The sequence below is a fragment of the Bos taurus genome, chromosome 11 (genome assembly GCF_002263795.3).
Source record: "Bos taurus isolate L1 Dominette 01449 registration number 42190680 breed Hereford chromosome 11, ARS-UCD2.0, whole genome shotgun sequence".
Classification (NCBI taxonomy): domain Eukaryota; kingdom Metazoa; phylum Chordata; class Mammalia; order Artiodactyla; family Bovidae; genus Bos; species Bos taurus.
The window spans coordinates 21,127,982-22,281,414 of record NC_037338.1 but is presented as its reverse complement, the minus strand read 5'-3'; the positions used below and the strand labels follow the sequence as shown (position 1 = coordinate 22,281,414).

The 1,153,433-nt window shown below is 39.7% G+C and overlaps 9 protein-coding genes, 2 long non-coding RNA genes, 2 other non-coding genes and 3 pseudogenes across 38 annotated transcripts; 9 read left to right on the top strand and 7 right to left on the bottom strand.

The window, feature by feature from the left end:
• Window positions 1-200,626: 200,626 nt before the first annotated feature.
• Window positions 200,627-240,689, top strand: THUMPD2 (THUMP domain containing 2). 5 transcript variants are annotated; one of them, XM_010809929.4, is made up of 10 exons: window positions 200,627-200,774; window positions 206,239-206,374; window positions 207,709-208,112; window positions 209,017-209,094; window positions 212,472-212,524; window positions 215,569-215,656; window positions 222,095-222,166; window positions 222,676-222,790; window positions 232,619-232,727; window positions 233,081-239,733. In XM_010809929.4, the coding sequence occupies exons 1-10, from the start codon at window positions 200,649-200,651 to the stop codon at window positions 233,157-233,159; spliced, it is 1,260 nt and encodes a 419-aa protein (XP_010808231.2). In that variant the 5' UTR covers window positions 200,627-200,648; the 3' UTR covers window positions 233,160-239,733. The 5 variants fall into 5 exon arrangements, with proteins under 5 accessions (XP_010808231.2, XP_024854245.1, XP_059747134.1 ...); XM_024998477.2 differs by lacking the exon at window positions 233,081-239,733 and adding an exon at window positions 225,061-225,176 and having other exon boundaries at window positions 232,619-232,690; NM_001192222.3 differs by lacking the exon at window positions 233,081-239,733 and adding an exon at window positions 239,740-240,689 and having other exon boundaries at window positions 200,639-200,774.
• A 20,112-nt stretch (window positions 240,690-260,801) lies between these two features.
• On the bottom strand, window positions 260,802-545,972 carry TMEM178A (transmembrane protein 178A). 5 transcript variants are annotated; one of them, XM_059891369.1, is made up of 5 exons: window positions 545,905-545,972; window positions 438,412-438,581; window positions 276,575-276,688; window positions 273,379-273,516; window positions 260,802-261,772 (listed from the first exon to the last, which is right to left on the bottom strand). In XM_059891369.1, exons 2-5 carry the CDS (start codon window positions 438,557-438,559, stop codon window positions 261,531-261,533), a joined length of 642 nt encoding a protein of 213 aa, XP_059747352.1. In that variant the 5' UTR covers window positions 438,560-438,581; window positions 545,905-545,972; the 3' UTR covers window positions 260,802-261,530. The 5 variants fall into 5 exon arrangements, with proteins under 5 accessions (XP_059747352.1, XP_059747351.1, XP_024854695.1 ...); XM_059891368.1 differs by lacking the exon at window positions 545,905-545,972 and adding an exon at window positions 540,944-541,514; XM_024998927.2 differs by lacking the exon at window positions 545,905-545,972 and adding an exon at window positions 465,757-465,882.
• Window positions 545,328-728,454, top strand: MAP4K3 (mitogen-activated protein kinase kinase kinase kinase 3). 3 transcript variants are annotated; one of them, NM_001191162.2, is made up of 34 exons: window positions 545,578-545,691; window positions 606,374-606,431; window positions 639,532-639,622; window positions 651,423-651,487; window positions 656,482-656,537; window positions 657,095-657,142; window positions 659,540-659,582; window positions 661,073-661,145; window positions 663,872-664,003; window positions 664,199-664,261; window positions 664,348-664,429; window positions 664,527-664,637; window positions 669,268-669,346; window positions 675,424-675,482; window positions 676,764-676,826; window positions 686,757-686,815; window positions 694,433-694,471; window positions 694,716-694,769; window positions 697,572-697,614; window positions 699,149-699,308; window positions 700,173-700,285; window positions 703,180-703,221; window positions 705,708-705,792; window positions 707,217-707,296; window positions 708,415-708,475; window positions 708,562-708,679; window positions 710,277-710,335; window positions 711,368-711,471; window positions 716,643-716,814; window positions 720,173-720,241; window positions 720,322-720,414; window positions 723,678-723,748; window positions 726,263-726,318; window positions 727,027-727,667. In NM_001191162.2, exons 1-34 carry the CDS (start codon window positions 545,596-545,598, stop codon window positions 727,112-727,114), a joined length of 2,685 nt encoding a protein of 894 aa, NP_001178091.2. In that variant the 5' UTR covers window positions 545,578-545,595; the 3' UTR covers window positions 727,115-727,667. The 3 variants fall into 3 exon arrangements, with proteins under 3 accessions (XP_005212646.2, NP_001178091.2, XP_059747107.1); XM_005212589.5 differs by lacking the exon at window positions 676,764-676,826 and having other exon boundaries at window positions 545,328-545,691; window positions 727,027-728,454; XM_059891124.1 differs by lacking the exons at window positions 545,578-545,691; window positions 606,374-606,431; window positions 639,532-639,622 and adding an exon at window positions 640,537-640,617 and having other exon boundaries at window positions 727,027-728,454.
• On the top strand, window positions 665,076-665,232 carry LOC112448947 (uncharacterized; annotated as a pseudogene).
• Window positions 712,950-713,057, top strand: LOC112448973 (U6 spliceosomal RNA). Its single transcript, XR_003037422.1, has one exon. It is a non-coding gene; the product is annotated as a U6 spliceosomal RNA (small nuclear RNA).
• A 3,986-nt stretch (window positions 728,455-732,440) lies between the features above and the next one.
• Window positions 732,441-787,280, top strand: CDKL4 (cyclin dependent kinase like 4). Of its 5 annotated transcripts, none has more exons than XM_005212618.5 (10): window positions 732,442-732,493; window positions 746,648-746,871; window positions 750,074-750,195; window positions 765,907-765,979; window positions 772,444-772,534; window positions 773,591-773,788; window positions 775,439-775,521; window positions 777,915-777,971; window positions 779,973-780,107; window positions 782,367-787,280. In XM_005212618.5, exons 2-10 carry the CDS (start codon window positions 746,704-746,706, stop codon window positions 782,466-782,468), a joined length of 1,029 nt encoding a protein of 342 aa, XP_005212675.1. In that variant the 5' UTR covers window positions 732,442-732,493; window positions 746,648-746,703; the 3' UTR covers window positions 782,469-787,280.
• On the bottom strand, window positions 752,329-752,885 carry LOC782845 (60S ribosomal protein L23a pseudogene; annotated as a pseudogene).
• Window positions 787,281-846,457: 59,177 nt separating the features above from the next.
• On the top strand, window positions 846,458-977,604 carry SOS1 (SOS Ras/Rac guanine nucleotide exchange factor 1). 3 transcript variants are annotated; one of them, XM_002691241.7, is made up of 23 exons: window positions 846,458-846,647; window positions 898,911-899,036; window positions 904,231-904,362; window positions 906,425-906,589; window positions 908,153-908,362; window positions 911,262-911,405; window positions 916,042-916,152; window positions 916,227-916,325; window positions 933,435-933,562; window positions 934,358-935,013; window positions 943,922-944,003; window positions 944,752-944,874; window positions 945,386-945,489; window positions 946,591-946,813; window positions 948,156-948,275; window positions 952,247-952,409; window positions 952,895-953,012; window positions 960,781-960,953; window positions 961,155-961,271; window positions 964,378-964,642; window positions 969,926-969,970; window positions 971,629-971,747; window positions 972,665-977,604. In XM_002691241.7, exons 1-23 carry the CDS (start codon window positions 846,561-846,563, stop codon window positions 973,154-973,156), a joined length of 4,002 nt encoding a protein of 1,333 aa, XP_002691287.2. In that variant the 5' UTR covers window positions 846,458-846,560; the 3' UTR covers window positions 973,157-977,604. The 3 variants fall into 3 exon arrangements, with proteins under 3 accessions (XP_002691287.2, XP_005212766.1, XP_005212765.1); XM_005212709.5 differs by lacking the exon at window positions 904,231-904,362; XM_005212708.5 differs by lacking the exon at window positions 969,926-969,970.
• LOC132346557 (ubiquitin-ribosomal protein eS31 fusion protein-like) lies at window positions 871,608-872,221 on the bottom strand (annotated as a pseudogene).
• MIR2284Z-2 (microRNA mir-2284z-2) lies at window positions 932,111-932,185 on the top strand. The gene has a single exon (NR_107823.2). It is a non-coding gene; the product is annotated as a microRNA mir-2284z-2 (primary transcript).
• An 8,194-nt stretch (window positions 977,605-985,798) lies between the features above and the next one.
• ARHGEF33 (Rho guanine nucleotide exchange factor 33) lies at window positions 985,799-1,026,970 on the bottom strand. 3 transcript variants are annotated; one of them, XM_024999376.2, is made up of 14 exons: window positions 1,026,743-1,026,970; window positions 1,026,301-1,026,422; window positions 1,025,007-1,025,149; window positions 1,021,610-1,021,669; window positions 1,020,524-1,020,748; window positions 1,014,301-1,014,430; window positions 1,007,801-1,007,933; window positions 1,006,062-1,006,145; window positions 1,004,798-1,004,881; window positions 1,001,465-1,001,613; window positions 1,000,307-1,000,471; window positions 996,639-997,434; window positions 993,323-993,462; window positions 985,799-986,499 (listed from the first exon to the last, which is right to left on the bottom strand). In XM_024999376.2, exons 1-14 carry the CDS (start codon window positions 1,026,860-1,026,862, stop codon window positions 986,370-986,372), a joined length of 2,481 nt encoding a protein of 826 aa, XP_024855144.2. In that variant the 5' UTR covers window positions 1,026,863-1,026,970; the 3' UTR covers window positions 985,799-986,369. The 3 variants fall into 3 exon arrangements, with proteins under 3 accessions (XP_024855144.2, XP_059747710.1, XP_059747711.1); XM_059891727.1 differs by having other exon boundaries at window positions 996,648-997,434; XM_059891728.1 differs by lacking the exon at window positions 985,799-986,499 and adding an exon at window positions 986,587-990,518.
• An 8,813-nt stretch (window positions 1,026,971-1,035,783) lies between these two features.
• Window positions 1,035,784-1,058,300, bottom strand: LOC132346556 (uncharacterized). The gene is made up of 3 exons (XR_009496391.1): window positions 1,058,200-1,058,300; window positions 1,037,509-1,037,616; window positions 1,035,784-1,035,834 (listed from the first exon to the last, which is right to left on the bottom strand). It is a non-coding gene; the product is annotated as an uncharacterized lncRNA (long non-coding RNA).
• A 666-nt stretch (window positions 1,058,301-1,058,966) lies between these two features.
• Window positions 1,058,967-1,066,535, top strand: LOC132346555 (uncharacterized). Its single transcript, XR_009496390.1, has 2 exons — window positions 1,058,967-1,060,913; window positions 1,065,381-1,066,535. It is a non-coding gene; the product is annotated as an uncharacterized lncRNA (long non-coding RNA).
• Window positions 1,066,536-1,067,509: 974 nt separating this feature from the next.
• On the bottom strand, window positions 1,067,510-1,075,714 carry MORN2 (MORN repeat containing 2). 2 transcript variants are annotated; one of them, NM_001076428.2, is made up of 5 exons: window positions 1,075,600-1,075,714; window positions 1,071,085-1,071,135; window positions 1,070,546-1,070,652; window positions 1,069,405-1,069,541; window positions 1,067,510-1,067,740 (listed from the first exon to the last, which is right to left on the bottom strand). In NM_001076428.2, exons 1-5 carry the CDS (start codon window positions 1,075,655-1,075,657, stop codon window positions 1,067,638-1,067,640), a joined length of 456 nt encoding a protein of 151 aa, NP_001069896.2. In that variant the 5' UTR covers window positions 1,075,658-1,075,714; the 3' UTR covers window positions 1,067,510-1,067,637. The 2 variants fall into 2 exon arrangements, with proteins under 2 accessions (NP_001069896.2, NP_001421843.1); NM_001434914.1 differs by lacking the exon at window positions 1,071,085-1,071,135.
• A 61-nt stretch (window positions 1,075,715-1,075,775) lies between these two features.
• On the top strand, window positions 1,075,776-1,136,135 carry DHX57 (DExH-box helicase 57). 6 transcript variants are annotated; one of them, XM_024999077.2, is made up of 24 exons: window positions 1,075,776-1,075,832; window positions 1,082,596-1,082,813; window positions 1,088,310-1,088,468; window positions 1,089,231-1,089,413; window positions 1,090,798-1,091,636; window positions 1,093,196-1,093,374; window positions 1,094,843-1,094,964; window positions 1,096,048-1,096,243; window positions 1,096,787-1,096,911; window positions 1,104,322-1,104,455; window positions 1,105,355-1,105,409; window positions 1,108,162-1,108,367; window positions 1,111,959-1,112,075; window positions 1,116,234-1,116,330; window positions 1,117,382-1,117,555; window positions 1,118,135-1,118,335; window positions 1,119,481-1,119,757; window positions 1,123,829-1,123,924; window positions 1,124,010-1,124,093; window positions 1,126,545-1,126,682; window positions 1,127,324-1,127,398; window positions 1,129,244-1,129,378; window positions 1,133,657-1,133,857; window positions 1,135,436-1,136,127. In XM_024999077.2, the coding sequence occupies exons 2-24, from the start codon at window positions 1,082,602-1,082,604 to the stop codon at window positions 1,135,577-1,135,579; spliced, it is 4,149 nt and encodes a 1,382-aa protein (XP_024854845.1). In that variant the 5' UTR covers window positions 1,075,776-1,075,832; window positions 1,082,596-1,082,601; the 3' UTR covers window positions 1,135,580-1,136,127. The 6 variants fall into 6 exon arrangements, 5 of the variants coding, with proteins under 5 accessions (XP_024854845.1, XP_005212723.1, XP_005212724.1 ...); XM_005212666.5 differs by having other exon boundaries at window positions 1,089,228-1,089,413; XM_005212667.5 differs by having other exon boundaries at window positions 1,075,776-1,076,093; window positions 1,089,228-1,089,413.
• A 12,713-nt stretch (window positions 1,136,136-1,148,848) lies between these two features.
• On the bottom strand, window positions 1,148,849-1,152,711 carry GEMIN6 (gem nuclear organelle associated protein 6). Of its 2 annotated transcripts, none has more exons than NM_001046278.3 (3): window positions 1,152,315-1,152,711; window positions 1,151,957-1,152,100; window positions 1,148,849-1,149,527 (listed from the first exon to the last, which is right to left on the bottom strand). In NM_001046278.3, the coding sequence occupies exons 2-3, from the start codon at window positions 1,152,079-1,152,081 to the stop codon at window positions 1,149,152-1,149,154; spliced, it is 501 nt and encodes a 166-aa protein (NP_001039743.1). In that variant the 5' UTR covers window positions 1,152,082-1,152,100; window positions 1,152,315-1,152,711; the 3' UTR covers window positions 1,148,849-1,149,151. The 2 variants fall into 2 exon arrangements, with proteins under 2 accessions (NP_001039743.1, XP_024854522.1); XM_024998754.2 differs by having other exon boundaries at window positions 1,148,878-1,149,527; window positions 1,152,652-1,152,711.
• Between the last annotated feature and the right edge of the window lie 722 nt (window positions 1,152,712-1,153,433).

Below are 1,153,433 nucleotides of genomic sequence, written 5' to 3'. Positions count from 1 at the left end.
ACTCACAGTTTTGAGAGTTTTAGTGGAAACCCTGAGAGAAGTTTTCCATGGTCAAATCTGTTTGGGAAATGCCATATTCTAGACCCCTGTCTTTGAGAGTCACAATACCTATTAAAGACCATAAGGTTTCTTATAGGAAAAAAGATAATTCTCTCAGTAAAGCTCAGCCTTGTCCAAACCCATTTGGCTACAGAACCCTTTTTTCACATAATGCCTACTAGATCTGGTATTCCAGAAACACACATTTGGAACAACCGACCCAACATCATTCAGATGTTCATAATTAACCTCTTCTCTGTCATAGGAAGATGAAACCTAAGAGCCATAAAGTCTTAAAAATAAAATTACCCTAGATTGGTGTTCACAGATGAAAGGCAAGTTGGGGGAGGGGGGTTCAATTTTACCAGGTGGAATAAGATGCAGATTAACTAAAAAGCACTGAGATGTTTATCACTGCATGAGGCTTCTCATTTTTTGGCTGTCGCTCTGGACATATGAAGGACCACATGATCTTGAGCTACCTTTGCATGACATGTTATCTGACCTTCCTCCCATGGATAGTCATTTTTCCCTGTTAATTCTTCAGTGAAGTCATCTCAGTTTGTTAATAATGCAAAAGTGTGCTGTCTTGCTTGTAAATCACAGTCTTAAGAAGTCGCTCAGTCGTGCCCGACTCTTTGCGACCCCATGGATAGTAGCCTGCACCAAACTCCTCTGTCCATGGGATTTTCAAGGCAAGAAGTACTGGAGTGGGTTGCCATTTCCTTCTCCAGGGAATCTTCCCAAGCCAGGGATCAAACCCAGGTCTCTCACATTGTAGACAGACGCTTTACCATCTGAGCCACCAGGGAAGTCCAGTACATGCAATACTAGGACACATATAGTTCTACGAGAACCAGTAAGTAAAACCTTGAACAAGGCCATACCACCAACTAACTGCTGTCTGACCTCACCCAGATGACTTAACACTTGGCCATGACTGCCTCACATTGTGAAATGAGAGCATAGGACTTGATTCCAGTCCGAAATCCCAGTCAGCTCTAACAGAACAAGAGACAAAAGATTAGTTAAATATTCTGGTGTAGAGTCAGAACAACCTAAACTCAGCTGCATGCTTGGATCAATTATGGAACTTCTTTTGACTTTGGGATAATAATAATTATCCCCAATTATCCATTAATAGTTGACCTAATACATGAGGCTTTAATATAATTAGTTACATGAAAAATATTTATAGTCTGGATCTATAAGTATTGCTATTACAATGATCATAGTTTCCTATGCCACTGAAATCTGGGCATCTAGGTAACAGACTGGGCCCCCAGAAAGGGCCAGACTGGGCCATGTGAAGTCTACAGACACATGTAGAATAGCTTGATCGTGCTAGTCTACACTATGTGTTAGAAATGCCTACTGCTTCCACATATAGGAAACAAACAATGGTTACCAAAGGGCACAGCAGGGAGGGGGATATAGAGCATGGGCATTTGAGATTAAAGTACACACACTACTATATATAAAATAGATAACCAACAAGGATCTACTGCATAGCACAGAGAATTATATTCAATATCTTATAAAAATAGTGAAAGAGAATGCATGAAAGGATTTTTTTATATATATATATATGCATATTGGAATCGCTTTGCTGTACACCTAAAACTAACACAACATTGTAAATCAACTATATTTCAATAAAAATATATTTTAAAAAGAAATGCCTACTGCTAAGTCATTTGCTGAGAGCTTGAAACGAACCAACAGCACAGTTGGCCCTCCATATCCTCAGGTTCCACATCCACAGATATGAGTGGCTGACTGTACTAGGCTACTTTGAATAACGAACTTGAACATCCATGGATTTTGGTATCCACAGGGGTCCTGGAAGCATCTCACTTGGATAAGGAGAGACAACTTAAACCAGATACTGCTGATGCTCTGCTTAAAAGCCACTAAAGGACTTCCCCGGTGGTCCAATGATTAAGAACCCACCTGCCAATGCAGGGGACACAGGTTCAACTGATCCCTGGTCTGGGAAGATTCTACATGCCTCGAGGCAACTAAGCCTGTGCACCACAATTACTGAGCCCATGTACCGCAACAAGAAAAGCCACCACAATGAGAAGCCCTTTCACCCCAAAGAAGAGTAGCCCTTGCTCATGGCTACTATAGAAAGCCCATGTGCAGCAACAAAGACCCACTGCAGAGAGAAAAAAAAAAAGTAATTAAAAGCTACTGGTTTCATTCTACATCAAGAGTAAATTACCAAATGCCTACAGGTCCTAGTACCAACTGGTACCAGATTACCTCTCCTCTTCAGTCACTTCTCCAACCACACTGCTCTACTATCAAGATCGTGCTCCAGCTGCTGCTCCTGTCTGGGTGGCATCTGCCCTCCTTCTTTGATGGCCTGCTTTTTTCTCATCTTTCAGACCTCAGTTGAAGTATTACTTCTTCAGAGAGACTTCCCCAACCACACCATTGAAAGCAGCTCCCAATTTCCTCTACTTACTGCACCAAATCCCATATCCATTGTGTTAGCACTCTGTGATCAATTCATTTGTTGATTTATTTGGGTCCAGCTGCAACATCTCAGGGCCCATCTTAACAATAACCAGTTATGCAAGCAGAGTGGAAAGTTAGTCTCAAATTTTAGTCCTGATCTTTTGGGTCCAGTGTCCTCTACTCCTCAGTCACAGTTTCTATATCTATTAATTAAGAACCCCTCCCCCCCAAAAAAGAATCTTACTGGTGCAGCTAAGCTTAGATATTCCTCATTAGTCCGAGGAGGAGGTAGATCCATGCCATACAATATGACCTACCATTGTGGGCATGATTGGACAGATACCCCAAAATATGTTTGAACAATGTTCAAGTTCCATGGAGCATAGTAGATGGATTAAGTTCTGAGCAAAATCTAGAAAATGTCCCCTTTCAAAACCTACTCAGCATCTCCTTCATTTCCTCCTCCTCCTTTCCTTAGGAAAGGAAAAAATCCTTTCCTAAGCAGCTATGACCACATCCTCCTCTCTGAGAGCACCCACATTAAAGCCTATATCTCACTGCACTGTGATTTTTTGTAAGTCCATCTCCCATAATGAGATGGAGTACCTCACATCTGTAAGCACCTCATACAGTGCCTACTTAGTATGTGATGTTCAACAACTCTTTACTAAATGAAGAAATCAATGCATGAATGAACTGATTAATCAAAAGTTAACAGTTGACTATGACAGAGTAAGTAAGTGAAGTTGCTCAGTCGTGTCCGACTCTTTGCGACCCCATGGACTGTAGCCTACCAGGCTCCTCTGTCCATGGGATTTTCCAGGCAATAGTACTGGAATGGATTGCCATTTCCTTCTCCAGATCGAACCCGGGTCTCCCGCATTGTAGACAGACGCTTTACTGTCCGAGCCACCAGGGAAGTGACTATGACAGATGGCATATTCAATTTGAGAGGAAAGAGTTATCCCGAGCAGTGTTGGGTCAGATGTTAGAGGTGTTGATATATAAATAGTCAAGGATGTAGAAAGAGAGGTCATCTGTGTACCCCAAGGACTGGCCCATAGTCAACCTCAGTAACCTGTAATTGTAATGATGATAATGATGATGATGCCAGCAGTCAAGGATGAGGTACATAAAACATTTCTCCCTTCTGATGGAAAGGTGACAGTTGTTCAGCACCTTCCTTCATCTTCTCTTCTCTCCACATACTTTTAAAGGTCACTCTCTAAAAAGACCATTTTTAGACCTGGTTCTGTGGGAGGATAATTAAAGAGAAATTATCTGCATTTCAGAGGATGCCTTACATTAAGCTGAAATTAGACTCAGTGAAATAATTCCATTTTTGCCGCAAACATCTTGAAGCTCTTTGGGTCTCCAGTAGGAGAGGGTAATCCAGTTTTTATCATTTGCTTTGCTTGAATACAGCTGCTTCCTTTTGCTGAAACAGCTGGAATATATCTTGTTTCCAAAGTTTTGCTTCAGAACTTGGCTTTCCCTCTTTTTTTCCAGGCCTGGTGTAAATAAGGACATAAGCTGAGAATGAAAACATAAACCTAGAACAGCCATTTAAGGAGTTAGAAAATCTGTTTTCCTTATAAGCAATGATGGGACTCCAATCCATCACCAATTTCCCAGGAATGTTAAGATGTCAGATGGGATACCAGTTACAGATAGTCTGCAGAAAGCAACCTGTGTCTAAAAGGATGGAGTTTTAGAGAAACAATTCTGTGAAAACTAATTGTGTATGTTTCTCAGAATGACAACCTTAATCATTTGAGTAATGTGAATGAAGACTGTTGAAACATCACCCCATGTCCAATAACCTTGGAAACAGGCTAAGCATGTTGCTCTTTGACAAATGGATACAGCTTTGTTGGACCTCAATCACTGACTTTACAAATGAAGAATATTTCTAAGAGCACTGGCGAGTGTTTGATAAAATAAAAAAAGCAATTGCTTTCCACATATTAACAATAACAATGGTGATTCCATAATATTAATAACAGATATTATTGATAATTTGATACCTTACAATTATAGACTATCGGATTTCAATCTCAACTCCGCCACTTACTATTTATGTGACTTATAAGTTATTTGATTGCTCTCTACTCCAGTTTACTCACTTGGAGTATGAGGATAATAGTATCTACCTTATAGGAATGGGCAAGGGTTCAATCAACAGGGCATGGTATAGAATGCTGCTAAGTCGCTTCAGTCGTGTCTGACTCTGTGCGACCCCATAGATGGCAGCCCACCAGGCTCCCCCATCCCTGGGATTCTCCAGGCAAGAACACTGGAGTGGGTTGCCATTGGAATGAGGGCTCTGTAAATATTAGCTCAGTTATTACTGAGTTCTTACTATGTATCTCATGTTAGTTTGACACTGAAGTCTCTGTTCCTCATCCTTGTTCTATCCTGCCTCCTGGGTGATGGTTGGTAGATGGGGTGGGTGAGGAGGGTGGATGGGTGGAAGACAGAGCAAAGAAAAGCATTAACAGAAACACTCAACTAAACCTTTTAACAGCTCACTCTGTGACTCGTATCACATACATATCACAAGACAGAGACATAAGCCACAACATTTCTAGAGAGGAATCATGGAACAAATCTCACTGTATACCCTGTATTTCTTTCATAATGTTTTCAATCAGGGAAAATCTGAGTAAAATCTATTTAACAAAGGTTTATTAAGCAGTTGAATGAACAAAGGATAAATCTTGGGTTGAAAAGGCAGGTAAGTGGCAGAAGGTAACAGAGAAGAGGTAGAACTTGCAGAAGGCAAGCTGATGGTGGTTGGGGTAGGGGCCAGTGGGTAGATGGGGTTACCAATGGAGTGAAGGGCATCTCAATTAGCCCTTTTCTGTCCTCTTTTGATTTACATGATGGCAGAATCTGGGTGAGCCCCTGTTTACAGTCAGGTCCGGGAGAAGTCAGCTCTAAAGTGGAATTTAATGTGCAGGGAATTTATTAGAAAGTGTCTTCAGGATCAACTGTGGTGTAAGGTGAGAAAAAGAAACAGGATTGGGGAAAGGCAGAAGTTGAGCCATGAAGCAAGATCTGTGGCTTCAGCTGATCTCATGAGGGGCTTTGGAGCTACAATAGCCATGAGATTTACCTCTGATGAGCCATATGGGCCAGGTCTTTGCACTCCTGCCTGGATCCATCACCATATGTGGGATGGGGGCAAGCAGGCTTTCTGCAGCTGATGCAATCTCTGAAGAATCTGACAGCACTGCCAGAAGCTGGGACAATAATCCTTCTGAAAAGAAGAAACTGGTCCTCACAATCCCCAGATTAGCGTTTTTCCACCTGCAGTCCATCAGCCACCTACCTCAGCATCACCTAAAAGGGGCAGATTCCTGGGTCCCTACTGCTACCTATTGAATCAGAGTCTCTAAGGGTAAGGTCTGAGAGTATGCATTGTAATAAGCTCCACAAGTGAACCTGGTTCACAATTCTTACCAAAAAAAGCTACATGTATGAGTTTAAAGAAAAGCCTGTTGGCAAATAAAGTAGGAACTTGAAAAAGAAAATTTCCAAATTCTGCTACTAATCCCACCATGTTCAATGCAATTGACAAAGTAAATTCTTGATGAAAATTAATTTCCTACAGCCCCCTCGGTGGCTCCTGTATGAGGATTTCCCTCTGTGAGCATGGGTACATTCTCTGTGGTTGGCCATCCATCCTGTATGTCCACAGATGCCCAAGAGGAACACAGGGCTTCAAATACATCAACCAGAGCCTGGCAGGCCTGGTGCTGCAAATGCTGATTCACTGTACCAACACAGTCTACGGGCTCATTTGTGTCTCTTCCATGGAATTCTTGTCACTTCTGAAGAGTCCATCAGTTCAGTTCAGTCACTTAGCTGTGTCCAACTGTTTGTGACCCCGTGGACTGCAGCATGCTAGGCTTCCCTGTCCATCACCAACTCCTGGAGCTTACTCAAACTCATGTCCATTGAGTCAGTGATGCCATCCAACCATCTCATCTTCTGTCTCCCTTTTCTCCTCCTGACTTCAATCTTTCCCAGCATCAGGGTCTTTTCCAATGAGTCAGTTTCTCACATCAGGTAGGGCCAAAGTATTGGAGTTTCAGCTTCAGTACCAGTCCTTCCACTGAATATTCAGGACTGATTCCCTTTACGATTGACTGGTTTGATCTCCTTGCAGTCCAAGGGACTCTCAAGAGTCTTCTCCAACACCACAATTCAAAAGCATCAATTCTTTGGCACTCAGCTTTCTTTATAGTCCAACTCTCACATCCACACATGACTACTGGAAAAACCATAGCTTTGACTAGATGGACTTTGTTGGCAAAGTAATGTTTCTGCTTTTTAATATGCTGTCTAGGTTGGTCATAGCTTTTCTTCCAAGGAGCAAGCGTCTTTTTAATATTATGGGTGCAGTCACCATCTGCAGTGATTTTGGATCCCAAGCGTCTTTTTAATATTATGGGTGCAGTCACCATCTGCAGTGATTTTGGATCCCAAGAAAATAAAGTCTGTCACTGTTTCCTTTGTTTCTCCATCTATTTGCCATGAAGTGATGGGACTGGATGCCATAATCCAGTTCTTTGAATGTTGAGTTTTAAGCCAACTTTTTCACTCTCCTCTTTCACGTTCATCAAGAGGCTCTTCAGTTCCTCTTCACTTTCTGCCATAAGGGTGGTGTCATCTGCATAGCTGACGTTATTGATATTTCTCCCGGCAATCTTGATTCCAGCTTGTGCTTCATCCAGCCTGGCATTTCGCATGAAGAGTCCATATGTCAGTAGTACAACCCAGTTAAATCACTGCCTTGTATAAGGAAGCTTTGGGAAGTTGTTAAATAAACTTCCAGCTCCACACCCCCTGAGGAGTATACTTAGAGAACAATTTAATCTCTGTCTCCAAATCTCCACTTTTCTACACGTAATTTTTCATTTGAAACCCATCCTCTGAGCACTGCCAAGTTCACCCCTCTTCCTGCCTTCCTTATTAAGGTCTGGGGCTAGCAATGATATCAGTCTAAAGGCCTTAACCTAAACTAGCTAGACAAAACTAAATATATGGAAAACATCAAAGTTTTCTTTCTGAAAAAGTAAATATTCATATTTGTCCACACACATTATGAGACAATGAAGTTCACATGGTTTGACTCCATAATTCACTTCTTGGAAGTAACCTAAAGAGTAACAATAAATGTGGAGAAAGCACAAAGATATTCATCATAGGATAACCTCTAAAAGTGACACAAATGGAAAAAAAAAGCTAAATATATGCTACAAAAAGAATAACTTAGTATACATTACATGATGGAGCTATTAAAATGTTTAGGAATGTTTTGAATAACAAAGCAAAGAGACTTCTTTTACTGTTGAGTGAGAAGTGCAGGATATGTAGCAGTTCACACTAAAAGAATTCAAACATTAAAACTGCTTATTGAAAAAACACTAAAATATTAATATCAATGTGTCTAGGCGATGGAAATGAATAATTTTCTTTGAAGTATTTTAATGTTACACTCTAAGTTTATAATTTTTAAAGAAACATATAAAACTTAAACCCTCAAGTTTGTTAAGTCTCTCTATATATATATTAACATAGAAGTCCATTAAAATGTGGATTCCTAAATTTGAGGACAGTGTTTGCTTCCTAGAAATATCCTGGTATATGGGAAGTGTATCAAAGAAGGGATAACTTGTTATTCAGGTATAATCAATCCATAGACTTGGGTAAGGTCATGTGGTTTCAACTATGTTTTCAGAAAAGTTATTTGTTGATAGTCCCCAAAGGAACTGCCCTTCCCTGGTGATAGGATCACTGCCACAGTCACCTCTGGAGAGGGATCTATAGTTGCCTGCACTATGCATGTGACATCGACAGATTGCTTTGCTTTGTGAAGTTGGCTGTCTTTATAGGAGCCTCAGGTGTAATTTCTGGTAATTCTGTATGAGTTATCCTTCTTTGCTTGTCCTTTCAAGGAAACAAGACATTGATTACAGAATAGTAAATTCATTTCCATAAAAACTGTAAGCAAAATTAAAAAGATAAACATTTTCAAATCAAATAAGCTGGGGAAACGTGTCAGAAATATGATAAGAAATAGTGTTCTTTTATTAAAGGACAAATCAAAAAGAAAAAAGATAAAATAAGTACTTTTTTAACATAATCTTCAATGCTGGCAAGTGTACAATGAAAGAGATGCTCATACACAGATGAGAGGAGTGCGACTGACACAGTTCTTCTAGAGGTCTGCAAGGCTACATGTATCAAGAGCCTTTAAAATAGCTATGCTCTTACACAATCTTTCCTTTTCTAGGGATCTATTCTAAGAAGATGAGTGGAAATTTTTCTGGTTATTTATCACTGTGTAACAAATCTTCTAAAATTTAGTTGCTTAAAACAACAGCAGCCCATATTTAGCTCACAGATGTATGAATTGGGCAGGGTTCTGCAAGGAAGGCTCATCTCTGATCCACACAGCATCACCCAGAGCAGAGGAGGCAACAAGAGCTGTGTCTATGACTGTTAAGTTGCGGCCAGCTGGGAGCTTGGATAGACTGAAGTCCTCACTTCCTCTCCACATGGGCCACTCCCTCTGCTGCTTTGGCTTCCTCACAATGTGGAGGTTGGGTTCCAAGAGGCACAAGGTGGCTTCTACTAGTTCCTTAAGGCTTAGGCCCAGAAATTGGCCTAGTGTCTTTCCCAACCAAGATTTAAAGGGAAGGACCTAGAGCCCACCTCTACATTGAAAGATTATTAAAAAAATTAGGGGCTATGTTTTAAAACTGCAACAGAAATGAATACAAATGTACACTATGTCTATCAAAGCCTTAGACATATTATGAAAATATGACATAAATGAAAATATGAATACTCAACATTAGGGGGCTAGTCAAATAAGTTATTTATTTAGCCAATAGGATATTCTATAATCATTAAAGTTATGTTTATAAAAATTATGTCTCAAATGTCAAGGAAAATGCTTATATTAGATTTTTAAGATGGACAAAATCTGCATTTATTGTTTATTGCTAAGTTGTGTCCAACTCTTTGTGGCCCCATGGACTGTAGTTAAATATGTAAAATGTACTGAGTTGGGATACACTATGATAAACTAAAGCTTAATTCTGTAGAGAAAATAAGATGTCTACACCAATATCTTGTTATAAGAAATGATAAAAATCATTACAGAAAGACAGAGGAGTCATCACAGTATTTGAGAGGAAGAATAGGTTACTTTCACTGGAGGAATCAGGGGAGTCTACATAAAGGAGGTGATAATACCTATTGTTGTTTAGTCGATAAGTCATGTCCAACTCTTTTGCAGACCCCATGGACTGTAGCCTGCCAGTCTCCTCTGTCCATGGGATTTCCCAAGCAAGAATACTGGAGTAGGTCGCCATTTCCTACTCCAGGGGATCTTACTGACCCAGCATTCAAATCCTAGCTCCTGCATTGACAGGTGGATTCTTTACCAATGAGTCATCAAGGAAGCCCAATCTGCATGATTTGTGTAAAAAAAGCAATAGTTCTTTGTATCTGTAAATTATCATTGGTTTTCATTTTGTGCTTTCTTTCTTTATATTCTTGTAGTATTTCCCTAACATCCCATAAGGGGCATGTGGATTAGTCACTAAGTTGTGTCCAACTCTTGCGACCTCAGGGACTGTAGCCTTCCAGACTCCTCTGTCTATGGGATTCTCCAGGCAAGAATACTGGAGTGTGTTGCCATTTTATTCTCCAGGGGATCTTCCCAACCCAGGAATTGAACTGGAGTATAAGGGGCATACTTACTTTAATTATTATAAAATATAACTGTTGGATTTAATAAATGGGAAACAAGCCCATAAACATAACAGTTTTTAATGTGATCTGTTGGCCAGTCCTGGACCTTGGACTGGAGCAGCTTGGACTCTGCCTTAACCCTGCCTGTAATGGGCACCCTCACACAAAGTTAAAGCTCAGAGCTTTACCTTTGCTGGGACTTCTGCCTTCCATTCTACCTGATGTGTCATCCAACCATCTCATCCTCTGTCACCTCCCTTCTCTTCCTGCCCTCAATCTTTCCCAGCAGCAGAGTCTTTTCCAATGAGTCAGCTCTTTACATCAGGTGGCCAAAGTATTGGAGTTTCAGCATCAGTCCTTCCAGTGAATATTCAGGACTGATTTCCTTTAGGATTAACCAGTTTGATCTCCTTGCTGTCATCCTGTGTCTTCTCCAGTACCACAATTCGAAACCATCCATTTTTCAGCACTCAGCCCTCTTTATCATCCAGTATTCTTGTCTTGAGAACCCCATGAACAGCTGACCTTGTTACTACCATCATTATGCTACTTATTCCTTTTATCTACAGGCCATTCCTCTCTTCTCAAAAACTCAAATTAGATGTGGCTTCCCTGACCCAACTCCACTTACAGCTATGCTTATGCTATGTCCTTTCTGTCAGTTTCTATGGGACTCTATGCTGACTCCTATTCTTACACATCATATTTGTAGAATTATCTGCTGATTGTTCATCTGAACAATAAAACTCACCTATTTATTAGTTCCCTGAAGACAAAAATTGTTTTGACCACTGTATTTGGGCTTCCATGGTGGCTCAGATGGTAAAGAATCTGCCAGAAGTACAGGAGATCTGGGTTCAATCCTTGGGTCAGGAAGATCCCCTGGAAAAAGGAATGGCTACCCACTTCAGCATTCTTTCCTGGAGAATTCCCTGGACAGAGGAGTCTGGCGGGTCAGTCCATGGAGTCATAAAGAGTTGAACACAACTGAGCAACGAACACTTTCCCTTTCACTGTATTTGTAGTAGACACTGGCTTCCTCCAAAGCCATTTACAATCCTCCCTCCCTTGCCACATCTCACAATAAATATTAAAAAGTCAAGTGTTTGTATCACCAGCCTTCGTTATAGCAAGCAGTTATGGCCCATGAGACAAAATTTGCTGTGAGGATTTTACTTAAAAAGCAATATTCTTCTTTCCTTTCCTTGACATTCCTACTTTGAGTAGCATTGTAATAGCTGGAGGACAGTGGTCATCCTGTCACAAGAAAAAAGCAAGACAATTTCTGGGATATTGACAAGCTTCTAAATCCAATAGCAGCATTATTACCTAAGAATGATAAAGACCTATCTGTTTAAACCAGCAAACTAAGACCCAGGACCACATCTGGCCCACTTCCTCCTTTTGTAAAGTAAGGGTGATAAAAGGGTTATTCACTTATGTATTTTCTATGACTGAATTACATAGGGGCAATAAAGACCACATGGAAAAGCCTCAAGTATTTATTATCTGGCCCTTTACAGAAAGCTTGTTGACCCCTGGTCTAACCACCTTTTGGTCATGGTTCCTGTTGATTACATACAGCCAAGTGACTTTTTGATAAATGTCATATCCCCAATACCTAACATAAGATTATCCCAAAGAAAGTGCTCAATAAATGGATGTCCAAGGAATGAATGGGTCAATAATTTGAGGTCACTGACAATATCTCCATTAAAAAAACCTCTCCAGTGCCAAGCAGCACCTTTCATCGTGGATACTCAATAAATGTATATAAATTTTCATTTAGATGTGGAAACAAAAAAAATTAACTTTCAAAACAATTAGAGAAAATTTAAATACTGAACCGTGTGGGCTTAAGGGTAACAGTTTTGAAAATGCTGGGCTATATGTGTGAGCTAGTGCAGTAAAATTAATTTTCATGGTGCAGCTGGGAACTTTAACAATTTTATTCCCTTTTCTTGGTGGAATTACATTCTAATAACTCACACAGTATTTGACTAATAGGGGCTTTTAGAGGTACATTAATCTTAACCCAGGATGTTTTACAAAAATATCTTCTAGGACTTCCAGTCCTAAGGATTTGACAAGGACTCTGGAAGCTTAAAACACTAGTTGTTTAGCTGAGTAGAACTTACAGAAGAGAAGTTGGCTGGAAGGGCATTCCATATGGGAGGTGGAAGCATAAGAATAAAGTACAAAGGTACTTATTTGCCCCTTATGGGAATTAGCATAAGGATATAGTACAAAGGTAGAAAAGACTGTGGCAAACATGATATGGGGTGATATTTAGTTTCTCCATTTATTTTGGAATGTTATTTTCCTTCTAAATAGAAACCAGTATTGAATTCAGGATATTAATGGGGCCTCTCATTTGATAAATAAAAGTATTCATGGTCTCACAACTAGTGGTCTTGTCATCTGAAGTAATCAATGATTTTAAATCATAATGAACAAAAGAACTACACTTTTACCTTAGGCCCAACTGCAAGTTGAGCTATTTCAAATCCTAAAAGATGATGCTATGAAAGTGTTGCACTCAATATGCCAGCAAATTTGGAAAACTCAGCAGTGGCCACAGGACTGGAAAAGATCCATTTTCATTTCAATCCCAAAGAAAAGCAATGCCAAAGAATGCTCAAACTACCGCACAATTGCACTCATCTCACAGGCTAGTAAAGTAATGCTCAAAATTCTCCAAGCCAGGTTTCTGCAATACATGAACCGTGAACTTCCAGATGTTCAAGCTGGTTTTAGAAAAGGCAGAGGAACCAGAGATCAAATTGCCAACATCCGCTGGATCATGGAAAAAGCAAGAGAGTTCCAGAAGAAAACATCTATTTCAGCTTTATTGACTATGCCAAAGCCTTTGACTGTGTGGGTCACAATAAACTGTGGGAAATTCTGAAAGAGATGGGAATACCAGACCACCTGACCTGCTTCTTGAGAAACCTGTATGCAGGTCAGGAAGCAACAGTTAGAACTGGACATGGAACAACAGACTGGTTCCAAATAGGAAAAGGAGTACATCAAGGCTGTATATTGTCACCCTGTTTATTTAACTTATATGCAGAGTATATCATGAGAAACACTGGGCTGGAAGAATCACAAGCCGGAATCAAGATTGCTGGGAGAAATATCAATAACCTCAGATATGCAGACAATACCACCCCTATGGCAGAAAGTGAAGAACTAACGAGCCTCTTGATGAAAGTGAAAGAGGAGAGTGAAAAAGTTGGCTTAAAGCTCAACATTCAGAAAACTAAGATCATGGCATCTGGTCCCATCACTTCATGGCAAATAGATGGGAAAACAGTGGAAACGGTGGCTGACTTTATTTTTGGGGGCTCCAAAATCACTGCAGATGGTGATTGCAGCCATGAAATTAAAAGATGCTTACTCCTTGGAAGGAAAGTTATGACCAACCTAGACAGCATATTAAAAAGCAGAGACATTACGTTGCCAACAAAATCCATCTAGTCAAGGCTATGGTTTTTCCAGTGGTCATGTATGGATGTGAGAGTTGGATTATAAAGCTGAGTGCAGAAGAATTGATGCTTTTGAACTGTGGTGTTGGAGAAGACTCTTTAGAGTCCCTTGGACTGCAAGGAGATCCAACCAGTCCATCCTAAAGGAGATCAGTCCTGGGTGTTCATTGGAAGGACTGATGTTGAAGCTGAAACTCCAATACTTTAGCCACCTGATGCAAAGAGCTGACTCATTTGAAAAGACTGTGATGCTGGGCAAGATTGAAGGCAGGAGGAGAAGGGAACAACAGAGGATGAGGTGGTTTTGTGGCATCACAGACTCAATGGACATGAGTTTGGGTAAACTCTGGGAGTTGATGATGGACAGGGAGGCCTAGAGTGTTGCGGTTCATGGGGTCACAAAGAGTCAGACACAACTGAGCGACTGAACTGAACTGAACTGATCTACATGTAGGACAGTTTACTAAGATAATCTCTGTTCAGTTTCTTGTCTTTAAACACTCAGGTGAGTCCATCAATAGTCCAAAACTCTTTTGCATTTTAAAGTGATTTATGTCATAAAGAGAACATGTTCAAATAAAGAGTATACTTTTGATACACCTCTTCTGGCTATACCAAGAACACTGAAAGTCCAGTATATAGATTTTGTAAACACTGTGCCAATCCTTACCAAGTGTTGCCTACAAAGCTGCCAGAAATCTGAACTAAGAATCTCCCAACTCCCAGTGGAGGAAGTAAATGAAAAGTACCCTTTTTTTTAAAGGAATATAGTGGTTTCATTGAAGGGACAAGAGAAATGGAGTTGAACTGAGGAAAAATCAAAACATAAATAAAAAAAATCATAATGGATCCACCAAAAGTTGAATTGAATAAATGAGTCAGGGGACCAAGGTTGGGACACTTGAGTGTATTAAGAGATGAAAAGGAAGGATGAGGAGCAGGCATATAAAACCCACTTACTGTGCTTCTACAGTCTTGAGCTTGACTTAAATCCCACCCTTGCTTGGTCAGCTGGAGCTCAAGGGAAGGCAAAAGACTCAGTGAGTTTATCTCTCTAATACTTAGAATCCTTAACTCATTAAAAGGCTCATTTATAGGATTTCTGCCTCCCTCTTAACAACATCATTCTCTTTTCTTGAAGGAATTTCATTCAAACAGTGTATACAGCATTGGCCAATAAAAAGTTTTTAGAAGTATATTGAGCCATGGTGACTCAAAGAAAAATCTCAAAGGATTTCTGATCTTAATGATTTGATAAGGAACCCAATTCACCTAAAGACTGACACCTTGGAGTGTGCCAAAATGCTTTGCCCTGGAGATATCTTGTTTTTTGCCTTTTCACTTTTTCTTCTACTTCCTTGGGCTAGGAAGAGAGATGAAAAGAACATTACACAAAAATCAAGACCTGAATTCTGGCCAAGGATCTTCCACAAAGTAGCCTATGGTTTCAGTCAAGTTACTTAACTTTTCTGTGTCATAATTATGTCTTTTGTAAAATAACAGTTCAGAGTTCTGAAATCCTTACCAGCAATATGAGTCCTGAGGATAACCCCAGACCTTGTAGTGATCATTGTTCTGGATTGTAACTGCTCTAACATCACTCTAAGTTCCCGTGGAAATTATTTTAAAGGCAGTACATTTGGGAAGATGGCAAAATGTAGCAGAAAGCATGTGGATTTTGGAGTCAGATACCTAAACTGACAGAAGAAAAAGAGCAGCTCTTACATAAATACAATTTTTGTTACTTTGGGCTGGTTCCTCAACCTCTTTGAGCCAAGGCTTGGCTCAAACCCTTGAGCCAACATTACAAGGATATAGTGACAACTACCTAAAGGAACATATAAAACATATGGCAAGGGGTCTGAAAATTTCAAGTACTCAATTAATGTTAGTTCCACATCCACTTTACCCCCATGGTTCAAGATAAGGAAGAGATGAAAAAGATTCAGGCAAGATTACAAAGGGTTTGACCAAGAGTAATTAGGAGTATAGTGAATAAAATAGATGTGGAAATTTAGTAGAATAAAATTATTTGAAAGTAGAGAGAGTTCAGTTTTAGGAGTATCAGTTTGAGATGAAAGCTAAATAGCCTAGAGAAAATAAATGTCCAGAAAGCAATTGAGAATGTAGAAAGAAAGGCTTATGTGAAAAATAAGAGAAGATTAAAAAATTTGAGTGTCTTTCATCATTAACCCTCTAGAGGTAAGTTTTTCGAGTGTTGATTGCAAGCCATTCTAAGAAATACATTTGATATTTCTAACTAGTATTTACTAGTGTATATGTGTGGGCTTCCCTAGTAGCTTAGCTGGTAAAGAATTCACCTGCAATGTAGGAGATCCCAGTTCAATTCCTGGATAGGGAAGATCTGCTGGAGAAAGGATAGGCTATCCACTCAGTATTCTTGGGCTTCCTTGGTGGTTCCACTGGTAAAGAATCTGCCTGCAATGTGGGAGACCTGGGTTCAACTCCTGGGTTGGGAAGATCCCCTGGAGATGGGAATGGCTACCCACTCCAGGAGAATTCCATGGACTCTATAGTCCATGGGATTGCAAAGAGTCAGACACAACTGAATGACTTTCACTTCACAAAGTGTATACGTATGTGTGCACATGCATATGAATGTATATAGGCATGAAATAAATTCCCCATTTAAGAGTTTGTATCCTTACACCATGATACAGTAGGGTATTTTCTATTGCTTTCTAGTCTATTCTACTCTTTCTGTTTCATTAAGTAAAAAAGAAATTATGGCAGCAACTCTAAGTCGATTCCACGGCCGAGTAATGTCAACAACCGAAAATTTGAAAGACAGTCCTTTGGAGGAAATAGAGACATAATTTATAGCTATTATCTAAACTATCCACATAAAGAACTCAATAATGACCTTCCAGCTTTCTCCACAGAATAAAAATCCCTGGTTTCCTGAGACAAGATAGAGCACTGCATGTGTCTGATAATTTGTTGGTTGATTTAATGGTGTGCCCTTGAACAGTAACTGACATAAATAAAAGCTTTTATCAGTTTTAAACTGTGTTCCTCTGGATTTGGACCTTTGATCTCCTCACCAAACCTGGTAAGAATTCACACGGGTTCATTGGATTAGCAGAGAAACTGAGGTTTCTGAGTCACACAGCTGTGAGTGAGTCCAGTTTTCCTGAATCTGTAGGTCAAGTTCTTCACAAGTAAACCTGCATAACTATTCTGTTCAAAGCAACAAACACATTGATAAAGTACAGACAAAATATTCTTACTCAAATAAATTCCTGCTGCTGTTCAACATGGCAATCATTTCACAGGCTTCACCCAAAACACAGTGCAATGTGAACTTGAATCTCCCTCCAAGAGTGTCCCCACTGATGGACTGTTGATCCATCAAGTTGATGGGCTGTTTCCATCAGTGTCACATCCAGATTCTCGGCATCTGTCCCCAGCCTGCAGCTAGGCTTCAGTGCTCTGCTGTTTCCACGTAACAAGATGAGAGAGAATCCTAACTGAGACTATTACCCTTGTCTCTAATGAGTGGTTTCCATTAAACCAAGTCCTTAGCTAGTCTCAATAAGAGAAGAGGTAATTTCCTGATATTGGATCTTTTTATGACTTTCTGTAAATGACTCAGTGGGGACAAAAATGCTTTTTCTCACAAATCGTGGTCCTGTAACAATTTTCTATCTGATGGAAAAATTAAAATGAGGAACAATATATAGTTTGCTTAGATCTCTTTGATCCCTGCTTTTCCCTTTCATATGCTTTGAATAAAATTAAGCTAAATCATCAAATAATCAATTTTTCAAATGGTTTCCCTCTTGAAATTTTCCTCCTTTAAGACCCAGTCTAAGTGCATCTTCTTCGCAAAGATTTCTCTGGTCATAATTAATAACTTCTAATGCCCCACAGCAAAGTCTATGCCTCTCTATTTTAATATTATCATTCTGTTTCTACTATTAAAATTTTTTTCATTTAAAATCATTTAAATCTCATCATAAAAATTGTATATTAATATTTGATTATATTTTTGTTTATAACTAAACTCCTTCAAAATTCTAGGTATCATTTATGACTTGATCTCCATGTCTTATGCACAGGAGGTCTACATAACTGACAATGGTCATACATAAGGTCTACATAAGGTCTACTCGTGATATTGAATAATCTGTAAGTTAGAAATCAATGTCGTTTTGCAGTATTCTTCCCTCGTATTGATCAATATAAACAGTTCTTATACTAATACTGTTTCTTCTCAGGGAAAGAAAATCATAACTCAAACCAAGGACAGGGGAAAGTCTCAATGGAATATGAAGGAAGTAGGAAACACCGAGTCAAGCATGGGGAATCCCTGTCATTCAATAGCTTAGAAAGTGAATGGGAACTGAAAAGAGAAAAAATACAGAAATGAACAAAGATATATAATTATGAGGTAAGAATTGGACAGAATGACCCCACACTGATTGCAAACCTAGTAAGTAACCTATATATACACAGTGCTTATTTAGTTCAACAAAATGGGTGATCTTCTGTCTTACAGATACAGAACCTGAGGCCCAGACAAGTAAGGAGTTTGCCAAGATTACATTCAAGAAGTATCTGAATCAGGATTTAAATTTGGCTCTGTCTGATGCAAATGTGGGTCTGTCTAATGAACAGACTGGTTCCAAATTGGGAAAGGAGTATGTCAAGGCTGTATATTGTCACCCTGCTTATTTAACTTATATGCAGAGCACATCATGTGAAATGCCAGGCTGGATGAAGCACAAGCTGGAATCAAGATTGCTGGGAGAAATATCAATAACCTCAGATAAGCAGATGACACCACCCTTATGGCAGAAAGTGAAGAAGAACTAAAGAGACTCTTGATGGAAGTGAAAGAGGAGAATGAAAAAGTTGGCTTAAAACTCAACATTCAGAAAACTAAGAACGTGGCATTTGGTCCCATCACTTCATGGCAAATAGATGGGGAAACAATGGAAACAGTGTCAGACTTTATTTTCTTGGGATCAAAAATCACTGCAGATGGTAACTGCAGCCTTGAAATTAAAAGACGCTTGCTCCTGGGAAGAAAAGCTATGACCAATCTATACAGCTTATTAAAAAGGAGAGACATTACTTTTCCAACAAAGGTCCATCTAGTAAAAGCTTTGGTTTTTCCAGTAGTCATGTATGGATGTGAGAGTTGGACTATAAAGAAAGCTGAGTGCCAAAGAATTTATGCTTTTGAACTGTGGTACTGGAGAAAACTCTTGAAAGTCCCTTGGACTGCAAGGAGATCCAACCAGTCCATCCTAAAGGAGATCAGTCCTAAATATTCATTGGAAGGACTGATATTGAAGCTGAAACTCCAATACTTTGGCCACCTGATGTGAAGAACTGACTCACTGGAAAAGATCCTGATGTTGGGAAAGATTGAGGGCAGGAGGAGAAGGAGATGACAGAGGATGAGATGGTTGGATGGCATCACCAACTCAATGGACATGAGTTTGAGCAAGCTCCAGGAGTTGGTGATGGACAGGGAGGCCTGGCGTGCTGCAGTTCATAGGGTCACAAAGAGTCAGACATGACTGAGCGACTGAAATGAACTGATGCAAATCTTTTTTCCACACTTGTGACTGCCTGTCTAAAATGTTATTATTTTTTTTTTTTTGCTATCCCAATTGATAGGATATATAAGCATAGTGATAGCCATAAGGTATTAGAATTCCCATCTCTCAGGTTGTATTACTTCTGCCTTTGTCTTGCTATTTCCCCAGGTAATATATGCTCCAAATTGTAAAAATAAGGCTAGTTCTATTTGCTTTTCAACAGGTGTTTGATCATAATATCCTGGACAGGGGAGATACTACTTTCTATCAAGGAACTGTCAGAGCTGCTAACCTTTAACCATAGTTTCTAATGTGGAAACAGCAGAACTGAGGGCCCCAAAGGGATAGGAAGCCTTGTTCACAGGTAACTGAAGTCACACACTCCATCATTTCCAAGGGGAAGTCATCAGGGTTTTGCATATAGAAATCTAAAATCTCGTCTTCCTCATTTGCACTGATTTTAAGAGTTGGAAGATCTATCTATGAAATGTTTAACACATTAACAACAGAATCAGTCCCTTAAAAGGCAATTGACTAAATTGTTCTAACCCTTGCCCTTGAGACCTTGGCTCCTAATTTAAAGCTAAATCTATCCTTGGCCAAAAACAATAATCAAAGTCACAGAAACAGAGAATAGAAGTGGTTTCCAGGAGTTTGGGGGGAAAAAAATTGGGGATTGCTATTCAGTAAGTATAAAGTGTAAGTTCTAGAGCTTTGTTCTGCAACAGATAGCCACAGATAGTAACACTATATTGTGAACTTAAAGCTTTGTTAAGAGGGTAGATCTCCTGTTGGATGTTTTTATTGTTAGGGAGGGAAGAGCAGGGAGAGAGGACATATTGTGGAGGGGATAGGGAGGAAAAAAATGAAATTCCACTGGTGGTTGCCAGAGCGAAGTGGGAGGGGAGTTTTAAGTAAAATAGGTGAAGAGGATTAAGAGGTACAGACATCCACTTAGAAGATAAATAAATCATGGATATGTAATATAAAGCATAAAGAATATGGCCAGTACTATAATAATTTTATATGGTAACAGTTACTAGACTTATCATGGTGATCATTTCATAAAGTTATTCAGATGTCGAATCACAGTGCTATATACCTGACACTAATATAACATTGTAGTTAGCTATACTTTTCTTTTTTTTTTTTATTCTTAAATTTAATAATTTTAAAACATGTGTTTTAAAATATACTTTTCAAAACTGAAAAAACTCAGTCAGGATTCAGGACACCAATTTTACACTGAACCTGTCATTAGCTCCTGATTTAACCTTCCTATATTTAATTACACAAATGAGCTAATACAGATCTCTCTTCCTATTTCCTTCTTACCTAAATGATGGGCACTATATCAGAGACATGTTCTGTACTTTTTCACTTAACTAATATATCCTGGAAAAATCAGTTCATAACAGTTCACAGAGACCTTTCTCATTCTTTCTACAACTGCACAGGATTCTATTTGTAGGTGGCTTAGTTACTTTGCTTGGAGAAGGCAATGGCACCCCACTCCAGTTCTTTTGCCTAGAAAATCCCATGGATGGAGGAGCCTGGTAGGCCGCAGTCCATGGGGTCGCTAGAGTCTGACACGACTGAGCGACTTCACTTTCACTTTTCAGTTTCACGCATTGGAGAAGGAAATGGCAACCCACTCCAGTGTTCCTGCCTGGAGAATCCCAGGGACGGGAAGCCTGGTGGGCTGCCGTCTATGGGGTCGCACAGAGTCGGACACGACTGAAGCGACTTAGCAGCAGTAGTCACTTTGCTATGGATGGGTAGTTAGATTTTTTCCATTTGTATTTCCCAGTTACCAATGATAAATCTTGTGCATTCATAATTTTCATATTGTTAGGGATGTATCTTTATGGCAGATTATGAGAAGTGAGATTGCAGGATCGAAAGGTGAGCACAGTTTAGTAGGCATTGCCAAATAACCCTTAGAAAGGGTTGTAAAGTTTGCATTTCAAGTGGTAGGTATTGAGAGGAACTGTCCCCTCACAGCCTTGCCAACAGAGTATATTGTCAATACTTTTCTTCACCCGTCTTAAGGGTGAAAAATGGCATATCAGTGGTTTTGTTAATTTGCATTTCTTTGATTATACATGGCAACTTTCATATTTCTAAGGGCCATTTACATGTTAATCTGAATTATCTGATACTGTCCCTTTCCCACTTTTCTGTTGGATTTTGGCGCTTTGCTCCTTGATGTTTACAGTTTCTTTATATATAAAAGAATATTTGGTTTAGTCTGTAGTATATGCTGCAAATATTTTCTCCCAGTTTTTCAGCTATGGTATTTTTTTTTAACATGCAAAAACATTTTATTCCATATAGTCAGAGTTATCAGTCTTTTATTGCCTATAGATTTTGAGGTGTAATTAGACTTTTTCTTCACCAAGAGGAATTCACTCATGTTTTCTTACAGTTCTACATAGTTTTGTGCTTACATTTAGATCTTTGATGCATTTTAAGTTAGTGATGTATTTGCTATATAGTGTAAAGTACAAATCTAATTTTTTTTCTTTTTCCAAGTGGTAACTAGGCTATTCAAGCTTCCTTTATTAAAAAGTCCATCTTTGCTTTTTATCATATTGTGAATTCCCATATAAAGTTTGGTCTGATACTGAGTTTCTCTGCTATTCTACTAGTGTATTTGTCTATTTACACTTTAGCATCTCCTTCTTTTAATTATAGAGGCTCAACGTTAATGTCTGATAGGTTTGGTCCACTCTCATAATTTTTCTTTTTCAGTGTTTCTCTTTTATTCTGTATATTTGGTTATTCTTTACATTTGGTTTCTTTATAAAAATTTAAGCATCAATTTATAAACTTCCATAAAAAGCTTGTTTATATCTTATCAATTAACAGGAAGAACTGATATCTTTGTAATGATGTGTTTGAGTTATTTGTATCTTTCATTCTCTTCAGTTTGTCAAACGTAATATATCATGTGCAGATATACTTTTGTTTCTTTGTTTATTCTTATACTTTGATTCCTTGCATCTACTCACTGATTAATGCCTGTACTGAAACAAAGAAATTAGTGAATGTATTGGCATCCATGCTATCCATTCCTTATCTTGGAAATACCTCTAGAGTTTCCTCATTAAGAAAATGGTTTTGGGATTTATATATATTTCATCATGTTAACACAAGAGAAGACTCTACATATGGACATCACCAGATGGTCAACACTGAAATCAGACTGATTATGTTCTTTGCAGCCAAAGATGGTGAAGCTCTATACAGTCAACAAAAACAAGACTGAGAGCTGACTGTGGCTCAGATCATGAACTCCTTATTATCAAATTCAGACTTAAATTGAAGAAAGTAGGGAAAATCACTAGACCATTCAGGTATGACCTAAATCAAATACCTTATGATTATACAGTGGAAGTGAGAAATAGATTTAAGGGCCTAGATCTGATAGATAGAGTGCCTGATGAACTATGGACAGAGGTTTGTGACATTGTACAGGAGACAGGGATCAAGACCATCCCCATGGAAAAGAAATGCAAAAAAGCAAAATGGCTGTCTGGGGAGGCCTTACAAATAGCTGTGAAAAGAAGAGAAGTGAAAAGCAAAGAAGAAAAGGAAAGATATAAGCATCTGAATGCAGAGTTCCAAGAATAGCAAGGAGAGATAAGAAAGCCTTCCTCAGTGATCAATGCAAAGAAATAGAGGAAAACAACAGAATGAGAAAGAAAAGAGATCTCTTCAAGAAAATTAGAGATACCAAGCGAACATATCATGCAAAGGTGGGCTCGATAAAGGACAGAAATGGTATGGACCTAACAGAAGCAAAAGATATTAAGAAGAGGTGGCAAGAATACACAGAAGAACTGTGCAAAAAAGATCTTCATGACCCAGATAATCACAATGGTGTGATCACTGACCTAGAGCCAGACATCCTGGAATGTGAAGTCAAGTGGGCCTCAGAAAGCATCACTACAAACAAAGCTAGTGCAAGTGATGGAATTCCAGTTGAGCTATTTCAAATCTTGAAAGATGAAGTGCTGCACTCAATATGCCAGCAAATTTGGAAAACTCAGCAGTGGCCACAGGACTAGAAAAGGTCAGTTCTCATTCTAATCCCAAAGAAAGGCAATGCCAAAGAATGCTCAAACTACCACACAATTGCACTCATCTCACATGCTAGTTAAGTAATGCTCAAAATTCTCCAAGCCAGGCTTCAGCAATACGTGAACCGTGAGCTTCCTGATGTTCAAGCTGGTTTTAGAAAAGGCAGAGGAACCAGATATCAAATTGCCAACATCTGCTGGATCATCGAAAAAGCAAGAGAGATCCAGAGAAACATCTATTTCTGCTTTATTGACTATGCCAAAGTCTTTGACTGTGTGGATCACAATAAACTGTGGAAAATTCTGAAAGAGATGGGAATACCAGACCACCTGACCTGCCTCTTGAGAAATCTGTATGCAGATCAGGAAGCAACAGTTAGAACTGGACATGGGTCAACAGACTGGTTCCAAATAGGAAAAGGAATACGTCAAGGCAGTACATTGTCACCCTGCTTATTTAACTTATATGCAGAGTACATCATGAGAAACGCTGGACTGGAAGAAGCACAAGCTGGAATCAAGATTGCTGGGAGAAATATCAATAACTTCAGGTATGCAGATGACACCACCCTTATGGCAGAAAGTGAAGAAAAACTAAAAAGCCTCTTGATGAAAGTGAAAGAGGAGAGTGAAAAAGTTGGCTTAAAGCTCAACATTCAGAAAACTAAGATCATGGCATCTGGTCCCATCACTTCATGGGAAATAGATGGAGAAACAGTGGAAACAGAGTCAGACTTTATCTTGGGGGGCTCCAAAATCACTGCAGATGGTGACTGCAGCCATGAAATTAAAAGATGCTTACTCCTTGGAAAGAAAGTTATGACCAACCTAGATAGCATATTCAAAAGCAGAGACGTTACTTTGCCAACAAAGGTTCGTCTAGTCAAGGCTATAGATTTTCCTGTGGTCATGTATGAATGTGAGAGTTGGACTGTGAAGAAAGCTGAGTGCCGAAGAATTGATGCTTTTGAACTGTGGTGTTGGAAAAGACTCTTGAGAGTCCCTTGGACTGCAAGGAGATCCAACCAGTCCATTCTGAAGGAGATCAGCCCTGGGATTTCTTTGGAAGGAATGATGCTAAAGCTGAAACTCCAGTACTTTGGCCACCTCATGCAAAAAGTTGACACATTGGAAAAGACTCTGATGCTGGGAGGGACTGTGGGCAGGAGGAGAAGGGGACGACAGAGGGTGAGATGGCTGGATGGCATCATTGACTCGATGGATGTGAGTCTGAGTGAGCTCTGGGAGTTGGTGATGGACAGGGAGGCCTGGCATGCTGCGATTCATGGGGTCACAAAGAGTCAGACACAACTGAGTGACTGAACTGAACTGAATCATGTTAAGAAAGTATCCCTCAAGCCTTCAATTCATTTTTTTAATGCTTTTATCAGTTAATATTGAATTTCCTCTATGGCTTTATCAACATCTATGGAGATGGTGGCTTGGATGGTAAAGAAATGCCTGCACATAGAAGAAACATACCTCAACATAATAAAAGCCATATATGATAACCCACAACAAACATTATCCTCAATGCTGAAAAATTGAAAGCATTTCCCCTAAAGTCAAGAACAAGACAAGGGTGCTCACTTTCATCACTACTATTCAACATAGTTTTGGAATTTTTAGCCACAGCAATCAGAGAATAAAAAGAAATAAAAGGAATCCAGATTGGAAAAGAAGAAGTAAAACTCTCACTTCAGATGACATGATCCTCTACATAGAAAACCGTAAAGACACCACCAGAAAATTACCAGAGCTAATCAATGAATATAGTAAATTTGCAGGATACAAAATTAATACACAGAAATCCCTTGCATTCCTATACACTAACAATGAGAAAACAGAAAGAGAAATTAAGGAAACAATTCCATTCACCATTGTGACAAAAAGAATAAAATACTTAGGAATAAATCTACCTAAAGAAACAAAAGACCTATATATAGAAAACTATAAAACATTGATGAAAGAATCAAAGATGACACAAATAGATGGAGAAATATACCATGTTCATGGATCAGAAGAATAAATATAGTGAAAATGAGTATACAACCCAAAGCAATCTATAGATTCAATGCAATTTGTATCAAGATGCCAACGGTATTTTTCAGAGAACTAGAACAAAAAATTTCACAATTTTTATGGATATACAAAAAAACCTCGAATAGCCAAAGCAATATTGAGAAAGAAGAATGGAACTGGAGGAATCAATCTGCCTGACTTCAGACTATACGACTAAGCTACAGTCATCAAGACAGTATGGTACTGGCACAAGGACAGAAATATAGATCAATGGAACAAAATAGAAAGCCCAAAGATAAATCCATGCACCTATGGCCAGTTTATCTTTGACAAAAGGAGGCAAGAATATACAATGGAGAAAAGATCATCACTATAACAAATGGTGCTGGGAAAATGGTCAACCACTTGTAAAAGAATGAAACTGGAACACTTTCTAACACCATACACAAAAATAAACTCAAAATGGATTAAAGATCTACACATAAGACTAGAAACTATAAAACTGCTAGAGGAAAACATAAGCAAAACACTCTCTGACATAAATCATAGCAGGATCCTCTATGACCCACCTCCTAGAGTAATGGAAATAAAAGCAAAAATAAACAAATGGGACCTAATTAAACTTAAAAGCTTTTGCAAAGCAAAGGAAACTATAAGCAAGGTGATAAGACAGCCTTCAGAAGGGAGAAAATAGCAAATGAAGCAACTGACAAAGAATTAATCTCAAAAATATACAAGCAGCTCATGCGGCTCAATTCTGGAAAAATAAACGATCCAATCAAAACATGGGCCAAAGAACTAAATAGACATTTCTTCCAAATAAGATATACAGATGGCCAAAAAACACATGAAAAGATGCTCAACATCACTCATTATCAGAGAAATGCAAATCAAAACCACAATGAGGTACCATCTCACACCGGTCAGAATGGCTGCTATCAAAAAACTCTACAAACAATAAGTGCTGGAGAGGGTGCAGAGAAAAGGGAACCCTCTTACACTGTTGGTGGGAATGCCAACTAGTACAGCCACTATGGAGAACAGTGTGGAGATTTCTTAAAAAAACTGGAAATAGAACTGCCATACGACCCAGCAATCCCACTGCTGGGCATACACACCAAGGAAACCAGAATTGAAAGAGACACGTGTACCCCAATGTTCACTGCAGTACTGTTTATAATAGCCAGGACGTGGAAGCAGCCTAGATGTCCATCAGCAGGTGAATGGATAAGAAATCTGTGGTACATACACACAATGGAATATTACTCAGCCATTAAAAAGAATACATTTGAATCAGTTCTAATGAGGTGGATGAAACTGGAGCCTATTATACAGAGTGAAGTAAGTCAGAAAGAAAAACACCAATGCAGTATATTAATACATGTATATGGAATTTAGAAAGATGGTAATGATGACTCTATATGTGAGACAGCAAAAGAGACACAGATGTAAAGAACAGACTTTTGGACTCTGTGGGAGAATGCAAGGGTGGGATGATTTGAGAAAATAGCATTGAAACATGTATATTACCATATGTGAAATAGATGACCAGTTCAAGTTTGATGCATGAAACAGGGCACTCAAAGCCAGTGCACTGGGACAACCCTGAGGGATGGGATGGGAGGGAGGTGGGAGGAGGGTTCAGGATGGCGGACACATGTACACCCAAGGCTAGTTTATGTTAATGTGTGGCAAAAACCACTAAAATGTTGTAATCAGCCTCCAATTAAAATTAATTAATTAAAAAAAGAAAAAAGAATATATCTGCAATGCAGGAGACCTGGATTTGATTCCTGGGTTGGGAAGATCCCCTGGAGCAGGACATGGTGGCCCACACCAGTATAACTTGCCTGGAGAATTCCCATGGACAGAGGACCTGGTGGGCTACAGTCCATGGGGTCTCAAAGAATTGGACACCACAGAAGTGACTGAGCACATGCATATGGAGATAATCACATGATTTTCCCCTTAGAGTTATCAGTATGTGATAGTAATGAATTTACTATTATCAAACCAACCATGAAATAAATTTCACTTGGTTATAGTGTATTTTTTCTTAATGTGCTTTTGAACTCCATTTGTCATTATTTTTGCATCAATATTCATAAATAACATGGTTCTGTTATTGTAATTTGATAGTATATTTAGCAGAATTACATATCAATATTATCTTTGCTTCATGAAGAAGTTGGGAAACTTTTCGTCTTTGTTTTCAAAGCTCTGGAACAACTTACACAGGATTGAGACTATTGCTTTTTGAAGACATACTAGAATTCCTCTGCAAAACCATCTGTGCCTGATCCTATTTTTGTGGGATACTTCCTTATCTCTCATTATTTCTACTATAGACATTGATCTGTTTATACTTTAATGCCAGTTGGGCCAATTTTTGTAATCTCTATTTTCCTAAAAATGTATCCAGTTCATCTAAATTTTTAAATTTGCATATAGGTCTGTACTCTACTAGTAGTTGTAAATTTTCTTCTGTTTCAATGGTTATGTCCCCCTTGTCAATTATTATTTTGTACTTATGTGATTTCTCTCTTTGTCTTGATCAAGTTAGCTAGTTTTGTTGACTTTAAAAAAAATACAATTTTGGATTTATTAAGCCTACTTATTTGCTATTCTTTACCTCACTGACTTCTGCTTTATCCTTATGATTGCCTTGTGTTTTATTTTGTTTTTCTCTCACTAGATTTTGAGCTAAAAATTTATTTTCAGTTTCATTTTTAGTGTAAGTGTTTAGTCCTGTGAATTTTTCATTAATGACTGCTTAAAATGTATGCCACAAATTCTAATACATAGAGAGCTTTTTCTTAATTTTTCATTTTATAATTTCATTTTGTATTTCCCTTTTCACTAAGGAGTTGTTTAATAAAAAGTTTTAAATGTCAAGACAACTTCTCTTTTTCTTAGTTATTTCTAGTTTTATTGCTTGTGATCATACAGTTTCACTTGTAATATTTCTACTTTATGAAACTTAGTAATTCATTCGAGCTGACTTGTACTGGTTTATGAAATTCAATTATCTTTCTCTCTTCCCAACTCCTTGTTCAGTGGCATTACATTGGTAACTTCAAATTGGCTATAAGAGGATTTACATCAGAGAAATTAGCAAATGGTACCACAGTTTTTTCTTCTAGAGAGCTGCTTGTTAAATATTTATCACCACACCACTGAATTTATTGTGTGAATGTATCTGTAGAGTATCATACAATCAAATTGAGTGATTATTGCATGAACTTGAAAAGAAAATGTCCTCTCTATTGTCAGGGTATAGAGTTATACCTATTCATAAGGCCTTCCACATCAATTGTTTCTAGGTCTTTCATCTCTATTTTTGTCTACTTTATCTTTCCAGTATTAACATTGATGTATGAATGTCTCCTGTTATTACTGTGGTTACCTCTGTCCCTTTGCAGCTTCTATAGTTTATTTTTATGAAGGTAGTTGTTATATTATTTGGTGCATAAATATTCATAAGGAGTGTTCTTGCTTGGAGAATCCCAGGGACAGGGGAGCCTGGTGGGCTGCCGTCTATGGGGTCGCACAGAGTTGGACAGGACTGAAGCGACTTAGCAGCTGCATCAGCAGTGCCAGAGTCCAGATTCAGCAGCCAGGGTATCAGCCTGAAGGGATGAGCAGTGTCGGCAGGAAATGATGCAGCCTCTGACTCGAGGTACGGGACTACATATTTATTTCAAGCATCAGCTTCTCTTTTATACCTTTTCAAAAGTGTTAGGTCAGAGGTTTGACATTTTCAGTTCTCCCTCACCCAGATTATTGTCTCATTGTTACCCTTCAGAGTTCCTGCTACAGTGATTCTCTCAGAATCATGTTTACTTGTGATTACATTATAACTCATGCTATGTCTGGGCTGCATATCACATTTCTCAGTTTATTTCTTATCTTTCTAAATCCTGCTTGCCCCTAGTATCCTAAGCTCACTATCTCCTAAAAAGGCTTCTAACTATTCTTAATTATTCATAAACCCTAAACTCAGCAAACTTCTTTTGCCATAAACATTTCCCTCACAAACAGGTCTCAGATAATAATCTTTCCCATGGCCTCAAGCTGTGGCCTATGTGCTCATCCTGGGACATTCTTTGCAAAAATCCTTGAACAAGTGTCAATGGTTACTTTATAGATTATTTTCTGGTCACAACTGCAGAAGGCTTTGTGCTTTCTAAGGGTTCTCTCAAGAACAATAAGCACCTTAACATTCTTTCCAGCCAACTCAACGAAGAAAGGAAGAAACAAGTCAGAATCACAAGAGCTAACTCCTTCATCCCGGGTCCATGCCTGTGGAATGAGAGAGGGGGCTGGGGCCGTGCCTCCATTTTGTCAGTAATGCCTAATGCAGCTCCCGACAATACTGTGAATTGTGACTTTCCCATCAGCAAGTATCCTTCTTAGATCTCAAAGAGATAATTCATACACTGATGTTTATAGCAGCATTATTCAAAATATCTAAATGCAACCCAAGGGTCTATCAATGGATGAATGGCTACATAAAATATACATATAATGGAATATTATCCAACCTTAAAAAGCAAGGAAATTATGACATATTCCACAACATAAAAGTTGAGCCTATTATGCTAAGTGAAGTAAGCCGGTACACACAAAAAACAAATACTGCTTGGTTTCACTTATGAGATACCTCGGGGCTTTCCTGGTAGCTCACCTGGTAAAGAATCCACCTGCAATGCAGGAGACCCCGGTTTGATTCCTGGGTCAGGAAGATCTTCTGGAGAAGGGATAGGCTTCCCACTCCAGTGTTCTTGGGCTTTCCTACTGGCTTAGATGGTAAAGAATCTGCCTGTGATGCAGGAGACCTGGGTTCAATCCTGAGTTGGGAAGATCCCCTGGACGAGGGCATGGCAACCCTCTCTAGTATTCTTGCCTGGAGAATCTCCATGGACAGAGGAGCCTGGCAGGCTCCAGTCCATCGGATTTCAAAGAGTCAGACATGACTGAGTGACTAAGCACAGCACAGCATGAGATACCTAGAGTAGTCAAATTCATAGAGACAGAAAGTAGGATGGTGGTTGCCAGGGGTTGAGAAGGGCTGGGAGGATGGGAAGTTATAGTTTAATAGGTATAGAGTTTGCTAAATGAAAAAGTTCTGAAGAAAGAAGGTAGTGAGGGTACTAAGGTACTAAGTCAAGATATTAGTACCACTGATCTGTACACTCAAATATGATTAAGATGATAAATTTTATGTTCTATGTATTTTACCACAGTACAAAAAAAATGGGGAAGAAAGTGCCCTTCTTTGACATATTTATGCTTTGGGGTTTGAATTCTATTTTGTCTAATATCAAGATTATTACCCCTACCTTCCTTATTTTTCTATTTGCCTGCCATGCCTTAGTTCATTTATTTGTTTTTAGCCTTTCAAAATTACTTACTTTCAGCTATAGCTCCTATATACAGTTTATGTTTTTTGAGCCAAATTGAATATCTTTTTATTTGAGTATATAAGTTAAACCCATTCACATTTATTGATATAACAGATAATGTTTGATCTCAACCATGGCAAAATATTATAATTACATGTATTTTGCTATATTTGCTACTTTTGTTTTTCTATGATAAGCATTGTTTGTTCTTCAAACAACTTTTGGTATTAGAAAATATTTGTATTTTTGTACTGGTGATTACAATGGTTCTTATGTGTCTGTAATGCTTCCAATCTCCTGGGTTGATTGGATTTTGCCTTTTATGATCTGGTTTATCAGTTTTTGTTACCATGCTTTACCTCCTACCTCCTGCTAATACAAATACCAATAAACGTAGTTAATTTTCTTCTTTCCTGTCCCTTTTCCTCCCACTTTTCAGTCACATTATTTCTACTATGTCACAACATTTGTGCTTTTGCTAGCCTCATCTCCACCTTTTTTAAAAATTCTTATGTTGATATTTGCTGCTGCTAAGTTGCTTCAGTCGTGTCCAACTCTGTGTGACCCCATAGACAGCAGCCCACCAGGCTCTGCCGTCCCTGGGATTCTCCAGGCAAGAACACTGGAGTGGGTTGCCATTTCCTTCTCCACTGCGTGAAAGTGAAAAGTGAAAGTGAAGTCACTCAGTCGTGACTGACTCGTGGCGACCCCATGGACTGTAGTCCACCAGGCTCCTCTATCCATGGGATTTTCTAGGCAAGAGTACTGGAGTGGCTTGCCACTGCCTTCTCCAATGTTGATATTTACATGCTGAAAAATTTCATCTGAGTTTCAGGTTCAGCAAAACCCTTTGGTTGAAATTTCCTCCATCATTTCTTAGGGAGGGATGAAGTTTATCCTCTACAACTGACAAAATTAATGCAATAATGAATACATCCTCAACTTCTTCTGCTATATAAATGATATTCCAAAATTATGCTATTGTTATTTTATTTTCCTTAAACAAAATTGGTAGCAAAATACCACTATGTCTCTCATTTCTACCCACTGCTGCCAGGAAAAAAAAAATCTTAAGTCCATAGTAATATCTGTTTCACACTGAGTAATCCATTTGAAAATATTATGGGTTAAAATATTGCTTTTAACCCATATTGCTTTCGTTAAAAGCAACAAAACATACCACACATCAAAAAAAAAAAAAGCCTTTCCAAATACCTTTTAATAACATTCCCACTAGAATATTTAGATAAAACCACAATTTAATTGAATCTCTGCTAAAACATATAACCTTAATAGCGTTATTCAGTGCTGGCATCATCCCAGTCAATCGTAGTTCTGTTTATTCATTTGATGTCTTAACACTTAGTTGAATCATCTAATGAAAACATCCCAAGAAAAATAATGGTGTAATTATATAAGCATGTGGAGCAGAACAATTATAAAGCAAAAGCCATTAGCATTCAGTCAGGTTAGAGAGTTAATCAGCATATGCATATATCTTAAGGTGCAGGCATCAGTGGCCTTTACTATCTGTTTTGTTGGTTTTTCATTCTGCATGTTTATTAATTTTCTTTAACTAGATGCCATAGAATGTTTTCCTTACTTAGGTGTTAATGCTCATGTACATGTATTCACTAATTCCAGCTCAGAAATGCCCAGGAGCCTTGGAAACCTAAGTGGAGTATAATTACAGGTACATCAACAGGGAAGAAATAGACAGGGAAGTCTGTGTGGAGTGAGACCTTTTGTGTGCATGGTAGGCACAAGGTCTACAATTAAATTCCTAAGTGGGCCTTCAACAGGCACACTGGTTCATCAGGAAAACCCCCAGCGTTTAACTGTAAGTGAAAATGTCATGTAATTTTAGAAGTCCTTTTTGCAGTCCGACTCCATTAGTCTGATGGGAAACCTTTGAGAGAGAGCAATTTCTCTGAACTTATTTTCTTGGTAGCCTTTTCCATCCTTCCTTTTCCTCCTCACCATCCTCTCACATGGCAACTATAAATATCTCTTCCTTGAACACACTTGTTTAGCTACTTGACAGCTTGACTCAGTTCTCAAGAAGACGTGGTTTTGATTCGTGTGTGCCTAAATCACTTGCTTCAAAATATCACGTTTCTCAAGACTATACCACTTGAGTCGAGTGAAGGCAAGGGAAGTTTCATGAAACTTGATAGAACTAAAATTCTCTTTGGGAGAAAGGAAAAAACAATCTGGCCACTACAGAATATCATTCTACAATGAAAGGGACTCGATGAGTAGTCTTAGGGACAGAATTTGTCAGAACATGTTCTTCTGTAGAGGCGCATCAGAACCTGAGATGTGTGTCACCCAGGTAGGTTCATTATTAATACATTCACTCTAGGTGCCCTAATATAAGGAAATGAAAACCTTAAAGGCAGAACACATCACTTGCTTTTATACCTCAAGAATTTTAAGGACATACGTGTGTGAACTTAAGTCTTGATGAGGTGGTTAGTGCACAAAGGGAATATAAATGACTCATTTTCAATGACTCACTCTCATTCCCTCTTTTAAAAAAATTTTTAAATAGCATGTAATTTCAAAGGTTCAAATTATGTGATCAATTCTTCTATGACATGTGTTAAGAAATCCTTCAGCAATTAAAAATTTCCTAGGAGGAAGGGTATGATAGCAATCTGCTAGTATCTTTTTTATATCGATGTACCATTTTGCAAAAATAGCTCAACTCTCTTTATAAATAATTATTCTCAAGGTTTTCAAATAGTATGATTTTTAGCCTTCTCTAGTCTAGCCAAAGAAAGGCCAATGAGAGCACCTACAGTGAAAATAATGAGTGAAAATGACTCACCAAGAAAAAGGTACAATGTAGTGGAAAGAACTGAATTTAGGACAAAACAGGCAGGCATATGATACACAATGACAGAGGTTTTTACCAAAAACAAACAGGTTGAAGAGATAACTAGAGGCCTGAGGTTTCCTGGACATTACACCGAGATAAATCTGTCATGACGTGATTCTTACCATCAACTTCACAGACCTATGCACCATACACTCAGACATGTACATATTCTTAGTAATAGGGTCAAAATAATGAAATTCACATTGAGACTCATACACAAACCAAAAGGTTCCCAGTAGGGGTGTGGTAGCCATGGAGATTCTAGAAAGAACTTGCAAGACAGAAACCGGTACAGGCACTATGGAGAACAGTATGGAGGTTCCTCAAAAAACTAAAAATAAAACTACCATATGCCCCAGCAACCCCACGCCTGAACACAAACCTGGAGAAAACCATAATTCCAAAAGATACATCCACCCCAATGTTCAGCACTATTACAATAGCCAGGACATGGAAGCAACCTAAATGTCCATCAACAGAGGGATAGATAGAGAAGATGAGTTACATATATACAATGGACTATTCAGTTCAGTCGTGTCTGACTCTTTGCAACCCCATGAATTGCAGCACACCAGGCCTCCCTGTCCATCACCAACTCCCGGAGCTCACTCAGACTCACATCCATTCAGTCAGTGATGCCATCCAGCCATTTCATCCGCTGTCGTCCCCTTCTCCTCCTGCCCCCAATACCTCCCAGCATCAGAGTCTTTTCCAACGAGTCAACTCTTCGCATGAGGTAGCCAAAGTACTGGAATTTCAGCTTCAGCATCATTCCCTCCAAAGAAATCCCAGGGCTGATCTCCTTCAGAATGGACTGGTTGGATCTCCTTGCAGTCCAAGGGACTCTCAAGAGTCTTTTCCAACACCACAGTTCAAAAGCATCAATTCTTCGGCACCCAGCCTTCTTCACAGTCCAACTCACACATCCATACATGACCACTGGAAAAACCATAGCCTTAACTACACGGACCTTTCTTGGCAAAGAATGTCTCTGCTTTTGAATATACTATCTAGGTTGGTCATAACTTTCCTTCCAAGGAGTAAGCGTCTTTTAATTTCATGGCTGTAGTCACCATCTGCAGTGATTTTGGAGCCCCAAAAAATAAAGTCTGACACTGTTTCCACTGTTTCCCCATCTATTTCCCATTAAGTGATGGGACCAGATGCCATGATCTTCGTTTTCTGAATGTTGAGCTTTAAGCCAACTTTTTCACTCTCCACTTTCACTTTCATCAAGAGGCTTTTGAGTTCCTCTTCACTTTCTGCCATAAGGGTGGTGTCATCTGCATATCTGAGGTTATTGATATTTCTCCACCACAAATCTCTTTTACTTCACTTTCCTGGCATCCACTTCCCGAGGGACTCGACTGTCCAGAGTAACCATCACTTTCCTGTCACTAGACTGTTGTATCTACATGACACTGCCCTTGTCTTGTTACCAAAATAACAGAACAGTCAGCATCAGAAACCTGTTGAGTCTAGCGGTGTGATAAGGCTGTTTCCTTGAACTCTACCCTCCAGTAGTTCTGACATGCTTGCAGTTCCCTCAAATTCACCATGAAATTTTCTTCTTCTTCCTTGACTTTTACCTGGTTTGTTGCTATTTACAATCCCGGATCAGATTAGGTATCTGTTCTTCTAGGAAGCCTTCTCTGACCTGAGCTCATTCATAGCTTTTGTAATCCTATTGTGTTTCAAAAGGATTATATATGTATCCCTTTTGTACCAATTAGACTATATAATCCAAAATTTCATGGCTATTTATCTTACTAGTCTATCATCTTGTGAGCAGAGACTATGTGTTTTAACCTCCAGTACTAAGCACAGCACTTGGTAACTAGAGTCAATAAATGCATAACCCATAGTGAACAATAGAACACATGTCACTGGGTACCACATTTATCTTCTTTGGTCTAAATCAAAATTATTTTTTTAATTCATTTCACCAAAGATTTTATTCTGGCTTCTTTTCTTGAACTGAAATTTGCTGCTAGTCATTGCTGTTGCTTTTTTAATGTCAGCTAACTTTTCTTGACCATGCCAAAGCCTTTGACTGTGTGGATCACAATAAACTGTGGAAAATTCTGAAAGAGATGGGAATACCAGACCACCTGACCTGCCTCTTGAGAAACCTATATGCAGGTCAGGAAGCAACAGTTAGAACTGGACATGGAACAACAGACTGGTTCCAGATAGGAAAAGGAGTATGTCAAGGCTTTATATTGTCACCCTGCTTATTTAACTTATATGCAGAGTACATCATGAGAAACACTGGGCTGGAAGAATCACAAGCTGGAATCAAGATTGCTGGGAGAAATATCAATAACCTCAGATATGCAGACAATACCACCCCTATGGCAGAAAGTGAAGAACTAACGAGCCTCTTGATGAAAGTGAAAGAGGAGAGTGAAAAAGTTGGCTTAAAGCTCAACATTCAGAAAACGAAGATCATGGCATCTGGTCCCATCACGTCATGGGAAATAGATGGGGAAACAGTGGAAACAGTGTCAGACTATTTTTCTGGGCTCCAAAATCACTGCAGTTGGTGACTGCAGCCATGAAATTAAAAGATGCTTACTCCTTGGAAGAAAAGTTATGACCAACCTAGACAGCATATTCAAAAGCAGAGACATTACTTTGCCAACAAAGGTCCGTGTAGTCAAGGCTATGGTTTTTCCAGTGGTCATGTATGGAGGTGAAAGTTGGGCTGTGAAGAAAGCTGAGCGCCAAAGAATTGATGCTTTTGAACTGTGGTGTTGGAGAAGACTCTTGAGAGTCCCTTGGACTGCAAGGAGATCCAACCAGTCCATTCTGAAGGAGATCAGCCCTGGGATTTCTTTGGAGGGAATGATGCTAAAGCTGAAATTCCAATACTTTGGCCACCTCATCGGAAGAGCTGACTCATTGGAAAAGACTCTGATGCTGGGAGGGATTGGGGGCAAGAGGAGAAGGGGACGACAGAGGATGAGATGGCTGGATGGCATCATTGACTCGATGGATGTGAGTCTGAGTGAGCTCCGGGAGTTGGTGATGGACAGGGAGGCCTGGCGTGCTGCGATTCACGGGGTTGCAAAGAGTCGGACACAACTGAGCAACTAAACTGAACTGAACCTTTTCTTGATCACTCTCAAGTTTTTCTTTTTGCATTTGCTTTCTGTTTTTGTCTGTTATGTTGGTTTTGGAGTTAATCTCTGTTATATCATTTGTGTGGGAAACTATATTCCAGGTTCCAAAAAGTTTTATATATTCTATAGGGTTTTAGTAATGGATTCTGCCTTTACAAAACCAACTAAACAGCTATACAAGGTAATGCCAAGCTACCATGATGGGTTGTGAAGAGTGAGCAAGGAAGTGTTCCTTTCCTGGAGACTGTATGAACATGTTTATAAGCTAAAAATTTTTTTAAAAAAGAAAAAGAAGAAGGACAAGGTGGCAGAGTCAGGATACTTCTATGTTTGTCCTCAAGATTTCTGTTAATTAAACTAATTCAAATAACCATGCTTGAGATGTATTAAAGGTTTCAATAAATCAGGTAAGGCCCTGGATTAAGCAATTCATATATAGTATTTAATTCTTCCTGGTAGCTCAGAGCTTCCCTGATGGCTCAGTGGGTAAAGAATCCACCTGCAATGTGGGAGACCTGGGTTCGATCCCTGGGTTGGGAAGATACCCTAGAGAAGGAAATGGCTACCTACTCCAGTATTCTGGCCCGGAGAATTCCATGGACTGTAGAGTCCACCGGGTCTCAAAGAGTCAGACACAACTGAATGACTTTCACTTCAGTGGCTCAGATATTAAAGAGTCTGCCTGCAATGTGGGAGACCTGGGTTCAGTCCCTGGGCTGGGAAGATCCCCTGGAGAAGGGAATGGCAACCCACACCAGTATTCTTGCCAGGAAAATCCCATGGACAGAGGAGTCTGGTGGGCTACAGTCCATGGGATCACAAAGAGTCAGACATGACTGAGCGACCATCACTCACTCAGGTACTATGAGACAAGTATTATCTCCCCCATTTTATAGAACATGAGACTGAGGCTTAGAAATGTGAAGTCGTTGTCCAGGGTGGAAGAGCTAGCCAGAGATGGAGATAGAATTTGACAAGACAAAGACTGGCTCCAGCTGTACCTCGGTGAAGCATGGCTTCCTGTCCAACCCCATTAAGCTGTCAGGAAGAGTGATTACCCACAGGCATGGTGAATAGGTTTTAACTCATGCCAGCTCTGATAAATTTGTGATTGTTTTGATAAAGATTCCAATGCTCCATCAGAGCTCAGAGAAAAAGAATGCTGTTCTCACTTAGTAATATCTGCCTTTGGTGAGAAAGTGGAAGAGGGACTATTTGCTATGTATTTGCCAACCCTGGAATAGTGAATTCTCTGGAGAGTTTCTATCTTTTCAATACTCCAGTTAGAGTCATAAGAAGAAAAATAACATTGACAATTGCTGCCACTCCTGATTTATTTTTTAATGGAAAGACACCCATCTGTGATATAAAACTTAAAAATGGAATTCAAGCTGCTAAATTGTTCTGAAATCTGTATTGGGAAAGGTTAACCTCAACTACCACTGCTTCCAACATTCTATAACTTTTTTAAATGATAGAAGAAGTGATAGTCCAGCAGAAGGGACAAAATGAAGTGGTATGCTTCCCCCGCACACCCCCCCCCAAAAAAAAAAAAAAACCTAACTAAACTTCCTTATAACTGTCAACCAACTGCCAGGAGCTTCATGAGTCATGCACCCAGATTAATATATCTCAGTTCACCATTGACCCAGGGAAATATACAGGAAAGTCACATCTGTCTAAATATATCCAACCATTTCTCATCACCAGACCAGCAACTGCCATGACCCAAGTCATTCTCATTGCTCACCTGGGTGACTAATATCCCTCTACATGGCCTCGTGGTTTCTATAATACCTTTGTCCTCCGCAGATTTTAGCACAGGTGCCAGACCAATTCTCTTAAAAGCATAAGTCAGATCCAATCACCCATTCCTTTGCTCAAAACCATCCAACATCCCATACTCCTCAGAGGAAAAGCCAAAGTCCATACAGTGGCCTCTGAGGCACTAAGCTGCCTTTTATTCCCCTTCCCATCTGCATCTCACTTCTGTCCCCTGCCTCCCAACTCTACTGACACTAGCCTTTGCTATTCTGTAAACATGCCAGGCTTGCTCCATCTCAAAGCTTTAGTGCTTGTGGTTCTCTCTGACTGGAATGTTCTCCCCAGGTCTCCCCACAAACTCACTCTCTCTTGTCTTTGTTCCAACATCCTCTTCTCAATGAGGCCTTTCTACCTAACACTGCAACCCCACATTCTCTACCATATCTGCCTTCTCTGCTTTTTACAAAATACTTTTTCTGAATACCTTACAACCATCCTACACATCGCATACTCACTTTTTGTTGACTTGCTCCTTCTCTCCACCCTGACTGAACTGCAACCTTCCTGAGGGCAGGGACATCTTCTGCTTTGTTTTCTGCTGTCTTCCCAGGAGAAATTGTGGCTGCCACGTAGTATGAATGAACGAAGTATCTAGACCTACAAAGTCTGTTTCCTGGAAAACAGAGAAAAAGAAAGTAAAATCAAAATTCTAAACTTTTTTTTTAAACAGTGAATCCAGAATGTATAAAGATTCCTAAATGTGGCTTTATGTGGGAACCTGAGTTTTTCCTGTGGTCATGTATGGATGTGAGAGTGGACTGTGAAGAAAGCTGAGCACCGAAGAATTGATGCTTTTGAACTGTGCTGTTGAAGACTCTTGAGAGTCCCTTGGACTGCAAGGAGATCCAACCAGTCCATTCTAAAGAAGATCAGCCCTGGGATTTCTTTGGAAGGAATGATGCTAAAGCTGAAACTCCAGTACTTTGGCCACCTCATGCGAAGAGTTGACTCATTGGAAAAGACTCTGATGCTGGGAGGGATTGGGGGCAGGAGGAGAAGGGGACAACAGAGGATGAGATGGCTGGATGGCATCACTGACTCGATGGACATGAGTTTGAGTGAACTCCAGGAGTTGGTGTTGGACAGGGAGGCCTGGAGTGCTGTGATTCATGGGGTCACTAAGAGTTGGACACGACTGAGCAACTGAACTGAGTTTATTTCTTTTTTTATTGGAGTACAATTGGTTTACAATGTTGCGTTAGTTTCTGCTCTACAATGCAGTGAATCATGTAGGTACGCATATATCCCCTCCCTCTTGAACCACCCTCCCACCTCCCAAACTCCCTCCCATCCCCCTCCCATCCCACTCCTCTAGGTCATCACAGAGCACTGAGCTGAACTCCGTGTGCTATTCAGCAGCTTCCCACTAGCTATCAGATTTCACACCCGTAGTGTATATATGTCAGTCCTACTCTCCCCGTTTGTCTCATCCTCCCTTTCCCTGCTGTGTCCACATACCCATTCTCTATGTCTGTGCCTCTATTCCTGCCCTGCAAATAGGTTCATCTGTACCATTTTCCTAGAGGACTGTTACTTAATAAAGATGCCAATTTCCAGGGGTCTTAGTCCCCAAGACTCCACACTAAAGTGCTCAGTTCAGAGTGACCACAAAAGCACTTTTTGTCCTCACTACTGTGTAGCCAGAACGGATGAATCATAATATGCGTTGTACTGCCGCCAGCCCAGGTGATTCTTGTGCACTTGAAAGTCTGAGAAGCATGATCCTGAGTAATGAGTTCCAGCAAAGGGCTCTGAGGCCTTATCAATGGATGTACAAGTCAGTCTTCTGACTCCAGGAAACCTATGTGTTCCTTGTTCTTAGACACAGAGCTTTAAAAAAAAAAAAAATGTTGACTTCAATTGTCAAGGTTCCATTTCCAAGTCCAGTTTCAGCTACATGTGAAATCTCCTAAAAAAGAAAAATCTTTGCTCAGTGTCCCATCCTGCCTTTAGTTCACATGCTGTGGCCAGCATGCATCTCAGCTTAGCCAAGAAAGCATCACACAAAGAAAGTAATGCCAGAACACTTACATTGAAAGCCCATTGATCGATCACGTTTCCCTCTTGGGGCCCCTGAGTCATCTGTTTAGGCAGAGAGAAATATGGGCCCTCCCTCCCATCAAGGAAATTTTGAGTTTCAGATGGGATGGTATTTGTGAAAGTCCTCTGAAAGGATAATAGTGCTGCATAAGATGAGGTATTATCTAAGCATTAGTATTTTACTTGCCATTTCCTAATACATGCTTGGTTCATGCTTAATGAGATGGATTCACTCCACATCACGATTAGCAGTTGAGGCCCAACTGTTGTTTGTTCTTGTGCCAGAAGCCATAGCAGCTAAGGTAGGACATCTTCCAATCAGATGGTTTTGGTCCTAATTATTTTGCACAGCACCGACACAGCAATACACTTTCCCTTGCCACTGACAGTATTATAAGAAATAACTATCCTTCCTTCCTGAATCATCAAATCATTAGAACCAAGTCTCTCCCCACCCGTTGCCTAGAGTTCTCATCCTCTTTCTGTGCTTCAACCATCCTGTCCCTGACAAATCTTCCATCACATTGAGGAGCAACTCGCCTTGTCCTCGCCAAGAAGGAAACTTCTCACCCATGGGAGCAAACAGTTGCTGTCCTTGCTAAAACAGATGTTTTAGCAAACATGCAGGCTAAAACATCTCATAAATCCACATTCCTATCGATAACATCTTCTATTTGCCCTGGGAATTTGGATATCATTCCCAGCTCTTCAGCTCTTGCTGATTCCTCTCTGACTTCATTGTTGTCTTCTGAATTCACAGGATTCATCCACCAGCAATTCCACTACCTCTCCAGGCCCGCCAGTTGTGATCTTTGCCTCTATGCTATATTGTCGACCAGAACCAAAGTGCCTGGGCCTGGCCCCTCTGAGTTACTTGATCCCAAGGCCACTCAAGAGCTAGTACTGGTACCAACATGCTGGTCCTTCTCATGAAACAGCTCACTCTGCTTGTGCCATTATCTGGGTGCCATTTCCATCTACAACCCCATGGTTGTTCTATGGGACACTCTCCAACAGCTCCCATAAGTTCTTTTATTTTAAAAGATGAACTTATCCAGTGAAGTATAGTGAACATATAGAGAAACACATGAGTCATAAACAGCTCAGTAAATATTCAGAGTGAGCACATGGGTATGATTTCCATTCAGATCAAGAAATAGAACATTTCCAGCATCTTAGAAGCCCCTTCATGCCATTTCTTAGTTATTAAAATCCCCAAGATAAAATACTGGCTACTCCCAGTCATCATCCACCTCCCAACAAAGAACCATTCCCTTGACTTTTAATACCATAGGTTCATTTTGTCTACTTTTGAGCTTTACCTATGGATTCGTGCAGGATGGATTCTTTTCTGCCTGCCTTTTTCTACAAAGCAGGTCTATAAGAGTCATCTGTGTTGTTGCATGCAGCAGTTTTTTATTACCATAAAATATTATAGGTTATAAATATACCACTACTTACCTACTTTTGATGAACATTTGGCTATTTCCAGCTTTGTTCTGTTAAAAGTAGCATTGCTATAAACATCTTTATTTATACATGTCTCTTGGTGAACATAATGTACACATTTCCTGTTGAGTTGAAACTGATTGAAAGGATGTATATGCCTTCACTGTCAGTACATGTGACAGTTTTTCCAAAGCTATTGTGCCAGTTTACACTCCCATCAACAGTATTTGTGAATTCCAGTTACTCTACATCTTTGCAAACATCCGGTAATGTATTTTACATTTTAGCCATTCCAATTATTGTGATTTAATGCGACCTCTCATGACTGATAATTTCAGGCATCTTTTCCTGTGTTTATTTGCATTTTAGATATTTGCTTTTATAAGTGCCTGTTCAAATACTTTGCCCATTTTTCTGTTCACACATCTTTTTCTTATTGCCATATGGGGTAAACATATTTACATTTGTAGGTGGTAGAAATGTCATCTCCCACTCTGCAATTTGCCTTATCACTCTCTAGTGTCTTTTGATAGAGAGATGTTCCTAACTTAGAGTTCAGAAATCAAAATTTTTCCCTTTTGGTTATTGCTTTCTATGTGTCCAAAAATTCCAGCAAGCGATCGTCTGCCTCTAACGGATGCGCATTGTCCCCATCATGGCATCTGTTGATATGAAAGTCACTCAAAATAGTCGACCTTTAAAGTCATACAAATGGCAAAATTTCTCAGGTTTTCCCTGAAATTGACTTCTCAAAGGTCAGCCAAGAGCTAGCCTAGACCTTTGAGTCATCCACATACTGCTGATATAAGATTTATTGACATTGGCTTGAGAAATCCAGTCCCAAAACATCCCCAGTGAATGAAGCAAATACCTGTTTTAAAAAATGCCTATCTCACAATCACTTATCAATTTGTTAAATAAAGACAGAAAGTATTATGTTTAATTATATTGCCTTGTAAAAAAAAAATATTGATCAGCATTAGATTGTGAGGACCTTTATACCCCAGAGACAATTTAGGGCCATTTTGTTGAATCCTCATCACAGAGAAGATAATATTATATCTTTTACAGATGAGAATTTGAAGTACAACTGTAAGAATTTAGATAATACTTGAAAGCCCATAGAACAGAGCTTGTGACATTGACTAAGCAATCAGTAAATCTTGGTTATTGTTGTTGCTGTTATTGCAAGTCCGTCACTTTGCAGTGGTAAAAAATAAGGCCCACAGAGATAAAGCACCCAGTTCTCAACTCACATGGCTATCTCGTCGCAGAATTAAAACTAAACCCCATGTAATCATATTCTCAGCCAATAGATCCTTTTTCTTAAGCAGTCTGTCAGCATTGCCCGCTGGAAATAGTTTCTGAGGATATTCACAGAGCAATGGATTCATAAACACAATAGCTGATGGGGGTGAAGCACATTACTTCATATTTTCATTTTTATCACTCTATAAATACTGTGCTTATTATGATTTGATCTTTTTGTTGCTGAAACAACATCCTTCCTATTTTTCAAATAAGATCATTTTACTTCGAATATGAATGTTACCTTCTCCACCAAAATGATAATTAATGGTGAGTGTTTCAGTTAATTTTGTTGGGTAACAAACTATCAAAAAATGTGATAATATAGAACAGCAATCATTTTTTTTCCCCCCTCAGGAATCTAAGGGTCAGCAGTTTAGGCTGTGCTTACCTGAGTTGGACTCATTCACACTTTTGTGCTCAACTACAGATCAGCTACCCAGCTCTGCTCCCGGGGGTTGAACTTCAGCTGCTGGGTTGATGGAGTCTCTGGGCCATGTAGCTCTCTTTTTCCCATAGTCAGCCTGGGCTTATTTGAATGGTGATTCCAAGAGAGCAAATCAAAGCATGAAAAGCCTCTTGGGACCCATACTCAGAGCAAAGCACTCGTGCTACATTCTATCGGCCAAAGCAAGTCACAAGTTGTTGGAGGTGGTCACGGAGATGATGTGACTGCTGGTTGACCCAGGCAAGTGGAGGCTCCTCATCTGCTAATAATGATTATTTAAAAATGCTTTTGCAATTCAACACGCCACTTTTTTAAAATAGAAATCTATACCTCAGAAATCATTCCCAATATATGTTGAAAGATAATCAATTCATTCTTGGTGTTAGAATAACCTGTTCTTGGAATGGAGGTCCCACTATTCCCAAATGAGCAGCAACTTCAAGGACTAGGGTACACCAGTGAGAAAGTAAGGCGTAGTTGAGACCATCCAGATTGCATACGTGACTGAACCCAGTTAAAGCCTCCACATCAATTTTTAGGATTCTGACAGTCAGATGGGAAAATCGACTCATCTTGCAGCTGCCCCAGACAAGCCACAAGCCACATCTTGCAGTTGCCCCAGACAACACTTATATGGGTTGTTCATTAAACCTTAAAGCTACCAGTCTGGAGTGATCTGCCTCTTTCTTCCATCTCTCCTCGCCCTCTGTGCATGAAGGCCCAATTTGCAAACCAACACAAGTCCAGCCCAGATTCAAGAAGTGAGGAGGTAGACTCTACCTCTCAATGGAAGATATTGCAAAATCACACTGTCAAAGTCAGATACAGTGAGGGAAACAGTTGTGGCTGCTTTTGAAAAACTTTATGACATTGAATATATGTAAGTGTCATATAAATACGTGAATTCTATCCTTGTGTGGATTAGAATTCCTGCTTTCTTTTAGCAAAATAAAACTTTCTCCATAGTCACTAAAATAAAGATTTATATTTTATATTTTTTCCTATCATATGAGCAAATATTTTAAAATTATAATACCCAAGGTTGACAAATTAGGAAGGAAATGTGCATTCTCATATGTATATGCAAAGTGCATAATTTTTGAATCAAGAATCTCATGATGAAGTTATGTTTTAAAAATGTGGATTTCAATCCTGAACCCCTCTCCCTGTGGCAGATTCACGTTGATGTTTGGCAAAACCAATACAATATTGTAAAGTAATTAGCCTCCAATTAAAATAAATTAAAAAAAAGTTTCTGAAAAACAAAATGTGGATTTCACAAAGATATACCTTCCTCCCACAGCTATTAAATTAAGCTTTTTTTTTTTTTTTTAACACTGAAACACTGAAAAAGTTAAGGCCTAACAATAAATTGGTTAAACACACTCTGATATAACCATATAATGAAATACTATGAAGTGAAGTGAAGTCGCTCAGTCATGTCCAACTCTTTGCTACCCCGTGGAGTATAGCCCACCAGGCTCCTCTGTCCATGGGATTTTCCAAGCAAAAATACTGGAGTGGGTTGCCATTTCCTATTCCAGGGGATCTTCCCAACCCAGGGATCAAACTCAGGTCTCCCGCATTGCAGGCAGATGCTTTAACCTCTGAGCCACTAAAGTCATTCAAATGAAGATGTAGTCAAATATTAAATGATATGGAAAGGTAGTCACAACATATTAAGATCAACACAATTATGGTGTTATTTGCTTTATTTGCATTTTTGAATTATAACTACTTTCTAAAGATATTACAATTGTATTTTTGTTTTTTTACAATCAAATGGATAGATGCCCTTTGACAATAAACTTGTCAGTCCTTTTACCTGCTGCAAATGTTGCATTAAGAAAAAACTAAACCTACCTTTAGTTCAGTTGCTCAGTCATGTCCAAACTCTGTGACCCCATGAACCACAGCAAGCCAGGCCTCCCTGTCCATCACCAACTCCCAGAGTTTACCCAAACCCATGTCCATCAAGGTGATGATGCCATCCAGCCATCTCATCCTCTGTCGTCCCCTTCTCCTTCTGCCCTCAATCTTTCCCAGCATCAGGGTCTTTTCCAATGAGTCAGCTCTTCACATCAGGTGGCCAAAGTATTGGAGCTTCAGCTTCAACATCAGTCCTTCCAATGAACACCCAGGACTGATCTCCTTTAGGATGGACTGGTTGGATCTCCTTGCAGTCCAAGGGACTCTCAAGAGTCTTCTCCAACACCACAGTTCAAAAGCATCAATTCTTCAGCCCTCAGCTTTCTTCACAGTCCAACTCTCACATCCATACATGACTACTGGAAAAAACCATAGCCTTGACTAGACGGATTTTGTTGGCAAAGTAATGTCTCTGCTTTTTAACATGCTGTCTAGGTAGGTCATAACTTTCCTTCCAAGGAGTAAGCGTCTTTTAATTTAAATGCTGCAATCACCATCTGCAGTGATTTTGGAGCCCAGAAAAATAAAGCCAGCCACTGTTTCCACTGTTTCCCCATCTATCTGCCATGAAGTGATGGGACTGGATGCCATGATCTTAGTTTTCTGAATGTTGAGCTTTAAGCCAACTTTTTCACTCTCCTCTTTCACTTTCATCAAGAGGCTCTTTAGTTCTTCTTCACTTTCTTCCATAAGGGTGGTGTCATCTGCATATCTGAGGTTATTGATATTTCTCCTAGCAATCTTGATTCCAGCTTCAGTGTAGGCTATTATCACAGAAGAACTTACGAATCTCATGTACTGTAACACATTGTTTAAACTTGAAGCTGTGCCATGAGTCATGAACCCATGCTTGCCAGTCATTTTCTGTTTTAATACTCCAGTAACCGGGATAGGCAGCACAGTTCTTTTGGGGATGGAAGTCATAAAATGTTGTTAATAGGCACAGCTTTGCCATGTTCCAGTTGAATGACTTGAAAAAAATCCTTTTTGTTTCATTTTCCCATCTGTCAGATGAGGATACAACTCACCGAACTTCTTGAGAGCAAAAACTGACCAGGTCTAATTCAACTTTGTGTCCTCAGCCATGCCTAGGGATACATTATTTGTCTTCCAATAGTGCACCTGCCTACTTCATGGAGGTGTCTGGGGAGTCATGGAGGATGCATCACTCTATTAGGAAGGTTTCCATAAGGAGGGAAGATGAATCAGACACCACTTATGTACCATGTCAAGTCCTCTCATATTCACCTATGTCAGGGCATTTGGCCACTTGTTCTAACCTCAGTGACTGCAGTATACTAACTCTATGGGAAATCTGTCCAATCTCACTTGGGACAACCCAACAGCATCTTACCACACACCCATATCAAGGAATATTGAGACACTACAGGACCCACACACATGCAACACAAAAGCACATAAGAATTGGCACTTAAGGTGATACTCTGACCAGTGGAAAAAGTCTTTTCCCTTCCTCCCCAAAAGAGACCATCCTGAGAAATGGCCATTTATATGGCCAGTGAAACATGGGTAGTGCATCATCATGTTAGATCGCGCACCTTCCTTGCTTCACTTCCCCTTTCCCTCACTTCTACTTCCTAGGATTTCAGGCCCCCACAGGAAGGGCCCTGAAGGGCAGTGGTTAATGAAATCCTGGTGGACAGAGCTGTCAGCAGTATATCTGACATTCACTTTGTAGGGAGAGATCACTTAAGGTATAGATATACAAGGAATCCAGGGCAGTTGATTGGCTGGTTTGTCAGGGGCCCAAAAGGAACAGATTAGAAGACTGGGGAGAAAGAGTTCTATGAAAGACATAAAACGGTGGACATTTTTGAGCACAGGCACAAAGTGTGCAAGGTTATGCCTCACGTTCTTCAGAGAATGTGAGTGTCCTCCAGAGCACCCACCATAGAGGAGATTCTCAAAGACCAAATGGATAGGAATGACTTGTCCTGCATAAGGCCAGGCTGTCTCCTTGACTACCCAAGGTGGCATGATGAGCCCATACACAGAACAATCATGGTGTAGGAATGGAAGCTACAAAAGGACCCCTCAGCATGGACTCCCTTTAAGCGAGACTGACCCAGTTCTACTACTGCTGAATGCACAAGCTGCAGAAGGAAAAATTAATGCCGAGCCCTCATATGGCACCATGCTGGAGGGGACCAGCCAACTGTTTGATGGCAAGTTAATTATATCCATTCCACCTTAGAGGAGATAGCAATTTATCACAACCAGAATCCATGTCTACTCTGTATATATGTTCTCCTTCCTTGCTACAGAGCAGTATTATCCTCTGAGAAGATATGCAATGTCTGTTCTCCTGACATGACATTCCATATAACATGGCCTTGGACCAAAGGACCAATTTCTTATTAAGAACATTCAACAACAGGTATACAAACACATGATACCCAAAAGCAGTCAAGCTAGCAAAATGCTGAATAGGCGGCAAAAGGCTCAGTTCTTTAGCAATGTTGAAGATGGCCCTCAACACACCAGGTCTTCTTACCTAAAATGTGATATACACATTTAACCAATAGCACTCTGTTCTCAATATGGAAAATATGAGACTCCCAAGGGTAAAAATAGGTTTTGGCCCCTTTCATCATCACTTCTGGTGACCCACTGTGGAATTTGTGTTTCTCATACTATTTCCTAATTTGGGATGGGGGTAGGGATAAAGTGAGCAGTGTGAGGAATAAATTTTTCCATCAGGTAACACACAATGATTGCAGTGAATTCTCCACTGTAATACCAAAGGCTTCCTTACATTATCAGACAAAGAAGAGAATCATCCTATTGGTAACAGCAATCAACCCTGACTGCCATGAGGAGCTGGGGTAGCTGTCATACAATGGATGAAGGGAAGAGAAGCAGAGGATTCCCTGGAATCCTTGGTGCTTCTCAGTCAATAATCACAGTAAACAGACAACAGTAGCCTTCACAGCCTGACATAAACAAGGCATAGAAAACCTGAGGGATGAAGGTTTGAGTCACCTTACTGGGTAAGCACATCAGATCTGTTCAGGTGTTGGCCACAGGTAGGAGAAATCTAAAAGAGATGGTGGAGGAGGGAGATGATACACTATTAATTAGCAACTGTCATCTGCATCATTAACCATCTTGTCCAAGTTTCTGCAGAGTTTGAGCTGCCCATTACCTTGGAAGGTCCTCTAACTGGATTTGTGCTCTCCCCTCCCAGAGAGGCCATCATTTCATAGTATAGGAGCCAAACATGATGTCTGTTCTCAATCCTGCACCATGTACTTCTTGTCTCCTGCCCAGGGGTTCCTGTTGTTACTATGATGGAATATGCTGCAGAGCCCACATAGGCATATCCAAGGTGTTCAGAGGAATTAACACCCATGAAGTTAACTTTAGACCAAGGGCAGGCAGGAACAGTGGATAAATTCTTCTCACTTCTTCCCTTGGACAGACTTTTTGTAGACCAGTCATTTACATAATCTCTAAGAAGATGATCCAGCAAGACGAGCAGCTGATCTTGACACCAAGTGGTGGTGGGCTCGATAATGTACCTTTGTATTGGCCTTCCCTCCTTTCCTAACTCAATTCTGTCTTCCCTGCTGTTCCTTGGGACTATACTTCCAAATAAAGTAGCACAGAAGCCTCTGCCTCGGGCTTTGATTTCAGCAAAAACCAGGATAAGACAGAAAGCAATGGGTAAGCACAGCTGTGACGTTCACTCCAGAGGAGAAAAACCTCTGAGGTAGACAGCAAGGAATCTAGAAGTGGGAGGACACAGTCCACTATTCCCAGAAACATGAGTCTTCATGAATTTCCCAGGGACCTGGGTTCAATGCCAGGATTAAGGCAAAGACTAGTCCTATAGTCAACAAATGGATAAATATTCCCAAAACTCCCTTTCTTCTTCATCAACCTTAGAATCTATCTTTCCTGTTCTGATGATGTTGACCCTATCTTCATCCCCAAGGATGGTCATGATACCAGGCATGGCCTATCAAAAGCCCCCCACCCCTAGAACCATGATTGTTTCAAGGATTAGTCTCTGATTAGAACCAAACCAGTCAGGATCTTCTCTGGGATCTTTCTACCAGTTCTATAAGGGGAAAAAAAAAAAAAAAAAAAGCTCTCTTTTTACTGGGGCACTCAGACTGGGAGGATGTGAGTCTTGAGCTTCTAGTGGTCTTCACTCATGTCCCATGGAATCTGCCCAGTAATACAACCAAAAGGAAAAACTCAGAGCAGCAAAAAAAGACTTTTATTATTGATGCCACTGCCATAGGTCCAGGTGGGACTATCAAGAGATAAGCATACATTAGTTTCTAGGAAAGTAGTCAGGGATGTTTATGACCACAACACTGTCACAATGAGGCGAGCCCTTATTAGCTTCCCTGGTGGCTCGGACAGTAAAGAATCCGCCTGCAATGTGGGAGACCTGGGTTCAGTCCCTGGGTTAGGAAGATCCCCTGGAGGAGGGCACGGCAACCCATTCCAGTATTCTTGTCTAGAGAATTCCATGGACAGAGGAGCCTGGCGAGCTACAGTCCATGGGGTCACAAAGAGTCAGACACAACTGAGCCACTAAGCGCACAGCACAAGTGAGATTTGAAGGCTGTCAAAATGCTATCAAAGCTAGTGTAAGCATAACAATCTACAACTTAGAGCTAGCTTCACGCATGTCTAGATCTGGGGTTCCACACATTATAACCATGACTACCTCTGTTCCTCTATTTTCAGCTCTAAATTCTACTCTCTTTTTGGAGGGGAGGGGCTTCACTATTGGGCAGCATTCATGTGCAGAACAGTCATGGCCTTGAGGATCAGAGTGATTATGGTAACTGTAATAACAGGTGGTGATTACAGCCAGTGAGCGGGGAGTGGGAGAGGGAGCTCCAAGTCGGGGAGCAACACGTCCATCTCACAGCCAGAAGAATATATGCTCCCTCCCTTTCTGGATTTGGTGAAGATTGTAAGGTAAACAGAGGCAGAAATCAAAGTTGGAGTCCTAGGGGTCCCCTGGAAGGGAGCTAGGGAGAAAAATGTTGCTTTTGATTGGCACTTTTTTCCTCAGTGGCTCCACCTTTGTCTACTATAAGCATGCTGCTAAGTCACTTCAGTCGTGTCCGACTCTGTGTGACCCCATAGACGGCAGCCCACCAGGCTCCCCCATCCCTGGGATTTTCCAGGCAAGAACACTGGAGTGGGTTGCCATGTCCTTCTCCAATGCATGAAACTGAAAAGTGAAAGGGAAGTCGCTCAGTCGTGTCTGACTCTTCGTGACCCCATGGACTGCAGCCCACCAGGCTCCTCCGTCCATGGGATTCTCCAGGCAAGCATGAACCACATCAAATGTTAAGCAGATAACATCTGACAGACACAAGACCATATTTCCTCTTCTCCTTACCACAATAACATTCCCCTGCACACCATTTGGATTTATCACTCTTGCCCAGAATTCTAACAGCTGAGTCATGAGAAACCACAAACTGAGAAACAATTTGATTAAAAAAAAAATTTTTTTAAGTTAACATAAGCATCAAACTGTAAAACATGCATATATGAAATTTAGTTTTGCAATTAAACAAAATTCCCAACAAAGTCAATTTCATACCTCCTAAGACATACATAGGTAACATTCTTATGATGCCTAGGAATTAAGCATATAAGTGGTTTGAAGAAATTACTTGTTGCATTTTTCATAAAGTCAAGGCAAACTGTATGAAAAATGAGTCAGTTGTCGAGACAGGAAAGAAAACAAATGGTCCCCTTAATCCTCTCCCATCAAGAAGCAATTCTGGGAGGAGCTAATCAGTGCCCAAAGGACCCCAACCCTTGCCAGGAATGTAAACTTCCCACCCTACTCCTAGCAACCAGGGCCAAGACAGTGGCCGGCTGGTGGGTGGAAAATAGCTGGAGCTTCACTTGCCCTGTGATTAATCCAAGAGATTCCAGAGCACCTTCCTGTTTCTTTTAAAGAACATACAACATTAGACCAAAAGGATTTTGAAGGCAAGAAACTCCACATCCAAGATGTCTAATACAGCAATTTTGCCAAAATCAGGGGTTTCCTGTCTTTAATTTCTTTTGCTTTCTATAAAATTTTAGGCATGCAATGAGCTCAAAGAAGAAAGGATGAAGGGCTGAACTGTGATCCTTCCAGAAAAAATGAAAACAAATGAAACAAAATAAATGAAGCTAATGTGTGTATGCGTGCTCAGTTGTGTCCGACTCTTTGTGACCCCATGGACTGTAGCCCACCAGGCTTCTCTGTCCATGGAACTTTTTCAGGTAAGAATACTGGAGTGGGATGCCATTTGCTACTTCAATGGACCCTCCAACCCAAGCATCAAACTTACATCGCTTGTGTATCCTGCATTGGCAGGTGGGCCCAAATGAAGCTAATACTAATAGTTATTTGGAAGGAAATATATAATAAAATAACTGATACTTTCCTTTAATTTTAAGAAAAGCAGACAATAAGAATCTAAAATTCAAGCCCAAACATCCCCTTCCATACTTCTTACCTCTCCACTACTATGTCCCTACCTGGAAAGGTGCTCTGATACCTGAGGGCAATAAAATGTTGAGAAGGAGAGGGACCCTGCCTGTCTATAGCCAGGGAAGTAGAGGGTATGTGAACGTGAAGAGCCCCCTAACCCAGGCTCTGGGGGTTAGAAAAGCTTCCTGCAGAGAATGATATCTTTGCCCAAAACTAAAACTCAAGTTTCTACAACGTGGAGAATAGTGTTCCAGGAAGAGGAATAACATACATTAAGCCTGGAGAGGATACTATCACTGAAAGATGCTCAGGTGAGTTCATTTGAGAGACAGATGTAGGTAGAGAGCAGAGAATGAGAAAGAGATGAAAATGGGGGGAAAGAGGCAGGAACAAGATCATGAAGGATTTTAAGTCATGTTTAGGTGTTTGCAAATTATCGTAAGAAAAAACAAGACATGAGGAGATTTAACTGAGGGAGGGACCTATACGTAAGTATTTGAGAATCTTTGCAATCCCAGTGTCTAGTATGATGCCCAATTCTTAACAAGTGTTTAATAAATGCAGGGGGGTGAGGAGGTATGGCAAGTACAGAAGAGAAGACTAACCAATAAAAAGATGGGTTTTATAGACTGTTATAAAGTATTTATAAACATACTCATAATTTTAAGTGTATGCTATAAAACAATCAACTCATTAGATCACAGTCACAAAAACCCATCACAATGTTTAAGATGCTAATATTACATCTTAAATATTAAAAACAAAACCATAAGTTACTTCATGAATGTTTCCTCATTGCATAAATTCAATAGTTAAATGCTAACACTAAGGGAATAGGTGGCAAAGGTGTTCTGGAACTTGAGGCAAGGAAAGATGACAGCATAACCATAAAGAGTATGGGTCTTTGGTTTACTCTACCTACATTCAAATCCTAGGTCCTAACAACATCCCCAGATATGGAACATTAGCCGAGTTACATTTCTGTACCTCAGTTTCCTTGTTTGAGAAATAGAAATGAAGTCAATTACCTCCATAGTTTATTGTAGGACTCAGGTTACATAGTACCTAAACAGCAACCACACCAGGCCTGACAGGGTGACAGCTTGGTCACCATTCACTCCCCTCACAGGTGAGAAAGGAAGGCTTTAAAGCACAGCATTATGAAGACTTTAGAGACAGTATGGAATTCTCAAGGGTTGGAGGATGCTGAATACCATTTAGAAAGGAGAGTGCCAGAGAATCCTAACCCATTCTGAAATTTTATCTAGAGTTGGGCCCACCACCTTTCTTTAGAATTTAGAATGGAGATGAAGTTCTCCTTCATTTTAGGTACTTCATTCATTCACTCCACAAGCATTTCTTGAATACCTTCATGCCAGGCACCGCATTAAGGAGTTATAGAGTTGACAATGAAATAACAGATCAAAAACAAAAAAGAAAACAAGGGAACCAGTACGTGAAGTACTGTGACAAAGAAAACTTATACCTACAGGAAAGAAATGGAGCAATTTAGGCTGGGGTTCATCAGACATTTTGTGAAAGGTGACCTTCTTTCGCTTTCCTAAGCCTAGAGATGAAGTGCTAACAATAAAGGCTCTGAGCAAAGTAATCACACTGCCAAGCAGAGGAAATGGTGTGGTCTAGATATGTAGCAGATACACACAAGTATAACCAGCAGGTCCTGATGTACTGATTAAAATCTCAGGATTAGCAGAGCTTTTGTGGACTTCCTGAAGAATCTTCAAAAATTAAGAATTAAGGAAGGTAGAGATAACACCAGAGAAGGCAATGGCACCCCACTCCAGTACTCTTGCCTGGAAAATCCCATGGACGGAGGAGCCTGGTAGGCTGCAGTCCATGGGGTCGCTAACAGTTGGACATGACTGAACGACTTCACTTTCACTTTTCACTTTCCTGCATTGGAGAAGGAAATGGCAACCCACCCCAGTGTTCTTGCCTGGAGAATCCCAGGGACGGGGGAGCCTGGTAGGCAGCCGTCTACTGGGTCGCAGAGAGTCGGACACGACTGAAGAGACTTAGCAGAGATAACACATAGGAAGTTTTACATATTTTTTATGTTAAGGCCAACAACAAAGGCTCAAGGAAAAGAGGGGTGGTAACAGTACCTGCAGAGATGAGAGAGGAGGAGCAGCAGCAGCTTCTTCAAAGGTACTAGAGAACTTAAAACCATGTGTGAAGGAGTTAGGAGTGGTGAGTGGGAGCAGACTAGACACAAAACAAAAAATACATCCTTGGGGATGTCATTAAAAAGAAAAGGGAAAGAGAAAAGTCATTAAGAATTGTAATTCACATATGTTTTTCAATAAGGGTTTAGAAGAACAAAGCAGAAGAGTAAAGCCTGTCTTGTATTAAAAAGGAGGGATGAAAACTACAAAGTAATTTATCAGTGTAACCAGCATGGTCCGTCTCTCTCATGTATCCCCATTCCCCAAATGACATTATCTGAGATCCTTATTCCATTTGACTAGAAAAATCATTCCCAAGTATCCCGGACTCTCTGGGAAATGCTTCACACTCTTAGAATCCACCTCAATTGTCCCCTGGCTCCAGGCTTCTATCTGTGGACCATCACTTGTATAGTTCCCTGCCACCTCATCGGATGCTTCCAACAGGCCACTCCGCTCCTTTAGACTGCTGTGTCTAAAGCCTGGGTACAGATGCTTCCTCAAGTCTCAGTTAAAACAAGTCAAATAAACAGGATTTTGTTGCTGTTTTGAGGAAAATAGAGGGGTTGAAAAAATAGAAAGCAGTAAAATTGAAACCACTTTTATTAGATATGGTGCCCACCAAACCTATAAGGGGCTTCCTGGTGGCTCAGATGGTAAAGAATCTGCCTGCAATGTGGAAGACCGGGATTCAGTCCCTGAGCTGGGAGGATCTCCTGGAGAAGGGAATGGCAATCCACTCCAGTATTCTTGCCTGGAGAATCCCATGGACAGAGGAGCCTGGTGGGCTACAGCCCATGGGATCACAAAGAGTTGGACACAGCTGAGGGACTACACTTTTCAAACCTATAAACTAAGACCACTCCCATCTAAATCATTTTTTTAGGACCCTGCTTATGAACCACACATATACCATAATGGAATGTCTTTAACATATGTTGGTTTTCAATAAAACAGGTTCCTAATCCCAAGGCCCAGAAAGACGAAAGAGTTTATTCCTCACTTCCTAGTGCTCATTCAAGACCTTGGACCAGCCTCCCCTTTTCAAGGGAAAAACTCCAAGGTAAGGCCTTGCTCTATGGCTTTCCTGTGAGTGAGCTCATAAATATTTTATGCACAGATTCCCAAGTCTGGATATTCACTTTTTTTAAAAGTTCCCTGTGTTCTACAATATATCCTTGTTGTTTATCTAGTTTATTCGTACTAGTACATTTCTCTTAATCCCATCCCCCTATCTTGTTCCTCCCCAGTGTTCCTCTCCCCAGCGGAAAGCACGAGTTTGTTTTCGGGGTCCGTGAGTCACTTTCTGTTCTGTTGTATATATTAATTTTATCTCTAGATTTCTGGATATTGACTCTTTAATGTAAGATTCAGGACCTTGGTCTAGTTTGTGCTAAACTGCATCAGACTCAGGACACATGAGGTAAAGATCGTATCTGCACATGTTTCCCCGCCATGACAGGTCTCAGGTTCTTCTCTGCTATCAGTAACCACTTAAATACACACAAAGGCTAGACTACATTGATACACAGAAATACAAATGTATGCATAGTGAGTGAAGTTGTTCAATTGTGCCTGACTCTTCATGACCCCATGGACTGTAGCCCACCAGGCTCCTTCATCCATGGAATTTTCTAGGCAAGAGTATTGGAGTGGGTTGCCATTTCCTTCTCCAGGGGATCTTCCTGACCCAGGGATCGAACCTGGGTCTCCCGCATTGCAGGCAGACATTTTACCATCTGAACCACCATACTGCTGCTACTGCTAAGTCGCTTCAGTCGTGTCTGACTCTGTGGGACCCCCATAGACGGCAGCCCACCAGGCTCCCCTGTCCCTGGGATTCTCCAGGCAAGAATACTGGAGTGGGTTGCCATTTCCTTCTCCAATGCATGAAGGTGAAAAGTGAAAGTGAAGTAGCTCAGTCCTGTCTGACTCTGAGCGACCCCATGGACTGCAGCCTACCAGGCTCCTCCATCCACGGGATTTTCCAGGCAAGAGTACTGGAGTGGGGTGCCATCGCCTTCTCTGCTGAACCACCATAGGAAAAAGCATATTCTAGGAAAAACAATCCCAAGATGCAATTCTGTCTGCTTTAAAGACATACACTGTAAATCATAAAGTCAAACATCTTATTCTGAGGGGCCCAAGAAGCCTCAACCCTTTTGAAGTCCAGGAAGAAAACTTTATCCTGTGTTCAGCTCAAGGCCCACAGGATGAGGACTAATGGTGTTCAGAATGAAGAATGCCCACAGGATGAGGACTAATGGTGTTCAGAATGAAGAATGATTACAAACCTCTGATTAAGTAGCTGCTCTTCTTTAAGTTCTTAAAACAAGCAATTTTTTTCAGCTTCTACCCACCACATTGTTAGGATTGCCACCTGACACTAATATACAAACAATTTGATATTTGTGAAGTTTTTTTTTTTAATACTGGTGCATTCACAGTATATCTGTATATTAAAATTTATTTTTCATAATTTAAAAAAACCCTGAAAGCCAAATACATGCAAAGGGCTTAGATCAGTATAATGTATCACCTCAGCAACTATAAAAGAGGTCAGTCTTTGCAAAGCTGAAGACAAAATAATTTAGAGACAATAATGAAGATCTTGAATACCACAAAGAGAGGGGCATGTCCTCAAATTTTCATATCCTAAATTATATCCTTAGTTCATTTTGAAAACTCATTGCCATATATTCCTGGCCAGAGATCTTAGAAACCATTCATCTCTTGGAACCCTTAACTACTTTTGTTCTTTGGTTGTCTGATAGTCACTAATTGATCAGTTGCTTCTCAGACTGCATATCCCTTATAGCTAAAGGCCTTCTACAGAAATTGTATATGTAAATCTTCCATAAATCTGAATGTCAACCTTCGGCTTCCAATTAAACAGAACATAAACATACATTTATTTTTACTTCTCCCAACTCCACTAAGATTACAGTGAATTCAGTTCAAAAGCAGGGCAAATTTCTTAGGCTTCAGAATTCCTTGGAAGTACCAAGTGCCTTTGAGGTCATGGGAACTCAGTGAAAACCCACATGCTGAATATGAAATCTCTAGTTCTTTTCCCAATATAACTCCTAAAAGGCAAAGCAGTCAGGTATATGTCCCTCAGCCAGAAGGTTGGAGAATTATCCCTAGGAAAAACTAAAACTAGACACCTAAATATATTGACATTTTGCACCCACAATGAAATGTCTTAGTCACACTTTGATTCACAAAAGTGAGCAAACCCCTCAATCATATGAGACTTTCCAAAGAGCATTTCAATGCCCCATTTCAAAATGTACAGCCAAGGACCACCATATATTTAAGAAATACCTCTAAAATGAAGACAGAATACAAAACAACAGAAAAAAAAGATATAAGAGTCAGAGATAATGCAGAGAAGAGAATATATGAAAAGAACTATTAATGGTCATGCTCCAAGAGATTTTTGAAAACACTACAAGAATGAGGTGCTCTAAGGTGATCTCAGCACCACAGAGGCACAAAACCTCCCTCATTTTTGTCCCCGTCCAACTCCCACCCCCAATGTCAGCATTCATCCATGGACAAAAGTGTCTGAGTCCAGCACCATACACCAGGGGACCTAGGAAGTCTCACCTGCCCATAAATCACGTAACAGGTAGACAGACCTGTCTTAGCTGTGGACTTTGCAGTAGCCCATGACCTGATTCCAGACCCTCTCAGCCACAGTCCATGAATCCCTGGAAAACATTGTCTCAAACACTCACCCAGGGACTTCCCTGGAGGTCCAGTGGTTAAGACTCCACACTCCCAAAGCAAGGGGCCTGGGTCCAATCCCTGATGAGGGAACTAGATCCCACATGCTGCCATTGAGAATCCTCAAGCCCCAGCAAGGGCCCGCATGCCGCAACTAAGACCAAGTGCAGTCAAATAAATACATATATAAATAAGTTCTTTGTAAAAAATAAAAAACAAAAACCACTCACTCATGGATGAGAGATTCTTTGTGGAAATCCAAATTTCCAGAGAAGTGCCAGCACATTAGTGTAGCAAAAAAAAAAAAATCAATTTGGATCCATTGAAGTGGGTCAGAAGAACAATTTGACTTTACTTCCATCACCCCTCCTCCAAGATGGCACAGGTTAGGGCCAAGAGATCTTCTCTTGCTTGTGATTTCTCCTGCACAAGGAAGGGAATGTGTGAGTGAGCAACAGCGTTCTCCAGCTATGCAGGATGCTGCCAAAGAGGTTAATTTCTCTCTCATCCAGCCAGAGTAATGATTGTGAGCTACATGACTGGGAGGTAAGTGGAAGGGATAGAAGAGACTGGGAGAGTGGCAGATATATCTCTAGGGGAGAATTGGAAGGAATTAACTCCAACAGAAACTCTATCCTGTCCATGAGCTGCTGGGAACATCTCACCCACAGATCTCCCCAGGTGACCCACAGGTACCCTACAGAACTCTGCATGCCACATCCACACACCCTGTCTTCCTGTGACTGGCTACTCATGCACGCTCCCAACAGTGACAGCAAGGACTATATTTGGCAGACATCCAGTGAGCATGCACAAAAATCCAGTCCAAATATTCTAGACACAGAGAGCCAATAGACTTGAACTTCACCTTTGGGAAAACACAAGAGGTTGTCACCCACTCAAACTAGTACGTTGCAGAATCTGAAAAAGTAATACATGTTTAAGAATTCTGCAACAAGCAGCAGAAAGCATGGACCAGGTTATCCACAGAAGGACTGAGATACTTCAGAATCTCTAGCAAAACTAAGGGAAGTATTCTCTCTCCAGAAAGCAGTCATTAAAAAGATAGAGGATGTGATTGCTACTTCAAACATAAACAGCAATGCTAAACTTCAAGGAAAAAAATAACAATAAAAAATAAAATAAAAACAAAAAATGCTAATATTTCCAAAAAAAATTAAAAAAATAAAGGAAAAAAAATCAAAGTAACATGAAACCAAAGGATCACAGTTTTCCGGTGATCAAACTCAGAGACATGGAGACCAGTGACTTAGCCATTAAGAATTAAAAATTGCTGTTTTTAAGAAACTCAATTAACTACAAGAAAATACAGTGGCAATTTAACAAAATCAAGAAAGCAATATATGAACAGAGCAAGTAAAATCATTAAAAAGTACCAAACTGAAATTTTAGAGCTGAAGAATAAATAAATTCAACAGAAGCCATCAAACAGGGGAAAAAAATCTGTTACAGAAGACAAGAACTTTGAAATTATCCAGTCAGAAGAGAATAAAGAAAAACATGATAAGGAGTGAAGAAAGCTATGTTATCTATGGATTACCATCAAAACTCACAATGTTTTTAATTATTGTTGTTCCCAAAAGAGAAGAGTGAGATGAGGGCAGAAAGTTTATTTAAAGAAATGATGGCAGAGAAAATCTGGAGAAAGATTTGGACATCCACGTTAAACTGATAGATCATCAAATAAAAAATCAACATAGACAGTCTCCAAGAAAAATTACAATAAAAATGTCAAAGATCAAAAGCAAAAAGAGTCTTAAAAGCAGCAAGAGAAATAAAGCATGTAACTTAGGAAACCCCCAATAAGGCTATAAGCAGATTTCTTAGCAGAAACTTTACAGGTCAAAGGATAATGGGAAGGTATATATTCAAAGTCCTGAAAGAAAAAAAAAAAAAAAAACTGCCAGAGAAGAATATTTTACCTAGCAAAGCTTTCATAAATGAGGAACATTTGCTCCAGGACACACAAAAGCTGAGTGTTCACCACCACTCCCAAGCTAAAAGATCCGAAGGGAGAAATAGACAACAATACAAGAGTAGCAGGAAATTGAATATTCCACTTTCAACAATGAATAGATCAATCTTACATTTAAAAAAACAAAAAAATTCTGGACTTGAACCATACTTTAGACCAAATGGACCTAATCAACATATATGGAATATTCCATTCAACAGCAGCAGAATATACTCTACTTAAGCACACACAGAACATTCTCCAGGATAGTTCATATGACAGGTCACAAAGTAAGTCTTAGAAAAACTAAGAAGATTGAAATCATACCAAGTATCTTTTCCCCCCAAAATGACATGAAACAATATCAACAAACAAGAAGGCTGGATAACTCACAAACATAAAGTTGTTTATGCTCCTGGACAACTAGTGGGTCAAAGAAGAAATGAAAACAGATATCAAAAATATCTTGAAACAATTGAAAATGGAAATACAGCATACAAACACCTATAAGACATCACAAAGGCAGTTCTAAGAGAAAAGTTTGTAGTTCAGTCACTCAGTCATGTCCGACTCTTTGCAACCCCATGAATCGCAGCACACCAGGCCTCCCTGTCCATCACCAACTCCCACAGTTCACTCAGACTCATGTCCATCGGGTCAGTGATGCCATCCAGCCATCTCATCCTCTGTCGTCCCCTTCTCCTCCTGCCCCCAATCCCTCCCAGCATCAGAGTCTTTTCCAATGAGTCAACTCTTTGCATGAGGTGGCCAAAGTACTGGAGTTTCAGCTTTAGCATCATTCCTTCCAAAGAAATCCCAGAGCTGATCTCCTTCAGAATGGACTGGTTGGATCTCCTTGCAGTCCAAGGGACTCTCAAGAGTCTTCTCCAACACCACAGTTCAAAAGCATCAATTCTTTGTCGCTCAGCCTTCTTCACAGTCCAACTCTCACATCCATACATGACCACAGGAAAAACCGTAGCCTTGACTAGACGGACCTTTGTTGGCAAAGTAATGTCTCTGCTTTTGAATATGTTATCTAGGTTGGTCATAACTTTCCTTCCAAGGAGTAAGCGTCTTTTAATTTCATGGCTGTAGTCACCATCTGCAGTGATTTTGGAGCCCCAAAAAATAAAGTCTGACACTGTTTCCCCATCTATTTGCCATGAAGTGATGGGACCAGATGCCATGATCTTTGTTTTCTGAATGTTGAGTGGTAAGTGCCTATACTAGGGGAAAAGATCTCAAACAACCTAACTTTACATCTCAAAGAAATAGAAAACCAACAACAAACTAAGTCTAATGTTAGCAAAAGGAAGGAAATAAAGATTAGAGCAGAGATAAAGGAAACAGACACCAGAAAAAATTAGTAGAAGAGATCCATAAAACTAAGAACTCCTTTCTTGAAAAAATGCACAAAGATGACAGATCTTTAGCTAGAATAACTGGGAAAGATCAAATAAATAAAATCAGAAGAGACTTTGCCACTGATATCATACAAATAGAAAGGATCATAAAGAAACATTATGAACAATTGTATGCCAACAAATTGTAAAGCCTAGAGGAAATGGATACATTTCTAGACACATACAACCTACCAACACTAAATCATAAATACAAAACTTGAACAGACCAATAATGAGCAAGGAGAGTAAATCAGTAATTAAAAACTTTCCAGCAAAGAAAAGTGCTGGATCAGATGGTTTCATTGGTGAATTCTACCAAATATTTAAAGAAGTATCACCAATCCTTGAGGCATCAGTTCACACTTATTAAGATGGCTATCATCTGTAGGACAAGAGGTAAACATTGGTGAGGATGTGGAGAAAAGGTTGTAAGAATATACATCAGTATAGCCACTACAGAAAACAGTGTAAAGTTTCCCCAAGAAATTAAAAATTACCATATGATCCAGCAATCCCACTCCTGGGCATATAGCCAAAGGGAATAAAAACAGGATCTTGAAGAGATATCTGCTCTCCATACTCACTGCACCACTATTCACAAGAGCTGGGGTATGGAAACCTCCTAAGTGTTCATCAACAGATCAATGGAGTATTATTCAGCCTTGAGAAAAAAGGAAATCCTTCCTTTTGCAACAACATGGATTGACCTTGAGTACATGATGCTAGTGAAATAAATCAGAACAAATACTATATGATCTCGTTTATATGTGGAATTCAAAAATGCCAAACTCATAAAAACAGAGTGGTTGTCACCAGGTGCTAGGGATGGCAAGGAAAAAAAAAATAGGAGAGATTGTCAAAGGGTACAAATGTGCAGTTGTAAGATGACTCCATTCTGGGAATCTAATGTCCAGCATGGTGATTATAGTTTATAATATGGTATTATATACTTGAAATGTTCTCACCACAAAAAAAGGAATGCTAATTATGTGATGTGATGGAGATGTTAGCTAATACTAGGCATTGGACTTCCCTGGTGGCTCAGACGATAAAGCATCTGCCTACAATGCGGGAGACCCAGGTTCGATCCCTGGGTCAGGGAGATCCTCTGGAGAAGGAAATGGCAGCCCACTCCAGTACTCTTGCCTGGAAAATCCCATGGACCAAGGAGCGTGGTAGGCTACAGTCCATGAGGTCGCAAAGAGCCAGAGACAACTGAGTGACTTCATTGTCTGACTGTCCTGTTGCAATATATAAGTATCAACTCAATATCGTAAACTTCTTAAACTTTTACAATGTTATATATCAAATGTATCTCAAGTAAAACTGGTAAAAATCACAATGGCAAAAGTTATTATCAGTAAAAGTTGATATGTATTTAAAAATGTGGTAGATCTAATTGTGAAATATTCCAAGGGAATATTTTAGTAAAGTAAAAATAAAGCATTAAAAAAAAAAAAAAAGAATGAGTTGCTTTAAAAACTAACGCAAAACAGTATGGAACAAGAGATAGTTTGTGATGAGTAAAAATACCATATATATACACACACACACATATATGTGCATATATATTGTGATATATATGTCTCAGAATATAACAGTTGAACAAATCTCCCAGGGAAGCAAGTAGCAGCAGTAGTTTTGGGGTATACGCCACTTGGAATGCAGCTGCACTAGCTGCTCCTACCGGAGCTATGCCATATCTGGTCCTACTCTGGAACTGAGCTTCCAGGGCACCATATAAATCTAGTCCCTCCTAAATGGTCTGAAGCAGACAGAGGCTTGCAAGCTTTTGTTCCTTCCTCCTATCACACAGTGCCAAACCATTCTTATCAGATCATTTACTTCATTAGATAGATAGTTGGAATACAGAATGCCAAATATCGCCATATTCAATTCAAACCATATAGACACTGTCCTGAAGCAGGGACATGGGAAACCCTCAGAAATGTCTTACTTACTATGTAACATGTACCACAAAGGAAGGGGGTATATCCCCCCTGCATTTCCTGCTTCCGCAGTCAGTTCCAAAGAAATGATTAAAACGTAGGAAAATATGAGCCTTTGTCACCCATCACCGTTGAGTAATAATCACTTCAGTCATGAAGGAGTCTGCTCCGATAAGGAAGCACACTGCCTGGAAAATGTAATGTTTCATATTCATGCATCTGTGCTCTTGCAAATGCTTTCTTGGCACCATCGTATTTTGTATGATTAATTTTCCACTAGATTTACAAAGGAATAAAAGTCCTTCTTTACAGAAGTTTGACTTGTATTTTCTAAGTAACTCCTGACACCAAATGCTGAAATTATGCCTTAGCTTTCAGCAGGGGAAAAAAAATGTTATTTTCTCCAGCTAGACATTTTTAGTTGGACATTATCTTTTCTAACATAACTCTAAGTTTTATCTTTTTTTTTTTTTTTTTAGCAAAAGCACATACTAGATAGGCATTATAATATACTGAGTCTTCAGGTCTATTATAGCCCTCCTAAACTCACATACAGAAAAAAACAGTAAAACTCAGGGTCCCAGTTCTCCAGTCCAGGACATACAGAGCAAGCTACTGTACAACCCTCAGGGTACCAGAGTGTGCATAGGAGAGCTCAGTAAGAGCATAGCATAACTCTGACCTAGGCTTGATACCCATTCTCAGAATGCAGAATCATCCCTCTTTTCTGAATTTAAGTTAGGAAAAGTGATAGAAGGGCTTCCCTGGTGGCTCAGACAGTAAAAGAATCTGCCTGCAATGCAGGAGACCTGAGTTCGATCCCTGGGTTGGGGAGATCCCTGGAAGAGGGCATGGCAACCCACTCCAGTATTCTTGCCTGGAGAATCTTGTGGACAGAGAAGTCTGGTGGGCTACAGTCCATGGGGTCACAATGAGTTGGACATGACTGAGCAACTAAGCACACAAAGGATAAAAATCCCAGGATCCTGTGTCAAATGAAGACCCAGAAAGCAAGCTATTCGTCAGGTACCATGCTGTACATCATAGGTGTACATCGTGCCTATATATCAGGAGGCACTACATTTTGGAGACAGCTTTTATAGACAGTAAACAGTATAGAACAATAACAACAACAACAAACACAGCTTCCTCTCACATCCCCCTAATCCTTCCTTCCCTCATCAAACACACATACTCCCACAAAACTGGATTCATTACATTTATGATAGGCCCAAGAACTTATATCTTTAAAAACCTCCAGTGATGATCAGAGAGGGCAGGGGTCCCCAATCTCAGGGATCTAAGGCCTGATGACCTGAGGTAGAGCTGATGAAAATAATAGAAATAAAGTGCATAACAAATCGGAGAAGGTGATGGCATCCCACTCCAGTACTCTTGCCTGGAAAATCCCATGGACGGAGGAGCCTGGTAGGCTGCAGTCCATTGGGTCGCTAGAGTCGGACACAACTGAGCGACTTCACTTTCACTTTTCACTTTCAGGCATCGGAGAAGGAAATGGCAACCCACTCCAGTGTTCTTGCCTGGAGAATCCCAGGGATGGGGGAGCCTGGTGGGCTGCCGTCTTGGGGTCGCACAGAGTCGGACACGACTGAAGCAACTTAGCAGCAGCAGCAGCACAACAAATATAATGCAATTGAATCATCCTGAAACCATTCTGTACTCCAGTCTGTGGAAAAATTATCTTCCACCAAACCAGTCCTTGGTGCCAAGAAAGGCTGGGGCCCATTGAGCTAAGGGACCACCTTTCTAAGTCAACCTTTAAGTCTCTTCCAGAGCTTTGGTAGATAGAAAATATGGCTTGTGCTGTACAGGAGCTTGAAATATAGTTAGCAATATAGAGCAATATAGGTGTTATATGAGCTATATCAGTGTAATAAATGTTCTAGGAATACAAAGATTCCAGAAGCTCCTCTCTGGAGGAGGAGGAGGACCCCAAGATAAGTGTCAAAAAATCTGTAGGGTGTGCAAAGTCAAAAGAGACGGAAGAGGCCATTCATGGAGAGAGACACAAAAAGAGCACTGGAGTGTGCTGCTGCATGCCCAGTGATACCTGCAGATGGATACTGGCCATGAGCAGTGCCAGTCTGGTCTTGAGACAACAGTTCTCCCCTCTGGAGAGCTTTCACCCAGGTTTACCTTATGAACCCTGAAGTGGAAAGAAGAAGAGTCCTCAGCCTACTGTATCGATGTAGGCAGCCTGGTGTATCTTTCAAGACCTAACTCAAATCTAGCCTCATCTCATAAAGCCTTCTCAAGTCAACCCAAATCTCTTATCTTTTCTCCTCTGAGCCCAGCTAGACATGAATTAAGAGCACTTAATCCAATTCCCTGGATTACATCTGCACAATACATCCTGAAAGGTTCTGCTGCTTGCCCTACGTCACACAGGCAGAAGACCCAAGTGAAGCAGACCTCTGGTCTCTTGTTGAGAACCCAGTGTTCTCTGTGGTGGTTGCCTAGGGATGGGGAAGTTGGGGGGCTAAGAGCTGAGGGGGTATGGAATTTTCTTCTGGAGTGAGAAAGATGTTCTAAAATTGATTTTGGAGACCACTGTGCAATTCTGTCCAAGAGCCACTGAATTGTACACTTCAAATGGGTGAATTATATGACATTTGAGTCATCTTAGACACAATAGATAATTCAATATTCTGAAAAGTTATTCAAGTAACCCACAGTAAGGGAGAAAAAAAGGAATACAAAAAAAAATTAAGATGGTACATTTAAACCCTAAAATATGTAAGAAGTTATAATAAACATAATGCTAAGAAGGAAATTTATAGCACTAAATGATCATGTTAGAAAAGATAAGTCTTAAATCAATAGTCTAAGCTCTTGTCAAGAACCTAAAAAAGAGCCAGATAAACTCAAAGCAAGCAGAAGGAAGGAAATAACAAAAATCAATTTAAAGTAAGAAAACAAAAGAATTAATGGGAGAAAAAAACCTAGTTCTATTAAAAGATCAATATAATTGTCAAACCTCAAGTAAGACTAACAAAAAGGAAAATGTGAATTATCAATAATAGTAATAAAACATATTATATCACTATAATCCCCACAGACTTCAAAAGGATAATAAGGGAATGCTAGGAATATCTCTGCAAGCATAAATGCAATAAGTTAAGTCACTCAGTAGTATCCGACTCTTTGTGACCCTGTGGACTGTAGCCCACCAGGCTCCACCGTCCATGGGATTCTCCAGGCAAGAATACTGGAGTGGGTTGCCATTTCCTTCTCCAGTAAATGCAATAGATTAAGTGAAATGGACTAACTCCTCAAAAACAAACCATCACAATTCATCCAACACAAAATACTAAACTTGAATAAGCCCATAACTATTAAAGATATTAAGTTATAATTTTGGAACTCCCAAAAGAGAAGTTGCCAGACCAAGATGGTTTCACTGGACAATTCTACCAAACATTTAAAGAAGAGTTAACATCGATTCTACATAATCTCTTCCAGAAAATAGATTAGGAAAGAGTAATTCCCAGTTCATTCTATGAAGAGAGTTTTGTCATGATACAAAAACCAAACAATATTTTTAAAACCACAAATATTCTTAAATATAGTTGCAAAGAGTCCTTAACAAAATACCACATAGAATCCAGCAACACACGGGAGTTATATATCAATTATATCCTAATTTTTAAATTTTTATTTAAAAAAAGAATTATACACATGACAGGCCAGGGTTTATTTAGAGATGCAAGATGGGTCTAATATTTGATAGTCAAACACTGTAATTCACTATATTATTAATAGTCTAAAAAGAAAAGTCCCTGATCCTACCAATTAATATGAAATCCACATTCAATAAAATTCGACACCCATTCATGATAAAAAAAAAAAAAAAGTAAAACTTCTCAGTAAGAAGAGAGAAATTCAACTTGATCTACAGACTCTACAAAAATCCACAGCTAACAGATTTACTGGTGAATGAATGAATGCTTTCTAAGTTCAGGAACAAGGCAAGGATGTTTGTCCCCATGTTTTTATCCATTACTGTACTGGAAGCTCTAACCAGTATAATAAAGTAAAATAAGCAAATAAAAGGCACACAGGTTGGAAAGGAAGAAATAAATCAACTCTAGTTGCAGATAATATGATTGTCTATGTGAAAAAAATCCCCAAACAACTACATAACAAAGCTTTCTCAAACTAATTGGAATCTGCAAAGTCACAGAATACAAGATAAACATAAAAAACTGCATTCCTATATACTAGCAATGAACACTTAGGACAATGAAAGTTAAAAAGCAATAGCATTTAGCGTTGTTCAAGAACATAAATCAAAGATAGAAGGCGCTATTCTAATTGAACTGGAAATAACTTAGATGTCCTTCAACAACTGAATAAACTATAGTATACCTATACTATGGCATACTGCTGAGTAATAAAAAGGAATAAACTATTCAAACAACTGGATAAATATCTAGAGGAATCTGCTGAGTGCAAAGAGCCAATTGCAAAAGGTTAACGTGCGTGCGTGCGTGCGCATGCGCGCATGTATGCGCACTTAGCTGCGTCCAACTCTTTGCAACCCCGTGGACTGTAGCCCACCAGGCTCCTCTGTTTATGGAATTTTTCAGGCAAGAATTCTAGAGCAGGTTGCCATTTCCTAATCCAGGGGTTCTTTCTGCCCCAAGGATTGAACCTGCAATTCTTGTGTCTCCTGCATTGGTAGGCGGATTCTTTGCCACTCTGACACCTGGGAAGCTAAGGGCAAACTCCAGAAAGCAGAGATGTTTCTGCCTACTTAGGGGCCAGGATGCTTTCATGTGTGAGGTGAATGTGATAACCACTTCACTACAAAGTTTACATACTAATTCTATTTAGATAACATTGTTGAAATGATACAATCACAGAAAAGTTGAAGAGCTCAGTGGTGGCCTGGAATTAGGTACAGGGCAGAGAAAGGAAATGGGTATAGCTATAAAAGGGCAATGTGAAACATCCTTGTGGTGATGGAAAAGTTCTGTATCTTGACTGTATCAATGTCAGCATCCCGGTTGCGATGTGTTGTAGTTTGGCAAGATAATCCCAAAAGGGTAAACTAGGTGAGGCATAAATGGGATCTCTGCATTATTTCTTACAATTGCATGAAAAGCTACAATCTGAAGAATAAAATTTTCATTTAAAAAGAAGGTGGCATGCTTCAAGAAATAACATGAATAAAATTTTGAACAAGCAAACATTTTCTAAATCTAAGAATCCTGTTCTAGATACTCATCCACCCCTCCAGCCTGATTGTTCTGTAGCCCTACTAGGAGCAGCGTGGTGGGTAAAGGGTAAGGAAGGTCACACACCTGGAAATTATCACTGAGACTTGGAAGTCACTCGATCAACTCCAAGTTAGACAAAATGCCCCCCCACTGCCCCACAATCCAGTTTCTGCTCCACAGCCAAACAGGAAGGATATTTGAAATCTCAAAGACTTTATCCTATCTAGGAAAAAAAGCCTGAGAACAGCAGTCCCCACAGACCTCTAACCAAGATAAGCAAGATGACATCTGTGACAAGAACTGAAGTTCTCAGGAGACTTATTAAGTGAGGAATTGAGGTCTACAGTGGTCATGATTGCAGTTTGAAGGAAAGGGAAGGTTTAATTCACACTAGCGCCTACAATTTGCAAATGGAAAAGTAAAATAGGAATTGAGATACAAAGGTGAGGAGGAGAGATTTTAGTCCCAAATTGCCTGGTTTGTCTTGGGGCTTGAGGCAACCACCTCCTCCATCCCCACCACCCACAGGCACATGACCTCCAGAATTCCTTTCAGGATGTATGTTGCCAGTAACACAGCAGAATCCAATTTCGATCATGTGGTATCTCCTGTCATATCAAATTGTCTCATCAAATCATTTTCTGTATAGGAAATTTCTCAATACTCTGCATTTCACACACAGGTTTCCCAAGTTGAAGAATTTGTCATTCCAATGCTAACACTGCCCTCTAGTGGCTCAACAGGCAGCTAGCTGGGCAGAGGTGAAAACCTGTTTGCTCAGTTTTATCATATTGATAGCACTCTCCTCCACCAAAGCAGCTTCACAAGATAACAATTTCCTTTTGCTAAAAACCAATTCATCCTATGATATCATGCACAAGCACATTAGAACAGTATTTGCAACTAGGTTAGCTAATATGACTATGTTTAAGCCTCACTGGTGATTTAGTCACTAAGTCGTGTCCGACTCTTGCAACCCAACGGACTGTAGCCTGCCAGGCTTCTCTGTCCATGGGATTCTCCAGGCAAGAATACTGGAGTGGGTTGCCATTTCTTTCTCCAGGGGATCTTCCTAACCCAGGAATCAAACCCAGGTCTCCTTCACTGCAGGCAGATTCTTAGCAGTATATACATTTATCCCAGATTTTAAAGATTTGATAGGATTCTCCTTAAATATTCCTCATAAATGTATATCAGTGTTACAATATTAAAACATTTGCCCACAACCCTAATAATACTTATGGTATAAGATGAATATTTGGTTTCCTTTGCCATTTAAGGAAGAAAGCATGACTCTGCCTCTTTAGAAAGCATGATGTTGGGGAGTTGTATGGAGTATAGGACACATGGTTTGAAGGATCCCAGATATGAGTTTAGATCCAACCCTACTACTGGTTAAGTATCTCGGTCAAATCACTTGATTTTATGATGCCTTGGTTGCCCCTTCTATAAAAATGGAAATAAAAATAATGCCCAGCTCACAAACAAAATGGGAGAAACTTAGAATTCCTGGCATAGAATAGCTTCTTCAGAAATCATGTGTATTATGAGGTATAAGTTTGTGTCAGTTACACATGCCAAAGAAACTCAAGTTATACAGGAAAAGTCATTAGGAAGAATTATAAAAAATAATTTCCTTTCCAATCTAATGACAAAGATAGGAACATAAGCTCCTATCTCCAAATACTGTATTTTTTTTAGTAATTCTTTGAAATAATAGCATTTACTATATGATATTCAGTTTTTTCAGTACATTAGACATTTACTCCTACAAATATACTACCAGAAAATCTGCAACAGAGAGATCAAGGTTCCACAGCTTGTCTGAGGCTCCAAGGGCATTTGAACCAAGACACTTAACTGTGCCCTTCTATTACTGTGTGGGATCACCTCCCTTAGGCAAGCCCAAGCATATATAAGGGAATGTCAACTTGAGATTTGTGTTATCACTGATGGCTTACTTTTAACAAGACTGAAGATCACGCTGACTGGTTTTACAGAATAGAGAAGTGAGCCACCACCCAAGAATCAAAATATACATTTCTAATAAGAAATTCTTCCTACCCACTCATTTTATTTGCTTGCCATGCATAAACCAGAAAAATGAACAAGCAAAATGTTTTCACTTGTTCAGTATTTTATGATATGTGGTTTCTTCCAACCCCTGAAGACTATTTTCATCTTCACAACAATGCTGACATAGGAAAGTGTTATCACCCATGTTAGACATCCAAGGCCAAGATGGGTCAGTAGTAGATCATCCAAGATCGCAGAACCAGTAAATGTCAGAGCTATGAGCCATAATCACATTTTTCCCCTTACAAGGTCTCTAGAAAATCCTGTTCCCAAGTAGATCTCAAAGCCTATTTTCAACAACACCAGCAGTGGAAAACCCAGTTTTTATCAGGGGGAAAATGGAAGAAGCTGGAGGTTGACCAGGCCAGGTAATTCTGAAGGAGCCATTGTTGCCTTTCCCTGATTCCCAAGTCAGCTGTGGTTCCTCCAAGCCATGAAGATTAGGGCAGGGATGGCAGGCAGAAATGAATCCTCACACCTATCTTTAAATCCATCAACACAGAGAAACAGATCATCTGCCAGCTCTCAGGATCCATAACCACATTGCTGCATCAGGACACACATCCAACTTTGCCATCAGGGGGCAATGAAATTGGTTTTCTATATTGCTATTTTCAGAACTTCCAGTGAAAGCTGAAGATGATGAAGAGGCGCTTCCCAGAATTATCACATCAGACCTTTAGTGGTTCATCCTACCCCAGTGTTCCTTTAGGCCCACATCTGTATAGCCAAGCTCTATTTATCACATCCTAATATCTCATCTTCAAAAGATATTTTAGATGTTAAGTTAGAAGGATGCAGTCCCTTGAAATTGCTATTCTCCATCCTGAGAAATCTATCAACTATTCATGTTTACAGTCTTCACTCAAAATGAAGCCATACGTATTACCTATTTTATTGAAGGGGAAAAAAACCCTCTAAAGAAAGAATTGTCTGTCTGTGCCCCAGCTACCATGATGTCTTATGGTGGAGGGTGAAGCTTCAGCGGCCTTTCGATGCAAGAGGCAAAGTCACCCTCAAGCATACAGCGACAACGAAGACTACACTTTCCAAAGTTGCCTGGCAAATTATCTTGTCCCCCACTAAAAGGAAAACAAATCTCTACAGATACACGCAGCTGCAAGCAATTACTCATCTTCATTAAACACTCACTGAAAAGACTAATTCAAAGGACCCGATGTCTACACCTGTGTGAGCAAAGTAAACAAGTTATAAGGGGAAAGGGCAACATCTACATAAAAAAAACCCACCTGTCTATAAAAACCTGTAAATGGTCATTTTCAGAACACCACTATTAACTAATCAAGGCACCCAATTACTCTTCTCATTAGTAAGTGGCCTGCATTACTCCAAGAATAAATAATTTATGGCTTCTGTTGCTAAATATTGTCAGTCTCCTGCTACACAAAATACAAGTCTCATGCTACTCTTTAAAAATGGTGTAAAATTAACAATTTGAGAGAGATTTTAAGGTCCAGGAATATCCTCCAGCTTCCACCCAAGGACTGAAAAATACATACTTAAAGGTTTCACAAAGCAACAAAAAATGTCAAGGGCGTGAATATGGAATATTGAGTTGGCCAAAAAGCTCATTTGGGTTTTTCCATAACATCTAATGGGGCTTTCCTGGTGGCTCAGATGGTAAAGAATCTGCCTGAAATGCAGGAGACCCAGGTTCAATCCCTGGGTTAGGAAGACCTCCTGAAGAAGGGAACGGCAACCCACTCCAATATTCTTGCCTAGAGAATTCCAAGAACAGAGGAGCCTGGTGGGCTATAGTCCATGGGGTCACTAAGAATCAGACGGGACTGAGTGACTAAGAACAGCACATAATATCTTGTGGGAAAATTCAAATGATTATCTTGGCTAACCCAGTACAAAATACTATCCACTCTGGACACAACCTAGGATCCAGCATTGTGCTGGGAACATTTCATTGGTTATTTTATTTTCACCACAAATAAACAATGTTGCTAGTATCATTTTCAAAGTTCAGAGAAAAGAAGTGACCTGTCCTTGTTTTCACAGCTTGTGAATAGTCAAACAACAATTGGAATACTCTTACTCCAAAGCCCAAAGTCTTAATCACTGAGCTGGTCTACATAAGGGGCTGAGTGTTTAATAAATGGAATCTCCAATTTAGCTAACATGTTGAAATCAACTGAAGAGTTGTTTTTCAACACTAATATGTAGATTCAACCCCCAGGGAATGAGTAAATAGATTTCAAGTCTGTTCTGGTCTTTGGGATTTTTTTCTAAAATTTCCCAGGTTAACTCTCTTATGTTCTCAAAATTACTGGAATGATATAACTAGCGGGGCTCCTGCATTCCTTTTCTCTTTATATCATGTCCTGGAAATGGGAGCAGTTTAGCAAAGGCTTAAGAGAGTTGGTTTGGGATCATTTGGATCTGGGTCTGAATCTCAGCTCCATCACTTCCTGCCTTTGTAATTAGGGCAAAATTAGTCTTGCTAAACCTTGGTTGTCTTGCCTATAAAATGGAAACTCAGTTGATTGTGATTATTTAAGGGCTTGGCATGGTGCTGACAAGTACCATGTAAAAATTCCCAAAACGTCACTACTGTTATTACTACAATCATCATCTTTGAAATATTGCTTAACTTACTAGTTTAGTGAGTTTGTTAAATCAAGATGGAAATCATGCATAAAATAACACTATTAATGTTGATAACCATCTTGGTGATTATCCACTGGTGTTTGTGAGATATATTCACTGATCACCTCATTTAATACTCATCACATCTCTGGCATTATTATTCTATATTATATGTGAAAATGAAGTCCAGGAATACTGTCTCTTTACTAATTTCACATAGTTCCTAAGGTGCAGAACCAGAAATTCAAATTGACTGTCAAGGTGGTTCAGATTCAAGGAACACTGAACACATATTGAAAGTGGTATTTTTGCAGAAACATACCAAAAAGCATGTAAGAGTTTTTCTTCAATGTAGAATCAACAATTTGAGGTTATCTTTTGAACTGCCTGTAGAGTTAGTTTTTAAATACAAGATAAAATCACTCTTTGTTGTTATTTTATATGCTAAGAAGTGTGACCCAGCTTGGTCACTCAATCCATGATGTTTACTTTTAAATATTTCTTTGAGTATGGATTTGTTTTCAAACAATGGACAATAGAGTTTTCCATCAACGAGCATGTTCAAAGAGATTTGCCTCAGATTCTGTAGGTAGTTTCAGAAAAGGAATTTCAAATTGATGAAGCTATAATAGCATTCTATCAAAATGACCAGAAATGTATGAACCTCTTTGGTTGGACAAGGTCTGGTTTGTTTTTCATTCAAGTTTCCTCATTTTATCGCAGCAGCTTATATACACCTAGACTTATTTCTGAGGCACAAGTGAGACGTCAGGAAATCTCCAATGACTAAGATTGTTACAGGAAAAAAACCCAATTTTATTTTCACTTAGGATTCCAGTTGGTCCTTTTTCTTCAGCTGGGAGTCATTTTTCCCCTGATGCACACAGATGAAATCACTTGACTCCATTTTTCTTTGATTTCATAGAAATGGCCTCTATAAAGTTATCCTTGAGGTTTAATTCTCATAGTAATTCCTTTACATTTTAATAGCTCCTCCTAAAGTTATATATTTCTATCAAACCCATAATCTTTATGCAATTGAGGATATTCTTAAAAATGCCTGAAAACTCATTTCAGAATCTTAGCCCTGCTTGGTAACAACCTAGAGAGGTGGGATGGGGAGGGAGGTGGGAAGGATGTTCAAGTGGGAGGGGACATGGGTAAACCTATGGCTGATTCATGTGGATGCTTGGTAGAAACCAATGCAATACTATAAAATTATCCTTCAATTAAAAAAATTTAAAAAGAAAATCTTATCCATATGTAAATATGGATAAAATACAGATAAGGAAAAATTAAGGACCAGCATAGGCAGCGAATGGACATTAGGTCCAAAGACCATGATAACCAGAAGGAATACTAGAGATCATTCAGTCCAACTCACCCACCCCTATCCATTAGAGATCATTCATTCCAACTCACCCACCCCTATCCATGAGTGAAACTGAGGCTAAGAAGTGTCGAAGGACTTCTCTGCAGCCTCTCAACTAGCAGAGTGGGGACTATAACTTCTAAAATGTTTCTTCTGACTCTTAGGGTGGGGTCCCTCATCAATGTCTGCATTGCTTCAAGCAATAAATAATAGGATAGCTCCTTCAGGTAGACCAGGTTTAAAAAACATGATCATTGTGGACACAGCATGGGGAGGAGAGAGGGGGACAAACTGGGAGAGTGGCACTGACTTATATACACTACCATGTATAAAACAGATAGGGAGTTGGAACTTGTTACAAAGCACAGGAAGCTCAGCTCTGTGATGACTTAGAGGGGTGGTACGGAGCTGGGAGAGTGAGGTTTGAGAGAGAGCAGATATATGTATACATATAGCTGATTCACTTCATTGTACAGCAGAAACTAACACAACATTGTAAATCAATTACACTCTAACAAATAAAAATTATTTTAAAAAATAGGATAAAAAATAAAAACATGATCATAATGAGATATTATAAGGATGAAGGAAAAAACACTAATGTTAAGTCCAAAACTGTTAAACTCCCGGAACTAGAGAATCAAGTTTCCTCCGGCTTACAAAGGGACTTGGAGATCATCTGATCCTCACTTACTTTACAAATAAGTAATCTACGTGCAGAAGAGTCGACATAACTAAAAAGTAACAGCAATAGTTAACACATATTGACTTTTGCTCTAAATCGAGCACTTTCCTAAGCCACTGATATGCACGTTCTCAAATGCCTCCACAGGTAGATCCTATTAGTAGTTCTGTTTGTAAAAGAGGAAATTGAGCAAAAGGAGGTCATTACCAAGTTCACACGGCTGTTGTGGTAGGCAGCCTTCTGAAATGGCCCCCAAGGATCCCTGCCTTCTGGTATTCATATTTACTAGTAACTAACAGAACACAGCTAAAGTGATGGAGTGTCACTTCTGAGATTGGTTACAAAAGACTGGCTTGACTTGACGGTCTTCTCTCTTCAGTTCTAGCTTGCCTTCTCCAATGAGGCCAGATGAACGACACAAGAGGAGAAGCCCACATGGCATGGGACTGCGAGTGACTTCTGGCCAAGAGCCAGCAGTAAACTGAGCCCCTCCATCCAACAGCCCACAGAGGACTGAATCCCACAAGTAACCAGGGGAGTGAGTTTAGAATTAGCAGCTAATGTACCCTCAACTAAACCTGGAGATGGCCACAACCCAAGCCAACACCTTGATTGTAGCTGGTGAAGATTCAACTAAACTGCACCAGGATTTCTGATACCCAGAAACCAAGGAACAATATTGTTTTAAGACACTAAGATTTGTGATAATTTGTTATGTAGCAATTTGATAAATAATACATTTACAAAATTGGAATCTCAGGATTTAAGCTCAAAGGCAACTGACATATCCCGTTTCTTAGCTTATAAAATAACATCACATGGATAGTCTATGGAAGATCATAATCAACCTCAAGTATCATGACTAATTCATGTTTTCATTAATTTTTAAAAATTACTGAACCTCTAATAGAGATAAGCAACTCCTAGATTCTGTGATATGAACATTTATGATACAAGGTTTCTGATCTTTTACTATGTACTTTCTATTAGCAAGGAAAAACATGCAAACAAGTAAACATTTTTAAATTACCACTCAAATTCAAATTATACATATTTTTCTGATTATATATGCAGTTTTGTATTTTAATGTAGATATGCACTGAACATCTAATTCCTACTCTTAATAATAAGAGTTGTTTTTTTTTAGTAGCACAGGGATTAACCCTTTTTTACAAAGGTCCGTCTAGTCAAGGCTATGGTTTTTCCAGTGGTCATGTATGGATGTGAGAGTTGGACTGTGAAGAAGGCTGAGCACCGAAGAATTGTTGCCTTTGAACTGTGGTGTTGGAGAAGACTCTTGAGAGTCCCTTGGACTGCAAGGAGATCCAACCAGTCCATTCTGAAGGAGATCAGCCCTGGGATTCCTTTGGAGGGAATGATGCTAAAGCTGAAACTCCAGTACTTTGGCCACCTCATGCGAAGAGTTGACTCATTGGAAAAGACTCTGATGCTGGGAGGGATTGGGGGCAGGAGGAGAAGGGGACGACAGAGGATGAGATGGCTGGATGGCATCACTGACTCGATGGACGTGAGTCTGGGTGAACTCCGGGAGTTGGTGATGGACAGGGAGGCCTGGTGTGCTGCGATTCATGGGATTGCAAAGAGTCGGACACAACTGAGCGACTGAACTGAACTGAACACATAAACAATGTTATTTAGTATAAAAACCATTACCCACTCCTATCTCTTCATTCAACCTAAGCACATTAGTATTTTAAATAATGCTTCCTGAAATTAATATAGGAAGAATACATACAGCAGATGGGGTTTATAAAAAGAACCTATAGGGAAAGAACATGAGATATTTAGAAATAAAACACAAATTAGAAAATAAGGAAGTTTTTAGGGAAATAAAAGGCAGGGGTGACATTAAACTTGACAGAAAAGAGCGGATAGAATTATTGATTGCTGGCTGTAGCTAACCCATGTTCTGACTTTTTTCCCCTGCTTTCCTCTGGGGTACAGATGAGGAGAGTTTGCACTAAAATGATAATCCACGGCTTATTTGAAAATGTATCTGACTTAATTAGCAGAGGATGACAGAGGGGATAAAGGCCCTGAATGTTGACTTTGGGTTCCTAATGGTTTTCAAGAGAATTTGTCTCAGTTTGGTTGATGAGACTGACAGGCTATGAAGTCAAAGTAGTGACAGAATAAAAGAATGATGTGTTTTTCCCTCGAGCTATTGGATCAAGAGCTGGAGATATAAATTTTTCATGAATTTGTGTTTTACTATCCATAAATATTTCTTTCTGCCTCAGACAGCCTAACGAGTCTTTCCTTTTCTCATCTTTTCCAAAAATATTAGTTTTGGCTTACTTTTTGGTTTTACGCTTTTATTTTCTTTAGCTGCACTAATGCTGTGTTCCACCCTAATGACTCTTTTGCGAGAAATAAAGCAGTGATTTTTCTTTTTTTTTTTTTTTTTGTAATTCTCTAAAGTGAAAGAACTTCATACACACTAAATTAGCCACATCCTCATCATTCTTGCCAGACTGTGTCTAGCAGGTAAGTATTTTCAAGGGAACTGTCCACCAAAACATGAAGACTCCATTGGAGTTTGAGTTACTCAGCTTAGGCTAACTCAGCTGAATGAAACATCATAGTTGTTTCGTTGGCATTGTAACATGAGTTGGGGCAAGTGACAGGTATTTCCTATGGTTCTGGAGGCTAGAAGTTCAAGATCATGGTGTCAGCAGGGTCGGGCTCTGGTAAGGGCTCCCTTGCTGGCTTGCAGATGGCTGCCTGCTCCCATGTCCTCATATGGCAGAGAAAGAGCTGCTGTAGTCTCCTCCTCCTCCTCAAAAAACTAATCCATCCATTCACGAAACTCTACCCTCCCCTAAACTTAGTTGCCTCCAAATGCCATTACACTGGGGGTTGGAGCTTCAATATGTGAACTTGGGAAGAAACACAAGCATTCCCTTTATAATACTGCCTAATATCGTTGATTTAGGGCACTAGGGCTGATGAGCTCATAGTAGACTGAGGTGCTTTGCTCAGCCTATGGGGCTGTAGTCATGAGCAGCTAGAGAGAGACTGTCATGCCAAGCTGGACTATCTATGATGCACACACACAACAGAACCAGCTGTGTAATGGAATAGGAATTTTAAGCAAGTATAATGAATACATAGAATTTAACACAACATAAGCCAGATTAATGCTAAACACAAAGCAGGGCTAAACTCAATGATGTTAAAATGTTTAAAAGCTAGATATGGAAGCTATTACATTGAAATGAAAACTCAGTAGAATGGATTAACAGCAGAATGGACTAAATTAAATCACAGATTAGAGAGCTGAAAGAGTCCTGGGAGAGTTCCTCAACCCAAACATCAGCAAGGACATAGGTAGGGAAAACATAAAGATGGAAGATATGAAGAACAGAAGAAGGCATGTCCACGAAAGAGAGAAAAATAATGTGAAAAAAATGACTGATGAGACTTTCCAGAACTAAAGACAGACCTGAGGGCTCAGGAAGATTTCAGACTATAGGGAATTTTAAGAAGACAGAAATATAACTGAGACTCTTTACTAACTAAAAACAAAAACAAACAAACAAAAAAAATTCAAGACAAAGGCTTCTGAAGTGGCTGAGGGAAGCCAATCTCCTTCCCAAAATCCTGAAATTAAAGTCTGATTTCTCAGCTGCATTGGATCCATGAATACCAAGTGCTAGTATTTTCAAACTGCTGAAAAGATCATTGTGGTGGTGGTGATTTAGCCGCTAAGTCGTGTCTGACTCTTGCGACCCCGTGGACTGTAACCCACCAGGATCCTCTGTCCATGGGATTTTCCAGGTAAGAATATTGGAGTGGATTGCCATTTCCTTCTCCAGGGGATCTTCCTGACTGAGAAATCAAACCCAGTCTCCTGCATTGCAGGCAGATTCTTTACCGACTGAGCTATGAGGGAAGCCCATTAACCCTAGAATAGGGTTAATGAAAAGATCATTAACCCTAGAATATTATATCCTATTATACTAATATTCAAAAACAAAGACACAATCCTATTTCAGACTTGTGAGATGTCACCAAAAAAGGAAAAAATACCAACACTGAAGCCATTTGAAAGATATTCTACAGGAAGATGAGAAATGAGTGCAGAAGGAAACAAAGAGATGGGAAGTAAGCAAAAATAAACAAATTCAAAAATTTTTTAGTTTAAATACAGAGGAACAGGATGAGGAGGAAGGAAGATGGAAGGTGGAAGGGAAAGAGGCAGAAATGGGGATACAGGTGAGGACAATCAAAAGGGTAACAGGAAAAGAAAAAATATACTCAGTCTTGGAGGAGGAAAAGAAACTGAAATGCTAACAAAAGAATTAGGGGATGGAGGTGGAGTATGAACAAACATAGGCAGATGGGCATGTGCTCTAGTACTCCCCTTGTGGTGTTTGGGGGCCGTAAGTGCAGACACATTTTGTAACCTGATAGGGGAACAGCTATAAATATGGCTTTCAAAAATTTAGGAGTAACCAGAAGAATAAAAATTAAAGCCCAACTTTCAAGCCTATCCAGAAAAAGAATTGTTTTTAAAGAAAAAGCATAGGCGATAGGAAACGCTGAGCTAATTCTCAGATATTTTGTCTTTGAGTCTGTACAGTAAACCACATTAATAAATTTTCTGATGTTGAATCACTCTTCCCTTGAGAAACTATATTTGATCACAATGCATTAAAAAGTTATTAGATTATCTGTGAACTATATTAAGATTCTTTAATCTAGACTCATAAATGAAATGGCCCTATAATTTTATTTTTTTGTGTGCTTGTCTGATTTGTGTATCAGAGATAATCTATCTCTGTATGATGATTCAAGCTGCTTTCCTTCCCCATCCCCCTTTTTGTATACTGTGTTCTGGAAACATAGCCAAGTCAACTTGTGCTTTGAATAACCTATAAAACCCTTTGTGCCTAGCTCATGATGTGAAGGGGGTGGATTCTTGCTATTATAACATCTTTAATGGCTACCAAGGCCTCAAGGCTCTTTTCAGTCTGGCCCATTTACATCTGCAGATAGACCATCTTTTTCTTACAATCTGTGGTCCAGGCAAGCAAGCCTACTTGCAGTCATCTCAGTGTTACTTCTCCCCCTCTCTTCCTGTACTCTGTATGTGTTCTTTCTTCTGCCTGGAATCACCCACGACACTATCTGCCAATCCCCACTTGCTTTTTAAAACCTCTGCCTGGGCATTTCCCCTCCTGAACACTTCCTCAACACACCCTCTAAGGCAGCCTTTAGGAGGTTCACCCTCCTAATCACACCCTCAGCCTTTTTGGCACCAGGGACCAGCTTCACGGAAGACAATTTCCACAGATGGGTGAGGGTGGGGAACAGTTTCAGGATAATTTGAGCACGTTACATTTGTTATGTACTTTATTTCTATTTTTATTACATCAGCTTCCACCTCAGATCATCAGGCATTAGGATCCTGGAGGTTGGGGACTCCTGTTCTAAGGGAGGTGGGTCTTGTTCACTGGATGGAGTCAACTTTCACAAACACCTATGTTCCATTTACATATGTCCTGGTTTCATAACTGACACATTTTCACGGTCCTCTGAGGTCAAGATCGCAGTGTGGGACACATGTTCCTGCCACAGCACTCTGGGTCTCTCCTTTTATTGGAGCCACACTGACCTCAAGACAGAGGAGAATTTATCAGGCCTCAGCACCCTGAGGACTCTAAAAGGGAAATTTTTAAATAACTAACCTAAGAAACAGGTAGTATGTTTCAACTTGCCAGAATCCTTTTACAGGGCCATCAACTTACCAGGATATACAATCGACTTGAGAGAAAGCCTCAAGGCATGCTTGGGTCACCCATCCTTCATTAGTTCAAGCTCTTTGTTTGACACCACCACAACCCCCACACCCTTGTGACCACAATTCTTCTCACACTGCACTGACACTGAGTGTGCCTCCAGCTTAGAAGTGGGTTAGAGAAAACTAAAAGGCCCTTGACAGACGGAACACTATTCTAAGGAACCATTTACATTATTGAATCAGATTATGTCTAAAGTGGATTAAGAAGAAGTTAGGGACTTAAAAAAATGATGACATTAATCACAGGCTAATTCTTTGTCTACCTTGCATGTCTGAGCTGTGTGAGTTAAATTATTTGACCTAGTTATATGCAGAGGCAGATGGAAAGAATCTGGTCTTTCCTCTAAGAATTCAGCACAACTTTTAACTAGGAGAATTAGATGAACATTTCAAGCCAGGAGACTGTCATTTAGAAAATTTAGAAAAGCCAGACCTGGAATCCGAGGTGAGGTTAAGCCCAGCCACACTCTACAAATTCGGTATCTTGGGCTAGTGATTTTAGTACTCTGCTTGCTATCTCTATATAAAATAAGCATTCCTATCTAGCTCACAGGGATCCCTACCATGAAAGGGGTGAAATGAGATTTCTCTTATGAAAGTGACTTGTAAACAAAGAATTACACAGATCTATTATTCAGTAAGCAAAGAATTGTTGGCTGGCCTTAAAAAGGGCTGCAGTATTTCATGCCTGGCTTGTACCTTTTGTATATTAAATACAAGAGATAATTTTCTAGATGACAGTCTCCTGGCTTGAAACATTCATCTAATTCTCCTGGCTAAAAATTGTGCTGACTTCTTAGAGGAAGGACCAGAATTTTTCCATCTGCCTATACATATAATAGGGTCAAAAAGTTTAACTCAAACAACTCAGATGTGCAAGGTGGACAAATAATTAGTCTATGGTTAATGTCATCTTTCTGCCAGGTTCCTAACTTAACTCACTTTAGACATAATCTGATTTAATAATGTAACTGGTTCCTTACAATCATGTTCAGTCTCTCTAGAGAAGGATGCTCAGGGTCCCAGCTCACCTTTACATGCCACAGCCTCTCTCCCTAACTTGGCATCAAGGTGTATGGAAGAGTCGAGTGTTTGAGTCCCTAGGGACATTGTGGGTGCACCAATCTTATACTGGAGTTGTGGGGCTTGGCTGGCCTGACCTCTAGAACAATAGTCCTGGCCGGCCTGGGTGCCCCCAGGCTCTGCTGGCCTTCCTTGTTGAAGCTGGTGTAACTCAGGCTCATTCTTCTGATTCAGATGGTACTCGTGTGCTGACTCACCATAGTTTGGTTTCTATGGGCTGCCGGTCAGGAACTACTCACCACCACATCCTGGGTCAAGGGTCACTGCTGCAGTATCAGCCCCCTGAACAGGCCCACTGGCACACAATCCAGACCCTTCCTGACAGAGGCATTAGGGCAACTCACTATTGGCTTCTCTGTTCTGAGCCAAGGGGTGATGTCCCATGGCCGCACTCCAGAGAAACAAAGAGTGGGGAGCCTTTCTGTCTGGCATTAGCCTTACTTACCCCACACATGTTTCCCTTCAAGCCTAAACCTGGTGAAGGAAAAACGGGCAGCGCACATCTTACCATCTCCCTTCCCCCTTTTTGTCTGTATTCTCGGTACACTTTTTATAAGACAGCGGATAGTGTAGGCAGCCTCATCATTTTCCTGCATCCAGTCCTCCCCACACCCAGACCAGAGGAGCTGGCTGCCATGAACAACTTCCTCACCCTGGGCAGGACTCTGCTTATTTGTTGATCCAATCCAGTCTTAGGTATTGATATAAAGGGGAGATGGGGGACTCAAAAAACATTTCTCAAGACCCTATTTTAAATATCAAAATCTGAAGATGTCCTTGCTCTTTCCCTTAGCATCCCTTTTGTAATACAGTCTGTTCTTCAGGCCAACATGTCTGCCTGTGGGAGGCTGAGCCTGTATCCAGAAAGGGAGAAAAGGAAAGCAAACTAATACATTTTAAAGATATTATCCCTGTGACAGACCAGTGGGTACACTGTGGTGACATTCAATGTTTCCATGGAAGGATGAGGAATGGAATTCAGACATAGACCTCCATCTGGAAGACCCACTCCCAGAGGCCTCTCGAGATCTTAGAACAAGGGATTCCCTGGTATTCAGGGATCCTGGAAGATGCAGCCTAAAAAGGGCCCAAATTTTCCAAGTGGTCAACCCTAGTATCAGTAGGCAGATATCCCAAATACTCCTGCTGGTGATGGAAGGGGAACAGTTGATCATGGCTAGCCCCTGTATCTGCAGGGAGCAGGGCCACAAACCCAGATGTTTACAGGCAGTAGACCGAGAATACACATGTCTGAAGCAGTGGGCTATAACGACTCTATAGAGTGAGTGGAGCCTCCAGGGCACCACAGAGTAGAGACTTTTTAAAAAATGTTTTAAACGTGGTTTCTTCCCCCACTCCTTTGCCCCCCTGCTAAAGCGCTCAAGCCCAAATATATCCTGTAACCCAAATTTTGCATCTTTGGAATTTATATACAATTAAAATAATCCTAAATGATTGGTGTCCTCAGAGTAGAGAAGGGGTTGGCAGCATTGAGAAAGTAAGTAAAGCATCTCAAAAATACATCAAGTGAGGAGTTAAGAACTCACTAGCTACACTTCATGTAAAGAATCTGCCTGCCAATGCAGGAGACACGGGGAACGCAGGTTCAATCCCTGGTTTGGGAGGATCCCCTGGAGTAGGAAATGGCAACCCACTCGAGTATTCCCACCTGGAAAATCCCATGGACAGAGAAACCTGATGGGCTACAGTCCATGAGGGGTTGCAAAGAGTCGGCACACACACTTCACATTCAACTCGAATGACACTTTAAAGTAAACCTTATTTCATCTACATTGATGGTGAAGAGGGTGTAGATTGTTTAGTTGGGGATCTATTGAGTTGGCCAAAAAGTTCATTCAGGTTTCCATACACTGTTACAGAAAAACCTGAATGAACTTTTCGGGCAACCCAATATTTCTATCATAATTGATCTTTAAAAAGTATACTAAGTCAGGAGTCACAAATCCAAATGGCCACAGGGCTCATGCAGGAAGGATCACTGTGTGGGGCAAGAGGTGAACTACAGGATTGCGGGACTGGGAAGACCTGGGGAGGCCTGTCTACCTGCAGACACTCAAATGCAATGTTTTAATATAGTCTTGAGGGACAAAAAAACATCTGCTGTGTCTCTGGGATCAGCAGGACACTTCTTGGGACCTCTGGTGTACGTGAACAACTCATGTATCTCCTAAAGAGATGAAATTGGTTTCTATTTCATAGAACAAGATTATGTTGGAATTAAATATCCCCTCGGTAAGAGCATATGTGTGTCTGTGGTCCCAACACAAAACACAGGTCTATGACCCTTGAAGGGATTATCTGTGAAAAAGATCAGTGAGAAGACCATGAAGATACAAACGTCATAGGTTTCAAATCTTTGTCCTTAATAAATATGATGATTATTAGAAGGGTGTGAAAAAGCTGTGCTTGAGATCAAAATGAAATTTCCCTGCTTTTCTAAGTTGATCACTTTGTTTTCTGTCTCTGTGTGTGAAGTTATAGAACCCACCAAAATCTTGTAAGATAAGATCTCCTCAAAACCTACACTTCTAGCTTCACCAATTGCAGTGATTCATCCTTCTTTTGAAAACATCTGTGTACTCAGCAAGCATCTGACTGCCCTGGATGTTTAGCCTGGGATTCAAGGTGTATCTACACCATGGACCATCTAAAGATCTCATAGATTGATGGCTTCTCTTCTTCCTCCCAAGCAAAGACCAATCCTAAGAGGGTAAAAAAGGTCACTTTTGAATAATAGGCACCACGTGTTCTGGGAAAACAAGCGTGGGGTTGGAGGTGGCAGGCAGGGAAAAGGGACAGAATTATGACCAAATGCCATTCAGAATATTTCTAAAATACTTCCCAGAATAGTTGTCCTTCTGGATAATTGTTCTTTCCCTGCAGCTCTTCCATTTTTGCCCTGGAGAAGAGGAGGTCAAGTACCACCTGGGGCAGAAGGAAATGAAGGGGCATTTCCTGTCAATGGAGGAGAAACAGGAAGTCCTTATTGTGAGGGGAAAGTAGTTGTAAGGTAGCCTGTGAGCAGTCAGATTAAGTTTCAGCTGGAGGAACAGGGAGTAACTTTCAAAACCCAGTTGTCTGCCAGGTGCCAGGATAAAGCATCTCCAGGCACCAATTTTGTCAGTAATATAATAAAACATTTTATCCTTATCTCTCTAAATTCCTATATCATTTTTAATATGTTATAAATAGAAAACAGCTAAGAGGGGTGCTGTTTATTAATTTCTCCTAAAACCCCCAGTAAGTATCAGGAGACCTTATGCAGAATATTAGCAATTCTCCCAAAGGGCAGCTTTGATTAAATTCTAACATCTTGAACAATCATAGGGATGAAATGGACTGTTGAACCTGGTTAAGGATCATTGTTAGCCTTCCATGGGAGATGGAAAGGAGTGAAATGAAACCACACTGTTACACAAAGGTAAGATTGAAATGGACTCTGAGGGATGAAGCAATGAAAAAAAAAAAACTTCTTGGCTCAATAACTAAGATGTTCTTGAAGGAATTCAATGTCATTAAAGCAAAATCAGACTTCTGTTCTTCCTCCCAAGTATAAGGGTATGAAAGAGGTCATTTATGAGAAAGAATAGGCATGCATAGCCAGCAGAATATTATATAGCACAAGAGTCAAAATCATAAGGCAAGCCTTGCACATTCATGATGTTAACACTGGAACAGAAGGAATTAAAAGGTGAAACATTATTACTTCTATAAAGAGGTGGCAGAACAGATGCTGGTGTTTGGAACAACTACTCCATTTCCTGTGCCAGAAACCCTGCATGTAACAGGACAAACTATGAAAGAGCCAAGGTGAAGGGCATTGTTAAGATCAAAAGGGGACAAGAACGAACCTGAAGCCATTGCTCTACACTTCCTGTCCCTTCCACTCCCATAGTGAGATCCATAGACAAAGCCTTGGCCACCTCTTGCCAGTGAACCACACGTTCAATGACCTCTTCTTCAAAGCAAATTTTAGGTCAAAAGAGATTTTCTTCCTTCACCAACTCCTTGGGCCTCTATCAGCATCCCATTGAATTAGAGGATATAGACAAGATAATGGGTTCTTGAAACCCTGTATGCCTCAAGACTTGAATCTTTATTTCTTTTTTCATTAAGTGCAAACCATCTCTCCTACACCTTCCAAGTAAACCTACTCTTCTCTATTTGTTCATGTCACTCTTGCTTCTGGGATTCTGCAGGACACAGACCGCCCTGGAATCACATTCTCAATATGGTCTATATCCAAGTCACTTGTCCCTTGGTCCCACCGCCACCCCCAATTCACTAGGGTTTATACTATGTTTTCAAAAAGCTATCACTATCCATAATTTTTCACCATAAACTATTGGAAAATAAGCTGCTCTTTTAGAATTCACTCTGCCTAAAAATGCAAATTCTAGGAGTTTGTTTATTCACAAAAAATTTTTTGTATATATGCAAGCAAGAGGGTAAATGCAGTTTGTGCACGTGAGGATGTTTGGATCATTCTTTTACTAGATTGGAGGCTCCTAGAGGGTAAGAAGAGATCTTGTCTGTGACATGTTACTTATCTCCCAAAACAGGTTATTAATGCTTTTAATAATGAAGATGAAATTCCCCACAACACTGGTTTCACCTCAAGACAAGAAGAAGGGGCAGGGTATGGGGAGGGACTGCTTGGTGTGTATTAGGCTTGCTATTATCTGAAACAAAACCAGAAAATAACAAATCTTGGTGAAGATGTGGAGAAAAGTGAGCCCTACTATTAGAGGAAATGTAAAATGGTGCAACACCTAGAGAAAACAGCATGGAAATTCCTCAAGAAATTTAAAATACAACTACCATATAATCCAGCAATCCCACTCCTCAGCATATGCCCAAAAGAACTGGAAGCAGGATCTCAAAGAGATACATGCACACCCTTGTTTGTAATAGCATAATTAATATACAAGAGGTGGAGGCAGATCAAATGTCCATCAACAGGTCCACAGATTAACAAGATGTGACATATACACAGAATGAAATAGTATTTACCCTTAAAGGAGGAGGAAATTCTGTCCCATACTGCAGTATGCATGAACCTTGAGGCCATTATGCTAAGTGAAAGAAGCCACTTACAAAAAGACTATATGATTCTACTTATAAGGGATCTAAAGTTGAACCCCATCTTTACCATTTTCTCACTATATGATTCTAAGAAAATTAAGCTCTCTATACCTTCATCTTCTTATCCATGAAATGGGTGTAATACTACTATCTACACATCACGGTATTGTTGTGGGGATTAAAGGAGTCGATACACATAAATGCCTAGACCCATGCTTGTTATCTAAGAAGTGTTCTGTTAGTGTTAATTTAAGAAACCCTCATTTCCTAATAATCACAAGAATGGTTAAAACTGGTTTGGTTTGCATCTTACCACAGCATGACCTGAGGCTTCCATGATAGCTCAGAATTTAAAGAATCCGCCTGCAATGCCTGGTTCGATTTCTGGGTCAGGAAAAATCTGCTGGAGAAGGGAAAGGCTATGCACTCCAGTATCCTGGCTGGGGAAATCCTATGGACTGTATAGTCCACAGGGTTGCAAAGAGTTGGACATGACTCAGCGACTTTCATACCATGACCTAACCTCTATACGAAGAAATTGACTTATTCAAAACTGTCAAAACCACATATCCCCTTCAGAGTCTGTGCTTAGTTGCTTAGTCATGTCAAACTCTTTGGGACCCCATGGACTGTAGCCCGGCAGGCTCCTCTGTCCTTGGGATTCTCTGGCAAGAATACTAGAGTGGGTTTGCCATTACCCTCCTCCAGGGAATCTTCCCAACCCAGGGATTGAACCCAGTTCTCCCACATTGCAGGCAAACTCTTTACCATCTGAGCCACCAGGGAAACCCAAGAATACTGGAGTGAGTAGCCCATCCCCTCTCCAGGGGATCTTCCCAACCCAGGAAACAAACCAGGGTCTCCTGCATTACAGGCAGATTCTTTACCAGCTGAGCTACCAGGGAAGCCCCATTCAGAGTTTGGTAAGGATTAAATGACATGATCCATGTAAAACATTGTGTGTGGGGCCTGGTCCATGGTAACCAATCAGATTTTGTTTGAGTTTTCATACAGTCAATCAACAACTTTTAAAGACGTTGTCACATGAGAACTTTTAAAGGCATTGTCACATGAGAACAACTTTAAGTCACATGAGAAAAAGAGTGCAAGACTCCATCTCTTGTTCTCATACTTATTCCTTTTTACTGAATAAAGATACCTTTACAACCATGATATAGGAGAAAGGCCTGTAGAGTGGACACAGCATGGGCAGAGTGCCAAGGAGGGAAGGAAACTCGGGAAAAGGCTTCACGGAGGGATGGCATCTAAACTAAACTTTCAAGAATGGGCAAGCGTGTCTTTTGGAACTACGATTTTCTCTGGGTATATGCCTAGTAGTGGGATTACTGGGTCATACGGCAGTTGTACTTTTAGCTTAAGGAAACTATAATTTAAAAAGACACATACACCCCAATGTTCATTGCAGCACTATTTACAGTAGCCAGGACATGAAGCAACCTATTTGTTCATTGACGGAGGAATGAATAAAGAAGATGTGGTACACATACACAATGGATTATTAGTCATAAAAAGGAATGAAATTGGGTCATTTGTAGAGATGTGGATAGACCTAGAGTCTGTCATACAGAGTGAAATCAGAAAGAAAAAAATACTGTATATTAACATACACATGTGGAATCTAAAAATATGGTACAGATGAACATATTTGCAGGGCAGGAATAGAGATGCAGATATAGGGAATGGATGTGTGGACTTGGAGGAGGCAGGGAGGTGGGATGAATTGGGAGACTGGGATCGACATATGTGCACAGCAGCGTGTAGAGCAGATAGCTAGTGGGAAGCTGCTGCATAGCACAGGGAGCTCAGCTCAGTGCTCTGTGATGACCTAGACAGCTGGGACTCTTGTTGCTATTCAGTCACTACGTCATGTCTGACTCTTTGCAATCCCATGGACTGCAGCATATCAGGCTTCCCTATCTTTCACTATCTCCCAAAGTATTCTCAAACTCATGTACATTCAGTCTTTGAGGCCATCCAACCATCTCATCTCCTGTCACCCCGTTTTCCTCTTGCCCTCAAGTCTTTCCCAGCATCAGGGTCTTTCCCAATGAGTCAGCTCTTCACATCAGGATAGGTGGGATGGGGAGTAGGATATAGAGAGAAGTCCAAGATGGAGGGGACAAATGTATACATTTAGCTAATTCACTTTGTTGTACAGCAGAAACTAACAACAACAACGCTGTAAAGCAGATATATCCCAATTAAAAAAAAAAAACAATGGACAAGACTTTAACAGGAGGAATAGTGGGATTGGAGGTACAGCTTCATTTCCCTAGTGAGGAAATTGTGCCTGAAAGTGTAGAATTCCTTGATCCAGGGGTCCCAGTAAGCAAGTTGGCAGGGTCCAGACCTGAAGCCAATCCGGTTGGCTCACAACCCACACTCTCACCCACTGAGTCCTCTAAGAGTCTTTACATCTTCCTCTTTCAGAATAAGATTTAGGGAATAAAACTTTTCAACATTAGATAATCCAAATTAATCTAGAGAAAACCTCCTGGCCCAGTTAATGTCCTCCCTCCCACAGCTATGAGCCCTCTAGCTGGCCTGTCTTTACCTGACATATATGAGAGTGTCCATCACACCCGAACCCTGGGAGGCCTCAAGGAATTAAATTTAAAATCACATTGCATTCTGGGGAACAAGAGTCCTGTGGCTTTGATCTAGACACTGTCTCCACATTGCAGATGTTGATGGAGCTGCTCCTTATGGAGAGGGTTAAGCCTCTCAGTAGGGCTGCAAGGGTGACCGGATGGCACTAACTTTGATGCTGGGAGATTGATTTCATCTTGAGTTTTTCCTCCCCAAGTAGAGACGGTGATATTTACTATATATTCCTCACACAATGACCACAGCCCAGGCTAATGAATGTTTCTATTTATCTCAGGGAGGCCCTGAAACCTTTAAGGGAAAACAATTTGGAGCTCTATATTTATTGGATGCTCGCGATCCAGTGGAGACCCACTGGTCACCAATGGCAGCAACATTTCAGAAACAAGCTCACTATAAACCAAATAAACTATCCAGGGTAATGGTCTGTCCTCTTCTGCCCACCAGGAGTCACAGTCATCTATCTTCCATTGATTCCAGTTTTCTTCTCAGAGTCTCTTTCAAGTTATAGGTCATAGAAGACCTTGACTGACACCAGATGCAATTAGATTTGCCAGAAAGTAAGAATTCAGAGATGGTGCAATAGATTATGCCAGAGCTACATCTTACAGAGAAGATGGAAAACCAAGACAAAGAAAGCTAGTGGGGACATATCTGCAAGGATTCTCCCTCCACACCACCTGTTAGTATCAGCAACTCCCACTGATGGACATTTCCGGGGGGCCAGTCACCATGGCCACCTGTTTTAAATGCCTGTTACTCCACACACAAACCCTGGAAAATCTGTAGTACTGCTTATACTTAACAGTTAAAGAAATGGAAGCTGAGAGGAGCTAGGAAATTTTTCAAGGTCACACAGCCACCAAATGGCAGAACTGACATTTGAAAGCAGCTCTATCTAATCTCAGATCTCCTGCCAACCTTCTCCCACACACCCCAATCCTGTGACTGGTGTCCTGGAGACCCAACCACTCTGGAAGCAGGAAAGGAAGGGGATAGAAGTCGGAGATTATAGTTAAGTAGGCATCTCCTAGGCCTCGACTGTTATAACAAAGTTGATCATCAGGACACATATAGCTCAAGTTGATGACTCAACCATTACTGAAACAAGAAGATGCTTTAGCAGAAGACAGACCCAAGGTCCATCCAGCCACAAATTATGCAGCTTCTCAGAACTTTTCTGAATTCTCTTTCAGAAAAGTGGAGCTCACACCACCTGGTTCATAAAGTTGTTATGAAACTGAGTTACTTAACATACATTAAATCATCTGCTGCTGCTGCTAAGTCTCTTCAGTTGTGTCCAACACTGTGCAACCCCAGAGACGGCAGCCCACCAGGCTCCCCCGTCCCTGGGATTCTCCAGCCAAGAACACTGGAGTGGGTTGCCATTTCCTTCTCCAATGCATGAAAGTGAAAAGTGAAAGTGAAATTGCTCAGTTGTGTCCGACTCCTAGTGACCCCATGGACTGCAGCCTACCAGGCTCCTCCGTCCATGGGATTTTCCAGGCGAGAGTACTGGAGTGGGGTGCCATTGACTTCTCCCAGAAGATAGTAAATGCCTGAGCAAGGCTAATCCCCCCAACCCCCCCTCACAGCCCCATGATTCCATTCTTCTGTCTCCCAGTCTTATGAGATGAGCATACAGCCCAACAGAAGAAGCTGAGTCAACCAAATGTGTAACCTTGCCATGGCCTGGATTTCTTTCACAGTTTCTTTTTCTGAAACTTTATAACTGACTAAAAAAAAACAAATGTTTTGAATAAAAACCTACCCTTTGCCAATCTATTCCCTTTATGTCACTCCCTTTTCTATATAAACCTCACATATGGGAAACAAAATGTACTTGATAATATGCTTTCAAATATAATTTCCTTCCTTCCATCTTCCCTGTGGGCACAGCTCCCAGAAAAAGTCTTCATACCTCATTAAAAAAAAAAAAATCACTGACTTTATGAAGAGTTTAGTTCTGGCTAGTCTTTCTCAGTCCCAAAAGATCTGGCTGTTGTAGATTTTACCCCATAAATACCCTAAAGGAGAATGACAATAGAAAAAACAAACCTCCACAGGAAGGCTATAAATCTTATTACTGTTTAAGGCATTATGTTTATGACTGGCCACCTTTGATAAACAAAGATGCAACTTTAATACATGTGACAAAGAAATGCTAATTATGTGATGTGAATCAGATGTTAGCTAATGGTAGGATGGTCGCTGTTTTGTAATATATATATCAAATCAATAGGCTGTACACCTTAAGTTTAAAAAGTTATATGTCAATTACATTTCAATAAACCTGGGGGAAAAAATAATACATGTGACCCAACAGTTAAAACCAAATGCTTTGAATCACGTTGTCTGACACAACAAAATCCATTTTGATTTGTATGAGATTGTGGTTTACTTTTGGTATTTTTGTTACTTTGAAATCCCTGAGCACCTTTTTGTTTTTAACTATTCACCAAATCCCTCTCACACTGTCATGCTTCTAGCCCATCCTACCATCCATTTAACAATACAATTTTATAGTATCCCATGGATGCCTGGAAAGAATTTTAGTACCTGGAAGGCAGATACCATGTAATTCATTCTGGTTCTTGGTTCAGGGCCTTGCATATAATGGATGCTAAGTATTTAAAGTCAGTTGAACTGCATCATACTCATCTTTCAGATGTCAAATAGAGCCTAAACAATTACCAGGTATCTAGGCCAGACTTTATATCCTTGGTTATTTTATTGAGTTGATGGATTGTTAACTTTAAGACAAGCATGGTACTTTACACGGGAGAACACATTGTATAATAAAACATTCCCTGGATATTCAGTTAACTGGGAATTAAGCCGAACATCCCATGTAATGAACAATAAGTGAGCTGGAGAAAGAAGCTTGGGTCCTACTTCACAACTCTTGTGGAAAACAAGTAATTGATGTCAATTCTTGCAGCAGAAAGATCAAGGAAGGATTCACTTAGAGTGTGAAAGTAGCGTGTCTCATGTTGATAAGGACCTAAGGCTCTTCCAGTTTGTAAAAAGGCTCTGATTTTGGGACTATCGTACTATGTGAGACTAAGCAATGTAGGACACTTCAGTAGCATAAAAAATGACCTAGATTTAAAGTGAGAAATTTGTGAGGTTGAGAGACCCTGATCTAGATTAAGCTCTGCCACTTGCTACTTGTGTGACCTTGACCAAGTGACTTTCCTTAACTGTGATATGAAACATGGAATTCCTTCCCTATGTAACTTGTAAGTGCTGTGAAGATCCAATATGGTAATAAAGACATATTTGATAAACTAAGCATATAAATACACTGTAAGCATTAAAGCATATTTAAGAAATGAAAAAGTTCCTGAGTCATGAGTAGCCTCAGCCAGCCAGTGCCTCAAAATGAGCAGCTCCAAGGGGTCAGGTCAAGGACACAGCTTCAAACACAGCCCTCTAGCAAGAAGGCCTGTTTTCCCTAGGAGCCCAGGTTCACCTCATAGCAGGTCTTAACCCCCAAGGCTATTCTAGAACAAACGGAATCCCTCAGAAAGCATTTAGGAGATGCCTGGGAGAGCTGCTAGGGAAGGGTACCTGGTTCTCACCACTGTTGGCCTCCATCAGACCCCAAGGTGGTGACCAGCTAGCCTATCCTGAGGTAGACTTCCAACTAGAGACAACCAGGAAAACCAAATTGGGTTCCACTCCAGTGGCAGTTCCTTAAATTCAGAAACATTTATAGACTGAAACTAATTTGTCAAAGACATTCCACCAAAAGGTGGTGATCTCAAACCCTAGAGTTTAGGGATTAGTCATGAGTTCAGGCACAGTCCAAATGCTTATGGAAACAGGGGCAAAGTAGGGCAGAAAAGCAGTTAGTATCAAAACATAAGGTGGCCAATTCTTTTTAGCGGATGAAAACTCTGGCAGAAAAGTAGCTTTAAATGTTTTTCTTTCTAGGCAGTCCTTGGAGACGAAATTATCTAGAATGGTCTTCACAAATCGTATGCTTACTTGATTGGAAGAGGTAGAAGGGAGAATGGAGGTACACCTCAAAGTCCAAATCATGTTTAACTTATTGTAAATCCTAGAAATTTAAGACATTTAGTGACATGCCCCCAAAGCTAAGGAACTATACAGGAAATTCTAAGATTTTTCTTTGAGGTTTGGCTTTAATATTAATTCAGTCAACATCCATCAGTCTCCTCTCATTTAATAATATAGAGTAAACCTCTACAGTTATACTCAAAATAGATGTTAAAATAAGAATTGAGATATGTGGCTACAAATCTTAAATAACTTAAAATGGGAAAGAACAAAGCATAAATCATAGATATGTGTCACTTTTTTGGTCATTTTAAATAAGTTGTCTTCAGTGGGAAGTTCAGAGTTAAGGAAAGATTTCTAAATATGTATGGCCATGAATTATAAGACATGAGGATGGGAGTATTTTTTAAAATCCTAGGAAACAAAATGTTAGTGATTGTGGTACATTACTATTGGCCCTAGTTAAAAAAATTTTTTTTTCCCTATCAGAAAACTTACTTTAAAAAATCTGAGAATGAAAAATCCCCAGTTCTTCCTATACTCTGCCTATTAAAACACTCTAAATCCTAACTTTATTGAAATGTGCTTATTTCTTTCTCCTTAAATGATCCCTGGATTTGGAGCCATAATAAAATATCAATGACTGATGGGTTCTTTTCAACCACCCAATTGCAAAGTACTTTGTTAAGGGCACTCAAAGACACAGATCTCATGAGGTTCCTGCCATCACTTCACTGGAATGCTTAAATTTTCAGTTTTATTGAGGAAAATATGAGGGAAAACGGAAAATATGATAAGAGATTAATGTGTTTAATACACCATAAGATATTTTATAAAGCAGAATATGATTACTTATTCTATATACAGGGTCAACTAAGGGTTATTAAAGGAATTAGAGTGAATGGGAAAAACCCAGGAAGACATCGAGAGAGGGATCAGAAATTTTTTCAAAGATGAATAGGATTGTGATAGACTAAATAGGGAAGGTACTTCATTATGCCAAACAAAATGCAAAAGTGAGAAAAAGAACAGAGGACCAACGGTTGAACAGTTTGGCTGGATCAGAGGATGAAGTTAAGTCACCATAAGGAAGACTGGAAAAAAAAAAAAAATGTTGTGAAGGACCTGAAAGGTAAATTTCAATTTGCTATTTAAAAAAAGAAGGAAGGGAGAGAGAAAGAAAACCCTCTTGATGATGACCCAGCCGTGACTCCAATGGCATAATTAAAACAATATTTTAATGAGATTAATAGTATAACATGTAGAAAAGGAAAGGGCCAAGAGTCACATGGATCAAAGCCAAAGACAAGGTATCCAACAATTCTTCCAAAGTTCAGTTTCTTTAGCTATCCAAAGCTATGTTTACTAAGAATGACATAATACCAACTTTGACTTATCTACTGAAAGACTGTTCATATAAAAATAGCTGTCAATTATTTAAGTATGTTTTCTGCATGCCAATCAATATTATTAAAAATGAATCCTTCTCTTGTGGATTCTGATGGTTCAATGAAAACCGTGGATGATAGACTATCACAAAGTCTTGATTCAATTATCTTATAATGGCTAAATGATAGAAATATTGTTCAAATCATGAAGCCCAAAAGTTCTATTGGTTCCTACACATCAGAAGCATTGTGCAAATTTCTGGGGACCAAATGTTTAGAACATTAGTTAATGTACCAGAATTGTCCAGAGTAGGCAACCAAGTTGGTAAAGAATCTGAATATAAAGCCAAACAATGGAAGGAGCAATTCAGATTCCTTACAAATCTACTTACAAATCTCCTTATTGCCAAATTCAGACTTAAATTGAAGAAAGTAGGGAAAACCACTAGACCATTCAGGTATGACCTAAATCAAATCCCTTACAATTATACAGTGGAAGAGAGAAATAGATTTAAGGGAATAGATCTGATAGAGTGCCTGATGAACTATGGATGGAGGTTCATGACATTGTACAGGAAACAGGGATCAAGACCGTCTCTAAGAAAAAGAAATGCAAAAAAGCAAAATGGCTGTCTGAGGAGGCCTTACAAATAGCTGTGAAAAGAAGAGAAGCGAAACCAAAGAGAAAAGGAAAGATACACCCATTTGAATGCAGAGTTCCAAAGAATAACAAGGAGAGATAAGAAACCCTGTGGCGGATTCATTTCGATGTTTGGCAAAACCAACACAATATTGTAAAGTTTAAAAAAAAATAAATTTAAAAAAAATAAAATAAAATGTACTTGATAAATAAGAACCCTTCCTCAGTGATCAATGCAAAGAAATAGAGGAAAACAATAGAATGGGAAAGACTAGAGATCTCTTCAAGAAAATTAGAGATACCAAGGGAACATTTCATGCAAAGATGGGCTCAATAAAGGACAGAAATGGTATGGACCTAACAGAAGCAGAAGATATTAAGAAGAGGTGGCAAGAATACACAGAAGAACTGTACAAAAAAGATCTTCATGACCCAGATAATCACGATGGTGTGATCACTGACCTAGAGCCCAGACATCCTGGAATGTGAAGTCAAGTGGGCCTTAGGAAGCATCACTATGAACAAAGCTAGTGGAGGTAATGGAATTTCAGTTGAGCTATTCCAAATCCTGGAAGATGATGCTGTGAAAGTGCTGCACAATATGCCAGCAAATTTGGAAAACTCAGCAGTGGCCACAGGACTGGAAAAGGTCAGTTTTCATTCAAATCCCAAAGAAAGGCAATGCCAAAGAATGCTCAAACTACCTCACAATTGCACTCATCTCACATGCTGTAAAGTAATGCTCAAAATTCTCCAAGTCAGGCTTCAGCAATACATGAACTGTGAACTTCCAGATATTCAAGCTGGATTTAGAAAAGGCAGAGGAACCAGAGATCAAATTGCCAACATCTGCTGGATCATCGAAAAAGCAAGAGAGTTCCAGAAAAACATCTATTTCTGCTTTATTGACTATGCCAAAGCCTTTGACTGTATGGATCACAATAAACTGTGGAAAATTCTGAAGAGATGGAATGCCAGACCACCTGACCTGCCTCTTGAGAAACCTGTATGCAGGTCAAAAAGCAACAGTTAGAAATGGACATGGAACAACAGACTGGTTCCAAAAAGGAAAAGGAGTCCGTCAAGGCTGTATATTGTCACCATGCTTATTTAACTTTTATGCAGAGTACATCATGAGAAACGCTGGGCTGGAAGAAGCACAAGGTGGAATCAAGATTACCAGGAGAAGTATCAATAACCTCAGATATGGAGATGACACCAGCCTTATGGCAGAAATTGAAGAACTAAAGAGCGTCTTGATGAAAGTGAAAGAGGAGAGTGAAAAGGTTGGCTTAAAGGTCAACATTCAGAAAACTAGATCATGGCATCCAGTCCCATCACTTCATGACAAATAGATGGGGAAACAGTGGAAGACTTTATTTTGGGGGGTTCCAAAATCACTGTAGATGGTGATTGCAGCCATGAAATTAAAAGATGCTTACTCTTTGGAAGGAAAATTATGACCAATTTAGCATATTAAAAAGCAGAGACGTTAGTTTGTCAACAAAGGTCCATCTAGTCAAGGCTATGGTTTTTCCAGTGGTCATATATGGATGTGAGAGTTGAACTATAAAGAAAGCTGAGCGTCAAAGAATTGATGCTTTTGAACTGTGGTGCTGGAGAAGACTCCTGAGAATCCCTTGGACTGCAAGGAGATCCAACCACTCCATACTAAAGGAGATCAGTTCTGGGTGTTCATTGGAAGGACTGATGTTGAAGCTGAAACTCCAATACTTTGGCCACCTGATGTGAAAAACTGACTCATTGGAAAAGACCCTGATACTGGGAGGGATTGGGGGCAGGGGGAGAAGGGGACGACAGAGGATAAGATGGTTGGATGGCATCACTGACTCAATGGACATGAGTTTGGGTAAACTCTGGGAGTTGGTGATGGACATGGAGGCCTGGCATGCTGCAGTCCATAGGGTTGCAAAGAGTCAGACACGACTGAGTGACTGAACTGAACAAATCCACTTGCCCCGTCTATTATATAATATGTAAAATACAAGAAAATACAAATATGAGAAAAATGAGAAGTACAGTAACTTTCACCAAGAGTTAAAGAGCCATTCTGAAGAAAATGCATTAATCTGTACTACTCTGAATATAGATCATAAGCAGTAGGTTGAAAATATAGTGGAGTAACTTTGGATGAATATAAGAAAGTTCAGACAACCAAATATAATCATTTGACAATAGAACAGAACTCCTCAGCATATACTGACCTTTCTAATACCAGAAGTTTAAACCAGAAGCCAAACCATCTGTCAAGGACGCTGTGGGAGTGAGTCTTTAATATGATGCAAAATCTAGGATTTAATTCAACCCTTACATCTCCATCCTAGAATATTCCTCCTCTCCTGAGAATCACATTGTTTGTCTACCCGGAACTGAAGCCTACTCCAGCTAGCTTAAACCAAAGGAAAGTTTTACTAGAAGGAACTAGGAGTGCCTCAAGAACCCAAAAGGCAATAAAAGTAGTTAGGCCATAGAAGGGACTGGAAGAAAGGATAGAAGATGGTCAGGATCCAAGAAGCAATCTGTTTCTCAGGCTCTCCCTCTCCTCCTCTCCTTCTTCCCTTACCCTTTCTCCATTTTTTATATCTTTTGATTTATATATATATATGTTTATGTATAAACATATATATGTGTGTATGTATATATATATGTATATGTGTGTGTGTGTGTATATATATATATATATCTCAACATTCAGATAGCACAAATACCTCCCATCTATGTGAAAGCCTCATTTGGATCCTCAGAACAACTGTAAAGGTCAGGTGTAGTGTATTACTATCTTCATTTAATTTTGAGTCAGCTTTACAATCTATGAAATGAAATCTACCAGTCTTACATTAATGGTCTAGCTGGGCCTACATCTAGGACTTCCTGAGTCTTTTCAACTGCTCCTGCCACACTCCTTCAATCAAATTTATTTTTTAATAAGTTCAGTTCAGTTGCTCACTCATGTCCGATTCTTTGCGACCCCATGAATCGCAGCACGCCAGACCTCCCTGTCTATCTTCCACTCCAGGAGCTCACTCAAACTCATGTCCATCAAGTTGGTGATGCCATCCAGCCATCTCATCCTCTGTCGTCCCCTTCTCCTCCTGCCCTCAATCCCTCCCAGCATCAAAGTCTTTTCCAATGAGTCAACTCTTCGCATGAGGTGGCCAAAGTACTGGAGTTTTAGCTTTAGCATCAGTCCTTCCAATGAACACCCAGGACTTGTCTCCTTTAGGATGGACTGGTTGGATCTCCTTGCAGTCCAAGGGACTCTCAGGAGTCTTCTCCAACACCACAGTTTAAAAGCATCAATTCTTTGGCACTGAGCTTTCTTCACAATTCAACTCACATCCATACATGACCACTGGAAAAAGCATAGCCTTGACTAGACGGACCTTTGTTGGCAAAGTAATGTCTCTGCTTTTTAACATGCTACCTAGATTGGCCCTAACTTTCCTTCCAAGAGTAAGCATCTTTTAATTTCATGGCTGCAATCACCATCTGCAGTGATAAGTTAGTAAACTCAAATAAGAATTACTTCACAACCTGATGAGTAACAATCAACTACCTCTTACATATCTTTTCACAACGTGTTGCTTTCAATTACTACAGCAACTTGATCTTGGCCTTGAAAATATTCAAAGAATGTTATAGACAAGGACAGATACATAACTACAGTTCCTTTTGCCTGGGACACTCCTTGCCCCTCTCCCCAGTACACATGTCTTTGCCATTTTCCCTACTAGGATATAAGCTCCAGGTGCCTAGAATAGCGCCTGATGCAGTATAGATGCATGATAAATATTTGTTGAATGAATAAATAAACCCGTCTCTCTGTTGCAGAGTCTATGGCCCTCCAGGAAATCTGGATCCCCTTCCAATGAAAGGAATTACTTTCTTGGAGTCTTTGCTTGATTTTGCTTTGGAGAAACTTTATCAAAAGCTTAATACAACTTAGAACAAGAGAGTAGGTGGGATAATTTTCCAAGAACAGTAAGATCTCCTCTGAAACTTGCCTAATCCAATAGAAAAAATCAGGGAGAGAACTGAAATAACAGACCCACATTAAAAACAGTAGACATAGACTTATTAATGCTTTGATTGAGTTACTGAAAGGGGACAAAATAGTGATGAATGGAGCTACTCAGAGAAGACTGAGATTGTGGGTTCCCAGCACTCAGAGCAAAAGGAAAATTGCCATGGGACAGAAAAGGGTAGATCATCTGCCCTCTAATTACACTGAGAACCTGACTTCTTGAAAGTGAAGAAAAGTCAAATTCAAGGCCATTACAGAGTGCAGAGTACTGGTTTCAAGTACAGCTTTGAGCATAGCTCAAGTAAGGTGATCAGGACCAAATTTCTTTCCTTTCACCTCTCTGCCTTTTTCTATCTTGGTTCTATCTTCAGTTGGCTTTCACTCTGGGGCTGTAAGAGATCGCAGTATTTCTAGTCTACATGCTTCTAGCTTCAAGTTTAACAGGAAAGAGTGAATCTGCTTTGGTGATATCAATAACCCATGTCCCAGAACTGAGTCTCATTAACTCTGATTGGCCAGACCCATCTCTAACCCACTACTGTAACTAGCAGAATGGCATGTGTAGATTGACCCATGCCTAGGTCTCAGGCTCCATTGTTAAAATCAAGTGTGGAGTCAACTTCTTTTGAAACATATAGACTAAGAGTGGGGAGAGAGGTGGCTCCCTCAGTGGACTATTGGAGTATATGTTTCCTAAAAAGGCAAAGTAGATATTAGACTAAAAAACAACTAGTGCTTACTATTTGCCAACTAAGCTCAACTGTGTCTTTTATCCTAGTCGGCCAAGAGTATGCTTTGAGTCTGCATTTTCGGAATTCCTCAAAACAATCAGAGGGGGTATAAATTTTGGAGACAAATGTAAATTAACATCTGGCTCCAGCTTATATTTACTATGTGAACTAAAGCAAGATATTTAACCTTACTGGTCAATTTCTTATTTTATAATATAGTGATAATTCTTCCCCATAGAATTATTAGGACTTGAGTAAAATATGTATCTATATTTCTTAGATCAATGACTGACTAGAAAACCCCCAAAAGGATAGCTACAATGATGCCATTAATCATGATGGTATCTGGAATTGCACCATTGCTAGTAGAACTTAGTTACTAACCTATTCCTCTATTCCAGGACACTCAGCATACTCAAGAAGGCAGAGTTCACCCAAAGAAGGTGCTGTGGCCATCCCAACCCATGTGTTCTACCTTTCTGTGATCTACCATCTCAGGTCTATGAAACTAAGATTTCATTAGCCTTATTTTTTTGACATCTTAATATATTTTGGGCTTCCCTGGTGGCTCAGCTGGTAAAGAATCCGCCTGCAATGCAGGACACCTGGATTCCTGGGTTGGGAAGATCCCCTGGAGAAGGGATAGGATACCCATTCCAGTATTCTGGCCTGGAGAATTCCATGGACTCTATAGTCCATGGGGTCGTAAAGAGTTGGACACCACTAAGTGACTTTCACTTCACTTCACTATATGTTAAAGCAAAAATTGGGCCTCCCTGGTGACTCAGACAAGAATCTGCCTGCAATGCAGAAGACCCAAATTCTATCCCTGGGTCAGGAAGATCCCCTGGAAAAGGGAATGGCTACCCATTCCAGGATTCTTGCCTAGAGAATTCACGAACAGCAGAGCCTGGTGGGCTAGAGTCCATGAGGTTGCAAAGAGTTGCACACGACTGAGTGACTAGGCACACACACAAAGCAAAAATATTTTATCTTTTCCACAAAACAAAAGGTTAACTAGCTCTACCTTTTAAAAAGGCAAAACTTAATCACTGTAAAAAGAAAAATACCAAATCCCTTTGGAAAGCTGACCAAACACTGAAAGCTCTGTTTAAAGCAAGCACATTTTGCCTCCTGGTCACACTCTCTGCATTTGTAATTTTGGCATAGTCTACAAAACTCCCTTTTCTTGGGCAACTGAAACATTCAGTTTATCACCCCCTGTTGCTAGGGCTTAATGAAGCTGGTTCATTGACAGAAATAGGCAAATTTTCTTAATATTTCTCAGCATCTTCCCTGCATCAAGCAAAATGGAGCTTTCATCTTAAATATTAAAACCTCATATTCCTGCTTTTCTTTGAACATGCTGCCTAAATTATAGGCTCTCAATGACACTGGGAAGGACTTACTTGGACTATTAGATGGAAGGCAGTATTTCTCTGTACATTTTAACAGTGTTTCTAACGCTTTCTCGATGTCCTTTCTTTGCCTTTCACTATGACTAGCAAATCCTCAGAAGGCCTCTTGGCACTATCCATAATTCAGCTTGTCCTCATTCAATTTGATTCTACTTTAGAATAAATAATAGCTCATTACGGTCACTTTTGTCACACTGTGAGTATCCCTGACATCAGAGGAGAAATTCAGTTTTATCATTTGGGCCACAATGCGAAGTATTCTTAGTACATGTTTGTTTGTTTGTTTTTTGTATTAAAAATTTCATAAAAGAGTTTAACATCTTTTTTCATGGGACTTTTTTTTAAAGTCTAGTTTTCTAACATCTCTACAAGGAGGTAGATTGGGGACCATTAGGCCACTCAAATGACGTTACAGCCTTCAGATTTACTTTAGGAAATGTTAGAGAGCAAGAAGAATCTTGTATTAGAGAGTATGTAGTCTCAGGAGAAAACTTTAAACTATACGACTCTTCGATAACATTCAAAATACTTTTTCTTCATCATGCAGGTATGAAAGCCCCACAAGCAAAAGTTTAAAAATAAAACAGAACACCAGTGAAACTAATCACAGCTCATCACATATTGTCATGAGGTGGCTAAAACCAGCATTCTGGTTTTACATTCTCTGCTAGTAAAAAAAAAAAAAAAAAAGAATCCTTGCACGAGATATTCACTTTATTGAACCTATCTGCATAACGAGTACTAAAACAATGCTTTTGATATTTTTCTTCTCTTTAAAATAAATAACACTTCTAGAAGAAAACACTTCCAGGCTACATTCTCCTGGACTAATGAAGCCAGAACAGAGCATTTTCTTCCATGATTGTCATGAAAATGAAATTTCTCAAGTTAAATCTTTCTAACCAGGCGATCTGACAACATTAACACCCTTGTTCAACAACAGCTTGTTTCACTAGAAGACATCTGCTTTTAAGATATTAAGAAATATTGTTTAAAAATCAAATCCTATTTATGAACCTTGCTTTTATTTTCTCCCACTCAAATTTTACCTTTACTTTCAAAAGACAAAGATACACTTTGATTTCTCAGGATTTTTATATCATCTTCCTTTCAGACTTACAGTCACTATTCTTTTATAAACTTTAAGATTACAGTGCTTGCTGGAATTTGAAGGAAACCAAAGTCTTGGGATATTATACAAGGTTTTATGTTGGAGAACATGCTCCCAATCCACCTGATAGAGTTCTAGGTGAGCAGAGAGGATGGCAGTCAAGTCAATAACTACATGAGACTTCCCTGCTCCCTCCGATACTTTGTGCTAGCTTCCTTGTGAACTCATCCTTGCTTACTCCATCCTCATGGAGCTGACAGACAGAAAAGAAGGTCCTTCATTCATGTTTCTCTGGGCTGTGGCAGTCACTCAGCTAGTCTTGGCCATACATGTTATTCAAGATCAGACACTGGGTTCTCCTCCCTCTCAGGCTCAGCCTAGCAATCTAGAGTTCTTCTTCTGAAAGAAGTTCCAATAACTCAGCCTGATTCCCTTTCATCTTTAGTCATCACTGCATTCTTTATTCCTTGGGCTTTCTGCTACCCCCACCATCAAGTTGGTTTAATGATGCTGAATGTATCAACTCTCTGCTTCTTAGCAGATACCAATGATATCATTTTTCATTTAATGGTCTTAAAGAAAATCACTAAGGAGAAAACAAAGTCATCAACATGGAGATGTTATTGAGTTACTAACAAAGCAAGTGGCAGGCCACTTATACTCCAGCCCACCTGTTTTACTACTAGGGGTGGAATGAAAAATCCATCCCACCGGCCTGAAGAGTGAAGGTAACAAGCCTTTCAGGGGCTCACAAGGCCAGATGACTCCCAGTTCTCCTGGCCCCTAGCACCCAAGGACAGGAACCCTTGGAGCATCTGCTCAGAGGGCAAGACTTCACAAAGACCCAAAAGCAAGAAAGTCAGATGGGGTCAGAAGACAGGGCCCTCTGCTCTGTGAGATCTGGGTCACCCCTGTAGAATACCTCCTCTAATGAGGCCCATTTTGAAGAGAACTCTGGTGCTTCAAGAAGTGGACTTTGCCGAGGTCACACAGCTAATAAATGATCTCCAACCCTCCCCCGCCCCCAATCTGCCTGACTCAAACTCTTGACCCCTCTGCTCCTGAGGGGTAAGTTTCCACGTGAAACTTTCCACGACCCTCCAGGGCAATTCTTTTTTGCCTCCCCTCTATCCTAAAGAATTTTTAGCTGTTGTGTCAATGCATGCTAAATTGCTTTAGTCGTGTCCGACTCTTAGCAACGCTATGGATTATAGCCCACCAGGCTCTTCTGTCCATGGAATCCTCCAGGAAAGAATACTGGAGTGGGTTGCCATTTCTTTTAGCAATGGATCGTTGCAACCCAGGGATCAAACCCAAGTCTTACGTCTCCTGCATTGGCAGGTGGGTTCTTTGCCACTAGCACCACCCGGTGCAAATAGAAGAGGCTCTTTTCCCTCTGCCCTTCTCACTAGCAGCTTCAGGTCCCAGATGTAACTTTGCATCTTGGGGGAGAGGCGGAGCCAGTTCTTACTGCCTGGGGAACCAGCCTGGGTTCAGGGTTGGAGACAGGCCGGCACCACGGGATGGGGGACAGGTCAAGGCACATCCCGTCCACTTTCCAGGGAGAGGGTCCTGAAAGCAGAGAGAGGCTTTAGAGGAGAGGACATTGATGGGGGCTCACAGCACAGGAAAAGCTGAGAGGATGGACTGGAGACACCACAACAGTGAAAAGTTGCCACACAGAGAGGGGAGAAATTTTCTGTCACTGCCGCGAACTGGAAACCATAAAGACAGACAGACTGCTAAAGCTTTAGGAAGCCTTGTGGGTGGAAGCACCTGTAAAATATCTAAGCGTGCTAAGTCATTTCAGTCGTGTCCAACTCTGCGTGGTCCTGTGGAATGTAGCCCGCCAGGCTCCTCTATCCATGGGCTTCTCCAGGCAAGAATAACTGGAGTGGGTGGCCATACCCTCCTCCAGGGGATCTTCCCTAAAATATCTATACCATCCTTCTTAAAAACATGTGGTTTTAACAACAAAAATATTCAAGTCTTCTGAAATTAGTTTGTCCTTTTGTTCCTGGGCCACATGAGACTCGGGGATTTATTTAAATTACACAGAAAACAAATCAGCACCTGACCACCACTGCCACTTCTTTGGAAATAACTAGAAACCTCTCTGATATGATTCATCCTACCCATGAGTGCTACTGCTAACTGTAATTCCAGTAGACACTGGCTCCTTTTTTTTTTTTTAAGTCAAAAGAAATTTTTAAAAACACAAAACCTGATAAATTGGGCATTAGAGGTTTTTTTTTTTTTTTAAAACACTCCAGGAGAAAAGGAAAATCCTAGCAAAACATAATCAGCTCCCTGGAGAGCAGAAAATAAACCATGTATACAATGACTAGGTGGCTTGCTTCCAAAGTGATAAAAATATAGTTTGATTATGGGGACTCAGCAGGGAGGTGGGTTTCCCTAATAAATACCTTGATTCCAGGTGAGCATTTGAGACCCTAGAAGACTCTGGGAGCATGTACATGTATTCAGAGGTCATTAGTCATCATTTAGCAGACCACTATGCCAATTTCTCACCTTAGTGAAGTCTCCAGTTGAGAGTCCATTAAATTATATTTGCTCTTCAGAGACTGACTTCCTGATCTACAAGGCAGAGTAATGAAACAGCAATACTCATATCAGGAGATGAAACTAAGGAGGTTATTTTCAGCTAAGCATGAAATAATTCACCTGGTAAATAACTCAGAAAAAAAAAAAAGCTAAAATATTGGAAGCAACAATATTAATACCAAGTTAACTCCCAAGCTGCTGAAAGTATGACTCACTTTGTTAACAAAAGTGGGTTTTTTAGACTCTTAAGGAAGCCATTACCTGAAATAGAAGCTGGTTCTGGGAATACAAGGCTCAGGGAACATTTTATTCCCTGCTCCAATAAAAGTGGATCCTCCAGCAGACAAGGAACTCCTAACTTCTTACCCAGATCTACCATCACTAAGAGCAACAGCAAGTTACATACTGTCATGAGATATTCATGATCCTAAAGAACAAGGAGTCCCAGTGCCTTCATTTTTTCCATTTTTTTAAATTAAGGTAAATTTCAAATAAAATACAATGTCTCTCTTTTTAAATATGCAGTTCAGTGGCGTTTAGAAGACTCACAATGTTATGCGACCATCACATCTAGTTCCAAGACACTTTCATCACTCACTCCAGAAGAAAACCCTGTACCCACTCAACAGTCACTTCCCATTTCCCCTGCCCCCAATCCCTGGCAACCAGTAGCCTGCTTTCTCTGCAGACTTAACTATTCTGGGTATATCATGTGAGTTAAATCATATAAACATGCAATCTTTGGTCCCTGGCTGCTTCTACGTAGCATATGGTTTTTGAGATGCACCCATGTGGTAGCACTTAGTAGTACTTCATTATTTTTCACAGCTGAGTAATATTCCATTGTATGGATAGATCACATTTTGTTTATCTGTTCATCAGTTGATGGACATATGGGTTGTTTTTACCTTTTGGCTCTCATGAATGCTGCTGCTATGAGCTGGGGCCCTTACTAATATAGTTTATTCCTATAAAGCACCTTAAAACCCTCAACAAGTCGCATACAATACCTCATTGGATCCTCTAATAAGATCCTCCCGATTCATTTCTGAGATACAAAATACTTGTTCCAAAAGGTATATTCTAAGCAACCCACTCGACCATTATTAAGTGGCAGGATCCAGGTCCTTTGACTGTTAGTAGAGAGCTCTGTACCCCACACATGTAGACTTCTGGTCCTTAACTCTATATTATTTTCATCTGGAACCAATTTTCCTTGGGAAGGTAAGGCCATGCTAATTCATACTCCAAACTCTATTCAAAACTGTGGCTAGATGCAGTTCTTAGAAAGTTGGTACTGGATTTTCTCTTTATAGTCTGGGATCTGATACAGTGTCTCTCTAGCACAGAGCTGGCACCAAAAGGTTTGGAGGGAGCAGAAGGAAAGGGATGGGGATAAAGAGAGAGAAGGAAGAACGATATACACCAGGCAGATGCACAGTATCACAGTTGGGAGGATATTCGTTCCTGTGGTTTCCTGAGATTTTGCCCCCTTTACACACAGTGGGGACACCAGTCAGGGGAGCTTTGGAGCAAGTCCAGACTATAAGCAAAATCAGTGGTAGAAAGTGCTGGGGTCAAACCCCCAGTCTGCAAATTTCCTGCTATGACATCAGGCCTTTTTCTCATTCCTGTTTTTAAAAAATTTGACCATCTAAAAAACAAGCCAATATGAAAACTAATAACAAGAGCCATAGCAAAAAATACTTCCTAAAGGGCGTTAATTCCATCATCTCACTGCCAAGGTTGTATTACCCACAGCATGCTCTGTGTCCAGGAGAAATCATGGCTCTGGGTACACTGTTCTTCTAGCCAAGTCAATCCTGGATTTACAATCCTATACACAAAGTACAGAGTTTCTAGGATACTGGACAGGTCCCAGAAGATGGATTCTGATCCTTGAAGCACTCTAGAATCATAAAATCTCAGAAACCTGTCCAAGTAATATTCCCAATCTGTATGCCATTGCAATACATATTAAAAAACTATCCTCCTACAGTGTGTTGGGTTAAGTGGCTAGCTGCTCACAGCTGGAGGTAATGGGTCTGGGCCTACTAGCTGAGAAGGATGGGAAACTTTTTTTAAACAGAAGCAAACAAAACTCCAATCATCCAAATCAGCAACTGATTGCAGAATATTACCTTATGGTAAGAACTTAGTGCTTAAAATTTTCTCTCCTTTTTCTTGTTGGATCTTTCACATTAGCATTACGTAATCCTTATAGTGTCTCTTAGAAGTAGGTGGTATTATTCCCATTTCATAGATGGGGAGACTGAAGCTAAGAGTAATTGATTTATCCAGCTGACAAGTATCAGATCCACTGCTCTAAATCAGGCCTGATCAAATTTGTTGTTCATGACACGATTTGTTCCCAAGCTTGGATATACATCAGAATGAGGAGAGCTTGTTAAGATACAGATTCCCAAAGATGGACCCATGGGATCTGTGTTTCTGATAAGCCCCCAGGTGCAGCCAGTCTTGGGCCCACATTCAGGAACCATTACCGAACTGACATCCCACCACAGTGGTCCAGAGACTTAAATCTGACCAAGGGTTCACCGTTGCCCAATAGTTACCCACTGACTTGGCCCAACCAAGCTTTCATCAGGCCTCTCTCCTCCTCACAAGCCTCTGAACTTTGACCCCAAGCCTGAGAAAGAGCTTTCAATAAAATGCATGTCTGTCATGCCTCCTGGTCGTGCCCCAACCCATGTCTGTCTGCCCCCTGGTCGCTTGCCTTATTTCCCCCTCAAAGTTCTCCTAGCCCTGCTTTCCCCTCCCTATGAAAGAAAAGGCTTTTCCTGTTTGGTTTTGAGATGCTTGTAGATCCTGAGATCTGAGTGTGCATCCTCTTGCAACAGCCTTTTTGAATAAAGTCACTGCTTATTGGAATCCAGATTTGTTTTTTTGTTGACAAAGCCCTCAGTTACGGACTAGGCCTCAAGCTTCACAGAGGTTTCTCCACAGGGGGGAAAATTGCACATTATTTTGGGTTCTTTTGTGCAGACAGCAAACTGGCTGGGAGTTTGACCCCCTGGCCCGCTTGGGGTACCATCTCAGGCTGACGTGTTAGTCCTCACTGTGGACCTTTCTGACCTAAGCTTCAGAACTCAATCCCTGGCATTTGAACATCAAGCCCTGTGGGGACCCTCAGATAACAGACTTGGTATTTTCTCCAGTTTTTTCCCTCACAACTTGAAGATAAAGGTGTCTGCCATGAAATACTTCCCTCTGGAGATGCACCAGCATGCTTGCGAGCATCCTCCAGAAATGCTTTGCAAAGTTGTCAAGGCTCCTCCTGTCAGAGGCATCTTGAAAACTGACTATTTTCCTCTAAGGAGCTGCCTCCCTAGGCTTTTCTCCACTCAAGGTGGAGACGCACACTTTATATAAACTATGACTAAGCAGAATCCAAACAGTATCAGGCTGCCCCCGCATGCCTGCGTCTCCTGGCTGAACGCTTGGCCTTGGCTTTGCAGAACTCTTGCCAGTAAATCACCCAGATTCCCAAGATGCAGATTATGGGAAGAGGAGAGTGCCAAATAATGAAATTAAAAGATCTTTTCTCTAAATGTAGAATCCCTTTCCACCTGAATTAGAAAGCATTAGGCTGTTTCTAGTCTAATGCTTAGGATGATTTCATTTGAGAGTTGTTTCTATAAATAATTACACAATTATGCTCTGTTACACAATCCTATGATGTTGCCAACTTTGTCTTTCAAGCAACAGAAGTCAACATAGTTGACATTTGTTTTTTTCTTAAAATTATGACAATCAGAAGCAATGCTGTGTATGCAGTTCCACCAAGACAGTTCTAAAGCTTTCCAAAAGGCAGTGCTTTGTCTTCTCTACTCCCCTAGAGACTCAAAATAAAAGGTGACCAATACGTTAGCAGGGGCGTCCCTGAAGGCTCAGACGGTAAAGAATCTGCCTGCAATGCAGAAGACCCAGGTTCAATCCATGGGTCAGGAAGATGCTCTGAAGAAGGGACTGGCTATCTGATCCAGTATTCTTGCCTGAAGAATTTCAGAGAAACTTGGTAGGCAACAGTCCATGGGTTCGCAAAGAGTCAGACATGAAAGAGCAACTGACATACACAATAGGTTAACAAGCAGCAGCATGTATTGGAAGAAAAACCCTGGAGGGAAAACAGCCAGGTTTCAATACCAGTTCCCCACCTGTCTAAGGCAAGTTCCATCTTAGGCAACACAACCACTTCGAGTCTCAAGTTGTTAATCTGTAAAAGTAGGCATGAATAGCATACAACTCAGCCTACTTCATTTGGTTGAGAAAATGAAGCAATTTGAAAGCACTTTAAACACAGTAAAGTGTTTTAGAAAAGCAAAGCAATAAACACAAAGCACCATCATTAAAGCCGTCAACCCATCCCAGCACGCTGCTAGGCACCCTTTATTTTACACCTCCAGAGAAAGAGGATAATTCTCACCCTTGTCATATATCCTGAAGTCTTCATGAACGACTTTGTCCAAAAAACTGACTGACTGTACAGGTAAATGGCGATATGTTAACAAAGTGCATAATGTATGCAAATCTGCCTAAGGTAAATCTTAGGTAGTATATACACTCGATTTAAGTACAATAGAACTCCACTGTCTAAGGCCTCATTTGAGTTCTTACAGGAATTAAGCAATCAATTTACATAACTCAGTAGAAATTGTTGTATACATAAAGGTACAGATTTTTCTTTGAAATGGACAAGAAACTGGAAATATTTTTCCAAACAAATCTTTTCATAATCTCTCAAATACATTCTGTTTTCTCATGTTGGACCTGCCATGGAGAATTACTGTATTTTCATCACTTTGGAGAGAAGGAAACAGAAGCCCAAAATGAACAAATCAGTCAAAAAGACCTTTTAAGTATCTGTAAAGTTTCTCTAGAACTGGGCCTGGAAAAGATGTTGAAACTTCAGTATCTGCCTTGTGTGAGTTTACCTTGTGGGGGGCAGACGTCTCCATGGCCTGGGGTGCTAACCGAAGAGCTTGCAGAAGACTGAGTTCAGAATTAAGGCTTCGGAAGTAACTGTCACCACAAACATTCCAAAACAGAGCTAAGACCCAGTGTGCCTGGGGCCCTTTTCCACAAATCTCTCTCTTTAGTGGTGCTCCAAGTGCAGAGAACCAGCTTGGGGCCAGCTGCAGAGAGAGCAGAGCATTATTAGAACTGCACTGTTCTCCTGACCCACGACAGAAGGCTAAAAAGCTTTGAGGGTGGGGCCCAGCAATGGTTTACCAAGTCCTCCAGGTGATTCTGATGCACAATTAAGTGTGAGCATCTCCACTCACTTCACAGTATAGCGGAAAAAGAACGACATCTCTGGTTTTAGGATGCTGTCCCTAGTGCCTGAAGTGGTCCTGGGTTCAGTGCATACTCCCTTCATGTGCCACTTTTTATCATTTTTATCATTAGGAAAAATTTAAATCATGTTGAAATAGTGGATAACCCATTAGTCAAATCCACTTCACCTGCCTTCCCTAATTAAGGTCGTCTTTAAGACTTGCAATTCCTCCAAGCTGCCCACAGCCTACACAATAAGATGTTTGCCTGAGTTGTTTTCCAGAAACTTAGAGTCAATTGTGTCTAGTTGGAACTGAGCTGGTTAAGACTGGATGGGACCACCCATTCCTCCAACTGGGCATGCACATCTAATCTGTGACCTTTTGATGTCAGAGGGCAGAAAACTCCACCCTCAGATGGTGCTAAGCTCCTCCATTTTTCAATGTGCAGAGGCCTCCAGCTTAGTTAGGTGTCAGCAGAAGGAAGATTACTGCACCTTTTCCCAGTCACCTTTCCCCACCTCCGCATGCCCCAAATGGCCCTGCTTCTTTAATCTTTATCCCATAAATACCCCTGCCCCTTGCCTTTGTGGAGGATCTGAAACTGGTTCTCCTGTCTCCTCGCTTGGCTCCCTTGTGAATGAAACTTGCTCTACTGCATTGCACAACTCCAGGGCTGTGTTTTACACAATACAACCTGAGTTATATAACACTGCAGTTTTGACCACAATTCACATTTTTATGAATATCTTCCAAATACATATATCCTCCAAATTGAATCAGTGGTACATATCCTTTTAGAAACTTTTTTCAATGAAAGATATAATCATGAATATTTTGTCTTTAATATTTCTAATCACCCATCTCATAATGACAGCACAGTAGCCCTCTCATGAATAATTACATTATGTGTTAGTTGCTCAGTCATGTCCGACTGTTTGTGACCCCATGGACTGTAGCCTGCCAAGTTCCTCTGTCCGTGGGATTTTCCAGGCAAGAATACTGGAGTGAGTTGCCATTTCCTTCTCCAAGGGATCTTCCAGACCCAAGGATTGAACTCAGGTCTCCTGCATTGCAGGCAGATTCTTTACTGTCTGAGCCACCAGGGAAACCCCTTATGAATATGTTATCTTTTTAATTGAAATATAGTTGATGTACAATATTATATAAGTTGCAAGTGCACAATATAGTGATCCACCACTTTTAAAGGTTTTATTCCATTTACAGGTATTATAAAACACTGACTATATTCCCCATGTTGTGCAATATATCCTTGTAGTTTATTTTATATATTATAGTTTTACCTCTTAATCCCCAACCCCTGTCTTGCCCTTCCCTCCTTCCTGCTGTCCATTGGTACCCATTAGCTCGTTTTCTGTGTCAGCACAGTGGTCCTTTTTGTTGGCTTACCATAATTTAAGAAATCCTATATTTTGATAATTTGGGTATTTATAGTATGGAACCCTTACAAATATTACGGAAACAACTTCCAGCTGTCTGTGCACGCCTATGGTGGTTCCTTTGTGGTTATAGCCTAAGCAGAGAAGTTAAGAATACGGTTTGTCATTATTTGTGGTGCTATAATTCTATTCTTCCTGGTAGCAAGTACTAATCTCTACATTTTGGAATCTTCCTGTTTTAACCTATTAATGCTTACTCAATTAAATATGTTAAGCTTTATCTTTATCACAGGAGCATCTAGCTCAACGTCCAATCAGTGAGAAAACACATGGATTGGTCTGCATGTTGCTGTGTTAAAGTGAACTGAGACCCTATGACAGTTCTAGTTTTAATAATTTTAAGAACCTCCATACTGTTTTCCATACCAGTTGCACCATTTTATATTCCCACCAACAGTGCACAAGGGTTTCAATTTCTCCACCTCCTCACCAAAACTAGTTATACAGCAATCCCACTCCGGTTATATATCCAAAAGAAGTAAAAGCAAGATCGCAAAGAGATATTTTCACACTCATGTTTACAGCAGCATCATTCACAAGAGTCAAGAGGTAGAAGCAACTGAAATGTCCATTGACAGATGAATGGATTAATAAGATGTGGAATATACATGAAATGGAATATTATTCAGCCTTAACAAGGAAGGAAATCCCATCACACACTACAATATGGATGAACATTGAGGACATTAGGCTAAGTGAAATAATCCAGTCACAAAAAGACAAATACAATATTATTCCACTTATGAAGGATCTAAGGTAGTCAAATTGATAGAAACAGAAAGTAGAACGATGGTTGCCAGGACTACAGGGAAGAAAGAAAGGGCAGTTGTTTAATGGGTAGAGAGCTTCAATTTGACAAGATGAGAAAGTTCTGGAGATATTTTGCAACAATGTGAATACACTTAATACTACTGAACTGAACACTCGTTTTATGTTATGAGTTTTTTACCACAGTGAAAAAAGAGAAAGAAAAAAGTGCACTCAGCTTCATGTCTAAGTACTACCTCCTGGGTCGAATGTTCTATGTGCTCACACATAAAGCCTGCATCTAAGAGTCAAGGAGCTTCCCAGGTGGCACTAGTGGTAAAGAACCCACCTGCCAATGCAGGAGACGTAAGAGACATGGGTTCAATCCCTGGAGGAGAGCACAGCAACTCACTCCAGTGTTCTTGCCTGGAGAATCCCAGGGACGGGGGAGCCTGGTGGGCTACAGTCCATAGGGTTGCAGAGTTGGACATGTCTGAAACAACTTAGCACTGTTGCTGCTGCTAAGTCATTTCAGTCGTGTCCCACTCTGTGCGACCCCATAGACGGCAGCCCACCAGGCTCCCCCGTCCCTGGGATTCTCCAGGCAAGAACACTGGAGTGGGTTGCCATTTCCTTCTCCAATGCATGAAAGAGAAAAGTGAAAGTGAAGTCACTCAGTTGTATCCGACTCTTCGAGACTCCATGGACTTCAGCATACCAGGCTCCTCTGTCCATGGGATTTTCCAGGCAGGAGTACTGGAGTGGGGTGCCATTGCCTTCTCTGACACCTTAGCACAGAACAGCACAAAAGAGTCAAACTCAGAGAAGCAGAGAATCAGTGGTGGTTGCCAAGCACCAGGAGGGATAGAGATATGGAGAGCTGCTGTTTGATGGGGGTAATGCTTCAGTCAGGCAAGATGAATAAATTCTAGAGACCTGCTGCTCAACAGTATGCAACACTGTGTGCTGTGTGCTCAGTCCTGTCCGACTCTTTGCGATCCCACGAACAGTCGTAGCCCACAAGGCTCCCCGGTCCGTGGAATTCTCCGAGCAGTAATACTGGAGTGGGTTGCCTGGGTTGCGGTTTCCTTCTCCAGCACCGTATTAGGACTTAAAAATTTGCTGAAGCGCATGGAGAATTTCTCCCCACGTTCCTGATGCTCTTTGCTCAGTGAAGTTCAGCTCCTTTCCGGCATCTGGAATCCTTCAGTGGCTTCCCTTCTCCTAGGACTGAACAGACCTCTGGTCAATGTGTATCTTATGGAAGCAAAGCCATTCTGGAAGGAACCGTGTTCCTGTGCGCTCAGCACTGCAGGAGACAGACCTCAGCCTTCCAAGGAGCTGGTTCATAACAGAAGGCCCGACAGGCATTTCGGAACCTGGGAGAGCAGGGATTATGAGCTCCAGGCCTGCCTGGGGCAAGCAAGGAAAACCCACAGGTCGGTCCAGCAGAGCCAGACCCCTGGTGGCAGTGCTGCAGCCATTTGGCTGAAAGCTGCAGAGCCTGCTCTAATGTACCGTCTGGGGAGGAAATGAATCATATGATAGAGGGCTCACACCTCTCTGGTCCCAGCATGTCTGTGGGGTCGTTAGTCAGCTCACATGGGCTGGAGGGAATCCTGGTTCCTCCTTCCTCCAGGTTATCACCAGAGGTACTGCGTTTTCCTTTTCTCCAGTTATGGCAGCTGCTGAAATATACATGGAGGGAAGTAGCAGCGGTCTAGGGAAGCCAGTGGCTGAGGGTTGTGTGGAGGCAAACATCCCCTCGGCTTCTCCCTCTCCACTGGCGCCTCAGTGTCCTCCCCTGTACCCGGGTGAGCCTGGCCGCCGTCCTCGTCTCTCACGTGTGGGCTCTTGGGCTGAGCCTACAAGTCCTGCCACTGATGAACTTGCCCCCACCACACTCCACTTCCACCTGCAGCCTCTTTAGGGACGAGCCCTGACATAATGGGGCATTAATTATGTCAGAAATTTAGAAAAGATATGTGGGCCTTGTTTCACCCCTTGAAATGGTCTCTTCCCACTATCCCCTCCGTTTCTACCTACATGAGTACCATTTACCCTTCTTCATCCTCCTTTCAAGTCATATCAAGCTCCCCTCAGCCAGTCACTTAGCTCTCTCTGACTGACCAGTCCACAGCCGACAGTGGGTTCTCCTTTCCCAAGTCCCTGGACCCCTCCTTCTACTGCTTGATTCTTGGGTGCTTAAACTTACTTGTATTATCCTTCAATTTTCTGTGTGTATGTCTCATCTCTACCACTAAACTATAAACTCCTTAAAGTCATAGATTGTAAGAAATATCCCCATGCATGCCCTCCCATCACAGCATTTATCCTAAGAAAATTACCACAAGCACTTACGATCAGTGAGTGGCAACCAATATGTCAACACTAATAACCACTCCAAAAGTTTTTCTCCCAACAGAGCCCAAAAGAGCAGTGATAGTCTTGTTTCTTCCCTCACTTATCACTGTCCTCTGCTTCCTAGTTCTCTGCATCCCAGGACCCAAAGCCCTGGCTGTTCTTTAGTTGTCCAGAAACTCTGGAGATTGCAGGACCAAGAAAGAAACTCCAATTTCTTCAGAAACAAGCACACCGTCCTCCAAAGTTCTCAAGATCAAAACACTGTATTCTAAACTGAAATGAGTAAAGATGGTGGAATTCCAGAAAAATGGGGAATCACTGACCAGGAAAAAGCCCCCTCAGTAACAGAGGAGACATCAGTGTGAATGGTGGGGCTCAGTGGCAGGCAGAGGAGATGGTAGGGCTCTGGGCAGGAAGAGTGGGCTTCTCTGCTGTTGTCTCCAGTGACCCTCCCCTAGGGGATCAGTCCCTGTCTCCTCACTGATGTCTGCCATTTATTTAAAAATAGACAAAGCCTTTGTTCTTCAATCAGAGATCATGTTCAAAATGCAAATATTCCCGGTGTTTAAACTGACATTAAGATGTAAATGGTTTGTGTCAGATCCTTTACTTAATATAGGCTGTGACAACAAAACAATAAAAGGAGACTCACTGAATGAAGAAAGAGAATAGAAAAAAAGCAAAAGTCGCCCTTTGGGGCCAACAATGAATTTTCTCACTCTCTCTCTCTTTTTGTAGCCCTGATCCCATCTGCTCTAGAATAATAATAAATCAACAGAATCAAAAATCGCAATTTACTTTTATAGAACGTAGTCTACAAAATACCTTCATTTCCATTGTCTAAATCGTTTTCCAGAACAACTCTGTGACTTAGACATAGTTCCCACTTGACCGGTAAATAAAACTAGCCTCTTGGAGGCAAAGTAAGTACCTTAAGATACCACAAGTCAAATCAGGTCTCTAAGCTTGGCTCTATATCCATGTATTCAGCAAATTATGATGAAGGACCTACTCCAGATCAGACTGTGCCAGGGGCTGGGAATAAAATGATGGGAAAAAACCACACAGATTGTCCTTAGGGACCTTGGAGCTAATTAAGGGGACGAGTGCTTGACTAATAACAGAAGTAAATGTAGCATCACAGATATGCTAAGAGGTATGGAGGTGATAATAGGAGAATTGACCTACAGCCAGCCTGTGCATTCCAGAAATTCTAAGAATGCCAACCTGGCAGCAGCAGAGAGCGAGACTATGGATAGCTTAGGGAGGTAGGTGGGAGCTAGATTGTGCAGCATCTGGTTTCCAGTGGCTTCAGGGCTTCCCTGGTGGCTAAGATGGTAAAGAATTTGCCTGCAAGGAGGGAGACTGGCTTTGATCTCTGGGTCAGGAAGATTCCCTGGAGAAGGAAATGGCAACTCACTCTAGTTAGTATTCTTGCTTGGGAAATTCCATGGACAGAGGAGCCCGATGGGCTACCTGCCACCCACCCCCCTACCACCATGGAGTCATAAGAATCAGCACGACTTGGTGACTAAACAACAACAACAACTAAGCAATAACTGCTAAGTCCATGGTCTTTCTGTTAAGAATAATTGATGGCACTAACATGTTTCAAGCAAAGGAATGATTCTGAGAAGTCTTCATAACTGGAAAGAATTGTTGTGGACAACGTTATCATGTGCCCACTTGGAACCATATCCAACTGAACTGAGCATGTCCAACTGCAGTGGGAAGCCACAGCCCACCAGATATGAGAGCTCTGACTTAAGCCATTACACCTTCCTCTTTCCATTCAACCAAGCATTTCTAGAGAGTCCCTCCACATAAGGTTCCACTCCAATGATGTCTCAGACTCAGACTCTGCCCTAGGAGAAGAGCCATGCAGACAGAGAGCTTGAGAACAAGGTAGGGAGTGATGACCACCTCCTGATAAAAAGAAAGGAAATAATCACAGAATGACTGAGCTGCAGTCTTTTCTCCAGATTGTGAACATTTGGTTTTCATTGTTTTCTGACATTTATTATTGCAGAGAAGTCAGAGGCCATGCTGATTCATTGTTTTATGCAATCTCTCTTTTTGCTTTTTCAGACTTACATAAGCTTTATTCCTGTATCTTTTCAATTCAAAATTTGACTCTGAGTCAGGGTCACTTCTGATGATCTCTGAAACATAGATTGCTTTCAGTCAGCCTATATGAATCTTTTTTCAACTTAGCAAAGTGTTCTTTAAGTTTAAATATATTGTTAGTGCTTCTATTTGGAATGTTCTGGTACATCTTTGGGATCATATAAAATGATTAAATTGGTTCTCTATTCTCCTATATATATGTATGTATAAACATACACACATATATATGGATATACAAGTATATATCATCTGATATGCATGTATATAGAATAACATCTTATCTTTCACCTTCATTATTTCATTGTACTTTTCCTCTCAATTCTGAGCTTCTCTGTTTGCTACACCATTGATTTGAAATCTGTAATGTCCATTCTTCATGTTACTGCCACGAATAAGAATTTAAATTCTGCTTCATTTAAAATTTTTTTCATTTTATTACATCGGTTGCCCTGATGACATCTCTGGTTGTTCTCTCCTTAATTTTCTGCTTTTGTTTTGCAGATGCCATATCTTCTACATTTTTATTAAGGCAGCTAAATAATTATTACATTTTTTCTTGTGTCCTTCCAGTTAATAATTTTGATAAATCTACACCTCCTATGAATTTTCAGGATGATATACCACCTCACTTATTTTGCAGAAAGTTCTATCTCATAGGAAACACATTCCTATGGTTTTTGTCTTATTTTTATTAAAACTCAAATGAGGAGCTATCTACCCAGGCTTGCATTTCCCAAGAAATAAGGAGTTTGAAATGTCCTTGACCCAATTCTCTGTTCCATCCGGACCTTATTGAAAATCCTTTCTCAGGTCCATAGGCTGTTGTGTGCAGCTCAGACCAATTTCCAGTCGTGAATGGACTTTTCCTATAGAGCAGCTCTGCCAGGCTTCAGCGGCATTGTTCCCTACTCTGACTGGCTGCTTCCCTGGCGAGCTGAACAGATGGAGTGAATAAAAACCTCTCTTGAAGCCTGCCTTCAGCCCATTACTCATGGAGTCAGCCCCAAGGAGGGGATCATGAACCCTACGAGTTTATGGCCCCCACCACTCTCTGCCCATGGAGGCTCCAATCTCTCAGTGGAGGGGTCATGATGAAAGCGAGAAAGATTATATTGTGGTGACATTAAATTATTAATACATCAGCCAAGCGCTAATGGAGATGGTTACCTAGTTTTCCAGTTGATACCAATCTTGCATTTCACATTCCAGTAGCCCAGGGGAGTGGTCACCAAGGTGCTCAGCACCGACTCTTAGGAAGACAATCTTAACTGATTTCTAAGCGTAAGTGGGCTGCTGATTATGTTTTTCAACCCAGTGCTTCAGCTGTGCAGTCTGTGGAAATTTCTCTCAAGTTTGAGCAATGGGCTGCCAGTCATATTCCCCATATTTTTCAGTGTCTTCCAGGATATTTTATTCAGAAGCCAAGAGAGATTATGTAGGGACCATTTGAACCCCACTCAACACATGTTTTTAACAGAAGCTTCTTCTCTTTAATGTCAGGACTCAACTGCAGGAATTAACTCCAAAGCTAAGAAGAGAGCAGGGTAGGGAAAATGCAGACTGGAAAAATGCAGTCCACTCCTCCTGGGTCTGCACATCTCATCCTCTATCAAATGGAGAAATTATAATGCAAGAAGTTTGCCTCAGGAGCACCTGGCTAGGATCTATGCCTGAAAACTGAAATAAAAGCAAATATAAATGCTCAGGTTCAAGTGTGAGCTAAGATCTCAAGACCCTGAGGTCTGCTCTGTTCCTGTCTGGCTGTGGGATGATGGGAAAACTCCTTGGCTCTAAAACCTTGAGGGCACTCATTTATTTTAAAAGTCACTGCTCTCAGTGAGTGGTTCTCAAGTAGAAGCGATGTTGCTGATAAGACAGTACCATCCACATGACGAGTATGGAGGCAGGTAAAGACAAGCTCAAGATCTCTGCCCAAGGTGCCATCCAGGTCTAAAATCCTGTGGTTTTAATGAAAACTGCATTCAGCAAATGAGAAGTAAGTTCTGGGTGATATCTGGTCCTACTTCTGGAAGGCCCATGGCTTTCCTGAACTGCCAGGAAATGCCCTTGCCAAGATCTCTGGAATGGCCTAACCCAAGATTGCTTTAGGGCTGGTGTGTGCTTTCCAAAGTGGTAATGTTCCTTACATTGCCAAACCAGCTGTGCTGGATTCAAACAATGACAAATGATAAATGTAAAACCCATTAAACCAAAACAGGCATAAAGTAGTTTAGGCAACTGTGTATTGCACAAGCTAGTGTTACCTGATTTTTTTCCTTTTTTTCCAGCAGAGTGGGAAGGTGAGAGAAAATCTAGAGCTCTTGTACAGTATTTCCACCTGAAAGGGGAATGGTGCCCACTAATGATGCCTTTACTGTGTCTCCTATTCTCTAAGTCACACACAGGGCTACCTCACAGGGCTGTGCATCCATGCAGACTGTAATATGAATGCCATCCTCCAGATTATATACTGCACATCCAAGACAACCGTACACAACTCTTGTACATACACATGTGAACATATTTGTATGTACATAGCCAATAAAGGCGATGGCACCCCATCCAGTACTCTTGCCTGGAAAATCCCATGGACAGAGGATCCTGGTAGGCTGCAGTCCATGGGGTCGCAAAGAGTTGGACACGACTGAGCGACTTCACTTTCACTTTTCACTTTCATGCATTGGAGAAGGAAATGGCAACCCACTCCAGTGTTCTTGGCTGGAGAATCCCAGGGATGGGGGAGCCTGGTGGGCTGCCGTCTATGGGGTGGCACAGAGTCGGACATGACTGAGGTGACTTAGCAGCAGTAGCAGCAGCAGCCAATATATACACATATTTGTACAACTGTGCCAAACATATACATACAAACCAAGGTATTATACATATATATAGATAGATATGCACAGTACCAAACACAAATACATCTATCTAAATACTAACGCATGCATGAAAATACAAGTACAGCATACATCACATGTATAATACATATATAGCTAACATACACACATTCATATACATATATGTGGAATATATATATGGACATACCAATATATACACATTCACATATCCATATGTGGTGTGTGTGTGTGTGTGTGTGTGTTTAGTCGCTCAGTTGTGTCTGACTCTTTTCAACCCTAAGGAATGCAGCCTACCAGGCGCCTCTGTCCATGAGATTTTCTCAGCAACAATAGTGGAGTAAGTTGCCACTACTTCCTCCAGGGGATCTTCTTGACTCAAGGATCAAATCTGCATCTCCTGTGTCTTCTGTGTTGGCAGACAGATTTTTAACCACTGAGCCACCAGGGAAGTACACATATCCATATATAGATGCTAAACATATACACAAATACCCAGGCACATATACACACAGCACAAGCAATAATATACCCATACATAAGGGCTGATGCATACATGCAAATACATAACAGCAAATAAATAATACAAATATATCTAACACACATATGTTCACATACATGAAAGTGTGTGTATGTGCATCCATACATATGCACACATGCATATGCTCAAACATATACATTCACATCACATATACAAACATACATACAAAGTTATGCCTCTGTACATATATATACACACACTGTTTTCATGATAAATTATAATTAATCAATGAAAACAATAGCAACTTTCAGTTCAGTTCAGATCAGTCACTCAGTCATGTCCTACTCTTTGCGACCCCATGAATCGCAGCACGCCAGGCCTCCTTGTCCATCACCAACTCCCGGAGTTCACTCAGACTCATGTCCATCAAGTCAGTGATGCCATCCAGCCATCTCATCCTCTGTCGTCCCCTTCTCTTCCTGCCCCCAATCCCTCCCAGCATCAGAGTCTTTTCCAACGAGTCAACTCTTCGCATGAGGTGGCCAAAGTACTGGAGTTTCAGCTTTAACATCAGTCCTTCCAAAGAAATCCCAGGGCTGATCTCCTTCAGAATGGACTGGTTGGATCTCCTTGCAGTCCAAGGGACTCTCATGAGTCTTCTCCAACACCACAGTTCAAAAGCATCAATTCTTTGGTGCTCAGCTTTCTTCACAGTCCAACTCTCACATCCATACATGACCACAGGAAAAACCATAGCCTTGACTAGACGGACTTTTGTTGGCAAAGTAATGTTGCTGCTTTTGAATATGCTATCTAGGTTGGTCATAACTTTCCTTCCAAGGAGTAAGCGTCTTTTAATTTCATGGCTGCAGTCACCATCTGCAGTGATTTTGGAGCCCCAAAAAATAAAAGTCTGACACTGTTTCTACAGTTTCCCCATCTATTTGCCATGAAGTGATGGGACCGGATGCCATGATCTTCGTTTTCTGAATGTTGAGTTTTAAGCCAACTTTTTCACTCTCCTCTTTCACCTTCATCAAGAGGCTTTTTAGATCCTCTTCACTTTAGCAATTACTTTTTACGTGCCAGGCACCTTTCTAAATGATTCACATGTGTTAAGTCATTTAAACCTCAAAAAATTCAATGAGATCTTAATTTTAGCCCCATTTTACATGAACCAACTACAGCAAAGGAATTTTTAGTAACTTGGTCATAGAGCAAGTAAGGATTGGAACCATGATTTGAATAGGATCCATATTCAAAAGCTATATGAAAGCTAATTATATCTACGGTATTAGGGAACATTTCTCTGTGAGAGAATTATGTCCGATAGTAATAAATGGCATGTGGTAGTGTCTATAAGGCCACAAAGTCGGACTGCAATGGCCTCTCACTAGCCCTTTGAAATGTTTTTTATTCCTTTCCTGATGCCTTCTCTGTGTGCATATCCTCCCTTACCATTCTACCTCTATCCTCCTAAACACACACACACACTCATTTTGGCAGTCTTTCAGATCTTCTTTATATATTCACACATATATGTAGTTCTTTATAATTATATCTAACATTTATAGAATGCCTAATATATAAGAAGATGCTATGCATGCATGCGTGCTAAGTTGCTTCAGTCGTGTCTGACTCTTTGCAACCGAAAGGACTGTAACCCGCCAGGCTCCTCTGTCCATGGGATTCTCCAGGCAAGAATGCTGGAGTGGGTTGCCGTGTCCTCCTCCAAGGGTCTTCTAGACCCGGGATCAAACTTGCGTCTCCTGCGTCTAATGCATTGAAGGCAAATTCTTTACTCACTGAGTCACTGGGTAAGCCCCAGAAGATGCTATATTTCCATGCTACTTAGTTTTCACAGCATTCCTGAAAGGTACTTAGTATTTCTCCTGTTTTAGAAGAAACTAAAGCACGGAGAAGGCAATGGCACCCCACTCCAGTACTCTTGCCTGGAATATCCCAAGGATGGAGGAGCCTTGTAGGCTGCAGTCCATGGGGTCACTAGGAGTCAGACATGACTGAGCGACTTCATTTTCACTTTTCACTTTCATGCATTGGAGAAGGAAATGGCAACCCACTCCAGTGCTCTTGCCTGGAGAATCCCAGGGACGGGGGAGCCTGGTGGGCTGCCATCTCTGGGGTTGCACAGAGTCAGACACGATTAAAGCGACTTAGCAGCAGCAGTAGCAAAGCACAGAGAGAAAACAATTTGTTCAAGGACGCACAACTAGTAAATGGCAGAGCAGAGTGAAAACCAGGTGTTCTGACTCCACAGCTCACGTTCTCTTCCCTGTACCACCCTGCTTCTCTTTCTTTTCATCCCATAGAAATCTCTACCATTTCCATGCACAGATCACAAAAATTGGGAAGGATGAAATCTAGTGAGCCAAAAGATCTTAAGATTTTTGAAATAAAATTGCTGGATTCAGGTCCAAATATTGATTAAAAAAATCACTGTGGCCGTGTTAGGGAAAAAGAAGTTTCACACAGCCAACTGGATGCTTACAAAATTACTGAAGGTCTGGGGTCTGGGCGGGGCCTGACTTCCAAACACCATGGCAAAACGGGCCGCCCCTGGAACTTCTACCTCTGTCCCAGGCAGGGACCTGGAACGAGGATGGTGCTGCTCTGCTGCTGGCTTCCAGGTCCCACTGGGCCCGCTGCGATCTGCGCATCAGGGCCCCTTTAGGACAGCTGGCCCTGGAGGAAAGCATCGCCTGCTGAGCTCTCATGAGCGAAACAGATGCTTCCTACACTGCCGCTGTTCTACCCTCGGAGCTGATGCTTGAATTTAAGTCTCCTTGAAGTACATCCAAGTGGTGAAACCCAAACCATATCCAAATCCCTACTGCAAGGGAGGCTGGGAAAGCAAGTTCATAGTTTTCCAGCTGCGGTACAACAGGCACACAAGAAACATTGAAATGGTTGTTGAGAGACACAGTGCCCGTCCCGTCCTTTTTAACAGAAAGGAAGTGAATCTCTAAAGAAGTATTTGAAAGTCTACATAGTCAAGTAAGAACATCTCTCAGTCATCCAGCGAATGGCCCATAAAGGAAAGCACATGCTCTGTCCAAAGGCAAAGTCAATCCTTTGTGCTAAACAACCAACTTTGCCCTGGGAACTCTTTCCCAGGTGACAAGGAAGACCCCTCAAAGTTTGCTACCCATCAGAGGTATGACCAGAGCAAGGGATGATGGGCTGACTTCCTCCCAGTCTCAAACGTTGAGAGGCTCTTTCCCAAGCCTGAGAGGGGTACAGACAGTGCAAAGTTGCCCCTCAGCAGGCTGTGAGAGGTAAAGCACTTTCCGAGAGCTGTCATGTTCTGGCCTCTCACCACTTGGACCCTGCCCAACCCTTCGTATTTCCATCTGGCACACCAAGGACTTGGCAGGGAGAGAGGCCATCCCAGTCCAACCCAGGCGAAATGAAACACTTCCCTGTCCCAATTCTGAAGCCAAAAAATTAAAAGGGATGCTGTGATTCCCTTTTTCCAAAATCACCTTGATTTTAATCAGTACGTCTCTGCCTGCCTTCATGTCAGATGGGCTGCTAACCAGATGTGACTAAGTCTATGCAGCAAAACATCTGAATGCAAGGGTGAATTTTTTTTAGAGTAGCTGAGGTTTAGGAATCCGACAGAGCTGTACAGCCATTGTGGATATAGGTTCCAATATGTTCTTATACTACCGAGAACTTGAGTTTTCTAAAACTGAATTAGACTTAAGGACACCAACAACCATTCTCAAAATATCTGCTGCTGCTGCTGCTGCTACTAAGTCACTTCAGTCATGTCCGACTGTGTTCGACCCCATAGACGGCAGCCCACCAGGCTCCCCCATCCCTGGGATTCTCCAGGCAAGAACACTGGAGTGGGTTGCCATTTCCTTCTCCAATGCATGAAAGTGAAAAGTGAAAGTGAAGATACTCAGTCATGTCTGACTCTTAGCGATCCCATGGACTGCAGCCCACCAGGGTCCTCCATCCATGGGATTTTCCAGGCAACAGTACTGGAGCGGGTTGCCATTGCCTTCTCCACAAAATATCTGCTAGTAGCTACCAACTGCAGCCTTATGGTTTCAAGGTCTTCTCTTATAACCATGAAAATTTTTTCTTATTATATTAGTGGCAAATAAGACAGTTCAAGCTATAGCCTCCTAGCAGAAGGCAATAAATTCTTTAGCCAGAGGAGAATTAGATAATTAAATGCTTTTTAAAAGGCAGAAAATAAAAATGAATTTTTTAAGGGAAAAAAAATTTTTTTAATATCTTCCATGGACTAGATACCGTTTTAGGCAGTCTACGTCTTACTTGATAAATTCTCACACTAAATCTATCAAACAATTCTCTCTCTCTCCATTTTTCACTATTTGCTTCAGGAACACAACTATTGTGCTGTGGAGATGGGCTTTGCACCTAAATCTCTGATTCCATAACCCTTGTGGCTCCCGGTAATACGTGGGTATTTCTCAGTTCAGTCGCTCAGTCACATCTGACTCTTTGCGACCCCAGGAATCGCAGCACGCCAGGCCTCCCTGTCCATCACCAACTCCCGCAGTTCACTCAAACTCACATCCATCGAGTCGGTGATGCCATCCAGCCATCTCATCCTCTCTCGTCCCCTTCTCCTCCTGCCCCCAATCCCTCCCAGCATCAGAGTCTTTTCCAATGAGTCAACTCTTCACATGAGGTGGCCAAAGTACTGGAGTTTCAGCTTTAGCATCATTCCATCCAAAGAACACCCAGGACTGATCTCCTTTAGAATGGACTGGTTGGATCTCCTTGCAGTCCAAGGGACTCTCATGAGTCTTCTCCAACACCACAGTTCAAAAGCATCAATTCTTCGGCACTCAGCTTTCTTCACAGTCCAACTCTCACATCCATACACGACCACTGGAAAAACCATAGCCTTGACTAGATGGATCTTTGTTGGCAAAGTAATGTCTCTGCTTTTGAATATGCTGTCTAGGTTGGTCATAACTTTCCTTCCAAGGAGTAACCGTCTTTTAATTTCATGGCTGTAGTCATCATCTGCAGTGATTTTCCCCCAAAACTTTGCTAGGCATTCCCTTTGGTAGTTTATATTACAAAAATAATAGGCACTCTTTCTACTTTCCAAATATGAATTATTATATTTTGTTATTAAATATAGAACTGTTGTATGATCATATTTATTCTTTCAAAATGCACATACATCCATAGGTTATAATGATACACCATTTCCCTCACCATCGCTATTGTGCCTTAAAAGGGTTAAAATAACATCAACCAAAGAAAAATAACTGAAAAGAAAGTGGATGAAATTAATAAACAATGTAAAGAGTCATGAAGTTGATAGATACAATCACCTTAGAATAAGATATTCCAAATTCAAGTTGGATCTCTTAGGAGTTGGCATTTTCATTTATTTATTTGTGATATCCTGCTGCTGCTGCTGCTGCTGCTGCTAAGTCACTTCAGTCGTGTCCAACTCTGTGCGACCCCATAGACGGCAGCCCACCAGGCTCCCCCGTCCCTGGGATTCTCCGGGCAAGAACACTGGAGTGGGTTGCCATTTTCCTCTCCAACGCATGAAAGCGAAAAGCAAAAGTGAAGTAGCTCAGTTGTGCCCAACTCCCAGCGACCCCATGGACTGGAGCCCACCAGGCTCCACACTTTAAATTGTTGTAGAATTAGAATTAGAAATTATATGCTATGCAAAATTATTTATAATTTGAAAGACTGTACAAAAGAAGATAAAGTGTTCTTTTTGGATACTAAGACATTTATTACTAAATTGACCTCTATGACTTGAATAAACAAATATTCATATTAGAAAGGAGGTGTTTTCTTAGGTACAAGTGAGTATGATACTCTGAAAGAAATTTGTGTCAGACATCTGTTTGACTCAGACATAAATTTCTAGAGAACAGAGTTTTTTGCTTTGTTTCATCTTTACACTGGACCCAGGATATATGGTCTAGTGAAAGAAAGAGGACATATTTTGGAGTCAGAAATCCTGGATCTGACCCCAGTTCCTCTATACACTAGTTGAGCAGCACTAAAAGACTTGCTATCTCTGAACCTCATTTCCTCATCTTAAAAATTACACATTTATCTGCATCAAAGGCTTATGGTAAAAATCGACCATGTATATGAGAGCTCTATATATGCATCAGTTCAGTTCAGTTCAGTCGCTCAGTCATGTCCGACCCCATGAATCGCAGCATGCCAGGCTTCCCTGTCCATCATCAACTCCCGGAGTTTACTCAAACTCATGTTCTATTATATTATATTCAATATATCAGCATCCCTGAATTGACCACGCATCAGAGAAAACACCAAGTTATTCTGAATAAAGTTAATTTTTAATTTTTTAAAAAAGGGTTATTTCTGAAGGAAGAAAAAATCTAACCCATTTTACCAAGTATATGTTTTTTTGATGAAGATCAAACCTTTAAGTTCCCCACTTTCTTTCATGAAACATGAAGATGAAGTTCTTCTATCACTTTAGTTTCTTTTTTTTGGACATTTACATCCCAATACTATTTACTGAGCAAAGATATAATTTTCTTGATATTACAGGTAGCCCCGTTTAGCCAGATCAGTAAAGCGCTGGCTCTCCACAGCGCCACCTAGTGGGTCAGGAAGCATGTACACACCACTCCTCTACAATCAGAGCGGTTAATTGTTTCTCTACGTTTCTGCTTGCTAAAATCTACACTACACATAGAGGTATATTAAAGTGAGAAATCTGATTTTATCTATCTACTTACTATCTATTAAAATGTAAAAATAATTTACTTTTTCTTTTAAAAATTTTTAAAGAAAATACTTTTAACAAACCCTGCACTCAGAATATGAGAAGAGCATGCTTCTAAAAGCATTTAAAATACTCTCTACATAAATCTAAGAATATCTGTGAGAAGATTAATATTAGTATTTGTCAAGAGTAAATGCTTTAGCAAACGTTTTCCCCCAAAATGGTAAAAGTTATATGCTTAGTCAATAATAAAACACAAAATATGTTTTAGAAAGTGACAAAAAATATAGGGAAAACGCATAACTTGATGGGGGGGGGGGGATGAATACTGATACAAAAAAAAAATATTTGACTAGTTAAGAAGTGTCAAGCATAAAAGCACTCCCACAAACACAGACATGCACAGACATAACTTCAAGTGGTGATAGGTATTTTTTCTTGGGCTACAAATGCAACTGACATTTGCCTTTATTTACATTGAAGAGGTGGTAAGTTAAAGGGGACTATGTTGTGATAGCTCTGAGTAATTTGCCAATACCTGCCCTGGGATTAATTAAAAACAGATAAAATTAAAATTAATTAAAAACAGATAACAGATTCATGACAGTCCCTGGAAAATTATCAAGCAGTATCCTAGGAACAGATGATGCCCACCAAACTTCATTCTTTTGCTAACATAAGCATTCAGAGATAGAATTTTTATTCTCTTCTAATGACTTTTAAGCCCAAAATATTTCAAACATATGGAAAAGTATAAAGAATAATGAACCCATGTGAACCCACATGAACAAATATTGACATATTGCCCAATGTGTTTCAAATATTGTTTGTTTTCTTTCATTTTAAGGAATAAAATATTGCAGAAATTACTGAAGTCTTCTATTAACTCTTCTCCAATCCCACTTCCTTTCTTTCTACCCAGAGGTAATCACAATCTTGAGATTAGTATGATTCATTTCTATGTATGTTCTAATAATAAGACATGCTGGAATTAATACTGACAATTCTGAAATAATATAAAAGTACCTGGTGAGAATAGTCAAAAATAGAATGTGTTGCTTTTGCTTGTTGGTTTTACTTTACAGCCCACATAAACCTGCTTAAAATCTACCCCAGTATTGAGAAAAATCAACTTTCAGAATTGAAACAAGTCAATGTCTGTTAACAATGGTGACATTATTTTTAGCTTGGGATAATATTTTTTTCTTCAGGCACGTCAATTTTAGCCAAGAGACGCAATACTGCCTAAATTCTTTTGTTCTAACAGCTTTCTTTGCAATAATTCCCCCATCCCTTACATAGTATTTATTATCCAGAATGTTCCGGCTCATATTAGCAGCTTCCACCCATTAACCAACGGGATTTCGAAAATAATAGATAGCAGCATTACAAATCAGTCTGCAGCCCTTTGCTGGAAGTAGTAACTCAAAGACACTGAACACTCAGGCTGCAGCCCCCTATCTTTGGAGCTGTACTTCCTGAAGACTGTATAGTTTTAGAGCTATTTTCATCACGTCTATAGTTTGGTCAAATGAATTGCAAAATCTCTCTTCATTTCCTTTTCTGAGATAACTTTTGAAAGCACTATAATAGAATAAGCTTTTAAAACTTATATTGCCTCTTCAGTTTTTTTTTTTTTTTCCACCATGAGCTGAGCAAGAATTTTGAAATCTGATCTTCCAGGCTAGAGCTATGAAATATGTAACATACCTAAAGAGAACTACTAAGGGGTGCTGACCATCTGGTCTTGCCTTCAGTAGGAACCAGTGTCTTGCCTGCTATTAAACTCCTCATGTATTTATGCATAATAATATCATGATGGAATGTCTTTAACTTTTGGACTTTATAGAGACAAAAGGAATTTTCAGGATGACTGAATTCACATTTGCTAGAAAATTTTATAAACAAGTTACCATATATATTTATATGTAACAGTACATGGGGTTTAGCAACTATAATAAACTTTGACAGCCAGGGCTAAGGGAACAGTTGTGGTGGGCTTTAAGCTCTTTATTCTTTCCCTGGATGGTCTGAAACCTGAACACTTCTTGCTCACACAGATCCTTTGCAGGCTTCTATCATTTTTCCTAGGAGATGGCAAAATGTTGCCGCTGTTCTCTGCCTCCACATTGAGGGCCTGATATCTGCAGAGCAGCTTCACTGTAGTTCTGCATTTCCTCTGAGCATGGTACCATTGGAGGGGGAGTGGAAGCAGTGCTTTCGCAGTAATGGAGCTATAAATGGATCCTATATTTGCATTGTACTATGATCCTTTCTGTGCAACATTAATAGTCTTCAACCTCTTCATAAAAGTAACTTATGAATATCCAGAGCATTATGATTGAAGTACCTTCATGCCCAGTCATTGGATGGAAGATGCCTTTTGACTGTCATGGGGAACCATCAGAAATGATTGATCTGCTTTCTAATCTTGGCCATAAAGATAAGCTGCAAATCATGAATACTATTATAAGAGTAATTTCATAGCCCTCTCTGGCTACAAGAAAAGGGTAGCCACAAGAAATGAAGATTCACTGGCTCAAATAACAGAAAAGGAAACAGAGATATTATGGTCCGATCCTATCTTTCAATTCTACCTCTCTCATAAACCCTGAATCTCTCACCCTACTAATTAATGTCTTCTTTCTCTGAACTCTGGCTGCATTTCATCTCTACTATACATTGTCATGTGGCTATACCCTAAACCATACACTCTGACTTTGGTTCATAACTTAGTCTTGACTTTGCAATCTATTTGTGAAAACAGGTACTCCCCAATACACACAAGTCCCTCTCAGCATTTACGCTGTATCTAGGCACATGTCACATGCTCCATAAATACTCCTATTTGATAACAGAGCACTCATGATTTGCTAAGGACATGACTCACTAGGATATACCCAGCCTTCCCAAAATATAAGCTAACATGCCACAAAACCAGAGCCATTACCAAGCACTTCTTCTTGAAATGGAGTAGGTATAGGATGAAAGTTGGACAGTAACCTGCAGACTGTGTTTCTGATCTCACTGCTGGTTGAGACCTGCTCTGCAACGGTTAATACCGGTATAAGTTAGTACTGGTCTAAGTGCAGAACAGGTCTGCTCGGTACCAACGTCAGTGTGGATATCACATCATCACTGTCAGTCTCCCCATTAAAATGCCAACATCTTGCCTCATCCTTGCTTTCCCTCAAGTCATCCAAGAGCTGATCAGGAGTCCGCATTGTGGTGGATGTTCAAAGCAGGGAGCCTAGTGTTTTGCTTTGGTGTGAAAAAGAGGTGACTGTAGGTATTTCCCCTCTTTCATGGGTTATTTTGCAACTGCTTAATAAGAACTGTGTTGTGGGGCCAGTTATGATAAAGTGCTGTTAGATCTGTGACCCTAACAGAGAGGAAAAGAGACCTGTGTGGTCTGCTGTGCCAATGAAGCATGAAATGAAAGCCAGTTCATTTTCCCACATAACCCTGGAGCAAAAATAAACCAACCAACCACTAGTTCTAAGTCCCGAACCCAGGGCCATTGTTATATAGAATCCCCCTCTTCAGTGAATCTATATCTCCTTCTATCTATAACAAAACACTTCGACTATCCAAGTAACATCTATCTGAGATTAAACCAGGACAGACTCCAACACAACAACTACACTTTGATGTGTTCAGTCAGTCCTGCAGACAATGCTTGGTACACGTATAAAGTCACTCGTGAATCTGATATAATCCTAAGCCCCTAAGACGTATGATCCACATATTTAAAATGATACTATTCATTTGACACAGAAGTGTTGGCCAAAAATGGGAATTGTCTTGAGTCGCTGTATTAATTCACTTAAAACTGTAGTCTATAAAGAAAAGGACCTCATTTGTATTGTTCAATTTTATCCTCAGGGCCTAGAAGAGTGAGTATCATAAGAGGCATTAATTTGGTGACTGTTAAATGTTACAAGAATTCATGTAATTTAATTTCATTTTTCATGTATTCGTGGTTTCTTTGTCCACTTCACTTACCTTTTCCTACATCCAAGTCCTCACTGGAAGATTGCTGGTCACATCTAGGCCCACACTTCAATGCTTTGACTCCATAACAAACACAGGAGTTTGGAACTTCATGCTAGAATTCAAAAGGAGGCTATTTGGTAGTAGGGATTAAAGGTGTTTCTTATGGACCTAAAAACATACTATATTGGTGCCCTCCAAATGGCATCACAGTCTTTCCACTTGAAAGTTCATTTCAACAAGTGGTGAACAAAGCAAATCCTAGCAAAAACAGTGAGAACACAAGAAAATGAACCCAGAAAAACAAGTCTGCCATGAGACTATCACACATGACTTTGCCTGGTTAGTCCCAGAGACTTTCAGAATAAGGGGTGTGGAAGTGAGGAAAGAAGTAAAAGATGAAGGAAGGGAGAGTTTGCCAGCAATCTTGGCTATGCAGCTTCAGACTTAATTGAAATGGAAATTTTAAGATTAAAAACCCCTTGAGCATCTTTGAGACAAGAGAAAGGGCACCGAAGCACATTTAAATCATCTTTCCCTTGAAAAACAAATCAAAAAGTTGAGACATTTTTATGCCACATAATGGAAAGTCAGGTTTCAACCTTGCAGAAGAATAGATGATTCTAAATTTGAAAGTAGAGTTTGGGAATTAATGGTACCATTAACATTTTAAATGCTGTTTTGAGCACACACACTAGAAAATTATAACAATGTGAAGCTCCTGTATTTAACAGCTCACTGCTTCTATATACTTTGCTCTCAGAGCAAGCATGACGAATTAAAGAAGGGATGCATTGGTCCTTTGTCATTATGACATACACAAACAAGAGGCTTTTTCCAATAGCCCCCGTATGACCTTAATAATAACTGGAGTCTTCCTTCAGTTTTCCTCGCATGCTACTTCCTCCTATGTCTTCTAAAACAGAGACCATAGCAGTGCTTAAATACTGAATCTTGCAGAGATATGCACATTTTTTCTCATTGAAGTACATGACAAGACACTGCAATCAATTTCTATCTGTTTCCATCAATTTATTTGGAGTTATACTGTTGAATCTCAGGGGCAATCAAATCCTACCTATTAATGGGTTACTAATATTTAGATATAAGGGAAATAGCAAATGTAAACAGAACTCTCAAATCTCACAATGATAGTAAAATTTAAAAGAAAGCATGAACACCTATATTCTTCTAATATTTTAGCTTTGAATTTTTATCAACAGTAGAATCATTGAGGCAGTGGAAAGGGAGTATGCCTACCTCATGGGCTCATCTCACTGCAATTGTCCTCGTCCCTTTGTGGTGCTAAGGATATGCACAGTCAAGCAGCAAAAAGATGCAAATGTAATCACGGCTCTATATCTAGTCTTCCATCAGAACTTATCTCAAGTCTTACTCAGAGGAGCTTCTCTTGCCTTCATATGATATCAATTCTCTTTATAACACATGCTCATAGTATTTTTACAGTTGTAATTTTCCATCTGTTTCATGATAATTTGAATACTGCCAGCTTTTCCATTAGACTAGAAGCTCTGCAAGGGTAAAAACGAAATCTCACTTTTCTCATGCAGCGTACGCACCATAGTTACTTGTTGAGCAATTGAATGCATCAAAAAAAATAATTAATTAATTAATCTATAGGGCTTCCCTGGTGGCTCAGGCATAAAGAAACTGCCTGCAGTACAGGAGACCAGGGTCTGATGGACTCCTCTGTCCATAAGGTCACAAAGAGTCAGACATGACTGAGCAACTAGCATTCCTACTAATAAAGTCATAAAATTAATAAAGCTCTGACCACTGAAAGCCTACGTTTATTATTTAACTTCTCTGCACAATTGCTAGCTGCTTTAAAATGAATCAAAGCTGTATAACTATAAACCCAAAGTTGGCTTATTGTCTGATTTCACTGCTAGCATAAATATATGTCTTGAAAAAAAATCCTAAATATCTAATGCTTGATAAGAAAGCAAACCGTCTGTCAAGGCACTGTGGGAAAGGTACACGGGAAGGGAACATTTTGATGCAGAAATTGAAAACAGGGAGAAAGACTGGTCCAGAAAAATGCTAACAAAGGCAACAGCCTAGATAAAAAAATATCTGAGTGGGAAGGGGCAAGAGGAGCACAATATGGAGTGCATAAGAAGCATGAGCCATGGAAGGAGAAAGAGATAGGAAATTAGGAAATAACAGATCTGAGTCGTGTATCACCATGAACAACCTTGCCTCACACAAGATCTGATTGGGCGGGTGCCCTGTAAAATAGTTCAGGTCTAAAAGTTGAATTTTTTTTTTTTTGCATGGGACAGCAGTTTTACTGAAGTGTCTTCATCTTTGGAAGCCTGAAAGATATTAGAGCAATGATTGTCTCCTGCCAACAGTGTGCTATTTTGTTGGCTGGGCTTGCAGCAAAACAGTTTGATTTTGGCTGTAAACGAGAGTTTCTTGATTACCTGCATTAAAACCCTCTCTGCAGGCTCTATGAACAGATTCTGGGGGAGGCCAGCCTCAGAGGTGCTTCAGGAGCTCCCAGGAGAATCTAAAACATGTATACACACACAAGCCTCTTAAGCACAGCACAGAGGTAACGCCTACAGGGCTTTTTCACTCAGGTAGAAAGGAGAGAGAACCGTGTGTCACTCTTCATAGGAATAAGCCCTTTTTGTGGAAAACCCTCTTTCTGAATGCTGCATCCACACACCAAAACTCTAAGGGGCTCTAACTGACTCAAGACCCCGCTCTTTACATCTCCAGTATTTTAGGATATAATTTTAGGATATAATTCCTCTTCTTTGGTGACTAGTACAATAAATCCCCAAATTTGTGGCCTTCCCACAAGTCTTAAGCTCTTAAGCTGACAATTGGGACTTAGCCCTTTCTCAAGAGAGTTCCCAGCCTGGCAGGTATACTGATCAGCAGAGTCAGGCCATCCCTTAGCCATTCCCTCCAGCCTGTGTGGGTCCTGGCCTCTTACTGAGAGGTGGTGTTTCAGAACCCCAGAAGGGTTCTGCTGAGCCCTCTCTTAACAGTTATGTCATCCAAGACATAACTCTTGCAAAGAACTTGGTCTGGATCTCTTAGGATTGGATTAGGAACCCTAGTCATGTCTCTCAAGTCTTTGGGGTTTGAGGGAAGACACAGGTTGTGCAAACTTTCCCTTAGCTCCTGGTGGTTTCCATATCAAGAGAGCCTCCCCTAGTAGCTCAGAAAAGAACCCATGATTCTCTCCTGGCAAATTCAAACTCAGGTATTTGGGGAGATTAGCCCCAAATCTCTCCCATATGTTCTTCCAACAAAGCATTGGGATGCATTTGAGAATTCGGATCAGGAAAAACCCCGAGTTTCCTGATACAACCATTCAAGCTAGTTTCCAACGATAAGGATAGATTTAAGATGAAAATCATGCCTGCCCAAACACATACCATGAAGGAAACATTATCTCAGAAAAAGATGAGCAGAGGAAATAGGAAAAATGTAAATTACTTTTAGTACCCAGATGAATCTCTGGCAAGGTATCATGTTTAGTTTTCAGTACCTAACTAATTTTCATCGCTGGTAAAAATCAAAACATGGATGTAAAGTTGATCTCCAGAAAATAGAATTGCCTCTGTTCTCAAATGACCCACGAAACCTTTCCAGTGACTGAGGACAATATATGTGTCAGGTTTAAGGCAATTGTAAGAGTTGCTTAATAAAAAACCCACTTACAAAATAATGGGAACTTTAACCATGCAAAATAAACTAAAGAGAACTGGTATACATTCAGGAACTTCTGAGCTTAATTAATAATACAGATTTTATATCCAGTCAAATTTACATTGAGAGGAGAAGCTATTTTTATTTCGTGACAGCATGACCTCGATCATGAGAAAACAACAATAGGAACAGAGAGCAGAGGGGATGCTGACGGACCTAATACTGAGAAGCAAGGTCTCATCCCTATCATTTAGCTTTTCATGCCTTCAAAACCATCCTAAAGTCTTCTAAACTTGAAAAATGTTCCCCCAAACTGGAAATAATATACTGATGGTTTCTCTCACAATCCTACACTTACACCTCTTGACTACATAAACTAGGTATGAACATCACACCCAGTTTAGGATGTAATTCACACAACTGTGGTTCCTTAAGCCTACATTCGGATATAAGAGGTAAATCACTGTAGAATCTTTAAAAATATTTTTCCTAATATCAAACAATGACGAGGACTCCCCTGGAGGTCCAATGGTTAAGATTTTGTCTTCCAAAGTAGGGCGTAAGGCCTGGTCAGCGAGCTAAGATCTCATATGCCTCATGGCCAAAAACCCCAAACGTAAAAAAAACAGAAGCAATATTGTAACAAATTCAATAAAGGCTTTAAAAAATGGTCCACACTAAAAAAGAAAAAACAATGACGTTAAGAAGCACATGAAATGACTGTTCAAACCAGAGAAAGTTTCATTACCTCATCCTCCATGTTTCTGCTCTGAATTAAGAAAATCCTTAAAAAGTCAAAATAGTTACTGTGTACTTAACAGATTCTTAAGTAGCATCTGACCATGTGAGTATAATTCTTTCTGGTAGTTTCTACAGTAGAAAGAGAATCAAGTTGTTAAGAAACTAAATGACCCTACCTACCCAGTCCATGGAATTGAACATATAGACGATGGATACAGGACGTGATTCCTCACAAAAAATTAGTCAGTCTCACCCGATGGTAGCTCAGCCTGTTAGCCCCATGGCTCCAGATAAAGGACAGGAGGATCAGATTCTAGTTAAAAATAATGTCAAATTTTAAATTTTTCCACTGATGAAGAAGAGGATCTTTTGTTCAAGAGGGAGAAGAAAATCATCACATTCAAAATAAAAATTCACATTTATCTCATCCCCCAAGTCCCCACCCCTCATGATATTTACCCTCTGACCACAATTCTTCTTAGTTGTTTCTAGAAGTTTATAGACTGTCTGAAGCCTGCATGTCATATACACCCACTTCTGGCTCCTTTGGGGTCACCTTATTCTCCACACACAGGGTGCTATTCAGGCATTTCCCTAATGTCTGGGCACCTGCAGCAAGACTCTGTCAAATACCCTGAGGTACTGGGGCTTCAGCCATAGTCCTTTAATGGGGTAATTGCCTTCAGTCTTCTCTGCTTTTCCTCTGTCCTTTCTCAAAAATGTACACATTCATTTTCCTACACATCCACCATAATATTTATGTCAACAGCAGTCAAGCATAAGCAAACGTGGATTCTCTACAGTGAAGGTACGAAACAGGGACAGCAAGAACAAGACAGGCTCCCCCTCGTGATCCTGTGGCCAACCTCAGTGGGTGCTGCCAGTAACAAGGTGTGGAGGGTGACCTCTGCGGAAGAAACCATGAGTGGATGCTGTGCTTCCCCCTCCTTTTATAGAAAAATTAAAGGAAAATATTAGCAGAAGAGGGTAAAGAGCTTGAGGGTACCTATATTTCAAAGCTCTATTTACTCAAAACTCTGGCTACATTTCTACCACATTTACTGAAAAGCCCAAATTTATTTGATGTTGTCACTACAGATGGGTCAAATTACTTGGATTATAACTTTAAGGGAGTGATTTTTCACCTTTCAAGGGAGTCACCAAAACTGGCCCTGCTCAGTGACAATAGTCATCACCACACTGTGCATTACATCCCAGAACCTACTGAAGCTCAAATTTTGTATCCTTTGACCACCTTCACCCATTCCCTCCACCCAAAACCACCAACCCCACCCCGCCACAACCACCAATCTCTTCTCTGTTTAAAATATACTTGTTATACCCTTTTGCTTTGAATGTTTCTGTAGCCCCATATACAAGGTATATCTCTTATAAACAGCATACATACAGGTGAATTTTTTTAATTGAGTTGAACAACCTTTATCTTCTAGTGTATTTAACTCAGTTATATTTGCTATGATTACTGATATATTTGGGTTTAAATCTACCAATTACCATTGTAGATTTTTTTTTGTCCTATCTGTTCTTCATTTCTTTTTTCCCATCTTCTTGCCTTGTTCTGTATTAAGTACTATTTTATTATTTTATTCTATTTTTCCCTTTATTAGCTTCCCAGCTAGATAATACATTCTTTTACTATCTTTGTAATGGTAACCATAGAAATTACACATGCACTCTTGTTTTGTTAAAATATAATTTAAATTTACACTTTTATCAATTGATGAACAATGCAAGGATCTTTGAACATATTAATGTGATTTACCCCTCTTGTACTATTGTTGTCACATATTTTAATCCCCCCTATATTTTAAACCCCGTAGGTTCTTACTTCTTTGGTAGCTCTCTGATGTGCATGTATACACACACATACACACACTCACATACTCAGCTTTTCCGGCTTTTTTTTTCCAGTGGAAGAATTGGTCAGTAACCAGCTAGCCTGTTGTTGGATTGGGAAATCCAAGTAACTCTGTCTTAAATACAATAAGTAAACCATGATTTGTCTGCTAATATTTTAAGATACAGTCATAGATTTTATATTTTCATTAGCAGTTGACTATGCTTCCTTTATTTAATTCAAGGGTTGGAAAAGTACAGCCAAGTCAGGCCTGTTTCCTATTTCTCTGTATAGTTTTATTGGAAAACAACAGCCACACCCATTTACATATTGCCTATGGCTGCATGCACACTACAGAGACCATATGGCACACAAATCCAAAAATATTCATTATCTGACCCTTTACAACCATAGCTATGGTTTTTCTAGTGGTCATGTATGGATGTTAGAGTTGCACTATAAAAAAAGCTGAGTGCTGAAGAATTGATGCTTTTGAACTGTGGTGTTGGAGAAGACTCTTGAGAGTCCTTTGGACTGCAAGGAGATCCAACCAGTCCATCCTAAAGGAAATCAGTCCTGAATATTCATTGGAAGGACTGATGTTGAAGCTGAAACTCCAAAACTTTGGCCACCTGATGTGAAGAACTGACTCATTGGAAAAGACCCTGATGCTGGGAAAGATTGAAGGCAGGAGGAGAAGGGGACAACAGAATATGAAATGGTTGGATAGCATCACTGACTCAATGGACATGAGTTTGAGTAAGCTCCAGGAGTTGGTGATGGACAGGGAAGCCTGGCGTGCTGCAATCCATGGGGTCGCAAAGAGTCAGACACGACTGAGCAACTGAACTGAACTGAACTGACCTGATCCTTTACAGAAAAAGCTTGCTAGTCCTCTGATTTAATTTCCATTTTGAAAATCAAGACTTTTACTGATATTCTAGTCTCGTTGCTTCCACTATCTGTATTCCACCCTATTCTAGAGATCACTGATAGATTAATATTCTAAAACTCAGCTCTAATCACATTACTAATCATACAGTATTCTGCCATATATGAGTTATCTGTATGTATTTGCTTTCTTACTAAAATATTTATAGTATTCCTTTCTTGACTGCAGTATTTTTCCTTCATATTCTAAAATTCCTTTTTACTAAACTACACATGATAGGTAATCAATATTTATTCATGAATAACAAGTTTATTCATTGTTAGAAGACATAAAATGTTCTTTTTCACTCTACCATTTCAACATTAATGATAGGCATCTGAAATGATATGTATTATTTTCAGCTCATTACTCTGCAATTTCACTTGAAAATAATTCACCACCACCTCCACTGGGATGCTTGCTTTTCTGCCATGCATCATCCCTCACAGAACCCAGCTTTATCCTTCTGTCCCAGGCTCTTACTCCCACCGGCCAATTCAATTTGGAGCCCTCTTAATCAATTAAAGGTTCCTCTTTCTAACCACATTCTTCTCAGTGTTTATGAGATGTCTTGTTTCTTTGTCTTGTCCTTTGACTCAGAAGTCATGATTTAGTAGATAAATCCTGCTCTGCTAAACTATATGAGGAGTCAACCAGTTCACTTTCCCACCCTCTCTTCTAGTCTAAAGCCATAGGGTTTAAGTAGAAGCATAAATGAATATAAAACCTGAATGACCTTTCCTTTATTTTCCTTTATCGCCCAGAGATTCAAATCTCTTACAGATTACTCCTCTAGGTGACTCAGCAAATGCAGAGAAGTTTTAGGGTGAGCAGGACAAACTGCAAGTCCACAGTACACATCAGCACTTCATCTGAAAGGGCCTCCAGCCAACTCTATACACCACTTTGTTTATCACTGAGACATGTTTAACTCAGAGTTTTGCATAAACTGTCCTTTAGGACATGGGTCTTCCTTGAAATGTTTATCAGGTTGTATAAAAACAACTTCCTTAGTGATAATTATAATAAGTTATAAATAAAACCAGTTTTTCCACTGCCAGTCTCTTAGAGCCTTCACTATTCTAATGGGCACTCTGGACCTGGGAGGGAGGGCTACACAGTCTTACCTCAGTCTTGGAGATAAGCTATTAGCATCTTGATGGACCACTGGTATTAACTGAGTACAGTTTGTAAATGCTGATAGAACTCTCAGCTCCAGCTAGGGCACTTAAGAAGATATTTAATACCTAGTTGAACTGTTTTCCTCTTATTATTGCTTTCTATTGAAATACTGCTGTACTGTCAACTTGAACTCAGCATTCCCATGAAAGCTGAATATCTTACAGCACTGTACTCCCAGCAAAGCCTGTGAGCTTGCCTGGGGAGCTGTGAGGAGTAACATATCTCTTGATGGTGACAATTCTAATTGGATAAATCTAAAGTTAAACAGCCACAGCAATAAGAAAAACCTAGCTTGAAGTCTTTATACCTCTCTATATTTTTATTTCATTTAATCTTGTATATGCAATTTGAAATCACTTTAAATGACATTCAGGGTCAAAAAGGAGAGAAAATTACAATTCTACACCCTCATCTCTTACTTTATATTTATTTGCCTCTCCCCAACCCTCCCCTTATGTTTTTTCCTTAAAAGAAAATAAATAATCTTGCCTGGTTTGCTATATGTTTCCTTTCCTTTTCTGGGTAAGATTATTAAATCAGTTGGGTATTGGTTTATCACTTGGACCAGCTTGTTGTAGAAGCAATTTTTTCAGACATATTTCTCATCTCCAACACATTGAGGGAGACGTGCATAATTAGTTTATGAACAGATGCACACTGCAGCTTCCTCTGATAATGGAACCACAGAAAACATGTTTAAGAGCCATCCCGTCAGTCCAGAAGCCATTATGAGGGCCCTCATAATGATCAGAGAAGCCTGGTAGGCATACTCGTAAGAAATGAATGACAGAGGAAAGTTATTGGTCACTAAACTATTTCATGTTCTGCTGAATTTTTCAAAATTCACTTCCAAGCCTGTTATTTTACTACCAGTGTTAGAAATGGCTTTCTCTCAAACTTGAAGTATTCTTGTAAAGGGATTGTCCCCCTGGAAAACTAGTAAGACATAAAACTGCATCCACACACATTTCTCCTATCTCTTCTTTCCCAGACTGTATCCCTTCTAACATGGGATGAAAAGGAAAGCCTGAATATGATTATTCAGGCAGAACTTGATCACTCAATTCCCAGTGAGCCACTCAGCTAACTCCTAGGTATGTATTCTAGAAAACCAGTTTAACAAAAAATAATTACTATGTGCATCAAAATATAAAATGCTTATATCATGTCAACCTTGAAAATTAGTGTATCTATGCTGCTGCTGCTGCTAAGTCGCTTCAGTCATGTCCGACTCTGTGTGACCCTATAGATGGCAGCCCACCAGGCTCCCTCGTCCCTGGGATTCTCCAGGCAAGAACACTGGAGTGTGTTGTCATTTCCTTCTCCAATGCATGAAAGTGAAAAGTGAAATGAAGTCGCTCAGTCGTGCCCGACTCTTAGCGACCCCATGGACTGCAGCCCACCAGGCTCCTCTGTCCATGGGATTTTCCAGGTCAAAAGTACTGGAGTGGGGTGCTATTGCCTTCTCCAAGTGTATCTATAGTTGATGTAAGAGTTGATGTAATATTTATAGCAGAAAAAAAGGATATAACATAAGTAAATTTATGAGGGAAATGTTCAATAATTTGTCTACAACAAAATTTTACAGCATTTAAAAAATGTAGATAGAGAAATATTGTATATGTTAAATAGAGAAGCAAAATATATGTCTCAAACTCTGAACGAATCATGCACACATATGGATACACTGAGAAAAGCAAACTAATGCACCAGGTAATTTCTACCTTATAAAAATTTACATCAGAAAGTATCTCATCATCTTCACATTTCCTTTGTATCCTAATTAAGGTTGACTTTAGCCAACAAAAATATAGTATACTAGGCATATTTTAATTTCAGATTTAAGACAACTAATATTTAGTATAATTAGTGTAAAATATAATTAATAGTTTAACTTTTTAATATAGTATGCATGTAATTTGAATATGTATTTATATATCCCAAATTTTATTTTTTAACTGAAAATTCAAATTTAACTTGATATCCTGTGTTTTATCAGGCAACTCTGGCTTCTTTCAACATAACAAGTCAAATGGAGAACTGGAAAAGAGGTTAGTGTTTGGGAGGAAAAGATTATTTAAACTTGAGTGATCAGTCTACTTCTTATGCATGTCCCCAAAGAGAAAGGCTATGTCAGACTTGGTTTGTCACTATTAATGTGGAATTCCCCAAAGTGGGTAGAGATTCACACCAGTTTCTGCAATGACCAACTCATCCCAGGATGCCTTTGAATTAAATAGCAATCCTTAGTACAGCCACACATGGTGAACGATTTCTGCAAATATGGCACAAACCACAGAAATTTCATGCAGAAATTTCAACCCCTTTTCTCTGATGGGGAGTAAAAGGCACTTAGACTTTCTAGCCTCATCTTTATGACAAAAGTCTAAATGGAGAAAATAAAATATAAAATGCTTCCATCATGTCAACCTTGAAAATTAGTGTATCTATATGCAAACAAGCTTTTTATAGCAATACTATTAGCATGTTGCTAATAGTAGGCAGAATGGTTTGTGGAAATAAGATTTCAAATTCCCAATATTTTCCTTTACCAACCATAACAATAGCCTGGCTATCTGAATTTTAAATGAGGAAGTATAAAAATCTCCTTGAAAGTATAGAAGACAACTTACAGAGCAGCCAGTAAAATGCCTCATTTTACAAATAAAAATGGAAGTGCTGACAGGTTAAGTAAACTCTTCAAGGTCACATCTACACTGTGGCTTCCCTTTAGGAAGAAAAACGGAAAGTTTTCATTTTTCTCACCAGTGCGCCTAGGTGATTGAGGACCAACCATTGACAACAGCACATTGATTTACTACGACTAGGAGTTTCAAGTAAGCAAAACGCACAAAATAGGGCAATGTAGATAATTCTTGACATTTTGCTTTCAGTACAACTCAAAGATGAATTCAAGGATTATGATTAGTAAATATGTATTGATTTCCACTAAGAATATAAAGAATACTTGATTATGCATTATGTTGATTTCCAAGTCAATAACTTTTCCCCATGGCAGCCTTCCACTCTGCATTCAGGTGACTATGCACTGATGCACACAGAGAGGATTGTGGGGATTCATTGAAATAACCCATTAAACAAATAATTAAAAACAAATCCCATATCCAGTTTTTGCTTCCACAAATAAGAGATTTATATACCTCTCTTGAAGAAATTGTTAGCTTAAAATTGTGGAGAGTAACAACATGTTATTTTGTGGGTTCTCAAAGTAATAAAGCTTGCAGGCAAATTGTAATCCATTGTCAGATTAGATGCAAAAGCAGCATTTCTGTAGCAGTTTAAAAGAGTTTTAGATATTGCTAGCAAGGATCTAGTTTCTTTCCTTACAGCAAATGTTACAGAACAAAATACAACACTTTTTTCTTCATCCCAGATGAAGCTCCTTGATATAAAAGTGAGCAAGATGGACTCATAAAACACTTGTATTTTACTCAGTTGCCTTACTCTCTTCTTTTAAAGGGAAGGGTGGCATCTTGTGGTACAAACATAACTTGCTTCAATAAACTTACTTTCCCTGTGAGCAAAACAGTTTGGGAAATGGCATCTGGTTCTGAGCATTTAAATTTCTTCTCTCTACAGGACCAGCCCTGCTCTTGCCCTTTGGTGGCTGCCGTTGCTGTCAGGAGACCAAGGGCAGTGGGTGGAAGGTGCTTGGCTTATTAAACACAATCTGACAGCCAAACCACCAGAGTAGATGCTTCTGGAACAGTGGCACTCACCCCTTCCCCACCCTATTCTCCTGGGTGGGGCAGGGAACCCTGGTTTTTAGATTTCCTGAGGTTTTTTCTCTCCTTGCTGACTTAGCCTACATGATTAACCCTTCCTATAATTACAGTCTCAAGCACTTTGCTTCTAAAAGCACTTAGCCTATTTCTGGGATAGAGAATGGTAGCTGTGGGTTTACAGCAATTCAGTCTTAGCATTTTAATCACAGTGCAGGGAAGAAGGAAAGCCCTGCACAGTGGGACCAGGAGAAAAAGACACAAAAATGTTCCAAAACAGCTTATTTCATATTGAACAAAGGCAGGAACTCTGCCATAATAATGACGTTCATGGGAGTTAACTTTAATTGTAAACTTTTGCCTTCATGAATTTTTTTTAATTTATTTATTTTTAATTGAAGGATAATTGCTTTACAATAGTGTGTTGGTTTCTGCCATACATCAACATGAGTCAGCCATAGGTGTACACATACGTCCTCTCCCTCTTGAACTTCTGTCCCACCTCCCACACATCCCACCCCCAAGGTTGTCAGAGAGCACCAGTTTGAGCTCCCTGAGTCATACAGCAAGTTTCCATTGGCCATCTATTTTACATATGGTAGTATATATATATGTTTCCATGCTGCTCTCTGCATTCGTCCCACCCTCTCCTTCCCCGACTGTGTCCACAAGTCTGTTCCCTTCGTCTGCATCCCCGTTGCTGCCCTGAAAATAGGTTCATCAGTATCATCTTTCTAGGCTCCACATGCATGTGTTAATAATATACGATATACTTTTTCTCTACTTTGTTTAATAGGCTCTAGGTTCATGCACCTCATTAGAACAAGCTCAAATGCATGCCTTTTTATAGCTGAGTAATTGTGTATATGTACCACACTTTCTTTATCCATTCATCTCTCAGTGGACGTTTAGGTTCCTTCCATGTCCTAGCTATCGTAAATACTGCTGTAATCAACACTGGAAAAAGAAATGAAGGAAACAATAGTAGAGGTTAATAAAACTAAAAGCTGCTTCTTTTAGAAGATAAGCAAAATTGACAAACCATTATCCAGACTCATCAAGAGAAAAAGGGAGAAGAATTAAATCAACAAAATTAGAAATGAAAAAGGAGAGGTTACAGCAGACAATGCAGAAATACGAAGGATCATAAGAGACCATCATGAGCAACTTTATGCCAATAAAATGGACCACCTGAAAGAAATGGACAGATCCTTAGAAAAGTTCAAACCTTCCAAGACTGAACCAGGAAGAAATAGAAATTATAAACAAGTCAATCACAAGCACTGAAATTGAAACTGTGATCAAAAATCTCCCAAGTAAACAAAAGCTCAGGGTCAGATGGCTTCACAGGTGAATTCCATTTAGAGAAGCACTAATACCTATCCTTCTCAAACTCTTCCAAACAATTGCAGAGGAAGGAACACTTCCAAACTCATTCTACAAGGCCACCATCACTCTGATACCAAAACCACATAAAGTCATCACAAAAAAAAGAAAATTACAGGCCAATATTATTTGATGAATATAGATGCAAAAGTCCTCAACAAAATTCTAGCAAACAAAATTCAACAACACATTAAAAAGATCATACACCTTGATCAAGTCAGGTTTATCCTAGGGATGCAAGGATTCTTCAATATATGCAAATCAATCAATGTGATATGCCATATTAACAAATTGAAAGATGAAAACCATATGATCGTCTCAACAGATGCAAAGAAAGCTTTCAACAAAATTAAGTACCCATTTATAATAAAAACTCTTCCAAAAATGGGCATAGAAGAAATCTACCTCAACACAATAAAGGGCTTCACAGTCAACTTTCCCAGAAGGATGTCTTCTTTCACTTGTCAGTGACACTTAAGACTGAGGTCCAACTGTGTTTGCTCCTCATGCTGGAATCACACCACTCGTGTGTCAGACACAGAAGCACACAGCACAGCCATCCATCCATTCATTTCTTCCATAGCTTGGATCACAACCTATCACTTTTCAAGTGGCATCAAAGGTTTGTGAAGATGTTTTAAATCATGTTTACTTGTATTAATAGCTTCTAGTTTCTCCCTACTCTTTTTTTTAATAAAAATATCTATGATGCACAATTGTTTCATTAGCACATTGTTCCAATATACATAATATATATGTGGGCATGTCCCCATGTTATGAAATTTAATGCCAACATAGGCTGTCTTGGTAGATGTATTTTGGAATCCCCCCAATTATTCAGCACTTATGCCATTCTTATAAATAACACTTGTAAATCTCCATGCACATTTCTGATTACTTTCTTGGGAAAGGAATCCTAAAAATATTTCTGAGTAAAACATTATGCATATTTTAAGAGTTTTTAAATATATTACCAAAGTAGCCATCTAAAAGACTGTACCAATTTACATTCCACCCAGCAACATTTTCACACAGCAATTTGAGTTTTATTGCCTATTTAAACCTTACTATTTTGATAGGTGAAAACTAGTGTCTCATAGCTAAAGGAAGAACTTGTATGATTTCTAGCAGACAAAATATTTATGTTTTCACTTCATATGAATGCCTTTGTTTTCATTCCTTCAAACTCTTTGCCTATTTTTCTATTAAATTGTATATCTTTTCATATTAATTGGACCAATCTTCTTCTGTACAAAGTCAATTATTTACAATTTAAGTAAAAATTGTCCCCATTTTTTCAATTTTACCTCAATTCCAATTTTTAAAAATTCTAGTTCAATCTGTTTATCTCTTAAATCTGCCAGTAGCCTCTTCTTTTCTTTTTCTAACACATTTTCACTTGCCTAAGAGCTATAGCCTTTATTCCTACCAGAAGATGACTTTCTTCCTTTATCAGTCTAGCATTTGCAACAGGCTGTGTTTCATGTCTGAAAAGAATGGACTGATTATTCAATAAATGGTGATAAAACAATTGGATGGCTAACAGGTTATAAAACTTAGATTCTTACCACAAACAGACATACACAGAGGCATGCACAAATTCCAGATGAGTTTAAGATAGAAAGATAAATGAAAAGGAAAGAAATAATAAAATAGTGAATTAGAAAAAGAAATGAAAATAAAGGCTATGAGTCTCTTTAAAAAAAAAAATTTCATGCAAAATGCAGTAATGAAACACAGACACCAGGACTTAAATAGCAGGCAAGTGGATGATATCCACATGGACTGGCGAGCCCAAGGGCTTGGCCAAATACACAGCTCTGTGTAAGAGAACCCTCCCACATCCGTGAAGGGTTAGGAGAAGAATCCCCATGATCACTGATCCTGAGTTTCTCATCACTGGTAAGGTGTTAGGAAAGATGCATGTAATCTCATTTAAAGAACATAAGGTAAAGTAGCAGTTCTTACATGCCTGATTGGAGTCACAGACTCATACCTTGACAGATAGGTAAGTAGGTAGATAGGTAGATAAAAATAATGAAGAAATCAACATCTAGATTATGGATATTTTTAACCCCCTCCAAAACAATAAAAAGACAGTAAAAACGGGTGAAGTACATAAAAAGAAAATTCACAGGAAAAATATATAAATGATGAATATACATGTGAAAAGATCTCAGAATAAATAATAGTCAGGGAAATGCAAAGTCAAACAACAATTAGATGTTATACTTTCATCTACAAAATCGCCAAAATCAATAATTTGACAATATCCAGTGTTGAGAAAACTGGCAAAAACCCTCATCTGAGTGGAAATTGGCACAGCCCTTCTGGAAGGCAGTTTGACAGTACTGACTCATGTTTTAAATGTACGAGCTCTTTGTCTCATAAATCCACAAATACGTTCCCTAGAAAAATATTTACACTTATATACAAAGGTGATGCAAGAAATTTTTCAGCATAATTTTTCAGTTTCATGGGTGAAATGTCAATTAACGTCTTTGTAAAATTATTATTTGTGCATATATACGCATATATTTTATAGAAGTGGATTTGCTAAGCCAAATTAAAATTTTATATCAATGGACTAGTTGCCCACCAAAACATTAGGTTTTGTTGACTTTTAACAAACAATGGATAAGTGGATAATATCTCAGTTAAACAATTTGCATTTCCCTAGTTACCAAAGAGGTTTTTAAATTTTGCACACTTGAATTTATATACCTTCTCTCTAATAACTTTTGAGTTTTAGAAATTTTTCCTAATGCTATTAAATTTTTTACCATTTTTAAGCTTTAGTGAAATATGCATAACATAAAACTTACTATTGTAACTATTTCTAACTGTACAGTTCAGTAATGTTAAGTATATTTATAATGCTAGGCATTCAATCTCCAAAATTGTTTCATCTTGCAAAACTGAAACTCTGTACCCAGTAAACAACAAGCCCCCATTAACTGTCATTCTATTTTCTTTCTCAAATGAATTTGATGACACTGGGAACCTCACATAAGTGAAATCATATGGTATTTGCCTTTTGTGATTGATTTATTTCAATGCAATTTATTTTTAATGTTGAAAACTGGAAAACAAAACCTACTAAAAAGCAGAATAGTTAGATAAACTATAGTATATCCATATTTTTATAACATTCAATTATTTGTTTTATAAGAGAGATATAGATGTATTGACCAGAGGTAATTATAAGTTAGGTCAAGATCACCATCTTGGGTTCAGGTGGTAAAAACTTGCAGAGTCTTGATATATTCTGAAGTCAGTGCTAATAGTATATACAACTGGGGTAGCTATGGGATTTGAGAGAAAGATGGCACTAGTGTTTCTGACCTGTGAAAAGGAAGATTGGAGAGAGTATTTCCTGAGATTGGAAAGATGATTGGAGGAACAGGTTGGGACATGCAGGAATCAAGAGGGGACTGTTGGTCATATTAAATCTAAGATGTATTGCTGACATCTACGGTGCATATGTAACTATAAAAAAGCATTCATTTTAGCTCACTGTCTCATGCCTTGGGGTTAGACCAATACACTTTTTAAAAGAATTCAGTAACTTTAACCACATGGATTAAAATTCTTTTTCAAAGTTAAAAAAAAAAATGTACACCATATGCAATTATAATCTTTCTAGTCAAATATGCATTTTAATATAGTCAAATATACATTGTATAATAGCATTATACAATGCTACCACCTGCATAAAATGAGTCAATCATAGTTTAATAAGACTTGGATACAGCGAAACAATTTATAATGCAAAATAGAATTATCACATTTGGTGATTATCAAAACTGCAAACCGAATAAAATGAGAAGTTCCATCTGTTACTCTCTACCTTTCACCCCTACATGAAGGAAATATAAAAGGGAAGAGCTCCAGGAGCTTCTCCAAGTGGCTGCATCAGATGAAAGTTCTCATTTGGCAGGGAATGTGTGTTATTCATTTTTGAATCACCCACAGTGGCTTGTGTGTAGTAGGCGTCCAATTAACATTTGTGGAATTTAATCAAAACCTATTGAGCTGTAAAGAAAAATGCCATGGTCATTATTCAATACATTTGCACAACCATTTATTATGAAATGTTAAAAAAAGATAGCTTAAGTTCTGGAACTTCAATTATCCACAACACAGACAATAACTGAGAAAATAAGTGAAAAAGCATTAACTACCATAAAACTACCTGTACTATTGAAGCAAAGTCACCTTTAGGCCAGAGAAGAACTTAGAATTACAGGTAAATTAAAATTCATTGGCTTAATAAGAGTAAATTAGAAGCAACAGGAACAGTTATTTTAACTAGTAAGGTCAGTTCAGTTCAGTTCAGTCGCTCAGTCATGTCTGACTGCCACATACCAGGCCTCCCTGTCCATCACCAACTCCTGGAGCTTGCTCAAACTCATGTCCATCGAGTCAGTGATGCCATCCAACCACCTCATCCTCTGTCATCCCCTTCTCCACCCACCATCACTCTTTCCCAGAATCAGGGTCTTTTCCAATGAGTCAGTTCTTCGCATCAGGTGGCCAAAGTATTGGAGTTTCAACTTCAACATCAGTCCTTCCAATGAATATTCCGGACTAATTTCCTTTAGGATGGACTGGTTATATCTCCTTGCAGTCCAAGGGACTCTCAAGAGTCTTCTCCAACACCACAGTTCAAAAGCATCAATTCTTTGGCACTCAGCTTTCTTTATAGTCCAACTCTCACATCAGACCTTTGTTGGCAAAGTAATGCATTTTGCCAAAGTTATTACCAAAGAAATAACTGGTAAATGCACTGGTAAATAACAACAAATGAAAGAATAAAGGATACCAATTATAAAGTAAATAATTTAAATAATATATTGACCACTAGTGGCATTTTTCTCTTACAAAGTGTTATAATTGACGTGCATGATGCGAAAAGATTCATTTCCACAAATGTGTTAATAATACATAATTAAATGCTCAGTTCAGTCTCAGTTTAGTCACTCAGGCATGTCCGACTCTTTGCAACCCCATGAATCGCAGCACACCAGGCCTCCCTGTCCATCACCAACTCCCAGAGTTCACTCAGACTCATGTCCATCGAATCAGTGATGCCATCCATCCATCTCATCCTCTGTCATCCCCTTCTCCTCCTGCCCCCAATCCCTCCCAGCATCAGAGTCTTTTCCAATGAGTTAACTCTTCTCATGAGGTGGCCAAAGTACTGGAGTTTCAGCTTTCGCATCATTCCTTCCAAAGAAATCCCAGGGCTGATCTCCTTCAGAATGGACTGGTTGGATCTCCTTGCAGTCCAAGGGACTCTCAAGAGTTTTCTCCAACGCCACAGTTGAAAAGCATTAATTCTTCAGCGCTCAGCTTTCTTCACAGTCCAACTCTCACATCCATACATGACCACTGGAAAAACCATAGCCTGACTAGACGGACCTTTGTTGGCAAAGTAATGTCTCTGCTTTTGAATATGCTATCTAGGTTGGTCATAACTTTTCTTCCAAGGAGTAAGCGTCTTTTAATTTCATGGCTACAGGGATTCAAAGTGAGTAATACATAGGCTCAGTTGACAAAGAACTAAAAATACCAAGGCAGAGATAAGAAAATTATACAACTATAAACAAAGATGGACTATGAGGTTTATACAACACTGAGAATACAAAAGAAAGTGAAATAAGAAAGATGTGATTCAGAGGATGTGGAAAGAAAGGAACCCTGCTACGTTGTTGGTGGGACTGTAAATTGATATAACCAGTATGGATAACAGTATAGAGATTCCTTAAAACACTAAAAACAGAGCTACCATAGGATCCAACAAACCCAATTCTGGGTAAATATTTGAAAAAAACTCTAATTTGAAAGGACACATGCACCCTAATATTCATAGCAGCATTATTTACAATATCCAAGAGATGAAAGCAACCTAAATGTTCATAGGCAGATGAATGGATAAAGAAGATGTGGTACATATATACCATGGAATATTACTCAGCCACTAAAAAGAATGAAATAATGCCATTTGTGGCAACATGAATGGAACTAGAGATTATTATACTAAGTGAAGTAAGATAAAGACAAATATCATATGATATCACTTATATATGGAATCTGAAAAAAAAATGGTACAAATGAACTTATTTATAAAATAGACTCATAGACATAGAAAACAAACTTATAGCCACCAAAGGGGAGAGAGGTGGGGGAAGGACAAATTAGGAATTTGGGATTAACATATACACACACTGCTATATATATATATAATGGAGAAGGCAATGGCACCCCACTCCAGTACTCTTGCCTGGAAAATCCCATGGATGGAGGAGCCTGGTAGGCTGCAGTCCATGGGGTCGCTAAGAGTCAGACACGACTGAGCGACTTCACTTTCACTTTTTACTTTCATGCATTGGAGAAGGAAATGGCAACCCACTCCAGTGTTCTTGCCTGGAGAATCCCAGGGACAGAGGAGCCTAATGGGCTGCTGTCTATGGGGTGGCACAGAGTCGGACACGACTAAAGCGACTTAGCAGCAGCAGCAGCAGCTATATATAAATAATCAACAAGGGCCTACTGTATAGCACAGGAAGCTGTATTCAATATCATTTAACAATTTTATAATGGAAAAGAATCTGAGAGAGAATAGGTTAATAGATATACACATATACATATAGCTGAATCACATTGTTGTATACCTGAAACTAACACATTATAAATCAACTATAAAAAATTTCAATGGGGGCGGCCCTAAGATGTTGGAGGAATAGGATGGGGAGACCACTTTCTCCCCCACAAATTCATTAAAAGATCATTTGAACTCTGAGAAAATACCACAAAACAACTTCTGAATGCTGGCGGAGGACACCAGGCACCCAGAAAGGCAGCCCATTGTCTTCAAAAGGAGGTAGGACAAAATATAAAAGATAAAAAGAGAGACAAAAGAGTTAGGGATGGAGACCCATCCTGGGGAGGGAGTCGTAAAAGAGGAAAAGTTTCCAAATACCAGGAAACCCTCTCACTGGTGGGTTTGTGGGGATTTTTGGAATCTCGGAGGGCAACATAACCAGGAGGAAAAAATAAATAAATAAAACCCACAGATTACATGCCTAACTGCAACTCCCAGTGGAGAGGTACCCCAGACACTCGCGAAGGCCACCAGCAAGTGGAGGCTGAACAGGTAGGCGAGGGCTATATTGCTTAGGGTAAAGACTGGGCTTGAACACCCTGAGGACAATCTGAGGGAGGTAACGTGAGATAGCAACCCAAACTGTGGGATAGCCAGAGAGAGGAAAAAAAAAAAAAAGAGGAAAGAGAAAGAGAACTTTCCCACGAAAAGCTCTAACCAAACACACTGCCAGGCCCGCTCACAGAACAAAGGACTGAGTGAATACCAGAGGAGAGCTAGCCGGCAGTAGACCAGCCCATTCCCCGCCAGAGGCAGGGAGGCAGGCGTGCAACAGCCAGAGCTGGAAGGCAAGGGGCAAACTTGGCCCCAGAGATGGCATCCTCTACCAAACTGCAAGCAGGCTCCCAGTTGCTAACTAAGTCTTCCCGGGATCCTGGATGGTTGACATCCACCAGGAGGTTCGCAGCCAGAGATCAGCTCCCCAGAGGAGACACACAGCACACCTGAGATGGTGCTCGCATTGCACACCCAGGAAACGGAGCAGCTGGGACAGGGGAGGTGATAAGACGCACTACCCCACCTGGGGACATTGCACTCACCAAGCACCTGGTCACCTGAGCTGCTCAGATCTGGGAAGGGCACAAAATGCATGTCCGACCAAGTCTGTGCCTTTGTGGAGTAGCAACACGTGAACCATGAACTTCCTGATGTTCAAGCTGGTTTTAGAAAAGGCAGAGGAACCAGAGATCAAATTGCCAACATCCGCTGGATCATGGAAAAAGCAAGAGAGTTCCAGAAAAACATCTATTTCTGCTTTATTGACTATGCCAAAGCCTTTGACTGTGTGGATCACGATAAACTGTGGAAAATTCTGAAAGAGATGGGAATGCCAGACCACCTGACCTGCCTCTTGAGAAATCTGTATGCAGGTCAAGAAGCAACAGTTAAAAAAAAAAAAAAAAAAAAAGAAGCAACAGTTAGAACTGGACATGGAACAACAGACTGGTTCCAGATAGGAAAAGGAGTACATCAAGGCTGTATATTGTCACCCTGTTTATTTAACTTATATGCAGAGTACATCATGAGAAACGCTGGACTGGAAGAAGCACAAGCTGGAATCAAGATTGCCAGGAGAAATATCAATAACCTCAGATATGCAGATGATACCACCCTTATGGCAGAAAGTGAAGAGGAATTCAAAAGCCTCTTGATGAAAGTGAAAGTGGAGAGTGAAAAAGTTGGCTTAAAGCTCAACATTCAGAAAATGAAGATCATGGCATCCAGTCCCATCACTTCATGGCAAATAGATGGGGAAACAGTGGAAACAATGTCAGACTTTATTTTTATGGGCTCCAAAATCACTACAGATGGTGACTGCAGCCATGAAATTAAAAGACGCTTACTCCTTGGAAGGAAAGTTATGACCAACCTAGATAGCATATTCAAAAGCAGAGACATTACTTTGCCAACAAAGGTCCGTGTAGTCAAGGCTATGGTTTTTCCAGTGGTCATGTATGGATGTGAGAGGTGGACTGTGAAGAAAGCTGAGCACCGAAGAATTGATGCTTTTGAACTGTGGTGTTGGAGAAGACTCTTGAGAGTCCCTTGGACTGCAAGGAGATCCAACCAGTCCATTCTGAAGGAGATCAGCCCTGGGATTTCTTTGGAAGGACTGATGCTAAAGCTGAAACTCCAGTACTTTGGCCACCTCATGTGAAGAGTTGACTCATTGGAAAAGACTTTGATGCTGGGAAGGATTGGGGGCAGGAGGAGAAGGGGACGACAGAGGATGAGAAGGCTGGATGGCATCACCGACTCGATGGACACGAGTTTGGGTGAACTCCGGGAGTTGGTGATGGACAGGGAGGCCTGGCATGCTGCGGTTCATGGGGTCACAAAGAGTCGGACACGACTGAGCGACTGATCTGATCTGATCTGAGAACCTGAACCTGAGCAGCCTAGACCTGGGAAGTACATGCAACCCAGGGCCTGCTTTAGAGCAACCTCTCAGTTCCTGCAGAGCAACCTGGAGCCTGAGCAGTATAGACCAGGAAAGCACACTCACCACGAGTGGGGATAAACCCAGTGTGGCCCAGACACCGTGAGCACTCCCTACACATGCCAGTGATATTTGTTTGCAGTGTTTCTTCCTCCCTACAGCACAATTGAACAAGTGAGCCTAAATAAATGACCACCTTCCCACCTTGTGTTAGGGTAGAAGTTAGATACTGAAGAGACTTGCAAACAGAGGAACACAAAATAAACAAAGAAGAGAGAACCACTTCAAAAGTGATAGGTGCAACAGATTAAAACCCTGTAGTTAGCACTGACTACATTGGAAGGGACCTATAGACCTTGAGAAGTATAAGCTGGAACAAGGAACTATCCGAAACTGAACTGAACCCACACTGCCCTCAACAGCTCCAGAGAAATTCCTAGATATATTTTACTATTATCATTTTTTAATTTTTTAATGTTTTTTTTATTTTTAAGTTCTTTAACTCCTTTAATTTTCATTTTTAAGACCTAGTATTACCTTGCAAAAAAAAAAAAAAAGACCCTATTTTTAAAGCAAATTTCATCTTTTTTTATAACTTTTGCGATTTTTTTTTAATATAGTGTTTTTGAGAGTCTAACCTCTACTCTAGATTTTTAATCTTTGCAATTTGGTATTTGTTATCAATTTTGTACCTTTAAGAATCCAATCTTCAGTACCCATTTTTACTTAGGAGTGTAATTACTTGCTTGATTGCTCTCTCCCCTTTTGACTCTCCTTTTTCTCCCCCAGGTCACCTCTATCTCCTCCCTCCCCCTTCTCTCCTCTACTTAACTCTGTGAATCAATTTGGGTGTTCTAGGCTGTGGAGAACATTTAGGGAACTGATCACTGGCTAGATTGGTCTCTCTCCTTTTGACTCCCCCTCCTCTCCTCCTGGTCACCTCTATCTCCTTCCTCCTTCTTCTCTTCTCTATGGAACTCTGTGAACCTCTCTGAGTGTTCCAGACTGTGAAGAGCAAATAGGGAATTGATTACTGGCTAGATTGCTCACTCCCCTTTTAATCCCCCCTCTTCTCCTCCTGGTCACCTCTATCTCCCTCCTCCCTCTTCTCCTCTCCATGTAACTCTGTGAACCTCTCTGGGTGTCCCTCATTGTGAAGAGTCTTTGCACCATTAACCTAGATGTTTTTATCATCAGTGCTGTATGGATGAAGAAGTCTTGAGGCTACTATAAGAATAAGATTGAAAGCCAGAGGCAGGAGGCTTAAATCCAAAACTTGAGAACACCAGAAAACTCCTGACTCCAGGGAACATTAATTGACAAGAGCTCATCCAAAAGCCTCCATACCTACACTGAAACTAAGCTCCACCCAAGAGCCAACAAGTGTCAGAGCAAGACATACCAAACTAATTCTCCAACAATGCAGGAACATAACCCTGAGCACAAAAATACAGGTGGCCAAAAGTTACATCAAACCCATAGACACCTCAAAACTCACTACTGGACACTTCATTGCACCCCAGAGAGAAAAGATCCAGCTCCACCCACCAGAACACTGATGTAAGCTTCCCTAACCAGGAAACCTTGACAAGCCACACATCCAACCCCACCCACAGGGAGGAACCTCCACAATAAAGAGGAACCACAAACTGCCACCATAGAGAAAGGCCACCCCAAACACAGCAACCTAAACAAGATGAAAAGGCAGAGAAATATTCACCAGGTAAAGGAACATGATAAAAGCCCACCGAACCAAACAAAAGAGGAGGAGATAGGGAGTCTACCTGAAAAAGAATTCAGAATAATGATAGTAAAAGTGAACCAAAATCTTGAAAACAAAATGGAGTTACAGATAAATAGTCTGGAGACAAGGATTGAGAAGATGCAAGAAAAGTTTAACAAGGACCTAGAAGAAATAAAAAAGTGTCAATCAATAATGAATAATGCAATAACTGAGATCAAAAGCACTCTGGAGGGAACCAACAGTAGAATAACTGAGGATAAGTAAGGTGGAAGATAGAATGGTGGAAATAAATGAAGCAGAGAGGAAAAAAGAAAAAAGAATTAAAAGAAATGAGGACAATCTCAGAGACCTCTGCGACAATGTTAAACACCCCAACATTTGAATCATAGGAGTCCCAGAAGAAGAAAGCAAAAAGAAAGGCTATGAGAAAATACTTGAGGAGATAATAGTTGAAAACTTCCCTAAAATGGGAAAGGAAATCGCCACTCAAATCCAAGAAACACAGAGAGTTCCAAACAGGATAAACCCAAGGCAAAACACCCCAAGACACATATTAATCAAATCAATGAAGATCAAACACAAAGAACAAATATTAAAAGCAGCAAGGGAAAACAACAAATAACTCACAAGGGGATTCCCACAAGGATAACAGTTGATCTTTCAATAGAAACTCTTCAGGCCAGAAGGGAAAGGCAGGACATACTTCAAGTGATGAAAGAGAAAAACCTACAACCCAGATTACTGTACCCAGCAAGAATCTCATTCAAATATGAAGGAGAAATAAAAAACTTTACAGACAAGCAAAAGCTCAGAGAATTCAGCACCACCAAACAAGCTCTTCAGCAAATGCTAAAGGATCATCTCTAGACAGCAAACACAGAAAAGGTTAATAAACTCGAACCTAAAACAACAAAGTAAATGGCAATGGGATCATACTTATCAATAATTACCTTAAATGTAAATGGGTTGAATGCCCCAACCAAAAGACAAAGACTGGGTGAATGGATACAAAAACAAGACCCCTATATATGCTGTCTACAAGAGACCCACCTCAAACCTAGGGACACTACAAACTGAAAGTGAAGGGCTGGAAAAAGATATTTCATGCAAATGGAGACCAAAAGAAAGCAGGAGTAGCGATACTCATATCAGATACAATAGACTTTGAAATAAAGGCCATGAAAAGAGACAAAGAAGGACACTACATAATTATCAAAGGATCCATCCAAGAAGAAGATATAACAATTATAAATATATATGCACCCAACATAGGAGCACTGCAATATGTAAGGCAAATGCTAACAAGTATGAAAGGGGAAACTAACAGTAACACAACAATAGGGGGAGAGTTTAATACCCCCACTCACACCTATGGATAGATCAACTAAACAGAAAATTAGCAAGGAAACACAAACTTTAAATGATACAATGGACCAGTTAGACCTAATTGATATCTATATGACATTTCACCCTAAAACAATGAATTTCACCTTTTCCTCAAGTGCACTCGGAACCTTCTCCAGGAGAGATCACATCCTGGGCCATAAATCTAGCCTTGGTAAATTCAAAAAAATTGAAATCATCTCAAGTGTCTTTTCTGATCACAATCTGGTAAGATTAAATGTCAACTACAGGGAAAAAAAACTATTAAAAATACAAACATATGGAGGCTAAACAACACACTTCTGAATAACCAACAAATCACAGAATAAATCAAAAAAGAAATCAAAATATGCATAGAAACAAATGAAAATAAAAATACAACAACCCAAAACCTATGGGATACAGTAAAAGCAGTACTAAGGGGAAGGTTCATAGCAATACAAGCCTACCTCAAGAAACAGGAGAAAAGTCAAATAAATAACCTAACTCTACACCTAAAGCAACTAGAAAAAGAAGAAATGAAGCTCCCCAGGGTTAGTAGAAGGAAAGAAATCATAAAAATTAGGGCAGAAATAAATGAAAAAGAAACAAAGGAGACCATAGCCAAAATCAACAAACCTAAAAGCTGGTTCTTTGAAAAGATAAATAAAATAGACAAACCATTAGCCAGACTCATCAAGAAACAAAGGGAGAAAAATCATATCAACAAAATTAGAAATGAAAATGGAGAACTCACAACAGACAACACAGAAATACAAAGGATGATAAGAGACTACTATCAGCAACTGTATGCCAATAAAATGGACAACTTGGAAGAAATGGACAAATTCTTAGAAAAGTATAACTTTCCAAAACTGAACCAGGAAGAAATAGAAAATCTTAACAGACCCATCACAAGCACAGAAACCGAAACTGTAATCAGAAATCTTCCAACGAACAAAAGTCCAGGACCAGATGGCTTCACAGCTGAATTTACCAAAAATTTAGAGAAGAGATAACACCTATCCTACTCTTCCAGAAAATTACAGAGGCCAGTAAACTTCCAAACTCATTCTATGAGGCCACCATCACCCTAATACCAAAACCAGACAAGGATGCCACAAAAGAAGAAGACTACAGGCTAATATCACTGACGAACATAGATGCAAAAATCCTCAACAAAATTCTAGCAAACAGAATCCAACAACATATTAAAAAGATCATACATCATGACCAAGTGGGCTTTATCCCAGGGATGCAAGGATTCTTTAATATTTTCAAATCAATCAATGTGATACACCTCATTAACAAATTGAAAAATAAAAACCAGATGACTATCTCAATATATGCAGAGAAAGCCTTTGACAAAATTCAACATCCATTTATGATAAAACCCTCCAGAAAGCAGGCATAGAAGGAACATACCTCAACATAATAAAAGCCATATATGATAAACCCACAGCAAACATTATCCTCAATGGTGAAAAATTGAAAGCATTTCCCCTAAAGTCAGGAACAAGACAAGGGTGCCCACTCTCACCACTACTATTCAACATAGTTTTGGAAGTTTTAGTCACAGCGATCAGAGAAGAAAAAGAAATAAAAGGAATCCAGATTTGAAAAGAAGTAAAACTCTCACTGCTCGCAGATGACATGATCCTCTACATAGAAAACCCTAGAGCCTTCACCAGAAAATTACTAGAGCTAATCAATGAATATAGTAAAGTTTCAGGATATAAAATCAACACACAGAAATCCCTTGCATTCCTATACACTAACAATGAGAAAACAAAAAAAGAAATTAAGGAAACAATTCCATTCACCACTGCAATGAAAATAATAAAATACTTAGGAATAAATCTACTTAAAGAAACAAAAGACCTATGTCTATAAAACACTGATTAAAGAAATCAAAGATGACACAAATAGATGGAGAATTGTATCATGTTCATGGATTGGAAGAATCAATATAGTGAAAATGAGTATACTACCCCAAGCAATCTATATATTCAGTGCAATCCCTATCAAGCTACCAACGGTATTTTTCAGAGAATTAGAACAAATAATTTCACAGTTTGTATGGAAATACAAAAAACCTCAAATAGCCAAAGCAATCTTGAGAAAGAAGAATGGAACAGGAGGACTCAACTTGCCTGACTTCAGACTATACTACAAAGCTACAGTCATCAAGACAGTATGGTACTGGCACAAAGACAGAAACATAGATCAATGGAACAAAATAGAAAGCTCAGAGATAAATCCATGCACCTATGAACACTTCATCTTTGACAAAGGAGGCAAGAATATACAATGGAGAAAAGACAATCTCTTTAACAAGTGGTGCTGGGTAAACTGGTCAACCACTTGTAAAAGAATGAAACTAGAACACTTTCTAACATCATACACAAAATTAACTCAAAATGGATTAAAGATGTAAATGTAAGACAAGAAACCATAAAACTCCTAGAGGAAAACATAGGCAAAACACTCTGACATAAATCACAGCAGGATCCACCTCCCAGAGTAATGGAAATAAAAGCAAAAATAAACAAATGGGAGCTAATTAAACTTAAAAGCTTTTGCACAATGAAGGAAACTATAAGCAAGGTGAAAAGACAGCCTTCAGAATGGGAGAAAATAATAGCAAATGAAGCAATTGACAATTAATCTCAAAAATATACAAGCAACTCCTGCAGCTCAATTCCAGAAAAATAAGTGACCCAATAAAAAAATGGTCCAAAGAAATAAACAGACATTTCTCCAAAGAAGACATACAGATGGCTAAGAAACACTTGAAAAGATGCTCAACATCACTCATTATAAGAGAAATGCAAATCAAAACCACAATGAGGTACCATCTCACACCGGTCAGAATGGCTGCTATCAAAAATTCTACACACAATACATGCTGGAGAGGGTGTGGAGAAAAGGGAAGCCTCTTACACTGTTGGTGGGAATGCAAACTAGTATAGTCACTCTGGAGAACAGTGTGGAGATTCCTTTAAAAACTGGAGCTAGAACTGCCATACAACCCAGCAATCCCACTGCTGGGCATACACACCGAGGAAACCAGAATTGAAAGAGATATATGTACCCCAATGTCCATCGCAGCACTGTTTACAATAGCCAGGACATGGAAGCAACCTAGATGTCCGTCGGCAGATGAATGGATAAGAAAGCTGTGGTACATATACACAATGGACTATTACTCAGCTTTTAAAAAGAATCCATTTGAATCAGTTCTAATGAGGTGGATGAAACTGGAGCCTGTTATACAGAGCGAAGTCAAAAAGAAAAACACCAATACAGTATATTAATGCATATATATGGAATTTAGACAGATGGTAATGATGACCCTATATGTGAGACAGCGAAAGAGACACAGATGTACAAAACAGACTTTTGGACTTTGTGGAAGAAAGCAAGGGTAAGATGATTTGAGAGAATAGCAGTGTAATGTGTATATTATCATATGTGAAATAGATCACCAGTCCAGGTTCAATGAATGAGACAGGGTGCTCAGGGCTGGGGCACTGGGATGACCCTGAGGGATAGGATGGGGGAGGGAGGTGGAAGGGAAGTTCAGTATGAGGAACACATGTACACCCATGGCTGATTCATGTGAATGTATGGCAAAAGCCACCACAATACTGTAAAGTAATTAGCCTCCAATTAAAATAAATAATTTTTTTAATTCCAATAAAAAAATTTTAAATAAAAAATGATGATATTCATGGAAGAAGGCCAAGGAAAAGGAAAGACTAGGGGGGCTTCCCTGATTGTCCAACAGTTAAGACTCTGTGCTTCCAATGCAGGGGGCATGGGTTTGATCCCTGGTTGGAAAAACTTAAGATCCAATATGCCATGTGGCACTGCCAAAAAAAAAGAAAGTTCAAGGAACTTACCAAGTAAGCTAAAGTATAGGAATAAGTTGGAGATTAATGAGAGACACAAATGGAAAGGCGGGTTGGAGCCATACTATGGAAGGCACACACATCAAGATGAAAAATATTTTAATAAGTAAGGGTGAGTATTTGAGACATAGAAGGATATTAAGCAGATAAATAAGATGATCGGAATTTTAGTAGTGAGAAAATTAACAATCTTTTATAGACCTTGCTCCTTCAAGTGTGGTTCCCAGACCAGCAGCATCAGCATCTAATCTCAGCTTGTTAGAAATTCAGACTCTCAGTCTCCACTGCAAACATACAGAATCAGAGTCTACATGGGGACAAGATCCCCCAGGGAACATGCAGCACATTAAAGTCTGAGAAGAACTGGTTTAGAATAGCCTAGAAGGGAAAAATTCTGAAAATGGAAAGCCAATTAAGAGTTCATTAATAAAAGACAAATTAAAGTTGTAAGAATACAACTATGAAAAGTTTAAAAACCTGAGATACAGATTATGAAACCATTTAAGCAAATTAAAACCAGTCGTACACAAAACAAGACACAAGTTGAATGCAAACAACTACACTTTACAATGGCAGCCTGTAGAGGGAGGAAGGGAATGGAGTTGGGACTGAGCATAAAAAAGCATGAGTGTGTAAGCTCATTACAGGTTCCTTGCAAGGACAATGTGCAGTGAACTGAGGGGTGAGATTAACCCAACCCTCTGCATCGGGCTCTGAAGTAATAATCATGATAATCAAGAAAGTCCCCAACCCATCACTGTGAGCTTTCAATTATTGTACAAACCTTATGTCATTGTTCTCCATCCCCCTTTGCTTCATCCTCATCTTCCTAGTCCTTCCTCTCTCTTTCCCTTTGATCCTCCTCCTCCACCATTTCCTTTCTTTTCTCTCTTTCTGTTCTTATTTTTTCTTCCTCCTCCATCTCTTCTTTCCATTCTTTTTCAACTCTTCCTTCTTTTCTTCCAGAATGAAAACTTTTATCATGTATATATCACAAATTTTACCACAATGATATTAACGATAGCATTTATTGATTGCTTACTATATACCAAGCATCATTTCAAGCTCTTTGTATATATATTTATCCTCACATCAAGTATGTACTATTTTTCAGAAAGTGAAACATGGAGAAGTCAAATAACTTGCCCAAGTTCACAAAGCCAATAAGGAACAAGTAATAAATTCAAACTCCAGGCAGTCTGTCATCAGAATCTATGCTATTAGTCACCATGCTACACAGCCTGCTCTGAGATAACTCTCAGAAGTGTTCCAAATCCTAATAAGAATGTCTACTGTAGCATGGTTTAAAACAAACAAAAAAAAAATCTGTTCTTAACCTAATGTCCACTAATAGCTGTCCATATGTGTGTCTGTTTGTCATATGAACTAGATCTTGCATGTATTTACATGAAGAGACCTAAAGACGTAAGTGAAATACATAAGGAACAAAATACTGTGTATAACATAATTTATTTGTGATTTCCTTTTTAAAAAGAAATGTATGTGTGTGTGCATACACGTGTACAAAATTGTGAGTAAGTATATCTGCAAAAATATTTGGGGGAAAATTATATCTAGGAATATGTTCACAGTAGTTTAAGTTGGAAAAGTCTGGGGTAGAAAGAAAAAAAAAACCCACTTTTTATTTTTCATCCTTGGAGTGCTTATATATTCTAATCACACACTATTTGTTGTTGTTCAGTCACTAACACATGTCCAGTTCTTTGTGATCCCGTGGACTGCGACATGCCAGGCTTCCCTGTCCTTCACTGTCTGCTGGAGTTTGCTCAAACTCATGTACATTGAGTCAGTATGATGCCATCCAACAATGTCATCCTATGTCACCCTCTTCTCCCCCTGCCATCAGTCTTTCCCAGCATCAGGGTCTTTTCCAATGAGTCTGCTCTTCGCATTAGGTGGCCGCAGTATTGGAGCTTCAGGTTCAACATTGGAAGGTTCAGTCCTTCCAATGAATATTCAGGGTTGATTTCCTTTAGATTGGCTGGTTTGATTTCCTTGCTGTCTAAGGCACTCTCAAGAGTCTTCTCCAGCACCACAGTTCAAAAGCATCAGTTCCTCAGTGATCGGCCTTCTTTATGGTCCAACTCTCACATCCATACATGGACTACTGGAAAAACCATAGCTTTGACTATACAGACTTTTGTTGACAAAGTGACGTCTCTGCTCTTTAATACACTGTCTAGGTTTGCCATAGCTTTTCTTCCAAAGAGCAAATGTCTTCTAATTTCATGGGTCCAGTCAGCATCCATACTGATTTTGGAGCACAAGAAAATAAAGTCTATCACTCTTTCCATTTCCTGCATCTATTTGCCATGAAGCAAATGGGACCAGATACCATGATCTTAGTTTTTTGAATGTTGAGTTCTAAGCCAGTTTTTTTTCACTCTCCTCTTTCACTTTCATCAAGAGGCTCTGGAGTTAGTCTTCACTTTCTGCCATTAGGGTGGTGTTATCTGCATATCTAAGGTTATTGATATTTCTCCTGGCAATCTTGATTCCAGCTTGTGCTTCATCCAGCCCGGCACATCACATGATGTACTCTGCATAGACGATAAATAAGCAGAGTGACAGTATACAACCTTGACATACTCCTTTCCCAATTTTGAACCAGTCTGCTGTTCCACGTCTAGTTCTAACTGTTGTTTCTTGACCTGCATACAGGTTTCTCAGAAGGCAAGTTAAGTTGTCCAGTATTCCCAACTCTTTAAGAATTTTCCACAGTTTGTTATGGTCTACACAGTCTTTAATGTAGTCAGTGAAGCAGAGTTAGATGTTTTTCTAGAATTTTCTTGCTTTTTCTATGATCCAATGGATGTTGATGTATGTGTGTATGTATATATATGTGTGTGTGTATATGTATACACACACACACACATACATATATATATAAAGGAAAAGACTAGTCCTAAAATAACAAAAGGATACATTGAAATTATGAAAAATCACATCAATAATGATGATAATTCTGCCCTCAAGGTAATCTGTAAATCTGAAACAAAGTGACAAGAAAAACAACAATATCTTTGGAAGCCAATTAGGAAGTTCTATTGGGCTTCCCAGGTGGCACAGTGGTAAAGAATCTGCTTTCAAATGCAGGAAACACAAGAGACACAGGTTCGATCCTGGGTCAGGAAGATTCCCTGGAGTAGGAAATGGCAACCTGCTCCAGTATTCTTGCCTGGAAAATTCCATGGAGAGAGGAGCCTGGCAGGCTACAGTCCATGGGGTCACAAAAAGTCAGACACAGCTGAGCACAAGCGCAATCCTACTTCTAGGAATTTATCCTACCAAAACCCTCCTATTAACTCCATGATTCATGTTCAAGGCATTTACTGCAGCACTGTTTGTAAAAGCAAGCCTGCAAACAACCTAAGTAATCATCAATAGACAAGTTAAATAAATTATTGCATATTTATCCTGTGGTATATTGTGCAAGTGATTAAAAGCAAAGTATTACAAAGCTCTCAAACTATTACCTGTTTTCTTATCAGTTATAATTGTCATTTTAACATGACAGCTCTCTTTCAGACTTATTTATAAAATGTTATTATTTATCACTACTGTGCATACATAAAAAGGAAAATGTAAGTGAAATGAATTTAGGGATTCCTAAAACTTTCTCACGCTCACAGAGTTTAATTCCCTCTAGGCTCAGAATTATAGAAATCCATATTTTGCTATGAAATGTCATCCTCTGTTCTTCATTATCTTCAAGATCACCTTCAAAAATGTTGACACATTATATTATTTGATGAGGGAATCTTTTAAATTTTTACTAGAAGAAGGAATTGGAAGGTTTTTCAGTTCTTCCAAAGTGATCTTCCCAACGGTCTATTGACTGAAACATCAAGGCGTTGCAGTGGTACACCCTGTGCATTCCAAGACAGTGGTAATTGCACCACAGTTCACTTCAGTTCAGTTCAGTCACTCATTCATGTCTGACTCTTTGCAGCCCCATGGACTGCAGCACGCCAGGCCTCCCTGTCCATCACCAACTCCCAGAGCTTGCTCAAATTCATGTCCATCGAGTCAGTGACACCATCCAACCATCTCATCCTCTGTCTTCCCCTTCTCCTCCTGCCTTCAATCTTGCCCAGCATCAGGGTCTTTTCCAATGAGTCAGTTCTTTGCATCAGGTGGCCAAAGTATTGCAGTTTCAGCTTCAGCATCAGCCCTTCCAGTGAATATTCAGGACTGATTTCCTTTAGGATAGACTGGTTGGATCTCCTTGCAGTCCAAGGGACTCTTAAGAGTCTCCAACACCACAGTTCAAAAGCATCCATTCTTCGGTGCTCAGCTTTCTTTATAGTCCAACTCTCACAACCATACATGACTACTGTAAAAACCATAGCTTTGACTAGATGGAAATTTGTTGGCAAAATAATATCTCTGCTTTTTAATATGCTAAGTTGGTCATAACTTTTCTTCCAAGGAGCAAGCATATTTTAGTTTCACGGCTGCAGTCATGATCTGCAGTGATTTTGGATCCCAAGAAAATAGTCTCTCACTGTTTCCATTGTTTCCCCATCTATTTGTCATGAAGTGATGGGACCAAATGCCATGATCTTAGTTTTAGGAGTATATAAGAGAACTTACTCTGAGAGTTGACGTTCAGAATGAATCTTAAAGGCTCTTAACCCTGAAGTAAACAAACTATCTCTACTCCCTCATCTCCCATTCATTCTTCCTGCCACCTCACCAGTAATGACTCTTGCCCAAGTAGAAAATGATCTCTTGCCTGGCGAATGTATTTAATACTTTACCATAGCTTACTTTATCTCTTTTTTCTCTCTCCTTGTCTTGTCAAATCTTTCAGTATTGTCCACTGACTTTATTATAAAGATCCATGCCAATATCATGGCATGTAAGGACACATACCTAGTTTGAAAAAAATCTTCATTTCAGGGAAAAAAAAAAAAAAGCCTATAGGAAAATAGATTAAGATGCAGCAGAGAAGTAAAAAACAAAAAAAAAAGTTCATCTTATTTAAAAGTCAATTGACAAATACAATATAAGAAGCATTTGATAGAAGTAATAGCCTCACCAGTACCCTTTTTCCAAAGTAAACTCATGTTCAGGAGCAAACCAAAAATCCTGATCTCTGTAGGCAGGGAGTTCTCATGGAAAAGAAAAGAATAGCAGACTAGATAATTTGAACTAAGCTCCTCACTGAGAACAACTAAGAAAGCTGAACCAAAACCAAAACAACAACAAAAAAAGACAAAAGCGAACCAAAAACCTTACAAAATAACGCAGTATTGCAAGACCATGATTAAAACACAAGAAATGAGAAATGTAAGGTGAGGCACTCAAAGCTATACTTTTTCCAAAGACATTTGCTTATGTTGGAAAAGAAACTATGAAGTTCATCTGTATTTTGGAAAAGGAGACAGAAATCAAGGTCTGGACACTGCCAAGGAATAGGATTCTGATAAATTAATTCCCACTTTAAAATTATGAAAATCATGCCCTCAGGGTAGATGTTAACCAAAACTAAATCAGCAATAGCAGCTATTTGTAACCTAATCTCCAATCAGCTGGAGGTCCAGGAATCTCAAGCTTTGAACCAAATGAAAGTTCTCTCTGAGTAAAGCACCATCATCCTAGGCATCAAATATTTCTCCAAATATTTTTTAAATACGATGTGCAGCATAGGCTTAAAAGTAATCAAACACAGAAGGAAACAAAGACCCTAAAAAAATATATAAACAATACATAACAGAAATAACTCACAAATATATGATGCATTGAAATTATCAGGCAAAGACTACTAAGAAAGCAAAACAACAAAAAACAATTGTGCTTATTATGTTGAAAGAAATAAAGACCAATATTTAAGTTTAAGACAGAAATTGAAAACTATTTTTAAAAAAAGACTAAAAGAAAAACAAGTAAAAGTCTGGAATTGAAATACATAATTCCTAAAATTAAGAACTCAGCAGATGGTTTGAACAATATATTAGACACAGAAAAAAATTAGTCAACTAAAAGACAGGTCAAAAGAAACTATCCAGAATATACCACAGAAAATTCAGAAAAGACATTTACAGGATATGTTGAGAAGATATAATAAATGTTTTTTTCAGAGACCCAGAAGAAGACAAGAGAATGTGCTGGAGACAATACCTTGAAAAGAGAATAGCTAAGAATACGTGAAGACTGATGAAAGATGTTAATCCACAGATTCAAGAAGACAAATAAATTCTAAGCAGGGTACATTAAAAAGAAATACACATAGACACCATATCAAAAAGGGCAGAAACAGAAGACTAAGAAGTCTTAAAGCCAGAAAAAAAGTGCTCCAAAGGCTCAAAAGTTAGAATTCTAGCTGACTTCACAATACTAACAGTGAAAGCCAAGACTACTTTCCAAGTAGTCCAAGTAGTACATTGGATTACTTTCAATGAGAGGAGGGTGGGAGAGGGGAGAGGTAAGGGAGAAAATAGCACTCTAGAATTCCATATTCAGTAAAAATATCATTCAAAAATAAAGTACAACATTTTCAATTAGGAGAAAAAGGTTTAGTTATCACCAGAAGACTCACATTAAAGGAAATTCTAAAGAACATATTTAATGGAAAAGAACGATTATCTGAGATGGAAGCTCTGAAATGCAGCAAAAAATAAAGGATGAATAAGGTGGTAAAAAAGTGTAAATATGAAATAATATTAAATGTATAAAAAAAAGTCTTATGATTTCTAAAATGCTAATAATGAATATTACCTGGACACAACAGCATATTAGTTATGGCAGTAATTAATAAAGTTTTCCAAGGTACTTGTATTATCTTAGTGAAAATTTTCATTAACTTAGACTTTCACAAATTATTACTGAATATTTTTGGTAATTGTAAATGCATCTTCTAATTTTGAAGGTAAGCCCTAAAAGAATAAAATTTTTAATTTAAAAAATAATGCTTTTTTAAAGGATGGAATCATAACTAAACCTAAAAGAAAGCAATAAAGAAAAGAAAAAGAAACAAAGAATAAGTGGAACAAATAGAAGACAATAAGATAGTAGATTTACATCCAAACACTCAGTAGTTAAGTGGGCAGAATCTCAGAATTAGAAAGCCTTTCTCACCTAGTCACAGGGAGTTTTGAAACAATCATAGGCCTTACTCAGACACAGATAGAAGCAAGCTGCTCCATAAACTCTGCAGCATGGAAAAGCAGGGGAGAAAAATTGCATTCTTCCTTAGAGCAACTGGGTTCCATGAGATAAGAGGAGAAAGATCTGAACCCTGCATGACCACTTCCTGTCCCCAAGTGAACCAGGAAAATAAATCACTTTTCTCCTGAAAGGATGTGTGAGGAGGTAGAGAGGGGTTAAGAATATTACAATGTCTGAATAAAACTAGGGAAAATTCAGGCCATGGTCATAGTAATATTTAATTGTTCTAATCTACTGACTGCAGCCATGAAATTAAAGGACACTTACTCCTTGGAAGGAAAGTTATGACCAACCTAGATAGCATATTCAAAAGCAGAGACATTACTTTGCCAACAAAGGTTCGTCTAGTCAAGGCTATGGTTTTTCCTATGGTCATGTATGGATGTGAGAGTTGGACTGTGAAGAAGGCTGAGTGCTGAAGAATTGACGCTTTTGAACTGTGGTGTTGGAGAAGACTCTTGAGAGTCCCTTGGACTGCAAGGAGATCCAACCAGTCCATTCTGAAGGAGATCAGCCCTGGGATTTCTTTGGAAGGAATGATGCTAAAGCTGAAACTCCAGTACTTTGGCCACCTCATGCGAAGAGTGGACTCATTGGAAAAGACTCTGATGCTGGGAGGGATTGGGGGCAGGAGGAGAAGGGGACGACAGAGGATGAAATGGCTGGATGGCATCACTGACTCGATGGACGTGAGTCCGAGTGAACTCCAGGAATTGGTGAGGGACAGGGAGGCCTGGCGAGCTGCAATTCATGGGGTCGCAAAGAGTTGGACACGACTGAGTGACTGATCTGATCTGATGTCACTGAGACATATTTGTTTGAGGGGTGTAAGAAGGAAAAGTTAGGGAAGGAGAAAATAAGTGTACAAATAAGGCAATTCTTTAAAAAGCTATAAAATCTATGCCAAAGCTAGAGAGAACATCTCAGGTATTTCCAGGAGCTATTAGGACAAAAATGAAGGAGCAGATACAAATTATTAGGAGAGAAAGGGAAGAAAAAGTGATCAATACAAAATTTCAAATAAAATATTATTTCTTCAAGGCTTTACTTTAAAGAATATCAGTGGCACAAAAGGATGCATTTTAAAGAATGCATTTTTCAGCTAAAATTGGAGAGCAGTTTCAGTCAAAGGATTCAAATAGAAAAGATATCATTTCAGTCCTTCAATCTTTAAAAATACCCCTAAACTAGCCACCTCAGAAAGATAAAAATATATCCTGCATTTAAAGAATTCCAGAGAAAGATTTTACATGCCATCTCAGTAATTAATTTCAACACTTGACACAAACTGTTTTTATCAACTAAATCAACTATCATTCAGAACCTTAATAGGAATATATTTTAAAAAATTAAATTAATTTAACCTAACCCTTAAATCTATTTTTTTTTCCTCCAGGAAAATAAATATCATACAAGTTACATAAGGCTGGTGATAAGACGCTCTGTTGAACTCTCAGGTAAACCTTCCCACAAGAAGACTTACAAAACCAGGATGTTGCATGAAAATCAAAAGAACAGAAAGAGCATCAGTCTTCATCATCATTGCTTGACAGACCTGGTGTAGGTGCAGAATTTATAATCCTGAAGTGAATTGCTTGACTTTGTGGAAATCAATGAAAGTAAAATTCAATTTAAATTTTGTATTAAAATACCATAAATTTTAAGATATGACTTTGCTGTTGTCGTAAATCAGCAAGACTGGTAAAAATTACTACACGTAGAACTAGAGAATCATCATTCAAGTACGTAAATTATATCCTTGAAGTACAGTATTGGCCCTTTCAGCCTCATCAAGAAGAGAAAGGTTGAGTCAAGTCTATATACTACAGACATACCATTTTATTCATATCAGCAGTCTTCAGAGGTGGAGATTGATACGGCTAAGTCTAATATATATGATATGCAATGATTAATAAACTTTCTAAATTTTGGAAGAAGCAACTGTATACACTGTCCTTTTTAAACACTGGGCTTTCCTCGTGGCTCAGCTGGTAAAGAATCCTCCTGCAATGCAGGAGACCTGGGTTTGATCCCTGGGTTGGGAAGATCCCCTGGAGAAGAGAAAGGCTACCCCACTCAGGTATTCTGGCTTGGAGAACTGGAGTCGCAAAGAGCTGGACAAGACTGAGCGACTTTCACTCACATATAACTTGAGAACTGGCAATATTTTACTAAAAAAAAAAGTACCCTTGTAGCATGACAATGAATTAACCAAGACTGCTAACTTCCTCTCCTGAACTCAATTTTAAAAAAGCAAAAACCAAAACAAAGGAAAAACAAGAAAAAGAAACCAAAAACCAGGGAGGAAACATATGCATTTTATGTTTTTAAAAGCTAACATAAAATCCACATGAGCCTCCTGAAGATCTAGAAAGTGGTTATGACCTTAAGTGGAAAGGAAATAACAGTCTGTTCAGGGGGTTTACAAACCAGGACACCAGTTTCAGACTCCCTATCCTGGGCCAAGGAATCACAGAAGGATTCAGGGATGAATTAAGATGGAATATATGTCAGATACTATGAATATATTTAAGAAATATAAAGGAGAGTGTTACCATCTACATAATATTAATAGCATATAATTGGCCCTTAAACACACAGCAGGTAGAGATGCTTACCGTCTATATAATTAAAAATCTGCATCTAACATTAGTCTTTCCTCCACATCTTCAATTCAGCATCTACAAATTCAACCAACCACACATCATGCAGTATTGCAGTACATATTTATTTTAAAAAATCTTTGTATGAGTGGATCCATGTTGAAACTCATGTTCAAACCCATGTTGTTCAAGGGTCAACTGTAAAGGGAGAGTAAATGAAAGGAGGTAAATATTTGAAGAATTAATGACTGATAGTTTCCCAGAATTAAAGATGAAAGGCCTTAGATTAAGAAGGCATATGGCACATCAAAGGGCAAACAGAAGTGGAAAAGAAAATCCAAAATCTAGACATCAGTAGAGGAAAACTAAAGGACTTCAAAGTTCAAGAGAAAATTTGGAAAGCTTCTAGTAAGAAAGAGCAATTCCACTACAAAGAATAAAATTCAGATGATTAGTTGTCTTGACAGCCATAGCAGAGACAATGCAAAATGTTTTTAAAGTGTTTAAAGACAAAAGCACTGAAGTTAAAATTTTATGCCCAATGCTGCTGCTAAGTCGCTTCAGTTGTGTCTGACTCTGTGCGACCCCATAGACGGCAGCTCACCAGGCTCCCCTGTCCCTGGGATTCTCCAGGCAAGAACCCTGGAGTAGGTTGCCATTTCCTCCTCCAATGCATGAAAGTGAAAAGTGAAAGTGAAGTCGCTCAGTCGTGTCCAACTCTTCGCGACCCCATGGACTGCAGTCTACCAGGCTCCTCCGTCCATGGGATTTTCCAAGCAAGAGTACTGGAGTGGGGTGCCATTGCCTTCTCCATAGTGTCATTTAAATATAAGAAGGCAATAAGTAAGTATTATTTGTAGGCAAAGCCTCAGAAGAAAGCTCAGCATAGCACAAAGACCTGCTGTGAAAACACTTTTACAATAAGTACTCCAAAAGAAAGAAAAAAACTGAAGTCTGATATAAAGGAAGTTAGAATGAGTAAATAAGTTAAAAAGGGTTATTTTACCTTTAAAAAGCAACAGAGCAAAAAGTTAATAACCTGAGCTAAAGGGGGATGATACCAAGTGGACTTTCTTGAGAAAAGAGGAAAGAAGAGGTTGCCATCAGAAGACACCATTTTACAGATGAGGAAACTGAGAACAGAGAGGTTAAAAACCTATATAAGGACACACAGCCACTAAGACACAGGGCCACATTCAGTGCCTGAATTCAAATTCAGGCAGTATGACTCAGAGCTCAACCTTCAAGGAGAAAATATAGATATCATTAAAAATCAAGAACTATGAAAGGGGAAAAAATAAAACCATAAAAGTAGGTCTTAAGTTTAAGGTAACCACCGGACATTCAAAAATTTTAAATGTATACCTGTCTAACCAGCATAAGAATATTTGATGTACTGATCAGAAGTAAGGAAAGGAAAAATAAATTGACCAAATGAAAGTATGATAAAGAGATGAGATGAATCAGAAAGTTTTAATAACTCTAAATATGACAATAACTAAAATAAATGCAAATCACTACATTAAACTAACCAACAAAAACAAACAGGGTGTCAGTTTGGTTTAACAACAAACAAAAAATAAGATTTAAAAATACATTGTCTAGAGACATGCTTAGTATAGAAAAGCTGGAAATGAAAGGAAGGGAAAAGACGTAATAGGCAAGTGTGAAGCAAAAGAAAGCCAGAGAGGTGGTTTTAACATCAGCTGAAAGTGAATGCCAAGCCAAAAATAGCAGGGAAGAATATTATATACAGGTTAAAAGAATATAAACCCAAAAGGTATAATGATTATATCCCTAAGTGCACTTACTGCTACTGCTGCTAAGTCGCTTCAGTTGTGTCCGAGTCTGTGCGACCCCATAGACGGCAGCCCACCAGGCTCCCCCGTCCCTGGGATTCTCCAGGCAAGAACACTGGAGTGGGTTGCCATTTCCTTCTCCAGTGCATGAAAGTGAAAAGTGAAAGTGAAGTCACTCAGTCGTGTCCGACTCTTAGCGACCCCATGGACTGCAGCCTACCAGGCTCCTCCGTCCATGGGATTAGCAACATCTCAAATAATAATAGTTCATCTACAGTTAGTGCCTATCAGATTCCAAGCACTCTTCTAAGAGCTTTACATGTATTAACTCATTTAATCCTCAACAAACCTATGCTGTAAATATTAACCTCCATTCAGCAGAGTAGGGAACTGAGTCATAGAGGGTGAAGAGTCTTGCATAAGGACATGCTCATGACTCAGAGTTCACCTTCTCAACCCCTATTTTCTGCTCCTATTCTAAATTATAAAGTAATAACCGACAAGTTTTTAAGGTGATAAATCAAGAACAAATTATGAATTTACTTGGAAATTTTAACACACCCTACAGAAAATGATAGATCAGGTAGATAACAAATAAATAAAGTAACAGAACATGAATCAGCAAATTCTGCCTTGCTGGCTGGCTGGCAGCCAATTTTTGAAAATAAAATTTTATTGGAACACAGCTACACTCATTTATTTACATATAGTCTATGGTTGCTTTTGCATTACAACAGCAGAATTGAGTAGCTATGACAGAGAATGTATGGTCTGCAAAGCCAAAAATATTTACTATCTGTCCTTTAAGGAAAGATTGCCAGCCTCTGTTGTAGAAGATTTAAACAACAAAGTTAACAAGAACCAGTGATAGATAGAGCATTTTATACCTAGAGAATAATAGCATCTGCACATCTCCCAAACAGTATAGAAAATTCATTACCTTAAAGCTCTAATTCTGTCCCCCTTGCACAAAAACACAGTTGTCCAAAATATAACCCTAATCACAATATTAGATTATAAAACAAACACAAGGACCAGGAAAGTAAGATGAAAATTAGTGTCTTCCTTAAGAAAAGGTATTTGAATGTGACAGTCAAAGGCACAGATCTTTAGTGCTAATGTAAATGACAGTAGAAGAATAGGTGAATAAAATGTCTCAATGCAACTGTGAACATTCATCAACAGAATTAAAATAAGCATTACCCTCCATTTATTGAATCATCCACTGCACATCCCTTGAAAGAGAAAAAGTGAGAACAACAGATAAGGGCCTGGGCATTGAGGTCAAGCAGCACACATTTCATTCTCAGCTCTGCCACTGAGCACTGTGTGTATTTCAGAAAGTCACTTAACCACCCTGTGCCTCGATTTTCTGATGTATAAGATGAGACTAGTACCCAACTAACCACAGTTATTGGGAGTAATAAGTCAGTTCAGTTCAGTCGTTCAATCATGTCAGACCCTTTGTGACCCCATGGACTGCAGCACGCCGGGCTTCCCTGTCCATCACCAACTCCCAGAGCTTGCTCAAACTCATGTCCATCAAGTCGGTGATGCCATCCAACCATCTCATCCTCTGTCATCCCCTTCTCCTCCTGCTTTCAATCTTTCCCAGCATCAGGGTCTTTTCCAATGAGTCAGCTCTTCACATCAGGTGGCCAAAGTATTGGAGTTTCAGCTTCAACATCAGTCCTTCCAATGAATATTCAGGACTGATGTCCTTTAGGATGGACTGGTTTGATCTCCTTGCAGTCCAAGGGACTCTCAAGTCTTCTCCAACACCACAGTTCAAAAGCATCAATTCTTTGGCACTCAGCTTTCTTTATAGTCCAACTCTCACATCCATACATGACTACTGGAAAAACCATAGCTTTCACTAAACGGACCTTTGTTGGCAAAGTAATGTCTCTGCTTTATAATATGCTGTCTAGCTTGATTATAGCTTTTCTTCCAAGGAGCAAGTGACTTTTAATTTCATGGCTGCAGTCAACCATCTGCAGTGATTTTGGAGCCCCCAAAAATAAAGTCTGTCACTGTTTCCATTGTTTCTCCATCTATTTAGATGGGAAATATTGAGGAATAAGTGAAATGATGTAAATGGAAAGGCCTTAGCATAGCATAGCTCCTAGAACATAGGAAGTTTTCAATCTATTAGTAATTCAGATATCACTCAGTTGATCCTTGGGAAACCATCATGACTCCAGAAACAATGCACTATGCAATTACTTGCTTTTAAGTTTTTAAAAAAAATTTTTTCTGTTGTTATCATATGTTCAACTAGTCATGTTTGAGAATATAAGTTTCTGGTCTCCTCTTTTCTTTCATTCACTAAGAATAACCCAAGTTTAGAAGCAAGAGCATTGTGGGGAGTGGACAGGGTAAAAGTCTGACATATGTACTGATGGGAGAATAGACTCAAAATGTAAGGAAATCCAAGTTTAAAAGCCAATGTTTTTTCAGTTCTGTGACTATCTCCTAAGAATGACTGTTACGAATGATGGTCAAGCCAGATATGTTTTTATGATCAATATCCTAGAAAACAAGATGTTTTCTAGAAACAAGGTCATCCCTGATAAAAAATCAATTTTAAGAACAAAAGTCCAAAGGTTATTTTCTCTTAAATCTAACTATAACCATGATGCTGTAGGTCAAAAATCTCTATCTTATTATGATCAGGACTGAAAAGAAATAGAAGAAAATGTTATCAGACTAACAGAAATAAAGGCTTACCAATATTTAGGTGGATTCATTTCTTATTATACAGTTAATAAAGGCAGAGCAAGAAAAACTGGCAAAACCCACGATTCAAAGATCTGATTTAATAGCAGAACTTGGACCCAGAATATGTCATTAATGATGCTTTGGGGGAAAATTTAACTTTGCATCTCTCTGGACAAATATTTTAATTTGAATATTTACTTTGTAGAATTAAAGAAATCCTAAGCTAAAATTGGAGCCAGGACAGCCTCTCTAAGGAGCTCTCTTTGCCCTGCATTGCGTTATCAATTACTCCAAACAGGAAGAGGCATAAGCCTACATCTCTGATAGGAAGGCGTCTCCTACTCAGCTGTCCAGCAGGAAAAATAAAACTCTCAGGCACTGACAATCCAGTCTGCTAGCAGCCCCAACAGATAAGAAGCCTCCATACTTTGGACTTGCAGCTTCTTCCAGTGGTCCCCTTGGTTATTACAGCCCGTCTCTACTCCTCCCTTTTCCCCATAAGAACCTATTTGCCTTCCTTGTTTTCTGAATTGCCTATGGTCCACCACAGTTCACATATCCCACAGTGCAGTTCTTCTGACTATTTCAGAATAGGCTTGCTTTTGCTGGTAAAATAACTGGCTATTATATTATTAATGGGTTTCCCTGGTGGTTCAGATGGCAAAGAATCTGCCTGCAATGCAGGAGACCCGGCTTTGATCCCTGGGTTGGGAAGATCCCCTGGAGAAGGGAATGGCTACCCACTCCAGTATTCTTGACCAGAGAATTCCATGAACAGAGGAGCTTAGTGACCTGCAGTCCATGGAATCTCAACGAGTCAGAAATGACTAAGCAACTAACACTTTCACTTTGGCTTAATATTATTAACATTGACAAAGCATAACCACCAGCTCTATAATAAAGGAAGCCTAGGGAGGAAGCCTAGAAAATATTCATTGTTTTGGATGAAGTTTCCTGTAAGACTAAGTCTCTTTTGTGGGAAATTTCTAATTGGGAATACTACCATTTAAATGGTAATCCGAAATGCAGTACTTGGATGCAATCTCAAAAATGACAGAATGATCTCTGTTTGTTTCCAAGGCAAACCATTCAATATCACAGTAATCCAAGTCTATGCCACAACCAGTAATGCTGAAGAAGGTGAAGTTGAATGGTTCTATGAAGACCTCCAAGACCTTTTAGAACTAACACCCAAAAAAGATGTCCTTTTCATTATAGGGCACTGGAATACAAAAGTAGGAAGTCAAGAAACACCTGGAGTAACAGGCAAATTTGGCCTTGGAATACAGAATGAAACAGGGCAAAGACTGATAGAGTTTTGCCAAGAAAATGCACTGGTCATAACAAACACCCTCTTCCAACAACACAAGAGACGACTCTATACATGGACATCACCAGATGGTCAACACCGAAATCAGATTGATTATATTCTTTGCAGCCAAAGATGGAGAAGCTCTATACAGTCAGCAAAAACAAGACCAGGAGCTGACTGTGGCTCAGACCATGAACTCCTTATTGCCAAATTCAGACTTAAATTGAAGAAAGTAGGGAAAACCACTAGACCATTCAGGTATGACCTAAATCAAATCCCCTATGATTATACAGTGGAAGTGAGAAATAGATTTAAGGGACTAGATCTGATAGATAGAGTGAGTGCCTGATGAACTATGGATGGAGGTTCGTGACACTGTACAGGAGACAGGGATCAAGACCATCCCCATGGAAAAGAAATGCAAAAAAGAAAAATGGCTGTCTGAGGAGGCCTTACAAATAGCTATGAAAAGAAGGGAAGTGAAAAGCAAAGGAGATATATACCCATTTGAATGAAGAGTTCCAAAGAATAGCAAGAAGAGATAAGAAAGCCTTCTTCAGCAATCAATGCAAAGAAATAGAGGAAAACAACAGAATGGGAAAGACTAGGGATCTCCTCAAGAAAATCAGAGATACCAAAGGAACATTTCATGCAAAGATGGGCTCGATAAAGGACAGAAATGGTATGGACTTAAGAGAAGCAGAAGATATTAAGAAGAGATGGCAAGAATACACAGAAGAACTGTACAAAAAAGATCTTCACGACCCAGATAATCACGATGGTGTGATCACTGACCTAGAGCCAGACATCCTGGAATGTGAAGTCAAGTGGGCCTTAGAAAGCATCACTACGAACAAAGCTAGTGGAGGTGATGGAATTCCAGTTGAACTATTCCAAATCCTGAAAGATGATGCTGTGAAAGTGCTGCACTCACTATGCCAGCAAATTTGGAAAACTCAGCAGTGGCCACAGGACTGGAAAAGGTCAGTTTTCATTCAAATCCCAAAGAAAGGCAATGTCAAAGAATGCTCAAACTACTGCACAATTGCACTCATCTCACATGCTAGTAAAGTAATGTTCAAAATTCTCCAAGCCAGGCTTCAGCAATATGTGAACCGTGAACTTCCTGATGTTCAAGCTGGTTTTAGAAAAGGCAGAGGAACCAGAGATCAAGTTGCCAACATCCGCTGGATCATGGAAAAAGCAAGAGAGTTCCAGAAAAACATCTATTTCTGCTTTATTGACTATGCCAAAGCCTTTGACTGTGTGGATCACAATAAACTGTGGAAAATTCTGAAAGAGATGGGAATACCAGACCGCCTGATCTGTCTCTTGAGAAATTTGTATGCAGGTCAGGAAGCAACAGTTAGAACTGGACATGGAACAACAGACTGGTTCCAAATAGAAGAAGGAGTACATCAAGGCTGTATATTGTCACCCTGCTTATTTAACTTATATGCAGAGTACATCATGAGAAACGCTGGACTGGAAGAAACACAAGCTAGAATCAAGATTGCTGGGAGAAATATCAATAACCTCAGATACGCAGATGACATCACCCTTATGGCAGAAAGTGAAGAGGAACTCAAAAGCCTCTTGATGAAAGTGAAAGTGGAGAGTGAAAAAGTTGGCTTAAAGCTCAACATTCAGAAAACGAAGATCATGGCATCCGGTCCCATCACTTCATGGGAAATAGATGGGGAAACAATGGAAACAGTGTCAGACTTTATTTTTCTGGGCACCAAAATCACTGCAGATGGTGACTGCAGCCATGAAATTAAAAGACGCTTACTCCTTGGAAGGAAAGTTATGACCAACCTAGATAGCATATTGAAAAGCAGAGACATTACTTTGCCAACAAAGGTCCGTCTAGTCAAGGCTATGGTTTTTCCTGTGGTCATGTATGGATGTGAGAGTTGGACTGTGAAGAAGGCTAAGCGCCGAAGAATTGATGCTTTTGAACTGTGGTGTTGGAGAAGACTCTTGAGAGTCCCTTGGACTGCAAGGAGATCCAACCAGTCCATTCTGAAGGAGATCAGCCCTGGGATTTCTTTGGAAGGAATGATGCTAAAGCTGAAACTCCAGTACTTTGGCCACCTCATGCGAAGAGTGGACTCATTGGAAAAGACTCTGATGCTGGGAGGGATTGGGGGCAGGAGGAGAAGGGGACGACAGAGGATGAGATGGCTGGATGGCATCACTGACTCGATGGACATGAGTCTGAGTGAACTCCAGGAGTTGGTGATGGACCAGGAGGCCTGGCGTGCTGCGATTCATGGGGTTGCAAAGAGTCGGACACGACTGAGCGACTGATCTGATCTGACCGTTTAAATAAGACTGTTGGACTCACAGCTGACCTTGTGTACCATGGATTTCACCCTTTACATAAAATATGGGAATCTCTTAAGTGATTATTGGAAACCTTTAAATCAATTAAATTTAAATTTTTTTTCTAAAAACTTTTTTCTTAGGCTTTTAAGTCTTCCTAGATCTCCTGGAGAAGGAAATGGCAACCCACCCCAGTATTCTCGCCTGGAGAATCCCATGGACGGAGGAGCTTAGTGGGCTACAGTCCACGGGGTCGCAAAGAGTCGGACATGATTGAGTGACTGACCGCCCCCCCAGAGCAACTCACACTATAATCTCTTCAAGCCTCATCAATAATTATCACAATTGGTCATTTCTTTTAGACTATTACTGAGAAATAATCCCAAAATAAACTCTGAAAAATTAATAGTTTGAGTTGTGTTACTGTTCTTGTCAAGTTATGGACTGGCTGAATTTAAATCTTGTATTTAAACAAATTACACTATCAACTCCAAAGGAAAAAAATAATTAGAATAGATTCATTAACACTCCATCTTACTAATCCGTTTCCTAGGATACGTAAGAACAAGATTTTTCTTTGATTTTGAAATATTTTTATTGAAGTAAATCTAACCACACACAAAATACATAGCTGTGTTGATTTTTAAAATCATAGAAACAACAGCAAGCAATTTGAAATTTTATACAGGTTTTCTTCTGATATTTATTTACTGAGACATTTGTTTCCAATTTCAACAGTAAATAAAGAAAGAGAATAATGTCACACATCACAAAAGCTCATTTCTGTAGGCAATGCTAGTGTTAATGCAATCAAGTGAAATAAACAGGAAAAAGCTTATAAAAACTGTATCTGAGTGATGATTAATAGTTTTAAAATTTGTTCCTTGGGTTGTATCTTATCACACTTCTGTTTACAAGTAATCCAGGATGTAAGATTGGATGATTTGCCTCTGTCAGATGTTGAAGCCTGGGTAAAATAAACAGTTTTCATTTGATGCCATAAAACTTCAGCCTAGAAGGCCATCACAATAACTCAGGAAGGTAAATAAAACACAGAGCACTCCAACCAACATATTTTTTTTTCCCTCCTCTCACTTCATAAAACCAAAACTAGGCTAAAACCATGCAGCCATAAAACATCAACCAGCCCTCAATCACCTCTCTCAAAGGCTCCAGAGGCTTCTGTTTGCTTTTAAAAGTGACCATGAGAAGCCCCTTACATTGTGTAGTTTGGCTAAAGGTGAAGCCGTGTCCCTTTTCCTGGATATTGTACAAAAGAACAGCATTCTTTTGTTGTACCAAAGAGAAACATTGTGCAAAACAAAATCCATTCTCCTTGGTTTTTGGTGTTTTCTCTATTCCCTAGCCATGCACCACATTCAAGTACATTTAAAAGACTTTTCTTTAGAAAAACAAGCCATGGGCTAGCTAGTAAAGAATTTTCCCCACTAGGTTCCCTATAATAACCCTTATATTTAGTTGATAAGAAGTAGGTATCAATAGTAGTCAAGCCCAGGTGTACAGAGATCTTGGTGTTTTTTTTAAATAACTAATTTTCTAAAAATAGATTTGCCATATGATCCAGAAATCCCACTCCTGAGCATATGCCCAGACAAAACTAAATTCTGAAAGGATTCATTCACCTCTTTGTTCATAGCAGTACAGTTTACAATCGCCAAGACATGGAAATAACCTAAATGTCCATCGATAGATGAATATATAGGATAAAGAATATGTGATATATATATATATATATATACATATAATATTCCATTGTATATAATGGAATATTATTCAGCTATAAAAAAGAATGAAATAATGTCATTTGCAGCAACATGGATGGATCTAGAGATTATACTCAGCAAAGTCAGTCAGAAAGAGGAAGACAAATACCATAGGATGTCACTTCTATGTGGAATCTAAAATGCAACACCAATGATCACAAGCAGACTTACAAACATAGAGAACAGACATGGTTGCCAAGGGGAAGTGGGTGTGGTGGAGGGAAGGACTGGGATGTTGGAATCAGCAGATGCAAACTGCTATATACAGGATGGATAAACAACAAGGTCCCACTGTATTGCACAGGGAACTATATTCAATATCCTAGGATAAACCATAATGCTAAAGAATATGAAAAGAATATATAAATGCATAATTGAGCCACTTTGCTGTACAGCAGAAGCTAGACACAACATCGTAAAATCAACTATAGGTCATTTTTAAATGACTTTTTTTTACCGTTGTCTCAAAAGCAATTTTTACAAACCTCTCTAAATACTTTACATAAAAATTAAATTTTATCTATATGACTTTTATCACTATCTCAAGCAATTAATTGAGGTAAAATCTGAGGAAGACCCTTGCAAGCGTGCTGAGTCGCCTCAGTTGTGTCCTACTCTTTGGACTGTAGCCCTCCAGACTCCTCTGTCCATTGGATTCTCCAGGCAAGAATACTGGAGTGGGTTGCCATGCACTCTTCCAAGATATCTTCCTGACCCAGGGATCTAACCCACACCTCTTACAGCTCCTAATTGAAGGTGGATTCTCTACTGCTGAGCCACCAGGGAAGCCCAAAGAAGACCCTTCAGTTTAGTTCAGTTCAGTCGCTCAGTCGTGTCCAGCTCTTTGCGACCCCATGAATCACAGCACGCCAGGCCTCCCTGTCCCTCACCAACTCCCAGAGTTCACTCAGACTCACGTCCATCGAGTCAGTAATGCCATCCAGCCATCTCATCCTCTGTCGTCCCCTTCTCCTCTTGCCCCCAACCCCTCCCAGCATCAGGGTCTTTTCCAATGAGTCAACTCTTCACATGAGGTGGCCAAAGTATTGGAGTTTCAGCCTCAGCATCAATCCTTCCAAAGAAATCCCAGTACTGGTCTCCTTTAGGATGGACTGGTTGGATCTCCTTGCAGTCCAAGGGACTCTCAAGAGTCTTCTCCAACACCACAGTTCAAAAGCATCAATTCTTCGGCGCTCAGCTTTCTTCACAGTCCAATTCTCACATCCATACATGACCACTGGAAAAACCATAGCCTTGACTAGACGGACCTTTGTTGGCAACATAATATCTCTGCTTTTTAACATGCTATCTAGGTTGGTCATAACTTTCCTTCCAAGGAGTAAGCATCTTTTAATTTCCTGGCTGCAATCACCATCTTCAGTGATTTTGGAGCCCAGAAAAATAAAGTCTGACACTGTTTCCACTGTTTCCCCATCTATTTCCCCCGTTAGGAGAGACTAATTCCTAAACCTGTCTCTTTCGCCCTCTTTGCATTTCTGATTGATGGAGTTTCCCTAGGCATTCACAAAACTGCTGTTATATCAACCAGAGTGAGCTGGCCCGCAGAGAGTAACAAGAGTGACACCTGTCACAGGTCAGAAAGAAGGCCCACGACTGATTACATCCCTTCCCTATTTTCAAACAGAGCAACACGTCACCATCAGAATGTCCTTCTGTGTCCAATCTTACTCCTTTCATCTGTGGCTAACATATATAAATTCACCAGCCCTCTGCAAAATACACATTGGTTATAGTACATGCTAAGAAAATGAATCTAGTACTTAAGGTTAATTTCACTCTCTAAAATGCTGCTTTTATCTGAATATTTAAAGGTATATCATGTCAAAAGTAAAAACATTGAGATTTTCCTTCACCTGATTTAAAACTGTAAGCCTTGCTCTTTCCTGCCCTCCAAGCCCTTCTTCAGCTGTCCTATCTTTTAATAGCACTTTTCACCTTCTAAGCAACAGTTAGAACTGGACATGGAACAACAGACTGGTTCCAAATTGGGAAGGGAGTACATCAGGGCTGTATATTGTCACCCTGCTTATTTAACTAATGTGCAGAGTACATCATGTGAAATGCCGAGCTGGATGAAGCACAAGCTGGAAACAAGATTGCGGGAGAAATATCAATAACCTCAGATACGCAAATGACAGTATCCTTATGGCAGAAAGCAAAGAACTAAAGAGCCTCTTGATGAAAGTGAAAGAGGAGAGTGAAAGTTGGCTTAAAACTTAACATTCAGAAAACTAAGATCATGGCATCTGGTCCCAATCACTTCATGGCAAATAGATGGGGAAACAATAGATGGGGAGATAAAGTGACAGACTTTATTTTTCTGGGCTCCAAAACCATTGCAGATGGTGACTGCAGCCATGAAATTAAAAGTCACTTGCTCCTTGGAAGAAAAGCTATGACCATCCTAGACATATTAAAAGCAGAGACATTACTTGCCAACAAAGGTCCACTAGTCAAAGCTATGGTTTCTCCTGTAGTCATGTATAGATGTGAGAGTTGGACTATAAAGGAAGCTGAGCACCAAAGAATTGATACTTTTGAACTGTGGTGTTGGAGAAGACTCTTGAGAGTCCCTTGGACTGCAAGGAGATCCAACCGGTCTATCCTAAAGGAAATCAGTCCTGAATATTTATTGGAAGGACTGATGTTGAAGCTGAAACTCCAATACTTTGGCCACCTGATGTGAAGAACTGACTCATTTGAAAAGACCCTGATGCTGGGCAAGATTGAAGGCAGCAGGAGAAGGGACAACAGAGGATGAGAAGGTTGGATGGCATCACTGACTCGATGGACATGAGTTTGAGTAAGCTCCGGGAGTTGGTGATGCACAGGGAATCCTAGCGTGCTGCAGTCCATAGGGTCATGAAGAGTCAGACACAACTGAGCGACTGAATTGAACGTTCACCTTCTAACACATCACATATCTTACTTATTATAAAAATGGCTCCTTTGCTTGCCCTCTGCAGCCCCCAGCTAGAATGTAAGTGCCATAGGGGTATTTTTTAAAACAGAGTGATTTGTTTCATTCACTAATGTTTCCCATATGTTTACCTAAAATTGTGCCTGGCAGAGCTTACATTCAATAAACATTTGTACAATGAATAAATTTTATTTTTTATTTATTACTATTCTACCCTGCTGACTTTAATTACTGGAAATATAAAAAACATAAATGCAAAAATGAGTAAGAATTATACCCAACCTTGGTCTGTTTTTGATAGCCATGTCAGGGAGTGTTTTACAGTAAATACCACAAACCTTTGTAATAACAGTTATACATTTAGGCAAATAGTTTTAGAGTTTTAGCTAGCTTTTCTGAAAAACATTTCATTCTGGGATTTATCTACATCCAGTTTGAGTATTGTCTATGATAACCTTTGTTTCAGTTCAGGATGCTTTTGTAAGCAGGTAATGACAGAAGAATCCACCTGCAATGCAAGGGACCCTGGTTTGATTCCTGGGTCAGAAAGATCCACTAGAGAAGGGAGAGGTTACCCACTCCAGTATTCTTGGGCTTCCCTGGTGGCTCAGATGGTAACGAATCTGCCTGCAATGCAGGAGACCTGGGTTTAATCCCTGGAGAAGGGAATGGCTACCCACTCCAGTATTCTGGCCTGGAGAATTCCATAGACAGAGGAGCCTGGCAGGCTATATAGTCCATGGGGTCACAAAGAGCTGGACATGACTGAGAGACTTTCATTTCACTTCAATGACAGAAGAGCCACTGTTAGGGAGATTAAACTATAATGAAATAAGCACCCTCAGAGTTCAACAATATTATTAAAGACCCAGGTTCTTTCCAACTTTCTGCTTCCCCATTAACTTGTAGTTTTGTTTTTTTTTTTTATCATAATGCTTGTTGCCTCATGGTTGCAAGAGGGCTGCCAAGGCATAAGATATCACACTTGCACTCAAGACAGAAAAAAAGGAGGAAAATGCCATACCATTGAGTTCTCTGGTATCTGTCTCTTTTATTAGGAAAGCAAAAGAGGTTCAAGAACATATAGCAGAGATTCACTGGACAGAACTAAATCACATGGCCAACCACAGAGATTAAAAAGCCAGGAAAAGCAAAGATTTGGCAAAGAACAGGATTGCCTGACAATGGTTTTCTAACCTAGTGAGAGATTTTGTTTTTAATGCTAGTGCCTAGGCCCCATTTCAAACAAGTTAAATCGTGGAATCGTGGAAGGAAAGCAGGAATCATATTTTTTTTTTTTTAAGAATTACTTTTTTTCATGGCATTCTCTCCCATTCTGTCTTCTGTTTGTTTGTTTTTATATTATAGTTGGGTTTTTTTTCTTTTTTCTTTTTTTTTGATGTTCAAGCTGGTTTTATTTTTATTTTTTTTAATTTATTTTAAATTTTTAAAAGAAAATCCATCCTGAACCCTCCTCCCTCCTCCCTCCCCATACCATCCCTCTGGGTCGTCCCAGTGCACCAGCCCTAAGCATCCAGCATCGTGCATTGAACCTGGACTGGCATCTCGTTTCATACATGACATTCACATGTTTCAATGCCATTCTCCCAAATCTTCCCACCCTCTCCCTCTCCCACAGAGTCCATAAGCCTGTTCTATACATCAGTGTCTCTTTTGCTGTCTCGTATACAGGGTTATCGTTACCATCTTTCTAAATTCCATATATATGCGTTAGTATACTGTATTGGTGTTTGTCCTTCTGGCTTACTTCACTCTGTATAATAGGCTCCAGTTTCATCCACCTCATTAGAACTGATTCAAATGTATTCTTTTTAATGGCTGAGTAATACTCCATTGTGTATATGTACCACCACTTTCTTATCTATTCATCTGCTGATGGACATCTAGGTTTCTTCCATGTCCTGGCTATTATAAACAGTGCTGCAATGAACATTGGGGTACACGTGTCTCTTTCCCTTCTGGTTTCCTCAGTGTGTATGCCCAGCAGTGGGATTGCTGGATCATAAGGCAGTTCTATTTCCAGTTTTTTAAGGAATCTCCACACTGTTCTCCAGAGTGGCTGTACTAGTTTGCATTCCCACCAACAGTGTAAGAGGGTTCCCTTTTCTCCACACCCTCTCCAGCATTTATTATTTGTAGACTTTTGGATCACAGCCATTCTGACTGGTGTGAAATGGTATCTCATAGTGGTTTTGATTTGCATTTCTCTGATAATGAGTGATGTTGAGCATCTTTTCATGTGTTTGTTAGCCATCTGTATGTCTTCTTTGGAGAAATGTCTATTTAGATCTTTGGCCCATTTTTTGATTGGGTCATTTATTTTTCTGGAGTTGAGCTGGAGGAGTTGCTTGTATATTTTTGAGATTAGTTGTTTGTAGGTTGCTTCATTTGCTATTATTAGTTGAACAATGTTGTGTTAGTTTCATGTATACAGAAAAGTGATTCATTTATACATATGCAGGTATCTATTTTTTTTTTCAAATGGGTATTTTTTTTCTTTTTGGTGTCTCTCTTCCCTTTTATTTTTTCCCCCTTTATTTTATTTTATTTTTTAAAATAAATTTATTTATTTTAATTGGAGGTTAATTGCTTTATAATATTGTATTGGTTTTGCCATATATCAACATGAATCCGCCACAAGTATACACGTGTTCTCCATCCTGAACCCCCCTCCCTCCTCCCTCCCCGAACCATCCCTCTGGGTCATCCCAGTGCACCAGCCCCAAGCATCCAGTATCATGCATCGAACTTGGACTGGCAATTCACTTCATATATGACATTATACATGTTTCAATTTCATTCTCCCAAATCATCCCACCCTCTCCCTCTCCCACAGAGTCCAAAAGACTGTTCTATACATCTGTGTCTCTTTTGTTGTCTTGCATACAGGGTTATTGTTATCATCTTTCTAAATTCCATATATATGCGTTAGTATACTGTATTGGTGTTTTTCTTTCTGGCTTACTTCACTGTGTATAATAGGCTCCAGTTTCATCTACCTCATTAGAACTGATTCAAATGTATTCTTTTTAATGGCTAGGTAGTACTCCATTGTGTATATGCACCACAGCTTTCTTATCCATTCATCATGGGTATTTTTAAAAGCAGCATTGGTGACTGTCATGCACAGGCAAGGATGAGAATCACATACTGGGCCATTTTAGAGTTATTGACAGAATCAACCACATCCATGGCCATCGTGAATGAAATAATCTGGCTTTTGTAAAAAAAAAAAAAAAAAAAGGATTAAGGACAGGGAATGGGTTGGGAAAGCAAATAGCATCAGCCACATTTGTTAACTTAATGTTGTTATCATAAGTCTACTTGAAAGGATTCACTTTGTTGTTCATTCCCTCATTCTTTCAGAAGACATTTATTAAATACCCCCTAAATGTAAGGCCAAGGTCTGTCTAGTCAAGGCTATGGTTTTTCCAGTAGTCATGTATGGATATGAGAGTTGGACTGTGAAGAAGGCTGAGCACCGAAGAATTGATGCTTCTGAACTGCGGTGTTGGAGAAGACTCTTGAGAGTCCCTTGGACTGCAAGGAGATCCAACCAGTCCATTCTAAAGGAGATCAGTTCTGGGTGTTCTTTAGAAGGAATGATGCTAAAGCTGAAACTCCAATACTTTGGCCACCTCATGTGAAGAGTTGACTCATTGGAAAAGACTCTGATGCTGGGAGGGATTGGGGGCAGGAGGAAAAGGGGACGACAGAGGATGAGATGGCTGGATGACATCACCAACTCGATGGACATGAGTTTGAGTGAACTCCAGGAGTTGGTGGTGGACAGGGAGCCCTGGCATGCTGCAATTCATGGGGCCGCAAAGAGTCGGACATGACTGAGTGACAGAACTGAACTGAAATGTAAGGCACTGGGGACAAAAGATGATTAAATTCTTAAAGACTAATGAGGGATGTAAATACATAGGGAAAAAATCCATTAAAATCCAATATCCCTGACTTCCCTAATAGTCCAGTGCTTAAGACTGTGTGCTTCCATGGCAATGGGTGTGAGTTCAATCCCTGGCCAGAGTGAGGAGGGAAGCAGGAAAAAAAAAAAAAATCCAATGTGCCAAAGTCTGGGGAGAGGGGCAAACAAGAGGCTGCTCAGTTTTACAAGATGAAAAAGTCCTACAGATTAGTTGTATAACAATATGAATATAGTTACTACCAAACTGTATATTTAAAAATGGTTAAGATGGTAAAATTTTATGTTATGTGGTGTTTACCACAATTTTTTAAATGAAAGCAAAACAAATGAAAAACAATATGGTGAATCCTAATAGAGGAATAAGGCTAAAGAGCTTATGAGAGAACACAAGATTGTTTTTTCACTTTCAAAGCCTTTGAAAGTGAATAATCGCCCAATTATCCTTTTCGGTAACCATCTGTCTCTACTCGCCAGTTTCATCCTTTATGACCTGATCTTGGGACAACCTGTGGTTGTTCAGTTGCTAAGTCATGTCCAACTCTTCGCGACCCCATGGATTGATTGCAGCATGCCAGGCTTCCCTGCCTTTCACTATCTCCTGGAGTTTCCTCAGGTTCATGTCCATTGAGTCGGTGACGCTATCTAACCATCTCATCTTCTGCCACTCTCTTCCCCTTCTCCTTGGGACACTTTCTTGCTTAGAATGTGATCGACAAATGGATATAGATTGTGGTCAATTTGGGGTCCAGGTTAAGTGTTTAGGCTTATAAACAGCTACATTTGGATTAAACTTATATCTAGTCAGTCTTTCCTCATTTTTTCCCTTGCATTTGCCCCCATGAGATTTATCTTATTATTGAGATTTTTGTCTGAAGTGTTTGAATATCTCTTTGACAGCATCTGGGTAGAGAGCCAACTCTAATTTGAAGAAGAGCAAGGAGTTTCCAAATCAAGTTATCACCTAACACTGTTTTCAACCAGTTATGTATATGAATGTTTTAAATTCTATGTATACCCATTCTGAAATAGCAAATAGCATTACTTACCATATATGAGCCATACATTTAAAACATATGAGTGCCAAGTTTACCTGCAATCGTTTGGGTTATCAGTCGTCTCCAATATTTGTTATAGGGCCCTGTCTTCCAGTTGCCCTAACTGGGCACTCAGTATCAAAGTTGCCTTCAAGGAAATCAAACTCTCAGAACTGTGACTGCTATTCTCAGGCCCCAAAAAAAGAGCCTCAGGGTTTGTAACAGCATTCCCTCCCTCCCTCCCCCAACACACATTCTTTCACAACTTTAGAAACTTGGTTTTTAAAGAACCCAAGTTATCATCACATCATTAAATTGGAAGGATGTTTCCAATTTAAAGAGTATGTGTACTCCCAGAATCTTAAAAAGTCTGGAACGTCTGCACAGTAATCTACATCCAATGTAGACAGCCAATACAATATCCACTGCAAACTACATACAATAGCAGATCACAAATTTGAGCAATTCTGATTTGTGTGATTAATCCATGTTCAAATCTAGTACTATTTTAAATAATAGTAATAAAATTATAAGAAAATGACTATCTAAAAATATAAAATTGAGGATGTTGAGCCCAACCTCTGGTTTTAATCCCCATTAGTTTATCTGCCCTGGGACACTCCAAAATTGCAACACCTACACCTGTCAAGAATAAGAAATAAGCACTTAAGGATTAGACACTGGTTTATATAAAATTTATTGCTTCAGGTAAGAGATAAATTCAGACACTTAGGTTTTCCTTATGGACTCTACTCTGAGTTTTGACTTCTGTTGCTGTTGCTAAGTCTCTTCAGTTGTGTCCAACTCTGTGCAACCCCAGAGACGGCAGCTCACCAGGCTCCCCCATCCCTGGGATTCTCCAGGCAAGAACACTGGAGTTGGTTGCCATTTCCTTCTCCAATACATGAAAGTGAAAAGTGAAAGTGAAGTCGCTGAGTCGTGTCCGACTCTTAGTGACCCCATGGACTGCAGCCCACCAGGCTCCTCCATCCATGGGATTTTCCAGGCAAGAGTACTGGACTGGGGTGCCATTGCCTTCTCCGTCAAAACATGCTACTATATATAAAATAGATAACAAGGACCTACGGTATAGTACAGGGAACTATACTCAATATTTTATAATAACCTATAAAAAGAATCTTAAAGCTTATATAAAAACTGCATATATCTGAATCACTTTGTTGTATACCTGAAACTAACACCACACGGTAAATCAACTATATTTTAATTTAACAAAGACCAACACCATGATAACTTTGAATCCTAAAATACCTGAGGCAAATAGCTGTTCCTATTTGTTTTACTGAAAGTTTGGGCTACTTGAGAGGGTCTAACATGCCAATACCAAAAACAAATTTAATTCAGTATTGAAGATCCTTCTTAGAAGTCCTTCAGCAACCACACCACAGGCAGCCTCTCTCTGGCTACTTTTCTCCTCTGGCCTCATCTTCCCCCACTACTCCCCAAACCTCCTTTCCTTTCCTGAGCTCACCATATTCCCTACCTCCCCTTGACTTTTTAAGCAGCACAGTTTAATTATTAATATCTCTAGATTTCTCTAGTTGAAGCCTCGCTAAACACCATCAAGGAATTCTCTTAAAGACTCATGTGTACCTAAGGTGCATTCTGAAGCTACTTTTAAGATTATTTATCTCAGCCTGGCTACATTTAGATTTTGAATTTTGTGAGGCAGAAGATCTGCATCACCTAAACTGATCAAAGTGACAGAGAAATAGAGCAACATACATATAGTGATTAAAGATACAAATACCTTTATCTATCTGGGATCTAGAAGTTCAGATCAGATCAGATCAGTTGCTCAGTTGTGTCCAACTCTTTGTGACCCCTTGAATCCTAGCACGCCAGGCCTCCTGGTCCATCACCAACTCCTGGAGTTCACTCAGACTCACATCATTCGAGTCAGTGATGCCATCCAGCCATCTCATCCTCTGTCGTCCCCTTCTCTTCCTGCCCCCAATCCCTCCCAGCATCAGAGTCTTTTCCAATGAGTCCACTCTTCGCATGAGGTGGCCAAAGTACTGGAGTTTCAGCTTTCGCATCAGTCCTTCCAAAGAAATCCCAGGGCTGATCTCCTTCAGAATGGACTGGTTGGATCTCCTTGCAGTCCAAGGGACTCTCAAGAGTCTTCTCCAACACCACAGTTCAAAAGCATCAATTCTTCAGCACTCAGCTTTCTTCACAGTCCACCTCTCACATCCATACATGACCACAGGAAAAACCATAGCCTTGACTAGACGGACCTTTGTTGGCAAAGTAATGTCTCTGCTTTTGAATATGCTATCTAGGTTGGTCATAACTTTCCTTCCAAGGAGTAAGCGTCTTTTAATTTCATGGCTGCAGTCACCATCTGCAGTGATTTTGGAGCCCAGAAAAATAAAGTCTGACACTGTTTCCACTGTTTCCCCATCTATTTCCCATGAAGTGATGGGACCGGATGCCATGATCTTCGTTTTCTGAATGTTGAGCTTTAAGCCAACTTTTTCACTCTCCACTTTCACTTTCATCAAGAGGCTTTTGAGTTCCTCTTCACTTTCTGCCATAAGGGTGGTGTCATCTGCATATCTGAGGTTATTGATATTTCTCCTGGCAATCTTGATTCCAGCTTGTGTTTCTCCCAGTCCAGCGTTTCTCATGATGTACTCTGCATATAAATTAAATAAGCAGGGTGACAATATACAGCCTTGATGTACTCCTTTTCCTATTTGGAACCAGTCTGTTGTTCCATGTCCAGTTCTAACTGTTGCTTCCTGACCTGCATACAAATTTCTCAAGAGGCAGATCAGGTGGTCTGGTATTCCCATCTCTTTCAGAATTTTCCACAGTTTATTGTGATCCACACAGTCAAAGGCTTTGGCATAGTCAATAAAGCAGAAATAGATGTTTTTCTGGAACTCTCTTGCTTTTTCCATGATCCAGAGGATGTTGGCAATTTGATCTCTGGTTCCTCTGCCTTTTCTAAAACCAGCTTGAACATCAGGAAGTTCACGGTTCATGTATTGCTGAAGCCTGGCTTGGAGAATTTTGAGCATTACTTTACTAGCATGTGAAATGAGTGCAATTGTGTGGTAGTCTGAGTATTCTTCGGCATTGCCTTTCTTTGGGATTTGAATGAAAACTGACCTTTTCCAGTCCTGTGGCCACTGCTGAGTTTTCCAAATTTGCTGGCATATTGTGCAGCACTTTCACAGCATCATCTTTCAGGATTTGGAATAGCTCAACTGGAATTCTATCACCTTGACTAGCTTTGTTTGTAGTGATGCTTTCTAAGGCCCCCTTGACTTCACATTCCAGGATGTCTGGCTCTAGGTCAGTGATCACACCATCGTGATTATCTGGGTCGTGAAGATCTTTTTTGTACAGTTCTTCTGTGTATTCTTGCCATCTCTTCTTAATATCTTCTACTTCTGTTAGATCCATACTATTTCTGTCCTTTATTGAGCCCATCTTTGCATGAAATGTTCCTTTGGTATCTCTGATTTTCTTAAAGAGATCCCTAGTCTTTCCCATTCTGTTGTTTTCCTCTATTTTTTGCATTGATCGCTGAAGAAGGTTTTCTCATCTCATCTTGCTATTCTTTGGAACTCTGCATTCAGATGTTTATATCTTTCCTTTTCTCCTTTGCTTTTCGCTTTTCTTCTTTTCACAGCTATTTGTAAGGCCTCCCCAGACAGCCATTTTGCTTTTTTGCATTTCTTTTCCATCAGGATGGTCTTGACCGCTGTCTCCTGTACAATGTCACGAACCTCATTCCATAGTTTATCAGGCACTCTATCAGATCTAGGCCCTTAAATCTATTTCTCACTTCCACTGTATAATCATAAGGGATTTGATTTAGGTCTTACCTGAATGGTCTAGTGGTTTGCCCTACTTTCTTCAATTTAAGTCTGAATTGGCAATAAAGAGTTCATGCAGTACCAAATAATTTCCAACATTATGTCCTGTTCTGAAGGTATTTTATGAAAGCCTCAAACGATTGCCTAAGTTATTGTTACAGACTGCAGCCTTTATTTTGTATCTGTATTGTTTTTCTGTTAAGCCAAGTAATTAATACTGTAATTAAAAATTATAGCATTAAATATAAATAGAATATTCTTAGTTATTAAAATTCCAGGTGGCACTAGTGGTAAAACCTGCCTGCCAAAACAGGAGACGTAAGAGACTCGGGTTTGATCCCTGGGTTGGGAACATCCCTTGGAGAAGGAGAGATTAACTCACTGCAGTATTCTTGCCTGGAGAATCCCATGGACACAGGAGCCTGGTGGGCCACAGTCCACAGGGTTGCAAAGAGTCAGACATGACTGAAGCGACTTAGCACAGCACAAAAATTTTTTTACAGAAAATTGTTGGAAGACAAGGCTGAGTATGTGTGGATATGTATCAGAAAGAATTTTCCAAGAGTGCTTAAAAAAATCTGTTTTTCAAAGCAGCACAAAATCTCTGTGGGCAGCAAAGAATTATCACCCTTCAACAAGAAGAAAAACAGAAAGATATGAATACATAATAAAGTAAGTTTGCTTGCTCCATACTCCACTCTCAACATTTCGTGCCAACAATGGGAGGAAAGTGACTGAATCAAGCCAACATTCTAATAAAATCTCCATATTCTATTCTGCCAAATACCATTCACATTAAAACAGGGTGTTTTTTCTGTACTTTTGAAGAAATAAAATCTGTCCTTTGGTTGCTTTTGTTTACTTGTAGTTCATGTCAGCTTGAGTTTTAAGGTGATTTTTTTTTAATGACCACTGATAAACCAGGCAAAATAAATGGCCATCTACTGGAAAGCAGTAAGAGGAGAAAATGAAAGGAGGAAAATATAAAAATATGGGCATCCTAGGTGGTTTGAGAAGTTTCTGGGACTTTCTTTGGACTAGGAAATAGAAAGAGAGGTTAAGAGCAAAGCTCTCAAGGAAAACAGTTCACAGTAAACATACACACAAATGCAGCACAAGAAAAGGAATATTAAAACAGCAGCCTCAGTAAAGTGAGTGTAACTGCAAGAATAAAGTGGCTTTATTTTATTTAGGCAATATAGCCCATTAAAGTAAATTGAAGAAAATTGTAGATTCAGTCATTCTTTCAGTCAGCAAATATATCGAAAAAATAATTTCCAAACTCTCTTCTAACGGGGACACTATAAAGGTCTATCAAATATAAATATGGTTTTATGGGCTCAAAATACATTTAAACAAATAAAATCACATCAAATACCCTAGTGTTTTGAAACATGCATTAAACACTCAGCATGCTTTTCTGAGAAAAAGCACTGAATATACTAGGCTTTATTTGTACATCAAAAGAATTTCATGTACTGCATAACTAGAGAAAGATAATATCTATAAAGGAATTGTCTCTCTAGATCAAGCATGGCAGTTGCATCTTTTGAATTTTGATGCTACACAAAAACTACAGAGATATACTAATGAATACATAATGCTTTTAAAGGCAGTATTTACATACATAATGCACTAATTTTCTGCTAAATTTTCTCTTTTTTGACTGTACACTCAGGATGAGTGCATGTAAATGATTTAAATGATCAGTATGTGGCCAAGAGCTTTTTTCCAAAGTGCTTTTGCCATTGCAAACATAAAAATATGTTTATTCTTTCACAGCTGCATTGACTTGGTTGGAATGCGTGTATCCAGCAGATCTCTGCATCTAAGCTTTTACCACAATGTCACAATTCAGCTGAACTCTAACAATATTTATAAAATTCTACTCTGTAAGTTACCATGTTGGCCTGTGTGAACAAGAGCTCATCATACCTCCACAGTGCCCACCACCTGCATATCTACCTTAGGGAGCTGGGCTTCTGAAGGCAGAGAATGTCCTGACTTGGCAAAGAAGCTCAAAAGTTGCTGAGAAGCCACAAACAGGACAAATGCTCACTCAACTTCAGAATATGTTCATTTGTTCAATCTTATTTATAAAGTGCCTACTATATGTCAGGCCCAGTTGCTTTCCTTTCCTTCCCATATGTCATATTTTATATATCATCCTTTATATGTCTCTCTGGGCAATCCAGCACCATCACATTGCTTCCCATTAAACTGATAGGTTCTCAAAGGCTGGGGCCTTATCATATCAACTGACACATTGCCATGGAATCAATAAATATTTATTAATGAATAAATAAATGATAAAAGCATAATTTTATGCAGTAAAGGCAAGGAAAGAGCATCATAGAAGATGTGGTGTTCTAGCTTAGGCTTAAAGAGAAGAAAAGGAAGCAGGTTCTAGACAAAGGGAACAGTGTAAGCAAAGGCCTAGAGAGGGGAAAGAGTGGGGATTTGGGGGAAGTTGGCAGTTGAATTGGTTGGTATATAGCTCTGGTTCCCTCCTGGGAAGACGAGCCTTGGCTCACCACCAACCCCACTCAACTGTACCAGAATACTGGGGATGACATATTGAAACCTGACATATTGAAACAACTCCCCAGGTCATTCTGAGGAATATTTCTGGTTAACAAACGTTATTTATAAAGTGTGTAGAAGGGATGATGGGCAAAGAAGAAATAGTAGGCAAAGTTGCAAATTATCAGGACTTCCCTGGTGGTCCAGTGGTTGGGAATCCATCTGCCAATGCAGGGGACAAGGGTTTGATCTCTAGTCTAGGAAAATCCTACATGCCAAGGACCAACTGGGCCCATGAGCTACAACTACTGCAGCCCACACTCCTAGAGCCTGTGCTCTGCAAGTAGAAAAGCCACTGCAATGAGAACCTGAGCATCACAATGAAGAGTAGCCGCTGCTTGCAGCAACTAGAGAAAGCCCGTGTGCAGCCAACAAAGACCCAGCACGGTCAAAAATTATTTTTTAAAAATCTCACAAACAGAACACTCAGTTCAGTTCAGTCTCTCAGTCGTGTCCGATTCTTTGTGACCCCATGGACTGCAGCACGCCAGGTCTCCCTGTCCATCACCAACTCCTGGAGTTTACTCAAACTCATGTCCATTGTGTCAGTTATTCCATTCAGTCATCGCATCCTCTATCATCCCCTTCTCCTCCTGCCTTCAATCTTTCCCAGCAGCAGTGTCTTTTCCAATGAGTCAGTTCTTCTCATCAGGTGGCCAAAGTATTGGAATTTCAGCTTCAGCATCAGTCCTTCCAATGAATTTTCAGGACTGATACCCTTTAGGATGGACTGATTGGATCTCCTTGCAGTCCAAGGGACTCTCAAGAGTCTTTTCCAACACACAGTTCAAAAGCATCAATTCTTTGGTGCTCAGCTTTATTTATAGTCTAACTCTCACATCCATACATGACCACAGGAAAAACCATAGCCTTGACTAGACGAACCTTTGTTGGCAAAAAATGTCTCTGCTTTTCAATATGCTGTCTAGGTTGGTTACAACTTTTCTTCCAAGGAGCAAGTGTCTTTAAATTTCATGGCTGCAGTCACCATCTGTAGTGATTTTGGAGCCCCAAAAAATGAAGTCTCTGTTTCCACTGTTTCCCCATCTATTTGCCATGAAGTGATAGGACCAGATGCCATGATCTTAGTTTTCTGAATGTTGAGTTTTAAGCCAACTTTTTCACTCTCCTCTTTCACTTTCATCAAGAGGCTCTTTAGTTCTTCTTCGCTTTCTGCCATAAGGGTGGTGTCCTCTGCATATCTGAGGTTATTGGTATTTCCCCTGGCAATCTTAATTCCAACTTGTGCTTCTTCCAGCCCAGCGTTTTTCATGATGTACTCTGCATATAAGTTAAATAGGCAGGGTGACAATATACAGCCTTGACGTACTCCTTTCCCGATTTGCAACCAGTCTGTTGTTCCATGTCCAGTTCTAACTGTTGCTTCCTGACCTGCATACAGGTTTCTCAAGAGGCAGGTCAGGTGGTCTGGTATGCCCATCACTTTCAGAATTTTCCACAGTTTGTGGTGGTCCACATAGTCAAGGGCTTTGACTTAGTCAATAAAGCAGAATAGATGTTTTACTGGAACTCTTGCTTTTTCAATGATCCAGTGGATATTGGCAATTTGATCTCTGGTTCCTCTGTATTTTCCAAATCCAGCTTGAACATCTGGAGGTTCACGGTTCACATACTGCTGAAGTCTGGCTTGGAGAATTTTGAGCATTACTTTACTAGTGTGTGAGATGAGTGCAATTGTGTAGTAGTTTGAGCTTTCTTTGGCATTGCCTTTCTTAGGGACTGGAATGAAAACTGACCTTTTCCAGTCCTGTGGCCACTGCTGAGTTTTCCAAATTTGCTTGCATATTGAGTGCAGCACTTTCACAGCATCATCTTTTAGGATTTGAAATAGCTCAACTGGAATTTAGTGATGCTTTCTAAGGCCCACTTGACTTCACATTCCAGGATGTCTGGCTCTAGGTGAGTGATCACACCACGGTGATTATCTGGGTCATGAAGATCTTTTTGTACAGTTTTGTGTGTTCTTGCCACCTCTTCTTAATATCTTCTGCTTCTGTTAGATCTATACCATTTCTGTCCTTTATTGAGCCCATTTTTGCATGAAATGTTCCTTTGGTATCTCTAATTTTCTTGAAGAGATCTCTAGACTTACCCATTCTATTGTTTTCCTCTATTTCTTTGCATTGATCACTGAGGAAAGCTTTCTTAATTCTTCTTGCTATTCTTGGGAACTCTGCATTCAAATGGGTATATCTTTCCTTTTCTCCTTTGCCTTTCGATGATTCTCTTCTATTCACAGCTATGTAAGGCCTCCTCAGACAACCATTTAGCCTTTTTGCATTTCTCTTCCTTGGGGATGGTCCTGATCCCTGCCTTCTGTACAATGTCACGAACCTCCATCCATAGTTCTTCAGGCAGTCTATCAGAATATTAAACATTAAAAAATTGCAAATTATCAGAGCATAAATTATATGAGTTGATATCAAGAGATAAGAGAGATCAGTAGGGGACCAGGTCATGGCAGTGCTGCCCAAGGCAGAAGAAGAAATAACTCCTCCAGCCTCAGGCTGGCCAGCAATGTACTCTCCTGGATAGAACCATGGCTGACCCAAGGCTGCAGAGTTTTAGGACTGAAGTTTGGAAAGCTCATGTAACCTGACTCCATAAGAATTTTCACAATATGTCCTAGCGGACCATGAGCTGGGTAGGGGGCAGGGCAGAGTGGAGGAATATCCACTTACTGAACTTAATATCCTATTGTGAGGAACAGGAGACACACTTGATAGAGAGGCACATTTAGTAGTTTCTGTATACCTGATTTATATAACTACAGAGCTAATTTAATGCTGCTTATTAAATAATATGAATTCTAGTCTTCAAGTGATGTATTCATTGTCAATTTAAAATTCAGAGTTTAAAAGACACCTCTTCAAATACTGTTAAGAGAGTCAATCAAATCAGGTGGCCCAGACTATATAGTTAATTTAGTGCAGAAATATTACCTCTTTTATGAATATAAAGACATTTTGGTGGAGCATGGAAATGTCTGCTCTTGGGCCTAGGAATTCCCAGTTTGGGCCCAATGCTTGGAGAAGACAGAGCCTGGTCCTCATCTTAGGAGAGTAGTGGGGAGGGATGGAGATGAGGGGAGGGAGTTGGTAGGAATGGAACAAAGCTCAGTATGTACAGTATAAATCAAGACTTAGGTTCTAGCCTGAGCTGTGCCCCTAACTCACTGTCCCTGAGCCTCTTTAAGCATCAATTTCCTCTATCTGAAAAATAAGAAGATGAACGAGATGATAGTACATCTCCTTTTTAAAAAATATTTCACATCTTTATTTTTAAAAGTTATGTCAGAGATATAATTTGTTTTAAAGTTATGCTAATGAGTGCGAGCCTGCTACGTCTCTTCAGTCTGTGTCTGACTCTTTGCGATCCCAAGGACTATAGGATGCCAGGCTCCTCTGTCCATAGGATTCTCTAGGCAAGAACACTGGAGTGGCTTGCCATGCCCTCCTCCAGGGGATCTTTCCCACCCAGGGATCAAACCCACCTCTCTTATGTCTCCTGCATTGGCAAGTGGATTCTTTACAACTAGCACCACCTGGGAAGCCCAAGCTAATGCATATCATATTTTTTTTATTGCCTGTTTATATTATTATAGTCAAAGATTAAAATAAGAGTACACTATTTATACTCTTGCTGCTGCTGCTGCTAAGTCACTTCAGTCGTGTCCGACTCTGTGCAACCCCATAGACGGCAGCCAACCAGGCTCCCCCGTCCTTGGGATTCTCCAGGCAAGAACACTGGAGTGGGTTGCCATTTCCTTCTCCAATGCATGAAAGTGAAAAGTAAAAGTGAAGTCGCTCAGTCGTGTCCAACTCTTCGCAACTCCATGGACTGCAGCCCACCAGGCTCCTCCGTCCATGGGATTTTCCAGGCAAGAGTACTGGAGTGGGGTTGCCTTCTTATCCAAGTTCCAACTTCTTATCCAAGTTCCGACTTATTGTTTTCTCCAAGGTACAACAGAAAGACCTATTACTGATGTATCTTCCTTTGTTATAGTCATTTAAAGAGTAGCAGTCACAGATGTTATAGGGAAATCATTTTTAATGCTTCATTTTCCCACCTTAAAAAATATTGATTTGAAAATATTATTCATTTATTTTATACACCAACAATCAATCGTTTGGAATAGGATGTCTCATTATTAGCACAAACCAGTAATCTTATCCCCTATCTCACTACCGGGGAAGAACTGAGGTAAAAATCTAATGGATATTTTAAGCAACGCCATCAGTTATTCATTCCCTCCAGTCTTTCACATTTTATGTTGTTTCCTATAGTCATCATTCACTTCTTTAGCATAGCGAAGCCATGCTATCAGAGGCAAAGATGTGCCATAAGAGCATCTGCTAAGGATCTACCAGATGAGTGGCAGTCTTTATTATTCCCAGTTATATATCCCAATCACATCCCTTCCACCTGCGATTCTAAATAATTCCAGATGCCTAATCAACGAGGTTCCAATCAGTTAACCTAGGAGACCCACAGGGCCCCTCTCAGCCGATCAGACCTTTCTGGGACCTTCCGGCCTGGTTCGCCCTTGGCTACACCCGGCCCTTCGGCCCCTGCGCGCCGCCTCCGGGACCTCGGGGCCGCGCCGCGCGCACCCGAGGCCACGTGACCCCGAACTGCCATGGCGGTGGTTCCCGGAGGTCCCAGCTCCAGGCCTGCAGTGGGCGCCCAGTTTTTCTGCACCGCGGGCCGCGGGTTGGAGCCCTTCCTGATGCGGGAGGTGCGGGAGCGGCTGGCTGCCACCCAGGTGAGTCGGCCTCGCAGCGAGCCGGGGCGAGAAGCAGGGCGGCCCAGGCCCCGCCCCTGCCCGTGGTCCCTCCCCGCTGGGGTCGGTCCTCGACCCTCGAAAGTGACGCGAACCCCTCACTGTCTGACCGCGAACCCACAGAGGCGACGGCCGGGCCCTCGGAGTTCTGCTGGCAGGTCCCTTAATTACTGCCAGAAAGACCCGCCAGCCCTTTCCCCCTACACATCTGTCACTGTCACGGCTGAAGGTTTTTTTTTTTAAAAAGAGCTATTGATGTGAGTTACTTCCTAGATTCTTTAAAGAAAAATGTTTGATAGTGCCTATAATTAGAATTAGACCTGTAAGAATTCTTTCTCCAGCTTTTAAATGCAAATATAATCGTCAGGTTCAGCTATTTTTGTCAGTTTCCTGACACTGTGTTTATCTCAGGACTGTTGGGAGGATTCAGTGATAAAGGTTATGTAAAGTACAGTGTAAATCCGCAGTAAATAGTAGCTAGAAAAATACCCTAAGATGCCTCAGAGAAGGAAGTTAGCAGTTGCTGGTATTATTACACTGTTAATTTCGATGAAATGAAGAAAGTTGTAAACATCAGTTTACCGTCTAGTACATGCTGAGCCTGTTTCTTGAAAACAGGGAAAGGATGTAATAGAAAAAGGCTCCAGTGTCTTGATGGGATTATATATGACAGTGTAAATGATGTATTTTTGGAAAATGAAAGCTTATTGAAAGAAACTGACCACTCCACTCCCAGGACTCCTGAAGTGTTGAAAGCTCACAAAAGGAGTTTCTGTGATGATGATTGGAGAGAGGACAGAGAGGATCATGAAGAATGACATCAGTCTTATTAGACTAACTGCCGTTTGTGGTTTTAGTCACCGAATGTCATAGAGTGTTAAATGTAGCTAGTCTGAAAAAGCAACAATATAATAGCAACTGCCGACATGGGTTAAGCATTTAATATGTCAGACACTTAATTTTCACAACAACCCTATCTTTTGAGGTGGGCTCCACATTTAACAGAAATGGAAAATGAAGCACAAGTAAGTCCAATAAAATATTCACATCACGGAACCAGAAAATGGCAGAGCTGGGATTCACACCCAAGCTATCTGTGAAATCAGACATGTTATCATGTTCAACCCAGGCAGGTTGGCACTTGGTTCCAGGTCCTTGAACACTGTGAAGCCATGACATCATGCCGCGCTGATTTTTTTTTTTTTTTTTTCAAATATTCACTTAGAGTTCTTGGTATGAAAAATAGAAGGCTTGACCCAATCTGCGTATGCTTCAGTATTAGAAAACTGACCTCTCTGCTTGTTCTCAGTGTTTGCCATTTGCACCTCCGTGGTGTACTTTCACATGTTCCTCTATTTCCTATCAATTGGAGTCAAATAAGTTATAGCTGGCACTTGGTCACGTTCAGGTTTGATTTTTTTTCCTCCGGTGTTGGGGCAAGCCTCTTTATAGGTTCCTGGGTATTTTTAAATACTTACAGCATATAAATATAATATATACTCTAGTATGCAGTGTGTAGCATACCTTAAAGAAATGTATTGGGTAAAATTAAGCTTTACTTTGTAATTCTGTTTAATGTGTTAAATACTGTTATTATAAAAATAAAAGTAGAAACAGTAATCTTGAAGATAAAATTCATTGTAGTAGAGGTGTCTGCAATGCCAGAGAACCAGGAGGCCCGGTCAGTTAATTAATCAGCCTTTATAAACCCACATAGCAAAACAATTAGCCCACATAGTAGGGTTAAGCAGATAGTCGAGTTATTTCAGTTATTTCATTTAATGGGATGATTGCATAAGGTTCTAGATTCTATGCATTCCCTGTAGATTGGATACTTTTTTAAAAAATTAAGTAAAATATATATTTTTAATTCTCTCTTCTAAAATGAAACACAAAAGCTCACACCCCACCTCGGTCCTTCACCTAGCACTTAAAAATTAATTCTAAAATTAAGTGGCATCTGTAGAATTAGGAAAACTTTGGTATCTCCTTATTACTGTACCTTACCTTTTTGCCTTGGCTTAGGCTTTTCATCTTTTCATTAGATCTGACTCCCTAAATTTTAAAAGAAAAACAAAAATACTAACTGCTTAGATATTATAGCTGACAACAGAGCTGTTTTTTCTTTTAATAAAGGCTGTTGTTTCATCTTCTGAAGTGTTAGACATAAAACCAGTTGGTTTTAGACACTTTTAATGATTTAATTCCAAATGGAAAAAACAGATTGGATATATAAATAAATTTTCAAGTAACAAATACTAGTGTGAAATAGTCTAAAATGCCACAGTCCTCCCTAATTATTGTAATTGAATATGATCAGTTACAAACAATAAACTAAAGAAAATGAGTAACAGTAGCTTCAGCAGTGTTTGAAATCATAAATACCAAAACTCGTTTTTCTACTACTTTGAGATAGAATACTTTATCAAAGGTGAACTGTTAAAGCACTTGCATATATATGATTGATTCTCACAGTGGCTATTTTACCATTTCATAAACTACTTCTTTTTTTTTTAAACTTTACATAATTGTATTAGTTTTGCCAAATATCAAAATGAATCCGCCACATTCTGATTACATGCTCATTTCTTATAAAAGGAATGTAGGCCTAATGTTAATTTTTTTTTAAATAAACAGAATAAACCAGTGTTGGTATTGATTTTTAGAATGTATTTAACATTTTAAGTGGCTAAACACATATTATTCTTATGATTGAGCACCCCAGTAGATTAAAGGACCTTTTGCTGCTGCTGCTGCTGCTGCTGCTGCTGCTGCTAAGTCGCTTCAGTTGTGTCCGACTCTGTGCGACCCCAGAGATGGCAGCCCACCAGGCTCCCCCGTCCCTGGGGTTCTCCAGGCAAGAACACTGGAGTGGGTTGCCATTTCCTTCTCCAATGCATGAAAGTAAAGAGTGAAAGTGAAGTCGCTCAGTCATGTCTGACTCTTAGCGACCCCATGGACTGCAGCCCACCAGGCTCCTCCATCCATGGGATTTTCCAGGCAAGAGTACTGGAGTGGGGTGCCATTGCCTTTTCCTAAAGGACCTTTTAGGTCCTCTTCCTCTTAATTAACTTGATTTTCAGTCAAAAAAATTTTTTGTTCTCCACACCCTCCTCCAATAAAATATTTTTAGAAGTTCATTATATAAATTATCTCCCTTGATACTCAAGTAAATGAGAAAAGATAAGATCTTTGTACTAGTAAATAATTAATTTAATGTCTAGACTGGTCTAGATGTTTGTATCAGTTTATTTATAAGACTTGAATCTTAGAACCATAGATTTACAGTAAAATATTTATTTCAGTTCCCCCAGAATCTTAACTGGCTATTTCATGTGATGGCTTAATATCAACTATACTTTTAGATCAAGTAACAAAATCTAAACTTCAAAAAAATTTACCTTTTAAAACTTTGTTTCCAAGTTCTAAGCATTTTGAGGTATATATTCAATTTTGACTTTAGTGGGAAAATGTCACCTTTGTAATGAGAAAGAAGTAAATTGTAAAAACCGGAAGTTCTTGTTTTAGTTACTTCATTATCCCCTTAAATATTGATTCCTAAACATTCTTTCATTCCCTACTTCCTTCGTCTGTCTTAGGTACATTGCTAGTACCTAAAGTCTTTGGAGTTTTAAAATTTATTTGTTTTTTCAGCTCTATTTAGATATAATTGATATATAGCATTATTTAAGTTTAAGGTGATCTGATACGTTTATATGTTGCAAAATGATGACCACCATAGCATTAACTAACACCTCCATCCCATCATGTAATCAGCATTACTTTTTTGATGTGAACATTTAAGATCTACTCTTTAAGCAACTTTCAGCTAAATAATACAGAATTATTAGCCAAAATCACCATGCTATACATCAGAATCCCAGATCTTGTTCATCTTAAAACTATAGAAGTATTGGGGTTTTAATTGTCATCAACTTAGGGCTTCCCCAGCAGAGATTCTTCTTCATCAAGCTAGAGTGTAACTTTAGAAATTACCATCCCAAAAGCTTAATTAGAACAGGTCAGATCAAACATACCATACACTTGGAGTTCAAGTTCCACTGAGTGGGAGCTGTCTGTACACATGGAACACCCCTGATTCCATGGTTGCCTCAGTCCTAGGAGATAACTTAAAACCATGTTAGTTAGCCTGAGGCCATTCCTAAAGGAGAATGCTAGGAGCATCCACATCCATCCTGAACTTTAGGGGGTTGGTTGACCCAAAAGGTTTAGGGTTCCATTGGCATTGAGCATCGTTTGCTGTACCTCATTTGACTCTCTGAATCAGTGCTCTTTTCATTTTCCTTTCTTCTCTGACTTTGTCTACATATCTATCCTGTCTTTCAAGCCTCTTTCAGTTTGATGCATACTCTTGCTTCTATCCATTGTCCGGTTCCCGCAGCCAAGTGGTTCATTATTTCTTCCTCAGTAATCTGCTTCTCCCTCCAGCATCACATTCAGCACTCAGTCCTTTATGCCCCGTCCACAGAAATCTTTCTTCCAGCTAATTTAGTGCTGTCATAGTTTTCATCAGAAGTCTATAATGGTGAACCATTACTATCTGGGGTAAAATCGTTACTGTTTTTCAAGCTGGGCCTGAGCCGCACCATCCATCCGCCTGACACCATCCAGTCAGCATCACACAGCAAAGGTTGCCATGCTGTCTTACAGTTTACTTCAGCCAGATTGTCACGCCCACCTCTGCATTCTTCCCCTGCATTCTTTTGTGAGAATCCCTCTGACCAAATCTTATAGGATTCTTTCCCAAGACTTTTACTAATGGTGGCTTCCATCGTTAGTAATGCTTATTGTACCTGCAACTTACCAGAACATTTATTAACATTTTACTTTTCTCCTGGGCTTAATGCAAATTATTGTCTTATACCTTTTACATTTTAATTGTATGTCAGTATATGCCTTTTACATTATTATTCATCTGTAGGATTTATACTCTATGCTTCCTCGTGTTTAATAAATACCTACTGATTAGGTTAAACTTGGTCTAGACACCTAATTTGTCCTATCCATTTTGCCTTTCCTTTCCCCACTTTTAGTAGTTGTGTGAGATTTGATAATTAATCAGTATTTTGTGTTCTATTTTTTTTTTAGTAGAGTGTACACAAAAACTTTCCAAAAAGTAACACAGAAAGATTATGGTCTTGGTCACTGATTATGTGACTTCATACAAATTATTTAACCACTCTAAGCTTCAATTTCCTAATCTATAAAATGGAGATGATAAAATCTACCTTAGAGGGTTGTTATAGGATGAGGGGGAAAACCGTATTCAGAGTGCCTAGGATAGTCTAATAAATAGTAGATACTTCAGAAATAGGCATTTTTATTATTGTTAGATGCTATGTTTTAATGCATTAAGGGGGAGGGAAGGGAAATGATTCTTAATCTGACATTGAACTACATTAATATCTATTTTTTCTATCTCTAGGTTGAATACATTTCAGGAAAAGTTTTTTTCACCACCTGTTCTGACTTGAATATGCTGAAACAATTGAAATCTGCAGAAAGGTTATTTTTGCTGATTAAAAAGCAGCTTCCATTTCCTGTTTCTTCTGTGAGTAAAGGTAGGTGTATACCTGTTGCTTTTACCTACGTGACATAGTGCACTCCAGAGTTTTTTGCTTGGCAATTAATATGTAGCCATTTCACATTTTAAAGAATCATTCATACCCCTGGGATCATTAATTTTAGTTATTTTTCTGTATTTCCTGAATATTATCACCTAATTGTGTTTCTTCTCTTTTACAAGTTTTGACCAATGTGTTGCCTTCCTTCTGAGATTTTAGTGTCCTAAGTCACATTTCTTCCTTGAGAATTATGATCAGACACCTTCTCTAAGGCTATATATGGTTGGTGCATTTATTAAGATTTAGGAGCATGTAATAACCCCAAATGCATTGATTTAAATAATTGGTCAGAACTTATAAATTTTACCTGATGAGTGATATAATTGGAAAATACTACATAGTCAAATTTCCTATTGTGGGGAACTTTAAATTGATAAAGCATTAAAGAGGGCTTAAGAGATTTCTTGTCCACTCCCTACTTTTATAAATGTGCTGCTAAAATAACGTAAAGATACTGACAAAAGCAAAAAAGGATCTGCTATAGCTGGATAAAACATTGCCTTAAACCTTATTTTGACTGCTGCTTGTGCACAAGAAATCATGTCATCACAGCCTATAATAAACTGTGTCAAGAGCAATTCAAATGGTGAGACATCAAGATGAGGCAGAAAAATTGTTAACAAATCCTCAGATATTATGTTGTAAGGTCAGTAAAACTTCATCCCAATATTCCACACACTTTCATCTTTAAAGAACTACAGTAATTACTCTTTGATCATCTTGATGGCTTTTGCTTATCAAGAAAAGATTACATTTTACTAAGCATGACTGCCAGTTCCTAAATTATGAATGAGTTGTGTATCTGAAATGTTTCTTTATGGAAGCTCATTTTATGATCTGTGCTAATATTTTGTGGTCTTAAATAGTCTCAAGATTCAGTTGCTCTGTTTTTGAGCTCTGTTTTGCAATTTACTCTATTTTTTAAAACTTAATTTTTTATATGCAAGATCAGCATTACTTTAAAGATCAACACACATTGTACATCTCTGTGTATATCGAAGAGATACATATGTTATCATAGGACAAATGATCTTGCTAAAGTAAATGGTAACTTTATAGGAATTTTAAAACAGGTTTGATGTTAAGTATGGAATACATGAATGAACTTTATTCTGTACAATATTCTTAAATTATATAAGTTCCAGATAAAAGGGAAATCAGTATTCATGTAGCAATTTAATAAAATTTCTTATTTTAAAGAAATAAAGGTAATGGGATTTGAGGGTGTGAATAGCTTCACTAAAGGATAAACTGAGATTTTACTTATTTAGGAAAAATACTTAATGAACTACAAAGACTTATAAATGATGATCCTGAAAGTTGGTTGAATGCCATTTCAATTTGGAAGAATCTTCTTGAACTTGATGCAAAAAAGGAAAAACTTTCTCACAAAAATGCTAACCCACTCAAAAGAAAAGTGGGAGAAGATGATATCACTGCTAAGAAATTGAAAACAGAACAAATCCAAGAGCTACAAGAGACTAAGGAATGCCAGCTGGAAAAACAAATAGAAGAAAAAATATTGGAGCAAGGAAATTTTATCACCGAAGGAGAAAAATTTCAAAAACTTCAGGATGATGTCACGGAAGCTGTTGATACGCGTAACCAGACCAACTTAACTTTTAGAGTTTCCTGTCGCTGCAGTGGGGCCGTTGCAAAGACCCTTACTGCGCAGGTACACTTGCCCCCCAGAGTGGGTTCCCATTTTCTAAAAGAATTAATTATTCTTTAGATCAAAAATGAGGTGAAAACTTCTCACAGAATACATAACCAGGCCCAGACAGATCACTCGACCTAATCGCACATAACTAAATCTCTTCTAAAAATGCGTTTTCCTTCTTAACTTTACCTCAGATGCTTAAGAGGAATACTGTGCCAGTCTACATAAAGACTTCCTTTTACTTTCTCCCTAAAAGTTTCCTTAAACTCATAGATACTGTTTACATTTGGAAATTCGAATATCATGGCCCTAAGCCTTTTGGCTTTCTCTTCAATTCGGTTCTGTGTTGATCGAGTGGTTGCTCAGCACCAGGTCTTGAATGTGGGATCTTCCCAGGACCCAGACTGAGATACACAGGTGTACTTAAAAGGAGAGCGAACACCACAAAAGGACCCTGCAAAGTTTAGTGATATTGAGGGCATAGGTGTGGGTCCTTGGGCCAGTCTTAAAATCAGACAGACTCTTCAGTCTGAACCTAATGCTACTAAACGGGTACTTTTAAATTATACAGAATTGCCATAGCTAAAATAGTTCATCTTTCAGTTTGCATCTATTTCCTGGAACCCAGAATGACCATATTTATCAGGCCACAATCTGGTTATTTCATGTGTCTGAAATTACGAGGAGAGAGATTACACACAAGTAAACGTCAATGCCATAAGATTTGTTGGGGTGGAAGCGGTACAATGCACCCTTATTGCCTTGAATAGAAAATGCTTTCGTGTAGTATTTTAATATTGTAACCTTAAATTACCATCAGATAGTATGATTGATTTCCCTGATAGTTTTCTGCTTACATTTAAACTTAAAATTTTCATTTTTAGTAGTCTTATCTTTTTTTAACCTGTTGCCTTTTCAGGAGGTAGGAAGAGTAATTGGAATTGCTCTTATGAAACAGTTTGGATGGAAAGCAGATTTGAGGAATCCAAATTTGGAGGTAATGAATGTTCATTTTATTTTATATGCTCATAACCTAATTCTTTAAAGACAATGCCAACTATTCTTTTTTTTTAATTGAAATGTAGTTGACATAAAATATGATTCACGTGAATTACACAGTGATTCAACATTTGCATACATTATAAAATCATCACAAGTCTAATAGCCATCTGTCTCCATTCAAAGTTATTACAATACAGCTGCAATGTCAATAACTTTTAGTGTGCTTTTTAACTTTGCTTTAAAGTTTTAAGTCACGTCTACATGGATCTAACAGTCTGATTCCTCCTCTGCAACAGAATACTGCAGATTCTTTTTTTTTGCAGATTCTTTTGCTAGTAGTTTTCACTGTGAAAATGTCTCATTCAAATTGAACTTTTGGAATGGAATTGTTTAGTCGCAGTTAAACTAAACACTAGAGATGCTCTCTATAATCACTATAATACATAACAAATATCTATAAGAAATTCTAGTTAATGTAAAAAATAAAATTGGAAAACAGACCTGTGTTAACAGTGGCTTTGTTGGGCTTGTGGGATTATTTTTCTTTCCCTTTTCTCTATTTTCAAAATTAATTTAATGAGGTTATACCATTTTTAATTGGAACAAAGTAAACACATGGGACAATGAATTCTGACTATAACAAATGTTCTTCAGTGTTTTTTGAAGACCATAAGTTTGACCAGTAGTCATTTTTATGATTCATTAATTGGTAGATTATTTTTATATAGCTTTAAAAGGAGTAATGGCTAGTCAAACCAGAAGGCTTTGTGTTGTTTTCTATTTTGTTATTTGATATTTTTTGCTTTTAAAAAGGCATGCCTAGTGTATATCCTTTATTGCTGTTTTGCAAAATTCTTTGATGCTGAGAATGTTTTTATATAAGCGTTATCTTCTTTCATCTCCCTGTCTATAGTTTTCTTATCTTCCGTCTGGTTTCCTCCTCATCTCTCCCTGACTCCATCTCAGTGTCTCAGAACCACAGTTTTCTCATAGTTTAGCTCATAAACAAATATATCTAATTTAATTCCTATCATCCATTTAATGCAAATAATAGCTATTAGTAGAAATAATTAACACAAAACAAAATTGACAACAGAATCACACATAGTAAAATCTGTGTGACCAAAACTGACAGAAGAATCAAATTTTAGCAAATTTTGTTCTGTACAAGTAACAGAGAAGACTTCATAGTGCAAAAAGTTGTACCTGATAACATTTGGTATATAAAAATATCAGTATATCATAACTTTAACTGTTAAATAGAAAAGAATCAATACCAATCAGTAGCTTTGCTAACATGAATAAGATAAAAAAAATTGTAAAGTTTAGCTTCAATGATCAAAGAATTAAACTAAATGGAATTCATTCCAGATTATTCTTTTCTTAGTAAAAGCTTATCAATATTGGAATAGTTCTGATTAAACTATATTAAAATACCTTTGGGGTAAAAGTATCAGGAGTCAAATGTTGTTGAGGTCAAAGAGCAGAGTTAGAATATTCCATAAACCTCATCAGGCTAAAGGAGTAAGATTCTTTTAAAATTTATGTGGGCTACTGATTTCAACTTGAGACATTTAAATCCTCATCATGACCTAACATGAGAACTATAGCTAACACTGCTGTGTGGTATAGGAAGGTTGTGAAGAGTAAATCCTAAGAGTCCTCATGGTGAGGAAATTTTTTCCCCTTTTTTGCTTTTCTTTTTATCTACATGAGAAGGTGGATATTAGTTGAACCTATTGTGATAATCATTTCATAATATACATGAATCAAACCTTCATACTGTATGATTTAAACGTAGATAGTGATGTATGAATTATTTCTCAATAAAACTGGGGGGAAAATAACAGGAGAAAGATGATCAGTTCAGTTCAGTTCAGTCGCTCAGTCATGTCCGACGCTTTGCCACCCCATGAATCTCAGCATGCCAGGCCTCCCTGTCCATCACCAACTCCCGAAGTTCACTCAGACTCACGTCCATCGAGTCAGTGATGCCATCCAGCCATCTCATCCTCTGTCATCCCTTTCTCCTCCTGCCCCCAATCCCTCCCAGCATCAGTCTTTTCCAATGAGTCAACTCTTCCCATGAGGTGGCCAAAGTACTGGAGTTTCAGGCTTTAGCATCATTCCTTCCAAAGAAATCCCAGGGCTGATCTCCTTCAGAATGGACTGCTTGGATCTCCTTGCAGTCCAAGGGACTCTCAGGAGTCTTCTCCAACACCACAGTTCAAAGGCAACAATTCTTCAGTGCTCAGCTTTCTTCACAGTCCAACTCTCACATCCATACATGACCACAGGAAAAACCATAGCCTTGACTAGACGGACCTTTGTTGGCAAAGTAATGTCTCTGCTTTTGAATATGCTGTCTAGGTTGGACATAACTTTCCTTCCAAGGAGTAAGCGTCTTTTAATTTCATGGCTGCAGTCACCATCTGCAGTGATTTTGGAGCCCAAAAAAATAAAGTCTGACACTGTTTCCACTGTTTGCTCATCTATTTCCCATGAAGTGGTGGGACCAGATGCCATGATAGAAAGGAATAAACTCTTCATATAACTGATGCACTTTGCTGTACACCTGAAAGTAGCACAGCTTGTGGATTAACTATACCCCAATAAAAATTTTAAAAGAAAAAAAAAGCAGTCCCTATAAATAATAGAGTGAAAGGTCACTCTTACTACAGTATATTAGCTTAAGCAGGTTTTCTGTTAACCATGGTATCAAGTCTTACTTGAGGCTAGAATTAGGGTAGATTTAGGTAATTGTCTCTAACCTAAACGGAGAAGGCACTGGCAACCCACTCCAGTACTCTTGCCTGGAAAATCCCAAGGACGGCGGAACCTGGAAGGCTGCAGTCCATGGGGTCGCTAAGGGTCGGACACAACTGAGCAACTTCACTTTCACTTTTCACTTTCATGCATTAGAGAAGGAAATGGCAACCCACTCCAGTGTTCTTGCCTGGAGAATCCTAGGGACGGCGGAGCCTGGTGGGCTGCCGTCTATGGGGTCGCACAGAGTTGGACACGATTGAAGCGACTTAGCAGCAGCAGCAGCTCTAACCTAAAATGCTTAAAAATCTAATTTAGTTAGGGTAATTCAAAGAATCGCTGTAAAGAAAAGTGATCTTGAGTTCTTTGTAATGTGATTCTCAATATAAGTTGTTTACCAAATTGACTTCAGAATTTTTCTATGAGATGTACTTAAAATTTACTTTGCTCAATAAAAAATACTATGGAATATTTTTTCAGATATGAAGAGGCCTTGGAATTTATTAAAATATACGTTGTATAGGTTCCAAATGGAAGCTTTCAAATTGTCACTCATTGGGTAATGCATTACCTGGTCCATTCTAACATCAATATTTGTTCTTTCAGATTTTTATACATCTAAGTGACGTTTACTCTGTGTTGGGAATTCCTGTGTTCAGGTACGTATTATTTCTAAGCTTCAGGTTTGTGTCTTAGGAGAGTTTGTAAAACTAAAAACTTTGTGTTTTTATTCATAGTATGAAACACTGATATATCAGAGGGAGCTTAAATCAAAGCCTTTGAGTTCTTTGCTTGAACCAGTAAAGTATTTGCATGGAACTTTGGATCCTGATTGGACTGGTTAGAGTTGTGAAAGATTTGATCACAATAGTCAACTGATTACATTTTTCATATTGAAAATCATATCTATTTTTTTATTAAATGATTTTCACAGGCCCACATTTAAACTAAATTTTAGTCCATTGGCCTCTTGGATTTTTCATTAAAATAGAAAATACATCACAGTTCTTAAAATTCATTTTGAACATACTTCACATTTTACTGCAGTTTTTTTTGTGGGAGAGTAATTCCAATTTTTAAAATCTTCTTCAGGTTTTCTCCCTAGTTATGTAGGGTACTATATAATAATAAATACAGTTGAATTTTTCTGAATATTTCTTATTCAGAAATATTTATTGAATGTTTATCATACAGCAGTACTTTCTTAGATGCTTTGGGAAGGAATGGATGGTTGGATGATGGAAATAGTGATTTGCAGTTTCTTGGGAGCATGTAAATATTGTTGGCATCTTCAAAACATTTTATATGCATAGCCATGTTTACATAGTATAAAGTGATTTAGATATCTTTTCTCTAGGTGGTTCTAGGTATGGAATATTTTTAAAATCATAAAAATCCTATGGAAAGATCCCATTGACCCTGAGGTCACATTTGTACATGTGTAAGCCCAGATCAGGATGTAAAAAGAACGCTTAAGGTCATTGTAACAGTTTTATCAGATGATGCACCATTGCAGTTGATTAGCACAGAGCTGAGGACATTCTGAATGGTCAAGAAATGCTGAATGATTGCGTTCTCGCTGTGTGCTAGTTATAGGGTAGGCCCCACTAGCCTCGAGATTACAGATATCATGCACCAATAGTCACTTTAACACACATGAGGTCATCACATGCCTCAAGGCCCTGTTGGCTTCCCTTGGCCCCCACCTACTCCAGTACCCTCCCTACTCTCCCAGACCAAACCTAACCCACTGTTTTACATCTACACTTACGAGGTGTCCAGGCTTCCCTACTTCAGTGCCTTTTGGAGTGCCAGGCCCTAACCCCTGCAGATGTAGATGGGGATACCCTATATATTGTAGATAGGAAATGACCCAAGAAAATGAAGAAATGTATGGAGATATGAAATACAGGAAAAGGAAAGTATGCTTAGTTTATGTCTGTAAGTTTTGCAGTACTTCCAGGTAAAAGGTCTCCAAACACACATTTGAAGATAAAGATCTGGGATTCAGCGGACTGATCTAGGCTAGAGATGGAGATGAGAATGTCTTCAACTTGGTGATAATGGTGTGTAAGAAAATAAAGAAGAGATTCATATATGAGGACAAGAGGATCAAAAGCCACATTTATTTTTGTACTGGGGTAAAAGTCAGCTAAAACTCCGAATAAACACATTAGCCAGGTCCTATGAAAATAGAGAATTATTTTTATTTTCAAAGAGTTTATTTCTGAACAGTTCTTTTCCCTGAATAATTTTATTTTACTGATATAATGAGGCCCTTTTGTTGAAGTAATAGCAGATTAGTTTTGTCCAAGCAAAGTAAGAATGGGTACCCTTGTGTCACACATTAATAGAGTTGGCTACTATAAAATAAACCTCTATTAGCAAAAGTATGCACACAATAGTCAAAAATTTCAAAGGTTCTATATAAATCCCCGATGCGTAGAAAAGGACTTCGTAATGTGTATGGACAGAGACAGTTTTCCGTACCAATTCTATTTGTGTGTGTCTAGAGTGAAAGTAATTTCTCAGTTTTGATTATACCTGATGTGTTTTGTAGCGAGATAATTGCTGCACTTAGCCTGCTGAAGCAAGATTCGTTGATCAGATTATTTTATAATTCTTCTACCCACAAAGTTTATATCCCAGATTCCAAATCTCTGGATATAGTACTATTTACAGTATGAAATTTTATTTCCTGAAAAACCTTTTCAACAAAAACAACCTCTCGTAGTTTTATCATGCAGTCTTCTTCATAATACTAAATACACAATCACACTGTTTTATTTAAAAGACATACCTCATCTAATTCTAAGATCTTAAGAGGCTTGCAATAAATACAGACAAAATAAGAAAACTTTAAGAGCAGAAAGAAAATGATGAAAGGAAATTGGGTTTGGAAAACACTGTGGCTTGGTGTATTGTTAGTAGAAGAGCCCTCTTAGTGGCTTTAAAACAGGCCTAACCACAAAACAGCCAAGCATTGATTTTTGAAATCATATATCATGTCTTACCAATAAATAGTATACACAAAATAGATAAGTGCATTGAAATTTGCAAGGCAATGTTGTTCACTGCACCAGAAACATAGAAATAATATTTTGAAAATCTGTATCAAATCTGGAAACACCGATATTAGCAATAATGGGGTAGAAGATCAAGTATGAAGTGATAGGTAATGGAGACCAGTGAACTCACTGGGGAGTCCTCTGCTTCAGCATTTCATTCAATAAATTATTTTCGACAGTGCAGTGTCAAGCTTCATTCCAACTTTAGAGAAAGGTGCAAATGAGCAAAAGGCAAACTTACGAAAGGGACCTTTTAGAAATTCTTTAAGGGTTGGCATCCGTTCAGCCGTGGGTCCTGTACTGCATCTGTAGCACAGTGCAGTTTACTCTCGATGACTCTGGGTCAGTGAGAAAAGGTCTGTTCTACATAGGAAGTCAGGGAAGCATATAAAGTTAGAAGGACTTCCCTCATACGATTAAATTTTTTAAGTTAAGCACTTAAGGGTTTAAATTTCAGTTATCTAAAAAATTTTCCTTTCTGAAATACCACACTGGCTGGTTAGACAAGGTACCAGTTAGAGAAGGTAATTTTGTATTAATAAAAAGGTTATATACTGTCTAACTTAGGCAATACTTCAGTGCATGATGTACAGGTATGAATGGGTTAATTATTTTTGTTTGTATCCTATTAATAGGGTTCCTTTAGCCTGCAGAGCTTACATCAAGACAGCAGGGTTGAGATCTACCATAGCCTGGGCAATGGCCTCCCTCGCAGAAATTAAGGTAAGGAACCTGTTCTGGTCCCTTTTAATTGAATACCAAGGTCCTTTCCATAATTAATTTACACAGCCTCTTATTGATGGTTGCTTTCTTTTCTCTTTGGTTCTTTTAACCTTTTTTATTCTGTTTTTCTATTTCTTTTCTTGCCATTATACTTACGAACTGCAGAGATAGGCTTTTGTCAAACTTCTGGGAGTATTTTGGCTATGAAAATGCTGAGTCAAAAGATAATTACATTTTATTATTTCTAATTTTTTGTCACAGTCATGTGGCCTGTACAACTTCTACTTAAAATTTAACCAAGATCTTGATCAGTTTTTGTAAATGCTCCATGAACATAAGAAAATAATTTTATTTTCTAGTCAAGAGATGGCCTCTGTATCTTTTATTTGCTGTTTTACTATCTGCTCAGTACTGAAAGAGGTATTTTGAAATTTATTAGATTATATTTTTTAAGATTTTGCATTTTTATTCATTGTCACCTCATTCTGTAGTTTGTTCTGTAGTTTGGTTTATACTCATTTGACTGTTACTGCCTCATTGTAAAGTGTTCCTTTTTATTGTTATTAAAGTTTCATCATGTTGATTTGTAAGTTTAAACTTAAATTTCACCATGTCTTAGTATTTCCACTTTTTTTCTTTGCATTTTCCTTTGTAGTTCTGCTTCGTTTTCAACTTTGTTTTCAGTGTGTATTTTTTATAAACATAGAACTCTATCTTTATCCCACAATGATAGGCTCTTTCAGTGAGAGAATTCAGTACAGTATTATGATAGATACAGCAGTTATGATAGATTTGCTTTGCAACTTCTTGCAGTTTACTCTTTATTTATGCTACTTTCATCAAGTGAATCGTCTCATTGTTTTCCCTGAGGTTGGATTTTACTCTGTGTGCTATTGAATGGCTCTCTCTCCCAGCTCTCTTAATTAAACACATGAGACTTGACTTTAAAACAAGACATCAACTCTTTTCTTTGCCAGCACACTGTTTTTACCACCTACACTCTGAACTTCCTCCTCTGTCCGCTCCTCCCTTGTCATGAGATGAGACCTCCAGGGTACTTTTTCTCTTCTTCTGGCCCACCTTTGCTCCTCCCTACAGTGAGACCTTTGAAACATGTTTACCCTCTTCCATTCCCAACTACCAGCTTGAACTGAATTATTTATTATGCATCAAAATTTCCAAGTATATCCGTTTTCAAAAGTTCTTATACTGCACTTATATTACACAACCCATCCGTAATCATTAAGATGCAGTGTGTGTAACATGCATTTCTGTATAAACACACAGGTATAGTGTGAGGTACAGAGCTTCTCACCCTTCTTCTTCACTTTGTCTTTCTCTCTTTGAGGTCTCTGCTCTGCTTTATTTGTTGCTTGGATAGTCTTTTCTTGGTACTTTCCTCAAACTTGGTATTTGAATAATATACGCTCTGGACTCCAGTATCTCCTTACACTTCTTCCTGTCACCTGGGTATCCCCCTTTGGCTTGGTATGAGATCCTTGAGTTCCAGTCCTTTTCTCTCAGACGTCTATAAATGCTGTTCCATTATCCTTTCACTTCCAGTGTTTTAGGGGAGCAATTCCTGCCAGTATGATTTTTCTTTTCCTTGATGGCTATCTTGTTCTTTTTATTTGCAAGCTTGTAAGAGTTTTCTTTTTAATCCTCTAATCTCAGGGATATTACCAGATGTACTTATGTAAGTATCTTTTTTATTCAGCCCAGAACTGGATGAGTCCAACTCCCTGAGTTCCCTTTCCAACCCTACCACTTACAGGCTGGGAAACTTTATGTAAGATACTTAACATCTCTGCGTCTCGGTTTCTCACTTCCAAGATGAAAATAGTCATCTCATAGGACCATGTGAATTAGCATTTATCAAGGGATTAGAACAGCACCTAGCATATAGGAAGTACCTAAGTGTTAACTTCTGCTATGATAATGTCAAGGAGGGAGAAATTACCTCGCTATCCCCCCTTGAGTTCTTTTGACTGATCTAATAATTAAATTGACACAAGACAGATTAACAGGAGAAAAAAATTTTTAATTTGTATGCAGGAAACTCTCATAGATGTGGGACCCCTGAAGTGATGGAAGCAGGCTATTTATTATTTTTTAGACAAAGAAACACTTGTGAAGATTTAACAAAACAAAGAGGTTTGTGCTTGGGGTAGCAGACTAGTGAAGAAGTAACAGTTTGTGTATCCAGCTTTCTCATGTATACAGCTTTGAATTCCCTAACTCGGGTGATAAAGATGCTTTCTATCCTCCTGGTAGAGGGAAGATACCTTCACTTGGGAGATTAAATTCCTGCTTTCAGGGGGAGAGAAGTGGGTCAGAGTGTATGTCCTTTTTATATCATTACCTGCTGTTTCTTAAGTAACTTTTAACTCAAAATAATCAATATGCCATTAAAGCATATTTTGGGGCATCCTGCCCTGGACCTCAACAGTAATAATAATTATAATAACTATTATTTAGTATATATAATAATTATAGAAATCATTTTTTCCTCCAGCTCAGGTACTCTTTCATCCATTATTTACTTATTATTTCCTCAACTATTTTGCTTTAGTGTCTTTTACTTAAACAATTTCCTTTTTTTTGTTTCTGGAGATCCTGTGATAAACATGTTAAGCTTCCTTTCTCACATATTTTCCATCTCTTTATATTTTGCCTGTGGATTTTGAGTTTTCCTTGGACATTATCTTCCAAGGTATAACCAGAGTCACCAAAATGTGCTGTACTTTATTGAAATGTTTAGTTTTAAAATCATGGATTTTTTTAGCTTTGGAAAATTGTGTATGTGTATGCCTAGAGAATTCCATGGACAGAGGAGCCTGGAGGGCTGCTGTCCATGGGGTCACACAGAGTCAGACACGACTGAAGCGACTTAGCATGTATGCATGCACTGGAGAAGGAAATGGCAACCCACTCCAGTATTCTTGCTTAGAAAATCCCAGGGACAGAGGAGCCTGGTGGGCTGCTGTCCATGGGGTTGCACAGAGTCAGACACGAAAGAAGCGACTTAGCATGCATGCATGCATTGGAGAAGGAAGTGGCAACCCATTCCAGTGTTCTTGCCTGGAGAATCTCAGGGACAAAGGAGCATGGTGGGCTGCCATCTATGGGGTCGCACAGAGTCGGACACGACTGAAGTGACTTAGCAGCAGCAGCAGCATGCTATATTTGGTAAAGAACTGTCTGCCAATGCAGGAGACAGAACAAACCTGGATTCAATCCTTAAGTTGTGAAAATCCCTTGGAGAAGGGCATGGCAACCCTCTTCAGTATTCTTTCCTGGAGAATCTCATGGACAGAGGAGTTGGGAGGGCTACAGTCCATGGGGTCACACAGAGTCTGAGGCAACTTAGCACACATCACATGCTATATTTGATATCTCTAGCGGCTTTAACTTTTTTCACATATTTATCTGTTCCCTCCAGAAGTTTCATTTCACTAGATGTGTATTGTTGGTTCTGCCTGTTTTCGCTCTAGCTTTTAAGGGACTTCCTACCCTTAGATGTGCACAGCATGGTTCTTTTTGGGAGAACACAGTATGGCCCACCGTATAAATGATCCCAGTATCCAGCCTTCATCCAGGCGGCCCCTCTTTGGAGCTTGGTACCTAAAACTGCACAAGCAGCTCAACCTTGAGTAGGCTAATGCCATGGAAACTGAAATTTAAGCCTGGGGGTGTTAGGTATTTTTCATGTTCAATGTAAACCATTCTCCTTCATACAGATCATAAAAGCAAGGAAAATCAAGTTCTGTGTAAATCTTGGTTATTACTTTAAGCATATGGAAATACTTCTCTGCCACTGTCTATGTCTCCAGGTGTCATGACAGTCCTGCAGTAAAATCAGGACATTGAAAAATATTTAAGGGCAGATCACCTCATCGAAGAGGGACTGTGGGGAGAAAGAGCATGGAGTTTGATACATTTTAAGTCGTTAATAAAAATTAGTTCTCATACTGCTATTAATCTTAAAATTGTCATTTAAATCATTATTCTTTTTGTTACTTTTCTGCCCCTTCATGTAGGGATCCATATGACACTCTGGTAGAATTTAGTGTCAGGGAGAAGCTTCTGAAGGACATTTTGTTTCTTTTCATCAGGTAGCCCCTGGCTCTGGCTGAACCCCGCTGTCTTCTGAGCACTCTGCCTCCTCTGTAGACAGACCAAGGGACCTCTGGGCCTGGCGCTGGGGTAGGTGTCCGGCTTGCACCTCGCTGCCCTTTCTGCCCAGGATCTCTCGCTGCCTTAGAAGCACGTGCCATCCAATCATCCTGGTCATCTACAGATCTCTTGTCACCGCTGTACTAGTATACAGCATTATTCCTGTCAGAAATCAACTCAGTGTCTGCGCTATCTGATCCCTTAGTGTCTTGCTCTCCCTGCCTCTCATGATCTGCTGTAGTCACATCCTAGAATTTATCATACCCAGAAAAGTATACCTTCCCCAAATCCCAGAAATGCTGCTCTTATCCTCCTCCTCCTTCCCACTCACTTCCTCCTGTGCCCTGCCATCGTTTTTTAACTCCATGAGACCGCTAGTCACCGGTGGCCCTGTGCTGTGCTGTGCTTAGTCCAGTCGTGTCCGACTCTTTGCAGCCACATGGGCTGTAGCCCGCCAGGTGCCTCTGTCCATGGGATTCTCTAGGCAAGAATACTGGAAAGGGTTGCCATGCCCTTCTTCAGGGATCTTCTGACCCAGGAATTGAACCAGGGTCTCCTGTATTGCAGGCGGATTCTTTACCGGCTGGGCTACCAAGGAAGCCCAGTAAGTGGCCCTGCTCACCACCTGTACTCAGCCCTCCCTCCCCACGTGGATTTTAGGCTCTATCATTACAGTCATTCCCTTGAGCATACTTGTAATTCTCCTGCTTCTTAAGTGACATAAATAATGGAATCAAAAGAGAAGTTTAACATGTTCTCACGAGGTCTACCAACATATTGGAATTACAATGGCTTATAATTATTATAATCATTATAATAAATGAACTGTCCTTGTTTTGCTCCCTTACTTGTGTGGATTCCATTCCCTCGTGCCTCCTTAAGGACTTTTTTCTCTACTGGGTCATTCCCATCAGCATGTGCACGTGCTATAATATCTTGCAACTTAAAAATGAATTGACCCTCTCCTGAACCCACATGATCCATCAGCTCTCACCCCCTCCTCTGCTTCCCTTTAGAGAAACACTTAGGACCAGCCATCCATATTTGGTGTCTACTTCTTCCTTCCCGTGCTCTCTGGTGTCCCCTTCCCTCAGGCTCTTCTCTGAGCACGCCACCGAAACCACTCACCTTGCTTAGCCTACCCGCACGTGGTCACTGTCCCACTCCTGCCTGTGGGATGTTTCCCCTTTGTTTGAGGACCAGCCTAGGCTCTGTGTCAGGGTCCTCTGCTGTCAGGGTACCCTGCTGGGCCTTCATCTACCAAACGTTGGTACTTAGGAGATCACCAGCATCCAGACGATAGGCTTATATATTTTTTTTACCTTCTCTTAAAAACTTCAGTCACATCAGACCATTGTCATTTTGTAATATTCCGCATTGCCATCCATCCTGTCGGTTCTTCCTTTAAAATATACCCAGAATCCAACTACTTCTCCCCACCTCCACCAATGTCACTCTTTATTCGGGCCGCCATTATCTCTGCCTGGATTCCCTAACTAGCCTCCTCGTAACTCCCCTACTTTTCTGTGGTCCTTTCTCACCAGGGCAGCCACAGTGATCCCTTTGAAATGTTACATCATGTTTCTCCTCTGCTCAGAACCCTGCAGTAGTTTCCCATCCTTCAGAATAGAATCAGAATCCTGGTAACAGCAACAAGATCAGACATGGTGTGACACCCTCTGTCCCCCAGAGGGGAGAGTCATTAGTTTCTTTCCTCCAGATTTCCTGCTCTCCTCTCAGGTACAGAGAGGAGGGCCCCTTTCCTAACCTCTTCACATTGTGTGTGTCATGCGACTGACGTGCTTTCCCCAATTAAATGTTGGTGGAAATGATGTGTGTCAACTTCCAGATGGCACTTTAAAAGCCAGTGCCTGATTTGTTGTGTTTTCTTTGCCTCTGCTGGTGACCCCTTCACTGTGTCACTTTCCGGGTAAGAAGCAGAAGCCCCACGTGTCATACTGTAGGCTTGTACCATGAGCTGCACAGTTTTTTAAACCTGTAGGACGTGGTGGTTGTAATTCTACACAGCGCATCTTGGTGGAGCTGCCTGGCCCCCACTGTGCTTTGACACACTGGTCTCCTGCCTAATCTTTAAATGTGCCAAGCAGACACCTGCCCTAGGGCTTTAACTACCTGAAACTCCTAATAGAGTTGAGAAAGGAATCTTTACTCTGAAATGATTGATTCCTCAAGTTTTAGGCTTCTTGCATAATACCTGTTACAGTAGATTTAACAGCAGCAAATCCACATTTCTATCTATAGGCTGGTGCAGTTGTTTTAGATCCAATGTGTGGACTTGGAACAATACTTTTGGAAGCTGCTAAGGAATGGCCAGTAAGTTCTAAAGTTTGGTAAACCAAGCAGTGTTTTACTTTAATCAGTGTGTGTTGTGTATTCACTTAACCATTATTTACAGGTAGATTGTCTGTTTAGGGATTATTATTTTTAATTATATGAGTTACTATTTACTTGTAGTCAAAGTAGACTATGAAAGATTAATTAAATTACTGTGTTATTTCTTTAAATACTGTGATAAATTTAGGAAATTATGACAGAATTCCAGTAACTAGTCATGACCTACATTATATAAATCCCTCAATTCCTTAGACATTTGTATTTTAAAATATTAATTGTAAAATGTTAAAAATTAATGTGTTAACATTTTACCAAAAACTTCTCGGGTTTTGGTCCTTGAATGTTATTTTAAAGAAATATCATAAATTTCTTTTAATGTGAATTAACAAATCTATTGATTTCATTTTCATCATTTGAAAAACTGCAAGTAGATTTCCTTAACTACATAAATATGGTTTTATTTACAATGTGAGTTTCTCCCCTCACAGCATGTATATTACGTGGGTGCTGATGTCAGTGACTCCCAGTTATCAGGTGCATATGACAATCTGAGAGCTGCAGGCCTCAGGGATAAGATTGAGTTACTTCAAGTCTCTGTTATAGGTAAGATATTAAAAATGCAAACTTTTGGGGGAAATAAACATGTGTAAACACACTTAGAATCATAATATAGAACACCACTCCCTTTTCATATGTTAATATAAAGGTTGAATTATTTATACCTTGTGATATATCTTTGGGGCCAATACTCAGTTTACTTCCAATATTATAATTGTAACTTTTTTATTTTTCAAAAGATTCATTGTCAGGAACTATATTTATGTAGTTTCCCTAAGTATGTAAGTAAAGGCATGCCTGAAAAGCATGGTACAAAGTAAAAGCATCTTAAGAAATTTTAAGATGTGTTTGTTGCATCTGAACCATTTCTCATATGATAACAAGGGATCATTTAATATAGGCATAAAATAAACAGAATAACAGCAACAATAATTTGTTGAGAATCTGTGAATTCTTTGCAGTAAACTATATGAAATGTTTTGAATTATCTTACCTTCCCCTTGCTTCAGTTGGATAGTATTCCTATGTTATGGAGAATGAGGTAACAAGCCTTCCCAGTTTGCTACACCAGTACTACTTTTAATGCTAAAACAGAAATTCTAAGGCAAACCAGGATTCATCACCCTGTGAGGCAGAGGAAAGCCATTACTCCCTGTTTACTGATGGGGAGTCAACAGCAAGAAACATTATAAGGAATCAAGTCTATGGAGTCCAAAATAATATTTTACTAACACACATGGTATTTAGACTGAGAGAAGCCTCACATTCCTCCTATCTTTCTGTCAGTGTGCCTTTCTCCCTTAAAAGTGACCACATTTAATTCTCAGCTAAGAAAATCATGTTCTCTTGGCACAGTGAGAGTAGGTGATAGACAAGTCCCTGTAATCTAGAGAAACAGTATATTGTTAAAAAAAATTGTTCTATGATAGTAAAAAAGTAGTAGAAATGCATTGTTAACAAAATATTAGGATAACTTTTCTATATAGATGCATAATAAAGTAGCCTCAAAGAAGACATTGTATTGTTGGTTGAAGTTTCATAATTGTTTGCTGCCAGTGACTATCTTTTCAATCTTTCTGTCGAGGTTTTTAATTGGACTCTGTGCAACACAAGTTTCTAGAGGAAGCTGAGGGATGATTAGATTGAAATCAAGTTTTCATATACATTTCTTTAAGAAAGCTGTTTTTTTTTTTTTTTTTTTGAGATCTTCAAGAAAAATGGAATAGCTCTATAAATTGTTCCAGAGCAGTGGTTTTTCCAACTCTTTACAGTCTCAAAAGTGCCTTGGTTGCATGAGAAAGGAAGTACTAATTTGTCCATCAGAATATCGCTGCTGTACCAGCTCAGCTTTCATCAGTTATCATGTTTTGGGTATTTCCCATAAGATTTCACTTTAAAAACAAGCATTAAGTGCTCAATTGTTAATAAAGAAAAGTTTTTTTTTTTTTTAAGTTTTCTATTATACCTAGTAGCCAAATAAATCCTAGCTTTTTAAAAGATTAGTCTTTTTATTGTCTGTTAAGAACAGACAATAGTAGAGCAAGGATGGAAACAGAGAGACTAGTTGCAAGACTATTGCATTAATCCAGGTAAATGGTGGTGGCTTGGGACAAAGTGGTATTGATGGAGGTGTTGAAAAGAGGTCAGACATATATATATACACACACACATATATATATGTATATGTATATATACATCGAACGTAGAGCCAACAGGATTTGTTAGTGGATTAAATGTGAGAAAAAGAACAAGGATGACTAAGCTTTCTGGCTTGAACAGCTAGAGGGTGGCATTGCCGTTCATTGAGTTGCGGAAAACTGCAGGAGGAACAAGAGTTGGGGGCTTGTTCAGTTCCACATGATGATTAAGAACCATTAAGATCTCAAGGTAGTAGTCAACATACAAATCTGGAGTTTAGGGGAGACAGTGCACATCACTAGTCTAGATAACATTTACATCCATGAGATCACCTAGGAAATGAGCACAAATAGAGAAGAGAGAGGCTTTCTCTGAGGATGAAATGCCTAGAGTTCTGGAGAGTGGGAATCTAGTAAAGGAACCACCAGGGATGAGAAAGTAAGAGAGAATCTGAGCAAGAATGAGCAACTGTGTCAGATGCTGCTGGTTGGTGAAGCAAAGCTCAGGCTTGACCAGTTCTGTGGAGCAAAACTCAGGCCTAACTGGTTCCGTGGAGCAGCAGGAACAAAGGCTTGCCTGCCTGAATGGGATCTGGAGAGAACAGGAAGAGGTAACTTGAAGACAGCTAGTTCTCATCATTCTTTTGGGTAGTTGGGCTGGTAAGGGAAGCAGAAAAGTTGGCGTTCTACTGGGTATGTTGTGGTTCACACCATATTCTGCACAGTTCATGAAGCTGCCAGGCTGCTCTGGCATCTGGGAAGTCAGGGGAAATATGAGAAGTGATAGGTTGGGTGTGAAATATGTGTGGGAAATAGGGGGTGAGAAGCCCACCTTAGAGAATTTGAGTGTTTTTGCTACAGTGGCTTTATCATACATCATATGCTATAAGTCCCTTTGTTTGGTAACACTGTTCTGTAACAAACTCTTTCAGCAGCAATAAGGTTTTAAAAGTGCATATTTAATGAAAAATTATATACTGAATTACTATTTCTCAAGAAAGCTGTTGATGAACATACAACTAAAGTAAAATGTTTATTTACTTTTATCATGCACTGTGAGGGCAATGGTGATAGCAGTAACCAAATGAAATAAACTTGTTTATAGAGGCATCTAGCATTTACTCCAAAACTTAGTTCATTATTTCAAGGAGAGCAAGCCAAAATTTAGTGTTTATCAGATGCACAGAAAGAAATGCATTTAACTATCACTCTGTGAAGCATGACTTTTCATTTAGATCAAATGACCACTCTTCTAAATTAATTTTGTTCATTTTCAATTCCAAATTTTCTTATGTATATAAACAAAATGAAGCTATAGCTATTAGTACATTGGCTCCATTAGCAGAAGACCTCTGCAGAAAGTTAAATGTTACCAGTTTGTATCAGTGTTACCAGATCCTTCAAAAAGAAAATTAGCTAAGTCAAACCAGTAATGGTTTAGTATTCCTACCCCCTCCCAATTCTTGGAAATTTAGGAATTTTTTTTCTGTCAGAGATGAAACATCTTTCATTATTGTGAACGCTACTGTAGATTCAGCTCAGCACTGCACCTGTGTCTGTTTATGCATTGTTTGGTAGACCACAGAATCCTGGTGAAGATTAATGTTCTTATTAAATAAAGAAATCTATGACAGAGAAATGTACTTAGAATTTGACATGGTACCTACATAATTCATAATTACCTCCAAACAAACTGTGATGTTCTGAATTGAAATAGTAACTTATCAAAATAATAGACTTAAAAAAATTTTTTTAATATACACAGAGTAACTAAACTGTAGACTATCTGTAAAGATGGTTGAATGCAAAAAAATTCAACCTGACAGTACATGCTTTTTTGTTTGCCCATCATTTGTTGGGTTTAACTTCTGTGCAGAGTCAATCATGAGAAACGCTGGACTGGAAGAAGCACAAGCTGGAATCAAGATTGCCGGGAGAAATATCAATAACCTCAGATATGCAGATGACACCACCCTTATGGCAGAAAGTGAAGAGAAACTAAAAAGCCTCTTGATGAAAGTGAAAGAGGAGAGTGAAAAAGTTGGCTTAAAACTCAACATTCAGAAAACGAAGATCATGGCATCTGGTCCCATCACTTCATGGGAAATAGATGGGGAAACAGTGGAAACAGTGTCAGACTTTATTTTTCTGGGCTCCAAAATCACTGCAGATGGTGACTGCAGCCATGAAATTGAAAGACGCTTACTCCTTGGAAGGAAAGTTATGACCAACCTAGATAGCATATTGAAAAGCAGAGACATTACTTTGCCAACAAAGGTCCATCTAGTCAAGGCTATGGTTTTTCCAGTGTTCATGTATGGATGTGAGAGTTGGACTGTGAAGAAAGCTGAGCACCGAAGAATTGATGCTTTGAACTGTGGTGTTGGAGAAGACTCTTGAGAGTCCCTTGGACTGCAAGGAGATCCAACCAGTCCATGCTAAAGGAGATCAGTCCTGGGTGTTCATTGGAAGGACTGATGCTAAAGCTGAAACTCCAGTACTTTGGCCACCTCATGCGAAGAGTTGACTCATTGGAAAAGACTCTCATGCTGGGAGGGATTCGGGGCAGGAGGAGAAGGGGACGACAGAGGATGAGATGGCTGGATGGCATCACCGACTCAATGGATGTGAGTCTGAGTGAACTCCGGGACTTGGTGATGGACAGGGAGGCCTGGCGTGCTGAGATTCATGGGATCACAAAGAGTCGAACACGACTGAGCGACTGAACTGAACTGCAAATGTTTAATCCGAGTTTAAAATGGGAAAAAGACAGTCTCTTTAGCAAGTGGTACTGGAAAAGTTGGACAGCTGCATGTAAATCAATGAAGTTAAAACACATCCTCATACTGTGCACAAAAATAAACTCAAAATGGCTTAAAGACAAACATAACCCTGGAGGTGGGAGAGAGGCTTAAGAGGGACAAGATATATGTACAGTTGTGACTGATTCGCATTGCTGTACGGCAGAAACCAATACAACATTGTAAAGCAGTTATCCTCCAATTTAAAAAAAAAAAAGATATAATACCATAAAACTCCTACCCTAGAAGAAAGCATAGGCAAAGCATTCCCCGATGTAAATCGTATCAATGTTTTCTTCGGCCATTCTCCCAGGCAATAGAAATAAAAATAAACAAAGGGACCTAACCAAACTTACAAGCTTTTGCACAGAGAAAAGAACACAGACAACCTACAGAATGAGAGAAATATTTGTAAATGATGCATCCAACAAGTGCTTTATCTCCAAAATACACAAACAGCTCATACAACTCAACAACCACCACAAAAAAAAGTGCAATCCAAGGAAAAAAAAATGAACAGGATACCTTAATAAACATTTCTCCAGAGGATAGATGGCCAGTAGGCATATGAAAAGATGCTTAGCATCACTAAATATTAAAGAAATACAAATCAAAACTACAATTAGGTACCACCTCACTCTGGTCAGAATGGCCTTCATTAAGAAGTCTGCAAATAACAAATGTTAGAGAAGATGTGGAGAAAAAGGAACCCTCCCTATACCATTGGTGGGAATGTAAGTTGGTGTGGTCACTATGGAAAACAGTAGGGAGGTTCCTCAGAAAACTAAAAATAGAATTATCGTATGATCCACCAATCCCACTACTGGGCATATATACTCAGACAAAAGTATAATTCAAAGAGATACATGCACCCAGAGGTTCACAGCAGCACTATGCCCAATAGGCAGAACTTGGAGACAACCTAAATGTCCATCAGCAGATGAATAGGGAAAGAAAATGTGGTACATACGTGTGTGTGTGTGTGTGTGTGTGTGTGTGTAATGGAATGCTGCTCAGCTGTAAAAAAGATGAAATAATGCCATTTGCCGCAACATGGATGCAACTAGAGATTATCATACTAAGTGAAGTAAGTTAGAAAGAGCAAGACAAATACCATATAACATCACTTAGATGTGGAATCTTAAAATATGGCACAAGTGAACAGAACAGAAAACAATCTTCCTGTTCACAAAACAAAAACAGGCTCACAGGGAGATCAGACTTGTGATTGCCAAGGGGAAGAGATGAGGGAGTAGGATGGACTGGGAGTTTGGAGTTGGTAGATGCAAAGTATTACATTTAGAATAGATAAACAACAAGGTCCTACTGTATGCCACAGGGAGCTGTGTTCAATCTCCTGGGATAAGCCATAATGGAAAAGGATATAACCAAAGAACTGTATGTGTATAACTGAGTTACTTTGCTGTACAGCAGAGATTGGCACAACATTGTAAGTCAACTATACTTCAGTTTTCTTAAAAATGTTTAAATTTTTGAAGATGTACTGATAGCTGATGTACCTAGCCAGAGTATCTTATAATTGTGCTATAAACTTTTTTAAATAAACAAGTTGCCTAATTGTAGTTGCAGTTTTTTCAGAATTCATTGGAAATCTGTAATCAAAGAATTCAACAAATGGAGTGCAAAAAAACTTTTAAGTTTTTAAAGTTTTTGATAAATTGCAGTCATTAAAAACAAAACTGGCAACAGCACTTTAAAATTATCTCCCAGATGCCAAGCTACATTTTGCATATTCAAGACTAATTATGGAATTCTGAATTAGCAATACATATAGAAATTTCAACTTCATTGAAGTATTTGTATTCTCTATTTTATGAAATCAAAAAGAATAGTATAAAGAGAAAGATAGTAGAAGAGAAAAATTTCACCAGCAGCAATCAAATAAAGAAAAGGCATAATCTAATGCAGTAAACTTCAAAATCTGCCCACAATGGAAACAAAATTATAGAACAATAGCCAATGAAATAGTGGCTACTTACAAGGTTACTAGGAGAAGGCAATGGCACCCCACTCCAGTACCCTTGCCTGGAAAATCCCATGGACGGAGGAGCCTGGTAGGCTGCAGTCCATGGGGTCGCTAAGAGTCGGACACGACTGAGTGACTTCACTGTCACTTTTCAGTTTCACGCATTGGAGAAGGAAATGGCAACCCACTCCAGTGTTCTTGCCTGGAGAATCCCAGGGACGGCAGGGCCTGGTGGGCTGACATCTATGGGGTTGAACAGAGTCGGACACGACTGAAGCGACTTAGCAGCAGCAGCAGCAGCACAAGGTTACTAAGGCAAAGTGGGACCCAGAAATATCATGCTCAACCAAGATATCATTTTAGTACAAATATACTTTCAAATATAAAAAGTTCAGGCAACGTTTCACTAACAAGCATGTCAGAGGGGGAAAAATTATTAAAAATTAATAAAACCCAGACATTTAAGAGATGAACCAACTGAGGAATAGAAAAAGTCAAGGTGAAATGGCCGGTCATGAAGATTAAATCAAATATACAAGTATATGAGCAACTGAGAATTACAAGATAGAATGCCATTGTTATAAACCTAGATGATGGAAAGAATAACAAAGTACAATGAAAGAAAATATAAAAAGGATGTGCTCAGCCTTGTAAAAGTTCTCAGTTTACCCAGTCTCTTGTCTACATATATACATGAAAGTTATTTTAAAGGCTCTTAAAACTTTTGGAGAGAAAATATCTTAGGGCTATATCCTGGTTTTAAGCAGTTCTTACTCAAACTTATCCCAGAAGGAGGGAGTAAATAGGACAGTTTTATTCAAGACATACCAGTCTTTTACCTTTTTTTTTTTTTCATGTTTTTGAATCATCCTGCAGAGATGTAAAAAAGATGATTTTTTTACTTGTTTTAAGCTATGTTTCTATTTCAGAATTTTATCTCCTTAGTTACTAACTCTTTGTTCACAGGCAGTTCAAACATTTAATAATTTAAAAGATTTTACTGTGTGTTGACTCTTATGGGTCAGGTGCTCGTGATTTTAGGAGTTCATGCATCAGCATCCCTGGAAGTAGGGCCAGCAGTTTGCGTTCTTCCAGGCCCTTAGTTGATTCTGATCCACATTAAACATCAAGGTTGGTTGTAGGGCCCAAGATTTTGCGTTTATAGTTCCAGGTGATACTGATTGTGCTTCTCTGGGGACCGCATGTTGAGAACCACTGCTAAGGGAAAGGCAAGTTGGAAAGAGACCCATCTGGAAGTAGCAGCCCCACTAGGTCTTTGAGGAGCCGTGAGAAGAATTGTGAAGTTCTGCAGCGCTTCCTGGAAGGATTCTGACCCACTGGCTCCCCCTGGCTGTCATCTCCTTATACACGCGAGAGAGGACGTTGTAAATACTGACAACAGCTGACAATTACTGACTGCTCATTGTGTGCCAGGCAATGTCTGTTGATACTTTCTGTAGGTTCCTCACATGTTAACTTCTGAGATAGGTACTCTTATCCCATTTTACAGATGAGAAAAGTAAAGCAATAATTTTCCAAAGTCACACAGCTGGTAAGTGGCAGCGCCAAATGCAAGCTGACACCAGAGCCTGCACAAAAGCCCGGATTATTTTCTGTTCTATTATTGGAAGATGACACTGGTTCTATGTAAAAGATTACTCCCTTCTGTCTCAGTGATGTTTATTCCTTCATCTTCTAAAATGATTTAAAGCAGTTCGGTAAATTATAATACAGAGTAGAAAACTTGCAAATGAAAGTAGACTAACAAGCAGGGGAAAAAATCCAAACCAGAAGATGGGCAGCTCGTGTTTGTTGTGTGTTTATGTAAGCAAAAGACTTGGGCTCAATCTCAAGATAAGTTACTGCCTGGTTCCTCATGTATAAACGTTTGATAACCATGTTTGCTCATTGTCTTTAGTAGTTTTACAAGTATAGTTACAGTGTTCAAGTGGATGTGTGCGTGTTCAGTTTGCTCAGTCATGTCTGATTCTTTGCAGTCCCATGGACTATAGCCCGCCAGGCTCCTCTGTCCATGGGATTTCCCAGGCAAGAATAATGGATTGGGTTGTCATTTCCTCCAGGGTGTCTTCTGGACCCAGGTATTGAACCCGATCTCCTGCATGCAGGCGAATTCTTTACCGTCTTTACCGTCAACCCAGGGATAGAACCCACATCTCTTGTGTCAGCAAGCAGACTCTACCACTGAGCCACCTGGGAAGCCCCACTCTATATCAATGCCCTAAAACTAAATGAAAAAAGAAAGTGAAAGTGATAGTCACTAGTTGTTTCCGAATCTTTGCGACCCCATAGACTGTAGCCCACCAGGCTCCTCTGTCCATGGGATTTCTCCAGGCAAGAATACTGGAGTGGGTTGCCATTCCCTTCTCCAGGGGGTCTTCTGGACCCAGGTATTGAACCCGATCTCCTGCATGCAGGCGAATTCTTTACCGTCTGAGCCACCATGACGTTAAAACGTGACTTGGGGGAAAAAAAAAGATTTCCTGCCTAGTTCTAACAAAATATCATCCCATTACTTGTTTTCTAACAACCCACTCTTTCTTCTATTAGCAAATGTTCATCCATTAGACTTTCCCAGATAACAGGATTTTTTGTTTTGTTTTTAAATTTCCTGCCAACAAAAATTTGTATTCAGAATAGTAAAGATTATTTAAATTCTATTGTGTTTCTATAGAATTAGGTGCTGTCTGAAATTAAAATAATTTTTTAAATTTAGATGGTGGTAGTAGAAGTATAAAGAGTGCAAAGTGAAAAGTATAATCAGAAAATGTGGAAGTTGAGATTGGGGGTATTACCTTGTGGTAATTAATTTCTGAGAATAAAATGTAAAGTTGAGAAAGAAATTTAGATTTGATAATCAAACACTATATTTTGTTTTAGTGATGTCATTTTCTTGATTATTGATTGTTTAACTTTTTCTCTAATCTTAGGACTTAAGTGGATGTTCTTAACCTTTGGGGTTGCCATTAAAAATACAATGAAACATATGTGTCACTTTTCTTAAAAACAAATAAATCTACAAATGGATTTTATATATGATCATGAAAAGAAAAATGAAAGTTATAGGATATAATTTTGTAAAAGGTTTTTCTAGGCATCCTAATAGATTTCTTCTTGGATCTAGCAATTTTCTTTTCATGTAATATTTTTAAAGAGTTTAATTTTCTGGTTAATTTAAAATTCTGCTTAACTTATGGCATATTTTATTACACTTGAAAAGCCACTTTTCAAAGAACAAAATACAACAATTGTAACATCTATTTTTAGTGATTCTGAAAGCCTTCAGGATCTTGTCATTCCTTAGAAACAATATTAGAAGCCTTAAATTTTATTCAGTATGCAAAAAATCCTGTGTACTTCAGTTTTATCATATTTAGGTTGTAAATGTTTGAACTTACTGTAATAGAATTTTCTCATTTTTGTATTTCAGAATTGCCATTGCCTTCAGAAAGTGTTGATATTATTATTTCTGATATTCCATTTGGAAAAAAGTTTAAGTTAGGAAAAGACATCAAAAGGATGCTGCAGGAGATGGAAAGGTAAGTTGTTGAGTCTCTTTCCAAAATCTTTGACCCATGGGGCATTTAACCAAAATGTATTGTAGCTCTTCAGTTAAGATTTGATTACATTTTAGTAATTTTCTCGTGTTTTTATAGCTTAATTTTCTAAGATTTCAAATCAGAAGTTTATATAGTTATAAACTTGATATAGTTATTCTATATCATCATACTATAAGTTTTATTCAGGAAAAGATAATTTTTCATTATAGCCAAAAATTTGAAAATCTAAAATAGTGACATATATTTCAGTCACTGAGCTACTTAATTTACATATTTACTTCTAATTCTCCCCCAACCCTGCCTCCTATGTGTTAATCCCCCACATTTTACAGGAGAGAAACCAGGACCCAGAAATATTATCCTTCTCAAGATCACAGAGCTACTGAGCAACAGGACAGAATTTACATATGAAACATTCAGTCAAGTAGAATGATGCCTTCGTTGTTGGTTTGAAATGAAAATGCAGAAGTGCTAGTCATGTAATGTTTCTAAGGTCAACCTCAGGGAATATAATGCAGTGAAGTGAAAGTGTTTCTTTGAGAGGTTCAAACAGTGAGACCTGAATATGAATTTTCCTGATCATTTCAGCTGATAAAGGAGAGAACCTAGAACACAGAGGAATGAAGGGACATGGATAAGGGGTCCGTTTGTATTAAATTGTCTCAACTGAGTGTGTGATGGTGCAGGACAGCGTAGTACATGGTCAGGAGCCTGTGTGTAACCCTGTTCCACAGTTACCTGACTTGTGACGTCACCTGGGGTCTCAGCACCTGTAACTCAGACATTTCCTGAGCTCCTGTATCGCCTTCTGCTTGATGGAGCATTCCCCTCGAGATTTTGCAATGCTGATTTCATATTAACATCATTTCAGGAACTTCTGAAAAACATTGATACCCATTCTCCACTCCTCCTCTTTGAGACTTTGATTTAATCAGTCCAGAGTAGAACCTGGGCATCCAGTATTTTTTATCTCCCAAGGCGATTCTGTGGTGCCCCAAGGATTAATAACCACGGCCTTTGTGCCTAGCGTGGTAACTTACCAGTTGTACTGTTAAGCTAGCCCGTGGTGAGATACTACTGTAAGAGCATGTTACACTTAATATGAAACTTTCCACCCAACCTGGAACTTTCCACTAGAGGTGGCAGCTTAGCCTACCTGATGATCTAGTGCTGTGTATTTTAAACATCTTCACAAGTCACTGGAGGGCAGTGTTTGGAGTAGACTGTCCTTTCATCGCTAGTAAAATTAGACCAGCCTGACTTTCTCTCGGTCAGTTTTGATTTTTATTCTAAGTAACTGAAAATGAAACTAACAGATATGACCACCCTCACATTGTTTCAGGAAATTTAAATATTTACGCGAGAATCAGGAAGACATTCAAGATTTCCCGCGTAATTCAGGTGCCTCCCAGAAAGAAAAATGGTACTGATTAACCTATTTGCAAGGAAGGAATGGAGATGAAAATGTAGAGAATGGGCTTACAGACACTGTAGGGGAGGGAGAGAGTAGGATAAACGGAAAAAGCAGTATCAACATGTATACACTATCATGTGTAAAATGGATGGCTGGTGAGAAGATGCTGTGTGACACAGGGAGCGCCGTCTGGTGCTCTGTGATGGATTAGGGAGGGATGGGAAAGGGAGGGAAGCTCTAAAGGGAAAGGATGTATTTATAGTTACAGCCGTTTCGAATCGTATGGTAGAAACCAACACAACACTGTAAAAATTAAAAAAGCAAAAAATTTTTTAAATAAACAAATTTAGAAAAAAAAATTATGCCTATGTACATAAGGAACGTTCCTGGCTCCTGTGCCCAAGCTTCCTTGCTACATGGCCTCAGCCTTTATTGTTTGGCTTTTGACTTTTTCTGGTTTGAGGTTTTGTACAGGCCATATATTGTAACACAATGGTGAAGAGCATGGTCTCTGGAGTCAGAATACTCAATAGTTCTTCTGTCATTTCTGTCCTAGGCATGTTGTTCAATCACCCTGTGCCTCATCTTTAAATAATAGTACATACTGGATAGTGTTGGCCTGAGGAGTCAGTAGATTTAAAGCTCTTAGGACAGGCTAATTTTCCAGGCCAGAATACTGGAGTGAATAGGTGTTCCCTTCTCCAGGGGATCTTCTCAAGCCAGGGATCAAACCCAGGTCTCCCACATTGCAGGCGGATGCTTTACCAGCTGAGCCACCAGGGAAGCAAGGACAGTGCTAGGTGCCTTGAAAGCTCTCAGTAACTGTTAGCTCAGACCTGATTTTTCAGTGTAGAACAGTTCTGGTGCTTTTGAGAAATAGGTGGGGATATACATAAATATATCTAAAGTATACATAACTTTTTTCCCAATGACTTACCAGTAGTTTACACTAAGAAAAAATACAAAATAAACATGTTTATAATAGGCAATGGAAATATTGGGTCCTGAGTGTAACAGAGCACTGGATTCTTCAAGAAAGAACATACAATCAGAATTTTAAATTGTCGGACAGATGATTGCTCTGGTGGTGTGAGCGCTGCACTCTCAGCTCAATTATTTCCTCCTTTAATTTACTTCAGCAATAACAATCTCATGTATGCAAAGGAGAAATACAGATAAGTATAATATTTGAGCTTTCTTCTCAACCAGATGAGCAAAATTAGAAATTTAACTTGTTCAGCTTGAAGGAAGAAGTCACTAAATGCCCAGAAGATTTGAGGTGGATTCATGGAAGAAGCATGATCTCAGTGAAATTTAGAAATTTGCAAAGAATGAAAAAGGAGACCACACCATGTTTTATACATGCAGATATTCTAGCAAGTACTTCTTGGGTAATAATGAAGCAAAAAGAATGTTCAAAAAACAATGAATATACCAGACTGCTTGGAATAGAGACGAGTGGTAGAAGGTTAAGGCCTAATGCCATCCAAGTTCAAATAAGTTGGGTGTTTGTGTCATCTACCCCTAGCCTTGCAGGTTCACATGTAAAAGAGAAATCTCTTTTATGTTGTTTGATACAGAGCTTCTCCAACTTATTGACCACGTAATTCTAGCTGGTTTCTTTTTTATATATACAAGAAATAATCTCTCATACTATACTAGTGTTTATAGGAATCCAGTTTGAGACATATTGCTTTATAATTTCTGAATAGCTTTCTTAGTAAGAAATTTATATGTATATGAATGTGGAAAGATGCTTAGAAGGACATTTTATCAAAAATGGTCACCTCTGAGTAGCAGGATTCCAGGTGATTTTTACTTTCTTATTTTCTTCCATTATGTGAAAAAAGTTACAATAAATTAATTGCTGAACGTCCTGTTAGACATCATTCCATGTACACATATACAAATAGATGTTTTCAACTTTATATTAATAGGATCATCCTTAATTTACTGCACTGTATAAACTGCTTTGTTTTTTCCACTCAGAAATATGTCACAATCATTCTGATGAGTCGTTGTAATGTACATGATAATTTTCAGTGGTTGCCACAGTGGTTGCATTATATGTATATACCATTATGTAGCCTGCAGAACTCGGGATGGGTATTTAGGTAACTTCCACCATTTCATTTTAATAAAGAATAACATTCTGAGCCATCTTTGCACAAACAGTTTTTCAAACTGACTATAATGAGTAAGTTATTTAAAACCACAGTGCCTCTGTTTCTTCATCTGCAAAATGGATATGGCAACAGAATATACTTGAATTCTAAGGACTAAATGATATACAAAGCATTTAAAACAACATTCATCACATAATACATGCATGCCTGCTGAGTTGCTTCAGTCATGTCTGACTCTGTGCAACCCTGTGGATTGTAGCCCGCCAGGCTCCTCTGTCCATGGGATTCTCCAGGCAAGAATACTGGAGTCAGTTGCCATGATCTCATCCAGGAGATCTTCCTGACCCAGGGATCCAACTCACATCTCTTACATCTCCTGCATTGGCAAGCAGGTTCTTTACCACCTGCTTCTAGTGCCACCCAGGAAGCCCTTGATACTGATAAGTATTAGCCGTCTTTGCCATTAATTGTCACTATTATTCTACTACTGCTACAGCTTCTGCTCTTATATCTTAGAATAATTTCCTAGATGTGAGATTGCTGGGTCAAAGGTTATATACATTTCATATTTTTGATATATTATTGCTAAAGGGAAAGGGAAAGGGAAGTCGCTCAGTTGTGTCAGACTCTGCGACCCCATGGACTGTAGCCTACCAGGCTCCTCCATCCATGGGATTTTCCAGGCAAGAGTACTGGAGTGGGGTGCCATTTCCTTCTCCAGGGGATCTTCCTGACCCAGGAATTGAACCCAGGTCTCTGGCATTGTAGGCAGACCCTTTACCATCTGAGCCACTAGTCAAGCCTCCATATTATTGCTAAACTACTGTCCAAAAAGTTATATCAATTTTTGTCTTTAGGAATACTCATTTTTTTCTAATCTTGCCATCTTGAGTGTGGTAGTCTTTTTATTGTTGTTAATATGGTAGGTGAAAAATTGAATCTCATTTATTATCTTAATTGTGTTTTTTCCTATGTGTTCAGAGATACCTGTGTTTTTTGTTTCTGTCCCCTGGTGTCCAGCCACACCTTTCACCTCACCTCCTCCTCTCCCAGTAGCAAGAGTTTATCCCCTTGGTTCCTGTGTCCTCAGGAACTGTTCTCTGCCCACTTCTTTCTTACCTTCAACCTGTCCACCTCCTCATTCTCTCCAGATCCAGTTATCCCTTCCCCAGACATTTTTGTGGCCTTTCATACTGACACACTGTACTAGGCAGTGGGGATCTGGCTGTGAACAGGACAGAGTTTTTGCCCACGTGGGGCTGGCACTCCGGCATCGGAATACAAATCATGAATAAATCAACAGAATAATTTCAGATCACGATAGATACGATGAACACTAAAGACGACATTTTTGCCAGAGAGTGACTAAGAGAGCAGCAGTGGCTTCCTTAGATAGATGCTCAGGGAAAGGCCTCTCCAAGGAGGCGTCTGAACTCTGAGACCTGAATGATGAGAAGCACACAAGGGAGTGGGTGTCAGTGCCCCAGAACAGCAGAGCTGGATGTCCTGGGGCAAGAAGAAGGGCGGTCAGTTTGTGGAACACACGGTGAGCGAAGGGAAGCAGGCAAGTGGGAGCCGAGAGTTTATTTGAAGTTTAATGGTCGAGAGCTTCGCAGGGATGTAGTTGTGTCTGGTGTGGAAACTCAGAAGGGGAGGTTGGGGGATGATGACAGATTTGGAAATAAGACCTGTCAGGCTGCGGTAGTGTGGGCAGAGGAGAGCATAGAATGAAGTGGATGAATCTGTGATGTCGTTTGCAGACAGACTCGTTTAGATTGGCGGACTGTTGAGATGAGGGAAAGCTACTTCAGCTCCTGACCTCATTGCTGGGTGTGGTGGGGGCAGGGCTCCCTTTAAGTCTTGGTCCTCCAGCTGGCACCTGGTTTCTTAACCTCTGCAACCAAGTTCTTCAGAGAAAAGTCTATACTTGTTCTCCTCACCTTCCCACCCCCGCCTTGCCTCTGCAGACCAGTACTGGCTCCTGGCCCCAACTAGGAGTGCTGCCCCAGAGTCACTAATATCCTCATCACTTGTTAGTCCTGTAGCATTTGACACTGTTGAGACCATTCATTCCTGTCTTAAAACTCTGCTCTTCTGGCTTCCATGCTATCACCATAGTTCAGACCTTCTCCTTGGCTGTTTCATGGGCTCTTCCTTCTCCATCCTTCCTTGAATGTTAAGTCCCTGTTCCTTGACCCCTTTTCTCTCCTCTTTCTGTTCGTCCACCCTAGGTGATCTCATCCCCCATTATTGCTTTGTGTTTGTTAAGTCCTTCAGTTGTGTCGGACTCTTTGCGACCCCATGGATTGTAGCCCACCTGGCTCCTCTGTCCATGAGATTTCTCAGGCAAGTATACTGCAGTGGGTTGCCATTTCCTGCTCCAGGGGATCTTTCCCATCCAGGGATCGAACCTGCCTCTCATGTCTCCTGCAGGTGGGTTCTTTGTCACTAGCACCACCTGGCTTTATCTGCCATTTATTATGGGAAACTCAAATCTCCACCTCCGACCCTGGTCTCTCTGACAAGCTCCAGACCCTACGCCCAGCTGTCTGTTGGCCCCCCGCTCAGCATATTCCACACGAGCTCTTCCATCCCCTCGTCCCGCCCGCTCTGGTTCCTCCCAGGTGGACTACCTTCAGTATGTCCTCTCCACAGCTTCCTGTCTCTGCTCCCTTCCCTGCCTCGGGCACCCCCTTGCTCCAGTCCCCCAGTCCCTCGGCCCAGCTCACTCCTGCTTGTCCTTCACACCCACTGCAGCTATTCTCAGCCTCTGAGAGTCTCCCCCACTCCGAGTGCCCAGGTTTGGGTCCCACCTGAGGTGTTTCCGGAGCCCCTCACCCTTGCCTCAATAGTGGCGTTTGCCACATATGCTCTTTAGCTCTTTCCTTGCCTCTCTCTCCCACTGCTCAGTCGTCTCTTTAGCAACTCGGGACTGTATGTCCTCATTCATCACTGTTTCCATGTAAGTGCTGTATAGACTTTGGTCAAGCGATTGAGAAAGTGAATCCTCCCCCACAGGCTGACACTGCCGGGCCTTCCCTGTCGCCCTTTCTTGTTTTCGTGCTCAGTCCTTCCTGGGGACTTTGTTCTGTTCTTGTTCAGCCTGCTGCCTTTCATGTGCTCAGATTCCTCAGGATCCTTTCATTTGCCTTTTCCTTTGTACAATCACTTATTAAACTGTGACTACAAATTACTTTGAGGCTTGCCTTTTAAATAGAGTAAAAATAGATAATTAAAGCAGATTTGTACTAGTGATTTCATAATTACTATAATGAATATGCATTATGGAAGATACTACCTAATTATCAAAATCCTCGTATTTAAATGGCTAAAATTAAATTTCAAATTAAGAACACCAAATATTTTAAACAAAGTGGGATTGTTTGTTGTCTACAAAGAAAGAAATACTCATACTAATTACCTTTATTTATTTATTTATTTTTTGTGCCAGAGTGCTTCGTGTTGGTGGGACCATCGTGCTGCTGCTCAGCGAAGATCACCACAGGCACCTTAAGGGCGGTGAGGCGAGTAGCGGCCCTTTGAATTCCCAGGGCGGCCACACAGAGGAACCTGGAGGCGAAGAGCGCTTGACTCCTGCAGAAAAAGCTGCTGTATCAGAGCCAGTGTCATCGCCATTCGCAGCCAGCAACCAGGGGCGCTTGGACAGAATGCCACCGCTTGGCTCTTTGGTGCCAGTGGACTGCTACAGAGTGAGCCTTGGAAAAACAGACGCCCTCATCTCCAAGTATAAGAAGTCGCACTCCCCTGGGCGATAGCGGCTTGCTGCTACTGAGTCCTTACATGTCAGCTGAACAGAGTAGGGGGCAGTTGTTCCAGGGATCTTAACAGTGCCAGAGAGTTCCAAGTCAACAGATTCCCCTAAAGCAGGGTTGTGGCTGCTGGACGCCTCTTCTTCCATAAGAATTCTGTTTAACACTCTGAAGAGTGTTTCTGACAGAGGATAATTAATTGATATTTGAACTAAAGGACTCTTAAACTTGCCCTTCTGTCAAAATGTGAACAGGTCTGCTCTGCCCACACTGTTTCTAAGCAGAAGCTTCAACTTCAAAGCCAAGGTTTTCAGAGGCTCACCATCAAGTGTATCTCACTCATCACAAATTTGATACTGTCTTCATTGTCAGGTTTTTTGAAACATAGAAGCTTTTATTTTTTGATATTTAACTCGATTTTTTTGAGCCTATAATTTTCTTCTCCATTTGAATGAAAAGAACTTTTATTCACAGTACATTTTTTATGTCCCATGTTATGTAAAGCATCAGTGGGAATAATAATATGAATTAAACCAATATCCTCCAACATAAGGGAAAATAAAGTTTTGTTTTTGTTCTAAAAGCATTGTCACTTCATTCCTACTTAAATTAAATGCATCCTTTGTGTTCACTTCTTAAAGTTGATGAAAAATATGATTTTTTTCCATAGCATAATATAGCTTCATGGCTGCTTTAGTACCATTTGAACAATGTTTCCATTTTGGGGAAAATTCTCACCTTGTGAATCCCACCTCTCCAAAATAGAAGCAAAAACTTGTTTCTGGCTAGGGTGCGATGTGTAACCTCAGCTCAGTTATCAAGGCCCACTGTCAGTGTAGGGTGAGTGGGGTACGTGGGATAGGTGGGACATTTACCCAGAGCACCTCATAGTGGGCCCAGTGGGACAGTAATCTGTTATGTATTCATACAGTAAATACTCATTGCAAACTTACTATCTGCCGAGGCACTTTTTCAGCCCTTGGAGCTATCAGTGAACCAAGCAAATCCCTGCCCTCACAGGATTTAAAGCTAGTGGGGGAGACAGATAAAAAACGATAGACATAATAAGTCATTTATTTGCTAGGTTAAAAGATAACCTAGCGAAGATAATCTAGGTAAGTAGAAGGACCTTGCAGGGAGAAAATAGAGCAGAGTAGTGACGAGAACATAGGAGGATGGGGGCAAATGTTTTGCATTCTGCTTAAAACAGCTCCAGCTTCACTGAAAATGTGAGATTTGAGCAAATATTTAAAGGACATGGAATAGTGTTCCAGGCATATGGAACAGCCGTTGCAAAGGTCCTGTGGCCAGAGAGCGCCTGATGTGTGTGAGGAACAGCAGAAAAGCATGTGTGGCTGGAGGAGAGTGAGTAATGGGGAGAATGAGAGGTTAAAGAGAAAGTGAGGGGCAGGTAAGGGTGGGAGGGGTTGGTGGGTGGGTTAAATCACATAGGACCTTGACGACTACAGGAAGACTTTGACTCAAAAGCAGTATAGAGTATTTAACAAGTCACAATCTAACATACACCGTATAGGATCACTGTGACTGCTGTATTGCACAGCGACTGTAGGGAGGCAAGGGTGGAAGTAGAGAGGTCAGTTGGGAATTTTTGCAATAATCCAGGCAAGAGAAGGTAGCTTGCCCCAGGATGGTGGAGCACAGGTAGTAAGAAGCAGCTGGATTCTGGATGTATTTTGTAAGCAGAACCAGCAGGATCTGCCGATGGAGAAGACGCAGGAATGACCACAAGATTTTTTGGCCAAGCACCTGGAACAGTGGAGTTTTCCAGTCAACTGTCCAGGGAACAACACAGGAGGAGCAGGCTTGGTGTGAGATATCAGAAGTTCAGGTTCAGACTTGCTCGCTTTGAGATACATATTAAACATTCAAGTGGAGGAGCTGAGTAGGCAATTGAATAAATAATCTGCAGTTTAAGCTGAAGGTCTGTTCTGGAGATAGAAATTTTGGAATTTACAGCATAAAGTTGCCATGAAACTGAATGGGGTCACCATAGGATGGAGTGGAGGAAAGAAAGGAAGAGGAGCAGGGCTGAGCCCTGGGTTCCTTCAACAGAAGAGGGATCTGCAAGGGAGACTGAGAAGGAACAAGCGGTGAGGCAGGAGGAAAACAAGAGCAGTTGCCTGGAAGGCAAATAATATGGTGGAGGGAGTGACCAACTACTAAACACGGCTAACCAGCCTAGTAAGAGAAGGACTGGAAATTGACTATTGGATTTAATAATGAAGAGGTCATATGGGACCTTGATAATGGGAGTTTTAGTGTTGTAGAGAAGGAGAAAAACCACACTGGATTGGGCTTCAGAGAAAACAGGAAAAGAACCAGAGGTAGTATGTATAGGCAACACCTTCAACTAGTTTTGCTGAAAAGAGCAAAAACGTAATAGTTGGTCAGGGATGTGGTGTTGAATGATTTTTTTTTTTTTTTATGATGAGAGAAGTAGCATTTTTTTATGTTGATGAGACTGTTCAAGAAAGGTAAAAACTGATGAGCCAGGGAAAAGGGGCCAAATGCTAGAACGTCCTTGAATAAGGAGGTGGTACGAGTCCATACATGGAGGAATAAGCTTTCGATAAGAGCATGAATAATTTCTCCATGGTGACTAGTGGGAAGAAACATATAGGCATTTCTGCTATAACATGATAAATGTGTTTCTGAACACTTTTTCAATCCAAAATCCATGCACTAAAAATAACAATTTATGGAAAAGTAGGGTTGGGGCAGACCATTCCAAACCTATCCAATTTTGCAAACTGCATGCTAGCAAAAACTGACATAGTTGTTTGTTGTTTTTTTTTTTAAAGCCTTATATTTCATATAAATAAATCAGAAAATAAAAGACTCCACCTTCCCAAGAAAAGGGCAAAGACAGCCTGCTAGAATTTAGGAGAAGGAAAGATAGAAACTGCTGAGTCACGCCAACGGGTGGCCATTTCCTTCTCCAGGGGATGTTCCTAACCCAGGGATCAAATGCACATCCGCTGTGTCTCCTGCATTGCAGGCAGATTCTTTACCCACTGAGCCATCAGGGAAGCCCCCTCCAAGACAGAACCTGTGGCCAAACCACCAAGACCAGGAAGGACCAGGAAGGAGCAGCGTTACGTCAAGTACCTTATTCTGCAGCTCGTCCATTCAGCTCACCCCATTGGTGTCCTTCCCATTCGGCAGCTTTTATCTGGTGGAACAAAATATTAATGTGCTGGGGAAAAAATCACTTGTGATCCAACCCAATTTCCATATTACAGTGACATCATCCCCCTACTTAGCAATAATATTTAATGCCTGTCACAGAAACACACAGCGTAGGAGAACAGACTGTAAGTGGGAGCAGATGCTGGAAGGTGGGCGGATGTGCTGGTGAAAGACTGTTGGAGTCTTCCTACCACTTCCATTTTCTCAGTGAAAAAGTATGTGGTTATTTCCCCAGTTTCTGAGTCTGTGGTTGGAACAGCTTTCCTGTGCAGTGAAAGAATCTACACAATGAGCTCCAAACCAGGGGCTTGGGGTGTCTATTATGGAAGGACTAAGGTTACATACTCCCTAGGCTCCCCCTTCCTATCAAAATGATCAAAGAAAAGCAACACTGTACGTCTATAGGAACTGCAGATCTTGCTGCCACCAAGAATGAGGCACAGATGCTCAAGGGCACAGATCCCATCACTTGGCATCTGAATGCAACCTGTGTCAGCTTTGGGTCTGCTGCTCTGGCTCATTTACTCCTCCTGGACGCCTGGGTAGGAGACAGCTCTCTAGCTGGTCCAGGCACACTGGAAGCAGCTCTGCATTTTGCCCTTAGGACCCAGGAGAGTGAATGATGCCCAGACAGTCTGGGATCAGCCTGGATGCTGTGTGGACTCTGTCGCAGGTCCTAAAAGGGAAAGTGTAGCTGCAGCCTCTTGGCTTTTGGAGAAAATCCAAGCTTTCTTATGCAAGTAGTTATTCTTTTAGAAATAACTCTTGCTGCTAAGGGCTTGACCATAGGATTTTAGGTGACCATGTGACCTAAACTATCCATCCTGAGATTCAATCCAGCAAGCCAAGAGTGAGAGGGCTCAGTCTGACAGCATGCCTTCATCAGATGGGAATGACATATACCAGCACTGAGTGTGTGTGACTGACAGTCCTCATCCAGCGAGGTGCCTCCTGCCTGCCACTCCCCTCCCTCATAATCATGGTCCCACAGGGAATTCCCAATGAGTAGATCACCAAGGAGGAAAAAAAGCCAAATCTGGTTTGCAGATGGCTCTGCCAGTTTAGCTGTTATCTTCTGGCATTTAACTCCCAGAGCATGTCAGCCCCACTTGGGGCCAAGGGATGATGGGGAAAGGAAACATTCCCAGGGAGTACCGCTTGAAGCGGTCTGCAATGTCCACTTTACCTTAAAGGAGAGATGGCCTGAGAAGAGGATGCCCCCCATGTCATGGGCAGTAACTACCAGTTTGAAAGGATGGTGAGCAACATGAAGTGTGGGAAGAGGAATGTGGATGGACATCTCAGGATGGGCTCCCATATGGGAGAATCACTGGGTCTCAGTCACTGGAATGGTCCAGAACTCCCACCACGCATGAGACTCAGGTGTGTGAGCAGCAGATTGCCTGGCCTGCGCCTTCCCCGTTTTTCACTCAACAGCCTCATGGACAAAGTGGGCATGGTTTCAGACACAGAGATGAGGCGCTGGCCCAACAAGGACTTCTCACCAAGGCTGATTGCCTACTGCCCCTGCTGATGAATTTTCAGCAGCAGTGACCAGCCCTAAGACTTCGATATAATACCACACGGAGGAGGGGAATTAGAATGGAGACCCTTCCCTGGTAGGGAGGGCAAGAATCTGTTCTCACTAGACTAACTGCTCACTCTGGACCCCAACTCTCCAGACCAGCCACGCCTTTCATGGACCTTGTTTCCCTGCAACAATACTTCTCATCAGAGTTCATTTACAGTGCTGTGTGTGAGACACACCACTGTGAGATCTGTGAGACCAAGGTTCATTGAATTTCTAGTCTTGTACCATCTGTCCCATCACCTCAAACAGAAGTCCTGATGGCAGGGTGGAAGGGCTATTCGACACTCAATGACTGTGCCAGCATAGAGAAGTCCTTGAGAGGCCGAGAGGCCTCCTTGCAGAATGCTATGTGCACTATGAGCCAAAGACCAATAGATGGTGCTCTTTCTCCCGAAGTCAGAAAAAAGGGATCAGGGGTGAAAGTGGAAGGCAAGCCTGTTACCATACCCCATCTAAGCAGGCACCATGATGGAATCCACTCTCTGGAAGGGTGTCAGCAGAAGGATCTGGCCTCAGGAGTCATAGGGCCCCAAAGGAACGGTACGAGCTGCGGATGGTGCAGCCCAATGAGGCTGCAACGGCTCATTGTGACAGCAGTCCTGTCATGGCAGCTGGATGATGTTTCTGGTTGTGTAGCCACACAAACTAATTTCCTGCCCTCCCGAACACCTTAATATACCTAATTTTAATGACGTCTCTTCTGCTAAACTGCCTAGAGTAGATTCTGTCAGATGCAGCTAGGAACCCTGTCCCACACACCTGCGTTACCGAAGCCCACTCCTGTCCTCCGGGCACAGCCCTCTCCTTCTCGGTGGGGTGCACTCATCTCTTCTGCATTTGTTCTTTTGCCACAGGTCTTAATTTTATATAATTTCTACACCCCCCCTTCACCAAAATTACTTTTAATGTTTTGGCCTCTTAAAGACGTTGAACAATAATACAGTCTTTTTCATTCTGTGCCTAAACCTTACTTGAATATTTAGAAGAGAAAAAAAAAAACGTGCAAAGTTGTACATCTTTGTGTGTGTAACCAAGATGTAGCAAATGGCAGGTAGAAAATATGTTTCCTCATGGACTTGAATGACAGTTGGTGGACATCCTCAAAGGCAGTGGTTCTAACTATCTTTGCACACTTGGCAGAATTAAATCATGGTTTCAGTGTCTGTTAAAACAGCTTTAATAATCAAATGCACAAAATGATAAAGCTTTTTAAAACAAGTTTCCAAAATTTGAGGATATCTTCTAGTAGGAGTATTCTATCGTATTTTCCCCCACCCTTGGCACAGGGTGTGGCCCCCAAGAACAGTTAATATTCCTTGAACAAAACTAAACTGGCTCCTATTGGAAGGGAACAAATAGATGTTTGTGGATCTGAGGACAGTTAATTAAAGAGACACCCAGAAAGCCATGTGAGAGACAGACAGCTGTCTGGGGAGAGGCCTACTTTCTACATAACCTAGAAAACTAAGCCTCCTCAGGGATTCTAAATATATTGATTTTTCAAGAGGAATCACTCACTTGGATATTGGGTAAATATAAGCGTTCAAGGAGCCATGCAAGAAAGCTTTGGGGCAAAAATTAGCGAGATGAGAGGTCTTCACAGAAAAATCCTGGTAATAAAGAAATCTTAAGTGAGTATTTTCATGCACGTTATACAAACACATTTTTACATAGTGTTTATAGCGTTTTCAATTCTCTTATTCACTTCATTCATTGGACGGCCAAGCATCTCTGAGTACCTGCTGTGTGTCAGGCTCTGGGATGCTCATTAGTAAAGTGAAAAGGTGGGCAGGGAGCAGGAAGACAGCAGCCAGAGGTCTCCACGTATGACAGGGCTATCCCCGACCTCCAGACACAGAGGGACAAAATCACTCTCTGAAAGAGCTTGACAGAGAAAGATGGACAGAGTCCAGGATTGAGAGCAAAAAATAATGGATTTGTGGGGAGTTAAAAAAAAACTGAATGCCTGCCTAGGTGTGGCTAGCTTCATCTTTTAGTTACATCACCTTTTAATGACATCTCTTCTGCTAAACTACCTAGAGTAGATTCTGTCAGTTGCAGCTGGGAACCCTGTTCTGCACACCTGGGTTACTGAAGCCCACTCCTGTCCCCCGGGCACTGCCCTCTCATTCATATAAATTCTGTGAATTTATGATGCTCAAGAGATGCAAGAATTTGAAGTATCATTTTGCCATCCGAATGCCACAACCATTTAATACTGTCAGTTTTCATCAAGTTCCTTCAGCAAGTAATGGCCTTCTCAAATGTGTAATAAATGAGAACAATTACACCAGGCCCTCTCCCTGCCCATCCTCCTCTTTACATTTCTTCTTACCATTGAGTGGCTCTCCTCCTAGCTGCCCTTCTGTGGCTCCTGCCCTTGATATGTCTACACTATTTAGATTGAATTCACCTCGGAAGAGTGGGCATATTAACCATGTGTTCTGCCAGGGGCCCCCAAATGCCCAGTCTTGGACTCTGTGTATTAACATGATTCACTGGGCCAGAGGTTTTTTGGTTTTGTTTTTATGTAAGTTAGATAGTTCATCTTTCAGTGTCATATCTTTTTGCCTTTTCATACTGTTCATGGGATTCTCAAGGCAAGAGTACTGAAGTGGTTTGCCATTCCCTTCTCCAGTGGACCATGGTTTGTCAAAACTCTCCACCATGACCTGTCTATCTTGGGTGGCCCTACACAGCATGGCTCATAGTTTCATTGAGTTAGAAAAGGCTGTGGTCCATGTGATCAATTTGATTAGTTTTCTGTGATTGTGGTTTTCATTCTGTCTGCCCTCTGACAGATAAGAATAAGAGGCTTATGGAAGCTTTCTGTTGGGAGAGACTGACTGTGGGGGAAACTGGGTCTTATTCTGATGGGTGGGGCCATGCTCAGTCAATCCTTTGTCCAATTTTCTGTTGATGGGCGGGGCTGTGTTCCCTCCCTGTTGTTTGACCTGAGACCAAACTATGGTGGCCTAAAGGAAATCAGTCCTGAATATTCACTGAAAGGACTGATGCTAAAGCTGGAATTACAATACTTTGGCCACCTGATACAAAGAAATGACTCCTTGGAAAAGACCCTGATGCTGGGAAAGATTTAAGGCAGGAGGAGAAGGGGACAACAGATGATGAGATGGTTGGATGGCATCACCGACTCAATGGACATGAGTTTGAGCAAGCTGCAGGAGTTGGTGATGGACAGGGAAGCCTGACGTGTTGCAGTCCACAGCGGTTGCAAAGAGTTGGACACAACTGAGCAACTGAACTGAACTGAAGTCAGATAATTGTATGACTGTCTTGCTCAAAGCCCTCCAGTGATTTTCCCATTTTCCTCAGAATAAAACCTAAAGTCTTGATCTGGCCCCTGGTACCCATCTAACTTCATCTCTGACACATCCTCTCTCATTCTGACCCCTTGCCAACCCAGGAATGTGCAAAGTTCTGTCCCATCTCAGGCCTTTGGACTTGCTGGCCCTCTCCCTGGGCATCTCCCCTCATCCTGCACTGCTCAGGCTCTCAGTTGAAATGCCCTCTGATGAGCAAGGCCATCCATGGCCTCCTTACCTAAGCCAGCCACCACCTCATCCTTCACACCTAGTCTCAGAGCTCTTTTTCCATTTCTCTTTATATGTATGACATGCTTGTCTGTTGGCTGTCTGCCCATTACAGTGGCAGGTCCTTGAAGGCAGTGGCCTTAGTAATTTGCTCACAGTTTCTCTCCTGTACTGAAGTCAGTCTCTGACACATACTAGGCACTCAATATAGATTTGGTAAATAAAAGACCACATGAAGATTCCATTCCACGATCATCTGCCAACCAGATGAACAGAGCCAGAAAGGCCTGGATGCTAGACCAAGATCCCCCTCACTCTGAACAAATGCATACACTCCAAAAAAGAAGAAATGTTCAACTGTTATTCCCTGAAGAGAAATTCCCCCCACCTGCTTTCTTTTCCTTTGTGACATTAGAATGTATGGAATCGCGCAGCCCAGAACCAGCTGCTCAATCGTTACTAGGTAAAAGCTTGACATTTTCTGTGACACCCTTCTTGATTATGTAGGCGTATCACAGCCCCACAGGCTGACTGCTTTTAAAAATAATGAAGTTGTACTAAATTTCACTTTAACCCATTGCATTCTTCACTCCTCTGGCTCCCCGCAGCCACAGGTATTTTTTTGGACAAGGTTGTGAAAAGCGGGCATCCATGCATCCAGCCCTGTCCAGCTCCACAAAACTCTTAGCCCTTTAATCCATCTCTCTCCAGCTCACCCTCATTACTCCCTCTCCTTCACCTCAGTTCCCTTGAAAACCATTCCTCACTCCTATGAACACTCTTTAAACTGTTACTTGATTTGGAAAATTCTTTGTTTAAGAACTGGCTCATCCTTTGAATCAATACCACATTAATCACTTGTGTTATCTCCTCCAGATTACCTTTCACACTTGGTTTAGTTTCCATCCCCTAGTCCACGTTATCTGAGAAACGTGTTGGCACAATAGTGATTTACTGTAGTCACAGCAGAGGCATATAAAGCAGACACAGATGCCCAATTGACATGTTTGCAGGAATACAGATGCTTTGTTCAACCTCAAAATCTACTTAGCTGTTCTGTTTAGGGTGTTAGACACCTCACTAGAGACTGGCTGAGAGATCTTAGGTTAATACTCAGTCTCGTTTCCTCTCTTGTCAACAGGGATGACGATGAGGGCCTCCATATACCTTCCAAGGCTGCCTTGAGGTTTGGTTTGGTTTGGTTTTGAACTCACCACTCAGTGATCAACCTCTCCAAGAGAAAACATAAAATGAAGTACTCTCCTTGATTCATTAGAAAAAAAAATAAGAAGAACCTGTAGGATATCCTTTTTTGACTCAACATCAGATGGCTTTACTTTACTGTTTGTGTAATCCCCATGCTATATTTTCAAAGTTGCATTCAACTTGGATAAATAAAAGTTTACCAAAGTATTCAAAGTATTTCATGGGCTTCTCAAAAGTGTGGTGATTGCCAACATCCCTGGAAATCACATAAGCTCATGGATGTGTCTAGAGGTTCAGGAGAGGTGACTGGTTTTCAGTACTGTACATCAAGACAGTCACAAAACAAGGACTAAAATCCATGAGTCTCTGAAATCTGATACTATTTCTAACTGTATAGCCTCCTTTCTGAGTAATTGCTCTCATTTAATCATTTTTAAAAAGCCATCAGGAATGCTTTCTCAGGACAAAAGAAGGCAGACCCACCCACTTAAATATTAATCTTTGAGCCACCCTGGTGACATGGGAATTTCTCAAAATGTTCAGTGGGGAAGTGCCAAGAAGGTAATTAAAATTGCTGTCATACCTTTAGGCTGCCGAAGGTCACTCATGTAAGGAGAGGTTCTGTGCTTGTAAAAATAGGTCTGGCATTCTTTAGAGAATTACAAAGGTCAGTGTGTGCTCTGGTTTAGAAATGCAGTAGCTTGATTAAAAACCTGCAGAGCAATAACGTCCAAGGGGAACCATAAAAAATGTGGGGGAGTATGAACATATCTAGATGTACAAGACTTTGAAAAATAAAATCAAATATAGCTAAAAGTGGACTGGCAGTGTTTGTCCTGGGGCTCCAGTAGGTGGTGTGGATGTCATGTGGAAAAGTGGAAAAAGCAATGACTTTGGAGTCAGCAGGCCAGTATCTAAACCTTGGCTCTGCCATTTGATACCTTAGAAAAGGTGATTTAACCACAAGGAGCCTTAGTTTCTCCATTTAGAAAGGAGCTATAGAACCTAAAATGGACTGAAATCAGTGAATTTAACTCAGATGACCATTATATCTACTACTGCGGGCAAGAATCCCTTAGAAGAAATGGATTAGCCATCCTAGTCAACAAGAAAGTCTGAAATGCAGTACTTGAATGCAGTCTCAAAAACGACAGAATGATCTCCATTCGTTTCCAAGGTAAACCATTCTATATCACAATAATCCAAGTCTATGCCCCAACCAGTAATGCTGAAGCTGAAGTTGAATGGTTCTATGAAGACATACAAGACCTTCTCTAACCAACACCCAAAAGAGATGTCCTTTTCATTATAGGGGACTGGAATGCAAAAGTAGGAAGTCAAGAGATACCTGGAGTAACAGGCAAATTTGGCCCTGGAGTTCAAAATGAAGTTGGTCAAAGGCTAACAGAGTTTTGCCAAGGGAACACACTGGTCATAGCAAACGCCCTCTTCCAACAACACAAGATAAGACTCTACACATGGACATCACCAGATGGTCAATACCAAAATCAGATTGATTACATTCTTTGCTGGAGAAGGAAATGGCAACCCACTCCAGTATTCTTGCCTAGAGAATCCTGTGGACAGAGGAGCCTGGTGGGCTGCTGTCCATAGGGTCGCCCAGAGTCAGACATGAGTGAAGCGACTTAGCAGCAATATATTCTTTGCAGCCAAAGATGGAGAAGCTGTATACAGTGAGCAAAAACAAGACCCGGGAGCTGACTGTGGCTCAGATCATGAACTCTTTATTGCCAAATTCAGACTGAAATTGAAGAAAGTAGGGAAAACCACTAGACCATTCAGGTATGACCTAAATCAAATCCCTTATGATTATACAGTGGAAGTGACAAATAGATTCAAGGGATTAGATCTGATAGACAGAGTGGCTGAAGAACTATGGATGGAGGTTCATGACACTGTACAGGAGACAGGGATCAGGAATATCCCCAAGAAAAAGAAATGCAAAAAGGAAAAATGGTTGTCTGAGGAGGCCTTACAAATAGCTGTGAAAAGAAGAGAAGTGAAAGGCAAAGGAGAAAAGGAAAGATATATCCATTGGAATGCAGAATTCCAAAGAATAGCAAGGAGAGATAAGAAAGCCCTCCTCGGTGATGGATGCAAAGAAATAGAGGAAAATGATAGAATGAGAAAGACTAGAGATCTTTTCAAGAAAATTAGAGATGCCAAGGGAACATTGCATGCAAAGATGGGCACAATAAAGGACAGAAATTGTAGGGACCTAACAGAAGCAGAAGATATTACGAAAAGGTGGCAAGAATACACAGAAGAACTGTACAAAAAAGATCATGACCCAGATAACCATGATGGTGTGATCACTCACCTAGAGCCAGACATCCTGGAATGCAAAGTCAAGTGGGCCTTAGGAAGCATCACTACAAACAAAGCTAGTGGAGGTGATGGACTTCAAGTTTCAAATCCTAAAAGATGATGTTGTGAAAGTGCTGCATTCAATATGCCAGCAAATTTGGAAAACTCAGCAAAACTCAGCAGTGGCCACAGGACTGGAAAAGGATTGCATTCCAATCCCAAAGAAAGGCAATGCCAAAGAATGCTCAAACTACTGCACAATTGCACTTATCTCACATGCTAGTAAATTCTGGCTCAGAATTCTCCAAGCCAGGCTTCAACAGTACATGAACCATGAACTTCCAGATGTTCAAGCTGGATTTAGAAAAGGCAGAGGAATCAGAGATCAAATTGCCAACATCTGTTGGATCATCGACAAAACAAGAGAGTTCCAGAAAAACATCTACTTCTGCTTCATTGACTACGCCAAAGCCTTTGACTGTGTGGATCATGACAAACTGGAAAATTCTTCAAGAGACAGGAATACCAGACCACCTGACCTGCCTCCTGAGAAATCTGTATGCAGGTCAAAAAGCAACAGTTAGAACTGGACATGGAACAATAGACTGGTTCCAAATCGGGAAAGGAGTATGTCAAGGCTGCATATTGTCACCCCGCTTATTTAACTTATATATCAGAGTACATCATGAGAAATGCTGGGCTGGATGAAGCACAAGCTGGAATCAAGACTGCTGGGAGAAATATCAATATCCTCCGATATGCAGGTGACCCCACCCTTATGGCAGAAAGTGAAGAAGAACTTATGAAAGTAATGTAAGTAAAAGAGGAGAGTGAAAAAGTTGCTTAAAACTCAACATTCAGAAAACTAAGATCATAGTATCTGATCCTGTCACTTCATGGCAAATAGATGGGGAAACAATGAAAACAGTAACAGACTTTATTTTTGGGGGCTCCAAAATCACTGCAGATGGTGACTGCAGTCATGAAATTAAAAGATGCTTACTCCTTGGAAGAAAAGCTATGACCAACCTAGACAGCATATTCAAAAGCAGAGACATTACTTTGCCAACAAAGGTTTGTCTAGTCAAAGCTATGGTTTTTCCAGTAGTCACGTATGGATGTGAGAGTTGGACTATAAAGCAAGCTGAGTGCAGAAGCATTGATGCTTTCGAACTGTGGTGTTGGAGAAGACTCTTGAGAGTCCCTTGGACTGCAAGGAGATCCAACCAGTCCATCCTAAAGGAAATCAGTCCTGAATATTCATTGGAAGGACTGATGCTAAAGATGAAACTCCGATACTGTGGCCACTTGATGTGAAGAACTGATTCATTGGAAAAGACTGATGCTGGGAAGGACTAGGGGCAGGAGGAGAAGGGGACAACAGATGATGAGATGGTTGGATGGCATCACCAACTCAATGGACATAAGTTTGAGCAAGCTCCGGGAGTTGGTGATGGACAGGGAAGCCTGGCATGCTGCAGTCCTTCAGGTTGCAAAGAGTTGGACATGACTGAGCAACTGAACTGAACTGAATGTTTGTAAGGAAGATGTCCTGGAACAGTCCCTAAGAAAACTCAGTCCTTCCCTTCAGCATCTCATCAATGTCAAGAAACAAAACTGGAGAGGACTTAAAAATCAGAGCTTTCTTTTCCACTTCTCATTTATATCTAACATTTACAAGAATGAAGGAGACCTGGAAATTGACAGGAATAAAACTCCAGCACCAGCCTCTTAAATTCAAGTGCTTTGAAAATGGGAAGTGGTTTTTTTGAGCATCCAAGAGAGTCCAGAACTAACAAATGGAAACCAGGGCTTAGAGAGAGATGAGAAAACCTCAACAATTTATGCAGCTGCCTGGGTCCCTTTCTGCAGCCCAGTGCTTAACAGCTTCCACCGGTGTGGAGAGCTGTGATGTGTTTCATGTGTGCGGAATGAGTTTGAAGCCCACTGATGCCACATCCAGTGAAGTCAGGTTCCAGCATGGCCCAATTCCCAAAGCAAGTATTGAGGTCTCATCACAGTCAACTTGATTGACAGGCAAAGCCAGGAGGATAAAAATAAATGGTGTTTTATAATTCAAAAACTAAACATCCAGAGCCTGACATCTCTCTGTGATTTTTGAGGGATCTGTTGTGTTCTGGGGGCACTGTCAGTGGGGTCCCAGGCCCTTCTTGCCAGGATCTAGTGGAGTCTTCATGAACCCCCACTCCAGCAAAGCTTCCATGCACTTTCCAGAATTCCCAGAGGATGTCATTCCACATCTACATAGTATTTAGGGGATTTACCTCTAGGGGCCTGTGTAGATTTAGAATGTTTCCTAAATAGCTTGAGAATACAGTTCTCTATACTCACAACCCACGCTCTCAAGGTGGTGGCATCATCCGAGACTTGGCCATCCAGAACGAGCAGATGATGGGGTAGTGGTCTGTGCGTTTGGTGAATGTCAGTAATACCGGCCCTCAGACATGATGGAGACTTAATGAACGCAGGCCAATAGTCTGTCAGGTTGAATTTAAGCTAGGGGTGGCCAGGGCATGACATCTGCCTTCCCCATTCACTTACAATCACTACATCCTTTCCTCTCTGGCTGGACTGAAATCTTCCCGAACACCAGTAAATGATCAAGTTCCTACTCAGACTGAATCCTATTTGCCAACACTGTATAAGCAGCTTCTGGAGAACAACTATAAACCAAAGAGGACGAGGCTAGCATTGGATCAATTAGAGAGAAAGCACATTGCAGTCACTAGAACACATTCTCAGCTACAGCTTTTCAATCCTGGGCTCCACTCAGGATTTATCTTAACACAGGTGCCATCCTAGGTGACACTGTGTTTGCCATAAAACTTTGTATTGTTTTCTTTTTTCAAATTGCTATATGCCTTTTTGATATAAGAACCATAATTTCCTTAGTAAATAACCTATTTTCTTGGGCTCCAAAATTGCTGTGGATGGTGACTGCAGCCACAAAATTAAAAGATACTTGCTTCTTGGAAGAAAGGCTATGCCGATCCTAGACAGTGTATTAAAAAGCAGAGATGTCACTTTGCGGACAAAGGTCCATAATAGTCTAAGCTATGGTTTTTCCAGTAGTCGTGTATGGATGTGTGAGTTGGACCATAAAGAAGGCTGAGTGCCAAAGAATTGATGCTTTTGAACTGTGGTGCTGGAGAAGACTCTTGAGAGTCCCTTGGACTGCAAGAAGATCCAACCAGTCAATCCTAAAGTAGATCAGTCCTAGGTGTTCATTGGAAGGACTGAAGCTGAAGCTCCAATACTTTGGCCACCTGAGGGGAAGAGCTGACTCATTGGAAAAGACCCTGATGCTGGGAAAGATTGAGGGCAAGAGAAGGGGATAACAGAGGATGAGATGGTTGATGGCATCACTGACTCAATGGACATAGTTTGAGCAAACTCCGGGAGATAGTGAAGGATGGGGAAGCCTGGTGTGCTGCAGTTCATGGGGTCACAAAGAGTCAGACACAACTTAGTAACTGAACAATCAAAAATTACTTAGTTGTCATCCTTGATAATGTCCCCTCTTTTCCCCCTCTCCATCTACCTTACCAGCATGCCTTGTCAATTCCATCTATAAAGTATACCTCCCCACTTCTATCTTCATCATATTCGTACCCTCCATTACACCTCCAGGACTCCAGCAACCAACCACCCCCCTTCTCAATGGGCTTCTCCACTTCAAGTCTTGCCTCCTTCCAATCTATTCTCCATCCAGCAACAACACTGACATTGTTAAAACAGAAATCAGATCCCATTGTTGTCCTTCATTAAAGACTTTCATTGCTTTTCAAGGCCAGAATAAAACCTCATCTCCTTATGGTGACCAGGAAGGCCCTGCCCATCCTCGAAGTCTCTCCTACACCACTGCCCCTTGCTCTTACCCCTCCAGCCAGTGGTCTTCCCTCATTTCTTGTCTGCAGACAGACCCTGACAGAAGTCCACGTGTAGCCCAAGGCCTTGCACATAGCAGACAGTATTCTACAGTACGGTACATGCTGACAGAGGAAAAAATAGGAAGACAGAAAAGTATCTTATTTTATAGCCAACCATTTTGTTTTCCTCTTACAGATGCTGTAAGAAGACATATTCTATTAGATTTTAGGACAATTAGAAATCTTTCTTTTGAAGGATGGCAGAATATAGGTTGTATACAAAGAGGAAATGTATTGGATGGCCATGTTCCCAGTATGCAGTGGGGTGACCTGAGCATCGTCAGGCATTTGTGGTTGTCCTACAGCAAGGAGAACTTCCGGTCAAACAACAGGGCCCCAGGGAAATTCAAATAATGCAATTTAAAAGGGTTCTTGGTCTGTATAGCTATTTACATTCAAAGGAAATTATTTTTGAAGCATTCCTTTCAGAATTCCAATTAGAGATCTGAAACATATCAGCACATAAATGGAAAAACTTTAAAATGAGGTGTAGAACCATATTGAGGTTACTAATGTAGTACTGTTCGAACCATCAAATAAATGTCCCATGGTACTTAGTTCGTAACACATTTCAAGTTATATCTGGGATAGTTTAGGTTAATAGTCCTTTTAATTATTCTAATGAGACTTCCTTGCTTGCCAAGCTATATTCTCATTCCATTTAGCCTATTATACTACTGTTTATTTTTTTATGGGTTCCCTAAAATTGGTGCTAACAGAGTCAGTTCTGTCCAGGGAAGAGGAGAGTTTGTTTTTATGACTGAACTCATACATTTATTCCACAAAGGTTTATAAGCACCTGTTGGGTTCCAGAGCTAAACACTGGAGACAAAACTCAAACAAGACACAGTGTACACCTTGCAAGAGTCTCTCATCCAGTTAGGGGTGAGCAGGTGATTAGTCAGCTGGGAAGTCTGCAAGAGGCAAACTCATTCCCACCACCAAAAAAAATTAATAATGTACTTTTCATGCTACTGATAGATTCAAATAAGAATGATATGAAGTGAAGCACATAGCCAATGAAAACATAATTCAAAAGAAACTTACTTAATAACTGGATTGAATTACTTTAATCCTGGATTTATGGAATCATGTGGGGCCTGAAGGAACTTCCTAGGTGGTGCTAGTGGTAAAGAATCCACCAGCCACTGCAGGAGATCCAAGAGATGCAGGCTTGATTCCTGGGTCAGGAGGATCCCCTGGAGGAGAAAATGGCAACCCACTCCAGTATTCTCATCTGGAGAATCCCATCGACAGAGGAACGTGGCAACTTACAATATATAGTAAGAAACGAATTGTTGAAATATATAGTTGAATATATAGTTGAAAAGAGTTGTGTGTGACTGAAGTGACTTAGCATCCACATGGGGCTTGAAAGGGTAACACATTTTTTATTTGTACTTTATTGCATTTTACTAGAAAAAGCTTCACAGGGGCAATAATTTTGGTCTGTTTTGCTTCATTGGTGTTCCCCAAGTGCCTAGAAAACCACTTAGAATTCAACAAATATTTAAAGTATACCAGGACTCTTGCTTATTAAGGGTCCATGGTGCTTCAAAGAAGGAGGGGATAGGGTTTCCTTTGAGTGGGCAGCAATGTTCTAACATTGCAAATAAACCAAAAATGATACTGATAAAAGGAGGGGTCCATGTGGCCTATGATTATCTCATCAAGGCTTTGGGTAGAGCTCTCTTTTTCGGTAAATATTATCTATATATGGCAGATGGACTTGAATCTTAGTCTACAATCTCAGGTGTTCTGTAAATTTATTTACTTTTTATTCAAAGCCCTTCCTTGCAGGTCTAGGGGGTATTTGCTCTCAGTCATTACTGGGGACACACACAAACTGTACCAACATTCCCAGACCTCCCAAGGGTCAGACAGGCCACCACTGAGAGGTCCATTATTCCAAGGAGTGGTCCCTCCCAGCCCATTGATTCTGTTGCTCTGAAACCATGGTTGGGGCATGAGAGCCATTGTACTAAGGGCCCAGTATTTCTGGACACCCACACAGCCATCCTTCCCAAGGTCCTGATAACCTCAAGAAATTCATGTGCTTGTGCTTAGTCGCTCAGTTGTGTCCGACTCCATGTGACCTTCTGGACTATATTCCGCCAGGCTCCTCCATCCATGGGAATTTTCAGGCAAGAATATTGGAGCGGGTTGCCATTTCCTCCTCCAGGGGATCTTCCCAACCCTGGGATCAAACCTGGTCTTCTGCACTGCAGGTGGATTCTTTCACCGAGTCATTGGCGAAATCCTTCCAAGAAATGCACAGACCCAGCTAATCACAGGCCTGCCACCCTTTTCTCTCTCCATTCTCCGGGATGCCCTTGAGCACTTCTCGCCCACAAAGTCAGTCCTCTAGCCTGGCCTCCCTTCTGGACTTCTGCATCCTCTCTTCAAGAATATCAGCTACCTCTGCTTTCTGCTCTGCAAAAATACCCGAGGCAAAACATACACACACACATACACACGTAGCCTAGTTACAGGCATGTAACTCCAAGTGGGAGAGAGAGAACATGAGAACAACATTAATTAATTCTTCTGCACATGCAGTACTGTGTGGCCATTTCAATCACTCCTCATTTGCAAGATAATTAAGAAAACACCTCTATGAGAAGCCTAAGGACTGGAAGCCAAATGCCTGTCTTTGGCAACATTTACTCACACTCTAAGATAGTAAATAGAAAGCAAGAAACCTTGCTCTGAGCTCCCTTTGGCTGAAAGGCAGGGAAGCTCTGTTCTTGCCAACACAAGTTTGCATCCTAAGTGTACTCCCTTGGCTTCTGGGCAAATCTTTCTAGTACGTGAACCCTTCAACCTTCTGTCACTCTGAGTCTCTCTTCCACTCACACCTCAAGCCCCTGGGAAGCTTTTCAGAAACTTCAAACGTCACTTACTCAGACGCTGCTCTGGTGGTTGGAATATAAATGCTCAAGAGTCCTGACATCTTCTGTGGGGCTCTTTAAAGAAAACTTCAAAGAAACGGCTCTCCGGCTTTGAAAATTTCCCACATAAGTAATAAATGAAAATAATTGCCCCTTTCTATACATCTCTGATCTCATCCAGAGGGATGGGTTTATTAAATAGGCCTGAGAGATTGTCGGGGAATATGGCCACAGGCCTCAACAAGAGCTTATGAGATCACCCAGATCATCTAACCTCTTCTGAAAGGCTTACGTGAAAATATGCGGAAGTTTGATTTTTGGGCAGGGGTAGGTAGATTATCACTGTCCTTCTACAATCACCAAATCAAGTTTCATCATGAAGAGAGAAAAATCTTTTACAAAATTAAAATCTGAAACACTGCTGTACTTCTGGTATAACATCTTTTCTCTTTTATAGACCATCTTTCTCACATGTTGTGTGTAGAATATCAGATAATGCCAAAGTTTTTAAAAGGAAAAGCAAAAAATTAGCTAGTAAACCTACCCTTCCATTTAGGGCTTCCCAGGTGGCATAGTGGTAAAGAATCTGCCTGCCAGTGCAGAAGACACAGGAGATGCTGGCTCAATCCCTAGTTTGGGATGATCCCCAGGGGGAGGAAATGGCGACCCACTCTAGCACTCCTGTTGGGAAAACCCCATGGACAGAGGAGCCTGCTATATACAGTCTGTGGTGTCATAAAGAGTCGGACACGGCTTAGGAACTGAACATACACACTTTTCCATTTAAAAGATAAGGAAACGCCATGGAAGAGTTTTAATTTTGTCCTATACCCACACATTAAAAAAAAAAAAAAAATGAAGCAAGTGCTCTGAGTCTGCCCTTCAGCTTCATTGTCAGTAAAATGGAATAAAAGTACCTACCTGGATGATCAGGCCACTCAAGATAGTTCTTCTCTTGCTCTCAGCACATCCTCTGCTTGATCCATCCCTGCTTTACCTACACCCTACTCAAGGGAATATGCTTGCCCCCTGCCCCTTAGGCCAGAATGGTTCCACCTGCTAGTTTATTAAAGGGAAACATACACCCTCATGATAGTTGTTAACCTGCGGGGCGGGGCTGTGAGGGAAGGTGTCTCAGCTTCTTGTTTCCCTGGTAACTAATGAGCCAATCTGACATCAATTCCCTGAGAAATGGTAGCCTCCTTCTCCCCCAGGTAGCAAAGACCACTGCCATAGCCTGCCTGCCATCTACTGAGGGGTATTGCTCTAGGACCTTTTTGCTTCAGATGTGTAAGATTTCATGTCCAATAAACTGCTGATGTCTCTCTGTCGCTGTCTCTGGGCTCTTTCTTCCGTCTTGAGGCTGGTCATCCACAAGGCTTGCAGGGTGCTGCCTAACACTACCTGATAGAACTTTTGAGAGGATTTGAATGAAATTATACCTGGAAAAAACAGTCCAGTTACTGGCACACAGTACGTGCTAAATGAATGTTAGCTATTAAGGAGATAACCACAGCTCTGACGCAGTACAGTGACTCTTTATCACAGCTGCACGTCATACCTGAGGTGTTTCTTTTCCAAAATTATTCAAGCCGAGGCCCAGCTGCAGATATTCTATGATAATTGCTCTGGGACAGGGCACAGTTTAGGTACAAGTGAAGATGATTAAGCAGGTGATTCTGCTGTGCAGCCAAGGTTGAAACCCATTGGCTTAGGAGGTCCAAGGATAAGGCCAGAAACTGTAAATCCTTATCACTGGCTACATGCCAGGCAGACCGCACACAGAGAGGAAGAGGGAGAGAAGAAAACTCAAAATACTTCAGTGAGGTTTTAAAAGAAGCTTGAAAAATGATATCTTTTGTCAATAGCATATGTGTGGGTGCCACAAAAGATAAATAAAAATGACCAACCTCACTGAAATGAAACAAGTCTGTGAAAAACAAGAGTTCTCACCTGTCCAAATGGCTAGGGAGACCTACTGCCATGGCTGAAAGACAGAAGAACACACCCAGATTAACAAGGAGGCAGTCATTTAATGCAGAGATCCAGTTAACATAAAGAGACAGGTTGAACAACAGACAGGACTTCAAACAATACTGCATAGTATTACAGGGTAACTCTTCCACGGTTGGTCTGTTTCTCTTATGATTTCGATTCCAGTACAAAGAAGGAGAAGAGACTTCAATTAAAAATAAATAAGGCAACAGAAGAATCTTCCTGTAACAAAAAACATCAACAAATAATGCACAAATATTTGGAGCTGACACAAGACACCATTAGGACAAGTTCTGAAGGTGCAGCATGAAAATTTAACAAGCATGGTACAACAACAAGAAAATTATACTCGCTTTGTTATGAATCCTTTTGCAAATAGAAATGACTCTCGGGTAATTGTTATATACAAACTTTCTGAAATAAGTGGCAATCGTACAAATTTTTCCATTGCAGTTTCCTCTCTTTCTAAACCGAGCAATGTTCCATGGCACTGTTCCCTAACTCCTCATAGTCAAAGCATAAATAGTCATTAAAGCACTTGAATCCACAGTAGTCTTGTCCTTAGAAAAGTATGGAGGTTTTGCATGATTAGATATCAGTCATCCACAAGGGGCTGGCAGGCAACAGACTGGAATGTAAAAGACGGTATTTGTGCTTGGGATCCTGACTCAAACTCTGCTCCGTCCCCTTCAAGAGTCGTCCGCACTGTGGACGGGGCCACCAAGCAGTGAACTTGAGTGTGGACAGTCATACCGTGGAGTCCCTGCCAGACTTTAGATGTGCAATCTTGGTCCGGCTGATAAATGGGTAAGCAATGCAGAGACCTCCAGCTGCCACAATAAAGCCTAAACTGCACCAGGCACAAAAGATAGACCAGCTGTAGCCGTGTTCCACATCATCAGGCAGGCTATAAATTAGCTTCGGGAGCCGGTTCAAATCATAGGAGATGCTGGCAGCGTAAGTGCAGAGGGAGATGGTGCAAAATATTCCTATAAATAATACAAAGAGAGCAGAGTGATCCGTTACTGTTTTGCCGGCTACAGGCAAATGCCAGACAGGCCTTTGTGAACATCAGATCAACAAATGAGATGATGAGTCCAAATTAATAAAAGATCCACAATTCTTTCACTTGAATTACTTCATTCAACAAACATTGGCAAAACCTTTATGTGCCAGGCTGTATGCTAGGTTCTGGAGACACAGGAGTGAAAAAAAAAGATGCAGGAAATTCTGGTAACTTGAATTATTCAGAATTATCTAAATTAAATGGTATGTATATATGAATTTTTTTCTTCTTAAAAACTTAGAAATTTTGATTATTTTTAAGGAAAAAATCTTCTATAATCACTCAACCCTAATACAAACAATTTTCATTTCCTTTTTATTATTTTTGTTTATTTTTGGCTGCACTGGATTTTCTTTGCTGTGTGCGCGCTTTCTCTAACTGCAGTGAGCGAGGGCTGCTCCCTAGTTGTGGTGATCGGGCTCTAGGGTGCCAGATTGGTAGATGTGGTGCTCGAGTTTAGAGGCTCCAAGGAATGTGGGATCTTCCTGGACCAGGGATTGAACCTGTGTCCCCTGCGTTGGCAGGCAGATTCTTAACCCCTGGACCATCAGGGAAGTCCCGAGTCTCATTTCCCTTTGTTCTATACCTGAGTTGATGCATTTTTAGAGAGCTGCAGTCATACCAAGTCTTTCTTTTTCAATTAACATTATCCTTGAAATGTATCTGGTTGTCTGTGAATAATATCTCAAATTAATTTTTACAAGTTTCTTTTAAGGCACAGAGCTTGGCACGTTCTAGGGCTTCAAAAATCTTTTTTTTTTTTTTTAATGAATGGATACAAAAATTTAAAATAATATAAATTAAATCCAAGAAGCTGGAGTTGATGTAAAATAGCTGACATCATATATAGGAGATCTATAACTCAACCGCTCAGAATGCAGGTAATTTGGGTGGCTTAAGGAAAATGAGACTCCCTTGGACTGCAAGGAGATCCAACCAGTCCATTCTGAAGGAGATCAGCCCTGGCATTTCTTTGGAAGGAATGATGCTAAAGCTGAAACTCCAGTACTTTGGCCACCTCATGCGAAGGGTTGACTCATTGAAAAAGACTCTGATGCTGGGAGGGATTGGGGGCAGGAGGAGAAGGGGACGACAGAGGATGAGATGGCTGGATGGCATCACTGACTCGATGGACATGAGTTTGAGTAAACTCTGGGAGTTGGTGATGGACAGGGAGGACTGGCGTGCTGCGATTTATGGGGTCGCAAAGAGTTGGATACGACTGAGCGACTGAACTGAACTGAAGGAAAATGAACAATTTAATTTGTTCATGTCAACATGTTATATACAATTGTCCTTTCAGAACACTAAAATCAGCATTCTGATAAAAATGCTGCAAAAGCCCAAAAGACAGGATTCTTAGTACTCATGGATGTAGATGGTTCTATTTCACCACAGTGGATCCCAAGGATGCTCCTTTTTGGTAGGCATGGGATTGCAATAAGGCAGTTGCCGAGCTGAAGGTGGGTAATAAATACAAAAATCCAGTCAAGTATCAGAATGTTTCGTTCTGTTCTGAGTCCTACATATCTGTTTTTAGTATTTTGGTTTATCCTTGTGTACAAAGGAGGTTATATCCATTTGCTGGAAAATTGCTTTGGTAACCTTAGGGATCTCTGCAGCATCTCCATAGGATTCGGAGACAGGTTTGGAACTGTAAAGAGAAGGTGAAAAGTAACAGACCGCTATATCCCGTTTTAATAGAGCTTTGGGGATCAGAAACACCAGAAGAAAACAAACTCAGAACAGGCAGCAGCCAGGAGGAAATAAAGATCACCTTAATGCCTCCTTTTTTCCCCTTAATGACATTTTTAAGTGATAGAATTTGTCTGCACTTAAATCGCATAAGGATACATTGCCTGAATCCTTTTCCAAATGTGCATTTAGAAATGTTTTAAATGAAAAGGACACTTGATCTGAGGTGATTTGATATCTCCTACTCTTGGCATAATTCTATTTTTAGACTCTAAAGCAATTATGTTTTATAAAATCTTGTTTTCTGACTTCTTGCTCCAAATTATTATGGTAAACACATTGCTTTTTGAGTTCTCTAAAGAAAGATCATGATGGAAATAAGTTTTTCATAAAGAATTGGTCCAGTTAAAACCAGAATACTACTCTGCTTTTTTCAAACCATGTAAAGAGCAAATGTTCTTGCATCTACATGAATGTTTTCACTGGCAGCCAAACAAAGACAATGTTTTATATGTAACAAGGCCCGTCTAATGAGTGCTGGTAATAGAACAATAGGCAGAAGAATTTGATCTCTAGAGTGTCAACAGGTAAAATACTAAAAATAGAACAGTAACCTGCTCACAGGAGAACCAACTCTAATCTGCATTTATCTGTCTGCACACAGCTGAGTGCTTGAAAGTGAAGCTTTTTACAAGTAACATATTTTTAATGACCTCAGAAAGTATGAGTTCAAACTAAGACTCTTAAGCAGCCTTTGATGTCCAAATGCATTGGGCTGGGATGAAAATAATATGTATTCTGGTCCCCAGCTCTGCTACTAATCTCTGAGTTTCGTCTAGGAAAGAAAATGAGGGCTTGGTTCCTGAAGTCCCTCGCTGTGCCAATTTTCAGAGACTCTATTATTCCACAATATAGCATAGAGCCAGGCCATTTCCCAAAATTTCCTAGTGAATCTAGTACTCAGTATTATACAGCTAAATAAAAATTGAAAGAGTCATGAATTTTTCTTTCTGCACGTACTCCTTTTGATTTTATACTAAACTTAGATTTTATTGGCATCTCTCCCCTACCAACACCCAAAACTGCTTTGAGTGAAATGAATTTTTTTTTCCCTTGGTTTCTCCTCATTTTATTATATAAACAATGATTGTACAACAATTAGAAAATGCACATAATACAATATTGTGATGGTTTTTGCCATACATTGACATGAATCAGCCACAAGTGTACATGTGTCCCCCACCCCCCATCTTGAGCCCCACTCCCGCCTCCCTCCCCATCCCATCTCTCTGGGTTGTCCCAATGCACCAGCTTTAAGTACCCTGCTTCATGCATAGAAACTTGGGCTGGTCATCTATTGGGTGAAATGAATTTCAGCGTAACAACACCAGCTCATACTGAATAGAAAAAGATTGTAACCTGAGGATTTAATCTCTCTCTGCCCTGAGTGTCATGCCCAGGGCACTTAGTTTGTGCTTACCTCATGGACACTGTGAATGATATCACTAATAGAAGTTTTTTTCCCCCCCCAGCAAGTTGCCAGAGAGCTGAAACTCCCCTAAAATGTATACATTTGTACCCACACCCCACACCCAGGAGCAAAAACTGGCAAATTCATGGCATGCTTTTTGGCTACTGACCTCACCCTTGGATCCATCTTGCTTCGCAAACATGACTGCTTCTTTGTCTTATTTGTATTTCTTATTTTTATTTATCTTATCTTGAAATATACACATCTCTGTGCCACTTAAGTTCTTTCTGAAATAGGACATCACCAAACCTTGATGAAAACCTGCTTTATTTCCTTCTGCCTTTACTCTCTCAGCTGGGATGGGGTAGAAGAGACTCCATGAGCCCATAAATATGCCTGATTTCTACCCCTCCCCCTCCCCACAACTGTCCCCAGAGGCTGCTCTTCTGGGGACATTGTTTTCTCCCTCCGAGATGCTCTTGAAGTGGTTCTGAGTGAGAGAAAAGTAAAGATGAGCCAAAGAGCATATCTAGGAATTTCCCCTTTCTGGACCCTCACAGCTCTAAGGAAGTTTGCACGCACATAGCTGCCACAGCTCTTATTCATGGGCTGGGCATCACTGTTTCTGATTATTACAAAGAAATGTAGGGACAGGAGACAAAGCAGTGTTTCCAATGCTTGAAACCAGCTTTTGGAAAAGAGGCCTACTCCATTCAAGATATAAGAAGAGGAAAGAAAAACCCTTCTAACTTCAAAGACGCTAAGGAAAAGTGTTTAAAGGATGAAAACATCTTTGGTGCAGCTAGATTAGTAGTCTTGGTCAGTTTTGACCCTGTTGAATTCTATTTTATTTCCCTACACATGTCTTATAGTCTTCATGTGTGTTAGTTGCCTGGGTTGCCTTAAGAAAGTAGCAGCAGTCTGGATGGCTAAAACAACAGAAATCTATTTTATCACAGTTCTGGAGGCTAGAAGTCTGAGATCAATGTCCTAGAAAGGTGAGTTTCTTGCAAGGCCTCTATCCTTGGCTTAAAGCTGGTGGTCTTCTCCCTGTGCCTTCACACATCCTTCCCCTGATAATATTTGAGTCCAAATTTCTTCTTTTTTATAAAGACACCAATCACCTGGGATTAAGGCCCACCCTAATGACCTCATTTAGATTTAATTACCTCTTTAAAGACCCTGCCTCTAAATACAATCACACTCTGAGGTTCTAGGAGTTAGAACTTCAACATATGAATGGGAGGCAGGCCACACAATCCAGCCGGTAACATTGTGTGCATGTGTTCAATGTATGAAGTACATTTCTATCCCTTTTATCAGATCAGATCAGATCAGTCACTCAGTCGTGTCCAACTCTTTGCGACCCCATGAATCGCAGCACGCCAGGCCTCCCTGTCCATCGCCAACTCCCGGAGTTCACTCAGACTCACATCCATCGAGTCAGTGATGCCATCCAGCCATCTCATCCTCTGTCGTCCCCTTCTCCTCTTGCCCCCAATCCCTCCCAGCATCAGAGTCTTTTCCAATGAGTCAACTCTTCACATGAGGTGGCCAAAGTACTGGAGTTTCAGCTTTAGCATCATTCCTTCCAAAGAAATCCCAGGGCTGACCTCCTTCAGAATTTGGACTGGTTGGATCTCCTTGCAGTCCAAGGGACTCTCAAGAGTCTTCTCCAACACCACAGTTCAAAAGCATCAATTCTTAGGTGCTCAGCCTTCTTCACAGTCCAACTCTCACATCCATACATGACCACAGGAAAAACCATAGCCTTGACTAGACGAACCTTTGAAGCCTAAGCAAAACTTTACTATTTTAAGAGTTATTTACTCAGTTTGATCCCTGGGTTGGGAAGATCCCCTGGAGAAGGGAAAGGCTACCCATTCCAGTATTCTGGCCTGGAGAATTGCATGGACTATGGAGAAGGCAATGGCACCCCACTCTAGTACTCTTGCCTGGAAAATCCCACAGACGGAGGAGCCTGGTAGGCTGCAGTCCATGGGGTCGCTAAGAGTTGGACACGACTGAACGACTTCACTTTCACTTTTCACTTTCATGCATTGGAGAAGGAAATGGCAACCCACTCCAGTGTTCTTGCCTGGAGAATCCCAGGGATGGGGGGAGCCTGGTGGGCTGCTGCCTCTGGGGTCGCAGAGTCGGACACGACTGAAGCGACTTAGCAGTAGCAGCAGCATAGTCCATGGTGCCTCAAAGAGTCCGACAGGATTGAGCGACTTTCACTTTCTTTCACTTTCACTCAGTTGCTCAAGAGTTATTTATAAGTGGAATTTCCTGGAGGTCCAGTGGTTAGGACTCTGCACTCCCACTGCCAAGGACACACGTCCCTGGTCAGGGAACTAAATTCCCACAAGCTGTGAGGCGTAGCCAAAAAATAAAAAAGAATTATTTGTAAGCCCCTTCTAAGGTTCCAGACCCAGTTCTGATTATCATAGAGGTAGCTGAGTTGAATGAGTTCTTGATGGTCACAGCCATCATTTTCTTGACACTAACGTGATCATGAACCCCAAATGTTCTTTCCATTCACTTCCAAGCACGCATCTCAGGGAAAAGGAGTAGAGACCCCTCCCCACCCCAGACTTCCTGTAAGTTCCACATGGGGCCTAATAGCACAGAGGATATGGGAGTCAGCAAAACCTGCTGAACAAAACTGAGTTCTACAATGCAGTGAGTTCTACACACCTAAGAACCAATTCATTCCAAACTGCCTTCTGTAAGATTTACCTTGGAAAAGGAAATGGCAACCAACTCCAGTATTCTTGCCTGGAAAAATCCCATGGACAGAGGAGCCTAGCGGGTCACAGTCCATGGGGTCACAAAGAGTCAGACATAACTGAAGCGACTTAGCATGCAAGGTTTATCTAGGTAGCAAGTTATTTCAGATAATGTTGCCTTTTTGTCAGTAGCAACTTAGTTAATGCGAGATATGGGATGAGGGCATGGAAAGATAAGGTACCAACCTTGCATTTCAAAGTTCTAAATCAAATGATCCTTCTTAAAAATCCACGAGGAGAGAGGTCACATCTCTTTCTTCTTCTCTTAGACTTTTCCTTCATTTTCTCCTCTCTCCTGACCAACCAGGAGCTCCCTGGGGCAACCACCACTGACACTTTTCAGCCCAGCTAGTGGTGCCAAGGGAAAGGAGTTTATAAGTCCCAAGCCTCTGTCCTGGCTATTGCTGGTAGCATCGTCAAAAGGGTGAATAATTACTGGTTCTGAAGAGCCCTGTAGGCAGTTACTTTTCTTATAAAATATTAAAAGGTTTTCTGCCAAAATTCTTAATTAGAAGATACAGTGATATCACAGAATTACAAGACTGGAAGGGATATTTTCAGATCAGGAAAGAAGTGAATTTATGCTGCATCTCAGATCATCAACCTAATTTCCTTCCCTAAACTCTTCTCAGTGCCCGTGGCCAGCTGGTACAGTATAATTAGGGTAACTGGGCCCACTCTTCTCACCATCCTCCTTTGATGTGCTTGAAAGGCAGAAGAGAGCGGAAGTTGCTTCATCCTGGTTAGCCTGTTTGATAAATAACGTAGCTGCAACACCCAAAGGCATAAACATTGATTTTTTTTTTCCCCCACTCCTTCAAAAGATGGCCTGCCCATCATTCTGGTCTCTGCAATTCCACACACACACAAAAAGCTTCATGCTACTTTTCACACAGATTACTCAAAGAGCCATTGCTAAGTTGCCTTAACTAAATGACTGGGCAGGACTAACAGAGACAGATGACACTTCTTGAAAAAGTCAAATACATGATCCACAGGCTGTAACTACTAAACCCAGAAAGCATGCAATTGTCTTCTGAGAGATTGCAGCACTGTAAATGACCAGCAAATCTTGGTCTGATGTGACACAAGGCTATTGACAGTCCTTATTGATCTTGCCTAGTGTGAATATTCATATGTTTGGCTGCAAAAATGTTAATGTATTGATTTTAGACCCTGCTTAGGGTGTTAGATAATACAGAATACATGCACTATATTACCTTTCTAAAAATCTAAAAAATATATATTTTTTAAATCCTGAATCCCAAAGTGCACCTGGTGCCAAGAGTTTCAGATATAGCATTAAGAACCTATAGTTTTAGGAAATAATCAATGGATACCCTAGATAAGTCAATACACCTACAGAGGAGGCCTTTTAAAAAAAAAAAAAATTGAATGTATTGAAGCAAAACAATGGATTGCCTAATGTGGGTGTTACCCATCCTGGAACTTGGCTGGGGTGGCCTGGACTGTTTCTTCTTTCTCTGCTGTCCCAAAAGCCCTGTATTGTTAGCAGTGGTCACTCCTGGCACAGCCTGTGAAGGGGAATGGAGGCCCCAAAATATTTGCGTTGAATAAATTAACTTTTGAAAATATTTATATGTCTGCTGCTGCTGCTTGCTAAGTCGCTTCAGTCGTGTCCGACTCTGTGCGACCCCAGAGACGGCAGCCCACCAGGCTCCCCCGTCCCTGGGATTCTCCAGGCAAGAACACTGGAGTGGGTTGCCATTTCCTTCTCCAATGCATGAAAGTGAAAAGTGAAAGTGAAGTCGCTCAGTCGTGTCCGACTCCTTGTGATCCCATGGACTGCAGCCTACCAGGCTCCTCCGTCCATGGGATTTTCCAGGCAAGAGTACTGGAATGGGGTGATTTATATGTCTAACAAATGATAATCATCATTCTATCACAATGGTGATCTAATGAGAGCATCATTTGAAGCTGAGGCACATACTCACTAGCAGTGCCCAAAGACAGTGTTGTCTGGTCAAGGGCAGCCCCCCACCCTGGATCATTAGTCTTATTTCCTTTGTCCTCTGGATACGCCTCAGTGACAGGGTGTGTAACCCAGAGGACATGAAGTCAGAAGGTTTTATTTGGGGCCCTGTGCCCTTGGCCCTGCTGGCGGACTGCTTGAGAGCCCCAAGGGAATTAGGATAAGTGACAGTTACAGCCCTGCTGTTCCACATGTGGGTAATCAAGAGCTGTCTGTATGCAATACGGCAGGAGAGATTGTTTCCAAGTTTCCATTTTAACATCTTAACTGTCACATCACTGAGGATCTTCATTGAAGGTTTGACTAATAAATTCAGGTAGAGTGAAGATGCCAGCGCCTTAGAAGAGGCTAAGATTAGCATCAAAAATCGGTGAGAGTGACGCTGACTAGGACTGCCGAAGACATTTCTGCTTAATTAAAATCAATTCTTTTAACCCTTATTTGCTCTCATCTGCTGCTGCTACATGGAAAGGTCCTATAGCTAATTTATCTCACGCAACGGATTAACACAGCTATCTCAGTGTTTACAAGGAAATGGAAAGGTATTATTTGTAGTAGCAAAAATGAAACAAACCTCCCTAAATCCCATAGTACAGGACTACAGCACAGCAAATCCCCTCCATGGAAGAAAATGCAGCTATTAAAATTGATTAAAAACGGAACACAGAACAATATAGGGACACGGGGAATGGATTTGGTAGAATGTTAAATGGAAGCCTAGAAAACAAAATACTTCCCAAATGATGAAGGTTGCAACATTTTTCTTCTTTTTTTCTTTAAACTTTCTCTTCTGAAATAACTGTAGACTCAAATGCAGTTGAAAGAAGTAAAATGGTGAGTAGGATGGAGGATGAGTGGGAAGGAGGCTCAAGAAAGAGGAGACACATGTACACTTACAACTGATTCATGTTGTACAGCAGAAATTAATACAACATTGTAATTATAACCCAATTAAAAAATAACTTGTGTGTAGGCAAGATCCTACATTACCCATCACTCAATTTCCCCAAACAGTAATGTCTTATGACGTTAGGATAATAGCACAACCAGGAAACTGACAATGATACAATCCATCCACCTTATTCAGATTTCACCATTTTTATACACTCACTTGTGTGTGTGCACACTTAGTTCCACGGAATGTCACCATGTGTGCAGATTATGTGACCACTTTCATGGTCCAGATACAGGGCATTTCCATCATGAGAATGCCCTGAATTATCTACCCTTTTACAGCACAGCCACTTCTCTCCCCTTTGTTTACTTTTGTTTTCATGAGACAAAGATGTGGGCAAGACTTGGTTTAGGATAAGGAAAATATTTTAACAACCTAATTTTTCAGATGGTGACATCTATAAGTGGATTTTCCCTTTAGTCCAAAAAAAAAATGTTGTTTGGACAATCAAAATCAAAAACAAAAAAGCCAAACAGTGTTATGTGGTGTCTGTTTATCCTCCGGGACTGGTCATCAAACTTCAAGTTCACAAGTTTGGGATTTTGGAGGGGGGTTGCAGTGGGGTTTTGCTATTGTGGCTATTGTTCTGCTTATTCTTTTTTGTTTAACAATTGCACAGGGACTTTGAATGATAAATCCTGCTGAGCCCTGAGTCAGTCTGGCCCGAAGTTACACATTCAGTTGAGGGTTGAGTGGAGGCAGGTGGGCCTGGCTCAAGAAACTCTGTTCCTAATTCTGCTCCTAGCAACCCAAGACTGAACTCCCACCTCCTCTCATTTAAAACTAAACAAGCCCTTCCGCCTCCCAAGGAATGCTCACTGAGGCTGGCTTTTATGGCCCTATGATTTATTTTTATGCCAACAATTGTTTTATATCTAAGAGCATCCTAAATTATCCATGCATTACCCACATTAAAAGTGTCCTTTAAAAACTAATACTACTGAGGCTTTTGTCTGACCCTCAGCCCCTTTCATTTTCCTAAGGATACAACGTGGGGCCTTTCCAGGGCTGGGGGTAGTGAATCTGTACTTTGATGTCTATGAGGACGAGAGTTTGAAAAATGAGGCCTCAGCTAATAAAGGAAGGGAAGAAAAGGGAGAAGATTTTTAGCCTCCCAGGGCTACAGTCCTTCAGTCTCTGTGTAATCCCCCAAATTTGGAAAAGATGTTCTGCTAAGAATTTTTCAGGACCCAGGTGACTTCTAAGTGCTCTGTTCACAGTGATCATCCAGATTCCAGATCACTGCCAGTTACAGCCTCACACAGAACTTAGAAGGAAGGGCCTCTGTGGCAGAACTGGGTTAGGCGGGCTGACTGGTTGACCATTTACCTGTCAGTCACTTAAGACAGAGAAGACAGTGCCAACCACCGAGGGGTGCTGCTGCCTCCAGTTAACACCAGCTTGAGTAAGTGGCCGTGACAGTGAGAAGTGTCAGAAAACCCAGTCATGCTCACTTGAGTAACAGGACTCCAGAGAAGCAAAAATAAGCTTATTCAAAGTGCCTGCACATCTAGAGTAATAGCGCCCCAATGCTAAGCGTACTCGGGTGAGACTGCTAACTTGGCACTCACTCATCACTATCACACTCATGTCCTGAGAAGCAGCAGGAGGAAAGGTTTTTTTCCCCAAAGCCACGTTCAATTTCAGCCTTCAATTCAGCTCTTTTGACTCCTTCTTAGGTAAAAATGTCCTTCACCTGCTAATCGGTAAGACCAGCTGTGTCTCCACACACTCCCCACCCAACCTCCTGCTTTAAAATGAAGTCACTGCTCAGTTTAAAGCCTTCTGGTGACTTCCATCACCCTTGGATTAAAATCCAAGCCACTGCCCACTTCTCTGCCTCACAGGATGCTGTCCCTCCCCTCCTTGCTCTCCAGCCACACTGGTCTCTCTGTAGCTCAAAACACAAGCATCAACCCAGCCCTCCTTGGGGCTTGGCATTGTGCCTTCCTCTGCCCACAGCACACTCCCCATTTAGAATAGGGTCCCCTAGGCCAACTCGTTTCTCTTTCTCACAGCTTTTATGGCTGTCATAAATGATCATTTGTGTCTCCCCACAACAGAAATGGAGAAGGATTTTATTGCCTTAATCTCTGTGTGTCTTTAGTATGTAAAGCAGTGCCTGGCCCACAGTAAGTCCTCAAAAAATATCTGTAGAATAAAATGAATGAATGTGTTTTTGTGCGTAAAAATGACACCAGGGACTCCATCACTAAGGATGGACTGAGCTGACCTTCTGCCCAGAGGCATGGGCTGTGCTGAGCTATCATCCTCTGCTGGAGGGTTCCTGAGAACCAATGGTCCACTTTTGCTAAGAGTCCACATCAGAGCTAGGGGGCAATATGAAAGAATGGGACAGAAAAATCAGATCTGCCTCATTCGGAGATTAAACCCAAGACATCTCCATCTAATCTTGCAATGCACCACAATAGGGAAATCAGGACTGTGTTTTTAACATTGCTATTTTCTTTAAAGTCTGTATTACCTACCAAAGCCAAAGAACCTTTTGGTTGCTTTTCTCACAAGTGAAAATAAAATTAACAGAGAGATAACAAAGTGAAGCTACATGCTGCAGAACAGCCTTCACTTTTTCTGGGAAAGGTGTCAGAGGTGCTCCACGTACCTGTCATGAGGAAAAGGAGTCCAGCCACATGCTGGGTCAGGCTTTCCTCCCAGAAGAAGCTGACCGTGGCCACAATGCAGCCACAAAGCAGGACAGCCACAGCCATGCCCAGGAAGCCAGCAGTGATTCTTCTTAAATCTAATCTCAAATACAAACATTCAAAATAACAAGAAGGAGAGTTATTGAAAATTAGAGAATGAAGAGCTCTGTATACACTGTGAAAATTAATAAGTTGCATGGATAGGCATAGTGTCTACAGGGCCAAGGTGATTTAGGAAATAGACTTCCCAGGTATTCAGTAAGAGGACAGACCGGGTATAACGAATTGAGGTATCAGCATCTGCCTTCTCTAAATCCATGGAAAAGTCCCTACCAAGTAGAACACAGACCAGAGGACACCAGGGCAAATGAGGGTTATAGATAACGAGTTACTTAACAAACTAAGAGTCTGTTTGCAAACAAACAAGGTTGTACTGAACAAACTGAAGAAGGTCTGCAAAAGATCTTTATTATCCTTCAAAGAGCAACAGAAACCTAGGTCACCACCAACTGCAGTGACTGTAATTAATTTGACTTTGGGGAAAAAGTCTAAAAAGTCAGCTACAGTGAAACATGGTTTTACCTGCACACCAAGGATGCCAATTATTTTATTTTTCAGTTATATTTCCTCCTGCTTATTTTCAAAAAGAATTTGAGAAAGTGAAAGCAGTTGTACCTAAAAGGGGACCCAAGATGCACATATAAGACACCTGCTCATAAAGGCCCTCTCCCCTTAAACACAGGTCCTACAACCCACGCATCCAAGTACTCAGGTTAAGGAAGGGCTGTTTTCATGGCCAAGCCCACTGTATATGCAACTGTCAAGTTTGGTCTATCACAAAACCACCAATGGTTGTGATCACGGGGCCAGGAACCCATCCCCTCCCCACCTTCTGAGCCATAACCAAGAGATGGACTGACTTCATGTACTTTGGTGCCGTGGGCTTCCCTGGTGGCTCAGATGGTAAAGACTCTGCCTGCAATACAGGAGAGGCAGGTCCAATCCCTGGGTCAGGAAGATGCTCTGGGCAAGGGAATAGTAACCCATTCCACTATTCTTGCCTAGAGAATTCTATGGATGGGGGAACTTGGTGGGCTATAGTCCACATGGTTGCAAAGAGTCAGACATGACTGAGCAATGAACACTGAATACTCTGATTGCCCACCCTCCTGTTATTTTCTTTTTCTATTTTCCTCTCTCCTTTTTTAAATTTGAATGCAGATACTTTTAAAAATTGTGGCTAAATTTCTCTGATCCCTCTTAAAGCAATAGATCCCAAACATAAGGCTGACCCTGAGACCAGTCAACAGTCCTGGGCAAGGTGGATCATGCACACCTATGCACATACAGAGCCCAGACAATAGGCACACCCTGCTGCATGAATGTGGGCGGCTCTGCGAAGGTGCCCAGGCAGACACCACCTCACTGTGTGTTCCTGTGGCTCCCGGGCAACTCAGGGTGGTGTATACAGGGTAAATTATGGTAGCTTCCAGTCTTGGCCTTGTCACACATGGTTCATCCCTTTCTTTCAAAAGAATTTCTTATTTCCAGCTCAGAGCATCTATACTGAATCAGGGCATTGCAGCCTAGAAGAGAAAGTGTATACATCACAGAGCTAGGGGTCACAGACACAGTTCATTTAAAGGGGCTGTTTAATATTACAGTGTAGGTCATTTTGAGACATTCAATATCATCATAGCTCAGCCACCATAATCTCACAACCTCCTAAATTCCCTGTGATTCAAGTTTTATTTACTATGGCCATTAAAATGTATACACACAAGGTTCAGATATAATCCACTTGGGATTCGCATTAGTACCAGACATGTTAAGCTTATCTGGTAAACACGGTACAGATCACCAAGTGTGACTGTCTTGGAAAGAGCCACGCCTGAGACTGCTGAAAGCATCTTTCCATGAGAACCTCAAAGAGGATTAGGAGGACAGTGCTCAATGTGGTCTTGTTGGGCAGTGACAGGGTACAAACTCAGAGTAAAGAGATAAGGTTCTTTTTCAGGACCCAGTAATGATCTTTTCTCACCTAAAACCAATGACTATGTGGCTTTCTGGATAGATGATTAAGGCAAAGAACCCCAAACATGCTCAAAAGTAATTATAAGAACACTTAGATAAGGCTCTAACTAAGGTCTGTTGAGAAATGACCATTAAGATCAGCCAGCCAAAAATAATTTTCAGGAATTTTCAGGTTTATTAAGAAATAAACCACATTTAAGCCAAGGACTTTCCAAGTTCTAAATGTGCCGATCACAATATCTATAATATTATACCACTGTTGTGGGCAGTATCTTAAGAGCTTCCATTTATGTGTTTGAGATTCAAAATAGAGCCCTTTGCTCTGCAGAGAGATTTTACTTTGCAAAATGAAACTCTGCCTTTGTAGTGACTTTGGTCACCAAACAAGATCACTGAAGTCCTTGTACTGACTGCATTGGAAATGACAATGTCAACCTCTGACTGCGGTAAACACTAAAAAGAATTAGGCCTAGTTTTTTTTTTTTTTACTTTCCTGTATTAGCTATCCCTAGGCAACGCGAATCAATAGTTTTCAGGTAAATATCAGTTTTCTTTGGTATCACGCTGACGATCCTTTCTAGACTTTCACATTTTCCTGACAGTAACAAAAGAGTTCCTGCCATCAAGATGTGGAGGTAACAGACACCTTCTGAGAAAATTATAACATACACTCAATAAAGATATTTGAGTAGAAACACCAAGGTCTGAGACAGAAACGGTAACTAAAATGAATATTGGATAAACAAAACAAAAATAAGAGCACCTAAGGTATAATCTCCTGGGCTCATTGAGACAATTACCAGATCAGGGTCTTGTACCCCATGACCTGGTAAAGGAAACACCCAGGATGTGGCTTGTATACAGATGCCACCAGGACAGACAAGCTCACTGCACTGTCTCCCAGAACCCCACGCCTCACTCTCACACGTCTGATCTGCAAACAAGCTGTGACCTCGGCATGGTGAGATGACCCTCTGAGTCTCTGCCCAAGTCAGATGGGGCCCAGAGGCCCACGCAGGATCAGCACAGCATCTTTCAGTCCAGATCTGAAACGGCTGGTGGGAATACTTTTTGTTCAGAAAGACACCGCTTCCTCTCTGACCCTTTCCCGGAAATACTCACGAAGCAGGTGCCATTCATCTTGCTGGATTGTCTTGGTCAAATTGAAAGGGATGTTTCGTAAGCGGATTGGCTGAGAAAAGTGGTACTTGATGGCTGTACATCGTTGTGCAATACCTTGAAGGAAATAAGAAATGTGAGCTACTAGTTTGTGCATTTGTAATAGAATTCTGGAAACTGAAGGCAGGGTAATGCATCCTAAACTGGCTTGAAGGGACAAGGGAGAAGAGTCTATTGATTACTCTCATTAATAGAGACAAGTCAAAGCAGTAAAAACCCAAAACATGAAATAATTTTTTAAATCATGTTTCCACCTTTGAATGTATTAAATTTGATAAGAATCTAAACTCCCTTAATTGTTTTTTTCAACATTGAATTTGTGTTAATTAAACACAAAACTCCTCAAGGAGACATGGTCTAAAAGTATACAGAGGATTGGGAGAAATCAGCTTGGAATGTTAACACAGATAAATCTCATGCATCCAAATTTGATCCAACCTCAAACTCTCAAATAATCAAAAAGTACATCAGGAAGTGTGTTGTTTGTAAACCAGAAGACATTTTTCCATAAAGAATCTTCCACATGATGGTTTAAGTGGTAATTAGGTCTCCAGACAACCCACAAGAACCTAACTAGCCCTAGAGTAGCTGAAGTAATTCCTTAATACAAATTTTATTGATCTGAATTCAACGTCCTAAAAGCAAGGGTAATATTAAAAGGAGAAAGAAATGTGTTTCCTCCCTTTTCTGGTTGTTTGCATAATATTTTGAAAGGGGAAAATACCTACTACTTTATCTAGCAACTTCTATATTCCCTTCCAATCCATGCTTTTATTGCATAGATTAACACAGGCCTATTTTTCCCCTAAAATTTGCTGAATCCAACAAGAGTATCTATCTTCCTTTCAAAGTAAAATATAACAAAACTTTGTTGTTTCCTTGTAAATCACCGTGATCAGTTGTTTGGATAAATGCAAACTGATTAGATTAATTTTTAAAGAGCTGTGAGTAAATGTTAATCCTTTAACTCAAGCAGCTGTTAAAAAATATTCTCATAGATGCAAATAAATCTCTAATTGGTAGACTTGGAGTAAATGTAATAATAAAGTGAAACTTTTTTAAAGATCAGACATTGAAAAGGGAGATTAATATTTGAACACAGTTAATACCATGATCCAGTTAGCCCCTGACATGAAGGCACCTACAGAATCATCTCTCATAAATAGTTTCTCAGTCATTAGTGTTCGTAAGAATCACCGGGGGAGATAGTTTAACATGCAGACCCTGGACCTCACCAAAGATATTCTGAATCAAAAGATTTGGGACGGAGCCACAAACCTGACTTTTAACAAACATCCCAAGTAATTCTGATACAGGCAGCTGAAAAATACTACCCAAGACTATGTCTGCTTTTTGGAAGCTTATTTTTCTTTTCCTTATGAAACCATAGATTCTCCAAAAAGCTCAAAGCTCCCTTTTATTTTTCTCTTTGGTTGTGAGGTCTATAAGGTATGTAAGTTCAGTGTTTATATATGTTATGTGTTTATAAGTCAGAAAATTCCTGTGCTTACAAAGAGCAAATGATCTGGGCTGAGAATAATAATAGATAACAGACTGAAAATGTATTAATGGTTTACATTTGTGTTTTTCAAAATTATCATTCTACTTGATACTCATCCTTGGGGTAACTTTGAGGCTCTGTGTAAGCAGGAACTGAAGGGCTAAAGCAGAGTTGAACGACATGCCCCAACACACACACACCGTCCATCAGCAAAGACTGGTAACCTATTGGTTCTAGGCAGTTAAGGACATTTCTGTATAGTCATTAGCTTCCCACTAAGCTAGTCAAGCAGAGACTTTAGGGCCTACATATGACAAAGGATACAGACTTCACAGAATTAGTTCAGTAGAGTCACTAAACAAACAAACAAAAACCATTGACACAAAAAACAATAACAAACTCTGAGCAGGAGGGAGAATCTAATTTCCAGAATTGCTATATAATTTTAAATGCCCAGTTTCAATTTAAAACTACAAAGCAAACACAGAAAAGGAACATATGAGTCATACATAGGAAAAAAAAATAGGTCAGTCAACAGAAACTATCACTGAAGAAGCCCAGACACTGGATTTATCTGACCAAGGCTTCACAATTCAAGGTTTTGTTTCTTGGTTTTTGTTTTCTGTTTTTAACACACTGCCAAATATGTGAGATCTTAGCTCCCCAACCATGGATTGAACCCCTGCCCCCTGCAGTGGAAATGTGGAGTCTTAACCACTGGACCACCGGGGAAGTCCCTAACCAAGACTTTAAATCAAATGTTCTAAATATGTTAAAAGAATTAAAGGAAACCATGTCCAAGGAGCTAAATGCAAGTGTGAGAATGATGTCTCACCAAATAGAGAATATTAGTAAAGTGACGAAATGTATGAAAAGAAAAACAAATAGAAAATCAAAAGTTGAAAAGTATAATAACTGAAATTTAAACATTTATTAGAGGGGCTCAACAAAGTTTTGAGCAGGCAGGAAAAATAATCAGTCAACTTGAAGATAGATCAATTGATATAATCCAGTCTGAGGAATATAATGGGAGTCCCAGAAATGAGGAGAGGAAAAAGGGACAAAAAGAATATTTGAAGAAATAATTGTCAAAACTTTCCCAATTTGATGAAAAACATGAATCTATACATCTAAGAAGTTTGATGAAGTAAAAAAAGGACAAACTCATATTCAGACACACCATCATCAAACTCTTGGAAGCCAAAGATGGAGACTCTTGAAAACCACAAGAAAAAAAGCAGTGTATGATATGTAAGGACTCCCCAAAAGACTGGACACTGATTTCTCATCAGAAACCATGGAGGCCAGAGGGAGTATTCAAAGCACTGAAAGAAGGATTGTCAACCAAGAATTTTGAATGCAGCAAAGTTATCCTTCAGAAATGAACAGAAAATGAAGACATTTCCAGTTAAACAAAAACTGACAGAATGCGTCACTAGCAGACCTGCCCTATAAGAAATAGTAAAGGAAGTCCTTCAGGCTGAATGAAGTAACAGTAACTGAATCCACATGGAGAAACAAGAAAACAACAAAAACATTTGTAATGTTACAAAACAGGGAAACATAAATGGAATTACACTAAATATAAATAGACCAAACATTCCAACAAAAGCAGAGATTGCATTACAGATAAAACAACATGATCCTTATGTGATACCCATTAGAGACACACTTCAGATTCAAAGACACAAGTAGGTTGGAAGTAAAAGATGAAAAAAGATACACCATGAAAATAGTCACCAAAAGAGAGATGGAATAGCTATACTAATATCAAACAAAATTAGACTTTAAGACAAAAACTGTTATTAGAGACAAAGAAAGACATTTTATAATGATAAAAGGGTCAACTCACTAAGAAGATATAACAACTTTAAACACATTTTATCCACTTACCAACAAAGCCACAAAATACTAAAAAAAAAAAAAACACTGACATAATTAAAGGAAGAAATAGACAATTCAACAATAATATTTGGAGACTTTAGCACTCCACTTTTAATAATGGTAGAATAGCGGAGAGTCAAGAAATAAACAGAAGATTTGAACAACACTATAAACCAACTAGACAAAACAGGCATCTACAGAACACTCCACCAAACAGCAGAATATACATAATTTTCAAGCGTACATCAGACACTCCCCAGCATACACCATATTTTATGCAATAAAATAAGTCTCAATGCATTTAAAAGTCATGCAAAGTATGTTCTCTGACTGCAATATAATGAAATTGGAAATCAATAACAGAAGGAAATTTTGGAAATTCAGAAATTTGTGGAAATTAAGTAACACTTCTAAACAATAAATGAGTCAAAAAGAAATTACAAGGAAAGTTTAAAAACACTTTGAGATTAATGAAAACAAAATCACAATATGTGAAAATCTATGAGATGCAGCTCGGAGAAGGCAATGGCAACCCACTCCAGTGTTCTTGCCTGGAGAATCCCAGGGGCGGCGGAGCCTGGTGGGCTGCCGTCTATGGGGTCGCACGGAGTCGGACACGACTGAAGCGACTTAGCAGCAGCAGCAGCATGAGATGCAGTTAAAGCAGTGCTTAGAGGGAATTTACGCCTGTAAATGCCTACATTAAAAGAGAAAGTCTCAAATCAGCAGCCTGACTTTCTGAAGAAACTAAAAAGAGAAGAACAAACTAAACCCAAAGCAGAGAGATTACATAATTAGGGTAGAAGTAAAGTTAGTAGAGACTAGAAAAATGAGGAAAGTTTTTTTTTTTTAATTTATTTTTTAAAAGATTAATAGAATTGATAAATACTTATCTAGACCATTCAAGGCAAAAGGAGAGAAAACTTGAGTTACTAAATTCAGGAACAAAACAGAAGACAACACTTCACAAAAACAAAACATGGTAACAAGAGAATACTGTGAAAAAATTATATGTCAACAAATTAGATTCTACAGATTATATGAGAACTTCCTAGAGAGACGCAAATTACCAAAACTGACTCAAGAAGAAATAGAACATGTAAACCGATCGATATCAACTAAAGAGCCTTGAGTTAGTTATCGACTTAGTTTAAAAAAAAAAAATTCCCACAAAGGAAAGTCCAGAACCAAAGAGCTTCACTGGTGAACTTTACCAAATGTTTAAAGAAGAATTAACCATGTTTCATAAACTCTTAAAAAAAAAAAAAAAGAGGAGGGAACAATTCCCAAATCATTGGATGAGGCCAGGTTTGCCCTGATATGAAAAACAAGGGCATCACAAGAAAAGAATATTACAAAACATTTCTTATGACTATGTATTCAAAAGTCCTCAATAAAGTACTAGCAAACTGAATTCACCAACATATAAAAAGGATAGAACATCATGACTAAATGCAATTTATGCCAGGATGGTAAGGTTGGTTCAACATAAGAAGATGAATTGATATAATACGCCTTATCGATAGAATGAAGTGCAGAAACCACCTCATAGATGAAAAAAAAAAAAAAAGCATTTGTCAAAATTCATTTGGTACTCACCAATTCCCCTAAGAATTAGACATAAAATAGGTATTATTAATTCCATTAGGTGGGAAGAAAAATCTGATGCTCGCAAAGGTTAAGTAACTAGACCAAAGCAATAGAACAAAGTACAAAGCAATAGCCACACTTTAACATGTGCAGTGTCACCCAAACTTTGCATAATGCTCACTCAGGAAAGTTAGGAATCCCTAACTCTTTTGGAAATGCCTCTTAATTCCGTGGGTAGTGAGACCTGTAGTTAGTTTGTTTTCATGGAAAGGCATTTTATTTTAAACACGGGAGTGTGTACATGTCAATCCCAAACTCCCAATCTATCCTTTCCTCTCACCCTTCCCCCCTGGTAATCATAAATTCAAGAACTGTAGTTATTGAATGAACTGTCAGTTTGAAGTGAAAAACAAATTTTTCAGTTTAGTACAAGCATATGCTCTTTTGGAAACAACCTGATACCCAAATTGAGGCTTCTGTCTGTACATTTTCCATACCTTTCAACACACATTATTCAGAGACTGGATTGGCTCATGGTTGACTCAGTGGCCTCATCCTTCCCGCATCTCACAGAAGCTGCTTAAGGCTAGATATGGGGTTGGACTGGGAAGAAATTCTCTCAGACTCAGAGGGCTGGCCTTCTACCAACTCCCGTGCTAAGAATATCTTTGGTCCCTTGCTAAACATCATTACTAATACTCTCAGAGCCCATCTCCTCCTCCACCCCTGCTGGAAATGGGTGTGATCCCAGGGGGCAGAGGCAGTAGCAGAAAGGAGGCGACCGGCCAGCCCAGTGTTCTTCTGCTCCCCACACATGCCAGGAATGAGGTAAGCAGTGCACACGCAACCAAATTATCTTTCCTTCCCCAGGAGGCTTCCAGGCTAAATTTAAACTGCCAAGAACTCTGAAATGAGAAGACATAGGAAGTGTGGAGAGTGACAAGGTCTGAATGGAGCACCTAAAATCCCAAAGATTAGGAGTATGGTGGGGAACCCAGAGCAACTTCCTTGAGTTTGCAAGAAAATGCTCTACAGCCCGGGAGTTACACTCCCTTGAAAGATTATTCGAGATTTCAGGCAGAAGTGGGGGTAAAGATGGAGATAGGACAGATCGCAGTAGGGTCAGAGGCCTGCCATTAGCTCTTTTATATCCTTTAAACATTTGTTCCACCATCATAGCAGAAAGTCAAATCGATTTGAAAAGGAAAGTATATTATTAAGTTCTAATTTCCTATGGCATGCACATAAAACTGACAAAATGAAACTTCACGAAAATCACATAGGAAAAGGCCTGCAGTTGCTTGATGGTTTGCTAAAGACAAAGTTCTTCTGATAAAAAGACAAGAATACGTATATACATAAGGGGTGGTCAAGATAGAAGTTCCGTGAGATATACTGAAGAGCAATACTATGAAAATCCACAAGGAGGCATTAGATGCAAATTTTTTCAAATCCATGCATGCAAACTGAAATTAACTGGCTGTCCGGGCTTAGAGAGCGATGAATCTGGTTCTCTGGAAAGGAACACAAAAAGCATGAGATCATAGCACCAGATGGCATCACACAATGGGGGGAAGAGACACGCAGGGGGTTGAAAAGAACAACTCGTGGTCTATATTTAGTGATTAATTAGCTTCTTAAAGGGCCAATCAGTTCAGTTCAGTCGCCCAGTCGTGTCCAACTCTTTGCGACCCCATGAATCGCAGCACACCAGGCGTCCCTGTCCATCACCAACAACAGAGCCACTCTAATGATGATATAAACCATGGAATAAGATATATAGACTATGCTGCACAAGGGTTAAAAATGGGGCTTAGGGGCTGGTGAATTTCTGTTGTTTCTGATGCTTAAGAGAAATGAATCAAATTCTGAGCTAAGTTACAGAAACTCACACTCTAGGTAAAATGACTGAGAAAAGTGAGAAACAGCAGAAGATGCTGTAAAAAATCATCAATCAATGACGAAGCAGTACATGCAGTGGCTAAAGGCCTTGCAGTCAGCCAGGCTCAGATTTGAATCCCAGCTGTACGATTTTGGGCAAATTACGTAACCTCCCTGAGACTCAGTTCCATCATCTGTAAAAGAGTGGGAACAATGGCAGATATTTCATGGGGTTATTGTGGGAAACAGAGATAGCACAGGATGTGGCCCACTCTAAGGCTCAGTAAACGTCAGCATTGGATTACGAGTTATCTCTCGGCATCTGCCCATGTTCACCACCAGAACAATCAGACACACTAGGAGTCTGAACCCTAAATGAGCATCGCTGTTGCTGCTGCTGCTAAGTCACTTCAGTCGTGTCTGACTCTATGCGATCCCATAGATGGGAGCCCACCAGGCTCCCCCGTCCCTGGGATTCTCCAGGCAAGAACACTGGAGTGGGTTGCCATCTCCTTCTCCAATGCATGAAAGTGAAAAGTGAAAGTGAAGTCGCTCAGTCGTGTCCTACCCTCAGCGACCCCATGGACTGCAGCCTTCCAGGCTCCTCCATCCATGGGATTTTCCAGGCAAGAGTACTGGAGTGGGTGCCATTGCCTTCTCCAAAATGAGCATCGCACATCAACCCAAATGCACAGAGAAATACACACACTCATGAAACACCTGACTGTACAACAGTCTAACCAGTGGCTTTTCTGTTTCCTCTCCTCCACCGCCTCTCAAGACTTCTATCAAGTCTTCACTTCACACCTGAACAGCTGGCTAACTGGCCACTTTGCCACTATTTCCCCACCTTCCACCCCACCCTGCATGCCACAGATAAACTTGCTGTGTGAAGGTGTGGGTCCTCTGGAGCCTTAGGTGCTCATCTATAAGGTAGGATATGAAAACCTTTATGATTGTTGCTATATCCACCTGCCTTTCACAGTATCATGAATTTAATATGTTTCTTTAAATTGATAACTCTACCAAAGCCTTTGGCTGTGTGGATCACAATAAACTGTGGAAAATTCTGAAAGAGATGGAATACCAGACCACCTGACCTGCCTCTTGAGAAACCTGTATGCAGGTCAGGAAGCAACAGTTAGAACTGGACATGGAACAACAGACTGGTTCCAAATAGGAAAAGGAGTATGTCAAGACTGTATATAGTCACCTTGCTTATTTAACTTCTATGCAGAGTACATCATGAGAAATGCTGGGCTGGAGGAAGCACAAGCTGGAATCAAGATTGCTGGGAGAAATATCAATAACCTGAGATATGTAGATGACACCACTCTTATGGCAGAAAATGAAGAACTAAAGAGCCTCTTGATGAAAGTTAAAGAGGACTGAAAAAGTTGGTTTAAAGCTCAACATTCAGAAAACTAAAGATCACGGCATCCAGTCCCATTGCTTCATGGCAAATAGATGGGGAAACAGTGGAAACAGTAGATGATTTTATTTTGGGGGGCTCCAAAATCACTGCAGATGGTGACTGCAGCCATGAAATTAAAAGACGCTTACTTCTTGGAAGGAAAGTTATGACCAACCTAGACAGCATATTAAAAAGCAGAGACATTACTTTACCAACAAAAATCTGTCTAGTCAAGGCTATGGTTTTTCCAGTGGTCATATATGGATGTGAGAGTTGGACTATAAAGAAAGCTGAGCACCGAAGAATTGATGCTTTTGAACTGTGGTGTTGGAGAAGACTCTTGAGAGTCCCTTGGACTGCAAGGAGATCCAACTAGTCCATCCTAAAGAGATAAGTCCTGGATGTTCATTGGAAGGACTGATGCTGAAGCTGAAACTCCAGTACTTTTGGCCACCTGATGCGAAGAGCTGACTCATTTGAAAAGACCCTGATGCTGAGAAAGATTGAAGGCAGGAGGAGAAGGGGACAACAGAGGATGAGATGGTTGGATGGCATCACCGACTCAATGGACATAGGTTTGGGTAAACTCCGGGAGTTGGTGATGGACAGGGAGGCCTGGGGTGCTGTGGTTCGTGGGGTTGCAGAGAGTTGGACAAGACTAAGAGACTGAACTGAACTGAACTGAACTGAAGTGGGACACAGTTTTACTTGCCATCCTGTAACAATGTATTTGTTTTAGAATTCTGTATTTATTTGAAAACAAGGTGTCTTGAACAAGGTAGGTGCCATACAATTGTATAATGAATAGCTTTAAAGCTGTGCCAATGTAGCAGCATCCACATTTAGGCAAACAGAAGATAAGAACATTTCTAGGGGACTCTGAGAGCAATAAGCTCAGAGTTTTCATTGTCCAACTCTGTCTTGCTCCTTCTGAGACCATACCATCAGCTTCCGCCTGAGTCAAGCCCAGGTTATAAGCCCCTACCTTCTATCCCTGACCCCCAGCTCACTTACCTGTAACTGGTCCCCAGTGGCTCCCCCTACCCCTCCAACCTTCCCCTTAGAACAACCTACAACCTACTAAGCCCTCAAGGCTCAAAGTCTTCATTCAAAAAGTCTTCTCTGAGCACATGGCCCATGCAGCTCACCCCCTTCTCTGGCTTTACTTTGATGTTCAAGGCTGAGCCACACAATCTGGCTCTAATTACTCAGTCTTTATTGCCTAACAAATCAGCAAGTCTGCCTCCCCCGAAAATCTGAAATTCCTTAAGGGCCAGGCTGTGACTTCCCTTCTGGGTCTGTGATGTTTAAGAGGTACATCAGCCACAGCTGTTGACGAATGCAGTATAACTGATACTTTGGGTCCTCTAGCAGGTGAAACGGAGAAGGCAATGGCACCCCACTCCAGTACCCTTGCCTGGAAAATCCCATGGACGGAGGAGCCTGGTAGGCTGCAGTCCATGAGGTCTCGAAGAGTCGGACACGACTGAGCGACTTCATTTTCACTTTTCACTTTCATGCATTGGAGAAGGAAATGGCAACCCACTCCAGGGTTCTTGCCTGGAGAATCCCAGGGATGGAGAAGCCTGGTGGGCTGCCATATGGGGTCGGACAGAGTTGGACACGACTGAAGCGACTTAGCAGCAGCAGCAGCAGCAGGTGAAAGGGCTGGTGAATAGCGTGCATGGTTTCCTAAAACATTTCAAAAGCAATTTGGAATTCCATAACTGGCCACGAGCAGAAAAATGAAGAGCTCTCTCCCCACCAGCACTACCTGCACACATCCCAGGTTAAAAGGAAAGATCGACCGTGGGGTCACAGGGCAGGGTGGTCACCATGTTCTTCCCTAAGAGATTTAATTTCAGAGGAAGGCAGGTGCTAAACAGGAAAAAGGAAAGGTTTTCCTCATCATCTCCTTGAATCAGCATGAACAGCTCTCACTTAGATAAATACACTAAGTACAGTAAGCCTAGTAGCTTAAAGCTGACTTTTAAGCCTAAAATGACCAAAACCAGTCCTGAAGGGCAAACCCATCATGAAGTGTCCAGAACTGAAGGGAGAAAGATATAAAATCAGTAAACCTATAATGTTGCTGTCCAGTAGAAATGGAACACAAGTCACATAAATAATTTTAAATTTTCTAATAGTCACATTATAAAAATAAACAGGGGGTATTAATTTTAATGTATTTTAACAAGCAATCAAGATTTTGAACATTATGAATGAGATATCTGACGTGCTTTTTTTTTACACCAAGTCTTCAAAACCTGGTGTTTGTTTTTCCCTTATGGCACATCTCCTTTTGGAAGTCTCCTTTCAAGCACCCATAAGTCTCCTGTGGCTGGTGCCTCTTGCACTGGAGAGAGGAAGTTTCCAGATGAAGGTGAATAAGACTCTATAAAAGCAACTAAGAGCAAGAAGGTTGGATATTGGAAGTGCCTGAAAGGTGTGAACGTTATTTTTTGCTGAGACTCTTTCTCTACAATACACTAGCTTGTTCTACTATAATTACTTATGATTAATACTAGTGGAGAATCAATTTTTAGCAATGTGGAATTGTGTTTGTGTTCACTCTGTTGGAGCCAGACAACCTGGATTTGTATTCTGGCTTCACCAGTCACTAGCTGTGTGCCCTTGGCCAGTTACTTAACCTCTCTGGGCATCAATTTCTTCTGTTGTAATATATAGACAATGACAGTTCATCTATCACACAGAGGAGTAAATATATAGTACTTATACAATACTCATGTAATATTATTAGTGCAATTACTATTACTATTGTTAATACTACTACTGTTACTATTTCTACTGCTGCTATTTTGAACAAACCCAGGCAACCACACTATTAAAGGTAAGATGCTGGGGAGTTCCTTGAACTGTAGAAAACACATGATCTCTGGGGTTCAATGCCAGAGGGACGGTTCAATGCCAAGTCTGATGGATTCAACCTTCTGCAGAGATAGTGAAAATCAACACAGGAAATTTTTTTTAAAAAGTGACAGTGGAGAAAACCAGAAATAATACTGGTCACACAGGCCCAGTCCTGTGTAAAGGTGGACACTGTCACTGGGTTAGGGTGATGACTGGTCTGCTGAACTTAACTGTCCTTGAATTTAGTTATGTTGCTGGGTCTAAAACATAATAAAACATTTAAAACTTGCAAACCAGGGATTCTCAGTTTTGAACCATCATGGCACACCATCAGGGACGTGTCTGGTGGCTTGGGGATTTACGATTAGAAGCTGAAGAGAGGATGTGATTTTCTGTGGCTTATGGGGGATGTTAGCCCAGCTGAACACTCTCTACCACTCTCTCTTTCTCCCTTCCTTCCTCCCTCCCTCCCTCTTCTCTTCCCTCCTCTACCCACTCTCTCTAGCAGGATATGAGAGAACTGAAATGCAGAGACAGGTCCTGGCCTCTTTTTTTCCATCTCAGAGGCGGCAGGATGAGAAACAGGGGAGTGATTCCACCACTGGAGAGAAGGCAGATGCACTAGTAACCGATACCCCCTCCCTCACCCTATTCCCTGAGCCCCGACTCATGTGAAACCAAATACAGCCATCAGCTAGTGGATACAGGAGCATCACACGCTGTGTATTTTCCCTGCCACCCACAGGGGATACCATGTTGCAGGGACAGGCCAACAGTCATTTCTAGTTACTCCTTCTCTGGTCACAACATGCTGACCTCAAAGAGATCAATACAGTCTGGACAATAGCTGTCTTAATAGTACCCGGGTCTGTTGTTAATACACACCTGAAGTTAAAATCTCCTGACTCAGGAAGGCATCCAAACAGTCAGTGTGAGAAGCACATTGAAGCTGTCTTCCCCCTCCAGTCCCCAGGACTTTTTCAATTCATGTGAATGTCAATGAGTATACATTTTTTAATCAGCAGGTTAAACCCTTATACTCTACATATTGGGAGAAACTTGGGAATATGAGTTTTGTGTGTGTGTGCATTTAATATATGTGTATAAGAAGCAGCATGTGCAGTACTGTGCTCAGTCACTTCAGTCATGTCCTGCTCTTTGTGACCCTATGGACAGTAGCCTGCCAGGCTCCTCTGTCGATGGGATTCTCCAAGCAAGAATACTGGAGTCAGTTGCCATTCCCTTCACCAGGGGATCTTCCCCACCCAGGGATTGATCTCCTGTGTCTCTGCATTGCAGGCTGATTCTTTACCTGCTGAGCCACCTGGGAAGCCCCACAAAGAAGCTGCATGCAAGAGTGCAAACTGGAAGATCAGCTTTGGAACCAGCACATTGTGTAATTTAAACAATATACTTGACTACCCTGAGCCTCCATTTCCTCATTTGTAGAACAGAGGTGATATAATCTCATAGAACTGTTCACGAGGATAAAACGAGGTCACATATATGGAGTGTTCTAACACTGCCTAGCCCATAACTGATGCTTCATAAAGGCCAGTGTCCATTCACATCCCTCTCTTCCCGCCCTCTTCATAAGCAGGACCATTACAGTGTGAGTTCTGACCTGAGAGATGGCAGGAATTTCATCCTCGTCGCCAGCATTTGGGGAAAAAAATACTGGCTGTGTGTCAGTCACTATCTTTTGCCATCAAGAGTAAATCACCTCATCATTTATTCTTTATTTCATTTGCTCATTCATTCAACATTCATTTAGCAAGTACCCTTTAGATGGAGAACCTGCTTTCTGAATCTAGAATGTGGTTCCACAAAAACTGAAAACTAACAATATCAAACCAAACTACAACTCTAAAATGGGGAAAGGGGGAGAGAGTGGAGGATGAATGGGGAGAGAGAGGGAGCAATCTCCCACCTGCCACATGATGACCTATAAATACTGATGGCTTTAGCAATTCACCAACTACTCAAAAAAGAGCAACTTTCTGGAGAAAAGCTGCCAATTGTAGAGTGGGTTGGCAGTGTCCCAGGGCAGATTATCCTTAAAAACAATGCACTCTTGGCCCTTTCCAGGTGCCTTCATAGAATTCTTCAAACTGACTACACTTTCAAACGTTTGTTTCCTCCGTGAAGATAAGCCCTGGATCGAGCTGAACTGACTAATTGCTACTATACATGGAGATGAGGAAAGCAGTTTGGTAGAGCTAATTTATGAAAATATGGACAAGAGCAATAGCTCTGCTCAGACTGTGAAAAAAATCTAAACATATTTACTATCATGAACAATGTTCTCATGTCCCCTTCACCAGATGGGCTGCTGGATTTATGCTGGGATGTGTCACAGATACACATCAAGATAAATGGAAACTAGAAGCCCCTTTAAAAGCAGCCCTTAGGATCTCAAGAGAGAGCCTATTCTACTGCTGGCTTGATTACTAACAGGGTTGTAGTCTTGGGCTTTGATAGATGATTGAAATCAATTTCAAAAACCATACAAACTATTTTAAAACAATATTTTCAACTTTTTCTGAGTAAAGATCAAGGCTAAATTCCTGGATGTAATCTCACAAATGACAGAATGATCTCTGTTCGTTTCCAAGGCAAACCATTCAATATCATGGTAATCCAAGTCTATGCCCCAACTAGTAACACTGAAGAAGCTGAGATTGAACACTTCTATGAAGACCTACAAGACCTTTTAGAACTCACACCCCAAAAATATGTCTTTTTCATTATAGGGGACTGGAATGCAAAAGTAGGAAGACAAGAAACACCTGGAGTAACAGGCAAATTTGGCCTTGGAGTACAGAATGAAGCAGGGCAAAGGCTAATAGAGTTCTGCCAAGAGAATGCACTGGTCATAGCAAACACCCTCTTCCAACAACACAAGAGGAGACTGTACACATGGACATCACCAGATGGTCAATACAGAAATCAGATTGATTGTCTTCTTTGCTGGAGAAAGAAATGGCAACCCACTCCAGTATTCTTGCCTAGAGAATCTGTGGACAGAGGAACCTGGTGGGCTGCTGTCCATAGGGTTGCCCAGAGTCAGACACAACTGAAGTGACTTAGCAGCAGCATATTCTCTGCAGCCAAAGATGGAGAAGCTCTATACAGTCAGCAAAACAAGACTGGGAGCTGACTGTGGCTCAGACCATGAACTCCCTATTGCCAAATTCAGACTTAAATTGAAGAAAGTAGGGAAAACCACTAGACCATTCAGGTATGACCTAAATCAAATCCCTTATGATTATACAGTGGAAGTGAGAAATAGATTTAAGGGACTAGATCTGATAGATAGAGTGGCTGAAGAACTATGGATGGAGGTTCATGACACTGTACAGGAGACAGGGATCAAGACCATCCCCATGGAAAAGAAATGCAAAAAAGAAAAATGGCTGTCTGAGGAGGCCTTACAAATAGCTATGAAAAGAAGGGAAGTGAAAAGCAAAGGAGAAAAGGAAAGATATACCCATTTGAATGCAGAGTTCCAAAGAATAGCAAGGAGAGATAAGAAAGCCTTCCTCAGTGATCAATGCAAAGAAATAGAGGAAAACAAAAGAATGGGAAAGACTAGAGATCTCTTCAAGAAAATTAGAGATACCAAGGGAACATTTCATGCAAAGATGGGCTCAAAAAAGGACAGAAAATGGTATGGACCTAACAGAAGCAGAAGATATTAAGAAGAGGTGGCAAGAATACACAGAAGAACTGTACAAAAAAGATCTTCGTGACCCAGATAATCATGATGGTGTGATCATTCACCTAGAGCCAGACATCCTGGAACGTGAAGTCAAGTGGGCCTTAAGAAGCATCACTACAAACAAAGCTAATGGAGGTGATAGAATTCCAGTTGAGCTATTTCAAATCCTAAAAGATGATGCTGTGGAAGAAAGTGCTGCCCTCAATATGCCAGCAAATTTGGAAAACTCAGCAGTGGCCGCAGGACTGGAAAAGGATTTCATTCCAATCCCAAAGAAAAGTAATGCCAAAGAACACTCAAACTACTGCACAACTGCACTCATCTCACATGCTAGTAAAGTAATGCTCAAAATTCTCCAAGCCAGGCTTCAGCAATACGTGAACCGTGAACTTCCTGATGTTCAAGCTGGATTTAGAAAAGGCAGAGGAACCAGAGATCAAATTGCCAACATCTGCTGGATTATCAAAAAAGCAAGAGAGTTCCAGAAAAACATCTATTTCTGCTCTATTGACTATGCCAAAGCCTTTGACTGTGTGGATCACAATAAACTGTGGAAAATTCTTAAGAGATGGGAATACCAGACCACCTGACCTGCCTCTTGAGAAACCTGTATGCAGGTCAGGAAGCAACAGTTACAACTGGACATGGAACAACAGACTGATTCCAAATAGGAAAAGGAGTATGTCAAGACTGTATATTGTCACCTTGCTTATTTAACTTCTATGCAGAGCACATCATGAAAAACGCTGGGCTGGAGGAAGCATAAGCTGGAATCAAGATTGCCGGGAGAAACATCAATAACCTCAGATATGCAGATGACATCACCCTTATGGCAGAAAGTGAAGAACTAAAGAGCCTCTTGAAGAAAGTGAAAGAGGAGAGTGAAAATGTTGGCTTAAAGCTCAACATTCAGAAAACGAAGATCATGGCATCTAGTCCCATCACTTCATGGGAAATAGATGGGGAAACAGTGTCAGACTTTCTTTTTCTGGGCTCCAAAATCACTGCGGATGGTGATTGCAGCCATGAAATTAAAAGATGCTTGCTCCTTGGAAGGAAAGTTATGATCAACCTAGACAGTATATTCAAAAGCAGAGACATTACTTTGCCAACAAAGGTCTGTCTAGTCAAGGCTATGGTTTTTCCAGTAGTCCAGTAGTCATGTATGGATGTGAGAATTGGACTCTAAAGAAAGATGAGTGCCGAAGCATTGATGCTTTTGAACTGTGGTGTTGGAGAAGACTCTTGAGAGTCCCTTGGACTGCAAGGAGATGCAACCAGTCCATCCTAAAGGAGATCAGTCCTGGGTGTTCACTGGAAAAACTGATGTTGAAGCTGAAATTCCAATACTTTGGCCACCTGATGAGCCGACTCATTTGAAAAGACCGTGATGCTGGTAAAGATTGAGGGCAGGAGAAGGGGATGACAGAAGATGAGATGGTTGGATGGCATCACCGACTCAATGGACATGAGTTTGGGTGAACTCCGGGAGTTGGTGATGGACAAGGAGGCCTGGTGTGCTGCGATTCATGGGGTTGCAAAGAGTCAGACACGACTGAGTGACTGAACTGAACTGAACTGAAGCAATTTTAAGCAAAACTGACAGGTTTGAACTTCACTCCCTTTACTGTTTCAGTCTACCCTCTCATAGTTAGGTGGCCTGGTAGGTTCCAGAGGCAGGAAGCAAAGGAGCAAGAAAATCTCCAAATTGGATGAATTATCAATTATTCACTCCAACAAGAGCTGAGGATGGCACTCACTACCTTCCAGTGGCAAGAACCTTATGGAAGAAGAAGCCAAATCTCAAAGTCATTTGTAGCAGCAGCAGGAAGACAATAGGCAGGGCAAGATCCCTCCGTATCCAGCATCTTTTACACTATTTCCCATGAGTTCTGGCTCCTCTAACAGTTCTATGGGCATTTCTAAATCATGACATAAATCTGCAGCCAGATAGCACACTGTTGAGACCCCCAAGAATTGCTATAGTGTAGTTATAGGAAAATGATAGTCATGCTCTTATTTATTATATTGCCTGTGATGCTATAGTCAACGTGCCTTCTCGTGCATCCTTATAAGTTACATAAGGCACCTTTCCTGTCCCTTCACAAGGAGGGCACAGCGGTTTGCCTTAGGCCACACAACTAAATGGTGATAATGATAGTTTACCGGGGACTTATTCTGTGCCAGGGTCTGTGCTGAGAGCTTAACCCACATTTCCCCCGTGAGATAGGTTCTGTTTTACAGAGGAGAAAACAGAGGCTCAGCGGTTCAATGATCTGCCTGAAGTCCCACAGCGAACAAGTGACAGAGCTGGCACTGAATTTGCATCTGCTTCCAAAACCAGTTCTTAGATATCTTAACAGACTCTGTCAGATGAGCGTCACTATGATCATATCAGACCACATCTGATCATAACTAATTAGTCCTCTTACATGAATAAGGACAAAGCAGGCAGGCATGGATGGACATATGGCGTTGCTTTTATTGTAATATTAATGTGTGTATTTCCATCCTCTTTGCTCTCATAGTGCCCTTTACCCACAAGGAAGCAGAAACAAAGACCAAAAAAAACCATTATCCAAAGCTCTGCAGGCAAAATTTCTTTCCCTGCTTGGTGAGGAGGTTTTCAGGTGCCTACAGAGGCAGAGGAAAAACAAAAAGGGCACAGGAGTAGCTGGGGAGAGAAAGGAAGGTGTAGAAAGGATGCGAGGGGCAGGAGGGCCATTCGAGGCAGAGATTCCACCTCAGAGTCCTGGACACACATGGGTCCCAAATCCAGTGGCGGGGGCGGGGTGAGGGGGGTGTTGGGGTTTAATACCTAAAATGAAAACGGAAAGGATAAACTTCTTCCTTGACCAAGCAGAACTCACCTCTGATGGGAATCTCTGTGCGGGTAGGGAGAGGGAACGGGCAGGAGGAGGAAGGCCCACTCCCCAGCTCCCTACTTTAAATTGAAGTCCCCATCCTTCCCCCTACCAGAACTAACCACCTACCCACACAGTCCAAGCAGCCAAAATAACCATTGGATGCTTAATCCTGAAGCATAAATGTGCCTCTGTGAGGGGGGTGTTGGGGTTTAATACCTAAAATGAAAACGGAAAGGATAAACTTCTTCCTTGACCAAGCAGAACTCACCTCTGATGGGAATCTCTGTGCGGGTAGGGAGAGGGAACGGGCAGGAGGAGGAAGGCCCACTCCCCAGCTCCCTACTTTAAATTGAAGTCCCCATCCTTCCCCCTACCAGAACTAACCACCTACCCACACAGTCCAAGCAGCCAAAATAACCATTGGATGCTTAATCCTGAAGCATAAATGTGCCTCTGTCCAGCTCCAGTGATAGTGTGAAGGAGAGCTGTAACTCTCTATTTCCACCTGTGCTTATCACATCTAGTCATCACACGTTCTTACTGGAGGACGAGCACAGGACGAGATAACCTGAATATAGTCCAGGGCTGTGTCTTGTTTACTACGGTTCTCACTGCACCTTATAACACACACACACACACACACACACACACACACACACACACACACACACTTATACACACTGCCAGATTTCAGCCCACATCTCATCCAAACATCCCCACCAAATGTTTCCAGCCCTAATTTTACATCAGTCAGAATAAAAGACACAGACAACCAGCAGGAAAAAAAAAAAGTGCCAATAGGCAGTTCGGCTAAGTATCACTTCGATCAGCTATTTGTGGATATGGAGCTAAGAATCCAGGAAGTAGGCAGAGTTGATCTGAATGACAAAAATTACAGGTTAACCCTTAGCCCCCACTCATCTAGTCGGGTCAGCAGCAATGAACCTCTCCTTTGCTCCCCCAACCCCGGCCCCCCAGCCTGTGCTCAGTGAGCTCTCTCCTGCAGCTCCCAGCTCAGCCCAGAGCTATAGCCCATTAGCATTCCTATCACTCTCCTCAACCCAAGGGGAAAAACTTCCAGCTGCCTCATACTTAAGCATCACCCTCAGCACCATAAGCCTGAGCCTGTGCATAATTGACAAGGAATATGTTGATAAGGAGTGGGACTGTTCCAAGTTTCTGAAGGATAACTAGGTAATTAAAAGAAAAACCTAATTTAAGAAAATTCAGAAGAAATGCTTTAAAACCCTCTGGCAACATCCTTTATGGATTATCCTCTTTTACAGAGACCTCGGTTTTGCCTTTGTCTGCTTTTCAAAGCCCAGGGCTAGATCGCCACTGTTTGAGGGCATCCACAGCCCCCAACCTCCTCTGAAGGTAACTTAAAAGCCCTCGACTAGAAGTAGAAAGGCCACTTCCATTCCTCCTCCAGGCTCAGAAGTATCTGAGTTTTCTGAGGTTTGAGCACCTGGAGACTTCTTGCTCAGGACTTTGCATAGTACCCTCTGAGGACCCTGGCAGCCCAGCTAGCAGTTGCCCCCACTTTTATCAGGCAGTGCAAAAGGACTGAGAGAACCCCATGAACCCCCCCACCAGGAGCGCCCGTGCAGTGCTCCCTGCTTCTGGCCACACCACTTAGCTGCCTGGCTGGCTTAAAACCACAAACAGAGCCAGCCAGCTGCCAAAATACACCCTGAGACAGACAGACACACCCACCCACCCACACACACACCTCCACTACCACATACCAGGTAATCCATCAGCTCCCAATAGACAGCCTGGGCCAGCATGTTCTTTATTCCACTCTCCTCGCAATTGGCTTAACGTGAAATTACGGCCCCACCCTGCTACCTTTGATTTCATAGGCTATTCCAAGGACTAAGGGAGCACAGGTACTTCTGATGCTTGATCACCTCCTGCATTGCCCCCACGTGGGGGCGTGGGACTGACCTGGCCTTATCTAGTTTGATGTGTTGGGAACAGTTCTAACATCAGCAAATGAACCTTGTGACTTCCCCCCAATCCAATCCTACCTGTAAGTGAAAACAAACACAAGTCTTACCCTCAGAGAGTCTAGTGAAGGACAGTGGCATTGTTGAAATTAATAGGACAAGTAGATGCAAAATTATGACTCTGACATAAAGGAGATGCACGCAGTGACTGGGAACCATAGAGGAGGGTGTCTGAGTGCTGAGGACAAGGTGGAGACAGTCCAGGAATGCTGAGGTCTCGAGGATGAGCAGGATTATCCTCATGGAGCAGAAGGAAAGGCACACACGAGGGCTTTGAAGAAGGAGGCCTGTGAGACTGGGGTGCAGAGGCCGAGGAGGTGTCAGGGAAGATGGTACCAGAGGGGAGGTGGAGGCTAGATCACAGAGAGCCTGAAGTTGGATCTCCACTGTGAGCCTCAGTGGAACCACCCCAGATTGTAAATGACCAGAATCGATGATGAGAATTGATTTTTAAAAAAAAAAAACAAACCAGCCAGAAAACACTTCCCTTTTTCCCCCTAAATGGAGAATGGACTGGAGGGGGCGCAGAGTCATTTGAGTGAAGGAGATATAAGTAGGTGTCTACAGAACTGCCCAGAGAAACAGGTTCCCGACCAAGGGAAGGCAGAGAAGATCTCCTGCAGTGAATCTTAAAACAGAGCCAGAGTCAGCCAGGTCACAGGGGTGCTGACATTAGAGGCAGCAATGGGCATTCCAGACAGAAGAAATAGCAAAAGGGAAGGCAGAGAGGCAAGGAGTGTTTACAGGGACTGATAGGAGGTTCAGTACTGTGTGAGATGGAGCATGATGAGAAATAAAGAACTAAGAGGGGAGGTTGTCAGAGACCAAACAGGAAAAGCTCCCTCCCCAACTATGCAAGGCCTCACCCAGCAAGTTATCAGGAAGCACAGAAGGGTTTAAGCAGGGATGTGATAGGATCAAGTTTTCTCTCCAGTAGATGATTCCGTCAGGCAGACAAAAAAGGGGATAGGAGGAGAGACAAGAGTCAGAGAGATTAGTTACCTAGAAGGCTATGAGTCCACTAAAATAACTCTGCAGATATTAAAAAGAGATTAAAACTGGAAAACTCTTGTGGCTCAATGCTGGCTACAAGGCAGTATATATCATATTATCTAAATATGTCTCTGTACTTATGGTTACCAGGGTGGAAGGCTGGGAGGAAGGGACAGTTAGGGAGTTTGGAACTGACATGTACACACTGCTATATCTAAAATGGATAACCAATAAGGACCTACTGTATAGCACTGGGAACTCTGCTCAATATTATGTAACAACCTAAATGGGAAACGGACTTGAAAAAGAATGGATACATGCATATGTATAATTGAATCACTTTGCTGTATACTTGAAACTAATACAACAGTGTAAATCAACTATACTCCCATATAACATAAAAAGTAAATATATATGTGTGTCTTTATATATTTGCATAAAAACCGGATGAAAAGAAATCAAACTTTGAACAGGATTATATAAGTAAGTCGGAGGGCTACAGTTGATGTTTGTTTTCTTCTTTGCAGTTTTCTACATTTTCTATAATGAGAGCATGTTAATGAAAGTTCATAGTTAAGAAAGAAAGATATAAACCACGGAGACAGCATGAACCATCCTATCACACTGATGGCAACAATTTACATTTCGTGAGTGCATGATGTTTAGTTATCCTAAATCTTAAGCCACAAGATAAATATCATTCTCTCCGTGTTCAAAGAGAGGAAAATGAAAAACAAGGAAGGAAAATGATTCACTTAACATGACACAAAGGGCTGGAGGCAGAAGCAGACAGGAACAAGGTAGACGCATGGACCCTTGAGCTGGTTCAATTCCTTTTTTTGCTGAGAAATTATTTGAACACAACAGTTCATGCACAATCCCATAATTAGAACCAGCCCAACAGACTGCACGATTATCAGCCCAGATCAATAAAGAATAAGCCAATGCAAAGCCGTGGATAGACAAGGCCACAGGCTACACCGTTACAAGGACTGATTCCAGAATCCTGAGTGAGATTACGACAGTATTTTTCTAGAAGTGAGGAGAGGCCAGCCTTAGAAGGGAAGACAGCAGAAGCTGCTTCCACACTGTGCCCATCCTCATGCCTCCCGATGGTGTTAAAAGAGAGGAAAATTCCAACCCAAGTGGGACACAACAGTTGCTCACTTAACTCCCATGCCAGAAGAGGTAGCATGGTTCTATTTCTCTAATTACTGATCATCTCCTGGCTTTCCCCACAGCTCCAGGAGCTACATAATCCTGGCTGAAGCCACAGTGACATATACTGAACCCTCCTGGCTCCCTCCTCCCTAGGATGAGTTCCTATCTCCGTCCTAGGCCAGGCAGCTGTGGTCCCAGGACAGCACCAGGCCTGACTGCTGTTCTTCCATGAGTGCCCAGAAAACACAGCAAAAACAGCTTCATGGGAGACTGGCCTGTGTGATCCTTATTTATTTATTTATTTGAAAACTTCAGAAAAGCTTAGAGAAACCCAGCGGTATTTTTTAATATAGTTCCTACAGCCTAAAATAACATTCTTGGCTTTGCCGGATGGGAGGGTTGAGGTCACGGGGAGGGAGGATGGGAAAGGGACGAGGCTGCCCCAAATTGCCAAGCTGGCAGATTAAAGAAGCACAAATTAGTCAGTGTCCAGGTTTATGCTAAAATGGACAACACTGGATTTTGCAAGCTAATAAAGTGGCATTTACATGTAAATATACAGAAAATGAATAACCAATTTACATTTTCTCAATCTACCCGGCAAGTGGTCCTGAGGATCAATAGAATAACAATTAACTGGAAGTTCAGTATCCAGGGGTCCTAAATTAACCTTGCCACAGTAGACCCCCCTGTACATGCTTTGCTTCTTCTAAAGAAGGTGGAAATGGGAGGTCATGGTGGAGCATGGCTGGCAAGTCAAGGTTGTGAACAGGATGACCTTGTGGGATGCCCTATAAACATGACTTAGCCCAGTCTGTCAGTCTCCTGGATACTCTCACAGACCCACACATCTGCCCTCTCAGTGGCCTTTCTATTTTTGAGCCCTTTTTAGTCCCCTTGGGCTATATCATTTCTGCCCAGCTCTCAGTCTTACCCGCCTCCCCCGGCAAGGATGGTCACAAACATTAGATCATTCCATAAACAAGAAGAGCCAGACACTTTATCCAAGGGCCTCTTACTGCAACACAGAACACCCCAAAGGCCTCAGGCAGTGACCCAAGGATGCCTCCAAACCTTCACACGCTGAAGTCCCTCCAGAAACCTCACCTGCGACTATTTGCCCAAACTTCAGACTTAACTCCAACTTGCTTCACCTACAGCTCCCTGTTCCTGGCCCATTAGAAGCAGTAAGGTGGAATACAGAAAAGGACAGCTCAAGACAGACAATGGAAACAGAAGGAAGTGATATTTAGGAAGCAGCAAGCATTAAAAAAAACCAAAAATCAGAACCAACACAATCATTTTCGTGAAAAGTATAGTGTTACTGCGATATTTGGTTTTGAGGCACATAGTTCCACATACCTCTATGCTCCCCAAGAGGAACATATCATGTTAATATGCTATATCCCAGTTATTATATCATAGTTCGTAGCAACAACCTTGAGTCATTCAGCAAAAGTTAAATTTAGTGCTCTCTGTTTCAGAAGGCAGATGAGAAGTATGTAATGCACTGAATAATAGATCCATCCAGTTAGATAAAAACAAGTTTCTGAGGCACAGAAAGGTAGGTTTTAGCTCTCTGGAAAACTCACCTTTTCCTTCCTGACACTATAAATAAGCCATAAAAAGTAATAATCTGGAAAACTCTGAAATCATTAAGTTCAATTTTAAAAATGAGAAACTTGGATTTAGAGAGGTTTAAATGACTTGCCAAGGTCCCATGGGTGGCACAAAAGCCAGGCCCAGGCCCACGGTTCCCGGTTCCCAGGGTTCTTCATCTCCTCCCCACTCCACGTGGCCATCTTCCCCTCCGTATACAAACAGTAATTAACGGCAGTCCCTATGTTATTCTCCTCAACGCTGAGTCAGAGAACATGTCTCCTTTTTCTCGTTGTAAAAACTGCTCTGACTTATACGGAAGGAATCTGCTGTGTAAATTTAAGGTGTTTTTCTTCATGAATTCCATGAATATCACACTCCTCGTCATATGGCTTCTACAGAGTAATTTCAGTTTCCTAGTGCATTATCTCCCACAGATTTTGTAAGAGTCTTCCTAGCGTTACTGTTTGTAAAAGGAAATAAACAAATTCCAAAAGAATGAAGAGACTTTCTAAGAAATATATCCCCAAATCAGCAGACCACAGTGAAGACCGTTATGTGATGACTCTTTCTCCTTGGAATTTTGTCTCCCCCATCTTCACCATCACCAATCAAAACAGGTCTCTCTTCTTTTTTTTCCTTCCTCTTAGATAAACTTCTAAATCTTCCAAATGACCCAAATGCTTATGATGGGGAAAAGTGAGGTGGTGGTATGCTCAACCTCCAGACCATATACACACACTGTCTTCTAGATCTCACGCTCTCTCTCAGTAAGAATCAGCCCGACTCTGATGGGGATAACTCAGATGATTATCTTGTCTACCCATCTCTGCTTTGACTGGAAGGATTTAAGTGAAAACAACTGGTCCAATCAAACATCAGAAGTGGAGCAACAGATCTACCATTATAATCATTGCCATGGATGCCTAAAGAAGTTTACCTGGGCATATCCTTTCATCTACATAAAAGAGAAAATTTGGGGGCAAGGAAAGTCATATCAAATTCAAATTTTTTGAATAGGGCTTTCAGTGAAATTAACTATTATGCCAGTGAAATTAACTATTATGCCAGTTACAATATGTGGCAAGCCACCTAAAATATCATTTGAGGGTAGAAAAAAAAAAAAAACCAAGTGAATAATCAAGATTCATAATATGAATTAAAGTGATCAAATATAACTTGCAGGTATTTAACACAGTGGATTATTAAATTCAGAGAGTACATCTCTAAAACCTTTGAACAAAATGAATCATAGTAGATAATTGTGGATTTCTCTGACTTCACATGGCTTGTGAGTATTAAATACTGTCATGAAGCAAAAAAGGAATAAATATAGGATTTTTTTTTACCTGTAATAACAAAAAAAAGTGTATGAGTTTTTTCTTTCATCGAAATCTTTCAAACTTCTTCAAAGAAGTTTAAAATGAGCAAGTAAGGCAAAATTTAAATTATACGATACAATTTTCTAAAGGGCACTTCTTTTTTGCTCTCTATTATAAACTCTAACTTCAGTTCCTAAAGCCAGGTATAACTTATTATTACCAATTCCCTGTGAAATTATCTAAGAAGAAAAAAAAATTATACAGTTGAGTCCTTCCAACCAAATGGCAAACACTGCTCGGGCAGAAAAGAATTCCTGGAACAATACGGAAAGTCCCGCTTTCTCCTTTGAAACCCTCAGGAAACGAAAAAGAAAATTAGCAAAAAGAAAGCATGTCACATTCAAAAGAGCAAAGGAAAGAAATGTGGGTGAACAATTGAAAAGAGAGAAAGGTTCTCAGATTTGGCTTGTCCTAATGCTTACCTACTTCTAGAGAGAAATGACCTTTCTCTATCCTTACACTTTGCTGAGTTAATTAAGCTGCTGTTTGCTGGGCATCCTATAATTACTGCCACTTAATGCTGCAAAAGACCCAGCAGGTTACACCGATCCAACCCCTATATTCACAAATGAGAAAATGAAGATCTGAGAGGTGAGGTGACTTGCCCAAGGTCACATAGCTAGTTAATAGCAGAGGCAAGGAGATGCCCCGAGTCTCTGACTCCTGTCACCTCAATAAACTGCAAAATAAACTTGCTGAGAGGGAGATGATTTCAGCACGCCAGAAAAGCCACCAGTCTCTTGGAGAGCTATCTCAGCTTGAAGAGTCCAAGGAGCACACTTGAACCCCACATGGTTTTCCAGGCTTTTTTGTCAGCAAACAGCCTCCTGCCTAAGACACCTGACACAGCATCCAAATAGCTCAGAAACGAGCCTGACGAAGGGCAGCCACCAAGAGTCTTTCAGTGATTCACTCTAGCTCTTGTGCTTTCCAGGGAAAGGAAGTATGTAACTGGACTTGAACAGCGTTACTGAAAAACAGAACATTTAATAAGCCAAAACTGTACAAGGAAATACTTAGAATAAACCTAGGAAAACACTACATATCTATTGAGTTCCTAGTATCTGAAAAACCACCAAATCAGGTCCTGTGAGAGAATAAAGGAAAAGTTCCTTGAAGGTAGGGACTTCCTGCTACGGGATATAAGCTGAAAGACAAGAAAATTGTAACAAAAATGTAATCCTTTTGCTAAGGCTATGGTTTTTCCAGTGGTCATGTATGGATGTGAAAGTTGGACTGTGAAGAAAGCTGAGCGCTGAAGAATTGATGCTTTTGAACTGTGGTGTTGGAGAAGACTCTTGAGAGTCCCTTGGACTGCAAGGAGATCCAACCAGTCTATCCTAAAGGAGATCAGTCCTGGGTGTTCTTTGGAAGGACTGATGCTAAAGCTGAAACTCCAATACTTCGGCCACCTGATGCGAAGAGCTGACTCATTGGAAAAGACCCTGATGCTGGGAGGGATTGAGGGCAGGAGGAGAAGGGGACAACAGAGGATGAGATGGCTGGATGCCATCACTGACTCGATGGACCTGAGTTTGAGCAAGCTCCGGGAGTTGGTGATGGTCAGGGAGGCCTGGCATGCTGTGATTCATGGGGTCGCAAAGAGTTGGACACGACTGAGCGACTGAACTGAACTGAACTGAAGAACATTTTGTGAGGAAAATCCTCCATAGAGAAGCACCCTGTTAGTTTTACAGTGGTTTTTAGAATACATCAAAAACAAAAGCAACCATAAATGTTTTGTTTTACATAATACTATTACTGTTTTTTTAAATACCAATTGCTTTGCCTTCTTTGAATTATTAGTGTCCTAGTCTTTGAAAGCTCAGAATAAGTCTCTCTTCTCCCTTTCCTTAAATTGAATGAGTGGGTGAAAAAGAATGGACCAAATATCATGGTGATTTGAATCAATCCAGTGGAATTTTTTCAACAACTCTTCCATGGGAAGATAGCCATGTGCCAGATACTGAGCTAAGTGGCATCTGTTCCCAACCTAGGTAGGGAGCAAAGTGGGCAAGGAAATAAACCACAATATAATGTGCCTGCATGCTCAGTTGCTCGGTCGTGTCCGACTCTTTGCAGTCCCATGGACTGTAGGCTGCCAGGCTCCTCTGTCCATGGAATTTTTCAGGCAAAAATACTGCAGTGGGTTGGCATTTCCTACTCTAGGAGATCTTCCTGACCCAGGGATCAGATCCACGTTTCTCCTGTGTCTCCTGCATTGGCAGGTGGTTCTTTATCACTGCAAAACCTGGGAAACCCCACAATACAATGTAGAAAGTAATAATAGAGGTATGTACAAAGCACACTGGGGTCCTAACTAACAAAGCAATTAATTCTGCAGGTAATGAGAGACTAAGGGGAGAGTCAAGGAAATCTAGAGAGGAAAAAACAATAGAAGCCTTCAAGGAGTGACCAAAAGGACAAGGAGCAGTGGCATTTCAGGCAGAAGAAACAAATTCCAGTGACACAGAGTGAAGGGCATACGTACTGAAAGAAGAGCAAATGATCTGGTGAAGCCTGACCCCAGATTGCAAGAAGTGTCTGAGTACATAACAAGGAAAGGAGTTGGAGCCACAAGGAGAAGGCCTTTTTATGAACTTCGAAGAAGTTTAGACTTTTAGATATGAGCAGTGTAATGATTTTGTTTTGGTTTTGCTTGGTTTTGACCCCATTAGCCATTTTAAAGCATGTAATATCTTGTTCTTTAGTACATTACCATTCCTACCATCTATCTCTAGAACTTTTCTATCCACCCCAAAGAAAATCCTATGAATCAGTCACTTCCCCATTCTTCCGTCCTATTTTTCTATCTCTATGGCTTATTCTGGATATTTCATATTCATGGAATCATATAATACTTTGCCTTTTGTGTCTGATTTCTTTCACTGAGCATAGTATTTTCATGGTTCATCCATGCTGTGGCATGTATCAGTACATCATTCCTTTTTAATGTTCCATTATATAGATATAGCATATTTTCTTTAACCATTCATCAGCTCATGAACATTTGGGTTGAATCCACCTTTTGCCTATTTGGAACAGCACTGTTATGAATATTCATGTACAAGCTTTTGTTTGAGCCCCTGTTTTCCATTCTAGAGTATATTCCATTCTAGGATATATTGCTAGGAATGGAATTGCTGGATCAATTGGGTCAGTCTATTTTTACCTTATTGGGGAATCCATCAGACAGTGATTTTTAATCAAAGTAAAGGCATGGTAAGATTGTATTTCAGAAAGATAAATGAACTTGATAGATATTTAAAGAAACAAGATCTTAGAGGGTTGGTTCCCCAAAGATCTACCAAATAGTTGTTCATTTGCTCTTTCCTGCTTTCCTTTATTTCCTGCCTCTCCACTTGTTTTTTTTTCTTTTTTTTTTCTTTTTGAACCTGCAAATTGGCATGCAATCTGGTGGTCCTAAAATATGTCCTCCCACATACCTTGTGGCTCTACACCATCTTTTGAGGCTTCTGGGCTGAAATCCTGCTAGCTCAGCCCATCTGCAGTAGTTCAGATTGTTTTCTTGCTTTGTAATTCCTGCTGTAAAGAGGTATCAAGCTTTAATAAATAGGCCTCTCAGTTTCAAATAAGAGGTCCAAGAGGAACGCAGCAATTCCATGAGGAAAGGTGAAGTGCCCTGGAGTGCTGTGACTTGAACATTCCTGCTGAGATGCTTGACCTTCATCTTAATACGCTCTCCCTCCATCCCACTCCTCCAAACACAGAATTCCATGTTGCTGAACAACCACTTCCTTAGGTGACCTTCCAGGTTTGAACAACACTGACCTCATCAACCCAATGTGTATTAAATTTATAGCAACTGCACTATCAGATCTTAAGAGTGCATCAAAATTCTCTAAAATGTACGGTTTTGGAAATTTCACATTCCATTTTGTTAAGTGCAATTATGAAGAAGCCACCATAAAAACAACCATTCAGTCCCTGGGTTACTACAGATTAAAGAGTCACAAACCAGCCTTTAGAAAAGCAAAGCACAGAGCTTTCAGGGTGCTTCAATATGCCCATGAAAAATAGAATATGCTGCTCCCAAATATGCCACTCTGATATAAGAATCATTTTGAGCTGAAGGCAATCGAGAAGAAGCAGATACAAGAAAAACTCTGCCCTTCTCCTACTTGCCTAAAAGCAGGACATAAATTTATAAAGGTGCTGCTTCCTTCTTCTACCAAGGATAGAAGTTAATTACCAGGGATAACTCTAGATTCTCATCAGTGAAGAGATGGCAGCAGAGGAATCTACATAACAATCCTTGCTAATTTCTAGCCCTGATTTACTACCAGTCTCTCCTAATATTTGCCTTCCCACAATCTGTCAGCCCTGGAAACTCAAAGTCCTTTTCCTTTGGTTATCACTTCTCTGAAAATGTACTGTTCTTTCATTAAGATGCCATATAAACCTAAGTCCTAAACACCACTTTGAGCTACCAATCTCTGAGGGCTCCATATGCGTGATGCACACGTTAACTTCTGTTTTTCTCTCTTCATCTGTCTTTTATCAGTCAATTTACAGGAACCCAACCTGAGAATTTAACAAAGCTAGTGGAGGTGACAGAATTCTAGCTGAGCTATTTCAAATCCTAAAAGATGATGATGTGAAAGTGCTGCACTCAATATGCCAGCAAATTTGGAAAACTCAGCAGTGGCCACAGGACTGGAAAAGGTCAGTTTTCATTCCAATCGCAAAGAAGGGCAGTGCCAAACAATGTTCAAACTACTGCAAAATTGCTCTCATTTCACAAGCTAGCAAAATAATGCTCAAAATTCTCCAAGCTAGGCTTCAAAAGTATGTGAACTAAAAACTTCCAGATGTGCAAGCTGGATTTAGAAAAGGCAGAGGAATCAGAGATCAAATTGCCAACATCCGTTGGATCATCGAAAAAGCAAGAGAGTTCCAGAAAAACATCTACTTCTGCTTCATTGACTATGCTAAAGCCTTTGACTGTGTGGATCACAACAAACTGGAAAATTCTGAAAGAGATGGGAATACCAGACCACATTATCTGCCTTCTGAGAAACCTGTATGCAGGTCAAGAAACAACAATTAGAACCAGACATGGAACAACAGACTGGTTCCAAATAGGGAAAGGAGTACATCAAGGCTGTATACTGTCACCTTGCTTATTTAACTTCTATGCAGAGTACATCATGCAAAATGCTGGGATGGATGAAGTGCAAGCTCGCATCAAAATTGCCAGGAGAAATATCAGTAACCTCAGATATTCAGATGACACCACCCTTATGGCAGAAAGTGAAGAACTAAAGAGCCTCTTGATGAAGATGAAAGAAGAGAGGGAAAAACTGGCTTAAAACTCAACATTCAGAAAACTAAGATCATGGCATCCGGTCCCATTACTTCATGACAAATAGATGGGGGAGGAAATGGAAACAGTGACAGACTTTATTTTCTTGGGCTCCAAAATCACTGCAGATGGTGACTGCAGCCATGAAATTAAAAGACACTTGCTCCTTGGAAGAAAAGCTATGACAAACCTAGACACTGTAGTAAAAAGCAGAGACATCACTTTGCCAACAAAGGTCCATACAGTCAAAGTTATGGTTTTTCCAGTAATCACGTATGGATATGAAAGCTGGACCATAAAGAAGACTGACCACCGAAAAAATGATGCTTTCCAACTGTGGAGCTGGAGAAGACTCTTCAGAGTCCTTTGGACTGCAAGAAGATCAAACCAATTAATCCTAAAGGAAGTCAGTCCTGAATATTCATTGGAAGGACTGATGCTGAAGGTGAAACTCCAACACTTTGGCCACCTGATGCGAAGAGCCGACTCATTAGAAAAGATTCTGATGCTGGGAAAGATTGAAGGCAGGAGGAGAAGGGGATGACAGAGGATGAGATGGTTGGATGGCATCACCGATTTGATGGACATGAGTTTGAGTAAGCTCCAGGAGATGGTGATGGACAGGAAAGCCTGGCGTGCTGCAGTCCATGGGGTCACAAAGAGTTGGACACAACTGAGCAACTGAACAACAATCACAATCTGAGAATTTAGCGATATAGAGGAAAAAGATGTTCTTTTACTTCCCTATTCCCATCAGGGCAGGTTGTAGAGAGGGAATGTGGTAAATCTGGAAGCACCAGCAAGAAACTGGGTTCTCTCAGTCCTGTTCTCCCTATGGAATGATCGCAGGTAGGACTGGACCACTGTCTGGATTTCAAGCTGCAGCAGCACTAAAGCAGCCACACTTCTTTAGCTAACAGTAGCCAGACTTGGTTCAGGTATCAAGCAGGCAAGTGCCTCCTGGGGACACTGAAATCTTAGCCTCTGTCATGAGAAGCTTGATTGGTCTAAGGGGCTCATTCTAATTCCATTCAATTCACTGGGGATTGGTTTAGGAATGGTCATGTGACATAATTCTAACCAATGATGTCTGTGGGAAATCTGGGAGACTTCTGGGGCATTACATTCATTCTAAGAATGTTTAGGAAAAAAGGGGCATGGCCTCTCTCCTGCTTTAGCCTTTGAACTACTGTTGTATAAGGAAGTGACCATCAGTCCTGCTGGTGACCAGGAAGAGACAAGCCTGAAGGCAAAGTTGCCCATGCTGCAACAACTAAAGCCCAACAGAATTCAATCTTCAATTGACCAGCCTAGGTACAGGCTTCCTCTGGACTTCTTGTTATGGGAGAAAACACATTTTTCTTGTAGGTTAAGTCATTTTTATCTGGGTTTTCTCTTATTTAGCTCTAAAAGATCTTTAGTAAACCTTACACAAGTGGATAAATGTTTATCAAGCATTTTATTAATAGCATTTTAAAAAATTAGACTTACAACCAAAATTATAATGTTTCATACCTGACCTTTTCAGGAATTAAAAACTCCAGAAACCTACATATATGGGACAATACTTAGCCAGGGGATGGGGGAGGAATAGGTCTGCCATTTTAACCTACAAATAGAACAGGAAGAGTGCTAAAACAAGAACCGTGTGATAATTGAAAAAATAAAAACATGCTGTAAAAAACACCCATGCCACAAATTTCCAAAATGAAAATCTGGGGCATATTAGTAAGGAACATTCAATTTCCTCCATGGCCTATTCAAATGTGACTGCAGAATCATCTGTATATGGGTTTACTGAATAGTGAACTCTGTTTAATGCCTCTCAGGGTCTCTCAGACAGATTTATTTCAATAACTCTGTTACACTTGGAGGGCAAACAAAACTATGACCTTTTATGATTCCTCCTGTCATTTTGTTTTTAACTTTCTCAAATCAAGTGTGTTGGGATGGGTTCAGAAGACTAACAGGTAATGAGTTCTTAATAAAGTTCCCAATTTCCAAATCAGAGATGGTGCCTGGGGACGACTTTGGGAGATTGAAGTGCACATGCTCACTGTATCCATCAGCTTCCTGTACAAGCCTCACTCCTAAAAAATACACAAACCGGATAAAGCCTCCACTCCCACAGCCAATCAGACTGCTTTCTCTAAGTTTCTTCTACATAAGATCAAAGGACCTCCCCCGTGCAAAAGCTAGAGTCTATTTTATAAATTAAAACTTATTTGAGATTTTGCTGATAACAACATTCCCTCCTTCACAGACATTCTAAAAACACTTTCTGAGCAAAAAACAGAGAGTTAGAGCTGGTGTGCCAGGAATTACATGTAATGGGCAGAAGTGTGCAGCGCACAAGAAAATTCTCTATCACGGCATCATAGTAAAAAAACTGGGTGAGGATCACAGCTCAAAGTTCCTTTCAACTCTATGAATCTTTAATTCAACATGTGCTTACCCATTTTCCTCCAACCAATTTGAGTTTCTTTCAGAAACAAAACGTAACCCTTGAGAAAAAAAGGAAAGAAATACATGACTTTGATGCTTCTTCAGCAGACATTTCTGGCTGGATTCTATCTTCTACTGCTGAATAGTAAGCGATTTCCTTGTGCCTTTTTGGTTTTGTTTCTTTCAAAAAACTGAACAAAAAGACAATATTTTTCAGAAACGTTCTTATCGGCAGTCACTGTCGCTTCTTCTGCCACTTGAATTCAGCCTAGCTCTTTCTTTCTCTAGTATTTGTTAGTTTTAGCTTGTTTCAAACAACATTTTCATTGTCTGAACATCAAAGTTTCCCTAAAATGCTAAGGATCAAACTAAAATGCTAAGGATCCCTAGATGCTAAGGATCAAACCCCCGGGAATAAGTGACTAAGTATTAGTGGCATGAAGCAAATACTGAACTTTGACAAAGACTCCATTACTGCCCTTGGCCATTGTATTTTTAGTTTCTCCTCTCCTACAGTTTATCTTCTGCTGAGTCAAATTGCTGCTCTGATGATCAGTTTCATAATCTTTCAATTCCATGACAAGTGATCAATTCTGTTGTTTTTCAGGATAACTTCCTTAAATACCATTTAATGGGATGCCCATGCTAAAAATTCCATGACAACTATAAACATTACTGTAAGGAGTTTTCAAAACTGTGAGAACATAAGGAACGGCATTCAAACTCAAATTAACCAAAAGCCCCAGCCCACCCCCTCAGACCCTCTTCCTCACTACTGAGGGTGTCCTTAGAGACAGCAAAACCTCACAGGGCAAGGAGGACACAGCACCCATGTGTTTCACTAAGCAGCCTCTTATTTTCAAAAGCATTTCTTTTCAACACTCAGTAACATTTGCTGACTGATTTCTGAATGAAGCAAATGCTTACATCCCCCACACCAAATAAAAATTCCCTAAAATATAGGCAAAAGAGATCCAAGTCACATACAGCCTCCTACCCCTACCCCCACCCCCACTCTCTCAATCTTGCCAGTTAAAGACCCTAAGAATATATGTCAGTGTTCTCTGGCATGGCAGATGGAAGCATCAGTGTTGATTTACAGTTGAGGGACCTATTTAAAGGGACACTAAAGCCTTCTGGATTATCTATACATTCAAAATTTCTCACATATTTCTGGAATCACTTCCCTATCTACCTGTATGGTATTAAACAACCTGGTGGAACCAGAAGGGAACAGATAACATCCTTTTGGTCCTTAGAGGAGAAATGAGTTGATTGATTTTTTTTCCATGAACAAAACACTTAAAAGTCTGAACACTGGGGGACATCCAGCAAGTTGTAGAAATAATTCAGTGTGTCTTCAGTCAGTCAAGATAACGAAAACTGAAATATGGTGTGTATTGTTCCCCTTTTTTCACTTGCTAATGCATTTCCTGATGGGTGTCCCCATGACATTATTGTTTGGTCTGCAATCAGCTTATCTGGCTGAGTTACAAGAAAGATGGAGTGCAGCCTGGAGTTTCCTGGTACTCTACAGCAAACAAAGGCTGTCAGCTTCGTGATGGCTGATGCGGACTCTCTCGGGCTCCAAGAAGTTCAGTTACCTCCTTTTAGTTAAAACTTGCAATAAAACAGATTAATCACTGCAATCACTTTTAACCGCAGGGAAGCACTATAAGAAAGTGAAAAATAAATAAATAAACCAGCATCAGTTTTACCAGGTTTTGAAGATAAAGTCCATTTTCTACTGTCAGATGCCTTTATTTTGATAAAAATCTTTACAACCAGTTGTGCAAAGCTTTAGACAATAGTAATGGTATGCTATTTTTAAAATACATACATATATATATATATATATATAAATTGTAGAAAAAACTAATTTGTTACACTTAAAGCAAGTCTACAGGGTTAAGATGATCTTGTCTGAATTGCCCCCAAATTACTGAGCTAATGTTTTACTCCAAAGGAGACACATTTACTACTTGTACTATTTGCCAAACCTCCAGCTTAGTTGTTTTCAACTTTTTCCTTCCATCTCACCAGTTGCTTCTGCAAGGGACAGGAAAGTGAAGGGGATGACCAAATCAGATTATTTCTACTCTTTTAACCAGAAAATAATACAGGAAAATAGGCCTCAGACAGTCAGTCACATAATTATCAAAGAAGGACAATGGAATCTCTCTGAAAGATAAGATGGACACAAGAAAGATGGGCTTAAGGACACTGCCAACCTGATGTTACAGCTTGCTTGTAAGCTGGCAGAGGTCACAGCTCAGTTACCTGGGGTATACTGCACTGCAGGTGTACTCAAAGAGGAAAGGAGGGTTCGTTCTTGGTAACTGTTGGGAAAATCCTAGGACCAGCCTAAATTCCTTCAATGTGGCCACTCACCATCGTTTCCCATTTACCACTGACACTGGGCGTCTCAGTTACTCCCTCAATGAAATGTAACTCCCGGATGCTCCCCCAACAAAAGCTATCTTCTCTTGCAATCAAGAACACTTGGAATTATGAGTAGTCTGCCTGATGGGGTTTAAGGGCTCTTTCTGAGCTTTGAAGAGAAATCAGGAGCTAAGAAAAAAAATCACAGCCAACTCTAGTATGATTGGATGTGAATGTTCTATGGCATAGCAAAAAACTCTTCTGTTGTTCCCCTCAAGGTCATTGCTAAATGTAATCCACGAGACACGGTAGATACAAATGTCATTGACTCTTGCAATTTTGATCACAAACCACTTAAAGCACCATCCACTTTTGTGTTTATGAATCACTATTAAAAGGTGACTTCTCTGTGCAATCCACGAGACACGGTAGATACAAACGTCATTGACTCTTGCAATTTTGATCACAAACCACTTAAAGCACCATCCACTTTTGTGTTTATGAATCACTATTAAAAGGTGACTTCTCTGTGCAGATGGAAAGAATAGAAGCAAATGTCGTTTTTTGATATCAGAGAGGCAAGTGAGAATTTAATTTCTATGCAAGATAACTTTCAGGAGTGTTATCAATAGGATGTGTTGAAGCATAGGATATCACACTCAGGTATGTTCAGCCCCAAGACACTGCAGCACAAATCTACAAATCTAGTCATTAAGAGCTGTGTAATGTGAGCTAGCACTTGTTTAATCATAAAGTCGCAGGTAATACTGTTTCATGTCGGAAATGATACAGAAATAAAATGCATCTTCTTCTCTCGCCTGTGCACGATGAATATGTGATACAATGGTGCTGGGAGACCCACCACAGAGGTCAGGCACGATAGTAAAGGAACGATCCATCTTCTGCCCACACAAGAAACCCGGGCTTTGCTGATGGGCAATGAGAGAAGCAGTCTTCCAAGAGAAAGGGGGATATGCCAGGCGGTACATAAGCAGTCCTCTCATGTACCCCCTGGAACATAGATAAACTTTTTTCTATTTATTAATATTACCCCATCCCTTCAAAGTTTGTGTTCATTCATGTTTCATGATGAAGTTTGTTTGGTTTTCCACACAAGTGTACAAAAAAACAAATGAAATTTTTGGACAAGCCAATATATTTCAGTACAGAGTGTGCTGCTGCTGCTAAGTCACTTCAGTCGTGTCCGACTCTGTGTGATCCCATAGATGGCAGCCCACCAGGCTCCCTTGTCCCTGGGATTCTCCAGGCAAAAACACCGGAGTGGGTTGCCATTTCCTTCTCCAATGCATGAAAGTGGAAAGTGAACAGAGTGTGCAAGCATACTCAAATGCTCAGTCACGTTTGACTCTTTGCGACCCCTTGCACTGTAGTCGGCCAGGTGCCTCTGTCCATTGGATTATCTCGGCAAGAATACTGAAGTAGGTTGCCATTTCCTCCTCCAAGAGATTTTCCCCACCCAGGAATCAAACCCATGTCTCCTGCAGCTCCTGCCTTGGCAGGCAGATTCTTTACCACTGCATCATCTGGGAAGCCCATGTAAGTACAGTTCCTGTATCTAATTTTTAAATAAAAAAATATAAATTACATAGAGTGGGGTTTAAAACAGTTTCAGAGACCACTGCCTTGAGAAATAGAGAGAGAAAAAGGAAGTCTTAATGATATCCCCAGCACCCCCAAAACTGAAGAATCCCTTTGCCAGCAGCATCTTCTGGTCCAAGAGAAGGTCCGAGAACAATGTGTAAACTAATGGGTCAGGAAGGAGAAACAGTGCTCGCCTCCCAGATTTCCCAGATACATCTGCTCTTGGGAGATAATTATTCTAACACAAATGATACTTTGGTCTACAAATGAGCTGGAGAAAATCATCAATCTATTTTTCTGTCAGGTAGAACTTGGTGGGTCCTGTACAGACTATTAATTTCATGGAAAATAAGCCAACAGGGAAAACAGATAAATCATTAGCAGAGTGAGGAAGAGACCCAATAAATGCCTACCAATCCTCCTACTTTCTCTTTCTTGCAGAGAGTAAAATGACAAAGTATTTATGTCCCACTGTCTTTGATATCTCTGTTTATCTCATTAAAGGAAAAATGCTTCTGAAACCACAAGGACATATTCTATTTCAAGTTTTAAGAATTCAATCCCAAATGATTTATACAAGTGAACAATATGACTACAGAATCGTAATCTTCATATTTCTAAAATTCTATCATTCTTAACTTCATAAAAACAGAACACTACCACATTCATTTCCCTTTTGTTTATTGCAGGCAATATATAATATTAGGATTCAGTTTACATAAACAAGGAACATATATTTGAAAAGTAGTGTGGATTGTTTTTAATGAAAATTTTTAATTAAAAATTTTTTTCAATTAAACTTAAGGCTAGTAAGAACAGTTGGCACTTTTGATATCATTTCAATGACTAATCCCTACTCAAAATTAATTTCTCCAAAGTTCCATATAATGTATTCACAAGACTCATCAGTGTTTATTTATTAAAGTCAGTGTTTTCAGTAACTGAAAGAAGCATTATAGAATGTTTCCAACTGAGTCTCTTTCCATCTGTCCTTCTATTTTACTGTTCATCAAGTAGTTTAAACATAAGAATTGCACTGGGAACAGAATGCCTGGGTGTCACCCGAAGGCTCCGGCTCTCCATCACTTTGCAGTGTACTGTCTGTCATTTACCTACCAGTGCTAGCAGCCTGCCCAAAGTGTTTATCCCACAGCCTACTAAAAGTAGTTATTCTATAACCTACTAGAAAATAACTACAGTACTTGATAGCAACTCCATCGGGGCAGGTGTTTTTATCCATTTTTTTCACTTCTGTATTTTCTATTTTTTGAAGTGAAAGTGAAAGTCACTCAGCAGTGTCCAACTCTTTGCGACCCCAGGGACTATACAGTCCATGGAATTCTCCAGGCCAGAATTCTGAAGTGGGTAGCCATTCCCTCCTCCAGGGGATCTTCCCAATCCAGGGATTGAACCCAGGTCTCCTGCATTGCAGGCAGATTCTTTACCAGCTCAGCCACGAAGGAAGTCAAATTGTCTATACATAGAACAATACCTGACATTCAATACATGTTTATAAAGTAAATAAATTGGGTGAATGGTGGAAAAAAAGAATCTATCTTTAGGTCACCTCCTCTCATTTCCTGGGCTCTGTACACAATTCATGCCACCTGCCTTCCTGGCTTTCTTTTATACATAAAGGCTTCTTTCCAATGTGGTATTCCCAGGGGCACAGAGGGGCCTGAGGCCCTCCTCTTTAAACCCATTCTTTCAAGTTTCTACCACAAGGCTTCTTTAACTGTTCTAGCCCTCCTGCTGCTGGACGGACGATGATTAATTTGCAAACTTACCAGAATCTGTCTTTACTTTGAACAGCAAAGCTTTGTTAGCAACAAGAGTTAGCTGCAAGAAGGATCTACAAGGAACAGTTAGTCAACTGACCAACTCAAATACAAAAGAACTCTCACATGTGTAGCTGAAATCTTCCTAATATTAACTGACGAAATAACAGGGTTTTGATGGGCATTTATTTCTATAATGCAGTGCAAACTTAATATCTCTATAGCATTTGTAAGTTCCCATGTTATCCCAGTGGGCAAGATAGTAAAATGTGGATTAGTCAATATAGTAAGAGGACTTGGTGCTGGAAAATCTATATTCAAATTGTGTTGGGGACTGGTCCTTCCTCAGCCTAAGACAGTAGCATCGAGTTCTAGTCTTGGTCCTTAATGGGTTTATCAATAACTTTACCTCCACTCTGACTGAAGGTCCTGGTTGGAGGTCTAATCTAGACCTTCAAGGGTCACTCTGGGCTAAAAGTAAACTAGAGTCACAATGAAAGGGTGACATTCAGAGTTTGACAATTTTCCTAAATACCTGTACAAATACCAAATACCAAATACCAAATCAAATACCAAAACAAAAGTAATGTTTACCTAATAGAGGTGTCAAAAATCATCTGTTCAAACTATTCTTGGAATCACAGAATTTTAAAGCTATTCATTTCACCCATTCATTTCACAGATGATAAATCTGAGATCCAAAAGAGTTATGTAAGTAGCCCAAGGTAGATGGGGAGCAATATTGAAAGTATTGCAGGCCCTTTTGGCCATCTCCCAAATAACAAATTATGATCCTACAATGTACTGAATGTCATTTCTCCAAACTCTTCATGTCTTAATAATGGCAGCTCGTTAACTTCCTAGGAAGCTAAATTTACATTGCTATTAGTACAACAATGACAGATTTCAGAACTACAAAAAAAATCCCCTAAAAGATACTGAGCCTTCCTACAAGGAACAAGAAAACTGAAGACCAAGGAGGCCTGGACTTGTTGGAGGAAACACTGAGATTTAGTGGTATGGGCAACAATGGAGCCCAGGTCTTCTGATGACAACCTAGAACTCTTTAGTATTCCACACAAGGAATTAGCTAAACACCATCAATATTACAAAGCTGAGATCATTTTAATCTAAACTTGTGTTTATGATGAGAAAACTGTAATTCTTGAACTAGTACACAAGTTCCATCTTATGGAAGTGCTAGGGTGGACAACCATGCCAGAAAGATGTAGAAGGGATTTCAAACAATAGGTGGGAGGTTGGACTGAATGACGTCTAAAGTCCCTTCAGCCTCTAGGATTATTGGATTCTGAACTTCCCAGGAGCTGAACACCTCAGCTAGCCAGGGCGGATGAGGAGGTGGGGAACGTGCAAGAGTCCTGAGGGGCATACTCTCCAGCCCTTGGATTGAATGAACTCTACCCTGCTGTTTCAGGCATTATTACATATCCAATTTACATGCAATCAAATACCCTAGGCACAGGAAGAGTGGAAGGAAATGCAGCTCTGTTGTTCATTCCCAAAGACAGACTTCACTGCTTAGCTTTCAAAACTGCCTTGCCTAAATGAGCATTCCATAACTGAGCTTCCACTTTGAGCTTTTACAGTTTGCTCATGTACTTTGCTACTATCAACATTAATTATGCAGCATCTTCATGAGGAGAAACCAGATTTGGATGTGAGGTAGGAGAGGAAAGAATAAAGCGCAGTTTCCAAAAGAAGGTTATTGTATCTGCTCCCTGCTCCCCAAAGCACTGGAGTCCTTCCACCACAGACAGATTTCAGATGGCAGTCCCCAGCTGAGCTAGCCATGGGAAGGAGGAAGTTGACATGTTTGAGAAATGAGGAATACGCCAACTAAGAAGACTCTGAGGCCAATATGTTATTAACTCCCTCCTTTCTATGTAATTCCATTCCAAACCAGAATTCAACACAAATCTGCTTCTTTGCTTTCCTGAATGGCTACTAAAAATGTAGATGTACCGATTTTATACGTCTTCTTTTTTCTTTTGCAATAATGAGTTCCAGGGAAGAACGTAGGGTGTTTTTTGTTTTTTGTTTTTTTTTCGTCTCAGAGAAACAGAATTTATCATAAGGGTCAAGCTCTGACAGCTAGAAGAAAGCTTCAGCAATAGGACTGTCACACTGAATGAGATTACAAAAAATAAATAAATAAATAAATTCAATGGATCCAACACGCATGGGAGCCAGGTATCGTCTAGACTTCAAAGAGCAAACTGATGTTCTACAACTCAGTGTCAAATAACAAAACAGCAACAAAACAGCCTAACAAGGTATCAAAATCTGAGAGGGTGATTCTGTAGAGACTCTGTGTGCAAATACAAAAAGCTCTACTTTAAAACGCTTGGGCAGGTTTTCCACTCTGCTCGCCCTGAACTGAGGATGGTGTGCCCAGTCATTAGGAGGAAGGCTGCAAAACAGTCGATGTCCTAGCTGCACTCAGCTGCCTCCACCAGGGCATTACTGTCGTCTGAGGTCTAACCCAAAGGAACCCCGCACTTCAGGGTTTAGAGGAAGATTCCTCCAGCCTCCTGAGCTCCCCATTAGCCGGTCAGACTGGCATGACCACATCAGTCCCGTCTGCTACCAACATTAAAGCAGGACAAGAATAAAGCCCTTTCCTCCTCTTCTGAGATTTGCACCACTTTTCTTCCAAAGGTATTTCTAAAAGGAAAGCACAACTTGAGGGAAGGAGTCCAGCTGGGCAAGGTCGGGTCTTTTTGAGGGTTCCCTTCCTCGCCAGCGGCAATCGACACATGCATTCCAAGTCGGGCAGGTGTACAAAGAGAGCGAAGGACGAGAGAGAGGAGAAGAGGGGGAGGAAGGAGGTCGAGGAAGGAAAGGAGACAGAGGTGAAGGGCTGAAGGGACTTGAGGGAAGAGAGGGAAAGGAAGAGGATGAAGAGGAAAGAAGAGTCGGGGAAAGAAGAGCCAGAGAGAAGGGAGGGACGGGAGAAAGAAAGGGAGACGGATAAAGAAAGGAGGCGGCGGGGAAGACGAAAGAGTGTGCCGGGGACGCGGCGGGGAGGCGGCCGTGGGGACCGGAGCCCCTGGGGAGCCACGAGCTGCGCTCCGCGAGCGGGCGCCTGGGGCGCAGGGCGCGCCCGGCGCTCACCTTTCAGGATGAGGGTGTCGATGTCCCGGTCGATGCCCAGGAAGTAGCACTTCCTCCAGAGGCCCGAGTAGGTGGCAAAGAGTGGCCGGCCGCACTCGGCGTCCAGCCCGCCGAGCCCCAGCAGCGAGCGCCAAGACTCGGGATCGGCGCGCCCTGGGCCGCCCGGGAGCAGCCGGCGCCCCAGTGGGGGCGAGTCCCGCAGCGGCAGGTGCGACAGCGGCATCAGGCGGTTCTTCTGGTCCGGGGGGTCGGCGCCCGCACGGCTGCGCTCGCAGCTCTCCTTGTGGCGCCGGGGGTCGGTCTCGTACCAGTGGTCGGTGAAGATGGCCGTGACCAGCAGCCCCAGGGAGCAGAGGCTGAGGCCGAGGCTGAGCGCCGTGACGAGCGCCCGCGGCTCCATGGCTGCTCGCCCCGCCGCCAGTGGGCCCGCGCGCCGCCGCCAGACACAATGCACTTGGCCTCGGCTCGCTCCGCTCTCTCGCCCGCGCTCCCCCACCTGCCCCCTGCCGCCCGCGGCCTCCGGCTCCCGGCCCGGCGCGCTCCCTCCTCGGCTCCCTCCGACCGCGCGCCCGCCTCCTCCCGGGCCCGCCGCTCCGCGCCACCCCGAGCCTCGAGCACTTTCTCGCTGCCCCCAACCCCGCTTTCACCGCCGCTCCCGCAGCCCCTTCCCCTCCCTCTCGGAGCCCCCCACCCTTCTCACCCCTAACTGTCCACACCGCCTGATCGATCAATCCTTCCGCCCTGCCCTCCCGCGACTCCTCTTCCTTTCCGAATCCCTCTCCTCGCCCTCACTTTTCCCTTGTCTCCTCCTCTCTCCCCTTCACCCAGTCCCTACTTTGCCCCTACTTTTCTTCAACTCGTCCTCTCTCTTCTTCGTCCCTGTCTCCCCGCTCTTGTCCCTTTCTGTCCCTGCCCTGGCCGCGACGCTTCTCCCCAGCTACCCACGAGCGCTCAGCCGTCCTCTCCCCTCCGACGACCTGAAAAGACATCCACCCACATCAGACTCAGTCTTGTCACTTGTCCAAGTTGATGTTGATCAGTGTCCCGTTTTGTAACCAGAAGCGAATCCCATCTGGGTCGGGCTGCACGGTGATACTTAACTCAGGAATCTCGATCTGGAGCGGAAGCAGAAGACCCTTTCTCCCTTCTCCGAAGAACGCAGCCTCTCAGACCCCTGGGCGGCTCTGTCACCCTGCCATCCCCCGCTTTCCCTCTCCCTCCCCCACGGCAACCTCTCAGCGCTCTGTCCGCTCCAGACCCTCTTCTGAAAGAAAAGACACCGAGTGTCACTAGAGCGATGGACCAATGGCCAGAGATTTTTCTCCCACTCCAGCCTGCTCAGAGATGGACTTCTTTTTCGTCGACCACCTCCAACTCCCGCTGGAATGACGGCCTCCTGGAATTTCTACTAGTCTATAGTGATCAATAAGCCCTTGCAATGGCACCTGGTCTGTGAGGTGATTCTTGTCCTTAAATAAAGAAAGTCCTTAGTAATAAATAAAGGGAATTTTTTTTTTTCCTCCTGTGCAACTTAGATGGGCTAGGAGGGTCAACAGCGTAGCAATACTATACACCAAAGTCAACATCTCAGCTTGCTTCTGTTTTCTAGGGCACTCAGAGGTATTAATTGAGAAAAGCAGGCAGATTCACATTTTCTAAAATGAGGAAACCTTAGGACTCAGGGTCCTGAAAGAGTTAATCTCTGTGTTGTGTGGAATCTGATGATAGAGGAGCAATACCCTCCTGCCACTTAATGCCCAGGAGGCCACATCACAGACAGAAAACCATGCTGCGGGAGCCCAAGGATACCAAGTTTTGTATTCTTTTGCTATATTAATGATCAAAAGATGATGAGGCATTCATTAGATGCTAAATGTCATTACTCCATGATTTAATGGGACTTATTAATTAGTGCCCCACATCAGTTGGTATGAATATTATTTATATATTTCCTCTGAAATGACATCTGTAAAGGTGGTATAAGAATCTTTCTGAGATTTGTTTTCATTGTTGTTTGTACTCAGCATCTTCAGAGGGTATATTGCCCATGAAGACTGTGTACCTCCCTTCACAGATAGATCATTGGAGCAAATCTTTCAGTCATATTGGGCACCCCCTGCCTATTTCTGCTGACCTGACAATGTGAATTATTACTTGGATTGTCTCAGCAAGATCTATGGTGAGCTTCAGTCTAATTAAGAAAGACAAAGAATTATAATTTTAGTGTTCCTCTCACCTATAAGCTTTTCCTTAACAGGAAATGCTAAGCTCATCAGAGGAGTCTTATCTGGATTTACACAAAAAAATGATGAGTCTTAGAAGCTTGCTTTTATTTATACTCTATAATATGTGTAAAATCCTCGATCTTTATGGATACACAGAAAGAATATCTTTCACTGTGAACCCACAGCTGATATCTGAAACTCACTCTAGTTGTCATATGTCCTTTTATTTTTTGAAAATGCCTCTTGAGATCAAGATATTACAAACCTTGCAACTCCCAAGGATAGTCAAACCTTAAGCAACTCTTCACTCCCTTTACAAATCCTGTTGTACTCCAACAAATAAATATTCTGCCACATTTCAGAGTCACCTGATTATCTTCACACAATAACCATGTCCCCAACTGGAGCCAACAGAAGGAAAACTCTTTCTCAGGCACTTCTGTTTAACTTAAAAGAAAATAATGTTCTGCTTTATTTTCTTAGCCAGAACCCTTTGATCATACCCTTCTCTGAAAACAGCATTATCCTTGAAGTTCATTTATGTCTGTGTTTAAGACCAGTCTCAGCATATAATCCAAAGGTTACTATATGATGGATTACCCTTGACAGTACTTCATAAAAAATGTCACACATTACAAATATGGGCCAGCAGCATGTAATGAGAGCACTGCTTCTCCTGGTGCAGCATTAACAGCATCAGCGGGAATGTGACATATGATGTGAACACAGGTTTTGCTATAGTAACTGAGTATCGCTCCATCTATGTTCTTAAAATTTCTCTTTTGGATATTTCCAACAATGAACTGTCATCCACTCTGCTGGGGGAGTGGGAAATACAAAGATGAATCGATGGTTCCCATCTTCTGGATGCTCCCAGACTAGTAGTGAGAGAGACACAGAGCTTTTTCTATGCCCTGTAGTATAGAAATCAGAACAAAGTGTGTGGTAATGTGGCCAATGAAAGGACTAACTGCCTGGGGGAGTCAGGAAGGTTACTTAGAGGTAGTAACTTCTGAGTAAGTTCTCAAAGGATGTGTTAAACTTTGCCAGAAGGACTAGATAAAAGATTGGCATTGTGGCCACAATATAATTCTGATTTATATATCTGCCTGACAGATTTGGAGGCTTCCATATTTGAGGCCATTGTAAAAGAAGAATATTTTTCTACATCTTTAAATCATAACGTTGACATCTTCTAATTCCTGAATACAAGCTAAGTAGTTGCAGACCAGGAAAAGCCTACCCTCCCCAGAAGCCTAAGCCAGAATACAGCTGATTTAGGAGAGCATTTAGCCTGGCAGGGAGTCAAAATGATGGGAGATCAAATATCCAACCAGAACACCAAGGCATGTCTTGGCTGTGGCAGTGCTGTGCCCACAGTGCTTTCAAACTTAGCTTGTTCTTCACTTGTCTTAAATTTCCCTTTTCCATCTCCAGATTTGACATTACCAGTATCTCCCTTGGAGAGTAACAGTACCCTAAAGTGACAGGGACAGAGCTAGAGAATTTCCACCTGGGCATCTCACTGTGTTGTGGAACTCAGTACGTTCAAAGGTCAGTTCTTATATTTCCCCTATGGCTCAACTGCACCTCCTCACTTATCCCTCTTTCTGGTGTTGACAGATCAGTAGATATTTTAGAATTTTCTATCATACCCACAAAGTGGTAGGGATTCTTCCTTTGAAATATCTTTCTAGCCAGTCTCTTCTCTACATTTCTACCTCTTGCTAACACTATGACTCTATCATTCACATCTGGATTATTCTTCCAGCTCCCTCCTTGGCTCCCATAATTCCAGGACATCTGGGTTCGTGGGCAGCTCTTCCTGAAGTTATCCTGGACACTGTTGCCCAATGCATCTTCCTCCAGTGTTGTCTTCGTGACTTTCATCCTTCAGTGTCCAACTCTCCTTTCTAAGTTAAAAAGAAATATCCTTTATCTTACTCTAGAGCCTTCTTTGTTACTGTCAATATTCCCATAGCATTTAAATATACCAACTGATGTGTTGGCTATCTTTAAATATTTAGAAAACAAAACACTTTTGCCTTCTCACACTTATCATAATATCTAGGTGCTTTATGACATTCATTGCATTTCTCTATATAGTCAGGAAGTTCTTAAATTTTCTTACAAAAATGTATACACACACACACACACACACACACACACACAGGGAGAGAGAGAGACCCAATCATCACAGAGCTATGGCAATGATTTATTGACATACCCATGCTAAGTTAACCATGCTATAACCATGAATCTTCTAAAAGGCCCTTTTGCCCCAGTGCTGAGACCAAAAGTAACATCTTTCCTCATTTCAAATGTTTCGATTCCACAGATTTTAAAATGTGAAGTTTAACCAAAATCACACACTGGCTTTCATAAAGAGTAGGGGTTTATTCTTGGTACTATCAGACATTTTTCCAGCATTTAATGTAAAGATAGACTCAATATGTTGTTGACCTACAATATGTCATTTCTGTAAATAATTGAGGTATCTTACATTAATGTCATCATTCTAAACTGTTCCCCTGTAACAATTTTATTTTAATTCAACATTTATTGAGCACCCCCAATGTAAGTTATTTTGCTGGGTTGTACTAAATGATGCTGAAATGATGAAAAGCATGGCCTGTGCCCTCAGGGAGCTTTAGGTTAGTGGAGGAGGAGGAAGAGAGAAACGCAAGAGGCTATAAAGAGAGATGCTTGGACTGAGTGCTATCATGAAGGTGCAAACAATATTCAACACAGACAGATAGGGAAATCTGGCACAGATCCATTTTCAGTGGGAAGAACATGGTTAAGCCAAGTGGAATACAGGCTATCTCAGAGAGGCCTTGGAGGAAACAGGGTATTTTCTGTATATGTGTCAGTTGAGTCCAGGGCAAAGCCAAAAGTAAATTTTAGAAGGAGCACCTACTATGGTGCTCCTCTCTACCTACCCCACACATGTGGCAATTCTTCTTGCCATTTTATCACTAACTGGAAGTCTGGAACCAGAAAATACCACAAAGCCCCAAAATAGATGGTGCCTGATAAATTTCTCATTTCACTGACACACCACGGAATGTCACCATTCTTTTTCACATTCCTGGATTAAGCTGTTTCCTTTTTAAAGCCTTTAAGCACATATGGTGGGGAAGAAAAAAAAAAAAAAAACCACGTTCAAAGAAACCCATAACCATGTTAAGTCCCACTCAGAGTGTGATGTTTTAGCAGATGGTGGCTCATTAATTGCCATACCTAACTGTATTCCCTGCCTTATCTGTGTGTATGGATACTGGGTTTCTAAGTTGAGGGCTAGTTCAGCTCACTCAGGCCGTATTGACAACCAAGGCAGAGATACCTAGTCTCTCTGATCACAGCAGCTAGAGATGCTGTCCAGGTGAACAAAAAAAGCTAGTGTCTCCAGGTGTCTCTCCTTTTTACCTCGAATCTCTTCTCTGAGTTTTACCCACCCAAAAGCACCAGGACTCAGGGAACACACAAGCACGAAACTCAGACCACCTAGAAATTCCAGACCCACTGCTTCTTACCCACTCATCCTTAGCCAGTTACCTAACCTCACCGAGCCACACAAATTCTGAAAAACAGGGATATCAGCAGCTACCTCTCAGGATTAATGAGTCATCGTTAACACATGCTAAATATGTTTCCTCCCACTCCTCCCTGAAACATGCTTCGGAAAACCCATAGCCTAATCATACTAAGCCCATATCGCTTAAATGTCATAAATACTAATAGCTGAACAAGTTATTAATGACATACTTTTTTTCATGTTATTATTCATCTTATTCTTGTAGGAGAGGCAATCTATCCATACTCTTCTCGCTTGTTCAGTTAACATGTAGTGAGCACTTGTGGGTCAGGGAGAGAGCGTTCCAAGGAGAGGGAACTGCCAGTGCAAAGGTCCTGAGGCATGAAAGGGCTCTGTAATCACTGAGGAACTGGAAAGACAGCCCTGTAGCTAAAGAGCAGTGAGTGAGGCAGTGACGGGTATGAGATTCAGTTGCAAAGTTAGCCAACTGCCAGTTCATGCATAGCCTTGAAGGGCATTCTACGGAGTTTGGTCTTCAGTCAAAAGAAAATCTTTGGAGAGTTTCAAGGAGGGGAGGGGCCCAAATTGATTTATATTTTATTTTAATTGTATTTATTATTATTTTTAAATTGGGGGCCCATGGGCAATATTGGACCTATAGGTATATGTAATCAATCCTTTTCTTCTTTCTTAAAAAAAAAATATTTAGTAAATTCACTGGTTTGGCTATGCCAGCTCTTAGTTTTGGCAGAAGGGATCTTTGGTTGTGGCACACAGGATCAGTTCCCTGACCAGAGATCAAACCCTGGCCCCCTGCTTTGGGAGCGTGGAGCCTTAGCTATTATGCCACCAGGGAATTCCCTGATTCATATTGTAAACATCATTAAGTGGGAAATGAATTGGGGCTGGGGATGGCAAGTATGAAAGCAGGGAAACCAGGGAAAGTAGGCTATTGCAATAGTTCAGACAAGGGATGTTAGTACTTAGACTAAAGACACAGCAGTGGAGGAAGAAAAGTGGGTCAAGGTTGAACTCACATAATTACTGGGAGTCTAGATGAAGAAAAGGTGAAATCAAGAACCAGGCTGACACTTCTGGTTTGAGTGTTTGCATGGTGGTATCATGTATTGAGGTGTCTGATGTTCTTGAGAAGGAAATAAAGAAGTCTATTTGGGGCATGTTAGCCTTTGACTGTGTGTGCACTAAGTCGCTTCAGTTGTGTCTGACTCTTTGCAACCCCATGAACTGTAGCCTGCCAGGCTCCTCTGTCCATGGGATTTTCCAAGCAAGAATATTGGAGTGGGTTGCCATTTCCAAACTGTGGAAAATTCTTGAAGAGATGGGAATACCATACCACATTACCTGCCTCCTGAGAAACCTGTATGCAGGTCAAGTAGCAACAGTTAGAACCAGACATGGAACAGTGGACTGGTTCAAAATTGGGAAAGTAGTACATCAAGGCTGTATATTGTCACCCTGCTTTTTCACTTCTATGCAGAGTCAGTCAGTCAGTTCAGTCACTCAGTCGTGTCTGACTCTTTGCAACCCCACGAATCACAGCACGCCAGGCCTCCCTGTCCATCACCAGCTCCCGGAGTTTACCCAAACTCATGTCTATCAAGTTGATGATGCCATCCAGCCATCTCATCCTCTGTCATCCCCTTTCTACTCGTGCCCCCAATCCCTCCCAGCATCAGAGTCTTTTCCAATGAGTCAACTTTTCGCATGAGGTGGCCAAAGTAATGGAGTTTCAGCTTTAGCATCAGTCCTTCCAATGAACACCCAGGACTGATCTCCTTTAGGATGGACTGGTTGGATCTCCTTGCAGTCCAAAGGACTCTCAAGAGTCTTCTCCAACACCACAGTTCAAAAGCATCAGTTGTTCAGCACTCAGCTTTCCTCACAGTCCAACTCTCACATCCATACAGTGGCTAAGACTCAGAGCTCCTAATGCAGGGAGCATCCCTGATCAGGGAAGTAGATCCCATATGCCACAACTAAAGATCCCATGAGCCGCAAGGAAGACCTGGCATAGACAAGTAGATGTATATTTTTTTAAAAACCAAGGTAGCTTTAAAAGGAAGCAAAGAATGGGCAAACAGGGGTGGGTTGGATATAACCTATCACTCTCTATAATATTATGTGTACTGACACAGCACTGGTTTGGCATTACTAAGTTTGGAAAAGGCTTGTTCATGTTTTCTTCCAGGACCACTAAATTGCTTTGTCATTTGAGAGAGTTTATTTTTTCAGTTCTCCTTTAATGAAAATATAGTTACCAGGTGGCAGTGGGTTCTTAGTGATGGAATTTTTCTAGCCCCTCCCACCCCTTCCTATGTATACTTATATTATTAACTTGTATATATTGAGAGGTAGTATATGTAGTGCTGGGCTGGATGAGTCACAAGCTGAAATCAAGACAGGTGGGAGAAACATCAACAATTGCAGATATGCAAATGATACCACTCAAATGGCAGAAAGCGAAGAGGAACTAAAGAGCCTCTTGAAGGTGAAGGAGGAGAAAGAGCTGGCTTAAGACTAAATATTAAAAAAACTAAGATCGTGGCCTTTTCATACTGTTCGTGGGGTTCTCAAGGCAAGAATACTGAGAAGGGAATGGCAAACCACTTCAGTATTCTTGCCTTGAGAACCCCATGAACAGTATGAAAAGGCAAAATGATAGGATACTGAAAGAGGAACTCCCCAGGTCAGTAGGTGCCCAATATGCTACTGGAGATCAGTGGAGAAATAACTCCAGAAAGAACGAAGGGATGGAGCCAAAGCAAAAACAATACCCAGTTGTGGATGTGACTGGTGATAGAAACAAGGTCTGATGCTGTAAAGAGCAATATTGCATAGGAACCTGGAATGTTAGGTCCATGAATGAAGGCAAATTGGAAGTGGTCAAACAGGAGATGGCAAGAGTAAACGTTGACATTCTAGGAATCAGCGAACTCAAATGGACTGGAATTGGTGAATTTAACTCAGATGACCATTATATCTACTACTGCAGGCAGGAATCCCTCAGAAGAATGGAGTAGCCATCATGGTCAACAAAAGAGTCCGAAATACAGTACTTGGATGCAATCTCAAAAATGACAGAATGATCTCTGTTCGTTTCCAAGGCAAACCATTCAGTATCACAGTAATCCAAGCCTATGCCCCAACCAGTAACGCTGAAAAAGCTGAAGTTGAACGGTTCTATGAACACCTCCAAGACCTTTTAGAACTAACACCCAAAAAAGATGTCTTTTTCATTACAGGGGCCTGGAATGCAAAAATAGGAAGTCAAGAAACACCTGGAGTAACAGGCAAATTTGGCCTTGGAATACGGAATGAAGCAGGGCAAAGACTAATAGAGTTTTGCCAAGAAAATGCACTGGTCATAGCAAACACCCTCTTCCAACAACCCAAGAGGAGACTCTACACATGGACATCACCAGATGGTCAACACCGAAATCAGATTGATTATATTCTTTGCAGCCAAAGATGGAGAAGCTCTATACAGTCAACAAAAACAAGACCAGGAGCTGACTGTGGCTCAGATCATGAACTCCTTATTGACAAATTCAGACTTAAATTGAAGAAAGTAGGGAAAACCACTAGGCCATTCAGGTATGACCTAAATCAAATCCCTTATGATTATACAGTAGAAGTGAGAAATAGATTTAAGGGACTAGATCTGATTGATAAAGTGCCCGATGAACTATGGAATGAGGTTCATGACATTGTACAGGAGACAGGGATCAAGATCATCCCCATGGAAAAGAAATGCAAAAAAGCAAAATGGCTGTCTGAGGAGGCCTTACAAATAGCTGTGAAAAGAAGAGAAGTGAAAAAAAAAAAAAAAGAAGAGAAGCGAAAAGCAAAGGAGAAAAGGAAAGATATAAGCATCTGAATGCAGAGTTCCAAAGAATAGCAAGGAGAGATAAGACAGCCTTCCTCAGTGATCAATGCAAAGAAATAGAGGAAAACAACAGGATGGGAAAGACTAGAGATTTCTTCAAGAAAATTAGAGATACCAAGGGAAGATTTCATGCAAAGATAGGCTCAATAAAGGACAGAAATGGTATGGACCTAACAGAAGCAGAAGACATTAAGAAGAGGTGGCAAGAATACACAGAAGAACTGTACAAAAAAGATCTTCATGACTAAGATAATCATGATGGTGTGATCACTGACCTAGAGCCAGACATCCTGGAATGTGAAGTCAAGTGGGCCTTAGCAAGAGCATCACTACGAACAAAGCTAGTGGAGGTGATGGAATTCCAGTGGAGCTATTTCAAATCCTAAAAGATGATGCTGTGAAAGTGCTGCATGCAATATGCCAGCAAATTTGGAAAACCCAGCAGTGGCCACAGGACTGGAAAAGGTCAGTTTTCATTCCAATCCCAAAGAAAGGCAATGCCAAAGAATGCTCAAACTACCGCACAATTGCACTCATCTCACACACTAGTAAAGTAATACTCAAAATTCTCCAAGCCAGGCTTCAGCAATATGTGAACCGTGAACTTTCAGATGTTCAAGCTGGTTTTAGAAAAGGCAGATGAACCAGAGATCAAATTGCCAACATCCCCTGGGTCATGGAAAAAGCAAGAGAGTTCCAGAAAAACATCAATTTCTGCTTTATTGACTATGCCAAAGCCTTTGACTGTGTGGATCACAATAAACTGTGGAAAATTCTGAAAGAGATGGGAATACCAGACCACCTGATCTGCCTCTTGAGAAATTTGTATGCAGGTCAGGAAGCAACAGTTAGAACTGGACATGGAACAACAGACTGATTCCAAATAGGAAAAGGAGTAAGTCAAGGCTGTATATCGTCACCCTGCTTATTTAACTTATATGCAGAATACATCATGAGAAACGCTGGACTGGAAGAAACACAAGCTGGAATCTAGATTGCTGGGAGAAATATCAATAACCTCAGATATGCAGATGACACCACCCTTATGGCAGAAAGTGAAGAGGAACTCAAAAGCCTCTTGATGAAAGTGAAAGTGGAGAGTGAAAAAGTTGGCTTAAAGCTCAACATTCAGAAAACGAAGATCATGGCATCTGGTCCCATCACTTCATGGGAAATAGATGGGGAAACAGTGGAAACAGTGTCAGACTTTATTTTTCTGGGCTCCAAAATCACTGCAGATGGTGACTGCAGCCATGAAATTAAAAGACGCTTACTCCTTGGAAGGAAAGTTATGACCAACCTAGATAGCATATTGAAAAGCAGAGACATTATTTTACCAACAAAGGTCTGTCTCGTCAAGGCTATGGTTTTTCCTGTGGTCATGTATGGATGTGAGAGTTGGACTGTGAAGAAGGCTGAGTGCTGAACAACTGATGCTTTTGAACTGTGGTGTTGGAGAAGACTCTTGAGAGTCCCTTGGACTGCAAGGAGTTCCAACCAGTCTATTCTAAAGGAGATCAGCCCTAGGATTTCTTTGGAAGGAATGATGCTAAAGCTGAAACTCCAGTACTTTGGCCACTTCACGTGAAGAGTTGACTCATTGGAAAAGACTCTGATGCTGGGAGGGATTGGAGGCAGGAGGAGAAGGGGATGACAGAGGATGAGATGGCTGGATGGCATCACCAACTCGATGGACGTGAGTCTGAGTGAACTCCGGGAGTTGGTGATGGACAGGGAGGCCTGGCGTGCTGCAATTCATGGGGTCTCAGAGAGTCGGACACAACTGAGCAACTGAACTGAACTGAACTGAAGATCATGGCATCTGACCCCATTACTGCATAGCAAATAGAAGGGTGAAAGGAGGAAATAGTGACAGATTTCCTCTTCTTGGGCTGCAAAATCACTGTGGATCGTGACTGCAGCCATGAAATCAGAAGACGATTGCTTCTTGGCAGGAAAGCGATGACAAACCTAGACAGTGTGTTAAAAAGCAGAGACATTACTCTGCCGACAAAGGTCCATATAGTCAAGGCTGTGGTCTTCCCAATGGTCATGTATGGTTGTGAGAGCTAGACTGTTAGGAAGGCAGAAAGCCAAAGAATTGGTGCCTTCAAACTGTGGTGCTGGAGAAGACTCCTGAGAGTCCCTTGGATAGCAAGGAGATCAAACCAGTCAATCTTAAGGGAGATCAACCCTGAATATTCACTGTAAGGACTGATGCTGAAGCTGAAGCTCCAGTATTTTGGTCTTCTGATTCCAACAGGCAACTGATTGGAAAAGTCCCTGATGCTGGGAAAGATTGAGGGCAGAAGAGGGTGTCAGAGGATGAGATGGCTGGATGGCATCATCGATACAATGAACACAAACTTGGGCAAACTCTGGGAGATGATGAGGGATAGGGAAGCCTGGCATGCTGCAGTCCATGGGGTCACAAAGAGTTGGACACAACTGAGCGACTGAGCAACAATGTATATTTACAAATATGTGTGAGCATATACAAGCTGATATATACACATATCTTTTAAAGGTATAGGAAGACAAAATATAAGCCCTAAGTGCCAAGGAATTTCAACAAAAATGCATCTTAAAGTTGAAAAAGTTTATCACCTTATTGTCCCTCCACTCTCAACACCTGCCCCTTCCCTTGTCTAATTAGAGCTCTCTGAAAAATGTACAAATAAGCACACATTTTCATCTTTTCAGGAATGACTTATGTAAAGACATCATCAGGATCAATAGATTTGTTTTCTGTAATGTAACATACTCTTAAGCAAGTGTACTTAAAAAATTAGCCCACATGTATTATTGAATACTGGTCATATTTTTACAATGAGTGATGAGTGCCACTGACTGCCTCTTCTACATGCACCCACGCGGCTGGCACACCCTCTTCAATATCAGTAAGGCAGAGCAAGTCACCAGCTTCTATAGAGCACCGCTGGCTGTGTGCTGAGAATTTTCTCCCATGCAGACCTGGCAAGACAATGCTTGTACACAAACACATTGTATAGCCATTTGCTGGCTCCGTCAGAGCAGCAACAGGGCAGGGGCAGGGGGTCTCTGAGCCGGGAACTCTCTCTGTTGGAGGAGTCCCTCTTAACCCTTTAGAGGTAACTAATTTCATGAGGTAACTAATCTCATTCATGGCTGCACAACTGCCTTCCTCTAAACCCCTCCTAAGATCTCTCAAAATGGTGCTAATTAGACATCTCATGCACTTTTTGACTTATCATAACATCATTAACAAGGGAAGTAAGCCCCAATGCTGACCAGCTAGGTGCTAGGGCAGACCTTCTGCACTTTGTCTATACCCCACCTGTGTTCTTGACACATTTCACTTATGGTGCTAAGAATATACAGTTTCTCTTTCTTTTGTTTGTTTGCTTTTGGCTGTTTCTCCATAAAGTATTCATGACCTGTCCACATTCTCCTGGATTTATCAACTTAGCTCCTTTTATATCTACTAGTTAACCTTGATGTCTTCCCTTCCTCCTGTACAATAAATTCCTCTTCTGGATCAATACTCCTCATTCAGTACACACTCGCCTTATAAGTAACTCTCAAGATACTTGGGTCCTTTTACAGAGTCCATGTTTGCAGTTCAAAGGCAATCTCTCGGGCTTTAATAACTTGGATTCAGGTAATCAGGGCGGTAGCTACATATGCTCCATTCTGTTAAATGCCAGGTGGAAATCCATTCTGATTGAGTTCAAAGTGAAATTAGGAAAAAAAGTCTTTCCAGCTCTTTGGTACAGGAAACAGCTCGGGGTTCTGCACAAATCTGAAGAGCTCATTGAATGCATCTTTCCTGTGACTTTAGTGGACACAGTCACTGGAGCTTATTGGTGCTCAGGCTTCTCTGTTGCTTTCTGGAGGATTCACTACAATCATCCTCCAGCCTTTCCTATTCCTGGATGGCAGGCAGAGCACGCCTGGAGGGAATGAGTGCTTAGCTGAGATAAAGGCACGGAGAAAGTGGACGCCAGGATCTAAGGGAAACTGGCGAGACATTCACTCTCCAGCTGTTAGGAACTTTAATTGTCATGTCTATTGGAATTCCGTAGACCCTTGGAACATGATCAGAGGGGTAAGTGGGTCAGAGAAGAGGGGAAATAGTGGTGAATTGTGGGCTACCATCTTACAAAGAAACGCAATTTAAAATACTGGTTTCCAATTCCTGCTATAACAAATTACCACCAATTTAAGGACTTAAGACAATTCATTACCTTACAGTTCTATAGGTCAGAAGTCCAAAGTTAGTCTCACCAGGCTAAACCCAAGGCATCATCAGGGCTGCATTCCTCTCTAAAAGCTCTATAGAGACACAAATGTAGAGAACAAACATATAGACACCCAGGGGGGAGGAGGGGATGAACTGGGAGATTGAGATTGACATATATACACTATGGATACCACGTATAAAATAGATAACTACTGAGAACCTACCGTATACTTCAGGGAACCCTACTCAGTGCTCTGTGGTGACCGGAATGGGAAGAAAATCCAAAAAAAGAGGGGATATATATACACACACACATACATATAGCTGATTCACTTTGCTGCACAGTAGAAACTAGCATAACATTGTAAAGCAACTACACTTCAATAAAAATTAAAGATAAACCTGAATATTGAAATAGTAAAAAAAAAAAAAAGCTCTTGGGGAGAATCAGTTTGCTTGCCTTTTCTAGCCTTGAGAGGTTTCCTACATTCCCCAGCTTGTTGTTTACTTCCTCTGTTTTCAAGGTCAGCAATGATGCATCTCTGTAACTCTTTTCCCATTTTCCACCTGCTCTAATGGTACTCAGGAAAGGTTCTCTGGTTTTAGGAATGCATGGAATTCGCTTGGACCCACTGGAATAATCCAGGATAATCTCCCCATTTCAAGACTTCAAGACCTTAATTATATCTGCCAAGTTCCTTTTGCCATCTAAGGTGACATAGTCATAGGTTTTGGGGGTGGGATGGGCAGATTATTCTATCCTACTGTGAAGAAGGCTGAGTGCTGAAGAATTGATGCCTTTGAACTGTGGTGTTGGAGAAGACTCTTGAGAGTCCCTTGGACTGCAAGGAGATCCAACCAGTCCATTCTGAAGGAGATCAGGCCTGGGTGTTCTTTGGAAGGAATGATGCTAAAGCTGAAACTCCAGTACTTTGGCCACCTCATGCGAAGAGTTGACTCATTGGAAAAGACTCTGATGCTGGGAGGGATTGGGGGCAGGAGGAGAAGGGGACGACAGAGGATGAGATGGCTGGATGGCATCACTGACTCGATGAACGTGAGTCTGGGTGAACTCTGGTGTGAACTGAGTCTGGATGAACTCCGGGAGTTGGTGATGGACAGGGAGGCCTGGCGTGCTGTGATTCATGGGGTCGCAAAGAGTTGGACACGACTGAGTGACTGAACTGACTGACTGACCACAACCACAAATGGAGAAGTAAATGGCAGCCCACTCCAGTATTCTTGCCTAGAGAATACCATGGACTGTATGTAGCCTGTCAGGCTCCTGTGTCCATGGGGTCACAAAAGTTGGACATGACTTAGCAACTAAACCACCCCCCACCCCACAACCACAGAGTTGATATCCTCACTGAGATAGAAAAGGGAAGTGTCTACCTTTAGACCTACCTTTTTTTGTCTCCTTCAGGTCTAATGGGGCTTCCCAGGTGGCTTAGTGTTAAAGAATCCTTCTGCTAGCTGCCGTCTATGGGGTCACTACTGAAGTGACTTAGCAGCAGCAGCAGCAGCAGCGGAGATATGGGTTTGATCCCTGGGTCAGGAAGATCCCCTGGAGTGGGAAATGGCAAGCCACTCCAGTATTCTTGCCTGAGAAAGAGGAGCCTGATGGGCTACAGTCCATGAGGTGACAAAAGAGTCGGCCCAGATGGTGCAGCGGTGAAGAATCCGCCTGCCGATGCAGGAGATGCAGGAGACCAGAGTTTGCTCCTTGGGTTGGGAAGATCCTCGGGAGGAGGAAATGGCAACCCACTCTAGTATTCTTACCTGGAAAATCCCATGGACAGAGGAGACTGGTGGGCTACAGTCCATGGGGTTGCAGAGTTGGACACAACTGAGCACGCATGCTGTGCTGTGCAGATCTAATGAGATAACCATAGATTTTTAAAAATTCTTGATTTGACCAGTTAATCTATGATAAGTGAAATTTTATTATTGGCAAGCAATAATAATAGTAATTCCATAATAATTTTTCTTTATGCAAATTATTACTTTAGTTTCAGTTTGGGAGATAACTTTCATTTCTCCTCTCCATGTCTCTCCTTTGAACATCCAGGAGCTTTCTCTGCCTTCAAAATCTTTAATCTTCCTGACCTCTCTAGCTACGGAATGATTTCTTCTACAGGTGACTGCCAAAGTTCTCTGACAATTCATCAACATGTGTTACTGTGTTTTCACTTATCTTCTATCCATCCCTCAGGCCCCAGAAGTTTGATTCCTGCCTTAACTCCTCTATTGATGATCACATGCCAAAGGTCCCAGGTATTATGTCACTGAGACCCTTTCTTACTCTTCTGTCTGCTGCTAGATATTCCCATGGTTCTCAACACCCTTGACCAGGCGCTTCTTGAAACTCCCTGCCCTTGGCTTGCGTGGCTCTCCTGACTCACTCACAGCATGCCGCTAGGCCCTGGTTCCTTGTCCTCCTCCAAGGTCTACCTTCAGACACCACCTCTGCTCTTCTACCCCAGTTAATCATGGGCTTCTCAACATGTTTGCCTCTACGTAGATACCTGCCAAATCTGCTTTTCTGACTATCTGGTAGACATTTCTATACAGGTATCCCTCTGTCCTCTCATATCCAAAAGTCCAGAGCTTAAATCTCCAAATCTGTTCTCCCTCCTGATTTATATACCTACTTACTTATATAAAGGTTGTTCGTTTATTTTAGTCAACAAATCCATCATGGTCCTAGTCATCTTGGCTTGAATCTCCAGCATTGGCGTCTGACTCTTTTAATCCCCTCTGGTTAACTTATTCACTATTTTTATTCCTAATACTTCTGGCATCTTTTCCTTTGCTTCCAGTACTGCCCTCCTGATTCTTATCACACATGCCTGGGTGATCTGAAGTCCTTCTCGGCACTTTCTTCACCACCACTGCTAAAGCAGTTCTTAATCTCTCTTCTTCCATCATGTCATTCTTCTTTTCTTCATTGCCTAAGATCTTAGTGCTGTTTGAACCCTCCGCTCTCTCAATCTGATCGGTATTTCCACATTTATCTTAAACTTTTCATTACAAAAATTCTAGGAGGACCAGGCTGTTCACTCTCCCATGAACATAACTTGTTCATTACTGTTTCTGGGTTCACATGGTTTTCCATTCCTGAAATTCAATCTCTTTCTCCACTAGTTTACTCTCATAGACCTTTCAAAGCTCAAGTCTCAATTTCCCCATCAATACTTCTCTGGCCATTTCCGTTTTAAAGACTTTTTTCTTCTTCTGAACACATTCACATTTGCAGAGCACATTGCAAATCAGCAGAGAACTTCCATAAGGCACAGTCAACCACTCACCTGTCTTTCTGCAACTGTCACCATGTCCTAAATTCTTTCCACTGTTACTATGGATGAACTCTGCAGGTATTTACCTAAGTCAACCTGTCCACTTATCTACCAGATTCCACTTCAGCATTTCTGCTTCTCTTTTCTGTATCAATTTCTCCATCCCTCCTGGATAATTTCCATCAGTACATAGCATGCTGTTATCTTCTCATTTTCAAAAAATCAAACAAACCTTCTCTTAATCCCACTTCTGCCTCTATTCATTTTTTTCTCATTCCTTTTACAGCAAAACTCCTTGAAAAAGTAGCCAGTCTGCACTGCTCTAACTTCTCTCTTACTGTTCTGTCTTGAACGCATTCCAGATGAGCTTGCATCCCCAGTGGTCTGCTGAAAATGCTGTTAGTAAGGTCACCAAAGACCTCCTCTTTTTCTTTTCTTTTCTTTTTTTTTAAATCCAATGTTCAATTCTTATTTCTCATCTTGCTAGACCAATCAGAAACGTTTCAACCTTGATGACTTTCTTCTATTTGAAACACTGTTTTCACTTGGCTTCCCAGACTTCTCTCTGGCCATGCCTCTCCAGTCTTTTTGCTGGTTCCTACTCGTCTCCTGGACTTTCCTGATGGCTCAGATGGTAAAGCATCTGCCTACAATGCAGGAGACCTGGGTTTGACTCCTGGGTCGGGAAGATCCTCTGGAAAAGGAAATGGCAACCCACTCCAGTACTCTTGCCCGGAGAATCCCATGGATGGAGGAGCACAATAGGCTACAGTCCATGGGGTCGCAAAGAGTTGGATACGACTGAAAACTTCACTTTCTCATCTCCTAGACCTCAACTTGTAACAGTTTTCTATGTCTCAGTCCTTGCCCCTCTTGTCTCATCTCATCTCATGGTTTAAAGTACCATCTATAAGTGGATTCTGTTAGCCCCCAAATTTATATCTTTACCTGAACCTCTTCCCTGAGCCTTAGATGTGTGCATCCAATTGCTCACTCAGCATCTCCACTTAGACATCTAATAGGCATCTCAGTGCATCCCAAATCTAGCTACTGAGACTGTTATTGCTCCAACCTACACTTTCCATAGCCTCCCTGTGTCCATTGCTGATAACTCCACCCAGTCCCTTTCTTTCTCTCTCATTGTATGCACTAGCATATCCTTTTGGTAGTACTTTCAATATTGATCTGGAATCCAACCACTTATCATCGTTCTACTATTATTACCCAGCTTAAAACATTGTCATCTCTCTGCTGCTGCTGCTAAGTCGCTTCAGTTATGCCCAACTCTGTGCGACCCCATAGATGGCAGCCCACCAGGCTCCTCTGTCCCTGGGATTATCCAGGCAAGAATACTGGAGTGGGTTGCCATTTTCTTCTCCAATGCATGCATCCATGCTAAGTCACTTCAGTCGTGTCCGACTCTGTGCGACCCTATGAACAGCAGCCCACCAGGCTCCTCTATCCACAGGATTCTCCAGGCAACAATACTAGAGTGGGTTGCCATTTCCTTCTCCAAGTCATCGCTCTATAATGACACAAATGACAGGTAAGAGTGAAGGTCCTGGAGTCATAGCATGCAGGCTTCAGTCCAGGCTCTGCCACTTACTGAGGGTATGGTCTTGGCAAGTTATTTACCCTTTCTGTGATTCAGTTTCCTTATTTGTAAAATAAGGATAATGATGATGACTGTTACAAGGTTAAGTAAAAAAAAAAAAAAAATATATATATATATATAAAATAAAGCGCTTAGAACAATGCCTGACAAATAGAAGGTGATCAACACATGTCAGCTACATACCATTATGTATGTATAATCTATAAAGCCATAAAAGCTCCTTGACCATAGATGGGAAATAGCAGGCAAGAAGATAAGGAGAACTGTCAAAATGGCCATTCTCCTAAGCATCAGCCATCCACATTTTTAAATACCCAAACCCTTACTGAACTAGGCTGGGGGATAATTGTTTCCACCCACTCTGGACTGTGCCTATTGCTTGATATATTGCTTATTTCGTGAAATTTTTACCTACAGATTTATAGAACGATGGCATGTAGCGAACATCTCCTGATCACGCTGTGCTGTGCTTAACTAGTAGCTATTGTCACCTCTCTTTCCTTTGTCTTGAGAGTACTTCTATGCTACTCTTCTCCAAATCTCCTTTCAGCTCCCAGGAATCCCAGACAACCTTAGTTCTGATCCTGGCTCTATTCTGGGTTGACCTCCTCTTTTCAGGATGCTATATGTAGTTTGCTGTCATTGCTACCAAATATAACATTTAAAAGAGTGCTCTATAAACCCAGTTAACAATGCTGCCCTGAGAGCCATTTTCAGTTCTCATTTTATTGACACAAAGAACCTGGGATTCTTTGCAAAAGTGGTTGATACGGAAAAGGCTGAACTGCTGAGTGAGGATGGAAAAAGCAAGTAATTCAAACTATGTCCATACTATTCAGGACCAAAAAAACCAGGTAGCTTTCAGAAAAGGAAATTGAGAAATGAAAGAATTTCCCTAAATATTCAGCAAGTCCTGAAGCAGGGATCAAACCTCACTGTTCAAAACTTCAGGTATTTCTTTTGGCTAAATTCCAAGATTCTTTGGAGAGAAGAATCTGTTGTGTTTTTGTTTCAGTGGGGCTCATAAGGGCACATGGTGGCCTGGCTGGGAAACACTGAGCAACATCTCCCCCACCATCTGCCCCCTCCATGACTTGCCACTTGTTCAAGGCTCTTGATCACATGCAGATCGCAGACACCAAATAAATTAGGCAGATGGAGCTCATACCTCAAAGCCACTCACCTGCACTCCTTTTTGACCATTGGTGCCTTTTCTCTCTCTCACTTTTTTTTTTTTTTTCAATCAGCCTCATAAATCTGACCCTGACAAGGTCCTATCTCTCCATACCGATAGTCAGAGGTGAAATGGTAATTTGTCCTCAGGCTTTCATCTGCTTCTCCACTTGAGTGACCATCAGTGCCATGTGGTAGGTGGCTCAGTGGTAAAGAATCCATGTGCCAATGCAGGAGACCCAGGAGATCGGGAAGATCCCCTGAAGGAGGAAATGACAACCCACACAGTATTCTTGTCTGGAAAATCCCATCAACAGAGGAGGTTAATGGGCTACAGTCCATGGGGTCACAAAGAATCGGACGTAACTGAGCATCCGCACACACCCATTTACTACAGGGGCTTAGGTGTAGCTGCGCAGAGATGTGTGCCAAGTCCTGCCAAACTGGTGACTCCTTCCAAAAGAACAGGATGGTTCTCCAAGCACTGTGCACATCTGATGATTACACTGCCAAGAGCTGTAAAGAACACGATACATTGTTATGTCTTCTTCAGAATATCTGCTTCATTATAGCTATTCATGTACTGGCTAATGATTACCTGGAGTCAAATAATTTTTCAAGAGGCTTATCCAAGTCAAGGATTGAAGGAAAAAAACAGAGTATCCAGGGTGGTAACATTGCTCTCTGAGGGAAGGAGGGCAAATGCCTCTCTGTAGAATTCACCATGTTCAGGGACATTTGACTCAATTGTTGTGCCCTGGTCTTGAGCCTGTGAGTCTGGGATATCAATTTTGGTCATGTGGGCAAAGTTTAGATTTCTCATCACTTGTGGAGAGCTACCTTCTGCCTTCTGGGAGCTGCATCTTGGCTGGGTCTTGGGTCATTTCTGAGTCTTTGCCTTTTTCTGCCTGCTCTTCTTAGAGGAGGCTGTCTCTTTTTCTCCTCTCATCCAGATGCTATTTATATGTGGCTTATGTTCCCCTGTCCTCTCTGGGTTTCCCCAGCTCCTTGCATGGGGAGGGGACACCCAGGTTCTCCCTCTGTTCCTCTGATGTGATTTGTATCCATAAAAATGGGCAGTCATTTTCTACAGAGGCCTTTCTATCTAGTCCATTTTAGAGACCTTGAGGGTTAGAGATACCTTATCATACTCTGGCAGCTTATTTTGGCTATTTACAAAATACCATTAAACTTCTTTCATTGGTTCATAATAAAATAACCTATTGAAAGAGCATCATGCTTTCTCATACTTTTGAATGCCCATCATTCCACCAATACTATAGATGATTTATGTTTGCTGGTGCTTTATGGTAAACTCCAGGCTTTTCACTGGGTACAGTCCTTGGGAAAATAGTGTTCTGTACCCCTTGGAGACTGTGGCCTGCAGGTGTGAGCAGCCACCGGATACCTGTGTTGGAGATGATGAAGAACAAGCCATAACTGCTGCCATGCACATGGCGCAGTTATTACAGGCCAGCCTTCTCATTCTCTGATGCTAATGCTTCATTTTCATTATGTGTTTGGTTCTCATAGCAGCTCTAAGAAGGATATTATTACTCTGATCCCCATTTTACAGATGAGGAAACAAAGGCTTGGAGATGCTAAGTAAATCCTGCTCCCCACAAAACAGTGGAGCCTTGCAGGCTACAGTCCATGGGATTGCAAGAGTCCAACACAACGTAGCGACTAAACCACCACCACCACAAAACAATCACATAGAATTTGAACCCAAGCCCCTCTGACCTCACACCCTGGACTCCATATGTCTTGTTGCTATGTCATCAAAGCATATCACTAGACTCTCCCGGCTTGGCTTTGGGGACATGCATTTTATTGGTTTCCTTCCTACCTTTCTTCATGGTCTCCTCTGTGGCTCTTCCTCTCCCTGTGGAGCTTTCAATGCTTGAGAGTCTTAGAGTCTGCCTTGACCAGAACCTCCTAGTTTTCCTAGCTACACTCTCCCCTAAGCAATCTCACCTAGTTCTGTGAACTTAAATATCAACATGCATTTAACACCTATCTGCTGACATCTCTACAATCAAAACTTCCTTCCTTGACTCTCAGATTCATGCATCCAACTGAGATTTCTAAATGGCATCTCAAACTTTTGTCATTATTCAATTGCTCAGTCATGTCCAACTCTTGGCGACCCCATGGACTGCAGCACACCAGACTTTCCTGTCCTTCACTATCTCCCAGAGTTTGCACAAACTCATGTCCACTGATGTCAATGATGCCATCCAACCGTCTCCTCCTCTGTTGCCCCCTTCTCCTCCTGCCCTCAATCTTTGCCACCATCAGGGTCTTTTCCAGTGAGTCAGCTCTTTGTATCAGGTGGTCAAATTATTGGAGCTTCAGCATCGGACCTTCCAATGAATATTCATGATTGATTTCCTTTAGGATTGACTGGTTTTATCTCTTTCCTGTCCAAGAGACTCTCCAGAGTCTTCTCCAACACCACAATTCAAAAGCATCAGTTCTTCAGCACTCAACCTTGTTTATGGTCCAACTCTCGCATCCATACATGACTACGGGAAGAACCATAGCCTTGACTATATGGACCTTTGTCGGCAAAGTGATCTCTCTGCTTTTTAATACACTGTCTAGATTTGTCATAGCTTTTGTTACAAGGGAGCAAGTGTCTTTTCATTTCATGGCTGTAGTCACCATCTACAGTGATTTTGGAGCCCAAGAAAATAAAATCTGTCACAGTTTGCATTTTTTCCCCACCTAGTTGTCATGAAGTGGTGGGACTAGATACCAAGATCTTAGTTTTTTGAATATTGAGTTTTAAGCCATATTTTTCACTCTCCTCTTTCATCTTCCTCAAGAGGCTCTTTAGCTCTTCACTTTCTGCCATAAGCATGGTATCATCTGCATATCTGAGGTTATTGATATTTCTCCCAGCTATCTTGATGCCAGCTTGTGCTTCATTCAGCCCAGCATTTTGCATGATGTACTCTGCATAGAAAAGGCAAAATGATAGGATACTTAAAGAGGAACTCCCCAGGTTGGTAAGTGCCCAATATGCTACTGGAGATCAGTGGAGAAAGAACTCCAGAAAAAATGAAGGGATGGAACCAAAGCAAAAACAATACCCAGTTGTGGATGTGACTGGTGATAGAAGCAAGGTCCGATGCTGTAAAGAGCAATATTGCATAGGAACCTGGAATGTTAGGTCCATGAATGAAGGCAAATTGGAAGTGGTCAAACAAGAGATGGCAAGAGTGAGCATCAACATTCTGGGAATCAGCGAACTCAAATGGACTGGAATGGGTGAATTTAACTCAGATGACCATTATATCTACTACTGTGGGCAGGAATCCCTCAGAAGAAATGGAGTAGCCATCATGGTCAACAAAAGAGTCTGAAATGCAGTACTTGGATGCAATCTCAAAAACGACAGAATGATCTCTGTTTCCAAGGCAAGCCATTCAATATCACAGTAATCCAAGCCTATGCCCCAACCAGTAATGCTGAAGAAGCTGAAGTTGAACAGTTCTATAAAGACCTCCAAGACCTTTTAGAACTAACACCCAAAAAAGATGTCCTTTTCATTATAGGGACTGGAATACAAAAGTAAGAAGTTAAGAAACACCAGGAGTAACAGGCAAATTTGGCCTTGGAGTATAGAATGAAGCAGGGCAAATGCTAATAGAGTTTTGCCAGGAGACCACACTGGTCATAGCAAACATCCTCTTCCAACAACACAGGAGAAGACTCTACACCTGGACATCACCAGATGGTCAACACGAAATTAGATTGATTATATTCTTCGCAGCCAAAGATGGAGAAGCTTTATACAGTCAGCAAAAACAAGACCAGGAGCTGACTGTGGCTCAGATCATGAACTCCTTATTGACAAATTCAGACTTAAATTGAAGAAAGCAGGTAAAACCACTAGACCATTCAGGTATGACCTAAATCAAATCCCTTATGATTATACAGTAGATTATGATTATACAGTAGTACTTATGATTATACAGTGAGAAATAGATTTAAGGGAATAGATCCGATAGACAAAGTGCCTGATGAACTATGGATGGAGGTTCGTGACATTGTACAGGAGACAGGGATCAAGACCATCCCCATGGAAAAGAAATGCAAAAAACAAAATGGCTGTCTGGGGAGGCCTTACAAATAGCTGTGAAAAAAGAGAAGTGAAAAGCAAAGGAGAAAAGGAAAGATATAAGCATCTGAATGCAGAGTTCCAAACAATAGCAAGGAGAGATAAGAAAGCCTTCCTCAGTGATCAATGCAAAGAAATAGAGGAAAACAACAGGATGGGAAAGACTAGAGATCTCTTCAAGAAAATTAGAGATACCAAGGGAAGATTTCATGCAAAGATAGGCTCAATAAAGGACAGAAATGCTATGGACCTAACAGAAGCAGAAGATATTAAGAAGAGGTGGCAATAATACACAGGAGAACTGTACAAAAAAGATCTTCATGACCCAGATAATCACGATGGTGTGATCACTGACCTAGAGCCAGACATCCTGGAATGTGAAGTCAAGTGGGCCTTAGAAAGCATCACTACGAACAAAGCTAGTGGAGGTGATGGAATTCCAGTTGAGCTATTTCAAATCCTAAAAGATGATGCTGTGAAAGTGCTGCATGCAATATGCCAGCAAATTTGGAAAACCCAGCAGTGGCCACAGGACTGGAAAAGGTCAGTTTTCATTCCAATCCCAAAGAAAGGCAATGCCAAAGAATGCTCAAACTACTGCACAATTGCCCTCATCTCACACGCTAGTAAAGTAATGCTCAAAATTCTCCAAGCCAGGCTTCAGCAATACGTGAACCGTGAACCTCCAGGTGTTCAAGCTGGTTTTAGAAAAGGCAGAGGAACCAGAGATCAAATTGCCAACATCCGCTGGATCATCAAAAAAGCAAGAGAGTTCCAGAAATACGTTGATTTCTGCTTTATTGACTATGCCAAAGCCTTTGACTGTGTGGATCACAATGAACTGTGGGAAATTCTGAAAGAGATGGGAATACCAGACCACCTGACCTGCCTCTTGAGAAACTTGTATGCAGGTCAGGAAGCAACAGTTAGAACTGGACATGGAAAAACAGACTGGTTCCAAATAGGAAAAGGAGTACGTCAAGGCTGTATATTGTCACCCTGGTTATTTAACTTATATGCAGAGTACATCATGAGAAACGCTGGGCTGGAAGAAGACAAGCTGGAATCAAGATTGCCGGGAGAAATATCAATAACTTCAGATATGCAGATTTCACCACCCTTATGGCAGAAAGTGAAAAGGAACTAAAAAGCCTCTTGATGAAAGTGAAAGAGGAGAGTGAAAAAGTTGGCTTAAAGCTCAACATTCAGAAAACGAAGATCATGGCATCCGGTCCCATCACTTCATGGCAAATAGATGGGGAAACAGTGGAAACAGTGTCAGACTTTGTTTTTTTGGGCTCCAAAATCACTGCGGATGGTGATTGCAGCCATGAAATTAAAAGATGCTTACTCCTTGGAAGGAAAATTATGACCAACCTAGACAGCATATTCAAAAGCAGAGACATTACTTTTTCAGCAAAGATCTGTCTAGTCAAGGCTATGGTTTTTCCAGTGGTCCCACCAGGGAAGCCCCAAGGCTACCCTAATTTAGATCAGCCTTTTTATTCTGAAGCTTGAACACCTAGGGTCCTATTGACCCCAGAGAGCCTGTCGCTTTGAGGGCTAGCCAACTTCAAAGAGAATTAAGGACTTGTGGGAGTACACCTCTCAGAGCCTTACCCTAAACACCTCCTTGAGTGGATTTTTATGGCTGAGCCACTGTTCCTGTGCCCTAGTCACCCCAGGCCCAGAATATCAAAAAGAGACAGCCCCTATATCCCAGAACCCACTGAAATTATTCAGACTAGTCAATCCTAAACTTGTTCACCCTGCCTCACCTGTTTCTTCCTGCAGAAACCACAGTAAGGGCTCTCGCCTTCGCTTTCCCCTGCTCTGTCTGTCTCCTGTCTGATCCTGCTGCTCTCCGGTATGCCCCTGCCCTTGGGAACTGTGAATAACAAACTAGTTTCTCAACCGCTATCATCTCTTGATCTATTGTCCTCACCATTCCTGAATAAAAACAAACCTACCCTCTGTGGGGATAGGTTTCATGAAAACTGTGTTGATGAGTGAAAAGATTAGGATTCAGCTGTTGGGGAGATGGTACTAATAAGACCAATAGTTCAGTTATAAGAAAAGTCAATTTCTTTTATGACCCATTGGCCAAATATTCACACTGCAGATCCAGTTATTTGCAAATATTTACTCAGAACTACCATGTACCAACTAGTTCTGTAAATGATCATCTCTCTGCTGCTGCTGCTAAGTCTCTTGAGTTGTGTCCGACTCTGTGCGACCCCATAGACGGCAGCCCACCAGGCTCCCCCATCCCTGGGATTCTCCAGGCAAGAACACTGGAGTGGGTTGCCATTTCCTTCTCCAATGCATGAAAGTGAAAAGTGAAAGGGAAGTTGCCCAGTCGTGTCTGACTCTTAGTGACCCCATGGACTACAGCCTACCAGGCTCCTCCATCCATGGGATTTTCCAGGCAAGAGTACTGGAGTGGGGTGCCATTGCCTTCTCTGAATCATCTCTCTATTCTAATTCAAATAGAATGCTTATGTAAGTAGTGAGAATTACCTAGACCAGGAAAGAACCACAGTTCACCTCTGACACACCATGATCATCTGTGCCACCTGGAATGCAGAGCCATGACAGGGATGATGTGACCTTGGATTCTTTCCAACCAATCTGCAATAATCTGTCCTTTAAATCACCTCACAAATATACAGCCTTTAACTTCATACCCAAATATGCTAATATGCAGCAAGGATGGCTGCCATGTCTTTACAATGTATCTTTAAACACATCCATAAAATTGTCCCAAAGTTAATTGGGCAGTATAGATAAGGAGGGTCTGTAAAGTTTTATTTTAACCATTGTATACTTTTATACTTAGAAAACTTCTCCATCCCAGTTGCATAGTTGAGGAATCAGAGACCTAGAAAGAGTGATTTTTCTAGAATTAATGGCTAACTGGGGATAAAATCCCTAACTCCTACTGATTCTCTACCCTAACTAGTTGTGTGATTTAGAGCATGTCTACAAACTTCCCTAAACCTTAATTACTTTTTCTGAAAACAAAGATAATAGTACCACTTCATGGCTTTGTTGTAGTATTCAAGATGTGAAAAGGGATTGGCAAACCATAAAACAGAAAATGAATAATGTATGTTATTGCTTGCTGTTGTTCAGTTGCTCAGCTCTTTGTGACCTCATGGAATGCAGCATGCCAGGTCTCCCTGTCCATCATCTCCCAGAGTTTGCTCAAGCTCATGTCCATTGAGTCTGTGATACCATGCAACCATCTCATCCTCTGTCATCCCCTTCTACTCGTGCCTTCAATTTTTCCCAGCATCAGGGTCTTTTCCAAGGAGTCATTTCTTTGTATCAGGTGGCCAAAGGATTGGAGTTTCAGCTTCAGCATCAGTCCTTTCAATGAATATTCAGGACTGACTTCCTTTAGGATGGACTGGTTGGATCTCCTTGCAGTCCAAGGGACTCTCAAGAGTCTTCTCCACCACCACAGTTCAAAAGCATCAATTCTTTGGTGCTCAGCTTTCTTTATGGTCCAACTCTCACATCCATACATGACTACTGGAAAAACCATAGCTTTGACTAAATGGACCTTTGTTGGCAAAGTGATGTCTCTGATTTTTAATACACTGTCTAGATTTGTTATAGCTTTTTTTCCAATGAGCATGAGTCTTTTGATTTCATGGCTGCAGTCACCATCTGCAGTGATTTTGGAGAACCCCCCAAAATAAAGTCTGTCTCTGTTTCCATTGTTTCCATATCTATTTGCCATGAAGTGATGGGACCGGATCCCATGATCTTAGTTTTCTGAATGTTGAGTTTTAAGCCAGCTTTTTCACTCTCCTCTTTCATCTTTATCAAAGGGCTGTTTAGTCTTCTTCACTTTCTGCCATAAGGGTGGTGTCATCTGCGTATCTGAGGTTATTGATATTTCTCCCAGCTATCTTGATGCCAGATTGTGTTTCATCCAGCCCAGCATTTTGCATGATGTACTCTACATAGAAGTTAAATAAACAGGTTGACAATATACAGCCTTGATGTGCTCCTTTCCCAATTTTAGAACTAGTCCATTGCTGCATATCTGGTTCTAACTGTTGCATCTTGACCTGCATACAGGTTTCTCAAGAGTCAGTAAGGTGTTCTGTTATTCCCATCTCTTTAAGAATTTTCCACAGTTTGTTGTGATTCACACAGTCAAAGGCTTTACTGTAGTCAATGAAGCAGAAGTATATGTTTTTCTGGAATTCTCTTGCTTTTTCTAAGATCCAACAGTGTTGGCAATTTGATCTCTGGTTCCTCTGCCTTTTCTAAATCCAGCTTACATTGGTTCACATACTGCTGAAGCCTAGCTTGAAGGATTGTGAGCATTACCTTGCTAACATGTAAAAGGCAAATATATGATAGTTTGAACATTCATTGGCATTACCCTTCTTTGGGACTGGAATGAAAACTGACTTTTTCCAGTCCTGTGGCCACTGCTGCATTTTCCAAATTTGCTGGCATATTGAGTGTAGCACTTTCACAGCATCATGTTTTAGGATTTGAAATAGCTCAGCTGGAATGTTATTAAGAGTATCATTAAGAATGTTATTAAGAGTATTATTAAGGTTATTCCCAGGTGGTGCTAGTTATAAAGAACCTGCCTTCCAGTGCAGGTATACTTAAGAGATGAGGGTTCAATCTCTGGGTTGGGAAGATCCCTTGGAGGAGGGCACAGCAGCCTACTTCAGTATTCTTGCCTGGAGAATCCCATGGACAGAGGAGCCTGGCAGGTTGCTGTCCGTAGGGCTGCACAAAGTCAGACACAACTGAAGCGACTTGGCACACAAAGCATGCACAGGCTGATAGAACAAAGGGGTCAGGCCAATAAACGTCTTGAACTTAGAGTCCCACCTTCTCTGAGAAGACAGAACACATATTCTAGAAATATACTCAGATGAAATCCTTCATCCAAGAGCCTGAAACAACCGTATAGCCTCTGTTTGTAATTATGGATTTATTCTTTTTGGCTACTGTGTAATCCAAGGATTACTCTGGGCATCTTGACTGAAAAGCTTTTAAATTATTTAATCTCCTTTTGCAAATATATATTTAGCTTCAGAAGTAATACATGTTAACTGAAAACTTTCCAATGAAGCAGAAATGTAGAACGCCAAAGTGATGACCCTTCCCTCAGCTTCCTCAGCTCCAGTCCCCAAGGGCAGCACTGCTACACACGCATCGTTTTGTAAACACAGGAACGGCTATACAGCAACCTATTGTGGACACCGCTATTCAGATAAGGCTGCTTGGCTGTTTTTTCACAGCTACCTAATATTCTGCAGCATAAATAACACCATCATTGATATCACCCCCCCATTTAGGTTGTTTCCAATTTCTCATTCTTGTACTGCTACTGCTAAGTCGCTTCAGTCGTGTCCGACTCTGTCCGGCCCCATAGACGGCAGCCCACCAGGCTCCCCCGTCCCTGGGATTCTCCAGGCAAGAACACTGGAGTGGGTTGCCATTTCCTTCTCCAATGCATGCAAGTGAAAAGTGAAAGTGAAGTCGCTCAGTCGTGTCCAACTCTTTGCGACACCATGGACTGTAGCCTACCAGGCTCCTCCATCCATGGGTTTTCCAGGTAAGAGTACTGGAGTGGGGTGCCATTGCCTTCATGATGCTGTAATTAACTTCATTGTGGATGGACTTATGGAAACACTTGCTTAAGTATTTCTTTAGAATTGATTACTGGAAGTCAAAGGGCAGACACCATTTGGGAGGCTCAGAGTACCTAGACTTGGGGTTTTCCACTTTAAGTAACTGTCCTGACTTTCACTGTTCTTCATCACCAACTGCACCTCCAGGCAGACAATGTTGCAGGAGTTCAAGGCAGATGCAATCTAGACGGGGCTGAGTCTGTAATACACGAGAATAGAAGCCATTGCATAAGATGGGTTGTGTGGCATGCTCTGCAGTGACTCAGCCCTCGCATTGTTTGCCACTCATCCTGACAACTCTGTCCATGTTTCTGCTGACTCGAAGCATCTGTGTGTACAATGAAACTTATGACAATATCAGCATAGGGTTGCTTTAAATACACCACGGAGGTCATGTCACAGTGAGTATTCATAAATGACTTCTTAATGAATAAAAACAAGAGGAAGCTGAAACTCCCATCCTGCAAAAAGGTCAGACTCAGTCTCCATTTGGAGACAGTGACCATCCATCCTTCATCAGCCAGGCAAAGCCCTGGCTCGCCTAAGGCATGGTTCCACCCAGTGGGCTGCTCACAACTGCAGCCTTTCTCAGCTCCCACAGTCCCAGCCCATGAATGTAAACTCCAACTCTTGGGAAAATGCTGAAACAAATCCCAACTTTTGGAGTTGTCTTCAGCTTTGAAAATATGTTTACAGGAGTCTAGTTGTATTTACTGAACAATCATGGACCAATTCCTGATGCCTCCAATTTTTCACACCAACTGTGATTTATTTGTTACATTTGGACTTTTGGCCATGCTATAGTTTTCCTAAATTGAAATGTTTCTTAAGCTCAAAGATCTCCTTGATGTTCAAAAGCAAAATTGGTTTTCTATAAAAACTTGGCATCTCTGTCATTAATTAACAGAAAGTAGAATGCCTCTGTGCGTTTACCTTCACTAAGTGCATCCATGCAATGCACTTCTTTCCCAGAGGCATGGTTTATGCCTATGGACCAGAAATTAAGAATGGATTTTTCAAAAATGCATTCTTTTCACCAGCAGGGAAGTTTGGAAAAGGAGTCTACTATATTTCATGGGAAGACATCAGATACAGGGGTATGAAAATTAAATAGAGCCTCTCACTGTGAGAAAGTAAATCATGTTAAATCACTCACTTTGTCTGAGGCTACTTTCTGTGGCTTGATCCAGTTTGCCAAACAATGTATAGGCTGATCATTCAGTCAGTCAGGAGCTATTCACTGGCTAGCTTATGACTGATCCAACTTGCTAGTAACACTGCAAGGTAGAAGTGTGTGTATGTGTGTATACACACATGTGTGTGAGATTTCATTACTACTTATAACAAAAGGATTCCTAGAATTTAAAGACTGATTCTGGAAAGTAAGATTACAACCAAGGTTTTCTCTGTGGTTTCCTTTCATTCAGCATAATTTGAGTCATGGTATACTTAAATCCATGAACCATATTGTGATATTGGTTACATTTCTATAATACAATAAATGACTTTAAGTCATAAATATTTCTGGGTATACCTTTGAGACTGAAACTACATATTTCATTATTTTAGCCTCTGTTGCTTTTATAACAAGGTTAGGGATATAAATAAAACTGATAAATACTAGACACTAGATAAACACTTGCTTGCTGACTTTAATTACAGATGATCTCTTCCTTCCTTTATTTATGTTCTATGATTGTTGTTTAGTCGATAAGTCATATCTGATTCTTTGTGATCCCACAGACTATAGCCCACCAGGCTCCTGTGTCCACGGGATTTTCCAGGCAAGAATACTGAAGTGGGTTGCCATTTCCTTTTAAAGGGATCTTCCTGACCCAGAGACTGAACTCATGTCTCCTGCATTGCAGGCAGATTCTTTACCACTGAGTCACCTGGGAAGCCCCATATTCTATGATCAGTTCAATTCAGTTCAGTCACTCAGTCATGTTTGACTCTGCGAACCCATGGACTGACTGTAGTACACCAGGCCTCCCTGTCCGTCACCAACTCCTGAAGTTCACTCAAACTCATGTCCATTGAGTTCATGATCCCATCCAACCATCTCATCCTCTGTTGTCTCCTTTTCTTCCCACCTTCAATTTTTCCCAGCATCAGGGCCTTTTCAAATGAGTCAGTTCTTCACATCAGGTGGCCAAAGTATTGAAGTTTCAGCTTCAACATCAGTCCTTCCAATGAACAGACAGGACTGATCTCCTTTAGGATGGACTGGTTGGACCTCCTTGCAGTCCAAGGGACTCTCAAGAGTCTTCTCCAACACCACAGTTCAAAAGCATCAATTCTTCGGCGCTCAGCCTTCTTCACGGTCCAACTCTCACATCCGTACATGACCACTGGAAAAACCATAGCCTTGACTAGATGGACCCTTGTTGGCAAAGTTATGAATGTCTCTGCTTTTAAATATGCTGTCTAGCTTGGTCATAACTTTCCTTCCAAGGAGTATAAGGGTCTTTAATTTCATAGTGACAGTCACCATCTGCTATGATTATGAAGCCCAAAAAATAAAGTCACTGTTTTCACTGTTTCCCCATCTATTTGCCATGAAGTGATAGGACCAGATGCCATGATCTTAGTTTTCTGAATGTTGAGCTTTAAGCCAACTTTCACTCTCCTCTTTCACTTTCATCAAGAGGCTCTTTAGTTCTTCACTTTCTGCCATTAGGGTGGTATCATCTGCATATCTGAGGTTATTGATATTTCTCCTGGCAATCTTGATTCCAGCTTGTGTTTCATTCAGCCCAGCGTTTCTCATGATGTACTCTGCATATAAGTTAAATAAGCAGGGTGACAGTATACAGCATTGACATACTTCTTTTCCTATTTGGAACCAGTCTGTTGTTCCATGTCCAGTTCTAACTGTTGCTTCCTGACATGCATACAGGCTTCTCAAGAGGCAGGTTAGGTTGTCTGGTATTCCCGTATTTTGAAGAATTTTCCACAGTTCGTTGTGATCCACACAATCAAAGCTTTGGCATAGTCAATAAAGCAGAAACCAATGTTTTTCTGGAACTCTCTTGCTTTTTTGATGATCCAGTAGATGTTGGCAATTTGATCTCTGGTTCCTCTGCCTTTCCTAAAACCAGCTTGAACATCTGGAACTTCTTGGTTCATGTATTGCTGAAGCCTGGCTTGGAGAATTCTGAGCATTACTAGCATGTGAGATTAGTGCAATTGTGCAGTAGTTTGAGCATTCTTTGGCATTGCCTTTCTTTGGGATTGGAATGCAATCCTTTTCCAGTCCTGTGGCCACTGCTGAGTTTTCCAAATTTGCTGGCATATTGCATGCAGCACTTTCACAGCATCATCCTTTAGGATTTGAAATAGCTCCACAGGAATTCCATCACCTCCACTAGCTTTGTTCATAGTGATGCTTCCTAAAGCCCAGTTGACTTCACATTCCAGGATGTCTGGCTCTAGGTGAGTGATCACACCATCATGATTATCTGGGTCATGAAGATCTTTTTTGTATAGTTCTTCTGTGTATTCGTGCCACCTCTTCTTAATATCTTCTGTTTGTATTAGGTCCATACCATTTCTGTCCTTTATTGTGCCTATTTTTGCATGAAATGTTCCCTTGGTATCTCTAATTTTCTTGAAGAGATCCCTATGCTTTCCCATTCTATTGTTTTCCTCTATTTCTTTGCACTGATCACTAAGGAAGGCTTTCTTATCTCTCCTTGCTATTCTTTGGAACTCCACATTCAAATGGGTATATCTTTCCTTTTCTCCTTTGTTTTTTGCTTCTCTTCTTTTCATGGCTATTTGTAAGGCCTCCTCAGACAGCCATTTTGCTTTTTGCATTTCTTTTCCATGGGGATGGTCTTGATCCCTGTCTCCTGTACAATGTCATGAACCTCCATCCACAGTTCTTCAGGCGCTCTGTCTATCAGATCTAATCCCTTGAATCCATTTCTCACTTCCACTGTATAATTGTAAGGGATTTGATTTAGGTCATACCTGAATGGTCTAGTAGTTTTACCTGCTTTCTTCAATTTAAGTCTGAATTTGGCAATAAGGAGTTCATGATCTGAGCCACAGTCAGCTCCTGGTCTTGTTTTTGCTAACTGTATAGAGCTTCTCCATCTTTGGCTGCAAATAATATAATCAATCTGATTTCTGTATTGACCATCTGGTGATGTCCATGTGTAGAGTCTTCTCTTGTGTTGTTGGAAGAGGGTGTTTGCTATGACCAGTGCGTTCTCTTGGCAGAACTCTATTAGCCTTTGCCCTGCTTCATTCTGTACTCCAAGGCCAAATTTGCCTGTTACTCCAGGTGTTTCTTGACTTCCTACTTTTGCATTCCAGTCCCCTATATTGAAAAGGACACCTTTTTGGGGTGTGAGTTCTGAGAGGTCTTGTAGGTCTTCATAGATGTGTTTGACTTCAGCTTCTTCAGCATTACTGGTCGGGGCATAGACTTGGATTACCGTGATATTGAATGGTTTGCCTTGGAAATGAACAGAGATCATTCTGTCATTTTTGAGATTGCATCCAAGTACTGCATTTCAGACTCTTGTTGACCATGATGGCTACGCCATTTCTTCTAAAGGATTCTTGCCAACAGTAGTAGATATAATGGTTGTCTTGAGTTAAATTTACCCATTCCAGTCCATTTTAGTTTGCTGATTCCTAAAATGTCAACATTCACTCTTGCCATCTCCTGTTTGACCACTTCCAATTTGCCTTGATTGATGGACCTAACATTACAGGTTCCTATGCAATATTGCTCTTCACAGCATCAGACTTCACTTCCATCACCCATCACATTCACAACTAGGTATTGTTTTTGCTTTGGCTCCATCCCCTCATTTTTTCTGGAGTTCTTTCTCCACTGATATTCAGTAGCACATTGGGTACCTACCGACCTGGGGAGTTCATCTTTCATTGTCCTATCTTTTTGCCTTTTCATACTGTTCATGGGGTTCTCAAGGCAAGAATACTGAACTGGTTTGCCATTCCTTCTCCAGTGGACCACATTTTGTTAGAACTCTCCACCATGACCCGTCCATCTTGGGTAGCCCTACATGGCATGGCTCATAGTTTCATTGAGTTAGACAAGGCTGTGGTCCATGTGATCAGATTGGTTAGTTTTCTGTGACTGTGGTTTTCATTCTGTCTGCCCTCTGATGGAGAAGGATAAGAGGCTTATGGAAGCTTCTTGATGGGAGAGACTGACTGAGGGGGAAACTGGGTCTTGTTCTGATGGGCATGGCCATGCTCAGTAAATCTTTAATTGAATTTTCTGTTGATGGGTGGAGCTGTGTTCTCTCCCTGATATTTACCTGGGGCCAAAGCCAAACTACAGTTGGTTTCCCTGGTGGCTCAGAGGATGAAGCGTCTGTCTGCAATGCAGGAGACCCAGGTTCGATCCCTGGGTTGGGTAGACCCCCTGGAGAAGGAAATGGCAACCCACTCCAGTATTCTTGCCTGGAGAATCCCATGGACAGAGGAGCCTGGCGGGCTACAGTCCACGGGGTTGCAAAGAGTCGGACACGATTGAGCGACTTCACTTTCACTTTCAAACTATGACGGTAACGAAGATAATATTGAGCTCCTTTAAAAGATCCCATGCATGTACTGCTACACTCACTGCTGCCAACCCTGCAGCAGGCCACCACCGACCCACGCCTCCACTGGAGATTCCTGGACACTCCTGGGCAAGTCTGGGTCAGTCTCTTGTGTGGTCACTGCTCCTTTCCTGGGTCCTGGTGCACAAGGTTCTGTTTGTCTAAGAGTCTATTTCACAATCCTGTGTAAGTTCCGGCAGCTCTATGGTAGGGTTAATGGCGACCTCCTCCAAGAGGGCTTATGCCATATCCGAGTCTGCTGCACCCAGAGCCCCTGCCCCTGTGGCAGTCCACTGCTGACCCATACCTCCACAGGAGACGCTCAAACACAGTTCTGTCTCAGTCTCTGTGGGGTCCCTGGGTCCTGGTGCACACAAAGTTTGTTTGAGCCTTCTGAGCGTCCCTGCCAGGAATGGGGTTTGATTCTAAACACAAATTTGCCCCTCCTACCATCTTGTTGGGGCTTCTCCTTTGCCCTTGGGCGTGGGGTATCTCCTCACAGCCGCTCCAGTGCCTACCGTCTTGCTGGGATTTCTCTGACCTTGGACGTGGGGTATCTCCTCACAGCCGTGAGACAAACATAAAATAAAACACTTTAATTCAAAAATGCTATTCAGAATCCTTCAGGATTGTTGCTCATAAGAACCAGGGTGCATGGTGGGACTTAGAGTTGAAGGAAATTGCCTTGTTGGCAGTCCTCCTTTCTTTTCCCCTTCTGCTGAAATCAGGGCCAGAGCCAAAGACAGCAATGCCACGTGTCCTGGGAGCACTGAGTAGCATCAATTCTATTAAAGTGAAAATGGGACAGAACCCAGACTCAGGCAGGCAGGAGGCTTGCTGGAGGCTTACTGGGGCCTTGGCAGCCAAGAGCAGGCAGGAATGGGCATCATGAACCAGGATGCAAGCCAGGCCAGCTGCAAAATTGAAGGTCCTGAGTCCAGCCTGACTCCTCGGTACACACTCGGTGTATAATGGGGTGACAAGGCCCACAAGATTCACTCCTTCTACCACCATCCCTCACCTAGACCCCTGCCTGGCCTCTCTGCTAGCCACCTGTTCATTTCAACCCCAGTTTCAATCTGGACACCTCCATCTACCTGTTCTTTTCTATGGTAATGTACCCCTTTACCTCTAAGCTCACGACATTTCTTTTCGCTCATCATTTAGTGATGCTTGAGCTGCTTTTCTAGAATCACAGCCATCATGGCCCCTGGAGCCTGTCTGTGGCACTCACTCCTGTAACTACCCCCCTAAGCAACCAGAGCGTTCAGCCCAGCATTCAGCTAATGTTTTGCTCTTTGCTCTAGGCTGAGAGAGTCAGACTCAGTCTCAAGGCATAATCATCCAAGGGTGTAATGAGGTCAGGCACAGTTCAGATTTTATGGCTATGAAGAGTTGCAGCCTAAAAGGATGAACACAGGAGCAAGAGAGTCTTAGACAGGCTCAACTGCAGTGTTAGGTAAGAGGCTGCTTCAGAATTGGGTGACAAGGAAGAGCATGGGCCCGGCATTTGTGGCCATGTCACTGGGCACCCAGGCCAGGAATGTGAATGAATCCCAGAGGTGAGGCTATCACACTTCCTACCAGGATTGGTTTGGGGACTGAGGTGGACAGGAGTTTGGAATTGGGACTATTTTTAAGTCCAGCCTTAAGGAGTTAGGGAGGAAGAAGTCAGAAGAATAAAGACGGTCCAAGAAGCAAGTGATCGGATTCCTCTTGCAGGAGACACAGACTTAAAAGATGACTGTTTATAGGAGATTAAGACAGAAAACAATCTTTTATTTCCACTGAAAGAACTATGTTTGGAAGAACTTTTAGGAGGGGAAAAAAAAAGATGGAGTAGGTAGCAGTCTGGAGTTTTCCAAACTAAACAAAAAATGGTTATTATAGTAGCTATAAACTTACTCACAAACCAAGAGCATTTATTTCTGGTGGGCATGCACCTTGAAGAAGGAAAAAGAATAAATATCCCTTTCAGAACTCACAAGTTCAAGTTAAATGACAACTTTCTCCATAGAACAGGTTGTTCAAAGGAAATAGCCCAGGAGAAGGCCTGCTGGTTATAAGGGAACATCTGAGCTCCCATACCAAGATCAAAAAGTGTCCTCCTCAATGTATGTGTCAGTAACGTAATCCTCACACAGTAATCTAATTTGCCACTGTACGTCAATGCAATAATCATCGCAGCAAATACTTAAATATACGCTTCCAACCTGGATCAATGCCCAGAAGTAAAATGCATCCAAGGATCCGATATTCTGACATTTAATAGAAGTTTGAATTATATTTCCAGTCTGCTGTGATTTAATTTTCTTGAGTTCAATATTTAATAAAACAATAGAAAATTATTACAAGTATTTGTGCCATTCAGAAACCACTGGAAAAGATCCTAGTTCTAGGGTCAGATATTAAGAGATTAAATCCCAATTTAGCCACATACTAGCTGTCTAACTAGCAAATGACTCACCCTGTCAGTCCCTCAGTTTTTCTCACCAGCAAAACTGAGAATCATCCTCAAATCTACTTACCATGGCTGCTGTGAGGGTTAATAAGTGACTATATGTGAATTGCTTTAAGCACTGCCAGGCTTAAAGAAAGGACTCAGCAGAAATTAACTAAGGTTTTTATTTTCCAAAGTGGAACCAGGCTACTTACTCCTCTTGTTTCATTTGTTTGCTTTTTTGTTTCAAATAGCTATACAAACATCTACACATTTTCCGTTTGTTTCAAATATTCTTCCAAATAAATTCTTTTTTAGAAAGAGAAGAATTGAATCGATTATAAACTTCAACATGCAGATTCTGAAGTTATGCGGACTGAGAAGATAACCAGGTGAAGCATCTGAACCTCAGATCACAGAGAAATCTGACTTAATGCAACCTTAAAAGTGGGTGCAGCTTCTGAGTTTCAAATCTGAATTTCCAGAAAGCACTAAGAAAGAAAGAACTGGTGTTGTAGTACTATTTACAACAGCCAGAACATGGAAGCAACCTCAGTGTCCATCAACAGAGGAATGGATAATGAAGATGTGGTACATACACACAATGGAATACTACACTCAGCCATAAAAAGAAACAAAGTTGGGTCATCTGCAGAGACTTGGATGGACTTAGAGACTGTCATACAGAATGAAATAGGTCAGAAAGAGAAAAACAAATATCATACATTAATGCATAGATGTGGAATCTAGAAAAATGGTATAAATGATCTTATTTGCAAAGCAGAAATAAAGACACAAATGTAGAGAAAAAATGTATGGACACCAAGGGGGGAAAGTAAGGGGGATAAATTGGGAGATTGGGGTTAACATATACACACTATTGATAGTATGTATAAAATAGATAACTAATGAGAACCTACTGTATAGCACAGGAATTCTTGGCTGAGCTATTACTACTGTCCTAGTTTTACAATCTGTGAAAATGGAGAACAGAGAGGTTAAGTGGGTTTTCCAAGATCATACAGCTAAGCAGTAGCTGACATAGACCTGAAAACCAGCTTTATTCAATTCCGAAGGACCTTGCTTTTAATCACTACCTTGCATTATATAGTGAAGTCACTCAGTCGTGTCTGACTCTTTGTGACCCCATGGACTGTAGCCTACCAGGCTCCTCTGTCCATGGGATTTTCCAGGCAATAGTCCTGGAGTGGATTGCCATTTCCTTCTCCAAGGGATCTTCCCAACCCAGGGATGGAACCCGGGTCTCCTGCATTGCAGGAAGACGCTTTACTGTCTGAGCCACCAGGGAAGTCTTAATGCCTTGCATTAAACCCTATTAAAGTCACAAAATAACAGAAACTAAGAGGATTTTGTGTATTTTACAGGTAAGGAAACTGAAACTAGTGTTGTGAGGTGCCTTGACAAATATCACCTGGTTCATCAAAGCAGAGCCTAGGACTTAAGACTCTTATCTGACAATCCAAAAAGCTTTCTCCTTACCTAATCACTTCCTTTTTAAACAAAAGCAGCCTTATTCTAGCTTTGGCAAACTCAATCAATCTCTTTACTGAATGTTAGAAAAAAATTTCCCTTCCAGAAATGACTTACTCTTGTTTCATAAGCTCAGTCAATTCTTTTGTAATCCAAAATATGCACCCTGAAATAAATTCCATGGGTTAGAAGTCTAAGCACATGTTTGTTTGTTTGTTTGTTTTTTCCTCTCCCTGCTTTCGAAACCGCCACTCAGAGCATGCTGCCTAACACAGACTCCCTTCCAGGGACTGGAACTGATAGAGAAAAAGGAGAAAAAAGACAAAGTGCAAACCTATTTTCACAATCAGATCTTTCATTCAACAGATGATTGCCAAGTAATAGATGTGACTGACAACAGTCACCCAATGAGGTCTAGCATCTTAACCAAGATGCCCGTTGTTTCTGATCCATTTGTTAAAGATGCCCATATTACACTGACCATGTGATGATTAAGGCATTGTTTACCAAACCAGGCATCATGACTGATGTTTTTTAAAAAGTGCATATATGCAAAATGCAAATCTGATTACCTCAATAATAGCCCATTCTTTAGCTTAAAAGGAGATGCTATTTTGGAATTATCAGCAGAAGCTCCCCCTTGGCCTCCCCCACCCCCCACTAAATGTGCTCTTTGCACGAAGCAAAATGTTGATAATAGTTGAATGTGGGGGAGTGGGTAAAAGGGTCTATTATTCTAATCTATTTGAGAATTTGAAAACTTGCACAATAAAGGCTCATTTTTTTTCCTCAAAAGTAATCCTTTCCTTGGGAAGAAGCTTCCCAGAGTCTTGTCTCATCAGGAAGCAAGGATTAGTAGAGGGCACTGGACTTGAACTCAGAAGTCCATGACCTCTAGCAGTCCAACAACCTCCTGGGCCACAGAGCCTTGAAGGTTCAACCTTCCCTAACTCGTGGTTTGTCTCATAGTCTCCCCTGCATTTGCTCCCATCACACTCCCTGAGAGTCCTTATCATACTGTATTTCCTTTGTCTTCTTCCCCATTTCCCCAGGAATACAAGAACTCGTCTAGAGATGGCGTCACAACCCAGTTAATGCTGAGCCACCAGGACCTAGTACAATGTCTGCATGTATCCAACACTCAGGAAATATCTGGTTGACCAAACGGCTCGTTGCGATTTTTCAGGATCTTACAGAAAACCATGAATGAACTTTTTGACCAACCCAATACTTACTCAAAGAAGAAAGAAACTGACATTGATTAAGTATATGTTCATTAGGAGGGCCCATTTCTTACTGGTGTTGTCAAGATTGAGACCACTTAGCGCAGTGGTTGGTGTGTAGTAAGTACTCATTTACTGGTAGCTGCTTGAATAACAATAATTATTTCTACTATCATTATTATTACCCACCTATCATATGATATTTAATCATCACCTGAAAGAAAATGCTTTCAAAGTCTCCATTACTAAGTGGCAGAATTTGAACCTAAAACTATTTGTCCCCAAAGCTCATGATTTTAGCTCTGCATCATTCTGATTTCTTATGTCACTGCCAACTCTAATGTAAAACAGACTATGTGTGAGTCGCTTCAGTTGTGTTCTACTCTTTGCAACTCCATGGATCATAGCCCACCAGGCTCCTCTGTCCATAGGATTCTCTAGGCAAGAATACTGAAGTGGATTGCCATGCCCGCCTCCAGGGGATCTTCCTGAACCAGGGATCAAACCCTGGTCTCAGGCATCTCCTGCATGGGCAGGCGGGTTCTTTACCACTAGCACCATGTGGGAAGCCCAAGTCAGTCTATAGATGGGCCTAAAAAGAGCTGAAAGAGCTCAGTTGTGGATTGTTAACCCCCTCCATTGAATGTCAGATTCTAGAGGTAAGACACCTGACACTTTCCACGGCTGAGAGGAAGAGACATCAAACTGTTCCAGGCTGCTTAAACTCAATTTAATCCCTGAGTGAACAGAAAGAAACAAACAGCAGTCACTACAGTTCATGTGGCTGAAATAAATGTATATTTCGCTTGAGTCAGCAGTGTCCCCCCTACTCTGAAAACGCATTAGTGTTAGTTTACTGTACATATACTTTTCTCCTTAGACTTGGTTTAATTGTGACTATGAAGTCACATGGGGATGGCTAGTCCCAACAGCACAGGTTTGAATTAAATGTTAAGAGAACACTGGGCTGAAACAATTTCCTTTTCCTTCATCTGCATTTGAATTTCCCTTTTCCTAAGGAGCTGTGGATAGCAGATGTTAGGGAACACTAAGTTGAGGGTGACTGGCTGGGCAAGGGCTGTAGTAAGGGATAATCAGTCTATGAGTTCTGCCTGTTTCACTAATTTGGTGATCTCAGACCAGTCACTGTTGCTCTTTATGCTTCTGTTTGCCCAGCCATAAAACAAGAAAAATCATGCACGGTAGAGTTGGGAGTTAACATTAACAAGTACCCTTAAAACCCACATAAGACTTAATAAAAATTTATTGCACACAGAAATCTCCATATTTTTACACCTTCCCATTAAGAAGGTGTCACAACAAATGTCATATGATATCACTTATATGTGGAATCTAAAAAAGATACAAATGAACTTATTTATAAAACAGAAACAGACTCACAGACATAGAAAACAAGCTTATGGTTACCCAAAGGGGTGGGGAGGGAAAGATTAGGAGTTTGGGATTAACAGATACACAGTACTGTATATAAAAATAGATAAACAAGGCCCTACTATATAGCACAGGGAACTATATTCAATATCTTACAATATCCTATAATGGAAAGGAATCTGAGAAAGAACATATATATATATATATGTTCTTTTATATATATTTATCTCTGAATCACTTTGCTGTACACCAGAAGCTAACACAATATTGTAAATCAACTATATTTCAATTAAAACGATGTTTTTTTAATTTTTAAAAAAACTCTCAAGAAAGCACAAATTTTCTAAGCTTCATTCTCATAAGCCTTTCCAGCCCACAGCTGAAGAGCCAGCATCAGCCAGCCACAGCCAGCCATTCTCAGGCAGAAAGTAGCCTCAGGGTCCCTTCGGCTTCCAGAAATCAGATATGACCTCCTTGCAACGTTTTCCTTGTGAACTCAGCCAGGTACCTAGAATTGGACTTCCAGGACCAGCCCTCAGATACTCCTTTTCAAAATTTGTTGTTCAGACCATCAGAGAAAATTATAATTCCATCAAACAATTAAGATAGAGCTCACATTTGTAGCTTTCTGGGGAACGCAGAGTGAAATCCAAAATTACCTCCTTAGCAAGAAAAGTGACTGAAAGTGAAAGTCGCTCAGTAGTGTCTGACTCTTTGCAACCCCAAGTTACAGTCCATGGAATTCTCTGAGCCAGAATATTGGAGTGGATAGCCTTTCCCTTCTCCAGGAGATCTTCCGAACCTAGGTCTTCCTCATTGCAGGTGGATTCTTTACCAGCTGAGCCACAAGGGAAGCCCCTAGCAAGGAAGGAAAGTCCTTAAAACAATAAAATGAATCAAAGATGTGGCAATAAAGTGTTAAAGGCAGGAATACCTTCGATACTGAAAAGTTTGTCAACACCTTTGAAGTTCAGTGGTTTCACCTCTTTCCAAGTGTTGGGGCTTTTTTTTTTTTAAAGGACATGAAGAACCTTAAAGAGGTCCTGGGAAGTCAGATGTTTTGCTCTTCAACATCAAACTCTCCTGGAAGACAATAAGGAGCTCCCCTTCAAGCTACACAAATAAAATAATAAATAGGAAAATAGTGGGGAAAATAGGAGATAGTAGAATTGATGAGGACCAAATGTTTGGAAAGCAAAAGAGTATTTCAGGAACCTGAAGGTGAACTTCTAACAATTTATTGACCTGGTAGAAAAGTCTAGAAATTGTGATCATAATGGAACACTGAGACAACTTCCTAAAGGAGTTCATAAGCCCTCATGAACAAAAGGGAACAATGGATCAAGACACCCAGAAGAGCCCTGAGAGTTAGGGAGGAAAATTTTGTCTTGCCCTTGTATGATGAGCAAGAGCTAAACATAACTAGTTGTGCAATGAGTTGACTAGTTGAATGAACACTAAATCAACTCTTCTGAGTACACAGAGTTGTCTTCAAATAACCCACTCATGTTTTTAAGCTTTAAGTCAAGAATCCTAACCAGGTATTATTTACAACAACAAATACTGAGACTGACAGATCCTAAATGCCAACTGATACCCACAAGGGTCGTTAAATCAGCCTAGACTGGAAACACCTACACACTCTCTAGCACAAGGAGAAAACATGTAAACACCACAGAGGTGACCTTATCCAGGCTCCACGCCCCCTTTTCGGTTTCTAAAACCATCGCTATGACCCTTCACCTAGTATGCCTTTCCCCACCTTCATGGCCCACTCCTCACACTTGTCCCTACAAATTACACTCTTATTCCCAGAGTTTGCAGTAATCTGGTTAAGGTAATTTATATTAAATTACAGACTTTTGATGACCCTAATGTTTCCAGAAGAATTTTCATTTTTACAATAAAAGACCCAATAAATTCAACTGATGGTCAGTGTAAAGGTTTTAGTTACATATAGAGAATATTTTTTATATGAGAGTGTTTTAGTGAGAGATACAAGTTATTGAAAACAGATCAAGCTACCACAAGCCAAGAGGGAAACTGGGTTTCATTTTTCTGTCTCCCTAAAAACCATTTTAACAGTTTCTTTATCTACATGGCAGAATAAAGCTGTACTATGCTCTCGAGATTCCACATTGCAGTTCTAGAGACCGACTGACTACCTCTAAATGCCATTTTTAATTTACAGGGAGAAAATCTGACTGGCACAGCCCGGCTTCCTTTGCAGCCAGGGACATGGGTATGACACAGCCCAACCATGAATACTGAGGTCCTACCGAGGGGTAGGGAGTTGTATTGGTAGGTATTATACAGGCTAAATGGATATCCTAAAAGCTCTGCTATAAAGACCTTCCTGCAGAACCTTTGAATCTGTGTTTTCCAAACTTCTCTGAGGGTAGAATCATCAGACCCTAGACTGAAAAGTCTGAATCAGTGGACCTGGCAATGTCTATTTTTAGTAACTACATCAGGTGATGATTATCGTGAGGTAAGCTTGGGAAACTCTGTTGAATCAAACCAGAGGCTACTGCCTATACAGAAGGACATGTTTGACCTGTGTAGCCAAAATCTCCCATCCTGCATTCCTCAAAGTGTCTTGACCTATGATTGTCAATGAGCCTACTCTCTCCACAATCTGATCTCTTGGAAGTCTTCTTTAAAAAAAAAAAAAAAAAAAATTTACTTATTTTGGCTGCACTAGGTCTTTGTTGCCAGGTGCAGGACTTCTCTAGCTGCAGAGAGCAGGGGCTACTGTCCAGTTGGTGGCACATGGGCTGCTCGTTGAAGCGGCTCTTCTTGTTGCAGAGCACGGGCTCTAGGACACATGGGCTGCAGCAGTTGCAGTTCTCGGGGCTAAGTGGCTCTGCGGCATGTGGGATCTCCCCGGACCAAAGATCAAACCCATCCCCTGCATTGCAAGGCAGATTCTCAACCTCTGGACCAGGGAAGTCTTCTTGGGAGTCTTCTATCCTGAATCATTTCAAAGTCTCAGGAAATAACTATGAGGAGACTCAACATTACCCATACTTCGGAGAAGGCAATGGCACCCCACTCCTGGAAATTTTGCCTGGAAAATCCCATGGATGGAGGAGCCTGGTGGGCTGCAGTCCATGGGGTCATTAAGGGTCAGGCACGACTGTGCGACTTCACTTTCCCTTTTCATGCATTGGAGAAGGAAATGGCAACCCACTCCAGTGTTCTTGCCTGGAGAATCCCAGGGACGGCGGAGCCTGGTGGGCTGCTGTCTATGGGGTCGCAGAGTCGGACACGACTGAAGTGACTTAACAGTAGCAACTTTCACAGGATATTTGGGCCCAAAGCATGGAAAAATAAAACAGCATGGAAAATCTTGGGGCCCAAAGATTTTAATTCTTTTTGGATTAAAAAGAAATAGTCAACTTTCCATACAGACTTCCCTCCTCCTCCTTAGAGATCAGGATAGCATGAAAAACTCTCTTCCCTTAAGAACTCCAACTGCCTTGAGAGTAGGTGAGTTTGACATCCTTCACATTCTTACTTCACCCCAATCCCACCATTTCAGTTGACTGGGTGTCCTGGTCTCAAGAATTTTATCACATAGCTTAGAAGATCGATGTGCTACTCCTAAAACAGCTTCATAAAGGATAGTGTAACAAATTAAAGGCTTAGCTTTACCTATTAAGACTCACATAATATTATCCTAATAATACAATGCTGGTTTATTTTCAGGCTGGGGTTATCAACTAAAGGATACCGTTATAAACTAAGGAACAAGCAGATACTTAATGACAACTGCCAAAATCTTTTTCCTGTGTAAAGCACTGTTGAGGTTTTCAAAAGATGTATCAGAAATACAAAAGGCCAGTGAACATATGAAAAAATTGCTCCACCTCAGCAAGTATACAAATTAAAAGAATGAGCTCATTTTTTACCTATCAAATTGGCAAAGACAAAAAAAGAATAATCCCCAGTGCTGGTAAGGTTGTGAGAAGGTTGACTCCCTTGCTGAAAGGAGTATAAATTGGGATGGCTTTTCCAGAAGGTAATTGGAATATGTATTTGTAAAGTCTTAAAAGTGGCTACATTTCTTAATCTAGCACTTTTTATTTGTAAGAATTTATCCTAAAAAAAAAAAAGAACTAAGACTGGGCTCATAGATTTATGACAAGATTGTTCATTATAACACTGACTATATTGGCAAGTACCTGGAGAAAAGAACCCAGCAACAGAAAATAGTTAAGCAAACTAAGGCAGAGACATACAATGGATATATTGCACTGTCACAAAAAACTGAGGAGGTATGATAATATTTATAGATGGGGAGTATTTAATATGTTGGCAAAAAAAATCAGTTTAAAAAATATTTATAAAAATAAAAAAATTTTTTAAAAATTATAAGAGGTATGACCTCATTTTTGTTTTTAAAAATTGTAGTAGACTATTTGGGCACAGTTGCTAGTCTGTAATTCATTACTGGGAATCACCCCCACAAACCTACCTGAAAGGGGTGGCCTTCCTGGTCCTGTTTTAGTAACAGCTTGACATTGGCTGATAAAAGTGCGGGATCAGTAAATAGCTAGAATTCTCTGACTGGAGAATAAGAACTAACAGACACAATACCGTGCTCACATGATTGCTGAGGAATAAACTGAAGGATGCTGTTCAATTAGGGCAGGGATGGCCATTTTCACTCACTCGCAAGCAGAAGAGTAGCTGAATGAGCCTTGTCTGCAGGAAGGAAAGGGGGAGAAGAGAGAAACAGAACATGAGCTTCAAAAGACTGTGATGTGTGGAAGGAGGAGTGTCCTCTCCCTAACTTTAAAACCTCCTTTTATTGAACTATCTTGAATCACATAAAGAGTAAACTTCTGAATTTAACAGATACGAGCACCGAAGAATTGATGCTTTTGAACTGTGGTGTTGGAGAAGACTCTTGAGAGTCCCTTGGACTGCAAGGAGATCCAACCAGTCCATTCTAAAGGAGATCAGTCCTTGGTGTTCTTTGGAAGGAATGCTGCTAAAGCTGAAACTCCAGTACTTTGGCCACCAGATGCGAAGAGTTGACTCATTGGAAAAGACTCTGATGCTGGGAGGGATTGGGGGCAGGAGGAGAAGGGGATGACAGAGGATGAGATGGCTGGATAGCATCACGGACTCGATGGACGTGAGTCTGGGTGAACTCCGGGAGTTGGTAATGGACAGGGAGGCCTGGCGTGCTGCGATTCATGGGGTCGCAAAGAGTCGGACACGACTGAGCAACTGAACTGAACTGATCCCTGAAAGATGGTATTTCAGACCAATTTTCTCTGCTTTTTCTTTTAAATTGTAACATGACATGAAAGGTCAAAAAGCCTGCACTCCACCCAGGATTATGCACTTAACTGTGTGATTTGGAGAAGTCATTCTACCGTCTAGATTCTGTGAGACTTTCAAGCAGGAAATCCCAGCTTTTTAGAAAGGACAAAGTAGACTCATGGGGGTAGGACCCAGAGAACTCCCTGTCTGCCCATCTTGCAGGTGGCTCAAAACCCAAGTGAAAAAGACTGAATCATGCCCTGCCAGTGAGTGGCAGTCTAGATGTGAGTCCTGGTTCTTCTGAGGACACCAGCAAGTGGGTTCGGGCAAATTGCTTAATGATTTTATAGCTCAATCTCCCTATCTGTAAAATGGGATTAATTTTTTAAATTAATTAATTTATTTAAATTGGAGATAATTACTTTACAATATTGTGGTGGTTTTTTGCCATACATCGATATGAATCAGACACAGGTGCACATGTGTCCCCCTATCCTGAACCCCCCTCCCACCTCACCCCATTCCTCTGGGTTGTCCCAGAGCACTGGCTTGTCCTGCTTTGTGCATCGAATTTGCACTGGTCATCTATTTTACATATGGTAATATACATGTTTCAATGCTATTCTCTCAAATCATCCCACCCTTGCCTTCTCCCACAGAGTCCAAAAGCATGTCCTTTACATCTGTGTCTCTTTTGTTGTCTTGCATATAGGGTGGTCATTACTGTCTTTTTAAATTCCATATATATGTGTTAATATGTTGTATTGGTGTTTCTCTTTCTGACTTACTTCACACTGTATAATAGGCTCCAGTTTCATCCACGGCATTAGAACTGACTCGAATGCATTCTTTTTTATAGCTGAGCAGTATTCCATTGTGTATATGTACCACAACTTCCTTATCCATTTGTCTGCCAGTGGACATCTAGGTTGCTTCCATGTCCTAGCTATTGCACACAGTGCTGCAATGAACATTAGGATACATGTGTCTCTTTCAATTCTGGTTTCCTCAGTGTGTATACTCAGCAGTAGGCAGTTCTATTTCCAGTTTTTTAAGGAATCTCCACACTGTACTCCATAGTGGCTGTACTAGTTTGCACTCCCACCAACAGTGTAATAGGGTTGGGATTAATTCTTACACAGCTTCCTTAGGACTGCTGAAGGATTCAGCTGAGCTATTTCAAATCCTGAAAGATTATGCTGTGAAAGTGCTGCCCTCAATATGCCAGCAAATTTGGAAAACTCAGCAGTGGCCACAGGACTGGAAAAGGTCAGTTTTCATTCCAATCCCAAAGAAAGGCAATGCCAAAGAATGCTCAAACTACTGCACAATTGCACTCATCTCACATGCCAGTAAAGTAATGCTCAAAATTCTCCAAGCCAGGTTTCAGTAATACGTGAACCGTGAACTTCCTGATGTTCAAGCTGGTTTTAGAAAAGGCAGAGGAACTAGAGATCAAATTGCCAACATCCCCTGAATCATCAAAAAAGCAAGAGAGTTCCAGAAAAACATCTATTTCTGCTTTATTGACAATGCCAAAGTCTTTGACTGTGTGGATCACAATAAACTGGGGAAAATTCTGAAAGAGATAAGAATACTAGACCACCTGACCTGCCTCTTGAGAAATCTGCATGCAGGTCAGGAAGCAACAGTTAGAACTGGACATGGAACAACAGACTGGTTCCAAATAGGAAAAGGAGTACGTCAAGTCTGTATATTGTCACCCTGCTTATTTAACTTATATGTAGAGTACATCATAAGAAACGCTGGACTGGAAGAAACACAAGCTGGAATCAAGACTGCTGGGAGAAATATCAATAACCTCAGATATGCAGAAGACATCACCCTTATGGCAGAAAGTGAAGAGGAACTCAAAAGCCTCTCGATGAAAGTGAAAGTGGAGAGTGAAAAAGTTGGCTTAAAGCACAACATTCAGAAAACGAAGATCATGGCATCCGGTCCCATCACTTCATGGGAAATAGATGGGGAAACAGTGGAAACAGTGTCAGACTTTCTTTTTTTGGGCTCCAAAATCACTGCAGATGGTGACTGCAGCCATGAAATTAAAAGACACTTACTCCTTGGAAGGAAAGTTATGACCAACCTAGATAGCATATTGAAAAGCGGAGATATTACTTTGCCAACAAAGGTCCGTCTAGTCAAGGCTATGGTTTTTCCAGTGGTCATGTATGGATGTGAGAGTTGGACTGTGAAGAAAGCTGAGTGCTGCAGAGTTGATGCTTTTGAACTGTGGTGTTGGAGAAGACTCTTGAGAGTCCCTTGGACTGCAAGGAGATCCGACCAGTCCATTCTGAAGGAGACCAGCCCTGGGATTTCTTTGGAAGGAATGATGCTAAAGCTGAAACTCCAATACTTTGGCCACCTCATGTGAAGAGCTGACTCATTGGAAAAGACTCTGATGCTGGGAGGGATTGGGGGCAGGAGGAGAAGGGGACGACAGGGGATGAGAAGGCTGGATGGCATCACTGACTCGATGGATGTGAGTCTGAATGAACTCCGGGAGTTGGTGATGGACAGGGAGGCCTGGCGTGCTGCAATTCATGGGGTTGCAAAGAGTCGGACACGACTGAGCAACTGAACTGAATTGAACTGAACTCATGTAAAGTTCTTAGCATAGGAACTAGAACATAAAATAAGCATTAGTTGTGGTCTCCAGAGGCCCTATTCAAGGAAAAGGTATTCCTTACTTTCCAAGAAACAGATTAGTCCCCTAGGCCAATGCTTCTCAAACTTCAGTGTGCCTAGAATTCCCTAAAGATGTTGCTAATAAGCAGATTTTGGTGTGGGCTCAGAATTTGCAATTCCAACTAGTTCTAGGTAAAACAAAGCAGGTAATCCACCAAGCTGTGTTAGTGTTAACACTTCTGCCTCAAAGAAACGCATAAAACCTTCTCATACCTATTTCCAATGTGCAAAAGAACCCTCAATCAACTGGAAAGTTTTAAGAGTGGGACCTTTTAATTACTTAGATGTTCTCACTAAATTGGAGTTAAACATCGCCATGTTTTCAGTTTCAGCTTTCAGAGCAACTGCTTCTAAAATATATTATTAGTTCACTTTTTGGCTTTGGTAAGTTCAGGACATAATTTAATCTTTCTTGGATGATTTGTGAGGCACTTCAAACTCTTACGGTGCCTCTGGTCATTATTTAGAGCATTCATTTTCATTGCCTGGCTCCACAGACACAGGAGTTATGGGGTAAGAAATTGGACTGAATTTGTTCAGACCCAGAGCATAGTCTGAACTCTGTTGAAGGGTTTTATGTGTTTCTACTGATTCTTTGGAATGAGTGTCTTTGCTGACCATAAAGTGAAATGAAGGATGCTATTCTGGTTACTTGAAGGGTCTGATCATGCTCTGAATAGTTGAGTTATATACACTGCTACAGAATAACACCATGCCATGCCAGGGGTGCAGCCAGGCACTCCTGGCCAATCTGTGGAGGATGCTAAAAGAAGCATCCCTGGGAAACACTCAAGATTTTGAGGATATCAGGAGCTCTTTTACCTCATCACTTATGCAATATTGCTTTCTCCCCAGTCTTGTCTTAACAAAGAATTAGGGCAGCTTCAAAGCCATTTCGCAAATAAACAGACCCAAGACTGCTGCTACTGAACACTCAGGAAACCTGCTTTTCTTTACTCATGGTGGTTTACAGAGGATTTCTACTCCATGGAATGGTCATTTCTTAAGCTGTTTCAAACTCACAAGATCTATTGGGAATCACATGAACCATGTCTAGCCTTGCCTGGCTGTTTTTCTCAGTTCAGTTCTATTTCCTTCCTTCTCCTCCATCCCCCTCCATCCTTTCTTCTCATCCTCCTCCTCCCTCCCACGCATTCTTACTGAGGCATGACACTCTCAGAGAAGGCTGCACCCTCTCTCCCACCCCTGCTATTTCCCATCCTTGCTCTCTGAGCTTACTCCTTTAAACCAGTTCTATTCTTATAGGAAAACTTGGTCTCCTTTTGATATATTTAAGTCAGGCCCCATTTCTCCCAGATATTTCCCTGAATCTTTCCAAATGTCTGCAGGTCTCAGCACACAGACGTTCTTACCAAAGACTGTTAACAAATGCTCTTTTGGAGCCTGAGATACATCCAGTCTGACCCTCCCTTCAATAGACATGGGTGTGAGAGTTTGCTTGGACAACCCTGCAGCAACACCATTATCAGCCCAAAATAAACACAAATCTAACTCCAGTAGCTTTGAAGAATCATGTAGATTAACATCAGTCACATTATGTTTTAAAAGTTCTAATAGACACTATTTAAAAGTAAAAAGAAACAGCTAAAATTAATGTTGGAGATGTGGTAAGGTAAGTCGCTTCAGTCGTATCCGACTCTGTGCGACTCCATAGACGGCAGCCCACCAGGCTCCCCCGTCCCTGGGATTCTCCAGGCAAGAACACTGGAGTGGGTTGCCATTTCCTTCTCCAATGCATGGAAGTGAAAAGTGAAAGTGAAGTCGCTCAGTCATGTCCGACTCTTCGCAACCCCATGGACTGCAGCCTACCAGGCTCCTCCGTCCATGGGATTTTCCAGGCAAGAGTACTGGAGTGGGGTGCCATCGCCTTCTCCGTACCTTACTAGAGATGTACCTTAACCCAATATATTAAAATATTATCATTTCAATGAGTATTCAGTATAAAAAATTGTCAACAAAATAGGTATTTGACATTCTTTTTCTATACTAAGTCATCCCCTGTGCATGCTACACTTGCTGCGTGTCTCAGTTTGGACCAGCCACACTTTAATGGCTCAATGGGCAAAGGTGGGCCCTAATGTCCACATAGAAAGAGAAGAATGTAGATGTCTACTGTGAGTCCCATAAAGGAGCAGAGTGAAAGTTTTTACAAGCATATCATAAAGGCTACATCTTTAAAACCTTTCTTAGACAACTCTCCACCCAAGGCAAGTGCTAAGAATCTCACACCCCACTCACCCCCTCGCTGCTTTGTTCTGTTCTTCATTTTCCCTCCTCCTCAACTTGCTTTTACTGGCCTAGGCCCCTGATACTGAAAATGCTTCTCTGACTGCTTTTCCTCCAAGAATTAGTCCTTCTGGAATTATAGTGAATAAAATGATCTATTTTGTTGGGTGATTCTTCAAGGTTCCTGGTTCACCCGGCACCTGCTCACCAGTCTCCCAGGTTTCTTGAGGGTGCCTGGGTGAACACAAGTGATCCCCAGCCGGAAACACATGAGCCACTCTTCAGATGCGTGGGGACTTCACCAAGGCAACGGAATCTGCCTGTGGTGAAAATGCTCCTGCTAACCAGCCCACTTTGCAGAGCCCTTCTCAGGATCGCTGCCAGCACTGCAGTTCTAACAGGAGAGTTACTGAGAAGAGGAAGGATTCTGCTCTGTGACAAAGACCATTCCCTCCTTCTGACACCTAGAATCTTGGGAATGAGAAGGTAGAAGACACGGAGGCAAAGCAACACTCCCTGGACAGCAGTTTTATTATATTCAGCTGTAGGGGCTACAGAATTAATCATGATCTGTTTGTACAGCTTTCCTGTCAACACTAGTTATAGCTACCTTGTGCTTCTCTAAGAACTCAGATGGGATGTTTCCCAAAGACAATCCAGGTGGAGTTACAGTTTCTGGTGGTGAGAATGATTTGCTCATGTCCAGCACTATCTTCCCTAAGATTGTGAAACTCATATTTTTAAAAAGTATTTATTTATTTGGCTGTGTCAAGTCTTAGTCATGGCATGCAGGATCTTTAGTTGTGGCATATGAACTTAGCTGTGGTCTGTGGAATCTAGTTCCCTAACCAGGGATTGAACCCAGGCTCCCTGCTACTGGAGCTGTAGCCACTGGATCACTAGGGAAATCCCTGAAATATCGTTTTGAATCATTTGGTTGGAATGAAGATGGAAAACATTGCTCATAAAATAGATGCCTCTATCTATGGACAACAGATAATAACAATAACATCTAGCTAAGTAGCCTTGATCATCATGAGTCACAGCTGGATCTAACTGTTCAGCTCAGTCATATCCAACTCTTTGTGACCCCATAGACTATAGACCACCAGTGTCCTCTGTCCATGGAATTTTCCAGGCCAGAATACTGGAGTGGGTTGCCATTTCCTACTCCAGGATCTAACTGAATAAATCCTTATTATTATTATAGCCACACAAGAGATATGATTGGACCATGCAAATAACCCAAATGTTCTCAGGAATCACAATCAACTAGACTCCCAAGGGTCATCCAGACCAAAAAAGACCTAAAGCTAGTCTAGTAAACCCCTTAAGTCTTCTAAACCAATGCAGTACTGGCAGAAGTGAGTCACCCAGGGAGAGCACGGATTGAACAGCACTCAGTCCAGCATCTTTTTACCTCATATCAATCACTTCAAGAGACCTTGTGCTGAAGACTTGGCTACTCTCAATACTCCCTTTGTATCTAAACATTAATAAATATCCAAGAAATATCAATTGTTCTTTTCATCTTCCCCCAGCTGAATCGAGTCATTCTAATACTGAATGGCTTTTTAATATCTTTGACACACTCCCTTTCCTATGTCTGCCAATATTATAATGCATTATTTGGCTGGTGATTTTTCTCATTTCTCTTCTCAACTCAGCAGCCAGAACTGCTCCTCCTGACTTGGCAGAAGTTGAGGATGTCCATTCTTGCTGACTTTTGTGCTTGTTCATTGCCAGAAACCCATAATGTTTAAGATTTTTCATTTTTCCTCTGCATTTTTTTGAGAGGAGTTATTATTTGTGGCCAGAAATTCCATAGTTTTCAAATTTACTCTATAGTTCCTAAAGTACCTAACATAGGCCCTTATTTCTTTGAAATCCTAAAGAAACATACAATTGTCAAGTAATACAAGTTATGCAAGAATTCTATATACATACAGTCTGATTAACCGAAAGGTATTTTATTATTGTTAAATATAGGAGCATGTTTTCCTGAGTGTGGCACACAATCATAGTTTCCTCTGAGCTAGTTTATTTATTACACTTCTCTCTGCTGACCTGGATGAATAATCATCTCAGGTAAGTTTAAGACAGTTGAGGCAAAGTGGAAAAGGCGCCAATGAACTGGACTCTGCCATTAACTATCTGTATCCTTGGAAAGTCACTTAATACCCACAAACCACATTTATCTTCATCTGTTAAAACAGGAGACTAGATTAGACCAATGACTTCCAAGGTGCAGATCCCTGGTGGCTTCTAAATTCATGGCATCTCCAAGTCCATGTGTACACCTAATAGGTTATAGTTGAAATAAACAATATGTCTCATTCATCCAGGTGTAGCTATTTGTTTCAAATATATGTAATTGCTGTTCTGATTAACAAATTTAAATTCAGGCAAATGATTATTGAATTCATAGTGGCATATTGTCATTATACATCTTCTCAACCCATGGATACTACAAGTTTAAGTCCTACTGAATGGGAATCCAACAACGTTCAGGTTGAAAAGGGATTCTCACACTTGAAGATTTCTGAATCTCTGTGGTATGCTCATCTGTAAGATCCCTTGCAACAGTACAATTCTGTGTTTAAACATTTCTACTTTGACAGGGGGTCTTCCATGCTCTAATTCAAAGGCCAGTAAGGGAAACAGTTGAGCATGGGTCAGACTTGGAGTAACCGTCAGCTCACAACATGCAGTCTGGTCACATTGCACTCTAGCTGCAAAAACTCTTGCAGAGGAGAGGAAAATTCCAGATGAGGGCTATTGCTGTCTTAGAAGATTTCTTGAGACTTTCTCCCCCCGACCCTTTTCTGTTCCATTTAACTGTTGACTCACTTCAGGCTATATGTTTCTGGAACAAGCAATCTAATCTGTATCAATTATGGCAGCCAAACATGAAGCAAGCAGTCTAGCCTCGTTTATAGCCTTAGTATTATAACTGGAAACAAGAAGTCTTTTCAAAATAAGCAAATGCAAATACTAAGCAAATTATACCCAAACCACTTCTTTGAGGAACCATCTAAGTTTTTTTTCACCTTAATATAAGCCTTAGGATAATCCTGATGGTGAAAATTATTCCAAGGATGTAAGACTATATACTCATTTATGTAAGAAGCCAAGTTTAATGATTATAAAAATAAAAGAATATAAATATCTTTTAAAGAACTAAGGAAGGGATAACTTAATTATGAGTTCCTTGAAGGATGGACTATCTTTTATTTATCTCTGTGTCTCTGTATCCAAGCATTTATGGTTGTTATTATATTTATTAGATGGTGAGTTTCCTGAATACAAAAAGAAGAACTGGAAGAAGATCTTGACTGTCCTTCAACTAAAAGGAATAGGATTTGAAATAATCAATCACAGCCTGTGAAATCAATATGAATAACACAGAACTGAAGAATATTTATGTAAATGCATTTTCTAAAAGCTTGGGGGGAAATGGGAAATGAGCCAGTAGAACTACCAGAACATATCACTGTAAAGTGATATCAATTTTCCACTATCTGAAAACAGACTTCTTGGGAACCGGTTTATCAGATTATTATGGAGTAAGCAAACTACCTAGGAAATAAAAAGTGGCTAAAAATGTCAGAAGAATGACCTGAAGGAACCATTTGCTCCAATCTAAAGATGCCAGAGAGCAGAAGACACTAAAATTTGTAGGGAAAGAATGAAGAAACACTATTAAAAAGAAAGTTGGGTCAAGATGCTCAAGAAATAAAGTTTAGGCAAAAACAAAACAACTGACTTAAAATGTTTCAAAAGAGAGAGGGCAGTGGTAAGTTTGTGATATATGAATGGTTAGCTTGACAACAAAAAGAAACTTCAACCAAAGAAAGAATTATTTACAGGAATAATAAAAGTGGAAATCAACATTTTTTTAGTAAATATTATGCACCTGGCACTATTCTCATCTAATTCCATCTTCCCAATTCTGTCATTAGGTATGTGCAATGTGATCTCATTTTTCAGATGAGGTTGGAAACATTTGTCCTGGGTGACCCAACCAGAAAGTGGCAGGGCCAGGATTCAAAAACAGGACTCTTTGACATGATGGGTATTCAACCCTGCTCACACTGGGGATCCTGATGGAAAGTAAAGGAGCAAGAGGAGCAGCATCGCTGTGAAAAGTTTAAGGTTGACTTTTACTAAATCCGTGAGAAAAGCCTAGCTAGCTGCACATGGAAGAAAGTTGGAATGGTCCACCTCATAAAACAAGGCAACTGAGCATCATTTTAAACAAAAGAAAAGGGAGACATTAGTAGCAGAGGCCATTGACATTGCAACACACTGTTTACAAGATTTTTGCAAAAATTCTGCTTCAGTGGCTGATAAAAACAGCCAAAGGCATGATTTATGCAATCTGGCAGTCTGCCATAGAGAGGCAGGAAAGAGCTGACATTTGGTGAACTTAAGTCACAAAGAAAGGGTACAAAAGAAATTTACTAGATTTTAAGCGGGGAAAAGGATTTTTGCTAAGATAACACAAATCATATAAATACAAACTAGACAATAACACAAGCAGTATAATATCAAGGAACACGGGAAATATTACTTGTGATACAGAATATAGGAAATATAGAAAATCAGCTATTGAACCAGATACTATTTTTGTATTTCATTATGTTTTTTAAAAGATAATACTAAAAGAAAAAAGATAATCCTAGCTCCTAGTTTGAAAAGTATTTTTAATTAGAATTCAATTAAACAAAAATCAATGGGGTTCCACTGAGTGACAGGCAAAGTACCAGACTGGAAGTCCAGAGATTTAATAAAACATTTTAAAATAAATATCTTGGTATTGCTAAGTTTGATTTCTTCACTGGCAAACTGGGTATAATAATAATAGGAATACATTCAGAGAACCTTAGTGAACATTAAATGCAACGATGTTTGTGAAAATTGCCAGTGCTATGCAATCTTCGTACTGTTCATGAGGTTCTCAGGCAGGAATACTGAAGTGGTTTGCCATTCCTTCTCCAGTGGACCACGTTTTGTCAGAACTCTCCACCATGACCCGTCCGTCTCGGGTGGCCCTACATGGCATGGCTCATAGTTTCATTGAGTTAGACTGTGGTCCATGTGATCAGATTGGTTAGTTTTCTGTGATTGTGGTTTTCAGTGTGTCTGCCCTCTGATGGAGAAGGTTAAGAGGCTTATGGAAGCTTCCTGATGGGAGAGACTGACTGAGGGGGAAACTGGGTCTTGTTCTGATGGGTGGGGCCATGCTCAGTAAATCCTTAATCCAATTTTCTGTTGAAGGGTGGGGCTGTGTTCCCTCCCTGTTATTTGACCTGAGGCCAAACTATGGTGGAGGTACTGAAGATAATGGTGACCTCCTTCAAAAGGTCCCATGCACTCACTGCTACACTCAGTGCCCCCAACCCTGCAGCAGGCCACCACCGACCCACGCCTACACCGGAGACTCCTGGACACTCACGGGCAAATCCGGGTCAATCTCTTGTGGGGTCACTGCTCCTTTCTCTTAGGTCCTTGTGCACACAAGGTTCTGTTTGTGCCCTCCCAGAGTCTGTTTCCCCAGTCCTGTGTAAGTTCTGGCAGCTCTATGGTGAGTTAATGGCGACCTCCTCCCAGAGGGCTTATGTCATACCCAGGTCTACTACACCCAGAGCCCCTGCCCCTGCAGCAGTCCACTCCTGAAGTTTTGCTCTCAGTCTCTGTGAGGTCTCTGTGTCTTGCTGTGTACAAGGTATGTTTGAGCCCTCTGAGCATCTCTGGCGGGTATGGTGTTTGATTCTAAACATGATTTTGCCCCTCCTACCATCTTGCTGGGGCTTCTCCTTTGCCCTTGGACATGGGCTATCTCTTCAAAGTCACTTTAGTGCCATGCAGCCACCGTTCCAGTGCCTACCGTCTTGCTGGGGCTTCTCTGACCTTGGACGTAGGGTATCTCCTCACAGTCACTCCAGTGCTGTGCAGCTACTTTTGCTTTATTGACTATGCCAAAGTCTTTGACTGTGTGGTTCACAACAAACTATGGAAAATTCTTAAAGAGATGGGAATACCAGACCACCTGACCTGCCTCCTGAGAAATCTGTATGCAGGTCAAGAAGCAACAGTTAGAACTGAACATGGAATAACAGACTGGTTCCAAATCAGGAAAGGAGTACGTCAAGGCTGTATATTGTCACCCTGCTTATTTAACTTACATGCAGAGTACATCATGAGAAATGCCGGGCTGGATGAAGCATAAGCTGGAATCAAGATTGCTGGAAGAAATATCAATAACCTCAGATATGCAGAGGACACCACCCTTATGGCAGAAAGTGAAGAAGAACTAAAGAGCCTCTTGGTGAAAGTGAAAGAGGAGAGTGAAAACTTGGCTTAAAGCTCAACATTCAGAGAACGAAGATCATGGCATCTGGTCGCATCACTTCATGGCAAATAGATGGAGAAACAGTGGAAAAGTGGCAGACTTTGTTTTTGGGGCTCCAAAATCACTGCAGATGGTGAGTGCAGACATGAAATTAAAAGATGCTTGCTCCTTGAAAGAAAAGGACCAACCTAGACAGCTTATTAAAAAGTAGACACATTACTTTGCCAACAAAGGTCTGTCTAATCAAAGCTATGGTTTTTCCAGTAGTCATGTATGGATGTGAGAGTTGGACCATAAAGAAAGCTGAGTGCTGAAGAATTGATGCTTTTGAACTGTGGTGTTGGAGAAGACTCTTGAGAGTCCCTAGGACTGCAAGGAGATCCAACCAGTCCATCCTAAAGGAGACCAGTCCTGGGTGTTTACTGGAAGGACTAATGCTGAAGTTGAAACTCCAAAACTTTGGCCACCTCATGCAAAGAACTGACACACTGGAAAAACCCTGATGCTGGAAAAGATTAAAGGTGGGAGGAGAAGGGGATGACAGAGAATGAGATGGTTGGATGGCATCACCAAGTCATGGACATGAGTTTGAATACATTCTGGGAGTTGGTGATGGACAGGGAGGCCTGGTGTGCTGCAGTCCATGGGGTTGCAAAGAGTCGGACATGACTGAGTGACTGAACTGAACTGATGCAATCTTTATTATCACGATTATTATTTCTACTCTGGTCCTACTTAGGTATATGACCTTAGTTGTTTAGTCACTAAGTCATGTCCAACTCTTTTGCAACCTCATGGACTATAGCCCACCAGTCTTCTGTCCGTGGGATTTCCCAGGCAAGAATATTAGAGTAGGTTGTCATTTCCTTCTCCAGGGGATCTTCCCAACCCAGGGATCAAACTCATGTCTCCTGCATTGGCAGGTGGGTTTTTACTACTGAGCCATCATAGAAACCCTGTATGACCTTAACCATTAGAAAATGGAAGAGGAAATGAGGAGGGCTTTCCTGGTGGCTGAACTGGTAAGGAATCTGCCTCAAAGCGGGAGACCTGGATTTGAAATATCCCCTAGAGGAGGGCATGGCAACCCACTCCAGTATTCTTGCCTGGAGAAACCCCATGGACAGAGGAGCCTGGAGGGCTACAGTTCATAGGGTTGCAAAGAGTTGGACACGACTGAGAGACTAAGCACAGTATAGCATTCTCTGTTAATGTAAATCATTGCTTTTCCTCACAATTATATAAATATATTTTACAACAGATAAGCAATTAAAATGTGTAAAAACACAACATCCCCCTACCTAGGGATAGAGAGAAAGAGAAATTAAACTGACAGAGAGACAAAGCTGCTCGGCTCATTCCATATACTGTCTGTGGCACGCAGATCTGTCAGTCATACGAAAACACTTGTGAAATTCAAATGCAGTGAAGTGAAACTTTGAAAGGAAATATCAACATGCAGGCAGAGCCCCCATCACATTCCATTCAAAGGACACATGTCAACGTTAACAGAATAATATAGCAATTTCTTCTCATTTTGTAAGCTCCTACTGATTCTACAAAGCTGGATAAAAACGTTTGTCACCTCCCCCGTGAAGCCCTCTCCAATTTGCTGCCAGAGCTCTGTGTGTAGCATAAGCTTACCAGTTCTCTGTAGTTGGTTGTCTTACACATTTACCTACCCACTAGATTACGAGGTCCTTAAAAATTAGAATAGCATCTTATTCAACGTTATAGCCTAGCCAACCACTGGGTCTGACACATAAAAGTTGTTTAATAACACTGGTTTGAGAATTGAATTAATTAAGTGAATGCTGAAAACACAAAGTACATGACAGAAACTGGCTCTTAAGTCTACATAACTAGTGTTATGATGCCTTAATAGAAAGATTAACCATTTGAAAAAACGTACAAAGTCCATTCATTTCTCCCAACTTGTCTGGCTTCCTAGAATAAGAATGAAGACTTGCAATCCAGAAACTAGACAGCTGGGCTTTATTGACTAGCTGCTGCTTTTGGAGGCTGTCAGAATATTGTTATTTCCTACCGTCCCCAACTTATAAACATCCAGCCTATGAAACACAGGTGAAATAAGCCAAAGTAAGTAGGATAGAAATTATAATCTAAGATACAATTGAAAAAAAAAAAAATCACCAATTGGAAAAAGCCTCAATTATGCAAATGTAAGGAGCCTACAGTGTTTCAGAGGGAAACATACATATGAAGAAAAAACTCTTCAAGTAACCAGCCAGAAGTAATAAATTGCATAATAAAGGGAGGGAAGTCAGGCTGGTCACAAACTTCTCCTTTGTATTATTAGATATTAGAAGGAAACTAAGCAGAACGTACAGAATTTTGAGGGGCAAAAGTTGTAATGTAAGGTTCTATACCCAGCTTCTATGACTCTTCTAGTTGCAGCTGAGAGGAAACCTAGTTCTAACTATCTTAAGGTAAAATAAATGAGTAAGTTGGTTCAAAAAAATGTCCAAGGTAACTTTAGGTAGAGCTAAACCCAGGGGCTCAAATATTGTCAGTGCCCATCTCTCTCTTCTTCCTCCCTACCATCAACTCCACCAACTGCTGCTTCATCCTGTCTCTGCTTTTCTATCTATATCGGCCTCATTCTCTCACACTGCATGTACACTCTTTCCTTATCCCATGAAGATTGACCCAGGAAACAATTTCATATATTGTTTTAGCTCATGATTCAAATGGATGACAGACTCCGCTGTATCTGTAATACTTTCAGTCTCATGAGATTACTTTGGTTGCTTGTACTCAGACCATGTCTAATCACCGTGGATGAGAAGTTGGTCCATTGTTGGTTAGATGTGGGTCACACACTGCTCTTGGCAGCCAGGACATACACTGTGATTAACAGTTTCACAAAAACCTAATGTGATAGGAGGGAGGCAGTTCTTTCACAAAAAAAGGGGGGCGGGGGGGGGCAGACAATAGGAGAAAATATCAACCACATTTCCCCATGCCCACTTAACACAAACTCATATAATTTCAAAAGTCCCTCCACCTCATGTTTGTCCAACGAATGTATAAATAAAGACTTACTCCAAAGAGAAACAACACAGAATCACACCCAGTTATCACCCCATCTTCATGCCCAGGATCTCTGGGTGATATACACACCTCTGACAAACAGATAGGCTTCTCTAGATTCAATAGCCTGCAGTCTATACTTTCAAAGTTATATTTATGAAACAACTGAAAGTTTGCACACTGATTGGATATTTCATAATAATAATCACTTAATTTTTTAGGTGCTATTATACAGGTTTTTTAAAAATAATACTTGTATGATATGTAGGGTTTGCTTCAAAATAATCTAGTAAGTGAAGACAGGCATAAAACAAGATTGACTATAAATTGACGATCATTGAGGTTGGATACATTAGCATTCAATATTCTATTTATTGTGATTATGATTGAAATTTTTCACTGTAAAGTTACAATAATAATAGTTATAATGAAGAAAGACCTATGGTGTAAATGATCAGTGTAATGATCCCCTACACCTCCATTAGACAGTAGAGGAAGAAAACTGGGTATCTTCAATTAAAACTCCAGGCAGATAGTATGCCATAATGTATGCCACACTGTGTACCAGATCCTTCAGAACAACACAGCAAGAGTTTACCACTTGACAGTGAAACCAGTCAGACAACACCAGGCTTCTCCCTGTGCACAGACCACCCAAATTCATTATGCTTCAAAGCTGCGAGTAAAACGAAGAATGCAGGGAAAAAATCCTTCTGGAGGTCCTGCCCCTTAACAACTCTCTTGTATTTGGTGTTACTACAAGGACCTGGGGATTGCCTTAGAAATCCAACAATCCCAAGTGCTTTCAGATTGACATTTCTCTGGCAATCCAATACTTTAAAAATCCCAGTCATCCACTGATTGAGTCTATTTCTGTAAGTGAAAATCAGAAATCTGGTCTTGTCCTTGATTATAGACCAGGTTTTTTGCATGTCTGCTTCTCGGCAGCATGTCTTAACCCTCGGCTAAGTGAGTCCTAAATGACTCAGGCTGGGGTGCTTGAGGCAGAACTCAGCAGTGCTGTGCCCAGGTTGAATCTGTTCATTGGCTGTTTAATAGGGAATTAACTGTTGTTACCTTCACCACCAGCCATTGCTCAGCAGGATAGTTTGAGGAGGGGCTTAAAGGATCAGGCTTCTGGATTTCTCAAATTCCTCCTGAGTCCCGCTCACATCCCCTACTCCATCTCCCACCTCCCAACTTCTGCCAGCATTAACTCAAGCTTAGGGCAGGGGTTTTGGCTTCTGTAGTTTCATGAAGTACATGATCATCTGACCCCTAGCGGTCCTAGATTATTGCCCACAACCAAAGGAAGGAAAGGCATCTCTTAACAAAGTTACATACTATCTCCTTCGTACTTTCACAAGGACCAATTTACACTAAAGCACTTTCTTTTCTTGAAAGATATGCAAGAAGCAGGTAACATCCTGGAATTTCGACAACTCCTCTAAAGCTCCAATCTCAGCGCAGGCACATGGTCTGAGTCCAAAGAGAAGAGGTGGCCCTTTAACCGTGTTTCAAAACAGCATAACAAAGACGGACAATTTTCCTGCCCTTAGTATAGGGGTTCTCTCCATTCTGTGCTACACTTATACTCAACCAAATCTACACTGTAGAGTCTGCTTCTAGCATTGGACTATTCCTAATAACAATTCTATGCTTACTATTTTCACTTGTAAAAGACAGAACTCAAACTATCTTAAGAAAAACAAAGAAAATTTATTGATTTGTTTGACTGGAAGGTCCAAGACTTCCAGCATAGCTGATCAAACATCTCAAACAATTCAGCAGGATTCATCTTTCTCATTCTCTTCCTTCCAGTGCTTGTCTGCTTTCTCTCCATCTCTAAAATCTGTTGGTTTCCTCTTCTTTATGTTGGCCTCATTCTCTCTTACACAGACGAACGCTGTTTACATGGCAGGGAAGATGGCCCCCGGCAGTCCAGCTCTACCTCCGTACAGCTCACAAGCCATATATGTCATTTAACTCAAGGGCCCTGACTGACCCTACTTGAATCATATGCCCACCCCTTGTATTAAGGACAATTAAGGACAGGTCATCACAATTGACCCCTTGTATTAAGGACATTAAGGACAGGTTATTACAATTAACCAGGTCTAGGTACATACCTACTCTGAAGTGATAATTACACCAAAAATACATGGGTTGAAGGAGTAAATTTTCCTCAACTGGAAACAAACAACAAAATAGGATAAGTTGAGCAGAAAACCCCAGCTGTTTCACTATTCCAACTTACTTGTTTTCTAATGCCTGAAGGCATTCCCAATATTCATGGGATCCAAAAATATATAATCCATTTGTGTGTGTGTGCCAAGTTGCTTATGTCTGATGCTTTGCAAGCCTATGGTCCCAGAGCCTACCAGGCTCTTCTGTCCATGGGATTCTCCAGGCAAGAATACTGGAGTGGGTTGCCATTCCCTTCTCCAGGGGATCTCCCCAACCCAGGGATCAAACCCACATCTCTTAAGTCTCCTGCATTGGCAGTCAGGTTCTTTACCACTAGCACCACCTGGGAAGCTCATAATCCACTTATCTTTTCTGAAAAATGTACTTGAAGAATCCCAGCTAACCAAAATTAAGGCATTAATACAGGAGATGTTCAGATACTAAAAAAAACACCAGTATACTTCCTTTCCTCAGTTTGACCCTAGACTTAGGAAATAAGTTTTATTTGTGCTTTCAAGTAGATTATGCCATCCTAGGCTAAGATTTGGTCCCTCTTCTTTGTTTTCAACTTAGCTTCTGCTTTGGCTCCTTTCCTAATTCCAAAAAACCTGATTCTCAAGGCATATCCTTTATCAAACATTTCAGATAGCACCTTTTATTGGATTTGACCAGTTAAACAACATAGTTGGTACATAGCTACTAGGATGGACGAAATCCAAAATACTGATAACACCAAATGCTGAAGGATGTGAGACAACAAGAATTCCTTGCTGATGAGAATGCAAAAATGGCACAGCAACTTCAGGAGACAATTTGGCAGTTTCTCACAAAGTTAAACATAGCCTCACCATATGATGCAACAATCACAGTCCTAGGTGTTTACCCAAATGAGTTGAAAACGTATGTCTTACTAAGACCTGCACATAAATGTTTATAGAAACTTTATTCATAATTGCCAAAACTTGGAAGCACTCAAGATGTCCTTCAGTCAGTGAATGGATAAATGGTGGTATATCCATACAATGAAATATTATACAATAACAAGAAATGATCTATAAAGCCATGAACAGACATAAAAGAAATTTAAATGCCTACTGCTAAATGAAAGAAGACATAGCATACTGTATGGTTCCAACTATACAACATTCTGGAAAAGGCAAATCTATGGCAAATCTGAAAAGATCAGCGGTCGCCAGGAGTTTGGGTTGGGAGGAAGAAGGGATAAATAGGTGAAGCATAGGGCATTCTTAGGGCAGGGAAACTGTTTTATATGCTACTGTCATTATGGACACATGATATGAATTTGTCAAAACTCATAGAACTAGACAAGGAGTGAACCCTACCTTAAACCATAGACTTTAGTTAATAACAGTATATCAATACTTGTTCATCAACTGTAATAAATATACCATATCAGTGCAAGATATTAATAACAGGGGAAACTGAGGTGGGTATTTGGGAACTCTCTCTACTGTTTTTCACTTTCTTTGTTAACCTAAAACTGCTTTAAAAAATAAAGTCTACTCATTTAAATAAAACAAAGAAAACATAATTAGCAGAAGTATATTTTGGTGCAAGAAACAAGAAATTGCTCAAAATAAAATGTGTGCATGTCTAAAGAACACAGGATCCAATCTAGAAGAGCTCCCAGGAGCCAAGGCTGAATCAACTTACATAATAAAATAAATAATGATAGCATAGGGTTGTATAAAATCCAGAGAAGAAAATATTGACAAGGCCACAATGAAATTAATAAGATACAATTCTTTCTTACAGGAGAATGAATTCCAATTAAGAAATGTAGAAGGAATGAGGGAAATAGAAAATCACCATCAGAACACTACTGTATAATCGCTACAGGCAAGATCTACTGATGAATGCTCAAATGAATGGATGAAAGCTTGAAGAGAAACAGGATATCTGCATAGTCTCAAAATATCATCAAAAAATTATTCATTACAATGGGAAAATAGTAACTGTACAATGAAGTAAAGCAGACATCATCTTAAATAAATGATCAAGGTTACATCACTAATAACATACTGATTCATGTATCCACCAATACCATACCCTGAGAGGGGTACAAAACCCCTAAAGTATCCTTCCCAAAATGCATAATTGCAAGCACACTGTGAAAAAACAAGCTAACCTAAACTGAGTAACATTCTACAAAATATCTGATCAGACTCTTCAAAAATATCAAAGTCATAAAAGACCAAGAAAGGCATGTTCACATTGGATAATTTGAGGGGACTTTTTTATGTGGGATCTTAGTTCCCCGAACAGGGATCAAATCCACCCCCCCTGCCGTGGAAGGTAGAGTCTTAACCACTGAACCACCAGGGAAGTCCTGAGGAGACTTTATTACTTTTTTTTTTAAACCGAGGGGACTTTAAACAGGGGTAATTTAAAGGGTCAGCAGGGCATAGGGGAATCACAAAGGATGGTCACAGTGACCAGCACGGGGCTTGAGGGAGAAGGAAGTAGTTAGTGCAGCCTGGAGAGTTTGTGGAGAGGCCACTTGGTAGGACCCATGACTTTCAGTCAAGAACACAGCCATCCTGATGTGACTCCCCCAAGGAAGGAGCCAGAGGAACAAATGCCCTAAACGCACTCTCCCCACTGCCTCCAGGCTCCTGCCAGTGCTCCACAAGGAGCAAAAGCCAACCTGAAGCCAGAGGTAAGGAGTTAATGTGGTCCATACACACCTGTCTGCTGGGTCAACCCACAGCCTGGAGAAAGCGGAGCATGGACCTGGAGGGAAGCCATTCAGCACAAATCTCACAAAGCCCATATTCTAGGGAAGGAAGACAAACAACATAGTAATAGCAAACATTCACTGATCCTGGGAATCCATTGAAATATAGTTGCCAATGCATGAGTTTTAAAAAAAAAAGTCAGAAAAGCTGCCTCAAAAAGGAAAACACATTACAGAAAAAGAGAGGAACAGGGGAGGGGAAAGTAATATTAGCATACTCTGTTAAACAAAATTAATATGCAATTGTAAGCATTTAAGTATTCACACTATGTAAATGCATTTTGCAAATGAGATTATAGATTTGCTTGCAAACAGTAATCCTGTTAAATAAATGTAAGGTGCCATTATTTAAAACAACAACAATAACTAGTGGATAATATTGGCAGCAGTCCCTACAGAAAGCTCAAGCTTCCAAGAAGATACTATCTATAAAGAAATGTGCACTGCTCGAAGCATCCTCACAGCTAGAAGGGGCTTAGCAAATGAGAAACATTTCTCTGGAGCCCTCCTTTGAACTGAAATTGATTGGCTTGCTGGACAGTAGCCTGGTGAGTTTCAGGATGGAGGTTCAGAGGACAGACTCCTCAGGCTTACGACTGCTCCACAAAGTTTCTGTGTGGGACCAGGACAAACTTAAACAGTTGAAGTAAATGGTTTTCCAGCTCTGCTACTTGTAACTATAAACAAGTCTGTGCTGTCCACTAAAGCCCCTCCTCCCCTTCATCCATAGAGCTGACAAAGCAGAAGGATGGGAGGAGAAGCTGAAGTCACCGGGTGTTTAGATCAGTTCTGCAGGACACAGCAAAACCCAAAATGGATTGTGACCTCCTGATAATCTTTCACAGCAAACCAAGTGATCATTGATTAAAAATAGCTTTGAACATGTATCGCACATCTATTTCAGGCCTCGTTTTATTTGGAATGCAAATACTGCTGGGAGCCAGCACTACATGAGCAGCAGCTGGAAATCTACTCAGACATTCTAGCCAATTCACGTCAAGCCCAGTTGGTGAAATGAATGCCATTCTGCGGTCTCAGGGAAGGAGAGATTGTTAATTATGCCCTACTGCCCAGTGGTTTTTATTATGGACACATCTGGACTGAGAGGCTCATTTGAAATCCCCAGTTTCGCTGCTTCCCAGAGCCTAAACCAAGTTTAAAAATTGATTTGTGAGGATGAGAGGGTAGCGCATACAAACTGCCTCACCCACAGACTCCATCCAGGTAGGGCTCTAATGAAAGTCTGTCCTAGTTTCAAAGGCTCTTTCATGCCTCGAGTGCTCATATTTTCATCAGTATTTCTTACCAGTTCCTAAAATGCAGTGTTTGGACAGGCTGCTCCATAAATAATAAATAAAACACACACACCCATCCCTAAACCTCAGGGCTAAGGAGTTTAGTTTCCACTGCACCCTCAACCACCGCAGGCTGTGATATTTTCATCTCTCTGAAAGGAAGGTAGGCTGGGACCTTGCGTATTTCGACAGAAAGCCTTTCAAGGAATATCTATGCCTTGCATCAAGAGACGCAGCCATTTGTTCTCAGGAAAACTTCCCTCCAAATGATCGCTGGCTCCTGTTTTGGCTGCATGAGCACTGGAGTATAGACTGCACTGTGGGAGATGCCATCTTTGAGAAAGGAATTAAAGCAGATCATCAGTCAAACCCAGGGTGGCTATTCAAATCCTACTGGGCTTTACTTTTGTTACCAAACGTCAAAATTTGGAGGAGAGAAAGGTTTATTGACGGCCATGCAAGAAGACAAATGGCTCATGCCTTAAAAACCCCAAATTCCCTGAAAGCTTTCAGCAAAGCCCCTTTCTAGGAATGGTAAGGGAGGGGCATGGTTAGTTATTGCCAACTTCTTGGTGTCAGATCCTTTGTTCTTGAGGCCAGGTCATGGTCAGGTAAGGATGTTCCTGTAAGTCTCTATCAAATGAATGCTATTCTCTGTTCTGACAAAAAACGGGCAAGGTCCCAAGGCACAACTGCCACCCTCTGAGGTCCAGGTCAAGGCTGAGAAGAGGAAGATCTCAGCCGGTGGCACCCTCAGGACTAGGTCCTCAGGCCCTGCCCAGCAGTCATTGCTGAGGGAGCCAGGTACCCAACCCAACTGGCCTTTAGGCTCCTCAGACCACCTGTACAGAGTGGGCCAGGTCTCACAGGCTGTGACCCAGGCTGACTGCTGCTGCTATTAGGCTGTGGAGGCAGAAATACGAGGGAGGTTCACCGCTGCCTCCAGGCCTGGGCCTCGACTTGGCAAGGGCTCTAGAGCCCTGCAGGACACATCCCCAGGATGTTCCCTGCACCTGCCCCCTGCTCCCCAGGTCATCCGTAGGCCCAAGGCAAGGTGAACTGGAAGGCCCCAGAGGAGAAGCCCAGGATCAACCTCTTCCCTTGTTCTCCACCTGAAGACCAGCACTCCACCAATGGTTGGCTGAAAAATCCCCTCACTAATAGTCGCTCCGCCACAGTTGGTTGCTTGTGGGCGGGGCCACTGCAGCCCCAACCAATGGCTGAGGAAGAATCCTGTAGCTCATTGACAGTTGGTTCCTTGTGGGTGGGGCCCACTGCAACCTGGACGAGTGACTGAGCAGGATTACCTACTACTCTTTCTGACAGGGTGAAAGGCTAATGGCGCTGCATGCTAAGGGCTGCTTGGGACCAGGTTCTACACTCTTTGAGCCAATGAGCCACTTTCTATTGAACTTAGACCTCAAGTAACACAGGTCACTTGGAGAAGGAAATGGCAACCCACTCCAGTGTTCTTGCCTGGAGAATCCCATTGACGGAGAAGCCTGGTAGGCTGCAGTCCATGGGGTCGCACAGAGTCAGACACAACTGAAGCGACTTAGCAGCAGCAGCAGCAACACAGGTCACTAACCTCCCTACGCTCTATTCCATCCTCCTGTGAGACCACCAGTATTCACCAAGTGGAGAGCATCATCAGACCAGGATGGACATGTAGAACCAGGCTCACCTTGGTGAGTCAGGTGTCCTACCTGAGGCGAAATTGTTACCAAGCAAGGGCAAGCTGCCTGCAGCACACAGAAGCCAGTACTATGGCATCAGCTTTTGAGGAAAGGAAGAGTTTATTATAAGATCAACCTGCAAGGAAACTGGAAGCAAAGTTCTCAAATCTCTCTTTTCCACCCAGGCTTCAAGTGACATTTAAGGAGCTAGTGGAGTTTCAAACTTGGAAGCTTATTGGCTAGTCTTGAATTAGTCCATATTGCAGGAAACCAGATTTTCCTTATTGAAGGACATAGTGCTTCCTAAAGAGCACCATGGCAACATTTCTCGTCTTTGAGTTTCATGGCCTGAAGATCTCTGGCTCTGGGTTCCGGGTTATAGTGGAGACATGGGTTCCCATCCTGCACATGCTCAGTCCTGTCACTTAAAGTCTCCAGGTTTGATTAATCAACTTAGTTACAGAGACAAAACCAGTGTAAGCTGGTGCCATTTCAATCTGATTAATTAACATGTTCTTTAAGGAGACAAAATTAGCTTAAGCTGATGGATGTTTTACATGCTGTTTCAATATCAAAAGTGCTGGGAATCTATATTCACTTACCTCCACCCTCCCTCAAACTGCCTGAATACTAAGATTCATTTCGAATTTGTTCCTTTATGCCAAACCTTTCAAGGTTTTAGCCTTAAAAAAATAAAAAATTCAAGATGTAACCTTCTCCTTAGAGGAGACAGTCATGTTTTTATCAGTCACAATGGTGTCTAAGTTTCCAAACTTTTCATAACAGCAGGAATTCTGAAGGAGGAAGAAAGAATGGAGAGGGTGAGAATGGGTTGTCCCCATTAAGACAATGAAAGTAAACTCGACTGGAGAGCCTTATAAGTTTTGCCTAGAGCTAACCTTGCTTAGTCCAAACTATCTGCACCAGCACTTGGTTGATGGATCAACTTTATAGCAATCAGTTTCTGATAAAATTGAGGAAAATCAATCAGGTGAAGAACTTGAAAATTATAGAGAGCTATATATAATCTAACTTTAAAAGAATTTCGGAGCTGCCAGACCTGCCTAACAATGTACCAATTAAAGGGGAGAGATTGTACTATTCCTTCCCCAGGAAGTATTTAAACCTGTTTCTGACCATGGTGCTAGACAGAGCTTTTCTTTTCTTCTTCTTCATTTTTTTTTTTTTTTTTGCTTTAGGCAGCATGGAACTAGACCAAGCTAAAGGTCCATTCCAGCTCTGAAGTTCTCCTGGTTTACTCAACTACCTCATGGAGCCTTGTGATCCTAACTATAGACGCTGAAGTCCGTGTGACATCACAACAGCCAAGCAGGCACACAGGTGCCCACAACTCACAGGATTAGGAAGTCAGGTCACAACTCTTCTGTACCTCTTTGAACTGCCTGGCATTGAAAGAGGGTACTCCACACTTAACTGGCCTGGACAGGGATCCTTTGGAGTCAAGGTCACTGTGCCAGACTCCTAGTTCTGGAAACAAACTTACTCTGGGCTGCCCAAAGCCCACAGGATAGAAGGTAGGAACTTTAGAGAGTGCCTCTTGCATTTCTCTACCATGAAACTAAATGCTTAGACTCATGCTTCCAGTTGGAGCTAAAACCAAGTCAAAGAAGAGAATGACAGTTTGGGGTCATGTTTGAAAATTTGGTGGAATTCAGATTTGCTCGACACTGAAGTTAATGCCAAAGACTGCTCAAACTACCACACAATTGCACTCATCTCAGCGCTAGTAAAGTAATGCTCAAAATTCTCCAAGCCAGGCTTCAGCAATACGTGAACTGTGAACTTCCAGATGTTCAAGCTGGTTTTAGAAAAGGCAGAGGAACCAGAGACCAAATTGCCAACATCCGCTGGATCATCGAAAAAGCAAAAGATATGACAAACCCACAGCAAACATTATCCTCAATGGTGAAAAATTGAAAGCATTTCCTCTAAAGTCAGGAACAAGACAAGGGTGCCCACTCTCACCACTACTGTTCAACATAGTTTTGGAAGTTTTGGCCACAGCAATCAGAGCAGAAAAAGAAATAAAAGGAATCAAATTGGAAAAGAAGAAGTAAAACTCTCACTGTTTGCAGATGACATAATCCTCTACATAGAAAACCTTAAAGATTCCACCAGAAAATTACTAGAGCTAATCAATGAATATAGTAAAGTTGCAGGATATAAAAACAACACACAGAAGTCCCTTGCATTCCTATACACTAATAATGAGAAAATAGAAAGCGAAATTAAGGAAACAATTCCATTCACCATTGCAATGGAAAGAATAAAATACTTAGGAATATATCTACCTAAAGAAACTAAAGACCTATATATAGAAAACTATAAAACATTGGTGAAAGAAATCAAAGAGGACACTAATAGATGGAGAAATATACCATGTTCATGGATTGGAAGAATCAATACAGTGAAAATGAGTATACTACCCAAAGCAATCTATAGATTCAATACAATCCCTATCAAATTACCAACGGTATTTTTCACAGAGCTAGAACAAATAATTTCACAGTTTGTATGGAAATACAAAAAACCTCAAATAGCCAAAGCAATCTTGAGAAAGAAGAATAGAACTGGAGGAATCAACCTGCCTGACTTCAGGCTCTACTACAAAGCCACAGTCATCAAGACAGTATGGTACTGGCACAAAGACAGAAATATAGATCAATGGAACAAAATAGAAAGCCCAGAGATAAGTCCACGCACGTATGGACACCTTATCTTTGACAAAGGAGGCAAGAATATACAATGGATTAAAGACAATCTCTTTAACAAGTGATGCTGGGAAAACTGGTCAACCACTTGTAAAAGAATGAAACTAGAACACTTTCTAACGCCATACACAAAAATAAACTCAAAATGGATTAAAGATCTAAACGTAAGGCCAGAAACTATAAAACTCCTAGAGGAGAACATAGGCAAAACACTCTCCGACATACATCACAGCAGGATCCTCTATGACCCACCTCCCAGAATATTGGAAATAAAAGCAAAAATAAACAAATGGGACCTAATAAAACTTAAAAGCTTCTGCACAACAAAAGAAACCATAAGCAAGGTGAAAAGACAGCCTTCAGAATGGGAGAAAATAAGAGCAAATGAAGCAACTGACAAAGAACTAATCTCAAAAATATACAAGCAACTCCTACAGCTCAACTCCAGAAAAATAAATGACCCAATCAAAAAATGGGCCAAAGAACTAAATAGACATTATCCAAAGAAGACATACAGATGGCTAACAAACACATGAAAAGATGCTCAACATCACTCATTATCAGAGAAATGCAAATTAAAACCACAATGAGGTACCATTTCACACCAGTCAGAATGGCTGCAACCCAAAAGTCTACAAGCAATCAATGCTGGAGAGGATGTGGAGAAAAGGGAAACCTCTTACACTGTTGGTGGGAATGCAAACTAGTACAGCCACTATGGAGAACAGTGTGGAGAGTCCTTAAAAAACTGGAAATAGAACTGCCTTATGATCCAGCAATCCCACTGCTGGGCATACACACCAAGGAAACCAGAATTGAAAGAGACACATGTACCCCAATGTTCATCACAGCACTGTTTATAATAGCCAGGACATGGAAGCAACCTAGAAGTCCACCAGCAGATGAATGGATAAGAAAGCTGTGGCACATATACACAATGGAGTATTACTCAGCCATTAAAAAGAATACATTTGAATCAGTTCTAATGAGGTAGATGAAACTGGAGCCTATTATACAGAGTGAAGTAAGCCAGAAAGAAAAACACCAATACAGTATCAGTTCAGTTCAGTAGCTCAGTAGTGTCCGACTCTTTGCGACCCCATGAATCGCAGCATGCCAGGCCTCCCTGTCCATCACCAACTCCCGTATACTAACGCATATATATGGAATTTAGAAAGATGGTAATGACAACCCTGTATGCGAGACAGCAAAAGAGACATAGATGTATAGAACAGTCTTTTGGACTCTGTGGGAGAGGTGGGGGGGATGATTTGGGAGAATGGCATTGAAACATGTATAATATCATATAAGAAACGAATCACCAGTCCAGGTTCGATGCAGAATACAGGAAGCTTGGGGCTGGTGCGCTGGAATGACCCAGAGGGATGGTATAGGGAGGGAGGTGGGAGGGGGGTTCAGGATGGGGAACACGTGTACACCCGTGGCGGATGCATGTTGATGTATGGCAAAACCAATACAATATTTTAAAGTAAAAATAATAATAATAATAAAATTTTTTTAAAAAGAAAAGAAAAAGCAAGAGAGTTCCAGAAAAACATCTGTTTCTGCTTTATTGACTATGCCAAAGCCTCTGACTGTGTGAGTCACAATAAACTGTGGAAAATTCTGAAAGAGATGGGAATACCAGACCACCTGATCTGCCTCTTGAGAAATCTGTATGCAGGTCAGGAAGCAACAGTTAGAACTGGACATGGAACAACAGACTGGTTCCAAATAGGAAAAGGAGTACGTCAAGGCTGTATATTATCACCCTGTTTATTTAATTTATATGCAGAGTACATCATGAGAAATGCTGGGCTGGAAGAAACACAAGCTGGAATCAAGACTGCTGGGAGAAATATCAATAACCTCAGATATGCAGATGATACCACCCTTATGGCAGAAAGTGAAGAGGAACTCAAAAGCCTCTTGATGAAGGTGAAAGAGGAGAGTGAAAAAGTTGGCTTAAAGCTCAACATTCAGAAAACGAAGATCATGGCATCCGGTCCCATCACTTCATGGGAAATAGGTGGAGAAATAGTGTAAACAGTGTCAGACTTTCTTTTTTTGGGCTCCAAAATCACTGCAGATGGTTACTGCAGCCATGAAATTAAAAGACACTTACTCCTTGGAAGAAAAGTTATGACCAACCTAGACAGCATATTGAAAAGCAGAGACATTACTTTACCAACAAAGGTCCATCTAGTCAAGGCTATGGTTTTTCCAGTCATGTATGGATGTGAGAGTTGGACTGTGAAGACAGCTGAGCACCAAAGAATTGATGCTTTTGAACTGTGGTGTTGGAGAAGATTCTTGAGAGTCCCTTGGACTGCAAGGAGATCCAACCAGTCAATCCTAAAGGAGATCAGTCCTGGGTGTTCTTTGGAAGGAATGATGCTAAAGCTGAAACTCCAGTACTTTGGCCACTTCATGCGAAGAGTTGACTCATTGGAAAAGATTCTGATGCTGGGAGGAATTGGGGGCAGGAGCAGAAGGGGACGACAGAGGATGAGATGGCTGGATGGCATCACTGACTCGATGGACGTGAGTCTGAGTGAACTCCAGGAGTTGGTGATGGACAGGGAGGCCTGGCGTGCTTCGATTCATGGGGTCCCAAAGAGTCGGACATGACTGAGCGACTGAACTGAACTGAACTAAAGTTAAGGGTTGAGAAACCTGTATGCAGGTCAGGAAGCAACAGTTAGAACTGGACATGGAACAACAGACTGGTTCCAAATAGGAAAAGGAGTACGTCAAGGCTGTATGTTGTCACCCTGCTTATTTAACTTATATGCAGAGTACATCATGAGAAACGCTGGGCTGGAAGAAACACAAGCTGGAATCAAGATTGCTGGGAGAAATATCAATAACCTCAGATATGCAGATGACACCACCCTTATGGCAAAAAGTGAAGAAGAATAAAAGAGCCTCTTGATGAAAGTGAAAGAGGAGAGTGAAAAAGTTGGCTTAAAGCTCAACATTCAGAAAACGAAGATCATGGCATCTGGTCCCATCACTTCATGGGAAATAGATGGGGAAACAGTGGCTGAATTTATTTTGGGGGGCTCCAAAATCACTGCAGATGGTGATTGCAGCCATGAAATTAAAAGACGCTTGCTCCTTGGATCAAAAGTTATGACCAACCTAGACAGCATATTAAAAAGCAGAGACGTTACTTTGTCAACAAAGGTCCATCCAGTCAAAGCTATGGTTTTTCCAGCAGTCATGTATGGATGTGAGAGTTGGACTACAAAGAAAGCTGAGTGCCAAAGAATGGATGCTTTTGAACTGTGGTGTTGGAGAGGACTCTTGAGAGTCCCTTGGACTGTAAGGAGATCCAACCAGTCGGTCCTAAAGGAAATCAGTCCTGAATATTCATTGGAAGGACTAATACTGAAGCTGAAACTCCAATACTTTGATATCCTGATGGGAAGAGCTGACTCATTGGAAAAGACCCTGATGCTGGGAAAGATTGAAGGCAGGAGGAGAAGGGGATGACAGAGGATGAGATGGTTGGATGGCGTCACTGACTCAATAGACATGAGTCTGAGTAAACTCCGGGAGTTGGGGATGGACAGGGAGGCCTGGTGTGCTGCAGTCCATGGGGTTGCAAAGAGTCGGACACAACTGAGCGACTGAATTGACTGAATGTTAATGGTGAAGCTTAGGTTCAACAAAGTATGGTGCCATGGAAAGAACAAGTTTTTTGGAAGCAAATAGATTTGCATTCAGGTTTCAGTTCTAATGCAAGATCTTTGGCAATTTCTTTATGGCTTCTGGGCCTCCATTTTCCTCATAGGTAAAGTGAAGCTAGTAGTTTTTTTCTTTGAGAAATTACATGAGAATTAAATTAGATAGAGAGCTTCTTAGGTGGCGCTAGTTGCCAATTCAGGAGGCATAACAGAACAGTTTCAATTCCTGAGTCAGGAAGATCCCCTGAAAGAGGAAATGGCACCCTACTCCAGTATTCTTGCCAGAAGAACCCCATGAACAGAAAAGCCTGGTGGGCTACAGTCCACAGGATTGCAAGAGTCAAGACACGACTTAACAACTGAACAACAACAACAAATATATCTTGAAACAAATCTGCCATCCCTGTTTCAGGTTAAGGTGGCCTGAAGCCTACAAATGAGGCATATTTCAGAGATGATTAAGTGGGTTTCCTGGTCAGCAGGTAGTGTGTGGCCAAAGATAAAGCAGACCCTGAGACCACCCGGCTTTATGCAGTCTGATAAGCAAACTAAGCTGAGAATCTGTGCTTTCTGGTGAGTGCGGGGAAGGCAGTGGGGGCATGAGTCAAAACCGAGCTAGAAATGAAACAGCCAGCACTGCACAGTGCTTGGTGCACTCAAGGGGGTTCCTGCCTTCCAAAACTTCTAGGAAGCATTAACGGATTGTTTTCCAAAAGCCAGGTTATTTCTCGGACTTTAAGAAATGTGAAGGTAACTACAGCAGGGTTTCTCCCCTAAGGTGATAGGCAAAGGCTTTGATGAGAAGTCTCCCGGAAGCTCAAGTCAGTGGGTAAAAGCCTGACCTTGGGGCCTGCAGACTTGTCACAGCTGAGACCTTGTAATGCCAAGGCTGGAGACATCTGTGAATGGCCGGGACCTTCACCCTCTGTGTCTCCCCAAGGACAGCCAATGCTTCCCTTACGGAAGCTTCTGCTAATACTCCTTATGACTGATTAACTCCTTTGAAGGCCTTAAGTGTTTTCGCTGGTTACAGAGCAGTGTTAGCCCCTCCTGGGTGACATCAGGGAGCCTTTGAGCTGGTTCCACAGCAGCCACAGGTTATCATTCTAATAGCCTGTTAAAAGTCTTCTACTTGGGACTTAAAATTGTAACTTGCTCCACTCAATTGTTCCCTTTTATTTTGTTTTGTTTTGTTTTTTAAAGGCTCAGTGCTTTTCTTTGTAAACATTTAGTAACAGGAATTAAGAAATAGAACAACTGCAAATGGAGCAGTGTTGGTTTTGTTCACTTGGGCTTTTTCCTATCAAAATGTGGTACCTGCTCTCTGTATTTTCCTTCCCAGGATGGAGAACTCAGCACATGACTGGAATCACAGGGATGTGAGAGGGCTGAGGAAGGCATGCAGAGGCATGGATGCAGGGCAGGAGGGGGTGAGACACAGGACAAAGAGGAGGTGGGATGTGGTGGTGGGTGGAAGAGACAGCCAGTGGTTGGGAGATCAAGCCAATCAGTAAAAATATTCTGTGATAATAGGGGCCAATATTCTCATTGCTAGGGAAGGTATTTATAAACATTGAAACAGGAAAGTCTGGAAAACCCTGAGGGTTTAAGATTGAAACCAAAGTATTGGTACATACTTAGCTTTCATTATATGTGTCCAAATATATACAGGCACACAAATATAGAAATACTATAGATGAATATGTGTGGATTATATGTATGTACATTAACATGCACACATGTATCTCATATATATATGTGTGTGTGTGTGTGTGTATATATATATATATATATATATATACATATTTCCTATATCTGTCCACTGAGTGAATAACCTAAAAGCATCGATACCCCATTAGCAATTAAAACATTGAGTGCCCAAATCTTGGTCTCTGAATATACCCTTTATTAAAGGAAACCAGGGTACTGGTTTCCTTTAAACCAGTTTTAAAGGAAACCATTGGTACTGCCAATTCAAGAGATGGGGGTTCAGTCCCTGGGTCAGGAAGATACCCTGGAGGAGGAAATGGAAACCCACTTCAGTATTCTTGCCTGAAGAATACCACGGACAGAGAATCCTGGCAGGCTGCAGTCCAAGGGATCGCAGAGTCAGACACAACTGAGCACATAAGCACAGCGCAAAAGAAACCAGAGATCCTTGGAAAAATGGCCGATTCCAGGCCTACAACTGGGAAAGTACGAGTTAAATCTGAAACATCATCTTATACCAGAAAATAAGGAAATGTTTAATGAGCAATGGGATATGCAATAATGTGGATGAACTGCAAAAAAAACGTTAGGCTGAGTAAAAGGATTGTTGCACAAAAGACATATTGTATTAGTTCATCTGTATGAAGTTCTAGAAAGGATATCCATAGTGGGAAAAAATCAGAGCAGTAGTTGTCTGGTGAGGGGAGTGGTGGGGAGAAATGGTGTACCCAGAAAGGGGCATTAGAGAACTCTCAGTTATGGTAAAATTCTCTCTGGATAGAAATCTGAGTTCTGCAGATGTACACACTAGTTAAAACTTATCAAATGGTACACCTAAGATTTGTGTGTTTCCTGGGTAAATGTTCCCTCAAAAGGAAAGAAGACAAACTAGAAACATATTAAACTACAGTTGTTGGTATGTATACTGCAGCATTCAGGGGAAAGTGTACTGACTGACGTCATCAAATTGCTTTGAAGTGCATCCCCTGAAATGAAGTGAATCAATGGATGCACAGAGAGATAAGTAGATTTGTGATGAAGCAAGTATAGTAAAATGTTAATTGTACAGTCCGGATGATAGATGCATGTGTTCCCTGTGGATTTCTTTTTATCTGTCCTGTATGTTTGAAAAATCCCATAATAAAGTGTTGGGAATTTTTTTAAACCTTGCCATGGCCTAAGGTCAGGAAGCAACAGTTAGAACTGGACATGGAACAACAGACTGGTTCCAAATAGGAAAAGGAGTACGTCAAGGCTGTATATTATCACCCTGTTTATTTAACTTATATGCAGAGTACATCATGAGAAATGCTGGGCTGGAAGAAACACAAGCTGGAATCAAGATTGCTGGGAGAAATATCAATAACCTCAGATATGCAGATGATACCACCCTTATGGCAGAAAGTGAAGAGGAACTCAAAAGCCTCTTGATGAAGGTGAAAGAGGAGAGTGAAAAGTTGGCTTAAAGCTCAACATTCAGAAAACGAAGATCACGGCATCCGGTCCCACGGGAAATAGATGGGGAAACAGTGTAAATAGTGTCAGACTTTCTTTTTGGGGGCTCCAAAATCATTGCAGATGGTGACTGCAGCCATGAAATTAAAAGACACTTACTCCTTGGAAGAAAAGTTATGACCAACCTAGATAGCAAATTCAAAAGCAGAGACATTACTTTGCCAACAAAGGTTCATCTAGTCAAGGCTATGGTTTTTCCCGTGGTCATATATGGATGTGAGAGTTGGACTGTGAAGAAAGCTGAGCACCAAAGAATTGATGCTTTTGAACTGTGGTGTTGGAGAAGACTCTTGAGAGTCCCTTGGACTGCAAGGAGATCCAACCAGTCCATTCTGAAGGAGATCAGCCCTGGGATTTCTTTGGAAGGAATGATGCTGAAGCTGAAACTCCAGTACTTTGGCCACCTCATGTGAAGAGTTGACTCATTGGAAAAGACTCTGATGCTGGGAGGGATTGGGGGCAGGAGGAGAAGGGGAGGACAGAGGATGAGATGGCTGGATGGCATCACTGACTCAATGGACATGAGTATGAGTGCACTCCAGGAGTTGGTGATGGACAGGGAGGCCTGGCATGCTGCGATTCATGGGGTCGCAAAGAGTTGGACATGACTGAGCGACTGAACTGAACTGAACTGATTGCTATTTCATTGTAAAGATGTTTCATTGTTTGTGTAATTTATTGATGGTCAGGTTGCTGTTAGTTTTCCCAACTACTGTGGAATTAAAGTCTTATACCTATATATTTATATAGGTATATATTACTAGGATAGATTCCTAAAAGTAGAAGTTTTGGGTTACAGAGATTGTACCCTATACTAATTATGTATCTACTGTCTCTCAGCCAAACACCCTCCTCCTACACGGTTTTTTTTTTTTTTTTTCCCCCAGCCTGGGCTGCTGCTGCTACTGCTGCTGCGTCACTTCAGTCGTGTCTGACTCTGTGCAATCCCATAGACAGCAGCCCACCAGGCTCCCCCGTCCCTGGGATTCTCCAGGCAAGAACACTGGAGTGGGTTGCCATTTCCTTCCCCAATGCATGAAAGTGAAAAGTGAAAGTGAAGTCGCTCAATTGTGTCCATGGGATTTTCCAGGCAAGAGTACTGGAGTGGGGTGCCATTGCCTTCTCTGCCAGCCTGGGCTAGGAATTTGTAAACTCCCTTTCCCAGAATTTCCAGCTGACCTCTTTAGGGTTTCCAAGAAGATATTGCCAAACTAACCTTCAAAATGGTTGCATCAGTTTGAATTCCTAGCAACAGTGTATCAAAGGGTCTGTTTGCCTAGTTACAAAGTTTCCTAAGTAAGAATCTTCAGGGTTGGGGCCCAGGCATCTGTGTTTTCTAAGAGCATCACCCAATGCACAGTCAGATGGAAGCCACTGCTGTAGATCTGATTCTCAAAGTGTGTCCCTAGACCAGCAGTGTGGGCACCAACTGGGAGTTCGTTAGGTATACAGAAAGCTCAGGAGCTGCATCTTAACAAGATCCCCAGGGGATTCAAATGCATATTAAGGCTTGAGAAACACTGCTCTATAAAGGAATCTGTCAGATGAGTAGCAACAGATCATGTGCTGATATAATTTGGTGGCCCTAATTACTGAAGGAGAATACAAAATCAAAACAAAAATTGAGCACAAATTGAATATTTATTTACAATGAAGTAAGAAGTCATAATATTATAAAATACTAATTTCTAAAACTGAAAAACTCCGCAAACATCACAAAAAACGGGGGGGGGGGGGGTGGGCTGGGCGGGGAGGGGGGGTGCAGCAGAATGGCAAAACATATTTCCTAATGAGCTGCCTGAAGTACATGCACAGTTTTTTTCCAAATTGTTAGTCATCTTTTTATATAATTTTTTATATAATTTTCCTATAAGGAAATGAGGATAATTCAGTCTACTAGAAATTTATTTATTCATTATTGATAATTTAGAAAAGTTTTTTTTCCAACTTCTAATTCATTACAGTGTCATGTAACATTTTTAGAGTTTTGTCAAATTTGGGCTAAGCTGTAACCAGTTTCCTTCATCTATGAGCCAAAAGAGTCATGACATTTCAGGCTTCTTTTGCAGTGGCTAATTTTAAATACCAATGACACATTAACTTTTCTGTAGTCCATGTCCTCATGCAGACCATTACGTTTATCCTCCTTCTGTTCTTTGTTCTGGAGTGTCCCAAATCACATAAATTTCCTCTCATTTTTCTTATTGCTTTGTCTATGTTTTCTTTGCTGTTGTGATCGTTTCCTATCTTCTTGATTTTGGCCATCAGAGACTTTAGCTTCCGTTGTGATAAGAGAGTTTTCAATATTTTAAAGTCTCTGTTAGTCTTCTTTCTTTTAGTTTAAATCATCAATTTCCATTAAGATACATCCTTCCTTTCCTCTTTGAGTTTTAGTCTATCAGCCATTCTGAAAATGGATACAAAATTAGTCCAAAATTAAGGCATGCATAAGAGCAAGTCAAATATATTTCTAAATTGTGTCTATAATATATTGAGCTACATAATAGTATAATCAAATTACTTTTACACTACATCTATCACCTTATTGATGAATATAGGAGTTCCGTCACTAGAACCCTTGTTTCTTGAGGACTATTTAATGAATTGTATCAATACTGCATGCTGTTTCATCTAAAACCAATACAATTCAACTCGATAAGATGTATCAGATATGTAAAGGCTTATTCTGTGATGCATAAAACCTGCAAAATCAGAGACTTACTTCTTACAGTACTGCTTAAAGGTTTTTGCCCCTACAAACACAGACATTCTGGAAAATTCTATTTTGAGCACACATAATCAAAACAAGGGAAAACAGTGTGTTTATAATTATACATGCTGCTTTATTGAGTATATTCCTGCTGAAAGAACATTTCCATTTTGTTTAGGCATCATTGAGGACTGAATCCTCCATTTATAACTTTTCATGTTTGATGACTGGAAGAATTTTCAACAGACTAGCTTCTGGCTCTGTACATTTCAAAATCTTGTCCCTCTCCCAAACCCCACATGCTTCCAGTGCCAAGTATTATAGGATAAGTTCATTCCATGGCATCATCAGTGGCCTTGCCCCTTCATGCCACACTTAGTGAGTGAGCATGCATTGGTATCAATACAATGCATTAAAAAGTCCTGAAGAAACAGGATTCTAGTGACAGAACCCCTTATATTCATCAATAAGGTGATAGATGTGATATAAGAGTAATTTGATTATACTCTTATGTCACTCAAAACATTATATAGACACAACTGAGAAGTGTTTGACTTGTTCTCGTGCATGCCATTCAGCACAGGGAATAGTAGAAATATTTCTGGAAGCCAGACCTATATTAGAATAACTAGTAACAATGCAACTATACACAAAAGTAACTCTAGACTACATGGAAATGTATCATTAATATCTTCAACCCAATTTCTCTTTATCTGAACCCCAAACGTGCCCACAACCAATTCAAGGCCACCCCACACCTGGGGAATTGCAATGAATGGAGAGTGGGAAGTAAAAAGAGATAGTTGTCTTAACCAATTTCAGTTAAAATATTTTACTTTTTGAAACTTTACAAAAATATATGACCAAGTAAAAGATATTGATGGGGCCCCTCCCAGGGCTTCTGAAAAGAGCTGTGCACGCAAAGATCCTTGAAGCTTAAGCTCATTAAGTTCACAATCTGTCCCTGCAGAGAAGCACATAGGATCAAAATGCTAAAGCAGATAAATATTTCAGAGGTCCCTAGTAGAACCCCCTTGACACAAACATGGGGAAACTGAGGTCCTGAGAGGTTATGTGACTTCCCCAGGATCACCCATGGGCTTAGTGACAGAGCTGGGACTAGACGCTTGCCTCTAAGCCAAGTGTTCTTTCTCTAGAGTGCTTGTAGACTTGCAGTTTTTCCTCTTAGGACTTTTATGCTTTTGTTTGTTTGTTTACTGCAGTAGGTCTTCATTGCTGCCCTTGGGCTTTCTCTAGCTGTGGTGAGTGAGTCTACTCTCTAATTGTGGTACAAGGGCTTCTCATTGAGGTGACTTCGTGTTGCAGAGCACGGCCTCTAGGGTGCAGGCTTCAGTAGTTGTGGTGCACAGGCTCTGCTGCCCCATGACGTGTGGAATCTTCCCAGACCAGGCATAGAACCCACGTCCCCTGCATTGGTAGGCAGATTCTCAACCACTGGACCACCAGGGAAGTCTAAGACTTTTATACCTTGAGAGCTAAACTTATGCCCAATGAAGGAAACAAAATATTAGAAGAGGTGTCCCTTCAGATTTCATTTAGGCAAAGTGTCCAAAAAACACCCCTTATCCCTGTGACCAGTCTCACAGCCTCTCAAGAAGTACTTGCCAACAGAGATAGTTTGCTGATCCACTGGATCTTACATGGCAAAGAAAAAAAAACATTCCTTCCATAAGTCATAACAAACATGTTGATGAGATGTAGTTTGATACCAAAACAGGCATTCTCTACCCCAAAGAAGGAAGGACTACCTCGTGCTAATACTAATGCCAATGTTAGCCTATTACATGGGTCTCATGCTGTGGCTCTCTTCTGATTTGTGCCTTGAGATAAAGATTTCATATCCTTCACTTAAATTACATAATCTGTTGGGTTTTCATGGGCTGCAGCATGTTTCTATACTAAATTTCAGTGTGGTCATTTCCACTGTGAAGATTTATTTAGTCTGAAAATTCACACCACACAATTAACTTACATATCTGCTACCCACGGAAAAGAAATGCAGAAAAGCAAAATGGCTGTCTGGGGAGGCCTTACAAATAGCTGTGAAAAGAAGATAAGTGAAAAGCAAAGGAGGAAAGGAAAGATATAAGCATCTGAATGCAGAGTTCCAAACAGTAGCAAGAAGAGATAAGAAAGCCTTCCTCAGTAATCAATGCAAAGAAATAGAGGAAAACAACAGAATGGGAAAGACTAGAGATCTCTTCAAGAAAATTAGAGACACCAAGGGAATATTTCATGCAAAAATGGGCTCAATAAAGGACAGAAATGGTATGGACCTAACAGAAGCAGAAGATATTAAGAAGAGGTGGCAATAATACACAGGAGAACTGTACAAAAAAGATCTTTATGACCCAGATAATCATGATGATATGATCACTCATCTAGAGCCAGACGACCTGGAATGTGAAGTCAAGTGGGCCTAAGAAAGCATCACTACGAACAAAGCTAGTGGAGGTGATGGAATTCCAGTGGCGCTATTTCAAATCCTGAAACATGATGCTGTGAAAGTGCTGCACTCAATATGCCAGCAAATCTGGAAAACTCAGCAGTGCCACAGGACTGGAAAAGGTCAGTTTTCATTCCAATCCCAAAGAAAGGCAATGCCAAAGAATGCTCAAACTACCACACAATTGCACTCATCTCACATGCTAGTAAAGTAATGCTCAAAATTCTCCAAGCCAGGCTTCAGCAATACGTGAACCGTGAACTTCAATGTTCAAGCTGGTTTTAGAAAAGGAAGAGGATCCCTTGCATTCCTATACACTAATAATGAGAAAATAGAAAGAGAAATTAAGGAAACAATTCCATTCACCATTGCAATGAAAAGAATAAAATACTTAGGAATATATCTACCTAAAGAAACTAAAGACCTATATATAGAAAACTATAAAACACTGGTGAAAGAAATCAAAGAGGACACTAATAGATGGAGAAATATACCATGTTCATGGATTGGAAGAATCAATATAGTGAAAATGAATATACTACCCAAAGCAATCTATAGATTCAATACAATCCCTATCAAGCTACCAACGGTATTCTTCACAGAGCTAGAACAAATAATTTCACAATTTGTATGGAAATACAAAAAAACCTTGAATAGCCAAAGCTATCTTGAGAAAGAAAAATGGAACTGGAGGAATCAACCTGCCTGACTTCAGGCTCTACTACAAAGCCACAGTTATCAAGACAGTATGGTACTGGCACAAAGACAGAAATATAGATCAATGGAACAAAATAGAAAGCCCAGAGATAAGCCACGCACATATGGACACCTTATCTTTGACAAAGGAGGCAAGAATATACAATGGATTAAAGACAATCTCTTTAACAAGTGGTGCTGGGAAAACTGGTCAACCATTTGTAAAAGAATGAAACTAGAACACTTTCTAACACCATACACAAAAATAAACTCAAAATGGATTAAAGATCTAAACGTAAGGCCAGAAACTATACAACTCCTAGAGGAGAACATAGGCAAAACACTGTCCGACATATATCACAGCAGGATCCTCTATGACCCACCTCCCAGAATATTGGAAATAAAAGCAAAAATAAACAAATGGGACCTAATAAAACTTAAAAGCTTCTGCACAACAAAAGAAACCATAAGCAAGGTGAAAAGACAGCCTTCAGAATGGGAGAAAATAAGAGCAAATGAAGCAACTGACAAAGAACTAATCTCAAAAATATACAGGCAACTCCTACAGCTCAACTACAGAAAAATAAATGACCCAATCAAAAAATGGGCCAAAGAACTAAATAGACATTTCTCCAAAGAAGACATACAGATGGCTAACAAACACATGAAAAGATGCTCAACATCACTCATTATCAGAGAAATGCAAATCAAAGCCACTATGAGGTACCATTTAATGCCAGTCAGAATGGCTGCGATCCAAAAGTCTACAAGCAATAAATGCTGGAGAGGGTGTGGAGAAAAGGGAACTCTCTTACACTGTTGGTGGGAATGCAAACTAGTACAGCCACTATGGAGAACAGTGTGGAGATTCCTTAAAAAACTGGAAATAGAACTGTCTTATGACCCAGCAATCCCACTGCTGGGCATACACACTGAGGAAACCAGAAGGGAAAGAGACACGTGTACCCCAATGTTCATCACAGCACTGTTTATAATAGCCAGGACATGGAAGCAACCTAGATGCCCATCAGCAGATGAATGGATAAGAAAGCTGTGGTACATATACACAATGGAGTATTACTCAGCCATTAAAAAGAATACATTTGAATCAATTCTAATGAGATGGATGAAACTGGAACCTATTATACAGAGTGAAGTAAGCCAGAAAGAAAAACACCAATACAGTATACTAACGCATATATATGGAATTTAGAAAGATGGTAACAATAACCCTGTGTACGAGACAGCAAAAGAGACACTGATGTATAGATCAGTCTTATGGACTCTGTGGGAGAGGGAGAGGGTGGGGAGATTTGGGAGAATGGCATTGAAACATGTATAATATCATGTATGAAACGAGTCGCCAGTCCAGGTTTGACGCACGATACTGGATGCTTGGGGCTGGTGCACTGGGACGACCCAGAGGGAGGGCATGGGGAGGGAGGAGGGAGGAGGGTTCAGGATGGGGAACACATGTATACCTGTGGTGGATTCATATTGACATATGGCAAAACCAATACAATATTGTAAAGTTAAAAAATAAAATAAAGAAAAGGAAGAGGAACCGGAGATCAAATTGCCAACATCCGCTGGATCATCGAAAAAGCAACAGAGTTCCAGAAAAACATCTATTTCTGCTTTATGGACTATGCCAAAGCCTTTGACTGTGTGGATCACAATAAACTGTGGAAAATTCTGAAAGAGATGGGAATACCAGACCACCTGACCTGCCTCTTGAGAAATCTGTGTGCAGGTCAGGAAGCAACAGTTAGAACTGGACATGGAACAACAGACTGGTTCCAAATAGGAAAAGGAGTACGTCAAGGCTGTATATTATCACCCTGTTTTATTTAACTTATATGCAGAGTACATCATGAGAAATGCTGGGCTGGAAGAAGCACAAGCTGGAATCAAGATTGCTGGGAGAAATATCAATAACCTCAGATATGCAGATGACACCACCCTTATGGCAGAAAGTGAAGAGGAACTAAAAAGCCTCTTGATGAAAATGAAACTGGAGAGTGAAAAAGTTGACTTAAAGCTCAACATTCAGAAAACTAAGATCATGGCATCCGGTCCCATCACTTCATGGGAAATAGATGGGGAAACAGTGTCAGACTTTACTTTTTGGGGCTCCAAAATCACTGCAGATGGTGATTGCAGCCATGAAATTAAAAGATGCTTACTCCTTGCAAGGAAAGTTATGTCCAACCTAGATAGCATATTCAAAAGCAGAGACATTACTTTGCCAACAAAGGTTCATCTAGTCAAGGCTATGGTTTTTCCTGTGGTCATGTATGGATGTGAGAGTTGGACTGTGAAGAAGGCTGAGCACCAAAGAATTGATGCTTTTGAACTGTGGTGTTGGAGAAGACTCTTGAGAGTCCCTTGGACTGCAAGGGGATCCAACCAGTCCATTCTGAAGGAGATCAGCCCTGGGATTTCTTTGGAAGGAATGATGCTAAAGCTGAAACTCCAGTACTTTGGCCACCTCATGCGAAGAGTTGACTCATTGGAAAAGACTCTGATGCTGGGAGGGATTGGGGGCAGGAGGAGAAGGGGACGACAGAGGATGAGATGGCTGGATGGCATCACTGACTCGATGGACATGAGTCTGAGTGCACTCCGGGAGTTGGTGATGGACAGGGAGGCCTGGCCTGCTGGGATTCATGGGGTCGCAAAGAGTCAGACACGACTGAGCGACTGAACTGAACTGAACTGCTATCTGGGCTATATTCTATGGTCCTCGTGCAAGCAACAATCATTTATTGGATGCCCCTGCTGTGCTGGGCCTTATAATAGGGGAAATAGAAGAAGCATGTGACATCCAGGAGGAACTACAAAGATGAAAGACACAAGATGTTGCCCTTGTGGAGGTCCTACACAAGAGGGAGCACCCGATTCCTGACACAACCATTGCAATACAACATGGTACAGTCTGAGAGCACAGAGGAAGGACAATGTCGCTCAGCCAGGACAGGGGAATTCAAGAAGGCTTGGGGCTTCCCTGGCAGCTCAGCTGGTAAAGAATCCACCTGCAATGCGGGAGACCTGGGTTCGATCCCTGGGTTGGGAAGATCCCCTGGAGAAGGGAAAGGCTACCCACTCCAGTATTCTGGCCTGGAGAATTCCATGGACTGTATAGTCCATGGGGTCACAAAGAGTTGGACACGACTGAGCGACTTTCACTTTGGAAAGCTGACCTTTGAGTTAATTCTCAAAAGCAAATGTTCACCAAAGAGAGGAGAGGAAGGACATTAAAAGGAGAAGGGCCGAACTATGCAAAGATTTGGTGATGCAAAGGAGAATATTTAGGAGACAACTAAAAGTTTACTGGGACTATAACCTAGGAGCCTGGGGGCAAGGAAGATAGTAGCAGGGGGAAAAAAATGTGAAGACTGACATATCCACCTGGTCTTGGTGCACCATACTAAAGAGTTTGAACTTGCTTCTGAGGCAAGAGTAAGATTTCAGGCAGTGTGATGACATAATATGTGTTTAGGAAAGCCAAGTGTAGGAGGCAGGGAGTGACAATGCTGTGTGTGGCAAAGGTCCAGGCAAGAAATAAAGAACCTGAGCTGGGAAAAGTCCCAATGACTAGGACGACAACACCCACTGGCGAAGGATCTCAAGAGGTATGTTCGTATAACCATCTCACTGTAAAAGTCTATAACTAGAATTGTCAGGCCTGGATAACTGGACAAGAGCCCTCCCTATCTTCTTTAATACAGCAAGTATTTATTTACAACATAAAGTTCCCAAGTCATCTCTATAAGTATCCCAGAATGACTTATATCTGACCATTCTCTCTGGTTCTAGCCTGATGATGTCACATGCCATTCACTTTTTTTCTTTTTCACAGTCATCAGGGTTCTATGTAAATGGGCTAATATGTCTGATTTGAACCCGAGTCAAACTAGAAAACACAGAAATGTACTGGCCCAGTGGAATTAAAGTGTCCGTTTATTACTAGGACAGTGAGCACCCAATAATCCCCCACATGCAGAGTTTGTTGGTAAAAGCAAAAGTGGAGAAAAAAAGATTAAACTTTAAGACAAAAGGGGCCTCTGCTCCCATCCCAAATCTGTCTTGAAGCTAGAACACTCAGACATGTCTGTGATAAATGGACCCTCAGAATGGACTGCAAGTCCATTCAGCCACTGGGATGGATGAGGTCTGCTGGGGAGCAGCAGGAAAAGAGGGGAGTTACCTACCTCTTCCCCAAGAGCAGTCGTGCTCAGATTTGCTTTCAAGAGAGAGGGAGAGCAAGAGACGCCTAGTGCTTTTGTCCAGACAGTGGGAGGCAGAGGAAGTCAAAGGCCTTGCCTTAGACGCACTTATCCTTGTCAGTCAAATGTGGCCAAGGAATTTCACAGATTCAGACCAGTCAGATTAATCAGGAAGTCCCAGTAAGAGGATGTAGAGAGGCATAAATGCCTTCCCCACATGGTAAGAGGTGCAGACATGTTTGGTGGAAGGCAGGGGTAGATAAATAGTATACAGAATGCCCAGGAAATCTGGATTTCAGACAAACAACAGATAATCTCATAGTATAAGTATGTCCCAAATACTGCATGGGACATGCACTAAAAAAATGTATTCATCGTTTATATGAAATCCAGATGAAACTGGGCATCCCATACTTTATGAGATAAAGCTGACAGCCCTAGTGAAAGAATCTTCTTCCGTAGCCTAGGTGTTCACCTCCCCACATCTGAATTAGACTCTCAGGGTTCTAGAAATGGAGAACTTTAAAATCACCCAGTCCATCCACTTAAATGTGTCTGTGATGAAAATGAGGAGACCCAGAAAACTGCAATAGCTTGACCCAAGGTAACACTTTGGGCAGACCAGGGCATAAAATACATCTGCAAACCCTATCTCCCCCTCTGCCACCCTAAGCCCCTTCGTCCCTTGGCTCACTAGCTTCTGAATTACATGAAAATTCCCTAAGGGCAAAGAGAATGATTTTTTTAATACCTTCTCTCAATGCCTAACACAGTGCTTTATGAGCCCTGGCAGCGCAATCAATACTGTGGAGTGGCAGGCCGTGGGGCCAAATTACCTGGATGACTGCCACCTCTCTCCTCTCCACTCACAGTTTCCATGTCCTGTGTTGCTGACCCTGGATGGAGGGGATGCTGGGAGGTTGGCACAGCCTCCAGCCAGGTGTGAAAATTTTCCCTGCCCTCCTAAGAGATCGTGAAGTATGACTTGCTGAATAACACACAGCCTTTGGGGAGGATCCTCTCCACTGAGGAAATGGGTTTGAGGAAAACACAGTTGAGACCTTCAAGCTTCTGTGAAAGGCAGTCGTATTTTCATCAGAATTTTCATCTTCCTCCACAGCAAATCTTTGGCCAGAGCTGCCAGCAAAGAGCCAGCTGGACTTGGAGTTGCTTCTCTCCTTTCCCTTGCCTCCCTCTTGTGGACAAGCAGACAAGCAGTTAGCACAAGGGAAGTGAGGAGGTGAGGAGCACTTATACACATGCTCAGACTGGTAAATCCATGTCTCTGCCAAGTATGGCACTTGTCCACCTTGCCCTAGACTGCCTCGGGCATTTCTCACAGCCCGCACCACTGTGTCTTCTCCTTGTTCCCAGGACCCTGATCATCTTCCCCCAGTCCCAGCCCCTCCTAATTCCTTCTCCCTGTTCCTGACCTCCTTCTACTATAACCCAACCAAGTCAGGCTTCTTGGCATTCTAGTGCCCCAGCAAGTAATTCCTTACTCCTCCATGGAATAAACTGCATCATTCCAATCAGGAGAAGCTGCCCTGGGGACTTCTCTGGTAGTCCAGTGGTTAAGAATCTGCCACACAATGCAGGGGATGAGGGTGTGATCCCTAGTTGGGGAACTAAGATCCCACATACCGTCAAGCAACTAAGACCGAGAGCTGCAACTAGAGTCTGTACACAGCAACAAAAGATCTTGCACGATGCAACTAAGACACAGTGCAGCCAAATGAACAAATATTTTTTAAGAAGAAGCTGTACTGTCTTAAACGGGATACTGAGATGCTTAATGATGATAGCATTTGGACCTCCCCAGTGGCGCAGTGCAGGAGCCACAGGAGACAGGGGTTCGATCCCTGGAGGAGGGCATGGCAATCCACTCTGGTATTCTTGCCTGGAGAATCCCATGGACAGAGGAGCCTGGCGGGCTACAGTCCATGTGATCGCAAAGAGTTGGACACGACTGAAGCAATTTAGCACACATGTACGTAAGCACCTTTTTGAAGCACATACATTATCTTATTTACATTCATACTTTTCACAGCAAACCAACAAAGTGAACACCGTGCTTATGTACATTCTACAGATGAGGAAATCGAGGTTTGGAAACATTAAGGAATATACTCGAGATTTTACTGGGATTCATACTCAGAAAATCTGACGCTAGCCTCTAGAAAGCCCTGTCCAAGAGGACTTCCTGCAGCAATGGAAATGTTCTGCATTGTCCAGAGTGGTAGCCATGAGCCACAAGTTGCTACTGAGTGTCTGGAATGTGACTATTACAACTGAATTTTAAATTTTATTTCATTTTAATTTACATAGCCACATGGACCAGTGGCTGCTCTGTTGACTAACACAGCTTAGAGTATAACCCCTATGCTATTCTAGTTATTTGCTCTCCCCTTCCCCATACACAGGCACATGCACATCCTGAGTGGATTAGGGAGATATTTTGCTTACATCATTTCCCAGGCCCTCACTCCACACAAGGACACCCTGGTGAGAAAATTAACAGATGAGTTATGTCCTCTTTGATGTAATAAGGCAAGGTGAAAGCGAATCTGTGAGGTAAGAGATAGGAGATCTTATCCTCGCTCTGCTAGTGATAAGTCCCATCATTTCTCTGGGCCTCAGTTTCTGCCTCTGGACAAGAACAGATTATACTCCCTGATCTCAGACCAGATCCAGCTTTAGTATTCTGCAGTTAGAATGTGGCCCACAGAACCCTTCTCTGGCTCTCAAGGTGGCACACTGAAAATAAGAACCCCAGGTGAGGAGTCTGGCACCGACAGTGATTACCTGGAGGAAGAGACAGCAAGCACGCTTGATTGTGCACACCCAACACCCCATAATATATGGGGTTCTTTTTTTAGAACCCCAATCAGAGATTCCATTTGCATAATTAACATCTTTAGGAATAATTGCAAATGACACATCTGTTCACCATCATCCCCTCCTTGGCAAACTGTGTGTAATAAACACAGCTTCTTCAGCTCTGAAAACACTTGGTGTCTGTCCTTTGCTTGTTGCTTTAGTCACTTTTCACCTTGGGGCTGTAATAACCCCATGTGACCTATTCCTGCAAGCTCACAGCCTTGCTGCCAGTGGTGCTCAAACCAGACTAGGACTTGCTTGTGACAACTACCCATCTTGATGGGCTACAGTGTATGAGTTCTTAATCTTGGCTCCCTAAAGATGCTCCCTAAAGGTTTCAAAAAATGCACAAAATTTTATGAAGTTCTGAGTGAATATACTTGTGTATGTATGTTTTGGGAAGTGGGTTCATGGTTTCCATTTGCGTTTCAGTGGATCTTCAGGATCCAAAAAATTGTTATAAACCACATGCTCCATAATCTCATTCATATGAAAGTCCAGAATGGGTAAGTTTATGGAGAAAGTAGATTGGACTTCCCTGGTGATGCAGTGAAGCAGTGAATAGGAATCCGCCTGCCCATGCAGGGAACACAGGTTCAATCCCTGGTCCATGAAGATTCCACATGCCTCAGAGCAACTAAGCCTGCAAGCCACAATGACTGAGCCCATGCTGCAACTACTGAAGCCCGCACTCCTACGCTCCCAAATCAGAGAAGCCCATGCACAGCAAAGAAGGGTAGCTCTGGCTTGCTGCAACTAGAGAAAGCCCACATGCAGCAATGAAGACCCAATGCAACCAAAAAGAAAGAAAGATTAGTGGTTCTTTAAGGGAAGGGTGGAAGGTGAGTATGGATAGAAGAATGAGGGGGTGATCACTGAAAGCTACAGACTTTCTTCTTGAGGTGATAAAAAATGTTCTAAAATTGACTGTGGTTGCCCTTATCTGTGAATATAATGAAAACCACTGGATTGTTCAATTAAATGGATGAATTCTATAGTAGGTGAATTATATCTCAATAAAACTGTTTTTTAAAAGGCTAAGCACCCCTGCTTAGAGAAAAGGGCAATAGATTGTGGGTGTCCACAGACTGACAGGCTGAACCCTCTCTGTTCCCGGAAAACCTTGCTCTTGTTCAGTTGCTCAGTTGTGTCCGGTTCTTTATGACTCTATGGACAGAAGTATGCCAGGCTTCCCTGTCTTTCACTAACTTCTGGAGTTTGTTCAAACTCATGTCCAATGAGTCAATGAGGCCGTCCAACCATCTCATCCTCTGTCTCCCCCTTCTCCTCCTGCCCTCAATCTTTCCCAGCATCAGGGTCTTTTCCAATAAGTCAGCTCTTTGCATCAGGTGGCCAAAGTATTGGAGCTTCACCTTCAACATCAGTCCTTCCAGTGAATATTCAGGGTTGATTTCCTTTAGGATTGACTGGTTTGATCTCCCTGCAGTCCAAGGGACTATGAAGAGTCTTCTCCAACATCACAGTTCAAAAGCATCAGTTATTCAGTACTTAGTCTTCTTTATGGTCCAAATTTGATATCTGTACATGACTACTGGAAAAACCATAGCTTTGACTATACGGAGTTTTGCTAGTAAAGTGATGTGTCTGCTTTTTAATATGCTGTCTAGGTTGGTGCCAACCACAGTTCTTTATTGGAAGTAAGACCACTTCTCTGCTGGGTCTCCCATGGGGTGTGAATTAAAAGCATCAGGAGAGCACTCTAAACGAGTGCTTCTCTAACTTCAATAAGCCTATGAGGTGCTTGATGATCTTCTTAAAATGCAGATTCTGATTCATGTTCTGGAGTGGGCCGCAATTCTCCTGGTAGTCCAATGAATACACTATGAATAACAAGACACTAGACCAAAACTGCATTAGCATGCTTTCGCCTCTATGGAATCTTCATGCCACCTAGCTACTTATGACCATACATAATTTCCTGAGATATATGGCCCTTTCTTTCTGACTGTGGTTTTCTCCCCAACCAGCTGATCTGTTTTCTCACTCCACTGAACCAAGCTGAAGTGCTTGGAACCCTCAAGGGACCCCTTTATCCTTCTCGCTTAAAGTCTAAGCCAGATACAGACCCAATCAGCTCATTAGCTTTATTTCCCCTCAGCTCCACACTGGCCCAATTTAGCTCTTCAGAATGAGGTTGCCGTCTGCAAAAGGCACACCTAGCTCAAACAGAACTTCGACAAAATAACTTATTCCATCTGTGTGTCATAAATGTAAATTTTCTTTGGCTCCTCTCACTAAAAGATTTCTCTTCCCCGTACTAGATAAGGAAGGAGGGGACCTGATGCTTATTTTGAACCAAGGGGATATCCATCTAAAGGGGGAAGGCTGTGGATGGTCTCCGTGAAGCTGTTGCCTTGAGAAAGAATAAGGGACCCCTTCATTAGACTTATTCAACTAGAACAAAATCAGACACTACAGGGATTGAACGGTGTCGTATATTAAGGGCTGGTGTCTGTTTCTCTGCCTTGAATCTAGGCTGGCCCCATCAGTTTTTTCACCAATCGAATGTGGCAGAAGTGCTACATTAGGAGCTCCAGAGCCCAGTCCTCGAGAAGACTGGCAGCTTCCTCCCTCTTGAAACACTTCCCTAAAAACGTCATATAAAGAACCCAGCCTAGCCAACTCGAATGAGAGGCTGATGGAGGAGAAGAAGGTACCTCAGCTCACAGCCAGGACCATTTGGAGGGCAGACCCATGAATGAAGCCATCTTGGACCTCTTCCTCCTCACTCCCAGTTAAATACAGACACTGACATGAGACCCGGTGAAAACAACAGAGGAATTACTCAACCACCGTACAGAACTGTGAGAATAACACATTCACTGTCGTTTTAAGTCACTACATTTTGAGATGGTTTGTTATATAGAGTAGATAAATAAATGAAATGATGAAGTAGGTAACACCTAAACACGCTTCAAATATAACTCTGCGTTTTGAGAAATGTTCGGTGGTGTTGGGGAGGGAGTTGATCAAGTTCCAGTCAAGCTCTTTCTTCTATTTGCAGCTCTCTTCTCCATTAACAACCAGTTGGTTTGCACTTGTGCGGGTTGCTGATCTTCCACATGAGGAAAACAATGAATGCCCCCAAAGGGGCTCTGAGGAGGTCATCTTCAGTGACTCTACTGTAACAGGCTGTCTTATTTGAACTGCTGCAAGATGCTGTATGGGGCTAGGCTCAGGTCCTCCCTGGGCCAGGAAGTGATGTGCCTGGAGCTTTGGAATTTACATTGAACAAACTTCAGTTCAGTTGCTCAGTCATGTCTGACTCTTTGAGACCCCATGGACTGCAGTACACCAGGCCTCCCTGTCCATGACCAACTCCCAGAGTTTACTCAAACTCATGTCCATTGAGTCAGTGATGACATCCAACCATCTCATCCTCTGCCGTCCCCTTCTCCTCCTGCCTTCAATCTTTCCCCGCATCAGGGTCTTTTACAATGAGTCAGTTCTTCGCATCAGGTGGCTAAAGTGTTGGAGCTTCAACTTCAGCATCAGTCCTTCCAATGAATATTCAGGATTGATTTAATGTGGACTGGTTGGATCTCCTTGCAGTCCAAGGGACTCTCAAGAGTCTTCTCCAACACCACAGTTCAAAAGCATCAATTCTTCAGCGCTCAGCTTTCTTTATAGTCTAACTCTCACATCCATACATGACTACTGGACAAACCATAGCTTTGACTAGATGGACCTTTGTTGGCAAAGTAACGTCTCTGCTTTTTAATATGCTGTCTAGGTTGGTCATAACTTTTCTCCCAAGGAGCAAGCATCTTTTAATTTCATGGCTGCAGTCACCATCTGCAGTGATTTTGGAGCCCAAGAAAATAAAGTCTGTCACTGTTTCCACTGCATCCCCATCTATTTGCCATGAAGTGATGGGACCAGATGCCATGATCTTAGTTTTCTAAATGTTGAATTTAAAGACAACTTTTTCACTCACCTCTTTCACGTTCATCAAGAGTCTCTTTAGTTCTTTGCTTTCTGCCATAAATGTGGTATCATCTGCATATCTGAGGTTATTGATATTTCTCCTAGCAGTCTTGATTCCAGCTTGTGCTTCATCTAGCCCAGCATTTCTCATGATGTACTCTGCACAGAAGTTAAATAAGCAGGGTGACAATATACAGCCTTGACGTACTCCTTTCCCGATTTGGAACCAGTCTGTTGTTCCATGTCCAGTTCTAACTGTTGCTTTCTGACCCACATACAGATTTCTCAGGAGGCAGGTCAGACGGTCTGGTATTCCCATCTCTTCTAGAATTTTCCCGTTTGTTGTGATCCACACAGTCAAAGGCTTTGGCATAGTCAATAAAACAGAAGTAGATGTTTTTCTGGAACTCTCTTGCTTTTTTGATGATCCAGCAGATGTTGGCAATTTGGTCTCTGGTTCCTCTGCCTTTTCTAAATCCAGCTTGAACATCTGGAAGTTCACGGTTCACATACTGTTGAAGCCTGGCTGAACAAACTTGAGAGAGTACTAATATGAGGTGTCTAGTGGGAGAGAGGGTCTTCCCCAGTGACTCAGTAGTAAAGACGCCACCTGCAATGCAGGTGGAGAAGGGAATGGCAACCCACTCTAGTATTCTTGCCTAGAGAATCCCATGGACAGAGGAGCCTGGAGGGCTGCTGTCCATAGGGTGGCACAGAGTCGGACATGACTAAAGTGACTTAGCATACATGCATGCATTGAAGAAGGACATGGCAACCCACTCCAGAATTCTTGCCTGGAGAATCCCAGGGACAGAGGAGCCTGGTGGGCTGCTGTCTATGGGGTTGCACAGAGTTGGACATGACTGAAGCGACTTAGCAGCAGCAGCAGCAATGCAGAAATCACAGGAGATGTAAGATTGATCCCTGGGTCTGGAAGATCCCCTAGAGAAGGGTATGGCAACCCACTCCAGTCTTCTTGCTGGAGAATCCCATGGACCAAGGAGCCTGGTGGGCTGCAGTCCATAGGGTCGCAAAGAATAGGACATGACTAAGGTGACTTAGCACGAACTCACACGGGGGAGAAAAGGGACAGCAGGATGGCCATGCGGGGATGGAGTAACAGTCCCCGTTCCCCCAACTTCAAACTCACTGCACAGGACTAATTTTAAATCTCTAAGACAAGAGGAAGAGGAATTATGCCAGAAGCTGGAGAAGATCTTTAAAAAAAAAAAATCTAGGTACACATGCTGCTTTAGAGCTCAGCAGACAGAGTCTCTCTTCCCGTCCTCACCCTGACCCACTTTGCCACACAACAAAGCAGCTCTGGCTTCCTAAGAAGTGAAGACTCGGAAGTATTTGCATGTGTGCGTGAGAAGTCACTTCAGTTGTCTGCAGCTATTTGTAACCCTAAGGCCTGTGGCCTGCTAAGTTGCTCTGTCCATGGGATTTTCCAGGCAAGAATACTGGAGCGGGTTGTCATGCCCTTCTCTAGGGGATCTTCCCAACCCAGGGATCGAACCCATGCCTCCTGCATCTCTTGAATTGCAGGCGGATTCTTTACCACTGAGCCACCCAGGAAGCCCTCCAATGTGCTTAGTGGGATTTATTCTCACTGAGGGCTCAGTCAGGAGCCAAAACACATGAGCAAACTTGTTTCTGAGCCCAAATGATATACCAACACCCTTGGGACGCCCTTGAAATAACAAGAAGAGCCTCTGAGGGGAAGGTGATGGAGGTCCAGAGCAGGCTGACAGAGCTCTGTCAGGAGCACCAATGTGAATGTGTCCAAACACATACACACAGGCTGCTTACACAAGGAAACTTTTCAGTTTCTATTCTGAGGGTCAGAGGTCTCCATGACCCTGAATGAGATGTTCCAATATTATCCAGATGCTTTGTACATTCTTCCACTTCCAAAATCTGTTTTTCTACAGGTGTTTTAGGTTATGTGACAAACAAAGCTCATTTTCCAACCTGGGTATAGGTTTTAACTAAATCTGAAGATCAAGCTATGGCATGGAGGTTCAGAGCTCAGAGACATAACTTAGATCCTCTCCTCCAGCTATTCGCCTTTTGTCTATTCATGGCAGAATAATCCAGAGATTCCAGTACAGACATTTTACCTCAAGGAGGACACAGACTATATTATATGCTTATTTCAAGAAGGGAAATACAACCATAAATATCATGGACCAGGTTACAGGAAATAAACACAATTTGCCTGACTCAACTAGTTTTTTGTAATGACTTGTTGCTAACGGTTTACGACAGCTTATTCCTCTATTAGTCTAATCACTGGGGGAATGCTCTGTGAACAATTTTTAAGTACACAGTTTAACAACTTAGTAATAAATGTAAATTTTAGAAGTCTTGTAACCCAGCAATTCCACTCTTAGGTATATACTCTGAGGAGAAAACCTCATACAAGGGCCAGAGGAGACTTCAATGAGAAGATGTATTACTATATTGTTTGTAGTAGGAAAAAACATGTTTATCAGCAGGGTGGAGTGAAATAAATTTGGAGTTATTCATACAAAGCAATATAACAGCAGTTAAAATCATTGAACTAGATCAACTGGTACAACATGGATAAATTGCAACGTAATGCTATTTGTAAAAAATTGCTGAAGGTGAACCTATGATATGAGAATATCATTCTAAATGAAGGAAGTCAGGAAGAGAAAGACAGATATCATATCATATCATTTCTATGTGGAATCTAAAATTTGACAAAATCAACTTATCCATGAAATAGAAACAAACTCAGAGACATAGAGAACAGATTCTATGTCTGTGAGAAACAAACTCACAGACACAGAGGTGAGAAACGGGGAAGGATGGATTGGGATTTGGGGATTAGCAGATGCAAACTATTATATATAGAATGGATAAACAACAAGGTCCTGCTGTACAGCACAGGGAACTATATTCAATATCCTATTAAATCTTATGGAAAAAATAGCAGAAATTAACACAACATTGTAAATCAACTATACTTCAATAAAATAAATTTTTTTAAAAGTTAAATTGAGTTACAAATGCATTTTTTTAAAGTTTTTGAAAGATACATGAAAAATATATCCCAAGGGTTAATACTAAAAGTTCACCTTCAAAGAGGACTACGTATCTTTCTGCATGTGTATCTATACAGTAAAAGGATTTTAATGAACAAGGAAGATAAACTCTAATGTGGTAAGAGCTCTTCTCTCTGGAAAGAAAACGGAACAAAACTGTGATTGGAAGTTCAGGGATGTAACTATATTGCAATATTTTGTATCTGAGGAAGGAAGAAAGGGAGAAAGGAGGGAAGGGAGAGAGAGAGAAGGAGGGAGGAAGAAAGGAAGAAGGGAAAGGCATCAATGCTAACATGACAAAATAGCAGCTCTTCAATCTAGGTAGTTGATTCATGAGTGTCAATTACATTTTTTCACAGTTTTTTTTTTTAATATTTAAACTATTTTTCAATTTAAAAATGGACAGCTTGCCAGCAAAAGGATTTCACCCCCTCTGATATAGTGCCTACTTACTTCCTGGGTTTATTAATGACCAAGGCAGAAATAGGCATATCCCTGTACTAAATGCTTACACCCATCTCTTCTCATCTCCACACAAGCTACTTTTCCTCACCATTATATACATGCGTCACCTTTGGTTTCTGCAGAAGATACTAGCTCCAGGAGACAGGATAAAAGGGAAAGGCGGGGGCGGGGGGGGGGGGGGCATAAAACCAAATCCTTGTAAGACAGAAAGAAACACTTGCTCTGTTAGAGCCCACTTTGGAAAGCTCTGTGTTTCTGTCACCTCGGGCACTCTGATTCATTCCAAGCATCTCCTCCAGATACAAGTCATTTAGCCAGCCAACAGGAGCAACAATTACTGCTGGCTTAAAAGATTGGTTGATTTCTCCGGTGTCTATTTGCCTGCAGTTCTGGCTCTCTGACAAATCAAGTCAGATCAATTTGTACCCTAAAGAGTAAATGGGAGGATGTGATTATTTTCTGGTTCAATAGAAAAGCATTTCATTTCAAAAGGCGACTGCATAGCGTTTCTTCCGAGATTCACTAGGAAGGCGTCAGGTCTGTAGAGAGTAAACGATGGGTTCTCAGGAGGCCGGCTAGCTTTGCTTCCCACCTAAACTTTAGGAACAGGAGCAGGATGTAGGGGTGAACAGAAAGCACACTCCACTGAGAGGCAAGGTTCTATCCATCTCACTACAAATCTTAGTTCAGGCTGCTATAACAAAATATGATAGACTGGATGGCTTATCAACTACAGAAATTTATTTCTCGCAGTTCTGGAGGCAGGAGGTCTGAGATCAGATCCTAGTAAGGGACTTCTTCTAAGTTGCAAGTAGATGACATCTCTTTCTATCCTCACATGGCAGGAAAGAGCTAGGCAACTCTCCAACTTCTTCTTATAAGGGCACGAATTCCATTCATTAGGGCTGTACCATCATGACCTAATTACTCCCACAGGCCCCACTTTCAAATACCATCACATTGAAATGAGGGTTTCAACATATGGATTTTGGAAGGACACAAACATTTATTCCATTGCACCTGTGTTTAAGGGATATTTTCTTTCTTTGTCTCATCAGAAGCAGTGAGTGTTCTAAGAGTTAGAAAGCATGCTAAAAATTCTGGAGGATAACTAGAAACATAACTCTACTGGCAGCCACATCAAGATCTACAAAATTACCCTTGAAATGGGATAAAACCAAACAAAAACAGAAAGTTCTGAAGAACAAGAGGGAAACAGAGGTGGCAAAATATTAGAAGCAGTTTGGTCCTTGACATTCTAATGCCCTTTAATTGTCTGCCAACAGATCTGCTGTTTGAGACACAGAATTGGAGATTGCTTCTGGGTTCCCATGACTGAGGGCTTTCCCTGTGGGCTCTGCCTTCTCAGATGTAATCTAACACTTGAACTGAATCTTCAGGGTCAAACTCAACCATCACTCCTGTATATTTTCCATTCCCTCACCCTATAGACATTACAGTTGACACATAGGAGTTGGAATAATTTAGGAGAAACACTCCAGCTTTGGGGGCAAGTTGCATGGGTTCCGTTCTCTGCTCGGTAGTATTTGTTGTTAGACCTTGACAAACAATCTAAGGTTCAACTTCCTTATCTGTGTCACAACAGTGATAGTGTCTTCCTCAGAGGGTTGCTGTTAAAAGACATGGTGGGCATGAAGCTCTTGGTGTAGAATCTGGTGTAGATCAAGTGCCCTATAGATGTTCTCTGTGGATTATTGTTATTGTCTACAACTTTGGCTGTGATACTATTTGGTTGCCTATGAAAGACCTGGAGATTTTAAATCTGATTTTTTTTTGTGGGAATATGTTCATTACTTTAGTGGACCTCTGACCTGAGAGGTGCAGTCAAGGCTGCCTCTGAGATATCCCTATTTATCATGGAATTGTCATCCTTCCTTACAGTGACCTCCATGGCCGTCAGATATTTACTCTTGCTCTCTGTCTCTATAACACTCCATGGGAGGTAAGTTTATTCATGAGCACCATTGTGTAGCAATGGACATGAAATCTGAAGGCAAGAGTTCTGGTCCTTTCTGTGGCAATATCCAGTGGCGTATGAGCGATTTGTTGAGCATCGCTGCTTTTGGTTTCCTCATCTGTAGAATAAGATCATTTTTCATGCTCTATTTACTTCATCAGTTTATGAAAAACTGAAAAAAATGAATGTGCCGGTATGCTGACTTGTAAAGACTAAGAAGGAAATGAAAGAGATACTGGTTATCTTTATTCTGACATCTGCAAGTCCTTGAATGCATGAACCCAACCATCTATCATGGTAACACAGAAGGTAGGAAGTAGGTCTACATAATACTCCTTTCGCCAGCTTCATATGGTAACAAGAGGCTTTATAAATATCACTGGTAATGGAGGATCCCCCAGGAAAGTTTAAAACTTTTCAATATAAACTATAATTTCTATCTGCAAACTGTTCATTGCTGACGCACATGACATAAACTTGGCAAACTAGAAACCTGCCTTCCTTAATTTAGAAACTGATCATACACAGTTCCTGGTTGGTTCGTATATCGCATTTATGTCTGATTTTAAAGTCTAATTTTCATAAAGGATTGCTAAGGGACAAACATTTTTGACTTGCTTTCTTTTTATTTTCAAAACACAATTGTCGTGTAAAGGATTAACTGACTCGGTGTTTTCTGGCTATATTTTGAAAGTCTCTCAAGCTGTAGCCAAGCCCATTAAAACTTTGTTTGCAACAGGAAATGGCTGCCACGTACAAACATTTTCTTTGTGTCTCTGTTAAGACTGAGCTAATACCTACTGTTGTTATGATCCACTGAGCAGTCCCATCAGCAATGAGGCTTACAAAGTAAATTGTAAATAGTTTATTTGCAACAAGCATTTCCTGCTGCTAAAGACTTATGAACACCCTGCTTCATATCCTTGAGCAATTTGGAGGTGATTAATCACCACTACTATTTAGAGGATGCAACCATAGGCAACAAGGGAAAATGTATTTATTGATATTAATGGGATTTATTTTAGATTTTGTTTTTAAGTGTTCAGTCTCCCTAGTTATGGTGAGACTAGAACTCTCAGACCTTTTGTTACAGGGAAATCTCTTTGTCCTTATCTTCATGCCTTTGTTCACACTGTCTCTTCAGCCCAGATGCCCCCACTCCACCACTATTTCTATATCTGTCAAAATCTTTTCATAGGCCCTATTTTGAGATGCCTCCTTCCTACCTCCAACGCCAAACCAACTCCCTCTCCCCTAAGCTCTCATAGCCATGTACTTGTATCTCTGCATGCTGTTTGTTTTGCTTTTTATTTCCTCATCTCATATGGAATGTTATATTTCTTGAAGGACTGTGACCTATGTCATTCAGATTTTTATCTCTCTCTCCTTAGATAGTGTGGCTCAGTGATAAAGAATCTGCCTGTTATTGCAGGAGACACAGATTCAATCCCTGGGTTGAGTAGATACCCTGGAGGAGCAAATGGCAACCCAATCCAGTATCCTTGCCTGGAAAATCCCATGGATAGAGGAGGCTGGCAGGCTACAGCCCTTGGGGTTGCAGGGAGTCAGACACGACTGAGCAACTGAGCACACACACATTCATGCATGTGCCAGCACCTACATGATGTTCGTACATAGCACACACAGTGCATGACAGCTGACAGAGCATGCCAGCTGTGATGTCCTCACTCAGTAAGCATCTTCTAAGTATTTCCTAGGTACTAAGTACTTCCCGGCTTGTGCCAGACTCTGAAATTGGCAAGGGATTCAGTTCAGTGCAGTGCAGTCACTCAGTCGTGTCCGACTCTTTGCGACCCCATGGACCGTGGCACGCCAGGCCTCCCTGTCCATCACCAACTCCCAGAGTCCACCCAAACACATGTCCATTGAGCCGGTGATGCCATCCAACCATCTCATCCTCTGTCATCCCCTTCTCCTCCTGCCCTCAATCTTTCCCAGCATCAGAGTCTTTTCAATGAGTCAACAAGGATAAATAAGACATGGTCTAATGAAGGAGATGGCTGTGTCAACAAAAATGACAACACATTGTGATAAATGCTCTGATGAAAGTATGCAAAGTAATATGGAGACACAAGAGAGGGAGAGACCAACTCCTCTAGGGGGTGTCCCGACAGGCTTCACAGAAAAGACAAGCTTTGAACTTCAACTGAAAGGATGGGAGAAATTCATCAGGTGACAAGGGTGTGGTGGGTGTGAAAGGCATCAAAGGAAAAGGGAATCATTTATGAAAAAGTCATGAAGGTGTGAGAAGGATGATGCTGGGGAGGGGAGTGTGGGGGTCATGTGATCAGAGCCTTGGGAAAATAGTGGTGAGTGTAGGGAGACTGGAGGCTGGAGAGAGATGGAGCCAGGTGGTGAAATAGTTTCCATGCCTGGCTAAGGCGCTTCCCCTCGACCTAGCAGGCAAGAGATCTGCGTCAGGTTTTGCAGCAAGAGAGAAAATGAATCAGGTCTGGGTTTTAGAATGACCCTGCTGATGGCAGGCAGCTCAAATGACCATCGCTTTTGGCATTTGTTTCCGTTTCCTGTCACTGCACTTCTGTCCTACCTCACTTTAGGGAATTTAGAGCAAATGAGGGTGAGTTCCCAAAACTGTTAACTCTCTTTAACGCTTCAGTCCAAAGCAGTCACATGCTCAGAATATAAATTTACTTTTGCATACTTTCACGTAGGCAATCACAGTAAAATAAATGTTGCTAATCAGTGTTGGTCTCAAAAACTAACAGTGTTTAATTTCTCTCCCCATTCCCTATGAAATAGCATTGCCTTTATAAGGAGTCAGAGAGGAAGGGAATGGAGCAAGTGAAATGTATGAATAAAGCAATCAGAGTAGTTTAATTAAGTGAAACTCTGCCAGCTGCTGTGAATGTGACCCCACAGCCTTATTTTGTTTATATTTCAAATTATCCTTTCTAAAGAAAGAAAAAAAACATGCGTAGTAAGAATCTTTCTACAATCCCTCACCCCCACCCCATCCATACAGACACCCCCACACAGGCACTGGGAAGCAAACGAGATCTAAAAGGAATCAATTCTCAGACCAACAACAGTGAGAGGCAGTGGGAACTGCTGGGAGTGACTCTCTGAGCCTTGCTAACAGCACCCAAAGTGCTTCAGGATCCTGCAGGGAGGGGAGATATCCTAAAGCTTCCAAAAACAGTGGGGAAAAAAAAAGCAGTGGGGGATGAAGGATGCTCTAATTCTCCACTGGTTCTGCCGTCCTTTGGTCAGTCTTAGAGAGCAAGGAGGGGCCTCGCTATGGATGAAAACCCTAATTTCCTAAATATCATGCTTTTTCAGGACCATACCCTTTAGCAAATAGCCAGTTTCTTTTTTACAGTCCTTGGAGAGAAAACAATTAGCCTGTTCATTTTAACTGTTGACTTATCTTTAGCCAATGAGAGCAACAGTTCAAATTTGGACTTGAAAGTCAGACCTCCCAGGTTCTGATCTTTAATTCATAACTTGCTGTGTGATCTGAGGGCAAATTACTTATCCTCTCTAGGCCTTGAGTCTCTCATCTGTAAAGGAAAGGAAAGAACGCACCCACCCCACAAGTTACTGTGAGGATGAAGTAATGGATGTTGTCAACACTGAATAGGGACCTTATAAATGTTAGTATCATCAGCAAGTATCAACCAAACCTTACTACCCATTACTTCTTATCTAGTAATACTAATTAGTGTGAATTGGCTTATCAAGTTACTTTAGAAACAGAACTGTAGAAGCTTGGTTGTAAAACAAAAAAGTCAAAGAACATGAAATCCAGCTCTTCAGAGAAGGAAACTGAAGTTCAGTGATCTGTCCTGAGGCCCTGCGTTGGTAGTGGTCAAACTGGGACCAGAGCCCAGGGTCCCCAGTTCTAGGTAAGTGCCCTTTCTACCATGCCATGTTTTGCTCGTGGAGAAACTGCAATCACAGGTCACTGAATAACCTGAGAAGCTGGTGGTCAGATATACACTCAGCTCCTAGACTCATCTCTAAAACCAGGACAGTGGCAGGCAAACTGCATAGTTGGTCACCTTACTTAAGGCAGACCCTGGATAAGTATTTATGCAGCAGGTGAATTAATGTCTCCTAAGTACCAGTTAAGTTCTCTGTAGGAAGGTGCTGGCTTATGCTGGGACAAGAACACACAAGAAAAGAGAAAGGGGCGGGGAGTCTGGCCTTCTATATCAACAATGAGAGGTCTGATTGGCCAGAAAACTGTATCTTCTTGGTTAAAAAGAAGGTCTCTAAAAATAGATCCTTTATGAGAAAAGAAAACTGAGAAGTAAAGACAAATCATGATGAGCTTTGTCTACAGGAAAAAAACAGAAGGTTAGTCAATAAAACACAGCCATAGCGGTGGGGATTGGGGTGCTGGCTGGCCCTGGTTCATTTTTTATTGAGGCCCCTTCTTAGCTGGGGACTGGGAATGAGACCAGGACCCCCCCTAAATATATATAGGGGCACCTGCCCTGTTTTAGGGCAGGACTTGCCACTATGTACCCCCAATGGCTGCATGGCATGGGAGAGGCCAGTAGACAAGCAAGCTTCCAGCCTGGAGAACTATCATGGTCTGAGAGATAGAAATGGAAGGACAGAAGGAAACATACCACCAGCCAGCCGCTTTCAGAATAATTAAAGGATTCTTACACTGTGAGTCACAAGCAGCCGAGAGAGACAGTCAGGAAGTACAAAGCAATATTTCAGGGCCCAAGAATTTGCTGCACATAAACAGCCATCACTCTCCCTCCAAAACAAAAAGGTATTTCCCCGAAATACAGTGCCACCTTAAACTGGCAAAACAAGTGCCTTCCTGCCATGACTTATGTAAAACTGCATATCAGCAATATGGTTTTTGTTTAGTCGGTGGGTTAAACCCTGAAACCTAGAAGATATTCATTCCCTTTTTATTAATAATAGGTTACTGCACAAACTCCACCTGACAGTGAGAGCTAATGGTCGTGCACACTGGTAATTTCTAATTCCTTTTCAGAAAGTTTCCACTTCCTTCAAATGCTCTTTCAGATGATCCAGGGTAAATAGCAGCCCGTGCTCTGTATCTGGGCCTTGTCTTGGACTTGGCAAACAAAAGAGTTCATTCCTGCTCCCCCACTGTATTATTCTGACAACAGAATAATGAAAATATTTGCCTATATTCTCAACACAGCATTGAGGCGCTGACTAGTCTTAGATTGTTCTTAGAACTTATCATGTGTAACAGACCCAGGGAAAGAGGAATGGGATACATGCTTTGAGCTCCTAGAAGCTGTGTTTAGGAGCCCAGCAGACAGACTTGCCAAAATCAACCAGACCAACCCTCCAAACACCAGACGTGTACAAAGGGACAGAGAGGTTGCTGTCCACCTGGTTCCCATTCAGTAGCTTTACCTGTTTCTGTTGCCCCTTCATGCAAAAGTTATTCTTCTAGTTGGACCAAGGTCACCAAACCAGAAAGAATAAGATCCACATGACCCATGATGAAATTTGGCAGCAAGTCTGGGATTCCCTTCCCCAACAGGGCTGTGGCTCTGAATGCTTTCAGCATAAAACCAACTAGCTGGGAAAACACCTGTTATTCATTCATGCCACCATCAATAAGAGACTTTTTCTGATCTGCTACTACTGCTTCTCCTGCTGCTTAACTAAATATTCTGAGCAGGGCAAAGTGTAGGCAAAATTTAATAGTAGATGAAATCTGCCTGAAAGATTCTCTCCATTTCTCTTTGAGCATGATTTTGGCTATGTCAGTGACCTCCTACTGACTCAAGGGCAACAGGATATCACAAGCTGGGCACTCCAGCTAAAATTACCACTTCCATGGTAATATGCTCCAGCCCTTTCCAGAACCATGTTCCTTCTTTGGAATTACTTCTCTCTGTCCTATCCTTTTCAGGGCCTTTACACCATCAAGGCAAAGAATCTTAGTTAATTTAGATGCTACTAAGGGACTGCGAGAAGACCCAGCCAGTCCATTCTTAAGGAGATCAGTCCTGGGTGTTCTTTGGAAGGACTGATGCTGAGGCTGAAACTCCAATACTTTGGCCACCTCATGCGAAGAGTTGACTCATTGGAAAAGACCCTGATGCTGGGAGGGATTGGGGGCAGGAGGAGAAGGGAACGACAGAGGATGAGATGGCTGGATGGCATCACCAACTCGATGCACATGAGTTTGGGTGGACTCCGGGAGTTGGTGATGGACAGGGAGGCCTGGCGTGCTGTGAGTCATGGGGTCACAAAGAGTCAGCCACGACTGAGCAACTGAACTGAACCGAAGGGATTCTGGACTATTTGCACTGTAAGTCCTTCACTTTTGTAAAACAAAGAAGTTATATAATAGTAGAACAAGCATCTCATTCAAAATGCTCTTCTAAAAGTAATAAAACTGGGATTCAAAGTGGTCTGACTCTAAGTACAGTTCTCCCACCATTGTAAATAGATGGGGCCACATTCAAAGATAATTTTCTTAAGATGTGCTAACTCTTTTTCATCTGATGTCCTCTGTCTTTCTCTACTAATGCTTTATTTTGATGGACGCAATTGATCAAGAAAGATCTGGTTACTCTTTGCAACATTCTCTGGTAGAACTCTACTCTCTGAAGGAGATCCATGATGTAAAATAGATCCACACAGCTTCAACTGCCTTTTTCCTGAGGATCAGTCACTATACTGTGACAGCTCTGAACAAGAATTATCTACTCTATCTGCTTGTGTATACTTCTCTAGATCATATCCCAAGATACAAACAAGCCTAAGGGCTCTTGAGGACATTTCCAGTCAACTGAACTGAACATTTCACAGACTGTCAAATGAAATTGAGAGATTTCAGGACAATTTGAATAAATAATCCTAGATAAATAATTCCTGGCTCCCTGAATCATGATGGTAGAACAGGATCATCCTGCTTTCTCTCCAGCTCCTCAAGGCTTTGTCTTAGCCCATAGAGTTCCAACAGCTGTATACCAGACTGTTAATGTTGAAAATGCTGCCCTGTGTTTTAGTTGGGAAGAAGTTCTGGAAATTTAGCAAGTGCAGTTGTATGGAAGAGAAAGCAGAATTTGTCTTAAGAGAGTTTGGGTAAATTTTATCAGTAAGCTTATTTCTTGGAGCAGGTTGTTACTGTGATATTTTTTCCCCTCTGGATACAAAGTCCTAATGAACTACTTCTTAGGAAGAGGGGCAGAAGAATTGGGTGATAGGAAAACTATTCTGTAACTATTTATTTTCTCTTCTTATAACTCCATTTCAGACTTTCTTCACTTCTCTTTCACTAAAGATAGGAAAGTTATTTTATAAATCTAAAATATTTTTGAGTATTTCTTAGATCTCCTTCAACGATTATGCAAAATATGAAAACGCTGCATAAATTGTCCAGAAGTCAGGGCTAAAAAAGACTCCGATTGGTATCAGAATTTATTATAAAATACAAGTCAAGAGACCAAGAGCTTAAAACAAAACTGAGGGGTGGAGTGAAGAGTGTCGTTGGGTTGCTGTGATTATAAGCAAGCAAAAGATATAGGGATCAAAAGGTCAAGTGTAAGAGGAAGGAATGAGAAGGTCCCCATGGGTCAGGGCAGATAAGGTCAGGAGTCAAGAGGTCAAGTACATCCAAGGAATGGCCCTAGGAAACAGAGAGCCTTCCACGTGGACCTTCCTCTGGGTCAAAGCTCCATTCCACTTTATATATAAATCATCCCTACATAGAAACCTGTCTGGGAGTGAATCCAATGAGCAAACAGGTATTTCTGATAAAGAAGAAAAGGAAACAAAAATTAATGAACCCCAAATGCATACCATTTGACATGCTTGGTTTTCACAATTCTTTGAGAGAGAATGTATGTCATGTTTCAAGATTGCCTCTCACCTTTTGATCATGTTGTTATGTTTAGGCAGTTCCCTGTCTTATGAGTTCTGCCTCCCTGAAGTCATCAGAAAATTTGCTTCCCCAGAGACCTCAGCATCAGAACGAAGGCATGATGCCTAGGGTCTGCCACTGAGATGCTCCCAGGCAAAAGTTTAATCAGAAAAGATGAACCACAGGAAGGAGGTGATGCCTGGGACCCATTTGCTGGCAAGGATGATGGCAGACACATCCAGTCTTCTAGGGTACCAGTTGTCGTAAGGTCAGTTCCTGGCCCAGAAGTATTAGTGCTAGCAAAGCTGCAGTACAGCCTGTGTTCCTGGCGGCCATTCTGTGCTCTGGGGGGAGCGGGGTCAGCAGCTCCCTTACTGGGTCGCTTCTGCAGCATAGTTTCAGGCCTTGACCCCAGAAGCTTAGCCTCAAGCCTGCTTCTCTAGCCTTGCCAACCGCTTTGTGAGCTACCCAGTATCTTTTCTGCCTAATCAGTGAGAGTCAGCTGCTGTTGCTCATAATTAAGAGCTCTGAGTGTTTAAAGATAAGTATTGCTACTATCTCTTCTTATTGAAAGGAGGCCAAAATTGAAAGAAGAGAATAAATTAAAATAAAAGAATAAAAGGTCAGTAATTTGTTCAAGGACATAAAGGTCATCAGTAGCAGAGGCAGTATTTGAAGCCAGGTGTGGCTCCCCATTTACAATTGGAAAATGATAAGGGAAGGAGGACTTCTGAGCAGTGGGGTAGGGAACAGCTTCCTTTTCCACAAATTGCCGATACCTTAGTAGTTGGGACACCTTTTTCTCTTTGCTTGCACTCACTTTTATGACTTCACCGTGTGCCAATAAGCATATGGGAGACGCTAAAGATAAACCAGCACCACCAATTTCCATTGCTACCTTCAAATATTGCCGTTCACAGTTTGCAAGGGGAGGAACCACTGTCTGTGGATTGCAGAGGAGGTGGCCAACTGTTTGGGGTTTGTTTACCATTGCTTTTCATGAGTCACGGTGAATTATGTATTATTCATAAACTGTAGATTTGAAGAAAGTTCCCTTGTGCAGTTTCTGCTCATTGGTTCCTCCAATCCAAGACTGAAACAAATAGCAGCAGATAATGAAGTATATAAATCTACCTGCATTTTCTAATTGTGCAAACTAAAGAGAGTCCCTTGGACTGCAAGGAAATCCAACCAGTCCATCCTAAAGGAGATCAGTCCTGGGTGTTCATTGGTAGAACTGATGTTGAGACTGAAACTCCAATACTTTGGCCAATACCTGATGCAAAGAGCTGACTCATTGGAAAAGACCCTGATGCTGGGAAAGATTGAGGGCAGGAGGAGAACGGGACGACAGAGCATGAGATGGTTGGATGGCATCATCAACTCGATGGACATGGGTTTGGGTGGACTCCGGGAGTTGGTGATGGACAGGGAGGCCTGGCGTGCTGCGGTTCATGGGGTCACATAGAATTGGACACGACTGAGCGACTGAACTGAACTGAATACCCTGAAAATCAGAAAGAGAAGTTAGAAGAGCAGGTTTTAATTCAGAATCCTGCCATGTACGTGAAAAAAAATAAAAACTGGGCATACTGATAGATACATAACAAACTGGAGATAATCTACTGGCACCTTAAAATTCCAATATCCTTTAAGGTGAAAAAACAAAAATGCAAAAGACCTCAGGCAGATGTCAGGAGAGAGCACAGCTCCAACTATAATGTAAAGTAGCAGAAATCTATCTTAGAGCTCCAAAGCTCTCATTCTTTCCTCCTTTATTCCTCTAAATGGTGCTCTCAACCTTTCCAACCCTCAAATATCTAGGTTCTCTCTCTCTCCAAACTCCACTCAACAACCCACTCATCCACCTTCAAGTGAAGGGAAAGTGGCTCAGTTGTGTCCTCCTCTTTGCAACCCCGTGGAATTCTACAGGCCAGAATACTGGAGTGGATAGCCAATCCCTTTTCGAGGGGATCTTCCAACCCAGGGATCGAACCCAGGTCTCCTGCATTGCAGGCAGATTCTTTACCAACTGAGCCACCAGGGAAGCCCAAGAATACTGGAGTGGGTAGCCTATTCCTTCTCCAGGGGATCTTCCCGACCCAGGAATCAAATCAGGGTCTCCTGCATTGCAGGCGGATTCTTTACCAGCTGAGCTACCAGGGAAGCTCTCCCACTTCAAACCAAGATACAAATGACTGCTGCTGCTGCTGCTGTTGCTAAGTTACTTCAGTCATGTCCGACTCTGTGTGACCCCATAGACAGCAGCCCACCAGGCTCCCCCGTCCCTGGGATTCTCCAGGCAAGAACACTAGAGTGGGTTGCCATTTCCTTCTCCAATGCATGAAAGTGAAAAGTGAAAGTGAAATCACTCAGTCGTGTCCGACTCTTAGCGACCCCATGGACTGCAGCTAATAGCAACTAAAAAAAACTACTCCTTCCCTGGGCATTTACACTTAAACTCAGTCGAAAACTTAACTACAGGGACTTCATTTCGTAGTGGCCATCAGTCACTTGTTGTTGCCCCCAAATCCTTGTTTTTAATCTCATAACAAAAATAGTATCCTTTGATATATACATAAAATAGGTAACATATTGTGATGGCTCGTTTTATGTGTCAATTTTGGTCACAGAGAGACCAGATATTTGGTTTAAACATTTCTTCTGGGTGTGTCTGCCAGTGAGCTTCTGGATGAGACTAGCATTGGATCAGTAGACTGAATAAAAACTGATTGCCCTCCCCCTTGTGGGTGGGCCTCTTGAAGGCCTGAGTAGAATAAAGACTGAGTGAGAAAGAATTCTTGTTTAGTCACTCAGTCATGTCCGATTGACTTTCTTGTAACCCCGTGGACTGAAGCCCACAAGGCTCCTCTGTCCATGGGATTTCCCAGGCAAGAATACTGGTGTGGGTTGCCATTTCCTTCTCCAGGGGATCTTCCGAACCCACGTCTCCTACATTACATCTCCTGCATTATAGGCGAATTCTTTACTGCTGAGCCACCAGGGAAGCAAGGTGGCTCAGTGGTAAAGAATCCACCTGATAATGCAGGAATCGCAGGAGACATGGATTTGATCCCTGGGTCAGGAAGATCCCCTGGAGGAGGGCATGGCAACCCACTCCAATATTCTCCTGGCATAATCCCATAGACAGAGGAGCCTGGAGGCTACAGTCCACAGGGTCGCAGAGTCAGACGCGACTGACTGAGCACACACGAGAAAGAATTCTTACTCTCTGCCTCATGGCATTTGTGCTGGGTCATTGGTCGCCAACCTTCAGGCACAGACTAAAACTCTTTCATTGGCTCTCCTGAGTCTCCAGCTTGCCAACTTTAACCTCTATATTCTCATGGGCTAATTCCTTACAGTAGATGATAGATGGATAGATAGACAGACAGATAGATAGATGATAGATTGAGCAATGTTATTGGTCTGTTTCTCTGGAGAACCCATATGAATTCATTATGCATCTGTATTCATTATAAAGTATTAGGAAATAACAAATCCTGGGAATTCCTTGGCGGTCTAGTGGTTAGGAGTCCTTGATTTCACTGCCAAGAGCAGCCGTTTGATCCCCTGTTGGAGAACAAAGATTTCACAAGCTGTGTGGTGCAGCCAAAATAAACAATGAATCCTTATGGGCCTACCACCCAATCCAAGAAGTAAACTCTGATTGCTCTTTTCTTTTCTGTTCTCCAGGCTTCTTCTCAGCTGTCCAAAGAACAGAGACTTCCCAGGCAGTCCAGGTGTTAAGACTCGGCACTTCCACGGCACTGGATGAGGGTTTGGTCCCTGGTCTGGGAACTTAGTTCCCTCATGCCATACCACGTGACCAAAATACACATATATTTTGATCACCTTCTTAATGTCTTAATAGTTCCTCACTGTGTAGATCCTGTCTTCTCAACAATAAATAAACAAATTTAAAAATTGTATTTCCCAGTTCTTCTTGTGCAGGACACCTAGGGTGACTGATATTCCAGCAATGCAATGCATCCATATTAGACTGATTCAGAATAAGTTGTACAGGGAATAGGTGGGGCATGAGTAATTCACATTTCTAGCATGGACTGAAACCAGCAGCATAGTGGCTTTCTGATCATAGGAGATGCTGTAACTCCTCTGGAAGGTCACTTTGGAATGTGGATATGCACACTGAGACTATTCCTGGAAGCTTACCTAAAGTCTGTTTCTTCAATATTTGTGTGATTTTTTTCATCTCTATATCCCTGAATAAATTCTTTTCTGCTTAAAGTAACCAGAGAAAATTCATTGATTACAACTAAAGAACTCTGATCAGTACAAAAATTGGACTATAAATGGTTGCAAACAATAGGTTTCAAGGACATGGAACATTAGATTGACTATCTGACCAATTTGGGCTTGAAGTAAGTATTGGAGTATCATTAAATGATGGGATGTGACCCATGGTATGTGAGTCATGGTATGTGACCATGACTAGTAACCCATGGTATGTGAGATAATAAACAGCAACTTAAATATTATCTTTTGTCATTTGGAATTGTTGCAGGAAAGGGGACCTCTTCCAGGGCCTGAGAGTGGGCTCTTGTCTAACACTTGGAAATGAGTTGTCTGAGGAGGTACATGTGCTGACAAAGAAAGAGAATTTATTGGGAAGTGGCACCTAGGTGGAGAGCAGTGCTCTGCCACATGGCTCACAGTCTCAGGTTTTATGGTGATGGTGTTAGTTTCCAGGCTGCCTCTGGCCAATCATTCTGACTCCTTGGCCAAGATGGATTCCAACAAGGATTCCGGGAAGTTGGTAAGACATATGGCCTGACATCTCCTCTCTCCTTTTGACCTTTCCTGAATTCTTCCAGTTGGTGGTAGCTTGTTAGTCCCACATCACTTACCAGACCTCCTGTGGTTAAGATAACTCATGCCCCTGGTTACTATGGTGCCTGGCCAGGCCAGGAGGCTTCAGCCAGTGTTTCCCTAACAGAATGAAGTGACTATTGAAAATTTTGCCTTCCCTTCTGATTGTTTTCCATTTAACATCATTACATTGGGGTTAAGGAATATATAAAATGCGGGTTGAGATGGCTGCCTCTATTAGCATCTGTGAGCTTATAAAAATGAAGACAGACTAAAGAATGTAAATTCTCATACCCAGATATTCTTAGAGAAACAGGAAGCTTTTAGGACTCCTTTAAAAGAGTTTTTTTAATCTCTTATAGTCACGTGGCTGTCAAATGCAAAGCCAGTGCAGAGTCAGATCTGGCCAGTTACTGAATTTCAGTGCAAGTTGAATTCATGCCCTCACTAGATATCATATGTGAAAGTCAGGGCCTTGTTTGGGAAAGGGGGACCATAAGAAATGGAATGAGGGCATTGAATGGATCTAGATGACTCTGAGTAGCCTCAAATTCCGCTGCACCTTTCTTACCAAAAGAAGCTGTACCTTCTCCCCTGTCTGAAAATGCTCATCTGGCCTGCTTGAAAACCTTATAGTTACTTCATCTGAGACCGTTATCTCCTACAGGAATTCCTCTTCTCCTGCTTTTCACCCATGATCCTTCATTCCCTGCAGGCTTGTAACTAGTTCTAGATCTAGCATGCCTTTAGAGACCAATTTTAATAGTCAAACACAGAAGGAAAAGATTCATACGCCAAAAGAATTGCAAGATTTTGCTCAAAGTAATATTGGTAAAAACTTGGAGAATTTATTGAATGTTCTACCAGAAACATAATCTTATGGGCCAAATTATTAGCGTGGATGCACTAGCCAGAGATCCAGGGATTCTGCATTCATTCTCCTTAGCTTGAGCCAATTGTTAACTCAGTTGGTAGACTGTAACCTGGATTCCACTGTGTTCTATCACTGAAGGAAGCTGAAATGCTATGACTCCAGAAGCGTAGGGAGATAAGACTGTATAGGTGGATTTATCATACACAATATCTAGCACGTACCCAAACTAAGACCAGAGAACACTCCCTTTTCTAAAGCACTGGGGAAAATATTGATGAAGAAAGAACCAGAATCCTTGAAGACTGCTTTGTTGAATTTCTGCTGTACCCTGAGGATGAAGGTGGGAGACGTTGCTATTAAAATTAGTTCCCTGATTTCAGCAGGGTTGATGGATATCAAGAGGGGCAGGCACTAAATAGTAGGACTTAAGTGCCAGAAACAGAGCAGATGTAGTGGTTATAATAGCAGAATGATTTGACTTCCAGGGATCTTTTCATGGTGGCTAACTGATGACGATATTTCTAAAACTGAACTAGATGGGCAGCCTATTCAGGATTTCCTTGCCCTGTAAAACTGAAAAATATCTAAGCCTGGTGAACCTAGACTTAAATCATCATACCTGTCTTAAATCATCACTACAGGATCATGACCTATTTCCCAATATTCAGACTCTCAATCCAGTGAATGAAAAGGAGAAATCTTGAGGAAGGACATTGTAAGAACCTATGAAAATCTGTCTCTATACTTAAAGTGCCTGCATACATTTACCAAGGTAACTGTGTACTAGAGAATGGGAAATACCTATAACTTTCACAAATTATCAAGGTGGCTTTGGACTTGGACTAACCCCCAGGGACCCAGAATATCGCTGCTCCCCCCACACATATTCAAAGCAGAGCCTTACATAAGGGGATCCAGAGATAAATGGAGGTAGAGTCCAAGTCCATTTCATGATAGGAACAAAATTTCTGTTAATCCAACCCCAATCCAATGGGGTTATTAGCCCCATTTCCTGAATTACAGTCTGAGTGGATAAATCTAGTATTATAGGAGAATCTTCAAATTGGCTTCCTGACCCAAAGTGAGCACTATTGGGACTGTCTCTTCCTAACAAAATAGTAAACCAAAAGTAACCCTGTATTTTTAAGAGAATTCTGGAAATGTGTCATCATCAAAGAAAACTAAAGAAATGGTGAGTTCTGTTATGCCCTCATTTAACTCACCTGTGTAGTGACTAAATGGATCTAAGAGCATGATAGTAGGTTATCAAAAGCATAATCAGTAATTTTTGTAGCTGCTACTCTTCCTGAAGTCATCTGTGCTAGAGCACACTGACCCACTCTGGCCATCTAAGATGTAGTTATCAAATCTACAAATGCTTTACTCTCTGTCATAATAGCCTAAAATAACAGAAGCAATTTGCTTTCAAGGCTGAGCACTGAAGAATTGATATTTTCAAATTGTGGTGCTGGAGAAGACTCTTGAGAGTCCCTTGGACTACAAGGAGACCAAACTAGTCAATCCTAAAGTAAATCAACCCTGAATGTTCATTGGAAGGGCTGATGCTGAAGCTGAGGCTCCAATACTTTGGGCACCTGATGCAAAGAGCCGACTCATTGAAGACCCTGATGCTGGGAAAGATTGAGGGTAGGAGGAGAAGAGGGTGACAGAGGATGAGATGGTTAGTGTCACCAACTCAATGGACATGAATCTGAGCAAACTCTGGGAAGTACAGGGTGCCTGGTATACTGCAGTCCACTGAATCGCAGAGTCGGACATGACTTAGCGATTGAACAAGAGCAGGCACAGAACATTCATGTCCTGCCTGTGAGCTACACCAATTCTCTATGCTTCTTTTATTTGTGAAAAAAAGAAATTCTATCTTGTTTAAGTGTTATTATTTCAGGTCTCCTGTACTAAGACTGCAGATGGTGACTGCAGCCATGAAATTAAAAGATGCTTACTCCTTGGAAGGAAAGTTATGACCAACCTAGATAGCATATTGAAAAGCAGAGACATTACTTTGTCAACAAAGGTCCATCTAGTCAAGGCTATGGTTTTTCCAGTGGTCATGTATGGATGTGAGAGTTGGACTGTGAAGAAAGCTGAGCGCCGAAGAATTGATGCTTTTGAACTGTGGTGTTGGAGAAGACTCTTGAGAGTGCCTTGGACTGCAAGGAGAGGCAACCAGTCCATCCTAAAGGAGATCAGTCCTGGGTGTTCATTGAAAGGACTGATGTTGAAGCTGAAACTCCAATATTTTGGCCACCTCATGCAAAGAGTTGACTCATCGGAAAAGACCCTGATGCTTGGAGGGATTGGGGGCAGGAGGAAAAGGGGACGACAGAGCATGAGATGGCTGGATGGCATCACCGACTTGATGCACATGAGTTTGGGTGAACTCCGAGAGTTGGTGATGGACAGGGAGGCCTGGCGTGCTGTGATTCATGGGGTCGCAAAGAGTCGGACACGACTGAGTGACTGAACTGAACTGTACTAAGAGGTAAGAAAATTTCTAACAGAAATATGGACCATGTCAAAATGCATAACACACTCAAAGGATGTGGAAAGAAGGATTTGGAGGTATTTGGCCTTTCCTATTTGATAAATGCCCAAGAATGAAAATGTAGAGTCAGATGGTTTTTCTTGAAGGTGATTAGAAAGACTACCTTAACTGTAACAGTCCACATGCTGCTGGTCTACACAGTCAATTTAGATGGTAGGTCAAACATTCTAAGTTTGAGTTTTTAATCCATCAAAGTTGTGGTTAAGCTGAACTGACCAGTTGTTCTATGGGACCAACAAGTCAATTCTAACCAGGCACTGATAGACTCAGTCTGTGAGACACACCTGCTTTTGATTAGCAAAATGTCTTCATTTCCACCATATAACAGCAATTTTTAAAGTTTTGATTTTTAATGTATACATAGCCACAGACCTATTCTTTTTCTCTTGGTTCTGGAACCAATACAGAATTTGCTAGCTTGACTGAAAGCTTAATCTCTCTAGAGCTCAGTAGTGAAAGAATAATAACACTACACCCACTATAAATTCCATCAGTAGAGGAGTTATGAAGATGAATGAGGCCACACTGGGCCAATTTCCTGTTTCATGTAAATCTAAAATATAGTCAGAGTCACGTGGGATTAGAACCATAGGCACTATTTTTTAGATTCCCAGGAGAAAGTCACTTTATCAACATAAACTTGGCACAATTTTGAAACATAACAACATCCATTGCATTGGCCCATTGACTTGCTGAAGTAAGTTGTGATGTTTTCCTTATTATTTTATGCCTAAAGCCACAGAAAGATTAATGTTACAAGTTAAACAAACAGTTTGATATTTACAGCTTAGTCTGTTGGTGAATATTAAAGTTCTTTGCTAGGCCCAGCTTCCTGAGGACCACAGGAGAAGGTCACATATGTACTGTGGAGACAGTCAGTGCACTTTCTCCCTAATGCTCAGTCCACAGACCATGTTCAAAAGCAGGGAACACAAGAAATAGCCACCATCTGTCATTGGAAGCAAGGGTAGAGAGTGGTGAGTCAATTTAGAGAATATACCGTTTATGAATAAGGAAGAAGATCTGTGTCCAGCTCTGGGTCAGAAATAAGCATTGATTTAATAAATGAGAAGCAGTGGTAAACTAGCACTTCCAAGGGGATCTGCTGGATTCTAAATTTCCATAACATCATTTCCATCAAGATATCTTGTTGAGAATGTCAGCTACACGCTGGAGAATCTGAGAGCCCCTGAGGCCCTTGAGCAGGTTTATTTCTGTGACGTTGGGGAAGGCAGTGAATCCTCAGTGATGAAGGAAGAGGAGTGTTATGGGACCCTTTTTCACAGCTGGTAGCATAATGAATACAGGGACTCTAGGCTATCTGTGAAGAGTAAGAATACGCCACCCTGAAATATGCCACTTTGACACACTGATCATTTTGAGCTGAAGACAATCGAAAAAAACGAGACCAAAAAAGTTCTCTCTCCTTCCCCTACTAAGCAGGATATAAATTCATAAAGTTTCCCCTTCTCCCCTCTCTTCCAGGAAAGACAGAAGTTAACCATCAGAGACAATCCTAGACCCTTATCAGCCTAGAGACAGCACCAGTAGAATCTACATAGCAAACTTAATTGGCCTTTATCTTCTCCTAGTCCCCCTATATATTACCTCACCCAATTTTGCCCTCAACAGAAGTTCAAACTGTAACCAAACACAATTACCTGCAGATCTGGTTAAAATGCAGATTCTGCTTCTCACACCCATTAGGATAACTACTATCAAAAACAAACAGAAAATACATTGCCAGCGAGAAGAGAGAAGTTGGAACCCCTGTACACTGTTGGTAGAAATGTAAAACAGTGCAGCTTCTGGGGAAAACAGTATGATGGGTCCTTACAAATAGAACTACTCTCTGACCCAGCAATTTCACTTCTGGAGATACCCAAAAGAACTGGAAGCAAGGCCTCAAAGAGATATTTATTTGTATACCTAGTAGCACTGTTCATGATAGTCCAGAAGTGAAGCAACTCAAATGCCTACTGACAGATAAAATGGATAAACAAGCTGGGGTATATGCATCCAGTGGAACACTATTCAACTTTAAAAAGGAAGGAAATTCCAACACGTGCTACAATATGGATGAACACTGAGGCACTGAGCGAAGTGAAATAAGCTAGTCACATAAACACAAATACTGTATGATTTCACTTACACGAGGCACCAGGAATAGCTGAATTCATAGAGAAAGAAGGTAGACTGGTGGTGAATGGTGGTGGATGGCTCCTCAAGATGACTGTTCTCTTGCTGTCTGTACATCCCCTATTGACTAGTCCCTGTTACACCTACACTTCACCTACATGAATGTGCTCACCCCTGCCCCAGCTAGTGATTATTCTAATCCTTAGGCCAGAACAGCTCTACCTGGTAGTTTATTACAGAGAAACATTTGCCCTCATAATGGTTGTTAACCTGAGGGACTATAAGGCATGAGTCTCAGCTGCTGGTTTCCCTGGTAACTGGTAAGCCAACCTGACTTCAGTTCCTCCTATAAATGGTAGCCTCCTTCTCCCCCCAAGTCAAAGGTTGCTGTGTCTTACCTGTCGTCGGCCTTACATTTTGAGGGGTTGCTCCAGGACCCTTTGTTTTGGACTCATGAGATCCCCTATTCAATAAATCACTGAAGTCTCGGTTGCTGTCACTGGACTCAGTGTCGAGGCTGGCAGCTACAATGCTTGCAGAAGGCATCCCAACAAGTGGTTATCAGAGCCTGGAGAATGAGAAGTAGTTGTTCAGTGGAAGTTTCTGTTTTGCAAAATGGAAACAATTCCGGAGATTGATTGCACAAGAATGTGAATATACTTCACAGTATTGAACTGTACACTTAAAAAGTGATCAGGATGGTAAACTCTATGCTATGTGTACGGTTGACCCTTCATATCCATGGATTCCACATCCACAGATTCAACCGACCATGGATTGACAATATTTGGGGGAAAAAAAATCCCATAAAGCAAAACTTGATTTGCCACTCACCATTTACACAGCATTTACGTTGAATTAGGTAATAAGTAATCTAGAGATGATTTAAAGTATACTGGAGGGTGTGTGTAGGTTATATGCAAATACTGCCCCATTTTATCTAAGGGACTTGAGCATCTGTGGATTTTGGTATCAGCAGTTTCCTGGAACCAATCCTTCTCAGATACTGAAGGTATGTCTGTATTTTACCACAATTTTTAAAACATCTATATGCAAATTCTGAGATCTGGAGTGGGACTAGAGATTATGCATTTTGGGGGGATCTATTTAAAATTCCAAAGCCCAGACTACACCTAGTTCCATTCAATCACAGTTTCTAGGGGTAGATTCCAGGCATAAGAGGTTTTGAAGCTTTCCAAAACCTGCTTCCAAACTATGATTCCAATGTGCAGACATGTTTGGGAACCACTATTCTCCACTGAGTTGGTTTTCACAAAGGAGCCATCTCACTCTCTTCTAGTAAAGAACTGATTGGACAGCCCAGAACAGGCTGCACTTTAGAAGCATCTATGGCTGATTCGTGTTGATGTTTGGCAGAAACCAACACAATACTGTAAAGCCTTTATCCTTCAATTAAAAATAAATACAATTTTTAATAAAAACTAAAAACAAAAAATTACTTGCACTTTGGTGCCACCATCTCCCACCTCCCAAGATATTCTAATTTAATTGCTCTAAAGGAAGGCTTGGACAGGATAGTTTTTAAACCTACTCAGCTGATTCCATGGAGAAGGCAATGGCACCCCACTCCAGTACTCTTGCCTGGAAAATCCCATGGACAGAGGAACCTGGTAGGCTGCGGTCCATGGGGTCTCGAAGAGTCGGACACGACTGAGCGACTTCACTTTCACTTTTCACTTTCATGCATTGGAGAAGGAAATGGCAACCCACTCCAGTGTTCTTGCCTGGAGAATCCCAGGGACGGGGGAGCCTGGTGGGCTGCCGTCTATGGGGTCGCACAGAGTCGGACACGACTGAAGCGACTTAGCAGCAGCAGCAGCAGCTGATTCCAGGTGAAAACTCTTAGCTGAGATGTTTGCCCATTAACTGCGGCCTCTGCATGGCCCGCCTCTTTGCTCTCTCACCTAGCCATCTGTTCAGACTCTGCCCTTTGCCTGTCCTCTGTGCATCCCACACTCTGACGTTGGTTTGATTATCCAAGTATTAAAGTGTGGCTGATTAAGGGAGCACAGTACCAATTAATCAAGTGTATCCAGCAGGCACTGAATACTGTCAGAAATCATGGGTCTACTTTTGTGCCATTAACTTCACGTCCAGAAAATTTTGATTTTAAACCATCCACTTTAGCCTCACAAACGTATTCATTCCTTTCAAAAGTCACAGAAAAGGTGTTTGGTTCATGAAACTTGTCCTACTAAGGGGGTAGGATGAGCATGGGATTTGGAGAATATTTACGTGTCAATTTGCATGGGGCCACAGGGTGCCCCTGACGATTGTGGAAACATTATTTCTGGGTGTGTCTCTGAGGATGTTTTCAGATGAGATTAACATTTGCATTTGCAGATTGAGTAAGCAGATTTTTCTCCCCAGTGTGTATGGGCTTCACCAATCCACTCAAGGCCTGCACAGAATAAAAGGATGAGTGAGAACAAATTTTCTCTCTCTGCCCTACTGCCTTTGATCTGGGACACTGATTTTCTCTTGCCTTCAGACTCAAACTTGGACTGAAATTGACTTACACCATCAGCTCTTCTGCTTCTCAGGGCCTTCAGACTTCAACTGGAACTATACCAATGGTTCTTCTGGGTCTGAACTCCTCAGCGTCTATAACTGTGTGAGCCAACTCCTATATATACATAGGTGTGCATTATATATGTTTATATATATGAGTGTATATAAACACATATATACATGCATCTATTGGTTATGTTTCTCTGAAGAACTCTGGCTAATACAGTGTGCCCTAACAGTACTTCATTCATTCATTTATCACATAAAAACATATTTTTTGAGAGCCTACTATATGCTGGACACAGTTCAACATGCTTGAATAAAACCAGCATGCACTCTTCCAGCTGCAGAAGCCTCTTTTTCTCAGATTAGTAGAAAACTCCAAATCACTGTAACTTATATACAAGACACAGATTCTACATAGATTAGTATCTGGTGCTTGTTAGTGAAATTCAGCAATCAGTCATCATATTAAGTCCCTGCCTGCCGTCTCTGATGTGAGACCCAAAGGTTCCTGCCACCTCTCTAGGGTACAGTGTCAGACAGGGCTAAGGAGAAAACATGCTTTATACACCCTGATTGCTTCTTGTTACACCTTGCTAATGCAATCTATATTGCACATTAGAATTAGCACAATATTATCAGAAATGCCAGGCAAAAATGTTCTGAGCTGCAATGCTCTTTGTGCTTTGGGTTTTGTTCTTCAGGAAGTTGTTTTAGAAAGGGCACAGCAAGACCTTGTATTTTCTTGCTAGAGTTGTTAGGGAGAACAACTTCTTTACCCTTTTTCAAATAATAAATCATGAGTGATAAGGTACATCATTGTATCATGTATGACTACTCCTGGCCAAGGAACATTTAACAACATTCTGATAAGTCACAGGACTTATTTTTTTTTCTTAAGTTCTCTTTGATCTTTCAGATCAAAACTGTGGCTAACAGCAATGTTTGGGCCAATTCCATTTATGGTGTGCTATTTGTAAAGAACCTAAGCTGTGGCCTTCCTAGGAATAGGCACTTATGGACACCTACACATAAATACAAGCACTGATTTTCTCTGATTACATGTGAGCCTCTCTCCTCTATAAATCTCTCACAGACAGAGGCCTTACCTATCCAATAGATATATTTCATGTCTGTTGGACTTTTGTGGCTCTTGGAACATTGTTCACTTATCTCCTTTATCTTTGAGAAGTTCAGGCTGTGGAATAGACCCTAGCCACTGATTCTCGAGTCAACCCTGAATGTGGAGGGGTCAACAGCATTTTCTGAGTCCTGGGAAAATTCCTGTTGAGCAGATCAGGGAGATGCTTGAGTTCATCTGCAGACTTAGCTTAGTCTAAATCTCCACTCTGAATGTGGCTCACTCTCTGGAAGTCACCAGCCCCTCCCCAACTCAAAGACCTCACACCCTCTGATGTCAGCTTGAACATCCTGGACTGGGTCTCCATCTCACTTCTCTGAAACTCCCTTATCCCCAGACCTTTATCCTGAAAAAAAAAATTGTTTCCTGATTAGGATACTAGCTCTCAGGTTCACTTAAAAGTAAAATGAAACCCTGGGCCAAAACTATAATTAAGCTTGTAATCTTTCTGAAAGTAAAACCAAGAGGTGAAGCTGTGGTTTTGATTTTTCCCCACATGTAGAAACAAGAAGATGGAGATTACTGTGCTCCTGACTGACTCTGGGAAATTATTTCTCCCTTGAGATAGATAGCCCCTTCTTAGTGGCTTCCCAGGTGTCTCAGTGGTAAAGAATCCACCTGCCAATGCAGGAAACACAGGAGACACAGGTTCAATGCCTGGGTCAGAAAGATTCCCTGGAGTAGGAAATGGCAACCCACTTCAGCATCCTTACCTGGAAAATTCCATGGACAAAAGATCCTGGCAGGCTACAGTCCATGGGGTCACAAAGAGTCAGACACGACTGAGCACGCACACATGCACCCCTTTTTAATCCCATTTTCACTTTTCCCTGATTTTAAATAGTTCTACCTTTGCTATTGCACATCTCCAGGTTAGTTTAGAGGAAAATGGTGAATTTTTTCTTAAGTGCTTAACTCAGGTGTGGTTCAAATTTTCAATTTGCAATTAGAAATTAGGATACATGAATTGTGTCCTAAGGAAAGTTCAAGGTAACTTTATTTTGTGCAACTGATATTTTTGTGTTCTCCTCCATTAGAACATCTCCATTCTTTTTCTCTGAATATAAAGATAAAACCTGCTCATTATAAAAAATGCAGGCAGTATAGGAATTTATACATAAAGGGAAAATTGCCTACAATCTCACCATTCAATAGCTTCTGTGAATTTTTTTAAACTAAGATATAGTTCACATAGCATAAAATTAATCCTTTTAAAGTAAACAATTAAGTTTTTAATATATTCACAAGATTGGACAATCCCCACCATTATCTAGCTCCAGAACCTTTTCAGCGTGCCAGAGAAACCACTGCACCTACTGCCAGTCACTTCCCACCCTCTGTCCTCCCCAGGCCTTGCAACCACTAACCTACTTTCTGTCTATCTGAATTTCCCTATTTTGGACATTGCATGTAACGGAGATCATACAATTTGTGATCTTTTGTGACTGGATTCTTTCACTTAGCATAATGTTTTCAAGGTTCGTGTTGTAGCAGGTAACAGTACTTCATTTTTTTTAATGCCTGAACAACTTTCTATTATATGAATAGACCACATTTTTTTAAACCATTCATCATTCGTTGATGAATATTTGAGTTGTTTACATTTTAGGGCTATTAGGAATCATGCTGTTATGAACATTCATGTGCAAGATAACATTTTCAATTCTCCTGGCCTACGAATATTTTAATGAATAATATTTCAGACTTTTTATATGCATATCCCTATTTACAGATAAATATATTGTGATATATTATCACCCCTAACTATTCATTCCCATTTCCTGAGAAATAATTCCTGGAGGCAATTAATCAGGTGTCAAATGACTTGCAGTGTCTTCCAAGGGAACAATATATATACCCACCCCATCATCATCCCCAACACGTTGCTTTCTGACACTCCACGACTGAGCAGAAGTTGTAGAGCCGCCGTATGTTTCTGTGAGCTCTCCTGCTCTTTCCCTCTGTTCTGGGTAGAAGACTGCTTCTTCAGTTTAGGTCCCAGTGTAAGACCACGGAGCTGAAAAGCAGCTGACTGTAGCCCTCACAACATGAAAGAGGAATGAGTTAGTATTATGAACCACTGTGATTTGGGGGGCCATTGTTTCTGTGGCAAAGCAAATACATAAATAAATCATATACTATCTGCTTTTGGACATTTTTACAGATAAAACCTTTTTTTTTTCTTTTTTTGGCAGTGCCGGATCTTCATTCTCCATTACATGCATGTGTTCCTCTAGTTGAGGCGCACTGGCTTGGTTGCCCCACAGAATGCGGGATCTTAGATTCCTAACCAGGGAACTGGTTACAAGTCAATAGCTTACAATTCACCACATACCCTGCATTGGGAGGTAGATTCTTAACCACCTGACCACGGGGGAATTCCCCTAAAGTAAATTTGTATCAGTGGAGTTACTGAAACTGAGGTCCAAATAGACTAAGTGAATTGTTCGGGGTGACAGAATTAGTAAGAGAGACAAAGTCAATTTTATATCCTTGTCCTGATTTGCCTGTTTTCTAATTAAAGCAAAAGAGAGCGTAATCTGGGACCTTCTGATGAGATTACAGGACATTTATAAAGATCTGCACAGTTGTTGGGCTGAAAATTCCAAACTCACTCATGCTTTACTAATTAATGATTTAATACTAATTGGAAAATTGTAGACAGCTGAAATGTGTGTGTTGGGCTTTTGGGAAATTTTTCTTTTTCAAGCAGGTAGCATATTCTAAGAGTTAACCCTTATTCTTTATCTCTGCAGCCTTCAGGTTTGGAATCAGTACTGACAAATAAGATCTCTGCTTTCAATCCATTTTGCATGTCTTACCCAACTGCCACTGCGTTTTGCCTGATTTAACACAATCGCCTGCCTCTGCCCCAGAGCCTGTGAGGGGAGTGGAAGGCAATCTTGGCCAGCACCTGCCCACACTCCGTCTGCTTTAAGGCAGTATTTCCATCTCTTTCTCTATCTTAAACTCATAAGTAAATAACAGTTTTGCATAACTAATTTTCAGAAAGAGAGGATTTTAGTAAATTGCCACTATTATTTAATAATAGCCAATGGCTTACAAAGCACCATGGTTAGAATATACAAGTCTTAGTCTTAATATCACTTAGAGGTGATACAATGGCCACCAGTAGTCTTCAGAAACCTGAGCCCAACACCCAAAGAGCTTGCCTTCCTTACAGTATACTGAGTAGGCAAAGTTCCATTAAAAATAATTGACTTCTGGGACTTCCCTGGTGGTCCAGTGGCTAAGACTCTATGCTCCCAATGCAGGTGGCCCAGGTTCCAGACTGGTCAGGGAAGCTGTTTCAACATGTCACAACTAAGAGTTCATGTGCCACAACTAAGACCCAGCACGGTCAAATGAATAAATATTTTAAAAATAATAATAACAATTGACTTCCATGTTTTAATAGAGGTGAGAATAGTTACATAATTTCTTTTACCGATTTCTTTTCTTTCTCTCTGATCTATTGGCACCTATACACATAGATATACAGCATATGACCAGAATGGTACAAACTGTGAGTCTTTTGCACCAAATATACTTTATATTTTGGAGAAGGCAATGGCACCCCACTCCAGTACTCTTGCCTGGAAAATCCCATGGATGGAGGAGCCTGGTAGGCTGTAGTCCATGGGGTCGCTAAGAGTCGGACACGACTGAGCGACTTCACTTTCACTTTTCACTTTCATGCATTGGGGGAGGAAATGGCAACCCACTCCAGTGTTCTTGCCTGGACAATCCCAGTGACGGGGGAGCCTGGTGGGCTTCCGTCTATGGGGTTGCACAGAGTCGGACACGACTGAAGCGACTTAGCAGCAGTAGCAGCAGCATGCTTTATATTTATTACAGCATAGGTTTTTATGGGCTTCCTCAGCAGCTCAGATAGTAAAGAATCCACCTGGAATGCAGGAGACCCAGGTTTGACCCCTGGGTTGGGAAGATTCCTTGGAGAAAGGAATGGCAACCCACTCCAGCATTCTTGCCTGGAGAATTCTGTGGACAGAGGAGCCTGTCGGGCTACAGTCCATGGGGTCACAAAGAGCTGGACATGACTGAGCAACTAATACTTTCACGTAGGCTTTAAGAGATGATCTTAGTTTAATAGCCTCAATTCATAGGCAAGAACAATAATATCCTCAGAACATAAAGGGCATTTCCTAGGTCACGAAGCAGGTGGCATAGCTAGGCCTAGAACGCCAGTCTCTTGACCCTTAGCCCAGGGCTCTCTTCTCACTCCAGGCCACTCCCTCAGCATGTGAGTAACCCAGAGGGAATCTTTACAACCTGCTCAAGATGGGAATAAGATGGCACCACTGAATCTTCTAGAAAGTTGAACCACTCAAGAAAAGTGCCCTGTGAGTGAGCATGAGCCCTGTGGAGGAATAGGAACAAAGATACCTACTAAGTTGATGGATGGCAGCATACCCAGGTGGAGAAGGCAATGGCACCCCACTCCAGTGCTCTTGCCTGGAAAATCCCATGGACAGAGGAGCCTGGTAGGCTGCAGTCCATGGGGTCGCTAGGAGTCGGACATGACTGAGTGACTTCACTTTCACTTTTCACTTTCATGCTTTGGAGAAGGAAATGGCAACCCACCCCAGTGTTCTTGCCTGGAGAATCCCAGGGACAGGGATCGTACAGGTGACTTAGCAGCAGCAGCACACACAGGCCTTTACTTAGTGACAGAATTATGACCAAGTAAGTTTCACCAGTCCTCATACTGTCCCTTCAGTGGGACAAGCCAGGGCTAGTCAGAGACATTGTCTTCAAGGGCAATAGAACGAGGAACACTGAGCAGAGCAGTGGTTAAGTCACTGCCCATGTATGAACCCCTGAGCCCAGCAAGATCTGGCTTTGGTCTATGAGTGGTAGAAGCAACTTTGGCACCACCAGCTGCTGGAGGTTAGTCATCCTCCTCATCAGCCAGGAGCCTTCAGTTCCTGGATCTGAAGGGAGAGTCACGTCCTCTGGCCACATTCACCAGTGTCCGCAGTTTGCCATGACCCAGGCATCCTCTGAAACTGGGAGAAAATTCAGAAGAACCAAGACCTTTGACTAAAGGGAGTGGAGAGAAAACTAAATTCAGTAGGTGACCCCCAAACAATACTACCAACTCTGATTTAAGCTCGAGCTTTTAAGATGGAATTAGAAATGTCCTTCATGGGAGGTTCACACAGGGCTTAGTCTATTTGTTTTTAAACTACCAGGTTATTCTTAGGCACAGTGTTTCATAAGGTCCCTAAGATAAGCCAGTGTTTGGAAGGCTAAAAAGGTGAGACACCCAAGCTCAGTAATAGGACTTATGGAAAAAATTAGGTCAGCCATTGTTCTAAGGCCTCAAAGGGCCAACATTCAAAACGATTTTGCTTTTTGAGCTTTAGACAATTGCTGGGGGTGTGGAGTGGTAAAAGGAACTTCAAATTATGAAACAATGTGGAAAACAGACATGGTTGAATAATCATCATTGGAAGATCTTTTTTATATAAATAGAAAGAGTTGTCAATCCATAGAATTTGAGTAGATTATATACCTAGAATATTCTTGACATTTTAACTTTCTTTCCTTTTTCTCCTTTCTCAACTCCCCCAGATAGCCTCTGCTCGCTGAAAAAACAAACCCAAAATGCCAAGTAAATCTTCACTCTGACTACAAAACTCCAATGTGCAGGCATTCTGTCACTGCTTGTTATTAAGCAATTTCTGTTTCCAAAATGTAATTTTTTCCCCTTGTTTCTTCCTTTCAGACTTCCCCCACCTTTTATATACCTATTCAGCTGTTTCTCAAAAAGTACCTCTTAGGCAGGTCAAGGAGAGTTATATCTGCACATTCCACTGGAATCCAGTGAGGTTAAGTGTAAGATCAAGGACACAGAGCCAGCCAGGGACAGAGCAAACCCAGAGGCCCTAACACCCAGAGCTCCACAAGCCTCATTATTATACTGCCTCTTGAAAACCCTTGCTGTGATTGGAGTTCCTCCAGCTTTTATTGTCACCATTAAAATTATTAATGGTCCAAGAATCCAGAAGCCCAACTAGAGTTTTCTTGAAATACCTCACCAAGGTTGAGGAACACTCAGTCTGAAACATCATTAAACTCATTGCCCCTGGACCAAGTAAGATAAAGAGCAATAGAACCCTACTTGTGAAACCAAAGTGATATGAAAGGCACTTGCATTAGGCTGAGCTTTTCACACATTTTGTTCTTGCTCCTCTGTTACCAAGGGGACCCCGTTCCAATAGCACTCTGGTGTCAGCGTCATCATTACCAAAGGTGGAAATTATATCTGAGGTGTTAAAATGTGTTTAACTGCTGATTTTCTTTTTCCTCTGAAGGATATTGGTGAATCACTCCTGTATCACACCAACCCCTTGCGTTCTGTGAGTGGCAATTACTCCTTTCACATTAAGGATGGGAGCCCGAAGGAAACAACCAAGCGATGGATTCAGAAGTATCATTGTCAACCAATGTCAATGTCAACCAGAAGATTTTAATCATCACCAGTGTAGCCTAGTGGCTGTCTGTTATAAGAAGGCTCTGAAGTCCTGGTGTATTTCTTCTTTTTCCAATAACAATAATATATTTGAATACCTCTTCATGGTGTGAGTGTGTGTGTATGTGTGTGTTCTTGTCGAAATATTTCAATGACACATGAACTAGTAGCCTTCAAGGAATTTTTAAAATCTGTTTCCTATGAAGAATGTCTTTTTCTCAGACTGTCTCTCCAGCATCTACTTAACATCAAAGGCTGACATGCAGCCACAGTGTAACTGAGAATTTTATTTAACCTTGTCTTGTGATGCTATGGGATACAAATGAACAGGAAGTGTTGAGATGGCAACTGTTTGGAAAGCAGCCTGGGGTTGAAGCAGAGACCTCCATTACTCAGCCTAAAAATGGCCATGGTCCCTATATATTAAAAAAGAAAACAAATGTCTAGAGATTCTTCCACAAGTAACTTGCTATGGTATAGAGATGGACTAAAGAGACTTTTTAAAGACTTAAGGTCATAGTGATATGTACCCCCTGATATAATGCCCATGAGAGGAACCCCTAACCCTCTGTGATATTCTTTCCCCAAACCCATAACTCCAGTCTGATCCTGAGAAAACATTGAAGTGAAGTGAAGTTGCTCAGTCATGTCCGACTCTTTGCAACCCCATGGACTGTAGCCTACCACACTCCTCCGTCCATGGGATTTTCCAGGCAAGAATACTGGAGTGGGTTGCCATTTCCTTCTCCAGAGCATCTTCCCAACCCAGGGATCGAACCCGAGTCTCTCGCATTGTAGGCAGACACTTTACCATCTGAGCCACCAAGCAAAACATTAGACAAATCCAAACAGAGGGCCCTTCTACTAAATACTTGATCTACCAAGGCAAACAAGACTGAGAAACTGTCACAAATCAGAGAAGCATAAGAAATCACAACGCCGAAGTGTATTGTAGAGTCCTGAATTGGATCCTGGAACAGAAAGGGAGCATTAAGGGAAAAACTAGTGAAGTTTGAATAAAGCTAGTAGGTTAGCTCATAGTAATGTCACAATATTAACCTTTCAGCGTTGACAAATATACCATCAATACATAATATGTTAACTTTAGGGGAAATCAGGTGAAGGGCTTGCAGGAATTCTCTGTATTTTGTTTGCAACTTTTTGGAAATCTACAATTATTCCCAGAGAAGGACTTGGCAATCCACTCCAGTGTTCTTGCCTGGAGAATCCCAGGGACAGAGGAGCCTGGTGGGCTGCCGTCTATAGGGTAGCACAGAGTTGGACATGACTGATGTGACTTAGCAGCAGCACCAGCACAATTATTCCAAAATAAACAGTTTATTAAAAAGAAAGAAACATATCAACCAATCAAATTGTGGGACTTTACTTGAATCTGGATCAAAGAAATTATTTTTCAAACATTTGTTTATGACACAACTGGAATTTTAAACACTGAATATTTGATTATATGAAGGAATTAATTATTCATTATTTTTAGGTGTGTTAATGGGATTATAGTTGTAGTTTTTAAAGGAGTCTTTTTTTAGAGACACAGACCAAACTATTTATAGATGAAATGATAGAGTGTCTTGAATTGGTTTCTCAAACAGTACAGAAAGGGGAATTTGGTGGGGGTGTCAAAAACATGAGTAAATAATTACTGAAAATGGGTGACGGGTTTATGGGAGTTTATTATTCTATTTTACTTTCTTTGGTATGTTTGAAGTTTTCCACAATTTTTAAAAGATAATTTAAAAGATCCAAAAGAGGAAGACCATAATCCCCTAACTTTGGATCACATAGCATTATATCCATTGCTGTATTTGCCAGCTCGGCAATACCCCCCAATTATTCTTATGCGGTGTCTCCCATCCTTACCAAACCCAGAGGCCAACTTTGAGATCAAAGTTCTCTTTGGATTGCCCACTCACATGAACCTCTGGAACTGGCTCAAAGGTAGCAGAACATCGTCATCAGCTGGGAGACCAACCCCGGGAACCTGAATAGATTTCCCAGTCCTTTGGTAAGCCACAAGGGCCACCCAAGCCCAGCAGGGAGAGAAGAGAGTGTTTCTCGTGAGTCTAAAGGCAGCCTCATCCTTCAGCCAACTCCAGGAGCAGAGAGGTCCCTTCTCTCTCTCAGTGATGGTTTTGACATATTTAGTTCCTTTTAGCCTCCAAGCAAATTGGATCTGAACACAGATGAACAGGAAGAGAAGTGACGACAAGTCAGGGCTTAATTTTAATGCCAAGCTTTTTTTTCTTCCCCAGTACAGAAGTCTTATTAAAGAAACAGCAGGATGCTGACAGGAAACTGTTTGTAAGTAGAAATAACACTTATTATAACAAGTCAGAACAGCAGGCAGATAGGTTGGTTTGTTTGTTAATTATATCTGATTTTATTTTCTAATGAATGCCTTAAGAAAGGGGAGAATCATTCTGACAGCTGTTTGAAACCAGATTTTAAATCCTCTTAGAAACATGATACGGAGCAGAAGCAATCAGATTCTATGAAGCAAAAGGAGGTCTCCTCCAGCCCCTAATTGTTGATCAGATCTGTGAAGCTTAATAATTTATAATCCTGTGAATGAGGATCTAAATTCCTGCTTTAATTGATGCCTGTTATTTGACGGAGAAAGTCTTTTGCTCACTTACGGGGATGGTGCTGATCATGATATCCAGGGAATGCACATGTAACTTGCTTGCATTTATAACAAGTAATCTATAGTTCTTCTCTATGTATGATATTCCCAAGGAGAACAAAGTATATTTGCTTTAGAGGAAAGTGTCACTTTTATCCAGATTAACTAATTAAATGATTACACAGTCATGAATCAGAAAGAAAGATATAACTTCTAAAATAAGGACTGAAAAGAGAAAGCTGAAAAACCATTTGGGGAACAGGGTTGGGAGTGAATTAACCAGCAAGAGTGTTTTTAAATTGCCCTGGGGGTGAATTAAGCCTCCCACTTTTTTTTGGTCAGAAATGAGTAATTACTAAAGGGAAGCAGCATAGCTCACATCCTGGCATTTTTACTTTTATTGGCAGAATTAAGATTTCACATTATACATTCCCACTCTATGTGCACTTTATAGTCTAACTACAAATACCTGCACATTCAGTCAAGGAAATCTTGGAGATCAGATCTATCCAGACAGAGCAGTCTGAATCATTTAGAACACAGCAAAAATAACATGCGATGGATAAAGTACAATAATTAAGGGAAAAGACAGGTTTGTCATCTAGATAATCCAAAGCATCATCTCAGGTCCCAGAGGGATTACCCGCCCCCTTTCCCTTGGCACTTCCCTTCACCCAGACCACCTTCAAAATTCTGCTTGAAATGGTGCCTCCTACAGGAAGCCCTCCCTGGTTCACTGACCTGATTCTTGCATTTTGCTCCTCACTGCCACAAAAAGCATGTCTGTATTTTGCATTTGGTCCTTAGTAGCTTGTTTTATATCAATATTACAGTGTTTGTTTGATTTGTGTCTTCATTTTACCCACCCCCTTATAGGAAAGTTCCCTAAGGACCCCACTATGTCTTCCATTTGCTGCATATTTCCCCAGGGTGTTTCCTGTCAGCAAGAAGGGCTCTCAGGAAAGTTGCGTATTGACATTGTGGAGCCAGTATCAAATCGATGGCTTTGGCTGGGGCTTTGAGTCCATCTAAAAGTTTGGAGTGGGGGGTGGGGGGATGTGAAATTCTAAAATAATTTTAATTAGATTTTTTTAAACCTCCCTGAACCTGTTTCCGGAGAAGGCAATGGCACCCCACTCCAGTGCTCTTGCCTAGAAAATCCCATGGATGGAGGAGCCTGGTAGGCTGCAGTCCATGGGGTCACGAAGAGTCAGACACGACTGAGCGACTTCACTTTCCCTTTTCACTTTCATGCATTGGAGAAGGAAATGGCAACCCACTCCAGTGTTCTTGCCTGGAGAATCCCAGGGACTGGGGAGCCTGGTGGGCTGCCGTCTATGGGGTCGCACAGAGTCGGACAGGACTGAAGCGACTTAGCAGCAGCAGCAGCAACAGCAGCTGAATCTGTTTCATTATCTGTTATGTGGAGATAATGTGAAAGTCCTATCCCTCCCCTACTCCACCCTGATTTTCTTTAAATTAAGGCTATTTTTGTTTTTATTGAATCAAGGGTTTCTTTAGGCTTGCTTAAATTTTACTAGTAAACTCAAAACCCAGCCTGTGGGCTAGATTCAAGGCTGTGTCAGCACAGATGCCAGCTCAGGGCAGCTAAGCTCCCTTCTCAAAGGGACTGGCTTGGCCACATTCCGAAGTTAATGCACTGTCTGCGGCTTGGGGGCTTTTGGCACAAAAAAAGGGTCTGAATTCCTATAGCCACCAATTGGGCAGTCCCTCTGGGGAGAAAGAAGGAAATGAAATTCTTTATCACATTCTCAAGTCCATGGAATTCTGGCAAACAACAGACATGGCTATTCAAGATGGAGCTGAATTCAGATAGAACTGGAGATTGGGAATTGATTTCCAGGGACTGATGGAATTTCTTACCCTCTCTTTATTAATATCCAGCACATTCAGGAGCCTATCCTAAGGCAATTTTGGCCAAGACATCTCAGCTCGCTCTTAGGAATGAGTGTATGCTCAGATGTGGGAAGCAGGGAGAAACTCGCTGAAGAAACACAACACTTCTGCTTCTGAGAGCCAAGGAGAGCAATCCAATCTGCAAAAATGCCTCTAATCAGCTTTCTTTCCACCAGCACCTCATAAATCTCCTCGGAATTTTCAAGAAAACCAGTGGCAGAGGTCATGCTGACCATGAGGAGATGCTGTAGGCAAATCAGTTCCGGTGCGGCATTAGGAAAGAAATCAGACGAAGGGTAGGAACAACCCAAGAAAGTGGTAAAAGGAGAATGTCCAGTTACCAGCACTGAGAATGTAACCCAGCTCCCCACTGGGTAGAGGGAGAAGCCCAGGAATGGGGAACCAAGCAGTGGGAGCAGCTACCAAATGTCCAGTGGCCAAGTTCTAACTACCTGTCTAGCACCTGTCAGCTGGGACCTGGCAGGATCTTGCTGTGCCTTTCTAGACCTGAGTTCCCCCGTGCGTAAAGTGCACAGAGGGCCAGTTCCATGGGCGTGCACTGGGCTTAGTGCTCTGCTGTCACCAGCTAGAAATTCTTAATAACAAGGAACCCCACATATTTATCTTGCACTGGCTTCCTCAAATTATGTAGCTGGTCATGAAACTAAAAGTGAGATGTAAGTGGTTCTGGCTAAATTAATTGATTCATTTATATTATTTTGTTTTAAGCTATCTGTAAATTATCCTATGAAATCAGCATGATAACAGGATAGAAACTAGAAAGAGACCACACTTTAAAGTAAACACGCTTTACTGGCAAACGGTGTGATCATGATCAAGAGGCTATTCCAATTAACTGATAAGGTTAACTGAAATCCTCCATGTAGATTAACTTTCATAACAATAAGATGTTGAGTTACATACTAAACCTGCAATTTTATACTGAAGGTATTTTAATCTCCTGCTCTTTAAATGGAGCAGATGCTCATTCTTAACTATAATTCTCATGGGATAATACAACATAGAAAATGCATGGCAGTTTCTAGTGATTTTAGTGATGTTAAGATCAAAGTAATGTTCATAATGAAAAGCAAATATTTATTAAAGACTGACTATTGAGTAGGGATCTTGGAGTCTGGGATTTAAGATTTAGGATTAGGATCAAAATCAGGATTAGTTAGCAGTTAGGATTAGGATTGAAGCTGAAGCTCCAAAACTTTGGCCACCTGATGCAAAGAGCTGACTCATTGGAAAAGACCCTGATGCTGGGAAAGACTGAAGACAGGAGGAGAAGAGGATGACAAAAGATGAGATGGTTGAATGGCATTATTGACTCAACGGACATGAGTTTGAGCAAGCTCTGGGAGTTGGTGATGGACGGGGAAGCCTGGCATGCTGCAGTCCATGGGGCCACAGAGTCGGACACGACTGAGTGACTGAACCGAATTAAGGATTGGGGTAAAGGGCTGGGATTAGGATTAAGGCACGGTACCTAACCTGGAGACATAATACACAGAAACCTAGACAAGACTACTGATATATACAAATAATATATACATACTTGCCCACACGTACCCAAACAATAGCAGGGGAGGAGGAAGTTTGGTTAAGGGCCAGTGAGTCTCAGAATATTTCAGGAGTTCAGGGGAGGGCAATCTCAGAAAGGAGAAGCCAGTCTAAACCATCACGGTTCCCTTGGTGACAACAGGGTGGACCCCATGGTATCCCAGGAGCTGGTTCCAGTTCAAGTTTAGGAGTCATCATTGAGTCAATTAACACCATTTCCTGGGAGGCTCTGGCTAGTCCTATGGAGACATAGAGGTGAACAAGCGGAGACTCTGGCCTCCACACAGCTCCCGCCCAAGAGAACCAGGAACACAGACCCCTGACTGCAGTCGTCCCCGGACCACCAGCCCCACCTGCTGCAGCTCAGTGACCGGAAGACTCAGAGAAGATGTGTCCATAGAATTTTCTTTGAGTTATTGATGAAGACAGTTGAAAAGTGAGAAAAATATCCATCAGGGGGATCAAAAGAAGCAATCTTCCATCAGTAGGAATGCACCAGAGAATGGTGAGGTGAGAATGTGACTTTGGGTAGAGATTTGGGTTTTCCTCTTTAGCTGGCTGCCTGGCAGTCCCAAGATCTTACCAATCCTGTTTGCTCAAAATGACAGTCATAAAACATAATGTTACCCGACGTTTCCAAAAGCAAAGAAATATGCAGTATCATTTTTCTTTGCTTTAAGCAACTCTGATTTTTAAAATTCAAAGAGATAAATCACTGAAGGATCCTTGACTTCATAAAATGTCTCACGTCAGGATGGCCTTAAAAAGGAAACTCCTGCAGTAGTACATTTTAGGTAGAATTGACTTCCAAAAAAAGAATTTTTATGCAACATGGAAGCAGCCCATCTACTACATGAAGTCAGGTAGCCTTGAAAGTTGATCCAAGTCATAAAAAGAAAAAAAATACAAACAGTCATTCTTCATCAAGATTATTCAATTGAGAAATCCGGAAGGGCCATCTAAACAATAATTTTCCTGTCAGTGACTGTATTATTAGACTGCAGCTTTCCAGTTTCCTGTATGTTGACAGGAAGCTGATCTCCTGAAGTAATAAGAATAAGACAATGTACACCCATGGGATCCTTTCTTCAGCCCCATTAAATGTTAATCAGGGCCAGTTTATCTACACTCAGCCCCTTCCACTGCAGTGAAAAGTCTGATGTAACAGATTGACATGGAAGGATTTCCAGGAAAATTCTAGAATGGAGTATTTAAATGATGATTTGTGAGCACTTAGAAATTGAGACGTGATCACTGATTTGTATTTTCTTGAGCGGCCATACTAAATGATTGATGAAAGGATCCATGTGAGCCTGGAGGGAGGGTCCTGAGAGAGCATCACAGAGCTCTTTACTGCTCAACGTCTTATCAATGTCTAGAATAAACATTTGGAAAGTTCTGTTATCAAAATCATGTAGCATACAAAGCTGGAAGGCTAACATACTAGGTAGCAGAATGTAGATTTTAAAGTTTCAGCAGTATGGAAGAAAAAAATCAAAATAAGCAAAATATAGTTTATAAGGGATAAATACAAAATTTCACATTTAGAATTTTATACAAAGAAAAAACATCTGGCTTGTTGAAAGGTCATGGGACAGAGAACTAGGTGTCTTGACTGGCCAGAGATTTTATACGGGCCCTTAAAGAAATATAGATGTTAAAAACAATAACGAAAAGCTAATGGTTTCTGGGCAGTTAACATTTATTTTCTCCTTGTTTATCAAAGATTCTTATTTTCCTTATACTCTTCTGAACTTTTCCAAATTTTATACAACAAGAATATGTTATTTTTATAAACAGGAAAAAAACTATTCTTACTATTTGAAAATATTCTAATGACTGTCTGTGGAAGTTGGAGCAGGCTATTCTATACAATAGAGGCTGGAACTAGGGGAAATAACTACTATCCAGTTCATAGTGGAGTGAATTCCCATTTCTGGAAGTGTCCACATAAACACTGGCTAACTACAAAGGTAGCATAGCATTTCTCCATCTACAAAAGATGTATTACAGTAACTGTACTTATCATTTGGTTACAAAGGATTCAATAGGTTCATTCATATCAATGTTCTTAAGACAGTAACATGCCTGTGCTCAATAAACATTAGCTACTAGTATCTTCCAGGAGGGGCTTCCCTGGTGGCTCAGTAGTAAAGAACCTACCTGCCGGTGCAGGAGATGCGGATTCAATCCTGGGATAGAGAAGATCCCCTGGAGAAGGAAATGGCAACCCACTCCACTATTCTCGCCTGGGAAATCCTATGGAGAGAGCAGCCTGGCAGGTTACAGTCCATGGGGTCGCAAAAGAATCAGACACGACTTAGCGACAAAACAGCATCTGCCAGGAGTGGTACAGAAAGAATGTCTGCTTCACTTGAGAAATTAAATGATTACCAAGGGTTTCTTCCAACTCCATGATCTTATTATTCTAGGTGGGAGATTCTCTACTCCACCCCCAACCCAGATGGCTCTCTCTTATTATCTAAGCCTGAAGTTCTGAACAGAATTCTGATAATAACAAAATTATTGCATGAGAGGAAGTGTCCACCGGAGGACGCTGTCCAAAGGTTATGCAGAATCTCATGAGTTTCCCTACCAACATAGGGAGAAGACCCAGCAGTGGCACTGAACATGTAAACCAAAGTCATGATTGAGTTTCCAACGACTAGACAAAGGATAAGGCGTGGGTGAGATAGCCAAAAAAAGAGGGAGCCAAAGAAATCACAGAAAACCTAAGTCCATGTTCATTCATTCAGTCGTCTATTCAACAAACATATTTACCAAGCATCTTCTATGTATTACACATACTAGGCTCTGTGCTGGGTCTAGGCACAGAAAACCAGGCACAGTCCCTACCCTCATGGAGTCTACAGTCAGTGAGAAATTTATCTGAACCAAATAATCACAATAAATATAAAATTACAGCCATGATCATGATATGAAGGAGAAGTACCCAGTGTCATATGGTAGAGATTTGCCCTGGATATAGAGGTCAGGGAAGACAGTTCTGGGGAAGCCACAACTGAGAAAGACTTGAAGAAAGGGGCGAAGTTACAAGTTGAAGAGGGGTGAGGAGCTTTCTGGGCAAAAAACTATTGAGAAAGGGAAACATACCAAGTAAAAGGAAGTGAAAGAAGGCCAGAGTGGCTGGTGTGCAGAAAGCATGGTGGGGCATGGTTTCAGATAAAGCTGGATAGGTGCAGGGTATGTTAAGAATATTGTGTCCTAAAATAATGGAAAGAAATTCAAGCATTTCAACCATTTTCAGCCTGGGCAGTGGTGGCCATAAAGATCAGATGAAGAAATCACCCTGGATATGTTGTGAGAGGTAAAGGTCAAAATGGCTGCAGATAGACCAGTAAAGAGGCTTTTGTAGCAATCTAAGTAAGAGATGATGGTAGCTCCGGATAGTGGGAAAGGAAGAAGGAACAAGATTATGGATTCAGGAGAGGTTTAGAAGGCAAAACTGAATGTGAAGCGTAAGGCAGAGGGAAGGGTCTTGGAGACTCAAGTTCTGGCCTATTTAACTCTTCAATGAGATGGGGAACACTGAAGAAATTTGAGGTTGGGGATGGAGATCAAGTTTAAAAACTATAATTCAAAAACATGCATGCACCCTATGTTCATAGCAGCACGAGTCACAATAACCAAGACATGGAAACAATCTAAATGTCCATCTACAGAGGAATGGATAAAGAAGATGTGGTGCATATACACAATGGAATACTACTCAGCCCTAAAAAAACAACAAAATAATGCCATTTGCAGCAACATGGATGCAACTAGGGATTATTATACTAAGTGAAGTAAGTAGAAAGAGAGAGACAAATGATATATGGTATCACTTGTATGTGGAATCTAAAATATGATACAAGGACTTCCCTATTGGTCCAGTTAAGACTCCATGCTTCTAATGCAGGGGGCACGGGTTTAATAGCAGGTTGGGGAAGTTCTGCATGCTGTGTGGTATAGCTGGAAAAAAAAAATAATAAAAGATACAAATGAACCTATCTAGAAAACAGAAACAGACGCACAGAAATAGAGACCAGACTTGCGGTTGCCAAGACAAAGACAGGGATGGATTGGGAGTTTGGGATGAGCAGATGCAAACTATATAGAATGGATAAACAACAAGGGCCTGCTGTGCAGCACAGGGACCTATATTCAGTACCCTGTGATAAGCCATGATGGAAAAGAATAGATATACCTTAAACTGAATCATGGCTCTACAGCAGAAATTAACACATTATAAATCAACTCTACTTTTTAAATACTAAAATTGAAAAAAAAATAGAGTTTGGTTTTGGATGTGTTATATTTTCAATATCTGTGAGACTTCCCAAGTAGAAATGTTAAGTAGGAAGTGGATACGTGGGTCTAGAGCTCAGAGGAGAGATCTAGGCTGGGAAAACGTTTTTGGCATGAATAAAATATAGAAGGAGGGAAGAGAGTCTAGGAGTGAACCTTGGGTATTTTAATATTTGTTAATTTGAAAAGAATAGAGAAGGCTACAAAAAATGATAGTAAATTAGCTGTCAGAGAAGACAGAGGAGACCAGAAAAGTCTTGTATCAGTGAAGCTAAGAAAAGACAGTGGTCCCAGGAGGGATGGTGAACAGGACAGATGACTGCTGGGGAGGCAGGGGAAGAGAAAGGACCTCAGCACAAGCTGTTTGGTTTGGTTGATGGCTCAGGAGCCAAGCTGAGAGTGACCAGAGGAGCGAGTGGGAAGTGAGAAACAGAGTCCACAAGTATAAATATTCTTTCTAGAATGCTCTATAAGGGGGAGAAGAAAATGTAATGGTTCAAGAAGAATGTACGGTTGTGATATGGTTGTCTCCACTCCTCCCACTCCACTCTCAGTGGGAGACTTCAGCACACTTCAAAGGTGACGAGAAGAATCCAATAGAAAAGAGACTAAAAATAAAAGCATGATGAAAGAACATGCAGCACCACAGCAGGATAAGAGGCTAAAAAGGACAGCTGGCCAGGGACGTGCCTTTTGGCCAGGAAGATGCAGCAGGTAGGACTTCCTGGTCAAAAGGTGGTCGCAAACGGCAGGACTCTGTTGATGTTTTGACCAAGCTGGTGGAGAGGGGACCAGCTGGAATCAAAGCTCCCTGCTGCCCCCTGGTTTAGGCTTCCAAGCAACGTATCTGTGAGAAACTGGTAAGGTACTACCAAGAAATCTTAGCTCAGGCATCCCAGAGATTGGGTCCTTTCCTCGAATAGAAATAACAGTAGTCCCTGTGGGAGGGAGTTCTTAGGGTCCTCTTCTGAGTTGAAATCCATACCAATTGTTATCTGAAGAAATGATATCAGGTGTGCTTCCTCACTCGGGTCTCAAGTTTATTTCCCAGAAATATAATATTTTGCAAATGAAGAAACTGAGCTGCATCCCTAGCTATGGCTATTCTCAACCTGAACAGAAGAATTTGGAGTTTGCATGAGTCCAGCTTTCCCGTGGTTTTGAAAATGTAGAATACCAGCATGGCAGGAAGCTATCCTCTGAGACAGTGTTTTCAGACACCCACGCCCAGGCCTGATGAAATCACAGTAGGGAAGGAAACCCAGGTTGTCCCAAGCATCTGCTAGGTGCCAGGCTGTGCGTTGGTCACCTTGGCAGGCATTATCTCACTTAACCCTCATAACACTCTCTGACTTCTGGATCTGAGCTTCTACCCAAGATAAGAGAAATCTGCTTTGCCACCTTTCTGAGTGCTCCAGGCTGGTTCTTTTACTTCCCTGGTGGCATTCATGTATGGCCCCAGGCTAACCTGGCCTGCCAGGCCTCTGACAAAGTAGATTTTTGAGTTTATAGCAGCACATTTCCCTGAGCTTTTCTGTATTTCTCCCAGCCAACTCAACTGCCAGGAAAGGTCTGTATTTTTATCTTCTCAACTTTCCTTTCTTCCAAGTTGGGTTCCAGACAAATATTTGTGGTCACTGCCCAATGAAACCAAAGTACACGAATGTCATGTGCTAATTAAAAAAAAACGGCGAGATGAAGGATTTCTGAGTACTTACCAGAGACCTAATACATTATTTTTTTTAAGCCAACAACCCAACCTTAATTACAACTCCCATTGTTAGAGCCTTTTTCATCTTTCAATTGACAGAACCAGGGCAACCCACTGAGCAGGGCTTCTAGAAGGAAGTGAGGTTTCCAACAAATAGGAGACACATCTCTTCTTTCCGTTTCTCAAGGACATATTCCAATCGTCCTTGGCCACTAGGGACACTTAGGATCCACACTTTCCTTTCTCACTAGTCACCCTACCATAATTGCAGTATCTCCTATGAGAATATCTCACTATTCAGCTTTTATGTTCTGAATTTCTATAAATTTTTCTTGAGATCTTATTTTTCCCAGCTTTATAATCAGATGATATAAGCATAAGTAGAATGCTGGCAATTAATCCCAGATTCATAAAATGTGTATGTTAGTCATGCAGTCATGTCTGACTGTAGCCTGCCAGGCTCCTCTCTCCATGGAATTCTCCAGGCAAGAATACTGGAATGGGTTGCCATTTCCTCCTTCAGGGGATCTTCCTGATCCAGGGATTGGGATCCAGGGATTGAAGCCAGGTCTCCTGCACTGCAGGTGGATTCTGAGCCACCTGGGAAGCCCGCAAAAGCAATCCCTAAACAGTTTGTTCCTAAGAAACAGCAGCTCTGATCCCAATGGACACTCCTTCACAGGGCAAATAAACACTCTGCGTATGTAATCCCAGAGTGCCTTGCGGATTGCTGAAGTGGGTCAGGGATTCGGAAGGCTGCTCCGTTCCCATCTGGGAGGAACTCCTGGCCTCTCTAGTCTCTGCCTGCCCCTTACTCCCCAGCCTCTCCCACTCCCCACACTTCCTCCATGTAAAAGTGAGGGAGGCTTTTTTCCTATAAGTTTGCAGCTACCTGTCCCTAACTGAGTTCAGTAATGAATCAGTCAATCACAATGTAATGAATACCAGCTGCATGTGACACTAGATTACCTTTCATTACCTCTGTCTGCATAGCTCATTAAGAATGAGGAAAATAACACTTTAAAACACATACTGCATAAATGCTGAATAATTATGATAATTATTAATAACACACCAGTCTAAGTGGAAATCGGGTTTTACTCGGATGGATAAAGTTACCTTCAGAGAACAATCCATTTATGGAATAAGTGAGTCAGCATCAGATATTTGTGTTATTTGCAACAGCGATATTCTTTATTCAGTCTGTAGGTCATACCTGGCATTCAAAGCCTGTTTCTCAAACACAAGGCCCTTGTAAGCTTTTCCTTTTAAATGTACCTGCAGCCTTGTCTTCGTCACTAGCATAATTTTGAGTTAGGGCTTCCCAGGTGGCATGTTGGTAAAGAATCCTCCTGCCAATGCAGGAGATGCAGGAGACAACCGTCTGATCCCTGGGTGGGAAAGATCCATTGGAGGAGGAAATGGCAACCTGTTCCAGTATTCTTGTCTGGAAAATTCCATGGACAGAGGAGCCTGGTGGGCTACAGTCCATGGGGCTGCAGAGAGTAGGACATGACTGAGCAACCAAGCACACACACAGGCTATTTTTCCAACAAGTGAAAAAATGTTGATATGAACGTATTGTGTGTTTGACTAGTTACTTCCTTTCTTTAGTGAGCATGTGTTGCAGGCTTGCTATGCTACAGGCATTAGGCCAGGCACTGAGCTATCAGTGTGAGCAAGACACACCCATGCCCACAAGTACCTCACAGTTTAGCAGGTACCCACCCAAATTATAGTAATAGTGACTGTTACTGGTACGATGACAGACATCTGTGAAGTCACAGTAAGGCCCCAAAAGCCATTACAGTGGGTTCTACCTATGAAAGGTCATAAAAGACTTTACAGAAGAGATAGAAAACAATCACTTGGCAAAAAATGCACACCATTTCAGATTCACATTTAAGCATTTTGTTATTAAGTGACTAACCTCTCTAAAAAGCAGAGACATTACTTTGCCAACAAAGGTCTGTCTAGTCAAGGCTATGGTTTTTCCTGTGGTCATGTATGGATGTGAGAGTTGGACTGTGAAGAAAGCTGAGCGCCAAAGAATTGATGCTTTTGAACTGTGGTGTTGGAGAAGACTCTTGAGAGTCCTTTGGACTGCAAGGAGATCCAACCAGTCCATTCTGAAGGAGATCAGTCCTGGGTGTTCATTGGAGGGACTGATATTGAAGCTGAAACTCCAATACTTTGGCCACTTGATGCAGAGAGCTGACTCATTTGAAAAGACCCTGATGCTGGGAAAGATTGAGGGCAGGAGGAGAAGGGGACGACAGAGGATGAGATGGTTGGATGGCATCACCAACTCAATGGACATGGGTTTGGGTGGACTCCGGGAGTTGGTGATGGACAGGGAGGCCTGGCGTGCAGCAGTTTATGGCGTTGCAAAGAGTCAGACGTGAGTGAGCGACTGAACTGAACTGAACATCTCTAAATACAAAAGTATTTGTTATTTCTGGCAGTAATGACAGTTAAGCTTAAGAACTATGGTATTGGCTCTATCAATATATGTGATGTTTTTTACTGAGGTTTGTGGTTTGTATGTTCTTCTATAGAACAATCCACAGTTGCTGTCAAACTGTTCTATTCTCAGCTGGCTGATCCGCAAGCAAAGCATCAGTTTCAACCCATTCTGCAAAAATCTTCTGACCCAGTACGTGCTAAAGTTGTACATCCTAGAGTAGTGACTTCACTATTTAAATATATATCTGGTGAAACTTAAGCTCTGAAGTTTAGTTAATAGTTTGGTACCAGTGTTCATGTCTTCATTTGGAAAATTGTACTTGGTTGTAGAGATGTTAAAATTGGGAAACTCGGGTATATACAGCAAAGCTCTGTACCAGTTCTACAACTTTTCAGTAAATTTAAAATTAGTTCAAAATAAAAAGTAAATAAATACATGTGTGCGTGTGTGGGTATATATGGGCTTCCCAGGTGGCACTAGTGGTAAAGAATCCACCTGCTGATGCAGGAGATACAAAAGATGCCGGTTCAATGCCTGGGTCAGGAAGATCCCCAGAGAAGGAAATGGGAACCTGCTCCAGTATTCTTGCCTGGAAAATTCCATGGACAGAGGAAACTGGCAGGCTACCGTCCACGGGGCTGCTCAGTCAGACATGATGAGCAACCAAGCACATACACACACACCTGGATATATTAACATTTTTATGAGATCAATGCTACAGAAAGTGTGTCCCACAAATTCTTTTTTTTTTGAGAGGGGGGCTTTGAGTCACCCATCCATGGGGTCTTTTCTGCCAGCAGTTTCTTTTATTTCCATGAAGATTTTACTTACAAAATGCAACTTATTTATAAAGTACAGTTTTTAACATCCACTTTTTTTTCTTTACTTTTTTTTAAACTAAAGTATAGTTGATTTACAGTGTTGTGTTAGTTTCAGGTATACAACAAAGTAATTCAGTTTTATATATATATATATTATATATACAAAAGAATATATATAATAAGTATTATATATGTGTGTGTGCTCAGTCACTAAATTGTGTCAAACTGTGAGCTCATGGACTGTAGCCTGCCAGGTTCCTCTGTCCATGGAATTTTTCAGGCAAGAGTACTGGAGTGGTTTGCCATTTCCTCCTCCAGGGAATCTTCCCAACCCAGGAATTAAACCCTGATCTCCTGCATCTCCTGAATTGGCAGGCAAATTCTTTACCACTGAGCCACCTGAGAAACCCTTATTATATACATATATAAGAATATATATTTTTTCAGATTATTTTTCCATTATAGGTTATAATAAAATATTGAATATCATTCCCTGTGCTATACAGTAGGGCCTTGTTATTTATCTGTTTTATATATAGATATGTACCCAACTCCAGTACTCTTGCCTGGAAAATCCCATGGACGGAGGAGCCTGGTGGGCTGCAGTCCATGGGGTCGCTAAGAGTCGGACACGACTGAGTGACTTCACTTTCACTTTTCACTTTCATGCATTGGAGAAGGAAATGGCAACCCGCTCCAGTGTTCTTGCCTGGAGAATCCCAGGGATGGTGGAGCCTGATGGGCTGCCGTCTATGGGGTCGCACAGAGTCGGATACGACTGAAGCGACTTAGCAGCAGTAGCAGCAGCACAGTGTGTATCTGTTACTAATTTATTCCTCTCCTCCTCAATATCAACGAAATAAGCAACCCAATCAAAAATGGGCAGAAGACCTAAATAGACATTTCTCCAAAGACAAACAGATGGCTAACAGGCACATGAAATGATCCTCAACATTGCTAATTATTAGAGAAATGCAGATCAAAACTACAATAAAATATAACCTCACACTGGTCAGGATGGTCATCATCAAAAAGTATGAATAATAAATGTTGAAGAGGGTGTGAAGAAAAGGAACCTTCCTACACTGTTGGTGGGAATGTAAACTGGTATAGCCACTATGGAGAACAATATGAAGGTTCCTTAAAAAATAAAAAATAGAGTTACCATATGATCCAGCAATCCCACTCTTGGGCATATATCTGGAGAAGGTCATAATTCAAAAAGATACATGCATCTTAATGTTTGTTGTAGCACTGTTTACAATAGCCAAGACATGGAAGCAATCTAAATGTCCATCTACAGGTGAATGGATAAAGATGTATATTTATGTACAGTGGAATAATACTCAGCTGTAAAAAAGATTAAAATAACATCATCTTCAGAACATAGATGGACCTAGAAATTATTATACTAAGTGAAGTAAGTCAGAGGAAGAAAGACAAATATCACATGATATCACTATATGTGGTATCTAAAACTGATACAAATGAACTTATTTACAAAACAGACTATTATTATTAATCAGACAAACTAAATATGGCAACTGAAGTTAAGCATTTAGAAGGTTGTATAACAATTTAACATTTTTACAATATTTAAGCATATGATTGATTTCCTAGAAGTTTACTTTTATTGCATTTTTTAAAAGTATCAATCTGTATTAGAGTTCTCCAGAGAAACAGAACCAACAGAAGGTGTGTGTGTGTGTGTGTGTGTGTGTGTGTGTGTTTATATATACAGAATTCCTTCTTGCTCAGGGGAGTTCAGTCTTTGTTCTGTTAAGACCTTCAACTGATTGGATAAGGCCCACCCATATTATAGAGACATTCTGCTTTACTCAACTACTGATTTAGTTGTCAATCTCATCTAAAAAATTACCTTTGCTGAAACATCTAGAATAACAAATATCTGGGCTCCCTGGCCCAGCCAAGTTACCACAAGTTATCACATAGTCTATGACAGATTGAAAGATAGTTTGAGAATCCTTGTACAAGACAACTTTTAATAGTCTACCAAATAGTTACATTAATAAAAAACCTTCAGACTAAGAATGTTCCTGTTTCCACAGGGGAACTACTATGAGCAGTTCCCTGGATAGTCTAGGGAAAAAAAATAGAATTACTTTTCTATACTCACCATTGAGCCTAAGTCATTAAAATCCATCTTCACCCATTGAGACAATTTGTATTGTTCTAATCCTGAGGTTCCCAAACTTTTCCAATTCATGGCTTCTTACTGTCTCAGTAATTTTTTTCACAGAGATCCTGGGCCAAAAAAAACACTATAAATCTCATTTATCCAATAGGAAGATCCCAACAACTTAGCTATTTGAAAAAAAATAATACCCATAAATTGAAAGAAAAAAATATTTTAATTTTATTCTTAACCACATTTATTTATAAAAAGATATGTATGACAACTGGGCATTGAACATCTTCTCAAACCTTGGAAGCTGTTTAGACACCACCACTCATTCACCTCATGTTCACACAGATTTTTACTTACTAGTCTCATTTTATAACAGCTGCTGAAAACCCAAAGATATCTTTGAAAGGAGTGCAGCACAATCTAATGTTGAAACCCTGAACAACCTTGACCAAGTAGTCCACCTGGGGCCAACAGATGTCAAGCATCACCCTCGACATTTAACCTACACCACAGAACCTCCGTGAATTTGCGGTGGTTTCCTGGGCACCTAGCAAATAGTCTGGAATTCTTGACTCTATTCTTTTTCAATTTTTTATTCTATCCTCCCATTTGTAAAATAAAATCATCCATTTTAAATGTCTAGCAACTACCTCTGCTAAAGCTGGGATTAAACAGAATATAACATTTACTGTCAGAACTCTGGCCTTTCACCGCTAGCACTCAAGAAGCTGTGTATTTCCTCCTCTGTTCTTTGTTTCTGGTGAAGCCTGTAGAGGATGAGAAGGTCCCCAGTGGCCAGACATCCCAAATATACGTCTCAGAGAGGTTAACAAAATCTTCTGCTCTGTTATACATTTAAATAAAAGTGCAGTTTTAAACTTGAGCTCATAAATAGATACAGAGAACAGATGGGTGGTGGTGAGGGGGCACAAAATGGGTGAGGGAGGTCAAAAGGTACAAACTTCCAGTTATAAAATAAGTAAGTCATGGGTATATAATGCATAGTGTTGTAACTACAGTTAATATTACTAATTTCATATTTGAAAGTTGCTAAGGGAGTAGATCTTAAAAGTCTTCATCCTTGGCTGCCCAGTGGTTAGGACTCTGCACTTCCACTACAGGGGACACAGGTTTGCTTCCTGCTGGATCCTGCACGCTGTGTGGTGTGATCCTGGAAGATCCCACATGGCGTGTAGTGTGTACTGCGGCCAAAAAAAAAAAAAGTGTTCATCACAAGAGGAAAAAAAACTTTTGTAGCTATGTATGGTGATGGCTTTAACTAGACATATGGTGATCATTTTGTAATATATACAAATAACGAATCCTTATCCTGTATAAGTCAGTCAGTTCATTCGCTCAGTCGTGTCCGACTCTTTGTGACCCCTGAACCACAGCACATCAGGCCTCTCTGTCCATCACCAACTCCCGGAGTTTACACAAACCCATGTCCATTGAGTTGCTGATGCCATCTAACCATCTCATCCTCTGCCGTCCCCTTCTCCTCCTGCCCCCAATCCCTCCCAGCATCAGGGTCTTTTCAAATGAGTCAGCTCTTCACATCAGGTGGCCAAAGTACTGGAGTTTCGGCTTCAACATCAGTCCTTCCAATGAACACCCAGGACTGATCTCCTTTAGGATGGACTGGTTGGATCTCCTTGCAGTCCAAGGCACTCTCAAGAGTCTTCGCCAACACCACAGTTCAAAAGCTTCAATTCTTCGGCGCTCAGCTTTCTTTATAGTCCAACTCTCACATCCATACATGACCACTGGAAAAACCATAGCCTTGACTAGATAGACCTTTGTTGGCAAAGTAATGTCTCTGCTTTTTAATATGCTATCTAGGTTGGGCATAACTTTCCTTCCAAGGAGTAAGCATCTTTTAATTTCATGGCTGCAATCACCATCTGCAGTGATTTTGGAGCCCAGAAAAAGAAAGTCTGACACTGTTTCCACTGTTTCCCCATCTATTTCCCATGAAGTGATGGGACCAGATGCCATGATCTTCGTTTTCTGAATGTTGAGCTTTAAGCCAACTTTTTCACTCTCCTCTTTCACTTTCATCAAGAGGCTCTTCAGTTCTTCACTTTCTGCCATAAAGGTGGTGTCATCTGCATATCTGAGGTTATTGATATTTCTCCTGGCAATCTTGATTCCAGCTTGTGCTTCATCCAGCCCAGAATTTCTCATGATGTACTCTGCATATAAGTTAAATAAGCAGGGTTATACCTGAAATCAATATAACATTATGTGTCAATTATAACTCAAAAAAAAAGAAAAGAAGTTTTTAACTCATCATGTTATCTTTTAACAGACCATTCAAGACTGAAAGCAGTACAAAAATAGGTGGAATTTGGCACCTTCTAATTTTTTTAACCATTCTCAATCACATTTTATTCTAATCCTGACTTTTCTATCCAATTATATTTATTTCATTCATCCTAAATTCCTGTCCCTTGGATCATGTAAGAGGCTCTAACAGGAATATGTGGGACTTAAGCATAGCTTGAAATCAAGTCTTTGTTTTTTTTCATCTGGGTCAAAATGTTCTCTTCATCATCACAGTTGTCATCATCATCATAAATATGAACTATTTATCCTATTTGGCTGCTATTAACAGTTGAAGGGATGGCCTCCCTCTGTCTCCTGTTTCTAGCTTTTCCTGGCTCCTTTTCCATCAGCAGAGGAAAGGGGAGAAAGAGAGAGACTCATATATCTTATACTCCCTACAAGACTGTCTCTTCCCGGCAACAACGAAAAAGACTTTTTCTTTCTCTCTCTCTCTCCGCCCCCTCCCTCCTTTTTAGGAAGATCCCCTGTTCTCTTATCTTCTGTTCATTACTACCTTCAGATAATTGATACAGACTACCTCTGACATTAAGCTACTGTCTTGTAATGGAAAATACATTCCGTGTCCAAGGATAAATCCAAGCTTATCAGAATATACTATTTAAAACCACTTTCATAAGAAACAGCACACAAATTGTAGATAGATGGCTCAGCGCCACTGGGACTCCAGGACAGGTATCTGATGTCAGAACAAGGAGGGCAGCGCCCTTCACTGCTGCTCTTCATTCCCCCTGCCTGATGTGGAACTCTCCACTTCTTTTCTTGCTGGCGATTTTCTATACACCAGATGTCAACAAATATATTGGATTCTTTATCCTTTAATCTGTTTAACATTTCAAAAGTGCTGAAAGATTTAGGCATATTATCAATTCAACTATGGGCTAGTCTCTGATTACTCAGTTCAGTTCAGTTCAGTCGCTCAGTTGTGTCCGACTCTTTGCAACCCCATGGACTGCAGCACTCCAGGCTTCCCTGTCCATCACCAACCCCCGGAGCTTACTCAAACTCATGTCCATCAAATCAATGATGCCATCCAACCATCTCATCCTCTGTCATCCCCTTCTCCTCCCGCCTTCAGTCTTTACCAGCATCAGGGTCTGATTACTAGGGGAGGGGATTAGCAGGATACCTGTTTGAAGCAAGTATCCCAGAAGTCACTGTGTTTAAAACCCGTGGGAAGACTGATGGATGGTGCTCAGAAAAATTAAAAGCCAGGAAAAGCAGAGGCCCCGGGGCCAGAACAAGGCAGGTAAACAATGGTTCCATCTGGGAGTCAAGGTGGGAAGTTTTTCTTACCCTGCTCCTGGGGACAAAAGTTAAGTGAAAACATCTTTACAACACTGACTAACTCCCCATCAGAGGGACTCCTGTTTTTGCCAAGCTGATTTTGTTGCAGGAGAGGGGACCCCTTCCAGGGCCTGAAACTGGGCTCTTGTCTAACACTCGGAAAAGAATTGTCCGAGGAGACACGTGCTGACAAAGCAAGAGATTTTACTGGGAAAGGGCACCCAGATGGACAGCAGTAGGGTAAGGGAACCCAGGAGAACTGCTCTGCCGCGTGGCTCACAGTCTCCGGTTTTATGGTGATGGGATTAGTTTCCGGGTGGTCTTTGGCCAATCATTCTGATTCAGAGTCCTTCCTGGTGGCACACGCATCGCTCAGCCAAGATGGATGCTAGCCAGAGGGATTCTGGAAAGTGGATGGACATGCGGTGTTTCCTTTCGACCTTTCCTGAACTCTTCCGGTTGGTGGTGGCTTATTAGTTCCGTATTCCTTATCAGGATCTGCTGTCATAAAACAACTCATGTAAATGGTTACTATGGTGCCTGGCCAGGGTGGGCGGTTTCAATCAGTGTGCTACCCCTAACAATTTCATGAGTGGTAAATGAAATGTTCCTCGAAGAGAAAGATGATAGAGGAAGACACAGGAAAAGCACAACCGAATGGCCAAACGTGACCCGCATTGCAAAACAGGAGGAATTTTCAGAAGCAATGAGAGAGACCAGCCCAACCCAGCTCTCCCTCAGGTACGTTTTCTTCCTTCCTGACTCATCGGTTTCTTTAGGGAAGCCTGGTGGGAAGGGATTAGGCAGCCAGCAAGGCAGCCAGCTTTTTCTGGCACCACAGGGCTTTTTGATTTCAGATCCTGTGAGTCTTCAAGAACAGACTAGGCATGCCAGTGTTCTAGGCTGGGGGCCAGCAACAATTCAGCTATGACGAAGCACATCAGATGGTCGATGCTCCCAGCCAGAGACCTGAGGACCCTCCTGGGGTTGCCCCTCTCTGGAAGTTTGAAGCTATCAGGACAGGTCTGCCTTCTTGAAACGTACAAATGTCACCAGCCGGGAGTGGCAGATGCCCAGAGGCGTCTGGAAACAGATTTCCATCTGGTAATGGGTTAGGCTTCCTGGGACACAGATTAAAATAGTTTGAAATAAAGCCACGGAAGTACCGGCTTGGCTTTTCACATATTGTTATGGTCTCTGGGTCATTTCCTGCCTTTGGAATTTACTTCCTTTCCAGGTTCAGCAAAACCCCACTGAATACAAGAAAGAGGTGGGGAGTTTTCTTTGCCCAGGCCCGGCAGAGGGGCCGCTCTGCCTCTGGGAACTGGTACCTCTCGGGTGGTTGCCTCTTCCCGTGTTCCTGTCTGCTCACGCTGAGCCCTGCAGGGCGGAAGCTTCAGGAATGGAACAAAAATTAGGAAAGGGAGCCATCTCCAGTTAAGTCAGATGAATCCTCTTGTTTCCTGGAAAATAAGGGAAGGAATAGACTGGGAAGGATGCAAAGGATGATTCATCCTTTTATAAAGAGGAGAGCCCTTTACCACCAGTGTTCTGTTCAGGGAGGGATGCAGCCTCTCTTGGAAAGAGGCTGAAACCAGCTCCACCTGGTCACCCCATCCCCTGACCTGCAGTTAGGTGCTGAGGACAGTGACATCAGCTACACCACCAGGACCTGTCTTGTTTTATTTCACTAATATTAATTTTCTACTTTGTTCCCCAAAAGATTTATGGTACCAATGACTGTCTTCCTGGCAGCATTTTTATGCTCATTTTGGGCACTCTGAAGCTGATGTGACTCCTTGGAAATTTTACCCACAGCTCCTAGTATGCCCTGAACAGCCACTGTGTTTCTGCAATGCAGGGACACCCAGAGGTCAAGGTAGAACCCTCTCACTCAAAAGGCTATAAGAGCTGGTCAGAACTTTAATGCGTAAGCTGCTGCCACTGCTGTTTCCAAAAAACGTTGGTCTCTCCAGAGTGATCCAAAGTCACAAGTTCCCTCTGAAAAGCCAACTCATGCAGTCCTTGTTGTCAGGAGGAAGCTCCTGGTGTCTGTTCAATGTCCACAACTCATCTCTCTCTAGACTAAGAGATCAGAGTTCACAGCTTTGGAGGAAGGGCTCATTTTTGCCCCAACTCTCAGTATAAGCACAGCTACACTGGCAGCAAGAGCTCGGTCAACATAAAGGAAGTGGAAGCTGGTGATCAGCCTTTATTCTGGCGGCCCCCTCCCCCATCCCCAGAAACAAGAACCAGGACTCCCTTCCCTCCCCCACTGCCTTGACCAGGTTATCACTGTGGCTTAGGACTGAATCAAAGTGAACTTTCCGAATCACGCTGTCTCATCGGGTATCCACAGAAATGGTCTGTGACCTTCACGGCAATGTTTCTAGCGTTTAGAAAGTTCCGGGGGGAGTGAATAAGTGGCTAAGGACAGAGTTGGCCCTGTAACTAAGCAGGGTCAGAAACACCTCTAAGGTATGATTTTTTTTTCAATTACATAAAGATATCTTTAATAAAAAAATACCATACACATGCTGCTAAAGTTGAGTAAAATACGTAATTTTTGAAGCAACCAGAAATCTGCCCAAGGGCTCCAATTTTCCTCCACAAAGGAGATTCTGGATGACTAAGGCCTTATGTTTCCATAACATTTTCGTAAAAGTGTAACGAGGGACTGGTTAACTTTCTAAGCTTTTGCTTTTTTAACTTTAGAGAGTCTGATTGCACAGGTCTGGCAGGAGGCCAGGGACCTGCATTTTTTATCAAGCCCACCTGCTGATGCTGGTACAAGTGGTCTGTGGCCCATATTTTGGAAAACTGTGCTGAAAATAATAGTGAATCATTATCATATTAACATGGATTAACTGCTAATACAAGAGAACATTGCACCTGGATTCCAGGCCAGGCTTTGGTGCTCTGCGAGGCTGCAGACAAGAAAGTTTAATTCTCCAAGATTGAAGGTCTCAGGACCAGATGGTGACCTCTAAAAATTTAGTTGGAGGCTGTTTTCTAAATTATGGCTGAAAATCCCCAAGAGTATGAGGATTTGTCCAAAGGGTCAAAGATGGTAGGCCTTCTACAGCGTGCCCTGAGTACTCACTGAAGTCCTGTGGTCAGAAAACCACAGAGGCCAGGGAGGATCTTCTGACCCCAGGGCTGCAGTCTTGATATCCTACATCTCAGGACAAGAACCAAAGGAACAGATACATCTTTCCTTGCCATTATGCATGTGTGCATGCTAAGTCGCTTCAGTCGTGTCTCTTTGCGGCCCTATGGACTGAAGCCCACCAGACTCCTCTCTCCATGGAATTCTCCAGGCAAGAATACTGGAGTGGGTTGCCATGCCCTACTCCAGGGGATCTTCCCGGCCCAGGGATCAAACCCACATCTCCTGTGGCTCCTAACTTGTAGGCAGATTCTTTATTGCTGAGCCACCGGGGAAGCCCTTCCTTGCCCCCAATCATTTCCAAACAGAAAAGAGGAAAAGGGAAAAGATTAGAGTTATTTAGTGCTTTATATGCCTTTATATCTTTTAAATTCTCAAATAGTCCTAGTATCATTAGTCTCATTTTGAAGATGAGAAAATTAAGGATTAAAGATGTTGCACAAGATTGAATTCAACTATACTTCAATAACAAAATAAATTAAAAGAGAAAAAATGCTGGATAACTTTCCTAAATTGCCAAAGCCATATGGCTATTGAATGCCTGAGCTGAAATTTGAACTCACATCTATCAAAGTGCAAGTTCCATTTTCTTTTCAGAAAGCCATTCACAACTAAAGTTATGCTGTGACCATTCTGATGGCCTAGCTGTTTTGAGACCCTCAAAATACCGTCACCTCTCCATGATCTTCATCCATACCCGTTACCTACTCTATTTCAGAATCTCACCTCATTTTTTATTTTTATTCCATCCCTGGTCTGCAACCAGTCCCTCAGTCCTGGTCATTTCTTATCACAAATTCTTTACCCCCCAGAGGTGAAATATCACCACTTCTCCTGGGCTCAGGAGGACTTTTTTGGTCCATAATCACTCCAACCAATGACTTTAAGACCCTTAGGTTCGAGAGAACCCAGGATATCCCCAGAGGTTTCCAAGGAAAGAGACTCCTCAAATGCCTGAGAGGCATTCAGTCCAATTCAGTTGCTCAGTCATGTTCGACTCTTTGCGACCCCATGGACTGCAGCACGCCAGGCTTCCCTGTCCAACACCAATTCCCAGAGCTTGCTCAAACTCATATCCATCGAGTCGGTGATGCCATCCAACCATCTTACCCTCTGTTGTCCCCTTCTTGGTGCCTTTAATCTGATACCACCATCCGACCCCTACCCCCAACTCCCTATGCCCCACCTGTGGATCTCTTCTCAGATCAGGACAGAGAGGCAGGAAACCGGGGTCAACTGGTACCCTTCTGTATTAGAAGGAGATGCCCCTCCAACCTCAACTTCCTAGTAACAGTGATTATCCTGGGATGCTGGGCACCCCCTAGTGGGAGTAACAGAAGAAAAGACAAACTTGTGATGCTGTTCTCAGTCACCCATCCACCCCCAACTTCCTGCCCTCAGCTGCCTTGGCCTCGCCCCCCCCCCCCCCATCTCGCTGTTCTTGAAATGATTCATTCTTCCCACGATGACTCGGCCTTTTGCCCCATAAAGCCCTCCCTGTCTTTAAAAATGTAATGAACTAAAATTAAGCAGAAGGCAACTCAGGCAGAACAGCAGGAAAAACTTCCTATAGGGAGAGCTCTCAAAACCGTGAAATTCCTTATAAGGCAAACTTTGACCTAACTGCAGTGGGAAGACAATAGAGAATATCTCAGAAAGATATTTTTGGAAACGAGGAGGATGAGGGAAAGGCTGCTTTCCTGATTTTAAGATCTATGTTAATACACACATCTGATCCCCTCAGCCTGATTCCAAGACTTAGATTAATGCTTGGTGCTATGTCTTACCTCTCCTGCATTTGGGGATAAGCAGGTGAAGCCCTGTCCTAGCAGAGAGGTAGCCCATCTGTAGACTATTGTGGGATTTTCTGAACATGTGTCACTATCGCTCACTCTTTAAAGACCACGGCCATAGCCCCCCATGACAGGGATGAGCCTTATTACATTATAATCAATAAGCCATTTTCTGAGTACCTACAATACACAAGGTTCAAGTAGCCCCAGTCTAATGCATTTTAAAGATCTGCCCATATCTAGTTTAGTCCTTTATATACAAAGAAAGTCTTTGATAAGAGAGCTAAAGGATTCAAGTGCATGCATTAAGAATTCCGGGCATATTCACAGTCCATGTTTTAGTTAAAAACCTGATCATTTGCTCACTGGGCAGGGGACAACCAATCCCATCCTGTAGCCCAGTGCCAGTCCCTAGGGGATGTTATAATTACATGACATCACACCTCCCTTTGGTTGTTACAGTCTTACCTGTTCCTGGATCTGAGTCATCAATTCATTAGTGCCCATTCGAGTTAACCTTCCCTGATAAGTTTCCTGAAACCTTGCTCGTAATGCTGGCAATTCCAGTGCAGAATTGTCTCTGCTCTGGCTCCTGTCTCCTCTTGAATGAAGTCACTTGGACAGTCTGATCTCCCAGGTGCCTACAATGTTGATCTCTTCCATCATTTCTTTCAGAGTCATTTGATATATTCATTTCTTTGACAGCCAAGAACTTTGGAAGAAACTCTCCCCTCAGGCACTTCCATTTTTGTGTCCTTGCAAACTCAGCAGGCGTCTCGCAGGAGGAACCTCTGTGGGGAGTTAGAGGACACACTGGACCCCAGTTCTCAGGACTGCTGGGAGGCAGAGAGAGGTCAAGGATATTCCATGGTCAGCCTCTCATGTCTAACAGCAGAAGCTGGGACTCTTTCCCGAATAACTTGAGCTTGAATTAGAGGCAAGGAAATGGCAACCCACTCCAGTGTTCTTGCCTGGAGAATCCCAGGGACGGGGGAGCCTGGTGGGCTGCGGTCTATGGAGTCACACAGAGTCGGACACGACTGAAGTGACTTAGCAGCAGCAGCATGTCCATTGAGTCAGTGATGTCATCTAACCATCGAATCCTCTGCCACTCCCTTCTCCTTTTTGCCTTCAGTCTTTCCCAGCATAAGGGTGTTTTCCAATGAGTTGGCTCTTTGCATCAGGTGGCCAAAGTACTGGCGCTTCAGCATCAGTCCTTCCAATGAATATTCGGGGTTGATTTCCTTTAGGATTGACTGGTTTGATCATAAAGGTTAAGAAACTTTAATTTGGGCTGTCTGTAATGAGCTGGATTCCTAGCATTGGATGCTTTCCAAGAAGGTAAGCAACCAGAGCAGTTATGGGAAATTCCGCTGTGTACTTTGTGGATAAAGGTGAGGAGAGGGTGTTCAGCTGCACCAAACAGAAATCAATGGTTTATGGAGCTTGGGGAGGGGGGTAGGTGGTGCCCAGAGAGGATGGGCCCCTTGGATCAGGCCTTGAGAGACCCAACACTGAGCCCCCATGGCAGTGTTTGTTAGCAGGGGGAGAGGTTCAAGCTGCCTGCCAGTGCCTACAGCAAGTCAGGTAGATAGGCTTTATCTGCTAACCTCCCCAAGGGAAGGGAATTATGGGCCAGCTGGAAATCTCCCAGGAAAGACAGGTATGCAACTCTTGGATGGCATTCAAGGAAACCAGGCAAGGGCTTGAACTCTGGCCAGAGAAGCAGGGTGTGTGACACCTAGGGAGCTGGGTGGGAGTCATTAGGGCTACACTCAGGCAGGGGAGAATAGGGCGTGGTGTGCCCATGAAGGGTGGGTGTGAGCATTCCAGAGCCTAGATAATGTTTACGGAAGAAGCTTTGGTAAATATAGACTGTAAGTCACTGTGGCTGCAACTGAGTTTCTGGTTCTTTTAGAGCTACAACATAAGGACGTTCTCAATAAACTTGGAGTTAAGAAACAGCCACAGATTGGACCAGATGGCCAGATCTGCAGCCTGCAGCCCAGGAGACAAGGCAAGTCCCTTTGACTTGATAGTTTTGCTTCAGAATCATAGTTACTGAAGGTAAAGCAAGCACTGCAGGTTGTCATCAACTTAATTTTCCTCCCCTCACTTCTGGGAAGTCTGTAAACCACTCTGTTTGGTGCCTTCAACCCTTTACTTCCTGGGGTGTGCTGGAGCCACTACGTACCACCTCCCAACTCCATGTTCAGTTAATGCAGTTCACAATCAGTCATGGAACTATTTATACTATGGAAATTGGCCAACAGTACAAATCAGAGCTTTATATTTGTTTCTGGAGAGCCAGTTGTTAAACATTTACCAGTACACCATGCTCTGGTGCCTCAGAAGATAAAGAATCTGCCTGCCATGTGGGAGACCCGGGTTCAATCCCTGGGTTGGGAAGATCCCCTGGAGAAGGAAATGGCAACCCATTCCAGTATTCTTGCCTGGAGAATCCCATGGATCAAGGAACCTGGTAGGTTATATGTCACAAAGAGTCAGATATGACTAAGTGACTAACACATGCCTGTTACTAAAGGCTCTTACATGAAAGAGGGGATAGCGAAAAAAATGTAATTTTTTCCCCTTGTTTCTTCCTTTCAGACTTCCCCCACCTTTTATATACCTATTCAGCTGTTTCTCAAAACGTACCTCTTAGGCAGGTCAAGGAGAGTTATATCTGCACATTCCACTGGAATCCAGTGAGGTTAAGTGTAAGATCAAGGACACACAGCAGAGCCTGAGAGAGAAGTTTGCACACAGCAGTTTATTTGAGAATCCCAATGAACAACAGGGCAATACGGGAATCAAAAGAGGGAAGGAAGAAAAAGCAGTTCTAGAATGTGTTTGTTGTTGAGTTGATTCTGGCGAAGAGCAACAGGCACTCAGTCCCATGGAACCTGCCAAAGGGCCTTCTGCTATGCATCTCAGTATATCTCAATAATTTATATGGCCTTTCCATTATGAAATTACTGATTAAATGCTTGATATCCTTTATTTTCCAGTTTTCAAATAATGACCTGGCTCCCTAGCACAGTTAGTCAACAGTAAATTTTCTTTTAGTATGATAATTAATTCATGGATTGAAATATCCATGCTAACAAAGATCACTTTGCTAACAAAGATCCATATAGTCAAAGCTATGTTGTTGTTTTTTTCCCAGTAGTCATGTACTGATGTGAGAGTTGGACCATATAGAAAGCTGAATGCTGAAGAATTGATACTTTTGAACTGTGGTGCTGGAGAAGACTCTTGAGAGTCTCTTGGACAGCAAGGACATCAAACCAGCCAATTCTAAAGGAAATTAACCCTGAATATTCACTGGAAGGACTGATGCTGAAGCTGAAAGTCCAATACTTTGGCCACCTGATTCAAAGAGCCAAGTCATTGGAAAAGATCCTAATGTTGGGAAAGATTGAGGACAGGAGGAGAAGCGGGCAACAAAGGATGAGATGGTTGGATGGCAACGTACATGAGTATGAACAAACTCCAGGAGATAGTGAAGGACAGGGAAACCTGGTGTGCTTCAGTCCATGGGGTCACAGAATCAGACACACTAAGTGACTGAACAACAACAATGCACTTCACTGCAGTTATTATCCTGACTTGTGCTCAACTTTGTCCATGGAGGCTTATTCCTGTTGCTTCCTGAGTTTTTTGGTACAACCCCAGTAGTTTCGGAGAAGGCAATGGCACCCCACTCCAGTACTCTTGCCTGGAAAATCCCATGGACGGAGGAGCCTGGTGGGCTGCAGTCCATGGGGTCGCTAAGAGTCGGACACGACTGAGTGACTTCACTTTCACTTTTCACTTTCCTGCATTGGAGAAGGAAATGGCAACCCACTCCAGTGTTCTTGCCTGGAGAATCCCAGGGACGGGGGAGCCTGGTGGGCTGCCGTCTATGGGGTTGCACAGAGTCGGACACGAACTGAAGCGACTTAGCAGCAGTAGCAGCAATAGTTTTTTATGGCTTTCTTCTTTTCTGGTATAATAAGATATCCAATAGAACGTTCTGTGATGATGGTAACGTTCTATGTCTGCACTCTATGATGCTTTAGCCACTAGCCACATGTAGTGATTAACTACATGAAATGTAGCTAATGCAACTGAGGAACTGAATTTTAAACTGTATTTAACTGTTGATTGATTTTATTTTAAATAGCCACATGTGGCCAATTGCCACCAAACTGACCAACACAATTCTATTTTGTAACAAATGAAGAAACTTAGTTACAGAGAAGCAGTAGGATTTGTTATGGTATAATTTATTTGATCCTTATCATTAGAATAGTGCAGGGAATAACCACATGTAAATAATGTGGGAAACTGCTCTAAAATACTGATTTCTGAGCCTCACCCTCAGATATTTTGATTCATTCTGTATGAGGTGGTGCTCAAGAATCTGTTGTTTTTAAAAGTTATTTTAATATTATCATGTGATTCTGATGAGCAGCTAGGTTCCAGAACCACTATATTAGGTTGCTGGAATGTAGTATTTATGTTACAGCTATGGTTCATTGAAGATCATTCCAATGAATCAACTGTACAGCTGTAACTCCTTGTGGTCCGTCTTAGAACTTCTCAGAGGATCGTAACACTCTGCTAGTTAGAGGAGCAAGAGCTACAGGTGCTTACAGAGCCTCGCCTCTCTCTGATGTCAGTGTAGGCCTGCTGGCCTTTGTTTTGCCTGCTGTAACACAAATACTATTAACTGAAAGAAAATAAAGAAAGTGAAGTCACTCAGTCATGTCTGACTCTTTGCAACCCCATGGACTGTAGCCCACCAGGCTCCTCCATCCGTTGAATTTTCTAGGCAAGAGTACTGGAGTGGGTTGCCATTTCCTTCTCCAGGGGATCTTCCCAGCCCAGGGATCGAACCCAGGTCTCCCGCATTGCAGGCAGACGCTTTACTGTCTGAGCCATCACTATAAACTGAGTAGCTTACAAATAACAGTAATTTATTTCTCACAATTCTGGAGGCTGAAAAGTCCAAGATCAAGATACCAGCTGATTCAGCATCTGATGAGAGTCCACTTCTTTTTTTTTTTTTTTTTTTTGAGAGTCCACTTCTTATACACCATTTTTTCACTGAGGCTTCTTTTACAAGGGCACTAATTTCACTCATGAGGGTTCTGCCCTCATGACCTAAACAACTCTTAAAGACCCCTACCTTCTAATACCATCACCTTGTGGGGTAAGAGTTCAACATATGAACTGGGGAGACAGAAACATTCAGATCACAGCATGGCCCACATTCACCCATTGATGCTTTCAAACTGTGGTGCTGGAGAAGACTCTTGAGAGTCCCTTGTACAGCAAGGAGATCAACTAGCCAATCCCAAAGGAAACCAACCCTGATTATTCATTGGAAGGACTGATGCTGAAGCCAAAGCTCCAATACTTTGGCCACCTGATGCAAAGAGCCAACTCATTTGTTAAAGACCCTGATGTTGGGAAAGATTGAAGGCAGAAGGAGAAGGGGGAGTCAGAGGATAAGATGGTTGGATGGCACCATCGACTCAGTGGACATGCATTTAAGCAAACTCTGGGAGTTAGTGAAGGATAGGGAAGCCTGGTGTGCTGCAGTCCATGGGGTCACAAAGAGTCAGACACAATTTAGCATCTGAACAACAACAACACACATCCAAAATTTTAAAGGCATGGAGCCAAGCCAGGAGTTGGACAGCCTTTACCCTCAGACCAGCCTTCATAACCCACTGTACCTCCTGTATATGTCCCAAGAATTGTGGAAGATCTAAGATTTTAGCCTTTTTACACAATAACAAGTTAGCTGCCACAGAGTCAAGGATGGTAGTGGACAAAACGAGACTCCTGGGCCAAAGACAAAGGACTTTTCTATGCTCCACACACCAAGCAACATGAGCTTCATGTTCATGTCACTCCCCCTTAGCCCCAAGACCCAAGGGGTGACACAGTAGCCCAGATGGAAACCACACGCACACTGGGTTCCAACACAGCTGAAGAACCCCAATCTTCTACAATGGGCTGCTAGTGAACTTGCCCAACTTTGCCCCAGAGGGAGACATGGTCTTTATTGTAAAGTACAGTAAACAAAACCTCCTTCTGCTCCAGAGGAAGACACTATTTCTAATTGCCAGGGCTGTTCAATATACAAATACACTTGAAAAGACACTGCTCAACCAAAGGCTGCCAATGCCTTTGGTTGAAGACATGCAGAAACATGAAAGCCCATGGAGAATAGTCTCCCCACAATGTACACCCCAGGGCTCTATTCTTGGTCTATTTTCAGCACAGTGAATCCCTAGAACCAGAACCAAGACAAAAGTACCTAGATAGAGACCCTTCTATTTTCTGCCAGCTATGATGACTTTGGACATGGCTCTGACCTGGAGCAGGAGGTCATAATGCATAGAAGTTCAGTTCAGTCGCTCAGTTGTGTCTGACTCTTTGCGACCCCATGAATCGCAGCACGCCAGGCCTCCCTGTCCATCACCAACTCCCGGAGTTCACTCAAATTCATGTGCATCGAGTTAGTGATGTCATCCAGCCACCTCATCCTCTGTCGTTCCCTTCTTCTCCTGCCCACAATCCCTCCCAGCATCAGAGTCTTTTCCAATGAGTCAACTCTTCACATGAGGTGGCCAAAGTACTGGAGTTTCAGCTTTAGCATCAGTCCTTCCAGTGAACACCCAGGACTGGTCTCCTTTAGAATGGACTGGTTGGATCTCCTTGCAGTCCGAGGGACTCGCAAGAGTCTTCACCAGCACCACAGTTCAAAAGTGTCAATTCTTTGGTGCTCAGCTTTCTTTACAGTCCAACTCTCACATCCATACATGACCACTGGAAAAACCATAGCCTTGACTAGACGGACCTTTGTTGGCAAAGTAATATCTCTGCTTTTGAATATGCTATCTAGGTTGGTCATAAGTTTCCTTCCAAGGAGTAAACATCTTTTAATTTCATGGCTGCAATCACCATCTGCAGTGATTTTGGAGCCCAAAAAAATAAAGTCTGACACTGTTTCCACTGTTTCTCCATCTATTTCCCATGAAGTGATGGGACCAGATGCCATGATCTTCGTTTTCTGAATGTTGAGCTTTAAGCCAACTTTTTCACTCTCCTCTTTCACTTTCATCAAGAGGCTTTTTAGTTCCTCTTCACTTTCTCCCATAAAGGTGGTGTCATCTGCATATCTGAGGTTATTGATATTTCTCCCGGCAAACTTGATTCCAGCTTGTGCTTCTTCCAGCCCAGCGTTTCTCATGATGTACTCTGCGTATAAGTTAAATAAGCAGGGTGACAATATACAGCCTTGACGTACTCCTTTTTCCTATTTGGAACCAGTCTGTTGTTCCATGTCTAGTTCTAACTGTTGCTTCCTGACCTGCATATAGGTTTTTCAAGAGGCAGGTCAGGTGGTCTGGTATTCCCATCTCTTTCAGAACTTTCCACAGAATTTTCCAGTTCCACTGGAGAAGGGAATGTCAAACCACTTCAGTATTCTTGCCTTGAGAACCCCATGAACAGTATGAAAAGGCAAAATGATAGGATACTAAAAGAGGAACTCCCCAGGTCTGTAGGTGCCCAATATGCTACTGGAGATCAGTGGAGAAAGAACTCCAGAAAGAATGAAGGGATGGAACCAAAGCAAAAACAATACCCAGTTGTGGATGTGACTGGTGATAGAAGCAAAGTCCGATGCTGTAAAGAGCAATATTGCATAGGAACCTGGAATGTTAGGTCCATGAATCAAGGCAAATTGGAAGTGGTCAAACAGGAGATGGTAAGAGTGAATGTCAACATTCTAGGAAACAGGGAACTAAAATGGACTGGAACGGGTGAATTTAACTCAGATGACCATTATATCTACTACTGTGGGCAAGAATCACTTAGAAGAAATGGAGTAGCCATCATGGTCAACAAAAGAGTCTGAAATGCAGTACTTGGATGCAATCTCAAAAACGACAGAATGATCTCTGTTTGTTTCCAAGGCAAACCATTCAATATCATGGTGATCCAAGCCTATGCCCCAACCAGTAATGCTGAAGAAGCTGAAGTTAACGGTTCTATGAAGACCTACAAGACTGTTTAGAACTAACACCCAAAAAAGATGTCCTTTTCATTATAGGGGACTGGAATGCAAAAGTAGGAAGTCAAGAAACACCTGGAGTAACAGGCAAATTTGGCCTTGGAATATGGAATGAAGCAGGGCAAAGGCTAATTGAGTTTTGCCAAGAGAACACACTGGTCATAGCAAACATTCTCTTCCAACAACACAAGAGAAGACTCTACACATGGACATCACCAGATGGTCAACACCGAAATCAGATTGATTATATTCTTTGCAGCCAAAGATGGAGAAGCTCTATACAGTCAGCAAAAACAAGACCAGGAGCTAACTGTGGCTCAGATCATGAGCTCCTTATTGCCAAATTCAGACTTAAATTGAAGAAAGTAGGGAAAACCACTAGACCATTCAAGTATGACCTAAATCAAATCCCTTATGATTATACAATGGAAGTGAGAAATAGATTTAAGGGACTAGATCTGATAGACAGAGTACCTGATGAACTATGGACAGAGGTTCGTGACATTGTACAGGAGACAGTGATCAAGACCATCCCCATGGAAAAGAAATGCAAAAAAGCAAAATGGCTGTCTGAGGAGGCCTTACAAATAGCTGTGAGAAGAGAAGTGAAAAGCAAAGGAGAAAAGGAAAGATATTCCCATTTGAATGCAGAGTTCCAAAGAATAGCAAGGAGAGATAAGAAAGCCTTCCTCAGCAATCAGTGCAAAGAAATAGAGGAAAACAATAGAATGGGAAAGACTAGAGATCTTTTCAAGAAAATTCTGAAATGCATAGAAGAGCAGCCTCTAAAGTTACACTGTCTAAATGGATTCACATCTCAGCTATGCCACTTACTAGCTATGTCACTGAGAAATTTATTTAGCCTCTAAATGCCTCAATCTCATCTATAAAATGGGAATATAATAACACCTACCTCAAGTTATTACAGCAATTCTATGAGATTATCAAGTTATTATAAAGATTACCTGAGGAGGTGGATGAACCTAGAGCCTATTATACAGAGTGAAGTAAGTCAGAAAGAGAAAGATAAATATTGTATACTAATGTATATATACAGAATCTAGAAATGGTACTGAAGAATTTATTTGCAGGGTAGCAATGAGGAAATAGACATAGAGAACAGACTTATGGACACGGGGAGAGGGGAGGAGAGGGTGAGATGTATGGAGTGTAACATGGAAACTTACATTACCATATGTAAAACATAGCCAATGGGAATTTGCTGTTTGTCTCAAGGAACTCAAACAGGTGCTCTGTATCAACCTAGAGGGGAGGGGTTGGTAGGGAGGTTCAAGAGGAAGGGGACATTATGTATACTTATGGCTGATTCATGTTGAAATTTGACAGAAAACACAAAATTCTATAAAGCAATTATCCTTCATTAAAAAATAAATTTATTAAAAAAAGGTTACATGAGATTGTGAAAATAACATGTAAAGTATTTAACACAAGTTTCACAGCAAGTCCTCTGTAAATGCCAGCCATTCATAGTACCCCACTGTTATTATTCATGCATTCTCATGACTCTTCCTACCACAGTGGACCTACTTGCTCATATAGAGCCCCAACACACATTGACTTCGTGCACTGTAGCTAAAATGTCCAGTCCTGGCCTGTGCCCTCTCACTGCAACCTGAGCACCAGCCTGATACCCTGTTGGGCTTGCTCTTTTCTATACACCATGGCCTAATAAGCCTAATATAACCTGCCACCTGTGTTTTTTAATAAAGTTTTTTGGACTCAGTCGCATCTGTTCGTTTACATATTGTCTATGGCTGCTTTAGAGCAACAGCACCAGAGTTGAATGGTCCTTTGAAGACAAAGCTTGCCCATCCTTTCCCTCTTCTATTCAGAGACTATATACCAACCCCAGGCACCCATCTTGGGGTTATTGATCACCAAGGGGCTCAGGTAAGGGTGAAGAAAAAACACTGCCAGCTCTAAAACAACTCCAAAGTACTGTCAATAGAGAAGGCACCAATTTAGTCTTTGAAGAGCAGTGCTTTATGTTATCCTTCTCTGAACTGGACTATTTACAAGGTCCATCATTTGACTAATATCCATCTGGCAGGCAAAGCATCAATAAACTCTCTTTGTGCAAAATTATTAGCTTAAAAGCAGAGGACTATTTCTAAAGTAAACTTCCTTTTATTAAAGGATTTTTATCAAAAAATACTCTAAAAATAAATTAGCCTTTCAAATAAGAGTAAATATAGATAGAATCTATCACTTTCATTTTCTCCACAAATATCTTTGACATGTTAATAACCACCTAATGAAGACAGACATTAAATGAATATTTATGATCCCATGGTTAATGAATATGATCCATGATCTATGCATCGAGTACTGGATTTCAGAACAAAGTTATAAGATACAGTTAGTCATCATAATTGAATATGCATTGAATGACCACTTTATTTTAGGTCCTCAACCCACATAGAACTTTGAACTTCTTCGTGCAATGCTTTCTCAGGACAGAGAGACAGAAAGTTATTTGAGAAGGCCAGCTCTGAGCAAATAACAACACAGATGCCTTTATCATGTTCAGGGTGCAGTCTTCAACAGCCTTCTGAAAGCAGCCCAAACCCAAAAATGCAAAAAGGGCAACTGGGGAGGGAGTGTTTGGTAACTCGTGTTATTTTGTAATGAAAGCAGTATCACATTTCAGAAATTTTAAAGGAAAATTCCCTTTCTCCCTGTACTCTAGTACATTTGTATTTGTGTGTACATCTTTGTGTGCTATTTACACTTCATCCAAATGCACACACACGTTCACATACAGTTGACTCTCAATGAGAGTTTCTATCTGTGTGAGTTGCTCAGTCATGTCCGACTCTTTGTTACCCTGTGGACTGTAGCCCACCAGGCTCCTCTATCCATGGGGATTCTCCAGGCAAGAATACTGGAGTGGGTAGCCATTCCCTTCTCCAGAGGACCTTCCCAATCTAGGGATCAAATCCAGGTCTCCTGCATTGCAGGCAGATTCTTTATTGTCAGAGCCACCAGGGAAGCCCCAATGAGAGCTTATCCTGATAAAAAACTATTTTAAAAAAACATTAATTTTATTTATTTATTTAGCTAGGCTGGGTCTGAGTTGTGGCACTTGGGATCTTTGTTGAGGCATGCCAACTCTCAGTTGTGGCATGTGGGATCTAGTTCCTTGACCAGGAATTGAACTTGCACTCCTTGCATTGGGAGTGCAGAGTCCTAGCCACTGGACCACCAGGGAAGTCCCTAAAAACAATTTTGAAATGTGTGCAAAGGTTTATCCACAAGATACTCATCACAGAGGAATCAATAGCATTATATATTAGAGCTACAAGTGACTCTCAAAAATTGCTACACAGTGGTACCACTTAGGAAGTTTTTGTTTGTTTGTTTGTTTTTAAATGCTAACATTCTGGGCCCACCTGCCAAAAATCCTGATTTAATTAGTTTGAAGTGGGATCGAGGGTTGTGTATTACTTTAAAGCTTCCCCAGGTAATTCTAAAATGCAGCCAGGCTGAGAGCCATGGATTGAGCCCAGTACCTTAAAATTTTACAGGTCAAATATTGAGTTCTGGAGATGCACTTCAAACCCACTGCCCCTTCCTCGGCCAAGATCTTCCTGGATCCCTGCAAATTACAGCAAATAAACAGCCTCTATGTAAAGGAAGATGGTGATTGCAGCCATGAGATTAAAAGACGCTTACTTCTTGGAAGGATAGTTATGATCAACCTAGACAGCATATTAAAAAGCAGAGACATTACTTTGCCAACAAAGATCCGTCTAGTCAAGGCTATGGTTTTTACAGTAGTCATGTATAGATGTGAGAGTTGGACTGTGAAGAAAGCTGAGCGCAGGAGAATTGATGCTTTTGAACTGTGGTGTTGGAGAAGACTCTTGAGAGTCCCTTGGACTGCAAGGAGAGGCAACCAGTCCATCCTAAAGGAGATCAGTCCTGGGTGTTCATTGGAAGGACGGATGTTGAAGCTGAGACTCAATATTTTGGCCACCTGATGTGAAAAGCTGATTCATTTGTAAAGACCCTGATGCTGGGAAAGATTGAGGGCAGGAGAAGGGGACAACAGGGGATGAGATGGCTGGATGGTATCACTGACTCAATGGACATGAATTTGGGTGAACTCCGGGAGTTGATGATAGACAGGGAGGCCTGGTGTGCTGAGGTTCATGGAGTCACAAAGAGTCAGACACAACTGAGCGACTGAACTGAACTGAATTGAATGAAATGCAAGATACTCAAAGATTTCCTTGTGCAGGTACGATGTACTCCAGGCTTCTGAGAATAAGGATTTAGCCCTTGCAAAGCAAAGAATAAATCTTTCTTGAAATATTCCAGATTTATAAACACAGGGTCGGATATCATCCCTTAATTGGAGCCGTACCTTTGACCTAGTTCGAATATATTGTGCAAATGTTTGGGATTGTGTTCTCTCAGCCATCCACCCCTCTGCTGAATATTCAACAAAATGACCACCAATATTTAGAATTCTCTTGAGAACATAGGCTCCAAAACGGAAGATCCAGCATACTCCCTCTGTCCTCTTTTCCATGGGGTTGAAACTTAAAGTGCTTCTGTGTTGTCTCTCCCTTTGGGAATTTCCTCTGGAACTGGAGATTAAACATTATGCAAATAATAAATACTTTGAAAGTTCAAGAAAGGAAGAGAATTTGTTTAAGCAATTCTGTTATTGTAGCTTAAATGAGAGATAGCAAACAGCTGTTGTGATTTGACCTGCATTCAAATTCTACTGTACGGTTTGTGTAATTTCCAATTATATTTAATTCTTCTTTGAGATTTATATGTACCTTTGCCAAAACCTCTGGATTCCCATAAACCTTCAAGTAATTGCCCATCACCCAGCCTATTTGTACTTCCTCCCAGGCCAAAAGGGTGTTCTGGGAAAAGACAGATTAAAAAACATTTCTCTCTTGGAATGTTAGTTTGACTGAGATGTTATTTAGATTTTTTAAATAGCCTAAATGCTTGGGTCGATCTGAAAGGAAAATGCTGCCGAGTCTAATGTTGCCTAATAAATGGGGCAAGTCATGCTCACTCAGGCACAGCCCAGAGGGAAAAACAAAATCTTCACTCTTATCCTGAAGGTCAAAACTCCTTGGCTTGACTCGTCATATTTTCTCCTTCTGCATCCTCATGGGTTTCTAAACGATAGACTGCTAGTTAATAATTCTTTATACTAAACTTCCCCTGTTCAAATCACTAATCCCCAAATGAGGGCCCCATCCTCATGACCTCATCTAAACCTAATTATCTCCCAAAGACCCCATTTTCAAATACCATTACACTGGAGGTTAGGGTTTTAATTTTATGCAGAGTACATCATGCAAAATGCCAGGCTGGATGAAGAACAAGCTGGAATCAAGATTGCTGGGAGAAATATACCTCAGATATGCAGATGATACCATCCTAATGGCAGAAAGTGAAGAACTAAAGAGCATCTTGATGAAAGTAAAAGAGGAGAGTGAAAAAGTTGGCTTAAGACTCAACATTCAAAAAACTAAGATCATGGCATCCAGTCCCATTATTTCATGGCAAATAGATGGGGAAACAATGGAAGCAATGACAGACTTTATTTTCTTGGGCTCCAAAATCATTGTGGATGATGACTGCAGCGATGAAACTCAAAGACGCTTGCTCCTTAGAAGAAAAGCTATGACAAACATAGACAGCATATTAAAAAGCAGAGACATTATTTTGCCAATAAATGTCTGTCTAGTCAAAGCTATGATTTTTCTAATAGTCATGTACAAATGTGAGAGTTGGACCATAAAGTAAGCTGAGCGCTGAAGAATTCATGCTTTCAAACTGTGGTGCTGGTGAAGACTCTAAGAGTCCCTTGGAGAGCAAGGAGATCAAACCAGTCAATCCTACAGAAAATTAACCCTGAATATTCATTGGAAGGACTGATGCTGAAGCTGAAGCTCCAATACTTTGGCCACCTGATGTGAAGAGCCATCTTACTGGAAAAGACCCTGATGCTGGGAAAGACTGAGGGCAGGAGGAGAAGGGGGCAACAGAGGACGAAGTGATTGGATGACATCACCAACTCAAGGGACATGAGTTTGAGCTAACTCCAGGAGATGGTGAAGGACAAGAAAGCCTGGAATGCTGTAGTCTTGCAGTTTATGGGGTTGGAAAGAGTCAGACATGACTGAGTGACTGAACAACAATGTGTACTAGGGGGTTGGGGAGGAGACACACTGAGTGATTAGTGTGGTTTCTCTCTCTTGATCTGACCCACACTGATAGCACATCCTTGCTAGATGCTGAGTTCCCCAAGAACAAAGGAAGAGCAGCAGGGCTGGGACCAGGCTGAGGCAGGCAAGGAGTGCAGGTTCGTGGCCTTGCAGGGTGAGCGCCTGAGGATGGGTGCCTCCTAGAATGCTGGGCCTCTGGTCACTTGTTTGCCTCTCCCTAGTCCAGGCTTTATTGTGCTCTTTTCTTTCTTTCTTTCTTGTCAGAATTTAGTCTAACATATTCCAGAGAAATCTAGTTAGTACATGCTATAGACTGAAATGTTTGTGTGTCCCCTCCCACCTCCACCCCCCAACACACATAGTGAAGCCCTAACCTGCAATATGATGGTATTTGGAGATGGGGTCTTTGGGAGGTAATTAGGTTTGGACAAGGTCATAAGGGTGGGGCCCTCATTTGAGGTTAATGTCCTTATAAGAAGAGGAAAGCAGAGAGAAATTTCTTTCTCTCTCCACATGCATTCACCAAGGAGAGGCTGTGTGAGCACACAGAGGAGCCAGGAACTGAATTCACCAGGAACTGAATCTACTAGCACCTTGATCTTGGAGTTTCTAGTCTCCTATTTCAGTCGCTGAGTGATGGTATTTTGCTATGGAAGCCTGAGCTATGACAGTGCTCAATCAGGATTTAGTAAAAGGCTGAATTACCTTCTCTTTTAGAAACATTTCTCTAATACAGCTTAAGAAAACAGTTGACTCTAGAAGCAGTGTAATGTGATGTTCAAAACTTAGACTTTAAAGTCTTGAAGTCCCAGGGTAAAACCTATTACAGCCCTGATGCAGTTATTCTCTGTGCCTCAGTTTCTTTAGCTATAAAGTACCTACTTCATGGAGTTGTGGAAAGGGTTAAACAAGTCTACACATGTAAAAGACTTAACTCAAATATCGACTTGTAGTGTTGACAGTAAACCAAAGTTACTCCCCAACAAATTAACCAAAATTCCCCCTACTCTGAGTCACAAAATAATGAAATTAAAAACCAAAATTCAAAGTGTCAGTAATCAGTCTTTCAGAGGGGGTCTAAAATCACAAAAGTTGAACACTGCCTCTCTCTGTCCCAAGAGTGAAGCAAAAGCCAAAGTAAAGAAAGTTTAGGAAGGAATGTGAAAAACAAAAAAAACCCAGCAATGATACCAATTGCTTTTCCCTTAAGAGTTAGAGTAAATATTCAATCTGTTCTTTTTTTTGTTTCCCTTTCAAAAAGTTGAAACCTTATTTAAATTCAATTCAGAGAGGATGCTTAGGGCTTATTTCATGATCTAGGAATTATGCTAGTTAGTAAAGATTAAAAAATAACACATTATTGACCGGAGACATATCAGTATATTTTTAGAGAGTGATACAATTAACAACACCATGCAAAGCTGTTAGAGTTTAAAATTGATCAGGGTTAATTAGACAACTTATGATTGTTGTTATTCACATTTTGCTCCATTAGGTTTTTGTTCCAAACTTGTGTATATTATAAACTCAAGTTTATTACCATAAAATTTTCAAAAATGATGCATCATGGAATTTGCAGTGAAGAATTTTTTGGTGAATTTTATGAGTACTATCTCTGATTGTCTGGGCAACACATACACTAGTGTCTCAGAAGATGGCAGTTCTTCAGAATATAGTTCTGATTCAGACAATATGAATATTAAACCAAGAAAAAGCACCCCCCCCAAAAAAAAACTTATTGATTCTGATACAGAAAGTGAAAATGAAACTCACAGTACTGGAGAAGACTTCACAGGTGTTACAGGTGTAACTGTTGAATGGAATAACTAACAAAGTGCTAGAGAAATAACAGAATTAATTTTTAGCTGGCCAAAATAAAAATTGCTGGCCACAGGCTTTAGTTTCTGCAAAAATCCCCCAGTCAATAATGACATAAGATATCCTTGTTCTCAAGCAGCTGAAGGTCTTGAGGTACAGAGATAAGCATGTAGACAAAGCAAAGGTTATTTTGAGTGACAGTTACTCTAGCTTAACTGAGATTAAGTTCACAGGTTCTGTAGGAGAGAAAGGGCAGGGACCTGTCAAAGTCAGAAAATCCTTCCCAGAGAAGAAAAAGATAATATTTGTATTGCTGCTGCCCTGCGGAACTGGAAAGGGAAAAATGGAAAGCATTGTATTTTTCAAGTGACTAGTGAAAGATGGTGTTTTGTTTGTAATTGGACAAACAAGGGCTTAATTTCCAAAACATACAAACAGCTCATACACCTTAATAACAAAAAATCAAACAACCCAATCCAAAAAAGGGACAGAAGACCTAAATATACACTTCTCCAAACCAGATATACAGATGGTCAATAGGCACATGAAAAGATGCTCAACTTTGCTAATTATTAGAGAAATGCAAATCAAAACTACAATGAAGTATCACCTCACACGAGTCAGAATGGCCAACATTAAAAGGTCTACAAATAATAAATGCTAGAGAAGGTGTGGAGAAAAGGGAACCCTCCTACACTGTTGGTGGGAATGTAAATTGGTAAAACCATTATGGAAAATAGCATGAGGGTTCCTGAAAAAACTAAAAATAGAGTTACCATATGATCCAGCAATCCCACTCCCGAGCATATCCAGAGAAAGCTCTAATTTGAAAAGATACATGAACCCCAATGCTCACAGCAACCCTAAATTATAATAGCTAATACATGGAAGCAACCTAACACATGGAACTGATCATGGCCCAGAGACTTCCACTCACTTGGCCAAGGAGTCATTCCCAGCCAATAGATATACTCTCCATAGTCCCTTTAATCAAGCCCTGTGTTGATATTGGAGGTAATCTCACTAAAATAACCAAAGGACAGAATTGGAAACTATGGAACTAGGCTAGGAAGAGTAAGCTACATAAACTGGAAGTCCTGGAAATAGTTGCACGAAGAGCCCCAGGGAATGACTGAGGTGGCAGTTGGAGGGAGGCAGGACATGTATATTGTGGCATATCTCCTTAGATTCTGGAACTCCAGAAATAATTTATGAGATTGGAACACACATGTCCAGATTTGGGAAGGAATAATAGTTGAGATGAACAGATTACTATGTGCCGAGTACTTTGCCCAGTATATAGGAAGTACTCAATAAAATAAGCTGCCCCTACCGTTATTAAAAATTTGTTCCTATCATTAAGACTAGTTAAGGATGTTATATAAAATACAGTACATCTGTGTATATAAGAGTCTGCTGAGGTGGGTGTTGTGGGAGGCTTAAAATGGCCCTCCCAAGATGCCAGGTCCTAATTCCTGGGACCTACAAATGTTATACTATTTGAAAAATCAGTCTTTGCAGATAGGATTAAGTTAAAGATCTTGAGATGGAGGAGATTATTTTGGATTACTGGTATGGGCCCAAAATGCAATCAGAAGTGTCCTTACAGGAGAGAGGAAGTTTACACACACACACACACACACACACACTCATACAAAGGCAATGTGAAGATAGAACAGAGAGAAATTTACAGATGCTGGCCTTGAACTGACCTTGATTATTGGGGTGATGAAACCAGAAACCAAGGAATGCTAGCAGCCACCAGAAACTGGAAAATGCTGGAAACAGCTTCTCCTCTGGAGACTCTGGAGGGAACACAGTCCTGCCAACACCTTGAATTTGACTCAGTGATACTGAGCTTGAACTTCTACATCTAGAACTATGAGATAATAAAGTTTAATTGCTTTAAGTCACCAGGTTTGTGGTACAGCAGCCATAGAGAACTAAAACATGTATTAACGGGCTTTTCAACCTAGCAAAATTCATCAGTAAACTGTTGTCCATCCTGAGCCCTAGTTAATGAGTATTAATTAGATTATGCAGTTCAAAGGTATAGAGAGACAACGGTGTGCTGATAAACCAGTACCCTGAAAGAAAAAACAAACAAACTGATTTTTAATAGATGCCAATTCCTGTGATATCAATACTCCCACAATGGCCCAATTCCAAAGGTTTAACATCTGGCTCACACAATTGTTTATTACTTAACAATCAGCTCTCACAAACTGGTAGGAGCTGACTTCAGACCTTAGCACCTCCCTGTAGAGGTGCCCTAAACCACTAGCAAAATTGCTCTCAAACTGTATTGAGTGTAATTTAATTTCTCCCTGACAATCCTGAAGGGTACTTCATGGTATTGTGGTTCCTGAGAGTCAACATGGGGAACATTAATTACTGTTGCACTGCGTACGTGCAGAGTTGCTAATCAACAGTGTTGTGGTGGATAGCTTAAACACCAAAGGACTGAGAAGGAAAAGGCAGAACACAATGTCCCATGGGCTGTCAGTTGTATGGTTTTATTCCTTAGGGAACTCTGGAAGGAGTCCAGCAGAGGCTATCCTCTTCCTTAAGTAAATTTATTATGGTATAAATAGTAATAACTGTGACAGAAATCATAATTATTTTCTTCCAATGGAATAAGGCTTTCAGATTTTCAAAGTGAATTAGACTTTCACCTTGAGGAAAATAGAATGGAGGCTTTATCTCCAGAAACAAATGAAGTATGCAAAATTCAGTCTCCAGCCCCATGCTACTGATTTCTGAATAGCCTTCCAGTTGTACATATCTGGGGTTGGGAATGTTTCCTAGTTCCTGGGAAGGAAATTAACTAAAGCATATGACATCTCTGGCAAGAGTCACGATTTCACACACACACACACACACACAAAAAAACCTTCTTGCAATAACTTCACATATTGCTTCCCCTGGTGGAATCTCTATCTCCAGGAAAAGCTTGAGTCTAAGATGACAACTCCGTTTTTAATGAAAGTGAGAGGTGAATGCTAAAATCAACAGATTTTATTTCTTAAGAAGTCTCCATCTTAAAAATCACTTTTTACAGATGATGTCATGACAGAGATAAGTCCTTCCAGATTTCTTTCTTTATGTTTTTAAAGCATAAAAACATTTAAAGCCTTCTTGAGTGAAAAAAAGATAAGCAAATGCAGTTACTACTCCTGTACTCAACAGTGTTTCCTGTAGATAAAATATTCCAGAGTGTTTGTTATTTACATGAAATTGGGGGTGGGGGTTGGTCACTGGAGAAAAGGTTGACAGGGATTGGTGGTTATGTGATTTATTCCTGAATTAGATTACTGGAATTAATGCTTTCAAATCTCAAAATTGCTATAGATGGCATTATGGATGCCATATAGAATAGATATTATATATGTAAATATATTTATATATATTACACATATTATATAAATATATTTATGGAAATAAAAGCAAGATAGCTATTAGCCATCCTTGCCAGTAGAGGACAATAAAACCATTTCAGTATTAAAGGATGAGATTACCATTTGTGTTTCAACATGCATGCAGTGCATGCCCTTTATGTACTCATATGTATAAGGGCCAGGATCTGAACCACAGACAATCTGATGCTGGACTTCATAGTGTACCCTAATTACAAAAGAACACATTTGTTAATCATCACAGTGATGAGATGGTATTAAAATGTTTGACAAACATCTACTGCAGGCAACATGCTCATTCCCTATAGGAAATGGACAGTAGGGTCAGAGCTGGAGGGTGAAGGACAAGATTTACAAAGCTTCAGTCCTTTTACTCAAGAGTGATGGTGAGTCAGTTCAAGTCCTCCAACTGTCCCATAGGCTTTGTGGTACAAAAGCAAATACCTTGCAGCGAGCTTAAAATAACAAGTCCAACAACCAGTCTTAATTTTGCTACTGGACTGACTAATCATTTTGCTTGTGAAATCATGTATATCTTGTGGAAAATTTTAAGAAAATCTTTGCAGTACACATAAATCGAATTCCCCAAGGTGACTTCCTTCCCTTTTTATAACACAAATGTCTGCCTGTAACCATTTTAACTAGCATTTTCCCACAAGTGTGTTTAAAACCCCCTAAAAAGATTCTAATAATCAGATGTCAAATATAATGAGGTAGGAAGGGGAAGAAAGAGAGCATGGCGGATTAACGGTCCACAGATAATCCAGTGATGCAACCTCTTAAATGAAAACACAGTCTCTGTGCTACTCCAAGGATCCCACAGCATGTTCTTGCTCTTGAATAAAATTAATAACAACAACAAAAGAGACGGTCAAAAGATTACAGCAAAAAGCAATCAGGAGAAATCGTGACTTTGTAATTTCCCAAACCAAAGGAACAATCCCTGAAAAGTGAGGTAACATGGGTGTGGGATTAAGATATAGACGAGTGTTTGAATCCTGGTTGTCCATTTACAAGCTGTGTAATAACGTTGGACAATTCACCTAATTCCTCTGAACCTTAATTTCTTCACTTCTTAAGTAAGATAATTACACATAGTGCATAAGGTTTTTGAGAAGATGCCCAGCAGAAGCTTAATAATTCTATTACCCAACAGGTAGGGAAGTCAGCTGTGTGGTTTTCTTTGAGGCTGTGAGTGAGTGTGTATGGATGTCTCTGGTGGGTTTGTGCCAAGGGGTGTAACTGTTCCGAGAAGCAGGAAGGGTTGGAGGTGTGTGAAGGCTCCCCTGCTCCTATACTTCATTCATACACTTTCATCACCACCAGATGAAAGTTTCACATCATTTACATTTCCATCTGGATGGAAGCAGCCTAGGAATTTTTGCCCTGCCTCTCAGCAAAGATTCACTGACTGCCCCAGGAAGTCATCTGAGCAGTGGTATTCCACCCCATATATTCTTTGCCCATTCTGTGTATCTTTGTACTGAAAGGCAGAACAGTGCAGTGATGAAGAGGGCAGGTTTTAATGTCAAACAGACCTACTTTCAAAGCCTACGTCTGCTATGTGCCACCTCTAAGCCACAATCTTCTAAACAGTAAATGATGATCATAATAGTATCAATATTTACCTCACAGGGTCATTAGGAAAATTAATGGCCAACATATGCTGAGTGCTGTCTCCATGCAAGTACTATTCTAAGGGCTTTAATTTAACTCATTTCTCACTTTAAGTTTGTGAGGTATTGTATTTCCATTCTACAGACACAGCAAATGAAACATTTTCCACTGCTTGCTCAAGGAACCAGAGCCACGCTACTCTGGTTCTGAGTCCATGTTGCTAACTACCATGTAACCCAGCCTAAGAAGAAAAAATGAAATAGAACACATACAGCTCTCCACAGTGTCTGGCACTTGGAAACCAATCCACATGTGATAGCAGTGTAAGTATATTTAGCTACTGTGCATCCAATACTTCTTTATGAATTCTGGTTTGATTTGCCACCTGAACCTCTGTTGGTTCTGTTCACAGCATTTGTACTCTGGTTCATCAAGAGATAAAGTCATGAGGCAGATGTTAGGGGGTGCATTCTGGCTGAATTCTCTCAAGTCATTGGAAATATCAGTGAATGGCTGGGCAAACTAATCAATTAGTTAGAGTTAGTCACTCAGGAATCAAGATTGCCAGGAGAAATATCAATAACCTCAGATATGCAGATAACACCACCCTTATGGCAGAAAGTGAAGAAGAACTAAAGAGCCTCTTGATGAAAGTGAAAGAGGAGAGTGAAAAAGTTGGCTTAAAGCTCAACATTCAGAAAAGGAAGATCATGGCATCTGGTCTCATCACTTCATTGGAAATAGATGGGGAAACAGTGGAAACAGTGACAGACTTAATTTTTTTTGGCTCTAAAATCACTGCAGATGGTGACTGCAGCCATGAAATTAAAAGATGCTTGCTCCTTGGAAGAAAAGCTATGACCAACCTAGACAGCATATTAAAAAGCAGAGACATTACTTTGCCAACAAAGATCCATCTAGCCAAGGCTATGGTTTTTCCAGTAGCCATGTATGGATGTGAGAGTTGGACCATAAAGGAAGCTGAGTGCCAAAGAATAGATGCTTTTGAACTGTGGTGTTGGAGAAGGCTCTTGAGAGTTCCTTGCACAGCAAGGAGATCCAACCAGTCCATCCTAAAGGAAATCAGTCCTGAATATTCATTGGAGGGACAGATGTTGAAGCTGAAGCTCCAATACTTTGGCCACCTGTGAAGATGCAAAGAACTGACCCATTTGAAAAGACCCTGATGCTGGGAAAGATTGAAGGCGGGAGGATAAGGAGCTGACAGAGGATAAGATGGTTGGATGGCATCACTGACTCCATGGACATGAGTTTGAGTGAACTCCAGGAGTTGGTAATGGACAGGAAGCCTGGCGTGCTACAGTCCATGGGATCGCAAAGAGTTGGACACGACTAAGCGACTGAACTGAACTGAACTGAAGTCACTCAATTATGTCCAACTCTTTGTGACCCCATGGACTGTAGTCTACCAGGCTCCTCTGTCCATGGAATTCTCCAGGCAAGAACACCGGAGTGGGTAAACACTCCCTTCTCCAGGGGATCTTCCCAACCCAGGGGTCAAACCCAGGTGTCCTGCATTGCAGGCGGATTCTTTACTCTCTGAGCCACCAGGGAAGCCCAAACTAATCAATAGGGCTTGCAATAACTGTTATTCACCCCTGGGTAATTTGGATCTTAATTGTATTTTGCAGAAGAAAGAAATAAAGGTTCTCAGGCACTACCAGCAGATGGACTGGAATTTTAATATCAGCCTTCATACTTCCAGCTGTGCAAACTTGGGTGCATTACTTAACCAATCGGAACAGAAATTTCCTGATATCTAAAATTCAAATATTATCACTCATCCAACAATTGGCTGTAAGGAATAAAGCATGTTAAAGGTTTGTCACATAGGAGATACTCAATAAATGGTACTTAATGTTGTTATTATTTTTGATTGGTTTCTCTTTGAATACATTTTTGTGACCTAAATGAGGACCTTATTCAAGGCATATATCCAGATATTTCTTAAAAGAATTTTTTCTTTTTATCATCCAGATTATATGCATCAATACTGTTTACTTGAGTGGAAGAAATTCTAGAATGGAGAATTGACTTTCTGGTGATGAGACAAAATTAGTTGAGTAAACTATCCAATCAGCTCAGAAGAAAGAAAAAAAAAACAGGGTTCAAAGGTTTCTTCCCCCACCCCCCCCACCCTACCCCCCAACCCCCCGCCTTTGGGTTTAGTTTATTGCTGTAAGCCTCTGTTTGTTTTAGCTGTGGAGACATGTCAATTTCATTGCTAGTTTTACCCAGGAACTGGAACTATACTTCAAAATAGGGAAAATTGGATTTTTATTTTTTTATTCATAGAAAATGACTTTTATATGACTAGAACTCATTTACAATTAGTCATTCAAATATCCAGTGACAGCATAATAAAGATTTAGGCCCTTCATTTAATTATACGCTCTGGTTTACTATTCCCTGGAAGTAGTTACACACATTTGGGAACTGCTCCTTTTCATATATTTAAAATAGCGTCTAACATTAAGACAGAAATTTATTAAGAAGTAACCTGCTGATCTGAAAGTGCTGATGTGATTTTACAATGTATTTAGGATGAATCCAACTCAATAAGGCTTATATGCAGGGATTTGGGAAATAAGAAGCTTGTTATAGGATTTTCATAGCTACCCCAAAATGACAAATGAAGAAAAATTGCAGAAATCAGGACTACATGTTGTAATCGAAAAGGAACCTTTCTACAAACTGAAACAACTTGGAAGACAAAAAAATGGAAGATTAAACACTGAAGGCTGAGTAATATTACTTGTTCCTCTGTGTTAAAGTCTGACAGGAACCATGAGTCAAAATGTAAACACACGCTAGTTATGGTGGACCTCACTAGTTACATTTTGGTCAACCACAGCTGCCTCAAACTCACAGTTGAAAAGGTGTTTTAGGGAAATGAAACTAGACACCGCCCTTTTTTCATGCATGTGATACATTATTCATAATAAGTACTTCTTATAATTGGACTAAGCATACTTATAATATTCCAATGACTTTCCTAAATCTGCAAAAATATATTTATAATATATAATCTCCTTCACCTGAAACTAATAGAATATTGAGTCAACTTTATTTCAATTTAAATATATATATAATTTTCTTATATTTTTCATACCTAATTTACAAAATATTCAAGAATTTCCCATTATGAGCTTAATTTTAAGGTCTGAATTTTTTTGATGCCTTCTTTTTTCTGAGCTAGCAGCTTTTCTAATGCACTACTACGAACACACAGAGAGTGGGGAGCCCCTTCAAATACCATATACCAAGAAAATGTAGTATAAATGAGAGGAATCTAAGTATGGGATCAGCTAATAATAGTAAAGCGAATGTTTATTCAGTACCTGCTATTTGCCAAACACTATGCTAAGCGCTTTAGAAGAATTATTTCATTCAGTCCCAACACAACAAAATTCCAGTATTCCAAGTTACGAGAATAAACGCTTTTTAAATCCTCATAGTTGACAAAGACGTAAATCCCTAAATGAGAATAGAAGTTATTTTCCAGGTGATCCGTAAAATTGGCAATTTGTAAAATTAAAGCTTTCCGAAATTACCTGTATACTGATATACACTTCTCATACATTGCCAGTGTCTACAGCCAAATGCCAAGTAATTTCTCTGCTTTGTTAGTAATATTTATCAGCTTTTATATGAAATTTCCTTTTTGTAGGCCTAATTGAAGACCAAAAGATAAAACCTCCTTTTCTATACCTTAAGCTAATTTTCACTAAAGTATCTTGTCTTCAGAAGCCAACTACTATAAGATTTTCCATGATTTGGATTTCTCATCCACTCCTCAGACTATATTAACTACCTCCTGTGGACTATACCCTGAGAATACAATAAGACATGAACCCTGCTCTCAAACAACATTCAACCTATTGAGAGGCATGTAAACAAACCATAGCAAATACCATATGCACTATATCATATACTAGAGGTAGATAGAACGGAGGCCTAAAGGAGGAAGTTGTCACTTTCCTTCCTAAAGAGGAAGTTGTCACAAAATAAAGAAGAACATTCTAGAATAATCCAGAAAATTCAAAGTTCATGGAGGCATTGACACAAAAAGTAGTCTTAAATGTAGATGAAAATCTGTGGCTCTCAGTGGTTGTTCAATTGACTTACATATTTGATCTACCTTTTTTGTCAAAAGATGGACTACATTTTTTAAAAAAAGGCATAGTCACCTACCCTCCTATACTCTTTTATATCTTTATAACACTTTATATCTAAGTCACCTACTCTCTGATACTATTTTACTTCCTGTACCTGACAATCTATTTCTTCCAGCACTTATATTGGCTTCATTTTTATCTCTTAGGTATCTAATCAATTTTGCTAACAACATGAAAATTCTTTTTAAAATATTTATGATACAACCAAGTGATGCCACACCTAAAGTTAGAATATTTCATTAATAAAGATGGAAAGCAATCATATCAACAATCTGTATTGTTTATGGGTATATATATAATATAAGAATAAAAAATCACACAAAAATTAAAACTGGAAATTCAAGATAGGTTTTACTTCTACAGATGGCAGGAGAGTAATGGGACAGGTTAGTTACAGGGGCTATAGCTACATGTATAAGACTTTAATTTGGAAAGAAGGAAGAGAGATGAAAGAAAGGGAGAGAGGGAAGAGACAGGGAAGAAGAAAGATATCTGGAGCATATATGGTAAACTTTTATTATATGACTTAGTTGGATGACAATTCATGACATTTTGTTATTTATCCTCTAAACTTTTCTGTATGTTTGAAATAATCTACAGTAAAATGAAAGATGTGCTAATCTTTATACTATTAATCTTCAGTGTTAATCAAATCTAACAGTAAAACAAAAATTTTAAAGTAAAATTAGTAAACTGCACATACAATTTTCTAGCTCTACCAGTAAAGAAACATATTTGCTTCCAGGGAAGATATGATGCACAGTGTTAACTTTCCCACTCTCCTTCTAGAGCATCCTTAAGGAAGATGAAGTGAGTGTCTTTGTATTATAAAGTGACAAGCTGGTGCTTATTAACTACTCTGCTGTGAACCAATTTGTGAAAGAGCTCCTAAAAGACCAATGAAGGGCTGACAATTTGCTCAACCCTTATTTATCATTTTTTTTCCAAGTCCCTTCAGAAATTGTAAGAAGAGGTTTACAGTTCAGTAGGCCTCCAAATGAAAAAGCTTAATGCTAATTCATTTGCTAATAATTAAATTATTAGTTCCAGAAGCAAAATTAAAGCCTCAACATGGTAAATCAAGGAACCAAGTCAAATCCATATTGGGTTTCTGACATCAAAATAGGATGATCTGAAGAGTGGCCATATGTAGGGAAAAGAGCCCAGGGCTGGGCGGATGGAAACCTATCTCCTGGGGCTAACTGGCACCCCCTAGTAGAGTGGTTTTCAGAGTTCACTTATCTTGAGAGGGTGCCCTTTGATTTCACCATCTCTCATCCTTCTTTCAGGGCATTTAGGACAGCCTGCACTGATTTATTTGTCTGAATTCTTATGATTTGGTTTTGTCTTGTCAGTCTCCCCACAAGAATTAGAATTCCCTGAGGATAGGGGCAAGTTCTGTGCAACTCATCACTGTATCAGCAGCATGTAGCACAGTGGGTCGTCGATTAATGCTTATTGAGTGAATGAATGAGCGAATCTCTGGCTTCCTTGATTCAGACTGGGCTCATCTATAAGAGTCCATTTTGCCTCAGCCTCTCCACTCTGTTATCTGCCCAGACTAGCCACCAACCTTTTCACCTATAGAGCATCCGATTTCACTCCTCACCCTTGCCTGGCTCAGCCCTTCTGGCCTTGATCTCTCCCCTTGGGTTGCACAATGAAAAGTGTGTTTGTCTTGGAGCTGTCTCTCTTGCTGCCTCAATGATCAGCTAGAGCTGTTCACCTCAGCTGCTCTACTTGTCAAAAGAACAAAAACAGCCAAAACCACAGCTGTCTTGGGATTCTACAGCTAATCCTGGAGAACTGGCTCTACTTATTAAATTTACACAAGGCACAAAGTTGACAGTGTGTCTAATACAATGGCGAGTCAATATCACAGTGGTCTTCCCTGGCTGCTTAAGTACACCTCTGGTACATGGTTTTCAAGCTGGGTTCCCTCCTTTAAAGGGGAAAGACTGAAAACTTAAAAGTATGTCCAGAAGAGGGTGATACATTTGTAAACTATTGAAATAAGAATGGAGCTAAACACACAGACTCTGGAGCTAGACTGAGTTTGAATCCTGGCTCTAACATAATACTTCCTATATGATATTTTATCAACTACAGCTTAAGCTCCCTATATACGAACTTTCAAGTTGCAAACTTGCAAAGATGTGAACATGCCCAGAGAAAGCACAAAGAGAGACAAAAGGAAGAAGTAACGGAATAACTGAAGAGATTCCTGATGCTAGAAATGGCAAGGGGGTTTTCTTTATTTGAGGCACAGGACCCAATGTAGAGCAGTACACAAAGGTTGTAGCATCTGTTCAGAATGCAACCTAGGGCTAAAGTGTCCTCTATGAGGAGAAGAAGAACACTACTACCAGACCTCATCAGACTGTTTTTTCAAGAGGATAGATAGAATTGAATCCAGCAAGGAACTAGGACTTGTGCCATCCATGTCAGGTGTGAGTGAAACTGCAGCTTGCCCTCCCTCTCCTATTGCTGATGACCCTTCAGCTCCACCATCTCCCACCTCCTCTCCCTTCTCCAGTCAGTAACTCTTGTCCGTTCACTCCATGCCAGCCCCTCTATGTCAGCTGTAATATTGTGCTACTGTACTTTTCAAGGTACTGTACTGTAAGATTAAAAATGTCTATTTTTTGTGTTTGTTCTTTTATGTATTATTTGTGTGACAAGTATTATAAACCTATTACAGTACAGTACCATATAGCCGATCGTGTTAGTTGGGTACCTAGGCTAACTTTGTTGGATTTATGAACAAATTGAACTTAAGAAGATACTCTCGGAATAGAACGCATTCATATGTAGAGGGCCTACCGTAAATAACCTTGTGCCCTGGTTTCCCCAACTGTAGAGTGGGGCTAACAGTAGTGCCCATCTCATAGAATTATGGAGATTAAATGAGTGGATACATGCAAAGCACTTAAAATGGGCAGGCACATAAGCTCAATCTGAACATCAGATATAATTATACAAAAAGTGGTTAAGAAACTGGTACAGTATGTGATTCATCATTCTTCAAGACCCTTGCTACTTAGAATGTGGTCTGAGGGCCAGCAGTACTGGCTTCACATGGGAGCTTGTTAGAGATGCAGACTCCTGGGCCCTGCTCTTGACCTACTAAATCAGAGAGGGCACAGCAGAAGCCAAGTTGGGAGCGGGGAGAGGCACAGTAAGATGTCAAGTTTGTAGAACAATAAAATTAGTTTTTTCATTCTTCTTTCTGCCTCCTTACCTCTCCTACATCTCTATGTCAGTCTTTCTTCTCTCATTCTTTCTTTCTTTTTTTTCTTGTATGGGCTTCCCTGGTGGCTCAGAGGGTAAAGCGTCTGCCTGCAATGCGGGAGACTCGGGTTCGATCCCTGGGTTGGGCTTCCCAGGTGGCACTAGTGGTAAAGAACCAGCTTGTCAATGCAGGAGACATAAGAGGTGCGGGTTCGATCCTTTGGTCAAGAAGATCCCCTGGAGGAGGGCATGGCAACCCACTCCAGTGTTCTTGTCTGGAAAATCCCACGGACAGAGGAGCCCAGTGGGCTACAGTCCATGGGTCACAAAGTGAAGTGACTTAGCACGCACACACACCACTTTCAAAAGGAAAGACACATTAGTCAGAGAGAAGCAGCCACAAGCTTGGAGGGTGCGTTCCCTACCAAGGGAGCATCATCTGGGCGGCTGTCCCAGATCACCCACCAGAGAGTGAGGTCAGAGTCAAAAGTGGGCAAAGAGGGGCTAGGGTGGGAGGAGTGGGTCGGGTCTCCTGCCAGCTAGAGGCAATACTGACTCCTCTTACTTCTCTAGCTCCTTCAGGAAGAGCTTCTCCGAAGGCAGAATCCCAACCTGACCAGCTCCCTGTCTTCTGTGCTGCAATCTAAAGGAATGTCCTCACTCCGGACCACCCATCCACCTGGGAGGAGTAGGAGGAAGCAGCCACGAAAAAAGAAGAGAACCTCAGGCTGCCCGGAAGCCCTCACAGTGAAGGGGCCAGAGAAAGGGTGTGTTTGAGTCCCCACCATGAGACGTATCCATGGGAACTCAGCTAACCAAAGATATACATATATATTCCGGTTTGGCTAAGATGTCGGCCAATGGAAACCTACTCTCCTCCTCGTGAAGAACCGTGACATACAAGAGAAATACAAAGAACTTAGTAAATAGACTGCGAAGACAGGCCAAGGAAGTGTGGGAAGAATGGATTCTTGTTTCGTTCCACTTTGAAAGCAAAATACAGCTTATTCTGAGATGTCATATTAAGAGAATCTCTGATTGGAATGGAAATGTTGTGAAATCAATCGCAAGACTATCAAAAAGGAAAACAATCTCATCTCACTGAAGAGAGAAAGGAAATATAACAGTTTTTTGTTTGTTTTTCTTTTAACATACACTTTTCAAATGTCATTTTCTGTGCATTTGGCTTTATAACTAGAGTATAAGATACTATATGTCTGGGGCCATATCTTTCTCTTTCAGTTTCCCCAAACGGAACTTAATACACTGCATTACATGCCGTAGTTGCTCAATAAACGCACTGCGTTTCAGGAGATGCTGATCTCACCCAAACTTAAACTGACTTGACAGTAATCAGATGATTAACATCATGAATATGAAGAACGTACGTGACCAGAAAGTAAATGACCCGTATTTATCACAATCCTCTTTGTCCTTTGTTAACCAGGTAATGACATAGGAAGGCAGCAGGTGGGAATTGTTAGAAAAAAGTACAAACAGGTAAGAACTGAGAATCCTTGTTGCTTCTCTAACTTGCTATGCGAATCCTGCTCTCAGTCACTTCACATTTATTAGGACCTTGATTTCCTTCTGGGAAATAAAGGTGGGAGACAGAAGCTATCAAAGCAAATAAGATTTACAGAAATGGGCATCAAAGGCATATCTGGGCAGAGATTCACTTATGTTGAATTTCCTGATGGAGAGATTTCCAACCTCACTTTGGAAGTGTCACAACTTCCCAGGTTGTTCCACATGAGGAATTTATCCTCAATTACCTGCTTTGTTTGAAAAATGAAGATAATAAATGTGGTCAGTGAAGTCTGGTTGAATATTTGGAAAAGACTCAAAATCCACCAACACTCATAGTCAAACCACCCTTCATTACAACCCCTAAGCAGCATTTTAATAGAGATGGTCTAACGCAGAACTTGGGGAAGTTGGGGAGAAGGGACCAAACCCCGGCTTTATGGTGGGCATGGATCGGGGGGATAGGCAAGATGTAGAATCAGTTCGTGACCCTTTGTACATGGCATCCAAACAGCAAGGATCCCTCCCTGCCAGGTAAGGAATGGGCAATGGCACCCCACTCCAGTACTCTTGCCTGGAAAATCCCATGGACGGAGGAGCCTGGTGGGCTGCAGTCCATGTGGTCACTAAGAGTCGGACACGACTGAGCAACTTCACTTTGACTTTTCACTTTCATGCACTGGAGAAGGAAATGGCAACCCACTCCAGTGTTCTTGCCTGGAGAATCCCAGCGGCGGGGGAGCCTGGTGGGCTGACGTCTATGGGGTTGCACAGAGTCGGACACGACTGAAGTGACTTAGCTTAGCTTAGTGGGGGAAAAAAAGGGATCCAAATTGTCTGCTTCACTATACCTGGGAGCTTCCCAGGTGGTGCTAGTGGTAGAGAACCCCCTGCCAATGCAGAAATATAAGAGACGTGTGTTTCATCCCTGGGTCTGGAAGACCCCTTGGAGGAGGGCATGGCAACCCACTCCAGTATTCTATCCTGGAGAATCTCATGGACAGAGAGGCTGGCAGGATGTAATCTATAGGGTCACCAAGAGTCAGACATGATTGAAAGGACTTAGCATGCATGCACTACACCCTAGAGATGCCCAGACAAGGTCACTATAGGTCTCAGTCTGTTCAACCTGCTATAACAGAATATCAGAGACTGGGTGCATTATAAACAACAGAAACTTATTTCTCACAGTTCTGGAGGTTGGGAAGTCCAAGTTCAAGGTGCCAGTATGCAGTGTCTAGTGAGAGCCCACTTCCTGATTCATAGGTGGCAGTCTTCTTGCTGAGTCCTCACTTGTGGGAAGGGGCAAGTGAGCCCTCTGGGGTCTCTTTTACAAGGGCACTAATTCCAGTCATGATGACTCCATCTTCATAACCCATGCTGCTGCTACACCTCCCCAGAGTCCCACCCCCATATACCATCACATCAGAGATTAGTTTTCCAACATATGAATTTTGGAGGGGACACAAATATTCAGTCTATTGCAGCATGCTTGAAAGAGTAAAAGAGGCTTACTTTTTTCCTAGGCTCCTCATTATTAAACCAAAGGTCAAAACTAGTAAGTACATTAGTCATTGTTTTAAGACCGCATTGTACCTTGTGTGCATGCTGAGCCGATTCAGTCGTGTCCGACTCTTTGCAACCCCATGGATTGCCGCCTGCCAGGCTCCTCTCTCCATGGGATTCTTCAGGCAAGAACACTGGAGTGGGCTGCCACGCCCTCCTCCAGGGGATCTTCCCGACCCAGGGATCAAACCCACGTCTCTTAAGTCTACCTGCATTGGCAGGCAGGTTCTTTATCACTAGCGCCACCTGGGAAGCTCACGTTGTAGCTTAATCTTGGTTCAGAGAATGGGACAAGCTTATGTTTTAATGTCAGAATAGTAGCAAGAAAATCTGGTGCCAAATATGAGGGTTTATTATATCAGAAGTGGGATGGGAAGCAAAGAATTAACAGGAACATAAGTTAACACATATGCCCCTAAATTTTCAGTTTTCTCATATGAGCATATTTGCTGAAAGCAGGATTTCAGGAGGGTTACACCATATTTCTAGCTATGTTAAGTAACAGAGTGAAGAGGAAGAGAAAGGAAATAGAATCTTATCAAGAAGGAAATGAGTCAAAGAAAAGCAAAAATATCCCTAGAATGCTTCTGAAGTAAATCTATTTAGAAACCTCAGAATCCTTTTAACTTTTGGGGAGGAAAACCAAAAGGCCTTTCTTGGGTTATCATTTACAGTTCTGAAATTTAGCCAAGTTCAGTGAGAATCACAGGATTGTATTTTTTTATATATATGGTATTATTGGCACATCAACTTGTCATTGGAAAAAAACAACAAATTTCAATGGAACAAAAAAAGATGTGGTAAAATCAAATACTACAACATTCAGAAATAGATTGATTTCTAAATCAAACGTTTCTAGCTCCAACTGGAGATTATTACCTGTCCCAGGAATATTATTCAGATAAAGAAAATTGAGTCCAAAGATATAACTCATTTTACTGGTAAGCATTTGTGAGATGGCTGATGAAAATAAAATTAAGCAAATGGTCTACCTATAGCAAGAGTAAATTACATATACTGGATTCTGTTTACCAGACAATTGTTATTGTCCTAATAGCAGCTTCTGTAACAAAATTCTATTCATTCCCTCATGCTATAATTGTAAAAATTTTTCATTCTTCAGTTCAGTTCAGCTCAGTTGCTCAGTCATGTCCAACTCTTTGCAACCCCATGAATTGCAGCACACCAGGCCTCCCTGTCAAATTCCACTAATTCCCATTACTTATCATTAAATTAGTCAATTAAACTTTGTTGAGCACTTCTTTATTGAAATGTTTGTTCATCTAATCCTGCCAGTGTTGTTAACTCAAAATTATTTGTTCTTTTATGTCTGTATTTCTGTTTGTTCTCTCCTCTCCAAAGTTAATCATTAGCAACTTAATTTTTCCAATTCTAAAATGAGTATCTGTCTCTAAGAAGCCTACTGTAAAGAAAACTCACTCCAATCATAAAATGAAAGTGATGTATTTGCAGAAAAGACAACAAACTGGTGGAAAAAAAAAAGATTTCTGTTTTTACATATGAGTTATAATTGCTAAGAAATAAAGTTCAGTTATATTTCTACACTGAAGGTCAATTCTGTTGGAGTCCTACTATTATTGAAATCAAAACACTAACTGTTTAATGAGACAAAATTCTCTGATAAACAGACTTCTGTTGAAGTTTTATGTTTTTAAAGAACAGTGTTTCGGGGAAGGAGAGGATGGGACCGATTGTGAGAATAGCATTGAAACATACATTACCGTATACAAAATTAGATACTAAGTGGAAATTTGCTATTCGATGCAGGAAGCTCAAATCTGGTGTTCTATGACAACCTAGAGGGGTGGGATGGGGTGGGAGGTGGGAGGAAGGTTCAAGAGGGAGGGGACATATGTATACCTATGGCTGAGTCATGTTGATGTATGGCAGAAATCAACACAATACTACAAAGCAATTATCCTCCAACTAAAATTTAAATTAAGAAAAGAATAGTGTTCCAGATGTCTTATATATCCATCTACATGTCACGTGATACTGGAAATCATATGTACTACATTACATTATCATGAATCATTGTCACTAGGCCAACAGGAAGTAACAAAAACAAAACAATATGATTTCTTTAGAGGTAACTCAATGCTAGAGACATTTTAACACAGCATTTTCTTCCTATGGAATAGATAAGGATTCTAACTACATAGGCGTGTGTGTACTATATATGCATTATATAGACAATGTCATTATATTTAAACTTTCACATGTAGATATACAAATATCATGCAGCTGACTTAAATTCGATCACAAATACATTGCTCTTGCTTCTCTCAGTTACACTTAAAAAAAAGTGTAATCTTAATAATTCCAAATTTAAAAATCATTATAAAAATAACTTTTATATATTATGTCTAACCTGCAACTAGTATGTGGTTCTTTGAATGTCTATTTCTGCATCCAGTATGATTTTTCATCCTAAAGTTAAATTTGCTACTAATTTAACACATCACAAAGGTGATCACATCTATTTCCTGCATAAACCCCTCAGAGACAGCTTCTTAGAATAAAAGACAAAGAAACAAAGCAAATTCATTTAAACCTCTACAACCCTTAAAATAAGCTGTTAACAATGGTACTCTTTTTCATCTTGGTAGATTACTGTGTTGTATCTGATCCCTTGGCACAGGGCTTATCAATGTAGAAATGTATGACAACTTTAATCATTTTCAGTCCTGCAAGTTATTTGCAATAAAATTAGAAACTCGTTTCTGTTTGGCTTTGTTGTTTTTTCAAATTAAAAAAATTTCATTATCCTAATCACTACCTTCCCTAATTCAAGTAGTATCTATAGACCCCTAACACTAGGCAGGTGCTATCTCAAACTAACACATTCAATAGGAAATTCATATAATGGAAGGGACCTCTCAACCCTCTCTCCCTGTCTTATATTACTTCAAAAATACGACTCAGGGCCCAGTGGTACAAACTTATTAAAGCCACCAACCATTTTTTTTTTTTTAATTTTTAAAGAGCTCATCAAACGTTTGAGTTAATTATAATTAAACTGCAGAAGCACGGAGTCAGAGGCAACAGCCCCCTCATTTTACCTCTGAGGTTAAGAGATTTGCATCACCCAGGTCAGTAAATAGAAGGCTTGCACCAGAACTCAGGTCTCGCTCCCAGGTGAGTAATCCCGTGTGTGTGTACTATCAAATAAACACAAGTAACAGCGTTGAGTTCTTTACTGAAGAGAAAATGAGAAGGAGCACTTTAAAATACCATTCAGCTCCATAGGTTTCCAGGCTTTTTTAGTTCTCTTCTAAATGAGTAAGAATTTGTAGATTTTATAAACAGAGCCAAATTTTCAAATAAGGGAATAAGACAAATACAGCCGCATAGGAGGTATGTGTGCTAAAACAAGAATGCGCCTCTTCTTATCTCAGAAACACTTCATATACATGTTCTTCACTTGAGAAGTCAGGCTATTTTTGATGAAGCACATTTCTGCATATCGCGTGAGCCTACACTAGTAGTACAGAAGACAGTGGAAACCAAAGGAAACGCCACATCTTTCATGGTGTGATTCAGTTTCTTTCCAAATGACACCTCCTTTGAAAAGGCATAGCTTGGGAATCTGCCTTTTGGAAATGCTTCGTTTCAATTTTCAAATATAATTGTGATGTAACTGATCTAATCCGCATTTCAAAGCTTCCAGAGCTGAGCTTACCACCAAAACTAAAGCCTGAGATCTCCTTTTATGGACCCAAATAAAGAACACTGTATTGAATTATTAGATAAGCTTTTGTTCTTTTCTTCACAATATTTGCATGAATTATTCAGGCCTTGTATGGCTGGAGCTTTGAAATATTCAAGTTCCTTCAAATATTTCATTATTTAAGGTTCATACTTATTAAATCCTGTAGGAGGTACTTTACCCATGAAAGTACAGATTCAACTCATTTACTGTTTCTTCAGTAGAAACTATATACAGGGCAGAGTCTCAGGTGATGGAGAAGATACAAAGATAAGCAAGACAATCTTAAGAGATTTTATCCACAGGTGGAATACAAAGCTATAAAATACTTGCAAACCACAAGTTATAGAGTTTACAAAGAAAAAGGGATAGCTACCGGGCCAGGGGCTAAAGGAAAAACTTCAGAGAGAAACAAGCATTTCAAATGGGCCCTAAAAGACCAACAGGAGGTTCACAAGTAGGGGAGCCATGAAATGAGGGGCTGAGATCTTCATCTGACCCATGCTCTGGGTTCGATCCCTGGGTTGGGAAGATCCTCTGGAGAAGGGAAAGGCTACCCACTCCAGTATTCTGGCCTGGAGAATTCCATGGACTGTAAAGTCCATGGGGTTGCAAAGAGTCAGACACAGCTGAGCAACTTTCACTTTCACTTCACTTTCACCTTCACTGTTTCATCCATGAGACCCTTTTTATTTTATTTATTTATTTGGGTGCACCAGGTCTTAACTGTGGCATGTGGGATTTACTTCCCCAATATGGGATCAAACCTGCACCCCACCCGGCATTGGGAGAAACTCCTACCTATGATAACCTGCAGAGCCATATTGCCAGCCATGATGGTGACTCCTCTGGTCTAAACCTTGATTTGCCCCCCAACTTGGCAAACTCATTCTGACTATCCCAGCAGCCCCCTTTCTGGGAGCCGCTCCTGCATTCTTTCTTCACAGAGACTACCCCATGCAGCAATTCTGGTCACAAGGAGCCCTAAAAAGGCAGTGAAGAGCAGCAAATTACAGTCTTATCACTATCCTTAATACATACCCATTCCTTCTCTACCTTGAGTCCTGCTTAATGAAAGATGCAATCCAAATGGCTACAAATGTAGCCATATGACCCCATCCCCATTTCTAATGCATCCCTGATACCCCAAACTGTTGTTATTCAGTCACTAGTCCATGTCCAATTCTTTTCAACCCTATGAACTGCAGCACATCAGGCTTCCCTGTCCTTCACTATCTCCTGGAGTTTGCTCAAATTCATGTCCATTGAGTTGCTGATGCCATCCAACCATCTCATTCTCTGTCACCCCCTTCTCCTCTCGCCCTCAATCTTTACCAGCACCACGATCTTTTCCAATGGGTTGGCTCTTTGCATCAGGTGGCCAAGGTATTGGAGCTTCAGCTTCAGCATCAGTCCTTCCAGTGAATATTCAGGGTTTATTTCCTTTAGGATTGACTGGTTAAATTTCCTTGCTGTCCAAGGGACTCTCAAGAGTCTTCTCCAGCACCACAGTTCAAAAGCATCAATTCTTTGGCACTCAGCCTTCTTTACGGTCCAACTCTCACATCTGTACATAGCTACTGGAAAAATCACAGCTTTGACTATACAGACCTTTGTCAGCAAAGTGATGTCTCTGCTTTTTAATATGCTGTCTAGGTTTGTCATAGATCTTCTTCCAAGGAGCAAGTGTAATTTAATTTCACAGCTGCAGTCAGCACACTCAGTGGTTTTGGAGCCAAAGAAAATAAAGTCTGTCACTTTTTCCATTTTTTCCCCCATTTATTTGCCATGAAGTGATGGGACCAGATGCCATGATCTTAGTTTTTTGAATGTTGAGTTTTAAGCCAGTTTCTTCACTCTCCTCTTTCACCTTCATCAAGATGCTCTTTAGCTCCTCTTCACTTCCTGCTATTAGAAAGGTATTATCTGCATATATGAGGTTGTTGATATTTCTCCCAGCAATCTTGATTCCAGCTTGTACTTCATCCAGCCTGGCATTTTGCATGATATACTCTGCATATAAGTTAAATAAGCAGAGTGACAATGTACAGCCTTGATGCGCTCCTTTCCAATTTTGAACCAGTCCATTGTTCCATGTCCGATTCTAGCCCAAACGGTCGTCTTTAGCTTGATGTAGAAAACTTTTGTGCTCAGCCTCATTTATCCCTATTCTCCCTGGCTCACATTGACTCTTTGTAGACCCCCAACACACACACACACACACACACACACACAACTCACAGGCACCATGTTGCATTTTGTTTCTGTTTTGCTTATGCTTCCCATTCTCTCTGGAAAACAAGCCTTTCTTCCCTGGGTTGTCAAAATAATTCTTACTCTTCCTTTTAGTCTCAATTCAAATGAATTCTCTCCTATTGATAATGTCTGGCTCTTTCTAATAGAACAACTTAGCCTTTCTGGACTGAACCCACATCAGTCTTGATTTTGCCCATACAATAAAGGATTCTCCCTCCTTTATTGGGGCAATAAGGGGACCAGGAAGAAAGCTAGAATATTTATAAGTCTTTTCTGGAAGGGAGTGTCCAGAATCATAAAGCTTGACACAAACTCATGAAAATTCTGCCACTTTTAAGCTATCCTGCTTTGCTAGGAAAACACTGAAATGGTCTGAAAAAGGAATAATAGGGTATCACGGCAGGTGCACAAACAGTGCAATCAAGAAAGGAAATTCAAGGCACAAGGATCAATAAAATGTGCAATTAGCTGGCTGCGGAGAAAATAGGAGGGATCAAGGATGGGTGTGAATTTGACCTTTAGAAACTAGGAAAAGATGGTACCTGTGATGGAATTTGGAAAGTTCAAAAGGGGAATAAATTTGATGGAACAGTAGGACATCAAGTAGAACTACCACAGGCAGATGGATAGCTATAGAACTCAGGTGGGAAAAGTCCTGGGATGAAGACAGGCACTCACTTTAGAGGTTACTGAAGATGTGAGAAAGTATAAGGGTAAAGGAAACAGAGAGTGAAACCAGAGGGGAAAGACCTTGGGGCCCTCTACAGCTAACACATAAGAGGAGGAAGTGAAAGTAGGTTTAAAAAGGGAAGAATCAGAAGAGGTAGTGAACCAAGTCGGTGGAGCACAGTATTGGCCAAAGGCAGAGAGGTGCAAAAGGAGAGCAATCAACGTGGCTGGATGCTGCAACGAGTGAAGAAAATGAGGACTGAAGGGAAAAGCTATTTATTTCAGTGACTGAGAAATGGCAGCATTGACCTCAGAGAGGACAGTTTCCAAGAGGAAGGTGAGAGGGGAGGAGGATATTGAACAGTAAAGAGCAAATGGGAGTGGACTTACAGTGCTCTGAGGACCACTCTAAACCAAGACGATGGTGATAACGGATGAGATGTAAAATGGGAGAGAAGTGTGAAGTGTGAAATAGAGTGTGAAGTTTTGTTCACACTCAGAAAGACCTCTGCTGCCCAGAAATGGAATGGAAATAATAAAGCAAGTGGCCTCGAGCTGAAGGCCTTCCTTTTGTTTGGCCGAAAGCAAACAAAGGAATTCAGGAGCTGGACCCATACAAGGTGTCAGGGGCTAAACATCTTCTGTGTAAGGTAACTGAAATCAAGGGTCGGACAGGACTACCCCCTTGACGGAAGCTGCTTAAGACTGCAGGCTTGAACAAATCGACATACTAGAGGATGCGGAAGAGCCAGGCACAGTCTCACAGCCAGAATTTGACTCTGGAGAAGGAAGTGGATCTATAACACTATAGAATAAGATCAAAGTCTGGCCTGGAAGCCCAGGAACTAGCTGGAGAAACCACAAAACTGCTAAACAGGGAAGGTTGTATTTAGAGGAACATTCGAAGGAAGGAAGGGAAGGAGGGAGGAAATTAATGCTAAGAAAGTGAGCGAAAAGTAGCAGCCATAACATGAAGAAAAATTCACACACATCCCCCCCCCCCAAAATGAGGGGAAGGTTATAAGACCAAAGAAAAGAAATCATAGGTTTAAATATTGAAAACATTGAAAGAGGTTTAAATATGGCAGAGTGGATACTGCCTGCTTTTCCTCTATCCACCATCCATATCCTCTTCTTTTGATAAAAACATTTCAATTTTCCTTAAAGAACCAGTCTCACTCCCTGTCTGCATGCATATTATAATCTACTGACTGAAACGATTGGTTTGGAGATGAGCATATGAGCAAATCAATGAATCAAAACCATCCTATTGACCGAATTATTGCAAATAGAAACTTTGCAAGGTGAACACTAAAAAGGAAGTTCTGGGTGCTGCTGAGAGAATATAGGATGTAAGCTTGGGGCTTCTGGCAGGATCTCACCACAGGGAGATCATGACCTGAAATGGAGCCAAGACAAAGGGAGGTACAGTAGAGGGATTGAGAAAGCAAGACCAAGATCAAATGACATTGTTTTATCACCTGAATCCAAACGTATTGGCTTATTAGTTAAGTGAGTGCATAAGCTTCCCTTTTTTTGGTTAATTTGAATTACGTTTCTGTTATTCTTACCTGAAAGAGCCCAGACAAAACAGAAATGAAGAGACTCAGTGGTTTCTGTTTCCAGATAACATGGTCAGTTACCTAGAAAATCCAAGAAAATCAGCTGAAAACTATTAGAACCAATGATGCAAGGTCAATATGTTAAAAAAAAAAAAGTCAATAAACCAATTATTTTGAAAACAGAAAGTATGATAAGGAGGGAAAAAAACAGGTTCCATTCACAATAGCAACAAAAAGTAGAAAATAGCCACCAAAAAAACTAATAAGATATGTGCCAGAACTACAAGAAAAAATTATGAAACCTAGACGAAGACTTGAATAGGAGGACGTGAGGTTGTCAAGATAACAACTGTCCCCAAATTATCCAAAAATACATTTCCAACAGAACAAAAATTGATCAACAGCGCAATAGAAAAAGAGAGAGAGCCTGGAAACAAGCCAATGTTTATAGGAATTTAGTATGATTGTAAAGGTAGTATCCTGAAACAACAAGGGAAAGAATGGAATTTTCAATAAATGATATTAAAACAACTGGCTAATATTAGAAAGAAAAATTAAGTGACCCCCTTTTTTTTTCTTGGCTAAGCCATGCAGAATCTTAGTTCCCCAAGCAGAGATTTTGAACCCATACTCCTGCATTGGGGAGTATGGAGTCTTAACCCCTGGACCACAGAGAAGTCCCAAAGTGACTTTTTTTTAACCTCAATTATTTATTAAAATAAACTCTAGGTAGATTTGGGTGAAAAAAGCTAACATACTATTAAACTATAATAAGAAAATACGTAGAAGACCAAATTTCTGATCTTAGGGATAGAAAAGATCTTCTGAAACAATATATAAACTGCAAAAGCCACAACAAAAAAGGGTTAAAAAGATTAAGAAATTTCACTTTATCAAAACTTTAGATTTGTTCAATGAAATAAGCCATAAATGAGATGAAAATTCCAGTGACAGACTGGATGAGATCATTGTAACATACACAGCAAAGGACTTGCTCTTATAGATCCTCAAAAAAAGGCAAACAAAATAAAAAATGGACAAAAAAATATGAACAGGCAATTCACAAAAGAGTAAACACGAATGACAAACATTTGAAAAGATGCTCAGTGTCACCATATTAGGAGGAAATGCCAGTAAAAGCATGGGGGATACCATTTTCCACATTTAATTGGCAATAAGGAAGAAAGATCGATATCAAGCGTGACAAGCATATTGAAATGGAGGTGCTCTCTTAAATCTGGGACTATAAACTGCGTAAAGCCTCTTGGAGAACAAACTGGGCAGCAGCTTTTCCGACTTGAGATGCATCTATCCTTTGACTCCGCAATCTTACACCTTGGTATCTACTCTAGAGAAATACTGCATGGATGCCAGAAGGAGAGTGGTAAAAGGCTGTACACTGAAGACTATCTGTAGCAGTGAAAACCAGAGCAATCAAAATAATCACCGAAAGAGGGAGAGCTGAACAAACAGCAATGCATCTGAGTTACGTGCAAGAGTATGCAGCAGTTGGGTTTCCCAGGTGACTCAGTGGTAAAGAATCCGCCTGCCGATGCTGGGGCCACAGAAGATGTGGGTTCGATCACTGGGTTGGCAAGATCCCCAGGAGGAGGAAAGGACAACCTATTCTAGTATTCTTGCCTGGAAAATTCCATGGACAGAGGAGACTGGCGGGCTATGGTCCGTGGGGTCACAAACAGTCGGGCGTGACTAGATGACTGAGCAAGCACGTATGCAGCAGTTAGAAAGAATTAGAAGCTACTGCCACAGAAAAGTCTCCAAGAGACGTAGCTAAACTAATTTTAAAAAAAAAGCAAGTTGGAGAATAATCCACACTGTATGACACCATTCAGGTCAAAGCAAAATTCCCTTTGTCTATAAATCTCTGTTATGTGTGTATGTATACACATATAACTATATAATACATAGAAAATAATACAGATATTTAAACATCTGAAAAGATGAAAAGATAGAGTCCAAAATGAAATGTGCCTTGGCCCGAAGTAGGAACCTGAAATGGAGGTGGGAGGAGAAGTAGAAAGAAAAATTCTTTATTTACCTGTAATGTGTGATTTTTTTTTAAAAACATCTCTTGTAGCTTTATGAATGTAGGTTTTCACTCTGTTTAGGAAAAGAGCCTCCCCTTTCTAAAGGCCTGTGCCCCTGCACTGCATTCCAGACGAGCTGCATTCCTGAGGAAGCCGTGACTCAGCGCAATGTGCCCCAGGCAGGCTGGTGTGCAGCGATTCTGTGCTTCAGTCCTGGGTCAACACTCACCCAGGCGGACTGAGGGCAAATCAGTTTCAGCTCCCTTCTCACCACCAGCTCAGTTTGGAAGCGGTTTGCTTACAATGGGGTGAGAACAAGGGTGCAAGCAAACTGCCACTCGATAGGCTGTCTCCTCCCAGGCCTCTGGTAACCAGCCAAACTCGCCTTGGCCAAGGGGCCGTGGAGATTTCAGGGGAAATGCTTGTGGACTTTGTGCACTGCTCACAGCAAAAGGGCAAGCTGAGAATACCATGGTTGGAAATTTTTTAGTGCAGTCAAGTGTTTCTGGCCCATCTGGCAGACTAACACAGTTTTTCTTACACTCTTTTTGGTAATTGTAAGGCAGACAAAATGGCTCTTCACCATGAATGAAGCCCTTGGAAAGATGATTTACAGGCCACAAAGAGAGATGGAAATGGGAAGGGGAACCTAAATGCTGTGAACGATCTCCTTAGGAGAATGCTATTAATAAAAACCCTACTTAACAGTCAGGGGCACCCTGAAAGGAGAGGAAGTCAGCATGTATGAAACAGTCGTATAAGTTACACAGCTTCCAGGGCACTACTAACATCGTGCTACTTCCTAAACACTGGATTCCCTTCTCCTTTCTTTTCTTCCACCCCCCAAAGAATCTAAAACAATCTTTTAACAATTACTAAACTAGGGGAAAGGCAAACCACTCTCAGAAGGAAAAAAATAGCTCTAGATATCTTTTTCAGAGTTTGGCTAGGACTGTTGAAGTTATTTGTCATTTTCCCTTCTTCTTGGCCACATTGACAGAGCTTCAGGATTTCAGCTGGTTCCAAGAACTGCTCAATAAAGATCATTCCAGAGAAATTTCATATTCCTGAGATTCCTTACATTTCTCTCTCTTTAATTTTAGGAAATGAGATTGGAAAAGATGAAAAGTGGCCCAGATTGCACCATTTTCTATGCAAGGTTCTCGCAAAGCAAGCTGTGCCTCTCGTTCCAACAAGAACAGAGAGAGGCAATTTCAGTTGGGAAGTGGGCGGTGGGGCCCTTGGAGCAGCAGTAGGACTATTTGTCTTTTGAAAAGGCCCAAGAGGCCCAAAAGCTCTTTGAAAGCTTTTTGTAAAGGCGGAGAAGAAAAAACAAAACACCAGACTTTAGTGTGCTCAGCCATTCAAAAAGCTTGTGACTACACCATGGACATCTTTGATTCACCAAGTGTTTACCTTGTACTTGTGCGGTACCAGACTCTGTTCTAGGTACTAAGGGTAGAGCAGCAAAGACAACCAAGTGTCTGATCCCTGGAGGGAGTTTCTGTGAGGGTGGGGATGGGACTGATCTATGAAGAGAGCTCCAGGAAGTCCTTTCCCATTTCCTCGCAGCAGAGTACCTGCTGGTCCCTTCGTCCTTGGGGCTCTGGAGTCGCTTCCTTCTCCTGCGTCCTGGGTTTATTATTCCCATTACCTTTCCCCTTTATAATCACTTGTCCCTTTGTAAACATCAAAGCAGGACCAGGGAGCTGAGGAAAATGAGGCCTGTGACTCATAGGAGGATGTTTTTCTCTTTTTCATTTATGCAAGTCTCTTCTCAAGAACCTTTTCATTATGAGACCAGCTTGCCTCCTCTTTTTCAGAGATTCCTCATTTTCAGCTCTGGTTGTCAAAATCACTCTCAACTTTTCAGTGGTGTTTCAACTCAGCTACCACTCACCTGAGCCCTCAGAGTAGCCTGACGATCATTTCCTGTTTCCCTATGCAGCTTTTTGTTGTTGTTGTTTTTAATCCTTTGTTTAGATGATTCCTCCCAAATCTTCACACTCCTCACAGCTCCCTACCCACATCCCACCCCAACATCCCTGCTCACCCAGCAAGCCTCAGCAGATGACAGTGCCCATTCAGTGAGAACACAGAAACCAGCAGAAAGAACTTCTTCCATTTCCAGTCACCTGCAATAGACTGTTTGTATCCCCCAAAATGCATATTTGTGGTTGTTGTTCAGTCCCTCAGTCGTGTCTGACTCTTTGCAACCCCATGAACTGCAGCGTGCCAGGCTTCCCTGTCTTTCACTATGTCTCCTGGAGTTTGCTCAAACTCACGCCCATTGAGTCGCTGATGCCATCCAACCATCTCATCCTTCTGCCCTCAATCTTTCCCAGCATCAGGTCTTTTCCAATGAGTTGGCTCTTCACATCAGGTGGCCAAAGTATTGGAGCTTCAGCTTCAGCATCAGTCCTTCCAATGACTATTCAGGGTTGATTTCCTTTAGAATTGACTGGTTTGATATTCTTGCAGTCCAAGGGACTCTCAAGAGTCTTCTCCAGAACCACAGTTCAGAGGATCAATTCTTCAGCACTTCTTTGGCCTTCTTTATGGTCCAACTCTCACACACATACATGACTACTGGAAAAACCATAGCTTTTGACTATATGGGCTTTTGTCTACAAAGTGATGTTGCAATCTAATCACCAATATGCTGGTATCAGGAGGTGGGGTCTTCGGGAGGTGCTTAGATAATTAAGTCATGAGTGGAGCTGTCCTGACTGGGATTAGGGCCCTTCTAAAAGAGGCCCCAGAGATTTCTCCTTCCCCTTTCCCCAAGTAAGGACACAGTGAGAACCAGGAAGTGGGCTTTCACCAGATATTCACATATTCACCATCAAATTTGCTGGCATCCTGACCTTGAACTTCTCAACCTCCAGAATTGTAAGAAATAAATTTTTGTTGTTTATAATCCACCCAGCCTATGGTATTCTATTACAGCAGCCTGACCTTTCGGAACCTTTAGAAAGGGGAGGCTCTTTTCCTAAACAGAGGGAAGACCCACATTCATAGAGCTATTAATACAAAGACTAAGACACGAAGTTTTCTGCTCCCACAAACATTTTTTTTCCACCCCTGCACAAAGAAAGGGTGTTCTACCATTTAATGTGAGTGCATGCACCAGAGCTTTGGACCCACTCCATTTAACCTTCTCAGGGAAAAGACCCCAGCAGTTATCCCTTCTTCACCTCCCCGCTCCATCCCTTCCCCTCAGCCAGATTTTTGTTCCAGTCCAATGCAAAAACCCTAGCCTTTCCCTGTATGAACTAAAAGCAAATCCAGAAATCTAGCCAAGGGTGAATATTAACAATAAAAAGACCAAGACAGGACCTACATAAAGATACTGTTGGGTCTTTTTAAAGAATGCCTTTCACCTTTTTTTCTCATATTCTACTGTCTGACATATTTTATCTTCTAATCCTTCCACTGAAATTTTTATTTTGCCAAGCATACTTTTCATTCCCAAGATGTCTATCCTCATATTTCTGATCATCCTTTTTATCACATCTTTGCTCTTGCTGTACCTTTTCAAATATCTGGAAATGTTAATTAGAGACTGTTGGGTTTTTAAAAAATAAATTTACTTCTGTTCCCTAAATTATTTCTCTGTCAGCCTTGTGGGATCCTCATCATTACTTGGCAGACACTGATGAGCACACACAATATATTGCTATTCCAGGCCACACTCCTGAACTCGATAGTATCTTTAATCACCTAATGAACAACTCTGACTTCCTAAAGGCACGTCTAACTGAACACATGTTTTCCTTCAAACTTGTTTTTTTCTTTTATCACACTACAAGGCACTACCATGCCCTCAGTTACCTGAGTAAGAAACATAGGAGTAATTCTTTTTCTTTTTTTTTTTATTGTATTTTTAATTAATTTATTTAATTGGAGGATAACTATTTTGCAATGTTAGGAGTAACTTTTGACTGGCTCTATTTTTCCTCGCCTATATCTACTACGTTAATTCCCAGTGATTCTATCTCTTCAATTTCACTCAGTGGTGTCCTAATATTTTCTGCTTTGTTGAACAAGCATAGGTGGTGTCAGTCCTGGCATTTCTCCATGCATTTGACTGCTCTATCTCAGGGAAGGTGGAATGACCCATGGTTTGTCTAGACGAATTAGTTCTGAGCCACTTTTCATCCTCTCGACTGCTAGCTACAGGAGACAAACATCCCAGCCCTCCAGGTTTTGCATTCCCTGAGGTGTCACATGTTGGGTTCCCTGGGAGGCAGATTCTGAGATAAGTACTATTGTGCAGGAGGTTTATTAGGTAGTGCTTTTGGAATCAACAGTTGGGGAAGGAAAGAGAAAGAAAGAAAAAAAAAAAGGAGGGAAAAGAAAAGGACAGGATGGGAAGAATGAGCAGGAAGGAAAAAGAAGGGAGCAAGATTGGGCAAAGGGAGAAGTGCAGCTGAGAGTTAGTCTCAGTAAAGGCTGTGGCCATTCTCCAGGGAGCCCCAGAGCTGGGATGACCTTTCAAAGTTGTCTCAAATTGGGGGAGGGGGACCATAGCTTTATATTCCTTACTGATCAGTCGTTGAATTCCAGCCACTCAAGAAGGAGACATAACTTTGGGCTATCGGGATTTTTCTGCCAAGGCCCTCAGCTGCTAGCTGAGTGTAGTAGCAGCACTTCTGGCACAGGAGAATCAGTCCTTTATTTCTGAAGAGGGATCCAGGTGGCATACCTCAAAATTCACCTCAGAGAGGGCTGCCCTCACCTAGGGCTTCACTTAGCATCTCATTTGGCTTTCACTCTAAGCTAAGACTTCTACGGAACTTTTTCCAGCAGTAAATGGCATGTTTTGGAGTCCACCTGTCAATCTTTTGTTTTATTGCTTAATTTTCTTGAAGACCTAGGGGTGCTATTTAAACCTAAGACAATTCTCAGTATCCTTCCTGCCACTTGCTGGGATAAAGCCATCCTCAGCGCCCTCCTAGACTACAGTCGTTGGCTGGCTGGCCACCCTATCTTGATTATTACCCCTTTCCAGGTTCTTCTGCACACTTTAGTCAAAGGGAAATTACAAAAGCACAAATCTGATCAGCTCGCCCCCTCCTTTCCTTTGCCCTCAGAGAAAAGATCTAACCTTCCTGATGAGGCTGACAAGGCCAACAAGATTTGATTTGAGATCCTTTGTTTGGTCTGATTCTCAGCTCCATCTCTCAGCTCTGTATTTGATGTTCTAGCAAGAGAGAAGTATCAAAATTTTCAGTCTCCACCAGCAACCTAATGGTTTTTTGACTCTGAACTTTTAAAATATTTTCCCAGATTAGAATATATGGAACAGCTTCCCTGTCCATTTCTCTCACTTGAAAGTGAGCATCTTAGAAGTAGAGACATTTCACTGTTCTTACACTAGGCATTCAATAAATATTGAATGAAAGCATGAATATATTTGGAAAGGATTTATGGCTTATTGCGTGCTTATTTATTAGCAAGGGCCACTGAACATGGAAAAATATTCAACCTTGCTATTAAAAAGGCGCTCTGAAACAAGGAGGTACAATTTTTCACTTAGAAATTGGCACAGCTACCATCAATAATATTTGAGGTTAGCAAGGGTATGGTGAAATGAGCACTCTGATACACTGCGAATATCAGAAAAGCATTATGACAATATATAACAAATTATAAAATGCTTAAACCATGCACCCTAATAATTGCACATCAGAAATTTATGCCATATAACCAGAGTGGGAAATAAAATATATGTGCAAAGGTATTCATCATTATATGTTTTTCTATTATACTTGCACTCTTAAATTGTCCATATGTTCTACAATTTAAAAATCAGCAGAATATTACTAAAATGCTGATAGGGTTAGAGTTGGGAGCCAGCCTCCAGGATGGCCCAATAATTCTTGCCCCCTGGTATTCACACACTTGTGTTGTTCCTTCTCACATTGTTCCAGAGTTGATCTGTGTGACCAATAGAATATGGCAGAAGTGATGACATGTAACTTTCATGACAGGGTTGCAAAAGACTCCACAGCATCCAAGTTAGCCTTTCTCTCAGATCACATGCTCATGGGGAAAGCCAGCTGCCAGAGAGACCCACATGGTAAGACATTAAGGCCTCCTGATAAAACCACACGAGTGAACTTGGATGCAGACTCTTCAGCCCAAGTCAAGCCATCAGATGACTGCAGCCCCAGGTGCCATCTTGACTGCAACCTCATGAGAAACCCTGAGCCAGAACTATACGGTTAAGCTCTGCCTCCATTCTTGGTCTAGAGAAACTAGATTACAAATGTTTATTATTTTAAGCTTCTAAATCTTGAGTAGGATGATCAACTGTCCAGATTACACCAGGACTGAGGGGTTTCCTGCTATATGGGACTTTCAGTGCTAAACCAGGGAAGTCCTGGGCAAACTGGAACAGTTGGTTACACTAGTACTTTTAAATACAGCTTTCAGTTCACTTCAGTTCAGTCTCTCCATCATGTCCAACTCTTTGCGACCCCATGAATCACAGCACGCCAGGCCTCCCTGTCCATCACCAACTCCTGGAGTTCACTCAAACTCATGTCCATCAAGTCAGTGATGCCATCCAGCCATCTCATCCTCTGTTGTCCCCTTCTCCTCCTGCCCTCAATCCCTTCCTAGCATCAGGGTCTTTTTCAATGAATCAACTCTTTGCATGAGGTGGCCAAAATATTGGAATTTCAGCCTCAGCATCAGTCCTTCCAATGAACACCCAGGACTGATCTCCTTCAGAATGGACTGGTTGGATCTCCTTGCAGTCAAAGGGACTCTCAAGAGTCTTCTCCAACACCACAGTTAAAAGCATCGATTCTTTGGTGTTCAGCTTTCTTCACAGTCCAACTCTCACATCCATACATGACCACAGGAAAAACCACAGCCTTGACCAGACGGACCTTTGTTGGCAAAGTAATATCTCTGCTTTTTAATACGCTATCTAGGTTGGTCATGGAGAAGGCAACGGCACCCCACTCCAGTAGTCTTGCCTGCAAAATCCCATGGATGGAGGAGCCTGGTAGGCTGCAGTCCATGGGGTCACACAGAGTTGGACACGACTGAAGTGACTTAGCAGCAGCAGCAGGTTGGTCATAACTTTCCTTCCAAGGAGTAAGCGTCTTTTAATTTCATGGCTGCAGTCACCATCTGCAGTGATTTTGGAGCCCAAAAAAATAAAGACTGACACTATTTCCACTGTTTCCCCATCTATTTTCCATGAAGTGATGGGACCAGATGCCATGATCTTAGTTTTCTGAATGTTGAGCTTTAAGCCAACTTTTTTGCTCTCCTCTTTTACTTTCATCAAGAGGCTTTTTAGTTCCTCTTCACTTTCTGCCATAAGAGTGGTGTCATCTGCATATCTGAGGTTATTGATATTTCTCCTGGCAATCTTGATTCCAGCTTTACTCAGATATAATTCACATGCCACAACATTTGCCTATGAAATGTCCAATGGCTTTAGTGTATTTGAAGCAGTCAGCCATCACCTTAATCCAATTTTAGAGCCTTATAAAGAAACTCTGAAAAAAAACCAAAACAGAAATCCTGTACACTTCAGCTATCATCCTCCAGTCTCCCCACTCCCTCCAACCCCTAGGCAATCATTAATCTACTTTCTGCCTCTAGTCATTCTAGTTTTGAAGATAATTAATTATGCAGCAGTACTGAACAGGGTTATGAATAATAGGATAAAGGATGCTTGCTTTTTCATTACTCTTTCTTTACACTTTACTGAATTCTATAGTTTCTACAATTAGCATATTCTCATTTAAAATTAAATAAAAAGTAGTAATATTCTGATTTATTGAAAACACGATGTACAATTTCACAAAACTGTTTTGGCCCTCCCAGGATCCTTCTACACCCAGTTCTTCTAGTAACAACACTACCCCTCTTCCTTAGGGAAGTGTCTTTCTCCAGGTCCAGGTTGTTCTGATGTGGCAGGCAATCAGAGGATAAGGTGGATACTTGACTCAGTTCAGTTCAGTTCAGTCGCTCAGTCGTGTCCGACTCTTTGCGACCCCATGAACCACAGCACGCCAGGCCTCCCTGTCCATCACCAACTCCCGGAGTTCACTCAGACTCAAGTCCATCGAGTCGGTGATGCCATCCAGCCATCTCATCCTCTGTCATCCCCTTCTCCTCCTGCCCCCAATCCCTCCCAGCATCAGAGTCTTTTCCAATTAGTCAACTCTTTGCATGAGGTGGCCAAAGTATTGGAGTTTCAGCTTTAGCATCATGCCTTCCAAAGAACACCCAGGACTGATATCTTTTAGAATGGACTGGTTGGATCTCCTTGCAGTCCAAGGGACTCTCAAGAGCCTTCTCCAACACCGCAGTTCAAAAGCATCAATTCTTCGACACTCAGCTTTCTTCACAGTCCAACTCTCACATCCATACATGACCACTGGAAAAACCATAGCCTTGACTAGATGGACCTTTGTTGGCAAAGTAATGTCTCTGCTTTTGAATATGCTATCTAGGTTGGTCATAACTTTTCTTCCAAGGAGTAAGTGTCTTTTAATTTCATGGCTGCAGTCACCATCTGCAGGCCAGAATAATTAGATTTTCTCCTCCAATAATTTGAATCTTGCATAGCAGCACACAGGGAAAGAAGGTATTTACGACTAGTCATCAGAAGGCAGAATCCTAGAGACTTTGCTGGGGAACTTTTGTTTCTAAAATCTCTGTAACCTTCCTAGTTCCTTTTCTTTCTTCTTAGGTATGCAGTAATTGATTTGATTCTGTAACTTACTCCTTTATGACTCCATAAATCTCTTTTTTACTTAAGTTAGTTTCTTGCAATAGAAGAACTCTAACTGGTTCAAATAATATAAAAAATATTCATGTGGTAGGGAGGTTGAATGTAGGGGGCTACCGCCTCAAAAAAAAAAAAACAAAACAAAACCATAAATCACTCCAACACAAAAGTTTTTTATTTTTTTATATCACCTATTGGTTCATTTTCACATAGTGTACCTATCATCTTAAATTTTATTTTTCTACCTAACATTGTACCTGTAAAAATTTTTAGTGTCTCTACAAAGTCTGATCACCATTTTAAGTGTATGTTATTATCTTGTACTGATAATAGCATAATTTGTTAAATCTTGGTCCACTCATTGAATATTTGGGCTGATTTTAGCTAATAGATGTCATGTTTAAAATAATCATTTCTACAGCAAGCTTTGTGCTTCTGTTGAATTTTTCTTTCCTTAGGATAAATTTACAAAATTGAAAAATGGATCTTCTATGGTGTTTTCCTTGTTCCTTTCATGAATTTGATGTGTTGCTTTGTAAAATGAAAGGTGCTTTTGTACTACAAATAATTTTCCGGTTTGAATGTTTGGATTTCCATTTATGCAATATTCTTAGATTGGGCAAATTCAGATGAACAGAATTTGCTTAGTTAAAAATCTACATTGTGACTGTTACACAAGTATTCATATGATTATAAGTATTTAAATACACCTTTGTATTGAATATTACATAAATAAAAATGGTACAAATCATAAGTGGAGAATCTCAATGAATTTTCACAAAGTGAACACACGCATATGTAATAAGTACAAAGATCAAAAAGGGCTACTGGCCCTCTAGAATCCCCTTTATGCTCCCACCCAATTATAACCTTCTGTCAGATAACCACAATCCTGATGTCTATTATCATAATTTAATCTCTTCTGTTTTTGAACTTTAAATACATGCAGCCTTCTGTGCACAGTTTCTTTCATTTATTATTATGTTTCACACATATGTAGCGGTAGTTCATTCATTCTCATCATGTGTAGTATTGCATTGTGTAGATCCACACCATTTAGGTATCTATTCTACTGTTGAATGGATATTTGGGTTGTTGGTAAATTTTGACTACTACAAATAGGACCGAAATTGCTGGGCCACAGGTTATGCACATATTCAGTCATCAAAACTGCCAAATAGTCTCCCAAAGTGGTACCAAGTTTACATTCTCACCAGCTGTGTGGGACAGTTACAGTTGCTTCACATCTTCCAACGTTGTGGTTTTTCACATGTTTATCGGGCACTTGGATATTCTCTTTTCTGAAGTACCTGTTCAAATCTTTGACCTATTTGGGGGGTCAGACTTATTGAGATATGATTTTCTTTTTTTTTTGAGATATGATTTTCATACAATGAAATTCACCAATTTTAAGAGCACAAGTCTATGGATTTTACAAATGCATTCTATAAGGTAAATATCATCATACTAATGATATAGTTCCCTTTTGCCCTCTGAAGTCAATTTCCTTCTCCCACCCCATGACCACTGGCAACATGGACATGCATGCCACCACTGTACCTTGTAATGTACAACTGCACACACATGGAATCAGGTAGGGAGTCTGTGTCTGGCTTCTTTCACTGAGGATAATGCTTTTCAAATTCTATCCATATCATTTCATGTATCAGTAGTTCATTAAGTTTTTTTAAATTGCTAAATAGTATTCCACTGTATAGATGTGCCACAATTGATTTATCCATTCACCTGTTTAATAGAACATTTTGTTTCCAGATTTGGTCCATTATGAATATAGTTGTAGTAAACGTTCAAGAATTAATATATATGTTTATGAATACATATGTTTTCATTTCTCTTAGGTAGATACACAGGAATGTGATTGCTGGGTCCTATGGTAGGTCTATGTTTAACTTCATAACAAATTGTCAGATTTTTCCAAAGTGGCCATATTGTTTACACTCCTACCAGAAGTATATGAGTGTTTCGGTTGCTCCAAATCTTTGCCGATACTTGGTGCTGTCAGTGTTGTTAATATTAACCCTTCTAGTTTGTGTGTACTGGTATCTCATTGTGGTTTTAATTCCATTTCCTTGACAGTTAATGATGTTGAGCATCTCTTCATGTGCTTATGGCCATTCATAAAATATCTATTCAAATCTTTTGCCCATGTTATAAATTGCATTTTTTCACTTTGAGTTCTTACTGAGTCATAAGCATTCTTCTGTATTCTTGATACAAGTCCTTCAGGTATGTTTTACAAATATTGTATTCCAATATGTGGTTTGAGTTTTCATTTTTATAACAGTGACTATACATTTCTATAAGTCTAAATTTATTTCAAACTAAAAGACTTCCAGAAAGAGAAGAAATAACTAGTTTGTTAAGAGTTTTAAACCATGAATGGATACTGAATTTTATCAAATTCCTTTTCTGTATCTATAAAGATTATCATATATATTTTATTTATTTATTGGGTAAATAATAAGACTATTAATGTTAAACTGACTTTGAATGCTTGAAATAAATACACATCTTATATATCATATGCCACTGGATTTGTCTTGCTGATATTTAATTTATAATTTTTTTCATCACTGATAAGAGAAAGTAGTCTATAATTTTCTTTTCTTGTAATGATCTCAGATTTGGAGATCAACAGTTTATTGGCTTCATAAAATGAGTTGGTATTTTTGTATTCTCTGAGTTTGTGCAAGACTGTTATTTCTTCCTTAACATTTGGAAGAATTCAATAGTGAAGTCATAAGAATCTGGGGTTAATAGCTAATGTCTCAGTATTTTGATTTCTATTTATTCCACTCGTTACTTACTCTTTCTTATTGTCTTTTTTTTATTATTAATTTGGGGTACAGTTGCTTTATAATATTGTGTTTGTCTCTGCTGCATAGCAAAGTGAATCAGTTGCATATATATGTATGTTGTTGTTGTTGTTCAGTCACTAAGTCACGTCCAGCTCTTTGCAACCCCATGGATGGCAGCATGCCAGGTCCCCCCGTCCCTCAGACCACCCGTAGTTTGCCCAAGTTCATGTCCATTGAATCAGTGATGCTATCCAACCATCTCATCCTCTGTCACCCTCTTCTCCTTTTGCCTTCAATTTTTCCCAGCATCAAGGTCTTTTTCAATGAGTCGGCTCTTTGCATCAGGTGGCCAAAGTATTAAAGCTAAAGCTTCAGGATCTGTCCTTCCAATGAATATTCAGGGTTGATTTCCTTTAGGACTGACTGGTTTGATCTCCTTGCTGTTCAAGGGACTCTCAAGAGTCTTCTCCAGCACCACAATTTGAAAGCACCAATTCTTCGGCATTCACCCTTCTTTACTGTCCAGTTCTCACATTGGCACATGACTACTGGAAAAACCATAGCTTTGACTATACAGACCTTTGTTGGCAAAGTGATGTCTTTGATTTTTAATATGGTATCTAGGTTTGTCATAGCTTTCCTTCTAAGAAGCAAATGTCTTCCAATCTCTTGGCTGCAATCACCATCCTCAGAGATTTTGAAGCATAAGAAGAGAAAATCTGTCACTGCTTCCATTTTTTTCCCTTCTATTTGCCATGAAATGATGAGACAGGATGCCATGACCTTAGTTTTATGAATGTTGAGTTTTAAGCCAGCATTTTCACTCTCCTCTTTCACCTTCATCAAGAGGCTCTTTAGTTCCTCTTCATTTCTGCCATTAGAGAGGTATCATCTGCATACCTGAGATTATTAATACTTCTGGCAATCTTGATTACAGTTTGTGATTCATCCAGCCTGGCATCTCGCATGATGTACTCTGCATATAAGTTGAATAAACAGGGTGACAATATATAACCTTGTTGTACTCCTTTTCCAATTTTGAATCAGTCTATTGTTCCATGTCTGATTCTAATGGTTGCTTCTTGACCCACATACAGGTTTCTCAGGAGACAGGTAAGATAGTCTGGTATTCCCATATCTTTAAGAATTTTCCACAGTTTGCTGTGATTCACACAAAGGCTTTCATGTAGTCAATGAAACAGAAGTAGATGTTTTTCTGGAATTCCCTTGCTTTCTCTACGATTCAGAGAATGTTGGCAATTTGATTTCTGGTTCCACTGCCTTTTCTAAACCCAGCATGTACATCTGGAAGTTCTTGATTCAAGTCCTGCTGAAGCCTAATTTGAAGGATTTTAAGCATAACCTTACTAGCATGGGAAGTGAATGTAACTGTCCGGAGATCTGAACATTCTTCAGCACTGCCCTTTTTTGGGAGTTGGGATGAAAACTTACTTTTCCAGTCCTGTGGCCACTGCTGGATTTCCCAAATTTGCTGACATATTGAATGCAGTACTTTAACAGCATCATCTTTTAGGATTTAAAATAGCTCAGCTGGAATTCCATAACCTCCACTAGCTTTGTTGGTAGTAATGCTTCCTAAGGCCCACTTGACTTCACACTCCAGGATGTCTGGCTGTAGGAGAATGACCACACCATTGTGGTTACCTGGGTCATTATGGCCGTTTTTGTACAGTTCTTCTGTGTATTCTCTTTTTCAGATTTTTTTTCCCATATAGGTCATTACAGAGTATTGAGCAGAGTTCCTTGTACTATACAATAGGTATTATTAGTTATTGATTTTATAAATAGTAGTGTGTATATGTCAGCCCCAACCTCCCCTTATTGTCTTTCTTGCCTTCCTTTTGCTTGAGTTTTCTTTATTATTACTTTTCTCTTTTACTATTTATACAAGATATTGTTTACACATACTTTTACTGTTCTCTTAATAGTAACCCTAGAGTTTACAACTTGTACCCTTGATTTACTTTAGCTTATTATAAATTAGGGCTTCCCAAATGGCACTAGTAGTAAAGAATCTGTCTGCCCATGCAGGAGACGCCAGAGATGCAGGTTCATCCCCTGGGTCAGGAAGATTCTCTGGAGTAGGAAGTGGCAACCCATTCCAGTATTCTTGCCTGGAAAATTCCACATCAGAGGAGCTGGTAGGCTACAGTTCATGGGGTGGCAAAAAGTTGGACACGACTATGTATGCCCACACATTATAAATGAATACTTTTACTACTTCTGAGACGTCATATCCTTGCTGGCATCCCAGTGAGAGGTCTATACCATTCTGAACTGTTATCTGGGGATGAACATGGGTCTTCACCATTTATGGAAACTGCCTCTTGTCTAGTTCTTGCCTCCTTCTGGAATCAAGAGATCCAAATTCTCCTGAAGTCAAGTCATTCCCATTTTCTTAGAACCCTTCTCCTTCCAGATAATTGAGTCTCCGTCTCCCTAAAACTTTAGAAAATCACCACGTTTTATCCTTTCCTCTAGACAAGAGAAGGGAAAAATATTTGTTTTTCCATGGCAAGCCCATAGACAGGAAAATAAGACATGATTTCTTAATCAACTGCCACACCTACTAATATTATTTGGATTTTGTGGCCTTGAGTTAGAATGTAACAATTATTAATTACTCTATTTCCAGGGGAAAGTAATTTCATGTTATAAACTTTTAGGAAACTTTGAGAACCCAACATATTCATTGGATATCAGTTCAGTTCAGTTCAGTCGCTCAGTCGTGTCCGAATCTTTGTGACCCCATGAATCGCAGCACGCCAGGCCTCCCTGTCCATCACCAACTCCCGGAGTTCACTCAGACTCATGTCCATCGAGTCAGTGATGCCATCCAGCCATCTCATCCTCTGTCGTCCCCTTTTCCTCCGGCCCCCCATCCCTCCCAGCATCAGAGTCTTTACCAATGAGTCAACTCTTTGCATGAGGTGGCCAAAGTACTGGAGTTTCAGCTTTAGCATCATTCTTTCCAAAGAAATCCCAGGGCTGATCTCCTTCAGAATGGACTGGTTGGATCTCCTTGCAGTCCAAGGGACTCTCAAGAGTCTTCTCCAACACCACAGTTCAAAAGCATCAATTCTTCAGTGCTAAGCCTTGTTCACAGTCCAACTCTCACATCCATACATGACCACTGGAAAAACCATAGCCTTGACTAGCCGGACCTTTGTTGGCAAAGTAATGTCTCTGCTTTTCAATATGCTATCTAGGTTGGTCATAACTTTCCTTCCAAGGAGTAAGCATCATTGGATATATTCCCTCTATAACAGCATATTTCTTGCTTTTCTTTATTTAAGGAAAGGAAAAATTGCAGATACCAATGATAAGGTTCATTATTAATATAAAAATACTCTGGTCACTGCTTTAAGACTTTACTTCAACCTTAATACCCACAAATGAGGTCAACATGAGGGAATAAGTGATCTTTTACCAAATTGCAAGATATTTTTGTGTCTCTAGTTTTCTTTGTCAAGGCATAAATGACATAGAGATAAAGAAGGATAATAATTTAAAAGATATTACCTCCCTGAGGTACACTTTAGAATGAAGAATGAAGTCATAAATACAGATGTAGGTAAGGTCTAATTTAAGAAACTGTATTTTGGATATTGTAGCACTTAGGCCAAAGAACCCTGAGACAGTGGTCTGGTTTAGTAAAATACACCAGGGATAAAACGGAGGTAGTTTTGAAATAGACCATACCAGCTACTACTTTTGCTAAAAGTAACCACACTGATTCCTACATTTATTTCATTCTGTGATAACTGACTTTTCGTTCTGAGAAGAGACAGTGTAGTCCAGGCCTCTCACCATTTCCTGTGCTCCTCAGCTTTCATTCTGGACTAGTAGAAACGAACCTTTTACTCTGAGGTGTCGGGGGAGGTGATTGCCTCAAGCACCAAGCACTTTTTACTAGACAGACTACAGGTAAATTGAACTCAAAGTAACTTCTTTTCCTCCAAAATCCTTTCTGATTTCACAGGTGCAATATTTTTTGTTTTTTAGTTTCACTGGACCACCATTCCCAGGTCTTGTCTAATAAACACTACAAAAAACAAGGTGTATTTGTGTGTGATTATGCAGCATATCACGAGAGGAAATGTTTTTCCAAAATAATTTGTAAGTTTGGCCTATGATTGTCTGAAAACTGGAAATAACTATGAAGCAGTTCAATAGTCATAAAATGAATTTTTAAAATCTGACTTTCCCTATAAGAAATAACCCACACTTAATAATTCAAGAGCCGATTATTCAGAATGTGTAATATACAAACCCGTTATTTTTTCTTTTCCCTTCTGCTGCCTGATTTTTCGTCATTTCACAGCTCATTAGTATTCTCTCTCTTGGAAAAGAAAAGCAAATGTAGCTCAAACTAGTATTTTCAACTTTCTATGTACAGGTTTTGTAGGAAGGGTTATAATTATTGGTTCATAAACCACTTTTCTTTAATAAGTATCTGGTTAGGCTCTACTGGGCACTGGGGAAGAATAAAACACATTAAAGACATTGTCCCTGCTCTTAATTCTCTTACAATATAATTGGAAAAAGAAGGTTCATGTACAGTAAAGTCAAACATTAATGCAAGGCAATATATATTTAAACAACAATATGAAAGAATTTGGTCATAAATACATAGTGTACAAGAGAACTTTATAGATCTATTAGGAAGGAAGCTAGGCATGAGCAATGAGGGTTGGCCTGGCTGAAAGGCATGCAAGCTCATCTCTAAACCCCATCCCAGACACACCCAGGAGAGCTCACAGATATGCTACAAAAATAGCCACAGAGACTCTTCCAACTCCTGCACATGCACACAGTGGATACAAACCAATCACAGGGGCTTCTTCAAGTAATTTTAAGCAGCCAGGAGCCCATTAAGGGTTCATAAATATTCTACACATATATACATCTGATTATAACAGACTGAATTATGGGAAGACATATACAACAGAGCCTGCTGTTATATAGCTTGCAATTGTCAATCGGCCTTGACTATATGCCTATTTACGTTTCCTTTCATTGATTGGTGGTGGGTACAGGCCCTATTTTGCATAGTGAAAGTGCAAGTGAAAGTCCCTCAGTCATGTCCGACTCTTTGCAATCCCATGGAATTCTCTAGGCCAGAATACTGTGCCTTTCCCTTCTCCAGGGTATCTTCCCAACCCAGGGATCGAACCCAGGTCTCCCACATTACAGGTGGATTTTTTATTTAGCACAGGGCATAACCAAGAGGAGGAGACAGGAAGTATAAAGAAGAGGGAAGCCAAGAGGGAATGGGATGACTCCTTTGGGGTCAGCCTGCTCCTATGCCTTGGGAGTGTCTGTCTAATGAAAGACCTGTCTGCTTGCGCTGAACTGAGCTGTAACTTTTCTGTTACGTTAAACCCTTTAGTTCGTTGTTCCAAATTTTTGTTGCAATGAGACAAGAACTGAGGGAAAAAAATAAACTGACCTGACAGATCTATCACGGTTTCGAAAAGCGGAAGCAGTTTGAATTGATAAGGTTGGTCACAGAAATTCTCAATTAAGGTAGTGAGACTTGAGCTAGATATCAAAGAATGGATGGAATTCCAGCATGAGAAAAGAAAAAGAAACAAATCTGCACAAGAGTAAAAACCACAAGAGAATCCCAGAACTCCAGGGCCCATGGCCCAGAGATACTTTTAAACGGAATATTCCAAACATACAGAGTATAGAAAAATAATATAACAAACTCTTTTGTCTTTCCCACCCAGCTTTGTCACATATTTACTTTTGATCCACGTTTTTTGCTTTTTTTCTTTTAAAAGAAACACAGATTTGGCTAATGGCTTCTGCATACTCTATCATTATCCTGCCTTCTCAGCAGAGGTAACAACTATCCTGAATTCAGAGTTTATCATTACCACGAATATTTTAAAATGCTATTACAAATGGAAATATGCAGTATCATTTGATGCATTTAACATTCATGTCAATGGTAGCATACTTTATCTTCTGTCACTTTTTTTCACTCAGTATTCCATTAGTTGAGATTTATGCATATTCTAATTCCAGTTTTAGCTCATTTACTTTAACTATAATATTATATTCTACTGTGTGATCATACACAAATTTACTTATCCATTCTCAGGTTGATGAATATTTAGGTTGTTTCCAATTATTTTCCTATTATAGACAATGCTTCAGTGAACATTCATTTACATGTCTCCTTACCCATTTGAGGGAGAGTTTCTTGTATACATGGGGAAGTGGAATTGTTACATTGTAAGACTGTAAAGGCATCTTTAGCTTTGATAATGAAACATGTCCTTCCAACGTGGTTGTACCAATTTATTCTCCTCCTCACGGTGTACAAGATTTCCCTTTTCTTCTTTACCTTTGCAACTGTGACGACTGCAGCATAGGCATGGAACTGCCAGGTACCCTGGAGTCAATTCTTCGTGTAAACTGCAACCTGTAAGCACTTTGCGTAGGTGATGCTCAGTTGTGGACTGCACCATGAACCAGCCCAGCCCGAGCTCAGAGGGGACAGCAAAGCTCTGGGAGAGAACTGGAGAAAGAACGGGCTGAGTGGTCGAGGACTGGGTGCATATCTTACTCATAATACAACCAACACCTAATATAACCTGAAGTTCAGTCATCAAAGCTGACTTTGATGGTGGGCTTCCGTCTATGGGGTCACACAGAGTCGGACATGACTGAATCGACTTGGCAGCAGCAAGCTTCAATTTCCTACTTTCTAAACTGGGGACGATAAAAAATGAAGGAGTGATTCCAAAGATAAAATGAGATATAAATATGAAAACATTTATAAATGCTAAAAAGCAATGCAAATTCAGTTATAACAGCTTTGAAAGCTGCTTCTGTGTCATGACTTGTTACATAGGACCAGATAATATTTTAGCAAAATTCAAAACTATTGGCAAATTTCTCATTGGCATTCTTCTCGTAACCTTAATTTATTCTGGGATCCCACCTACCTCAAACTCTTCTTAGGATCACATATAAAGATACACCATAATCTTAGAAAGGTATTCTAATCATTACTTGCAGCTCTCAAAGAGCACCTATAAGGAACCCATTCATGGTTACAGACTCACACTTGAGGTCCATTCTATTCTCTTTAGGCCTTAAACACAAACCCCCAAACTTTCTCTAGGAACCAGTTAACTGAGCTTTTGGTTATTTTCTCCCTTCTCTCTTTCTTTCAACATCTGAAAGGTTGATTCAGCTTCTTTCTGGCTGAATTATTCCCCTTGTCTTCTTACTGCCCGACTAACATGTCTCCAACTATCCTGTCTCTAAATTTCATGTCACAAATATATCAAACAAAGAAAGGCTGGAAAACACTGCCTGAGGAAGAATGAATACATACTCAAATCTTAATAAATCATCCCACAGTATAAATTCTTGATATGGAAGTAACATTCTTTTCACTTTAAATGTTTAAAAAAAAAAAAAGAAGTCCAGAAACATTTTCTGCTCCCTTTAAGTGGCCTTCATTCAAAAAAAAAAAAAAAATGCTCACCATTGTTCTACACTCTCAGACTGAGAAAAGAACTTAGAGATCTCGTGATTCTACTCTTTATTTGTATGACTCAAATTTACACGTGATGATCTCATTTCCTCTTGTACTTTCTAAATCTGTCACCATCTTTGCAATGGTTTCTCCTTAATGCCCTTTTTATCTTCTCAAATTTAATATGCCTAAAAGTGAGTTCATATTCATTCCAAATTTAGCTTCCTCCCAGGACTTCCATATTTTCACTGTTGGCATTTTAAGAAGCCTGCTTCTTAGCCAGGTGTGGTATTGTCAGAAGAGAATGGGGCCAGGGAGACTAATTAAGAGGCTTGCATCCCATAGCTAAAAACAGACTGCTCTCAGATTTGCGGACATGGTATTTTGGATTTATTTGGAAGGATCAAAGAGGGCTCTCTTTAGGTGACAGGTTAGCCCTAAATATTGACATCAGCAATGTAAAAGTGTTATACTTTTAGGTATTAAAAGTTCCTACAACATTTTCAGATACTGATGCCCAGTTGATGTTGGTGTTGAGACAAAGATAGAATGCCTGTACAGCTCCACACTTACACTTAAAAATGACCATTCATAAATTTTATAGAAGAGCTTAGCCTTTTGTAAATAAAATACAAAGCAGCCAGGAACGTTTCATGAGTTTCCTTCCTTTTGTTCCTTTTATGATGAGAACAATTATTTCACCAACACATGTTTAAACTATTTCTGATGGTATCAGATGCTCAGCTGGGAAAGTTGGTATTACCAGATGAGTCTTAATTTAAACATAAGAAGATTTTTAAAGTATCTTTAAGTCCAGATGATCAGATTCCAGGCTGAAGTTTTGGCTCTAATGCTGAGAAGTGGCAGAGAAGGCAATGGCACCCCTCTCCAGTACTCTTGCCTGGAAAATCCCATGGACAGAGGAGCCTGGTGGGCTGCAGTCCATGGGGTCACTAAGAGTCAGATACGATTGAGCGACTTCACTTTCACTTTTCACTTTCATGCATTGGAGAAGGAAATGGCAACCCACTCCAGCGTTCTTGCCTGGAGAATCCCAGGGACGGGGGAGCCTAGTGGGCTGCCATCTATGGAGTCGCACAGAGTCAGACACAACTAAAGCGACTTAGCAGCAGCAGCAGCAGCTGAAAAGTGGTCTTGATCCAGTTGGGCTTTACCATGAGCTCAGGCCCAGCAGGTTCTGTTTCCTGAGGCAGAGATCTGGGTCAGTTTGAGAAATGAGTTACCTTCACAGCTGCCTTGAGCAATGAGCAGAGGGTAAGGAATAATGAAAAACTCCTAGCATTTTATTTGAATTATTTTACTGGGCTTTTATTTCTGATTTGCTTTGTTTCTGTTTTGGCTGTTTTTTGTTTGTTTTGATAGAAAAAAAAAAAAAAAAACTCCAGTCCAGGTTTAAACCAAATTAGTGGATTTTTTTCCTCCAAGGTGATGAACTTTTTAGATATATAAGCAGATTGCTTTGCTACAGGCTTTGTTGAGAGTAAGGTTTGGAGTCCTCCTAAGGGAATAATAGCAACTAGACTAAAGTTTCTAATGAAAAGGCCAGCAGGATGGCACTCTGGGCAGTCACCTACCCTGGAAAAACACTGTATGTAATTGAATTTGTTCCGGTTCAACTCCATCTGGCCCAACAGTTGTCTTACTCTGTACTTGGGAACTAGAGGACAAGGCAATAGCCTTTAACTGAGGGCTAGACGTTATATGAAAGGGAACCAGGGAAACACTGTGCTCTCATCTACCAGGGGACAAAAGATGAATATAATTAGGAGTTTTATCCATAAGATTATCTTAGCATCTCTATCTCTCACCCAGCCTGCAATCAGCCTGCCCTTCCTTACAATCCTTTAATATTTTGTCTATTTTTTCCATAGCCTGCACCCATCAAGGATTAGTTGGGTCTAAAAAGATATCATTTACCTATAGAGCAGGCCCAAGAGCACCCCCTTGAAATCCTGACTTCTCAAGAAGATAGGAAGTACTTCTCTACCTAAACAAAGTTCTTGTCTTGTTTTTCTTTGCCAGATCTCTGCTGGTAGCAACACTGAGTAGTGGTATTCTGTGCCCGGTTTTGTTGGTGTGTTACATCTGTTTGGTGATGAGAAGATGCTATCTGATCTGATGAACTTTTGGCAGGGACTTTACAGTAGGATTTATGAGATTAGGTTTCTTGTCCCTGGTACTTCACGGCAATGGGCGTTCAAGAACACCTCTGACGATCTGATTCAGAGGTGAGCAAATGTTTTTTGGAGACGTTTCATGATCAGGACCTAGGGGCCAGCTGGAGTTGAGAATTATATAATTGCAAATTATAATCTGATCCCCTGGAGTTGGGCAGTACAATGGCCCTAAGTTTGTTGGAACTATAAGAAACTGAATCAAAGTTTAGGCCATGATAGTGCCGAGATAATAGGTACTTATAGTCTTCCAGTAGTCAACACTGACCAGACTCCATGTGGAATACTGAGCTAGCTCAATGCTTAGCACCAAAATTTAGAAAGATATGAATATACAATATGTGTCCATATGAGAGGGGTCCAGATGAAATGTATGAAGATCATGATGTATGAGAAAGGCTGAAGGGGATCTAGGAGAATATAACTAAGAGGGGACACTCTGGCAGAAGAGGAGTCACGAATGTCAATACTTAGGTCAGCACTAACCTCCATGATGATAAATCTAATGACACTCTTCTGTCTCCTGTCTCTTTTTTGGCGTTTAACACACTTGATCATTCTCTTTTTTAAAACTCCCTCCATCTTTGCTTTGTTAATACTAATTGTCCTAGTTCCACAGATAGTAAAAGTGAATTAGAAGGGCAAGAGACTTAGGTGTGGAAACACCTGTGAAGTATAAAGAGGACTGGGAGCAGAAGTGCGAGGCACAAGACTGAGACTGCAGACCAGCTCTGCGGAAGGCTCAGTGAGGCCAACGAAGACCTCAGAGCAAACACTGCTCCATGTTCTCCCAGCTCATCTCCAGTTCTGCCCCCCGCCAATTCACTCGCCACCTGCAGACACTGCCGTATTTCCAAGACATAAATAAGATTATGCCACTCGTGAGCTGATGACCCATCACTAGCCCCCTTGGGTTCTCAATAAAAATCCAAATTATTTATCACAATTTGCATGCCTGTTAAGGGACGATCCCTGTTTACCACTCTAACCTTATCTGTTAGTCACCCCAGACAGAACTACTTTCATTTCTTTGAGTATAATCTTTCTACTCTCAGTATGGAGTATACTTTCTTGCCTGGCTAATTCTCTACTCATCTTTTAAGTCTCAGCTTAGAGGTTCCTTCCTCTGTGAAGATGTTCATAACCAGCAAAGACTAGATTCAGTGCCCTCTTACGTGAACCCAGGAACTACATAATAAAGGGGAAGTAGAATCTTGGCTGTGGATCTACAGAGAGCTGAGAAACATCACTTGGGTGCTAAATACTGGAAATGTAGTAAGAGAGACAGTACATATTAGGACTTCTCTCAGGGAATGTACTATGATGTAGAAAGGAATTCCATGGTAAATAGTTTGGTGTGGGTGATAGCTCTCCTAAGGGACATGATAAACATTCTCAATTCAGTCACTATCCACACCCTCCAGCCCAGCCCTAGGCATTTGGAAATGTTACTGTTGATGTCAGTATGGCTGGGGGCAGTACTGGTGCAGGGCAGGGATTTATAATGCTTGGGGACAGTCCCACACAAGGAAGAACTGTCCTATCCAAAATGCTCCTGAAACCTCCATTGAGAAACACTGTGCTAGGAGGTATGCAAATCTGAGAGCAGAGGTGAACTGCTCAGAATAACAGAGTAGAAGCTGAAAGCTGACACCTGAGGACTTCCATCTCCACCTACTTCCCATGCAGGGCTCCACTTGCCCTGTGAGTAAACGCTGAGTAAAAATACTGCTTTTAAAAATACGCATTTACTATCTTAAAAAAAAATTAAAATATTTATTTAAAGAAAGTAAAAATATATATAGGTTGAAAAAGAACCAAATTACTAGCCTGAGTGGCATCTAATATTTCCTTCTTGCTTTGCTTCTCTGCACCTCAGTACTTACCTGAGAACTTGTCTTTAGCCTCAATTTGAGTTTAGGGACCTATTTCATTGCCAGAACTTCATATATGTTTGACACCTAACAGATGCTCAACAAACATTTCTGAACTATGGCTCCCCAAAATTTAAAATTAGTCTCCTAGTTTTTTCTGTTTCAACTGTAATTTTTATTAGTGATAAATGTAAAAGTTATCACTTATTTCACATTTCTATTTGAGCACATCAAATTTAACATATACAAACAGAATCACTCCTTTGATCCAGTGTTAAAACTCTCCAGCAAATAACCCCAGCTCCTCTTATGACAAATGCTATCACCTTTTGGGGATCTTCCCAATTGTCTAGGTCAGGCACCTGCTTGTCATCCATGTCTCTGTCTGCTCCCTCACCTCTCCAAATCTGTCAATTCCATCTTCCAATTACTTCCTGGTTTCCTTCCCTTTTCTCCATCCTAGACAGCTCTGGCCTTAATTCATGTTCTGTTATTGCATTTGCTTCCTAAATCATATCTCCATCCCCATCCTCATGACTCAGTTTAGTTCAGTCGCTCAGTCATATCCGAATCTTTGTGACCCCATGGACTGCAGCACGCCAGGCTTCCCTGTCCATCACCAACTCCTGGAGCTTACTCAAACTCATGTCCATCGAGTCAGTAATATCATCCAACTATCTCATACTGTTGTCCCCTTCTCCTCCCGCCTTCAATCTTTCCCAGCATCAGGATCTTTTCAAATGAGTCAGTTCTTCACATCAGGTGGCCAAAGTATTGAAGTTTCAGCTTCAGCATCAGTCCTTCCAATAAATATTCAGAACTGATTTCCTTTAGGATGGACTGGTTGGATCTCCTTGCAGTCCAAGGGACTGTCAAGAGTCTTCTCCAACACCACAGTTCAAAAGCATCAGTTCTTCGGCACTCAGCTTTCTTTATAGTCCAACTGTCACATCCATACATGACTACTGGAAAAACCATAGCCTTGGCTAGATGGGCCTTTGTTGGCAAAGTAATGTCTCTGCTTTTCAATATGCTGTCTAGGTTGGTCATAGCTTTTCTTCCAAGGAGCAAGGGTGTTTTGATTTCATGGCTGCAGTCATCATCTCCAGTGATTTTGGAGCCCCCCAAAATAAAGTCTCACTGTTTCCATTATTTCCCCATCTATTTGCCATGAAGTGATGGGACCAGATCCTCATGACTGTTCCCCTTTAAAACATTATAAAAATGTACTCAAAACAACAGTAAATAATACTTTGTGGGATTACTATGGTGCCAGGCACTACTGACTTTTACACATTATTTTCTTTTCAACTCTTCATAATTGCTCCTCTTTGAAATAACTTCCCAAGGTTGTTCAGTAAGGAGAGAGAGACAAGATTTGAACCCTAGTAACCAGGCTCAGAGCTGTGCTAGGCGAGGCTATATAATCTCCTGCAATGTTCTGCCACATTGGTTCACAGACATACCTGGGTCTGAGTCTCTTCTCCCATGGATGGCTTGGTTGTACTGAGTCTTTTCTGAGTTAGGGTTGCCTCAGCATTCCTTTCCCTGAGCTGGTGGTGTACTGAAAATGTGAATGGTGGTTATTAGAGAGTTATTAGACAATGAGTTATTAGACTCATTGACAGTGAGTTATTAGACAACAGGTTCTGAGGATAAAACTGAAAGCTGGTATGGAGACCAGAGAATTTCTAAGCCACAGATCCATGAGGGACAGGCTAACAGAAGGGTGGTCTGGATATGGCAGTAACTACTACAGTTCATCTTAGCCTTCATGTGCTCCCTACATAGATGGGTGCTTTAAGGGCCTGGGGCTAAATGGCCAGCTTGGAGTGTACCATTTCCCACCTTGTCTGGCAAACTCTGATGTAGTTTTCAAAATTTAGCTTTAGCATCATTCCTACATCTTCTGGTCAACATTTATGTCCTTCCTCTGTGCTTCTCACACTGTTTTGGATACTGCAAATTCCTTGAAGGCAGTCACCATGGCATTTCTTTGTACTCTATGCCACTAGAATCTAATAACCACCGACTCGAAATGCGTAACAGGCAGGCAGATTCTGGCTAAGCATGAGAGAAAATGTTTAAAGTATAGTTTAACTACAAACTAGTGACTAAGAGCCTGACCTTTGTGTAGCACTGCTGCTGCTGCTGCTGCTAAGTCGCTTCAGTCGTGTCAGACTCTGTGTGACCCCAGAGACGGCAGCCCACCAGGCTCCCCCGTCCCTGGGATTCTCCAGGCAAGAACATTGGAATGGGTTGCCATTTCCTTCTCCAATGCATGAAAGTGAAAAGTGAAAGTGAAGTCGCTCAATCGTATCTGACTCTTAGCGACCCCATGGACTGCAGCCCACCAGGCTCCTCCATCCATGGGATTTCCAGGCAAGAGTACTGGAGTGGGGTGCCATTGCCTTCTCTGTGTGTAGTACTACATTTAGTCAAATTTCAGCTTTTTCTGTTACCTTGAGCAGTTTACTGTCTGTGCAACAAAAAATGGAGATAGTAATATCTATGTCATCAAGTTGTGAGATTTAAATGCGATAAAACATGGAAAGAACTTGGCTCAGGGCCTGGCACCTTGTAAGTACTTGGTAATGTTAAATATTGTTGTTTTCTATTATTGTTATATGATTATTTACTAACACTATCTCACAGTAAAGTGGGGTGCTTCAGAAATGTGTGTTAGTCACTCAGTTGTGTTCAACTCTTTGTGATCCCATGGACTCCATCAGGCTCTTCTGTCCATGGAATTCTCCAGGCAAGAAGAGGGTTGCCATTCCCCTCTCCAAAGGATCTTTCTGACCCGGGGGTTGAACCGCATCTCCTGCATTGCAGGCAGTAAGTTCCCTTTTAATGAAGGTATTCAAGCAGTAGTAAATAGGGAGAGACGCTTTGGAAGCAACTTATGACTTCTAAGGATGCTTCTAATCATAGAAGAGGGAAGCTATTTCTCTGATTCAAAGAAAGTGTGATCATTAGTGTTATTTCTAGCGAAGATGAGAAGTGTTAGAATAGAAAAAAAAATCAACTTTGACTGTATATATGTATTAGTATTGCAAAGAACAAAATATTTTATTCTTTGTTGACTGCAAAAGTCCTTTTATTTATGTTGTAACCCACATGGCAAATCAGGCCCTTACATACAAATCCATGTCTTTTCAAAAGGACTAGTTTGGCCCTGCCAAAATGAAACAAACAAAACTTTAAAGACTGTTCCAACCCTACTGAAATGTCTCTTCCCTTTGAAAGAAGTCTATTAGCGATGCAAATACAAAGTTATCTGCACAGATGATAATCCTCACAAACAAAACAGTGAAACCATTAGAATGTTCTTTTTGGCGCATTCAATCTTGAGACTTTGTCTTTACAGCATTAAAAAGGCAGAGAAGGAGAGCAGAACTGGTTCCTATTTGGGGTAGTTTATTAGATCTGCTTATCTAAATCCTGGGCTAATTATCCTCATGTTTGGCTTAAAGAAGCCAAACAATTCTCCAAAAGTGGACAGGCTGAAGAACAGGCTTGCACTCTGGGGAAGTGCCTTAAACAGACCCAAAACAGGGTCCTTAGCCATGGAATAACATTTATAGTCAGGAGTTTAATTCTGAAGATACCAGAGGCTTAGGGTAGATCCATCTAGAAAAAAACCCAGTGATAAGTATTTATACAGTGGCAGTTTAAGTAATATGTTCATGGTATAATATGCTCATGGTACTGATACTTTAAAATAATTAAACACTAGATGATTGAAAGTCTACTTGTATAGGCGAAGAGATGGTCATTTCCCAACATCTTTTAGTCAACAGAGCAAACAACTTTGAGAATTTAGTAAACATGCAATCTTACTGTAAGCAAAGGGACTGAAAAGATAAAAATGAAGCAGTTTAGTTCATTTGACTATTATTTGATGATACTTACATGGTCTTTCATCCCATGGACAGAGAACCTGGCAGGCTACAGTCCACGGGGCTGCAAAGAGTCGGGACATGACTGGACAACTAATGTACATGTAGTTAGTTTTCCCAGTAGTTATGCACAGATGTGAGAGTTGGACCATTAAGAAGGCTGAGCACTGAAAAAATTATGCTTTGAACTGTGGTGCTGGAAAAGATTCTTGAGAGTCCCTTGGACTGCAAGGACATCAAACCAGTCAATCCTAAAGGAAATCAAAACTGAATATTAATTGGAAGGACTGATGCTGAAGCTCAAATACTTAGGCCATCTGATGTGAAGAGCCGACTCACTGGAAAAGGCCTTGATGCTTGGAAAGATTAAGGTCAGGAGGAGAAGAGGGCAACAGAGGATGAGATGGTTGGATGGCATCATCGACGCAATGGACATGGGTTTGAGCCAACTGTGAGAGATCGTGAAGGACAGGGAAGCCTGGCATGCTGCAGTCCATGGGGTCACAAAAAGTCGGATACTACTGAGCAACTGAACAATTTTATCCTTAACAGGTTTGACAAGACCTAGTTTCTCAGGGAGACTCGAGGCATTAGAGAATATTGATGGTCAGAGGGTGCGGTGCCTAAGGGTATCAGGAAAGCATTTCTGAAGCAAAACTCCCAAGTGGTACTTCGGAATGGCCATCACCAATCTACTTGATTACCGCTGTTGGAAATGCCTAGTGGGCGCTTCCCAGGTGGCGCTGGGGGTAAAGAACCTGTCTGCCAATGCAGGAGACATGAAACACAGGTTTGATCCCCGAGTCAGGACGATTCTCTGGAGAAGGGCATGGCAATCCACTCCAGTATTCGCGCCTGGAGAATTCCATGGACCGAGGAGCCTGGCGGGCTACAGTCCATGGGATTGCAAAGAGTCAACAGGACTGAGCGACTAACACAATGGGTAGTTTCCTGAGAACAGAAAATTAACCCTCCATACCCAAAAGTTTTCTTGGACAGCTAATAAGAGTTGGAGCTGGTGTCCACATACATGGGATGCAATGGTTGAAATCTGGGTCTTAAGCAGGGTGGAGCTTTGGGTTGTTCAACTATAGAGCTTCCGGATCATCACGTGTTGACATGTCAGGCGTGGGAATGGAGCTTGTCCACCCTCCACCTTTCATCCCCACCCCCCTCTCCTTTGCAAGGTTGCTTGACAGCTTGCTGGTCTCTCCCCCATCTGTGATAATCCAGATGCCTTGTGAAGGTGATCGTCAAGCACTGCTTTAGTTCTAGACTCTGCCTGTCTCCCACGCCCTCCACGCGTTCGGGGTGTTTCCCACCGCCTACCTACTCCACAGGCCACCCTGGCCGCCCTCCTGGCCCGTCCTCTTTGGCACCCCGGCAGGTCAACTCCACGGGCCCGAGTGTCGGGGGTCGGAGTCTGCACAGTTCACTTTTTTTCAGGGGCTTTCCTCAGGACACTTTGCCAGCAATACCAGAAAGTCTGTGGTATTCGGTTGTGTCCTATTTGTGGCTGCGTCTTAAAAAAAAAGTTCGAGACACTACCTGCAAATTCAAATTACTACCTGCTCAGGATGGGAGCCTAAGGAGGCGACGTCAAACTTTGTCGTTGGGGGAATGACAAGCGAATAGGCGCTCCTGTCGGCCTGTGCCCACCCACGGTCCCGGGGACAGGCGAGCTTTCCTGGCGCGGCCTGGCTGGCGGCAGCCGCAGACCGGTCCGCCACCACGGGAAGCCGCGGCCCCCTGGGCCGGTAGGGCCCGGCCACCCGCCCGCGCCGGGGAGGCGCGCGGAGCCGGAGCGCGCAAGGGGCGGGCTGCGCGCGGGGCCAGGGAGCGCTCCCTCCGGGATCGCGGCTGCGCAGTCGGGCGGGAGCCGGGAAAAGGGGAGGAGGGTGGCGGAGCCGGAGTAAGGGGAGGGGGAGGAGCGGCCAAGGCGGAAGCCATGTTGGAGTTTCACCCCGAGCTAGGGGCTGCGAGCGTCCTCCGCTCCGTGTGGGTGTGACCCGGGTTCGGCGCCGCGGCGGGCTGCGGGGGGCGGGGACGGTTAGGCCGGTGGTTGTCGTCCGCGGCGGCGGCCGCAGCGTGGAGCCGGGCAATTGTGACCGCCGGGGGGAGCCGGGGGCCGGCCGCGGCTCCCACTCTCCGTGTGGCCCCCTGAGCGCCCCCCCTCCCCTGGCTGGGAGGGAGGCGGGGGGCACCCGGGGCCCGCCATGAACCCCGGCTTCGATCTGTCCCGCCGGAACCCGCAGGAGGACTTCGAGCTGATTCAGCGTATCGGCAGCGGCACCTACGGCGACGTCTACAAGGTGAGGGCGAGGGGCCGCGCGCCGCCGAGGCCGCGGGGCGCTGACCCGCCGCGGGGAGGGTGGGGGGCGCCGGCGAGCCGGGGCGCCGGAGTCCGCCCTGCCTGTCGGCGCCGGAGAGATGTGGGGGAGGAGGCACGGCGGGCGCCCAGGGCTCCGCGGCTGTGCAGCGAACAAAGGGCCGGGCGGTTAACCCCGAGACCCCCGCGTCCTTACCTGGATCTGCCCCGGACGCGCGTTTCCCGGGAAGCGCTGATCCGCGGCGGCAGCTCTGCTCTTGACCGCGTTGAGAGGGTCTGCGCGTTTGTTGCTTTGGCAGGGGCAGTGCGACGAGCCGGATGGCAGGGGTTTGGCGTGTGTCAAACCTGCGTGCTCCGCACGGACCCGGGATATTCCGCGCTGGGTTGGCATCTGCTGCCCACCAGGCCCGGCAATGGTCATTACTCTGGGCAGTCTCAACCACCTTTCGTCTCTTAGCATCTGCAGGCCAGTTTCTTTCAATTTTCCAAGTAATGACTTTCTTTTGCAAAAGAGATCTGGTTAGGATGACTCCTTTCTCCCTTTCTTTCGAAAGAGCAACTTTTTCTCCATCTCAAATTGGATTGTGATGCCTTATTAAACTTGTTTCCGTCAGTGACACATACGATTCAACTCTCTCTTTTTTTTTTTTAAGTGACTTGAACACTTAGGGGAGGTACTGGTTTGACAAGGTTAGAATTCAAAGTCCATTAGTAGCACAGCATTCCTGTTGTAGAGGGACCACTTCTAAATGTGGGAGATAAATCATGCTTCCTTGGCCAGCTCAACTCTTGGCCTCGCAGAGGCTGCCAAGAAGAGGACGCTCATGCCAAATGTGGCAGCAGTCTTGATTTGGTTGTGTATCTTCTTACTGGTAACTGAAGTGGAACTCCTCCTGTTTCACATAACACCTGAGGATGCGTAGAGAAACTTAAGTTTACTTTGGAAAGTTGAGTCTTAACTTTGTTTTGCCCACGTTTAAGCAGAAGATTTTTACTTTGACATGACTTGTAATGCATGTGGTAACTTAGATATTCAACACAATGCAGCCAGTATTCTGCAGGAGTCATGTTTTGTGAATGAGTCGCTTTCCCTTCCCACTTATCTCACCACTTTTCTCCATGAACAGCATGGGTGTCTTATGCATGCCTATTGTGTATAGGGGCTTCCCAGGTGGCTCAAGTGGTAAAGAACCTGCCAGCCTTTGGAGGAGACATAAGAGATGAGGGTTCAGTCCCTGGGTGGGGAAGATCCCCTGGAGTAGACAGTGGCAACCTACTCCAGTATTTTTCCCTGGAGAATATCATGAACAGAGGAGCTTGGTGGGCTACAGTCCATGGGGTCCCAAAGAGTTAGACACAACTGAAGAGACTTAGCAGGCTGGCACTGTATATACTGTGTGTCTAAGCACTTGGGTTGTAGCACTAAAAGAGGGATGGTCTTCGCAAGTCTTACTTGTGTATATTTTTTGGACAAGAACAACAGTAAACAGTCATTTAAATAACTGTCTTATTGCAATTTCCTTTTGTGCTGCAGAGAAGAGAGGATTAGGATTAGGGCTAGTAGAGCATGTACCAGGGGGGACCTCATCTCCTCAGGGGAGTCAGAGGCACTGGGGAAAGGGGATTGTGCCAGATAGAAGGAGCATGATCTGGGAAGGCTTGGAGGCCCCAAGGGCAGGGTGAGGATTTGAAAGAAGGCCTGTATGGCCTGAGTAGCCAGAGAGGGAGAATGGCCCTAGATTGAGCAGGCCTCTTATTAGGTCCTCCAAGGAGGTGGGACTTCTCCCTAGGACAATGAGGAGTCATTGCTGGGTTTTAAGCAGAAGAGTGAATTTAGACTTGGATTTTTACAAGCTTTATCACTGCAGTGTGTAGGGTGGAGATGGGGGACAGAGGTGAAGAGCAGTTAGGAGGCCACTGTAAGAATAACCATTATGTTACTGTGTTTGGAATTTGTAGTGATTGTGAAAGTTGAGGTGAGTGAATCCAGGTAACTTAGAATTGGTTAAGGAAGTCTTGCTGTATTGAGATGAAAAGTAACTGAAACTTTGCTAATGTGTCAGTCTTAGGTGGCGGTGTGGACAGTAAGTGCTTTATCAGTTCTTTACAGAATAATCGGCCATGTACTTACTGTGTTTAGAAAAAACAGCTGGTAGTTAAGCCACATGCTTAAAAAAAAAAAATTCAGGCCTGTAATTTCTCAAGACATCTAAGTGCAGTACAGGTATAAGTTGATTAATTTTGTCATCTGTTTAAAATAATGATAATAGAAGCTAACATTTATAGAGTGTTACTTGCCAGGCACTGCTCTAAGACTTCGTCCTGTATTAACTTACTTAATCTTACAACAACTCATGGAGGGAGACATTGTTACTAACTCCATTTTGCAGTAGAAGAAACTAAAGCACAGGGAAGTTGCAGTAACCTGTCAAAGATGGTAAGTGGCCAAGCCAGAAGGTGAATCAGTTTGCTTTAGGGACTGCATTCTTAATTCTTAACTTAATATGTGGGCAGATCATGTATTATCCAAGTGAGGACACAGAGGCACACAACTTAGTTCAGCATTTAGCTGCAGCCGCGCTCTGAGTCAGAGAGGATCTTTAAGTAGTAGTTGGTATACCTAAGTCCTGCTGTGCAGCCAGGCCTCACTGTTTTTGTAGAGTCTGCCAAGTGGACATCAGATAATAGATGCTTGATCCCTGCCTGCCAGACTCTTCTAGTACCAGGGACCCAAAAGAGAGAAACTACGTGGTTTTTGGCATCATACCCTGGTTTGCTGAACAACCCAAAGCTTAAACTATTTGTATTTTTGTCTGTACATAATCATGTTCATGCTATAAAGATAACAGATTTTTTTTTTTGGTATTTGTTTTGCTCTTTTGATTTTCCTTGTTTATGCAAATTGTGTTAATTAGAGAGGAGTGCATTAAAGGATTTTTTTTTTCAAAAGTCAGTAGTTTGCTCCCTGATTTACCAGTGTTTAGGTGCTAAAAATGGAATGATCCGATTAAGTAAAAAAGTTAGAGGCCTGATTATGTACAGTCATTCTTAGAGGGTTGGTGTTTTAAGGGATTTTTGTTTTGAAAGCTATATCCTATGCAATGTAATAATATGCTTATTATATTTAAGGTGGTGTGTTTTGGTTAAAAAGTATTGAGCTAGGATGTGGAAGTGGAGAAGGAAATGGCAACCCACTCCAGAATTCTTGCCTAGAGAATCCTGTGGACAGAGGAGCCAGGTGGGCTGCTGTGTATGGCGTCGCACAGAGTTGAACACAACTGAAGTGACTTAGCTGCATGCATGCATTGGAAAAGGAAATGGCAACGCACTCCAGTGTTCTTGCCTGGAGAATCCCAGGGACAGAGGGGCCTGGCGGGCTGCCGTCTGTGGGGTCGCACAGAGTCGGACATGACTGAAGCGACTTAGCAGCAGCAGCAGGATGTGAAAGAGCCAGAGTTTATTAGCTCTGTAGCCTTGTAAAATCATTTAGCCTCTCAGAGCTGTTTTGGTTTGAAGGTATTATTACCATCACGTGCCCTTCTGTTTGTGGTGTTAAATGACTTATGTCAGTCAACAAGTTTTTAATTTTTTTAAGACCAAAAAAATACAGATAATACATTTCCTCTGCACTGTCTTGGGCTTCCCAGGTGATGCTAGTATTAAAGAACCCGCCTACCAATGCAGGTAGATATAAGAGACACAGGTTCGATACCTGGGTCAGAAGGATCCCTGGAGGAGGGCATGGCAACCCACTCCAATATTCTTGCCTGGAGAATCCCATGGACAGAGAGCCTGGCGGACTGCAGTCCATAGGGTTGCACAGAGGCAGACACGACTGAAGCGACTTGGCATGCACTGCACTGTCTTAAAGTACATGAACATATAATTTAAAAAGAACAGTCATAATACTTTTAAATGTCTTATAACTCTGGGTTTTATCAGATGAAGTATCTGTAGCAGGAGTTACCTAGGGACCTGTGAGTTGACAGCTAAAAGGGGCTCGTTGATTGAGCCTCAGGAGGCCCATGAAATCCTCTGAAATTAATAGACTTAACATTGTATGTTTGTGTGTTTTTCTGGAGAGATGGCTCTTGGTATTACTACGTTTTCAAAGAGGTCCATGATCCTAAGGAAGAAAAGAATGGAGAGCTGTAGGTTTGTTATTTGAAAGCAATTTCTTGGAGAGGTTAGGTAGTTATATACCATATCACGTTACCAGCATTTGTTAACATTAATGTGATTTCCATATGCATCATGCTTTTTTTCTCAGGCAGTTTTCCTGTTGAATTTGTATTTTTCCTACCCTTAGAGCCTTTGTGTCCAGATGTTTTTCTAGATTTACAGCTAGAGAAGATGCTAAAGCTGGAGATAGGGTGAGGCAAGGTGAATTTGAAGCACCGGTTTTCATGTGTTCTAAGAGAGCCTCTCAGTTGGTTCAGTGGCTTTGGCCTGGTCCCTGTGGACACTCCCAGATGCCACCAGCTTGTGCCTTCTCCTGAGTTCTAGCTCCTTGTCTCCAGCTGACCTTTTCGCAGACTACATCTTCCTCCAAAGGTGCCTCATAGCCCTCTTTTGTCAAGTGCCACGGTATGTCCCAACGCAGTTGGTAAGTCTTGAAGCCTTGGCATCATCTGTGCCTTCAGACTGGACTTCATAGGTGTTTTCCAAAGTGTGACCAGGATGCTCCAAGGAAAGCCGTACTATGAGTTACACCAAAGACCAGGAAGTCCTGCAGTAAACAGACCTGGTAAACAGCGCTTTACCCAGCAAACTCCAGACTTCCTTAACACTGGGACTCTTCTCTGTAATTCCAACTGCTTACCCTTAGAACTAGTGTCTTGTAGAACATACTTTGGAAATGTTGATACTGATTTTATCTATGTGTGTTGGGAAGTCATTCCCTCTGGAGCAGAGGCTGTAGAGAGGCTGCGCTCCAGGGCAGCTTTCTCGTGGTGATCTGTGTAAAGAGAGTCTCTGAAAGCTGACGGGAGAAGAATTGAAGACGGGATAGTGAAATCAGGAAATTAATTTGTATGTTCAAGTGTTCATGTGTCCGAGAGGGACCAGAGGAAGTAGTCTAAAACTTCAGAAAGATAGAGTGAGATAAATTAAGGGTGAGTTTCTCACTTCAGTACTTACTTGAGATGGAAAGTGACAGTGGAACAGATTGTTGAATAATTTCTGTAGACAAACAGGTTATCACAACACATGTGATTGTGTGTTAACTTGCATGTAACTCTGCAGTCTTTCAGGCATTCCGATTAATACCCTCAGACACTCTTTCATTATAGTCAGGATTTGTAAGGACTTCTGTGGAAAAGTCAGTTAAGACATGAAGACCTTTAGCATTTAGAAAAGAACAGCTGAAAGAAAATGAAACATGAGTATCTAGGGCTATGCCCATTTTTTTTACTTTCATGGAGAACAAAGTCGAGAGGGACCAGAGGAAGTAGTCTTAAACTTCAGAAAGATAGAGTGAGATAAATTAAGGTTGAGTGTTCTCACTTCAGTACTTATTTGAGGTGGAAAGTGACAGTGGAACAGATTGTTGAATAATTTCTGTAGGCACAAACAGGTTATATGATTTTGTTAGGCTCTGATTCCCTAAAGAGGTACTTACCTCTAGAATTCGAAAGTACATCTAATTGTTTTGTATTGAGAATGAATAGTCATTCTCTCATGAGAGTCCATTTAACATTTGCCCCACATTGAATAGCTGTAATATGAAAGGAAAGGTTCTAGGGACTGTGTGTGAAATAGTGAAAAGGATAAGACTTGGTACTTTATGTACAGGGGCATAAAATGTGAGCCTACTTTAAGCTGTCATAGTTTGAGATCAAAACTGTGTTGGTTTCCCCTTTTCTAGCACATTAAATATCTTACTGGCAGAGGGATTGTTCCGACACTTGATAAAGTGGACAGCCAACCTCTCTATAGCACAGCATAGTGATTTAAGAGTAGTTTCTGGAGTCAGACTACCTGATTTCACCACCTACTAGCCAATTACCTAATCTTTCTCTCTGTTCCTCAGTTTCCTCAGTTGTAAAATGGAGATGTTTAAAAAAGTATTTGGGACAGTGTGTGTGCGTGCATGTGGGTGTGCATGTGTGTGTGTGTGCATGTGTGTGTGTTGCTTAGCCATGTCCAATTCTTTGTGACTCCCATGGACTGTAGCCCTCCAGGCTCCTCTGTCCATGGAGTTTTCCCAGGCAAGAACACTGGAGTTTGTTGCCATTTCCTCCTCCAGGGGATCATCCCAACCCAGGGATTGAACCTGGGTCTCCTGCAAGGCAAGTAGATTCTTTCAGTTCAGTTCAGTTGCTCAGTCATGTCCGACTCTTTGCGACCCCATGGACTGCAGCACGCCAGGTTTCCCTGTCTATCACCAACTCCCAGAGCCTACTCAAACTCTTGTCCATCGTGTCAGTGATGCCATCCAACCATCTCATCCTCTGTCATCCCCTTCTCCCACCTTCAATCTTTCCTAGCATCAGGGTCTTTTACAATGAGTCTGTTCTTCCATCAGGTGGCCAAAGTATTGGAGTTTCAGCTTCAGCATCAATCCTTCCAATGAATATTCAGGACTGATTTCCTTTAGGATGGACTGGTTGGATCTCCTTGCAGCCCAGGGGACTCACAAGAGTCTTCTCCAACACCACAGTTCAAAAGCAATTCTTCAGCGCTCAGCTTTCTTTATAGCCCAACTCTGACATCCATACATGACTACTGGAAAAGCCATAGCTTTGACCAGATGGACCTTTGTTGGCAAAGTAATGTCTCTGCTTTTTAATGTGCTATCTAGGTTGGTCAAGGTTGGTCATAGCTTTTCTTCCAAGGAGCAAGCATCTTTTAATTTCACGGCTGCAGTCACTGTGTGCAGTGATTTTGGAGCCCCCCAAAAATAAAGTCTCTCACTCTTTCCACTGTTTCCCCATCTATTTGCCATGAAGTGGTGGGACCAGATGCTGTGATGTTAGTTTTCTGAATGTTGAGTTTTAGGCCAGCTTTTTCACTCTCCTCTCTCACTTTCATCAAGAGGCTCTTTAGTTCTTTGCTTTCTGTCATAAGGGTGGTGTCATCTGCATATCTGAGGTTATTGATATTTCTCCTGGCAATCTTGATTCTAGCTTGTGTTTCATCCAGCCAGGCATTTCGCATGATGTACTCTGCATATAAGTTAAATAAGCAGGGTGACAGTATACAGCCTTGACATACTCCTTTCCCGATTTGGAACCAGTCTGTTGTTCCATGTTCAGTTTTAGCTAGAACCCCATGAACAGAGTGAAAAGGTAGATTCTTTACTGTCTGAGCTACCAGGGAAGCCCCATTTGGGACAGGGCCTGTCACCTAATACTCAGTAATGGTTCATTGTCAGTCATAATATTTATTATCGTATATTGCTATTTCTCCTGCTGCTGTCTTCCTAACCTACTCTGCTCCTCCTGCTGCTGCCTTAGTGGTTTTGCACTTGCTGTCTGTGCTTGAAAATTCCCCTCCCCTAATGTCTGTAGGTTTGCCTTTTCATTTCCCTCAGGTGTCAGCTCAAATGTCACCTTTTAATGTGCATGTTCCTTACGATCCTATAAGAAACAACTCCTCCGCACTTCTGTCTTTACCCGAAATGTGTCCAGATTTTGTAGGACCTGAACTTTATACAGTAATTTGGGTACCCTCAGTGAGAAAACAAATACATTAGAATAAAATGTTTGGTGTGAAAGTGAGTACTTAGAATTAGAAAAGGTGTCCCAGCAAATACTGTAACCTTAGAGGCAGGTCCCTCTCTTCTGAGGGCTCGTCAGGCATTTAAGCAGAGATGCTGGGTGGCGCTTCCGGATGCCACCCACCCTGCCTCTCCTCCCCAGCGGCACCCTCCATGTCCCAGTAGCTCTCAGCACTCTCAGAGGCCCAGGAGAGTGAGGGGGCCTGAACTTTTAAGTTTTATTAGCTTTATAAAAAAATTCAGCTCTGCTTCTTACTCTCCCTAATTCTCACTGTGGCATGTGTCACCTTATATTTATTTGCTTATTGCCCTCCTCTCCGCACTAGGGTGTAAGCCCAAGAAGCTGGTGGTTTAGTTTTGTCCATGGCTGTATCCCCAGAACGTAGAAAAGTGCCTAACACGTATTAGACTCACAGTAAATATTTGTGGAATGAATGAATGAACCGGCATGAGAGAAACCATGTGCTACTACCTAAGTTTAGAGGAAGGAGAACATTATTTCCGGTTTGGAGAAATCACAGCAGGTTTTATAGTGGAGATGATATCAGGCTTGACCTATAGTTGTGGCCACAGTGGGTACAGACTGAATTAAACATTATGGATTATTATTAGGACCAAGGTAAATCAATAGGCTTAATGTATCTTCTGCATAATAAGCAGTGTTCATAGCTTACATGGATGTAAGAATACTCTTGTCATTTTAAACTAAAGACATTTAGTAACTAGTAAAAAAAAATACATGTAGCTGTTACATACTGGTTTTCGTGTTTTGAAAATATGATTAAGTTGGACTTCAAATCAGGAAGAGGACTTTGTTCACCAGTACCAAAAGGCCTTAGATTTGAGAGATAAGTTCATGTTTGTTTTAGCTTTGTTTTTACAGGGTTTTTTTTTGGTGGAGATGCGGCTGGAAGATGCCATGTTTCATTTCCAGCTGCCTTGACCTGAGGTTATAGGTTTGGATTCTTCATGTGACAGTGTATTGCCTCCTTTAAACCTTAAAATCTGTTGAAAAAATTTTAGATGTGACCGTAAATTTAGGTACGTCCAAATAAGACATTTATTTAGTTTGTTTAAAGTCGTCTTAAAAACTTGAGATGGTAAGAAAGTTCTTCCTGTATAAATCATCCACCTTCTGTTCCTTCATTACCTATAAAATGGAAACTTCTTAAGAAAAATTGAAGTACAGTTTCTGTGGAATATATAAATTACAATGTAGTGATCCACAATATAGAAAGATTATGTGCTGCCGATAGTTTAAATCTCACCTTTGAGACATTGTCCTTTTTGCCTTCTGGCCCCTTAGGAAGAGAAAGTTGAGATTGGAGGAGACAGGGAGAGAGGAAGGAATGGTAGGTGCTTTCCAGGTGAGGAGGGACTGTATATCTATAGGAGTAAAGGTTTAGAGACTAAAAGGGAGGATTGACTAACATGGAAGACCCGTGTGCAGGAGCATGGAGAAGGAGAATTTGCTAGGTGGGGCAGGACCAATTTACTAACTTGGAAGCCAGGTAAAATCGGAGTGACAGGCTGTGGGGAGCACTAACGGCTTTTGTGCAGGATGTAATAATGTTGATGAGTGCCCAGGGTTATTCTGGCAATTTTATTCTGATGAGAATGGATCAGAGAGGAAGGGCAGAAATACCTATGAAAGAATCTGCTTTAGAATCCTTATGTACTCTTAAAAATAGTTGATAATACCAGAGTTGTTTATGTTAATTGTATCTATTGCAATTGACTATATTAGCAATTATACCTGAGAGGTTTTTTAATTTTTTGAAAAAAACAATAAACTTATAACATGTCAACATAAATTGACATTTTCATGAAAATTTTTTTCAAAATAAAAAATTTAGTGAAGGGAGCAGCATTGTTATACATTTTGCAAATCTTTTTAATATTTTGTTAAATAGAAGGCAGCAGATTCTCATTGTTCTTTCATTCAGCCTGCTGCTGCTGCCACTAAGTCGCTTTAGTCGTGTCCGACTCTGTGCGACCCCATAGACGGCAGCCCATCAGGCTCCCCCATCCCTGGGATTCTCCAGGCAAGAATACAGGGGTGGGTTGCCATGTCCTTCTCCAGTGCGTGCATGCATGCATGCTAAGTCGCTTCAGTAGCGTCCGACTCTGCGACCCTATGGACAGCAGCCCTCCAGGTTCCTCTGTCCACAGGATTCTCTAGGCAGTAATACGGAGTGGGTTGCCATTCCCTTCTCTCTCATTCAGCCTATTGGGATACTTTTTTTGGTTGACATGTAAAGGAAATCTGGTCTCTGGCACATATTTTTTTGGAAAAGGAGAATATTTTTTAATAGCCTTTTCAGATAATTATGGGTATTTTCCTCTGATATTTCTCTACAACTTGACAGTTAAAAATTAGTTATAAAGTAGAATCTAAGACCTACCATTATGGTAAAACACTTAATTGTTAGTCTCTCTTGAATTTTAAACATCATTTTTACCCATGTATGATTTTTTTTTAACAGCATGCATTGTTCACTCAAAAATATAGATCCACGACATTATCCAGACCTTCCCAAGGTTGCCACCTTTCATTACACAGTACCACAAATCATCACTCATCTCATCAGAAAAGTCTTAAAGTATCAATGGTAGATACAAGTTTTCCAAGACTCAAGTTTCTATTTAAAAGTGCTAAATGCACCCCCTGCAACAAACTGTTGGTTTTTTCATTGAACTGACAAATTCATTTCGTTCATGTTCAAGAAAATGTCAGATATCTAAACATGAATAATCACAGGTAAGTCAGTTGGTCTTTGAAGTAAAAACAGTGTACTGTGGAAAAAGTGGCTAGTTCAGGTTGCAGCTCAATCCCCAGTGCTGTTCTTTGAGATGATAACCAGTGTACTTGGAATGTGGAAGTGTTTTATGCATTTTCTCAAATAGAATATTAAAATAATAAGTGTTTAAGGGTGAAGATTTAATAATACTGATGCTTCCACAAGGGCATTCTTAAGTGAAACTGGTCTGTTTTTTCCCAGTGAGTGCGCGGCAGTGAAGAATACAGTTACTGCTGTACGTTGTGGGGCTGCTGCCTTGATTTGTGCTAAGGCACGGTAGTTTGGGCTTCCCTCGTGGCTCAGATGGTAAAGAATCCTCCTGCAATGCCTGGGTCGGGAAGATCCTCTAGAGAAGGAATGGCAACCCACGCCAGTATTCTTGCCTAGAGAATTCCATGGACAGAGGAGCCTGGCGGGCTACAGTCGGTGGGATCATCAAGAGTCGGACAAGACTGAACAACTAACACTTCACCCGCAGTTTTACCATCACTGCTTTTGTACTGTTGGTACAAATGTCAGCACAGAGAAAGGGGGCCAATAGCGTTTCAGTATTATTATGAAAATGGTTTTGACTTTTCAGACTCTCAGAAAGAGCTCCCAGGGACCTCCAGGGATTCACAGAACTGTGCTAGAGGGTTATATAGAGATCTAAGAGGAAGGTCAATGGGAATGGGTCAGACAAGGCAAACAGAAGTGAAGAATGGAAAGGAAGAACAGATAGATGAAAAGCATCTTGGAGAGAAATTTGACAGGGCTTTGTGGAGAAGTACAGGGATGGAGAGAGACGATTCAGAGAGGACTTAATTTTAAGCCTCATTGAGGAGACTGTAATAGGTGCTTTATAAATGCTTGTTTAAATCAGTTAGTGGGAGAATGGCATCAGTTACAGAGACAGTGAAGTTGAGAAGGGGAGCTCTGACAGTTTGAATACTCTATTAGAAAATAGGTATCCGTGAGGTTTTTTTGCCCCTCCTTATTTTCTGGCTGTGGTTACTCTATAAAGAAACAGGAATAATAAAGACTTCCCTTCATTTTTCTGTGCAGAATAACAATTGTTTAGCAGTGTCTTAGGATAAATGAGGCTGATAAGGGCCAGAACCTTTCTCCCAGCTTACTAAGGGATTAACAGGAGGAGATGAAAAATGTGTCCTATTGAAGAAAAATGCTGCAGATTTGGAGGATAATTGATATAAGGAATTAGTGAATGGAACAGTAGAATATGAGCTAGATATTTTTATTCTGGCATAAATTTGAAAAGTTTTTTGTATTCTGATTATAATGTACCTTTTTTAAAAGAAAAAAATAGACAATAAGAAAACTCTGAGAAAATTAAAATGATTGATAGGCTTACTCCCAAGAGGTGAATATTCTTAGTATTTTGATGTTTCTTTGTAGACAGATATTTTACAAAACTTGTATGCAGTTGTGTATTTTTAAAATTAATTATGGCTTACTTAGAGTGAAATGCTTAGACCTTAAATGTTTCAATTAGAGGAGTTTTGACATATATAGTTCTGCAACCCATGCCTTTATTAAGGTAGACGGTTTCCTTAACCTCAGAAAATTCTCTTGTGTCCCTTCTCAGTCATGCAGCACTGCCCCCCTCAACCATTCCACTCCTGTTCTAATTTCTATCACTATGAAAGCTCTTCTAGAATGTGATATAAGTGAATCCCAAATGGATTACCTTGGCACCTTTGACAAAAATCAGTTGACAGTACGTGTGGTATTCGGCACTTTGTCTTGTCCCATTGAGCTTTTTGGCTATATTTTCAACAATACCTCAGTCTTGCTTGTGCATATGTGCATTCTCCAGGCAAGAATACTGGAGTGGGTTGCCATGCACTACTCCTGGAGACTCTTCCCCATCCAGGGATTGAGCCCAGGTCTCACGTATCTCCCGCATTGCAAGTGGATTCTTTACCTGTTGAGCCACCTGGGGGTTTTCTGTGGCTTTATAGAAAGTCTTGAAAACAAGTAGTGAGATCTTCCCAGATGATGCTAGTGGTAAAGAACCTGCCTGCCAGTGCTAGACATGAAAGAGATGCGTGTTTGATCCCTGGGTCCAGAAGATCCCCTGGAGGAGGGCATGGCAATCCACTCCAGTATTCTTGCCTGGAGAATCCCATGGACGGAGGAGCCTGGAGGGGTACAGTCCATAACGTCTCAAAGAGTTGGACATGACTAAAGCAACTTAGCATGCACTCACACAGTAAGTCCTTCAACTTTATCCCCGCCTTTCAAAATTGTTTTATGTATTCTAGGTCCTTTATTTTTACCATGCAGATTTTAGAGTCAGCATTTCAATGATATGAAAAAGGCTTCTGAGATTTTAACTTTTTATTTTGAAGTGATTAAAAACTCACAGGAAGTGGCAAAAAAAAAAAAAAAAGGACAAAGAGATCACGTGAACCCAACCCCCAGCTTCCCCCAGCGTTGATACTTTGCCCAACTATAGTGCATTATCAAAACCAGGAAGATTGATTGATACAATGCAGTTAACTGGACCTTAGTAAATTTCACCCCTTTTTGCATGCACTCATATTTTCATATCTGTGTGTATAATTCTGTGACATTTTATCCCATATGTAACCTACTGGATTTTATTGGGATTACGTGGAATCTGCAGTTCATTTTGTGGAAAATTGAGATCTTAACAACACTGAGCCCTGTGATCTGTGAATATGGTATCTCTCTCCATTTATTTAGCTCTCCTTTAGCTTATTAATGTTTGCCTTTTCTTCTTATTTATAAATTTCATCATTTGCTTTCTCTACTAATATAGTAAAAGATAGCTATTATGAAGTATTTCTTCATAGTGGTACAGTATTTGTAATGTGAGCCACAGTTTCAGTTTTTATTAAAATCTTCACTGTACTAGTGGTGTCTGACTTCCTTTGATTTAACCTTGAACATTTTTAGCCCTGAGCATATGGACTCTTATTAAAATTGGCAAAATGAAAACAGGGGAAATGAATTTAAAAAGCTGTCCACTTCAACTATATTATCTAAAGATTAAAACAAAGTCCTTAGAGCCTTATATATGAGATGAATTGGTACATATTTTGCAAAATTAATATTTTGTGCTTATTAAAGGAAAATAAAAGTTTGCTTCATCCTTAAGAGAAAAACAAACAACATTGTGCTTGATTGGTTTAGAAAATCCTAAAGAATTCTTTCAGATCTTGAGGAGCTTATAATCTGATTAAGGAAACAAATTATGACTAAAATGTATATGTGCTGCCAAAGCAAGTGCAAAATTATGCCTAAAATGGAGCATCTAAGGAACATTTCTAAGGCGGTATTTGAACAATTAAAAGAGCAATAACATGTTTTAAATACTATAGAAAATTCAATTTAAGGGAAAGGTGAGTTGGCACTAATTTAGTAAGGACTTCCAGGAAGAATGAATCTGACCTGGGAGTCAAAGAAATAATTAAGTTTTCATTTTTAGAGAGAAAACTTTTCATTTGTGAGTGAAGCCATTCCAAAGGAGTAGGTATGTATAAACATAAAACTGTGGGACCTAAGTGAGCAAAGAGGTAATAGACATTCTGACTAAAGTGAGCGTTCATATTTTGAGATGTGATAGATAATGTTTCAGATATCCAAGATAAAGACAAATAAATGCTCGGAAAACGTGCTACTCATTTGAACTACAGTATATTTTCCAAATTCGTAGAGCCAGTCTTGTCTTTCTGACCGTCTTAGGTCACTCTTGGATGAGTTTTATTTCCTCCCTTTTCCCTCTGTTGGGCTAAAAGTTATTTTTATACATTTTATTTTTATACTTCTGGTTTAAAATTTCAACCATAATAAGGTGGATAATAAGGTTAATGCATCTTTATTCTCTTTCTGGTCAGTGCATGGACTTGAGAATGATTCGACTCAATTGCCACCTTTCTGCTCTGTGTTGTCTGTTAGTTTGGTTCTACACTGCTTTTTTTGTCTCCCAGATGAGTGTTTACTATCATTGCTTTATACATACAGTGCTATTTTACGTTCAACCATATGGTTTTCAGTTTCTTTGCTCACTATTGTTTCTTGGCAACTTACTGTGTCACTCTGGCTTCAGTTTTCTTCTTCCTGTTTAGCATTATTTGGTAGATTATTATTCCTCCCTCCCCCTCTCCCTTCGACTGTGTAAAGTTAAAACTCAGTCTCTTTTTTTCAATAAATATCTCTACTTTTGTCTTAACTTTTATAATGTAGTGTAGTATAACTAAGTTAACAATTACTTTCTCTCGGAACTCTGAAGATATTCTATTGTTGATGATAGGAAGTCTGTTGTCAATTTGTTGTTCCTTGTAGCTTGCTAATCAGTGTTTTCTTTCTAATTGATTTTAAGATTTTTTTTCTTTGACTCTGGTGTTACATTGATGTTTCTAGATGTGGATTTAAATAAAAATATTTGTTTCATCAGTTCTGGAAAAGTCTAAGCTGGCATATCTTTGACGATTATTTTTTCCTATCGTTTTTTTCTTTAGAACTATTGTGTACTTTTCTTTGTATTTCATCATGTTGCATAACATCATGATTTTTCAGCTCTGTATTCTGTCTTACAGTATGGTTCATACCTTCAGTATCTTCCATTGTGTCTGTGTCTCATCAGCTATTCAGAATTTCTGTTGCCTTTAAAAAAAATTATTTGAACTCACAGGAAAATTAGAAGAATAATACAAAAAACTCTCATATACCCTTATGCAGATTCACCAGTGGTTAACACTTGGCCACATTTGCGTTGTCATTTTTTTCCCTCTCTTTCTGTCTCTAGATGTATATATATGTATGCACACATATTACTGGGTTGGCCAAAAAAAAAGTTCATTTGGGTTCTTCCATAGCATCCTAAGGAAATACCTGAACGAACGTTTTGGCTAACCCAGTATTTTTCTGGGAAGCATTTGAGAGTAAATTATAAGCATCATGCTCCTTTATGTATATACAAATCACATTGTTTCTCAAATATTTTTCACTTAAATGAAACCGCAGAGTCAGACTTTCAATATAATACTACTATCTGATCTGTAGACCTTATTCAGATTTCTCCAGTGGTCTTAATAATGTCCATAAGAGCATTTTGCCTGCTAGTTTAGAAACTGACACAGGATTATTCATTGCTTTTAGTTTTCAAGACTTTTCAGTCTCTCTTCATCTAGAATAGTTTTTTAGCCTTTCTTTGTTATCCTAGACACTGACATTTCTGAAGAGTGTGTGTCATGTATTTTGTAGAATGTCCTTCATTTTTGGAGTGTCTGGTGTTTCCTTTTGGTTAAATTCGGGTTACACATTTTGGGCAGAAGAGTGTGTAAGTGATGATGTGTACTCAGTGAATCGTATCAGGAGGCACATGATGTTGATTTGTCCCTTTATTAATGTTAGTTTTGATCACTTGATTAACAAGGGTCTGCCAGATTTCACCACTACAGAGTTAACTTTTTTCTTTTTGTAGTTAATAAGTAATTTGTGGGGAGATACTGTGAGACTGTATAATACCTCCTTTTTCATCTAACTTACATCCATTAGTTTTAGCTTCCAGTGATGATTCTTACTCAAGTTATTACTATGATGGTTGCAAAATAGTGGTGTTCTAGCTCCATTAATTTTTTCTGTATTTATTGGTTGACATTCTGTCGTGATGAAGAGCTTTTGCTGTGCTTAGTCTCTTAGTCATGTCCAACTCTTTGCAACTCCATGGACTGTAGCCCACCAGGCTCCTCTGTCCGTTTACTTCTCCATTTATTTATTTTTGGACTTAAAGATTCTTATTTATTGAGTTCTAAGTAATCACTATCACTTATTTTAATGGCCAAACTATTTAAGCCTTGGTTATTTAGATTCTGTCTTAGTCAGCTCCAGCTGCAAAAACAAAATACCGTAGACTGGATGGCTTAAACAACAGAAATTACTTTGTCACGGTTCTGAAGACTAGAGGGCTAGGCTCAAGGTGTGCCAGCACAGTTGGTTTCTGGTGGGGGCTCTGTTCCTGGTTTGTGGAGGGCCCTCATCTGCTGTCTTACAGTGTGCTTATGGCAGAGACGCAGTGAAGCTCTCTTGTATCTCTTCTTCTAAGGGCACTGGTGCCGTGTGAGGGCCCCCAGCCTCATTACCTCATCCTCATCTAAACCTAATATCTGCCCAAGGCCCTGTCTCCAGACACCATCATATGGAGATGAGGGTTTCAGCATATGAACTGGGGGGAGGTGGGGGACACAGTTCAGTCCATAGCAGATTCACTTCCTTTAATAATTACATTTCGAGAAGCTCTGTTTTATTATTTTTTTCAAGTCTGTATATTCTTTTTTGCATAGTTTCTTGTTCTTAGGGTTTTGACCCCTTCTTATAACTTTGATTATCTTAACATACTTACTAATGTTTGTTATTCAGATTACTATCCTGTCTTTTCAAATTCGGGGTGGAGGGAATGTTGATCTTTCTGTGTTTTGGTTTGTTGTGTTTGTTGATTCTCCCTTGTGGTAGATTTTTATTTTAATTTTTAATTCATCTGAAATTTATGTGAAAATCTTTTGTGGCTCAAGTTATATGGGAATGTGCTTCCAAAACAGTTTTGCTTTCACTCCTACTGGGAACCTCATGAGTCTCATTGGTCTGGAACTAACCTTTATGTTAAATGCTCAGTTTGGAATTTCTCATACATTATGTGTAATGCAGATTTGAACCCCAGACCCAAATGAGTAGCACACTCTTGGTTTTGAATTCTGAAGGGGCTTTTTTCTTTCCTCCCTGCGGTAAACATCGTGGACAGAGATTTTTGTGTGGACATAACTTTTCAACTGTTTGGGGTAAATACCAAGGAGCGTAATTGCTGAATTGTGTGGTGAGACTATGTTTAGCTTTGTGGAAAAACTGCCGAACTTGCTCCCAGAGCGACTGTACCATTTTGTATTCCCAGCAGCAATGAGTCCTGTTCCTGTCGCTCCACAGCCTCGCCAGCATTTGCTGGTGTCTGTCTTTTGGATTTGGCTATCTTCGTAGGTCTGTAGTGGTTATCTTATTTAATTTGCAGTTCCCGGGGACATTGATCATCTTTTCACGTGCTTGTTTGTCATCTGTGTATCTTGTTTGGTGAGGTGTCTGTTCAGGTCTTTTTGTCTTTTTAAAAATTGGATTGTTTGTCTTCTAACAGTTTTAAGAATTCTTTGTATATTGTAGGTACAAGCCCTATATCAGATATATGTATTGCAGTTATTTTCTCCCATCTGTGGCTTGTCTTTTCATTCTCTTAACAGTGTCTTTAGCAGAGCAGAAGTTCTTAATTTAGTGAAGTCCAGCTTGTTGATTATTTCATTGATCATGCCTTTGGTGTTATTTAAAAACCCATTGCCAAACCCAGACCATGGTCACCTAGATTTTCTCTTCCAGAACTTCTTTAGTTTTGCATTTGACATTTAGGTCTATGATCTATTTGAAATAGTTAATTTTTGTGAGAGATGTTAAGATCTGTGTCTAGATTTTTTTTTTTTTTTGGCATGTGGATGTCCAGTTGTTTGAATACCTTTTGTTGAAAAGATCATCCTTTTTCCATCTAATTACCATAATTTCTTTGACAAAGGTCACTTGACTGTATCTGTATGGGTCTATTTTGGGGTTCTTGTATTAGCTTACTAGGGATGTCAAAATAGAGTATCATAGACTGGGTGGCTTGAACAACAGAAACTTACTTTCTTGGAGTTCCTACTAGCTCTGGAGGCTAGAAGTTCTGAGATCAAGGATTTTTAGCAGAGTTAGTTTCTTCTAAGGCCTTTCTCCTTGTCTTACGTAAATGACTGTCTTCTCCAGGTGTCTTTAGGTGGTCTTCCCCGTAACTGTCTGTGTTCACACAGGGGTAGTTTGAGATTATTAAAGAGTGGTATGCAGTACTTTGGAGTCAGATGTAGCATAGAACTGGGTTTCCCAGGTGGCACTAGCGGTAAGGAACCTGCCTGCCAGTGCAGGAGACATAAGAGAGACAAGTTCGATCCCTGGGTCGGGAAGATCCCCTGGAGGAGGGCACAGCAACCCACTCCGGTATTCTTGCCTAGAGAATCCTGTGGACAGAGGAGCCTGGTGGGCTGCAGTCCATCGTGTTGCAAAGAGTCAGACACGACTGAAGCGACCTAGCATGCACCACACATATAGCATACAACTAGGGGAAGTAAGACTGGGAGTTCATTGAATCCAGTTAGGAGAATGTACTTGCTGTCTGTAGAGTTGTTTTCTGGAGTGTTTAGAGTGGTTGGAAAAATATCCTGTTTATAAGTGATTCAGAAAATAAGAGAAGATGGTGACATCTTTCGTAGTCTTTTGTTGAGGAGTTTGATCCTGTTACTTCCTCCTAGCGCCATATCATTTATATCCTTCTCTAAATGTGTTCCCCAGGGGTACTTACTGAGCATCTCTGCTGAACCCTGTACCACGGCTATGCGGAAGATGTGAGCCCTCTTCTCAGGGAGGTGGCAGGGTAGATATGGGCGTGTGTGTGGGTACACGCTCAGTTGTGTCAAACTCTTTGTGACCCCATGGACTGTAGCCTGCCTGGACCCTCTGTCCATGGCATTTTCCAGGCAAGAGTTCTGGAGTGGTTTACCATTTCTTACCCCAGGGTATCGATGTACTATGTAATTTAATTCCAGCATTAACATTGAGCATTTTTTTATTTGTATTGAATTATGTGATTCTTGATAGACTTACAGAAGATCAGAAAACGGTTGTAACTTTCTAGAAGAAACAGACTGAAAGTTGGTCTCTAAAATGTGCTTAGATTTAATAGGTGAAGTGGAACAACATTGCAGTTGAAATGAATATTGGAAAATGAAGACGATTGAGGGTGGGGGATAAGCAAGAAGGGATCATCCAGGAAATAGGTCAGATTGCATCAAATGAGAATAGTGGAGAATATTGGATATTAATGACAGCAGTAATTAAATAATAGCAAATAGCATTTATGGAGTACTCACCAAGTCCTAGGCATGGTTCTGTGCGAACAGTCCAAGAATGAATGATAATAATGTGAATTAGATTAAGGACATGGGAAGTTTGGAGCATAGGTGGCCTGAAGAGATGGGAAACTTGAATAAAGTAAGCTGTATAGTTGGAGTTTGGACAGATCGATTGAGATAATCAATTTAAGTGGAAATGTGTTGTCTCATCTCCTTCCCCTTCCCTCCCTGCTAGTGGTCGACTAGCAGAACTGAAGGGATCGGGGGGAGATATAGTAAAGAAAGAAAAAGTGAATGTGCCAATGAGATTTCTTCAGATTTCTTATGGGAGCCAAGAGAAGGGACATCTTTTGCTTAGAGGTTTCAAATAAAGAAGAGCTCTCATCTAACTTCCTCCTCACTTTTAAAAAATGTTCAAAGGATTCAAGATTCGTGGTTTCAATCTTTTTTTTGAGGTGTCACATTTGAGTGAGTGAGTGAAATATGCCCTGAAAGACCTGTGCCGTAATATACATGTGTGTGAAAGTTATGGTATTTAGGAAAAGGTTTGGTGTTACAAGTTACTGAATATGTTCTAGTCGAAACAGCTAAGACTAATGGAAAGATAGTGAGATATGACCCACCATTGTTGTAATCAAAGTTTTCTTTCAACACCTGTGCATCCTTGAAATCCTTTTTTGGATTCCTGTTTTCCTTCCGGTACCTCAGGAGTTGGTGACTTTGATCTCCCAGTGTCCCTACACAGGAGGCTTCACACTGCTCTCCCACCACAGCATCCTTAAGGTCACGGAGTCAGTGAGAGGTAGAGGACATTGAGGCGCCAGTGATAGGAGACTCAGGTGGACAGTCGCTTTATGAAAACTTGTTCTGCTTTCCTTTCTCTGTTTCTTGCTGCGTTTGTCCCCGCCCCTGCTCCTCCGCCTTTTCTCCCTTTAATGAAACCTCAAACCCCAAACCTTCAAAGAGGGTTGAGTAGAGACTATAAAGCCTTCTACAGAAACAGGCCACACGCAGAGCTGTTTACTTTTTGTGTGCCGTTCAACTTGAACAGTCATAGGTCAGCCAGCCATTGTCATTTTTATTTCATAATCATTATGTTGACATTTTTCTTTGGGGGTCTTGTGTTTCTAGTCAGTGCTTTGATGTTCATCTGCTTCACTACTGGAGTCTGCTAATCACATATGATGTTTTCATTTGGAATGTTGAGGTTTTTTTGTTGTTTTTTTTCCTAAAGTAAACTGTGGTTACATGAGGCTTGACAGACTTTTTTCTTTCAAAAAACCAAAATTGAAGGTTACTGTTAATTACTGGGCAGAGTTGCTATTTTTACAGTAGGTTTGTATTGAGATTTCCTTGGCTGTTTCTATCATGTTAAAGTATTTGGATTAAATTTTAAAGAACATTTCTGTAATAATATAACCTGTATTGTTTTATAATAAGTGATCATATAAAAGGTATGAAATTTAAATCTGTGTTTTATAATACTTTAGACAAAGTATTCTAAAAATATAATTTAACTTATTTTGGTGGGTTTTAGAAAACTCTGGAAACCGAACTTATTTTATATGGCCGCAAAAGGGTCTAGTTTTTTTTTTTAGCAGCATTGTTTGTAAAAGTTATTCATTTACCTGATATGATCAGCTGTTTTAGAAGATAAATACGTTTTTGTTTATCTGGACAAGGCTTAAACTCATCTTTTTACACTCATACCATTTTTAAAATCTAGTTTCTCTTTTAATTCTTTGGCTTGAGATTTTTTTTTTAGCTTATTTTAGAATATTCTTAGATTTATAAAAAGTTACAAAAATAGTAGAGAGTTTCTGTAAACTCCTCACCTGTTTTCCCCTTTTGTTAACATCTCACACGACCATGTGACTTCGTCACAACTGTAAGAACCAACTTTGGTTCGTCACTGTTAATTGAACGTTACCTTTTGTTTGGATTTCACTGGCTTTCCCCTGACTTCTCTTCTGGTACCATTCAGGGTGCCTCCTTACATTTTGTCCTTGTGTTTCCCAGACTTTGTTTGTTTGTGATGGCCTTTACAGTTTTGAGGAGGGCTAATCAGGTATTTTATAGTGTGTGTCTCTATTTAGTTGTATCTAATGATTTTCTCACGGTTAGACTGGAGTATGAATTATTGGGGAGGATGAAGTATCCATGCTACTAATTTGACTTATCACTGGTGATGTTAACCTTGATCACCTGGCTTTGGTGATGTTTTCCAGGTTTCTTCATTGTAAGTCACTGTTCCCACCTTTCCATGCCGTGCTGTCCGAAAGCAAATCATTAAACATAGCCCCACACTTAGAGGGTGACTAGTTAAGCCTCATCTACGTGAGAGAGGGAGTAGCTATGTAAATTACTTGGAGCTTTTCCGTATGGAGATTTGTATCTTTGCTCCTCAGTTAGCATATTCAAAAGCAGAGACATTACTTTGCCAATAAAGGTCCATCTAGTCAAGGCTGTGGTTTTTCCAGTGGCCATATATGGATGTGAGAGTTGGACTGTGAAGAAAGCTGAGAGCCGAAGAATTGATGCTTTTGAACTGTGGTGTTGGAGAAGACTCTTTAGAGTCCCTTGGACTGCAAGGAGATCCAACCAGTCCATTCTGAAGGAGATCAGCCCTGGGATTTCTTTGGAAGGAATGATGCTAAAGCTGAAACTCCAAAACTTTGGCTACCTGATGTGAAGAATTGACTCATTGGAAAAGACTCTGATGCTGGGAGGGACTAGGGGCAAGAGGAGAAGGGGACGACAGAGGATGAGATGGCTGGATGGCATCACTGACTCGATGGACGTGAGTCTGAGTGAACTCTGGGAGTTGGTGATGGGCAGGGAGGCCTGGCGTGCTGCGATTCATGGAGTCACAAAGAGTCAGACACGACTGAGCAACTGAACTGAACTGATGGATTTATCAGTACTTATTTTATGTTGTGGACTGTAATCCAGTACTCAGATTGCTCAAGTTGTTCCAGCATGGTCATTGGGAGCTCTTTCAGGTTGTCTCTTGTGTCCCTTTGATATGTCCCTATCATTTTGTTTTTAATACTTTATTACTCCTGGCAATATTGGGAGGGACTGGGGGCAAGAGGAGAAGGGGACGTCAGAGGATGAAATGGCTGGATGGCATCACTAACTCGATGGACATGAGTCTCAGTGAACTCCGGGAGTTGGTGTTGGACAAGGAGGCCTGGCGTGCTGCGATTCATGGGGTCGCAAAGAGTCGGACACGACTGAGCGACTGATCTGATCTGATCTGATCTGATCAGGCTCATCATGTATATTCCCTGCCCCAGCCTTATGATCAGGCATTTCTTCAAGGACCCCAGATACCTTATATTGAAGAGTACTGTGAGAAGCCAAGATTGGGGTTATAGGAGTACTTGTTCTTACTGGTGTGTCACTCCTTATAGGCCCCCTTCTAGATGCATCTACTGCTACTGCTAAGTCGCTTCAGTCGTGTCCGACTCTGTGCAACCCCATAGACAGCAGCCCACCAGGCTCCCCTGTCCCTGGGATTCTCCAGGCAAGAACACTGGAGTGGGTTGCCATTTCCTTCTCCAATGCATGAAATTGAAAAGTGAAAGTGAAGTCGCTCAGTTGTGTCCGACTCTTAGCAACCCCGTGGACTGCAGCCTACCAGGCTTCTCTGTCCATAGGATTTTCCAGGCAAGAGTACTGGAGTGGGGTGCCATTGCCTTCTCCGAGATGGATCTAGGAGATATATATTTATATACGCATGTATACACTCACGTGTATAAATAAATCTAGGAGATATATATGTATATAATATATATTGTTAATGTATAAAATACTTATATAAATCTAATAAATATATAGTATATAAAATATGTTGTTAATATATAAGGTATTTGTTTTATAATATATATGTTATACATAAATACATGTATTAGTGGTTAATGTAGTTTTTTTTTGTTTATATAACTATTCTTTTAAGCTAAATGTGGTAGTGTACTGATGTCTTTGAATCTAATCCAGTCCCCCATGGTTCATTCTAGACTTCCTCGTTGCCTATCTGTAGCCTTCTCTAATAGTATGAAACCTGGCTCACTCCCACCATCTGCCATCCATTTATGTCCTTGTTCAATTTTAGTATATCTGTACAGTTTTTTAGGAATTGCCACAACTCTGTTTTACAAGTTTTCAAACCAAACTATCTTCATACTTTAAGTTGCTCATTTGCATTTTGAAGTAATAATTATTACTATATATCATGTGCTAAGCATTTTTCTGTAAGCTTTGGCCCCTGATAATCTGTTTTAATCTTAATCCATGCTATGATGTAGCATCTGCATCTCTAGTTTACAGACGAGAAGAGAGGGGTACAGAGACCTTTGGTGGTTTGCTTGAGGGTTCCCAGCTAGCAGCAACTGAACCCAGTCTGCCTGCGGAGTCGGTGCACTCAGCTACACTGCCAAAATTAGGTGTGTGGAAGCACAGAGCTATGCATCTGTTGTGTTGGTTTCTACTTTTTTAAAAATAATGTTTTTGTGGGGTTTTTTTGCCAAGGAAGGAAGGTTGGAAGTGATTCGGTGATATGAGAAAAGCCCCCAGTGTATCTCCCTGGTCATGAGAAGGGACAGTGATAAGAAATGAGTAGATTTCCTTAAAAAGGCAACTATGCAGTGGAACTGTATACTTACTAAAGGAGAGGATATTTATCTTCTGGTTAGTTAAGATTGAGCTTGTGAGGAAAGTAGTTTATGCTTTTGAAAATGTTCTGGCATAAAACATGGACAGCTCCCCCTTCTCCGCCCCAAACCTTCCACCACTGTTGCCAGAATATTATTTTTTCCTTCTGGTAGAAGCATGTGGTTCTCACCCTCTTCAAATATGTTCCTTGCACAGAGGGGAAAGGAGTGGGTCAGAACTGCAGTTAGCAAAGGCGGGTTAGCTGGCTGCTGATCAAGTCAGGAACCCAGTCATTTGAGGGGATTTCTTTATTTAACAGGCCAGAAACATCAAATCTATTCTGTTTCACCAGAGCCTGTTTAGCTTTTGGTTTCATTGGTCAGCTTATATAGAAAAGCTTAGTTATTCTGGAGCTTTTTTTTTCAGACACTGCAGTCCCCCCGCTCTTTCTCCCAACCCCGGCATTTGACTTAAATGTTTTTTAACAAGTTTATTGAGAGAAAATTCACATACCATAAATCTCACCCATTAAAAGTATGCAATTCAGTGAGTTAACCATCTGACTTAAATTTGAGTCTTAAAATAAGAAACAAAATAGAGATGGAATTTATTTTCCCAAATTTATGTATTTTATATAATTCGTAATTTTATTTTTACATTAACTGCTGCTTAGGGACACCAAAGGTGACTACTAATGCCTAATTTTGTTAATTTATAAGGATTGGAGAGACATAAAGGCCATTAGAAATTATCAAAACGTGGCTTTGTTTATTCCTCTTTGAATAATATACAAAATTGACTTATTTTCACCATAATTCCATTTTCCTTTTTTCTTTTTATTGGCTGTCTCCTTTTTTCCCACTCAGTCTTAAAGGGCATTCAGTCCTCTAACCGTGTTTCAGCTAAGTCATAATTAAGCTGAAGCTAGGTTCTGTTTATTACTTGTCTACCAGTAGATGCAAAGGGAAGAGGTCTTTTTCGTACACTGAAGATTCCCACTTATTTAGTGTCAGTTCAGTTCAGTTCAGTTCAGTCACTCAGTCGTGTCCGACTCTTTGCAACCCCATGAACCGCAGCACGCCAGGCCTCCCTGGCCATCACCAACTGCTAGAGTTCACTCAGACTCACGTCCATCAAGTCAGTGATGCCATCCAGCCATCTCATCCTCTGTCGTCCCCTTCTCCTCCTGCCCCCAATCCCTCCCAGCATCAGAGTCTTTTCCAATGAGTCAGCTTTTCGCCTGAGGTGGCCAAAGTACTGGAGTTTCAGCTTTAGCATCATTCCTTCCAAAGAAATCCCAGGGCTGATCTCCTTCAGAATGGACTGGTTGGATCTCCTTTCAGTCCAAAGGACTCTCAAGAGTCTTCTCCAACACCACAGTTCAAAAGCATCAATTCTTCGGCACTCAGCCTTCTTCACAGTCCAACTCTCACATCCATACATGACCACAGGAAAAACCATAGCCTTGACTAGATGGACCTTTGTTGGCAAAGTAATGTCTCTGCTTTTGAATATGCTATCTAAGTTGGACATAACTTTCTGGAACATGTTAAATTTCTCGTGTTGCTTAAGCAGAGTCAGATCAATTCACATAGAAAATCTGAAGGCAACCTTAATCATTAATTCTGGTGCTTATGCAGATAGGCATTATGTTTTTAGCCATACATTTGAAACTGTTTAAGAACCTTATCTTTTAAAAAAGCACCTTACTTCCTAGAAGGAGTTTGGACTTTGCAAGTGCAAGCTGTCATTTCACAGAAAAGAGAACCTGGCTAAGAACCACACCCAAGTTGTGGGCTGTTACCCCTGGCTCAAAATTGCTTATAAACTCTGGAAGTTCATAGTTCTTCCCAAAATTGTAGGTGACAGTAGTTAGGATTCTTTATGGATTTGGTGGTTTTATTTTGAATAAATGAACTACCATTTATGTGATGAATTACCGTTGACATAATATTTGGTTTTCATACAACATTCAAAGTATCAGATTGGTACATACTCTTGAATTGAGGCACAGGAGGCAGAGTGGGAAATAGAGATCTGCAAGCAGGTGGCAGTGGAGGTGGGATGTGGAGGCATTTTCCCAAAAGCATTACCGACACATTTTCTTAAGAACACATATTCTTCTGAAAAGTTTTCCTGATGATATTGTAATTTTGAAATTACTATTTGCCTCCCATTTCCCACAGAATGATATCTAAAAACTATTTAATAGAAGATTTTAATGTCAAATTCTGAAATTCCTTATGCATAGGGATTTGGCAGTAAGATATGAACATTCAGAGCAGGAATTTTTCTCCCTGCCTCTGGGCACCACTAGTGTTTAGAGAAGAAGTGTTCAGTGCTTCTCTTTACTTCTTGCTTTTGGCTTTCGATGGAAAGGTTGAGGGGTATGTTTCTAGCTTCCAGAGTTGGCTGTTTTCTATGAAGATAACAGCATGTTGCTTATTGTAAACGTATCAAGGCAGAAGGGAACAAAATCATATTTAACTGTGCCAGAACATTTTAATGCTGGCCGTGATCATATTGTTTGGCTTGCAGATACTCCTTGAGCTACGCTTCTTCTGGGGTCACTTTGGGGAAAATGTTATGGGAAAATGAGAATAACTGTGCAGGTCGTTAATGTGAAGATGCAGAAACTGATAGGGAGGAAAGGAATGATGTGCTTTGGGACTGTCAGAATCTTGTACATGTTCTGTAGGAAGCAGGAGATTAAAGTCCCCATGAGTGGCAAAGTGATCGATCCAAAGCTGTACTTCCCCTAGAGCTACTTAGTCAGCATGTGTGTGGTGAAGGTTGGACCTCTTACTCCAAGAACTCTCGGAAAGACAGTTGTGAGCAGACTTCTTTGCCTGGTGGCACAGTGTGCCTGACTCTACCTGATCTTGCCTTTCTGATGACTTTCTGGTTGTACTGTCTTCTCTTTAGTCCCTGTTCCTGACACCTGAATGTCTACCGTGTTTGCTGTTCCACATAATGGCAAAGTGGATTCTTGCAGTTGTAATCTCAATCGTTGTAGTTACTGGCTGTGACCCATTTTTGACTGTTAGTGTTTGGTTTCACAGATTTTGTGATTGTGCCTTTTTTTGTCACCAATACCAGTATCTGGTATACCTTGGACCACAAGGAGATGAAACCAGACAGCCCTAAAGGAAATCAACCCTGAGTATTCATTGGAAGGACTGATGCTGAAGCTGAAGGAGGAGAAGGGGGTGACAGAGAACAAGATGGGTGGATGGCATCACTGACTCAATGGACATGAGTTTGAGCAAGCTCCAGAGGATAGTGGAGGGCAGAGGAGCCTGGTGTGCTGCAGTCCATGGGGTCACACAAAGTCGGACACAACTTAGCAACTGAACTGCAGGACAGTAACATCAGTCAAGTAGATACTGCTTGGTCAGATGGCCAAATAGTTAAGAAGTTAGTCTCTTGAACTGGGAAGCTGGATTTGAACTTAAGCTCTCCTAGTTTTTTAGCTTTGTGACCTTTGACACTTAATTTATCTTCTCTGTACCTTGGTTTAATTTGTTAGATGAAAATAATGAAATAGGTTATTGTGAGGTTTAAATAAAGCCTTTAGATCTTAGTATATTACCTTTTACTTACTAAGTACTCCATAAATGTTAACTGTTTTTGTGATAGTATTTGTTCCTGTTACTATATAAATTTGAGCCTATATCCATGGCTCAGTTTAGGAAAGCCCTTCTTAGTACTTCCAGGGTTTTTTTGGTTTGTTTTTATTTTGGTATTAGCCTGTCTCAGTCATACTCTGTGTCACATCTTCCAGGTTTTGTTTGCTTTCTTTTCCTCCTACGTAGCACTACTCAATCTGTTGCCTGTTTGTTTGTTTCCCACAACTGGAATGTAAGCTTTGTGGGATCAGGGAACTTCTGTGTCCTATATTTTGTTATACCTCCAACTTTTAGCACAGTCCTGGAACAAGTAGAAGCTCAGTAAGCATTTTGGAGGAAGACATTAATTGCTACAGTTAGCTGTTCAGTGTATAGCTGCAGGAATTGTGGACATTTCTCTTCTTCTTCAACCATTTTGTCATTTTTTCCAGGTCCCTGACCTTCTGGCTGTCAGTCAGTTTTATCTCTGGAAGTATGTTCTCCCCTGACATGATCCTTTGTATCTTGTTTGGTACAGTAGTAAGGTTTCCCCAAATTTGTTTTCTGGAGCATTAGATCCTAACTTAAAGGACTAACCATTCTGTGATCAAATGAGTTTGGGAAACGCTGCTATTTCCTTCCTCCACATGGAAACTCACATTATATATTAGTGTATTGAAGACTTTGAAAAGTCTTATAATAGATGGTACTTTTAACTTTGATTAGTTATTGTCCTAAACTAATAGATCATAAATCTAAACTTTTTTTTTTTTGCCTAATATCACAGAACACGCTTTGTGAAATGCAGGGCTGGCCTTCTGCTCAAGGCCTGATTTACCCTCTCTCAGTTCCTTTCTGTATAAAATTATGAGGTCAGGAGAGTTACAGCAAAATAGTGAGAAACAACTTTATGAACTCTAAAGTGCCTTAAGGCATTCATTGTTGTCAGGCATTTAAACCTCCCTCTTTAACTACCAGGTGAATGTGGTGACCAATATCCTTGGAATCTGAAGGCATTACATCCCCCTATCTGCAGACCTTAAGGTTTTTCATGGCTAGTAGTCCCAGCTGTTCTTTCCCTTAGAATTTTTTTTTTTTTCTTTAGCTCAGGAAGACTTTCTGCCCATGTGTAGAACAGATACTTGACATACCAGAACTAAATGAATGATGAGGCCTTGACAGATAAAAGCTCACTGGCTTCATCCACTGTCTCACCAGTCTTACTCAGTCATTCAGGGAAATGGACTTTCAGAATTTTAACACATGGTTTTACCATTTAACAAAGGCATTAGGTTTATGCCAGCAGAAGCTTTGTGTCCCAACACCTAGCACCGTGCGTGCTCAGTCACTTCGGTCATGTCCAATTCTCTGCGACCCCATGGACCACGGCCCGCCAGGCCCCTCTGTCCATGGGATTCTCCAGGCAAGAACACTGGAGTGGGTTGCCATTTCCTTCTCTAGTAATAAAGTATGAAGTGAGTGAATGAAGTCGCTCAGTTGTGTCCAACTCTTTGCGACCAATGACTGTAGCCTACCAGGCTCCTCCATCCATGGGATTTTCCAGGAAAGAGTCCTGGAGTGGGGTGCCATTGCCTTCTCCAGCAGGTATTTGGCTCCCAATAAATAATTAGTAACTGAACTAGACACTGAAATTATTCTCTTTCTTCATTCTTGTGTAGTGAAATGAAGACACCAGTTAGAAAGGGAATATAAATTCCTGCAGTCAGTCTGGAACATGCATGACAATTTTACAGTATACTTTAAATAAGTAAGAAAATGTAATCAAGACACCTGAATTTATACGAGAAGTAAGTGAGTCAAAGTGAGATCGATATAGCCAAAGTTTAAAGTTTTTCCAGTAGTCGTGTACAGATGTGAGAGTTGGACCATAAAGACAGCTGAGTGCTTAAGAATTGATGTTTTCGAGTTGTGGTGCTGGAGAAGACACTTACGAGCCCCTTGGACACCAGGGAGATCAAACTAGTCAATCCTAAAGGAAATCAACCCTGAATTTTTATTGGAAGGACTAATGCAGAAGCTCAATACTTTGGCCACCTGACGAGAAGAACCGAGCCATTAGAAAAGACCCTAATTCTGGGAAAGATTGAAGGCAGGAGAACGGGGCAGCAGAGGATGAGATGATTGGATGGTATCATCGACAGAATGGACAGGAGTTTGAGCAAACTCCAGAAGATAGTGAAGGACCAGAAAGACTAGCATGCTGCAGCCCATGGGGTCGCAGAGAGTTGGACATAACTTAGCAGCTGAACAACAAGGGAGTCAAACTTAATATTTCTCTGTACTCGTCTTTTAAACTGGATCTCATATTGCAACCTTAGCTAAAAATAGAGGTCAAGAAGACTTCTCAGATATTGCTGTCAGTTTATTTCCTAGTCCTTTTAGGAAATCCATCCTCAGTCTAAGGCATAAAATTATAGGGAGTATATCTTGCTTTAAAAAGTTACTGTTTAGGGGATTCCCTGGTGATCCAGTGGATAGTACTCTGCACTTCCACTGCAGAGCACACGGGTTCCATCCCTGGTCCAGGAACTAAGATCCTGCAAGCTGTGAGCTGTGGCCTAAATAAATAAAATTTAAGGGGAAAAAAATGCTGTTTAATTATTGTTTTAAAGAGGACATTTGTTAGGTTCTGTTCATTTATGTATTCAATTCAGTTCAGTCGCTCAGTCATGTCCGACTCTTTGCGACCCCATGAATCGCAGCACGCCAGGCCTCCCTGTCCATCACCAACTCCCGGAGTTCACTCAAACTCATGTCCATCGAGTCGGTGATACCATCCAGCCATCTCATCCTCTGTCGTGCCCTTCTCCTCCTGCCCCCAATCCCTCCCAGCATCAGAGTCTTTTCCAATGAGTCAACTCTTCGCATGAGGTGGCCAAAGTACTGGAGTTTCAGCTTTAGCATCATTCCTTCCAAAGAAATCCCAGGGCTGATCTCCTTCAGAATGGACTGGTTGGATCTCCTTGCAGTCCAAGGGACTCTCAAGAGTCTTCTCCAACACCACAGTCCAAAAGCATCAATTCTTCGGCTCTCAGCTTTCTTCACAGTCCAACTCTCACATCCATACATGACCACTGGAAAAACCATAGCCTTGACTAGATGGACCTTTGTTGGCAAAGTAATGTCTCTGCTTTTGAATATGCTATGTAGGTTGGTCATAACTTTCCTTCCAAGGAGTGTCTTTTAATTTCATGGCTGCAGTCACCATCTGCAGTGATTTTGGAGCCCCCAGAAATAAAGTCTGACACTGTTTCCACTGTTTCCCCATCTATTTCCCATGAAGTGATGGGACCAGATGCCATGATCTTAGTTTTCTGAATGTTGAGCTTTAAGCCAACTTTTTCACTGTCCTCTTTCATTTATGTATAGCTTTAAGTAAAATAGTATAATGACTTAAAAATCTTCTGTTCTTTTAAACACATTTTATTATTTCTAAAAGATTTACTTAATGCCTTTGTGGATTAGATGGTATGGTTGTATTTCATTTGAATGAAAAAATAATACAGAAAAGCAATGCTAGGACAGCAGTGTCATTTAATAATATATATATATATATATATATCTTTAATGTCATTATTACACATAGCCTTTTATGTATTTTAAATGACTGTTCCATACATTTTAATTTAATTGCTAGATTAAGAAAGTTTCATTTTTGAGAAGCCAGAGAGATTTTCAAAAGTTAGGAAAATGTTTTTGTATTTTATATTATTAAAAGTACTAGTTTATGATATTTACCAAGTCAAAGTCTTTTTAAAAATAATCCTTTAAATATCATTTTCACTATAAGTAAATTCATGTTTACCTCTTGAAGGCAAATTTTGGTTTTCTTCACATGTTGTGTGTTTATAGGAAAATAGCATAATATGGTTTTTGGCTATTATAGTTAAATGACTGTAGTGGTTTTCCATAGTTTGTTATTATAATGTGTGGGTACGGAATCAAAATTTATATAGATACAAAGCTTTACAAACTTTTTTTTTTAAATAATACCAGTTGACTTTGTTATGACTATATTACTCTTAATTTTCTAGAACTGTGAAATTCTCTTATTAGAGTGAGTGCAGATTGTTGCATGAGTACAGGGAACTCAGAATTCTTGATTCCATCTATTCCTGACAATCCAGGGAGGGTTCTTCTGCCTCTTTTGCTTTAAAGCAGTGGCCTGTCCCTGAGCTGAAAATCAGCTTTCTTGTTAAGACGGATCAGCAGCCCCACCTCCAGTATTCCAAATTACTGTCCTTCCACCCAGACCTAGATGTAATAGAAACCAAAAAGAGATCAACCAAAGTTATTTCTCTGATGTAATCAGGAAAAAAAGGGTGACTGTTGGACATAAATAGCATTTTGTGGAGAGAAGTTTTTCAAAGTACCTTTAACAGTTGGAATCCCTTTCTGCTATTTTCAGCTCATTGTTGGAATTGGCACATAAAAACTATCCGCTTAAGAGCTGTTGACCCTCTTAAAGCTATTTCTTCCCTTAACCACACTGTCTTTATCTCAGGACCCGTGAATTAGAGGTCTGTCTTTATATTTCATATGGTATTAGGTAAACAGGCATTTATACAGACTAACATAATCAGTGATTGCATGTAGAATATGGATAATGATTTTGTTTCTTTCTGTCCATAGTGTTAAATTACTGTGTCTTCCTTAATTTTTACCTGAGTCTCTCTCGGTATCTACCATATTTTATTTTTTTCTTCTGATTTCTGCTCTCTGCACACTAAATTTTTCTGGAGGCATTTACAAACTGGCTGTTTATATTGAAGCATTGAATACAACTTCAAGTAGATTTTTGTTGAGATTCCCATCGAGTACCTATTTTCATATCTTTAATTCTATTTACTCAAAATTCTGCATTTGGTTTTAAAAAGCTAAAGTTCAACTAATCATACATGTGTTGTGTATTTATTATGTATAAGCACTACCCTATTAAGTCATAAATATGTCATACAAATAAGCATAACAACAGTATGATTTTATTTTAGGAGTAAATTGTAGGTTCTCTGATATGGTATGAATACAGATTTGGGGTGAGGATACCAGAAAAGTTACAGTGAGGAAATGATCTTTAAGGTTTTTTTTTCTTTCTTTTTAAAAAGCAGTTTATGGGGGTGTAATTGACATATTGAAACTGTACGTATTTAACTTGTATGATTTGATTACGTTTTGACATATGTATATACCCATGAAGCTATCACAGCAATCAAAATAATAAACATCCCCATAATCCTCAAAAGTTTCTTTGTGCCCCCATGTAATCTTTCTTGCCCCTCGCCTTTCTCACTTCCAGCTAGTCCCCAGGCAACCACTACTGTCAGTTTAGATTAGTTTGCCATTTCTAGAATTTTATATGACTGAAGTCACAGAGTATGTACTATATTGTCCAGCTTCTTTTACTGACCTTAATTATTGTGACATTTACCCATGTTGTTGAGTGTGTCAGTATTCCTTTTTATTGATGAGTATAGTGTTTCACTGTGGGGATACAAGACAGTTTGTTTCTTTACTCATGGTTCTTATTCATGCTGTTTTTATTTTATTTAAGAAATATTTGCCAAACTCAAGGTCACTAAGATTATCTCTTAATATTTCTTTCAGAGTATTTTTCGAAGTAGTGTTTGGGCTTTGCTGTAGTATAGCTAACAAAACATAAAAATTACGCAGGACTGTATTACAGTCTGATTTCTAGTAAATTTATATGGTTGTGCAGCTATCTCTACAATCTCATTTAGAAGACTTCCCTCACCCCTGGAGGTTTCTTTATGTGCCTTTGATCTCAGATCAATTTGATTATGATGTGTTTTAATGTTTTCTGCATGGTTCTTGTGCTGGGAGTTAAGGTGTCTTAGATCTGTGGATTTATAGTTTTCATCACATTTGGGGAAAATTTGATCATCATTGTAAAAAATTTCTGATTACCTATTATTAAGGTGCTTGAAGCTGTCCCACAACTAATACTCTGATCATTTTATTCCAGTTTTTTTTCTCTGTTTCATTTTGCATAGCTTATACATGATTTGTTTTTGAGTTCATTGATCTTTGCATCCATGCTATCTGATCTGCCAGTGTATATTTTACCTCAGGTAGTTTAGTTTTCATCTTTTAAGCTTGATTTAGGTCTTTTTCATATTCCCTGTTTATAGTTAACTTGCTCAATCTTTGCTTCTTTAACATATGGAATTCAGTTATACTATTTTCCTTTTTTTTGTTTTTTGCTTTTTGTCCTTTAGTATCCTAATAAAGTGTTATTATCTTAATATCCTTGTCTAGTAATTCTTTTTTTTTTTTTTTTTTTACTCTCTTTTCTATCGATTTTCCTTCCCATTTTATGGGTTGTATTTCCTACCTCTTTATGTGCTTAGTCATTTTTACTGGATTCTAGACATTGTGAATTTTGCCTCAAGTATGTAGGATATTTTTGTGTTCTTATTAATGTTCTTGAGCTTTGTTCTGTGGTGCAGTGAAGTTACTTTGGAATCAGATCCTTGGGAGGTTTGTTTTCAAGCTGAGTTAGGTTGAAACAGAGCATCCTGTAGCTTAGGGCTAGTTTACCCCAATAGTAAGGTAGTACCCTTGTGAGTGCTTTTACCCATGGCCTCTTACATTATGAGGTTTTCTGGTAGTAGGAACTTGAACTATTCCTGGCCTTAATGAGCTGTGGGGGCTGCTCTCTCCAGTCCTTTCTGGTGGTTCTCTTTCGGGTCTCGCACACTGGGGATCGGTGCTGAGCTGAAAAACTTGAGATTTAGGTGGACTCTCTACTGAAGTTGTCTCTCTCTGCAGTTCTCTCTTGGATACTTTTCCTATAAATTCTAGTTGCCTGGGTTTTCCCATGTTCCCAGCTCCATCTTCTCAACTCAGGGAGACCATGAGACTGCATCTGGATTCCTCCTCCCTGCACTAAGGCCTGAAAATTATCCCTAGGTTATAAGCTGAGACAGTTGTAGAACTCTGTAGGGTTTTGGTTGTCTGTTTACAGGAATCACTGTTGTTACTATCTGATGTTCAGTGTCTAAGAACCATTGTTTAAGATTTTATTTTTTTCAGTTTCTTAAGAAGAAAGGGTAAAACTGGTCTGTCTTAGCCAGGTCCCATACTTTTGGAAGCTCAAAACCACTTTATTACTCACCTAGTTAAAGCGGAAATCACAGTGAAAGCCACACAGTAATCTTATCCATGAAAAATTATCAAAACTCTGAGTAGATAAAGCAGGACTTGCAGTCATAATTTATAATTGCTAATTTATTTATTAAAAAAACAATAGCAAAAAATAAGCATTCACCCCCAAGAATTAGAAAAAGAGCAGAGTGAAATCGTAGGCACTGGAAGACATGTAAACAGAAAGGAGGGATAGGAATTAAGTGAAAAAAAAGAATGTGGGGCAACTGATCAGGAAAACCTAAAGCTGATTATTTGAGAGAACGTGTAAAAATGGTAAGTTTCTGACAAGATCCAGTGCTTTGGCCACCTGATGCAAAGTATTGACTCATTAGAAAAGACCCTGATGCTGGGAAAGATTGAAGGCAGGAGGAGAAGGGGAAGACGGGATGAGATGGTTGGATACCATCACTGACTTGATGGACATGAGTTTGAGCAAGCTCCGGGAGTTGGTGATGGACAGGGAAGCTTGGCATACTTCAGTCCATGGGGTTGCAAAGAGTCTGACACAACTCAGCGACTGAACTGACAAGATCACCTAAGAAATGAAAGAGAAGGCATAAATAGTATGTATTGATTGATATTTATTGAGGAAAAAAGAGTGTATACCTACCGATATAGCAGATATTTTAAAACTCATAAAGGAATATTATGAGCAATTTATGCTGATAAAAGTGAAAGCCTGCTAGATGTGTGGATTGTAAAGTCACAAGAGAGTCCAGGCTAGAGACTGTCTCATCAAATATTCCAGAGAAGAGATGATAGTGGCCAAAACCCTAGAGCACCAAGAGTGGAAGTGGAGCAGTAGAAGATTCAGCAGGCGTTTAAAGTCCTGTGCGTGAAGAGATGGAGTGTCAGAGAAGGGTTAAGGTGTTGGGTTATCAGATCTTGCCTTGGATGGTATTGTGCAGTAACATTACACCTAAGAAATAACATAATTTGGGTGGAGGCTCTTGAATTTGAGATGTGTTGGGTATGGGAGGTGTTATCCAGTTGGTTATATGGATCTTGAACTTTGAAGAGGGGTCTGAGTAAGTTGTCTGCTTATGTTGCCACAGGATTAGGTTCTTGTTTCCAAACTCATCAGCTTGTTTTTGTGAATATGCCTTCAGAAGTTCCCAGAGATAAAAATACCTTTTTTATCAGATTAAACCCTCCCCCATATAAATATTATTTACCCAGGTAGATCTTAGATACAAGAACAAAGATCCTACTTAGAGCAGTCTCTTCTAATAAACACTAGAACATACGCCTGTAACAGGAGCCCTTAAATTTTTGGCACAGTTCTGTGTCCATACTCAGATTTCTTTGAGTGATGTGGCCGTGACTTAGATTCTGATTCTTTGGAAGTCATTGCTGGGCTTAGCTGACCCTGTCCTAGGCAGCTGGGGCAGCCTTTACTAGACTTTAGCCCTTTCCTCTTACCTTTCATTTCCCTAATTAGTGCCTAAAATACTTTCTAAATGAGCCACTTTCACTTATGTTAATGAGGTGCTAAATGTAGACTTTTCTTTCCTCTCTGGTCCTAAACAAAACTCCCAACCGACCCACAGATGGAAGCAAGATGGGGGTGGGTGGGTGTGTGTGTGTGTGTGTGTGTGTGTGTGTGTTAGTCACTCAGTCGTGTCCAACTCCTTGTGACCCCATGAACTGTAGCCTGCCAGACTCCTTTGTCCATGGAATTCTGTGTGTGTGTGTGTGTGTGTGCGAGTGTGTATGTTAGTTGCTGAGTTATGTGTGTCTGTTAGTTGCTCAGTCGTGTCTGACTCTGCAGCCCCACGGACTGCAGCCCAGCCTCCTCTGTCCATGGAACTCTGTGTATGTGTGCCTGAGTTGCTCCATCATGTCTGACTTTTTGCAACCCTATGGACTGTAGCCCACGAGGCTCCTCTGTTCATGGAATTCTCCAGGCAAGATATACTGGAGTGAATTGCCATTTCCTTCTGCAGGGGATCTTCCCGACCCAGGGATCGAACGCAGGTCTTCTGCATTAAAGGCGTATTCTTTACCATTTCCAGGTCCTTTTTAGTTCTTTTTGGGAGAAGAGACTAGCAGATATTGGAAGTGGCTTTTCCTCATTGTTTCATTCCTTCACTGGATTGAAGGCGGTCGTTTACCACCTCCACCATGCCAGTGTTAGCATAATCCCAGCCTGACCTGCGCTGAGCTGGCTGTTATTAAAACCTTTATCTACAGAGGCAGAAGTGTTTATGCTTGTCCCAAGCATTTACTCTCCTGCTGGCTGCTTATAGACATGTGAAATGCAGCTGTGTCCAGCCAGGCGGACAGCATGCTTTTCACCACATAGCGCAAAGTGAGTTTTCCAAAGGGAAGGACGTCCTCTGGTTTTAATAGATTGCTTTGAAATTTGGTATGAGCATACAGACAAGTGTGATCATGTTTGTGATACTGATGTTTCTTTCATACAGTGATTAGTATTGTTGTCATTTTAATTACTTTAAATATCACTCAGAGGAAAGGCTTACACCATGGTCCAATGACGTTTTTTGACCAAACATTAACCAAGTCACCAATTTCTTTTTATATCTTTATTCCAAATGTAATGGTTAACTTATGATTTTTTGAATAGGGAATATATTTGCTTACACGGGTCAGAATTGAAATGCTGTTTTTTAAATTGTATATACCTTAAGAAGTCTTAATCTTACCCATCCCTGTTACTTCTCCCCAGACAATTACATGTAACTATTTTTGCACATTTCTGTTTATTCTTTCAGATGTTATGCAAACAGCTAATTCAAATATATATTCTTTTCTTCCTCCTCCTTTTACTCAAGATTTAGCATACTAATGGTTTTCACTTTATTTTATTTTTCATTTTTATACCTTGGAGCTCTCTATCAGTACAAGAAGATCTTCCTTTTTTTTTTCTTTTTTTGACTATATAGTATTCAGTTGTGTGTATGTACCATCGTTTATTCAACCAGTCCTCTGTTGCCAAACACTTGAATGTGTTCAATCTTTTGCAGTTACAAACAATTTTGTAGTGAATGAGCTTGTTCATGTATTATTTCTTACGTTTGCAGGTGTCTTGTTTTGATTCCTAGAAATGTGTTTGCTGGGCGAAAGAGTAAACACACCAGTAATTTTGATAAGTATTATTACAGTCCCTTCATGTAAAGGTTGTACACTTTGCATTTCTACCAGCAGTGCCTGAGGATCCTTGGAGCACCTATTCTTAATGGCTTGATGAGAGAGTGGTTGAACTCAGATAGCATTTTGCCTCTGATAAGAAGTGCTATCTCATTTCTGTTTACATGAGTTAGGTTAAGGATTTTATGCTATCTTATTTGTATTTCTTTTAGAGTGTAACCTGTCCATTTTTATTTCAGGTTTTTTCTCTGTTTCTGGAAATTGTATGAGTCTTTTTCTGGACTTTGTACTGTGTCCCATTGATCTGTTCATTCATTTGTCATTTCTTCGTGGTTTTAACTCTTGAGGCCTTATAAAATATGCCTTAATATCTTTTAGGGTTGTCTTTTTCAGAATTTTCTTGGTAATTATTGCTTGCTCAGTTTTTAGTTCAGTTGTAATTAGTGAAAACCTAGTGGTTTTGACTGACAAAGAAAACCAAAGCCAGTATCATCATGTAGTGGAAAAAGCTACTTGCTATGGCCTGGTTAAAACAGTTATGAGTTAGAAAAAAGTTTGTATGTGTGGTGGTGGTTGGTGGGTTGTTTAATAAAATCCACTTTTTACATACTTAGATGTGTCAACATTAAGTTATTAGTTTCCACTCTTAATTTCTGCCGTATTTTCCATGGATTGAGAGCCCTGTGCAGATGGATTTATTGCACATTATGATATTAGTACTTCATTATGAGTTGTTGTTATTTTTTGAATGGAAACAGTGGCATTGACTTTTTTTTAACTGAACGTCAGAATGCTAAAAAGTCTATTTTATCTGAACTACTAGTATTACATCTGCTCTTCAGATCAGATCAGATCAGATCAGTCGCTCAGTCGTGTCCGACTCTTTGCAGCCCCCCATGAATCGCAGCACGCCAGGCCTTCCCTGTCCATCACCAACTCCCAGAGTTCACTCAGACTCACGTCCATCGAGTCAGTGATGCCATCCAGCTATCTCATCCTCTGTCGTCCCCTTCTCCTGCTGCCCCCAATCCCTCCCAGCATCAGAGTCTTTTCCAATGAGTCAACTCTTCGCATGAGGTGCCCAAAGTACTGGAGTTTCAGCTTTAGCATCATTCCTTCCAAAGAAATCCCAGGGCTGATCTCCTTCAGAATGGACTGGTTGGATCTCCTTGCAGTCCAAAGGACTCTCAAGAGTCTTCTCCTACGCCACAGTTCAAAAGCATCAATTCTTCGGCACTCAGCCTTCTTCACAGTCCAACTCTCACATCCATACGTGACCACAGGAAAAACCATAGCCTTGACTAGATGGACCTTTGTTGGCAAAGTAATGTCTCTGCTTTTGAATATGCTATCTAGGTTGGTCATAACTTTCCTTCCAAGGAGTAAGCGTCTTTTAATTTCATGGCTGCAGTCACCATCTGCAGTGATTTTGGAGCCCAGAAAAATAAAGTCTGACACTGTTTCCACTGTTTCCCTATCTATTTCCCATGAAGTGGTGGGACCGGATGTCATGATCTTCATTTTCTGAATGTTGAGCTTTAAGCCAACTTTTTTACTCTCCACGTTCACTTTCATCAAGAGGCTTTTTAGTTCCTCTTCACTTTCTGCCATAAGGGTGGTGTCATCTGCATATCTGAGGTGATTGATATTTCTCCCGGCAATCTTGATTCCAGCTTGTGTTTCTTCCAGTCCAGCGTTTCTCATGATGTACTTTGCATATAAGTTAAATAAGCAGGGTGACAATATACAGCCTTGACGAACTCCTTTTCCTATTTGGAACCAGTCTGTTGTTCCATGTCCAGTTCTAACTGTTGCTTCCTGACCTGCATACAGATTTCTCAAGAGGCAGATCAGGTGGTCTGGTATTCCCATCTCTTTCAGAATTTCCCACAGTTGATTGTGATCCACACAGTCAAAGGCTTTGGCACAGTCAATAAAGCAGAAATAGATGTTTTTCTGGAACTCTCTTGCTTTTTCCATGATCCAGCGGATGTTGGCAATTTGGTCTCTGGTTCCTCTGCCTTTTCTAAAACCAGCTTGAACATCAGGAAGTTCACGGTTCACGTATTGCTGAAGCCTGGCTTGGAGAATTTTGAGCATTACTTTACTAGCGTGTGAGATGAGTACAATTGTGTGGTAGTTTGAGCATTCTTTGGCATTGCCTTTCTTTGGGATTGGAATGAAAACTGACCTTTTCCAGTCCTGTGGCCACTGCTGAGTTTTCCAAATTTGCTGGCATATTGAGTGCAGCACTTTGACAGCATCATCTTTCAGGATTTGGAATAGCTCAACTGGAATTCCATCACCTCCACTAGCTTTACTTGTAGTGATGCTTTCTAAGGCCCACTTCACTGACTTAAATGATAGATTCTGATTGCTGTCAGAGAGGAATCAAAAGAATTAGGAAATAAACATTTTTTATTTCTATGTGTTTGTACCTTAAAGGTTCAAAATCTTGGTCGAAAAAATATGTTTTACACATAATGTCAGATCACAGTTGTATCATCAGAGAATCCCTCCCTGACTTTGTTAGTCTCTAAGGAAGAGTCTCCCATTTACTCTTATAGCACACATCTCTATTTCCAGTCCTGTATTTCTCTTTCACGTTAGACTGTCTTCCCACAAGAGCTTATTATAAAGAACATCTTACACAGAGCCTGGCATTCAATATTTGTTAAATGAAGCAACTGCTGCATTTTTGAGCTTTCTCTAATATTTTCCTCAAAAATGAAATTTAGAGGGGTGGGAGGGATTAAAAAAAAATGAAATCCAGGCACATGTGAAATTCACAACTGAACCTTTAGTTTTATATCAGGCAATTGAAAATGTGTATGGCGTCTGCTTAATACATACTTGTTTTCAGGGAATCTCTTTTGAGTAACATTTCCTGGTTATGGGTAACTTGGTGATGAAGAGCATAGCTTTTTGGAATCAAGACAGCCTGGGTTCAAATTTGTTAACTTATCTGAGTGCCAGTTATATCATTTATAAAATGGATTTAATAGTACTGCCTACTTTATAGGGTCATCGTGAAATAACTGAGGTTTACAAACAGAACTCTGGCACAGTGCCTCGCGTGTAGTATGTGCTGGGTAAGCATTTATTGCTGTTTAGCATTTATTGCTGGGTGTAGTATCATCATCATTGTGTTCTGAGCCATACTGCCATGGTTTGTGCATATACTGAAGCAGAAAGAGAACATTTTCAGGTAGGAAAACTGTAAAATTGCATAAAATGAATATCCTTCTGTAGTAGGATACTAAAAATATTCTATTGGCATGAGTTAGTATTTTATTAAAGATTCCCTCCCCCTCCCCGAAAAAAACCCCTTCTAGGGAAAAAAAATCTGATTCACCTTGTTCAAGCATCTAAGTAATTAGCCAATGTACTTTTTGAAGGTTGTAGGATATTTTGTAATCATCAAAGATTGATTATCCTTTTTGCACCCTTCTTATATTATTAACACACATGAAAGAGGTTGCTGGTTTTCATCTACATCACACTAGGAATTTTTACTAGAGTGAAAGTTGGCTGGTATCATTGAAAGAGCCTGGTATCAGCATTGCAAAACTGTTGAAGAGACAGACCGTGATCTGAAATGAGTGTGTCGACAAATGTAATCCTTCTGTCAATTTCATGAGCTGTTTTTTGCCTTATAATAATTTAATATGTTTACTGTGAAATGCCAAGATTACTAACTGAAGTTGTTCAATTGTGTCCAACTCTTTGTGACCCCATTGACTGTAGCCCTCTCTCCATGGGATTTTCCAGGTGAGAATACTGGAGTGGGTTACCAATTCCTACTCATGGAGATCTTCCCCACCCAGGGATCAAACCCACGTCTTCTGCATTGGCAGGTAGATTCTTTGCCATAAGCCCCTGGGGAAGCCCATTTCTTCATATAAATCTGTGCCTTTTCGATTAGAAACCTTAGGGACATTCTCTTATGTTTCGGTGGAAAACCATGAAACTAAAATCTTTATGCTTTTATTTGGCTCTGTGTGTGATGTGGTACCACTTAAAACTTCCAGAGATTGAGAATCTGCTAGTAGTTTGGATAACTTGGCTTAAGTTGTAGATTAATTGCACCATCACTTTTATATATATATATATATATATATTTATATTTATATATATATTTATATATATATATATATAAATTGTTGTGGTGCTTTTAAAAGTTATTATCACAACTTTGCTCTTCTATTTTTGTTCTTAATAATTTTTTTTAATTAACAAGTAAAAAAACCTGAGAGTCTCTTCCTTTCACCTTCTTCCTGTTAGCTGTATGTAACCACTGGTTACTGTGTATTTTTACTGTGTAAAAATGTGTATGCATTTTTAAAGCTTTTCTATATGTATGTGAACTGCTATCTTTATCATATTTTAAATTTATTCCATCGATTTGGTGATTTCTGTGCCAGAAAAACACTTTCCTAAATTCTCTACCGTTTTAGTATGAGAATCCCTTGGACTGCAAGGAGATCCAAACAGTCCATTCTGAAGGAGATCAGCCCTGGGATTTCTTTGGAAGGAATGATGCTAAAGCTGAAACTCCAGTACTTTGGGCACCTCATGCGAAGAGTTGACTCATTGGAAAAGACTCTGATGCTGGGAGGGATTGGGGGCAGGAGGAGAAGGGGACGACGACAGAGGATGAGATGGCTGGATGGCATCATTGACTCGATGTATGTGAGTCTGAGTGAACTCCGGGAGTTGGTGATGGACAGGGAGGCCTGGCGATTCATGGGGTCGCAAAGAGTCGGACACGTCTGAGCAACTGAACTGAACTGAATACTTGTTACAACAATTTATCTTCTTTTTTAATTCTTTGAAAAATTTTCCTTGGTTAATCACACATTTTCACTTCCAAGTGTATTTAGAATTTGTGTAATGGGGTGCCTTTAGGCTATTTGTGAGTATAAGATTTCTAGGCTCAGGTACTCTGCATTTATACAGTAAGGCTTTGATCATATCTACTCTCTGACTTATTCCCTGTGTTTGTTATCACTGGCTGTTAACTGCCTCTTACCTTTCCTATTTGCCATTCCATTTGTCTTTTAGCTGCTAACTAGTACACCCACTTGATTGGATTCTTTGCTTCTGCTTTCCAACTTTTGTGTGAAGCATCTCAGCTTCTCTAGATCTCACTGGCCAGTCAGCAAACAAACAATCATATTACATCTGGTTATGACCTTAGGCTTCTTAATTCTCTGCCCTTTCATTATTGCTGACTACTCAGAGTACACTGCAAATGCCAAACAAGCTTTTTGTTTTTTAATCATGCTTTTGGAGCTATTTCATTTGCTTAGATTTGCAGGACGTCTGTTCTAATAACCAAGATATTATTGGATAGTCATTATGGCAGTGTGTTTCTGCCCTGCACAATTTGAGATAACATACTTGTTTTGTTCCTCTTGCCCTAACTTTTCAGCTAAGTCTTTAAATGTTGTTTAGGTTGTAACAGACCAGTGTAATCAGACCAGGTTTGGAATTAACTGGTATGATTAACTACACATAGCTACTGTTGGATACCAGCTTCATGTAAATTTGTATTTCCAAAACAGATACTTTTAAAACATTAAAAAAAATTTACCTGATGATTATTTGCTTTGCATAAATGCTATCTAACTGCAGCCTGGTGTGCTGCAGTCCATGGGGTCACAAAGAGTCGGACACAACTGAGCGACTGAACTGAAGTGCTGCGACACCTGTAGAGCTCCTACTTGGTTTTAAATGCTTTCTTAAAGAAACTAGAATTACTGTTTGTTTTGTGTTTTTTTCTTTTTTCTCCTAAATTTACCTAGTATATTCCATTTAAAGCAGATTCATATAGATTTCTCAATATTTTCTCATTTTATCCAAATTTTGAGAGTTCCTTGACTGAGTTGAGACAGTGGAAAACAAAAGTCCTCACAACTATAATGAGTTTACCTCATTTATTATTTCCATTTTACAGATGAGGAAACTGTAAAAGGTTAAAGAACTCGCTCAGTGTCATACAGGCTGCTGAATGTGTTGTGTGTGTTTTCATAATAAATGATGGAGCTGGGATCCAACCTCACAGAACATACCCAGAACCACTGTGCTTTATTGCCTTTATATGTTTTTGTTTGCCGTTTAATGGATTCAGATTCCATCTGAGTCACAGGAAGGTCCCTTTCCAGCCTTTGGGAGGAGGATATATCACTGGCCAAAGGTGACAGAAGCTCACTGTCCATTTTCCTTTAGCCCTTTCAGACCTGTGTGAGATTATCATGGGAAACCACAAGCTGTCCCACCAGAATGTGGTACCTGAAAATAACATTCATCAGTACTGGCGAGATCAGGTTCAGTTGTTGTCAGCAGTCTGGGCTTATAGCCACTGCGATGCCTGTCTCTGTTTGGTCTTGTCTTTGGCCCCATAACTACATTCTCCCTGCCTTATTCTCTGAATTGGTCTTCTTTTTTCCACAATCTGCTCTTACATTTCTTTTTCCTGTCCATCTGGCCAAGCTCTTTCATAACTTATTTGAGGATATGCTGTCTTCATACTTGGCAGCCTGTGTGAACTCAGGTCCAGTTTTATTGGAGAGGAATGGCCCTGCTCCACTCTGGTCCTTCCTTTGTTGTTCGAGGACTGTCCTAGAACACCCCTGGATTGACAGTGCAGCAGAAAACATAGCTGTTTATTCCTGAAAATAATTGCATTAGCAAATAAAATGTGGATCTTGTTAATTTGGGCTCTGGACAACCACAAATGGAAACATGGAATAATGTAGAATGTTAGCCATTTCTGTCCATTCTCATTAAATTACTTTAGCTCAAGCACTTATCATTCCATGCCTGCTTTAACACTGTGTCCTTAGGGGTTGTCCTGTCTTCTTTTCAGCCCGTCTTTTCAGTTTATCCTCTGAGATCACCAAAGCATGATTGAGGTAAAAACCCAGCAGTAATGGAAACAAGTGAGATGCAGTCAGAAGGATTTTGGAACAGAGGAAAAATGTGAAAAAAGTGGTATTCATATTGGTCGTTCTCCTGTATTAATAGATGGATTTTTAGTGAAAGGAGGAATAATAGTAGAACATTTTTTATATAATATGATATCAAAAAAGATGTTTCTAATATTTTTAGGAGTGCTTTGTGAAAGTATCATTTATAGATTTCATGAAGCTAAATTAGTCTGTCTTATAAATATATTTAAGCTTGTAATTTTGTGTCAGGTAAAAAGCAAATACATGTTTTAATATCACTGATTTTAGGGAAAGATATAAATCCAGCACTCAGATGCATTCATGTGTTCCAATAATTTGTTTATTTATTTCAGATCTAAACAGAATTTTAAATTTAAAAGATGCAGTTGGCTGTTGCATGCTTTTATTTAATGGATAGATCCTGATTATTATAGGTGGAAATGGTGTTCTCAAATGGATAGATGCTAGGTTTCATGACTGATGTATTTGAAGGATATATTCTTTTGTAAGGTAGAAATTCATACTTAAAAATAAATAGAAGGCTTCAAGTGAGAAAAAGATTTTACTGGGTAGACTATTTTGTCTTTTTTTCCAATCTTTTTATAATTAATCTGAACTACCAATTATCTCAATAAATAAATATTCAGTTTATTTGACATAATATTTCACCATGGTTGGATTTTTATTTTTTTCTTTTGAAATTTTAATTAGATGTATGTTCCCTTCTCTTTCATGAGATGTATTTATGAGATAAGATGATTTTAAAATGTCTCAATCTCTCATATCTTCTATATCTGTCTCTTTTGGCTGTTTTAGATCTGTCATTTGGTTTAAATTCTGTCTCTGTGTGTGCTCCAATTAGGTTTTTAATTTCAAGAATTACATTTTTTATTTCCAGAAATTCTATTAAGTTCTTTTTTTCCCATCTTTCAAGTCATTTTTGTTAGCCTCTTGTTTCTGGCCCATGTAGTTAATACTTTCCTTTAGTCCTGTAAACTTGTAAAGCATACTTAACTGTAATTTTATGTATCCATTAATTCCAAAATTTGAACTCCCCACAAATTTCATTCTGTTGTTTTAAACTTTTGCTGTTCTTGTAGTTTGTTTCCTTTTGGTTTGATAATTTTGTTTTAATTCCATGTTTGGCCAGTGCTGTATTTAGGAATCTCCTGGGGCATGGATTGAAAGTGTATTTCTCTATAGAAAATTTGTTTCTCTTTCTGACAGGTGCCTTGATTACCAATGCAGAAACAGCTTAAATTCATTTCTTAGCTTGAGTTTCCTGGTCCTTGCAGTGTAAATTTATACTCAACTGAGAAAATAGGCTGTAATTATGAATTTGAATTTTCGAGGAATCCCATTCCAGTGATTCAAGCGCTTTTTTTTTAAAAATTTGTTCTCTGTGTCAGTGGACAGACACCCCCTTCCTTACCTCCATGCACCGAGAGGTGTGATTTTGGGGTCATTGTTGCTTTTTTTGTGATGATCTCAATTGCAGCTTTCACTGTCAGTTCAGTTCAGTTCAGTTCAGTCGCTCAGTCGTGTCAGGCTCTTTGCAACCCCATGAACTGCAGCATGCCAGGCCTCCCTGTCCATCACCAACTCCCGGAGTTTACTCAAACTCATGTCCCTTGAGTCGGTGATGGTGATGCCATGTCGTCCCCTTCTCCAGCCTTCAATCTTTCCCAACATCAGGGTCTTTTCAAATGAGTCAGTTCTTCGCATCAGGTGGCCAATTAAAGTCTCTAGATTCCAAGTTCAAGCTGAAGTCATGACTTTCGCTCTTGTTTACCACTCTGATTTCCTGCAGTAAATGCATTCAACAGATTTTATTTTTTTAGCAAATTACTGTTTTCTCTGTTTTTGCCTCCTGTGGATTTCTTTCCTCCTGAGTCCAGCAGTACATTTAAAAGAGTACTTGTTCTGTCTTACTTGCTATAGCTGGGTATTTATAATGGGAAGGATTTTCATATCTAGTTTTACATATTTCCAAAAGCAAAACCTCAGGTGATTTTTTTATACGCACTGGAGTTTGGAACTCTTTGGATTAGAGATGCTGCTTCTGTCGTTTCTTTAGTGGGAAGTAGGAATGAGGTTACCTGGCCCCTTATGTTTTCCCTAACTTATTGCCACTGTTAAGGTTTTATACATGTTATCAGTTCATTTGACATTGTGGTCTGCCAGTTACCATTTGAAAGTGTTATTGGTATGGAACAAGTCCAATTTGAATTCCAAATAACTTTAAAAAAATAAACTTTGAAATATAACTTGTTGCTGTTTGATTTTTATCAGTCATAGATTATTTTCTGTCTTTATACAGTCATTAGCTGTTAAGTGCATCTTTTTAAAAAGTTAGTATGATAGTCTCAATCTGTTTTTTGTGGTTTTTTTTTTTTTAATTAACATCATACAGTCTTAGAAACTTAGATCTTTAATCACCTGATTTTAAGAAACAAAGACATTCAGGTTAATTCAGGAAAAGAGAGGCTGTTGAAAGCTGCATGTGATAGGGGCCTGGAAAGTTGTCAGGAACTCAGGGCAGCTTTGGAGATACGTTTCTTTCTCATGGTCTCTTATTTTTTTTTCTATGCACTTGTTCTGTTCTCTGCTCTTTGTTGTCTGTCTCCATGCTGTATCTTTTCTGTTTCTTCGTATCTTTATTTTGCCCACAGTCCTACTTGCTAAGACACTGGCACAACTTTATGGCATCATTTTCACACTGGGTTATATCGCATGCTGGTTCAAACTTCTTAGAGCTGTGATGTCTAATATGGTTGTCACTGGCCACACATGGCTTTTAAAGTCGAAGTTAAACCAATATGTAGGATCTATGTGCTGAAAATACACAATGTGTAGGATCCATATGCTGATAATGTTTTTATAAAACACTCATGAAAAACATCAAAGAAAACCTAAACAGAGAGTAATGTTCATGGACTGAAAAGTTCTGAATGGTAAAGGTGTGAGTTTTCCACAAATTGATCTATAATTATCAACAATCAAGATCAGAATCCCAGCAGGATTTTTTACAGCAAATATAGACAAGGTGATTCTAAAATTTCTGTGAAAAGAGAAAGAACCTAGAATAGCTAAAGGAACTTTGAAAAAAGAAAAATAAAATTGGAAGAATCACAGTGTCTCATTTTTAAGACCTAACTATAAAACTGTGGTAATCAAGATTGTGTGTAGTGTGGGTAAGGAATAGAACAAGATCAGTGGATCAATGTAGAATCCAGAAATAGAACCACACAGATAACAGCCCATTGATTTTTAACAGAGATGCAAGGCAATTCAGTGGAAGAAAGATAATAACCTTTTCAACAAATAGTATCAGAAGAGTTGGACATAAACATGCAAAAGACAAAGGAACATTGACCTAAGCTTCACAAAACAAAATTAACTTAAACAAAAATGAACTCAAAGTATATCATAAATATAAATGTAAAACTTGTTTTTTAGAAGAAAACACAGGAGAAAATCTTTATGACTTGAGGTCAGGCAAGGTCTTACACGTGACACCAGAAGCATCATTCATAAAAGAAAACAATTGATAAACTGGATTTCATCAAAAGTAAAAAATTCTGCTCGGTGTGTTAGTTTGCTAGGTCTGCTGTAGCAAAACACCACAGATTGGGCGGCATAAAACAATTGAAATTTTATTTCCTCACAGTTGTAGAGACTAGAAGTCCAAAGTCAAGGTGTGTTGGTGTCTCCCGAGGCCCCCCCTTGGGTTGTAGGCAGCTGCCTTCTTGCTGTGTTCTCAACGTGGCCTTTTCTCTCTGCACTAACATCTGCGGGCCCTTTTCTTATAAGAAGACTAGTCCTGTTGGGTTAGAGCCCATCTGTATGAACTCATTTAACCTTGGTTACCTCCTTTAAGGCCTTGTCTCCAAATACACTTACATTCTAAGGTATTATGAATTAGAACTTCAACATCCAGATTTTGGGAGCACATAGTCCATTGTTCAGTCGCTCAGTCATGTCCGACTCTTGCGACCCCGTGGACTGCAGCACAGTAGGCTTCCCTGCCCTTCACTGTCTTCCAGAGTTTGCTCAAACTCTTGTCCATTGAGTCAGTGATGCCATCCAACCATCTCATCTTCTGTCGCCCCCTTCTCTAGCCCTCAATCTTTGCCAGCACCAGGGTCTTTTCTAGTGAGTTGGCTCTTTGCATCAGGTGGTCAAAGTATTGGAGCTGCAACTTCAGCATCAGTCCTTCCAGTGACTATTCAGGGTTGATTTCCATTAGGATTGACTGATTTGATCTCCTTGCCATCCAAGAGACTCTCAAGAGCCTTCTCCAGCACCACAGTTCGAAAGCATCAGTTCAGTCCATAATGCTCTGCAAAAGACACTGTTAAGAGAAAAGGCAAGCTAAGACTGGGAGGAAATATTTACAAATCATAGTGCTTGCAAAAGAACTTGTTTCTAGAATATATTAAAAAAAACTTTCAAAGCTCAACAGTAAGAAAATAAACATCCCAATTAAAACATGGTCAAAAGATAGAAGACCTTTCACCAAAGGGTGGCAAATAAGCAGTGGAATAGATGTTCAACATCATTAGCCTCTAGGAAAATGAAGACTAAAACCACTGTGATTATATACCTGTTGGAAATGGCTAAAAAGTACAATTCCAGTTTCTGACAAGGAAGTTCTGGAAGAGCTGGAGCTCTCATACATCACTGCTGGAAATGAACAGTGGTACATCCACTGAAGAACAGAATTGGCAGATTCTTTAAAAATTAAACATATATCTACTGTATCCCTCTCCAAGATATTCTTATAACCTGTGCGTTGGGTTTATAGCAACTCTGTGTATATTTACCAAAAACTAAAAATAGCTGATAGCTTCAACTGGTAGTGAATAAACTGGGGTATATCCATACAGTGGAATACTACTTAACAATGAAAAAGGAACTAATGATATATGGAGCAACTTGGTGAAAGAAGATAAGTCTCAGAAATTTACATGATGATTTAATTTACGTGAAATTCTTAAAAAGGTAAAACTGTAGTGGCAAAGAACAGCCAGTGGTTGCCAGAGGTAAAGGTAAGGGGAGAATGTAACTTTCTAGGGAGTTTTTGAAGTAATGGAACTTTTCTGTTTCCAGATGATAGTTAACTCACTTTATGCAAATCTATACATGTGTTAAAATTACTAGAACTGTATTTTTTAAAGTTGATTTTTTTTTTCCCCAATTAAAGCTAACTGAGTCCTAAGGATGAAATGTTCAGCATGGTGACTATAGTTAACAATAATGTATTGATACTAAGAGAACAGATCTTAAAAGTTCTCATCACAAGAGAAAAAAATGTGTAACTAGGTATGGTGATGGATGTCAACTAAACTTGTGATCATTTAGTAATATATATATCAAATCATTATTTTATACACCTGAAATGAATACAATGTTATATGTCAATTATATCTCAATTAAATATTTAAATATCTGAACAGTTTGAGAGCCTTTCAAATTTAAATATCTTATTGCATATCAAATAATTAAATAAAATTCAGTTCTTCAGACAACCAGCCATGTCTTGGTTTGCCAGTAGCTTTATGTGGCATGGGGCTACAGTAAGTGGACAGTGCGTGTAGAACCTTTCCCTTAACACAAAACATTCTATTGGACAGTATTGTTTCAGAGTGGGAGTCAGCGGGTTTTTTCTGTAAAGGGCCAGGTAGTAAATACTTCAGGGGTTCTAGGCCATATGGTCTCTATCTCAGCTACTCAGCTCTTACATTGTGTTGTGAAAGCAGCCACAGATGATACTTAACCCAATGAACACGTTCCTGTACAACTTCATTTACAAAAACAGTCATGCTTGCTGACCCCTGTTTTCAATAATCCGATCAGCCTCTCTCCTTTTTCATGTTGGCTCAGGTCGCGAAGGTAGAGTGACCTTATAGTTTACTGTCCAAGTTAAATAAAATTTTAATTATAAATTTGAGAGTGAAAGTGGGCCCTGTTAGTAATTCTGCTAGGACAATCGGCATAACCTATGCAAACCAGGAATGTCTGTCACCCTGGCTATCAGTCTTCCTATAGAATTGGCTGCCCTTGTAGTAGGCTCCTACCTAGTCTGAGTAACTGAGGAAAAGCAAACAAAACTCTTCCTTCAACAGGAGCTTTGGGTTAACCATTTCCCTCTGAAAGGGAGCATTTATATGGGAAGGAGCATTTATATGGGAGACACCCTGAGGTTCTGCCTGCCCAGTGCGCTCAAAATAGCCTCTGTTTTCTGTCCCTGTGCATTTGCTCATACTTTTCTTGCTGTGCCCTCTTTCCTATCCTGCTTCTGTGTTTGTTGTAATCCAGCCCGTCTGTCAAACCTCTGCTTAAATGGTACCTCCTTCATAAAGCCATCCCTGTAACACCCCTTCCAGACTTAGAAGTTGGTATTTATATTTTAGAAAATTCACAAGGCATGGTGCCTTAAGCCAGGTCCCCAGACCTGGCTGAGTATCAGAAGCACCTCAGTAGCTTTAAATACAGATTGCTGTCTTGTCCTAAACCTGTTGGTTCAGAAATCAGTGGCAGCGTTTTTTGTTGTTTTTCAGCTCCTCATATGATCCTTGTATAACCAGCCAACTGGTTTAGTATTTGGAATCTGTTAATTTAGACTTAAATTATTTGATGCAAACACCTTACTTTTAGAATTAGAAGGAAACTTCGAAATAGTCTCTTTTTTCTCCTCTTATTTTTAGATTGAGGGCAGAAGACACGGGGAAATTACTAACTCAGATCCTATTGCTTGTTACTGGCAGAGCCAGCACTAAACTTTGCATTTCTTCACTCCCATCTTGGAACCTTTCTTTATATATGTTCACATTGGACAGCCCCTTCTGAACAGTAAGCTTTGAATATAGACGGTGTTGGGTATATAGTAGATGATCAGGTTTGTTACTGACAGTTATCTAACTCACTTTATATAGTGTGTAGCATGTTTTTGCCACTAATAGTTCAGTCTAGATTTTGTTTATTCCCATTGTCACAGTCAAGGAATACTTTTCCGATAGTTAGAGATAACTTAGTAGTCAGTATGAAATCGTCTCACAGAAACCTTTTCCCAAACCAGTGCTAGAATTGAACCAATTCAGTGAACCAAACTGAATTCCAGGACAGCTTAGAAATGGTTTCCAAGAGCTCCTCTAATCTGAGATCAGCTCTAGATGTGCAGGATTTTCCAAACCAAACTCACTCCTGTATGAGAATGGTTACCCAGGATATCTGGGAGTGTGTGTGGGGGGTGCCTGACTTGAACTGGGGTCAGGAAGGGTTTGTAGGCAGTGATAATAACCTAAGGTGAGCTTTAAAAGATGTCTAGGAGTTAGGCTAGGGGAGGGAGTTTACGGAAAGTGTTTGTCTAAGCAGTAAGTGCTAGAGGGTAAGTGTGGCTAGCACTGGGGTTGGGCAGTTGTTTAGTTTGGCTAGAGCATAAAGCGCCAAGTAAGGACCAACTGGAAATACAGACAGGTAGTAAACAGTTTTATAGATAAAATGTTGTACTTCACAGCTGGCTGTCCATGTGCAAAGGAGTGAAATTTGAGCCCTGCCAGACATCATAGAAAAAGTCATAGACCTAAATGGAAATGGGTCATAGACTTAAATGGAAAAGCTAAACTATAAAACTCTTTAGAAGAAAAAATAGAGAAAAAAAATCTTTGTGACCTTGGTTTCCAGGCAGTCGTTTCTCAGCTATAATACCAAAAACATAAGCAACTAAAAGTAGATAAAGTTTGACTTAAAAAAATTTAAAAATTTTTTGCTTCAAAGAACACCATCAAGAAATGAAGACGACTCAAGAGTGGGATTAAATATTTACAGGTCATGTAACTAATAAGAGACTTACATCAGGATATATAAAAAATGCTCACAAGTCAACAGTAAAAGTACGACACAATTAAAAATGGGCAAAGAATTAGATACACATTTTTTCAAAGACACTATTCAAATGACAAACAGGCATATGAAAAGATGCTTAAGATTGTTAGTCATTAGTGAGTTACTAGACCACAAAGAGATACCACTTCACGTCAACGAGGAAAACTAAAGGTAAAAAGCCAGGTAATAATATATATCGGCTTGGCTGTAGAGAAATTGGAACCCTCATACATTGCTGGCAATCATATAAAGTGGTGCAGCCACTTTGGAAAACAGTCTGACAGTTCTTGAGGAAGCTAAACAGAGGTTGCCATGTGACTCAGCGATTCCACTCTTAGCTCTCTATCCAAGAGAACTGAAAGCATAGATCCACACAGGGTTCATAAAAGCATTATTCATAATAGCCCAAATGGAAACAGCCCACACATCCTTCAACTGGTAAAAGGATAAACAAATGGGGAATTTTCATTCAATGAAATATTATTCAGCAACAAAAAGAATAAAGTCCTGATATATGCTGCAACATAGATGAACCTGGAAAGCTTATGCTCAGTAAAAGAAGCCAGTCACAAGGGACCAGAGTTTGTACGATCATATTTGTGTGAAATATCCAGAATAGTCAAATCCATAGAGACAGAAAGTAGAGTATTAGTTGTCAGGGATCGGGAAGGGGAGGAATGGAGAGTGACTGCTAATGGGTCTTGGGGTTTCTTTCTGGGTTGATAAAAATGTTTCAAAATTAGATAGGAATGATGGTTACATAACTATGTGCATATACTAAAAATGACTGAATTGTACACATTGAAGGGGTGAACTTTTTGGTATGTGAATTGTATCACAGTAAAGCTGTTATAAAATGCTATATTTAGTAAATACTTTAAATTTTCTGGTAAGGAATTTGGATCATGTCTTTCAAACAATAGTGTGTACCCCTAAAGAGTTTTGAACTCAAAAACAACTGATCTGAGCATTACTTTCAGAACATGTGAGAAAGGTGGACAAATCAATGCTGTGGCAGAAGACTAGGTCTAGAAGCTGAGAATATTTATCCTCAGTTTTCTTCTGTGGGCAGATCTGTAAAGTTCATGTTCAATTCAGTTCAGTTCAGTCGCTCAGTCGTGTCCGACTCTTTGCAACTCCATGGACCGCAGCATGCCGGGCCTCCCTGTCCATCACTAGCTCCCGGAGTTTACCCAAACTCATGCCCATTGAGTTGGTGATGCCATCCAAACATCTCATCCTCTGTCGTCCCCTTCTCCTCCTGCGTTTAGTCTTTCCCAGCATCAGGGTCTTTTCAAATGAGTCAGCACTTTGCATCAGAGGCCAAAGTATTGGAGTTTCAGCTTCAACATCAGTCCTTCCAATGAACACCCAGGACGGATCTCCTTTAGAATGGACTGGTTGGATCTCCTTGCAGTCCAAGAGTCTTCTCCAACACCACAGCTCAGAAACATCAATTCTTCGGCCCTCAGCTTTCTTCACAGTCCAGCTCTCACATCCATAGATGACCACTGGAAAAACCATAACCTTGACTAGATGGACCTTTGTTGACAAAGTAATGTCTGTGCTTTTCAATATGCTGTCTAGGTTGTTCATAACTTTTCTTCCAAGGAGTTAGCGTCTTTTAATTTCATGGCTGCAGTCACCATCTGCAGTGATTTTGGAGCCCGAAAAAATAAAGTCAGCCACTGTTTCCCCATCTATTTGCCATGAAGTGATGGGACCGGATGCCATGATCTTTGTTTTCTGAATGTTGAGCTTTAAGCCAACTTTTTTACTCTCCTCTTTCACTTTCATCAAGAGGCTCTTTAGTTCTTCACTTTTCTGCCATAAGGGTGGTGTCATCTGTATATCTGAGGTGATTGATATTTCTCCCGGCAGTCTTGATTCCAGCTTGTGCTTCATCCAGCCCAGCGTTTCTCTTGATGTACTCTGCATATAAGTTAAATAACCAGGGTGACAATATACAGCCTTGATGTACTCCTTTTCCTATATTGAACCAGTCTGTTGTTCCATGTCCAGTTCTAACTGTTGCTTCCTGACCTGCATACAGATTTCTCAAGAAGCAGACCAGTTGGTCTGGTATTCCCATCTCTTAAGAATTTTCCATAGTTTATTGTGATCCACACAGTCAGAAGCTTTGGCATAATCAATAAAGCAGAAATAGATATTTTTCTGGACCTCTCTTGCTTTTTTGATGACCCAGCAGATGTTGGCAATTTGATCTCTGGTTCCTCTACCTTTTCTGAATCCAGCGTGAACATCAGGAAGTTCATGGTTCACGTATTGCTGAAGCCTGGCTTGGAGAATTTTGAGCATTACTCTTCTAGTGTGTGAGATGAGTGCAATTGTGTGGTAGTTTGAGCATTCTTTGGCATTGCCTTTCTTTGGGATTGGAATGAAAACTGACCTTTTCCAGTCCTGTGGCCACTGCTGAGTTTTCCAAATTTGCTGGCATATTGAGTGCAGCACTTTCACAGCATCATCTATCAGGATTTGAAATAGCTCAACTAGAATTCCATCACCTCCACTAGCTTTGTTTGTAGTGATGCTTCCTAAGGCCCACTAGACTTCACATTCCAGGATGTCTGGCTCTAGGTCAGTGATCACACCATCGTGATTATCTGGGTCGTGAAGATCTTTTTTGTACAGTTCTTCTGTGTATTCTTGCCACCTCTTCTTAATATCTTCTGCTTCTGTTAGGTCCCTACCATTTCTGTCCTTTATTGAGCCCATCTTTGCATGAAATGTTCCCCTGGTATCTCTAATTTTCTTGAAGAGATCTCTAGTCTTTCCCATTCTATTGTTTTCTTCTATTTCTTTGCACTGATCACTCAGGAAGGCTTTCTTTTCTCTCCTTGCTATTCTTTGGAACTCTGCATTCAAATAGGTATATCTTTCATTTTCTCCTTTGCTTTTCACTTCTCTTCTTTTCAGAGGTATTTGTAAGGCCTCCTCATGTTACTGATAGTGAATTAGAAATTTTTTAACTATATGCTTTATTATAATTATAAATATTTACCTTGTTTTCATTTTTCTGTAATCAATTTTTCTAGGTGATTGAAAAAAGAATAGCAGGTACAGAGCATTAGAGTTGGTCTTTTAAAATTTGCTTATGTGTAATCTTGGCTGCTGTAAATTTAGAAACAGCAAAATATGACTTACTTTAGCCAGAAGACCCAAGATTCTTGATGAATCATAATGTTAAACACCTTTCATGAATAAACCCAAGGACTATGATGTGGTAAAGATCAGAAATTCAGGTTTCCTGAGGATTTTTTCTTCCCTTTTTTGTGAATTATCTTATTTCTGTCAAATAAGTTACATATTAGAAAATATTCAGAAGGCAGAAAGAACAGTAATCATTAGCTGTCTTCTTTTCTTATTGACTCTGAAGAGCCATAATTTAAAAACTTGTTACCCTTTAGAAAATCCTAATTTAAATTTTGAAAAATAGTATTCATAAGTCAAGCCTATAGTAAATAATTGACTCTCGTAAAGTACTTACCCGTAGTTTACTGTCATAGTTTTTCTGTTAAATATGTGCTGTGTTAACTATTAATGAATCTATTTTTAGAAGAGTACATTGTGTGCTGCAGCCATTTTGGACCCTTGTGTAACCTGTGTTGTCAGTGGAAGTGTGCCCTCTTGCGGTCAGTTGGAAACAGAATTTCAGTTGTAAAAATAGTCACCCGAGCTTTCTCTGAGGGACTTCCCTGGTGGCTCAGATGGTAAAGCGTCTGTCTACAATCTGGGAGACCTGGGTTCGATCCCTGGGTCGGGAAGATTCCCTGGAGAAGGAAATGGCACCCCACTCCAGTACTCTTGCCTAGAAAATCCAACGGACAGAGGAGCCTGGTGCAGGCTACTGCCCATGGGGTCGCAAAGAGTCGGACATGACTGAGCGACTTCACTTCACTTTAGCTTTCTCTGAGTTCATATTTTCTTTTGCTCGTTCGTTTGGAATTACCCAGACTCTGAATTTATTTTTCAATAATCAGAAAATAAAACTATTTCAAGATTTTTAAATGGAGAATTGAGAATTAGAGAGGGGTGTCTTATTTTATTGGAGAAGTGCTTAAAAAAGATACGGATTAGAGGACAGAGTGTCAAGAAGTCTAACAGAGAAGAGGTATCACAACGTGAGGAAAGGCAAGGTGTTCTGATAGTGTTTGAGAAGATTTATGACTAACGGTGCTGTGATATAATGAATATTTTGCACTCTGCTCCATCCTCTTTACAAAATGCTCCCAGAATGACACTCTGATTTTATTTCTATTCCATTTATATATATATGTCTTCTTATCCTGGTGAAAGCGATAAATACTTCTGTGACACTATTGGAAATGTCTGTTTCATGTAATGGAAATTAAGTTAATTTGAGTAAATGTTCAAATCTGTTTTGAACTGCTTGTAGTTCAAAAACTTACTGCTGAGTTCAAAACTTACTACTCTTTAGTAAGTTGGCATCATAAGTGTTCATGAGTTATGGAGATTTTTTTCAAAAGGAATGAACTTCCCTTGAAATTTTAATTTTAATTCTTCGTAATTTGTATTTTTAATACCTTTGTTGTTCTTTGAGTTTAAAGGTTAAATTTTTATTTATATGTTTTAGCAGTGACTGTGTCCCGTATATATCTTCTTAGAAACTGATTTTTTTTTTAATGCCCCAATACTCTTAGAAGGATTCACTGTTAATATTGTTATCATCCCTTATGGGTGATTCACTGAGCTTTCAGTTCAATTCAGTTCAGTCGCTCAGTCGTGTCCGACTCTTTGTAACCCCATGAATTGCAGCACACCAGGCCTCCCTGTCCATCACCAACTCCCGAAGTTCACTCTAACTCATGTCCATTGAGTCAGTGATGCCATCCAGCCATCTCATCCTGTGTCTTCCCATTCTCCTCCTGCCCCCAATCCCTCCCAGCATCAGAGTCTTTTCCAATGAGTCAACTCTTCGCATGAGGTGGCCAAAGTACTGGAGTTTCAGCTTTAGCATCATTCCTTCCAAAGAAATCCCAGGACTGATCTCCTTTAGAATGGACTGGTTGGATCTCCTTGCAGTCCAAGGGACTCTCAAGAGTCTCCTCCAACACCACAGTTCAAAAGCATCAATTCTTCGGCTCTCAGCTTTCTTCACAGTCCAACTCTCACATCCATACATGACCACTGGAAAAACCATAGCCTTGACTAGATGGACCTTTGTTGGCAAAGTAATGTCTCTGCTTTTGAATATGCTATCTAGGTTGGTCATAACTTTCCTTCCAAGGAGTAAGCGTCTTTTAATTTCATGGCTGCAGTCACCATCTGCAGTGATTTTGGAGCCTAAAAAAATAAAGTCTGACACTGTTTCCACTGTTTCCCCATCTATTTCCCATGAAGTGATGGGACCAGATGCCATGATCTTCGTTTTCTGAATGTTGAGCTTTAAGCCAACTTTTTCATGCTCCTCTTTCACTTTCATCAAGAGGCTTTTTAGTTCCTCTTCACTTTCTGCCATAAGGGTGGTGTCATCTGCATATCTGAGGTGATTGATATTTCTCCCGGCAATCTTGATTCCACTTGTGCTTCTTCCAGCCCAGCGTTTCTCATGATGTGCTCTGCATATAAGTTAAATAAGCAGGGTGACAATATACAGCCTTGGCATACTCCTTTTCCTATTTGGAACCAGTCTGTTGTTCCATGTCTAGTTCTAACTGTTGTTTCCTGACCTGCATATAGGTTTCTCAAAAGGCAGATCAGGTGGTCTGGTATTCCCATATGTTTCAGGATTTCCCACAGTTTATTGTGATCCATACAGTCAAAGGCTTTGGCATAATCAATAAAGCAGAAATAGATGCTTTTCTGGAACTCTCTTGCTTTTTTCATGATCCAGCGGATGTTGGCAATTTGATCTCTGGTTCCTCTGCCTTTTCTAAAACCAGCTTGAACATCAGGAAGTTCACGGTTCACATATTGCTGAAGCCTGGCTTGGAGAATTTTGAGCATTACTTTACTAGCGTGTGAGATGAGTGCAATTTTGTGGTAGTTTGAGCATTCTTTGGCATTGCCTTTCTTTGGGATTGGAATGAAAACTGACCTTTCCCAGTCCTGCGGCCACTGCTGAGTTTTCCAAATTTGCTGGCATATTGAGTGCATCACTTTCACAGCATCATACCAGTCCACTAATAAGAAGTGTTACAACTAAGAATAATTCTCATGACATGAATGAATTTTTCAGTGTTGAGTGAATTGCATATATTGGTCTTCATTAGTTGATACAAAAATCAATTTGTTTCAGTTCATAGTTTAAAATATTTTTAAAATTTTTATTCAATTATAAAACATTTTAAATTTACAAAAATAACTACCATTTTTATACAAATTGAAAAGATGATTTCTGCTTACTTACATGTAATTACACTTGTAAACACTGGCAATCTAATATTATGGGTTGATTTTTTAAATAGTTTTTACTTTTAATATGTGGCTTGTAAAATGTATTTGGTTTGTATTGAATTGATTTCTTTATACTATCAGATGTGTTTAAACAGATATGAGGAGCTTGTTTTTACAGTTATATAAAGGTATATGATTTTCATAAAGTTTTTTTAGGTTAAAAGTTTAAAGCTAGTTAATTCAGAATTCTTTGAATGAAACAGGACAGTGAAAAAGTTGGCTTAAAATTCAACATTCAGAAAACTAAGATCATGGCATCTGGTCCCATCACTTCATGACAAATATATGAGGAAGCAATGGAAAGAGTGAGAGACTATATTTTGGGGGCTCCAAAATCACTGCAGATGGTGACTACAGCCATGAAATTAAAAGACGCTTGCTCCTTGGAAGAGAAGCCATGACCAACCTAGACAGCATATTGAAAAGCAGAGACATTACTTTGCCAACAAAGGTCCATCTAGTCATAGTTATGGTTTTTCAAGTAGTCATGTATGGATGTGAGAGTTGGACTATAAAGAAAGCTGAGCACCAAAGAATTGATGCTTTAGAACTGTGGTGTTGGAGAAGACTCTTGAGAGTCCCTTGAGTGCAAGGTGATCCAACCAGTCCATCCTAAAGGAAATCAGTCCTAAATATTCATTGGAAGGACTGATGCTAAAGCTGAAACTCCAATATTTTGGCCACCTGATGCAAAAGACCCTGATGCTGGGAAAGATTGAAGGTGAGAGGAGAAGGGGAGGACAGAGGATGAAATAGTTGGATGGCATCACCAATGCGATGGACATGAGTTTGAGTAGGCTCTGGGAGTCGGTGATGGACAGGGAAGCCTGGTGTGCTGAAGTCCGTGGGGTCACAAAGAGTCGGACACAATTGAGCTACTGAATTGAACTTGAGTGAATCGCAGTGGAATGTAATGCTTAAAAAACTCAGGCTCTGGAGTCAGACTGCCTGGGTTTGAATCCCAGCATGTCCCTAGCTATACGGTCTTGGCAAGTTCTCTGTGCTTCAAATTCTTCATGTGCAACACGAGAATATTATTGATATTATTACATTAGTACCTGCCTTTTAAGATTGCTGTAAACATTCAATAAATAGAAAACCACTTGGAATAGTGCTTAGATATACTACAATCTAGGTTTCTGTTAACTGCTGTTATTATCATCCTCATTAAATTTATACTTGGATTGATGTTGAAATTCATTGGGAAGAATATACTGTTTGTTTTGTAAATATAAATCACTTTTACAATTCTTGCTTTAAAAAATATTCTGAATAATTGACAATATAAGTAGTAAGCTAAAATAGCATTTCATAAAGTTTTTATGAAAGCTTTCTTTTCACAGTTATCTTCTTTTGTTTTTTAGGCACGGAATGTTAACACCGGTGAACTGGCAGCAATTAAAGTAATAAAATTGGAACCAGGTAAATTCATTGAAATTTGGTGTTTCTTACTGCCCTCAGCCACTGGATATCTCAGGCTTGTTTTAATGATGTTTGGTCAACATTCTCTATTGTTCCCAATATCTGGCAGAGAGGGCTGTTGTCTGCTCCTCCACCTCTCTGAGACCTGTAGACACCATGCCCAGTTCTTCCCTGAGAAACCACTGATGACTGCAGGAGGAAGGGGAGCTCCGGAGGAGACTGTTGCCTCTGGACTCCGTTGAGCTCACTTGTCACACAGTGATGGCGGGGTTTGTCCAGGTTAACTCTGTCCAGTGACGAGAGGCAGTGTGCTGCAGTGGAAAGAACGGAACTGGCATCTGGTATTTGCAGACCAGTTCTTGGTGTCCCATACTCCTGCTCTGTGAACTTGGGCAAGTAACTTTAGCTCTGAGTCTCAGTTTCCTCAGTAAACCTAACTCTCACATTTTATGGGTCGTTAATATTGGAATAGCTGCCTTCCACCTGGAGTAGCTTGTAAAGCCCCAGGACTGCTCCCTATTTTTCATCTGCTTCAACTGTATTCTATCCCTGAATTCCCCCCACTCCCTGCAGAACCCATGTCTTTCTGAACTAACTGCGTACTCTTAAAAACCCCTCTCCTCCCCGGTTTCTCCCTCCCATCGTAAGTACGTACGTGTACTGGTGTCTAGACTGAATTCCACCTCAGTGATAGTGCCTTTCTGCTGATGCCTTTCTGTATGGCCACAGATCCATCCAGTAATATATATAATTTTTTAATTGTAGACAACTTTTTCTGTAAAGGTCGAGAGTAAAATATTGTAGGCTTTTGGGACCACATGTAGTCTCTGTTTATGGTTCTCGCTCTCTTCCCTCCTCTCTTTCTTCCTCCTGGAACGTAAATACTATTCGTTGCCGAAAAACCATTCTTGACCAACCAGGCCACCTGTGCTTGTAGTTTGCCCACCCCTGATGTTGATCATCAGCACACTTAGAAGTGCTGTTAAGATGAAGTTTCAAGGGTGCCTTTGACTGACTGTGATCAAACTGCACGCGAATATAATGAATTTAAAAAATACTTTCTCATTTATAGGTATTTACAGATTTTTTTTTATGCTCTAATTATATTCTAACATCACAAGACAAAGCTTTTTTCCTTTTCTTTGAAACTCCTATTCTTTAGTGGATATTCAAAATTGACAAACTGACAAAAAAAGAAAGGTTTGACATTTGAAGCAGGGCCTCCGTTTTTAATCATTAAGAAGAGGCTATGTTATTGATGAAAGAGTCTGCTTAGAAGCAGTGTGTTCATACACCATTCCCTCAAATCAGTTTAATGCCTTCTCTTTCGGGAAACCTTTCTCCCTAACCCCTCCTCTGATAAAGATGACTCCTACTACAGGAGCACCTTTTCCCACAGCTGTGATTCTAGAGTTGCCTTTCTTTTTTCCTAAGTTGCAATCAGATTTATGTCCACAGCACTCAACTTAGGGTCAATGCATAGTACTCACTCAGGACATCTTAAAATGTCCTTTAAAAAATTAGGAACTTAAAATCTTATTGTTCATCAGGTCATTTGCTTTCTGATTAGTGAGTTGTTTGTTTTATGTTAATCTTAAATACTGCCTTTTATATATATATATATATCACTGTAATAAATGAAAATACAATTAAATAAAAAGAAATGGAATACATTTCAACTCTGCCACTCAGAGATAACAAGAATTACTACCATATATATGTTATGAAATATACACTTAAATTTAATTAATTAACTAATTAACTTTTGTGTTCTTAGAAGCCACCTGAATTTTTATATTAAATTTCTTTAATTTGTTTATGTCTTGTGAGAAATGTTTAACTTGTCATTGAGCTTGAAGTATATGGCCTTGTGGTTATGACCACAGATGCTAAAGCCAAGCTACTTTGATTCTCATCTGACTTGACCACATTGCTTAAGCTTTTTGGATGGACTTTTGCTTCCTCATCCCTAGAATGGGGATAATAGTAATAGCTTCCTCTTAAGGCTGTTGTAGGGATTAAATAAGCTAATATATCTAAAACACTTTAAACATTTCTTGAAAAGTTTATTAGTTTGCCGTAAAGTGACTTAGCAATAGCAATAGCAATGACCTAGCAGTTCCACTCCTGTGTATCTACCTACACAGCAACTTTTACACACACGTGTCCACAGCAGTGTTATTCTTAACAGGCAAACGTTGGCATCAAACTAACTGCCCTACAGCAGCCTAACTGTAAATGAATAGACTGTAAATGAATAGACAAAACTGTAAATAGACAAAATATGTCTATACAATACAATGGAATACTATTCAGCAATAGAAAGAAACAAGCTGTTGATACATGCTGTGACACTGCTGCTGCTGCTGCTGCTAAGTCACGTCAGTCATGTCCGACTCTGTGCGACCCCATAGACAGCAGCCCACCAGGCCCCGCCGTCCCTGGGATTCTCCAGGCAAGAACACTGGAGTGGGTTGCCATTTCCTTCTCCAATGCGTGAAAGTGAAAAGTGAAAGGGAAGTCGCTCAGTCGTGTCCGACTCTTCCAGGCTCCTCCGTCCATGGGATTTGCCAGGCAAGAGTACTGGAGTGGGTGCCACTGCCTTCTCCAGCTGTGACACTAATGAACCTTAAAAATTGTGAAGTGTGAGGAGCCAGATGATTCTGTTAATGTGGAATGTCCGGAAAAGACACATCTACAGAGTCAGAAAGAGGATTAGTCAGCTGGTGTGTTTGTGAGAAGGGATTAATAGTTAATGGATGTGAGGGGTCTTACTGGGTAATGGAAATATTTTCAAATTGATTATACTGATGGTTGCACAACTAGGTGAATTTGCTAAAGAAAAATCTTTGATTTTGCACTTGATATGGATTAATTGTTGCTGTAGTTCAGTTCTTGTCATGCCCGTCTCTTTGCAACCCCACAAACTGTAGTCTGCCAGGCCCTCTGTCCCTGGGATTTCGCAGGCAAGAATACTGGAGTGAGTTGCCATTTCCTTTTCCAGGGGATCTTCCTAACTCAGGGATCACCCCGCGTCTCCTGCATTGGCAGGTGAATTCTTTAGTGCTGAGCCACCAGGGAAGCCCATGTATGATTTTAAAATATGCCTTGATATAGTTTATAAAAATATAATCATAATACCATTGTCTCTTAACAATATTAATAAGAGCTTCTTAATAACAAATAAGTTTCACATGTTACAATTAGTTGGTATGTCTCAAACTTCTTTTATGTCTATAGGTTCTGCCTTCACTTCTTTATTTTTTTCCTTGTCCCTCCTGCCTTTTGTCCTTAGTCATTTGTCCTGTGGAACTTACCCCCTTAATCCAGATAACTGGGTTTTGCCAGTTATCTCACCATAGAATCATTTAATGTGGTCTTCTGTGGGTAGGGAGTTAGCTCTCGAAAGACTGGTAAGATTCAGGTTTGATTTGGAATGTGGTAGAAGAGGACAGCTTCATTGGTAGTGTTATGTACTCATTTTTCTGAATTAGAATTCTAATATCTAGTCTTTGACATTTTGAAAAACAAAAACTAAACCTGAAATAGTCAAGTGTAATGAAAAGGATTTTAAGAATTTGCATCCAAAGTAGTTGTTTTTCCCCTTTTTCTTGATAACTGATATCCAATCTGAACGTGAAGCTAAGTGAAACTGTATTTGGGCAAAATTGTTTAAATTTTTTTGTATAGAATTTGATGAAGGGTAACATAATGGCTGATAATGGTATTGTTTGGATATCAGAGGTAGATACAATAATGGAAGATACTCAGTGACTTTGGAAAATAAAGGATTTCATAGAGGTAAATTTTCTAAAATTCTATTTAAATTGCCAAAGTTGTTTTAACCATTATCTGTAAGTATTTCTCAAATGCATTTCATCTGAAATAGCATGCTGAGAGTAGGATAGTTATCATAATGTAACTAATAGTTATAAGTTGTCTTCAGCAGCTCATGACAAATAAAGAAACGTGACTGTGCCTCTTAGAAAAAGGCTCTAAATGATGACCTTTCCCCACTCAGTGTCGCTAGTTGCCCCTGCTCCCCCCACTCCCATCTCTCTGATGGCCGTGCTGAGCAACTTAATAAATAGAATCCTAACCACTGGACTGTCAGCGAATCCCCTAGTTGCTTCTCTTTACATCAGTTAACATTTACTGACTATGTATTGTATTAAGACAAAATGACAAGGCACATTTCTTGATTTTGAAGTCTGGCCCTTTATATCTGCCTCCTCTGTCTGCTTGTTTCTGTTGCACTGTTGGCCAGAAGATTGGACAATCAGGTTTGTTAGAATTGTATCTAATGAAAAAGAGCATGCTATGAGTTTATCAGAAGAACTTTCCTTTGAACTGTGCATTATCTCTCTTGTCTTCTCATGGTACCTTTTTGTGTGTGCCTGATTCTCATTTATGTTCTGAAAAGTTAAAGTTACTAAGGAAGTGCTTAGTTTGAAGCCCAGTTGTTTTTATGATGGATAGTGAAATCAAAGCACGCATGGTATAGTGGTTAAGAATGTGGACTTTGGACCCAGAATGCTTAGATTATAATTGAGGCTCCATCACAGCAAACTGTGTGACCTTGGCAGATATTTAACTGCTCTACCTGTTTTTCCTTTCTGCACAGTAGGGATAGCAATAGTTTCTACTTCCTAGTATTGGTGTGAAAATTAAGTAGTTTAATGTTTTGGAGAAGGAAATGGCAACCCACTCCAGTATTCTTGCCTGGAGAATCCCGTGGACAGAGGAGCCTGGCAGGGCTACAGTCCATGGGGTCACAAGAGCAGACATGACTTAGCACCTAAACCACCACCACCAGATAAAGAAAAGAGCCCTTTTTATATGTTTAGTTTGAATCTTTGATATATCCAATTTAGTCTTTAAAGTCTAAAAATGTTGTATAAGGTAACATTTACTTTCCCCATAGTCTCTCACACACACATGTACTCTTACAAACGCTTAGAACTATTGGAGTTACTTAAAATAACATTAATAGGCTCTGAAGTACAGGTCCTTTTAAAATTAAAAACCAGGAAAATGCAGCTATCATATTGGGTTTGTCTTCTAAATCAGAGAAGGTACAAAGGTGAATTTGGCCATGTCCGACTGTTTGTGACCCCATGGACTGTAGCCTGCCAGGCTCCTCTGTCCATGGAATTCTCCAGAAAAGAAAACTGGAAAGGGTTGCCATGCCCTCCTCCAGGGAAATCTTTCTATCCCAGGGATCGAACTCACGTCTCATGTCTCCTGCATTGGTTGGCAGGTTCTTTACCGTTAGTGCCACTTGGGAAGCCCCTGGCAGAATTCCACACGGGCCCAGAAATCAGAAAATAATGATGATGTGCAGAACTTGGTTCAACAGAAATTAACCTTTCTTATTAATGTTTTTCCAGATGGTGGAATTATCTTCCTTAAATTCACAAACTCACATAACAACAATAATGCTAATGATGATAAGAGTTCCAGCAGCCACTTTTTGGATGCTTGCTTAGGACAATGTGCCAGACCCTATACTGAGCTCTTCCTTTGTACTGTCTCAATTAATCCTCCTAATGAGAGGCAATGCAGTAGGTGTGGTATTAGCATCCCCATCTCATAGAATAGAGACACAGAAAGATTAATTTGCCTAGGACTGTATAACAGAGGAGCAAATTCAAATCCAAGTTTATGTTTTCTTAGAGCCTGTGCTATTATGTATTCAAGCGTTACAGGCGCTTCCTGGAATTTTTAGAATAATTCCCAGTTCTCCAGCAATATTTTTTGAAAGTTTGCCTCTCTACTATAGAGCTCATTGTTCATTATTTTCAATGTTAAATCTTAAGTTGTTACAGTTTTATTTAACGTAATTTCAGACTTTAGGGAAAATTGGAAAGAATAGTACAAAGAATTTTAATATTTCATCTAGATTTCTCTATTTCTTTTCCTACACTTAAAATACCCTCTTCCTCTGAATACCTTTCGTGTGTATTTCCTTAAAACAGTGGAATGTCATTCATTGCCTTACATAACAGTACGGTGATCAAAATCAGGAAATTAATGCTGCTACGGGGCTGTTATTTAATCCACAGTTCTTACTCAGATTTTGTCAGTTGCCCCAGTAGTACGTTTTTAGAAAAAAGAAAATCTAGGAGGATGTGTTGCAATCAGTTGCCAGGTCTCTTCAGGTTTTTTGTTTGTTTGTTTTAATCTGAAAGAGTTCCTGAGCCTTTGTTTTGAATGCTGGGTCTGTTTATTGCTACTGATGCATGGTTTCTACTAGGTTGTCTTCAGGGATAGAGCCAGGAAATAGGTGTGTATATGCACACATAAATATATACATACCCACGCACCTCTTCCCTCCCCTATCCCCATCTATCTTTGTTGAAAACCATTTCACGCTTATACCTCCAATACCAATCTAATACTCTTCTCTCCATTCCATATGTGTAACTTCCTTCTCCAACAGAGAGAAACTTCATTTCCATTATCAACAGTATATTTATTTATTTTCTTAATCCTTGAACATAAAAGTATTGTGAACCTATGCCTCCCTTGAGAACTCAGCTACTAACTGGAGGTCATTGTTCAGAATTCTGTTGATCTGTAGGCTGAGGACATATATTATCCTAAAATCTGGTTCTCCGTCTCCCTTTCAAAATTGCTTATGTTACTCTTTTGAAGTCTGTATGGTTTCTAGGCTGCCATAACAAAATAGCACAAACTAGATGGCTTGAAACAGCAGAAGTTTATTCTCTACAGGGGAGGCTACAAGTTGGAAATCAAGGTGTCAGCAGAGTTGGTTCCTACTGAGAACTCTGAAAAATATGGCCAACAATTTTGGTATTCCATGGCTTATAGATGGTTCCAGTCCTTACCTCCATCATCTCAGAGCAAACACCCCGTGTTCAAATTTCTCCTTCATATGAAGACACCAGCTATAGAGACCACCATAAAGGCCTCATCTTAACTAGATTACAGCAAAGACCTTATTTCCAAATAGGATCACATTCAGAAATACTGGAGGTTGATTTCGCCGTATCTTTTGAGGGGATGCATTTTACCCCATGAAAACCTGACCAGTTCATTTGTTTCTGTTTGTATTCATCTTTGATTTCATTCCTTTAGAGTATTTGTGAAGTACATGAAACTTGAACATGATTTAGGGAAGTATCATTCTGTTTTGTATTCTATTCTCATTCATCTCCTGTTGATAACCACAATTTATGGTCTCAAGATTATCCTTTCCATGTTGTGTTGTTTTGTTTACCCAAACGGGCAGTACTTGAATATTTTCTTATTTTTTGTTTTTTCACAAAAGGTAGACAGCTAGAGCATACTATAGCTATCCCTTTGAATTTTGCCCTTTTCATTTAACATTATGTCTGAGAAACCATTCCACATTAATTCTCATTCTGTATAGTTACTCCATCATATGACTATACAGTAGTTAATTCAGTCACTGGTCTATATGTGAGCCTTTAGGTTGGTTTCAGTATGTTGCATTTACAAATATTCCTGCTTGTAAAATTTATATCATCCATACTGATAAAACTACAAAATGAAAAAGGATGAACCTCAGAAACATTGTGCTAAAAAGCCAAACACAGTAGGTCACCTATTGTATATTCTGTTTATTAATATATGAAATATACAGCATAAGTAAATCCAAAGAGACAGAAATCTAGTTTGTTGTTGCCAGGGGCTGAGGAGAGGGAGGAAGGGGAAGTGACTGCTTAGTGGGTGTGGGGTCACCTTTGGGGGCGATAAAGTGTTTTGAAACTAGATAGAGGTGATGGCGGCACAGTGTTGGGAATATACTAAATGCTACTTTGTTATACGGATGTCACCTAAATAAAAAGTGTATATTATCCATATAATTTAAATAACCGCTTATTTTGTGTTTTTTTTTTTTATGGATGTTGATGCTGTTGACATTTCAGCCACTGGATAATCAGTACATCTTCAGATGCTTCTCAGAAAGAGCATACCCTGAAGTTAATCACTTTAGTGACCATATGTGTATATACTGTCTCTTCACACCTTTTTTTGGTCGCTCAGTCAGATTTAATTTTCTTTACCTCCTCTGTCTTTCATTTTACAAAGTTATGTTTTGTTTTTCTGTTCATTGGAAAAAGCTGAAGTCTAATGATGCTGGAGCTAAAGAACCTTCATGGGAAAAAGTGGGGCATGGTCCAGGATGGGAGTGGACCATAAAGGATGAAAACCAGAAAGATACTTAGGGCCAGATTAGGTACCATAATACCTTTGTTCCATGCCAGAAAGTCTAGAGCCATGGGTCACAGAAGATTATTAGGGAGAAGACTAATATTTAGTCTGTGTTTTAAAAGATAACTGGTAGTAATGTGGCAGATGAATTGAAATGTAAATTAGTATTGGAAACAGAGAGACCAGTGAAGAGGTATATTGAGAAGGGTATTAGGAAAAGAATGTGTATATATATGTATAACTGAGTCACTTTGCTGTACAGCAGAAATTGGCACAAATTGTAAATCAGTATCAAATGGTAAACATTTTTTAAAAGAAGCATATTACATTCAGGTTAACTGCTATAGCAAAAATACCCAAAATAAAGTGACCTAAACAAAATTGACATTTATTTCTCTGTCATATAACAGTTCTGAGGTAAGCACAAGTTGGTAATTCAGTTCTGTTCCATGAGGTTGTTCAAGGATGCCTGTTCCTTGTGATTTATCACCCAGTGCAGCACTCATTCATCTGCTGATGTGAGGTTGGGTCACTGGTATGTCCATCTTTAGCTTGCAGGTAGAGAGATAGATATTTTAAGGCAAGTAACTTTTCTTTTTAAAAAGTGAGGTTGGAAGTCACACACCAGTTCTGTTCGTTTTTGTTGCTCATTTTGTTGCTATAACGTAACTTCAATGGCTGCAGAAATGCAAGAGGGAAATGAAGAGGCTGGGAAAAGTAGTCGTTAACATGTCCAAGAAGAAGGAAAGAATGGCTTTTGGAGGCACAAGCAGTAGTCTACCCCACGAGGCAATCTGAGTGTTTTTATTTTGAGGATTTGAACCCGGGTAAGAAAATAGACGGAACTGACCAGTTAACAGTGATGGAATTGTTGTACAGTATTGACTACTTAATTGAAGTTAGAAATCAACCGTTTTTATTATGCCCATTGACTTACCTATGCTGCTATTCAAGAACTGTCACTGGAATATCACCTAGAAACAATATGTCATCGATTTTTACCTATTAAAGAACTTTTCTTTAGAAATTAGTATTAAGGGAATTAGACGGGTACTACCCCTAGGTGGGTAAATTTGTCTCTATTTTAAAAACTGCTCATTAGTGCATTTCCTGCCCTGTTACATAAATTATCCATCCATGTTACCTTTTCCCCAAAGTCTCAGAGGATAACAAATATGTTTGTAAATTTATTTTAAGCCTTACTCATGAAGTGGGTAAAAAAAAAATATCTGAGCAATACTAAGACAAGTATTTAATGAGAGATAGAAATATTAATACTTTCATAGAAAAGAGAACAACATTACCCAGATAATGTCACTTCATGATCTCATCTTCCTGCAGAAAGGCTTCTTGATTCTCACTATGTAATGCAGACCAGTGACTTCTGGCGTTTTACCTGAAATACGGCTAATAGAAATGTAATATTTACTGTATTCCCATAATACACCAGTATAGAAGAAAGTCCAGTTTCCATTTAAGACCAGTTGCTTCTAACAAAGTTTACATTTTATTGATGTTTTATAAATTACATTGTAGTCCCAGAGATCTTCACAATAAAAATTAATCTGCACTTGTTATCTTTTTATTGCTTATGATAACCATTTTAACAGACGTGAGGTGATGTCTTATTGTGGTGTGTTTGTATTTCCCTGGTGATTAATGATGCTGAGCACCTTTTATATACTTGTTGGCCATTTGTGTGTCTTCCTCAGAAAAATATCTCTTCAGTTCCTCTGTTCATTATTAAATCAGATTGTTTGGGGTTTCTTGCCATTCACTTTTATGAGTTTTTTATATTTTTTTGGATATTAACCTCTTACCTGATATATGATTCTCAGATATTTTCTCCCATACTGTCTTTTCATTTTCTTGAGGTTCCCTTTGCTGTGCAGGTTTTTAGGTTTTTATCATAAAAATATCCCATTTTTTATCCAGGGATAAATGTTGGTGAGGAGGTGGAGAACAGGGCACCCCTGTGCACTGTTGGTGGGAATGTACATTGGTGTAGCCACTGTGGAAAACACTAAAGATTCCTTAAAAAATGAAAAATAGGACTGCAGTGTGATCCAGCAGTCTTACTTCTAGGTATATATCAAAAGGATATGAAAGGATATCGAAGAGATACCTGCACTCCTATGTCATTATTCACAACTGCCCAGATAAAGAAACAACCTAAGTGTCTGTGGATGAATGGATAAAGAAGATATGGGTGTGTGCATGTGTGCGAGCTGCTGCTGCCGCCAAGTCGCTTCGGTCGTGTCCGACTCTGTGCAACCCCATGGACTGCAGCTTACCAGGCTTCTCCGTCCATGGGATTCTCCAGGCAAGAACCCTGGAGTGGGTTGCCATTTCCTTCTCCAATGCATGAAAGTGGAAAGTGAAAGTGAAGTCACTCAGTCGTGTCTGACTCTTAGCGACCCCATGGACTGCAGCCCACCAGGCTCCTCCATCAATGGGATTTGCCAGGCAAGAGTACTGGAGTGGGGTGCCATTGCCTTCTCCCTGTGTGCGAGCATGTGTATACATATATACACGGAGTATTATTTAGCCAAGAGAGAAAGGAAATCTGCCGTTTGCAGCAACATGGATGGACCTTGAGGGCATTATACTAATTGAAATTAAGCTAGCACATTAAATGAGTACATAAACTTCACTGAGGTTAGATAATGTTTCTTCAAAACCAGTGTATCCACTGAAGTTGGATATCTTTCATGGAGAAATTGCTGTATAACAAACAAAAGATAAATCAGCAAACAAACTTTTCTGAAGAGCATAATGTAATCAGTTTAATTAGCAAGCTGTGGAGACAGGAATCTTAAATAGCAGAGAAAGTCAGAATCTGGCCATTTATCAGGCTGGAATAGCAGACATAGATAAAACCTCAAACTCAACAAGAAACAATATTTCTCCCAAGAATGATAGAGCTGTGAAATGTCATAACAAACCCTGTCTTTGAATGACTATGGCTTGCCAACTCACTGAAAAAGTTTGTTTTGGAAAATCAGGCTGTCAGAAACTTGACTTGTGTGTAATTATATCAGGAAGAATAAAACATCCCACTCTTGCCTGGAGAATCTAGGTCTCTCTGACATAGAATAATGGTCTTAATTTACAGCCAAGACACACAGCTCCAGATAAGGGGTTTCTGGACACAGCATCCACATCTGTCTTAACTTTGTAGTTCCTGAGGAAAGAGGATCTTGGTTCACTTTGCAGTCCAGTCCTGAAGTAGACCCTTTACACACAGCTCTGCTTTGCTCTAAGCCTATCAAAACACAGCTTCATGTAAATCTCACCTGTACTCTGTGTGTGCGTGCTAAGTCACTTCACTCTTGTCCGATTGTTTGCAACCTATGGCCTGCAGCCCGCCAAGCACCTCTGACCCTGGACGTCTCCAGGCAAGAATATTGAAGTCATTTGTCATGCCCTCCTCCGGGGGATCTTCTCAACCCAGGGACTGGACCAGCATCTCTTACATCTCCTGTGTTGACAGGCGAGTTCTTTACCATCGCGCCACCTGGGAAGCCCTATACTCTACTCTTTTATAACTACTATAAATATTATTATAGTTGTAAGTCTTACAGCTTTCATACTCTGCTCAGTTGTGTCCAACTGTTTGTGATCCCATGGACTGTAGCCTGCCAGGCTCCTCTGTCCATGGAGATTCTCCAGCCAAGAATACTAGAGTGGGTTGCCATGCCCTCCTCCAGGGGATCTTCCCAACCCAGGTCTCCCACATTGCAGGCAGATTCTTTACCATCTGAGCCACCAGGGAAGGCTAACTACTCTTCCCCAAATCTTGTAACTACTCTTTCTCCTTCGTTTTGTGAGACGGCTGAAGATTGCCCTGGTGTGCAGTCTTGCTTGTTGCAGGGGGTCAGTAAACCTGCTCTTGTCAGACTGCAGGTTTGTTTCTGTGGTTGTTAGGCTGATGGAGCTAGTACACCACCAGCTCTTGAGACTTACTTTAAAAGAAAGTTAAAAGGGATCCAAATGAACGCTTGTGGCAGAGCCTGCTAATAGAATAGAATGCACAGATACGTATTGGGTTCCAGGCCCAAAAGTTCGTTTGGGTTTTACTACATCTTACGGAAAAACTCAAATCAACACAGTACTTTCAGACTTCACTTTCAAGTTCTTATCTTTTTTCTTCTTATTGTGTTTTAAAGTCTATTTTAGAGCCAGAAGATACTTTTTAGGTCATAGATAGATGGTGGTCAGATCTTTTTACAATTTTCAGAACTTGGCGTAGAAAATACTCGAAGGCAGAGAAGTGTCATTTGAACACTCTCTTCCGCCTAATGCTCGCATTTCCTATTGCAGGGAAGCAGGCATGGCGCTTGTAATTTACCCAAGGCCATTCATCTTGTTTGTGGACCTGATTCCTTTGACTCTTTACCAGTTGTTCTTTAGTTTTTCACACTAAAGAAATAGTATTTAATTAAAGTTGCTTGCAGTCACTCATTTGTGGTATTTTTCACAGCTTTAGTTATTAAAGTAGAATGTAAATGCAGACAGATAACACTGATTAGGTAGCAGCTCATGGGAGCAAGGAGAAGGCAATGGCACCCCACTTCAGTACTCTTGCCTGGAGAATCCCATGGACAGAGGAGCCTGGTAGGCTGCAGTCCATGGGGTCGCTAGGAGTCGGACACGACTGAGCGACTTCACTTTCACTTTTCCCTTTCATGCATTGGAGAAGGAAATGGCAACTCACTCCAGTGTTCTTGCCTGGAGAATCCCAGGGACGGGGGAGCCTGGTGGGCTGCCGTCTCTGGGGTCGCACAGAGTCGGACACGACTGAAGCGACTTAGCAGCAGCAGCAGCAGCAGCATGGGAGCAACTCTTCTAAGTAGGGAAACTCATTCCTCTTCCAACACCATGAAAAGTACTGAGATTGATAAGTAGGAAAATTCTTCGTGAGAAAATAAGGTATGATGTTTTGTTTTCAGAAGAGCATTGTTTATTAAACTGTAAAGCAAAAATTTGAAAGTGTGACTAAGTACCAGTAAGACCCATTCCACAGTTTTTTCATGGGGCTCCAGAGTTAACTGTTATGAATCTTCTTTCCTGCCAGCCTTTGACATTAGCCTTCTCTGTCCTGAGAGGTGGGAGAGTGCATTTTCCTCCTCCGTCTCTCATCACAGAGGGCAGGGAGGGAATGAGTTATCTGCTGCTTTTTCCATCTCCCTGAGCGCTTGATTAAACCCCTTGCCTCCAACTGTTTGTTCAGTGCTGCCAGGTGTTGATTGCCCTCATGAAGAGAGTTGTTACATCATTCTGATAATTACTTTTCAAAGGTTAACCATGGATTGCCTAGCCACTCCTTAACATACTAGAGCCACATTATTGTCACAGTAAGCTTGAGGCCCACTATACTGGTCAGATTAGATATTTACACAGGGCAAGGGAATAATGTTCAAAAATAAAGAAGATGTTTTACTTAGTATATCTGCACTTTCTTCCTGCTCCTCGACCCTATGTCACTTCAGTGATTCAGCTTCGTGAATATTTGTTTAGTACTCAGTTTAATTAGAATAGAAGGTACAAAGACGTGGTTCCTCCCTTCAAAGAGCTTGTTACCCAGTGTGAAAACTAACCGACCAGAAAGCGTGTGTAAGTAGCCTAATTGCAGAGATTTACCCGTTGAGCAGAGTATGTGTATGAGTAGTGGTGCTGGCAATAAGGAATGGTGGTGGTTGTGGCTAGAAAAATGTTACCAATTCACATGTCTCTGAGTAGCTGGCTTTGCTGTTTTCTTGTGAAATACTCTAGATTGGGCCTATTTAGGCAAGATGCTGTCTGACAGAATGTGGTCCACTGGAGAAGGGAATGGCAAACTACTTCAGTATTCTTGCCTTGAGAACCCCATGACAGTATGAAAAGGCAAAATGATAGGATACTGAAAGAGGAACTCCCCAGGTCAGTAGGTGCCCAGTATGCTACAGGAGATCAGTGGAGAAATAACTCCAGAAAGAATGAAGATACGGAGCCAAAGCAAAAACAATACCCAGTTGTGGATGTGACTGGTGATAGAAGCAAGGTCCAATGCTGTAAAGAGCAATATTACGTAGGAACCTGGAATGTCAGGTCCATGAGTCAAGGCAAATTGGAAGTGGTCAAACAAGAGATGGCAAGAGTGAACGTTGACATTCTAGGAATCAGCAAACTATAATGGACATTCTTTAACTCAGATGACCATTATATCTACTACTGTGGGCAGGAATCCCTTAGAAGAAATGGAATAGCCATCATGGTCAACAAAAGAGTCCGAAATGCAGTACTTGGATGCAATCTCAAAAACGGCAGAATGATCTGTGTTTGTTTCCAAGGCAAACCATTCAGTATCACGGTAATCCAAGTCTGTGCCCCAACCAGTAACGCTGAAGAAGCTGAAGTTGAACGGTTCTATGAAGACCTACAAGACCTTTTAGAACTAACACCCAAAAAAGATGTCCTGTTCATTATAGGGGACTGGAATGCAAAAGTAGGAAGTCAAGAAACATCTGGAGTAACAGGCAAATTTGGCCTTGGAATACGGAATGAAGCAGGGCAAAGGCTAATAGAGTTTTGCCAAGAGAATGCACTGGTCGTAGCAAACACCCTCTTCGAACAACACAAGAGAAGACTCTACACATGGACATCACCAGATGGTCAACACCAAAATCAGATTGACTATATTCTTTGCAGCCAAAGATGGAGAAGCTCTATACAGTCAACAAAAACAAGACCAGGAGCTGACTGTAGCTCAGATCATGAACTCCTTATTGCCAAATTCAGACTTAAATTGAAGAAAGTAGGGAAGACCACTAGACCATTCAGGTATGACCTAAATCAAATCCCGTATGATTATACAGTGGAAATAAATAGATTTAAGGGACTAGATATGATTGATAGAGTGCCTGATGAACTATGAACGGAGGTTCTTGACATTGTATAGGAGACAGGGATCAAGACCATCCGCATGGAAAAGAAATGCAAAAAAGCAAAATGGCTGTCTGGGGAAGCCTTACAAATAGCTGTGAAAAGAAGAGGAGCGAAAAGCAAAGGAGAAAAGGAAAGATATTCCCATTTGAATACAGAGTTCCAAAGAATAGCAAGAAGAGAAAAGAAAGCCTTCCTCAGTGGTCAGTGCAAAGAAATAGAGGAAAACAACAGGATGGGAAAGACTAGCGATCTCTTCAAGAAAATTAGAGATACCAAGGGAACATTTCATGCAAAGATGGGCTCGATAAAGGACAGAAATGGTAGGGACCTAACAGAAGTAGAAGATATTAAGAAGAGGTGGCAAGAATACAAAGAAGAACTGTACAAAAAAGATCTTCACGACCCAGATAATCACGATCACTGACCTAGAGCCAGACATCCTGGAATGTGAAGTCAAGTGGGCCTTAGAAAGCATCACTACGAACAAAGCTAGTGGAGGTGATGGAGTTCCAGTTGAGCTATTTCAAATCCTGAAAGATGATGCTGTGAAAGTGCTGCCCTCAATATGCCAGCAAATTTTGAAAACTCAGCAGAGGCCACAGGACTGGGAAAGGTCAGTTTTCATTCCAGTCTCAAAGTAAGGCAATGCCAAAGAATGCTCAAACTACCGCACAATTGTACTCATCTCACACGCTAGTAAAGTAATGCTCAAAATTCTCCAAGCCAGGCTTCAGCAGTATGTGAACCGTGAACTTCCAGATGTTCAAGCTGGATTTAGAAAAGGCAGAAGAACCAGAGATCAAATCGCCAACATCCACTGGATCATCAAAAAAGGAAGAGAGTTCCAGAAAAACATCTTATTTCTGCTTTATTGACTATGCCAATTGACTATGACTGTGTGGATCACAGTAAACTGTGGAAAATTCTGAAAGAGATGGGAATACCAGACCACCTGACCTGCCTCTTGAGAAACCTATATGCATTGTCAGGAAACAACAGTTAGAACTGGACATGAAACAACAGACTGGTTCCAAACAGGAAAAAGAATACGTCAAGGCTGTATATTTTCACCCCGCTTATTTAACTTACATGCAGAGTACATCATGAGAAACGCTGGGCTGGAAGAAGCACAAGCTGGAATCAAGATTGCCGGGAGAAATATCAATAACCTCAGATATACAGATGACACCACCCTTATGGCAGAAAGTGAAGAGGAACTGAAAAGCCTCTTGATGAAAGTGAAAGAGGAGCATGAAAAAGTTGGCTTAAAGCTCAACATTCAGAAAACGAAGATCATGGCATCCGGTCCCATCACTTCATGGGAAATAGATGGGGAAACAGTGGAAACAGTGTCAAACTTTATTTTTTTGGGCTCCAAAATCACTGCAGATGGTGACTGCAACCATGAAATTAAAAGATGCTTACTCTTTGGAAGAAAAGTTATGACCAACCTAGATAGCATTTTCAAAAGCAGAGACATTACTCTGCCAACAAAGGTCCATCTAGTCAAGGCTATGGTTTTTCCTGTGGTCGTGTATGGATGTGAGAGTTGGACTGTGAAGAAAGCTGAGCGCCGGAGAATTGATGCTTTTGAACTGTGGTGTTGGAGAAGACTCTTGAGAGTCCCTTGGACTGCAAGGAGATCCAACCAGTCCATTCTGAAGGAGATCAGCCCTGGGATTTCTTTGGAAGGAATGATACTAAAGCTGAAACTCCAGTACTTTGGCCACCTCATGTGAAGAGTTGACTCATTGGAAAAGACTCTGATGCTGGGAGGGATTGGGGGCAGGAGGATAAGGGGACAACAGAGGATGAGATGGCTGGATGGCATCACCGACTCGATGGACATGAGTCTAAGTGAACTCTGGGAGTTGGTGATGGACAGGGAGGCCTGGCATGCTGTGATTCGTGGGCTTGCAAAGAGTCGGATACGACTGAGCTACTGAACTGAACTGAACTGAGGCAAGATGCTGTGTGAAAGAATACTGATTGAACAGAGGAGCTAATATCTCCTGATTCACTTGGTGAGTCCAGAGAGGTTGTGAGGTTCATTTCACTTGGGGTAATTAAGAAAAGAACTGTTTAGCTGAGTCTTTAAGGCTGGCTGGCATTTTGCTGGCAGTATAAGAGAATGGAGAGTATTTCATATGAGGATAATGTGAAAGCAGAGGTGATATTGACTTACTAGGCCTGTTTGGAAAATTGTAGTTTGATTTAACTACAGCGGTATGCTCTGTTGTATTCCCCAGTGGCTCAGATGGTAAAGAATCTGCCTGCAGTGCAAGACACCTAGGTTCAATCCCTGGTTTAGGAAGACCCCCGTAGAAGGGACTGGCTACCCACTCTAGTATCTTGCCTAGAGAATTTCATGGACAAAGGAGCCTGGTGGGCTAAGGTCCATGGGATCACAAAGAGTCAGACACAACTGAGTGACTAACAGTAGTGACTGTGCTCTGTTTGTCATAGTGGGAAATAAATAGGAAATATAGTAGGAAATAAGATGTGAAAAGCAGATTGATTATAGTTTATGGAGAACCATAAATGTAATAGCACAGAGATTTAGACTCTACCCTGTGGATAATGGGATTTTTTAAAAATAGGTTAGTAGTGTGGTCAGTATACACAGGATAGATGGAGAAGAGAGACTCCCCTGGTAAGAAGACCTATTCCTATTAAAACATCCACACTTGAGTAGCATGGTAGGCAGGGATGGGCAGGATTTTAGGGTGAAGGAATGAGACTTAAAATGTGACTGATAAGACAAAGGATAAGGAAGAAGTACTGTCTGTGTTAACATTAGGGGCAGATGTAAGTCAGAATTTAGTTTGTGGGGAGAATAGTTTTGCCATACATTTTTTATTTTCGGGAATGGTAGCTTAGTGAGTTGATTGTGGTTTATGCCTCATGGCCTCAAGAATAGATCAAGAGCCACTATAAAACTTTATTTAAAATCAAGTCTTCTGAGAGAGAACCAGAATGTCTGAAAGCTTGAAGCATCTCAACATTAGAACTCTCCCTGAATAATAGACTGTGGTTCTCGTTGGTAAGCCTCTAGAGATACAAGTTTTACCCTGTATTCCTTCAGTTCAATTCAGTCACTCAGTCACTTGCGACTCTTTGCGACCCAATGAATCACAGCACGCCAGGCCTCCCTGTCCATTACCAACTCCCGGAGTTCACCCAAACTCATGTCCATCAAGTCGGTGATGCCATCCAACCATCTCATCCTCTGTCATCCCCTTCTCCTCCTGCTTGTATTCCTTATTTGGCTTAAAATCTGTGCTGTGCTTTATTTTTCCTTCTCTCTGTTCTTACTCCAGAAACCTTTTTTAGCCTGGTACAAGACCTACTTTGCATAGAGAGACTCTAGCTATGCTACTGTACATTTTTACCAGAGTAGGAAAGATAGAATCCAAAGACTGGGAATTCACCTCTTGTGTTGAGGGCACATGACTTATTTTGGATCGTCCATCGGAGCCACATAGGTAAACCTGGCTCTCAAAAGAAGAGCTGGATCCAGGTAAGAGAAAAAGAGACCTAGCATGCTAGTCAGGAATCTCATATTAAACCATTCTTCCCTCACTACCTGGAGACCATCTGTTACCACTGAGGAATGTTTTCTCATATGTGCCTTTAACTTGAGAAGGCAGCGGAATTTATTTCTTTAAGAAGAAAAAAAAAATCTTAATATATTAAGCACAGATATATACACACAGTACATAAACAGAATATCTGTGGCATTAAATTTTCATGGAGAGAGGTGACTAGGACCAAAAGGGTTATAAACATTGCATTAGAGTAAGACTTTTTTGAGAGTGAGGATCATGTTTTCTTTAAACCAAAAACTAAACCTAATCATCCAATAGAAGCTATTTTGGCGGCTATACCAAGCTGGATATTTTGATCTTTCCATTTCAGTAAGGGACTTTTTTTCTTGATCCTGTTGAACCCAAGTTCAAAATTGGTTCATAACAATTTATGCAAAAATAAGTGATACTTATCTTAAGCATTGTTAATCATGAACACTTACTAGAAGACAGGCAAATAAACAGGCTGTAAGTTATGTTTAAACAAAATTCAGCTGAGTAAATTTGTAGATATAATTGGTTGTATTCAGTGACTCATGAATCGAGCAGAATCCTGTCTGGCAACTGGCACAGCCCTCCTAGGGGATGTACAAAATGGAAAGCTTTTAGAGGAAGAAATATGGGACAGGGGACCTTTAGCAAAAGAAAGGAAGGATTATTGTTAGACCAGGACATCTTTTGTGGGGAAGGAATAGCAAGGGTTTTATGCTACAGATTGCTTTTTCCTCCTCAGTGAGGTTGGAGAGGGCCCGTGTGACGGATTAGTTAATTGATGCTGACCAGAAAATCCCAAACTGGTTGGTCAGGATTACATTCCTGGTGAAAGCTCAAACTGCATTCGGGTTAGGTTTTTGATCTAGGTTAGATATCATGGCCTTTAGTACAAGTGATGCCATCTTAGACCTGTGATTTTCCTTTTTTTAATCTCTCTTTATCAGGTATTTTCATCAGATGAAATATTTGAAGTGTCATTTTCTTCATTCTCAATCCTTAAAAATACATACATTGATATTATAATTAATTTTTCTGTATGTCAAAATATCAAGAAGTCAGTAGGATTATTAGATGCTCCCTTTATATTTCTGTTTGGTATTATAGTTTGACTATTTCTCCAAAAACCAAAAATTAGGTGCTGGTTTTATGGTTTTACAAAAAATATCTTATAATAGTATGTCATTACTTAAAGCCGATTTTATCTTTTTTAAAACCAGTCATTAGATCTCATGTCTTCTTAGCTTACGATAGTAATTGAATTTCCTGGTATTCTGGTAATTTGTGATAATAATTGACAGCTTGTTTAAGGGAATCATAACAGCTCTGGGTTGTGAGCCATGGTTTTACTGAAATTATTTCCATTGTTTCTGTAGTATGAGATGGGGTTTATAAATTGTGTACTTGGAATGGTGTGTGCTCAGTCGCTTCAGTCATATCTGACTCTTTGCGACCCTGTGGACCACATATCATATTAAAAGATAAATTAAAACTGATCTTATAATTAAAATACTTCTATATAATAGGACAGGTAAATATTACCATTTCTCTGTGTTTAAAATAGAAGGAAGATTTGTGAATACCCACATCGTGGGTGTGAGAAACCTTACTTATTCCCATAGTTTAAATTGTTTCCTCAGGCCATAGGACACTGTGTGTATGTCTGTGTGTTTGTATGTAAGAACACATAACATTAGGTCTACCCTCTAAATAAACTTTTAAGTGTATCAAGCATATCAATAACATGATATGCTGTTAAGTATATCATGCAATACAGTTATAGCAGTATTGCTAACTGAAAACCTAAGCTGTATAGAGGGTCTCCAACAAGATTGTAACTCTAAATCTATTGAACAGCACTTCCTCACCACTCCCACCCCACTCAGCCTCCAGATCCTGGCAACCCCCGTATTTTTTCTGTTTCCATGAGTTTGACTACTGTAGATATCTTATAAGTGGAATTATGTAGTATTTATCCTCTGTGACTGACTGATTTCACTCAGCATGTGTTCGGGGTCCATCTTCAAGGTTTATCAGTGTTGTTGTATATGCCAAAATTTCCTTCTTTCTGTGGTTGAAGAGTGTTCCATTGTGTGTGTGTGTGTGTGTGTGTGTGTGTGTGTGTGTGTGTACCACATTTTCTTCATCTATTCATGCATCACTGGACCTCTTAGCCATTGTGAATAATGCTACAGTGACCATGGGAGTGCTGATATATCTTCGAAATCCTGATTTTAATTCTTTTGGTTAAATACCCAAAAGTGGTATTGCTAGATCAGATGATGGTCCTATTTTTAATTTTTTGATCAACCTCCATTCTGTTTTCCATAGCAGCTGCATCATTTTGCATTTCTACCAAGAGTGTACACGTGGTCCGATTTGTTCACATCCTTGTCAACACTTGTTATTTTCACTATTTTTTGTAGTTGCTGTCCTAAGAGGTGTGAGTTAACACCTCTTTGTGGCTTTGCGTTTGTGTATTTGCAAATGTGGATTTGCATTTTCCTTCTGATTAGTGATGTTGAACAAGTTTTTGTATACCTCTGGGCTGTTCGTAATGTCTTCTTTGGAGAATTATCTATTGAAGCCCTTTGCCCATTTTTTAATAAGGGTTTTTGTTTTGTTGGGGTTTTTTGTTTATTTTTGCTGTTGAGTTGTAGGAGTTACTTAGATACTTTGGATACTAATCTCTTATCATATATATGGTTTGCACATATTTTCTTATTCTTTAGGCTCCTTTTTTGCCCTGCAACAGCTTTCTAGTTTAATGTAGTTGCACTTTCCTATTTTTGCTTTTGTTCCTTGTTCTTTTCACATCATAGCCAAGAAGTCATTCCAAGACCAGTGTTAAAGATGTTTTCCCTTTATTGTTTCTGGTCTTGGGTTTAAGTCTTTAATCCATTTTGAGTTGATTTTTGTGTGCGATGTAAGAGACAGATGGATCTCGTGTCACGTTTCTGTATATGGATATCCACTGTTCCCATCACCAGTTGTTGAAGGGACTAGTCTTTCCCTATTCTGTAGTCTTGGCACCTTTGTTCAAATCTATTGATCATATGTATATGGGTTTATTTCTGGGCTCTCCATTCTCCTCCATTGGTCTATAGGTCTGTCTTTATGCCAGTACTGAAAGGTTTTGATTACTGTAACTTTGTATCTTGTTTTGGATAATCAAGGTCTTTCATAATGGTTTCATATGATTTTTAGGGTTGTTTTTTCTAATTCTGTTTTTTCAAAAATGCCATTGGGGTTTTTACTGGGATTGCAATGAATTTGTAGATCACTTTGGGTAGTATGGACACTTTAACAATATTAAGTCTTTTAATCCATGAATATGGGTGTCTCCATTTATTTCTTTAATTTATTTCAGCAGTACTTTGTAATTTTAAGTATGCAAGTCTTTCATCTTCTTGATTAGTTTATTCCTAAATATATTACTCTTTTTTCATGAGATTGTGTAATTGAGATCTTCTTCATTTCCTTTTCTGAGTGTTCGTTGCTTGGGTATGTTGATTTTGTATCCTAAAACTTCACTGAATTCATTTATTCTAACAGTTTTCCTGTGGAATTATTATAATTTTCTACATAGAAGATCATCTTGTCTGCAAACAAAGACAGTTTTACTTCTTCCTTTCCAATTTGGATACTTTTTATTTCTTTCCCATCTCTCTGGTCACAGGACATTTAACATGATCCAAAATAGACAAAGAATCAAAAAGATGAGAATTCTTTTGGGTGTATCAATTTTTAAATAAGAGCTACTCATTTAAAAATAATGCCTACTACAAATGCCTATCTACAAATTCAATGCAATCCCAGTAAAAATCGTTCCCTTGTGTCAATTTTTTTTCCAGATGAATTTAGTTACAATTTTTTTATGTTCAAAGGAAGATTTAATTGGTATTTTGGTTGGAATTAATAATTACATTAATTCAGAGATAAATTCATGAGACAGTTGCCATCTTTACCATAGTAAATTCTTTTGTTCATAAGTGAAATGTTTTTCCACTTTTTTCAATATCTTCTAACTCCAAAAATACTTACAAATAGTTAATTAAATGTAGCCCACACATTTTAAAGCTTATCTTTAGGTACATAATTTAATTTGATGTATGTATTCTAACTTGTTGACTTGATTATTTTTTTTTAATTGTTTCTGGTTGTTTTTTCAGTTGTTTTTTTTGTTTGTTTGTTTTCTTGCTTTCCAAGAACACAATAATATATATTGCAGATAGTGAGAACTTTGTATTTCTATTATTCATACTACCTTATTTTTTCACTTGTGGGTTTCAGTTGCTTAGTACTTCTAGAATAATTCATTAAGTCCTTCAGACTGCCTTCAGACTGAATGCCCCTATTATGTGTTGGGAGACAGAGTAAATAAACAGAGAGTGTATTAGATGTGATAAGTGCTGTGGAGCAAAATAAAGCAGAGTAAGAGTGTTATAGAGTTGTAGTTGTGAGTTGCTGTTTTATATGGGGTTATCAGAGAAGGTCTCGTCTTAGAGGGAACAGTTGAGTGGAGCCCTAGAGGAAGTGAGAAATCAAGGCAGCTGCTCAGAAAAAGAACATTGCAGGCAGCTGAATAAAAAGTACCCTGACTCTGTTTGAGTCAGGAGCTGTGTATGGTATTCAAGGAAGAGCAAGGGAGCCAGTGTGGCCGAAGCAGAGTAAGTGGGGGAATAGTAGGAGAAATGGAAGTAGGTTTACAAATAACAAATCATACTGGGTGACAGCAATAGAGGTAATAGTTATTAAACATGTGTGAGACCTTGTTCTAGCTACTTCTTTCATTTAATCTTTGCAGTAACCTTCAGAGGGAGACACTGTTATCTCCATTTCATAATGAGGAACCTGAGCTCAGAGAAGGTGAGGATTTGCCTAAGATCATACAACCAGAACGTTGTGAAACCAAGTTTCATCGTTCAATATTTTGATTCCAAAATACTTGTCCTTAATCTTGACCCTGTGCTAGACATGTTGAGTCCAGCAGCAAAGCGTAGATTTAATGTTACAGAAATAAGGGAGTCAATCCATTTCAGAGAATGGCAACTCCATCTTTCCAGTTGCTCAGACCATATGTTTGAAAGTGGTATTTATCTCATCTCATTTTTTCATACTCTACATCCAGTCAGACTGAATCAGTTGGCCCTATCTTTAAAATAGATCAAGTTGGTGATCACATCTTTCCATCATCACTGCTCCAGCCCTGGTGCAAGCCAGTGCACATCTCCAGGGATTGATACACAACCTTCTGAATGATTTCCCTGCTCCCATTGCTCCTTTTGTTTTCCACCCAGCAGTCAGTGTTAGCATGTCAGGTCTTTGCAGATTCCTGTCTCAGGGTACAAGACAAAGTGCTCACATATGATATACCCCCTCATCACCCTCATCTTCTGCGCTCTCTCCTAGCTCACTCCACACCAAGCACAGCAGCCTGCCTCCTATTCCAAGAAGCCAGGCAGTTTGACCCTTTTCAGGGGCTCCCTTCCCCTTTGTATCTTTAGTCAAATATCTTCTTTCTCACCCACTCTCTTTAGCCATTCCTGCCAAATCCCTATTCCCTCCTTTGCTTCATTTTTCACCTTACTACTCATTGCTTTCGAATATACTGTATAATTTTGCTGACTTATTTTGTTCATTGCCTGTCTACTTACATTAGAAGGTAAGCTCTGCAATGTCAGGGATTTTTGTTTGTATTTTTTTTTAACTGGTGCCATCCCATTGCTGGCAGATAGTAGTTGTTAGTAAAGATCTGTTGAATAACTTTAAAAAAAGAGAGCAGGGAGTTACTTAAGGTTTGACTCTAAGGTATTATAGTGATGATTGTGCAGCATTTTTTATCCCCTGTAAGTTTCCTAAAGTCAAGGAAAGTCTTGTTCATTTCTAGAACTCTGCCCATGCTCTTTAGTATGTCCTCTTTTATGTCATATTAGCTGCTCAGTGTGTGGTGATTGTTGAATGTCTTCTCAACACAGAATGTCCTAAGAATAACTATTCATCTTCACCCAAATGAAAGCACTAGATATTTTCACAAATAATATATATACACAAATACATCCTCATACACATATTTCTTTACATGCTTACACACTAACGTAAATCAGATCTATAACAAAATAACTTGCTTTTAAACTCTTTAAAAGTTATAATTAAATGTTTTAAATTCTAATCTGTATTGTTAGTTACCACGTTAATTAACTTTTGATACTGCAAAGAATTATTTCATTATCATGACATTTGTCGTGACACTTCTAGAAAAACATGTTGGCTTCTGAGAGACATGAACATGTCACTTAGAAGAGACACATAAAGATGCCCCAAGGAAAATTTAAAAAACAAAGAATCAAGAAACAAAAAACAAAAGGTAATTGAGGGTGACATGTAAACTTGTTTATTACTTCATAAGGAAAGAACTAGGGAAACAGAAGACTCACAGTTTACAAGTAGACCCAGACTTGGTTTCCTAAAGACTTGTCTGTTGGTTCACCTCCCAGTACAGATAATCCTTACATTTGCCTGTTTTTCTTATAACCTCTCCTTCCACTCATTGTGCAGATACACATAAGAATACTTGGACTTAGATACATAAACTGTTAAAAAGACCACAGTGGTAGTGCTACCCTGCCAGTTGTTTTCTTTTGACAGCTTCACCATATTTATCTAGCAACAGTGTTTGTGGAATTTTATTTGCTTTATTGAATTTTTTGCCGATTTTTTGAAAATGTAAGTGGATAGCTTATTAAGACGAAAGTGAAAGTGAAGTCACTCAGTCATGTCCAACTCTTTGCGACCCCATGGGCTGTAGCCCACCAGGCTCCTCCATCCATGGATTCTCCAGGCAAGAGTACTGGAATGGGTTGCCATTTCCTTCTCCAGGGGATCTTCCCAACCCAGGGACTGAACCCGGGTCTCCTGCATTGTAGGCAGACGCTTTACCATCTGATCCACCAGGGAAATCCATTAAGACAAAGTGCTTGTGTTAAGAGTAGGTCTTACAGCTCTCACATATATGAATAGCTTTTTACAGGAAAGCATTAAATTAAAAATGTATAAAAAATGGACCAAATACAAATGTCTATAATCTTATTCATTTTATCTGTCCTCTGTCTGTTAAAAGGATAGTCTTGTGTTTGTAATCCACTAAAACATTTGTGAATTAACAGTTTGGAAAAGCTACAGTTTGGACAACCTTTTTAGTAAGTGGTTGGTAATTGCATCACTTTAGGATAATGCTAACTGCTGTAATAACTAAACTAGAGCGTAATAAGTTTTCATTATCTTCATTATATCCACCATAGTTTGACCTCAGGTCAAACAACAGGGAGGGAACACAGCCCCACCCATCAACAGAAAATTGGATTAAAGACTTACTGAGCATGGCCCCCTCCATCAGAACAAGACCCAGTTTCCCCCTAGTCAGTCTCTCTCATCAAGAAGCTTCCGTAAGTCTCTTACCATCAGAGGGCGAACAGAATGTAAACCACAGTCACAGAAAACTAACCAAACTGATCACGTGGACCACAGCCTTGTCTAACTCAATGAAACCAGGAGCTATGCCGTGTAGGGCCACCCAAGATGGACAGGTCATGGTGGAGAGTTCTGACAAAATGTGGTCCAATGAAGAAAGCAGTGGCAAACCACTTCAGTATTCTTGCCTTGAGAACCCCATGAACAGAATGAAAGGCAAAAAGATGGGACACTGAAAGATGAACTCCCCAGGTCAGTAGGTGCCCAATTCCCACGGGAGATCAGTGGAGAAATAACTGCAGAAAGAATGAAGAGACAGAGCCAAAGTAAAAACAACACCCAGTTGTGGATGTGACTAGTGTTGGAAGTAAAGTCTGATGATGTAAAGAGCAATATTGCATTGGAACCTGTAATGTTAGGTCCATGAATCAAGGCAAATTGGAAGTGGTCAAACGGAGATAGCAAAAATGAATATCAACATTTTAGGAAACAAAAATGGACTGAAATGGGTGAATTCAATTTAGATAACCATTATATCTACTACTGTGGGCAAGAATCCCTTAGAAGAAATGGAGTAGCCATCGTAGTAAACAGAAGAGTCCAAAATGCAGTACTTGGATGCCTCTCAAAAACGACAGAATGATCTCTGTTCGTTTTCAAGGCAAACCATTCAGTTATCACAGTAATCCAAGTCTGTGCCCCAACCAGTACTGCTGAAGAAGCTGAACGGTTCTATGAAGACCTACAAGACCTTCTAGAATTAACACACACAAAAAGATGTCCTCTTCATTATAGGGGACTGGAATGCAAAAGTAGGAAGTCAAGAGCTACCTGGAGTAACAGGCAAATTTGGCCTTGGAGTACAAAATGAAGCAGGGCAAAGGCTAACAGAGTTTTGCCAAGAGAACACACTGGTCATAGCAAACGCCCTCTTCCAGCCCCACAAGAGGAGACTCTACTCATGGACATCACCAGATGGTCAATACAGAAATCAGATTGATTATATTCTTTGCAGCCAAAGATGGAGAAGCTCTATACAGTCAGCAAAAACAAGACCAGGAGCTGATTGTAGCTCAGATCATGAACTCCTTAATGCCAAATTCAGACTTAAATTGAAGAAAATAGGGAAAACCACTAGACCATTCAGGTATGATTTAAATCAAATACTTTATGATTATACAGTGGAAGTGACAAATAGATTCAAGGGATTAGATCTGATAGAGTACCTGAAGAACTATGGACGGAGATTCGTGACATTATACAAGAGACAGTGATCAAGACCATCCCCAAGGAAAAGAAATGCAAAATGGTTGTCTGAGGAGGCCGTACAAATAGCTGAGAAAAGAAGAGGAGCGAAATGCAAAGGAGAAAAGGAAAGATAGACCCATTTGAATGCAGAGTTCCAAAGAATAGCAAGGAGAGATAAGAAAGCCTTCCTCAGCGATCACTGAAAAGAAATAGAGGAAAACAATAAAATGGGAAACACTAGAGATCTCTTCAAGAAAATTAGAGATACCAAGGGAATATTTCATGCAAAGATAGGCACAATAAAGGACAGAAATGGTATGGACCTTACAGAAGCAGAAGATATTAAGAAGAGGTGGCAAGAATACACAGAAGAACTATACAAAAAAGATCTTCATGACCCAGATAACCATAATATGATCACTCACCTAGAACCAGACATCTTGGAATGTGAAGTCAAGTAGTCCTTAGGAAGCATCACTACAAACAAAGCTAGTAGAGGTGATGGAATTCCAGTTAAGCTATTTCAAACCCTAAAAGATGATGCTGTGAAAGTGCTGCACTCGAAATCAGCAAATTTTGAAAACTCAGCAGAGGCCACAGGACTGGAAAAGGTCAGTTTTCATTCCAATCCCAAAGAAAGGCAATACCAAAGAATGCTCAAACTACCACACAGTTGTACTCATCTCACATGTTAGCAAAGCAATGCTCAAAATTCTCCAAGCCAGGCTTCAACAGTACGTTAACTGTGAACTTCCAGATGTTTAAGCTGGATTTAGAAAAGGCAGAGGAACCAGAGATCAAATTGCCAACATCTGCTGGATCGTGGAAAAAGCAAGAGAGTTCCAGAAAAACTTGTGCTTTATTGACTATGCCAAATCCTTTGTGTGGATCACAACAAACTGTAAAAAAATTCTGAAAGAGATGGGAATACCAGACCACCTGACCCGCCTCTTGAGAAATCTATATGCAGATCAGGTAGCAACAGTTAGAACTGGATGTGGAATAACAGACTGGTTCCATATCGGGAATGGAGTACATCAAGGCTGTATATTATCACCCTGCTTATTTAACTTATATGCAGAGTATATCATGAGAAATGCTGGGCTGGATGAAGCACAGGCTAGAATCAAGATTGCTGGGAGAAATATCAATAACCTCAGATAGGCAGATGACACCAGCCTTATGGCAGAAAGCGAAGAAGAACTAAAGAGCCTCTTGATGAAAGTGAAAGAGGAGAGTAAAAAAAAGTTGGCTTAAAACTCAACATTCAGAAAACAAAGATCATGACATCCAGTCCCATCTTTTCATGGCATATAGATGGGGAAACAATGGAAACAGTGAGAGACTTTGTTTTCTTGGGCTCCAAAATCACTGCAGATGGTGACTGCAGCCATGGTATTAAAAGACGCTTACTCCTTGGAAGAAAAGCTATGACCAACCTAGACAGCATATTGAAAAGCAGAGACATTACTTTGACAACAAAGGTCCATCTAGTCAAAGCGATGGTTTTTCCAGTAGTCATGTGTGGACGTGAGTTGGACTATAAAGAAAGCTGAGTGCCATAAAATTGATGCTTTGAACTTTGATGTTGCAGAAGACTCTTGAGAGTCCCTTGGGCTGCAAGGAGATCCAACCAGTCAATCCTAAAGGAAATGAGTCCTGAATATTCATTGGAAGGATGTTGAAGCTGAAACTCCAATACTTTGGCCACCTGATGTGAAGAACTGACTCATTTGAAAGGACGCTAATGCTCGCAAAGATTGAAAGCAGGAGGAGAATGGGATGACAGAGGATGAGATGGTTGGATGGCATCACGGACTCAATAGACATGAGTTTGAGTAAGTTCTGGGAGTTGGTGATGGACAGGGATGCCTGGGGTCGCAAAGAGTCGGACACGACAAAGCGACTGAACTGGAGTTTTTATTGCAAGTTTATGTCATAGTTTAGAGCAGATGTTCAAGTTGTTGGATGAAATTTTTCTTATGATGACTCAGAGACCCAGACTTCTCACATTTTCTGGGACTTCACAGTGTCATGTAGCCTGCTAATGGGAAAACAAAGAGCAGGAAAAGGGCATAATTTTTTTTGTCCACATCCCATTGGCGAGAACTAGTCTCTTGGGCACATCATGTTGACAGGGAATTGTTGTCTTTTGACTGGCTGATTGCCTCCCAGCAGTAACTTCCCTACCATGAAAGGGAGAGCGTAGATATTTTGTGAGTGGCTAGTCAGCTCTGTCGCACATAATGTTGATAGTAATTATGTGTTAATTTCCTATGGCTACATTTGCAAATCCCACACTTGATGACTTGAAACAGCGCAGATTTATTCTTAATGTTCTGGAATTTAGAAGTCCAGAGTGTGTTTCATTGGGTCTAGATCAGAGTGTCCACAAGGGTGCTTTTCCTCTGAATACGCTAAGGGAGAACCAGTTTCCTTGCCTTTTCTAGCTTGTAGAGCTACATTCCTTGCATTTGTTAATTCTTGGCCTCTTCCTCCATCATCAGAGCCAGCAGCATAGCATCTTGCTCCTTGCCTTCTTATAGTCAAGTCTCCCTCTGTGCTGCGCTCAGTCGCCCAGTCGTGTCCAACTCTTTGCAACTCTTTGGACTGTAGCCTACCATCCTCCTCTGTCCAGGGGATTTTTTAGGCAAGAATACTGGAGTGGATTGCCATTCCAAGTCTCCCTCTCCCTCCTCTTACATTTGATCTTAGCCAAAAAATGGAGCAGTGATCCCCTCTGCCTCCTGTTAAAAGGACACTTGTGATTACACTTAGAGGGCCCACCCAAATAATTCAGGATAATCTCCCCATTGGAAGATCCTTAATTTAATCACACTTGCGAACCTCTTTTGGCCATATACGGTAGCATTCACAGGTTTCAGAGGTTAGCATCTGGCTCTCCTTGGAGCCGTTATTCAGCCTACTAAATAGATAACATTTTTTACCACTTGGTATGTGTCATGTTGATTCTGAGAACTTTGCATGTGTTAGTTTGTATTTTTCTGCCTGCCTACTTGGTTTATTCATGATCTCTTCTTCTAGGCTTGCCTATTTTTCTCAGTTAGGTTTTGTTTTTATTTTTGCCATCCTCTGGAAGATATATACTTCACTTTCATGTCTAAAAATTTTACCAAAAATGCCTAGACTCTCAAAATTGGAAAGAATTTGCAGTATCCAGTTAGGTATGCTAAGATTTAGGCGGGGAGGGCTGTTAATTTATTCTTTGGAATATTTCTCTTGAACTTTGATAAAAGTCCTTTAAGTCTGTTAGGCTCCTTTGGATTAATTAATGTAATAAACTGCTTTCTTTTTTCGTTCTCAAATCTACCTTTTTCAGTTACCTTTAAAAATCAAATTGTGAGTTTTTTCCTTTGAATTTTTTTTCCCCACAAAAATGTTGAATTTCATTTGGCCATTGTCCTAATCACAGGAATTGACTTAATAGGATAAAAAGGAAGCACTTTGTATCAACATTTCCTGGGAGATAGTTGAAGGCTTAAAGTCACTCATAGGTTTTAGTAAAAGCACAGGAGTAGCAAGCAAACTGGAGAAGGCGATGGCACCCCACTCCAGTACTCTTGCCTGGAAAATCCCATGGACGGAGGAGCCTGGTGGGCTGCAGTCCATGGGGTCACACAGAGTCGGACATGACTGAAGTGACTTAGCAGCAAGCAAACAGTTGTATAAAACATGCTAATAACTGGATGAAATTAAACCAAAAGCCGATGTTCTGATTTAGAGTCATCAGGTAGAGGCATTATGTTCTGTCATGGCTTCATTCAGACAGCTGCGTATTATTGATTACATATTAGGTGCTAGGGATGCAAAGGTCATAAAAGCATCATCCTATTCTGTAGGCTGTCACAGTCCAGTGAGGATGGAGACACGCAGACGTTGATGCACTGATGCTTGCAGGTGTGACAGAAGCTACAGCTCAAGGTGGCTTAAACAGTACAGGGAATTTATTGATCAAGAACAGGTATATCTGAAAATGACCAAGGCAGATGAGATTTCCAAGTTTAACTACATTGTCACATGCCTTTCCCCTTCTCCCCTTTTTTTGTTTCTTCTTGCTGTTTTCTGCAGATCAGTATTATTCTGGCTCCCTTAGAGGTTGTGTGATGACTAACAACTTCAGGGCTGCCCCCCCCAAAAGAGAGCAGCTTTCCTCTAACCATTAAACTAAAGTCCTAGAGTTAACTTTATCTCAACTTTGATTTCCTGTAACCCAGTTACCAGATTGGGGAGAAGGATAATCAAGAGGCATGTGAAAAAGCAAAATTTAGAGCTTACAAAGTATTTAGTATATCCCTGAAAATTGGTATTAGTCTCATTATGGCTTTATTATTTTTATCTTGGATTTTTCTTAATATACTGAAAATCAAGAATTCTTACTAGTGGAAAGTAAACCCAGCAGAATATCCTCCTGGTTTAGTGATTTTCTTTTGAAATTTTGAAGATATAAAAATTTGCTACTCTCCCTTTGGAGATCTTTGATTTTCATTTCAGTGCAGAAATGACAAATCTGACATACTATCTCTTCTCTACCTCTTCCCTGTGACTGGGACTGTATTGAGTTCATATGTTTCACAGTTAGGCTACTTCAGGTCTCAGTTACATTTAAATGTCAGGGCTTCTCATTACACCCTTGCTTTTATGATTTAGACTGTTTTGGGAAGCCTATTTTTGACTTTGCCACTAATATTCATTTAATCAGATTTTTTATAGTATATAATGCTTTAAAAACTGAATTAGTAATAAAAAGCTGCTTTGATTTAAATGTAAGTACTTCTACATGTTCTTTTTCTGCATAGTCTCTGGTTTACCACATTTGCATTCATGGCAGTTCTTTTTCTCTCATGACAAGTGTTCATTCAGGAGGCATAGTGTGTGACATTGTTATAGGATTGCCAGATCTTATTTCGAAGAATTTGGGCAAGGAGGAAAGGAGTAGAAGGGGAGAGATTACTTGCTTACAGTCTGACCAGGCTTAAATGCAATCCCATTCTACATCCCAGTACACCTGGGACGAGGCACTCGAATACGGGATAGGCCTGTGTGTGGGGACCACCTGGTAACCCAGTACTGCTAAAGGCCGCTCAGCTCTACACAGAGAACTGTGGAGGTACATTTGATAGTCTGGGTGTCTAGGGGTTCCTACCCTATCTTTAAAAAGAATTGCTTCTTTGTGTAAACTTATATTAAATGTTATTTGCTAATAAAGGGAAAAAATAATGTATTTCTAGTGAATTATGTGATGATTATATCCAGGGCATAATTGTAATAATAGTAAATGCTTATCTAATGCTTTCTTTGTGTCAAGATACTCTTCTAAACATTTTACATACATTAGTTCACTTGACCCTTCCAACAGCCCTATGAGATAGGTTATTATTATTTTTTATCCCCATTTTACAGAGGAAGAAATTGGCACAGACAGATCAAGTAATTTGCCCAAGTCCACACAGCTTCGTCAGGGACAGAGTTAGGATTCGAATCCGCACAGTCTGGGGCCAGAGTTCATACTTTTAATTGCTGTACTTTACTTTCTGTCAAGAAAGGACTGAAGTTATCATTAAAAATAATATCAGCATAATTTATTATGTTTTGAAACAAATTGACATTTTGAAATTTACCTACTAAATATTCAACATGCTTATTTTTTATTCTAGGAGAAGACTTTGCAGTTGTGCAGCAAGAAATTATTATGATGAAAGACTGTAAACACCCAAATATTGTTGCTTATTTTGGAAGCTATCTCAGGTACATTGTTTGTTTCCCTTATGAAAAGCAATAATGATTTCTGTCATTTAATCCATTTAACAAAATTAAGTTAGCTCAAGTACCATGTTTTGTATATTTCTTCATGCTTTGGAGACACGATATTTTCACATGAATGGAATTTTTGTGACCTATCTAATTCTGTAACCAGTACCACAGTCTGTGATATGTCTGTTGTACTCTTGGGAATTCTGGGTGTAGTTTCACAAGTAAAAAGTTCTATGGTTAGTCTTTCTATGGTAGAGATCTAAGTAAACCATTCTGTACATGCCCCTTTCTTCTAGTCTTGAGTGAATTTAGAGAGTATATCTGTTGTTTTTATTAGAACCTTTTTTTTTCTTTTGTGCTTCTATCCTCAGAGTATTGCCTCATCCCTTCCTTTCGTTTTATCCAAAGGACTACGAATTATAATTATTTCACTAGCTTCTTATTTTCCCAGGTCCTAAAGTGAACTTAGAAAGACTGAATTTACCACCCCTTGTTTTGGTTGGCAGGACCAGGCTGGGTTTCCCAGATCATATTCCATAGGGGATGACCTCAAGGTCAAATCTTGTGTTTCATTCACTTCTGTATGTAGTTATAAGTTGAATACTGTGACCTAATTGTTTTCAAGGTTCCTTCCAAAAGGGGGGATTGCAGAATGTTTTCTTAGGTATTAAAAAAAAAAAAACAAAAAAAAACTCCTGTTTGGTTCCCATACATTGTAGGATAAGTAAGATAAGGATGTAACTTATTACAGCGCCCCTTCCATCTATGAGCCAAGTACAAAACACTTCTCCTCTTCTGATGCAGGCACAGCATATGCAAAAGACTGGGCAGTTCTGCCCTCTCTTCTTTCCAGCTTGTGAAAAGCCAGCCGGACCAACTCTTCTTGATTCTAACTACTCTTGGACAGCTTTGATTGCCCACCTTCATTGAGGTCGAAGGGTGGGTTTAATGGAGACTTTAGTTCACATAGGGACAGGTACTACCCCCAGGTCAGTGACTATTAAACATTTTGAATGGGTTCTTTAACAACCAAGTTGAAACTGCTTTAATGCTGAGTGGTTCAGACAATACTCTTAACAACCATTTCTGCATCCGTTTTTATTTTATGGACAGACCCAGCACAGGCAGTTACTGTTATCAGCTCAAAGAAGTCTCTTAAAATCTTTTAAATTCATGATACAAATAATCGATTGCTATCAATATGTTAAAATTATTTCAAAACAATTTGTTTTACTATTCTTGGTTCTAACAAAATGACCCTGCTTAGACTCATTTGGGAGAAGTATTACAAAGTTTTCTTCCTCCAAGGAAGAATAGGTAATTTAAGAGTTTCTGTGTTTCCCCAAAGACATTAAACTGAGTATTTCTCAAACATGGCCTGAGTCTTCTAGAAGTAAGGGACCATCCACAGTCTAACTGTTATTCCAAGATAGCTGCACCCATTTACACGTCAACCTTGGGGTGGTCTTTCTGTGAAGGAGACAGTAGTATAGTTGCTAGTTCAGAGAGCCTAGAGTTCTGGAATCAGGTTGGTTGAATCCTGACACCATCACTTACTAACTGTGTGATTATGGCAAATTACCTAATCACTCTGTGCCTCTGTTTGCTCATCTCTAAAATGCAGATAATAATAACAGATACATGATGTGATAGCAAATGAGGGTAATTGGTAAATACAAGTGTTTAGAACAATGATTACAGCATAATAAATGCTTGATAAATGTTAACTGCTATTACTACTATTATTGGTACAATTGCTATTACTATTAGCTATTTTTTGAATACCATCAGGTCCGTGCCTTATTTGATTTTTTTCAACAATGCTGTTAACAATTTTACTCTGGTAAATATTCTTCCAGTTTTACAAATAAGGTGTTTGAGAGAGTTTCCTACCAAGTATTTAGTTCCCAGTCTCATTTCAAATTATTTACAGAAGCTTTGTGTGATACTTTGCTCGTGAATCACATGACTTTTGACTTGGCCTTTCTACTTCTTGGCAAAAGAGCTGACCAGATAAACTTCTAACATTTCACATCTTACCACCTGCCCTGCCCTGCCCCAGAAAATCCGCCAAGCTCGTGTTACACTAAATTGGACATTAGACTTTTTGGCTTCCTTAGGCAGGAGCCTTCTCACACAGGTTAAGCAGCAGAACATTTGATCTTGTTACCAGAATGCAGAATTCCTTTGGAGTTTATATCCATTTTTGTTGAGGCTTTGGGCAAAAGAGCACAAGCTTGTAGTCACATACTCTTTAACCTTAACTTTGAGACTTGCTGCAAGAGAGTCAGTTTGAGGTTATGCCTAACAAAAATAGTACTTCCTTTTAGATTTCAGGAAACATGTATTCTGACTATATTTTGAATACCCTTTTTTGAAAAGTAAACTTTTAAAATTGAAAGATAACATACATACAGAAAAGTGTGCAAATATCTGTTATGTGTATAACTGGATGGATTTTTTTTTAAAGAGGGTACTTTTATTTTAATCTGAATATAAGAATGCAAAGGGCAAAACTGTCCAGAAACCATAATGAAACCGACAAAATTGAGGTTATTATTATTATTTTTTTAAGTGAGGCTGTGTTCATTTGGAGTTGAATGATTTGACATAGGAATACTGGGATTTTTTTAGGGGGATTTTTTGTTGTTTTGTTGGTGGTAGGTTTTGGGGGTTTTGTTCTTTTTTTGTTCTTTTTGCCACACGGCAACACATGTGGGATCTTAGCTCCAAACCCATGCCCACTGCAGTGGAAGCTCGAGGTCCTAACCACTGAAACACCAGGGAATCCCCAGTACTGTTGGTTTAAATAGATAGTTTTATTCTGTAACTTGTATAGCTGATGAAAGTAATATGAAAGCAAATGGTAGTTATTAATATAAAATAGCAATTAATCCTCTCTTTCTCTTTTCTTCAATAAATTCTTCCCTGCTTCCCTAGGTAAAGTCTAGACCCATCCAAATTCAGACTCTGGGATAATGATCACTAGCCTTGTGGGGTGTTAGAGCTGGAAGGGACTAAGAGGTCTTGTCACTTTAGCCCACGCTTTTTTTTAACTGATGGGAAGATGGAGTACTGGATAAATGACTTCTTCAGGTTATCCAACTACTCATTGTAGGCACTGGGATTTAAACCTGGCTTTGCAGGTACCTCGCCAGCATTTTTTTAGGTATAGGTATTACATAGTCCTGGAGAAGGCAATGGCACCCCACTCCAGTACTCTTGCCTGGAAAATCCCATGGATGGAGGAGCCTGGTAGGCTGCAGTCCATGGGGTCACAAAGAGTCAGACATGACTGAGTGACTTCACTTCCACTTTTGACTTTCATGCATTGGAGAAGGAAATGGCAACCCACTCCAGTGTTCTTGCCTGGAGAATCCCAGGGACGGGGGAGCCTGGTGGGCTGCCGTCTATGGGGTCGCACAGAGTTGGACACGACTGAAGCGACTTAGCAGCAGCAGCAGCATTACATCGTCCAGAAAGGACAGATTTAGTCTCCAAGGAAACATGGTTTCTTGGATTCTTTCTCATTACTGAATGATTTTACAGAAGGCAAGGAGCTTGTTTGCTTGAACTTGATACAAGCCCTCTAAAATATATATTGTTCTTAGTGACATTCTTCTATCTTGTTGCCATTGTAGCCTAGTATAACAAATTTAGGCCAAAAAATGAGGAAATTGAACTAATGTAGTTTGTTAATAAATTTCCCCTCCAGAAAATTACACTTAACCCTTGAATTTACTGAATAGATGACCAGCATATAATTAATTTCAGAAGCATATTTTATAATAGGATTATAGTGAGCTATGATTATTTCCCAAGGAAATCTCAAGACTGAGCCTCCTATAAAACAGGAGCCTAATATTCTTGATGGTGCCTTCCTTATTTGCTCTTCAATATCCTTAAAAGCCTGTGTTTATTCCAACAAGGACCTACTATAAAACACATAGAACTTTACTCAGTATTCCGTAATAGCATAAATGGGAAAAGAATTTGAAAAAGAATTGTTATTGTTCTTTTTCAGTCACTGAGTCATGTCTGATTCTTTATATCCCTGTGGACTGAAGCACACCAGGCTTCCCTGTCCACTGTCTCCCAGAGTTTGCTCAGATTCATGTTTATTAAATAAATATATATATATGTACAGCTGAATCACTTTGCTCTACACCTGAAGCTAATTCAAAACTAACTATGCTCCAATACAAAATTTTAAAAAATATTTTAAAGGCCTGTGTTTATTGAGTGCCTAATTATGCATACTATGCAATAACAGCTGACTATATAAAACATTTCTTTGGAAATTTAAAGTAAATAGTCCTGGTTTTGTATATATATTTATCTATGTATTTCTGTGTATATATTTATAAAACAACAGATTTAAATCACTTATAGGCCTATTCTTTATTCCTAGAAGAACTTCTTTTAAGCTTCTTTTAACTATTGTTTCTTTTAAGCAAATTATGATTTTGACTTCAGATTGCTTCTGAGCTTTCCTTAGCCCAGCGTATCCTTTGAATAACAGCAAATGCTCCTCAAAAGATAAGCCTTTGGAGGATCAAAGCCAGATTTGTAAAAACAATTTTATTTAGATGATGAGATATTTTAAACCTTTGAAATCTAACGTACTTGAACATAATTTAATTTACAGTAATAATATACTTCTAAATCACCACCACTTACAAAGTGTTTTTATATTATTTCTTAGAATGTCTGGAGTGCTGTATTGATTTCTGGAGATGTTAAGATAGATAAAACAGCCCTTGCCTTTAAGGAGCTTATTATCAAATAGAAAAAACAAACATGAGCAAATAATTGCAACATGCTATGCTAGGTGGACACGACTGAGTGACTTCACTTTGACTTTTCACTTTCATGCATTGGAGAAGGAAATGGCAACCCACTCCAGTGTTCTTGCCTGGAGAATCCCAGAGATGGAGGAGCCTGGTGGGCTGCTGTCTATGGGGTCACACAGAGTCGGACACGACTAACGCGACTTAGCAGCAGCAGCAGCAGCATGCTAGGTGAGGCCCTCCAGGTGGCGCTAGTGGTAAAGAACCTGCCTGCCAGTGCAGGAGACATCAGAGACCTGGGTTCAATCCCTGGGTTAGGAAGATCTCCTGGAGAAGGGCATGACAACCCACTCCAGTACTCTTGCCTGAAAAATCCCATGGACAGAGGAGACTGGCAGGCTACAGGCTATTGGGTTGCAAAGAGTCAGAAATGACTGACACACAATATGCTAAGTACAGTAATCATTTTGATGTCAGTTACAAAGTGGTAAAGATGGTAGAGTATCTGATTTTGCTAAAGCGAATCAGAGAGAGCTCTTTGAATGATATGATTCCCAAATGGTGTTAAAGGGTTAGTAAACATTTACTGTGGTGTGTGCATGTGTATAGAAGATTATAATTTCTGACAAAGGAAATGCATGCATGAAAAAATCATGAAGTGTTCAGGAGACAGCTAACAATCTCACATTAAAGCTTAAGGGGAAAGGGTGTAGTTCAGAAGGTAAGGCCGAGGAGATTTAGGCAAAGAAAGAAACCTTTTATGCCTTAATTAAGAGCTATAAGTGTAGAGCATATTTGTTGGAAGGCTTTAACTCAGAGATAGTATATTCTGTGGGGGAGGAACTTGGAGTGAAGGAGAGTAAGACAAGGAGTCAGTTAATTTTATACAGTATATTTATTACAGTAATCCAAGAAAGAGATGGTAGTCTCTTGAGTTGTACAGAAAGTGGAAGAAATTTTTTTTCTAGAGCCAGAGAGAGGACTTGCCAGGGAAACCACAGAATCTTAACTAAAAATGCCTTTTTGAATGTTCACACTATGAAAATTAAAATTACAGTTAAGTCATTTTAATTTATACCTAGTTACTCTTTTTTAGAGCAGAACATGGCAATCCACTCCAGTATTCTCGCCTGGAGAAAGAGACAGAGGAACCTGGCAGGCTACAGTCCATGCGGTTGCAAAGAGTCAGACATGACTGAAACGACTAGCACACACATCTTTTTTTAAAAAAAGAAACTTAATTTTGGAATATGTTCGATTTACATAAAAGTTGCCAAGATAGTACAAAGAGTTCCCTCAGCTTTATCTGATATTAACATCTTGCATAACCCTGGGACATTTGTCAAAACTTAAGAAATTAGCATTAATACAAAACTATCAGTTAAACTAAGATATTTCATTCGAATTTCACTGGGTAATCCCTAATAGTCCTCTTTAAGTGTGAGAGATTTGATGGAACTACCTTACAAGGTACTTTATTACACCAGTATTGCTCAGGTATTTCTACCGAACATTTGTTTTGAGGGGTGCTCATATGTGGGTTTATGGAAAAAATAATTTGGGGGCGAAGCAAATCAGAGAATTTGTATTTCCTCTTTATCTTTGTCTTCCCTCGCGCCTTCTGCTGTTTGTTCTCCTCTTCCTGCTCTCCCTTCTCCCCTTCCCAGCTTTTTCCGTCTCCCCTCCTCCCCCTTTTCTTCTCTTCGTCCTCGTTTCCCCACCCTTTCCTCCCTTTCCTGCATCTCCTCCTTCCATTTCTCCTTGTACTCTGTCTCCCCCAACCCCACTGGTTTTCTCAGAGCCCTTTAAATATCAGTGGCATTGTTAATTTCCAAGAGAAGGTTAATATATGACATTTCTAAAACTTATTTCACTGTCCAGCCGTTAACTTTGAGGGAGCGTGCTTCACATAGAGCTGCTGTCCTATGGTCCATTCTTGGTCAGATATTATGCCAAACTGGGGCTTGTTAGGTAGAATTACAGAGAAATAGGTCACCTTGTATCCCCTGAATACATAGCTACCCCTCATTGTTAAAGGGGAAGCAGGTGGATGGGTTCCATATACAAAAGGCAGTCATTTTTTTTTTTTTTTTTGCATATGTTTAAAAATGAACCAAAACATTTTAAATTCAGCTCACATTAAAATAAGTCATCCTAAATTAAAACGCCCAGCAGTTAGTGAACTTTACATTTTTCACATGGGGTGGGAGGAACGACTTGGTGTGCCCGTTTGTAGCAGACATTCAAGAGCTGTTTATCCTTGGTGATCATGCTCACATTTTTTCTTTTAAAATATTTTTATATTTTGGCAAAATATATAAATAATTATGCTTAGTTTGTTCAATTGGTGTGGGAAGGTTAAAAGGTATGTTGTATTGATAGAAATGATAAACTCTTCAGTGAAATATATATTCTAGTAAACACCGAACTAGAAGGTGAGAATAGTGAATTTTGCCCCTATTTATTTTTCTATTCCTTGTCAAATAGAACAGTGATTTTAGAGGATAAGAAAGAAGAATTCTAAGGATTTGCTGAGTCAGGGAATTAAGAGACACATATATTTACCTCAGTGATTAATTGTATTTCAGTCCCAAATACCCAGGGACAAAGATTTTATAATTTATTGGCCTGCATAAAGTGGACTAATGTGATTCAAGTTCTTTCCTGTTAGACAGATGGCTTGGTGAATGACCAAAAGCAAATGAAGATTCACCATCACAAGAGGGACATTCATGGAACAGATGGAAGTCATTTTTCTAATAAACTCAGAATATTCAAACATTTTTTATAATAGCAGAGTTAACTAAATAGAGAGTTATAAAGGTGAAGTATTTTATACCTCCTGAAAAGTAAAATTTTAAATGTATTATTACAATTTTTTCCCTCAGTGTGTAAGTTGGAAAGTCATTTCACATAGAATGAAGAGAAAATTGTACTTTTAAGCAAGGTAGGCAAAGGAGTAGACCAACTTCAAGGAGAGGATGGTGTGATACTGAAATATGTTAAAAAGCAGAGAACTCATTTCCTACATCCATTTTCCTTACTAAAGGAGAATTGTTTTCAAAGTAGCAAGGGTAGGAAAAGCATTATTAAGAAGGAATTAAAGCACAGATAGATGAGTAGATAATTACAGAACACTAGACACTACCTGAATCCAAGCCTTTTTAGATTTATATAAAGTATATCTCATTACTGTACTGAAAATATAGCAGACACGATGGCCATCCACTGTCAGTGAGTGCCTTTTGACGAAAAGGAGAGATGTCAAAAGATCAGTGATCACATTGACCAATTCGGAAAGGAAAAGGTGATTTTTAGAAAATACAGACCGTTAAACTTGTCGGTCATCTGTCCCCAACAAGCATCTAAGATAATTAATCACATAATTAGCACTTACAAGAAGGAAGTGGTGATTAACACAACTTTAGTAAGAAGTTACATCAAATCAATCCCATCTCTCTCCTATTTTTTTTTCCTCTTAGAAAAGGGCAGTTTTATCTATTTACACGTTCTCTGAGTTCTAGGAGCATTGTAAGCAGTGTAAATAACTGCCCAACAAGATGAAATATAAGAAAAGAAGTAGAAATGGCTTAACGTTTATTGGGCTTATTAAATTCGAGGTCCTTTACTAAGCAGTTTACATGTTATTTCTGTTTATCCTAAGCAGATCCCAGAACAACCGTTCAGCCAGTTTTTGTAAGGTGTGAGAAGTCCCTGCTGCCTGTTTGCATAATCACTTGCAACAGGAATTTTACATCAGATTCATGTGCAACAGATGTGAAAATATTTTAGAGCCGTAGTTCTCAAAACATTTTGGTCTGAAAGCTCATTTTTTTCTGCACTCTTAAAAATTATTGAGTACCCCAAAGAGCTTTGGTTTCTATGGATCATATCTATTGATACTTACTATATTAGAGATAAAATTGAGACGCATTTGAAACAAGAATACATAAGCACATATCCCAGTAGCCATCAGAGGACTTACATCATCATCTCACTTCTGCAGCCTCTGGAAGACTCCACTGTATTCTCAAAAAAGAGTGCAAAGGGCAAGTAATTTTTAGTGTTGTTATGAAAATGGGTTTAACCTTGCTGACCCACTGAAAGGATCTCTGGCACTCTTAGAGGGCCCCAGACCATACTTTGAAAACGATTGTCCTAAAGAAAGGATTCAGTCTAGAGAGATCAGGCTATGAAATCCTGCATTATACATATTGAATTATAGTCTAAGCATCATTTCAAAGAATATTAGTTGATGGACTTGCCTGAGCCTTACACCTCTCTGTGCAACCAAAGGTGCAGAGAGGTGCCAGGTGGTAATTCTGAGCAGTATACATAGCTATTCATGTCACCAGTGGAAAAATTACTTCTTAAGCTCATTAGTGGAGAAGGCAATGGCACCCCACTCCAGTACTCTTGCCTGGAAAATCCCATGGACGGAGGAGCCTGGTAGGCTGCAGTCCATGGGGTCGCTAAGAGTCAGACACGACTGAGCGACTTCACTTTCTCCTTTCACTTTCATGCATTGGCGAAGGTAATGGCAACCCACTCCATTGTTCTTGCCTGGAGAATCCCAGGGACGGGAAGCCTGGTGGGCTGCCGTCTATGGGGTCACACAGAGTCGAACACGACTGAAGTGACTTAGCATAGCATAGCATAAGCTCATTAGTAACCTCACTTCTTGTTGTTTAGTGGCTAAGTCATGTCTGATTCTTTGTGACCCCATGGACTGTATTCTGCTAGGCTCCTGTGTCCATGGGCTTTCTCAGGCAAGAATACTGGAGTAGGTTGCCATTTCCTTCTCCTGGCGATCTTCCCAACCCAGGGATCAAACCCACGTGTACTGCATTGGCAAGTGAATTCTTTACCACTGAGCCACTTAAGAAGCCCAGCTAGGTCATACTTTACCATCAGCTGCCATGTCTCAGTTTCGTCGGTGCGTGGACCACCTGTAAATGTGAGGTCCTGATTTCTTTCGCTGGGCTTCACTCTCTTCAACTTTGTAGAATCATGGCAGTTTGTACTCTTGTTTGCTGACCACACTCTTTAATAGTTTGTGTTCGCTTGTTACATGGTCCATGGTCCATTGTACCCAACCAGGTCAGCTCAGCTCTCAGGTCTGCTTCATCATACCAGCACTGCCATACGTGTCCACTTGTTAGTATACTGTTCATGTACTACTCTGAGGGCTTCCCTTGTGGCTCAGCTGGTAAAGAATCTGCCTACAATGTGGGAGACCTGGGGTGGGAAGATGCCCTGGAGAAGGGAAAGGCTTCCCACCCCAGTATTCTGGCCTGGAGAATTTCGCAGAGTCAGACACGCCTGAACGCCTTTCACTTTTCACGTGCTGTACTCTGAATAGTACTTAACTCTGGGTGCCACGTTTTAAGAGACACTGACAAACTAGAGACCTTCCAGGTGAAGGGAACTAAACCAAGGCATCCACAAACAGACCGTTGTTTTACAGTATGACCTCAGCCCATTCTAGCTTCATGTCTTGCACTCTCTCTTCAGGTAGCCTGAATTCAGCTCATGCTAAATCATCCACAGTCTCTCAAATGTGGGTCTTCTTTCAGATTTTCATTCTTTTGCACAGACCTTTTCCATGTCTCTTGGCAGTGAGTTCCTACTTTAACCTCAAGACCCAACTCAAATGTTTTTTCCTCTCTTAAATATCCCTTAACTTTGCTAGTTTTTTTACCTCTAGGTTCTTGCAGAACTTATACAAGGCCGGATTGTCCATTAATCAAACTATAATTCTGTCAAGGGGTCACCAGACCTTTTCTTTAAATGACCATATAGTAAACCATTTAAGTTTTGTGGATTTTGTGTGTTTCTCTCTATCACAATAGCTCACCGTTGCTTTTAGTACAAAAATCAGCCACAGATAATATGTAAGTGAACAAGTTTGACTGTGTTCCAGTAAAACTTTACACGGACACTAAAATTTGAATTTCACATAATTGTCATGTCAAGAAATCTTCTTTTGACAACCCTCCCCCAACCATTTAAAAATATGAAAACCATTCATAATTCCTGGTCTGTGCAGAATCAGGCAGCAGGTTAGATTTGGCCCACTGGCCATAGTTTGCTGACCCTGGATCTAATCAATTTGTTTATTCTTTCACTCACTCATGTATTCATTCATTTATAGAATAAATACTCATTTGCTGGATACCTAGGCACTATCGATACAGGGGCGAGAGAGACAGACATATGTCTCTATTATGTCTCTATTATGAAGGCAGAATCTTCCGTGTTAGACTGAGCTTGCTCATCTCTGGCCCCCAAGAATAGTACATTTCCTGGTACGTTTTGAGATGAAGTAATTAATGATTCAACAAAGGAATGAACAAAGGAATAAGCAATTATTTCTTTGCTAATTATTTCTCCTGTGACTTATGATTATGCTGTCTTATAATGTAAATGTGAGAGAGAAATTCTACTAAAGACAAGTGAGTGATAGTTTTTCTTTTCTTTTCTTTTGTTCTAAGTGATAAATTTTTAACAAAGGTTATTTTTGAAAGATCTTTGTTGAGTCTAGATATGAGGGTAAAATTTACATTTTGTCTGTTTTGTTGATAAGAGCGCCATCAAAGTGATGTAGTTTAAGATATATTGCTATTCTGTGTGATAAATCTTCTATATAATTTTTGGTATGAACCTTCTAATTAGCATTTAACTTTTATAATACAGTCATAAGGTAGATGGATAACTGATGGAAGGGAAGTTTTTAACTAAAGGGACATTTTCTCTCATTTGAATGTGCTGGATGACATCTTTATATCCTGCAAAAGGTGTATTTTAAGAATTAAAACCTTAGGTTGAGTTACAGTAGCACATAAGTATCGAAGATTCGTTTACTCATAGAGATTAGCTTCTCTCTTAAATAGCACATTGCATTTATGTGGTTTTTCAAGGTATTAACATACAGCCTTCCAATACTTGTTACTTCAAGTAGTTTTAATCATGAAAATGTGATAATGCTTATTTTCTTTTTATAGGCGAGATAAACTTTGGATTTGCATGGAGTTTTGCGGAGGTGGTTCCTTACAGGATATTTATCATGGTAAGACCAAAAGTTGTATGTTAAAGAGATTAAGTAGACTTTCTTAAAATGCAGTTATTTACTATATTAAACATCAGTGTTTTGTGGAAAGTATGTTTTATCATTATACTGTATGGATACATAAGGAAATTTAAGATATATACAGGCAAAAGGAGCATTTGCTTTCTAAGTTAGAAAGCTTCATGCAGTGGAATTATTTGCTAATTCTAAAGAAGGCATTTTATATATAGTTAGTTCAGTTGGAATAGGAAACAGGAAATGATAGATTTTCCAGAAGTGCTTTAGAAGGTATAATGAAGAAAGTGGGCTTTAAATTGGTCTTTAAAAGATTGGTGAACTTTGGGTACAAAGAAGAGGGAGATGTGCGCTCCTGGGGGTGAGGCAGCAGCACGGTGACATGAAGGTGTGGTTCGAGATCACTCTCAATGTCTGGGGTGTGTCTGGGATCAGATCCAGAGAGCCTCGAAAGCCAGAAAGAGGGACTTACCGGGTAGTCTAGTGGCTAGGACTCATTGCTTCTACTGCAGGGGACATGGGTTCGATCCCTGGTCAGAGAACTTAAAAAAAAAAAAGTCAGAAAGAAAAACATGAGAATATTGAGTATTTCTGCTTTATGAAAAGTTACTTATTTTCTGATAATATTTTTTATTAAGTGTGGCTATTCTTTCTATTTGATAATTTTTTCCTTTTTATTAATAACATTTTGATGTCAAAGGTTCAGTGAAAATTGAAAAATATTTGGCACCATTTGCATTACAGAACATAGTGTTTCTGGAAGTTGGTTATAAATTTTAAAAGCTATTTTCCCCTTTTATTGTCTTCATTTGGACTAATTTCTCTACTGTGTTACTTATTGATTTAATTTCCTTCTTTCTTAAGTTTTTTTCAACTAAGTCTCCTGGTGGTAAACTCAGTCTTTGATCCTCATTCTTAAATGATAGATTAAGCAGACATAGGCACATTTTCTCCACTGACAGATGTTTTCTGTCAGCATTTCAAAGATACTGGCCCATTGTCTTCTAGTTTGTGTAGTTGTTGGTACCTTCTGCTAACTGTTGATCCTTTGCAGGTAATCTTCCTTTCTTTCTAATTGCTTTTAAGATTTTTCTCTTCATTTTTGGTGTTTCTAGTATCTAAGTGTAGATTACTTTTCCTGCTTGGGACTTAAAGTGCTTACATATGAGATTTTAGTTCTTTTATCAAATCTGACAATGGTTAATTACTGTCTATTCAAATAGATTCTCCTTCAGTTTCTCTGATTGCTCCTTCTAGAATTTCCATTCCATGTCTCTTAAAGTCACCTTCATATTTTCCAGTTTTTAGTCCCTCAGAACACTGAGGATACTCATAGCCATCTTCTGGTTCACTGATCGTGTACATGTGATAAGTACATCCATTAGGTTTTAATTTTTGGTGACTGTATTTTTCATTTCCAAAATTGATTCTGTTTCAGGTCTCCTTCAATTTTTTGTCTTATTCTTGTCTTGTAATTTTTCATCCGTTCTTTTGCATCTTTAGTTTTTTGAAGCATACTTATTTTTTGGTCTTAGATTGCTTCATAATTTCATCAGATATATATGATTGGTCTTAGATGTCTGATTCTGCTTTCTTCATTAGGAAGCAAGAAAGACAGTTGTTACAGAAATAGGTTGTCATGTTATCTTTCCATATCAACCTTCTGATGGAAATAACATAGTAATATAAATTTGTTGGTACTGATCTGTTTATGAAGAATCTATGGAAGAAATAATCTTGTATTAACTTGCGTGCTGTCAGACATACATGCTGAGAATATACATGCTTATACACAGCTCCAAACCCTCTTTCTCTGCATTCACTCCTTTGATTTCACCTAGGTTTCTATCGAATAGCCTCCTCATGGCAATGTATAGTTCTCTTTGGCTGTGGTCTACAGTGCTGTCTACTCACATAACCATATAAGACGTGTACTTCCATTTCTCTGTGTGTGCGTGTGTCTGTTTCCTCCTCTCTCTCTCTTTCATCGTGTTGTCATTCCATTGGGAGTAGTATAAAATACGCTGAATTACCTTCGTTGGTCAGAGAGATGTTCTACTTTTCTAATAACCACAGTGCTTATGGGGTTTTTGTTTGTTGCTTTGCTGGCATATACAAATTATATTTTGATCCATTATGCAATTTTTTTTATTAAAGCAGCTTTTAAAAAATTATTTCTGTTTATTTCTGAAGCACCATTAAGTGAATTTTTATATTTTTTCTTACTGTCCTTAATTCCATCATCTACTCAGTGTGATTTTTCTTGCATTTAAATCTTCTTAAAAGGTGAACCATATTAGTTATCTGTTGCTGTGCAACGGTGATCTTAAAATTCATTGTCTTAAAACAAACGTTTGTTATCTCACAGTTACTAAGGGTCAAGAATTAAGAGTGGCTTAATTGGGTGATTTGCCTTACAGGACAGGCCAAAACATGCGTAAGACATTTGGTCCATGCTGAAAGTCCTTGCAGTTTGGTCCTGTGCAGTGAGCGTGTTTGGTTCATGCCACATGGTTTTATACAGGACTTGATATCAGTCATCTTTTAGCATGGACCAAATGCCTTGAGGACATTGTGGGCAGGACCAAATATCAACAAATACCAAGATCCTTTCGGTGTGGATCGAAAGTCTTATGGAGGTTTTAGGAAGAACCAAATGTCTGCTAAAATGGGTGATTTTAGTTCATGGTCACTGATGAAGTTGTAGTCAAACTCTTGTCTGGAACTGTAGTCCTCTGAAGGCTTGACTAAGGTTGAAGGATTTACTTTCTAGATAATTCACTCACATCAGTATTAGCAGGAGGTCTCAGTTCGTTACCATGTAGATTTTACCATAGGACAGCTTGAGTCTCTTCATAGGATGGCAGCTGATTTCTCCCAGAGGAAATGATCCCAAAGAGCAAGGAAGAAGCCATAGGCTTTTTATGGTGTAGTCTTAGAAGTTGTATTCTGTCACTACCGTTACAGTTTGTTCTTTAGAAGCAAGTCATTTTGTCCAGCCCACTCTCAGGAAGGGAATGAAGTTGCCACTCTTAAGGGGGCTGTATCAAAGAATTCATGGACATATTTTTGACCACTTGGCTGGGGGCAATGGGGCAAATCCTTCTTCTCTCCTTTTGTTTACTTTTCTTTGCAGAACTAACATTAGAACTTTATACTGTTGCAACATAATAGATTTTTTGGTCTCTGTTTTTCATTGAACATTTATCTTTCTGTTTGATGTTCTTTAACAAGTTTCTACACTCTGTTAAATATTTATGTTGAATTTTTTTCTCATTCATTTCATAATTTTGAGATCATCTTCAGTGGGAGTTCCATATGACTTTAAAGAGTGTCCTTTCAACAATATTGGATTATTTTCCCCAGGGCTCCAATGGCCTCATTGTTTTCGATATATATTTGAACTCTAAACCTCAGTGAAGAAGCAACCTTATGAATTCCAAGAGAAGATATCTTTTTCCCCTGTCCAGATCCCAGGCCATGACACATCCCTAGTCATCTCCTGGTGCTTATCTGCTATTTTAATGAAGATGTAGCCCTTTGAGGATTCTGGTTTTATGTGGGTGTTTGTTTTAACTCTTCCTTTGCAGGCCTATAACCTTTTCTTCTGTGCCCATGTAGGGGATAAAACTAAAGCCCTAGCTTATTAAGATTGGCCTTCTCCTCAGAGACAGCTAGAATATTTGATATTTTCACCATTCTGCTTTTCATTTCATCTCTCTTTTTGCTTTTGGCTTCTGAGCAAGTCTCTTACTATTTATAAGCTTAGCTAGACATTTTAAAAATTATTTTAAAATGTTTACCTGGTGTTACTTTCAGGGTTTTCAAGTTATGTTATTTGTCATATTGTGGGAACAGACTTGTCAAGAAGGCCTTTCTTACTGGATGAGAATAGGCTTATAAACCACAGAAATTAGTTACTATATGGTTTATCCTCAGACGTTGAAATTTATCCTTGTCCCTAAAAGAATCTAAGTGAAGTAGATTCTTCTCTCCCACAGTTGTAAAATACAAGTAGTCTGAACTACACATTTTTACAAAACGTTTTAAGTTTGTGTAAGTGGGAAATCACTATCTAGTATATGATTTCATCGTTGGGATTTAATTCAATTTCTGGAATAGTTTCTCCTACCTAACTTACTTCTTATATTCTAAAGTGATTTAATAGTGAAAAAGAAAAAAACTGTTTGAATGTTTTTCATAGTTTTTCATAGCAGATGCACACAGAGGAAATACTATTCAAATATTACAATATGATTAAACTGTATCTCTCTCTCTATATATAGAGAGAGAGAGAGATGGAAAGATGTCGTGATAAGTGAAAAAGGCAAGTCCCAGAACTGTCTGTGTAGTATGGTTCCATTTATGTTTCTGTGTGTGTGCACTGCCTACCTGCACTGTATGAAACATCTGTGCATAAAGTCATCTGGTAGAGACAGGCCACACTGTTGATTTTGTTTATTATTGGGTAATAGTGGTTTGGATCAGGAAGAGACCTATCTCTGTTGATTGAAATTTTTTATAGTGAACATGTGTACTTTTATATCTATAAAGCAAATAATTTTAGGGGAAAAGTATTGTTTTTAACTTAGCCAATAATACATGTTATGTCAGTTTTTTTTTTTTAAAGTTTTAATAAAAACTAGTTAGACATCTTGGCTGTGCTTTCTTTAACATTTAAGAGGTGTTATGATCAGGTGTAAAAAATGAAAATGTAAATTAATTTCATTGACTGTTTCACTGTTTTATTTATTCTGTGAACATTTACTCAGTAGCCTTTCCATGCCGGGCACTGTTCTAAACACTGGGGATACAATGAGCAAATCAGATTTTTAAAATTCCTGCCCTCATGGACCTTACATTTTAGTAGAGCTTAAATATATTAAGTCTGTTGCTTAGTGGAACTTTAACAACTTTGTCTTTTATTGAAAAAACACACTTCGAGTAATTTTATTAACATTAATTTTCTCCTCTCATAGTAACGGGACCTCTCTCAGAACTGCAAATAGCGTATGTTAGCAGAGAAACACTACAGGTAAATTCAATGCTAATTGAAAAGTAATGTTCTTTATTAAACTAAATGTTTGATTACTGTGCATAAGCTGTTAAGTAGAATAAGGATTAAATATTCCAGTTTGGAAAATTCTTGAATTTGTACATTATATTTGCAAATAAACTATTTAAAGCTTTAGTATGATAATATACCTCCTAAAATTGGATTTACTTATTTATTTTTATATATCTGTTAGTACCAAAGAAAGTCTTGAAAATTAAATGCTCTTATGAAATTGAAACTCATTCTGATACTAATTGGATATTTATTTTTAAAATGTTATTTCAAACTGAGCAGAGTTTAGTGAAAATTATTTGTCTTAGGAAAATTAGCAGTTCAGAGTGAGCTCTGCCTCTTTCATTTTCTTGATTCTTTTATCTTTTTGGATATTCCAGTAAAATAAAGTGATTATCCCTAGAGCTTTCTGTGATGAGTAAATAAGTAAGAGAGACTACTACTCAGTTAACCACTTTAAATCCTAGAGTGTTTTTTGTAGTAAAGTCTTACTACTGTTTCTGACTTTTTTTTTGAAACTCCAGGGATTATACTATCTTCACAGTAAAGGAAAAATGCACAGAGATATAAAGGTATATATCATATGTTTATTTAATGGCCCTCTTCTTCTTCTTAAAATATTCTGATCAAACTGAGCAAAATTGTCTCAATTATTCTATTTAATGAATTTATTGTCTTAATATGTTACTATAATAAAGTTGAGTGATACTTTGAAGATTTTCATTATTTTTTTATAGCAGCTCTATTGAGATACAGTTTACATACCATCAAATTCATGCCTTTTAAAGAGTACAATTGTGGATTCATGTTTTAATAACACATTTTATCTTGTTTGTGGTTATTTATTTATAAAATGTAAATTAGGTCCATAACTTCCATTAATTTACAGACTTTAGGAAGTTTCTGGCTGGCCAAAATGTTTGTTCAGGTTTTTTTCTGTAAGATGTTTAGTTAATTTTGGCAGTCTTAAGGAACTGTCTTTAATAATGTATCAAGATGGGTAAGTTAAACCTTGACCTTTTCTGCTAGTCTTTAATTGGCAGGGGAGAGCAGGTGCCCCATACATGCTTGGCAAAACACCCCGATGGTAGGACTCAGCTTATTTCCAAAGATAACTGACATCTCCTTTCTTCTTCCTCACCCACCTTACCTCCTGCTTTTTCATTCCCCCTTCTGTTTCCTGAGGTTTTCTCTTACAGAAGGGTTCTAGCCCTTTTGGGAGGAGGGGTGGATCACATATTCTTTGAGTCTCTGATGAAAGCCATGGACTCTCTTCTCAGAAAATACCCTTATGCACATGCCTTCAAATTGTGCATGAAATTTCAGTGGACTCTCAGATCACCTGCTGAGATCCTCTGCTTTAAGTATGGTTTGTAAGCCACTTAAAAGACATAAGAGCCTTGGATACAAAGGTAGGAGGGATCCTAAGAAGATAAGTAAATCAAGAAAGATTCTGTCATTGGCACTTCAGTGATCTGGAAGAAGTGATAGATTTTTGTTGGAGGTTGGACTGCTTTCTAAGCAGAGGGAACAGTGTGGGCAAAGATACAGAGATCAGAATTTTGGGGTCATTTCAGGGATTGTCAAGTCCGCATCTTACAGATTGAAGAGAAGAAAATGTAGGAGAGTGTTAAGAGATCAGGTTGGCCAGGAGGTTTGGTGCTCCATTATGCAAAAACTTGTGTGCTGGACTCCAGAGTTTGGGCCTGATTAGGTAGATTCTGGCCATTGCCACTATTTCTCCCCTGTCTAAGTCGCTATTATATCTCACCTGGACTTATGGAATAGCCTTCTAACTGGTCTTCTTGCTCCCATTCTTGAGTGGTCCAAAGGAAGTTCTCTACCTCACAACCAAAGTGACCTTTTAAACTCAGATCTTGTCACCCTTCTGCTTATAAACTACCATTGGCTTCCCGTGATACTCCATATATATTCAGATTTTTTAACATGACCATTAAAGTTATGCATGATATGGCCCCTGCTTTCCTCTCTGACCTCATTTCACACGTCTCTTCGTTTTACTCATTCTGTTCTAACCAGACTAAACTTGCAGTTCCTGGAACATATCAAGTTCATTCTGGTCCCAGGACTTTGCTGTTACTGAAATGTTCTAGATTTTAGCATGACTCTTACCCTCTCTTCATCTGAATCTCTGTGTAATTACCACTGCCTTAGAGAGGACTTTTCTTCAGCTTTATCTTCAGAGTACTTACCTCTGTCTGTCTTTGAACCATTTGTTGGTTCATTCATTCATTCGTGTAGTGTGTGTGTGTGTGTGTGTGTTCATTTTTAGATTTTCTTTCATTCCTACTTGGATGTAAGCTCCATGAGAGCTGTAACTTTTTTGTTACTATAACCCCAGAGCTTAAAATAGCGTCTGGTTGCTGGTAGTCTCTCAGGGAGAGAGGGATAAATGGGTGTGTAGATGGATGGATGAATGGAAGGAAGGAAGCATCATAACTACAGGTGACATGATATAAACGGTAATTAAAAAAATTTAATCTGGAGAGAACAAATCGAAGACTTTGCAAAAGTCTAGATTGCTAGGGCCTAATTCAAGTTAAAATCACTACTCTAGTTTTCTTTCCTTTTTCTCATCTCTCCCATTTCTTCTTAGAGCTGCAGTAATATCAGGGGGTGCAGATTTTGGTTATTTCTTCCTCTCTGGGGTGTGGGAAGGGATTTCCTGATATTTTTTCCCCAAACTTACTCTTATATAATTGATTGCATCCTGAACCATACAGGCTGCTTATTTTTGCTTTCTCATTTAAAAGTTGCCCAGGGAGGAGGCGGGTGCAGCCTATAGAGGCAGTATTTCTATTTAACATTTTAATTGGGCATACTTTAAATCATAAGTATTTCTAGGTCTGAGGCTGCCATTTGTTATTTTAAATGTGTATGTTTAATGTATTATATGTGCGGTCTGATAAAATGTTTCCTACTTTAACTAAAATGTTCTCACTTTGAAGGGAGCTAACATTCTATTAACGGATAATGGTCATGTAAAATTAGGTAAGTAAATTTGAGTTTCATCACTTACACAAATTTATTTCAAAGCATAGTAAGTTTGTTTTACTCTGTAGGATTAGGTTTCCCCTTTCAGCAGTGTCTATATATTTTTAGGCAGAAATTTTCGTTGCAGGACATAACATATATAATCTCTCTGTATCTGTTTCCTCTTCTCTTAATGGGAATCAGATTTGTCCTTCATATATGACAGATTTGTTATAAATAATGATTGATGATATAATGAATAGTGAAATAATATACCTTGAAAATTCTTTCACCTCTAACCCTAAAGAAATGGGACTTCTAGTAAGAAATCTGTATAAAATTACCTTGTAACCAAAAAGCAAAAAATCAATAAGGCCAAAAATCCTACCTACTTACGTAAGCTTTTAAAATAAAACACAGTATTAACTTACATAAGAATGCGATTTAGATGCTAAATGGGCTTTTATTTTGTAACTTTTGGTTGTCACCTTATGATTAAAGCAGTTCAAAACCTAAATTTTAACTTAATTTGGAAGTTTAAGATAGAAAACATGTACAATATAGTAACTTTATAAAACTGTGTCTGTTAGGTTTGAAACGATTATTTTGAACTGCCTGCCACTATAAAATCAAAATTCAAATATTTATTTTCTAAAAATAAGATAAAACTATTTTGATCTATAGCCTACATTAGGACTAAGCAAATTTAAAAGTACAATAATTTGCATAAAAAAAATTTCCTAAGTCACCTCTATATATGAGAAAAGCAGCTATCTATTGATGGCTTAGTGAACAGTTTCCATCTGCAATTTAATGTTTTGTGTCAATATTATGTGCCTTAGAGACCTCCTATATATATAATATATATCTTAGTTTGTAAAGATTTATAAATCATTCATTAAAAAACTAGAAAATACAGAATTCAACATACTTAAATAGCAACATAAAAATAAACTGACACAAAGATACATTTCTTGATAGTGATTGATATTGGTATTAGAATGTAAGATTTTTACAAAAAGATTTTTTAAATTTTCTAAGATTTTTAGAAAAAGTCTGTTTCAATGTCGTTTCATGGTAGATTTGCCAGTAGAGATTTATTTATTTATTTTTTTATGTCAGCTGTCACGTGTATGGCAGGAAATGAATGGAATATATTCCTACTTAAGGTCCCTTCCAACGACTTTCCTTGAATTTCAGGTCCTGGGAATTAGAAATTATAACATTAAGTCTGGCAGGTTAGAGTCTCTCAGTTGTTTCTTCATCAAAATTATTGATCTTGACTTCTGTTGTCGTTTGATTCACGTGGGGATGTATGGGAATCCACATGGCTATCATGCACCGTATTTTGTGATATTTTAATGCTAGTCCACTTAAAGAATTTAGAGTGATGTTTGAGAATGTCTCATTTCTATGAAATTAATTAAAATAATTACTGAAATTTTTTCATGTTACTTTAATTTTACTTTCAGTTTTATTTTCTAAATGTTTCTCTCTTTTTTTAATAGCTGATTTTGGGGTGTCCGCTCAGATAACAGCTACGATTGCCAAACGGAAGTCTTTCATTGGTACACCATATTGGTAATTTTATTTTGACTGATAATTTAACTTTCTGTTTTTCTATCATTATTGTATGCAGTGTTTATTTAAAAATAGACTGAATGGTGTAAAACAGATTAAGGAGGTCATCAACAGGCCAAGTAATTTAGGTATATACACTGTGGATGAATTACATAATCATTGAATATTCTACCATGTTATTTTTCATTAAGTGGAAAAGGCATTAAAGATTGATGTGGCTTTTAGAAGACCTGGTACAAACCTGATGGTTCAAGTTTTGCCCCCCAAAAACCCTCAACTCTCGGTCCTACACATATTATATATATTTTCATAGTCAGTCCGTATTCTGACAAATTTTTCAACATTATATTATTCACAGTATTCTCTTGCTCAAAACTTTTTGAACCAACTAGTTGGAAGGAACCTAGTCATCAATAAAATGATAATTGGCTTACATTAAATTTTACTTATTGGGGTTCTTGGCTTGCTTGTTGGTCTCGTCCTTCACACGCTCTTAGATTTGTCCTTCCTCCTATTTGCCACATCATTTACTATTATTTTACTTCTGTCCAAATATGTCTTCTAGATTTTTCAAAGACGATATGTTTATATTTCTCCTTTTGTTCTCATTATTTGGGGTTGATTTCCGAGAGGAATAAGAGATTAAAGAGTTATCTGTTACAACTCTTTTTAGGTACCCTGTCTCCTCAGTTTGATTTTAAACATCTGGAGGAGCTCTCATTCAGTCTCCAGAATCTAACATGATTCTCTTCCGACTCTCCTTCAACTCTCTCTCATATCATGTCTTTCCCACCTAAACTCTAGGGATGTAGAATATTTACGGAATCTCTCATTCACTGTCACTAAGGTTGGCGGTTATTTCAGTTAATCTGAAAAAGTCTGTGATATTGGCAAATCTCAAAATTAATACACTGCACATGTACCTTAAACATTTTATTTCAATTTAAGGTGAGTACTTTTTTTTTGGCAGGGGACAGTCTTCTGATACAGGATCAAGGCCTTTTCTTTGTGCAGATGACTAGTTAGATGTATGCAATTGAACCATGTTTTTTTAGTTTGTGTTTCTCTAAAGTCTAGTGAGAGCCTAGCCAGTCAGGTTTGTTGAGGTATGAATGTAACATTATTAGGTGTACGATTCTATGAATGTTGAGAAACTCTGTGGTTGTGAAAAATGCCACCACAATGTGAAACATAGGTTTCCATCGCCCAGGAAAGTTTCCTTTTGTTCCCTTTCATAAATTATTTTTGCCCATCTCTAGCCTCTGGCAGCACCTGCTCTAATTTTTGTCTCTATAGTTTTGCCTTTTCCCCCAGTGTCATGCAAATGGAATCATGTAGTCTGTAGCCTTCCTAATCTTTCACAGCTGTCCTGTTCTTAGCCTGGTTTGCCAGATTTTTTTGGTTTTTCATCTTTAGAAACTTGTCTTCAAGAATCTTTTCTAAAGCATACATTTTCATTTTCATGACAACTTATTCTTTTTACCTTCATAATAAATTAGTTTTTATAATTAATTAAATTACATATTCATAATAACAAATGTAACAAACAGGTTCACAGATGACTCAGTTGGCTGTGGTAAGGATGCAGCCTAATTGGCAGGAGCAGAAGTGCATAGGGTGGAATCTGCCACTCATATTTTTGTAGAGGAAGAGGGAGCATCACCTGTGAGCTCGTTAAGGTGCCGCCTGTGTGCACTTCATCCTCTATAGGGCATTTCCACAGCCATCAATAAAGTTACAACCGTCACCCTTAAAAATTCACTTTTCTTATGATAATTTGCATAGTCATAAGAGCTACTTTAAAGTTAAAAACCATCTTAAGATCAAGGGTTTAAAAAATTAGAAGGAGTTTTATTGTTTGTTTGTTAACTTGACTGACTTCCTTGACTTTCCTGAAATAATACCGGGAAAATAAACATTCTTGTAAGGCTGCCTAGATAAATCATACTTTTTTTTTAAATCATACTTTTGATATGTAAGAGTTGAAGTGTTTATGTCATGTAGTTATTTTCAGAACTACTGCTTAGGATTTGAAATTTTTTATATTTGAAAATCAGTGTATTTAATAAAATATAGATTTATAGAGATAGAATAAGGCTACAATAAAGTTGAAAGAAACAAAAAATTTACTGAATTTAGGTAACTTTCCTCTTAGTAAATACATTTCTTTAAAAAAAGCAGACCCTCATTTTTATAACTTTCCACACACCATTTAAGTTTATAGTAAATACTAGTTAAGTACTAAATCAAGATTCTTGGTGCCCTGGTAAATAGTTTTGGTCAAGTGAAAACAGTCAGAGACCAGATGACAGTTATTGATATAAAAAGGAAGAGCTAAAATGATAAATTATTTATTACAGTATGTTATTTCTCTATAGAATTTTGCATATACAGAGGAAGAAAGATTGGGGTTTGGACAAATTTAGTACATGTTGCTCTATTACATTTGTAAATTGTTATAAACCTTTATACTAAATAGCTAACTTAGCAAAGTAATGGATGAGAAACCAGTAGGGGCTTGGGATGGGGAGGGTCTTACAAGATGTAACGGTCTCATCTTATGAGATGTCGCGATCTTGGGAGCCACATTAAGTACTACATACTTACTTTTCAGATGTCAAGGTCTAAGTAGGCCTCAGCTTACACAGTGATGGTTCCATGTGTCTGGTGGGAATAAGATTAAAATACAGTAAACAGTTTTTTCTTTTCTGGAATATTTCCTTCAGGATGGCTCCAGAAGTCGCAGCTGTTGAGAGGAAAGGGGGGTACAATCAGCTGTGTGATCTCTGGGCGGTGGGGATCACTGCCATAGAACTTGCTGAGCTGCAGCCTCCTATGTTTGACTTACACCCGATGAGGTCAGTGCGTCGTACCTGAAGAATGCTGTGCTTAAATTGAGGTCCCATCCCCCTCCCAGTACTATTTATCATGTTGTGACCAAATAGCATTCTTAGTTTTGCTTCACCTTATTTGGGAACAGTAGTAGTAGAATTAATGTTTTATACTAAAGTATGCAGTCTTAAAATGCTGTGTAATAATTGTTGATTTTTCAGAGCATTATTTCTAATGACAAAAAGCAATTTTCAACCTCCTAAACTAAAGGATAAGATGAAGTGGTAAGTATTTTTGTGCTATTTACTTTTACAGTCATGAGCAAAATACAGAATTGAAATTTTAAAATCTGATTTTCAAAATTTCTTAGGTCAAATAGTTTTCATCATTTTGTGAAAATGGCACTTACCAAAAATCCAAAGAAAAGACCTACTGCTGAAAAGTTACTGCAGGTATTATTTTTGCCCTGAAAAATGTCTTTTTTTTCAAGAGGTAAGATGTCACTTAATCAAGACTTCTAATAAGTACTATGTTGTTTTATTTTTATAGCACCCATTTGTCACACAGCCTTTGACACGGTCTTTGGCAATCGAACTGTTGGATAAAGTGAATAATCCAGATCATTCCACTTACCATGATTTTGATGATGATGATCCTGAGGTAGGAACTGTTTTTACCGTTTTTACCAAGTGGTATATGTAATGTTTGTGTATATAAGTATATACATCTTGGAATCAGTTTGCTAAAGGTCTGGGTCTAATTTAAATAAACTCTTGAGGGAAGAAATACCCCTTGATTTTGCCTATCCTAGAGAAGTCATGAGCTGAGTTTTTTCTGTTGCCTTCTTTGGAAGACTGTTTTCTGAAAATATTAAAGGTAAAGGGTGCATTGCAGGCAGGGAAGTCCAATAGTAAAGGCAGAATCATCTAATCCACTTCTTGAAATTACTCTAGTTATTTTAAAGTAGTCATTTTAGATGAAGTTGCCAAATAAATAACCCATTGTAAAAGAGAACGCAAACGGGAACCACCTATACAAGGTGTTAGAATATACACAAAATTTCTGTTCTGTTTTCTTCTCCAAAAGAATCCATGTACAATCGCTTCTCGGCCTTTTGGCTAAGATCAAGTGTAGTAAGAATCCATGTACAGTACTTGATGAGTTATTAGTGGTTAGTGGAAAGTATAGGATTGACTTTGTTGGTGACTAATACCCTAATTGTCTGCTATGTTTATCCAGTGTAATTAGAGAATTAATTAACCCTAGTGTGATGGGAGAATAGATATAAAAGGAAGCTTTCACTTTGGTTTGCATATTTAGCATTCCTAACTCAGCTAATAATTGTGACACCAAAGATCAACTCATATATGTTACCTGTCAGAATTCTGTTACTGAGTATGTAGCTGAGGTGGATAGTCTTGAACTTGATTGGCTTTTAGAAGGTATTTTAAATGGTGTAAATTTCAGTGATGATACTGAAGAAACTATGGCTCTTGGTGGTCAGAAAGATGGTCTCAGCTTATCTTAGGTCAGAGAACCTTTCTATCAATTCACCACTGTTCTAACTTATATTTATACAACTGTAAATAAGCCACTGTCCTTTTGTTTAAAGGTCTGGAAAGGCATTTGGAAATTTAAAAAACTTAAAAATTATTAAATATTATTGACTTTATACTAGGGAGAAATTGGGTTTTGTTGTTTTGCTTTATAAATTCTTCTTTAATTTAATATATAGGTGTTGCCTTGATTTGGATGGTAGTAAAGGACTGTAAAAATGATCAAGTGAGCTGAAATCCTGCAAAGCAATCTAAATTGTCCATAAGGAAAATTATAATTGTTTTGTGATCTTAAAAAATTTTTGTCAGAAGATTAAAATCTCTCTTACTGTCCATTTTAAATGTAAATGAAAAATAGTACAACTAATATTTAGTACACTGTGATATATTATAACCTAAGAGAATTATTTCTTTTCTTTGTTTAAATAAAAAACTACTTCGGTGGATTATTTCACTATCAAGTAGTCTATTTATTAAGTAGATTGCACGGTGTCTGCCTTCTTCTTGTCATTTAACTTCATGACACAGAGCAGGTTATTTTTATGCTTTGGTGAATGTCATTTTCCTACATTCAGAGCACCTCTAGCATTTTATCCTTTGAACTTTGAATGTATGAAATAATCTCCATATTCCTGTGATGTGCAGTTTTTTGCTGGTGCCCCTTGTTCTAGGGCATCTTCATCCTTTTTATCAGAACTTCTTTCTTCACTTGCATCAGCTTCATCCTCACTAAGTTACCATGGCTGTATGTCTGCAGTCTCTTGAACAGCAGCAATGTCAGCATTCTCACTGTCGTCTGTTTTATCTTGTAATTTCATTTCCAGCATTAATCCAGAGTGATCACTTTCTATTTCTTTGCAGCAGTTTTATCTTTGTTGGCTAATTCCTTCTTTCAGTTAACAAGTTTTTGTAAAAATGTCACATGAGTATATTATCCCTGGGAGACAGGGAAACAACACAGCTATACACTTTGCTGCCTGTGCATGAATTGAATAACAGATGCTCAGGCATCAGTCACAGATGTACTTTGAAAGTAGTGATGTGATTAGCCACTGATCATGATGTACATATGTTATTATAAGTAGACTATAAGTCGTCTTGCCTGGTGGCTCAGTCAGTAAATAGTCTGCTTGCAGTGCGGGAGGCCCAGGTTCAATCTCTGGGTCAGGAAGAGCGATCCCCTAGAGAAGGAAATGACAACCCACTCGAGTATTCTTGCGTGGAGAATCCCATGTATAGAGGACCCTGGTGGGCTACAGTCCATGGGGTCACAAAGAGCTGGACACGACTGTGACTAACACACACATAAATCTATAGTCATCTGTGGACTGAAGAGCTCACAGTGAAGTTTCTGTCTTATGCAATTACAATCAATATACTGAATGTTGATAAGATACTAATATACTGAATAACATATAATTAATAATTCATAATATACAATTAATATATTAGTGACTAAAATTTGAATCATGTTATAGAGGACTAGTATAATTTAACTATATGATAGTAACTGAAATTCATGTGTATCAAGATTCAGCACATGGACTGCCTGTACTCCTTCAGTGCATTAGATGCTGTGCAGTAGATGCTGCGCTGTTGTCCCTCACTTCATTCTGTTTATTTGTGCTGGATTATAAAGTCCTTTAAAATGTGTTTAAAGTGGAGAAATAATAAACCAAATGTAGAAGCAAGCTGTAGAATAAAGACTCCTCTGAGATTTTCTCATATGGCAGAGAAATAAATTTCTGCTTATCAAGACTGTGTTACTGGTATTAAAATTATAGGTTAAGGATGGGGGTAGCTTTTCTTTTGACCACAGTTTAAGATCTTTTTATTTTTCTTTTTGATCATACTTTCCCCAGAGAAATTTATAATAATTTATACATATATACTACAGTGTATGTTATGCATAAAAGGTAATATCCAACAGTCTTATTATATGCAAATGATTTGTAATTGCTAAGTATTTGAATGTGCTTAGTATTTCAGCAGTTGCTGATACTATATATATATTGTGGAAACTGAAATCTCTTGAAAATATTTAGCATGTGTACTAGTTCTACTTCAGTCTTTAGTTTTTCTTTATTATACATTATTCACAATGGAAGAAAGTCCACTTTTCCTGTACGGTTCCCGTGTAATTTCTGTTTTAGAAGTACTGCACATTGAAGTAATTGTGATTCTGGTTTTTACTTGATAGTATTTTCTTCTATATGTTAACCCATTTACTAGGCACAACATTGTAAGATTTAATAACTTTATACCTTTGAAGCTGGGAAAGTAAAACGATTCTCATAGAAAGGGCGGATTTCATCCATGTTCACTGATAATAGCAGTATGTGTTACTAATCTAACGTGATACCTATTTTTGCTTGTTTTTGTTCCAAATATTGTTTTCAAAAGTCCAGGGTTTTTCTCATTCTGCAGCTAACTAGCTGAATGTCCTCATCTATAAAATGAAGATAAAGATTTGTTTCACAAGTTTGAGAACAGAATGGGCTAAGGTATATGAAAGCACTTTGTAAACTACAACTCACTGTGTATGTTTGAAGTTTAAATACTTACTTTTTAAAGTTATTTTTGCTTCTGTTTTATTACCCACTGGTGTTTTAATATTTGGGTCTCTCAGATTCATATATCTTTATTTCCTGAGAGATGTCTACACTGAGAATAGTTAACCTGGGTCCTGTTCTTGATTTACCTTATAGAGTCTTAAGAATTGGAGCTCAAGTGTTTACAAATTACATTTTCCAAAAAGATAGATATATGAGTATATCTTCTTCACAGCTAATAACTTCAAAGATAATGTTTCACACACAGGGAGAAAAACCTATTTGGCACGTGAAATAGATGCTGGCATAGAGTATATAGAATGAAGTTGCAGAAGCTTTTCAGATAGAGCCATTTTTACTCCATAAAGATTGGAGAATGTCCATGTGTTAGTATTAACAGTAAGAAGAACTCACCCCCACTTCCCCTCCCGCCAGGATACCGCTCTCTGAATGTGGCAGTACACATAGAGAGATTTTAATAAAGTAAAAGGAAAGAAAATAAAGTGCTGCTTCTATAAGAAAAAACATTAAGGTGGGGGAAATGTTGTGTTTACTAGGTAAGAAGACCATAAATCATTAATGCCTTTAGCATTATTTCATTTCATTTATTTTATCCTTGATATAAGAAGTTGAGGCAGATTTTTTTTTAATTACAGTTTTCTCCTCTGAAGCAGGGAAAGCTTGCTGCAGCCTTTGAACACCTATTGTATTGTCAAAATATTCATTTTTTAATATTTATTTATGTTCAACTCATAAGAACACTCCTATATTCACTTACAAGAATATGCCTGCAATGCCTGAGACCTGAGTTCAATCCCTGTGTCGGGAAGATCACCTGGGAAAGAGACGGCTATCCACTCCAGTATTCTTGCCTGTAGAATCCCATGGACAGAGGAGCCTGGCAGGCTACAGTCCATGGGACCTCAAAGAGTTGCACACAACTGAGCAACTAACACTTTCATAAGAAAACTCACTGGGAACCTGCTGTGGATAATGTTTATCCCTAATCTTTAGCTCCCAATTTGAAGAGAAAAGAGTTTTAAGTTTGTGGTTGCCATTTAAAAATACTAATAATAAAGTTGTATTTTGTTCCCATTTTTATGTAAAGTGAGAGCTTTCTTTCATATGTAGGTAATTCTGTGGACAAGACAGTGACTTGTCCTTGACTTTGTTCTTTCCTAGCCTCTTGTTGCTGTCCCACATAGGATTCACTCAACAAGTAGAAATGTGAGAGAGGAAAAAACACGCTCGGAGATAAACTGTAAGTATATATTGTATAGAGTTTGTAATTTAACAATGAAAAATAAGATTTCAAGTTGTAATTTAGTTGCCATTATTTTTGCTCCATTTTCTTCCAAATAGTTTTTATGTTTTCGATGCTTTGAAAGGTAGAATTTAATTAAGACAGTAAGAATTTTGTTTTCTTGCTCCTGGGAGCTTTCTGGTGGTGGCTGGGGATGTGTATTTGTGTTATTGTTTGGGAAGAGGAATAAAATTCCTAGAGTAGGCAGGATAGAAGGAATCAAGGCAGCGCTCCCTAAACTTCCTTTTTGGTAGCACTTGCCTAGAGAGCTTGCAAAAATGCCCTTTCTGATTCAGTAGTTCTGAGGTGAAATCTGAGGTTCTCTGCTTCTGACAAGCTCCCAGGTTACAAAGAAGCTGATGGTCCAGAAGAAGAGAGGGCTGCAAACTTAAAAGCTAAGTAAGGCAAGTAGGGACAGACACTATCACCATTTAATAGAAAATAAAAAAGAAATGCAAAGATGAATAGATCTACCTGTCGGGTGGAGTCATACAACTGATTAATAACAAGCCCGAGATCTCTCAGCCTCCAGCCCAGAGGTCTTTGGCTCCACAGAAACACCTCGGCACACGTGTGTGACCTTCACCCTGAAAGTCCTTTGTGAACTGTCCTTTGGAATGGTGGCTGCACCTTACACTGTGTATTAAGTTCTTGGCAGATTTTGGTGCTGGTGCTACGTAGAAATGCTCGTATAAGATGGAAATTCTTGAAAGATAAGCACAATCTACTTGGCAAAAAGCCCAGGACTGGGATTAATACTTTGCCTATAGTCAGTTTTGTGACCATGTTAAATTACCTTTATAGCTCCCACTGAAGCCACGTGGTTTAAATTTGCTAATTTCTCCTCAAAAGTGTTTTTCTAAAAATGACAACTTTAGCATGCAAGCATTCCCCATTAAAAAAAAAAAAAAAAAACTGTTATTTTTATTTATTTTATTTATTATTACTATTTTACTTTGGCTCTGCTGGGTCTTTGTTGTGTCACACGGGCTTAGTTGACCCGCAGCATGTGGGATATTCCCGGACCAGGGATGGAATCCACGTCCCCTTCATTGCAAAGTGGATTCTAAACCACTGGACCGCTAGGAAAGCTCCCCGTTATTTTTTAAACTCTAAAAAATGCGTTTATTTTATTTTTGACTGTGCTGGGTCTTCGTTGCTGCGTGTGGGGTTTCTCTAGTTGGTGGCAAGTGGGGGCTCCTCCAGTTGTAGTACGTGGGCATCTCATTGCAGTGACTTCTCTTGTTGCAGAGCACGGGTTCCAGAGCATGCCGGCTCAGTAGTTGTGGTGCAAGGACTTAGTTGCTTGGTGGCATGTGGAATCTTTCCAGGCCAGGGATCGAACCCATATCCTCTGTATGACAGGTGGATTCTTAACTATTGGACCACCAGAGAAGTCCTCCATTATTTTTTAATATGTGAAAGTAGTTACAATATGTCTTTGTCATTTCTTTAATAATACAAAAGGTGATTAGAGATGCCTTTGTAGTTGATTCAGAAAACCTTATGTGTTCAGTAGTATTGAAAATCTGAAGTACTTTCTATTATGTTATCCAGTTATATTTTTAAGTTGTATTGTCAGGCCCTTTATTGCAAAGTGCAGTTACCTCTGGGTCCTTCTTTAATAGTTTGTATCAGTGATTATCCGCTCCTAACTACATATGCATATATTCTATTTAGCTAAATACTGTTACCCTAGTTTTTCTGAGATACTGATATGCCCCATTTTTGGTGGGAGCAGGTGATACGTGATGGACATTTTCTCACCATTTACCAGTAAGAAAAGTGTCATGTCCCTCCAGTATGTTGAGGTAGCAATGGGATTAAAATCACCACTTCTTACAACTTGTGGGTTTGATATTTGAGCCTTTAAAATCTTGTACAATGTTCTAGTATATGCTTTCTTAGGATGTTTTATGATTTTATATGAGATGTTATAAAGTATAGGCAGTCGTGCTATTGACGATAAAGACAGGCTTTGAAAACTTATTTTAGTAGTCGTATATCTTTGTTCCTTTAATAATGTTTTCTGTTTACAATTACATGATGTCTCTTCATGTAACTGAGGTTTTCTGTTTATTAAGCTAAATGATGTTAAGGCAATATATGTAAAAACTGACTCACTTGCAGAAAAGTTATTACTCTTTCCCTTTTAGAAAGACCTTTTTGCCTTCAGTTGAATATGGTAAGCAAAGACTTGCTTTGAGAGGAAGTAATTCTGGGGCTCTTCTTGTCTACCATGGTAGGATCAGTTTTGACCCTAATAGTAGTGATGGGTCAGCAAGTGATCATGTCAGAGCTGTTTCAGAGAACTAAGAGGGAGTTTTCATCTGGATGCTGCTGCTTAGTCAGTTCAGTTGTGTCCGATTCTGTATGACCCTATGGATTGCAGTCCACCAGGCTCCTCTGTCCATGGAATTCTCTAAGCAAGAGTACTAGAGTGGATTGCCATGCTCTCTTCCAGGGGACCTTCCCAACGCAGGGATTGAACCCGGATCCCCTGTGTTGTACGCAGATTCTTTACCACTGAGCCACCAGGGAAGCCCTTTCATCTGGATAGTAAAACATAAATTTATGGTTTGTAACTTGACATATGTTCAAGGAGATAGTAGCAGAAACAGAGATCAAGACCAATAGACGGTTACAGATAAGTAGGAATCTTCAACATTATTAAGAACATCATAAATAGCACTGCAGCCCGGGGTGATTGTCCAGCAGTTATTTGAACAGAAGCTGGAAGGTCCTGTGGCAGAAACTGTCATAACTTTAGGGAAGTTGCAGAGAACAGAAGAGTGACACCAATGTAAGGCGTGAAGAGTGAATCTCCAGAGGGACTTTGTGACTCTTTCTGGGAATGCATTCCCACAGAGTATAAGGGTGGTGAATACCTGTGACAGTTGGGGTTCTGTCCTTGTTATGAAAGTTAGTCTTAAGACAGCATCACTTAAATCCATGCACCTTATCTTTGACAAAGGAGGCAAGAATATGCAATGGAGAAAAGACAATCTCTTTAACAAGTGGTGCTGGGAAAACTGGTCAACCACTTGTAAAAGAATGAAACTAGATCACTTTCTAACACCATACACAAAAATAAACTCAAAATGGATTAAAGACATAAATGTAAGACCAGAAACTATAAAACTCCTAGAGGAAAATATAGGCAAAACACTCTCTGACATAAATCACAGCAGGATCCTCTATGACCCACCTCCCAGAATATTGGAAATAAAAGAAAAAATAAACAAATGGGACCTAATTAAACTTAAAAGTTTTTGCACAACAAAGGAGACTATAAGCAAGGTGAAAAAACAGCCTTCAGAATGGGAAAAAATAATAGCAAACGAAGCAACTGACAAAGAATTAATCTCAAAAATATACAAGCAGCTCCTGCACCTCAATTCCAGAAAAAAAAACGACCCAATCAAAAAATGGGCCAAAGAACTGAACAGAAATTTCTCCAAAGAAGACATACAGATGGCTAACAAACACATGAAAAGATGCTCAACATCACTCATTATCAGAGAAAAGCAAATCAAAACCACTATGAGGTACCATTTCACACCAGTCAGAATGGCTGCGATCCAAAGGTCTACAAGCAATAAATGCTGGAGAGGGTGTGGAGAAAAGGGAACCCTCTTACACTGTTGGTGGGAATGCAAACTAGTACAGCCACTTTGGAGAACAGTGTGGAGATTCCTTAAAAAACTGGAAATAGAACTGCCATATGACCCAGCAATCCCACTGCTGGGCATACACACCGAGGAACCCAGAATTGAAAGAGACACATGTACCCCAGTGTTCATTACAGCACTGTTTATAATAGCCAAGACATGGAAGCAACCTAGATGTCCATCAGCAGATGAATGGATAAGAAAGCTGTGGTACATATACACAATGGAATATTACTCAGCTATTAAAAAGAATGCATTTGAATCAGTTCTAATGAGGTGGATGAAACTGGAGCCTATTATACAGAGTGAAGTAAGTCAGAAAGAAAACACAAATACAGTATGTTAACACATACATATGGAACTTGGAAAGATGGTAACGATGACCCTATATGTGAGACAGCAAAAGAGACACAGATGTAAAGACAGACATTTGGCCCCTCTGAGAGAAGGTGAGGGTGGGATGATTTGAGAGAATAGCATTGAAACGTGTGTTATCATATGTGAAATAGATCACCAGTCCAGGTTCGATACATGAGACAGGCTCAGGGCTGGTGCACTGGGATGACCCTGAGGGATGCGATGAGGAGGGAGGTGGGAGAGGGGTTCAGGATGGGGAACACATGTGCACCTATGGCTGATTGATGTCAATGTTTGGCAAAAACCACCACAATATTATAAATAGCCTCCAATTAAAATTAATTAATTAATTAAAAGAAAGCATCACTGTGCCCCTGTGCTCAGTAATTATGTGGTCCAATGAAAGCAGGCATTTCATATGTGACAATAACAAGGCAGATAATGCATGGAACTGTCCTCGTGTAACTTTATTATGCTATTTGGTGACAGGTATAGGTGAGAGTTGTTCAGTAGGCCTCTATCAAGGTGAGATACATATATATATATATGTATGTGTATATATATGTGTATGTATGTATATACATGTTTTAATATCTTACTAAAAACTATTTTGTAATCTTTGATTTGTGATCATATGTGAACAGGCATGAGGAACCCATTATTGAAGAGCCTGCTTATCTCCAAGAGCCAGAATTAGATATCTAGTTCATAACAGCTATAAAGCATATACATACTTCACATTACAACTGTGTGTTTTGTAGGGCCGTTTCTCAACTTTCTTTATTTGTGCTTCCTATTGCTAAATATTCAAATCTCATGATCTCCTTTCATTGTTGTTAACATTCACAGTAATCATACATACTAAGCTAAAATCAAAACAGTTACAAAATAAGTGTGCTTTGAAATCTCACTCGTTCCCCTGCCTTGATTGAGAATTGTTGTTTTGGCTGAAACTCAGGCTCTTACTAGTTGAGCTGTAATATCTGTGACTCTCTGTTTTGCTTCTTTTTCATGTTTTATATTTGTGCCCCTGCTTTTATCTCGGTGGTCTTGAATGCTGTACCAGGTTATAAAAGCAGATAATGACAATGAGATACAGAAATTAAAGATAAAGGTAGTGAGTCATTCATTAAATTAGAAGAGCAGGGGGAAAGGTGAATGTAGTATAGTCAGTTCATGTCGGCTCTCATATTTCGGTGGTACTTTCGCTGTAGAGGTGTGCTAGTTATTTATCGTTGTTTAACAGATTACCCCTAAAATGTAGCAACTTAAAGCAATAAACATTTATTATCTCATACGTATTCAGGGATCCAGGACAGCTTGGCTGGGTGGTTCTCGCTCAGGGTCTGTCTTGAAGCTACAATCAGAGTGTCATCAGGGGCTGCAGTTTCCCAAAGGCTTGACCAGGGTGGAACATTTGCTCTCAGGGTTACTCACATATTGTTAGCCCAGGACTTCAGTTCCTTGCAGTGTAGCCTCTCCATAGTGCTGTTCAACATGACTTCCTCCAGAGCCAAGTGATCCAGTAGAGAGAGCACCCAGGACAGAAGCCTTATCTCAGAAGCTGTATGCTACCACTGTGCCATCTTCTTATCACATAGGCCACCCCAGGATGTAGGAAGGGACTACATAAGTTTATGAAGGTCAGGAGGCAGGACTTATCAGAGACCACCTTGCAGGCTGGCTTTCAGAAATACTCTGCCTGAATTGCTGTCTGTCTATAAAGTCCTAAGTTAAGATTGTCTGTATTTAATGCTGGGTCACAATGAAGTAGCAAGTTAGATCCTGACATAATTTTGCTAATCATCTTTGGGTTATTAGATTAAGCTTTAACAGCTTAGACTTTCTTAGGTTTCTTCCAGCTAACAGATTGTTTATTTAAATCTTTGGGTGTTAATCAGTCTATAAGAGATGATGGGATTAAATGTGTTTTGCTATGGAGTAACTTTTTAAATTATTGTTAAGAATGTTGAAACAGATCACAGCTTTACTTTTTATCTTTTTTAGTTGGCCAAGTAAAATTTGATCCACCCTTAAGGAAGGAGACAGAACCACATCATGAACTTGTAAGTAGTGTAATCTTGGAATCTTAACACTGAAAATAAATGTTTTAATTAGTCTTTCTGATTTGTTGGCACTGACTACAAAAGCTAGTTAGTAAAATTTTCTAAGCCTTTGGGGAAATAAAAAGGTAAGTAATTCTAAAATTCAAAATAAATAAATCTGTGTTGCTGAGATTAAATATTTTCAAAATTACTTTAGGAGAAACTTAGTTTGTACCATTCTCTGTTTAAATGTCTTTAATGATTTTTTTTTCTTTTTTCATTTTTGCTTTGCAATTTTTGAGGGGCTTTTTGCAGATATATTTATTAGGATAAATGCCACAGTCTTAAACTAGAATTTTGGACCAGTGATAGTATTAATATGTCTTCTCATTAAGTTTATGGGCAACTTTTTAAGAGTGTCAGCCACTTTTCTAAACATCAAGGTAGAATCCAGTCTCCTTGGAGTAACTGAAATTCAGGAGAGACTAGGTGTACATAGCAGATTAAGTTTATCATTTATTTAAAGATTGCTAAAATGTTCTTTTCATGATTCTTTTTTGTTAATTTTTTATATACTGCTTTCCAGATATATGATAAAATATTAAGTGCAATCTCGGAAGCAAAATGCTGTGCAAACATTTGAGATGTTAATAGTCTACAGAGGAATAAAAAATGAGACTTAAAAAACAAAATCAATCTTAATGAAATTACTTAACCAAAGTTCCAGATTGTATGTTTCATTTTTTTTTTCCCTTTCTTGCTTAATAATGAGAAGAAAGTAACTTAATGAATACTCAGAACTGAAGTGGGAACTTTCTTCTTAAATTTAATGCTTATTTTAATCCACCTGACTAATGGCATACAAAGAGAGTCTTTAGCTTTTAATCTAAAGAGTTGCTCTCAGTATACCAGCATGGAAGAAAAATTCTTAACATGTTAAGAATGTTAAAAGAAAAATTCTTAACATGATCATGTTATAGTACTTCAGCCTGACCTTTATGGAGAGGATGGAGAAGGTAAATCTTGATGTTTATAAATGCCAGTTGTTATTTTCTGCTTCTCTTTTTAAGTTAGCATTGCATGCATTTAAGTTCTGTACTAATTTAGTAACTGTATTATATAGCAAAGTTGTTGCACCGCTGCTTTTTTAGAAGCTGCTTAATTGGATTTGACTTTGCATTTACCTTAATAAAATGATGTTAACAGGACTGACTGACTTCCCTTGTGAAAGTCTCCCTTTGTGAATTTGTGGCTTTTAGTCTGAGTGTAAATAACTTGGGTTTTTTGGTCTCTGCTGAACAGCCCGACAGTGATGGTTTTTTGGACAGTTCAGAAGAAGTATACTACACTGCAAGATCTAACCTGGTATTTCCCATCTTCTGATTTTCTTTGTCAGCATTGTTTTAGTCTTAACTGTTTTTAGGTTTTTTTAAATCAACCATTTTGTTCAGTTTTAATGAATCAGTTTAAGCATTGTTTTATAAATTCCTGCCAGTAAGCAACCTACCATATATTAAGGATTATAGCAATTTTTTCTATAAGGTAAACGTATTTACTCAAAGATACTATAATGTTACAGTAAAAATTAATTTTTTTATTTGTTATAAAAACATTTTTGTTCTCACTCAGATATAAATTTTTTCTTTAAATATTGCATTTCCCTATAAACATGCCCAGTGTGAATAATGTGACTTGTTTTAGTGAACTATAAACCATCCATGTATATACATATCCATATATTACAAAAATAAAATATATATAATTTTAAAAAATAAATTACCCCTAATTAACAATGAAATCCATCTCAGATGAAATTTTAACTTTGTAATATTATGTAATATCCAGTTTTCTCAGGCAAGAATTTGGGTTATAAGGACTCCCTGAAGTTTTTTTTTTTTTTTTAAATTTTATTTTATTTTTAAACTTTACATAACTGTATTAGTTTTGCCAAATATCAAAATGAATCCGCCACAGGTATACATGTGTTTTAAATACTATCTTACCATTAGGTAAGAAAAGATGAGAAATTAAGCCTAGCAAATATTAAATAAATAGTACTTTTAACAGTTGTTATTAAGTAGCTTTTTCGATTTTTGTAGCTGGCCAGGGCCCCAAGTTGCCTCAGCGTTTACTTCTTGATCTACTTTTCTGCCTTTTCAATTGAATTTTCCTTCTCTTTCCTTCCTTTCATACCTGTTTTAGTTCTGGTTAGTTTAAATGATTCTTTATAAAAATTTCTAAATCTATGCCAAATAACATTTGTAGAACATAAAAGAGACTTAAGATACAGTTTCCCTTTTAGGAAAGTTGCTATCTTGATAGGCGGAAAATACTTGTATATGTAAACTCTTAGCCTTGCAACAGAATGTACAGTGCCCTGCCAGAGTTTCTTCTGGTGGTGACTGTTGAGGAGAGTCTAACATATAATAGATACTATGGAAATCAAAGAAGGAGAAAAGCTTTGGGGTTAATGTGATTGATCTGGTTTGTGGGAGGAACTAAAAGTCTGATTTCAGTATTGTGTAGGAATCATTCTATGTTTTTCAGGAAGAAAATGAACAAATGACTCCTATGTTTCGTGGGAATTAATGTGGGAACAGTCATTGACACAGTTTTGAGAGATGGCAGATAAAGAGCTGAAATTATGGAGTGGTTATACTACTACTAATTATGAGATTAGCTCAGAAAAGGATGGTTCATGTCATCAAAGAGGAAATGATAGATGAACCCATGGGATTGCATGTGTTCCCCAGTTAGGTCTGAAGAAAGAAAGTGCAGAAGACTAGTTACCACAGCGGTGCTGCCTCTTCTGCGGTAAGAGGTAGAACCAGCACTGGAGGCAGGGAAGCAGCAGCTGAAACGCTGGAAACTTGAAACTGACGTCGCTCAGTCGTGTCTGACTCTGCGACCCCATGAACTGCAGCCTACCGGGCTCCTCAGTCCATGGGATTTTCCAGGCAAGAGTACTGGAGTGGGCTGCCATTGCCTTCTCCAGGGGATCTTCCCACCTGGAAGAGTCAGTAAATGGCCCAGAGAGGCCAGAAGACATGAGGCCAGAATTAATCATCTGAGGAGACAGGTGAGATGGAATGTCTGAAGACAACACTGCCAGTGATTTGTGGATAGAAAATGTTTTCAAAATTAGGCATATGTAGGCTAGAATGATAGTTAGTGAAATTTGTTGTGGAAATAAAAAACCATAGACTCAAAAGCTTAAAATGACTATTTTATGTATTTATATTCTCCAGGAAAAAAAACAGCAAAACGAGAAACCATTTTAGAGCTGCAGTCTTTTTCTCTGCCCTGTGTGTAACTCACCTAGTAACTTGAGTGAGTTATCCTGGCTCTGTTCCCTCGAACTTCCTCCCACACCACTTATGTTATGATAGTGGGGCAGTTGACAAGGGGTCTTGTAACCGAGAAGAGCTTTAGAGCCATTCAACTTGTGGGTAGTTCTGGAAGAAGAGGAATGAATGAAGTATTTGTCAGATCCTACCATTTATAAAATCAACCTTTAAAAATCCACTTATATTGATAACACTCCCATTCCCCCATCCCTAGCCCCTGGCAGTTGCCATTCTATTTTCTATGTCTTTGAGTTTTTCTGTACTCTATGTAAGGGTATTCTGTATTCCATGTAAGTGGAATCATGCATTATTTGTCCTTTTGTTACAAATAATATAAGTGAAGTGACTGGCTCACTTCACTTGGCATAATGTCGTAACATCTTCAGGATTTATCTCTGTTGTAGCATGTGTCTGAAGTCTGAATAATATTTCATTGTATGTATAGCTGCATGTTGTTTATCCATTAATCCATCAGTGGACTCTATTGTGAATAATGCTGCTGTGAACCTGGGTATACAAAAATGTGTCAAGTTTCTGCTTCTAGTTCTTTTGGGCATATAACTGGAAGGGTGATTGCTGGATCATGTGTTAATTCTATGCTTGATTTTGGGGGGGATTACCATACTGTTTTCTATAGCAGCTGCATCATTTTACAGTCCCACCAGCATTGCACAAGGGTTCCAATTTTCTCCACATCCTCCATGCTTGTTATTTTCTGAGTGTATGTTTGTTTTATTGAAGTATAGTTGATTTATAGTATTTCATTAGTTTCTGGTGTGATTCAGGTTTTTTGTAAAGATTATATTCCATTATAGGTTGTTATAAGATATCAGGTATAATTCCCTGTGTTATACAGCAAATCCTTTTTGCTTATCTATTTTATATTTAGTAGTTTGTATCAGTTAATCCCGTACTTCTATTTTTCTCTCCTCCTTCTCTCTCCCTTTTGGTAACTATAAGTTTATTTTCTGTGTCTGTGGGTCTGTTTTTGTTTTGTAATAGATTAATTTGTATTGTTTTTTAGATTCTGCTTAGACTAGGCATCATATTCTATAGGCCAGTCCACATTGATGCAAATGGCAGTATTTCATTTTTTATCACTGAGCATTATTTCATCATGTGTATGTACCACATCTTTTGTTGACGGGCACTTGGGTTGCTTCCACGTCTTGATGTTGTAAATAGTGCGGCTGAGAACTTTGAGGTGCATGTGTCTTTTCACATCAGTGTTTCTGTTTTTTGGTGTGAAGTATCCATAATTATTCCAGTCTCCTGCTTTCATAGTTCTTAGCACTGTGAACAGGATTTCAACTCATAACAAATACCTGTTGCTGGCCACTAAAAACCTGATGGACCCAACATGTCTGGCTGTTATCTTAGTAGAGTGTTGGCACCAAGATGATGGCCCTAAATCTTTTGCGACTGAAAAGAAGTATTTATCCTCTTAAAGACCTCACCACCTTACTTGTCATCAGTGATTTCTGGTTGCAAGTATTTTCATCTTATGGTTTTTGTAAATGAATTCAGAATATTACTATACCTCAATTTTCAGTACTATAATAGAGGTTTTTTTAATCAGGCAATCTTAATATGTAAAATATATATGAAATATATGAAACAAAAAGAAGAAAGCTTGATTTTAGCATTGTTAGAAAAAAAAAAAGTCTTTCAATTTTGAAAGATTTCTGAGTTAAAAAAGCAAAGTAAAAAACTCAGCAAAATTCGATAATAGTAAGAGTTTTGCCTATAACCATATAAATGAATATATCCCATCTACAAGATGCTGTCTTTATGTTAAAAGAATATATTACACATCTGTTCAGCTACTGCTGATTTTCCTAGTTGTACTAGGCATTTTAGCCCATGTACCAGTGAAAAATATATTGAAAGGTAATTACGGTTGACCCTTGAACAGCAAGGGCATTGGGGACACCAGCAGTCAAAAGTCCGAGTATAACTGTAAAGTTGGGCATCCTGTGCATCTGTGTTTTCAGGTTCAGCCAACAGCATATCATGTGGTAGTGTAGTATGTCCTTACTGAAGAAAAGCCAACATATTAAGTGGATGCAACCAGGTGGCGCTAGTGGCAAAGAACCTGCCTGCCAGTGCAGGAGATGTAAGAGACTAGATCTGATAGACAGAGTGCCTGATGAACTATGGACGGAGGTTTGTGACATTGTACAGGAGACAGGGATCAAGACCATCCCCAAGAAGAAGAAATGCAAAAACCAAAATGGCTGTCTGAGGAGGCCTTACAAATAGCCGTGAAAAGAAGAGAAGCAGAAAGCAAAGGAGAAAAGGAAAGATACACCCATTTGAATGCAGAGTGCTGAAGAATAGCAAGGAGAGATAAGAAAGCCTTCCTTAATCATCAATGCAAAGAAATAGAGGAAAACAATAAAATAGGAAAGACTAGAGATGTCTTCAAGAAAATTAGAGATACCAAGGGAACATTTCATGCAAAGATGGGCTCGATAAAGGACATAAATGGTAGGGACCTAACAGAAGCAGAAGATATTAAGAGAGGTGGCAAGAATACACAGAAGAACTGTACAAAAAAGATCTTCACGACCCAGGTAATCACGATGGTGTGATCACTCACCTAGAGCCAGACATCCTGGAATGCAAAGCTAGTGGAGGTGATGGAATTCCAGTTGAGCTATTTCAAATCCTAAAAGATGATGCTGTGAAAGTGCTGTACTCACTATGCTAGCAAATTTGGAAAACTCAGCAGTGGCAAAGGACTGGAAAAGGATTGCATTCCAATCCCAAAGAAAGGCAGTGCCAAAGAATGCTCAAACTACCGCACAATTGCACTCATCTCACATGCTAGTAAAGTAATGCTCAAAATTCTCCAAGCCAGGCTTCAACAGTACATAATCGTGAACTTCCAGATGTTCAAGCTGGTTTTAGAAAAGGCAGAGGAACCAGAGATCAAATTACCAACATCTGCTGGATCATCGAAAAAGCGTGAGAGATCCAGAAAAACATCTATTTCTGCTTTATTGACTATGCCAAAAGTTTTGACTGTGTGGATCACAATGAACTGTGGAAAATTCTGAAAGAGATGGGAATACCAGACCACCTGACCTCCTTCTTGAGAAATCTGTATGCAGGTCAGGAAGCAACAGTTAGAACTGGACGTGGAAAAACAGACTGTTCCAAATAGGGAAAGGAGCACGTCAAGGCTGTATATTGTCGCCCTGCTTATTTAACTTATATGCAGAGTACATCATGAGAAACACTGGGCTGGATGAAGCACAAGCTGGAATCAAGATTGCCGGGAGAAATATCAATAACTTCAGATATGCAGATGATACCACCCTTATGGCAGAAAGTGAAGAGGAACTCAAAAGCCTCTTGATGAAAGTGAAAGAGGAGAGTGATCAAGTTGGCTTAAAACTCAACATTCAGAAAACTAAGATCATGACATCTGGTCCCATCACTTCAGGGTAAATAGATGGGGAAACAGTGGCTGACTTTATTTTTCTGGGCTCCAAAATCACTGCACATGGTGATTGCAGCCATGAAATTAAAAGACGCTTACTCCTTGGAAGGAAAGTTATGACCAACCTAGACAGCATATTCAAAAGCAGAGACATTACTTTGCCAACAAAGGTCCATCTAGTCAAGGCAATGGTTTTTCCAGTAGTCATGTATGGATGTGAGAGTTGAACTATAAAGAAAGCTGAGTGCCGAAGCATTGATGCTTTTGAACTCTTGAGAGTTTGGACTCTGGAGAGTCCCTTGGACTGCAAGGAGATCCAACCAGTCCATCCTAAAGGAGATCAGTCCTGGGTGTTCACTGGAAAGACTGATGTTGAAGCTGAAACTCCAATACTTTGGCCACCTGATGCAAAGAGCTGACTCATTTGAAAAGACCCTGATGTTGGGAAAAACTTAAGGCAAGAGGAGAAGGGGACGACAGAGGATGAGATGGTTTGATGGCATCACTGACTCAATAGACATGAGTTTGGGTAAACTCCACGAGTTGGTGATGGACAGGGAGGCCTGGTGTGCTGTGGTTCATGGAGTCACAAAGAGTCGGACACGACTGAGTGACTGAGCTGAACTGAACTGAAGAGACACACGTTTGACGCCTGGCTCTGGAAGATCCCCTGAAGAAGGGCATGGCAACCCACTCCAGTATTCTTGCCTGGAGAACCCCATGGACAGAGGAGCCTGGCAGGCTACAGTCGATAGAGTCACACAGAGTTGTACACAACTGGAGCAACTAAGTATGCGTGCATACACTTTAAACCCATTGTTGTTCAAGGGTCAGCTGTCTCTGTAGAACACTATGTTAATTGCTGTGGAGGAACATCAGCAGTAACATAATCATTGCTCTGAAGAACATGGGTCTCCTGCATTGCAGGTGGATTCTTTACCACTGAGCTATAAGATTACCCCAGAGTTAAGTCAAATTGAATAAAGTCTATAAATAAATTTACTATGGAAAAGAAACAGATCAGCTTTATTCATTTTAAATCTGTTAAACTATTACTTACTATAAAGTTTTGTTGTGTGGTCACATTACTTACCTTTTGTATATAAATACAGTTCTAGGGAGGACTCGTTTTATAATTGCATGATGATAGGACATTTGCTGGAAAATACACCTAACCTGTTTCAAATATACTTCAACAAAATTAAAAAGAGAAAATAATAACCTACTGATATTCATTCCATATTTATTCAGTTTGCGTCCTTTCTTCTGCTTTTATTCAGTGTTCCAACCCTACTTGCTTTTCTTTTTAAGAAACAAGAATTATCTAGGGTTCAGTCCCTTTTACATATGTAAATTGTCAACCACATTAAAAAGTATTTCCTAACACTTCACTTATGCACCATATTGTCTCATTTTTTTGATGAGAAAAAAAATTCTATTTTCTGTTTTCTTGGTTAAAATATATGGCTAAAGTATTTCTTTTCTGTTTTTGTAGCTAACTGTAATAATTCTTTAGACTTCCTGCTGTTTCCTCATCAGTTATAGATAGACTTTGTAATCTCCAGCTAAGTTTAAAAAAAAACAATAATAAGATTTTCTTGGTGATATAGTCTCCTTTTCCAGTGTTCCACATCACATCCTCTGTTTATTTTCAGCTCTTGCAGGGCCCTTGTTTTCTTAGAGCCTTTATCCTAGTTCAGAAGTTTTCCCCTATTCATTAAAACACTTAGGACTTTCTGACCCCAAAAGATATTTTAATTGGGCCTAGGTTGACCATCTTAAATTTTTTGCTGAATGTTTAGTTTGAATCTGTTCTGGGCTATTGCATGTTTTCAATCTATGTTGGTTGGCTTCTTTGTTAAATACTGTCATTCATTAATAAGTTGGTGCCTGATTTATGCTACTGAATTTTTTATGTCTATCCAGACATGTTCAAATATATTCTTATTTAGCTTATAAAGAATGGACTTATTATCACTTTATAGGGTTATTTGAGTGTTTTGCCAAAAGTTTTGGTAGCATTTTTCTATTCAGAATAGCTTCTAGGTCCCGTTGGAAAGCTTTTTAGATCAGTCTTTCTTAGACTGCCCTAAAGATACGTGAATGACTGCTAACTTTACCCAAGCTTCACTTTTCTTCCTTTCCTTTTTATTTCTTCTCATTTTTCTTTCTCATTTTTCTTCTCTGATTTGCTCTCTGAATTCCTGCCATTTAATAAGTGCTTGGTAAATAATAGTTGAATTAAATTAACTGCTTATTAGAAGAACTTAGTGTAGTCCTTTTACTTGATAACATGCCCAGCACATTTTTTCCCCACTTTGGATGCTAAAATATAACTTGATTTACAGAGAAGGAATTACTAAAGAATGAAACCCTTTCAGTTTTAGCTTTCCTGGTAGGGCTTAATACATGGCACATTTAATCATCAGACTTGGATCTATCAACAGATTCTCCCCAGCCTGAGTGTTATTCTGTATGTGAACTTAGGCTCCATTTTCTATTAAAATATTTCATTAGTTATTTTAAATTCTTCTCTTACCTTTCTAAATATCTCAGCTGATCTTTTTTAATTATTATCATCAACCTGGTAATTGTCATGTAGCAGATGAGCTAGCTATTCTTAGGACCTGCTATATTTATATAACACAAGCCATGGCCACTCTGCACGAATGTGTGCTTTCGAAAGCTGTCATATGATTAAAGGCTTAAGAGATTATACTGGCTAAAGAGATTGCTGGTCTGGCTTTTAGAAGGGCCCAATTACATGTAGCTAAAGAAAATAAAGTTGAATTCAATAAGGTATGCATTGATATTAGTATTTTTCTCTTCTAATTACCAAAGCTTAAAAGTTCCTATGTAACATGACCCCTTAAATAGTACAGCATAATAACTGTGTGGTGGTCTTATGAAAGTAGTGATCTCATCATATTAAAATACATCGTTACAAATTAAAGAGAACAAGTGTCCTTTTTCATTAGGATTTTATGTGATACTAGTGTGACAGTTCACTAATCTTTTTTGTTTATGATATATTATCTTTTCTGTCACTGGTAAGTACATATGTTATGCATGGAAGAAAACAGTTATTGAAGAAGACAAAATTTGAGCCTTGTCTAAACCAGGCTTTTGACTTTTATTTTCATCAGATATTTTTTTGGACAGGTCTTAGAGTATTTAAATGTTAAAATGCTTTTCACTTAAATGTGATGTATTGCTTAGAAGTCTCATATTTCCCAGCTTAATATTTATGTGATCTATGTATATCTTAACAAGGCTGAATATTATTTATTAACAGGAAAATAAACAAATGGCATTTGAACAAGCATTTATTTAGGGCCTAATTACTGTGTGCCAGGTACTATGCTAGACCCTAGGCTATAGGGAAAAAAGATGGATTTAACAATTTTCCTATGTTTGAGGAGCTTACAGCCTGGCTATTATTTTTATAGACTTATAAATAAATTAATGAAAAGCCAGTGTAAATGCTAAAGGAGACATATGTGTTAAATACTTTGGAGTCATGAAGAAGGTCACACTATCTTCCTGGACAGTCTTGGAAGGCTGCTCCAAGAAGGTAACTTTTGCATTAAGTCCTCATTGTGCATCTGGCAATATCTTGTAAAATTAGAAAGCACTTTGAGTACACTAATGTATTCTAATGAAAATAACATTCATTTAAAATGTTAAATATTCCCCCCTTAATCATTAAAACAGTGCTTGAAATACCCTGGGAGAAAATGAAACTTTGTACTTTCCATTGTTGTTGGAAGGCACTTTTTCCTCAAGAAGGCATATGAGTCGAGCATACTTATTATTATTTCCCGTATATTTCAGCTCTTAGCTCTACAACTTGTAGCATTCAGTGGACGTGTTTAAATAGTTGACCTACCTTAATAATTATCATGTGAAGCTTTGCTGTGTAACTCTACAAGAGTATTAAAAGTCCTTAAGTGCAGTTTATAATCTTGTGCAAGTTCACATGTATAATTTACTTTAAAAAAGCACCTTATTTTTTAATCTTTAAAAAATTATTACCTGTTGAGGCAGTAGTAGAAATATGTGAATGTGTGTATATACATAATGAATCCAGATCTTATTTACAAAGTCAAACCAAGATTTTTGTTGCTTGTTCTCTTTTGTAATCATTTTTGCTTCTTTATAGCTTGAGCATAAATACCTTATTTAAGCTTTTTCTTTCCAAAAACTTATTTTTACAAATGTTAATTATAGTAGCAGTGACCATAAATGAAACTTGCATATATTATTCAAACTAATTGCCAGAATATTTTTGGTAACTTAAATCATAAAATGTATAAAGCAAGACTACAAACTTCTGAAATCTTTTATTGTTGGAAGTCCTACTTTGCCTCCTTTTTAAGAACATATAGCAATACAGATTTATTTGAAGTCTGAGGTTTCTCTTTTTAAAAAATATTTATTATAGTATCATGATTTGTGATATACAGCCATTTTGCTAAATATTTTATTTTGTACCATTAGGATCTACAACTAGAATATGGACAAGGACACCAAAGTAGTTACTTTTTAGGTGCAAACAAGTAAGTAAAATCCTTTTAAAATTATATTTAAATTTAAGAATAATTAAGTTGCCTTTAAATATGTTATTAATTTTATTTTAAATATTTACAGTAGTAAATTATACTAGTCTGGTAGATTATATTTTATAATATGTTTTAAACTTTTTTTTATTACTGCCTTGCCAATCATCTACTCAATAATTGTCATAATGGGGACAATCACATTAAATTTTTTATGTCAAGCTACTTTGTAGACCTTACCTGTTAGGGAAAGCTAAGTACATTCCAACTGAAGAGAAATATATGTTTCAGCAATGTATTGCTTTTATTTGCAGAGTTGACATGTTTATTCCTTATAAAACTTGTTCCAGTGCATCTTTCAGATGTGTTGGCCTGTGAAAACAGATGGAAATAGTCACACTGTTTAGAAATCTTTGTCTTAACTTTCTTTTAAGAAAATAAATAGTTAAAATGAGTCTCAAGTTTTTGAAGTTATCATATATTTTATGCAAGAAGTAAATCCAACAGTTAATTCAAGGTCAGCTCTATACCAGGCCCTGTGTAGCTGGTGCAGCCCCGCAGTGAAGCGGCACCTAGCTTACAGGGTGACAATCTAAGATGTTCATAGGCCTGAATTAGCATGTTACCAGCCAGGGTCTGCTGTTTCTCAAAGTCTCATTTCCTGAGTTCATGGATGAATTATCATTATAAAAGCTAATTTATAGGGAAATACTTTAAATTGACAAAATCTCCCAGCTGTGTGGCTATTATTTCAATAATCAGAACTACTTAAAATTTCAAAATACATTTTCAGTGAAATTATAGGGTTGAGACATATTTTAAGTTAAGCAGGTGACTAAAAGACAAGCAACTCAGATTCTCAGATTTAGAGATAGTAATGCAAAATCTCGGAGAAAGCAATGGCACCCCACTCCAGTACTCTTGCCTGGAAAATCCCAAGGGTGAAGGAGCCTGATAGGCTGCTGTCCATGGGGTCGCGAAGAGTCGGACACGACTGAGCAACTTCACTCTCACTCTTCACTTTCATGCATTGGAGAAGGAAATGGCAACCCACTCCAGTGTTCTTGCCTGGAGAATCCCAGGGACGAGGGAGCCTGGTGGGCTGCCGTCTATGGGGTCGCACAGAGTCCGACACGACTGAAGCGACTTAGCAGCAGCAATGCAAAATCTTGTCTCTTTTTTTATAAACTCAATGTTTAATTTAAATATTCTTTTTTTAACTCAGAGAAGGCTTTGAATGACAAGCTAGAGAAATGCATTAGTTATAATTTAGCTCAAGATTTTGGTTTGTTTTTTATACCTTATGTTTCCTAAAATTTAAAATAAGTCCAAAATTTCCCTGCTAGAAAAATGAAGTTTGTCAAAATAATAGCAATGTGTTATTTTATAGTTTGTCCTGATTTATTGATGGGCAACAAAGGAAAGTCTGTCTCATAATGGGTTAGCAAATAAAAAATTCTGATGTGTTTCTGTGTTATTTTTGTCTTAATTTCAGGTCCCTAGTTTTAAGAATCTTGTTAACAAATTTTGATGTATTTTTATGAGATTGGATAATTTGGAAAAATATTTCATTTACCTTTTTTAGTTTATTTGAAATATATTTTTATATTATATACTTGCAAAAATACCCCCAAAATAGCCTGTCACTAAGTGCGTTTCCAGATTCCTTGGTTCTCATTTGTCTGATTGTGGGGTTTTTTTTGATTGTTAAACATTTTCATATTATATAGTTAACGTTGGCTAGGTAAAATGTTAATAATTTGCCCAACCTTCATTTTTTGATTAATTGGATCCCTGCTTAAGGAACTGTATTCTATATAACGAATCACTGGCAAGGTAGGTTGGCCAATATATACATACATGTGACATGAGCATGGATGTAGCACTTCTCTTATTGTACTGATATGTCTGCTTTATTCTTGTGACGAGGCAGTGTTTTAAAACTCAGAGGATTTTCTGCTTTCTCCATAGGTGATCAGGCAGACAGATTTCCATTTATGGGTTTCTACCTATTCCAGACCACATAGGAACTGTCTAAGAGAGTTTTTTGTTTTTTTTTTTAATAGAGTACATACGTATTTTGACTTAGTTGTTTTCTTTTGAATTCTGTTATTATTGGGGTCAACTTTTCTGTTAAAAACCAACAAGATATTATTTTTTAAAGAAAAATTATTTCTGATTTCTATTAATATAGAGCCAAAGTTCTAAAAATAAATTCTCTTCTAAAGACTTAAATCAGTGAAAAGAAATTCCTGGCATAATTAAGTATAGCAGTGCACACGTGTGTGCTAAGTCACTTTAGTCGTGTCCGACTCTGTGACGCTATGGACTGCAGCCTGCCAGGCTCCTCTATCCATGGGATTCTCCTGGCAAGAATACTGGAGTGGGTTGCCGTGCCCCTCCAAGGGATCTTCCCGATTCAGGGCTCGAACCCACATCTCTTACACCTCCTGCATTGGCAGGTGGGTTCTTTTACCACTAGCACCACCTTGGAGTGTAGCAGTAATAAATGCCAGATCAGAGTCAGAACTCTTTCTTGCTATAACTGTGTAACTCTGAGAAATCTACTTCAGTTCTCTCTAATGAATGGGGATTATAATAGTACCTACCTCATAGTACGAGAAGGCAATGGCACCCCACTCCAGTACTCCTGCCTGGAAAATCCCATGGACGGAGGAGCCTGGTAGGCTGCAGTCCATGGGGTTGCTAAGAGTCGGACACGACTGAGCGACTTCACTTTCACTTTTCACTTTCCTGCATTGGAGAAGGAAATGGCAACCCACTCCAGTGTTCTTGCTTGGAGAATCCTGGGGATGGGGAGCCTGGTGGGCTGCCGTCTATGGGGTCACACAGAGTTGGAAACGACTGAAGTGACTTAGCAGCATAGTATGTTAAGGAAGAAAGGGAATAATCATTGCAAAACATTTAGCACCTTTTTAGTAAAAACACATTAGTTGCCCTTATTTATGGTATTTACTCAGTAAATGTTGATTGTAAGAGTAAATGAGTATGAGTGAAAGAATAAAATTGCCTTTTGGTTTTAAAGAAATAGGTTTTTTGCTTTGTGTTTTAATATAATCAGGGTAATACTTACAGTTTTGAGCCAGTTAGGCAGTTTTGAAAGATTATAGTAACAAGCAGCTAATTCAGATATTCCATACACTTCGGTGGTGGTTTTTTATTTCTCTGTCTGTTTCTTCAGTTTATCAGTTAAATATATGATCTGTTTACAGATTGTACCATTTTTAAACTCTTCATCCAAATTTTTTAGTCATTTTAGATTGACTATTTAATTTAATATGTGAGGGCATCTTTTTTGATTTGTTTTATTCATTACTGTCTCAAAATTCCATAAAAGGAATTTAAGTAGGCTAGTGAATAGTGACATTATTTATTATGTTGCATCCAGTCTTGTGATTAAATCAATATCATATTTTTCTCCAACGCATTCAAGATGCAATATTTAGTATAAATGAACCTTTATGTAAATGTAGCTGTATTTCATTTTCTCTTCTATAAAGGCTGAAAAGCAAACCATGTTTTCTCCTTTTCGTTAAAACTTCATGAAGTCTGTAACTTTATTAACAAAATATCTTAACTCATCATAGGAGATTTATAAATGAATTAAAAATATATGAGCCCCTAGCCATAGAATATCTGCTTTTTCATGTTCTCTTATTTTATAGAACCTTTAATCCCAGGAAGATAATATTTTAAAAAGTGAAATGCCATATGAGTCCAATTAAATATGATAAACTGAAAATAAAAATACATTTTAAATTCTCCTTTTAATTATTTTAAAATGCTAATATTCTCTACTGGAAAAGAAATGGCTCAGAAAATATTGTCATATGCTTAAGAAAAAGTTTTTTTCATATCTTCTAAGATCTTCTAAGATGGCTTCCCTTATAGCTCAGTTGGTAAAGACTTTGACTGCAGTGCAGGAAACCCGGGTTCGATTCCTGGGTTGGGAAGATTCCCTGGAGAAGAAAATGGCAACCCACTCCAGTAATCTTGCCTGGAGAATTCCATGGACAGAGGAGCCTGGCGGGCTACAGTCCATGGGATTGTAAGCGTCGGACACGACTTAGTGACTAACCCCTCAAGATGGTGTGAAAGCCTACTGTAGAGTTTAGAAGACATTATGTTTCATTTGATGAAAATACAGCAGTGCTTCTGAAATTTTTAGTCTCAGGATCCCTCTACCGTCTTAAAAATTATTAATGATTTCAATGAGCTTTTGTATATATGGGTTACAAAGATAAATATTTGTAGTACTGAAAGCTTCAAAATATTTTTTTATTTCAAATAGTAATGTACTCATTCCGTGTTATCATTAAAAACGTTTTTTGTGTGTATTAAAAAATTCCTCATCTTTAAGAATGAGGTGAAATGCCAACTCTTAATGGTACCTTCTTTGTAATACCAGTTGATTCTTTTCATGAGACTTAAAAGCAGCTTACATATGGCAGTATAATACAGCAAACATTTTGTTGAGGCCCACAAACAACATTGTTTTATGAAGAATAGCTGTTTTTTTCTGAAGCAGAATAATATTAGGAAAAAAGGTGGCATTGTTTTATATTTTTTGCAGAAATCCTTACTATCTGGCTTGATAGAACATAGCTGGATTCTCACGTCTGTTCCTAATCTATTTTGATATACATCTCATGAAAACATGAAAAGAGCACGTGTTAGTGGTTCAGTCGTGTCCAGCTCTTTGGGACCCCATGGACTGTAGTCTGCCAGGCTCGTCTGTCCATGGAATTCTCCAGGCAGGAATACTGGAGTGGGTAGCCATGCCCTCCTCCAGGTGATCTTCCTGACCCAGGGATTGAACGCAGGTCTCCCACATTGCAAGCAGTCTCTTTACCATCTGAGCCACCAAGGGAAGCCCTTCACATCTCATAGTCTCCAGAAAACTCTCTTGAGTTTCATTCTCAATGAAAGAATAAAAGAGAGAAAGAAAAAGAGTGAATGAGTTTGTATTTTTTTAAAGTGCTTTAGATTATGAAAATAGTTTTACCTTGCAAACCTCTTACAGGAGCCTAAAGGACCTCCAGGGTTCCCAGACCATACCTTGAGAATTGCTAATTTAGAGTAGTGTTACTTAAGAGATGGGCATACCAGACCACCTGACCTGCCTTTTGAGAAACCTATATGCAGGTCAGAAAGCAACAGTTAGAACTGGACATGGAACAACAGACTGGTTCCAAATAGGAAAAGGAGTATGTCAAGGCTGTATATTGTCACCCTGCTTATTTAACTTATATACAGAGTACATCATGAGAAACGCTGGGCTGGAGGAAGCCCAAGTGGAATCAAGTTGCCGGGAGAAATATCAATAACCTCAGATATGGGGATGACACCACCCTTATGGCAGAAAGTGAAGAAGAACTAAAGAGCCTCTTGATGAAAGTGAAAGAGGAGAGTGAAAAAGTTGGTTTAAAGCTCAACATTCAGAAAACTAAGATCATGACATCCTGTCCCATCACTTCATGGCAAATAGATGGGGAAACAGTGGAAACAGTGGCTGACTTTATTTTTCTGGGCTCCAAAATCACTGCACATGGTGATTGCAGCCATGAGATTAGAAGATACTTGCTCCTTGGAAGGAAAGTTATGACCAACCTAGATAGCATATTCAAAAGCAGAGACATTACTTTGCCAACAAAGGTCCGTCTAGTCAAGGCTATGGTTTTTCCAGTGGTCATGTGAGAGTTGAACTATAAAGAAAGCTGAGTGCCGAATAATTGATGCTTTTGAACTGTGGTGTTGGAGAAGACTCTTGAGAGTCCCTTGGACTGCAAGGAGATCCAACCAGACCATCCTAAAGGAGATAAGTCCTGGGTGTTCATTGGAAGGACTGATGTTGAAGCTGAAATTCTAATACTTTGGCCACCTGATGTGAAGAGCTGACTCATTTGAGAAGACCCTGATGCTGGGAAAGATTGTGGGCAGGAGGAGAAGGGGACGACAGAGGATGAGATGGCTGGATGGCATCACTAACTCGATGGACATGGGTTTGGGTGGACTCCAGGAGTTGGTGATGAACAGGGAGGCCTGGTGTGCTGTGGTTCATAGGATCGCAAAGAGTAGGACATGACTGAGTGACTGAACTGAACTGAATTTAATTGATAATAATAATTTTTTAAACCCCACTGACTGAATACTTACTGTACTCTAAATTACTATTCAAAGCATTTTACCTATATTAATTAATTGTATTTTCAGATAGACATTTTGATCTAGATACTATTGTAATTCCCACTTTACAGATATGGAAACTGAAGCTTAGGGAAATCATAGTAACTGATTGAAGGCCGCATCACTTACAGTGGAGAGGCTGCTTCACAGCTTGAAATCATTTTGCTATACTGCCTCCTGGTCTCTTAGACAGGTCTCTTTTAGACCTAGTCCTTGAAGAGCTTTGTGAATAGATAATACATTTGACCAAAGTCCCTCAATTTTTTTCACATGCAAAATAAGGTTTGCAATTAGTTTATGGTTTTCCTATATCATTTACAACTCCAGACTTAAAATTTTGTCATTTTAAAAGACTTAAATTGTTATTTAACTATCCTAATTAAAACATTTGATGGCTAAAATCTATTCTGTTAATTGTTTGTACCAGCTAACCATACCTTTCATTTTTCTCTGGTTTTATGCTTTGATAATTCTGAGGGTAGTTTTTTCAACTTTATATAATAGGAAAGGGAAATGATTAGAAGGTACTACCTTACAACTTTTGAGGAGAGTAAATTTTCTGCTGAATCACTTTTACCACAGTAACCTATTAGTAACCGTATTTCTATCTCATTAGCTTTAAGAAGGCTCTTGAGTTTTTATGCTTAAAGAATATAATACAGGAGGTATGCTGCATGAATGGGCAGGGAAAAGAAGTAAGGGACCTTCAGGAATGCTGTGAATTCTCTCTTACATTCCTGAATACCAAAGTTTTATAAATTGCTCCTAATGGTAAAACCCTCACACCTGGTCTGATAGAGGCTTAGTCTCCCAAAAGTGTAAATGTGTTTGCCAGTACACCACTGGAGAACAGATCCTTCAGGTAAGTGAGTGTCTCCTGTGGAAGCAAAGTGCTACTACATTCATGTATTCACATCACATGCATGCGTGCTTTTGCAGAGATCCAACCTGTTGAGTTTCATTTCGGAGGATTGCCTGAGAGCATGATGTTTTTTAAAGTGTGTCACCTTTCTTAAGAAAAAGAAAATATAATTTCAGGTGTCAGGTAAAATAGTCCAGGTAAAAATGTAAATCCTGGAAACCCTTGAGTGTGACCCTGCAATTATTGCTTTGTCAGCTCTATTGTGACCTTTCATGGTGGGTTGTCCTTTGTTTGAATTGATATTTTTCCAGTAAACGCTAGAATTTATTTTGTTCATTTAAAATACATGTATAAAGACATGAGCAGCAGAAAATAGATGTTAAATGATGTTTTATGGTATAGAGATGATCATTGTAGCAAGTTTTTAGTGAGTAATAAAAGTATTTTATTTGAAAATTTTATATATAAGGTTAATGTGATAAAAAAAATTGTACTTGATATTTCTTTGCTTTATTCACATTATTTTTAATTTTTACTTTTCTCCTAAGGAGTCTTCTGAAGTCTGTTGAAGAAGAATTACATCAGCGGTAACTTTAATTTTTAATTAAGTTTATAATATTTTATGTTACAGATGAGTCAAGTCCATTTGCCCCCTTCTCTATCATATAGCCTAAGAGTGTTTTGTTGTTGTTTTAATATTCTGAATCCTAAAAAGATACAGAAATAAAATTCTGTCCTGTGTTAGCTCTTCTTGCATTGTCTAAAATTTCTTCTTAAGCTTTTTGGTAAAGTCCATTTAGTAACAGTGAAATTACCCTTTTTCATCCGTAGAGGGCACGTGGCACATTTAGAAGATGATGAAGGAGAAGATGATGAATCTAAAAAGTAAGTTCTGTTTCCCTTTTTAGTAAAAGAAAGAGTGTCATTTAGCCTGATTGAGTAAATCTGACGGCTTAATAGTGAAGTAATTTTACTGTCTTTTATCATGTAGTATCATGGGTTGTACCAGAGTTTCTTTCCTGTTCTCTGTTCTAGTTGTATTAGTTCGGGCATCCTTAACAAATACCATAGACTGGGATTTATTTCTCATGGTTTTGGAGGCTGGGCTGCTGGTCAGTTTACCTCCTGGTGAGAGCTCTCCTCCAGGCTGGAGACGGCTACCATCTCAGTACATCCTTAGACTTCCCTCAGTGTGTGCGTGCAGACAGAGAAATCTCTCTTCCTCTTTTATAAGGCCACCAGTCCTATTGGATTAGGGCCTCATTCTTATGACTGCAGTTAAATGAGCTTTATTACCTCCCAAAAGCACTGTCCCCAAATATAATCAGTCACATTGGAGTTAGGACTTTAACATATAAATTTTGAGGAGACACAGTTTAGTCCAAAAAGTCTTATTAACTCCTTCCAGCATCAACTCTAAAGTCCAAGACTCATCTAAATATCATCTAAGTCAATCTGATTTCGATCTCATGATCCCTAGATCACCTTTAGGATTTATTTTTTCCTTTTTTTGAAGAAGCATACATGTTTGGAAAGCTCTGTCATCCCGTCTACAGCCTCCCTTCATTTTGTCTTGTCCATCTTCTATTCAAGCTGCCAGTGTTTGTTCTGGTACAATCCCATGAATTCTTTTTTTCTCTGAGTGATAGTTCAGGCATAAATGTAGTATTCTCTCCAGTACATGCTTTCTGATGCCATCCATTTCTGAGCTAATACGGATAGGCTGAGAATTTTTCAGATTTCAAGTTCTGGCTCCTTTTTGCTTAGTAATTGCTTCTTCAGTTCATCTCTCTTCTCTTATTTCACTAGAAGCAATCAGAAAGAACCAAGCCACTCCTTCAGCAGTTTGCTTCGAAATCTCCTCAGCTAACTTATCCAGTTTCATCCCTTGCAGATTTTCCTTCCACAGAACACTAGAACAACACAATTCAGCCAAGTTCTCTGCCACTTTTTATGAAGGATTACCTTTCCTCCATTTCCCAGTAACTGCATTTCCATTTTGAAACCTCACCAGAATAGCCTTTAATGTTCACATTTCTACCAACATTCTGCTAATGCCTATTTGTGTGTTCTCTGAGAAGATGGAAGCTTTCTCACCAGCTCTCCTGTTTTCTCACTGACCTCTCACTCTCAGCGTCCATATTTAACTCTTACAGTCTTTGCTTATTACTCAGTCCCAAAACTGTTTCCACATTTTTAGGTATTTGTTACAGTAGCACCCCACTTCTTGGTACCAAAATATGTTTTAGCTCAGGCTGCCGTAACGAAATATCATAGACTGAGTGGCTTGAGCAACAGAGATTGGTCACAGTTCTGGAGGCTGGGATGTTCAAAATAAGGTACCTGCAGATTCAGTTCCCAGTGAAGCCCTCTTCTTGGCTTGTAGACAGTGGCCTTCTTGCTTTGTCCTCACACAGCCTTTTCGCAGTCTGTGCACACACACACACAGAGAAGGAGATCTCTTCCTCATCTGACAAAGCCACTAATCCTATTGGATCAGCTCCCTACCCATATGACTTCATTTAACCTCAGTTACCCCCTAGAAGCCCAAACACAAGCACATTGGGGGTTAGAATTTCAACCTACGAATTTTCAGTGGACACAGTTCAGTCCATAGCAGGAGTTGATTAAAAAAAATAATAACTGAAAAATGTTTACAGAGACAGTAGACATATCTTGTGGTTTAATGTTATAAATTAGTAATTGGTAGCTGCTAGAATTATTACTGTAACTACAAAGAGTCTTACTATATGGTTGATTAAATTTCATCTGATATGTTTCAAGTAAACAAATCCTTTGGGTACAATTTTTTTTTCTTTTTTTACAACTGTATTTTTAAGGGGAGAATATTTTTCCCTTCCGTATTTATTGATGTTAGTTCTTTGAGAGAGGAGAGGGAGTTTGTTTTTGTTTTTTTAAAGAGGGATGCAGTTTCCTGATAGAGTGACAAAAACACCTGAGAAGCCATTGGAACATTGATTTTCTTTCCTACCTCACCACTATGCGACCTTGGGCTGGGTCACTTAACCTCTCTGGGCCTCAGTCTCCTTAGCTGAGAATTTATGCTCAATAATCTTTTTTTTTTTTTTCTAATTTTATTTTATTTTTAAACTTTACATAATTGTATTAGTTTTGCCAAATATCAAAATGAATCCGCCACAGGTATACATGTGTTCCCCATTTAATTTTAGTTCAGTCCTGAGTTGTAATGAATCTCAGTTTCAATCAAGTAAATTCTGCCATTAGTTTCATAGAGCATGTAAATGAAAAAAGCATGAAGCTTTTGATGAGCTTCATCAGAGATATTTCCTAATAGTAGATAAAAATGAAGCTTATATCTTGATATATTTTTATATCATTTTACTGTCTTTCCTTAAACCAATTGATGCTTGTGTTTTTATATTAATTACCTTTTGATTGATATAAATTGGAATTATAGCTATCTTTTCCAGTTTTAATTACTAAATATTATTTGGAAACAAGAAAGCATATAAACTCAGTTATTTCTCAATAATACTTCATTCAGCATAATGTGATTATTTCACAGAATATTTTGGAAAACACTAATCTTAGAAAAAGAAACCTGTATATATAAATCATCTATATTTTTGAAAAATGAATCATATTTTAATAATGATTTATTTGTAAAATGGAGAGTTCTGATTCTAAGTGTTTATGTTTTTATAGTTCAACCATGAAAGCCAAAGTTCCACCTCCTTTGCCACCAAAGGTAAAAAGATTTCTTTTTCAGTGTGAATTGTGTATGTGTATCTTATTGTTCTGCCACTTTAATACTGTATTAGTATTTACTCTGTAGCTTATTTTCACTTGGGATTCACAAAGAAAAATCTTGAAGTTACTAATCATGATATAAGTAGATGATTGTAGTTGTTTTTGTCTTTTTTTTCCAATTTATTTTCCAATTTATTATTTGATGTTAATTCTAAATAATAAGTTCTAGAAATTCATAAATAAAAATGATTATTTCACTTGGGTTAGAAAACTCATGTATTTAATAAGATTTTCTCTCTAAATCTATAATCTACAAGTAACTGATTTCCTGAGAATGGGTAAAAAAGATAGTGACTTACCATTACAGATATTTAATTTTTAGAAGATACTTTTAAATAAAAAATACAAAATAGGACAGTAATTTGAAAATAAAATTTTAGCAACAAAATCTTTTTGTCAAATAAAACAAAGCATCATTAGAAAACTCCCTGGTGATCCTACGGCTAGGACTTGGCACATTCCTTGCAAAGGCCCAGATTCAATCCCTGGTGAGGGAACTAAGGTCCCACAAGCTGTGTGGCATGACCAAAAAAAAAAGGAATCATAAATAATAATCCCAACTGATAGATATTTTATAAGTAAAATAAGTTGATAGATATGGTAATTTAAGTTTATAAGTTCATATGCATAGCAAATTTTAACTATAAAATGAACTGTTTATAAAATGGGTTGTTATTAGGTTTGAAATCAGGAGTTGTAAATGAGAATTGGAGTCCAACCAGTCTAGATATCCAATGTACTACTATATTTTGTTTTCATTTTATACTTAAAAAAAATCATGATGCACACACATAAGTAATATTGTTTTTTGTTTAGTTTTATAGTTAGAAATATAGAGATCTGAATTTCAAAGAGATAAATATGGCTCAGTCTCCCTAATAAGGGACACATTATAAAAATTTATAAATTCTGCAAACCTTTGGCTGACTGGAGGGTTTTCCATTGTCTACACAGAAAGTCTCTCAGGTATCCTATATTGCTGAGTTTGTGTTCTCTGATTTAATAAAATTTTAATCAGCATCTTCTGTTGAGCGTCTGGAAGATTAAGCATTAGCATTAAAGACTTAAAGTCATCTGGAAGAGACAGTTTAGAGATTAGCCTTGAAAGGAATTGAACTTTGATTAGCCTGCATGTTTAAAATAAAAAGAGACTCATTTAAATTGGAGATCATAAAGACCAGAATATTTTTATTTGGCAGATTTAAGTAGGTAGGCTTGTGAGGAATTAATAGAAAGAGTACAACAAGGTCTTTTTTCTTGAGAAAACATTTTTGTGTACATTTTTAGGATATATATTAAGATTATCTGAATCAGATAGTTGAATATGCTTGAAACTCAATTATTAAACACAGTTTGAAAGCCTGTGATATATAATAATATTTACTTCAGGGAAGATACTTAATATTTTTCATGTTTAATGAAACATGAGCGATTTCTTGTTTAGTCATTGGTCTTTTCTGTATTTTTTTCAGCCTAAGTCCATATTCATACCACAGGAAACTCATTCTACTGAGGATGATAATCAAGGAACAATCAAGAGGTGTCCCACATCAGAGAGCCCAGCAAAGCCATCCCAAGTACCACCTAGGCCACCACCTCCCAGGTTACCGCCTCAGAAGCCTGTGGCTTTAGGTAATGAGGAAGAGGGGGTGAAATGAGAGTGTTGCCAGGTTTTCGTAATGTGTGGAGAAAAGTAGAAGGACTCCTTCTTTTAAAAGATGATTTGAAATTCCTTTGAGGAGAAGAGAAGGAAGCAGTGGCTCTAGAGAGATGAAGTTTGCTTTTTGTCTCATAGTTTGAAGTGTTTTTATGATAGGATTACCTGTGACCCAGGCTGAGATATTTTGTCCCTTGCTTCTCATTTCATGTCTAGCCTTCCCTCTTTTGGAGAATTGTTTGTTCCCAATTTGTCATTTATCTATAGAGTGTGGCAACAAAAGAAATTAAACTCTGAACAAACAAGGAAAATGTGTTTTGGTCCTAGGCTACTTCATTTTGAGAAAAAGGAGAAGATGCCTTGTCGAACTTGTTTGTTTTATTTCGTTTAATCATTTTTAGAAAAATTATTGTCCGTATTTGCTAGGTATTTGCCTCCAAATTAATCCTCAAAGGTGCTGTTTTAATACTGTGAAGTGTCTTATGTTTATGCAAAAGAAGCAGTTAAAAAAAAGAGTAGTAATGCTCCTTGGATAACAAACTATAAATTGCCCCTTTCCTGAAAGTAGTTATGTATTCAGTACTTTTTTCTTTTTAGCACAAATATATGTACTTAGATACAACCTGAATTTTAATTTGCCTATATGAAAAAAATAGAGATAAAACTAGAACATCTATATGATTGTTACACTACTAAATATTCTGATTGGGTAATCCCAAATGAAGGCTGAAACTGCCTCAGAGATAATATATTTTTTTCCTACTTGATAATTTTCTGAATGAAAACTTTCATGGAAATTAATCCTTTTTTTTAATATATTTAAACATATCTTATTGAAGGAAATGGGGTGAACTCCTTCCAGCTAAATGGTGAACAAGATGGTTCATTATATCAACAGCAGAATGAATATAGAGGCACTAACCTTTCAAGGAAAGAAAAGAAAGATGTACCAGTAGGTATTTATGTTCATAAGCTCTACTTGTATTTGTTTCCTTTTTGACTATTAAATTAGTTTTGCAATTTTAATTAATGAAACAATAGCAATTATATATTTTATAATTAGTATATTTATATTTTATTATGTTAATAATAGGTTGTTTAAATCTTGAAAAAAATGACTTTGCAGTGGTAAACATGAATGAAGGCTTTCTACTCTTCAAATTATTTAGGCCAATTGGTTATATTGCATATTATAAAATGTGGGCTTCTACATATGGGTAAACACTTAATATTTTTGTGATTGTTGAGAAATATTATTCTCATTGAAGAAAATGATTCTTATACACTCCTTTTATCGTCTCAAGAACTTATGGAAGGAAAGCCATACCTTCTACCTTAGGACAAATTTCTGTCACATAATTTGTGATGTTACTACTTTTACCAAAGAAAATAGCGAACAAGGAAGAAAAATTAAGGTTATTTCTAGTAGATATAAGATACCACTTCAGGAAAGATGAAATTAGCCTTAGCAACTGTTCCTATTAGAAAAATTAGATAAAACACTATGACATAACTACCAGAACATCAATAGAATTTATCAAGGAGATTAAGAATTTGTAAAGAATTTACACTTAATCATCAGAAGACATTCTATGATGTCCATCATCATAGAGCTTAACAACAAAAAAATCCTTAAAATTCCCAATTCAGCAGATGTCAACAGATCGTAAGTCAGTATTTTGGGGGAATTTTTTGTGTATACTAGTTTTTTTATTGTTCTAGAAATTCATAGACCATTTAATATGTTTATGTGCATATAGCTATAATAACTTTGTACACTAAACACATTGCTAGAGGTTTTTGTACTGTATCTGTTATTTTATAAGATTTCACTATAGAATGTGACATACGATTTTTATGATTCATTTAAAGCATTTGACTGGCGTTATGCATTGTAATTTGTGAAACTTAGGACATTTTTAACAAAAGTGAAATGTCTTTTAGAAATCATAGGGTTTATGTAGTCTCTCCAACTGAGAAGTGCCATTTTCATTTCATCAGCTTAAATTTTAGCAATCCTTCTAATGTAGTAGTTTAAAAATTCAGCTTAATGACTGTAACAGTATAATAACCTTTGAGAAATGAGTACTTTTTAAAATTTATATATTTTAAATTCACTTTTTCTATCACCTTATTAGGATAAGGAACTAGTAGTTAAACTAACAGTCTCAGTAATTCTAAAATAAGTGTGTCATGACTGTATCATAGGATAAATAGTATCCATGGTATATTGCAATGTGATTACAGTTTGTGCAGCTTCTTGAAATTATTTACAACCACTTCTGTCAGTACTTAAATTAAATCCGACAGTTATAACATTTAGAGCTCCCTAATTAAAAATGTTTTGCTAAAATAGATGATATATGATAATTTAGGGACATCTATATAATTATGTACATAAATTATTTGCAGAATGAAAAAAAATGATCAGAAATTGATGGCAGTATGTACATCCTCATAAACATATCTCCAAAGTAAAATTTCATAGTCTTAATTTTAGAAATGTCTAAAAGTTACTCATATAAATAGTACTATATAGAATATTTCATTTGTTTCATGTATATGAAATCAGTTAATAGTAGCTTTAAATTTTTATCTCATTTAAATAATTCTGATTTATATTAAACTGAGAAAAATTTATAAGGTCATGCCTTAAAATGCTGTTATTAAGATTAAAAGAAACTAGACTATCAGAAGCTTATGTTTAAATTATAATCTCTCCCAAGGAGATTCTTTCTCCAGGGATAAATCATAAAATTGAAAATGATTTATTCTCCAGGGGTAAATCATACACCCCAGGAATGTAGCCCCTTGGCAAAATATCTGGAACTCTTGAGGATGTTGTCACAGATGAGTGATGTGATTGTTTTTGCTCTCCTTACATTATCATTATACTCTGACCAATGATTTATGCATTTGAGCCCATCAGAGTTTAAAACTTCAGTGGACAAAGCACTTGGTAAATGAGGTTAAAAATCTACAGACTAGGAGAAAACATTTGTAATATATAGCAGTAAAGTATTTAAGTCTAATTTATATAAACAGCTCCAAAAAATAAATAACTCAGTTTAAAAAAAAAAAAGCAAGGCAGGGAGGGGAGAATTCACAGAAGAGGAAATACAATTAGCCAGTAAACATTTCTTTAAAAAGGTTCTCAACCTTCCTAGCTGTCAGAGGCATGCAAGTTAATGAGAAACAAAGGGGAAAATTTTTTTAGTCCTGTAAAAACTGTTATCAGTTTGATAACATTGTCTGTGAGACTGTGAAGAACCAAGACTCATACATTGCTGATGGGAGTGATACAAAATGGGCACTTGGAAAGGCAGTTTAGCAGTGAGTATCCACTAAAGTGCAAAAGCTACAGACCCCGTGTTCCAGTGTTTTCACTTCTCACAGCATATTCTTGAAAAAAACCATTCACACATTGTGTAGTAAAGGATACGCGAGGATGATGATTTCCACATTGCTGTTGTAGTAAAAAATAGAAAATAATCTACACATCCAACAACAGGAAGTAGCTAAAGTTTGTTATATTCATACTGTGCTGCAGTTAAAGCCAATGGCAAACAGGTCTGGAAGGATATACAAATACCTGAGTATTTTCTAATGTAATATAATTGCCTAGAGAAAGATTTGGAAGGGTACACAATAAACCATGTGGAGGGGGCAGGTTCTAGGACTAAGTGGACTGTGAAAGGATATAGGGATCTTCAATATTACCTATAATGTTTTGTTTGACAAAGAAATGTATTCATGTATTTTATTGGGACAACACATGAGTTTGAAATAATAGTGTTGATATACCAAACAAAAAGAAGTATAATCATGCATCTGTTCTTTTTCTAGAAGCCTATTAGTAATGGCCTACCCCCAACACCTAAAGTGCATGTAAGTATAAATATCAAATAGGCTAAGTTTTCAAACTCAATACAGTGACATATAATTTCTTGAGTACGTGCCTTTGGTTGGATTTTTTTGCCTCTTTGAAAGAACCCCCATTATATTGAAAAAAATCTTAGAAGTTGCTAATATAAATACTAATTGGTTATATTTGAAAAGTATAGCTTTTCAAAAGAATTACGATATATTATATATTTTATAACTTCTTTATTTGAAAATTACTAATGTTCTGTACATATTTTTGAAGGAATGTGAAAAACGCAGAGTTACCAAAAACAGAATTTTAGAACTAAAAGGAGCATTGAAGGAGCATCTGGCCCTAACTTTATTTTGTCCATGGGTAAAACTGAGACCCTTTGGATCCAGTTTGGGTCCAGAATCCTGTTTGCTTAAAAACATGGAGAACTCATGGCTCCTGACTCCTTTTCTCTCTTCAGTCCCCAAGTCTGGGGAAGGAGCATTCAGCTCCTTTGGAAGCTGACCCAGTGGGAGCATGGGGTCACAGAGTTGGACATGACTGAGTGACTATCACTCACTCACTCAAAACTGAGACCCAAAGATACTAGTCACCAAAATCACAAACCGCCACCCAGCTCTAACCAGAACTAAAACTAGACCTTAGATGTCTGTATTATAGTCCTTGTCATTTTTTATATCTATCTATCTATATATATATATACCATGCTGTCTTTTTTAGGATTAAAATTATATTGTGCTCAGTTGTGTCAGACTCTTTGCAACCCCATGGACTGTAGCCCGCCAGGCTCCTCTGTCCGTGGAATTCTCCAGGCAAGAAGACTGGAGTGGGTTACCATTTCCTTCTCCAGGGGATTTTCCCAACCCAGGGATCAAACCCATGGCTCCTGCATTGGCAGGTGGATTATTTATCACTGAGCCACCAGGGAACCCCTTAAAATTATATTAACTCAGTTTAATTTTAGTTAAATATGGATAGAACTACATTTTGCTGATCTCAGTCTATAGCCTGAAACTTCATATAACACTAGTTTAGAAAGGGTCCATAGTTTTTCTAGTTTGTAACCTCTCAAGTCTACTTTTTAGCCCTTTTACTTTTCAACTCTACTATTAGTATAAAAATCTGACTAATTATACCTCATCTTACAAAAAGAAGTTTTGAGTGTAAAGGGTTTCCAAGTCTAGGAGATACATATGTACGAAGGGGGTGAAATTTATTGTTGGCCTACAGGATGAAACTCCTTTATCGGGTATGCAGTTGACAGGGAAGAACTAATAACTGTGGATCAACTGTAGAAGTTAGCTTTAGGTTGGGACTGGTTTGATTGTTTTGTACCTCATTCTGTCATTTAGATTTTTAGGAGTTTCGCAGTACCTTAACATAGGAATTTGAGGTACCTATCTTAAAGGACAATCATCAGGATTAGTTAAGTGATAGAATTTCCGCCCTACACCATAGGGACGTGTCTTATTGGCCTTCTGCCATGCACTGGTATTGCCAGTCTGTTGTTCTTATTGGAGAACTAAAATATTAAAAATACTGGTTGCTCGGTTTCTATACATAAAAGGGAAATTTTAAGATCAAATATTTTGATTATTTTGTGTTAATAATTTTAATCCACTGTAGTCAACAATAATCACTCATTGTATTGTCTCTGTGTTTGTGAAGAAAATATTTCTACTGTAAAATGATGCACAGTAGAATTCCCTGGTGGTCCATTGTAGGACAAGGTGCTTTCACCGCCGTGGGCCTAGGTTTGATCCCTGGTTGGGAAACTAAGATCTCACAAGCTCTGTGGCATGGCCAGAAGAAAAAAGAAATGACCACAGTGCCGTTCTTCTGATCAAATGCTTCTGTATCCTTTTTCCCCTCCAAGTTATTTATTCTAACCAGAACAGTCATTTCAAAATTAACATCTTACTCTTTGAAGATCAAAAAACATTCAAATGAGTGATATTATATTTCATTATAAGATATTTATTATCTGAAAAGTTTGTAAATGAGCTTGATAAATAAATATTAGCATCAAAGAATAAAGCTTTTTGTTGACTTCCTCCAAGGAGAATAATCAGATCGCTCAATTTTTTTTTTTTTTTTTGTAAAGTGCATCTCTCTGTTTTGAGATTAAAGTACATATATGAGTTTCAAATCAACTGTACCTCTTCCACTTTGTAATATGATATTCAGTGATTAATACTAGTTTTAGGCTCATGAAACCAAGTAAGAAAATTTTCACCTTTGTAGAGAGATTATGGTTTTCCTTATCAGAGAATATTGTATTAGTCTTAATGTGGGATATGTAAGTAATACTTCTATAAGCAAATTATTGTGCAGAATTAATTGCTATTACTGCTTTATTTGAGAAGATAGGAAGAATAAAGTGACTTTTAAGTAAAATCATATCTAACAGTCCTTGTGCCTGGAACCTCCTTGATATCACTGTAAGGCAAGTGAGTAGGACTTTATAGATTCATTTAGTTATTTTTTGTTTTTCCAGATGGGTGCCTGTTTTTCAAAGGTTTTTAATGGATGTCCCTTGAAAATTCACTGTGCAACATCATGGATAAATCCAGACACAAGAGGTAGTACTATCTGTTTTTATCTTTCTGATTGCTTGGTGTTTTCATGAGGCTAGAACAGCACTCAGTTTTAATCACTTTATGCATATCTTTCTGAAAAATAAATTTATTATAATTAAAAAAACATTCAAGGTAAATATGTTTCTTTTGTTATTAGCAGTGTTTGAGGTGACACAGGATATTAAAATTTTACTGTATAGTCACCATGAGAAGGCAGTGGCACCCCACTCCAGGACTCTTGCCTGGAAAATTCCATGGACGGAGAAGCCTGGTGGGCTGCAGTCCATGGGGTCACGAAGAGTCAGACACAACTGAGCGACTTCACTTTCACTTTTCACTTTCATGCATTGGAGAAGGAAATGGCAACCCACTCCAGTGTTCTTGCCTGGAGACTCCCCGGGACGGCGGAGCCTGGTGGGCTGCTGTCTATGGGCTCGCACAGCGTCGGACACGACTGAAGCGACTCAGCAGCAGCAGCACCATATCAATATATTGAAACCATACACTCTGTGCCATCTCTCTGTATAAAGATGTACATAGATACACATGTACACACATGTGCACATGCTTGATGTCTCTTACACACACACACAGGTTTGCTAAATCTTTTAAATAGCCAAGATGTGGGTACTTTTATTTCACAGGTAAAGAAAACAGCACTCAGAGAGGCTCGTTGTTTGACAGTCGGTAGTAGAGCTGCAGTTTGAACCCCGTTCAGTCCTGTCTGAGCACAAAGTTTAATTTCCCAGTACTAACCCTAAACACTGGGCAGTTGAGGAATGCTCTTGACACTCTAAGTTGTTTGTAGGATGCTTCAGCTTAGTCTGGAGAAGTTCTTCACCTACTTTTTGATATGATCATAAAATGTGATCGAACAGGACCATGACCAGACTTGTAACGTCTTCTAGAAGATACTGAACACCCTAGCAGGTATCCAAGTTTAGTTAACCTTTTAAAGAGGCAGTAGTCAGATCTTGGTTTTTTGATGCTATGCTTATAACAGACCATCTGCAAAAATATTTTGAGTTTTCATCAACTTTTCCTGGATTACATTCTATGTGTCATTTGCACGTGATCCTCTCCAAGAGGGAATTTAGAAAAGGAGTTGCAGATTCTCTTATCAGTCCTTAGCACTCTCCAATGAATGAGGAGTCCTAACATGCCATTCTTCAGAACCTGTTTTCCTAAAAGTTTTCTTCAGTGCTTTGAGGCTGATAACTGCATATAAATCAATTCTTTGAGCTACAGTTTCTAACTACTTACTTGCATTAAAATAAGAAATACTGCTTTATAGACGATAGCAATTCTTTTTTCATATGTTAATGCATATATGTATATATATACACACACACTAAATGTTAGATTATATAAGTCTTTTGTAAAAGAATTTTATACATCAAAATCAGTGGATTATTTTGTCATTTCAGATCAGTACTTGATATTTGGTGCTGAAGAGGGGATTTATACCTTGAATCTCAACGAACTTCATGAAACATCAATGGAACAGGTATGTTACTCTGTGTTTCTCCCTTTAAAAAAAATATTCTTAATTTATTATACCTAGACATTAAATAAGGAATAAGTTTCAGTGCTGTGATTTGCTGCTGTCTCTTGTTTAGAAAACCTTCCTAGAGCATGTCCTGTTTACTCAGTGCTGGAGACGTACTCAAATTTTCCACAGTTTGTTGTGATCCACACAGTGATTATTCACAGGAGTAGTGCTCACTTTCAAGTGGCTCATGATCTAACAGAGAAAATAGACCTATAAACCAGTAACCGCAACATATTGTACTTCCAGTTAGATGTCACACTAGGAGTGAGTATAAAGTGTAACCCCCAGAGGTGGTTATCACTAGCACCACCTGTGGAGAGAAGAGGAGAGACATTTAAGATGGACCATAAATGATGGTGAATAGAAGGTTGACAGACAGACAAGAGAAACAAACTGCATGACACGAGTAGGGAACTATGAATGGTCAGTTCAGCTAGAGTACAGAATGAGCATAGAATAATAACAATAAATGAAGGTGGGTGAGTAAGCAGGTGCCACACCCCAGAGCTTTGTGTACCATGCTGATGATCAGTAATGAATTCTGTATATATGTCCTTTATGATTTATAGGTTTTCAGCATTTTCTCTCAGCCTTTTTTCCTCCATACCTAGTGTTTCCATACTCTTATGTTTTACGACACCGTGATCTTTTTTCCTCTCTTCTGCTCCAGAAGCCAGGCATGTCCATATGCCCAGATAAGACCATTTTTTGGAAGTACACAGGAGAGTTTTAATTACTGAAAACTCAAGAACCAAAATAAAGGAATAGACATTGTCTGAAAATGTCCTTTTCCTCATCTAGTTTGAGATTACATAGTCTGTACCATAAGGAGAATAGAGCTAATCATATAATGTAGGAACTTAGATAATGAAATTACACTAATTTATTTTTCTTCCATATAAATATGTATATGTAGCATCTTGTTTTAAATACCTTATAAAATGATTTTCTATTAAAAATAAATTTCTTTTTAAAAACTGGCCTAATGATATGACAGCTACATGGTTAATATGTGAATATTTACACTGCCGTTATCTATTATTCTCTGTAAACTTTGTGCTTTTTTTTATCAGCTATTTCCCCGAAGGTGTACATGGTTGTATGTAATGAACAATTGCTTACTGTCAATATCTGGTAAGTCTTTTAGTTTTTAAAAACCTTACAGTTGTTGTTCCTATTTATGTTATCAGCTTTTGTGACACCTTTATTTTTCTCTACAGGTAAAGCTTCTCAGCTTTATTCTCATAATTTACCAGGGCTTTTTGATTATGCAAGACAAATGCAAAAGTTACCCGTTTCTATTCCAGCACACAAACTTCCTGACAGAATACTGCCAAGGTAATTGTACATTTAATTATGTTTTCATCCTTAGAGATAATATGTGAATGCATTTATTAAAAAAAATAGATATACTACAGAAATTGAAAAAAGCTCTCAGCTTGGCTTTGTGGAAATCATATGTAATGAAGAAAACTGTAAAAAGTAACATATTTTCAGAAGTGTCTATCATATTCTAAAATTTTCTACTTTATACTTTTCCACTTATATCAAACATTTTCTTTCTGAACTGTTTTTCTACAATGTTAAAACTAATTTTTTTTTCCTCTAATTTGCTTGTAACTTTATATCACATATAGTGCTTTTGACTTACTTGTGTCAATTTGAATGAATTGAATTTTTTTCAAAGTAGTTTCTAAACTTAGAAAATTTAAGTGACTTATTAATTGAAGATTTTTATAAGAAGATACTTATAAATTTAGGTGTTTTGTTTTTCTACTTACAGGGATTTTTAATTATGTTTACTCCTCTGTTTAGTCATTATTATTATTTTGGTTATTATTATATTGGACCTTATTTGTTAAGTAAAAGTCTTCTGAGTCTGGTATAAATTGTACTTTACAATACTTCTGTAATGTAACCATTCTTCCTTTACAGTATTAGTTGTAAAGCAACTAATATAGAACCTTAACTTTTAAGTACTTTAAAAATTTGTCGTTAATTACTGAGTTTACAGTATAGCTAAGATTTGCCACTTTGCGCACAAAAGCTTTTTAAAAATTAACTTTTCAAAGGAAATCCTTTTAAAATATACTGCAAGCATTTCCGTCTTCTTAAAATAGATTACACTGAGTTTAACTATGTCTTTTCATGATGAATTAATTAGTTGTGGTAATGAACTTGATTTATTATGTTTGTACTATAGTATCTATAGTTGGACTTAAGGGTATCAGGAAGTTTCTTTCTTCGTATATAGTTTATATGCCCCATTTTTTCTCCCAGCTGCCACTTTCTGCTGTTGTTTTTCTGCCTCCTTAAGCATGACTCCATTCTGCTTTCTAACTTGATAAATCTTAAATTCCTGTGGGCATGGAAACTGACCACCAAGCTTTAAAGTCATATACAGCTCCCAAACAGTGGAAGGCACATAAACTTTAATGTATTAACTTTTGGATACCGTTTTTATCAGAACAGAGTCCTGTTCTTTTCCCAATTTGTGGCTCGTCTTTTTACTTTCTCAGCTCTGTCTTTTGGTAAACTAAAGTTAATAATTTACTAAATACATTCAACGAATTGAATGCCACTCATAGTTTGAGGTGCTATGGATACATCAGTGAAAAAACAAAATCTAAGTTTATTATTATTTTCCTGTATAATCTATTTTTGCATTTTTAAAAGTAATCCTGTAGTCATATTCTTCAAAAATCTATATATTTTATAGTTTTGTTTTTTCATATTTAAATTCTTTATCCATTTGGAATTGATTAGAGAGGGGTTGAGAAAGGTATCCAGTTTATTCTTGTTTTTAATAGATAACCCATTATGTCCGGACCAGTTTTTAAACAACTCATCTTTTCTCCACTGTTCTATAACAGTAGTATTTTCATATACTAACTTCACCTACATGTATTATATATTCATTTCCATTTCCATTTAGGAAATTTGCTGTATCAGCAAAAATCCCTGAAACCAAGTGGTGTCAGAAGTGTTGTGTTGGTAAGTAAACCATCCAAATTCACACAGCTCTCCTGTTCTGCAGAGTGGATAAGAGGATGCTGTGAGGCCCATTTTTCAATCTAGTATAAAACCGTAGTACTCCAGAATATCCTGCCAGTAATAGTTTACTTTTCTCCCTTAAGTAAAATAAATGTATTGCCCATTCTATTTTCATGTAAACTAAACCTAATGTAGAACTTTGCACACATAGTTGTTTCCCAAATAATTTATTGACTAAATAAATGGAGAATGATGTTATTACAGCACGTTACCATACCCTGTTCTCTAAGGGGCCTGTTACTAATCATTCACCATTCTGCTTAGTAATGGCTTTTGAGACTGCATTTATTCACTCAGTATACTTGTTATTTACTCTCATACCTTTAATACATGAAACTTAATGCTTGTGATGTGCAAGTCAGAGTCTCCTTTTCACATACCGCAAGCCTTAAAGTCCTCCTCAACCCCTGTAACAATTAGCTGGTTGATTCGTATCTAGGAAAAGCAAAAAATTGTTTTCTTTCCTCCCTTAAAAACCTCTGAGGCAATTCAGCTTTTTTATTTGTAAACCTGCATCGTGATTAATGTCTCCATCTAGTGAGGACCAAGGCAGTACTGCCTCTGATAAGTACTACCAAGAGCACCCCAAATCACCCTAAATGTGCTACAGCTATCCATGTGGGAACATTTCCCCAAATCTGCTTTAAACCTTTCTTCAGGATCTTGCTGTCTCAGTTAATCTCTCTGATACCATAAGACCTAAAGTTCTTCTGCTACCGTAAGACCTAAAGTTCTTCTTCCCACCCCCTGGCCCCATAATAACCAGCAGTTTTTGAGCATACAAATAAAAATCCTGGAAGTGATGAGAGTTTTGCACTCCTATCTGAAACAGTATTTCTTTTTCACTCTGCAATCAAATTAACAAATTGAACTGGCCTCCACCTTTCGTTTGTTTATTTTTGGAGCAGGCAGCTATTACTGTAAAAACTTTGCATTATAAGAAAACTTACATATACTTTTTTGCCTTGACAGTGAGAAATCCTTACACAGGCCATAAATACCTATGTGGGGCACTTCAAACTAGCATTGTTCTATTAGAATGGGTTGAACCAATGCAGAAATTTATGTTAATTAAGGTAAGCATGAATGTCAGCCTACATCATTTTTTATATAAAAGCTTATCAGTTTTCCTCTTCTTTCAAGAAAACTTTTTTTTTTTTCCAATTAATTCTCAAGACAATGTAATGATTTTGGATTATATGGCAGAGTGGTGAAAATCTGCCTAATTATTTTTAAAAAACTCCATTGGCCTGATAGAAGTTTTAAAAGAGACTAGATAGATAGTTCAGGGATGTGACAGTGGAAGTCTGAAATACTGGATCGCATACACAGTCTGATATCAAGAACAGGAGGTACTAAGAGAGCAGTAAAATTTTGTCTGAATATGTTCTCTGGTTGACCTGTTCCACTGTAGCAGAGGGACAGTCTACAGATTGGCATTTGGCTTAAAAAGTCAAGGAATAACCATCATGAAGGGGAAATAATTTGTTTGGAATATCTGCCATCCTATTAATTCACCTAGGCCTTCCCATGGATCGATTTTTGTGCCTTTGTGTCTCTAGAATCTTAACAAAAAAAGCATTTTTTGGCTGTGCCACATGGCATGGGGATTTCAGTTCCCTGGCCAGGGATCAAACCTGTGCCCCTTGCAGGGGAAGCGTGGAGTCTTAACTACTGGGCTGCCAGGGAGGTCCCTCTAATGAATATTTTTTAAAACATTTAATATTACTCAACTGAAATTTAAATTTAGAGGAAAAGCTAACTGAAAATGTATGAAGTGCTGACTCTGTCACTCCAAGGAAATACCAGATGAATTTTTTATGCTGTTTTCCTCGCTATTTTGTATAGATTAACTAGTATTTCATGAGCATTTGCTATCTCCATAGAAATTGGGATCAAAATAGTTGGAGTGGATTCTTCCTAAATTACGTAATATAGAATTAAGATGTTTAAAGTATTGGCTTCCTGTTATTTAAAATTTTATGAGTGACTAGGGAATCTAGTTTTAATTTTCACATCAGTATTTATTAACCTCACAATTAACTAGGACTAAAGAAATGAAATAAAGAGTTTCAAGAATTTACCACCCATTGAAGTAATATTTCCACAAATTCACTGAAACAAAAATTCTTTAAACAAAAAGCTGAAAGGGAAAATAACCTTATAAATTGTGCAAAACAGAACTTCTGAACCCAGCCCATTTCTGTCCACCTGGTTTTGTTCTAAATTTCTCTTTGTTCTTATCTGTTTGACAAAAGCACAGCATATCCTAGATGGAGTGGTAAAGTGTATATAATTATTTTTCTGCAGCCCTTCCCTTCCCTGTCTTTATCCTTAGTCTGTTACAGTATGTCCTTCCTATTCCTTTCTTTACTAACCTCTATCAAAATGAAAAATAGTTCATTACATCAGTTGTTCACGGATACTAATAGTTTGATTAAACCTTAGTATGAATGAATTTCATGTGTTACCCGATATGTTAAACTATTTATCTTAATACATAGTGAAAGATTCTCTCTATTAAAGGAACTTTTTGTATTAAGAATGTACAGGTGCTTGCTTCGATAACACATATACTATTACTAAAATTGGAACAATACAGAGATTAGCATGGCCCCTGCACAAGGATGACATGCAAAGTCATGAAGCATTCCATATTTTTGTGATGTAATTATCCTCCAATTAAAAATAAATATACAAAAAAGAGCATGCAAGAGAGAATATATATTTTGACGGCATGGGAAGCTTAAAAATTACCCATGCATGTTTTCTTTTTTCTGGGTACCAGGGAGCTTGGTGCTGACTGATGAGGCCTGTTGCCAGGATTCTAGGATGTTAGCCTTACATACAGTTCTACTTGTAGGCCTCCTTTAAGACTTCTCACTCTTCCCACTTTCCTTAAACTCCCTGAGCAACATGCACTTTACTGTCTTTCATCTAAACCCAATTCTCCTTTCTTTGTCTCTCTGCTTTGAAATTTCTCTTGAGTGTATTTTGTTTCTATATTTGATATTATCTCAATTAGTATTTATGATGTTTCTATACTATAAGTCTTACCAGATGTATTCAAAAACATTCTTATGTTTTCTGTATTCTTACTCTTCATGACATTTTCTAAGTTTTTGCTTCACTACACTGTTTTATTTTCAATATAAATAAAAGTCATAAATTGAGGCAGATATTCATGTACTTATTACAAATCAGGTACAGTGCTATTTAATTAGACAGATAAAAATGAGTAAGAGAGAAGGTGTGGAGAAAAGGGAACGCTCTTGCACTGTTGGTGGAAATGTAAACTGATACAGCCACTATGGAAGACGGTATGGAGATTCCTTAAAAAACTAGGAATAAAACCACCATGTGTCCCATCAATCCCACTTCACGCATATACCCTGAGGAAACCAGGGTTGAAAAAGACACATGTATACCATTGTTCATTGCAGCACTATTTACAATAGCTAGAACATGGAAGCAACCTAGCTGTCCATGGACAGATGAATGGATAAAGAAGTTGTGGTACATATCAGTTCAGTTCAGTTCAGTTCAGTCACTCAGTCGTGTCTGACTCTTTGCGACCCCATGAATTGCAGCACGCCAGGCCTCCCTGTCCATCACCAACTCCCAGAGTTCACTCAAACTCATTTCCATCGAGTCAGTGATGCCATCCAGCCATCTCATCCTCTGTCGTCCCCTTCTCCTCCTGCCCCCAATCCCTCCCAGCATCAGAGTCTTTTCCAGTGAATCAACTCTTTGCATGAGGTGGCCAAAGTACTGGAGTTTCAGCTTTAGCATCATTCCTTCCAGAGAACACCCAGGACTGATCTACACATTGGAATATTACTCAGGCATAAAAAGGAACACATTTGAGTCAGTTCTGATGAGGTGGATAAACCTAGAACCTATTATACAGAATGAAGTGAGTCAGAAAGAGAAAGAGAAATATATTCTAACACATATACAGAATCTAGAAGAATGGTACTGAAGAACTTATTTAGAGGGCAGCAATGGAGAAACAGACATACAGAATAGACTTATGGACATGGGGAGAGGGGAGGAGAGGGTGAGATGTATGGAAAGAGTAACATGGAAACTTACATTACCATATGTAAAATAGATAGCCAATGGTAATTTGCTGTATGGCTCAGAAAGCTCAAACAGGGACTCTGTATCAACCTTGAGGAGTGGGATGGGGAGGGAGATGGGAGGAAGATTCAAAAGGGAGGGGATATATCTATACCTATGGCTGATTCATGTTGAGGTTTGACAGGAAACAACAAAATTCTGTAAAGCAATTATCCTTCAATAAAAAATTAATTTTAAAAGAAAAAAATGAGTAAGAGATAATTATTTCCCTCAAGGACTATCATCAGTAGCAACTGGTTTTAAAACTATTTTATGGGAACGCTCTTCTGCTAGTGACTTATACATATTATTTAGTTATTATTGGAAGCTAAGTAGAAGTAGTCACAATCTGTTGGTTTTCTAATTCACTGAGGAAAAAAATACAGAAGCATTGTTTTCTTCCTGTCCTACTGTTGTTTCCACATTTCAAAGAGAATTATTTTAAATGTTTTGCTTTATTAAAAATAGGACAGATTTTATCCAAAGCACATCCCCGGGTCATAGGGATGCTCCCAGCGAGCATGGGCATAGAATGTTTGTTGAAGGCATGTCTAGAGCTCTGGGATGGAGGCACTTAGGCAGTTTCGGGGAAGGAGCAATGTGGGAACAACAGGTGTGGGCAGAGTTTCACCTTCCAGTCTGAGGATCACACTGCATCTTCTGACACTTTAAGGCAATTGCTTGTGGTAGCCCCATTTCACCTGTTTATTTTCTCTATAATTTATTTTCTTTAGAATTTATAAGTAAACTACAGAATTAAAAAATATCAATTTCAATAGCTTTTAAAGATACTAACAGTAGCCATTGGGAAATATAATGAAAACAGCCCATTTATAGGAGCAACAAAAATAAATTATAAGTAGCCCTAACAAAATATGTGTAAGACTAATATATTTTTTAAAAAGCTTTTTATTGTAAGGAAGAACATTGCCAGCACCCCAGAGCTCCTCATGGCACCATCCCCCCTACAAAGCAGCTCCCATATTTTCCATTTTTACCATAGCACATAGCCGTAAACATTAGCATTTTACCTAATGTTTCAGCAGTATGGAAGTGGAATCATATTCATTTGGGCCTGACTTCTTTTGTGCAACATTGTGTTTGTGTACTTGTTGGATGTAGCCATAGTTGGTTCCTTTTGATTGCACTCTAATTTCTGATTGTGTGAAACTGTCATCGTTTTACCTGTTTTAGGCATTTGGGTTACTTGCAGTTTGTTTGTTACTCTTAACAATGGAACGCGTATACTTTTGCACATGTCTCCTGTGTGCGTGTACAGTCATGTTCTGTAGGTTGTTTAACTAGGAGTGTTATTTCAGGGTTCTAAGAGATGCATATCTTTGGCATTAATAAATGATTTAGTTAACCACTGTGGTCATACCAGTTTGTTCTGCCACCATCAGTGTTATGAGCATTTGTCTACTTTTCTCTGAGTAACCCTTATTATTCTCGTTCTTCTGGTGGGTGTGTATAGTTACCTTGATTTTTTTCCCCCGATTACTAACGAAGTGAATGTTTTCTATTTTTCCAGAGTTTCAGAATGTGAATTTAATCTCTTTGTAGTAAAATAAAAATAATTTTAAGCTTATGTATAATGAAAATCAGTTGCATTGTAATTAAGTTAATTTATTGAATAGAATCACTTGAAATACAGGGCTAATTTCTTTTGTGGTTTTTTTTTTTTTTCCCCTGTCCACACTTCTAAAAGGAATGTCGCTTGCTAATTAGCATTTCAGTTTTCTCACCCATGTTTGCTCAGTTGGATAAGAAGGCAGAGGAGTATTACTGAAGTGCAGTGTCCAATTAGCAAACAAGAGACTACCTCAAAGGGTGGAGGTGGGGGGACTCTCAGACCAGCCATGCAGTTGCTGGATCTGTTTCCAATTCTGATGCTAAAATGTGTAGTATTTAACTTAAAAATTACAGTGCTGAACCTAAAATCTTTATAAGATGCTTCATAATTTGGATTTTTTCTGCATACCCTGAGTTTCTGTGAGAAGAAGCAGTCTTTATAGTAGAGAGTACTCTGTTATGTATTTTCATAAAACCAAGCATTCCTAATGGCATTCCCGTGAAATTGTTTGGCTTTTGTTTTCCTTTTGTAATATATTTTGTTTTTTTCCAGCACATAGATTTTCCTATACCATGCCCACTTAGAATGTTTGAGATGCTGGTGGTTCCTGAGCAGGAGTACCCTTTAGTCTGTGTTGGTGTCAGTAAAGGGAGAGACTTCAACCAGGTGGTTCGATTTGAAACAGTCAATCCAAATTCTACCTCTTCGTGGTTTACAGAATCAGGTTTGTGGTTTTTATTTCATTATTAAGGCCAGTGCATAGACTGGTTTTGTAAGTAATAAATTTACTATATCTTTCATCAGGCAAGTACAGTGCATAAAAATCCAGTCTTGAGTAACTTACTGAACTGGAAAAAGAGAAGATGACTTGCTTTGAAATAGCTAATTTGTTTGACACATTTAAAACATTCTGGTGTCTCCCAGACTTGAGTGTGTGTCAGAATCACTTGGCTGGGTCCAACCCCCAAGTTTTTCATTCAGTAGATCTGGGTGAGGCCTGAGATTTTCAATGTGTAAGTTCCCAGGATGTTGATGATGTTACTACAGGGACCACACGTGGAGAACCACATATATATATACGCAAACCTTGTTGGTAGTGCAAGTCGTATCCGACTGTTTGCAACCCCGTGAACTGCAGCACACCAGCCTTCTCTGTCCATCACTTACCTCCCTGAGTTTCCTCAAACTCATGTCCATTGAGTCAGTGACGCCATCCAACCATCTCATCCTGTGTCGCCCCTTCTTCTCTTGCCCTCAGTTTTTCCCAGCATAAGGGTCTATTCTAATGAGTCGACTCTTCGCATCAGGTGGCCAAAGTGTTGGAGCTTCAGCATCAGTCCTTCCAATGAGTATTCAGGGTTGATTTCCTTTAGGATGGGCTGGTTTGATCTCCTTGCTGTCCAAGGGACTCTCAAGATTCTCCTCCAGCACCTCAGTTCAAAAGCATCAATTATTCAGCGCTCAGCCTTCTTTATGGTCCAGCTCTCACATTTTATATATGACCGCTGGAAAAACCATAGCTTTGACTACATGGACCTTTGTCAGCAAAATAATGTCTCTGCTTTTTAAGACACTGTCTAGGTTTTCCACAGCTATTCTTCCAAGGAGCAAGCATCTTTTAAGTTCGTGGCTACAGTCACGGTCCACATTGATTTTGGAGCCCAAGAAAATGAAATCTGACACTATTTGCACATTTTCCCCATCTATTTGCCATAAAGTGATAAGACCATATGCCATGATCTTAGTTTTTTGAATGTTGAGTTTTAAGCCAGCTTTTTTACTCTGCTTTTTCACCTTCATCAAGAGGCTAATAGAAAACCTGATTTAAAGGAAAAGCTGCATTAAGTATATTTTCCAGTATATTTTTGTAATTGATACACAGGTACTACCTGGTAACTTTAATAAATATTTTTAATCATTTGTAATTAGAATACAAAATATTAAGTAAATAGTAAAGCACCTCCAAAGTGTTTGAGGGTGCTTGAAAATAATTCTTTAACATATTTCCTAAATTTTGATCTCCATTTCCCAGTTGAGCACATTCTTCCTTCATAGCTTGTACCTTAGGAAATAATATCTCCAATTAATGAGTTCTTAACAGAAATTTGATTAGTTTGAAACCCTCAGTTGCATTGTTCCAATCCATACACATTGGCAAAACTTGGGTTTTGTGGTAAATTAATCTGATTAAACTGTTACACTTAAAAAAAATGACCTTAAAGGTCTTTTTATCTTTGTTTTTAAAACACTGTGTTTGTTATGAAGCTCCTTTTGTGTTTTTGCCTAAAAAAGGACATTGTACAATGTTTTGCTATAAAATAGGCATGGCCATTTTTGAAGGTAATTTTTAAAGGTCTTGCGAAGGCCCTTTGCTCAGTCTTTGACAACTTAGAGAAGTGTTAAAGATCCAACTTGCCAACAAATATTGATTAGACAGGAATTTGTTGGAAGCCTGAAAGAGTGTTCACTAAAGGAAAAAAATTAAGAGACTGAGGTTTTGGCATTGGGAAAAAAAAATGATCACACATTTAGACACATTCAACAGAAATCTAAAGACAGTCTCATGGCTGCTGAAGCCCAGGGAACTTGGAGAGCTTTCTATTGAAAGAAAGCATGGCCAGCCCTTGGCAACAATATGGGGCTTCTCTTTGGCTTCCTCAAATTCTCTTGTTAAATTCTCCCTTTTTAGACAGTGTCTACCCTTTCAGACATGGGGTTAACTCCTGCTTTCTAATTTCTTCCCTTCTATTGTTGGTTGACTAATATTTTATTTAGTGAATTTTAGTTGTCTTATTTCTCCCAACCATTTTAATTTTAAATCCTTTTCTACTAATTGTTTAATGAAGAGCCTCTCATTTCCTGACACAAGAGTTTTGTACCTTCCATCCCAGGAACTTTTGATCGCTTATCTTAGCATAATAAAATCCCTTTATTAGAAGTTAAATACAACAGATATAATTCATTTCTGATTTTGAGATGATGAGGTTGAGTAAGAGGGTGAAAGTATGTTTAAGGTTTTGTATGAGCTGAAATTATAAGCTGTGGTTTCCTAAACTCTGCTGCATAGTAGAATCCACTTGAGAAGATTTTAACACTCTTGATACATCAAGTCACACACACACACCCCCATTTAAATAATATCTGGAGGTGGCAGCTGGACATCAGTAGACCTCCAGATGACTTCAGTGTTTGGAAACTAATTATTATAAGCCATTTGTAAATCTCATTTTCCTGGCTTTCTATCTAGTAATGCTAGACTGGCTTCTTGACTAATTTTCACCAAATGTGTAAGAGTTACAAAGATCTGGTTGGCCTGATTTATAGGAGGCCTATTCCATATCCTTCTTAACCCTGGCTAGTCACAGAATATGTGTGAAAGTCTGAACTACAGCTGCCCTTGGATTTATTAGGATTCTAAATACTATGGGAAGTAAAAAACTAGACTGGTAGACTAGACTTCAGAACCACTCTCCAGAAACAAGGCCAATAGCTCAACAGTTTTAGCTTTGATATTCATACAAAGTCTAGGATATATTACATCTCTCTTCCTGGAAAGCTAAATCATTTAAATATTTTAGGTTTGTTAGAACTTAGATAAATCATTATTATAAAAATAATGCCTCTGCATTTTTATGGTGCTTCATACTTCTCAAAATATGTCAGTATTTTTTTAACTCATTTGTATTCAAAGTGATTAACTTTCTGATTCATTCATTCAGTAAATATTTATTGCATGTGCTAGGCACCACATATAATGATTTACAAAGCATAGCCCTTGGCCTTCTGAGCTTAAAATCCGAAATTAATCATTGCCATAATATAGATCTCACATATGAATCTCACGTATGAATAGGATAGTGCATTACCGGCAGTAATGACAATAGCTAACCCTCCATTAAGCACTCACTCAGGTTAGCTCTTGTATCAGAGTTTGAACCCAAACCCATCTGAGTCAACCGCTGCATGTGTATGACCAAAAATATATATTTCAAATTCAGTTATATTCAGAATTCTTTTTTTAATGTCTCTGCTTTAAATATTACTGTTTCCTGTAAGTTTTATCAAGTTTGTTTGTGTTGTAGATACCCCACAGACAAGTGTTACTCATGTAACGCAGCTGGAGAGAGATACCATTCTTGTATGCTTGGACTGTAAGTTTTTGTTTATGAATATCTTTATCTTAATAAGATTTCTTTTATCTTAGTTTCTAAGTGACTTTTTTCCGTTATAGGTTGTATAAAAATAGTAAATCTCCAAGGAAGATTAAAATCTAGCAGAAAATTATCATCCGAACTCACTTTTGATTTCCAGATTGAATCAATAGGTAAGTCAGAGTTTTATGTTTCTTGTTTGATTGCATTATCAGCTGCTTAGAATAATTTGTCCAATAGTTATTTGAAATTATAAAAATATATTACTAAGGACTCATTTTTTTTAATATAGGATATAATGAATATGAGGTATCAGTCTTTGCTTTTACATATTCCCTAAAATAGTTTAACAACTTTGATATAATCAGTAAATAATGTCATCTTCCCTACAGGTTGGGCATTTTCAAAATAAGTAACTATTGTTATTCATAACCTAGTTATGAATTTCCATTTTCTTGAGACTCCTGTAGGGTTTCCCAATAAGTGCTTTACAATTTAGTATAATCTATTATTTTTGCTGTTGTGTCTACTGATCACAGATCCTTAAGTATATGGAATTTCCTTCTTGCGATTTTTACATTATGCTTGATAAGAATTTTTTCTGGAAAAAGATTTCTTACAGAATCAGTATTCTAAAATGATTGCATTCAGGAAAAATAAGGTAAAATGACCATAATAGAGAGAATGCTGATGAATATGAATGGCAGTTAATTTAGCTGTACACTGGTTTTTCTGGTGTTCTTTATCAGTAAAGATCCTTGCATGTATGTGCATTAGCAGAAGGTAAGGCCCAAGGGCAGATAGTTCATTTGTCTTATTCTTGGTCCTATTTTTAATCTTTCTCCCAATTAGAATGCCTCTCTCCAACAAGCAGACACTGATGATAATAAGTCAGTTTTGAGGGACATCTGCTCAAAATGTTCAAATGGAATCCATACTTAAAAACACATGGCCAGGTCAAAAAAAAAAGGCAAAAAAACATAAACTCAAAGTGATACGCCCTCATGAGTGGTAAAGAAAACCAGCGGTGTCCCGCCGAAGATGGGGACCCAGAGCCAGGCGTGTTGTTTGAAGCACCTACTAATTAAGACTCCCCACATAAGGCCTGGTGGCTTTATAGGGGATTTTTATCCACTATTAAAAGAAGGAATAGTCCCTGTCCTATATACCAACTGCTTCAGACTGTAGACAAGAAAGGAATGCAGAATAAATCAGTAACACTCACTTCAGTTCAGTCACTCAGTCATGTCCAACTCTTTGTGACCCCAAGGACTACAGCACACCAAGCTTCCCTGTCCATCACCAACTCCCGGAGCTTGCTCAAACTCATTTAGCACTGTTGATAGTGAAATCAATTAAATTACACAGAAAACAAAGTTTCCCAATCTCATGAAAACAGATTTTGGAAAATTTATATAAAATACTAGCAAATAGAATTCCATATCATCAAACAGTAGACTTTATCTCAGAAAAGCAAAGGTAGTTCAGCAGCAGAAAATTTATTTATGTATAGCACATTAAAAGCCAAAATTTACATAACTCTTCAGTAGATGCACAAAAAGCATTCAGTAAAATCTAAGTCATTCTTGGCTTTTTAAAAAGACAACTTTTTAGAAATTATCAGTAGAAGGAAATGTCCTTCATCTAGTACAGCTTATTAAAAATATCATTTAATGGTTAAACTGATTCCCATTAAACTAGATAATGAGATAAGGAGGTTTGCTATCATCATGTTACAACATAGTCTCATTAGACTATGAAAAGGGAACTGTGAGGATTAGAAAGAAATAAGCAAAATATCTTTTTTTGCTGATGGTATGATTATCTACGAGAATATACAACTCTAAACTATTAGAACCAATAAGAAAATTCAAAATTGCTAGATATGAATAACATAGATGGAGAGCTTTCTGACATGCCAGTAAGATGCCTAGGAATAAATGTAGTCAAACATGTGTAAGATCATTATCTAGGAAATTTGAAGTTATCTTTTAAAAGCATAAAAGAAGATTTGAACAAATGAGCTACACTGTGTTGATGTATAGGAAGACTTAATATGGGAAAGATGTTAGTTCACAAATTAATCCACACATGCAATGCATTTGCAGTAAAAAAAAAAAAAAAAAAAAAAACCCAGTAAGGTATTCTTGTGCTGCTTGATAAGCTGATCTTAAAATTCATAAGGATAAGCCAAAGGCCAAGAATAGTAAAGTAAATTTTGATGAACACTTGCCCTGCTTGATATTGAAACTTACTGTGAAGCCATAGTGATTAAGACAGTGTGGGATCAACACAGGGATAAATGGAAGAATGGAACAGAAGGCTCAGAAGTAGACCTACATGTAATTGGATATTTATATCATATGTCAGTGGGGAAATGATGTTCAGTTCAACAAATGATGCCAGTACAGTTCGTTATCTGCAGGAAACAAATTAAGAATATTCACTGAATATACACCAAAATATATATTAAATATTTAAGTACAGAAAGCAAAACTAGAATTTTTAGAAGGCACATATCCCAGTAATTCTATTTCTAGGTATCCACTCCAGAGACAATTTTGCCCACGTATGTAGGGAGAGGTACAAGAACGTTTAGGGCTTCCCAGATGGTGCTAGTGGTAAAGAACCTGCCAGCCAGTGCAGGAAGCATAAGAGACATGGCTTCCATCTCTGGGTTGGAAAGACCCCCAGGCGGAGGGCATGGCAACCCACTCCAGTGTTCTTGCCTGGAGAATCCCATGGACAGAGGATCCTGGCAGAGTCGGACACAACTGAAATGGCTTAGTACGCACACATGCACAAGAATGTTTATTGCAGCATTGTTTGTAATAACAAAAAGAATTAGAAACATCATTTGGTTCCTCACACTAAATATATGAAAGTTGGAAACATACAATATAAAGTTCACTGATCATGTGAACTCACTGTGTTCTAATAGTAAAAATAAGCATGAGAACAACAGATACCAGATCTGTAAGGTGGTTATCTCGGGGAGGGAGGAAGGAAGGGTTGGAATGGAACTAGAGGAGGAGCATATAGGGATGCTGGCAGTATTCATTTTTATTTAAAACAAAGAACAAATATGGGGAAATGTTAGTATTTAAGTGTTGAATGGTAGATATGTGTTTTTATGTCATTCTCCTGTTTTTGTATATGTTTCAAATATTTTCACAAAATGAAACTTCCTAAAGCAAAAAAATATTTTCAGTGAATTTTCTTTTTCTTACCAAAATATGAGTCAGTTCAATAATGTATTTATGCTGTTTAGTTTATAATGTGTAGTACGTGGTGTGGTAAAGATGCCATTATAAATCTGGACTGACTAATAGTTATTCATTGAAATATTGTTATTCAAGGTAGAAAGAGGGGTGAAGTGACGCTTATTGGTTGGACTTTGTACTGTTAACAGTAACTCAGCTGTTCTTCCTGTTAGTTTGCCTACAAGACAGTGTGCTAGCTTTCTGGAAACATGGAATGCAAGGTAGAAGTTTTAGGTCTAACGAGGTAAGTGATCTTTTTAAAAATTACAATCATTAAATAGTCCTGAAGCACTGGCAAATTCTACATCACAGAGTTTTTTTTAACTTTGGAAAATTCCTGATTGGTGCAATGAAATGTTAACATTTTCTGTATTCAATTCAGTGATAAATTGAAGAGCGCATACTTTATAGCCCCCTCTCTCTGTCCATTAAGTCAAACAAGTTCAGTGCGTTATTTTATGTGCTTCCAGATAAGCACCCTTATATTCAGAACAGGAGCTTGCTAAATACTGCTAAAAGTGAGCCAGCTCTGATATTCTTTCAACTTTCCCAGACCATCACCTGGAGCAAGAGTGCAGATGCGGGTTCGCTCTGTCCCTGAAGCACCTTTCCTACTTTGTATATCAGAAAAATGACCAGTGTAGGCTCCAAGTAAAGGGTTTCCCTGGAAGTCAACTTGCCTCCTATTTCTGGTACCCTTATCTCATTATCCTTCCTTCCTTAATTTAACTCCAAGTCATATGACGTATTCTGGAGAAGGCAATGGCAATCCACTCCAGTACTCTTGCCTGGAAAATCCCATGGCTGGAGGAGCCTGGCAGGCTTCAGTCCATGGGGTCGCTAAGAGTCAGACACGACTGAGCGTCTTCACTTTCACTTTTCACTTTCATGCATTGGAGAAGGAAATGGCAACCCACTCCAGCGTTCTTGCCTGGAGAGTCCCAGGGACGGGGGAGCCTGGTGGGCTGCCGTCTTTGGGGTTGCAAAGAGTCAGACACGACTGACGTGACTTAGCAGCAGCAGCATACAACGTATTCAATTCAGTTCATCATTTATGCCAGAAAGTGCTGGTGTTATAACATGAGCAAGACTTGGTACTTGTCCCTTAAAATATTATAGGCAAGTAAAATCATCCTGAGTTCTTTCAGTAACCCCATGCCAGTTTCAGTAGTAAGACTTCTACTTGAGCATTGGAGGGAAAGGAAAACATTAGGTGCCTTGAGTAAGAAAATAGCTTATTTGTGTTTTAAACTGTTACGCATTAAGCTGAGAACATTTCTCCTGACCAGTAAATGGTACTGGTAGAATGATCATGAGTGTGGGTTTCAGAGAAGATCCTGGGGTTCAGTCTCAGTTTTCCTCTTCAGTAACTGTGTGACCTTGGCGCTTCACTTAACTTCTCTTTGCCTGTATTTCTTCATCTGTGAATTAAGGATAACACTATAGTACTTACCTCATAGGGTTGCTAAAAGAAAGGAAATAAGTAATGTGCTTGGCATAATGCCTAGCCTATAGTATGTATTCAAGAAAGGTGGCTGCCAGTATGTTTCCAAGAGTTACTCCCACAAGAGGGCTCACCTCTCAGGAAGATTTTTTTTTTAATCACCTGAGGGAATGGAACCTAGAGATAAGAATCGTCAACAGCTATAAACACCAGACAGAGAAAGAAAAGCATCGTAGGCTGGATAGAAGAGAATGGTTTAAAAAAAATTAGTTCGTCCCAAAATATCCTGAGGCACTTTTTCAGACTGCTTAGATACCCCTTACTAAATACAACCCCTCCAAAAATGGTCTGTCCTTTAAGTAGGCAAATCCCAAAATACATTGACAATCAGTGATGATGAACTGCTACTATTGAAGTGAGCATGTTAGATCCTTTAGGCATGCTGAGTTACAAAAGAAGTCAAGAATCACTGCTGTTTCCAGAATAATTTTATTTTCAAAATCAAATTGTTTTTTTCAGCCTACCAGATTCTGGGGGCAGGCTACTGCCATAATAATTGGGAATGTTTTGCATTTAATAAGCAATAAACAGTGGGTTTATCTTTCTTCTGTAGACTTATTCTTAACTCCCCAATTGGTACTTGGTCACACTGCGGACTTCTTTAAAGATGTATGCCATCAGAAAATATTATTTCAGGAGACTAGTAAAGAAATGGGAAAGAGAATTATTATCTACTGAGCATTTCCTTAACTAGGCATTAAACCCACTATAACTTACAGGAATATGCAAGATACCACTGAAAGGTAGATACTGTCTATCCCTTTTGGCAGAAGATAAACCACTTCCAACAAGTTACATACCTTTTGCAGTTGTCACTACTAGTAGGTGGGAGAACTAGGACTGAAACTGGGATCATGAGTTTGGCCCATCGCACTACACTGCAGCCTTTTAAGTGGAAGGACCAGATGCGACGGCCTTATTGCTGCGAGAGCCTTGCTGTCAGCATTAGGGTAGCTGATAAAAGGTTTCTGATAAATAAAGTGGACTAGGTGCTTTGCTTTTAAATTTTTCCCTGGGAGCCTATATTCCTTTTACTACTTTCATGTTTTATGATTGATTCAAAATAATCCATATTTTTCCTAGACTAACAAATGGACATACCTGTGTGCTGACTTGAGAAAGTTAATGGTCATACAGGGGTTCCGTTTCCATCTTGGGAATTATATTTCTTTTCTATAGAGTTATAAATTAAATGCCCATATAAAATTCTGTATCTTTCATTTCAGAAGTTAAATTGGTATTTTCATTGAACAGGTAACACAAGAAATTTCAGATAGCACAAGAATTTTCAGACTACTTGGATCTGACAGGTAGGAAAAGTGGTTGTATTAAATACATAGTTCTAAACATATTTTATAAATCCAGCATAAAACTAGTTTATTTTTCAAGAGAATTGGAATTTCTGCAGTAATATATTCAAGATTATATTTTTCATGCTGTAAGTATTCACAGAAAGTCATGAAGCCTTTGACAATGAGCCTGATCTTCCAAGTAACAGGAATACATAGATGTTGTCAGTACTAGTTTTGCATTAAACATAATACCTCAAATATGATTTACAACACAAGAGAGGAAATACCATATGCTAGCAAACAGAGAAGTTTTTAGTTATAGGACCAAATAGGATCTGGGGTTCTATTTTGATTTATTTTCTGACTCTTGAACTACATATTGTTTTTAGAATTCATAATAAGACTCTTGAACTACATATTGTTTTTAGAATTCATAATAAGAATTAAGTTCCCCCTACTTATTCCTAGTTACAGGTTTTACCCCCTCTGGCTCTTAGAACAACACTGGCTTAGAAGAGAGTGGTGGGCAGCAAAATTACTTCCCAGAGCTAGAACTGCCTCTTTAATCATAGTGATTTGCAAATGATTTCTGCCCACATAGCAAATAAGCAGCATTTATTAGAGGCATATAATGAAGAAGCAGTGGAAAAATTTTCTGGTAACATTAGTTTGTAAGAATAACTTTGTTTTGTTATATGTTTTTTATGTGTTTGTTTACTATTTTAGGGTCGTGGTTTTGGAAAGTAGGCCAACCGATAACCCCACAGCAAATAGCAATTTGTACATCCTGGCGGGTCATGAAAACAGTTACTGAGAAGTGTGCTCTGACAGTGAACTATAGGAAGAAAGAACACTACCACTGCAACATTATCGGACGCTTGAAGCTGTGCAGAAGCGCAGTTACCTGGCTTCAGTTCCTTGTAATTTATTGTGGCATGAGACAAGATGGGGCAATTTTTTGTTTTAAGTGGTATGGATATATTTAGCATATTGAACCACACAAGTGCTTACTTCATTGTTATGTAATCTTTGTACATATAGGCAGTATTTTTCTGTGAAACTTCATATTGCTGAAGACACACACTAAGAATTTATGTAGATAATGTACTTTTATGAGATGTACAAGTAAGTGTCTTATCTGTACAGATGTAAATGTTGAAAATGCAATTGGGATTAATATTTTAAGAATTCTTTAGTATATTCTTGGGTGTGGCTATATTACAAAATGGGATGCTGGCAATGAAACCGTACCTTTAACACTATTGTATTTTTATTATATGTAATTTAGTAATATGAAGATAAATCTTGTAACTTTTAAAATTGTAATGGAGGCTGTAATCATTTTATAATCTTGTTTTTAATTTTAATGCAAGTACACTGGTGTGTTTATATTTGCACAAAGTATTGATATGTGATGTATTAAGTCACAAAAGTAAGCTGTGACATTGTCAATATGCATTTGGCTCCACAACATCTTTTATAAATGTATTTGGATTGTTTTCTATGTGAAACAAACCAATTAACCCCTTGTTGTAGTAACTGGTCTTTTTTCTATTTCAGGAGAATCCTATAAGATTGCTTGTCTCTGCTTAAAAACAATACCTTTGAACACTTTTTGAGTCACAGAATAGCGGTACCGTGATGCAGCACTGCAGTTTGTCTGGGTTACAGTATGCACAGAGTATGTTAGCATTATCAAAGAGTCCACACTAAACATGTCATATAATCACTTTGAAGAACTATAACATTCCATAGAGGGAATCAGTTCAAATTTCTAGTGGAATTTTTACTTTTGTTGGCCTTATTTTATGATCATTTTCATGTTTCTTTTGATTTAGAGTATTAACACTTGGCCAAAATAATTTAGTTACTACCTCATAGAAACAATATAATGGTTACTACACATCACAGGAACTTAGTTTTGGTTAAAGTCATTTTTGATTGCTTTTTTCCCAGTGGAATGTGTATATACCAAGTTTTAGAAAAATGCACACTTTTGGCTGTTTTTTGGTATATGTTCTTTATATTTTAATGTGAGTATATACACAAAGAACAAACTAAATTGTGATTTATGGTCTTCATTTATTTTAATTGACAATGCTTTTAAATATGTTCCTGATTGTACATAGTGTAAAATAAACATGTTTTTTAACATGCTGTTGTATAGTAGCTTGTCATCTGGCTTAATCTGTATATAGTAAGATTAAAACATATTAAGGAGAAAAGTGTTTTTAATTACTCTGCATTAAATCCTTAAGTAACCATTGTGATCCTTCAGATCTTGACATTTTTATTTGATCCGTCATCTAAATTTCATAAAAGAGTAATATTCCTACATTTGAAGGCTCTTCAACTTTCTGATCAGGAAAATCACAACATTCATAATTTTTTAGTTGGAGAAGTCAACAAACTGCATTCCTGGGCCCAGTCCTGCTTAAGTGAAATTTACTAGGACAAATACATTTACATGTTGTCTACAGCTGCTTTCACCAAAAAAAAAAAAAAAAGACAGTTTTCCCCAAAAAAGTACATGACCCACAGAGCCAAGATATTTACCATCTGACCATTTATAGAAAGAGTTTGCTGACTCCTGGGTAGAGAAAGGAAAGGAGAATGCTGGGGAATGCAGTTCTGAAGGCAAGGAGGGCAAAGTTAGATGTAAGAAAAACGAGTTGGGGACTGAGAGGTGGGTGACATTTCAACTCTTGTCAATGCTTCTCTGCCTGTTATTATGACCTTGGATAATCTTGACTCCAGAACAGTTTCCTTATCTAAAACTGACTTCTAAATCATAGAGATGTTAAAAATCATAGCAGTCGTGTATATTTATCACTTTGCCCAAATACATTGTGACTAATCTTAGCATTAATAATAATGATTGTTTTAAGGTTTCCTTGCTGGCTCAGACGTTAAAGAAATGCAGGGAAACCCGAGTTCGATCCCTAGGTCAGGAAGATCCCCTAGAAAAGGGAATGGCAACCTATTCCAGTATTTTTGCCTGGGAAATCCCATGGACAGAGGAGCCTGGTGGGCTATAGTCCATGGAGTCGCTAAGAGTCGGAGACGACTGAGTGACTAACACAGTGACTGTTTTAAAAACAGATCTTTATCAGTATAACATGATCATCAGTTTGTTGAAAAACAGATTTCATGGAAAAGATTTTTAAGAAATCAATATTCTGTCCTTGGCATTTATTGATCAGGTTGTTGATCCTTTACCTGGGCCACGTATTTCTAGTTTCCAAATCCTGTAAATTACATAAAGGGTCACATCTCAAAAAAATGTAACCTTCACATTTAACTGTCAAACCATTTCAAAATATTTCCAGAAGATAAAGTATACAACTGGTTGTATGTTACACACGGGCTTTTTAAAACTACAGACCCCTGGAATCAGTCTTTGAGGAAGGGCTCAGTAGCCATATTTTTATAAAGTTATACAAATGACTCTGATGTACAGTGCTTCATGAGAACCACTGGCCCAATGTTGAACTTAAATCAGTGTTTCTGAGTGTGATCCAAGTATCCCTTGACTGAGAAAGAATAATCAGTGGTGACACTCAGGAATGCAAATTTGAGAGCTCCACCTACCAACTTTTGATTGAGAATCTTTATTTAGTAAATAGGAAGAGAGTCCCTAACTGAAATGTTGGGAAAGATTTTATTTCATTGAAATTCAGAGTTGTCTATTCTTGTGAGCTAGTTTCTTGGACATTGATGTTGAAAATGATACCAATTTTTCTAGGCCTTATTGGCATCATTCATCTTGCTAGTGTGTTACTGATTTCAGTAGAGATCAGGAAATAAAGGACAGGCATCACTTTTTACCGTAGATGAAAGTGTGCTATACTAAATAGTGGGTAAACACTAAAGAGTATTACATGAGGGAATATAATAATAAGTGCCCAATGAATGTGTTTGTGCTATTCCACATATTTTCCATAGATTCTTCCATGGAAGCCCCAAAACAGCCAATGAGGTAAGTATCGTTAATGCCGTATTACAGATGAAGAAACTAAGGCACCGAAAGATTAAATAACTTGCCCAAGAATATAGCTGGGAAACAGTGGAGCTAGGATTTGAACCTAGGCACTTAGTTCAGAGTGTATACTCTCAACTACTATGCTAAGCTGTATACTACACAGAATATATCCACTACCCTCTGAAATACACTCGAGCCATTTCTGCCCTGAAATTACACTTACTTTCTCCAGGAATTGGATTTCAGAATCTGATTTTCATGGTCTCTTTGCAGCAAAAGAAATTAACTTTCTGTCTTTTAATTTTTCACTTTATCAAAAAAGATTTTCCTTATTCAAAGTGTTTTGTGTAAGAATAAAAGGATTTGCATATAATTGATTTTACCGTTAAACCTTATGAAACACATCTAGTCAAAACTCATTACAAAGACTTGACTTTCCAAGTTTCCTCTGGTGAGATAATTGTTTAGCTAACAAACATTGATCATTCACAGTGGGTCCAAGTGCTTTACTGACACTGGGGAGAAGACAGAAGATCATCATTCCCAATATTCCAGGAGCACACTTGGATGAATAAATAGGTTTGAAGAACAATACAAAAGGCTGTGCCTAATTCTGCTTTGAGAAAAGAAAAGCCTTTATAGAATGTTATATATAAACCAGGTTGTTAATAGATGAGTTTATCAAGTGCAGAAAAAAATCAGGGTAGGGAGCTGTAGGCATATGCAAAAATGCTTATTCAAGGAATAGTGACGTTAAATAAAGTAGAGCTCAGGGTGTGTGAGGCAGAGTAACAAGACATGCTAACATGCTACTGCCAAGCAGGGATGGGCCTATTTGTAAAGAGCTTCCTATTGAGAAGAGTAGTTCTAATAGTCAACAGTTACAGAAACTGCAGAGATTAAATACCATGATGAAAATAGCCATTGGCAAAAAAAAAAAAAAAAAGACTTCCCTGGCAGTCCAGTGGTTAAGACTCCATGCTTCCAATGCAGGGGTGCAGGGTTTGATCCCTGACTGGGGAACTAGGATCCCACATGCCGTGTGATGTGGCCAAAGACAGAAAATAGGCGTTGGGTCTGTACCTAAGGTGATGTGATCTCTTGAATCCTTACTGGGAAAATTACCTATATAGCATGATGAGGGTAAAAATGATAGAAAAATAAGTTGATACAAGCTTATGTAGATTTGAGTTCAGTGGGATTATGTTTGGTCTTAAAGGCGAAGGAGGTAAAAGTTTCTAGTTTTGTTTTTGTTTCTGTCTTTTGTTTCTAAAGATGGGCAGAGATTAGAGGATATGTCTCAGCAAATGAAGGAAGTGGAGAATTGAAGATAGAGAAGAAAAAGGAAGAAGAGTTACCTCTGAGGGAATCAGAATAATCGACATCCTAAATCTGGGCATGATTGGGGAGCATTTTACTGAGGCCAAAGTGTGTATGTGCTCATTAACAACATAGAGTTAGTGTTCCCACGTTCATCTTGTAAACGAGTAGACTTTAGAAAAATTATCTTTTTCCAGTGTTAGTACCTATGACCCCATATAGCATTCATCACATTACTTGTTTGCTTGACTCGCTTCCCTACTGGGTGGCAAACATGTCTTTCACTGTGAATCAGCCCCACATAATAGTAACAATGCTTGCTGAATTATCAAAACAGCAGCGATGGACCGCAACTAATAGATAAAGCTACTTGTTTCGGAAAAGCCTTAAATCTGCTGAGAAGCTATGTGGACACTAGGGCAGAACCAAAGAGGAACGATTAAGAATAGAGGATCTGGCCACCTCAAGGTCTATGCCCAGGGAGGGAAACGGCCTACTGTAACTTCAATGCTAACTTTTAGTGCTCCTGAGGCCTGGGATAGGAACAGTACTTGGTGTGATCGCAATGTTCTGGAAAAGTTAAAACGTTCCCCGAGTGCCTCCTTCAGGGCAGCTTAACAAAGGTTCCGGGAGGAGAAACTGCGGCTGCGTCCACACTCTGCTGTTAAGGGCTGGCCCACAGGTGACCCACCGAGATGCTGAACCCAGGCCGCGAGTTTCCCTGCGGCGGGCGCCGGGGGAACCCGCTCCGGAAGCCGCCCTGCCCTGCGCGGCCTGAGCGTCCGGTTGCCCGGGAGACGCCGCGCGGGGGCTGCCTGCGCACAGCGCCCAGCGCCGTAGTCGCTGCGCCGGGGCCGCTAGAGGCTGTGTCGCCATCGCCCCGTCTGAGCCGTAAGTCCGGCGGTTGGGAGGCAGGTGGGTCAGTGCCGGGGGCGATGGAGAGAGAAACGGGGTCTGGATGGAGGTTTCCAGAGAAGGGAAGGTTCCCTGAGAGAAGGGGAGCGGGGGAGCCTTCCCGATTGGCCTCCTCGGAGGGACAGACAGGGATGGGCGAGGGCCCAGAGGCGATGGGTGGCACCAGCCGACTGTAAGACCCACCCGGTGTGGGCCCCCGGGGCAGCGGAGCGGCTGTGCTTGGGAACATCGACCCCTGGCGTGCCGAGAAGCTGGACTGTCATTAAATGTATGGTCGAGGCTAGTTTAGAAGCCTGGAAATCAAGTGGATTATGCCAGACTTTCAGATCTGTTATGTGTTCACATGAAATGTGAGGCTTTTACACAAAGTTCGTTTCTTGGATTATGTGAATGATGTGGTCTTTGGTTTCCTGGGGTGCTCTTAGTTAATCCTGTTGTATTGTCACGAAGACAGGTTTTTAAACGGGTGTGTGTACTTCTGAAGTTCTGCGATTTGGTATGATGTTTATAAGACAGACGGAGAATGGTTTTATAGCCCATTTTTCCGGTCAGTTTTATTAAATATAAATACATGTTTGTTGCATTGCAAATAATAACAGTGTGGCGGATTGTGACTTTTAGCGTGTAGAATCTGTAACTTGTCTTGGTCTTCAAAGGGTCTCCTTACTCCCCTATTCATAATGCCACGATTTACCAGTTTCCTATAAACTTTTAGATTAGGAAATTAATATGTTTTTTCACCCCATTTCCTCTCCCTTTCTTAATTTTGTTTTCCTTTTCTCAGTATTGTCTTTAAAGGCTAGCTTGAACCCTCGTGACCTGCCTCGTGGTACAATCATGGCAAATAATCTGCCCCCAAATGTTGTCTTAGTTTGTATGTGCATCCTTTTGCAAATCCTCAAGACTAAGGAAGATAAATAGAACATTTTCAAAGAATTTAATGATCCACTCAAGTATCTACCTGTCTGTGTCATATTCACCAGTCGGCCCAAGCCTGTACCTGTTTTTGCCTTTGTACACAGAACTTCATTAACTTTAATAGTCAAACATTTGGTAGATTAGCCAAGAGGTACATAGGTTCAGATTGAAGGTGACTAGTGACTGAAAAATATTCTCTGTCAGTTGCTTCTATTCACTGCAGATAACTGTCTCACTGTTTAATATTGATTTCCTGCCCAGGTACTATATTAACAACCAAAATGTATTACTGCTTTTGTTTAAAGCAGAAAGGTACATATTTAGTGGAAAGGTTAGCAAATAAAATTACGATAAGACTGAAACAGACAGGTCGAGCACCTACTGTGTGCCAGACAGTGGGCAAACAAAGTACCTCAAGTGCAGTAAGTAATGTGTAAAAAAGGAGTGAGGAAGTTGTTAACTCAGTATGTGTGGTGAGAAAGGGCTTGCCTTTGGGGATCAGGGAAATGGTAAGTAGAAAAAGCATTTGAGTTGAACTGCAAAAGATGAAAAGGGTTTGGGGGTCAAACCTTCCAAGCAGCATGTAAGCAGAGACTTAGAGACTTGACAGTGTTTGGGGAAAAAATCTGAGAAGCACTGGCGGGGAAGGTACATTGGGACCAGTGTTGAAAGGACTGTAAATACCATACTACAATTTGAACTTTATTCTGTGACAGTAGAAGCCATAGCCATTTTTGAGAAAGGACGATCTCTGATTATATTGATGTTTGAGAAAGATGTTTTGCTGTCATTGAACTAGATAGGCAGAAAAAAAGTGAGTTGACACTATAGTCCCCCTATATATAGGTTCCTAAAATAGCTCTATTTTGGTATAATAATTTCAAACCTGAAAGCATAGTACAATGAACTCCTATACATTTATATCCTTTAATTGTTTACATTTTGCTCTATTTTTTATTGCTTTCTTTCTCTTTGTGTGTGTATTGTATATATATGCATATTAATTTTTCTGTGCTGTTTGAGAGTACATTGTAGACATCCTGTCCCTTTAAACAGTTCAGTGTTTATTTCCTAAGAACTGGGACATTATCTTATATAACCTCAGTAAAGATTACCAAAATCAGGAAATCTGATATCTGACCTACAATCAGTATTTAGGTTTCACCAGATATCCCAGGATGATTCTTTATAGTTACGATTTTCCCCATTCCAGAACCAAATTCCAGATCACGCATCACATTTCATTTTTTGCTTCTCTTCACTCTCCTTCAGTCTGAAACAGTACTTTGATCTTTGCCTTTCATGACCTTGATATTTTAAGAACACAAGCCAGTTATTTGTAGAATGGTCTTCAGTTTGGCTTTGTCTACTATTACCTTATAATTATATTCAGGTTTCCATTTTTTGGCATAAGTATCACAGAGGAGATCCTGTGTCCTTCTTAGTGGCTCATATGACTCTCCTAGAAATTTCATGTAAATGCGATCATGTGTGTTCCTTATGTGTGTGTGGCTTTTCTTACATAGCATTATGGGGTTTTTTTAAAAATATTTAACATATTATAGCATGTATCAGTACTTTGTTCCTTTCTATTTTGTTTTTAATTTTTATTGTAGTGTAATTGATTTACAGTATTGTGTTAATTTCTTTGTTCTTTTCTATTACTGGTATTTTGAATTGAATGAAATGAATGGTATTTCATTGCATGGATACTCATTCATCAATTGATGGTTTGCTTTCAGTTTAGGACTCCTATGAGTAATGATACTATAAATATTTTGGAAATTCCCTGGTGGTTCAGTGGTTAGGAATTAGTGTTTTCACTGCGGGGACCTGGGTCCACCCCTGGGCCCAGCCACGAGGCACATCCTTTTAATTTCTTTTACTTGACTTATTGCACTGATGAGAACTTTCAAAACAATGTTAAGTAGTGGGTGAAAGCAGACATCTTTTTCTCAGTCTTAGGAGAGAACGATTAAGCCTGATGATGCTACTGCTACGTCGCTTCAGTCGTGTCTGACTCTGTGCGACCCCATGGACTGCAGCCTACTAACTGTAGGTTTTTCACAGATCTCCTGTAGGGAATTCCCTTCTAATACAGTTTGTTGAGATTTTTATTGTGAATGGATGTTGGATTTTTGTCATATCTACTGAGATGCTGCGTTGTTTGTCATATTAATATGATGTTTTGCATTACTAATTTTTAGATATTAAAATAACTTTGCATTCCTGAGATAAATCCTTTGTAGTCATGGCATACATCCACCTTATATGTTTCTACTAATTTTGTTGAGGATTCTTAAATCTATGAGAATAATGATCTATAGTTTTCTTGTGATTTCTTTTTCGGACTTTGTATCAAGGTTAATATTGGCCTTACAGAAGGGGCTGGGAAATGTTCTTTGCTCAATTTTTTAGAACAATTTGTGAAGAGTTGATATTAATTCTTCTCGGTGTTTGGTAGAGTTCATCTGTGAAGCCATCTGAGCCTGGACTTTTCTTTGTAGGTAGATTTTTAATTACCAATTCAGTTTCTTTTATTTTTTAAGGGTGTAATCAGATTTTCTATTTTTCCTTGAGTTAGTTTGATATTTTGTCTTTTTAGGCATTTGGTCAACCAAGGTATCTAATGTGGTTGCTTAAAGTTGTTCATAATATTCTCTGTTAATCTTCTTCTTCTATAGGGTGGTTCTGATTTTGGTAATTTTTCTTTCTTTTTTCTTAGTCCATCTAGATAAAAGTCCATTAATTTTATTGATCTTTTTAAAGAGCGAGTTTTTTCTTTTATTGATTTTTTTGTGATTGTTTTTCTGGTGAAGAGTTGGTCAGTGAGCATGTTGCTGTTCCCTTGTATGTGAATCATTTTCTCTCACTGTTTTTGAGAGATCTCTTCATCTTTGGTTTCCAGAAGTTTGATTATGATTTATCTAAGTATGGATCTCTTCACATTTATCCTACTTGGGGATTTATTAAGCTTCTTGAATCTGTAGTTAGTGTTTTCCATTACGTTTAGAAAGGTTTTGGCCATTATTTCTTCAAATGTAATTTTCTACCCCTTTGTCTCACTCCCTCTTTCTGAGAAATCTCACTACATGTATATTGGTACTGTTGATTTTTGTTCCAGAAGTCTGTTCATCTTAAGGCTTTTGTCTCTCTTTCCAACTGGTCATTTTTTATTAACCTGTTATCAGATTTACTGATTCTGTCTTCTGCCATCTCAAATCTGCTACTGAATCCATCTAGTGAATTTTTCAGTTATATCTTTTGACCCTAAAATTCCCATTTGGTTCTTTTTTATGCTTCTCATTCTTCTGTGGAGATTCCCTGTTTATCTGAGTCATTGTTGTCATATTCTCTTTTCGTTATTTAAATTACTTGAACATATTTATAAAAGCTGATTTTGAAGTCTTTGTCAGCAAAATCCATCTGCTCAGAATTCATTTTTATTGACTTTTTCCCTGAGTATAGGTCACACTTTCCCTTTTCTTAGCATGCTGCATAATTTTTTATTGAAAATTGGACATTTTAGATAAATATTATCCAGAAATTCTGGATTCTGATTTTCTCCCCTGGGTTTTTGTTGGTTTTTTTAATGGGTTGATTTTTGTTTTTGCATTCTGCCTGTATTTCAGAGTCCATCTCCTCCCATATGTGTGGCTGCTAATGTTTCTATTCAGTGTGTTAGTTTTTTAGTCTGGCTTTCTAGAAGTCACCACTGTCTTGCAGAGCTTAGTGGTCGCCAATAATTTGGGCAGTGGTGGTACTCAGACATCTCTAGCCATAAGTCTTCCACCTCTTCTAGGAAATCAGTATGTGGGTTGGAGAGAGGATTCAAAATTCAATCAATCCTCCAACCTGCCAAGCTTTAACTTTTTTTAAGACTTTCTTTGATCTTCCCCGTGTGTGGAAAGCTAATCTAGCCCCTCTGTGGTTCTCTCATTTTTAGGATCTTCCCATAAATCCCTTGGCTGGTCTACACCTCACCCGCATGAGAACCTCATTTTAAGGCTTGAAAAACTGTTTTCTTTCCCATTTGTTTCATATCAATTCATAAGAATTTCACTGACGTTGTCACAGGTTTTCATCTTCTGAGGTATATCAAACACACCGCCTCGGGAGCAAGGCTGCTGGCTCATGACCCGTCCACACTGGCCTTATTACTGCCCTCATTGAACTGGGGGCAGGGGTAGCGGAGGAATGATGGAAGCCTCAGGCAAGAAGCCGCAGACCCCACTGTTCTTAAGTAGCCTTCTAGCAGCGTATCATAAATAAATACTTCCCCATTTGCTTTTTGCTTCTACTCAGTTTCCAGATCCTGAAAACTGTTGTATTTTTGTTTTTGTTTCTTGGACAGTTTTGCTTAGTGTTATCCTTGTGTTTTAGGAAGAAAATTTGCCAATCTCTTTACCCCACCATAGTGGTCAAAGTCTGACCTCTTGTGCTTTTCTGTGGGATTAAAAAAAAAAGAAAAAAAAAACTTCCTCTATTTCCTATACTTAAACCAGTCTAGATTCTCAATCCCTAATTGGACAAATTTTGGTAAACTCTGTCTTTTGAGGAAATTATCCATTTCATCCAAGTTTTCATATTCATTTGCATAAATGCCTACAAAATAGTCTCATGATATTTTAAAAATTCTTCTGTTTTGATGGTTATTCCCTCTTGTGATTTTATTTTACATATTGTTATTTCTCCTTTTTTCCTTCATTAAGTTAGGTAATGATTTGTCTATTTTAAATTTCTCAAGGAACCAGGATTTAGGTTTATTAATTAGATTTACTGTTTTATGTTTTCTTTGATTTATTAATTTCTATTTCAGTTTATTAATTTATTGTTTCCCTTTTTGTGCTTTACTTTGGTTCATTTTGTATTTGCTTTTCTATATTTTTAAATGTTGAACTTAATTTGTTAATTTTTAGCCTTCTATCTTTTTTCTATATGTTTGTTTTGATCTCTGGCTTTTCTTCTCTTTACTGCTTTATGACAGGGTACTTCAACTGTGTTATTATTTTAGATCAGAGTGGTGTTTATCATGGGGGTCTGTCCTGCACCTTGAGGAATGTTTAGCAGCATTCCTGGTCTCTGCATACTCATAAAAATATGTCTCCAGACCCTGAAAAATTCCCCTGGGGGCCAAAACCAACCCTAGTAGAGAACCACTACTTTAAATGTATCTTCTAGATTTTGATATGTTGTATTTTCATAATCATTTTTTTTAATTTTATTAGTTTAGTTTGTGTTTCCCTCTTTACCCAAGAGGTATTTAATAGAAGACTTTTTCACTTCTAGGTAGAAGATCTTTTTTTATTTTATGTTTTTAATTCTTGTTCCAATTTCTTGTTTGATATTTTATGACCAGAATGTTATTTATAATATTTCTACTTTTGAGATTTCCTGATGCTTTCTTTGTGACTTAATAATAATGACTGACACTGAAGCTGAAGATCCAGTACTTTGGCCACCTGATGAGAAGGGCCAACTCATTGGAAAATAACCTGATTCTGGGAAAGATTGAGGGCAGGAGAAGGGGGCGGCAGAGGATGAGACGGTTGGATGGTATCATTGACTCAATGGACGTGAGTTTGAGCAAACTCCAGGAGATAGTGAAGGACAGGGAAGCCTGGGCAAGCTGCAGTCCATGGGGTCGCAAAGAGTCAGACATGCCTGAGCAACTGAACAGAAACAACAGTTTTTGTGACTAGTCCCTGTGTGCTTGATAAGAAGGTCCATTCCGTATTATCAGAGTTTAAAATTCAGTTTATATCTCTCCTCTAGGTTCACTTTACTGCTTGCATTGTTTGGGTCTTCTGCAGAGTTACATATTTTGTGTTCACTGGCCTTGTCTTTTACCGCGTGATGTATTTAAGTCTCTCATTATTAATTTGTTTCTATACATGTCTCCTTGCATGCCCTAGAGTTTCTGCTTTACAACAGTAATTGCTGTGCTGTGTGATTTGAGACTGTTACATCTACATTATGAATTTTTGCTCTTAGCATTAAAACCTGCCCCCTTTTGTCATATTTAATACTTTTTTTAGCTTTAATTTTACTTTGTCTGATACCAAGATCACAAATTCCTTTCTTATTGTTTCCATTTGTCCTATATACCTTTTCCTGTCTCTACATTTTTTTTTCTAATTTTATTTTATTTTTAAACTTTACATAATTATATTAGTTTTGCCAAATATCAAAATGAATCCGCCACAGGTATACATGTGTTCCCCATCCCGAACCCTCCTCCCTCCTCCCTCCCCATACCATCCCTCTGGGCCGTCCCAGTGCACCAGCGCCAAGCATCCAGCATCGTGCATCGAACCTGGACTGGCAACTCATTTCCTACATGATATTTTACATGTTTCATTGCCATTCTCCCAAATCTTCCCACCCTCTCCCTCTCCCACAGAGTCCATAAGACTGTTCTATACATCAGTGTCTCTTTTGCTGTCTCGTACACCGGGTTATTGTTACCATCTTTCTAAATTCCATATATATGCGTTAGTATACTGTATTTATGTTTTTCCTTCTGGCTTACTTCACTCTGTATAATAGGCTCCAGTTTCATCCACCTCATTAGAACTGATTCAAATGTTTTCTTTTTAATGGCTGAGTAATACTCCATTGTGTATATGTACCACAGCTTTCTTATCCATTCATCTGCTGATGGACATCTAGGTTGCTTCCATGTCTTGGCTATTATAAACAGTGCTGCGATGAACATTGGGGTACACATGTCTCTTTCCCTTCTGGTTTCCTCAGTGTGTATGCCCAGCAGTGGGGTTGCTGGATCATAAGGCAGTTCTATTTCCTACATTTTTAACCTTTCTGAATCACTTTATTTTAGGTGTGTCTCTTGCATATAGCTTATAACTGGATCTTGTTTTGTGAGCCATACTTAAAATTTTTCTCATTTAATAAATGACTTAAGCCCACTCATATTTACTGATACAACTTATTTTCGTTTCTATTCTGCCATATTGTTTTATGTTATAATTATTATGTGCAGAATGTAAAATTTTCTGAATTTCTCTATGTACTGTGTTAGATTTATTTTTTTTTCAATTTCTTTGGTATTTTGGAAAGCTTATATTTTTGTTTCAGTAGTTACCTTTAGACTAATGCCTTTTTTTTTTTTTTTTTTTGGCAGAGCTGCACAGTTTGCAGAATTTTAGTTCCCTGACGGGAAGTGAAACGGCAGTAAAAGCACCAAGTGCTAACCACCAGACTGCCAGAGAATTCCCTAGACTAATACTTTAAAAAAAAAAAATTCTCATAGTCCTTGTTTTCTTATTTAACCTTTTGTTCTCTGGTTTGTCAAGTTTTTTTATAATTTTATTTATTTATTATTTATTTGTTTGTTTTTGGCTGTGCTGGGTCTTCGTTACTGTGCGGGCTTTTCTCTAGGTGCGACAAGAAAGGGCTGCTCTTCATCGCAGCGCGTGGACTTCTCACGGCAGTGGTTCTTCTTGTTGAAGAGTATGGGCTCTTGGGCGTGAGGGTTGCAGTAGTTGGAGCTCATGGGCTCAGTAGTTGTGGTTCCTGGGCTCTGGAGCACAGGCTCTATGTGGCATACAGGCTTAGTTGCTGCATAGCATGTGGGACCTTCCCAGACCAGGGATCAAACTTGTGTCTCCTGCATTGGCAGGCGGAGTCTTTACCACCAAGCCCCTAAGGAAGCCCCCAGTTGTTTTTTGTTTTTTCTTAATATATCTTTTGATTCCTACCTGTTCAGTTATCCCAGAGAAGGCAATGGCACCCCACTCCAGTGTTCTTGCCTGGAGAATTCCAGGGACGGGGGAGCCTGGTGGGCTGCTGTCTATGGGGTCGCACAGAGTCTGACACGACTGAAGCGACTTAGCAGCAGCAGCAGTTCAGTTATCCATGAACTTATTCTGCTTCCCTTTTCCCCCATTCTTTTAACAAATTTTTAGTTGCATTACTTCCTACACTATCAAAACTGGTAACATCTACAAGTTTTTACTTATATATTTATTCTTCCACTTTTGTACCTCCCTTTGTTTCAGTCTTTGAATATTTTAAATGTATACAAAGTCTTTGAATACACTGAATACATTAAATGTTCACTATAAGTCCTTTTGCTGAAGTTTTCCCAATCAGCTCTTGGTTGGGTGAAAGTTACCCTCTCAGATTTTTTGAGAAGAGCTCAGGAATATAACATTACTGGAATTCTTGCTTGTTTTACACTGTTGGTCTATTTCCTTGAAGGACAGCTTGGCTGAGTTGAAATCCTTGGCTTTCACTTTCTTCCCTTGAATTTCTTCAAAATGCTGCTGCATTCTCACTTTGCGTTGTACGTTGCTCTTGATAAGTTTGACGTCACTCTAATTCTGTTACACTGAAGTTATTTAGTCTTTATGACTGGAGGCTATGAGAGTGTTTTCTTTATCTTAATAATTTTATTCAAATATGTCTCTGAATTGGTTGTTCTGAGTTAGTTAGCCAATTACCTGATGGGTCCTTTCAATATGTACATTCAGATCTTATTTCCAGAAGTTTTTCTTGGTTTATGTTCAAATATTGGTTCTATTCCATTATTTTGTTTTCTTTCTTAAGGAACTCTAGTTAACTTTTGTTGTATCTTCCTTGCCTATCTTCCATTCAACTGCTGTCTCTCTAAACTCGCTCCCTTCTTCCCCCTCATTTTTAGCCTCTAACCTGCTAGTCTGCCTTTCTTTAATTTCCCTTCTTAAATTTTTATTTCTGTTCTCCTGTTGGCATCTTGTTATTTAGTCTCTATTTCTGAGATCATTTTTCTGTCTCTTTCCTGAGTCAAATCAACTATCAATTTATTTTTTTATCAACATTGTATGTGTGTTAGTCGCTCAGTCGTGTCCGACTCTTTACAACTCAAGGACTGTAGCTGACCAGACTCCTCTATCCATGGAATTCTCCAGACAAGAATACTGGAGTGGGTAGCCATTCCCTTCTCCAGGGGATATTCCCAACCCAGGGATCGAACCCAGGTCCCCCACATGGCAAGCAGGTTCTTCACTGCTGAGCAATTTAAAGTGGTTCTTTCTATCTCCAAATCATTGTTAGAGGATATTTAAATCAGATATTGTGTTAGTTTTCTTCTGCTTCATGGTTAGGTTTTTTGGAAAGTTCTTTTGTTTTTTTTATTTTTTCAGTTGCACTGCTCTGCTTGCAAGACCTCAATTCCCCAACCAAGGGTTGAACTCAGGCCATATCAGTGAAAGCTCTGAATCCTAACCACTGGACAGCCAGGGAATTCCCTCAACCTATTTGTTATTCCTTTATCACTATTCCAGTGGAGAAGGAAATGGGAACCTACTCCAGTATTCTTGCCTGGAAAATCCCATGGACAGAGGAGCCTGGCGGGCTACCGTCCATGGGGTCAGCAAGAGTCAGACACGGCTTAAACGACTTGGCATGCACTATTCCAGGGAACTCCCTGGAATGATTTTATCAGCTGCGATGTTTTATTCTCATTTCTGTTCTCTTCTACTAATAACTTTGTGGGGAGATTACTTTTTTCTATTTTATTTCTTGGGCAGGTTTAGGCTTAGAGTAATTGACAGCCATCCTAGTTCAAGGAAGCCTGCCGTGCTGCTGTGCTGAAGTGCAGTGTCTAATGGATTGTGCTTTCTTAGTGGTGGGAGGAAGGTTTACATAGCCTTCTGTTTCAGAATTCCCTCTTGTCTTGCAGAACTGCAAATTTATCCTCTTGTTTCTTTTCCCCTTCACTTACCTAGTCTCCAACAAAGACTGAATAAGTCTCTCCCTTCCCTGTTACCTTCTCTTCCCCAAGAGTAGGACAAGTTGACTGATGCCTCCTAGATGCCCTTGTACTTTTAAGTCTCATCCCTGTAGTGAGTGCTCAGATCTGCCAGGACACTCTCAGTACTTTTTGTGCTTGCAATGTGTTTTTCTCTTCTGAGGAGTGATGCTAAGTCTATCTTAGACCCTTCTTTTACTCTTCTCTCTTCTTTATAGTTTTTCCAGACCTCACCCCACTCCCATCTTTGCTCTCTGCAAGGGCTTAAAAGGGCAGCTCAAGAGGTATCTTTTCCAGAATTGGGTGTTTATCTTTCTATTTAAGTTTGGACTCCTCTGTCTCCTTATAATGTTGACTGTATTGGATTTATGTGGTTTTATTGCTTTGGTTGACTTCCGTAGCTTTGTGAAAGGTACATGAGAAAGATTCCATTTAAGCTGCTGCCCCTGACCTTGGCTGCCTCAGTTTTCACTGTGCATATCTTGACAAGCCATTTAGGAACTGTGCAGAGCAGGTTTGGGAACTTTGGGTAAGGGTAGAGGATTAGAAAGAAGACATTTGATTTAGAATGTATTGATTTTGAGATGTTTCTGTCCATTCATTTAGAGATGTTCATCAAACAGTGAGATATCTGATCTGAACCTCATGTCAGAGATAGGAATTATAGCTTCTATAAACTCTGATAGAGTCCTAGTAAGCTGGAATTAGAGCCATAAATTCCTTTGTGAAATGCCTGCCTTGTTCTAACGCCTACCTATGTACTCAGATTCATCTCCTATGAACATATAAGGGCTTTGGAAAACAGATAATATGGGCATGTTACTCAGTTCAGTTCAGTCACTCAGTCGTGTCCGACTCTTTGTGACCCCATGGACTGCAGCACGCCAGGCTTCCCTGTCCATCACCAACTCCCAGAGCTTACTCAAACTCACATCCACCGAGTCAGTGATGTTACTAGTAAAGTACTATTTTCTGGTGCTTTATATTATCATATTCAACAGTTTGGTTGATGTGACAGAGATCTAGATATTATTTTTAGCAATCAGTCTTTGCTGCTGAACCTGTTGAAAGAAAAGGAAAATCATAGATCAGTAGATCAGATCACCTACTTGAGGGAAACAAAATAACACATAGACTAAAACTTCATAATTAAGTTTTTTTGGCATATTCAAAATTTCCCTCAGTAACTGTAATGCTCATTAAGTAGGTTGAAGTCATAAATCTTCAATGTTCTATGCCAATAACTTTCTAAAGCAAGTGCCATTTCTCCTGTCCTCCTCCCGATCACCCTTTACTTGGCTGGTGGTGGTAGTTTAGTTGCTAAGTCATGTCTGACTCTTGCGACCTCATGGACTATAGCCCACCAGGCTTCTCTGTCCATGGGATTCTCCAGGCAAGAATTCTGGACTGGGTTGCCATTTCACTCTCCAGGGGATCTGCCAACTCAGGGATCGAACCCATGTCTCCTGCATTGCAAGCAGATTCTTTACTACTGAATCACCGGGGAAGCCCTTTACTTGGCTACAGAAAGACAAATGTATGCATGCCTATACCTAAATGCCTTTAAGATAATAATATCTATATTAAAATTTTTTATATTTGTTTTATTGATTATTTATTTGGCTGTGCTCAGTCTTAGTTGCAGCACATGGAATCTTCGATCTTTGCTGAAGCATGCGGGATTTTTTTTAGTTACAGCCTGCAGGATCTTTAGCTGTGGCATGCAAACTCTTAGTTGCAGCATGTGGAATCTAGTTCCCTGAACAAGGATTGAACCCAAGCTCCCTGCATTGGGAGCGTGAAATCTTAGCTACTGGACCACAAGGAAAGTCTCAATAATTCCTATTTTTAAATACAGTGTAATTAACAGAGTTTTCAGGCTATAACCTGTGATGGATTTTCCATGTGTTACTTGAGTGTGTGCTTAAGTTTTCTTCCTTTTATAGGAGAAAATAAAATCAAAAAACAACAACAAAGAAATGGCATTTGTAAAAGCACAAATTTTTAAAAGGTAGTACTCCTTTACCTCTTAAATACGTTTCCCAGTTGTGTATTTTTATGGTTGCAAGCAAGAGTAGATGATTTCTTTCTCCACTGAGATACTCTTTAGATGGAAAAGACAATAATGGTGAAGTAAAAAAAAAAAAACTGTCCTCATTTGAAACATGAGAAGTTTTTAAAGTGATTGGCTCTTTCACTTGACATTTTATTAATCTGAATACCTGGATAAAGCTGTTCTTCAAATTGCGCGTTCTTTTGAATTCACCAAAAGGCAGTGTAGTGTTGTGAGTCAAATTGTGGTCTCTGGAACCCTACTGCCTGAGTTCTCAGTCCATGCTTCCTTTACTGTGCCTGCTTTCTCATCTGTATAATTGAATACAAATAACACCTACTTCATAAAAATTTGTGCAGATGATCTGTAATTTCATTGGAACAATGTTGTTTAATTGCTAACTATTACTGTGAGATTATATCATCAAGATTCTGGGGTGGGATTTTTGAGACTATTTAGAATTTGTGTATCTTTCATTGCTAGATGTATATGTCTAATTGTGTTGGCTTCATGTGTTACTTAGCGTGTCAACCAGTTACCACAAAATTGATGGATGTATGATGCAAGACAGAAAAATCAAAAATAGTATTATCATAGAAGTCTCTATGGATATGAAAGCATTCATGAAGAATTAGAGCTGCCTTAATTTTTTGTGCTTTTTATTATTTTCCTTAGGATCTAAGAATTTAAGGATCCATTCCTCCATACATGTAAACCCTAGGGGCACTTTCGTGCATTGGAGAAGGAAATGGCAACCCACTCCAGTGTTCTTGCCTGGAGAATCCCAGAGATGGGGGAGCCTGGTGGGCTGCCATCTGTGGGGTCGCACAGAGTCGGACACGACTGAAGCGACGCAGCAGCAGCAGCAGCAGCAGCAGGGGTCAGAAACGATACTCTAGAAAGATTTTGTTAGTGTTTTTAATGACCGCTTTGTTCAGCAGCCGTCTCTCTTCTGTCCACCAGGTGGCAGTAGAGCACTTTGTATCCATACCATGCCCTGTTCCCACTTCGTAGCCAGCAGTATTAACCTGGAATAGGACCAGAAAACACCATACACCAGAGTGTGCAGTGTTCCTTCAGCTGGGTTTTACAGCATCATATTTTAAACATTTTATTGAGGATAATGACAACAATAGATTGGATAATATTCCTTTCCACAAATTCTTTTAGCTCAACTGAAGTACACACAAACCCATGATAAGAAGTATATGTGGAATCTTTGCAGTAGTTGGAATAACTACATAGGACTTACTGAATTAACAAAACAATCTCCAGATATTTTTTAGTATATTTAAGGTTAAATGGAAATAAACCTTTGGCATCCAGGGCAAATTAATTTTAGGTGGTAAACTGTGAGAGCCCTATCCTTGGTAAAGTGATTAAGCCAAGCCATCTTATTTTCCAGGTGCAACACTGCGCTGCAAGTCAATCAGTACAGAAATTTAAATCACTTCAACACCAATGGAGAAGTATGAAAAATTAGCTAAGATTGGGGAGGGGTCTTATGGGGTTGTATTCAAATGCAGAAACAAAACCTCGGGACAAGTGGTAGCTATTAAAAAATTTGTGGAATCCGAAGATGATCCTGTCGTTAAGAAAATAGCTCTAAGAGAAATACGCATGTTAAAGGTAGGTTAACTTCCTCTGTACATCTATAATATCACAGTACTGGAAAATTACAAAGAATTTTAAAGTGATCTTTTTTTTTTTCTGTTGGACTTAAATTCCTCTGTATCAGCAACTCTGTAAATAGATCATCACTTTGGGCTTTGGCCACTCTGATCTTTAAGTGATATTATGAGTACAGCCATAGACTGTTCAAATTTTGATTGTTAAAAACTCATTCTGGTTGGTAAATATTCAGTGTCTTAAGTCCCCTCATCCCCAGTGTTTATCCTCCCCTTCAGCCCTGGCCTTTCCTCCCAACCCCCAGCCAAGTCCTTCTCCCCATAAACCAGCAACCAAAAGGGCTTTTTGTGGTACAGAGGGACCCACAGGGCTGCATCAGAGTGCCTGTAGTCATCGATCTGGTTTGGGCCCGCCTGAGCTCACTGGTTCTTAAGACACATTGACCATCACCCCCAGCTATGTATACACACTTTACACAAAGCCTTTACATTGTTTTTAAAGGCTTTAAAACAACATAGGATTTAATATGGAAGATTCACAAGTTTTCTATGCAAATTTTTTCCTATCCTAAAAAATCTTACAAGTTTAGAGCCGTAAGAGAGCTTAGAGATGCTTCTCATGCGACATAGGGAGGAAACTGAGACAAAAGGCAGTGCACCGGGATGCCCTGAGGACCTTGTTGGAATGCAGATTCTAAGTCTAGGTCTGGGGTCAGCCTGAGATTCCGTGTTTCTAACAAACTCCCTGATGGCACAGATGCTGCTTGTCTGTGGACCACACTTTGAGTAACAAAAGTGTGATTTCCTCAGGAACACACAGCTCACCTTGGCTTTTTGGCATATGTCACCTGTTTACAGGAAAACCCCAGAAATCTAGTTTTTAAAAGGAGATAAAACTCCCTTCCCTTTAAAAACATTTGTAGCAGGTTTCCTCAACTAAAAAGTTTTAGCATTTTGTTTAAAATATGACTTGATATGCACGGAGTTTTCAAGAGCACATCCATCATGATTTTAAAAACAGTTCCCTGTTAACTTCGTGGCCAGCAGAGAGTGCTGATCAGACACACAGCTCATCACAGATGAACTGGGTGTGTCTGAACCTGGCAGTGGGTGGTTTTCTAATAGGAAAGCTTTTTATGCACCCACTCCCACCAACCCTTCAAGTACAGTTAATGCTCAGGTAGCACCTCCTGGGTTACAAGTGTCCAATTTAAGGGTGCACTTGAAGGTAAAAAAAATAGCCAGATTCCAACTCACTTTGGTCTCCAGTGATGGCTCTCTGATGGTAAAGAATCTGCCTGCAATGCAGGAGACCCAGGTTCGATCCCTGGGTTGGGAAGATCCCCTGGAGAAGGGAATAGCTACCCAGTCCAGTATTCTTGCCTGGAGAGTCCCATGGACAAAGGAGCCTGGCGGGCTACAGTCCATGGGGTCGCAGAAAGGACACCACTGAGAACTAAGCACGATGGCTCTCTGAAGGTGCGTCTCTCCTGCCTCTGGTATGTTTCACCCACCTGCGCCCTGAAGAGATCCCTTCCGTGATAAACCTACCTTACTTTCCTCACATACTCCTACTATTTAAATTTCCTTTGATTTCCTCCTCACTACCTGTTTTTCTTTACACAAGTCACTGTTTTCTGATCTAAGTTCATTTGATTTGCAAAGAAGATATAAATTGCCAATCCACTCAGAGAGAGAGCTGAAAACCTTGCCAGCACATCCAGCTGCAGTACCTGCGCATCCCTGACTCTTGATAGAGACTCTTAGCTCCCAGTCTGCAGTTTTGGCTCAGCACGAAGCATCTGGCTCACCTGTGTGACCTGTTCCGTCCACTGTTTGCCTTTCTGCTCTTTTAGCTGGTGGAGCACATAGGAGACACATTGATCTGGTGCCCCGGGTGTATAGTTAATGTGTAATGTGTTCTCTTTCCCCACACTGTTGAGCAGCAGGCACATAGTCACAGGGTGATACTTTTTGTTCTGGGTTATTTTTTTTTTTTTTGGTTGGTTGGTTTTTTGTTTTGTTTTCTTTTCTTTTCTTTTTCTTTTTTTGATCAAGCCATGCTTACAGATAAGAGAGAGTATACTGTACAAGTCACGGTACTTTAAGCCTCTCTACCGGGCCTGCAAAATATTTGTTGAGTTTCTACAATATACAAAATACTGCATATCTTTCTGAGTAAATGGTGTCTAGGGTTTGGAAAGTTAATTCGTCTACTGTAGTGGGAAAACAACAGGAAGATGACTCAAAAGTAGGAGTGATGAGATGTCCTGGTTTATAGCTTCTGTCCCAGTGTTCCATGTGGTTAGCATCCCTTTTTGTCTGGCTAGCATTTTCTTTCAAAAGTGTGGTAGTTCACGTGTGAAATTATACAGTCACTTACCTATAGGCAGAGTGACCACGTTTGCCAATTTGCCTGGGACAGTCCTGGTTTATACTCGTTACCCTGGTTGGGTGATAAATTATGTAGTTACTTTAGTGATATTATCTTACTTAATCGGGGTTTTTCCTTTGATTTGCGACATTGTGAAATGCTTGTGAAAGGCAGCCTTGTGAAATGCTTCAGTCTGGGAATTGAATTTAACTCATTAAACATCTCAGCATAAGAGAGAACAAGAAAATCAAAGAAGAGAGCTGAAAATGTGATAAATTTAGACACAGACTAACCATAAGGATTCCTGGAATATGCAGTTATTTCAGATTCGAGGGTTGAGATCTAGTCTTTCTGAGCACAACACTAAAATCCAAGCCGGATTTCAATGCAGCCATTTACATTAAATCTATGACAGTATATAAGCTAAATGGGTATAGATGATTTTTATAGTCTTTTACTCAATAATTCCATTACCATTCTATATTCAGATCATCTTACAACTTGTATACTTAGAATTTCCACTAAATTCATAAAGCATTTTTAATTTTAGTGCTTATATTTTAAGTTGTACTTTGCTATCTCCAGAGAGATTCAAGCAGCTTAGTTACCCTTTACTATGGGGTATGTTAGATAAATTCTTTCTTCCAGCTTTAAGATTCTTTGGTACTTACTAAGAGTAGTTCCTCTTTTGAGTAACTGTAATAATTTCTCGGCAAGAAATGCACAGAGAAAGATGAGCAAAGCCTTTGGCTCTTAAAATTGTAAGGGGTCTGGGAGAAACTATTACAAGAAGTGAATCACCAACTTTTGTATTTCAATTCCTTTGCAGCAATTAAAACATCCAAATCTTGTGAACCTCATTGAGGTGTTCAGGAGAAAGAGGAAAATGCATTTAGTCTTTGAGTACTGTGATCACACACTTTTAAATGAGCTGGAAAGAAACCCAAACGGGTAAGTAATCTAGAAAACTGAAGTTCTGCTGGCTAGTTCCAGGTTCATTACATGTGGGATTCAGTTTAGTTCAGTTCAGTTGCTCAGTCGTGTCCAACTCTTTGCGACCCCATGGACTGCAGCACACCAGGCCTCCCTATCCATCATCAACTCTGGAAGCTTACTCAAGCTTATGTTCACTGAGCCAGTGATGCCATCCGACCATCTCATCCTCCATCATCCCCTTCTCCTCCCTCCCTCAATCTTTCCCAGCATCAGGGTCTTTTCAAATGAGTCAGTTCTTCACATCAGGTGGCCAAAGTATTGGAGTTTCAGCTTCAGCATCAGTTCTTCCAATGAATAATCAAGATTGATTTCCTTTAGGATTGACTGGTTGGATTTCCTTGCAGTCCAAGGGACTCTAAAGAGTCTTCTCCAACACCACAGTTAAAAAGTATCAATTCTTTGGCACTCAGCTTTCTTTATAGTCCAACTTTCACATCCATACATGACTACTGGAAAAACCATAGCTTTGACTAGGCAGAATCTTTGTTGGTGAAGTAATATCTCTGCTTTTTAATTTGTTGTCTAGGTTGGTCATAGCTTTTCTTCCAAGGAGCAAGTGTCTTTTAATTTCATGGCCACAGTCACCATCTGCAGTGATTTTGGAGCTCAAAATAAAGTCTGTCACTGTTTCCATTGTTTCCCCATCTATTTCCCATGAAGTGATGGGACCAGATGCCATGATCTTAGTTTTTTGAATGTTGAGTTTTAAGTTGGGTTTTTCACTCTTTTCTTTCACCTTCATCAAGAGGCTCTTTAGTTCCTCTTCGCTTTCTGCCATTAGGGTGGTGTCATCTGCATATCTGAGGTTATTGATATTTCTCCCAGCAGTCTTGATTCCAGGTTGAGCTTTATCCAGCCCATCATTTTGATGGTGTCCTCTGCATATAAGTTAAATAAGCAGGGTGACAATATACAGCCTTGATGTACTCCTTTCCTGGTTTTGAACCAGTCCGTTGCTCCATGTCCAGTTCTAACTATTGCTTCTTGACCTGCATACAGATTTCTCAGCAGGCAGGTCAGGTGGTCTGGTATTCCCATCTCTTTCAGAATTTTCCACAGTTTATTGTGATCCACACAATCAAAGGCTTTGACATAGTCAATAAAGCAGAAGTAGATGTTTTTCTGTAACTCTCCTGCTTTTTTGATGATCCAACAGATGTTGGCAATTTCTGGTTCCTCTGCCTTTTCTAAATCCAGCTTGAACAGCTGGAAGTTCACGGTTCACATACTGTTGAAGCCTGGCTTGGAGAACTTTGAGCATTACTTTACTAGCGTGTGAGATGAATGCAATTGTGTGGTAGTTTGAACATTCTTTGGCATTGCCTTCCTTTGGGATTGGAGTGAAAACTGACCTTTTCTAGTCCTGTGGCCACTGCTGAGTTTTCCAAATATGCTGGCATATTGAGTGCAGCACTTTCACAGCATTATCTTTCAGGATTTGAAATAGCTCAGCTGGAATTCCATCGCCTCCACTAGCTTTGTTCATAGTGATGCTTCCTAAGGCCCACTTGACTTCACATCCCAGGATGTCTAACTCTAGGTGAGTGATCACACCATTGTGATTATGTGGGTCATTAAGACCTTTTTTGTATAGTTCTTCTGTGTATTCTTGTCACTTCTTCTTAATATCTTATGCATCTATTAGGTCCATACCATTTCTGTCCTTTATTATGCCTATCTTTGCATGAAATATTCCCTTGGTATCTCTAATTTTCTTGAAGAGATCTCTAGTCTTTTCCATTCTATTGTTTTCTTCTATTTCTTTGCATTGATCACTGAGTGATTTTTATCTCTCCTTGCTATTCTTTGGCACTCTGTACTCACATGGGTATATCTTTCCTTTTCTCCTTTGCCTTTCACTTCTCTTCTTTTCTCAGCTATTTGTAAGGCCTCCTCAGACAACCATTTTGCTTTTTTGCATTTCTTTTTCTTGGGGATGGTCTTGATTACTGCCTCCTGTACAGTGTCACAAACCTCCATCCATAGTTCTTCAGGCACTCTATCAGATCTAATCTCTTGACTCTATTTGTCACTTCCACTGTATAATCATAAGAGATTTCATTTAGGTTATATCTGAATGGTCGAGTGGTTTTCCCTATGTTTTTCTTTTTTTTTTTTTTATAGTGAAAACTTTTATATTTGGAATTAGCCAGCTGGACTCAGTTTAGATGATGCCAATTTTGTTGGCAACATCCAAAGCATCATAGTCAGGAGCCAGTCGAACATATGCCTTCTTCTCTCCATCAGGCCTGATCAGAGTATTGACCTTAGCCACGTCAATGTCACAGAGCTTCTTCACAGCCTGTTTAATTTGGTGCTTGTTGGCCTTGACATCCACAATGAATACCAGTGTGTTGTCTTCTATTTTCTTCATGGCTGACTCGGTGGTGAGGGGGAATTTGATGATGGCATAGTGGTCAAGTTTGTTTCTCCTAGGGGCGCTCTTCCAAGGATATTTGGGCTGCCTCCTGAGCCACAGTGTTTTGGGCTGCCAGAAGGTGGGCAATGTCTGGATCTTCTTTTTTTTGTGGCTGTGGACACCTTTCAACACTGCTTTCTTGGCCTTCAAAGCCTTTGCTTTGGCTTCAGCTTTAGGAGGAGCAGGGGCTTCCTTCTTCGCCTTCGGCGCCATCTTCATGAAAAGCTTCCCTATGTTTTTCAATATAAGTCTGAATTTGGCAATAAGAAATTCATGATCTGAGCCACAGTCAGCTCCCGGTCTTGTTTTTGCTGACTGTATAGAGCTTCTCCATCTTTGGCTGCAAAGAATATAATCAGTCTGATTTCGGTGTTGACCATCTGGTGATGTAGAGTCTTCTCTTGTGTTATTGGGAGAGGGTGTTTGCTATGACCACTGCATTCTCTTGGCAAAACTCAATTAGCCTTTGCCGTGCTTCATTCTGTACTCCAAGGCCAAATTTCCTATTACTCCAGGTAGCTCTTGACTTCCTACTTTTGAATTCCAGTCCCCTATAATGAAAAGGACACCTTTTTTGGGTGTTAGTTCTAAAAGGTCTTGTAGGTCTTCATAGAACCGTTCAACTTCAGCTTCCTCAGCATTACTGGTTGGGGCATAGACTTGGATTACCGTGATAGTGAATGGTTTGCTTTGGAAACGAACAGAGATCATTGTGTCATTTTTGAGATTGCATCCAAGTACTGCATTTCAGACTCTTTTGATGACTATGATGGCTACTCCATTTCTTTTAAGAGATTCTTGCCCACAGTAGTATATATAATGGTCATCTGAGTTAAATTCACCCATTCCAGTCCATTTGAGTTCGCTGATTCCTAAAATCTCGATGTTCACTCTTGCCATCTCCTGTTTGACCACTTCCAATTTGCCTTGATTCATGGACCTAACATTCCAGGTTCCTATGCAATATTGCTCTTTATAGTATCAGACTTTACTTCCATCACCAGTCACATCCACAACTGGGTGTTGCTTTTGCTTTGGCTCCATCTCTTCATTCTTTCTGAAATTATTTCTCCACTGATCTCCAGTAGCATATTGGGCACCTACCAGCCCTAGGAATTCATCTTTCATTGTCCTATCTTTTTGCCTTTTCATACTGTTCATGGGGTTCTAAAGGCAAGAATATTGAAGTGTGGGATTAACGATGGCAAATTTCAGATCTGAGCCCCCTTCTGCCTGTTTGCATCTGCTGGCTCTTTCTCTCCAATCTCAGGATGTGCTCAAAGGGCAAATGAATATTAACCAAAGGTAATGTTAACTTAGAGGAATAATGTATAGTATTTAATAGACAAATCTACTGCAAATACAAATTACAATGTATTTCAAAGCTATATGTATTTCAGAGTGATTCAAAGTTATATGTTAGATTGTCCGAATTCAAGGAATGAACCATAGTTCTTTCATATAATTCACTAAAGTTAAAGGAGAAAAAATACTTGTTTGATAAAATTTGGAAAGTCAGTTGATAAATTCAACATCTTCTCCTGATTATTTGGTGGAAAAAAAACCTTAGCAAACTAGAACTAAAATACTTTTTATACACACAAACACACACACACACACATACAGACATACAACTTCTCCAAATTGACTGCAAATTTTATATTCAATGATAAAGCACTAGAGAAACCATCATTAAAGTGAGAAATAAAACATGAGAACTCTAGCCAGCATAATGTACTAAGAAAAACAAATAGGATTTAAAACTTCGGAAAACAAGATAAAATTTCCATTATTTGCATGATATTATTGTAGTCTAACAGAATTACCTAGAGTTACTAAAACGAATGGAATTCAGTTTTCATATACATATATATACATATATCTGTGTGTATGTGTATATATATATATGTACATATATATGTTTGTATGTATAGCACTCTAAATTCTGTACACAAAAAGTAATAGCTTTTGTATCAATCAGTACTGTAGAAAATCTAATGGAAAAGGATCCCATTCAAATGTCAACAATAAAAGTGTTTAGGAATAAAGATACAAAAGATGTTAAAACTTTGCCTAAAAACAATTACAAAACTGAGATACACAAAGGATTTTATTTAAATGAACATATATTTCTGGATGGAAGTATTCATTATTATATTTTGGCTTCCTTCCTGATTTATATATTGCACAAAAATCTAATCAGAATGCCAATGGTTTTTTTTTCCTTTGTGAACTTATTTATTTTTCAATTGAACGATAATTGCTTTATAGAATTTTGTTATTTTCTGTCAAACTTCAACATGAATCAGCCATAGTTGAGAAAGTTCAACTAAACCAAGAAATTTTTTAAAGAAGAAGAAATGCAACTTCAACTGCCAAATAATGTCATATTAGTTTTAGAGAGTCCCTTTGACAAAAAGTATGTAAACAAAACTAAAAAAGAAGTGGCAAATTGGGTGAATCTTTGCCAAATGAAGAATTAATATCATTTCATACATACACATGTAGATTTTGCAAATCAAATTTTTTAAAAGATTCAGTTCAGTTCAGTTCAGTCGCTCAGTCGACTGTCCGACTCTTTGCGACCCCATGAATCGCAGCACGCCAGGCCTCCCTGTCCATCACCAACTCCCAGAGTCCACCCAAACCCACGTCCATCGAGTCAGTGATGCCGTCCAACCATCTCATCCTCTGTCGTCCCCTTCTCCTCCTGCCCCCAATCCCTCCCAGCATCAGAGTCTTTTCCAATGAGTCAACTCTTCCCATGAGGTGGCCAAAGTATTGGAGTTTCAGCTTCAACATCAGTCCTTCCAAAGAACATCCAGGACTGATCTCCTTTAGAATGGACTGGTTGGATCTCCTTGCAGTCCAAGGGACTCTCAAGAGTCTTCTCCAACACTACAGTTCAAACCATCAATTATTCTGCACTCAGCTTTCTTTATAGTCCACCTCTCACATCTATACATGACCACTGGAAAAACCATAGCCTTGACTAGATGGACTTTTGTTGGCAAAGTAATATCTCTGCTTTTTAATATGCTGTCTAGGTTGGGCATAACTTTCCTTCCAAGGAGTAAGCGTCTTTTAATTTCATGGCTGCAATCACCATCTTCAGTGATTTGGGAGCCCAGAAAAATAAAGTCTGACACTGTTTCCACTGTTTCCCCATCTATTTCCCATGAAGTGATGGGACCGGATGCCATGATCTTCGTTGTCTGAATGTTGAGCTTTAAGCCAACTTTTTCACTCTCCACTTTCACTTTCATCAAGAGGCTTTTGAGTTCCTCTTCACTTTCTGCCATAAGGGTGGTGTCATCTGCATGTCTGAGGTTATTGATATTTCCCCCAGCAATCTTTATTCCAGCCTGTGCTTCTTCCAGCCCAGCGTTTCTCTTGATGTACTCTCAATATAAGTTAAATAAGCAAGGTGACAATATACAGCCTTGACCTACTCTTTTCCCAGTTTTGAACCAGTCTGTTGTTCCATGTCCAGTTCTAACTGTTGCTTCTTGACCTGCACACAGATTTCTCTGTATGGAAATCTCTGTAGGAGGCAGATAAGGTGGTCAGGTAGTCCCATCTCTTTAAGAATTTTCCACAGTTTGTTGTGATCCACACAGTCAAAGGCTTTAGTGTAGTTAATGAAGCAGGGTAGATGTTTTTCTGGAATTCCCTTGCTTTTCCTATGATTTAGTAGATGTTGGCAATTTGGTCTCTGGTTCCTCTGCCTTTTCTAAATCCAGCTGGTACATCTGGAAGTTCTTGGTTTATGTACTGTTGAAACCTAGCTTGAAGTATATTTTAGCATTATATTGCTAGCATGTTTAATGAGTTCAGTTGTGCGGTAGTTTGAACATTCTTTGGCATTGCCCTTCTTTGGGATTAGAAAGAAAACTGACCTTTTCCAGTCCTGTGGCCAGTGCTGAGTTGTTCAAATTTGCTGGCATACTGAGTGCAGCACTTTCACAGCATCATCTTTTAGGATTTGGAATAGCTCAACTGGAATTCCCTCACCTCCACTAGCTTTGTTTGTCATAATGCTTCCTAAGGCCCACTTGACTTCACTCCAGGATATCTGGCTCTAGGTGAATGACCACACCATCATGGTTATCTGGGTCATTAAGACCTTGTTTTTATAGTCCTTCTGTGTATTCTTACCACCTCTTCTTAATATCTTCTGCTTCTGTTAGGTCCATACCGTTTCTGTCCGTTATTGTGCCCATCTTTGCATGAAATGTTCCCTTGGCATCTCTAATTTTCTAATTTTACTTTTAAAATAGAAATTAATTTTAGAGACTTCCCTGGTGGTCCTGTGGTTAAGACCCTGTACTTCCAGTGCAGAGGGTGTGGGTTCCATCCCTGGTTGGGGAACTAAGATCCCACATGCCTCAAGGCGTAACCAAAAAAAATTTTTCTTAATAATTTAAAAAACGGTTAAAGGAATGAATTAAAGGAATGAATTAATTCATATTTCAACTTTACTTTGAGCTAAATAGGGTTTTGTATGTTGGCTTTAGAGGACAGATTTGTTGTTTAATTTAAATATAAATTAATTTATAAATTAACATACATTTTCATAAAGTTAGACATGGATGCTTAATATCATGCATTGTTCAAGGCTCTGAAAATAAAACCTATAATACATTCAATCCATGTACCAGTTTAACTGAACTGAACATCTCTTTCTTCCTTCTGTGAAAGGAAGGAAGTCTACTGCCTGTAGGACTTAGCTTATGCTTTTCCTCCTAACTTTGTGTCCTCTTTCCCTATCTGTATCATTATCTCTAGAATGTGAAATCCTAGACATTCTGACTATCTGTGAGATTCCTTTTTCTGAATGGTATTGCTTCCCTCCTTTGAATATCCGTGAAATTTTATTTTCATCCCTGTTACGGTACTTGGCACTTACTACCTTACAGGTGTTTAAGTGCATACTCTCTCTTCCTTTGAGTGCAGAACTCATATCTAATTCATCCTAATAGCCTCCTTAGTGTGGAGCATGCTTTGATTCATTCATTCACTTCAGAAATATTTTACTGAACACTTCTGCTAGTGCAGAGGCTAGAAAGATATAATGGCACAATCCTGTGCTCAAGAAGCTTAAAATCTAATGAAGAAACCGATACTCAAAGTAGCCATTACAAATGACAGTGAAAATTGAGTTACCAACAATGCTTCGGATACAGAAGAACAGCTCCAGTCTCTGTTGGTCCCAGGGAATCAGGGAAGTTTCTGCGGAGAAGGACACATTTGGGCTGAGACTTTGAAAAGGGGAAGAACTGGCTGGGTGGGCGATCTTGGTGGAATGCACAGATGCAAGAAAGAACAAGGCATAGTTGAGTAACTCATTTGTCTTGTATGTATTTAGCAACCACAGAGATCTCTGAACTCCACTGCTTTCCTTTGGAAAGTATATTTGGTGTGTTTAGTGTGAGCAGGGCATGGTAACCCACTCCAGTACTCTTGCCTGGAGAATCCCCATGGACAGAGGAGCCTGGTGGGCTACATACAGTTCATGGGGTCGCAAAGAGTCAGACACAACTGAACGACTAAGCACAGCACAGTGTGTTTTACTAGTGTATTTAGCAGTGCCAGGGTATACAGCGTGCTTTGGGTCAGCCCTAAGACTTGGATCTACATGAAGGAATGCAGATAGGAACAATGCAGGCCCACCACTCTTTCTATGAAATGCTGGCTACTTCCAGAGAACTATGATTAATTTAAAATATTTGTCTGCTTTCACTCCCTTCCCAAAATCTTCAACATCCCAAAGAGTATAAACCCAATGAATAGCAACCAGAGGTAAACAACTAAACAGCATACATACCAAGCCTATGGGACCATTGTTTGTTCAGTAGCTAAGTTGAATCCAACTGTTTGCAACCCCGTGGACGGCAGCACGCCAGGCTTCACTGTCCCGGAGCTTGCGCAAACTCTAATAGTCAGTGATGCCATCCAACCGTCTCATCCTCTGTCGCCCCCTTCTCCTCTTGCCCTCAATCTTTCCCAGCATCAGGGTCTTTTTCAGTGAGTCGGCTGTTCATATCAGGTGGCCAAAGTATTGGAGCTTCAGCTTCATTGTTTATCAGGGTAAATTCACAGTTCGAAGAAATAACTGGTGTATAGATATAAGATGATCAAGGTAATGGATGTTCGGGATGAGCTGTGAGATGGTGAGATTGTCTAGAGACTTGAGGACTAAATTATATCACAAAGAAGAGCTAATTCAACACTGAAGTAAGATGGTGAAAATGTACTGCTTCCCCTGCCAAATGAAAGCGACTGGTTTCCTCTACTTTTTTAATAGAGGGAAAAGCATTTGTTAGATCAATAGCTGCAGAGTAAGCCCTGAGACTGCGTTTGATTTGCTGCAGTTAAGAAACTGCATGTACCAACACAATATTGTAAAGCAATTATCCTCCAACTAAAAATAAATAAATTAGAAAAAAAGGGGGTAGGAGGGAGGTTCAAGAGGGAGGGGACATACATATACCTATGGCTGATTCAAGTTGATATATGGAAGAAACTACATGTATGTAAAGCAACTGCAACTGGTGTCATCTGATTAAATTTGAAATAATACATTCCCATTCTCTAAAATCCTTCTCTGTTCAAAATAGGTCCAGGAGGTAAGTTAATTGGTAATGTGATAGAAATTACCACCTACCAACAGGAAAGATTCCCTTCACTGTCATTGCACTATACATAGTAGAACAGTCCTACCATCAAGAAATTTAAAATCTAATGAAGAATTAGATATATAAGGGAACAATTAATTATAAATGGTCTTTTAAAACTACTGCTCTCCACTTCTGGCTGGCAACAGCACAGCATGTACGTCTGTAAATCAGGTTTCAATTTATTTTTTTTAAATTCGTCTTTACCTAGGTGTGATGGACATATAAAAGAATTAATTTCCTTCTCAGCAAACTGATCATAGGTAATTTCCTGTAAAGCTATGGGTGTGGGTTGGTGGAGGGGTGGGAGTGAATCATGAGCACTGAGAAGTGCTTTAGCCAGAAGAGCAGCAGCATGTCCCACATGCTGAAGCAGGGAGAGTCTTCCTTTGAAATGACATCCTGGTTTCCTAGGAATGATGGGGTCCCTGGGTGACAGAGGCCAGGAAGGAATACTGCATGTCCAGAAGTTCCTGTAATAGACAACAGAGCCAGCGTGGTGATCAGAATGATTTGATCTGACCATGGGTTCTCCCACACAAGATAGATGGGCAGGTCTCTAAAGTTCTTTTCTACATAAACTAGAGGCTTGGCTTCAGCCACCGTAATAGCCCCAGGTGGCGCTAGTGGTAAAGAAAGTGAAGTGAAAGTGAAAGTCACTCAGTCGTGTCTGACTCTTTGCGATCCCATGGACTGTAGCTTGCAAGGCTCCTCTGTCCATGGGATTTCCCAAGCAAGAATACTGGAGTGGGTAGCCATTCTCTTCTCCAAGGGATCTTCCCAACCCAGGGATCGAACCCAGGTCTCCTTCATTGCAGGCAGGTTCTTTACCAGCTGAGCCACAAGGGAAGCCCCAGTGGTAAAGAACCCGCCTCCCAAAAGGAGATGCAAGAGATGCAGGTTTGATCCCTGGGTCAGGAAGATTCCCCTGGAGAAGGAAATGGCAACCCACTCCAGTATTCTTGCCTGGAGAATCCCATGGACAGAGGAGCTTGGTGGGCTATGGTTCATAGGGTTGCAAAGAGTTGGACACTACTGAAGTGACTTAGTGTATAAGCACATCATAATAGCCAAGACCCAGGGCCTCGTGAAGGAGGCAGCTATCCTTGGGGAATAGCCCTGCATTGACATCATGTGTGTGTACTTAATTCTTTCTCTTAGCCTATCCCCGGAAAAGGCAATGGCACCCCACTCCAGTACTCTTGCCTGGAAAATCCCATGGACGGAGGAGCCTGGTAGGCTGCAGTCCATGGGGTCGATAGAGTCGGACACGACTGAGTGACTTCACTTTCACTTTTCACTTTCATGCATTGGAGAAGGAAATGGCAACCCACTCCAGTGTTCTTGCCTGGAGAATCCCAGGGACGGGGAAGCCTGGTGGGCTGCCGTCTATGGGATCTCACAGAGTCAGACACGACTGAAGTGACTTAGCAGCAGCAGCAGCAGCCTCTTCCCGAATGGCCTGTGACCAAATATTTACCAGGATAGTTGTGTACTGGGAAAAGAGAGCTACCCAATCTCTCAGGAATCTCTGAATCATGCTCTGAAGTAAAGCCAATCACCAGTAACTTTGAAAGTTACTGTGGTTCAGCAGTTTTGTGGGGATGGGAAGCTTATTGAGAGTCCCCAGTGAAATTTAACCTGAATCCATCCCATGGTAGTCCTGTCAGGTCCATGAATCCATCCTGGGGGCTGTTTCCCCATTTCCTAACTGGATAGTGGAAATAGATACACTGCTGCTGCTGCTGCTAAGTCGCTTCAGTCATGTCTGACTCTGTGCGACCCCATAGACAGCAGCCCACCAGGCTCCCCCATCCCTGGGATTCTCCAGGCAAGAGTACTGGAGTGGGTTGCCATTTCCTTCTCCAATGCATGAAAGTGAAAAGTGAAAGTGAAGTCACTCAGTCTTGCCCGACTCTTAGCAACCCCATGGACTGCAGCCTACCAGGCTCCTCCGTCCATGGGATTTTCCAGGCAAGAGTACTTGAGTGGGGTGCCATTGCCTTCTCGGATAGATACACTAGAAAATGGAAGAAGAACCAGTAGGTTCTGAGCCAAGGAATGAAGGCAGTTGTGGTAGGAGGAGCCTAGTAGAAGTGTCTGGCACCAAATAGAAAACTGAAAGCAATACTGCAGATTTGGGGACAAACACAGGCTTCCCTGATAGCTCAGTTGGTAAAGAATCTGCCTGCAGTGCAGGAGACCCCAGTTCGATTCCTTGGTCAGGAAGATCTGCTGGAGAAAGGATAGGCTACCCACTCCAGTATTCTTGGGCTTCCCTTGTAGCTCAGCTGGCAAAGAATCTGCCTGTAATGCTGGAGACCTGGGTTCAATCCCTGGGTTGGGAAGACCCCTGGAAAAGGGAAAGGCTACCCACTCCAGTATTCTGGCCTGGAGAATTCCATGGAAGAGTAGGACATGACTTTCACTTTTCATAGATTACTGCTACCATTAATACTTTGAGGTGACATAGCTGGGAAGTAGATGAGCATGTTGCATGTGATAAATCCTCTCCAACACTCCTATCTCCCCAAAACTTTGGATTTCTTCCTCTTCATTTTACTAATGAACTTCCAGCATTGCAATTTCATTTGGCACAGGCACCCATCTAACCCAGATTCTGATCAACCAATTCAGCAATCACCTTCTCTCACTCCTGGCTGCTCCAAGCAGTTTATTGAGCCAGGCTCCATAGGAAGCGTGCCCATAACTGTTTATAATCAGCCGAGTGTAACGTCGTGTTTCCTCCTTTCTGGTCCGACACTAGGAAATCCATTTCCACGTACATTCTCCAGTATAGATTGGCCACTTTTTAGAGTTCTCTTCGCTGTGCAAATCTTCTTTTCTTCTCTTTGACTTTGTAGTAGGTCCTTTGGAACAGGCTGAGATCTGACTTTAGTCAAAGTTTGGAGACATTGACGGGTGGCAGGGAAAGGAGCCTTGAGGAGAATTGACAGCACCCATGTTTTACAGCTGCCTCGAGTGAGATCGTGAGGGGCCCTCCACAAGGCAAGACCAGTCTCCATACAAGTTTGGGGGCTACTTCATGTAAGAAGAGACGTTTGGGACTTCCCTAAAGGTCCAGTGGTTTAGACTCCACGCTTCCACTGCAAGAGGTTTGATCCCTAGTCAGAGAACTAAGAGCCCACATGCCATGAGGTGTGGCCAAAAAGTAAATAAGTAAAAAAGAAGGGATATTTGGCAGGAGGTTGGGATGCTCTTAGTTCCGTGAATACTCCCAAGTGTCACATTTAATTTCTCAAAGTGTATGTCTCAGTTAATTAACTGAGAAATTAATTAACTTCACATAAATTCAATTTGTTTTGTCATTTAGCACCCAGCAGGACTATTCTCAGTGTCCAATTTTTCAGTCACTTCTGGGATAATCCCAGTGGTCAGTGGAGCAAGTCTTAAAAACACAAGAAATAAGGGCAAACATTGAAACTTCCGGTCTCCTAACTGTGCCTCGAACCAAAGCATCAAAGCCTTACTTAAAGCTATCCTTTTGTTTTCTTCAATTTTTCCAGCGAAGTGAGACACAACCAGCCCAACCTCACTTTTATTACTTTCCTATGTGTTCCGGTTTTGTTTGATCACTTTCAGTCCAGCAAAACCCTGCCCTGAATAGGCACTTTATTACAGATGACCACACGCGATTATGTACTTAATTGGTTCATCACTGGGTATCCATTCACCAGGGTTACAGCCACTGATGGTAATTAGATCCCCCGGCCTTCAGACCCAACCAGTCAGGTAGCCTGCCTTTCCAAGGCCTCGACTTTGCTTCCCATGCCCAATTCTGGTGTCCTATTCTGCACTGATCAGGATTCAACAACAGAATTCACTCTAGCTAGTTTAAGCAAAAAGGGATTTATTACAGGGTTTGAGTTTATATAGTCTCTGAGAGTGCCAGTGAAGGAAGCTTAGTTGAGGACCTGTTGGGTACCAGTTACAGTTCGAGGCCCTGGAGCTACAGTAACGGACAAGGTAAAGAAAGCCCTGGCAGAGTTACAAGGCTTTGGAGGAGAATAAAACACACTGAGAAGCTAGAGAATTCCTGGTGAGGGGCATAGGATGAAGAGTAAACACAGAGTTTTGGTGGTCTGTTGAGGGAAGAGCAGACACTAACGGGCCAGAGCGGAGGTCAGTGAGAATGTGGCAGGAGATAAAGGTAGGGGAGAGGGGTGAACAGAAGTGAAATCATTAAGAGGCCGGTAGGCCACAATAAAGGTTGGATTTTATTCTAGGATAACAAGGGTTTACAGAGAAGGGCTTGATTCATCTTGGGCACTGATAATGAAATTGTTTTCCCCATCAAGTTATATATAAAACTAAAAGATAATGAGCTCTGATGTCAGCGCCAGGATTCCCCTGAGTGGCTGAAAGAGCAGCCTCTGGGCAACCCAGTCTGAATTCCCTGACCCTGCCACCCTCCCTAACACCTTTGGTTTTGAAGCAGGATACCATGTTTTTTGTTGTTTTTTTAAAACAATTAGTTTTGTTGTTGTTGTTCAGTTCTTTGTGACCCCCATGGACTGCAGCAACCAGGTGCCATCCTTTGTCCTTCACCATCTCCCGAAGTTTGCTGACATTCACGCCCATTGAGTCGATGATGCCATCCAACCATCTCATCCTCTGTTGCCCCCTTCTCCTCCTGCCCTCAGTCTTCTCCAGCTTCAGGGTTAGTTACTGGCCATGCCTCGCTGCATGTGGGATCTTAGTTCCTTGACCAGGGATGGAACCCATGCCCTTTGCAGTGGAAGCATGCTGGACCACAGAGAAGTCCCAGGATGTCTAGTTTTTGCTTTCAGACCTTCATGATTATCAATTCTTCCATTATATGTTTGTCATTCACCCACAGTATACGAAGCATTGAGTATCAGTTGGTTTCTATAGAAGGTTTTATTTCACAAAATACTTAGAAAAACTGCTGAGTGTGGCTGAATAATGTTACAGCAGTCTGTGTTTCTGGAATGAGCTCTGTGTGAATCTGTATTCTCTTTGATAACTATCTTTGTAAGATCTGTGGTATTTGTTTGTAGTTGTTATTTTTTATAAATGTTGTTTTGCCTAAAATGGAATCTGCCTTCCTGGAATCTGTGCTAAGGATTCTGTTTTGAACCAAAGCCATGACTCTTCTGTGAAATGCCCTGAAACAGTGCCTCAATAGAAAAGTTAGAGGGAATGTAATTGCTGCAATTTATAGAAATGGTTACACAAAATAGACTAAGTACTCTCGAATACACATTGCCCAGATCCCCAAGTGGAAAATACTCCCCAGTATTTTCCACACAGGAAATCTGCAGAGGCGAGAAGCTCCCAGACTCCCATTTTCCTGGGCTCTTGTTCCTCCCTGGCCCCCTGGTTGTGTGCCTGCCTGCTTACCAGGTGCAAGTGCTGTTGCTGTTCAGTTACTAGGCGTGTCTGACTTTGCGACCCCATGGGCTGCAGCACGCCAGGCTTCCCTGTCCTTCACCATCTCCTGGAGTTTGCTCAGATTCATGTCCATTGAGTCAGTGATGCCGTCCAGCCATCTCATCCCCTATGCATCCCCTTCTCCTCTTGCCCTCCATCTTTCCCAGCATCAGGGTCTTTTCCAATGAGTCGGCTCTTCGAATCAGGTGGCCAGAGTATTGGAGCTGCATCTTACCAGGTGTAAGTAACAGTTATAAAAACAACTCTTGCATATGCTTGAGTGTTTACCACCAGCATGAATTCAATGAATTGAAGGTCACTCTTCACGGATGCCTTTTTTCCTGCAAAACCAGGTCTCAGTTCTACCTGAAGTTCATACCTGCAGGATCGAAATATATCATGTGCCTCCCATAGATCCCAGAAATCCCACTTGTAGAACTTACCTTAAAAAGATTATTGCACAACTGCCATGGATAGTTGATAGGATATTCACTGAAGCATTGTTTCTAGAAATGAAACTTGGATCAAACCTAATTGCTTGTCAATGAGGACTTACTAAATTATGATACATCTATATAATGAGATCTTTGGTCACTGAAATAGATGTATACATATTCTGTATATATGTATCTGTACCTCAGTGCATACAGTGTTTCTGAAAGAGGCAGGGGAATTTGCCAAGGATGAAATGATTGGCTAGGCAGATATGAGAGAATTCTTCATGGATATTCTTTTAACTTTAAAAATATCGAACCTTATGAATGCATTTGTTTAATATTAAAGTTAAAAAGTAAATGCAGAGAGAGGAAGAGAACCAGGGATTCCCAAAGGGACAATCACTATAAGTTACAGCAATTATTTTGGGCTAGCAAGATTTGAATGAACATGTCTTATTTCTTTACTTTTCTACATTGTTTGAATTTTCATGATAAGCATTAAAAATTTCAAGTTAAAAAGGAAAGTTACATAGCTATAATGAAAAAAGTAGCAAATCAATTTTTGTTAAAACATTTTTTAAAAAGAACATTTCCAAGATTCCCTTTGTACTGCATCCACTGGCTGTGACAAGCCCCACCCATTCCATTTCTATTCCCACCTCTGCTCCTGAAAACACATCTTAGGAGTTTTCATTTCCTTTGTTCTTTTTTTCCCCAGAGTTGCTGATGGAGTGATCAAAAGTGTGTTATGGCAAACACTCCAAGCTCTCAACTTCTGTCATAAACACAATGTAAGTAACATTCCCTAATGTCTTTGCTAATTTCTTCATGATGACTCTTCTCTCCTAAACGGCTCAGGGGTCTATTTGAAGAGCTAATGGTGGAAGGAGAATAAGAACCAGAGGAGCAAAACAAAAGAAAGTTACGGAATACAAGGAAAAGTAATGCACTATTCATGGCTTTTTTCCAACTTCTATAAGAATCAAATTATTCATTCCTTATGAATTAAAAGTTTGTATGAACTTAAAAGTTTCCTTTTGCCCCAGTACTAATGATTATTTTTAAATAATCAGTACTATGATTATTTTTAAATTGGGTTAAAATAAGTCTTCAGAATATCAGTAGTGTAACCCTCCGTGGCACTTGATTTTCTCTTGTTTTTAACGTCTCTTAAGTCTTTTATACTGTAAAGGTCTCCTTTCCTCTATCTTTTTTTTCTTTTTTCCATCATTAATTTTTCAGAGCCATGGGTGTCAAACTTGAGCATGCATCAGAATCACCTGGAGTTCTTGTCAAGACACATTTTGCTGGGTCCACCTCCAGAATTTCCGATTCCGTAGGTCTGGGATAAAACCTGAGAATTTGCAGTTCTAACAGTTTACCAATTGATACTGAAGCTTCCCAACCTAGAACCATGCTTTGACTTCTCCTGTGTTATAGAAATCCTTTTGGCTGGTTGCTTCCTGTGTGTTTTTTAACTTGCTCTTTTGCCTGTATTTACTGTAAATTGGTGTTTATATCCAGAGGCTTGTCACACTCAGGTTCAGTCTTTTTAGACAGGAAGGCTTCACATACAGTACTGTACACTTCTTACTGTGTCAGCAACCTGAGGCGTATATAACGTCTGGCCGTCTTTTCCACTTTGGATTGTCTTAAAATAGATTAGTAGGTTCAAGAGATGTTCACTCGATCCCCTTCTTTAGCACTTTCGCTGTCAATCTTTTTTTAGTTTTAGCATTTAGACATCATTATTACCTCTCTCCAGTATTTCATTAAAGTTAAAAGGTGGCAATTTTCTAATTCTAATATTCCTTCTGCATTTATTAATTGGAATTCTATGGAGAAGAATTTACCATGGACCCTGGTTACTGTAAAGTACAGTAAGATAAATATGTGATTATTCCTTTTAGATGTCGGTACTCACAGTGATGAACTGGTGTCTCCAAGAGTGTCTCCCAGCAACCTTGAGGAGTGAAGGATTCGGCGGGGTGTAGGGCATCATCATGATTTTATGTATGTGATGTGCTTCAGTCCTTTGCAATCATTGTTCTCTCTGATGTTCGGGTTGTCCCATCTTAGGCCAGCGGGGGCTTCTTTAAGTAAGCTCTTGGGTGCTTTTGCTATAATGATAGTTTTTTTAAAAAAATAACCTTTTGAGTTGGTGCCTACATAGAGGCAGTGTTGAGGCAAGGATACAGACTACCATATGGTCAGTTTTGATGCCAAGAGCAGAATATCTATCCTGGTAATCTAGGATTGCTGAAAAAGAGTACACAATCATGCAACTAATTTTCAGTACTTAAGGAAAGCTTCCCTTGGTGTTAAGAAGAAACTCAGTGAAGGGCTTCTCTGATGGCTAAGTGGTTAAAGAATCTACCTTCCAGTGCAGAAGACATGGGTTTGATCCCTGATCTGGGAAGATCCCACATGCCAAGGAGCAATTAAGCCCATGTGCCATAACTATTGAGCCTGTGCTCTAGAGCCAGGAGCCGCAGCTACTGAGCCCACAAGCCCTGGAGCCTGTGCTCCCCATCAGGAGAAGCCACCACAACGAGAAGCCGCACACGGCAGCTGGAGAGCAGGCCCTGCTCACCACAACTAGAGCAAAGCCCAGGAACGAAGACCCAGGACAGCCAAAACTAAATAAAACCATTTAAAAAAAGAAAGTGAGGTTTTTGTTGTTGTTAGAGTAAGTCAGAAGGTTTGACTTTTTATTGATAAAGTATATAGAATATAGAGACATATTGCTCACAAGATACATATTTTTCATGATGCAAATTGTGCTTTCAAATAATTGCTAAAGATGATGCAGAATTGAATCCACATCTTTGTTGCTTTCCACCATGCTCTGAGAGGTATTCAAGTTCACCTAAGTTTGCTGCTGGAGTTTTATGGGTAATTAAAATGATTTTTAAAAAATTTTATTTACCATAACTATTTGTGTATTCAGTTCAGTTCAGTCGCTCAGTCGTGTCCAACTCTTTGCGACCCCATGAATTGCAGCAGGCCAGGCCTCCCTGTCCATCACCATCTCCCGGAGTTCACTCAGACTCACGTCCATCAAGTCAGTGATGCCATCCAGCCATCTCATCCTCTGTCATCCCCTTCTCCTCCTGCCCCCAAATCCCTCCCAGCATCAGAGTCTTTTCCAATGAGTCAACTCTTCGCATGAGGTGGCCAAAATACTGGAGTTTCAGCTTTAGCATCATTCCATCCAAAGAACACCCAGGGCTGATCTCCTTTAGAATGGACTGGTTGGATCTCCTTGCAGTCCAAGGGACTCTCGAGTCTTCTCCAACACCACAGTTCAAAAGCATCAATTCTTCGGCACTCAGCTTTCTTCACAGTCCAACTCTCACATCCATACATAACCACTGGAGAAACCATAGCCTTGACTAGATGGACCTTTGTTGGCAAAGTAATGTCTCTGCTTTTCAATATGCTATCTAGGTTGGTCATAACTTTTCTTCCAAGGAGTAAACATCTTTTAATTTCATGGCTGCAGTCACCATCTGCAGTGATTTTGGAGCCCAAAAAAATAAAGTCTGACACTGTTTCCACTGTTTCCCCATCCATTTCCCATGAAGTGATGGGACCAGATGCCATGATCTTTGCTCTATATAATCAGATTATAAGCTTGAATGCAGTCTCTGTGGATGGTTTATCTTTGTATGTATCTCTTTAATGCCTGGTCTAGATCTTTTTATATATGGTGTTCAGGAAACATTTATGGAGTAACTGGATGAATGTATGAATGAATGAGTCCATCAATCAACTTACCTACCTGATTATGACTTACTGTTTAGAGTGAACCCAAATGTGCTTGTAGCTCTGTGCAACTGCCACCATTCCTCTGCTTGGAACAACATGTTCTATACCTTAAACCTTAAAATATTGAAAACCTCCCACTTATAACCCGTGACCTTTATTACAAATGGATAATTTTTCAGACAGACTTTCTTTCTCTGACAAGAAAATTACTTCTGAACTCTGGTTACCCCATTTTTCTTACACTATGGTAAACCTTTGTGTATCTTTTTAAAATAAACCTATTAGTTGAAACATATGCAAAGGGAAACAGTCTAAATCATATATAAGCTGTTACAATACTACATCTAAAACCTTTATACCCTCCTTATTTTAAAGGAGCCCTCATGATACTCTCAAATAGGAAAGGCAATCCCACCCATGTTGTTGCTGAAGATTCACAGTGGTGACCATGACTATCTTTTATCTCCAGAGCAGTTATCCCAGCCAAGGTCAAGGTAGTAAGGGATTAAGGCCTTGTTACTCAGAGTGTGGTTGGTGAAGGTCTCCTGAGAGCTCATTAGAAATTCAGACTCTCAGGCTCATTCCAGATCTACTGAGTCAGAATCTGCATATTTAACAAGATCTCCAAGAGATTCGTGTACACATTAAATTTTGAGAAGCACTGGACTTAAGAAAATACCTACTCATTTTGTTCTTTTTTACCCTATGATATGGCTAGAGTGAGGTAACTGAAGTGACCCTTTAACATCATTATCAACTTATGAATTTTTATGTATTTGATGTATCAATTAGAGAAAAATAACTTCATGTCTGGGAATTTCCTGGCAGTCCAATGTTTAGAGCTCAGTGTTTTCTCTGCTGTGGTTCCCGGTTGAATCCCTGGTTGGTGAACTAGGATCCTATAAGCCATGCAGTGTGGCAAAAAAAAAAAAAAAACTCCATATCAAAATGGCAAAATTACAGTGACTTCCAAAATGTGAGTGTGTCTGGCTATAACATCCATTATCGTCTTGTTGATATCAGTGTCCTAGTTGTCAAGGAGGCTTCTTTCCTCTCTGATTATGAGTGTCCGTCCATAAGGCTCAAAGAACAACCTTCTCAGATGTCCATTCAGGCTTATGTAAAGAGGCAGCTTCTGGCAGGGAAGTTTCTGGAGATGGTTCTTAGAATTAAGGATCAAGTTTAAAATACCATGGATACCTCTTCCTACTGGCTTGTGAGTCTGTAAAAATGAGATTGTACATCAGCCAACATAACCCAGTTTAAGCAATGTTTGCTAAAAGCTGTGTATGAAACCCAAGTTTATTAAAATGTTTTGATTCCCCTGACTTACAACTTTCTTTTTCTTTGGTGGAAAATAAGTTGATTGCAAGAGGCATACAGAGTTTACACTTGAGTGCAATTTTGCATTGGAGAAAGTGAATGCTGTATGTCAAAGCATCTTCTGTTCTCCATGCTCTGGTTCTTACTGTTCCTGTGATTTTTACTCTCTTTTTCCTTCTCCAGTACTCCCATCTATTCTTCTTTATTTGTAGCTTCTCTTACCTGTACCTACACTAAATGATTTTCTCTGTTTCTTTGGGACTTGTCTGTACTTCATTAGCTGTTGTATATTTTGGTTGGAAAACAAGTGGCTGTAAATTTCACAGGGATTTGCATATTTCAGTAGGCCACTAGACAGGTAGCAGTATAAGTCCATTTACCTGGTAGTACCACACATAATTCAGAAACTTAGAATTTGCTGCAGACTCATCTGAAGGACATAACCTGTTCTTATTAAATCAGTAGCTATTATAGGTGAATATGACTCAGTGTTAATCCAGTTTTCATAAATGTGCTGCCTAAAAGGTAGGATGAAAACTATGTTGGTTATGTTAGAACAGTGTAGCTTTAAAAATTACCATCTAAGGCCTTCGGACTTTTAAGAGGCCTTAAAAGGTTTCTTCTAGCTGATGGCCATACAAATGATGAAACAGTTGACAGTAATTGAGACTAAATACAAACAAGCTTGCAGTATGAGTGCCGGATTTTTTTTTTCCATGACCCAGAATGAATTTAGCATTCAACATTTTCTCTTCTTAGATAGCTATTATAAGAGCAAAAAAAAAAATTTTTTTTTTTTTTCAAAATCATCAGTTTGAAAGGAATATTTAAAGGGACTGACATCACAACAGAGAAGTCAGGCAGAGGGAGCTGATTGTTGTGGTACTAAATCAGGAGTCCAGCGGTTGCCACCTGCCAGCACAGGATCATTGCAAGGATGCACTAATTCATGTGGAAGTGCTCTGAGAAGTCCAGAGCTCCGTGTGAGGGCTGAGTTGTAGAAGAAGAGCAAGATCGTTTTTAACCTATTTGCTTGTTTGGAGGGAGAATAACCTGGAAAGCTAAAGTTCTGAAGACGAGGGCCTGAGCTGTTTTCTCCTGGGGCATCCACAGCACGCAGTAGCCATTTCTGGGATAAGAGTGGGTGGGGTTCACTCAGCCCACCGTCATGCACGCCCCCAGCTTGGCCCTCTCACAGCCGGAAAGGAGCATTTGCTTCACTGAGGGTCCTGGGATGGTGCAGCAAGTTGCGAGTTCTCCACTGGAGAGGACTCTAAGGGGAGAGTGCCTCCCAGTGGCAACCTGGTCTCCCAGGAGCGACTCCATCATGAGGTCACACCTCAAGAAAGCTGTTCATGGTTGCAGATTAGCTCACTGTTGAGGATACTCGTCTCCTGAGGCTGAATCTTTGGTATCTCTTGTTAATAGGTGGCCATAGGTTCCAGCTGGCCTAGGACAGCTCTGGTCTGTGAACTCAGCTCCCTTTCACACATCCTGACCAGAGGGTAAATAAGATGGTCCCTCTGATGCATTTTCTTTTTGTTGTCATTTGAATGTTTTTCCAGTTTCTCAAATCTGTAATATTTATGCAACCTGAATTGTGATTCTTGGGTGACAGCTGTTCTTATTAGAGGCACTCTGGGTATAATCTCATTCAGGGTTTTTTTTTTTTTTTTTAATTAAAGTATAGTTGATTTACAATGTTGTGTTAATTACTGCTGTACAGCAAAGGGATTCAGTTATACATATATATTATTTTTTAATATTCTTTCTCTTTATGGTTTATCATAGGATAGTGACTATAGTTCTCTATGCTATACACTAGGACTTTCTTGTTTCATTCAGGGTTCTACCTCTTACTATTCAAATAGGGCTCAGTAAAAAGTGGAAGAAATAATTATATAATACACCCTTCTCAAAAAATTTTTTTTCAGTTTTCCCATCCAATAATTATTTTAATTTTTTCCCTAGTATAGCAACTTTTTTGTTATGACAAGATTTACAAATTAAAAATTGCTAATTTAAGGTTTTAGAAAAAAAGAAGGAAAACCATATTTGTGTTTATCTCACAGCCTGTGTTTATCATTGAAACTAATAGTTAATGTTTATTATGCTTTGTTGTTTTGATGACTCAGGGAAATAATTAAATATTTTCTTACAGTGTATTCACAGAGATGTAAAACCTGAAAATATTCTAATAACTAAGCAAGGAATAATCAAGATCTGTGACTTTGGGTTTGCACGAATTCTGAGTAAGTAGCAAGTTTTTTACTAAGTTATGCAATACAGATAATTATGAAATGATATAGTTTAAATTCTTTAGATATTGAATTATGCTAATTGTTATAGTGTTATTATTCAGAAAGGGAAATTTCACTTTAATTTTTTAGTCAGTACATTAGTTCATACGCAGCCACATTTATGTGCTGTGCGCATAGGAAAGGAAGAGAACTAAAAGATGCATTTCTGGTCTTCATGCACTTATAATCCGAAGTAGAAGAAACAAAAGACTAACACAAGATGATTGGCAATAAAGTGCTAAAGCGAAGAGGCAGATGGTTCCCCGGAGGGAGATACTAACGTGATCTAGAGTGGTTGGGAAAATCTTCATGGAGCTGATGAGACTGGGAGAGTGAACTGTAAATTACAGAGAGGATTCAGAGACAGTGCTGAGAAGCAAAGAAGTCATCCCAGAGAGAGAGGAACCAAAGGAATGGGGGGACAGGTAACTATCTCCCCCTGAATCTAAAACTCTGCAGCAAGTGGAAACATGTGTTAACAACAGACACATTGCAAGGTGGGTGTGCGCGTAGTCAGTTTGTTGACAGGACCTGACGGTGCTTTGGGAAGCTGGTTTATTCTCAAAGCTGCACTACAGAAATTCTCCCCATGCCCTCACCCTGGGCCTCTCTCTTTGGGATTACATAGATGTTAATAAATAGCTAAGGTATCTTTGGAAGTTGAATTTTTAAAAAATTTATATATTATGTTAATATACTATAGTATAGATTTATAGTATTATGTTAGTTTCAGGTGTGCAGTATAGTGATTCAGCATTTTTGCAGATTATACTCCATTATATTGATAGCTTATTACAAGGTAATGGTTATAATCTCCTGAACTACACAGTGTATCCTTGTTGCTTGTCTATTTTATATTAATAGTATGGAAGGGGAATTTACTCTCTGAGTACACAGTGTAACAGTTCCCTGGGTTAGTGCGTCACTGCGTTAGGAGAAACGTGGCTTCTGAGAATTATTGACGCTGATCTCTTCAGAGAGCCTGACCTGCTCTTGATGCATTTGCAGTTCCAGGAGATGCCTACACTGACTACGTCGCTACAAGATGGTACCGAGCTCCCGAACTTCTTGTGGGGGATACCCAGTATGGTTCTTCAGTCGACATATGGGCTACTGGTTGTGTTTTTGCAGAGCTGCTGACAGGCCAGCCGCTCTGGCCTGGAAAATCAGATGTGGACCAACTTTATCTGATAATCAGAACATTGGGTATAAGTTACATTTTATGGCTTACAGAGTTGCTAACTTGTAGTAGTAGTAGTATGTCATTATAATGAACAAGAGCTTTCTGTTGTCTCCAAAGTGCCGCTGAGGGCGGCTGTTCTGGATTGTAGCCAAAGCCCAACCCTTTTCTCAATGTGTGGAGCCCTAACTCCTCTCAGTGAGGAGTTTCAGATGCCGTTCCAAGTCAAGTCAATTAGCTGTGCAATAAAGTATACATTTACTTTCCTTATCAGGCTAAGACGGGGCTAAGGGTGTGAGTCAGCTGCATAGAGCTTACTCTGAAGACACTTAATCAAATGCAGTTTCTGCTTTTTCCCCCCTTTCCTCTAGCACAGGGATCAGCAAACTTTTTCTATACAGGGCCAAATGGTAAATATTTTAGGTCTTGCAGGCTATACAGCCTCTATTGCAGCTTTCAACTCCACTCCTCTATATGTAAGATTGACAGATTGCTCTCACACACACCATCTCAGTCTTAATAAAAATCCACTAAGAACATTATAACATTTTTCATTGTGCCTGTTTTCACAAATGAGGAAACTGAGGCTCTAGGAGCTTGCATGAATGACCTGAAGTCGTACAACTAGTTATTAACAATTGAAGAATGAGAATGGACTGCAGTGCTCTCTCTCATGAGCTTTCATCCCATGTCACTGTTCTCAACTCTTGCCCTTTCCACCTGGTTGGAAGAGAACATAACCCAAAAGATCAGCTGCAAGCTTACACCTCAGCCTGGGTGTGAACAAAGAGGCAAGCCACGCACAAGATGGCTATTTAGTAATCACTTCCTGTAGGCTCTCCTGGCAGCATGGCTGCCAGGCAAGGGAACTGCTGCTGTCTGATTCCCTGTGTGGTTCCCACACCTTCTTCTGGAGAATTCCAAGCCCTGGAAGATGTGGAGTAGTGTTTCACTATAGGCCACACCTTAAGCTTATGCTGTTTAACTGATTTCCTCTAAGGACTGTAGAAATTTACATTAGGCAGATATTAGACAGATCTGAGTTTGAATCTCAGGTCTGTCACCTAATGACTGTGTGACTTGAGGCAGGTTATCAAGCCTCTGAGCCTCATTCTCTCACTGGGACAGTAGAGATAAAGAAATTGCAACCATCATGAGATAGTTATAAGATTAAATGAGATCATATATGTAAAGCTCTCCACACCACTTGCTTACCTCCTCCTCTGATGGCAGCTGAATGACAGACTGGGGCTTTCCGGGTGGCTCAGTGGGTAAGGAATCCACCTGCAGTGCAGGAGATGTAGGTTCGATCCCTGGGTCAGAAAGATCCCCTGGAGAAGGGCATGGCAACCCACTCCAGTATTCTTGCTTGGAGAATCACATGGACAGAGGAGCCTAGTGGGCTACAGTCCATAGGGTCACAAAGTTAGGCACGACTAACGTAACTGAGCAGGCACGCACAAATAACAGAGCAAGCCACGTGTGGCAAAGAGAGTTGGCAGCACCGATCTTACCTGAGAAGGCATAGTTTTTGCAGGGACCAGTTTCTCCCAAATTTAGAGGAAATGATCAGGCTCAGTCTTTCTTTTACATCTGGACCTCGGAAATTAACTGTTGAAGCACGATGCTGTCTTTAACTAAAATTAATCGTCAGTTATGTGGTTTGTATTTTACAGGAAAGCTAATCCCAAGACATCAATCTATCTTTAAAAGTAACCAGTTTTTCCATGGCATCAGTATTCCTGAACCAGAAGAGATGGTAAATTGCTTGATTTTGGTGTTTCGCTCTTTGTGCTGCTACTTTCTTTAAAGGGGTGGTTGTTTCTCTTTTAATATTTGTGCTTTGAACTCCTGTTCTCCTTATGACATACTGATACAGGTCGAATAAACCATGTAAAAACTACATAAAATGAACCAGGAGAAGGCTTTAAAAGTTTTCTTGCCCTATCCAAAGATTAACTTAATTTTAAATGTGAATTGAAAGCATCTTTCTTTCCTTCATAAATATGGTGAGCCTTTTAATCAAAACAGTCAAGTACCTTTCCCTGAAATAATTATAAAATAATTATTTTCTCATAAAAAGTACTTAGTTATATTTATTTTGAAAAACAGATGCATTCTCTATTTTTTTCAGCTTCTGAAACCTCAAATCAATACAAACCATCTTTTTACAACATGTCTTTTCACGTGGAAGGTCATTCCACAAAACGATCTTTACTGTATTGAAATCAAAACTGCAAACCCCAGTGATCACCTCTACACCCTCGCTGTGGTCTTTGTGGTCATTGATTTCTTATCTGTGTTACCTGAGTTTGGGCTTTGAACTTTAAAACTCCACATGGTCTGTTGTTGTTGGTCTGCTAAGTTTCACATCCGACTCTTTGCAATCCCATGGACTGCAGGATATCGGGCTTCCCTGTCCTTCACTATCTCCCAGAGTTTGCTCAAACTCATGTCCTTTGAGTCAATGATGCCATCCAACCATCTCATCATCTGTTGCCCCCTTTTCCTCCTGCCCTCAGTCTTTCCCAGCATCAGGGTCTTTTCCAGTGAGTCAGCTCTTTGCATCAGGTGGCCAAAGTATTGGAGCTTCATCTTCAACATTAGTTCTTCCAATGAATATTCAGGGCTGATTTCCTTTAGGATTGACTGGTTAGATCTTATTGCTATCCAAGGGACTCTCAAGAGTTTTCTCCAGCACCACAGTTTGAAAGCATCAATTCTTTGGCACTCAGCCTTCTTAATGGTCCAGCTCTCACATCTGTACATGACTACTGGAAAAGCCATAGCATTGACTATATGGACCTTGGTTGGCCAAGTGATGTCTCTGCTTTTTAATACGCTGTCTAGGTTTGTCAAAGCTTTTCTTCCAAGGAGCAAGCATCTTTTCATTTCATGGCTGCACTCACCATCTGCAGTGATTTTGGAGCCCAAGAAAATAAAATCTGTCACTGCTTCCACTTTCTTCCCCATCTATTGCCATGAAGTGATGGAACCGGATGCTATGATCTTAGTTTTTTAAATGTTGAGTTTTAACCCAGCTTTATTCTGCCTATACAATGAAAGGACCATCAGGGAAGGCTTGTGCCCTGCTCCCAATGTGTTGAAGACAGAGTGATGTGGAGGAAGGGAGAATCTGTTAAGCCAGGTCATGATTTATGGCACCTGTGAACCATTGGGTTCAAATGGCCCTGGCTTCTCTAAACACCTGTTCATCTTCAATTTATTTCATATAATACCTTGATTTATATACTGGACTTCTATTTTATTATGTTTGTTAAGACTCTTAACACATATAATGAAAGGTTAAATGTTTAATTACAAGTATAGAGGTTGAATTAAAAATAATATTCATAAAACATGTTTAGTTTAAAGACTAAAATACAGTAGTTCCCTGGTGATGCAGTGAATAAGAACCTGCATGCCAATGCAGGAGACATGGGTTCAGTCCCTGGTCTGGGGAGATGCCACATGCCTCTGGGCAGGTAAGCCAGAGCGCCACAGCTACTGAGGCGCACACTAGAGCCCATGAGCCTCGACTGCTGAGCCTGCGTGCCTAGGCCCGCGCTCCACAATAAGAGACGCCACCGCCAAGAGAAGCCCGGGCACTGCAGCAAAGAGTAGTGCCCACTGGCTGCAACTAGGAAAAGCCCTCGCAAAGCAGCGCAGACCCAGCACAGACAAAAAGAAGGAGAATGGTGCCGTTAACTTGGAAGCTTCCCCCTCCCCACATTCTCTTCCTCAGTCCCATTCTGTTCCTTGCTTACTATTTGAGTTTTGCATTCATCATTCCTTTGCTTTCTGTAGTGCTCTTATTCATGCAGTTCAGTGTGTTTTCATTAATGTTCAAAGCACCCCTATAAGTAGGTTGGGTATCCCTATAAGTAGATTTTATGGTACTGAAGGGGACATTTAGAATGAGCATTTACCAAACACCAATTGTAAGACATTGTAAAATTAAGAAAATAACTTCAGCTTTTTTTATTACACTATAGTGTAAAATCATGTAAAATTAAGATTTTAAAAAATCTTTGAAAGGAATTATATAACGTATTAAGGGACTTTCTCCAAAGTATTCTTAATACTAATATATTTTAAATATCTGCTACTTTCTTGTTATATAACATTGAAATGCTTTACTCTGTTTTTTAGGAAACTCTTGAAGAAAAGTTCTCAGATGTTCATCCTGTGGCTTTGAGTTTCATGAAGGTACCTAAGAATCAATTATAACCGTATTGACTGGAAATCATAATAACTGGAGCTGGTAACTCTGGGATGGGTGGACAGTAGGTCAAATAAAGCCAATGTAAAAATGTGGTCATTGAAACTATTAAAGAACTGTGAAATAATTACAATTAGAGGAACATCAGTGGTTTAAACACTAAATCTTTCCAATATATCCTTTAAAATTAGTAGAAGATAAAAGAGAATGATTATAGCTATGATGAACACCATGCTTTTGCATTCATTAGGAAATTTGACAGTTACGTCAGTGTATTTCAGACTATGGAAATTTATGAGGATGAATGTATTCCCTTTAAGTTGGAAAATCAAGAACTATGCTATCCAATAGGGTGGCCACTAGCCATGTTCCTACTGAGCAGTTGAACTATGGCTGATTAGAATTGAGATGTTCTATATTTCTATGAAAATTACCTTTTAGAAGAATATAAAATATTTCATTAATAATTTTTAAAATATTACATGTTGAACTGATAACCTTTTAGATACACTGGGTTCACTAAAATTCTAAATTGCTTGTTAAATAAATCAGTAGAAGATCAGGCAAAATCAGAACCATGTCGATACTGAATGTAGCCCCTGTACCAGGGTCAAACAAAGAACAAGTTCTAATAAAAAAGCAGAAGAAGCTCATCTATGACCAGTCTGCCATTCTTGCTTGACCGGCTGAGACCATGCTAGAAAGTGTGACTCTTCCATTCACCATGGATACTGAAAGCCTTTAATGGGGCAGGGATGGAGATACCAGTATGAGTATCTATCTTTAACAACCAATTAAGTCATATTTATAGCAATGGCTTCCATACCACTCATCAAAATGACTACTCATCAGAATGAGCTATTTAAAAATACACATTCCAGTAAATAACCTCAGATTTACAGAAGCAGAATCTCTATGAATAGGACCTTGGAGTTTATATCTTTAAGCCTCTCCCTAGGTAATTATGATGAACACCACAGTTTGAAACTCTTCTGATCTAGGAAGTAGAGCCATCAGAGTGACCTAGAGTCAACGGTGTAGACCAGCCTTTGTACTCGTGCTGGCCACTGCCCAGGTTCTATCCAGCGTACTGGATTCCTTCAGTCTGAGTCCTCCTGAGACCAAGAGCCCCACACCTCTGAACTCTTAGATTGCCCTTACCACTGCTCCACTGGACCTCACCTGCTTTCTGCCTCTCACTGCTCTGACCTGCTCTAACCCAGCATTCTGCAGATCCTATCCTGGAAGTCTAATTCCCCAACTTTGTTGGCTTGTTAAATACAGATTAAAAGCCCACAGATTGTTTGGCCCTACCCCCAGGGCATTTGATTCAGTAGACTTGGGGTTGAACCAAGAAATTTGTATTTCTAGCAATTTCCAGGTGATGCTGATGTAGCTGGCCTGCTGCTGCTGCTGCTAAGTCGCTTCAGTCGTGTCCGACTCTGTGCCACCCCATAGACAGCAGCCCATTAGGCTCCTCTGTCCCTGGGATTCTCCAGGCAAGAACACTGGAGTGGGTTGCCATTTCCTTCTCCAATGCATGAAAGTGAAAAGTGAAAGTGAAGTCACTCAGTGGTGTCCGACTCTAGCGACTCCATGGACTGCAACCTACCAGGCTCCTCCGTCCATGGGATTTTCCAGGCAAAAGTACTGGAGTGGGGTGCCATTGCCTTCTCTGGTAGCTGGCCTAGGGACCACATTTTGTGAAGTCCTACAAGCTATTTGCTTTACAAGTGACACACACCTGACCTACATTGACCCCCTTCAAAACATTGACTGTGCATCAAGTCTGCCCTCAAAAGACTTTGAATTGGCAAAAGAAGAGCAATTCCAGTTATTAACAAGTTTCAGGTTCTGGATACTATACAAACTCGAAGATCTTCTAAACTTGTGTTTGCTCTACCAAGTTGTTATTCAGAGTTTTAGGGTACAGTAACAATACAGGCTCCTCTTTTTAATATCTTCTTTGCTCTTCCCGTCTTCCAAAGGAGTGTCTGAAGATGAATCCAGATGACAGATTAACCTGTGCCCAACTCCTGGAGAGCCCCTACTTTGATTCTTTTCAAGAGGACCAAATTAAAAGAAAAGCACGTAATGAAGGAAGAAACAGAAGGCGTCAGCAGGTACCTCGGTTCCAAAGTTAAAGTGCTATAAAAATGATTATTTTCCTTCTCTACCTCTCAAAGTGAGACTAGGCGGGCACCAAGATCTTTTCTTTGCACTGGTTTAATTATGTTTGTTTGTCTAATAGAAATTGTGATTGATGCAATAAAAACCATAAAACTGAAAGTTTCCAGATTGCCGCAAAATCTTATTCCAAGTATACTTAAAGTTATTGCACAGTTCTTTTGTTACACTGATTGGATATCCTCCCCACCGAATCATGTACCCAAGACACAACAGTTTCATACAACTAAGCCCGGATTACAGCTGAACTGACTTTAACAGGCATTATGGAAGAATCCTTGTACCTTTCTGTAGCCTCCACGTGTATAATAAGAAACTTGACTGTTCTATTCTTTCACCCATGGCAGGCACCTTAGTCTGCCTTTCCTAGGCTTTTCCTGGTAGCCAAAGACAAGCTCTGGACAGATTCAAAAAGTTGAAACTCAGATATCTGAGAACCAATCCTGTCCTAAAATATGCCAATATTATAGATTAATATGGTGAATATAAAGATAGATGTTGATTCTATGGCTTATTAGGCAACTACCATTTACTTGCTTTCAGACAACACTGAAGTGGAAACAAACTCCATGGAAGTAGGTTTCTTTGGGTTTAGACTTCTTTCCCCCCTCACCTGCATCCCTAGCACCTAAAATAATATCTGTCACATCGAAGGTACTTAATAAATAGTATTCAAATAAATAGTGGGTAGCCATTCCCTTCTCCTGGGGATCTTCCCGACCCAGGGATTGAACCCAGGTCTCCTGCATTGCAGACAGATTCTTTACCATCTGAGTCACTGGGGAAGCTCAGTAAGTAGGTAAACATTGCTTATTGATAAGTCAAGATGATAAGTTTCCATTTCTCAGAAAACTGACACTCATCACATTTTGCGTTTGCTTAATTCTCCACCTCTGATCTACTTTTCTGTTCACCTATCTTCCCATTAGCATCTTTGCCATAAAGGAAGAAAGTAGTCTCTTTCAGTAGTTAAAATAGAAGTTTTTTGGGAGAGAAGGGTCAAACTGATCAGTAAGATGAAATGTTAAGATGACGTCTGTGTATCCCAAATCTTTATCCAAGATAAAAATCCAAATTTTTATTACATAGGCCCTTTAACTATTCAAGTTACATGCTTGCAAGTTCAAGCCCAATACTGTTTACTTAACCAAGAAATTACGGTTTGTTCAAATTTGAAATAGTGTGAATTGTGTGTAAAAACACTGTCCCCTCAAAAACATCTCACCAGCTCCTGGACCTTTGTCGTGGGGAGAGGGGATGGGCAGGGCTCCACCCTGCCTCTTGGTCCCTGAGCCACTTTCCACTGCGCTCGCCCCCAGGTGGGTGGGGATGCTGCTGTCCCTTACATCTCCAGTTCACAGCTGTGCTACCCTTTCTTTAATACTTCATAACTCAGCTGAATAAGTCTTCCCAAAGACACAGGACAACAGAAGGAAAAGAAACACCAAGAGCAGCATGCATCTAGAGAATTTCGTTTACAAAGATGTCATGTTCTCTGTCCTAGCCAGCTGCAGCCTGTCCATCTTGTGTGTCAGCCCCTCCAGAGCGCCCCCCACGAGACCATGCCTAACCGTCTCCCTCCATCAGGCGGAGATGGAGAAGGCCCAGGGCAGCCCGGCACACCAGAAGGCCCTAGAGAGCAAGGCCAAGAGAAAGACAGAGACATCTTCCAAATTTTGATTTTCTTTCTGAGCATGCACGTTTTTCTTAGACATCTTACCATATCAGAAAATAAAGATTCTGTATCTCTGAGTGATTGACCAACAATCTCCTTAAGCCTAAATATTGTTTAAAGTTGATAGTAAAGAGATTTTAGATCTTTGCTGTTCTGCTAATATCCTAAAATTAATATCTGAAGTTAAAAATCTGAGATGAGTAAAATGTAGACTCTTGCGCTTTTTGTTTAATAGCTGGTGGGAAGTTTTCTTTTAAACCCTGACCAGATACTCAGAAATGAATTCATTGAAACAGATCATAGTACGTCCCTGAGTATCCTATAATGAATAATATAAACTAATTTTCAAGTATCAGAACCACAATTTTTAGAAACGTAACTCTGTTTAATTTTTTAAATTGATGTCTTTTGACATCTTTGTACTGTATGTATCCTTTTGTTTTACCACCTTGAAATCAAACTGTACCAATAGGAATTGTTTTCAATTTACTTTCTTATTTTTGTCTTGTTCTGCTGTTAGAATCAACTGTTGCCTCTCATACCAGGAAGCCACATCTCCCCCACACCTGATGGAAGAAAACAAGTCCTCCAGTTAAAATTTGATCATCTTCCAAACATTTAGTTCTTTCAAGAGGAAAGTAATTTAATACGTATACACATTTTTGTACCAGAGAGATAGGGAGTCTCAGTGTTTCAGATGCAAATGAGCCATATGAAAATTAAGATGCTTTCTAGAATTGTTTTGCTCTGATCATTACTGATTCCTCTGCCTGTGTTTTTTACATGCCAAGTTTATCTTTTAGAACATTTTCTATAAATGTTAACAGCATTTGAAACTGCACATATGGAGGAGAGATTTTCGATTTTATCAGAGCAGCCCCTCTTGAAGCAACTTGTATTGAGAATTTGTGAACTTATCCTTTGATTTATGAAAAAGATTTACATATACCATCTTACTTCAGCTGACCACATACAGTCTTAGAGCAATATCAGATTGCTTGCCTAGCCATTGTTTGTGTAAGAAATGGCATTATATTTCTGCATTTTAATTGGCTCTTGTTGCAGCCAGGTCTGTTGAGTTAATCCTGGTATTTTATTCTGTGTTTTTATGTTGGTGTAGGAAGGGAACCTTGAAATGTCATCTAGGTTTATCCCTTAATTCCAGGGCAGACTCTACTTTCTCTGTCTCATAAGACATTGACAATTCTATTTTTAAAGCTAGCTAGAGAACATGCCGTACATTTACATAGAAAATAGTGGATGAACTGCGAGGAATTACCATCCTTGTGACATCACACCCTAGAATAACTGACTGCCTTCTCCTGTCCTTTGGTGCATCACAGTTCCTTATCCTTTTCTCCTCCTGATTAAGCCATCTCAGTACCTAAACCTATCCTCCTGGGTGTATTTTCTAAACATCTCATTGTCAACACTCTCTTCCAAACATTTGCATCCATACACTCTATAAACTTGCCCTGGGCATCATGGTCAGGTCAAGTTTGTAAACACTTCTGAGAGCAGAAAGATTATCATTCAGTTAACTTCATTTTGTGTCTCTTGTCAAAAAAAAGACACAAACAAAAAAACACCTCAATAAGTGAGTTGAATTTATGTTGGGACGTTTTCCCAAGTAAACTTGACACACACATACATACGTGTAAGTACATATTTATAATTATAAATTTTGAAGCATCAGAGTAGATCCCTTTTATCCTGGACATCTAAAAATGGTACAAACTGTTCGAAAGTACTTTTAGTTTGCTAGTAAGGAACTCATGTAAAATAATAGCATGAGGAAAAAATAAATAAAAATAAAATAATAACATGAGGCTGTCTATCACTGACTGGCATAAAGGCACAAAACAGTGGCATCTTTATCAATAAATGTTAAGATGATTTCATTAACTTTTTTCTGCTTCGGGGTCTGGCATACCTAAACATGGTCAAATTTTGCAAATACACCTAATTCCAGAAATTCCTCGTATTTGACACTAAGACACCAAGCATAAATTGTTATTAAGGAAGCACAGTTCCACCTCATGTTCATCTCTAAAAGTCTGCTGCACATATAAACATGGCCCTGTGAACTTTCAGAGAATCTCAATCAAGTACTTGGGTGCATCTCTTTATTGAGGAGTTATGACATCTAAACAATAGTTCTGTGCTAACTAAAGATATTTGAGGTGAGCTTATTTGACCATTTAATATTCTTAGTGTGAATATAGCCTGCTTAGGATCTTCTTTATTTTCATCTTATTATCAGAATGTGTCTCTTCAGATTTTTTGCATTTTTAGTAGGATGATACCACAGGTACAAGAACAATGAGGAATAAAAGATAAAAGCAACATTGATTAAAGATTTATTTTTAGCTTTCATAGTGGGTTTTTTTTTAATCATTTAAGCCTTCTTATTGCCAAACCACTCATGCTGTTCAAGCTCACCTAAATGTGAGCTTACATGCAGAAATTAAGACAGCGCAAGACCCCATTATCCATTTTATAACTGCTTCAAACAACAATGGAGTTTTGGGCAGAGGTTGGTTGGATAACTGTCTTCCCTTAATTTTTGCTCATGTTTAAGAATCCTTTCAAACTAGCATCTCTCTCTCCATTCTGTTCCTTAGACAAATCCATCATTTAGGTATCACTGGAGAGAGGAGAGGTGAAAGCATCTAATGCTTAGAAAAATGTTCCAGTGTAGTCATATTACCTTGAAGAAAAGGAATCTTCTGATAGACATTTGCATGCTTATCTTTCCCTGGGTGGCCCAGGCCGTGGAGCACCTCAGACACCTAGGTCGCTCAGGGGCACACATCTCGAAGTGCGACTCTTTACAGAGTGCGGATTTCTCACCTCTGTACTTTGCAGGCTCCCTTGCATTTCTCAGCTGCATGGAAGACAGCGGTACTCGTCCCCAAATTAAGTAATGACTTTTGTAAAAGTTCTCCTCAGCAAATAGGCTTGCTCTTTGCAGAAGCCCACGTGATTCTATAACCACGCGTTTCCTTCTACAGCCTTGCACACTTGCTGGCTTACCTGGGGCTTGTCTCACCCGTGCCAGCTTCCAGGCTTTCTAATTTACTTACAGAGCTCTTTCCCAGGGCTGTCCAAATACGACACCGTCATGGTGAGTGACACCATCTGAATACTCCTTTCTCCACATTAGTGTGAGCTCTTGGTGCCCTGGTTTTCTCACTTTCCACACACACATACCTGAGACTCTCCAAGTTGCTCTCTTTCTTTCTTTTTCTCTTTCTTTCTCCTTCCTCCCTTCCTTCTCTTTCATTCTTCTTTCTTTCCTTCCTTTCTCAGGGCACTTTACAATTAAAAATGCAGACCTTATTTATTCTTAGTGCTGCTGCTGCTTCAGGAAAGAAGAAAGTATAATACATAATACCTAGAGAGGACATCTGATTCAACTTTATCAGCCCCGTAGGCCTCTTTGCTTGGACTCTGTCTTTAGTCCCCATTTCGGTCCTGATGATATATCCATGCAGTTGTTCAGACTTGCTCCAACCACAAAGCCCTTGAGGGGGGTCACTTTTTAAAGATTGTTTTAACAAGACTGAACCATTAAAAAGTGGTATTCAAGAGGCAGCTGTCAAATGCTTTGGATTAGGGAGGTGATTGAGTAAAGGGAAACAGCAGAGTGCAGGGATGAAGAAGTGAGCAGGGAGAATGTCCCTCTGCTAAGGAGCTCTCTCACTGTCTTTTAGTGCTCTTGCACATTCCCCAAACTACAGGACATAAGAAAATTAATATGTTCTTTTTAATAAGATGAACAATTTTCAGTTCCGAACATGTTGTAAGGTCCTTGTTCATACTTGCCGTAGAATTACAGTTTTTTTAAAAGGTGGCACTTTCTTTGTCATTTGTTACCACCAGCAACTTCCAATCCTGGTTTTGGAACAACTTGAATGGCACAGAATTCTCCAAAAAATATAAGTATATATTTTAAATTAAAACATACTCCCAAAATAGGAATGATCCTAAAATTCCACAAACAGTAGAATCTTGGAAAATTGGGGTACTAGTGTAAGGTAATAGTGAAATCACAAGTGTATAGATTTTAATGCATATAGTTAAGACATTAAGATGTCATTAAGACATTAACACTTGCAAGTTAAAGTAGTATGCTGGGTATATATGTGTATGTGTTTTCTACTAGAATCATTAACTCAACAATGTCATTCTTGTTTTGACAGAAGATGAAAAGTCAAGAGTGGTAATTTAGACAATAATAGAAATACCATTTGGTCTGGAAGTTAGGACACTGGTTCTAGGTCTGTGTAGCCTTGTCACAATATGTAACTTTCTTTTGCCTTCATTTTCTCATTTGTAAGATAAGAAAGTGGATAAATGAAATAATACGTTAGGCTCCCCTTCAGCTCTAAACTTCTGTGATTCTCTGTGGGGCATGGTATTTGTGTCTTGGATGTATCTTCCACTAAAATAGTCTTTCTCGAGACTGGTTAACAATATCAAAATACATTTTGCTCTTTATGATTTAGCCAGGAGCAAGGAGATCTCCCTCTTTCTCTCTCTCACCTCCTTTCTTTCATACTCACACAAACACACACACACCGCCCCCTGCTAGTTCTATCAAGTGAATAGCAGTTTACAGACAACCACCTAACAGAGGTCAATTTGATAAACAAAATTAAATTTTAAAGCTAATTATCACTGGATTGTTTTTAATTAATGTAAATCAAACAGGTGTGCTTTCAAAATGCAGAGTAATATGTAATCATTCTTTGCTGATTTAATCTAACTCTAATTAGCTTGGAAATGACATATGCTGTGAAATACTAATTTAAGATATCCATTAAGGCAAAGAACATTCAGTACATTTCTAACTTCAGTAAAACTTTTGGTAGTTTCAGTAAATGATAACAATGGAATTCTACAAATAGAACTGAATTTTATCTGTTTTATATTTCAACAACAGGGACACAGGCTCAGTCAACCTTATATTTAACTTATCCTCAAAGCTTATAATCAAGCCAAGAATTTTTTTTCCTATTTAACAGGCATATAAATGACTTGTATTTATAAAGTTACAATTCTTCTTTTCTGTCCTGAACGCTAGTCACTGACTGTATCTCTAAATATTGTTACTTTGAAGATGTTGTGTGTCTACTTATGATTTTAGGACATGTTTGTATAAAAGCAGGTCTACTTCAAATCACATGAACTTATGGCTGTGATTCAATTAGCATTTGATAGATAGCATAATGACAATTTAGACTTCTAGATATAATGTACTGCAAACAGTTTTAGTTGTATTATGTTAAATATACATAATATTTTTTTATTTATCTTAAGATACTTGTAAAACCTGAGAATGGGATTAAAAACTTTGGTGACTTTATATTCGAATATATCACTTAACCTGAATATGTTCTTTAGCTTATTTTAATAAAAGTTAGAACTATTTCTGTCTCCTAATTTTTGTTCAACTCAGGTATTAGTCTATTGACTATTACTTTGTATTTAAGTGAGAAAAACTGTCATCTTCATATGTTAATTCCAGAATTTGTTATTTAATTTCCTATCAGTTGGAATATCTGAACAGCTGATGTAGCAAACTATTCCTTTTGTTGCCTGGGGCTGGGAATTTTTACAAATGGAAAACTAGCAAAAATTTTTCCAGTCTGACCGGCTTGATGTTTATCTCTGAGAACATCTTTACAACTTTACTTTGAGGCTCTAAGATTGTTTTTCCTCCAGTTCAAATATTTTTTTCTGGCCCTTTACGATACTTAAGCCGCAAGATGTTCTTGTATCTTCAAGCCCAAGCTAGTTTCTGTTATAGGTTTAAAAACACGAAAAGGCTCAAGACCAAACTTAGACTAATGATCAGAGAGAAAAACAATTGATAAAATAATGAATGAGTCACTATTTAAATATACTTCAGTTCTTTTATTTTTTTCTGAACTAACCTTTCTGCTTTCATTATTTTTAATAGCACTTATGTAAAAAGAGTGTGGTCAATTATTTCCAATGGTAGCTGCAACAATTTCTCTCAACCTACATCAGTTTTACCATGACACTTTGCACTCCTCTTACCAAGAGATGAAGTCTCGCTCCCTCTCTTCATCTTATGACCCATGTCTTCCATAGATGCCCTGTGCCATTTCTGGGCTTAGTCCTTGAAAGGTCTGGCAGCTTCTTCCTCAGACAGAGAAGTCTGTCATTTCTCTCTGGGAAAGCCAGCCTCCATGCTCTAAAGAAGCTTGAGCTAGATACAACTAAATGATGAGATACCACATGGAGAGGAAGAGGCTGCTAGAGGGGCACCAAGGGAGCCAGTCATGTGAGTGAAGCCTTCCTGGGCTTTCCAACTCAGTGTAGCCACCAGCTGAAGGTCCCCAAATCAGCATCCCTAGCCAGCATCAGGTAGAACAGAATAACTGCCCAGCTGAGCCCAGTCAACCTACCAAACTATAAGAAATAATAAACCAGTGGTTTTAAACCACTACTTTCCAGGTTGGATTTGTTACGCAGCAATAGATAACTGAAACAGTATGTTTTTAAATTGTATACTGTTCAGTGGAGAAACATGTTTTCAATTTATATGCAAACTTTAAGTAAGGCATAAAGTTTTCTTTTTAATTTTGTTGAAGTATAGTTGCTTTACAGTGTTGTGTTACTTTCTGCTGTACCTCTAAGTGATTCAGTTTTATATATATATATTATTTTTCATTATTGTTTTTTCACAAGATATTGAATATAGTTGCCTGTGCTATACAACAGGATAGTTGTTTATCCATTCTAAATGTAATAGTTTGCATCTGGAGAAGGAAAGGCAACCCATTCCAGTATTCTTGCCTGGAAAATCCCAGGGACAAAGGAGCCTGGTGGACTACAATCCATGGGATTGCAAAAGAGTCAGACACAACAACTAAACAATCCCAAACCACCAGTCCTTTCTTCCCCAGCCCCCTCCCCTTTGGCAACGGTAAGTCTGTTCTCTCTGTGAGTTTGTTTCTATTTCATGGATGAATGAATGAAAGGCGCTCAGTTGTGTCCAATTCTTTGCAGCCCCATGGACTACACAATCAATGTAATTCTCCAGGCCAGAACACTGGAGTGGGTAGCAGTTTCCATCTCCAGTGGATCTTCCCAACCCAGGGATTGAATCCAGGTCACCCACATTGCAGGTGGATTCTTTACCAGCTGAGCCACCAGGGAAAGCTTTCTATTTCATAGATATGTTCATTTGTGTTACATTTTAGATTCCACATGTAACTGATATCACATGGTGTTTCTCTTTTTCTTTTGGACTTACTTCACTTGGTATGGTAATCTCTACATCCATCCATGTTGCTGCATATGGCATTATTTCATCCTTTTTATGGGGGAGTACTCCGGGAGTTGGTGATGGACAGGGAGGCCTGGCGTGCTGCAATTCATGGGTCTCAAAGAGTCGGAAATGACTGAGCAACTGAACTGAACTGAATAGTTGATTGAATATTCATTGGATATCTGTGAATATTCACTGAAAGGACTGATGCTGAAGCTGAAGTTCCAATACTTTGGCCACCTCTTCACCAGATGTGAAGAGCTGACTCATTGGAAAAGACCCTGATGCTGGGAAAGATTGAAGCCAAGGGAGGAGGAGCAGCAGAGGCTGAGAGGGTTGGATAACATCACCAACTCAATGGACATGAATTTGAGCAAACTCTGGGAGTTAGTGAAGGACAGGGAAGCCTGGCATGCTGCAGTCCATGGGGTCACAGAGAGTTGGACACGATTTAGAGACTCAACAACAACAAAACATTCCATTGTATGGAATACCACATTTATTGTATTCATTCTTTATCCATTCATCTGTCGATAAACATTTAGGTTGGTTCTATGTCTTGGCTATTGTAAATAGTGCTGCTTTAAACACTTTTTACATGTATCTTTTCAGATTATAATTTGGGGGTCAGATGTTATTTAGCCTAGAATATACTCTAGGGAATCTAAAAATCCTTCTTCCCAGTTACCCATTGGCCTCTGTCTTTGATTCTTATTTATCTTAGTCAACGCTGCTCTACTTCCCAGGGGAAATCATCTTCTCATAAAACATGTATAACCACCCTATGGGGGAAATCTAAAACACCATAATGAAGAAATGGTCCAGACATTGTATTCTATCAAATCTATGAGTACATTCTAGCTAGAAATTTGCTTGATATCTTCACAGTGATCCAATAGGTGATTTCCTTCTTTTTGCAAGAAAAATATTTACATCTATGTTAGATAACTGGATAGATGCCAGACTACTCATTTTCTCTTTTGTCACCCTGCCAAAAAAAAAATAAATAAGCAGTCAGTTTGGGTCCTGATGAGTGTTCTTTAACCAGTGCTCTTCACTCATTATCATACTCACTAGACATCAGCTAGGTCATCTTCTGGATGTTAGCGGAAAGACTGATCTACACTGAAATGAGCTTCTGCTCATAACCAAAGATCTCTAGCGCTTTTGACTCTTCAAGATAACTGGTGCCCTTGTCTTTCCACATTTGCCCTCTTTCTCCTTTAACCTGAAAGGCATCCAACCGGAGGTCAGATTTTGGCTTTGCCACTTACAGGTCATGACCTTTGATCATCAGTGTCTTCAACTCTAAAATGAGAATTTTTAACAACCTGAAGTTGTTAAAAGTATTAAGGGAAACAATTATGTTAATATGCTTGGTAACATGAGGAGCTATGTAAATATTGATTATTATTTTTAATACCTTCTAGAACTTTTGAATATATTAACTTCTACAGTTTAATATGTGATCCCTTGAAATAAATAGAGTTGTTTAATTACACTAGTTGCCATGTTCCCTCCCAAAGAGCGGGGAGAACTCATCTTACTCAACAGCTCCTATCTTCCATTTGGCAGCTCTTGCATTTCTAACATGAGAAAGAGCTTACCTTCTAGCAAATAAAAATGTCAAGTTTTTCTATGTACACAACTTAGTTTATTGGCACTGTTTTAAATGTCCACATATTACCTAGCAAACACTGTCAAGTACAAGGAAGAAACAGAATTGTAAAGCCCTCAGTGGAATATGTAACCACGAAGACGAATCCAATTAGTGGGATTTAGCCAAAAAGGCACAAATTAAGACCTCACCAGAAAACCTAAAGACACCAACACAAGCACCATGAAATAATCTGACCATGACTCTGAGGGATTCGAGAGATTTCCTGAAAGTCAGAATCATCAGAGATAGAAGAGTTGGCTGGGGAAGTACAACTAAATTTTGAAGAAGAAGGAAAAAAACCACTTTTTTAAAAACAGTGTGGCTGCATGGGCACGTTGTTGCATCACGCAGGCTTAGTTGCCTGTGGACCTGGTTGTCCAGAGGCAAGTGGAATCTTACTTCCCCGACCAGGGATAGAACCTGGGTTCCCTGCATTGGAAAGAGGATTTGTAAACAATGGAACACCAGGGGAAGTCCCAGAAAAAAGCATCTCAGGTATGGGAATACACAAAACAAATTTAATATTGTGTGGGTTAAACAGCCCAGGATGATTAGCCATGGAAAACTCAACTAGAGAAAAAGCAAGAGATCCAAGCTAGAGACGCAAAGCTTTTTTCTGTCTGTTTTTATTTTTCCAAACTTTAAACTTTTTATTTTGTATTGGGATATAAATCTTAATTTAATTTGTGTATTCTGGCAACTGAGGTTGTATACACAACTCTTATTCCTGAGGCAGTGAGGAAGTGCTGTGAGTGAGAAGAAAAGTCCATCCTAATCTTTGAGAAATACTTGCACTGAGAGAAAAAAAGGAAAGGCGGGAAATTGTCAGAGGTGCCAGTTGGAGAAAGAATCAGTATCTGTCACTCGTCCAGCAACCGTCCTCCTGTCAAGATCTCCTTTCCACCGTCCCTCCCTTCCTCCTTCCTAATTATCCTCCTCTCTAGCCACACAACCACTGTGGCTACTTTTCTTGGACTTGAATCCCTATCTTTTATCACCAGTTTCTTCCTTTACCAAGTACACATCACTCCACTCTGCTCTGACAAAGACCTAGTCGTTATTCAATTTCCCTTCTCCTGATTTTGCTAATCTCCTCCCCCTACCACCTGTAGTCTTTTAGTCAGAGAAAACCATCCTGAATTTAATTTTGTCTTACATAAGAACCTCCTGTAAAATACCAGCACTATCTTATGTAAACTAAATTTGGAAGTAATCTTAGGTTGAATTCAAATAACTCTCTAAAATATGTTTTTTTTTTTAAATGATTAATGTCTCCTTGGATGTCATACACTCTGTTATTTCTTCAGTGTAATCCAATTTAGCAAAAACTCTCACCAAAATTGACTCCATTAGATGTTCCCTCTAAATTGTGGGGGTTTAGCCATGAGTTGGCTTCAAGGGGTCCACTGGAAGTCCCTTCTTCCATTTAAAATTCCAGATTCCAAATGTAACCTCGGCTATTATTTCCCCAAATTTCAGAGAGCTTTGCTGGGTTAATACCTGGATGGTTCACAGTACCTCCAGTCTAGGACAAAGGGCATCTTCCCATTTGCCCTGCTACTCACCAGCTTACCTTTCCCTGCATCCTGAACACTTTATGCCTTGAAATAGAGCAAAACCATGACTGAGTCTACCTTATAGACTGACTGGCTTAGAAGAGATAAAAATCCCTTCTTCGTTCTGCCTTAACATTTAGAAATGCATCTGGGTTCCAAAATAACCCCACTGAGAAGCTATTAGGGAGAAAAAGTACCAGTTAGAATTTTGGTGTGAATTTGTTTCAAGGAACAGCTTTCCCTAGAGCTGTTTGTCATCAGAATGTAGAGAAAAGGGCGGTGTGGGCTACAGTGGGTGGGGCTGTTGGGTGACTGGAAGGTAATGTCAGGCATGGCGTCTTTCTTTAGGGACTGGGAGTGAAGGGCACCACGAGAAGTGGAAGTGGAAATATGCCCCCATGTCCACTTTGAAACTTGACCAGTGCCATGCCTGACCATCATTTCTTACAAGGAGCATGCATCAGAACGGCATGGGGAGGCAGACATATACTTTGGTGGGTTCCAAAGCCAGGTCTACTGCCAACTCTACTGTTTTCAAGTGTTCCCTTCTCTCTCTGGCCCTTCAGTCTGTAATAAGGAGTCCTCAAGCTTGGTGTTTTTAAGGATCCCTCTGGCTGATCTATTTTGTGAAGTGACACACACAAACGACTATCACCTCTCTCTCGTCCTGTTCCTGCGTCCTCTTCCACCCTCCTTTTCTCAGGTCTGAGGACAGAGTAATGGCCTATAGCTAAGGATCTTGCTCTACTGGCTTCACAAAGAAGAAACCAGTCCACTGACCTTCCACCTTTCTGATCCACTCTGAGATCTCCTTTCTCTTCAGAGAGCTGGCTCCTTAGCGGCAAATGCAAGATCCTGGGGGTGCAATTGCTTTGCAAGAGGCCAGTTTTCGCTTTATAAGCAAACCAAAGATATGTGAGGTATTAGATAGTTTACACCGGGCTTGAGGTTTGTTCTGCAGCTGCTGTTTTGTTTCGTTTCACCTCGGTAAGCACTTTAAACTCCTCGTTGCTGTGGATGATGGCACACCTTAGATAGAGGAGCTGGACACCACTCTGAAGAGGAAGAACACCATCGCTGCCCATTAAGTGCACACAACATGCCCTCTGATCAATAACATTGACAAAGAAGACAACACATGGCTGAGAGAATAGCTCTTAAGTGCAAGTGAAATTGAAACTTCAGTTTTCAAATTGCACAATTCCTAAGGATTAAAGTAAATCCTTGGCCAGGATCCCATGAAGACTCCATCAAGCAACATCGCCAGGAGATTTTCCGGCACTCGCAGTATGTACGGCTCCAGAACATTATTTACAGTACTTTTATCTCAACTTGCTATCCACCAGTTACCTTATCTTGCACAAATTCACAGTGTGGTTTGTTTGTTTAATTTTTCAGAATTTTTAGACCCATATGGGAGCAATAATCACCAATGCAATTGAATATTTTAGGAAATTGATGGGTTCAAACCTAGAGAGAAGCTTTAAATAATGTTAGAAATCTCAAGCCTTATGTAGTAAAAAGGAAAGAAATAGTTAAAATCAACATTCTAAATATAAAGCAGCCAGCATATGTTGAAATACAAATCACTGATACATTGTGGAGGCCAATTATGGCTTTTTCAATTCATCCTTAACTTCACCAACTTGTGCATTTCCACATGTGTATTATTACCTCTTTTCTGTTGGCTTTTATGTTCTTGGTAGATTAACTGGTCCAAGGGAATTAAATGACAGTCAGTGGCAGAGGATGAGATGATTAGATGGCATCACCAACTCAATGGACATGAATTTGAGCAAACCCCAGGAGATAGTGGAGGGCAGGGAAGCCTGGCATACTGCAGTCCATGGAGTCACAATGAGTCAAACACGACTTGGCAACTGAACAGCAACAGCAATAGCCCTTATCGGATGTCAAACATTATAACTGATGCTTTATATAAACACTCTCTAACATATTCCACCAAACACTGTGGGAAGTAGGTACTGTTAGCCACACTGTACAAGTAAGAAATCTCAGGTTCAGAGACATAGCCAGAAAAGTAGCAGAGCTGGATCTAAACATTTCAGAAAATTTCCACCAAACTTTTCACTTATTTTTGCACTTAAAGGTGGTAAGCACTTAAAGGTCTGAAACTAAGTCCCTTGTTGTTGTGGGGCATTTTTAATTTTTGCTGAATTCTTATATCCTGATATTTGTAAGTTCTCTAAGGCCAACCTTAAATAACTATGGGAAAACACTGTGTCCTTAGTTAAATATCTGGTCTCAAACTGTAGCTAGGTGTTTGGTCTCTCTGTCCGTAGATCTCATTGCATCTGTAAATGAAGACATCTGCATATTCCTCTTCTGAATTTGCAGGGCTGGGCTCTAACCAAAGTGATGGTACTGAGATTACCATGAAATGCAAGCAGTTTGAATGCCACATAAAAAGGTAAAATTTAAAGCCGTCTCCTTTTGTGAGATTACTCCAATTGATATTTACAGATAAGGAAGCCAGGGCCTTGAAAAAACTAAGGGACCCAAAGAAATGTCAAACAGATTAAACAGGTAGTCAAAACTTTGTTTTAACTACTTGTGTCTGTTCATTGCCTTGTTTGATAATGGATTTGAGGCAGTTTGTGTGTACAATAATTATAAAATGGGAGAACAGTTTCCCAAAGCAAGAATGGTGAAATGTTCTAAAATTAGAAAGTGGTTGCACAGTCTGTGAATATACTGGAAAACATCCAATTGTGTACTTTAAAATTGTATAATTTTTATGGTATATGAATTATATATCAATAAAGTTTACTTTTTTAAAAAGAGCATGACTTTATTTTTTTAATAGAATAGAGGATAAAACCAAGGATTGATGACTTTTTAAGTTTTATGTTTTTTTATTATTTACAGTCTCTTTTCTCAATTCCATATTAGAATATCACCAGTGAATTGGCCCAAGTCATGTTTAGCTTAATGAGTCAAGAACATTGATCTATTGCCTCTAATTCTCTATTGTGGAGTATTCAGCCAGGTTACAAAGTTTCTACTGGGACTGAGAAATTATTTTCGAGTAAGAATCTGGAATACATTTCCAAAGAGAATGCATTTTTTTTCTCATGAGAAATCTCTGAGTAAATTCAAAGCCGTAAACTAAGGGGTCTTGATTTCTATTGTTGTGGTTGTTGTGTTAGTCGCTCAGTCATATCCAACTCTTTGTCAGGCTCCTCTGTCCATGGAATTCTCAAGGCAAGAATACCGGAGTGGGTAGCCATTCCATTCTCTAGGAGATCTTCCCAACCCAGGGATCAAACCCAGATCTCCTCCATTGAGGGTTGTTTCTTTATCATCTGAGCCACCAGAGAAGCCCCTGGTGATTTCTATTAAGAGAGTTAAATCTGTTATTCGATATACAGACATACATTTGTATACAAGCATACATTTCAATTCCTGGGCCGGGAAGATCCACTGGAGAAGGAAATGGCAACCCACTCCAGTATTCTTGCCTGGGAAATCACACGACAAAGGAACCTGGTGGGCTACAGTCCATGGGGCCACAGGAGTCATGTGTGAGTGACTAAACCACCACCACCACCATACATTTCAAGCAAAATCTTTTAAGATAGTACACATAAATTGGTCTAGAAATCACATTCATCATTGAATATAATGAGCTCAGAAAAAGGCTTGAAAACAAAGATATTCATCCTAGCATTATTTATGGTAACAAAAAAGTCGAAACAAATCTAAATGTCCAACAGGAGAATTTCAGGGTGGAGTGGAATATTGTACAGCACTTTAAAATGAGGTTTTCATTTATTTTAAGATCTATGTTACTTTTCTGATTACAGAGATAATAATGATATGATATTATTTTTAAAAATTAAACCTCAAAACATTTTCATACAGCTCCTCCTCATAAGACATAACCCAAATTAACTGCTTGGTGAATATTTTATGTGAGCATCCTATAACACTACTTTGCAACTTGCTTCCTTCACTTCATAATGAATCTTTGTATATAAATTCCTGCAGATCTACCTCACTAGCTTGTTTTTGTTTTTTAACCCTTTTAAAAATTGTTCGACTTAGGGATATGTTCATGACATAATCTTAAGTGAAAAAAAAGGCAGGCTAGAAAACATCACATACGTTATGATCCTGAATTGGTTAGGGAGGCAGAGTGGCAAAAGACAAAGCAATACAACAAATTGTTAATGATGATTAGTTTAAGTGGTAGAATTAGGAGTAACTCTATTTTCTTCTATATAATATTTTGTATTTTCCAAATTCTCTATGATGAGCACGTTAAAAATAGCACTGGCTTTTTCTACGTCTAAAAATAACTTAGGTTTCTTGTAGGCAATCTGGAAAATACAGATAAACTTCAAATAAGAAAATAAGAAGTCACTCATGATCCAACTACCCTGAGAAAATAATTTTTGCCTTTTAGATACATTTTTAAAACAACTCTGTGTATGTGTGTGTGCATGTTTTACAAAAATAAAATTATGCTGGCCATAATTTTTATAACTGGCCTTTGTCACTTAAATGTAGTGTGAACATTTAAAAAATTCACTAAACACTCTTCTACAAAATGTTCTTTTGGCCACACAGGACCATAATTCATACAGAGGATTTAGTTATTACCATTTTTGCTTTTATAATTGATGTACTGAACATTTGTATGAATAAATCTTGGTGCATATATGCCACACAACACTTTCATCTGGATAAATAGCTAGAAATGGAATTGCTGAGTCAGATGGTCTGCAAAATTTTAATGCTTCTGATACGTCTTGCCAAGACATTCTTCAGAAAAGATTTAGCAACTTTTCCTCCCAGGCCTGGAATGAAAAAGTGGTCATTTTCCACACTTTCAGCAGTGTCAGGTATTAGTAATCTGGAAACTGACTTTTATTATTTTTTCTGTTGGTAGGAAAATGATAACTTTATTACAGAGACCTTAGAATGTACAAATAAGCAAAAAAAAAAAAATCATAAGGATACCATCAACCACTGACTCTTTATGTATATGTGTGTAGACTCATATGCATATGTACATATTTACTTATTAATATAAGTAAATCATGTAATTTTGTTGTTGTTCAGTTTCCAAGTCGTGTCCAACTCTTTGCAACCCCGTGGACTGCAGCATGCCAAGCTTCCCTGTCGCTTACCATCTCCTGGAGTGTGCCCAAGTTCATGTCCATTGAATCTGTGGTGCCATCCAACCATCTCATCCTCTGTCACCGTCTTCTCCTTCTGCCTTCAATCTTCCCCAACATCAGGGTCTTTTCCAATGAGTCAGCTGTTTGCATCAGGTGCCCAAAATATTGGAGCTGCAGCTTCAGCATCAGTTCTTCCAAAGAGTATTGAGGGTTGATTTCCTTTAAGATTGACTGGTTTGATCTCCTTGCTGTCCAAGGACTCTCAGCAGTCTTTTCCGGCCCACAGTTCGAAAACATTTGATTCTTTGGTGCTCTGCCTTCTTTATCATCCAGCTCTCATATCCATACATGACTACTGGAAAAACCGTAACCTTGACTATATGGATCTTTGTCGGCAAAGTGTTAACACACTGTCTAGGTTTGTCATAGCTTTCGTACCAAGAAGCAACTGTCTTCTAATTGCATGGCTGCAGTCACCATCCACAGTGATTTTAGAGCCTAAGAAGAGGAAATCTGTCACTGCTTCCACCTTTTCCCCTTCTATTTGCCATTAAGTGATGGGACCGGTTGCCATGATCTTAGTTTTTTTAATATTGAGTTTTAATCCAGTTTTTTTGACTACCCTCCTTCACCTTAATCAATAGGCTCTTTAATTCCTCCTTGCTTTCTGCCAATAGAGTGGTATCATCTACATATCTGAGGTCATTGGTATTTCTTCCGGCAATCTTGATTCCAGCTTGGACCTCATCCAGCCTGTCATTTCAAATGATGTGCTCTTCATATAAGTTAAATAAACAGGGTGAAAATAAACAGCCTTGTCATACTCCTATCTCAATCCTTAACCAGTCAGTTGTTGTTCCATATAGGGTTCCAACTGGTGCTTCTTGACCCACATACAGGTTTCTCAAGAGACAGGTAAGATGATCTGGTATTCCCATCTCTTTAAGAATTTTCCACAGTTTGGTATGATCCACACAATCAAAGGCTTTAGCGTAGTCAATGAAATAGAGGTAGATGTTTTTCTGAAACTCCCTTGCTTTCTCTATGATCCAGCGAATATTGGCAATTTGATCGCTGGTTCCTCTAAACCTTTTCTAAACCCAGATTCAACATTTGGAAGTTCTTGTTTCACTTAATGCTGAAGCCTAGCTTGGAGGATTTTGAGCATAACTTTACTAGCTTGGGAGATGAATGCAATTATCCAGTGGTTTGAACATTTTTTAGTACTGCCCTTCTTGACAATTGGGATAAGGATTGACCTTTTCCAGTCCTGTGGCCACTGCCGGGTTTTCCAAATTTGCTGGCATATTGAGTGTGGCACTTTAATAGCATTATCTTTTAGGAATTTAAATAGCTCTGCTGGAATTCCATCACCCCCACTAGATTTATAGGCAGCAGTAGTTCCATACAGGGTTCTAAGTGTTGCTTCCTGACCCGCATATCTAGACGGCATGGCTCATAGCCTCCTTCATTTACTCAAGCCCCTTCAGCACGACAAGGCAGTGATCCATGAAGGGGAAATCAGGTAATAAATGGCAGCTAATATTTATTAAATATTAACTATTAGACTCTATGCTATGTGTCTAAAGTGAATTGTCTCACTGATTCCTTATGCCTCTATATAATAGTACTTTCAGCAGCTAATCTGTGTTTATTTTTAAAAGAAAGCTGAGTAGAGAGATTAAGAAATTTGTCTTAGGTTATATAGCTAATATGTGACAGAGCTGAGATTAAACTATGCTTTTTAATATTCCTTGTTCTTATGTCCATTAGGGGCCCCTAGAAGGTTTTAGCGGTAAAGAACTTGCCTGCCAGTGCAGGTAGATGGAACAATGTGGATTCGATCCCTGGGTTGGGAAGTTCTCCTAGAGAAGGGCACGGCAACCCACTCCAGTATTCTTGCCTGGAGAATCCCACGGACAGAGGAGCCTGGCAGGCTATGGTCCATGGGGTCACAAAGAGTTGGACACAACCTAAGCGACTTAGCACACACAGATTTTATATTCTCTGTCATGGGGGACATTCAACTTTATTGAAAGCATAAGTACTGGCCTAACCCCTTTACTTAAATAAGAGCATTTTATTATTTTGACAAATGAAAAGGATGTTTGTAATATTAATATATAAATAAGTGATGGAACAAACAAATAGAGAAGGAGAGACAAATATTCATTTCAGAAGAATTCAAAATAATATATGTAGATACTCTTCCCTCCAAAAGGTGGAGCTCAGTTCCCCTCCCCTAAGTGTGGGTTACACACTGACTCTATTCCAAAGATTTAAGCCTGAAAAGGGTGACTTTAGAGGAACCTGGCAGAGCCCAGCTACCCATGTAATCCACATTACTATCACCAGGGATCAGTCGTCATGGTGATAACATGTACCCCCTGATCTGGTGTGAAGAGAAGGGTCCCTCCCTCTGATAGTCTTCCCACAGCCCAGTATAATCATGAGAAAAAACATCAGAGAAACCTAATCTGAGGGCCAGTCTACAAAATACCTGGTCTGTACTCCTTAGAACTGTCAAGGTCATGAGAGACAAGGAAGTAGTCACAGAGCAGAGGATCCCAAGGAGATATGATAGCCAGATGCAATGAGGGATCCCAGACTGGATACTGGGACAGAAAAAGGACATTTATGGAAAAACTAGTGAAACCCAAATAAAGCCTGGAATTTAGAATAATGTACCAATGTTGGTTTCTTTGACAAATGTACCATAGTAATGTAGTGTTAACATTACAGGAAACATCAGGCATGTCTTTGCAACTTTTCTGTAAATCTAGAATTATTCCAAAATAAAAAGTTTGTTCGTTTGTTTGTTTTTGAAGAAAAGGATGGTTGTTTCCACATGACCATCACTTGTGGGTAGCAGAAATAAGGTTCCAGCTATGGCAGGCTTTTCAGACTATCATGGTCTAAACTGGTCTCCTCTCTTTCTGTTCTTGCTTCCCAGTGAATGGTCCAGTGGCCAGCCAGAGTGCGGCCAAAAGGAAAAACTCTGATGAGGCAGGTCAGGCTGATCTCTAAAACCTCATCCCAGAGATCCAACTAGTTTTCCTATCAGGATTGGTTTTTTAGTTTCTGCAGAACTGAAGGGCCTCTGGTCACTGTTATTGATTAGTCCATTTCTCTGATATATTTCTACTGACTTCAAGCAGGAGGGAAATTTGGGGTTGGATGATTCTACTACAGTGCTGGCTGGCATCACAAATGAGCAGGGAAAAGAAGAGTGTGTTACGATCACCTTTCCCTCCCAGTCTCAGCAAAACTGCTCGCACAAAGAAGGATGGCGAGAAGGAGGAGGTAATTAACAGGCAAACCAGAGAATCAGGGTTCACAAGTATACCATGGGGTGGGCTTCAAGAAGAGTGCCCTTCAGGCACTCTCCAGGAGATGAGGAAAATTTGCCTCAAAAAAGGTGGGAACACTCCAGGAGTGCATGCTGACACCAAGTTTTGTGGACCAAATGAATAAAAAGTATCGCATTCCAGGAGAGGCTGAGCTTAGGAGGTGGAGGTGGAGGGAGACTCAAGAGGGAAGGAATATATGAGTACAAACAGCTGATTCTCATCATATAGCTGAAATTAAGGCAACATTGTAAAGCAATTATCCTCCTGCAGGGTTTAATATAATAGCCACCTGTTGCTCTGGCTAAGCCATGAGAAAATCACCATGGGAAAAGAATAAAAGCAAAATATAGCAATATAGCATAACCAAAATAAGAGTACACTGGGTTGATTAGTTGGGGTCATCATACCCTGCTAAGCTAAAGAAAAACATAGTGTGGACCTTGGAATGCCAGGTCAGTGCAAGTTCAGAACGTTGCTTGTGTACACACCAAGATGTTCTCCCAAGGCATATGCAGGTCTATGGCCTCCAGCCAGGTGATACCCCTTGTACAAGAAACTAACACAGATAGTTTAAAGTAATCAATAAAATGGGAGACATGACCAGGGACACAGGAGGCTGACTTCACCGTGGCACAACAGATACTTTCTGCTTGCCAAGACACAAAGTAAAAGGGATGTGGCTCTGAGGAACAGGGCTCTCGATCCAAGAGGTCTTGAGTCAACTGGTCCCATCTTTAAAACTTTAATTCTGTCTCTATTTTTCCCAAGCTGTGTGTTGACCACTTTCGATCCCTACCTGCTATGCTGGCTGCAGCATACTCCAATTAAAAATAAAAATAAATGTCCCATATGATATCTATGTGCAGCCGTCCAGAAAAAGTAATGGGGATGAAGATTATCATACAAGTTCAATATGGAGGTTGCCTATGTCTCTGTCACCACTTTTAAAAACATACGAACAATGTGGATGAAAACCAGTTGCTGCTTGTCAAAGTCATAAAACCAGGGAAAAAGAGAGAGAGAGCACCACATACCCACAGGACAACGTAACCCTGATTGTTATCTTGAGCTGGACTATCTCTCCAGTATTTCTTCAGATCGTGAACCAGGGCTGTTTCCCTGGTTACAGAGACCAACTCACTAGGACAAAGGGCACAGTGGTTGTGTTATTCCAGGAATTTGTAATGGCAAATGCCAGGCTTTCATGTGAATATGTGTATGTGTCCTGAGCTTTTGGAATAGACTGTTTGTAGATTTGTAGACTATAGCTCTCTTAACCACTTTGTAATCTGCTGCTTTTTTTTTTTTTTGCCTTAAATAAAGCATGAACATCTATGCATGTTACTAAGTGTTTTTCTATAAATCTTCTGCAAACACGATCTTCTCAAAATGACTAAATAAATTAAGGGGTTCATATCAAAGGAATACTCTGTGGTTGTTTAAAAGTAGCTCTCTATGTGCTCATCTTGAACAACTGTATTCTTCATATTGAAGAATTAAGGGTAAAAAGCCAAGGGCAGAACAGTGTGGATAGTAAGATACCACAAAAGAAATAAAAATATAGGCATATATATTATTATATGTAATATTATGGAAGAATGTCTCTGGAAAGACTGAAAGGGAAACTGTATCAGTTGCCTTCAAGAAGGAAATTCAGTGGCAGGAAGATAGGAGTGGGAAAAGGCTGATTTTTTTTTATTGTATAGACTTAACTATTTTGTGAAACACTCATGAACTATTCAAAGTGATAATTTTTTAAATTACATTATAGTTAATGCCTAGTGTGTACATTAGGTTGTTTCTAGTTATCACTATTACATATAACAAATCTTTGCCTACATTACACTGATTTCCTTCAAATAAATTACTGCAAATGAAATCGCTGAATCAAAAGGTGGGAACAGGACTTCCATGGTGGTCCAGTGGTTAAGGCTCTGCACTTGCTGGATGGTCAGGAGTGGTGGAGAGGGAAAGTTTTTAGGATTTTTCATAGGCTTCACTAACCTCTCCAGAAATAAATGAACTTACATATTTTATTTTCCTGTAGTCTCACCGGGCTTCCCTGGTAGCATAGCTGGTAAAGAATCCACCTGCAATGCAGAGACACCCCAGTTCAATTCCTGGCTCAGGAAGATCCCCTGTAAAAGGGACAGGCTACCTATTGCAGTATTGTTGGGCTTCCCTGATGGCTCAGATGGCAAAGAATCTGCCTTCAATGCGGGAGATCTGGGTTTGATCCCTGGGTTAGGAAGATCCCCTGGAGGAGGGCATAGCAACCCATTTCAGTATTCTTGCCCGGAGAATCCCATGGACAGAGGAGGCTGGCGGACTACAGGCCATGGGGTGGCAAGGAGTCAGACACCACTGAGCCGCTAAGCACAGCACAGCACAGCACATACTCTCACTAACAGGAAAGAGGTTTCTTTCTTTTTACTTTGGTAGGATAAACTATAATGGAACGGAGGTGGGAGGGAGGGAAATCCAAGAAGGAGGGGATATATGTTTATGTATAACTGATTCACTTCATTGTATGGCAGAAACTAACACAACATTGTAAAGCAATTATATTCCAATAAAAAATGTATATATAATGGAATAAATGTACATATATATTATTCCATTATATTCTATACACATATACATAAATATATATGCATGATTATATGGTTGTCTTGCTTCGTGAGGAACACATGGATGGGAAGCGTTCAAGTCTCTGTATATATGATTGTATCTTCATAGTTTTTATCAGTTATAGATTTTGGAGTCAGATAACTTCCTCTCAAAATTTTGAAGACAGGGCTGCAGTAGCTTGCTGATCTTCAAGTCTGACATTGTTGACTTTGGACCCTTTGAAAGTTACCAAATTTCTTTCTTCCCCTCCGAAAGGTTTTAGAGTTTGGGATTCTCATGAGCTGGCTTTCCTTAGATTATGCCGTGTAACAACCTCAGAATCTTAGTAGCTTACAACACTAAATATTTATTTCCTGCTCATGTTACTGGTTGGAGAAGGAAATGGCAACCCACTCCAGTATTCTTGCCTGGAGAATCCCAGGGACTGCGGAGCCTGGTGGGCTGCCGTCTATGGGGTCGCACAGAGTCGGACATGACTGACATGACTTAGCAGCAGTATGTTACTGGTTGGTGGCTGTAGTTTGGCTGTTTTGGTCTACTCCAGTAGTGGGTTGATAATGGACTCCTTTGTCTCCTGGTTCAGGGATCCAGGCTAAAGGAGGAGCTTCCATAGGGGCTGTGCCCTACCAGAACAGTGGGCCTGAGGGAAGCTTGCAGTGCTAAAGGAGGAGCTTCCGGGGTCTGTGCCCTACCAGAACAGTGGGCCTGAGGGAAGCCTGCAGTGCTCCTAGAATCTTCTGCTCAGGAGCAGCACAGGTCATGTCTATTCATAATTTGATGCTTAAGGCAAATCCCTGGGTTGAGTGAATCACAGGGAAGGGGGTGAATAAGGCTTCTCCTTGGAATTCTGATTTTTTTTTTCCCTAGGAGGTGTCCAGAAATAAATCAGCTCCTTAATTTTTACAAAAAATTCAGCTTGTATTAAGCAATTTATGGGCCTCCGCAGTGACTCAGCAATAAAAAATCTGCCTGCAAAGCAGGAATTGCAGGTTCAGTCCCTGGGTCAGGAAGACTCCCTGGAAGAGTGCATGGCAACCCACTCCAGTATTCTTGCCTGGAGAATCCCATGGATAGAGGAGTCTGGCAGTCTATGGCCTTGGGGTCGCAAAGAGCTGAACACAACTGAAGTGACTGAGCACGCATGCACAAAGCACTTTGTGGGTCGTAGTCCTTACAAAGCACTGAAAGAAAACGAGAGGGCAGAGAGGGGCTGTTTCATAGCAGTGGCACACACACAAACACACAAACACAAACACACAAACACAAAACCTTTAAATTTGAATTTGGACATTTGCAAGTATAAAGAGCTTCTGACTCCCCTACCTCGGGGGCCTTTTGGCTTCCACTTCTCCCCTGCAACAACTGTACATCTTGCTTTCCTGTCTGTCCTCCTATCTCTCCTCTTCACCCTCTCCCTCTCTTCAGTTCTTGGAATTTGGGGATTGATATTCTGGAACTTAAGCAGGAAGTGGGGGACCTGAGAGAAGAAGATTAAACGTGCCTGTCTCAGTTATCTTTTTTTGCCTAACAAACCACCCCAAAACTTAGCAGCTGAAAACAAAAGCCATTTTATTATCTCAATCCTGTGGGTGAGCTGGAGCCCAGCAGAATGTCAATTTCACCGGTTTCCCGTGGGGCATCTGACTGCTGCAGTCAGACAGCGGTGGGGCTAGACCCTCCAGATGGTTCCACTCACAGGTCTGGCTGGGAGGCTGGGCTCAGGTGGGCCTCTCTCTCCACCCCTATAACACCAGGCCCTTTCTCTTGATGAGCTCTCCACAAAATACCTCCAGCAGGCCTTCTATTAATACCCATTTGCTCAAGGCTGCTGGAGAAGGCAATGGCACCCCACTCCAGTACTTTTGCCTGGAAAATCCCATGGTCAGAGGAGCCTGGTAGGCTGCAGTCCATGGGGTCGCTAGGAGTCGGACACAACTGAGCGACTTCACTTTCACTTTTCACTTTCACGCATTGGAGAAGGAAATGGCAACCCACTCCAGTGTTCTTGCCTGGAGAATCCCAGGGATGGGTGGGCTGCCGTCTCTGGGGTCTCACAGAGTCGGACACGACTGAAGCGACTTAGCAGCAGCAGCAGCTCAAGGCTGCAAGATACACAAGAGAATAAGTTACCAGGCCTTCCTAAAGCCTCAGCCCAGAATAGGTAGGCTGTCACTTCTGCCACTTTCTGGTGGTTAAAGTGAGTCCCAGGGCCAGCCCAGGTTCAGTGTGGCAGGGGAAACACAGAAGCACGAACAGCAGAAGGCTGCTGTGCTGGGGGCCACCTTTGAAGAGAGACAGCACAGTGCTTTAACACAAGTTCATCACATTCATGCCTTTGTTAAGTGAACTTATAAGGTAATAATAACAGTTAATGCCATGTGGCATTATTCAATACGAAAGTATTGATTTTAAGCTGAATTGCTATTACTACTTTGTTTTTGTCTGTTGACTGAAGATTTTGATCACTTTGACTCCTCATTTCCACCTTCTTTCCCTTCCAAACAGATTCAGTATGATTTAGTTCCTCTGCTGGATGATACCTTTAGACCTTTAATTGACTTTTTAATCAGTCAGCTACTCTCAGTTCATAAAGTGAGAGACGTTTATCACACCATCATCTCTCCTCCTCCTATTTAACTTCTGTCTGCTGTAATTTGCAGCATTGGGGTTAATAGCTTTGTTCTGCAGTGTTCTACAGTTAGTGTTGCAATTAGACTTGTTTCCCATTCCTCTCTGTAGATTAATTCTAAAAGTTCAAATACAATATGCAGTCAAGGCAGGCCTTGGGGGCCACTGTGAGAACTCAGACTTGGACTCTGAATAAGATGAGGATCCCTTCGAATTCTCCTCTTCTGTGTCCTCTGCCTTGACTCTGCTGGCAGCCTGCAATCGATGTTTCCTAAATGAAAGTAAAGGAGGGGAAAGAAAAGAGGGGGAGGGGAAAGTTTGTGGCAATTTTAATCCACCACACCTGCTTCGGAGAGAGTGAAAGTTAAAGGTGGGGTGATCTTACCAGGAGTACCACGGAGGACCCTATAGTACTGCTCACTGCACATCGGAATAGAAAGATATGACTACATTCCCTTTTTCCCTGTGTTGGGATGCAAAAAAAAAAGAAAAAAAATGCTTAACTCTCATTTGATTAACATCTTAGGTGTGTATAGAGTTCTGTATTAGAAATATCTTCCCATAAACTTCCTGGTGGTCCAGTGGTTAAGACTCCATGCTCCCAATGCAGGGGACATGGGTTCAATCCCTGGTCAGGGAACTAAGATCCAACATGTTACACAGTGCAGCCAAGGGGGGTGGAAAATTCCCTCTTAATTTTAAAGGCATTGTTTCTCAGTATTCTAGCATCCAATCACACTGACAAGAAATACCAGGTAAATTTGATTTTCATTTCTTCACAGATTACCTGTTTTTGCTTTTGCTTGAGTCCGTTTTCTCTATTCTTTCAAAGTTTTTAGCACTCCTCTATATGCTTAGTCTTCAGAATTTTTACCAAGTGGAATCCAGGTATGAGTTTCCTTCCTCCTTCCCTCCCTCCCTTCTTCCTTCCTTCATGTCTTTCAGAGCTGGAAAATGCTCATATTATTTGTTTTTATCGTTTTCTTTTCTCTGTTTTCCCTTTTGAGTCAGGTGTTGGGCCACTTGGATTAATCCTCCATATCTCATAACCTTTCTGTCATATTTTCTTTCTCTTTCATCTAAATTCGTTTCCGTCATGGTCTCTTCTGTTTCCGAGTTTTTCTCATAAATCTGCCTATGCAAACAAAGTTGGTGATGGCTTCTCTTAAAGGCAAACAGCTGAGAACCACACTAGAGCTCCTAATGCCAACGCTGGGGTGGGGCGGTGGGGGGCTTTGTTCTATTGTTACAAAGCCATTCCATTAGAGGGACCCCTCTACTTAGTGTCAGGGTTGGGTGGAGAGAGAAACACTTGTTGCCAGGTGTGGCTGTGTGGCGCCGGGGAGGCAGGTGGGCAGGGCTGTCTGTCCATCGTGCAGATGGGAATGGATTCTGGTCTCTCCAGCTCCCTTACTTCCTCTTCCTACCAGGCATTTCCAAGCCATCTCCCCTAGGTTTTTCAAGGCATATTCTGCTTTCTCCAGAGCTGTGTCCCACTTGCCCATACTCCATGCTGTAACTCTTTCCATATTACATTTAGCCTCTCTTCATCCATTTGCTGTCTTGCATAGACCAGGGGCTTCTCTGGTGGCTCAGTGGTAAAGAATCCACCTTCAGTGCAGGAGGCACAGGGGACCAGGGTTCAATCCTTGGGCTGGGAAGATCCCCTGGAAGAGGAAATGGCACTCCAATACTCTTGCCTGGAGAATTCCATGGGCATAGGAGCCCATGGGCTACAGTCCATGGGGTCGCAGAGTCAGACACAATTGAGCACACGCGCAGTCCACACAGACCTGTTGAAATCTCTCTTCTGCTGTGGCTTCCCCTCCAGTTCTCTTTATCACCTCAGATTTCTTTGAAGCTATTCATGCAGAGAGCCTGAAGTCTATCATAATTTCTCTTCTTAGAAAGCACAACATCATATAGAAGGGAAAAGGTGAAAATATCTAATATTTGAGAAACCATTTTCTTCCTCTCCCTGTGTTCCTTTCTTGATCCCTCAAGTAGCATCTACAGTCTTTTGAGAGAGTGGAGAGTGAGCCTCCACCTTTTCTTCCACCTTAGCTCACCCACTCTTTCTGAAGAGGAGTAAATTATCTGAGGGGTGAGGTCAGGAAAAGAGTCTGACTTGCGGCTGCACGCTTTCTTGTCTTTCTAGCCTGTCCTCAGCACACCCAAATTCTCTCTCTTTAGCAGATTGTGTCAACGAGTCCAATGTTAGTTAGCCAAGAGCAGTGAAACAGTCCTGGGGTTTGTGTGCTGAGATAATTTATCCATCTAGAAAAGAAAGTGGTATCATTACCCATTTCTGATGGTACTACCCTTCGATTTTATTAAACTTGTATTAAAATTTATTAAATATTTTTTATCCATTTAGAGCTTAAGTGCAGTGTGCTTACAAGGAGTATATTAGAGTGATGAATGGATTTCTTGGTTTGGGATGGACTTGAGCCAAACAGAACATAAGAGTTGTACCAAATTATCTCCAAGTCATTCTGGTATATTTTCTTATTCACAAAGTGGAAATAAACATCTTCAGAGTTCAGAAAAAGCAAAATGTCACAACGTAGTGTAACAAGGTAACTTGGTGTGAGATTGGACCTCAGAAGGTTGTGAACTCTTAATGGAGAGAGACTGAAAAAGAATAGATTGGACTTAGTTTAGGCTGACATGGACCTCATACAGGGTAACCCCATGGACTGTAGTTCGCCAGGCTCCTCTGTCCATAGGATTCTCCAGGCAAGAATACTGGAGTGGATAGCCATTCCCTTCTCGAGGATAAGGGGTATAATTTATGACTAAATAACACAGACATTGAGAAATACACTGACATCGCATTATTTGCCACTGGGTTTTGCCCTCTGTCAGGGAGAAGAAGATTTCCCATAAAGGAAATTGATATTCCACTATTGACCATTCTTACATCAGATAAAGAAAGGCTTAAAGTGCTTTCATTACAGGGTGGAGCCTAGAAGGGAAAGCAATAAAGCAAAGCAAGGTGGGGCTGATGCCGGCACTGAAGGAGACTGATCTGCTAGGCTGGTGTCTCATGGTGATTCCTTCCTTTGTCCCCAGATTGTCCGCAATGTCTCATTAAACATTATAGCCTGGTATTGATGTACAGTGAACAAGAGCTTTCATATAGATATGATGAAGCAATTAAGGGAAGACCAGTCAAGGGATAATAGCCAAAGTGCCTTCACTGGAGTAAAAACGTAACATCTATTAATAAGGAGACTCCAAAATCCAGTGGTTCAAACTACTTTGAAGTTGGCTGCTGCTGCTGCTGCTAACTCGATGCAGTCGTGTCCGACTCTGTGCGACCCCATAGATGGCAGCCCACCCGGCTCCCCAGTCCCTGGGATTCTCCAGGCAAGAGTACTGGAGTGGATTGCCATTGCCTTCTCCTTGAAGTTGGCTACTCTGTCACATAACAGTCAAAGCTGGGAATTCCAAATGAATGCACAGTTCTGTTCCACAGAAACACTCAGGGACCTGTGTTGGTGGGGGCTCTGACATCCTTTATATGTAGCTTTCAAGGCCAGGCTCATCATCACCAAGTAAGCCAAAAGGAAGGGTGAGGAGGGAAAGTCCAAGACCAGGAATTTCCTCTTAAGTAAGGGAGATGGAACTTGCCCACATCACCCTTACTCTTGTTACATCGGTTGGAGCTTTGTCAGCTCAACCAGGAGCAAGGGAGGCTGGGGGCAGTGTGCTGTCTGTCTGGGCAGGCATGTCTTGGCTACATCTCTTTTCTACAGAAAAGAGGGTCCTTAGATCTTGATGGGCAGCCTGCTTGCTCTGCTGCTAGGGAACCAGCAGAGACCAGATGATGCCTATGGAGTGATGGGTTCAGCAAGGGGGCTGTGGTGCGAAAGGGTACCAGAGAAGAAGACAAGAGAAACATATTCAGGGTCTTGCCTGAGGCAGGAAGAGCTGGGGAACACTTAAAAGGGGTTAATTTCATGCAACAAAGTTGGCAGAATTCATCACCAAAATGGAATGAAGAATGTTTTTTTTCCCCCTTTGCTTTATTGAGAGGCAGTGTGAGAACAAGAGGCTTGGGATGAGAGCCTGGGCTTAAACCTTAGATCCACCTGCCACTTAACAACTTTGAAGTTAGAACATTCATTTTCAGTTTCCTCACCTGCCAACTGATAAGACCCTGCCTCCTTAGCTTACAAGACTGTTGAAAGAGTCAAGCGAAACATGATTTTAAAATCCTTTGTAAACAATAAACTATCACCCAAATATAAACGTGTTCATAATGCTAATAAACTTAGTTGGCTTGATCTGCTATGAAATAACATAATGTAAGAATCGAAGCAAACAAAAACCTCAAAACCTATAGACCTTTGGCAAACTTCCCTGGTGGCTCAGTCTGTGAAAGACTCTGCCTGCAATGTGAGAGACCTGGGTTTGATTCCTGGGTCGGGAAGATCCCCTAGAGGAGGGCAACCCATTCTAGTATTTTTACCTGGAGAATCCCGAAGGACAGAGGAGCCTGGTGGGCTGCAGTTCATGGGGTTGCAAGGAGTCAGACATGCCTCAGGCCCATTTTGGAGTGAGGCAAGGTTGTTATAAAAATATTATTCAAGGATCATAAATCTAAAGGAACTAAGACAGATGCCTTTTAGTTTTCCATTTTTGCCATTTGGCTACGTGGCCAGAAGGTACCCACTTCTCTAACAGCATTGTTATAAGCCTTCCTTTGGCAGGTTTGGGTAAGTAAACAACTTTAGAAGTGATACCTTCACCATTCATCTCCAGCTTCTAGTGAGCATCTCTAAGACACAGAACCTCTCTGTTTAAATTACATTTTAAAAAGGCAAAAAAGGAAGAAGGCTCCCAAATAAATCCCAAACCAAAATGCCAGCAATAAAGAGTGAAAGAAAAAGATCAAATGATTTTTTTCCCCCTGGGAGCTCTTCTTCAAACGACTGTAACATCTTGAACCTATCTCCTCAGCAACTCAACGTGTTATCGGAGGCAGCCATCAGTAAACTGTGAGGCAGACCATTTGCCTCTGTCTCCAGAACTTTTGTACACAATCACCTTTGCACTCATAAGGCACCCAGACCTATGGCAGCTTTACTTTTTCCTTTACCCTAATCTGTTCCCAGGAAAGGATTTGAAGGAGTCATTCTTCTTGGGGTATCTGTAATTAGTAAAGCATAACATTTTACTTCTTTTTCAACATTTAACAAGGCAAAAGTTTAAGCCAAAGAAGTAAATCTCTACTTGTGAAATTTCAGGCATCAGTCAGCTGAGTCAGTTGTTTCCATTTCTCAAAAGTCTCAAAAGCCTTGTTATAAGTTTGTATCTTTGCCAATTTATTAAATGAAGAATGATATCTTCTGGTTTTTTATGTGTATTTCCTTCAATTGTGAGCTTTTTAAAAATTATAAGCTTTGCATGTGTTATTGCCACTTCTGTGTTTCCTTTGAATGCTGCTCATTGCTGGCCTTCAGTTGCTTAGTGGGAGAGCACAGGGTAGGAAGTGAAAGTACCTGGGAATCAGCTCAAACCACACACCTCAGGCCTCAGTTTCCTCCAAGTGCAGGAGACTGGTCTAGGGAACCATGATGCTCTCTAAAAGCTCTAAAATGCACAACTGGCTTCACAATGAACAGTCTTCTATAATTTTTGCTTGACAATAGTAAATCTCAGGAGAAGGCAATGGCACCCCACTCCAGTACTCTTGCCTGGAAAATCCCATGGATGGAGGAGCCTGGTAGGCTGCAGTCCATGGGGTTGCTGAGGGTTGGACACGACTGAGCGACTTCACTTTGACTTTTCACTTTCATGCATTGGAGAAGGAAATGGCAACCCACTCCAGTGTTCTTGCCTGGAGAATCCCAGGGACGGGGGAGCCTGGTGGGCTGCCGTCTATGGGGTCGCACGGAGTCGTACACAACTGAAGTGACTTAGCAGCAGCAGCAGCAGTAAATCTCATAGATAAAAGTAAAACCAGAGCCAAAATCTTCTACTGTCCTTCCAGGCTTAATAAACAAATAGGAGAGATTCATCTGTAGCCTGTGTTTGCATCAACCAAGTCAATTTGCATCAGCCTCTTGGGTCTGTACCTCTTCTGGCTAATTTCAAGGTGAATTCTTACCTGAGGGCTTTATTTGCCTGAGCTATGTTTATAGAAATTAGCTTCATAATTGGCTTTCTTAGACATTATCTACTACATTTACCTTAAGCGTGAGAATAAGGCTACATTAGATTGCATCTGCATTGTTTAAATACTATATACAACCTTGACAGGCACCATGCGGTTCAGGTGATAAATTGTTAAAATAAAATGGGTACCTGCCACTCACTTGGTTAAATTGAGGCACATCAATAGCAGTGAATGGTGGCTAAAATACCATAATTTTGGTTAAAAGCATATTTATCTAAAATCCTACTTTTTTCCTTTTCCATCATGGTTTATTCAGTTCAGTTCAGTTCAGTCGCTCAGTCGTGTCCAACTCTTTGTGATCCCATGAATCGCAGCATGCCAGGCCTCCCTGTCCATCACCAACTCCCGGAGTTCACTCAGACTCACGTCCATCGAGTCAGTGATGCCATTCAGCCATCTCATCCTCTGTCGTCCCCTTCTCCTCCTGCCCCCAATCCCTCCCAGCATCAGAGTCTTTTCCAGTGAGTCAACTTTTCGTGTGAGGTGGCCAAAGTACTGGAGTTTCAGCTTTAGCATCAGTCCTTCCAAAGAAATCCCAGGGCTGATCTCCTTCAGAATGGACTGGTTGGATCTCCTTGCAGTCCAAGGGACTCTCAAGAGTCTTCTCCAACACCACAGTTCAAAAGCATCAATTCTTCAGTGCTCAGCTTTCTTCACAGTCCAACTCTCACATCCATGCATGACCACAGGAAAAACCATAGCCTTGACCAGACGGACCTTTGTTGGAAAAGTAATGTCTCTGCTTTTCAATATGCTATCTAGGTTGGTCATAGGTTTCCTTCCAAGGAGTAAGCATCTTTTAATTTCATGGCTGCAGTCATATTACAGGATATTAAATATAATTTCCTGTGCTATACAGTAGGACTTTGTTGTTTATCCATTATCTATATGATAGTTTGCAAACCATCCACTGCCCCCTCCCCCTGGCAACCACAAGTCTGTTTTCTATGTCTGTGAGTTTATTTCATAGATAAATTCATATGTGTCCTGTTTTTTAATTTTTTATTGAAGTATAGTTGAATTACAATGTTTTATTAATTGCTACTGTACAGTAGCCACTCGGTTTTATATATCTGTGTATACATGTATACATTCTTTTTCATACTCTTTTCCATTATGGTTTATCACAGGATACTGAGCTGTACTGTAGGACCTTGCTGTCTATCCATTCCATGTATACCAGTTTGCATCTGTTAATCCAAAATTCCCAGTCCAACCCGCTTTTACTCCTCACACTCTTGGCAACCACAAATCTATTCTCAATAGATTGAGTCCCTGGTTCTGTTTCACAGATAGATTGATTTGTGTCATATTTTAGATTCCCCACATAAGCAATATCATATGATACTTGTCTTTCTCTTTCTGACTTACATTGCTGAGTATAATAATCTCTGGGTCCATTCATGTAGCTGTAAATGGCATTATTTCTTTTTTATGACTGAGTAGTATTCCATTCTTGGAGAAGGAAATGGCAACCCACTCCAGTGTTCTTGCCTGGAGAATCCCAGGGACGGGGGAGCCTGGTGGGCTGCCATCTCTGGGGTCGCACAGAGTCTGACACGACTGAAGCGACTTAGCAGCAGCAGTATTCCATTATAGGTATGCACCACAACTTCTTTATCCATTCATCTGTTGATAGACATTTATGTGTTTCCATGTCTTGGCTATTGTAAACGGTGCTGCTATGATCATAGGGGTGCGTGTAGCTTTTTGAACTATAGTTTTGTCCACATATATGCCTAAGAGTGGGATTATTAGATCATATAGCAACTCTTTTTAGTTTATTGAGGACCCTCCATGCTGTTTTCCATAGTGGCTGCATCAATTTACATTTCCACCAGCAGTGCAGAAGGGTTCTCTCTAAAATCCTACTTTGGAAATGGGTAAATAGAAATTACTGCACCCAAACTAAGATTTTCCTAGTGTAGGTTCTACTTGGTGAAGAAGTAAGGATGAAATTCTAAATGCAAAGGTCTAAAAACTCTAGACTTTTAACTCATACATGCAACATGAACGTGAAGTCGCTCAGTTGTGTCTGACTCTTTGCGACCCCATGGACTGTAGCCTACCAGGCTCCTCTGTCCATGGGATTTTCCAGGCAAGAGTACTGGAGTGTGTTGCCATTTCCTTCTCCAAGTGATCTTCCCAACCCACGGATTGAACCCAGGTCTCCCGAGTCGTAGACAAACGCTTTACCATCTGAGCCACCAGGGAAGTCCATACATACATAAAAAGGGATATACTATTCTCAACAGATTATTTCTTCCTGATTTTTGTTGTTTCTTTTGAAAAATTGCTGGAAAAATATCTTACATTTGCCTGTTTTCAACAATCTAGTCCAGAATGAAACAGGCAAAGTTAGGAATGACATTGAGAATTAGGAAGTTAAATAATAACTAAAGCTCTCTAGAGCTATCCTATCCAATAAAGTACCATAATGTGAGCCCTTGAGATATGGCTCTTTCTAACTGAAAGGTACTTAAGTGTAGAACATGCTCTGGATTTTAAAGACACTATGAAAAAAGAGAATGTAAAATGTCTGATTAATAATTTTTATCAATTACACATTAAATAGTATTTTTAATATATGAGTTAAAGAAGCTTTAGCATTTACTCCTAATATATCTATATTTACCAACTTTTAAAATACACATATGAACACCAAGCTAAATTGGGTAAATTATAAAATATTTATTTTAGCTATTATTGATACAAAAATTTTGCTCTTATGAAAAATATTATTAGGGATAATAATATAATTAATAAGAGCAATATATTTGAATATGCCACAGTTGTTTTGTTTTTATTTTTTGGCTTTTTGACCACACAGCTTATGGGATTTTAGTTACCCAACCAGGGATTGAACCTGGGCCCTCAGCAGGGAAAGCATGGCATCCTAGCCACTGGACCATCAAGGAACTCCCCACAAATGTAACTTTTTATTTGACACTTTGCAATGAAACAAAGTCTAGTTCTGTGTTCATTTTTCCCTAATATGTTCTTTAAACTCTATCAAAGCTAAAAACTACTTCAAAACAGTATGTTGAAATACATTATTGGCTAAACTTACTAAGGAGAAGGAAATGGCAACCCACTCCAGTATTCTTGCCTGGAAAATCCCCTGGACAAAGGAGCCTGGCAGGCTATAGTCCATGGGGTTGCAAAGAGTCAGACACAACTGAGTGACTTCACTTAAGTTTGCTAAATCATAGTACTTATTTTTCAGTCCTACTAACAATTATGTAAGTGTTTTGTTGAATCTGGTTAGGAAAGTTTTCCATTTTCCCTAAAGTCAACAGCTATTCTTAGAAATTAATTGGACATTGTCAAATTCTTATTTTTAACAAGTATATTTAAAACCTACTGAAACTGTCCCTTTATAAGATTTTTAGACATGTTAGAAAATTCAATTTCCAACTTTTTTCATATGTGTACATATGCAGGTTTTTATTTAAAGGCATAATTATATTGTTTGAGGTATTTAAAAAGTCATATAATGACTGGGATCCACTTAAATGAGGTACCTACTGCTGCTGCTGCTGCTAAGCCATTTCAGTCATGTCCGACTCTGTGCGACCCCATAGACGGCAGCCCACCAGGCTCCCCCGTCCCTGGGATTCTCCAGGCAAGAGTACTGGAGTGGGTTGCCATTTTCTTCTCCAATGCATGAAAGCGAAAAGTGAAAGCGAAGTCGATCAGTCGTGTCTGACTCTTAGAGACCCCCTGGACTGCAGCCGACCAGGCTCTTCCGCCCATGGGATTTTCCAGGCAAGAGTACTGCAGTGGGGTGCCATTGCTTTCTCCCAAATGAGGTACCTAGAATAGACAAATTAATGCAGAAAGTAGAATAGTGCTTACTAATAGAAACTGGGGAATAGGGAGTTATTATTTAATGGATATAGAGTTTCAGTTTGGGTTGTTGAAAAACTTCTGCAAGTAGAGGGTGGTGATGGTTTCATCACATGTGTGCGTGCCTGCTCAGTCATGTCTGACTCTTTGTGAACCTGTGGAATGTAGCCCGCCAGGCTCCTCTGTCCATGGGATTTTTCCAGGCAAGAATACTGGAGTGGGTTGCTATTTCTCCCTTCAGGAAATCTTCCGGACCCAGGGATCGAACCTGTGTCTCCTATATCAGTTGGTGAATTCTTTACCACTGAGCCACCTGGCAAGACCACATCACACGGTGAATGCACTGAACTGCATGCTTAAAAATAATTAAATGACAAATTTTACCACAATTTTAAAAAAGTAAAAAGGAAGCAAACTACTGATACATGAACAATGCAAGCAAGAGACTTGTCATTTCCATGACATTATGTTGAGAATCCAGACGCAAAAAGGAGAGTACATATTGCACAATTCCATTTACATTGGTTCAAAGCAAGTGTTTCCATCTAACCTACGATAATAGAAATCCTAACAGCAGTTACCTAAAGTTAGGCTGGAGTGAAGATTGATTGAAAAAGGACACATTGGAGCTTTCCAGAGTGATGAAAATGCCCTATATCTTGATTGGTGTTACCCAGGTGCCAACTGAAAAAGCTGCAGCACTGAAAAGTTGAGAACTATGTTTTATTTGGGGACATTACTGAGGACTATTCAGCCTGAGAACCAGCCTCTCACATAGTTCTGAGGAATCGTTCCAAAGATGTAAGAGAAGAGCCGGAATATATAAGAATTTTTCCTGGAAAAAACAGAAACAAATGTTTAGTCAAACAGCAAAAGATTGCTGTTAATCCCACACACACACACACAAAAGTTGTTTTTGAGTTGACATTTCAAGTTAATGATTTTAGTACTTTTCTATGTATGGAAAACAACAAGAGTCTGAATTGTCAATTATTGCTTTGCTATGCATTTTAACTGTCTGGAGCCAGTGCTTAGTCTATCTTCATCCTGAAATCCCCTCAGGATGCTGACTAGGGGGACTGCGGTGGCTGATGACTTGATGCAGGGCATAATTGGTTGTTTACCTGAATGGCAAGCAACATTCTTTGTTTCCTGAAATGGAAGACAGCATTGTTCGTCCACACAGGTACATACAATTGTCAAAATTCATGGAACTTTATGTCTAGTATTCCTGCACTGAGTTCTATGAAACAATATGATGAAATAAAAATAAAACCAGTGAAAATGTTTTAAAGTGAAAATAAAATTTAAAAAAATAAGAGTCATGATATATTACAAAATAAAATGGTACAATGAAAGACTGCTTCAAGAATTCAAGACATGCCTGATGGTCCAGTGATTAAGACTCCATGCTTCTATTGCAGGAGGTGTGAGTTCAGACCCTGGTCAGGTGAACTAAGATTCCCACACACCACGTGGCATGGCTAAATGTATATGTTTGTGTGTATACACACACACACACACATATATACTGCTTCAAGAATTAAGGGTTGCTTTTTCTTTTTAAGTAACCAGAGCTCACCTCCTCAGCATTTGGGGATTGTCAACCTGAGAAATCCACAACTCTCAAGAAAATCTTAAAATATTTTCCACTATGTTTTGTTTTTGTTTGTTTGCGCTAGCTATTGAATAGCATTCATCAGGAAAGAAACTGAACTAGCAGAGAATGTTAATCTCAACCCCAAAGTATAGTCCCCTATTATCCACAGTTTTGCTTTCTGAGGGTTTAGTCACCTGAAGTTAATGGTGGTATGAAAAGCTGAATGGAAAATTCCAGAAATAAATTGTCGGCTGTTGTGAGTAGTGGGATGAAATCTTGTGGCCACCTGCTCTGCCCCACCCAAGACGGGATTCATCCCCTTGTCCAGTGTGTCTCTGCCTGATAATCACCTAGTAGTGATCTCGGTCATCAGCTTGGCTGCCAAGTATCCCAGTACTTGAATTTCAGTCACCCTTATTTAGTAATAGCCTCAAAGTATAAGAGTAGTAATGCTGACAATTTGAATATACCAAAGAAAAGCTGAAGAGTGTTTTCTTTAAGTTAAAAGATGATACTTCTCCACTTAATAAGGAAAGAAAAAAAAACCAGAACTGTCCTTTCAGTGCTAAGATCTGCAGTAAGAGTTAATCTTCCATCTGTGAAATTGTGAAAAAAGAAAACAGAAATTCATGCTAACTTTGCTGTTCCGCCTCAAACTTGCAAAAGTTACGGCCACAGTGCATGGTGAAAGTGAAAGTTGTGCAGTCATGTCTGACTTCTTGTGACCCCATGGACTTCACAGTCAATGGATTTCTCCAGGCCAGAATACTGGAGTGGGTAGCCTTTCCCTTCTCCAGGGAATCTTCCCAACCCAGGGACCAAACCCAGGTCTCCCACATTGCAGGTGGATTCTTTACCAGCTGAGCCACAAGGGAAGCCCAAGAATACTGGAGTGGGTAGCCTATCCCTTCTCCAGTGGTTCTTCCTGACCCAGGAATCGAAGTGAGGTCTCCTGCATTACAGGCAGATTCTTTACCAACTGAACTATGAGGGAAGCCCTAGTGCATGGTGGGTGCCTGTTAAGTTGCTTTAGTCATGTTAGACTCTTTGTAACCCTATGGACTGTGACCCGCCAGGCTCCTCTGTCCACGGGATTCTCCAGCAAGAATACTGGAGTGGGTTACCAGGCCCTCTTCCAGGAGTTCTCCAACCCAGGGACTGAACCCGCGTCTCTTATGGCTCCTGCATTGGCAGGCAGGTTCTTTACCACTAGCACCTCCTTGGAAGCCCACAGTGCATAGTAAGTGGTTCGTAAAGATGGAAAAGGCATTAAGTTTGTAAAATAACATATTTTGAGAGAGAGAGAGAGAGACCACATTTACCTAACTTTAATTTCAGTTTATTATAATTATTCTTTTATTATTAGTTATTTTTGTTCCTCTCTTACTGTCCCTAATTTATAAATTAAATTTTATCAGAGGTAAATATGTATAGTCTACAATGTCTGATTCTTTGCGACCCCATGGGGTGTAGCCCCCCAGGCACCTCTCTCCATGGGATTTTCCAAGCAAGAATACTGGAGTGGGTTGCCATACCCTTTTCCAGGGGATCTTCCCAACCTAGGGACGGAACCCAAGGCTCCCACACTGCAGGCAGATTCCTTACCAACTGAGCCATCATAGGGTTCGGTAATACTGTGATTTCAGACCACTGGGGGTCTTAGAAGATACCGTCTCAGTTAAGAGAGGATTGCTGTATTGCTTTCCTGAGTATCTCTCTTATACTCATGAATTCTTGAGAACTTGCTGATTTTAGAAAAATACTCCCCTGCACACTTAATTTTACTCTGTGGCATTCTATTTAGTGGGGTTTAAATTTTGAGAGAAAAAAATTCTGCTTGGATTTCTACTGATAAAGGCCTAAAGGATGTGTTAACTCATCAGTGCAAACTAAAATGTAAACCCCAACCAAAATTTCTGGGAACCACACCCAACTTCCCCAGGAGTAGGGCAGAGCCTGGGGAAATGGGCTGGTAGGGAAAGGGAGGGGGAGGGGATGGCGTGTGTTGAACCCATTCTCTGTGCCATACACTATTTGGGGAACTTTATGGTAATTGTGTCACCTAAAGAATATAAACAAGAGTATGGAAAAGGGATTCGAAAAGAGGTTAAAAAAAATTCTTTGGCTATCTTCACCTACCAAGTACAGAGTCATATCTTAGCAGAAGCCGACAATGACAGGTTCCAGGAAGGACTAGGGTGGAGGTGGCTGCCAAGAACAGTCACCTCTTAGGAACTCTCACACCTCCTCACCATCCCCTCCCCACCCCTCCAAACAGGTGGCTGAGCTTTTGCAAGACTTGTCTAAATAGTCAGTAAAAGAAATTGTGTGTTTAATTTTGAAGAAAAAGCCCGCTGTTTTATATGATTATTTTTAATTAGCTATTTTCTGGAGGTTGATTAAATTTGGAAATAATTGCCTCTTGAGAACTGTTTAAGAACCTCAGATCGTAAACCCAGGACTGCCTCAGGAATTTGGGGATGGGTTGTCACCCTGTGACCAATTTTCAGTCCTGAAAACAAGTATCTGTTGTCTACAGAAGAGATCGTGGTCATGCAAATTTTTTTAGTTCTCTGCCTGGAAAGAGAATCCATCTGGCCGACTTCTCTTTTTTCTCTGTTGTCTTGTATGAAATATGCAAAACACAAGTGCTTGAGCCACCAGAGCAACAGATTATGTTGCCTGTGTATTGCAGATAAAATTGAAACACGGCAAGAAGTTAAAACCTGCCCTTGGGAGAAGCATATAAAAGATACTTTATTTATATAATAGTATAAAATTTTTAATAAGTCTAGTATAGAAATGATTATGAGGAAGAGAAGAAAATTGCCAGTTTGAAAAATGCAGTCCTAAATAAACTTTAAAAGAAATAATTGAAGAGTCTAGAATATTTAAAACTGCGATGTGAATTCATTTTACAAATTTTTAAAAGATTTTTTTATATTGTTAAGATTATATGTCTACCTTTCAAAGCACTTTCATACCTATTATGTTATCTAATATTCATGCCTATAAGGTAGGGAGAGAAGTTATTATTAGACTTAATTTACAGATGAAGAAACTGAAGCTCAGAACAGTTTTACCCAAGGTAATACCTGAGTTGTAGTTAGAACCAACTCTCAGGTCTTGATATTCAAAATTCCTGGGCTCTTGCCATAATATCCCATTGCTTCTGCTCTCTCCCTGAAAATATAAACTAAATAATAAGTTAATTATAGAGCAAGATCTTTAATTAATTATATTTACTAGTACAAATTTAGAAAGGCGTTACAGTGTGGTGGTTAAGAGCGTGGGTTGCTTACACTACTTTCCAGTGTGACCTGGAGTAAGATACCAGTCCTTTCGCTGCCTCAGTTTAGTCATCAGTAAGACTGGAATAATAAAAATACCTATCCTATAGGGGTTTTCAAGGCAATAAGTGATTTTTTAAAATTATTTATTTATTGGCTGCTCTGGGTCTTTGTTGCTGTGCCATGGTTTTCGTTAGTTGTAGAGAGTGTGGCCTACTCTCTAGTTGCCGTGGGCAGGCTTCTCATCGTGGTGGCTTCTCTTAGTACAGAGCACTGACTCTAGGGTGCACATGGGCTCGGTAGCTGCAGCTCTTGGGCTCCAGAGCACAGGGTCAATAGTTGTGGCACTTGGGCTTAGCTGCTCCAAGACACGTGAGATCTTCCCAGAGCAGGGATTGAACCTGTGTCCCCTACATTGGTAGGTACATTCTTATCCGCTGGACCATCAGAGAAGCCATGCAAAAAGTGATTTAATACATGTTAAGCACCTGTTAAGTCTTGGGGTTTGGGACAAAAAAAAAAAAAGAAATTCAGGCCAAAGCAAAGGAAAGATTAGTAGAAGAATGCCAGCCAAACAATCAATAAAATGAAAAGGCAACTTAAGGAATGGGAGAATATATTTGCAGACTATATATCTGATAAGTGATTCACATCCAAACTCATAGAACTCAATAACGGCAACAACAACAAAAATCCCATTTAAATGGGCAGAGGAACTGAATAGACATTTTCCCAAAGACATACAAATAACCAACAAGTATAAGACAAGATGTTCAACATCACTAATCATCAGAGAAATGCAAAGCAAAAACTACAATGAGCTGTCACCTCACACCTGTTAAAATGGCTATCATCAAAAAGGCAAGAGATAATGAGTGTGGCGAGGATGTGGAGAAAAGAGAGCCTTTGTGCACTGTTTGTGGGAATGTAAATTGGTGCAGCCACTTTGGCAAACAATGTGAAAGTTCTTCAAAAAATTGAAAATACAACTGTCATATGATCCAGGAATTTCACTTCTGGGTATATATTTGAAAGAAATGAAAGCAGAATATCAAAAAAAATATCTACTCCCTCATGTTTATTGCATCATTATTCACAATAGCCAAGATATGAAAACAGCCCAAGTGTCTGTCAGTGGATGAATGGATAAAGAAGATGTGGTGTATGCATACAATGAAATATTCAGCCATAAGAAAGAAAGAAATCCTCCTATTTGTGACAACATGGAGAGACCTTGAAGGAATTATGCTAAGTGACGTAAGTCAGAGAAAGACAAATACTACAGTATACGATGTCACTGACGTGAGGAATCTAAATAAGCTGAACTCCTTAAGACAGTGTAGAATGGTAGTTACTAGGGGCTGGGGATGTTGGTAAAGGGTACAAATTTGCAGTTAGAAAATAAGTTCTGAAGATGTGATATACAGCATTGTGATTATAGTGAGCAATACTGTATAATATACTTCAGAGTTGCTAAATGACTAGATTTTAAATGCTCTCACTACAATCAAAATATAATTATGTGACCTGATGGAGGTGTTAGCTAACACTATATTGCTATATATATATATATATATATATATATATATATATAGATGTAATCATACTGCAATATAAATATTAAATCAGCATGTTGTAAGTATACTTCTACAATGTTATTTGTCAATTATATCTCAATAAAAAGAAGAAGGATGTCAGATAATAAATTTTCAATGAATTATGGAAATTGACCATATTGCAACCCCAATGTTACAATTAATCTAATCAGGGATTATCTAAGTCAGTTCTCAAATGTCAGTGTGCAGCAGAATCACCTAGATGCTTGTTAAAACACAGATTGCTGGATGCCGTCCCCAGAATTTAGCCATTCTGGGGTGGTTCCCAAGAACTGGCTTTGTTATCAAGCTTTCATGTGACGCTTGTTCCAGAATCACACTTTGAGAACTATGAGTGTAAACATAGGAGGATGGGTTGTTAAGGAGCGGATTATTCACACACACACACGAAAGGTTTTTAAAACAAATAGTTAAAAGGGAAAAAAAATTTATCAGAATGGAAGAAATTACCAACATCTTTCTTGACTAAATTCAGATACTGTTCACGTTGTTATCTGGTCCTGGAATCTCCAGATCTGAAAAGGGCAGACCTTCCCTGAAATGCCAGGCAAGATCACATCTAAACTTCAGGAGCACTTTAGGACCAAGGATTCTAAGTCCACTATGAACAGACTTGTTTGACCTTAAGCACGAAGTTGCCTTTTCTTTAGGCTCTATCTGCATTAGTTATAAAATTAGGATTTTGAACTAAGTGTTTTCTGTGGGCCTAATGGCAGAGTGTTATAAAGCCTAAAGAAGTTTGGCTGGAAGAAATGACTGCATACTGCAGCTCTGAAATCAGAAAATAGCTATACAGAGACACCATCTCTAGTGAAAGTTATTTTTATAACATTGCATAAGGGATTTCTTTTTCTAAGAAAGTTGCTTATCTTAGCATCTTAGCAATATAGATTTTAAAAGAATGTGAACAAGAAATGTTGTAAGACAGGTTTAAAGAGGCAGTGTTGCTGCAGCCACTCTGCTTTATATAGGGGGCTAGGAATTGTTTCAGAGAAGGCAATGGCACCCCACTCCAGTACTCTTGCCTGGAAAGTCCCATGGACGGAGGAGCCTGGTAGGCTGCAGTCCATGGGGTCGCTGAGGGTCGGACACAACTAAGCGACTTCACTTTCGCTTTTCACCTTCATGCATTGGAGAAGGAAATGGCAACCCACTCCAGTGTTCTTGCCTGGAGAATCCTAGGGACGGGGGAGCCTGGTAGGCTGCCGTCTATGGGGTCCCACAGAGTCGGACACGACTAAAGTGACTTAGCAGTAGCAGCAGGAATTGTTTTACCCTACAGAAATAAATAAGTAAATAAATAACTTGTCAGTTTCTTCTAGATGTAAAACCATAAGCCAGTCTTGTAAAACTTTGTGCAATAGTAAGGTAGACTAAGGGAGACTTGGTCAGGGGGAAAAAAATGTTTCTTTGCTACCAATTCTCTTTATAATCAATGCAGTTGTGGTGGATCCCAAGTTTATCTCCTTTATAGATTCTCCATTCCAGTCTTGAGGTCATTCTGAGAAATAAATGGAGTTGGAGCTATAATGGGCATCATTTGAAGGGTCCTCAAAGGAAAACACCTCTCTCTCTTGACCACAACAAGGAAAACACCACAAGGGCCACCAGAAATACACAGCTCCCATCCCTGTAGTCCAGTGGTAAGCATGTGCTGCTGCTGCCGCTAAGTCACTTCAGTCGTGTCCAGCTCTGTGCCCCACCATAGACGGCAGCCCACCAGGCTCCGCCATCCCTGGGATTCTCCAGGCAAGAACACTAGAGTGGGTTGCCATTTCCTTCTCCAATGAATGAAAGTGAAAAGTGAAAGTGAAGTTGCGCAGTCGTGTCCGACTCTTCGAGACCCCATGGACTGCAGCCTACCAGGCTCCTCCGTCCATGGGATTTTCCAGGCAAGAGTACTGGAGTGGGTTGCCATTGCCTTCTCCGGCTAAGCATGTAGAAAGCTAGAAATATTGAGCCTTCCATATGGGTTGACTATCTCAGATCTGCTGTGCTCATTGTGGGTCACGTGGACTTCAAGTGAATCCCAACTTCTGGATAAAAAGGTTACAGCTATTAAGTGTTGATGTGAAACCTGAAAGCACCTCTACTGAATTTCTACCAGAAATCCTACAGAAAGTCAGCCATCTGGGTTCTAACTTTCTGTACAAGGTGAAGATCTAAGTGACTTGAATTAACCTGTCCTGTGCTCCATCTCTGAGGAATACTCTGTGGCTTGGGCTTCCCAGGAGGCTCAGTGGTAAAGAATCTGCCTGCCAATGTAGGAGGCTCAAGTCTGACCCCTGCATCAGGAAAATCCTTTGGAGAAGGAAATGGCAACCCTCTCCAGTGTCCTTGCCTGGAAAATCCCATGGACAGAGGTGCCTAGCAGGCTACAGTCTGTGGGGTCGCAAAGAGTCGGACACGACTTGACGACTGAGCATACACGCAGATGCAGTAGCTTTGCTCTCAACCCACTGGTATGTCTTTATATTATTCATTTTGAGATTCAGAGGTGAAAGACGGGTGATATAGAACTCTGGTTTTAATCATTACAACTTAAACTATCCAGTTATGTTCCGTTCTGCAAAGGGACATGAGGAAGTTACCCAAGATTACTGAAAAGTCTTTCCATTTAATGAGACAGTCTGATAATTTCCTAGTTTTGTATGTTTGATTCAATAAAAATCTTTCAAAGTGGCCTGGAACCATCTGATGCAGAGTCTGGATTTCTCTACAATAAATCCCTCTGCCAAAGGCAGGCGCTGCAGACTTCCTACTGGCAGGAGTGAAGCAAATCGGTGGGTAGAACTATCCTGACGTGGGGGCATTTTCCTCTAGGAGTTCAGTCTTGATACAAGTGTCAGTTCAGCAGTCACACTCCTTTGGAGGGTTGTGGTATCACCTGAGAGGACCTGCCAGCTGCATCTGGGCCACAATGTTGGCATTATTTGAAGTGGCAGGCAAGATGCCTACATTCTGATGTGTTTGGGTGAATGAGCCAGCCAGGGAGAGGTTGGATGACTGAGAAACAAGGGATTCTTGGTTAAACTGAAGTGTTCATTTGAGAACCAAAAATCTTAGCAAATAATCTCTTGGACTTTGAGCCACATATTTCCCCTAAAAAGTATGCATTTTTTTCCCAGTGAAATTTTGTTGGGGGTTATGTTATTGAGGAATGAACTGAGTTGACTATGTGGAACTGTTATTTCATGGCATACTGTCCTAGAAATCTGAAGACCTGCAAGAGATTTAAAAATTCCAACCCTTGTTGTAACTTTTTAAAAAGTTGTAATGTTATCAACATGAATCAAGTTTTAATCTCCTGTATAAGAGGTGGATGAGGCTGCCCGTTGAAATTCAAATTTCTTTCTTTGAATTCTCAGGCATGGTTTGGCAGTGCAAGAACTCTGTAATATTAACAAATTCCATAAAAAGTAAATATATGGGGGGAAAAAAGATCATCTCTACAGTTTCTAACTTTTTATGTGAATTTCATAATGAAGATCCTTTCAACCAAGGAAGAGCAGATCATCTTAATGTGTATGCAATGCAGGGAGGGTGGTTGTCTAAAGGGAAACTCTCACGGGAAGAAGTAGGGAAGGAGACTGGGCAGACAAATGGAAGATTACATGGTTCAGTGAAATCAGAATCTCTGATGAAACAGGCATTTGGAGTTAGGTGGTAATGAACTAGGGAAGTAAGACTTGGGTAAGGAATAGGGAGAGAAATCATAGAGACAGCCAGGGTGAAGTGAAGTTCTGGGCATCTTGACAGCAGAGCCTGTCTGTCAGGTGGGAAAGAAATAGATGACCCAGAGAAACTGGACTTGCTTTCATTCTTCCTTATGTTGCAAGTGTATTATAAACATTACTTTCAGCAAAACTGGTAAGGCCAAAACGATGCCGTTCTGGGAAACAAATTTTTTTTGTAAATGTTTACCACACGCTTTGTGAATTTTTTGCCACAAGTGATTTCACAAATTTTTACCTCCACCTCCTACTACTTCACACTCTTATACCATAGCAGGATACTCATTTATCCCCCTTTGTCATAGTGAAGGTTATAGAGCTAGGAACGGAGGACCGACCAAACAAAGCCAGTGTAGACCCACTATTCTTGGTCTGCAGTATCCAGCTCCTTAGCTCTCATCTCCAAGGAGCTTTGGAATTCCCAAGGGGCTTCCTGGTTGGCTGAGTGGTAGAGAACCCACCTGCCAATGCAGGAGGGGCACGAGACATAGGTTTGATCCCTGCGTCAGGAAGAGCCCCTGGAGAAGGAAATACCAAACCACTCCAGGATTCTTGCCTGGGGAATTCCATGGAAAGGAGCCTGGAAGGCTACAGTCCATGAGGTGGAAAAGAACCAAACAGGAATGAGCAACTAATTACACACAGCTGGGCTGCTGCTTTTAGAATAAAAGCTCAGGGACTTCCCTGGCAGTCCAGTGGTTAAGAATCTGCCTTAAAATGCAGGGTAAAAGAGTTTGATCCCTGGTTGGGGAATTAAGGTCCCACAGGCCGCAGAACATCTCTGTATGTGCTGCAATGAGAGAGAAGCCCATGGGCCACAACAAAAGATCCTACATGATGCAACTAAGACCTGGCCCAGCCAAAAATAAATAAAGAAAATATTAAAATGAAAAAAAGAATAAAAGCCTAGATCAGATGTGCCAGATTGAGAGCCCTGGGGAGAAGTATGTCCAGTCTTTGGCTCACCTGCATTCCATGATAATTATATAACAACAGAAACATATAATTAAAGATATTCCAAAGTGCACCCATGTGTACATATTTATTTCTTTGACTTTAAGAAAATGTCCTAATATTTCAAAATTTAAAAGATTTGCAAAATTGTAGAAAACAGCGTTTTTTTTTTTTTTTTTTTTCTCCTTCTGAGGGTTTTATAGCATGCTAAATTGATTTAGCATGGGTCTCATTTTTGGAAGACTTAGTGCTGGTCTTATTTTTTAGAGCATTTAAGGTGCCCAGGAAGAGAGTGGTACCTGCATAGATCACAAACTTGGAAACCTGCTTTTGGGTTCATGAACTTAGGCCAAGGATCCTTTTTTCTAGTACTGAGTTTTAAAGGTAGGAGTTGAATCATGACTAATGGTCATATTTACCTCCTAAAAACAAAATGCTGAAGAACAAGAATTGGATTGAGCAAGGGGATCTCTTCAAGTCAGAGCCTGCTGGTAGCCCCAGCTGGACCTGACAACAGCCTTGTACACCGGTGTCCTTCAAAAGATTAAAGAATGAAGCTGTTGGAACTTTCCTCTCTTGAACAGTCTCATTTTTCCAAAAGATAAATCTGAAACAGCAGCTTACACCCAGTTCTTGGCACGAGGAAACGGACGGAGTGAACAAGTGCTGACCTTGGAGTCAGCTGACCGCTTTGCACTGGGTGATGGAGGGCAGCATGCGCAAAGCAGCTGGATCTCAACTTTCTCCTTGGAAAAATGGGGATACTAACACCCGCTTCATAAACTAAAATATAAGTAAGGAATCTGGGAGGCTAGAAATGCTCTTAAAGTGCTAGTTTTCTTTGGCCGTAACCAGACTAGTTTGAGAGTAGAAGCTCAGGGTGGTAGACTGAGGTCTGTGCATTCAGATATAGGAGAAGGATATGGCAAGATGAGGGAGCTCTGGGTTGATGATTTTGATTTTATTAATAAAAGTCAAAATTAAGAGCAAAAGAGAAGTGGAAATGGATGGGAGAAATAAAGTGTTAGTAAAGAGGGAAAGGTGGAAATTAGGTGCTCTGAAGATGGATGTATAGAATTTACAAGGGATTCAGTAGACTTCCCAGTGATAGTGTCCTCTGGAGGTGTGTGGTCCTGAATGAAGGTGATGCCTGCTAGGCAACTGTATGGTTCTATAGCACCGCGCAAGTACGCATGTGCGGATACAGAACTCGTAGATGGTTGGGATTATCTGAGGCCAGACCTTTTGCAAGGCAAGTGCGGAAAAAAGAGAGAGGCAAGGCAATGCAAAGTATTTTCAAGGGAGTAATCAGAGTGGTAATTATGGAATTTAAGCTAAATAAGGAAAGAAGAAAAGATAGTAGGAGACTTTCCTGAAAATACAAGGGAGCAGTATGAATATTTCCACTTCTGGTATGAATTATGTTGCCTTTCCCCTTAGAAAGCCAATTTTGTTTTAAAATAATCATCTTCTTATCTCCCTCACCTTAGCAAACTAAATCCAGAAGTTTATTAACAGACTGATACAACATGAGCAAGAACAGTTTATTCTAAAATATTTGAGTACTTAAATATTACATCCACAAATGAAAGAAAAATAACCAAATGACCATATCACAAGATGTGGTATCAGTTATCTATTGCTGTGTAACCAACCACAAACTCTGTGGCATGAAACCATTTTGTTACGCTCCTGGATTCTGAGGGTCAGTAATCAGGGCAGAGCGTAACAGAGACCGTTTGTCTCTGTTCCACAATGTCTAGAGATGGGCAGAGGAGACTCGAAGCCAAGGATGACTTCATGACTGAGGGACAGAATCATCTGAAGGTATCCTTACTCATTTGTTTAGCACCTGGTGGGGGCTACTGGCTGGGACCTAAGCTGGACTGTCAGGTGGAAAATCACTGCATGCCTCTCCAAGTACTTTCTCCATGGGTAAATCCGAACTTTCTCATAGCATGGCTTGAAAGATTCCAAAAATGAACATCCCAAGAGAAGAAAGTAAAAGTATGGAAATTTTATGATCCAGTTTCAAAAGTAATATAGTATCACTTCTGGCATACTCAATTTGTCCAGGCAATCAAAAGATCTTTCCAGGTTCAAGGAGAGATGATACAAACTCAGTGGAAAAGGTGTCAAGTGTGGGAGATTGGACATAATGTTGTGACTTCTTAAAAAACATAACCTGTTATAGAAATTGAAAAATTGATCAAATTCAGCATCTCTTGCCATTTTAAAACTCTTAGATGGAAGAAAATAGAAGGAAGGGTATATATCCAAAATAATTGAAAGAAGGATGGCAAAAACATATCTCCACATCCATGTTCATAGTAGCATCGTTCACAATAACAGGTAGAAGGGACCCATGTGTCTGCTAACAGCTAAATGAATAAACAAAACATGGTATATACATACAATGGACTACTGTTCAACTTTTAAAAGGAAAAAAATTCTCATACATGCTACAACATGGATGAACGTCAAATTCATTATGCTCTGTGAACTAAGCCAGTCACAAAAAGATAAATACTGTGTGATTCTACTTATGTAAGTTAACTAGAGAAGTCAACCTCATAGAAACAGAAAGTACAATGATGGTTGGCAGGCACCGAGGGAAAGGGGAAAATGAGGAGTAGTTATTTCATTTGTGCAGAGTTTCTGTTTTATAAGATGAAACAGTTCTGGAGATTGGTCACTCAATAATGTGAGTACACTTAACACCACTGAACTGTACAGTTAAAAGTGGTAAATTAAAAAAAAAAGTGGTAAATAGTAAATTTTATGTATGTGTATAACAATTTAAAAAAAAGAAATTGAAGGAGACTTTCTAGCTCTGCTAAAGCCCTGTAGGAGGGCTTGTCTGGTGGCTTAGTGGTAAAGAATCTGCCTGCCAATGCAGGAGACAGGGGTTTGATCCCTGATTCAGAAAGATCCCACATGCTGTGGAGCAACTAAGCCTGTGCACCACAACTATTGAGCCTGTGCTCTAGAGCCGGGGAACCGCAACTACTGAAGCCCATACGCCCCAGAGCCTGTGCTCCACACAAGAGAAGCCACCGCAGTGAGAAGTCTGCACACTGCAGCTCCAGAGTAGCCCCTCTAGCCGCAACTGGAGAAGAGCCTGCGTAGCAATGAAGACCATGTAGAGCCAAAAGTAAATAAATAAAAATTAGTTAAAAAAAGAATACTGTAGGAGATATGCATATTGGTCTGCTCTAGAATGAATGCACACGTGGAAGATCAGCAGCTGTTTCCCAGGCTCTCTTGTGGTGAGTGCTCAAGATGTGACTTGGTTTCCATTAAATAGAAGCACTTGTGTGAGGCTTTGACCTGGAGCTGCGTCCTCTATGGAGAAAGGCAGTGTGCACAGCATCTGCTTTGTTGGGGTCCCCTGTGGCAGAGGTGGTGAGGTTCTGGGGCCCGCGGATATAGTAGCAGCTTCTTATGAATTTGGCAGATGGCTTCTCGATTCAGCAGGATTCGACATCACGGGTGGCAGCATTCGCAGTTTTGGTCAAGGCAGAGTGGTTATGGGGTCCAGGAGTCGCGTGGGTCCCTTTCCACCCACTTTAATGAAAAGCCTGGAGGCAAAACCATCATGGTCTGCATATAAAATGATTATAAACAGAATCAAAGTCACTGAATTTTAAAAGCAAAAGTACTGGAACAAATGAGTTAAACAAGGGACCAAAATTGAAGACAACTATATTAAAAAAAAAAAAAAAAAACTTTTCTTTTACTCAGCAATAGTCAAGTAGAAATGTAATTTTAAAGTTCAATTCCAAATGACAATAAAAGTTAACAAGAACCAGGAACAGCCATACAAGAACTGAGCCAGAACTATTCAGCACACGGGTTCCATTTCAGTTCTTTTCTTCTCCTTTTCACCTTCCGAATACGTTCCACATTCTCCTAACCAAAATTAATGAACAACTAAAAGGAATATTATAACAGCATACTTCATGAGGATTGTGTCCCCTGAAATCTCAGTCGTAAGAAAACCTATTTTTGCCTGATCAGCTGAGCAAATCAAAATTCAGTTCTTCATTAGTTGTCCCTGTTGCTTTCCATCCCTTGGTTTTACTGTTTTAACTTCTACATTAGAGTTAAGAAAACAAAAACTATACACACTGTAAATCAAGGCAAACTTTTTTGTTTTTCCACAAAGAAGGTTAAGAGGAAAACAATTCAGAAGCAGCAGCTCTTCTGCCTCAGGGAGAGAAAATTTTAATATAACCCTTATGAAACTGTTTTCCTGGCATGGTCTTCATAAATCATGCATGTATAAGTAGTTTTCAAAGATTTAGGGAAATCAACTGTTGCACAAGGGTTGACAGGATATGTTATTTTGTTTTTGTAATTTTTTCTTTCTCTTTCTTTTTTCAGAGTTGCTAGTAGTCTATTGGCCAAAAAAATGAAGAGATTTTTCTCTTTATTTCTTCTCTGTCAGAAGCTGTCAAGGAAGAATAGATGTGAGGAAGTTTGGATACTTTAGCTGTATTTTTCATAAGTAAACTCTGCTTAAGGAGCATGATCAAAATTAGGGTAAACTACAAGCTCTTAGAGCTTCAGAGCTATATCAATTTCTGTACATATTACAAGAAAGTAGTCAGTTTGGAAAATTATCGATGTATTCCTGAAATCAATGAATTTCAACAGCTTATATGGATGCATCAGGATTTAAAATATCTGTTGATGTCCTATAAAATAGTTTCCTATACAAATGTATCAGTTGAGTCTACTGGGAAGCAGAAACTGAGATGAAGTTAAGAGTACAGGAGGCTTATTGAGAAGTAACATCTGTGAAAGGAAAAAGGAGGAAGCTGGTCTGGGTAGAGAAGCCCTCAGACCACAAGGCAGATCTGCCAACAGCTCAGGCATTGCAATGGGGAGCTCCAGAGCAAAGACTGCCCATTAGGGGAGTTCTGCATTGGGTGGAGATTGACAATCTTTTGTTCCACTATCTTGCTGAGCCATTGATTAAGGCTACCTCGAGTAGAGTATGACCTTGGCTTGAAAGCTGAAGGAAACTTGAAGGAGTTAACAGTTAGATGCTGTCAGTTAACTTCACAGTCCTTAGAGGGAGTCCTTTTGTTTTTTTTCCGGGGGATGCACACTATGCGGCATATGGGATCCTAGTTCCCCAACCAGAGGTTGAACCCACACACCCTGGAGGGGAAGGGCAGTCTTAATCACTGGACTGCCAGGGAAGTCTGAAGAAGTCCCTTCTTGAAGGGGCATCTGAGATACACAGCATCTCCATGTCTCTCATACAAGTTAGCATCAGTGTTACCTATAAAACAAATTATGTGCTAAGTCCTTACAATTCTTTTTTATTAAAAACATGATATGGATGTAAAGCCTACAAACAATATCAGTTTTTAAGAAATGCCAACTGACCAACTGGCCTGATTTGTTCTAACATTTTCTTTACATACATTCTTGGAAGAAAACAAGTGCTTTGTAGATCATGTGTGTTGATCTAATAAAATCTGGGGTCACTCCACTAGCCTGGCAGATCATCTAAGCTCTCAGTAGGGTAACAACCCTGATATATGAAGAATTGACAGTGGCTTGCTTGCGTAATACATTTATATGTTGTAATTAAGCCACACACTTTATAGAATGAACATGCAATAAGACAATAGTATTTTAAAAATCACTTGTCTTATTTAGTTCAGAAGGCATTACCACCTCAAGGTATAAGGTATGACTTCAGAGAAACTCAAAACATTGTTTCATAGTCCTTATGGATACTAACATGATAGGAATATTAACTCTTAGGTAACTAAAATTTTCTCCTTTGTCTTATTATTACTACACCACTCCTAATGAGCACCCCCAAAGACATTGAGAATATTAAATAATCAGCCCTCTAGTTTGTCAATATTTATTAAAATAAATATATGTTCCCATTGACCCAGAAATCCTTCTTCAGGGAATTTATACTCAGATATATTTGAATACAAGCAAAATAATTTTACTTATTCCACCACTGTTTCTAATCAAAGGTTAGGGGAAAGAAGCAAATGTCTCCCCCACCCCCAGAAAAGCCAAATGTCCCTAAGAAGATTAATAAGATAAATTATTGTATATCTATTTAATAAAATTATATGTACGCTATAAAAATATGAAAGTGTTCTTTATGTATGGATTTGGAGGAATTTTTAAGATAAATCATTAAATGTAGAAAAAAAGTGCAAAACAGTATTTGCTATAATTTGTTAATAAAGTGGGAATGTAAGAGCATATATTTTTTGGCATACTAAAGGAGTTTAGCACTGTATAAAGCTACAAGATAAATTTTAAAAAATCAATTATATTTCTATATACCACCAATAAACAACCTGACAATGATATTTTAAAAATTTACAATAGAGTCAAAGAGAATAAAATATTTAGGAATACATTTAAGAAAAGAAGCAAAAAGTATGAAAACTATAAAACATTATTAAAAGAATTTTAAAATTATATAAATGGAAAGACAGCTCATGTTCATGAATCAGCAGAGTCAATATTGTTAAGCTGGCAATACTCACCAAACTATTCTATAGATTCAATTCAAACCCTATCAAAATCCAAGTACCCTTTTTTGCAGAAATTGAAAAGTTGATCATAAAATTCATATAGAATCACAAGGGGCTCAGAATAGCCAAAACCATCTTGCAAAAGAAGAACAAATGTGAAGAACTCATACTTCCTTATTTTAAAACTTACTACAAAGTACAGTAATCAAGACAATATAGCACTGGCATAAACTTAAATAGTTTGATGGAATAGAATTCAGAGTCCCAAAATAAACCCTGACATTTATGTCAATTAATTTTCAGTAATGACATTAAGAGGGCTTCCCTGGTGACTTTTATTCTTTACCATTAAGCCACTGGTAAAGAATCCACCTGGCAGTGCAGGAGACACAGGTTGGATCCCTGGGTCAGGAAGATCTTCTGGAGAAAGAAATGGCAACCCACTCCAGTATTCTTGATCTTCCCTGGTGGCTCGGTGGTAAAGAATCTGCCTACCAATGCAGGAGATGCAGGTTTGCTATGTGGGTTGGGAAGATCCCTTGGAGAAGGAAATGGCAACCTGTTCCAGTATTCTTGTCTGGGAAATTTCTTGGATGGAGGAGCCTGGTGGGCTACAGTTCATGGGGTTGCAAAAGAGTTAGACACGACTGAGTGACTAACAACAACAATGACATCAAGACAGTTCAATGGGAAAAAAATAGTCTTTTCAATAAATCATGCTGGGACAACTGGATATTCATCTGCAAAGAATAAAATTGGGCCCCTTCTTCACACCATACACAAAAATTAACTCAAAATGATCATAAACCTAAATCTAAGAAATGAAGCTATAACTCAGGAGAAAATATAGGGAAAAATCTTCATGACCTTGGATTAGGCAAAGCCTTTTTTAGATATTACACCAAAATCACAAGCAGCAACAACAAAAATAGATAAATTAGACTTAATTGAATTATAATTTTTTGGTCCTTAAAGGACACATTAATAAAGTAAAAGGAGAAATGATAGAATGGGAGAAAATATTTGCAAATCATGGATCTGATAAGGGACTTGTATCCAGAATATACAGAGAACAGTTATGGCTCAATAATAAAAAGACAACGCAATTAAAGAATGAACAGAGGATGTGAATAGAGATCTCCGCAAAGAAGATATATGAAAGGCCAAAAAGCACATAACAAGATACTCAACATCATTAACCATCAGTGAACTGCAAATCAAAAGAACAGTGACATACCACTCCATATCTACTGGGGCTTCCCAGGTGGCACTTGTGGTAAAGAACCCATCTGCCAATGCAGCAGACAGAAAAACCACAGGTTTGATCCCTGGGCCGAGAAGATCCCCTGGAGAAGGAAATGGCAACCCACTCCAGTATTCTTGCCTGGAGAATCCCATATACAGAGGGGCCTGGAGGGCTACAATCTATAGGGTTGCAAAGAATTGGACACAACTGAAGTGACTTAGCATGCTAGGATGCCATATCTACTAGGATGGTTACAGTAAAAAAGATATACAATAATAAGATATTGATGAGGTTATGGAGAAATTGTAAACTTTATACATTACTGGTTGAAATGTATTCATGAAATGGTGTCACCACTTTGAAAAACAGTCTGATAGTTCTTCAAAAGATTAAACATAGGGTACCATATGCCCCAGCAATTCTGCTCCTAGATACATACTCAGGAGAAATGAAAACATAAGTTTGCACAAAAAGTTGTACATAAAAAAAAAAAGTTGTACATGAATGTTCATAATAGCATTATTCAGTATAGCCAAAAAGTAGAAAGAATCCAAATGTTCATCAACTGATGAATGGATAAATAAAATATCCATACCATGGAATATTATTCAATAATAAAAGGAAATGAAATACTAATATATGCTTAACATGAAGGAAACTTGAAGACATTATGTTAAGTGAAAGAAGTCACTCAGAAGACCATATTTTGTATGATTATATTTATTGAACTTTATGGAATGGTCAAATCTGTGGAGGCTGAAAGTAGATTATTGGTCGTTCTGAGCTGTGGAGGTAGGGGAGAAATGGGGAATGACTGCTAACGAACATGAAGTTTCTCTTGGGGTGATAAAAAGTATTCCAGAATTGATTGTGGTGGTGGTTGAATAACTGTGAATATACTAAAAACAAACAAACAAAAACATTGATTTGAAAGCTTTCAATGGTGAATTGCATAATGTATGAATTATAACTCAATAAAGCTGTTTGGGGGCTTCTCTGGTGGCTCAGCAGTAGAGTATCTGCCTGTAAGTCAGGAGCCCCAGGAGACCCTGTGTTCGATCCCTGGGTTGGGAAGATTCCCCTGGAGGAGAGCATGGCAACCGACTCAAGTATTCTTGCCTGGAGAATCCCATGGACAGAGGAGTCTGGCGGGCTACAGTTCGTTGGCTGGCAAAGAGTTGGACACGACTGAAGAGACTTGGCATGCATGCGTTCAAAGCTATTTTTAAAAATAACATATATTTGTACATGTTACTAGTTACAAAGAGTGAAAATAACTTTATATTGGAGGAACTTGGCTGGCTCCACCTTAACCAAGTAATCAAAATTAGTATCACCAATGACAGGACAAACTGTCATGTCCCCATGCTGTGACACACTCAGAATGATAGATACCACACATATTTGCTTTTCATATCCAAAATGCAAAAACCTGAATCTTACCATGGGAGAACATCAGACAAACCCAAACTGAGGGAAATTGTAAGACAAAATGGCCTATCAGCTGTAGAAATGGCAATACCATAAAAGACAAGGCAATACCATAAAAGACAAAGACTGAGGAGCCATTCCAGAACTCAACAGACACAAAATCCAAATGCAGTATATGATCCTGCACAGGACCCTAGACCAGGAAGAACCATCTCTGTAAAGAACATTATAAGGACAATTGGTGAAATTTTAAGAAAATCTATAGATCAGATGATAGCATTGTACCCACGTTAGCTTTCTGAATTTAATGATTTGACTATGATTGTGCAACTATAGTCTTTGTTCTTAGGAAATGCACACTGACTCACTGGAAAATGGTTGGGGTAGAGGGGGATGATGTGTACAAAATGGTCTCAAGTAATTCTGAAGAAATACTACGCACACACTTATGTATGTGTGTGTGTGTTTCATTATATATAATCAAACTAGGACAGAGAGAGAGAGAGACAGAGAGGAAATGATATAGCAAATGAACCAAAATGTTAACATTGGTGAGTCTGCATGAAAGGTACATGGGAATCTTTGTCCTGGTTTTGAAACTTTTCTATTAAAATATTATATTTGCATTTGCATCAACAAACTCAGGAGGAATACATAAGAAACTCCTAAAAATGGTTATCTGCTAGGAGACTGGAGGGAAGCACTATAGCTGATGGTAGAAAAGACGCTTCATCAATCATGTGGATGTATTACTTTCTTGAATTTTTAAATGCAAAGTATTAAAAAAATTTTTTAATTAACCTTTGAAATACATATCATGGCTACTTATATTCAGATATTGAACTTCTGGACTTCCCTGGTGATACAGTGAATAAGAATCCTCCCGCCAATGAGGAGACACAGGTTCATCCCTAATCTGGGAAGATTCCACACGCCTTGGAGCAACTAAGCCCATGTGCCACAACTACTGAGCCCTCAGGCTGCAGCTTCTGAAGCCCCATGCACCTAGAGCCGGTCCTCTGCAACAAGAGAAACCACCGCAATGAGAAGCCTGCGCAATGAAGAGTAGCCCCACTCCCTGCAACTAGAGAAAGACCTCTCGCAGCAACGAAGATTCAATGCAACCAAAATTAAATAAAGAAATCTTAAAACACACAAAAAAGATATTGAACTTCTTATACAATGGGTGCTTGACTGATGAGGTTATTTCCTCTGGACACAAATTATACAAGTTGTTTTAATAGATGATAAGTAACTTGCTTAAGGCAACAGAAAGCAATAAAGGACTTGAGTTGGCTGACCTGAGTTCAAACCAAAATGTAGCTCTTATTCTTCAGTTGTCTTTCCAACCCTTGGTATCTGAGACTAAGAAACCTTGGAGATGTTAGCCTGTTGCTGCTGGGCAGAGGAGCAGAAAAGGGAAACTGGCAATCACTATAGATGCTTCATATGGTTTGTCTTTAAACTGTGATCTTGTGGAAAACTAGCCTTTTCCAACTCTGATCTATAATTAAGAGCAGGTAGATTTTGGGTCTTCCCTGATGGTCCTGTGGTTAGGATTCTGCCTTCCAAAGCAGGGTGGGGAGAGGGGGGTTTAGTCTCTGGTTGGGAAATTAGGATCTCACAGGCTGCAAGATGCAGCCAAAATATTAAAACAAAAGCATGTTGATTTTATTTCTTAAGTGCATTTCTGAGACTGTCGCACTCAGTTCAGAATTGTCTATGAAGCCACTGTGCTCTCTTTCTATTGGCCTATTGTAGCCGTCAACCCCTCCTCTGTGTGTAGTGTGTGTTTGTAATGTAACACAAAGAGTGTATGTGTTTAAATTTTAGAATAAGATAAAGAGAGGTGTACCTACTACTCAGGTTAGAAATAGAACATTACCAGTATCTCATTAGAACCTTGTCTGAAACCTCCCCAGCTGCAAACACTTTTTATTAATATTTTTCTCCTGCAATTTACAATATATCCTAAAGATCTCTCCATATACATACATCCTTCATAACCACCATTAGGAGTTTATTATTATTTTAATATTTTGTTATACTTTTACCATTTGTTTATGAATCCATAAAAATATTAGTTTTCTAATGCTGCATAACCCATTACCCCAAAATTTAGTGGCTTAAAACAACATGCATTTATTATCTCATAGTTCCTGAGAGTTAAGGATTTTGAAATGGGTTATCTCAGTGTTTCTGGCTCAGAATCTCTCAAAAGATTGGAGTCAAGATATGAATGAGATTTCACTCATCTGAAGACTTTACTGGGAGTAAGGGATCTATTTCCAAGATGGTCCAAGCCTCCGTCCTGAGTCTGATGGCAGGAGGCCTCAGTTTCTGTCAATGAGAGCTTCCCCTAGAGGATTGCTTGAGAGTCTTCACAACATGGCAGTGACTTCTCCCAGGAGGAGAGATCTGGGTAGAGAGAGAGACACTCAAGTGGTCATGTCTTCTAAGACTTAGCCTCAGAAGCCACATACATAATTTCTGCAAAATCCTATTTTTGCAGGTGGCTATTGCACACAATTGTCTATTCAACATGGGAGTGGTGTCTATACTGGGGCATGAATACCAGGAAGTAAGGCTCATCAGTTCAGTTTAGTTGCTCAGTTGTGTCTGACTCTTTGCGACCCCATGGACTACAGGATGCCAGGCCTCCCTGTCCATCACCAACTCCTGGAGCCTACTCAAACTCATGTCCATCAAGTCTGTGATGCCATCCAACCATCTCATCCTCTGTCGTCCCCTTCTCCTCCTGCCCCCATCCCTCCCCGCATCAGGGTCTTTTCCAACGAGTCAACTCTTTGCATGAGGTGGCCAAAGTATTGGAATTTCAGCTTTAGCATCAGTCCTTCCAATGAACATTCAGGACTAATCTCCTTTAGAATGGACTGGTTGGATCTCCTTGCAGTCCAAGGGACTCTCAAGAGTCTTCTCCAACACCACAGTTCAAAAGCATCAATTCTTCAACACTCAGCTTGCTTTATAGTCCAACTCTCACATCTATAAGTGACTACTGGGAAAATCATACATATGTGTGTGTGCTTAGTCGCTCAGTCATGTCCAACTCTTTGAGACTCCAAGGACTATAGCCCCTCAGGCTCCTCTGTCCATGGAATTCTCCAGGCAAGAATACTGGAGTAGATTGTCATGCCCTCCTCCAGGTGATCTTTCCGACCGAGAGCTTGAACCCAGGTCTCCTGCATTGCAGGAGGACTCTTTTACTGAGCCACTCAGGAAGCCCACAAGTATTGGAGTGGGCAATGTGTCCCTTCTCCAGAGGATCTTCCCAATCCAGGAATCAAACCGGGGTCTCCTGCATTGTAGGCAGATTCTTTACCAGCTGAGCTACCAGGGAAGCCTAGTAAGGCTCACAGGGCCTTCTTAAAGGTTGGGTATTACAGTAAATTGCATGCAAGGCAGTTCTACTTGTTGATTTTGTCATTGTTGTTGCACTTTATATAATGAATCATATAGTGGGAAGTTTCCTGTCTTGCTCAGGGGTTTTGTGGTCTGTTTTTCTTTTTTCCTTTGGAAGGTCGTGGCACATTTATATATTACCAGTATTATTTTTAAAGAATTCACCTATATTGATATGTGTCTTAGCTCTTTGGGGCTATTATAACAGAATACCATAGACTGGATGGCTTATAAACAGCAAGAATTTATTTCTCACAGTTCCTGAGGCTGGAAGGACATCTTCAGATTCAGGGTCTGCTGAAAGCCTGCTTCCTGGTTGGGAAAGAACTGTCTTCTCTCTTGTCCTCACATGGCAGAAGGGAAGAGCGCTTTCTCTGCGGTATGTTATTTGGGCACTGACCTCATTTATGAGGGCTCCACCCTCATGTCCTAACCACTTTCCCAAAACCCAATCTCCAAACACCTTCATACTGGAGATTGGGATTCAATGAATTTTGGAGGATTATATACTGTGGCTCATTCATTTTTGGTGCTCTGTAGCATTCTACAATTTATTTGCCCATTCTACTGTTTGTTGTTGTTGTTTAGTTGCTAATTTGTATCTGAAACTTCTGTGACCCCGTGGACTGTAGCCCACTAGTTTCCTCTGTCCGTGGGATTTCCCAGGTAAGAATACTGGAGTGGGTTGCCATTTCCTTCTCCAGGGAATCTTCCCAACCTAGGGATCGAAGTCATGTCTCCTGTCTTGCAGGCAGATTCCTTACCACTGAGCCACCGGGGAAGCCCCATTCTACTGTTCATGCTATATGAAATGATAGAGTAAGGAACTTTTCTGGGATACATATACCATGGGAATAAATCTATGCCAGTTTATACAGGTCATGCCCATATTCCACATTTCAAGAAAAGAAATAGTTATATAAACTGGTTGTAATCATTTATTTTTCACATAGGAGTGGATGACAATTTTAAGTTTTGTTCAACTTCTAAGTTTTTGCTAATTCAATGAGTGTGAAGTAATATTTTATTGTGGTTTTAACTTGCTTTTCTCTGATTACTAGTGAGGTGAACATTTAACCATCATTTCCTCTGAAGTAAACCATCTGTCTTGGATACTAATTCTTTTTTGGTTATATGAGTTGCAACTACTTTCTCTTGCTTAATGACTTGTCCTTTTAATTCTTTTATGCCTTATTTTAATTTACAGAGGTTCTTAATTTTAATAAAATTAAATTTATCATTATTTTCCTTTGTGATTTGTGTTCTGTGTGTATTATTTGAGAAATATTTTCCTACTTTGAGATCATAAAGATATTATTTATTTTCCTCTCATAATTTTATAATTTTGTTTTTCACATTTAAGTCTTTTATCCACATGGGATTGTTTTGTGCAGGGTAGGAGTTAGAGATATAATTTCATTTCTTTATATATATAAATATTTATCGATTGTGCATATTTCATTTATTGAAAAGTATATCCTTTCCTCACTCATCTGCAAGGCTTGCTGTGTTATGAATTCATTTTCAATATATTTGGCCTCCTATAGATCCATTGGTTGGTTTGTCTGTTCATGTTCCGGTACCACACTGTTTTAATTACTCTGGCTATACAATGTCTTCATATCTGGTAAGTCAGTTTCCCCTATTCTGCTCACGTACAGAGGAAAATTTTTTTCTGTTCCATATATACTTTAAAACCAGTTCAAGTCCCATGACAAACTGCTGGGAATTCGATTAAAGTTGTATTGGATTGGGGTGCAATCGGCTTGAGGAGCCATTACAACTTGAATCAACTGGAAAGAGACTTTTGCCAAAAATTGGACTCTGCAGGAATCCTGGGGAAAAAAAAGTGCCAGGAATGGCCCCATTTATCTTGGAGACTTTTGATCATTTATTCTAATTGTACCTACATTGCTCCCCACCATCTTTGCAAGAGAGAGGCAGGTAGGGAGAGAGACAGAGAATCAAGATATTTACTGAAAGTGATAGAGGATGGGTATCCAATGGCTTTATCAGAAAGAGAAAATATCTACTTTTTCTGAGATATTTTCTCAAGACAGTATTTGGAAAAATGGAATTGAAAGTGGAGATTGGGAAGAAAGGTGGAGGGGACACATGAAGATAGCATATACAGCTGGAAGAGAAGACTTTAACTCTATTGATGGCTGAAACTGCTGTTTCTTATGCCTGTTGGTCTCTGAAGTTTCAGGTAAGGAATCCTAAGTGGGGGCTGAAAGACTTCTGAGAGAAGGTAGCATATAAAGCTGGGGTCTGCAGCCTGGATAAGAGTTTCAAAGTGAATGTATCTTGGGGAGGTGGGGGGATGCTGTAGTGGGATTGGAGGAAAATGATTAAGGGCATTTCTGGCAGGTGGAACAGAATAGGCAAGAAACAAGAGACAGAATGGGTTTATAGGAGGCATTAGTAGTCCATTTTTAGTGAGACATACGGTTTTTCCTGTGGTCATGTATGGATGTGAGAGTTGGACTGTGAAGAAGGCTGAGCGCGAAGAATTGATGCTTTTGAACTGTGGTGTTGGAGAAGACTCTTGAGAGTCCCTTGGACTGCAAGGAGATCCAATCAGTCCATTCTGAAGGAGATCAGCCCTGGGATTTCTTTGGAAGGAATGATGCTAAAGCTGAAACTCTAGTACTTTGGCCACCTCATGGGAAGAATTGACTCATTGGAAAAGACTCTGATGCTGGGAGGGATTGGGGGCAGGAGGAGAAGGGGACGACAGAGGATGAGATGGCTGGATGGCATCACTGACTCGATGGACGTGAGTCTCAGTGAACTCTGGGAGTTGGTGATGGACAGGGAGGCCTGGCGCGCTGCGATTCATGGGGTCGCAAAGAGTCGGACACGACTGAGACTGAACTAAACTGAACTGAACTGATACCGGGAAAGATAAGTAGGCCTGATTGTGCAAGGCCATGAATACCAAACTAGGGACTTTGGACTTTATTCTGGGATGGCTGTGGAGGCTCTGGGAGAGGAGCTGGATCTGAAGTATGTTTCAGGAAGATCATTGTGGTTGCACCCAGGCAGGGAACACTGGCTGCCTTGCGTTGGGCCACTGGGCAAAGCGCGGAGTGCTGCACTCCTACCTGCAGGGGGCGCGCCGCTGGCCGAAAACTCCTCCCCGCCTCTTTCCCCGCCCCTGTTCTGACTCGACGCTCTCAGAACTCGGCTAGCCTGCCTGGACCTCCGCCTTCGGGTCGGCTTGTCTGCCTGGATGAGACCCCGTGCGTCACGTCCGTTCTGGCTCCTGACTCTTTAAAGTCGAAGAGGGCCACAAACTCAACCTTTGCGCCTGCGCGTCGGGTCCTCTGTTAGAGGTTAACGCTAAGGGGTAGACGGGGCTTTCGCGTCTACACTAGCAAGTTTCTGAGTTCACCATGGTCGTCTTCTCTCACAGCACGCCCATAGATCTTGATTTGGCTCAAGAAATATAAGCAGACGATGTAGTGGGACTCGATTGTTCCTTGACCTTAGCAGCGTCGAGCCCCCCACCACTTCCCTTAGGTCTCTCAGCTGCGGAGGGCTGAGTCTCTTCTCTGCAGTTTCTCTCCAGCTGTCTACTGTCAGTCTGCAGCCAAAACGTCCCTGCTAGTGAAAACCTGCCCCGGACGCTAAACATGCCCACCCGGGCTGTAATCCATGTTTCTAGTCTTGTTTACCTCTTCAGTCAAATCTGAGCCTCGCAGTTGAAGGGGACCTTGGAGGTCATCAAGTCCCACCTCTTATCTCTCCTCGTAGTCCCGAGTGAGCGAATGTACGGTTTTTACTTGCACACTCCCGAAGATCACCCGTTTCTTGGGACAACTCTAATCACATAGTCTTCCTGGAAGTTTCCTCCATTCAACTTTCATTCCCTCTTATTGAGAACCTACTATATGCCAACTACTGTAGTTCCTTGGGATACGATGATGAGCTAGAGTGAACTCGGAAGATTGTTGGTCTTGGAGTTTACATTTCAGACGGGGGAGAGGGGGAGACCAACACTGAAAAAATAACTAAAGGCCAGAATTTATACTAGCGAAGAAATATTAATAAATAAGCCAAGTTTTATGGGAGAAAATATAGGTGGGAACTACTTAGTGTGATCATAGAAGGCCTTTTGGACGTGATGACGTTTATAACAGGCCAAGTGAACAGTTAGGAGCAGAATGAGGGAACAGTTACCGGCTGAGGGAAAAGCAAAGCCCCTAAGGCGGGAAGGAGGTGGTGTTTTCTAGGAATAGACAGCAGGCCAAAGTGACTGGAATGTGGTGAGCCAACATTGAGAACGGTGAGGAAAGGTTGAGAATGTAAACAGGATCCAGATGCAGGTTTTGTGGGTCACGGTAAGAAGTTTGAAAAGTATTCTAAGAGCAGTAGGAAGCCAAGGAATAATTTATGGCAGGGGCTTGATCTTAATTCATTAGTTTGAGTGAGTGAGGGAAGTCGCTCAGTCGTGTCCGACTCTTTGCGACCCTGTGGACTGTAGCCCACCAGGCTCCTCCGTCCATGGATTCTCCAGGCAAGAATACTGGAGTGGGTTGCCATTTCCTTCTCCAGGGGATCTTCCCAACCCAGGGATCGAACCAGGGTCTCCCACATTGCAGGCAGACGCTTTAACCTCTGAGCCACCACACAAAACTATATGACATATCATGTTTGGGTTTTTTCCCCCATATCATTGGCAATTTTTAAATGGCTGTCATGTTTTTCTCCAAACCCTTTCTCCTGCCCCTAAACCCTGTCTCAACTATGGGTACTTTACATCGTCTTACCCAGTAGACTTGTGGATGATTTTCAAAATGTCATTCTGAACACTTTGAAAGTGTGGAGAATGTTTAAATGTAAATCATGTGTAGATTTTTAAAGGAAAAGACTCAAGACTTTTATGAGATTCTCAAAGAGGTTTGGTAGAGATTAAGAACCACTGCTTAAACGTTTCTCATCTATGTGATTCTGGTTATCATTCTCTGAAATAGTAGGGCACAATATCAAATTAAACTCAGCCTAGCTCCCTAAACTGTAAAGCAAAGACAATAGGATTGCTATGAGGATTAAATGAGATTAAGCTAAAAAAGTGCTAGTGGTAAACCATGCAGCGCCAGCCACGCAGTGCTACTGTTAAAAGCAAACACCTGCATCTCTGGGATGGAGGAACAGTTTATAGATAATTCTCTTTTAGCATTCCACAAACATTAAGTGCCTATTCTGGGTAGAGCCCCATGCCTTCCAGGAGTTCGTTATCTAGTTGAAAGAGGCTCGTAGCGATACAAAACATGATAAACCAAATACCCTTAGAGGGGCCTCAGTAAGGTGTTCTGGGATCCAGGAGCTGCAAGAGAGGTGTCAATTTCCACTGGAGGTTAAGTGGTTATTGGAGTTCATATTTGAAATGGGTTTGAAAGATGAACATGTTGAATTTAAAAACAAACAAGATCAATTACACGTACACATTTTATTCTTGGTGATGTGGAAAGAACGACTGGAAAAACCTCGATTACTATTACCCGAGAAATATTAAGACGTAGGTTTCGTGAGAAAGGCACCTATCTTTTATCCAGTCTGTTTACTATACATTGCATGCTCTGGGCAGTCCTTATCTTCATGTTCGGGAACAAAGTACACAAATACACACCCCTTTCCGAAACGAAAGGCCCAGGGACTCGAAGAGAGGGGTGGGATCCCTGTCGGTCCAACCACACAATGGGGGCAGCTTCACCGTAGCTCACGCCCCACCCCGCAGGCCCCACTCGGCTGGGGGTTCTACTGCTTCGGGCCCTGTCGCTCCTCCCCCTGCAGCCCTCGGGGGCGCAGCCACAGTCCGGCGCTTCCCTCGTTGGCGCTTTCCCTCTTCGGCGCTTTCCCTCCTCCTTTGCTGGGGAGCCGGAAAACCCGGAGCGAACCGGCCCTGCCCGGTGGCGCATGCTCAGTAGCGAGCAGGTTCAGTTCGCTAGTAGGAAGCTCGAGCGCTACACCGGCGTCGGCGGCGGCCGCGGCGGCGTCTCAGGGCAGCCAGATTCCCCAACGACGACCTCGGGCCTTCCCCCTCCCCCGCTAGACCCCGCGCCCAGCTCCGCCCCGCCCCAGGTCGCCAGCGTTTCGGGGTCCGTGCCGCGGGGAGCGGGCGCCGGGGCCGGAGCGTCCCTCCACAGCCCTCCCCCAGCCGCCGGCTCCGCCGCGGGGCCAGGCCGGGCTCGGGAGCGCAGTCCCGGCGGGCGGGCGGTGACCGCGGCGGAGGGCAACCCGGGGCGGCGGCGGAGGGCAACCCGGGGCGGCGCCGGGCGGGCCGGGGAGGGGTAAGGGGGCCCGGCCCCGGGGCGGTGGTGCGGGATGCCGCCGCCGCCGCCTCCGGGCTGCGTTCGCTTTCCGCGGCTGGTGCCTGTGTCGGGTGGGTGGCCGGGCGCGGGCCTCGCCCCCCAGCCCCCTCTCCGGGGCTAGCCCGGCTGCTCGGCGCCCCAAGGGGGCCGGGCCGTCCGGTGGGACCGCGGCCCTGTTCCGCGCTACGAGCTCACCCTCTCGCGGCTCCCCGGCCCGGCCGCCGCCGCCCCTCTCCCCGCCCGGAGGCGCCCCGGGGGCACCATGCAGGCGCAGCAGCTGCCGTACGAGTTTTTCAGCGAGGAGAACGCGCCCAAGTGGCGGGGGCTGCTGGTGCCTGCGCTGAAAAAGGTGAGGAGCGCACGAGACCCCGCTCCCCGGCTGCAGCCTGGGCGAGAGCACCGGGCCCGGGTCGGGGAAGGGCTGGGGAGGCGGGGCGCGCGGGGCCGTCTTTCTTCCCGGTCTCACCGCCTCCCAGAAGGGACGGCACACCCGGAGAGGTTCCCCCGCACTCGTTGGCTCTCGGTGTTGACAGTCACCCCGTGTGGCGTGTGGGAAGGCCGCAGGGAGCCAGGGAGAGTTTGTCCGAAGAATCCAACCGCTGAGAGCTTGCCCTGCCCCTGATTCAGAGACGAGAGTTGGAGGAGCCTCAGTTTTCATTGGAGGTCAAAGCAGGCCGCTTCTCTGCCTTCTCTGTGCTTTCTCGGAGCTGCTGTCAGCCTCCGGTTTTATGTGTCCAGTATGCTCGTCCTAGTGGGTTCAAGAATGCTCTGGCCGTAACGCTTGCCCTAAGTAATTGCGGAGCTCGCCTGCCAGCAGGAACATGGATGGCCTGCTTTGCTCGCCCTCCGTAATCACTCTTCATTCCCCTGAATTCCCCCATTCCTCCGATTTACAGGGGCGGGTGCACATGCCACTGTTTTCTTTCCTTCTTCTTTCTTCCTTCCTCCCTCCCTCCCTTTCTTTCCCCCTCCCCACCTTCCCCCACCCCCACTCCCCCGTCTCTCTCTCTCTCTCTCTCTTTCTCTCTCAAAACCTTGGCCCTGTCATTCGGTTTGTTGATTAGAAATTTAAGCAGTTCTGTTTCTTCGAGCTTGCCACATTGTTATCTAAAGTTATATACCCCGTGATCTGTACTTTTACACGTTTTAGTATAATTACGAAATGTTACATTTTCAAAGCTTCTAAAGCAATGTTGTGACTTAATAAATACATTAAAACATCAGCAACTGATGTCTGAATGAATATATTAATGAAGGCTATCAGAGTATTTTTGTTTTACCTTATAAATACAGGAGTAGCTTTACTCTTTTAATAGGTATCTAAATCGTCATTGCTCAAAAAATGTTTCATGGTATCTGGTTAAAAAATAATTTTGCTGTTCACTCAGATTTGAGATTATAGGATACCCTTTCTCCTAAACATTTATGCTTTTAAAAAGGTGTTTGGTATTTTTCAGAGGCCAGCAACTTTTACTTTCCCTTTTGTCCTGTTCTCCCTCTCTTGCTATCTTACAGTGGAAGCTGTTTGGTTTGTTAGCAGAATTTGCTGGTATATTTCACGTGTAACTTACTGACTTTTTTGTTCAGATGTCTGATTAGTCACAGACATCTCTGATACTGTTTTCTAAGAAAAATAAAGGTGTGTCATATGCCTTACGTACCTTATTCTTTAGAAATCCTGTCAGGCTCTCACCCTGTTTACTTTCGCTTTACCTGCCGTCTTAGCTTGTAGTAGATGGGGGGTAGGAAGTCTCAGTGATTCCGGAAGCAGGTATCCTGACCAAGGTGGGTGTGGGGTGGAGAGGAGACAGAAAAATTATTGAAAATATATAAAAGAACTCATAAAACACTATCAGTTTGGGACTGTTTTGCTTGGAGGCAAGCAGCTCCTTTGCCAGGAGAATCACCATGAAACCCTGTCAGTTGAGGGTCCTATGAAGCAGTGAGACGAACATCATAGGAGTTAGCAGACCAGGCCTGCCTCTGCCACACTGGTGGCCCTTGCGGAAATCTGTCCACAGAAACATTTTGTTTGGCTGGCATAGTGTTTTTTTGTTTTTAATGTAATTGCTAGTATTTTTAAATGGGTGTTACTACATAAAATCTGAATCTTGAACTTTTCTTGGAGAATGGGAAGATCTCTCCACAGTGGGCCAGCATTCAAGCAGGGCAGTAAGCTGCTGGAGCTGAGTAAATGGCTGCCCATCTGTCTCCGATTGACCACAGACCCCACCAGTCCTCTCTGCTTATTTACATAACCCTGCTTTGACTTTAAGCAGAGATACCCTTGCATGGCAGTAGAAGTGATGGGAGGGGGTGAAAATGTACGCAGTCTAGTTGATGTGTGAGATTTCTTCCAATTCCCACTTAAGATATCCACTAAAGATGATTTTAAGCCACCAAAGACAAGTTAGATATTTCATGTGCCTACCTCCGTATCTTCCTTTAGCCTTATTGTAGTTTGCGGATGCATCAACTTGTGTTATGTAGCCTGGGGCTCTTTGGATATGCTCTTTTCTTCACCTGGACTGCGTTTGGCCTGGCCTAACACTGCTCATCCTCTGGGCTCACTGGACCTCTGATCTTTTCTCAAATCCTCAGGCCTGAATTGGATAGTCTTTCTTTTAGTCTGTTCTTTTAGCACCCTAGCCAGGCACTTAACAATTCCTATTTTTTTTCCTATTTAAGTTCACCACCCCAATTAGATTGGATGGTCCTTGGGAATGGGGATGATATTTTACCCTCATTTCATCCTCTATGTATACAGTGTCTGTCACCTAGTTGGCACTTAAATTTGAATGAATGGGTAGGGAATAGCCAAGGAAAACCATCAGCTCCCTCCCTTCCACTTACTATTTACAAATTTTTTTCTCTTCATGGCTGTATTATTTCATTTGACTGGCTCAAGACTTTGATGTCATTTCTGACTGTCCACACCCAGGAAGAGCCTGTAGGTTCATTTTCCTTGACATGGTCATATAATCAATTCCCTCCTACTCCAACTACACTTGGGTCCCCTTTCCCAGGCTGCTGCTATAGCCTCTTAACTGAATTCACTGCCCCACCTCTCCTTTACTGTTTTTCAGATTTCAGAAGTTATAGGACACTTCTGAATATGTCACACAGTTGTTCAGAACCATCGATGTCTTTTGAGGGCATAGAATGAAGTGTGTATTCTTTGAAATAGACTTGATGTCGATCAGTGATCTGCCTTCATCCTGCTTTTCTGAATGGATTGCCTATCCTGGTCTTTCATATACTTTATGCTTCAGCCAGACAGGACTACCTTTTTTCCTGAAAATTCCCAGAAGGTCTCAATGGATCCCATCTGTTAAAGTCCGATCTTATCTATTGCATAAGTCTGTCATGCCTACTGCAGACCAAGTATTGCCCTCAACAGTAAGAGTTAAAAGGGAATTGACATTATCCAGAAATGACTAAGTTCTAACATGATGAGAAGTGGCAGAGGATGAGTTTGGAGGGAAAAGTAGTTTATAGCAAATTTTTTAATGTTAAGCTAAGGAGAATGATTTTTATTTTGAGGGTATAGATGTCATTGAGGAACCTTAAATAGGGGAATAACATCAGATTTCAATTTTAGAAAATCCACTTTGGCCATAGAATAGAAAATGGATTGCAGAAGAATGAGACCGAAGGTAAGGAGAAAAGTTAGAAAGCTAGTTTAATAGTCCAGCCAGGAGATGATATATATTTGAATTAAGGGAGCATTTGAATTAGGATGAAAGTGTAGAGATGGATTTTATATAGTTGAGAGATGTTTAAAAGGCAGAATTGACAGGATCTAGTAACTCATAGTGATTGGGGTAAGTGGTAAGCCTAGGAGGACTCTTAAGTTTCTGGTTTGAGTGCCTTTAGTCAGGATAGAGAATGTAGGAGGAGTACCTGTTGGAGTACTCCTTTATAGTGCTATAAAGGAGTAGCATTATAAGATGAGTTTTGAACTTGTTAAAGTCCCTTCTGGTTATCCAGGTGGACTTGTAGGACTGGCAGTTGGTTGTTGGTATCTGGTGAACAGATTTGGGACTTTTAGGTGTGTGGGTGGGGCCATGAGATAGATGAAGCTGTCCATTCAAGAGTTACACATGAATGCTCATGGCAGTTCTGTTCAGCAAAAAATTGGAAACAATCCAGATGTCCATCAGCAGGTGAATGTATAAACAAATTGTGATATAGCCATACACTGGAATACTTCTCAGCAGTAAAAAAGAATGAACTATTGATACATGAGACAACATTGCTCAAAATAATTAAGCTGGTAACACCCCCTACTGCCCCAAACACCATAGTACGTACTGTAAACTTATAGAAAAATGCATCTACAGTGACAGAAAACAAGTCAGTAGTTGTTTTGGGGAGAGGCATTTATGTTCATTTGCTTTTTGATTGTACTAATAGTTTCAGGAGCATATGCATGCATTCTTGTGTGTGCTCAGTCACGTCCAACTCTTTTTGACCTGGTGGACTGTAGCCTGCCAGGCTTCTCTGTCTATGAAGTTTTCCAAGCAAAGAATACTGAAGTGGGTTGCTATTCCTTCCTTCAGTGGATTTCCCGACCCAGGATCAAACCTGTGTCTCCTGCGACTTCTGCATTGGAAGGCAGATTCTTTACCAGTGAGCCACCTCAGGAGCGTATTAAAATTCTAACGTGTTATACAGCTCAGATATTTGTAATTTATTATGTGTTAATTGTACCTCAAAGAAGGTGTTTTTAAAAAAGTGAATGAGGCCACTCACTGAAAATGATAAGAAGTAAGAATGAAATTAGGCTGGCATCAGAACTGGAGGAATAAAATGAACAATAGAATGTAGGGAAAGAGCAAAGGGAAAGGAGTGAGTGAAAGAGATTAAGAAGGAAAGAGTCAGGTAGAAAGAATAAGACCCTAGTGTCCGAGAAGCTGAGAATGGATGAGTTTCAAGGAAGTGTTTTAACTGTGTCAGGCTATAGAAAAGTCAAATAAAGTACCTGAAACATAGTAGTTAGATTTAAGCTGTTAAATCTAACTACTATTTTTCAGGTGCTTATGTCCGGCAGTTTAGGTGTGAGAATAGAAAATAGAAAAACAAACAAAAAAAAGAAGATAGAAAAACATGAAAAATGAGTAGCAAGAATAGATTTTTTTTTTTTTCCAGATTTTTTTTTTCCCCCTTCAAGCTTGTGAATGAAGGGGATTCAAGTTGCGGAAGACACTTGTTTTTTATTTAAATGTGATGGAAACTTGTTTATGTTAGGATGCTTCGGGGAAGTAACTGATGGAGAATGATAGTGAAGATACTAGTATTTGCCTCAAATTATTTGCCAAGTACTATTTTAAGTGCCTTATGTGTTCTCTAATTCTCACAGGATACTATCATTGTGTCTATTTTATAAGACAGAAAACTGAGGTTTGGAAAGGATAACTTGGTTACAGAGTCTGCATTTTAAAACAGTATTAATGATTATATGCTACCTCTGGCAGGAGTGATAACATCCTTTCTTCTGAGGTGGGAGGGGATGAGATAAAATGGGTTTGTAGGTTGAGGAGCAGGGAGTTCATGCTGCTGCTGCTAAGTCGCTTCAGTTGTGTCCGACTCTGTGCGACCCCATAGACGGTAGCCCACCAGGCTCCCCTGTCCCTGGGATTCTCCAGGCAAGAACACTGGAGTGGGTTGCCATTTCCTTCTCCAATGCATGAAAGTGAAAAGTCAAAGTGAAGTTGCTCAATCGTGTCTGACTCTTAGCGACCCCAATGGACTTCAGCCCACCAGGCTCCTCTGTCCATGGGATTTTCCAGGCAAGAATACTGCAGTGGGGTGCCATTGCCTTCTCCGGAGTTCATGCTAGGTAGCCTCAATTTTCGTAATGAAAGACAAGATGCTTTACGTAGAGTGAGGAAAGAAATGAGTAAGGATCTTAAGTTTTGGAATTGCTGCTGTGGAGTTGGGAGAAGGAGCCAACCAGTGAATAAGAAAGGATTGCTGAGCAGTGCGGAGTGTGGAGAGCATTGTAGGTTTGAAGAGCATTCATTGGCCTGCTGGTTGTGAGATTTTCTTCCTGCAGCACCCATCAGTTAAGGTAAAAGGGTAGAGAAGGATTGTTGTTTGCTTGTGGCTGCAGTAGAGATGAAGAGAATAGTGGTATTTCAGAAGATTGAAAGTTAAGCTGTAAGAGAGAGAATGGAGGTGTAAATGAGAGCTCCATGGATTAGAAATCTCAATGAGTTGTAAGAGGAGGGTAAGGGGAGCAGATAAAGAATTTTGATTAGAGATATTGATAATTACATTTTGGAGTTTTAAGATTCTAGAAATGAGGAAGATGAAACAGGGGCTCTGGACTGGTGTGCTGAATGGTGGATAGCGTGCATGGATGAGGATGGTTTCCACAAGGATTATGATGTGTGTTGTAGTAGAGAGGAAGAAGGCAGTGGCAGAGAGGTCCAGACATCACAGCAGTGACAATGCTCCAACCAAATAATAAGAGGCAGCTACTCCCTATGATACATTATTTTAAAAACTTTGCCCTTCATTTTAGAATATATTTGTCTTGTAATCAAGTTTTGTATCCAACATTTTATTATGAAAAATTTCAGATACACAAAAAAGTTCAGAGTTGCATGGTAAATACTCGTATACCCACCTGGATTCTCTAATTTACAAGTATTTTATTGTTTGCTTTATCATATGTCTATCCATCCACCAATCCATCTTAACATTTTGAAGGATTTTAAATTAAGTTGTGGACATCAGTACACTTTACCCTTAAACACTTCAGCTTGCATATCATTAACTTAGAGTTCACTCTTTGTTTACAGTTCTTTTTGTTTTTCAGGTAAAATTTATGTACAGAGAAATACACAAATGTTAATTGTACGGTTTAATGAGTTTTGGCAAATGAATACAACTGAAGCTTCTACCAGGCTATGGAACATTACCGGCCCTCCCGAAATTTTCCTCATGTGCCTTCTCAGTCAGTTCCTACCCCCAGCCTCCAGAAGCAGCTGCTCTTCAGATCTTTTATCACCATACATGAATCTTATCTGTTGTAGATACCATATAAATAGAATTGTACAGTATATATTTTTGGTGAGGCTTTTGAGGTTGTGTTTAATGAAGAATTCAGTCTTTTTTTTTTTTTTTTTTCTGTCATATGAATATGTCAAAGTTTATTAAATGCATGGATACCTGGGAGATTTCCAGTTTGGGGCTGTTGAGAATAAAGCTGCCATGAATGTTCTTACTTATAGCTCGTGTTGTAGAAGTGTTTTCATTTCTCTTGGGTAAATATCAGGAGAAATGGCTCAGAGAGTAAATGTCTGTTAGGTTTATAAGAAACTTCCAGACCTTTTCTCAAAATGGTTGGTACCATTTCATGTTCCCACCAACAGTGTATGAGGGTTGCAGTTGCTCTACATTCTTGCCAATATTTGATGTCATTAGTCTTTAATTTTAGTAATTTTGATGGGTGTGTAGTGTTATCTCATTGTGGCTTTAATTTGCATTATCCTGGTGACTAATGATATTGAGCTCTCATGTTCTTCTGGGTTATTCGTGTGTCTTCTTTTGTGTAGTATCTGTGTGAATCTTTTGCCCATTTAAAAAATTGGGTTGTTTTTCTTTATAGTATTGAGTTGTAAGAGTTCTTTGTATTATCGTAGTTAACTGTCCTTTATCAGATATATGTTTCATGAATATTTTCTTCTGGTCTGTGGCTTGTCTATTCATTTTCCTAATGGTGTTTTTTGATAAACAGAAGTTTTTAATACTGATGGAGTCAAATTTATCAGGTTTTTTTCTTTTAAGGTCACTGTGCTCTGTCACAGAACCCCTTGCCTGCCACCAAGTCATGCACACATGGTCCCAAGGCTATTTTCTAAAAGCTTTAGCTTTTACATGACCTATGATCCATTTCAAATTAATTGTATATGATATGAGGTAGAAATTGAGATTTTTTTTTTTTCTGCTCAAATCTAGTTATTTCAGAACTATTTGTTGAAGAGACTTTCCTCTCCCTGTTGGATTGTGTTGTTTCTGTGAAAATTAAATGAATATATATTATATGTTTATGTAAATGTATATTTAAATATATAATATCTAAAGTAAATATGTATGTGTTTTAGACTCTTCTAGTCCATTGATGTCTTGTTTATCTTTCCCCCAATACCACACTATTGATTACTGTAGATTTATAGTAAGTCTTAAAGTTAGGTAGTGCAAGCCCTCCTTCTTTTAAAATAATTATTTTATTGTTTCTAGATTTTGTATTTCAGTATAAATTTTGAACCATCCTGTCAATTTCTACCAAAAAATCTTGGTGAGATTTTAATTGTAATTTCATTTAATCTGTAGATAACAGGATAGAATTGGCATCTTAACTATAGCAAGTCTTTGGATTCATGAATGTAGTATATGTCTCCATTATTTAGACTTAAATTTCTCTCAGAAATGCTTTGAGTGTAGAAGTCTTACATGTCTTTGGTTAACTTTAATCTGAAATATTTTGTTTTTTGATATTATTGTAAATTGTTTTAAAATTTTTTATTTTACAGTTATTTGTTAATGGGTATATAGCAATAGGTGAAAATTTGGAGAGCAATAGAGAGGAATTGCAGGGTGACAGATGTGCTCAGGCCTAGAGAGAATTTAGTCCAAATGGGAGATGAAAGGGAGAGACTTCTAAGGGAAAAGAGAGGGAATTTCAGAAATTTTATATTGTTATCAATTGGAAGTCCTTAAATAAGCATCAGTGAGTCCTTTGGTATGCTAAAAATTCACGAAAAAGAAAGGCATTATGAAACTCAAAAAGTTGTTTAATAAAGATCATATATCTGAATTAAACAAACATGTAGCTAATTTTTATATATTGATCCTTTATCCTTTGACCTTGCTCAAAGTTGTTTTGCAGATTTCATAGAATTTTTATCTATTTTTGGCCACTCCCTGGAGCATGTGGGATCTTAGTTCCCTGACCAGGGATCCAAGCCACACCACTGCATTGGAAACATGGAGTCTTAACCCTGAACTGCCAGGAAAGCCCCTCCATAGAATTTTCTACGTAATTATGTCATCTGCAAATAGAGACAGTCTGATATTTTGTTTCTTTTTCTTATTTTATTGACTAATAGAACCAAGATTTGAACTTAAGTCTGTTTAGCTTCAAACACAACTCTTCCCACTGCACTGTGTTGCTTCCTTCGAGTAGGTAGGCAGCGTGATACAGAAAAACGGTGTTCTAATTTGTCCTGCACCTTAGATTTTAGGGAATAACTGCCTTAGGGGAGAAGGAGGCGAAATGAAGAAGGCTTTGAAGCCCTTTGTGTTAGACTGAGAAACTTAGCTCTCAAAACTTACATACTGGGGTTCTGCATACACTTGCATGCATTTGACGAAACTATCCTGCTGCATAACACAGTAATGATTTTAAGGTTATGGTGGTGGTGGTTTAGTCACTAAGTTGTATCTGACTCTTGCGACCCCATGGACTGTAGCCTGCCAGGCTCCTCTGTCCATGGGATTCTCCAGGCAAGAATACTGGAGTGGGTTGCCATTTCCTTCCCCATCACTGACCTAGAGCCAGACATCCTGGAATGTGAAGTCAAGTGGGCCTTCTACGAACAAAGCTAGTGGAGGTGATAGAATTCCAGTTGAGCTATTCCAAATCCTGAAAGATGATGCTGTGAAAGTGCTGCATGCAATATGCCAGCAAATTTGGAAAACTCAGCAGTGGCCACAGGACTGGAAAAGGTCAGTTTTCATTCCAATCCCAAAGAAAGGCAATGCCAAAGAATGCTCAAACTACCGCACAATTGCACTCATCTCACACGCTAGTAAAGTAATGCTCAAAATTCTCCAAGCCAGGCTTCAGCAATATGTGAACCGTGAACTTCCTGATGTTCAAGCTGGTTTTAGGAAAGGCAGAGGAACCAGAGATCAAATTGCCAACATCCGCTGGATCATGGAAAAAGCAAGAGAGTTCCAGAAAAGCATCTATTTCTGCTTTATTGACTATGCCAAAGCCTTTGACTGTGTGGATCACAATAAACTGGAAAATTCTGAAAGAGATGGGAATACCAGACCACCTGATCTGCCTCTTGAGAAATTTGTATGCAGGTCAGGAAGCAACAGTTAGAATTGGACATGAAACAATACACTGGTTCCAAATAGGAAAAGGAGTACGTCAAGGCTGTATATTGTCACCCTGTTATTTAACTTATATGCAGAGTACATCATGAGAAATGCTGGACTGAAAGAAACACAAGCTGGAATCAAGATTGCCGGGAGAAATATCAATAACCTCAGATATGCAGATGACACCACCCTTATGGCAGAAAGTGAAGAGGAACTCAAAAGCCTCTTGATGAAAGTGAAAGTGGAGAGTGAAAAAGTTGGCTTAAAGCTCAACATTCAGAAAACGAAGATCATGGCATCCGGTCCCATCACTTCATGGGAAATAGATGGGGAAACAGTGGAAACAGACTTTATTTTTTTGGGCTCCAAAATCACTGCAGATGGTGACTGCAACCATGAAATTAAAAGATGCTTACTCCTTGGAAGGAAAGTTATGACCAACCTAGATAGCATATTGAAAAGCAGAGACATTACTTTGCCAACAAAGGTCTGTCTAGTCAAGGCTATGGTTTTTCCTGTGGTCATGTATGGATGTGAGAGTTGGACTTGAAGAAGGCTGAGCGCATAGAATTGACGCTTTTGAACTGTGGTGTTGGAGAAGACTGTTGAGAGTCCCTTGGACTGCAAGGAGATCCAACCAGTCCATTCTGAAGGAGATCAGCCCTGGGATTTCTTTGGAGGGAATGATGCTAAAGCTGAAACTCCAGTACTTTGGCCACCTCATGCAAAGAACTGACTCATTGGAAACGACTCTGATGCTGGGAGGGATTGGGAGCAAGAGGAGAAGGGGACGACAGAGGATGAGATGGCTGGATGGCATCACTGACTCGATGGACGTGAGTCTGAGTGAACTCCGGGAGTTGGTAATGGACAGGGAGGCCTGGTGTGCTGCGATTCATGGGGTCACAAAGAGTTGGACACGATTGAGCGACTGATCTGATCTCTGATCTGATCCCCATCTTAAAGGCAATAGTTAATGGAAAGATGGCATAGATCATGAAGGAAAAGGCTGAGAAGAAATGATCTTGGGATGGCAATAGGAAGCTAGGAGACTATTCTAGTATCCTTATGTTTGGGAGTGAAGGAAGTAACATTTTAGTGGAAGTGAGAGTTGACCAGGTGAGGATAAGGAGGATGTGTCTTCCAAGGGTTGGTGTTGCACAGAGCCACTGGAATCCAAGAGGAGCTCAGCAAATTAGGAATTCTGAGTAGCTGGAGTCTATTCAGTCTGAAGTGTGGAGTCAGCTCTTGTGAATGAAAGTATTGGATTTTATCTTGTGAGCAGTGAGGACCTATTGAAGACTTTTAAACCAGGTATTAATAATTAGATATGAATTTTAAAGGATCTCTGCTCTGTGGAGCATGGATTAAATGACTGTAGAACTGTAGGCAAGAAGGCAGGTTAGGGGACTTTTGCCACAATTCATGGAAGGGATCGTGGTGTTCTTGACTAGAGCAGTAGCTGTGGGGTAAAGAAGAGTGGACAGATTTTAGCTTTAGAAGTAGATTGGTGGTTGAATGATGGGGTAGCGAGAGAAGATTCAAAGTTGATTCCCAGGATTCTGGCTTAGGAGTCTTAGTGGCAATAGTGATGAAAGGGGGAATACTGGGAATGCTTTGGAGGGAAACTAAGAAACCATCAGTATTCTGGGAGTAGCACGGAGTGAGAGAATTGTGATGGGAGGAGTTTAAACATTGAGGGTAGCCAAGTATGTAAGCATGGAAGGCATCTTTATTGGACTGTCCTTATTAATTATAGGCAGGTACAACCTGAAGATTCTGTCTTTCCGTGTATGTTTCAAATGCTGTCTCCTCTACATAGGCTTTCTACTACAATTCCATCCCCTAAGTAGAATGGATCTATTAATGTCTTTAGTAGACTGGAGAAGAAAATGGCAACCCACTCCAGTATTCTTGCCTGGAGAATCCCGTGGACAGAGGAGCCTGGAAAGCTATAGTCCATGGGGTCACAAGAGTCGGACACGACTTAGTGACTAAACCACCACCATTAATTTCTTTAGTACTTTATGTGTCAATATTAGTACTTAATGAAAATCTGCCCTTTAAAGTTTGTATATGTGGCTTCTCCTCCTCTATATTGGGAGTTGTTTGAGAGCAAGATAGGAACCACATCACCTTTGTATTCCCTCTAATGCTTAGCATGTTTCTCATGTATAGCAGGTGCTCAGTACACATGTTGAATTGTATGTAGCTCTGATCTTGTCCCTTTAAGAATATACTTACTGATGAGTTAGGTATGTCTTAGTTGAGATTTTTAGCAGACAAAGGCATTGGAATTGTCATGTTTGGTGTATCCTATTTTAGCAAATAGGGAAGCAAACATGATGCTTTAGAAATAATTTTTTAAATGGCTAAATTTTAAAAAAATGCAATGCTTCAAGGAAGAAGCAGATGCCAGGATGGGATTAAGCATGCAAGGAGTTTATTAGAAGTGCTTGTGAGAGAAAATGAGGAAGGAGGCAAGGAGAATCATCAGACTGATGCAAGTCTGACTCCAAGTGAAGGAGAAAGGTAAGGAAGGAAGGAACTTTGGGTGAAAGTCGTAGTTCTAAGGAAATTTAACCGGGACCTCAGAAGTTCTTGAGCAGAAGTTGTCTATCACAGAAATTTCTCATCTTCCAAGATCAGGGCCATCTTAGTGTATGCCTGTGGTGTTCTTTACTGGGAGCAGCCAGTGAGAAGCACGGCCTCTGTGCAAAGTGATGGATTTCAGAGTGCAGCAGCTGGGGCCCAGAGTCAGTTATTTTTCCCTAGAGTCAGAGATCTGAGAGACTGAATCTCATAGCCAGCCATGGTCATCTCTGTGGCTATAAATTGCCTGATTCAGGACAATCGAATTACAGTATTCCCCCCACTTAAAGTGGTAATTTGTTCCCCCAAGCTCCTTATGCTTTTTCTTTTTTTTAAAGATACCTTAGGATGAGTTCCGAAAGTCGGAACTTGATTGTCATTAATAGTACACAGTTTGCTTTGTTGTTGTTTAGTTGCTAAGTTGTATCTGATTCTTTTGCGACTCTGTGGACAGTAGCCCACCATGCTTCTCTATCCATGGGATTTCCCAGGTGAGAATACTGGTCTCTGTTGCCATTTCCTCCTCCAAGGGATCTTCCTGACCCAGGGATCAAACCCACATCTTCTGCATTGGCAGGCAAATTCTTACCGCGGAGCCACCGGGGAAACCCATGGTTTGCTTTAATAGTTATCAAATAAAGTTTGCATTTCCTATTCAAGTTGATTTCGTATTCAGCCTTAATGTACCAAATGACAAACAAAGCAATAAAGATGAAAGAAAACATGCAAACGATACCTACAGTATGACCTAGTGAATCAGGAGTACCTCAAGCACTTCAGGAGTACCTTGAATAGGCCAACCATCCAGTTATGAAGATGAGTGCTTGTGGACTTTCCTTTCTAGGCTGGGCTGCTTCAGGTAGACAAGCACAAATCAGTACAAGAAGGTACACATAAAGTCAGGTTCTGGAAATTACCTGTTGGAGTTGGGGATGGAGGCATATACCAGAGAAAAGAAGGAATTTAAAGTTTTAGTTTTATAGGCCCTGAATTACTCAGATGTTATTTTTACGGTAGATATTTTAACTTTATAATGGGAAGATGATTTTGAAAAGAGTTTCCTTAATGCTGCTTTCCTACTGATTTTGACTGGTGGTGGTAGTTTAGACACTAAGTCATATCCGACTCTTGCCACCCCATGGACTGTAGCCCGCCAGGTTCCTCTGTCCGTGGGGTTTTCCAGGCAAGAATACTGGAGTGGATTTCCATTTCCTTCTCCAGGGGATCTTCCAGACCCAGGAATCTAACCTGGGTCTCCTGCATTACAGGCAGATTCTTTACTGACTGAACTATGAGGGAAGCTGATTTTGACTAGTTTGGTTTTATTCACCAGATTTATTGAGTATTATATGACAGACATTCTGGACAAATGAAAACTAAAACCTCAATTGTTGCTTTTATGAAACTTATATCTGGTGATAAAAAAAAATCTGTTATCTTCCCATCTGTGTTAAAGCACTCTGATTGTACTTTATAGAAAGTTTGATTCAGGGTTAAAAATAAAAATATAAATTTTAAATTTTAAAATTTTAAAAATAAAACAAGTCTTAGAATTAAAAAATAAAAGTTTTAAATTAAAAGAGACTTTTTGTAATAAGCTGACTTAAATTCTAGTTATTCTTTTATAATTCCTGAAACAAAATTTTTTCCTTTTTATATAGACAAGTCCCATCTTCTATTTTATTACAATCTAAACCATTTGCAAGTGAGTTGATTTCTATGTATGGCTCAGTAGTTTGTAATGGAATGCACTTACTGCTAATTGCATTCACAGTTTAAGGACTGATAGGATTCTGATTTCTTTACATATAATTAATAACTTTTTCTTACTGTGGTAGAATATATTTTACATATATCCATATATATATATATAAAACACAAAATTAGCCATTTTAACCATTTCTAAGTAGTCTAGACTGCAAGGAGATCCAACCAGTCCATTCTAGAGGAGATCAGTCCTGGGTGTTCTTTTGGAAGGAATGATGCTAAAGCTGAAACTCCAGTACTTTGGCCACCTCATGCGAAGAATTGACTCATTGGAGAAGACTCTGATGCTGGGAGGGATTGGGGGCAGGAGGAGAAGGGGATGACAGAGGATGAGATGGCTGGATGGCATTGCTGACTTGATGAACGTGAGTCTGAGTGAACTCCGGGAGTTGGTAATGGACAGGGAGGCCTGGCATGCTGCGATTCATGGGGTCGCAAATAGTCGGACACAACTGAGGGACGGAACTGAACTGAAGTGTACAATTCAGTGCCAGTAGCTATGCTCACAAGATTGTGCAACTGTCACCACTGTCTATTTCCAAAACTTTTCATCACCTCAAACAGAAACTCTGTACGTATTAAGCAATAACTCCTAACTTCCTCCTCCCTCAGCCCCCATAACCTCTAATCTACTTTCTGTCTTTATGAATTTAGCTGTTTGAGGTATTTAATGTAAGTTGAGTCATATAATATTTGTCCTTTTGTGTCCGATTTATTTTAGTTAACAAAATATCTTTAAGATTCATCCATGGTGTAGCATGTATCAGAATTTAATTCCTTTTTAAGGCTGAATATACTCCATTTTGTGTATATACCACATTTAGTTTATTCATTCATCTGTTGATGGACACCTGAATTGTTTCTATCTTTTGGCTACTGTAAGGAATGCTGCAGTGAACATTGGTATACAAGTATTTGTTTGAGTTCCTGTTTTCAATTCTTTTGGGTGTACACCTAGAAGGGGAATCGCTGGGTCATTTGGTTTATATGTTTAACTTATTTAACATTTATATGTTTAACAGTTGGTTTATATGTTTAACTGTGTTTAACTTTTTGAGGAATTATCATACTGCTTTCCACAGCAATCACACCGTTTTTACATTCCTACTAGCAGTGCACAAAGGTTCCAATTTTTCCATATCCTCTCTTGCATTGTTATTTTCTGTTTTTTTTTAATTACTATCCTAGTTTATGTGAAATGATACCTCTTTGTATTATGTCTTGTATTTCCCTAATGACTAATAATATTGGCCATCTTTTCATGTGCTTGTTGGCCACTTGTATATTTTCTTTGGCAAATGTCTGTTCAGATCCATTGCCATTTTTAAAACCTATGTGGTTTGAGTTTTTGTTGTTAAATTTTAGGGCATCATTGTAATATTCTTGATGTTAGCTCCTTATTGGCTATATGACTTGTAAATATTTTCTTTCATTCAAATACAACCAAAAATCTACTTTTCAGTTTCTTGTTAATGTCCTTTGCACAAAAGCTTTAAACTTTAATGAAGTTCAGTTTATCTTGAAACCCAACTGCTTTTTGTGTGTTGGTTTTCTTCTGCAACTTTGGTGAATTAATTTACTAGCTCTGGTATCTTGTGGATTCTTTGGAATTTTTCTATATATAGAATTGTCATCTGCAAATAAAAATAGTTTTACTCTGTGTGTGTACATATGGCTTCCCTGGTGGCTCAGACAGTAAAGAATCTGCCTACAATGCAGGAGACCCAGGTTTGATCCCTGGGTCAGGAAGATCCCATGGAGAGGGGGATAGCAACCCACTCCGGTATTCTTGCATGGAGAATTCCATGGACAGAGGAGCCTGGCAGACTATAGTCCATGGGATCAGTTTTCATTCCAATCCCAAAGAAGGGCAATGCCAAAGAATGTTCAAAGTACTGTACAGTTGCACTCACTTCACATGCTAGCAAGGGTATGCTCAAACTCCTTCAAGCTAGGCTTTAGCAGTACAGTAACCGAGAGCTTCCAGATGTACAAGCTGGGTTTAGAAAAGGCAGAGGAACCAGAGTTCAAATTGCCAACATTCATTGGCTCATAGAGAAAGCTAAAGATTTCCAGAGAAACATCTGCTTCGTTGACTGTGCTAAAGCCTTTGACTGTATGGATCACAATAAACTGTGGAAGATTCTTAGAGAGTAATACTGGACCACCTTGCCTGTCTCCTGAGAAACCTGTATGCTGGTCAAGAAGCAACACTTAGAACCTTACATGGAACAACTGACTGGTTCAAAATTGGAAAAGGAATATGACATGCCTGTGTATTATCACCCTGTTTGTTTAACTTCTGTGCAGAGTACATCATGCAAAATGATGGACTGGATGAATCACAAGCGGGAATCAAGATTGCCAGGAGAAATATCAGCAACCTCAGATATGCTGATGATACCACTCTAATGGCAGAAAGTGAAGTGGAATTAAGAGCCTCTTGATGAGAGTGAAGGAGGAGAGTGAAAAAGCTTACACGCATACATGTTCTTTTTCAGATTCTTTTCCCTTATAGGTTATTACGAGTTATTGAGTATAGTTCTGAGTGCTATACAGTAGGTTCTTGTTAGTTATCTATTTTATATATAGTAGTGTGTATATGTTAATATATGCTTTGTAATTGTTTTATCTTCTTGATGAATTGACCCTTTTTTCAACATACAGTGTCCATCTTTGTCTCTTGTAACAGTTTTTGACCTAATGCCTTTTTTTTCTGGTATCAGAATAGCCACACTAACACTCTTACTTTCTGTATTCATGGAATATCTTTTTTCCATCTTTTCATTTTGAAACTATAGTTTTGTGTATAAATTGAGTCACTATAGTCAGCATATACTTTAATCATGTTTTTAAATCAGTCCTGCCAGTCTCTGGCTTTGATTGGGAAGTTTAACCCAATTAAATTTAAAGTAGTGAGAAGAGCCTGGCAGGCTATAATGGGGTCTCTGAGTCAGACACGACTTAGCAACTGAACAACAACAAAAGTGACTGATAAGGAAGGACCTCTGCCATCATTTTGCTTCTGTGTTGTTGTGAAACTTTATACCTTTTTTGTTGCTCATTTTACTGGTTTCTTCTTCTCCCCCACCCCCATTTTATTATAGTGAACCATTTTGATTTCCTTTTGTGTGTATTTTTTTAGAAATTTTCTTTGTGGTAATCCTTGTGAATTACATTTAACTTCCTAAATTTATAGCAATTTAGTTTGCACTGATATGGACTTAACTTCAATAGCATATAAAAGCTCTGCTCCTATGCAGCTCAGTCTTACCCCCTTATATTGTTGTTTTCACAAATTATATCTTTATACATTGTGTATCCAGTATCATGGGTTTGTAATTATTTTTTATGCATTTGTCTTTGAAATTCTATAGGAAATACAAAATGGAGTTAGAAGCCAAATATATATATAGTAGTACCCGTTTTTATATTTGCTGGTGTATTCACCTATACTAGGGGTCACACAGAGTCGGACACTACTGAAGTGACTTAGCAGCAGCAGCAGAGACCTTTATTTCATCATATGACTTTGAGTTGCTGTTTAGTGTCCTTTCATTTCAACTCGAAGGACTATCTTTAGCATTTCTTGTAGGGCAGGTCTTATGATATTGAACTCCCTCAACTCTTTTGTTTATCTGACAACATCCTAAATTATACCTAATTTTGAAGAACAGTTTTGTCGGATGCAAAATTCTTGGTTGACAATTTTTTTATTTCAACAGTTAAATGTGCATCCTACTGTATTTGGGCATCCATGGTTTCTAGTAAGAAATAAGTTGCTGACCTTATTACGGACTCTTGAACAGTTGAACTATTTCCTATCTTAAAAGATGATGCTGTGGAAGTCCTGCATTCAACATGCCAGCAAATTTGGAAAACTCACCAGCAGCCATAGAACTGGAAAAGATGAGTTTTCATTCCAGTCCCAAAGAAAGGCAATGCCAAAGAATGTTCACAAGTGAGTGAAGTCGCTCAGTCGTGTCCGACTCTTTGCAACCCCTTGGACTGTAGATTACCAGGCTTCTCTGTCCATGGGATTCTCCAGGCAAGAATACTGGAGTGGGTTGCCATTTCCCTCTCCAGGGGATCTTCCCAACCCAGGGATTGAACCCAGGTCTCCCACATTGCAGGCAGATGCGTTACCCTCTGAGCCACCAGGGAAGCCCTGGTGGGCTTCAAATTACTGCACAGTTGCACTCATCTCACACGATAGCAAAGTAATGATCAAAGTTCTCCAAGCCAGGCTTCAACAGTACATGAACCATACACTTCCAGATGTTCAAGCTGGATTTAGAAAAGGCAAAGGAACCAGAGATCAAATTGCCAACATCCACTAGATCATCAAAAAAGCAAGAGAGTTCCAGAAAAACATCTACTTTTGCTTTATTGACTATGCCAAAGCCTTTGTGTGGATCACAACAAACTGTGGCGAATTCTTAAAGAGATGGGAATACCAGACCACCTGACCTGCCTCTGAGAAATCTGTATGCAGGTCAGGAAGCAACAGTTAGAACTGGACATGGAACAACAGACTGGTTCCATGGAGTACATCAAGGCTGCGTATTCTCATCCTGCTTATTTAATTTCTATATAGAGTACATCATGTGAAATGGTGGGCTGGATGAAGCACAAGCTGGAATCAAGATTGCCAGGAGAAATATCAATAATCTCAGATATGCAGATGACACCACCCTTATGGCAGAAAGTGAAGAAGAACTAAAGAGTCTCTTGATGAAAGTGAAAGAGGAGAGTGAAAAAGTTGGCTTAAAACTCAACATTCAGAAAACTAAGATCATGGCATCCAGTCCTATCACTTCATAGGAAATAGATGGGGAAACAATGGAAACAATGACAGACTTTATTTTTCTGGTCTCCAAAATCACTGCAGATGGTGACTGCAGCCATGAAATTAAAAGATGCTTGCTCCTTGGAAGAAAAGCTGTGACCAACCTAGACAGCTTATTAAAAACCAGAGACATTACTTTAACCAACAAAGGTCCATCTAGTCAAAGCTACGGTTTTTCCAGTAGTCATGTATGGATGTCAGAGTTGGACTATAAAGAAAGCTGAGCACCGAAGAATTGATGCTTTTGAACTGTGCTGTTGGGCAAGGCTCTTTAGGGTCCCTTGGACTGCAAGGAGATCCAACCAGTCCATCCTAAAGGAAATCAACCCTGACTATTCATTGGAAGGACTGATGCTGGAGCTGAAACTCCAATACTTTGGCCACCTGATGTGAAGAACTGACTCATTGGAAAAGACCCTGATGCTGGTAAAGATTGAAGGCAGGAGGAGAAGGGGGCGACAGAGGATGAGATCATTGGATGGCCTCACAGACTTGATGGACATGAGTTTGAGTAGGCTCCAGGAGTTGGTGATAGACAAGGAAGCCTGCGTGCTGCAGTCCATGGGGTCGCAAAGAGTGGGACACGACTGAGAGACTGAACTGAGCAGTATGAAAAGAGTTGCTTCTCCTGCTGCTTTTATGGTTTTGTTTTTGTTTTTAGACAGTGGTGTATAATGTGCCTTGGTGCAAGTATCCTGGAATTTATCCTATGTAGATTTTATCGAACTTTTTGAATTTGTAGATTAATGTATTTCATCGATTTTGGGGTATTTTCAGCCATTATTTCTTTACATGTTCTTTCTGTCCCTTTCTCTCTTCCCCTTCTGATATTCCCACAATGCATGTTTTGGTCTGCTTATTATCCTGCAGGTCCCTTAGGCCCTGTTTACTTTTTGTAAAAAGCATTTTGAGCATATTCAAATCAGTTTTAAAGTTTTTATCTAGTTAGTCTGATGGCTGGGCTTCTTTAGCCAGTTTCTTTCAGTTAATTTTGTTCCTTTCAATGTGCAATTCTGTCTTGGTTTGTTTTTGTTTTGTATGCTATGTGATTTTTTTTTCTTAAACTGGGCATTTGAATAGTGTAATGTAACTGTTGAAAGTAGATTCTTCCCTTTTCCCAGGGCTTGCTGTTTTGTTGTTTGTTTTTATTTGGTTTTGTTTTTGATTGTTGAAGGCTATATTAGTATGTTTGTTGAATGACTTTCCAAAGCTGTTGTTTTTTTCAAACAAAGTATTCCTTGGTGTGTATAATCACTGAAGTCTCTTTGACTTAACTTGTGTTTCCACAGTGTTTTGACAGATATTTCCTTGAGCTTCAGGAGCTAAAAAACAACCAAGCAAATAACAACAAAACCTCTGTCAGTCTGTATAGCTTGGGTCTGTCCTGGTGCACTCTTGTAACAATTTGTGAAAATTGCCAGTGTGACATAGCAGTAATACAGCAAGATTCAGATTTATATCCTGAGATTTGTCCATTGTGCTATGTAAAATCAAGTTTTCTTCTTTCTACAAAAAATAATTTGTTTTGTTGTTGTTCATTTGCTAAAGTCATGTTTGATTCTTTGCGACCCCATGGACTGCAGCATGCGAGGCTTCCCTGTCCTTTACTATAATCTAACCATCCCATCCTCTGTTGCCCTCTTCTCCTTTTGCCTTCAATCTTTCCCAGCATCAGCATCTTTTCCAGTGAGTTGGCCCTCTCCATCAGGTAACAAAGTATTGGAGCTTCAACTTCAGCATCAGTCCTCCCAATGAATATTCAGGATTGATTTCCTTTAAGATTGACTGGTTTGATCTCCTTACAGTCCAGGGGACTCTCAAGTCTTCTCCAGCACCATAGTTCAAAAGCATTAGTTCTTTGCTGCTCAGCCTTCTTTATGGTCCAACTCTTATAAATGTATATGACTACTGGAAAAACCATAGCTTTGACTGTATGGACCTTTGTCGGCAAAGTGATGTCTTTGCTTTTTAATATGTTGCCTAGGTTTGTTATAGTTTCCTTCCAAGGAGCAAGCGTCTTTTAGTTTAATGACTGCAGTCACTGTCAGCAGTGGTTTTAGAGCTCAAGAAAGTAAAATCTGTCACTGTTTCCACTTTTTCATCTTCTAATAGCAAGGAAGTGATGGGACCAGTTGCCATGATCTTAGTTTTTTGAATGTTGAGTTTTAAGCCATCTTTTTCACTGTCCTCTTTAACCCTCATCCTGAGGTTCTTTAGTTCCTTTTCACTTTCTGCCATTAGAGTGGTATTATCTGCATATCTGAGGTTGTTGATGTTTCTCCTTGGCAGTCTTCATTTCAGCTTGTGATTCATCCAACACAGCATTTTGCATGATACACGCTGCATATAAGTTAAATAAGCAGGGGGGACAGTATACAGCCATGTCATACTCATTTCCCAATTTTGAACCAGTCAGTTGTTCCATGTAAGGTTCTAAGTGTTGCTTCTTGACCAGCATACAGGTTTCTCAGGAGATGGTTAAGATGGTCTGGTATTCCCATCTCGTTAAGAATTTTCCAGTTTGTTGTAATCCACACAGTCAAAGGCTTTAGCATAGTCAATGAAGCAGAAGTAGATGTTTTTCTGGAATTCCCCTGCTTTCTTTGTGATCCAACAATTGATCAATTATGATCAATTGTTGGCAATTTGATCTCTGGTGTGTCTGCCTTTTCTAAACCCAGTTTATATATCTGGAAGTTCATGGTTCACATACTGTTGAAGCTTAGCTTGAAGGATTTTGAGCATACCCTTGCTAGCATGTGAAGTAAGCAGTTGTACAGTAGTTTGAACATTCTTTGGTCTTGTCCACTTTACAGTTGAAATGAAAATGGACCTTTTCCAGTCCTGTGCCACTGCTGAGTTTTCCCAATTTGCTGACATACTGAGTGCAGCACTTTAACAGCATCATTTTTTAGGATTTTAAATAGCTCAGCTGGAATTCCATCACCTCCATTAGCTTTGTTTGTAGTAATGCTTCCTAAGTTCCACTTGACTTGATAATACAGATAATTTGTACTTGTTTTAAATTGTGTTCTAATATTTGGTTTTTAAAATTCTTAAATAAAAAGTAGTTTTTGTAGCTCAGCTGGTAAAGAATCTGCCTGCAATGTGGGAGACCTGGGTTCAATCTGTGGGTTGGGAAGATCCCCTGGAGAAGGGAAAGGCTACCCACTCCAGTATTCTGTCCTGAAGAGTTCCATGGGGTTGCAAAGAGTCGGACACAACTGAGTGACTGTCACTTCACTTCACTTCAGTTGATTTAAGAAGTCAAAGGTAATTTCAAACCTCTTGTTACTCTGTTCCTAGAGAGCCCAGTTACTAGAGTTAATCCCAGAGGAGCTTCTATATGCAAAATCTTGCGATTGACTTCATAGGGTAGTAAAATGATAACTTAGATTTTCCATCCAAGTACTTATAATACAGTGATTGTGTGTGCGTGCTCATTTGTGTCTCTTTGTGACCCCATGGAGTGTAGGCCACCAGGCTCCTCTATTCATGGAATATTCCAGGCAAGAATACTGTAATGGATTGCCATTTCTTCTTCAGGGGATCTTTCCAACCAGAGATTGAACCTGCATCTCCTACATTGGCAGGCATATTCTTACCATTGTGCCACCTAGGAAGCCCATAATACAGTGAATGATAAAACAATTCCAAAAATAGATATCATTTAAAGAACATAGTCTCTTCAAAAAAATAATGTGACACAAATGTGTAAATCTTTTAAATCATTGGATAAATGGTTGAATTAACTATGTTCTAAATATATACACATATATAACAGAACTTTGGGGAGATAAGGCTAGGGTAAGAAGTACTCCTAAAATAGATAAAGGCTACTTCAGTATTTCTTAAATATTTTTTTAAGTTGTAGTCTCTGAAATTCTGAGAATTGTACTTTCATTTAAATTAGCAAGTATACTCTTAGAAAAATCACAAATGCAGCTGACCCTTGAATAACATGGGTTTGAACTGCATGGGTCCACTCATACATGAATACTTTTCAGTAGTAAATACTACAGTGCAGTATTGTTGCTGGTTAGTTGAGTCTTCGGATGCAGAGGAACTGGGGATATGGAAAGCCAGCTCTTACATTACACGTGGATTAATCCTCAAGTTGTCATATGGTCAGCTGTACCTCAGGAAGATTTAAGCTACATGTTATTTAGTTTATTTAGAGTGCTTTTCTCACTGTTTGTAAGCTGAAATCACACCTGTTCATGAGAGATTGAGAGTCTTAGTGGGTGGTAGCTGGGACAGTGGGTTAAGTACATGTAGTGTATTTTGGAGGGGGGCAAGGCTTTGTGGGAAGGTGTTGCATTGGGGTATGTGGGACTGCATAACAAGGAATAGAGAGAGGAAGGTGAGACCCTGATACGACATTTTCATAGTTGAAAATTTTGACTGAGGTCACTTTATATATGAGAAAGGGAAGTAATATGCTCTTATTCCTTCCTCCTTTCTCCTGCTTTCCTTTCTTTCTTCCTTCAAAAACCACAGAATTTCCTGTTCTCATCTTCTAGAATTCAAAGTTCTACTTTAGAACTTAGATTTTATAATTTAAGTAGACTTTTCTGAGATTCTTAAGATTTAATCTTCTTTTATTTATTTATTTATTTTTGGCTGCCGTGGGTCTTCGCTGCACGCAGACTTTCTCTGTTTGCAGTGAGTGGTGCTTCTCTAGTTGCGGGGCTCTGGCTTCTCACTGCGGTGACTTCTCTTGCGGAGCACAAGCTGTTGCAGTTGTCGCGCGTGGGCTCGGTAGTTGCAGCTTGTGGGCTCTGGAGTGTTGACTCGTAGTTGTGGCATGTGGGCTTAGTTACCTCACAGCATGTGGGATCTTCTGAACCCATGTCCCTTCCACTAGCAGGCGGACTCTTAACCACTAGACCACCAGGGATGCCCCAGTGTCCATTTATTTGTCGGAAAATGTGTCCTCAGCATCAAACAAATAATCTCTAGCATCAAACAAATAATCTATAGGAATAGCAGTGAGTTTATAAGTTTGAAATACGTTTGAAAAGGTAACTTCCATTAAAAAGTTTTTTCTACCTTAACATTTCAACTGGTGGCTCAGATGGTAAAGAATCTGTCTGCAATGTGGGGGACCAGGGTTTGATCCCTGGGTCGGGAAGATGCCTTGGAGAAGGAAATAGCAACCCAGTCCAATATTCTTGCCTGGAGAATTCCGTGGACAGAGGGAGCCTGGCAGGACTACAATCACTGGGATTGCAAAGAGTCGAACACAGCTTAGAGACTGAGAAGAAGCACGATTAGTATTCTTGCCTGGAGAATTCCACGGACAGAGGAGCCTGGTGGGCTACAGTCCATGGGGTCACAAAGAGTTGGATGGGCCTGAAGGACTAACACACACAAGCATTTCAACAATTAATAACAAATTTACATAACATTCTTGTTTTATATTTTATATTGTATAGTAAAGTGTTCTTAATTTTGTTGCTACTTTACATCGTACACTTACATGTTTGCTATTAAACTCATCAAAATTTAGTAATCTCTAGTAGCAAATTCTTGAAAATACAATTAATTTATAAACTCATTTCAGTCTTTGGTAATTTTTAAAATGTTCTTCGTATTTACATTTTTGACAGTTAATATATTTTTTAGTGTTGAATATAACAAATATGAAACGTATCCTATTTCATTTTTTAAATTAAAAAACAACACTTTATAAAACTTTTAGAACACAGTCACAAAATTTAAAGCTCAAAAGACTATACAGTGAAAATCTTTCATCTCATTCATCTGCTCTACTGTTCTTACAACCTACCTAGGGGCAAACAATTTACAAGTAAAGATTTTTCTGTGGTTAGCTTGTGTGTGTATACATGAATGTGGTGTGTCTGTGTGTGTTTTCTTTCTTTTGGGGAGCACACCCTTTTTTTAGTACCCTTATCACCACTACCCTCCCCCCCCATACACACACACAAATATACTTTGGAGACCATAGCAGTTAAGGTTATCACCTTTATTTTCTGTGGCTGTATACTACTATTTAGTTGTATTATAATTTATCAAACTAGTGTCTCTGTCTTTTATTAACCAATATGCAATTACTTGCCTTCTGGTTTGTTGAAACAATAGGTCAGACAACATTTGCCGCAGTAATGCCTGTGTAAGTGGCTTGCCATAAAAACTCTGGCACCACTTTCCTCAGTAGGGCACTCCTGATGAAGGTGACTGATTCTGCCATTGTCATCCACGATATAGTATTTCAGAACAGCCAGCTTAAACCTTCTTTGTCTTATGCTTGTTCTTCTTGGGAGTGATGTAAGACTTCTTCCTTTTCTTTTCTTAGCACCACCACAAAGTTTAAAACGTTAAGGTAAAGAGTGGACTCCTTTTGCATTGTAGTCACAGTACATCCATCTTCCATTTGCTTGGCAGCAAAGACCAGGCTTTGCCCATCAGGAGGAATTCCTTTGTTATCTTGGATCTTGGCCTTTATATTTTCTGTTGCATCCGAGGGTTTGACTTCGGGAGTGATGGACTTCCTTGTCAGGGTCTTCATGAAAATCTGCATCTTGGTGATGGTTCCACTGCAAATGGCAGGTCTAAAAGCTAACTTGTCCCTTACTGAGAACCAGTGAGGTCATTTTCTGTCCTTTTGTTTTGTAAACACTTGTAGCAAAAATGTGTGTATGTCATATCATATATGAGTGCAGTGTTTCTTTGTGTCTCTTACCCATTTTCTAATTGGATTGTTTGCTCTTTTACTGTTGAGTTTTGAGAGTTCTTTATATATATTTTGGATACTAATCCTTTGTTGGGCCTGTGGTTTGGAAATATTTTGCACACTTCTTACATTACCTTCTTATCCACTTTCTAGGCTCTTTGCTAGAGCAAAAGTTTTTAAGTTTTGAGGTTCAATTTATCGGTATTTTCCTTTAATGGGTTGGTGTCAGGTCTTAAATAATCTTTGCATATCAATGGATCCTGAAATTTTTCTCCTGTATTTTTCCCTACAAGCTCTATAGTTTTACATTTTACCTTTAAGATACATTTTGAGTTATTTTTGCATAAGATATGAGACTTAGGTTGAAGTTCATTTTTTTTTCCTACACATGTCCTTTCGCTTCAGCACCATTTGTTGGAAAAGCAGTCCCTCCACTGAATTGCTTTTGTACTTTTGCTAAAAATTGTGCATATTTTTGTGGATCTATTTCTGGGTTCTGTCTTATTCCATGTGTTTCTCTCTCTCTGCCAGTACTATACAGTTTTTACTACTATCGCTGTAAAATAAGTCTTTAAATTGGGTAGGATATTTCCTTCCATTTTATTCTTTTCCAAAATTGTTTTAGTAAGTCTAGTTCCTTTTCCTCTTCATATAAATTTTAGAATGATCTTGTCAATATCTACACAATAAATCTTGCTTGGGATATTGGTAGGAACTATGTTAAACCCCTGTATTAATATTAGGGAGTGGAAGAATTGACATTCTGAGATTGTTGAATCACTCATTCCATTAACATAGAATGTCTCTCTATTTGTTTTTAGATCTTTGGTTTCCTGATGAGTATTGTGCCATTTTTAGGATACAAGTCTTATATGCTTGTTTTGTTAGATTTGTACCTAGTGTTTCGGGTGTGTGGGTTATTTTATTTTTTATGTCCATGTGTTCATTGCAAGTACAGTGGATTTTTTCTATGTGTTTGTCTTGTATCCTATGAACTTACTGAACTCACTATTTGTTGTCTTTTTGTTTTGTAGATTCTTGGCAATTTTCTACCTAGATAATCATTTAATTGACAAATAGAGACAGTTTTATTTTCTCCTTTCAAATTTATTATTTTTTTTTAATCTCCTTTTCTTATTTTATTGCACTGGCAAAAACTTTCAGCAGTATGTTTAATGAATATGTTGATTGGACATTTTGTGTTTTTTCTCCCAATTTTGGGGGGAAAGAATTCATTCTTTGGGATCTGAAAGCAGTAGAGGATCTGCCTGCATTGCAGGAGAGGCAGGTTGATCCCTGGGTTGGGAAGATCCCCTGGAGAAAGAAATGGCAACCTACTCTAGTATTCTTGCCTGGAGAATTCCATGGACAGAGGAGCCTGGCGTGCTCCAGTCCAGGGGCTGCAAAGAGTTGGACACACTGAGTGACTAACACTCCCCAGTATTCTTGCCTGGGAAATCCCATGGACGGAGGAGCCTGGTGGGCTGCAGTCCATGGGCTTGCAAAGAATTCAGTGTGACTTAGCTACTAAATAGCAACAACAGTTCAGTCTTTTACTCTCAAGTGTATGTTACTGTAGGTTTTTGTAGATGCTCTTTATCCAGTTGAAGAAGTTCCATTCCGTTTCTCTTTCTCTGAGAGATACTTTTTCCCCCATGAGTGGGTGAAGAATTTTGTCAAATACTACTTTTTTTTTTTTTTTTTACCTCAATTGAGATGAATTACATGGTTTTTTTCTTTAGCTTTTTAATGTGGTGGATTACATTGATTAGTTTTATAATATTGGTCTAGACCTGCAACCCTGGAATAAACTCTGCTTGATCATAATGGATGATTCTTTTTGTATATTTCCAAATTTGACTTGCTAGTATTTTGTTAAAGATCTGTACTTATGAAGAATGTTGATCTGTAGTTTTCTATACTGTGTTTATGTTTGTTTGTTTTTTAAATCAGGGTGATACTAGCTTAATAGAATGAATTTGAAAATGTTCCCTTCAGTTCTGTTTCTAGAAAAGATTGTGGAAAATTGATGTTAATTCTTCTTTAAAAGTTTGCTACAATTTTCAGTGAGACCATCTGGATCTGGAGAGTTTTTCGGATGTTTTGAATTTACAAATGCATTTTATTTAGTAGGTGTAAGACTATTCAAATTATTAACTTCATAAGTAAAGTTGGGTAAGTTGTAGTTTTTGTTTTGTGAGAAATTGGTTCATTCCTTCTAAATTGTCAGTTGTTTGTGAAGAGTTATTCATAGTGTTCCCTTTTTTTTTTTTTTTTTTGTAGTTGCAGGGTGTGTAGACACATTCACATTTCATTTCTGATTTATTCCTATGTTGGCAATTTGTATCTTCTCTCTCTCTCTCTTTTTTTTTTTCCTTTGTCTTGCTAGGTGCTTCAGTTTTTGATCTCTTAAAAGAACCAGCTGTTTTATTGATTCTTCCCTATTTTTCCATTTTCAGTTTATTGATTTCTGCTTGTATTTTTATTTTTTCCTTTTTCTTTCTTTGCTTTTATTTTGCATTTTTGCAGAGGGATTCTAGAGGTTGAGAGTTAATTATTGATTTGAGTTTTTCCTTTTTTTTAATTGCTGTAAATTTCTTTCTCAGCACTGTTTTACCTATGCCTCACAGATTTTAATATGTTGTATTTTCATTTTCCTGTAGTTCTTTTTTAAAAAAATTTATTCTTTTAGTGGCACATAATTGCTCTAAGTGGTAGTTTCCGCTGTAGAACAAAGTGAATCAGCCGTATGTGTACATATATCCCCTCCCTCCTGAACCTCCCTTCCCCATCCCAGCCCTCTCGTCATCACAGAGCACTTAGCTGAGCTCCCTGTGCTGGAACAGCAACTTCCCACTAGCTGTCCGTTTTACACATGGTAGTGTATACATACATCAGTCTTACTCTCCCAGTTCATTTCACCCTCCCTTTCCCCTACTGTCCGTGTGTCTTTTCTCTACACCCGTGTGTCTGTTCTGCCCTGCAGACAAGCTCATCTGTACTGTCTTTCTAGATTCCATACATAGACATTAATATACTTATTTTTCTTTTTCTGACTCACTTCACCCTGTGTGACAGACTCTAGGCCCATCCATATCACTGTAAATTACCTAATTTCATTCCTCTTTATGGCTCAGTAATATTCCATTGTATATATGTACCACAACCGCTTTATTCTTTCATCTGCCGATGGATGTTTAGGTTGCTTCCATGTCCTGGCTATTGTAAACATTGCTGCAGTGAACACTGCGGTACATGAGTCTTTGAATTACAGTTTTCTCAGGGTATAGCCCTTTAGTGGGATCGCTGGGTCATGATAGTTCTATGTTTAGTTTTTTTAAGGAACCTCTGTACTGTTCTCCAAGTGGTTGTATCAATTTACATTACAACCCACAGTACATTTGGGTTCCCTTTTCTCCACACCTTCTCCAGCATTAATTATTTGTGGACTTTTTGATGATGACCATTCTGATGGTATAAGGTATTAATACCTCATTGTAGTTTTGATTTTCATTTCTGTAATAATGAGTAATGTTAAGCATCTTTCCATGTGTCTGTAGGTCATATGTATGTCTTCTTTGGAGTAATGTCTATTTAGGTCTTGCACCCATTTTTTTGGATTTATTTATTTGGCTGTGCCAGTTCTTAGTTGTAGCATGTGGGATGTAGTTCCCTGACCAGGGATCAAACCCAGGCCTCATGCACTGGGAATTAGGTCTTAGCCATGGGACCACCAGGGAAGTCCCTCCTTCAGTTCTATTGTATGTGTTTTTAAATTTCCTTTGAGAATTCCTCTTTGATCCATAGATTGTTTACATATAAGTGTATTGTTAAAGTTTCAAGTGTTTGAAGATTTTCCTGTTAACTTTCTGTTATTGATTTCTAGTTTGTTTCTATTGTGGTCAAAGAACATATTTTTAATGATTTCAGTTCTTTTCAGTTTGTTCAGATTTGTTTTGTAGTCCAAGATATATTCTATCTTGTTTTGTGTTGCTTAGGCACTGGATAAGAATGTGTTTTCCTCTCTTCTTGTATGGAGTGTTGTATAAATGTTGATTAATTCTTGTTGACTGATGGTATTGTTGAGTTCTTTTAAATTCTTTGTGATTTTCTATATAGTTGTACTGATTGTTTAGAGAGAGGTATTGAATTGTTCAGCTATTACTGTGGGTTTGTGCATTCTCCTTTCAGTTCTATCAGTTTTTGCTTACATTTTAGAACTCTGTTGTTTGGTGGATATGCATTTGGGATTGCTGTCTTCTTGATGGACTGGCCTTTTTAACATTGGATAATGTCCCTCTGTCCAGTGAATTTCCTTGCTTTGAAGTCTACTTTCAGTTCAGTTCAGTTGCTCAATCATGTCTGACTCTTTGCGACCTGATGAACTGCAGCACGCAGGCTTTCCTGTCCATCACCAACTCCTGGAACTTGCTTAGACTCATGACCATCGAGTTGGTGATGCCATCCAACCATCTCATCCTCTGTCGCCCCCTTCTTCTCCTGCATTCAGTCTTTCCCAGCATCAGGGTCTTTTCCAGTGAGTCAGTTCTTTGCATCAGGTGGCCAAAGTATTGAAACTTCAGCTTCAGCATCAGTCTTTCCAATGAATATTCACGACTGATTTCCTTTAGGATTGACTGGGTGGATCTCCTTGCAGTCCAGGGGACTCTCAAGAGTCTTCTCCAACGCCACAGTTCAAAAGCATCAATTCTTCAGCACTCAGCTTTCTTTATGGTCCAACTCTCACACCCATACATGACTACTGGAAAGACCTTAGCTTTGACTATACAGACCTTTGTCGGCAAAGTAATGTTTCTGCTTTTTAATATGCTGTCTAGGTTTGTCAATAGCTTTTCTTCAAAGGAGCAAGTGTCTTTTAATTTCATGGCTGCAGTTGCCATCTGCAGTGATTTTGGAGCCCAAGAAAATAGTCTCTCACTGTTTCCATTGTTTCCCCATCTATTTGCCATGAAGTGATGGGACCAGATGCTGTGGTCTTAGCTTTTTGAATGTTGAGTTTTAAGCCAGCCTTTTCACTATTCTCTTTCACTTTCATCAAGAGGCTCTTTAGTTCCTCTTCCCTTTCAGCCATAAGGGAACCTACATATCTGAGGTTATTGGTATTTCTCCCAATAGGCTTGATTCTGGTTTGTGCTTCATCCAGTCCACCATTTCACATGATGTACACTGCATAGAAGTTAAATAAGTAGGGTGAAAATATATAGCCTTGACATACTCCTTTCCCAGTTTGGAACCAGTCGGTTGTTCCATGTCCGATTCTAACTGTTGCTTCTTAACCTGCATACAGATTTCTCAGGAAGCAAGTAGGTTGGTCTGATATTCCCATCTCTTGAAGAATTTTCCACAGTTTGTTGTGATCTACACAGTCAAAGGCTTTAGCACAGTCAATGAAGCAAAAGTAGATGTTTTTCTGGAATTCTCTTGCTTTTTCTGTGATCCAACAGATGTTGGCAATTTGATCTCTGGTTCCTCTGTCTTTTCTAAATCCAGATTGAACATCTGGAAGTTCTTGGTTCAAGTACTGTTGAGGCCTAGCTTGGAGAATTTTGAGCACTACTTTGCTATCGTGTGAGATAAGTGCAATTGTGCGGTAGTTTGAACATTCTTTGACATTGCCTTTCTTTGCGATTGGAATGCAATCCTTTTCCAGTCCTGTGGCCACTGCTGAGTTTTCCAAATTTGCTGGCATGTTGAATGCAGCACTTTCACATCTTTTAGGATTTGAAATAGCTCAGTTGGATTTCCATCACCTCCACTAGCTTTGTTTGAAATCTACTTTATCTGATATTAATGTTGCCACTTCTGCTTTCTTTTGATTAAGGCTTGCATGATGTATCTTTTTCTGTTCTTTTACTTTTATCTACTTATATTATTGTATTTGAAGTGACTGTCATTAGGTAGTACATAGTTAGGTCACTTTTTTTAATCCACTCTGCAAATCTCTGCTTTTAATTGCTATAACCATCTTCATGCAGTGTAATTATTGCTGTGTTATGGCTTAGCCTGCCATTTTAGATACTGTTTTCTGTTTCCTGGGGTTACTTGAACATTTATTAGAATTCCATTTTGATTTATTTACTGTGTTTTTGTGTATCTCTTTGTATAGCTTTTTGTATAGTGGTTCTGAGTATTACATGATGTATACAGTCAACCCTTGAACAAGGCGGGGGGTTAATCTGTGCATAACTTACAGTTGGCTCACAGTCTCCACTATTGCTCTGAATCTCCAGCTTCAGTCAGCCATGGACTATGTAGTACTATGGTATTTACTTTTTTTTAAGTTTATGTTTAAAAATTACTTTTGGCTCTGGGTCTTCACTGCTGTGTGAAGTCTTTGTCTAGCTGTGTATGGCCAGCCGGGGCCACTGTGTGTGGCATGTGCAGGCTTCTCCTTCCAGCAGCTTCTCGCTGTGGAGCACAGGCTCTGCGCACCAGTGCGCAGCAGTTTCAGCTTGCAGCTGTAGAGCTCGGGCTCAGTAGCTGTGGCTCATGGGCTTATTTAGTTCCCCAGGGCATGTGGAATCCTCCCAGACCAGGGACTGAACCCATGTGCCTGCATTGGCAGGCTGATTCTTAACCACTGGACCACCAGGGAAGCTCCCAGTATTTACTGTTGAAAGATATCCCCCTATAAGTGGAACCACACAGATCAGACTCACATTGTTCAAGAGTTAATTGTGTATAACTTATCACAGCATATTGGTATTATTTTATCTGTTTGATTGAAGCATAGAGATATTTATCTCCCTTCCTTTATGTGGTTCTGTATAAGATGATTGCCTTAATATATCCTCTACCTACATTTAGAACCACACGAGACATTGTTACAATTTTGCTTCAGCCATCAAACATAATTGGAAAATGAAGAAGAGAAGGAAAGCCTGTTGTACTTACCCAATAATTTCTTCATCATGTTCTTCCTTCCTTCCTGATGTTCTGAAATTCCTCCTTCATTGTTTGCCTTCTGGTTAGACAACTTCTTTGGAGTGCAAGGAGATTCAACCAGTCCGTTCTGAAGGAGATCAGCCCTGGGATTTCTTTGGAAGGAATGATGCTAAAGCTGAAACTACAGTACTTTGGCCACCTCATGCGAAGAGTTGATTCATTGGAAAAGACCCTGATGCTGGGAGGGATTGGGGGCAGGAGGAGAAGGGGACGACAGAGGATGAGATGGCTGGATGGCATCACTGACTCTATGGCCATGAGTCTCAGTGAACTCTGGGAGTTGGTGATGGACAGGGAGGCCTGGTGTGCTGCGATTCATGGGGTCGCAAAGAGACACGACTGAGCGACTGATCTGATCTGATCTGATCTGATTAAGCCATTCTTTTAGGGTGGGTCTATTGGCAACACATTTTCTTAATTTTGTTTCATTTGAGAATGTTTATATTTCCTCTTCATTCCAGAACAGTATTTTCACCAATATAGGATTCTGAGTTGGTAGCTCTTTTCATCTAGCACTTAAAAGAATATTATCGTGACTTCCTCTGACTTCCATGGTTTTTGATGAGAAATTTTCTGTCATTTTAATTGTTTTTCTAATCTAGGTAAGGTGGTGTTTTTCTCTGACTGCATTCAAGCCAGTCTATTTACAAATCTTCTCTTCCATTTGTGTATGGTTTTTTGTGTGTGAAAAAAATATTTCCCCAGCAATATTGTATTGTTAGCCTTAAATAGGAATTACTTGGAAGTTTTAGTAAAATTATTTCATAATGAAACTACTACTTTAAGAAGGTCTCCAGTGAAGTAAAAAAAATTTTTTTATATTTATCTAATACCCCCCTCTAAGCCAGGGTACTTTATATTTTCAGATTCTATTAGCAAAAGTAATTTTTCATTCCTTTGACCCTATTTGAAATTTGGAGTCAAATATTTCAGTCTTTAATGTATATGCTGGAAAACTACCAAGACTTGAATTCAGTGAAATCTCTTTATGACTGTATTTTAAGTTATCTGTGTTACATTAGCATTTTACCTGAGGAAGTTCAAAACTTTGCAGGGTAGGAAAAGTATAGGTAACCAGAAATATCTTCAGATCTGTATAATAAACCAATTCTAGTTTGCTTTTGCTTTTTTAGATTTTTGTCTTCTATTAGGATTTAGGTTGAACAATTATTAAGTTGATAAAAGCATAACTTAATACTTATTGATACTTTATTAATAGTTATAGTATATGGAGTGAATTCTACCTTTTAGAATTATTAAAGTATTAAAGGACCCAGCTTTTTACAGAATGTATTTTGTTGTTCTTAAGTAATTCCTAATTTTTTCATTTAGTCACCACTTTGGAACAAAAATATCTTGCCAAAATATTAAGCCAAAACATTTCTTCTGTGGTTTCTTTTTCAGAGTTTGAGTATGTTATGCTTTTTAGCAATTCATAATACTAAGCTCTTTTAGTCTGCATACTTTGGTTACAGCAAAAGTACAGGTTTAAAAATAAAATTATTTTCAAATACAAGGTTTTTTTATAACGTTTTTTAATGGGCATTTAATAATGAATATACTGGTAACTACGGCCATCTTCATATTGATTTTATAGCCTTCTTAAAAATAAAAAAAAACTTAAAAGATTGAGACTTTCCTTGTGAATCACTTTGTGGGATCTTGTTCCCTTTTAAATAGTAATGATCATTCACTATTCAAGTTAAAATTAAAATAATACAGATGCATGTGAAATAAAAGGGAAAATCTCTTCTTTCTCTTCTTCCATCCCACCAGTCTCAGCTCACCAGAATCTACATAGCCTAATCTTTTGGCTCAAAAATGAACTCTTCTTCCTTTTTAAAAATAGAAGCAGTACTTAAAAAAAAAAGATCTTAAACGGAAGTTCAATATATTGCCAGATCACTAAGTTTTTTTCCCAAAGGCAGTGAGTAGAATTATGGTGGTACTTGTGTACCTCCTGGGAAAGCTCTTGAGTTCTGTGCTAATAATTTGAGAACTCCTGTTTCTTTTGTGCTTCTGATAGTTAAAAGTAAGAAATTAGTTGAACATTTTATGAAGGAGACATACTCTGGTTTTTAAAAGCATATATTTAAAAAATAGCCTTATATTCCTAATATAAATGTTGCGTTGTCAGAAATTTCAACATTTGGAACAAATTTTATTAATAATTCCTAAATAAATAAAGTATAATTCAAATTAGGTTAGTTAGGATTAGTGTCCAGAAAGCTGTTAGAATTCACATAATGCTAAATGTAAAGTTGTTTTCTGTATTATCTAATTGTTCGGTTGTTTTAGACATACTACTGAAATTAACTCCTGCAATGAAAATATATGTTTTTGTTTATATTTTCTTGATTTTATTCATTTTCTTTCTGTGTTGTGGTTTTTTTTTTTTTTTTGACAGGAACTTTGAGGTGTAATTTGTGTTATTATACAGTCTGCCACTTACAGTGTATAATTTAGTGGGTTTTAGTATATTCACAGAATTGTGCAACCATCACTACATTTAATTATTAATCCTTTTCATCACCTCAAAAAGAAACCTTGATTCCTTCTGTCGTACCCCTCCCCAGCCCCAGGCAACCATTGGTCTACTTTGTCTCTATAAAACTGCCTATTCTGGCATTCCATGTAAACGGAATCATATAATATGTGTTTCACTTGGCAGAACGTTTTAGGTTCATCCATGTTGTAGTATGCATCAGTATTTCATTCCTTTTTATAGCCAGTTATTAGCCCATTGCATGGATATGTGTGTATGTATGTTGGTCACTTAGTTGCGTCTGACTCTTTGAGACCCCATGGACCCCTCTGTCCATAGGATTCTCAAGGCAAGAGTACTGGAGTGTGTTGCCATTTCCTTCTCCATGCGACCTTCCGAACTCAGGGATCAAACCTGGGTCTTCTGCATCGCAGGCGGATTCTTTACCATCTGAGCCACCAGGGAAGCTTGTATGGATAATGCTACATTTTATGTGTCAATACATGGGTGGGCTTCCCTGATGAACTCAGTGGTAAAAAATTTGCATGCCAGTGCAGGAGACATGGGTTCGATCCCTGGGTCGGGAAGATCCCCTGGAGAAGGAAATGGCTACCCACTCTAGTATTCTTGCCTGGGAAATTCCATGTACAGAAGGGTTACAGTCCATGGATTCACAGAAGAGTTTGACACAACTTAGTGACTAACAGCAACAAAACAATACATGGACATTCAGGTTATTTTACATCTTTTGGCTATTAAGAATAATGTTGCTATAAACACTTGTTTAAATATTTCTTGTGTAGATGTAGTATTTTCCTTTCTCTCAGAGTGGAATTGCTGGGGCATATGGTAAATTTCATGTTTAATTGTTTGAGGAGCCACCAGACTGCTTTCCTAAGTGGCAGCACCACGTTATACTCCCACCAGCAGTGTGTGAGGGGTCCAGTTCCTTCACAGCCACGCCAGTACTTAATGATCGTTTTGATTCTAGCCATACTAGTGGAAATGAAGTGATATCTCATTGTGGTTTTTATTTGCATTTTCCTAAAGTAATAATGTTAGACCTCCTTTCTTGTGCATATTGGCCATTTGTTTATCTTTTTTGGAGAAATGTCTATTCAGATTCGTTTCCCATTTGTTAATTGGGTTCTTTGTTATTAATTTGTGAGAAATCTTTATATATTCTGAATACAGATTCCTTATCAGATAAATGAACTGCAAATATTCCTCCTGGTTTATGAACCAGAGCATTCTTACAATATTGTGATTAATATAGAATAGTTAAAGCTTATATAAACTTTTTAATTTTCAGAAAGTGAAAATGTTTAGCACTTGAACTTTTCTAATCATGGGTTCATCATTAATGTTTCAGGGGTTTACTTCGGGCTTGTGCCTTAGATCAGTTCTCGAACATTATTAAGCATTAACAAGTGGTGCGGATGCTGTTGGTTCCTGACCCTCTGCCTTAATGATCCCTGTTAACTATCACAAAATATTAGAAAAATGCTGATAAGTAGCAGTTTCTACTTATCTACTAGATAAATTTAGATTTATCCTCTCTTGTTTGCACATACAATTTGCATATATTTGCATATACAAAGTTTCTTATACTATTGAGCCATGGTTAGTGCCTCAGTTATTTGGTTCCTTTTAAAATTCATGCATACACATACTTTTCTTCCTAGGTTTGTCTTCCTTCAGATCCTCACAGTTATTTGAACTTAAGAAAATAATCTAATAATCAAAGAATGTTAGAACTTAAAAGGAGCTTTACAGATCATCCAATTAATTCCTCTTCTCTTTGCCCAGATAGAAATTAATTAAATCACTTAATCCAAGATTACATAGTTAATTAATGGTAGGTATAGGTAGTTCTTGGGGCTTCCCTGGTGGCTCAGACGGTAAAGCATCTGCCTGCAATGTGGGAGACCCCGGTTCGATCCCTGGGTTGGGAAGATCTCCCGGAGAAGGAAATGGCACCCCACTCCAGTACTCTTGCCTGGAAAATTCCATGGACTGAGGAGCCTGTTAGGCTACAGTCCGTGGGGTTGTAAAGAGTCGTACACGACTGAGTGACTTCACTTTTACTTCACTTTCACTTTCATAGGTAGTTCTTAGTAAATTTATTTCTGATAATTCTTTTTTGAAGGAAAGTACAAATTTATTTCAGCTCATATATTTTTAGTGATTTTCAAATACAGATCTCCTTGGCAACATTTCTTCAGATAATAAAAAGCTTACTATTTTTGGAATGACTTAAAAATTGATTCTGTGCTAAATAGTATCTAATTATTTTACCGTGTACCAAAAAACCCATAAATTTAGCCTGGCAGATAATTTGGCTTTTAAAAGTATGATTTATAGGTGTTTTTGTTTTCTCTTTTTCTCTCACCTTTATTAAGGTATAAGTGAGAAAAGTTGTATATACTTTTAAGGTATATAATGTGATATTTTGATATATATTTACATTGTAAATGATTACCACAGTCAAGCTAATTAACATTTCCACCAGCTCACACAGTTATCCTCTTTTTGTGTTGTGAGAACACTTAAGATGTCTCTCAACAAATTTCAAGAATATGATACAGTATTATTGAGTATGGTCATCATGTTGTATATTAGATCTCCAGAACTTACACATTTTGCATTACTGAAGTTTTGTGTAAAGGGGACATTTCCCTTTATGGGTGTCTTTTCTCTTCTGTTTTTAAACAAAGGAAGCATATGAGGAAGAAGATAGATGTTTAAAAATATGTGCTAGTGAAATGTGGGACAGAATTTCATGAATAAACTTATGTAAAACAGAGTACAGTGGGCAGGTTAGTTATTTCCTGGAGACATGTTACACCTATTAGAAAATTCAAAGGCAGTGATAAGAAAAAGACATGTAATAGGAAAAGGATAAAGCTATCTGCCCTCCCTCCCCAACTCCTCCCCACGTGCCCCCTTTAAAAATCTCCCTGGCCAAAGTCTGTGTAAGGGAAGAGACAGTCTTGCTTTCACCAGTCTAAGTTAATAGGCTAATAGATGTTCCTTTTAATATTTACAAAAATACTAAAGTCTCTTTTTTTCGTTTAAAATGAAAGTCACTCAGTCGTGTCTGACTCCTTGGGCTTTTTGACCCAATGGACTTTACAGTCCATGGAATTCTCCAGGCCAGAACACTGGAGTGGATAATCTTTCCCTTCTCCAGGGGATCTTTCCAACCCAGGGATCGAACCTAGGTCTTCCTCATTGCAGGCAGATTCTTTACCAGTTGAGCCATTGTTTAGCCCTTCACTTTAATAGTTAAGCGATCTTTTTTTTTTTACTTTTTGCCCAAAATAGTTAATCTGTGTTGTTTCTTTCATAGGAGTTTGCTTAGCCAAATAGGTAGCTGTATATAAACATCTAGTTTTTTAGACACCAACTGTGAGATGTGTGGAAAGCACTGTTAAACACTAAAAATAGATGGTGAAAGCACTGCTGCCTGCCTGCCTGCCCTTGGTCTGCTCCTGCCTAGGCTTCTATATAGCCAGTGGCCTATTCCAACTATGCTGTAATGTTTCTAAAATCATTTTTATGCTTCACTGTAAAAACTCTTAATTCTATCTTCTTTGAACTGTGAAACAGTTCTGTCCTATGTCAATCTCAGTTTATGTGGAACTGAAATAATTTTTGTCTTAGAACCAAGTATTCCAGTTAAGTCTTTGGGCTTATTTTCATCTTTTAAATTTGCCCTAGATTAGGGAACCTATTACTAAAGTAGGAAATGTAAATCTGCCCCCAATTCAAAAGAGAGTTATTTCAGATAAAAATTTTGAATGTGGCCTGCAGAATTCAGGTGCTTAAGAGCCACACACTGCCGGGTTGTTAGTTCATATAATCTAGGAAACATGCCTCATTCTAGCCCTTCGTAACTGAGCTGACTTTCCTGCTTGCCTAATCATAGTGTCTCTTTCTCCAGGAAGACTTTTTAGATGAACTCCACTCATCTACCAGTCCTCAAGTAATTTATCAAGAATCCTTAGACATTCTCATGAGTCTGAGAGTTGTTACGAGATTTAAACAACTTTGTGTTTCTCCATAGGTATAGATACTAACGGACTTTCCAGGTGGAGCAGTGGTTTAAGAATCCACCTGCCAATGCAGAGACACAAGAGACATGGTTCAATCCCTGGGTCAGGAAGATCCCCTGGAGTAGGAAATGGCAGCCCACTCCAGTATTCTTCCCTAGGTAATTCCACAGACAGAGGAACCTAGCAGGCTGCCATCCAGGAGGGTCACAAAGAGTTGGACACGATTGAGTTTGCACGCACACACACACATAGATACTAGTACTGTACATCTGAGACCTGGGATCGATCCCTGGGTTGGGAAGATCCCCTGGAGAAGGGAAAGGCAACCCACTCCAGTATTCTGGCCTAGAGAATTCCATGGACTGTGGAGTCGCAGAGTCAGACATGACTGAGCGATTTAAGAGTGTCTATTGGATGGTGAGTTTGAACATGATCATTTTGAAACAATGACAAAACCTTTTTGAAACTTTGTAAGTAGCACATTTGAGCAGCAGTTTAAAATAAAGATTTTAAAAACTGTGTTTTCTGTGATTCTAGGTAGTTCTTTAGAGGGACCTTCATGGAAACTGAGGGGATTGATGAACTAGAGGTAGGGGATACCACACTCTGTTTAACCAGGGCAGCTTTACTCTTACTTGTGTTATGCATTGTTGTTCAGTGTAGATTTCTCTTGGAAGCTTGCCTCTCCCTTCTAAAAGTTGTGAAAGTCGTAGGACTAACAGGTTTATGATTTGGGGTTTTGGAGGGTAAACAGGATGATGTGTGTGGCTGACTGAATTATTATTATTATAGAAGATCTGTAAACAGATCTTCTCTAGTTAGCCTGGTAAGAAGTCCTCAGAAGTTATTAATGATGATTGGGGAATGCTACTCCAGGACATCTTTGACGAATAAGTCAGTAGTTCTCAAGTTTTTGATCTGATAACTCCTCTACACTCTTAAACAATTATTGAGGGTCTCAAAGAGCACCTTGTATATGAGTTATGCCCATGAATTTATATTTAAAAAAAAAACACTTAAATTTATTTTAAAATAGTTAACTCCTTACGTATTAACAATAAATTTTTTTTATAAAATGTATTTCCCCAAACAAAAAATTTAGTGTCATTTTTTACATTTTTGCAAATCTCTTTTTCAACTTCATAAAAGAAACACAGTTTCTGGTAGTCCAGTGATTGAGACTATACTTCCACTGCATGGCACACAGATTCAGTCCCTGGCTAGGGGACTGAGATCCTGCATGTTGCATGGCAAGGCCAAACATAAAAAATTAGAAAAAGAAGGAACAGATTCTCTTCATTCAGTTGGTTGTGATATGCTGTTTTAGTTGAACTGTATAAAGGAAATACAGCCTCATGGCTGTAAATAGTTGGGAAGGGAAAAGGTTTTTCAGATATTATGAACATTTTTCTTTGACATCAGACCCCACAAGTTTCTTATTTGCAATGTGGAATCTAAAACCGTGGCAATGAACTTTCTTTTTCCTGAACTTAAAGTTGCAATGTACCCTTGTAGAAACCTAACTGCTGCTCCATCACCCTCAAAAGTCGTTAAGTGATCTGGCCACTCCTATCTCTGATCTCATCTCCAGACCCTCTGCTGGCTCTGCTTGCTATTTGTTTCTCTGAACAGTCTCCTTCATTGGGCTTTAGTGCTTGCTGTTACCTCCAACTTCACAGCAAATAAATTCAGTCGAGATCAGTCACTCTGTCCTGTTGGCTCTTTGAGACCTCATGGACTTCAGCAGGCTAGGTTTCCCTCCATCACTAACTCCTGGAGCTTCCACAAACTCATGTCCATTGAGTTGGTGATGCCATCCAACCATCTCATCCTCTATCATTCCCTTCTCCTGCCTCCAATCTTTCCCAGCATCAGCGATTTTTCCAATGACTCGGTTCTTTGCATCAGGTGGCCAAAGTATTGGAACTTCAGCTTCAGCATCAGTCCTTTCAATGAATATTCAGGGTTGATTTCCTTTAGGATTGACTGGTTTGATCTCTTTGCAGTCCAAGGGACTCTCAAGAGTCTTCTCCAACACCACAGGTCAAAAGCATCGATTCTTCGGCACTCAGCTTTCTTTATGGTCCAACTCTCAACATCCATACGTGACTACTGGAAAAAACCATAGCTTTGACTAGATGGACCTTTGTCGGCAAAGTAATGTCTCTGCTTTTTAATATGCTGTCGAGGTTTGTCATAGCTTTTCTTCCAAGGAGCAAGCGTCTTTTAATTTCATGGCCGTAGTCACCATTTGCAGTGATTTTGGAGCCTAAGAAAAGTCTGCACTGTTTACATTGTTTTCCCATCAGTTTACCACAAAGTGATGGAACTGGATGCCATGGTCTTAGTTTTTAGAATGTTGAGGTTTAAGCCAGCCTTTTCACTCTCCTCTTTGACTTTCATCAAGAGATTCTTTAGTTTCTCTTCGCTTTCAGCCATAAGGGTGGTGTCATCTGCATATCTGAGGTTATTGATATTTCTCTCAGCAGTCTTCATTCTGGCTTGTGCTTTATGCAGCCCAGCATTTCGCATGATATACTCTGGATAAAAGTTAAATAAGCAGGGTGAGAATATACAGCCTTGACGTGTACTCCTTTCCTAATCTGGAACCAATCAGTTGTTCCATGTCCGATTCTAACTGTTGCTTCTTAACCTATATACAGATTTCTCAGGAAGCAAGTAAGGTGGTCTGATATTCTCATCTCTTGAAGAATTTTCCACAGATTGTTGTGATCCACACAAAGGTTCTAGTGTAGTCAATGAAGCAGAAGTAGGTGTTTTTCTGGAATTCTCTTGCATTTTCTGTGATCCAGTGGATATTGGCAATTTGATCTCTGGTTCCTCTGCCTTTTCTAAATCCAGATTGAACATCTGGAAGTTCTCGGTTCAGGTGCTGTGGAAACCTAACTTGGAGAATTTTGAGCATTACTTTGCTAGTGTGTGAGATGACTGTAGTTGTGCAGTAATTTGAGCATTCTTTGGCATTGCCTTTCTTTGGGATTGGAATGAAAACTGACCTTTTCCAGTCCTGTGGCCACTGCTGAGTTTTCCAAATTTGCTGGCATGTTGAGTGCAGCACTTTGACAGCATCATCTTTCAGGATTTGAAATACCTTAGCTGGAATTCCATCACCACCTAGCTTTGTAGTGATGCTTCCTAAGGCCCACTTTGCATTCCAGGATGTCTGGCTCTAGGTGAGTGATCACACCATCATGGTTATCTGGGTCATTAAGACCTTTTTTGTATAGTTCTTCTGTGTATTCTTGTCATCTCTTAATATCTTCTGCTTCTGTTAGGTCCATACCATTTCTGTCCTTTATTGTGCCTATCTTTGCATGAAATGTTCCCTTGGTATCTCTAATTTTCTTGAAGAGATCTCTAGTCTTTCCCATACTATTGTTTTCCTTTATTTCTTTGTAGTGATCAGAGGAAGCCTTTTTTAATCTCACCTTGCTATTCTTTGGCACTCTGCTCTCAATGGGTATATCTTTTCATTCCTCCTTTGCCTTTCACTTCTCTTCTTTTCTCAGCTATTTGTAAGGCCTCCTCAGACAGCCATTTTGCCTTTTTACATTTCTTTTTCTTGGAAATGGTCTTGATCACTGCCTCCTGTACAATGTCTCTAACCTCCGTCCATAGTTCTTGAGACACTCTTGTCGATCAAATCTAATCACTTGGATCTATTTGTCACTTCCACTGTATAATCGTAAGGGATTTGATTTAGGTCATACCTGAATGGTCTAGTGCTTTTCCAAACTTTCTTCAATTTAAGTCTGATTTTTGCAATTAGAAGTTCAAGATCTGAGCTACAGTCAGCTCCCGGTCTTGTTTTTGCTGACTGTATAGAGCTTCTCCATCTTCGGCTCCAAAGCATATAAGCAATCTGATTTCTGTATTGACCATCTGGGGATGGTCATGTGTAGAGTCATTTCTTGTGTTGTTGGTCGAGGGTGTTTTGCGTTCTCCTGGCAAAACTCTGTTAGCCTTTGACCTGCTTCATTTTGTACTCCAAGACCAAACTTGCCTTTTGCTCCAGGTATCTCTTGACTTCCTACTTTTGCATTCCAGTCCCCTATGATGAAAAGGACATCTTTTTTTTTTGGTGTTAGTTCTAGAAGATCTTCTAGGTCTTCACTGAACCATTCAACTTCAGCTTAGTCAGCATTACTGGTTGGGACATAGGCTTAGATTACTCTGATATTGAACAGTAGAGATCATTCTGTCGTTTTTCAGATTGCACCCAAATAATGCATTTCAGACTCTTTTGTTGACTTTGAAGTCTACTCCATTTCTTATAAGGGATTCTTGCCCACAGTAGTAGATGTAATGGTCATCTGAATTAAATTCGCCCCTTCGGGTCTATTTTAGTTCACTGATTCCTAAAATGTCAATGCTCACTCTTGCCATCTCCTGTTTGCCCACTTCCAATTTACCTTGATTCCTGGACCTAACATTCCAGGTTCCTATGCAGCATTGTTCTTTACAGCATCAGACTTTACTTCCATCACCAGTCACATCCACAGTTGAGCATTCTTTTTGCTTTCACTCAGCCTCTTCTTTCTGGAGCTATTTCTCCACTCTTCTCCAAATAAATTAGATATTGTGTTCAGTTCAGTTCAGTCGCTCAGTTGTGTCCAACACTTTGTGACCCCATGAATTGCAGCATGCCAGGCCTCCCTGTCCATCACTAACTCCTGGAGTTTACCCAAACTCACGTCCATTGAGTCAGTGATGCCATCCAGCCATCTCATCCTCTGTCGTCCCCTTCTCCTCCTGCCCCCAATCCCTCCCAGCATCAGAGTTCTTTTCCAGTGAGTCAACTCTTCGCATGAGGTGGCCAAAGTATTGGAGTTTGAGCTTCAGCATCACTCCTTCCAACGAACACCCAGGACTGATCTCCTTTAGGATGGACTGATTGGATCTCCTTGCAGTCAGTCCAAGGGACTCTCAAGAGTCTTCTCCAACACTACAGTTCAAAAGCATCAATTCTTCGGTGCTCAGCTTTCTTCACAGTCCAACTCTCACATCCATACATGACCACTGGAAGAACCATAGCCTTGACTACACGGACCTTTGTTGGCAAAGTTATATCTCTGCTTTTCAATATACTATCTAGGTTGGTCATAACTTTCCTTCCAAGGAGTAAGCGTGTTTTAATTTCATGGCTACAGTCACCATCTGCAGTGATTTTGGAGCTCAAAAAAATAAAGTCAGCCACTGTTTCCACTGTTGCCCCATCTATTTCCCATGAAGTGATGGGACTGGATGCCATGATCTTCGTTTTCTGAATGTTGAGCTTTAAGCCAACTTTTTCATTCTCCTCTTTCACTTTCATCAAAAGTCTCTTTAGTTCCTCTTCACTTTCTGCCATAAGGCTGGTGTCATCTGCATATCTGAGGTTATTGATATTTCTCCTGGCAATCTTGATTCCAGCTTGTGCGTCTTCCAGCCCAGCGTTTCTCATGATGTGCTCTGCATATAAGTTAAATAAGCAGGGTGACAATATACAGCCTTGACATACTCCTTTTCCTATTTGGAACCAGTCTGTTGTTCCATGTCCAGTTCTAACTGTTGCTTCCTGACCCGCATACAGGTTTCTCAAGAGGCAGGTCAAGTAGTCTGGTATTCCCATTTCTTTGAGAATTTTCCACAGTTTTTTGTGATCCACACAGTCAAAGTCTTTGGCATATTGAATTAGGCCCACCCTAATAAAGACCCTGCTTTTAAGTATAGTCACATTCTGAAGTAGTAGGAATTAGGACTCCTGATATGAATTTTTAGGGGACACAATTAAGTCCGTAACAGTAATATTGCATACTTTATTCAAGTATTCTCTTACTGATGGATGTTTGCTTTCCAGTTTTTACCACTATGAACAGTGCTGAAGTAAAATCATTTTATGTATATTCTTTTATTTGGTTAAGATAAATCCCAGGGGTGTGTTTTCTGGGCCATAGAATTTATTTTTAATTTTGATAGTGGTTGCTGGATTACTTTTCAAAAAGCTGTTATCAGCATTTCTGCCAGCAAGGTAACAGAATAATCTTTTCTGAACATTCCTGTCAACAATAGGTGTTATTGATCATTTAATTTTTGCTAATAAAATATTCTCTAATTCACATTTCTCTTGATTCTGTCGAATTTGAGGAACATTTCGTATATTTGTATAGGGAAAATTTTAAATGCAAAACTTCAGTAAGATTGTAAAAGTTATTTTAAGAAGAAAAACTTAAACTACCATCTGAATATGTTGCCAGTTCCCACTTAATAATGAATTGAGTTTCAAAAGTTGATTTGTGAATGCTCGTGATTTGAAAGGCACTCTCATGGAAAGGCAGTGATAGGAACAGTGATTGTCAACCTACGCTATAAGGCATGCAGTATAGATAGGATACGGTCCTACTTTATTGGAGGAAAGATATTAATGGTATTTCTGCATTAGCCACCACTTATGTGCTTATGGGAGGTATTGATTAGTTGTATGTAGGTAGACTATTTTGTGTACATTGAATAATAATACATATTCAATTCATAGGAAAGCTTAGATATACTTAAAGACTGTTGCATATACTTTAGTTACAGTGACTACAGTACAAATATATATTTTTGTATTTATTTATACAGAAAATGTTACACTGCCAGATTTTATGACAGCCTTCAGAAGCTGTTTACAACTGATACTCACTAAAGGTGTGTGTGTGAGAGCAGTTACAATATGCATCACATATTTATCTATGTGTTGGGGTGGCATTAAAAGAATAAAGAAAAAAATTGTTTTGTTTATTTATGTGTACTTGATGTCTCATTTCAGTAGACTGAGGTTCAAAATAAGATCCTATTTTTAAAAAGTAAAAGCAAATGGCTGGATCCCTCTTATTAAAATATAAGCTTAGTGAGAGCAATTTTGTGTATCTTGTTCACTGTTCGATCTCTGACATTTAAAATAGCACCTTATACACAGTAGACTTTCAGTAAAAATTTTCTGGATGAGTCCCAGTTTAGGGGGAGAAAGAACTTTTTTCTTCATTCTTTTAATGCCCCCTCCACACACTGATAAATATGTGATGCATGTTGTAAGTACTCTCTCACACACACCTTTAGTGTATATCAGTTGTAGATAGCTTCTGAAGGCTATCATAAAATTTGGCAATATGACATTTTCTATATAGTCTTGGATCATTTGAGTACCATTTAGATTCATTTGAGTACCATTTAGATGGAATGGAACACTTTAGCTATAACTGCTATCTTATGGAAGAGAAGTTTTGTTTTGTTTTATACTATCTGTATAGGAAGTGCTACTTCTGCCTGCTCATTAAAGAAATCTCTTTAACAGCCATCTTCTTTGAAATAATAAAAAACAAAGTCTGTATTTCAGGAATTGGTTCTCTGCTTATCTTTAAACATTTATCATTGCCCTTGTTTTCCAGTCAGAGGTTTTTGAAGTATTATTTTGTTTTTAAGGAATTAAAATAATTTATTAGTCTCTTGTGTAAATGAACTTTATGATCCTAATTTGACAGATTTAAGATGTGATAAAGGTTAATCTCTAGAAATTTAGATGAACAGTTCACATCATGCATTATTTTCTATTTAAGCCTAATCCTTTGTTCGATTTATTTACCTGATACGTTTTATTTGACTCTTAGTAACCATCAATGGGAAGATCCCCTGGAGAAGGGAAAGGCTACCCACTACAGTATTCTGGCCTGGAGAATTTCATGAACTGTATAGTCCATGGGGTCTCAAAGAGTTGGACATGACTGAGCGACTTTCAGTTCAATTCAGTTCAACCATCAGTGAATAAAACCGTTTGAATTTTAATTTCTAAGATTTCATGTATCATGCTGCTGCTAAGTTGCTTCAGTCGTGTCCAACTCTGTGCAACCCCATAGATGGCAGCCCACCAGGCTCCCCTGTCCCTGGGATTCTCCAGGCAAGAACACTGGAGTGGGTTGCCATTTCCTTCTCCAGTGCGTGAAAGTGAAAAGTGAAAGTGAAGTCGCTCAGTCATGTCTGACTCTTAGGGACCCCATGGACTGCAGCCTACCAGGCTCCTCCGCCCAGGGGGTTTTCCAGGCAAGAGGACTGGGGTGGGGTGCCATTGCCTTCTCCATCATGTATCATACAACATGTCAACCTTAATATTTTAACTATATGTGACTGAATTACAAGCACTATCATGGTCTGGGGTGTTTTTTTAAAAACATTAGCATTTCAACACAGTAATTAAATACAGTTGAATTGATTCTACATAATAAATGTTGATTTTAGTTCTGACTGCCTTTATGTTGAATGATTTCTGCTTTAAAAGTTCATGCTCCTGAAATCAACCAGACTCTGTAGCCTTCACTACCACTCGTTTTCACTCTTAATTCAGAGGAAAAGATATTTTATTACTTTTACCCCTATAACACAGAGGCTTTGAGTGTTCCCTGAATGTCAGAGGTTTAGTGTGAAAAACAAAGAGAAAATGATTCTGTAAGTAGATAAACAAGGCCTTGCCTAATGGGAGCGTCAGTAGAGGAAATTTACAAGGGAACAAGTAATTATAATTCAATAAGACAAACCCAGTAACAAAAATGTGATACCTAGTACAAGGATTAGCATAGAGCGGAGTATAAGGCCCATAGATCAGGGGAAATTTTTGATTAATCTCTATATATCCAGCCTGGTATTTAATAGGTTCAATAAATCAGTTAAATGAATGAGATTAATACTGCCTTAGAAAGAGACAAGAAGCAAACAAGTCTTCCCAAATGAGATGAGATCTGGGTTTTGAAAATCAAATAGGTAGACAAAAGGGCAAGAGAATGAATGATAGCCACGGAGAACAGTGTGAAAACTGCATGCCATGTTTCACAAACTGCAGATAGTATGAATTCCTTCAGCGTAAAGTGTAAACTGAAGAGCAGCTAAAGATGGAGCTGTATTAATGAAGAATTATATAATTTCCAAGGGTCTTCTTGAAAAACAACATTTTTTAAAATGTAATCTGATCGATTTACATTTTCTTGAATACTTTCTAAAATGTGTTTTGAGGTACCTAAATCACTTTTTCAAAGCGCTTGAGTATTTTTTAAAGTTAATTAGAATTATTGTTAATTAAATATTTTTAATCTTAATATTTCTTACCTCTAGCAATTTAGCTTTATGTCAGATTTTTAGTATATTTATAATATTACATAATACATGGGATCTTTTGTGTAATCGAAGATCATTTTACCCATTTTGAATGGGTAAGATGATTTTACTTGTTCAGATGATAAGATTCATAGTGCTGCATTTACATTTATGGTATGCTGGTGTTACTTAAAAGTATGACCACATACTCAAAGCCAAGTTTTATACAGAGGCCCGCTATATAAATAGATACATTTCATGGACATTCTATTCCTTATGCTGATGGAGCTACTAGACACTCCCCATATGCCTCCAAGGTTTGACAGTCTATGGTTTAGTGGAAAGAGCTTTGCCCTAAATACCAGGAGGCCCAGTTCAGCATTGCTCGTTAGCTATGAGGTTGTGGGTGTCTCCTTTTTCACTTCAGTTCAGTTGCTCAGTCATGTCCGACTCTTTGCGACCCCATGAATCACAGCACGCCAGGCCTCCCTGTCCATCACCAACTCCCGGAGTTCACTCAAACTCGTCCATCGAGTCAGTGATGCCATCCAGCCATCTCTTCCTCTGTCGTCCCCTTCTCCTCCTGCCCCCAATCCCTCCCAGCATCAGAGTCTTTTCCAATGAGTCAACTCTTCGCATCAGGTGGCCAGAGTATTGGAGTTTCAGCTTTAGCATCAGTCCTTCCAATGAACACCCAGGACTATTTCCTTTAGAATGGACTGGTTGGATCCCCTTGCAGTCCAAGGGACTCAAGAGTCTTCTCCAACACCACAGTTCAAAAGTATCAATTTTTTGGCACTCAGCTTTCTTCACAGTCCAACTCTCACATCCATACATGACCACTGGAAAAACCATAGCCTTGACTAGACAGACCTTTGTTGGCAAAGTAATGTCTCTGCTTTTTAATATGCTGTCTAGGTTGGTTATAACTTTCCTTCCAAGGAGTAAGCATCTTTTCATTTCATGGCTGTAGTCACCATCTGCAGTGATTTGGAGCCCAGAAAAATAAAGTCTGACACTGTTTCCACTGTTTCCCCGTCTGTTTCCCATGAACTGATGGGACTGGATGCCATGATCTTCGTTTTCTGAATGTTGAGCTTTAAGCCAACTTTTTCACTCTTGTCTTTCACTTTCATCAAGAGGCTTTTTAGTTCTTCACTTTCTGCCATAAGGGTGGTGTCATATGCATATCTGAGGTTATTGATATTTCTCCTGGCAATCTTGATTCCAGCTTGTGCTTCTTCCAGCCCAGCGTTTCTCATGATGTACTCTGCATATAAGTTAAATAAACAGGGTGATGATATACAGCCTTTACGTACTCCTTTTCCTATTTGGAACCAGTCTGTTGTTCCATGTCCAGTTCTAACTGTTGCTTCCTGACCTGCATACAGGTTTCTCAAGAGGCAGGTCAGGTGGTCTGGTATTCCCATTTCTTTCAGAATTTTCCACAGTTTATAGAAGGACTGTGTGAAATAACATCTATCAGTTCAGCTCAGTCGCGTCCAACTCTTTGCAACCCCATGAATTGCAGCACACCAGGCCTCCCTGTCCATCACCAACTCCTGGAGTTCACCCAAACTCACGTCCATCGAGTCGGTGATGCCATCCAGCCATCTCATCCTTTGTCGTCCCCTTTTCCTCCTTCCTCCAGTCCCTCCCAGCATCAGAGTCTTTTCCAATGAGTCAACTCTTCTCATGAGGTGGCCAAAGTACTGGAGTTTCAGCTTTAGCATCATTCCTTCCAAAGAACACCCAGGACTGATCTTCTCTGGTTTTATAAATGTGTAGCTGTATTTTACGTGATGCTGGATCCTTAAATAGGAATGTAACCCCAATTATAGCAACTTTTCCAGGACTATCTTAGTGAAACTGGGGCCTGTCTATGTTGTTTTTCATTTGTGAGATATAGGTCTATGTGTAAGATAGTTCTTCTTATTCAACTTTTATAATAAGTTCCTCTCTCCATCCCCCATGTCATAGTTGAGATTTTGGTAGGATAGGCGCAGATATCTAGCCCAGAATTTGGTGTATGGGTCTAAAACTGAGGAGAAAAATCAGATTTGGAGTCATCAGTCCATGGGGCTGTGAAGAGTCAGACATGACTGAGCGACTAACACTTGAACTTTTCATGTAGGTGATAAACATATGGGAGTAAGTGAGATTAGTTAGGGGAAAGAACAGAAGGAGGGAGCAGACAGACAAGGATGGACTCCACATTTGAGGGGTGAAGGAAAATATGTAACTCTAAGAAACAAATGGAAAAAGAAACAGAAATAAAAAGAAGCAGTTGGGATTGTGTGTCACTGATAAGAGAGAGTTTAAAAAATGAAAAATCGAGCCCCCTTCTCCCCCCCACCACCAAAAAAAGCCTGTCATGTAGTTTTAGGGTGCACCTTTCAAGGAAGATTAAGTCAACCTTGAAGGTAAAGGGTGTCTACAAAAACAGTTTAAACCAATGAGGGCATGCAGTTATATGTATAAAAGTAAAACTTTTGTCAAAAGTTCCGTTCATGTTTTGTTTTAAAAAAAGGTTTTTAAAATCTTGCTTAGTGTTGAAGAGGAATCCATTTACAAAGTCTGTTACCTACACACAGAATGCTATGGCTGGTGAATAGAAAGCTGAGAAGCATCTGGGTTCTGGTCTGTACTCCATCCATTATTTTAACTGCTCAAGCACTCAGTCGTCTAATAGGGTGGGAGATCTGTAAACAGATCAGTTATTGTCAGGTAGGTAATTGCTATACCAAAGATGACAAAAAGTTCTTGGGCAAATGATTTACGCCTTTGGGGGCTCCGTTTCTTTACCTGTAAAATAATAATAAATTATTATTTATAGTTGACGTAGCACCCTTCACACAGTTTTGCATTGCTGTAATGTTACTTGCTTCTAATTAAAAAGTATAAGTGCATATATGTGTTTGTATACATATCTGTGTACTTCTAATGTATGTTAAAAAATTCATTATATGGTACACTTGATAAAAAAAAATCTGTCTGTACACTGAGGCTGTCAGGCCCTCAGCTAATGAAGTGTGTACAGTAAGATAGACCATACTAAATGCTCTTGGTTAGTGAGTGCTGTCTACTTTAATCCAGTGAGAGTTCTACCATCCTTTGAAGAGTTGAGCGTTTTTGAAACGTTTGTCTTCTGAATTTTATTTTGCTGCCATTTTAAAAAGTAGGGAGTGGTTTTGACCCATAATGAGTGACAAAGGGATGCAAGGAAAGACTGGCCGGCCGGTTATGAAAATTTAAGTTTTATGAAGAGCGGTGGCTGCGATGCCTTCAAAGAAATGGTTGAGGAAAACGAAGGTAAAGAGTGCGGGGCATTTATGAATAGGTGACCACCAAGTTATCTTCCTGAAGCATGGACAGTCTCTCATTGTCAGAAGTGCCTATTTTGTGTCCTTTGATACAGGGTGCCTTTGTATTCAAGGCATTTATTAGCTTGTATTATGTGCCCTGTACAGTGCTAGTTGCTGGAGTTACTTTGGTGAAAAAAAAAAGATACAGGCCTCTTGAATGTTACGATTTGGTAGGAAAGATAGAGTTAACAAGAGACACATCGGAGGTCAGTTTTGCCCAAGCACTGTATGGAGCCAGTGTTCTAACTACCACTGGTTCTGGACAAAAACCATGTAAACTGCATCGTTTATCTCTAGCTCAGCCTCTCCCTCCCTCTCAGTATTCCCACACTCTAGGATAGGCATAGTTTAAGGAAAAAATTTTGAAATTTTGTAATTAAGTATCTGAATCTCTAGAAACATGTCAATAAGCATGTATAGTGCATGTGACTAGGAAAAAGGTTAAGAATTCAGGCCAGGGAAATAACATTGAAATCTGTATTTGCAAGCCAGACTACGTTCTTGAATACAAACCCCACACTTGAAAAAATTACTTGCTTTGTTTATTTAATCAGATTAAACAAACCTTTAATTACTTTGTGTTTATAGGTTCAGGGGCAAGTTCATCCAACTCTTGAGTCTAGTGATGATGCTCTTCAGTATGTTGAAGAATTAATTTTGCAGCTATTAAATATGCTCTGCCAAGCTCAACCCCGAAGTGCTTCAGATGTAGAGGTATGATTAGTTTTGCCTTGTATCTAATATGTGTGTTTATTGTAATGTCAATATAGGGGGGAGGTGTTTGCTCTTCAGTTCCACACAGTGTCTAATGGTATGTTTAAAATGATGACTAGATTTCTTTTAACTTTGTATTGACTGTCTGCTAGCTTGTATATGTTTTTGCATCAAACTATTCCATTATATGCTTTTAATCTAAAGTCAACTCTTATTGACCTCTAAATACTACTTCTTGATGCTAGAATGACAGATATATTTAAGAGTGGAATATATCCAAGTGTTTCTTTTTTTCTTGTTGTTATTTCTTAAAGTCAGCTATCATTTCAAAAGCATTTCAGCCAATCCTTCAATCTTCAGTGCTCTGTGTATTTTTAGATAGGAAGTGAACCCCTCCCCACCAATTGGAAGGGAGGGAAACATCAAAATTCTAGGAAGGAAGATATCACAAATATGACATGGCTCCTGTCTTTTTATGGCTTGTAGAGTAGTGGAGATACAGGTAGATGTATGGGCAATAACATAATGTGATGTCCTGTGAGTAAAGGGTATGTGGGAAACCATAAAAAAAAAAAGCAAACTAATAATGCAGACTTTGGGGCTTAAGTTTGGATTCTCAGAAGAGCCACCTAAATTGAGTTCTTAAGGAGTCAGGTTTGAGAAGAGAAAAAAAGAAGGTTTGAAGTACCAACTATAGAAAATGGGAGATAGAGCTGGAAATATAAAAGGAGTTTTCTGGCAATGATGTAAGGTCATTTGACTTTGAAGATCTTGAATGTATAGTGTACAAGTCTTTGCATTTCTATGATATTTCTTCTGTGGTCCTTGTGTGGGCTCAAAAAAGACAGTTAAATGGTATTTCACCATGGCTATACAGTGACAGAACAGTAGGGCAAGAGGGTTGTGGAAATTAGTAATAGTGCTTTACAACCCTTTTCAGGACACAACACACTAGAGTGTAATGATGACTGTGGTACACAGTGGCTGGGGAGGAGGTGTGTCTCTGTGTACCCCTGCTGTGTTCTCCTGAGGCAGTTAGCAATTGATATATAGTTATATCCAATAGGAAGCTCAGCTGAAAAGAGCATCAGAGAATCAAATTGGATAAGGGAAAAAATGAAATTTAATAACAGCTGATCTTTGAGCGCTTGCTCTGAACGCTTCTATGTTTATATTTCATTTAAAGTTTTTAATAACCCCATGAAGATGGTACTGTTTTTCCTGTATTAGAGTATGAGGTCCAGAACATAAGTTCTTATTCACTACCAAACCCCCAGCACCCAGAACAATGTCTGGCGCTGAGAAGGCACTCAGGAAATATAGTTTGAATGAATTAATGTGGAAACTGAAGCATAGAGAGGTTAAATAAGTTGCCCATGGTTATAGCTAGTAAGCAGTGAAGCCAAGACTCTCATCCAGAAAGTCTAAACTACCGGGCATACATTCCAGTAAACTATTCTGTCAGTTAGGAGAGGGGCGGGTAGATTGGAAAAACATGGAGGGAACAGGGATTTCCCAATAAGATCAGAGAGTTGATAACACTAGAATACCTGATAGAAATAGAATAGATTGGGATCAGAGACAAAGTTGTTAGGATTTAAGATTCTTAAGGTAACAGTTCCAAAAGCAGGATGTCAGAGATTAACTGACCATGGGTGAGTGGGTCTCTCTCTGGATTTTCTATCCGCATTCAGTGATCTGTATTTCTGTTTTTGTGGCAGTACCGTTATTGTTTGGATGACTATAACTATGTAGTATAGTCTGAAGTCAGGGAGACTGATTCCTCCAGATTTGCTTTTCTTTCTCAAGATTGCTTTGACTATTTGAGATCTTTTGTATTTCCATACAAATTAAAAAAAATTTTTTTGTTCTAGATCTGTGAAAAATTGCATTGGTAATTTGATAGGGATTGCATTGAATCCTGTAGATTGCCTTGGGTTGTATGATCTTTTGACAGTATTGATTCTTCCGATCCAAGAACACAGAATATCTTTCCATCTGTTTGTGTCCTCTTTAATTTCTCTCATCAGCGTCTTACAGTTTTCAAAATACAGGTCCTTTGCCTCCTTCAATAGGTTTATTCCTAGGTATTTTATTCTTTCTGATGCAGTGATAAAAATGGGATTGTTTCCTTAATTGTTATTTCTGATCTTTTGTCATTAGTGTATAGAAATGCAACAGCTTTCTGTGTATTAATTTTGTACCCTGCAACTTTACCAAATTTATTGATGAACTGTAGTAGTTTTCTGGTAGCATCTTTAGGATTTTCTGTGTATAGTATGATGTCATTGCCAAACAATGACAATACTTTTTTCCCAGTTTGAATCCCTTTTATTTCTTTTTCCTTCATCTTAGAATTTTCTTTTTACCCTGTGAACTATATCCTTAAATTTTATTTTTTGGCTTTCCTTTTCCTTTCATTTTTTTTTTCAACTTTTTTTCTTTTCCTTCATTCCTAAAGAATCTTTGTAGTTTCTAATAAGTTTGTCACTCACATTTAGATTTCCAAAGTGATTTCTCATTATTTTCTACCTTTCTAGGCAGAAAAAAAAATTCTCCTACACATTCTAAGCCTTTATTAATAGCACTTTAAAAGTGCCTCCGGGTCTGAATATTTGCACTCAAGTGCATGTATAAGAATTTTCATACAGCCTAGAATGTTTGTATTGGAATTAATCTTCAAGATTATCTATCTAGGCACCTTTATTATGTAAAGGAAAAGACAGGTTCTGCTAATGAGACAGAGCTGAATTGTGAACCTAGCTCTTTATATTTTATTTTTCCCAAGGCCACTAAATGTCAGTCAAAGTGGAGAGTCTCAATTTAAAGCAAAACTGTTAATCTTGAAAGTGGCAGAGTAATAGACTTTAATTCATGGGTCTTTTATTGACCATTTCTCCTTGGGCTTCTTTACCTTAAATTATATAAGATAATTGTAAAAAGAAATTTTATTTTGCTCTGGAATTATAATTAAATTTTCCACGACAAGAGATAAAGTATTTCCTTCATTCTGGCCTTTTTCACAATCAAGGCATCTTTTTAACCCTATCAGTCTTTCCCATGACCTTTGGTAGTACTTCTCAAATAAACAGTCTAGTAGTATACTAATAAATAAGTTAAAAATGTTTTCCTCATCATTATTATTTTCCCTTTCTTGCCTTTTCTTTTATCGTTCCTGAGACTTTCCTTCCCCTTCTTTTCAAAACAGTAGATCAACTTGGAACTAGGTGGATAAAATTGAGATGAGAAGGGATTGCTGTTGTGTTTTCTTTCTCTTCTACCTCAACCGCTGCCTGCTGTTTGCCTCTGTAATTCTACCAATGGTTTGTTTGTTTTTTTCAAAGATGTATGTTAAGTGTATTTAGAATTGGTAGGTTGAGTTCAGCTTCTGTATTACTCTCGGTTATCACCTCTTATGCCCAACTAAATTTTTATAAATGAATAGGAAAAATCAGTGCATTGCCTATAGTAAAAGAAAGTTTTATTTTAAGAAACTTTGTTTCAGTTTACTATGTATGTGATTACAAGGGTGTGATCCAAAATGTATTAAAGAAAGAAAGTGAAGTCGCTCAGTCGTGTCCGACTCTTTGCGACCCCATGGACAGTAGCTTGCACCAGGCTCCTCCGTCCATGGGATTTTCTAGGCAAGAGTACTGGAGTGGGTTGCCATTTCCTTTTCCAATGTATTAAGAATTTATTATTTCTTACTATGCATTGAAGTTTGCCCACCTCCATGCCTGCCAGTGAGCTACAGGGTTATACTATTATAAGGTTTGTAATCATGGTTATACCTATACCTATTCAGTTAACCATGGGTTAAACCCATCAATATGAAATTTTTAATTGAGAATTATGGTAAAGTTAGTCCAAAATCTCTTAATCGTAATTTTTGGATTAGCAAGTGTATAGTAGTGACTTGGAAAAAAGGAAAAGAATTCTTGTTTTGAACGTTCCTTTCCAACCTTTTCCCCATTCCTTTATTATTCCTTTTTCGCTTGCCAAACTCCCCCAGTATTTTGGGCCTTTGTATTGCCTTTATTATATAGGTTATAGTATCCTAGCAAATAGCTTTTCAACTAGACATTTGAAAAAGTTTGTTAACTCCATTTTTAACTACAGTAATTTTTTTTATTAGAATTAAAATGATCACTTCTTACATTTGACAGCTGACATTGCCTTAGATGAAGAGAAAATTTATTAAACTTAAGTAGGTTAAACTATTCTCAATTCATAAATTTGTTCATAACATGTCCTGGAGTTACTGTGTCCTTTTTCCTACAGAATATCACATAACGATCTTTTCAATAGCAATTGCTAGGACTTTCAATTTACATTTATTGTAATTTTACCTAATAATTTTTACATATTACTGGCTAAATATGGAACAATTCAAAATACGTGTTAAAATTATGTAGTAGTGACCTCTACTGGTTGTAATTATGGTATCCTGAAAGTGGATTTTAGAAACTTCAGAGGTTGAAAGTACCTTTTGTTTGAAATGAATTATATTAGTTTACTAAAGTCGGGAAATTCAGCTTTTACAGTAACATGAGTTCTTTACCTTTGAATGGGAATTCTAACCGAATGAGTGCTAGACATTAAAATGAAGTATCGTGATGAAAATTAATGACCTGTGGAAGATGCAGACTCTAATGATAAAACTACAGTGTATTAAAGTTGGCTGTTACTAATGTAAACCTTGATTTCCATGCTTTACAAATAGTTTTGAAATCAAGTACCTTTTTGCATGATGGATAAAGAAAAACAATTCTTACAAGTTTCAAGTGCAAAATGGTATTTTAGATTATAATTGATGTTGAAAGAAAGGACAAATGAAAGTTGAATTTAGATATTTGCTTTTTGAACTTAGATCTTGTTCCTTGAAAATTTATGTAATAATGTTTTAAATAGCTTCTGCTCATTCTTATTATCAGCTTTATCATGGTGAAGTAGAAATTCAGAATATGATGTCCCCCCATTAATAGAAGGAGCATTTAGACTCTTAATTGCCTAATTAAGAAACTAGTACTTTGGCAGTTATAGTTGTCTCTTAGTTTAGGTATGTTTGTAGTATAAATTATACCACATGTGAAACACCTGCTTTTGGTATTCTTTGATTTTTAAAAGTAAATTATAAGTGAAGAACACTATTTAATATATTTGTTGCTTAGTTTTTATTTTCCTATTTTCCAAGGAACGTGTTCAAAAAAGTTTCCCTCATCCAATTGATAAGTGGGCAATAGCTGATGCCCAATCGGCTATTGAAAAGAGGAAGCGAAGAAACCCTTTATCTCTCCCAGTAGAAAAAATCCATCCTTTGTTAAAGGTAAAGCTGAAATACTACCTTCTTGCCTCTTAAAAGCAAAATAAAACCCATGATTTTCAAGCACAAGAAATATATATTATGGATAATAGAGTCAACTGAAGAGTGACATTCTCTCTTTTTAGTTTTTCCAGGAGTTTATGTCATGGGGAGGGATGATATAATAGGAAAGTATATGTTCAGCAACATGATTTAAAGTAGTTTCATACCCACAGTAATCATCAAATTGAAAGGACTAAGAAAGTTATAATTGTGAATTTTGTTAATCTCAGATGTTACCAGAACCTCAAAGAGTTTGCAAAACTCCTTTTTCTATTGGCTAGACATACTTGTCCCTATAAATCCTTCAGATTTTAATCCTTCACATCATTAGAAGTGTAGGGACCTCTGTAAGATTGCCATAGGGCCATGTGTCATCTTTGAACAAAAATTCCATAAAGATCACCTATACTATCTAGTCTTGCTGTGCTTAGTCTCTCAGTCATGTCCAACTCTTTGCAACCCCATGGACTGTACTGTAGCCTGCCAGGCTCCTCTGTCCATAGGGATTCTCCCAGCAAGAATATTGGAGTGGGTCGCCATGCCCTCCTCCAGGGGATCTTCCCAACCCAGGGATCGAACTCAGGTCTCCCACATCGCAGGCAGATTCTTTACTGTCTGTGCCACCAGGGAAACCCAAAACTACTGGAGTGGGTAGCCAGTCCCTTCTCCAGGGCATCTTCCTGACCCAGGAATCAAACTGGGGTCTCCTGCATTACAGGCAGATTTTTAACCTGCTGAGCTACCAGGGAAGCCCTACTCTGTAGTCTTACTTGTCATTTTTATTAGTCTAGTCAGTCAGTTGAATCTCTCCAGAACTAATAGAAAAAATAACTGCTGGAAACTTTAATAATGTTATTTGTATTTTATTTAATGACATCATTGATTAACTCTCACATTAAAAATATGGGTATTAGAATAATTAAAACCTTAATAATATTTCTGATATCAGTAATTTTTTACTATAATATAAGCAAAATGCTAATACTTTTATACATCATGTCTAAGTTTTATTATTCAACAGAGTTAATTATCATCATCCCCACTTTGTAGATGAGGTAACTGAGCAGAAAGTGGTTAAGTAACTTTTTGTCCAAGTTCACAGGGCTCTAAGTGATAGTGTTAGGAAATTCAAGTCTGGCTGGACACTTGTATGATTAAGACTATCAAAAAGTTATGTTTTGTCCTTTATTGTTTGAACAGAAATATCTGCCTGTATCTTACTAACTGGTCTGAGGATGTTAAGTGCAACTTACAGAAAATTACTAAGCTATTAGTTGTTGCACTTCTTTATGATTCTCTTACAGTTGATTTATAAAGTTATATTAGTGTCAGGTGAACAACGTAGTGAGTAAGTTTTGTAGGTTGTACTCCATTTAAGGTTATTATAAAATACATAAACTTATTTTGAAGTTTTTTCCTTAATTGGATTGTTTAGAAAATAGAATCTGTTTTCCTATGCGAATTGATCAGGCCCACAAAAGCCCATTCTCTCTTTGAAATTGGATAGTGGTACTATTTAATATGCCCTTAATGACCACTGTTGTCCAGCAGGACACAACAGGAATTTTTTTTCCATAGAAACAACTTAGATACCAGGAATGTACCACTAAGTTTTTAGGAAGTCCAGGTTCCTTTGGATAGAAGGATAGAGGTATAAGGATAGTAGATATTCCCAGATACCAATTAAAGGAAAAGAAACTTGTTTGTCATTATTAATTCTGGGTATTCTGAATTAGATAACAATGAGCATTTTCCCCTCCCACAGACTTGGGCTTCCCTTCCTAGTTGAGGGATTATCTCTATAGTTATCTGTACTTCTTAAGTATTTTACATGATCATAGGTAATTTTGGCTTACCTTTTCTTACCTTACATTTTCAAATAGCAATATGTGTATTATTCATAGATGTACCACTTTACAATGGCCTTGGTAAAAGTTACGCTAAACAGTATACATTTTTTTTAAATCAGCTTGTCAAATCTATAGTAAATAATTTTAAAAGTGCTTTTCTTTTAATTTTTCAGGAGGTCCTAGGTTATAAAATTGACCACCAGGTTTCTGTTTACATAGTAGCAGTATTAGAATACATTTCTGCAGACATTTTAAAGCTGGTGGGGAATTATGTGCGAAATATACGGCATTATGAAATTACAAAACAAGATATTAAAGTGGCAATGTGTGCTGATAAGGTAAGATACTGATCTATATGTTCTATTCTTATATTTTTATTTGTGACTTAAATGGGTGCTAACATACTACTCAGACAGAATAAAATTGTATATTGTCTGTTAGGTTATACTTTTAGTAATCTAATAGCAAAAACTCCAGATATCACTTTATCTAAATGAAATTTATATATAGAGTCCTAAAATGTGTTTAAATATGTCATGTAGCTTTTCTTTTCTGTATTGTTGCATGTAGGGTTAATAACAGTAATTCATCTCTTATTAGTGAACTTCTTAAGTTTTTATTTGGATTGGAAGAACTAGAAGATTATGGATTTATTTGAAAACAATTTTTGAAAATGTACAAATACTAAACTCTTGGTAGTTTTATTTCAGTGCCTAACTTTCTTTAGATACTGCTAGTATGGTTTTACTATGATAACATTAAGAGCAAACATTTATTGAAAGTTGAGCATGTATGTGACTTATTTCATTTGGTCCCTAAGATATCTCTCTACAGTAGATACTCTTATCTACATTTTATAAAAGGGAAACTGAAGTTCACAGAGATAAAGAAATTGGTTCAGAATTTTCTGAGATGCTTCAAAACCTAGACTTGAACTCCAGATCTAAGTCTAAAGCATTGGACTATATACTACCTCAGTATTTTTATTTAATAAAAATGATCTTTCAAAAAAGAAAATATTTTCTAATGAAGTATTTCATCCCCTTTTTTCTGTCATTGATTTGAAATATTCTTTCTGATTACCTAATCCCGTTAAATATATGTTAGTATTTATTGTTCTTTCAGAATGTGAAAATCACCTGACCTGAAGGATTTCAAATTTTTTATTTTTTAATGAATAAGTATTTTATTTTAAAAGAGTAAATGAATATAAAATATTTGATGCTTTTAAATGAATTGATAAATAAAATATTTCTGAGTATGTATATAGCTCACAGAGAAGAGATGCAAGTGAAGCATAAAATGAGGCTGTAGATTTGATGAAAGGGTACTTATATTTGTGAAACAAGCAGAAAGTGATACAAGGTAAAATCTTATTTTATTGTTATAGGGATAATGATGTAGAAGTACACAGGAGGGAAAAGATGAGGTTTAGCAAGAGGAGGAAGAGGAGGAGGAGGAGTAGAAGAAGACTTCTTGGGGAAAAAAATGGGACTTATTTTGATCAATCACCAGAAACCTGGGAGTTATTCACATATGAGTTATGTGAGGCCCTGGAATGAAATGGTGATGCCAAGGGTATGAAACAGAGGAAACTAAGAGAGAAATCCAAGACAAGATTTGGGAACAAAATAGAAGTACTAGATTAACAAGAGAGACAGACAGACAGACAGATACTAGTATTGACAGAGAACTTAGAAGAGGCAGTTTGTGATACCGGATGTAAAATTTTGTCTTAGAGAAGCTGTAGAGGGAGCAGTAGCATTATATCCAAGAAGAGGTTATTGTGTGTCTGTTTATTGTCATTTAAGAACTGTATTCAAATAACAGATTTTGTTTAACTTCAAATTTGACTATAGATTCATATTTTATTATAGTTTTTTATATCTCTGACTATGCAGGTATTAATGGATATGTTTCATCAAGATGTGGAAGATATAAATATATTATCTTTAACTGATGAAGAGCCTTCCACCTCAGGAGAGCAGACTTACTATGATTTGGTAAAAGCATTTATGGCAGAAATTCGACAATACATAAGGGAACTTAATTTAATTATAAAAGTTTTTAGAGAGCCCTTTGTCTCCAATTCAAAATTGTTTTCAGCTAATGTGAGTATCATTGTGTGAATGTATATCATTACATGTGTTGTTAATTTTACATGACCACTCAAATTTGAATTTGTATAGTTCATGACTGCTAATTTGTCCATTTTTTAAAAGTTGTAGGGTTTAATTTATCATGACTATGATCACAAATGAAGTTGCTACAACAGTTTTAATTTATTTTTTAATTTTGAGGGAAATTGCTTTACAACGTTATTTTGGTTTTTGCCACACAATACAAATCAGCCATAGTTATACATATATCTGCTCCCTGTTGAGCCTCTCTCCCCTCCCCCAGCCACAGCAGTTTTGATTAACCACCAGAAATTAAAAGACAAAATCTAAGCTAGATTGATTATGTAAGTATAAATGAATTCACAGAATCTTCCACGAGTTCCAGAGAATAAAGCATCTTGTTTAGGTGGAAGATTTCTGTGTTTAATTTGACTCATTTGCATCATTGAACCAACACTGCATCAGTGCTGCCTATATTGTTAGATGCCATACTTGGCAATGGAGATTCAAGATAAATCAAAAACTATTTACTTTTCTCAAGTACAATCTAGTCAAGACAGAGATGTCAACTCTAAATTGCAATACAGTACTAATTACCATAACAGAAGTATGTGCTAATGTGCTATGTGCTGATTACCATAACAGAAGTATGACAACAGTATTTTGGGGAGCACAAAGGAAGGAGCCAATAACTGGAAATCTAAAGGATTACTGATCTTACAGTAGTAATCAAACCAACCTGATTGGGTCCCGGAAAAGTACTAAGGAAGAATAGCTGAGATTGTCTAAGCAAGTTGCATTCTAGTAATTTCTAAAACTGTACCTACATAATCATGGATGACTGATGGAGAAGTGGTACTCACAACAGAGGCTGAGACGGAATGTTCAGTCATTGTTATGACAATGAGTGAACATTAAAAAATAAAGGAGTAAACGATGAGTTGTACAAATCTGTAAATATAGTAAAAACCATTGAATTGTTTACTTTCAATGGATGAATTGCATTGCCTATAAATCATATTTTAATGAAGTTGTTTAAAAAGAGAAAGAGATAAAGAGTAGACAAAGATATTCTTAGGACACAAAAAATCAAGAACCATAAAATTAAAAATTAATAACCTAGACTGCATTAAGACAAAAAAAACCTTTTGCTCTTCAAAAAGCATTATCAGAAAAATAAGAACATAAGCCACATATTGGTGGAAGCTACTTCAAATACATCTAACCAAAGGATTGTATTCAGAATATATAAAGAAATTCAGCAATTCAGTAATAAGAAAAACAGCTTGATACTTTTAAATGGGCAAAAAATTCAACACTTTATAAAAGAAGATACAACAGTGATCAGAAAGCATGTCAAAGGATGACCAACATCAGTAGTCACTGGTGTTAATCATTTAGTCATGTCTGACCCTTTGTGACCCCATGGACTGTAGCCTGCCAGGCTCTTCTGTCCATGGGGTTTCCCAAGCACGAATACTGGAGAGGGTTGCGATTCCCTTGAAGGATCTTCCTGACCCAGGGATCCTGGGTCTCTTGCATTGCAGGTGATTCTTTACCATCTGAGCCAAACCCCCACACATCTTAATAGTCATAAGGAAAATGCAGATTAAGAACATTATGAGACACTACTGGATACTCATTAGAAAAGCTAGAATTAAAAAGACTGACAATACTGGATGTTGAAAAGAATGTGGAGCAACTGCTTTTGGGAATGTAAAATTCCCACATTACCTGTGAGAATGTAATCTGGTATAAATACTTAGGAAAATAATTTGGTAATTTCATATAACATTAACCATAAATTAGCCATACTACCTAGCAATTCCACTACAAAATCACACTTGGGCAAAACATCAGTTCAAAGTTCAGAATAGACCAGTGGATTTTAATTTAATAATACAAAGTTTATATAGTTTCAGATTCTACCTTGCAACTAACCTTTAAGAAGCTACATATTGACTTGTGTAATACTGTAAAAAGATAATCACTCCATATATATGCAATGTCCAGAATAGGCAAATACATAGAGAAAGAAAGTGGATCAGTAGTTGCCAGAGACTGGGAGTGGGTGTGCAGGGGAAGAATGGATACAGTATTTTTAGGGGGGATGATGATTTTCTAGAATTTGATGGTAGTAATGATTGAATAGTTTTTGAATATGTGAAAATCGTTGAATAGTATATTTTAAGAGTGAATTTTATGATATATAACTTGTATCTCCATAAAAATAACTATGCAGGAAAAGGAAAGAGTATCCACAATTATTTGGATAGACTATTAAAATAGTCCTCTCTTTTCCAACTACATGTCTTTTAAAGCTAGATTTTCCTCATATGCTTTAACCAAAGCAATGTATCACAAGAGATAGAATGCAGAAATATACATGAAAAGCCAGCTATCTTCAATTAAGCTAGGAATTAGAGATTGTGTTAGAAAATGTAAAGCAGTACCATTCTCCTCACCAAGATTTTTGGTTGTTTAAGAGAAACTAGCTACTTTTCATAAAAGTACTATTTATTGTTATTTTTAAATGAATTAAATTTTTTATAATTTTCTTGATTTTAATGTCTAATATGGTAAGTGTAGTAAATGGCAATAGTAAATAATTTCTAATATAGTAAGCAAATAGAGTTTTCAATAATTTTGAAAAGTATAACGGACTCTTGAGACCAGAAGGCTTGAGAACCAGTGACCTAGAGCAATGTACCTACAAATTGTACTTCATTGCAAAAAGAATTCTTTGTCTTTTACTTGTATTTGTAAAGTTGTTAAAATTTTTCACTGTATCTGCCATTTTAAATTTCATGATTATAAAATGACTTATTGGTTCAAAATAAATTTTTTATTGTACAACCTAACTGAATTAATATGTTTTTCTTTCCAACAGGATGTAGAAAATATATTTAGTCGTATAGTGGATATACATGAACTTAGTGTAAAATTACTGGGCCATATAGAAGATACTGTGGAAATGACAGATGAAGGCAGTCCCCATCCATTAGTAGGAAGCTGCTTTGAAGACTTAGCGGAGGTGAGTACTTTAATTATACACCAAAAAATCGTGCATCTAGAAGGCCTAAATGCAGTTCACAGGCCTAGATTTAATTCAAATACATTTGAATAAAAATTGGAATATGAATTCTTATTTCCAGCTAACATAGACATTAACTGTTAGCTGCTCAACTGTATTGCCCCTTCCTCAAAGGGTCACTGTCAGCATTTGTTTCTGTTATTTCATAAAACTTAGAAAAAAAGGAGTCTCTCATCCTTTATAAAAACAAGCAGATCCCAAAGCTGTCTTCAGATCCCACAGTTCACACTTAATTGGCTATCTTATCAATGAAGAGGCCACAGAACTTGGACCTAAGGTCAGGCTACTTATGTTTCAGTCTAAACTCTTCTACTTATTAGTTGTATGTAACCATGGGCTATTTACTTCACATCTCTAAACCTCCCTATCTATATTTGTAAAATAAGGATAATAATAGGACTCGGGATTTTGTGAAAGTTAAATAACCTACCTGAAATATTTAGCTAGTCACCTTCATACAGCTACTTAATATATGATAACTGTGCATTATTATTTAGAAAAAGAAAATGAAGTCCAGGACCTAGTGGCATGGTGATAAAGAATCTGCCTGCCACTGCAAGAGACACGGGTTCAATCCCTGGGTAGGGAAGATACTCTGGAGAAGGGAATGGCAATCCACTCCAGTATTCCTGCCTGGGAACTCCCATGGACAGAGGAACCTGTTGGGCTACAGTGTATGTGGTCGCAAAAGAGTCAGACATGACTTAGCAACTAAACAAGTTCATTATTATTTAGAATAGGAAAATCAAGTCTAAGGTTTAGATGATGATCATAGGGGTAGAAAAATGGTGACCTTCTTGATACTTCAGCTGCTAAAATATACAAGTTAGCCCTAATAAGTTAGCATTGATTGTCATTCTGAAATTTCTCACTCTTGCTTTGTTCTCATTCTAAAATCAACTGTATCTTTTATTATAACTCAGGGTTGAGTTTATAAAACAAGACTTTCAGACAAAATAATATGCTGAGTTTAAGCTTCACTAAGCCCCTCAATGTTGCTTTAAACACATAAAAGTCATAAAGTATAAAAAGAAAAAAGGAATATACATAACTAAACTCAAAACCCACTCCAGTACTCTTGCCTGGAAAACCCCATGGACGGAGGAGCCTGGTAGGCCGCAGTCCATGGGGTCACAGAGGGTTGGACACGACTGAGCGACTTCACTTTCACTTTTTACTTTCATGCATTGGAGAAGGAAATGGCAACCCACTCCAGTGTTCTTGCCTGGAGAATCCCAGGGACGGGGGAGCCTGGTGGGCTGCCGTCTGTGGGGTCGCACAGAGTCGGACACAACTGAAGCGACTTAGCAGCAGCAGCCCCAGCAGCAGACTCAAAAGCAAGGATGTTCTTCAGCCAGAGGGAAAGTTGTACTCAGAGGAAAGTCAAGGAATACAAGAACTAATGGTGGGAAACAGAGTAGCAAATTTTATAAGCTATTGCATAATCTTAACACCAGAATGCTTTTTTTTTTTAACTTGAAGGGTGAACTAAACTTCTCAGTGCGTGATTCGGGCTTGTCTTCAGAAGATAAGAAAAACTAAACAACTTTGAAAGTTTGAAAGTGAAAACCCATGGAAGTGAAAGTCGCTTAGTTGTGTCCAACTCTTTGTGACCCCATGGACTGTAGCCCACCGGGCTCCTCTGTCCATGGAATTCTCCAGGCAAGAATACTGGAGTAGGTTGCTGTTCCCTTCGCCATGGGATCTTCCCAACCCAGGGGTTGAACCGAGGTCTCCTGCATTGCAGGTGTATTCTTTACCGTCTGAGCCACCAGGGAAGCTCAAGAATACTGGAGTGGGTGGTCTATCCCTTCAGGGGATCTTCCAGACTCAGTAATCAAACTGGAGTCTCTGGCATTGCAGGTGGATTCTTTACCAGCTGAGCTATCAGGGAAAACCTGGTACCAGGGAAAGAGAATGTAAAGTTTAAACAACTTTAAACTCTCTTTAAAATTTAGAAAAAATTTATAAGTAATAGCAAGCCGTATTTGATTTTTGAAACATTTAAGAAAATCACCAAATAACAGAAGTACTACCTATAACAGTGCACAAAAACTATAGAAACAATTTTTAATCATTTCTATGATAATAGGAAAAAATAATGAAACAAAGAAAGCAGTGATAATGAAAACAAAATACAGTCATCCTTCAGTATTCTTGGGGGATTGGTTTCAGGAATCCCCTTTCCAATATCAAAATCTGTGGATGCTCAAGTAACTTCATATAAAATGGTCTAGGACAGTTAGTCTTCTGTATCAGCAGATGTGGAAGACAGATACAGAGGGCCGACTGTACAGTATGATAAAATAAATCCAATTATGTCATGCTACTACATTAGTAACTCAGTATGCACAAACTGCTGAAACTTGCCTATTTAAAGAAAGTACTTAATTGTTTTAAGGTCTGTTTTATGCAGCTTATAAGTGAAAGTGAAAGTCGTTCAATTCGTATCCGACTATGTGCGACCCTATGGACTATATAGTCCATGGAATTCTCCAGGCCAGAATACTGGAGTGGGTAGCCCCCTAGAGATCAAACCCAGGTCTCCCGTATTGCAGATGGATTCTTTACCATCTGAGCCACCAGGGAAGCCCAAGAAGACTGGAATGGGTAGCCTATCCCTTCTCTAGCAGATCTTCCTAACCCAGGAATTGAACTAGGGCCTCCTGCATTGCAGGTGGATTCTTTACCAGCTGAACTACCAGGGAAGCCCTTATAAGACATATACCCAAAACAGAGACATAGAAATACTAGGTTGGTGCAAATGTTAATTGCTATTTCGGACCATGAATTTTAAATCATTATAACTTATAGGCTCAGGCTAAAATAGGAATCATTACAATGAGCACATTTTTGCCAATGAGAAATAAGTTTGTGTATTCCTGTAACATAAAAATCCATGCCTCAGGATTCGATGAACTCTTGAAAAGCATTTTTTGTCTCCTGCTGATTGTGGAAGTATATTTTCCCTGCAAAAAGTTGTCAAGCTGCTTGAAGAAGTGGTAGTTGGTTGGCAAGAAGTCAGGTGAATATGGCGGATGAGTCTTAAAACCACAAGGTATTCAGAAGTAAGCCCAATAAACATATGCAAGATTTTTGTTAAAATATTAAAATAGATTCTTAAGGAAGATCAAAAATAGAGACACAAAAGGCAACTCAGTTTTAGGATTATATACATATATTATTAAAACTGGGAAAGAATAATAATATAAGAAAAATATGAACCTCTTTATAATCTAAAACACTGTGTCCGGTATGATATATCTTAGGATATATTTTATGACATATCTTAAATGGTTGAAGTTTTTAAAAAATTAATATATTTCACATTATCATTAAAATCTCAACAAATAAGAAAAAGCATAGAAAATTAAAGTCATTCAGAAATTTCTTTAAAATGTTGGCCAAAGTAGGAATAGAAGGGACCTTTCTTAATCTAGTAAAGGATATCTATCAGAAACCTATAAAAGATACATTTAATGACCAAGTTGTAGGAGAATGCCGCTCACTACTTACATTGAGCACCCTAATAGAGATACTAGCCAAAAGACAGGAAAAGAAGAAATAAAATTGTTCTGTTTGTAATCAGCATAATTGTCTACATAGGAAATCCAGAAAAATGTATACTGTTATAACTATTAGGTAGGTTCAATATAGTTGCTAGATAAAAAACATATATATATATATATATATCTTTCCTTAAAAAAATAAGTCTGAGAAATAGCAGGGTAAGTTAAACATCGCATTTTCTGTCATTCACTCCTAACTTCTTTTTCATTCCTCCACTAGGTGTCCTCTTCCTCCTCATTCTAGAATTACCCTTCATAAAATTGAGCTCTTGCTAGAATCTTCAACACTATTTTCATAATAGTTTGGAGGTTTTGTGTTTTTATTTTTACCTGGAATAGGGCACAGGATGGAGGAGAGTGGAGATCCTACCTCCTGAGAAAAATCACAATACATGCTCACTTTTTTTCTTCAGAAATCACCAGAACTAGTAGATTATAACCTTTCGAATTGTTTGGTTTATTGATGATGGTAAAACTTTTTGGCAATTTGAATTAAATTAATTGTTTTGTGAAAACTGTAACAGTGGATTTTAGGTGATATAAACAATTTACTTTCAGCTTGCAGGATGTGAAAGTAAGTCTACCACTAAGGAGTAATCATGAGAAAATAAATGCTTGGCACCAGTATTCTAAATGTGTATACTTTATCTGGTTATAGCTATCTATGCTCTTTATTATTCAGGCTAAATTTCATTTTCCAGATCCCAAATCCCCCCATATGTTTGTTCATAATACTCTACTAGAATCCTTTAGTGAGAGGTGTCATAATATGCTAGAATCCCATTACTCATCAGAAAAAAATTCATTTTCTTTCTTACTTGAGAATATTAGGTTTACTCTAGTAAAATTAATAGCTATGTAATTTTGCTTTGAGGCTTTAAAAAAATATGTAATTGTACAGTGATAGAAGTCTTCATAATTTAATCTTTCTGTGTTTATAGAGGTAGGTTATTTATTCTTTACCATAGAGAAAGATTATTTATGTTTTACCTTTTTTGTTTTTTAAGGAACTGGCATTTGATCCATATGAATCATATGCTCGAGATATTCTACGACCTGGTTTTCACGATCGTTTCCTTAGTCAGTTATCAAAGCCTGGAGCAGCGCTCTATTTGCAGGTATAGTAATTTTTAGATCAAGATATAAGATGCCTGTAAAGTAAGCTTAAAAATTAAATCACTTTGTTTTCTAGTCAATAGGCGAAGGTTTCAAAGAAGCTGTTCAATATGTTTTACCCAGACTACTTCTAGCCCCTGTTTACCACTGTCTGCATTACTTCGAACTTCTGAAGGTAAGAAGACTCTTCTACTTACAAAATATTCAAGTCTGATACAGTTTTTTAACCAGTTTATTTGTGAATCATTATGTGAGTGCTCATGAATATGTCTATATCTGTTTTCTTTTTCTAGTTAAGAACAATTATATATGAATCTACAATGCGTGTTTTCTCCAGTTTTAATTGTGAATTTTAAAGCAGTCATCAGATATTTTTATCTTGTGCACTTCTTGCTTTCATGGCCAGTTGTTTGGAAACAATCTTGGATTTGTGCATCCTAGTCTCCATCTTGGGACCTCAGCAGATTCAGGGACTTAGATAAGGGACCACATGTTGGATAATGCCAAAGTAATGAAGAAGATTAATCACCTAATTTTTGTAGTTTAAGTTTGCAACTATGTCTATAAAAACTACTTATTATTAGTTTAGATACAGTAAACTATAGTAATCCTAGTAAAAAATTTCCCATTTGATTATAGTTCAAAATACTCAATTTTAAAAGTACTGACAGAAAAGAAAGGATTTTGCTTTTTTCCCCTCTTTTCCTATTATGCACTGAAATTAACTAGGGAGAAGGGGAACGTTAGTCTGTATAAGTTATAATTCAATAGTGTAACTTAGTGATTTACTTTTAAATATCTTATATAACTAATGATGTCTGCTTTGGATTATGGATAATATATCCTAAAAAACATCAAGTTTTCTCAAAAATTTTAAATAAATGAGATAATAAAGATATTTTATTTATCTATAATGAACTAGCCCCATAAAGACAAAATATGATATGCATTAATACTATTATTATTTCTTTAGCTTTAAAAAAATGTTTCATTAAAGAAAAATTGTATTTAATATCATGTTGTTATGGAGCATGTATTATTAGAAATCAGATGTATAGTTTGCAGGAGTACATGAAGAAATGGGCTCTCTATAATGAATCAATGGAATAGAAAGCCTCTAAAGGTAGTAAACTGAAGGAACTCTCATCCTTCCCAGGTCTTTCTACATTGTAGGAACTTGGAGTTCAGTTAGATTTCTTAAGCAGGACTGTTTGAATCAGGAAAGGACTGAGGAAGTTGAAGAACTTAATCACCAGGTAGAGTTATGGAGCTCTCAGCTCTCTATTCTAGGCTGCAAACAGAATACAATTTATGGTCTTCAGTAGTACAAAGTAAAGTAAAATTGCTCAGTCGTGTCCGACTCTTTGTGACCCCATAGCCTGTTGCCTACCAGGCTCCTCTGCCCATGGGATTTTCCAGGCAAGAGTACTGGAGTGGGTTGCCATTTCCTTCTCCAGAGGATCTTCCCGACCCAGGGATCGAACCCAGGTCTCCCTCATTGTAGGCATACACTTTACCGTCTGAGCCACCAGGGAAGCCCACTAGTATAGGATGATTATTTTAAGAGGATAATCAAGAAGAAGCATTTGGTGTATAAAATCATTCTTTGTAAAGAATGACAAACCATAGTCTCAAAATGGATCATTTGCACACAAGTTTATTATATAGACCTTTTCTTCATAATGGCATCTCTAATAATGGGATTTTTTTTTACCTGAGACTGTAATGAAGTTCTGAAGGATTAAAGACCATATGAACCTTGAAGCAGTCATTAATCAATAAGTAAGAACAAGAAGCTTTGATGAAGCTTCAGAAGGTTATTAAAACCTATCTTAATAGTGTAAGAGAAATTATTTACTTCCCCAAATATAGGCAATTAAATTAAAAAAAATTTTAAGTTATTGTATTGAAATTTTTATTTTATAATTGTATCTATCAGCAATTTAAAGGTTTCTACTGGTAAACACCTGTATTCCTTGTTCATATTACTGCCTAAATTTCATTGCAAATTTAACAGTATATTGGGCAGGAAATTTTGCCCAATTAATTCCACAAATTGTCATGACTCCTTTTTATTCTGCCTTCTCAGCACTGATGTACTATTTGTGTTTACTGTCTTTCATTTCTATTTGTTGGCATGTTGCTTAAATTATTTTATTGAGCAGTATTTTCAAAGTGTATTCTATGGACTGCTAGTCCCATAAGATACTCTAGAAGTCTGGGGGAGGGAATGCCTTGGTGGGCCATTGGTTAGGACTTCGTGCTCTCACTGCTGAGGACCTGGGTTCAGTCCCTGGTCAGTGAACTAAGATTCCACGTGTTCAGTGGTCAAGTATATTTGGGAAAAACTGTATCCTTAATTACACTCCTAGAAATGTTCCGTATATATTAGAATATTAAAGGCTTTGTAAAATTGTGCAATAAAGCAATCTATATAAAACAGTCTAAAGTAGTTAATTCCCAAATTAATTAGGCCATTTGTTGTTGTTTAGTCACTAAGACATGTCCAACTCTTTGTGACTCCATGGACTCCTCTCTCCGTGGGATTTCCCAGGCAAGAATACTGGAGTGAATTGCCATTTCCTTCTCTGGGGGATTTTCCTGACCCAGCAGTTGAACCTGCATCGCCTGCATTGGCAGTCAGATTCTTTACTGCTGAGTCAGCAGGGAAACCCAAATAGGCCATGAAACCCTTAAAAAATGTAATGTATTTCTGGCGGTTACTTTGGAAAACTTTCATAGAGTTCTTCCATCAGAATAACTGAAAGACCTTCTAACACTTAATGGTCTTAAGATTTTTTTTCCAACAATATGATTCTCACTAACTCTAAATTTTTTTAATCTGGGTATTGCCATAATTCCAAGTTCCAATGTGGACTTGGTGATTTTGGACTCAACAATGATTAAATAAAATCAGCAGGGAACAGCAAAATCTTAAGACATCAGTGACAATTGGAATAATTTATCTATGGCATGGAGTGATCTTTGAAGGCTCATTGGACTAGATAGGAGTCTGATGTTTCTTTTCTGATCTTAGACTGGTAGCCAACTAGCTGAGTAGCCTGCAACAAGTCACCTCACCTTTTGAGCCCTGGTTTTCTAATCTGTGAAATGCTTATCTCACTGGGTTCAGTGCATGTAAAAGTACTTAACATACAGTAAAAATATAAATACCGAGTATTGTCATTACTGGAGACTTTTCTTCTTGTCTTGTAGGTTATCTTCAACTTAAACTAACATTTTACTCCCTTTGTGTTTCACCACTTACCTCCCTTTCATGCCTGCCGGAATTTGTATTCCATTTCTTTGTTGATCAGCTCAGATCCCTTCACCAGAAGCTTCAGTGCCATCTTTGATTCTTCTCTCTCCCTTATTTGTAGAGCATCATGGTTTGATTCCACAAATGAGTCTGAAATCCAGTCTGTTCCCCTGTTGCACTGGCATGGCCTTAGTCCAGACCCTCAGCATGTCTTTCCTAGGTTACTGTAGCAGTTTCCTATAAGGTCTTGTATCTCATGGAACTCTTGGTTTGAAAAGTGCATTTAGTGTCCTTGTGAACTGGGACACAAAGTCTAAATTCTTTAGCTTTTTTCAGCCTCATCTCTCAATACTTGGTGTTACTTACCTTATGCTTTAGCCATAAAAAATTTCCAAGCAGCCCTGGAAATGTCAAATATGTTCAGAATTCCTTATCTTTTTTTCTATTTCCCTGGAATTTCTCTTCTACCTCTACCATCCCCTTTCATCTGAGAAATTCCTGCTTATCAAAGAGTTTGTTCAAATGTTGATTCCCTGTCAAGTTTCCCTTTCTCTAGGCTGATCCTTTGACTAAGCTGCTTAATTTTCTTTATGTCTCTATAGAACATGTCTCATTTTTATTGTCTATCTTGTCATTAGAATGGAGCTAAACCCTATGTATTTTTGAATTCTCTTGCCTAGTAGTGTTTGGCATTTAGACATTTAATAAATGCTTGTTACAAGATGAATAGCAAAAATAAGGTAAGTTTTCCTTTGAATTTATGTTTATAGGAATAGTTTACCTGTAAATTGTATATAATTACATTTACTTTGGAAATTTAGAATGTCTTAAACTTTACAAATTCAGAAAATAAAAGTTTAGTTATTGATAGTATGACTTTAATGCCACTGAAACTGGAAAAAGGAAGTAACTCCCTTACCCGTCCACCTCCCCCACCCCGCCCAAGTTAGGAGTCAAGTCTTTGAAACCTTTAATAAACTTTTTCACATTAAAGTTCATTTAAAATCAACAACAACAACTTCCTTTGTATCCTTTTGAAAACCTTATTGCTCCAGTAATGTGATTTTTCTATGTGAAGATTAATTTGCTGTATTAAACAAATTTAGAGTTGTTTCTTGGGGCTAAGTATTTTGAAGGTTACCAAATCAGCACATTGTTCAGTTCAGCAAAAATAGTAACCTTTTCTTTGTTCTTTAAATATATTATTTTATCCTCTAAAGGTAAACTCAGACAAATGTTAGAAAAAATTATCCAGGATGATTTTGAGCAAATCAGTTCCCTAGAGAATTACCTATTCTTTTTCCAGTGCACTGGATACGTATAACCTAGGAGATATAAATTGTCTCCCTTCATTTCAAAAGCAGGTTCAAGTCTATATTGCGACTTGTGCATTAGCGTATTAGTTTCCTAGGGCTGCTAGAGCAAAACACCACAGACTGAGTGGCTTAAAAACAACAGAAATTTATTCTTTCACAGTTCTGGGTGTCGGCAGGGCCATACTCTTTCTAAAGGCTCTAGGGAAGAATCCTTCCTGCCTTTTCTTTAGCTTCTGGTGTATCCCAGTAACCTTTGGCAGGCTTTGGCTTACAGATGCCCTCACTTCAATCGTTGCCTTGGTCTTCTTTTTCACATCTTTACATTCTTGTCTGTTTCCTCTGCATTCAAATCTCTCCTTCCTTTCTCATACAATACCCAGTTAGTGGATATAGGGCCGACCGTAATCCGGTGTGACCTCATCTCAGCTTGATTATATCTGCAAACACCCAGTTTTCAAATAACATCATGTTCACAGGTACCAGGGGTTAGGACTTTGGAGGGAACACAGTTCAACCCATTACATTTAGTTTTTGGTATACTATAAAAAAATTATATCCATTTTTGTTTTTCTGATTCTCTAGTATATACTGACTTGCTTAAACCCATAAAAATATATTTTTTGCATAGGCCAATTAATCATTGCTTCCTGATCTTAGACTTTAAAATTTAATTTCAGTCCGACAGCAATTTAGTGAAAAACCAACAATTGCAGTATTTTTCAAATAGTAAAAATTCACAGGGATACAGAATTACTAACAATCACCTGAGGAGGACTAATGTACATAACTGAGGTTGGGGTTATCATGTATGGTTTCCCTTAAAAAAAAATAATATAAAATTTAACACTTAAAACCTCCATTCTTAGATTTCACTGATGATAAAAAGTGCAAGACGAGCAAAATAATTGAAGGAAAACATTTCCAGGTTTAATTTTAACACGTCATAACAACCCTCTGCTTTTAGATAAGATTAAGAACTAATAGAATAGTAAATATTGCAATGGATGTTAATTCGTTAATAACAGTGCAGTGCTTGTCTTGGTCACAAGCTTTACTTTAGAAAATAAGAGACACTAAAGATTGTAATCTGAATGCTCATATGATTAGATGCTTCCTGTGTTACATAGTAACATTTAATTTCCTAATATTCCTCGATTTTTGTGTACTGACTTGAATAGTTCTTAACTTTTCCCTTTAACATCATAAATAGTACCAAAATTGTAGTCCCAAATGCTTAAGTACAGAATTGTGGGAAAGGATTACAGGTAAGAACTTAGATCTGAATGGTGCAGTGAATAGAAAACTTAGGAACTGAGGGATGTTAAAAATAGGAGATACTTTTCCTCCCAGAGCAGGTTTTTGTTTTGTTTTGTTTTGTTTTGTTTTCTTTTTCAGGATAATATAAATGGAAAAGGCAAATATAAATTGTGCTACATCATTCACTTTAAACACCCCTTAGTGGCCTTCACATAGTGCTCCAGAAACTCTTTTGTAAAGAAATACGCTCTGCAGACCCCCTGCTACAGATACCGTGTATGCGTTTGTTAATGGCTTTGGTTTGTTGCTTTTTCATTAGGGGAGCGGGAAGGTATCAAACATCTTCTACTCTAGGTGATTTCTTATGTAGTTTTTTTCAATATTCTCCATCTGGTTGCTGTATGCTTCAGACCATTTTTTTTTTATACTGCCCATACGCCAATGTTTAATACCAGCAATAAGAGGAGATTTAGAAAACATAGCTTCTCTCTGAGTATCACAAAAATAAGCCCAGAAGAGGTCTGTCTAGCTTCCATTCCTTTGAACTAGCTTTCTAAATTTAGAAATTCTTTTCCAGAAACCATGGACTCAAAGCATTGAGCTAAATGGTATATCTGACCACAGATGTTGATGACTAAAGTTAAACATAAAATAGTATAATTCAGGAACAATTATAAACAAACAGCTGACTTATGTTTTACTCTACTTTTAAAATTTTAAATCAACTAAACTGCTATGAGGAACATTTATAGTTTTGGTGATTTTCTCTTTGATAAGAACAGAGTGATGGTTTTGAAAGGTATTTTATTTTATAAATGAGATTATCCTAACATTTTTTAGGGTTAATTTCCTGTTTAAAGTTTCAAAATCCTTTCTGTTTAAGATTTTGAACTTGCTTTTACAGCATTCCTTTTTCTGCCATTTTTCTCATTTCTGTTCTTTCTGGAATGCCAGTTACAATGTAGAACTACTTTATGTTGTCCCATACGTCTCTGAGACTATTCATTTTTCTTAAATCATTTTTCTTTTGTTCTTCAAAGTGGTAATTTCTATTGCTCTGTCAATAGAATTATTAGTTATTATACTTACTCTAGAATTTCCATTTGGATTTTGTTTTATAGTTTCCAGAGACTCCCTATCTGAGCACTCAAGAAGACCATGTTTTCCTTTAATTCTTTGAATATGGTCACATAAACTACTTTGAAGTCTTTCCTAAATCTGACATCTGGGCCACATGGAGCCAGTTTCTACTAACTGGGTTTTTCCCTCAAATATGGGTCACATTTTCCCAGTATTTTTGCTGGCTAACATCTCTGGATTCTGTTGTGTTGAGGACTGTTGGAGTTCCATTTGTGGATTTGTCTTTTGCTCTGTTTTGGATTGTTGGGTTTTTACTCTAGTGGGCAGTTAACTTTTCTGATTTGTGTGTGGGTGTGCTCAGTCGTGTCTTGACTCTTTACAGCCCCATGGACGGTAGCCCACTAGACTCCATTGTCCATGGAATTTTCCTGTCAAGAATACTGGAGTGGGTTGCCATTTCCTACTCCATGGATATTCCCGACCCAGGGATTGAACCCACGTCTCCTTCATTGATAGGTGGGTTCTTTACCACTGTGCCACCTAGGCCTCAACTGCAAATTTGTCTCTTCTGTGTTGTGTAGCAGCTGATATCTCTGTTCACTTTTTAGGATTTCCGTATGCTACTCTTTTAGCCTAGTTCTCTCCTGTCTTCCCTACACATGTATGACTTGACAGACTAAATGTTTGGGCAGAGATAATGTTGAGATTTGGGGGTACAGTCTCTGGTTGCTTACACCTACAGATTCCCCCTTAATTTCCATGCACTCTGTCAGACTCAGGCTCTGTTTCCTAACACCTTAAACCAGTAAGACTTCAGCTTTCCGCTGTCTGAGCTATGTACGTTTGAGAAGTAAACTCAGTTTAAGAAAAGCAGAACTTTATCCATTATAGCACTGTCTTTCAAAAGTAGATTCTCTTTGGTCTCTGCCACATTACTTCACTGGAGTCTTTTCATGCATTCAGAGTTTAGCAGTCAGCCAGATGTTTGGGTAGAATTTATTCTCAGATTTTATGTCTCAACCTTCTGTAGTTCATTCACTTCCAGATTTCCCCCTTCATTTCCTCTTCTATTCTGCTGTCTTCCATCTCTAGCCTGTAACTCTTCCTTTCGTTCTTCCTCACTGTTATCATGGGAGGTTAGGGGAAAACCCTAATCCCACAACTGTACACTTTCTAGTTGTAACTTTTTAAGAGCAATAGTACTACTGGCTTATGCTCTCTTTTAGATGTTTTCCAGTGCCTATAAATATTTTTAATTTTTTGTTTAGATTGAATAATTGTTATCTGCAGATGGTTCTCAAGACTACTGCACCACCATTACTGGAAGTTCTTGCATTTTTATAGCTCTGCTTCAGTATTTGTTGTGGCTTTGTTATCTGTGACAATAGGAGGGGATACAGTGAAGGGCTGCAACTCAGATTCCACAGGTAGGCAAGAGAGCCGCTAACATTAGAAAATGTATTCTACTAAATTTAAAGATAAAAATAGCTAAGTCCTGTTTAAAATACAATTTGAATATTGGGCATGTTTAAAAATCGGTTGCATTGGTTATTTGGGGGGCTTCCCTGGTAGCTTAGCTGATAAAGAATCCGCCTGCAATGTAGGAGAACCCGGTTTGATTCCTGGATCAGAAAGTTTTCCCTGGAAAAGGGATAGGCTACCCACTCCAGTATTCTTGGGCTTCCCTGGTGGCGCAGATGGTAAACAATCCACTTGCAATGTGGGAGACCTGGGTTCAATCCCTGAGTTGGGAAGATCCCCTGGAGAAGGGCATGGCAACCCACTCCAGTATTCTGGCCTGAAGAATCCCCATAGACAGAGGAGCCTGGCAGGCTACAGTCCATGGGGTCCCAAAGAGTTGGACATGACTGAGGGACTAAGCATAAGCACAGTTCTTAAATCATCCTTTGTCTTTTTCCTCACCTAGATAACATGCTTGAGCTTAAAATATTCCCATACAAAAACATTACACAAATTTTATCTGATGAGCAGGAATTCTAAAAACTTTTTACAGTTATCCAGGATTACTTCCGGAGAAGGCAATGGCAACGCACTCCAGTACTCTTGCCTGGAAAATCCCATGGACAGAGGAGCCTGGTAGGCTGCAGTCCATGGGGTCGCTAGGAGTCAGACACAACTGAGCAACTTCACTTTCACTTTTCATTTTCATGCATTGGAGAAGGAAACGGCAACCTACTCCAGTGTTCTTGCCTGGAGGATCCAGCGGACAGGGGAGCCTGGTGGGCTGCCGTCTATGGGGTTGCACAGAGTCGGACACGACTGAATTGACTTAGCAGCAGCAGGATTACTTCAGTATGAAAGCGTAATAGTGATACTTGGAAACGGCTATCCTTGTTTTTCTTTTTTTGCTGTTGTGTTATGACTTCATCAAATAAACACTGTATTCAGTTTTATCCCACTTTTTTAGCAGGAAATTCACCAAACTCTCTCCTTTTCTTTAAGTTAAAAATAAAAAGAAATTTGGCCTTATTACAAAAAAATTGGTTTTAAGTCAGAATGAAAGGAGCTTGGTAACATTATTCACCAGCATTTTGGTCTTTGAGTTATATTTCAGTTTCTTTCTTTTTCTAAGTTGTAAGATCTTTTCTTTCATTAAGTGCTTCGCTGTTTTAAAAAGTTTTCAGAATTTCTAACACTGTAATATTTAACTGGTAATTATTTTACTAATAGATAATAATACTTTTATCATTATCTGTCTCTATCATTCTTTTGTTCAGAAATACTGAAAAACTTTTTCATAGACGGTTTTAATTCTTATTATATACTTAATGTTTGTATTAATTGTAATTTTCCATACAAAAGGGGTAAATAAAACCAATTTAGCAAAATCTTAAGAACTGCTGTAGATATTTTAATGAATCCGTTTACTTTTTTTTTTTTTGGACCAATGCATACCGATGTATAGTCACTTTGATTTTTAAATTTTTTAATTAAAAAAATTATATTTTACATTTTACAGATTCTTTTAATTATGTTTTTTTATTTTTAAATTAATTTTATTGGAGTGTAATAAAATTTTCAGTGTTATATTAGTTTCTGCTGTACAGCAAAGTAAATCAGCTATACATATACTTATATCCCCTCTTTTTAGATTCCCTTCTCATTTAGGTTACCACAGAGCATTAAGTAGAGTTGCCATTTACCTTTTTAAAACCATATAATCTTGCCAAGTCTTTCTTTGATAACTGCATGTTTCAGACTGGAAACTGAACTTACCATCAGTATGATGGCTAAGACCATTTAAAGCCCATTTTAATAGGTATATGGGCTTCCCTGGTGGCTCAGACAGTAAAGAATCTGCCTGCAGTGTGGGAGATCGGGATTCGATCCCTCGGTTGGGAAGATACCCTGGCGAAGGGAATGGCTACACACTCTAGTATTCTTGCCTGGAGAATTCCATGGACAGAGGAGCCTGGCTGGCTACAGGCTGTGGGGTCATAAAGAGTCAGACACGACTAAGCGACTAACACTTTCACTTTAATAGATACACAGAAAATTAAAGAGCATATAGTTAGCTAAAAGTATTAAATTATTACTTTTTAAAGAAACACCTTTATTGAGATACAATTAACAAGCCATACTGCTCTCCATTACAATATGCTTTTTTATTTTTTCAAATTATTTCCTTTCCCAAGCACCTGTAGGGGAGGACAGTTTTTTCCTCAACCCTTTTAGAGTCTCTGGCTGGGTCTGAAAAGGAAACTGACAAAAATTAACAGGAGAAAAGCATACAGATTTATTTAATGTAAGTTTTACGTGACACAGGAACCTTACATATTGAGTATTTTAAACTGAAGGAACTTGAGAAAATAGAACCGGGAAGGTCACTGACCTTCTCTTTCCCTTATTTTCCCTTATTTTCTCAAACTTCTTCAACTTTTAAAGTATTCAGTATACCAAGGTGCCAGATTGGGGAATAGTATGTCCTGAACCCTGTCACACCCTTCCCCTCCCCCAGTCCCATCTTATCATTTACTCATGAAGTTTACCTAGAAAAAGCAGTGACCCCTTTGCTGTCAGATAATAAATGTGTCAATCCAAAGGTTACTTTTAGTAGCATGAAGAAAATCAGGAATTTATGCTGATTTCAGTAAGATTAAAGAGATTAAATGAAGAGAGGGGCATGGAAAAGGAAATGGCGCAGTGTAGGCTGTTTATTGTCCACCTGTCTTTTGACCAGCTGTGCTTATTTATTGTGTAAGCAAATCAAATTCACTTTCTTGAAAACTCCTCATCTTGCCCAGCAAAACCACTCGTTCTGTGTTCATTCACTTGGTGAAGTGGTCCCACTATCCATTTGGTTACTCAAAATAGAGACCTGGAAGTCCTCAACTCTTCTCTGCCATTTTCCACATCACATCCACTTTGTGTGTGTGTGTGTGTGTGTGTGTGTGTGTGTGTGTGTGTGTGTGTGTGTGTGTGTGTGTGTGTGTGTGTGTGTGTTAGTTGCTCAGTCGTATCCAGCTCTTTGCAACCCCATGGACTATAGCCCATCAGTCTCCTCTCTCCATAGGATTTTCCAGACAAGAATACTGGAGTGGGTTGCCATTGCTGCCTCCAGGGGATATTCAAGATTCAGGGATTGAATCGGTGTCTCCTGCATTGCAGGCAGATTCTTTACTCGCTGGGCCATCAGAAAAGCCCCCTAGTGACCAAATAGGTCCTTTTCATTCTTGAAAAGGATCTTTTGATTTCATCTTCTGTTCATTTCTTCTCAGTACTCTAGAGCCACGATCATCTCATCTGGGTTATCACAAATCTCCTTTTAGTCTCATCCCCACCCCATCCCCCAATTTGCTGTTGACTGGTAACCAAACCAAAGCTGTCTTTCTAAAATGCAGATTTGATAGCATTGTGAAGTGAAGTCGCTCAATTGTGTCCGACTCTTTGCGACCCTGTGGACTGTAGCCTACTAGGCTCCTCCTTCTGCGGGATTTTCGAGGCAAGAATGCTGGAGTGGGTTGCCATTTGCTTAAAATCCTTAATGGCTCCCCATTGACCCAGGTTAATGTTCAAGTTCCTAATAAGGATTACAGTCCTGGCTTGGTTATTGTTGACTTCTCCAGTATCTTGACCCATCACTTCTGTCCACCCCTAACTCCTTCCCACTCACCAAGTTCTACTCTTCAGCCTCATTTCTCTCAATGTTGGCCCTAAATAACTCTTTGAATTAACAAGCTATTTCCTCTGCCTAATACATTTTTTTGTACCTCTTTTGCCCCATGGCTAAACCATTCTTATCCTTCAAACCTTATAGTCATTTCTTTCTGGCAGCCTTCTTTGCTATATTCTTCTGTCCCTTTATTAGGTTAGGGATTCTTGCTGTATATTTCCAGAATGCCCTGTTTCCCCATTATATCCTTTTGTTGTTCGTTTGTCTTCTCTTTAACACTCTAAGCTGTAACAGCAGTGACCAGATTTCGCTTGCTCATTATCATATTTTTATTACTTATGAATGAGAGGGGCTTCCCTGGTAGCTCAGCTGGTAAAGAATCCTCCTGCAATGCAGGAGACCCTGGTTCAATTCCTGGGTCGGGAAGATCCCCTGGAGAAGGGAAAGGCTACCCACTCCAGTATTCCTGCCTGGAGAATCCCCAAGAGGAGCCTGACAGTCTACAGTCCATGGGATTGAGAAGAGACACGACTGAGCGACTTTCACTTTCTTTCATGAATGATAGATGGTTAATTAAATATTTGTTAAATTAATTCTGATTGGAACTTTACTGGAAGTCTTCTGTAGACTGCCCTTTTGAGTCTTTTTCCAGTCAGCTACTGTTAATATTCTAAATAGTTTCTAAAAATGTACAAAAGACCCTTTAATTATCTTAAGAAGACTTGTGACTTTCCTCAAAATCTTTGAGCATTTTGCTTTTCTTTCCTAATAGTGAACTATGTCATGTTAGAATTTATATTTTAAGATTTACTTTTTATGTATTCAACCATTGACTAATTTAATAAAGATACTATTTCATTTAAATTACAATTATTGAAGAATTATACTATTTTACTGTTATACTATTTATTTCATGTAATATATACCATTTTGAAAATGATCATCTCCTCACTTGTCTTGGGAGAAAATGAGGGTTAAGTAAAAAAGATCAAATTTTGTTAATATCATTAAAATCATATACTGGTTGAAATTTTATGTATTGTAGAATTATCTGCATATATGAAATTATTTTTTGACTCAAAAAATAACTTTTGGAGGGAAAGGAAGGACCTTCCTGTTATGAAATTTACTTCATGATTCCCGTCTTTGCTTTTGTTCTCACATTTTGTGATGAAATCTTATATGTACATATAATATTTAAGATAAAGATAAATCTTTATTTTCCAAATCTTAATTATATTAATATATATTTTTTAAAAATTATAAAAGTACAGTTGGTTTACAATAGTGTGTAAGTTTCAGGTGTACAGCACAGCAATTTAGTTATACTACAGTGTTTATTCCTCGATGATATATTTTGTCATCCTTATGCATTGCAGTTTACCATTTGAATGGAATGTTTTATTTGATGAATATTTTTTAAACAGGTATTTACAGTCTTTTCAGTTCCCTGGATAGTATATTGAAAAGGGCTGAGAGTTGAGACTCCTGGGTTCTGGTCCTGCCTGCCTCCATCATCAAGTAATTGGCAGTTCCTTCATTTTATATTATTTCATGTTGGAGAAAACTAATTTCTAGAAATAAAAGCATATAGATTCAAGTTTGTGTTTTTTAAGAGAAGGCATTATTTGATTGTGAATTGGACAATTTGTTTGTGAGTTGGACTCATAAAATTGTGTCAGGTTCAACACTTTATTTTTTTATGTATAAACCGATTGTTAATTTTATTCATCTACTGAATACTGTTGTGAATTATCTTTTTCCAGTGTATAGCCTCTTAGTTCAGTTCAGTTCAGTCACTCAGTCGTGTCCGACTCTTTGCGACCCCATGGACTGCAGCACACCAGGCTTCCCTATCCATCACCAACTCCTGGAGGTTACTCAAACTCATGTCCATCAAGTCGATGATGCCATCCAACCATCTCATCCTCTGCTGTCCCCTTCTCCTCCCACCTTCAGTCTTTTCCAGCATCAGGGTCTTTTCCAATAAGTCAGTTCTTCGCATCAGGTGGCCAAAGTATTAGAGTTTCAGCTTCAGCATCAGTCCTTCCAATGAATATTCAGGACTGATTTCCTTTAGGATTGACTGGTTTGATCTCCTTGCAGTCCAAGAGACTCTCAAGAGCCATCTTCAGCACCACAGTTCAAAAGCATCAATTCTTCAGTGCTCAATTTCTCAGGGTTTCCTTTGGGCACACAATATACTATGTTGACTACTGCCTCTTCTATTTATTTCTAAAGGATTCCTCCCCACCCAAAATCACTGGTGAAAGTGACTCCTTTCTTTTGAAAATGTAAATTTAGTCATATCTATAGGTCATTATGAGTTACCATTGTGCTTTAGAATATGATTCTCTGGATAAGGTTAAGTATATTCTCATATATGGCAATATATCATCAGGACTTGAAAAATTTTTTAACTATTTAGTAAACAGTCATTTGTAAAATGAAATTGCTGTTAGATAATGTTATTAAATAGGCCCCCATGAAAAGCATGGATATCACTTTGGTAACAAGAAGATGCTGCTTTGTAAAGTTTCATTTACATACTAATTGCCCTTGGTTTATTTCTGTAGCAACAATAAGCTACCCCTTTGGTGATAGTTAACTTGAATTATTCTTCACCAATGCCCAGTTTAAATCAGCTGTGTTAAGTAAAAGAAGCAAAGAATGCTTATAAGAAAAGTCATTTATTACATTGAAATTTGTTTTAGATGCTTGACTGATGCTATAAAGGTAAATATTACGCAAACCGATGGACTGTAGCCTGTCAGGCTCCTCTGTCCATGGGATTCTCCAGGCAAGAATACTTGAGTAGACTGCCATGCCCTCCTCCAGAGGATCTTCCCAACCAGGGATCAAATGCAGGTCTCCTGCATGGCAGGCAGATTCTTTACCATCTGAGCCACCAGGAAAGCCCCATGAAATGCTATAGTTAATGGTAGAGAACATGACTCAGAAATTTAAAACATTTTTTAGAATAGAAAATCAAATGCATGTCTAAATGAATCTGTTACTTTGAAAGTTCTTTTTATGTGTGTTAGAATTGTGTGTCTTATATGACTTCCAGTATTTTTGCCTGAATTAATGATATTAAAAAATCAAAGGATAGAATATAAAGGACTCTAATATTCTGTTGTGTGCTAAGTTGCTTCAGTAGTGTCTGACTGCGGCCCTGTGGACTGTAGCCCGCCAGGCTCCTCTGTCCATGGGCTTCTCCAGGCAAGAATACTGGAGCGGGTTGCCATTTTCTTCTCCAGTGGAGCTCCCCAACCCAGGGATTGAACCCAGGTCTCCCGCATTGCAGGCAGATTCTTTACCAGCTGAGCCACAAGGGAAGCCCAATAGAGATGGAAGATACTTTGAAAGATTACCCAGAATCCAGCTTTCAGCCTACCCTTAAGTAAAAACCTTTTATCTTCATGAAAACTTGGCCATTGGCTTTCTTTAATATAGATATAGCTGACCATAGTGAAGAGGAACACTATGAATAAAAAGTATTTGCATTTTTTAATGTATCTATTTTTAAGTCTCTTATCCTTTAAAAACTGTCTCCTCCGTAACCCTTTTTATGTTGGAAATTTTGTGACTAGATTTTTGTTTTGTTTAACACAAATGAGACTAAATTTCCAGAGAGGGTGGATTATGCCTCAGTGAATTTTAAATAATGGATATAAGAAATCTGAATAATAAGACCTGATGTTTTATATTTGTTACTTCTGGAATATTTGAGCATTAAGATATTTTAAGTAAATTATTTTTATAAAAATGGTTTGGAGCATTGAATATGTTTACTTTTCATAGGTCATTAGTAGACACACACACATGTGTGTGTAACCTGTATCAGTTGAAACAAAAAAGAATGTATTATTAGTCTTTAAGAAACGCCTCTTGAACATAAGGCTCTTAAAGTGTTGAGTTGGCAAAAAAGTTTGTTTGGGTTTTTCTGTAATATCTTAAAAACCCAGATGAACTTTTTGGCCAACCCAATGCTAATGGATAATGAAGCTCATTGAAAAGTAAGCCTTTCTAAGTTACTTTGAAATTTTTATGGTTTTATTTCTCAAGTCTTTTTCATTTATGATAGAGAGTGAGTGTTCTCAAATGTTGCATGAAAACTCTGTTAATATATGTTATTTCTTAACTTCTCTTTGGTAGCCACAGATTTATAAGGTTACTGAATCATTGTCACTTATACCTCAGTTAATTGCTTGCTTGAATTACCACCACCTTGTCATATTGATTATTAGTAATTATTAATGACTCAATCCTGTTAAGTACAGACTTTCTGTCTGGCACATGTAGTATCTTTAGCTAGTATTTGAAAATGTGCTTGAGTTCCACTAACATATACATTGCTACTTTTACTCAAAATCTTCACATGTGAATACTGACAAAGTTCTTCATGATACTAATGTTAATTCTGTAGTTAAATTATAAAGGAAAGCAGTTTACAATAATGTTGTACATTACTATTTTACAAAGGACTTTGATTTTTTTCAGAGTGCTTTGACTTTTAATAGCAACCCCATAAAATAAGCAAAGCAGGCTTTTTATAAGCCTCATTTGACAGATAGGAAAAGTGGGACTCAATCAAATAACTTGCCCCAAATTCACGCAGAAAGTAAGAGTCAAATTTTGATCTTAGGCCTTGTATCTTCAACTGCCTTTATACTATATTGCATCCTTCTCTGTATTTTTAAGCATCTTTCTTAAGCATTCTATTGCTGAGAACAGTAATGTGGCAATCAGAAATCTAAGACCAAATTACACAACTTAAAAAAAAAAAATCTCACCTATGTATCTACTGCTGTTCCAAGACCTGTGATAGTTAAAAATATAATTTATATTCCTCATTTCTTTTCAGTAATATTTGTCTGAAAAAATGCACATTCCTGCCTGTCAGAAGGTGTGACATCTTTTAACAGTTTCTACTTTACTTTTTCTGCTGGCACATGTAGTATCTTTAGTCAGTAATTGAAAATGTGCTTGAGTTTCACTGACATATATTTTACTAGTTTTACTCAAAATCTAGGAAAACTAGGTTCCATAGTCATACGGATAGTAATACATATTAGAAGAAAAAGACTTTTAAAAAGAATAATGTATTTTATGACACACTAAAATTTTAATTGCAGCAGAAAGAGTTGAGTCAGTGTTATCTTTATCAATAAAATGGGTTTTATTTTTATCCAGAACTGTTCTGTTAATTCAGATTTGTCATTTGTAACTTTGCAGCAGTTAGAAGAAAAGAGTGAGGATCAAGAAGACAAAGAATGTTTGAAACAAGCAATAACAGCTTTGCTTAATGTTCAGAGTGGTATGGAAAAAATATGTTCTAAAAGTCTTGCAAAACGAAGACTTAGGTGAATATTTTCACTTTTTTTTTAAAATAATCCTCCTTTTCACCCTCAATACTGTGGTATAAATTCAGGGATCCCTGGTCCCTCCTCAAGTAAACAATGAAGAAAATACTTTTAGTGACAAGCTTGGTCTTTCAGAGGAAGTGACATCAAAGCCAAGAGAATTTGTTATTGTTTGAAAAACCTTTCATATTTGTGCATTTTCCTTGCATACTCCCAGACAAGACCTCCTGAGAGTCAACTGGTAAGCTAAAGGAGAGCTAGAGCAAATGTATTGGGTAGATTTATGTCAACAACGTTGTTCTGTCAAAGTAAAATCAGTAGTGGCCTTTATTTTAGGGATTATGTAACTCGAGGCATTAATTCAGATAATACGCTTCCAGTTTCCTAATTATAATAAGTGCATGGTTTTTAGCTTTAGGTATTGTCTACTTAAGCATTTCTAGATAAATTTTTTAATCTCTTACTTTTTTTTTCACTGTATTGGGCTACTTTGTAATACTTGTCATTCTAAATATTTAGTAGCCATGGTAGAAATAATCATTCTGTAGCTAAATATATAGGGTAGATTTTTGTCAATAGTCAGCTGTTCTTTTTAGAGCACTAAAAAAAATGTCTCTAATGTGTTGCTTTAGTTTCCAAAATTGTGCAACTTTGTAACACTAATATATTTGGAGATTCAGTGAAAACCTTCACAGTGCAACTTTTAAAAATATGCTTTAGCACTGTCGTTAATATTCATGAATTATAGATTCCCTGTCATCTTTGTACTAACAGTGTTTTTTTCCTTTATCCCAGTGAATCTGCATGTCGGTTTTATAGTCAGCAAATGAAGGGGAAACAACTAGCAATCAAGAAAATGAACGAGATTCAGAAGAATATTGATGGTTGGGAGGGAAAAGACATTGGACAGTGTTGCAATGAGTTTATAATGGAAGGAACTCTTACACGTGTAGGAGCCAAACATGAGAGACACATATTTCTCTTTGATGGCTTAATGATTTGCTGTAAATCAAATCATGGGCAGCCAAGACTACCTGGTGCTAGCAATGCAGAATATCGTCTTAAAGAAAAGTTTTTTATGAGAAAGGTACAAATTAATGACAAAGATGACACCAGTGAGTACAAGCATGCTTTTGAAATAATTTTAAAAGATGAAAATAGTGTTATATTTTCTGCCAAGTCAGCTGAAGAGAAGAACAATTGGATGGCAGCATTGATATCTTTACAGTACCGGAGTACCCTGGAAAGAATGCTTGATGTGACCATGCTGCAGGAAGAAAAGGAGGAGCAGATGAGGCTCCCTAGTGCTGACGTTTATAGATTTGCAGAGCCTGACTCTGAAGAAAATATCATATTTGAAGAAAACGTGCAGCCCAAAGCTGGAATTCCAATTATCAAGGCAGGAACCGTTATTAAACTTATAGAGAGGCTCACATACCACATGTATGCAGGTAAGACATACGAACTTGCCTGTCTCTTTTATTCTCCTCCTTCAGGCTGATTTTTCTTTGTTGCACAGGTCATTGTGCCTAAAATAGAAAGCAAACTGACAACAAAAGACCTCCGCATTGTCAGAGTTCATTTTCCTTTGACTAAAAAGACTGCCACTTTATATTTCTATGAAATTTTATAATTTTTCTACCACATTTACGTATGTTATTTTAACTTGACAATCAGAGTTACAAATAAAGTTACTGGGCTAAATTTACCCAGTTAGCCAGTGGCAAAAATAAGACTGAAACTAGTGATAAATCAGTCATCATTAGGATCTAAAAATTGTTTTACTCCTTTACGTCTTTTTTCTCTTTCATTACTGGGATTATAAAATAAGTAAAAATTCTAATATATGTTATGTATCCATTACCAAAACTGTACCAGTAGTACAAATATATACAGCATTGCTTTTTCTTAATTTCCATTCCTAAAATTTATTAAATTTAGCAATCCTGGGGTCTTTTAAATTTTCAGGATTTTTTTACAACTGATATTATTTAGAAAACAATGTACCTTATTATGGCAATTTTTAGAGATAAACATAGGGGTTTGGAGGTTTCCTAGAGTGTTGAGACATGTTTGTCTCTAAGTGGGCTGAATCAAATATAATGTTTGGGAGGTAAGGAACAAATGTAATGGTCGATTCTTTAATTTTATTTCTTCTAATAAGGTAACAGATGATACTCCAGTTTTCCTCAGCTTCCCTACATAGTAGGAATTTTGAGGATTATAAAATACTGTGGAAAGAGCACTAAATTTAGGTTCACACCCTCACTCTATCACAGTTTCTTAAGGTTTCAGAAGTAGTGTAGTTTTCATCTCAAAAATCAACATCACAACAGCTATCTTAGAATATTGTTGGAAAGAATAAATGAAATACTAAGGTGAAAGCTCTTAGTAAACTTACTTTCAAAGAATGCTTTTATTACAAAGATATATATAAAATCAAACATAACTCTTAAAAGTGCTGGTCTTAAAATAGTTGAATGTATAAGTTAACCTCCATCTCCAGACTTTTTGCTTAAATATATTTCTATCTCTAGGATACGTGTGTTTCTGAGGAAATTTCCCAGTTTTTAAAGTTCTTCAAATGGGCTCTTAGTTCTCTCTGGAAACTATTCTGGCACCAGTTCAATTAAACTTTTAAGAATATCCGTTAACTGTAATCCACTGTAATAAAGATGAATGGTATTCAACACTGTTAATCTGTTTAATTTATTAAATACCTGGTCAGAACTACTCATATTGCCTGGAAACTATCAGGGCCACCTTGCAAAAAAGTAAAATTATAATTTTGTTTCCATGATCTCAAAGCATGTTATAAATATGATCTCTTTCATTATCTCCACATGTCTGGGATAAATAAGCCCGTGTTTTGTTTTTAGTTTTTATTTGGACTCTATTTGGTAGTTCTTTTGCTAATATTTTCTGTTGTAAAATGATAGTGTTTTTCTCCCCCCATAGGTAATTTTAAAAGCAGTTTAGGCTTTTTAAGCATATGCCATTTGGTAGTAAGCAGGCAGTAACTGAAACATGTTGATGATAATAAAAAAAGACTCTGGGATTTTTGCTCTTTTTAGTAAAATTGATTTTATTAATTAATCAATTTTACTATTGATTTTTCACTTAGAAACTTATGTAGTCAGGTATTCATTTTGCTGACACAAAAATAAAAAATAAATCCAAGTATAGAAAATTTAAATAAGCTGCCTAGGATTTTCATGAAAAATAAATACATTATTATGTCATCTTTTTTTACATGTGAAACTAATTTTGATAGGTGCAATTTCAGTAGTAAATACGACCCATCTATTTAGCTGATCACCATCAACTTTAAGATCTAGAATACAGCTTAAAAACTATCTTATTCAATTACCAGAAATTTATGGTTGCAAAACAGTTATTTCTTTGGTCCTTCTTAAGGCATTTTTAAGGATATGAAAGTTCAAATTGTTCTTCTTGCCACATTATTCTGATTTTTGTATCTTAGAAGATTCACAGAAATTTTTAGCCTAAACATTCTAAAGTATTCATCATTTTATTTTAAATACCTTTGTTTTGGGTTCTTAGACTATTGAGAGTATAATTAATCCTTAGATTTTAATCTGTGTTTGTGAGACAGAAGCTCTACTCTTTTTTCTTCTGTAGAGCAGTACAAGTGGCAGGTGCTAAAGAAGATTTACCAGTGTTTCCTATCAAGTCAAGTGGTATTTGATTTCAAAAATATTTTCAAATTTCAAATTTTTTAATATAATTGTTTTCCTTAAAGCGCTACTGTTAGTGATAAAAATATTCTTTACTGCTTGCTTTATTTCACAGAACTACCTTATGATTGTTAATAGTAGTTATAGCACTACAATTAAATATTTCTTTTCTAGAGACCTTTTATTTATTTTTTGTTAAGTTAAACAAAACTTAACAAGCATAGCTGATAGTTTTTCTTTAGTCTTGGCAATCTTCTCCTCAATATACACAGTGCTCACCAAATCTATAGACATAGCACATTTGCTATGGTGTTTTATTAGTTACTTTTGATAGTCACCCTCATTTATATTAATCTTTAGCTTTTAAACAGAATAACTTAAGTAACTTCTAATTAATATGCACTCAGCTTTCTAAATTTATAGAACTTTGCAGAGTTAAGTGTATCCAAATTTAAATTGACAAGATCTTTTTACTTTTTTAAAATGTTAAAGTTTTTAAAAAATTCCTTTCATTAATTTCTTGAGGAATAAAAAGCCAGTGTTGGGTTTAGAGTATTATAGCTAAGTTTTTTTTTTTGACATTTTTCTTTTCTATTTTATTTTGAAGATTAATAGAATATTTTAACTTATGTCATAAATATATTACTAGTGTAACTAAAATCCACAAGCAGCTTTCATGAACTGTGGTTTACCATATATACCAATAAGTATTAATTACTAGCTTGTTTGACTTCTGTAAGGTCTGTGATAAATGTATTACTGGCAACATAGAATGTGTTTTTAATAGACCATGTACGAACTTGTAAAACATTCAAACAGCTATTTTTTTAAGACCTTTTCCAGCTTAATTGGACTCTGAGTCCTCACACAGTGATAATGGATTAACCATTTGTTTTAAGAACTGTTGGTCTGCTCTATTTAATTTTGGTTCGGTAGTTTGATACGTATTTTTTATCAGAACATACAGTGTAAGTTGTGGCTTGCACTAAAACAAAAGCTAAAAGTTAGACTGCATATTTTTATTATGCTGTATAGAATTGTAATAAAAGACATTGGCTGTAATACATGAGAAAAATCCAGTAACTAATAAGCACTACTTACAGACATTTTTTAGATTATAGCTTGGTCAGACATTGTCATCAAAAAACAGAAAACTTGTTTAACCTTCCTTAATTCAGACTTCACTGTGGCTTCAGTCAACTTGATCACTCAAGTGTTTACAGTAATTTATAAAACAGAGCTTAGATCTTAAATGCTCAGTCGTTCACTTTATAGACCCAAACCCAAGGCCTTGAAGGTTATGTGACTTGCCAGAAATCATATCAGTTAATTGCAGGAAAGAGTATGAGAAATCGGGTTTCTTGACTCTTTAAATAATAGAGTTTATTTTCTGCCATGTTACACTGACTCATACAAGGTGAATTTTTTTTCATCTTTATAGTATAATTTTTATTATGTATATTGAACAGTAAAAATAGAATTGCTTGCTTGGTTTGAATTACCAGGAATATAAATGGCTCTTCACTTCTGGGCAAACATGGGTCTAATATATAGTCAGAGTACTGTTTTTTCTTATTGAAATAGGTAATAAATTCTAACTATGGATAACTTCCATTTTAATGCATAGATTTTAGTTTTTAGTTAGATGTTGGTCATTATAATTTTAGTTTTTAACAAAATCCAATCTGTTGGTGTTACTTGCTGTGTAAATTTAGGTGAATTGGAAAGTGCTTAATTGTTGCTCAAAAGATTACAACAGAGTCTTATGTAGAATTTAATATATGGTGCTGCAGATCCAGTGTTTCTGGGCATAACAGTAATTTGCTAACTACATCAGAACTGCAGAATTCATCTGAAATGGTGTGGGGGGACATTGTCTTGTTAGATGTATCATTCTGGATCTGGCAAGGATATGAAGAGACCTTTATTTACAGTAAGAAAACACAAAGCAATATGCATAAAAAGGAGGAGATGCAAGTAGGAATTTCAGTTCTATTCCAGAGTTACAGGAAATAATTTAGTATAAATTCATTATTGAGACTTTGAAACAACATGTGTAAAGAAATGTTTGGAGACGGTGTGTCTGGTTTTGATCATCTTTTTTAAAGAAATGAGATGACTTTGAGGTAGGGGGTCTCTTATTAGATCTGACATTATATAAAAAGAACTTTTCATTTTAAAGTGTGGGGAAAAGGGGTTTCCCATGCATGGTGAACTTCGGTTTTAAAGAAAATGGTATTAAAAACAACTTAAGCCAGTTCATATTTTTCTTTAAAATATTTACTGCTATTTTAGGCCCTTATATTTTTGCAAAAAAAACTGCATTAGATTTATTTGAAGTTTGTGTTCTCTATAGCTCCGTTTGGGTGTTTTAGCTCTTAAAAACAACTTTTGAACAATTTTTGATCTATAGGGCAGTGCTGTACTATTTTTAAACTCTGATTTTTTTTTTTAAGTGTTTGTGCGTCAGCATAGCGTCTGTTTCCTTTTTTAAGGAATTCAAGAGTGATTGTTTATAAATCCTTGTTAAGGAGCTTATTGTTTCTTGTGGCATTTTAAATGGCTATATTAAAGGGAGAATTATCACATGAACAGACATCCTGATTAACAGTGTTTCACTATGGTGGTTGGGGGAGGGGTGTTTACATAAATAACTCTATGTAACAAATATTTCATAAATGTATTGACCTTGCCAATAAAAATGTATTGACCTTGCCAATAAAAATGTGTTGAAAAAAAGGATTAACTTTTTCACCTCAAATGTAATATGCCGTATTCTGAACGTTATAGTAATTATATTCTGATTTCCTAAGATTTTCAAGAAATATACAATAAAATATTATGAAAGAATAGCTTTAGAGTGAGGGAGACAGGCAGCTAAAGACCAGCAGAAAATAGGAGATATCTTACTTGAAATAACCTGGGCCTAGACAAGGGACACGATGGTAAACTTGGAAGATAATTTGTACATACAGAGAGGTTGGGTAGACAGAGGGCAGGGAAGCAGAGTAGGATAGAAATCTTAGTACAGGGCTTTGAGAGTCAAGTAGAAAAGAGTGGTACCTAAAATGAAGAAAAACCACAGAAGACATTTCTACCATTGCTCATATTGAAATCCACTAGGATTTATGTTTGAGAAAGAAGTTTATGGAATTACATTCACTAGCAAGAAACAAAAAGAGGAGAATATCAAAATAGTTGATTTTCATTTTCTCCACAAATATTTGTGCTTACAAATATTCGGTTAAAACCGAATCAGCATAGCATGGCTTTTGTATTTTTAATGCTTTTGCCTTCCATCTGTCTCTGAAACATCACTTTGTAATACAGGGAGATAACTGTTGCTCTGCAACCATCAGAGGCAGTGTAAAACTTAGCTTCTATCATTGTCTGATAAATGTGAAGTAGGTACTTTATTTTTCTACAAAATTACATAACCTGTCCTTATTGATGGGTTTTTTAAGTATCTAATTATCTTGGGCTTTCATCTCATCATTAAGATAAAGGTCTCCAGTGGTTAGTGTAGCATTATATGTGCTACTATCACTGAAACAGGGAAATCAATAGAAATAAAAACAGCATCTGGAATGTGATATTTTGTGTTAAAATTTCAAGTATAGATGTTATGTCCTTCCTTAATGTAAGTTTTTCATTCATTAGCAATTTTCTATGGCTTTTGACTAAAAATAGAGCCAGAATTAATTCAAGCCTGGGAATATATGCAGCCTTTAAGATGTTTTTTGAAAGTATTTAAAGTTTTGCCAGATTTTCTTGGTTTGTTTTTAGCTTCTGCTGGTTTTTCCTTTTGGCAAGTCTGCTCTAATTTCTAATCAGGCTAAAAACAACTTAAACTTGAGTCACTTCAGAAGTTAATACAACAGTGATGCTTGTGGGAGTGTTTATTTCACCGCCAGCTCGAAAAACTCCTCTTCTGAGTACAGTGTACAGGAAGGTACAGCTGCTCCTTCCTAAAATCTGGAAGAAGGCTTAACAAGAATTACAGAATCACAATTAGACTGCTAATTTTTCAGTGACTTCAGTGCCTTTAACCAAGCAAGATTAGCGGTTTACAGCTTTATTCTGAATTAATAATTTATGTAAATTTCTATAGTGACTATATAACTCGTGTATTCACTCTTTATAGTTAGATCTCACAGCTTTGGAAACCTTAACAAAATCCTTTAATCCAAGGAGGTTATGTGATATGGGAGAAAAAAGCAATAAATCAGAAAACACACCATCCAGATTCCAATTCCATTTCTGTCACTCCACTGTGTGACTTTAAAACTCTCAGTTACTTCTCTCCTATGTAGAAAGGGACAAACAGCAGCAACCCTGCTCACTTCACAGAAACGACATGGAATGAATGATGTGAGTGCTCTTTGAATTCATTACGTAACAGACATCAGGAATTGATGCGATCCCTTTTGACTGATGTGGCAGTGGGACACACCGTGACTTTCCCAGCATCTTCATTAGTTAGTAGAGTACTGAGATGGCCAGAAGCTTTGGTATAAGCTGCAAAGGCTGTTCTAAAATAGTTTACCTTTAAAAATAGCCAACTTTCTTAAAACGTACTTTAATTTACTAAGAGCTTGCTTTTTTTGTTTTTCAACTTAAAAGTAGCTTTGATATCCCACAAATTTTTAGCCTGACTTAGGTGGAATTTGAGAAGAAATGGACCTGGATATTGATTTTAGACTTTTAGACTAAACTTTTGTTTTTTTGAAAGGGAGAGGTCACCCTTAATTTTGACAGCTCTGGGATATTTGGAGCACTCTGTACTAAGTAAGGTCTGGCTCAGTATCTCTACAGTGGCCACTACTTTGCTTCCTAAATACATGATGTTTTGAGTAGCCTCACCTTACATATAGATTTGCAGAACAGGAAGAAGATTCTTGGAAGGGAGGATTGTGATGAAACCGATATAAATCTCTGTTTTAAAATCTTGTACAGCCTTCTGTTTTAAAATCTTTTCTTCTGGTTGAGACATTAGTCTTTAACGTTTGAGGAACTCTGTAACTGAAGACAAACAATAAAATACCAACAGAGAGGAAATTACTAAAGGATTGTATCTGTTTAAATTACTTTTATCAGTAACCCACTCTAGCCTCAGAAGGTATGAAGCTAAAGGAGAAGAGGGGATTTAAAATGAATATATTTTATTATGTAAATTTTTCTCTAACTTAAAGTATTATAATCTTAAATTCAGGGTTGTCTGATATTTAAATCGGGTCATTATCTTGATGACCACATATACCAGTATATTGGAAATAGATTTTTATGATAAATCCATGAATTTTATTTTGGCAGGTGGGAAATTAATATAGTTATTTTACTTTCAGGCTAAATTTAGGGTGATTCTTAATCAGACAAAAGTCAGACTAAATAGAGGTTTTCCACGCAAATAAATTCTGATTCTTGCTATATTCTATGCTAATAAAAGATATAGTATTTCTTATAAAGAACCCATAGTATGTAGCCTAACAAAAATAAATTTAGTTGCTACTCTCAATAAATTTATCATTAAATTAGAGCTTACCATTCCATAGTGATGTGAAATAGGAAAAGGATACTCCCAATAAAAAACGCAAGTTACTGAATTCTCCCCTCCTCCTTTTTAAAGACTCTTAACACCTAAATGTGGACATTGGTGAAATTTGAGTTACAATGACTGGTGAGTGGTTTTTTTTCCCCGTTATGGGAAGTTGTCCCCCAGCCACCAGGTCTCTCGTGCTGGTGACAGCAGCCTTTCTCCACAGGTTGGGAGAATACTGTCCGAGACTAGGATAGGCAGGGCACACTCGGTCAGCTTCCTGCTTTACGATGAATGAAAAGCAGGTGCTTTCATGGACGTATGAATGAAAAGTAGGTCCTTTTCGTGGAAGCAGTTGAAGACTTGGGCTCTTATGGTGAAACTCTAATTGTGTCTGTGTGTATGCTCACTCAGTCTTGTCCAGCCTTTAGCCACCAGGAAAGCCCCCTCATTGTGTCTATTTGCAGTGCAAGTAATTAAAAGTTGTAAACAGAGCCAAATCAACATATTGTCATACATTGAATAGTTTTAATAACTTACAGGTGTTTATTTGTAAGCATCTTTTAGCGGTTTTAATTAAGACCTCTAGGAAATAAAACAATTTAGAAACTGAATTTAACTTAATCAACGACATTATAAGATCTAATCTCCAGTTGAATGCTCTGTTGACATGATTTAAAGAAATCTAGATAACTAATCCTAGATAAATTAGTCTGGATGGCAGGGAAAAGTAATGGGTTATTGCTGTGGCCTCTGTGTTTTTGAAAGAGAGAAACCACCTGATGATGCTCTGAGATCCAGGTAGCATGTAGAAACTTGCTTCTGTGCTTTGCCTTTCTTCCCTTTGCATTCCTGTGGTCAATAATGAGTTTTAATATCAGCTAGTCAGAGTGTGCAGAGGTCAAGAAACAAGTTGATGTAAAATTTTAGTGTCAATGATTTTTCCACTAATTTAGGAAGAAACTAAAGCTAGCAATTGATTACAAAGTCCAAAGCACCCTGTGTGGTCAAAACACTTTGGGACTTTAAGAGCTGACTATTTAATCTCTTTTGGAAATGTAAATAATAATTTTAATCATTCTTCATAAAAGGTTTTAATAAGATATTTTTCCTTTTTCTTCATAGATCCCAATTTTGTTCGGACATTTCTTACAACATATAGATCCTTTTGTAAACCTCAAGAACTACTGAGTCTTATAATAGAAAGGTCTGTCATTTTAAAATGTTTAAGTTCTTTGTTCTTTTTTTAATGAGATTGAGCTAAGATTTAGAAATATTTTGAATGAGCTTTACATTTTAGTTCAAGAATACTTTAAGAAGAAAATATCTTGGAAGACCATTTGTTTTATATTACTATGTTAGCTTTGATTATTTAAATATAAAAATATTTTTTACATGGAAACTCAGTATGTGAAATTTCAAATTTATAGAATTAACCAGGTTAAAGAACTATAAAAATGTAGAATTTAGGCTCTGGAAATTGAATTTTTAATGATCTAAATGTTCTAAATAGAATTTTTTTAATATACCACATGTTGAAGAGAATGGAGTGAACAAGTACTATAATCAAGACAAGTGTTTCTAACCAAAGGGCACTCAACTTTTCAAAACTTACCATTAAAAAAGTTTATGTTAGCTTATTTAGAGTAATTACACAAGCCCAAAATTAATATCATTCCCTTACCTTTATAATCATACCTATTTTTTAGACATTGCATATATTCTTTATTCCTTATTACATTTCTAGTTTTATTTATCTTAGCAAGTATTCATTTCTTTTTAAAAAATTAGTCTTTACATTATAGATACCTCATTTGTTTTCACTGTTGTGTATATCCTTAGTAATTTTTACAGTGCTTTCTTAATTGTGCTGACTAGTGAAAAGATTTATAGTTTTCTGTTGGCATAATTTGATATAATTGATCTTTTCATTAGTTTGTTCTATTTTATGTTAGGTTTGAAATTCCAGAGCCTGAGCCAACAGAAGCTGATCGCATCGCTATAGAGAATGGGGATCAACCCTTGAGTGCAGAACTAAAGAGATTTAGAAAAGAATATATACAGCCTGTGCAGCTGCGGTAAGCATTAAAATAAATAAGTAAATAAGTCTTCGTTGAACTTTTGTTTCAGAATTAAAGTAAATAAGATCTTTCCCAAGCAAGGAGGAAGTAACATGTAAAATGAGTGAAGTAAAGAGAAGTTATCAGAAATTACTGTGTAAGTGTTAATTAAAATAGAATTTTGAAGGTGATAAGCCACTTACAAGATTAAAGTTGACCCTGGAACACCATGGGGGTTAGGGACACTGACCGTCAGCAGGGTGGAAAATCCAGTTTACAGTCAGCCCTCTGAATCCTTGGTTCTACATCCACAGATTGAACCACCTGCCTAGGGTACTACACTGTGGTATAGATTTAGTGGGGGAAAAAAAATTACACCTGGAGCCGTGCAGTTCAAACCCTGTTATTCAAGGGTCATCTGTATTTAATTTGTTGAGTTACTGTGTTTTCATTTATACCTCTCATTGTGATAAATGTTTATGTTTGAGTTCCCATATAGTTCAATTCTTCTTCTGTGTTAATACCACAGAGTATTAAATGTATGTCGGCACTGGGTAGAGCACCACTTCTATGATTTTGAAAGAGATGCAGATCTTTTGCAGCGAATGGAGGAATTTATTGGAACCGTAAGAGGTATTTTCTTTTTTTTAAGTGCCTTAGTTTTATATGTAATAAAAGTATGGTGACTATCAACTAACATCACTACTCACTGTAGTTTAGAGGTATTTATAATAATGCCAGCATAATCAACTGGAAAAGTTAAATTTTTTCATCAAATGTTTTTGACCTACAAATTGTTTAATAATGATCCTGTTGATCCAGTGAATTTTCGTTTAGTAAATCAACTTACTGATTATTTTGGACTTGGATAGAAAGAGTCTCAATTTATGCTGTTTTTACACATCTGAAAGTATGTGTACCAGAGGACAATTAGAAACTGTTGTAGTAACACCACAATGGAGGTTGACTGGGAAACAGTTAGGTAAATAGTGCATAACATACAGAGAATCAGCAGCGTTTATTGAACTGAGACCGGAGAAACAAGAGTTCTCTTCTGAACTCTTGCCATTTGTTAGATAAATGGGTGAAATAATTTTGATTCTTTAGACTTCAGTAACACGACAAGCTAAGATTGATGATCTCCAGTTCCCCTTTTATTTCTAAAAATGTCCTCGACAAACTTGTTTCTATTTCCACTGTACACTTTAAATGAGAATCGAAAAATAAGGGATTAAATAATAGTACTTTCATGCCTAGTGCAAAACAAAGCCACATGAAAAACACACAAAAGGAAGGAATCAGTCCTATGGCGCTGTTTGGTTTATAAAATGCAGTTTGTTAGGTTAACAGCTAATGTTGTATGATCCTATCATTATAAATCTTATTTGTGTAAGATATCTTTTTTGGAGAGGATTATAAAATAATATTTTCAGCTAAAGTTTAGAACAATAGAAGTGAAAATTTTCTGCAAATAAATTACTTTCTCATTTTATTTAAAAAGGATGTGGAAGAATATATACCAAACTATTAATAAATGGTTAGCCACATGAAGAAAAATGAGACTAGGATAGGAAACAGGGAAATGGTGAAGGGGAACTTCATTTTTAAATTTTGGTTGTTTGAACTTTTTATAACAAAGATATATTCAGGTATCATTTATATGATTTTAAACTTTTTTAAATAAAATATTGAGTAAAATACTTAAATGTTACTTTTCATATAATGTTATTTCAGGTAAAGCAATGAAAAAATGGGTTGAATCCATCACTAAAATAATCCAAAGGAAAAAAATTGCCAGAGACAATGGACCAGGTCATAATATTACATTTCAGAGTTCACCTCCTACGGTTGAGTGGCATATAAGCAGACCTGGGCACATCGAGACTTTTGACCTGCTCACCTTACACCCAATAGAAATTGCTCGACAACTCACTTTACTTGAATCAGATCTATATCGGTATGTAATTTGATGTTCAAGCTGAAAAATCATTTCAAATGAGTTAACTTTCAAAATGAAATCTGATTTCTGGCGTGTAGGATTATTATAAGACATAATGAGATAGTACACCAAGTGTCTTGTGAGAAGGCCTTCTGTATAGAAGACGCCTCTTCTTTTACTCCTTGATCACCTTTGCTCTAGCTGGGTTTATAGCTTCTCTCTCTATGCAGTCGCCCCTAGTTAGTGAATCTACTAAAGTCATTTGCTAACTTCGTATCCTCGGGCAACTTTGATCTTGTGTGACTTACTCCTCTGCTGCTTAGTTTCCTCAAGAGTAAATGGAGTTAATGATGGCACCTACTCCTAGAGCTGTTGTGCAAGGTTTAGAATAGTCCATATATTTATAGCACTTAGCACATTGCCCCACACAGAGTAAGGGCTCAGTGAGTGAGATAGCACCATTGTCATTATGAACTTAAGTCATAGCCATTTAACCTTTTTTAGTTTTTATACATTGATATAGCTGCTAACGGAGAAGGCAATGGCACCCCACTCCAGTACTCTTGCCTGGAAAATCCCATGGACAGAGAAGCCTGGTAGGCTGCAGTCCATGAGGTCGCTAAGAGTCGGACATGACTCAGCGACTTCACTTTCACTTTTCACTTTCATGCACTGGAGAAGGAAATGGCAACCCACTCCAGTGTTCTTGCCTGGAGAATCCCAGGGACGGGGGAGCCTCGTAGGCTGCCATCTATGGGGTCGCACAGAGTCAGACATGACTGAAGCGACTTAGCAGCAGCAGCATAGCTGCTAATCTCAAAAAACATGCCTGTTTCTAGTTTTAAATTTAGACTTTTTTGATTTCAAGCTGTTTATTTTTTTAATAACTAAATGGAAAAGGAAACTAAATGTATAGGTTTCCCACCAAAGATCATCACTATTCCCAAAATCAGTGTTAGAACCTTTTGTTTTTCTTTCCCAAGACTCCTCCTAAGAGAGTTTTTTCCCTTCCTTGGGGAGATTTATGAATTGCAGCAATTACTATACCCTCAATTATTATATCATTATTTAAAAGAATTATCCCAAACTACTTTCTTACCCTCATTTGTTAGATAATATTTATAAGTGCTGGGAAAGACACTGTGAAGAAACCCCACCCATGCCCAAAGCAAAATACTGCTCTAAAGCAATAAAAAGAGTACACAGGTACATGCATACAAAATTTTTTTAAATCAATGGAAAAAATGCAGAATTATAATGCTTTTGTTTTACCTTGTTTTCGTAAACCTTTTATCTCACTTGATAAAACAGTATACTAGAGGGAAAAGTATCATGCAGAATTATGTCTTGATGATTTTAGAGCTGTACAGCCATCAGAATTAGTTGGAAGTGTGTGGACAAAAGAAGACAAAGAAATTAATTCTCCTAATCTTCTGAAAATGATCCGGCACACCACTAATCTCACTCTGTGGTTTGAGAAGTAAGTCTTACCGATCTTCTTACTTTTGTAACAGTCAGTGATGTTATAAATTTCACTGCAGTTTTATTTCCGTGTCTCATGTGTTTGTTGTTGTTCCTCTGTTCTGCCTTTCTTTGACAGTTGGTGAATATTTTTCTAAAACAGCATTTTAAGTGTTTTTGTTGTTGTTAATGATTGCCTTTTAGGTTTGCCACATGCATCATAACAGAATTAGTTTCAGATTATACCCGAATTCCAGTGATATATAAAAATGTTACTCCTCTATAGCTCTCTTCACTACCCCCCTTTTGTGGTATTGTAACATGTACTACATATAATTAACGATGTAGATCTAGCAGTGCATTGGTATTATTTTCTTAGCCCTTCCCAGCTTTGCTCTCTTATTGGCAATGTATTTCACGTACGTTACATTTCTATGCGTTATAGACCCAACAATACATTACATACATATTATTTTATCCAGTTGTTTTTTAAAATCAGTTTTAAAAAACATTGAGGAAAAAATAGGCATTTACAGCGTTTTTTATAATTAACTAATTACCTTTAGCAGTGTTGTTTGTGTGGATTCACACTGCTGTCTGGGGTTACTTGCCTTTAGCTTGAAGAACCTAAGTTAGCACTTCTTATATGGTGGGTCTGTTAGCAACAATTCTCTTAGTTCTTGTTTATATTGAAAAATCTTTACTTTGTCTTCATTTTTGAAAAACAATACCTCTATAAGTTTAACTTTTTATTTCTTCTGCCAGTTCAAACTGACTATTGAGTCGCTCTAGTAAAATTTTTATTTTAATTATCATATTTTTCAAATCCAGAGTTTCCATTTGGTTTCTTCTGCAATTCCTGTGTTTTTTAGGACACTCCTATTGATGCACACTGTCATCAGCACCCCCCACCACTTTGCTTTTTAAATCATACTCCCCTTTAGTTCTGTGAATAAATTCAGAATGACTCCTTTGAAATCTTTTTTGTTGTTGTTGTTTAATCTGACTTATCAGATCTGTCTTACAGGCAGTTTACCATTCCCTGTTTTTTTCTCCCCCATTGAGTCTTGACATTTTAGATGTCAAAGGAGATGGGGCCCCTGGTTTTGGCTGTCTAATTGTGTCCCCCCACCCCCCACCTCTGCAAGGTTCTCTGAGGAAGCAGACTCTTGCCTCTCTTACTGAATTGTAAATTTCCTGAATAGATGTTTCTTTACTTGCTGTTTACTTTTAGGGCCATTTCTAGAGACTGCTAAAACTTATATAATTTTCACCAGTGTCCCTGAGGAGTAAGGAAGCATAACTTCTTGTCATGTCAGAAGTCCAGAATCTCAATACAGTTTTTTAATTGGAACTGGAAATAAGAGTTTTATGTACTGGCCATATTTTTTATGATCTTGACCCATGTTTTATAAGGGTGATGTGAAATTTGCACAGATCATATTGGCATTATCAGAACAAGAGACCAGTGACATAGGGAATGACTGGAGCTATAGTGTGGGTAAAGACCAGAAAGCAATTCCTAAAGAGAAATAACTCCTCTGAAAGTTCTGACTTCCTTTTATTTATTTATTTTACTTCTTAGCCTCTAAAAAGTAAAACTTTGGAGTTTGCCCTCTAAGTGTTGCTTCCTGATTTCTTCTTTATCAACTCAAATAACTATACTTCAATTGCAAAGGCTCTTTTCCATCATAATAGTTAAGTTATGTCTGTAAAGAGGAAACATAACTCATAAGACCTACAGACAGTTTCCATCTCTGTCCTATTTTTAATAGATTGCTGAGAAGGCAGCCATTTCTTTTTCTTTTCTCTTTTGTTTTTTTAATTGTGGTAAGATTTTTTTCAATGTATAAATACAATATTGTTATCTGTAGGCATAATGTTGTACAGCATATCTGTAGAACTTCTTTATCTTGTGTAAATAAGTGCTAATCAGCATGAAAATTTATACATTGATAAGCAACTCACCATTTTCCTGGTTCCCCTGGGAACCATCATTTTATTCTTTGATTCTATAAGTTGTTTTTTTTTTAGATACCTCACATACGTAGAATCATGCAATAGTTGTCCTTCTACCACTCGCTTATTTCACGTAGCATAATGTCCTCAGTGTTCATTTTTTTATTTCCTTTTTAAGACTGAATAATACTCCATTGTACATCTATTTCTTGTTTTCTTTATTCTTTCATTTGTAGATGGACATTTAGGTTGTTTCCGTATTTGGCTACTGCGAACAGTGTTGGAATGAACATGGGAGTGCTAATATCTCTTTGAGATACTGATTGCAGTAGTTTTGGATAAATACCTAGAAGCAGGATTGCTGATCACGGGAAAGTCCTATTTTCGAATATTTGTTGTTGTTGTTGAGGATCTGCCATACTGTTTTCTATAGCGACTACATCATTCTGCATTCTCACCGTTAACATTGTATAAGGGGTCCAGTTTCTGCCTTTTCAGTGGAAGAGGTTCTTGTTCACTTGCCACAGTGGTTTTTGGCCATAGATGTGCATTAGAATTGAAATCACGTCTCGAGAAACCACCCCAGACCTACCTGGTTTTTACAAAAGCTCCCCAGGTGGCCTCATTTTGTATACCTAGTTAATAGCGACTCAAATCGTTTTTTAAAAGATGTAAATATATTATACTGGTATCATGCCTTTTAAAATGTCCAGAAAAATAGTTAACCAATAGATGATATATTTATAGACATCTGGCTAATGTTTTAATGCATAAACATATTTAATTTGATAATAAGGCAAGTTTATTTTGATAATTTTGCAGTGTTTTGTTTTCATTGTGTTAGATCAGCCTCATCAGAGAATAGTGTAATCTGCAACTTTACATTTTTGTTAATATTTAATATTGGTTTATATTTATTTTTCCATATGTGTATTTTATTTTTTCTTAGATTGATTTGTTTAATATTACATTATTGAAAACCTCTGGAGAGGGGAATGGCTACTCACTCCAGTATTCTTGCCTGGACAACTCCATGGACAGAGGAGCCCAGCAGGCTGTAATATATAGGGGTGCAAAAAGTCAGACAGGACAGAACAGCCATTGAAAACCAAGTTTAAAATATTATTTTCTTTACCGATAAGTGAGTAGTAGATTAAAAATTCTCTCAGATGTTAGAAATAGAGAATAAATGCTCACTGAGGAATTCTTTTTTTGAGCATAGCTTCTTTTTACTTGGATATATATACTTTCCAAGGATTCTTGGCTTTTAAATATAAAGAGCTTTTGTTTTCATTGACTTCTTTATTCTTTCTGATTTTTAAAATTTTATGCTTAATTGTAAAAGTCACTTTTTAACATTATAGTGCTTATCTCAAGAGCTGTTCTTAGAAATGTAGCTAATTATTCCTACATATCAAAAAAATTGAGCATTGATCACTAAAATCTTACGATTAGATGAAGAATAAGAGTCAGAGAATTACAAAATTTGAGAATAAATTTCCCTAGAACACACCCACATCCTGAAGACCAGCATCCATTCAACAAAATGATAGACATTGTGCTCGTACTCACTCCTGTCTGACTCTTTGCGACCCCGTGGACTGTAGCCCACCAGGCTCCTCTGTCCATGGAATTTGCCTAGCAAGAATACTGTAGTGAGTTGCCATTTCCTACTCCAGGGGATCTTCCCCGTTCAGGGATTGAACCCGCGTCTCCCACATCTCCTGTGTTGGGAGGCAGATTCTTTACCTGCTGAGCCACCTAGGAGAACTCCAGTGCTGAGAGCAAACTCACCAAATACAGTAGGAAAAATGATTGACTGATTTGGCCTGGAAAACAAGAAGAGCAGCATGCCTGACTGAAAGCATTTCCTTCTATTCACCTACTATTTACCTGCCACCCTGCATACATACTCTCTATTGTTATACTATAGCTACCCTCCACTCCATTTTATTTGGTAAATTCTTTAAATCATACCTTTGTTGGGAAAACTACAAACATTTTAATTCACTTTTTGTCTTTGATTCCCAGATGTATTGTAGAAACTGAAAACTTAGAAGAAAGAGTAGCTGTGGTGAGTCGAATAATTGAGATTCTACAAGTGTTCCAAGAGCTCAACAACTTCAATGGTGTTCTTGAGGTTGTCAGTGCTATGAACTCATCCCCTGTTTACAGACTAGACCACACGTTTGAGGTAGGTTTGCAAAGGTGTTTTTTTAAATGAACTTCCATTCCCCATTCTAAGGATCAGGATTTTAACAATTATGATCTTTAGAGACACATCTATCTTTTCAGTAACAGCCAAAATGATGTAATTATCTAAATTTTTATTGAATTGGTGTGCTCTTTTTAAATTAGGCAACCTCATTAAAATACATTCACAGGTCCTAGCCTAAGTTAGAAAAAGATTTCAGCATCTGATTTGTAATATAATGTATAATAAAATGCTCAGATAATTGAGGAATGGCAAGATAAACTAGATTTTTCTTACATACACACACTTCTTTAAGATTGTACTAGAGTCTATGAAGACAGTCTTCTTGAAGCAGTGTTATCATTCTTAGAGTCAAACTGATACTGTTATGTTTGGGCTTTTTTACTGTAAGCCTGGCATTTTGGGGCAAAATCTGTGATTCCTTTTCTAAATTTATATTCCCTAAATATTTTTTTTTCTTGTAGCAAATACCAAGTCGCCAAAAGAAAATTTTAGAAGAAGCTCATGAACTAAGTGAAGATCACTATAAGAAATATTTGGCAAAACTCAGGTCTATTAATCCACCATGTGTGCCTTTCTTTGGTGAGCATTTCTTCTTAAATTTTTATCATGTTTCTAAGACAGTTTTTCATTAAGTGACTGAGTATACACATGTCTAATATACCAGCTGAAAATACTTAACAAATATTTAGCACCTGAATCCCCTTAGAATTTTTCTCTGTGAGGACTTTAAGATCAAGCTTAATATGTACATTCTACTTTTTATTTCCATAATGGGCAGCCATTCAGTATTGTATAATGCTTACTTCGGTTTTAATATTCATAGAAGTCTTTTTTATTGACTTTTAATAAACCAGACACTCTGCAGAAGAGGCATGACCATATTTACCCATATTTATAACCATGCTTCTTATATACAGTTTTTTTCACATGGCTAAAAATAATGTGCCTTAGGGCCCACACGTTCTTTCTACACATCAAAATTTTACCTACTCTTTTTCCCTCTCTTCTGCACAAGAGGAAAGAAAGTAGTGCCTTTTCTTTCTGTTAAGACTGAAACCTACCAACCATCTAAATCTTCTCCCTTCTGATAGGTTTCTCTCTCTTATTCCATCATTTATTTCCTGTATTTTATATCTTTAGTATCTCTTTCCAGAGAAGGCAGTGGCACCCCACTCCAGTACTCTTGCCTGGAAAATCCCATGGACGGAGGAGCCTGGTAGGGTGCAGTCCATGGGGTCGCCAAGAGTCAGACACGACTGAGCGACTTCACTTTCAGTTTTCACTTTCATGCATTGGAGAAGGAAATGGCAACCCACTCCAGTGTTCTTGCCTGGAGAATCCCAGGGATGGGGGAGCCTGGTGGGCTGCCGTCTATGGGGTCGCACAAGAGTCGGACACGACTGAAGTGACTTAGCAGCAGCAGTATCTCTTTCACACTGGTTTCTTTTCTGTGCTAGGATGTATGCTCTGGTGATTCTTCCTCTAAATACTTACAAAAATTATGACCTCAATTACATATGTGGTGTTTAATCTTTTTAGTATATGGTATATTTTCTTCTAGCCTTTCCCTTATCTCTATTTGTATATTTTCTATATAGTTTTAAGTTATACTGCATGTAACATTGTTATGTCCTGGTATTTTTTCAGTTAACATCTTTGTTCAGGCTTTCTAATAACCATTTTTGTATTTGCTTTTAATCTTTGTCCTATACATATTGTATATAGTTGTAATTGTGTGACATGTACACAGGGTTTTCTTTTTTCACTTACCATGTCCCAAATGTATGGTGTTTTTTTAGTCTTCATAATTACCATTTCTCATGGCTACATGACGTTTTTTAAAGTTGTTATGACAGTTTATTTAACCATTACCCTATGACCTGACGCGTCCGCGTGTGTTGTGTCTATCTTTTTTGCTTTCCTAAATAATGTTATAATGAATATCTTCATATTTTTGCCTATTTTTTGGATTTGAGAATATTTTCTCGAGCTGTAAAGCCAATCTAGCTAGATAATTTATATCTAGCTGGATATTTCTTGAGCTAGATATTTTTACCAATCTGCCTTTTAGTTTTTATTCTTTGAAATACAGTATTTTTTAAATTCTATAATCTGTTCATTTTCCCCATTATGATTTCTATTGTTTCTAACCTTAGGAAGTTCTTCCAGTTTAGAAATTTAATATTCAGTCATATTTTCTCCTGGCTTTATGACTTGACCTATAAAATTATATTTAACTGTTTAATCAAGTTGAAATCTCTTTTAGATATCATGAAATACTCAAATTTATTTCTCCACCAATTCTTTATTTGTTGACCCTAGTTTATTGAATAAGTTTTCTTTATTCCCATTTACATATTGTACCCCCTTCTTTAAAAAAAAATATTCCCCATTAAATTCTTTTTATATTATTTTAATTTTATTGAAGTAGAGTTGATTTACAGTGTCATGTTAGTTTCAGGTATACAGCAAAGTGATTCAGTTATATACATACACATATCATCCTTTTCTAGATCCTTTTCTCATATAGGTTATCACAGAAGGTTAAGTAGAGTTCCCTGTGCTCTACAGTAGGTCCTTGTTGCTTATCTATCATATATAGTAATGAGTACATGTTCATCCCAAGCTCCTGATTTATCCCTCCCTCCAGCATTTCCCCTTTGATAACCCTTAAGTTTGTTTTCAATATCTGTATGTCTGTTTCTGTTTTGTCAATAAGTTCATTTGTATCTTTTTTAAAATTAGGTTCCACATATGAATGATATCATATGATACCTGTCATTCTCTGTCCAACTACTTTCACTTAGTACAATAATCTCTAGGTCCGTCCCATTAACTTCTTATCCTTGTGCCCCAGTCTTAATGACTGGCACTTTATAATCCATGATTCTCATCCAGGGCAGTTTTTGCCCTCCAAGGAACATTTAGCAGTGTCTAGAGACATTTTTTTTTAATTTTTCAATATAGACAGGAATATTGCTAACATTCTTCAGTGCACAGGACAGTCCTCCACAACAAAGAAATAACCAGTTTAAAAGGTCAGCAGTACCAAGGATAAGATATCTTGCTTTAGGGAATTCCTTGGCAATCCGGTGGTTAAGACTTGGAGCTCTCACTGCCAGGGCCCCAGGGTTCAATCCCTGGTGGAAGAACTAAGATCTCAGAAGCCAAAGTAGCAGGACCAAAAAACCCCCAAAATTCTGCTTTATATTTAAAATATTGTCATATATGATAAAGTTGGCTTGTCTTTGTTTCTTCAGTAGTTTCTTTGCCAATTTTGTCTCTTTATTTTTCCAAATGAACTTGGGAATGAGGGGGTAATTCCCCAAAATACAGCTGGAATGATCAATCAATTTGGAAAGGATGTATATATATGATATTTAGTTTTTTCCTTAGGTATTTTTAATTATGAATGGTATTTATTTTTTTAATAGTCAATTTCCCTTAATTCCAGGAATTAGTCATTTCAGGAGATTTTCTAAATATGTAATCATATCTAGAATAATAATAGTGGCTCTTCCTTTGATCTTATTTGTGTTAAGCCTTATAGCATTAATAACTTCCCAAACAAAGGTTAAATGATAATAAAAATAAGAAGTTCTGTTTTAATCTCCATTTCAACAGGGATAGGTATAATTTTGCTGTTTGCTTGATTCGATGCTGTTTACTGTGTTTAGAAAATTTCTCTTTATAGTTTTCTACTGCGTTTTTATTGGCAATATACATTTACTGTTTTAAGTAATTTTCTATCTGAGAGCAAATGATTTTTCTTGTTTAACAAATTAAAATTACAAGTTTGCTAATACTGAAACTTTCTGTTTATTAACATTGAGCCTTAATTTGTTCATAGTGGAGTAATCTGTTAAATATACAAATGAATTCTATGCATTATCATTTTATTTAGGATTTTTGCATCCATCTTTGTAAATGAGATTGCTCTGTGGTTTCTCTTCTTATACTATATTTATCAGCTTTTGTTATTATGGTTATATTTACTTTGTAACAAAGGTTTAGAAGCTTTCCATATTATTTTATTCCAGGATGTCATAAAATGATCTAGCCTTTAAATTTTGAAATATTCCAACAGAAAAATCATCTGGGCCTAGAATATTTTGTATCATGTAATTCTATAATAACATTTTCATTTCTTCCCTAATTTTCTTTCTGATTCAGTTTTGTTTTGTGTTTTTGCTACACAGTTGTCTCATTTAGGTATTTTAAAGTACTAGCATTCTGTCTATTAAAATGAAACTTTTGAATTTGCTCCTGTTTGCAATATATTTTACCATTTCTATTTTTACTGTTTGTTTTACATACTGAGTTTTTCTTCAAAACAAAGCTGAAACATAATTATTCTCCCTGATTTTATAGTTTTATGTCATTCATGACTTTTTATCATTATTAATTTATTCTGTCTTCTGAGGATTTTCCCCCATAAATTATTGATAAAATTGTTGAGTTCATTTATTTTCTCTTCCTGATAAAACAATGAAGTCCATGCATTTACTTTTAAGTGTGGTAACTGGTGCCAGTTCATAAACAAAGGAACCTAAGAAGGACCTTAGGTCTGATGTTTATTTCATTCAACCTGTCTACAAATGTTTCTTGAGTACCTAAGTATCAGGAACTATGTCAGGTGCTTAGAAAAAAATGAAATATACGTAGTCATTCAGTACACTTGCTAAACTTATAATCGTGCTATTCGTGATATCCTGTGGTCCCTGTTACTAGATTTTTCCCCTCTATTAAGAGGGTCAAGGGTAGTATCTACCTGACACTTAATTTCTTTATCGTCTTATCAGAATTTGTTACTCAGTTTTTTTTGGCTGGCACTGCTCTATTTACAGAAAGATAAAAATCAGGCAGTTTCTCCTTCCAAGGTTACACCAGGCTACGGGTCTACATCCCAATTTTTCTCCATACACTAAAAGGTTCTACTCACAGATAGAATGCATATATATGGGCAGACTAACATTTCCTCTCAGGTAATAGGATGCGTGGTAGATTCCTACCTCAACCAAGTCTCACCTCTCTAAACAAAATTCTAAGCCCACAGCCTCGGCTCTGCTCTTCCTTTTACACAGCTTTGATTTTGTGTCCTACCCCTGTTTCTGGTTGGTTTGCTTCCTCTTCACTCTTGCTTTCCTGCCATTTTAGAATTGACTATATGTCTCTTATATCCTGCTCTAGTTTGCAAATGCTTTCATTTCTGTTCTGAAATAATGTGCTGCGTTTATTCATTCAGACACATCAGTTGAATGCCTGTATGTGCCAGAACCAGGACTAGGTGTTGAGAATAGAGGGACAAGTAAAACAGTCTTATCCTCAATAAGCTCCCTTGAAAGAGCAGGAAAATAAGTTACAGTGCTGTGTAGTAAATATACCACTATTGTAGAAACATGTAAGTCAGAGCATCAACAAAGTGTTGTGGGAACCCTGAGCAGCCACTTTTTCCCAGAAACCTCACCCCTCTTCATTATTTGTCATAATGCTCTGCTTTTCCCCTCCCTACAACAGCTGACTTCAGAGCAGGTATGTAAAATGATGTTTGTTTGTTTTTTTTTTTAAATTAAGCCTTAACAGTTTATAATATTCAGGTCATATATATATATATGTGCAGTACATTTTCTATCATATATGTGTGTATACATATATATAAACAAACATGCATGCTTAAACATTTTTTACTGATAGTTTATGATCAACAAAATCTAAATACCATGTCTCAAATCATTTGTTCTCCTTTTAACTAGCAATTTATTTGTCATAATTTCCAAATTTTATTCTGGACTGTCTCAGAATGCTACTTATAAGCATTTTCACAACTTAATTCAAGTATACTTTTAACACCTACAATATCCCATAACTTCTTATCTGCATGTTCCCCAGGTCAGTCATTATACCATCACCCAGTCAGACCCTCAAGCACAAAGTTGAGAGTCTTCATTCTCACTGTGCCAACCTCTGCCCAAACCAGTTAACCAGTTCTTGTGGGTTCTACCTCTTAAATATTTATGCAGTCCACTCTATCCCTGTGGACCCTCATTATCTCACCGAGGACTACTGAGCTTCCTCCTTCTAGTATTAACTCTTTCTTAACTCCAGAGAAATCGTTCTAGAATGTAAAGATGCTTTAATCTCCTAATTACCTAGTGAATAAAACCTAAGCTCTTTAATAAAAAAAAGGGGGTCTCTTCCTGACCCACAAACTCTTCACAATTGGGCCATCAATTTGTGGCTAGTATGGAGTATGGAAAGTTAATTTTGGCTGTCATTAATCATGTGTACTGTCATGGACGTTTGTCAGACTGAACACTGAGCTAAGTGGATCATGCAACTTAGCATAGTGCGTGCTAACTCACTTCATTCGTGTCCAACTCTTTGTGAACCCATGGACTGTAGCCTGCCAGGCTCCTCTGTCCATGGGATTCTCCAGGCATGAATACTGGAGTGACTTAGTGTGAAGGAGAATATAACTGACTGCAAGTAAAGGAGGCAGTGATAGGAGATATGAAAAATAAAAGAGCCTGGACTTATTAGAATGCATAGTCGTGCTGAGAAATAACCAAGTAACCAATACACTTAATAACTGAATACTTTCTAGAACCAGACAAGCACTGATATCTATCATATTTCATTATTGCTAACTTGTTCACTATTGGTTGTGAGTCATTTAATCTTTCGAAGAAGATAGCCAAAAATTCTAGTATTTAAAAGTTTTGCTTCAGGAATTCGCTGGTGGTCCAGTAGTTAGGACTCTGCTGCCCTCACAGCGAAGGACCTGAATTCTATCCCTGGTCAGGGAACTAGAATCCCACAAGCCATGCAGTTCCTCTACCATAAACTCATTTAGAACCACTTATCTCTGATTAGAACGTAAGTGCCTGTTACTTTGTTCATTCTTCTCATCCAGTACATAACGTATAGCTGTGGAGAAGGGATTAGAACTACTAACCTCTTGTCTATGCCTGTCCTCATTTCCTGCCCCTCTTCCTCCACCCCACACACCAAACCCCTAAAGTCTAGCCAATTCTGAGTATGCCTTCCAGCTTCACTACAGACCAATGTCTTCAAACTTAATGGCTGCTTTGCTTAGAACACCCCGCTATCTTACTCTACTTATTAAGCTTCTGTTCATTTTTTGAGACTTACTTTAAACATATTTTGATCAGTGATGCCTTTTTCTCTAACAAAAGCTCAAGGCAGAGTTAGGCACACCTTGTTTGTGTTCTCATAGCATCTTATGCATTAGTACTCATTAATATAGCACTTACCAAATCGTACTGTAGTAGCCCACATTCAAAGCTCTGAACTCCTTAGGGAGGAACTGTGTATCTTGTTCATCTTTGTATCTGCAGTACCTAAAGCAGTGCTTGGCATACAGCAGAGACTCAGTACATGTGTACTGAGTGAATGAACTCATATTCACACACTTTTCCCCCCCCACGCATCATAGTACTTGAGAGGAAAAGGCAGACATAAGAGGATAGGGTAAGAAGAGCAACAACAGCATCAACAATCACAACCATAGATAATTAAGCATCTGCTTTTGTCAGGCCCTATTCTAAGTCTGTAGATAAATTAACTCATAATGTTTCACACAGCAACCCTGCTATCCTCATTTCCCAGATGAGTAAACCAAGGCACACAGAGGTTAAGCAACTTGTACAAGATTACAAAAACAGAAAGCAGCAGAGCTGGCTCTAGAAAGCAGCAGAGCTGGCTCCAGAACCTTTATGCTAGAACAGAAAGGAACTAAAAAGCCTGCTTTTCTGTTCATTCTCCTCCTCATCCATTGCACAGCCTGCAGTGATGCGGAAATAGGAACTCTACCTGGTTACCATAACTCTAGAAGTACTGAAGACCAGAATATACATAAATTATATGTAGTCCTGTACTTGATAGGATTGCAGATCATTTCACATTTTCATGAGTAAGCCTATCCAAACAGTACCACCTCTGAATTACAAATCCTAATAACCTCTTGAGGGCCCCAAGAGATAATTATGCAGAAAATATGATCCTCTGAATTTAACATTTTCCTCTTTTGCGAAAAATATGTGTCAAATGATGGGTTATTCTTAAAAGTTCCATTAACAAAACCATGACATTATTGTTGGGAGATGGAAAATTGATTATTCTTCTTGTAAATCTATTAATTTTCTTAAACTTGGTCTTCCTTTCTCTTGATATTTACTTAGCCTGTTTTTTTTCATAGAGTGGAAATTTGTGCTTTAATTCTTGGGTTATGATGATTGAGATGGTACGGTGTAATATAATTACTGAAAAAGAAAAAAACTAGCCTTTTCCATTTTTATCCTTGAAATAATTTCATTATATCTTCCAGGAATTTATCTCACTAATATCTTGAAAACAGAAGAAGGCAACCCTGAGGTCCTAAAACGGCATGGAAAAGAGCTTATAAACTTTAGCAAAAGGAGGAAAGTAGCAGAAATAACAGGCGAGATCCAGCAGTACCAAAATCAGCCTTACTGTTTACGAGTAGAGTCAGATATCAAAGTAAGTTGAATTCTTTGAGGATACATATTTCTGATTAAGTTTATAACCACCTGATAAGAGTCAGGTTTATTTCATAGAAGAGAAAAAGGAAAATAAAACTTTAAATAATTCCAGTTTTGTGTTAAAATGTTTTGTTATTTTCATGACTTTTAAATTGAATGTAAATTATTTAACAATAATAATTCTTTGCATTTATTTTAGAGGTTTTTTGAAAACTTGAATCCAATGGGAAATAGCATGGAAAAAGAATTTACGGATTATCTTTTCAACAAATCCCTAGAAATAGAACCACGAAACCCTAAGCCTCTTCCAAGATTTGTAAGCATTCATATTATTTCCTTTACATTTAAATATTTTTTGCGGTTGTTATCTACATCTATCTGGTGGTTTATAGTTTTCTATAAAGGCATTCAGGGATGAAGTGCATGTGTAATGGATAAAAATAATGAATAAGTCCTTAATAAATACACTCAGGATTAGTCCACTTAGTTCCAAGTAAATGAACACTAACATTAATGTGAATAAAATTAATTTTATTTTTTTATAAAATTAATTTATAAAATTATTATTTCTTCTTCTTCAAGTTTTAGTTTTGTTTTGACAAAGAAAAATGTTATTCATTATTTATTTTAAGGGCAGGAAATTTGACTGATTTATATCGATTCACTTATAGTAAATATATGTACTTACAACTTTTTTGAAAGTAATGACATGAGAATTTAACTATAAATCATTACCTATAAAAATAACAGGTTTGGCAAAAGATACTTTTTGGAGGGGGAAACAAAATTTACATTCTTTCCTATTACTTGTAAGTGCCTGACCAAATTTATATCCAGTATCATCATTTCACTGTTCTGAATATAATCTCTCTTATTCATAAGAAAGTCAGGAATCAAGAAGAAACATAAATGGCTTCTAAGTAACCAAGATAAATCTCATAATGTCTGTGAACTAAAGCTTAATGAAGTTACTCTATAAGAAAATTTCTCAAGGCCTAAAACAATTTCAAAAGACAGATTAAAAACAGAAAATTGAAACTAGCTATATAGTCTGCTCCAGTGAAATACACTGACATCGAGAAACAATCACTCTGTAAGAAAAAAAATGTCATAAAACTAGCATAAACAGGTGAGAACTCAAGCAATTTAATCCATTTGTAAATAGCATTTACAAAATGCATTTGTAAATAATCCTGATGGCATCACTGTATTACCGCATAGTCAGATACCTGAATGCAGAGTTCCAAAGAATAGCAAGGAGAGATAAGAAAGCCTTCCTCAGCGATCAATGCAAAGAAATAGAGGAAAACAACAGAATGGGAAAGACTAGAGATCTCTTCGAGAAAATTAGAGATACTGAGGGAACATTTCATGCAAAGATGGGCTCAATAAAGGACATAAATGGTATGGACCTAACAGAAGCAGAAGATATTAAGAAGAGGTGGCAAGAATACACAGAGAACTGTACAAAAAAGATCTTCACGACCCAGATAATCACGATGGTGTGATCACTCACCTAGAGCCAGACATCCTGGAATGTGAAATCAAGTGGGCCTTAGAAAACATCACTACAAACAAAGCTAGTGGAGGTTATGGAACTCCATTTGAGCTGTTTCAAATCCTGATAGATGATGCTGTGAAAGTGCTGCACTCAATATGCCAGCAAATTGGGAAAACTCAGCAGTGGCCACAGGACTGGAAAAGGTCAGTTTTCATTCCAATCCCAAAGAAAGGCAATGCCAAAGAATGCTCAAACTACCACACAATTGCAGTCATCTCACATGCTAGTAAAGTAATGCTCAAAGTTCTCTAAGCCAGGCTTTAGCAATATGTGAACCATGAACTTCCAGATGTTCAAGCTGGTTTTAGAAAAGGCAGAGCAACCAGAGATCAAATTGCCAACATCTGCTGGATCATGGAAAAAGCAAGAGAGTTCCAGAAAAACATCTATTTCTGTTTTATTGACTATGCCAAAGCCTTGACTGTGTGGATCACAATAAACTGAAAACTTCTTCAAGAGATGGGAATACCAGACCACCTGACCTGCTTCTTGAGAAACCTATATGCAGGTCAGGAAGCGACAGTTAGAACTGGACATGGAACAACACACTGGTTCCAAATAGGAAAAGGAGTATGTCAGGGCTGTATGTTGTCACCCTGCTTATTTAACTTCTATGCAGAGTACATCATGAGAAACGCTGGGCTGGAAGAAGCACAAGCTGGAATCAAGATTGCCAGGAGAAATATCAATAACCTCAGATATGCAGATGACACCACCCTTATGGCAGAAAGCGAAGAGGAACTCAAAAGCCTCTTGATGAAAGTGAAAGAGGAGAGTGAAAAATTTGGCTTAAAGCTCAACGTTCAGAAAACTAAGATCATGGCATCCGGTCCCATCACTTCATGGGAAATAGATGGGGAAACAGTGGAAACAGTGTCAGACTTTATTTTTTTGGGCTCCAGAATCACTGCAGATGGTGATTGCAGCCATGAAATTAAAAGATGTTTACTCCTTGGAAGGAAAGTTATGACCAACCTAGATAGCATATTGAAAAGCAGAGACATTACTTTGCCAACAAAGGTCCGTCTAGTCAAGGCTATGGTTTTTCCAGTGGTCATGTATGAATGTGAGAGTTGGACTGTGAAGAAAGCTGAGTGCTGAAGAATTGATGCTTTTGAACTGTGGTGTTGGAGAAGACTCTTGAGAGTCCCTTGGACTGCAAGGAGATCCAACGAGTCCGTCCTAAAGGAGATCATTCCTGGGTGTTCATTGGAAGGACTGATGCTGAAGCTGAAACTCCAATACTTTGGCCACTTCATGCAAAGAGTTGACTCATTGGAAAAGACTCTGATGCTGGGAGGGATTGGGGGCAGGAGGAGAAGGGGACGACAGAGGATGAGATGGCAGGATGGCATTACCGACTCGATGGACATGAGTTTGAATGAACTCCAGGAGTTGGTGATGGACAGGGAAGCCTGGCGTGCTGTGATTCATGGGGTTGCAAAGAGTCGGACACGACTGAGTGACTGAACTGAACTGAACTGAAGGTATCATAGTTTAAAACAACGGTCTTGGCTTTCATCCCAAGATTAAATTAGTTTCACACAGTCCATTTTAAAAGCCAGAGAAATGTTCACTGTATCTTAGAAAGATTTCCATCAGAAATATTGAAATAACAAATACTCTGGTATTTATAGGATTAAAATTCAGTTATTTAAAGAAATTCATTCCCTACTAATTTAGATAGCCAAGGCTTTATGGAAATGGGGTGTTAACTCTTTAACTTGAATACTTTGATTTGAATCAGTATTAGTGGTTTATGGTTTTCCTGGATATTAATCGAATTTTACCAGGCATTTATAGAACCTTCTTTTCCATTAACGGTGTTGTAAGTATTGTGTTTCTTTTGATATGTCTACAGCCAAAAAAATACAACTATCCCCTAAAATCTCCTGGTGTTCGTCCATCAAACCCAAGACCAGGTACTATGAGACATCCCACACCTCTGCAGCAAGAGCCAAGGAAAATTAGTTATAGTAGGATCCCTGAAAGTGAAACAGAAAGTACAGCATCTGCACCAAATTCTCCAAGGACACCGTTAACACCTCCTCCTGCTTCTGGTGCTTCTAGTACCACAGATGTTTGCAGCGTATTTGATTCTGATCATTCAAGCCCTTTTCACTCAAGTAGGTGTTCAAGTTTTAAGTGCTTTGAGTAACTGTTAGTATTATATGTACTAGAAGTAAAAAAGAATCTGTGTGTGTGTATATATATATATATATATATTTTTTTTTTGGTAAATTTGTAGATAAACCACATATCATTTCCAAATATATTATTATAAAAGTATAAAATAAATTAGAACAGGGCTCTTTAAATGTATTACACTTTACTGATAGGCCTGGTAATTAAATTGGTAATTGAAATTTCATTTGAGCATTTGTTTTCAATTGGCAAATTTGAAAATGCCTCTCTGACTTCCAGAGGAAAGGAAGATAACTGCTAAAACTGCATGGACTAATCAATCTGATGCTTTAAATGTTTCCTCCAAAATTACATTTGAAACTGCTCACTACATGATTTCTTTCTGACCAAATCCTGTAGTTTCTAATTTTACAGTGTATCAAAGTCACACTTCTACTTAACCCTTGTTCAGTCAACAGCATCCTATATGGTGCCTAATAAACTCCTGTGCTTTCAAGCCCAGCCATACAACTCTCACAGATTTGTCACTGTCGCTCATCCTTTCCTATTTATAAATCAGTGCTGTCCAATAGAAATACTTATACTATGAGCCCCATATGTGACTTTTAAATGTTCCTTCTACATTTTTAAAATGCAAAAATTAAGTGAAATTAATTTCGATAATATATTTTATTTAACCCAGTATATTACAAAATATTGTCATTTAAACATGAAATCAGTATAAAAATTTACTGAGATATTTCACAGTCTCAGTTTTTGTCCTAAATCTTCAAAATGCAATATGTATTTTATACTTAACGTAGATCTCAATTTGGACTAGCCACATTCAAGCACTTAATAAGCACATGTGGCTAATGGATACCAAACTGTACAGCCCAGCCTAGCCCTTTGAGAGGCTACCTTCACTGTTGCCATTAATTTTTAAAATCAATTTCATATTGAGCTTTAAAGCTCTACTGAGATCTCAGAACCTTTTTTCATTTATTCATTATTAAATCAGAATTTGAATGCAGTTGCTTTTAACCCTTTCACAACCACTTCCACATGCTCTTTCCACTGGCTGTCTTAGCTCATGGTAGAGTTCAAGTTCTCCCCTAATATTAGACGTAATAGGATCCAATACTGAGAGGCATCCTGACACTGTTGGGGAGGTAGTTAAGCACTGGCATAGTACTCCTAACTCCTAGTTTGTCATCTCAGTCTGCTAGTGAGCCTTCTGATTTTAGATAAAACAGTTTTTTGGTGCCTTCTGTGGATTAAACTAGACTTTTTGATTTTTTCCAACTCAGAAATCTGTTTAAAAAAAAAATTACTCTATGGAGTTCTACTATTTTGAGATTTGGTCCAGAATACTACTTATTTATTCCTGTGTTGAATATATATTTATAGTTGTCCATCAGTTTGTCTTATCTTTTCTACCACATAAACTGTGTTTGTTTTAAGAATTACTACATCTTGGCTTTATTTGGCTACTGAAGATTACGAAGTCATGTTATGTTACTAGTAGGCTGTCAGATATTTTTAATAAGTTCAAGTAAAACCAGGTAAAATATTACTGTTTCCCCAACTCGCCAACCTCCTAAATTAAGTAATAAAATAAAACCAGCACTTTTTACAGTATACCTGACTTAAAATTATTATTTATTATGACCCATTTAACTGTTTGAAGAGGTTTTTTCCTCGAGCAGATGGCTATGGTCTGTGTTACAAAGATTCCCACATGAATGAATTATTGAAATCCCATGAAAGCCATCGACTGCAAATTCTGTTTTTCTTATTTAAGTAGCTAAAAATTAAAGATGTGGCGAAACAGGAGATACTTATTTCATTCCCTACTCGTGCTAAATCTTTAAATGATTAGTCAAACAGGGGAAAAGAGTCATTTTGGAATGCAGTGCTCTGGATCATTGTTTTCTCATATGTGGCAGTGGAATAATATTAACTTAAAGTAGCTGGACAAGCGAAACCACTGTAGCAGGAATTAGGCTTCGTCATCTTATTCCTGAGGATTTTTTCAGTTTCTCTTTCTTTGTGATAAAAGGAAACCCCTGTTACTATTCCTTTTGTCCTTAGTAAAAATTGAAAATAACAGATTTTGAAATTAAGAAAGCCAGTATAATACAAAACCATCTGTAAGCTCAGGTAACCCCCTCCTTAAAGCTCATTTATGGATATTAAAGGTCCTTATCTGCTTTTGACCCCACTCTGCTTAACAGATCTGCTAGTGTTAATGGGGGGAGGGCCCAGTGGTCACCAGCACATCCAACTTGATACTCATTGTGTTGCCACTACAGCGAATACCTACTTCCTTGCTGTCCTCAGGGCCTGGCAGGAGAGAGCTGCTGTACCTACATTTTTAAGTCATCTGGACATGTTCCACTCAGTACGGAGAGGTAGAAAGGCATTGCAAAGCAAAGACACTGCTTAAGGTTTTCAAAAGGCGAAATTTGACTAGAATTTTTTGATCAGTTATACTAGTTGTTTTGCTTTTTTTTAGTTTTTTCCCCCAAAATAATTTACTTTAAAAACAAAGATTAATTTCTTCAGCCAATATCTGTCAATATCTCATTTCTTGCTAAATAAGCTTGGACACATCTTCTCTGGTAAGGCTTGCAATCTTACTGAGAGATTAAAAAAAATAATCATAATAAAAGAAACTCATAGTTAAATGCTTAGCCAGGCAGGGTTAAATGCTTTGATTCTGTTTGTACTATGATTTTTTTTCATCTCTCAGTAAGATTGCAGAGACGATGTATAGTTTTAGTTTACTGACAAAATGCTAAATGAGTGAAGATATAAATGCAATAGAAATTCACACAAAGATGACCACAGAATGGGCAGGAATGGTCACAGAAAACTTGGTGGTGAACACAGAGAGGAAAGGAAACTGGCCACCTACCTAGTGCTGCTATACATATGCTCACATTCAGAGCCCTGCTCCACACCTTGCCCTCACCAGGTCCATCTCTCAGGTGATGATGACAGTGGCCGGGAAAAGGCGAAAGACCACCAGCTTTGTATCTGTGGCTCTAGCATGGAGAGAGGAGGATGAAGTGCTCTTGATACATTGCTGTTGAAGGTTGCGATGATAAAAGGGAGCCATGGGTCTGGCCTGGTCTGTGTGCTAGACATGAGCTTTACCCCATCCCTTAGTAGGGAAAACTTTAACAAGAAAAGATATATTTTAAGCTGGAATGCAAAGCTTTTCTTTGTAGCAGGTTGTTGTAGGTGACTAGTTTCTGATCTCATACATTTGCATTTAATAGGCTTTTATGAATTTAAGAAATTATCCATGATTTATATAATTTTTTTCTATATGAAAATGATTATTTTTATTCTCAGAATGACTCAATTATAAATTGGAGGTTATCGTCCAACAGTGGTTTCAACCCTGACTTAAAGTTATAATCCCCTGGAGAGCTTTAAAAAAATACCTATATGCTCAGTCCATGCTTGTACTAGAGCAGCACTGGCATGTGGGCATCAGTATTTTTAAAAACCTTCCAGCAGGGCCTAACATGCAGCCACAATGGAGAAATCACTGATCTGTTGTCTGGGATTTGTACTTAACCAGCGGATGCTACTTTTTGATTAACTGGATTTCAGCCCTAAGTCACTGTCAATACATTTGTTCAGTACCTAGCTGACAAGAATTCCTAGTATATATTTCTTGAGATATATAATGTATAATTCTGAAAGAATTTTTTATAGCATTTTCCAGGCAGTAAGACTAAGCAATTAGTTTGAAGTGACAAATCAGAAAAGTGCCCCAAGTTTACACATAAATCTAAGCCTTTGCTGTATATACATTAGCCCAAAGCCCAGCCTACAACTGTGTGCACAAGTATGTGTGTGTAGGTGTAATCATTCTTTCTAAAAGCCTACAGTTGGTAGCTGTCATTAGCTTATGTTTTGATTTTACTCCTATATTGCACTAAGTATATGACCATGTTCTCGATTCTTATCCCCAAAAAGCATACTTATTTCCTTCCCCAAAAAGTGGAAAATACATAAGTAGTAAGCACTGGAGCAGATACTCCCTTTAAATCCCTGTTATGTTACTGAAGAGAATCTCATTTGTAGTGAAGAGAATCTTTGACACAGCAGCAGCATTATTTAATGTCAAAAGTATAAAAGTGAATTTTAATCTTTTGAGAGATAACTTATTAGAATTCGCTGGATTGCTACCCTCAGTAACCATAGCCTCCAAATAAATATCAGTATATATGGAAAGGAGGTAGTAGGTTAAGTTATTTGAAATCAGGGCTGTCTGGGAAACAAAAACACTGTATCTATATAAGGAGTCAAATTGCCGACTGAACCTAGGACATAAATTATACTTGTTCTGACCAAAGAAGCTAGAAAAAGCAACAGCCCTAATCAAAATGAGAGAGAGAAACCTGAATTAATCAGCTCAGTCTCATGCTAGAGTTATGGCTTTAGCCTCTTAGATATGATCTGTTCAGAATGTTGGTAATGTGAGGCGGTGTAACCTAAACGACTGTATTGATTTAGAACCAGTATAGATCCTCTAGCTTTTGTCTCAGTTTTTCTACTTAAATGCTCTCAGGGCTTTGCATTTTATAATTTTCAATTTTTTTCTTAAAAGAATTAGTATTGTTGAAATTAGATATTCAAAAATTATCAGTTTCCTGTATAAATAATGTGTCTAAGCACCAAAAATGTTTAATGATATTTTAAGTGTTTAAAAATATAGAAGGGGAAAAGCTACATCACTTGCAGCTTGTTGTAATATCCCAAGCTGTAGTTATTTTGTGATGAACACATGCCCCAAGAACATTTTCTAAGGTATATATATATTAATAATAATAATAATGGTATTTTTGTAATATAAATTCATTATTTACTACTTATTTTCACAAGTTTGGGTTTTCAAAATTATCCTTAGTGAATGACATATTTCTGTATGTCCAACTGAATTCTTTGCTCAAATTGGGTTTATACATTTTTTGGAAGTCTTCCATTGAAATAGAAGGATATTGTAGTTTTCTCATGAATGCTTTTTCATTTAATTATTATGATATCAAGTAGTGAATCTAAAACAAATCTTCGAAATTCCTAATGATATTAATGCAATTTAATTCTTTTTCTCAAAAGTAATAATGAGCTTTTGCTAAACTGTTCTATCATTCTTTAAAACTAGAATGACAGAAATAACATTTCTATTATAAATAAATTTTTACAGATGAATTGAATATATTTATGAAAGAAAAAAATCTACTTTTTCTTGTTTCCTTTCACAGGCAGCGATACCGTCTTTATCCAAGTTACACTGCCCCATGGCCCAAGTTAGTATATTTGGTTTAAGACTCATAATTTTTGCTTTGGCTTTAAAAATTAAACCAAATGTAACCTTTCCTGCTAAAACTCGTCTTGGGTCTGGCAGCATTGGTGCCTTGCTTTGCAGCATCTTAGACGTGAGGCCTTCACTTGTACTATCTTTTGATCATAAATGATTTGCTTAAACTTATATAATTCTCATGCTTTTTGTAAAACCTTTCTTCTCTTTTGAAAGAACATTATTATATGGGTGGCTTCCACATTTAACCATTTCTCATTTCCAACTCTGGAGTTCTAATGCCCAACTTAAAAAAAAAAAGCAAGAGCATGCATGCGCATATGAGAATGTTGGCAGCTACATGCAGTGTCTAAGTCACAAAATACACTTAGGCTGGGGGCAGCACAGGCTGTAGGCAAATGACTTATTTGACTTTAGAACAGCTACCTTATCACTGTGACTATCTGTATTATATAACCTAAATATTCATCACTGATAAGCAAAATAAAGTTCCAGTGTAGGTATTTGTTTTTAATTTTAAAGTAAACTAACAATTCACCAACTATCCCATAAATTTTAAGCCAATAGATTGTTTTTTGCTGTCCTTCATACAAATGATTTCAGAATGTATACAATGGAAAATAGTGTTATAAGCTAACTTACATAGTCTCATAAGAAGAAAGGTAGGTGATCAGAATGTTGCTCATTTAAATAATATCAATACACAAAGTACTCTAAGTTCTATCTTGTTATAACATTTAATTGACAAAATTAAAACTGTCAGTGTTTAAAGGAAAGAAAACCTGCCAAATACAATTTCGAATGATCATTTAAGTGTTTTTTCACATCTTTTTCATTGTGCTGATGTACAGGTTAACTTACATTAATGTTTTTCAAAGTGTAGTTATTTATATGCCTATATTAAGCCCTTATCATAAATGTTTGTAAGATAGGTTACAATTAGAGGCTTTTACTTACCTTTTTAGTGCCAGTTCATCAATTTACTCCTAAATCAGGTTCACTAGATTCTAGTGTAATTTCTGTTTTTATTATCAGCATAGCCTCAGTCATTTTAAATGCGTTCATCACAATGAAAAATTTTGGATTAGAATGTGATGAACCTGACTTTGCTTCCCCACCAAGGAGAGCTGATACCTAAGCAAACTGGAGATCCTTCCCCAGGACACTAGAGTCTCTCCCTGCCATCCTTTCAAAGGGTGGCAGGGAGAGACACTGGAGAGAGTGGTTAAGACCAGAAAGTATTCCCAAAGACTATCCAGTGAAGGCAAGGAAATTCTGTACTAAGTCATGAGTGGGGGCGGGGGGTGCGGGAAATGAGCCCATCATAAAAGGTTAACAAAAATTACCGTTCCAAAAGTTTTTGATAGTTTGCTCTCTCCCAGGAAATTTCAGTAATAGATTCACAATGGAAATGTTATTTTCTTCAAGAAGTATAACAACAGAATAACTTAGACAGCTTTTTCTCTGAAAACTGCTGAGAAATTTCTGCATGCTTTTATAGCAGTTTGCTTTAATAAAGGAAGTACCGTTGGGTGTTGCTTTATTGAATTCTGCTTTTGGTACTTCTGTACATTTCTTTTAATAAATATAAGCAGGATTGATGATATAAAATTCCTGTGAACTTTTCAAAATTGTACCATCCTACAGGATCTGCTTCAGTATCATCTATAAGTTTAACCAAGAGCACTGATGAAGTGCCTGTCCCCCCTCCTGTTCCTCCACGAAGACGGCCAGAGTCTGCCCCAGCGGAATCTTCACCATCTAAGGTAAAGTAAAACATCTGGTTATCTGGAGACTGGAATCATTGCAGTTCCATTATAATCAAGCGCTCATCTCTCATTGAGTTCTAACAGAATGAGGTTAATACTTAGGGTATTGGGGCTTAATAGAGTTTAAACCAGAATTAAGTATGGGTTTACCATGCAGTAATGTTTATTTCCTTTCTTCTGAAAGCAGTTTTCTGGTAGGTTTTCAAAATACTTATAAATCTAAATCTGGGTACTGTCAAAAAAAAAAAAACCAAACACAAGTTTAACCTATAATTTAAGAGTAATGTAGTCTCAAGCAGTTCTTTAAAAAGATAGAAAGAAAGAGATCTGAAGCTTTATATGAAGGCACGTTTTAAATGAAACTATATCTCAGTGCTAAGTGTTACATATCTAAGCCTGTAACAGGTGAATCTGACAGGCTTTTCAGTGGGATTTTCATGCAAATTCCAGGTCAGAAGAGACCTTAACAGCTCATAATAGCTATTTTTTTCCTACCTGTTTAAATTCCTTTCTTTACCAACTGTTAACATGATTCAGTGGTCTCAAAGTGTCCAGAGAGCAGAGCACCTGGGCAAAGCAAAGCTCTTTGCAGAATACCATGAAATGCTATTATAGTAAATTTAACATTATGAAATTGACAGGTAACATGCTAAATTGAAATGATCTTAGATTGAGTGATAGGTAAGCAGCAGCAAACAAAATTTTGAGAAGAATAAAAACTTAACATTGAAGGAAAAATACTTTTTTTAATGGATGAACTGCCATAACCTCCAATTTAAAGCACATGGCAAAACTCCCTGATCCACACCTAGAGTTCTTCCAGTAACGTATTTGAAAACCCAGCTTAATTCTTAGTATATTCATGGTGCTACATACGTTGTTAATAAATGTCTTTTTTTTTCCATTTATGTTAGATGATGTCTAAGCATTTGGACAGCCCCCCAGCAATTCCTCCTAGGCAACCCACATCAAAAGCCTATTCACCACGGTATTCAATATCAGACCGGACCTCTATATCAGACCCTCCTGAAAGCCCTCCCTTATTACCTCCACGAGAACCTGTGAGGACACCTGATGTTTTCTCAAGTTCACCACTACATCTCCAACCTCCCCCTCTGGGCAAAAAAAGTGACCATAGTAATGCCTTCTTCCCAAACAGCCCCTCCCCCTTTACACCACCTCCTCCTCAAACACCTTCTCCTCATGGAACAAGAAGGCATCTGCCGTCACCACCACTGACACAAGAAGTGGACCTCCATTCCATTGCTGGGCCGCCTGTTCCTCCACGACAAAGCACTTCTCAGCATATCCCTAAACTCCCTCCAAAAACTTACAAAAGGGAGCACACCCACCCGTCCATGCACAGAGACGGGCCACCACTGTTGGAGAATGCCCATTCTTCCTGAGCTCCTCTGGACCAGGATGTACGTTTTCCTAGCCCCAGATCCATTGCTGGCGATGGATGCACTGCGTGTGCCAGCACTGAGGAGTTAAAATGAGAACTCCAAACACTAACGACTCTACTTCAAGATGCAGTCATAAGACAATGAATTTTAACACAGATGTAATTATAAAGTGAATATGGAAAGATTGATCTAGAGGAAGTGGACAACTGATTTCACCTGAAAATCAAGGAAAGGAACCTTTTGCCAGCCAGTGAGCAGAAGTCCTCTTTTTGTGAAGTGATCTGTATCATTAAAGGGATGGAAAACCGTCTAGTGTCCAGCAGGCCCACATGATGACAGTTTTTGTAATTCAAAATATTATGCACTTTTTAAAAAGAAATCTTAAACAGGGATCTTCAAATCCTCCTTTGTTTTCCTTTGCTTTTACTCGTCCTACTTTAGAATATTTTCTTAAAAATCATTCAGAGGACTGTGAGGAAAGGCTGTGGTACCTGCCCTTGTTGGAATCAAGGCCCAGCACCATTCTGCAGTCCTGTTTACAGATTATTACAGTGAATTGAATGGGTACCGAGGCTTCACCAAAGAGGTACTTTTTTTTTTTTTTTTTAAGAATAATTATGCCAATTTTAAGAGCATCGCCCTACCCACCCTCCCTACACAAACAGAATGTGGTGGTGTTGCCTTCAAACGAAGTTTTGTGTCATTAACAATGACAGAAGAACTCTTCTAAAAACGTTTAACTGTCAAGCATATGATTTACATTTAGGAGACTGTTAATCTTTATGCTAGATTGTCATTTCCCCCCTTTTCCCACAGAAGTTTACTGGTAATCCATGTCATGGCTTGTAGCTGTCCCTCTAACCATACTGTGGAAATGCAGTCACCCGGTGGGAAAGGAGCACTTGTTGGGCGTCGCTGACACCGGTCATGTTTGACTAATAGTTGAGTGATCAGCATATCTAGAATTACCTTGCATTGCCTAAATCATGTGTATATAGTGAATGTTATATAATATACCTGGCAGGTCTGTTTTAATTTAATTGAATAAAGATACAAATACTTTGTTTGGCTGGCATATATTAAATTATTATATGGAGTAAATGGTTGATTCTTATTTCTTTCAGTTGAAACACACACACAACACTAAGCATAAGAGCACGTATTGTGGTACGCCTTGGTTTCTAGTTCTGGGTGTATGTATTCCTCTTAAAAGAATGATCTAAAGTCGCAGTTCAGCATGTAGGAAAATATTTGGTTAGAATAGGATGGGTATCTTTTAAGCAGAGCTTTGTAAGGTTTTTAATTTCCTAGGTAACATGTATTACAGTTTGTTAAAGTTTATATTAAACATTCTACCTTGCCTGAGGTCTTTGCTCTATCAGAACTATTCATAATAGAACATCTACCTACATCATTAATAGCATAATATGGATTATTCATTAAACCTATGTACTGACCTTCTGAGTCTAACAAATACTGTGACTGAAATGCATGCAACTTGTTGAAGAGAAAAAATGTTATTAATCTCCACTATAATATCTGTGAAGTGTGCAGTATTCCATCCTTAGAGAGTCATCAGTTCATCTGTATCTGCATGTGTCCTCTGAATAATGAAGTAACATTTCAGCAGTTCTGTTAACCATGCCATTAGAGGCATTTTTAGAAGTGCTGCATCATGGTGGAAACCTAGTACTTTAATAATTTTCTGTGATATTTATTAGAGCATTAAATGTACATCACGATAGTACAATATATAGTCCTTTAAGACCAGAATGTTGGTTGTATCATCATTAAGCAATCCATCCTGTCATATCCTTTCTTATTTATTTGTTAGAGTTGTATCTTTTGTTTTTAATATTTGTACCATTCCTTTTAGGGTAGCCACTTTTACAAAATGTCTCCTTTCAAAAGTCTCCCCCAAAATTTATTTCAAATCCACTCTTGTTTGCAAAGCATCCATAAGACCATTCATTCAACAAGTACTTATCTACGCCTACTTACTAGTGCTGCTACAATTAATCATAATACACATTCCAGAATTTCCATGACTTTTTATTAGACCAGCCTCATCATCCCTAGGATTTCCCTTTATGTGTCTTATGCACACTTCTCTTTAATTACCCCAACCCTAACTCCAAAGGAGAACCTGAGAAAAGTCACATTGGAGCCCATTCAGTATCCCTCTGGCCAGTGTGTTAGCCTTCTAATAAGGTAATGACCTCTTTTCAACCTGCCTGATTTTGCATAAAGAAGAAAAACTCAGATTTGAAGTTCTAATCATACTTCTTCCAAAGGGAAGTATTCTTTTACCCTGGTGGTTCTAGGCGACCGCTTCACTGTGCATCAGCTGTATATGCATTGTGGATAGAAGATATTTGTACTCTGAAGTGTAAAAGTGGGGTCAAAATATTTTCTGCAGTGGTAACTGATTAGAAAAATTTCAATTGGATGCCCTTAAACAGTGGTGAGAAAACTATCCTTGCCTTCTTCACATGTGAAGCATTAACTCACTGGCAGATTAACTCTTTGTAGTAACTGAAATCTCCTTAATCCAGGGACAAGAAGTGGCTGAGAAGATAAATGCATCACCACAAAATTCTGCTTTTGAATTCAGGACATTACAAGACAGTGCAGCATGACTTTCCTAAACCACATTCCAAAACATGGAACATTTCTTTTAGAAATGGAAATGCTCTTAGTTGTTTCATTATCTTTGGGTCAACAAAATGAAAATATTTCAAGGCTGAATTTACCTACATGGGCCAATAACCAATATAATAGAAAGGGAGGCTTTCACATCTAAGTACTTTTAAAAACAGGAACAAATAAAGTATATGTTTCTAAAGTTATTGAAAGACAGGTTATTTACTCTTTCCACATCTCCAAATGTATTTTAAGGCTACAAATGATCAGGAAATGTATAAACGTCAAAAGTTTGCTTAATTAAAGGTTTTTGGATATCAGATTATGTGTTCAGTAGGTTACTACGCTCTAACAACTCAAGAATGTTTTAATGAATCTAAATTTAGTGAAGAGCATGCCACCCTAATTATACTACAGTCAACAGAGCAGTGTAGTGAACCATACTTTTTCAGTTGGCAGCTACATTGTGGTTCCAAATTCCTTAATGTGTTTTTCCCTACATTAAAAATTAAGCCAAAAATTAGTTGGTATCTATGATCACTATCTTGTCTTAATTCTCAAATTTAGCTCACTTTAATCATGTACCTCATCGTTTGTCTTTTAATGACAGCTTAAATTGAGAGTTTTAAGTGGCTCAGCAAAACATAATGCAAATGGCGGGGGGGGGGTGGATAATTCCAGTTTATTTAGTGTTATACATATTGAGGAAAACCTATTTTTTTTTCCCCTCTAGATTCAGAAAGAAAAAATAAACCATTTCTTTCTTGGTATTCTGCTGCTATAGGTAGGTTCACTTATCTTTTAACCTATATTGTATGACTGTTGTATAAGTGTAGGTCCTATGGAGTTGCACATTAATCTTTACCAGTAAAATAAGCATCACAGGGTTAATACCAGTTTGGCTGAAAGAATTATGCAGTAAAATTATTTATAAGGGAAAGTGGTGACTTAGTTTAATTTATTCAATATTTTTCTTTTGAAGCATCTCATTACTTTTAAAATCATTTCATAATCCTTTATACATGAGCCAATGAAATATTTTGAGCTCTAAAGAAAAGCATGAAGTCTATATGATAAATCTGAACAAAAGCACTTGTAACTTGTTTTGTAAATTTCATGCCTTATTTTCCATTTTTGACACCGAAAAGTGCATTTTCTGTCAACTGTGAGCAAATTTCCCTTTTGCCTTTAATGAAAATAGTGCATTAAGTAGCCAACTGCTGCAGAATTACAGAGCAAGTTAGCTAAAGGTGGATCACATTGGACTACCACTCAAAGAAACAAGATGCATAGCAGATGGAAGTCACACGTGTGGCTTTAGGGAGAGCGCACCTGTGCCAGATGCATGCCACTTTTCAGTAGCTGCCAAATGTGCCTTTAATTAAGAACATCTCTAATTTTTTTCTTCAGATCAAGTCAGCATTTGGGGGCGGGATCAGGGCAGGGGACTCTGGGGTGCAAATATCTGGTGAAACCCACCAGAGAAGAAGCCTTCGTTTGTCAAAGTGACACGAATAACTTTAGTTGAAACATGTTTGTGTATATATATGTGTATTTGCCTTTGTTTAGTAGCACGGTTATTTGCTAAAATAATTGTCCAAAAAATTGCTCTGTCAGTCTCACTTTGATGTAAAAACAGTGCGGTCTACACATCTAATACGGCCTTTGTGCCAGCCGTGTTCGTAGGTGATCTTTGTACTCTGTGTGCAGCAGTATTTGGTTTGCATTTAAAGTGAAAATAATGGCTGTTATTTTTCTGGCATTACTAAGATAAACCGAAAAATAATAAAGAAAAATGCCTTACACATAGCCCACACGTGTATTATTTTTGCATGTGTTTATTTTAGAGAGCAACATTTTAATGTCATCAGTGACTCTCATTTTAGCTCATACTCTGTGGAAATAGTTTGCTCTTAATCATGCTTTTGCTTTGAGGTGCTTTTTTCTGTATCATAGTATTATAAAAGAAGTTGAATACTTTCTCCTGTTGCACGCTCTATGAATAGAGTGAGTGGGAGGACACTGGGATGAAAATTAGTGCTTTAGTGACCTTGGGTGTTACTTGGATAAGTTGCAGAGGGAGGGCTGAGGCATTTGTATTCCCTAAAAGAAGTTTTAAGATACCACAGTTCCTCGAAAGGCAGGTTTTGCTGAGACCTACTGGAACATGGCAGACTGACATTCAGCAAGTCTTTGTAGGCTTGGCAAGAAAAGATACAGCTTACAGCTGCACACTGCAAAGAATTATGCAAATGTGAGGTCATTCACGGTGAACTACAGAATGTGAAAACTCGTGATCCTAAGAGATCTAATGCCCTTATTTAAAAATTGAAGCAACTGATTCCTGGTATTTGGAGGACTGCTTTCCGGAACAGTCAAAATTCACTGGGGTTTTTTTGTTTGTGTTTAACCCCTGGTTTAAAGACCCAAAATCATTAATTTGTACAAATTCCATTTGTAGTCCACTGTGAAATCTAAATATGTATTATTGGGTATATTCTAGGTAATCAATTTAATAGCTATAGGAAGATAACATTAATATTGATTCGTCAGACCTGATTTCAAATTTGCTTTTGAAACACCACTTCTTTTGAATTTTAACCAGGTGGTTTGCCTTTTTACTTAGTCACTAGCTCATCACAGATTCAGGGCACTTGAGCCTCTAGGGTTCAGCAGAGACTACGTTTTTGCAGATAGATGCAGATGGCAAGGAAGACTTTGCCTTACAGCCATTCTACTATTTTAGGACTCTTGACTGTCATTGGAGACAAGAAAGAAAGCTACAGCCCATTTTTAGAAGCTGGTTTCTCTACCATCATGACTCATGTAGAAAGGGAAAAACCACTGTTGGTGGAGTACAGGCAGGTGCTTTGGAGTCAGATTTCTGTGTTCACCTTCTGGTTCCATGACCCATTAGATGTGTGACTTTGGAGGAGGTATATAAGTAATCTGAGTCTCAGTTTCTCAGTACACAGGGTTAATAGATCTGCCTGGGACTGTTCTGAGCTTTAAAGGTAAGATGTGAAAACCCAGTGCCTTTCACAGACTGAGTGTTTAATAGTAACTAAAGTTATGAGGGATATATCTTCAGAGTTTGCCTGTTATTAGATATCTGTTAAACAGTTTGATTTCATCCTGAAGTTCCCATAATTTGATTACGTACCATACAGCTTCTTGATGTTCACTGTCATTTAAATTGGTTTTGAGTGACCTTAGTTATAAACATTTGATAAGGGCCCATCTGACTATTCAACATTTCAACAAATATTTATTGTATCTGGTACAGTTTTGATGTTAGGAATATAAGCAATGAACAAAACAGACAAAAATCCGTATCATCATGGGACTAATAATCTAGTGAGGAGATGTAGACAAGAAGTAGTAAGAACAGATATATGTAAGAATGTTGTAACTGCTATCAACAAAGGCCAGACAAGATGACAAGCAGAGGCAGGGGAAGTGAAACTTGACCAGTGTGGGGAGAGTCAGCCTCGTGCAGGAGGGGACACTGAGTAAAGCCTTGAAGGAGGTACAGGAAAGAGACATGCAAGTATCTAGGAAAAGAATACGCCAAATCACAGGGAACAGCCGATTCAAAAGTGTGGAGACAGGAGCGTGCTTAATATATCTGAGGAATGGCAAGGCTACTTGTGTCTGGAGAAGATGAATATGAGTGAATAGGAGATGCCATCAGGGGTTTAAGGGGCTCCAGACCCTTTGTAATGGCTTTCATTTCTGTTTGAGAGAAATAGAGCCCTTAGAGGGCTCAATGTGATCAGATTTACATATTAACATCACCCTGGCTGTCATTCTGGCTGCAGTGTTGAGAATAGTTCGAGGTTATGAGTGGGAATAGGGCAGCTAGCCCAGTAGACAACAGATTGGCCAGGGTGATGGCAGAGGCGGTAGTGAGGAGAGGTCGGAGCCCTAATATATGGCTGACGACAGCTAAATTGCTGATAGACTTGATGTTGGGTTTAAGAAACAGAATTGTCAAGGAAGACTTCCAGATTTTGGGCCTGAGCAATTGAAAGGACAAAGTTATCAACAACTGAACTGGGGAAGATTAAGCTGAAACAGGCTTGCTGCTGCTAAGTCTCTTCAGTCGTGTCCGACTCTGTGACCCCATAGACAGCAGCCCACCAGGCTCCCCCGTCCCTGGGATTCTCCAGGCAAGAACACTGGAGTGGGTTGCCATTTCCTTCTCCAATGCATGAAAGTGAAAAGTGAAAGTGAAGTCGCTCAGTCATGTCCGACTCTTTGCGACCCCATGGACTGCAGCCTACCAGGCTCCTCCGTCCATGGGATTTTCCAGGCAAAAGTACTGGAGTGGGGTGCCGGGCTTCAATAAATACAGAAGACATCTGAGAAGTGCCCAGGAGACAGGTGGAAATGTGAGTCTGGAGTCTTGAGAGAGAGTTCATGGTTGAAGATATAAAATTGGGAGTCATTCTCATAAATGTTATATATTAAAGGCAACAAACCAGATAAGATCACCAAAGAAGAGAATACAGACTGGAAAAAGAAGAAATTTAAGCAAAGAGCCCTCAGGCATTGTAACATTAAAAGAAAGGAGAGAGGAGGAACCAACACAGACCAGGAAGGAATGGAGGTGAAAATGGGGAGCCTGTTGTGTCCTTGAGGCCTCGTACGGAAATAATTTCTGAAGAAGGAAGTGATCAGCATGTCCAGTGCTACTAGATATGGGGGGTAAAATGACAGAATTTGTTCGGCAAGGGTGAAAATCACCAGCGCCCCTGACAGAAGCAGTCAGGAGAGTGCTGTGGAATGGGAGGAAAGGAAGAGTTTCCTCTTTCAGGTTTTATTTACATCAAAGGAAGCCGAGAACTGAGACAAAGCTAGAGCAATTAAGTTTCTTTTGCTTAAAATGGGAGAAAAAAAAAAGCGTGTTTGTATGCTAAAGGGTTTGCCCCAGTTGTAAAGGAAAATATGATAGTGAGAAGAGAGGATGGGCTCTAGTGCTAAGAGGAAACAGCCCACTGAGAAACACAGATGGGACCCACACCGGCCCTTTACAGTAGATACCACGATCTTCAGATGAACAGGTTTATATACGTGAGGAAGAAACACTTACACAGTCAGTCTTCCTGCTAAGGATTAGGAGCACTGAATGCTACTATCTCTGAAAGGAATGAAACAAGAAGAAGGAATAAAAATATCTCTACAAAGATATTTAACACAGTTAATAACTTATTAAAGATTATGCACTAAGCTCTTCGAAAGCAACAATAAATTTTGGGAAGCAAGTTATTTGGCTTAAGTACAAAAACACTATTTCAAATGTCTGATAATTTCCCAAAACAGTATTTCAGCACTGCTTACAGCACATTCTTACATTCTTATGTGTTTAAAATTTAGTGTCACACATCAATTTCTAAACTTTTCCCTTAAAATATAGAAGTGTCTCTCCCATCAGTTTTCTCAACCTTCTTTTAATCTATGTCCTTTTTGAAAAACTGTCTCACCTTTTTTCCCCTCAACCCCTCCCTACCATGCGAGACTCACTGGCCTCTGCACAGATATTAAGATGCTCCGAGGCTGAGTGGGGAATGTAAAAGAGTCAAATTAGCTCTCAGGATATGAGAATCCCCGGTGTTCCCAGAGCATCCCTGTTTTAGCCTCAGGAAGGAAGGTTAGTATGGTGATATTTCAAGAGAAAATGTAGTCTGAAAACGACTTAATTTTACCATACAACTTAATGTAAGACATTCATTTTATCATGGTTCTAAGTGCATGCAATTGATTATTCAGAATATACAGTCAATTTTACCAGTTTCTTATAAAGAACACTGATCATGTATATCTTTCTCATCAAATGATAGAGGACACAGATGGTAAATTAAATAATTCAAAAAGATTCATTTGGGTTTTCATAAACTGTCAGTTTTCTGTAACTCAAGGTAAGTAATAATCCTTTTTTCTGTCCTAAAAGTCAGTGTGTTTAGAAACTGAGTTTTGTGGTTTATATACTGACTCATTCAACTTATTGAAGTAGTGGCTCTCAAATTTCAATGGGCCAAAGAATCACCTGAGTGCATTTAAAATGCAGACTCATGGGCCCTACTCTGAAATATTACAATAGAGTGGAACTGAAATGTTACCCAGGAATCTTCAATTTTCTAAGTGCCCTCATAGGGAAGATAATATATTCATACAGACTTGAAGGAGGTGAGTGATTATGACAGGAGGTGCTATAGAAACACTGTTCAAAGGGTTTTCCTTGAGCAAGCAAGAGACAGTAATTTCAAGAAGTTTAAACTATGGTGAAATAACCCACCACATGGATCCCCAGAAATTTGGTCCATAAACTCCTGGTTCTATGAGGTTCCAGTTCTGGAATCAGAAAAGCAGGGCAATCCTTGCCTGGGGTTCCATACAGACCTCACAAGAATGCAGAAGGGACCAGTAGCCACTCCCAGCCTGGGCAGAAATACCCACTTCATTTTTGGTGGAGTGCTTCTTTCTGCTAATCCACTCAAACACTTCCAGAAGCTGGCAGTGGTCTCCTTTGTAAACCATGCTTCTCCAGAGGACTGGAGGCAACAAGTTTTAGCAGTTCCCAAGTCTTCCACACCCTGACCTCATCCCTAGTGTGACATCAGTTAAATACCATTAATCAATATCATTAAAGATCCTGTCTCCTCCCTCAGTTTACAGTGCTACCTATAAAGATGATGAAATCAGCCAGTACAACCTGGAAGAGTAGCAAACTGTTCTCTTTCATGGAGAGATGTTCTCGAATGCAGATGCTGTCAAAGTGGTAGTGGTGCCTTTACCTGCTTCTGATGACAACTGTATTTTATTTCCTTTGCAATTGATATTTGCCTTTTAAAAAAGACAGGAAAGTAAAGTGACAACCCTGAAACTCTTTGACAAATTCTGAATAGAAATTAATTTCTGTGGTCTCTATCTTTAGAGCACCCCCATTAATGTTGATTTCAGCCATTTACTGAGCACCTACTATTCTAGAAGTGGAAAGAATTTCAAAAGCTCTGGTATGGTTCCTGCTCTTGCAGAGTCTTACATTCTTCTTGGGAAGACAAGACACATTCATCAAAAGATAGACAAGTTATACCACAGGAGACCACAGAAAGAAGAGGCTTAGATTTCGGTCTTAAAGATTAGCAGAGAAGGAGGCCAGAGTAAAGACATGAAGCAGGAGTGAAACTGAGCAAGGTGCATGGCTTGCCAGGAAATAATAAGAGCCCACACTGCAAATAGGGAGAGAGGAGCCAGAGGAAAAACGAGCTGAACTGGAGGGAGGGAGATTGAATGTCAAGTCAAGGAGTTTGGAATTTGACTGTAGATAAATAAGAACAGTCAAAGAGTTTCACACAGGCAATGTTTGGGAATGAGATGTTAGAGACCTGTGGGATTGATGGGAGCAGGAGGAAAGCTACCAGGAAAAAATCCAGATATCAGGTGATTGAGACCCAGAGAACAGCAACATTACAATTAGTTTTTATAGGTTACGTTCCTAAAATACAACTAAATGGAGTTGTGCTACAAATGTAGCATTAAGATTTTTCAAAGGATGTTATCAAAATGAAAATTTGGGAGGTGTGTGATGTTAGGGGCCAGAGTGAGGCACTCTGCCTGTGGCAAAGGTCATGAGGAAGGAGGCTCGACATACGCAAAGGCAGGATCGAGCCTCAGGAGTCCCCGTGGAAATCCTTGAGCATCTACCCCCATAACCAGAGCCTGCCTACTTTACTACTTTGTGCTCTCTCACCTACACCTCTGACTTTAAGGGGGGCTGTCCCCCACCACCTCTTTCGGAGAAGGAGTTAACTTAGAGCTCCAGTTAATAAAAACTCCTGGGCGTGATAGGAGTGTTTCAACCTACAAACTCCTCTGAAGGTTCTCTAACCTGCCTGACAGGCTTGTCCGGCCACATGTGATTGCTCACAGCCTCCCAACCGTGACAGGCACGAGATGCTTTAACCCTCTAAAAACAGGTTCCTTAGAAAAGTTAGAAAACCATTAGTATAAGCATAGTGGGCTGATTAGAAATTGTATTGGTGAAGGGTTTTTCATTTGTTGAGCCAATGTTTGTTGCTAAGTCTCCACATCCCCTGCCCTTACACACATTAATGAATATGTAGAAGAAATAAGTATTAACCTTTGATATAAATCACGTTAGACCTTAGGCTAAGTAAATTCTTTCCTTAACTAAAACCCACTACACCCTCACCCTATAGGAATGTAACTTTATTTGGGTGGCATCTGTTTTAAGAATAATCACCCCTGGAGAAATAAGTGTCCTGATTGACTGACCGCTGTCACAAGGAGAGGGTCGTAAATTGTCAGCAGGCCCCCCTGGCCAGAAGATGATGTAACACCCCTAAGACCTCTGTATACATTTGTATGAAGCACCTGACTTTGATAAAAGTCAGGACTGCTGACCCCATGTGACTTTTGCATAACATCTCAGTGTATAAAAGTAGACCACGGAAAATAAAGAATTGGGATCAGTTCCTCGAAAGACTGGTCTCCCTATGTCTCTCTCTCTCTCAAACTCTGGCTGAGTCTCCATCTGGAGCGCGGAGCCCGCCATGCTTGCTAATTATGCCTGGGCTTCTAAGATCCAACCCGGGAGGCCTCAGTGTCTCCTCTCCTTCAGGAGAACGGAAGGACACCTGTGGCCTACGTAAGTGGTGCAAACTTCTTGTCTTGAAGTTTTATTGGTCTCCCATGTAAACCAAGCTACTCAGCCTCTTTTCTCCACTGAATTTTCCTGCTGAGCTATCCTTATTCTATTACTCTTTACATCTCTAATTAATATCTAATTGAAGCTATTGTATCCTGATCCTCGCCGACGCCGTCCCCGCTTCGAACTCCCTGGATCAGCCGGGGCTGGACCCCGGCAGTGTGATATTTCTGAAACCTTCCCAGTAATTGATCATTTCTATAATAATATGAAGGGGGAAGAAATTTTGTTTTTAATATTTTATTTACGAGTTTATGTCTCCTGTTTCACTTTTCGTGTCCAGTCGATTTCACACTTTGCTTTTAAGCACTGACCGCCAAACATCTGCGGCCTGATAATAGAAATCTAATTTCAAAGGAGTTCATTAATTTCAGAAAAATGAAAAGCTTGGCTTCAAATTAAATATCAGAAATTCCAAAAAGCTGGCAGTTATCCTGTGACTGTTCCAGACTCCTTTTGTTCAAGATGCTAATAGATGGGTTCCTGATTAGTCATCAGACAAGGAGAAGAAAACCTGTAAGACTTACAAGTGAAACTTCCCCTATTTTATCAAACAGTACATCGCTACAGGAACAGCCCTCTGGAGAAGTCAGCTGCAGTACCAAGATTCTCAATGAACAGTAGTAACCTATGCCCCAAATTACAGAGAACTGCCTAGAAATAGAGACGGATTGTTTAAACCTAATTGTTTTCTATTATGATTCTGAACTCTAGGCATGTCAAGGACGTGGACCATCTGGGCCATATCTGTGTGGAAACAGAGCACATTTTATTTCCCCGTAGCCAGGCAAGCCTCATTGCAATAACTCTTCTGCCTGTACTGTAAGAACTTTCTTTTCAACTTACTTCTGGAAAACAGAATAAGGTAATGCTAGCCCTAAGCTTTCATTCTGACTTGGTGTTTGTAGCAACCACTGTGTGTGAGCCAGTAAAGTATAGACGTTGTTGCTACCTTCTTTACAGACGGAAGAACGTCTTTTAAGGCAATGTGGCTAAATCAATGCTTTCTTCTCAGTCCACGTGGTCGTGAGTGTGAGTGACACTCAGGATCACTGGTGGACCTTTGAATCCTGAGTATTTAATAAAACACAGACTCTGGACTTTTTCCTGTCCGCAGCACAACCCACAACCCACATGAGGGAAAATGTTTCTTTGACCTCCCAGTTCTAGAGGAATTACTGTTCCCTGCGCTGGTTTTCATAACCATAGAACAAGAGGAATACTACTCTTAAGGTTCTTTTCCTATTTGCATATCAACATGTCTTTAAGCTTTGAACCTTCTTTGTCATGGTTTAAGCACAAATTTTTCCACAACTCGTATTTGCAACATGTAATACAATTGGGTTAACTGATGCTTTGCCTTAAGGGATGTTAGGTGTTGCCTTGGGGTTTTTGGAAGACATATGGCATGACAGAACTGCCCCCTAGCATGGTGTATACTAGTCTAAGATGAAATGAATAAGCTAAAGACCTCAGAAGCATAAATTTCACATCCATGTTAAATATGAACATGCTCAATATTATACTGGGGGAATGACTTCAAGGTGGAAGTTTTCTTACAAGCATTTATTTTCCTCCAAATTTATTGTGTTTTTGTAATGCTGTGAAAAGTCTTCATTTCCCTTGTCCCAAGTGTTGTTCAAAGAGCCAGCTCTCAACCAGAGACTAATCTTCATCTCTTCAATGTCTCGTATGTTGATTTAGTTTCATATGTAGGTATTTATATTAGTTTTCCTCAGGGATTTATACATCAATATATATATATATATATTCCTACACAGATATATACAAGCTTTTTATCCTCATCTTACCACTTGACAATACAACTTTAAGTATGTTTTACACAGCTGTTCCTTGGTCAAGCTCATTTGCAAGAGCAAGTCGGTTTCTGAAGAAATCTTGTTTGGTGGGTGAAGGATCCATTGAGGGATTCTCATTAGTTTTTTCCCTGTATTCTGATCCACTGGACCTAAAATCTCAGCACACAGATAAAGTACAGGTTGATTTGGTTTTAATTGTTTTCAAATATTTTATCTAACCAAATTGTTTTGCATTTGTAAAACAGTTGCCTCCTAGATCTGGAATAATGTTTACTTCCCTTGAATTTCATGACTCAGGACATGTGTAACTAAGAGTTGCAGTGCACATAAAGAGTTGACCTTTCTAGTGCTTAATGGGGACACTTGTGACAATTGTGTATGACAGTGTAAGAAATCATGTAATAGCATTGTCAACAGGGGAGAAAGGATTAGAAAATTCAATAAATCCTATTTTCAATTCAATCAAGGAACTACTACACAAATTAAGAAGGCCCTTAAATTTTAAAGGATAGAATTCATTGCTCTCAACCAAGGTTATCAAGGGCCTTTACTTAATCTGGGCATTACATTACAAACTCTTGCTTTTGCTTGTTTTCATTTTTAAATGAAAAATTTATTGAAGCCAACCACACACATATGCTACATTTGGCAGAATGCAGAAATCAGTACAGTAATCAGATTAAGGAGATTCTATTATCTCAACCACCACATAGGAGACCAAGCCCAATTAAGAGGCAACAACTCAAAACAGTCCAATTGAGTCCCCAGTCGAGGGTGTATTCTTCCTTTCTCTTGGTTAAGCCAGTTGGGTAATCCATTCCAGCTCTGCACCTTCTCCAGTTTGTTCATGTCAGAAGTCCCTAGAGGGAGGAGGCTTTCTGGAAATAACCTCTGATAAGCTAGGCTGGGGCCCTTTGGCTAGCTTCAGCTCTGAGCTAGAATGGGTAAAAACTAGCCCAGTGACTAAGAAGCAATATCAAAAGACCTCATGCAAGGTGTATGACAGTGACGTTAGACATGAAGTTCTTTGTCCAAAGCTCCTACACAACTGAGCAAGTTCTCCAAATGCTGAGGCAGAGTCAGGCATGCTTCCACTATCCACAAAAGGATACATTCTTTCACTATCGTAGATACACTAGGAACGTCCTCACTGTTGCTATTAGATACGTTAATTATGACTCTATCATTTACTGAAATCATTGGGCAGAATGCAAACGTTCCTTTACCTTATTTAAGGAAAGAATCTAGATCCACACAAAGACTAAAATTCTGATGTCTAGAAACATAATGATTGATTGGATTTTTATTTTTAACTCTGACCCTGTTATTTGGTTTCACAGATGAAGGCCTTAGCTGTCTACCACACTTCCTCCATCTGGTCAGTAAGGAGCCCTTTTCCACTATATCCCAGTACATAGAGGAAGAACTTTCTCTCCTCAACCCCAGTAGATCTGGGTGTTCATTAAGTAAGATGATGGCTGGCTGGGCTGAAAGTCTCTTTCCTTTTCAGAAGCCGCCTGCAATTCTCCCCTGAAACCACCTCCTCAGACCCCACCCTAAAGCTCCAGGCTTTCTCTCAGAACTCCCCGCTACCTCCAGTTCAAATCATCCCTGGTTGGTGCACTTGTGCCCCAACTGTTAGGAAGATAGATTTTTGACCATGTCATTCTTTCCCCGTATCTTCTGTTATCCAGAAGACTAAGAATACCTAAAGCATTGCAGGGCGAGGGGGCAGGAAGTAGGAAGCAAGATTTGAATCTGGCTGCTGTTTCTTCCAAATTGTTTCCCCACATGATAAGTTTCTCATCAGAAAACATTCATCAAAACTTAAAATCTTTGCCTTCCATTTCCCCTCTTAGCTACATCTGATCTCTCCAAAGCCCACCATGTCATACTTTGATGGTTCCAACATGCAACTGTTTCATGTTTACCTGGAAATGGGAAAGCTCTGATGTCACCACCAGCCCCAAGGACCACAGAAATCTTCACCAGTTGAGTTCCCATTTCTGAAACAAATGCCAAAATCGCCCTGTCTAGTTTCCAAAGTCCACAAACTCAGCTTAGTATTTTTCTTTTTTAACTGCTCTTCTCACAAACCACCTTTGTGTCTGCAAGGTGTGTGAATGGCTCCTCATTTCTTGATATTAACTAACAATTAACTAAATGGTAACTTGCTAATCATTTTCAAGATCTAGTATTCCATGGTAGCCATGACTAGAAGCTAATTTTCACCCTTTTAAAGATATTTTTAGCTGATTTCTTTCTAATGCTTACATGGTATATGAACACCTCAACTTTAGGAACCTTGTGAATGTGTGGTTGTCAGGTTCTAGAGTAATGCATACCTAAATCACTGAAAAATAACCTGTGGAATCTAGGTGGAAAGCTAGTGGATTTGCTTTTTATCCCCTTTCTTTATAAAACAGAAATGGCTTTTGAGTTGCTAGGGCCATTCTGGCTGACTGCAAAGGAACACACATAAGGGCCAGGCAGGCAAACACTTGCTGGGCAAGATTAGGATGGCTGCCAGCACCTTCTGACACAGCCATCCAAATGTTTGATGGGAGGGGAACACACCTGTCCCTAACTTTCCTTCCCCTCAACTGACAGAGACAAAAAAATCACAAGTTGGGTAGGTCACGCAAGTACCAATTTACTACAGTAAGCCGTAAAGTTTATTTGGAGCTGGGGAAAACAGGAGGGCTGGAATCAGTGGTGCAGGAGCCTCTGACCTAAAAAGGGTTGCTTTGCTGACTGGAAAGACTGTCTGCCTTGAAAGCTTCAGGAACATGCAGATGGAGAAGAAAGGGAGCAGCAGAGCACCCATCCTGTCGGCCACGTAAGCTGGTCCTGACAATCAACAGGGCGACAAACGCACACTCGTTTGATGTGGATTTGTAAAGGGGTTACTATGTCCTAGGCACTAAACCTGGTAGCTGGGTCACTCTTACATTTGGATCTTAAGCTTCTGCTGACAGAACCTAGAACACTGAAGACCCTTAACTTAGTGACTGATCTCAAATGACCTACTGAGTAACATCTATAATCAGGTTTAAGTACATGTTTTCTCTTCAGCCATCTCCTTCCGTTTTCCATTTATATGGGGAATTAAAATGGGAAATGAGAGACAATCCCAAAGTGGGTAAGAATGGAGGAAGAACTTCAGACAGGCTCTAAGGAGGCAGAGAAGAACATGAGGTGCAGTTATCAATGGATTCTTGAGTAGTTGTGCTTTCTATGACATGGTCTGCTCCACAGTCCAAGCTGGGCAGACGGCAAAGCGGACTCACTGACAGTCATATGGGACTCTGTGGAAGTGCTCTCTCCGCAGTGTGTGATTAAAGAAAGAAGAGATTTCCATGGGACTGGTAAAGGGAGGGTGCTGACTGGGAAAGAGACCCTCTGAGGCATGTAAATTACAAAGTGCTAAAGAGGAAGAAACGGGTGACGAAGTAGAATTAATCATTTGGACGCCATATGCTTTGTCTTCCACTCCCATGAGAGTTGAGGATAAAAAGAGCACGTATATCCCTGCCCCTAAGCTGTCTTACAGAACCCTCTTCCCCTATGCACACCCCCAACCAAGGTATTGGCCTAAGTCTAAGATTCACACATAGGGATGAAGTAGCATTGGTCTCGGACTTCAGGACAGTCTAGATTCAAGTTTTTGAAAGCTTCCAGGTCAATGCTCGTACAATGGAATGGTCTACCTTCCATCCTGCTCAAAGGCAGGGGGACAAGGATTCAGTCCAGCATCAACCTATCACATGAGGTCTGTTCTGTTCCTGGCTTCTAAGAATCCTCATTAAAAAATTTTTAAAATCACTTAACGTTTTCCAACTTTAAGATATGTCATCTTTATTTTGACCAATTCTGGGCAGCTCTCAAGGACATGTGACCTGGTATCTACCCAGGATGAATGTGCCTGAGATAGAAACGGTCAGAGCATCATCCTCTCCCCCAGATATCTTGGGCATTTTTCATGACTTTTTTTTTATGATGTCAACTTGACTCTCCCTTTTCAATCCTTGTGAGTATGAGCATTCGGCCCTCCCAGCCTCAGAGGGAAGAGAACCCTTTCTCAGGTTTTCTGTTGCATCTGGCTCCATGCCTAGCTTCATCCCGAAGCAGCATTCTGGGTGTGTGGGGCCACCAGCCAAACAAGCCCCTATGGATACAAAAAGTGTGTCAGTGTAGACAGGAACAAGCCTCCAGAGGGCTGTGGGGAGGCAGGCAGTGAGCCCCGGGTGTGACAGAGGCAGCTGTTCTGGCTCTGATCCGTTTTGGACCTCTGAGGCCAGCCTCTAGCCTGACTTCAGTACCCAGGATGAACCATGTCTTGAAGTCACAGGGCTTGCTGCCAGCCTGACCTCCCAACACATGGGAGGAGGATGGGCAGAGTGTCTCTTTCTGGTTCCTCCCTGTACCTGTCTATATGCCTGGCTTCAGTCTGAGAAGTTCCTACATAACAGCTAGGACCAACCAAGTCACTCACGATTCCTAGACAAGCATCTCACACAGTACACGTGTATGACAAAGGATGCTTCATTCATGAGAAGAGTCAAGTGTTCTCATCCGAGTTGAGAGCTGCTGACCTTTCTGTGCTATGCTGGGGCCTTCTTGCCCTTTGTCTCTACTTTAGCAAAATGGAACAAACTTTCCAAGGTTCTAGGATGAAAATACTCAGGAGAAGCTACTCAAGCTGCTTTTTGACCTTGAGCCAAGTCTCCAGAGGGCCTACCAAAGCACCCCGGATACAAGGCGACAAGAAAGTATTACACAGCAGCGCTCACAGTCCTACACAAGATGTAAAAAGCCAGGAAAGCCAACCAGAGGGAGCAACAACTGTATGGCACCAACTTTACTTCCATCCGTATAACATTTCAGATTTTAAATACAAAGGCAGTGCCAGAAGTGGTGGCAGCAATTGGGTTGAGGCAAGAGGGACTTGTCTATGATAAAAGTAGGAGAGAACTAAGGGGATCCATTTGACCCTCCAGAAAGGATCCCCAAAATCTGCCAGAGGGCTGAAAGTAATTATCTAACATGAAAATTTAGAGAGTCCACAGCAAATCCTTGGCAATGAACCAGTGGCTATGGGAGGTTATAGAAAGATAAAATCTGGCCTTCTACGTGGTCATTAAAATGACAGGTCCCAGGCCACACTGATTTCTTGTTTCAAGCATTAAAAAGATGTGATCTCCCAGACTGATCTACAACAAAGTCAAAATACAGATAAAGCAAATTTCAAGCTAGAAAGCACTCGGGTGGCAGTGATCTCCCACCCGCTGTGGGTGTCCCTTTCACAGCCTCCCTAACCAGGGTCATCCAAATCCTCCTTAGGAGAATCCACTGCCTCCTGGGGCAGCCAGCCCCAGTTCCAGGCAGCTGCGTTTTTAAGAAAGTTCCTCTCTTATCCACTGTTCCCGGTCCTGGAACGGGAATGTGCAAAGGAACCAGCAACAGATCCATGACTGGGTGCTTTCCAACAGGCAGCACACAGTCATTATAAATGGCAAAAAGTGGTTGTTCTCTTGGGAAACACTGTGGTTTAAAAATAAGTAAAAATAAAAGGCTCAAGCAGTGGTCTTAGGAGTCTGGAGTTCTTAGCAGGATTCAGAAGCCTGCATACCAAAGTCAGGCTGGAGAACTGTCTCCAGGTCTCTCCACTGTCACACTTGACAGGAGGTGCTGGGTCAGGAAAGATCTAAATCTATGGTCCTAGAAAGGGATTCAATTCTCAGCTCATTGCCCCCAAATCAAGGGGCTCCAGCAGTCATGCACGCCCGGGCTACTCTAGCAAAACCGAACGGGCTAGAATAGGAACAGGGCTGTCTCTGCAGGACTGCTGCTCCCCCTTGCCTCTTCTTCCAGTAACAATGGGTGGGACCAACGATCAGAGAGACCTACTACTCTCAGTACTACCCTCCCTCTAGGAGAGGAATTAGACAAACCGACCGCAAAAATCCTCAGTCCAGGCCTGCCCCAGTTCTTCCATCAAGACCAGTATCTAAATTGGGAGAAAGTGATTTCCTGTGTTTCCTCACACGGGAGCTCCAAACTATGAAGTCAGCAACAGTGCCTTTAACTTTTCCATCCACTAAAATTTTAGGGACACTTGCTGTTTAAGGCTCACTGTGAGAAGCTCCTCTAAGAAGGGAAACGAAGCACCAGGCAACAACTCTAAGGGGGAGACAACAGGCCTGAGGACGGGTGGAGAAAGGGACAGCAGTCTCCCCGGCGGGTGATGGCTGGACTGGAGATCCCCCCACTGCCAAACGCTAACACTCAGTGCTTTTGTCTTACGTTTCATGCTGGCATTTGGCCAATGCCTCCCAGTCTGTGAAACAGTGCTTGTAAGTGCTGACCAAAATGACAGGTGGGAGATACCACACAGCAAGGGCTGAGAATCTTAGGGCCACAGGAAAGAAGTGCCTCGCTTTTGCCTCCTATGGAGTACGGAGACTCCATTAAAGTGATGTTTTAAGTAGGACCCAAGCCGAATCCATCCAATCGTTTCTGCTAGGGAAAACATAGGCAGATATCCCCCAAATGTGCACTAGTAACCAGGATAACTACAGGTCCCTACAGGCGGAAGAGCTGCGATGCCTGAGAAAACCTTCCACAGGCGGGGAGGTTCTGATGGTGCACCCATTACACCCAACCCCACTCCTCGCGCCCATGGGGATTTCCCAGGAGACCTCCTCTGCCCACTCCTCCCAGGACACAGGACTTTGGGAACAAGGAGGCAGGGCTAAATGACAGAGGCGGCAGAGGACAGAGCCGAGTGTGCTTTTACTCTAGGAGATCACAATAAGAAACATCTTCACCTGGCAGGAATTGTGGCTACCGGGTACAGGCACTGAGCTTGAAGCAGTTGTGTAAAACCAGGCTACTTGTTACTGTTAAAACCTCAAGACTTAGCCCACAGGGAAATGAGTTACAATGCTGTCTTGTCTAAGGGCTACTCACTTCTTTTTAAAGAGCTTGCGGAAGGAGCTGCGAAAGCCCCCTTTCTGGTCTTGCCTGGGGTTTTGATCGCTGAAAGATGTTTGTTCGCTTTCTCTTTCTTCCTTTGGACAGAATCTGGTGGCATCTTCTAAATGCATCTCCTGAAAACACAAAAGAGGGGTGTATTTTTACTCTTTTCCAAAGTTAACATTGATCCTGACTATGGGACAATTTTCTTTAACCTCTCACTTTCCTCTCCCACCCCAAAAGACTAATGACAGGCACCTATTCCAACTAAAGTAAACCTGGGCTAATTAAGAAACTAGATCTAGGGATTATTTGGGATTCTACTAAGATTCATAACTAAATAATGGAGATCAACATTTTGATGGCTGAGTGTAGCATTTTTGAAAGTGTGGTCCTAGGGCTACAGGATCAACTGGGGCTTTCATTTAAATGTAGGCTCCTGAGCCCAAAAACCAAACTATCTGAATCAGAATCTCTGAAATTAGGCCTAGCTAATCTTTTTGCACACAGATTAGGAAAACAGCAGTTTAAGGTATGTTCTTGCCTACCTGCACTTAATGTTTATATGAATCACCTTGGAATCTTGCTAAAATGCAGATTTTGATTCAGTTGGTCACAGGTGGAGCCCAAATTCTGCATCTATAACAAGCTCCCAAGTAAAGCATTTACTACTCGTGCAAGGACCAAATCTTGAGAAGTGGGCTTTTTAGGGACTTTTTAGGAAATAAATCTAATAGTTGAAGGAAAATCTTTCTGTGGAATCATGATCTTGATGAGATCTTGCCTTTGTGCAGCATTTCACACTTTACAAAGCGTATTCACAAATTTTATCTTATTTGGCCTTATCCTCACAACAACCCTGTGAGGTAGGTAAAGTATGGATTGTCTTATTTCATAGATGAGAAAACTGGAGGCAGAGAAGCCAACTGAATTGTCCAGAAGCACACAGCTATTTGGCAGCAGAGTCAGGATTAGAACACGGATCTCCTGACTCCCAGTCAGGTGCTCTTGCCACTAAAGCATATCGTCTTCTTTTTTGACTCTTAGCGACAGAACACTAAAGACTAGGGTTTGGCTGGCTCTGAGGGCAAGGATGGCAGATACACAGTACATCTGAGGAGATGGAACCCTAGGAGTTTTGCACACCTCATCAGGAAAGAGCCGATAGCTTTACAGATGGGGCTTTTGAAGGGCTCATCTTTTGCAGCTAAAACCCCATCTCACTCTGATTAATGGTTTTTGCCTGGCAAAACCATTTGTTGAGCTCCCAACTTTTCACACATCAACTAGGGGAAAAAAGACATTTGTATGAGCATATGAAATAAAAGCATTCTTTGCAGTTTATACTATAGGAGTTAAAAGATTTTGTATGTATATCTCTGCCCATTCCAAGTCACTTTGAGTTGGGACTTTTTCTACTTTCCTTGTTAATGAACTTTAAAAAATATGTGTATATATGTATCTTTCATTTTTGAATCCACTTTTTTTTTTTTTGGCCACGCTGTGCAACATGTGAGATCCTAGTTTCCGGACCAGGGATCAAACTCATCAAACTCATGCCACCACCACCCTTGCCCTGCATGGGAAGCACAGAGTATCAACCACGACTGCCAGGCAAGTCCCTAAACTTTTAAACTTGGACACATGCCTAACTTTGATTTATCTAAGAAATTTTACCTAATAGAACTGTATAAAGTTCAGAGTTGAAAATCAGAGGCAGAAGGAAATCTAAGAATCCCGGGGCCCTTCAGCAACCTTAGCTGGGCACACTCAAGTATTTCTGCCTTTCAGGAGCCAGACACAGACTTTGATTTCTGGAGTCCAGATGGGCTGGAAGCTCCAAGGTTCTTCATGTTCCTCTGGACTAATGTTCACCACTCCCACCTGGGGAAGTATTCAAAAGAAGACTCACTCCTGCCTTTTTTTTTTTTTTAAGGCCTATGAGCTTTCTTTTTTATATTTCCCTACACCATTCTTCACTTAGCCAATAGCTAAGCAGCTTTTAAAATTAAATTCAGACGTTCAAACTATCTAAGACTTCTCTGAGGGTTTAAATAGAGACCCTCCCATGTGCTCCCATGGTTTATTATAATTCTGTTTATGTGTCCCCTTCAGGGCTAAGCCAGTGGCCTTGGAGGGCAGAGACTGGATGTTGTTTATTTCTGAACCCTCAACATTTAGCACAGAGCCTGGGGTGAGGCAGGTGGTCAGGGTTTGCTGAAAAATGAATGGAGTCAGTGATCTTCAATCTCTTCCCACTCCTTTAGAAATAGGAACAGGTGGGACGCAGGGCCCTCACTCCTGTGGAAAATTGTTTCTCCTGGAGCAAAGGATCCCTAGTGCTGGATGTAAGGGACACTTAATGAAGGACAGTCCTTGACTGTCACTTTCAAGATGTTTCAATCAATACAGTGCTGCCCTGTAAATCCTAACCCTGCTTCTAAAATGTTAAACAAGAAGAATGGGGGCACAGCTCAGAGCCACTCTGTTACTCTCTACTTAATCAGAAATTGCCTTTGTTCCAATCACTTGCGGAGACATTGTTTATTCAGGAACTATTAGTCCTTTCACGAATATGTATTTAAACACTGCTTTAAATGTCCCAAGGCTTGCAGATGTCAAGGTGAAACATCAAAATACCAAACATCCATATAGAGGCCAAAGAAGGTGTTTGTGAGTCAATGCTTTCTGGACAGTTTGGTGCTGTCTTCGTCCAACTGGAGTCTGCAAAGTACCATGACACCCTTTTCCAGGCAAAAGGAAAACAAGTGGAAATGAACTTTTTTCAAGAGTCCCCAGGGAGAGAGGGCAACTTGCCTCCTCCCTAGCTATAAACAAGGGTGCAGGTCAGTGCTAGCACATAGGATTCGATATTTTGAACAATAAGGGGTGCGTTTAATAGGCAAAGAAGACACAGCCCCTGGGACTTCTGTGAAGTGTTTTGCATATGAACTGCATCTGGGAGGTGCCACAGCTTAAGCAGGAAAGCACAGAACACCTGTAACGCTTTAACTTGGTGGTGGTGGGCGGGGGGTGTTTTAAGCAGGTCTAAGAGGAGTCCTAGTCTTTTTGTCATCATACACATACATAGGTATGGCATGCTCCTGCGTCCTGGCCCTGAAGAACTAACACTTTCCTCCGAGGACCACTGACGGACAAGCCTGTAAGTAACACGGGCTCTCAGCATCTTCTGCTGCCCCCGCCTGGCCAATCTGCGTTCCCCTCCACGCTAGGTGAGCCCAGGCTGCACCCCTGGAGATCTAGGCCCGGGGTTGCCAGCGCTGTGGGTTTGGGGTTGGTTTTACTTTACCCTCCTTACTTCCAAATAGGTCTGCTTTTCGCTTTGGGATCTCTGTTGGGGAAAGAAGGTCCGGGGCGCCCCGCGAGCGGAGGCGGCTGGGCCGTGCGCCTGCGCGGCGCGCTCGGCCTTGAGCGGCGCGCGGCCGCCGCTGCTGCTGCGCGTGCTGTAGAGGCGCGGGGCCACGCCCTCGGGCGGCGGCGCGCGCGGGAACTCCTTGAGCGAGCGGCTCAGCGGCTTGGTTTTGTGCGCCTGCGCTGCTGCCTCCAGCTTGTAGGCGCTACTGCTGCCTGCCGGCGACGTGGCGCTCTTGGGCAGCGGCTGCAGCGGGTGCTCGGGCCGCTCGGCCTCCATAGCGAAGCTGACGGGCCGCAGGAAGCAGATGTCCAGGCTGGACTCGGAAGAGGCGGGCGAGCAGTTCTCGAAGAGGGCCGGAGCCTGGAAGGGCTCCTCGTCGTAGGGTGCGGGCAGCGCGAAGATCTCACCGCCATACTCAAACTCTTCGTAGGCCGCGGGCACGTAGCTGCGGGCGTCGGGCAGGAGCTCGGCCGGGGCGCGCAGGGAGCGCTCCACGTTGCCCAGCGGCTCCGCCGGCGACGGCTCGAAGTCCATCTCCGGGATGGCCTGCAGGGGCCCGGCGAGCGCCTTCACGTCCTGCTCAGCGGCACAGAACTGCGCCGGCGCCAGGAGGCTCTCGGGCCTCTCGTGCTTTCTGCCCTCCATCTCCCAGTCACTGGGCTTCCCGGGCTGCATGCTCTCCATCAAGCTTTGCTGCTGTTGGCTTTTCTTCACTGGGGGCATCAAATGTCTTTAAAGGGGAGACAATACAAAAGAAGTGTGCTTACGGTGTATTAGTGCGCGCCTGTCCCCGAGCAGCGCGAGGCTGGGAACCACACAGTGCCTAGCAGATACCGCTTAGACGCAAACTGTCTGCTCCCTCTTCTCCGGCCCTCCCAGGCTCCTCTGTGTGTTACCTACCAAGCGCCACAGGTTTGTCAAATTGAGGAGCCCCCAGGAGCCCTGGTCCCCCAAGTGGGAGAGTGAAAATAACCGTTTGTGAAGAGGATCCCGGAAGTACCCGTCTGAGCCCTGAGGCACTGTGTAGAGATGGCTGGTAGGCCAAGGATGCTCAGCGCTGACCCTCTCCACCATGTGTCAAGGCCCCAAGGCACATCTTTTTCTCTCTTCTCTCCCTTTTTTGTCCTAGCAGAGTCATAGAAAATCATGGAAACAACTTTTGTTCAACTCAAGGCTCTTCCTGCTTAAGAACAAATCCCAGATGAAGTAAACAGTAAAAAAAAATCTGGATGAAGTAAAAAAACATCTGGATGATGGTATGCGGGGTTCACTGTACATTTTGCTTTTGTATGTATTTGACATTTTCATAATAAAAAACTAAAAAATTCCCCGTGGCTATGAAGCATGCTATATAAGTCATCTCAAACTTCCATCCACAAGAACATTACCAAAATGAAAAGTCTGTCTCTCTGAATATGCCCGATTTCATGGAGAGTTATTTTGATTTGTTTCATCGTGGATAAAGAATAATTCACACTGGATACTTGGATAGCATACGCATCAGATTGGATGCGAATGCCAGTTCGGCTGGAATTTAATTGCCAGACAGATGAGAGTGGACTACGGCACACTGACCCAAACTAGTTATAGTTTATTCATACTAAATTTTGCCACAAAAAAATGCATAAAGAATGCAGAAGTAAACTGTAACACTATTTTTTGTCTGATGGTCTTAAGATAAAAATTAAGTGTCACATTTACAAAGATGAAAATATAGTAAAATGGAATGTTGACTTGAATTCTCTTTTAACTTGGAAGACTTGGGTTTCTTTTCTGGTTATTTTCCCAACAGAGTGCCATGGCAGCCATGTTCTTCCTCTGGGTGTAATCTCTAAGGATTTCATTTTTTAGGCAGTATAAGCCTTAACTTCAAAGAAGATAGTTTTATCAATGTCTTAAGAATTCAAGTGAAAAAAAAGCTGAAGTGATCCACAAAAAAATTCCATCTCCTGTCCCTCTCCCCTCCCAGGAAACGTATTTTTTTCTGTGTGGTATACTTGGAGAAGGCAATGGCACCCCACTCCAGTACTCTTGCCCGGAAAATTGCATGGACGCAGGAGCCTGGTAGGCTGCAGTCCATGGTGTCGCTAAGAGTCGGAGACGACTGAGCAACTTCACTTTCATTTTTAATTTCATGCACTGGAGAAGGAAATGGCAACCCACTCCAGTGTTCTTGCCTGGAGAATCCAAGGGACGGGGGAGCCTGGTGGGCTGCCGTCTATGGGGTCGCACAGAGTCGGACACAACTGAAACGACTTAGCGGCAGCATACTCTCCCTACAGGTATTCTAGGATTTTGTCTATAGTAGGAAAATCATCCTGGACTTTATGTATAGAAAGATTAATGTCTCAGATTTTCAGAATGATTATGAAATTTCACCATCCTGACTGCACATTTGCACTGCCATCTCTCACTCATGTGGTATGCTGTGCTAAGCCACTTTAGTTGTATCCAATGCTTTGCAACCGCATGGACTGTAGCCTACCAGGCTCCTCTGTCCATGGGATTCTCCAGGCAAGAATACTGCTGTGGGTTGCCATTTCCTTCTCCACCATCTCTTACTGCTAAGTGTTCTCAGTTTAAGAGATGAAGGCAAAAAGCAAACAGGATTTGAGTTATTGATCAGTTGCTCCTTCCATGATTGTAATTTGCGTTCTAAAAACTAGTGATTAAAAAATTGAAATAAGCTCAACTGCTTCTCACGTCATCATAATAATAGAAAAGCAGCTTTTTGCATGATTTCTAATTTTTCCTTAATAAAACCCAAAGCAGAAATTATAGTCTGAGGAATTAGTTTGGGGAGAATTGGTAAATTGGGGATTTGAAATTTTGAGTTTTGGTTTCCCTGATCTTCCAGAAGTCCTAGTTTCAGAGGTGGCCCAAGTCCACTTATCCTTCAGAGGTAAAATGAGTTCCAGATATGTGGCCTTATCCTTTAAAGATCATCAAGAAGTTTGCTAAATGAAAAAAACAGTTTAGTGTTTGAAAAGGTTGTGTGCAGAGACTTTAACAATGATCATATCCATTCACAACCCAGAACAGCTTTCAGAGAAGCTGAAGAACAGAGGTCATGAAGTCTATTTCTGAAGAAGCTTCACGGAGAATTGGGAGATGCTAATCAACATTCTGCATCATCTCAGACCAATGTCTCATCCTCAGAGCCCAGACTTCCTCTGACCCCTGACTGGGATAGCTTTTTTCCCCCCACTGTATCTCGTGGAGACATTAAAGCCCTACTCTTCTGAGAGCTATAAAATGCCTTCCTGTCATCTTATGGTACTCCCTTCCACTCTGTCATTGTCCAAACCCTGAGAGACTCATGCTGTAGGTGGGGGATGGTTACGTGTGGTAACATTGAGAGTAACCTCCAGCCTCTAGGCCTGCTCCTTAACATGAGTGCCTTCCTCTGGGATCCAGACATTGGGTCAGCTGTTTGCCTGCCACATATAAGACCTGATGGGAGAGGGAGGAAGGAGCCCTGTAAGTCATACTCCTAATCCAAGCTGGTTTGCTAACCCACACAGACTGGCCTGCTACCCTATACAGACCACCTGGGACGCGAGGGCATTGTCATTAATCTTTCCACAGCAACAGGTGCTTACGTGACAGCAGGTCCAGAACTGGGAGCAGAAGGGTAGGGTTGCAGCATCTCTTCTGAGTGGATCCCACTGTCACGGACAGCCTCGGGGCCTGCAGTGGGAGAAGCATCTTGCCCGGCGTTTGCACACTGGGAAGCCAGCCCTTTGTACAGCTTCGCCATGGATGACCTAATAGAATGGAGGTAATAATTCTCAGTGGAAAATCAACTCTCTGAATATATAGATTATACCAAGAAAAGTAGCATTTCTCAGATGAATCTCAGCTGTGAGCTTCTCGCTCTCCCCAGGCTCTCTACAAACTAGGTTGCTGATACATTAGAGTGCCAGCTGACTGCTGGTTGGGAGTGGGGATGCTGATCAATTGGCTGAACTGAGTTTGGGGGTAAGGGGGAGTACGGGGAGATGTCATCATTAGAGGAGCCCTGACTTGGGGGATAGCATCTTCTTCTAATGTGAAGCACCCATAGAAATGATTCTGTTTTCCTCACTGGATTGGGATGAGGTTGGAAAAAACCCAGGTTATTAGGAAGCTTTGTTATAATTTGCTTCTGTTCCCTTTGAAGACCAGATTTTCCTTAGTCCTCCCTATTTCTTCTTAGTGTGAAATCTGTTCAATCACCACCCTCTCCCTTATTTATTTTTATCCATAGCACTTAAAACCATCTATCTTATTTATTACCTGGCTATCCAGGTCTAAAAAGTAAGCTCCATGTGGCAAAAATTTTTGACTGTTTTGTTCTTTGCAGTGTATTCAGTTTGCAGAACATTACTTGGTATACCATAGGTGCTCAATAAATACTTCTTGAGTTAATGAAAGAAATCAGATTTTAGCCTTTAAACTGCAATTTTAAACCAGGCAAGTTTAGCGAAATAACTATTTTTGAGGTGGTTAGCAACATGAGAAAATAGAAGGTCCCCATAAACATTACAGCAAATTTGCTTATTTTTCTAAAGTAATTTCTACCAGCTAGTAAGTACCTCCCTCCTGTAGCCAGCCTGGCCACCTCTCTTCCATTCCTTCTCTCTTCTGCCTCCACCACTGCATTTCAGCTACTTTACATACAATGTGGTTACTTGCAACAGACACTCACATTGACTGTGTGTATCCCTGTTCTCAGAAACCTTTGGTCAACCCTCTAAACTTCACCATCAGAACCTTACTTCTTGAGCTTTTTCCGTTTCTGAATAAGCAAATCCTCATTGCACTGAAAAAGCAGGGTGTAGTGTGAGATAAATACTCGCAGGCGCTGAACACACACCAGAAGTAGGTAATAGTCAGGGTGTTCCTGCTCTGTGAACTTCAGGACATTCTGGATGGAAGAAAAAAGGAAGCAGCATTGCAAAGTTAGAATGAAAGGTTGTTTTGTCTCTTCTGTACCTTGCCTTGATATGCTGTGAGAGTTTGGAAGCCATTTACTCAAAACAATACCAATGGCCAATTTAATTACAAACTGAAAAGTCAAACTTGTTGTTCCCTTTTTCCATCGCATCTCGGGAAAATAACAGTCATTTTTGCTCCTGTTGGAGTTGAATTTGAACATGTGGAAAATTAGAAGGATCTACTAATTAGATCTCTGAAGTAATGGAGCCATTCTAACAATTATTGTCTCTAACCAATGGTGGGAATATCAGGCATCAGAGCTGGAAGTAGGGGGACGTTATGATCAAGCCTGGCCTATTACCCCCTCCCATTACAATGCCTGCTGTGCTGTAGTGGAGCATGCATGCTGGTTGGGATTGGGAAAGCTAACAGTTACTGAAGAACTATACAAAAAAGATCTTCATGACCCAGATAATCACAATGGTATGATTACTCACCTAGAGCCAGACATCCTGGAATGTGAAGTCAAGCGGGGCTTAGGAAGCATCACTACGAACAAAGCTAGTGGAGGTGATGGCATTCCAGTTGAGCTATTTCAAATCCTAAAAGATGATGCTGTGAAAGTGCTGCACTCAATATGCCAGCAAATTTGGAAAACTCGGCAGTGGCCACAGGACTGGAAAAGGTCAGTTTTCATTCCAATCCCAAAGAAAGGCAATGCCAAAGAATGCTCAAACTACCACACAATTGCTCTCATCTCACACGCTAGTAAACTAATGCCCAAAGTTCTCCAAGCCAGGCTTCAACAGTACATGAACTGTGAACTTCCAGATGTCCAAGCTGGTTTTAGAAAAGGTAGAGGAACCAGAGATCAAATTGCCAACATCTGTTGGATCATTGAAAAAGCAAGAGAGTTCCAGAAAAACATCTATTTCTGCTTTATTGACTATGCCAAAGCCTTTGTCTGTGTGGATCACCACAAATTGTGGGAAATTCTTCAACAGATGGGAATACCAGACCACCTGACCTGCCTCTTGAGAAATCTGTATGCAGGTCAGGAAGCAACAGTTAGAACTGGACATGGAACAACAGACTGGTTCCAAATAGGAACCAGTTCCAATATACGTCAAGGCTGTATATTGTCACCCTGCTTATTTAACCTATATGCAGAGTACATCATGAGAAACACTGGGCTGGAAGAAGCACAAGCTGGAATCAAGATTGCCGGGAGAAATATCAATAACCTCAGATATGCACTTGCCACCACTCTTATGAAAGAAAGCAAAGAACTAAAGAGCCTCTTGAATGAAAATGAAAGTGGAGAGTAAAAAATGTGGCTTAAAGCTCAACATTCAGAAAACTAAGATCATGACATCAGGTCATGGCAAATAAATGGGGAAACAGTGGAAACAGTGACAGATTTTACTTTTGGGGGCTCCAAAATCACTGCAGATGGTGACTGCAGCAATGAAATTAAAAGATGCTTACTCCTTAGAAGAAAAGTTATGACCAACTTAGACAGCATATTAAAAAGCAGAGGCATTACTTTGCCAACAAAGGTCCATCTAGTCAAGGCTATGGTTTTTCCAGTAGTCACATACAGATTTGAGAGTTGGACTACAAAGAAAGCTGAGCACTAAAGAATTGATGCTTTTGAACTGTGGTTTGGAGAAGACTCTTGAGAGTCCCTTGGACTGCAAGGAGAGCCAACAAGTCCATCCTAAAGGAGATCAATCCTTAGTGTTCATTGGAAGGACTGATGCTGAAGCTGAAACTCCAATACTTTGGCCACCCGATGCAAAGAACTGACTCATTTGAAAAGACCCTGATGCTGTGAAAGATTGAAGGTGGGAGGAGAAGGGGACAAGAGAGGATGAGATGGTTGGATGGCATCACCGACTCAATGGACATGAGTTTGAGTAAACTTTGAGAGTTGGTGATGGACAGGGAGGCCTGGCGTCCTGCAGTCCATGGGGTTGTAAAGAGTTGGACACGACTGAGCGACTGAACTTAATTGAACTGAACAGTTACTGAGTGCTTCCCATTGCCAAGCACTAAATCTTTTACATTATTTTCTCATTTAACTTTTACCACAACCCAGTTAGATAGGTACCATTCTTACCTCCATTTAACAAAGAAGGAAATCAAGGCACAGTGAAGTTAAATAATCTTCACTGGGTCACACATCTAATGAAGATCAAAGCCAGGATTTGAACTCAAGCCAGAGAGTAGACTCCGGGTTCTTGTTTGCTTACTTACACACTGCTTGCAGGACCTGGGTTTCAAGCCTATATTTTTTCCACCGACCAAATATCTTAACTTGGGCAAATTACTTCTTTGTCTCTCCATTATCTAAAGTGTTAATAATGATACCGATTTCATGGGATAGTTGAAGATTAAATTAGATAATTATTATGAAATAATGATTTCAAAATATAAAGCCACATACAATTGAAAGTCTTTTTAATATTAATACTGGGCTACTTCTACCTGGGACAAATTCCAAGCAGTTCTGAGATACTTTCATTGAATTCCTTAGAAAAATCAGTCATCAATTAAACCAGAACAGGTGGGTAGTGGGAAGAAGAGGGACTGGTAGGGGTGTTGCTGAGTCTCTCTCAACTCAACTCCCTCTAAAATGCTACAAGCCTATAGGAAAATGGTGTGAAGATGTCAGCTCATCAGCTTCTCCATGCTTCTTTTCATGACACAAGACATAAGCAAGGTATGGTAGATAGACCCTTGGACACAAGTCAAAAGAAAGTAGTCAGAATAGAGGTAAGTGGGGAGCCTGTATAGATACTTCTTAGGTACCCAAGGGGTAGGGCTGGGAGTGGAGGTGAATTTAGATGGCTGTGGAACCAAGATGGAAGGAACTGAATAGGTTCCCAGGATCTGGCAGGAGCTGCCCTAGAAAGATCCTGGATCAGCATAGGTGTGAATTGCTGGTAAATAAAGATAGAATTTCCTTTTTGGCCTCACGAGCCAAAAACTTTTGAGGATGAGATTTTAGCTCATACCACAAGGTAGAGATAGGGTAATCATAAAAATCTAGATTTTTAGATTTAGAAATATTAATGATTCCTTGACCCTTTATGGTGTCTGTTCATTGGAAGCCCAAAACAACTGTTTAGCATGAAAATCAGCTTGGTAGCTTGACCAGCCATGCCTACCTGTAGATGTATCAGATATTCAGGGATGCGCTGGACTATATGAAAAAACAATGTGTAGATGTCAGACTTAATCTCTTCATCACCCTGAATGAAAGAAAGTTGGAGTCAGTCTTTAGTGTGCCTCCAGTTCTGGCTGCAAAACTGAGGTCAGTTCCACTAGAGTAGCAAGGGTTTACTAGAGCATTTTCTTCATGGAGAGTGTCACGAAACATTGATCTGTCATTGGAGAGGCTACTTATTCAGGGACATGCTCAAGAAGACACCTCTTTGCTAACAAAGAGTGTGTCATATTCTTCTTTAGAATCTACCCAAGTGTCCAAACCACCCCCTCCCCCTCCCCACCCTCCAACACCATCTTAGCAAAGTGAGCACTCAGTAAATTAGACTTGAGTTGACTAAATTTGTTAAGGTTCTTCAGCAAGTAATCTGTACAATGTTTTTACCAACAGGCATTAAAGGTGCTTTGAACCTCATGAGAATGAAGAAGGGAGAAACTGGCAACAGGAAACATGCTGGACTTTCTTCATGTCCCTTCCCTTCCTTTCTCCTTTCTCAAATATTAGCTTGGTCAAAAAGTTCATTTGGGCTTTTCTGTGACATCTTATGGAAAAACCCCCATGAACTTTTAGGCTGACTCAATATTTGCTGAGTGCTAATATACGGTAGGTATTATACTGGGTTGAGAACAGTCAGAGGTTGACGTAGAAAGTTAAGAGAGCCTCTCACCTCTTGTGAAACTTAATTAACTCTTAGCTTTAGAGCTTCTGATATAGTTCTTTTCTATTGACCTAAAATAACTAGAATTGCTTTATATGTATATGTGCTTATTGAGCATCTAATATATCACTGCAGTAGCAACACTTAAAGCAACATGACTAGAGCCATTTTATAATCTTGTAAAATGACAGACACACTATGACATGAATTTAATATTCAGATTAATACATCTAAGTCTATAAAGCCCAAAACCGTTAAGGTTGCAAACTGCAGCCTGAGGATCTCTGGTTAGAATATTTGTTTCCTTTGTCTGTATTTCCAGTGGAATGGAACAGAAGTTCAGTAAGGAAGAGCAAAGCCCAAAGCAATGGCACTGATCCTTGAGTGGCTCCTTGAACCCCAGGGAGGAGAGTCAGTGGCCTTGTTCAAGCCATTCCCCAGCCTGGAGAACAAGCTCAGAGTACATGTGCTGTGTTTTCTGGAAAGGTGAGCAACATAATGTAGTCACACATGTAACCAAAGGAGAATGCAAACAGAGTTAACTTACCTCCTTCAGAACAACCACATGAACCAAAGAGATGCATTCGGGCAAGTCCCTCAGGTAAGCAACATAATAATCCAAAAAATTATTCTTGAAAACAAACAGAAAAAGTCATGGTAAGAACCTGGAGACAGGAATGATAATAATTAATATGCATGTTTGTTTGTGCTCAGTTGCTCAGTCATGTTCAGTTCTTTGGGACCCCATGCACTATGGACCACCAGGCTCCTCTGTCCATGGGATTTCCCAGGCAAGAATATTGGAGTGGGTTGCCATTTCCTACATCAGGGGATCTTCCTGTCCCAGGGATCGAACTCACATCTCTTGCATCTCCTGCATTGGCAGGCGGACTCATGCATATTTAAAGGAGTACTTTGCAGAGATTATTTTAATCATTCATTAAATGTGTTCAGTAATATTTGTTTTGTTTTTTTATTCATCTTTAAAAAAACTTTTTGGTTTTAAAGAAAATAGTCCTATGGACTTGGAAACCAAAACTCAGTATCCCTGCTTTAATGAAAGTGAAATGATAAACCAAAGCAGAAAGAAGGTGCCATGTAAGTTGAAAAAATATTTTAAACAGTTAAATGATAAAAATGCAAATTTTGTTTTTTAACTACTCTCTGCTTCAATCATCTACATCCAAATGAGGAACTTTTTCCAACTCACCTCAGAGGGTCTAGATCTGGAATTCTCGACTTTCTCCACTAATTTCTTATTCACCTATGGAATATCCCCTCAGGAAAACAGTTTTCACCTCTCAAAGTTATTTTCCCATAGGTATAACAATTCTCAGCTCAAGAAAGCACACTGAATACAAATGAGTAAAAGTGAGTTTAGAGGGATGGCATTACATCCACTCTATACAAGTAAATAATTTGTAAACTTGTATTATGAATCATTCATATACAGAGGTCAACTGAAGGTAAAATCTGACTTGCAGACGAATTTCAATTAACCCATGTAATATTTTAAAAATAAATTTTCACACAAAATTCTGGACTTTCCATTTCTCTTAAAATACCAGATCTGGCAACTCTAGTCCTTTTTCCTGCATAATAATTGGATAAAGCTGAGCAGCTATTCCTTATAGAAAAGCATATGTGCTCCACTTAAGCTCACTTCCCAGTAGTATTCCCACATTGTATTACATTCAGCTCATTTCTACTTACTAATGTCATCTGCTGGCCCTGTAGGCATTTGAGTTTGCAGATTGTGACCTAAATCATATTTTTTTTTGAAGAACATTACAGAGTTTAAAAACTTAGCATCCTTTCTCCAAGAAAGTGAAAACAAAAAACATTCTAGACAAATAGCTACCCATCACATTTTTTAAAATCTTTAAAAAATGAAATTGTGTGTGAAAGCATATACATATATACAAATGCCCATATATGTATTTTATATGTATAGATAGATATATGTGCATGTATATATACACACACACACATACATATACATCATATTCAATGGGGGCAGTTATAGTTCAGCATAAAAATGATGAACTGGAACTTAAAAGACTTGGGTTCTAGCCACAGATCTACAAATATCTAGATAGCTGGGTAATTTCAACCATGGTTTTTTCTCTGAACTTTATTTCATTATCTGTAGAACAAGGAGGTTAGACTAGATCTCCTCGGACTCTGAAATCCACTGATTCTAGATTCTCCATTAAGAGAAATGGACATGGAAGACACAGATGCATGTAATTCAAGTTTATAAAGGATTAAGAAAAAAAAACTTACCTCATCATTTGTTAACTTAAGGAATAAATCTCCAAGGACTCCTTGGCGTGGCCACTTCAAGACCCTTTCCTGCAGAGCATGAAGCAAATCCAGGTGCTGCTGGACAATGTACCGTAAAGAGCCAGGGAAGAGGCTTGAAACAGAATAGAGACAGGATGACACAAACCAGGTGTAGAGAAGAAAAGGCTCTTCAAGAACATACGGAACAAGTCCAGTTTTCCCAGTCATTCGAAATATTTTGAGTCACAGGTCTGCCTTTAGTATTCAAAAAAAAATTTGTCACTGTCAGCCTCACAGCAGGTAACCTCAGACCACAGAAAGACCCCTTTACTGATGACTCCTGTTCAAATGTGTATTGAACTAGTTAAGAGCATTTCGCTTGAGTGGCCTTTTCAAAGCAAAATGGTACACTCTTATTTGCTAACTGCTACTGCAAAGTCACTTCAGTTGTGTCCGACTCTGTGCGACCCCATAGATGGCAGCCCACCAGGCTCCCCTGTCCCTGGGATTCTCCAGGCAAGAACACTGGAGTGGGTTGCCATTTCCTTCTCCAATGCATGACAGTGAAAAGTGAAAGTGAAGTCGTGTCCGACTCGTAGTGACCCCATGGACTGCAGCCTACCAGGCTCCTCCGTACATGGGATTTTCCAGGCAAGAGTACTGGAGTGGGGTGCCATTGCCTTCTCCACACTTATTTAGATGACAGTAAAATTTTAAGGGTGATCTTTTTCATGTTTTAAAGTTCTTCCCACTTGATATGCAAATCATCTATTCTAATTAATGCTGCAGATGACAGCACTAAGGTGGCACTTGGTCATTCGTAGCTACCAACTGTACTTAGTTAGAGAAGGAGGAAATTTCGTTTAAAGCTGGAAACTGAAAGTTCAGGGGATGAGGGCATAAAAGTGTTACTTTTCCCTTTCCTTCAGTTTCTAAGAGGAATCTGGGAATGCATGGAGTCTTGCCAGAGGAGGCTACAGCGTAGGTCTGGCCTGCTAGTCCCAGTTTTGCTGAGCCCCCCTCCTGCTCTCCCACCCTCTGCCCTCTATCTCAGTGTGTCTCATTTATTTCAGAGGAAATGAAGGAAAGAAGAGAGAAGTCAGAGGAGGGTGGGATGGAGAGGAGAGTCAGAAGGAGAATCATGGGAGGAAGGAGAAGGTGGACTGGATGGTGGATTGGATGGAGAAGCGGGGTGAGCAGAGGCCTGAAGGAGTGAGGAAGGAAGAAACAGGAGTAGAGCCTTGCTGGGCCACAGCAAGGATGTCAGCTCCAGCTTGGGGTCTGGGGGAACTGAAAGTAGGTTCCCCTGTGCTTTCAAGATCACAAGGTTTTTCATGTTCATTTGGTTGGTTTTCTTGATTCTTTTGTTTTAGGTAAAAAATAGATTTACTAATATCCTTTGTAAAGAGGTTGCAGGAAAATGAGGCAGGAGAGGATGGTCATGTCCCAGGTCTCAGGCAGGTTCCTGGGACAGGCCACCACGTGAGAGTTCTTGGCTTTATGCAGAAAAGAACTCAAGGGCGAGCCATAGGTCTGGCCTGCTAATCCCAGTTTTGCTGAGCCCCCTTCCTGCTCTCCCACCCTCTGCCCTCTACCTCTTTTATCTAAAGTAAAAGCAGAGAACACATTCCATAGGCAGAATATGGATCTGTCTCAAAAGGTGAGAGCAGCCAGGACTACAAGTTGGGGTACTTTGCCACCCCCAAACAAGCAGACCTCTGTTGAGAACAGTAGGAAGAACACCAGTTTGGAAGGAGGTATTTTCAGCCCATTTCCAAGCAAAGAAAATTCCCCTGTGGTTGCAGCTCAGAGTAGACACACAAATGCCAGCCTCCCATGAAAAGGGACAAGGATTCTTTCTACTCCAGTCTGCCAACCCCTCCAGTCCCTGTGCCTTGAGTCTCCATGTATGTGAAGCCCACTGATCCCTAAGCACAGGAGGAGAGGCCTCCTGGCCTGATATAACAGGCTCGGAAGACCTAAGTAATCCCTGTCCACATCAGAGGGAATTTGGAGGCATGGCTAGGAGACAGTCTAACTGGGAGAAACCATAAAGCTGATGGAGGAAAGCAGACCTGATCACATTGAAAGAGTGAAACACTGCACCCACAAGAGACCTAGACATGAAATATTTCTCTCCACCCAGAGGCTGACAGTGACTGCAGGTAATATTCCTGGCGTGACACTGTGAGATGTTAGGGCACAGTGGTGAGATCTGAGATTGTGATGGGTGGTCAGTGTAGGTTGTATAAAATGTCTTGATTTATCTCTTCTTTTTCTCTCTTTCCTTCCTCTCCTTTTTTTTTTTTTTTCCTTCCTTTCCTGTCCTGTCCTGTCCTTTCTTTCAAGAAAGCTGTCTTCTGTTACACTATGACCAGTGTACTTGCAGAGTTGGACAGCTGGTAACTCGGTTGGAGTCCAGGTTGCCTCGTGGACAGTCCACTGGAGTGACAGTGTAAGGTTTTAGGATGGGGATCACAAAAGGCTAATACCCTCATTAAGTTTCACGGAAGCATGTGAGTTACATGAAGAGTGATGATTTGAGGTGGATTCTGTGCCAAATGGCTTCTCTGATAGCTCAGTTGGTAAAGAATCTGCCTGCAATGCAGGAGACCCTGGTTGGATTCCTGGGTCAGGAAGATCTGCTGGAGAAGGGATAGGCTACCCACTCCAGTATTCTTGGGCTTCCCTTGTGGCTCAGCTAGTAAAGAATCTGCCTGCAATGCAAGACCTGGTTTGATCCCTGGGTTGGGAAGATCCCCTGGAGAAGGGAAAGGCTACCCACTCTAGTATTCTGGCCTGGAGAATCCCATGGACTGTATAGTCCATGGGGTTGCAAAGAGTTGGAAATGACTGAGCAACTTTAACTTTCATTTTTCACTTTCTGTACCAAATATTGAAAACAGGCTTTAGATTTTTTTTAATTTAATAAGGATAGTATTTGAAATTAGGGCAGAGTGCAGAGGAGGTGAGCCAGGAAATGGGGAGAAGGAAAAAGAAGTGAGAAGTATAGACACACTTAACCTATTTCACTGTTTTGCCTGGAGCCTAACCTGACTCCCAGAAGCAACTTTTTCATTAGGACAAAAATGTTAAGTGCTCAATTTATTTTCTGTTCCTAACCGGGGGTGAGATTATGGCAACATGAAAAGTTTATTCTTTCTAAAGTCTTCAAAGTAATTTCAACGCCTGCAAGACAGTACTTTAGCAAGGAAATAAACTAAAAGCAATCAACGAACATCCAGTTATAGTTTTAAATTAGTAACTTAGGTCAAAACAACTCCTGAGCTTCAGCTGCAAGATGAGGCATTGATAATAAAAACACGTGCCACCTAGTGGTGATCTGAAGCATACAGTTCGTTGAGCTCTTGGAGGATATAGCCCTGGGGTTCAGCTTTTAAGGCTAACCGGCAAATCCTGTGGGGCTGACTTTGCCCCTCCTGACAAGGGTTCATGCAGGACTATTCAAGCCTGAGGTAGTGGCTCTGTGTGGGTGAAACATGCCAGAAAAAAACAAGAACTCCAACATCTGTGATCCTCCTACCAGTCGACAACAGCACAGACTTTCCCCTCAGGCTTCCACTGGCAGCCTTTGCTCCTGCAGCCGATTGCAGCCAGGGGCAGGGCTGGCTGGAAGCAGCCTGCAGAGACTTCTGAGCACTTCATGTATTTCTAGGGAAAACCTAAACTTTTATTTTATAGGTTTGAGAAGACGTGGCACCCTCAGGTTTGAGCATCAGGTATGTATTTGTGGGTGTTGTTTTCACCCCCAGGTGACTTTTCAACGAGGGCAGAAAATGCAGAAGGCTTGTGGTTTGTGATGGGAAAGGTAAATGTTCATAAGGTAATTTTCATCTTTGTATGGGAGGAAAAATGCCAATAGAGAAGAGGAATAATCTCATTCTGTTTTGTATTTCATTCCGCTTATCTATTTAAATAAAGAGGCTACACGTGGAGGCTTCAGAAAGCTTAGGAAAAAAGAAACAGTGAATTAAGGAGGAGGATGAAGCTCTAACCTCAGGTAGGAAAAGAGTAGGGCTTCCCTGGTGGCTTAGTGGTAAAGAATCCATCTGCCAGTGCAGAAGACGCAAGAGACTTGGCTTTGATCCCTGGGAAGGAAATGGCAACCAGTATTCTTGCCTGGGAAGTCCCATGGACAGAGGAGCCTGGTGGGCTACAGTCCATGGTATCACAAAGAGTCAGACATGACTTAGCGACTCAACAGCAATAGGAAAAGGGTGACATTGCAAAGCTCAGAGGGGCTTCCCTGGTGGCCCAGGCAGTAAAGAATCACCTGCAATGCAGGAGACCTGGGTTCGATCCCTGGGTGGGGGAAGAGCCCCTGGAGGAGGGCATGGCAACCCACTCCAGTATTCTTGCCTGGAGAATCCCCATGAACAGAGGAGCCTGGCAGGCTACAGTCTATGGGGTCGCAAAGAATAGGACATGACTGAGTGACTAAGCACAGCAAAGCTCAGAACCAGAGATTTCATATTAGCACTAATACTGAATTGAAGCTTTTCTCTTCTTGGGCAATGAAAACAAAAAAGAGGATTAGCTTGGCAGATAACTAACATAAATAGCATCATCATGGATATGAGAAATAACCATTATCTTACTTTCTTGAGGAAGGTATGGTAGTTTTAATTATTTTAATCTCAGGATTTAGGGGAAGGCCCACTTCTTCCTTAGTAATGGGTCATGAGCAGTAGAAGAGAGGGCAAGTAGAAAAGAGCTTCTGTGAACTAAAAATCTTCCTCTATTTGACGGGTCAGCTGAGATCTGAAGTAAGGACAAATGGGCAGCTAAGGGAGAAGCCTGATTTATGAAACAGGAAGAGACAAAGTCAGCTTCTGGTTGAGGCACCTGGAATATTGCTGTCAGTCAAGGTGGTATCTTTGAAATCACATGGTCCTTAGAGAAGCAGTGTGATGCTAAAAGAGCATCAGACAGGCCTGGGTTTGAGCTCTGGCTTCAGTTGGTTATGTGACTTCAAACCTCACTGGACCTGAGTTTCTTGATCTATCAGGTAGGATTCACAGGTTCTTGTGAAGATTTCATGAAGTAAATGAAGTACCCAACATGCAGCCTGATTACTGTATGCTGGAGCAAACAATCCTCTCTTTCACTCTCCTTACCCCATCCCCACATTTTCAGAGAGTAGAAAGAGATACTGCTGGCTTAGACTCATAGATGTGGAGGCAAAGCCACATCAAAAGGTAGACTGGGTTTTAGTTGGGTTTTAATGTGAACTGAGCAAATCTTCGGCACCAGCAAGATAGCAAGAGGCCAGAGAGACTTCTCAGAGGGCTGAAGGGGTAATCTGGGAGGTTCAGACAAGCTGGATGGGATGAAGAAGGGGGAATCAAGTGGCCAGAAAGGGAAGAGCCAGCAAGGATCTAGGTGGCCACAGAAAGTAAAATCCAGTCCAGAGCGTCTACTGTTCACAGCTTTCAGTGTCATGTTCTTTTCTGCTCCTTACAGCTTTCTATTTTATCTAGGTTTTGCAGTGAAATAATTCTTGCAAATAGTGAAGTAATTGTGGGTTTGTCATGGCACGTTTTCTCACATCAGTCGCTTCGATGGATGTACATTGTGTTTTGGTGATTGGGTTTACTGCTGGCAGCTGCAAAGCCAAGTAAAATTGGGGGTAGGGGTGATATGGATCTGGAAAATACAGTTCAGGCTTCCCACAACTTCACGAACCACCAGTGCATATTCCTTGGTAGAATACTTAAAGTGGTAATGCTGTGTTTGTCTCTAGTCATCCATCATCCAGACTTCTCATTTATTTGGCTTGGCCTTTTCCTCGGTGGATCTGGATTATCACATCTTTATGACAGTAGTCTTTCCCCACCAAATCGTAAGTTTCTCCTTCCTGCTTTCTCTCAGCAGAGAGGGAAGCAGAGAAAATCTGAAGTTTTGGAACAGATATAGAGGGGGGAATGTGGTAACCTGGCGACTAGCAAGTTGCTGTAACACATTAGAGGCCTGATGGAAGTTCTGCCCCACAGCATGACTACACTCACATGCGGCTCATACCTTAACCAGGATTTCCTGAACAAATAATAAGAAAGGTCCAAGTTCACAGCTATGTAAGCCCTGCATCATTTATCTAATGGCCACTTCAGATCTCCATTCCCATCCATTTCCTGTGCTCCCATGAGAAGTGGTTCCAGGGGTTCTTCCAGGATTTCCAGTGGAATATGCAGATGGCAACAGACAGGAATACCTCCCTCACTGTTGCACTTTTTCCCTTTAGGCTCTTAACAGACATGCCAGGACCACTGAAAGCCCCAGAGACTCCACTCATTTTCTTATCTGCTGGAAGTCAAAAGTTGAGACTTGCCAGGGGTTACCTGCGGTCACTGACTATTCTCATTTCCAAGTCTATATTTGGAGCTCTTGATAAGTACCAGAATTCCCAAAGTGGAAACAATAAACAACTTACCTTAAATTTTAATCAATCTGAAAAGCAAAGGCAATGAATACATGGGTACCTTCTCTCTTTAGAATTCCTCTTTCCATCTGACCCCTGGAATGTTGCCTTGATCTTCAGGATCAGAGAGATGTTAATGACATATTTTCTCTCTGATTCAAGCAGTTCTAGAGCCACAGTCTGTCTTTTAGCTTTAAAAACAAAACAAGGAGGGAATTTTTGTTAACCACTATTCCCTGAGACCCTGTTAAATGATAGAAAGCAATAAAAAGGTATTGAAAGCAATAGAGACACCAGCAAGTTTCTGGAAGATGGAAAACAGAGTGGAGGCATGGTCATTAATTCAGCAGAGCAAAGGGCACCAAACCATTTACTTCAGCGTTTTCATCTGTGGATGGGAAACCAGCTGAGAAGCAGAAAGGCTCAAGGATTGGAGACACCAAGACATCACAGAGAGTACAAGTAAGAGGCAGTGTTATAAACAGGAGAAACAGTCTACATTCAGTGAAGCTGAACCTTCAGTTCCTCATACCCATGCTGGATGACGTCCTCAGTTCCACCCCAGGAGAAACGAGAAAAGCTAGAGAAGCCTGGGTCTCTGGTATCTGAACTAACAACATCAGACACAGCAGAGAGCAGAGCTGAAATGCTAAAATGAAAACAAAGGGACTCAAAGAAGGCTCACATACAAAAGAGTGAGACTCCTCTCAGCCTCTTTGCCTGCAGGTCCCAGAGTGCCAGCAGCCAGACTTATACTGTCCAGACTGGAGACCAGAGGATCTTCCACTGGAGGAATGAGCTGCCCAAGTGAAAAAGGTCTACAATCACTGACATACAGAGGTAACCAATCAAAACGGTAATTTGCCACCTGATTAGCAGATAAGAAGCCCACTTATTGATCAGCTTGACCAACACAGGATTTTTAGGTTTCTTTTTATTTAGGGCCTTTTTCCTGGATATGAATAATTAGCTAAGAATCCTCAGATACTTGAATCAATCTTATATCATAAAAGAAAGAGAAGAAAAAAGTATACACACATTTTTAAAAGGAGGAACCATAAATAGAGACAATGCAGGAAAAAAAAAGAAACCTTTAAAAAAAATCTTATAATTAATATCCTCAAAGAGTTACCAAAAATGTTCTGCCCACTTAATAATTACAGGATCCTATATTTTAAAAACAATCCAGGAAAAAAGAAACTTTTTGGCTTTTTTAAAAGAGGAGAAGACAAAGTCAAGGAAATCTGTACACCTGCCTCCATTTCCCTCCCCACCAAAAAAGGCAGTAATAGAGAAAATCAGTCCAGGAGATCCAATATCAAACTAGTAGAAGTTTCAGAGAAAAGAAAGAAAATGAATGAGAAGATATTATCAAATTAATAATACAAAAAATACCAGGACATGTATTTCCAGAGGAAAGGGCCCATTTGCATTCAGTATAATTAATGAAAAAAAAACTCTCACATCACTGTAAAATATACCAAATCACTGTGAAAATTTAGCACACCAAAGTAAAGAGAAGATCCTAAAAGTTACCAGAGAGAAAAATCAGGTAACATACAAAGGACTGGGGATTAGATGATATTGGATTTTTCACTGGCAATATTAGAATTTAGAAGACAGTGGAACAATTGCTTCAAAATGATAATGGAAAATGACTTTGTATTCATCTAAATAGCCAATGAATTATGTGGAACCTACCAGGCTATGTGTTCCATCAAAACAAGTAGTAAACCAAGAAACTGAGAAGGATATGCAAAAAAAAAAAAAAAAAAAACCTCCACAAAACCCTGAATAGAAATCTAACATAGGAGGAATTTTAAGGGAATTCACAGGAAGTCCCAGGAGGGCAGCAGTGCAGTGAGTCAGAATACAGTAGGATAACAGAGGTCTCTAGGGCAAATGCTGTTTTAAAAAAATGTCAGTGATAGACTTTGTTACATTGCTAAGAAAAATTAAAGAAGACCCATGTAAAAAGAGTCATATACCATGTTCTTCAACTGGAATATCAGTACTGTCAAGATGTCAATTCTCTCCTAATCAGAATAAAAGAATATAGAGTAGAATTTGTTTTTTAGTCCCTAAGTCGTGGCCAGCTCTTTTGCAACCCCATAGACTGTAGCACACCAGGCTCCTCTGTCCATGGGATTTCCCAGGCAAGAATACTGGACTGGATTGCCACTATCCTCTCCAAGGGATCTTTCAGACCCAGGGAGCAAACCCATGTCTCCAGCATCTGCTGCATTGGCAGGCAGATGCTTTACCACTGAACCACCTGGGAAGCCTTAGAGTCTAGAGTTAGACCCACATATATGTGATGACTTGGCTTTTCCTATTCATTTCAGTGAGAATAGGAAGGCATTTTCAATAAATGGAGCTGAAGCAACTGGATACCCATATGGGAAAAAAATGAATCTGGATTCATACCACACAGCAAAATTTATTCAATATGAGTCATAGACCTAAATGTGAATGCTAAAACTATAAAGATTTTTATAAGAAAACATAGTATAATATCTTGATAACCTTAGAACTGGCAAAAATATTTTGCAAGGGCACATAAGTCACAAACTATTTTAAACATTTAAAATTGATAAATTGAACTTCATTAAAATTAAAAATATCTATTATCAAAAGACTACCAAGAAAGTGAAAAGGCAGGGCAGAGAATAGAATAAAATATTCTCAACACATATATCTTACAGGGAACTCATATTCAAAATATATTAAAAAAAAAACCCTACTAATAGAGAATAAAAAGATAACCCAATTTAAACACTGGACAAAGGACTTAAATAGGTACGTCATAAAATAAATTATACAAATAGTCAACAAGCATATGAAAAGATGCTCAACATCATTAGTCTTCAGGGAAGTGCAAATTAAAACTGCAATATGACACAGGACACACCCACAGAATGGTTCAAATTTAAAAGGCTGATCATACTAAATACTGAGAAGAATGTAAAAAAACTGGAAAGTTTCATACATTGCTGGTAAGAGTATAAAATGTTCCAACTGGTAAACTGCTGGTGTTTTAAAGTTAAACATAATCCTATCCTATAATCCAAAGATTCCACTCCTAGGTGTACACTCAAGAGAAATGAGGGCATACATTAAAAAAAAAAAGACTTGTGCAAGAATGTTCATAGCAGTTTTATTCATAGTAGCCCTAAATTGGAACAATCCAATGTCTAGCAACAAGAGAATGGACAAATTATGGTAAATTCATTCAATATGATTAATAAAAATGAATAAATTACTGAATGAATTACATGCAATGCTATGTTGAGAGAAAGAGGCCAGACATGAAAAAACTACATATTGTAATATTCCATTTTTATGGAGTCAAGAACAGACACAACTAATTTATGGCGACAGAAGTCAGAGTAGTGGTTCTGTGGGTGGGTATTGCCTGAAAAGGTGTATGAAAGAACTTTATGAGATAATATTTCTATTATTAGAAATATTAATGTTGGATTGGCCAAGAAGTTCTTTTGGGTTTTTCCGTAAGATTTTATGGAAAAACCCAAAAGAACTTCTTGGCCAACCCAATATATTTCTCATATTATACAGGTCTGTGTATCCCCAGGTGGTGCTAGTGGGAAATAACCCACCTGCCAATGCAGGAGACATAAGAAATGCAGATTCAATCTCTGGGTTGGAAAGATCCCCTGGAGGAGGCACAGAAACCCACTCCAGTATTCTTGCCTGGAGAATCCCATGGACAGAGGAACCTGGCGGGCTACAGTTCATAGGTTCACAAAGAGTTGGACATGACTAAAGCAACTTAGCACGCATGCAATGTACCAATAGAAAAAAATAGCAGCATAAACTCTTTTTAAAACATGGAAACAAGCACCAGAAAAAAATATGTCAAAAGAATTTAAAGTGCTACTGATTTTCACAATAAAACTTTTAGTGTTATTCAGTTTTCATGTATTTGATAATAAAAAATTAAAAATTACCTCCTATAAAACGGTTGGAGGGAACCTAAATAAACAAAAGACCTATATATAGAAAACTATCAAACACTGATGAAAGAAATCAAAGATAACACAAATAGATGGAGAAATATACCATGTTCATGGATTGGAAGAATCAGTATAGTGAAAATGAGTATACTACCCAAAGCAATATACAGATTCAATGCAATCCCTGTCAAGCTACCAATGGTATTTTTCACAGAACTAGAACAAATAATTTTACAATTTGTATGGAGATACAAAAATCCTCAAATAGCCAAAGCAATCTTAAGAAAGAAGAATGGAACTGGAGGAATCAACCTGCCTGATTTCAGACTGTACTACAAAGCTACAGTCATCAAGACAGTATGGTACTGGCACAAAGACAGAAATATAGATCAATGGGACAAAATATAAAGCCCAGAGATAAATCCACACACCTATGGACACCTTTGACAAAGGAGGCAAGAATAGACAATGGAGAAAAAACAATCTCTTTAACAAATGGTGCTGGGAAAACTGGTCACCTGTAAAAGAATGAAACTAGAACACGTTCTAATACCATACACAAAAATAAACTCAAAATGGATTAAAGATCTAAATGTAAGACCAGAAACTATAAAACTCCTAGAGGAAAACATAGGCAAAACACTCTCTGATGTAAATCATAGCAGGATCCTCTATGACCCACCTCCCAGAGTAATGGAGATAAAAGCAAAAATAAACAAATGGGAGCTAATTAAACTTAAAAGCTTTTGCTCAATGAAGGAAACTATAAACAAGGTGAAAAGACAGCCTTCAGAATGGGAGAAAATAATAGCAAACAAAGCAACTGACAAATAATTAATCTCAAAAAATATACAAGCAGCTCATGCAGCTGAATTCCAGAAAAATAAATGACCCAATCAAAAAAATGGGCCAAAGAACTAAACAGACATTTCTCCAAAGAAGACATACAGATGGCTAACAAACACATGAAAAGATGCTCAACATCAATCATTATCAGAGAAATACAAATCAAAAACACAATGAGATAACATCTCATGCTGGTCAGAATGCCTGCTATCAAAAAGTCTACAAACAATAAATGCTGGAGAGGGTATGGAGAAAGGGAACCCTCTTACACTGTTGGTTAGAATGCAAACTAATACAGCCACTATGGAGAACAGTGTGGAGATTCCTTAAAAAACTGGAAATAGAACTGCCAGCAATCCCACACCTGGGCATACACACTGAGGAAACCAGAATTGAAAGAGACACATGTACCCCAATGTTCATTGCAGCACTGTTTACAATAGCCTAGATGTCCTTTGGCAGACGAATGGATAAGAAAGCTGTGGTACATATACACAATGGAATATTACTCAGCTATTAAAAAGAACACATTTGGATCAGTTCTAATGAGGTGGATGAAACTGGAGCCTATTATAGAGTGAAGTAAGTCAGAAAGAAAAACACTAATACAGTATATTAAAGCATATATATGGAATTTAGAAAGATAGTAATGATGACCCTATATGTGAGACAGCAAAAGAGACAAAGATGTAAAGAACAGACTTTTGGACTCTGTGGGAGGATGTGAGGGTGGGATGATTTGAGAGAATAGCATTGAAACGTGTATATTACCATATGTGAAATAGATTGCCAGTCGAGGTTCAATGCATGAGACAGGACACTCAGGGCTGGTGCACTGGGATGACCCTGAGGGATGGGATGGAGAGGGAGGTGGGAGCGGGCTTCAGGATGGGGGACATATGTACACCCATGGCTGACTCATGTCAGTGTATGGCAAAAACCACTACAATATTGTAAAGTAATTAGCCTCCAATTAAAATTAATTAATTAAAAACAACAGTTGGAATTGCCATTGTCAGACATGTGCTAAGTGCTCTGTGATGATTTATCATTTGAAGAAAGACAATAAAGAGGGAAAAAAGGAGGAAGGGAAAAACAGACCTCATTGCAGTATTTGACATTTTGGTGGTGAACCCCTGATACAAGATTCATATGTTGAACATTCCATATCACTGAATAAATCCATTACAAAATTCTGCCTTCTTCTCCACTAACCTTATGCCTTTTCTCCCAGAGCGGTACAATACTAAGTGTCATGGATACCCAGAATCAAGGTGGTAGTCCCAGTTGGCCGTGTGACCTCAGGTGAGTCCCTTTACCACTAAAGACTTCAGTTTGTTCATCTCAAAAGGAAACCAGAAGCTCAATTGTCTCATAGGTCCACTGCATCTAAATTGCAAGGATTCCAGCCCTTAGGTTTCTTGTTTTTTACATTTTCAGCCTACATTGCCCCTTTGGACTTACCAGCTAAAGAAGTTTCACATAAAACGTTTTCCAAGGAGCTATGTCTGCCCTGGCTCACTTCCTTGAGTTTATCTGGGTGGTCTTTTGTGACGTATTCTTCACCCCAGTCTTTAGCTTCCTTAGGCTGCCTCCACACACCAGGTGGTAGATGACTCTTGGGTTGGATGTCAGCTGAGAGGCAAGGTTTAAGGTTTTCTTCTGCTTCTGAAGTTGTTGGGGTCATTCCTGAAAAATAACATCTGCCATCAAGTTCTGACTTTTTTTTAATTATATTTGTTACTAACTCAAAAATATTATGCCTTTGCTTGGGTACAACTATCCTTTGAGGGTTAAACATATCAATTAAGAATTAAAAGTCTCCACGGTTACAAAAGATCACCTTTCTCTGTTTCTGGTCTATATACTTAATTCTTGGCACACAGACTGTACTGAATGACTTTAAAAAAATAAATTTTATAAAATAAAATATAAATTAGTTAATGTATAAATTATTTATTTTATAAAATGTAATAACAAAACTAATTTATAGTCATATGTATTGATTCTTCATATTTCTTCCTTTCAGGTGAGCACACCTGAGGAGAAAACACAGAAAGAGCAGGAAGAAGGGTACCAAAGACAGTGTTGTGTTTTGGAATTTGTCCTCCTTGGCCCTGATGATAGTATATTTCCAAAAGGCAGGAGGAAGGGAGGGAGGGGAGATGAAATAATTTATAAAATTCTGGTGAATTATCTCCTAGATAACTTTTAAATTACATAAACTATAAGATGTGTGGTCCACAGAAAACGTAAATGTCATTCCACCTGCACTTGTGAGTTCTCAGCAAGTTCTAGTTCAGTGGTAACTGAAACAAGCCTGAAGGAACTAAGAAGACCAATTTTGTCTTCAACTTCCCTTCCCCTTCCCTCTGAGTTGCTGACCTACTCCAGCATACATCTTGGAATATTACTAAAAACATAGTGCTTTATCTTGCCTGACTTCTTTCATGCCTGGTTTGGGACTGAGGGCGTAGAAGCAGGAAAGGTAGAAGAAGGGAAAGGGTGAGGCTGTTAGAAGAAAAGAGAACTTGAAGAAGAGCCACTTACCAGGACCCATCATTCCCTTCACATTGCTGTCTCCTACGTGCATGGATCTGGTCTCTTGTGCTGCAGACGAAGGAAAGCTTTCAATCAATATTCATTCCACTAACATAGACTGGCACCTTCTACTAACTAAGAACTGGGATAGTCTCACAGGGCTTACCTTCTACTGGGGAAGCCAGAGCAGTAAAAAAAAAAAATTACAATAGAGTATGGCAAATACTAGTCTCTCATTTCTACAAAGATATAACTAATACTTAACTCATGCTGCTGCTAAGTCGCTTCAGTCGTGTCTGACTCTGTGCGACTCCATAGATGGCAGCCCACCAGGCTCCCCTGTCCCTGGGATTCTCCAGGCAAAAACACTGGAGTGGGTTGCCATTTCCTTCTCCAATGCATGAAAGTGAAAAGTGAAAGTGAAGTCTCTCAGTCATGTCCGACTCTTAGCAACCCCATGGACTGCAGCCTACCAGGCTCCTCCATCCACGGGATTTTCCAGGCAAGAGTACTGGAGTGGGGTGCCATTGCCGTCTCCAACTTAACTCATAGATAGCCATAAGAATTAAATAAGATAACATTTCTAAACTGCACACAGCAAGAGCTAAATGATTACGTAACTATGATGGTAAGGATGGTAATGCTAAACAGAGCCAGAAAGATGATTTTAAAATGTAAGTCAGACCCTGTCAAGCCTCTTCTTAGCCCTCCAACAGCTCCCCATTTCTGTGCAAAGACCAAAGATCTTAGAATTATCTTAAGGCCCTAAAATATCTGCCTCCCTCCCCTGCCTGCTGTTTTTTCTCTTTTTCTAAAAAAACCCATCTCCTATTGTTTCCCTGTTTATTCTGCTTTTAGCCCCACTGGTCTTATGCAATTTCTTGAGCACATCAGTGATGTTCCTCCTGGTACCTTGGGGCTGGTCCCTTTCTCCACTCTGATATCCATAAACCTACTTTCTCACTTCCTTCAGGTCTTTACCTGGTACCCTCTCTAAAATTATACCCGTGTTTCCTTATTTGTCTTCTGATTACTATCTAACATACTACATATTTTGTCTTGTTCATTGTCTGCTTCCTTCAGAACAACAGCTCCTTGAAGGTTAGAAATTCTTGTTCATTATGACATCCCACCACCTAAATCAATGCTTGAGGTGAATGGATGGATGAAAGTGTAGATGAATGGATGGATAGAAGGAAGGGTAGCGGGTGGCCAACACCTTGACTGCAACCTCATGAGAGACCTTGAGCCAGAGGCACTCAGCTAAGCTGTGCAAAGATTCCCAACTCAGAGAAACTGTGATATAATGAATGTTGCTATTTTAAGATACTGAGTTTGGGGTCAATGGATAACAATGGCACCATTTTATAATTAACAATGGACGGAGGAGCCTGGTAGGCTGCAGTCCATGGGGACGCGAAGAGTCGGACACGACTTTTCACTTTCACTTTTCACTTTCATGCATTGGAGAAGGAAATGGCAACCTGCTCCAGTGTTCTTGCCTAGAGAATCCCAGGGACAGGGAAGCCTGGTGGGCTGCCATCTATGGGGTCGCACAGAGTCGGACACGAATGAAGTGACTTAGCAGCAGCAGCAGCAGAGAGTTGGACTGTGAAGAAAGCTGAGCACCAAAGAATTGATGCTTTTGAACTGTGGTGTTGGAGAAGACTCTTGAGAGTCCCTTGGACTGCAAGGAGATCCAACCAGTCCATTCTAAAGGAGATCAGTCCTGGGTGTTCTTTGGAAGGAGTGATGCTAAAGCTGAAACTCCAGTACTTTGGCCACCTCATGCGAAGAGTTGACTCATTGGAAAAGACTCTGATGCTGGGAGGAATTGGGGGCAGGAGAAGAAGGGGACAACAGAGGCTGAGATGGCGGGATGGCATCACTGACTCGATGGATGTGAGTTTGAGTGAACTCCGGGAGTTGGTGATGGACAGGGAGGCGTGGCGTGCTGCAGTTCATGGGGTCACAAAGAGTTGGACACGACTGAGCGACTGAACTGAACTGAACTGAAGCCAACCCCTTCTGAAAGTTTGGTCCTTTGACCTCAAGTTTTAACATAAACTATCACCAATCATATCCAGAATGTCTTACTATGGCATATTATCCCCAAATTTGTATAGCAACTAGGTAGAATAAACTATATTATATAAGCCATGCCTAAATAATAACGAAAGAAGGAGAATTTGCCATGCATCTGGGCACTTTGCAAATATAACTTTTAATTTTTTATCTTGTGCATATGGTCGGCTGTCCCAGACTTAACTCTGATCTGACTTCTACCTTCCAAGCCCATTCTACATTCTTCCCTAACAACATCTTCATTTTATGCTGTGTTGTTTATGCCATGGAGCAAAAAACACAGAGCCACCTGTGATGAACCCATTCCCTAGATGGAGCAAGTGAGTTTTCCTAGGCTGCACCTATTGAGTCTCTAAAATAACTACTCAAATGGATAAAAAAATAAAAAAGCAAATCTGTACTTTGAAGTTAATACCACTTAAAAGCCACTTGATTAAGATTTTTAAATTATCCAAAGCAGATTTATTATCTTTGAATATATGAGTTACATTGTTTCTTAAGCCATAAGGGTGGAAAACCACCAGTCCTGCTCTTGAGGAGATTACAGTTGGTCTAGAATTTATTGAGCCTCTTTTGGAAATTTTCAACATGAGACCTAAAAAACAGGAAAATTTATCCAAACAATGTTAGTATCTCCATTCATGCTCCTGCATATAAGGTGCTTGCTTATATTGTTGAGGATACAAAGATGTAGCAAACATGCTTAGCAATGTCTATTGGAAAGCCATTTTCTTCAGGACTGCTACATACAGATATTTTCTGATTATTTTCAGTGATGTGGCTGTGGCTGTTTCAGCCCACAAACACCACCAGATCCGTTTTCCAGAGAAAGGAGAGTACAGAATTAGGTTATCACTGACATCAATGCCTGCCTGTTAGAGCAGATATAACTTTCTCATATCTGTGACACTTTTGCTGGAAAAAAAAAGAACACAATTTTCCATCTGTGCAGAGAGGTAAGGATTGAGAAGTAATGTAGAAAATAAAACAATTTATTACAGTGAATAATTAAAAATTTTTTTTCTACGGCAGCTCGTATAGTATTATTGTATAATAACTTATTTCCAACCCGTTTGAAACTTAGAATACCCAGATTAGTATTTGCCCTCAAAAGTAAATCTTTTAAATTTGGGCAGACTCTCTCCATCTCTTAGATCCTCTGAATTCTTCTACATTCCAGTTACAAAAGCAAAAATCCTGAGCAATAACACCATTTTCATCTAATAAAGATGGAGGCTATAAGCCTATTCTCAATGTTACTGAAGTCCTAGGAACCAAGGGAGAACTACCTGGCTAATTCAATATGATGTGTGAACTGTACCTTTTTCATAGGCCTGAGAAGGCAAAAGGTTTGTAAAATCTTCACTTGGAAGAACAGGCTCAGGGATGTTGATGGAACGGAAGGGACTTCCTTGTGCTTGAGCAGGTCCAGCCTGTGATCCATGTTCTTCTTTCTGAGTTTTCCTAACACAAGAAAAGAAAAAAGGCTCTTATTAAGTGATGGGGTAAGAAAAGAGTCAGTTCAGAACAGGTCAAGAAAATTTCTGAACCATACAAAATTGCACTTTTTGTAAATTAAACACAGTTGAATACTAGCAATTCATATGAGTCAACGCAACTCATCACCAAATACCTACAATTCACCTTCTAATTATAATATCTGCATTTTTATTTTTCTGTTGCTAGCTTCCCTGTTACAGAGTTTACAGCAGGAACAATTTCTTGGGATAATTTACATTCTCTTCACAAAGCAACACAAAGGTAGCAGGAAGGAGCAGGTACTCGATTGAAAACACTGAACCATTCTCCAGGGTCACACAAATATTAGTTATATTTGAAATTTGATCATATTAAAACATGTAACAATGAAGATTATGTCTACTTAGTGGTGAAGCTTTACTTAATTCAGCCTGGTTGGGATATTGTTTAACAAAAATTTATTTTCAATGGTCAAAGTAAAATAAGAATAGTATTAGAGAAATTTCAGAAATCTAACAAAATCACTGGTGACCCCACTATCTTAGCACAAAAATCATAATTTAAATATATCTTTCTAGTTGTTCTTTTCCTGGTGGCTCAGTTGGTAAAGAGTCTGCCTGCAATGCAGGAGACCCAGATTCAATCCCTGGGTCGGGAAGATCCCCTGGAGAAGGACATAGCAACCTACTCCAGTATTCTTGCCTGGAGAATTCTATGGACAGAGGGGCCTGGTGGGCTACAGTCCACGGGGTCAAAAAGAGTTGGACACGACTGAGTGACTAACACTTTAACTTTCTAGTTGTTATTTTATGTTTTTACAGTTAAATTCTACATGCCACTTGATGTCATTTTCATTTACCTTCCAGTTACATTAAGTGTGTTTTCTGCTACTGTTCCTGTTTCCCCCACCAGGAATTGAACCTTTGCACCCTGCATTGTAAACACGGAGTCTTAACTACTGGATTGCCAGAGAAGTCCCACCATTCATTTCTGTGCTGCATAACCTCTCTCACATGCTGGTCCATGGAGCCCAGTGGCCAGCTGTCCACCAATAGAGGGAAAGCTGTTTCTGGTGCCTGTCTATGAGCCGTGGCTTATACGTTTGCCTTTGGTCAGTTTTTTGGTCAGACACTCACTTGGCTTTAACTTTTCGAGATTCTCTTCGCTTCTCCTGTTGAAGCTGTTCAATTTTCTGTTGCATTTCTTCTTGTTTGGAAGTGATGGCCTGGATCATTGACATGGCATTGCTTAGCTCTTCCTAAAAAATAAGAATTGATATGTATTTAATCTGGTATATGAAGGTAAAGTATATAACATAATATCTAGTACACAGAAAACTTTTAATACATAGTAAATGATGAATGAGAAATGAAAACTTTACTTCTATTGTAGCTTCTAATTTTGACATAGAGATCCAACTAAGTAAAATATGATATTTTCCCATGAAAGTTAATGAATGGGCCAGAGGAAAATTCTTGTATTTGGTTGCTAGGCAAAAAGGCAAGTTTTTTTTTTTTTTTTTTTAATTCTGTTAAGATGACCAGAAATCTCTAGGAGGGAAATAGAAGAAGGACCTACCTTAAAATAGTTCAATGAATTCTTCATCTCAGTAACTTTCTCTTCCATGGAACATCTGCAGCTCTTAACCTTCTCTTCCAAAGCATATTCTCCATGTTGAATTCTTGACAGTTCTTGCATTGCTTCTGTGAAGCCAGTTTTGAGTTCAGAGGCTAGAGCCTGCAACTAAATAATACACAAAGAGTATATTCAATTTGCTATAAATTATTATGAATGGTATCTCTGATCCCTTGGATGTTTCTTTTGTTTGCAAAACCAGGCTCTTGAACATGTACAAAACTCATTTACTAGAAGACTGTTGTGTACACAACTTAAGGCACCTTGGCCCCATTTGTCTAGGGAAAAGTGGGTCTTCTTTATATCACTCATACTGAAGCTTGATAGTGATAAAAAAGCAACCAATTTATTGTTTGCAAGTGTTCCTGCAACTTACTATTTATTCAAACACCTTTGATTAAAAAGAGATTTACTTTAAAAGCAAGCTATGCATGTGAAAGACAGTGTTGATCAGTAACTCTTTGAATTCCATGCAAGAAAGGATGTTGAAGAAATTCAGTTATTTTTTCCCTTAAAAAAATGTAATGATAAAAAGAGTAATAATTAAGCATATCTGAATATTTCTTTGAAAGGGAAGAAGTTTTTTTTAATATTCTTGGATGATATAATGAAAAAGGGGATTATGGTGTTTCCAGGGGCAGGAAAACCTACAATGGTAGAAACTCAGCACACTGATAGTGACGAGAGTCGTCTTCAGCTGTCAAGCCTGGTCATGTAGGAATGCACACTTGGATTTTTATTGTCACCTTCCAACCATGAAAAGGGTGTCAATTTTGGAGTCAGGTAGGGTATAAATCCTAGCAACTCTCCTACAAGTACTAAAACCTCAGGCAAGTTGGTTAGCCTCTTTGTAGCAATTTCCTCATCCATAATACAGCCAGGATAATATTTCACAGGACTGTCTTGAGAATTAAATGAATAAATGTAGGTAAGGTACCTACCACAGCTTATGCTTGGTATGTAAAAAGTATTCAAGAAATTTTAATGCTTTTCCCCCTTGAAATGGCAAATCAGAAAGCTAAGCGCAAACAGAAATGTGGAGAAAATGGAGCACTTCTAAAGTTCAGTTTTATTTATTGAGTCAATGAAAAAAGCATTTTCAACAAATAAAAGGTTCAGATAATAACAATAAGGTAATAATAACATTACTTACATGATTTTTATGATCTTACATTCTGCTAAGTATAGAAATGCTTACTCCAGATTACTTTTTAAAACAGAACTTTTTAGGAGCCTAAAAAACCCTTTCCAAATGGTTCCAACTTGTGTGACATCTCAAAGTATAAAATGAATTACTCTTCTGTACCATATTTTCAAAATATAGGGCTTGTGGGTCTCTGTGCTTCACAGAAGGCTTGGAGGAGGGGGAAATAAGAGGAATCAAGGAGATCATTCCGAGGAAAAAGAAGATGACATCTCAGGTGTTTGGAGCTGAAAGATTGGGAAACAACATGAGCAGTCTGTATTTCATTCCAGTCACTTTTAATTTTGATATGTCTGTGATGGGTTTCAGCACATGTCCTAATTCAGTTGTCATGTTAGGTTAAATCACCAGATCAACTACATTTGATTTGGTAATTTTCATTATACAAATTCATCTTCTGTGAGCAAAATGAAGTCGATGGCCATGTGATATCAAAGCAAAACGTAGGCACGTTTCAAAATTGAAGGAAGGAAACCTCACATTCACTCATGTTTCCTGCTTGGAAAAAAAAAAGGGAACCACTTTCCAACAGAAATAGGTTTCATTTTCACTACTCCCCTAGGTGGATGTGTGGCATTTTGCCCAGGAGGCAAAAGGAAGCAGCAGGGTTCTCTTCACCTGTAGAACCCCAGTTCCCAAATATTAAGAGCTATCAATACATTTCACTAACAGCCAGGTTATATAGGGACTTTGGGAATTCTGAAACCATTTTGAGCTAGGAGCGCCCATTTTCTTTCCATATGTTACTGTGAGCTCCTTCGATACCTGCCACTGAAGTAACACTACTGCTTTATAAACAGCTTCACAACCACTGATCAGGCGGGGGATGCCATACATAGTGAGTACAATCACACACCTGAGACTACAGGTCACTTTTAAGTTGCTTGGGAGATTCTGAAAACCTTTAGCTACTACAGACTGGTTTTCTGGTACCAACTGGCCATTCCTTTGTAAGTAAAAAAAAATATTCTGAAGACGTGGACTTATTTGCTCTGCTCTGTCTCCAGCTTGCTTGTTTAACAGCCCACAGCCCACCCCCAGGATTAGAAATGGGTGTCTACCTTGTTCTCCAGCGAGTTGAACACGTTCCTCATCTCGTTGATTTTTTCATGAAGCTGCTCTAGAGAGGTTATGATCCCTCCATCCTGCCGCTGGAGGCGGGCTCCCACCGGAGGCAGGTTCAGGGAACTCTTGTACTTGGAAGCCTACGGTACCACAGAGGGCTTCTTAGGCTCAAAGAAATAGGGGAGGGGAGTCCGAATTCTTCCTATTTCCTGCTCTTAAATGAATTTCTGTTTCTCAATTTCCTTTACTTTCTTGGCTCTTAACTCTTCTCAAGATGAATTTTAGTCATTGTCTTCCAATTTTTTTTTTCACCAAAGATCCCTTAAACTAAATTTTCATAAATTAAGCAAGTTATTCCAACTTGTCTTTTACACAAACTTCTCCTTCCCTTCTGTCTCATTATTAAGGTCAGAAAAGTAGGGAATGGGCCTGTGCTTTGAGAACTCTGCAAAGTTTTAAATATCAAGATTTGAGAAATCTCCACAAGCTATGCCAAATTCCTGTGACACCTGACTAAAAGCTCTTCAGGAGCAAAAGCTCAGGTATTTTGAAGTAGCCCATGATGGCAAGAATGCCAGGGTAATTGCTTTGGCTTCCCCCTAAATCAGGGTTGCTACAGAAGAAATGGGGTCTTTCTGCCAGCTGCCACTCCCTAATTTTTAGCCTCTGTTAATTCAATGCAATGGATTAACCCATTGCAATTAATTTAACACAGTGATTTAAAACACAAAGTGAGTCATTTGAACAGTCAAGAGTAAATTTCCCAAACCTTCTCCTCTACACTCCCTGCAGAAATTGATCCTTCAAGTCATTCTTACCAGGCAACACTGAGGCTGATAGGAAGCCTGGTGTGGTGGGAATTTATCTTATCTATCCCTGGATGCAACACAGGTCTAGCAGAGATAGCTTCTCTGGAGTTAGAAGAACATGCCTCAATGGTAAAAAGAGACTGAGGCTTAAACAGGGCTTACAAATCCTAGAAAACATTCAATGGAAATTTTGATGATGAAACCTATTACTGTAGGACTGGTTCCCATAGTTTTCCAGTTAGAGTTTCTTTGGGCATATAACCCATTTTCTTAAATTATTAATAATTTTATTACAGAGAAAAAGGAAAAAAAGAGAGTCACCCAAAATCTCATTACTTTAATATAACCATTAACATTTTGGTATATTTCCTTCTATTTTGTGCTATGAATATAAATGCAAGTATTAATAGCATTGGCTTTGGCTTCCTAGGTGGCATGGTGGTAAAGAATTCACCTGCCAGTGCAGGAGATGTAAGAGAAGGGGGTTTGATCCCTAGGTCAGGAAGATACCTTGGAGTAGGAAATGGCAACCCACTCCAGTATCCTTACCTGGAAAATTCCATGGACAGAGGAGTCTGGCGGGCTATGGTCCATCATGTCTCAAAGAGTCAGACACGACTGAGCACACACGCATGCATATTTGTCATGTTGAAATCACATAAAAGATATATTTTGATTCTGCCCTCCTTTTTCTTTCCTTTTGCATAACATTCTTATAAGCCCTTCCCCTCAGCCTTCAAATGTTTGTCTAAGTGTACATTTTAATGGCTATATGATATTCCAAACTACAAGTGTGTCAGAGTTTACCTACTCATTCACCCTTGTTATAAATTTGTTATTTATAATTTTTCAATATAAGATAATGCATTGAAATATAATGCTTTTTACTGAAAACTTTGTATATATTTCAGTTATTTTCTTTGGATAATTCTTAAATATGAAATTACTGAGTCAAAGGATGTTAGGTAGTATTGACCCAAAGGAAAATATACCATATTGGAATATATTCAATTAATTAATAATTATACAAAATATATTTGACCAGAAGGCTTGAAAAGTTATAATAATATGGTTGTATATGTTCTTGGAAACATACTGTATGACATGCAATGTCCTAAATTAGTGTATTTGGAAAATCATGTCTTAGATAAGACATATGAAACATAAGTAATATAAATGGTTAAAGTGTCTACATTCCTAAGGCTACACATGAGCCAAAAACATGGCTGAAGTTCAAGTCATTAGTGTAAGGGTTGCACTAGAACTAAATTGTGCTGTTACCACATCTGTTGCCTTAACTGGGGGATGCTCAACCCTCACTTCTCATGTTAATGAAATCATAATTTTAAAATATATATTCCAAATGAAGTAATCAAGGCTAAATCAACACAGTGTGACTCTGGAAAAGAGATTGGGGTGGACTTTGAGAGGGTTATGGACAATGGACAATGGACAAAAAGGAGAGGGATAGATTTGGATTCAAATAAAAGGCAGTGTATTGAGCTAAGGATCAGTCAGTGTGTCTACTGATTCACCTGGTCCACAGAATTCTACCTGGAGTGACCTGGGAGATTATAGTGCTCATTCTAGTGTTGACTTCTGTGACCTGATTTAGGTCACAGTACAAGACCAGGAGCTGACTGTGGCTCAGATGGAGATCAGTCCTGGGTGTTCATTGGAAGGAGTGATGCTAAAGCTGAAACTCCAGTACTTTGGCCACCTCATGAGAAGAGTTGACTCATTGGAAAAGACTCTGATGCTGGGAGGGATTGGGGGCAGGAGGAGAAGGGGACGACAGAGGATGAGATGGCTGAATGGCATCACCGACTCGATGGACATGAGTTTGAGTGAACTCCAGGAGTTGGTGATGGACAGGGAGGCCTGGTGTGCTGCAGTTCATGGGGTCACAAAGAGTTGGACACGACAGAGCGACTGAACTGAACTAAACTGAACTGAACCATATTCTTAGCAAACAGGTTACATTCATCCAAAGAACAGGAAGCCAATTAGGGGTATGAACATTTTAACACTTTTACTGCATTTGAATTAAATTAGTCAAAAAATAATACTCCTTGTTTTAATCATTGTTTCTTTGAGCTTCAACCTTTTCTTCTATTTATTAGCCTTCTGCAATTCTGTTTTGGTAAATTGTTTGTCTTCTTCACCCATATTCTATCAGGGTTTCAGAATTTTCCTTTTTATTGATTCTATGAACTATTTATATATCATTAAAGCTCTGTAATAGTTTTGTAGGAAATTTTCCAGTTTTTGCTATTTATCTTTGAATTTATTGAAAATATTTTTACATTGGGAAAATTTTTAATTGGGATGTGATGTACTCACTAACCTTTCCCTTTGTGATTTTTTTCCAGTGGTTTTTTTCTCTTCAAAAGATATTTTCCAGTGTTTTTTTTCTTACAAAGACATCCAGAGACAAAATAAATATTCACTAATTCTATGGTTTCTACAAATATTTAATCCTTTAATTCACTTTTGAGCTAATTTTGATTAGAGTATGAAGCAAAGATCTTTTCTTTTTTTGCAAAGAACCAGACAGTTTTCCAAACACCATTTAGCACCAAACTAAAAAAACTACATCAGACCCTTTGGCTTAAAGCAATATACACATCCCACGATATCCATTCATTCATTCAACTTTTATTGAATATGTATTATATTCCAGGCACTATACTTTGTTCTGAGAGTATAACAAAGAGCAAAATGTACTAATCCCTGCCCTTGGAGCTTACATTCTAGAGAAGCAGACAGACAATTGAAAAATAATAAACAAGTTAATATTTACTCTAATTTTAGGTAGGGATTGGGAGATCTGTGGAGAAAATAAGGAGATAGAAAATGTCTGAAATGTCACATTTTCCTTCACCTTTCATATTTTGCTCTCCCTTTTAAGTATAGATTGTATCTATTCTAGTTAATCTTTCCCTGTATCCCTCCTTCCTAGTCCTCTTCTTTATTTCTCTGCCTTCATCTTCTTTTGGTTAAATGTTGCTTGGAGTAAACAGACTGGGACTTGGGAGACATTCTTTTAAAGCAAGGACGGGGTTATAATCACAGCATCACAGAGGTCGCGTGGAGCAAGCTCACTTCCGCTGCTTCATTTGTTCGTCCGTGAACAGATGTACTTGGATGTATACAGTAAGAGAACGAGGCCATCCCCACTGCAGCTATATTTAGCCAACATTCAGGGAGTGACCTACATAAAATCTGTAATAGACTTTAAGTCATACCTGAGTTTAAAGAGATAGTCACACTCATTCAAATGCCATACACAGGTCAGGCGTTAACAGAGGGGAGGTGGCAGGGAGGTCTTGGACAGACAAGTGAAACATCAGATCAGCACCAGAAGGAAGATTCACTTCCTGTTTCCAGACCATTGTTCAGGCTAGTCCCTCTGCCTAAAATTACCCTTCCCCACATCCACTTACCAAATGATTAACTTGTTCTTACAGGCCCGATCCAAATCCTTCAGTTAAAATTAATTCATCCCTTCTTCATTTTCCACAGAATTTTATCAATACCTCTGTTGAAATTCTTCCAAACAGCCTACCTGGTATTTATTGTATGTTTTTCAGGACACTTAAAACTCAGTAGGAATATCTGTTTCGTCTTCCATTAGGCCAAACAGACTTTGCACATAGTAACTGCTCGATAAATATGCATTAGGTTGAAATGAGGCTCTTTTCTTCAACCTCTCTCTTTGCTGGTCTGGTTCTAAGAGCAACATGATTACAATGTTTTCATACTCTTGTGCTGGTTTCCTAATTGGGTCCTCAGCAGTGATCTCTTACATGATATTTTTGCGAGCTAGTTGTTATTTTCATTTTATTGTTACTCAAAGTAAATAAATTTAAATTACATTTCCCCAAACTACCTGCTCCTCTGGATTCCTGTATCTCTATTTGGGGACCACTCTTTTTCATAGTTGTTGTTTCATCCCTCAGTCATGTCCGACTCTTTTTCGACCCCATGGACAATAGCCCACCAGACTCCTCTGTCCGTGGGATTTCCCATGCAAGAATACTGGAGTGGGTTGCCATTTCTTTCTCCAGGGGATCTTCCTGACCCAGAGATAGAACCTGCGTCCTCTGCATTGGCAGGCAGATTCTTTACCACTGAGCCACCATGGAAGCCCCGTTTTCCTAGGTGTTGTTGTTGAGTCGCTAAGTCATGTCTGATTCTTTGCGACCCCATGGACTGCAGCACACCAGGCTTGTCCATCCTTCATCATTTCCTGGAGTTTGCTCAAACTCATGACCATTGAGTCATGATGCCATCCCCCTTCTCCTCCTGCCCTCAATCTTTCCCAGCATCAGAATCTTTTCCAATGAGTCAGCTGTTTGTAGCAGGTGGCCAAAGTATTACAGCTTCAGCATCAGTCCTTCTAGTGAATATTTAGGGTTGATTTCCTTTATATCTCCTTGCTGTCCAAAGGACTCTCAACAGTCTTCTCCAGCACCACAATTTGAAAGTATTGATTCATTGGTGCTCAACTTTCTTTATGGTCTAACTATCACATGTGTGCATGACTACGGGAAAAATCATAACTTTGACTATACAGACCTTTGTTGGCAAAGCCACGTCTCTGCTTTTTAATATGCTAAGTTTGTCATAGCTTCTCTTCCAAGGGGCAAGCATCTTTTAATTTCATGTTTACAGTCACCATCCTCAGTGATTTTGGAGCCAAGAAAATAAAATCTGTCTCTGTTTCCACTTTTCCCCCATCTATTTGCCATGAAATGACGGGACCAGATGCCATGATCTTTGTTTTTTTAATGTTGTGTTTTAAACCAGCTTTTTCATTCTCCTCTTTCACCTGCACCAAGAGGCTCTTTAGTTCCTCTTCGCTTTCTACCATTAGAGTGGTATTATCCACATATCTGAGGTTGTTGATATTTCTCCTGGCAATCTTGATTCCATCTGTGAGTCATCCAGACTAGCATTTTGCATGATGTACTCTATATATAAGTTAAATAAGCAGGGTGACAATAAACAGCCTTGATGTACTCCTTCCCCAATTTTGAACCAGTCCATTGTTCCATGTCTGATTCTAAATGTTGCTTCTTGCCCTGCATACAGATTTCTCAGGAGACAGGTAAGGTGGTCTGGTATACCAGGGCTTAAAACCTTAAGAGCCAACTTTGAAATCACCGTTTCTCCCAACCCCCACCTAACCCTGTCAGTTCTTTCTTCCTTCTCAAGTATTCCAAATAACAATGCCTTAAGTCTAGAGAGTAGCATGGGTTTCCCTAGCCCAAGCTATTTTCATGTTACATATTATGTCAGAATGAACTCTGTGATTTTTAAGGGAAGAAATTTACTTTAAATTACAGTTGGTAGATAGAAACCAAAGAAATACTATGTAGAGAGCCAAAGTGACTGTCATTGTAAACATATTACATAAAAGTTAGCAGAACATTTGTCTCCCTCATAAATCAAATTATTCCCATTGTTTGAAAAGAGCTTAACTTTTTTTCTGTTATCATATATGAACATTTGCAGTGTTAACCCCCTTCTATTCTCAATTCTCCCCACTAAAATAGAAGACTAAAAAAAGCAGATCTTGCTCTCTCCTTCTGATGGAAATGTTATTACACAGGATAATAACCAGGGTAATGGCCAGAATGATGGTGACAACAAAAAGAAAAGCATCATTGATGTGGGAGCGGTGGTGCTGTATTTTATAAACTGGGTAAGCTGTCCTTCAGTCATCAGTTTTCACCAAAGTACAACGTGAATGGTACTCTTGACCCTGCTTATCTCACAGTCTTAAGTGAACAAACCCACTGATACATGTAGAAGCTTTTGTGAGTGCTAAAAACAATGGGTACATAAAGGACAGTCATCATTGTGATACATAAAAGAGTTTAAAACAATCTGTGTTTTTACCTGGTAAATCTGTGCGGAAGGATTATTCATTGGCTTATGTTCATTATCTCCTGTAGGGAAAAGAGCTCAGTTTAATCAACATAATTCATTCTCTCCCTATTCTCTTCAGACATGCAGGGAACGAGGGGACTTACAGGATACTAAATCTGTACTTACGTGGTAAGCCAATGATTCAACAGAAACAGAAGATCAATTGGCATAGGTTATTTTATATTACATTCTAATGATCAAACTATATCTACCTGATATATCTCTTGTAGTAGAAAATCATCTGCTACCAAGGAGGGGAAGTTTCTCGATCAAATTGAATGATAAATGATTATTCATTAGCCAGAAGGGAATACCCATGAAGGGTCTCTTTCAGACTTCCCTGGCAGTCCAGTGGTTAAGACTCTGAGCTTCCATTTCAGGAGACACAAGTTTGATCCCTGGTCAAGGAACTAAGATCCCACAAGCCACATGGCAAGGCCAAAAAAAAAGGGTCTGTCTTATTCTTGGGGCTGAGTGAAGTTTATCTGAGGAGCTAGTTCCAGTCAGGAAGTCATTTATCCAGTGGTCACCCTATTGTTCTCAGGAGGCCTGTGTAAAATATTCTTTACTTCTCCTGCTTCTGATCCTTGCTAAACTTCAGAGCTCTGCCCTCTGTCATGCCCAGATCAGCTAAAGGAATTTTGTTGTCCTCCTGGGCAAGAAGGTTGATGGAAGGAAATTTCAATACAAAGGGTCTCAGAAGGATGCAGACAGAAAGAAAACAGTATTGTCAACAGTAGAGACAGGTCAAACATAAAGAAAGTAGTAGGTTATGAAAACCATTTGCACTAGGGAGGAAAAAGATTAGCCTAGAATGTACCTGTCAGAACCTCAGCCCTGAGGACGAGGTAAATTGCATAAAATGTACACCTCATAAGCACCCCTTTGCTTATCCATTTTAGCCACATCTCCTTTGTTTCACATTGTATGAATCAAGCAGTTTATACATAAAATCCCCAGCTGCAAATATTTGGATGTATAGATGTGTACATTGTTCTCCTAGGACATTCAGGTACCGGAAACCCTTCCTTAGAGGAACCAGCCTCTATGTTAAGTTTATAAATAATATATAACCTCAGCTCAAAGCTTCTACACACCAAGGGCAGTCTCTATAAAATCCAGATGGTTTGAGATCACCAAAATCCCCCTCGTGAGCTTGAGTGGATTTACTTAACCTATTTCATGCTATGTCCCAACAGCCTGGTATAATGGCAAGAACCAGAACCTAGGGACAGAGATCAGATTCCCAGATCAAACTCTTGACATTTTGTAGCTATAGCCTCACTTCTCTATGACTGTTTCTTTACCTATCAATGGAAGATGATAACAGACCCTACCTTTATATGGTTGATTCTGTGTGGTAAAGTTTAAAAGAGAAAGCCCTCATGTTTCTAGGTCGCGTTGGCTGTCTGTTAGTTCCATATATATCTTGACCCTTTTCAGGAGGTCATTCTGAGGCAGTCCTAAAATTATTGCTAAGAAAAGTAAGAAACTACTCAAATTATAGATATACATGTAGCATTTCCCGTTTCCCCAGTACCACATCTGTGCTCTTCCTGGTCATTCTGTTATGATAATGAAATAAGAATAGTCAAGTTAACATCTTATTCATGTTGCGAGATAAGGGCAAGACAAGCGTACAACCTATATTTCTTAAATCCTGAGCCTTAAGCAAGACATAGGAAAAATCTAACCTTGCTTGGTTTTGGTCTTTTCCATGGTGCCTGTTGCTTCTCTCCTCCAGCTTATTCAACATTGCATCTTCATCGTCCCTGGATCAGGCCATCCCCTCGTCCCCAGACCTGTCAGTTGAAATCAAGAGTAAGGGAACAGGTGAAGTGACTGGACTTACTTTATGTGCTAACTTTAAAAAATTGAAACAAACACAGAAGCAACAGGTGTTATGTGCAGCTTCAGAAGAGGGAAAATATTAAGTTGAGCACATATTTAGCTTAAAACTCAAAGGTAAATATTTTGTCAGCAAGTATGAATTTCATTACTTAAAATTATGGTAGTTTTTAATATACTGAATTCTGTTGGGGATCAAACCATTAACTTAAACCCATTAATTTTATTATCAGGGTATAGTTTGGGGAAATTAACTTGAGTAAGCATGAAGGCTGATATATCTGTTTCTATTTCATTAAACAGTAAGTTCTGTGATGGCCTTGTCCCCACTTGCACCATCTGTAGACTTCTTTATACCAGGAGATGCTACTCAAATGTGGCCTGGCTGGTGTGATGTTTTGACATGAAGCTGCTGGTTCAGAATGCAATCTAACAAGTAAAAATAGTATTGTGGACACTGGCACTCTTTTTATCCCATCTAGAATTTTAATCCTTTTCAGTGATGGGGGAATTCCCCAACCTTATGCAGCTTGATCAGAGGCCTCCCCTTATGTGAAGGCTGAAAGTGCCAGGTTCTCCTAGCCTCCCTTGCAGCTAAGGCATGATGGACATGTGGTAACATTTTGATACACTCACCTCAATTGGTGCTGACAGTTGCAGAAGGATTTTCTAGGGCAGATATACTTGATACACTTTCTACTTTCTTAGAAATAGAAATGATTCTTAAGACAAGCAGCAGCAGCATCAACAAGGGTGGTAGTGGTGACCATGATCTGGTATAGACAGTTTAGGTAACTCCAGCTGCTGCTTTCCTCACCAGAACAGCTCTGCTACATGATTTGGGGCATTGCTGCTGGATGTATAATCCCAAACCTGGTTCTCCAGTCTCCCAGAGATTTTTTGAGCTGTGCATATCCTTTTAACAATGTCCTTTGCTGCGTAAATCAGCCAGTTATTTCCTATTGCTTTGCAATTAAGAAACGTAATTGAAATACTAAAAATATATTAACACTATTCAAGATTGAGAAAGCATAAGTTACAACTTTGTTCCTTGCTGTAGAAAAGACACATCTAATTTCTGGTGATAAAATGCAGATCAGTGTTTACCGAGGGCAGGAGGTGGGAGTTGAACTGGGAAGAAGCACAGGGAACCTTTTAGGTTGATAAAAATATTCTATTGCTTAATTGTGGTCGTGTTTATCCAGATGCATAAATTTGTCAAAATTCATCAAAATGTGTACTTTGACTAGGTGCCTTTTATCCTATATAATTTATACCTCAAACTAGAAATTACTGTTTCATGCATATATTGAGGTCTGTGAACCAAAATGATAAATTGACAGACTCTGGAAGGCACACATGGATGAAAAAGCATTGGTCAATAGCTGCACAATTATAAATGGGGGATCTAAAGAGAGGCCCAAAGTGAAGGCTGTATGCTATTTGGAATCTTGTACATTTTTCATGTGAGCATGGAAATTATGTCAAGGTAAGGCATCTTCCCTAGCTATCTGAATCTCTTTCATAGCTGATATAAACATTACTAAGATGAAAAGTTTCTGCTCCTTAGCAAATAATCATTTGATATTTAATGAATTCCATGATGAATATAATTAAATCACAGAAAGTTAGAGCCAAAAGACACTGAGAAAATTACTTGATTTAACTTCCTCATTTATTGGAGAAGCAACCGAGGCGTGGAGAGGGGAAGATAAATCATCTGCTCAAAACCACACAGCTTTGAAAGTAATTGTTAGAAGTGATTTCTGTTACTATTTGGGGGAAAAAGTATTAAAATATGTGAAGCCACATTTTAATGGGATTTTTTATGGATAATTAATTCCAGAAGATTTATTGATCTAATCTGCAGCTAATTAAAAGCAAACCCCCAAACTGCCATCTGACATAGGTAAAATGTAAATTTATGCATTTTCAGAGGTAAGACATCAAGTTCACAAATGTACAAATAGTTACTGATTTCAAGAAGTAAGATAAGGTATATGGTCACTAGAAAATAAATTAGAAATTTTATTTATTTAATTATGAAAGCAACCAAACCACATTATAAAAAATTTAGTAAATATTGAGGGGAAAAAAAACAACTCTGATGCCTCTACTTTTTGATCACTTGATTTTATTGCTAGTCAATCACTTTTCCCTTGAATATTTTACCTGATTGTTAATGGAGCCTATAATTTTATATCTACTTTTTTACCTATATTAAGTATTTTTCTTTCTTTTACAAATTGGACCTTTATTATTCAAGTTGTTTTTATTGTGGTTTTTTGTGTAGAGGTACAAGTGTTCCTCCTAAGACTCAGTCAGTGTTAACAATCTGCTGAAATTCTTCATTCCTTTCTCCATCCTCATAGAGCCACATTCAAATGTATATACAGAATATACAGATAAGGCGGGGGTTGTCATTGTAGGTTCATACTCTTCCTCTCTGCATCATCCCCTCTCACTTCATATATCATGGCAATCTTTCCAAGTTAACTGGTGTAAATCTAACAAATCACTGTTAGTGACTGAGTAACATCCATGGTAGGAATAATCTGTTTTAATTGTTCCTTTATTGATGGGCGTTCCCTTTATTTCCATTATTTTGTCACTGTAAACAATGCTACAACAAACATGAGCTGTATATATTGGTGCTTTTATATACTTGGGGGTTTAATAAGTAAGACTCATTTATTCTTAAGTATTGTATAGTTTTTACTGCTACTGTGAATGGCATTTTTCAATTTCCAATTCTCTCTAGCTGGTGTTTGTATTCTCTCTCTTTTTTAAATATTTATTTTGTTCTCAGCCATCTTACTAAATTCCTTTATTAATTATAGAAGATTTTAAAATAAATACTTCTAGATGATTTTTATTCTTGTTTTCAAATTTTATACTGGTTATTTCACAGTTGATTGTATTTGCTACAGCCTCTAGAATAATGTTTACTAATAACAGTGACAGTGGATATTATTATCCATCTTCTTATTTCAATGTAAATGACTTTAAAGTCATTTAGAATCATATTTTCTACCTTTGGTAAATAATATATATCATATTTAAGTAACTTTAGCCTTGTTTTACCAAAATTTCTTAAAAGGAATGGCTACTGTATCTTATCCATCTTTTAGCAGCTACTGATAGACTTGCCTTTTTCTCCTTTGTCATAATAAATTATACTGATTCTCTGATGTTGAATCATCCTCACATTCCTGGAATATTTGCTTGGTCATAGGAGTTAGTTTTATTGACACCCTGCTGGATTCTATTTGTTAATATTTAGACATTTTTGCATCTATATTCAGAGAAGGCAATGGCAACCCATTCCAGTACTCCTGCCTGGACAATCCATGGATGGAGGAGCCTGGTGGGCTGCAGTCCATGGGGTCGCTGAGAGTTGGACTCGACTGAGCGACTTCACTTTCACTTTTCACTTTCATGCATTGGAGAAGGAAATGGCAACCCACTCCAGTGTTCTTGCCTGGAGAATCCCAGGGATGGGGGAGCCTGGTGGGCTGCCGTCTCTGGGGTCGCACAGAGTTGGACACGACTGAAGCGACCTAGCAGCAGCATCTATATTCATGAGTGATTTTGATCTGTGGAAGATTTATTGCTTTTTTATTTTTTATTCTACGGCAAAGGGACATTCACATTATCCTAGCTTCTTAAAATGAATTAGAGAGGTTTTTTATCTTGTCCTATAATCTAGAAATGTTTCAATTAAATTGGAATTGTCTGCTCGTCAAAAGATAGTATAGCATAGCTATGAAAACATTTGGTCTTAATGCCTTTAAAAAAATAGACACATCCTTAAACCCAATTCAATTTCTTAAAAGGTAATTGGTCTAGTTAACTTTTAAGCTTAATTTTATAATTTATATTTTCTTAGGACGTCATGTATTTCCTTAAGTTTATTAACAAATCTGTTGATAGAGGATAAGTATCTACATTTTTTGAACAGCTGCTGTGGTCATAGCACCGTCTTCATTTTATATTGTCACATCTAATTGAATCCTCACATTGATCAAGTATCTACATTTTTTGAACAGCTGCTGTGATTGTAGCACCGTCTTCATGTTTTCTTTATATTGTCACATCTAATTGAATCCTCACATTGATCCTGTTCAGTGTGGATCATTATCTTCATTTTACAGATGAGCATATTGAGGCTTGGGAAAATGAGGTAATGATGTACTGAGAATCATGGATAAGATATGGCAGAGGGAGCCAGAATTGGAATAGGTCTCCATGACTTCAGAACTGATGGATTCAATTCCTAGATTTCTCCAAATAGTTTTGCAGTCATTATATTTAATTACTGAAAAATAGTTGTTTGAGGAATTATGTCACTGTTGTCTTTTCCTTTTCAAATTATTGAATATTAGGATCATTTTCTATTTGTCAGTATAGTTAATGGAAAATTATAGTTAATATAAAAAAGAATATAGATTTTTTTCCCTCTTATTTAAGGCATTTTTAGGCTAGGTTTACAGAAGAAAATTGCTAGTTTGAAGAGTATGATCATATTAGTGAGTAACATATTTTGAAAGATACATCTTAAAAGGGAAAATAACAGTATTATGTGGGAAAGTAGTATGACTTTTTCTGGGAAGAGCTATACAACATTATGAAATTCCTTTGAGATCTTACCTGTAGTCTGCTTCATTGTCTGTGGGCATCCCTCACTCCCTGAGCCCAGTAATTCTGTACTTTGTCCTTCATAATCCTTGAATCACTGCCTGTGCTGTGCTGTGCTTAGTCGTGTCCGACTCTTTGCGACCTCATGGACTGTAGCCTGCCAGGCTCCTCTGTCCATGGGGATTCTCCAGTCAAGAATACTGGAGTGTGTTGCCATGCCCTCCTCCAGGGGACCTTCCCAACTCAGGGATCGAACCCAGGTCTCCTGCATTGCAGGCAGATTCTTTACTGTCTGAGCCACCAGGGAAGCCCAAGAATACTGGAGTGGATTCTCTAGGCAAGAATCCTGGAGTGGGTCGCCATGCCCTTCTCCAGAGGAACTTCTCAACCCAGGAATCAAAGCAGGTCTCCTGCATTGCAGACAGATTCTTTACCAACTGAGCTATCAGGGAAGCCACCCACTCCAGTGTTCTTGCCTGGAGAATCCCAAGGATGGGGGAGCCTGGTGGGCTGCCATCTATGGGGTCGCACAGAGTCGGACACGACTAAAGTGACTTAGCAGCAGCAGCAGCAGCAGCCTCTAATAACATCCATCTGGGCCTCGGCAGACCCTTGAGAAAATACTGATAAGTTTTTAGAAAATGCCTGTTTGTCTCTAAACCATGTCTGATCATTACATAGAACAATAGTTTTTAGTCTCTACTTTGAAGCCCTTGGGCTTTTCTAAGCCTGCCTTGGGAGCAAAGAGAAAGCCACCAAGCTGGTGGAGTCCTGGGCCCCCCTTCCCTTCCCCTGAAGCAGAGTCTCTCTGTTCTCATCTAATTTACATACTATAACTTTGGAGGAAGAAATTTCCTTTAAAATGGGTTTCTGCTGCTTTAAAAAAGGTTCTAAAATGATCACAATAGAGATATAGGAACATTGAAACATTCATCTAAAAAGTTATAGCCAGATTTTTATGACATTAACTCAAGTAATAAGATTAGCAGCATTAATAAAGTTAATAGAAGCAGAAAGAATACCAGAAAATCTTCTGACCCTCCCCCAGACTGACCTAGAATGTATACCCCACACACCAGTGCAGGCGTAAGACCACAAAAGCCTAGGATTGTCTATTACTTTCCAATTACTGCTGTGACAGAAAAGGAAAGTTTTGCACTTTGGGGAATTGAAATTAATTGAAAGCAGACTTGAGTTAATTTCCATTCCGATGTCCTTTATTGAATGGGTCTTTAGTGCACATTTCTAATTTAGTAGAATGAGAACTCTTTATGTTGGGGGGAGGGTGATGAGGAAATATTTTCCCCTGAAACTAAAGTAATTCATCAGGACAAATCTTGCTAATGTTTTCAAAGAGGAAAGTCCATATGAACTTTGTGATATAAAAAAGTACTTTAAAGAAAATTATGAAAGGTGTTGTTTGTTTTTTCCATACAGCCTAAAAGCAACATAAGTTTCATGAAATGACATATTTCATGACCTTTTTTGTACCTGCGTCTTAGTCTCCAAAACACTCACACCTACATTATCTCACCCGATGATTGTAGCCATGCTGTGCAGTGGGCAGCACACTTTACTATCCATTTTATGCAAAAGGAAACTGTTCCTCTGAACGATTAGGGAAGCAGTTCCAATAGGACCATTATTTTTTCTATTGCTTTCTATCTTTACATAAACTGCTCATGTGACAGGATTCCAAACCACTATTGTATCAAAAACCACTTTTACTGTCATTAAAAGTATATCAGTTCTTACATGGGGTCTGATATCTATTTGGAAAAAAAAAGATTGAATACATTGTAAAATGAGAAAAGTTTTGATAAGTCTAATGAGAGATATGGAGATTGAGAGAAAGAGAAAGAATACAAAGTAGAACAAAAAAATAGGACGTAACCACTGATTCAGAGGCTATAAAATATTATTAATAAAATTCTATGTTCATTTTATTATCAATAACTTTTAAAGCTAAATGAAATGGATAATTTTTAAGGAAAACATAGATCATTGAAATTTGCTTTATAAAATCTATTACAGCAACTATTTACAGAAGATATTGAAAGGGGGAGGTTGAATATCAACCCCCAAATAAGAAATCACCCAGGAAAATATAACAGGAAATGTCTATAAATAACAGTGACTGTGCCATTTAATCCATACCCCAAAATAAGATATGTACAAGTCACTAAATCCATTCTGTGAGGTTCTGATACCAAATCTACTCTAGGATAGCCTAGATACACAAATATTCTAAATAAAATATTAGAAAACAAAAATACAACAGTTTGATTAGTGGTATTAGGTTATAAAAATATCTTGATGCTTAGAAATCTATTGATGTAATTCATTATTCAATATAATGCAAAAAAAAAAAAAATCCAACCAAAAAAACAAAGAGCACAGTGTGACCCTAAGAAGCAAAATAAAGAGATAAGACAAATTTCACAATGCATAAGTATATACGCATGTGTTTAAAATGAGGATGTTTTAGTGATAATGTAACTTTTTATACCCACTTCCCTCAAATATATATAATCAAATCATCCTTGAAAACATAGTAATTTATGGAAAGGCAATAAATTAAAGTAAAATAGGAATCTGTCAGCAGACAACTCAAACAATAAGTAGTCTTATGTTCAAAAAGTTCTTGGTCCTCAAGTCAGCTTCTTACTTGACCTTTTCTCAAATATAGGTGTTGCTAGAAACTGGATGACCCCTGCCACTGAAAAAAGGTCACAAGGCCATTGTCACATCCTTGGTTAACTGCCTGAATGCTAGTTCCCTCACCAGACCATAAGCAGAGAGTGTATTTTATTCATTTTTGTATCCCCAGCTCCTTTCCCCATTCTGAGCTTGTGGTCACCAAATATTTTGTGGAAGTGAGTTGAATTCGCATCTAATAGACTACCAGAGAAACATACTCTTTACCACATGTGCTTCACATGAGCAAAAAATAATCAGTGAAAAATATGGAAAGAGTTTAGCCTGGAGGTGATTTTTGTTAGAAAAAAAATCCAATTTTATTTTATTGAGCCAAGTTTCACTGTATCCACCATTGGGCTTGAGAAATCAAAAGAGAGTAGACAGAATTTCCTAACAAATGACCCTGCAACAAAACTAGTTATAACTGATACTCCATTGTTGCCAGCAACCGCAGAGTGCTCAGAACCAGTGGGAAGAGGGACAAAGCACAGAGAGTGGGCACTTCTGTAGCTCGTAAAGCACACAGAGGTTCTTTTTCCCTGAGTGTGGAAACCAGAAGTCCTCCCACCTCCACTCCACAGACACATTAATTTGTTTTTGTTCTATCTACAAATATTAGTCAAGATAATTTGCTTGAGTTGCTATTTGTCAACTCAGTCAGAAAAAGAAATATTATCAGCATGTCATTACACACGAAAATATCCAATGGCCAGAGATAATTATTTTAAGACTGCTTCGTTTAAGAGATCAAAACTTATCAAAAGCCCGTAATACTTCCAGAAGCTCTTCTGACTCATTTATTGGCAAAAATAAAAAGGTGTTAAAATCTGATTTTGCAAACCTGGATGCTTCAGGGGCTCTGGGTCTGGCGTGGAAGATGTTTTCTTTTCCACACAGATGTTTTCTTTTCTTCCATCTCTTTTCTTATCCTGGTTTGACTCACTTTAATTTCAACCTTTTAAACAGGTTCTCTCCCTGGATTCATCTGAGTGGAAGTTAAGAGCCTCCCAGAGACACTCTGCAAGAGGCAGAGGGCACGGTGTTACCTGAATACGAGGTAAATACTTCCTTCAAAAGAAAATTGACTCTTGCTATGTTTTTAGTAGGTCAGTCCTGATTGGAAGAGGGGAAAGGCAGTGGAGGGCAGGAGAGGCTCCTGGGAGACTTGTACAGGGAAGGAGCCCTGAGCTCCAGCGAGAGCTCCCTCCAGCCCTAGGGATGGCCCTAAATTACAGAGGGTAAATCCTTAACTAGTCCTCAGAAGTATTCTTCCTTCCAAAGCAGAGGCAGTGGCAGAACTCACTAGACCTGAATCACAAGCTGAGTTAGCAGTGCTTTGTAAAATAGAGCATCAGTTACCACTAACAACCTATTTTAGGTGAGAGTGGAAACCAGGTTACTGCTGATATTCCTGGGAGTATTCTTTTTCATAGTTCAGATGAAATGACATCTAATTTGGATCTGCCTTTGGCGCTTTCTGAACTGCTAAAAATGAGACTAGAGTAAAATCCAATCTTCAGAAAGACTAACCTCTCACCACCTCCCAGGGAACCCCAAGACTTGGAAATCATAGACGAATCCTGCACATCTATGACCTCAGTAGAAGAGTCACCCATAGCCCGAGCACCGTTGACAGAGGTCACCCTGCAGAGGGCAGAGCATGACTCATACTCTTTATAAGCCTGACTTGGCCATTCTCCTCAACTGTCATCTATCCTGCCTAGGGCAAGGATCATCCAATAATCTGTTCTTATTAGGGTTCAACAGCATAGTAACCTAGATATAATTGATAACAAATGCAATGCCATCATTAGTTCGATAATTTCTTTTTAAATTTTTGAAATGAATTTCTATTTCATACATGTCCTCCTCAGAGCTAAGGCATACTGAACCCAATCAATTGTAATTTCTTACCACATCTGGTAAGTTTGGCACAAGGATAAAAGCCCTGGGGAATTCCCTGTTTAGGACTCTGTGCTTTTACTGCTGAGGGCACAGGTTCAATCCTTGGTCAGGGAGCTAAGATCCTGAAAGCCACTCAGTGGTGCAACCAAAAAAAAAAGAAAAGAAAAATTAGGCCTAAAAGCATTCCATAAAGGGACCAGAATACATGAGGCACATTGGGGCTGGTTTTGCTGAGATGCTGTATTTTGATTCCTAAACTTCATACTGCACTATTTCAGTTTCCTTTTTGGAAAAAGTTAGGACAGGAATAAGTAAATAAAATATAGAAATGCTCCTGCCTCCCAACTGAATTACATACTTCTCACATCCCAGGTAGTTGGATAGCAATCCAGTTCTTCAGAGCCTTTAAAAATAAGTATGGAAAGATACTAAACAACCTCATTAGAATCTATCTAGGGCTCCTTAAATGTACGATGGGAAAAATCATTCCATGTGTAGATTATGTAGATTCATCTTGTTCTGATGTCATTTGAAAATAATTCCCTGAACTGAAGGTGAGTTGATCTAACAGGGCACATGCATGTCCTCTCCTCGCCCCATCACTTCCTGCCTTCACTGCTATGTATTTAGCACTCTTCTTAAGGCATCCATTTTGCTATTTTTTAATTTGGTTGCACTGCACAGCCTGTGGGTTCTTAGTTCCCCAACCAGGGATTGAACCTGCACCCCACCCTACAACCCCTGCCCCACATTGGAAGTGCAAAGTCTTAACTGCTGGACCACCAGGGAGGTCCCCATTTTGCTTTTTGATGATATAATCTGTGAACATCTTCATCAGGCTTCCTACCATGCTGCTGCTGCTGCTAAGTCGCTTCAGTCGTGTCCGACTCTGTGCGACCCCAGAGACGGCAGCCCACCAGGCTTCCCTGTCCCTGGGATTCTCCAGGCAAGAACACTAGAGTGGGTTGCCATTTCCTTCTCCAATGCATGACAGTGAAAAGTGAAAGTGAAGTTGCTCAGTCGTGTCCAACTCTCAGCGACCCCATGGACTGCAGCCCACCAGGCTCCTCTGTCCATGGATTTTCCAGGCAAGAGTACTGGAGTGGAGTGCCATTGCCTTCTCCGCTTCCTACCATAGATCTGTGTAAAAATGTTAAAAAAGAGTCGGGAAGGTACACGCATTGACCAGCAGTGTTGGCGGAAGGAAGGAACCCTGGACTGAGATCTGATCCTGACTTCTCGTTCACTGTGTGACCATGAAAAAGCCAGGAACCCTCTCCAGGCTTCCATTTCCTCACCTCTATTATTCAGAAGCTCTCAAAATCCTTGCCGCTCTAAAATGCGAGGCTAAAATCTAGCAGGGCATCTCCAAATATTACTCAGCCATGTGATGATATGGCAACCAGGGGCCTTCCTTCCCAGCACCCAGTCCAGAGCCTTTCATAACTGTCCTTTTGTTCAATTTAAAAATCAAAAACCAAAAGATGCATTGTACCCAAACTAAAGTGATGCGAAACAGTTCACAATCTCATTTCTAGTTCTTCCACTATGCAGTTTCAGCTGTCTTTTCAGTATTCAGGTCTATATTTCGAGAGAAGGAAACAAAACTGTCTTTTTGATCTTTTTTTCTGCTAAATGAATGTCCTTTTTATATATCTTGAACTTCTTTTCAATGAAAATTTGCACTTGGCTGTTCCAAGGTTACCTCAAATTCAAGCTGGTTAAATCACACTGGTCATCTTCAGCCTATCCAGGTACCCCCTTCAGATTTCATTCCCAGGCTCTGTCACAATTGCCACTATTGACCCAGACTTAAGCCCTTGGAATGATTTTCCTCTCATCCTATGATCCACTGCAGTGAAATCTTTGAGTCTTCTTTTACATGGTTTCTTACATTTTCTCCTTTCTTTCTATGTCACTTCTTTAATTCAACCTGACTGCTTTGTTCCCAAACATCTATAGTAACATCCTCATTAGTTTATCAACACTCTATACTTGTACTAGATTATTTTTCTTTAAATATCTCTCTGATCATCTCTTGATCATGCTCTTGAATCACTCTCTCCTTGTTGAAATAGACAGTGAACCTCAAGGTCTTCCAATGTCCCAGACCTTCCTCTCCAACATTTTTTCTGATTCGTAGGAGGTATTCCAGCCTCCTAACGCTTACTCATCACTTGCATTCCTATCTTGTCTCTTTTCTTCCCTGTAGCCTGGTCTGCCCTCCTCACCCTACTCCAATTGTCAAATCCTTACTCATTCCCCAAAATCTAACTCAGGTCCAGTACCTTGCTGGGCTGTCAACTTCAGTCCAATAGGATATTATCCCTTTCTTGGAAAATTTGTAGAACTCAATTGGAACCAAAACCATGATTTTCTGCTGTATATAACTTATGTATATAATCTCATCTTATAAACAAACTTCTTGAGTAAAGAGGCTAGTTTTTCCATCTCTGTATTCTTGGTGCGTGTTTTATATTCTTACATAGAATAGCAGCTCAATAAAAGTTCATTGAGACGAAGATGATAAACCTGCTAAACATTGTCAATAATAAGTATTTAGCACACAATCCTCCTATAACTAATTAGGTGTTATTAATTATTAATAATTACTTGTTAAGTGTTCTCTTACCTAACATCTGGTAATCAATGGTCACGGACATAAAGACTAAGAGAGAAAGAATGTGGTCACAGGAAACCCAGGCTGAGAGAGTAGAACAAGGGGATTTAATATTCTATCTTAGTTTTAATGGGCATTTTCAGTGTGATGGAGTTAAAACAAGATGATCTGTAATGGCTTAGCCTTTGTTACATATATCAGATTCAAATGTTTGGGATTTAGAGAGCAAATTAATCCTTTTCTTCCTCTACTCATTTTGAGATGTACCTTAGAAACCTCACTTTCTGGGGCTTGTCTACCTCATTCCTCTTAAAACTCAAGGACCTGCTGTTGGTCTATTATGTCTACCTCTCCTCTTCTTGGGGATCTATGCTCCAGGTCTCCAAAACAAATATGAGATGGACAGTGAATGAGCCAGTAGGTAGAAAATGAATCCAGAAAAAAAAAAAAAAAAAACTACACCCATCCCTTTGAAAGCAGTATTTCTAGCCTACTCGTTGAATTTTTAATTCCTCATACACCCTTAAGCTTAGGTTCTTTCTCTAAGCCTGTGGTTTATGAAGCTGAGAAAAGAAATACTCTAAATCTAGATGCAAAGTTTACATGCAATTCAAAGTCCTATTTCTTAAAAATCTTGTAAATTCAGTTTTAACAGCCTTTTGAACTTACTGCTAATACCGTAACCCTCATTGGCAAAAATTATATATATAAGTAGATGCAGTACTTTCGAAAAGTCATTAAAATGTTAATATAGAATATTTAGAATCACAGAAGCAAGAGAAGCTTATTTGTGAAAATCCAGGGGCCCACAGGATGTGAGTGTAGAGGTGAGGTTGAAACTCAAACTCACATACCTCCACCCAGGGCCATTTTGTTCCTATCAGAATTTTGACAACTTCAAGGTCTGGTCAAATTTACAATATCCCACAATCATCCATTAAGAATAAAAAAGTTCTAAGGCTTCTGGTCTCTGTTTAAATGTCAACTCCCTGACCACACGTGTAAGAACAGGTCACATTTTCAAAGCCTGTATCCTTTCCATTGCTTCCGTTTTCTCCACAGCATTTACCATCAAACAACAATGCTGTCTGTTTATTTGTTTGCTCTTTGATCTTCTTGGCCCATCACCTCCACTTCATGAGGGCTTGGACATTTTTATTCACTCTGCATTCCCCAGGGTCTGAAAGAGTCTAGCATAGCATAGACCCCCAAATACATAGGTGTGAAGTAAATAAATGAAGCAGTATCATGGTTTAGAAAAATCAAACCAAACCATACCCAACCAGAACAACTTGCAATATAAATTAAGGGTTCAGCATGTGTGGTAAAGAAGGTCAGAACTAAAAGATGGCCCAGAGACCATCCAGCCAAACCCTGTCATTTCACAAATAAAGTGAGGTCATGATAAAGTGACATGACTAAGTCATAAGCTCTTGTTTTGACAGAAATAATAAAATGGTTCACTATGGAGTTCCAATTTCTTATGCAAATATGGTAATTATGTCATTTGATAATTTTTATCTCAGTGAAGTGGGCCTCATAAATAAGTGGAATAAAAAGACTGTCAGGTCAGGCCCTTCACCCAAATATACTTAACCTTACTATCACCAACATTGTAACTTTATTCCTTTGGATCCTGAGAGATTTTTTTAAAAACATGCTTGGGGCTGGTGCACTGGGACGACCCAGAGGGATGGTATGGGGAGGGAGGAGGGAGGAGGGTTCAGGATGGGGAACACATGTATACCTGTGGTGGATTCATTTCGATATTTGGCAAAACCAATACAATATTGTAAAGTTTAAAAATAAAATTTAAAAAAAAGAAATAAATTGCTATTTTCAAAAGATATTTTTAATATCTTCTACTACATTTGGAGAAGAAAAAAATATATATATATATATATATATCAGCAGCACTATCTTCTGTAAGTAACTTACTTACTTTGCAATTTCTGTATTTAAGTCTTTATGCTGAACCAGCCAGTGAAATACATTATTCCACTGGTAGAAGTTCTCTAGCAGAAACAAAACTAGAAATAGCACGTATTACTGAGAAGTCAGACACATTAATGCTAATCCAAAAAAAGGAAACAAAAAACAAACCAAGACTCTCAAGTTAGAGGTTAATAACACAACTCAATCAAAACCAGTGACATTTTTTATCAAACATTTGTGAAATTGCAGTTTTGAACTCTGACCTGCTACAAATTAAATTAAAAGGTGCTGTTCTAATTCCGTCTCCTGGTACAATGCAGCACCGATACAGAAAACAGGGAGCCTACACTGAACACACCCGGTTTACAATGGAAAAAGGAGGGTGATGCTTCCATTCTCCATAAGGAAGTTTTTAACACATGGTTCCTGAGTGGATTTGTCAATTAAAGGGTTACAGTAGCTGTCAATGCTGGTTTAACATTTCAATAAAGCAAATCATCAATTTAAACGCAAAAATAAATAAATAAATAATAAAAAATAAAAATAAATAAAAACATGCTTTATTTACTTTGTTGTCAGTTACCACTTTCACTAGCTGAGAGCAATACTGAGAGCCAAGCTAGGTGCCAGTAGGGAATGGAGATGGGGAATCTGAGCTCTGAAATATGGTGCCTCTGGACTCAAATCCTAGCTTGATGATTTAAATAGCTGATTGACCTTGAGAAAATCAGTTACCCTCTCTAAGAGTCTGATTAGTTCATCCTCTGGTATGATTGTTTCTAGTAGTGATTATCACTATCCTTTTCAGTTCTGCCTAGGACAAAGCTGGAGGCTCTCACCTAAAATTGATAGAGATGAAAGAAGCAGCAAACTTGGATCCTCCCTAGAAGTCTAGATTCATCGGTCTTTAAAGGTAGGGACTGTATGTTAAGCTTCTTCTGCAGTCTGGAGCACCTAACTCACACAGGTAAGCACTGTGCAGGCTCCGGTGACCACTTCATGAGCCACAGTTAAGAGCTTGATCCACGGCAGCAACCTGAGCCCAGCCGTGGAGAAGGAGGGAGTCTCCAGTGACCAATTGCTTGGCAATATTGGGCCTGAAAATGGGGTTAAAAGCTTTTAGATTCAGGAGCTATGCATGCAGTTATCTCTCAGAAGTGCTGAAAGAGCCTGGAAGTGTGAAAGGGAGAAAACCATATCTATCAGGAATTCTCTCAGGTAAAATATCTTGTGTGAGTGAAAGAAATGCTTCTGTCAGCACCCTGAGAAAGTGTATGTATGTGTCTATGTTTGGGGTGGGGGCAATGGCTTGATTAGCAACAAGTGGTTGCTGAAAAGCCTTCTTAGAAGGGTGAGTCTGGTTTTCCTGTAGGATTTTGATTTTGCTAAGTGGTGTAGCCAATATGTGGAGAAGACAATGGCACCCCACTCCAGTACTCTTGCCTGGAAAATCCCATGGACGGAAGAGCCTGGTGCGCTGCAGTCCATGGGGTCACTAAGAGTCAGACATGACTGAGCGACTTCACTTTCACTTTTCACTTTCATATATTGGAGAAGGAAATGGCAACGCACTCCATGTTCTTGCCTGGAGAATCCCAGGGATGGCGGAGCCTGGTGGGCTGCTGTCTATGGGGGTCACACAGAGTCGGACACGACTGAAGCGACTTAGCAGCAGCAGCAGCAGTAGCCAATATGAGGCCAGAGCTGAACTGCTCTTCATCTTGGACAGGAGGCTGAGTACTGCCATTGTACTCTACCTCCAGGGAGGAATCAGACTCTTTTCTGAAGTTGAATAATGAAAGAAAACCCGTTTGACTGTCAGATTTTAAGCTGGCCACATGTCTCTGGATCCAACTTTGCCTATGGGACCTTAATTTTATGCCTGAGGGTTATTCCCAATGTGTCTCTGTAGCCAGTTAGACATTAGTTGGTGTGATTTTGCTACTTGCAACAGTTAATGACTGGACTAGCTGAACTTACTTGATTCATTTCTCTATTTCATAGTATTTCAAATAAAACTTTGTAGTAGTTAGTATATGATGCAGATGTACAGATGATCACAGTTCATGCATTTTATCAAACACTTGCCTGTGTGTCTTTGTTCGTTCCATCTTCTATGCCTCAAATATCTTTCCTTACCTAATGAAATGCTTCTCATCCTTCAAGGCTCAGTTCAAGCCCCTCCTTCTCTGTGAGCCTGCCCTGGTCCTCCAAGCCATCATTAGTTATTCCCTTGTCTTCCCTGATGGTTCAGATGGTAAAGCATCTGCCTACAGTGAAGGAGACCTGGGTTTGATCCCTGGGTTGGGAAGATGCCCTGGAGAAGGAAATGGCAACCCACTTGAGTACTCTTGCCTGGAACATCCCATGGACAGAGGACTGTGGTAGCTTACAGTCCTTGGGGTCGCAAAGAGTTGGACACGACTTCACTTTTTTACTTTCTTTCTTTCTTTCACTGCATTCTCATACTATGTTATTAGTGTCTCTTCCTGTTGGGATTTATAGGCAGTAGTCTGTTTCCACATGATACTATAAGCTCCGCCAGTGCAGGGACTGTTTTTTATTCATAGCCATTGCACCTGGTGAGTATCCGGTTCCTACCAAAGTAGAATGCTAGACTGCAAGCCTCAGATAACATAGACGATCTCTTTATAGGAGCAATTTTCTCAATGGTAAGCAATTTTTAAAAATTATTATATATTTTTAAGTTTTCAGATGTTGCACAGAGAGGCATGCAAAATTAGCTTGAGTTTTAAAGATACAACATTTATGTCATTTGTTCATATTCCTCTGATATGAAAATGTGAGAAGTTTTTGCAGTGGACACTCAAGTCAAATTTGAGTTTAATTTAATTATTAATTCCAGAAGATTTTTAGATAGTGATTGACTTCTGGTTGGTAAAAGGGTACAAACTCTCAGTTACAAGTAAAATAAGGTCTGAGGATTTAATGCATAACATGGTGACTATAGTTGATAAGGGGATTCCCAGGTGGCATTAGTGGTAAAGAACCTGCCTGCCAATATAGGAGACATAGGAGACATGGGTTCAATCCTTGGGTTGGGAAATTCCCCTGGAAGAAAGCATGGCAATCCACTCCAGTATTCTTGCTTGGAGAATCCCACGGACAGTGGAACCTAGCAGGCTATAGTCCATAGGGTTGCACAGCGTTGGACACGAATGAGGCGACTTAGCATACAGGCACGCCAGTGTAGGAGATGCAAGAAATATGGGTTCAACCCCTGGGTCAGGAAAATCCCCTGGAGTAGGGAATGGCTACCCACTCCAGTATTCTTGCCTGTAAAATTTCTCGGACAGAGGAACCTGGCAGGCTACCGTCCATGGGGCTGTAAAGAGTTGGACACGACTGAGCAACTAAGCACTCACACTCATAGTTGATAAGACTGGACTGTATAACTGAAATTTACTAAAAGAATACAACTTAAATGTCCCCACCAATAAAGGAGAGGCATCCTTTCCCAATGCACAAATATATCAGATCATCATATTGCACACTTTAAGTATCTTACTATTTTATTTATCAATTATACCTCAACACAGCTGGGGAAAAGGAAAACAACACAGTAACTTATTTATCTTTATTAATAGCAAGGAGACATTAAAAATAATGAGCTAGAAAGGCAGACTGGGAAAATCAATTTTATATCTATATACAGTATATACCTAAATTGTAAATTTTGTTTTAACAAAAGTTCACTATCTATACATGTAGACTGAGAAATCTCTCAGAGCACTACCCTTTGGCAAAGACCAAATATTTCTTGTATTTTAAAAAGTTCTTATGATACATCATATACACAAAATAGCATATATAATACATGTACAAGTCTAATCTTCAAAGCCTTTACAACATCTGATAAGTAATATTTTTAATGAATAATAAATATTTATCAGGTGAAATATCTTTGAGACTTTCGATGCTTACTTCAATTATGAAGCCACTGCCAAAAAGCAGGAGGTGAGACTAATATTGGGTATTGAGGTAGGTACATCAGGTGAAGTACAACCAAACAGAGACAAACAGGCTATAACACTGTTTGTAAGCCTGGCTTTCTACCACATTACTTTAAAACAAAATTACAGGGACTTCCTGCGTGGTTAAGAATCTGCCTTGCAATGCAGCGGACACTGGTTCAATCCCTGGTCTGGGAAGATCTCACATGCCTCAGAGTAACTAAGCCTGCCCACCAGGAACTAGAGAGTTCCTGCAACACAACGAAGACCTGTGCAGCTAAATAAATAAATAACAAAATTTAAAAAAAACAACTGTAAAAGTGATACATACTCAGTGTTAAAAAAAAAATGGAAAACCTGACCGATTGTACCCTCTTTCTCTTTCCTCCTCTTGGCAGTCAATAGAAAACCAAATGGTCCATCAGGAGTCACTGGAGGACAGTGGAGGACAGGAGGGTGTGACAGACCAGGAGTGGCACAGAACCCTGAGGGACTGACGCTTGGCTTGACTATATGGGATTCACTGCAGTGAGGGGGTAGCTGGACTGCCCAAATCTTGAGTTTTGTCTCACAAATACAGTCTCAGAGCTGCAGTCTCCCAATCTCCTTTGTAAAAACAGTGACCTTCTACTCAATTCCATTTGATTTTTACAATGTATCTTTTCAATAGCATAGTATTTCATCAACGATCCCTCAAAAAATCTGAATCAAGTGGTCTTATCTCTTTCTTATAGCTTATTCTATCATCCACATGAGTATTCCCAGGATCATTTATTTAGTCGTGCATTAATTGTAGGCTTCTAACCTACAGTGATGAAATTCTTGTTCAGAATCCTCCATTGACTCCTAATATTCAAACATCCTAATACAATAGACAAACCCTTTCATGATCTGACCTCTATCTAGCTCTTCAAACTCATCTTTCATCCCCTTCATATACAAACTGGGCTCCTGACACAAAACACTCTTGTGGTTCCCTGTCCTTTCTAGCTTGTAGGGTCTGTAAGTGGTGTTTCCTCAGTCGACATCCTTCCCCTACTCTGGGCGAGCTGTCAAACTCCTTGTGTTCTTTAAGATTCTGTACAAGTATCACTCTTCCCTTTCTTCACATGTCTCAGGAAAGGCCTTGCTTTTCTGTGCTGCCTTAGTGTCTTGTCCACACTTCTACTATAGTATTTATCTATGTTAAATGACTAATTTAAGAATCTTGCTTCTACAAGATCAGGGGTCTGCATACTCTTAGAGTATCCATGAATCACCTGAATTATAAGCAAAATTTTATGCAGATCTATTTTCTTCTCGGGAGAAGGTTCAGAGCTCACGTCAGACTTTCAAAAGAGTCCATATTTATTCTCTCAAAATCAAATTGAGAACACTGCTCTAGATGATGAGTCCCTAGAAAAGAGTAAGTTCTGTTCTTTGGGTCTGTTAGCTGAATGAGATTTTCAGTTATTTAAAGATAGATGTTCATACTAGTGAAGATGTATGGTAAATTCAGCTTCCTCTATTCTTTGATGTTTTAAAGTAGACCAGAAGTGTGATACAATGAAAAGCACATAGAATAAAAAGAAAGAGATGGAAGGGTTTATACCAAACTACTAACAGTGGTTACTCTTGAAAAGAGGGATGGGTTAGGGGTCAGATGGACTTACGCCTTTTACTTATACTCTTCTATCTTGAGTTCCCTGGTGGCTCAGAGGGTAAAGCGTCTGCCTGCTATGCAGAAGACCCAGGTTCGATTTGTGGGCCAGGAAGATCCCCTGGAGAAGGAAATGGCAACCCACTCCGGTATTCTTGCCTGTAAAATCCCATGGATGGAGAAGCCTGGTAGGCTTATAGTCCATGGGGTTGCAAAGAGTTGGACACAACTGAGTGACTTCACTTTCTTCTATCTTGAACAAGTGTTTGTTTTGTAATGTGCACTTTTTAGATTTTAAATTAAAAAATAATACTTTGAACTATGGGACTTTAAGTGCATTAAACATCTTTAAGTGCATTAAACATTCAAATTCTAGCTGTTTCTTATTTAGCTTTGTGACCCTGGAACCTTACTAATCTTTATAAACCTATGTTTCTTCAACTGTAAAATCAGGATAAGACTTACTAATCCCACATAGTTTTGCATCACAAAGCCTAGTAGAAAGTAGACAGTAAATTTAGCTGAATGTAAAGTTAAGGTTTTTTCGCACTCTTCAAAAACATCTAAAATAGAACTCAAAACATAGCCATTATTATCTCAATACTGTGAGTAAACATTACAGTATGCTTAGTCACTCAGTCATGTCCAACCCCTGTGACCCCATGGACTGTAGCCCGCCAGGCTCCTCTGTCCATGGGGATTCTCCAAGCAAGAGTCCTAGAGTGGGTTGCCATGGCCTCCTCCAGGGAATCTTCCCAACCCAGGGATCAAACCCAGGTCTCCCACATTGCAGGCAGATTCTTTACCATCTGAGCCACCAGGGAAGCCCATATTATTATCTCAATACCGTGAGTAAACATTCATAAATGCAGTAAAAGTTTGATGTCATATGGCTGGTTTATGATGTGGCTATTAGCTGTGATTGCTAATTAATAAAGGAATCCCATAATACATTCATTTGTTTTTTAATAAAGCAGGGTTACAAAAATTTTCAAAACAATTTGTAATATTTGTACTTCAAGAATGAAGTACAAGCACTGGTTTAAACTAAGTAAAGTATGTTTAAACTGGGTTCTCAGTTTATCCATGTTCTTTCTAATTACAAATTCTTTGCAGTTTCACTCACCTTGTGGCCTGTCTCCACCTGTAGACATTACACCATATTTTGTGCAGCCTTCTTGATTTCTTTATAGGTTCTACAAAAAATAAAATGTCATTGATAATGACAGGTACCTTGTAATTTCTATCATCTTTTATCCTATAATTTCATAACTAAAAGTCTTATTATATATGCAATTGACTAAAATTTCTAATAGTTAAAAATACATAAATTAAATGCAGAAGTCCTTGTTCCTCTTAGTCTTAATTTTTAAGTCACTTGCTGTTAAGTAGGCACAATGACCTTGGTATTTGTCTCTGGAGTGACTAATAAAAATTAATTCTTATGTATTTGGAAATGTAGTTGGAATACTTTAACATGGGTTAGGGAGCTTCACTGAATCAAAAGAATTCAAAGCAGCTCATCTGACCTGAAAATAATGAAAGCCAAAAATCTAGAGATTTTCATGAAGTATCCCACATTAAATGAAATCACCTACATCAAGTGACAAGTGAAGTAGGTTTGTAATAGGTTTTTCTGTAGGGGCTAAGCCAGGTGATCTACAGTCAAAAGTAGGTATAAATCCTTTTGGAGAACACTCTATGAATTTTGTGAGTAGGACAGCAGATTCCAAGCCAGCTGTGTTTTATTTATTTTTCATTAGCTGAAGCCTCTTGGGCAGTTTGGCCAAGTCTCTGAATCTTTGGACCTTCAGTTTCTTAATTGGTATAATTGGCACAGTAGTAATAATAGTCACCTCACAGTTCAGAAGTGAAGATCAAGGTGAGTGAGGGCTGAGGGGCAGGGCCAGGATATAGGAGTGGGCTTGCTGAACCACCTTTGTCATTTTGTCAAGGTCCCTGTCCTTTATCCAAAGTGAATCTATGTTTATTCCCAGCTTGGCTTGCTCTTTCTTTCCCTTTAACTTCACAGAAAATTTTTCTTAAAAGATTCTTTTTTTTTGTACAAATGCTGTTCTTTGTCCTAAAGGAATATGAGAGGCAATGGATGGCCTTACCGACCCTGTCAGTCACTGCTAATTGCCACCCAGTAACCATGTTCCCTGTTTTCTAAGAAACCTGTTAAAACAAAACAAAACTGTATTCCCCATTCTCCTTCACAGGTAGTTGTAGCCATGGGGATAGATTCTACTCAAGAGTTACAAATAGAAATAGTGTGAGTGACTTCTGGGAAGTCTCCTTAAAAGAGACAGCAGATCTTTTTCTTTCCATTCCTCGTTCCTGCTGGCTGAACACACAAATGAGACAGGTGGACTCCTAGCAACCTTCTGTACCAAGAGGTGAGACACTGAGGATGGCAGAAGAGCAAGACGGAAGGGATCTTGGTCTCTCACACCAAGGAATTGATTGAAGAGCTCTGGATTGCCTATCTATGGACCTTCTTTTTTGAACGTAAGAGGGAAGTGAGCTTCTAGCTTATGTAAGCCACTATTATTTAGGTTTGAGCCCAACCTTACTTATATGCTGGTCCTTTAGGAAGTTGTCTTGAACCAAGAACCATTTTTAAATCTTAAAAGTGTCATTACATTTCCTCTGATCCTACGTGTGCTTTCCTCATATCAACAAATTGTCTACTATTAACAAGCCTCTAGGGTATCCCTCCAGTTGTTTTTACCCTTTCTTTCTTGCATCACCCATATCTTGGATATTGTACATTGATTTGAGCTCTTCAGATAGGAACTTGGAAAATGGGGCCACTCTCGTAGGGAAGGAAAAAGGAATTTTGGCTAAAATTAAATTTTAGCTTTTTTGCGTATTATAGGAAAAGCAGAGTTCATTTCAACTCAGAAAACATTTATTTAGCCCATACTATGTAAAAGGCATTGTGCCAGATCTTGGGAGGGAATATAAAAATGATATTTTTATATCATTTTTCCTCCTTCAGGGAGTTTACAGACTAGTGGGAAAGATGAGACATACATATAGCTATAGCATATGATGGATTGGGAAAATGCAGTAAGAAAAGTATAAAGTACCTAAAACTTGCAGAGAAAAAAAAAAATGAGTTCTGGTCATGGGGATTAAAGAAAGTGTCATAAAGAAGATAGGTTATGAGCTTGACTGTGAACAGTATGTAGATATGGCACAAAGGGGATCAGTGAAGTGGACAGTGATCAGAGGTGGACAGTTGCAATGCATCAGAGGATTTAGGGGTTCCAGGAAGTATCATTGGTAGAGTAGAGGGTAAGCCTGGATAGGTGGATTAGAGACAGATAAAGGGCAGTCAATATCTTCTTGGGAGTCTCATCTGATGTGGACAGAATAAGGAGTTACTGAAAGCCTCTGAGCAGGGGAATAACCAGATCACATGTTCTCAGTAAGAAGATGACAATTTTGACTGCAGAGGAAAGACCAGCTGCAGAGTGGCTAAGATGGGCACCTTTAATAATCCAAGTAAAAGGCAATGATGGCCTGAATTAGGGAAGTGACTATTAGAATGGAAAGGAGGGCACAGACAGAGCAATATTTCAAAGGTTACTGCATGAGCTAAATGTATGCTTTGCCCAGAAAAAAAAAAAAAGAGTTGGAAAAAGAGTAATTCCCTGATACAGAAGTGGAAAGAACTTTTAAAATTACTCTACACTCTCTTAAACTAGGAAACTAAAAGGAGGCTGAATATGCTATAATAATGAATTTATTGGTTCTACAATTTTGACAGAGACTTAACCTTTCTTTTTGCCCAGATGTCAACTGGGGGTACTCTGATTGACCCTGGAGGAGGTAAGGAAAGAATATTGAAGAGCATCTCAGGAAAGAATGCAACCAACCCTTCTATCCCATTGTTCATCCTTTGCCCAAGTGTTATAGTAAATAGCAGATGGAAGGTATTTTACAAGATAAGGTTCTTCCACTTCTCCTCCGTTTATCCCTTTGCCCATCCTTATGCACCATCTCCACCCAGCCCACCCATGCACACATTCCATAAGAAATCCAGAGAAAATTTAAGAGGAGGAGGAGGTTTTCTAAATAGCATTAAGAATTTCCTACTATTTGCCTCTTCATTGCTCACTAAAACCATGCCAGCATAGCTCCCCCGAAATGGAAAAGGCTAGCATAGACCCATATAAGGACATTGTATTCTCCAATAGCTTTCAGATAAAACACTCCCCTCCCCCAAATCCTAAATAGCTACTTCTTCATTATCAGGAGATACATTTTAGAGATCTCCTCAAATGGACACATTTGAGCATTTAATCAGCTGCCATTTTCTCTTTATATTTTCCTGATTATTGAGGAAGATTGAAATGCTTATTAAAACTTTGTAATCTCTCTTTTCTTGATAAGGGCAGGGACAGACAACAAAATAACCATGAACCTACGAATCAGAAACGTGTCTTGTGTAATCTTTTGCAATTTATGGTTTAGTTCATCTTATATGGGGCATTGAGAGCTATAAATGAAATAAAATAATGAGGGTTTTTTTCTTCCGTGATTCCCAAGGTGATTCCTAGCACTCTCGAAAGCAGAAGTGATTAATCAAGTCAGTGGGGACAAGCAGCAGTAATGTGACTGTCAAAACTATAGATATCCGTTAAACTGTGTTTCACTCTCATGTAAGGTGTTTGTGTATTTGCATGTGTGTGTGTGTGTGTGTGTGCTGGGAGCTAGTCAGTGGGAGAATCCGCATCTTCAACATTGTCTCTGAGAGAAGATTAGCAGGAATTATTAATTTAAAAGATTCTTACATTTTATAAAAACCCAGAAGCTAAGAAAAATGTTGAGCAACTCATACTCTAGTCTTAAATTTCAAAATCGAAGGTCTTTAACCCAGGGTGTCCACAGATTGTATTTCAAGCCATCTATAAGTCTTCTGAAATTATATGCAAAATTTGGTGTGATTTTACATATCTTTGCAGAGAGGGTGGGCTGGTTTCTAATAATTCTTAGAGTGATCCTTGACCCTCAAAAAGGTGAACTCCCTTCATTAAAGAAAAGAGGACAGAGGAGGAGAGAAGGAAAGAGAGAGAGGAAAGAGGGGAAATAAAGAGAATTCAGGAGTCTCATCAATTCTGTCCCAAACCAAATCAATCAAATGTATGTAAAATTTGTACAAGGCACTTATCTATTAACCTTTATATTTGTATGAAAAGTTAGCAATAGTATGATCATCTTCCTTTCAGAAGCCTCTGAGGTTTCAGGCTGGTTTTGATTGCATTTTGGAGCCCATGGTATTAGCAAAAATTTAGATGTTAATTCAATTCTTGGAAACTATTTAAAAGAAAGTGTGTCTAAAAAGTTCTTTCATATAAATTCTGATTGTTTATGCTAAATCCTTCAGAAGTGCCTTTAAATGGCTACACCATTTGCAGCCAATAATTTTGTATTAAAAGGAGATTAAAAAAGACAAAATTTACACAAAGACAAATTTCTATATTTTTCAGAATATTATTGTTTCAGCATATAAAAACTAATTATAGTGGATTCCCATTCTCACTTAAGAAAAGAAAGCTTTCAAGTGAAACCTAATTCTTCTTATCATATTCCCCAAGCCCCTGCAAAGGCTTTAGAATTTTCACTAATGTTCCTAATTAATTAATACATATTTTTCTGCACATAGAGGAGTAAACACTTAAGAATCCTCTATCCCTTTTCTATGTTACAAAAGGCATGAATTAACCTCCCTCCATTTCTAATCTTTTTCATTTTTCATTCTTAATCCTAAAGAGGCATACACATATTGGATTTATCTGCTTTGTAAAATTGGCAGTCAGTCATCCTTTCTTTAAGATTGCTCTCAAATTTTAAGTCAGCTTCAACTAAATATGTAAATAAGCAAACTCTTCAGTCCAAACATTTTTTAGTTGACAACCTGCAAAGGCAGATTATGCATCATATAAAAATTAAGCAAGAAGATGAATATTTTCTTTGAATAAATAGTAATTTCTTTAAATGACTTCCTTAAATAAAAGTTAGCATATTTTGAACCCACATTAGTAAAGATTTATGAGATTTCTTCTCTTATGAAAATATTTGCCCTCTCAATGCTTCACAAAGCATACAAAAGCACTACTTACCCCATGTTGCTGGCCGTGGTTATATCATCATCAGATCAAGGCGTATCTGGATTCTGAATTAACTTAAAGGTTATAAAAAGAAGCAGCAGAGGTTTGACTTCCCCGGAAACGAGACTGTCATATGCTAACTAGGCTTTTAAATGAGGAAAACTAGTGTCTCTTCTAATTATATAAGCTCCAGGTCAAATTCTAGCATCAACTAATCAAATAACTGAACTGCATTTAGTTTCAAGGAGTAAAAAAAAGAAAACTGTTTAAGATGAATGATTTTAGTATCTTTGAAAACTGGAGACTTGGGCATTGAAAGTTATTCTTATACCATTAAAAGTTAAATATTTTAAAAGCAATGTATATATCTTGCTACCTTAAATAATTTGAAGAAAAGTATTAGGGAAATTTTAGTTTGCAGTAAAACAGGTATTTTTCTGTATTTTCCAGAAGTTCTGAATTTGCATTGTATGTCCTGGTCCCTGAAAACATCCTCTCAGCTTATCTTAACTTGTCCAGTATTCATCTCCTTACAAATTTCAATAAATAAAAATATTTAACTCTAAAATCATACCAAGTTAATGCTAAGCAACATATCCAAAATTGTCTAATTTTTAAACGTATCTTTTGAACACTTAGAGTCTTTTAAATTAAATACAAAGTTATTGTGATTTATATAAAAATGCCATTTAATTTCAACATTTTAAAAGACATTTCAACCCAAATTTATCATAGTACAACTAAAAATAGAATTTGGCAATGATTTATTGAGGAAATACAAATTTTCACAAGAAGTTGAGAAAAGAAGTATATTACAGAAGTTATCTATTCCATACACCATTTTGGAGGAGTTAGTTTTACAGAAATAGTTTCAGCAAAAATGCTAATCTTTTAAAAAATTTTTAGTGGAGTGTAGTTGCTTTTCAATGTTATGTTATTTCTGCTGTACAGCAAAGTGAATTAGCTATACTTATACATATAGCCCCTCTTCTTCAGATATCCTTCCCATTTAGGTCACCACAGAACACTGAGTAGAGTTCCTTGTGCTATACAGTAGTAAAGTCTTTATTGTAATTTTTAATAGGTAGCTGTCATGTACTGCTTTGGCAGTTTTAAAATTACTTTATCTAAAAGTAAAGGCGCTTCCTGGAGAAGGCAATGGCGCCCCACTCCAGTACTTTGCCTGGAAAATCCCATGGACGGAGGAGCCTGGTAGGCTGCAGTCCATGGGGTCGCTAAGAGTCGGACACGACTCAGCGACTTCACTTTCACTTTTCACTTTCATGCATTGGAGAAGGAAATGGCAACCCACTCCAGTGTTCTTGCATGGAGAATCCCAGGGACAGGGGAGCCTGGTGGGCTGCTGTCTGTGGGATCACACAGAGTCGGACACGACTGAAGTGACTTAGCAGCAGCAGCAGCAAAGGTGCTTCCTAGGCAGAGAATATGTGAGCCCACACTGATCTACTTTTTAAAAAATTGAGATATAATTCACCTATGTCAAGGAGAAATACATTTTCCTCTACCTTCTAGATTCTTCTGGCTGGTCTAAGAATTACAGGAAATTTGACATGAGATAGATTAACAAGAGAAAATCAAAAGTTTAATAACATGGAAGAGAATCAGGAAAGCAAAATAGCTCACTAAAATGGTCAAAGCCCTGACCTTAAAAACCACTTTCAGCTAAAGACAAAGGCGGATATTGAGAGTAATGGTTTGGGACTTCAAAGGAAGGCAATTCAAGTAAGTAGGAAAAGCAGATGTTTGGTAAACAACAGTTTGTTGGGCCAGGGACAGACAATGAGGCAGAGTGGACTCTAAATGTCTGGGCCTTGCTGAGTTTCCCCCACCACATCTAGCCTAAATTCTTTGCAAGCATCTCTGGTGATACCTCTATGCTGGCAATAGATGCTTTATCTAAATTCTTTAGGCAGTTAAGGGGCAGGTGAAAAGAAAGACTTTAGGACTTAAAAGAGACTTTTAAGACTGTTTCTTAAAAATAAATCTCCCTAAATTAATACTCATGCCAAAGAGACACATTTTGGGGTGGTACATTTGGGGTGGCTTCCTTATGTACAACATACATAAAATTTGCCCTTTTAATATGAATATGAACAATTCAAGGGTTTTTTGCATTTGCAAGTTGTACAGCTACTAACTCTAGAACATTTGCATCACTCTAAAGAGAAACAACCAGTCCATTCCAAAGGAGATCAGTCCTGGGTGTTCATTGGAAGGACTGATGCTAAGCTGAAACTCCAATACTTTGGCCACCTCATGCGAAGAGTTGACTCATTGGAAAAGACTCTGATGCTGGGAGGGATTGGGGACAGGAGGAGAAGGGGACGACAGAGGATGAGATGGCTGGATGGCATCACTGACTCGATGGACATGAGTCTGGGTGAACTCTGGGAGTTGGTGATGGACAGGGAGGCCTGGCGTGCTACAATTCATGGGGTCGCAAAGAGTCGGACACGACTGAGCGACTGAACTGAACTGAAAGAGAAACCCAATGCCTCCCAACTCCTCCCTCCTTTGCAACTGTTAATTTACTTCCTGTCTCTATGAATTTGCCTGTTCTGGATACTTCACATAAAACAGTATTATATGTGGCCTTTTGCAACTGGCTTCTTTCACTCGTTGGCTTCCCTGGTGGCTCAGATGGTAAAGTGTCTGCCTACAATGCGGGAGACCCAGGTTCGATCCCTGGGTCGGGAAGATCCTCTGGAGAAGGCAATGGCACCCCTCTCCAGTACTCTTGCCTGGAAAATCCCATGGACGGAGGAGCTTGGTAGGCTACAGTCTACGGGGTTGCAAAGAGTCGGACACAACTGAGCGACTTCACTTTCACTTTCTTTCACTTGGTACGATGTTTTCAAGGCTGGTTTATGCTATATCATATGTCAGTACTTCACTCCTTTCTGTGGCTGAAAAATATTCCACTGTAGAGATAAATCACATTTACCCATTAGCAGTTGAGGGACATCTGGGTTTTCAGTATTGGGCTGATATGAATGATGCTGTTATAAACATTTGTATATAAGTCAATTCTCTTAACGTGCATGCTTAGGAATTGCTGGAACATATGATAATTATATTTCAACTTTTTGAGAAACTGTTTTCCACAGTGCTGTACCATTTATCATTCCCACCAGACCAATCTTTGTTATTATGTGTTTTTTAACATAGCCATCCTAGCGATTGAAATGGCATCTTATTTTGGGTTTGCTTTGTATTTCCCTAAAGAATAACGATGTTGAATATCTTTTTGTTTGTTTATCAGACATTTGTATATCTTCTTAGAAAAAATATCCATTCAAATCCTTTGTCCATATTTAAATTGGGCTGTCTTTTTATTTCTGTATATTTATATATGAATTCTGTATATATTCTGAAAACTAAACCTTTATCAGATATATGATTTTGCAAGTATTTTCTCCTATTCTGTGAAAGGTTTTTTCATTTCCTTGATAGTTTCCTTTAAGACATAGCCTTGGAAGGAAAGTTATGACCAACCTAGATAGCATATTCAAAAGCAGAGACATTACTTTGCCAACAAAGGTTCGTCTAGTCAAGGCTATGGTTTTTCCTGTGGTCATGTATGGATGTGAGAGTTGGACTGTGAAGAAGGCTGAGTGCTGAAGAATTGATACTTTTGAACTATGGTGTTGGAGAAGACTCTTGAGAGTCCCTTGGACTGCAAGAAGATCCAACCAGTCCATTCTGAAGGAGATGAGCCCTGGGATTTCTTTGGAAGGAATGATGCTAAAGCTGAAACTCCAGTACTTTGACCATCTCATGCGAAGAGTTGACTCATTGGAAAAGACTCTGATGCTGGGAGGGACTGGGGGCAGGAGGAGAAGGGGACGACAGAGGATGAAATGGCTGGATGGCATCACTGACTCGATGGACGTGAGTCTCAGTGAACTCTGGGAGTTGGTGATGGACAGGGAGGCCTGGCGTGCTGCGATTCATGGGGTCGCAAAGAGTCGGACACGACTGAGCGACTGATCTGATCTGATACTTTTTAAAGATGACAAAATTCAGGTACAGGATTGGAAACTGACTTTGTCAAGATCTGCATAGTTTATATTAAAATGAACACACAAACTCTCAGTTGAATCATATAATTTCTTTCTTTCTTTCTTTCTTTTCTTTTTTTTGGCATGTGCTATCTTAGTTCCCTGACCAGGGATCAAACCTGCGCCCCCTACAGTACCAGTATGGAGTTTTAACCACTGGACTACCAGGGAAGTACCACATAATTTATTTTAAATTAATTATAAGATGATCAAAAGAAAGTTCAAAAAGGTGTAAATGAGTGATGGTTTTATTGGCAAAAGTAAATAGATAGTGTATGAGTTATTTCAGATGACAGATTTAGTTGTTTTCCTTACAAGTAAAAGCTGCAATTGCCACATTAAAACTTTAATGTAGGCTATCTACATATGGAGCTTTAGCCTCAGGCCTGGAGCAGCTGTGAAATGAAAGTTACCACACCATTCTAGTCCTTGGATATCAGTATATTGTCCTTCACCTTCCACCCTGCAACAGTAAAAAATAAATGTGTTCATTAACAAGACTAGAAATTTACAGTCCAGGTATAAGACTGTTTAGTATATTATATACTATGTCTGAAGAATTATATCATTCTGCTTTCAAACTTTGATTTAAAATCTGACATCCTGTTTTTATATCCTACAAAAAAAAATACTACTATTCCAACAAACATTGTCACTATACAAATTTTTACGTCTAAGATTTTAGGATTACATATGCTTAGTTTAGACAAAACCAGAACAGTCACAAAATGAAAAGTTTATATTGGTTATCTGACTTAGTTCATTTATTCAACAGATGTTTATTGATTTTCAACTATGTTTGAGATACTATGCTCTATGCTGGTGTTTTCTGGACTATTTGGAGTGGTGAAAATACACTTCACAGAACCAAACAGACCTTTATCCCATGGGTTAGAGTTTTCTCCCTTTATTAATATCAGTGGGAAAAGTTTATATGCTGTCATCACAGACTTGGCAACAGAAGAGGTGAACACTTTTCTACCCTCCTCAATATGTATCAACCACTTCATAACAATTAGGTTGCATTTTTAATTCTGGAAATAATAAGGGGGTAGTTATAAATTAACACGAAACCTCTGGATGACATATCTGGTGTGAGGATTAAATTTATAAAGATGTGTGAGGGTGGGGGTGGAGATTTGGATGAAGGTGGTCAAAAGGTGCAAATTTCCAGTTACAAGATAAATAAAGTATTAGGAATGTAATGTACAAGATGATAAATATAATTAACACTTTTGTATGTTATTTATAAAAGTTAAGAGAGTAAATCCTTAGTTCTCATCACAAGAAAAAAATATTTTTCTTTTTTTATTACTTTATATCAATGTGAGATGATGAATGTTCACGAAATTTATTGTGGTAATCACTTGATGATATATGTAAATCAAATCATTATGCTATATACCTTGAATTTATACAGTGCTGTATATGAATGACATCTCAAACTGGAAGAAAATATAAAATAAAATTTAAAACTATAAAAAAACCTTATCAAGATATTTCAAGCAAAAATAATTTTTGGCCTAAATTTTCTCAATAATTGCAACAAACTTTCCCTCTCTAATATGACTGCAAAAAGTTCCATAGGAATAAAGAAGTCAAGAGAAAATAAATGAAAAAATCTAATAGATTATCACTAGGAATGATATCGGAGAAGGCAATGGCACCCCACTTCAGTACTCTTGCCTGGAAAATCCCATGGACGGAGGAGCCTGGTAGGCTGCAGTCCATGGGGTCACTGAGGGTCGGACACAACTGAGCAACTTCACTTTCACTTTTCACTTTCATGCATTGGAGAAGGAAATGGCAACCTACTCCAGTGTTCTTGCCTGGAGAATCCCAGGGACAGGGGAGCCTGGTGGGCTGCCGTCTATGGGGTCACACAGAGTCGGACATGACTGAAGAGACTTAGCAGCAGCAGCAGCAGGAATGATATGTTTTGGAGGCTCATGATGGCCTTAGCCTCTCTCATAACATTTTCCCCCAAAATGATAACCCAACAATTCTTCTAAAATGTAAGTATATTTTAACTAAATACATTACAAAAGAAATTTAGCATTAAATTTTTAGGCAAATATGCCTGAAAAATAACTTTTAGACTACAGTGACTTTTTATTTTAAACTCACCTGTTTTCATTGAAATTTCCAGTGTACTTTGCCCCATTTGGGAATGTATAAGTTCCCAGTCCATGAAACATATTGTCCTTAAAGTGTCCTTCATATATTGCTCCTGAAAAATGCTCAAGTCTTCCAAAACCATTCATCTGTTTGTAACAAAGGAAATGACCTCAGTAACTAATCTTCAGTTTCATTAGTGTATTTCTAAGAAGTATACACATATGTCTGTCATCCACTTAGTTATTATTTAATCTACCATTCATCACCCTTTATTTCCACAATGATAAGACAATATTTTTATCATTGTCCTTTTTATGTCTGTCTCTGTGAAGCTGACAAAGTCAGTGTTTCTGATCTGGGGCACTTGAACATCTTGCAGGTCCATAATGATAATAACAGGGCTCCTCAAGATACCTTGAATATATCGAAAATCTTAAAGGCCAACCAGTTTAGTTAGCCCAAAAATGGCACAAAGAAGTTGTGAAGAACAGAAATTTGTATTCAAGCAGACCCAAGAACATATTTTTCTTTCATCACTTACTAGCTAGGCAAGAAATCTGAGCCTATGCTATGCTGTCACTTCAGTCGTGTCCGACTCTGTGCGACCCCATAGACGGCAGCCCACCAGGCTCCCCCGTCCCTGGGATTCTCTAGGCAAGAACACTGGAGTGGGTTGCCATTTCCTTCTCCAATGCATGAAAGTGAAAAGTGAAAGTGAAGTCGCTCAGTCGTGTCCGACTCTTAGCGACCCCATGGATTGCAGCCTAATAGGCTCCTCCGTCCGTGGGATTTTCCAAGCAAGAGGTACTGGAGTGGGGTGCCATTGCCTTCTCCGAATCTGAGCCTAATTTCCCTCAATTGTAAAATAGCAATATTAAGGATATTGAACTCATTAGGCTGCTATAAGGATTAATTGAGAAAATTCTGTAATGAGTTTAGTTTGTTTAATGAATAGGAAATGAGAAAGATGATGACAGCTCTCTGAATGAGTTTCATACTATTCCTTATATTCATATATATTAAATATAATAATTTGTTATTTTTATTGCATGGCTTACTCATACGTGTTTTTTGAAATGGTGAAATGCCAGGAATCATTTAACCAACAGAGTTACTTATCCACTGTCAATATTCAAAACAATAATAATACCTTGTCATCTTTCCAGCTTCCTGTGTAGACAATCCCATTAGGAGTGGTATGAATACCTATTCCATTTCTCTCAATGACTCCAGAAGATGTTCTTATACAGTCCCCATCTAAGTAAGAGAGAAATACTGAAGATTATAAACGAGAACCCTGTTTGGCTAAATAATAAAGTATGTTCAGGCTTAATCAAAACTGCATCACAGTGGGTCTCTCTGCTTTCCTATAACTAAAACTAATGAGACCAGAGATGAGGTGCTCCATGGACCTTTAAATCATTGACTCAAGGGCCTGGAAGACTGACATATGGCTATGGCCTTCCCATAGGTTTCCAAGGCACACTGTCTATACTTTAGAGTTAAAGATTTAAAATCTGTTCCTCCATTAGTATCTTTTTTTCTCTCCATCAGTATTTCTGTGTGATTTTATTTAATGGAGTTAATATCTCAAAAGTACTTTTATCAAGTGTGACAGTCTCAGTTTTGCACTCTTAAGCTATTTAATTTTAATCTATATAGGAAAAAGTAATTGAAATGTATGCTTACCATACTTGTCTCCATTTGGAAATATAAAGTTTATCTTAAATACTTCTGGAGCTGTTTTAAAAGATTTAAGAAAAATCACATAAACATATTTTTTAAAGTTTTTTATTCTTTGATATGAACAATTTTTAAAGTCTTTATTGAATTTGTTACAATATTGTTTCTGTTCTATGTTTTGGTTTTTTGGCTACGAGGCATGTGGGATCTTAGCTTCCCAACCAGGGATCAAACCCACATCCCCTGCATTGGAAGGTGAAGTCTTAATCAGTGGACCACAGGGAAATCTCAAACTTAAACATTTTTATATTATAAGACCTATAACAAATTTGCTTTAAGAGCCAACCAGATACTCACTTTATATTCATGTTTACTTGGCATTTTCATAGTCGAGTGTAGGGTTCTGGGGAAATAATTTTGTCTAGATGATCTATTTTTATTTGTTTATTTTAACAGCTGTATTAATATATAATTCACATACCACAAAAATTACTCTTTAAAAGTATACAAAATTCATTTGTTTTTGCATACTCAAGTTGTATAACTGTCACAATCTAATTTTAGGATATTTTAATCACCCTCAAAAGAAATCCTGTACATATTATCAGTTGCTCTCTATTACCCTAAAACCTATCCAACCCCATCCCCAGACCCTAGCAAACAATAATCTATCATCTGTCTCTATGAACTGGCATAATCCAGACAGTTCATAGAAATGGAATCATACGATATGTGGTCCTTTGTGAGTAGCTTCTTTCACTCAGCTTCAAGTTTGATCCATGTTGCAGCATGTATTAGTATTTTATCACTTTTTATTGCTGAATAGTCCATGGTACAAAAATAACACATTTTGTTTATTTATCCATTCATCAGTTGATGGTCAGTTGAGTTGTTTCCAGTTTTGGCTGTTATGAATAATGCTACTATAAACATTCATGTATAATTTTTTGTATGAGCATATGTTTTTATTTCTCTTGGGTATATGATCTATTGATTATTTCACAGAGGTAAGGTAGAGTGAGCAATCTCAGAATTGGCAGTAGAAAGAAATAGAAAAAAAAGATAGTAAGCGAGAAGAGGCGGGGGAAGGAGTAGGGTCTAAACAGAATGAGATTGGAATGAAGACCAGGTTAAAAATGAAAAAAGAAAACCACAGGCCTGGGGGGCAGGGGTGGAGTGGAATCTATGCCTCAGAGCTCTGGGACATTCAGTGGATTAAAACTTTAGAAACTAATTTTTTCCAATACTGAAGAAAACATATATTGGAGATGATAAGTAAACTATAACTTCTAGAACAACAGCCTATTAGAATGTTACTCAAAGTGTGGCCCATGCACTAGAATCATTTAGGATGCTTTACAAGTTCCTAGGCCCTACTCCACAATGCTGCTGCTGCATCGCTTCAGTCATGTCCGACTCTGTGCGACCCCATAGACGGCAGCCCACCAGGCTCCCCTATCCCTGGGATTCTCCAGGCAAGAACACTGGAATGGGTTGCCATTTCCTTCTCCAATGCATGAAAGTGAAAAGTGAAAGGGAAGTCACTCAGTCGTGTCTGACTCTTAGCGACCCCATGGACTGCACCCTACCAGGCTCCTCCGTCCATGGGGTTTTCCAGGCAAGAGTACTGGAGTGGGTTGCCAATGCCTTCTCCGATACTCCACACTACTGAGTCAGAATCTCTATGAGTGGGACAAGAGAACTGATCTTTTCAACTGGAATACTAACCTGAGTGCCAGTTATGAAAGGCTGAAAGCTCATCTCCTCTGAGGAAACAGAGTTAATAAACAAAATAGGCAGAAGACTTAAACATCATCAAAAAGGGAGAGTCCAGCAGCCTCGAGACAGGAGTAGAAACTTATGAAAAATAATTAACAATTTAGGAAATGAATAATTTAATTGTGAAAAGAAGAGAAGCAAAAAGCAAAGGCGAAAAGGAAAGATATACCCATTTGAATGCAGAGTTCCAAAGAATAGCAAGGAGAGATAAGAAAGCCTTCCTCAGTGATCAGTGCAAAGAAATAGAGGAAAACAATAGAACGGGGAAGACTAGAGACCTCTTCAAGAAAATCAGAGATACCAAGAGAACATTTCATGCAAAGATGGGATCAATAAAGGACAGAAATGGTATGGACCTAACAGAAGCAGAAGATATTAATAAGAGGTGGCAAGAATACACAGAAGAACTGTACAAAAAGATCTTCATGACCCAGATAATCACAGTGGTGTGATCACTCACCTAGAGCCAGACATCCTGGAATGCAAAGTCAAGTGGGCCTTAGGAAGCATCACTATGAACAAAGCTAGTGGAGGTGATGGAATTCCAGTTGAGCTATTCCAAATCCTAAAAGATGATGCTGTGAAAGTGCCGCACTCAATATGCCAGCAAATTGGGAAAACTCAGCAGTGACCACAGGACTGGAAAAGGTCAGTTTTCATTCCAATCCCAAAGAAAGGCAATGCCAAAGAATGCTCAAACTACCGCACAATTGCTCTCATCTCACATGCTAGTAAACTAATGCCCAAAGTTCTCCAAGCCAGGCTTCAACAGTACATGAACTTTGAACTTCCAGATGTTCAAGCTGGTTTTAGAAAAGGCAGAGGAACCAGAGATCAAATTGCCAACATCCACTGGATCATTGAAAAAGTAAGAGAGTTCCAAAAAAACATTTATTTCTGCTTTATTGACTATGCCAAAGCCTTTGACTGTGTGGATCACAATACACTATGGAAAATTCTTCAAGAGATGGGCATACCAGACCACCTGACCTGCCTCCTGAGAAATCTGTATGCAGGTCAGGAAGCAACAGTTAGAACTGGACACGGAACAACAGATTGGTTCCAAATAGGAAAAGGAGTATGTCAACGCTGCTTATTTAACTTATATGCAGAGTACATTATGAGAAACACTGGGCTGGATGAAACACAAGCTGGAATCAAGATTGCAGGGAGAAATATCAAAAACCTCAGCTATGCAGATGATACCACCCTTATGGCAGAAAGTGAAGAACCAAAGAGCCTCCTGATGAAAGTGAAAGAAGAGAGTGAAAAAGTTGGTTTAAAGCTCAACATTCAGAAAACTAAGATCATGACATCAGGTCCCATCACTTCGTGGCAAATAAATGGGGAAACAGTGGCAACAGTGAGAAACTTTATTTTTTTGGGCTCCAAAATCACTGCAGATGGTGACTGCAGCCATGATATTAAAAGACGCTTACTCCTTGGAAGGGAAGTTATGACCAACCTAGATAGCATATTAAAAAGCAGAGACATTACTTTGCCAATAAAGATACATCTAGTCAAGGCTATGGTTTTTCCAGTGGTCATGTATGGATGTGAGAGCTGGACTATAAAGAAAGCTGAGCGCCAAAGAATTGATGCTTTTGAAGTGTGGTGTTGGGGAAGACTCTTGAGAGTTCCTTGGAGTGCGAGGAGATCCAACCAATCCATCCTAAAGGAGATCAGTCCTGAGTGTTCATTGAAAGGACTGATGTTGAAGCTGAAACTCCAATACTTTGGCCATCTGATGGGAAGAGCTGATTCATTTGAAAAGACCCTGATGCTGGGAAAAATTGAAGGCAGGAGGAGAAGGGGACAGAAGATGAGATGGCTGGATGGCATCACTGACTCAATGGACATGAGTTTGCGTAAACTCTGGGAGTTGGTGATGGACAGGGAGGCCTGGCGTGCTGCAGTCCATGGGGTCACAAAGAGTCAGACACAATTGAGTGACTGAAATAAACTGAACTGTTGAAATATACCACCTTAGAAGGGCTGAAGAGCAGAATGAAAACTGTTGAAAAGTAAATTAGTGAACTGGAATACAAGGCTGAATATTTTTCCCAGAAAGAGGCATAAAGGAAAACAGAGGTATCACCTGACAAACCTTTCATATTTCCCCTCATCCCCAGACTCTTCTAGGACCCCCCACACCACTCTCGGTCTATCCCTACTGTAGTGTGTGTGTGTGTGTGTGTGTGTGTGTGTGTGTGTGTGTCTGTGTTGGTCTATCCTTACCATAGATTGTGAAAGTGTGTGTGGGGGTGGGGGGGGATGTTGGTCTATCCCTACTGTAGTGTGTCTGTGTGTCTGTGTGTGTGTTGGTCTATCCTTACTGTAGATTGAAAGTGTGTGTGTGTGTGTGTGTGTGTGTGTGTGTGTGTGTGTGTCTGTGTTGGTCTATCCTTACCATAGATTGTGAAAGTGTGTGTGTGTGTGTGTGGTGGGTGGGTGGGTGTGTTGGTCTATCCCTAGAGCCCCCACAACGCTCTTGGTCTATCCCTACTGTAGTGTGTCTGTGTCAATTGCCCTTAAATGGTTCCACACCCGAAACTTCGGAATGTTAGAGCTAGAAGAAGGGAACCTAAGAGGTGCAGACTGGCAGTACGCTGGCACTGGCCTAATGTGTCACAACAGCGAATCGACGGCCAAATGACAGCTAGAACCCAGGTCTCCAGATTCCCGCTCCTGGGGCTCTCTGCAAGTTCTGCTTAAGAGACGTTGAGAGGATGGGGCACTCACTTGACACAGGGCTGCGGGAGAGATTTTCTGGACTCTGCGATTCTCCCTGGGCCGCCAGCTCCGTGGCCTGGAGGAAAGGAAGCCGTACTTCAGCGCCGGGTGCGACACGGTTGCTAGGCGACCAGGCACCTCTCACCCGGAAGCGAATATGGGGTGGGGGGGGCCGAGGTTGAGCCAATCAGAAGGCGCCAGGGCTGTACCGCTGTAGCTGGGCCGCTGCGGAGCCGCTCCAGGTAAGGTCCGGGTGGGAGGCAGCGCCCAGACAGGGCCCTTGGCCGCTGGGCGCCACGTCCGAACAGGTGGCCCGGGAAGCAGCGCCACAAACCCGGGACGGTCGCCCCTTCCGAGGACGAGGGATGTGTGTCCGTGTGCGTGGTCCGCGCGTCTCCCTGGTGGTCAGTGTGCGGACCTTTCCACCGTCAGCCTCTCCCGCAGTGGGCAGGGTCTGAGGAGCCTCCCGGCCCGGTGGGATCCAGCCTGTCTGGCAGGGGCCGGTGAGTCTGGAGCAGCAGGATCCTAGGCCTGTGACCAGGCCTGGCCTGGGTCGACAGCTGAGGGTTGTACAGCTGAGGCCGGGGAGCTGAATTCTGCGAGATAAAGGGTTGAATTGGAGGGCCTCGGGCTCGTTTCCTGTATCTTAGCTCCGTCTCCAGTTGGTGGCTGTTTGGGGAGAGAATTGGCTACAGTGTATGCTGGAAGAAAGATACCAGGTCTGGGTATCTGCAAGGAGCTGGATATATGGGGTCAGTCAGAGATTTGCCTGGGAGGGGAATGGTTTGTGGTCAGTTTTCAGCGCCCAGCTTGGTGATTCTGTTTCTGGGAGCCAAACTTAGGTTCTCGTGTCCACGGTGAATAAAGATAGTTGAGATCTTCCCAGGCTAAATGGATTTCTGATGTTTTGGCGTCTTATGGGGCCTGCCCGACCAGGGAAAAACTGCCATTCCCCGGGCTAGCAAATTAACGATTAATCTGACAGCATGCCTTTCATATGCAAACCAACCAATCCTGCCTGCCTTAGCTCCAACAACCTCCTTTGTCTAACTACCAAGCCTGTAGTTCACCTGCCCTAAATCAGTCCAGGGCCAAGTACCAGGCAACTAGGGACAAGCCCTAGACCTTAGAGCCTGCGGGAGTTACTCAAAGTAGCCAGTGGTAAGCTGGTTTCCCTGCCTGGCCTCTTCTTTCCCATGGGAAAACCAAGAAAGGATGCGGGGTGGCCTTCTCCTTACTCCTTTCTGCCTGCTCCTGACACAGGTGCTTCCCTGGCGTGGCCCACGGTAACAGACAGACCTCTCCTTTTTAGGAGAGCTGTAAGTAACGTTAAACTTTTTCTTTTGATGGTATTAATCTCTCTGTGTCAGCACTCAGTCACCTTTATAAATTAAGGCCCAGGCACAAATCAAAGCAGGGCTGGCTTAACATTAAATTTTGAATTGAAGATACAAAGTACATGTTTGTGGGGTAAAAGGTAAGTATGGGGGAGAGAATTTCAGCTTTGGAGTCAAATGGATTATTTCAGACCCTAGCTCCAGGGTTTGCTTCTATAGTAGTGACATTGGACAAGTTGTGTAATTTATCTGTACTCTAGTTTCCTCCTCTGTAAAATACAGAAAATAATATTTACCTTCTAGGAATTTTACAGAATTAACTGAAATAATCTTTCCCCTCCATGCCCACTTATATTTCCAACTGTGTTCTACACATTTCTATTTGAATGTCTAGAAGGCATCTCCAGTGTAACATCCATCCTGAACTTGTGACACTCCCTATCATTTCCTGTCCATTCCCTGGTGGCTCAGATGGTAAAGCGTTTGCCCGCCATGCGGGAGACCCAGGTTCGATCCCTGGGTCAGGAAGATCCCCTGGAGAAGGAAATGGCAACCCACTCCAGTACTCTTGCCTAGAACATTGCATGGACGGAGGAGCCCGGTAGGTTACAGTCCATGGGGTCGCAAAGAGTCAGACACGACTGAGCGACTTCACTTCACTTCACTTCACATTCCCATTCTTATCACATGGCTGAGCACAGAACCCCTATTCACCTAGTTAAGCTAGGACCTCAGATTTTACAGTAATTCTAGACACTTCTTATACCTTTCATCTAATTCATCTACCATTAAAATGCACTGAGACTCTATGGTTGCTTTTCAACTGTACTTGTTCCCTCCGCAGTCCAACTTGCTTAGTTTTGCATTTCATCTCCTACCTGCACAATTACAGTAGTCTCCTAACTGGCCTCCTGGTTCTCCTCACCTCCCTACAGTCATTTTATTCTTCACATGGCAGCTCGAGTAATTGTTAGAACCGAAGTCAGTCATACCAAGCTTTTGCCTTTGCCCTCTATTGACTTTCTATTATATTTAGAGTAAAATTCAAAGTTCTTCCTAGGGCTTATATGGCCATCTCTGCTCTCTGACCTCATCTCCTTTGCATACTACATTGCAGACCCACAAGACTCCTCACTGTTCAGCTCACTGCATTGAAGATGTTATTCTGGACTTGGACCCTTTTCACCTACTATTGCTTCTGCTTAGAATGTTCTTTTTACAAATATCTCATGACTCATTTTCTGCATGTTCACATGTCTGCTCAAATATGACCTCAGAAAGATGATCACTCTTACCTGACCACTCTATCTGCAAAAAGACTCAGTTTTTTTCCTTCATAGCACTTAATTAATATTGTATATTTGTTTATTGTCATCTTAATTTCTAGAGGATGAGCTTCATGAGGCAAGAGTTTTGTTGTCTTTGCTGTTGTATCCCTAGAATCTAGCACTTAATAAGTGTTCAATAAATATTTGTGGCATGAATAAATAAATGAATGGCTCTCCATTCTCATATCAGTAATTTATTCAACCCTCAGCTATTCCTCAAATACATATTGAATTCCTGTTATATGCCATACACTGTTAGAGGAACAGCAGTAATCAACATGAATATACTCCTTGCCTTCAGAGAGCTTTTGGGGGCTGGGGGAGGGTCGGGAGATAAACATCAAAGAAACAATAAATATGTATAATTATAAAGGATTTTGAAGAAAGGAATATCAAGAGACCTAGTCCAATTGCTGCATGTTTGTGAGTTTCCCAGTTATTTCCCTGCTTTTGATTTCAAATTTCATTTTAGTTTGGTTGCAAAACATACTTTTTAAATTTTTGTCTTTTTAAATTTATTAAAGTTTGTTTTATAGGCTAGTATATTGTCTATCCTGGAAAATTTTCCTTGTCCACATACGAAAAATGTATATTTTTTGTTGGGTAGAATTTTCTGTAGATGTCTCTTAGGTCCAGTTGGTTTTTACTGTGTTTCAAGTCTTCAACACCTTCTGTGTGGGTGTTTTTACCGTAGCTGAACGTGGGCATTGCAGTTTGCTGCTGTTGTATGTTGTGTATTTCTCTGTTCATTTCTGTCAGTTGTTGGTTGATGTGTTTGGTGCTCTGTTATTAGGTACAGTATATTTATAATTGTTGCATCTTTCTCATGGACTGACTCTCTTATCTTTATGAAATGTTCTTCTTTATCACTAACAAGATTTTTTTTTTTTGCTTTAAAGTCTATTTTGTTTGATATTAGCGTAGTTGCTGCAGCTTTCTTGTGGTTTGTTTGCATGATTTCTCTTTTTCCATCCTTTTACTTTTCATTTATTTGTATCTTTGAATGTAAAGTGATAGACAGCATATACTTGGATCTTGTTTTTATTCACTAATAATTTGTATTTTGATTGGATTGTTTAATCCATTCACATTTAATATTGTTCTTGGTATAGTGGGATTTATTTTTTCCATTCTACTTTTAGTTGTCAATATGTCTCATGTCTATTTTGTTTCACTGTTCCTACTTTACTGTTTTCTTTTGCATTAAATTATTCAATAAATATTTCCTAATGCAGTATTTTAATTTCTTTAGTGATTTTTTTTCACTACATTTTTTGAATTTTTGGTTTACTTTTTAGTGACTGCTCCAGGATTTGTCATATACCTCTTAACATATCAGAGTCAACTTCCCATTTATACTAACTCAATTTTGGTAATATATAGAAATGTTACTTTCGTATAGCTGTATGCCTTTCCCCTCCTTTTTGCAGTAAAGGTTCCACATGTAAGCAATAGCATATGGTATTTGTCTTTGAGTTACTTCATTTAGTATGATAATCTCTAGGTCCATCCATATTGTTGCTAATGGCATTATTTCATTCTTTCTTATGACTAATATCGGAGAAGGCAATGGCACCCCACTCCAGTACTCTTGCCTGGAAAATCCCATGGATGGAGGAGCCTGGTGGGCTGCAGTCCATGGGGTCGCGAAGAGTCGGGCACGACTGAGCGACTTTCGCTTTCACTTTTCACTTTCATGCATTGGAGAAGGAAATGGCAACCCACTCCAGTGTTCTTGCCTGGAGAATCGCAGGGACGGGGGAGCCTGGTGGCTGCCCTCTATGGGGTCACACAGAGTCGGACACGACTGAAGCGACTTAGCATAGCATAGCATGACTAATATTCCATTGTGTATATATACCATGTTTTCTTTATCCATTCATCTGTCAATGAAACCTTAGGTTGCATCCCCAACTGTACATTGTTATAGTTATTACTTTACCATCTGTAGTCATTTTATTAACCCAGTCCATCTGTGCTCCCACCAACCTGCTTTGTTCTGTTATAGCAAATACATTACATTTTTGCATATCACAAACCCACTATTACATCATATACATATTATTTTATACGGTTTCTTTTTAAATCAGTTATGTGAAGAAAGAAGAAAATATGGATGTACACTGTTTGGTAGGTTTGGGGGGGGTTGATTTTATTTTATATTTACATAGTTAGCTTTACTGGTGCTCCTTTTTTTGTGTGTGTGAGTTCAGATTACCATCTAGGGTCACTTTCTTCAACTTAAACAAATTCCTATTAGTATTTTTTTGTAAAGCAGATCTTACTGGGTTTATATCTGTAAGTGACAAGTTGTTTTTCTCTAAATGCTTGCAAGACTTCTTGTCTTTAACTTTTAGCATTTTTATATTGTGTCTATTTATGGATCTCTGGGTTTATCCTATTTGAAGTCCTTAGAACTTCCTGTATGTGTAGGTTATTGTCTTTCAATAAATTTGATAAGTCTTCTATCATTATTTCTTTAAATATTTTTTCTGTTCTTTTCTTTCTCTCTCTCCTATTCTTCTGGTGTTCCTGTTACGCATACTACTAACTTTGGACTTAGTTTGGGTGTAGTTAGTTGACTTAGTTTGAGCTTAGTTTGTTCTTTATTTCTGGTTCCTTAAGATGTAAATCTAGGTTGTTTATTTGAGATCATTTCTTTTTCTTAACATAGACATTTATTGTGATAAACTTCCCTCTTAGAGAACTCCTTTTGCTGCATCCCATAATTTTTGGTATGTTATGTTTTTATTTTCAGTTGTTTGAGGATATTTTAAAATTTCCTTTTGATTTTGTCTTTGACCCACTGGTTGTTCAGGAGCATGTTATTTAATTTCCATACATTTATGAATTTTCCAGTTTTCCTTCTTTTATTGATTTCTAGTTTCATACCGTTGTTATCAGAAAAGATGTTTGATTTGTTCACAGTCTTTTAAATTTGTCAAGACTTGTTTTGTGGCCTAACACATGATCTATCCTGAAAAATATTTCATGTGGCTTTGAATGGAATGGTCTGTGTATGTCTGTTATAGTTCAAGTTGAATTTTTCTTTTACTGGATGATTATCTTTCTGGATGATCAGACCATTGTTGAAAGTGTGATGTTAAAGTCTCCTATTCTTGTTGTATTGCTGGCTACTTCCTCTCAATTATGTTAATATTTGCTTTATATATTTAGATGCTCTGATATTGGGAGCATAAATATTTGTAATTGTTAGATTCTCTTGATGAATTGACCACTTTATCATTGTATAATGATCTTCTTTGTCTATTGTTAGAGTGTTTGACTTAAAGGCTATTTTGTCTGAGTATAGCTACCCCTGCTCTCTTTTCGTTTCCTCGTGCATTTACTATCTTTTACAGCCCTTCACTTTCAGTCTGTGTGTCTTTGCAGCTGAAGCTATTCTCTTGCAGGCTGCATGTAGTTGAGTCTTATTTTTTTTATCCATTCAACTATTTTATGTATTTTGATGGGAGAATTTAGTCCATTTACATTTAAAGTAATTATTGATAAGTAAGGACTTACTGCCATATTGTTGTTTCCTGAGCATTTTTAAGATCTTTTGTTTCTTTCTTTCTCTCTTGCTGTCTTCCTTTATGATTTGATGATTTTCTATAGTGGTATGCTTTGATTTTTTTTTTTCCTCCTCATCTTTTGTATATCTACTATAGAATTTTTTTTTAAATTGTATTCTTTTATAGTTTCTGTCTTACTATAGATTTTTAATGTGTAATTTTTAGTTTGGTTGTTTTTGTTTGGTTGTTTTTTGGTTGTGAGGCTAATGTAAGACATCTTATAACATTTTACTTTAAGCTGATAGCATCTTAACTTTGATTGCATACAAGAGTTTTACACTTTTACTCCCCCCCAGGCACAATCTCTTAGCCAGAGCTATTTCTAAAAATATATATGTAAATATAAATTTTATTTATCAAATCATATATTAATACATAATATATTGAAATACATGAAACATCTCTTCTAGGGTTGTTTCTTTCTTCTTCTTCTAGGGTTTTTAAACCCTGTGCCAGACCTAACCAAATCAGAATGTAGCATGGGACCCCTACACACCCCATGTGTGATTTGAAAACTCCTCCATGTGTTTCTGATGCACCTCCTGGTTAAGAAACTGTGTCAAAGAAACTTATTAAATATTAGTCTGGGGAGATGTGCTTCTAAATCTTTTGTGAAGCAGTTTATTCATGCTTCTTCTAAACTGGCCCTTTGAGTGAGTTTTCCTTTTTTTTCTTTAAAATGGGCTATATCCTTAACTTTGACTAACAAAGGATTATTATACTTATCTGGTTTTATAATGTATGTATTACTTTTTTCTCTTGCAGGTGAAAATGAGTTCTTCAGTAAGAAGGAAAGGCAAGCCAGGGAAAGGAGGTGGAAAAGGGTCTTCCAGAGGAGGAAGAGGAGGCAGGAGCCATGCTAGTAAATCTCATGGGAGTGGCAGCAGTGGCGGTGGTGTTGGTGGCAACAGAAAGGCATCAAGTAGAATCTGGGATGATGGCGATGACTTTTGTATCTTCAGTGAATCAAGGCATTCATCCAGGTTATTATACTCATTGAATGTTCAAATATGAAAACAGTGTCAATTCCTGATGTATGGGACAAAAGATGGTTAAGACAAAGGGGGGAAATGCCAAGTAATTCTGGCTAAGTTACTCTTCCTATTATTTTAAAGCCTTGCAGTCCCCTGCTTTGTGAATTTTTTTAAAAGCATATGGTAAATAGCACCTTTGGGAGAGGGTGGGCATTGAAATCTGAACTTAACTTTAACTTCCATATGACACTGTAAATTGAGTGTAATATTGTTATTGTAATCAGTATTACAGAAAAGTAAATATTGGAAATGGTAGGGTAATTGAAAATTATATTAAGTATTTTTAGGCATTGTAGTTTGAAGGTCCCCAAATGAGATCTGGCTATATCCCTTCCGTTTAGTTGATGAATTATCTATTTTCCAACTGATCAACCAAATATTTACTGAAGCTTAATGTGATGACCAGAGATAGATATCATGCCCAGGCTTCTCTCATAGTCAACTTTTAATTAGTGAATGCTGTTTTGTTGTTGTTCAGTCACTTCAGTCACGTCCAACTCTTGGCAACCTCATGGACTGCAGCATGCCAGGCTCTTCGGTCCTCCACTGTCCCCCAGGGTTTGCTCAAATTCATGTCCTTTGAGTCAGTGATGCTACCTAACCATCTCATCCTTTGCTGCCCCCTTCTCCTTTTGCCTTCAGTCTTACCTAGCATTGGCGTCTTTTCCAATGAGTCAGCTCTTCACATCAGGTGGCCAAGTATTAGAGCTTCACCATCAGTTCTTCTAATGAATATTGAAAGTTGATTTCCTTTAGAATTGACTGATTTGGTCTCCTTACCGTCCAAGGGACTCTCAAGAGTTATCTCCAGCACCACATTTTGAAAGCATCAATTCTTTGGCACTCAGCCTTCTTTATGATCCAAAGCTCACATCTGTACATGACCACCTTCGTCAACAAAGTAACGTCTCTGCTTTTTAATACACTCTCTATGTTTGTCAGAGCTTTCCTTCCAAGGAACAAGTGTCTTTTACTTTCAGTCCTCAGTGATTTTGGAGCCCAAGAAAATAAAATCTATCACCGCTTCCACTATTTGCCCTTCTATTTGTCATGAAGTGATGGGACCAGATGCCATGATCTTAGCTTTTTTTATGTTGAGTTTCAAGCCAGCTTTTTCATTCTCCTCTTTCACCCTCATCCAAAGGCTCTTTAGTTCCTCTTCACTTTCTGCCATTAATAGTGATATCATCTGCCTATCTGAGGTTGTTGATATTTCTCCTGGCAATCTTGATTTCAGATTATGATTCATCCAGCCCAGCATTTCACATGATGCACTTTGCATAAATTCTGATAATTCTAATACATGTTTAATGAAAGTAAAGATTTTCTACTGCATGTTATGCAGTATAAATATAAAATTCTCATTGTTTTTCTAATTGCACTTTAAGCCATTTACTTAAATTTTTAGAGATAGAGAGACTTCTTTGGAGTTATGTATATATACACAGGCATACACACACTCTTGTGGGAATAATTACCAGCTAAATATTGGTTAGAAATATAGGTGAGTGCTGAAGTTTAACTGCATCAGACATGCTTTTAATTTAAATGAATTCAATTGTATGCGTTCAGGAAAAAAAGAAAAAGAAGAACAAATGGTATTTAAGTAGTTAAACTTGCCACTAAATGAATCTGAACTCCACCATGAACAGGATAATGAGAGAGGAAGGTGCTCATTCCTGTCAGTCTCATTGTCTAAGTGCTGTATATAGTTTAAGCTTCTTGATGCACTGAGTAGGTGATATTAATGTGTATTTCTTAAATATATATTTCTTATACATAGTCTCTACCATAACCAAATACTTTGCTTGGTATGCAACCGGAGAATCTACATTTTTTTCCATTCTAAACAAAATGGTCATTTTTGGACATACTTAGAGATTATATATCAATCTCAAACTTGATTCCTTTTTAAGAAATCTTCCAGAATAATTTAAAGCTACATTTTCACATTAGCTGCTGACCTAAGAACCTGACTGCTAAGTTAGATGCAGCTCCGTTCTTTCTGAAAACACTTAGTTTATAGGTTCTTAGGGTCTTAGATGTTCATTCACACAGGAAATATTGACTTAGTGCCTACTATGAGCCAGACTGTGTTTTAGTGACCAGAATTACAACAATGAATAAAATATTGCCCTGGTGTTCATAGAAGGAGGTTTGAGATATAAAAACTGTAGACAAAGGTGTAATAATATGTCAAGTGGTAAGTACTATGGAGGAAAATAAAGGACAAAGGGACAGAAAATGCCAAACTGGATTGCTGGTGTTTACTGTTATCTGTGGAGTGATCAGAGAAGACTTCTCTCTCGATGTGTCATTTGAGCCAGGACAAGAAAAAAGTGAAGGAGTAAGCCATGACTCTATCTGAGGGAAGAACGTTTGAGACAGAACAGCGAGTGAACAGTTCCTGAGGCAGGAGTTTTAAGAAGATTTAGGGAATGACAAGGAAGCCATGTGGCTAGCATGGATGGGTAAGAAGTGTTAGGCAGTTAGATTCGACAGGCTATGCTGTATAGAATCTTATAGGCCAGTATAAGGATTTTGTTTTAAGTTTTAAAAATCATGTTTATTGAAGTGTAATTTACATTCAGTAAAACTCACCCTAAAATTTGACAAATGCAGTCATCTCTGTAACCAGCAGTTCTTCAAAACTCGCCCATGCCCTTTTGCAATGAACTCCTCCCTGATCCTTAGGAATGCATTCATCTGTTTTCTGTCAGCAGGATCAAATTTAGTTACTAAAATGATTTATTGTAGGAAAAATAAGCACATGAAACCAAGGGATTTTTTTCTTTGTGTGTGGCTGTTTGTTTAGTTGGTTTTTGGCCAAGCTGTGTGGCTTGCTGTATGGCTTAGTTCCCTTACCAGAGCTCAAACCTGGGCCTTCTGCAGTGAAAATGCAGAGTTCTAACCACTGGACAGCCAGAGAATTCCCAAAATTCAAGTTTTTAAAAGGATACTTTGGAATGTGTACTCTTCAGAGTAATCAAAAGAATTGGGATTTTAACATAACCTTTGAAAATTAAAGCACAGTTGTTGACAAAGTTGTCTTAAGATAGTTGCAGAATAGCTAGTCTAGTTACTATGTCAATCTTCAGCCTGGGGCTGTTTGGTAGAAAACTATTTTAGATAATGGAATTGAATTATACAGAAATTCTCTATGGGGCAGATATATATTCTCACAGATATCTGCTGCTGCTGCTAAGTCGCTTCAGTCGTGTCCGACCCTGTGCAACCCCATAGATGGCAGTCCAGGCTCCGCCATCCCTGGGATTCTCCAGGCAAGAACACTGGAGTGGATTGCCATTTCCTTCTCCAATGCATGAAAGTGAAAAGTTAAAGTGAAGTCAGATATCTGACACCTTCTCAAAAGATCACCCCTGCTGCCACCATGAAAGGGACAAGGAAAGCAGAAACATCTGTTTTATATCAGTCATCTCATGTTCAGATATACCTTGTTGTCCAGTCGCTAAGCGTGTTCAACTTTTTATGCCCCATGGACTGCAGCATGCCAGACTGCCCTGTCCTTCACTATCTCCTGGAGTTTGCTCAAACTCATGTCCATTGAGTCAGTGATGCCATTCAACCATCTCATCCTCTGTCATCCCCTTCTCCTCCTGCCTTCAGTCTTTCCCAGCATCAAGGTCTTTTCCAATGAGTCAGTTCTTCACATCAGGTGGCCAAAGTATTAGAGTTTCAACTTCAGCATCAGTCCTTCCAATGAATATTCAGGACTGATCTCCTTTAGGATGGACTGGGTGGATCTCCTTGCAGTTCAAGGGACTCTGAAGAGTCTTCCCCAACACCACAGTTCAAAAGCATCAATTCTTCAGTGTTCAGCTTTCTTTAGGGTCCAGCTCTCACATCCATGCCTGACTACTAGAAAAACCATAGCTTTAACTAGATGGACCTTTGTTGGCAAAGTAACATCTCTGCTTTTTAGTATTCCGTCTAGGTTGGCCATAGCTTTTCTTCCAAGGAGCAAGCGTCTTTTAATTTCGTGGCTGCAGTCACCATTTGCAGTGATTTTGGAACCCAAGAAAATAAAATCTGTCACTGTTTCCTTTGTTTCTCCATTTGTTTGCCGTGACATGATGATATCAATATAAAATTAAATGATATATTAGATGAGATCATTAGTATCTTGTGAGTGATAATAGTATTATGGTTATATAAAAGTTTGTCTCTATTCTTAGGAAATAACATGCAGAAGTATTTACGAGTGAATATGCTGTCAGCAGCTTACATGCAGATGGTTTAGAACATGCATGTGTATATATAGGGGAGCATATATATATATATATATATATGCATATGTGTGTGCATATAGAGAGGAAATAAGGGCATAAATGTGTGTGTGCATATAAGTATGGCAGGTGTTAACAGTTACTGGTGAATCTTAATAAATGCTATAGATTTTTATATATTAAAAATTTTTTGAAACAAAAAGGGGAAATGATGAATTTTGGATAACATTTCTTTCAGAAGTTGGAATTATGTGGTTAAAAACCCTAGTTTCTTCTATTTTCTCCTTTGGTACCCAGTTGAGAGAGTGTAAATGTGTGGTTCTTTTCAAAATCTCAGTAATATGTTGGATATTCAGTACAGAGAAGTTTCTACCATTTCCCTAGATTTGTGAAAATTTATAATGAAATATGCCAAGTGAAAAAAAGAAAAGAAACTTTGTGAGTAAAGGTAAACTTTAGAATTCATTGTTTTTTTAAATATTAAAAAGAGTCTCTAAAAAGTCTAAATTCCAAAAATGAGATTAGTGAAATAGTGAATAATGAAATAAATTCTAGTCCTTCTGTGTTTAAAATTTAAAAATTAAGTTGTAGGAAAATGTTTAATTTTGGGGAAATGCCAGTTTGATTTTAATAAGGAAATAAAGCAAATTATAAAAAATTACATATGCTGTATAATTTTATAAAAAATGTATGTGCAAAGGAATGATATTAGTTAAGATGTTTTCTGTTCTTTGTTCTCTATTTTTCTACAGTAAACATGTATTATTATATTTGTAATCAGGAAGTAAAAAAGTTAAATATTTCAAAAAATAGGGCCTAATAGTCATCTTAGTTGTTTTCAGATTAAATACCTCAGAGTGATATATATGTACTCTTTGTACATAGCATATTTCTCGTGAAAGAAATATGACTCCTCCACTAGTGCAGGAGTCATCATAGCATTGCTTTCCCCAGAAGATTCTTGAGTTAGTGAAGCAGGATTTAATGGTGAAGAATCTGATCAGATTTTTTCCCAGCATTTAGAATATAATGAAGTTGAGTAAATACCGTAGAAAATGGAGACTCTCTCCACATTGATGTCCCCTTTCGTAAGATACATGACAGTCCAGTCATATTGTGTATGTATGGAGACCCTGAGGAGAGAGTAAAAATTCTGATAACAAGTAAGTGTGTAATTTTGTTCTTGTGTCCTTTGCAGACCTAGTAACAGTAGCGTGAGAAAAGGGGATGGACGCCCCAAATGGAAACCCGAAGCCAAAGTGCCCCTGCAGACTCTACATATGACTTCTGAGAATCAGGAAAAAGTGAAAGCTCTTCTCCGAGACTTGCAGGAACAAGATGCGGATGCTGGATCTGAGTAAATTATTATATTTGAATAAATTATTATATTGAGGAAGATAAAATATGAGGGTCCTGTGTGTCTTTGGAATACTGTGTCAATACTAATTGTGTTGTGGCTGTGTAACTAGTTGAAAGTGAGCCAAGAGAAATAACAAGAATAATTATTCAGCAACTAACGGCACGCCACTCCAGTACTCTTGCCTGGAAAATCCCATGGACGGAGGAGCCTGGTAGGCTGCAGACCATGGGGTCATGAAGAGTTGGGCACGACTGAGCGATTTCACTTTCACTTTTCACTCTCATGCATTGGAGAAGGCAATGGCAACCCACTCCAGTGTTCTTGCCTGGAGAATCCCAGGGACGGGGGAGCCTGGTGGGCTGCCGTCTCTGGGGTCGCACAGAGTCGGACACGACTGAAGCGACGCAGCAGCAGCAGCAGTTGTCCTTTACAGTGTAATCTTTGGTTTTTAATTGTCTCTTCAAGTTTTAGTTGATCATCTGGGAAAGAAAAAAATGGAGATTCCAGTAGTATCTGACTGGGTTGTTGTGAAGATTTTTAAAGAGATAGTACATATAAAACATTTAACATAGTGCCTGGCAAGTAATACGTGCTATTAGTTGCCAATATATAAGTTATTAGGTCAGTAAATTAGTCACTCAATAGTGGTCAGGATCCTATGTCCTTTGGTTCTGTGAATTCTTAGACCCTTACCAAATTTTTCTTTGAAGCAAGTAGAAATTAATATATGATATATGAAAATGTTACTTTTGCCAGAAGAGGTGTTTCTGGGGAAGAAGAAGATGATGAGCCTGATTATGACGACGAGCAGTACTGGTCACCTGGACGAGAAGCTTCCCTTGTTCCTGACTCTGATCCTTTGGAATGCGCTGGCTCAGGCCTGGTGGAGCCTCATAACCCAGAATTTACAGTCTCAGCATTTGCAGTGCACAGACTTTCCAGGTTTGCTTTCTTCACTTACGGGAGGATTGAAGGAAACGAAGTCGTGTTGTAAACCCAACTACCTCTTCCTGAGTACTGCCCTGTGGTGTAGGCTCTAGCAGTAATACTTCCCTGTGGTGTGGGCTCTGGCAGTAATACTTCCCTGTGGTGTGGGTCATAAAAGTAATACTTCCCTGTAGTGTGGGTCATAAAAGTAATACTTCCCTGTAGTGTGGGTCATAGCAGTAATACTTCCCTGTGGTATGGGTCATAGCAGTAATACTTCCCTGTGGTGTGGGTTGTGGCAGTAATACTTCTCTGTAGTGTGGGTTCTAGCAGTAATACTTCCCTGTGGTGTGGGCTCTGGCAGTAATAACTTCCCTGTGGTGTGGGTTCTGGCAGTAATACTTCTCTGTGGTGTGGGTTCTGGCAGTAATACTTCCCTGTGGTGTGGGCTCTGGCAGTAATACTTCCCTGTGGTGTGGGTCATAAAAGTAATACTTCCCTGTAGTGTGGGTCATAGCAGTAATACTTCCCTGTGGTATGGGTCATAGCAGTAATACTTCCCTGTGGTGTGGGTTGTGGCAGTAATACTTCTCTGTGGTGTGGGTTCTGGCAGTAATACTTCCCTGTGGTGTGGGCTCTGGCAGTAATAACTTCCCTGTGGTGTGGGTTCTGGCAGTAATACTTCCCTGTGGTGTGGGCTCTAACAGTAATACTTCCCTGTGGTGTGGGTTCTGGTAGTAATACTTCCCTGTGGTGTGGGTCATAGCAGTAATACTTCCCTGTACTGTGATTCTGGCAGTAATACTTCCCTGTGGTGTGGGTCATAGCAGTACTTGATAGTATCAGTGTCCTCTCTCTTAGGATAGGTAGATGAAGGGGGAGTTAGTATTATCAGGGAGACTTCTTCGGAATACAGACCATGCCTCTCTATACTTATATCATCACATGTATGGTTTTCTGGGTTTTTTTTAATGGTTTTATCTATTTATTTATTTTTGGCTGCACTGGGTCTTCATTGCTATGTGGGCTTTTCTCTAGTTGTGGCGAAGTGGAAGCTACTCTAGTTGCAGTGCATGGGCTTCTCACTGAAGTGGCTTCTCTCGTTGTGGAGCATGGGCTGTAGGGCTCATGGGCTCAGTAGTTGTGGCTCCTGGGCTCTAGAGCACAGGCTCGATAGTTGTGGCTCAATAGTTGTGGCACACCGGCTTAGTTGCTCCACAGCATGTGGGATCTAACTGGATCAGGGATCAAACTCGTGTCTCCTGCATTGGCAGGTGGATTCTTTACCACTGAGCCACCAGGGAAGCCCCACATACATGTATTTAAATGAATTTCTCCTCTGTGGTTTGATATTACTTTCTGATATTAGTCTTTTTTTGTCATGTTTCACACGTGGCAGGTATGGTTTCCACACTGAACACTGTCAGGCAGCGCTGAGGATTTGCGATGGAGACATGGGGGCATCACTGGAACGCCTGCTCACCCAGTGCTTTTCAGAGACATTTGGAGAGAGGATGAAGATATCTGAGGCAGTTGCACACATGAGCTTGGAAGAGTGTGTGGAACAGCGACAGGAAGAGGCATTTGCTCTCAAGTCAATCTGTGGAGAAAAATTTATAGAAAGAATTCAAAACAGAGTCTGGACCATTGGATTAGAACTGGAGTATTTGACAAGTAAATTCTGCAAATTCAAGCAAAAGGAAAGTACCAAAAATATACAGGAGGCTTCACTTGAAGTCTGCAAATTTTACCTCAAAGGAAATTGTAAATTTGGATCAAAGTGCAAATTTAAACATGAAGTGCCCCCAAATCAAATTGTCGGAAGAGTCGAAAGAAATGTAGATGATTCTCATCTAAATGCTAATGAAGATGCATCCTTTTTATATGAACTTGAAATTCGATTTTCTAAAGACCACAAATACCCCTACCAAGCTCCCCTTGTGGCATTTTATTCCACCAATGAGAATCTACCTCTGGCTTGTCGTTTACATATTTCTGAGTTCCTTTATGGCAAAGCCTTGACATTTGCAGAAACTTCAGAACCTGTTGTATATTCTTTGATAACCCTCTTAGAGGAAGAATCAGAAATAACCAAGTTACTAACAAATACCCATCACAAGTACAGTGTCCCTCCTGTGAACTTTCTGCCAGTATCACCTGGAACCAGACTAAATAATCCTGTCTGTCGTAAACCAGTGATTCCAAGTAATTCGTTTTTTTCGAATCAAATTCCAGAAGGTACGTAAGGCACTGACCTGGTGGAGGGTGTTGTGGAATGGGGCATTTGAAATGATGGATTAAATAAATCAGAAGTTTTGAGGGCTGATCTGGGATCTCCAGTGATCTTAGGCAAGTCATTCTCCTCAGTTTAAGGCCAAAAAAGAATGAGAATCCCCTGAACTGCGACCTGACTTTCATTGTAAGGCCAAGTTGTCACTGTATTCTGGCTCACTGAATCAGTCAAAAGTTTATAGTGATGTATATAAGCTCATTTTAGCAGGTAAGGGCTGGAAGAACCTTAAAGCATCCTTTCAGAAAATCTGCTTCATTTAATCCATTTGGTTTCATGTGATTACTTCTGGTACTGTCTATAGGATTACTTTCAAATGAGTTTTTAGAGATACTTGTCTTTCTGGACCACTGTCCATACTCTCCTGCTTTTAGCATGATAGACCCCCAGAATTCATCAGGGCAGGGCTCTCTTTATGAATCCCTAAATCCTCAAATAGAGAAATGTTTGTACAAGCCTGTGGCTTTCTCCAGATCCAGATGTGCTTTACAGAAGTTACCCCCTTTCAAAGTTCACCATAGGATTCAGAGAAACAAGTTTTTATTATTTCCCAAGAGTTCCTAGATAGACATCAACAGGTAAAGAACAATGAAACCACCAAGATGTGGATGCTAGACAGCTGGCTGGGTTCATTCACCTGCCGCTTGACTTACTGCCAGCTTGCAGCTAGTTCTGGCACATGGGACTCTGATATATTCCTCAAGAAATGACAAACTTTGTGTCATGGATTTTGGTGGGAGGATAACAGCTTTATTAATACATAATTTACATACCATGAAATTCACCCTTTTGAAGTGTACAATTCAGTGATTTTTAGTATATCACAGAATTGCACATCCATGACCACTGTTTAATTCTGGGACATTTTCATCACCCCATAAAGAAACGCCATACGTGTTAGCAAGTCACTCCTCATTTCTCCCTTTCCACAAGCCCTAACAACCATGAGTCGACATTCTGTCCCTATGGATTTGCCTCTTCTGGACATTTCGTGGAAATGAAATCATACAGTAAATACGTGGCTTTTTGTAATTGGTGTCTTTCACTTAGCATACATAATGTTGTCCAGGTTCATCCATGTTGTAGCATGTATCAGTACTTCATTCCTTTTAATTACTGAATAATATTCCATTATATGGACATACCACATTTTATTTATTGATTAATCATTTGATAGTCATTTGGGTTATTTTGTGTCATGGAAATTTAGGGACACCTGCAAATATTTAATTCCTTAATTAACAAGGCATGCCATGATTTTCTTTTCTTTGTTCTTAATTTGGTTTAAGCAAAGCCATTTATACTTGATTATAAGTTTATTTGAAGATGCATTTTAAATTCTTCAGCAGTAGAAGTAGTAGTGTGGAAATGAATGAATTTGTTTTATTCAAGCTTTAACTTTTTCTCTATTTTATGATTGTTGTTGTTACTTTGTTAGATAGTGACTTTCCCCCTTTGCTAAAGAAAGGGCTCCATATCGAAAACGTTTCCTTTTATCCCCTTCAAGTTGAAAAAGAATCAGAGCCTGAGGAGGAGACAGATGAGGATGAAGGTCCAGCACCAGTTATGGTGGAGAATGAAAGCTATGTCAACCTTAAGAAAAAGATTTCCAAAAGATATGACTGGCAGGCAAAATCAGTACATGCTGAAAATGTCAAAATCTGCAAGCAGTTCCGAATAAAACAGGTAGGGTATTCTAAGAGAATGGCTAGTATTGCCTCCCTAATGTATGGATGAAGGGATTAGGAATTAGGAAGCTTTGGCTACTCTCCATAGTATACTTTCAGTCTTTTACTCTGATTGGTCAAAGTTTCTGCATGCCACCACAAACTTGGATGCATGTTCTAACTAATTTTGGAAAATCTGATGCCTGATGAAAATGCAACATGTGTATACCAAATATTCTGAGAATCATGTGGCTTTGGTACTGTGATAGAAATCTGATAAGTGAAAGAAAAATTAGTTCTGTGACTTACATTAGAAATACCAGTATAGAAAAGGATAAGGAGGGACTCTTAACCCTATTTCAAGGCCTCACAGGATAAATCATTTACCCAGGGTCACATAGCTGCTAAGAGGCAACACAAGGTTTCACGCTAATTCTGTTTCCAAAGTTCAATAGTTTTACCTCATTACCTCAAAAAAACAATAGTTTTACCTCATTCACATGAAGATTATTTTAAAAGAATTCATTAAGTGAACTGTTAGGGTAGAGTTGGATGTAGGATAAAGACGAGTTACTTAAATCAGTTTGGGGATTGGATTAGATGCTGTCTAAGAGCTCTTCGAACTTTACAGTTCTGTGATTCTGATTTTTGACACTGTATTAACACAAGGACATATATGCTGCAACACCCGTAGAGTGTCGGATTAAAAATCATACCATAAATAATAGGATGGTAGAAATTAAAATTACACATTCAGTTTGAGTGTGTGTTTACAGTGGTAAATTTATATGATTAAATTATATATAGATAATGTATATGTTAATATAAATCCCTTACATTAGTCAAAAATACATCCACGGTTTTGACCTATAGTACAACATTTATAGCATTGGCCATTAGATGTCAAAGGGAGTTATATAGATGTGGTGATTGACTGAAAACCCTTTAGTGAGAGCTCTTAACTGTTGGTGATTTGGATAAAAATCTGATGCTGTGTAGAGCTGCACTGTTCTATATGGTAGCCTCTAGCCATGTGTAGCTATTTAAAGTTTAACTAAAATTAAGTATAATAAAAATTTCAGTTCCTTGATGTTATTTAAATGCTCAATAGCCACATGTAGCCACATTTTGCTATATTGGACAATGCAAATATTACCACCAGCACAGAAAGTTCTGTTGAATAGTGCTGGTATAGAGATTGTTACAGAAAGAGCTGGATAGGTGCTAGGCAAGAGGGGTTTTTCCTAAGATCCTTCAGTTTATTCAGACGTAGGAAAGCCACACAGATTCCACAGCTTATTCTGGCAGATTCTCTGAACAGTCTTCTGACCAGCATCCCACCCCCAACAAATCCTCACTTTCTATCCCTAAGCAAACTGATGAAGAAAGGACAGAAAAGGTATGTCTAACTTTGGGATTCCACGTTCAGAGCTTCGTGAAAGGTTATTCAGAGCAACCAAACTGATGTCTTATTTTTGTTTTATTAGGCCTCCAGACAGTTCCAGTCAGTTCTACAAGAAAGACAGTCGCTCCCTGCTTGGGAAGAAAGAGAAAACATTCTCAAATTGTTGAGCAAGCACCAGGTGCTTGTTGTAAGTGGTATGACTGGGTAAGAATGTAATCTGTTTGTAATGCAGCTTTCGTCTGTGAATATGGTGTGTGCCCTGGCTACCACCACTCGTTCTTCTTTTAAAAAGGAAAAAACAGTAGCTGGTGTTACTTGTGCTTTTTCCTGTCAAATATTAAATAATATCTCACAGAGGCAAACATGGTGGCAACTGTAACCAATTCAAAACAAACAAAACTCAGAAATTTGGGAATTGATAGACCTTGTACACCGCTGCCTTGAGTCAATTTAAGGCAAAATGCCTAGCAGAAGGCTTTTGACAAGGCCTATTTAAAAATGTGAAGAATAATTCCAAACCATTTAGCTTGAAACTCTTCATCTAAATTTATTCTGAATTCCTTAAAGCTTTTGTTTAAGAACAGCTTAGGGTATCTTACTGTTTCTTTTTCACACTCTCCATGTGTTATCCAAACCTATTTATCAGGGACAAGCTGCAGGCTTAATTTAATTCTGTATTTGGTGGTTTAGTCATTAAGTCGTGTCCGACTCTTGCGACCCCATGGACTACTATATAACCTGCCGGGCTCCTCTGTCCATGGGATTCTCCAGGGGAGAATACTGGAGTGGGTTGCCCTTTCTGTGTTTAAGGGTTTTCGATTTAATTTGTGCCCAGACTCACAGATATAGTAGTAACTTTGTATCTTCCAGTTTCTTGTCTTTTTAACTTCAGTCTATTTATAGTCAAGCAGTGCCACACCAACAGGGAAAAACAAAGTATTTTAATAATCATAAGATAATACTCCTGTTTCTCTGGGATTCATATGTAGAGTTCACATTCCTAGAGGCATTTATAGACCTTAAGCTACTGTTTAGTCAATAGTCCCAGTTTTACAAATAATAATAAACTGTTATTTGATTGCTTTGTTATTCTCAGTGCAAATTCCTAGGAGTTATCAGCTGTAGGTAATAAGTCAGTAGATAGGTTTGAAAGATAAATGAAGCTGAATTTTTATTCTAATTAGCTTTCTTAACTTTCCTCATTGCGTGTGATTGCTTCTTCAGTTAAGTAGCACTTGAAAACCCTCATTTTAGGACTTATTTGTCCTACATCTTGTTGACATACAGATGTGGGAAAACCACACAGATTCCACAGTTTATTCTGGATGATTCTCTGAATGGACCCCCTGAGAAGGTGGCTAACATCATCTGTACCCAACCCCGACGAATCTCTGCCATCTCTGTTGCTGAGCGCGTTGCTAAAGAAAGGGCAGAAAGAGTGGGTCTGACCGTGGGATACCAGATCCGGTTAGAAAGTGTCAAGGTTTGTATGCTCTTCTTATTTCCTGATGACAGAAGTTCAAATTTTTAAAGTACAAAGAGCCATTGGTGTCTGGATATTCACGGGCAAGATGATATATATACTTCAACAGGGCTGAAGTCCTTTTAGACATATTTTGGCTTAAACTGTTATTGGGCTATACTTAATTTCCTCTATAAAGACCGTCTTTTCTTTGTTGGCAGAAGTGATCTACTAAGTGCTACTTTACTCCTAAGACTGGGGCTTAATCCATTTAATCAAATATAGAATGAATAAATTCAGAATTTGTTTCATCATTCACTGTTATCTTTATGTTTTATAATAATTTTTAAATGCTTTCTATGAGTCCTAAAATTTTCATCTGAAGTGGGAAGGCTTTTATTGTTATTGCCAGCAAGAAACTATGCATTTAGTCTCTTGGTTCATATTAAATGGAACTGCTGGTGTGTTCAATATTCTTTATACCTATTAAAAATGGCTTTGCCGGGAAAGTGTTTCCTTTTCTCAAAAATTTCATTAACGTTTTTGTGCCCTTTTACGTGTAAGTCCTCAGCCACCAGGTTGTTATACTGCACCACGGGAGTGCTGCTAAGAAGGCTGGAGGGAGACACAGCTCTGCAGGGAGTCACCCATATCATTGTTGATGAAGTTCACGAGAGGACAGAAGAAAGGTAAAACAAAGATTTTCCAAATGAGCACCCACATACATAGAATGGAGACAAGGCTGAAAGAATTTTGTTCTGCTTCCAGTTCAGTTCCTTAGGGCTAGTAATGGTGGTTACCATAGAAAAGGCCTAAGTTAAAGAAGAGGAACTGCTTTCCTGGTCTTCAGGGTCTAACACAGAAAATGCTAGGCAGCACATGTTTATCACTGGAAGAGTCATCCTGTTAGATGGACATCATCTAGTAAGAGGTACCTTGCTGAGCTGGGCACTGTGCTTAGCAGGAGTGTCGTGTGTAATGTATGTCACAGCTGATGGATTAGTCAGTATGTGCTTCCTTCTTTATTCATTTGATCAGTCATTCAGTCCTGATGTGCTAAGTGCTAAGTTGCTTCAGTCATTTCCGACCCTTTGCAACCCCATGCACTGAGCCTGGCAGTCTCCTCTGTCCATGGAATTCTCCAGGCAAGAATACTGGAGTGGGTTGCCATGCCCTTTTCCAAGGGGAACTTCCCAACCCAGGGATCGAACCCATGTCTCTTGCATCTCCTGCATCGGCAGCCAGATTCTTTACCACTAGCACCACCTGGGAAGCCCATTCAGTTCTGATATTCATTCACATATTTATTCAGCCTGTATTAACTGCCAGGTGGCGTATTAATTGCTGGGGATACTATAGTGAACAAACTCATGGTTCCCCTTCATCTCTTATGGTCTGCTAGGAAAAACAAATAATGAGCAGGTAAATAACTACAAATTGGAATAAGTACCATAAAGGAATAAACAGGAAGCTGTGTTTAGGGGGAGAGAGCCTTGAGATAGTAGAGATTATATCTCTGAAGCAATTACATTTAAATTAAAAACAGAAGTATGGAAAGGAGTCTCATGAGACATAAGAGGGCAAGACAGGCATTTGCAAAGACTCTGCAGTAGTAAAGGGCTTCATGAGTTTAAAAACTGGGAGAAAGCCAGTGAAGCTGAAAACATTTCAGTAGTGAAATGAGAGGAAAGGTGACAGCTAAAAAAAGCAGGAAACTATGCACTGTGAATAATAAAGCATTTGGATTTTACTTTAATGGAATTAAGTCATTAAAGGCTTGAAATATAAAACAAAAATTCTCAATATTTTTAAAGGAAGGACCATTCAATAGATGGCAATCATAGTTTGTCATGTAGTTATTGTTTTTCGGTTGTTAACTTGTGTCCGACTCACCGCGACCCCATGGACTGCAGCATGCCAGGCTCCCCTGTCCCTCAGTGTCTCCTGGAGTTTGCTTAGATTCTTGTCCATTGAGTCAATGATGCTCTCCAGCCATCTCATCCTCCGCCACCCTTTTCTTTTGCCTTCAATCTTTCCCAGCATCAGGGTCTTTTCCAGTGAGTCAGCTGTTCTCATCAGGTGGCCAAAGTATTGGAATTTCAGCTTCAGAATCAGTCCTTCCAATGAATTTTCAGGGTTGATTTCCTTTAGGATTGACTGCTTTGATCTCCTTGCAGTCCAAGGGACTCTCAAGAATCTTCTCCAGCAACACAATTCAAAGGCATCAATTCTTCAATGCTCAGCCTTTTTTATGGTCCAATGGTCAAATCCTTACATGACTTCTGGAAAAACCAAAACTAAATGGACCTTTGTTGGCAAAGTGATGTCTTTGTTTTTTTACATGCTGTCTAGGTTTGTCATAGCTTTTCTTCCAAGGAGCAGGCGTCTTTTAATTTCATGGTTGCAGTCACCATCTGCAGTGATTTTAGAGCCCAAGAAGAGGAAATTTGTCACTGCTTCCAATTTTCCCCATCTATTTTCCATGAAGTGATGCGACCAGATGCCATGATCTTAGTTTTTTGAATGTTGAGTTTTAAGCCAGCTTTTTTATTCTCTTCTTTCAACCTTATTCAGACTTAAATTGAAGTAAGTAGGGAAAACCACAAGACCATTCAGGTATGACCTAAATCAAATCCTTTACAATTATACTGGAAGTGGCAAATAGATTCAAGGGATTAGACCTGATAGAATGCCTGAAGAACTATGCATGGAGGTTCTTGACATTGTACAGGAGGCAGTGATCAAGGCCATCCCCAAGAAAAACAAATGCAAAAAGGTAAAATGGTTGTCTGAGGAGGCCTTACAAATAGCTGAGAAAAGAAGAGAAGTGAAAGGCAAAGGGGGAAAGGAAAGATATACCCATTTGAGTGCAGAGTGCCAAAAAATAGCGAGGAGAGATAGGAAAGACTTCCTCAGTGATCAGTGCAAAGAAATAGAGGAAAACAATGAATGGGAAAGACTAGAGATCTCTTCAAGAAAATTAGAGATACCAAGGGAACATTTCATGCAAAGATTGGCTTAATAAAGGACAGAAATGGTATGAACCTAACAGAAGCAGAAGATATTAAGAAGAGGTGGCAAGAATACACAGAACTATACAAAAAAGATCTTCATGACCCAGATAACCATGATGGTGTGATCACACACCTAGAGCCAGACATCCTGGAATGTGACGTCAACTGGACCTTAGGAAGCGTCACTATGAACAAAGCTAGGTGGTGATGGAATTCCAGTTGAGCTATTTCAAATCCTAAAAGATGATGCTGTGAAAGTGCTGCACTCAATATGCCAGCAAATTTGGAAAACTCAGCAGTGGCCACAGGACTGGAAAAGGTCTGTTTTCATTCCAATCCCTAAGAAAGGCAATGCCAAAGAATGTTCCACACAATTGCACTCATCTCACACACTAGTAAAGTAATGCTCAAAATTCTCCAAGCCAGGCTTCAACAATACGTGAACCATCAACTTCTAGATGTTCACGCTGGATTTAGAAAAGGCAGAGAAACCAGAGATCAAATTGCCAACATCCATTGGGTCATTGAAAAAGCAAGAGGATCCCAGAAAAACATCTGCTTTATTGGCTATGCCAAACCCTTTGTGTGGATCACAACAAACTGTGGAAAATTCTTCAAGAGATGGGAATACCAGACCACCTTACCTGCCTCCTGAGAAATCTCTATGCAGGTCAAGAAGCAACAATTAGAACTAGACATGGAACATCAGACTGGTTCCAAATTGGGAAAGGAGTATGTCAAGGCTGTATATTGTCACCCTGCTTATTTAACTTTTATGCAGAAACGCATCATGAGAAACGCTGGGCTGGATTAAGCACAAGCTGGAATCAAGATTGCTGGGAGAAATTTCAATAACAGATACGCAGGTGACACCACCTTTATGGCAGAAAGCAAAGAACTAAAGAGCCTCTTGATAAAGAGTGAAAAAGTTGGCTTAAAACTCAACATTGAGAAAACTAAGATCATGGCACCTGGTCCCATCACTTCATGGCAAATAGATGGGGAAACAGTGAGAGACTTTATTTTTTGGGGCTCCAACATCACTGCAGATGCTGACTGCAGCCATGAAATTAAGAGATGCTTGCTCCTTGGAAGAAAAGCTATGACAAACCTAAACAGCATATTAAAAAGCAGAGACATTACTTTACCAACAGAGGTCCATCTAGTCAAAGCTATGGTTTTTCCAGTAGTCATGTATGGATGTGAGAGTTGGGCCATAAGAAAAGCTGAGCTCCAAAGAATTGATGCTTTTGAACTGTAGTGTTGGGGAAGACTCTTGAGAGTCCCTGGTACTGCAAGGAGATCCAACCAGTCCATCCTAAAGGAAATCAGTCCTGAATATTCATTGGAAGGACTGATGGTGAAGCTGAAACTCCAAAACTTTGGCCACCTGATGCGAAGAACTGACTCACTGGAAAAGACCCTGTGCTAGGAAAGATTAAAGGCAGGAGGAGAAGGGGACGACAGAGGATGAGAGGGTTGGATGGCATCACCAACTTGATGGAAATGAGTTTGAGCAAGCTCTGGGATTGGTGATGGACAGGGAGGCCTGGCATGCTACAGTCCATGGGATTGCAAAGGGTCAGACACAACTGAGCAACTGAACTGAGCTGAAGAGGCTCTTCAGCTCCTCTTCACTTTCTGTCATTAGAGTGGTATCATCGCCATGTCTGAGGGTGATATTTCTCCTGGCAGTCTTGTCACGTGGATCATGCTCTAAAGCAGTAAAGTAGTGGTAAAAAGAGATGATCCTGTGAAAGTAATGAGGCTTTTGCCAAAAGGACTGTACTATTATAAGTATCTTGAGAAGAAGAAAAATCTAAGTTAAGTTGAAGGGTTGACAGAGAAGCCAGAATAGATCATAGTAAAACTAAAAAGGAGAAAGAAACACATGTGAAAAGAGGTCCCAGCTACTGCTGAGAAATAGTTTTCAGGAACTGAACAGGGAAGACAAAAAACCAGAAGACTGTTAGAAAAACTAAATAACACTGATCTAGTTATAAATAGGAAATATAAAGAAATTTAGAACTAAAGAAAAGGATTTTTATATAAAAAGAATAGATCAGGGAATTCCCTGGTGGTGCAGTGGTCAGTACTCAGCACTTTCACTGCTGGGTCCCCAGTTTTGATCCCTGGTCAGCAGTCCACGTAGGTCACAGAGTCAGACACGACTGAACACACACATACACGCAGTCCACGGGGGTCACAGAGTCAGACACGACCGAACACAGACATACACGCAGTCCACGGGGGTCACAGAGTCAGACACGACTGAACACAGACATACACGCAGTCCACGGGGGTCACAGAGTCAGACACGACTGAACACACACATGCACACACACGAGGCACTGAGATCCTGCAAGCCGCATGGTGTAGCCAAAACATTGTTTTAAGAATAATAAATAAAAAGAATTCCTATAACAAAACAGGAATAAATTTTACGTAGCTGTGTAGAAAGCACTGAAAATCTGCGTCTGACGGGCAAATCATCTTTTTGTAGAGACTCGGGGAACAGTGGGGAGAGTAAATGGTAAGTAGTGTCAGTTTGCCACTAAATGGTAAAATGAACATTTGAAAAAAGAACTAAGAATCACTGAACAACTCTGAAGAAGAAATCAAAGCATTCTACCAAAAGAATAATATTTAAATGATTGTATTCTGAAAATTAATGTTTAAATTTTAGGGGAAGTTATTTTGAACATAAAAAATAGCTCTGGGTTTTATAACATTTATGCTTCCACAAACTCAAAGAAACTGGAGGGTAGCACTGGGTCTGGTTCCTGGCTGCAATGGTGTTCTCAGAAAAAGATTCTTATAAAAACTTTGTGACAAAAAAAAAAAAAACACTTAGTGACATACAGGGGCTTCCCTAGTGGCTCAGCAGTAGAGAATCTGCCTGCAGTGCAGGAGTCGGGGTTCAGTCCCTGTTCAGGAAGACCCCCTGGAGGAGGGCATGGCAGCCCACTCCAGTATTCTTGCCTGGAGAATCCCATGGACCAGGGAGCCTGGCGGGGCTACAGCTCTTAGGGTTGCAAAGAGTTGGACACAGTTGAAGTGACTTAGCACACACAGTGACATATAGAATATTAGCAGTTTCTGAATAAAGATAAATAACACACTGGAGAAGGGAGATTTGAGAATTTACAAATACCAATCTATGGGAATGGACTGTTGAAATTATAAGAAAAAGTAGGGGAATTATAACAAAAAGTAGGGAATAAGTGACTGAAAAAGGCAGAAAATAGCAAATTCTAGGAACTAAGATCAGTTAAGAAATAAAAGGTTGAATAGAGAAAAATTATATTTAAAATTTTTAATAAATTTTTTGATCGGAGAGACATTATTTTAACACATTTAGGCAATGTCAAGAAAATCTTCCCTTATAGAATGGCTAATTACATGTTAGAATTTGTTCTGTTTTCTTCTGGGAGTATAGTGGGAGTTAGGAAAGAGATGTGTGTCCATAAACACTATTGGGATTATATAGTGTGTGCTGTTTTTGATCTAATATTTAATAGCATGAACTGTCTTTGAAATTATTATTAATAATTGCATGAGGAAATTCTAATGTATGGGTATATCATAAATACTGGGTTGGCCAGAAACCCAAATTAAGTTTTTGGCCAACTGAATGAATACCTAACCACTTGCCTATTGTTATATTATTTTCCTATTCCCTAAAATAGAAACAGAAAAATCATAAATGTAATTAAATTAGCTCATTAAAGAAAACTAAGTAGTATAAGAATATACTCTTATGAAAAATGGAAACAATGTAGATAAAGCCAAAGTCCCCTGTAACAGTCTCAAACCATTCCTGATCCCCCCCAGAGATAACGGCAACAGTCAGATTGGTAATAAATATTAACATATATGCTTGCTTTGTGAGAAATAGGTACTTTTGTTTCATGACCTTTTTTTCTTTGACTAATTATATATTCATTTAGTAAATCAACAAGCATTTATTGAGCACCTGCTATGTCCCAGGCATTGGTCTCGGTACTAAAGTAGTATCTTATAGAACAAAATAACCAAAATCCCTGTCCTCACAGAGCTTGCATTCTAGTGAGAGAGCCCAACATTGAGCAAGATAAAGAAGTAAAATATAAGGTATGTTTGTTAAGTGCTAAGAAGAGAAAGGGTAATATGAAATGCAAGGGATGAGAGCATTTGCAATTTTAAACATGGTGGCCAGGGAAGGCCTCGCTGAAAAGGCACATTTTGAGTCAAGATTTGAAGAAAGTGACTGAGTGAGCTTACCTCTGTGAGTATCTGGGAGAAGCCCTTTCTAGGCACATTAATAACACATGCAGGGGACCAGAGGTCCATGTCTCAAAGACATCAGGGAGAACGTTGTGGCTGAAGCCAAGTGAACAAGAGGAAGAGTGACAGGAAATGAGTAGTGGGGCTGCAGATTCTGGGGCCTCATTAGTAAGAACTTTGGTAAGTCATTTGAAGGATGTTGAGCAGAAGAGTGGAACAGTCAGGTTTACATTTGAACAGAATTATTGGTCTGCCATGTTGAGAATAGATTTCAAGGGGTCAAGGGCCGGGGAAACCAGTTAGGCCATTGCTGTTCTGTGGTACATAGCGTTCTACAGCGTGGGTTCTTTTTCCACTAACAGTATGGCTTAGACATGTTTTCATGTCTGTAGCTAGAGTTCCACTCCATTCTTTTTATCTGCCTCATGTTTTTCCTTAGAATGGATGATACTGTCTTAATTAACCATTTTTTGATTGATAGACATTTCAGTAGTTTCCACTGATTTACTATTATAAACTATGCTATAATGAAAATCATTGTGTATGCCTCTTTATGTACGTATAGATATCAAGAGGTAGAATTATCAAATGTAATGATAAATCCTGTTGGTATTTTGATTGGTACTACACATATTTTAGTTTATTTGATGGGAAATTGATAGCATTAAGTCTTTACATCTAGAAACATGATACATCTTTCTCAGAGTGTTGTAAGTTTTTTTCACATAGGTATTATACTTACTTGAAATATGTCAAAGTTTATTAATTTTCATATGTTAAATTTGTTTGATCCTCAGGTGTTTCTTTTATTTCCTCTAGTGACTTCTTACTACTAGTTTTGAAAGACATTGTGTTGCAGAGACCAACTCTTCAAGTTATTCTGATGAGTGCAACCTTAAACGCTGAGCTCTTTTCAGAATATTTTAATTCCTGCCCAGTTATCACTATACCAGGTGATTAAAATGCATCATTAAATAAGTATTGTCCTAATAAGCAAATACAATTATTTTAAAGTTCATTTGAGATATAAATGAATAAGTATTTATACCTCCTTCTAGAGAAGAATGATTTGTTTATAACAAAATCATAACCATATAATGAAATTAATAAAGAGGTAATGTTATATTCATTTGCTGGGAGATTTTAATTTATATGTGCTTTAAAAAAGTCTAGGTAATTGGATTTCTAGCATTCTGTTGTGTTTAATATCAAAATGTGAATTTATAATGGTAATCTGTCATAAAGAGGAAAGTTGTATCTATGTATAGCATATTTGTTCATTGATGAATTCTGCTAAATTTCTGGATATTGACCCCCTCTGGGAGTAAGTGAAATTGGGTAGTCTGTGTCTTCTTTTGGTGCTTTCAGTCTCATTGTGGGATTGATTTACCACCTTGGGCTTTTGGCTTATCCTTCTGCAGTGGATTGCTAAAGGAACAGTTTGGAAACACTGATAATACTACTACTTATTCTAGTTATAGAGGATATCAACAGTAGACTTAAAGATGAAATTATATTCTTGATCTAGAATACAATTTTTGACTGTTACAAGGTCCCCTGTGAGAAAGGAGGTAGAGGGTGAAAGGGTATAACAGATTTTTTAAAAGAGGTAAAGGTCTTATTAGCAAATGATCATTTCTCCAACTATACACTTGTTTTATTTATTAATGGGAATCTACTCCTTCCAATTTTTATCATCAAAAGCGTTTTTTGGATACTTTTAAGACCACAGAGCAAATAGCACCTTATTGTGCCAAGCTTCATTTTAAGAAAATTTTACATATACAAATAATTTCAAGATAGTTGAACAGGTAGTCTGAGACTTACTTGTTCTGTCTTCTTGTTTTTCTAGGTCGTACATTTCCTGTTGATCAGTTTTTTCTGGAAGATGCAATTGCTGTGACACGGTAAGGAAGATATTATTTATTATAAGGTTTGATGAAAGTCCTTGAAAACAAAAAAACTATTTTACCTCATTGTGCCCAGATGCTGATAAATGTGTTATTTTTTCTTCTAATTTTTCAGTTTTAGCATTTTGCTTTCCCCTTTCAGCAAATATTTACTATTCAAATTGTTTGAATTCACAGGCAATATATTATGTATTCAGTTCAGTTCAGTTCAGTCGCTCAGTCATGTCTGACTCTTTGTGACCCCATGAATTGCAGCACGCCTGGCCTCCCTGTCCATCACCAATCCCGGAGTTCATTCAAACTCATGTCCATCGAGTCAGTGATGCCATCCAGCCATCTCATCCTCTGTTGTCCCCTTCTCTTCCTGCTCCCAATCCCTCCCAGCATCAGAGTCTTTTCCAATGAGTCAACTCTTCGCATGAGGTGGCCAAAGTACTGGAGTTTCAGCTTCAGCATCAGTCCTTCCAATGAACACCCAGGACTGATCTCCTTTAGGATGTTGGATCTCCTTGCAGTCCAAGAGACTCTCAAGAGTCTTCTCCAACACCACAGTTCAAAAGCATCAATTCTTCGGCGCTCAGCTTTCTTCACAGTTCAACTCTCACATCCATACATGACCACAGGAAAAACCATAGCCTTGACTAGACGGACCTTTGTTGGCAAAGTAATGTCTCTGCTTTTCAATATGCTGTCTAGGTTGGTCATAACTTTCCTTCCAAGGAGTAAGCGTCTTTTAATTTCATGGCTGCAGTCACCATCTGCAGTGATTTTGGAGCCCAAAAAAATAAAATCTGACACTGCTTCCACTGTTTCCCCATCTCTTTCCCATAAAGTGATGGGACCGGATGCCATGATCTTCGTTTTCTGAATGTTGAGCTTTAAGCCAACTTTTTAACTCTCCTCTTTCACTTTCATCAACAGGCTTTTTAGTTCCTCTTCACTTTCTGCCATAAGGGTTGTATCATCTGCATATCTGAGGTTATTGATATTTCTCCCAGCAATCTTGATTCCAGCTTGTGTTTCTTCCAGCCCAGCGTTTCTCATGATGTACTCTGCGTATAAGTTAAATAAGTAGGGTGACAATATACAGCCTTGACGTACTCCTTTTCCTATTTGGAACCAGTCTGTTGTTCCATGTCCAGTTCTAACTGTTGCTTCCTGACCTGCATATAGGTTTCTCAAGAGGCAGATCAGGTAGTCTGGTATTCCCATCTCTTGAAGAATTTTCCACAGTTTATTGTGATCCACACAGTCAAAGGCTTTGGCATAGTCAATAAAGCAGAAATAGATGTTTTTCTGGAACTCTCTTGCTTTTTCAATGATCCAACGGATGTTGGCAATTTGATCTCTGGTTCCTCTGCCTTTTCTAAAACCAGCTTGAACATCTGGAAGTTCACAGTTCACGTATTGCTAAAGCCTGGCTTGGAGAATTTTGGGCATTACTTTCCTAGCGTGTGAGAGGAGTGGAATTGTGCAGTAGTTTGAGCATTCTTTGGCATTGCCTTTCTTTGGGATTGGAATGAAAACGGACCTTTTCCAGTCCTGTGGCCATTGCTGAGTTTTCCCAATTTGCTGGCATATTGAGTGCGGCACTTTCACAGCATCATCTTTCAGGATTTGAAATAGCTCAAAGAATATATAATTATATATTTGTGTTAGCTGTTATTATTATTCTGCCTTCAAGGAGTTTGCAGTGGATGTGGATGTTAAGATGTGTGTTTAAGTTTGGTACTGTATAGAGGATGATCATGTCTCTTGGATGCCAGCAGATTTCTGCTTTTTGGAAAACCTTGCATCTCTTTCCTATTCCTTGACCTTCAGATTCCCAGAGTTTTGTCCTTGCACTGTTTCTTCTCAGGCTTATTTCATTTGTTGCTGCTGTGATTTCAGCTGTTGCTGCTGTGCCAAAAGCTCCCAGATCAGTATCTTCATTCCTAACCTCTGAACTCCAGAAGGAAAACACCTGTCACACCTGACACCTTAAATTTTTTTTCCTTCTCTCTGCTCTTTCTGTTTCTAATAAGCCCCCTCCTAATTCTTTGTTTATTTAATGATGCAATATTCTCAGGCTAACAACCCTAGCTAGATCAGTGGTTTTCAAACTTCATGGTGCAATAATCATACTTAGGGAGCTCATTAAAGTTGTGTTGTGGGCTGTATCCCATTTCCACTGAATGTGAACCTCTGGGGAAATTATCCTTCATTTAGTTTCCCTGTCTTTTTTCTCTTTTCCAAACTCACTACCCCCAAAATTATCTTAAAGCAGATCCAAAAGCATTTCAATGTGTTCTCCACCAGAAGTAGGGCATGACGGAATCCTAGACTGGTGGAAGAATAGCCCGTGAATTGGGCAGAAGTAGAGCAACATTCGGAGAAGGCAATGGCACCCCACTCCAGTACTCTTGCCTGGAAAATCCCATGTACGGAGGAGCCTGGTGGGCTATAGTCCATGGGGTCGCTAAGAGTCAGACACGACTGAGCGACTTCACTTTCACTTTTCACTTTCATGCATTGGAGAAGGAAATGGCAACCCGCTCCAGTGTTCTTGCCTGGAGAATCCCAGGGACGGCGGAGCCTGGTGGGCTGCCGTCTATGGGGTCCCACAGAGTCGGACACGACTGAAGCGACTTAGCAGTAGCAGCAGCAGAGCAACATTGTGCTGAATGAGATGTGAAACAGGTGAATGTTGTCATTCCTCACCAACAGACCCACATCCATATCCGCACGTTCCTTTGTCGTCCCTGCTCAGGTATGTGTTGCAGGATGGGAGCCCATACGCCCGCTCCATGAAACAGATGTCAAAGGAGAAGCTCAAGGCCAGGCGCAGCAGAACCGCATTTGAGGAGGTGGAGGAGGACCTGCGTCTCTCCCTGCACCTCCAGGATCAGGATTCTGTCAAAGATGCGGTACCAGATCAACAATTAGATTTTAAACAGCTCCTTGCCCGCTATCAAGGTAATGTGCTTCCTAGGGGAATTTTACAGTTATGCCAAAGGTAACCAGAAAAAGAAAAGTATAGCTCTTGTTTCATAGTTATCTTGTCTTTAGTTCATCACAATAATAGAAAAATAACAGTTCCAATACATATTAAAGTCATTATTATTTATATTTACTGGTGGGTTTTTTTCTGATTATAAAAGAAATGTGTTCATTACAGAAAAATGAGATGGTAAAATATAAATTATATTCTTGAGTATTTTGTAACTTTGTATTTTGATGTGATTTTAAATTTAGAATTAAAAGTCTGCTGGACTGCAGTGAACTCTCCTATATCCTTTACCCTGATTCACCAGTTATTAACATTTTGCTTCATTTGCCCTGTGTTCATGTATATATATTTTTCCTGAATGTTTTGAGGGTAAATTGCAGATATGATGTTCTTTAACCCCTAATATTTCAGTATATATTTTCTAGGAACAAGGACATCCTCTTACATAACAATAGGATATGGGAATTCCCTGGCAGTCCAGTGGTTAGGACTTAGCAGAACCGCTTCTAGGGCAGGATTTGATCCTTCCCTGGTCCCATGGTTCCATGCCTGGTCAGGGAACTAAGATCCTGCAAGCCATGTGGTACGGCCAAAAGAAAAACCCCACGACAATAGGCATGATCAAAATGAAGACATTTAACACAATACAGTACTTCTGTTTAATCCATAGTCCATATTCTCACTTTGTCAATTATTTCAATAATGTCCTTTATTGCTATTTTTTAAATGGTACAGTATCCAACCCAGGATTACATACTGCATTCAGTCATCATGTGTCTTTAGTTTCTTTTGATCTGGAAAAATTTGCCAGCCTTTATTTTTCTTTTATGATTTACATTTTTCAAGAGTTTTGGGCCAAGTATTTTGTAGAATGTCCCTTCATTTGGATTTGTCCAGTGTTGCCTGATGGATAATTTTAGGTTATGTGTTTTTGGTTAGAAAACCACAGAAATAATGTTGAGCCTTGTTCTCAGTGCATCCTATCAGGAGGATAGGATGTTGGCTTGTCCCATTACTGGCAGTGTTAGCTTTGACCAACTGGTGAAGATGATGCCTGTGTTTCTTCTCTGTGTGGTTGTTATTTATTCCCTTGGTAGTTGATGAGTCAGTTGTAGAGAGAGATTTGAAACTATGTAAATATCCTCAAAATTTCACCTACTAGTTTTAACATTATTCAGTGGGCCTGGAAAATGACCTAAAATGGGCCTAAAAAATCTTTTTTTAGGGTCCACCTGGTGCTGAGTGCTTTTACCTGTGTTGTGAGGTACTCTCTCCTCCCACGCTAGATCCCACCCAACTTTGTTCCTAGGTAGCCTTCCGTATGTCAGCTGGGCTGAATCCATAGCAATCCTAAGATAACTACTTTTGCCTTCTTTTTAAAGCCTAGACAGGTCTCAGCTGCTTTTCCTGTTCTCTTTTCCCTGGATTGCCACCACAACTCCTCTTGGTCCTTCCAAAAAAAACCCAAAAAACTGTTTACCTTTCAAGGTGTAAGGGCCTCAGATCCTTGCTACTTCTGTAGCAGAAAAGGCAAGTGAGCTTTCCTTTTCCTCCTTCCACCAGAGACTCAGTCCTGCGTGGGAAATGGTGATCATAAAGGAGCTAGGGCATTAGCCATTTGTTCTGCTGTTCAGGAAGATTCACATAGCTCCCAAACATTTGACTTCATCTTCCCGACATCCTGGGAAGCGAGGTTAAGAGCACAGACTTGTGTCTTACAGACCTGGACTTAACTCCCCAGGCTGTCATAAAACCAGTTGGGTGCAAGTTCTTCATCCTCTCTATTGCTAGTGTCCGTATCTATCAAATGTGGTTGTTTAGGAGATTAAATAAGACAATACAAATCAACAGCATAGGGCCAGTCAGTTAGTGCGGGCAGATGAGAATGTCTGACTCAAATGTTTGTGTTCTTTCTGTACTTCATACCAGCTGACAGTTCCCATTTCCTTATTCTGTTACATTAGTTAACAGGACTCTCTTTGGTTTCTCTTTTGAAATTCCAGAGTTTTCTTTAAGAATTTTGACTGGATCTAAGTCACAGTCCTTCTAATGTCCAGCGCAAGGACACAGAAGTTCCGAAAGTGCCTCTGAGAAATCTTTTCTAAGGATTTGAGGTCGGGAGCCTGGCTCTGCTGCTGTTTTCTGTGTGATGCTGGGCCGGTCTCTTAGGTTCTCTTGGTCTCCCTCTCCCTCTGAAACGAAGACTTCTATCTAGCTGATCTCAGTGCTTCCTTTCACCTTTCAGAAAATTAAATGTTGTTCCCTAGCTCAATCTTTAAAACTTTTTCTAGTTGAAAGAGAATAATAAGTCTTTTAAAATATATAATTGATTAGTAAGCCCTGCTGAACTTTTTTTTAATTAAAAAAATATTTTTCGTTTCCCTTTTTTTCCAGTTAACTGGTTCTCCTTTTGGAAAAGTCTGGCTATTTGGAATCTTGGCAAATAAAAATGATTCCTGCTCTACCTTCCATACCATCCACATCTTTGCTTGCGTACCCTGTTTCTTCCTTTGTTTGATTTTTTACCGACATACGGTTCACTGTTAGAACAGCGTTGTTTAAAAATGGCTTTTGCCTCTCTTCAAGCTTTTCAGCAAAATGTAGGAAGCTTCCCTTCCTTGATACCAACTACAGTTAGTTATTTAGCTGTGGTTAGATTCTGTTTCAGGTGATGGGTCATTAGAAAGACCTAAAGGAAAGGGCAGCTATCTCTGGAGAGTTAGTCTCCCCGTTTATGCTGCTCGTTTGTTTGGTTTGGGACTTTGTTTTGTGGTAGTTGTTGCATGTAGACTCTTGGTTATGGCATGTGGGGTGCAGTTCCCTGACCAGGGATGGAACCCAGGCTCCGTGCATTGGGAGCGCAGAGTCTTAGCCACTGGGCCACAAGGGAAGTCCCTGCTGTTTGTTTTTTAAAAAGAGCTTATAGTTTCAAAAAGAGGCTTATAGTACAACATAAGGAACTATGTCTTTTACTAGGACTCATATGAATTAGAAGGAGATTGTAGACCCTTAACCTGAGGTCTGTGGGTAGACTTCAGCGGTGTTGGTGAAGCCATTAAAATCACATGTATTTTTCAGGGAAGATTTGTAACTTTTATGATTTTCTCAAAGGAATCTAAAAGTTAAAAGTCATTGTTGTAAAAATGATGCTGAAAGCTGTGGTCTGTGTGCTTTGATTTTTACAATTACTGTTAGCTGGACTTTGTCTGATACGACTCACAACTTGATTAAATCTGGAAGGGTTTTCTGAAATACATTTGACTTTAAATCTTGTTTCTAGAACTTAAACTGTCAATAGATGCATGATAGATAAAAGGGGAAGGAAGGAAGACAGTAAAAAGTTGCCTCTCTGGCCCTTTGAAGCAGGGCCAGGAGCCTGCTCTTCAGGTAACAAAGTGCTTCTAGTGAGCCTGTACTTTCTGAGAGACTGAAGGAAAAAAGTTCATTTCAGTGCATCATCTGTGTTATTAAATCAAGATACACCTAGTTCCCAGGCATGTTTTCTTCAATAAGGCATGAAACTATTAATATCTTTATTATTTTTACCTTTCTTGCAGGAGTTAGCAAATCAGTCATCAAAACAATGTCCGTTATGGATTTTGAAAAGGTTAATCTTGAATTAATCGAGGCCTTGTTAGAGTGGATTGTGGACGGAAAGCACTCCTACCCTCCAGGTAACTGTTGTTTGTCTTAAGCGTGAGCCGGCCAAGGGCAGGGACCCTCCTTCCTGACATGGGGGTTTGTGGGGACAACCTGTCTTCCTGGAGCCCTCACCCCAGTTTTCTTCACCTTTCCATCCCCAGTTGTTGTAAAGTTCCTTATTAGATTTTTCAGGGGGAAATTTTACCTTTTACCCACTTGAGTAAAAGGACATTAACAATATGAAATCCAAAAGGAAGAAGGCTAAAAAGAAGCCTAGGTGTCTGCGTATTCAACACTCATTTGCCTCTGTGCGTGCCTGCTCAGTCGCTCAGTCATGTCTAACTCTTTGCAACCCCTGAACTGAAGCCCACCAGGCTCCTCTGTCTGTGGAATTTTCCCGGCAAGAATACTGGAGTGGGTTGCCATTTCCTCCTCCAGGGGGTCTTCCCAACCAAGGGATCAAACCCACATCTCTTGCGTCTCCTTCATTGGCAGGAAGATTCTTTACCACTGCACCATCTGGGAGTCCCTGGCTAAATGGGAATCTGGTAATGAGTGTTTGAGTCACATGAAGACTCGACAGTTGGAGACCACAGGACCATGGGGTCAAGAGAACAGACTTTGGAGAATTTGTTAAACTTCCTGTTGTCTACTCTGTAACCTTGGATGATAAAGCCCCTATCTTTTCTATGCCTCAGGCTCCTTGTGGTAAAGAAAAGTAAGTGAAAGTGAAAGTAAAGTCGCTCAGTCGTGTCCAACTCTTTGCGACCCATGGACTTTAGCCCATCAAACTCTTCTGTCCATGGGATTCTCCAGGCAAGAATACTGGAGTGGGTTGCCATTTCCTTCTCCAGGGGATCTTCCTGACCCAGGGATAGAACCCAGGTCTCCCACATTGCAGGCAGATGCTTTAACCTCTGCGCCACCAGGGAAGCCCCATGGTAAAACAAAGACAATAATAAATCCTCTATTTTGAGGATTAAAAGAAACCATATATAAAACACTTAGCACAGTGCCTGGTATATAATTAATGCCCAGTAGCTACTGCCCCTAACAGTATTAAAATTATGCTAGTCTATTTATCATCATTATTATTATGACTGTTATTACTCCTCCTCCTCCTGTTAATAACACAGGGCAATCCCTACTGTTGCCTTGCTCACTGTCTTCTTAGTGGCCCTCTTACCTCATCTGTAGCCCCTTACCCCCAGGATGAATGAATCCCCAGATCTCATAACTGGATCTTTCACATCAGTCAGGTTTCCATCAAATGTCTTCTCTTCAGAGAAGTCTTCTCTGACCACCCTATCTGTTGTCTCTCCCCTCGCTCTATCATAATACCCAAAAATGGGTTTCATTTTTATTATAGTACTTTTAACACTATCCAAAATTGTAGTTCTGCTTACTAATGGTCTCCTTTAGTAGAATATAAACTCTTTAAGAATGAATCAGTTCAGTTCAGTCGCTCAGTCCTGTCCAACTCTTTGCGACCCCATGAATCGCAGCACGCCAGGCCTCCCTGTCCATCACCAACTCCTGGAGCTCACCCAGACTCACGTCCATCGAGTCAGTGATGCCATCCAGCTATCTCATCCTCTGTCATCCCCTTCTCCTCCTGCCCCCAATCCCTCCCAGCATCAGAGTCTTTTCCAATGAGTCAACTTTTCACATGAGGTGGCCAGAGTACTGGAATTTCAGCTTCAGCATCATTCCCTCCAAAGAAATCCCAGGGCTGATCTCCTTTAGAATGGACTGGTTGGATCTCCTGCAGTCCAAGGGATTCTCAAGAGTCTTCTCTAACACCACAGTTCAAAAGCATCAATTCTTTGGTGCTCAGCTTTCTTCACAGTCCAACCCTCACATCCATACATGACCACTGGAAAAACCATAGCCTTGCCTAAATGGACCTTTGCTGGCAAAGTAATGTCTCTGCTTTTGAATATGCTATCTAGGTTGGTCATAACTTTTCTTCCAAGGAGTAAGCGTCTTTTAATTTCATGGCTGCAGTCACCATCTGCAGTGATTTTGGAGCCCCCCAAAATAAAGTCTGACACTGTTTCCACTGTTTCCCCATCTATTTCCCATGAAGTGATGGGACCAGATGCCATGATCTTCATTTTCTGAATGTTGAGCTTTAAGCCAACTTTTTCATTTACACAGTGTTTAGTGACTGCCCTCTTCTGCCTGGATTTTAATCATTAATGGTATTTTCTAAAGAAACATGTGAAACACACAGAATTATTGAAGTGCCTTGTTTCTCACTTCTTGGCAAATAGCCAGTGTTGGTTAATGCATTATCACTGGATTAAATATCTTATTTCATCCCAAAGGAAAAGACTATTATTGAAAAAAGTAAAGCATAGCAATCAAAAATAAATGTTGGAAAGTTATCTGAATTCAAAGTAAAGTTGATGTAGTGATTAGGCAGTTGGTGACATATTGTGAATATTAAAGATAACCTTGATACTGATGGCCAAGCCATGAGTGCAGAGCAGATCAAAGGCACATAGAAATATACAGTTTTTTCCCATTACATATAGATTATTTTACCACTCTTAAATTTTGTGTTACTTTAATAGAGTGAAGCATGGTGTATGTAATGGAAAGAGCATAGATCTGGTACCAGAAACCCCATATTTGTGTTCGCACACCCTTCCTATTAAGCTCTGTTACCTGACTGTGTGACTTGGTCACCTTAAGGGTACTAATACTCTTCTTAACAGGTGGTTATGAGGATCAAATGGAGATAATCCGTATGAACATTCTTTGTAAACTATGAAGTATTAGAATGAACACTGAAAGATGTCTTTTGTCCTTCTCACTTCAATTTTTGTAATAATTTAGTTTCCTTATTTATTTTGTGGGGAGAATAAGCATGATAAATAATTGGTCATGAGTTCGTTGTAGGTAGATCTTTGTTTTACCTTCCATTATACCTAGCACAGAGCTGACAAAGGTACCCAATAAGTATTTGTGAGATTAAAGGAGGGGCTATTGAAGAGTGTCAGTTTCCTCTCTGAATGAAGCACAAAACATGTCTATTGCTGAGTGACTGTTCTTAACACAGAAATACACTATAATCAGTTATCACTGTTTATTATCTTCAATGTAAAATTTTAAAACCCATAAGACATATTTATGGCATGGTTAATTTCTGTATGGCCTCTTCAACATGTATCTGAATTTAGATTACCAGATTGGTTGGCCAGTTATAGCTCCTTTTTCTCATTTCCAGTGAAATGTTTATGGATTTTACTTAGTAATGTAGAGAAGAGTCTTCCTGTCTTATAAGATTAGAAGGATGACTCTTTCTATAGAAAGAGAATGTCAGAGCCAGTACATTGAAGAAGTATGTTTAAAAAGCTTTGCTAATGATTCTTATGTAATGTAAGGCATTATATTTTTCTACACGTATTTTTTTCTGTTTTAGAAAGATAAATACCTCATTCATTTTTTAGTTATTAAGTCAGAAAATATATTTTACAAGTTCGTTTTCCACTTAATTCCCCAGGGACTTTACAAAGACATGGAGTAGGAAATAGCAACCCACTCCATTATTCTTGCCTGGAAAATTCCATGGACAGGGGAGCCTGGCTGGCTACAGTCCAAGGTGTCACAAGAGTCGGACATGACTGAGTGACTTTCACTTTACAAAGAAGAGAAAATTGATGGTGAAAAAGTCTCAGATTACATTTTCATTTAAAATTATAATCCATAATAGTTTTTCTTTTTCGCATCTATCAGGTTGATTCTTTTTATACGTTGTTGTTCAGTCACTAAGTCGTGTCTGGCTCTTTGCAACCCCATGGACTGCAGCAAGCCAGGCTTCCCTGTCCTTCACTGTCTTCTGGAGTTTGCTCAAGTTCATGTCCATTGAGTCTGTGATGCTATCTAATCACCTAACCATCTCATGCTCTATTGTTCCCGTCTCCTTTTGCCTTCAAAATTTCCCAGCATCAGGTTCTTTTCCAATGAGTCGGCTCTTCTCATCAGGTGGCCAAATTATTGGAGTTTCAGTTTTAGCATCAGTCCTTCAGTGAATGTTCAGGGTTGATTTCGTTTAGGATTGACTGGTTTGATCTCCTTGCATTCCAAAGGACTCTGAAGAGCCTTCCCCAGCACCACAGTTCAGAAGTGTCGATTCTTCAGGGCTTAGCCTTTTTATGGTCCAACTCTTTTTATATACCCAGGTGCTATACTTGTATTTTTACCGGGACTAGCAGAAATCAAAATGCTGTATGAACAGCTCCAGTCTAATTCTCTTTTCAACAATAGACGTAGTAATCGGTAAGTAATTGTTTTTTATATTCTTAATCATCTACTGCAGTTATATGTGAAAAGGAATTACCAGAAAGATCTCTTTGACTGTCATCACCCTCTTTAGATCCTGGTGTCACTCCTCAAGAATATGTTTGTTTATGCCAGCTGGGAATACACAAAGCAGTTTGTTTCAGGAAGTCAACTCATATCTCTATTCCATTATATAAAAATGTTTCTCTTCACTTAGCATAGTATCTCAGCAAAATTGCATGTACAGTTAACCCTGGAACAGTATGGGTTTCAACTGCACAGATCCATTTATACATGGATTTTTTTGTCAATGGTAGATACTGTAGTACTGCATGATCTGTAGTTGGTTAAATCCATGGATGCAGAACCACAGGTACAGAGGAACTGCGTAATAAAGGACTGATTATAAATTATATGTGGGTTTTTGACTGCACAGAGGATTGGCTTTCCCTAATCCCTGGATTGTTCAGTGGTCAACTGCTATTTCAGTTGCCAAATACCAGGGATTAAAGAAGCCAGTGTTAATAACAACAAAGAAATACTACCATTTTGAGAAAAAATGATTTTCAGTGGTTCCTCTTCCAATAGCAGAAAACTCTGGGTATATCTTCGTAACTAAGGGGACAGCTATTTGACAGATGAACACCCCCTAGAAATAGAAGAATGAAGTTTCTTAGCATACACAACTGTCTCGCTCTCTCTCTGGAATTAAGCATAGGGAAAAAAAATTCTTGTTTGGTTAGTGTGTGCTGGGCTTGGGTTACTTGTAGAATATCAACTATTTATTCTTATTAATTATTTACTACTGAATTACACTCCAGTTTTTCCCAAGTTGATGCAAGGTTTTTAGTTCATAGAACTCAGTAAGTACTTTGTAAGGGTCAGGAAAAGCCTTTTCACTTAGAAGACTTGGATCTTGAGGACAGGTTGTAGAGAAGCTGCTCGTTTTGGGAGTCATATTGCTTTCATAGAAATCCACCCGTTATAACCTGATTTCAGTGTTTTGTGCTAGAACACTCAATATGTTTTTGTTTTTTTGTTTTTTTAGATGTGTTATTCACCCACTTCATTCGTCTTTATCCAGTGAAGAGCAGCAGGCTGTGTTTGTAAAACCTCCTATGGGTGTAACTAAGATTATAATTTCCACCAATATTGCTGAGACATCCATAACCATCGATGATGTTGTCTATGTCATTGATTCTGGGAAAATGAAAGAAAAGAGGTATTCTCTTTTGGTGATGTAAAAGAGGGGCTAAAGATGCCGCAATTGGAGCAGCACAGGTGTTAAAGGCTAATGCTATTAAGCTACGTAGATTACTGTTTGAAAAATCTTTATGCAAACTCTGTAGATATATGAGTGTTTCTATAGCTAGGGCCATGAATCTTACATTCCCTCCCAAACAGAGGTGAAAGTTTAAAATTTTACCTTAGAAGTAATTATTTTTCTTTTTTCATTCATATGCTTTACATGTACTTGTAAAAAGAATTGGTATGGGAGGTGATGGATATGTTAATTACCAAAAGATTGGTAATCATTTCACGAAGTGTGCATATATCAAAACGTCCCATTTAAAAAAATTAAATGGGACGTTATTTTTTTTAAGTTGAATAAAAAACCTGAATGTGGTATATACTAAAGAAGCCATTTAAATGAACACTTAGCACTCAACTATCCCAGAACACGCGGGGACGCTGTCCTTCAACAGAAGTAGAGCAGTTCATCTGATCTGTCCATACCAAATAAAATCTTGGCCACATTTTTATAAAGTAACTCCTTTTTACCTTTTCTTTTACTTTATAGATATGATGCCAGCAAAGGGATGGAAAGTTTAGAGGATACTTTTGTCTCTCAAGCCAATGCCCTGCAAAGAAAAGGTCGAGCAGGTCGTGTAGCGTCTGGGGTCTGCTTCCATTTATTCACCAGCCATCACTTTAATCACCAACTTCTAAAGCAGCAGCTACCAGAAATACAAAGAGTGCCATTGGAACAGCTCTGTCTGAGGTACACGTTGGTCCTCGCTCGTGTCCTGCTTCTGAAAGGTCCCAGTGTTTCTCACCCTACGTTCCATGTTTTCTTTTTTTAGTACAAGATGTTTTGCCAAGCGTGCACTTGGACGAACTCATTCATTTGCAAAGAGCTCTTCAGTGTTGCCTTTACCATATTGCTTCACATCAAGATTTCTTGCATTGCAGAGGATGGCCTTAAAATAGAGCTTAAGAATAACACTTATAAATCAAGAAAGTAATCTAACTTACCAAGAAATTTCTGCTAGGGCAGCACCAATATTAAATCATCACAGGGGAAAATCTGCACCCTCATTATCAGTTAGAACAAAGTGAACAAAAGCAACTTGAAACACCATTATTTACCTGGTGAACAAACAAGAACAAATATCATAAAATAGAATGTAGCGAATGAATGAATAATTGAGGTTACTGAAGCTGGAAAAGCTTTGGTTCAGCCTTTCTGAAAATTTGCATAGCATTATATAAGAACTCTAAAGCTATCCATGCCCTTTGACCAAGTCATTATTTTGAGAGAGAATGCCCATAAAATGTTACCCCAAAGGGAAAAAAGTTGCTTATACAAAGATATTATGCTCTTCTTTTATCCAATTGGTATATTTTGAGGTCCTTCTATTACATTAGTATAAATGTAAAGGAATTGTAAGTAAAATAAGCTTTTTACATATTAAATTTTTCTCTTTCAAAAATTACCTAAATTCATAATTTAAAAACAGCTTTTCAAGAGCTGCCACAGGCAGGACACAATGCACGTTAATTTCATAAACAATTGCTATGCAGTTTCAGATGTGGGAAAGAGAGTAGGTGGATCTTTCAGTGTTATTTTGTGATTTGAATCCACTGTTACAGAGAAAAGTATTTTGGAAGTTTATAGAGAGAAATATATTCTGAATCTCAGTAAATTTCAGAATCTGAAAGTGTTTCTGCAATTTATTGGTAGGAGAAGTACAGGACATAAGAGGTTTTTTTTTTTTTTTTAATTTATTTAAATTGACATTGTTTGGTTTATAAAAGCATATATTTGGGAAATTATAAATTATTATTCATTCATGGCAGAAGCTTACTTCTTTGTGTCATCCCACCAGAAATAAACTTGACAATTGTTTTGTTTTCTTGTTTCAGAATTAAAATTTTAGAGATGTTTAGCACTCACAATCTCCAGTCTGTGTTCGCTCGGCTCATTGAACCCCCACACGCTGATTCTCTCCGTGCCTCAAAAATACGATTACGAGACTTGGGAGCATTAACTCCAGACGAAACACTGACCCCTCTAGGGTATCACTTGGCCTCTTTGCCTGTAGATGTGAGAATCGGCAAACTAATGCTCTTTGGATCTATCTTCCGCTGTTTGGATCCTGCTCTCACCATTGCTGCCAGTTTAGCTTTTAAGTCTCCTTTTGTAAGTAAACAGCATTCATCTCAGCTTGAGTCCATAAGTGTCTAAGGGAACCATGGGGGTGCTTCATGGTTATGTGAGCCCCTTAAAATTTTTCCTCTGAGTGTATTATATGTGACTCTTTCAAGGCACAATGTCTAAAACTTTTATCAGATCTTCAAAGAAATCCATGCCCCAAGTAGATTAAGAACTAGAGATCCAGCTTATTTATAAATATGCTTTTTCTGTATCTCCTTTACTTGCCCATTATAGTAAAATAAAAAAATAAGTGTCCCTGCATGATTTTAAAAAACAATAATACATTGGACTACATTTTTATCAGCTTTATTGAAATATAATTCACCCATTTAAAGTGCACTGTAGTTTTTAGTATCGTGCAGTCATCACCCTAGTCAGTTTTAGAATGTTTTTGTCACTTCATAAAAAACTTATTTATCACTCTCCTATTTCCCTCCAATCTCCCCATCTCCTCCATCCCCAGGCAACCACCAGCTGGCTTTCTGTGTTCATAGATTTGCCTCTTCTGGACATTTCATATTAATGAAATAATATATAGTGTTCTGTGATCAACTTCTTCACTTAGCATAATGCATTTAAGATTCATCTATGTTATAGTATGTATCAGTACTTCATTCCTTTTATGGCCAAATAATATTCCTTTGTGTGGGTGTACCACATTTTGTTTATCCGTGCAGCACTTGAAGGACATTTGGGATTGTTTCCACCTTTGGCTATAAACTTCCATGTACGTGTTTTTATGTGAACATATGTTTTCATTTGTCTTAGGTGTAAGACCTAGGAGTGAAATAATTTGGTCAAATACTAGCTGTTTATTTAACTTTCTGAGGAACTTCCAGACTCTTCTAGAGTAGCTGCGTTTTACACTTGACCAGCATTTTATCAGGATTGTAATTTCTCCATATCCTTACTAACACTTACTATTATCTGACAGTTTTCTTTTAACTATCCTACATGCTGTGAATTTGTGGTCTTTGATCTTTTCTCTAATGGCCAATGATATTAAACATCTTTTCATTTTCTTCTTGTCCATTTGTATATCTGATAAGAAATGTCTTCAGATAGTTTGCCCATTTTTAAATTGGGTTATTTGTCCTTTTATTATTGAGGTAAGCATTCTTTATACATTCTGGATATAAGTTCCTTAACAGATATATGATGTGCAAATGTTTTCTCCTGTACTGTGGTTTGCCTTTTTCACTTTCTTGATCTGTTCTTTGAAATACAAGTTTTTATTTTTATGAATTCCAGTTTATTTAGTTTTTTGTTGCTCAAACTGTTGCTGTAATGGTTAAGAATTCATTGCCAAATCCAAAGTAATGAAAATTTATCTGTATATTTTTTCCTAAAAGTTTTTATAGTTTTAGCTCTTACATTATGGTTTTCACTCCATTTTGAGCTAGCTTTTGTATGTAATGTGAAGAGTCCAACTTCATTCTTCTGCATGTGACTATCCAGCTGTCCCGTCACCATTTGTTGAAAAGGCTATTCTTTCCCCATTGGATGGTCTTTGCATCTTATAAAAAATCAATTAACCATAAATATATGGTTTTATTTCTGGATTCTCAATTCTGTTCCATTGAATTATATGTTTACTTATGCCAGTTTCACACTGTCTTAATTCAAAATACAAAACTCGAATAGTTTTGTAGTAAGTTTTGAAATCAGGAAGTGTGAGTCCTCCAATTTTGTTCTTTTTGTTAGTGTTTTGAGGATTTTTATATCATTTATGAGAGATGCTGGTCTGTAGTATTCCTTCCTTGTGATGTCTTTATCTGGCTTTGGTATCAGAGTAATACTGGCCACGTAATAATTTGGAAAGTGTTCTTGCCACCTTTTTTTTTTTTTTTTTTTTGAAGATTTTGTGAGGAATTAATTCTTTAAATGCTTGATATAATTCAGTGGTGAAGTCACTTGGGCTTTTCTTTGTGGTTAGTTTTTTTAATAATTAATTCAACCTCTTTACTTGTTATAGGTATATTCAGATTATCTGTTTCTTTTTGAGTTATTTGCATTTTTCTAGGAATTTGTCCATTTCAGCTAAATTACCTAACTTATTAACATACAAACATTCATAGTATTTTATAGTCCTTTTTATTTCTGAGAGCCTGGTAGTAATGTCCCTCTTCATTTCTGATTCTAGTAATTTGAGCCTTCTCTCTTTTTTTCTTGATCAGCTTGCCTAAAGGTTTGTCAATTTTGTTGATCTTTTCCGAGAACCGGCTTTTGATTTCATTGATTTTCCCTACCGTTTTTCTGTTCTCTATTTTACTAATTTCTGTGATTTATTTTCTTCCATTTGTTTCAGTTTTAGTTCATTTCCCAGTGTCTTAAAGTGAAAGGTTAGGTTATTGATTTGAGATCTTTCTTCTTTTTTAATATAGAAATATACAGCTATAAATTTTCTTCTACGGACGGCTTTAGCTGCATCCCATAAGTTTTGGTATGTTGTGTCTTCATTTTCATTCATTTCAAGTATTTTCTAATTTCCCTTTTCAGTTCTTCTATGACTCATTGGTTATTTAGGCATGTGTTGTTTAATGTCCATGCATCTATGAGTTTCCCAATTTTTTCCTATTACTGACTTCTAATTTCATTCTGTTGTGGTCAGAGAATATACTTCGTATTATTTTAGTCCTTTAAAACATATTATGATCTTTGTTTTATGGCTAAGCATATGCTCTGTCCTGAGAAGTATTCCATGTAGACCTGAGAATGAACTATTGTTATTGTTATTGGATAGAGTGTCACTCTGCCTTTATTTTCACCAGGGCTTATCTCAGATAGATAGGGGAATAGATAGATGTAATAATTTTCTTCAATTTTAATGTTATACATCATGGAATTGTAAATTCACAGATCTACAAAAAGATGTTAGTTCAGCCCCTTCATTTAACAGCAGATAACAAAACCAAGGACCAGACTAGGTGATGTAGCTTACTCAGCAGCAGTCAGTATTGATGTGAGCAAGACCTCCACTGCCTATTCTCACATAATTAAATAACCTCTCATTGGCTGTTTTCTTTTACTGGGATATAGAAATTGTTCATTAGAAATACTGGTGTCACCCTTAGCCAAAACTGAACACCTGTCCTTTGCTGGGTTCTGTAAGCATAATATTAATTCCCAACTGTAATCCTTTCCCCACTAGCCTTCCTAAAACAGAAGAAATTTTATTTTCAAGTAGAAATAAATAAAATTTTAATATTACTGTGTTAGCTATAAAGGTGTGCAGGTATACAAATTTAGAAAGAAGCACCATAGTTGGTTTAGATCGACTGTCAGTGTGATACTAGGGCCTCAGTGCAACATGCTAGTGCCTTTAGTATTGATGCATGTGTACCTTGTATCGATACATGTGTACCTTTAGTATCGATACATGTGTACCTTTAGTATCGATACATGTGTACCTTTAGTATCGATACATGAGTACCTTTAGTATTGATGCATGTGTACCTTGTATCGATACATGTATACCTTTAGTATCGATACATGTGTACCTTTAGTATCGATACATGTGTACCTTTAGTATCGATACATGAGTACCTTTAGTATTGATGCATGTGTACCTTGTATTGATGCGTGTGTATATTACAGTGAAAGAAGGCAGTGAAAATTAAGTTCTCAGCTAATGTCACTAACTTCTAGGGAAAAGGAGAACCTGTATTTTTAAGAGGAAAAAGCATGAATTATGGGTATAGAAACAGGGGAGACTTAAGTATAAAAGATGAAAAAGAGTCTGTAAAATGAAGGTATCACAGAGTTAACAGAATCTTGGATTTTAGATGTAGCTTTTAGAATGAGTGGCTCTTTGACATCTTGCCACTAGAAAGTAAAAGACCCAAGAGAGGTCATTTTGAGTGGGCAGACGGACTCACACAGACAATTAGGACTGTTGGCTTGGCACTTAACCACCATAATTACTTTTAACCAGTCACCCACTTTGTACTCTGACCCACACAACACACTTCCCAAGCATCTGACTTCAGCAGTAGCAAAATGCCACTTGAAACCTTGGATAAAATGTGTCCTTCAAACCTGGCTTTCTTCCTTTAGGTATCTCCCTGGGATAAAAAAGAGGAAGCTAACCAGAAAAAGCTAGAATTTGCATTTGCAAACAGTGATTATCTGGCCCTTCTACGAGCATATAAGGTAAGTATATAATCTAATAGCTGAGGTTTATTACCAGAGTTGGCACTAAAGACAGAATAACATTTTGGTTTTCTCCAAAATTTAGGGATGGCAGCTAAGTATGAAAGAAGGTATGCGTGCAAGTTATAATTACTGCAGACAAAACTTCTTGTCAGGAAGAGTTCTTCAGGTGAGCTGTTTCTGTGGAGATTTGTGTCCATTCATTTAGTAGTGCACCAGAGGGTGCTGCAGCTTTATCTTGCTTGTCCTACCTTGACATTGAAAATACTACTTTTGGAATATGCTTGGCTTCACCAGCTGTGTAAAACAGACTCCTGAACTATGACATCAGGCCTTCTGTGCTGAACCTTTCAATTCACCCGTTTTTCCTCTTCTCAGTGAATCTGTGTTTAACTTACGTGGAGGCTACAGGCATGTAGCCATTCTGAAGATTACTGCTTACTAGAAGTCACTCTTTTCAGTGATTATACCAAACATCCTTAACCTGGATCCATAACCCCCTGAAATTGTTTGCAAAGTCACGCCCTTATACATACGTGCACTATTCTGGAGAAAGAGAACAAAGCTTTCATTGAGTCTCAAAGGGATCAATGACCATCCCCAAACCCCTTACTTTCTCCCTAAAACCAAAGAACAAATGGTGAACCATATTTTCTTTATTAATTCTTCTGTCCATCAGAGGCTACTCTGTCAATGAGTACACAAGAAAGGTTTATTATCTTTTGTGTAATAATAGACAGGGCTCTGTCTTCTGTTGTGACAATATTTTAGGCCCCTTTCCATAGTAGCATGAAATATAACCAGAGTAATAACGGTGTATATACTTATAGAGCCTCCATGTCACTCAAATTTTGAGGCTAGGGAGGTGGAAGGACTTTCTTTCCATATTAGATGATGTTTTGGAATAGAACACAAAACTAATGTTCATACCTGACAGCTAGTTACCTCTCTGCCATAAGGACCGTCAGAGCAGAGATTTTATGTTTTCTTCAGTTCTATATCTCCACTGCCTAGAAGAGTTACTTAGAACATAGTTGATGCCCAGTAAAATTCATTGAATGCATGAATGAATGAGTTTGTTTATTGACAGTGAAGTAAGAGACCTCAAAAACATCCCAGTATTTGCCTTCCTTCTTCTCTGCCTTTGCTGCTGCTGCTAAGTCACTTCAGTCATGTCCGACTCTGTGCAACCCCATAGACAGCAGCCCACCAGGCTCCCCCATCCCTGGGATTCTCCAGGCAAGAACACTGGAGTGGGTTGCCATTTCCTTCTCCAATGCATGAAAGTGAAAAGTGAAAGTGAAGTCGCTCAGTCGTGTCTGACTCTTCCTTTAGGTGTACTACAAAGAGACATTTGGAGAAGATAGAGGCTCTGGCTTTAATCTAAGAATAACAAAAGTAGTGATTTTCGATCACGGCCACACATTAGATTCACCTGAGGAAGCTTAAAAAAAATGCAAAATGCCCAAATTCCACCCCAGGCCAGTTACATTTGGATCTCTAGGGGTAGGGCCTGAGCATCTGTTTATTCTCCTTGTTGTGAATTCAACAAGTCATTTTCATATGTTGCAAGGGTTGAGAACCACTGGTCTAAAGGTATTTTATATGTAAAGCACAATAATAAATATTTCCTTGAGTCCTTAAGACTTTTAAATGTAAAACATATATTTTAAATTATATTTATGTATATTTACTAGATTTAATCTTTTCTTTAGGCTGTATTTAGATTTTTCAGTGATCTATGAGGTTCATCCATTACTTCTTTTCACTAAATTCCAGCTTAGAGTGTAGAATTAGTTCTAATAAGATATCAATAAAAGCTTGTCGTGAAATAGAACTCTTGGATATTTGAATCCCATTGTATTTTTGCCATGTTATCCATCTGTACTTGAGACAGTCCAAGAAAACACTTAAATTGTCATCAGAGACAGAGTACCATTGCTTAGCTTTCCATTCCTTTGATTGGCGTCATCTGCTTCTGTGTTGTCTGATAGACAGCCAATATTTGAACAGAAGCCAAAAACAGGTTTGTGCTTTTCATTCTCACACTTGTGCTCAGCTACAGAAAGAGTGTGTAAATCTAAACCACTTAATAGTATTCCTATTCCCAGGGGAAAATGTGAGCCAGCAAGTCCACAGGATAAGAGAAAGGGAACGTTTCTGAAGTGGGTATTCTGCATCCATTGAGAGAGGACACCAACCACTTTAAGCTCAGAGAAGGCACTATAAGGACCCCAGCAGAAAGGAAGTAGGAAAAATGAACAGGGTCACAGCACCTTGAGTTAGGGTTCCAAACACAGTAAGCTACATTTCTGGCTGTAAGTGTTGCCAGAAAAAATCAGACCTGTGCAAAATCTGGTCAATTTTTTTTTAAACATCATTAACAATTAAATACTCTTTGGGTTTTCTGAAATTTGTGAATTTCTATGTAACAGTTTTACTCTGTCTGCTGGTTTGTATAAGTGAAAACTGCCCTCTGGGAATGAACAGACAAGATATTCTTCATACTTGTCTGGTAAACCCATGAGTCCACTGTCCACTGAAGTAATTCATTTTTGTAGTCATTCTTGCCTTTGATGTGTCAGTGTCTCTGCTTCAAGACTTTCCCCACTTTTTTCAGGAAATGGCAAGCCTGAAACGACAGTTCACTGAACTGTTATCGGACATAGGCTTTGTTAAGGAGGGACTCCGAGCAAGGGAAATTGAGAAAAGAGCCCAAGGAGGAGGAGATGGTATATTGGATGCCACAGGAGAAGAGGTAAAGTGTGTGCAGTTAGCTCTTATTTCTCTTTAATGACCATATACTTAGTCTATTACCTGAGGAATATCTGTAGGCCTTCTTCACTTAAGCCCTAGGAACAATAGGTTAGTGGCATTCTTGATTTCCTTCTTTCCACAAATGTCAACTAACACTCATAAAAACAAGGGTTTTTCTGTTTCTTGTTGCTTTTGCTATGTTTGTTTTATTTACATTGATTTTTGGTGAGTCCATCAGAGATAGAACAGACTTTCCAATAAAGTCTTATTAATCAGACCAGCCTTTTTCCAAACCAAGGATAGTTTTATATTTAACTATAGGAAGAACAATTCAAAATGAACCTGATGTCACTCTCAGTGCAGTTACTTTCTGGAAATTGGGAACATCTCACAAACCAGAATCTTTCTCTCCACTGATCCTTAGGAACTCTGGCTTTATAACTGCTTTGCAGAGATCTTGAAAGTAATTATGGGCTTCTTGGAATGGGTCCTGTGTGAATGTAGTCTAGTAGATTGCTTTCTTAGAAATAATTTTTCAGATTATTTTAAGATAGAAGTCAAAAGAAATATAATAGTAAATTCCAAGGCACGGATGGAAATAGCCACATTATTTATAAGATTAATGCTGTATTTCTCTCACAGGCAAACTCAAATGCTGAGAACCCCAAGTTGATATCAGCAATGCTGTGTGCTGCTTTGTATCCAAATGTAGTGCAGGTAACAGAATGTTTTCCTGGGCCTCCCACTTCTTGTTTGTTTGATTTGTAGCCGAGAGATGTAAGTTAAGACACTCACATTAATCATCTAAAGACACACACACACACACACACAGCCTTTTAAACTTAGTTTATATTTCCAATCCTTCAGTTCCCCAAATGTGTTTAGATATAGAATCTTCAAAACACATTCATTATATAAAATAAGGTGCCTTTTTAATCCTTATGACATGACACTCCAGAACTCAAAATGGGCATAAATGTCACTGTCAGCCCGTCTGTGCATAACTAATCTAGGGTTAGGTCGAAATCTGATTCTACTACAACTCCCATTATGCCCTCTACTCTGGACTAAAATTAGATAAGAACAAAATCAAGTCAGTGCTTTGCCATGGGACATCTGTGATCTCTTCTGGAAACCATACCTGAATGGACTTGTTGGACTTTTACTTGCGGTTTGATCATCTCGTCCCTGTCAAACTTAGAATGTGAATTTGTCAGAGTACTGAAGCACTTCTCATTAACTTTTTGTTATATACTCAGTTGACATCTGTGGATTCATTTATGGCTTAGTTTTGCTTAGTGCTTGCATGCTTTTGAAACCATTTGCAACTTCTCCAAATGATTTTTTAAAATAAAAGCAATGGAGACAATTAAAAAATCAGGGGTGGATAGGATGAATAAGCCTAACACAGAAGATTTTTAGGGCAGTAAAAATACTGTGCATGATACCATAATGATAGATATGTGTCACACTTGTCCAAACCCTTGGAATACACAACAACAAAAGTGAGCCCTAACGTAAACTGTGGACTTTGGGTGATTGTGATTTGATGATTTTTTTTAATGAATGTTTCTACTCTTGGTAAGAGTGTAAGTTGATACACCCTTTCTAGATAGCAGTTTCATTTCTGAGGATTTATTATGAGAAAATAATTGCATATTTATGTAAAGATACAGCTAGGAGAACGTTTGCAATTATCAACAGCACTAGAATGAATGGTCTAAACTCCAATAATAGGGAATTTATTGATTAAATTATTATATGTCATTATAGTGAGGTGCTAATTTAGAATTATGTTTTAGGAAAATACAGAAAATGATCCTATATTAGTTTTGGTATACATTTTATATCATTTGTTTGTCTCCATTTCTATATTATGAAAATCTAATAGAAAACTACAGTGTTTCTCAAATATTGTTATTTCTTAATCATGAGATTACAAGAGATTTTTCCTAGTATATGTATATTTTTTACTGAAGTATAGTTGATTAAGAGTATTGTGTTAGTTTTAGGTGTAGAACAGTGATTCAGTTACATATATTTTTCAGACTATTTTCCATTATAGGTTATTAGAAGATACTGAATACTGTCCCCTGTGTTACACAGTCCTGTTACTTTCTACAGTGAATATGGGGGTGTGCACATAAGCTTTTCAGTTGTTCCAAGTGAAACAATCTATTCATTCATAGAATTTTTTTTTTTTTTACTGTTTTGAAAAATTCATTTGGAAGTATTGGACTGGCATTGGAAGTGTCAGCGGATTGCTGGCCAGTGTTGCCAGCAGGATCTCTGTCCCCCATGCTCAGTGCACAGCTGAAACATCAGCATGGTTTCTCCCCAACGTGGCTGGTGTGTGTAGTCACCCAGGACTACCGCACTTATATCCACACTTCTTCATGGGTAGAAAAAGAAAGCAAGCATGCTTATACTGCTTTCAAAAGGAAACTAAGAGAGAGGGAAGACACAGCAAAGGCATTCAAGCAAGATTGGTTTTGTGTCGGGATATACCCTACAATGGAAGTACATATATATTTTTTTTTCTCATAACTATGTATTATTTAGGTGAAAAGCCCAGAGGGGAAATTTCAGAAGACCAGTACCGGAGCTGTCAGAATGCAGCCAAAATCAGATGAGTTGAAGTTTGTCACCAAGAACGATGGATACGTACACATTCACCCTTCATCGGTGAACTATCAGGTCAGGATGGCTGGGTAAACTTACAGTCAGGTTCCACACCCACAGATTCAACCAACACAGATGGTGTAGTTCTGTAGTATTAGCTACTGAAAAGACCCAAATCTGAGTGGACCCACATGCTTCAAAGCCTTTTTGTTCAAGGGTCAGCTGTTTTTACATGTGGCAGGTCCTGGGGGAGAAACAGCCCCTTAATTCACCCAAACCTTGTTCTGTCACTTGCTGTCCTTAGGTGCTGACTTGGGGAAGGTTGAATAAGCACAGATGTGCTGGAAATTGAACTATTAAGCCTGCTTTCAGATACAAAATTGTTTCTTGGCAGAAGTGACTTAAAATGTCGGGATGTAATCCTTTGCCTCTGTCTGTGCCTTAAGAGGCCTTGACCTATTCTCTGATCCAGGCTTCTCAGCTCTCACTCTTCCTTCAGCCTCTTGCTGGGTGCCTTCTGCTCGCATCACTCCACTAAATTCATCAGAAGTCGTGAATAACTTGCAAGTTGTCAAATCTTGGGAACAAATTTCCAGCTTCTCATCATTCTTCACTCATGTAGTATATGACACTGCTGACCTCCCTACCTCTTGAGACTATCTTTAATGTTTTTTGCTTCTGAAATATCACTTCTGTCTCCCTGATCATCCCCTTCTAGCTCCTTTACTAGATTCTCCTCCCTTGCTCCGAAATCATGGTTCTGTCCCTGTCCTTATGTTCTTACTGCAGGGCACATAATCTTCCTGAACCACCAGAGCACACCAACTGCCACCTACATGTTGACACAGACTCCAGATCTCTCTCGTGCTTGGTTTCTTCTCTGAGTTCTTGCTAGAAATCACCATCTGGGTGCCTTCTTGTCGCCTCAAACTCAAAAGCTGAAAAACCAAACTCATTATCTCTGAATTCACTGCTCTGTGTTCCCTGTCTTGGTGAAATGGAACCAAATCAGAACCCTGGAGTCACAGAAACCCTGCTTCTTTTCTCCTGATGCTAATCTGATTGGTCACCAGGTCCCAGTAATTCCACCTTTTTGACATATCTCAGATTTGCCCACTTCTCTTGTCCCTGCTGCCATTTCCTCAGTTCAGACCCCAGACATCTGTCTCGTGCCTGAAGTACTAATCTTACGTCCCGTGCTCACTCTCTAGTCCTTTATACTACTGCTTCCAGAGTCACCTTTTCAAAGCACATCTCTGATCATGTCATGAGTGTTAGTCGCTCAGTCATGTCCACCTCTTTGTGGCCTCTTGGACCACAGGCTCTTAGCCCACCAGGCTCCTCTGTCCATGGAATTCTCCAGGCAAGAATACTGGAGAGGGCTACCATTCCCTTCCCCAGGGGTCTTTTGAACCCCAGGTCTGCTGCATTGCAGGCAGATTCTTTACCGTCTGAGTCACCAGGAAAGCCCACCTTTACAAAACACACCTTTGTTCATGTCATCAGATCAGATCAGATCAGATCAGTCGCTCAGTCATGTCCGACTCTTTGCGACCCCATGAACCGCAGCACGCCAGGCCTCCCTGTCCATCACCAGCTCCCGGAGTTCACCCAGACTCACGTCCATCGAGTCAGTGATGCCATCCAGCCATCTCATCCTCTGTTGTCCCCTTCTCCTCCTGCCCCCAGTCCCTCCCAGCATCAGAGTCTTTTCCAATGAGTCAACTCTTCGCATGAGATGGCCAAAGTACTGGAGTTTCAGCTTTAGCATCATTCCTTCCAAAGAAATCCCAGGGCTGATGTCCTTCAGAATAGACTGGTTGGATCTCCTTGGAGTCCAAGGGACTCTCAAGAGTCTTCTCCAACACCACAGTTCAAAAGCATCAATTCTTCGGCGCTCAGCCTTCTTCACAGTCCAACTCTCACATCCATACATGACCACTGGAAAAACCATAGCCTTGACTAGACGAACCTTTGTTGGCAAAGTAATGTCTCTGCTTTTGAATGTGCTATCTAGGTTGGTCATAACTTTCCTTCCAAGGAGTAAGCATCTTTAATTTCATGGCTGCAGTCACCATCTGAAGTGATTTTGGAGCCCAGAAAAATAAAGTCTGACACTGTTTCCCCATCTATTTCCCATGAAGTGATGGGACCGGATGCCATGATCTTCGTTTTCTGAATGTTGGGCTTTAAGCCAACTTTTTCACTCTCCACTTTCACTTTCATCAAGAGGCTTTTGAGTTCCTCTTCACTTTCTGGCATAAGGGTGGTGTCATCTGCATATCTGAGGTTATTGATATTTCTCCCAGCAATCTTGATTCCAGCTTGTGTTTCTCCCAGTCCAGCGTTTCTCATGATGTACTCTGCATGTAAGTTAAATAAGGAGGGTGACAATATACAGCCGTTGTTTAAAACTCTTCGTCTGTGGAGTCTCTTTGTACATGGAGTCTACTGTAAACTCTCCTATAACCTTTCACATCTATCCCCTTCTTAGACCATGTCCCCCCACCCCAGCTGTCATTCTTTATGCTCCAGGCCACACCAGACTACCGACAGTATCTCCCAGTGCCATGACACAGGACGCACTGTTCTCTGTGCCTGGAGTGGCATTCTCATTCCCCGGCAGGCTCCTACTTATCCTTCAAGCCCAGTGCTCCTCTCCAAGTTGCTTCTTACTCCTGTTCCACCACTGTATAGTATGCGTTTTTCTACTGTTGCATTTATCACATTCTTTTATGGTTTATGGTATGTCTCATTCATAGACTTTTGAAATTCCTGAAGACAGGAATTGAATTTTATTCATTTCCACATTCTCCACGTCTAGCACAGTGCGTCGCCAGCATGAAGGCAGATGTTCAACAAAGCTTCATCTTGATAAAGAGATGGAGGAAAAGAGAATGAAGAGAGTTTGAAGTGTGAGGGCTGGTCAACCCCTGGAACTACTGAATGGAGTGTCAACAAAGCATGAAAAATATCTCCTTAAGCACAGAAGGGCCTGAGGACTAGGAGATCATCTGCCCTCTCCACTGCATGTGTACTTAGAAACCAGGGGCCCAAGTTATCTCCACTCCTCTCCTGAGTTTACCATGGCATTTCTGCAGTAAATCTAAGTCATCCATGCATCCAGTCAGTACCTGCCACCCAGTCTGTGCCAGGCACCATTGTAGGCCATGGAGGACAGCTGATGAGCTAGGGAGACACAGTCTCTGCCCTCAGGGAGCTTACATTCTAGAGGGGAAGACAGGCAAGAAATAAGTAAACAATCTCAGGTGAACAACAGATGTTAGAAAGTAAAACCATAAGAGATTGAGAGTGACAGGAGAGGGTTTTTAACTATAGTTGAAATTAACACAATGTTGTAAATCAGGTATATAGCTTCAGATGCATTTCTGTTACAGGTTACTACATATATTGACTATAGTTCCCTGTGCTATACAGTAAATCCTTGTTGTCTTTTATATACAGTGGTATCTATTAATCTCACATTCCTGATTTACCCCTCCCCCCTCAAGAGGGGCTGTTTTACATAGTGTGGTAAGGGAAGAGCCCTGAGGAGAAACAACTGGACAGGTCCTAAATGAAGTAAAGGGCGAGTCATGCAGGTATCTAAGAAGAAAACCTTCCAAGCCGGGGAAATAAGTGCAAAGACCATGAGATGAAAGCACATTTGGTGTGTTCCAGCAAACGCAAGAAGGAGAAGGCAGCCAGTGCAAATGAGGGGGAAGGTCAGGGGCGGCGGTGACAGAAGAGTTGGGACAAGCAGGCAAGGATCAGGACATGTGGGACCTTGTAATCCACAGTAAGGATCTGAGATTTTATCCTTGGAAAATCTCTGGAGGGTTTTGAGCCCTAACTGGTTTTTAAAAGATCACTGTGGCCACTGTATGGAAAAGAAACTGAGGATGCAAAGGGGCAAGTACACAGCAAGCCACTGCAGTGGTCTGTATGAGAGGATGGTTTGCACGAGGTGGTGGCTGTAGAAGTGGAGAGTTCATTGTGTATTTTGAAAATAGAACCATCAGGACTTAGTGATGATAGAGTGAGGGAGAGAAAGCAATCAAGGATGCTTCTAAATTTGGGGCTTGAGCAGCTAGGTGAATGGGAGTCTCACTTACTGAGATAGTGAACCCGACAAGCATAGGAAAACAGAGAGTTCCCTTGAACATAAGTCCAAGATACTTCTTAGCTGTCCAGGTGCAGACATCCAATAGGCAGCTGCAAGTACAAGGCTAGTGCTCAGGGGAAGGTACAGGCTGAAGGTCATCTGGGGAGTCACTGGACAGGTAACAGGTAAGTCCCTGGGACTGGTGGGATTCTGTGTATGTCACCAGTGACATCACTGTCATGTTCCAGGTCAGACACTTTGACAGTCCCTACCTGGTATACCACGAGAAGATCAAAACTAGTCGCGTGTTCATCCGAGACTGCAGCATGGTGTCTGTGTACCCACTGGTCTTATTTGGAGGAGGCCAAGTGAATGTGCAGCTCCAAAAGGGAGAGTTTGTTGTTTCCTTGGATGATGGTTGGATCCGCTTTGCAGCTGCTTCCCATCAGGTAAGGGATAGGGGCTCTGATAATATGAAATACAGGGCATTCCTTCAGGGAACAAGGACAGCAGAGCTGCGTTAGAGTGAATGATGCGTGTGCCGGGGACACTGAGCAAGACCGAGGCTGAAGTAAGGCCAGGGGTGGAGCTGTAGTAAGAGCTGAAGAAGTGCGCTGTGAGGGAAAGCCCGGGACAGTTGTGTGAAAGGACAGAAGCTGTGAGTGAGGTATTAGAGCTTTCTGTTATAGAAATATAGATTCAAAGAAAACATGGGTGAGCAGAAGTAAAAATTACCCTGATTCTACAGCCACCTTTAAAAAAAGATAATGGGTCTAAATGTTTTTATTCTCAGGTCTCAAATTATTCAGAGTCTCTAGAAAACATTTAAGGGAGCGTATATTCAAGAAAAAATTTGAATATTTGCATCTGTTGGAAATCTTCTAATCTCCTATTTCAGGGGGCAGAAACACCAATTCAAACATTACAGTAAAATACACCAGTGAATTCCCTTTTAAAGTCTAAAGCAGCACTGCTAGGAAAAATATATGTGACACATACCTAAGAATTTTTCTAGTAGCCACATTTAAAAAAAGTAAATAGGTGAAATTAATTTTAATGTATTTTATATAGCACAATTTTAATATATTTTATATAGCATAAAACATTTAAAAGTTTTAATTATATCATGTAATCAGTGTAAAAAATTGAGATTTTTATATTCTTTTTCATACTAAGTCTTCAAAATCTGGTGTGTATTTTATAGTCACAGTATATCTCAGTTAAGACCAGGCACATTTCATGTGTCATGAGATTAGCCACATGGAACAGTACAGGTCAGGAGGGCCAGGCAGGGTTGGTTTGATTCACCTGCTTAACGACAAAAGCCCGGCTGGCCCCTGGTATAGGATGGCTGTAGCTCCTGCACGTCCATGCAGCACACATGGCCCACGAGTGGAGACAGAACGCTGCTTTCCTGAAAGCACACCTCTTCTTCTAAACCGGTTCCTGTCACTGCAGAATGTCATGGCCTCTAAGGCCTGGATCCCCTGAACCATTCACTCTGGTGCACGGCATGAGCCGATTAGATCAGAGTGTCTACTCCAAGGTTGCCACACAGTGGAGGAAGAGCCAGACAGGTGTTGGCCAGATGTCCACAGTGCCACTACATCAGCACGAGCAATGTGGTGCTGTCTCCCACCCCACCTCCTCACCAACCAAAGCATAAAAATTCCAAAGTTAGATTGGTTTAATGTCCGCCATTTTTAATTCTCAATTTTCCTGCTTCTCCTCTCAGAGCTAATTGTAAAAGTTGGCCAAGCTTTAAAATGCAGAACATTGCATAAAAGCTGTTTCTGGATTTAATCTTGGTCCCCAGTGTACACTTCAGAGCTGTATGTTCCTATAATTGCATCAAGAAACTTTAGAAGCACTTTGAGGGGGAAGAAAAAAAAAAGTGTTTCATTCTCCCCCCATGGAATTAATAGCAGAGACCTAGAACAATGGTCATCACAACTGGAGAATTTCCTTTAACCACCTTTTCTCCCCTGGTGGTCCAAGCACTGCTTACATCGCAACTTTCATTTTAGGTGGCAGAATTAGTAAAGGAACTTCGTTGTGAACTTGACCAGCTCCTCCAGGATAAGATAAAAAACCCAAGCATAGATCTGTGCACCTGTCCTCGAGGGTCACGGATCATCAGCATGATTGTGAAACTTGTCACCACACAGTGAAGACTGTCGCGGAGAGTGCTCACTCCTCCCCTGCTTGCTCAGCTGGGAACCAATAGCGGCACTTCGACACCCAGCTGCGGTGTGGGGGCCGCTGGGGAAGGAGCCCGGGCAGGCTCTGCTGAGTCAGCTGCAGCCACACACGCCTTTAGGGACGTTTTCCAGACTGAGTGTTGCTAACCAAGCAGTGGGCACTCCTGCCTGGCACAGTTTGGAGTGTCAGTGTGAGACAGCTTAAAAACCAACCTGCCTGTTTTTTTTCCTCTCTGACTGCCCTGGAATGAATGAAATTCATCTGATAACACAAAAGTGAACGTTTAATACAGTGGTTTTAATCTCTGTTTTTCTCCTGCTTTTTATTAGAGTGAGATGAGGGGCATGAGGAGAAATACCAGTTGTTTTTTTCTGTCATAAAAGCTCAACTGAGAGAAATCAGAACAGAAGGGAAAAAATCATGTGAGCAAGAAAAATTAAAACTTCATTTTCAGCCATAGGTCATTATGTAAACTTTCATTTGTGAGGGGTTTATTTTTACTCATTAAAATTCAGCTTAAAAAAAGTTGAGTTCTTATTTGTTATTAAAATGTGAGCTGGTTTTATCAGTAACACTCTTATTCTTAAAAGCAGAACAACCTGGGTGTTTTCATTCTCTTTTGGGTTTTCCATTTATGAGTCTGACTGTGTCTTTTGAACTCGCCCGGATCTAAGGGCCACATTTCACATTACCTGAAGGGGAATTTTAATGGTATTCTCAGAACATAGTTGGCATGGTTCAGGTTCATGGAGAAAGTTGCCATGCTAGTGTCAGATTTATAGCCATAAAAATACCTTCTATGAGAGTGCTTATTTTCAGTCACCACTTAGGTTAATATGGCACTCACATTTTTAAAAAAAAATATGAATACATTTACCTTGGCTAGATAGTTTTCAGTGTCCAAGAAGAATTCCAGAAAAATGAGTGGAAGACGTACTCTTGTATGTATAGCCCTCAGGTAGAGAGTTACTACAGGTTTCCCACTACAGACAGAATTCACACTAACTCAACAAAAGCACCTCAGTGAAGGATGTTCACCTTTCAAGCTATTAAGTTTCCAGGAAACCTCCTAGACTGTCCAAATGGTCACATATATCCGTGGTCCCCGACCTTTTTGGCATTAGAGACTAGTTTGATGGAAGACAGTTTTTCCATGGACTCAAGTAGGGGAGAATGGTTTGGGGATGATTCAAGCGTATCAGCCCCACCTTAGATCATCAGGCATTAAATCCCGAAGGTTAGGGGCCCCTGGCATATATGATATCACTTATGTATAATCTAAAAAAAAATAGGTGATTCAGACAAACTTACTTACAAAACAGATTCACAGGCATAGAAAACTTATGGTTATCAAAGGGTATGGCAGGGTGGGAGGTAGAGAGATGGGAAAGAAATTAAAAGTTTGGGATTAACATGTAAATACTACTATGTATAAAATAGGTTAACAAGGAACTGCTGTATGGCACAGGGAACTATATTCAATATCTTGTAAGAAAAAGAATGAAGAAGTATATTCAATATATGTGTGACTGAAGCACTTTGCTGTACCTTTGAAATATTTTAAATTAACTATATCAATTAAAAAAAAAACATAAATCCTATCAATCTCTAGATGTGCCAGACTGAAAACGTTTGGAAAGCCTTGACTGAAGGCATTATAAGAAAATCCTCACCCCAAACTAAATTTCTTAAGCTCATCATTGTAATTTTGAAATAAATGAAATTGGATTCTTTATTTGTGATTCAAGTCAGAAAGCAGTAGTATTTCAAGGTGAAACTGGATTTCCAAGCACCAGTAAGATGGTCAGCTTTTAACGTTAATTTTATGGAGAAGTCTGTAAATGATTTCCCAAATACTCATTTTACAGGAATCTAGTTAGGGAACAATATTAAATGAAGTTCTCGCTACAGAATTAGCCCACACTGCTGTTTTGTCCAATATGTAACTGGGAAGTTCTCAGGAAATGAAAATAGCTCAACACTTAGGGAGGTGGTCAGGTTGATAAAACATTAGCTTTGTCTTCTTCCTTCTGGAGTTCCATATCTAAATGTTACAACTCAAACTCCCTGAGAAGTAATGAACTTTAGTCTTTATCCTCCCCATTCTGTTATCTGAGCAGTTTACTATATCAAAGCATGCAGACTGTGGATCTGTAGGCATGAAAATTTTTTCTATTTCTAGGCAATGGTGTGAATGTGTCCCTGAGAGGTTGTCATAAAATAATGCCTATGAAAGTGAGATAGGCTGGGGTCTGGGGCTCTTTGCTGCAGTGCTTGTACCTGGGCAAACGTCTCCTGGAGCAACAAAGTAACAAAAAAATATATATGTAAGGGACTAAAAACTGCCTAAATGGGCAGTGGGGCAACTTATGAACAAGATGCAAAAAGAGCAAAAACCCACACAGCACTGCCAAGGGTGTGGGCAGACCACCTTCGCCATCCCTCTGGCCTAACCCCTGCATCCACCCCTGCCCTCGCCCTGTTTAAGGAACCAGTGCTCCCCTCCTCAGGGAGTGACCAAGGGAGCCCACTTGTTTCTGTTACCGCCTGCTGCAGTAGGAGCCCTGCAAAGCCTCGCCCAAGTCTGGCCTTTTGTCAACTTCTACTGATTAAGGAGGCCAAGAACCCTAGTCAGGAACAAAAGTACTTTGTAAAATTAAAATACAGCAAATGTAAGCAAATTGGGACTGAGGGGTGTTTTTCAGATGCAGCCCAGGCTGGCTCTCAGGGGACAGCACTCTGTTGTGGTCTCAGTTGCTGGACTGAGAGCTGGTGAGCTTGGGCTTCACACTCTGAGGGTGTCTTGTGGGGGTCACTCACTTGCTACATAAATAATGGATTCCTGGGGGTTCCCAGGGACAGGAGAGTATGGTCACACAGCCATATTATGCCTGAACAAGCCTAGGCAGAGGCTGCCTCTTTCCTCCTAAATCATGCTAGAAATAAGCATAATTCCTAGGGTTTATTTTCCCCCAAATGCAGGGAGAAATCTGCTTAATATGTACAAAGTGAGCTATATTGTTTTCAGAAATTAGAGCTTGATTGTGAATCTGTGTCAGTCAATATTTGAGTTCCATGGTACAGAGTGCCTTAAACAACGAGTACAATTCTTTATCACTGCAGTAGGTTCAGATCCTTCTAGAGTGATAGGCTTCTTCCATGTCTAAAACTGCAGTGACAGTGAACAGTTAACCACCGTGGGTCATTAACATGGAGAAGCTTTTTCTTGCCATTTCTAAGTTACCACGCAAAAGGTATATCAAAGACTGGTCTTAAATATGACTTGCAGCCAATCACTGATCCTTAAGGTGCTTTAAAATCTGTTTTCATAATTTGTTGCATCAAAGAGCAGAAAAAGAGTTCTTTTGGGGAACTGAAGCTCTGTGTGTGAATCACTAGGAAAGAGTACAATCAATGTTTCATAAATACACAGGACAGCAGCCCAAATTTGAACTTTTTCCCACAGTTTGGCCTCTTTGCCCCATCCATGCCCGACTTGAGCCACTCAGCTCTACTCCCAAATCAGTTCTAACCAGCTGCCTGGTAAACAAGCCAGAAAACAGCACCCCAGTGAGATAGCTGGGAAGAGGATGCCTTGGAATCAATGGACTGGGTTTTTTCAACTCTTATTTCAGTGTTTTAGGAAAGAAACAAATGGCAGCAAAAGCCAGCATAAGAGGGGTTTGTTTGGAAAAGCAAACACTCAGGGGTGGCTTTGGAAATTCAGCCCAATCCCATAACTACCAAACAATGAGAAGCGGTATTTAGGATGATGACCCTGACATGTTACAAATACAATATTGCTTAAAATGGTAAAGTATATAATAATTAACATTTCAACAGAAGCATTTCAAAACAGTGAAGTTTTTAAAAATTATTCCTTATGTATAGAAAATGAAGTTCCTGCTGCCTCCGTCCAACCTAGCTGTTACCAAAAATGATCTGAAGGAGTTAATTTTCCTTTTATGTTCAATGATTTTAATCAAGAAACTATCCTTGCCTGGTTTTTCTACAACAATTAAAAGACAAGCTAACTTAACCAAAAAGACTCATTTACTTCATGAGTAAATGAGTAAATTACTCATTTAATTCATTTACTTCTGCTTTTAATAAGTTTTGTCTCATTCCATTCTTGGGTTTCAAATGTGTAGTTTGAAAGGTTAACAGGGAAAAAAAAAAAGAAAGGTTAACAGATACTTTTGTTGTAAGACTTTATTTGTCCAGAGAGATTGATTAATTATAACAAATATATGTACAAAAACGAAAGAAGTTTCCTCATGGAAGAAAATGTAGTTTTTATTTTAAAATCTCTGGTTCTCAACTTAGGGCAGTTTTGCTCCCCAGGGGACACCTGGCAATATTTGGAGATGTCACATATGAAGGGGGAAGAGTATCCCTGGCAACTAGTGGTTAGAAGCTAAGGATGCTGCTAAATATCTTACATGCACAGGACACCTGAACAAAAAAAAAAAAAAAAATCACCCATTCAAATTGCCAGTGCCAAGGTAAAGAAAACCATTCTAAACAACATGAGATAGGTAACTGCTTATAAAGTCTATTAGTTATTAGTCAGATGTCAAGTATGCCCATACTACTACTACTAAGTCGCTTCAGTCGTGTCCGACTCTGTGCGACCCCATGGACTGCAACCTACCAGGCTTCTCCATCCATGGGATTCTCCAGGCAAGAACACTGGAGTGGGTTGCCATTTCCTTCTCCAACAGTATGCCCATAGTCGTCTTTAAAAATATAAGTATACTTGGACTAACCGAAAGCAAAATCTCTGCCAAATCAACTCTAATAAACATGCACTGTGTGACTAGGAGCTTAAGAGTATATCATTTTATTAAAAACACACAGTACTTGAGAAATTGAGGTAAATGTATGTAAGAATGGCAAAGTCACGCACAGATAGGTAGGGATACTTTTCCTTTAAAAAGATGTTCTACCGTAAAAAAATTTTTAAGTCATTTATTTTGAAAATGTGAAAAGTCAAGACATGCTTTTTGAAAATGTTATAGTTAATATAATTATATGTGATACTAACACTGCTAACACTCTCCACTGCAAAATTAAGTTTTCGTACTTAGGTCCATATTAAGGTGTTTAAAACATGAACACATGTACCCTTATCTTTCTATTATTTGAACAGAGTCCAATCTAGTAGACTTTGGCCAATACAGTAAAACACAAATTGGGTTAATAAAAGGGGGGATGGGAGTATACAGCACTACAGGTCTATGATTGTAAAATGTTTAAGTCTAACATGAAGCCTAACCAGAACTATAATTTCTATGTTCAGTAATCCACCTCCCATAGTTTGAGCCAGAAAAAAAAAATCAGTTTTGTTTTAGGACTTGATTATTAGTAAGATGACCAGACTGAATGTCAAAAATGTGTTGTGTACTTTAAAAGACAGATGTACAGTCAGAGGCCATGCTACACCATGGGCACCAAGGGACTACCCATGTGAGGGAACTAATCCACTAATTACAGACCCAGCATAAAACAACTTGTAATTAGACATTTCTCTTAATGCCACTCTTCTGTCTCTGAAATTCACCTGTGCTCTTTCCCATTTAAACTTCAGCTGTCCCCATTATTTCTAGCCCATAAATCTTTATACCATCTTTTTCTACAGTAAGCATGGCTAAGACTGGATTAATCGAAGCATGCAATCTGATTAGTTAACAAGAAGGCCGATTGTCCATTTTATAACTAACATGTGCTACATGGCTAATTTGAAACCCATACTGGGGTTACAGAAATTCCTCTCACATTTATACTCATAATTTCAATATAACCATTTTATTTTAATCAGGTACTATAGAATGTAAAATGGTGCAGCCATGTTGGAAAATAGTGTGACAGTTTCCTAAAATGTTAGTTGGCACGTAACCTAGCAACTCCACTCCTAGGTATTTCACCCAAGAAATACGAAAATATATGCCCAAAGACTTGCCCCAAATGTTCACAGCAACATTATTCATAATTGCCCCAAACTGGAAACAATCCAGATGTCCATTAAGCAAAATGTAAGTATATTCACAATGGAATATTATTCAGTAATAAAAAGAAGCCACTGATATATGCTACAACATGGAGATCAAATTCAGGATTTAGGGGAATATTTTAATAAGTTGTGGTTCATCAACACAATAGATATAGTCTTAAATATTATACAAGTGAGTAAAGTTATTTTTAAAAATGTTTTATTTGGCTACTTCAGGTCTTAGTTTTGGAATGCAGGATCTAGTTCTCTAACCAGAGTAAATTTAAATGGAGCCAGTCGGACACAGACTATACATTGTATGATTCCATTTAAAGGAAATATACCCCCCAAAATCAAATCTATAGATACAGAAAGTAGTGACTGCCTGGGGTGGAGAGTGCGAATGGGAATCTACTGCAAATGAGACAGAGGGTCTTGTGGCGACAATGGAAATTTTTTAAAAAATTAGATTGTGATGATGGCTGCACAGCTAAATTTACCAAAATAAAAGAATCACTGAATTATGCCTTGAGGTGGATGAATTTTATGATATCTCAATGAAGCTTTTAGAAATATATATGAAGATGCCTTTGATTACAAAGGAGAAGAAGTGATTTTACAGTGGAAAAATATGACAGCACCACCTTAACCAAGTGATCATGGTTAACGTCACAAACATGGGCCAGATTAGCACAGGATGCCTCCTGATGCACTGAGAAGAATACACTATCATCTCCAGGGTCTTCCTTTCCCAAAAATGCACACCGATATGGATCACTGGGAAACAGAGAAACCCAAATTGAGGGATATTGCACAAAATAACTGGCCAATATTGAAAAATGTCGATGTCATGAAAGTCAAAGAAAGATTGAGGAATTACTCCAGAGTAAAGGAAACTAAAGGGACATGATCCAAATACAAGTCATTTTTTGATATAGTGAACATTGAGCAATAGGCAAAAGCTAGATAATGTCTGTATTAAATTATACTACTGTATGAATATTAGTTTTGATAACTGTACCATGGTTAAGAAAATGTTCTCACATTTCCATTGTATCCACAGTTTATTCTCAAACAGTTCAGGAAGAAACATGAACACACATGCACAGAAAATGCAAATGTGGCAAGATGTTAACATTTGCTGGATAAAGGATACAGGACAGTTCTTTGTCCTGTTCTCGCGTATTTTCTGTAACTCTAAAATTATGTCCAAATAAGTTAAAGTGATGCATGTACAATTAACAGTTGCTTATTAACATATTAATATATAGCCATGTGAATAAAAATAAACACAAAGAAACAGTTATAATAAGATGAGGATATGGGGGGAAATAACTTTCTGAAAATAAAGATTAAAAAAAAAATTAAGATATGATTCAAAGAGTACCCATACTGGAAACACATGGAGAAATGTCAATAAACACAAAGCAACTGTAAAACACCATCTTCTGTTCAGTCATAAAAATTAAGTAAAATACTAATACTCTAAGGGTGTAATGAAATTTGTATACACATTATTGTTGTTGATGTCAAGTAACACAAACTATTTAAAGAGTATTGTACTTTCATTTCTAAGCACTAGTTTTGGAGGGGTTTTTTTAGCATTTGGTTGCACCCGGTCTTGGTTATGGCACATGGGATCTAGTTCCCTAACCAGGGATCGAACCTGTGCCCCCTGCACTGGAAGCACAGACCAGCAGAGAAGCACTGGACCACCAGGAGGTTCCTTCTAAGCACTAGCTTTTGATAACAGCAGTAAAGACATATGAAGACATTCTTTGCACCATAAACTATGATAGCAAAAAGAACGTCAAAAGAAAATGTTTAATAAGTTTTAGTCCATCAACACAGTACAATGTTGTCCTTAAATCATGAAAACTACAAAAACAACTATATACATTGTATGCAAAAGTAAAAAAGCATGTCTGATAACGATATAATTTTTAATAAAGAAATCCTTTAATGACTGAAAAATGAAAACCAGTGGTGTAATAATGAAGGCAGGAAAAGCTGGAGGTGATAGATGTGTTTATGGCATAGACTGTGGTGATGGTTTCATGGGTGTATGCTTCTCTTCAACTCATCAGGCTGTATACACTATGTAGTTTTTTGTATGTTACTCCTTCGTCAAAGTAGTTTTTTTTTTTTAAACCAATTGTATTTGGCAGTGGATGCAATTGCTAAGCTGCTAAGTCGCATCAGTCGTGTCCGACTCTGTGTGACCCCATAGACGGCAGCCCACCAGGCTCCCCCGTCCCTGGGATTCTCCAGGCAAGAACACTGGAGTGGGTTGCTATTTCCTTCTCCAGTGCATGAAAGTGAAAAGTGAAAAGTGAAGTCGCTCAGTCGAGTCCGACTCCTAGCGACCCCATGGACTGCAGCCTACCAGGCTCCTCTGTCCATGGGAGTTTCCAGGCAAGAGTACTGGAGTGGGGTGCCATTGCTGCTAAGTCACTTCTGTCGTGTCCGACTCTGTGCGACTCCATAGACGGCAGCCCACCTAAGTATGTGTAATTATAGTCCTTCACTGCTCTGATTTCTCCCCAAATTTATAGTAATCCTTAGCTTTGACTCTAGCATTCTAGAAGCTACTCCAAGAGGCATCATAAAAATTCTAGTTCTCAAAACAATTGTGAATGTTTCAAATTTCATTAATTTTATTGAAAACAATTCATGGGAGGTGTATTTCAGCTATAACATTTAGGAGGAGAGATTTAGGAAATCAAGTGCACAGTGGATAGCAAGATACAGGGCAGAGGTTGGAAAGTTTGCTCCAAGACTGAAAGATACTCAAAGTCCTGAAAACCTTTTGTTCTGAAAAATATTCTTGACACCAGTTGTGTTCAAAGACTGCCCTGGAGCTGGCTTTGGGGAGGATCTCCCCTTGGGAATCTGGAACCAGGAGAGGGATGAAAAACAGGCAGGTTAAACCCTCAGGGGGAATTTGAACTGAGGAACTGGCTGGCCCAACTCCCTAAGCAGAGAGGTTTCCGTGGCAGGGCCAAATCACATATCCTCAGGTTTGGCTCACAAGGCAAATTTTCAAACAAATCAGAGGACTCAGCTGCCAAGAAAGTCTGTCCCCAGCTCATTAGTCTGACAGCAGGTAAGTCTGCCAACACCAGTGCACCTGTCCCTGGGCCAAGGTTCACTCCTGACCAACTGTGGATAATTTCCTATATGTCTTTTTTCAAGACCTCCCTCATTTTGTCAGAATCTTTTCCATTTAATTTGTTCTTATTCCCCTTCCCCTATCCAAAGACATCTGAGGGTTTGAAGGGGAAAGGCTATGTGATAAATTTCACTTTTAGGATTCTGGAACTCTACAGTTGTGAGGGAAGGCCTTTCTGTTCCCCCAGGCTTCTAAACTGCTTTTGCAAGGGTAATCTGATGGAACTCTACAGTTGTGAGGGAAGGCCTTTCTGTTCCCCCAGGCTTCTAAACTGCTTTTGCAAGGGTAATCTGATCTGGGACAGGTAGCTACCATTATCTGGGAGTTTGTTACAAATGCAAGCTCCTGGACCCCTACTAGGTCAGACTGGACTGCTGGGCCCTACTCCCAACTGTGTTAGCAAGCCCTCCAGCTGATTCTGATGCTTGCAAAAGTACAAAAAGCACTTGGATACATCCTGTTAATATTAGACAACCATGCAGGAAAGGAATTTAGCTATGTTATCAAAGTGCTTCCAAAGACCCCCTAAAACCCAAGTATTTTAAAGCATTTCTTCCAAAAGGCACAAGATTCCTTTTGTATGGATGGGACATAAACCCTCCTTGACCCCTGGTGGACCATGCTAGTTCAAGGCTCTCCTAGGGTAAGCTTTTCTGTAAACAGCCATATTTTTCTGAAGATACAATCCATATCATTTCTGTCAATACTCAACTCTGCCACTGTGGTTCAACAACAGCCACAGACAATACACAAAGCAGTGGGTATGGCTGCGTTCCAATAAAACTTTAATAAACAGAGGCAGCAGGCTGGATTCTGCTAAGGGCCTGAAGTGTGCTAACCCATCCTCGGGTTCTAACCTGATGCGGGAACCCTGGGGTCACTGTAGACATTCCCCTGAAAAGTCCCAGTTGGGCTGTATCTACAGGCGTGCAAGCCTTGCAGTTGCCGAGTCAGTCCAAAGAAGGAGTCTGGAAACGGCGACACAGCTATCACTGGTTTAATAGATGGGGGAGTTTACACACCTGAAGAAAAGTCCTGGAGGAACAACCCATCACATGTGGCAGACAGACAAGGTGGCGAGCAGGACACAGTGATAGCGGTGGTCTTGGCTGGGGGCGGGGGGGCAAGACCACCTTTTAAAAGGTGGTTGGAGACTACCTTTTACAGGGGGAATTGACCTCACGTTGGCTCAGTTACCAGGGAAACCAGCAACTGAGACCCATCCCTTACAGCCCCTCAGGTTAACAACCATCATCAGGGCAAATGTTTCCCATTAATAAACTAGCAGGTGGAGCCATTCTGGCCCAAGGATTAGAACACTCACTGGCTGGGGCAAGGGCGAGCACATTTGTTCCAACACAGTGTAGGCGCAGCAGGGACTCATCAAGCAGATGTACAGACAGCAAAGAGCAGCCGTCTTGAGTGACCTGACCATACACTCCACAACCCTTACCCCCTTAAGTCTGCCTCTCTTATGTGATATTCCTGGGGTCAGGTATGTAGTGGAGGTGCACCTCCACCCAATAAAACAAGTGCAATACAGACAACAGCAGCTGAAGAGTATCAAAAGTGTAAGACGTGGGTAAATTTGGAGCCAGGCACTTACTGGGTCCATTTTTCACGGAAGTCCCAGGGAGGACATCTTGCTGTAGACCCAGCAAAGAGGTCACTGATACCTCCCAATCTGTGAGCAGCTCCCTCTGCTCAGACAGGTGAAACGCCAAGATGTTTAACAGGCACGATACAGGGGAGATCATGACCATTAGCCAAATCTACCCTCATCCTGCTCAGCTACCCTCAGTCCCCACAGACTGTGCCAAATACAGGCAAGGTGGCAGAAGATTGTAAGGTTAATATAATAAATGGTGCCTTCCTCCAGTAAATGCCTGCCTTCCTCTCAGGTGGGGCAGGTGTAAGACAGGTGAAATCTGTCCCGTTCTAATCCTATTCCCCACAGGGGACTTACCCAAACCACCGGGGACTTACCTGCCAATTCCAGAGCCATTTCTTTTATAATACGTTCCCGAAGGCAGAAATTGTGGCAAGGGCAAAAGTGAGTTATTGTCCTGACCAGTAGTAGACAATGGTTCCTTTGGGGGTAAACAGTTGAACTCAGATGGTGTTGACTAGTTGCCTGTGGGTTAACACGCCATAAGCACTGGGACAACTGTTCTGGGATGTTCAGTTATAGTTCCTAGGCTGGAGTTAGCCTCCTGGGCCCACAAGTACAGAAATTTCCTATCTTGGTTATTGAAGCAATCCACTCATCCTTTCAACTAACCTGGCAGCAGGGGGGTCATAGGGTGGGTAGAAATGCCAGTGTGTCATCTTCACTGGCCCATATCTCAACTTTATGGCCAATGAAGTGGATTTCTTGGCCACTATTATGTCCACGGCGGTGCTGTATGTCATGCACGGCTCTTCTAGATCCTAAATAGTGGTTTTTGCATTACTCGACAACTTGAGTAGGCATTTTATAATGTCTCTCATCTGTTATACTACTTTGTAGACTACATATAGCTGCTCTTCCAGCACACTGCATCACTGCTCTGTCCCTTTCCATAGCTGGGAACAGAAGCTCAAGGGGACTCCGATTATTTTGCCATTGCACAGACCTGTACCAAACTCTTCCAGGTAACTGGCCATGTCCAATTCCAATTCATGTCCTAAGTTAATATCCCTGCTGCTGCTGCTGCTGCTAAGTCGCTTCAGTAGTGTCCGACTCTGTGCGACCTCACAGACAGCAGTCCACCAGGCTCTGCCATCCCTGGGATTCTCCAGGCAAGAACACTGGAGTGGGTTGCCATTTCCTTCTCCAATGCATGAAAGTGAAAAGTGAAAGTGAAGTAGCTCAGTCGTGTCCGACTTTGAGACATGGACTGCAGTCTACCAGACTCCTCCTCCATCCATGAGATTTTTCAGGCAAGAGTGCTGGAGTGGGTTGCCATTGCCTTCTCCGTAAGTTAATATCCCTAAAGCCTGTAATTGCTTAGAGGTGGTGGGTCAGGGGTATGCTGTCCTTTGTAGGTAGTTCAGATCCCTTGTGTTGTGTCTATGTTCACCAGCCATCCCCCTGCAGTCAGTCAGATGAGCCACAGGCATGGGGCTGCTCTATAAACTGCTAAGAGACTGAGTTTAACAGGATATCATCAATGCAATAAAAGACAGAAACCATCTTTCATGGCTAGTCAACTGCCACAGGGCTCCACACACTAGTGGATGGCCACCCTGAGATTCCTCCCAACCCCCCACAACTTTTCATTCCCCGTCCTTACATCTCAGTGGTCACAGGAGTACCCTTAGCCTCCTGGCTACTTTGTGAATTGTTGGGCTACAAGCCTTGTGGATGCCCAGCCTTGGGACCAGAAAGAGCCCAGAGACAGCAACAAAGACATTAAAAGTTATTGGACACAGGGATCTTACATGCCCGAAGCAAGGTCCTAGAGCAACACCTCCAGTGTGTGTGGTGGATAGCAGGCATAACCTGGCGGCAGCCCTCACTCACCCGGCAGGGAGGAGGCTCCTATTTATTCAAGATTTAATGTCAGGTTGCCTCATCAGTTACCAGGGAAACCAGCAGCTAGACCGGTCCCTTACAGCCCCTCAGCAGCCAGAATACTTGTCACACTTACCTTTTCCCTCAGATATATTAGCCAGTGTTCATTTTTAAGGCTTTGAGAGTTATAAGGCTTATGTGTTAAGATTTTACCAAAACTTTCAAGTTTCAACCAAAAAGGAATACATTCTGATTCAAAAGCTATTTCATCATTACACTAAAAAAATTTTTTTAATAGACATTTTAAAAAAAGAGACATCTAGGGACTTCCCTAGTGGCCCAGTGGTTAAGATTCCACACTTCCAATGCAGGGGGTGAGAGTTCAATCCCCGGTCGGGGAACTAAGATCCCACACGTCATGCAACCACCAAAAAAAAAAACAAAACAAAACTCTATGCCTGTGGTGATAGTTGCACAACACGGTAAATACATCAAAAGTCACTGAACTGTGCAAGGAAAGCTAGTGAATTGTATGGTATGTTAACTATAACTCAATAAAAAAAAAAAAAAAGACACATCTAGTTAGAATAAGCAGTGTTAACAAGACTGTGATTTTACCTTAGCATTTTATATCGAATCTAACATGTTGCATCTTTTTCCAAATACATTTCTTGCCTAATAGAAATGGAGGTGTATTCCCATCAAAAGAAGAGATTCTTGTAATTCTGTTGTCCCCAAGTTAATTTTGTTTGAGATGTCATCCTTGCCCAGTTCACTTATTAGTACCAATAATCCCCATCTTTGATTTTACCTAAAACAACAAAGAACTTTCAAAAATATGAAATCTTATTTCAATCAGTACATCCATAGTTCTTAGCCTCTCATTGGGAAGCTTCAAGATGTCCTTGAATAAGATCCTGAACACGGGACAAAATAATCTCATTAGAACTGTTGCAATTTTCTGGACCATACGGTGGGTCTATAGTCAAGACCCCAGCCACACAGAGAGTCTTTCGTGAATCTCTCTGTTCGGTGATGGGGATGTGATTCTTCTCCAGCCATTTCTTCAGGCTGTTCTTCCTCTTTTCCAGATCCTCAGGGCTGTATGCTTTGCAGTCTCCAGACATGAACAAATGCATCAGCTTCTCTCGCACGCTATGGTCCCCTTCATTCACAATTTCAACAGTCTGTACAGCATGTCCCATAATTCCAGTCACAGACATGCTGCCATCTTCAAGGAAGTTCACGAGGACAATACTTTGGAGGAAAAATAAGTTCAGACCACAGTTGCAAAAGAAAAACCTAAAGGCCCATAAAACTAAGGAAGCAATGAAATGAGCGCATCAACCCCAACAGGTCACTAGAACAATAGGGAATGTTCTCTCCACTTTAAATTAATACTCTCACCACCAAATATTTTCACTTGTTTAATATGAATTCTCTGAAGGTCCTAAACATCTAAACCTTTTGTCCAGCTAATCATTGTGGGATGTAGTTAAAGCATTACTTTAAAAGTTATGAATGTTTTAATATGTATTAGGAAAGAAGAGAGTACAGATTTAACTTTTAGAGTTAGGAAACAAATGAATAACTCCCCTTCAGAGCAGACCAAAGAAATAACACAGCACAAAATTAATGAAACAGAAAACAGAAGAGTCAAGTCAGTAAGAGGATCATCAAAGCCAAAAGCTGGTTCTTTGAAAAGGGTATATAAATTTCACAAAACTCAGGCAAGATTAATAAAAAGAGAAAGAAGGCACACATAAATAGTATTAGGAATAAGGCAGCAAAAAATAATAGTATACAATATTAAAAACATTTAAACCAGTAATTTTGACACTTAGAAAACTTCCTAGAAAATATGAATTTCTACTACTGACTCAAAAAGAAAGAGAGAGAATGTAAATAGTCCTATAACCTTAAAAAAAAAACAAAAAACCTGAAATAACCAGTTTAAAACCATCCCATGGCGGGGGTGAGGGGCGGGGGGGTGTGGGGCTGGCAGGGGTTGAGAGGGGGAAAGGCCCAATTTTACCACAAAATTCTATAAAATTGTAAAGAATCAAACATTTCCAATCCAACCAATCCAATTCTCCTAAGGACTGTAAAAGGGAGATTATGCCATAACTCATTTAATGAGGTTAATATAACCCTGATACCAAAAGCAGAGGACAGGATTAAAAAATAAAATTATAAGCTAATCTCACTTATGAATATAAATGCAAAAATCCTAACTAAAATACAATATATATGATATGATATGATGCAATGTGACATGATAGAATTTCATTTCTGTGGTACTGTCCCCCAAAACCTATAATCCCAGTCTATGAGAAAACATCATACAAACCCAAATTGAGAGATATTCTGTTAAATACCTCACCAAAACTCTTTAAAAGTGTCAGGGTCATGAAAAACAAGTAAATTAAAAAAGGACTGAGAAACTGCCACATATCAGAGGAGACTAAGGAGACACGGTGATTAAATGTAATGTGGGACCTTGGACTGAATTCTAGAACAGAAAATCCTTGGCTTGGAATCCATAAAAAGGCCATCAGTGGAAAAACTGATAAAATCCAAATGATTGTAGTTTACTTAGTGAAAACCTTTAGTTCTGACAAATGTTTGATGGTTGTGAAAACTGCTAATATTAGGGGAAGTTAGATACACAGGTACTCTCTGTACTTTCCTTGCAATTTTTCTGTAAATCTAAAATCATCCCAAAATAAAGTGTGAGTGTATCACTACCTTTAAAGTAGCCTTGCAAAAAATAATTCTGATCCTAATCACACCTCTAGATATGAATACCAGTTTATAAGAAATACAAACGGTAAAAGAACATGTTAAACTACACCATGATAATGCAATGAGCTAAATTCACAGTGTGTTCAATTTGAAGACAAATGACTCCATTTCTTCAACAAAATATAACATGGAAAACCAAAGAGAAAGTACAGTCACAGATTAAGATTCTTAAAGAGACATATCAACAAGTTGATAGGCCAACATTAAAGAGATACTTTGGAAACAATCAGGAAAACCTGAACTCAAACTAGGAATTAGCTAATATTAAAGTTACTATTACTTTTGTTAGGTGGTTATAATGGTATGTGGTTACATTTATTAAAGAGTCCTAATCTGCTAAGAGATATATTTAAGAATTTATGAACAAACTTTAGTCAGTAATAGGCTTTAAAATATTTGGAAGGCGGAATAAGATTAGTGTTTATTATATTACTCTCTTCACAATTGTGTATATGTGAAATTCTCCAACAAAATGTAATTAAAAGGAGTGTCTCATTTCTACAAACTTGGCTGGTCTGACGGAAATCTACAGTTTGACAGTATTTAGGTTCAAAGGAAATTAAGTACTTATATGAGAATAATCAGTCTTTCATTTATTTATCTGCTTTCTTAGTATGGATATGGCTTCCTTGGTGGCTCAGACGGTAAAGCGTCTGCCTGCAATGCGGGAGACCTGGGTTCCATTCCTGGGTCGGGAAGATCCCCTGGAGAAGGAAATGGCAACCACTCCAGTACTCTTGCCTGGAGAAGTGCATGCACTGAGGAGCCTGGTAGGCTACAGAGAGTCAGACATGACTGAGTGACTTCACTTTTCTTCGGTATGGATATAACATATAGGCAGTGCAGGGGGGTGGTTTCAGGGAAGCAGGACTCGTACTCACTTGGCAGAGACTGGGTCTGTGGTTAAAACCCATCCTTTATACTCCTTGTCACTGGCTGTTACGCTGACCGCTTTGTAAGTGTAATCTTGCCATTCTAAGGGGCCTTTCTTCATCCATTCATTCATGGCTGCCAGCTGGCTAGATCTAAAACAACCACCAGTTAGGATTAATATATATGTTCCCCCCAATGAAATGTCTCACCCCTAATTTCCATTCTAGAGGTAGAGAACACCAGCGATTTGCATCATCTTCCATACCAGAAAAAGTTAAATTTTACTATTCAGTCTGAAAGCCACGGGACCACGAGCTGCTGCGGGGACGCGTCTGGAGTAATTTATCTGGCACGCTTGTATCTCACCTTCCCAATCTCAATTCCAGACCGCCTTGACGTTGGCTTCGACCTCCGCAGATGCTCAAACCCACTCAGCTCTCCTTCCAACAAATGAGCTCACTCCACACCACTATTAACAAAAACTGAAAAAAGAAAACTCCTCTGATATCCACCCAGTCCCTCTAAGTTTTCGCTGGATACCGCCAGGGAGAGGGCCCCGGATCTGTGACAATTTCATCTAAAAACTTGTTCAGAGATGCGTAAACGAAGCGACAGCAGCCGAGACCCACAGCCGCATGATACTAAGGACTGTACTCAAACCAGGTAATAATTAACGTGTAATCCTGACAAATGAGAAAAATACCAGTTAAAACTCCTAGCAGCGCCCGATTCTCTTCAACCACGCTGGGAGGAAGGAATCGCTAGGGCTAAAACCGCCGGAGCCCAGCGTGCTTTGCTCCATGTCGTCACTTCCTTCCCCCAGAATTCTCTGTTTTGTAGTCCGTGGCCTTGTCACACCTCTGAGAGTCCGGAGACCTGGGATGATAAAAGTAGGGTGCAGGGTGTGGGCAGGGGATAAGATTTTTTTTCTGTAATAATAATAAGCTTCTTTGTTCGCGAGGGTCTCCCCATTCACTGCCATTACTGATGGACATTTTAAAATAAAAATTTTAAGAAGAAAGACTTGTACCACTTCCTCCTCTGGAGTAGAAATGGAATTCCAATTTTGCCATAAATCAATCTTTCATGTAAATCCTAAAACTCTATAAGTGTGAGGTGACGTTGCCTTGGGGAAGAGATATAGAACCAATGTATTTCCTGTTTGCCCTGTGGTAAGGCAGTTAAGATGCCTACTCTTGAGATGTGTCTTTGCTACAGTCCTGATGCCAAAGCCTTTGACTGTGTGGATCACAATAAACAATGGAAAATTCTTCAAGAGATGGGAATACCAAACCACCTGACCTGCTTCTTGAGAAACCTGTATACAGGTCAGGAAGCAACAGTTAGAACTGGACATGAAACAACAGACTGGTTCTAAATAGGAAAATGAGTACGTCAAGGCTGTATATTGTCACCCTGCTTATTTAACTTATATGCAGAGTACATCATGAGAAACACTAGGCTGGAGGAAGCACAAGTTGGAAT

What these genes read in the sequence shown, in the direction of transcription:
- ARHGEF33 (XM_024999376.2), bottom strand. Translation starts at nt 1,026,862, where the DNA reads ATGCAAGAACTGTCAAGAATTCAACATGGAGAATATGCTTTGGAAGAG. An exon ending in GAAGGGAATGATGGGTCCTG is followed by an intron (nt 1,020,749 to 1,021,609) that starts GTAAGTGGCTCT and finishes GTTATTTTTCAG; the next exon opens with GAATGACCCCAACAACTTCA. An exon ending in TTAAGTTAACAAATGATGAG is followed by an intron (nt 1,006,146 to 1,007,800) that starts GTAAGTTTTTTT and finishes TTTGTTTTCAAG; the next exon opens with AATAATTTTTTGGATTATTA.
- SOS1 (XM_002691241.7), top strand. Translation starts at nt 846,561, where the DNA reads ATGCAGGCGCAGCAGCTGCCGTACGAGTTTTTCAGCGAGGAGAACGCG. An exon ending in TGGTGCCTGCGCTGAAAAAG is followed by an intron (nt 846,648 to 898,910) that starts GTGAGGAGCGCA and finishes TTGTGTTTATAG; the next exon opens with GTTCAGGGGCAAGTTCATCC. An exon ending in CTGAGTCTTATAATAGAAAG is followed by an intron (nt 944,004 to 944,751) that starts GTCTGTCATTTT and finishes ATTTTATGTTAG; the next exon opens with GTTTGAAATTCCAGAGCCTG.
- MAP4K3 (NM_001191162.2), top strand. Translation starts at nt 545,596, where the DNA reads ATGAACCCCGGCTTCGATCTGTCCCGCCGGAACCCGCAGGAGGACTTC. An exon ending in TTCATTGGTACACCATATTG is followed by an intron (nt 661,146 to 663,871) that starts GTAATTTTATTT and finishes TATTTCCTTCAG; the next exon opens with GATGGCTCCAGAAGTCGCAG. An exon ending in CTAAAGGATAAGATGAAGTG is followed by an intron (nt 664,262 to 664,347) that starts GTAAGTATTTTT and finishes AAAATTTCTTAG; the next exon opens with GTCAAATAGTTTTCATCATT.
- THUMPD2 (XM_059891151.1), top strand. Translation starts at nt 200,649, where the DNA reads ATGGCGGTGGTTCCCGGAGGTCCCAGCTCCAGGCCTGCAGTGGGCGCC. An exon ending in AGCGGCTGGCTGCCACCCAG is followed by an intron (nt 200,775 to 206,238) that starts GTGAGTCGGCCT and finishes TTCTATCTCTAG; the next exon opens with GTTGAATACATTTCAGGAAA. An exon ending in CAAAGACCCTTACTGCGCAG is followed by an intron (nt 208,113 to 209,016) that starts GTACACTTGCCC and finishes TTGCCTTTTCAG; the next exon opens with GAGGTAGGAAGAGTAATTGG.
- TMEM178A (NM_001192028.3), bottom strand. Translation starts at nt 318,575, where the DNA reads ATGGAGCCGCGGGCGCTCGTCACGGCGCTCAGCCTCGGCCTCAGCCTC. An exon ending in AGATGAATGGCACCTGCTTC is followed by an intron (nt 273,517 to 276,574) that starts GTGAGTATTTCC and finishes ATTTGAGATTAG; the next exon opens with ATTTAAGAAGAATCACTGCT. An exon ending in ACTCCTTTTCCTCATGACAG is followed by an intron (nt 261,773 to 273,378) that starts GTACGTGGAGCA and finishes TATTATTTATAG; the next exon opens with GAATATTTTGCACCATCTCC.
- DHX57 (NM_001206051.3), top strand. Translation starts at nt 1,082,602, where the DNA reads ATGAGTTCTTCAGTAAGAAGGAAAGGCAAGCCAGGGAAAGGAGGTGGA. An exon ending in CCCAGTTATCACTATACCAG is followed by an intron (nt 1,104,456 to 1,105,354) that starts GTGATTAAAATG and finishes TTGTTTTTCTAG; the next exon opens with GTCGTACATTTCCTGTTGAT. An exon ending in TAGCTTTTAAGTCTCCTTTT is followed by an intron (nt 1,119,758 to 1,123,828) that starts GTAAGTAAACAG and finishes TTCTTCCTTTAG; the next exon opens with GTATCTCCCTGGGATAAAAA.
- CDKL4 (XM_005212618.5), top strand. Translation starts at nt 746,704, where the DNA reads ATGGAGAAGTATGAAAAATTAGCTAAGATTGGGGAGGGGTCTTATGGG. An exon ending in TGGGTTTGCACGAATTCTGA is followed by an intron (nt 772,535 to 773,590) that starts GTAAGTAGCAAG and finishes ATGCATTTGCAG; the next exon opens with TTCCAGGAGATGCCTACACT. An exon ending in TGGCTTTGAGTTTCATGAAG is followed by an intron (nt 777,972 to 779,972) that starts GTACCTAAGAAT and finishes CGTCTTCCAAAG; the next exon opens with GAGTGTCTGAAGATGAATCC.
- GEMIN6 (NM_001046278.3), bottom strand. Translation starts at nt 1,152,081, where the DNA reads ATGAATGAATGGATGAAGAAAGGCCCCTTAGAATGGCAAGATTACACT. An exon ending in ACAGACCCAGTCTCTGCCAA is followed by an intron (nt 1,149,528 to 1,151,956) that starts GTGAGTACGAGT and finishes TTTCCTCCAAAG; the next exon opens with TATTGTCCTCGTGAACTTCC.